This window comes from Ambystoma mexicanum, chromosome 9 (assembly GCF_040938575.1).
Source record: "Ambystoma mexicanum isolate Mex_15411 chromosome 9, UKY_AmexF1_1, whole genome shotgun sequence".
NCBI lineage: Eukaryota > Metazoa > Chordata > Amphibia > Caudata > Ambystomatidae > Ambystoma > Ambystoma mexicanum.
The window spans coordinates 531,795,531-532,948,963 of record NC_090931.1 but is presented as its reverse complement, the minus strand read 5'-3'; the positions used below and the strand labels follow the sequence as shown (position 1 = coordinate 532,948,963).

Here is a 1,153,433-nt window from a genome sequence, read left to right as displayed (position 1 = left end):
CCCATAATTATTGCCGATCTCCCTCATTAACGCGGAAAGCAAGATTTTTGCCAAAGTTCTGGCCAACAGAATTGAATCATCCCTTGGTCAAGTCCGTTCAAGTTGGCTATGTTAAGGGCAGGAACATATTCGCAAATGCTAGGCTTCTGTTGAATGCTTTACACATGGTATCGAAGGATAAAAGAGACACACAGGGCTATGCTGCTATTGCACTCAATGCTGAAAAAGCCTTTGATCGGGTCAACTGGGATTTCATGTTTCAAACTCTTTGTTGGCATGGGTGTGGGGTAAATTTCATTTCCCTTGTTAAACTTCTTTATTCCTGTCCTAAATCTTCAATCTGTATTAATGGCCTATCCTCATCCTTCTTTCCTTTACTAAGATGTACCAGGCAGGGTTGCCCTCTATCTCCCATTCTTTACATTCTATCTCTAAAACCTCTTTTGGAACTTATAAGATCAGATGGGAACATCCCTGAGATTGCATGTGGGACATCCAGTACCAAAATTGCTGTGTATGATGATGACATTTTAATTCTCATAAAAAACAAAAAATTCATCTCCCTTATCTACTGGATAGACTGCGTCAGTTTTCCTTGGTTTCCAGCTACAAGCTTAACAGAGACAAATCTGAGATTCTTCCTCTCAACTCTTTCTGTGTTAAGCATGGCCTAGACGTGTTCAGGTTTTAATGGTGTCAGTATTCAATTAAGTATTTAGGTCTTCATTTTGCTTCTACTGTATTCGATACCATTAAACTCAATATCTAGCTACTAGTTAATAGACTCAAAGAACTCACATTAATGTTGTCCCCCCTTTATTGTGGTGGGGTCGTCTAGATATCATTAAAATGATGCTGTTCCCTATTGTTCTGTATCATCTACAACTACTCCCGGTCCCATTACCTTCCTCATTTTCCAAGTCCATTAATTCAATTATTCTTAATTTTCTTTGGGGTACAGGGAAGTGTAGGAGAATCGCCGTTAGCAAATTAAGAGACTCATATGAAGGTGGGGAGGGGGTCAGATATCCAGATTTTAAACTATATCACTCCGCCTTCCTTCTCAAACAGTCCTGTTGTTGGTTTGCCACTTCTGCTCCTTCTTGGTGTAAATTGGAAAAAACCCTTGTACTCCCTTATGACATTGCTGACCTAATGTATATCTTTAGTCACATCCCGGCAGCATATATATGTTTTATGATTGTCCCTATGTACTCAAGTTTTGGAAAGAGGTGTGGAGATTTCTTCACTTCATTTTTGCTGTCAATATCCCTCTCTCAATTTCTAAATGTTTTCCTAGCTAGGCTTGCTGTTAATAATGTTAATTTACAGGAATCTGCTAAGCTCTACAGTCTCTTTATTGCTCCCGCCCTTAAGCTTGGCACTGCCAACTGGAAAAACCTGCAAAATGACTCCATTAAAGGTTGGTGGGACAACATCTGGCATGTGCAGAGAATGGAACATTGTATGGCTATCAACCTTAATGCTATACCCAAATATAATGCTAAATGGGCTCATTTTATTCGCTATCTGGACCACTTCAGTTTGACTTCTCATGGTTCTTAAGCTGTCCATTATTGCACACTCACTTTTTACTGTATCAATTCTTCTTATGTATCTGAATAGTTTGTTTCTTTATCTTATATCTCAACTCGATTCCAGAATGTATAATGTTATATGCTCCTTCCCTTCCCTCCCCTTCCTTCCCTTTGTTCTCCTGGTCTGTCCCCCTATCTGTCTTCCCTGTTTATCTTTCATTCATGAATGTGTCTGTTTTCCTTATGCAGATTCTGTAGCTTATGGTTGGTGCTTGTCACCTTTACAGCACTACTTACATGTTTTTTTATCATTATATCTGACTGTCTTGCTTAATTGCTTTCATTTATACTCTGAACACTTTGTGTCTATATGGTTATCTGCATTATTACTATCTTGCTGCTCAATACACTTTGTTTTATATAATCCTAATAAAGATGATTAAACTTAAAAGAAATGTAAACTGGGTGATAGCAACAAAAAAAAAAGAAATTGAAAACCAATGAAACTGAGATCTTGATTTTCAGGAACCGTCTCATCTCCCTGGTCTCCATCTCTTGACAATTTACATCACATTCTCTTGTGGTCTGCACAGAGAGGGCACCTTTGTTGCAACCCCATACTTTAAATAATTAAATAACACAGCTCCCTGCTTCTTTCTTTTGGCATCAGTGGCCACTCTCCAATTTTCTCTAGTAGCATCAGTGCTACCTCCTCACGTTTGTCTTCAGATGTCATGTCAGTGTCACAAAAGCAGGGCAGAAGTCTGGTTTCATGCGAGTGGATAGAGCCCCCCAACTATCGTTTTAGAAGGGGTACTATGGCCCCTTTACGTGAGGCAAATGTGGAACGAAAAAGCATTTACTTGTTTTGATTGTTAGCAGGCCTGTTTATCTGCTGATTTTCTATTAATTCTGGTCTGCAGCAGATACAGCCTCAAGTGTAAACTGCATGTACCCCTTCTTCTCAGACATGTCTCAGATCCTGAGCTATAATTGCTGGATCATTAGTGATAGGCATAGCCGCAACCATCAAGAGATTTAAGGGGGAACTGTCTTCAATCTGTGAAAGAAGACCCTTGGCAGCACGATCACACAACAATGACCCTTTTTAAAGTATTTTTCTAGAACACTGCAAAGATAATATAAATGGCCTGTTCCTCTACCTCTGATTACCTTAGTTTCAAGTTACAAAGGTCCTGTCAGAATGTTGGAATGTTTGAGATGGTTCATTGCAGTGATGACTGGGGTTCCTCCTTCATAGTTTACTGTTGTACTCTCAAAGATATTGTCCTTGTTTCATGTTTGCTCCAGATTATCATAATTTACAGCTTGTGTGCCAGAGAAGGGCTATCCAGAATGTAGTAATAGATGAAAAAAAGGCATACGAAGCACGCTCGTCTTCAGTGTGTGACTTAGGATGTTTTCATTGGGTGACAATTAATTCAGTGGAACTTTGCACCCACCCTAAAACAGGCGTGCACAATTTCCGTTTATTTGATACAGTTCTTTTTAAGAATCTGGGACTCCCAATTTCACACCATTGATTCCTTACAGTCTCCCTCCCCCTTTGGGTCAAGAAACACACAGGGCTGCACAGAAGGTCGCTTTTATGAACGAAATAGTAATAATTGAATCCGTTAAAAAAAAAAAAAGTTATGCATCCATGAAATTCCAATGCCAATGATGAAAAATAATCAGCACACTATTCACCTCATTTTTCAATGCTAAAGTTATAGAAACACACAGGGTTGCAGAGAAGATCTATTTATGAACGAAATAGAAATAATTGAATCAGTTTTTAAAAAAAACAAGTTATGCATCCATGAAATTCCAAGCCAATGATGAAAAATGGTCAGCACACTATTTACCTCAGTTTTCAATGCTACGGAGACTTTGGTAAAACACACATCACCATAGGTATCCATACATTTAATGCACCCTGAGTGTGCATGCACCATGGATTGAAAATGCACGTGAGTCCAGTTTGAATCTTTCATTTGTTAAAAAGCAACTCAGTTCAAAGAATCCCAGCCTATACAATTCTCTCTACTTCCCCTTTAGAAATAGATTCCACTTCCTTGCTCAGTAGACCTGACATAATTTCAGCTGCATTCTCGAAAACTCAATTGCAACAAGCTACTGGATCTTCCTGTATGTAAATGGCTTGTAGAAAGGAAAATGCATGTTCAACTTGTATGTAGGCTCGATTCCCTTCAGTGATATTTCTCTTTAATTTCGTGTAAAAGCGCACCTTTTGCACTTTCAAAGGGCAACTTAAAAAGCGGGACAATGGGTCTTGAATGACTTAGCATTAATAACAGGACTCTGCTTGATGCTATACCCAAGAATTACTTCAATTATGTTATTTTTCTAGGTATGAACACAATGAGGTGTCCATTTGATTCCCCAATAATTCTTCTGCGCTGGACATCTTTGTTCAGAGAAGGAGTAAGGGGATCTCGCTGTATACACACCATCGAACCTAGTCTATCAAATACATATTTTTCGGTTCCATGTTTTGTTACCGAAAATGGTAATACAGAAAAAAAATGTTTTTACATCTTTATTTAAGTTCAGCAGTCACAGAATGTAATAATGTACATCAGCATACATATAGTTACACAGTAAGCATGCCAATGTTATTAAATTGTTTCAACAAAGCCCCAGAGGTGTGCAGCATTTAACCTACATCAGGTTGTAATCTTTGGCCAGGTACACTCCAAATTTTTCCAGGCTTCTCTGACCATGTTACCGAGAGCGGCGTGGAGCTCCAGCCCCCGGGGCATGGAAGTTCCCCAAAGTTTCAGAAGGCAAGCTTAACTCTCCCAACATTGGTGGCAGGTATTATATCATCGCTCTGACCCCTCTAAGCGGACTTCACAGCACAGGTCATGGGCAGCCAGTGTTGGAGCTCAGAGAAAGGTAGCCATCTTGCGGCTGCTCAACAGCGACCCCCAATACCGAAAAATCCCCCGCCCAAGCCCCAAGTCCTGCCAAGTTTTGTTCAATATTGCTTTGGAGCCTCTTACAGCTTATAATAGAAAAGAACGGGAGATGCAAGTAATATGCACTGGAGGTAAAGTGTTCAAATCCTTATCTTATGTGGACGATATGATGACAATTCTGTCTAACCCTCTTGAAGGTAATGTGTTGTTGAGGAGAATCTATCAGGTCATAAGTTTACTTGGGATAATACAGAAGTATTCACTCTTTCTGCCTCTTGCTGTAGGAGTAATTTTGATTCGTGGAATGGCAAATGGTCTGAACATCATGTGAAGTATCTAGGGATCTATATTATACGCGACTTGAAAAAGATAGTGGGCCTTATCACAAGTCAGCCGGTCCAGAAACAACAGTGGCAGTAAATCTGTCGCCACTGTTGTTTCCGGACCGGCTGATTCCGAGTCCTGCAGGCCGGAGGTGTCACTCCCATCAGGTCTGACCTGGTCTATCAAGCCGGACATGGAAACAATGGCTCTGTCATAGACGGAACCAGTGTTTCCATGGTCCCCATCCCCATGGAGTCCTAGGATTTACAGAATTCCGCCTCCAGAATTACCGGGTCACTGGGGTTGTACTGTCCCGGTGATTCCGGCAATCACAGAGGCCGAATGGTATTACGGGTCCGGCGGCAGCCTGCTGGTTTTTCTGGCACGGCTACTGCCGGACTCGTAATGAGGCCCAGTGTCTTTAATCTGAACAAACTAGTTGAGATTATTTAGGCCATGTGAGAAAGTGGGAGACATTGCGGTTGAATGCCTGGTCCAAATAAATGCTTCTTCCCAAAGTGTTGCATGTTATCCAATCCCTTCCATTAAAATTTACTAAACAATCTTTCAAGAAGATTGACAGGGTGTTTCAGAACTTTCTGTCGGCCAGTAATAAATTACCGAAAATCCCGCGATTCATGTTGGTACATAGCGCTAGAGAAGGGGGATCAGATACTATGATCTTGGTAACTACCCTAACGGTTTTTTACTTAAAAAGTTGGCGTATTACTTTGCATTAAATGAGCACTCACCTCCAATCTGGATGGATATAAAAAAGGAAATGATGGCCCTCATTCCGAGTATGGTGGTAGCCATGGAGCAATTTGCTCCATGGCTGCCTCCCATACCGGTACCGCCTCCGGTTTTGTACAATGGGGACTTACCGGTCCATTCCGACCCTGGAGGGACCGGTAAATCCCCATTGAACAAACTATTCCCCATTCCCATTTGATCCCACATAGGGCTCAATGGGAATGGGGAGGGCGCAAATAACGGGCCCGCGAATGGCAAGCCCGTTATTTGCGCCCTGGTCCCTTAGCAGGACTTGTAAGGGACGTGTGGTCCAACCACACGTCCCTTACGGTTCCCGCTAAGGGAACTCGGAATTGGGCGGTAGGGGATTACCGACACCGGTCTCCTTACCGGTGCTCGGTATCCCCTACCGCCCAACTCGGAATGACGCCCGATGTCTCCTTATGCACTGAACAATATATACGCTCTGGAGAAATTGCTGAATTTTGGCAGTAGGTTACCTACAGATGAAGCTACCCAGGAAGCTCTTACTTTGTGGTTAATGGATAACAATTAGAATGTATGGTTACTTAATGATGCATCACTGTGGGATAACTCAGTACTTCAGATTGGAGAAAAAAAACATTGTATTGACGGAGCTGGATCACAAAGGGGGTGATGAGGATTGGAGATGTTTTGGTGAATGAACAAATGGTTGGGGTTATTGCATTATGCCATAAATTCCAATTGGGAATTTGTGAACTAGAAAGATATATAGCACTCAAAACATTGTTATCTCACACACTAGGTTTGTTGAATGCCCTCCTGGCTGACAGGCTGGAAATCTGTAAAATATTTGCCTCACCACCCCCAAATGGTTTCGACATTCCTTAACATGATGCCTGTGAAGTCTGAATATGCTGAGTGTTGGGATAAATGAAGACAGATTTGGGCAATTAAGTTGAATTATGATATTTCAATAGAGCATTAGGATAACTTAATGAGGGCAGGATTTGAGGCAAAATTGGATCTGAATCTGCGACTTATTCAACAAAAGGTATTAGGGTCTCTATACTGGACTCCTGTATGGATTAATTAACTTGGTTTGTTAGAAAATAACGTTTGTTGGGACTGTGGTAGCAACATAGGAACATTGCTAAACACATTAAGGAGCTGTTCCAGGGCACACAACTTCTGGTGGGATGTGTTGGATAGTCTGAATATGATATTGAACAAAACTTTTCCTAGGACACCCATTCGGGTTATTCGGTTGTCAAGTATAGATAGATGTGAGATTGCTTATAGTTACAGTTGGTGGATTGGCAGGGCTTTAGTAGTAGCAGGAAAACAAATATTAAAGGTCTGAAAGGCTAGGAAAAAGCCACAGTTGAAGGACTGGCTAGATGAGCTACAAAGTTATGTGTTTGAAACAAGACAGGGAGGATCTATATTTGGAATTGTGGGTGCCTTTTTATGAGTTGTATGTTTAGTATCAAGGTTTTATGCTGTGTTGGCAATGTTTATTGAGATAGGGTTAGAGTATATATAGTTCAGATTCGTGTTTAATTCTGTTCTGTGTTTTGTTCTCATTAGAACAAAACACCTTCCTGGGTCTATTGTACTATTGGAAGATTCTATCTGGGTAAGACCTACACCTTGATCTACACCTACTACGAAACTCATCTCACAATATTGATCGAGACTATTGCCCGTAAGCAACACGTGTAGCAACACCACGGCGGTGCCCGCTGCCCTACGACACCCATTTTGTGCCCGACTCTCCCCTACCTCTGCCGCCTTACTGTTGTTGTCGGAGCACTTCGCAGCAGCCTATGCTGTACGTGATCGCCTGAAGTACTGTTTCCCTGCATATCATCATATAAATAACCATTTAAACTGCACTTCCTTCCACAGCGACTGTTATAGCTTCTGACATGCGGTCAGTCTAACACCGAGCCTAGCCTAGTGTCTATAACTGAGCTACACAAGCCTTTCCCCAGCCTTCCCATACATATTGTGAATTGCGCCCATGTTTGCCCCATATACCAAACCGATTCAAGCCAATGTCCTTGCAGTTCTGATTTTACGTCAGCCCGGCCTGCCTACATCAGGAGTTGAGTTGCAGTCTATGATATAGCGATTGATTATGCATATCTTCCTATATATTCTCTACCCTCGCTAACCTATGATGACATTTAGCCCACTGTGCCTTTACATCCGAACCCTATAGTTACCTCTTTGTGTCTCATCACCAGTGAATTAGGTGTCTAATCCATTGTGCCCTACTATATGAGACTTGAGTCCCACGTTATCTGACAGTGCCCCACTATTGCGACCTGCTTCTAGCCCATTGTGCCCTACATTTGAGTTGCATATCCAGCCCTATGTGCCACACATCTGATTATTGCATTTAGCCTACTTTGCCTTAAATATTTGAGTTGTGTATCCAGCCTGTGTGCCTTAACATTTGAATTGTGCACCCAGCCTAATGTGCCTCTCATTTGAGTTTTGCATTTATCCTGGTGCCTTGACATTTGAGTTGTGTGTCCAGCCTATGTACACTACATTTGAGTTTTGTATGTAGCCCACTGTGTTTTAACACTTTGCATATGCATCCAGCTCCTGCGCCTTACTATTTGTTAGTGCAGTACTTTGCTGTTACTGTGCTGTAAACATTTGAACCTTGCATTTAGCCTACTGTGCCTTAAACATTTGAACCGTGCATCTAGCCTACTGCGCCTTAACATTTCAGTTGTGCACCTAGCCTAATGTGCCCTACATGTGAGTTTTGCATTTAGCCTACTCTGCCGTAAACATTTGAATCCTTCATCTAGCCTACTGTGCCTTAAACATTTGAATCTTGCATCTAGCCTACTGCGTCTTAACATTTAAGGCGTGCCCCTAGCCTACTGTGCCCTTCATGTGAGTTTTGCATTTAGCCTACTGTGCCGTAACATTTGAACCGTGCATCTAGCCTACTGCGCCTTAAGATTTGAGTTGTGCACCTAGACTAATGTGCCCTACATGTGAGTTTTGCATTTAGCCTACTCTGCCATAAACATTTGAATCCTTCATCTAGCCTACTGTGCCTTAAACATTTGAATCTTGTATCTAGCCTACTGCGCCTTAACATTTAAGGTGTGCCCCTAGCCTAATATACCCTACATGTGAGTTTTGCATTTAGCCTACTGTGCCGTAAACATTTGAATCTTCATCTAGCCTACTGTGCCTTAAACATTTGAATCTTGCATCTAGCCTACTGCGCCTTAACATTTAAGGTGTGCCCCTAGCCTAATGTGCCCTTCATGTGAGTTTTGCATTTAGCCTACTGTGCCGTAAACATTTGAACTTTGCAATCAGCCTTTGCGCCTTGACATCTGAGTTGTGTATCCAGCATATTTAACCTACATTTGAGCTTTGTATCTAGCCCACTGTGTTTCTATAGTTTGCATATGTACCCAGCTCCTGCGCCTTACTAATTGTTAGTGCAGTGAGCACTTAGTCTCTCCCCAGTATGTTCACCTTTGTTACCATGGCTGCAACACTACTACTTGCAACCAATACTCCAAACTATCTTAATGAGAGCTTGACAGTCAAACCGGAAATAGCCCCGCATAGTCAACAAAATATGACTTTTAATAACCTTAGCCTTGTCCTTCCCAAATATCGACACGATTTGAGCCTGGGAAACTTTGCTACTATCCCATGTACTACAACTAACAGAAACCGCAAACTTCGTGCTAGACTCTCCAAATTGCATGAAACCACTCACAAGATCCCGACCAAAAAGAGGACAAACTACCACTTTAGTACGCACTCTAATATCACTAACCGATCTAACCTCTGCTCCACTGCGCATCAAACTAGGATAGCTAACCCTAAGAATAGGGTTCCTAAAAGTACTATTCCTACCCAGATCACAACCAAAACAGAGGCTCTACCCCTTAAGGGAGCACTTCTAAACGCAAGATCCCTCCTGGCCCAAGCTATAGACATAGCTGATCGGTGTCCAGTCAAACGATCGAAAAAAAAGGATTGAATGACCTTTTGCTCGAATGCAAAAGGATCGAAAAAAAGGGTTGAATTTTTTTTAAATTTATTTATATATATTTTTTAGTTTGGGTTGGTAAAAAAATGTATTTAATAAAGAAAACAGGGGGATGGGGGGACCCCCCCCCATAAAAAATAAAAAAAAATCGACCCTTTTTTTCGATCCTTTGACTGTCGATCAAAAGGCATTCGATCCTTTTGTTTTTGAACCTATCACTGGCAACCTAGCTGATCTAATCACAGAAGGTAACTTGGACTTCCTTGGTATAACAGAATCCTGGCTACACAATGCTGCAGGACCTGCGCTAATGCTAGCTATACCAGATGGTTATACTATCTCTAGACAAGACAGAGATGGAACCCGAGATGGAGGAATCGCCATCATAGCCAGAGAGAGCCTATCATTGAGACTAGTCCCACAATCAACGGAGCAATCATGTATGTATGACTAATGTATGAATGTATCCTTTACCATGTCTGCTTGTTACAATCCCTGCACTAACTGCTTTCTTGCAACTATACAAATGTACAAATGTTCCTCACCTTTGCCTGTAACTTGATGTTTAAGCACCCATATACCCCTGGGTCAGGAGCGCTATACAAATAAACAAACAAACAAACAAACAAACAAACGAACAATCATGTGAAATTCTCACAGCTAAACACCCACTAAATAACTCCCAAGCATTGACTATGCAACTAATTTAGAGACCTCCAGGGCCCCTCGGGACATTTGAGGAAGATTTGCATAGGATACTTGCCACCAATCTTAAAGCAACTTCCCAACTATTGCTACTAAGAGACTTTAAATTAGGTTTTAATGATCCGGCGGATAAGCATGCCTTAGATATAGCCAATACCCTTAATGCACTTGGCCTGTCGCAAAAAGTCAACAAACCCACTCATATAAAGGGCAGAACTCTAGACTGGATAGCCGATTACAATTGTACAAGCACCATTACCGTTACTACGCCGCAACTGTGGACAGACCACTCGCTGGTGACCTTCATTTTATCAACTTTCAGACCTCAACAGATGACCTTACAAAAGGCTCCACCTTGTCTTACCAGAAACAAAAAAAATATCACTATAGACAAAGTGGTTCCTGCTATCTTCCCTACTCTAAATGCTTTACCCGACAATCTAGACCCAAGCACCCTGATACATGAATACAACAAAATCATGCTTACCACATTAGACAAAATTGCCCCACTAAAATTAAGAGCAAGTAAAGCTAAAGCCCACCTTAACAAGTGGTTTGTTACCCCAGAGTTAAAAGAGCTCCGTCTTCTGAAGAGAAAGTGTGAAACAGCCTGGAGACTATGCACCTCCACTGAGAACAAAAATAAACTAACAACCACTTCTGCGCACTACAAAAATGAATTTTACCAGACAAAACAGAACTCCTATAATGAACGTATCGCTAAATCTAATTCTAGTATGAAGGAACTATTCTCCATACTAAAAGAACTTGATTCCCCGATTTCCACACCCGACATATGCAACAAAAATACATTTTGGTGCTCATAAATTCAAGAGGCACTAGCCAGTAAAATCAATACACTCCAAAATAAAATAAAATTAAAGAAAGATTCTCTGAATCTACCACATTCCGCCACTTCTATCCCACTTAGTGTTACACCAACTGCTCCGACAAATAGATTCCGTTTTACTAAAACATCTGTTCTAGAGGATAATAAAACCATTTTATCCCTTAAACCATCTAATTGTAAAGGCGATATCTTCCCAGCACAGATCATAAAAGATGCCTTAAACCATCTAATTCTAAAGGCGATATCTTCCCAGCACAGATCATAAAAGATGCTGCTAGAGAGCTTTCCCTATTTATCTCTAAACTGGTCAACGCCTCATTCTCCTCTGGCACTATCCCTGCCAACTTAAAACAATCCTGGGTCCTCCCACTCCTAAAGAAGCATACCTTAGATCCACTTATTGTGCTACTAATTACCGCCCCATCACGACGGTACCATTTCTACTGAAAATACTTGACAAAATTGCCTATACACAGATTCAAAAATACCTTGAGCTACATAAACTTTTAGGAGTTAGACAATCTAGCTTTCGCCCCCTACATGGAACAGAAACTGCCCTGATTGATTTGAAAACACAGATCGATGAGCTGAGAGATAAAGGGAAGACAGCACTACTCCTATTACTTGATCTCTCAGCTGCATTTGACTTGGTGGATCACAAGGTCCTTTGCAAGCATCTGGATACAGCAGCCCACTTCTCTACTGAGGCTATCAAATGGATATAATAGTTCCTGAGCGAGCAAACTATGAGGGTGTTCTTCCCCGATCTACCCTTCCACGATCCTTTGTGGTGTCCCTCAGGGATCCTGCGTTTCCCCCACTCTATACAATATATTCACCAAACCCTTGTTTGATGATCTAGACCTTCTGGGTATCACCTACACTAACTATGCGGATGATACACAGATTCTCCTCCCACTTTCTGGAGATCACTGTAAAGGCCTGACGTTGGTGAATAGGGTATACCTCATCATTCAGGCATGGATGGCCACACACGGTCTATGCCTGAATGATGACAAGACTGAGTTGATAATTCTAGGCACTCATGCCAATATCAATAAATTAGGACATAAATATTCCTCATTCACCATTGATGGAAACATCATTAAGGTATCCAAAGAGGTAAACACCCTTGGCTTTTACCTTGACTCTACCATGTCCTTTGATAAACAGGTGAAATCTCTGGCCTCCACTACTGCCTACACATGTAAGTTTATTAGAGCTGGCAAGCCATTTCTATCGAATGAAAGTTGCATTATCCTGACTAGAGCTCTAATCCTCTCTCGGTTGGATTACTGCAATGCTCTCTACAGTGGTGCCAATAAAGCCATCATTCTGAGATTACACATTTTGCAAAATAACGCTCTAACAGCTGCTCTAGGCATAAACAAAAGAGTTTACATTGCCTCAACTAGACATCAACACAAGTGGCTTTCCACCTATAACAAAATACAGTTAAAAACTTGGCCTTTCTGACCCACAAAGCCTTAAATAATGTTGCACCTAGCTACCTAATAGACAAACTGAGAAGAACCTCTAACAGGCCAACTAGAAGTGGTAATGCTAATTGACTTGTGGTTCCAGGATTTAGGCTCACCAAGATTGGTGGCAATAGCTTTCCCGTGAAGGGCGCTAAACTGTGGAATTATCTGCCCCATGACCTGAGAGCAGACCAACCCTACTCTAAATTTAGAAGAAAATATATCACCCTTCTCAACCTGACTGTAAAATAGGCAGTCTTTTCCCTGTTGCATACACAACACTACACTTTACTGACGCTGCCTATCCTTGTAAATAATTAGTGGAACTTTACTGCTAACTCTATAATTTCTGTATATATGAATTTTATATAAGCTGAACTTTCTACCTGGTAGTAACTTTACTTGTACATGTATTTGTCCATATTGTGAATGTACCTGAAACTATGTAAGCCTTGCATTTTCCTACTGTTGCGCCCTGTTACCTCTGGGTTTAGTGCGCATTAGAAATAAATAAAACAAACAAACAAATTTGTTACGGGATTGTATTGTTACGTGCTTGCTGATTGTGTTTGCTACATGTCAGGAAGTATTACTGAAATATTTACTGGCACATCGGTTTTGCTTCCTTTCTAACCTCTGTATTGTTTTTGATCCTATATTATCGAGTTATGTTGTCTTGTTTATTTCGAATGCACACAACAACATTTAAAAAAAGAATGTATAAAAGGTTCAGCATTCCTATGACATAGTCACAAATCAGTCATTATCTTTATTGCTCAGCAGGGGGCTGTGAGTTGAAAGGAATATGATATGGCAGTTTAGACCTGCGGCTGTCGCTTGATTAACAAATGTTGCATTTACAAGTACTTTTATTCGCCATGTGGAAATAGTGATTTTAAAAAAGAACAACACTATAACATTTAATTTGCTAATTAAAACTCTTTCTTGAGACACATCTTTAATGTCTCTGCATGTTTCTTAATACAGCTTGTTGGTCGTGTAAAGGAAAATATATAAATACTAAAAGGCCTACAACGATGGAGCATAAATTCACTTTTGTGTATTCGAAGTGGTGCTTTTCACTTTGGATTTAGCAGTTCTCCATTTTAACAAAAGTTGCAAAAAAAATGTTTGTACTTGGAAATCTTCACCTCAGGTCCTTTCAATTATATTTTGATTTGGGGACTGCACATATTGCACATTTTCTTGCCTGTGTGTTTTTACAAAGGTTATTTGCAGGTCGCATTTCTCATGTTTATTTTTAAACTGACGCTTTTTCCTTTCGTGTATACTTTTCTCCACTCTATGTGAAACATGCTAATATTCGTGTTGTCACGACTGTGATGGGCCATCTGAATTTTAAATATAAATCCCCACCAGAGCTAGAGTGGATTGTTTCATTTGTGGACGAAAAGGCTATCTAATACTTATAGAAATGTGTGATACTGCTTGCTTAATTTACATGGCACTCTACATTTTATTTACCATTTCCATGAGCACAAAGTTGCGCAATTGTTTTAAAGAATGATAAAAGTAGATGACTATTCCTTGACAACAACAACCGCAATTACAGGCAAGTCAGGTGTTCGCCTTTCACTTGTGACTAGCACATCCAGTCCTACCTCCTTCCCGTGCATTCTGCCACTTTTAGCCTCACATGTATAATTGAAAAGCAAAACTAGAAGTACTAGAATGTAAAAACACAAATATTAAAGAATACACCACTTGTCCTTCAAATGGTGCATGGCTAGACTGTGTTAACAAATTGCTACACGCACCGTCATTTTAAGTGTATACTGCACTACAACCTGCACATACTTCACAGAACTAAAGTAGTTCAATGTCATGCATGAACAACCCGCCCAGTGCAGATTATCCCTTTTCTTTGCATTCTGGTACCTATAGTTTTGTATTAATGATGGCATAAGTTTAACATATGGGAATAATCATGAAAAGAACAGGAGTCATCTCCTTAGCCCCTAAGCAGAGAACTGGGCACCACAAATCGGAGAACACTCTGCTGGTCGCTCATTCACTACCCGAACAGACTTGAACCAGCAGATGATAAGACATTCATGGGACTTACCAATCTGAGGTTGAAATATTCTACCTTGACACCATCCAAATGTTCTGTGATACCCTTGGCATCACAGACCTGGTTCTGGGGTGATTGACCTCTTTCCTCTCGGACCGACCTTTCCAGGTTCAACGGGGCCCTTTTCTCTCCTCCATCTCACTCTCCACCTGCAGTGTCCCTCAGGGCTCTATCCTCTCACCTTGGCTTTTCAACATCTACCTGGCCCTCTAGCCCATTGGATCTCCATCTTGTCTCCTAACTTCCAGTGTCATGTGGATGACACACAGCTCTCCTTCAAGCTACCTTCCTCTGTCTCCTCCTCTTCCTCTCTCATTCCTGACTGCCTGGCTGCTATGGGCATGGTGCACTGCTAACAATCTCTGCCTTAATGCCAGTAACACAGAGATCCTTCTCATTGGGACCCCTGCTCCCTCTTTCCCTCCCACACTCTGGCCGCCCTACTTGGGCCCCCTCTCCTCACCCTCCTGTGCGGCAAAAAAATCTGGTGTCATCTTCAACTCCTCTCTCTCCTTCTCTCCTCACATCACAGACCTTGCCAGGAAGGCCCACTATCAACTGCACATCCTCAGAGGCATTCTCCCTTTCCTCACCTTCCCCCCGAAACTCAATGTCTCCAGAGCTCTGGTCCTCTCCAGGCTGGACTACTGCAACAGCTTCTTCCTCAATCTGCCTAACTCTTCCCTTTGCCACTTCAACTAATCCAGAACAGGATTGCAAGACTTATCCTTAGCCTCAGGCCCAGGCACTGCATCTCTCCAGCATTAAAATCTCTCCACTGGCTCCTGGTTGCTGCAAGGATCAAGTTCAAGACCCTCTGCATCATCCACAAGGCTTTCTAGGGCCTGGGATCACGCTACATCCAACTCTCTCTCCCTTGATACCTTCCTGCTAGAACCCTTCCATCTTCTAGCTCCAACTGCATTCTGGTACCTATAGTTTTGTATTAATGATGGCATAAGTTTAACATATGGGAATAATCATGAAAAGAACAGGAGTCATCTCCTTAGCCCCTAAGCAGAGAACTGGGCACCACAAATCGGAGAACACTCTGCTGGTCGCTCATTCACTACCCGAACAGACTTGAACCAGCAGATGATAAGACATTCATGGGACATACCAATCTGAGGTTGAAATATTGTACCTTGACACCATCCAAATGTTCTGCGATACCCTTGGCATCACAGACCTGGTTCTGGGGTGATTGACCTCCTTCCTCTCGGACCGACCTTGCCAGGTTCAACGGGGCCCTTTTCTCTCCTCCATCTCACTCTCCACCTGCAGTGTCCCTCAGGGCTCTATCCTCTCACCTTGGCTTTTCAACATCTACCTGGCCCTCTAGCCCATTGGATCTCCATCTTGTCTCCTAACTTCCAGTGTCATGTGGATGACACACAGCTCTCCTTCAAGCTACCTTCCTCTGTCTCCTCCTCTTCCTCTCTCATTCCTGACTGCCTGGCTGCTATGGGTATGGTGCACTGCTAACAATCTCTGCCTTAATGCCAGTAAGACAGAGATCCTTCTCATTGGGACCCCTGCTCCCTCTTTCCCTCCCACACTCTGGCCGCCCTACTTGGGCCCCCTCTCCTCACCCTCCTGTGCGGCAAAAAAATCTGGTGTCATCTTCAACTCCTCTCTCTCCTTCTCTCCTCACATCACAGACCTTGCCAGGAAGGCCCAATATCAACTGCACCTCCTCAGGGGCATTCCCCCTTTCCTCACCTTCCCCCCCCGAAACTCAATGTCTCCAGAACTCTGTCCTCTCCAGGCTGGACTACTGCAACAGCTTCCTCCTCAATCTGCCTAACATTTCCCTTTGCCACTTCAACTAATCCAGAACAGGATGGCAAGACTTATCCTTAGCTTCAGGGCCAGGCACTGCATCTCTCCAGTACTAAAATCTCTTCACTGGCTCCCGGTTGCTGCAAGGATCAAGTTCAAGACCCTCTGCATCATCCACAAGGCTTTCTGAGGCCTGGGATCACGCTACATCCAACTCTCTCTCCGCGAATACCTTCCTGCTAGAGCACTTCCATCTTCTAGCTCCAACTCTCTGCAGATCAGGCGGTTTCCCAAGTAGAGAGTGGGGGGTAGATCTCTCTCCTCCGCAGGTGCCTCCCTCTGGAATGGCCTCCCAGCCCCTCTCAGATTTGAGCCGGATCTCCTTAAGTTCCGGAAGCTTCTCAAGACCTTCCTTTTCTCTTCCTCCTTTCCTCTCCCTCTCCCCTGCTAATGTCCCCGTCTGTCGCCTCACTGGCTAACTGGTTCCTTCAGATTCTTACAGTGCACCAGGCATCCCCTGGTCCAATCTACCCCTGTACTTGGTCTCCCATGACCCTACCCTCAACCTGTACTTGCCCTTCCGGGCACCCTCCCCCTGCACCAGCCTGGCTGGGTCTACACTCTGGAGTCCTTCCAGCCCCTTACCTTGCACTTGGCTTGAGGACCTTCTGTCCTTTGCACTCTCTGCATTCCCCTGGCTCTGTCCACCTGGCCTCCCCAGGCACTCGCTTTCTCACAGGCCCTTCCACCCTGACTGGCACCCCCCCACACACTCTGCCCGGCCCTTCTTGTTTCTGCACTTGAACAATCTTAATGTCACAAAGGACCTTTAGGACCGTTTTTGTCTTCCCTACCCCCCCTTGTCTTGTCACGCCTCGAAACACATTGTACATAGGTGCATTATAAATACCCAGTAAATCAAATTATTAAATAAAGGCTAACAGGTCTGAAGGCTTCAGAAGGTGACATATAGAACTCTGCAAACTACTAAAATAAATACTTTTTACACAGACTCAGACTGGCCCATATGGCAATAGGCCCATGGTTGAACCAAAAACACAAAATACTGGTGTGGGCCAGTTTTTTGGCTGAAAGCGAGCCACTTTCTTGGCCAATTTGATGAGTTAATTGACTTTATGGCTAGTAGGTTTGACCAGTGTTGCTGAATGAATATTCTTTAAAATGCACAATTTGCATCACACTTTATCAAAAAACTCCCCATTGGTTACTATTCAAACAGTGTCACAAAATTAATGAATATCCATTTGCAAATGTGGGCCACTTTTTCATTGGTGCCCGAGACAATTTTATGGCGCAGCCCGACCCTGGTTTTACACATAAAGCAGCGCACAATCCATCAAAAGGGCCTGGATGCCCAAAGAAGACCTGCACATGCAAGCTGGTAAGCTGATTCTGCACATCTATTGGAACAAAGATCATCATAACCCCCCCACACTCCCCCCTTCACTGGAAAAGGTAAGTGCATCCCATGGAGGAAAGTGTTAAAAATGCTGTGTTATGCAGACAACTCCAAGTGTAGCTCAGCCTCAGGCTAAGAGGAATTAAGTCACCTGCGCCATTATCACAATCCATGTAAAGCTTCTAGAAGACCTCAAGAACTTTTGCTAACCTGGCCTAAGCCATTGCTAACTGACTAGCTATAGTTCACAGCCCCGCCTCTCCCAGCCTTCCTGCCTATACAACTTGTCCATCTATAAGGGACCCCACACTACAAGTAGGTGTAAGCCAAACAACAAAACAGCAATCCTGTTGTGAATCAGTTTACCGAGATCTACTCAAATGTAACCAATTATCAACGCAGAACCGTGCAATAGATGTTGGATGGCTGGTAATTAAGAAAGGTTCATGCAGTACCATATTTAGCAATTATAATAGCAATTTATGTTGGCTCTTAGAAGCCAAAGCATAACCTAAATATATATATTTAAGGTCAGAATTTATAAAGATTCAAAAGAAATGTTAATAGTATAATTTTGTTTATATGGATCGCTTAAAAATAATATATTGATAAACATTAATGACAGAAGAAGAACCCTTTAAACAACAAGCACAAAGTTAACACTACATGGAAGACTCTATTTTCATATAGACGGGCCGTTTTGACAGGCGTCCCGTCTCTGTTTTTGCTACTGTTCCAGCTATACTTAGTATTTTTTGTTTATTTCAAACAAATTCTTTGTGTAACATTACATAATTTTTTATGACTTCTCCAGTGTTGTGCGCTGTGCTTTTTCCGTTTGGAAATTGGGCATTCACTGTTCTATTTTGACTGCGGAGAGTGCGGTTCATTTTCCTCTTCTCTTTCGATATATATATATATATATAAACACTTGTGTATAGGCGCGTTACAAATACCATATCATATCATATCATATATATATATATTCAGTGAAAAAACTTTGTTAAAGGGACGTTATGGTTAAGTTGCACTACTAAAAACCTATGAAATTCAGTGAAACCGAAAAACCCTTGAAATTCGCCAGTTATGGTAAGCTAAGCAACCATAACTCACGCCACCACTGTGCACTGCTAAGCCTAACACTCAGGACATCAAAGATGACATCACAAATGTCATTGATGAGGGGGGAAGGTGAGGAAAGGGAGAATGCCTCTGAGGATGGGCATAGGTTTTTAATAGCGCAACTTAACCATAACGTCCCTTTAACAAAGTTTTTTCACTGAATTTCATTGGTTTCTATTAGTGCAACTTTACCATAACGTCCCTTTAACAAAGTTTTTTCATTGATTTTCATAGGTTTTTATAAGTGCAACTTAACCATAACCTCCCTTTAACAAAGTTTTTTCATTGAATTTCATAGCATTTTATTAGTGCAACTTAACCATAACGTCCCTTTAACACATTTTTTTAATTGAATTTCAGTTTTTTATTAGTGCAACGTAACCATAACGTCCTTTTCAATGGATGAAGACCACTAGCATCCTAGGTTCTCAAAGTGGGAACCTGCGGCGTCCCGGTGAAGGAAGGAAAATCTTTTACCAAGATGGACACCATGGAAAGGGAAAGCGTGGTGTATAAAGAGAACACAACACGGCATGGGTAGGGGGGACCAGGAGGGAGACACGGGGCATGAGAGTGGGGTAGGGGGCAACAGCAGGGAGACACGGGGCATGAGCTGGGGGTGGAGGGAACACGAGGGAGACACAGGGCATGAGAGGGGGGTGGGGGGTAACAGAAGAGAGACACGGGGCATGAGCGGGGGGTGGGGGCAACAGGAGGGACACATGGGGCATGACCGGGGGTGGGGGGAAACAGGAGAGAGACACGGGGCATGACCGGGGGGTGGGGGGCAACAGGAGAGAGACACCGGGCATGAGAGGGGGTGGGAGGTAACAGGAGAGAGACACGGGGCATGAGTGGGGGGTGGTGGGTAACAGGAGAGAGACATGGGGCATGAGCAGGGGGTGGGTGGCAACATGAGCGAGACACGGGGCATGAGTGGGGGGTGGGGGGCAACAGCAGGGAGACACAGCGCATGAGTGGGGGGTGGGGGTAACAGGAGAGAGACACGAGCATAAGCAGGGGGTGGGGGGCAACAGCAGGGAGACACAGCGCATGACCGGGAGTGGGGGGCAACAGGAGAGAGACACGGGGCATGAGAGGGGGTGGGGGTAACAGGAGAGAGACAGGGGCCATGAGCGGGGGTTAACAGGAGAGAGGCACGGGGCATGAGCGGGGGTTGGGGGGCAACAGCAGGGAGACAAGGGGCATGAGCGGGGGGTGGGGGGCAACAGCAGGGAGACACCGGGCATGAGCGGGGGGTAGGGAGACCACGAGGGAGACACGGGGCATGAGAGGGGTGTGGGGGATAACAGAAGAGAGACACGGGGCATGTGTCAACAGGAGGGAGACACAGGGCATGACCGCGGGGTGGGGGCAACAGGAGAGAGACACGGGGCATGAGAGGGGGGTGGGGGGTAACAGGAGAGAGACACAGGGCATGAGCGGGGGGTGGGGGCAACATGAGAGAGACACGGGGCATGAGCAGGGGGTGGGGGCAACAGCAGTGAGACACGGGGCATGAGCGGGGGGTGGGGGGAACACAAGGGAGACACGGGGCGTGAGAGGGGGGTGGGGGTAACATGAGAGAGACACGGGGCATGAGCGGGGGCTGGGGGGCAACATCAGGGAGACAAGGGGCATGACCGGGGGTGGGGGGCAACAGAAGGGAGACACAGGGCATGACCCGGGGGGTGGGGCAACAGGAGAGAGACAAGGGGCATGAGAGGGGGGTGGGGGTAACAGGAGAGAGACACGGGGCATGAGAGGGGGTGGGGGGCAACAGGAGAGAGACACGGGGCATGAGAGGGGGTGGGGGGGTAACAGGAGAGAGACACAGGGCATGAGAGGGGGTTGGGGTGTAACAGGAGAGAGACACGGGGCATGAGTGGGTGGTGGGGGCAACAGCAGGGAGACACAGGGCATTAGCGGGGGTAGGGGGAACAGAAGGGAAACACGGGGCATGAGCGGGGGCAACACGAGGGAGACACGGGGCATGAGAGGGGGGTGGGGGGTAACAGAAGAGAGACACGGGCCATGAGCGGGGTGTGGGGGGCAACAGGAGGGAGACACAGGGCATGACTGGGGGTGGGGGGCAACAGGAGAGAGACACGGGGCATGACCGGGGGGTGGGGGGCAACAGGAGAGAGACATGGGGCATGAGAGGGGGTGGGGGTAACAGGAGAGAGACACGGGGCATGAGTGAGGGGTGGAGGGTAACAGGAGAGAGACACAGGGCATGAGCAGGGGGTGGGGGGCAACATGAGCGAGACACAGGGCATGAGCGGGGGGTGTGGGGCAACAGCAGGGAGACATGGGGCATGAGTGGGGGGTAACAGGAGAGAGACACGGAGCATAAGCAGGGGGTGGGGGGCAACAGCAGGGAGACACGGGGCATGACCGGGGGTGGGGGCAACAGGAGAGAGACACGAGGCTTGAGAGGGGGCTGGGGGGTAACAGGAGAGAGACACGGGCCATGAGCGGGGGCTGGGGGGTAACAGGAGAGAGGCACGGGGCATGAGCGGGGGGTGTGGGGCAACAGCAGGGAGACATGGGGCATGAGTGGGGGGTAACAGGAGAGAGACACGGAGCATAAGCAGGGGGTGGGGGGCAACAGCAGGGAGACACGGGGCATGACCGTGGGGTGGGGGCAACAGGAGAGAGACACGAGGCTTGAGAGGGGGCTGGGGGGTAACAGGAGAGAGACACGGGCCATGAGCGGGGGCTGGGGGGTAACAGGAGAGAGGCACGGGGCATGAGCGGGGGGTGGGGGGTAACAGGAGAGAGGCACGGGGCATGAGCGGGGGGTGAGGGGCAACAGCAGGGAGACATGGGACATGAGCGGGGGGCAACACGAGGGAGACACGGGGCATGAGAGGGGGGTGGGGGGTAACAGAAGAGAGACACGGGGCATGAGAGGGGGTGGGGTAACAGGAGAGAGACACGGGGCATGAGTGGGGGATGGGGGGCAACAGCAGGGAGACACGGGGCATGAGCGGAGGGTGGGGGGCAACAGCAGGGAGGCACTGGGCATGAGAGGGGGGTGCGGGGTAACAGGAGAGAGACACGGGGCATGATCGGTGGGGTGGGGGCAACAGGAGAGAGACACGGGGCATGAGCGGGGGGTGCGGGGTAACAGGAGAGAGACACAGGGCATGAGCGGGGAGTGGGGGGCAACAGGAGAGAGACAGGGGGCATGAGTGGGGGGTGGGGGGTAACAGGAGAGAGACATGGGGCAGGAGCGTGGGGTGGGGGGCAACAGCAGGGAGACACGGGGCATGAGCGGGGGTGGGGGGCAACAGAAGGGAGACACAGGGCATTACCAGGGGTGGGGGCAACAGGAGGGAGACACGGGGCATGAGCGGGGGGTGGGGGGTAACAGGGGAGAGACACGGGGCATGAGCGGGGGTGGGGGGCATCAGCAGGGAGACACGGGGCATGAGAGGGGGTGGGGGGTAACAGCGGAGAGACACGGGCCATGAGAGGGGGTGGGGGGTAACAGGAGAGAGACACGGGGCATGAGCGGGGGATGGGGGCAACATCAGGGAGACACGGGGCATGAGCGGAGGGTGGGGGCAATAGCAGGGAGACACTGGGCATGAGAGGGGGGTGGGGGGTAACAGGAGAGAGACACGGGGCATGAGCGGGGGGTTGGGGGCAACAGGAGAGAGACACGGGGCATTAGCGTGGGGTGGGGGGTAACAGGAGAGAGACACAGGGCATGAGTGGGGAGAAGGGAGCAACAGGAGAGAGACAGGGGGCATGAGCGGGGGGTGGGGGTAACAGGAGAGAGACACGGGGCATGAGCGTGGGGTGAGGGGCAACAGCAGGGAGACACTGGGCATGACCGGGGGAAGGGTGCCAACAGGAGAGAGACACTGGGCATGAGAGGGGGGTGGGGGGTAAACGGAGAGAGACACGGGGCATGAGCGGGGGTTAGGGGGCAACATCAGGGAGACACGGGGCATGACTGGGGGTGGGGGGCAACAAGAGAGAGACACGGGGCATGAGAGGGGGTTGGGGGTAACAGGAGATAGACACGGGGCATGAGAGGGGGGTGGGGGGCAACAGCAGGGAGACATGGGGCATGAGCAGGGGGTGGGGGGAACACGAGGGAGACACGGGGCATGAGAGGGGTGTGGGGGGTAACAGGAGAGAGACACAGAGCATGAGAGGGGGGTGGGGTGGTAACAGGAGAGAGACACAGGGTGTGAGCGGGGGGTGGGGGGCAACAGCAGGGAGACACAGGGCATGAGCGGAGGTTGGGGGGCAACAGCAGGGAGACATGGGGCATGAGAGGGGGTGTGGGGTAACAGGAGAGCGACACGGGGCATGAGCGAGGGGTGGGGGCAACAGGAGAGAGACACAGGGCATGAGTGGGGGTGCGGGTAACAGGAGAAAGACACAGGGCATGAGCGGGGGTGGGTGGCAACAGCAGGGAGACATGAGGCATGACCGGGGAGTGGGGGGCAACAGGAGAGAGACACGGGGCATGAGCGGGGGTGGGGGCAACAGCAGGGAGACACGAGGCATGAGCGGGGGGTGGGGGCAACAGGAGAGAGACACGGGGCATGAGTGAGCGGTGGGAGGCAACAGCAGGGAGACACGGGGCATGAGCGGGGGGTGGGGGCCAACATCAGGGAGACACGGGGCATGACCGGGAGTGGGGGGCAACAGGAGAGAGACACGGGGCATGAGCGGGGGTGGGGGTCAACAGCAGGGAGGCATGGGGCATAAGCAGGGGGTGGGGGGCAACAGCAGGGAGACAAGGGGTATGAGCGGGGGGTGGGGGAACACGAGGGAGACACGGGACATGAGCGGGGGGTGGGGGTAACAGTAACGAGACATGGGGCATGAGCGGGGGTGGGGGCAACAGCAGGAAGACACGGGGCATGAGCGGGGGGTTGGGGGGCAACAGCAGGGAGATATGGAGAATGATCGGGGGGCAACAGGAGGGAGACACAGGGCATGAGTGGGGGGTGGGGGCAACAGCAGGGAGACACGGGGCATGAGCAGGGGGTGGGGGGAACACGAGGGAGACACGGGGCATGAGCAGGGGGTGGGTGGTGACAGGAGAGAGACACGGGGCATGAGCGGGGGTTGGGGTGCAACAGCAGAGAGACACGGAGCATGAGCGGGGGTGGGGGGCAACAGCAGGGAGATACAGGGCATGAGCAGGGGGTTGGGGGGAACACGAGGGAGACACGGGACATGAGCGGGGGGTGGGTGGCAACAGCAGGGAGACACGGGGCATGACCGGGGGGTGGGGGAAACAGCAGAGAGACACAGGGCATGAACGGGGGGTGGGGGGAACACGAGGGAGACACGGGGCATGAGAGGGGGTGGGGGTAACAGGAGAGAGACACGGGGCATGAGCGGGGTGTGGAGGGCAACAGCAGGGAGACACGGGGCATGACCGGGGGTGGGGGGCAACAGAAGGGAGACACGGGGCATGACTGGGGGGTGGGGGGCAACAGGAGAGAGACACGGGGCATGAGAGGGGGTGGGGGGTAACAGGAGAGAGACAAGGGGCATGAGAGGGGGGTGAGGGGTAACAGGAGAGAGATATGGGGCATGAGCGGAGGTGGGGGCAACAGCAGGGAGACACGGGGCATGACCGGGTTGTGGGGGGCAACAGGAGAGAGACACGGGGCATGAGAAGGGGGTGAGGGGTAACAGGAGAGGGACACGGGACATGAGCGGGGGGTCGGGGGTAACAGGAGAGAGACACGGGGCATGAGCGGGGGGTGGGGGGAACAAGATGGAGACACAGGGCATGAGCGGGGGGTGGGGGGAACAAGAGGGAGACACGGGGCATGAGTGGGGGGTGGAGGGCAACAAGAGGGAGACACAGGGCATGAGCGGGGGGGGTGACAGGAGAGAGACACGGGGCATGAGCGGGGGTGGGGGGCAACAGGAGGGAGACACGGGGCATGAGCGGGGGGTGGGGGGAACATGGGGTATGAGCGGGGGTGGGGGAAACATGAGGGAAACACAGGGCATGAGCGGGGGTGGGGGTAACAGGAGAGAGACACGGGGCATGATCGAGGGTTGGGGCAACAGCAGGGAGACACGGGGCATGATCGGGGGGTGGTGGGCAACAGCAGGGAAACACGGGGCATGAGCGGGGGTGGGGGGTAACAGGGGAGAGACACGGGGCATGAGCAGGGGGTGGGGACAACAGCAGGGAGACACGGGGCATGACCAGGGGGGTGGGGTGCAACAGGAGAGAGACACAGGGCATGAGAGGGGGTGGGGGACAACAGCAGGAAGACACGAGGCATGACCGGGGGTGGGGGGCAACAGGAGAGAGACACGGGGCATGAGAGGGGGGTGGGGGTAACAGGAGAGAGACACGGGTCATGAGCAGGGGGTGGGGGGCAACAGCAGGGAGACACGGGCATGACCGGGGGGTGGGGGAGGTAACAGGAGAGAGACATGGGGCATGAGGGGGTGTTGGGGGGCAACAGCAGGGAGACACGGGGCATGACCGGGGCTGTGGGGCAACAGCAGGGAGACACGGGGCATGAGCGGGGGGTGGGGGGCAACAGCAGGGAGACAGGGGGCATGAGTGGGGGGCAACAGCAGGGAGACACAGGGCATGAGCGGGGGTGGGGGGTAACAGGAGTGAGAAACAGGGCATGAGCGGGGGGTGGGGGCCAACATCAGGGAGACACGGGGCATGACCGGGAGTGGGGGGCAACAGGAGAGAGACACGGGGCATGAGCGGGGGTGGGGGTCAACAGCAGGGAGGCATGGGGCATAAGCAGGGGGTGGGGGGCAACAGCAGGGAGACAAGGGGTATGAGCGGGGGGTGGGGGAACACGAGGGAGACACGGGACATGAGCGGGGGTGGGGGTAACAGTAACGAGACATGGGGCATGAGCGGGGGTGGGGGCAACAGCAGGAAGACACGGGGCATGAGCGGGGGGTTGGGGGGCAACAGCAGGGAGATATGGAGAATGATCGGGGGGGCAACAGGAGGGAGACACAGGGCATGAGTGGGGGGTGGGGGCAACAGCAGGGAGACACGGGGCATGAGCAGGGGGTGGGGGGAACACGAGGGAGACACGGGGCATGAGCAGGGGGTGGGTGGTGACAGGAGAGAGACACGGGGCATGAGCGGGGGTTGGGGTGCAACAGCAGAGAGACACGGAGCATGAGCGGGGGTGGGGGGCAACAGCAGGGAGATACAGGGCATGAGCAGGGGGTTGGGGGGAACACGAGGGAGACACGGGACATGAGCGGGGGGTGGGTGGCAACAGCAGGGAGACACAGGGCATGACCGGGGGGTGGGGGAAACAGCAGAGAGACACAGGGCATGAACGGGGGGTGGGGGGAACACGAGGGAGACACGGGGCATGAGAGGGGGTGGGGGTAACAGGAGAGAGACACGGGGCATGAGCGGGGTGTGGAGGGCAACAGCAGGGAGACACGGGGCATGACCGGGGGTGGGGGGCAACAGAAGGGAGACACGGGGCATGACTGGGGGGTGGGGGGCAACAGGAGAGAGACACGGGGCATGAGAGGGGGTGGGGGGTAACAGGAGAGAGACAAGGGGCATGAGAGGGGGGTGAGGGGTAACAGGAGAGAGATATGGGGCATGAGCGGAGGTGGGGGCAACAGCAGGGAGACACGGGGCATGACCGGGTTGTTCGGGGCAACAGGAGAGAGACACGGGGCATGAGAAGGGGGTGAGGGGTAACAGGAGAGGGACACGGGACATGAGCGGGGGGTCGGGGGTAACAGGAGAGAGACACGGGGCATGAGCGGGGGGTGGGGGGAACAAGATGGAGACACAGGGCATGAGCGGGGGGTGGGGGGAACAAGAGGGAGACACGGGGCATGAGTGGGGGGTGGAGGGCAACAAGAGGGAGACACAGGGCATGAGCGGGGGGGGTGACAGGAGAGAGACACGGGGCATGAGCGGGGGTGGGGGGCAACAGGAGGGAGACACGGGGCATGAGCGGGGGGTGGGGGGAACATGGGGTATGAGCGGGGGTGGGGGAAACATGAGGGAAACACAGGGCATGAGCGGGGGTGGGGGTAACAGGAGAGAGACACGGGGCATGATCGAGGGTTGGGGCAACAGCAGGGAGACACGGGGCATGATCGGGGGGTGGTGGGCAACAGCAGGGAAACACGGGGCATGAGCGGGGGTGGGGGGTAACAGGGGAGAGACACGGGGCATGAGCAGGGGGTGGGGACAACAGCAGGGAGACACGGGGCATGACCAGGGGGGTGGGGTGCAACAGGAGAGAGACACAGGGCATGAGAGGGGGTGGGGGACAACAGCAGGAAGACACGAGGCATGACCGGGGGTGGGGGGCAACAGGAGAGAGACACGGGGCATGAGAGGGGGGTGGGGGTAACAGGAGAGAGACACGGGTCATGAGCAGGGGGTGGGGGGCAACAGCAGGGAGACACGGGCATGACCGGGGGGTGGGGGAGGTAACAGGAGAGAGACATGGGGCATGAGGGGGTGTTGGGGGGCAACAGCAGGGAGACACGGGGCATGACCGGGGCTGTGGGGCAACAGCAGGGAGACACGGGGCATGAGCGGGGGGTGGGGGGCAACAGCAGGGAGACAGGGGGCATGAGTGGGGGGCAACAGCAGGGAGACACAGGGCATGAGCGGGGGTGGGGGGTAACAGGAGTGAGAAACAGGGCATGAGCGGGGGGTGGAGGGTAACAGCAGGGAGACAAAGGGCATGACCGGGGGGTGGGGGGCAACAGCAGGGAGACACGGGGCATGAGCGGGGGGTGGGGGGAACATGAAGGAGACATGGGGCATGAGCGGGGGTGGGGGGCAACAGGAGAGAGACACGGGGCATGAGCAGGGGGTGGGGGGCAACAGCAGAGAGACACGGGGCATGAGCGGGGGGTGGTGGGAACTCGAGGGAGACACGGGGCATGAGCGGGGGGTGGGTGGCAACAGCAGGGAGACACAGGGCATGACCGGGGGGTGGGTGGCAACAGCAGGGAGACACGGGGCATGAGCGGGGGGTGGGGGGAACACGAGGGAGACAAGGGGCATGAGCGGGGGTCGGGGGTAACAGGAGAGAGACACGGGGCATGAGCGGGGGGTGGGGGGCAACAGCAGGGAGACACAGGGCATGAGCGGGGGTGGGGGGAACAAGAGGGAGACACGGGGCATGAGCGGGGGTGGGGGGAACACGAGGGAGACACGGGGCATGAGCGGGGGTGGAGGGCAACAAGAGGGAGACACGGGGCATGAGCGGGGTGTGGGGGTAACAGGAGAGAGATACGGGGCATGAGCGGGGGTGGGGGGCAACAGGAGGGAGACACAGGGCATGAGCGGAGGGTGGGGGGAACACAAGGGAGAAACGGGGCATGAGAGGAGGGTGGGGGACAACAGCAGGGAGATACAGGGTATGAGCAGGGGGTGGGGGAACATGAGGGAAACACAGGGCATGAGCGGGGGGTGGGGGTAACAGGAGAGAGACACGGGGCATGATCAGGGGTTGGGGGGTTGGGGGCAACAGCAGGCAGACACGGGGCATGACTGGGGGTTGGGGGCAACAGGAGAGAGACACGGGGCATGAGAGGAAGTGGGGGGCAACAGCAGGGAGACATGGGGCATGACCGGGGGTGGGGGGCAACAGGAGAGAGACACGGGGCATGAGCAGGGGTTGGGGGGCAACAGCAGGGAGACACGGGGCATGACCGGGGGGTGGGGGGGCAACAGGAGAGAGACACGGGCATGAGAGGGGGGAGGGGGTAACAGGAGAGAGACACGGGGCATGAGCGGGGGGTGGGGGGCAACAGCAGGGAGACACGGGGCATGACCGGGGAGTGGGGGGTAACAGGAGAGAGACATGGGGCATGAGCGGGGGTTGGGGGCAACAGCAGGAAGACACCGGGCATGACCGGGGGCTGGGGGGCAACAGGAGAGAGACACAGGGCATGAGAGGGGGTGGGGGTAACAGGAGAGAGACACGGGGCATGAGCAGGGGGTGGGTGGCAACATGACCGAGAAACACGGGGCATGAGCGGGGGGTGCGGGGAACACGAGGGAGACACGGGCATGAGAGGGGGGTGGGTGGTAACAGGAGAGAGATACGGGGCATGAGTGGGGTGGGGGCAACATCAGGGAGATACAGGGTATGAGCAGGGGGTGGGGGAACATGAGGGAAACACAGGGCATGAGCGGGGGGTGGGGGTAACAGGAGAGAGACACGAGGCATGATCAGGGGTTGGGGGGTTGGGGGCAACAGCAGGCAGACACGGGGCATGACTGGGGGTTGGGGGCAACAGGAGAGAGACACGGGGCATGAGAGGAAGTGGGGGCAACAGCAGGGAGACATGGGGCATGACCGGGGGTGGGGGGCAACAGGAGAGAGACACGGGGCATGAGCAGGGGTTGGGGGCCAACAGCAGGGAGACACGGGGCATGACCGGGGGGTGGGGGGCAACAGGAGAGAGACACGGGCATGAGAGGGGGGAGGGGGTAACAGGAGAGAGACACGGGGCATGAGCGGGGGGTGGGGGGCAACAGCAGGGAGACAGGGGGCATGACCGGGGAGTGGGGGGGTAACAGGAGAGAGACATGGGGCATGAGCGGGGGTTGGGGGCAACAGCAGGAAGACACCGGGCATGACCGGGGGCTGGGGGGCAACAGGAGAGAGACACAGGGCATGGAAGGGGGTGGGGGTAACAGGAGAGAGACACGGGGCATGAGCAGGGGGTGGGTGGCAACATGACCGAGAAACACGGGGCATGAGCGGGGGGTGCGGGGAACACGAGGGAGACACGGGCATGAGAGGGGGGTGGGTGGTAACAGGAGAGAGATACGGGGCATGAGCGGGGTGGGGGGCAACATCAGGGAGACACGGGGCATGACCGGGTTGTGGGGGGCAACAGGAGAGAGACACGGGGTATGAGAGGGGGGTGGGGGTAACAGGAGAGAGACACGGGCATGAGCGGGGTGTCGGGGGTAACAGGAGAGAGATACGGGGCTTGAGCAGGGTGGGGGCAACAGCAGGGAGACACGGGGCATGTCCGGGTTGTGGGGGGCAACAGGAGAGAGACACGGGGCATGAGAGGGGGGTGGGGGTAACAGGAGAGAGACACGGGGCATGAGCCGGGGGTCAGGGGGAACAGGAGAGAGACACGGGGCATGAGCGGGGGGTGGGGGGCAACAGCAGGGAGACACAGGGCATGAGCGGGGGCGGGGGGAACAAGAGGGAGACACGGGGCATGAGCGGGGGTGGGGTGAACACGAGGGAGACACGGGGCATGAGCGGGGGTGGAGGGCAACAAGAGGGAGACATGGGGCATGAGCGGGGTGTGGGGTAACAGGAGAGAGATACGGGGCATGAGCAGGGGTGGGGGGCAACAGGAGGGAGACACGGGGCATGAGCGGGGGGTGGGAGGAACACAAGGGAGAAACGGGGCATGAGCGGAGGGTGGGGGCAACAGCAGGGAGACACGTGGTATGAGCAGGGGGTGGGGGGAACATGAGGGAAACACAGGGCATGAGCAGGGGTGGGTGGTAACAGGAGAGAGATACGGGGCATGAGCGGGGTGGGGGGCAACATCAGGGAGACACGGGGCATGACCGGGTTGTGGGGGGCAACAGGAGAGTGACACGGGGTATGAGAGGGGAGTGGGGGTAACAGGAGAGAGACACGGGCATGAGCGGGGTGTCGGGGGTAACAGGAGAGAGATACGGGGCTTGAGCAGGGTGGGGGCAACATTAGGGAGACACGGGGCATGGCCGGGTTGTGGGGAGCAACAGGAGAGAGACACAGGGCATGAGAGGGGGGTGGGGGTAACAGGAGAGAGACAAGGGGCATGAGCCGGGGGTCAGGGGGAACAGGAGAGAGACACGGGGCATGAGCGGGGGGTGGGGGGCAACAGCAGGGAGACACAGGGCATGAGCGGGGGCGGGGGGAACAAGAGGGAGACACGGGGCATGAGCGGGGGTGGGGTGAACACGAGGGAGACACGGGGCATGAGCGGGGGTGGAGGGCAACAAGAGGGAGACATGGGGCATGAGCGGGGTGTGGGGGTAACAGGAGAGAGATACGGGGCATGAGCGGGGGTGGGGGGCAACAAGAGGGAGACACGGGGCATGAGCGGGGGGTGGGAGGAACACAAGGGAGAAACGGGGCATGAGCGAAGGGTGGGGGCAACAGCGGGGAGACACGGGGTATGAGCAGGGGGTGGGGGAACATGAGGGAAACACAGGGCATGAGCGGGGGGTGGGGGGTAATAGGAGAGAGACACGGATCATGATCGGGGATGGGGGGCAACAGCAGGGAGACACGGGGCATGACAGGGGGTTGGGGGCAACAGCAGGGAAACACGTGGCATGAGCGGGGGGTGGGGGTTAACAGGGGAGAGACACAGGACATGAGCAGGGGGTGTGGGCAACAGCAGGGAGACACGGGCATGACCAGGGGGTGGGGGGCAACAGGAGAGAGACACGGGGCATGAGAGGAAGTGGGGGGCAACACCAGGGAGACATGGGGCATGACCGGGGGGTTGGGGGCAACAGGAGAGAGACACGGGGCATGACCGGGGGTTGGGGGGCAACAGTAGGGAGACACGGGGCATGACCGGGGGGTGGGGGGCAACAGGAGAGAGACACGGGGCATGAGAGGGGGGAAGGGGTAACAGGAGAGAGGCACGGGGCATGAGCGGGGGTGGGGGGCAACAGCAGGGAGACACAGGGCATGACCGGGGGTGGGGGGGTAACAGGAGAGAGACATGGGGATTGAGCGTGGGTTGGGGGGCAACAGCAGGGAGACACCGGGCATGACCGGGGGCTGGGGGGCAACGGGAGAGAGACACAGGGCATGAGAGGGGGGTTGGGGTAACAGGAGAGAGACACGGGGCATGAGCAGGGGGTGGGTGGCAACATGAAAGAGACACGGGGCATGAGCGGGGGGTGCGGGGAACACGAGGGAGACACGGGCATGAGAGGGGGTTGGGTGGTAACAGGAGAGAGATACGGGGCATGAGCGGGGTGGGGGGCAACATCAGGGAGACACGGGGCATGACCGGGTTGTGGGGGGCAACAGGAGAGAGACACGGGGTATGAGAGGGGGGTGGGGGTAACAGGATAGAGACACGGGCATGAGCGGGGGGTCGGGGGTTACAGGAGAGAGACACGGGGCATGTACAGGGGGTGGGGGGCAAAAGCAGGGAGACACAGGGCATGAGCGGGGGTGGGGGGAACAAGAGGGAGACACGGGGCATGAGCGGGGGTGGTGGGAACACGAGGGAGACACGGGGCATGAGCAGGGGGTGAAGGGCAACAAGAGGGAGACACGGGGCATGAGCGAGGTGTGGGGGTAACAGGAGAGAGACACGGGGCATGATCGGTGGTGGGGGGCAACAGGAGGGAGACACGGGGCATGAGCGGGGGTTGGGGGAAACACGAGGGAGAAACGAGGCATGAGCGGGGGGTGAGGGGCAACAGCAGGGAGACACGGGGTATGAGCAGGGGGTGGGGGGAACATGAGGGAAACACAGGGCATGAGCGGGGGGTGGGGGGTGACAGGAGAGAGACACGGGGCATGATCCGGGTTGGGGGGCAACAGGAGGGAGACACAGGGCATGACCGGGGGTGGGGGCAACAGCAGCGAAACACGGGGCATGAGCAGTGGGTGGGGGATAACAGGGGAGAGACACGGGGCATGAGCAGGGGGTGGGGGGCAACAGCAGGGAGACACGGGCATGACCAGTGGGGTGGGGGCAATAGGAGAGAGACACGGGGCATGAAAGGGGGTGGGGGGCAACAGCAGGGAGGCATGGGGCATGACCGGGGGTTGGGGGGCAACAGGAGAGAGACACGGGGCATGAGCAGGGGTTGGGGGCAACAGCAGGGAGACACGGGGCATGAGCGGGGGGTGGGGGGCAACAGCAGGGAGACACAGGACATGACCGGGGGTGGGGGGTAACAGGAGAGAAACACAGGGCATGAGCGGGGGGTGGGGGGCAACAGCAGGGAGACACGGGGCATGACCAGGGGGTGGGGGGCAACAGGAGAGAGACACGGGGCATGAGAGGGGGGTGGGGGTAACAGGAGAGAGACATGGGTCATGAGCGGGGGGTGGGGGGCAACAGCAGGGAGACACGGGGCATGACCGGTGGGTGGGGGGGTAACAGGAGAGAGACATGGGGCATGAGCGGGTGTTGGGGGGCAACAGCAGGGAGACACGGGGAATGTCCGGGGGCTGGGTGGCAACATGAGCGAAACACGGGGCATGAGCGGGGGGTGAGGGGTAACAGGAGAGAGACAGGTGGCATGAGAGGGGGGTGGAGGGAAACAGCAGGGAGACACGGAGCATGAGCGGGAGGCAACAGCAGGGAGACACAGGGCATGAGTGGGCGGGGGGTGCAGGGAACACGAGGGAGACACGGGGCATGAGCGGGGGGTGGGTGGCAACAGCAGGGAGACATGGGGCTTGACCGGGGGGGTGGGGGGAAACAGCAGGGAGACACAGGGCATGAGCAGGGGGTGGGGGGAACACAAGGGAGACACGGGGCATGAGAGGGGGTGGGGGTAACAGGAGAGAGACACGGGGCGTGAGCAGGGTGTGGAGGGCAACAGCAGGGAGACACGGGGCATGACCAGGGGGTGGGGGGCAACAGAAGGGAGACACAGGGCATGACTGGGGGGTGGGGGGCAACAGGAGAGAGACACGGGGCATGAGAGGGGGTGGGGGATAACAGGAGAGGGACAAGGGACATGAGAGTGGGGTGGGTGGTAACAGGAGAGAGATACGGGGCATGAGCAGGGTGGGGGGCAACATCAGGGAGACATGGGGCATGACCGGGTTGTGGGGGGCAACAGGAGAGAGACACGGGGCATGAGCGGGGGGGTGGGGGTAACAGGAGAGAGACATGGGGCATGAGCAGGGGGTGGGGGGCAACAGCAGGGAGACACAGGGCATGAGCAGGGGTGGGGGGAACAAGAGGGAGACACAGCGCATGAGCGGGGGTGGGGGGAACACGAGGGAGACACGGGGCATGAGCAGGGGTGAGGGCAACAAGAGGGAGACACGGGGCATGAGCGGGGGTGTGGGGGTAACAGGAGAGAGATACGGGGCATGAGCGGGGGTGGGGGGCAACAGGAGGTGGACACAGGGCATGAGCGGGGGGTGGGGGAACACAAGGGAGAAACAGGGCATGAGAGGAGGGTGGGGGGCAACAGCAGGGAGACTCGGGGTATGAGCAGGGGGTGGGGGGAAATGAGGGAAACACAGGGCATGAGCGGGGGGTGGGGGTAACAGGAGAGAGACACGGGGCATGATCGGGGGTTGGGGGGTTGGGGCAACAGCAGGGAGACACGGGGCATGACCGGGGGTTGGGGGCAACAGAAGGGAAACACGGGGCATGAGCGGGGGGTGGGGGTAACAGGGGAGAGACACAGGACATGAGCAGGGGGTGGGGGCAACAGCAGGGAGACACGGGCATGACCAGGGGGGTGGGGGGCAACAGGAGAGAGACACGGGGCATGAGAGGAAGTGGGGGCAACAGCAGGGAGACATGGGGCATGACCGGGGGGTGGGGTGCAACAGGAGAGAGACACAGGCATGAGAGGGGGGAGGGGGTAACAGGAGAGAGACACGGGGCATGAGCGGGGGATGGGGGACAACAGCAGGGAGACACGGGGCATGACCGGGGGGTGTGGGGGTAACAGGAGAGAGACACGGGGCATGAGAGGAAGTGGGGGCAACAGCAGGGAGACATGGGGCATGACCGGGGGGTGGGGTGCAACAGGAGAGAGACACGGGCATGAGAGGGGGGAGGGGGTAACAGGAGAGAGACACGGGGCATGAGCAGGGGTTGGGGGGCAACAGCAGGGAGACACGGGGCATGACCGGGGGGTGGGGTGCAACAGGAGAGAGACACGGGCATGAGAGGGGGGAGGGGGTAACAGGAGAGAGACACGGGGCATGAGCGGGGGATGGGGGACAACAGCAGGGAGACACGGGGCATGACCGGGGGGTGTGGGGGTAACAGGAGAGAGACATGGGGCATGAGCGGAGGTTGGGGGGCAACAGCAGGGAGACACCGGGCATGACCGGGGGCTGGGGGGCAACAGGAGAGAGACACAGGGCATGAGAGGGGGGTGGGGGTAACAGGAGAGAGACACGGGGCATGAGCAGGGGGTGGGTGGCAACATGACCGAGACACGGGGCATGAGCGGGGGGTGCGCGGAACACGAGGGAGACACGGGCATGAGAGGGGGGTGGGTGGTAACAGGAGAGAGATACGGGGCATGAGCAGGGTGGGGGGCAACATCAGGGAGATACGGGGCATGACTGGGTTGTGGGGGGCAACAGGAGAGAGACACGGGGCATGAGAGGGGGGTGGGGGTAACAGGAGAGAGACACGGGGCATGAGCGGGGGGTCGGCGGTAACAGCAGGGAGACACGGGCATGACCAGGGTGGTGGGGGGCAACAGGAGAGAGAGACGGGGCATGAGAGGAAGTGGGGGCAACAGCACAGAGACATGGGGCATGACCGGGGGTGGGGGGCAACAGGAGAGAGGCACGGGGCATGAGCGGGGGTTGGGGTGCAACAGCAGGGAGACACGGGGCATGACCGGGGGGTGGGGGGCAACAGGAGAGAGACACGGGCATGAGAGGGGAGAGGGGGTAACAGGAGAGAGACACGGGGCATGAGCGGGGGGTGGGGGGCAACAGCAGGGAGACACCGGGCATGACCGGGGGCTGGGGGGCAAGAGGAGAGAGACACAGGGCATGAGAGGGTGGTGGGGGGCAACAGCAGGGAGACACGGGGCATGAGCGGGGGTGGGGGGAACACGAGGGAGACACGGGGCATGAGAGGGGGTGGGGGGTAACAGGAGAGGGCCCTCAGGGAACAGCAGGGAGACACGGGGTATGAGCAGGGGGTGGGGGGACCATGAGGGAAACACAGGGCATGAGCGGGGGATGGGGGTAACAGGAGAGAGACACGGGGCATGATCAGGGGTTGGGGGGTTGTGGGCAACAGCAGGGAGACACGGGGCATGACCGGGGGGTGGGGGGTAACAGGGGAGAGACAGAGGACATGAGCAGTGGGTGGGGGCAACAGCAGGGAGACACGGGCATGACCAGTGGTGTGGGGGGCAACAGGAGAGAGACACGGGGCATGAGAGGAAGTGGGGGCAACAGCAGGGAGACATGGGGCATGACCGGGGGTGGGGGGCAACAGGAGAGAGACACGGGCATGAGCAGGGGTTGGGGGGCAACAGCAGGGCGACACGGGGCATGACCGGGGGGTGGGGGGCAACAGGAGAGAGACACGGGCATGAGAGGGGGGAGGGGCAACAGGAGAGAGACACGGGGCATGAGCAGGGGGTGGGGGGCAACAGCAGGGAGACACCGGGCATGACCGGGGGGTGGGGGGTAACAGGAGAGAGACATGGGGCATGAGCGGGGGTTGGGGGGCAACAGCAGGGAGACACCGGGCATGACCGGGTGCTGGGGGGCAACAGGAGAGAGACACAGGGCATGAGAGGGGGGTGGGGGTAACAGGAGAGAGACACGGGGCATGAGCAGGGGGTGGGTGGCAACATGACCGAGAGACGGGGCATGAGCGGGGGGTGCGCAGAACATGAGGGAGACACGGGCATGAGAGGGGGGTGGGTGGTAACAGGAGAGAGATACGGGGCATGAGCGGGGTGGGGGGCAACATCAGGGAGACACGGGGCATGACCGGGTTGTGGGGGGCAACAGGAGAGAGACACGGGGCATGAGAGGGGGGTGGGGGTAACAGGAGAGAGACACGGGCATGAGAGGGGTGTCGGGAGTAACAGGAGAGAGATATGGGGCATGAGCAGGGTGGGGGCAACAGCAGGGAGACACGGGGCATGACCGGGTTGTGGGGGGCAACAGGAGAGAGACACGGGGCATGAGAGGGGGGTAGGGGTAACAGGAGAGAGACACAGGGCATGAGCGGGGGGGTGGGGGGCAACAGGAGAGAGACACGGGCATGAGAGGGGAGAGGGGGTAACAGGAGAGAGACACGGGGCATGAGCGGGGGGTGGGGGGCAACAGCAGGGAGACACCGGGCATGACCGGGGGCTGGGGGGCAAGAGGAGAGAGACACAGGGCATGAGAGGGGGGTGGGGGGCAACAGCAGGGAGACACGGGGCATGAGCGGGGGTGGGGGGAACACGAGGGAGACACGGGGCATGAGAGGGGGTGGGGGGTAACAGGAGAGGGCCCTCAGGGAACAGCAGGGAGACACGGGGTATGAGCAGGGGGTGGGGGGACCATGAGGGAAACACAGGGCATGAGCGGGGGATGGGGGTAACAGGAGAGAGACACGGGGCATGATCGGGGGTTGGGGGGTTGTGGGCAACAGCAGGGAGACACGGGGCATGACCGGGGGGTGGGGGGTAACAGGGGAGAGACAGAGGACATGAGCAGTGGGTGGGGGCAACAGCAGGGAGACACGGGCATGACCAGGGGTGTGGGGGGCAACAGGAGAGAGACACGGGGCATGAGAGGAAGTGGGGGCAACAGCAGGGAGACATGGGGCATGACCGGGGGTGGGGGGCAACAGGAGAGAGACACGGGCATGAGCAGGGGTTGGGGGGCAACAGCAGGGAGACACGGGGCATGACCGGGGGGTGGGGGGCAACAGGAGAGAGACACGGGCATGAGAGGGGGGAGGGGGCAACAGGAGAGAGACACGGGGCATGAGCGGGGGGTGGGGGGCAACAGCAGGGAGACACCGGGCATGACCGGGGGGTGGGGGGTAACAGGAGAGAGACATGGGGCATGAGCGGGGGTTGGGGGGCAACAGCAGGGAGACACCGGGCATGACCGGGGGCTGGGGGGCAACAGGAGAGAGACATAGGGCATGAGAGGGGGGTGGGGGTAACAGGAGAGAGACACGGGGCATGAGCAGGGGGTGGGTGGCAACATGACCGAGAGACGGGGCATGAGCGGGGGGTGCGCGGAACATGAGGGAGACACGGGCATGAGAGGGGGGTGGGTGGTAACAGGAGAGAGATATGGGGCATGAGCGGGGTGGGGGGCAACATCAGAGAGACACGGGGCATGACCGGGTTGTGGGGGGCAACAGGAGAGAGACACGGGGCATGAGAGGGGGGTGGGGGTAACAGGAGAGAGACACGGGCATGAGCGGGGTGTCGGGGGTAACAGGAGAGAGATACGGGGCATGAGCAGGGTGGGGGCAACATCAGGGAGACACGGGGCATGACCGGGTTGTGGGGGGCAACAGGAGAGAGACACGGGGCATGAGAGGGGGGTGGGGGTAACAGGAGAGAGACACAGGGCATGAGCGGGGGGGTCAGGGGTAACAGGAGAGAGACACGAGGCATGAGCGGGGGGTGGGGGGCAACAGGAGAGAGATATGGGGCATGAGCGGGGTGGGGGGCAACATCAGAGAGACACGGGGCATGACCGGGTTGTGGGGGGCAACAGGAGAGAGACACGGGGCATGAGAGGGGGGTGGGGGTAACAGGAGAGAGACACGGGCATGAGCGGGGTGTCGGGGGTAACAGGAGAGAGATACGGGGCATGAGCAGGGTGGGGGCAACATCAGGGAGACACGGGGCATGACCGGGTTGTGGGGGGCAACAGGAGAGAGACACGGGGCATGAGAGGGGGGTGGGGGTAACAGGAGAGAGACACAGGGCATGAGCGGGGGGGTCAGGGGTAACAGGAGAGAGATACGAGGCATAAGCGGGGGGTGGGGGGCAACAGCAGGGAGACACAGGGCATGAGCGGGGGTGGGGGGAACAAGATGGAGACACGGGGCATGAGCGGGGGCGGGGGAACACGAGGGAGACACGGGGCATGAGCGGGGGTGGAGGGCAACAAGAGGGAGACATGGCGCATGAGCAGGGTGTGGGGGTAACAGGAGAGAGATACGGGGCATGAGCGGGGGTGGGGGGCAACAGGAGGGAGACACGGGGCATGAGCGGGGGGTGGGAGGAACACAAGGGAGAAACGGGGCATGAGCGGAGGGTGGGGGGTCAACAGCAGGGAGACACGGAGTATGAGCAGGGGGTGGGGGGAACATGAGGGAAACACAGGGCATGAGCGGGGAGTGGGGGGTAATAGGAGAGAGACAAGGAGCATGATCGGGGTTGGGGGGCAACAGCAGGGAGACACGGGGCATGACCGGGGGTTGGGGGCAACAGCAGGGAAACACGTGGCATGAGCGGGGGGTGGGGGTTAACAGGGGAGAGACACAGGGCATGAGCAGGGGGTGGGAGCAAAAACAGCAGGGAGACACAGGCATGACCAAGGGGGTGGGGGGCAACAGGGGAGAGACACGGGGCATGAGAGGAAGTGGGGGGCAACAGCAGGGAGACATGGGGCATGACCAGGGAGTGGGGGGCAACAGGAGAGAGACACGGGGCATGAGCGGGGGTTGGGGAGCAACAGGAGAGAGACACGGGGCATGAGAGGGGGGAGGGGGTAACAGGAGAGAGACATGGGGCATGAGCGGGGGTGGGGGGCAACAGCAGGGAGACACGGGCATGACCAGGGGGGTGGGGGGCAACAGGAGAGAGACACGGGGCATGTGAGGAAGTGGGGGCAACAGCAGGGAGACATGGGGCATGACCGGGGGTGGGGGGCAACAGGAGAGAGACACGGGGCATGAGCAGGGGTTGGGGGGCAACAGCAGGGAGACACGGGGCATGACCGGGGGGTGGGGGGCAACAGGATAGAGACACGGGCATGAGAGGGAGAGGGGGCAACAGGAGAGAGACACGGGGCATGAGTGAGCGGTGGGAGGCAACATCAGGGAGACACGGGGCATGACCGGGAGTGGGGGGCAACAGGAGAGAGACACGGGGCATGAGCGGGGGTGGGGGTCAACAGCAGGGAGACATGGGGCATGAGCGGGGGGTGGGGGGCAACAGCAGGGAGACAAGGGGTATGAGCGGGGGGTGGGGGAACACGAGGGAGACACTGGACATGAGCGGGGGGTGGGGGTAACAGTAACGAGACATGGGGCATGAGCGGGGGTGGGGGCAACAGCAGGAAGACACGGGGCATGAGCGGGGGGTGGGGGGCAACAGCAGGGAGATATGGAGAATGATCGGGGGGGCAACAGGAGGGAGACACAGGGCATGAGTGGGGGGTGGGGGCAACAGCAGGGAGACACGGGGCATGAGCAGGGGGTGGGGGGAACACGAGGGAGACACGGGGCATGAGCAGGGGGTGGGTGGTGACAGGAGAGAGACACGGGGCATGAGCGGGGGTTGGGGTGCAACAGCAGAGAGACACGGAGCATGAGCGGGGGTGGGGGGCAACAGCAGGGAGATACAGGGCATGAGCAGGGGGTTGGGGGGAACACGAGGGAGACACGGGACATGAGCGGGGGGTGGGTGGCAACAGCAGGGAGACACGGGGCATGACCGGGGGGTGGGGGAAACAGCAGAGAGACACAGGGCATGAACGGGGGGTGGGGGGAACACGAGGGAGACACGGGGCATGAGAGGGGGTGGGGGTAACAGGAGAGAGACACGGGGCATGAGCGGGGTGTGGAGGGCAACAGCAGGGAGACACGGGGCATGACCGGGGGTGGGGGGCAACAGAAGGGAGACACGGGGCATGACTGGGGGGTGGGGGGCAACAGGAGAGAGACACGGGGCATGAGAGGGGGTGGGGGGTAACAGGAGAGAGACAAGGGGCATGAGAGGGGGGTGAGGGGTAACAGGAGAGAGATATGGGGCATGAGCGGAGGTGGGGGCAACAGCAGGGAGACACGGGGCATGACCGGGTTGTGGGGGGCAACAGGAGAGAGACACGGGGCATGAGAAGGGGGTGGGGGGTAACAGGAGAGGGACACGGGGCATGAGCGGGGGGTCGGGGGTAACAGGAGAGAGACACGGGGCATGAGCGGGGGGTGGGGGGGAACAAGAGGGAGACACAGGGCATGAGCGGGGGGTGGGGGGAACAAGAGGGAGACACGGGGCATGAGCAGGGGTGGGGGGAACACGAGGGAGACACGGGGCATGAGTGGGGGGTGGAGGGCAACAAGAGGGAGACACAGGGCATGAGCAGGGGGTGGGGGTGACAGGAGAGAGACACGGGGCATGAGCGGGGGTGGGGGGCAACAGGAGGGAGACACGGGGCATGAGCGGGGGGTGGGGGGAACATGGGGTATGAGCGGGGGTGGGGGAAACATGAGGGAAACACAGGGCATGAGCGGGGGTGGGGGTAACAGGAGAGAGACACGGGGCATGATCGAGGGTTGGGGGCAACAGCAGGGAGACACGGGGCATGATCGGGGAGTGGTGGGCAACAGCAGGGAAACACGGGGCATGAGCGGGGGGTGGGGGGTAACAGGGGAGAGACACGGGGCATGAGCAGGGGGTGGGGACAACAGCAGGGAGACACGGGGCATGACCAGGGGGGTGGGGTGCAACAGGAGAGAGACACAGGGCATGAGAGGGGGTGGGGGACAACAGCAGGAAGACATGGGGCATGACCAGGGGGTGGGGGGCAACAGGAGAGAGACACGGGGCATGAGAGGGGGGTGGGGGTAACAGGAGAGAGACACGGGTCATGAGCAGGGGGTGGGGGGCAACAGCAGGGAGACACGGGCATGACCGGGGGTGGGGGAGGTAACAGGAGAGAGACATGGGGCATGAGGGGGTGTTGGGGGGCAACAGCAGGGAGACACGGGGCATGACCGGGGCTGGGGGGCAACAGCAGGGAGACACGGGGCATGAGCGGGGGGTGGGGGCAACAGCAGGGAGACAGGGGGCATGAGTGGGGGGCAACAGCAGGGAGACACAGGGCATGAGCGGGGGTGGGGGGTAACAGGAGTGAGACACAGGGCATGAGCGGGGGGTGGAGGGTAACAGCAGGGAGACAAAGGGCATGACCGGGGGGTGGGGGGCAACAGCAGGGAGACACGGGGCATGAGCGGGGGTGGGGGGAACACGAAGGAGACATGGGGCATGAGCGGGGGTGGGGGGCAACAGGAGAGAGACACGGGGCATGAGCGGGGGGTGGTGGGAACTCGAGGGAGACACGGGGCATGAGCGGGGGGTGGGTGGCAACAGCAGGGAGACACAGGGCATGACCGGGGGGTGGGTGGCAACAGCAGGGAGACACGGGGCATGAGCGGGGGGTGGGGGGAACACGAGGGAGACAAGGGGCATGAGCGGGGGGTCGGGGGTAACAGGAGAGAGACACGGGGCATGAGCGGGGGGTGGGGGGCAACAGCAGGGAGACACAGGGCATGAGCGGGGGTGGGGGGAACAAGAGGGAGACACGGGGCATGAGCGGGGGTGGGGGGAACACGAGGGAGACACGGGGCATGAGCGGGGGTGGAGGGCAACAAGAGGGAGACACGGGGCATGAGCGCGGTGTGGGGGTAACAGGAGAGAGATACGGGGCATAAGCGGGGGTGGGGGGCAACAGGAGGGAGACACAGGGCATGAGCGGGGGGTGGGGGGAACACAAGGGAGAAACGGGGCATGAGAGGAGGGTGGGGGACAACAGCAGGGAGACACAGGGTATGAGCAGGGGGTGGGGGAACATGAGGGAAACACAGGGCATGAGCGGGGGGTGGGGGTAACAGGAGAGAGACACGGGGCATGATCAGGGGTTGGGGGGTTGGGGGCAACAGCAGGCAGACACGGGGCATGACTGGGGGTTGGGGGCAACAGGAGAGAGACACGGGGCATGAGAGGAAGTGGGGGCAACAGCAGGGAGACATGGGGCATGACCGGGGGTGGGGGGCAACAGGAGAGAGACACGGGGCATGAGCAGGGGTCTGGGGGCAACAGCAGGGAGACACGGGGCATGACCGGGGGGTGGGGGGCAACAGGAGAGAGACACGGGCATGAGAGGGGGCAGGGGGTAACAGGAGAGAGACACGGGGCATGAGCGGGGGGTGGGGGGCAACAGCAGGGAGACACGGGGCATGACCGGGGAGTGGGGGGGTAACAGGAGAGAGACATGGGGCATGAGCGGGGGTTGGGGGCAACAGCAGGAAGACACCGGGCATGACCGGGGGCTGGGGGGCAACAGGAGAGAGACACAGGGCATGAGAGGGGGTGGGGGTAACAGGAGAGAGACACGGCGCATGAGCAGGGGGTGGGTGGCAACATGACCGAGAAACACGGGGCATGAGCGGGGGGTGCGGGGAACACGAGGGAGACACGGGCATGAGAGGGGGGTGGGTGGTAACAGGAGAGAGATACGGGGCATGAGCGGGGTGGGGGGCAACATCAGGGAGACACAGGGCATGACCGGGTTGTGGGGGGCAACAGGAGAGAGACACGGGGTATGAGAGGGGGGTGGGGGTAACAGGAGATAGACACGGGCATGAGCGGGGTGTCGGGGGTAACAGGAGAGAGATACGGGGCTTGAGCAGGGTGGGGGCAACAGCAGGGAGACACGGGGCATGGCCGGGTTGTGGGGGGCAACAGGAGAAAGACACGGGGCATGAGAGGGGGGTGGGGGGCAACAGCAGGGAGACACGGGCATGACCGGGGGGTGGGGGAGGTAACAGGAGAGAGACATGGGGCATGAGGGGGTGTTGGGGGGCAACAGCAGGGAGACACGGGGCATGACCGGGGCTGGGGGGCAACAGCAGGGAGACACGGGGCATGAGCGGGGGGTGGGGGGCAACAGCAGGGAGACAGGGGGCATGAGTGGGGGGCAACAGCAGGGAGACACAGGGCATGAGCGGGGGTGGGGGGTAACAGGAGTGAGACACAGGGCATGAGCGGGGGGTGGAGGGTAACTGCAGGGAGACAAAGGGCATGACCGGGGGGTGGGGGGCAACAGCAGGGAGACACGGGGCATGAGCGGGGGGTGGGGGGAACACGAAGGAGACATGGGGCATGAGCGGGGGTGGGGGGCAACAGGAGAGAGTCACGGGGCATGAGCAGGGGGTGGGGGGCAACAGCAGAGAGACACGGGGCATGAGCGGGGGGTGGTGGGAACTCGAGGGAGACACGGGGCATGAGCGGGGGGTGGGTGGCAACAGCAGGGAGACACAGGGCATGACTGGGGGGTGGGTGGCAACAACAGGGAGACACGGGGCATGAGCGGGGGTGGGGGGAACACGAGGGAGACAAGGGGCATGAGCGGGGGGTCGGGGGTAACAGGAGAGAGACACGGGGCATGAGCGGGGGGTGGGGGGCAACAGCAGGGAGACACAGGGCATGAGCGGGGTGGGGGGAACAAGAGGGAGACACGGGGCATGAGCGGGGGTGGGAGGAACACGACGGAGACACGGGGCATGAGCGGGGGTGGAGGGCAACAAGAGGGAGACACGGGGCATGAGCGGGGTGTGGGGGTAACAGGAGAGAGATACGGGGCATGAGCGGGGGTGGGGGGCAACAGGAGGGAGACACAGGGCATGAGCGGGGGGTGGGGGGAACACAAGGGAGAAACGGGGCATGAGAGGAGGGTGGGGGACAACAGCAGGGAGACACAGGGTATGAGCAGGGGGTGGGGGAACATGAGGGAAACACAGGGCATGAGCGGGGGGTGGGGGTAACAGGAGAGAGACACGGGGCATGATCAGGGGTTGGGGGGTTGGGGGCAACAGCAGGCAGACACGGGGCATGACTGGGGGTTGGGGGCAACAGGAGAGAGACACGGGGCATGAGAGGAAGTGGGGGCAACAGCAGGGAGACATGGGGCATGACCGGGGGTGGGGGGCAACAGGAGAGAGACACGGGGCATGAGCAGGGGTTGGGGGGCAACAGCAGGGAGACACGGGGCATGAGAGGGGGGAGGGGGTAACAGGAGAGAGACACGGGGCATGAGCGGGGGGTGGGGGGCAACAGCAGGGAGACACGGGGCATGACCGGGGAGTGGGGGGGTAACAGGAGAGAGACATGGGGCATGAGCGGGGGTTGGGGGCAACAGCAGGAAGACACCGGGCATGACCGGGGGCTGGGGGGCAACAGGAGAGAGACACAGGGCATGAGAGGGGGTGGGGGTAACAGGAGAGAGACACGGCGCATGAGCAGGGGGTGGGTGGCAACATGACCGAGAAACACGGGGCATGAGCGGGGGGTGCGGGGAACACGAGGGAGACACGGGCATGAGAGGGGGGTGGGTGGTAACAGGAGAGAGATACGGGGCATGAGCGGGGTGGGGGGCAACATCAGGGAGACACGGGGCATGACCGGGTTGTGGGGGGCAACAGGAGAGAGACACGGGGTATGAGAGGGGGGTGGGGGTAACAGGAGAGAGACACGGGCATGAGCGGGGTGTCGGGGGTAACAGGAGAGAGATACGGGGCTTGAGCAGGGTGGGGGCAACAGCAGGGAGACACAGGGCATGGCCGGGTTGTGGGGGGCAACAGGAGAAAGACACGGGGCATGAGAGGGGGGTGGGGGTAACAGGAGAGAGACACGGGGCATGAGCCGGGGGTCAGGGGGAACAGGAGAGAGACACGGGGCATGAGCGGGGGGTGGGGGGCAACAGCAGGGAGACACAGGGCATGAGCGGGGGCGGGGGGAACAAGAGGGAGACACGGGGCATGAGCGGGGGTGGGGTGAACACGAGGGAGACACGGGGCATGAGCGGGGGTGGAGGGCAACAAGAGGGAGACATGGGGCATGAGCGGGGTGTGGGGGTAACAGGAGAGAGATACGGGGCATGAGCGGGGGTGGGGGGCAACAGGAGGGAGACACGGGGCATGAGCGGGGGGTGGGAGGAACACAAGGGAGAAACGGGGCATGAGCGGAGGGTGGGGGGCAACAGCAGGGAGACACATGGTATGAGCAGGGGGTGGGGGAACATGAGGGAAACACAGGGCATGAGCGGGGGTGGGTGGTAACAGGAGAGAGATACGGGGCATGAGCGGGGTGGGGGGCAACATCAGGGAGACACGGGACATGACCGGGTTGTGGGGGGCAACAGGAGAGTGACACGGGGTATGAGAGGGGAGTGGGGGTAACAGGAGAGAGACACGGGCATGAGCGGGGTGTCGGGGGTAACAGGAGGGAGACACAGGGCATGACCGGGGGTGGGGGCAACAGCAGGGAAACACGGGGCATGAGCAGGGGGTGGGGGATAACAGGGGAGAGACACGGGGCATGAGCAGGGGGTGGGGGGCAACAGCAGGGAGACACGGGCATGACCAGTGGGGTGGGGGCAATAGGAGAGAGACACGGAGCATGAAAGGGGGTGGGGGGCAACAGCAGGGAGGCATGGGGCATGACCGGGGGTTGGGGGTAACAGGAGAGAGACACGGGGCATGAGCCGGGGGTCAGGGGGAACAGGAGAGAGACACGGGGCATGAGCGGGGGGTGGGGGGCAACAGCAGGGAGACACAGGGCATGAGCGGGGGCGTGGGGAATAAGAGGGAGACACGGGGCATGAGCGGGGTGGGGTGAACACGAGGGAGACACGGGGCATGAGCGGGGGTGGAGGGCAACAAGAGGGAGACATGGGGCATGAGCGGGGTGTGGGGGTAACAGGAGAGAGATACGGGGCATGAGCGGAGGTGGGGGGCAACAGGAGGGAGACACGGAGCATGAGCGGGGGGTGGGAGGAACACAAGGGAGAAACGGGGCATGAGCGGAGGGTGGGGGGCAACAGCAGGGAGACACGTGGTATGAGCAGGGGGTGGGGGGAACATGAGGGAAACACAGGGCATGGGCGGGGGTGGGTGGTAACAGGAGAGAGATACGGGGCATGAGCGGGGTGGGGGGCAACATCAGGGAGACACGGGGCATGACCGGGTTGTGGGGGGCAACAGGAGAGTGACACGGGGTATGAGAGGGGGGTGGGGGTAACAGGAGAGAGACACGGGCATGAGCGGGGTGTCGGGGGTAACAGGAGAGAGATACGGCGCTTGAGCAGGGTGGGGGCAACATCAGGGAGACACGGGGCATGGCCGGGTTGTGGGGAGCAACAGGAGAGAGGCACGGGGCATGAGAGGGGGGTGGGGGTAACAGGAGAGAGACAAGGGGCATGAGCCGGGGGTCAGGGGGAACAGGAGAGAGACACGGGGCATGAGCGGGGGTGGGGGGCAACAGCAGGGAGACACAGGGCATGAGCGGGGGCGGGGGGAACAAGAGGGAGACACGGGGCATGAGCGGGGGTGGGGTGAACACGAGGGAGACACGGGGCATGAGCGGGGGTGGAGGGCAACAAGAGGGAGACATGGGGCATGAGCGGGGTGTGGGGGTAACAGGAGAGAGATACGGGGCATGAGCGGGGGTGGGGGGCAACAAGAGGGAGACACGGGGCATAAGCGGGGGGTGGGAGGAACACAAGGGAGAAACGGGGCATGAGCGGAGGGTGGGGGCAACAGCGGGGAGACACGGGGTATGAGCAGGGGGTGGGGGAACATGAGGGAAACACAGGGCATGAGTGGGGGGTGGGGGGTAATAGGAGAGAGACACGGATCATGATCGGGGTTGGGGGGCATCAGCAGGGAGACACGGGGCATGACCGGGGGTTGGGGGCAACAGCAGGGAAACATGTGGCATGAGCGGGGGGTTGGGGTTAACAGGGGAGAGACACAGGGCATGAGCAGGGGTTGTGGGCAACAGCAGGGAGACATGGGCATGACCAGGGGGGTGGGGGGCAACAGGAGAGAGACACGGGGCATGAGAGGAAGTGGGGGGCAACACCAGGGAGACATGGGGCATGACCGGGGGGTTGGGGGCAACAGGAGAGAGACACGGGGCATGAGAGGGGGTTGGGGGGCAACAGCAGGGAGACACAGGGCATGACCGGGGGTGGGGGGGCAACAGGAGAGAGACATGGGGCTTGAGCCTGGGTTGGGGGGCAACAGCAGGGAGACACCGGGCATGACCGGGGGCTAGGGGGCAACGGGAGAGAGGCACGGGGCATGAGCGGGGGTGGGGGGCAACAGCAGGGAGACACAGGGCATGACCGGGGGTGGGGGGGCAACAGGAGAGAGACATGGGGCTTGAGCCTGGGTTGGGGGGCAACAGCAGGGAGACACCGGGCATGACCGGGGGCTAGGGGGCAACGGGAGAGAGACACAGGGCATGAGAGGGGGGTTGGGGGTAACAGGAGAGAGACACGGGGCATGAGCAGGGGGTGGGTGGCAACATGACCGAGACACGGGGCATGAGCGGGGGGTGCGGGGAACACGAGGGAGACACGGGCATGAGAGGAGGTTGGGTGGTAACAGGAGAGAGATACGGGGCATGAGCGGGGTGGGGGGCAACATCAGGGAGACACGGGGCATGACCGGGTTGTGGGGGCAACAGGAGAGTGACACGGGGTATGAGAGGGGGGTGGGGGTAACAGGAGAGAGACACGGGCATGAGCGGGGGGTCGGGGGTAACAGGAGAGAGACATGGGGCATGTACAGGGGGTGGGGGGCAAAAGCAGGGAGACACAGGGCATGAGCGGGGGTGGGGGGAACAAGAGGGAGACACGGGGCATGAGCGGGGGTGGTGGGAACACGAGGGAGACACGGGGCATGAGCGGGGGTGGAGGGCAACAAGAGGGAGACACGGGGCATGAGCGAGGTGTGGGGGTAACAGGAGAGAGACACGGGGCATGAGCGGTGGTGGGGGGCAACAGGAGGGAGACACGGGGCATGAGCGGGGGGTGGGGGAAACACGAGGGAGAAACGAGGCATGAGCGGGGGGTGGGGGGCAACAGCAGGGAGACACGGGGTATGAGCAGGGGGTGGGGGGAACATGAGGGAAACACAGGGCATGAGCGGGGGGTGGGGGGTGACAGGAGAGAGACACGGGGCATGATCAGGGTTGGGGGGCAACAGGAGGGAGACACAGGGCATGACCGGGGGTGGGGGCAACAGCAGGGAAACACGGGGCATGAGCAGGGGGTGGGGGATAACAGGGGAGAGACACGGGGCATGAGCAGGGGGTGGGGGGCAACAGCAGGGAGACACGGGCATGACCAGTGGGGTGGGGGCAATAGGAGAGAGACACGGGGCATGAAAGGGGGTGGGGGGCAACAGCAGGGAGGCATGGGGCATGACCGGGGGTTGGGGGGCAACAGGAGAGAGACACGGGGCATGAGCGGGGGTTGGGGGGCAACAGCAGGGAAACACGGGGCATGAGCGGGGGTGGGGGGCAACAGCAGGGAGACACAGGACATGACCGGGGTTGGGGGGGTAACAGGAGAGAAACACAGGGCATGAGCGGGGGGTGGGGGGCTACAGCAGGGAGACACGGGGCATGACCAGGGGGTGGGGGGCAACAGGAGAGAGACACGGGGCATGAGAGGGGGGTGGGGGTAACAGGAGAGAGACATGGGTCATGAGCGGGGGGTGGGGGGCAACAGCAGGGAGACACGGGGCATGACCGGTGGGTGGGGGGGTAACAGGAGAGAGACATGGGGCATGAGCGGGTGTTGGGGGGCAACAGCAGGGAGACACGGGGCATGACCGGGGGCTGGGTGGCAACATGAGCGAAACACGGGGCATGAGCGGGGGGTGAGGGGTAACAGGAGAGAGAAAGGTGGCATGAGAGGGGGGTGGAGGGAAACAGCAGGGAGACACAGGGCATGAGCGGGCGGGGGGTGCAGGGAACACGAGGGAGACACGGGGCATGAGCGGGGGGTGGGTGGCAACAGCAGGGAGACATGGGGCTTGACCGGGGGGGTGGGGGGAAACAGCTGGGCGACACAGGGCATGAGCAGGCGGTGGGGGGAACACAAGGGAGACACGGGGCATGAGAGGGGGTGGGGGTAACAGGAGAGAGACACGGGGCGTGAGCAGGGTGTGGAGGGCAACAGCAGGGAGACACGGGGCATGACCAGGGGGTGGGGGGCAACAGAAGGGAGACACAGGGCATGACTGGGGGGTGGGGGGCAACAGGAGAGAGACACGGGGCATGAGAGGGGGTGGGGGATAACAGGAGAGGGACAAGGGACATGAGAGTGGGGTGGGTGGTAACAGGAGAGAGATACGGGGCATGAGCAGGGTGGGGGGCAACATCAGGGAGACATGGGGCATGACCGGGTTGTGGGGGGCAACAGGAGAGAGACACGGGGCATGAGCGGGGGGGTGGGGGTAACAGGAGAGAGACATGGTACATGAGCAGGGGGTGGGGGGCAACAGCAGGGAGACACAGGGCATGAGCAGGGGTGGGGGGAACAAGAGGGAGACACAGGGCATGAGCGGGGGTGGGGGGAACACGAGGGAGACACGGGGCATGAGCAGGGGTGAGGGCAACAAGAGGGAGACACGGGGCATGAGCGGGGTGTGGGGGTAACAGGAGAGAGATACGGGCATGAGAGGGGTGTCGGGGGTAACAGGAGAGAGATACGGGGCATGAGCAGGGTGGGGGCAACATCAGGGAGACACGGGGCATGACCGGGTTGTGGGGGGCAACAGGGAGAGAGACACGGGGCATGAGAGGGGGGTGGGGGTAACAGGAGAGAGACACAGGGCATGAGCGGGGGTGTGGGGGGCAACAGGAGAGAGACACGGGCATGAGAGGGGAGAAGGGGTAACAGGAGAGAGACACGGGGCATGAGCGGGGGGTGGGGGGCAACAGCAGGGAGACACCGGGCATGACCGGGGGCTGGGGGGCAAGAGGAGAGAGACACAGGGCATGAGAGGGGGGTGGGGGGCAACAGCAGGGAGACACGGGGCATGAGCGGGGGTGGGGGGAACTCGAGGGAGACACGGGGCATGAGAGGGGGTGGGGGGTAACAGGAGAGGGCCCTCAGGGAACAGCAGTGAGACACGGGGTATGAGCAGGGGGTGGGGGGACCATGAGGGAAACACAGGGCATGAGCGGGGGATGGGGGTAACAGGAGAGAGACACGGGGCATGATCGGGGGTTGGGGGGTTGTGGGCAACAGCAGGGAGACACGGGGCATGACCGGGGGGTGGGGGGTAACAGGGGAGAGACAGAGGACATGAGCAGTGGGTGGGGGCAACAGCAGGGAGACACGGGCATGACCAGGGGTGTGGGGGGCAACAGGAGAGAGACATGGGGCATGAGAGGAAGTGGGGGCAACAGCAGGGAGACACCGGGCATGACCGGGGGCTGGGGGCAACAGGAGAGAGACACAGGGCATGAGAGGGGGGTGGGGGTAACAGGAGAGAGACACGGGGCATGAGCAGGGGGTGGGTGGCAACATGACCGAGAGACGGGGCATGAGCGGGGGGTGCGCGGAACATGAGGGAGACACGGGCATGAGAGGGGGGTGGGTGGTAACAGGAGAGAGATATGGGGCATGAGCGGGGTGGGGGGCAACATCAGGGAGACACGGGGCATGACCGGGTTGTGGGGGGCAACAGGAGAGAGACACGGGGCATGAGAGGGGGGTGGGAGTAACAGGAGAGAGACACGGGCATGAGCGGGGTGTCGGGGGTAACAGGAGAGAGATACGGGGCATGAGCAGGGTGGGGGCAACATCAGGGAGACACGGGGCATGACCGGGTTGTGGGGGGCAACAGGAGAGAGACACGGGGCATGAGAGGGGGGTGGGGGTAACAGGAGAGAGACACAGGGCATGAGCGGGGGGGTCAGGGGTAACAGGAGAGAGACACGGGGCATGAGCGGGGGGTGGGGGGCAACAGCAGGGAGACACAGGGCATGAGCGGGGGTGGGGGGAACAAGATGGAGACACGGGGCATGAGCGGGGGCGGGGGGAACACGAGGGAGACACGGAGCATGAGCGGGGGTGGAGGGCAACAAGAGGGAGACATGGCGCATGAGCAGGGTGTGGGGGTAACAGGAGAGAGATACGGGGCATGAGCGGGGGTGGGGGGCAACAGGAGGGAGACACGGGGCATGAGCAGGGGGTGGGAGGAACACAAGGGAGAAACGGGGCATGAGCGGAGGGTGGGGGGGCAACAGCAGGGAGACACGGAGTATGAGCAGGGGGTGGGGGGAACATGAGGGAAACACAGGGCATGAGCGGGGGGTGGGGGGTAATAGGAGAGAGACAAGGAGCATGATCGGGGTTGGGGGGCAACAGCAGGGAGACACGGGGCATGACCGGGGGTTGGGGGCAACAGCAGGGAAACACGTGGCATGAGCGGGGGGTGGGGGTTAACAGGGGAGAGACACAGGGCATGAGCAGGGGGTGGGGGCAACAGCAGGGAGACACAGGCATGACCAGGGGGGTGGGGGGCAACAGGGGAGAGACACGGGGCATGAGAGGAAGTGGGGGGCAACAGCAGGGAGACATGGGGCATGACCAGGGAGTTGGGGCAACAGGAGAGAGACACGGGGCATGAGCAGGGGTTGGGGGGCAACAGGAGAGAGACACGGGGCATGAGAGGGGGGAGGGGGTAACAGGAGAGAGACATGGGGCATGAGCGGGGGTGGGGGGCAACAGCAGGGAGACACGGGCATGACCAGGGGGGTGGGGGGCAACAGGAGAGAGACACGGGGCATGAGAGGAAGTGGGGGCAACAGCAGGGAGACATGGGGCATGACCGGGGGTGGGGGGCAACAGGAGAGAGACACGGGGCATGAGCAGGGGTTGGGGGTCAACAGCAGGGAGACACGGGGCATGACCGGGGGGTGGGGGGCAACAGGATAGAGACACGGGCATGAGATGGGGGAGGGGGTAACAGGAGAGAGACATGGGGCATGAGCGGGGGTGGGGGGCAACAGCAGGGAGACACGGGCATGACCAGGGGGGTGGGGGGCAACAGGAGAGAGACACGGGGCATGAGAGGAAGTGGGGGCAACAGCAGGGAGACATGGGGCATGACCGGGGGTGGGGGGCAACAGGAGAGAGACACGGGGCATGAGTGAGCGGTGGGAGGCAACAGCAGGGAGACACGGGGCATGAGCGGGGGGTGGGGGCCAACATCAGGGAGACACGGGGCATGACCGGGAGTGGGGGGCAACAGGAGAGAGACACGGGGCATGAGCGGGGGTGGGGGTCAACAGCAGGGAGACATGGGGCATGAGCGGGGGGTGGGAGGCAACAGCAGGGAGACAAGGGGTATGAGCGGGGGGTGGGGGAACACGAGGGAGACACGGGACATGAGCGGGGGGTGGGGGTAACAGTAACGAGACATGGGGCATGAGCGGGGGTGGGGGCAACAGCAGGAAGACACGGGGCATGAGTGGGGGGTGGGGGCAACAGCAGGGAGAAACGGGGCATGAGCAGGCGGTGGGGGGAACACGAGGGAGACACGGGGCATGAGCAGGGGGTGGGTGGTGACAGGAGAGAGACACGGGGCATGAGCGGGGGTTGGGGTGCAACAGCAGAGAGACACGGAGCACGAGCGGGGGTGGGGGGCAACAGCAGGGAGATACAGGGCATGAGCAGGGGGTTGGGGGGAACACGAGGGAGACACGGGACATGAGCGGGGGGTGGGTGGCAACAGCAGGGAGACACGGGGCATGACCGGGGGGTGGGGGAAACAGCAGAGAGACGCAGGGCATGAACGGGGGGTGGGGGGAACACGAGGGAGACACGGGGCATGAGAGGGGGTGGGGGTAACAGTAGAGAGACACGGGGCATGAGCGGGGTGTGGAGGGCAACAGCAGGGAGACACGGGGCATGACCGGGGGTGGGGGGCAACAGAAGGGAGACACGGGGCATGACTGGGGGGTGGGGGGCAACAGGAGAGAGACACGGGGCATGAGAGGGGGTGGGGGGTAACAGGAGAGAGACAAGGGGCATGAGAGGGGGGTGAGGGGTAACAGGAGAGAGATATGGGGCATGAGCAGAGGTGGGGGCAACAGCAGGGAGACACGGGGCATGACCGGGTTGTGGGGGGCAACAGGAGAGAGACACGGGGCATGAGAAGGGGGTGGGGGGTAACAGGAGAGGGACACGGGGCATGAGCGGGGGGTGGGGGTGACAGGAGAGAGACACGGGGCATGAGCGGGGGTGGGGGGCAACAGGAGGGAGACACGGGGCATGAGCGGGGGGTGGGGGGAACATGGGGTATGAGCGGGGGTGGGGGAAACATGAGGGAAACACAGGGCATGAGCCAGGGTGGGGGTAACAGGAGAGAGACACGGGGCATGATCGAGGGTTGGGGGCAACAGCAGGGAGACACGGGGCATGATCGGGGGGTGGTGGGCAACAGCAGGGAAACACGGGGCATGAGGGGGGGGGGTGGGGGGTAACAGGGGAGAGACACGGGGCATGAGCAGGGGGTGGGGACAACAGCAGGGAGACACGGGGCATGACCAGGGGGGTGGGGTGCAACAGGAGAGAGACACAGGGCATGAGAGGGGGTGGGGGACAACAGCAGGAAGACACGGGGCATGACCGGGGAGTGGGGGGCAACAGGAGAGAGACACGGGGCATGAGAAGGGGGTGGGGGTAACAGGAGAGAGACACGGGTCATGAGCAGGAGGTGGGGGGCAACAGCAGGGAGACACGGGCATGACCGGGGGGTGGGGGAGGTAACAGGAGAGAGACATGGGGCATGAGGGGGTGTTGGGGGGCAACAGCAGGGAGACACGGGGCATGACCGGGGCTGGGGGGCAACAGCAGGGAGACACGGGGCATGAGCGGGGGGTGGGGGGCAACAGAAGGGAGACAGGGGGCATGAGTGGGGGGCAACAGCAGGGAGACACAGGGCATGAGCGGGGGTGGGGGGTAATAGGAGTGAGACACAGGGCATGAGCGGGGGGTGGACGGTAACAGCAGGGAGACAAAGGGCATGACCGGGGAGTGGGGGGCAACAGGAGAGAGACACGGGGCATGAGCGGGGGTTGGGGGGCAACAGCAGGGAGACATGGGGCATGACCAGGGAGTGGGGGGCAACAGGAGAGAGACACGGGGCATGAGCGGGGGTTGGGGGGCAACAGGAGAGAGACACGGGGCATGAGAGGGGGGAGGGGGTAACAGGAGAGAGACATGGGGCATGAGCGGGGGTGGGGGGCAACAGCAGGGAGACACGGGCATGACCAGGGGGGTGGGGGGCAACAGGAGAGAGACACGGGGCATGAGCGGGGGTTGGGGGCAACAGGAGAGAGACACGGGGCATGAGAGGGGGGAGGGGGTAACAGGAGAGAGACATGGGGCATGAGCGGGGGTGGGGGGCAACAGCAGGGAGACACGGGCATGACCAGGGGGGTGGGGGGCAACAGTAGAGAGACACGGGGCATGAGAGGAAGTGGGGGCAACAGCAGGGAGACATGGGGCATGACCGGGGGTGGGGGGCAACAGGAGAGAGACACGGGGCATGAGCAGGGGTTGGGGGGCAACAGCAGGGAGACACGGGGCATGACCGGGGGGTGGGGGGCAACAGGATAGAGACACGGGCATGAGAGGGGGGAGGTGGCAACAGGAGAGAGACACGGGGCATGAGAGGGGGGTGGGGGGCAACATCAGGGAGACACGGGGCATGACCGGGTTGTGGGGGGCAACAGGAGAGAGACACGGGGCATGAGAGTGGGGTGGGGGTAACAGGATGGAGGCACGGGCATAAGAGGGGGGTGGGTGATAACAGGAGAGAGATACGGGGCATGAGCGGGTAGGGGGCAACATCAGGGAGACACGGGGCATGACCGGGTTGTGGGGGGCAACAGGAGAGAGACACGGGGCATGAGAGGGGGGTGGGAGTAACAGGAGAGAGACACGGGGCATGAGCGGGGGGTCGGGGGTAACAGGAGAGAGACACGGGGCATGAACAGGGGGTGGGGGGCAACAGCAGGGAGGCACAGGGCATGAGCGGGGGTGGGGGGAACAAGAGGGAGACACGGGGCATGAGCGGGGGTGGTGGGAACACGAGGGAGACACGGGGCATGAGCAGGGGGTGGAGGGCAACAAGAGGGAGACACGGGGCATGAGCGAGGTGTGGGGGTAACAGGAGAGAGATACGGGGCATGAGCGGGGGTGGGGGGCAACAGGAGGGAGACACGGGGCATGAGCGGGGGTGGGGGGAACACGAGGGAGAAACGGGGCATGAGCGGGGGGTGGGGGGCAACAGCAGGGAGACACGGGGTATGAGCAGGGGGTGGGGGAACATGAGGGAAACACAGGGCATGAGCGGGGGGTGGGGGGTGACAGGAGAGAGACACGGGGCATGAGAGGGGGGAGGGGGTAACAGGAGGGAGACATGGGGCATGATCGGGGGGTGGTGGGCAACAGCAGGGAAACACGGGGCATGAGCGGGGGGTGGGGGGTAACAGGGGAGAGACACGGGGCATGAGCAGGGGGTGGGGACAACAGCAGGGAGACACGGGGCATGACCAGGGGGGTGGGGTGCAACAGGAGAGAGACACAGGGCATGAGAGGGGGTGCGGGACAACAGCAGGAAGACACGGGGCATGACCGGGGAGTGGGGGGCAACAGGAGAGAGACACGGGGCATGAGAGGGGGGTGGGGGTAACAGGAGAGAGACACGGGTCATGAGCAGGAGGTGGGGGGCAACAGCAGGGAGACACGGGCATGACCGGGGGGTGGGAGAGGTAACAGGAGAGAGACATGGGGCATGAGGGGGTGTTGGGGGGCAACAGCAGGGAGACACGGGGCATGACCGGGGCTGGGGGCAACAGCAGGGAGACACGGGGCATGAGCGGGGGGTGGGGGGCAACAGAAGGGAGACAGGGGGCATGAGTGGGGGGCAACAGCAGGGAGACACAGGGCATGAGCGGGGGTGGGGGGTAACAGGAGTGAGACACAGGGCATGAGCGGGGGGTGGAGGGTAACAGCAGGGAGACAAAGGGCATGACCGGGGAGTGGGGGGCAACAGGAGAGAGACACGGGGCATGAGCGGGGGTTGGGGGGCAACAGCAGGGAGACATGGGGCATGACCAGGGAGTGGGGGGCAACAGGAGAGAGACACGGGGCATGAGCGGGGGTTGGGGGGCAACAGGAGAGAGACACGGGGCATGAGAGGGGGGAGGGGGTAACAGGAGAGAGACATGGGGCATGAGCGGGGGTGGGGGGCAACAGCAGGGAGACACGGGCATGACCAGGGGGGTGGGGGGCAACAGGAGAGAGAGACACGGGGCATGAGCGGGGGTTGGGGGGCAACAGGAGAGAGACACGGGGCATGAGAGGGGGGAGGGGGTAACAGGAGAGAGACATGGGGCATGAGCGGGGGTGGGGGGCAACAGCAGGGAGACACGGGCATGACCAGGGGGGTGGGGGGCAACAGTAGAGAGACACGGGGCATGAGAGGAAGTGGGGGCAACAGCAGGGAGACATGGGGCATGACCGGGGGTGGGGGGCAACAGGAGAGAGACACGGGGCATGAGCAGGGGTTGGGGGGCAACAGCAGGGAGACACGGGGCATGACCGGGGGGTGGGGGGCAACAGGATAGAGACACGGGCATGAGAGGGGGGAGGTGGCAACAGGAGAGAGACACGGGGCAATAGAGGGGGGTTGGGGGCAACATCAGGGAGACACGGGGCATGACCGGGTTGTGGGGGGCAACAGGAGAGAGACACGGGGCATGAGAGTGGGGTGGGGGTAACAGGATGGAGGCACGGGCATGAGAGGGGGGTGGGTGATAACAGGAGAGAGATACGGGGCATGAGCGGGTGGGGGGCAACATCAGGGAGACACGGGCATGACCGGGTTGTGGGGGGCAACAGGAGAGAGACACGGTCCATGAGAGGGGGGTGGGAGTAACAGGAGAGAGACACGGGGCATGAGCGGGGGGTCGGGGGTAACATGAGAGAGACACGGGGCATGAACAGGGGGTGGGGGGCAACAGCAGGGAGGCACAGGGCATGAGCGGGGGTGGGGGGAACAAGAGGGAGACACGGGGCATGAGCGGGGGTGGTGGGAACACGAGGGAGACACGGGGCATGAGCAGGGGGTGGAGGGCAACAAGAGGGAGACACGGGGCATGAGCGAGGTGTGGGGGTAACAGGAGAGAGATACGGGGCATGAGCGGGGGTGGGGGGCAACAGGAGGGAGACACGGGGCATGAGCGGGGGGTGGGGGGAACACGAGGGAGAAACGGGGCATGAGCGGGGGGTGGGGGGCAACAGCAGGGAGACACGGGGTATGAGCAGGGGGTGGGGGAACATGAGGGAAACACAGGGCATGAGCGGGGGGTGGGGGGTGACAGGAGAGAGACACGGGGCATGAGAGGGGGGAGGGGGTAACAGGAGGGAGACACGGGGCATGAGCGGGGGTGGGGGGCAACAGCAGGGAGACACGGGGCATGACTGGGGGGTGGGGGGTAACAGGAGAGAGACATGGGGCATGAGCGGGGGTTGGGGGGCAACAGCAGGGAGACACCGGGCATGACCGGGGGCTGGGGGGCAACGGGAGAGAGACACAGGGCATGAGAGGGAGGGTGGGGGTAACAGGAGAGAGACACGGGGCATGAGCAGGGGGTGGGTGGCAACATGACCGAGACACGGGGCATGAGCAGGGGGTGCGGGGGCAACAGGAGAGAGACACGGGGCATGAGAGGGGGGTGGGGGGCAACATCAGGGAGACACGGGGCACGACCGGGTTGTGGGGGGCAACAGGAGAGAGACACGGGGCATGAGAGAGGGGTGGGGGTAGCAGGAGGGAGACACGGGCATGAGAGGGGGTTGGGTGGTAACAGGAGAGAGATACGGGGCATGAGCAGGGTGGGGGCAACATCAGGGAGACACGGGGCATGACCAGGTTGCGGGGGGCAACAGGAGAGAGACACGGGGCATGAGAGGGGGGTGGGGGTAACAGGAGAGAGACACGGGGCATGAGCGGGGGGTCGTGGGTAACAGGAGAGAGACACGGGGCATGAACAGGGGGTGGGGGGCAACAGCAGGGAAACACAGGGCATGAGTGGGGGTGGGGGGAACAAGAGGGAGACACGGGGCATGAGCGGGGTGGTGGGAACACGAGGGAGACACGGGGCATGAGCAGGGGGTGGAGGGCAACAAGAGGGAGACACGGGGCATGATCGAGGTGTGGGGGTAACAGGAGAGAGATACGGGGCAGGAGCGGGGGTGGGGGGCAACAGGAGGGAGACACGGGGTATGAGTGGGGGGTGGGGGGAACACGAGGGAGAAACGGGGCATGAGCGGGGGGGTGGGGGGCAACAGCAGGGAGACACGGGGTATGAGCAGGTGGTGGGGGAACATGAGGGAAACAGGGCATGAGCGGGGGGTGGGGGGTGACAGGAGAGAGACACAGGGCATGATCGGGGTTGGGGGGCAACAGGAGGGAGACACAGGGCATGACCGGGGGTGGGGGCAACAGCAGGGAAACACGGGGCATGGGCAGGGGGTGTGGGGTAACAGGGGAGAGACACGGGGCATGAGCAGGGGGTGGGGGGCAACAGCAGGGAGACACGGGCATGACCAGGGGGGTGGGGGGCAACAGGAGAGAGACACAGGGCATGAAAGGGGGTGGGGGCAACAGCAGGGAGACATGGGGCATGACCGGGGGTTGGGGGGCAACAGGAGAGAGACACGGGGCATGAGCGGGGGTTGGGGGGCAACAGCAGGGAGACACGGGGCATGAGCGGGGGGTAGGGGGCAACAGCAGGGAGACACAGGACATGACCGGGGGTGGGGGGGTAACAGGAGAGAAACACAGGCCATGAGCGGGGGTGGGGGGCAACAGCAGGGAGACACGGGGCATGACCGGGGGGTGGGGGGCAACAGGAGAGAGACACGGGGCATGAGAGGGGGTGAGGGTAACAGGAGAGAGACACGGGTCATGAGCGGGGGGTGGGGGGCAACAGCAGGGAGACACGGGGCATGACCGGTGGGTGGGGGGGAACAGGAGAGAGACATGGGGCATGAGCGGGTGTTGGGGGGCAACAGCAGGGATACACGGGGCATGACCGGGGGCTGGGTGGCAACATGAGCGAGACACGGGGCATGAGCGGGGGGTGAGGGGAACACGAGGGAGACACGGGCATGAGAAGGGGGTGGGGGGTAACAGGAGAGAGACACGGTGCATGAGCGGGGGTGGGGAAACAGCAGGGAGACACGGGGCATGAGCGGGGGGTGGGCGGAAACAGCAGGGAGACACGGGGCATGAGCGGGGGGTGGGGGTAACAGGAGAGAGACAAGGGGCATGAGCGGGGGGTGGGGGGCAACAGCAGGGAGACACAGGGCATGAGCGGGGGGCAACAGCAGGGAGACACGGGGCATGAGCGGGGGGTGGAGGTAACAGGAGAGAGACACAGGGCATGAGCGGGGGGTGGAGGGTAACAGCAGGGAGACACAGGGCATGACCAGGGGGTGGGGGGCAACAGCAGGGAGACACGGGGCATGAGCGGGGGGTGGAGGGAACACGAGGGAGACATGGGGCATGAGCGGGGGTGGGGGGCAACAGGAGAGAGACACGGGGCATGAGCAGGGGGTGGGGGCAACAGCAGAGAGACATGGGGCATGAGCGGGGGGTGTGTGGCAACAGCAGGGAGACACGGGGCATGAGCGGGGGTGGGGGCAACACGAGGGAGACAAGGGGCATGAGAGGGGAGTGGGGGGTAACAGGAGAGAGACACGGGGCATGAGCGGGGGTGGGGGGCAACAGGAGGGAGATACAGGGCATGACCGGGGGGTGGGTGGCAACAGCAGGGAGACACGGGGCATGAGCGGGGGGTGGGGGGAACACGAGGGAGACAAGGGGCATGAGAGGGGAGTGGGGGCAACAGCAGAGAGACACGGGGCATGAGCGGGGGGTGGTGCGACTCGAGGGAGACACGGGGAATGAGCGGGGGGTGGGTGGCAACAGCAGGGAGACACGGGGCATGAGCGGGGGATGGGGGAAACACGAGGGAGACAAGTGGCATGAGAGGGGCGTGAGGGGTAACAGAAGAGAGACACGGGGCATGAGCGTGTGTGGGGGGCAACAGCAGGGAGACACGGGGCTTGACCGGGGGTGGGGGGCAACAGCAGGGAGACACGAGGTATGAGCGGGGGGTGGGGGAACACGAGGGAGACACGGGGCATGAGCGGGGGGTGGGGGGTAACAGGAGCGAGACACGGGGCATGAGCGGGGCGTGGGGGCAACAGCAGGGAGATATGGAGAATGAGTGGGGGTGGGGGATAACAGGAGAGAGACAGGGGGCATGCCCGGGCGGTGGAGGGAAACAGCAGGGAGTCACAGAGCATGAGCGGAGGCAACAGCAGGGAGACACAGGGCATGAGTGGGCGGGGGGTGGGGGGAACACGAGGGAGACACAGGGCATGATCGTGGGGTGGTTGGCAACAGCCGGGAGACATGGGGCATGACCGGGGGGTGGGGGGAAACAGCAGGGAGACACAGGGCATGAGCGAGGTGGGGGGAACACGAGGGAGACACGGGGCATGAGAGGGGGTGGGGGGTAACAGGAGAGAGACATGGGGCATGAGCAGGGTGTGGAGGGCAACAGGAGAGAGGCACGGGACAGGAGAGGGGGTGGGGGGTAACAGGAGAGAGACAAGGGACATGAGAGTGGGGTGGGTGGTAACAGGCGAGAGATACGGGGCATGAGCAGGGTGGGGGGCAACATCAGGGAGACACGGGGCATGACCGGGTTGTGGGGGGCAACAGGAGAGAGACACGGGGCATGAGAGGGGGTTGGGAGTAACCGGAGAGAGACACGGGGCATGAGCGGGGGGTCCGGGGTAACAGGAGAGAGACACGGGGCATGAGCGGGGGGTGGGGGGCAACAGCAGGGAGACACAGGGCATGAGCGGGGGTTGGGGGAACTAGAGGGAGACACGGGGCATGAGCGGGGGTGGGGGGAACAGGAGAGAGATACGGGGCATGAGCGGGGTGGGTGGCAACAGAAGGGAGACACGGGGCATGAGCAGGGGGTGGGGGGAACACAAGGGAGAAACGGGGCATGAGCGCAGGGTGGGGGGCAACAGCAGGGAGACACGGAGTATGAGCAGGGGGTGGGGGGAACATGAGGGAAACACAGGGCATGAGCAAGGGGTGGGGGGTAACAGGGGAGAGACACAGGGCATGAGCAGGGGGTGGGGGCAACAGCAGGGAGACACGGGCATGACCACGGGGGTGGGGGGCAACAGGAGAGAGACACGGGGCATGAGAGGAAGTGGGGGGCAACAGCAGGGAGACATGGGACATGACTGGGGTGTGGGTGGCAACAGGAGAGAGACACGGGGCATGAGCGGGGGTTGGGGGGCAACAGCAGGGAGACACGGGACATGACCGGGGTGGGGGGCATCAGGAGAGAGACACGGGGCATGAGAGAGGGGAGGGGGTAACAGGAGAGAGACACGGGGCATGAGCAGGGGGTGGGGGCAACATCAGGGAGACACGGGGAATGACCGGGGGGTGGGGGGCAACAGGAGAGAGACACGGGGCATGAGAGGAAGTGGGGGGCAACAGCAGGGAGACATGGGGCATGACCGGGGGGTGGGGGGCAACAGGAGAGAGACACAGGGCATGAGCGGGGGTTGGGGGGCAACAGCAGGGAGACACGGGGCATGACCGGGGGATGGGGGCAACAGGAGAGAGACACGGGGCATGAAAGGGGGGGTAACAGGAGAGAGACACAGGGCATGAGCGGGGGGTGGGGGGCAACAGCAGGGAGAGACACAGGGCATGACCGGGGGGTGGGGGGGGTAACAGGAGAGAGACATGGGGCATGAGCCGGGGTTGGGGGCAACAGCAGGGAGACACCGGGCATGACCGGGAGCTGGGGGGCAACAGGAGAGAGACACAGGGCATGATAGGGGGGTGGGGGTAACAGGAGAGAGACACGGGGCATGAGCAGGGGGTGGGTGGCAACATGACCGAGACACGGGGCATGAGCGGGGGTGGTGGGAACACGAGGGAGACACGGGGCATGAGCGGGGGGTGGAGGGCAACAAGAGGGAGACACGGAAAATGAGCGGGGTGTGGGGGTAACAGGAGAGAGATACGGGGCATGAGCAGGGGTGGGGGGCAACAGGAGGGAGACACGGGGCATGAGCGGGGGGTGGGGGGAACACGAGGGAGAAACGGGGCATGAGCGGGGGGTGGGGGGCAACAGCAGGGAGACACAGGGTATGAGCAGGGTTTGGGGGGAACATGAGGGAAACACAGGGCATGAGCGGGGGGTGGGGGGTAACAGGAGAGAGACACGGGGCATGATCGGGGGTTGGGGGGCAACAGCAGGGAGACGCAGGGCATGGGCGGGGGGTGGGGATAACAGGAGAGAGACATGAGGCATGAGCGGGGGGTCGGGGGCAACAGGAGGGAGACACAGACCATGAGCGGGGGGTGGGGGGCAAAAGCAGGGACACACGGGGCATGAGCGGGGGTCGGGGGGAACACAAGGGAGACACGGGGCATGAGCGGGGGGTGGGAGGTAATAGGAGAGATACACGGGGCATGAGCGGGGGCAACAGCAGGGAGACACGGGGCATGAGCGGGGGGTGCGGGGCAACAACAGGGAGACACAGGGCATGAGCGGGGTTGGGGGGACACGAGGGAGACATGGGGCATGAGTGGTGAGTGGGGGGCAACAGCAGGAAGACACGGGGCATGAGCGGGGGGTGGGGGGAACACGAGGGAGACACGGGGCATGAGTGGGGGTGGATGGCAACAGGAGAGAGACACGGGGCATGAGAGGGGTGTGGGGGTAACAGGAGAGAGACACGGGGCATGAGAGGGGGGTCGGGGGTAACAGGACAGAGCAGGAGAGAGATACAGGGCATGAGTAGGGGATGGGGGACACAGCATGGAGACATGGGGCATGACCGGGGGTCGGGGGCAACAGGAGAGAGACATGGGGCATGAGAGGGGGTGAGGGGTAACAGGAGGGAGACACAGGGCATGAGCGGAGGGTCAGGGGTAACAGGAGAGAGACACGGGGCATGAGCGGGGGTGAGGGGCAACAACAGGGAGACATGGGGCATGAGCGGGGGGTAGGAGGAACAAGAGAGAGACACGGGCATGAGCGGGGGGTGGGGGGAAACAAGAGAGAGACACAGGCATGAGCGGGAGGTGGGGGGAACGGGATATCCGCTCCTCAGTCCTCCACAGGCCACCGTGTACCGATGGCGTGTCTCCTGCAAGTCTGCAGCAGCCTGGGATGTTCAGGAAGTGTAATCCACATGAACCTCACACAGCCCCATTGGTGGTCCCGCTGTCCTTTTATCTTATGCATCGAATTTTTGCTTGTTACATTGTGATAATCACTTGTGAAGTCTGAAGTCACCACACAGCTTGCCGCAGATGCCAATATACGAACAATAAACTAAGATGGCATCTTTGAAAATAAGGCGCACTGCACGCTTTACTGCGGCCAATGGGAGAGCATGTCAGATGTCTGCGGACATCACGCAAGTCGCTTCCCCAATCCCCGTCCTGTCCGCGGAGCGAACAGGGAAGTGTGTCCGCGAAGCGGACACAGATATCACTAATTTTTTTCACTTACATTTTTGTCTTTCTTTTAAAAACTACTGGACGGATTTACACCAAATAAAAAAAGCACGCTTTTGGGACCAAGCCGCCGCTCCTGCTGCACATTTGGTGTAAATCCGTCCAGCGGTTTGGGCTGTAGGCGTGAGCAAAGTTTTTTCCCATTATGTCTATGGGAAAAAAAAAAGTTTTGGGACCCCCCCTATAACTTTGCCCCCCTGGACCTAACCTCACCAAACTTTGCAAAAAATTCAGAGTGGGCCATGTACTTTTTTTGCAAAGTTTGGTGAGGATTCGTCCAGGGAGCAAAGTTATAAGCCGCCCAAAAAGTGCTCTTCCTTTGGAGACAGCAACTTAACCATAACTACATGGCCACTAACGTGGCCATGTTATATATATATATATATATATATATATATATATATATATATATATATATATATATATATATATATATTGCAGAAAAAGAGTAAAGAGTGAACCGCACTCTCCGCGGCCGATTAAATGGCCATAGTCAATGAAAGACAAAGAGCACAGCTCACAACAAAGTATAGGTCTGAAAAAAGATGTTCTTTAATATTTCATGATAAAAAAAAAAAACACAAGTAAAAAAATACAGCTGGAAGGCAGTAGCAAAAACAGAGGCAGGACGCCCGTGAGCGCGACCCACACACAACGCGTTTCACACTCAACTGAGTGCTTGATCACGTGAAGAGACAGAGGACCGGAGCATATTAGTAGTTTGTCAAGCGTAGTCCTTTTGCTATTTCAATGGAGCTCAATGGGTGCCTGGAAAGATGGAATGTGTGGCGGCCATGATGGAGTAGAAAGGCACGGATGGTAGTATTACCGCCCACAATTAGAAAAGCTGCAAAAAACCCATCTATACAATTGAATAGGAACATAAATACACCATGTCACAACCCCATGTTAAAAGAGAAACATATCACAGAAATGTAGACCATGGCTAAACATAGGTATGGCTTTCTGGTACCAATGAGATAAAAATAAAGTGCAAGTGCAAACAATTGTAGCAACAAAATGATGTGCAAAAATGCAAGGCCATGGTGACAATAATAGCATATATAGAAATGCAGACTGCGACAATCTGACAAATGGAATAAAGTGCAAGTTCAAGCAATTGTAGCAGCATAATAAGGCGCAGATGTACAAGGACAAGGTTGTGATATAAAAATATATAGGCAGTAAATAACATTCTGGCCCAAATAAAAGGTGAAATAAAGTGCAAGTGCATAGCAGCATAATAATGTGCAAATATGCCTGGCCAGAATGACAGAATCTAAAATTGCAAGATTGCAAAGTATCACTGTCATTAAAAAATTATATAGCAACCTCGAAGTGTGCAAACTTGCAAGGCCGAAAATGGCGGCATTGACACATATGAAAACACACAGTCCATGGCTAGCCAAAAAGAATGGGGGATATAAAGAATACCCATGGTCATAATACTAACATGGGCTGGAGAAACAAGGGATAAGAAATGTAGAGGGATGATGGCAGCAGCTATTAGTACAAGTGTACAAATCAAAAAGGGGCAACTGTAGAACAACGTGGAAAGGCAGGCGGAACTGCAAAAAGTAAAAGGGCAGAAGGACTACAAGAAAATATATATATATATTTTTTTGTTTTTTGTTTTATTGGTTAAATCAAATTTCTTTTCAACCTTTAACAGAAGAAAAAAGATCCAAGTCCGTTTCCCAAGCCCCCCCATCGTTATGCTTAATGTTTGTCCATCCTCTCAAGATTCCAAGTTTCCGTCCTTTAATCTCTTTAGGATCGATTCTATGAATCTTTGGGCTTCTAGGGTGGAGCCGATTTTTTGCACCGTCATGATTCGTTCCCAGTATTCCTCAGCCGTTATTTCATTTATGTTAACCACCCATTCACATAGATATAGGCTCCTTTGGGTGCTTAATTCTGGACAGAAAAACAGCCAATGTTCCACTGTTTCCAACATCTCCAGGTCATTACAGAAACGACATCTTGCGTCTTCCACTGGAATTTGTTTCCTTATCCACTGGACCTCTCTTGTTGGCAGGATGTTTAATCTGCATCTCATCAATAGATCCCTATATTTTGAAGAGGGAAATCGTTGCAGGTAAGGGGGAGGTTCATTCAATGCTCTTTGTTCCCACGTAAGGTTAAGGCAATTTGTGTTCTGCATTTTCCGATTATCTATGGAGATCCCGTCTATTTCCCGCATGTTTTTCTTCGCTTTCTCAGGGTTTTCTTTTAGCGTTTCAGTTTTGATGTGATGATATTCCAATATTTTCAGACAGTTCTGTTTCCAAGCCTCAAAATGGGAGTCTTTGTTTCTTACCTCTTTTTTAGCTAGCAATTCAAATGGGATGGACAGCTTATCTAGGATACACTTCCGATATAATGACAGGGTCTTCCACGGGACTGTTGACTCCATCGATTGCAGTCTTAGTTTGTGTCTTATTGTCGAGACAGGGAGGCAATTTGGGAGCCTGAGTACCCTTCTCCAGAAAAAAGACTCTAGCACATCCCATGTTTTCCAATGGAGGTTTAGCAGGGATTCTGCTCCATATGTTAAGCTTGCCACTACCTTTTGTTTGTAAAATGTGATTACTGGCAGCATTGAGAAGGATCCGTAGCTTTGGTGGAGAGCTCGAGCTTGGTTAGTTAGTTTTATCAGCTTTGCTTTGATGTATCTAATTGCCCTTGCTCGTTGATGTTCTTATTGTTTTGTACCCCCAGGTAGACTGTTGAGTCCACTATTTCCAGTGGTTGGTTGTCCAATGACCAGGTGAATCCCTTTTTCTGTTTTCTGGCTCTGGATCCACGCGCCGACTGCAATATTAAGTTCATGGATTTTTTTACGTTGACCTTCAGGTGATTTTGATTTAAGTAGGACTTAAATTCCAGAATTCATCTTTGCAGACCTATGGGGGTTTGATCCACAAATACAACTTCGTCTGCGTACGCCATCCATGAGAGGGCTTCGTCCTGAAATACTGGAGGAAATGCACGGATTTGGTCCTGGGATTCTTTCATATCTGCTAGGTACAGAACGAACAGGAAAGGTGCCAGTGCACACCCTTGCTTTATGCCCTTAGATGTTGGGATTTTCTCTGTCAGGTCTCCTTGTTTTGAGACAACTATCTGGACTGAAGTGTTGGTATATAGTTCCTGAATTGCCTCGAGCAGATCCTGCGGACAGTTCCACTTCCTTACTTTGGCCCATAGGAGTTTTCTGCAGATCCCATCGAAGGCCTGTTCGAGGTCGACGAAACCCAGGTATATGTTCCTCTTTTGTTTTAATGCTCGTAGCTTGAGTATATTCAGGATGAATAGATTCAATGATATTCGCATGCCGCTCATGAATGCTGTTTGTCTCTTATCAAGGATCACTGTCCTTATTGCCCAGTTTTTTAAATCTCTCAGCAAGATGGAACAGAACAGTTTTCCTATGCAGTCGAGTAGGGCGATAGGCCTATAGTTCCTCGGGTGGTTGCGATCTCCTTTCTTATATATAAGTACTATTAGGGCCTCCTTCCTGGATTGGGGTATTGATCTTGTTGTTAAAATCGGCTGGAATAATATTAAGATGAAATCTGCCCACTCTTCCTTGTTTTCCTTGAGCATACAGTTAGAGATGCCGTCCGGGCCAACCGCTCGTGATGAACTCAACTTTTGTATCCTTATTAGGATATCTTCCCTGTTAATATCAATTAACCATTCGTTTCCTGATCTTTGCTCGGTCTTGATAGGGTCTTTCTCCTGAAAGAGATCTATATAGAACTTCACCCAATCCTCCTTTGACACATTACTAGATGTCAGTGCAGTCTGGAGTTCTCCCCCTTTATTGATTATCTCCCATAAGGACCTTGAGTTAGACGTGGTTATTGCTGCCATCATTTTTTCAGCATCTAATTGTGCTCACCACATCCTGGCGGATTTTAGCCAGTTTTATAAGCCTGTTTGCAAAGTCTTATAAGTTCCTCTTTATTAGTGTGGGAGCTTTTCCACAGGCGTCTCAGTTCTGTACGATGTTCCCTTCGTTTCACCACCAAGATTTTGTTGTATGCATGTTTCCTTATCACCTCTTGTTTTTTATTAGGACCAATCTTGATCTCAAACTCCTTCAAAAGACAACCATATTCCACTGTGTCTTGGTTTTCTTCGACTTTATGTTTCAATCGCTCTACTAGTAGGGGATAGAGCTCGCTTTGATTTTTAGCCTTGTGCGTCCGCCCGATAATTCCAATTCGGGAAAGTTTCGGTACTGCGGCTCTTCCGTCTTCCAGAGAAGTTCAATTTCAAGCAGAGCGTGATCGCTAACCATCTGTTGGACTACTTTGAAGGAGTTTATCCAGGGTAAGGTGTTTCTGGCAACGAAACAGTAGTCCAGGCAAGCAGCCCTCGAGTTCGCTGTCCAGGTATTTGATCCTGGAAGGTCCCCTACTGTTTGACCATTCAACATAGACATCTCCCTGGTGTCCATTTCTACGAGCCAGAGTTTTTCATTAGGATGCAGAGTCTGTCTTCTTTTCAGCAGGCCCTTTTTATCCAGCAGTTTAATGTTTAGGTCCCTGCATAAGATGATCAGTTGGCCCTCATCCTCTAACATTGCTGCGTCAATAGCCATCATTATCTCCGCTAGATATTTACTTGTGGCTATTTCTGAGGGGTTCCAATATGTGTTTATTAGAAGGAGTCTCCTTTCATTTCTACCTCTGTTTTTCACCAGTTTGAGTGTCTGTAGAAATGGGTTCAGAGTTTAATGTTCTAGTACTTGCAATTGACAATCCTCCTTCACTAGGGTTACCAGCCCTGCCCGAGGTCTTCCTAAGGGTCCTTTCTGTGCCGGATTTATGTAGACTCGGTAGCTTTCACACACCAGAGTTCTTCTGATCCAGCTCTCTTGTATACAAATTAATTCATATTTCACTAGGAAATTACTCTCTCCCGAGTAGAGATGTCCGAATCCCCGTGTGTTCCATGATGCCAATAAAGGTTTAGTTCCTTTTCCACTGCAATTAATCTATTGTCTCTTTTTTTCTGATATGATGGTGAGGTTACTTCTTCTTGTTTCCACTTCTTTCAGTGTCTGAGTGCTGATTCCTGTCCCTTTTTCCCTTTGATTTGAATTATCAATCGTGAATCTCAGTTTTGTTAATTGATTCTCTGTGGCCTATCGGTAGTTATTTATTTTGCTCGTTGGATCTGAGCAACGATCCCTTGTATCCTCCTGATGATGTCTGGCACTTGACTTTTGTATTGACCCTCCTTCCTGCCTTGTGTTCGCGGCTTTCCTTTCAGAGGGTTTCATTATTTTTTCCACTCTCACTGTAGGAGGTCTGACGGTCTTTACCTCTCGCTGATCACTTTTTTTTCCTGGATCATCGAGTCTATATCCCCAGGACTCAAGGTTATACCTTACCCCCCACAGACTATCGTTCAATTTACTTGTCCTCAGGTGTAGGACCACATCTGGCTTTTTTTCATCAATGAACTCGACTATTGCCACGTCATCACTATGGATTCTCAAGGTTGATGGTAGGTCTTTAAGTAATGCCATCACCCTAGCCCTGTTCAACACAATCCGTTTTCTGTCACTCCACATCGTTCCAATCTCAATGTATGAAATTGACCATATTTACCCACAGTCTCCCGTTCATCTCCTTTCTGGCTTTTTTTTGTTTGCTTTTCTCGATTCCTATATCTCTGAGTTTTTCTCTCTTTCGAATACCGCCGATTGACTGGACTTGTTTGGAGTCTTTCATTTCGCATGACTTCCAGCTGTTTTAATAACTCCAGATTTTTTGTTGCGTTATTAGGGCTCCTTTTCCTGTCCATTATAGTTAATCAAGGATCTTTGGCTATGGTGTCTCTCTTCTTTTCTTTACGATCATTAGATCTTTCCTCACAGAATTTGTGGGGAGATTTCACTCTCCCCTTGGATCTATTTCCTTGGTACCTGTCCTTTGTCTTCCTTTTGACGCTTCCTTCGTCATTTTTTTGGAGACTTTCTCGAGAGTCACACCTCCTGTGGGATCTGTTTTCTTGATACCTGTCCCGTGGGCTTCTTTTCTTATTTTGATGCTCTGCTTTCAAACGGTTGGTACCTTCAGATCTTTGGTTGTCCACTTCATTGTTTGTTATTTTTTCATTATGTTTCTTTTTCCTTTGATCTTCGTGTCTTTTCGATTTCTTTTCCATCGGGGCAGAGTCTAATTGGTTGTCTATTGCTTGCCATTCAGATAAGCTGATGTTATCCCACAGCTCATCCTCTTTGAGTTCTTCAGCCGTTTCTATGAAGTCTTTTTCATTCTGTTTAATAGCGGTTTTCCCCTTTGATGGTCCTGACAGGCTTATTTCTCTCCTCGGCTTCTTAGGTAGGGGTTCATCCATCTCCTCAATAGGCAGTTTCCTTAAGAATGCTCTGGATCCATTTGCTTTACGCTTTTGAGCTTCATTTTTTGCTTTCTTTTGACTTATTCCTTACTTGTCTTGGAAAGGATCTTCTGGGCAAACGCTCCTTTTTTCTGTTTGATGCGTAAGTTCTTTGAAAATCGCATACGTTGATTTCTTTTCCTCGTCATCTATTATCAACAGGCAGTCTGAATTATTGGGTCTAGCTGTCTTTAAGCCCTTCCCTAGTACTAGGGGGCCGCCTGTTTTTTTCTTTACATTGATCACTTCAGGATTTTTCCTCCTCGACGCTTCAAAGTCCTGGTCCCTTTCAGAATTTCGTTTGGGATCTGTTTTCAAGGAGGACTGCTGGTTTTGCTTCCTTATCCACTTATGATCCTCAAGTATGGCTTCCATCAAGAGTTGCTTATCGTTGGATTCCTGGCGCGCCAAGCCGCACAGGCGATTTTGCCACTGGAGTGACAAGTCAGACTCTTTTTGCAATCTCATATCCAGCTGTTTCGTGAAGCTTTCTATTTCGCCCGTTCCTTCCTCAGTTTTTAATGCTAAAGTATGTAGTAGCTGCAAGTTTTCGTTCATGGACTCATGTAGTTTCAGAAAGGGGGCAAGTGTGATATTTAAAGATGCCATCATCACATTCTGAATATGAGCCATGTCGTCCCTTTCTTCCCTTGCAGTATAGATCACTTATTTTTTCCATGGAGATGTCATCAATACTCATAGACTGTGTCATTTTCAACGGCCCCTGTGGAGCTTTGCTTCTGTAATCCGTTTGTCTGGGACCTGGATTTTGCTGTGAATTTCCCCCTCTTTGTGGGGTATTAGAATCCAATTGGTCTGTTCGGTCCACATCATCATCAAGCGCTGCCAGTTTATCCTTAATGAATGATAGACTTCTCCTTTTCTCCCTTACTATTTTACCAGTAAGGTTTGAAATGTCCAGAATTAATTTCTGTTAAGACGGATTTCTGAACTCTGTCCTGGCGGCGCAGAAGTTCAGAAGGCCAACCTAATTACTGAAATCCGCCTTAACAAATTGGTGTACAGCGGTGGGATACGACTGAAGGTATCCAGTGTTGCGCACAAACTAAGGCATTTCAAGTTATTCCTACCAGGACATGTCCGGTTTCGCATGATGCACTTTTAATTATTCTGTGGACAGTATGACTGTTCTGGGGTGTCCGCACTCAAAAGGGAGGTGCGCCTGGGCAGGCCGGATGTCTAGACATGTCCTTTTTTGTGTGAAGCACTTTTAATTAGTCTGCGGACACCGTGCATGTCCTACGGACACCCTGCGCATGTGCCTTTCAATTCCCACTTGGAGCATGTTTGGGTACGCCCGTCGGGGTCACAGACGTCTGTGGACATCATCATGTGACCACACCGTGCAGCGTGAGGCGGTGTCTGCGAACGGTGTCCGTGGCTGTAGACAGTTTAAAAGTGCTTTTCCAGGCAATCTAGGGTGTTTCAAGCAGAAACTTTACCCTTGCACGGCTCTCAGAACCATTCTATGTTGATCTGGCAACTTTTTACAACTTTTCAAGGCCTTTTTGCAACTCAGTAGTTCTCGGCAGTACGCCTGTCCATGGACGGTTCCTCTAAAAGGACCCACCCATTACTTTTCCTCATTCTCAATCTGGCTATCCAGGAGAGAGCACCTGCTTTGCAGATCTGTTTTGCAGAACCTATTGGAGACCATCATGGCATCTTGTATGGCCATCTTTCCTTGCCAGCCACCCCCACCACGACCACCACCTCAACAACCTGTAATGCCTGGACAGGGGAACAGGCACGGTGATGCAGAAGAGGAGGATCAAGAAGAAGAAGAGGATGAAGTGGAGGAAGTCCCTGTCATCAGTACTCAGAGGGAGTCTTGGGTGTCACAATTATTTATGACTGTTAGAAATGTCCCAAAGGCTTGTGCAAGCAAGTGTCGATGAACTGAGTGTACATTTTTACTCAGTCATAGGAAAACTAGCTTGTAGACCTGCAGGACTACTTCAATGAGGCGCCTCACCAAATCAACCCACCAGAGTGCTATGAGAAAGGCGATACCTTTCTCAGGTAAGAGCAGGTTGACTTCCACCACCCCATCATCTTCATCTGCTCCTGTCACCACAAAGGATACCCTTTTGGGGAAGAGGATCCCAGCGGCGGATTCTCAGGCCATACAGAACACAGTTGACCCTTACATTTCGAGGGTCACAGTGCTATGCATGTACTGTGAAGCACTGGTCTGTCGGGGGGAGCATTTTCGGAGTGCTTCCGAGGCTGCGGTCAAGGAGCATGAGAAACACTACCACCTACCTGATTAAGCCCACCCAACATCTTCCTCTCTCCACCTGCCCCTTCGTCCCTGTGGTCGGTGCTCCTTCCATACCTTGCCTCTCCTGAGAAAAAATGCCACAAAATACACAATTGAAAAAATACAAAAAAAGGTTCCTTTTGGAGCCACCTTTCACAGTTTAAAAATATAAGTGCGAAAAAAAAGTCACAGCCCCCTGTGTATCCAGCAAAGTCTGCGGACACTGCAGTAGTACGCGGACATCTAAAAATGTCAGGGCCTGGGACAATTGAAATCATTTTAATTGTTTTGCATTAAAAAAGGGTGGCTTTTAAAGAACCTTTTTTGGCGGGTTTTGGCTTTTATATTTTTTTTATTTTTGCTTTTACAAACCTAAATAAAAAAACATTTCACTGAATTTCATAATTTCTTCTCACTTTCACAAAAACTGCTTCAAAGCATTATGAATGTTTTCCACAAAAATCTGATTACCCACATTAGTTAGATGAACTCCATCTCACCCAAAAATGTTGGCCCTATCAAATGTAATGTTCTCATTAGGAAACAATGTCATGCCAACATGTGAACAAAAGCCCAGACAGATTAATTGGCGTTGCGCCTTGCTTTGTCCATTTACTGACCAAATGAACTAGAACGCAGCCACATCTGTCTCACAATGCGTGAAAACATTATTTTTGATTTGGGGAACCTTCAACTTTCACAATGTGTCCTTCATTTCAAACTGCAATGAAATTCCAGTCACGTTCCCCAAACTGTTCCCACCACAATGAATGATAATAATGTCTGGATGTTTCAAATGAACCATATTTGCACAAAATAGGAGCAAGTCAGCCTACTTCATGCCTCGCACTCCATACAGAACACTTCCAATTCAGGGAATCCAAGATTTTTGGCTATTCCACAATGCTCAGCATACACCTTCACCCAGTGGACCCAAGAATCCCCCAAAATCCAAATACTCTGCCTGCTGAACTACATTGCTATGGCCATTTTCAATCCTCTCACAACTGCTACTAACAAAACTCCTGCTACCCTCTCCTCCTATACACTTGTCATGATGCATGCCCCAGTCTTCAGGTCCAAACCAGCCTTCCCAAGTTGCAGGCTTCTATTGAGGCTTTAAAGGCCCCAAAACATTTTCAGAGGTTTTCCTTTGGCACCAGGCTCATACTATTTGACCACATGGAATGAGGTTCCAGTGAACATGGAGGCACACATATCCCAGGCCTGAAGTACTGAGCTGTGCAGTCTAGCTCCCAGGGAGTGGCTGGGCTTGGAACTACTTTACCTGGGACTACTTTACCTGGGCTATGTAAACCACACCCAAGGAACAGAACATGCACCCCGTTATTCTGCACTCCTGCAGCGTACCGCTCACCGCGCCAGCTCTGCTCCAGTTTACCTGGGCCTCAGCCACACCCTGTTGTCTTCATCGGGAACCACAGATCATCAGCACCTGTCGAAGAAAGGAAAAAGACAAGAAGAAGGACATTAGTAGAGTTCTTACCTGAGAGAAGCAGTCTTCCAATTCCATCCGACCTGCTTCCCATCCCACCGCCCCTGAGAACCACCGCGCCTGCAGAAGGGAGGGAGAACGAAAACGTACCCAGAGGCATCAGCCATCTCGAGATTCCATCGAAGCGGTCCACTCGGCTGCTGCTCCGGAGCATCATCGCATCTGCAGAAAGGAGACAAGAAAGCAGAACGAAAACTTCCCCGGAGGCATCAGTCATCTCAGGACTCCATCGAAGCGGTCCACACGGTCGCTGCTCTGGAACATCACCGCACCTGCAGAGGAAGGGAAAAGAGACACCAGGTTAGCCGCGCAATTGAAAAATACCTTTAAAAATATATTTCAACGCTGCGCTCTCGCGCTAACACCTACCTGCATGAATGTTGCTCAGCGCCACATTTAGGAGTGCTTGACCACGCAGCACCAAGACCGCTCCTGCGAAAATAAGGACAATAGTAAAAACTTTGGCAACAAGAAGAAACACTTTACGCAAAAACAGTTACCAAGAACCAATTGGTACCAAGACTTCCTTACGCAGTCACAGAAGGTCTGGATTCCACTTACAGGCCGTAGGATCAGTGAAGGAACTAGATCCAGTGAAAGTGCCTAAGAACATTAAAGCGCCCCTGCATTCAGACGCAGGATGGAAAGCCCAACGTTAAGATACCTAAGGTGAGACATAAGCACAGAGGGAAGTGGTTGGAGGTTTGAGGGAAGTGGGAGTCTTGTCCATCCTACGCAGCAAGCTAACTTCCCGTTCATCATTTCTAGGATAGCGCCCAAGCGTGAGCAAAGCAGTGGTATAGGAAGAGACACGGGCAGACGTTCGTTGCTCAGCTCCATGCAACGCCCCCGTGGGGACCAGGTGAGCGTAACAACACTACACCCAGGAAACCTGATTGGCTGATCCCCCGATGTCCGCGGACACCATTATGTCCACGGCCTGCACAGTCCCCTTTGCATGTCAGGCAACCTCAAAAGACCAGGATGTGGCACATGCTGTCCACGGAGTACAGAGGGTTCCATGGACAGATCACCCAATTAAAGGGGGTGGCGAGGTTCACACTTAATTTAAACAATTTATTATACACTGGTGGCTCTTAAAAGAGCCTTTTTTGTTTTTTTCAGTTTTGATTTTATTATTTGTTTTTCTGATTTGTATTTCCTAAAACTACTTACAAATGTTTTCATATGCACTGTACATCTTTTTCACATAAATGTTTGCAGTGCATATTGAATATTTACAAGGAACATCTGATTCCCATAATCAGTCAAATTCACTCATCACAGAAATTTGTAGTATCCACTGTGATCTTTTCAAAATATGCCATGCTGACACCATTCAAAAAAGCACACACACCTTTATTTACAAGGTGTCTACCTTGTTCTAGTTGTGCACAAAACACACTTGGGCATTTCCACACTTCCCTTGGATGTATTTCTGAAAAGATTACCTTTGCACATGGAAATGGTTCCATTAGGCCTCAGAACATATATTTTAATGCAACCTGAAAATATAGTGGAGTAACGTACCCCAAACTATTTCCTCCACAATGAAGAACAATAATATGTGGGCATTGAAACTGAGCCATAGTCTTATAAAATGATAGTGGACTCACCTAATTTAGCCCAGACACTGTATACCAGCAAACCTCCACTCCCTCCAAACAAATAGCACCAGAGATTCCACACAACTCAGTGTACCTTTTCAAATGATTCACCCAAGAACATCCCACCATCCACACAGTGAGCTTTTCTTGAGCACTAGCCACATCTATCTTCCTAACACACAACAATCAAAACATCTACTATACCCTCTTCCTGTAAACCACAACTAAAACACCTCATTGGCTAATCCCCACAGTCCCCTTTCCATGCCAGGCAACCTTAAAAGAATCAGATGTGGCACGTGCCGTCCGCGGACTAACGTGGTGTCCAGGGAGATTGCAGCCAGTCAAAGGGGTTTGGGGGAAATTAAACACAATTTAAGTTATATAATCTTTAGTGGTGGCTCTTAAAAGAACCTTTTTTGGGCAGGGGCTTGTAAAAAAACACATTTTTTTTTGCTTTTATGTACCGTAGTACTGTACACTCTACATCTTCCTTTACAATTTCCTTACAGGAACTTCTTCAATGCATTCCTAAGATTGTAAAGGAAAGTTACATTTCCAACATCTGCGAAGTGAACTCCATTGGGACAAAGAAAATTCAAACCATGAGAACTTATACTATCATTTTCAAAAGATGACATTCATGCAGCATATAAAAAAGCAGATACACCTTTATTGACAATCTGCCTTGATTCTTCAATTTGAGGATTGAAAACGTTTGTTGGACATCTCCATGTGCGCCTCCGATTTATTTCCCAAAAAATAATCTGTGTAGTAGGAAACAGTTGCATTGGGGTTTTAAAAAAATCCTTCAGTGCAACTTGCAAAGACACTGGAGTCACAAACCCCAAACTGTCCTCTCCACAATGCACAATCACAATGGTCACTGTGTGGTTCATTCTCAAGTTGCTTACACTAAACAAGGAGGTAGGGGCTTTGGTTCCCCCTAACAAGCACCACACCGACGCAACCTTTTCTCATTTGAGGTTGAGCCTGGTCACAATCAGAAGAAGTTGTACCCTGAACAAACCCCGAATCTAAATTTGAATAGTACAATCACAATGGGCCTCATTATAAGTTTGGTGGTAGCCTTGCCGGTAAAACCGACAGGCTGTGGCCAAACTTATGAAAAATTCTGGTGCCCACGAATGGGCAATTACTGCATCATTACGGCCCTGCCGGACCCGGTAATTGCTCATTCACGGGCACCGTAATGAAATGCTCCCCATTCCCATTTGAGCCCCATAGGGTTCAATGGGAATGGGGAGGTCGGATGCACCGGCACTATTCACAATTGTGCCGGTGCATCCAACATGCTTTGCTTGCGGTTGCCGGTCTGCCTGCCAGGTCCGACTTGGCGGGCGAAAAGGCACCCGCGAGCAGAACTCGTAATTTGCTGGTCCCATACTACTTTCCAGTAAGCTTACCGGTACCAGAGTTACCGGACGGGCAAACTTATAATGAGGCCCAATGTCTGGACATTTAAAGTGAGACATACTCTCACAGAATGAAAGCATGCTTGGCCAGTTTAAGCCACAAACTCTGCCAAACCAATCTACTACCCTGTCTTCTTGTCCACCGCATCCAGCAAACCTGATTGGCTAATCCCCACAGTCCCCTTTCCATGCCAGGCATCGTTAAATGACCTGGATGTGGCACGTGCCGTCCACAGACTACCACAGTGTCCGCAGATACTGTAGCGCAGGGGCAGCCCTTCTACCCTTTCCACTTTCATGTTATCAACAATCTCTCATTGGCTGCTTTCAAAGAGTCACACATTCATCCACCAATCGCATCCAAAACCTCTCCACCTAACCATGTCATCCACTTCAACTCTTCAGATGTACACTTGTACTCTCAGAATACATATCTCCTGTTAATGAAAGACATCTGCATTAAAAAAGTACTCTACAGCTGTCCAAGATTTATATTTCCAGATTCATCAAGATCTGCATCTAACAGAACATAGTACAGGTATGCTTATACTTTTTAAAAAACTGTTTTCTTCAACTCTTTCACAAATATATATATATAGTTTTAATTGACTCTATCCCCTATGGAGAATTTTTGCGAGCCAAAAGAGCCTGTAGCAATAATAACGACTATATGAGTGAAGCTAGAATCATTAATCATAGATTTGTTAGACGTGGCTATGACAAGAATGCCATCTCTAGGAGCTTTACGAAAGCAGCCTCACTCATGAGAGAATCCTTGTTGAATAGAAAAACTAAAGTCAAAGATAGAAAAATCAGGCTTATTACAGGGTTCAACCATCATGCTAAAGAAATCAAATTGATTATGAAAAAACACTGGACGGTGTTGCTCACTGATCCTCATCTTAGGTCAGTGTTGGATGACTTTCAACAGGTTACTTATCGAAAGGCTCCCACTCTCAAAACTATGTTATCTCCGAGTATGGTCAAGACTAGGCCAGCAGCAAATATACGGATGATTCAAAGGAATAGTTTTGTTTTTTTCAAATGTGCCCATTGTAAATTGTGCAAGCATGTATCTATGGTTCCTTTAGGAGTGCAAATGGCCAATGTTGGAAATATAAACATAGAATTTCTTGTATCACCAAATATGTTGTATATGCCATCACCTGTGCCTGTGGTCTCCACTATATAGGCTCGACAATTGGTCCCCTAAAGATGCGAATCCTTCAACATTATAGAGCCATAAAAAATGGTGATCTAACATACCCTCTGACGAGTCATTTTCAGGACAAGCATAATGGTGATGTCCAATTCCTATCTTTCACGGGGTTGGCCCATGTACCACCTAACAAAAGACTGGGTAACCGTGAACTGAAATTGAGACAGTTGGAAGCTACACTCATATGTAAATTTGACACCTTGAAACCTAAAGGCCTGAATATAGACGCTGAATTGTATGTGTTTTTGCAATCGTGAGCCGGCTAGGAATGAGATGATATTTTATACCTTTATACATTCTTATATCTTTGAGTCCTGTTACATTTATTGCGGAAGTATTGTGATATTAACATAGGATTTGCTATCTTCACATTGTGAAGAGTAATGGTTACACATTTTTGCACTGCACTTTATCTAACGGATGTAAAATAATGTAAAATAGAGGAATTGTCATTTACATGTTGGAATGGACAAAAATAGGAACATCTACATTTTGCACTTTATGATAATTTATCTAAATTGAGCTGCTATTGATTTGCACTGCAGTACTAACATAGGAAATGCTATTTGTTATTTGCACATTGTAAGAAGTGATTATATGTTTTATTAACTCGTAGCTGTTCTCCTTTTATACTCTGTTTATGCATTGATTTGAGAAAGGGCACTTGCCTGGAATATTATAATTATTTTCCACATACACATATTAGTGGACATCCACTTCTTTTATGTATTCAAGTTGGAACAAAATAGGGCATTTGCCCTCCTATTATCAGGTTGCTGTTGCTCAGATCGTAGTCTTTTGGCTTAGGAGCACTTACCCAAAATGGGGGGGCGGATGCCTAGTAGTGGCCATTTGAGCCAGTGTTAGTCATTTTGATGATATATGAGCACACTTGTGCGCAGATGTTACACATTAAATAATTATGACATTTTTTAAAAAATAAGCAGTTTCAAGCTTTTCCTCCGTTCAGTTTTCATTGCGGTGGCCTATAAATAGTCCTAGTGTGTCTTGCAAGATATGTTCTTGTGATTATGCTTTCATGTATATCTATTCTATAGACACTTGACCATTCCAATATGGAGGTCATTGTGTTGTAGAGACTTTATCTCTTGCATTAGTAGCAGTCACATGACCGCAACACACACGTGATGTGAAACGCACGGAGGCGCTCTGTAATTGCTTTTTGGTTTTATACTCCATGATGTGTTAGCCGCATTTGGATTTTAGAAGGTCTGAGGAAGCCTGAGCATTCAGGCGGAACGCGTGACTTTTCATCCACCCGTGGGGTGAGTGCTTTGTGATACCCTGCGTCTGTCACAGGGGTGTATTATTTAACCCCTGTTTTTGTAATGAGCTGTATTATGCCTAAATAAAATGACATTTTAGAATAGCTAAAGTCTTGTGTGCTGGAATACTTTTTGCATATACCTGCTGGGCGGTTTTTTGGAGTGTTACAACCGTGCAGGGGCTTGTGCGGTTTCTTTATATATATATATATATATATATATATATATATATATATATATAGTTCCTCCTACTTGCCCTGCAATAAGCTTCTCAATATGCATATTCTCATGCATTCCAGCATTCATCACCTGCTCACATTTAGCAGCAAACAATTGCAATGCTCTGTGCTTCTAACTGTTTCTATTTACAATCCTTGTGATGAAAGTTAGAGAATGGATATGTGCATATATAACAGCAGTGTGTTACTGTTTCATAAAATAAGGGAAAATCACATGAAACAAATCTGTAGTCCATGTTTAAATGGCACTTAATGTCTGCCAGTTTAATATGTTGGCATCACATGCATACATTCCAACACCACCCATTCCAATGTATTGGTGCTTCTTAAGTCTTTCTTTTTTCCTTTGCATTCTATCACTTGCAATTCCACGTCTCCCATAATAAAACACAAACTAATAAAAGTGCCAGAATGTAAAGGAAAAAACACAATTAACTTGAAGATTTGAAACTGTGACATGTACATGAAATACACATATAAAATGCTGTGCTTTTAGAAATATTTTGGAAGCATTTTAAGAAAGTTAAAAAAGCATATCTGCATTTACAGCAACAATGTGTCACTTCTTTCATTAAAGAAAGTAAAATCAGATAAAATAGATGTGTACACCATTTGTAATTGGCACTCAGTGTTTGCTAGGTTAATATATTCACAATACATGTATACTTCCTAATATAACCCATTCCAATTTTCAGCTGCTTATGCAGTCCTGCATATTTCTCTACATTCTGTGACTTGTACTCCAACGTTCACAATGGTAAAAGTGGAACTACAAGTCCCATAATGCAGACAAAAAAAAATCTAGGACTACATAAACACCTACATATTAGAATGCCTCATGTTGGCAAGTATGCATATACTCCTAGCATATTAAACCTCCACACACCAACTGCCATTTAAAAGTGTTCTACAAATCTTTTCCATCAACTTTTCTTCTCTTTTACATTTACAAAATATTACAGAGCTTCTACACATGCACATACACATTTCTTAACTTTAATGAAAATGCTCCTAAAAGCAACGGTTTTTAACTGTCCATCAATTTTATTAACATTTTCCCCACCACTCCTCCTTCCATTCTAAATATGAACCTTGCTTCCAAAAAGTACTTCACCGTTACCACATATCCACACTAATTTTCTTTTACAATTACAGGAAAGAAGCACATCACTGAAATCAACAACCGAAAAACAAATACCCTTTGCATCTGACAAAAAAGTACATTAATGCACCAGGTAGATGCATGTAATTATAGCAGCAGAGTTCTACTATATATATTACCCCAGATTACTCTTTTCAAACCAACATTTCATTCACTCTAGCCCATTTTATTCCACCAGTCACACTCTTACTATTCCCATGTACACACCACCATCGCAACACCCACTATGGTCCTCAAAACAGCACAATGCCCCTACAGATTTCATCACACCATCACTCCATTACTCACTAAACCAACACCATCACACCTCGGCAGACTCCTTCTCTCACAACCTTTCCAACCACACCTAATATGCCACCTCACAATCAAATAGCACTCTATTCATCTCTACAATCACACCGACACGCCCATGCACCATACATGCATATACATTGTACAACTTTGCTACGCAAGCTTTCTCTTTTCCCAGCAGACACAACAAAATGCCTTCTAAACAGCAACTCTGTAGAAAAGAAACAAAAAGGAGAGCAGATAAGACTAAAAGCACTCCATATAATCATCCACCTCTAAAACAATTTATAGAAAACATTAAAACAAAAGAGCTAGTAACCTCACTAAACAAAACTAAACTAGCCACACCTAAAGAAAGTAACGCCCCTCATGCAAAAACAAAAAGAAAAAGATTATGTACAAAGAAAAGCAGCCCTTCTAATGAACCAATCCTCTATCTACCCATGCTAATGTAGTCACAGTAAAGCAATCCAAAAAAATGATGTTAAAAAAAATGTTCCACCATAGTGTTCTTCACAATCTCATAAAAACAGCGGAAAAGTCACAATCTTCCCTTAAAAACTACCGCAGGGGAGTAATCCTGCAAGCTCTAATTGACAGCGATTTTCTACTGAAGAGAAAATTCTTTATATTGATTTTAAACAGAACGAAACGACTAACTAAATTAATCAATACATTACATTAAGTACTTCTAAACATTCACAGTGTCAATATAGAAACTTTTTCAAACTTCTGTGATGGTGAATGGATTCACACAAGCAGCACAGATCCAAAACTTTACAAACCATAGACTACTGTCCAGTGCAAAGCCACACTGGTCTGCGAAGACATTCATTAACATGCATTTTAGGAAGTGCTTGCAAAAGCACTTTTCACCAATCAAAATGTTAGCGACACACCATTCTACTCTACGGAATCTTGTGCATCAACTATACTATGCAAAAATTCCTGCTCTAGAACTGCAAAATTTAAATAACATTCAAGAAATAGAGCACTTCCAACGTAAATACTTTGGAACTGAAGGTGACTTCGAAAATTCTGTACCTTTAGAAAACATTACCAAAAACCTCATGAACACCAATGTCCTAATAAAGACATACACAAATGAAATAGCTAAGTTTCAAAACACATGTGCTCAAATAACAGACCAAATATGTGCAGAACGCTTTATAAAAAGAGCAGGAAAAATAGTAGATCTGGCCTACAAAAGAGAAGACAATGAAGAATCCCAATGGTTCCAATTAGATTTATATCTAACAGCAGCAGTTAAATGCAAAATAACTAAACCCTCAAGAGTGTGCACGTACTGCAACACAAAGCTTGACAATAACCAAATGCCTTCACATGCTAGCACTAATAGCTTCGAAATATTCCCACTTCCAAAAGCTCTCCAACAGCTTAACTTAAACGAGAGCATTATAATACAAACAGCGCACCTATTTCAAGCTATAATACGCCTTGAACCAAAATCAGCCAAATTACCTCCATCCGAGTTACTAAAGGGCATCCGTGGCAAAGTAATATATTTACCATTGGATCTAAAAGAAAATGTACAAACTCTAGGACTACAATGGGCAATAGATCAATCTTTTATTGTACTAGTTAATTATGTGCCAACAAAAGCCCAAACAATTTGGCAACAACTAGTTGACTTAAACAAAGTTAGACAAGCCCTAAAATATCTAAAAGAAAACAATCAATACTACAAAGATATACACATGGAGCAAAACATAAGAGAAACCACCCACGTTATAGAGAGTCACCAGAAACTGGCTAATTTGAACGTGTAGATCCTGTTATAGCAGCCAACATTTTAGACCAGCATGCAATTCACCCACTACACTCCAAAGACACAATTGATGATGCATTAGAAACATATCAAATGCATCAAGCCAAAAGATCCCCAATGAGCATATGGGAAAAAATTGTAGAAGTACGTTCCTTTCCTCTACTCTTTCCTAGAGGAAAAGGACGATGATATGATGAAAGTTCCATGCAAATTAGTGTATCAAAATAGCGCTCTTTACAACTGTATTCTGAAGACCCCAGATTCAGACAAAATGTGAATACATTTTCCACCTCCAAATCGAAAGTGAAATAGCAACTCTATGCTATGGAGTGCATATACATTAAAAACAGGCTCTAACTTTTTTAATATATCTGCTACCCAACTGCTTCAATAAATAAAAGACAAAGATGAAGTTTTGCAGTCAAGTATCACAAATCTCTTGGCAAACATGTGTGGTACAAAACAATACTGGTTCCGATATCACGCTGATGTACGTTGTATGCTAAGGAACCTAGGCCCGCCCACAAGGTTTGTTGCTTTAAGTTGTGCAGAGTAAGCATGGGATGACTTGCACAACTTCTTACGCACTGCAAACCAAAATAAATATGGAATAGACATAGAAACACCAGGAGAACTCTGTTCTCTTGACACTGTAAATGATTCAATGTACTTTCACCATTGCTTCATTGCCATACTGCATTTAAGGTAAGATAGCTCAACGGGTTGAGCACTCGCTGCTGCGATCTAAGCGTGATCGGCAGGTCGCAGGTTCGAATCCCGGCAAGGCCAACTCAGCCTTTCATCCTTCCGAGGTCAGTAAATGAGTACCAATTTTGGTTGGGTGATATTGTATGTAAATATGTGCTCTGTAAAGTGCTTTGGATTAAGGTGATATATAAATAACACATCATTATTTAAGCTGCAATAAAACTACCCCTTCCATTCGGAGAAGTTAACACTTCTTTTGAAGAAAAGAATATCAATCCAGAGGAGCACAACTCATCCACATGCTTTTGTGGATAAAAGATGCTCCACAATTTGGCCATGATAGTGATGCCACTTTTTTATAGTTTACTGAAAAATGCATTACCTGCGACATCCTTTCAGAAACCTCAGATAATGACTTACATGCACAAGTGCTACGCGTCCAAAAACATAAATGTGGCAAAAACTGCCAACGTAGATATAAAAACAAAAGGAAATACTATACCAAATGCCACTTTGGCTTCCCTAGACTAGTTTGCAAAAAAGGAAAACTAAATAGCTTGATGTCTTCTGTGTGACACAGCATAATAGGCAAAATCCCCTAAAAAAAACATACAATCTTAAAAGGGAACGGAGCATCCAAGTACATCAATGATTACAATGCCTATCTCAACAACGCTGAGAAAACAGAGCTAAAGAACCACTGGGAACGCAAATCATCTTAGAATACATTATCAGAGAAATTGCACAACTTTGGTATAAAAATGCTCTCCAATAGAGAATGTGGGTGCTACGAAGTTGCAGACCGTTTAACAGGTACTGCCTTATGTGGCAAATCTGAACACATTGTCTGGCTAAACCTTGGACGAGCTTCATCCTGAAAAAGAGTACTAAAATCAGGGGGGCGCTGTTGAGCAGCCAACGAAATGGCTGCCTAGCTTTCCAGCTCTGTGTGCTGCCGCTCTATATCTGCCTTCATCTGCGGTCTAACATCTTGCCCCATCCTCTAAACCGGCTCCTGCCTTGCAGGCACTTTGCCCCACCTGCCCGTGAAATTCTGGCCCGAATCGGACCTCCTGGGCCTGAGTTCGGCTGGTGACGCGGCCCTGCGTTGGACTGACTGGGCCGCCGCTCGGCCGCTGTGCGGGGGACGAGTTGCGCAGCTGGGGCCCACCACTGCCAGCGGCCCTACTGCTCGCTTATTATCGCCGCCCGCCTCCTTGGCTCGATCGCTGGCCTCCCGGAGCATGGGGGCTGTAGCTGATCGGGAGCGCAGAGGCCGTCATCACGACCTGCGCTGATACGCGTGGGCGAATCCTGCCTCAGACATCACGGCCTTGCCACTGGGATCCTCTGCGGCCGTCCGCTGCTCTGCGCCCGTGCGGCGCCGCTGCCTGACTTCTTCCCGCGGAGACACGGGACCCATCGCGGAGATCGCCCCCGCCGGACCTACGGCCGGGGGGGCCCTCAGCGCGGCGCTGAAACTGTGCCATTGACGGCATGGGATCCCCGGTGGACTTCACGCGGGCTCGCTGGAGACTCTGCCATCCGGATCCTGCACAAGCGTGGGGTGAGGAGCTGGGGGGATACTGGGGGCGGGCGCTCCCGTGACCCCTCCGCTCTGGCTGATACCCCCCGCTCCCTCATCACTTCACTCCACGACATTGGGATCCCGCGGCGATTACCCATTCTGCCTCATATGATCCATTGAGGCGCGCTGCATGGTCGTCTCCCCAGACACTGCCTCCCCTACACCCTGGTTCAGGAGCCTGGATAATACGCTTCTGATAACCCTGTGGGCTACTGCTACATCATCAAAAAAGCCAGATCTCCTTCCTTTGACCTTTTGCTTTGCACAGCCCCAGGTCATATACAGCACCAGTATTCCACTTACTCATATTACACAATGTCTAACAGATCCAGGAATACCAGTAAAACTGGGGCTATGGATAAATTTGCAAAAGCCACCCCGAGATCCGAGTCGGCCCACTCTTCTTGTGAACAGAACGACTCACCACTCCCTGCAGAAGGGCCTCCTGCGGACCTGACGGCCATGATGGAGTCTATGGCTAGAAACTTTGCTGCATTTCACGAAAAGCTAGACGATATAAATGCTAATGTGGCATCTCTTAGGGCCAAACTGGATCAACAGGGGACGCGGATCACTGAGGCTGAAAATAGAATCGGTGCCAGTGAGGACAATATAGTTACACTGCAGAGTACAGTGGCCACCCTTGTCACGGACATGAAATCAGTAAAGGCTAAGTGTGATGACCTCGAATCCAGATCAAGGAGGAATAATATACGCATTATTGGGGTCCCGGAAAATGCGCTGAAGGGCCGACTCGAATTGGCCGTCGAAAACCTCTTGAAAGACCTGCTGGGCAACCCGGATTTGTCCCCCTTCTTTACAATCGAAAGGGCCCACAGGGCACTGGCCCCACGCCCCAAACGTGGTGACTTTCTGAGGACCATTATTGCAAAAATTCTGAGTTTTAGAGATCGTGACCAGATTCTCCACGTCACACGTGAGAAGGGTGAGCTCAGAATGGTCTCGCAGGTGATCCGAATTTTCCCTGACTTCTCGACCGGAGTCCAGCAGGAGCGTCGCAAATTTCTTGGAGTTAAGAAACTGCTCAGGGAGAGAAGCATTCCTTATGCCATCCTATTCCCTGCGCATCTAAAGTTCACATTCAACAACAAACTTTACTTCTTTACGGTGCCCTCGGAAGCGGTGAAATTCATAGAAGCGCATATTCCCCCTCATCCACCCGCTGAGGATATGATGGAGAATGACTGAACTTTGTTCGAAGCTTGCTCCCCTTGATCGTCCTTTGGCCAGCCGGTCTGCTGGCTCCATCGCTCATTAGCCTCCTCCACAACTATCCTGCTGTCACATTCACATGTCCCATGCAATCCGGGCTGTACTCACAGCACCTAATCTCTCAGATATGCAGTGTTAAATTACCATAATGTTGAACTACTCATCGTGACCATGTTGACTTCTTATTGTTGTTGAATGTAATGTTCCTTTGATTCACATTCAGGCCTGGCATGGCCACTGTTAGATGCAGCGACATGCATTACCAAACCTCAAACACTGCTTGTCTTTTCACGGATCCCACTGGATTCCAAGCGTGCTAGCACACGGCAATAGCGCACCCCACTGTGATTGCACTGTTCTTCATATCGTTGTTCTGGGTTAGCCCCTGTTGGGCTCCTGCACAGGCTGGATCATGTTGGGGTCGATCCGACTGTGCGTAGTTAAGGATGGGTGGGGTTCACACTGCTAAACTACGGTTGGTGGTGAGGGTGGGGGGTGGGTACGGGATGTTATCTAAAAAAGGCACACGAGGTTGCATGGTGCGAGCACTGAAGGGACACGATTGCAGGATTGACTCCAAACTTTGGGGCACACACCATTGCTGGATCCGAGATGTCCACTGAGAATATGTGTGGTATAATGGTTTATTTGTCACTGCAATGTCTCCCGTCATAATGTCCTGGAATGTCCGTGGGTTAAGCAATCATACCAAGGCCCACAAAATCATAGCTTATGCCAACTGTAAAATACTGCTCCTACAGGAGACACACTCCAACGGCCACATACCTAGAACTATGGCCCCGTCATGGGGACCTGCGAGATTCTTTACCTCCTATTCCACTCAATCCAGGGGAGTACTAACGATGATTCATAAATCCATTAAGTTCACATTGCACAAAAGTTACACCGACCCCGAGGGACGTTATGTAATACTACATTGTACTTTGGCTAACAAAGAATATCTACTTGTCAACACCTACTGCCCCAATGTGGACTCTCCCAAATTTTTTGATAACATCACTACCATACTGCTGGAGTATGTGGGCATACCGATCTTTTGGGGTGGAGATTTAAATCTTATTCTTGACACGGTCCTAGACAGGACTGGAACTGCTCTCCGCTCTTTGTCCAGTGCTGCACGCAGACTGCACTCCCACATTAAGACCCTTGACATCTGCGACGTTTGGAGAACTTTACACCCCCAACTGAGGGATTACACTTACTATTCATCAGTGCACGATAGCTCTTCTAGGATAGACCTATTTTTTGTGTCAAGGGGAGTCATGGGCGGGGTGGTGGACTCCCAGATCCTACCTCGCACACTGTCTGATCATGCACCGATCACAATCTCGGCGAAGTTGGGGATACTTGTCCTGACATTCAGCACCTGGCGTTTCAAATCCGAGGCCCTTGGGGATGTTGTGTTTAGGGCTGAAATACTTGCTGACATTCTGTCTTTCGTTGAACACAGCACTCTTCGGGACACCTCGGCTGCAGACCAGTGGGACGCCTTTAAAGTGTATATTAGGGGAATGTCCATCTCCCGGGAGGCTGGGGTGCTGAAAACAATCAGAGCCGCATTGGGTCGATCTGAAACCAAACTGAAGCAATTGGAACTGCAATGTGCCGCTTGGGCTGACTCTTCCATACTTGCACAGGTCTCCGATGAACTCCAGGCATTCAACAAACTCGCCGTCAGCGAAATACAATACCTTAGCCACCCACAAGCAGCCAGGAAATATGGGGAGGGGGATAGGCCCGGGAAAACGTTAGCGACACTGATCAAATGGGAATCTGGCCGAACGCAAATCCCCTCTATTAAGGATAAACATGGCAACGCTCAATGGGCTGACCAACAAATCCTAGACACATTCACTGAGTTCTACAGGTCTCTCTACTCTCAACCTGCTGAACACACTGAACAATATATGAGAGAACTCCTCGACCAGATCCCCAACACAGAGATCTCCTCCACTACTCGAGACGAATTGGACTCCCCAATTACACTGGATGAGATAGTAACAGCTATCTCCGACTTGCCCAAAGGTAAAGCCCCGGGATCTGACGGCCTAACTGCTAATTTCTACCAAGAACACATCGCCATAATCGCTCCCAGGCTACTTGAGGTCTGGGATGAATCGCTCCGACTCTCTATCCTCCCCCTTTCCATGCGCGAGGCAGCCATTACAGTGCTGCTCAAGCCTGGTAAACCTGATGATGAATGCGGGTCCTACAGACCCCTTTCCCTTATGAATCTTGACACGAAGATCTTTGCAAAAATTATAGCGAACCGATTTCTGCCCATTATGCCCATTAAGACCAGGCTGGTTGTGTACCTGGAAGGTCTACCACCCACAACATCAGAAGATTGTTCAATGTGATGTCCCACATTGATCAGGATGTGCAAGCGGTGGCGGTCACACTGGATGCCCAGAAGGCCTTTGATATGGTCTCCTGGAAATACACATGGCTGGTACTGGAGACTATGGGCATTGGCCCAAACATGCTTAGGTTCATCAAATTGTTATACACCTCTCCTGTGGCGCGGGATAGAACCAATACATTGACATCTGATCTTTTCACACTCTTCAGGGGTACCCGACAGGGATGCCCCTTTTCTCCGATTCTATTCGCTCTAGCAATAGAGCCGATGGCAGACTAGGTCCGTGCTCATCACGCCCGCAAGGGAATAAGATTGATAGACAGCCCCGAAATTATATCTCTTTATGCGGACGATGTTTTGCTATATATCAGAGACCCCACGACACATCTTGACCCGATATTGAGAGATATCACTCGCATTGGCACTCACTCCGGCTTCACTATTAATTACTCAAAATCAGAGATCTTCCAGCTCACTGAATCCACCCAGCAGCCCACCACCGAATACCCCCTCCGCTGGTCACCGAATGGCGTTAGATATCTGGGTGTGCAAATATCCTCAGCCAAATCCACTCTCCTTGCTGATAATTACTCCGCGGTAGCACGAATAGTTGAGACAAAAATCCTACGGTGGCGTGCCTTCCACTATCCATTGCTGGACGGCTCTCCCTAATCAAAATGATCCTACTCCCCAAACTCCTTTACACGTTTAGTAACGTACCCCAGTGGCTCGGGAGGGAATATTTTACTAGACTACACACACTGTGTGCACAGTTCCTCTGGCACTCTGGCGCAGGACGCAAAAAGTGGACGGACATGACACTCCCATACAGACAAGGGGGACCCACGGCTCCGGATCTGTCACTTTATTGGCACACAGCCCAGGCCCAACATGCCACTCACTGGTACCTTGGTACTCCGGTGTGTCCCCATATCAAACTGGAGCGACTGGCAGCTGCTGGTATCGACCTAATGTCCATCATACTACATCGACAATACACGCCCGACTCTCCCATTGACCCAATCAACACGACCCTTCAAGCCTGGGCTCACCTGTTATCTCAGACACCTGGAGCCTCCCCGTATTACAAATGGCTTTCTGTGTGGGCCTTCCCCGGCCTAGAACCCACTCATGATGCGGCGCTGACCCGACACTGGGGGAAGCTGGGATACCAAGCACTGACGGACTTCTACCCCGATGGCAGGTTCATTGACCCCCAAACCTGGAAACCGGGACACACCGGGACCGCCTTGGAGACCCTTCAATACTATAGATTACGAGCCGCGTTTCGCACCAAATGGCCCACATTCCCTGCTGAGCCCCCAGACAACTTGCCCATTGCATATATTGCCAACTCGGGCGGTGCCCGTGGAATAGTCTCTTCACTTTACAAGATCCTACAGGATGCTACCCCTACTCCCACTCTCAAGGCACGTGTTGAATGGGCTAGCGAACTTGACCTAGAACTATCAGACGGGGCCTGGGGCAATATGTGCCTACACACCCAAAAAGTCTCCCTCAATTTCCGTTTTCGCGCCATGCAGTACAAACTTTTAAATAGACTCTACTATACTCCGCATAGGACCTCGAGGTTCACTCGCACTACGGCGCATCTCTGCCTCCGTTGCAGGGCCACAGAAGCTGACCACTTACACATGTTCTGGTCTTGTGACAAGTTGCTTAGATTTTGGGAAAGTATCCTAGAAACACTCATGGCCATCACTGAAACGGTTATTGACCCTGATCCTTTGGCCGTCCTGTTTGGAGCCTGGAATACTGATGACACCAGACGTTCGGCTAGATTTCTCAATATTGGGTGTATGATAGCCAAAAAATGCATTCTCCAGAGCTGGAAAAGTCCCTTCCCCCCGGTCCACCAGAAATGGCTCCATATGCTTACTTGGTTGCGAAACTGTGAGGAAGAATTTACATCCATGCTCCCCGCCACCTCTCGCCTCAAGAACATCTGGGTGGAATTCAACTCCTACCTTAACAGACAAGGCGAGTTCACTTCCAGCTCTGGCTCGTCCCCCACTCCTTCAATGACCACTCCTACTACAGGATCCCATACTCGTATGAATAGTATGTGAACATTACCTGACAATGCTATTACTAATGTACTATGTTTTATGTATTGCTCCACCTTATGTTGCTTAGTCATGCTTGTTGCCTTGATGTGTGTACCTTGTAAACCTCTGCCGCCAAAAATAAGTTTTAAATAAAATAAAAAGAGTACTAAAATCCTACCAAGAGATAGAAAACATAGCCATGAATGATCCCAACAGATAGGACATTTTAAAAAACAATGTAATTGACACATGCTAACATTTTAAAAAGCATTACAAATGGGCTGCTTACTAAAGATGCATGGACGAAACACATCTGCTCCTAATGTCATGGAACAATCAACTCAAAGAAATATAAAATATATGTCCTTAATGCCAACCCTTGCAAGCTGTAGTCAATTCAATGAGACAATGTTGAATAAATGAAATGCAACCCATACTGCATATCAGCTCCACAGACAAACTAGAAGTGCACTTCTTATGTGTCAACAAGCAACAGCACAACTAAATAGCTTAGAAAAATGTATCTCCAACACAGCCTGATTGGAAAAAATAGTGATTTTGTATCTAAACTGCAGAGCAATTCCAAAACGTAACCTTGATGTAGAACACAGTTTAGTCAATGGAGCAATTGGTACAGTTGCTGGCTTCCAAACATATCCACATGACTACAACATTCAGTTTGTCAACATCCACTTTGACAAACTTGCAGAAGTGAAAATAATTGGCTGGACAATAGGAAATGTCCTTCTTTTCAAAGACATGCATGCACACAGAGAGCAATTTTCTCTATCTCTTGCATATGCTGTCACTATTCACAAATCACAAGGTCTAACCCTAGATCAAGCATTGATTGACATTGGCAGCACAGTCTTTAAAGAAGGTATGCATTACGTAGCACTTTCACGTCTGCGTACACGCTATGGTCTATTCTCTGTTAACTTTGATGCAAACAAAGTCAACACTGACATTCCTTGCATCCTGGAATATAACAGACTATGGGCACTACACAACCCCCCATCTAGATACGTACACTGCACCTAAAAAAAAACCTTCTGAAAGACAAATAATAGAAACAGAAGCTATAGCACATTTCCCAACTATACCACTATAAAAACAACTACCAACTCCTGCATCAAACAATCAGGCTTAAAAAAAAGAATTTAACCTATTAATGGACAGATTTAAAACAAGTGGATACTTAATAAAAAGCATCAATGAAGCACAGAACAAATCAAAAGGAACCCCAACAAGTGAAACTTTAAAGCAAAAATGTCATGCAAAAGATACAGAGATTTTCTAAATCAATTTTGTAATGAAATTCTGTCAGAACCATTTTAGGATCAAGAAGATTTTGAGGAAACATTGGAATCTACTTCTCCTAGATAAAGACCTCAATAAATATTTTGAAGAGAGACCTACAGTTATTAAGAGGGCAAGAACTCTCAAGAACAAATTGAGTCCATCCTATTTACCAAGTATTAATACTAACCCAGCATTGACATTGCTCCAACAAACAAAGAAAGGCTTCTACACATGTGGAACATGCACCATAGTTTGCCCACAAGAACACAAAGATATTCACTGACTCAAGAGGAACTAGTTTGCGGATTCAGGACAATAATAACTGTAAATCTAAATTTTGTATGTATGCTTTGATATGTGTATGTGATAAGATCCATATAGGTAGTACAATCAGAGAACTGAAAACTAGAATTAATGAACACATCTCAACTATTGGTAGTCAATACACTAAACTCCCATTGGCCCAGCACTGGCAATCCACACATCAAACACATAACAAACAAGATTTAAGATTTATTGGCTTAAGAAAAATGTCATTAGGTAAAAGAGGAGGAGAGAAAGAATGTCTCTTGAGGCAAATCAAAGCAAGGATCATATGTAAGATGAGGGCAACAAAGTTTGGCCTCAACACAGACCATGAAATGAGATCATTCTTATGAACTATGACCAATTGTACGTTTAATTGAAGAGGCTAGGATACCGGTAAATGGCCGCTTCATTAGTAAACCATTTAAGGAATTTAAGTTGTTTATTACTTAGTTGAAATGCTGTAAACTGACACATATTGTTAATTAAGTTTTAAATAATTCAAAAATGAACTTACATAAGTAATGGAATTTTGGGCGCTGTCGAGTAATTAACACATAGAATGTGTAATATTCAACTATATAGAGTTCTTTACCTATATCTAATTGTAAGATGGGAAACGTTTGTGTGGTTTGTCCCTCTGGACCAATGAAGAAGCACAAGCACCACGTAGCGCGATTCCGTAGCACGGCCGCACAAATATGATGATGTCACACGTTAAGAAATGTGTGACATAGGTACATGTTCACAAGAATATAAATAATTCAAAATGGCGACTGCAATGTGAGTAGATACATGTGGGACACCAATTCAAGGTTTTCCTTTGCACAGGAAGGTAGAGATTTTTTCATGTCCACTTTAGATATGGATTTTTGACTTGGGGCAATACAACATTAGGATACATTTTCAATCTGATCGGTAATGTTGGAGGACAACAGGCTCAATTTGGCTGATACTTGGAGCACAGAACACATTATGTGTGAATATAGATGACATATATGTCTAATTTCAGAAATTAGTGTAGGATTTGGAAGTGCAATAGGGAGGTTCCGTATAATTGAAATAAATCTTTTTTCAGACCCAAGGGAACTAACCAAAATATTTGGGATCGATACTGAACAATAAATGGACACACATTTTGGAGAAAATATAATGGGTGAGCATTACCCATCTATGATTATCAATGTTAGGTATCTATGGAATTTATGAAGTATAGAAGACATGGGTTATGACACCCACAGATAATAATTTAAACATACATCCCTTGTAAAAACAAAAGGATGTGTTTTGTAAGTTAGTCATCACACCTAATAGATAAGAAAATGAAAGGAACAATATAGCAAATGCTTTTTCTAATTGTTTATAAGCATTACTTAACTAATGATATGTGGGTTTCTTGTCTCTCATTTCCCACTAATTCTACCCATCACCAACCCGATTTCTATGTCAATTTGTCACAATGGTGCATTGTTTATATATATTTGATTTGTTTTGAGGTCTATTTCTGGAAAAATATTTGTTCACGTTTGAAAATATTTAGCCTGGTTTAGAGAAAGGCTTGTTGGCCGAAACACGTGTTAACCAGAGGGGCTTTTGAGTACAATATAAACAGTACCTTGAATATTCATATTAAAGAAATATTAATGTACTCAACTATTTGTGAGTGAAACTCATTGTCTCTTCAGGTGTCTGGCGCACCACATGAATACCAATACTTGTATAAAACAATGCAACCACAAAACTGTCTAGCAGAAAGTCCACTGCACATCCATCACAAAAGATATCTCTTCTCCAGAAACATCTGCAGGCCCATCAAAAGATCCACAAACATAACTATCTAGTCCACTTAAATTCAGAAACACATCTGGAGTAAATTGTTATGCTAATGTGACAATTAATCTTCTCTTTCAATTTCCTCCAATTGTTCACAGCATTTACTTAAATGGCTCGGACCAATTGTGTTTGCAAATGCTCCTCCTTCCCCGAAATGCCACAAATAATCCTGACAACACTTACAGTTTCTCGGGCATGAGGCAAGAATTGGAATACTGTGCAGGAATGGTAGAATTTACCATTAACACACAGGAAGATCCACACGCATTCCTAATGTACTTTCTGCAAGTACTAGAAACCAAAAACATCCCTTTAAATGAAATCTTACATATTTCATACACATGGAAACATACATGCACTCTATGCAACCATGTTTCACAAGACCACATCTCTAATGAACAAACTGTATATTTATCCATACCAAATTCTGAATCTATTCCATTTCACAAGCTTCTGCAGAATGCGAGTCAAGGCATAGTATGTCCTTTTTGCAATTCAGACAATCGTTCCACCATACAAATGAACTCACATAGCCAATATGTCATGCTAATGGTTCTAAGGTACAATGCAGAAGGTACCAAAAATAACTGTAAGCTTACAAGCTTCACACACAGCCAAGTATCTCTTGGAAAGAAAACCTTCACAACAGTAGGTATAGTATACCATGCTGGCGCCAAAACTACTTCAGCGCACTACAATACAGATGTAAAAAAAGAAGTGGTTGGTTTGAATGTAATGATACCTCTGTTACTCCAAAACATAGGTTACCAGCACATTTACAAATGCCTACTTAATATTCTTACAACCCAAATTTAGCCACTAGACTCTAGCACACTTAACAGTTAGAATACACCAGCAGGCATCTAACTACATCCATAATACTACGTTAGCACTTTTGAAAGTTGATCAAGTTAGAATATGCCAACAGGTATCTAACTACTTGAAAAACACCCTTCATTGCAAAGCACATCAAATACGCCATCTCAATTCTTCTACCACAAAACATCTTCTAACCTCTAATATAGTTGGAATACGCCAACAGGTATCTAACTACTTCAAGCATTTCCTTAAGCACAACATACTTCAAACAAACATACTATCAACCTTACACTCACGTAACTGTAATCAGGTTTTTTTAATCCAGTATGGATTGTTTTCCCAATGACCCAATGGTTTTTTAATATCAATACAACAGCAGTGTGTCATACACTAATGTTGTACCAAACATAGTACTTAGAATGTACTGTTTATGAGGGTCTAAAAAAGAAAATGCAAATTTAAATGTGTATACAACTACAGCTTTTGAACTATCCTTCTTAACCAATGGTACTTTTTCTTTTCCACAGAAAATAAAGCAGAGATTGCAGCTTCATAATGCTACAACATTACGTAACCACAGCAATTATCCTCAATTGTACTACAATCATAAGTACCAAATACAATTCAATTACATCATTCCTCCATATTACAAACACTTTGTACTCCCACTGCAGTACCTACAAATACGACACACATATTGCTGCTAATGTAATTCTGGCCATATTCCTACTACATTACCTATAATTACTATACACACATTAGTGCTGTGGTGGTTGTGCCAGTGCACATATTCTTGGGGCCATGGCCTCCGGCCATGCCCCCCATAATCTGGCCACTGGCCTCAACCACCACAATGCAATTAATTATATAAGAAGTATGTACCATACACCATCAAGTAATACAACTCACCCTGACTCCCCTGCAATCGAAATGATGTCTGCGCACACCGGAATTGACCTCAGACTAGGCAGCATTTCCAAACCCCCATTTCACCTACACGACAGCTCCACATTGCCTTCATTCCACTTCACTACCATTTCCATGCTCTCTTCCACCCAGAAAATAACTCCAAATGTCTTTTCTAAGCTGTCCGTTCACAGCCCTGTCCGCAAACTACTGTGGTGTCCGCAGAGAGCTAAGACATCTGCCTGGCCTTTTTCATCCTACAAAAACAGCCCCATATCATATTTTCTCCACTCCTACTCCCTTCCCAGCACCTCTTTCCACCACCAAATGACCCAAAATGTGTTTTCCAGACATTTTCCCCACTGCGCTGTCTGCGGTCAGTTGTGGCCGTCTGCGGATCCAACATGGCGGGCATTTCCAAAATTCGGACACACCACACGCTCATCTCCATACAATCAGTTGGCGCATCCGATGTCTGCGGACCTCACATCAACCCCTGGGCCAATCGGAGGCCTGTCCACAAAAAGCACTCTTTTGGGACCAATGTGCCACTCCTGCCACAAATTTGATCTAATTTCATCCAGCGGTTTGGGCTCTAGGTGTGAGCACTTTGTTTTTTCCATTGCATCTATGGGAAAAATCACACATTTTGGGAACCCCCTATAACTTTTCCTCCCTTGAGGAAACCGCACCAACCTTAACCATAATTACAGGGCCGCTACCAAAGGCCCTGTAATTACACACCCTGTAGTAGAGGGTGTGTAGTTATGGGTAAGTTGCACAACCCATAGGAAGAGCACCTTTTGGGCGACTTACAACTTTGCCCCCCTTGGACGAATCCTCATGAAACTTTGCAAAGAAAGCATATGGTCCCGTCGGATTGATTCTGTGATGTTTGATTAGGTTTCGTCCAGGGGGGAAAAGTTATTGAGGTCCCACAATGTGTGCTTATTCCAATAGACGTAATGGGAAAAAAATTTGCTCACACCTACAGCCCAAACCGCTGGACAGATTTTCACCAAATTTGTGGCAGGAGTGGCAGCTTGGTCCCAAAAGCGTGCTTTTGGAAATTTTGTGTAAATCCATCCAGTAGTTTTTTAATGGCTAAACAGTAGGAAAAAAAAGATGTGTGATATCTAGGTTCGGTGTGCATGTTCACTTCCTTGTTCACTCCGCAGACGGGCCTCGGATTGGCCCAGAGGGCAGCGTGATGCCCGAGGACATTGGACGCGCCTGCTGATTGGATGGTGAAAGGTGTGAGGTACATCATATTTTCTGAAACGCTGGCCTTGTTGTATGTCACAACTGACCGCGCACAACGCGGTGGGGAAAAAGTCTGTAAAACACATTTTGGGTTATTTGGTGGTGGACAGAGGGGCTAGGACGGGTGGAGGAGTGTAAATATTGGGTGCTATTTTTGTAGGTGGAAAAAGGTTGGGCATGTGTTGTAGCAGTCTGCGGACACCGCATTAGTTCACGGACAGCGCAGTGAATGGATGGCTTGGGAAACACATTTAGAGTTATTAGGTGGGTGAAAGAGGGTTTGGAAAGGGTAGGGGAGTGGAATAAAGATGATATGGAGCTGTTTCTATAGGTTGAAAAAAGGATCTGCAGATACCGCGGAGCTCTAGGTCAATTTCGGTGTCTGCAGACATCATTTGGATTGCAGGGGGGTAAGGGTGAGTTTTATTAGTTGACGGTGTATGGTATGTACTTGGTATATAGTTAATTGTATTGTGTATTCAGCCACCACAGTAGTAATCTGTGTATAGGTAATGTAGTAGGAATATGGCCAGAATCACAACAGTAGAAATATGTGTAAAGTAATTATAAGTAATGTAGTGGGAGTATAAATTATTTATAACATGGTGGAATTAGATAATTGAACTGTATATGGTACTTATGATTGTAGTACAATTGAGGATAGTGCTAATAGAATATGTATTTGATCATACTTGGTATGGTTACTTAGTTCCATAGTGTTATGAAGCTGGAATCTCTGGTTTATTTTCTGTGGGAAAAACCCAGAACAATTTGTTAACCAGGATATTTTAGAAGCTTTAATTGTATACAATTTTACATATACATTTACTTTTTTAGACCCTCATAAACAGTACATTCTAAGTACTATGTTTGGTACAATACCAGTGTATGACGCACTACTGTTGTATTAACATTAAATAATCACTGGGTCATTGGTAAAGAAAATCCATATTGGATTTAAAAAAACTGGATTACAATTATGTGAGTGTATTTGTTATAGTATGGTTGTTTGAAGTATGTTGAGATTAAGGGAAGGCTTAGAATAGTTAGATACCTGTTGGCGCATACTGACCTCTTTAGAGTTTAGAAGATGTTTTGTCGTACAAGAATTGTGATGGCGTATTTCAAGTGTTTTTTAATGTAGGGTATTTTTTAAGTAGTTAGATACCTGTTGGCGTATTTTAACTAGATTGACTTTGAAAAGTACTTATGTAGTATTATGGAAGTAGTTAGATGCCTATTAGTGTATTCTAACTGTTAATTGTGCCACAATTTTGTGACTACATTTGGGTTGAAGTAATATTAAGTAGGCATTTATAAAATGTTCTGGTAACCTATGTTTTGGGGTAACAGAGGTATTGTTACATTCAAACCACCACTTCTTTTTTTGACATATGCAGGTAGCGCCCTGAAGTGGTTGGGGCACCAGTGTGGTATATTATACCTACTGTTGGGAAGGTTATCTTTCCAAGACATATTTTGCCATGTGTGAAGCCTGTAAGCTTACAGTTATTATTGATACCATCTGCATTGTACCTTAGAAGCATTAGTATGACATATTGGCTGTGTGAGTTCATTTGTATGTTGGAACGATTATCTGAATATCAAAAAGAGTATAATATGCCATGATATGCATTCTGCAGACGCTAGTGAAATTCAATGGATTCAGAATTTGGTATGGATACATATATAAATCGTTCTTTAGGGATGTGGTCTTGTGAAACATGGTTGCAGAGAGTGCATGTATGTTTCCACGTGTATGAAATTTGGAAGATTTCATTTATAGGGATGTTTTTGGTTTCCAGTACTTTTAGTAAGTACATTTGAAATTATTGTGTATCTTCCTGTGTGTTTATGGTAAATGTTACGATTCCTGCCCAGTAGTCCAATTCATGCCTTATACCCGAGACACTGAAAGTGTTCTCAGGATTATTTGTGGCATTTCTATGAAAGACAAGCATTTGCACAACACAACTGGTCTGAGCCGTTTAAGTAAATGTTGTGAACAATTGGCGGCAATTGAAAGGGAAGATTCATTGTTACATTAGCATAACTATTTACTCCAGTTCTGTTGCTGAATTTAAATGCACCAGAGACTTCTGTTTGTGGATCATTTGATGTGCGTGCAGGTTTTTCCGGAGAAGAGACATTTGTGTCTTTGTTTTCTGATGGACGTGCCATTGAATTTGTACTAGACAGTTTTGTGGTTGTATTTTTTGATGCAGAAGGAGTTGGTCGTTGTTTCTTTAGCGGTATTGTTAGGAAATCTGTCATAGAGTCTGTTTGTATTAGTTGTCTTTTAAAAGGTTTATTTTTTTAGGTACAGGGTACATATCTAGATGGGGGTGTACAGTGCCTGTAGTCTGTTGTTTTCCAGGATGCAAGGAATGTCAGCGTTGACTTTGTTTGCATCAAAGTTCACTAGGAATAGCCCATTGAGTGTACGCAGACGTGAAAGTGCTACTTAGCTCATACCTTCTTTAAAGACTGTGCTGCCAATCTCAATAAATGCTTGATCTAGAGTTGGATATTGTGATTTGTGAAAAGTGACTTCATATGCAAGAGATGGAGAAAATTGCTCTCTGCACACGGACATGTCTTCGAAAAGAAGGAAACATGCTATTGTCTGGCTATTTTTTTTACTTCTGCAAGTTTGTCTAAGTGAATGTTGATGAACTGGATATTGTTGTCATGTGGATATGTTTGGAAGCCAACAACTGTACCAATGGCTCCATTTACTAAACCTTGTTCTATGTCAAGGTTACGTTATAGAATTAATTTTCTCCAATCTAGCTGTGTTGGAGATACATTTTTCGAAGCTATTTAATCGTGCTGTTGCTTTTGGACACATAGGAAGTGTCATGCAATGCGCTTCTACTTTGTCTGTGGAGCTGATATGCACTATGGGTTGCATTTCATTTTTCAACATTGTCTTGTTGAATTGACTACAGCTTGCATGGGTTGGCATAAAGGATATGCATTTTAGATTTTGTTGAGTTAATTGTTCCATGACATCAGGAGCAGATTTGTTTTGTCCATATAGTTCATGGGTTAGTCTACTATTTAAGATTAATTTTGCATCTTTAGTAAGTGTTAGGAAAGATTTCGTAATTGTAGGTAATTTTCCTTCCATGTGGCAACCCCTAAACTTTTTGCTGTTGTTTTTCACCTTGTTCTTGACTTTGCCAGAGAAGTGCAGCCTTCTGCCGCACTCCTCTGGGCTTTCGCTCCTTTTTTACGGGGAAACTGACATGCCCTTAAGACAGTCAGTACCGGGAAACGCTGTTTCCCGTAGTTTCTTTTATCATGTTGCGGCTTTCGTGCAACATGACACAAGAGGGCACTGTAAGCTAAGTTACAGCTCTCTTGGGTCTCTAGCCTTCAACAGGCCCTAGATAATCGTTTAGGATTGTAACTGATTGGTGCAAGCGATTCACGGACGGGAATGGTGGCAGCGATCGTTTCTTGTGTTTTGAGCTCCTTTTGGCGTTCTAAGCGCGTTTCTCGTGCTTAACCCAAAATGGTGGCCTGGCTTCCAAAATGGCCAGACCACGAGGCTCCTTTGTCCTGTCCGCTGACCGTCTTGCTCCCTTCACCTTCCCCAGGTCGAGCCGACCCGGGGCCTTCCTTATTTGGGCATGTACTTTCCCGCGAAACACAGATGCTTTCGCAGGCTTCTACATGCCTGGTGTGTGCCTCCAGGATGTGGGCTGGATGTCTGGTCCCAATACACATCCTGGGTGCCAGAGAGTCTAGGGAGGTGTGAATGCCTGGGACCACCGTGGTCCGTGATTGGTCCACGAATGGTGTGAGTGTTGATGAGCGGATCTCCCATTGGGTCCCCTTCGTTTTGGCGCGAAGGGAACCGTGGATAAGAGGGGGGCTAGAAACACCACTACCATGTCGATCTCCTGAGTTCTCACGAACGAAGGAATACAGGAGCCAAGTATCCTGCAACCAAGAGGCTGAACCGAGGAATCGCTGGTGACCCGCTGAAGGACTTCCCTCTGCACTGCTGTCGCCTTGTGAAACCCTTTTTACCTTTGATCGAACCAGAAGGCCTGAACTGGTACTTCGACCCTTGGAATAGCGGGAACAGCTATTCTCGGCATCTTCACCATCTCCTGCCAGTAAGCCTTCAGAAGCGTCTCTGGGCCATCCAGCTGACTGACCAGCTTACACGGGAGTCTTGCTCTGTAACCGCCGCCATGTTGTGTAGTATTTTGAGTCCTTGTCACTCTCACATGCTTCGTACACTTGGCGTTCCCAGGTCTGAAGTGAGTAGTGTACATTTGGCTCCGATACACACGGCCGCTCCGTTGCCCTGCTGTGGTAACAAACTGTGCGGGTTTCTTCGATTGGGACGTCTTTTTACTCAACACGACGACGAGACGTTCCCTGCTCTTCTGAACCTGCCAGCTACTGAAACTGACGCGGAGAAGCCTGGGTCTGCTTGCATCGGGGACCGGTGAGTAGCATAGCTAGGAGCTGGTCGCCCTCCTGCAGGAGCCCATAGCTTTTCCCCGCTGTGTCAATACAGCACCCTTTTCCGTACTCGCGCTCTGCTTCTGCCCACAGTGGAGGCTGCGCTTGAGTCGCGGAACTTGTTCTTCTTCATTTGTGCACTAAAGTGAACTGCCTGATTTCCTTCGAAGAGGCTCCCCTTTTGCCCGTTGGCACCAGCGCGTGCAGGTACTTTTGAGCACAAGGCTCCACTCTTCGCAGGGCTCGGACTTCCTTTTAGTTAGGTGCCTCTGCAGGCGGACTGGGTCTAAGCATTATCTCGCACTGCCTGTTTTCCTTCCCTTTTAGGTGGACTACACATTTCGTGCATATAAAGCTTGAGACTTGTTGTATTTGTATATATATTGTATTGGTATGGTATGTGTTGGTTTACTATTGTTATATTGTGATTTTCTCGCTACGGTCATTGTTTTAAAGGCCTTGGAATAAATGTGTATATATTTTTAATATAGCACCTGTTTGGAGTAGTTTGTAAGTGTCCTTGCTTTGTGTGCTCATTGCGGGCTTTCAGTCACCCTCACCCCTCTTGAGACGTAGTCTTGACGGCTGCGATCGCTACCTTGATTGGTCTGGCTCGTCCAGAGGTTACCCTGTTCCAAGTAATTAGGTTGGCTTTCTGAACTTCTGCGCCACCAGGACAGAGTTCAGAAATCCGTCTTAACAGTAAGCAGACCAGTGCTAATGTTTTTTTTAAATGTTAGCATAGGTGAGGTCTGCAGACTGACACATGTTTTGAGTTAGTTATCTGTAGTGAAAATGTTGCCAGAGATTTACATGTCCAATGCTGCTGAAGTTATTGCAGCATTGTTTGTGTCCTAATGTTTTGGAAATAGGTTGACATTTCACTGGTGGGAACTGTAGGAGGTCTCCAAAAACAATAAGATGTTTTCCTCCAAACAGTTCTTCGTAGTTGGTTTTTAGGACTTCTTGCATTCTGAGATGAATTAAAGCTAACACGAGGTTGGAAACCATGCTTACTTCATCTATCAGGAGCGCTTTCATTTGTTTCAGAATTCTGCATACTTCAGTAGCAGCTTCTGCTGATAATTTGTAGTATTCTAATTTGCTTCAGTGTTCTACAGCAGTCTTTGCAACATTACACCTCCTATGTTGTAGGCAGCTAAACCAGTGGGGGCTGTTACTACAGCGGAAAGGTTGTTGTTTGTTAAGTTTTGTAGAAATGTGCTGATTATTTTAATTAAGAATGTTTTACCAGAACCAGCTTCACCACTAACATACAGGAGCAGAGTTTCATAATTTTTACAGCTACAGGTTTAATTTCATATTTAAAACCATGTTAAATTACTGAGTGACTTCTCGATAAATGGTGAAGTGTTCATCTTTTAGCTGTGATTCGAGCACTGACAAGTCTTCCTCAGATTGTTTATTTTGATACATGGTATTTTCTTCCTCAGTCATGGCTATTTCTGCTTCATTTAGAAGGAGTGGTTCTCCAAGTGGTTCTTGGTTTCCTGTAAGGGAAGGTTGACGGCCCTCAGGAGTGTCTTTGTCTTGTTGAGCTTCAATTTCTTCCTCTTGTTGGCGCTGATTGTCCGACATTTGTTTGTATTTTTTGAAATTGTCATTTGTTATATTGCTTTCATTTGCTTTGAATGCTGCTTCAAATGAGTCATAGTCACCTAATAATTATTTTTCTTTTCCCCAAGGTTTAAAAAGTTGGAGTAGGGCCATGTAATACAGTTCTCTATGTTCTGGAGATTTAAATGATAAATCTATATGATTAATTAGACTGGGTTTGGTGAGATTCACTAGGCTTCATTCACAAGTTGAGACTGAATATTTGCCAGTTGTCTCATTTGGTGTGACATTGTTTTTGTAGGTGTAGTGTTGGGCAATGTCATACAGACACATGTTTTCCAAAGCAGTGCTTCTGTTTGGGTAGTATGTGTCAATTAAATTGTTCTTTTTAAATGTCCTGTCTGTTGGGATCATTTGTGGCTATGTTTTCAATCTTTAAGTAGGATTTTAGTATTTTTTTACAGAATGAAGCTGATCCAAGGTTCAGCCAGACAATGTGTTCAGATTTGCTGTATAAGGCTGTACCTGTTAAACAGTCTGTGTCTTTGTAGCACCCGCATTCTCTATCAGAGAGTATTTTTATACCAAAGCTGCAACATTTTTGTGATAGTGTTTTGTCAGTTGATAGGTCATCCCAGAGGTATTTTAGCTCTATTTTCTCAGCTTTGGTGAGCTAGGCAGTGAGATATCTTTCAACTGCAGTGGAATTGTCTGCAATGTATTGTATGTGTATTTATTAAGAGGGCAATGATTGCATTGTAATCATTGATGTACTTGGATGCTCCGTCCCTTTAAGGTTGTATGTTTTTTTAGGGGATTTGCCTTTTACGCTGTGTCTAACAGAAGACATCCAGCTATTTATTTGTCCTTTTATGCAAACTGGTCTAGGGAAGCCAAAGCGATATTTGGTATAGTATTTGCCTTTGATTTTATATTTACATCAGCAGTATTTGCCACACTTAGGTTTTTGGAAGCGTAAGATTTGTGTGTGTAGGTTACTATCTGTGGTTTCTGAAGGGATGTCGCAAGGTAATGCATTTTTCAATAAACTGTAACACAATGGCATCACTATCATGGCCAAATTTAGGAGCATCTTTTTTCCACAAAAGTATGTGGATGCGTGGTGCTCCTCTGGATTGATAATCATTTATCCAAAAGAAGTGTTGCACTTCTTCGAGCAGAGGGGTAGTGTTATTGCAGATAATGTGCAGCATGTCAGTGAAGGGATGGTGAAAGTACCTTGATATGTTGATGGGGTCACAATAACAGAGCTCTCCTGGTGTTTTTATATCTATTCCGTCTTTATTTTGGTTTGCAGTATGTAAGAAGTTGTGCAAGTCATCCCATGCATACTCTGCACAACTTAACTTAAAGTAACAAACCATGTGGGTGAACCTAGGTTCCTTAGCATACAACATACATCAGTGTGACATTGCAACCAGTATTCTTTTGTACCATGCATGTTTGCCAAGAAATGTGTGATACTTGACTGCAAAACTTCCTCCTTGTCTTTTATCTTTTGAATCAGTTGGCTAGTGGATATGTTTAAAATGTTAGAGCCTTTTTTTATGTGTGTGCAACTCCATAACATAGAGTTGCTAGTTCACTTTTGAAGAGGAGATGGAAAATGCATTTGACATTTTGTCTGAATCTGGGGTTTACAGAATACATTCTTAAAGAGTGATATTCTAATGCACTAATTTGCGTGGACCTTTCATCATAGCTGCCTCCTGTTCCTGTAGGAAAGAGTGGAGGAAAATAATGTGACTCTAAACTCTTTTCCCATATGCTCATTGGGGATCCCTTGGCTTGATGCATTTGATATGTTTCTAATGCATCAGGAATTGTGTCTTTGGAGTGTAGTAGGTTAATTGTATACTGGGTTAAATGTTGGCTGCAGTAACAGGATCTGCACGTTTAAATTGGCCAGTTGCTGGTGAGTGTTGAATTATTTGGGTGGTTCCTCTTAAGTTGTTCTCTTTGTTTATATCTTTGTAGTAATCATTCTTTTCTTTTAGATATTGTAGAGCTTGTCTAACTTTGTTTAAGTCGACTATTGCTGGCACTTTTTTTGTCTTTTTTGGCACACCATTAACTAGTAATGTAATAATAATATGTAATAATTTGTTTTTGATAACACGCTTTATACCCAGAGATTTCTAAGCACGGACCCTGGAATCAAACCTGTCTTGTCCTGCATCGTCTTGCTTCCAAGGCGAGGGTGTTGCTCCTGAGCTATCTTCCCAAGCAATATATTAATCCAACATTGATCTATTGGTTGTTGTACACCTAGAGTTTGTACATTTTCTTTCAGATCTAATGGCAAATATACTACTTTGGCACGGATGCCCTTTAGTAATTCAGATGGAGGTAATTTGGCTGATTTCGGTTGAAGGCGTATATTATAGCTTGGAATGGGTGCACTGTTTGGATTATAATGCTCTCATACAAGTTAAGTTATTGGAGAGCTTTTGGAATTGGGAATATTTCTAAGTTATCAGTGATAGCATGTGATGGCATTTGGTTATTGCCAAGCTTTGTGTTGCAGTACGTGCAAACCGTTGAGGGGTCAGTTATTTTGTATTTAGTTTCTGCTGTTAGATATAGAGCTAACTGGAACCATTGGATTTCTTCATTGTCTTCTATTTTGCAGGCTATATCTACTATATTTCCTGCTCTTTTTATAAAACGTTCTGCAACAACAGACACATATTTGGTCTGTTATTTGAGCAGATGTGTTTTGAAACTTAGCTATTGCATGTTTTTAAGTCTTCATTAGGATATTGGTGTATATGAGGTTTTTGGTAATGTTTTCTGGAGGTACTGAATTTTCTAAGTCAACTTCAGTTTCAAATTGTTTACGTTGGATGTGCTCTATTTCTCCAAGCAGTTGTTTGGCTGTTCCATGTAGGAGAATGTTATTTACATTTTGCAGTTCTAGAGCAGGACATTTTGCATAGTATAGTCGAGGTACAAGATTCTGTATAGTAGAATGGTGTGTTGCTAACATTTTGATGTGGTGGAAGGTGCTTTTGCAAGCAGTTGCTAAAATTCAGGCCAATGAATGTACTCACAGACCAGTGTGGCTGTGCACTGGACAGTAGTGCATGTTTTATAAAGTTTTCATTCTACTTTTGTCTTTTAGTTTAACATAGTGTTTGAGGAATTGTCGTAAAGATTTAAAGGATTGTTGGTGTACATTACATATTGAGCGGCATGTCCATTTGTACACTGGATGGTTTGTTTGGGTGAAAGGAGAATTTGGTTCAAAGTTTGTTGGGGACTTTTTTTCTATATCGGTTTCTTTTGCCATAATGGTGTCTTCCACCATTTCATACCCTCGACCATTATTGTCTAAAGCAATTGTTTTTTGTTGTTGTTGCTTATAAACTTCTTCCTTGAAATATGGTTCTTTGCTGCTAGGGTGAATCCAGTCACCATCACAGAAGTTTGAAAAGGTCTGTATATAGCCACTTTGCATGTTTAGAAGTACTTTTGTAATGTATTGATTAATTCAGTTAATGGTTTCATTCTGTTTAAATCAATATAAATAATGTTCTCCTTGTTAGAAAAGTGCTGTCAATTAGAGCGTGTAGGATTAGTCTCCTGAATTAGTTTTTAGGGTAGATCGTAACTTTTCAGCGGTTTTTATAAGATTGTGAAGAACTCTACGGTGGAACATTTTCTGTAACATATATCTTTTGCATTGATTTACCGTGACTACGTTAACACTAGTAGATACCGTTTTAGGTTCATTAGTAGTTCTGCTTTTTGTTGTAAATTTTTTTAACTTTTAGTTTTTGCAAGAGAGTCCTTACATTTTTTGTTATGGCTGGTTTAGTTTTGTTGAGTGAGGCTACTAGCTCTTTTGTTTTAATGTTTTCTATAAATTGTTTTAGAGTTGGATGACTATATGGTGTAGTTTTTTTCTTGTCTGCTCTATATTTTCTTTCTTTCTTTTGGAGTTGCTTTTTAGTAGACATTTTGTTGTGTCTGTTGGGAAAAGAGAACGTTTGGGTTGGAAAGTTGTGCAATATATATATGCATGTATGGTGCATGGGTTTGTGGGTGAGATTGTAGAGATGCATATAGTGCTGTTTGATTGTGAGGTGGTATATTAGGTGTGGTTGGAAAAGTTGTGAGAGAAAGAGTCTGCCGAGGTGTTATCGTGTTGGTTTAGTGAGTAAGGGAGTGATGGTGTGATGAAATCTGTGGGGCATTGTGCTGTTTTGAGGAGCAAAGTGGGTGTTGAAATGGTGGTGTTTAGATGGGAATAGGAAGAATATGAATGGTGGAATATAATGGCTTAGAGTGAAAGAAATGTTGTTTTGACGAGTGTAGTCTGGGGTAATATAAAATGGAACTGTGCTACTGTAATTAAATACATATACATGGTACAATAATGCACTTACTTTGTTGAATGTGAAGGGTATTCTTTTTTCGGTTTTTGTCTTCGGTAATGTGCTTCTTTTCTGTAATTGTAAAATAAAGTGTGAAGGGATATGTGGTAATGGTGAAGTACTTTTAGTAAGCAAGGCTGTTATTTATGAAGGAAGGAGGCATGGTGGGGAAACACAGTTAATAAAATTGGTGGATGGTAAAAAATGTTTGCTTTTAGGAGCATTTCTATAACGTTTTGTAAAAGAGAAGAAAAGTTGGTGGAAAAGATTTGTAGTACACCTTTAAATGTCAGTCGGTGTGTGGACGTTTAATATGTTTGGAGTATATGCATTCTTGCCAACATGATGCATTCTAATCTGTAGGTGTTTATGTATTTCTAGATTTTTTGTTTGCATTCTGGGACTTGTAGTCCCACTTTTCCGATTATAAAAGTTGGAGTACAAGTCCCAGATTGTAGAGAAAAAATTAGGACTGCATAAGCAGCTAAATATTGGAATGGGTTATGTTAGGAGCAGTCAATATATTAAACTGGCACACACTGAGGGACGATTAAAAATGGTGTACAAATCTATTTCATCTGCTTTTACTTTCTTTTATGAAAAAGTGACACAGTGCTGTTATAAATACATATATGCATTTTTTTACTTTCTTTCAAAATGCTTCCAAAAAGATATTTCGACAAGCACAGCATTTTATATGTTTATTTGATATACATGTCACAGTTTCGAATCTTGAAGTTCAGTCATGTTTTTTTCTTTGCATTCTGGGACTTGTAGTTTGAGTTTTATAATGCGAGAAATAGAATTGGAAGTGATGATTGGCTAACATGAGGTACAGATTGAAACCCTGATGGATGATGACAGGGCCCACCCTAAATGCGAGCTGGGTATCCGATAGGACGTCATTCTCTTGTACCAAATCCTCCAATCACTTAAACAGAATCCCCAAAGATCGTTTGGAGGTGCCATCCAGTAGGGTCACTGGATGGTACGCTGTAAGATCAAATATGTCCCCCTCTTTTTTTAACTTTAGTTTTTATTGAAGATTTACACAGAAATAAAAACATTCCATACCTTAACAATTGTTTCCCCAAGTTATTTTCTCCCTAAACTACCCGTCCCACCCCATTACCCTCCTACACAACTGGAACAAGTGATTTCAAATGGTTATCATACATGACCTGCTACTTTGAAAATAAGTCCTGAACAACCATATTACCTCCTTACAGCCCTTTAATCTGCTCAGAGTCCCTATGCCTTTACCCCTTCTGTTTTTTCCCCACAATATTAGGTGCCTCCTTCAGTCCCTCCGAGGGGTATCCAGCAAGTCACTCACCCAATCACAAACCTCCCTGCCACGTCTCGCTGTCAAAATCATGTATGTCAAGTGGTGCGCCGGGTAAAATCGCCTCTTGTATTCCCCATTACTTCGCTAAAGAATGTCCCAGACTCATTTCTGTATCGCTGGCGCCCATTCCTCTCTAATGGAGCCCACATAGTCATTGATCATAGCTGTCAATTTGGCCATTGTGAACATTTCTTTAAGTTTCTGCAGCCAGTCTGATTGACCGGGGGTTTCAGTGCTCTTCCACTTTCGGGGCATGGCCGCTCTTCCTGCTCTAAACATGACCTCCCACGTTCTAGGTTATCTACATAGTTGCTTGTCTGCTGGAGGGACAACCAAAAGTACCTGAAGAGGATCCATTTGAAGGTGTTCCCCTATAACTTTGGTCATCCACTTTGAGGAATTCAACCATTCGCAGGGTGGGTGTGCGCTCGCATGTTTTAAAAAAAAATGTATATTAAAGTTAATGATGGTAGCTAAACCTCCGGAAAATGCATGGGGCTGTTCTGCACACATTTTCCTATGCTCACCGCACAACATACACATAGACCTGTGTACTCTGGGTGGACACAGCCTGCAGGCGCCATACCTCCTGTCATATTTAGTTGGGATATGAAAGTCAAGAGTACACCATGTCCTCTCAGAAGGGGAAGGAAAAACCGTCCTCCTGCCATGGCCAGCCTAATTAACTATCAAATGCTCATACATCCGTCCTGTCCGTTTTTGAGCTCTGCAGAGTGGTGGCAGCAATTAACATAATTAGCATGCTAATAGAGTATATTTCAAACAGGCCCACATGGCTGCAGAGGTGAAGAAAGGAGACAGGAAACCCCACAACCTTTAACATGCACTGTGCCAACCTGAAGCCAGCTCCTACCTCTCAGTATCAAGGGCAGTGAACTGTCATGTCTGGGACAGCTGTTTACAGTAGTCATCCCCGTAGGGGGACCAGATTCAGAAGGTATGAGAATGTGGATTGACAGAGACACAAAGTCTGTTCTCGCCGCAGCTTCAAGAGAGCTCAATTAAACAGAGAGACCCTTTGATCCACAACAGACAGGAAGATGGGAGGGACTTAGTATTACATGGTTTCACCCCTTTACCCTTTTCTGTTGCAAAGAACTCTGGTTATGACCCTATGCATACAGGAGATTGTTGATAGGGACCCAGGATTGGTTCATTAAGGTAGGCTTAGCCTACACCAATCACTGTGGCCCATTTGGTTTTAAAAGAGGGCTGAGCCCCTCTTTTGGGCAGATCATCTGAAGACTTTGCAAGGAATAGGAAGAAGAACTCATCATTGGACCGTGGCTGAAGGTACTGTCTGCCTTACATTTTTCTCCAGCGAAGGAATGCCAGAACCTCCAAGAGGGAAGCAAGGCCCCTCCCCTAAAAATCTCACTGGGAACAGAGGGGTATACTGAATCCAGACGACTATCCAGCAGCTCCAGAACCGGTACCCAGCCAGTACACAGCGTGCCCTGCCAGGCTCTGCAGCAAGCTTCCTATGTGGGAAGTTCCAGAGAGTCTCTGACCCAAGCCATGGACAATGAAGCTGCCTGCAAAACTCTCCTCAGCTTTGGGCTGTCCGCCTTAAAGGTCGACATGAGCCCAGAGAAGAAGCAAGGAGGAGTGCATCTGAAAGCATTAACCAGCATCCGCCTGAAAGGACATTTTCCGAGTTAGTCGAACCCTTTGAGTTGAAAACTGACTGCACTGCTGACTGTTTTTATGCCGGAGTCGCTAAAGCCGTCCGAGATGCCTTGACCAGTGCTTCAGAACCACCGACCAGCACTGAGACGATTCCTGACCCTGAGACATCGTGCAGGCCAGCCTGCAGCCATTCGTCCAGCGTCGGTTGCCAAACTGCCTGCCGCCTGATACCCTCATCTGTCTCCCATCTTGAACTCTGTTGCTGAATATGCAAAGCGCTCTGACACTGACTCGACCCTGTAGAGCACCAAGAACTTCTACAAACACAAGGTACATTTTGGTTCTGTCCCCCTGGTCCTTCTCGGAAGGTCCCTAGTGACATTTTATGACATATTGCTCTCTCTGGGTTGAAGCCAAGTATCCTTAAACTATTGCAATTATTTACTATACCGACTACCCTCCTGTCAGTATGCAGAGTGCATCCCTTTTTCTACCTTGACATTGTCTATCCTCTGCATTCCTTTACAGGGTGGGTTGCAGTTTGTAGTGTGCTAGAACTGTTTGTTGTGATAATAATAAAATAGATATTTGTATACAACCTTGACTCTACAGTCTGTTTTATCATTGGGCAATAATTGTATTTTTGCTGTGTTGCAACTAACCCACGATCCACGACCTACCGGAGATAAGCCTGTCATCTGTCCACATTATTGAAATTGGACAAGGAGGTTTATAATTGACTTGTGTTTCCAATCTGTTTGGATCCCTTCTGGTGTACTAGAGGTGTGCGGCTGATTGATGGTTTAGATGCCGATATTCATCCCTGGACCACTAGTACCCTGGAAGTTGATTCATCACATCCAGCCCATTAGGTCCTTCCAGTAACCTTGTACTTTTGGCCAGTGCCATCACATATGAGTGAGAGAACACATGTCCCCACACGCGAGGCACCACAAACATTTTAAACATGTTCATTCGGTCTTGGTGCAAGCAATGCAATATTTTGAAATTGTGTTCCATTGCCACTGTAAACAAGTTCCCGTGAAACACATTCCTAAATATCATGCCCTATTTCTCCTTAGAAATCTCCTCCTCTCCCAGCTCGTTCCAGTATTTCTTAAATTTCCTCTCTATTAGCTATGTCTGTCATTATTAAAGCCCCATATATTCTGGATAGAATTCCTCTCGTAGAGTCCGAGGAGTCTAATACCTTCTAAAAAGGGGTAAACGCACGTCGACGATTGTTTCCCCATTTCTGATCTGTCGGCATCCTTTTGAGGTGGAGATAATCCAAAATCGAGATCTGTTCTCTGTCCGTAAGAGCACATTCATCTTTACCACTTCCATCCGACCAATTACAAGGTTATATCAGTGGGCCCCACCTCTGTAAGTCCTGTTTGATAATCTCTAAGAGAGGGTCAAAGTTATACTCCAAGAGCTTCAATAGATCTCTCTGTAGTAAAATACTGAGGTATCTAATCGCACTCTTCTCCACCCCTATGTTAAGTATCTGTCTCCTGCGATCCAAGCCTGGATCCAGTCTACGTAGCGCCACCTAAAACCATATGGAAGATGTGGATGTATTAATCTTCAACCTCGAAAAATCTCTAAAGTGTTCAATGAGAGATAGCAAGGCGGGGAGAGAGGACTGTATGTCCCCTACATAGCCCAGGATGGTGTCCTGTCAATTGGTCGACTGCAATTTGGTCGACTGCAATTTGGTCGACACCATTTGGTCGAATGCCAAATGGTCGAATTTTTTTTTTTTATTATATATATGTGTTTTGTGGGTTTTCGTGTGGGGAAAAAAAATAAAAAAGAAAAAAAAGGGGGTTGGGTGGGGGACCCCCCCAAAAAAAACCAAAAAATGGGTAAAAAAAAAAAAAAAAAAAATTCGACCATTTGGCATTCGACCAAATGGTGTCGACCAAATTGTCTGTCGACCAAATGTTTTCGACCATTTGACTGGTAACCGCCCAGGATATCATCTGCAAACAGGGAAAGCTTGAATTCCACTTCTCCTCGCTTAATCTCTTTTATCCCTTGATGATCCCGAATCACTTTTGCGATGAGGTGCATTGTTAACGCATAAATCAGCAGAGAAAGTGGGTTCCTTTGCCTCGTGCCTCTGCTTACAGGGAAGGGCTCCGGTAGATTACCATTAATCTGCACTCGCGCAGATGGTGCTATGCTGAAACCCATTTCCGCAAATGTTTCCCTAGCCCCATTTTTCCCAACAGCATAGTCATGTACCTCCATTCCACTCTATGAGATTTTTTCGAATCTAAAGAGGCCAGGCAGGCATCCAGGTCTGATGCTCATGAGTAATGCATTATATTTATTGTTTCCCGGATGATGTCCGAACCCTGTTGCCCTTTGACAAAGCCCACCTGATCACAATATACCAAGATAGGCAATATTCCCTCTAATCTATTCCCCAGCAGTTTCACCAGTATATTGACATCTATGCTAAGTAGGGAGATAGGGTAATACGAAGAGCACTGTGTCAGATCTTTACCCTCTTTGGGAAATACTATTATGATGGTCACCATCATTGTTGCCGGCAGCCACCCTACCTTCCAGCACCATGTTGGAAACCCTAACTAATCATGGAGCCAGAGTAGAATTAAGTTTCTCCACCTTGTCCGAGACCATGACTTGTCCGTCATTCTGGCAATACAGTGTGCCCAGAGTCAAAACATTGCCTCAAATCCTTCCTCTCAGAAATAAATAGAAAACTTCTAGGTCCTTGAGTACTTTCTCCAGACCCAGGTGACTGGACACTATAATTGCCACCCCTTTTTCCTTTGCCATGAACGAGACATGGCAAACTTCCCCAATAAATGTTGATCTTAGTGGGGGCCCTTTCCCTTTAACCAGTGAGCCTCCTGGGGGAACAGCACATCTGCCTTGGAATGTGTACACTCTGTAAACCCCAACAATCTTTTTGTGGGTGAGTTAATGTCCCTAGCATTTGAGGACCAAATTGTCAACACTGTCAGTGTGCTGGCCATTGGAGGTAAAGAACCAGTACTCGAGACGCTACACTATATTGTGCCTCATCAAATCAATATGCGGTCCAGTCTATAGGCCAGTAAGTCCTGGCCATGCCCTGTTTAGTTTGCAAAATCACTTGACAACCCCTGTAACCTTCCCCCAAAACTCACCCACCACCCCTACCCAACCAAAACACCCCCCCCCTCCATCCAGCCTGGACCTACAGCCAAAGTTGACTCCTGACCGAACAACCAAAAACAGCTGGTTCCCTGGGTTATTTGCCCAACTACCCCTTTTCCTGATCCTCCTCCCTTCTGTGGTTCCCGTAGTCAATGAACCCCTGCCCCCAATTACACAGTAATGCCTATAGCCTCCTCTGTGCCCCAAAGATTCCCTTAAGAGTAGCTTGACCTCATAGGCCTCCCCGCCTCTGAATCCCCCAGCATGCAGAGCAGGAGGCTAACAATAAGTGATACTTGTCAAAAGATATTGGGCCTCATCACAATGTTGGCGCTCCGGTAAGAACGGCACCGGTAAGGCAATACCGGCATCCATTACCGGCCGGTGTATCATGACCCTAGATGCCATTGCTACCTGCATCGTCAAGGACCCGCTGTGGCCGTGCACCACCGTACCGGCATGCGAGCACGCGCGCAGATGGGAAGGCCTTACTACCGGCATGCCGCAAAGAAGGGGACACCACGAGTTGCACGTACAAGTCGGCATCGAGATGCCGGTAAGAAGGGCCACCATGATGCCGGCAATACCGGCATCGCAGACCACCCGTAAACAGCAAACTGCTGTGTAACCAAGTGCAACAGGTGCACACAATCAGCACAGGTGGAAGCAATGGAGTCAGGGTCAGCACAAAAGGAGCACACCCACACACCACACCCCCTTCCAAGGCAAAATGGTACCACTTGTACTTGCCATACTGGGCCTGGAGGACATGCCTGCACTGCTACTCCTTGAGCAGGCAGTACAACAGGAAACAAAGAGGAGACGCAGGAGGAGAAGGAGGGTGAGACATGCCCAGCAAATCCCACCAGTGCAGACAGTCGCTCCCAGCAGACAGCCAACAATCCCATGTATAAGGGCCAATCCATTTGACTTAACCCCAGCACAGATCCACACCCTGTACCGCCTGGACAGAGACACCATCACCAACATAGTGGAATTAATACAGGATGACTTGGTCAGCCTGATCAACATCCGCACAGCCATCTCCCCTTTGCTGAAGGTGGCATCTGTGCTCCACTTCCTGGCCACAGGCACTTACCAACACACAGTGGGCCAAATGCATGGCATGTCCCAATCATGCTTCTCTGTTGTGTTAAACCAAGTGCTGGATGCACTACTGAAGCACGCAAGTGCCTACATATCCTTACCAAGGAACCACAGGAGGCAAATGCCACCAAAATAGCATTCCATGCACTGGCAAGCATGCCCAATGTAATTGGTGCCCTAGACTTTACCCATGTAGAGTTGGTAGTCCCACATGCCGTCGAGGCTGTGTACCGCAATCGGAAGCTATACCATTCCATCAATGTGCAGATGGTGTGTGATGCCAGCCAGATAATAACACATTGCTGTGCCAGATACCCAGGATCCACACATGATGCCATGGTGCTGCGTAACTCCTCACTACCCCGCTACATGGAAGGAGACGTTGTACGAAGTGGCTGGCTGTTGGGTGAGTCTGCCCTCTGGGCCATGGGGGCAGATGGATTGGGGGGGAGGTACATGCATATGCAAGGGGAATGCCCTCTGGGCCATGGGGGCAGATGGATTGGGGGGAGGTACATGCATATGCAAGGGGAATGCCCTCTGGGCCATGGGGGCAGATGGATTGGGGGGAATGGAAGTTTCTTAAGTCATCCGCCGACACACAGCCCTCACATTTGCATGAAAAATGCCCCTAGCCAAGACATACATTGGGTGGCCTGGTGGTTTAAAATCCTAGGACCCTAGGTCGTGTATGTCACAAAAGGCTCCCTCTATGGATTGGCATGCACTGTACAGGGCTGACAGTCATGTGGATGTGGCTGCCAATGACGAGATAGTGCATATGAACTTGAATGGTGTACAGGCTGAGCACACCTGTCAACTGAGCCTCATCCTCACACATACCTCCTTCTGCTCCCATGTAGGTGATGCTGGATATCCTCTGAAGCCGTGGCTACTCACCCCTGTCAGGAACCCGCAGAACAGGCACGAGGAGGACTTCAATCGTGCACATACACGTACACGTGTGGTCATTGAGCAGAGATTTGGCCTTTTGAAGGCACGGTTTCGCTGCATCAGCAGGTCGGGAGGGACACTCATATACGGGCCTGAGAAGGTGGGCAAGATCATCACGGCATGTGCAATGCTACATAACATGTGCATACGGCGGAACATACCCCTGCCACCTGACGTGGAGCTGCCACCACCTGGTGAAGTAGAAGGAGAGGAAGGAGTAGAAGTAGGACATAGGCCAGAACACGAAAATCGTGAGGGTCGCGCAGTGCGCAAAATGGTCATAGACCAATCATTCTGATGTACATTGATACAGAGGGTGCCATGTGTTGTGAACTGTGGGCACTGGTTGTGTGGGCACATGTGCACGAATCACCATGAAGCAATAAATTGACGTACAAAAAATCAGCAATGTCCACTCATGTGATGTTTGTTACACAACTGGTGTATTCGTGAGAAATTAAGTACAACATGATTCAACAATCCACGCACCCACCGCCCCTCCACCTCCCCACCCTACTCCCATGCCCCCAAACACCCCAGAACTACACACTACACCCACCACCCCTCCACCTCCCCCACCCTACTCCCCTACTCCCATGCCCCCAAACACCCGAGTACTACACACTACACCCACCACCCCTCCACCTCCCCCACCCTACTCCCATGCCCCCAAACACCCCAGTACTACACACTACACCCACCACCACCCTCTACCCACCCCCTAACACCCAAAGTCAACTATGGCACGACATGTGTCTGGATGTATGCCCAAAGGGACTATGCAGGGTGGCCCTGCTACTGTTGAGCCCCCTTTGGAGGTGGGGGTTGGAGCTCTGAACGGCGCGAACTCAGCAGGGACATGCGCACGGGGCTGGTCTGCCTCAAGCTGGCTGGCGTGGATGATGCGGATGACCCAGATGGTTGTGATCCAAGGGGCAGGGTTTGCCATTGGTCCATGTGGTCAGCAATCCTGGTGAGGATCTGACCCAAGGCATTGAAGCCATCACGCACTTGCTGTGCACTTGAGTTAATGGCCTGGATAATGGCTGCAGTGCTGTCCTGGATAATATGGCGTGTTGTCTCCCCTTCGGCAAGGTACTGCTGCACATAGCCTTGCATCACCTCCTGCCGGGCCTCCATCCTGGAGAGACGTCCCTCAAGGTCCCATATGGCAGTGTGGGTTGTGGTCAGTGGGTGATGTGGTGGCACAGCATGGATCATGGGGCTGTGCATGGCCGGAGACCACTGTCCATGGCTGCCCTGGTCGGATGAGTCCCGCTGAGGTGTGTCCTGTGGGGTGGCCTGCGGGCTTGGTGTGTGCACTACAGGCTCTGAGTGGACAAGTTCTGCATCTCCCTCATTGTCCGGCTCAGCTACCTCATCAACACTATGATCTGCCGATGCAGCCATCTCCCCAATTGTGCTGGCAGCAGCAGAATGTGTGCCATCCTCCATGCCTGCTGTGTCCTCAGCCAGTGTGGATGGTGTGACCACGGATGCAGGTGCAGGTGTCAGCTCGTCCTGTGTGCTTGTCTGTGGTGCTGTTTTTGCACCGGTTCTTGGCCCGCTTCCCGCATGGCTCATCCTTGGTCCACTTGAGATTGATGGACCTGTGCCATCAGATTGCCTCGTAGGCCTTTTGGCTGGTGTTGTGCATTGTGCACTCCCTTGTGCTTCGTCACTGTCAGCATCCGTACCTGTGGGGAACAGAGAGTGGCAGGACATCAGTGATTGTTCCGCTTGCACTGTGCATGCATTAGTCATTGGACATGTGGTGCCATCTGATCAGTTGCATTCGTGGCTTTGTAGGGGACTGTGTACATGCAATGTTGAAGAGTGGATTTTGATAGCGTAGTCGTGTCCACATGTACGCATTGTTGGGTGCAGTTGGACATTGATGTGTTTTGGGAGGGTCGTCCTGGGTGGCACATGCCCATGAAATGTGTCTTGTGGGTGTATTCGTGTATGACCGCAACATGCATTGGGATGGGATGGTGGTAGACCCAGAATGTGTACATGAATATGTGTAGGTGTGCATGATGGCTCATTTGTTGGCTGGTGTAGCAGCCACATTTGGGGGAGGATGGTTATGATTATTTTTACTGTTTCAGTAGGGACACTCACCTTCATCTGCCGATGTTGGCACGCCAAACTCTGCTTCACCGACTCCTTCAATGGACTCCACGTCTATGATGGAGCTGTAGGTCTCCTAGAAAACAACAGGGAAAGCTTATACAGCTAAGGTGCTTGGTGCACCGTGTTCATCCTTTAACCGTTAACAAGGTAACGTCTGGTAACACAACAAAAGCGGTTTTATAGGAAGGTAGGTATTCAAGATGCATCAAAGGATTGCAAAACAAATGAATCAATTAGAGTGCTCACACTCAACACACATGAAAAGGGGGGAGGACCACCCGACTCGGCATACCTGACCCTAAGGAAGAACACCCTGAACCTAGCGGGGGTGCCTGTCCCTGGGTGGCGTGTGGTGTATCGCCTACTAAAAAGATATAGAGGAGAGTACTATCCCCCAGCCTTCTATACTAATGGCAATGTCTGGAAACAGACACGGGTCGTCCAACAAAAGTATTTAAAACAGTGGTAGACTCCAGAGGGTTAAGCAGCGTGCAACAAGGCAATGAATTGGGTCTTGAGGCTGCTTGATCTTGAAAGTGGATCCAACCTGTAAATCAGGTCAACTGCTTAAATTCCATCCAGAGTGTGCAACTTTAATGATACCCGTAGGTCACTGTGGTTGGGGTATGTAAGAGTACAGGTGGAGTGACCACTGGTGGATAAGTAAAATGACCAGCCAGGGGGCTGGGGGGCTAGAAAAGACTCTTATAAAAATGTGTGGCTCACTCAGTGGTAATGAGTGTGCTACAGTAGATGGTTTTTTAGAGGATTGTGTCTCTTTAGTAGGTATATAAGAGATCAAGCGTGGGTCATGAGAGCCCTCATGACCGAAAGGGGTCGACCGGTTTCAATGGCGTAGGAGATTCAGGCCATCTTCTTCAGGACCGTGATTTAGAATGCAAACGAGTTTGCCAAGTGTTCAGTGAGGTGCTGAACAGGAATGAAGATACTGGTGTCTCCTGGAGGGAGACAAAAGAGGGAGCGGGAGAGAAATGGAGAGCAATCAATGAGGGGGGGGAAAGGAAAAGGGACATGGGAAGGGGGGTGTTTGGGGGCACCAGGGAGTTGGTGCAAAGCGCTAAGGGGTGGTGCTTTTAACATGCCTTGAATGGAGCATGTGGGAGCAAGGACATTAATTGGTCAAAAATTACAGGAGTAGTGAGGGTGCCTGTGCACCAGTGGTTGAACACGTTGCCAAAAGGTGGGGGAGAGGAAGGGGGGGTGCCAGACAAAGTCTCTAAAGGTGACTGGTGGGCAGCTGCCAGGGAGTGAGAGGCGCTGGTCTCCTCCCATCTGGCCAATTTCAGTGGGCAGTGTGGTCCTCCTCCTGTTGCCAGCCCCTGGCTCCGATAAGCCGACAATATGTGCCGGACTCTCAGCCTGAGGTCGTCCCAACGTTTTTTGCAATCACGCACTGTGCGTGCGGTGGTGCCGACTGCACTTACTTTCTGGGGTACTTCTTCCCAGATGGCCTTTTTCTTGAGCTGGGCTGGACGACTGAGGTCGTTCCAGAACACCACTTCAGCATTTGCCACAAGGGTGTCGGCCAACATGTTCAGCTCATCATCTGTAAAACGTGGTTTGCTCAGGCGGGCCGTGCCTCTCCGGGTGGTCTTCGACATGTTTTCCGTGGTGGCCTGGGAGTTGGGGTGTAGAGAGTCCTGTAGGTGGAGGATGGCAATGGATTGTGTTTTGAAAGATGGCCGCCATGGCATTTCCCGTTCCGGGTCCGGTATTAACGCACCCATTATTTGCACTATGTTAATAACGGTAACGGTATTTAGGGGTTACCGAGGGCGGAGCTGTTCTGTGCGTATTGGTCAATGCCGCTATCTGGGGATTTGGGGGCCGTTACCGGCATGCAGGGATGCGGGCGCCCGCGCACTCTTGATCGTCCACTATTTGCGGGTTGGTGCCAAGCCGGACATGTTATTACCACCATGCCGGTACAGCCAGATTTTTAGCGCCAACCTTGTGATGAGGGCCATTGTCTTCTGGACCACGGGAGGACTCAGGGTCTACAGGAGGGGGATGTATTGAGCTTCTTAAATTTCCTCAAACTAGGATCTCCTATCTCTCCTCATCCCTCTCCTAGCCTCCTCTGAAGTACATCCTTCAGACTCTTGAGCTTGATCCCTAGGCAAGTTCTACAATTCTGCCATAGTCCCTCTGATATCCTCCTCAGACACCAGTATGTATTTATGTCCTTCACTCTCGAAGTCAATCGATCCCCATAAATACCTTATACCCTTCCCTCTGAGCCTTTGTGTTAGTGGAGAGCACATCTGTCTTCGACCCAAGATGAACGTGTAGAGGTCTGAAAAATCGTGATCGTGGCAATATTCTAGACTATGGAATTTGACTTTCTGGCCTCTTCCAGGATTTTGGCCTTCTCTGGAAATGAACCATTATCGATCGTGGTCCTCAGGCTCTGCCCCCAGCCCTGTGCGCCCTGTCTATGGTAGGTTTGTTAGTCGCATCGTTCCCAAAGAGAAACCTAACCACCATCTTTACGGCCCTAACAATGTCTCTTTCAATTTCACCTACGACTCCGAAATCCCAAAAATCTGAGGTTGTTTCCCCATCTCTCTGTTCGCATAATCATCATATCTTGAGGGCAATGTCCTCCTCTCGTCTTCTGAGTGCAGACAGTCTTGTATCTATTTGCATTTCCAAAATGTCAGCCCAGGACTGGTTAGTGTTACATCCCTGTAGTCTGTCCTCCATTTTGTCCACTCTTCGGTCTCATTTATCCAATCTGTGACCTATATCTGTCCCGATTCCACTGATACCCTCCAATAAACCCGCTATGTCCCTTTTTGTAGATCCCATAATAGAGGAACTCTTTCTGTGTGATACATGGGGTTGCATTTTCGAAAGACAAGAACCTGTCTGTCATTTTCTGACAGTATGTACATTCAGTGTTGTGTCTCTCGTAATACCAACACACGAACTAACAGTACTTTTGTGTAATCTGTTTTAAACATCTGCCAAACAAAGAAGCCAAATAAAAAACATAGATTTTCATTTGCAAGGCAGACGACACATGCCTTGATGGTCATGACATGTGCCTTTTAGAAAAACCTTAACAGCCAATTTATGGTGTGTGCAGAAGGTTAGTGAAAGGACAAGTTTTCTCTTTACTATCTAGTGTGACTCTGATCCAGGTATATCTTGCTAGGGAGTAGGATACTACATTTTGCCGACGAGGTATCCTTGAACCGGAGCAAGGTGGGGGAGCGAAGCGGAAGAGAGGTGAAGGAGATAAAAAGAAAATGGAGCCTGGTGCCATTTACCAGTAGTGAGCAGTGTAGCCATGGTGAGCTGGTGGAGTAAGAGCAAAATTTGTGCTATTTAGAGATGGCTGGTGTGGCATCTGAGGATGGAAGAAGCTGGAAGCCATCCATGTGTCAGGAGGAGTATTTGGCCCTGGTGAAACCTTGGGGGCCGAGTAGCAGAAGGAAGTTGCCATTGGTGAGCAGCTCGGCGTATTACAGATCATACGAGCGCCGTTGCGCTCCTGAAGAGCAATGGTTTGTGGGACCTGAAGTCCGTGGAGGAACTTTCTGCAGTCAAGAGACAAAAAAAAAAGAAAAATTGACGTTTTTTTTTTCTTTCTTGGAGTGTCCCTGGGGGCCATGGGGTGGTGCGCACCCAGGCGAGTCCGCCTGCGTTCCAGACGTTCCAGCCATGCCGTTGGGCTGGAACGCACAAAATGCTGCCCTTTGCCATTATTCAGAACTCCGGAGCTGCGTGTTACAAGAGGAGGCCCGCACCTGAGGAGAGGCCCTAGAGTCATGGGCGAGCGTGATGACGTGCCCGGAAGAAGATGATTTCTTTGAACAGCAGGGCTTGGAGAAATGCCTCTGCATTGTTTGCCGTGAGTGATGTATGTGTGCGCACATGAGGTAGCGCGTGTGTGTGGCCGTTGTGTATGTGTGAGTGGCAGCACGTTGTGGTGGAGTGGTACATGTGTTTTGGGGTTGCATGCATGTTTGGTGGGGTAGCTTCCACACGTCGGCCGGGTGTGTTTGCCTAAGTTTTGGAAAACCTTTGTAGGAACCTCACATTTTGGTAGAAGGTGGACACTTGTAGAAGAAGTGTTCAGTTGAGGTTAACCCTTAGAGAAGGGTAGTTGTGTAGACACCAGGGCAAAGGGGCCCGTTATGTAGTTTGGAGGTCATTTCAATGCAGTTGTGCATGTGGATTTTGGACAAGGAGCCCATATTTTAGGTTGTGCGTTGTGGGTGACTGCACATGATCTCCTGTGATGTAGTTTTGAGTTTGGTGTCTTTTTAGGAGTAAGGTTCAAACTCCTAGTAGTTGTTCTGTGGTGCCAGGCGGTGCATGGTAGGGGGAAGTATAATAGTTGAGCACACCAGTTGATTTTTATTTCATATTGTTTTGCAGTGGCACACAGATAGTAGGCCAGTGTTTTTTTGGTTGTGGTTTTGTGTTGAAGTTGTGGTCATTAGAGGACCAGGTGAACCACACACTGGCAAGTTGTAATATTTGCATTGAGTTTTGGGATTAGCATGACATTTTTCATTCGTTAGTTGTGCTATTAGGAGGAAAAATAATGCATTTTTATATCTATGCATACCGCTTCACCCATCTGTGTGGCGGTCATGGACAGTTTTGTAGCATGGTTGTTACCGTGCATTGATTTACGCACCACATCCTTTCTTTCCATGGTTGCATTTTTGTGATTTGTGTGGTCTTTGTGTAGTGAGTCATTTTCTATATTTGTTCATCCTTTTTCATGTTTTACTTTGGGGAGAAGGGATTTAGGCGATGAGGCATGGTTTGTTTCTGGATACATTGTTTGTGTTTGTTGTTGGCATGCTAGGACATTTGTTTAGGCCATTGCGTATGTTTAAAATATTGGGGCTACGCTATTTTGGAAGGTGTGTTTTGTCTCAGTTGGAGGCAATGGGTAGTGCTCAGGAGTGGCAGGCCTGAGGCCAGGGGTGGCAGTCCTGGCAGAAGGAGGTAGGTTTTAAGAGGGTTTTGATTGTAGTTTAGTTTTTATTGTCCATGTGGCAAGGTATGCGCTTGGTGGTGTCAGCACTGAGACCCCGGTGTGGCAAGCCGGGGTAGAAGGAGTTTTGTTTGTTCTGATTGTTAGTCCTAGCATGATAGTGGGTGTGATCTGTTTCTTGTGGTTGTTTTTAAGGAGGGAGATGTGTTATATCCTTGATGATTAATGTGACTGTCTGAGTGAATGCAGAGCCTCATAGAATGGTGAAGTGGAGCCTCGAATGTTGGGGGCTTGGGGGTTCCAGAGAGAGACGGTTGGGACTTGGAGTATGGCAGGGAACAAGGACAGATGCTTGTGACCTTCTCTCCTGCCTTTTCATCATCTGCATCTATGTAACAAAGAACAATAAAGTATCTTCTGTTTGGTACTTACCTGAGTCAGCCTGGTTCCTGATCCATGTCATCACTGGCTCAGATACAATACTATCCCCTCACCCTAGATAAGTGGAGCAAACCAGCGCTACCTAGGGAGAGAAACACATAAGGGTTTAGTTTAGTGTGGTTGAAGGGCAAGATAGACTCGGCCGACATTTGGTGACAACATAAAATAATGTATAAACTGACCTTGTTCTCTGTAGCTCCTCCAATATACTACTCTCCCACCCTTCTGTATTAGCTGCAGAGTAAAGACCATGCCTGATCCAGGTCTGGTAGTACCCCAGTGCCATCCCACTAGTAGTGGGTTATGGTCACTCTGAAGCCTCCCAAAAACCTAGAAACTGGAAATAGAGCTCCACCGATATATGGGTACTAAAATATAGTCAATAATACCCCATATACCTCCCATTTTCAAAAGTGTTGGATCCTGACTTTGAGAAGTTGGTCCTTCCATTTATAGCCCTGTAGCCTGTTTCTAGCAGAATATCCCACAGAATAAGTGCTTTATCTGAGGAATATGGATTTCCAGATTTGGTCTCAGTAGATATAGGGCATCATCCCCTGTTCCTAATCTTACATTGAAATGACCCCCAATAACGATGAAGCAAGATGAGAGCTTCAGTTCCAGATCATGCGTCATTAGCTCTTTAAGGGAATTCAGTAGATCCAAAGAGGCCTTCCCTCTTTTGTTATTATAAAAGTTTACCAAGCAGAGACATTTCCACTTCTAAATGTTAACTGAAGGAGCAATAGGTTGGAGCTAGATCTACGTACCTATGTTTTTGCCAGGTCTAAACTAACCGATAAGTAAGTGGCTAGACCACCATTTGAATTATACCATATCCCCAGATAGGAATACAGTGTAAAACATTGAATGGGGTTTGGTTCCAGTGACCAAGTTTCCTGGAACATTAATATATCATAGATGTTTATAAAGTACCACCAGTCGGGATTTGAAGGTTTGTCTTTTAGGCCAGCGATGTTCCAGACCATTAATTTAAGGTTGTTGGCAGGGCAGCTTGGCCCCTACATTGGTGCAGCCAGTCTGAAAATGTTTTCTTACTGTGGGTTGGAATTTTTTAATGACAAAGCCAACAGTAGTCTGTTCTTAAGTGGGGTACTGGCATATATACGCAGAGCCAGCATGGACATGTTTCTTATACTATCATCAATGGCATTTTGGGCAAGGCAGACATGAGTATGTTCTTTTATGGGAATGCTGATGTATATTGGTGCAGGAAAAGGTTTTTTTATTCTGGCATATATTGGGGCAAATGCAGAATGAAAATAAATTGGAAAGTGCTCCTGTACACTGTTGGTCGCTTGGTATATATTGGATTTTGTATGGCTTACACTACAAAACCAACTGCATACTGTGTGACATTTTACCCAATTGTTCACACAACGTGCACTGTAAAATGCACCATTTTAACTAATCATTTCAGAAAAATACTGGAAGACGACCGTAACCACCTTTGGCTGGTTTTGGCTCCCTTGCTATGCTCGGTCACATTGCATATTTGTGGTAAACATGTATGCCCCACCAAAATACAAACACTGACCAGCCATCTGTGCCCCACACACCATACTGTTCTATGTTCACTCATGCCAAAGATTTTCTTCAGAAAATAAATACTGTATCAAGAGATCTGCACAATAGCCAATAGAAAAAAATGTTTCAATCTTTTTTCTATAGCACTTGCTTTGTGCATGCACTTCATGTCCCCAACCTCAGTGCAGCACCTGTTTCAATTGGTGAGAACCGCCAGTGGCACCCCTGCTTCTTTCTTTTTTTGGTTTCCTCACCTCACCCTAGACCTTCTCCTAATTTCCTTTTCCCCTCTTTCTTTCCATGACATACTTCAGTTCACATGGTAATCTTGATATTCACCCATGGGAATCCTGTAAGATTCCTGCAGTAAAACAAAAATGATGTGACTGAAAAAAGCCTCTCTAGCCCTGGCCCCCAAAACCATTTTGAGTGCTTCACTTTTCTTCCCTTGCATTCAGCAACAACAAAAAATCTCATGTTTTAATTTCTGAAAAGCCCAATGCTGCAATTCACCATGCAAGATATATAAAGGTTTTATGTTCATATCCAGGTCCTGGTCTGGTTGACCTCCTTTCTCACCGACCGACACCCTCTGGTCCAACTGGGGTCTTTCCTCTCTTCTATCTCTCTCTCTCTACTTGTGGTGTTCCCACGGGGTCTAACCTCTCTCACTGGCTATTCAACCACTACCTGGCACCTCTTGCCCACTGCATCGCTACTTTACTTTCTGCTGCAATTTTCAATGTTATGCGGATGACACTCAGCTCTCGTTCACGCTCCCCTCAGCCACCTCTGCTTCTTTTCTCATACCAGACTGTCTGTCTGCAATTCAGAAATGGTGTGCCACCAATGATCTCCCCCTTAATGCCAGTAAGACTGAGATCCTCCTCATTATGACACCCACTCTCTCCTTTCCTCTCTCTCTCTCTGGCTGCACGCTCTGGGCCATCTTCCTGTTCCTTCCTGTGAGGCTAGGAACCTTGGTGTCATCTTTGACTCCACCATCTCCTTCTCTCCTCACATCTATGATGTCTCTAAGAAGTCAAACTATCAGCTGCACCTCCTCAGAGGTATTCTTCCTTTTCTCACTTTCCCCCAGAAGCTCACTGTCTCCAGAGCTCTGGTTCCCTCTTGGCTGGACTATTGCAACAGCCACTTTCTAAATCTTCCTGCCTCTACTCTTCGACCTTCACAACTTATCCAGAACAGGACTTCAAGACTTGTCCTTGGCTTCAAGCTCAGGGATTGTATCCCTCCAGCTTTGAAATCTCTTCACTGGCTGCCCGTGGCTGCAAGGATCAAGTTCAAGACCCTCTGCATCTTCCACAAGGCTATCTGCGGCCTGGGACCGCTCTACCTCCAACTTTCTCTTCTGAAACATCTTCCTTCTCGAGCTGTCCGCTCATCCACCGCTAACTCTCTGAGGGTCAGATGCTTCTCCAAGCAGAGAGTCGGGGGCAGATCTATCTACTCGGCTGGGGCCTCCCTCTGGAACAGCCTCCCTGCCTCTCTCAAACTTGAGCAAAACCACCTCCAGTTCCAGAAGCAACTCAAGACCTTCCTTTTTGCTTCTGCTTCCTCTCTTCCTCCCCCCCTGCTGATGCACCTGACTGCTCCGCACACTGGCCACCTGGTTACCCTCTAATCCCGGGCCCAGGCTCCTGCATGTCCAGTTGCCCTTGCACTGCCTCCGGGCTCCCCAGCACTTAAGGGTCTGTATCTGCAACCCTACAGTTCCTTCTCTCGCACTTATGAGCCACCCGCTGGCTGCACTTGTAAGTTAACTGCACTTCCCCCTTACCCCTTGGCACTTCTCCCCTTCCCCGTACTTGCACAATCTGAATGACACAAGGCTTAGTAAGATTGTTATTTTGTCCTCCCTTTGTTTCCCCCTCCTTGTCTCGTCATACCTTGTGCACAGGCGCGTTATAAATGCTACATCATATCATTTCATATCATATGTGAGGCTATAGAATTACCCTTTTTTAACAGGAACATTAATTTGCTTGCTCTGAAAACAGCTTCCTTGATATGCCTAATAACTTTGCAACTGTGGAAAGGACTGGCTCCAACTTTTCCATTTTGGGGGTTATGTACTGTGCAATTTATTTTTAACATATCAGCCAGATTCATCGAGCCTGTCAAAATATTTTAGTTTTTATATTTCCATGTGTTTGTATGGCAAGGCCACCTTGATACTCATATGCCTGATCTCGATTTACTTATTTTTGGTCAAGTAAAACAATTCAGAAGCTGAATAAGAATTGTGGGAACACCTTTCAGTAATTCCTCTACAACGTTTGCCTTGTGCAAAATTGTCTTTTATGCGAAATTCTAAATAAATACATTGAAGATTCTATGGGGTATTTTTGTGCCGTGTACTCAGTGTTATTGGAGAGGATGAGTTTATGTATGATGCTTCTGTGTCGGTCGGCTGGATTTGGGAAACGTCAGCATTTGCCTCCATGACGCAAAAGAGAGGTGCGACAACGGAAGGTGGGAGGGGCTATTAGATAAAAAGCCATTTCTTACTGACAATATATTTCATTGAACTATTTTTCATGTGGCACTATTACCAAATAGTGCTATCATTGCATTCGGAAGCCCGCGGGCATAACAACCACACAATTATACTTATACATAACATTCCAGTAACTATCTTTCCATTTTAAGGTGCAGCGAGATAACGCAGAACTTCACGAACATACCGAATGTGGTAGTCTCAGAAAACTGCTCAAGAAAAAAGAGAACTCTGTTTTTTAATTTATAGATAGGGATTTTTGAAGCAACATACGAGCCGGGGAATGTTTTCTCGAACCAACATGAAGGCTGTCAAAGTTATAAAATAAAGTGAATCTGGTTCTTGACTGCGAGGCTTCCCAGAAGTCGCAAGGGAGTGCTCTCCCCGTGCCTGCCTTGTCTGCCTGCTTTAATCATGATAAATGGTGGGACTGGAAAACTGGCGTTCTGAAGGAGGGGAGTTGCAGGTCTGCACCGCTTGATGCTGGTAAATTAACATCATTTCGAGCCCTTCACTGAGAATGCAATGGTGTGATGCAAAGCCTGCCATGAGAAACTCCATTGCATGACGCAGAGCGATAAAACAAACCTGCAAGGCGGGGCTTCTATGCATTGCTCGCCACTGGTGCTCAGCCTGTTTAAACCCTGGCAAGACTGGAGGCACCAAGAGATGATGTGTCGTGCCTAGATTTCCCAAACCAAAGGCCGAGGCAAATTTGCATTATTAAACACAGAAACGGGACATTCAAAGGCTCAGCCCTAAAATATTACCAATCAGAATGTCATTCAGACAGAGGGGGGCAACTAATGCGCCCACTTCCGTACCCTTAGGAGTGGTCTATAGTTTAGAGTGCTCTGCACTTTTAGACCAATTTCGACTCTTTATAGTTATATTTTACCCTTTAGTACAATCAAACACTGTCACTTTTTTGGAGACATCTAATGCTTAAATTGCCATGCAAAACCCTATACCCTCTTGGAATGCAGCAGCATATACTTGCGTTAGAATGTGAAACCCGAGACCATCGACCAATACAGATGCCATATCTGTTATTGATGTTGCATCTGGCATCACTCTTAATTCCTGGCGCTTGCTTAACCTAATGCAAGATCTTCCAGTTATTAATGTACATAATCAATGTAGAATCTGTTTAGATTCGTTTTTTTGTAAACTCTAATAGGCCGCTTGTAACTTGGAAGCAGTTTTATAAAAATGCATCTAAAAAACTGTTCCGTCATTTAAAATAAATGATAACATGGCGATGGAGCCTTGCTCGCTGGGGTTAAGCTCTAGCAGTTCTCAAAATAAATATGCTACCATAAACAGTCTCTTATCAATTAATGGCTGTAAAGTGCCACAACCATACATTTAAAAAGAAAGGAATTCGAACATCGTGCTCCCGCTTTAATTAAGTGCTGAGTGACAGCTGGAATTCGTCACATCTCATCTTTAATAACTGATTAGGGTTACCCCTAGTGGTGTCATTTTCTTATTACAGTTCAATAGTGGTGTCACAACTAGCCTGTCAAAATATTTACAAGCTTTTCTACAGGTATTGCGGGCTGGCACTTATTATGTTATTAACACCTCTCGGAGGTTTATGCTATTAGAATGTTTATGGTATTAGAATGTATGCCACCATATTTAGTGATCTTGATTTCAAAAGTTCATCCAACATCTCTACAACAGCAGGTGGATTTTGCTCCAGGAATACTCCTGTCCACCAGTTACTGGAACATGGTTTCAGTATGTGAAGGCGTGAAAGGGGAGTTTCACACAACCACAGTATAATCTACCTTTACAACCATATAAAACATATATTTTTTATTGTTCAAAGCGCAGACCTAGCTTGAAGGCAGTGGAGTGCCGTCCATGGTGTGGGTACCCAATGTATCGGCTGGCAATAGTGCAGTACTGTGAGTTGCTTTCTGTGTGTTTGTCTGTACATCCATTGATATTAGTCCTTGGCCAGGTATTGCTGAAAAAGCCAGATTCTGAGAGATTTGAGAAATTGGACAATTGTGGGGGCATTCCGAGCTGATACCGGGATCAAGTTCCAAAGGGTTAATGTGTGACAAGAGAAGGATTTTTTGAAGGTCCTCTTTTTATGGTCCAGTTGTGATTTAGGGCTGTTGGTCAGTTTGCGGTGTGAGGAACATGTGCTTCCAGATATGTGGAGCTTAACTTCCAGCTATGCTGGTTTGCAGCCCTTGACTGCTATGTAGAGGATACATGCAGTCTTGAACAGTATCCTGGCCTGGAGAGGAAGCCAATGTAGTTCTCGTAAGATGGATATGATTCGGTCAAATGTCTGCATACCTGTAATAAGATGTGACGCAGCGTGGTGGACTGCTTCTAGCTTCTAGCCAAGGGAGCGTCTGAGCCCCATCAGGAGGGCATGTCCACCATCGATGTGCGAGACCACAGGGGCCATCACTATGGTCCAGGAGTCCTGCAGTGGAATGTAGGGTTTGCATTAGCAGAGGGCCGATATTTAGAGCCAGGCCATTTGGGCCATCTTGGTTGTGTATTTCTTAAAGGACAGGTTGTTGTTAATGGTGAAGCCTAAGGATTTGGCTGAATCTGAGAGTTGTGGATCAAATCCTTCTAGGTGCAGTTCATTGAGCCACTGTTGGACAAATTATTGTCTAGAGGAGGCATCGATGAGGGCACATTTGCTCTTGGATGGGTTAGGTTTGAGCTAGGCAGTCGACATCCAGGACTGGGTGATGGCTAGGTAATTGTGGAGACGACTGATATTCTTAGGACTTTTTACTCTCATGTATAAATTAGTATCATCCATGTATTGCTGGATGGCTATATTGGGATCTTTATGCGTGGGCCCAGAGGATCCATGTAAAGGTTAGAATAAATGGTGAGCAGATAGAACCTTGGGGGACTCTGCTGGAGACAGGGAGTTGGTTACAACACAACATGTTCATCTGGACGGCCTCGTGTCTGCCAGAGAGGTAGGCGGTAAACCAATTCAGGACAGTGCCAGAGAATGCCTTCATGTTGATAAGGAGGGACAGGTGTGGTGGTTGATGTTGTCGAATTCAGCCAAGAAGTCAAGCAGGACGAGGAGGCATGAGTCAGCTTTATCCACAATTTCATGGATTTGAAGGTCATCATCTGCCATCTGGTTGCAGCTGTTTCGATGATACACGTGGGGCTGAATCCTATACTAACAGTCATGTAGGAGATGTAGTGGTTCAATTCTGATGACAACTACTTTTCCCAACATTTTGGCAATAAACAGGAGGTGCATAATGGGCCGGTAGTTGGTCAGGTCCTCTGGGTCAAGGGTGTTTTCTTTTTTTTCAAAAGACACCGTACTAGACCAGCATTGAGGGTGTCAAGGAATGACCCTTCTGTAAGGGAGGCATTAATGATGCTGAGGAGTGTGCTGAGCGCCTGGTACATCGATTGTTTAATGATATAGGCCCTGATGATATCGTCAGAGTATGAGGTAGATTTGAAGGAAGCAATTGTTTTAGGAGGTCTGGGGAAGAGAGGGGGTGAAAGCACTCTAGATGGGTAGTGTGCGTGCTGGAGTGCAGCAGGAGCTAATGCTGTGTGAGGTTGATCCACACACCCACCTTCAAGATCAGAACCTGCTCAGGAGACTACATCACTGACATGCCAGATATCAATTTGCCAGTGCTTAGAGATATAAGTGCTTATTTTCTTTAAATGTTAGGTCCCTCGTATGCAATTTTCTTCTTTTGCAAAACAGAATGCAGAAGTAAAGAGTAAAAACGGGCAAAATCACCTTTAATCTTTTATTCATGGTTTTGTAAAATATGTAAATGTAGGCTGCAAATAATTCTGGTAAATTCTATAGTGCTTAAGGTGGGTCAGCAAATTTGGAAAGAAGCACATTTGCACACTGTCATATTTACAAATTTAGACACAAAGTACAAACTTCTGCAAGGTGAAATGTTCTGCTTGTCCTCACAAAGACCTACTTAGTCACTGGAAATGGCTTTCTGTACAACCTTGCCTTTAGAAGAGGAGGATAAATTGTTACCATTCAGAAAATGTGATGAATGGACGGGTATGAACTAATCTTTACCACTGGCATTGCTTCAGGCAACCTTCTGCATCATCGTTTTTTATTCTGTCTAAAAAGTACGCTTGGATAAATTGTTAGGCAACAGTGGAACAAATGGATATTCCAATAGTACTTTTCACCTAATAGAACTGAATCATAATGTGATATGATATATAATGAATAGTCTGATTTTAGCAGCAGTAAATATAAATCTCTGGGACGAGATAAGGGATTCCAAGAAAGAACTTCTATAGAATAAACTGAATTAATGTAATTTTCGGTTGAATTGTGGAAAGTGCTGATCATGGGATAGAACAACAACAGGCAGTGCTGCCAACAGGTGGTAAGTGCAATAATAAGGTGTAGACAACAGGTGTCTGCTAAGTGCTGGAAGGGGATTGTAGGGATTGCAGATGCAGATCCAAGTGCATGGGTTGCCAGGAGGCAGTGCAGGTGTGTGGCTGGGAGGGCAGTGATCTGGGCTCGAAATCAGAGGGTAATCAGGTGCCTAGTGCGAAAGCAGACAGATTAGCAGGGGAGAGGAAGAGCGAAGGCAGAAGCAAAGAGGAAGCTCTTGAGGTGCTTCTAGATCCAAAGATGGTTCTCCTCAAGTTTCAGAGAGGCAGGGAGGCTGTTCCAGTGGGAGGCCCCAGCAGAGGAAAGGGATCTACCCCCAACTCGTTGCTTGGAGAAGCAACTGACCCTGAGAGAGCTGGATGTGAAGGAGTGAAGAGTTCGAATAGGAATGTATTTACAGAGGGAGAGTTGAAGGTAGTGTGGCTGCATGCCCCAGAAAGCCTTGTGGACAATGCAAAGGGTCTTGAATTTAACCCTTGCAGCCACTGAGAGCCAATGAAGAGATTTCAGGGCTGGAGAGATACGATCCCACGGCTTGAGGCCAAGGACAAGTCTCACAGTCTTGCTCTGGATGAGCTGCAGAGGACGGAGAGTGCTTGCAAACAGATTTAGAAAGAGGCTGTTGGAATAGTACAGCCTAGAGAGAACCAGTGCTCTGGAGACAGTGAGCTTCTCGGGTAAGGGGAGGTAAGGAAGACTACCTCAATACCTTCTTCCTCCACTTGCATGGAATTCTTTTCCCCCGGACATCCGAGAAACAGTCTACAATGACTTGTTCAAAATAAAACTAAATGCCTACCTCCTCACCTCAGAGTAACCCTCTTAATGTACCTCTCATCATCTTTCTAGCTAATATGTTTCCCTCACCTCTACCCTACCCCTTGTTAAGCGGCTTCACTTCAACACTACAGCTAAGTCAATGCCTAGTCTGGGATGCTGAGGAAACCCTTATTGATATATTTTTAGGTCCAGTTCATGTACTCTGGATGACAACCCTTATATAACACCCCTCTCTTAGAATCCCCCTGACGCCACTGAGCCAAGAAGTAGGTCGGTTTTGCAATTTTAAAAGGTTTATTTGAGAAAAGTAACAATATATATCTATCACACTTTTATAATAAATTAATATTGGATATCACACTTAAAATATGACAGTGATCAACAATGGATAATGTTCTACTGGTAAACTGATTTGGTTACTTAGAAGTAGTATAGAGGATGAGGTAGCTGAAATGCTTTATGGTTTCAAGGAAATGCAAGGTGGAATAAATGCAGTACAGAAAATAAACTGATATGGTTTCACAAGAGATAATATGTTCACTTTTCCCCTGGTGGCAATTCACCCCCCCCCCTATATGCAATGCAAGGAGATGGAAGTAACACACACAGTCTTCAGGAATACAATCAAATACAATACGGAATTCAGTCCCCCCCCCCAGCAAGCTTAGACAACAGGTATGCTTTTTAAAACACGGGCAAGAGTGCCTTGTAATCTGGTGGCAAGGAAGTGAAAAATGCTAAAATTGCTTTTAATTCCCTATAGGAGGTTCAGGGTGAGTGGTAGACACTTTATGTCAGTTAAGGTCAGCCCTAACAATTGTTCAGGGATGGTTATTAGGTTGCAAACGAATTTTAGCAGTTCAGGCAAAAGCGGCTATCTTTTTACAGATGACGAAATCAGGCCAAATCGCAAATCGCGGTAAATTTTGCGAGTGCGTAAATCGTGAAGGCACTCCTGGCAACGGTGTGGGCATTGAAGCATTACCGCCCGTTTATCCAGAGGGAACACATCATAGTGGAGACTCCACATCAGCCTCTGCAATATCTCCAGAGTGACAGAATCCGGGCCGGAAATGTGAGTAATACCCGAATTACTTCCTGGATTCTGTCAATGCAAGGCTTTCCTCTGGAGGTCAGATATGGCCAAAACAAGAAGAGTCCCCTCGCGCAAGGTCTGGCTGACTTGCATGATTGTGCCAGAGAAAACTGTCTCGAGGACGAAAGTCTAAAAATAAAGGACAACATGGAGGCATACCTTAATCCCCCCCCCCAAAGTCTTTGAAGAAGACAAGTGTGAGGGAATGCCCACTGTCTATGTGGATGGATGCTCTTACCATGTTGACAACAACGGGGAGAAAGAACTGGTGGCCGGCGTAGGGAATGCATGGGTGAAGGAGTTTCCTGAACCCTCCGCTGGGTACAAAATTGGTCCCCGAAGTAGTCAGGTGGCAGAGTTGATGGCTGTGCATCAGGCCATCCTCACTGCTGTCCAACATCAACTCCACAAACTGGTCATAATCACAGATTCAGATTATGTACGTAACGGGTTCGTGGAGCACCTGGTTAACTGGAAAACCAGAGGCATGTTATGTGCTAATAACAAACCCCTGAAACATGGGAAGCTAATCCAAAATATCGATGATCTGGTCACATCGAATGGGATGACCATCTACTGGAAAAAGATCAAGGGTCATTCCAAAGTGGAGGGACCAGACACAACTGGAAATGACTTAGCTGATCAGCTGGCCAAAACCAGGGCCATCCAAGGGGATCTAATAGAAATAGAGTCCCTGTTGGGGGAAATCCTGGTCACTGCTATCACTAGGTCCCAGACAAATGCTCACAATGATCTTTCAACGCACAATGGAGAAATGAGACCCCTCATGCTGATTTGATTACAGCTCAGAAGGGGGATCCAATAATTGGTAAGTTTTACCAACACATTGAGGACCCTGAGAACTTTCCCCTGACGGATACCGATTACATTGGGAAAGAGGACCTAAGAGTGTTGATGAAATGTCCAAAAATGTTCCGAATCCAAGACGGTTTGTTGGTAAGGAAATCCCAAGCTGGCCATGATCAGTGGGTGGTTCCTACCTCATTCCGAAGCCTGATGTTAAGTCACGCCCATGATGCGGCCACCGCCGGTCATAGGGGGTTTCATACAACACTTGAAATCTTAAGAGAGGTTGCATACTGGCCACACATGGGGCAGGACCTCGACCAATACTTGAAGGGGTGTCTTGTGTGTGCACAATTTCAACCATCATCCCTCACACACCGTGCGCCTCTCCAAAAGAGGGGGATGACACTGCCATGGTCAGATTTGCAAATCGACTTTGTAGGCCCTGTAATTCGCTCGTCTAGAGGAAACAAGTACATGTTGACCGTTACATGCTTGTTTACAAAGTGGGTGGAATGTCTCCCGGCCCCAAACTGCAAGGCAGAAACAGCAGCTGCCCTGATGATTAACCACATCTTTTCCCGTTTTGGTCTACCTCAAAGGATTGAGTCAGACAGAGGTAGCCACTTCACCAGTGAAGTAATGACAAAGATGTGGGAGATACTGAGAGTTAAAAGGAAGCTACACATTGCTTACAGGCCAGCTTCTTCTGGAGCAGTGGAGAGATACAACCGAACCATTGTGAGCATCTTAAAAAAGTTTGTGGCAGATTCTGGGCCAAGTTGGGATATCCGACTACCTCTGGTCCTAATGGCCATCAGATCTACCCCTTCATCTGCAACTAAAATGTCACCATTTGAGTTGATGACCGGACGCAAGATTGTGCTTCCCCAGCATCTGCTCTACAGAACCCAAGAGCAGACACTGATAAATGCCTCCACAACTCATGAGTATGTGGAGAATTTAAGGAAACACCTTCAGCATCCTTTTGCCTATGCTCAGCGGAATCTAGAAAGATCAGCTGATAGCATGAAAACCCACTACGACCTGAAGACCACCAGGAAGGAATATACTGTGGGTGACCGGGTCTATCTATACAATTTCCAAAGGAACCAGGCCAAACAGCGAAAATGTTTTCCTACATGGAAGGGACCGTTTGAAATTATAGACAAGATCTCCCCTGTAGCGTACAAGATCTGCATCCACAAAGGTAGTCTGGCGGAAGGGGAAGACAAGTGGGTACATATAAATCAGCTAAAGTGTTGCCATCCCAGGCACATGCTGCAGCAACTGGAGGAGTCCTCTGCAAACCAGAGGGGACCCCTCCAGATTAATTAAGTTCCAACCCTAAAATATCCCACATATAGTCTCTAAAATATTATGACGCTTGTAAGCCACTGTCTCCGAAGTATATCTTGTTTGTATATGTCGCCCCACTATATCAATAGTGGGGGTGAAATGTCTATGAATAGGTATTGCCGCTTTCCTTTGTCGTCCTAGGAGAAAGAAAACCTGGAGACTGGCCAAGGAGGACGCCCAGGGACCGGGAGCAAAGATCCAAGGGGCCCGGGGTACCACCCAATATTCCCATCAGGACCAGCGAGGAGGACCGATCGATCCAACTGGGTGGAGGAAAAGATGCTGAACTGTGCCATCTACAGAATTGGAAGAAGATAATGCGGACATACCAGCACAGGGCTCAAAACCTCCTTTGCACCCGACTTCCCCTCGACTTGAATCAAAGCATAGTCGGGCGGGGGGGTTTGTGAAGGGTTTTGACCCATGCTGAATCAATAGACTGGGTAGATATGGGGATGAGCTGCCGCCACCCATCATTCCATCCCAGAGTCCAGGAGAACCGCGCAGTTGTGCGCATACCAAAAGCGCCAGGTGTGAAAGGTGGTGCCAAAGGAAAAATAGTAGCACCTGTCAGAGCAAAAGCGCTTTTAAATCACCTCTGTTTCTTTGAGGGCAAGCTCCAAATATCAAGTTCAAACATTGCAAGATAGCTAATACCGGAGACCTTTGTTCAAAAAATCAGTTTTACTGATGTCAAAAATTTGCTGAAATCATGGGCACAAGACCACTCTAAAGATTCAACCTTCTTGTGGGGGGGTTCCACATAACCACTCAAATGTAAGGATGCCCATCAAAACAATAGCAAAAATCTCCTGTCAAATTCAAGACAACTCAAAAATGGATGCAATACCGGTACTCACCACTATCAGAAAGCCGGCGTTTTAAAACCACCAGACTTTTGTGTAAAACTGAACAGATTAACCCAAACCAGGCCAAGGAAAGACTTGCTAAGAGGTGGATACAATGTAAAACTATATTCTGAAATGACTTGAAGGAAGTAATTATTTAATGTATATGTAAAAATTGTAAGTTTGATTTAAACTGGGAACTAAAGTGACATTTAGCTGAATTCTGCCTGACAACTACCCCCGACAGGAGAAACCTGCTTAGCCACTCTTCCCAGGCCTAGCTGCATCCTGCTGCCCCCACCAAAAGGAGATGACACCTCTCTGATTAGATTAGGGGAGGGGCACCTGCAGGAGGTTGAACAAGGCACTGTCCTGGGCTCAGGCAAATGTTATATTGGGGGGTCGTAAAATAGCTTCCTCTTGGGAGAAGTGGGAGGAGAAGTGCCTCTGGGAGCCACCTGAGCTGGAGGCGGGGACAGACAGAAGCTTCCCCCATGTGCTTTGGAACATAAACCACACCCATCTGGGCCGGAGCATAATTTTAAAAAATATGGATAATTCATAGTATTGACTTGTCAGAATTATATAAGTAATATCATTATTGTTGTGATTTTTCTGTGCACGTTTTAAGAGGTGTTAGGACCCTGTGGTTTATTCTGGGGGGTTGCTAGCGGAAAATAGGGTCTTACTCAAAATGTCTCCATGTTAAAAATCGGACACTTCATCAATTAATGTCCATACTCCTTGCGCACATTTGTGTAATTTTTGGTAAATGTCCGATATTGGTAAACCGACCAAAAAGCGCAAAATGTTGTCATTTTTTAATGCAAGCCCCCAGGAAGATCAGAGGCGGACAAGCATGGACCATAAGGAATATATAATGTGTACATGTAATTTCAACAAATTGTGTATCTGGGAAATATGTATTTGAATCAAATATAGATTTGTGGGCAAATTGACCAGGGGAGGATCCTCTGACCCATAAACAGACCTCATCATGATGACAATCCATTTCCTTCCCCCAATCATGGGAGAGGGGTGAATTGGGCCAATGACAAGTAGAGAGGGGCAGGCTTAGTTATGCCACGCACACACCCACTTCCAAAACACATAAAAAGAGACTGCTGGGACAGGTAGAGACATTCATTTTCCATTTCTGCAGAGCATTTTGACGGCCAACATCCCATCCAGACAGAGACCAGAACCAGGGACCCATAGACTACAGAACTTTGAACCTAGAAGGCCCACTGCAAGCAAAAGTATTCTCAGCAGGCCTTCAGAATCCAGCAAACCTAACCAAACTATTCAACAGCCGGGCGAGCTGTTTGAATTCTTTGCCAAGAACTTTTGCCGGAACCGCAGACCAGAACCAGACCGCTGTGAGCAGAACCAGAGATCTGGATCGCTGTGAGCAGAACCGGTGCCTGATTGACCCGCCGAGCAGAGAGAACCGCCGCTGGACGTGTTGACCAGATCCGTGACGAGGCCCATTCATTTCAAAATTAGGAGTGAGTATCCGCCAGAACTGTGCACAACCCAATCTCTTAGTTAAAATAATCTAATCCAAACTATTTTAACCTAATTAGAACAGCCTCCTAGAAATCGTGTCATCTGTCATTTTTAAAGCTGCACAACTGTCACCTGTCAATTCTGCAGCTGCAAGCTGTCACCTGTCATTTTGAGTTTACTTTAAATCCGAAAAACTGCCTTCACAAAATCGCCCGTATCTCTGGAACCGTTTGTTAGAATCTAAGCTTTCCAACAAGCCTAGAACCGACTTCCTACTCCTTATACTTTTACCGCAATCACGATTTACGCACTCGCAAAATGTACCGCGATTTGCGATTTGGCCTGATTTCGTCATCTGTAAAAAGATAGCCGCTTTTGCCTGAACTGCTAAAATTCATTTGCAACCTAATAACCATCACTGAACCATTGTTAGGGCTGACCTGAACTGATTTAAGGTGTCTACCACTCACCCTGAACCTCCTATAGGGAATTAAAAGCAATTTTAGCATTTTTCACTTCCTTGCCACCACATTACAAAGCACTCTTGCCTGTGTTTTAAAAAGCATACCTGTTGTCTAAGCTTGCTGGGGGGGGGGTACTGAATTCCGTATTGTATTTGATTGTATTCCTGAAGACTGTGTGTGTTACTTCCATCTCCTTTCATTACATATAGGGGGGGGTGAATTGCCACCAGGGGAAAAGTGAACATATTATCTCTTGTGAAACCATATCAGTTTATTTTCTGTACTGCATTTATTCCACCTTGCATTTCCTTGAAACCATAAAGCATTTCAGCTACCTCATCCTCCATACTACTTCTAAGTAACCAAATCAGTTTACCAGTAGAACATTATCCATTGTTGATCACTGTCATATTTTAAGTGTGATATCCAATATTAATTTATTATAAAAGTGTGATAGATATATATTGTTATATTTCTCAAATAAACCTTTTAAATTTGCAAAACAGACCTACTTCTTGGCTCAGTGGGGTCAGGGGGATTCTAAGAGAGGGGTGTTATATAAGGGTTGTCATCCAGAGTACATGAACTGGACCTAAAAATATATCAATAAGGGTTTCCCTCAGCATCCCAGACTAGGCATTGACTTAGCTGTAGTGTTGAAGTGAAGCCGCTTAACACCCTGTACTTCACTTTCTACTGCCTCCACTCTAGCACTTCATCCATCACGGTCACGTGTCTAACACAGTTGCTCGTACTGCCTACCTGCACTTAAAAATGTCTAATGTTGGTTGTCCTTAATCTATTTATACCCACCCATGTATTGTCCCTGGTGACTGTTCCATTTACCTGCCTCGCCCCTGACCACCTGGTCAGAATATCACTCAAACTCACCCCATTGTAAGAAGCTCATTGTCAAATCTGATTTCTTATCTATTGTACGTTCTTTTGTGATCAAAAGAGCATTGTTCCTCCATGTATATAAATAAAAAAATAAAAATAGGAGGTGATCTTGCATAGTGCCCTGGTGCCATTGTTGTTGGCAAAGCACTGCAAGAGAAGACCAGGACTAATCAGTGGGATATTGGGAGAGGCAGATGTGCAATCTGTGCTGTTGATGGGTATAGCTCAGGAGTATCCTGTTCCTATGTGTCTGTATGCATCAATGGTAGTGGTGGAATTGTATGGGAGTATTTTATCCAGAGGGGAAGCTCTAAGACTGGAAAGGGTAAGGCATGCCTAGGGGATGTTGCTCGTTAATGTCGGGAAGAGTGGTAGAGCTGCAGAGAGGGGCATTAGTGATAACTCAGTAGTGTTCCAGGCCTGTGATGGTCATTAGTGGGGGGAACTTGAGTGGGGTATAAGGTTCAAGGATGAGGTTCTATAGGTTGGGTGTTGCCAAGATAGTGTGTGCCTGCACTAGAAATAAAAGACAGAGGTCTCTGTACTAGCACTTATCTCAACATGAGTTTCATCATTACCTATTTGCCAGAGTCTTACCTCCACTGGAGAGGCAGTCACAACGTGTGCCTGTGCTCTGGCAGAGAATAGTGCTATACCTGATACAGGGCTTCAGTTGAATCTCACCACTTTTTTGGCAAGTATGCTTTCTGCCCTGGAGCACCTGGTAGGTTTACTATTAGTTAGCAACCGCTTCATTGCTTTAGCAACAGAACTCCCAGGAACCAATTATTGTCGCCTTTGTGTAAATTATCAACATTAAATGTCAACCAATTAGCCTACACGTTTTTATCACTAAAACTACAAACATTTACCCATTCAATTTAGTATCTCATATACTAAAAAAGAGAATCAAATATATACTCCTTTTACACTTATATTTAGCATGTTATGCATGTATCCACTTGTAGGGGTCATATATGGGCATTACAAATAGTATGGTCCAACAACAAGCAATTCCTAACATAAGCAATAGTGTACTTGAATATAATTCTAGCTTCCTACTCTATTCAAATTCCCTGACTGCAGCTAATCATAATTGTGCATAACCATCTAAATATAACTTGGTAAAGCTAAAATTATGAACTTTCTTTATCCCTGTCTATGGAGATGAACCAATAGTCATGTGATGCCCCTCCATCTGCTCCAAACATATTAAAAATGAAAATCTAAAGAACTTTCAAGATCCAATGGCTACTACAAGGCCATATATCTGAATCCATGCATGGTCCACGAATACAGGCAAAAGCGTAGGAATCCACCTGCCGGGCTCCTCTCTTACCATCCTTCAGTGTATGCATGAAACAACGTATCCCAGCTAGGAACAGTACAAGCAGGGGTGCAAGTTTTGAGGTGTGGAAAGCCAACACATGTATCACAACTTGCTAGTGCGCCACATACACCAGTGAGCAGTTATAAAAACAAAATGCCACACTAAAACCAATTCAAGGCCATGCACACAAATTCAAATGTGGTTAAAAAAAGACCAATTCAAGCTTAAACATTTGAGAACCAAAATGGAATGGCGTGCTAGGCATCAACCATCATCTGCTTTCGCCACCCCCTTCACAGTTCTATATAGAGTTGAAATAGGCCCTATCCCATCACATGATGTCTTGAAGCCTATCATAACTTTCACTTTGGCATTCCGAAGGTCCTTATTAAGTTTCAACCTACTAATGGAGCTGAAGCCAAACAGTGGCTCGGCTCTAACTTTCTAATATTGCCACTATTTACGATGAAAACATCTTTGAGTCAATGTTGCTGATCCAATTCATTTATATAACTGACCTTGAAGCAGATAGCTAAACAAATTCGTGTCTGGCCTATTTGTTATGATTGTACAATGTTGAACATACAGTGAATGTGAAATGCTGCTCAGTTAACATGTATGTGGTTATTTTCTTTAAAGTGTTATTTACATGCAGGGGATCACTAACATTAGTACTTCCATGCTATTGGGGGCACCGTGCAAAATTGAAGAGTAAGTTACCTTTGCTCTTTACTTTTATGCTCCATCTTGTAAAAATGTAAATAATGTCTCACGTTACCCTATGCAGTTTGCTTTTACCAATTGACTCGTATGGAATCTGTCTGCTTTAAGCAGGTGCTAAATGGAGGCAGATTTCAAAGCAATCAATACCTTTTATGTCGGCATGAACATTTCTGTTTTTTTACACTTGTCTTCCTCATTGACTATGTTCTTTTCTGATGTTGCTGTTATTTTGCCCTGCTCAGCAGGTATTGAATTAACCTAGGAATGTTTTCTAGATTGTGCCTGTCTGCTCTCTTCAGTGTTGTGATTATTGGGTGTTTTCTTCTCTGTGGGTTGATTTATCAGCCCTTTGTTCCATTCCATCCCCCACTCTGTCTTCTGCCTATGAAAACTCTTGCTCTCAGCCCTTGGGTATGTGGACAATAAAGTCACTTTGTGGATGTTGAAGGGAATTGTGACACACTTTTGTTCTCTCCCATTAGTTGTCTGCCCTTGTGCTGCCCGGGTAGGGCCCACTGCAAACCTTTGGGACTTTTGCATCTGCCGGCAACACCGGTGAGTGGTTTGTTCCAGTCTGTGGATTCTGGCCCATCAAAGGAGACAAAATCGCACTTTCGTATGTTCACAGCCCAATTTGCTCTCTCTATGGTTCAGTAGGTTTTCCTTTGGTAAGGGTACATTTTGACTAAAAGACTTTGAGCCTCATTACGGGTTTGATGGTATCTGGGTGGTAAATCCACCCAGATACCACCAAACTGTATTACCATTACCGCCACTCGGTCCGGCGTTGTCAATCCCCATTTTCTTTTAGTCCATAGGACTCAATGGGGCATTTGCGGCTGTAATTCCGCTGAAGTAATTCTACTGAAACGTGGTGGAAAGCTGGCAGATTTACCTCCAATTCCTGGCTGGAGGTGAATGCTCCAACCTTCCAATAAAGCTACAGTTGTACGGTGCACTAATGAGGTGCTATATGGTAATACCGCCACATTTAACTCGCACCACTCAGCCTGTAATGAGGCCCTATGTATTTAAGAGCCAAGCAGTATTCCTTCTACCTTTTCACTTAACCATGTTACCAAAGTGTGTGTTGAGCCTCTTTGGTGGTTGTGTTGCTAGCAATGTCTTGCTGCCTTCTTGTGGCCTGTCTAGCTGCCCCAGGTCTTGGTGGATCCCGCCAGGTTGAGGAGCCTATACTTACGTTCAATCAGGAAGCAAGATGGATGTAGCAGACGACCCAGCCAACACACAAATGCAGGTACTAGTAGGCTGCCCTTAATCAGAGATTCATTGACATTCCTGAGAACCTCCATCCTCTAACTCCTGAAAATGAGTTCTGTGACATGCCTGCAGATACTATTTTCCTGGGCCTTGGACAAGATCAACCGGCGAGCTTAGGCCAACGCAGAAAGCCTTCCTTTTGGGTTCCTGTTGTCTTGCCTGCTCCATTTCTCCTGTCTGTGCCTCTGCGTTTTCATGGGGAGACCAAGGGTTACAGAATCTTCATTAATCAGTGTAAATTACACTTTCCTTGTTGCCCTACAGCACCTTTCAATCCCACAACCAAAGCAGTGTTTGTCCTCTCACATTTAGGGGGATTTATAGCCACGTGGTCCAGTCCTCTCCTGGAAGCAAGCAATCCCCTCTTTTATGATTTGGAGTCCTTATTGGTGGCAATTAATGTCTGTGGTACATAGAATATGGCCCAGTCCAACAAGCTTGAATTGCTGGACCTGACCCAGGAAAGGAAAGGTTTACTGGCACAAATAGCATGGTTACATCACTTAGCAGCTACAACATCCTGGCCAGAGAATAAGAAGGCATTTAATTTCCAGACAGGGTTGGAAGAAAACATCAAACATGCCCTGTCAGTAGTTAAATTAATAACAAACACAAATATTTTGACCTTGTGTTACATCGCTACACCTGTATGGCTGAAAGAGATGGGGAAAGGCATCACCCAGATCTTTAGCCAACAGAAACTTGTAAAGGTTCTGCTTCCTCCAGTGCTGCAAGGCTCAGACCCTATTCAGATTGGAGGTATACTGGGATCGTTGACCCAAAAAGACAGAGAATGGAGTCAGAATTCAGATGTGTGCCTTTATGGTGAGCAAACTAGGCATTTCATTCTATCTTGCTCTAGGCACCCTTCCAAGAAATTGGAAAACAACAAGACCTATTCTTAGAAGGGACTGCATGCAATCGTCTAGTTAATGAAACAACCCCGTTGACTATTTTCCGTTTTTATACATATGTGTTTTTGAGGTGGTGTTTTTCTTCCTGTGACAGAGACAGATGTCCTGATCCAATTGGCTGTACCCATGAGGTGCTGGTAATTACATGGACATCAACTATTCCCAGAATGTGGGCATTCCAGTCGAACTGAAAATCTCACCAGAGCCAGTGAGGGCAGTAGATAGGACTGTCTTAAAACCAGGCCCAAAAATTGAACAAAACATTGACCTGTTACACCCATGCTGCAAAGACATGAGAGAAAGATCCATTTTGATCTATTTGCTGCTCCTCATTTTGGCATCATTCATGGAGTTCCATGGTTTCACTTGCACAACCCCATTAGGGGCTGGGTGGTGAAGACTGTGTGTTTTTCATCTTCGTATTGTAGTGCACACTGCCTGTCAGGTTCTGCGACACATGGATCAACATGTCAGGCCCTTCTTTCAGGATGATATGTTATAGGGGGATTTTTTTCTTTGCTCCCAAGACAATATCCAGAATTTGCAGATGTTTTTTAAAAGAAGCAGGGATAGCAATCGCCATCTAATGTGCCCTACCATTCCCTCATAGGCCTTGCAGTAGGGCACACATTCCTCATGGATATGTGTGTTCTCTGATACAACAGAAAGAGAAAGCCCAGAAGCAATTCCTGGCCTCATCTAAAAAAAAAAACAGATTTATCCAACACTTATTCTCTGTTTTCTGTCTCCAAAACGCAGGGGATCTCCATCTCTATGTAGAGTATAGAGCATGCAACAGCATCACTATAAAGAATCAATACCTGATACCCCCGATATTCCCCCTGTAGGACCAGTCACAGTCTGCAATTATTACACCAAGTTATATCTCAGGAGAGGAGGAGCACAATTTAGTGCAGATTGAAAATGGCGATGAGTGGAAGAGGGTGTTCCAAACTAGGTGTTGGCTTTATGAAAACTTAGCTTGGCTCTTTGGACTCCGCAACACCCCAGTCGCCTTCCAGCTCTTCATGAAGGATGTCTTCTGGGGCATTCTGGATCAATATGTCATAGTGTATTTAGATAAAATAGTGGTCTTTTCTCCATCATAGGAACCTCATATTTAACATGTAAAGAGTGTTCTTCAGAGGACGAGGGAACATACATTATTTGCAAGGCTAGAGAAGATCATTTTTCATAACACAGAGATGGAATTCTTGGGATCTATTCTAACCCCAAGAGGGCTAAAGATGAGTAGAAGCTAAGGTGAATGCCATGCTGACTTGCACCGCACTACATCACTCAAAGTAGTCCATTCGTTTCTTGGTTTTGCCAACTTCCATTTCATAATTGTTCCTTTATAACTGGCTTAATACCAGAGATTATAATAATTGTTATATTATAACGGCGAGTGGTTTCTAAGTGCATTTCTAAGCGTGGGATCAGTATTCGAACCTGTGTTGGGCGGCATTGTTTTGCTTCCAAGACACGTTGCCCCTGAGCTATCCCCCAATAGGCAATTTACTCATTCATTTACTACTACTACTGTATTTGTTTTCGTGGCCTTTTGAATGGTAAAAGGCAGCTCAGGATGATTTCAACTCAGTTAAACATGCTTTCATGACTGCACCTGCACTTTAACTCCCTAAACCAAAGGAATCATTCATTGTGGAAGCAGAAACCTCTGCCATTACTATACGGGCTATGCAGTCACAGCTTTGTCTTAACGCAAGGCATTTACACCCAGTCTCCTTTTATTCCAGACGGCTGACTGCTGCTGAAAGGAACTAAACCATTGCAAAGTGCCAGTTACAGGTATTAAAAGCTGCCTTTTCTCAGAGGAACTAAACACCAAGTCAGGGTTTATATTGACCATGGAAACATGCAAGCCCTTGTATCAATCAAGTGGGGCAATGCTTGGATTTTGAGGGCACATGCTGCCAGAGGGCAGACATTGAAAATGTGACATGCTTTATTGGTTAACTGGTGGTCATCTGTTACAAAAGGCAGATGAGAACTTCATTACCTCACAATGAGTGATATGTGTTTTCACCCCTACTCTACAAATAATGCATGTGGACTCAAAATCATCAAGAAGATGGTTCTAGAAGATCAATAAAATGAAGGCCTTAAATGCTACATCAGTAGACTGGTTATACATTCCCACTGAGCCACCACAACAGCATGTTCTCTGTTGATGTCATGACTTCAAAATGGCAGGTCACCCACATCAAAAGAGATGCCATTGCATAGATCCTAAGGTGTGCTATCTGTGGTCAATGTTAGAATATGAAGGGAAAGCCTGTTGAACTGTTCTGCTCAATATTAAAGCATATGATATCATTTGAGTAGTCATACACATCTTCGAAGATAGGTAATTGTGTCCAATGATGGTCTTCCCTCAGCAACAGTATTGGTGTATCTTTTCTCCCGGCACATATTCCGATTATTCGGATTACCCTCAGTCCCAATTTCTGATTGAGACCCTGAATTTACATCATGCTTCTGGTGAGATCTGGAGACCCTACTAGGAGTAGACACAGGTACTCTTCTGCTTGCCGTACCTAAACAGGTGGGTAAACTGAAGAGGTTAACTGGACCTTTGAACAATAGCTACAATCTCTCTGCTTAGAATACCACGACACGTAGGTCCCACTCATTAGTTTTGCAGAATTTCTATACCGTAAGCCTTTTGATGATTCAGTCAGGGTCTCCACATGTGTGCTCTTTACGAGCAATACCCAGACTATTGCATATTCTTGTTGCTACTTGCACTCTGGGAGCTACCTTTTCAGATCACCCGTCTTTCCCCTACCCCCGCTTTTGGAAAAATTGTGCTCCCTCGTGCCTTTCTGGGATTGGTTGGGTCCAATATGCTCACCTATGCTAACTGAGGCGTGGGAGGGAGGCCCAGGCGTTCAAAGGTAGTGTCCTTCATTTTGGAATTCACTGGGACCTTTGGTGGAGTGAAAGCATCAGCCTGGGACAGTCTCCAACAATGACCTATTATTATTCCTGATATCAGGGAAGCCATACTAGCTCTCTGCAGGTGTTGAAGTGCTGGTAAGGCAGAGAAGAGCAACTTTGTATCTCCTTAGGTCGGTCTGTTAGTGTAATTCGCAGCACAAGTGTTTGAGAGAACTGCAGGTTTTCTACTGGTTCCAATTTGAGTTTCATTTGTCATTGTGAGGGAATGTATTCCCTCACTGCAATGTTTCCCTTGCGTGCAAATTGGGTGACATACATATCAAAGACTCTTTGTTGTGGTTAATTGGCGTGCCACTGAAATGGGGCTAACATGCACTTTTCAAATTCAAATCCTGGCAGAACAGCCCTCTATCCTTCTGAGCTGTATGCATTGAGTACCATTATTACAGCGCTTGGCAGGTTTGAGTATCCAGCATGAAGCCGTTTTTAAATGTCTGCTATTTTTTTATTATTAGTATATGTGTTGCAACAATAAATCTAAGGGTGCAGCAATTGCAGGCCAGTATGCAGGATGTCACAATCTATAAATGGGAGCCAATGAATGTTAGGCAGTAAAAACAAGCAGTGGTATATTAGATGCAGCCATCTATTGTGCTGGTAAGATAGCTCTGTGGGTTGAGCGGTTGCTGCTGCGATCTGAGTGTGATCTGCAGGTCGCAGGTTCGAATCCTGGCAAGGCCAACTCAGCCTTTCATCCTTCCGAGGTCAGTAAATGAGTGCCTATTTCGATTGGGTGATACTGTATGTAAATATGTGCGCTGTAAAGCGCTTTGGATTACGGCGCTATATAAATAACTTATCATTAACATCATTATCTATGGGTTGCCAAATCAAGGTATGGTGTGAAATCATCATTACATGGAATGTACCAAAACTTTAGACATAATGTAGCTATCAATTTATGGTAAGTGACCGTCAGTGAGCAGAAAATGGGATAAAGCAAGCAACATGGTGCTCATTTCTTAAAATCATAAATTTCCCCAGAGGGGACCACTTACATTTGCACTTATGTGCAAACAGGTCTCCTCTGGGCATTTTTCGTCATTTGCACTCCGTAGTGAAAATGAGAAGAGAAAGAGACACCTAAAGCCTCTTTATACTTATCATTTGCACTTCGAAGTGCAAATAGAGTAATCGCCACCAGTACGCATGGCAGGTGGCATTTCCAATGATTCCCTATGAAATCCGTGTTTCTGTAGGTAATCATTGGTTTTACTCCAGCATGAAAATCTCATGCTGGCATAGAACCAAATTGTTTTTGAAGGTGGATGTCAAACGTAATTTCCGTTCCACCCCCGCCCTTCGCCTTCAAAAACAATGAAAATCCCCCAGACCGTGAATGGAGGAATTAAGACAGGCGCTACAGAGCTGGCAGATGACCTTCATCGAACTGCACTGGCTTCCACTGCAAGCCCGTATCATCTTCAAATCTTGTTGCATCTTCTACAAGGCTGCCATGCTGAAGTCCTCAAGCTACCTCTGTGAGAAACTCAGCATCTCCGGGGGCCTGCATTCCACCCGAAGTAAGGAAATGTGCACATTTGATTTATGACAGTGCAGGAAGGAAGGAACCAGAAGACAGGCTTTCTATGGCTACGCCCCAAGACTCTGGAACTCTGGGAGGAGTCCCCATCAACATCAGACTTGCCCCATCGCATCTACAGTTCAGGATAGAGCTCAAGACCTTGCTCTTCAAGAAATGGCTCCTCCTTAACAGATAGGTACACACACCCTGCACTCCCCACCCTACCTGAGATTATGTGATCTGCTCCCCACTGTCTCCCCCCATCCTGCAATGGCCCACCCTCCCCCGTTAGCTCCCCATTCCCTTTTCTCTGCTTCCCTCGCTGTGTTCTTCCCCCTATAATTGTAAAGTGCTCCGTTACTTCCCGAAGCTAGGTCTGCTGTCAATAAATACCCTAATAGTAATAATAATAATAATAATAGTAATACAGAGGACTACGTAAGGGAACAACAATCCATAGGGTTCAATGAAACAGAAAGCGAGGGGCACCAGTTAAAGAGCAAACTGTGGGATGCAATAATTTGTCTATAGAGTGCAACAATCAGTCGAGAGGTTGCAATAGTTGACCTAAGGGTGCACACATGGGGAGCAGTAAAGAGTAAATGTAATGCAAATGTAAATCAGTGTGACGTGGCAATCAGGGAGATGGTTATGTGGTACAACAGTCTGTCTTTGGCTAAAACAATCATTCCATGGGTTGGAATAGTAATCTTGGGATGCACCAATCAACGAGCTGCATGTGGAAGCAGCAATCTAATTGGGAGCAACAGACATTGGAAGGCACGCAGCAACCAGTCTAAGGATGGCACTGTCAGGCGAAATATGCATAAGTAAGCTATGCCTTTACCTGGACAATATCAGTGTGTTCTGTGGCTAGTAGGGTGACAGTGCAGGGCTCTGGCAAGCCAGCAAATAGAAATCACCCATTCTCTCTGCCCATATCTGTCTTAACATAACAGCAAAGCATAGCATAAACAACAGATCGGATTATGGCATAGTATACCATAACATAGCATTACATCAAATATAACATGCTTACCGTTAGATAGCATAGCAGGACATTGCACAGCACAAAGTAAAGCAACTCTTTCAAGGTGCACATTTTGTCACAAAAGTTGATGGAATGGGGGTATTTTTACAGAGTGCCAAGCCACTTTTGCTTAAAAGAGCGGTTGTGCCAAAAGTCTCTGTGCTACCACACCCCCACCCCTCCTCACTCCTACCTCCACCCTTCAAAGATAGCATCGGATATACACCATCTCCGGGGATGACTATCAGGGTCTTCATTGGGGCCGCGTGCCTGAAAATAGAACAGCAACATTCCACGCTGCTTAGACTGGGACCAACGAGGGCAGAGAGCTTGACACTGCTGTTACTGTACGGGCCCAAGGAGCCGAGCAAGACGGATCACTGGGCCTGCCCAAGTCAAAAAGGAAGATCATCCTGGAATCATTCTGGAGTCATCCGATGACTCCATTCTAGAGTCATCCATGCATAGTTCAGGAAGATCATCCGAAGTATTCCAACAGGCCAAAATATGTAATGAGATGATGACTCTAGAGTTATCACAGAAACTACTACAGGATGAGTTTGGATTACTTCCAGTGATGATCTTGGATTACTCCAGGATGACTCCATGACAACTTCATGATGAGTGGGGATTACTCCTGGATGACTTCGGATGACTCTAGGATGACTCCATGACAACTTCAGGATGAGTTGGGATTACTCCAGGATGACTTCGGATTACTCTAGGATGACCCCATGACAACTTCAGGATTACTCCAGGATGACTTCATGACAACTTCAGGATGGGTGGGGATTACTCCACGATGATTTTGGATTACTCTAGGATGACTCCATGACAACTTCAGGATGGGTGGGGATTACTTCAGGATGGTTGCATGAGAACTTTAGGATGGGTTTTGAATTGTGAATGATTCTTGCAGACCACTCCATGATGAGTTTAAAAGATTTCAAGATGCTTCCAAAACATTTAGGAAAAGGGGTTTGATTACCCAAGGATGTATTCCTTTTGAGTAAGATTGGTGGCATTACTTTAGAATGATTCGTTAGACTTATGGATAGTTTACTGGAAATAAATCTAATGAATTTTGCAGCTGTCACTGTCCATCTTTGCTAGAGCACCCAAATGTTGTTAACCAAGTTCACCGATTTAGTGCACAAAACTACAACCGCCCCCTCCCATGTCACAAACCAACCTGTAAACTCCCTAATTTCAATTCTCACCTCTAGCCAACAGGGCCTCACACCCAAAATTACAAAGCACTGCATTGAAACACACACTTCCAGTGACCTAAACAGAATCTGTTAAAGGTCTACCTGCATGACAGACTGCCGCCAGTCACTTCACCCAATATCACTGAGAGCAGTCAACATTATTATGATAGTAAAATACTGCAGCTATACATTGTTGATATTTTATTATAGTATTGCTGTGGCTATAAGATGTCTTCAATCAAACATAGGCTCAGAAAGTGTTCAAAAAATGTTTTATTTAACAAATGCAGTTTAAAGGCATAGCTGTATTCTATAAGAATAAATCAGTTTGCAAAAACACAAACTAATAATCATCGATCCTGCATTTCGAAAGGCGGTGTCTTCTTTAGGCCTCTTCTGGCATTGCAGATTTTGGTGGCACCTGGCTGTCCATAGTAGGCCAACTGTTAGCCTTGCAGACAGATCTCAGAAATTCTACAAAAAAAAGAAAGGATATATGAATATAAATGGACATCAGAATAGGCATTGTTAAATTACTTATTGTAGAATAAATACAGGATTAACAAATGTTAAAATGTCAACCTACAAATGTGTCACTACATTTAAATGCATTTGTACACAACGGTTGAAACAGGCTTAAAAGATAGATTTGAACTGAAAATGAATCATGGTTTTCTGTGGCTGCATTCAGAAGATTTATGGTCTTTAATGGTCAAAGGGGTTAATATGTCTTTGAGGAGATGTTGAGCCAGGCACTGAGTCGGTGGGGATGGGAGACAGGACAATCATGCAGAAACAAGATTGACAGATTCATTGTGTAGATACAACAGTTTGACTTTTAAATTAGAAACTATCACACAGTTAGAAATAGAAAGCATAAGTGGATGTGGGGAAATAGTCTTTTAAACCCTTTGCTAATTAACATAACCAGAAGGTCCGGAAACACATGACCCCAGATATACCAAAGCACACCTTGCTTACATGGGTGACCCAAGGCCTCCTGTCTGAAAACCATGCATCACTGATTTGTTACATACTCGAATGGACTAACAAATATACAACACCCCAAAGATAATACCCACTCCCTGCCTTTAATTACCCCTATTCTGCTTGGAAACCAGGAATGGCCAATGTGCAATGAATGTGAGGGACAGGTTTTAAAATGTATTAGAAACAAATGATTTATTAGTCTAGAATAGAATTTGTTCATGCAGTAGCGAATTGATACACCAACAGCTCTCGCGTAACGGCCACCATCTATTTATGGTGTCCATTCAATGCGGAAAAGGTACTCTCAAAATTAAGTAAGTTAACTACAGTTTTTAAATTGGGAACGGTTCTGTTATGAGGGGAATATCAGCTTCTGTTGTGTGGATGATCCAGTGTCCATTCCCAACGACTTCTCCACTGATTCTGGTAATGAATTGGTCCTGGTAAGCGCCGCCAGTGATGCCTGCAAATGATGTATTGCCAACTGATTGTGTCTTTGCGTGGCTTGTAACTGTTCTACAATTTAAAAAAAAACAAAAAAAACAAAAAACAAAAGTTAAAGGCACCTACTTTCTGGCCATCAGACTAACAGCGTAGACAAGAACAATAAGGCAAATGGCGCAGGATATCACACTGCGGTAACAGTGGGAGAAGACACAATTACAACTTGGTCCACTACCAGTGAGCAATGGTGTCAGGTGGAGATCCAGCCCAGGGAGTAACAGGGAAGGAGAACCTGAGAACCAGCCAGGAAGTCGGATGGGCGCCCTGACCCTGCCCAGAGAGTCAGTTGAGGGCTATCGGGTGTCACTGAAACTATTGGAATAGAGTACACGTAGGGGGGAATGTCATAAAAGGAGGGACACAAAGCATGCAGATGTTTGGTTATTTGCCCACTTATTGACTGGCCATGGCCATGCTAATCCCCATAGCCATTTACACCCAGATCCTGCGCTTGCCCCAAAATACCTTCTCATGGGAACTCTTTGAGCTCGTATTAATCAAGCCATCCCATCAAACGGTGCACTAAAGTGCCTGCCAGTGTTTTTTTCAAAGCAGTCTTCTGAGCGTTAATAACTTAATTGGAGTAGTAAACCCACTACTGGTGTAATAGAAATGTCTTAACCAGGTCTGCCTTCAGCCACTCGATTTAGAACTGCTGCAGCAAACTTGCTGCTTCAGCTAGTTCACACTGAGACAAGTTGTGAGGTGAATAGCCAGTGCTGTGACCAGTGTAGTGCGGAACAGAGCTCCAACATTGGGCTCTTCGCTTATGTCTTGCTAGTCTCAGTTGGCAAGAGTGAACCCCCATGTGTCAGTGCGCTCTCACCGTTCCTGCCCTTGCCATTACGCTCAATGTACTCCAATCCCAACAGGCCCAACTCACCTTCACAATATATATGAGATGATTGTAGCAGTTTTCCAGGAGGTTGAAGAAAAGTTTCTTGAGAAAGAGCCGGACGTTCAATGCAGAGTGCCTTTCTCTCGGCGTCGCCTTGGCCTCTTGCTTTTTCTTTGGGGCCCTTTGAACCTCCATCTCATGGCTGTAGTTCTTGAACTGAATGACCCAGATTCAGAAAAACAGTAATCTTCAGTTTTGAAAACGGTGATCAGACATTCTAATCCCTCGAGACCAAAGTAAAACTTCCGCTTTTTGGTACCTTCCTGTTAAGGACAGACAGACAGCCCTGAGGAATGAGCAATCCCCCGAAAAAGCCACTAGGACAATCTTCTTTTGCTCGTAACACCATTAAAAGAGATTTCCTTTGCCAAGAAAATGTTTTAAATCAGTGTATATGTGTATTTTAGCACCATGCGGCCCCCCCTTTGTGTGGTGAATGAGTAACTGTATTAAAATATTTAAGTGCTGCACTCATTCCCAGCAACAATAAAAGCATTCAAGCCTGTGTGTGTACTACATATTGGCTTGTTTATTTGAGCGGTTTTACTCCACACTAGTTGACCTAAGATGGAAGTTCAAATTGAAATATAAAGACACTGAAACTGTGCACCATCTCTCCCAACATACTCCCCATCTCCCTTCACCCCCAAATGGCCTCTCCTCCTCGACTGCCCCACCAGCCCCTTCCCCGTCAACTACTCACATCCACTCTTTGCCCCTTAACTGTGAAATGCCCCACCTCATTCATCCCCTACCTGCTCCCTCTCCCTCAACTGCACACCTTCTCTCCCAACAGCCTCTCCAAGTGCATCCTTTTCCATCAACTACCCCACCACCCCCCAACTGCCCCTTTCTCCCTCAACAGCTGCACCACCCCCTTCTCCAACTGCCTCCTTCTCCATCAACTACTCCCAGCCACCATTCACCCCAACTACCCCCTTATCCATCAAATGCTCCACCCTCAACTGCCCACAGGACCCTACTGCCTTTTCCCCCTCTACTGGCCCCACATCTCATTCTCCAACTGATGTTTGGGGAGAAGGGTGGTGGGTGCAGGTAAGGGAGAACCCTTACCTGCTCCCACCACCCTTCTCCCCAAACTGCCCCACACACCTTCTCCCTTCAAATGCCCCACCACTTCTCCAACTGCCACATCCTCTGCTCCCTATCTGGCCCCATCCTGTTCTCCCCATTTTGCACAAATGCCCGAAACCGCCCCCCCCCCTTCAACTGCCCCCAGGCCCTTCGGCCTCAATTGCTCCCCACCACTTCTCCATAAAATTCCCCCTTTTCCTTTAACTGCCCACTTCTCCCATCGGACTCATACACCCTTCTATCACACACCACGTCTCTCCCAACTACCCCCATCCCCCTTCACTGCAGTTACTCCATTAACTGCCCCGCCCCTTCAACTGCTCTATTCCATTCCCCCCAATTGCGCAATATCTCTCCTAACAGCTAAGACGCAGACCCAGTCCCAGTCACAAAGGGGAGGGATACAGGTCAATGGAGCAAGAGAGTCAGAGAGGGGAGAACACAAAGCCATGCGTGGGAGTAAGGGGGAGGAGGGGACCCAACCGGAACGCAGGTAGCAAAATGGCCGGGGAGAGGGGGTTAGAATAAGCCCAGGCAGCAATTCATAATGCAATAACTGAATGTTTTTGAAAAATAAGAAAGATTTTGCAACGAGACGCGCATGAAAAGAGAAGTCGGGTGCCTTCACCTCACACTCAGCCAAAAATGCTCTCCGGCAAGCCAGTGACCCCCCCCGACACTTTGCAAACTGCAACAATACCTCAGAGAAGGCCTGTTCGTTCAGCTTCCAGGCCCCCCCCCCCTGAACAGCACTAAGGAAGGAGGACGGGACGGGACGGACGGACGCACGCACGCACGTGCGCGCGCACACACACACACACACACACACCAATCACCCACACTCTGCATCCACCCTCCACTATTCTTCTCTAACTGTCCCCCTTTTTCCTGAAATTGCCCTCATCCCTCTTGTCCTCCAACTGCACCCCACCCCTAACCGCCAGAACCTCCATTAACCCACTGCCCCCCCATCAAGGACTTCCCCCGCCCTTAGCCCTCCCCCTCAAGGACTCCCCACACTTAGCCCTCCTTGCCCTAAAGCCTCTGCCCAGCCTCTTCTCTCAAAAGACTGACTGCATTATCCCACCTACCCTCAATGACACCCCAAACCTTAACGCCCCCCCATGTCTCTCCTGCCCTTAAAACATCCCCAAACGCACTCCTGCCCCTATCCACACCCAAACTACTCCTGTGCCCTTAACCCCCAAGACTCCCCCCACCACCCACGTTTTGTTATACCCGTTCTACCCGTGAACCCCCTCTTAATCTTGTCACAATACTTCCAAACTCTTAACCCGCAACCCAAAAGACACCCTCCCCATGTTTAACCCTCTCCGCTCCAAAGACTTCCACCCAGCTCTTATGCCTCAGACCCCAAAGATTTCCACTGAACTTAACCCATGTCCCCGCCAAAGACTTACACCAAACTCTTAATCCCCCACACCAAGCACTTCTACCCACTCATAACCATCACCCCAAGGTCTCCCCTCACCCCCTTATCCCTTAGTCAAAGAATTCCCTCCCCTTTAATAGAACCGCCCTTGGACTTACCACCTTAACCCCATACCCAAGGTCTGTTTCCCCACACTCAGGTGCACCCCCAACCACCCCACCCAGCCCAAAGGACGGTTGTCCCCTCGCTACACTTGGCCCCAAGGATGCCCCCATCACTACACTGTACCGTAAGGATGCTTACCATCAATACACTCGGCCCAAGGACACCCCCATCACTACACTCGGCCCCAAGGATGCCCCCTAACAACACTTGGTCCCAAGGACGCACCCTAACAACACTTGGTCCCAAGGACGCGCCCCATCACTACACTTGGCCCCAAGGACGCCCCCATCACTACACTCAGCCCCAAGGATGCCCCCCATCACCACATTCAGCCCCAAGGATGCCCCCTCACAACACTTGGCCGCAAGGACGCCCCCATCACTACACTTGGCCCCAAGGACACCCCTCCATCACTACACTTGGCCCCAAGGACACCCCCCATCACTACACTCTGCCCCAAGGATGCCCCCTATCACAACACTCAGCCCCAAGGACGCCCCCCCCCCATCACTACACTCAGCCCCAAGGATATTTCCCTATCATCTCCACTCAGCCCCCAGGGACACCACTGCCATCGCCACACTTGGCCCCAAGGGACACCACTCCCATCACCACTCTTATGCAGGCACACGCTCCCAGCTTATAAATCGAACGGGAGAAGGCACACTTAGTTAAGGCATTTTTATTACTTTATGAGCTCATTTATAGTGGCAGATCAACCAGTATAAAGAAATAAAAACACCCATATGCTGTGGGTCCCTCCACATGTGTCCTATATGTACTCCACTGCAATAACTTCAGTTTAGCCAAAAATAAAAAAAAGCACTGTGTACACAAAAGTGCTGCACATTGAGAACTGTGAAACCAGCACGAGAAGGGACTGGGATGGAACATTTTGAAATAATATGCGGCCGTTTAAAATGAATATTGTCCAGAAACAATAGTGGAAGCCGAGTGGAAGATATACCATATGCACACAGCAACAGGACTTCAAACACGGCCACACCGTCCTAGCCGCAAAAGTAATTACAGTGGTCATGTAAGTGGCTCGCTGAGGCGATCACAGCCATATACATGGAAACGAGAAATTGACTAGGCAGAAATAATAATTGCTCACTAAACCAGGCACGCTTTCATGTTTCACATACACGCCTGCAGACTGCTGTCTTTGCCGCGTGGACACTTCCAACAACAAAGGCAGCACGACCTGCCTCCTAAATCAACATTCTTGAATGTCCAGGTATTTCAATCCTCCCTCACGCTCCGTTCCTGGGCTATATCAGTTCGCCAGGCCTCGGAACAGGCCCGTGAGAGCCTCCTTCCTTCTCTGCCTGCCTGCCTGAGCTACTCAGCTGGCTCGGATGCCTTTTCCCGCGTCTCCCCTCCATGTTTGTGGCCTGATCCGCCATTGCGTCCCGAGAGAACACGAGATCCGACCCAGTCCCCCTGCAGCGTAGGTTGCAAAACCCTCACGCTGACATAAACAAGGGTGCCCTCAAACGTGTGCACTCCCACCTACCTTTTGTGCTATTTATCCACTTTTATTTTGGTTCCCAGCACGAGCACGACCACCATTCTTCCGCCGCCATTGCCGCTTACAGCAGCTGTGCCCCCAGGTCCGAGAAAATAAAAAAAGCTGCACGCCCCTCCAAGACAAGCCCAAAACAAGCCACTCCCAACAAAATAAGCAGATAGAAAGAGCGCCCGCTTAAAATGCCATGGTTAGGTCTCAAAAGTAACAAATTTAACAGAATAGCATAACTATACATAGAACACAGTGTTTTAAAATAAAAATATTTTACTATAATCTGCTGCTCACCCAGCATATAAAAGCCCACTCTCCAAAGAAACACTTTCTTTAAAAAAAACACCCTTTGTTTTAAGCAGCACAGTTAAATGAAATTCTCTTTATTAACTAGCTGCACACATGGACGTCATTTAGGGGTCGCAACTGCGACCCCTGCGGTCTCTCTTGCTACCCCTGTAGTCTCCCTTGGTACCCCTAAAAAATAAAAATCGCTTTTTTTAAAAAATTTTTAAACAGACTCATGGGCTGTGGCCAGCAGCAGGTGGCTCTGTTTCTGGAGTGGCTGGTTTTCTGATAGCTATAACTGGTAAAATAGCTCTGTGGGTTGAGTGCTGGCTGCTGCAAAGTGTGTGCGATCTGCAGGTTCGACTCCCAGCAAGGTCAACACAGCCTTTCATCCTGCTGAGGTTGATAAATGAGTACCAACACAGGTTGGGTGATATTGTACGTATATTTATTCTATATGAAGCACTTAAACATAAGTGCTATATAATAACACATCATTATCGTTTGGCCTTGGGCATCTCCTTGCAATTACAGTGATTTGTTAATATGTGCCTATATACACTGATATTAACGATACATATGGTGATCCATTCTTGTATGAAATGTATATCACTTTACAGTGATAGCGTAACCCATAATTTTCATAGTGTACTTAGAAACAATGCTATGTGATGCCACTTCCTGTTTTATCGAGTGGTGAAAGGTCATGTTCCATCGCTTCCTGTGAAACCGTAGCCTCCACCCCAACATGCTTGTGAGATCAAAGGAACCACCTTCTAGGCCGAGGTTCATTCGTATTAAGGATTGAAAATGACAATGAATCATAAAAGCAAAAAGAATACGCGTCCGGTGTATGCAGGAAGAAATTGATAGCTGGCCCAGAAGCACATCGTATTCCACAATTGCTTTGTATGCAGCATACAGAAACCGATTACACCCGCAGCCCGCGATGAACAGTTGCATCGCATACACTGAGGAGCACTTAATATTAGTCACACTTGCACACGGGGGCTGCATGGATGATGGCGGCCATCGCTTGAAATGATCAAAAACACTTCTGTTTGTGGGGAGAGGGGGTGTAATGCTTACCAGACAAACAGGAAACGGGCACAACGAGATGTTGCTCTAAAATTCCAAAATAGAAAGAACAAATCAAGCGCACCAGCAGCTAAATATACCTACCGCTGCACGGCATGGAGTCCTTCTTCCTCCATGATTGTCTTCATCAGCTTCGTCATCACGTAGGCATCCTATGTGAAAAATCGCCCCTACGTCATGACGCCTTAAAGGCATTTCAGAAAGTGTTGGCAAACTTTTAAACAAACACACAATGCTCTGGGGTCTCATATGGACTTTATTTATGTGCTATTACCAATGAAAGCAACATAAGGCCTTCTTTTAGCAGAAGCTCAGTTTCAGTGTCCAGGCAGCATATCAGGTGAGTGCATCGATCCAGCTCTGTGAATTCTATATGCATTTTGTGCGCCATTAAAAAACTCTTTATGCATGCAGCAACTTGACCAGCATGGCAGCTCGTTTGATTTCTTTGGGGGGCTTTCATGTGTGTGCAATGTTTTTTTTATGCTGGGTCTCAAGCTTTCCCTTATTGCCACATTGGTCATTTTGAGGGTGCTCGGGCCTGCTTGGATGGCAAAGGTTTCTCTCCCATGGAGTGCATGCTTATGTTTAGGCCTCATGGCTTCCATTTTCACCCAACATAGTCTCAAGCTTTACCCTTGCCACATTGAGGATTTTGAGGGTGCTGGGTGCCTGCTTTTGACTGGATGGCAAAGGATTCTCACCCAGGAGGTGCATGATATGTTTAGGCCTCATGACTTCCATGTGGGATGGGTTCTATAGTTTGTCTGGCCATTCACAACTTGTTTAACCCCTTCTTCCATTAAGTGCTGCTAGTATTTTTACGGTGCGTTTCCCTTACTTGTTCCCTAGGGCCAAATATGTGTTGGGGACATTTGTGACCAGTCACTTTTTACTGCAAGAAAACTATTTCTGTGCCATGTATGCTTTTTAAGTGTGATTCCTGGTCAATGGTTTAGCACTTTTACATTGAGTGTTGCAGTTTAAATGACAATCAGTATTAGTCTGCAAATCATCCAAAAACTCTGTGATGCTCTGAAGTAATCAGTAAGCCATCCCCAAATCATCAAGACATGTTTCATGGCGATGCTCTTCAAGTAATCGGTAGGTCATCCCAGAATCATTCCCAAATCATCAGGGACAAACATGTTTTGGCTCTTCAAGTAATCAGCAGGTCATCCCAGAATCATCTGGGGCAAACCTGTTGATGCTCCTGAAGTAATCGGCAGGTCATCCCAGAATCATCCCAAATCATCATGGTGATGCTCTTGAAGTAATCGGCAAGTCATCCTAAAGTCATCAGGAACAAAGAGTTTTCTAAAATAGGGATGATGCTGGAATCATCCGCAAGTCATCTACGCTCATCCCCAAATCATCACCCACCATTCTGAGACATTTGCTGATGACTTTAACAGCCTGATGACTTCTGATGATGTGGAAATGACTTCTAATGTAGTTCGATGATCATCGGATGACTCCAGGATGGTCTCTTAAGTCATCCTTTTAGACCTGGGTGCAGACACAGTCCCCATAAATTGCTAGCAGGGGGTTGGCAGTGCCTGTCTGCTCTGGTGTTGATATAATGTCACCATGACAAATTAAAATGTACACATTCAGCCTCCGCCATGGAGTGCATCACCCGGCCCTGATAGATCATCATCATCGTGTTGGACCGGGCGCGCTCTGTAAACATGGCGGCTCACCCCTGCGCATGCTCGCGCCCAGATGAAATACAGTATGAACTACCTGTGCGTGTGTGGTACTCGTAGCCGCTGCACCCGGCACTGCTAAGTCCGTCCTGCTGGAAAGCGCTCGGCTCTAAAGCGTCTGAGTGAGCCCTGAAAAATGGCATTTTAAGTAGAATGGCGAAGTCGCTTAAAGCTGGGAAAAGGTCTCGAGTTCAAGTAGGCATCATGGGAAAGTGTAAGATTTATATAGCGAAAGAATTGGGGTGGAGGTCACCTCTCTAGTGACTCTTAACAGGCAACGTTAATAACAGCATTCTAGATCTGGGCGGCTGGGTAAAAGGCAACAAAAAGGGTTTTATATGGCAAAAGGTGAAATTAAGTATTAGGGACACAAGCCGTGGGGACATTTTCTTTGTCATGCCACATCATGAGAGGCAAAAATAAATTCAAAGGAATTTTAGAAGCTCTCGCAAAGCGCCATTTGCAGAATCCCTTCATGCATAGTGAGCTCGGATTCAATGTTTTAGGGCCAAAATAGCATACCCCTCTGTTGGTGATGTGGTGGGCAGCAGCCTGTTCAGTAATTTGTTGTGATGAACCTGATAAAAGACCAAGTTCTCCCTCAGTGGTGAGCTAGAGACCTTGTACAGTCTAGGGGGTGAGTTAGAATCCTGAAACCCACAGGGCAACTGTTAGTCCTTACAAACAGAGACGTTGGGATCCATCAGGCTGACTACCTTAGGCATTGTGGAGGTCTCGTTGTCCACCAACCACTGTGCATTAACTGCGCACCCGGAAGCACAAGAAAGCATGCTGTTTGCTGTTCCAGTCCCTTGTCAATTCATGTGCTGAGATCGACACAGACTTTTCATCTCCCCAGCCTGCACAGACTTCTCTTGCAGTGCGGTGGATCCGCAGTTGAGCGGACGTCCATCACAGGCACACAGGAAGTTGCCTGACCCGAATGGGCTGAAACTGTAATCCTATTGGACTTGCTTTCTAAAGCTCTCCTTTACTCCCGCCCACTCCGATTTCAAAAGCACGGTGTACAGTGCACCTGCGCACACACCCGGTGCACAAGAAAGCATGCTGTTTGCTGTTCCAGTCACTTGTCAATTCATGTGCTGAGATCGACACAGACTTTTCATCTCCCCAGTCTGCACAGACTTCTCTTGCAGCACGGTGGATCCGCAGTTGAGCAGACGTCCATCACAGGCACACAGGAAGTTGCCTGACCCGAATGGGCTGAAAGTAAATACGGAGCTTGACTTTGAATTTGACTTTCTTTGAATACCCCTGGCAGTTAATCTGCCCCTTTTTCTATGATCTAATACTTGTCTTCTCACTTTTTCCTAGCTGTAATCCTATTGGACTTGCTTTCTAAAGCCCTCCTTTACTACGGCCTACTCTGATTTCAAAAGCACGGTGTGCAGCGCATCCACGCGCGCACCCGGAAGCACAAGAAAGCATGCTGTTTGCTGTTCGTGCTTCGTAGTGCGTGTGTTTGGGTGACTAAAACTCGGATTTTAATAATTCGGGTTGCATGGGGCTCTGCTCTGATGTTGATGAAGTCAGTTGGTAGTAAGTCAATTGCAAAAGCTTTTTTTCAAACAGTTATCAAAACTTTTTGATTTGTCTGAAATATTTCTGTAAAATTGGAAAGTAGGTGTTGCTTGTTCTATTATTCTTGCCTTGTCCTGTGGTATAGTGTGATTCAAATAACGGCTATTATGGATAAAACAAAACTAGCAGCTATTCGTAAAGACCACAGGGCGGAATTCTTTGCAGCAGTTAGTACTCGCAGGGCTAGTCTGGCACGAGCGGCGGCGCTCCCTCTGCCAGCCCCCTGTGTAGATGAAGAGGAATTGTTGCAATGTGCACAGGACTGCTCGGTAGAAATCAGGAATTTAGAGGAAAATATTGATCCCTTCCATCCTATGTTTGGAGACTATAAGAAGGAAGTGGGACATTAAGATTTACACCAGGGGGATATGGCTGTGGAGACGGATGTTCTTGATTTAGACACTCCGGCTATCTTTATGCCGGATGACACTCTGTCTGACCCTATATATGACATCCTCACAGGGGGTAGAAATGATTTTCCTCTCGCTGATGATACGATGACGATGCTAGGAATTTTTAACCGAGCAATTCTGGTTGAGCTTAGAAAACATAATGAATTGTTGATGTCATTGGTAACAGCGATCGACAATATTCCAAATGTTCTATCAGCTTCACTCATACCTATTGTAAAAGGTATAGAGGTATTGCCTAACACTATATCTGAAGTACTAGTGCCCTTAGTTAAGAAGCCGATATATATCCGGGGCGCTGAAGTGAAACCTGTATGTAATTTAGAAAGGGATGGATCAGGGATGGGTCACTTTGATTTATCATCGCTGCCAAAAGATGTAATACCCATAAATAATATGGCGATTTCCAAAATTTCGGAAATCGTGGGCAATTCTGCAAAAAAGGATATTGCTATATCGAAAAGCACTCCCAAGGTTATCACTGTAGGTTCCGGGACGGATATCCTGTTTTCTAGAGCAGCAAAAAAACAAGCTAAGAAAACAATAATAAAGCAAAAAAAGCTGACCTAAAAAGCAAATCCTCTAGAAAATTCTTGAGAGATATTGATATGAAACACATGATTGAAGAGGATGCTTCGGATGCAGTTGTTTATGTGGCGACACATACTGGCGCCACACAGACGAAGGCAGTCGAAATCGAGAGAACATCTGCTGATGAGGCAACCCAGAGTGAATATGAAGAAGGATTGGATGGAATGTATGAAGCTATGAAAAAAAAGAGCTTTGTCAGTGGAAAATAACAACATATTGGAAAATGGGTTGAGTGACATTTTTCAAATCTTTAAGGGCTCAACGAGCACCTCGGGTAAGGATGTAGACCCCCGAGCTCCAAAGGAGCCCATTAGACCTGCTAGCAAGAATACTGTTATAGAACAGGTCAAAATTAACCAACCTCTTGACTACCCTGGAGATGTAGTTACGTCTCGAATAAGACCTATTGTACAATCGGTAAATACGGGTTTATACCACAAAGACATTGCTAAAGACAATACACTGCCTTTTACAAATAAAACAGTGGTTAACTCCTACAGAAAAACAGATGAGATGTCAATGCTGCAAGGGGTTAAAGTGGGACTTTATAATTCCCACTTTACCTCACCCGAAAATCAGACAAATGTGGAGGATATTCTGAGAAATGTGCAGGAGTTGATGATTGAAAATAAAAGGCTGAAAGAAAGAGAAAGAGTAATGGACGATACGAATGAGAATGTGTGTACAAATGGTAAGGGACCGGTATTACATACGGAGATGACTAAGGAGGTACAAACGGAGAAACCTACCATACATATTGAATCCAGTGATACAAGTAAAGATCTGAAGTCCAAAGACTTGGAAGAAATTGGGGAACTTTAAAAAAATGTGCATGATATTGTGGAAGAAAATAAGAGGTTGAGAATCAAAGATATTCAGCTGAACTGTCAAAAAAAAGATGAGGGTTTATTGGATGAAGAGAGGAATGAATGTGAATATCGCTCCTATGTAAGGGGGGAAGATAGATGGAATAATGAAAAAATTACCTCAAGAAACCAAATATGTGCAGGAGACCAGACCTTTGGCATTCCCCAATATTCCGGGATTGATCTTATGCTCATTATTTAAAGATGAGTGAAATCAACCGCTAAATAGATCTTATATTCTCTCTTTATTTGTGGGGATATCTGAACTCAAACTCATTACTTCTGCTGATATCCATCTGGTTGATTTAATAGATAATGAAAGATTGGATTTTGTAAGACTGGTTGTTCCATCCCCATTGGTTCGTTCAATAATACTGAAGGAAGCAGAAGCCTTACAACGAATGGGTTTCAATCTCTTCCCATTTAAAGATCAGTCTATTCCAGCACGAGCCCCCGATAGAGGTGGGTCACTGAGCAGGAAAGATTTGATCGGGTGAATTACCACTCCAATCAAGGAACTGATGATGTCCCTGAAAAACAGGATTGGATATGGCTGGCTTTATCTTTGCGTGATGCAATCTCTAATCTAAAAGAATTGGGTAAACCTGCATAGCTAGAAATCATAACCTGAAATTGCTCTGCTGGAACTCTTGCGGCAATTTCAATCTTTTCAACAACGAGTCACTTATGACAGATTTACATGGATTTGATTTAATTGTGCTGCAGGAAACTTGGCTAACTTCGCACGTGGGCTGGGAAGATTTTGTAGTGGAGGACCTATGTGCCGTAAAAGGACCGAGGGGTAGACCCAAGGGTGGCATGCTTACGGCCTCAAAAGTGTCCTCAGGTATACTAATTAAAAACACTTTGAATCAAGGCCATTCTTTTCTCTTAACCGATTATTTGATTGGAGAGGGTGAGAATCTTTTTTTTCTACTGGTTATTAATGTTTATTGGAATGCTAACGAATTATCGGATCAACAGCTTGAAACCAACCTAATTGGCCTAGGTAAACAAATAGACCGGTGGTCTACAGATAATATATATGGTCAAATATTAATAGCGGGCGATTTAAATGCAGGTTGTGGCGTGGATAGGCTGACTGGAGAATTTTTGTATCTCAAGATGGCGACCACTATGACCAGTAGTCAGAAGCTCAGAGGATTTGTATGGCTTAAATACACTGAACTGCGGGGATTAAAGCATATTCCAAATGACCACTATACATGGAATGCAAGGGGCTGTGTGTCCACAATTGATTATATTTTTTTTACTGCTAAACTAAGTTTTTCTGTGGCAAAGTTTGAAGTAAAAACTGTTGAGATGAGTGATCACTGTATGTTGATGATGGAGTTTGAATCTACAATTCTTGTGAAGGAGAAACAGTGTTATAACAAGGTTCTTTTACTTAACTCTGAAAATAATAGGATTAAGTGGTCTTTTAATTCTACAAATAAATTTACCTCTAGCTTGATTGCAGAATACGAAAACACGAAGCTTGAACAACGTTCACAAATGTTTTCTGTAAAAGAATTTGATAGCACTATTAGATCCAAAATTATGAGATTTATTTAACATAGGCCCTGTAGACCAGCACAACTTATACATCATAAACATTCTATGGATATAGAGGTTCACGAAAGAAAAAGGGAACTTAACAGGGAGCTCTGCAGATTACGGAAAATGAGCACAGCTCCCTAGCTGACCCTAGCTCCTGGGTCTCTATCAAATGATTAAAGCAATCTTATGAAAACTGATTGATGAGCCATAGATGTATCATGGCTCAAAGTGATGGGGAACGTATGTTTGGAGCAATGAGAGGGGCGACATCATCTAATTTCTGGCAATTGATGAATAATGTCGATTCGACCCAAGCTCTAACATTGGTAAACCCAATTCCTGAAGCTATCTGGACTGGTCATTTTGCGGAGCTATATAAGACTAATGATCAATGCCACTCACCTCAGGGAATGAGTTCATCCTTATGGATACTGAGATGTGAGGTAGATGTAATTATGAGGCTCATAATAAAATCTAAAAACACGGGGGCTCCCGGTTTAAACAACCTCAGTAACAAGGTCTTAAAATCCAATCCCTTTCCATGGGCAAAAATGTTATGTATTCTTTTCAAATATGTGTGTATTTCTAAATCTATTCCACATTCGTGGAGGGTTTCGGTTGTCATCCCGGTGTTTAAAAAGGCCTCAGGATTGCTACCCTGTAATTACAGACCGATAGCTATTGCGGACTCTGATTCAAAAATATTTTCTTCCTTGGTATTGTTGGATGTTCAGAGTTGGATGGATAACAATCATATCCTCAGCATGAACCAAGTGGGTTTTAGGAAAAACTGTGGTACGGACTGTGGGGGTTTAGTGTTGCGATGCTTGCAAAGCAAAACTTGGGGAAGAGTCAAATTTATGTTGCCTCTATGGACATTAGCAAGGCATTCGACTTAGTTGATAGGCCAATGCTATGGCACAAATTAAGATCTTTAAAAATACCTAATCAACTGCTGAATATTATTATTGAGCTTTATACTGACACAAGGTTAGTTGTACGTATGAACTCTGTAGGAGATCTTTCTTCTGAAATTGTAACAAATAATGGTTTACGACAAGGGTGCATGCTGGCCCCAACAATTTTTAACCTCTATGTCAGTGGAGCCCAATTTGCTTTTGTGAATGGGGGTTTGGTATCTCCGAAACTGAATGGGAAGGGAATTTCGTGGTTGGCTTATGCTGATGATTTTGTCCTTATGGATAATACCAAAGTGGGTTTGCAGCGCTTAATTAAGACCTTTGAACAGTTTATAAGCAACTTATACTTAAAAATGAATCCTTCCAAAACGATCATAATTCGAATGGGTTGTGCCAATAAGAAGCAGGAATCGTTTTCCTGGTTTTGTGAGGGCAAACTTATTAAGCCTCAAAAAGCGTTCAAATATCTTGGATACTGCTTTACTGGTACTGAATCAATCACCCTGTTTAAAAATCAATTTAGGTCTAAAGCAGAAGTGTCTATAAGACAGATGCAAATGCTTGAAAGAATTTGGAGGCTTCACAATGAAACCCATGAGGGATTTTTATTTAAGTAAAGTTGTACCGTGGATTACTTATGGCCTGGAAATTTTCCCAACAGAGATCGTTGATTTTATGAAAATTCTGGAAGGAATTATATGGAGGGGGCTGCTATTCTTTTTGCCAAATTGCATACCTATTGAAGTACTAAGGTACGAATTGGGTTTGCAATCTCTCCATTCGTTGGTTGTAACCAAAAGGCTTATGTTATGGAGAAAATGCAAACTATCTGGGTCTACTAACTTTTATGCAGAGGCGGGTGCTGATTTCTCTTGTCCATTTATGTGTGTTTAAAATAATGATATCAAATCTATGATGGAAGAAATTGGTATTGCTAAATGCACTGTAATGAACAAACCCAACAAATCCAGAAAGATCTTAAGAGGTATGGATTGGTCTCTGACAAAGAGTAAAGTGTTAGCATCTAAATTGTACAATCAGGTACACTCTATTTGGAAAATGTTGCCGGTTATGGAGAATTACTTGATCAAATATCCCTCAAGGAGGCTTAGAAATTCGTATATGAGATTTAGACTCAATATCATGCACACTCACTCTATACTAAACATAAGAAATCCCATGGAGGAAAGGAAATGGTGCAGATTCTGTAATGTGTTTGAAACAGATGAGAATCTTGAACACATTATGTTGAGATGTCCCCACTTGTTAAAACAAAGAACTGAATATTTTGCAGCGTTATTTGATAATGGTGTTTGCAACGATCCTGAATTTATATGGTACAGAATGAGAAACGGATATTCACCGATTTTGATTATTCGAGTAATTTCCTTTTTAAAAATAGTATGTGAATTAAGTTAGAAAAGATTTGACTTCTGATTTTGTGTTTTATTGTTAGTTCTGTGTTCTTATGTATTTTAAATGAAACGTCTATATCTGACTGCGAAACATTTCTCTCTTATTACTCTGTTTTTGCGACAACTTTTGTAAAGGTTTGTGATAAACCAAGAACAAATAAACAAATTAAAAAAAAAATATACAAATTGAAACAGGCATTGTTCAAACTACTACTGTGGCCCGTGAATGTGGTGTTGAGTGTTTAATTGTCAAGTTGTATGAAATTGACCAAACGTTCCAGAAAGTACCGTGAAATGATTGTTGAGTGAATTTGAAGTGAGGCTGTCACATGCAGGACAATATACAGAAGCATCACCAAATGTGCCACCCTTTAATTAGCGTAGCTCTAACAATGAGAATGGTTAGGGTTAGCATCCCCTACAACAGGAGGCCATTTTGTAATTTGGTGAACTTTTGCAATAGGCAGAAACTGGTGAACTGAGGGGGATGAGGGTCAATTTTCTACAATCACTGCCATACAAGTTTTCAAAGAAATGCAATGTATATATAGTGAGCTGTTTTATGAGGATTCTGGAACTCAGAGTATGGTCTACATGGATGTATCCTGTCTCCTAAATCCTCAATGGAAATCAATCGAAAATCTCTCCCATATCCTGGCTGTACTTCAAACGACAATATAAGCTGCCTGTGTCAGCATCCCGCTACACTAATAACAAATAATATAAACTTAAAGAAGCTTGATGCAAGATATTTCCTGATTTGCTATTACCTGCTCTTTGTCTTAAAAGTAGGCAGTGCGACCTCTATGGAAAAATGTATCATGTGACAATGGAAAGAACATACAGAAGTAGGGGCTTCGTAGCAAAATTATTTATTTATTTATTTATTTTTAGGGTGCCGGAAACCCACAGGTATCAGGGTGCCAAAGCTAAACACAAAAGTACAACAACAAAAACAGGACAACAGGACCTGTACATAGTCGTTAGAGGAGCTTCATTGAAAGAATCAGGTTTTTAACTGTCGGCAGAACCTTTTGTGCTCCTTTTGCTGTCTCAGGTCTAAAGGGAGGGAGTTCCATATTTTAGCAGCAAGGACCGGGAACAATCTTCCTAAGCTGTTAACATGCTTGAAACTTGGATTTTTGACCAAGGCTAGCGTTGACGACCGGAGCCTTCTTGAGGGCTTGTAGGTACCACCATGTTTTTAATGTAGACTGGAAGCATTCCATGTAGTCACCTTTGGACAAGTACTGCAGCCTTAAATTGTAGGCACGCAGTGGTGGGAAGCCAATGCAGGTCTTGCTGACTGCAAGTGATATGCTCTCTCATAGTTTTACTTTCAACAATGCCTACAGCATTGTTTCGTATCACCTGTAAATCCTGTATGTTTATTTTACTAGCACCAATCAGTAGAGCATTGCCATAGTCGAGTCTAGATAGTATTATTGCCCGTGCAATGGATGAACAGTTGGACTCAGATAGAAAAGGTCGAAGGTTCCTCAGTAATCGGAGGTACTATGAACAATTTGTTACCGTCTAATGGACATGTGCTTCAGAACTGAGTGAGGAGTCAAGGTGAAAGCCTGGGGTTTTGACCTTCTTAGAAACCGGAATACATCAATCATGAATGGCAAAAGACTGGTATCTGGTATCAAGTTTAGCTCTGTCTCGAGAGGAGCCAAAGGTCAGCAGCTCAGTCTTGTTCCCGTTTAGGTTCATCCAGTTGCAGTTTGTCCAGGCTTCAATCTGGCTGTAGATGTGTTCTAAGTTAGCAGTTTCAAGATCGTAATCCCCTGAAAGTTCAAAGACTAGCTGCGTGTCATTGGCGTAGTTAGTGAAAACAACCTTTAACTCATCTAGGAGGTCACATAGAGGCGTGATCTAAAGGTGACATGCAGGTCCCTTGTGGAACGCCACACACAATGGGTGCTGGTGGCGATCTGGCATCTACCCAGCAAACTCTAGAGGTCTGATGTGATAGAAAGGACCGCACCCAGTTGATGGCATCGGAGCTGCATAGCCCTAGGTCAAAGTAAGGAGAAGGCATTGTAGTCCAAGAGCTCGAAAGCCACAGACAGATCTAATAATACAAGCAACCCTGTATTGCCCTTGTCGGAAGTATTCACCCTATGAGTTTGTAAATCTAAAAGAGCTGTTTCTCTGCTGTAAAGCAGGCAAAAGCCAGATTGTCTAGGGTGCAAGATGTTGGACGCTTCAATGAATGACTGGAGTTGGATGGTGGCATTTTTCTGTCCAGTATTTGTAGCAGAAAATGACAGTTTGTGATGGGTCTTAAGTTATTGGTGTCTTTGGGACCAAAACCTGATTTCTTAGTCAGCAGTGTGACCCTTTTAAGTGACCCCTGAGTCCCTTTGCCCAGTCCTCCTCCGGACAGGGTCCCCCCGACCTCTGGCATGGACTGGGTCTCAAGACTTTCCCAGATGGACTGGGCCCAGTCACTGAAAAAGTTCTGCTACCCCTCAACGGCCACAATGGAAGTAGCCAGTTTTCCTGCCCCAACGCAACCATGTGCATTGGACACTCAGACAGTGAATCAGAGTATGACAGCCCTTCTTGAGGAGATTTGTTGTTTTAGGGCCGATATCGGAAGAAGATTGGACTCCTTGGACAAGAAGGTAGACTCTGTTGAAGACTGCGTCCTGGCCCTGTAGGGGAGCCAATCTTCCATTGACATACTGGAAACCCAAATAGACATGCATCTTGCGGAGCTGGAGAGACGTGAGGAGAAATGCACACTAAAACTTGATAACCTCGAAAACAGGGAACAGCGTATTAACTTGCGATTCCTGGGGATTCCAGAGAGAGACAGTGAAACACAGTCTGACATAGAGTTGTCAACTGTTATTATGCGGAGAAGAGCAAGATCCTGGAGTTTGCTCGGAGGAAGGGCCCGATAGTCTGGAAGGGGCGAAGATCTCTATCTGTCAAGACCTCTCGACTCTCACCCTGGCGAGGAGACACCTTTGTGGCTCTCTTACATGATTGCTCCAGCCCAAGGGTGTCCGCTAGAGTTGGGGACACCCCTTCTCCCTCTCTTTCGAGTATGATGGCTTTAAATATTCCCTAGTCACTGAAGAGGATTTTCAAAGAGTGTCCCGGGAGCTTTTGGGCGAACCCTCCCATGAAAGCAGCCAGGAGAACAACGAAAAGGGAACAGAGAGTTCATGAAAACCCATTGGGAAGGCTGGTGAGCCCTAGGAAAGGCGCTGAGTCTGTGGTCACCGAAAATTCAGAAGGGTGGTCCCGCCCTCCCCTAAACCCTCTATTGATTGAATAAGACTTAGCGGGTAGCTATGACATTGAAGGGGACGGATATTTCACTCAGCAGATACAGTGATTATGCTGAGGTAGACTACGCTCTGGGGTCTTGGGAGATGCCGGTCCTCCTAGGTGAGGAGGTTCCTTGACGTTTATCTAAGAGGGGGAATGAAGCAAGGCGGAAAAGGGGATAGACTTCTCGCCCAGCATCTATGAGATCAACGTTGACGTGATTGTTGTATCGGGGCCTTGCTCCTGTGCAGGAGATGTGCCTCGGTATGTTTTTAAGGGGGGGAGTAATGTTGAGAACTTTTGGCTTGGGTTGGAAATGGGGGGGGCTCGAAATAATTGGGTGTTGATGTTGTTTGCTGCCTTAGTGGAGGCAGACGTTGGTGGCCTGGTTGGATGGCAACCCATATGTCACAGGCAGTCCAGGCTTTCAGGGATGTGGAGGGGGGTAAGTTGGGGAGTTGTTCAGTGCAATGTTGGGGTTATTATTGGTTAAAAAAACCAGAAGGGGACTGAATACATTGAGGACTGATTACTTCAAAAAATACTCAGAACGGCTGACCCGAGGGGAGAAGCTGGGGTATACCTGCACCCGTACAAGCCTTCAGGTAGCTGACTACGTATCCGATGGCTGACACCATTACTTCGCTGACTTTGGGTTTGCTAAATTTTCGGGGTCTTAACTCTCTGAATAAAAGATTGTTTGTGATGAAGGAGTTCAACAGGCTGAAGCTGCATTTTTTGTTTTTGCAGGGAACCCACTGGGCAAGGGGTAGGGAGATGGCACTCAAGTAGCGATTGTAGTGTCTCCTAAGGCTCACTTTACAGCAAAGGTTCATCATGCAGACCCGAATGGTCAGTTTGTAATTGTGAAAGGGGAGATCAGGGGGAGGAAAGTGACGCTGGTGTCTATTTATGCCCCTAACGAGGCCCAAGACCAATTATGGGAGGGGGGAAAACGAAGATCATGGGAGTTTCTCCTGGTGGGGGGTGATTGTAACATGGTTCTCCACCTTGAATGGGACAGAAAGTCTCACCACCCCTGCACGGATATGCAGGCCCAGATGAGAATGGCCTCATCTTTCCATGCCACGAATGAAGCTCTTGGCCTTTTAGACTCCCACTCGACTCGTCAGGGTCGGAATCCTCTCTACACATTTTTTTCTAACCCGCACTCATCATTTTCTAGGATTGACAATGTTTTGCTTGTCACAGCCCTGCGCGAGGAGTCTGGGAAGCCTTTAAGGTTACAATCTGAGGAGTTTTGATTGAATTTGGAGCAACAAGAAAGCGAGCCAGGGAGGAGAAAACTCTCAGAGATAAAATAAACATGATACAGCCAGGGGGTAAACTCCGTACACAAATGTTTCCAGATAAATGGGCTGAATTTCAACAACTCAAGGCGAAACTATCTGCCCTTATGGTCAGGCAAACCGAGAGAAAGCTGTCTTTCCTTAAACAGAGGGATATGGAGAGGGGGGAGAAGGCAGATAAAATCTTGGCCTGGAGGTTACGCGAACTTAGAAGCAGTAGAAGGGTGGATGCGGTGTGCCTCCCGGCGGGCGAGAAGTGTCTTGACGACTCAGGGATAGCAGAGCAGTTACGAATATTTTACGAACACCTCTACACGTCAGAGTGCTCAGGGGAAGGGCTGGAGGCTGACAAGTTTCTTGACTCTCTTCCGATCCCCCACCTTCCTCCTGAGAAGGTGAACCCCCTAGAGAGACCTATCACTCGCCAGGAGGTAGTGGATACTATTGGCTCCATGAAGGGGGGTACCACCCCTGGCAAAGACGGCTTCATAATCTTTTTTTATAGGTCCTTTCGCTCCCTCTGGCCCCTTTCTTGTCCAAATTATTCAATGCGGTCCTGGATTCAGGGACGCTCCCCCAGTCCATGTTATCGGCCCGAATTGTAGTTATTCCAAAAGAGGGGAAAGACCCGACGAATTGCCAATCTTATCGCCCCATTTCTTTCTTGAATACTGATGTGAAGGTCTTAGTGAAACTGCTTGAAAATAAGCTGGCCCAGCATCTTCCCTCGCTAGTCCATGGGGACCAAGTTGGGTTTGTCCCTGGGAGACAGGGGTATGATAATATCAGGAAAACCCTGGACCTGATGCACGAGGTTAGTAGTAATACCATAGAAGCATACCTTTTGTTGTTGTACTCGGAAAAAGAGCCTTTGGCCAGGTGGAGTGGGCCTATTTGGGCAAAGATCTGCAAAGGATGGGGTTTGGTGAAAGATTCCGTGAGTGAATTTCTGCTTTGTGCAATGGTCCATCAGCGAGGGTGTCAGTCAATGAGATGGTCTCTGGCCCCTTTCCCCCTTTCCAGAGGTACCCGACAGGGATACCCTATTTCCCCCTCTTATATGCCCTCGCAATGGAGCCTCTCGCAATAGCTGTAAAACAGCACCAAAGGATCTCTGGGGTCAGGTGTGGGGACCTAGATTTTAGGCTATCCCTATTTGCAGATGACATTCTTGATTATATAACCAACCTGGATCAGTCTCTCCCATTCATTGGGGACCTTCTCCGGCCTGAAAATTAACCCGTTGAAATCATCCCTCATGCCAATGGGGGGAGTAGAGAGGCTCATTGAAGGGAAAGACCTAGTTGGAGGTATTAAGGTTGAGCGCATAGCAACACCCTATCTGGGAGTACTGCATCCGAGGGACTTGGGAAGCCTTTTCGAGCTGAACTTTCCCCCTACTCTTTCCAAGATACGTGTGGCCCTCCAACGGTGGACCACACTGACTCATGGTTCGGGCGCAAGGTATGCATAAAAATGAATGTCCTTCCCGCCTCTTGTACCTTTATTCCACCCTCCCTACTATAGTGCCAGACTCATTTTTTAAATCCTTGCCGTCCATGTCTCTCCGGTTTGTCTGGAATGGAAAAAAGCCAAGGATCAATCTTGACACCCTGACTCTCCTGAAGTCTCAGGTAGGCTTTGGACTCCCAGACCTCCGCCAATACTATAAGGCAGCCCAGGTAAGGGTCATGTTAGAACATATGAAGGATGAAATGCAAACCTATTGGTCATATATAGAGGGTACCCATGCGCACCCCAGGAAAGTCAGAGACTTCTTGTGGGCCCCGATCAAGGCCCTCTGGAAAAGGTCAGAAACCACCCGACGTTGTCAGTCTTGTGAACCCTATGGAAACAAGATAAATCCAATACTCTTCTTTCATCCTGGCCTTCCCCTTTGTCTTCCTTATGGGCCCCCCACCTCCCTTGATTTGGGAAGGAGAGGTTTCAGAGATACCCAAAGGTGGTCGGATATGGGTTTGAAACGAGCTACTCCGTTATACCAGAATGGCTCCTTTATTGAGTACGGCAATTTAGTGGAAAACATGGGGGAGCACCCGATCTCTATCTTTGACTACCTCTGAATTAAGGGGTTCCTGACTAGTCCCAAGTGGGGTGCGAGCCTCTCTCGTCCCCTCAAACCCTTGGAGAGAATGTTAGTTGAAGCTACCTCAAGGAGATGATCCCTCTCCAAGATATACAAAAACTTAATCACAGCTCAGCTCGAAGGTAGGCAGGGGTTTAAACAGTTTTGGGAGGAGGCGTGGAGAGAGACGTTGGAAGAGAAAACCTGGTCTAAACTCTTTGGGGGGCTCTTTTCGGGTTCCCTCTACACAGCGGCCATGGAGCATAATTTTAAAATCCTTCACATGTGGCATCTCCCCCTGAGAGGTTATCTAAAATGTTTCGCAGTACCTCCCCCCTCTTCACGCGTCCTGGTACCAACTGTGGTGGGAATGCCTTTCAATCTAGATCTTCTGGTCGGAGCTCCTGAGCAGGATTAAGGACATAGTGGGTCCCTCGCTTCCCATGCGCGCTATTAACCTTTTGTTCAGCTTCCCCTCCCCTGTCCCGGATTCGGGTGTCTATCCCAGGGTGGTGCAGGCCATGTTGAGAGCGGGGAGGCTAGCCCTTGCTCAGAAGTGGAGAAGCAAATCAGTTCCACCCAGAGCTGAATGGCTGGCAAAACTGTGTGCTATTTTCACTTATGAGAAATGATCAGCTGTAGTACAAGACACAATGAATGCTTTCCTGCTGGATTGGACAGTAGTACTGCTGCATGAGGACTGTGGTACAATGAGACTTTGAGGCTCCTTGCCCAGATCCAGCCCAGTTGATGGTCTCCCTGTGTATTGCCCCGCAGAGGCCGTAGTGCATCAGCACCAACGAACCCAATCTGTCAGCCTACTCATGCTGTAAGGTCCAGTAATAGATCGCTCTGGAGTCCCTAAGGCCCGCTTGGGCACAGTTAATCATGAGCGGGGGAAGGGTTAAAGAGGGAGGGGGGGATTGTTTTACCAGTACTTGCTAAACGTGTTTGTCTTGTTCACGTATAATGTTCAATAAAAACTAAGTAGAAAAAGAATGTCGACATGCTTTCATATAATTGACACTGACTTTATTGAAATTGCGATTTTTAAATATTTTCCGTGTTTTTTTCCCTTTTGTGAGTGGATTTTGAAAATGGATTTGAAAAACAATAGTGTAATGGTCTGACCAAATGCTTGGTGAAGTGTTGTCAACCTGCACGGTTACATTTCTTGCAACTACCCAGTCAAGGGCATTTCCTTTGTCATTGGTTGGCTATGTATACGTTCTTCATTAAAGCTTGGCATGTCGGCCGGAGGGCGATAAACCAGTATGAAATTAACACAGCTGTGAGCAGTAGGGGTTATTTTCAGATGTGGGATTTTGCAATTGTGACATTCACAGGGTGCTTGAAAGAGGTTTAGGCGATGTTTTGCCATGATCGCCACCCCCCAGCCCCTGTGGCCCTTGATCCGATTTCGGCAAGTGATGGAATATCCGTCTGGGTCAGGCAGTCCGGGGAAGGGCGGAGCACTTTCCTCTGTGTGGCGTAACACCGAAGTGGAGCTTATGGGAATCAAATTGGGAGTAAGTCTATCATCTTCCCCAAGATTCTGTGGATCAGGAGTCAGAGGAGGAAAAGTATCTGGACATAGGTGGGCTAAGGGAGGGGTAATGTCGCAGGCCAAAGCGATACAAGGTGGACAGACGACTGTGTCGACTGGAACACCTACAAGTTTCATGTGTAGAACATCGTATGACGTGTTCACTAAAAAGGGCCAGTCAATGTGTGAAGTTTCATACGTAGATATTTATCCACTGTTGCCAGCTGCCTTCTTTTCTGTGAGGCTAATAGGAGATTAAGGGTGTCAAGAAGGCCCATAATGCCAGGGAGAGGTGGCGAGATCGGAGAAAGAGGGGTTTGAAAGCACCCAAGATGGTATACTTAAGTGAAGCTCACAAGGGGTGTATGTAGTTATAATGATGGTGTGTCTTAAAACATTTTGGGGGTTTTGGGTAAGGTCTTAGATATAGACAGGCAGGAGATGAATCTTGCCTAAAGTCACGTCAGCACAGGTAAAACCGGATGTCTAAACGTCACGACCAGACGTGTAATTATGTCTCCTTGTCCTTCTTCCTACAGCCACAACTAACCCACCCTTATACCTCCACACAAACATGCTTTCATGTGGTGCACTTCATTGTTTTCAAATTAGGGAAGGTCAGAAACTGGATGTAAGGGGGCACATGCCAGTCTTTCAGCTGGTGCACTTTTGAGTTCTAATGTGCAAATATGATTGGATAATGGCAATCATATTGCTTTACAAATGTTGCTTACCATAACAAAACATCAAATATAAATTGCAAGAATTATTAGTTGTGATTCTCCTACTATTGATACTGTACTATGTATCCCGGCCACTATTTCGGAATACCAACACTGTTTAAGTGGGTTCTATGATTCTAGATCATTTTTCAAAAGAGAATCCATTAAGGGTGGACCTCTTATAGGTGGACCTTTGATGCTTACAATAGAATCAATGTTTAATTTCCCTAAGGTCATTTTGAGCGAAGGTGACCACTTTAACCACTGCGTTTACAATCCCCTTACATGGGGTGTCATGAGGCGGGAGGAGCAGATGACTTGTACACCAAAGGAAATGTATTCTGAGACCCAAAGAAATGCAGGAAAATGGACATGTGTGATTTAACACAAACAGGATAACCGTATTCAGTACCGTTGTACTAGCAACAAAAGAAATCTCACCTTTCTCCATTAGTTGGTTCATCTGGCCAAACCCAGCGGCAAAGAGTAGACCATCACAAGACCCAGTGGACTATCTATACCCTTCTTCCTTCACCCAGTTTCCACATAGTAAGGGGAATCCCGTGATTGGAGTTCCCTGAGCCAGTTGTTCTTATACATAGTCCTCGGGGTACGTCTCTCGAACCTAGAAGATACATATGAAAATTGAGAGGTTAAAGAAGATAGAAGTATCCCTGTGTTAATTCTCAAACTCCTGGGGTGTCAACTTCCAGGATAGTGTCCTTCAAGTCACTCACAGTCTCTGGGATTACGACTCCCAGTACATATATTGGGCTTTGGCTCTTCCTTGATCTTTTCTGTGCCTTGATCTTTGTCTTTTTCTTTGCCTTTGTTCATCATCTCCTGAAGGGGGGAATGGGGTGGATTTGAATCTTACACCAGAGCAAGCCCTGTATTGTGCCGCCTTGCCATAGGGGCACTCAGCTCTATCACTGTGGTAGTATTTTCTTCTGCTCCCTTCCTGGGTTCTCAAAGTTTGCAACCTTTTTATTCGGGCTAGCGGCCTGGCAGCTACCACCAGGATTAATGCCAGTGCTCCCAGCTGGCTATTCCCGAATTCCTTTTGTTAAGGCCAGGTCCCTACCAGCATCAGGGCACAGACTCCTTTCAGGCGCTCTATCCTAGCCTTTCCTTTTAGCCTGTCATGGTAAAACACAGTGTGGCACATCTAACTAAGCCATTGTCTAGTCTGTGCTTTGTCTAACAACTGGCATTTTTAGCTTGGCCAATGTATGTTTTTCCTTCCCTTGCTATAACACTGTTTACACTATAGAACACCATCCTATCGCCTGCAACGTCAGGATGCTTATTTGTTATAGATGTGCTGAAGGAATAATTGCTGTATTGAGTCCTGTTCTTGGTGTGTCCATTTCCTCATCACCATCTCTGTTCATGATTGGATTTTCCCTAATAGGTCTACCTTCTCCCAATGTGCCTTGTCTTTCATCCCACTTACTTTCATGTGTGGCCCATGTTTTACTAATTGGGATTGGCCCACGCCATGGGGCCTGCCGTCCGATCTTACAAAAGTCCTGTCTGACATGTTGGAATCAGAGAGCACAGTCATGGTGGTCCACTGAACCCTTGCTGAAGCTTGCTTCCCCCCTGTCAGTGCCTTGGTGCTGAGCTTGAATGCTCTTTCAGTGTTTATTCTCTCTGCGCTGGAGGACTCTCTTTTGGTTCTGGTTCTTACTCCATGCCTGGCCTTGGGAACCTGATGTGTGCTGTTCGTCGTGTCATCATCTGAGCACTGAGCCTTGCATGGGGCCTCAACTAAATTTCAAATCACCTGCTTGCCCCTGATAATGTTTGCCTCTTTGTCTGGCACTGATTTCTTCGTTTTTCTTGATGCTAGTGTTATGGATGATTGAAGCAATCCCGACTGAAATCTCATTTCCCTTAATCATGAGACATATTTTCACTGGCTGAGTTTTGTGTCCCTTGGTCATTGCATTTTTAAATCACTTTCAATATACCATCTCCACGGAGCATCATACAAAGTGGGTGGTTTCCAAAGTTCACCAGTCATCCTGAGTGGGCACAAAGCAGGTGACTTCCTTACAGAAGATACACCCGCTATATGCCTCTTTCTGTCCCAACTTCCGATTCCCCCGCCAGATCTCTCTCACCTTAACTGTGTTACCCCTTGGCCCTTTTGCTACACTAATGCCTCTAAAAAAACGAATTGCTGGAGCCGTTACTCCATTGCAAAATAGTGGCGAGGAGTTCCTAAACTTATTTTCTAAAATAAATTCTACTTTCTCTGCTTTCTTATCCCTGTTTTCGACTTCTCATCTTTTTACTTCTTTGCAAGAAACATTTGAATTTATTTTAGGTGCTGTAATTCCTGCGCAAAAGAGTGGACATGTGTTCCTAAAATTAATTCAAAGACTTTCCATTTTAGGTCTAGTTTATAGTGGGCTTTGTACTGTGATGAATCTGAGTGTATTGTCACTGCTTCCAATCACTACCCGGTAGCCTCCCTGGGGTTGGTACTCAGCGAGTGGATCTCGTGGGGAGGGATGTCCTCCATGGGACCAGTGACGATCTCCTTGGGAGAGCACAATAATCCCCACCTTCCTTTCACCCCCTCCTTCCATTCACCCCAATCAGTGCCATGTGATCTCCCACACACCAATCTGTCTATGTAGAGCTGAGGAGTCCAAGTCACCTAAAAATACTGAGACAAAGAAGAGTGACACTGAACTCTATGGTGATCATCAGTCCAGTACTGAGACGAGTAAGAGTGACACAGAATGGTATACACGCATTTCGCCGACCTATTTTTGGTCGTGGGACTTTTAATTGCCGACCCTTTCATCGCCAACATTTTTATTTTAAACATTTTTTTAGAGGGGGGTGTTTGTGCGGGTTGGGGTATGATTATTTAAGTAGGTGGGGTTTGGGGGGGCACAGCCCCCCCATCAATAAAAAAATAAAATAAATAAAAATGTTGGCGATGAAAGGGTCGGCGATGAAAAGTACCATGACCAAAAATAGGTCGGCGAAATCACGTAGAACCAGTTCTGTCTATGGTGAAAATCAGTCCAGTACTGAGACGAGGAGGAAGGATGAAGTAATGAGGAATACTGATAAGAAAAAAACCATGCAGTCTAGTTGTTGGAGACTGCCCATTGGTTGCCCGAAGTATAAGTTAGAGGAAGGACAAGACCATTTGTTAAACCTTCTCCAGAAGAACCAAGAGCAAAGTTTGAATGCTGGAGACCAAGAAACATGGGGAGAAGCTGCAGAACTGCATGACTGTGAAACAGAGGCACTGGGCCTCATTACAAGTATGGAGGTAGCCATGGTGCTATTAGTGCCATGGCTGCCTCCATACCGGGCTCCAATACTGGGGTCTGTGAATGAGGAATTACCGGGTCATTCTGACCTTGGAGGACCCGGTAATTCCTCATGCACAGAACCAGTCCCCATTCCCATTTGAACCCCCATAGGGCTCATGGGAGTGGGGAAGGATCTAATAACAAGCCCGTTAATAACAGGTCCGTTATTAGCTCCTTGGTCCCCTCGCGGGACCCGGAAAGGACGTCTGGTTTTACCAGATGTCTGTTCCGGGTCCCGCAAGGGAACCTTGTAATAGGCGCACCCGTAATGAAGGGTGCCGGTCCTGTACCGGCATCCTTCAATACGGGAGCGCCTATGTTGTAATGAGGCCCACTGTCTTTATAAGTGCTGCCAAGGCTAGGCAGACCAGCAGAAAGCAGAAAACATCAAAGTGCGCAAGACACTTGCGACAACTCACAGAGAGAAGCCGTGCAGCCCAACATGCCGAAACTGAAACAGGAATACGGAGGACAGCGGGAGCTGCAAAAGGGGTCTGGAAAGTTTCCCAGATACTCGGATGAGCCCGAGCAGGATACCACACAGCAAAAACCTGAACGCAAGGTACTGCTGCTGCCTGGGTCCACGAGAGAGGCTCAAAACTGAAAGAGGGCAATCTAAGGAGGATCTGGGACCCAAGTAAAGAGGCTGATGAAATGTCGGTCAAGGACCCGAACAGAAATATAAGGACACAAACATACACTGTATCCGTACTCACTTGGCAGGAGAGTAAGCCAAGTGTCCCGGAACACAAATACAAAGGAGTCTGGGACCAGAGGCAAGTTGAGGCTGATAACATATGGGTTAAGCACCCCAAGAGAAGGATAAGGACACAAATACATTGTGGATCAGTAGACACTTGGCAGGAGAGTAAAGCAAGTGTCCCGCAAGACCAATATAAAGGGGTTTGGAACTCGAGGGGGGCAAAGGATAAAAATACATGGGTCAAGGACCCTAAGAGAATTATAAGGACACAAATACATGACACACCAGTAGACACTTGGCAGGAGAGTAAACCAAGTGTTTCAAAAGACTGAGGGTCTGGAGCCCTGAGAACATCAAACAGTAAGAGAACTCAGGATATACTTGGAATTAACATTACAAGGCATTCTATGTGGAACAGTGCCTGCCAGGAGAGTATACCAAGTCTGTTCAGTTGGATATTGAGTGGAAAGGGGGTGGTAAACCTGCATGAGCAAACCACCTGGGTCTGGGACCCATATGAAGTTGGGGAAGGCCCACAAAAGCAAAGCAAATGGGTCTGGGGCCCATACAAGAAAAAACATACGAGCAGAGAGGCAGAGCAAGTCAAAGATAGCCAAGAGGTATCTGGGATCTATGTGGAGAAGAGAAAAGAACTGTAAAAAGCTTAAACCAATGGTCAAAGACCAATTGCCAAAGGAAGAGACATTTTCAAAGTCTGACAGCCAGGCCTGGAAGGATAGTGCACCAGACCTGATGCTAAATGTTTTGTTGGTGGAAGAAATCAGAGGAAGAGGCTCCTTCTCCCTTTTTGAGACTTGGGAACTGTGTTTACAGAAAAATGAATTGTGTTTTCTCACTACAAACTGAACTTTAAAGGTCCATATCCAGAACTAGAGAAGCCTCCTTCTGGATCAAGAAGACACACAGTTTTTCTTTAGTTAGTTTAGTGTATGGAACGGAAATAGGTTTGGACACAGGACGGTGGACTCACCATTTGCAAGAGAAAATGCTCCATAGACAAAAAACAGGTTGCAAAACTTCCATTATGCCTCTCTCCTTTTCATTAAGTTTTGCATAACAATGCTTAGAAGAAAGAAAACATGTTGAGAAAAACACATTCTTTCCACAATTACAAGACCAGAATACCATAATTGAGGATCCCCACCAAGTAAGCTACACGCTTACTAGAACTTGAGAAGACAAAGAGAACAGAATTTTCTCCAACCCCCCACCTCCTCTCGTTTTACCATGACACAGCGCTCAGCTAAAAACCTTTGACATTTTTCTGAAAAAGTACTGAAATTAAGTTACAATTCAGATGTTTCAATATTTCTTTTAAGAAACAGAAAGTTACAAACATGATCTTATTTGTTTACTTTTGTAGAATTGAGCCCCAATGAAGGTTTAAAGACCGAAATGCATTTGACGAGTTATGACCCATATGTGTCTCTGAAAATAAAGAACATTTTTTGAGTTACAGTACACTCATCAAGAACAATTTATATAAGAAACATTTGATGAACTGAAGTGTATTGTTACAATATAAAAATTGAATTAATAGAAATGTTGTGTGTTGGATTACACCCAGGGTCCTTCCAATCTCCTAGGACATCATACCTAGGATCCATGTGTCCTTTATACGTTACAGGACATCTTGGCAGAGTCCTTAGTGTTTTTGTTGAGGCAGAGTAACCCCTCATAGAAATGGGTCTAGATAAGTTTTTCCTTTCATAATAAAAGGTTTTTGCCAATAAACATGACACCACTGTTTCAGACTCGTATGTCTGCACTCTTACAGTACTTAAAGTATTATGGCATTTTCCCAGATGAAAAATTAGATTTAGTATAGATATTGCTTAACACTTCTTTCAGATCAGTGTAGTACTGCTTATGGCGGTGTTGTCTTGCAACAATCCACTTTGTTACTTTGGAGATGCTGTTTGTCTACTTTTGAGTTGGGGCCTTTTACCTTCTCCTACCCTTAGTAGTCCTCCACACATGGTAGTCTCAGAGACACTAATTCTGAGTCCCTTCTTGTCAAGGTTAGTGACCCAGCATTTGAAGGGCTCTGAATCAGAGATCCCCTGTGTGGGGTCGTGCCATTGAGACCCTCTTAATTTGAAAGCTATGACACTCTACCGGATGGAAAGTCTATGGGCCTCATTACACGGAAGGCGGTAATGGTTAACGGCCACCGTTAATAGTAACGGTGACCGTTAACCATTACCGCCTTACTACGAGGTCCCGTAGCGGGTTGGTGCTTTAACGCCTGCTTTTTGCAGGCGTTAAAAACCAACCCGCTAAGGGACCTTGGTGCTAATTACGGCACCGCAAAATTGCGGTGCCGTAATTAGCTCCTTCCCCATTCCCATTATGCCCTATGGGGCAAAAATGGGAATCGGGAAGGGCAATGGCGGAAGGGGGAATTACCGCCTCGCCAACCTTGGAATAGGGCTGTAATTCCCCTTTCCACCAAGGCGGTGCCGGTAATTTACCGGCATGGTCCAGGGTGCTAATAGCACCCAGGATTACCGCCTTCCGTGTAATGAGGCCCTATGACTCTGGGAATGTCAAAGTCCTACAGGTTTCTCAGGTGGCTTCAATAACTCACAGAGCCTGAAGCATATTTTTTCTTTTTAAAATGATAAAAGATACTGGTTTCATTCTGGTCAGGGTTTGGGCAGGGACTTCTAATGGAGCTTCCCTCTCATAACCTTCAGTGGGCTCCCATTACCCTAGCCTAGGAGTCCCTAAACCCCAACTCTAGCAGCTAGCAATTGGAAATACATACTATCTAAGCCTCGCTTTTGATGATGGCCTAAAGGCAAACAGCCATGCTTATCTGGCTCCCTCCAGAAAAAGAGGGAACCAGAATAAGCTGCTCCATCCTGCCACTCCCCAAGTTTCATAACAGGAAATTATGTTTTAGTGTGCCGGTAACAGATACAGTGTATTGTTCTCTCATGCATGTGCTCCCTCTCTATCCTTTCCCTGCTCTCACTAATCATTCCACATCACTCTCTCATCCTCTCTCACTCATTCCTCTCCCTTCTCCATCTTCTCTCATTGCCTCCAGTCTTACGTCTCTCCTTTCTCTTCCTTTCTGTTGCTCTGATCCCTGCCCTCTCTTTCCTTTTCTCCCCGTCTCCTCAGCTTTCTCCACACCATTGGTTTCACCTCTCTCCTCATCCCTCTCCTCACCTCTCTCTCTACCTCTTTCCTCTCTATTTCTATACCCCTCTCCTAAGAACAATCACAAATCTATGCTTCTGTGCCCTAATCTCTTCCAACTACGTTCCTACTCCACCTGTTCACTCCGCCCTCATAACTACTTCCACTACCGACTTGTACTCTATCCACATCCTTCTGTCTTACACACACACTCTCTCTCTCCCTCTCTCCAATTCCTCTCTTTCTCCTCTCTCTCTTTCTTTCTCTCTTTCTTAGTCACATCTTACACCCCCTCTCACCACACTACCCTTAAATGGTACTACTCTCTCTCACAACCAATACCTCACCTGCACTCTACACCACATCTGCTAGCAACTCTTCAGCAGTCTACTCCACTCTCTGCCACCACAGCTCCTGATATCACACCTATAATCCACTCTCTCATTCACTCCCCTCTTACACTGTTCTCTTCCTGATTCTGTCTCTCTCACCACTTCCATTGGTTACAGCTCTCACCTCACACGCTGGACCAATATGTGGCTATTCTTTTCACAGGGTTTGAGTTACAAAGGTGCAAAACTTTTTTTTTAAACTCTGAGCCCCACCCCTTTTTGATCTAAATTCGAAGGGTAGCACCCAGGTGCTCAGGCTGTTCGTTTTCTTTGTGCATGTGTTGGTGTGGCTTGCTTCCAATTCAGTTTGCGAAGGAGTTCTGTGTTTCCCCTCTCCCATGCACTCTCTTCTTTCTCTTATATCATGTTCTGTTGCCCCACAATTAGCCTGGGATTCCGCTGGTGTTGGTAGGTTGGGTTTTGGGTGTTTCATCTCTGTTTGGCAAGAAAAATCCCTGTCCATTCCATTTATTTTTTGCTGATTCCATTCCCCTGCTTCCAGTCTGTGTTTTCTTGGTTGCACTCAGGTGCATCCTGGGAGTTGCTGTCCTGAAAAAGACAAAAGAGAACTCTGGCCCGAACAAGCACTAGGAGGCATTATACAACAGAAGGTGTTACCCACATTATCATTCAAAGAACATGAGGAGATGTCAGGGACTGAGCTGCCCCCAACTCCCCCTTGCCAACTCCAGGAAAGGGCTTTTTCTGGCTTTCGCCCAGACAGGCCCATGCCCCAGGTATGGAGGGGTCCCTGTTCCCGCTGACTATGTCCAGTACTAGACTGTTACATACCTCTGCCCTTCTCCAAAGCCCCCCATCTCTTTCTGACAGGTATCTAACTTGCCCCAGGTGTTGTTCGGGACTGTCTTTCCAACCAGACTTCTCTACCAAAAATGAGCCATGTAACTTGGCACAGAGGTCTTCTCGGACAATGACAGGAGATATGTCGCCTGGCCTCACAGGCCACAAGTTTTTGAGTTATTCCAACAAGGAGAGACTGAGAGAAAGAAATTCTGAGGGTCAACTCCCTATTTGGATGCCTTGAGAATGCATTTGTGGGCCATTTAGTAACAGGTAATTGGCCACTTCGTGAAGTAGCATTGAGTCACTTGATAGAGACCAGAGTTCATGGGTCCTCAATAAATCCCCACAGCTATATACCCACTTCATGAGAGGCAAAGAATACTCAGAGAGCGATCACATCCATCTCTGAGGTTAGCAAGAGGAAAATAAACTGGTGCATTCAAAGTAAGGAAGCCAGGGATTGCAACACTATTGTGTAGAAGAGGAACCAAAAGCCTCTACCGGAAGTCCCGCCCCTAACCTACCTATATGTTGGGAACTAGAAATAGCGACAAAGGCGACACCTGTAATGATGCCTCTAACACGAGCAGCCTTCGAAGCAAAGTACCCAGTAAGAATGTATGTATGTATTCACGTAAAGAAGGAGGAAAGAAGAGACTGGTGATGTCACCTGAAGCAAAGTTACATGCCTAAAGAGAGATGATAGAAAGAAAGTGAATAAACTATGCAGAATCTGATGACAAAACAAGAAGCAAGTGATCCTTTGCATGCAGAATGAGGATCACACGTGTGAAGAGCACAGAAGAAAATGTAAACCGGTTTATAATTGTACAGATGCAGTAACGCGAGTAGATTAAATATTCGTGAAGGCTGGCTATACGTAGTGAGTAGTGCAGGCGGTGCCGCCAAGGTATATATATGCATAGGAAATTTGGAAGTTCCACATCATATTTTAGCAACCTGAAAAACCTGTGAATGAAAGGACTTTAAGTGTGGCACAGTAAAATAAACCTGGCTATAGATAGAAGAATCATGGAGGTCTGCCTGGCCCAGTGTCAAGGATTGGGGCAGCCTAGAAACTGGTTATCTATCATGGAAAAGTACAGTGAACAAGAAGACGAGAGCCAAGCTCCTGGTAAGGTGCAGCAGAAAGACAATGAGTGCAAAGTTTTATTCGTTTAATACCAATAAGTACAATGAAGAAGCTCAAAGATGGTCTCCAGTCACATGGCCAGATGAAAATTGACTTTGGGCAAGCTACGGCAAGGCCAGAAGATAAAGTCATGCACACACTCCCTTTTATTCTCAGACATAGAGATCCAAAGCAAGGCCCAATTCAAAGGCCTAATTGAATGGCAGACAGTAAGAGTGATGACGGACAGAGGCTAATTGGGTGGGGAGGCATGGTCAGGTCCGACCCAGCAGCACCTGGGGTGCCAGCATACATGCTGCAATCAAGTGGAATATTTCAGAAAGGTACAAGCGTGCCAACCAATTATAGAGGGACACGTACCAAATAGCCCTATAGTTTAGAGATCCAATAAGACATTGTGCATTTGATGGCACTCACAATGACTTGCACTAGAGGTGGGCAAAGTAGTCTACCTGACAGTAGAGATCCAATCACAACCCCTAACCCCAAAGAAAGTATACCTAGATGTTCCCTGTTACCCAATCACAGTTTTACATACATTTCTTAGTTTGCCACGTAGTAAGACATCACTGATGACGATTCTTCACTATATAATCTTGTTTGTTATGAAAATCACTGAGATCTTACTGTCCATTGTACTCCCTGTTTTAGATAATTGTTAATGAAACAGACAGTCTTTTGCCAACTTCCTGAGTCAGTTTTATTATTGTTGCTTGAGTCATTTCTACATCCCCATACACCCTGTAGAGTGTTACCTTGTCTTAAAGGACCTTCGGGTTCACTTGGTAGAGGAAAGGGGATGGTTTAAAAAGGCCCATCGATAAGTAGGTCTTTGGGGTAGTCGGAATATCGGACACCCTCTGCCATCAGCCAGAGGAACGCAAAGTTTCCTGTGGAGAATGGCCGCTATAGAAAAATTTCAAGTAGAGAAGATACAGGTGGGACGGGCCCCTCTTTCACAAAACCCCTCCTGATTTCCAAAGGTGCTAAGCAGACCGAAGGTGACGCTGGCCGATTGGAGTAGGGGGCGATCCCGAGAGTCCAGAGCCGAAAGGCAAATAATGAGTAGATTGAGGGACCTGGCAAAAAACGGTTAAAACGGGATTGTGGTACCACGTAAATACGTAATGGGGGTTGGTTGATATAAGACGAGGAGTGTCTACAAAAGTACTCTGGACGAGGAGCGGTCCATAATAAGCTCAGAGTTCTAAATTTAAGGAATTATGGAAGGAGTCATCACAAAACCCAAGGGGGTAAATTAGGCTGCACATATCCTAGTTAATATTTTTTGTATTTAAAAAGTGTCGAAGAGCGACAAAGATAGGCTATGGCACGTAGAGTAAAAGGTCATTATTTATCCTAGGTTATTGTCAGTACCGACTGTAGGGCAGATCGAGATTATTGAGAAATAGAGGCTTTGAGCAGTGGCTGTTAGTGCGCTCTCATATTTGTTATTTTTCTGAAACGTATTTTTGTGTAAATCACTGGTAAGTATAGACAGTCAATTGAGACTTGTCGACATGGGAACAGTTACATCATTGATGCACATGTGCAAAACCCTATTGAAACATATGCCAAAGCTCAAACATTACAGTGCAGAATGGGTAAAGGGCACAGCAGATAGATGTTCATGCTGTGGCCACAAGGGGGATCCTTGGCAAAAGCCGTTTTACAACACATGTCCACATACTGGCACACAGCGTACACAGAAATAAATTAAAGAAACAATTAGCTATTTTAGAGCTTTGGATAATGTACCAGGAGGAGTGGGAAGATCTGTCCCCTGAGGAATGGATGCTTAACCAGAGCAGGGAGGAAGCTGTTGAGCCTTCTGCTTCCTTTACTCCGATGGAAGTATACAGCGATAATACAGAAGATGCAGGACTGTATCCGTTAAAGGACCTGAAAGCGTTGACAGGGTATAGTAACCCGATATATGAACCGCCTGCTTATTGTAGTGACGGTAGTCAAGAAGAGACTAGAACAAAGGAAGCGATCTTTAAGGTTTTACAGGGCAACGAAGAGTAAAGTGAGCGATGGAATATAACCACATATATAGAACGGGAGATCAAAAGATGGAAAGGAGAAAAGGACAAGGCTGACAGGATTAAGCTTGCTCAGAACAAATTGATGGGTGGACAGATATTACTTAAGCTTGATGGGAAATGCCTTGAGGAGGTTAGGCAAAGAGAAGATGAAGACGAGCAAGATAAGAAGTACAATAATGAGAAAAGAGACTGCAGGAAGATGAAAACAAGAGAAAGAATAGACTAAGACGGGAACAGATGTATCAGGAGGAACAACAGAGAAAGGAAGAAAATGCAGAGGAGCAAAGAAAGTATGATAGCAGGCAAAAGGCAGTTGAAGAACAAGACAGGCTGCAAAGGAAGAAAGAAGCGGAAGAGGCTCAAAGGTTACGGGATAAAAGAATGCAAAGATGAAAAGAAGAAGAAGTGCGTAGGGCAAACGAACAAAGTGAAGTGAAAAGGCAGGATTAGGAAAGGGTTCATTGAGAAATTAAGAAACAAAGGGAAATAGAAGAAGAAATAGATTGAAAAAGGAGACATAGGGCACGCTATATTGATCGCATTGAGAAAGCTGATGGAACCAACCAGCTGATGGAACCAATTCCAGTAATATCATGGGGTAACATTGAGGAGTTTCTCCTGTCACAAGGAATAATGCTAGGACCATCTATGGTAAACCCGACTGATAATTTTGCGATAGGAAGCATCAGAGATAGGATGGATACAGTTTATCAAGAGCTGAGGGCAAAAGGTGAATCAGGAAGCAAGGGAAAAGAAGATCAATCTTTAGTTACCTGGTCACGTGAAAAAGAAGGAAGCCTGTTTAGTCTAGAGCATAGAGCCTTGTCTCAAGACAGGCTGACGTTAAATAAGGATGACAAGGACGATTGCCACATTAGTTGGGGACTAGATTTGTCAGACGAAAGAAAGGGTTCCATTCCGCGGGGAGGAAGGAGAAAGTGCATGTGGTCTTGAAGGGTGCATGCTGCCAGATAAGGAAGTATGATGGTCTGATCTGGAACGACCTAAGGATAGGACGCAAGATCCCATAGAATATCCTGAGCACCCTAAAGGACGATCGCATAGTGAGAAAGAAGAATCGCCACTATATATACGAGTAGGCTAAGGTCATTGCCAGGTAGAAGGTGATGCAGAATCATTGTCCCCACTATGGATAGGCAGACGATGGGAGCCGAGTGCGGAATTGGGTTTATGCAATTCCCCTTGTTGGAGGAAGGAGGGGCCAGACCGCAGTATATCTGTTGGCCCCAGATGGATAAGGATAATTTGAGATGTAAACTCCCTAGTTTAACAGCGGCTGCAAGAAAATTGATTTATTAACTAGAGAAAATGACAGGAGGAAATACTTTAGCCATAGGGGACATTAAAGGTCTCCCAGCAACCATTCTTGGGGAAAGGGCTGGTGACATTTGAACACTAGCAGGCTACTCAAGTGTCACAACACAGAATACAGCTCATGGTGGAGCGCCATTTAATAATTGACATCTGGAGAGCACTTAGGGTACAGTATCCAGACACGTCAGACATGGGTACAATTATGGCATGTAAGATGGAAGAAGGCGAAGATCTGCTTCCTTGCATTCAAAATATTCAGGAACAGTGTACCTATGAAACTCATGAGCCATGGGGAAATCAGTAGTGGTATTTTACCACATTTTATGTCAGGGACTACCAGAGCAAGTACAGAGACAGCTCAAGAAATTAGTGAGAATGGAAGCAAGGCCTTGGATGGAGATACAGTTGAACATAGTGCTTCACTGTTGACTTTTGCAAGAGAAAAATAAGAAGAAGGAAGAAGCTAGGAAGCTTGAGGAAGCCAAGTTGGTTCAGAGCAAAGTGTCAAAATACGACATAGAAGGTGCAGTATTGACAAGCGGAGAAGGGCTGGGAAAGCAGCAACAAATAGCAGGTGCATCAAAGGGAAATAATCAACGTCAGATGGGCCAAGAAGGAAGTCGATTTATGCAGAGAGGCCGAAGAATGGGCCTCAGAGGAAGAGTTGGTTTTTGAATAATCAAAGTGGCTTTCAGAATATGCAGAATGATAATCAGGGTATGCAAGAAGGATTTAATCAAGGAGGGCTACTTAGAAGAGCACCTCCCATATGTTGGACATGTGGCATGGCAGGGCATGTTGTGTGCATGTGTGCAAGCCAAGGATACGTACAGAATGGCCAATTCTCAAGAGGGGGACAGCTTATCCTCCAGCATATAGCCCCCAAGTTAGGAATGGGTTTGCCTAAGATCAGACAGTGTACTAAGCACAAGTGCCGCAAATACAGCAAGCACCACAAATGCAACAGGCACAGCAACCACAACAGGCACCATTCAATCCACCACAAGGACAGTCACAACATGCACCCATGCAAATACAACGAATGGAAACAGGGAGCAGTTAATAACTCCTAGATTATGTGGTGTTTCTTTTGTGGGAGGAAGTCCTTTCATGGGTACAGGGCTGAGTATATATCCACAATAGAACAGCTCACAGGGCGACTTGATGTGTTCAGTTCTATCAGTGACACCAGGCCCCCAAGGGGAACCAAGGGTTGATGTGTTGATAGGAGGCAAATCTTTTTCTTTTTTAGTTGACACAGGTGCAACTCGCTCATGTATATGGGTGGGGAAAATATCCCTTATTGGAAAATGCCATGAATGTGCAAGGTTTCTCTGGAGATACAAGTAGCGTTCCTTTTACCGATGAATTACCATTCTCTATAGGAGAATATGAACTTTCTGTTCCATTATTGTATTCACGGCAGACACCAGTTAATATTCTGGGACAAGATTTAATGTCAAAGCTTAATATGACGATTTATTTCACTGATGATGGCATAGTGTGTTCTTCTCCAGGGATACACTATTTAAACGTGGGCGAATTTATAATGCCATTTACGGGGCACATGGCCGTACGGGGAGTGCATCTAGAACCTGAGTTTTTTTTTTATGGGATACGCATTTTGTTAACCTTGCTACCCGGCTTAGTGAGAAATATTATGAGAATAACTGATGAGTTTTTATTCAGGCCACAGATACCTATAGACAAAGAAGGGGAAAGATTATTCCTCTAGAACTAGTTAGAGCCATAGTACGAGGGGAATTGGCAATGCTTAAAGGATTTGATGAAGGCAAGCCATGGAGGACAGTGATCAACATTGGGGAATGGTATAGATTAACTGCCGTCACAGATGAGGATATGTTTAAAGACGTTCCAGCAGACGATTAAGTCATATTTGAAATGAACATTACCTACTGGATCACAGTAGAGAAAAGAGAGGTCCCACAATGAATGATGATAGTACGGGCGCGCCCAGCATATTTTGACGAGGACTTAGAAAAAGTGTCAGCCTTGTTATGGACTACAGGCCCATGTTATGTAGGCCTATAGGAGGGGGTAGGAGAAGTTAAGATTAAACTGAAGCCAGGAGCAATTTTACCTCGAGCAAGACAGTATCCCATGTCTCGAGAGGCAGATGAGGGTATTTTTTAAAACTATTTCTGCACTAATGGTTCAGGGTATCTTGTTGACATCAGAGTCACTGTGCAATACCACAGTGTACACTGTGAAGAAATCAATGGGAGATGGGTCATGGCATTAATTCAGGACATGAGGCCAATTAAACAGATTGTAGAGGCAGAGTTTCCTCTAGTTCCAAATCCTGAGATGATACTATGTAGTATTTCCATTGAGGCACAATATTTCACGGTGATGGACTTGAAAAATGTGTTTTTCTCAATTCCGTTGCATAAGGACTCTCAAGGTCTGACATCATTTGCGTTCCATCAGATGAAGCAGAAAAGCACACGTTTACCTCAGGGTTACTGTGAATCTCCATTGATCTTTAATAGGGTCCTTCAGATGGACCTAGGCAATATTGATTTTAAAAGTCACGTTATCTTGGTTTGCAGCATGACAGAAGATGAGTGCAGACAAGAGTTAATTCAGTTAATGATTATCCTTGCAGACATGGACAAAGAAAAGCTAGATTATTGTCAAGAAGAGGTGTTGTGTATATGCCAGTTGATCTCACATTAGGGAAAGAAGGTCACACCAGAAAGGGCTGAGGCAATTCTGAAAAAAGCAAAACCACACACGATAAAGCAAATGCAGCAATTCCTGGGACTATGCAATTATGTTAGAGCATGGGTATTTGATTATAGTTCGTACACAAGACCACTGTTGCAGGCTCTATAAAAGGCACAAGTGAACAAGGATACAAGAGAATGGACTGAGGAAATGGAGGCGGGGTTTGATGAATTAAAAAAGGCAATTTGCACAGCTCCAGTTTTAGGAATTCCCAATTATTCTGAGGAATTCTACTTGTTTCGCACACAAATGGGACAGTTATGACAGCAGTGCTTACACATAGGACTACATTAGGGTATAAACCTCTAGCATACTATAGTGGGATTGTAGATCCAGTCATGAGAGGACACTTTCCGTGCGAACAATCGCTGGAAGCAGCCATGTTCGCCATTGAGAAATCTACAAGCATAGTATTGGGGTGTTCTATGACATTATTCGTTGAGCATGCTTTGTTTACCATTTTGGAAAAACCTAAGGGTACGTTGACATCTCGCAGAGCATCTGCATATGAAGTGGTTATATCTGATCCTCCAATTAAGATAGTCAGGGGCAGAATAGTGAACCATGCCACATTTGTAGCTGAACCAGTGGCAGAAGGTGTGCATGTGCATGAGTTGGTCTTTTTATGAAGAGTCATATGATGACTTACTGTGTGTAAAAGAAAACACATTGCCAAGAGGGGAGATTCTCTTTATTGACATGTCATCAAAAATCAATCAAAAAAATGGAGAAAGATTGTCTGGTTGTGCCATAGTGAGGCATAGAGAAAATGGGGAATTTGAAATTGTGGCAAGCATAAGGCTGCCATCTAATTTTTTGGCACAAGCAGCAGAATTGGTGGTGCTTATTATCGCGCTTGAGAAATACAAAGGGGAGGAAGTGATGGTGTACAGTGACTCTGCCTATGTGACGTCAATCGTGTACACAGGGCTAGCACATTGGAAAAGGAGGGGCTACCTCATAGTGGACGTCACTCCAGTGCAACACACAGCATTATTGGTCAGGCTTATTAAAGCAATACAGCTCCCAGAAGCCATTGCAATAGTTAAATGCGCAGCACATACTAAGAGAGCTGATTTTATTTCATGCAGAAATGAAGCCACAGACGAAGAAGCCAAATGAGTTGCAACTTTCTTCAGACATCTTGAGTTTTGATACTCCTTATATAAGGAAGGGGAACATTGTGGCTGTGATAATGCAGGAAGGTTTTATTAATTTGCCGAAGACACAGTTAATGGAAATTCAAGGCAGTGCAGTGCAGGAAGACCAAGAGTTGTGGAAACATAGGGGGTACGCCTTATCACCCTCAGAAGCATTATGGCAGCAGGACAGCACTGGAAAGCCAGTTATTCCAGTAGCATTACTAAGGGTAGTGCTTGAACAGTTGCTCTACCCCACACATGTAACTAGGGAAAGCCACGCAGCAACTATTTTGGAGGACTGGTTCATACCGAACTTGTTAGAACACGTTGCATTTTATGTAGTGAATTGCATTGTATGTCAAAAGGTTACTGCTGGGCACACTTTGTGAACAATCAGAGGAGTAATTCCTCGACCGAATGGTCCTTTTCAGCATTTACATATCGATTATGTTGACATGCTGCAGCTATGTAGTGAATATAGGTATATGATAGTAGTGGTGTATCCCTTTTCAAGATGGATCAAAGCCGGTCCATGCATCATCCTCATGCCACTTACGCAGCAAAGCTTTTAGTACAAGAAGTCTTTCCAAGATGGGGAGTATGTGAGGTGCTGAGATCCGACAATGGCTTACATTTTGTTAATGAATTATTTGAACAGATTAGCTTGCTACTAAACATAAAACATCTGTTTTCTTCTGCTTATCACCCGCAAGTGAACGGGATATGTGAGAGACTCAATAGTATTCTCAAAAAGAGAATTGCTAAATTAAAATTGTCACTGAAGAAGGGATGGCTCTATTGCCTACTCCTAGCATTATATGCATTGAGGAATCAACCGGGGTCGGACCACCACCTCACACCCCATTAATTAGTAACAGGGAGGCAGATGAGAATGCATCTCACTCCTCCATCGAAGATTAGAAGTGATGCCCAGATGCAACAGAAATGTTAGGAAATTAGCGACTTGCATATTTGACATTTATGACCGCTAGTATCTATGTCACTTCAGATCAATTCAAGGACAAGAGGTGTCGGTCTCAGGACACAGATGAAAACCATTCAGCAGCCGAACCTAAAGAACTTTTACCAGTACCCAAACTTTTATAAGGGGACGCTGTGCTAATATGTAACTTCACCAGGAAGTGGCATGAGCCCCATTTCAGTGGACCATATGTTATGGAAAACATCACTCCCTCAGTAGTAAAGGTCCAAGAACACCTGAGTGACGTCAAGCCGTATGCTGGTGAGACCAGAACACCTCCACCCGATTCGGAAGCAAGTCAACAGGAAGTAGTTCAGTACGTGCAGACTCGATCGTTGACAAAGACAAATAGAAGAAGGGCACAGAGATTACTGATTAAATAAATGCAAGTGTGCATTTGGACTGGGGCTTATCATGGACACTCCTTATGGACACTTCTTATAGATATTATAGCAGGAATGCAGACTTGTTACTTGAACCACAGAAATCTCTAAATCTGAACTAAGGAATGTGCTGAAATATTGCAAAGTATGCCAAATCTGGATTTCCTGTTCAGTGACTGGAAGAGGGAGCAGTTCCCCAATCGATTCCTTCCTTACTGAATTTCTCTTTGGACACCCAAATGGTCCTGTCTGATGTCGACATTCAGCTACTCTTGCTTGTTGTCTTTATTTTTATTCTTTGGACATATCCTGCACTTGTGGGGAGAAATACTGACATTAATTTGTTCCTGCAAGATCCTAAAAATGGTCCAACGATAAGGAGATTGCTCTCCACAATTATTGAGCACATTTTACAACTGCCGGAGTACTTAACGAATTTGCCTGATTAAAAAGGTTTTTTCCTTCCTTAAAAAATAGTACACAGGCATATTGTGGAATCATGAAAGTGATACAGTGGTGGGGAACGAGCGAGTTCAGCAACATATGAAGAATCAATGCTGGTGTGGACTAATGTATTGGTGTATAAAATATGCATGCACATCATTCATCATTGTTTTCTTGATTCTTTTGGTACATACTGTATACTTTATTAGTCCAAAGAAAACAGCAGTCCCCTTGATCCTTCCCACACCAGTGACCCTTGCAGACATATCTATTGCACGAAGGCCAAGACCACATGTAATAATCCCTACACCATTGACACATGCAAAGTCACTGAGTTCTATGACCCATCTTCATAAGGCTCCCTCTCTAGGAAGAATGTATACTGATATATATCATGAGTATCTTATAAACAATTAATTCAAGAAAAAGAGATCAAAGAGAGGTGCAAGAGAAGATGATTATGAGTAAAATAATTATCTAGACAGTACAGCACATTTGGGGAACAACATGTGGTATCAGCACATAAAAGAAGTTGGAAAAAGAACCTCTGAGGAACCTTCTTTCCTTCGTTGCTATTTTGTGCTCGCCTAACCTATGCATTGAGGAACTCTAATATATTTATAGCTATAGAAATAGATGTCCAGACATCTCATTGCCTGACGCACCTTGCCATACAAGAGGTCAATTCCAGGGTCAAACAGCATCCTTGGTATGGGTGACAGAAAGGTCCACGCCAGAAGAAGATAATTATATCCAAGATTTAAAAACAAGAGCGAGACCACACACCAGAGATCATGTGATAAGATATAAACGGCCTGGAATGAAGGGAGCAGGAATCAGATGGGAGATAAACAAAAAGCTCAATTGCCAAGGGAAGACTGATGAAGAAATATGACGATACAAGGAAAGAGGTCAGATGCTGATCCTGGGAACAGTACTTTCGCCAGATGGCTGGGAAGAAGGCATAGTCAGATGCAGAGCATTGGCAGTAACAGGACATCACACACCAGTTATAGAACATCTGAAGAAGGGATGCAAACCTCTATGGCCAAAGCTTGCCAAGCTGCTGACATGGGTTGAAGATAGAGGAGGACCAGTGCAGATAGTGCCTTTGGAGAGTGCAGAACTTTGTTTCAGAAACAACAGCACAAGAAAAGTTGGAAAAAAACAGCACTGCCGTCGAATCTGTGATGTACTAGGAATGAACGATGGGACAGTAGTGATAATAGACCCCTACTGGGCTTGTGGATCCAGAGCTTATATGAAGCTGCCCAGAGACTGGGGAGGATTGTGTTCCATAGTGATTATTCATGTTCCAGCATTAGTGATTCCAAAAAGTGACTTAAACATCGCAGAGTTTACAAAGGCTGATGCCCATCTAAGAAAGAAGAGATCACTTGGATTTCTCAATCGAACAAAGGTAGAACTATTTCTCAGCCAAATCAATAGACGCTTTTGAGACTATTTTGTATGAGCACCGATTGTTCAGGCAAACTTCAGCAATATTCATGAAAACCTTCATGCCGAGGATTTAGGTGATGACGAATGCCAAATGGTTACAAATAACCAGATGGGAGCTCCTGCAGACAATCAACACACCCATAAAAGGATTCAATGCTATCAAAGATGAGCGGAGAGCATAAGACTGATGACACTCCAGAATAGATATGTCCTGGACATGATTACTGGGTAACTGGAGTGACAGCTCAAAAAATGTGGGAGGACTTATGAGCTAATAATACTGGAAACGGAAGGGTGTCGTCCTACGACATATATTTAGTTACTTTAGATATACATTTTCTGATTTCTAAACACTAGCCTGCGCCACACCTAGAAAAGACTGTGAATGTAGGCATGCCCATATGTGAAGGCCAACAAGTGCCACACTTAGACAAAACTGTGAATGTTAACATGCTAAAGGTCATGTAACCCACTAACCAATATAAGCTCAAACTCTGCATACTTATCTCACTCAAAAAACTCACACAACCATCTCTCGCACAACAAGCTGCACACACTTCACAACACTGCAACAACACATAAGACGGAGCAACATCACACGCGGACTGACACCAATCCAATACCCGCACCAAAGCTCAGCACCCGGCGTACACCGAGTTGAAGCTGCCAACAGAACACCACTCCTCTCACTATCCTACTCCCTCTTCACCCTACTAACCAATCCCCCCCTTATTATTTACAGATCCGCCAGAGCGCCTGGGGACCAATTCTGTTGGTGACGGTGCACGGTACAAATACCTTTAACATTTAACATTTAACATTTAAAGACTTAACCATTTGGCAACTTAGTATAAAGAGAGCTGTGTTGCTAAGCTAACTCTCATACAGGAAGGGTGAGCAGACAAACTCTTAAAGATACCACTTTAGCATATTTATTTAGCCAGTGTTTAGAGATTCAGATTCAGTTCTGCATTGTGTTCACATTACAATTGCTGTATTTCATTTGTATTCAAAATTGTATAAAACAAGAACATTAACTTAATCAACAAATACATAGGAGAACATTTACAAACAAACGTACAATCACATGCTGAGCAGTTTCAGAGCCGTGTAAACATGTGTGGTTAGCCTCAGTGTATAACATATACAAAAGAATAATCTTGAATTCGTTTACAGGGCAACCAACGGCATAATACAAAGATAGTCTCAAAAAAAAGACCATTCTTTCTGACATTGAATGTTTTGAAGTTGACTGGTGGGAAAAGGACCTAGTCGTTGGTCTACGTCTGGAAGTAGATCAAGTTATGATACGGGATGGGGGTAGTTAGCCCTCAAGATGGAGAGGTTCCGTGACTTTTTGGCAAGGAAGCCTTCTTCAAGGGCCTCGACCAGGTCACCCTGGACAAAAAGTCGAATGTGGCACTCTTTCCAGTGTGGGAGAGGCAGAGGGGTCAGAACCCGTTAGACTGGGGGAGGTGACTCCTTGGGACTAGTAAGGCGACTAGTATTCTGGATGCACTGTGCTACCGGGTGGCGAGCTAATGGAGGTGCTGGTCTGGGCAGAAATAGTTGTTAACCAGAAGCCGGTGCCTGGAAATTCGTGGTAAAATCCAAGTTGTGAATATGAGGACTTTCAGGCCAGTGTGGAAGTTTGCAGTCCATGAAGCTTCATGGCACTCGGGTCCTGTGAGTCTCCTAGACCCTGGAGGAACGAAGCAGGTGTGTATATATCGCACAGGTCGCAGTCTCTGTGGAAGCAGCTGAAGGTGCAGCAGTCCGTCGGATGAGCTGTGCTGCTGTTACGAGCTGCGCATGCGTCGAGAAGCACACTGCCACTGAGGAGTGCCATGAAGCTTCACGGAGTCAACTTCAAAACATTAAATGTCAGAAAGAATGTTTTTGATTTTGACTATCTTTGTATTATGCCGCTGTTTGCCCTGTGAAAGAATTCAAGATTATTCTTTTGTATATGTTATACACTGAAGCTAACCACACATGTTTACACAGCTCTAAAATGCTCAGCACGTGATTGTACATGTTTGTTTGTAAATGTTCTCCTACGTATTTGTTGATTAAGTTAATGTTCTTTTTTATACGATTTTGAATACAAATGAAATACTGAAATTGTAATGTGAACACAATGCAGAACTGAATCTGCATCTCTAAACACTGGCTAAATAAATAAGATAAAGTGGTATCTTTAAGAGTTTGTCTGCTCACCCTTCCTGCATGAGAGTTAGCTTAGCAACACAGCTCTCTTTATACTAAGCATGCCAAATGGTTAAGTCTTTACAGAAAACGTATATGTAAAGTGACTAAATATATGTGGTAGGACGCCACCCTTCCGTTTCCTGGACATGATTACAGCCATGAATGGAGGTGTTTGTGCCAAGGGGAATCATGTTGCACATTCATACCTGCTCACAATGAAGAGAATGGGACCTTGACATAGGCTATAACGTTGTTGACAACTTTGCATACCAAGATGGAAGATGAAGTAGAAGATATTGCCGATGACAGCTGGTTTGCATCAATCTTCTCATGGGTACCACAGTGGATGGCGTATATCTTCAAGTTTCCTGGGGCGTTACTGCTGATGATAATGTTTGGATTCTGTGTGATCAAAATAATAATCACACAGTGCAAGAAGACAGCAAAGAAAGCAGTAGGAATCAAGATCATGATCGATGTCGAATCTGGATTAGAACCCAAAGAGTTAACATATTTAGAAATCAGAGACTACATCAAAGCTAGCATTCATGCACCAGAAGGAACACAGTTCCTGTGTCCAAGAGACCACAAGAAGTATGTGGGAAGGTGGATCTACTGATCTACTGCAGCCCAAGTGGACAATACAGTCACAGGACCTGGAGCATTGTTGACCATGTAAAATCAGCAGGATCTTCGAAAGGTGTGATGAAGTTATGGGCTCCAAAGAAGCACTTCTTCAAGAGAGGATGTTTAGATCTGGAGACTGGTGAGAGAGTGGTCAATAAATCAACCAGAGGGGGTTGTGTAGAGGAGGAACCAAAAGCCTCCAACGGACGTCCTGCCCCTAACCTACCTATATGTTGGGAACCAGAAATAGCAACAAAGAAGACACCTGTAATGAGGCCTATAACATAAGCAGCCTTTGAAGCAAAGTACTCAGTAAGAAGACCATTTTTTAGGTATCCACGGAAAGCTGACAGCCTCTTGGGAAAGATCCATGAAGAGCATGTAAAGACGGATGAAAGAAGAGACTGGTGATGTCACCTGAACCAAAGTGACACGTCTAAAGAGAGATGATAGAAAAAAGTGAATAAACTATGCAGAATCTGATTACAAAACAAGAATTAAGTGACCCTTTGCATGCAGAATGAGGATCACACATGTGAAGAGAACAGAAGAAAATGTAAACCATTTTATCATTGTACAGATGCAGTAATGCAAGTAGATTAAGCATTCGTGAAGGGTGGCTATACGTAGTGAGTAGTGCAGGCGGTGCCACCAAGGTGTATATATGCAGAGGAAATCTGGAAGTTCCACATCATATTTTAGCAACCTGAAAATCCTGTGTATGAAAGGACTTTAAGTGTGGCACAGTAGAATAAACCCGGCTGAAGACAGAAGAAGAATCGTGAAGGTCCACCTGGCTCTGTGTCAACCAAGAAACTTGTTATCTATCATGGAAAAGTACAATGAACAAGAAGACGTGAGCCGAGCTCCTGTTAAGGTGCAGCGGAAAGACAATGGGCCTCATTACGAGGTATGCCGGTAGCCATGTCGCTATTGGCGGCATGGCTGCCGGCAAAACTGCATCCGTGTCCGTGTCCTCGGAATGAGGACTTACCGGACCATTCCAAGTTCGGATCCCGGTAATTCCTCACTCGAGGACACGGACACGGTTCATCCCCATTCCCATTTCAGCCCCCATAGGGCTGAATGGGAATGGGAGAGGGAGTAAACAACGGGCCATTACGAGATGGCCTGTTGTTTGCTCCCTCTTCCCCTCGCGGGACCCGGTATGCACGCCTGGTTTTCCCAGGCATGCTTAACGTGTCCCGGGAGGGGACCTTGTAATGTGGCAGAACGGGTTGTACGGCGTCGCAGCCTTTTACGGCGCCGTTTAACCCGTTCCGCCAGGGTCGTAATGAGGCCCAATGAGTGCCATTTTTATTAGTTTAATACCAATAAGTACAAGGAAGAAGCTCAAAGAGTGGTCTCCCGTCAAATGGCCAGATGACCATAGGCTTTGGGCAAGCTACGCCGAGGCCAGAAGATAAAGTCATGTACACACTCCCTTTTATTCTCAGGTAGAGAGATCCGAAGTAAGGCCAAATTTAAAGGCCTCATTGAATGGCAGACAGTAAGAGTGATGATGGACAGAGGCTAATTGGGTGGGGAGGCATGGTCAAGTCCAATCCACCAGCACCTGGGGTGCCAGCTTGCATGCTGCTAATGAGTGGAATATTCCAGAAAGGTTCATGTGTGCCAAGCAATTATAGAGGGCCATGTACCAAAGAGCGCTATAGTTTAGAGGTCCAATAAAAAGTTGTGTATTTGATGACTGTCACAATGACTTGCACTAGAGGTGGTCAAAGTTGTCCACCTGACAGTAGAGATCCAATCCAACTCCCAACCCCATAGAAAGTATACGTAGAAGTTCCCTGTTACCCAATCACAGTTTCACATATGATGCCTAGTTTGCCACGTAGCATGACATCAATGATGCCAATTTTTCACTGTATAATCTTGTTTGTTATGAAAATCACTGAGATCTTACTGCTAGTCATCGTTGATGTCGATTGTACTCCCTGTTTTAGATAATTGCCAACTTCCTGAGTCAATTTTATTATTGATGCTTGAGTAATTTCTGCATCCCCATCCACCCTGTAGAGTGTTACCTCGTCTTAAAGGACCTTGGGGTTCAATTGGTTGCCTTTGGTCTAGAGCACTCATTTCAGAGAGACCATCCAAGGCTCTTCAGGAAGACTAGGGTGTCAGAAGGTGGAACATGTCACCAGTTAACACACAAACAGAATAATCTTGCCCCTGATGAATGTCTGGTTTTATTTGGCCATAAAGGACAGAAACGTGTACAGATTGGGCTCTTAATATAGCGATAGAGAGTCTGATCAGCTTATCTGCGTTAACAAAATTCAAAATTGGTATCACGGTGGATTTGTATTGTATCGTTTGTGTATACATTCTGTTACTTTAACTATTTTTGTATTAGACTACGGTTTTATCCATTAGTTTTGTAGGGTTTTATTGAAATATTGTATGTAACATTTTGCAATCAAATTGCAAATGTTTTTTATATGTTACAAAATCACATATGTCTGGTTTGAGGTCTAATATATGTTAGGACCCTTGTGTTTCCTGTGAAAGTTAACCTAGGATATTTTCTGTATCATCTTCCTTTTGTTTATCTACTACATACTGCACACAATGTAGGAAGGCTGTGAATCCCCCACCGTCGGGTTAGTCGGTGTGAGATTAGTGTCACAGGCACAGCACCAGGTTGCTTGGTTCACCCAGGGGGTATCGGTTTCTTTCATAAGACTTTGTTCTTCCTGGCACAAGAACTCAACCCATCACCCGAATTTAGGAAATAAAATCCCCAGAACCAGATCCTATGGGAAATTTGTGATCACAATGAATTTTGTTCTCCAGTTTGTCCTCTGACTTGGATTGAGACCCTCACAATGCTGTAAGTCATCCAATCCTTGCTGATGGAGCATGTAACCATGCAGTTCTGTCCAGGAACTTTGCAGGGATAGCCTTTCTGGGTGTGTGGTGTTGCTGGTTTGGCCCGAGTCTAACAAGGCCCAGGCTGTCTCACCCTTCATCTGAATCAGCACCTGGCAGGTTTCCTCTGGCAAGTCACCCCTGGCATACATGTGAAGACGCTATGAGCATCCGTTGGAAGCATCTCTCTTGCTCTTCCTTGTAGGGTTGGTTCCTATAAAGGGTGAAGATCTGACTCCTGGTACCATAGTAGAGGGCATAGATTTTCAAGGGTCTCCCACACCACACAGGCAAGGCACAACATTTCCTCTCTCTTGCCTTAGCTGATATCTTGGAGGCCCAAATATTCACATGTTCCTAAGGCCCTGAGTTGTGCTATTTTCTTCGGAAAGGGCCCTTCCTCCTCCTCATAGAGATCTTCCTGCTGTAGCAAAAAGGCTTCCATCACTTTTTACCCCCTGGAATTGTCTCTTTCCGTAGGTTGTAATAGCTTTAGAGACTCAAATGGATCTTCTGATTGTTGACTTTCAACACCTTGCTGGGTCTTTCTCTCACAGGTTCTCCTTGGAATAGGTATTCCCATCTTTTCTCAGGCCCCATCAGGTTGACCCTAATCCCTTTTCCCCCAGTGTTCAAAGGGTGCAAGTCTGGGTCTCTCCTTTTCAATATCTTTCTGTTGGGTTGCTCGGGCTGATAGTGGTCCTCAGGCTCTTCCGTACCACTGAAGCACCCTGCAGTCCTTGCTACTTCCTCGCCTCCCTCTGGTAGCAGGTACTTCCAAGCCTTCCATGGAGTCTTTTAGGTCCCCTTGAGGGAGATTCTTCTTGCCAAGAAAATATTCAACCCTCAATGAAGGGACTAGTTTCCCAAGGTGGACACAAAACCTATTGTTGAAGATACTTCCATTCTCGGGGGCCTGCTCGGCTGGCCACAGGGTATCCCTCCAAAACCGTCTGATTATCTGTGCTTCTGGAGCTGTGGAAGAGGTCAACCAGCAGGGCCCAGATCTGGTCTAGAGCAATCATTTCAGAGAGACCATCCAAGGTTCTTCAGGAAGACTAGGGTGTCAGAAGGTGGAAAATGTCACCAGTTAACACACAAACAGAATAATCTTTCCCCTGATGAATGTCTGGCAATATTTGGCCATAAATGACAGAAACGTGTACAGATTGGGCTCTTAGTATAGCGAGAGAGAGTCTGATCAGCTTATCTACATTAAAAAAATACAGAATTGGTATCACGGTGGATTTGTATTGTATCGTTTGTGTATACATTCTGCTATCTTTAACTATTTTTGTATTAAACTATGGTTTAATCCATTATTTTTGTAGGGTTTTATGGAAATAGTGTATGTAACATTTTGCAATCAAATTGCAAATGTTTTTTATATGTTAAAAAATCACATATGTCTGGTTTGAAGTCTAATATATGTTAGGACCCTTGTGTTTCCTGTGAAAGTTAACCTAGGATATTTTCTGTATCACCTTCCTTTTGTTTATCTACTACATACTGCACACAATGTAGGAAGGCTGTGAATCCCCCACCGTGGGGTTAGTCGGTGTGAGATTAGTGTCACAGGCACAGCACCAGGTTGCTTGGTTCACCCAGGGGGTATCGGTTTCTTTCATAAGACTTTGTTCTTCCTGGCACAAGAACTCAACCCATCACCCGAATTTAGGAAATAAAATCCCCAGAACCAGATCCTATGGGAAATTTGGGATCACAATGAATTTTGTTCTCCAGTTTGTCCTCTGACTTGGATTGAGACCCTCACAATGCTGTAAGTCATCCAATCCTTGCTGATGGAGCATGTAACCATGCAGTTCTGTCCAGGAACTTTGCAGGGATAGCCTTTCTGGGTGTGTGGTGTTGCTGGTTTGGCCCGAGTCTAACAAGGTCCAGGCTGTCTCACCCTTCATCTGAATCAGCACCGGGCAGGTTGCCTCTGGCAAGTCACCCCTGGCATACATGTGAAGACGCTATGAGCATCCGTTGGAAGCATCTCTCTTGCTCTTCCCTGTAGGGTTGGTTCCTATAAAGGGTGAAGATCTGACTCCTGGTACCATAGTAGAGGGCATAGATTTTCAAGGGTCTCCCACACCACACAGGCAAGGCACAACATTTCCTTGTCTTGCCTTAGCTGATATCTTGGAGACCCAAATATTCACATGTTCCTAAGGCCCGGAGTTGTGCTATTTTCTTCAGAAAGGGCCCTTCCTCCTCCTCATAGAGATCGTCCTGCTGTAGCAAAAAGGCTTCCATCACTTTTTACCCCCTGGAATTGTCTCTTTCCGTAGGTTGTAATAGCTTTATAGTCTCAAATGGATCTTCTGATTGTTGACTTTCAACACCTTGCTGGGTCTTTCTCACAGGTTCTCCTTGGGATGGGTATTCCCATCTTTTCTCAGGGCCCATCAAGTTGACCCTAATCCCTTTTCCCCCAGTGTTCAAAGGGTGCAAATCTGGGTCTCTCCTTTTCAATATCTTTCTGTTGGGTTGCTCGGGCTGATTGTGGTCCTCAGGCTCTTCCGTACCACTGAAGCACCCTGCAGTCCTTGCTACTTCCTCGCCTCCCTCTGGTAGCAGGTACTGCTCCAAGCCTTCCATGGAGTCTTTTAGGTCCTCTTGAGGGAGATTCTTCTTGCCAAGAAAATATTCAACCCTCAATGAAGGGACTAGTTTCCCAAGGTGGACACAAAAACTATTGTTGAAGATACTTCCATTCTCTGGGGCCTGCTCGGCTGGCCACAGGGTATCCCTCCAAAACCGTCTGATTATCTGTGCTTCTGGAGCTGTGGAAGAGGTCGACCAGCAGGGCCCAGATCTGTTCTATGTTGCTTTGCTGAGTTGACCACTGTAATTTGCTGGTATGGTGGTACTTTTGGGTTGCTATGGGTTGGGGTTAAATACCCCAAACTATTCACTGGCAGGCCGACCTTTAGGTCAGTCTCGACCATGATTCTCACATTGGTAGGGTCCCAGTAGTTACAGGTGCTATGGACATCATAGGAGTTTTCCAAAGGGGATATTCGGCTATGTGGATATGCCTGATTGGTCAGTGCCTGGAATATCAGACCCATCACTCTGCTCATCACCAATAGTGTTCTGCTGGAGTTAGCGCCTAGGACTGATTTCTGCTCTTATTTATTTTTTCATTTTGACATTTGTAAAATGCGCCAAACCCAGGGGCACCTGGCCACTGGTTCACATGAAAGACGTGGTTACAAGAAGGTTACAAGCAGAGGCGGTACATACAAGGTGCGTACATCTGAATTTCTGGACTCTTATGTTTCCATTCGCTCTCCTGTGGGCACCCTCTGTGTCAGGGCCTGCACGATCCCATGAGAACTCAACATGTCACGGTTGGCTTCAATAACCCCCAGACCATGAAAGATGCTTCATTTGTTTTTATTTGTCAAAATTATAAAAATCACTCGTTTTTTTCTGGTCGGGGTGGGGGAAGGGTACTCAAATTGACTTCCGTCTCTCACCCTCCACTGGGTTCCCACCACCCTAACCCAGGAGTCTTTAAACCCTGAGGTCTTCCAACTAGCGATCAGTAGCACCTGCTTTCTGAGTCTGGCTTTGGTGGAAGCCCAAAGGCAAAAGAATGATCTATCTGGCTCCCTGTCGGGTTCTTCTAGGAGTTCCCTAGACTTCCAGACCCTAGGTTTCTGAACAAAAAATGATGCGTTCTTGTGCCAGTGACACATACCCTGAAACATTCTCTCACCCATGTGCTTCCACCCTCTCTTTACCTGCACTTACTGTTTTCTCCACCCCACCCTCTTCCCCTCTCTTCCTCGTTTCTCTCCCTTCTCTGTGAACTCTCACACCCTCTGGTCTTCTTCCTCTCCTCTGTCGCCCCTTCTGTTCATCCAATGTCCACATTCCCTCTGCCGTTCTTCTCTCTCCTCTCCTTTCTCCACACCTCTCTTCTGAACTCTCTCCTTACCTTACCCCTCTCCTCTTTACATTCTACACCCTTCTCTTAACCTCTCTCCTACACGCAATCCCTTATCCATGCCTATGTGCCCAAAGCTTACCACACTAACTTTGATCTCACTATTAGTACCCCCAGGACGAAATCGTTCCTGTAAGTCTGAATAAAAACGGTTTGTTTTGACATTGTGATTAAACCACTTTTATATTGGCTTCTGTCGCAAAATGTGGAAAACTTAAATTATATAAAGAAGCATTATGGACAGTATTCGCTCGCCGGGGGTGCATCTTGGAAATGGCATAGGCACATCAAAATGCTACTTAAAATAGGGTTATCACACTTACTCCATGACAATATGTCACAATCTGCATGGTTAGAACTGGAGGTGTTGTCTGTTGAAAACGTACCGCTGAATGCAGAGAACCAGACACGATTGACGGGTTATTTGACTTTTAAAGATTCATTTTCTGCTGATTCCTAGTAAAATGGCATATTTCCTGCAGACAAAATGGCATTATATATGAAGCTTTGTTTTAATGTTTTACATTTTGCCGAATTGACCAGTAGCTGGTTGGCCTCAAACTCCAGATGTTGCCTCTTCTGGACGCAGACGGTAGGATTAGAAAAACATTTTTGGTTATTTTGCCCACGGTGGGCTGACCTTAGGAAAGTCGGCCTCGTCCAACCTTTTACACATTTTTGCTTCGCATAAAGCTCAAGGATTTTGTTTTATGTAAAGGGACCTGGGCCTCAGACGTGATTTTGCTGTCTGTAGTTTTTTAATAATAGCATGCAGAGTGAGATCTAGAGAGATGAATTCATATGTTTTTAGCCTAAGTAGTTAATTTACTTTTTATGGATATGTATATTTAAAAAACTCAATTTATATGGATTCACTCTCTCCGTCTATATCTTCCAGCTACTTCCCCTCCTGCTTCATTACACCCTTATCACTACTTTCACTACTTCATTGTAGTCTCTCCACACCCTCCTACCATTCTCTCTCGCTCTTAAATACACACTCACACCACACTCTCTCTAATTCCCTTTCTTTCTTTCTTTCTTTCTTTCTTTCTTTCTTTCTTTCTTTCTTTCTTTCTTTCTTTCTTTCTTTCTTTCTTTCTTTCTTTCTTTCTTTCTTCTCCCTCTCACCACACTACACTCAACTGGCACCATTCTCTCTCACAACCAATAGCTCATCTGCAGTCTACACCAACATGCCAGCAACTCCTCATCACTCCACTCCACCCTCTGTCCTCCGTCTGGTCTCGTGGTCCGCCTACGCACCTTCTGACCTCACTCCTACAACACCCACTCTGTCTGTCCTTCACACTCCTTTTAAACTATTCTTTTCCTGGTTCTATCTTCCAGTCTCCATTCCATTGGTTCCAGCGCTCACGAGACTCTGTCGGCCAATCTGTGGCTATTATTTTCACAGGGGTTCATTTCCACAGGTGCAAAGTTTGAAAAACTCCTCTTAGCCTTTGCCCGGCTCCCTTTACAATCTCCATTTGCAGAGTAGCAGCCAAATGCTCAGGCCGTTCATTTTCCGTGTGGGTTTCTTCCTTTGCTGGAGAGATTTGCTCCCACTTCCGTGCATGGAGGATTTACGTGTCTCCCCTGCAGGATCTTCACACTTGGTTTCTTGTTGGCCCATCATTTGCCTGCGGTGGGTAGGTTGGGTGTTGGGTGTCTCATCTGTGTTATGCAATAAAAATCCCAGTTCATTCCATTTCTGTTACTGAAACCATTCCCTTAGTTCCTGGTCTGGGTTTTCTTGGTTGCGCCCAGGTGCTTTCTGGCAGTTGTTGTCCCAAAAAAGACTAAAGGGGACACTTGTGGCCACAACAGGTACTGGGAGGCCTCGTGCAATAGAGCATGGTGCACACATTACCCTTAAATGCACGTGACACCCCCCGCCACACCCCCAACTCTCCCCACCTATAGGAGATAGCTGGTTCTGACTTTTGCCGGGATTGGGCCCATGCCCCAGCTCTGAAGGGCTCACTGTTATCACTTGACAAGTTCCAGTCCCAGACCCTAGATTGTGGAGCTCAGACTATGATACCCTCTTTTGGAAAAAGCATTTGTCTTTGGCTCCCTCTTGAATTTTGGCCGATACATTTGTGATTAAAGCCGGACACCTTCCTCGAGCTTGACACTAATGCGAGCTCTTGCGTTTTAAACTCAAAGCTGAAACTGTATGTCTTGCTGAACATACGTGGACTCCCTGCTTCTGCTTGCAGAGATCCAAGGTTACCCATGTCACAGTGTTTTATATAGTTCTGTTTTGTTTCTTTGCATTCATGCACTTATCGGTTTTTGTTTTCATATAATAAAATTCTATACTTAATAAATAGTATGAAAGGCGAAAATGAGCACCCAGCAAGCTGCTTAGAGCAGAACAGACTCCTCTTATGCTCTGTTTGCCTGTTCCTTGAATCTGATTTGAAATCCTCACTAAGAATCCATAGTTGACTGGGTGGCTATTTGGCGTATAGGGTGTCAAGGAGAATGCATGTTTTACCTTATCTAAAACCCAACACATGGGTGTTTACCCTTATTACTCAGAGTATGCTGAGGTTGTTCCTATGACACTGGCAGTGCGGGTAGACCCAACAGGATGATTCTGTGTAAAATGGGGTTAATACCAGGGTCTGGACTGACGCCGCCCTTCATTTTTCTGATGTGGGAAAAAGGAGGACCACAAGCGGATAATAATGGTGATAGCAAAACTCTAAGTACCGCCATCTACCGCCAAATAAGAAATAACAAATGCCGTCCTAGCTTGCGTGCTTTCATACGCTTCCAGTTTGCATAGAAAATGTAACTGGCATTGAGTTAAAAATGTCAGATACTTCTTAGGATCCCCTGCAAATCACTCCAGAATTGCCAAAAGCACATTAAATGGTTGATGAATCACTACTGTAGGTGGCCATCCTGCCGCGACTGGCGGCAGAGCAGCAGAAAGGGGGGGTTCCGGTCGAATGGCACAGCAAGTAGAGCACTCGCTTTGACATCCGTGCAGAGCCTGCTAACGCAGGTTCGAATCCCGGTAGCGCTATATAAATGCCAAATAGGTACCCTGAGCAATCAATCGATAAACTTGAGCCTTTAAAGCGTCTCCTGCCTACTCGAATGTCCTGTAGTGCCTTTAGCGCCTCAGCTAAAGGTGGAGGAGACGCCTCCATTTGGCTTGGGTGGTGTGGAATAACCTGTACTGGGGGCTGGTGATTATGCCATGACCCAAACTGGAATATCGCCACCCACTCCCGAACCACAGAAGCTGAATTGGAACGACCCCTACCACCTTGGTTGGCACAGGTTCCTGATTTTAGACATGCAGGTAATCACGAGGCAGCCAATGGGAGGAAGAGGGATTAGGGAGAGGTTATGCGTAGGTAGGGGGATTTAAGGGACACCGTAAAGAGGTTTAGGGTAACGTAGTTGGACAGGATGGGGGAAAACCCAATAATCAATGCCTTCACTCTTAATTGTGACATACTCAATCTCTCCTGAACACAACATGAACAACTTGACCCTGTATACCACACCCCATACCCCAACCTGCTTTCATATATGCACTCTGGAAATCCCACCTAGCACCTAGAACTACAGCCTGAGCTCATGCAATACATGATGTGCATGGTTAACTCAAAGCAACATCAACATAACTCATGGTAAGCATAATAGAAAGCTGACCCACATAGCATGACTTGATAGAGTAACATCAACATAACTCATGGTAAGCATGGATTGCGTGGATGGCAGCATGAAATCAGCTTCACACAATTAAAACTCTGTTTTTTAGATTGTTCTGCCTCAGAAACCCGTTTGTTAGCATAAATTGTGCCTCCTTATTTCCCACAGCCACGTGTTGTAACTTCACATGTAGTAATCCTGCACACATGTTCATATATGTTTTCGTCAATGTACTTAACTGAATCTTGGGACCCTGTAGGGTGCCCTGGGTGCCTCTAACTCCTCCATGGTCTGAAGCCATAGCAGGCATTCGAACGACTGGTATTCCCTTCAGCGTTCACCGGCGCACCGGGGCTCATGAGCAGCCAGCAACTGCCTCAGCTCACCGGCACGCTCGGGCCTCGGATTGCCTGCCGGCATAAAGGAAACTCAGAGCCCTTGCCTTGTCCGTGCTCGTTGCCATGCTGCGTCGTCTCAGACTGTGCCACCAATCTGCAATCACCAGCAACTGGCACGGGTGGCTGTGGGGCATAAGAGCCCTGGAGTGCACTACGCTGCGCACTGCCTGCTGGCCCTAGTCCCATGGGTAATGTAGTCTGTGGGCCCACCCTGCTGCAGCACCAGGGCTTATTAGGCCTCCACTGATGACTACGGCCACAGTGGACTCCACACGCCCCATCATTCGCACACCAAGAAACTGGTCATGTGAGAGCCGTCTCCCTTATAATCGGAGGAGTACAGTTTTTCATAATAATTTCAAAATTCCACCCCAATATTGCGGTTGTCATACTCTACCCCAGAATATGGTGTGTGCATTGAGGCAACCATCTTTGATTTTCTACCTTCTCTCAGTTTCCAGGGCAAGATTCTCTCTGCCTTTTCCCCTTTTTCAATTACTTTTGTTTAAGATATTGCAGCTTCGTTCCAGTGTCATTTATCACTAACTACTGGGTTAACATAATTATTGCCCAAACTCCCCGGGTTGGAGAGCTGCAATCATACCCCTCCTCCTTTTGCCTCTCCCTTTTTGTAAAAGAGCCTATCCTGATTAAATCTCCCCTGATAGTAGCTTTAAACCCATCCCATAACATGGGGGTATGGGGGTATGGACCGCCCCATTGTCGTTGAACTGGAAATACTCTTTAATGATTGTCAGTGAGAACTTTCCCACCTCTCTATATCTGAGGAGGAAATCATGGCAAATCCAGTGCCCTCTCTTTTCCTGCCCAACCCATTTCCCCATCTTAATGAAGACCAGATCATGGTCCGACCTGGGACCGGTGAGAGGCATACATCTTGCCCTTTCTTTTTTACCCTTGCGTCGAGGAGAATGAGGTCTATCCTAGAATAGGAGTCGTGTTCAGCTGGGTAATGGGTGTATGGTAGGTCTCCCTGCCCCACTAGTATCCAGGCATCTACCACCTCCAACTCCTGATTAATTTCACCAAACCTTCGGGACTCCCCTATCTCATTCAGGTGGGGTCTTTGCGTTCCTCAAACATTTCCTATCCCTCTCTCGATCTAGCACCATATTAAAATAACCTGCTATGAATAAGCTACCTTCCACAAATGATTTGAGTTTTAGGGACAGCCCCTCCCAAAATTGGATCAGAGCTGAGTAGGGGCAATACACTGATCCCATCGTATCTTGGATCCTTGATAATTCCTCAAGATGATGGACCTCACCTCTATGTCTCTAAACACCTTCACAACCGGGAATCTGCCTCTTTCCCCAACCACTGTGGCCACTCCCTTCTTTTTATTTTAACTGAGGCCGAGGCATATTGTACCTTTTCAATACCCTTCACATGAAGTAAAGTTTCTGACCCTGTGAGTTTGCTGGATGCAGAGGAAATCTAAACGCGGTCTTCAGAATTCACGGGATTCCATGGAATGCTTTATCAGGGAGCTCATCCCCCTTACGTGCAAAGTACCCACGGCAAAGGCAGAAGCAGGGTCAGTCATAGGCAACACCGTTTTGGGGCTCACAACATTCTCATTGTGTGCACCTGTTCCTTGCTGCTTCCACCTTCACCTCCCTGCTCCCCTGCATGTCAAACCAAACCCTGCTGTTCTCAACCAAAACACAAACAACCTCCTCGAAACAATACCCTAACAATCCTCCCCCTTCCTGGAGACGTCCAGCTTGGGTAGAGCCACCTTACAATAACTATGCTGGACCATCAGGACCACACCTCCCCCTCCTCATTCCATTCTAAGAAACCCCACCTCCCCTGAGCCCCCAGAACTGTGAAACCATAATTAACTTTTTTGAAATCTCTTCGAATGCTCCTCCCCTCCTTTGTATGGGTCCATAGACCCTTTTTATATCCTGTTCCACTATAAATCTCAATACTCTGACCGCTATCATTAAGAGGCGTATCATTACCCCTTCCTCAGCTCCATACTGCCTCATATATAAGCAGGTACCCCTCCCTCATGCCCTCCAAATGTATATGTCTACGGGAAAGCCATTGGCAGTTCATCTCTTCCTTGGTGAATTCATCCTTTTGAATGTGTGTCTGTCTGGCTGTGTTTTGACACCTGCTTAGAGGGATACTTCACTGTGAGTCCGCTTGCTGGTTCTGTCAGGTCTCTTCACCCAATAGTTCACCCAAAACTCTTTGTATGCCATCCTCCTTGACCAGGTTGTATGGTAACCCCTCATGTTCGAACACGATTGAGAAGGGAAGCCCCCATCTGTATTTCACACCTTTATCTGTTTGCCACTGGGTAAGAGGAAATAGAGGAAAGCACAAACATCTTCTGGTCAGCGTAAAGCCTGGGAGGTCTTGGAAGATGGAAAACTTGGAAGATACATACTCTGTGGGACTCTCTTTCCTCGCCTTGCCCAGCACCCTAGATTGTTCAGTGTAATAGTGGGATCTTGCAAGAACGACTGGGTGCCTTGTCCACTTCCTTCTGTTCGGTGAGCCCTGTCCATTGTAACCTTTCTTGCTGTTTCTTCACAGAATAGTGTGTGTAAAACATCCTGTATCGCTCTTTCTATGTCTTTGTGGTTTCCCCTTCCTTTTCCAGAAACCTAAAGAAACTGAGATTATTGCACCTCTCGCGGTTTTCAGAGTCGTCCATCTTCAGTCTCATGGCTTCCTCTTGCCATTCCAATTCTGAGATCCTCATATCGAGTTGTGTCTCTAGTATATCCACTGACATTTAGTTTGCCTCTAAGCCTTGCAGTCTGTTGACCAGGGATTACCTTTTTTGTCCAAACCATATATCCTCAAACCAATGTCTGTATGTTTCCATCTGATCTCCTCTAGGATGGTGGAAATGCCGCTCTTGGTGGCCCCCTGCTCCCCCATGGCCATCGATGTTGAGACATTCCATGACCCCACTATGGAAGATGAAGAGTTTTAAACTGCTGCAGGGACTATTTCCAACTCATCAGTTTGACTTCTCAGACCAGTGGGGGGGTCCCCCTATGGGATGGGTTTCCTCTGTCCTCGGCACCCGCTCTATGATCCCTGGGGGTCCCAAACAGACACAGATTAGGGTTCCAGTGCTCCCCTGAAAGTACCCTGCACCAGCCAGGGCCTACCCTAAACCCCCTGGTTACCTGGATCCTGGAACATTGTGTCTCTTATTTGAGAAGAAAAACATACAAAACAGGGGGGGTCACCCTTTTACTTGTCTTGTTTCTCCAATGCCAGGCAGTCCTCAATGCTCAACCCTCTGTTCATCCACCAACTTCAGGATACCAGTTCACCCGACTCCTTCTTCGCCCTTCTTATCACCTTCTGCAGGACAAGTAAACCTCGGGCTATCCCGACTCAGGCCTTGTGATCTTGTATCCATGATCGACTTCCTCTTCTCCTCTGCATGGGGCCCTACACAATCTCAGATGGCTTAGAGGTGGACCGCCAGCTGGGCTTCACTTTGGGACATCTCCTTCGGACATATACTGGGATGGGGGCCCCTTCCTTAAAATACACGACTCTGCCGCTGCAGCTGAGGGCTCCACGGGCACTGTGATATCCAGCGGGTTCCCGCTGGGATTGTGTTGGCGGAAATGAGCACCTGACACAGCTCTCCACTCACTGACTGGACCTCCACTTGCTCCGGTGACTTTGGGGTAGTTCAGTGACCTCCTTGAGTGGATGTTGGGATCAGGATGGCCCAGTTTCAAGTTCCTGAGATCCCTGTCCCACGTGGGCGGATGGTGGCTCGACCCCCAGGCTGGAATGAAACTGATTGTGGTGGTGCTGACTGATGGGGGAAGGGGATTGCCACAACATTGTTGTGCAGGGTCCTTGCAGCCTCCAAAGGTCTAGAACAAGATAGCCGCTGTGCACCCCTGGACTGAGCACTGCGCTCGGGCACATTCAGGAAGTTGGGTGGGTCAGCAAGCGAGGGCCGACCAGGCAGTGTTCTGTCCGGAGTTACTAAAGGCGGGTCGCCACCCTCCCATGGGGTGACACTCTTTGCTGGGTCTGAGTGGAAAGGCTCCTGGTCGGGGCTCCATACCTCCCCTCTCGGGACCTCTCAGTACCTCCTCTCCCCAACAGGGATCGTTCTCCCGGGGGAGCTTTGCACAGGAGTCACTGACAGGGAAGTCAGGGGTCGCATTCACTTTCCCGTCTCAGACTTCTGCGGGACACCTTCAGCAGTCGAGGCAGTACTCAAAGGGGGATATAGGGGCCCATGCTCATTTAAACAGCGAGGGGTGAGGAGCTTGTGCATAGCGCGGCCATCTTGTCCACGCCCCCTGGTGGCCTCTTTTAAGCCTTTCTGGATTTGAGTACAGCTTTTGCTCTAGTACCCGGGGCTGAATAATGGGAAGTACTGTTTAATCAGGGAGTTAGGAATGGACTCCTAAATTGCAGTTTAGCACTATATGACAATATTACAGCCCACATAAGGTATGGCGGAGCTGGCAAAAACATTATCCCTTTTCCCGTTTCATGTGTTTACAAGGGTTGTGTTTTGACGGTTCCATGTGTTAAAATCGTGGCAAAAATGGCTGTTTACACAAAAAACTGCTGCAAAAAAGGCTGTGGTTTTGCTGCCGCAATACATGTAAAGGGTGTGGGGGAAACCCCACGCAACCCCCACACCCATTATATCATTTAGGGGGTGCAGGGTTGACCCCCGCTCCCCTTAAATGGTATAATGGGCTAGACCTTTACCCGGGTCAAACCACAGCATTTTTGCTGTGATTTTTTGTAAAGGCTACATTTTTGCCGCAATGTTTTTACTGCGTACCGTATTGACTCTACCGTTGATCATTTTGTATTGAAATGGACTTGATGTTATGTTAATAAACACCAATGATGATGTCTCCAGCATTAAAGGAAGGCGCATTCCTTGATTGTTAAATTCAGACAATGCTGTTTTTCTTCCCAAAACTGAACAAGCCTGTAGAAGGTTATTATGTGACTTTTTCACCTTCTGTAAAAAGTCACAGGCTTGTTGCAAAATCCTGTAAGTCCAAGATCATGCTAGTGATCGTTTTATTTAATTTGAAAGCACTTTTTTAAAGTGTGTGCCCAAGTCCACGGCTATTATCATTGCAGACAACAAGGCACGTTTAGGCTGGATTGGTGATAAAATGCTACATCTTAGGACACAATGCACAGGCAGAGATATTGTGTGCGATGAGCATTCCTTATGTAGGTCTACAGTCAATGAACGGACCCCCTTTCATGATACAAACAAGATCAGACGGTTAGCAGTCTGGGATACTTGCTCTGTGTGGTTCGGGAGGAGCCATGTTTCCTTGGTTCTGTTAATATCCCCCCAAAAGCCAAAGCAGTTTGAAGGTCGGCCCCACAAGAAAGATGAAACTGCACTTTCTGCCAGACTTCTGGTAGTATACATTTGAGCATTATGCAGCTGGGCAGTTATTTTCCTTGCTTGGATCAGGTGACCAGTTTTAGGCACAGAATGCCGCTAACTAGACCGAGGTTAGATCAGCTCCAGTCAAGGGGGAAATGTAGCCATTGGAAGACAACCTCTCAGCGTGCCACCCTTGCCCCAGTGGGATGACACAGAAAGTGGCAAATGTTTTCCTTTGTGGGCGATGTTCTCCTCTTTTGCCCTATGTTCCGAGAATGAGGCAAAGATGTCAGGTCTAAACTTACAAGAGGACAGGGGTTCACATTCTAGGCAGGCCCCTCTCTTTCCTTTGAGTTTAGACAGCCAGCAACATCTGTTCTGTTTAGCTGTGTTTTCTGTCCGGTATTGTTGAGTAGCAGGAATATGGGGAGGATTGAGCGGCTACACTAGGAAACCTGTTTGTTTGGCTGCATTCCGATGGGCCACTTTCCTTTGTATGGAATGTTGTATCTGTATCTGAGTATTTGCGCAACAATGTCGCCGAACGGTTTATGAGGCCTAATGAATTATCTCAAGGTCCCACTTGTTTCCACTGTTGTACTCTATGGAATATGCCACACGAGTGAATGTGTGTGACGTTATTTGAGTTATGTGTGTGACACCAGTCAGGTCAACTGATTCACCTATGGTTGTGAGAGGGGGCTGTATTGCACAAGAGGGGCAGTGACACTTTTTTGTATTTCTCCTTTATATGGTTGATATCTTATTTTAAAAATGAGCATTTTTACATTCTATGCATTGGTGTTGATTTTGCTGATGTGCTTAGTTTTATGGATTGTGCTGCAATCCGAAACAATCTGAAACTGAAGAGCCTATAGACAGGACATACCACTTTGCTGTGCAGAAGGTTACATGTGCAGTCAGAGGAAGAAGTGATAAGGGCTGGATTAAGTCTGGCACAGGGAGGGACACCAGACTTCGCGGGTTGTATTCCTCCCCGGCTGCATTGTGCACTTGGTTGCACAATTTGTGTACCGAATGAGGACGCTGATCAGGCGGCACTGTTTCAGAGTTGGCATCCAGGCTATTTTCAGAGAGATCCATCTCGTGGCCGCCTGGGTAGAAGTTTCCCTGTTGGCAATTGCTGGTTGGTCCAGCGTAGAGACATCTACAGCCCAGTCTCTCTTTGCAGGTGGCGAGTCGCATGCTGAGGAACAGTCGGCATGAGTCAGTCCTCCAGAGAGGAACGGCCCAGGATCGTAACTGTGATCACGGGGATGGTGCCGGATGAGGAGAGGTGATGTCCAGTCATCTGCGGGGAGGAGGATGCTTGCAGGATAGCTGAGGGATAAAAATGATTAGGCTGTGAGGGGCACAGGCGAGGCTAATGACGGAGAATTCTTCGGATTTGTGCATGGGGCCATACAGTAGTGACAAACATATTACCTTATGGTTTGAACCTACTCTGCCCATGGTCACTGACCACCACCCAACCTCCCCTCAATAACAGACGCAGACCAACTTATGAGTAGGGAGAACAAAGGCAGCGGGTGCTTTATTTAGGCAGGGGCTAACTCAACACAGATTCAGGTTTTTGAACTGAGCTGGTGTTCCTGCTATATCTTGAGTCTTTAATAAAATCTTATTCCCCCCGGAGGTCTTCCCAATCTACTTTTCCTTGGGCGTCCTACACTACACTTTTACTTTCCTTTTACCTTTGCATTTCACTTGCTGCTTCCATGCACTTTACGTTACTGTATGCTCCACTTTGCCTTGCACAATATTTGCACTTTTCTGTCCACTTTGTTTTCACTCGACTTCCCCGCCCAACATTTGGGGGATGGAAGGAGTTCCAGCCCCGCCTCTTGCCGCCATACATTGTGCAGCCTCTTCGGGGTCTTGAACCCCTGAGTGCCGTTGTACAAGTTTAGGGCTGTGCGGGACCCTTGCGGTCTGTCTGTCCTTTCTAGTAGATGCATCATGTTCCTCCGCTGTGACAGACCTATAGTAGATAAGACAAAGGAACAACTATTGATACAATATTTCACATTGAGGTAAACACTCGGTTGAATCGTCCCCTCTGCAGTTTACGAACAGGAAGCTGCCTTGTTCATGCTGAATTTGGTGATGCCTGTCCCCTTCAAACTCACACCCCTCCAAGATGCCCCTTCCTGACTATGCGCCACCCCTCTGGATCCTCAGCCACAAAACCTGCTCATGGCATGAGGATAAGAACTAGTCCTAATCTTTGGGCCGATGGTCCCACTGCCATGTGAAGTGGCTAACAAATGACTCCTAGTGGTTGTTGCAGTGGCTGACATATATCATCTGGAGCACACACAACACTTCTGGCAAAAAACCTTAAGAACACGTAACTGTCATGTGTCCTCCTGGTTTGAGATGGTCCTTATGGCGACAGTGGAGAAAACATCCTTTCAGGAGCGTTTGATTCGAGCAGTACACCGCCTCATCCAACATGGAGCGTTTGATTCGAGCAGTACACCGCCTCATCCAACATGGAGGTTATGCTGGATCGTGGCTCTCCAGCTCTCCCGTGCAGTCTAGTTGGCCAGGGATTGTGTCATGGATGGATGCCACACTGCAACAGGAGCCTCTGCAAATGCATTCAGCCGGCCAGGGAAAGCTGATGAACGCATCTCAACTCTAAGTTAATTGGCACCCTTAGCTCAGCCTCCACTCCATTTCCTTCTGTGTTTACCTCTTCGTTTTCCCTGGCTCTCTCACCCCGTTCCCTCCTTGATCACTGTTCCTGTTTTCCTCCAGTGGTTGGTTCCACTGGGTTCTGCCTTTCGTCCCCCCTCCATTGGAACGGCCTCTTTCCTTTTCCTTCCTGAGGCCAACGGACTTGATATTTCATCTTGGATGACCTATTTCCTTTTCCGTGGCATTTGGGAGATTGCTCGAGTCTGGATTTCTTCATCTCTTCGTACCATCAAAGGGTTTTTTCACCCCTTGTGGGTTTTTCCCTTGTACCCTTGGGGTGAACTTCGGGGGTCACGCTGGCTGTAGCAGCTATGGACGGGATTTGTGGCTTCCAGAGAAGATCGCTCATACCTAAGCTGAACAACCCTCTTGTTGCCTTTGGTGCCCTGATACCCTCGGGTCTGGTGCGCATTATAAATAATAAAACAAACAAACAAAACATGTCTGCAGGATTAAAAACAAAGACAAGAAACCCCCCAAGTCTGCTCGTAAAGCTCATTTAATCACTAAACCTGATATTAGTAATGAATCTGAGAGTTTGAGACGCCCTGAGTCACCCGCAGACATGGATTCTATGCAGGAGTTGGTAAGAGCCATCCAAGAATTGTCAGCCGAAGTGCAGGTTCTTAAGGCAGAGAATGCCACGTTAAAACAAATGGTCCTCACTAGAGACACATTGATGCAGGAAAACCCTTCTCTTGGTGAAGTAATGGAAAAATACGATGGGTCCCTGAAGATACAAAAGCAGGTTTTGGACTCATGTATCATACATTTCACCTTTCGACCAATGTCCTTTGTTACAGAAAAAGCTAATTTTGGATTCCTAATCTCGCATTTTAATAGGGAATGCCCTTTCTTGGGCTACGCTTTATGTCACTAGTTCTGATGCTTTGTTGGACAATTACGCCGCCTTCATGGCAGTGTTCAGAAATATGTTTGACCGACCAGACGTTGCTTTTTCTGCACAAGAAGCTCTCCTGGACCTGCAACAGGGTTCAATGAACCTGATGACTTACACTAGTGAGTTTAGACAAGGAAACAGGCTGGCGTGAAGATACCTGTTTCACCCTGTTTCAACGTAGATCAAACAACGAGATCAAAGATGAATTAACTTGCATGGTACATCCAGTAAATGTCAATGCCTTAATGGCATTAGTTCTACAGATTGACTTCTGTTTACAAGAAAGATGCACTGAGAAATGCAAGCCTAGAGGGGTTACTTATAGACCCAACACCTTGCCTGCTGGGTCCTCTCCCGGCAGAACCCATGCAGTTGGGAGCCAAAAGGAGGCTGCTCACGCTGGACGAAAGGAAGCGCAGGACTGTGCAAGGTTTGTGCATGTATTGTGCTTCCCGAAACCATCTACTATGTGAGTGCCCACTGGTACCATCCCAGCGTTTGGGAAATTCCAGCTGCCGATCCTGAACGGAGCTAGGTATTGGGAGAAACTTGAAGGCTCCGTATGTTCTTCAGTCACAAGACCTTCCCTAGTGGTCTTAAATGTTCAGATCCTCATTCATGAACACAAAAAAGGTCAATGCTTTTGGACCTGGTGGACTGTGGGGCTGCAGGTATGTTTATGGACATATCCTGGGCTCAACAGAATAACGTTCCCATGGTGAAGACCATTTCTCAGCCGGGGGAAGGCATTGATGGACTTCCTTCGTCATCTGGATCAATAGTACTACAAACACAGGAGTTAAGGATGGAAGTGGCTCAACACATTGAACTCACATGTTTCGACCTTATCAAGGCTTCTCATTTTCCCCTAGTGCTGGGGATACCCTGGCTCCAGTTACACAACCCCTATACAAACTGGTCAGCAGGGACTTGATTCGTGGGTTTGGAATACTGTACTCAGAACTGTACTGTGGTAAAGGAGGCTTGTACAATTCGCTACACAGAACATCCACCTACTGATCCGCCTTTTATGGTTTCACACCTACAGGTGATACCACCAGAATATCAAGATTTTGTTGATGTCTTTTTAGATGACGATGAAAAGATCTTACCCCCACACAGGCCTGAGAACTGCACTATCGATCTGGTCCCAGACTGCGTAGTTCCTTTTGGTCGAATGCTCATCCTGTCTACACTTGAATAGGCAGGGCTGAAAGAATATTTGGAAAAAAGTCTCCATAACGGACTCATTCGCCATTCCAAATCTCCATATGAAGCTCCACTTTTTTTAGTCCCCAAAAAAGAGACAACTGAGTTGAGACCATACCTCGACAATAGAGGCCTCAATCGAGTTACTATCAATGACAAATACCCTCTGCCTCCGATTATGGATATCCTGGAAGCCCTTTGCAGTGCAGTGGTGTTCACTAAACTAGATTTACGTGGAGCCTATGACTTTAGAAGGATTAAGCAGGGAGACGAGTGGTAAATGGCTTTTTGAACACTCTTTGGGCATTTGAAATACATATATATATATATATACCTGGATGAGATACTGAAGTACTCTGCCAATATTATTGATCACCGACTACATGTATGTCAAGTGCTCTCCAGACTGCACACAACCAACTCTTGGCCAAGCCTTAGAAGTGCCGGTACCATCAGACTACGATTCACTACCTTGGTTATGTGATTTGTCAGGCTGGAATCTTCATGGATATACGTAAAGTCAAGGCAGTTCAAGACTGACTGACTCCGGGCACCATCAAACCGATTCAACAGTTCTTGGGATTAGCAAACCTTTATTGGAAATGTATATCTGACTTCTCTCGCTTAGTCCTGCCCATAACTCATCTCCTGAAGATACACGTGACTTGTGTTTGGTCCGAAGACTGTGAGACTGCTCTCAACACGCTTAAAGAGGCTTTTACTCAACCTCTAGTGCTTTGTTAACCCGACACTAACAAAGGCTTCATTTTTGAAACTGATGCACCAGAATATGCTATCGGAGCCGTTTTAAAACAAATCCAAGCTGACGGGGAAGAACATCTCTTGGCCTTCTTATCCAGGACTTTGGAAATCAGCGAAAGACACTATTCACTTCTGGAAAAGGAATCACTAGCCATGCGACGAGCCTGTCTCGAATGGAGGCATCCACTCCTTGGTGCTACAGAACTGGTACAAATATGCTCTGATCATCGGAACCTACAGGCTCTTCAGAATCTCGAGTGTTGCAACAGTGGAACGGCCTGATGACCTACTTCTTTGCGCAATACAACTTTGCACTAGCGTACATTCCAGGAAGTCAAAAAAAAGTAGCAGATACCCTTTCTCGCTTGTATGGCAAGGTGGATGAGGCACCCGTACCGTATCAGATGGTATTACAAGGGAAGTCTTTCATCTACCATGTGGATATCTATCTGGAGCAAGTACAACAGCACACTCAGACATCTGATGCATAATTAAATCTGTCTAATTAAAATCTGTGGACTCTCCAGAAAAAACTAGATTTCTTGTTTAAAAGCAACCACTTGTATGTGCTTCCCAGGATACATGCTGGCAAGCTGTACATCTCTGTCATGACTTTTTATCGGCTGGTCCTAAGGGGTTTACTGCCACCTTGCATACATTATGCCTACATTTCTGGTGGCATCGTATGTCCACGATGGTACAGGAGTACATCAGGAAATGTGACATTTGCGCTCCATCCAAAACACAAAAAGGCAAACCTACGGGCCTGCTCTGACAGCCTTTTCCACCATCCTGGCTTTCGGAGACTATCGCTATAGATTTCATTGTGGCATGACCACCTTCGAATGGCTTCACCACTGCTATGGTAACTGTTGATCTATTCATGCGCTTGGCTCATTTCTCTCCCTTTCCGAAACTACCAACAGCCGTTGAAATGGCCACTGTTTTATACACAGACATTTTCCGTCTTCACTGTCTTCCAACTACTATCATCTCTGACAGAGGAAGCCAGTATATGTAAAGGTTTTGGTCTGTGTTATGCAAGAACATCAGCATTAAAATAGCATAATCCTCTGGCTATCATCTGCAGTCCAATGGGGCAACCGAACAGCTCAATCAAACTCTTGCACTGTATCTGCGATGCTTCTCTTCCCAAACACAAGATGATTGATCTGTGCTACTTTATGTTGCTGAATTCAGTTATAACAACATGTATCCCACCTCCCTGCGACAGAGCCCGTTTTTCTGTACCTACATATTTAATCCGACTGTCTTTCCAGCCTTGTCGCCAGGTCCCTCTCAAGTACCCACCATCAATGCCTGGATAAAGGACCTCTGGGAAGTTCAGAATCAAACAACAGATATTCTCTCTAAAGCTCAGGAACGAACAAAGAGATATGCAGATATGAAGAGGAGTGAGGAACCCCGTACGTTGTGGGATATAAGGTCTGGTTGTCTGCCAGTACTTACCAAAACATCTCTGTCCCAATAAACTATCACCCAGATTTTCTGGTCCCTTCCTCATCCTAAAGAAAATCAATCCAGTTGCTTTTCGATTGGCTTTGTCACCTTCCTGGAAAAGGATTCATCCGGTATTCCATGTATCACTTCTCAAACCATACAAAGGCACACTCCACAGAAAAAAACACCAAACCCTACTGCGTCAGATGATACCCCTGAATTTGAGGTAGAATGGATATGTGACTCCAGATGTTGCAGAGGACGTCTGCAGTACCTAATACATTGGAAGGGCTATTCGATCTGTGAAAGGACTTAGAAGCCTTTATGCAATATACATGTTCCTGCCTTGATGCCTAATTTCCATCTTCTACACTCTGGCTCGGACGGGAGTGTGGGCACAGGTAGTGGCATACTGTCATGTGCCATCCTGGTTTCGAGATGGTCCTTATGGCGACAGTGGAGAACATGTCCTTTCAAGAGCGTTCGATTCGCGGAGTGCACTGCCTCATCCAACATGGTGGTTACGATGGATCGTGCCTCTCCAGCTCTCCTGTGTGGTCTTGTTGGACGGGGATTGTGTCATTGACGGACGCCAGGGAAAGCTGATTAACACGTCTCAATGCTAAGGTAATTTGCACCCTTATCTCAGCGCTCTGCTCCACTTCCTTCTGTGTGTCCCTCTTTGTTTTTCGTGGCTCTCTCTCCCTCTTCCCTCCTTGATCACTGTTCCTGTTTTCCTCCGGTGGTTGGTTCCACTGGATTTTGCCTCTCAGTCCCCCTTCCATTGGAACAGCCTCTTTCCTTTTCCTTCCGGAGGCCAACCGACTCGATATTTCATCTTGGATAACCTGTTTCCTTCTGCGTGGCATTTGGGAGATTGCTCAAGTCCGGATTTCTTGACATCCTCTCTTCGTACCGTCAGAGGGTTTTTTCCCCCTTGTGGGTTTTTCCATTATACCTTTGGGGTCGACTTTGGGGGTCACGCCAGCTGTAGCAGCCACTGACGGGCGGTGTGACTTCCAGAGAAGACCCCGCATATCTGCGGGATTCACATCTGCGGGATAAATACAAAGACAAGAAACCATCCAAGTCTGTTCATAAAGCTCAGGTAAGCGTTAAACCTGATAGCAGTGCTAAACCTGACAGTAACAACCATATTCCCTTTTTGCCTGAGGACCACCTTGCCTTTTGTCACTGCCTTCCCTCACTTTTCCCCTGATAACAGACTCAGACCAACTTGTGAGCAGGAAGCGGAAAGGCCTCTGGCGTTTTGCTTAGGCAGGAATGATCTTACAAGCGAAACGCAACAAAAGATCCGAGCTTCAGGATTCTGCACTCGGCTTGCATTCTAGCTATACTTCCAGTAGGGAGTTAACCCTTATTCCTCAGGTGAGCCTTCCCAATCCACTTCCCTTAGATGTCCCTCTTTACACTTTTATTTTACTTTTCGTTTTACATTTCACATTTTGCTTCCATGTATTTATGTTGCTGTACGCCCAAGTTTATTTTTCACAATGTTTGTACTTTTATTTTCACTTTAAATGTTCTCTTTAATTATCCACTCAACATTTCGGGCTGGAAGGCATTTTAAGCCCCCGGTCTGCCATTTGTTTTGGGTCCTCTGTAGTGCAAAGTGAGTAAATGTTGTGAGCACTGCTTGCCATGCTCGCTTGTCAAGTGGCACTCACAATTATAATTAAATCCAGTCCGACATACTCTCATGTCGGGGAGGGTTTCATTTCAATTGTGAACACTGCTTACCATGTGTGACTGGTAAGCAGTGTTCTCAAATACAATTAATTAAACCCTGCCCGGCATGCGAGCATGTCGGGGAGGGTTGAATTGCAATTTAACACGCGCGTCATGGAGCGTGTACTATGGATCCCTATGGGGTCCGCCTGCTTTATGCTGATGCATAAAGCAGGCGGACCCCATAGGGATCTCCAGTGTTTTTTAGGCATGAAAATCCATGCAGGTGCCGATGCTGGAGCATGTGTATGATGGAGTGGAAGGGATCAGTGGAAATGCACTTTGCATTCCGCCACTTCTCTCCACCGTACAAATGCTGGAAAATGAGCAGTGACATGAATGAAAGGCATTAAAGCCGTACTCAAGGCTCTCACGCCTTGCACGCACATTACAGCTCTATTGAACACGAGCCCCAATAGTTTGTTTGTATGCTCCTGACAATCCAATATTTATCCATCCCTACCAACAGAAAAGCCTCAGACCAACAACTCAGCCACGGCTTGTCAGGTTCACGTTTCCAGAACTGCCACCTCTGTAAAAATGTATTTACTAAACACAACTCTCGACCCTCTTGCCTTATATCCCAATTCGACTAACCCCTAGTAACAGGGTCCCTTGTTTCCATTTCTCATAAAAGCCACCCTCTGCATTACTCTGCCTCATATCTCCCACCTGCTGTATGCTGTAAGTGGTGTACCTGAAGCTTGCTCAGTGCCTATAGCCCCCAACTGGGTAGTTAAGTGACTAACCTTGCCTCTTGCCCCAGGCCTGTAACCTCGGCAAGCTCCACCATGATCGTGATGTAGTTACTGGACCTCACCCTACTGCCATTCAACCCCAATACAGCTACCTGCTGCACGTGTCATCCCATGAACCCCTTATGTGACTAACTTTACTTCCCACACCCCAGACCAGTTGTACAATGGTCTTCAGTCCCTACCCGAGCCAGCTACAGAAGACTGTGGCATGTGTTTGCCCCAGAGGTCCTATTCTTTCCCCTCGCCATACTTACCACAGTGAGGTATACTGCTAGAGACACCATACTACAGATCTCCCTCCCTTTGCCCACCAAGCTCCCTCGGCATCAACTACCTTCATGTGTGATGGAACCCCACCCCTGTCTTGCTTGCCTTACCTCGTCCTGACCAGAGCACCTACCTGTCTTAGGGGCATACCTCTAAGTACAATTGAGCCAGCGGGGCTATGCTAGTCTACATCCCAGGCCATCAAGCCAAGTGGATTTCATCACAGCACCCTATTAAGTAAGCCCAAAATCCAAAACCATTAAGCACCACAAACTTTCTTTGGCTAGTGAGATACAACCCTATTAAGAAAATGTGGAAATATATAACCTGTGTGTATGATATGATGGGTTATTTATAATGCGCTTAATACCCAGACGTTTCTAAGCGGACCGGGGATACGAACCTGTGTTGCTAGTGTAGTCTTGCTTCCAAGAAAACAAACTCAAAACTCACCTGTTCCCACTCTCACTGCCTCCAGAAAGCAACTCAGGACTCACCGTTTCCTCAACACCCTACTCAATCTGCCTTCAGGAAAAACAAGAGAGTACTCCATATTCTGAAATCTCTTAAATTGCCACAGTGCTGCATAAATACAAATAACACAACATGATTTCATGTGCAGCCAGTACTCCAGGAAACTACAGCCAATGACAGCAAATAGCATTGTTCATGTTATCACTCAATAGAAAACGACTTTCTAAAGGCTGTTAGCATGCCAATTTCAAGAATTCGTTATTTGAACATATTGCCTCATTATATTAAATACTCTTTTCACTATATGCACTCACACAAAACACACACGCACACACATGCTAACACTCAAAAGCGCACTTTGTTTCTCCTAAATATGTTTTACATTTTACGTCAAGAGGTGTACGAAAAACAAATCCTGAATAGAAATATTTGAAAACCCATGTAACATTTATTGCCATTAAGTAATTCAATTTGTAAAAGCAAAGCTGAGTTTGACACGTGGCCTGCGTTTGTGATATAGATATAATATTTATATATATATTTATATATAAATAGCTATTCAGCATGCAAAAACTGTAGTGATTTGCTGTGTTTGGCAAACAAAGACATCCACACCAGGCACACATATGTGGTGCGGATTGTCTGCTTTTGGAACAGCCTCCACTTTAGTGGCCTTGAATGCTTTTGGTAGGGCGGTCCTTCTCGAACGGCTTCGTTCTTTGCTGGAGGGAGGTTTTAGTTTGTTGTTGTTCTTGTTGCAGGACAATTAAGGATGATCAGAACCATTTTACCATCAGTACATCTCTTAGGTATTTCTAGGACATAACACATTTTTAAAACAAAATATCAAAAATGTCACACATTTGAGAGTGTATCACACACCCCACCAGAAGTTTCTATCATTCGTTTCTTTTTTTATGAAATGTTTTCAAAACTCTTGGGTTCTGCACAAAAATGTAGTATCTGTTTGGTCTGTTTGGCACATAGTCCATCATTACGATTGTGAAGTCTTGAGGTCGTCCATATCTAAATATCACACCTCTATCTCTCCAAGAAAGATCTGGGCAGGACCACCTGGAAGGGGTGGGCTTTTGTTTACTTTGTCCTGGATTCTTCCCTGACACAAGCATTTTGTCAGCTAAATCTAAAAAGCTATGGAAATTAGAACATTGTTGTATATACTGAAGACATGACATTTCAAAAACTGGCCTGAAAATAAGTGCAGATCTTTGCATAAATATGATCTGGGAATTTACATTTGGAATGTGGATTGCCGACCTTCCCAAAATATTGTACATCTGTTGGTCGAAGTATGAAGTACTCTGTTTGCAAACAGTATTATCTCAAAGGCACAATGTGTAAGCCTCATTGGCCTGTAGGCTTCCTACAGGTGAAAGCATAGATTAACAGTAGTCCAGGTGTAAGGTGACAAAGGGTTGTGTGTTCTTTGAAAGGACAGTCATCCATCCGTCCAGTTTTCCATGGTCCCCATCCCTGAATGGTACTGTAAGGAGGATTCTCTGGCCAGGGAAAAGCTTTGGGCGTATAGGAACTCATTGGCTGTGTTTAAGTGGGGAGAAGAGGCTTTCCGCTCACACAGGGACGGGTGAACTCTTTCCCTCACGTAGGAAGACGGAGGGACCCTCTCCCGTCCTTGAGAGTGGGAGAGTTGGTTGTAGACGCTGTAGGGGGATTCCCCCGGGGCCTGCGAGCTTTGACCTGTGATGGCCGGGAGGCGTGGCATCATGGTGGCAGCGGTGAAATGAGTCGGGAATGGCTGGTAGGGCACTGCTTCCATTGTCTGAACGCTGTAGCTGGTGTACGGTGCCACAGAGGTCCACATGTTACAGCTCAAAGGAGGTGGTGGGGGAGGAGGAGGCAAGTCTTCCACGGCAGAGACACCGGCAATGTCTGGCCCGGAGCTGGAGAACATGCAGGCTTCCCTCTGAGCCACCTCGCTGCGATAGGATGGACTCAGCATTTGCTGCTCATATGGAGGAGGGGATCGGAAGTAGTGATCATCACCCACTGAGGAGGCGGCCTCTAGGTAGGATCGCTTGCAAGGAAGATCCAGGTGCCGAGCGTTTTCTATAAACAAATAAAACATTTTCAGTAATGATCATCATTATACTTTTCTTCTATAAAAGGTTTACACATTTGCGAGAATAGTGTTCCCATTTGAAGTCTCAATTTCCCAAATATTAACATTTCTTGAGCATAATAATTTCACAATACTAATTCAACACAATTTTTTCCACCCTTAATTAACTCAATAACAAACAGAAACTGTTAGGATTCCTTCACGGATTCCAGAGAAAGCATTTTTTTTTTAAACTCTTTTTTATTAGTGGTCACAGAAAGGCAAAGAGCACCATCGCACATTTGTTCAACTGTTACAACAGAAGTAAATTGTTCAATACATTTTCACAAAACAATATTATGGTGACAAATCATCATCAGTAATCATATTGCACAGGTAGACTCTAAACGGGCCCCAAATATCTTTGGGTCTGCATGCCGAAGGTTGGGTCAAAACAAACTGTTCCTCTGATTCATTGACATGCGTCAGTTCTTGCAGGCATTGGTTCATGGTGGGCGGAAGAGAACTCTTCCATTTCTGTAAAATACATTTTTTGGCAACAGCGCATGAAATGTTAAATAGTCTTTTAATTTTTTTCTGAGTGCTTGCCTATGTCTTCAAACAGGTACTTCTGGGGGGTCAAATCATCGGGGGGTACCTGAGTAAGTTCTTCCAACAGTTCTGCCACCGCCCTCCAGAACCTCCTCACAACCGGACAGTCCCAGTACATATGAAAGGAACCGGCCTGAGAAGCATTACATTTAGGACAGTCATCAGAGGCATTCGGTGCACATTTTGCGATTCTGGCCGGTGTGTAATGCAACCTGTTTAGAATTTTAAATTGGATCAACCTCAGGCCCGAGTTAAGTGAGACCTTCTTAGTTAATGAGCAATATCTGGCCCATTTCTTCTCGTCGATGGGAATTTGTAAGTCTGCCTCCCACCGCTCCCTTATCTGATTCAATGTGGGGTTATGGGCCTGGATTACTGTATATAGCTTAGAAATCCCCAGGCCATTCTTAGCTGTTACTAGCTGTACACATGGATGTGGTGGGGGTTCATTCGGGAAGAGAGGCCACTTTTTCTGAAATGCAGATCTCATACGGTAATATTGCAACGTTTTCAGTGGTCCGTCTCCCAGCGCCCTCAGCAAAAGATCAAGGTCAACGAAAATACCATTAACAAACATATCACCAAGTCTCATCGCCCCATTGGAGTCCCAGGACTCCTGTATGGTCGTGTCATGTGTGGGAGGTATACCCAGAAAGTTCCAAAGCAGTATCTCGGGATTATAGGGGGCCTCTAATCCCAGCCTTTTGAATATAGCTTTCCATGCTCTGACTGTACAGCTAACCGGATTGTATTCACATGTGTCATTGTAGTGTGGATCAAATATTACTGATTGTATGTTCGTGGGATGTGTAGTGTATTCCTCTATCCATGCATGGGGTGTACTGTTCTCATCATTGTACCAATATCTCGCAAATTGAGCCTGGGCCACATAATAGTATAGCTCGAAATCGGGGGCTGCTATACCTCCAGAGGAGTAGGTTTCTGTCATTTTCTCCCACCCAATCCTAGCTGTCTTACCATTCCAAAGAAGCATTACTGCCATGGATCTGAGCTTGGAAAAGAAGGCCCTGCCAGGCCATATGGGAATGTTAACAAACAGATAAAGAAGCTTAGGAAGGACCACCATTTTAAGAATAGCAACTCGGCCGGCTAAGGAAATTGGGAGCCATCCCCAAATCTGAAGCTTGGCGGTTAAGGTTTGCAGGGAACTTTCATGGTTATCTGAGTAGAGTGTGAGCTTGTTCCTTGAGACCAGTATTCCCAAGTATCTTATGTGGTCTGCAGACCATTTGAGTCCATTTGTAACTGTAGGGCACCGGGTGGCAGGTGTAAGAGGAAATATTTCCGACTTGGACTTATTTATGGTGTACCCAGAGTAATTTGCAAACTCTTGTACCTCTGCCATGATGGGCGTTATATTTACTTCAGGTTCCCTGACATATATTAACGTGTCGTCTGCGTAGAGCGAGATTAGTTGGGTGGATCCCTTCATTTTGATCCCCATATTTGAATGTCTAAGACGGAACGCAGCCGCCATTGGTTCAATGGTTAAAGCGAACAGCAAGGGCGAAAAAGGACACCCCTGTCTGGTCCCCCTCACCAGCAGGAACATTTCGGAAATAGCTTTATTGGTCAGGACACAAGCCCCAGGCTCCGTATAGAGCAGTCTTACATATCTTATGAAGTTGGGCCCCACCCCAAATGCCTCGAGCACTGCGAGGAGATAGACCCACGAGACCGAATCAAATGCTTTTTCAGCGTCAAGGGATATGGCCACTGCGCTTCTCGTGGGACCTATTTGTGCCATAATACCAAAGAGTCTCCGGAGGGTTAAGGCTGTAGATCGAGTAGGAACAAACCCATTCTGATCAGGATGAACTAGGGTTGGGACCACCGGCAGAAGGCGATTTGCCAGGACCGTTGGAAATATTTTAGCATCGGTGTTGTTGAGTGACTGGGGCCTGTAGGATGAAACGTCCTGTGGCGGTCGCCTAGGCTTATGGAGTACAGTTATTATGGCCTCTCTCATAGTTGGGGGTAACCTACCGCACTTGAGCGCCTCCTCCCACACCTGTAACAGTATTGGAACAAGCTCCTCATGAAATTCTTTGTAGAATTCAGCACCCAACCCGTCCGACCCCGGCGCCCTGCCTGTAGATAGAGCTTTGACTGCTTCTACAATCTATTCTGCAGTCACCGGTTGATCCATTGCTAGGCGGTCTTCATCGGGGAGCTTAGGGAGGGAGAGAGCTTCAAGATAAATCTTAATGTCTGAGGATGTTTTCTTGTCTTTGTTTGAATATAATTGCTTATAAAATTCCATAAATTCCCCATTAATGTCTTCATCTCTAAGGAGAACCCTCCCCTGTGCTGTGCGTATACTTGTGATCTTTGTAGGTTGTTTATCATGCTTAAGTAAATTGCAAAGCGCTCTGCCAGCCTTATTGCCCTCCCCATATCTGCGCGCCCGAATAGGGGCCGCCACATATCGGACCTCCCTCAGTGCAAGTTTGTCAAACTCTTGAAGATGTGTGTATACATCGGCTAATACTGCCTTGTCTTGCGTGTTTGAGTATGTTTTCTCCAGAGCATCTAATTCGCTTTCAATAGATGACAACTCAGTTCTCACTGCCTTCAGCATACCAGCAGTTTTGGACATCAACAACCCCCTTATTCAGACCTTGAAGGATTCCCACAATGTTAAGTATTTGTCAACCGATCCCATATTATTGGATAGAAACTCTGCAATTTGAACGTGGAGTGACTCTGCTATCCCGGGGTCACCCAACATTCTACCTGGCATTCTCCACCTCCTGAAGGGAGGTGGGGCATTCCGGAAAATTAATTCCAATAACACTGGGGAGTGATCTGAAAGAGTTTCCCATCCATCAACTACAGCTGTCATGGGCATGGAGACAAACCAATAATCAATCCTGGACTTGGAGTCATGCACAGAGGAATAGAATGTGTATCTCCTACTATACGGGTGGGTTTCCCGCCATGCATCAACCAGCAAGAGTTGTGAAAGAACATGCCTTAGATTCAGTACTGCCCTGCTTGAGGGTCTCACCACCTTCGAGGATCTATCAAGAACCGAGTCAGGGCTAAATTGAAGTCCTCCCCCATAAAACATTCGGAACATCAAGTGACATAATTATTTGATATATATCCATGTAAAAAGCAGGGTCATCGATGTTGGGCCCGTATGTGTTGACCAGGAGCAGTTGTTGGGTAGCAACCTCCCCCCCAGACCATGACATATCTCCCCTGGAGATCGACCTTGTGACCTCCCACCCTGAACCCAAGACCTGGGTGAATAAGGGTGAGAACCCCCCTGGATTGGGACGAATAATCTGTATAGAACCTTAAGGGACCCCATCTGGGGAGTATATGAGCATTACCTGTCCCGACTGGATGGGTTTCTTGTAACATCAGGATTTGGGGATTATGCTGAGAAACATAATTCGAAATCTTCCTGACCTTAACTGGATTGTTTAATCCCCGTACATTCCACGTTAGGAGTCTGACCTTAAGCCCATCACATGCGATCTGAGATGGAGAATTAGCCATTGGGCCTCATTACGACTCCGCCGCTGGACCATGGTGCTATTAGCACCATGGTCCATGCCGGAGTCCGGCATGGTGGATGGCGGAATTAACGCCACATTCCAAGGTGTGTGGTGGCGCTAATTCCGCCATCCACCATTGCCCCTTCACCATTGCCATGTTGCCCCATAGGGCTCCATGTTAATGGTGAAGGCGCTAAGTACGGTGCCGCAAATTGCGGCACCGTACTTAGCACCAAGGTCCCTTTGCGGGTTCTGTACTTAACGCCTGGAAAAACCAGGCATTAAGGTCGGGTCCCGCAAAGGGACCTCGTAATTAGGCGCTAAGTGTTTAACGGCGCCGCAGCCTTTTACGGCGCCGTTAAACACTTAGCGCCTGGGTCCTAATGAGGCCCATTGTCAAATCTGACGAATTTACAGTAGTCATGCAATATAATCAATGCCAGCCTAAATGCGACCAAAATGTTACTTTTCAACCAAAACGTTACCTTAACCCATTTTCTACTTGAACATAGGTCCCTTGAGTGGCCACAGTCCCCAACAAAATGCCACCATAAGTCAATACAAGAGCTGAGATAACCAGCACCCTCACCCAGTCCCACCCACCAAAGAAAGCATTTTAGCCTCAATTGAGTGCAGTGGTGTAGGGTTGGCGATGGTGATAACCACTTGCGGATAAACAGGATTCATTGTAAAACCCAGTTTCTCCATTTACTCTGTAAACAAAATACCTTCAGCTATCCCTCCGCAAATACCTCTCCTCTCGAGCTCTTCGCTCCTCTACCTCCAACTCTCTCAGGGTCAGTCGTTTTTCTAAGAAACAAGCTGGGGGTAGATCTCTTTCTTTGGCTGGGGCCTCCCTCTGGAACAGCCTCCCTGCCACTCTAAAACTTGAGGAGAACCATCTCCGGTTCCGGAAGCACCTCAAGACCTTCCTCTTTTCTTCTGCCTTCGCTCCCCCTCTCCCCTGCTGATCTTTTCTCTCTTGGCTCCATGCACCTGGCCACCCTCTGTCCTTCGGGCCCAGGTACCTGCTCATCCTGCCACCCTCCCGCACTGCCTCCGGGCCACCTCTTGCACTGGGGTCTGTATCCATACAGCCCCCCTTTTTCTTCCTGCACTTATCAGACCTACCCTGACTGCTGCCTTAAACCTAGCACTTGCAAATTGCTGGCTGCATTACCACTGTTTGTTGCCTTTATTATTTATTTATTGTTATTTATCTGTTTCTCCTCTGCTTCGCACTTTCCACTTCTCCCCCTTCCATGCACTTTCCCCCACCCCCATGCAGTTGCGTGTTCTCAATGCCACTGGGCCTAGTTAGATTGGTGTTTTGTTCTCCCCTGTTTCCCTCCCTTGCCTTGTCGCGCTCTGAAATACTTGTGTACGAGCGTGATAGAAATAAAATATCAATCAATCAATCAATCAATCAAACTGATTTTTTTTTATCATACTGCATTCGACAAATGGCCATGCACATTTCATGATGGACAACTTCCCACCAATACTTGCTCAATTCAAAAATACAAAGAAAGGGCCTCACACACACAACCCCTACCACATGTGGGAGCCTGCAAACCACAGGCTGAAGGGGTACCAGAAAGAATCTGAGAGGAACTACACGACGCAACACTACCACGTGTGAGTGGATGAAGGAGACAGGGTTGGGCGCATTGTGTCTTGCAATTGCGGGGGGCGGTGTATGGGGCTGCCACCATGGCAAGGTAACCCTGTAGCCCTCACAAATCCATCCTGATATGCGGGAAAGGGAAGCTGACAATGTTACAATGCAAAATGTCACAAATATCCCACTAGGTCCATGCAGCATGTGGCAATATCGCAGTAGTGATTTGCCAATGTTTTGACCAACTTCAAAGCACTCCTGGAGTTTGTAGATCATTCCTAACCTCTGTCAAGTGTGCATTCCTAACCTCTGTCAAGTGTGCTCAACACCCACTAATGATTTCAAACGTTTTGGGTACAAAATGTGTGAGTGTGCGTCTGCTTTACCATGAAATGAGAAGTGGGAGGCAGTGAGAATGTGGGTTACAGTATTTCCTTGGCATGAGTGGGTGCGTAGATCACCTGCTATTCCAATATATTGCAACACATTGCACGTGCGTGCACAGCCATGTGGCACAGCCAGCATTGTCACGCTGTCGATGAACGCAACTACAAAGTACCAAAGGAGCCTTGATCATGTCCCACAAAAGCCATCATGTATTCTAATGCAAGAGGCGGTTCTATGTGTTTTCATCGAATTTATTTAAACAAGGGAGAATTGGTCAGCTCCAAGTCCACTGACACCACCCATGCCTGCTCCATACAGTACCAACAGAATTGGTGTTAAGGCTGCAAATATCACCGATTCATTGAGGGTAACGGATGTCTGGTGTGATTTACAGATACCAAACAACATAAATAAGTATTTACCTGTTTCTTTAAAACACATTAATGTTAATATTTTGCTCTGATCCTATCAGTGGCAAGTAGAACATTTTAACCATCTATCAATAGAAAATAAGAGCCAACATGATTTCCTTCGATGCTAACTTATTCGACGAATGCAGTTTGTAGCTTTCCAATGAAGAGATGGCTTTGATGGCTGGAGAGAGAGCCTTCCAGTGGAATGCGGCAAGTAGGAGAAAGGAGCTAGAGCTGAAGGAGGCACAGGGGTGGGGGACTGATAGGTTGTGAAGAGTTGAAGAGCCGAGAGTTTGAGAGGGAGAGTGCAGTGTGATGAATTCAATGTGGTAGTGAAGGGAAAGACCATGTATAGACTTCAAAATGAGTAGCAGGAATTTAATGAGCGATTTCGCATGAGGAGCCATCCATTGTGGTGACGGTAGCTAGAGGTGGAGATAGATCTGTGTAGGGTTAAGAGGGTGTGTGTTGCTAAATTGAGAAATATTTTGAGGGGAGCAAAAGAGTAGACGGTTAGACCAAGAAGTAGGCTTGCGCAGTAGCCTAGTTTGCTGAGCATAGAGTAGAGATAAAGGGTTTAGGTGAGTGGTTCGTCCGGTCTGGGTGTTTTTTCTTCTAATATTTAGGAGATTGAGTCTGGCTTCTGTAGCAGTGGCCAGCACGTACAGGCAGAGCTCCCAGTCACTGTCAAAGGTTGCGAAGCAGTGGTGAGGGGGTGGGAAAGGCAGGGGTAAAGAGATGGGGGGAGAGTGGATTTGGCTTTGGGAACAAGGGGGAAGATGACTACTATCTTTGCAAAATTCAACATGAGACAACATAGAGCCATTCAGTGACAAATGACAGGTTGGCAACTGGTTTTTCATTCAGAAATCGCAGAGCTGAAGGGGAATACTTTCTGAGTAGTGTCAGCAAAGAGGTGATAGTTAATCCCAAATGGGAAAATTAGTATTCCAAGGGAGAATGTCTATAGGATGAAGAGAAGCGAGCACAGGACTGATCCTTGATGGACACCAACAGGAAAGAGTGATGAGGAGGAGATGTTATAATGCCATGAGATAGAGAACGAGTGGTCAGAGAGACACTAAGACGGGTATAGTGCCATTGAAGCCAAGTTTGAAGGAGGTAAACATGATCTCGACAGGTCTAGAAAAAGGAGATTAGAGGGCAGGCGACAGTGGTGGGCAGTGGGAAGAGAACATGCAATCCGCATGATCATAGTGCCAATGGAGTGTTTGGACTGGAATTCAGGTTGGGGGGTGCAGCAATTTAGTGTACCTTAAGATAGTCGACTATGTGGTTGAAGACAATACTCAAAAATATTAGATGTCTAGGGAAGAAGTTAGACAGGTTTATTATAGAAAGTATGATTGTTGTGGTCAGCAGTTCGTTTCTTTAGCAGCAGTATGATTGTGGTTGTTTGGTAAGAGGCTGGGAATAAGATGGAGAGGTGAGTGGAGTCGACAAGTTTAAGTACTTTGACAATTTGCATCCAAAATTATAACATGGAGTGCAGGATGGGTTGGCATAGTGAAGGGTGGATAGATGGTCAGTGGAGGAGATGAGAGGGAAACAAGATAGGAGTGTGTGGGGAAGAAAATAGAAGGGGGAATGGGAGATGGGTTAGGAGATAGAAGGGTAGACAAGGTGATGGGTTGGGAGCTAGAAGGGTGGAAAAGGTGTCCAGTATTTTGGTGATTTGAATAATAGCGCAGCGTGTAATATGGATATATTGGCTAGATCAGTAGATAATGTTGGACTTGATAGATGCCATTTCAGTTGATCTGGTGTCACATATTGACATTATAATCTGCATCCTACTACCAGAGAAGATGAAAATCATCCTGCATTTCTGGGGTAGTAAATCTTTCCAGACCGAAGTGGGTGTTGCTGCTAGCATCTTCCACCAAGCATTCAGTGTCATTTTCACAGAGATGGTGCATAATCCATCATTTGGGCAGCTACATCCAGTTCTACACTGAGGTCTCCTTTGTGAATAACATCAAGGCAATCATTCATGGTGTGGCTTTCCTGCCTAATGCCGTCAGTTTCATTGAGGGTACACATGTGGGTTCCGTATCATCCCCCAAGTCACCTGAACACATTTTATGGGCTCATGTAGAACATCAGTGCCACACTATTGTTGCAAAACATGGACAACAGGAGGACATAGCTCCTTGATGAGTGTACCTACATCACAATGCATGTAAGAGATGTGATGTTTGCTTAGCTGCACCTCTTTAGCTGACGATGCAGCATATCTTTGCAGGCCATGACTCCTGACATATGTGCACATAAACCAGGCACCAGTGGAGCACAGCTGCAACAGTGCATACGTGCAGACAAACACAGCAATAGAATGTGCCTTTGATAAGTTCAAGCACCATTAATACACCAAACACCAACCTAGAGGAGCACTGTATGGGCAATGCAAGGTATGCAGTTGCATTCTCCTGTGCTGCATCTTAAATAACATTGGCATGTGTAGGGTTGTGCCCGGCATCAGTAAAGGGCGGCTGTTTTGAGCCGCAGGAGCCTCCTGGATCAGAAGCGGAGACTCGCTCCTAAGCCACGCCCCCTTACCAATATATCCTGAAGGAGTACCCTGGAGCAGTGAAGCACGGCATCAGTAAAGGGTGGGTGTTGTGGGCCATGGGAGCTTCCTGGAGCAGAAGATGAGCTGTTGTGACCCACGGGCTGTTAGGAGTGGTGGGCTGGTTGTAACTCCCGTCTTCCACTCGTACATTTCCAGTGCGGCACTCGTGAAAAGAGTCGAAGCTGAAGCGCAAGTAAGTCATGAACTTGGCACAGGAGTATTGTTACCGTCTCCAACCACCCGCTTGGGGTCTGGGCATCTGATGCTTGCCAGTGTTTTCGCCCCCTTGTTGCCGGGCGCTGTTGTATAGGCCTGGGGTGACCGAATGTTGTGGGTTGTACACCCAGCACAGCTTGCATCTTGCTATTGCTGTTTGCATGCTTTCCCGAGGATGGGTATCCATCTGGCCATTTGTGCTCTCCCTGTTAGTCCCACTTGCCCAGATCCACCCATGCATAAATGTGCTTGGTCTTGGGAAGTTCTTTAAGTGAGAGAAAGAGACTGTGGGACTGCCCGCTATGCTATCCCGCTCTATGTGGGTAGTGATCTCAGAGTACGCTACGAGCAGTCCGTGCTAACAATCTGGTCACTTTGGGCTCCCGTAATCTTCTCGTACATATAGTGCGTTCTCTTTCGTGCTCGGCAAGCCACGTGCAAGGACCCACCTCACCCGCAAACAAGGTCAAGACAAAAGGTAACGGGGTGGCCCAGGTTGGGGGGGGGCTCAGACTTTGCGTGCTCCTCGAGCTGTCGGGCCTGCCTCCGATACACATGAATAGAGTGTCCATGCCATATGTACATGACACCTGACCTGGGTTTGGCTAATTCTTAACCACATTTAGTGGCTTTTCATTGGTGATCCTGACCGATCACTTGCTAGCGGGTGGACTTTCGCTAACTTCTGGAACGTGAATATTTTTTAACCTTCTTCTTTTTTGGATTCTCTTTGGGCCTTTCAAATAGCCAAAACCACTGTGCTTTGCTGTGTTTGGGTCCTAATGTGTTTCTTTTTAAGGTTTTAACATTTTCATGTTTTAATATGTGCTTTAATATTGTGTTTTAAAATTGTAATATTTTATCTAAATTTTAGATCACTGATCCGCCCCTTTTTATATTTGCCATCATGACTAAGCGTAAGGCAACCCAACCCATTTCAACGGGCGGGGGGAACAAAAGGGCACATAAATTGTTGGAGCCCATCACAGATGTCAATATTTTAATTAGAGAAATCGAGGGTCCCCTGTATGATATTGAGGGACCCAACACTAGGAAAAAGATAAACCCCCCTCATACTAAAGTTAGGGCTGCCCCTCACTGCATACTTGCAGCAGAGGATGGTGACATTTTACCCGAAAGTATAGCCCCTGTCCTCAAGCCCACACTCTTATCACAGACACACAGCCTTAGGCTGCATGAAAGACAAGAAGATCACGAGTGCTTATGAAATGGCTTTATGTGATGGTCAGGTGGGGAGAAATTATGCTCTCCCAATTATAGCAACAGGAGAGAAAGAAGCACAAGTGATAGAATTGCACAAAAAAATAGAGATCTCCTATCACTATTTGGCCTATCAGGCCCCAATGAATATGGCGGGCGCGACCTACCCCTAAAAGCCTGTTAACACTTATTGAAAAGGGTGGCCAACCACACAACAGAAAGGGGAAGGGAGACACCGCCCCCAGACAACCAACGAGTGAGAAAGAAGAGGAAATAGAAATTATGATCCCCATAAAAAAAACGCCATCTGGCCCTGGGGGAAGATCTTCATGGGAAATGTAGTGTGAACACCACGCAAGTGTTGGGCCGCTTGGTGAGACCCATGAAGGTAGCAAAAACAACACACCAAACAATATTAGGACTTAAGACCTGTAGAGCGGGGATAGATAGTGGGACCCAAACAGAAAGCACCTCTAAGCAAGATATTACAGTGGGGAGGGGTGGGATTTGGCTCAGGACCCTACCCAGGGACCTTTGGGCACCATGACTATAATGTACGAAAAGTTGGAAAAATCATTGAAGGAACAATCGGAATCACCTACTGTGGATTTAGCCTTGAGAAAGGAGAGGTTGTCAGCTACCCTAGTCAGGATGCCTCAGATTCCAGCGATCAACCTGAGTGGTGACATAGCAAATGACCACTCACATAGGCCCGGCCCTACAGTCCCAAGGTCTCTTGGGGCATCACAGAATAAGGGGGGTGGATTAAATAGTAGCAAGGGTGAGGGAGTTGTTGGGGGGTATAGGGGAAGCTCTTTTGGCCCCTGGGGCAGTGCTCCGTCCAGGAATAGTGGTATTCACAGAGACCTTGGGAAAGAGGGAGGGCTTCACAGGGTGCCTTGCTGTCTAGTGCCCAAAGGTATATCCCCACCGGTTTACAATGCCAAACTCCACACCGGTGGGGAGTAGGTGCTGGGACACTGTCAGCTATGAGTATGGCAAGAAAGGGGGACAACACAATTGGCTGTCGGGCACATTGTACAATGTGGGGAAAGCGGTCCCCGGGGCCCATGAATCGCAAGAGTCTCTTAGGAATAAAGTTTCGCACTATTTAAGATCAACCTGGGGCTATAAATCGGTCATTAGAAGTGACATAATGAGCTGTATAAGGCATCCCTCACTCACTAAAGAGGAAGACTTCATTATGGTCTCACTAAAATGTGACTGGTTGATGCATGGGTTGTTAGTCACTAACATACCCCCCATTGGGCTCTAGAATATCCATTAGGCCAACTGTCGTTACTCGACTCAAAGAAAATCGAACCCATGTGGTATCCCCTCCCAACAGAGTCCCCACACAAAGGGTAGAGAGACCATTAGGTAGGTCTGGCGGGGGGAATTGCATGGACCTCGAAGCAGTCAACTGACATAAAGTGACACATGCCCAAGGGACCCAGCCTAGCGAGAGTGCATGGGATATCAGCCTAATCTTGTGGAACATCGTCCACCATCCAACTGGAGGAGCAGGAGCTCCCTCCACACTGCAGGAGCAGTGCCCACCCACGCCAGTGGGTCCGGATCATCCTCTACCTATTGGGGTAAGCCCCCAGGCTCGCTGCACCTTGGCAGCATCGTCCGGCATTTACGCTCATATGAGCATAATTTCTGCAGCATAATTTTGCACTTCTCGCTACATTGCTTTGTGCAGCCCCCACCGGAGCCCAACAGCTGTTTATGCTGTTTACTTTCCACATCGCCATTGCAAACCACGAGGTTTGCACAATCCAACATGGCCGACCGCCGATCTACTGCAGCTCTCCCTGCCCAGCCCCTCACTGCCGCACCACGATTGGCTTGAGCCTCCCTCTTCACACCAATCGGGAGCCGGCAGGCGTTTAGCCGGCCCACAAGCACGAAGGCCCCAAGAACTAAGGCTGATTCCTGTCTTCAGCCTGTGCAGCCGTCCACCATCCAACTGGAGGAGCAGGAGCTCCCTCCACACTGCAGGAGCAGTGCCCACCCACTCCAGTGGGTCCGGATCATCCTCTACCTATTGGGGTAAGCCCCCAGGCTCGCTGCACCTTGGCAGCATCGTCTGGCATTTACGCTCATATGAGCATAATTTCTGCAGCATAATTTTGGACTTCTCGCTACATTGCTTTGTGCAGCCCCCACCGGAGCCCAACAGCTGTTTATGCTGTTTACTTTCCACATCGCCATTGCAAACCACGAGGTTTGCACAATCCAACATGGCCGACCGCCGATCTACTGCAGCTCTCCCTGCCCAGCCCCTCACTGCCGCACCACTATTGGCTTGAGCCTCCCTCTTCACACCAATCGGGAGCCGGCAGGCGTTTAGCCGGCCCACAAGCACGAAGGCCCCAAGAACTAAGGCTGATTCCTGTCTTCAGCCTGTGCGCAGCCTTCCTCGCCGTTCGCCTATAACCTATGCCCATTGCATAGCTACAGCTATCATGGTGGAACTCACTGGATGATCCAGTCTGCACTCGCCGACGCCGATCTACTTCGCAGAGGCGGTGGCAACAGTAAGACTCTTAGCACTACATGCATAGTCCGTTCGTTAGACTCTGACAACAGCAGACAGGATCCATGTACCTCCCGCTATTATGCACATGCCCTGTTTAATGCCTCCCAACATACTGCAATATTGATACACGCACACCGTCTGTCTAGCTTCCATATATGCCTCCAATTGCCGCATACAATATATACAGTGAGTCCGCTGGCTTTCACCGCCTCTTGGCAAACACTCAAATGTATGTATCCCCTAGTGTATGCATTTATGATCTGCTTCTCTCTGCACCTCTGCAATACTCAAATCCAGGTCACCCGAAACCACTATGTAACATGACCCTATGGTCGCCAAAGACCACAGTGCTATTGTGTTGTGCCCTATGGTCGCTAGAGACCACAGTGCTATTGTGTTGTGCCCTATGGTCGCTAGAGACCACAGTGCTATTGTGTTGTGCCCTATGGTCGCTAGAGACCACACTGCTATTGTGTTGTGCCCTATGGTCGCTAGAGACCACAGTGCTATTGTGTTGTGCCCTATGGTCGCTAGAGACCACAGTGCTATTGTGTTGTGCCCTATGGTCGCTAGAGACCACAGTGCTACTGTGTTGTGCCCTATGGTCGCTAGAGACCACAGTGCTATTGTGTTGTGCCCTATGGTCGCTAGAGACCACAGTGCTACTGTGTTGTGCCCTATGGTCGCTAGAGACCACAGTGCTATTGTGTTGTGCACTATGGTCGCTTAGAGACCTCTTTGCTATCAGGTTGTCCAACCCTTATAGCATCCCAGCTCTCACCGCCCTATATCAACATGCACACCGCACACATAATATTCATCCTCCTAGGTTCAATCTACATCGTACTTACTAGTAGTATTGGCTATCTCGTGCCCAAAGGGCAACCCAACAGTCATATCATGGAACTTAGGCACTCCACCACACACACTATTCCCCCTAAAATGCCCGAAACATTACATAGGCAGCGTAGACTCAGAACACGCACACGGCCTTTAGCACTCCCCTCCACACCCATGCAGGTAACTATCAGGAACTCACGCCTAGGCTCACGCACGCACGCAAAAACCTGCCGCCCGCCTTACACCACCACCTACAAGCGCGCTAACAAGCCTCTGACGCCAGCTCCTCCCAGACATCACATGTTCAGCAAGCCTATTCATACTACCAATAAGTCTACTCTAACCACCAACCTCAAGCCACTACAACCTAAAACGCTCCAACACCTTAAATGTGCCCTACTGAATGTTCGCTCACTCAACGCCCACGCTCTAGAAGTCAATGATACTATTACCAACCAAGACCTAGACATGTTAGCCATAACAGAAACTTGGTTGCATTCCGCCTCTGGCCCCACTATCAGCATAGCTGTACCGCCAGGTTACTCTATCTTAAGACAGGACAGAATAGCCAAAACGGGAGGTGGGGTCGCACTCATCTTCAAAGACTCCCTAGCACTAAGACAGACTCCCACTACTGGGGAAGACTCCATGGACATCCTCTCAGCCAAACTCACCCTCACCCCTAAAGATACAGTTAACATACATGTCATATATAGACCCCCAGGCCCTGCCAATAACTTCACAGGCATAGTCAACCATCTCCTGGGTAAAAACATCAAACAAACTTCCAGAACTCTGCTTCTAGGAGACCTAAACCTTGGATACAATGACAAACTTGACAAAGCAGCTACCACTCTCGCTAGAAATCTCACAGATCTAGGATTCACACAGATAGTTACTGCCCCGACCCATAATAAAGGCCGTATTTTAGACTGGGTGGCAGATCACAACTGTGGCTCCACCCTCAACTCCAACACATCCCTCCCATGGTCCGAGCACAACTGCCTTCAATTCTGCATTCCCATATCCGCATACTCCAAACCACTTATACCCGCACCGGCCAAGTTAGCCAGAAGTGCCAAAAAACTTACAGCAGACAATATACGTCCCTTCCTCAACAGCCCATGCCTAGCACCTCCTTTCTCCCCTGACCCCAACATTCTAGCAGATATCTTTAAAGACACTCTCACCCATGCCATCAACTCCGCAGCTCCTCTTGAAAACAAAAAAGAAAAAAAAATCGTTTCACTCCAACTCATGGTTCACGGAGGACCTATTAAATCTACGCCAATGTAAGCGCCAAGCCCTCAAAACATGGCAGGCCAACCCTTGTGATGCCACCAAAGCAGACTTTCTCTGCATTTCTAAAAAATACAAAAGTGCCATATTTAAAGCTAAGTCAGAAACCTACAATAAACGTATCCTGGAAGCTAACTCCCACTCAAAAGAGCTCTTTACCATCTTTAAAGAGCTTACCGTCCCCCCTATCTGTACAGATGAGATTGTTAAGGACGAAGACTGGTGTAACAGCATCCAAACAGCGATGCTAAATAAAATAGACCTTCTTCAAAACAAAATAGCAGAACACTTTAAGGCTCTCCCCCCCCCAACAGACCCACCCCGCCAATACCACTAAAAGCAAGAACACCCCCCAATTCAATTTTTCTCCAATCACCGAAGCAGATGCTCTCCACATCCTCAAGCAGCTTAAACCATCCCAATGCAGTGGCGATATATGCCCCCCCAACATCATTAAAGAGTGTGCGGCACCCCTCACACCGATCATCACAGCATTCATTAACGCCTCATTCAAGACGGGCCTAGTTCCCGACAGCCTTAAAGAGGCATGGGTGCGTCCGCTCTTAAAGAAACCTACCCTTGATCCGACCCAACCGAACAACTACCGGCCCATTACTACGGTCCCATTTCTTTTGAAAATCCTAGATAAGGCAGCCCACGTGCAGATACAGTCCTACCTTGAAAACTATTCTATCCTAGGAAAAAGGCAGTCTGGTTTCCGCAAAGGTCATGGCACTGAAACCGCTCTACTAGATCTGAAGAACCAAATTACGCTAATTCTAGACAAAGGCAAGCCGGCCCTACTGCTCCTTCTAGATCTCTCGGCAGCTTTTGATTTAGTCGATCATGCCATCCTTACCAACCATCTCACACAGGCCGCACATTTCTCCAAACAAGCCACAAAATGGATCACTTCCTTCCTCGAAGGAAGAGTAATGAAAGTATTCTCCAATATAGCTAACGCAGAGCCTACGACCATCAGGCATGGAGTTCCCCAGGGCTAATGCACGGCTCCTACCCTCTATAATCTGTTTACCAAACCACTCTTTGACAAACTAGACGCACTTGGGATCGCATACACCAACTACGCGGACGATACCCAAGTACTCCTCCCGCTCACAGGACTATACCATCAGGACGCAGCCACCCTCCAGAACATATACGCCACCATCCAAGCATGGATGGCCACTAACGGCTTATGCCTCAACGGAGACAAGACTGAAATTCTCATCTTGGGGCAAAAACCCACTCTCTCTAAACTCAACCCACTCTACACCAATTTCTGCATTGACAATTGTGTCATCACAGTTCTACCTTCTGTAAAAACACTAGGAGTCCACATCGACGCCTCTCTTACTATGGACAAACAAGTCAACTCCATTGTCTCAGCCTCCGCCCTGAGCACCAAACTCATCAATGCCATCAAACCTTTCCTAACCAGAGATAATTGCCTCTCTATCGCCAGAGCCACCATCGGAGCCAAACTAGATTATGGTAATGCGCTACTGGCTGGCACCTCTAACTCCAATCTCAATAAACTCCAAACCACACAGAATAATGCTCTAAGAGCAGCCCTCAATATACCTAAAAGGGACCACATCGCGCTAGCCAGAAAGGCAGCACACTGGCTTCCGGTCAAAGAGCGCATTACATTCAAAATACTTACCACCGCACACAAATGTATCAACCTCTCCGCACCATCATACCTGTCTGATACACTAACTAAGTCTCACTCCTCCAGACCAACCAGGCAATGCCACTCCAACCAATTTAAGGTCCCACGCATCAATCGAGCTAGAGCAGGTGGAATTAGTTTTCCCTACATTGCCCCTAAGCTATGGAACTCTCTACCTAGCACACTGAGAGCAAAAACCTCTCTCTCTGCCTTCCGAAAAAAGCTGAAAACCATCTTGTTTAACTAACTCCCTCTCCTCATGTTGTTTACTCTCTCCTCCTCCCCTCCTACCTCCTCTTCCCCCCCTGTAGACATGTCTCTTCTCTTGCAACTAAGAAATTCATTTCAATGTATGTACAACTAGTCATCTGCATATCCTCTGTTTTCTGCTCGTGCAACCAAGTAATGACTGTAATGTATGTAAAATAAGTCATTTTCTTTTCCTGTAACAAGCGCCACGATGCCCACTGGGCTGCCTGTGCGCTAAACAAATGCGAATAAATAAATAACTAAAATAGCAGGATTTAAGAAACACATGGCGATCCAGACTGGTGTGATTGCGTCCGGGGGCATGACTTGATATGTTTCCAGGAAACATGGGACAGGGATTCAACTAATCTTGATGGATATGAGATATATCGGATACCAGCGCAGAAGGGCCCGAAGGGGAGGCCCTATGGGGGGCCGTCCCTTTATCAGCACAGCGCTTGACTTTCCTTCACAGGGTACCAAAGCCATCCCATGTCTGGCGAGAACCAAGGGACGCCTTCACAAATAAATGCCTTCATTGGCTCCACTATCCTGGGAAATGTGCCTCGTGACAAAGGAAGCCATGGTGGGGTGTTATAGAATGCCCAGGGAGGTCAATGACCTTTTTGACTCTATTAAACTGTTTTTTAGGGATGAGCAAATGGCCAAGTATGTCTTGGGCAGATCTGGGTGCCATTGATGGGTACCTAACAGTGGGATTGTACACACCCCTTTCTGTGTCTAATTTGCCCCTTTGGAACTGTCCCAAGTACTAATGTTTTATCTAGTGCAAACCTCACCCCCTTGGGAATGAGGCTACTTGGGAATCAATCTGGCCCTAAGCAAATGTAGATTGGAATGATGGCTGATGTTTTTCTCTTTCCCCAGGTTGAAATGTTTAGAAATGTATTGACAGGATGTGATTTGATGGTCTATGGCTGAATAAAGTTATGTATTTTGATGGCTTCGCCAATGCCGAAGAGAATCCCAGTGATGATGATAATGCTGTAGAGGACACAAAAGATGAGAGGCCCTCCATGCACTCTCAGGACTTGACAACCATGAGATGGACATTGATATACAATTACGTTTTATGGTCAGATGTGTGTATTATTCGCATTTTGTTGCTGATTTGGCCAAGACTGCTGTGTAGTTAACGCGTAACACGATAGAGCCCTCTTACAGCAGTCACCCTCAAACGGAGACAAGGCATGGGCAACGGAATGTTGCACAATATAGGAGCATGTTGAGCAGCCTGCATTCCACTCACATAGATACACTACATACACTGACTGTGATGGACACTTTGAACCATATTCTAATGTTTGGATCTCCCATTAGAGGATGGCGCTTGGGCAACTATCCCCAAAATACATGAAGTGTTCCAGAGAGACCGGACTGAAAGTTTCTTACTACAGAATACTACAAAGTGCCACTGTTCTCCTCAAAATTCATGTAGTGCTGTTTTGCGGTAATATGCAAAGTGATGGAGTTACCCAGTGTGCCTGTGTGTGATGCTTCATATGGTATAGTACTTTAAAGTACTAATATACTATTTGCCAAAGGTTCCTGGAAAGGTTTCACAGGTAGCATCCCACATAATTCCACAGCGCGTGAACTTAATTATAGTACATGGTACTTCGGAAAAATAGTTGGACTGAAGAGATGAGTGGAGAGGTGAGTCATCACAGGACTGATGTTGGCAAAATTGAAGATAATACGATTTTGAGGACCCACTGACACTTGACGGCTGGGAAGATGGAATGGCCAATTGGCAGCCTACAAACATATAATACTCTGGGACCCAGATAGAGAAGAAGAATTTGAATGACTTTTAAACTAGATAAAAGAGAATACTTCATGGACATCAATTGGGGTTGCAGCTGTGTCCCTTGTGGTTGCAGCTACGACCCCTGCTGTCTCCTCTGTCACCCCTGCTTGACCTTGCACTACAACAAACTATTTCTTTTAAAATTGCAAACTCCATTATGCCTGCCTGAGCGCGGGTGCCATTGTGCCTTCAGAAGTATTCTCTCGAGCTTAGCAACCATGAGCTCTCAGCTCATCTGACGTCAGTTCAGGACTTTCACTCGACATGCCTGCTCACAGTCTCTTCGTCTCTCGCCATCTCTGCGGCTTCCCTTCTGCCGAATGGTTCTTTATCCGGGCTCGGGAGGTATGCTGCCAGACACCGAAGACTTGCTTCTCGTTGCTGCTCTACTCTTGGTAAAAAGCACTGGATCGAAACTTTCAATCCTTGACTGAGAGTGAGGAGTCTTCCACAGTGCAGACTCTGCACCGCTCTGTGGAGAGCGCACTCCTCCTGCATCCCGCCTTGTTGCTTCTCTCCTCGCTGGCAGCCATTTTATTTGTTTACTTTTTTCAATGACCGCCATGGAAAGGGAAAACAGATTTAGTTTTCCCTCCCCGCCAGCCAATTTTTTTACATTTCTTTTTTCTGTTACGAAATGCTCTATCTTTCGGAACAGAAACAAAAATGCTTTTAGTACCCTGATCTTAGGGGCGGGGGATTAATAGCAATAAGCCCCTCACAGGGGGGTAATACCACTTCAGGTAATGCCCCAGGCCCTTCGTTAAGGCCCTCGCTTCGGTTGGGCTGGCAACTTTGGACTTTGGGGCATTACCTGAAGTGGTAATGCCCCCTTCCTCAGGGTTTATTGCTTAAGTAGATCCAAGAGTTGTTAATCTGACAGGGCTCATGGCCTATTTTGTTGAGGATTTTAGTGGTGGGTACCAACTTGCTATTGTTGTTTGCGGTGCTTTCCAGTCCTGTTATCTCTTTCCTAATCCGCCTTTTTGCGTATGTGACAATGCAAACCACATTGATGGTCTGTTCCAGTTCTAGTGAACAGGTGATATACAGACACCAGTAGCAGGTCCTCCACTCTAATCATGCCATGCATCAGAATCTCTAGGTCATTGCCTGTGAAACGCGGGACCTACCAGCCAAAGTATTTTTCCTTCTGACAATAAGGTCATGGCTACCTGTTTCTGCCCAGTTGTGGACTGGTGTGTAGCAACAGTTGATGTGGTTACTCTTGCAGGTGGGCAATCCTGATGCTGTGGTTTGTACATTTTATGGTGCCTATGGTTTTCTGTGCCCCTGGTTTTGTGTGTGACTCATATGCAGTTGTTAAGATGCTGCTAACATTGAGCGTGGTACAAAGTGCCATCTCATGCCAATGGTTATTGCTTCGCTGGCATATTATCATCTGCTGGCCTAGCGTATGCCTCCAGGACTATCCTCTTGATATGACATGCAGATGGAAAGCACAGTGGGTGGACAGGTAGCATCTTTGCAGGCATGGTTGGGTATGAATATGCAATCAAACCATTCATCAGATATATTTCCAACCACTTTTTTTACTTGAACGATAGCATGGAGGCATATATCCCTGCTGATGTACACAGGACCTGATACAGTATCTTTGGGATTCTTCAAGCTTACTGGAGAGGACTAGGGCACAACATACCTATTCCTGGTGAATCCAGGAGCCTCACTCAAGGATAACTTGAATGCGATGCGGTCGGAAGAAAGTAGTGAGGTCAATAGTCATAAACGGTGCTTCTGGCACAAGGTGCCTGTGTTTTTGCTTTTTCCTGAATGGTTTACCAACCTATTCCCCTGATGAGGCATCAGCCTTTCCCGGTTTAGCCTGTACAAGTCTACAGGTACCCCTAGGGTAAGAACTGTCAAACCTTATTCCCGAAGGTCCTGGTTGACCTTTGACTTAGTGATTGACCTTATCAAGTAGGGCCAACTCCTACAAAACTTTCTCATTATGTTTTCTCAACTTCAACTTGCTCAGGGGTAACATGCACCAAGTAATGTACTTACCTTTAACGATATATCATGTTTTTTAACATCTATGTTGTGATGCAGAGTGGTATCACTTAAACTCGGGCAAATACAATAAAGTTTAAAGAAACTACATTTATTTTCTTAATATAATTTCAAATATTCCCAAGTTCTGTATTCATATGAGTAACTAGTGTTTTGAAAAATTAATTAAATTAACCTTCCCGTTGATACTTGGCCTCAGAACTCCTCTTTCCTCCATTTTGTTTTTGGGATGTCTGGGTTGCATCGTTGTTAAAAACATCTGATGTATATCCCTCTGATCCCAGGGTTGTCAGTAGAAGAGTACAAGGTTTACCTCTCTCTTCTATCATCGTCTTGAAGCATATTTTCTACTTTGAGACCTTCCTCCTTTGGCTGGGATGGTGATCTGGATTCCTCGTGCCTAGTCAGGTATCGCCGACTTTTATAGGGTCTCATAATTCCCAACAGTCTGATCTTTCTCATCTTACATTTATTACTGTTCCTTTCCACCTTTAAACATTGAAAGACTTACAAGCTCCTCAAAGACCTATCAGGTTTCTTTTCCATGCCCCAAAATATAATGTGTTCTTCTTTAACTATTTACTTATAGGTTTTTCAGAATGCAGGTTGATCTTGTTGTCCTCAACTTCACAGAATGCGTTGAGAATTTCACTCCAATTCCCAAAATGCATCAGTGACTTCCTTTACTTATTTTTCCTTCTCTTATATACAACACTTTGGTGTTTAACTCCAACACCCAGAATGCATTGTTGACTTATTACACCAAGTGACTTTCTTCTTCACAAAACTCTTTAGGGACTTTATTTTAATTCCAAGAATGCAGCATTGATTTACTTTGGTTGGTTTAATTCGCGGCACATTGGATCGTCCACCGGGCCAAACTTTGAACTCTCATGCGTCCCCAGTGTTCTCACCGATTCCCCATCACTGAATCCTGCAAATTGATCCACACTCTCTGTGTCGTGTCTTCTTTACACTGTTTCTCTCTGACTCTCACTGGTGTTTCAGTCCCTTCTTCTTTGCAGCATCTTTCTAGCTCTGTCCGCGGCTTGTGCTTTGCAGTGTCTCCCTTGCCTCCTCGCTGGTGTGTCAGCATCGTGTGCTTTACAGCATCTCCCATGTCTACTCACCAACGTGTTAGCTACAAGTCAGTTGCATAGCACAAAATGTGGTGGTCCCTCTGCGAGCCGTTCTGAGACCCCTTCCTACCAAGTCCCTTAACAAATTACAGGGTGCACCACACTCCGGGCCGGCCTGGACCTCCACGTGTGCACAAAGTCCATGATAGTCATGCTGCTGCAGGCGTACACACTGCTCCAGGTGAAAGATGTAAGGAGTCTTTTTAATCACAGCTTAAATGTTTCACCAAGTCTAGAAAGAAGGCGGCAGTGCATGGACCACAAATATACCAGCCATCAGTGGTGGCTGATGATTTATGTAATTTGGAGGTGTAAATATTTGCCACGAGTACACAAGAGCGACAGAGCGTAGCGAAGGAGTTCAAAATAAAGGTTCAGAGAAAATATTTTGAATAATGGGTTAAAATGATACATTATACAACACACCTTCTGTGAAAAAAATGGTAAAAGGCCAGACAGTTTGCAATCTCTGCTTTGGGATAAAGCACGAAAATATCCAGTAGATGCAAGTCACCAAAAGTGCACAGCAACATTTCCCAATAATAAATAAATAATAATAATTTGGCATTTAAATAACGCTACGAACCCTCAGGTATCTGACCGCTGCTTATTATTACCCACGGTGTGTGGTGCTCATTTATCGACCTCGAAAGGATGAAAGGCTGAGTTTGGCCCCGCTGGGATTCGAACCTGCATTAGCAAGCTCTGCACGGATGTCAAAGTGAGTGCTCTACTCGCAGTGCCAATTGACCGGCCAATGTTTTTTCTTGCCTTTCCCCGCAATATATGCCAGTATAAAAACATTTCCATGCTGGTTCTGCACATATGTTTCCATTCTGGCCCCACTGATATATGGCAGTATTCCCATTTAAAACATACTCGTGTTGGCTTTGTGGATAATGCTAGTAATGAACATGTCAAAGGTGGCTCTGCCAATATATGCCAGTACCCCTATGTAGGATTGACCATTAAAAGTGCCATGCCACAATAAGAAAACATGTCCAAACTGGTTCCAGTGTAGGCCAGTCTAAACACGTAAGAACACTTATTATGCTTGCTTCATCACAGATGCAGAGTAAAAGAAAAGTCATGACACCATAATAAATAGCGAGGTTGGCTACACAATATAGCCAGTCTAGCCATGTAATAACATACATGAAGTTGGCTTTGCCTGCAAATGTTTGTAAAACATGCCATGTCATTTAAGGATGTGTCAAAAGTGCTCCAGTGATCCCCCGTCTCCCAGTGCATGGCACACACACTCAATCACAATCATCTCCTTTCGCCCACCAGTCACTCATACATACATCTTCTCTCACATTCACGCACACTGCATTCTCCACACAGATACCCACCCACCCAGAACATTCAAACACCTACATAATCACATTTGTTCCCCTTCACCCACCAGTCACTCACTCGTACACCTTCTCTCACATCCACTCACACTGTTATTATCATTATTATTGTTATGGTATTTTTTTAGGGCAGACCTAGCTTCGAGAAGCAACAAAGTGCTTTACAGAGGTATACCCCAATAAAGATACATAACAGAGTGTTTTACAGAGGTGTACAACATTACAGATGCATATCAGAATGCTTTTCAGTGGTAACAACAGAACAGATATACAGCAGGGCGTACGATACAGAGGGGGTCCAAGGAGGCATACAGCTGTACCGCGTGGGCTGGCGGAGAGGGGTGGGAGTTGTCTAGCGAGTCAGGTGATGCGAGAGGTGACATGATGGCCTAGACGTGGAGGGGGTATATGCCTTGTAGAGGTGCGTCTTGGTTATTTTTCTGAATTGTAGAGCGTGGGAGCAAGTCTGATGCCAACGGGGAGGAGGGTCCATAGTCTTGGGCAGAGGCAGAGAAGGCTTGTTTTCTGGTCCTTTCCTTTTTGCAGTAGCGGATTTCATGTCTGCACGTGTCCTGGCTTCTGGTGGCCTGAGATGCAGAGTTTCTCAGCTGGGTGACTTGAGGGAGACTGCCTTACAGATGATGCAGCAACATTTGAAGGTGATTTGTGTGTGCAGTGGGAGCCAGTGAAGGTTGATGAGGGCCGGGGTGATGTGGTTGTATCGGCGTAGACCCTTCATGAGGCATGCGGCTGCATGTAGGACACTTCTCTGGGGCACAAGGGAGGATGACAGGAGACCTTCGAGGAGTGCATTTCCCACATCCAGGTGGGATAGGACCAGTGCTTGAACAGTGGATGTAAAGCTGTGCGGAGGGAGGAAGGGCTTGACCTTTCACAGGAGGGAGAGCGGAAACCAAGCTGTCTGAGTTTTCTTAGCTATGTGTATCTTGAAGAAGAGGTGTTTGGCAATGTAGAACCCAAGGGACTTGGCGCAGGAGGTGAGCTCGGTTGTGAAGCCCTCAGAGTTCATGGCTAATAGCCAGGTCTGTATGTCTGGGTGTTCGGTTTTGTCCCTGAGGAGTAGAAATTCAGTCTTGGAGAGGTCGAGCTTCAAGCATGCACTGGACATCAAAGACTGGATCAGCGAGAGGCAGGTACAAGCCTATAGATGTCCTTGATGGAGTTGATCTTGAGGTATAGCTGTGTGTCATCAACATATTGGTGGATGCGGATGGTTTGCGTGGCTAGGAGGGCTCCCAGTGGCTCCATGTATAGCTTGAAGATCTTGGGGAGAGGATGGAACCCTGCGGACCTCCACAGGTAACGGGTAACATTGGCGATCTAGAGAAGTCCATCTGAACAAACCGCTTGTGGTTGGTGAGGTAGGACTTGAACCAGCGTAGGACAAGGTTGCTGATCCCCATACAATGATGTAGGAAGACTGTAAGCACCTTGTGGTCTATTGTGTCAAAAGCAGCTGAGAGGTCGAGAAAAACCAGGAGGCTGGGGTGGTCATTGTCAAGGATGTTGCGGACATCGTCAACCATCTGTATGGTTTCTGTCTCTGTGCTGCATCTGGGTCTGAACCCATATTGGTAGGTTTGGATGAGATTGTTGGTGTCGATGTGTTGCTGCTGTTGTGCAGCTACCGCTTTCTCAATGATCTTACCTATGATGGGAAGATGGGTGATGGGGCGATAGTTGCCTAGGTTGTCGGGATCCAGAGTGGGTTTCTTTAGTAGAAGGAGGAGTTGTCCTGTTTTTATGGTGGATGGGAGAGTGCCTTGAGTTAGGTAGCTGTTGATGATCTCCAGGTGGGGAAGGAGAGCTTCTGCAGGTAGGGTCTTGAGGATGGATGCTGGCAGGATGTCATCTGCATACGATGTGGCTTTGAGGACAGTTAGGGTTTTTACCAGTTTTAGAGTATCTTGAGTGTTGTCCAGGGTGTGGAGATTTCACAAGGAGGGATATGAGGTGGTTCTGTGGATGCAGATCTGGCGTCTATGTGCTGGCGAATCTTGCTGATTTTGTCCATGAAGAAGGTGTTGATGGCAGTGGATTTATCGATAGAGTGTGCTATGGCAGGGTTGGGTAGTGGGTTGACGCACTGCTTGACCACTTTGATGAGGGCTTTGGTTTTGTTGTCAGCTTCTACCACGGTATTCTGATAGTAGGAGGCTTTGGCTGTGTTGATTAGTTGTCCGCAGCTTGATCGAAGTTCCTTGAGGAGTGTCAGGTTAGATGCAGTTCTGGAGCAGCACCAGGTTTTCTCTTGTTCCTTGGTGACTCTTTTGCTGTGGTTGAGTTCTTGCGTGTACCAGGGTGCTGACAGTTTTATTCTGCAGGTGCGTTGTTTCAGAGGCATTGTTGGTCGATGGAGAAAGAGAGGGTAGCATTGAGTGCTTCCAGTAAAGAGTCACAGTTTGGTTGGGGGGGTGTTCAGACTGTGTAAGGTTTAGGTTGGCAAGGTCTTCTGCGAGGGCTTCCACTGGGAAGTTCTTGAAGGAACTGAAGGTTTGTCTGCTGGGTTTCTGCTTGGAGTGCTTGACTGCAGTGGTGTGCAGGATGTTGAAAGGCATGGCTAGGTGGTCAAATCAGTCAAGCAGGAGAGGAGAGCTGTAATGGAGGGAAGATAGTGTGGTGATGATTAGGTCGAGGATGTTACCTTTCTCATAATGGAAGCTTAAGGAACCCATTTGCCTAAGATTAGGAAGCAACCCTCAAACCGTGTACACATGGGTAAGGGACCCCTCCCTAACACTGGTGGAGAAATGTGTACCCACTTATGTTGCTACTTGAAACCAGTGTAGAAAATGTAGCTCCAGATGAATAAATGAATTTACTTTATCGTCCAACGCTTCTGTACACCATGATTTTGTCACTATGGGAGTCATTTTATAAAAAATGCACACCAACGTTAGTACTTAACTTGTTATTAGGTGCTCTGCATGCAATTTTACACTTTTGCAATGTCTGAGAGAAAAAGTAAAGAGTAATTACCAGGTGAAATCACCTTTACTCTTCATTTTTACTCTCTGTCTTATACAAATGCTGCCTGCAAAAAATCTCATGCTGGTGTAAAACTGGGAAGTTTGGCAGGGAAAGTGGGAGGTATGAGACAGGAATATATTTCTCCTCCTGTCTCCCACTATGCCTGCAAAACCTTTGGAAAATCTAATGGAGCAGCTGAGCAAGGCCCAGATGGCTTTATGCCCTGTTCCGATGCGTTGCTATGTCACTTTATCATTCTCTACATTGGCCCCATTACAACTTTGCCGGTATCCTGGCGGTAATTCTACCAGGATACCGACAAATGGTAATACTGTTACCGCCACTCAGACCAGCGGTATTACCGCTGGTGACAGTGGTAAATCCCCATTCCATGGTGTTCTGTTGGACTCCAGAGGGGGATTTACCGGTACTACCGGCTATTTTTTGCCGGTGAGCTGCCTGAATTACCTCTACCTCACTGGCACTGTAGTTTGCTGGAAATATGCAGGTATACGGTAATGCCGTCACGTTAATTCCGCACCGGCCAACTCATAATAAGGTCTCTCGCAGCACCATGTTTGCAATAAACTGTCTGTAATGTAATAACCAAAGATGCATGAGCTGTAATGACTAATCTGTTTGAGCAATCATAATGTGCCAACAACTGCTACCAATCATGTACCCCCTGTAACTAAGTTCCCACAAGTAACAGCACCACAATGCCCCTGGGCTGTCTGCGCGCTATATACATATAAATAAATAAATAATGAGGGCGTTTGACTCAGGTTTTACTTTTACTGACCTTTACTATGACAGAGCTGATTTACTATTCTAAATTCTCACTCAGTAAATTGGGAGAAGAGCCGTGTTGAAGAAAAGACCTGGAGGAGTAAAGGTCAGTCAAGGAAATATGTGACACAATTATAGTAATGGAGTTGTAGGGTGGAGCCGTAAATGGACGGATAACAAACATTTCACAATATCCTCTAAATGTATTTTCTTTTACATTAAGACTCAGGATTGCATACCTCTCCTTTTCAGGCAATGATAAAAGAGGCCCGAGTCTCGCTGGGCGGCAAAGCTGTTTAGTGGCAGGTCCTGGGGATCTGAGGCTGGAAACTGCATGTGTGCTCCGTTCTCATACTGATAATGCTGGAGACCCTGGTGGTTGGCATGCAGCGAGGCCAAGTCACCTTTGCTGGAAAGCTGCCCATGATGGCTGGATACCAGGCGTTGCCTCATGATGCTTTTGGAAATCACCGGGTACTCCTTGCTGCAGGATGGGAAACATGGTCAATACCAGCATCAGGAGACAAGGAATGCGCCATGTTATCGTTGCTGAGTAACTGCATCAAAATGATCAATACATGGATGCAGATCTGGAAACCCCATTTCAACAAAACAGTCACCCAGCTCTGCTCACACCTACCGGTTTCTGTGTTGGCTGAATGCATATGGGGAACTGTATAGTGGTGGGTGTGGTCATGTTCATGGTGTTGTGATAGGTGATGTGAATGGGATACGTAAGGTGACGTCTAGGATTATGTGCAAGGTAATGTGTGAGAGAAGCAGATGTGATGTTACTTCTCTCAGAATTTGCTCACCACAACCTGAATCTTATGTAGGCACTAGTCACGTTCCAGAGCCATAGTAGCTGCAGACTTCAGTCCTAGGGGAAATTGGGCTTCTTTAACACCATACTGACTGAGCGGTTTGAAGGACGTGATCTGATGTCTGAAGGGACATGGCTCTAGAGGGCAATGAACTGCAGAACCATGTTGAATTAAGGATGGAGAACAGGGAGGTTGACATGATATGATATGATATGATATGGCATTTGTAACGCGCCTATACACAAGTGTTTCAAGGCGCGACGAGGCAGGGAGGGGGGAACAAGGGGAAGACAGACAACGATCCTACTAGGCCAGGTGTCATTCAGACCGCGCAAGTGCAGGGGTAGGAGGAAGGGAAAAAGTGCAAGGGGAAGGGGGAGGGGGGAGTGCAGTACAAATAAGTAGAATAGAAATAAAATAATAAATAAATAGGGCCAGCTGGTGGCAAGTGCAAGGTAAGTGCAGACAAGTGCTGGGGGGGGCTGTAGTGATACAGAGACAGTCCCGCAGTGCAGGGGTTGCCAGGGAGGCAGTGCAAGTGAAGAGTGACTGGGCCCAGGACCGAGGTGTGTGAGAGTGGCCCAGTTGCAGAATCAGTGCAGTTTTGGTGAAGAATTTAGCAGGGGAGGGGGAGAGAGAAAGCAGAAGTGAAGAGGAAGGTTTTGAGGTGCTTCCGGAACCGGAGATGGTTCTCCTCAAGTTTCAGAGAGGCAGGAAGGCTGTTCCAGAGGGAGGCCCCTGCCGCGGAGAGAGATCTACCCCCAGCTCGTTGCTTCGAGAAGCGGCTGACCCTGAGGGAGTTGGAGACGGATGAGCGTAGGGCTCGGGAAGGAAGATATTTAGGAAGAGAGAATTGAAGGTATTTAGGCCCCAGGCCCCAGAAGGCCTTGTGGACAATGCAGAGGGTTTTGAACTTAATCCTCGCAGCCACTGGGAGCCAGTGTAGAGATTTCAGTCCTGGAGAGATACGGTCCCTGGGCTTGAGGCCAAGGACAAGTCTCGCAGTTCTGTTCTGGATGAGTTGCAGAGGGCGGAGAGTGGAGGCAGGCAGATTAAGATAGAGGCTGTTACAGTAGTCCAGCTTCGAGAGAACCAGGGCTCGGGAGACAGTGAGCTTCTGGGGGAAGGAGAGGAAGGGAAGAATACCTCTGAGGAGGTGCAGCTGGTAATGTGACTTCTTAGAGACGTCAGATATATGAGGAGAGAAGGAGAGTGTGGAGTCGAAGATGACCCCGAGGTTTTTTGCCTTGCAGGTAGGAGCAGGAAGAGGGCCAAGAGAGGCCGGCCAGAGAGCTGCAGGGAAGGAGGGAGTGGGCGTGCTGATGAGTAGGATCTCAGTCTTACTAGCATTAAGGCAGAGGTCATTGGCAGTACACCATTCCTGGATAGCAGACAGACAGTCAGAGATGAGGGAGGGAGAGGAGGAGGCCGAGGGTAGCCTGAAAATGAGCTGGGTATCGTCCGCATAGCACTGAAAGTTGGGGCAAAGGGCGGCGATGCGGTGGGCAAGGAGTGCCAGATACTGGTTGAACAGCCAGGGAGAGAGATTAGATCCCTGGGGAACGCCACAGGTGGAGAAAAAGATGTCAGAGAGGAAGGACCCAAGTTGGACCTGGGAGGGTCGATTGGAAAGGAAAGAGGTCAGCCACGCCAGAGCCTGACCAGTGATACCCAGGTTATCACGGAGACGGTTTAGCAGGATGGCATGGTTGACAGTGTCAAAGGCAGAAGAGAGATCGAGCAGAATGAGAACACACAGAGTGTTGGAGTCGAGGTTCAAGAGCAGGTCCTCACGGATGTTCAGGAGAGCAGTTTCCGTGCTTCTGGCCGCTCTGAAGCCAGATTGATGGTCATGGAGACTATCAACAGCTTCAGCATGGAGGTTAAGCTGGGAGATGGCCAGTTTCTCCAGGAGCTTGCCCAGGAAGGGAGTGATGGAGATTGGGCGATAGTTAGCCGGACAGGAGGGGTCGGCAGAGGGTTTCTTAAGGAGAGGGTGCACAAGGGAGTGCTTGAGGGGGGATGGGAAGACTCCAGAGGCGAAGGAGTGGTTGCAAAAGTCAGCCAGGGCAGGAGCCAGGGAGTCGATGTGGTCCTTGATAGTTTTGGAGGAACAGGGGTGAATCTGTTTAGACGAGACTTTCATAGATCGGACTTGTCTGGAAACCTCGTCAGCAGAAAAAAGGGGAAAGGCAGAGAAGGAGGGAGGAGGAGTGGCTGCAGAAGGGCCAGAGGAAGAGCAGGGAAGAGAGGGGGGAGGTGATAGGAGGAGAGTGAGGACAAGATGTCCTGAGTTTTAGAGATGAAGTGGGAGGCCAGTGCAGTGCAGAGGGCCTGGGAGGGGACAGGAGAGGTAGAGACTGCAGCAGGGTTGGCAAGCTCCTTGCAGATTTTAAAGAGTTCAGCCGAGTTGTTAGATGCCGCAGAGATGCGGGCTTGGATAAGGGCTCTCTTCTTGGTGAGAACAGAGAGACGGTATTGCCTTAGGAGCAGGCGGCAGGCCAGTTTGTCAGAGGATGAACATGAAGCACGCCATTTCCTCTCTGCCACCCTGCACTTGCGTTTTAGGGTGACGAGATCCAAATCATACCAGGAGTTACATTTGGCTTTAGGCTTCAGGCGGATTTTCATGACAGGGGCAAGGATATCAAGAGTATCAGATATAGCAGAGTGGAGCAAGGAGAGGGCTGTGTCAGGGTGGGAGTCAGCCGAAGGGGGAGGGGGGGGCGAGAAGGTGGCAGCGAAAGCCGCAACTGACACGCGCTTCATGTGTCGGATGACCGAGAAGGTGGGTGGCAATGATGAGGGTGGCTTTGCCTGTGGAGTAGGGAGGGTGAGGTGGGAGGATAGGAGAAAGTGATCACTCCAGGAGAGAGGAGTGGAGAGAGGGACAGAGAGGGGAAGGTTAGAAGAGATCAGAGCATCAAGAGTGTGCCCTGCAGAATGAGTAGGCCCAGACGGGAGAATAGAGAGTGAGAGAGAGTCGCAGAGGTCACGAGAGAGTCCAGTGGGGGGACAGGAGGCATCTAGGTGGATGTTGAAGTCACCAAGAAAGAGGAGTTGAGTGGTAGAGGACAGGAGTGAGGAGGAGAGGTCAGCCCACTCAGAGAGGAAGGAGGAAATTTGACCAGGTGGCCGATAGATAGTAGCCACGGTAAGGGAATGGCTAGGAGAGAGAGAGAGTCGGCAGACAAGACATTCAAAAGAGGAGTAGGTCTGCATAGGAGTGACAGTGGCAGGAATCTACTCAGGGAAGATAAGGGCAACACCCCCCCTGCACGGTTGGGCCTGGGCACAGAGAGGATCTTGTAACCTTCAGGTAGGAGTGTGTCAAAGCTCGTGACAGAGCTGGCTGTGAACCATGTCTCAGTGAGACCGAGGACGTCAAGGTCCAGTTCCTCAAGAAGGCGACAGATATCGGAGGAATGCTTGATGGCAGAGCGAGAGTTAAGAGTGGCAAAGTGGATAAGGTTGCCATCCTTGAAGGACTTCCGGGGAGGGGTACAGATCACAGGTACGCCCTGCGGAGGTGTAGAAGAAGGAGGTGAAGAGGGAGTGCGAGAGGGGGCAGGGAGGGAGGGTAGAGGCAAGGTAGCCGAAGACAGGGGGGGGACAGCAGGGGAGGAAAGGAAGTTGATGAGGCGAGGGAAGCGTCTATCAAAGAGGTGAAGGTTGGCCTGAGGGCCTTGGACCAAGACGGTCCCATTAGCGTAGACATTAATGATGGCCTTAGAGGAGCGGAAGGGGGCCAAGAGGACATCCCAACGGGTGCCACCATTAATGGGAGAAGAGGAAAAAGGAGAGAGCACAGAGACCATATGAAGGGTCCATAGGTCAGGTGAAGGCACGAAAAAGAGGATGTCAGTGAGAGTTTCCTTAGAGCAGGCACTAGTGTAGGTGTCAGCGATAGGGAGGCCTGGGTTGGAGACCAGGATGTCCTTTTTAAACTTTTTCCTACCAGATTTAGTGAGGAGAGCAGGATAGTCAATAGAGAAGCAGTTAGAGAAGATAGGCGAGATAGAGAGCACCATGGAGTAGGAGGGAGTGTGGGGGCGGGAAGACAGACGATACGAGAAGCACGCAGGCAGGACGTCAGCGGCAAGCCCAAGTTTACCACATTTTAGAACAGTGAATGAGTATTAGGTACAGAGGCCACCTAAGTTACAGAATCCTGCGAGGGGAGAAAAAACCCAAGTTTACCACATTTCAGAACAGTAAATGAGTATTAGGTACAGAGGCCACCTAAGTTAGAGAATCCTGCGAGGGGAGAAAAAACCCAAGTTTACCACATTTCAGAACAGTAAATGAGTATTAGGTACAGAGGCCACCTAAGTTAGAGAATCCTGCTGGAGTGTAAAAAAGAGAATGCTAGAAACTGACAGAGGAGTATTATTTTATTATTATTATTATTATTTTTCTAACACGCTTAATACAGAAGAGGTTTCTAAGCGCTGACCTAGGATTCAAACTCATATTGCTCTGCGTCGTCTTGCTTCCAAGACGAGGGCATTGCCACTAAGCTATACTACCCGTGACAAGCAAAGGACAGGTCATGGGGAGCAGACACTGACAGAGAGATGGTATAGCAAAGAACAGGTCAGGGAGAGCAGAAACTGACAGAGAAATGGTAAGTCAAAGGACATGCCAGGGAGAGCAGAAACTGACAGGGAAGTGGTAAGGCAAAGGACAGATCATGGAGAGCAGAAACTGACAGGGAAGTGGTAAAGGAAAAGCACAGGCCACGGAGGGCAGTTTGTATTTTCTTCTTGCCCAGGCAAGGAGACAGTGGTGGCTTTTCAGGATAGGATCTTTTTTAGGTACCATGTGTGGCAGAAACATCCTTCTGTGGGTGATAAATCACATCCTAGATTATTCTGACTTTTAACAGAACCCAAACCCATATCCACCTACAGTGCTCCTATGGGAAGAGGGTAGTTGTCAGTCTATGTTATGTAATACCATATGTGCTGGCAGCCACCGTTTGGATATCAACAAACAGGAGAGGACAGGAACGCACCGGTGTGTACAGATTTCATAACTGAGGCCCAAGTTCATGCATTTGTCCCATTCCACAATGTTGACCTAGATTTGTGTGGTGTTATATTGTTTACCAATTTTATTCGAAAAGAAGAGTAAACAATTATCATTAATGACCCGTATGTGATTTGAATACGGTTGCAAATATTGGCACGTGCATCTGATGGGCATTGTTACAAAGACAGTAGACATAGCAGATTAGTACATAGAAAACAGAGAATTGTTTGCAATGTATCACCTACTACAGGGCTCTATCTGCGACTAGTGTAATGCAGATGAAGAGGAGGGGTAGTTAACATAATATTAAGAATATTAGACCCCATGAAATGCGTGCGAGGCAATCAGATTATTCAGAATGCGGAAAATAACACTGATATTGCCTGACATTCCCATCAATGTTCTAGGCTGCTCTCACCTTCTAATTCCTTATTTGCCATCTTCCCTGCTCTTCACCATCTGAGGTCCCTATAATCCATGTAACTTTCTCCTCTGCCTGCCCTGGCGTCAGAGTGGAAAGGGAAAGGGGCCTCGTGCTCTGGTGAAGGAGGCTCCTTTCTGTTTCCATGCTGACCTGTCAATATGGTTTTTCTGCAATGGTAGGGTGTACTCTAATATTAGAACTTTGATGATGAGGGTACGCCACCGAGCTGCAATGATATTACAACTCGGTGGTGTTCCCTGACAGTGCTGCGTTCTGTGTATAGCCCCCAATTTCCTTTCTGAAAATGTAACACCTGACCGTGAAACTGGGTGCTAATGGCCTTAATGCCCCCCCTTAGGCGAATGTGGCATTCATTAAAAGCATTGGTGACCTCTCCATAAGGGGCAGTATAGTCTCTCACAGCCGACATTAAAGCTATCTTTTTGGCAGGAGAAAGGTTTTGTGGGAACCACAAATACCTAGGATTCCTAGTTAAACCTGGTTGGTTCTTTTATATTAAAATAGAGAAATGATCGATCTTGCTTGAAAAGGGTTTGTATTGTAAGAACACGTTGATCAGCCCAGCACCCCAGTGTTCCTAGTGATCAAATCTCACACCATATACACTATCTTTTTGACAACTGATAAATCAAACACCATAAACGGAACTTCATTTTGGTGATTCCATTATGAAGTTTGATTAGAACCCCACAAAATGGTGCTCAGTTTATAGACCTGTTTGCCAGTAGTTATCAGCAGCAGGTGACTCAGCAAATCTGATGACCACCTGGTGTTTTTTTGTTCTATTCCATGACCCAGTAAAGAGCCTGGGGCTGGTGTTAGAGAAGCATCTCTCCTTAATGAATCTAATTCATCAGGACCAGCCAAGGCACACTGCTGACACAGGCAGCAGCAGGTGATGTAGTCTGTGCTGTGCTCAGAAAACAGTACAATGGACAGGGCGATGTGGATCTTATCAGGCCCCATGTGGATCTTATCAGGCCCTCAAAGCTTAGATCCCTACAAGATCAGGCAAACCTGAAGGTCACACAGAACGCCGTGTGGTTACTCATCACTGCGCCAGTCTTGCCATCAAGTGAAAACTGCAGCGCTTCTAACCGATGCTTACGCTCCAGGGCTCCCTGCTAGTTATCGAGTGTTTAGTGGAGCAAACCCTTTATAGCTTTGCTCTAAATGTACTAGCTATTAAATGGCACAGCGCCTTTGGTTCTGGAAATTCAATCCAGTTCATTGTGCCAGATTAAACACTTGCAGCATTGCGGGCGGTACACTACTATGGGCTACTGACAATCAAAACACTACGTGGCAAGATAAAGGTCTCTTGCAACAGTATTTTCTAATCTATGCTTCACTTCATAGAAATGCAGAGCAGAGGTGCGCAAAATGATGACTCGTTCCCTGCCCCATCTTCCCAAACTGGCAGAGAATCTTACCATACTTAATGCGGGTGGAGAGGTGGAACATGTTTGCTTCCAGGAAAGTGATACCAAATGTTTACTGACTGCTATTATGTATTATCATTAGCTCAGTTATCACTATTATTATTCATTTTTAAAACGATATATCATGTGTGATCAATATTAATATTGCTCGATCAATGAATGTAATCAAAATGTACCAAAGATCTCAATTTCATTAATATACTGAGTTGTCAATTGTGAACAATGTTAATTGTAGAGACGCAATATGTGCACATCTTCAGTGCTTAGAGCTTGACCAGGTTTGACATTAGTCCACAATACTTGACCTTTCAGGTAAAATGACAAAGCACAGGGTTGGGTTCCACTTTCCAAAACATCGAGAGGTGAGATTATTGCCGAAATTGAAATCGTTACACATTGCCAATCAAGTTCCAACTAATCAATGTTCTTTATGTCAATAACTCAGACATGTGTGTGCACATGAAAGCTTGCGGTACATGTCATTTCAGCATCGCACCCACCTTTGTAGACGTGCCACACGCAGGTCGCTGTCATCGCTCCCTCGGAACCCTTTAGCAAATGGGTTGTTTTCAATTTTCAGCTGAGTTATCTACAAAAGAAAACAAAGCCATGTAAGAATGTCACGATTAGAATAAAGTTCACTTGGTAGGATTAAGTTCTCCCTTATGGGAGGTGTAGAAATCCTTGATTCGCTGATGATTGTGTAGAATTGTCTTTTTAAAATGTATTTCTTAGTGTTCTATATGGTACCAAATGCGAGCTCTTCACCTCCTAGAATCTAGAATGACTTGCCTTCTGATTAAGGGGATGCAGAATTTAAATTCAAACACTGGATGTAGGCGAAATGGAGAAAAATATTCGATTTGAGAACTTGCACAAAAAATACCTATTACATTTTTTTCCAGCAACATTTTTTACAACATTTTAAAAAAAACGTTTTTCACTTATTTTCACTGTGAATGACAGTTATAAAAAGGTTGTACTATTGTCATTTTTTAGATTTTTTATTTCAATGAAATGTTTCAGTTTTTAAAATATGTTTAATCTGTCAGTATTTAATCAATTTCATGAAACTGGCAAGAGTTGCGGTCGAATTTTGAAGACTTTTAAGATGAAAAGCCTCTGAATGGGTCTAATTTTAACAAGGCAAGTGTAATGTTTCTGGCTCTCCCATAGTGATTTTATTTTGTGGTTTGTTAAGGAATTATATCCTTATTGGTAAGAACTAAAGTAAGAAGCTGCTTTTAGAAATGATAAGGAATTCCTCATTTATGTTGAATGACTTCCATCTTTGGAAAGGGTCAGAAATATCCCCAACACTGTATTTTCATAAAGGCTGGGCATTTTTCAGACAATACTGGACTACTGAATTTTGCCCAAATTAGATTGAACAAAATCCCGTCTTTGTTCGCAGGCATCGTATTCCACAATTGAATAAACCAAGATGGTGCCATAGAGTAATGGCCCTTCCTCAAGGAATTTGTGTCAGTAACTTTACGATTAGTAAAGGTTGATACATATTTTAATGGCCACCCAACCTTAAGGACAGCGTCCGGAATAAGGAACAAAAAACCTTGCCAAATGAGCAACAGCACCATCAATTTTTCAGTGGCAGAACTCATGTCCCTCACCTATGTGTCTACAGATTACAGTTTTTAACATGAATCATTTTGTTTTGTTTATTCAACAAAGAACATTTTTGCCCAGGACACCAGAGCCTGGAATGGGATATCTGCCCACTCTAGCACGCTTTGCCTGTCCTTGATGTTCACGCCGCCAGTGAACGCATTGGATATTGAGGCCATGCTGTTTTCTTTCCTGATTCGTTTAGTGCTCCTCACCGCCATCATTTGCATGACATCATGTGGAATTCACTTGCCTGCTGCCTTCCCAGGAAGCTCCGAGGATCCTGAGCTTAGCCGCAGTTGAGCAGGAAACCACAACTCTTGCAGACGTCGGCAAGGCTGGAGCACCTCAGGCAATCTTTCCTTGCCTTTCTTTTTTAGTCCACCAAATTCTATTAGTCATTGATGGGATTATATGGACCTGGCATATGTCTTGTGGTGCCTTTATGACTTAGCTTTCAAGTTTGAATCCTTGTTTATTTCATACTGGGGACACCACGCAAGTGAAATAAATGCCCCTGTCTTTCAAGTTGCAACCACAAAGCTAGCTCTCAGCTGCAAGTTTATAGTCCCATTCCTTGTATGTCTAGCTGCACACACATGCTGTAATTACTTTTCACTTCAGATTTACGAGTGAGCTTTGCTCGTCATTACTAGATTTGCTTGCTGCTCTGAATGTCATTTGAGAGTTTACGAGTTCTCTGATTCATTAGTTACTCTACCAGTCAAAGTTGCCAAGATCATTTTTAACCAATGGGCTTTCAAGCTTCCAACCGTGCCCCCACCCTCCTCTTTCATGTTTGATATCAAATAGTTTGTCTGATAGATGTTTCCTGTGTTGGTGGCTTCACAGCCTGTCTGGCAGTCTGGCTTTCAGAGCCAAGCAGAAGGTGTGCCCTGTCGCCCACGCCCTGCCACGTCCGTGCTCCTGTCTGGGCAAGGAATGCCACCATTGGGACTCTGGGCAAGAGTCTTTCAAACTAAAACATTTTGGTTCAAAAAAGGTTTATAGTAGTTGTGGCAGGTTAATCCGAGACAATGTTTTGCCCTGAACGAAACACGGCTGCTCAGCAAAGACCCAATAACATGTCCGCTTTTCATTGTGAGGCCCAGGGGACATTATGCTTCCTCTGAGGGTGGAAACATGACACCCTCCTTGTGCCCCCCTCCCCTTGTCTGGATCTTTTCTCTCCAGCTCCTCCACTCTCTTGACATTCACAGTCCTACCTGAGGTTTAAGGGAAACTGTGAAATGTTTATGGCATCATATCGATGAAAGATTACTGTCATATCTTGGTTAAGTGAACCGCTCAGCTGGATCTCTTGGCCCCTCCCTGTCTCTCTCAGGTAATTGCGTATATTCATTGTGTCCAGAAGGGACCCCTACTCCTGGATAATCGCGCAGCTCCTTCCTATGGGGCCACAAGAGTCTCCCCAGGAGGGTTGCTTTGTGAGTGAGTGCTCTCGGATGTAATCCTGAAACCAGCTGCATAGAGATGAGCACGACGGGCACCCTGACAGGGGTGCAGGATTTCAAACCTGGACTACAATACGATGTTCGTTGCTCTGCCTGTTTTTGTCTGGGTTTTCAGCCACCAAGGGGTGCAGTAATGCATCTTCATCGATGGAAGGCAGACATATATATCTGTTTATGCTCATGCAAGTCATTCTGAGTGGAAAGATCGCTTGACTGCTGCAGTTTTTTTCTATCTCCTACTGATCTTTATGCTTTTTATGGACTTGTCTCCTGAATATTGTGCTATGCCCCCTTCCACTCTTTTAAGCTAGTAAAGAGAATGTAGCTGGAATTGTTAAGGATAGGAGAGGTTTTGTAACTGCCAATCCTAACTGTCATCTTCTTGATGCTACTGTACTTGAGAGTGACATTTGGACATGTCACTCTTTTTTCCTCATTTGAGACAGCTTTTTCATCAACACATACTAGTACATATTGTGGACTTTTCTCACTGGCTGCGCTCAGTGCTGGACATGGAAAACATTTATTGGGGGAACCGTCACTTTTTAGCAGGGGCAGGGATTTGGGAAGGAGGGGGCGGGCCCTCGGCCAACTTGCCAACACAGTGGGGGTCATTACGACCCAGCCGGTCGGGTTACAACTGCATGGATTAGCCACCTCTTATGGTATCCAGTAATATGGACCCCGTAAAATGGCAGTTTTTACCAACAATCGCAGCAAAAAGGCTGTGGTGTGACCCAGTAAAGGTTTTTCCATTATACCACACAATGGAGTGGGGTTGTGGGGGTGTCCCCTGCTCCCCTTATGCAGTATAATGGGTCTGGGGGTCTGGGGGTGTCCCCCGCATCCATTACATGGATTGCGGGGGCCACAATATAGCCTTTTTGCCTCGATTTGCTTTAAAACAGCAATTTTCGCAGCAATTTTGATACATGGAACCCATCTTACTTGGCAAACAAGATCCTCCTCTGTTCGTCTACATGCACAATTCGAGCCACCAACTCTCTCTTGCTTATGATCCCAATAACTACGGTTATCATAAGGGTAGAGAGGCGTTTTACAGTTATGGTCCTCGCCTGTGGAACACCCTCCCTTCTTACATTTGAACTTCACCGAGCCTGTTGACTTTTCACAAAGCATTGACGACTTTCCTCTTCTGCTGCTCTCACCTACTGATGCGATGCACCCAGATGCACCCAGGAGCTTCATGATTTGCGTTGTTATCAATACAATCAATCAATGAATCTAGCAATTAATCAATCACTTAACCAAGGAGTTCAGAACTACATTCCAGGCCCTGGTAATCTCCTACATTAAGGAGGGTAATAACCTCCTCAGAAGTGTTCTTGCGACACAGCTAGCCCCATGACTGCCGCAGAGCAGGCCGTGGCACAACTCATACCGGGAAACAACATTTCTCCCATCCTAAGCAAGCTGCACTGGCTTTGCATCTCAGCCAGAATACTGTTTAAGACTGCCCGCGTTACCTATCAAGCAGCCACTACTCACACACCTGCCTACCTACCTGGAAAGCTCTGTAGCTAGGTGGCTTGTGCTCCTCCAGGAGCCAGGCCCTGGTGAGGTTCGAGACGATGCTGGCATGAGAGGTGAATAACAGGGAAGAGGCCTTCCCGTGCTACTCCATTCCGCCTGCAGCGCCCTACCTGTGGCATCTGGAGCACGCCAAGGTTCCTGCAGTCCAGGATGGAACTGAAGACCTTCATCTTCAGCCAATACCCAGGTGACACCTAGCCTCCTTGCATTCCCGCATCCCATCCCCATGGCTGGAAGATCCAACTTCATACATTGAAACCCCACTTCCTCCCCTAACATGTTACCCTCATCAACAGGAACTTTTCATTCCTTCTTACCTAGCTACATAAAAACCTAAATACAAATAAAGGGGATTGGAGGAAGGAGGACATGCTACCAGAGTCTGTATGTTTGCCGTGAATCTATGTGATCACTGAGAAAATAAAAAAACAACGCCAAAATGTCGAATTCGTTATTTTCTCCTCGTGCAATTATAACCGGGGGGAGACCCTCTGCAGCCCCTCTCATGCTCCCGTTACATAATTAACTACCCTAACCCCCCCCATCCCCCCGCATATAATTGCGGCTAAATGCCAAAAGGAAACAGCAGCGTTTTGGCCTTTGCTATGTTCGTCTGCGCAGTAGTGTGCTGCTGCCGCCGCCTTTGTGGTTTTATACAGCACGAGCAGTGCAGCACTATACAATGATAACAGAAGGGTTTCTAAAGAGTGTGCATCCAAGGTATCACAAGTGTTGTGAATCTCTAAAGTGAAGATTGATTTTTACAACAGTCTGAGCCTGGGAGCCCGGATAGCATTACTGGGCGAGGGGGGTCGGTGCAAGGATGAGGTGATGCCAACCTCGGGAATCGGGTAACGATGCTTCAGAAGCACTTTTAGATCAAGCAATATATGACACCATTGTTCGTCGAACTGTCAGATGCGCCCTGCTGGTGGGGCTGGCGCCATATCCGGGGTACTCAAATCCCACACCCTGAGCGATCATCTACGTTTTAGGGTTATGGCGAAGGGCAGATTGGTGGAAAATACGAAGTTGGTAGATGAGGGGAGGGTGCTGACTGGGGGAGTCACTCATCGCCCTAGGTCGTAACTTAGCCAAACAAAGGTTTTTCCTCAGTTTTCCAAGGCATTCAAGACGAGGATCCGGCAACTCCGGCTGAGTGTTTCCACAAAAAGTGCTTCTTCTCTCCTCTCAGAGGTGTTCATTATTATGCCTCTCCTCCTTCCCTTTACAGCATTCCTGTCCTTTCAAGAAATACTCACAGCTCTACTCAGCTCTTAAGAATGGGAGGATAGCTCAGTGGCAACGTGCTCGCCTTGGAAGCAAGACGACATGCAGTAACACAGGTTTGATCACCGGTCCGCGCTTAGAAACCTCCGGCTGTTTAGCGCATTCTAAATAACCAATCGTATCATATGATGGCTTTAGCCAGGGTCAGACCAGAAGTTAATGATGCGTAACAGTTACACATAAAACTGTTAGCCAGTGTCATTCTGAGACGCAAGACCTTTACTCTGGAGCAAGATCTGACTTCCTTCTGTCTTCCCACACTGACATTTGATCAAACCAGCATCCAACCATTCAAAAAGAACTGTTCACTGACGCACACAATGATCACACCTGGGCATCAGTGAAAAGTCTTGAAAGATGAAGATCACGCATTACACATCAGAAGATGGGCACTTTTCATCTACTTTAATATTTACTGGTTTCAATGAAGCAGGAGACTCACTTCAGGGACCTTTGCTTGCTCTGCTTTGTGGCGGCTAATTTATAATTTGTCCCCTTCCAAATGAAGTATTCGTTCCATCATCATGCACTGGCTGGGGCGGGGAAGATGGTTGCTGCCATGCTGTCAAGCCATCCATGGAGGCTCCCGGTCAGGGCAAGATGGGAGACTATGGGAGCTTGAATAGCTGCGAAGAGCAATCAAGGGGCCTCATGTTACGCTGCAGCATCACCATTGGGGCGATATTTAATTACATTAACTATCTTCATTGGGTGACTTTGACTCCTCTGAACTAATGACTGAGGCCTCTGGCTGGCCACTAGGGCATGCTTTAAGAACTGATTTTGGGATAACATGAACTGATCAGTCACACTGGGGAATCGCTAATCTCCACTGGCACCAATGGGATAAGATAGTGGACTTAGTATGTATGAAAGTGAGGGAAAAGTGCCAGCTGGCATGCTGCGGGCCACCACTTTCCCTCCCGCACCACCATCATGACTAGGGAGGGGCTGGGAGGATAACTCAGGGGCAACGCGCATTCCTTGGAAGCAAGACATTACTGGCCAGCTCGGGTTTGCTACCTAGTCCCACGCTTAGAGGCTAGACGCTGACATGAACTGTGATCTAAAAGCAAATGTCATTATTTTCTTTAGGGATAAGCGTGCTTGGAAAACAAAAATGTGGATTCTTAGATTGCGCCTAATGCCGGATTACGGCCTCTAAGCACGTGGACAGGAATCAAGCCCATACGGCTTGCATAGTCTTGTTTCCAAGAGGAGCACGTTGCCCCTGAGCTATCCTCCCGGCACCCAAATAATTGCGCAGCTGGGCTCGTCCTAATAGAGTTTAAGCACTACTGTACTAGAGGAATGCCTTGTGCTGTAAGGTGGTTCTGCTTCTGCTAAGCACAATCCTATAGTTAAGATAAAACCTCCTTGCATAGACTTTTCCCACTGTTCTATCACTGATGCCTTTTCATTGGCTGGACATATTTGCATGAAACTTTCCAGAATAAATGCTTACCACAGGGCTCTCCAATCTGGGACGAGTGCAGAGCGTTCATTAAATGGTTCCATAGTCATTTAGGGAACAATAAAAAGCTGTTTTCGGCATACTCCGATTCATTTTCGCATTGAAAAAAGATGCTTCCATTGAACATACATAACACGAATTCCGTGGACGAATAGGCTCCAGTCTCAGGAAGATAGCTCATTGGCAACGTGCCTGCCTTGCAAGCAAGAAGACACAGGGCAACGTGCCCGCCTTGGAAGCAAGAAGACACAGGGCAACGTGCCCGCCTTGGAAGCAAGAAGACACAGGGCAACGTGCCCGCCTTGGAAGCAAGAAGACAGGTTCGATCCCCGGTCCGCACCTCTGGCTATTAAGTGTGTTTTAAATAACCAATCATACCTTTTTTTTTAAAACCTTTATTTTTGGTCTTTCAACACACCATACAAATACGCACCCACATTAGGGTGGATTTAACTTTACGCCGTCAACCAGTGCCCCAACCCCCCCACCTCCCTCCGAGCCCCTCCCCCTGCCCCTGCCTCATCTCCGCATCGTCCACATTGTGCATCGTTTCAGCCTCCCAGCTGGTAATTCTTGTCAGTCCGAGTTAAGACTGCATCAGGGTGTGTTCCCAGTGTCTAGTGGTCCCTCTGAGGAGGTGTCGGCCTCCCTTATCAGGAAGGATATCAGCGGCCCCATATGTCGGGCGGGCGCGCGTGAAGCGGGAGGAGTTTTATGAAATCTGCTTCTGTGTCCTGGTAATAGAGTAAGTCTTTCCGCCAAGCGGTGTAGGAAGGCGGGGGGCCGCGGCCCCATGCCATGGCGACTCTCCTGCGGGCTAGTGTCAGTAGGACTCCGGTCAGTTTCCTCGACGGTGCGGATAGCAACCTCGTCATTCCCAACAAAGCTGCCGTGCATCGCTGTTGCACTACTTCACCCACGATTGCGGATGTCGTGTCTAACACTCGGTTCCAGAATGGGGCTACTTCAGGGCATTCCCATGCCAGATGCACGAAGCTCGCTGATAGAATACCGCATCTCCTGCATTCTGCCTGGGTGTCGGGATGGTGTTTATTAGCTTTTTCCGGTGCATAATAGGTTTGGTGGAGGAAATTAAAATGGATAAGTTTGAGCCGGGAGTTAAGTGAAATTTTCTGGGTCTGCTTCAGAATGTAGTCCCAATCAACCTCCGATATACTTGTGTTTAGTGCTCGTTCCCATCTCGTTTTCGCTCTTGTGTTGACGGGGGGCGTTCCGGTGGACAGTGCTTTGTAGATTTGCGACACCAGCCTGCCTTCCCCCTGTGCTTGAATGACATTATGCAGTAGCTGCCAGGTCGGTGGCTGTCTCGGGAAACCAGGCAGGTGGGTCTGCATAGTGTATCGAGTTCGGAAGTAGAGGAACACGTCCAGTGCTGAGTCGCCCCGTTTCTGTTTGGCTTGGCCAGGGGTCAGGAAGCCCTCCTCTGTGAATAGGTCTCCAAGGGATTGTATGTGTAGTTTGTCGACCCACTGGTGAAACACTTTCTCTGATGTTAGGGGGATTCCAGGAATAAACTTAACTGGTAAGAGGGGAGAGTACCTTATCTGCACCCCCAGTTTGTTTGCTAGCGACTTCCAGACCCTGTATGTTGTAAGCATCACGTTCATTGTGCGGTTGGGAAAGGGAAGCTGACTGAAAACCACGGCAGTTAGGAAGTTGGGTGTTGCCAAGGCCCTCTCGACCTGTACATGGGGGCGAATTGTTTGCGTTGCGTACCAATGGCTGAGGTACTGTGCTTGGGCTGACCAGAAGTATTTTTCCATGTCTGGGAGGGCTAGACCACCGCTGGACACGGGAAGCGTCAGTATTGCGTACGCCACTCTGGCTGGTCTGCCAGCCCACAGTAGATCCAGAACCAAGCTTTTCAGCCTTCTCAAGAAGGATTGTGGTAGTAGCAGCGGGATATTGTTGAAGAGATAAAGTAATTTTGGCAGCATTACCATTTTGACTAAGGAGGTTCTGCCCCAGAGTGTCAGTGGGAGCGTCTTCCAGCGCGTGACCTTGTTCTGTAGAGACTTAAACACCTCCTCATAGTTGTCCCGGAATACCTCTCGTGGGTCCAGTGACATTTGGATTCCAAGATAACGGACCCTCGAGGTTCTCCACTCGAGTCCGAAGTCATCGGCGAATTGTTTCGTGTCCCGGGTCAATGGGAAGACGACTGATTTTGAGTGATTGGTTTTCAGTCCGGAGGCTACCCCAAATCTGATGACTTCCCGCATGACCGGGTTCAGGTTGACTTCAGGATCTCTTATAAATAGTGCTACGTCGTCGGCGTATAAGGACACAATTAGTTTGTGTGGGCCGATGGTGAGTTCCATTTGTTGGCGTAGTTCCCGCAGGTTGGAGGCTAGTGGCTCCATTACCAAAGCGAAGATTAGTGCTGACAGGGGGCATCCTTGTCTCGTGCCATGTTGCAGGTTTATTGCTGCTGATTTTGCCTTGCCCACTATGATATTGGCCTGTGGGTTGGTGTACAGGAGAGAGACCAGTTTGATAAAGTGGGCTCCCAGCCCCATTCTGGTGAGAACCATGAACATGAACGGCCACTCCAATGAGTCAAATGCTTTTTCTGCATCAAGCAGGACCGCGATTGCCTGGCCTGCAGGGTCTAAAGCCTCGATGATTCCAAACATTCTCCGGATGCCGAAGGTCGTATTGCGGCCAGGTATGAAACCTGCCTGGTCTGCTAGTACTATGGCAGGCATCAGTGGCATCAATCTATGCGCCAGGATTTTAGCAAGGATTTTATTGTCCAGATTGAGCAGGGAGATCGGGCGATACGTGGCGCATTCGTCTGGTGGTTTTCCTGATTTGTGTAAAAGAATGACATTGGCCTCACGCGAAGATTGAGGAAGGGTTCCAAGCTCTAGCGCTTCCTCGTACACCACTGCCAGCAACGGAGCCAGGGGTTCTGCAAAGCCTTATAAAATTCTCCCGTGAGGCCGTCAGGGCCAGGTGCTTTGGAGGGCGGTAGGGTCTTTATGGCTGCTTTGATCTCTTCTTGTGAGATTAGTTCGTTCAGGGGTTCACGTAGTTGATGTTCGACCCAGTGGAGCTCTGTGTCTTCCAGATATTCCAGGGGGAGGAGCAAATCTTTCGGTAGCTTGGCACTGTAAAGATCTTGGTAGAATAGGCCGAATTCCTCCGCTATCTTTTCGTCAGTGTGGACCACTTCCCCTTGCATAGTTCTGATCCTTTCGATTTGGGACTGTTTATTGTCGGCTTTAATTAGATTTGCCAGTAAAGCAGCACCTGGTTTCTGGCCCTCGCCGTATTGGCGGATTTGGTTGGTGCATTGAAGAAATTTCACCTCACGCTCCGCTGGGTCATTGAATTTATGCAATTCCGTCTTCAATGCCGCTGCAGCTTCCGGGTTGTCATTGTTCGCGTTCTGAGTTTCGAGCTGTTTTAGTTTATTTTCACTGCTTGCAAACTCGCCCCTAATGAGCTTGAGAATGCCGTTTTCTTTGGCGAGGCAGACTCCTCTGATAAAACATTTAAAGGATTCCCAAATTAAGCTTGCCGATGGGACCAAACCCAAGTTGGCTCCTAAGAACACGTCTATCTCCTCTCTTAATTCGGAGGCAAAGACCTCGTCCCGCAGTGATCCCTGTTTGAAGCGCCAGCATTGTAGCGGCGGGGTGGGGCTAGCTGGTGTAAGCTTGAGGAAGATTGGTGAGTGGTCCGAGAGTGTTCTCGGGTGGATGAGGCACCGGCCACACGCTAGGGTGCTGTTGGTTGAGGTAAAAAAGTAGTCAATTCGGGAGCTTGTGTTATGGACTGTAGAATGAAAGGTGTACTTGCGCCTTTCCCCTTTGGAGACTCTCCATGTGTCCTGTAAATCAAATGCTTTGCAGATTTTCTTTATTTGGATAGCAGCTTTTGAGGTTGGTTGATGTGTGGCCGATGATGTATCTCTCGTAGGGTCCATAACCATGTTCATGTCACCGCCCCAAACGACCATGGCTGGGCCGAGCGCGGAGAGCTGTGTCAACACCCAGCCGAAGTTGTTATGGCCATCCACATTTGGAGCATATGAGTTGACAAAGGTCACTTTCTGACCTGCGACGATGCCACTCACCAGCAGTGCTCTGCCTTCCTCGTCTTTTGCCGTGTGCAGTAGCCGGAAACTGAGCCGCCTGTGTATGAGGACCGCAACACCCCTCGAGTATGTGCAGTATGATGAGAAGTATCTGTGGCAGCCCCAGCTTTTGGCCCACTGGCGGTCACTCCCCGGCGTAAAGTGCGTCTCTTGAATCAGGGCCACGTCTACATCATGGCGTCTGAGATAGTGCAGGATTTTCCTAGACTTAGCTGGGATGTTACCCCCTCTTATGTTCCATGTTAAAATGTTGAATGGGGCGACTTTGCTTTTATTTTGGATCTCGTTTCTAAATCAGCGGGCGGCCGTGGTCTGGTTGAGCCAGAGCTGCTGACTGGGTCTGTATGTGAGGCATGGGAGTCACAATGCGATGATGAATATGGCAGCGAGCAGGGAGCAGGCAGCGAGCGGGACAATCGGGAACTGGTGGCGTTGGACTTCTCAATTAACTTTGTAATATTCGAACTTCGGGCAATCCCCAACTGGCCCATAACGTAGCTCTCCCGAGGGTGGGCAACCTTGAACATGCTCACCAGGAGGTTCCAACTTACCCAAACCCAAACCAAAACGGCCCTAGGAGTCGCCATGTCGAGCCGTGCGTTCCACACCTCGCCGGGCAGACACCACTCAGGCTAACAGTAACTTAACGGTAGGTAGCTGAGCTCGGGGTGCCTGGGGTCTCCCAAGTGTCCCAGCTCCGACTTGTGCTGCTGTAATCGGTCTGGCCCACTCGGTGCAGCTGTGTCGGGTCTTGCGTCCTTCTGTGTCCAACCGTTTAAGGAGTGTTCCTGGGGATTCTATCTCTTTGTGGTCTGGGGCGAGCCTGATTCTGATCCAGGAGCCCTAGACGGTCCAGGAACAAATTTGCTTCATCTGGGGTTTGGAAAAATTGGACCTTTCCCTCGTGCTGGACTCTCAAGCGTGCTAGGTAAAGCATGGAATACGGCAGTTGGCTGTTGCGGAGTCTCTGTTTAACGCTTGCAAATGTTTTCCTTTGTGTTTGAACTGCCGGGGAGAAGTCGGGATAAAAGTGGATTTTGTCCCCATCGTGGCTCAGATCGCCTTTCTCTCTGGCGAGGCGGAGCAGGGAGTCGCGATCTCTGTAGTTCAGCTATTATGGGTCTAGGGGGAGCCCCTGGGGCCGGTCTCGTCGCGGGAATCCTGTGGACTCTCTCGATTATGAATAGGCGAGATAGGGCCTCGCGGCCGAATAGAGTGATGCATAAGGCTTCCACGAAGTCTTCCATTTTCTCCTGCGTTTGATGTTCTCTCACCCCGACTATCCGTAGGTTATTCCTCCTCGACCGACCTTCGAGGTCCTTGCACTTGGTGGCGGTTAGTTTAATTTGCGATTCTAGCTGTGAAACTCTGTTTGTGAGGGTTGCCGAACTGTCATCGAGATTTGACACCCTTTGCTCCACCTCGTTTAGGCGTTCGGCCTGGGAGTCCATGCGGTGTTGCATGAGATCGACTTTGGACGCAAGACCGTCCATTTTGTTACTCAGGCTGGCGATGTCTGCTTTTAAGTCAAGGAGGATTTCTTTGATTTCAAAAGGGTTCTCTGCCGTTCCATCCTGGTGGGAACATTCGGACGATGAAGCTTGATCTTCTGGGTGGTGAGGGGCTCTAGGGATCAGGCCACTCTCAAAGTTTAGCTTCCTCTGAGATTTATCGTTTTTCCCCATCTTGGCTGCAGGTGGTCAGGTTGTGCCTCGGATCCCCCTCCGGATCGGACTGGCCGTGGCTGCATGAATGTGGTGCTTGATCAGCAATGCGGGGCGAGGGCTGGACGTCGTCGTGCGCTGTGCTTTTCCACTGATAGCGCAGCCCCCTTGGTGGGATTCAGTGGAAGACTGGCGTAGGATTAGTGTTGCCCGCTATGCGTGCAGGGGTTGACTGTTAAGGCGCTATACTGGCTCGTGTCAAAAGAGGTTTACAGAGGTTTTCTGCCAGCTCTTCTTGGTTCAGGGGGTGAAGCGATGGACAACCCCCTGCGCTCTTGATTCGTAGTACAGGGCCGTGTGCTGGTCTGCGACAGGGACGGTGCTACGCCCCAAGTGGAGGGGTTCAGGTCGTCTGTGTGTGCGGGTGCCGCACCCGTCTGGGCCTAGCGGGTTGCAGGAGTGACTGGCTTGCCGGGGGGCGCTTCGCTGCTTGATTGTCCCTGCCACTGCGGGTACGGCTGCTGCCTAGTACCGAAGGCGGAAGGGGGGGGAACAGCACTGATTCCCCACCACTCCTTACCTCCCGGGGCCCCGGAGACGACCCCTCTGCTCGTCTCCCCGGGTGGGTGTAGGGGTTCTTGCTGGGCGGCTGGCCATCTTCCGGGGTCTGTCGCTCCACGGCCCGCGGCTGGGAAGCCGGATGTCGGAGCCGCAGGTGCCAATTCTGGGCGTGGGGGAGGCCCAGGCGTCTTACGGCTGACTCTTCCGCTCCGGCGATGGTTCCTGGCGGGAGGAGGGGGATGGTCAGGGTCTCCTGCCGGCTCTCTCAGGCCACTGCCGACTCCTTGCCAGGAAACTGGCCCCCCGTCTCGTGGGTTGCCGGGGGGGGTGCGTCGGGCTCTGCAGTGGGGGAGCTCTGCTATTGATGCGTGGGGCCGAGTGGCCGACCCCGCGAGTTACGGCAGCCGGGCCTCTCGGGCCGAGTCTCGGCCTGGGAGCTCCGATTTCACTCGAAACTTCGGGGTGGCACAGCTGGGGACATCAGCAGTTCGTGTACCGGCAGACTGGGGGTCAGTGGCGCCAGGATCCGCAGGATTAACCAGGATTGATGCAGGGCTACGAGGGAGCTCTAACCTAAGCGGCCATCTTGGATGGCCCTCTAGCGCCCTCTCAACCAATCATATCTTAAGTAAGAGACAACTTGGGCACAAATGCATGTGCTGGTACTTTTTTTCATTTGGTGTAAAACTGTGCAGTTGTTTTGAAATAATTTGATGGAGAAGGGGTGCCTATGATTATGTAAAACCTTTATATAGGGAAAAGAGGTGCTTAGTTGGAGAGTTTGGGGTATGCTGGGAGACCATTTGTGGCAGAACGTTTTTGTCTTACAGGGGGATTTCCACACGAATCTGGTAGGATTCTCGCAGTAATGTCGCGAGACGTGCTTGGAAAAAACATTTATGACACAAGCCAGTGAGTAAAAGGGGGTAATAGAAGGGATCCCTGGAGGCTTTATAGAGGGGTATGTAGGAATGAAGAGGGGGCACATGGGGAGCTGGAGTGGGGTTGGGGGAAATCTTTCAAATTGTTGCGCATTTTCCCATTCCACACTAATTTGCCATCTTTTTGTCATTGATGAAAGTTATTTTCCCGGTAATATAAGGTCAATTTTGCAGCAATTTTGCTTTAATTTACCTTTGGAACAAACGGGCGGTCCATAAAAAAATGCAAAACAAATGCAGGAGACCTCCAATATTAGTTCATTACCCATGGCCGGTGGGATCAGCTCATTTAATTGTAAGGGGGATATGGGCTAGCGCTCTAGCCGTGGCCCCATGGCTATGACCATGGTCTTTTAGCTTATTTGCTGCAACCGGGAAAGTGGACATGGCCAAAGGCAATGGCTAATGGCCCACGCCCATTTTGGCTATTCTATGCAATGTGGTGGGATCTAGTAAGCTACTAGGGAGGGAGATATGGGACATGACTGAGTGAGGGGGATATTGGCCTCGGCGGGAGTACTAGCCCACTTGCTACAGGCAGGGGCGTGTGCGTTGTGTCTGTAGGCCATGGCCTGCAGTCTTTTTGCCTTATTGTTGCAACATGGACAATGGACACTGCCTAGAGCATCTGCGTACCTATTATGCATGGAGATGTGGGCCGTGGCCCGTGACCCTCAGTCTTTTATAGTAATTGGTGTTAAAAGAACAGCAGTCCCAGACGAAGGCCATGGCCAGTGGGCCCTGGAGAAGATACATCATAAACAAACCTTGCAATTCAGTAAAAAACCTTTAAGAGAGTTCACTTGATTTTCACGAGCTTTGTTGTGATATATCAGATCATATTAACTTTATCTTAGCTAAAACTTTGTTAAAGGGATGTAATGGTTGCAGGACACCAAAGAAATGTACCAATTATGGACAGATACACACCCGTGGCTCTCGCTCCCCCATGCACTGCCTATACCAATGCACATGACATCACTGATGGCATCACAAATGGCATCTGCAACCAGAGCATCCCTTTAACAAAGTTTGTTCATTGAATTTCAAATGTTTTTATAACTGAAGATGTCTCCTGATTTTCCAGAACTGTATGTAAGTTATTATTAATTCCTCTATTCATATATATGCACGATCTATAATGTTCATTTAAAACATATTTGTTGCAGCACATGTTGGTGTGTGTCACGTTGAGCAGCACATGCTGAGAATGCACATTAAGGCTGACCTGCATGGTCCATGAGGTCTAGCCATGCCCAAAAGCCCTGCCAAGCTGGCCACAGTAGCCAGTGGTCCTGGCTTGCTGCCTGGCCCAGTGTCCACTACACTCCATAATGGGACTTGGGCAGAGTCCATGGATTGCTGCAATCCCCGGGCATTGTATGATATGATATGATATGATATGATAGGGCATTTATAACGCGCCTATATACAAGTGTTACAAGGAGCGACGAGGCAGGGAGGGGGGGACAAAGGGAAGACAGACAACGATCTTACTAGGCCCGGTATCATTCAGATTGCGCAAGTGCATGGGAAGAGGGGAAGGGAAAGTGCTAGGGGCAAGTGCAGTACATGGGATAATGGAATAATAAGATAAATAAATAAGGGGCCAGCTGGTGGCAAGTGCAAGGTAAGTGCAGAACAAAGTACTGGGAGGGGGGCTGTAGGGATACAGAGACAGTCCCGCGGTGCAGGGTTGCCAGGGAGGCAGTGCCGGGGGCAGGTGGCTGGGCCAGGGACCGAGATCAGTGAGAGTGGCCCGGTGCCAATTCGGTGCAGTTTCAATCAGGAATTTAGCAGGGGAGAGGGGGAGAGCAAGCAGAAGCAACGAAGAAGGTTTTGAGGTGCTTCCGTAACCGGAGATGGTTCTCCTCAAGTTTCAGGGAGGCAGGAAGGCTGTTCAAGAGTGAGTCCCTGCTGCGGAGAGAGATCTACTCCCAACTCGTTGCTTGGAGAAGCGGCTGACCCTGAGGGAGTTGGAGGTGGATGAGCGAAGAGCTCGAGAAGGAAGATATTTAGGAAGGGAGAGTTGAAGGTATTTCGGCCCCAGAAGACCTTGTGGACAATGCAGAGGGTTTTGAACGTAATCCTCGCAGCCACTGGGAGCCAGTGAAGAGATTTCAGTCCTTGTGAAATACGGTCCCTGGGCTTGAGGCCAAGAACAAGTCTCACAGTCCTGTTCTGGATGAGTTGCACAGGGCGGAGAGTAGAAGCAGGCAGATTTAGATAGAGGCTGTTACAGTAGTCCAGTTTAGAGAGAACCAGGGCTCTGGAGACAGTGAGCTTCTGGGGGAAGGAGAGGAAAGGAAGAATACCTCTAAGGAGGTGCAGCTGATAGTGTGACTTCTTAGAGACATCAGAAATGTGAGGAGAGAAGAAGAGTGTGGAGTCGAAGATGACACCGAGGTTTTTTGCCTTGCAGGTAGAAGAAGGAAGAGGGCCTAGAGAGGCCGCCCAGAGAGATGCAGGAAAGGAGGGAGTGGGTGTGCCGATGAGTAGAATCTGTGTTACTGGCGTTAAGGCAGAGGTCATTGGTGGCAGCAATGTTGCAAGCCCTGCCAAGCACCCATAGAAGAGATTGGGCAGGGCAACCTAATCATAACGTTTCAGTGAATGTCAAAGGTTTTTTATAAATGAATAGGTTTCATGCTGTTCCTGCACTGTATATATATATATAAGTTAATAAAAAGTCCTCTTTTAACGTATATGAAAGAACTATACATTTTCTTCAACAAACATATTTTTATGAAGCACATGTTGGGGTTCCAATTTATGACTGAATTGTCTGGGCCATGAGGTTCATCCATGCCCCTCGCCCCTCCAATCCACCCACAGTAGCCACCTGACCTGGCTGGAGGCCTGGCTAAATGTCCACTATACCTCCATAATAGGACCGTGGGGCACTGTCCATGGCACAAAGGTATGGCCAGTAGCTGCAATCCCCGGGGCATGGGCGTCGGCCATGTTGTAGCCAAGCAACCCACAGTAGACATTGGACCTGACCTGGAAGCCTGGCTCAATGGTGCCTATACTCCCATAATGAGACTATGGGCCGCTGTTACTGGCTTGAAGCCATGGCCAGTGGCTGCACTGACTGGGGCATGAATTTCTTCCATGCGGTCGGCCGCCTCAAGCAACCTAGAGTAGACACGGGCTGACCCCATAGCCGGTCCCTGGTGGCCATTGAGAAAAAAATGCTGGACGGAGTAACACCAGCTTTGTGAAACAATACTTTGCTGGAAAACATCTTGAAGTAAGGGCACCTCAGGGAAGTATTTCATTAATGGGTGCCTCTCAGTCACCCGATAGACCCAGCATTACCCGGTAGCCCTATGCTAGCAGAATCACAGAAAAACGTTGTATACAAATTCTATTGCACAGCCCCTGATGGCTTACTTGCAATGTGCCATTTTTCACACCTCTGTTAGTCCTTAACTGTCAGTCACACAGTTCCAAAATGGGCTCCCAAATTTTGTTCACATTTCCTTCCTTATCCTACACCCTACAGGCTGATCCCTCCAGACTGGTGAGCGCTGACATTTCCGTCTCAGAAACAGAAGTTATTTTACCAGCAAGTTTCTGTGTGATAATATGGTTGTACACGAATTGTTCGTTTTACAATTGTTCGAATTACAATTGACCTTTTCACAATTGACCGAATTATGAAGGTCAATTGTAACATATATGCGAGGGAAACCCCCCGCAACCCACCACCCAACACAAAACCCCCCAAAAACCCCATATATCCATATATATATATATATATATATATATATATATATAAAACCAAAGCGAGATTATATATATTGAATTGTGAAAAGGTCAATTGTGACCCTTTAAAATCGGTCAATTGTTCATTCGAACAATTGTAAACGAACAATTTGGGTAATACCGATAATATGGCCCTTTTTGATCCACACTGTGACTTTCTTTGCACGTTTTGTGGAAGGAGACAGCATATTCTAATTGACTTAACCCATGATCACTTGAACAATAATCCAGCATTTTAAGGTCAAGAGCAGTAACTGCCCTGCACGATTGATGAAATCCTGTACATTATTCATGGTGTATAAAGAGGACTTGGAATTCCATTTACATTTAAGTGTCTTACACAACTATTTAAGAAGTGCACCACTTGTTGACATTATTTGTATATATCACGATTTACCAAGCATAGATTACCATAAACAGATTCAGAGACTTTTGGGGAAAATAAAATAAAGGTGATAGCAACTGTATAATACAATACCAAAGCGATACAAATATAACATTACAAAAGGCATGCAAACAATCTATATAAAAAAAGCCAAATAGGAAGTGAGAGCATGTTGCAATTACTGACATACATCAAATGAGCGATTCAGTATAAGCTTTAGCCCAAGAATATGCAGGGAAATTACAGTCAAATGTAACCACCAATGAAGCTACCTTGATATGTAAAAACAGAGCAGACTATCCTGAACACATCGAAGCAATTAGTTCACACACATAAAGGGGACAAGTTGACCCTCACAAACACCTTAATATCCTTAATTGATGCAGCATCATAGATCTATGGGAAAATCCTGTTGAAAAGGTTGGAGGTCTGGATGTTGCAAAACAATGTGCACTCAGATATACTGGCAGGTTTTAGACTGGGCATCGGCCCGGTAGAACAAGCATTTAGGCTATCCCTACTTCAAGATAAATATGTGAGACTCAGAATCCAAAAGCTTTTTTTGGTATTTATCGACCTGTGAGCAGCGGTTGATTCAATTCGTAGAACAAGGTTATGGATGTATTTGTTTCAATTGGGGGTGCCAGGTAACCTTTTAGTGGGAAGAAAATCGGAATCCTCCTGTATGCTAATGATACAGTTTTGATCAGTAAAACGAGAGTGGGTTTCCAGAAGGCATCAATCCTGTTTGACTGAATATCAGCAAGGCTCAGCCTTAAAATGAATTTCACCAAAACCAAGGATGTGCTTTGGTCAGAGCAGTGTGGGAAGCCCTTTCCCCCAATTCCCTTAAGTCAGGTGTGCTTGAAAGAGTTACATTTTATCATTATCTGGGGGTTCGTTTTGACGAAAGGGCACTATGGGGGAAGCAGGTTGAAAGGTCTTTACTTAACTATTCAAGGCAAGGGGGGGCAGTGCGAAACTTTATGCACTATTATGGTGGGAATGTAGTAGCTCAAGCATTGGAGGTCCTAAGAGCATGCACAAATTCATCCACTTTGTATGGCACAGAGATTTGTGGTCACTCTGACTTCAGTAGTATGGAGCAGAGGGAAATGGCCATACTGAAGGATCTCTTTTCTCTCCCAAGAAGTACACCATCCCTTCCTCTAAGATCAGAGCTGGGGCTGGATGGCCTCGTCTTTGAAGTTAAGTTAGGCCCCTTACTGTATTGTTTAAAGCTTTGTAAATCACCACTCCTTGGAACTTATAAAAAAAGCTCTCTTTGATGTGCTCACGCAAGAAGGGACTAGAGCTCTCCCTTGGGTTAACTATGTGCACAATTTAAATGGGAAACTTGGTCTTCCTTCTATGTTCACCCCTGAACCCTGAGAATATGTGGTAACGAAAGATTGTATTAAACAGAGTTATAAAGATCAGTATTAGAAGGTTAACATTTTAGAGATTGTCCTAGTAGTTATAAAAGGGAATTGCATCATGCTAAAATAGTCATTCAGTTTAGAAACATATGTATCTTGTATTGGTGATAAGGTAGCTAGAACATTGTTTTCAAAGGGATGTTAGGGATACTTCTGTTGGCCACAGTAGAAAGCTCCTGGGGCAGAGGTGATTGGCCTACATGTAGGATCTGCGGGAAAGGAGCCGAAGATCTTACACACTTCTTGTTTATGTGTCCGCATACAGCAACCTCCGCTGTAAGTGGTTTCTCCCAACCTATAAAAGTATAACCTGAGAAGTACTAAGGAGACTTTGGAATTCTTTTTGTGCACCAAAAATAGTGCCGTGATCCAAACCCAATCGCACTTCAAAAACATGCTTGCCATTTGATAAAGAAACTTACTCTGTAACTGGTTTATGTCTGATCTGCCCTCTTTTAAATATATTGGATTGTTTGTAATTGTATCATGTATTTTAATTGTTACTGTTGTGTTTGTTTTGTGATATTTGTGCTTTTATGGCCTTGGTGCTGAAATAAAGAAAATGACTACAGATATTTTAGGGCCAATCGGAATGAAGGGACAATATGGGACAGGTGATCCCTCACCATTGACTATGCTGGCTAGGGAAGACAGGAGTAGTGGGCCAAAGCATCTGGAGAGCCAAAGGTTGCAGACCCTTAGGGTAGAGAGACAGGAAGAAAGTGTTAGACTTTGGGGAAATAAATGGAAAAAACTAAATGATTCAGGAAAAACGCTTTGAATGGATTATACCTCATGCAGAAAAAGTACCTAGTTAGAAGACTTCAGGTTATCGCTAGAAAAAAACAATACCATCAAATACCAGATTTTCAGAAAAGCAGAAAGCAACACAAATGATATCCAAGAACTCAGTTCTGTTATATCTGTGTTTCTTTTGAATATAATCAAACTACAAGTCAGGTACATGTTTTGTGTGGTTCCTCTCACACATTTCGGTTTCTCATTTTAGGCTCCCTTTCAGATTTCTTCAGAATCTGAAATGATTTCTAGCTCCTCCTAAAACACATCTCAAATTTGAAATTAGGTGAAGCATTCCATCAAGCACGTAGGTAGGGTTAACTCACTCAGTCATCAATTAAAACATTTCCAAAGATGGATACCACATCCCTGCTATTTTCACCATAAATAATTTGAAGAGGTTGCCAATATATACATATTTCAGGTATTGCATTAATGAGCCCGACATTGGGAGCACATTCTTCTAAAATACGAAACCAAGGGTCCAGATCATGAACAAAACATGCAAATCACCATCTTGAGGAGCGCTTCAACTTCAGTCGATTAGCAAATGATTGTTACAATTGCCCATCCTGTCTGTACCTCCTTTGAATGACAGAATATATTCCCATATAGTTTGCAATAAATTGTTTAAAAATACCAATCTTTCATTCATTACAAAATTGTTAATCCTTGATGACTTTTATTGACTGTGTTATTTGTCTAAACACCAACATTCTAGTTCTGCATACATGTGGGTGAACAAGTAGAGAAGCCACGGTCCCTACACGTATCATGGACAAGACTGCATGCCAATACACCTCTTTTCTTTGGTATGAATCGGACACACCCACACTTTATGTACAATTAGCACCTTACATTAATCTTCTCTTGTCTCTTATTGTGGCGCTACAACCACAAACAGCATTCTAGCCTTGACTTTCGACATCTTCCTCCACCCTGATGCATCCCACGTTCTCCCATCAGCCACTCACCCACATAACTCCCTCCTGGTACAGCATCTGTAGAGGAGGACTTAGCCAGGTGTATTATCCTGGATAAGATCATGGCATGTATGTGCAAATGTTGCATGTTGACCTTGAAAATATATTTCAATAAAATAAATAAATAAATAAAAATATATAATCTTGGAGACAAATAAACAAATGGAAATAATTAATTGAACTATTGAATGCCACTAATAGGAGTATCAAAAAAGCAAGCCTTCATAAATAATATGTTATTAGTTAATCCCTTAGTAATACTTCTGGTTTTCCCAGTGACCTCCTCTTTATCTACCGTTTCCGAAATGTATGCATGCTTGCCCATGTATGGCATCAACACAAATATACAATAATCCCTCACAGCAGTATATGATGTATCTGTTTCAAAGTTCACCAGCTGAAGAGGGGAATCTGATTGGGTTGCATGTTTGTATTAAATGAACCATTTGTTTTGAGAAAAGAAAGAGTTCGAAGCGACAGGACTGACCATTTTTAATGAAGGATCTTAACATGTTCAGTAAGGACACTACGGAAGCCACCCATGGGCCCTTGAAAGAAGCATGGAGTAAAACTAATCCGCTCGAGGAACTGGCAATTCCACTAAAGAATTTGGACAGGTTTATTAGAGCTATTGCTACAATCAAATTCTGGACCTTTAAAAATGATACCCATGATTATAAAACTGACCTGCATTGTTTGTATTATGTATGAGTCATGTATTTACCAGAGAGGCTGGTAGCTGGTGAACTGGACACAGACCCCAGCTCTGCTTAATCAACTGCAAGTAATATTGGAGGGAAGACACACGCGTCAATATTATTGCTATTTCCCTTAAATAGAAATGCAGAAAGAAGAAACCAGGGAAGGTTTAGATAAATGCACAGGAAGGCAACACGTTTGGTGTGTGAAGAGGGGCAAGTGGCATATAAAGAATTATATAGAGAGTACTACCCACAACTCATTCAAAGACAAAAGAGGGATTAGTATGTCAAGTCGAGCAAGTATCTATGGGATTTCTACAGTGAATCTAGCTGGCTACGAATAGAGCTCTGCACAATAAGTGGGTAGGTATAGGATTAGGGGAAATCAAATACGAGCTAAACCGGGGTCGGGGTCCCTCAGTGATTCATTGTCTGTGTGTGATGGTGTGTTCTTTCAGGAGTAGAGACTTCAGTTCCCGTCTGAAGTGCGTGATAGAAGGGGTCAGCCTGATCGATGAAGGTTATTTATTCCACAGTCCTGGTTCATAGCAGGAGATGTCCTGCTTTTGCTTTCTTGTGCTTCTTGGCTTCTAGCCCTGAGATATTGTTACTTCTAATGGTGCATTGGCTGCCCATGATGTCGAGTTATATTTAGCCAGGTGTTGGGGTGCAGTGGTCATCATAGCCGTGTAGGTGATACAGGCTGATTTAAAATGATGCGGGCCTGGAAGTGTACCCAGTACAATGCTTGCTGGTGGGGTTAAGGCAGCCAAATCCCTTCTGAGGAGGGTGTACTTTGGCATGTAGACTGCTTTCAGGGCTGCAGAGATGAAGGCTGCAGCCTCTCTGAGGAGGGCTTTACATTTAGGAGAGGCCTAAGTCTTTGGCTACAGCTCTGAAATCAGGAGGTGGGATGAAGCTTTTCTTTCTGTTCTGCATATGAGTGATAGCTGGTTCCAGCTTATCTGCATTTCTTGTGATTGTTAGTCTTGAATGTCTGGTCACAGTCAAGGGTGAATCTCAGTGATGTTGTTTAGGGTATTAGTTGGGGTAAGAAACCTTTTCACCTCATGTATGTCAGACACTTCTGGATAAGAGCTTGTTAAGTGGTATGTCCCAGTGTAATGACTATTTATATTGATTTGTGTGACTTGATAAGCCAAAGATAGTGTCTAAATCAATTGATGCCGTAAAACAGAGTTGTTCTTCAGGTGGAGCTGTCTGCCATCTGTGCATTGGCGCATCTGCAATGATGAGGCCAGAAAGGAGTATTCCCAGTGGCTCCAAATGTAGGTTGAGAGAATGGATATTTGCAGGGCTCCTGGTAGTGCCACCACCACCAGAACCATGCCCACCAACTGAGGCAACCTACAACCATCACCAGAGGCATCATCAGAGCAGCAACCACAGCCACAACCAGGATGAATGCTGTGCCACAGCGAATCTCTGCTAGGCCCCATCACGCCCCCTACTGCCTATCATCTCCACTGTCATCACTACAGGGGAAGGGGCACAGCTTGGTAAAGGGTGTTGGGGGCGTGGAATCTGGTGCCTATCACATTTTCTGGCATAGAGGTGATACCAGTGTGACAAGTCATCTAACAGTGATCACTAAGTGTGCAAATATGCAAACACTGTTTTTCATAAAATATTAGCAGAAGTGAAGATAATATATTACATGTTGTAGTGCAAGAGTTCCGAGCTAACAGGACAAGCAACTCAACCATCAGACGAAAAGTGGATATCTGTCCTTACTGGCTAGAAAGCACTACATTGAAGATAGTACATGTATAATATATGACACGGTTAATGTTAAGCACTTAATGGACTGCTAAACTTAGGCGCGGTTGGGGCAACAAAAGCTTACTCAGAATAAATACAACACTTATTTTCCAAATATAGATTCTGTAAAAATAGATGCAGTAAATATGCACTCCACAAATTACACCATTTTTCATAGACTTTCTGAGTGGCTGCTTACGAAACGAAAACAAGCTCAGGTGGATAGCTCAGGAGTAACGCGAGATGATGCAGAGCAACGCAGGTTCGAATCCTGAGTCTGCGCTTAGAAACCTCTGGGTATTACTCACGTTAAAATTAACTAATTATAAATATATTATTTCTTGTTTCAACCATTAACTATCTTCTACAATCTTTTGAGCACATGAGTATTTCCAAAGTGAAGGATGAAAAGGAGGGGCTGGACAGTACTAGCTATTGGTACCCCTCCTGTGCTTTATCTGTCTGTGAGAAAAACAGTGAGAAATTCGTGTGATGCAAAATGAAGTGGGGAGAGGGATCAATGGAGTCGTGACCTTACTATTAAGGTTTGCACTTCAAAAAAACTCTGTGTACTAGAAACAGTGTTCCAACAGTTAGGTGGCTCCAATATGGACTTAAGTGTGGCCCCTAAATATGCAAATCTGCTTACATTTGATGTTGAGATTATCTGTGTTTTACCAAATGAACAATAAAAATGTCATTTGAAGATATTAAGCAAATATTGTATTAATACTTCATAATTTGTCACAGAAACTTTTTTTTGTGTCAATGTCTTTAGTGAAACTGTTAAATCTAATGTTGAAGTCTTCTGTAAAAGTAAAGGATCAAGAGGTACCTTTTCTAAACATATCAGTATCTATACATTTTAATATTAAGATTTAAATTGCATCAACATATCAAGATAGCACAAACACAGCACACATTGTCTACACTAAAGGCACCCAAAACATTTTACCATAACATCAGTTTATACCACTTAAAAGAGAGTCACCAGGAGAAAGATGAAGAAAGGATATAATGAAAGAGACAATAACAGAGCAACTAAAACCATCGGCATTACTGCTTATGATGAGAGGTGTTGAATTAAGCTCAAGATCAAGTTTAACGAAGTATGCTTGGTAAAGACCAATTTGTTTTTTTTCATAAATACTTTATCACACCAAAGTTGCAATCATAGGAGAATTATTGGGATTTGCTGAGACAAAATCAAGAAATGAAGATTTTTTTTAAAGCCAAATTCCTTGTTTTCATATCGGAGTGGAGTTCATTTGATAGGAATGCTTATCAAACCATGTATTTTCACCAGAACAGATGAACAGAACTTATTACAGATAGAGATACACATCATGGGAAGAGTTCATTGCATTAAAGTAATTGAAGATACGTGCATATATGCTTTAGGATACAACATTTTACTATTCAGGATACAGATTCTAGATAGTCAAATCTACACAGAGTAAGATATATCTATGACAAGCACCAAGAAACACGAATCTATGGCTAGGTAAAGGGATCTACTCGTGCCAAAGACATGAAACCAACAGAAAAGTAAAATCCACAAATGTTGGATGTGCCAAGGTTATAGTTACTGCAAACATTTAGGTAAAAAAAAACTCCAACACACTACAAATTAAACTTTAACTCATACTACTTCACAGAACTCACTTTAACTATACTTAGGTTAGTTTAATAGGAGTTTTTCTTCACCAAATCACCATGCAGCGTGAAAAACCTGAGAGTATTCTCACTCCTCGACCCCTTGGATCCTCTGCACAGGTGGCCAGGGAATCCTGATCCTGGGCGGCGGAGAAGCGAGGGACGATCATCTGGGTGGATGGTCCTTGGCGACTGGCAGTGGGGTGCGTTTGGGCGAGACAAGGTATCCCTCATTCCCTAGCGATGACCAACCAACCCTTTCTGCCCTTCCTCAACTTTTATGTACTGTTGTAAGCCAGCTCCCCTCATGTCTCCACAATTGACACTTGTAAGTAATGGGATGAAGAAGAGGCAACTAAGAGCAATGAAGACTATGCTCTTTTACCACTCTAGTACCAAGAGAAGTAAGATGCCTACTGAGAGCAGTGGAGGTCACGCATGTCCCTTTAATGGGGGTCAGGCAAGGCTGATTGGTCATCCACACCTGCAGCCTGTGAAAGGGCTGCAGGTGTATAAATGGAGCCCAAACCAGTGGCAACGGGAAATGACAGGAGAAGGATCAGGAGGCTGATGTATGCAGCAGAGAACCCTATGGTGTGGCGTGGGAGTTGGTACTCCCTGTAGCAGACTGGGACCAGTGAAGGAGCCATTCTGGAAGGCTGCCCATTTCCTGTATACTGAACATGCTTGTTCCTCTGGGGTGGAGCACCACCCCAGGAGTGTCTGAAGGGCAGGAACTGGAGCCCATACACCAAAGGAAGAAGGCCGTGTACACACGTTTAAAGTGACTGGTGAGTTTTGGGGGATTGAGAAAGCCAGTGCACGTGTGTGTGAACTTGAGCATTTCCTGACCTGAACATTTTGTATTGGAGTGGTCGCGTGCAGTAGGAAATACATTTTTTATGGTCTTCGAACATTGTACTATTCAATTAAAGTGAAACCAATAACTATATTTGTCAATTATTAAAGAAAGAGGAAGACTTTGTATTGGAGTGGTCTCGTGATGGCAAGAAACACGTTATCGAAGTCCTCCGAGCAGTGAACCATTCAACTAAAGTGAAACAAACAACTCTTGAACTATAGATGAAGGGAAAATGAACCCTAAACAAGAGATATCATTGTTGAATGCTGAAGTGAAGTAAAACTTTGCAACCATTACAGAATTAACAACTTGGGAACCCAAAGAGGGGAAAAGACACTTTCATTTCAAGCAAACAATTATATGTTGAACATTTAAATGAATATTCCAAGCTACCCATTATATTGAACAACCCTCACTATGCTGAAATCTAATGTGACTTTACGGATTCCACAAACAAGAGATATTGGAGCCTGATTAGCAGTGGAATTTTCAATTTATATACAAGCTGCAAACTATCTGAACAAATATTCAAATCAATATTAACTGAACTATGGAAACAAAGATATTTTGTATTTTGTTTTGAACTGTGCCACTTGAAATTAGGGAATTAGGGGGGGAACCCTGAGCCCTAAGTAGGAACATTTATTTTCAAGATTGTTTGAACTATGTGACTTGGAACTTGGGAAAGGGCACCCAAGTCCTTATTTGGGGGAAAAGAAACCCAGAGACTTGAATAGGACTATTGCATCCTAACTCTAAGAAAGGGAACTTTGATTTTTGGAACCGTTTTTTACTTGGGGAAGAGAGCTGAAAGGAAGCTGCAAGTTTGGAGAAGCTCAGGACTTTGTGTTAAACTGTTTTCTTTTTAGTTTCTGACATCCCTACACCTTGTAGTTGTGAGGGCAAGTATAGGGTTTGGGCACAGAGAGATTCTTAAGTTGAACTCTTTGACTGAGACTTTCCTTAGTTATGTTTAGGTGGGGAAATTCCACCTTAGCATAGGGCAAGTTAGGCCTTTTTCCATCCTGACATTTAAGTTAATAAAACTGATTGTTTTAAATCTGGAATCCGTTGTCTGTGTCCTTCTTTGTAATGCCTTCACAGCCGTCATTACAGAGGGCACAGGCTTGTCCATGGAGTGGGGTACACTCTGCCCCGGCCACGGGTTATCCAGATCTTAGTCTGGTGGAGAAAAGAAAATGAGCAAGGAGAAAATAACAAGACAGATAATGCATATTAATGTAAGCTACCTAATATTTAAACCAAGTGTTGTGAAGTAGTGGTGTAATGTGAGTTAAGTTTTAAATTGCAATGTGATGGACTTTGTTTAGACTCAGTTTTTGTAGTTTAGTGCTTTGATTCTAGGCAATCCTGTATGTGGCATACATTATATAAATATAATTACACACACACACACACACACACACACACACACACACACAAACACACGTTTATAGATTTTATTTTTGACATTCTGCAGTTGCTCAACACATCTATATGTTTTATTTATATTTTTCTTCATGCGATCATTTTAGTTTTCTTGTTTTTGTTTCTTATGTTCTTTACTATACTAGTGAGAATAGTCTAGTATGTATTGTGGTTATTGTTTATTTGATCTTATTAGTTATATCGGTATGTCTTTTATGAAATGCACTGCCAAAATGCATACACACACACTGGGAACCCATACATGTATGTGTTAAGATAGAAACAAATATATTAGGGAATACATAGCACCCTGATGTGCTCCTCCTTCGGTGCTTTACTGGCTCAGAATCACCAGGAGATTTCCCAGAGTGTGACATGCAGTGGAAGAGGAGTGTGTGGTACAAAGCCGAGAAAGGCTTTGATGGCAGCATTTACGAAGTGTAGCACATACATGTATAATTGACTGGATACATGGGAAGGGGGCCTTTTGTAAACTGATGCAATGAACACAAATAAGTTGTCATTGCTGATTCTGACAAACAGCCTTTGCAATAAAAAGCATAATTGAAAAGATCTATGGTGTGAGAGGTGAATTGAATGTAACCAGCCCTTAACTGAAAAGCTGTGTTGTCCTTATAGTGCATTAAGAGGTGTTGGTCTTCACAATTTTATTTAATGTTTGTGTATGCAGCTATACTATTCTGTGTAGTGGATCACTCAGTTATGCATGAATCATCTACTGTCTCAATGAAGTCCAATATGACAATGTAAAGTGCCCTATGTACACTCAAATACGTTCATTCATTGGACACCAATTCATGTGGGTTTATGTATTTATTAGAAACTTTATTTATTCATAATGTAGAGATTCCATTGGGAAATGATGACAACCACAAACCTCTTCAGACAACTGAGTTTGAAGGTCGTGTAATCGGAAAGAATCTTATTGTTTAAATAGTTATGCTTGCCACAGTTTTAAAGGTTCTTTTCCAGGTTTGAACCAAGAAAAATCTTCCACCTGCTATTAGAACAGCCCTCCTGCCACATGAACTCACATAAGGCATCACCAAGGATCACAAATGAGTATACAGACGGCTGTTTTTTGATAGGTCTCTTACACTGGTAAGTGTCTGTTTTACTGGCGCATCACCCACAACTGCCCATTATAACCTGCAGGATGGAGGTGCAATCTAGTGTTCAGAGTGCACTTGTGCCTTTGGGGCATGTGTGTTTTAATACAGAGCGATCACTTGATCAGCTGTGAATTCCTTGAAAAATCACTAAGACAGCATCCAAATGTTTCACATATAGATCTGGCATGCTTTATATATCCTTTGTCTGGACACTGACAACTTCTCCACATGGAGACCTCCAGATCCAACTCTAAGGTGCCAACGTGCAATCATGATGTCAACAGTAGGTTTGAATCTCAAGCCAACAAAAAAGTAATCAATGTTCATTTGAAAATGTGAGTCAAAATCAGTTGTAGAATCTTGGTTATCATCTCTGGCTTTCAAAGGTTTTTTCTACAATGTTGATCCCACCTGAAAATTGTTAGGTATTAAAATCATAGATTTAAAAGCAATGTATAGAGTTTTTTTTACCTACATTTATTTTATCTAATGTCAATGCACCCTTTTTTATTTTCTTCTTTTCTCCGAAATCATTAGTTCATTATTTCAACAGAAATGTTGATATTTTTACATTTAGTATATCTCATTAGTACAGATAAGTCTATCATTTCTATCTTGATGATATATGTTTCTGTTGTAATTTATGATTTTCTTTTCCTTTTTGAACTGCCTATGGTAAAGGTTACCAAATAATATGCATACAGACATTCCAAACCACAGCAAACTACAGCATGTGGTGGTAAAAAAAAATAGCTTGTTAAGAAAGATTAAAGCATGCATGCCTGGGTCAAAGGTTTAGACTACAGTGCACGCCATCTTTCTTTTCCACTTGGGCTTTCAAAATGGAGTGTTACTCGACAGAATCGAAAATAAAAACATTAAAAAAGCAACCAGTCCTCCTCTTTCTAAGGCCCTAAGGTGCAGAATTGTTTGCATCTTGCTTTACATTTGACTGCCTCATTGTTAGAATTTTGACATAAAATTAAGACCCTTTGGTTAAAACAACGTGCCTAATTTACAAAGTGTTTTTCAATGGGATTGTGCCATTGCAAAAAGCTTTTGTAAATCAGGGCTAATATCTCTATGCTTCATTATTCAATACTCTTACTCTGGTCGCTTGACCCTTCTTTTTGCAGATTTTATATGGATATTTTGCTTGCATTATTTTGAAAATAGGCAAACTTTTGCAGAGCGCTTCCAAGTTTTTTTAAATCTTGATACACATGCTTATTATTTTTTAATGAAAATATATAAATGTTCAATTATCCAGCCAGATGAACATTTTTAAAAAGTGCCTTACTTTGTGATTTTGATAGGACGTCACAGATATGAAAGAAGTCTCTGGAAACACATGTGTGCAGAAGGCCGTATTCTTAGACCCAAATGCGTTGTTTTCATCCGCTTTAACGATGTGCAATCTGGGCTGGTATTTGTGCATCGAATTCAAAATTATCTGTAATAGATAAAACAATACAGCTTTAAACACCTACATAACTTTGTTTTGCAATTTTGTGTACATTTCCTTTTCAGAATAGACTGTTGTTCATTTTATTTCATAGTAAAACTTTCCATTCAGTTACGTTGAGGTTAAACATAAGATCTCAGTGTAGCTGTACTTTGTAAAGGAATGTGGGATGTATTTACCCATGCATCCGAGCCATACCTCAAAACTGTGCAGTACTGACATGGAAAACTCATGATGGCCAGAGCTTCCCAGAAAATGCACAGGGAAATGCATGAAGAATAGGCTGCCACTCATTTTTGCCGATGTTATGGGCACAGAAGGACACTGCCTAAAACCACCATTGGACTACCCACACAGTAGTCTGAAACCATTGGGAATGGCAATGCTGATTGCCAAATGCAACCTAGAATTGTTGGGAATTCATTTTCTTAAATCCCAAAAATGGGTGCAGTACCAGTACTCACCACTATCCAAAAGCCGGCAGTTTAAAACCACCCTGTGTTTCTCTGAAGGCAAGCCAAAGTGCCTATTTCAAACATTGCAATATGTGCAAAATATTCACTGAACACCAGCAGACATTTGGTAGAATGGAGTTTTGTGTGCCTACAAAATCTGGGAAATGAAGAGCCCAGAAAAATGCTTATAACAAGACTGGCTGCGCTGTGGATTTCAGCAGTTTAAGTTGCATTGGACTGAAAGACACTACAAATCTAAATGTTCAAATTGACTGAGTGACCTACTTTTGAGTGTCACATAGGTTGAAATTGTTTAAATGTCATAGTTTTAAACTTAGAATCAGCCTTCTAGCTGCATATGTAAAAAAATGTCTTGACTTAGACTGGGGAACAAAAAGTGACATTTTATCTGAAACCTGGCTTAAGGAACTTGATTTTGCTTGGCAGCTACCCCCACCAGGAGTGAAACTTGAGTCACCACTGTGTTCCCAGGCCAACCTTCCTTTTGCTGCCCACACTAAGGATATGCCATCTATCTGATAATTGAATTACCTGTGCTCTGTAGGAGAGTGAACAAAGCCCTCTTCACTCAGGCAAAGGTTTTTATTACGCAGTCGTAAAATGTAGCTTCCTCTTGGCAGGAGCTGGGAGGGGCACTGCCTGTGAGAGCAAGCTGGCTTGGCAGAACTGGAAAGACCAGTATTTCTACCTTGTGCTGAGAGGAAACCACACCCCTTTGTAGCCAGAATATTGTTTAGAAAAAGATGAATAACTCATAGTACGGACATGTGAAAATTTTATAAATGACACCATAATTCTTGTGATTTTTCTGCCCACATTTTAAGAGGTTTTTCGACCCGGTGGCGTGTTCAGGGGGGTTTTAGCGGAAAAGTGGATATTACTCTAAATGTATGCATGTTAAAAATCTGAAACTTCTTCAGTTAATGTCCATACTCCCTGCACACATATATGTAAAGTTGGGTCAATGTCAGAAATTGAAAAATCAGTTAAAAAGTGAAATATGTGCCATTTCTGAATGCAAGCTCTTAGAAACAGCAGATTTGGACAGAGACATGGCTAAATTCAGCCACACCATGTATATGTAATTTCAAACAACTGTGTAACTCTGAAATATGTCTTTTATTATCAAATATAGAATATGTGCAATCTGACAGAGGAGTGTCCTATCTGCAAGCCATAAAATGACATCCCTCTGACTCACAGTTCATTCCCCAATCAAATGATAAATGGAAGTTTGACCAATTAGAAGCTGAGAGAGAGGTAGGGTCAGTGATGCTAGAACACACCCACATTCTAAACACATAAAAGCAGACAGACAGGACAGATAGAGAACTTCCAAATCCATCTGCAGCGGGACGCTCTGCCGGAAAAATCCATACTTTACCTCCATCAAACCTCCAGAGACCAGACCAGAGAGAAAGCAGTGCTGTACTAAGAGACCAGACCAAATAGAAAGCAGTGCTGTACCCAGAGAGACCCAGACCAGCAGAGAGAGTGACCAGAGCCCAGTCTAAAACCCTGACCAGATCCGTGATGAGGCCCATTTAATTCAAGAATATAGTGTGAGTACCCAGCAGAACTGTGTAGAACCAATCTCTTAGTTTAAATTCATCTAATTCAATCTATTTAACCTAAGTAGAACTGCCTCCTAGCTGTCACCTGTCATTTCTAGTTGCAAGCTGCACTTGTCATTTTGAGCTTTTGAAATTTGCAAACCCAAAAACGACCTTTATTAAATCGCTCATATCTCCGCGACCGTTTGGGCTAGAGACTTGCAGTAACTTTCCTCTGATAGCTTAGAATCGTAGCTTTGAATCGCACCAAGAACCGCATTCCTACCCCTTATAGTTTTACCGCAATCGTGGAACACGCATCCGCGAATTTTACCGCGATTTGCAATTTCTTCACATGTAAAAACTGCTGCTGTTTGCTTTCCATTTGCCAGAAATTCGTTTAACCTGCTAACTATCCCTGCATCATTGCTAGTGTGAGCCTGGACTAATATTAACTAGATACCACTCACCCTGAACCTCTGAAAGGGAATTAAAAGCGTTTCCAGCATATTTCTCATTCATTGCCAGCACATATCAAAGCAATTTGGGCCTGTGATTTCAAAACTCCTATCTGTTTTCGGTTGTCTAAGCTTGCTGGATTGAACTGATTACATTGATTGCATTTCTGAGAACTGTGTGCTTTCCTCCCATTTCCTTGCATTGCATAAAGAGGGGGGGAGTGAATAGCCAGAGAAAAGTGATTACATTGTTTGGGTTGAAATCATATTGAGTATTTTCTGTACTGCATTCATTGAATATTGCATCCACCTGAGCTTACATAAAGCATCCTCTACCACATTATACTTTTGTTCCTATTTACCAGTGTGCTACCTTATCCATTTCTTGTCAACTCCTTATTGATTATAGAGAAGCGTGTTAGTGCCAGATTCTCCGTTATTAATCTTTATCATATCAGATTAAGTGTGCTATTCAATTATTAATTTATTATAAAGTGTGATCTATATATCTCTTGTTTAAATTATCAAATAAACCTTTTAACTTGTAAAACAGAACTACTTCTTGGCTCAGCGGGGTCAGGGGGATTCCAAGAGAGGGGTGTTATATAGGGGTAGTCATCCAGAACGCATGAACTGGACCTAAAGATATATCAATAAGGGTTTTCATTCAGTATTATAGACTAGGCGTTGACTTAGCTGTAGTGTTGAATTGAATCCTCTTACAAAGTGGGGGTGGGCATCCGGGTATGGGCACCCAAGTACAGTACAGTTCAATGGGGAACCCCAGGAGAGTAGGCCCATTAAGGGCATCCTGAAAACCTCTGCCCAGTTAGGTCAGTGGAGGGGGTACCCATCAAATCCTGGCAGCAAGGAGGAATCTGAAGACTCCTCTGAACTGCGCAGGACACAGGAGACCAGGCCCCCACATTCTGCCAGCCATTCCCAGGCTCGCAGAATCCGGGAAAACCTGGAAGAACAGACGGGAACCTCTGGGAGCAGTGCCTCTGAGTCCGAGGAAGAATGGACAAGGGTTACCCGAACCAAAAAGGCCAATAAGGCAAAAAGGGCCTTGCTTAAGGACCCCTTAAAGCAGATTAAGGCGATCAGGAGCGTCATCATGCCTTACCATAAGAACGCTAAGTATTCTGTTTGGGAGCACTTAGAGTTGTTTGAACAAATGATGGAGACTTTCCATTTGAAGGACAGCCAAAGCTGCATTCAATATGTAAAGTGGACCTTCTCCCCGGAATACTCCAGTTTCTTTGCGGGGCTGGAGGACCAAAATCATTTAAGATGGTCCACCTATAAGGCGGCCATCCTGAAACATTTTTCTGTTCACAGAAATCCTCAAGAGGCTCGCAAGGCAGCCTACAATTTGCAATGTGGGGAGGATCAGGCCCCACAAGAATTTGTGCAGGAGTTAAAGCGTGCTTTTGCACAGACCACAAGAAGGGTGCGCACAGATAGTAGAGAGTTTATAAATACGTTTTTCCATGCCTTGCCCAAATATATCATGACCCAGCTCGCGAGGGATTTTCATGAGAAAAGATCTTTAGACTGGGTCATTGAACAGGCTACCCGGATCTATGAGGTGCAGAAGCCCATAGAAAATAAAAGCAATGCCCAGAAAAACCCCAAAGCCAACAGCACCCCTGCTGCTGCCAAGGTGGCAGAGGTAAAGGTCACCCCCGTTTTGGATTTGGAGATGGGGGGGCCTAAAAACCTACCTGCACCTAATAATGCTAGGCCCAGAAGGTCCTCGGGCCAGTCACAGACAGGGAGCCAGGGAGGCAGCCCCACAAATGGGGTCCCTCGCTCTCCTGACTATGTAAGTCCTCGCTACAAAGGTAACAGACCCATCCTGGGTTATGTGTGGACTCCTCCAGCCCAAGGGGGGGGATCCAGACAAGCACCTAACCCAGGGAACTTCCCTCCAAACTTCCCACAGGAGGGCAGAAATTTACCAAACCCTGGGCAGAACTTTTTCCCCAGATATCCACCCGACTTTCAGCCCCAAAACCATCCATCCTTCTTTCCCCAATTCCCTGAGCCCAGACCACTGAATCCGGGAGAGGGGAGGCCAAGGGTGGAGGGGTACCCAAATCTTCCCAACCCGGGGTATTACCAGAGGAGGGACAGCTACCCTTCCCGGGATCAGCCCAGGGGAGAAAACAGGGCCCCGTATCAGCCTGAGCGGGTTTCCCAGTTAGAGCGCCAGGTTCAAAACATGGCGCGGGACCTGGGTCACATACTGAGGGCTCAGCAGAACCCTCAGATGGGCGTGCCGGCGCAGAACGCACCCAACTCTGGACCTGGTGCTCCAGAACAATGACGGGGGCAGCACCCCGATAACTCACCGGTTCCCAGGGAGGAGGCACAAAGGGAAGGGGGGTGTAAAGCCTTGGAGGAAGCTTCCTTCCTCACTTGTAAACAGCCCCTGGAAACCCAGGAACCGGAAACAAAATCTCTTGCCCCTGAAAGTCTGCCTCCTAAGGAGCAGAGGGGGGCAGGAGAAACAAAAGACCCAAACAGACTCAGTTTGAGGAGGAGGTACAGGTCTTCCAATTTGAGGGAGAGGGATCCTCAGAGGATCCTGGGAAAAGGATCTTCTCCTTCAGAGAGGGGGGAACTCCTCCCAAAGAAAAATGGGTCCCTAGGGATGCCAATCCAGACTGGGGAGAGGTGGAGACTGAGCTACCGCCGCCCACCATCTCATCCCAGAACCAACAGCAAGAAAATCCCCTGGTTCAAATTCATCCTGGGGACTGCCTCCAAAAAGGGGGGGGCGGCCCAGAACCGGAGCCAGGGGAACCCACAATGGCTCTGATCTCCAGTTGCCAAATTTTTCTTTCAGATTCCCAAGGCTCTCCCCCGAATTCTGCCCAAATCTCTTCTCTCGCCATGTCCAAGACCAGAAAGTTAGCCCACCAGTTGTCCAAAAATGTGCATTATCTGTGCCCCCTTGAGGAGAAGGAGGGAAGATATTATGCCCCGGTACAAGTACAGGGGCAGGGTACAATCTCGGCACTGGTGGACACTGGATCTCAAGCTACCCTTCTGTCCAGAAGGGCCTTTGATGAACTGAATGCAGGAAGGGGAGAGAATTACCAAATTCCTCTCACCTCTCTTCCGGGACAACTACAGAACTTTGACGGGAAGGAAATTCCCGTTGAGGGGACTGCAGACTTGGACATTAAAATTGGGCGACATAAGTTGAAACACCCGGTCATAGTTGTGACCCCAGAGGGCACCCCTTGTTTACTAGGGAATGACCTCCTGAGAAGGTTGTCACCCCTAATTGATTGCGTAAACAAGGTCCTCTGGACCCAGACTAGCCGACCAATAAAATTAAAACAGAGTGTCAACCATGTTAGTTTAAACGGCACATGCCACATGGTTGAACAAAAATCTGACCAAGTAGAATTTCACTTCCAGAACAACCAGATTCCAGACGTGACAGTAGTAGCAGTAGGACAACAGACTGGTGATGGGGGGGTCCTCTCTATTTCTGAAAATCAACCTTCCTTCCAGTTTAAAGTGGTATTCCACGCTGGAAGGAAACACTCTGAAATTCTATACTAATCCACAATCTGAAACTCCCACTCCTATAGTCCAGAAAGATGTGAAATCAGCTCAAAGCCTGGCTGATATTCAGCAAATTGGAGAGCAGTTGTTCATCCCTGTTCAGTTAAATGATGGGAAGGACTCTGTTCTCGCTCGAGTGTGCGTGAACAATGGTAAGAGCTTCATCAGCGAAGCCATGTTTCGCCAACTCCCAAAAGATCCAGCCATTCCCACCTTCAAACTGATAGACAAATGGGAAATGGACCTGGAAGCACCCAATTCAAAACATCTCCTGCCAAGCAGGTGTATGCTCAAAATCTCCATTGGCAACAAGAGCATAGTCCATAATTGTTGGGTCGTGCGAGACGTCACTGCCGCCTTTTACTTAGGCAGTGACATTCTCAGTCGCTTTGCCATTAGTTTGGACCTAATAAACTTCAAAGCTTGGTCCCGATTAGCGGATAATCCCATGGGCTTTGATGATCCAGAAAAAGCATTTAGGTCAGCTCAATTGCTACCTTATGCAGTTGAAATTCAGGTTAAAGAGGAAGTCACCATCCCAGAAAGGACCAGACAATTCTCCCTGGAAGTGAAAGTTAAAAGGGGACAAGAGTTGAAAAACCCTGATTCTTACATACATCTAAATGCTTCTCTCCAACAGCAAGGGTTGGGGGTAAACCCAACTCCATTAGTCAACATAGAACATGACACCATTCCAATAGAGGTGGATAACAGCGACTTAAAGAGTATTACTCTAGCCGCAGGCACCATTATTGGAATGGCGGTTGATGACCAACATTTCTCCATTGATCTTGTAAATGAACTGTTAGGACCAATCCCCAAGGACTGTTTTGACAGTGACAGTGATGACAATACAACACCAGACAGGATTTCTACCCGGCATGGGGGGAACTTCCTGGTGTACACTTCCTGCCCCTATGGTAAGGAAGATGTGACTTGTGACTTCAGGAGGGATGAGGTGATTTTCCAAGTCCATGAGGGCTGCCTTTCCCACCTGAAGCCTCCGGTCCAAATCAGCACTCTGACCAGGGACTGCTCCACCCAGCTGGAGGAGGCCGCGGAGATAGCCAAACCAGAAGTCTTTCCAGGCTTCAGGCAGATGGTGGAAGAGAGAGTCAACCTAGCTGATGCCTGTGTGACTCTGGAACAGAAGCAAAAGTTGAAACAAGTTTTCTTGGATTTCCAAGATCTCTTTGCGGTAGACTCATATGACTGTGGTCGCACTGACATCCACACAACAACAATCCCCACGGACCCTGGCATGACTCCTGTATTTGTGAAGCAATATCGTTTGCCTCTCGCATCAATGGAGTCCCTTACTGAAATAATTAAGAACCTTGAGTCCCGGGGAATAATCCGTCCAGTCCACAGCACCTTCAATAATCCGGTGCTGGGAATATTGAAGCCAAACGGCCAGTGGAGACTCTGTGCCGACCTCAGGGAGCTCAACAAACGGGTCCATACTTCCCGATGGCCTCTGCCCTACATTGACCAAGGGCTGGCCCAGATCCAGGGGTCACAGGTATTCACTGCAATAGACCTGACCAATGGATACTGGACTGTGCCTGTCAGTAGGGAGGACCAATACAAGCTGGCTTTTACCTTTGGGGGCCAGCAGTACACCTGGACCCGGACTCCCTTCGGATACCTCAACTCCGGCAATGAATTCAACATTTTTCTACACAAGGCCATGCCCGACTTGGGTGCAAGGGGTAACCTGGCTTATGTAGATGATGTCCTCATCAAAAGCTCAACTGTTGAGGAACACATAGCGGAGATCCGTTATGTTCTGACACAGTTGAGGGCCGCCGGAGCAAAACTTTCCTTTCAGAAAGCACAGTGGTGTAGAACCCGTGTTAATTTCTTGGGGCATGAGATTACTCCTCAGGGTCCCTGTCCCCAGGAAAAGAAAGTGGAAGCACTTCAGAAACTGAAAGACCCCACAACTCTGCGGGAACTAAGGAGCCTCCTTGGACTGACTAATTACAGCAGAAAGTTCATTGAGGGCTACGCAGAGATCACCAGACCCCTGATTCATCTCCTGAAGGGGGGGGTCAAGTGGGAATGGGGTCCAGAACAAGCCGAGGCCGTAAAACAACTCAAAAGAAGCCTCTCACAAGCGCCTTGCCTAGCTTACCCGGTCAGAAACAAGGAGTTCTTCCTGGAGACAGGGTTCTCTAATACGTGCTTGACGGCAGTATTATATCAAAAGCATGACAAGGTCAATAAAGTAATCTCCTATGCGAGCAAAACTTTATCCTCTGTGGAGGAAAAATTCAACGATTGTGAGAAGGCACTCCTGGCGACGGTGTGGGCATTGAAGAATTACCGCCCGTTTATCCAGGGGGAGCACATCATAGTGGAGACTCCACACCAGCCTCTGCAATATCTCCAAAGTGACAGAATCCGGGCCGGAAATGTGAGTAATTCCCGAATTACTTCCTGGTTTCTGTCAATGCAAGGCTTTCCTGTGGAGGTCAGATATGGCCAAAACAAGAAGAGTCCCCTCGCGCAAGGTCTGGCTGACTTGCATGATTGTGCCAGAGAAAACTGTCTCGAGGACGAAAGTCTAAAAATAAAGGACAACATGGAGGCATACCTTAATTCCCCCCACAAAGTCTTTGAAGAAGACAAGTGTGAGGGAATGCCCACTGTCTATGTGGATGGATGCTCTTACCATGTTGACAACAACGGGGAGAAAGAATTGGTGGCCGGCGTAGGGAATGCATGGGTGAATGAGTCCCCAGAACCCTCCGCTGGATACAAAATTGGTCCCCGAAGTAGTCAGGTGGCAGAATTGATGGCTGTGCATCAGGCCATCCTCACTGCTGTCCAGCATCAACTCCACGAACTGGTCATAATCACAGATTCGGATTATGTACGGAACGGGTTCGTGGAGCACCTGGTTAATTGGAAAACCAGAGGCATGTTATGTGCTAACAACAAACCCTTGAAACATGGGAAGTTGATCCAAAACATTGATGATCTGGTCACCTCGAATGAGATGACCATCTATTGGAAAAAGATCAAGGGTCATTCCAAAGTAGAGGGACCAGACAAAACTGGAAATGACTTAGCTGATCAGCTGGCCAATTCCGGGGCCATCCAAGGGGATCTAATTGAGATTGAGTCCCTGTTGGGGGAAATCCAGGTCACTGCCATCACTAGGTCCCAGACAAATGCTCACAACGACCTTTCAATTGCACAATGGAGCAAGGAGACCCCTGATGCTGATTTGATTACCGCTCAGAAGGGGGATCCAATAATTGGTAAATTTTACCAGCACCTTGAGGACCCTGAGAACTTTCCCCTGACGGATACCGATTACATTGGGAAAGAGGACCTAAGAGTGTTGATGAAATGTCCAAAAATGTTCCGAATCCAAGACGGTTTGCTGGTAAGGAAATCCAAAGCTGGCCACGATCAGTGGGTGGTTCCTACCTCATTCCGAAGCCTGATGTTAAGTCACGCCCATGATGCGGCCACTGCCGGTCATAGGGGGTTTCATACAACATTGGAAATCTTAAGAGAGGTTGCATACTGGCCACACATGGGGCAGGACCTCGACCAATACTTGAAGGGGTGTCTTGTGTGTGCACAATTTCAGCCATCATCCCTCACGCATCGTGCACCTCTCCAAAAGAGGGGGATGACACTGCCATGGTCAGATTTACAAATCGACTTTGTAGGCCCTGTGATTCGCTCGGCTAGGGGGAATAAGTACATGTTGACTGTGACATGCTTGTTTACCAAGTGGGTGGAATGTCTCCCAGCCCCAAACTGCAAGGCAGAAACGGCAGCTGCCTTGATGATTAACCACATCTTTTCCCATTTTGGTCTACCTCAAAGGATTGAGTCAGACAGAGGTAGCCACTTCACCAGTGAAGTAATGACAAAGATGTGGGAGATACTGGGGGTCAAGAGAAAGCTGCATATTGCTTATAGACCAGCTTCTTCTGGGGCAGTAGAGAGATATAACCGGACAATTGTGAGCATATTAAAGAAGTTTGTGGCAGATTCTGGGCCAAGTTGGGATATCCGATTACCTCTGGTCCTAATGGCCATCAGATCTACCCCTTCATCTGCAACCAAAATGTCACCATTTGAGTTGATGACTGGGCGCAAGATGGTGCTTCCTCAGCATTTGCTCTACAGGACCCAAGAGCAGACACTGATAAATGCCTCCACTACTCATGAGTATGTAGAGAATTTAAGGAAACACCTCCAACATGCTTTTGCTTACGCTCAGCGGAATCTAGAAAGATCAGCTGATAGCATGAAGACCCATTATGACCTGAAAACTTCCAGGAAGGAATATCAGGTGGGAGACCGGGTCTATCTATACAACTTCCAAAGGAACCAGGCCAAGCAGCGCAAATTTTTGCCTACATGGAAGGGACCATTCAAGATCATAGACAAAATCTCCCCTGTGGCCTACAAAATCCACATCCCCAAAGGTCCTTTGGCAGCGGGGGAAGACAAGTGGGTCCACATAAACCAGTTGAAATGTTGCCATCCCAGGCACACTCTGCAACAACTGGAGGAATCCTCTGGAATCCTAGCGGGTACTGTCTCAGACTAATTCAGTTCCAACCATAAAACATACCACATCTAGTCTCTAAAATATTGTGATTTGCATGAAACTGTCTCTTAGTTATACTGTTTTCTTTATCAAAATAAGAATGTAATGTTTCGTCATGATGAAATGCATATGCTGTCCCACCATCTCAACAGTGGTGGAAAAACGTCTATGAGTAGGTATTGCCGCTCTTCCTTTGTCGTCCTAGGAGAAAGAAGACCTTGAGACTGGCCAAGGAGGACGATCCGGAGACCGGGAACGAAGATCCAATGGGCCCAGTGGACCGCCCAATACTCCCATCAGGACTGGCGAGGAGAACCGATCGATCAGTACCGGATGGAGAAGAAGATGATGAACTGTGCCATCTATTGGAAGAAGATGAGGAAACATCCCAGGTCTTGCGAGTCCCATTCGTGAAATAGAATGGCCATCGCAAGAGGGGGGCTTGTGGGATGTATTTACCCATGCATCCGAGCCATACCTCAAAACTGTGCAGTACTGACATGGAAAACTCATGATGGCCAGAGCTTCCCAGAAAATGCACAGGGAAATGCATGAAGAATAGGCTGCCACTCATTTTTGCCGATGTTATGGGCACAGAAGGACACTGCCTAAAACCACCATTGGACTACCCACACAGTAGTCTGAAACCATTGGGAATGGCAATGCTGATTGCCAAATGCAACCTAGAATTGTTGGGAATTCATTTTCTTAAATCCCAAAAATGGGTGCAGTACCAGTACTCACCACTATCCAAAAGCCGGCAGTTTAAAACCACCCTGTGTTTCTCTGAAGGCAAGCCAAAGTGCCTATTTCAAACATTGCAATATGTGCAAAATATTCACTGAACACCAGCAGACATTTGGTAGAATGGAGTTTTGTGTGCCTACAAAATCTGGGAAATGAAGAGCCCAGAAAAATGCTTATAACAAGACTGGCTGCGCTGTGGATTTCAGCAGTTTAAGTTGCATTGGACTGAAAGACACTACAAATCTAAATGTTCAAATTGACTGAGTGACCTACTTTTGAGTGTCACATAGGTTGAAATTGTTTAAATGTCATAGTTTTAAACTTAGAATCAGCCTTCTAGCTGCATATGTAAAAAAATGTCTTGACTTAGACTGGGGAACAAAAAGTGACATTTTATCTGAAACCTGGCTTAAGGAACTTGATTTTGCTTGGCAGCTACCCCCACCAGGAGTGAAACTTGAGTCACCACTGTGTTCCCAGGCCAACCTTCCTTTTGCTGCCCACACTAAGGATATGCCATCTATCTGATAATTGAATTACCTGTGCTCTGTAGGAGAGTGAACAAAGCCCTCTTCACTCAGGCAAAGGTTTTTATTACGCAGTCGTAAAATGTAGCTTCCTCTTGGCAGGAGCTGGGAGGGGCACTGCCTGTGAGAGCAAGCTGGCTTGGCAGAACTGGAAAGACCAGTATTTCTACCTTGTGCTGACAGGAAACCACACCCCTTTGTAGCCAGAATATTGTTTAGAAAAAGATGAATAACTCATAGTACGGACATGTGAAAATTTTATAAATGACACCATAATTCTTGTGATTTTTCTGCCCACATTTTAAGAGGTTTTTCGACCCGGTGGCGTGTTCAGGGGGGTTTTAGCGGAAAAGTGGATATTACTCTAAATGTATGCATGTTAAAAATCTGAAACTTCTTCAGTTAATGTCCATACTCCCTGCACACATATATGTAAAGTTGGGTCAATGTCAGAAATTGAAAAATCAGTTAAAAAGTGAAATATGTGCCATTTCTGAATGCAAGCTCTTAGAAACAGCAGATTTGGACAGAGACATGGCTAAATTCAGCCACACCATGTATATGTAATTTCAAACAACTGTGTAACTCTGAAATATGTCTTTTATTATCAAATATAGAATATGTGCAATCTGACAGAGGAGTGTCCTATCTGCAAGCCATAAAATGACATCCCTCTGACTCACAGTTCATTCCCCAATCAAATGATAAATGGAAGTTTGACCAATTAGAAGCTGAGAGAGAGGTAGGGTCAGTGATGCTAGAACACACCCACATTCTAAACACATAAAAGCAGACAGACAGGACAGATAGAGAACTTCCAAATCCATCTGCAGCGGGACGCTCTGCCGGAAAAATCCATACTTTACCTCCATCAAACCTCCAAAGAGACCAGACCAGAGAGAAAGCAGTGCTGTACTAAGAGACCAGACCAAAGAGAAAGCAGTGCTGTACCCAGAGAGACCCAGACCAGCAGAGAGAGTGACCAGAGCCCAGTCTAAAACCCTGACCAGATCCGTGATGAGGCCCATTTAATTCAAGAATATAGTGTGAGTACCCAGCAGAACTGTGTAGAACCAATCTCTTAGTTTAAATTCATCTAATTCAATCTATTTAACCTAAGTAGAACTGCCTCCTAGCTGTCACCTGTCATTTCTAGTTGCAAGCTGCACTTGTCATTTTGAGCTTTTGAAATTTGCAAACCCAAAAACGACCTTTATTAAATCGCTCATATCTCCGCGACCGTTTGGGCTAGAGACTTGCAGTAACTTTCCTCTGATAGCTTAGAATCGTAGCTTTGGATCGCACCAAGAACCGCATTCCTACCCCTTATAGTTTTACCGCAATCGTGGAACACGCATCCGCGAATTTTACCGCGATTTGCAATTTCTTCACATGTAAAAACTGCTGCTGTTTGCTTTCCATTTGCCAGAAATTCGTTTAACCTGCTAACTATCCCTGCATCATTGCTAGTGTGAGCCTGGACTAATATTAACTAGATACCACTCACCCTGAACCTCTGAAAGGGAATTAAAAGCGTTTCCAGCATATTTCTCATTCATTGCCAGCACATATCAAAGCAATTTGGGCCTGTGATTTCAAAACTCCTATCTGTTTTCGGTTGTCTAAGCTTGCTGGATTGAACTGATTACATTGATTGCATTTCTGAGAACTGTGTGCTTTCCTCCCATTTCCTTGCATTGCATAAAGAGGGGGGGAGTGAATAGCCAGAGAAAAGTGATTACATTGTTTGGGTTGAAATCATATTGAGTATTTTCTGTACTGCATTCATTGAATATTGCATCCACCTGAGCTTACATAAAGCATCCTCTACCACATTATACTTTTGTTCCTATTTACCAGTGTGCTACCTTATCCATTTCTTGTCAACTCCTTATTGATTATAGAGAAGCGTGTTAGTGCCAGATTCTCCGTTATTAATCTTTATCATATCAGATTAAGTGTGCTATTCAATTATTAATTTATTATAAAGTGTGATCTATATATCTCTTGTTTAAATTATCAAATAAACCTTTTAACTTGTAAAACAGAACTACTTCTTGGCTCAGCGAGGTCAGGGGGATTCCAAGAGAGGGGTGTTATATAGGGGTAGTCATCCAGAACGCATGAACTGGACCTAAAGATATATCAATAAGGGTTTTCATTCAGTATTATAGACTAGGCGTTGACTTAGCTGTAGTGTTGAATTGAATCCTCTTACAGGAAACATGTGAAGTCTGAATGATAACCCTGACTTTTGTGTTGTGTTAGTTGCAGAATCAGTATCTGTGTACTTTTTGAGGAAAAATTAAGTTATTGCATTAAACATTGCAAAGGAAAAAAAAACGTATTCCACCTAAATATTTGATAGCTGGGCTTAATGACGCCTGAGTTAATGTCCCTAAAGTACTATGTTTTTAACAATGTAAATACATGCAGAAATTAAGACATCACATACATGGCTAAATCAACCTAAAATGTGCCTTGTGGAAAAAAATTATCTGCTAGAAAACACTGTCCGCACAGATTAAAATTGATCACCACATGGTAACAGTTCAGGGTAGGTATTTTTCAGATAAAGAAAAAGTACTACATAGAGTAGGCAAATCACACCTATGTAGACCTCTGGTTATAGTAATAGAGGCTATTATTAAACCGGCCCCTATTTTTCCTGCTTTGAAAATGGGAAATGGGAACAATATAAGCATGAGGCAACCGTGGCATGTGCTGGCTGTTGACAAGGTTTCTGCTGTATTATCTCACCAAAAGGTCACCTCTGAGCAGGTACACCATTACAATAAACATGTGAGCTGCTTCTGGCTGGTTGATTCTCACCCTTTATAAAGGATAATTAAGATCCCCACATTAGCGTCTAAATCAAGGATCCAACTTTGATTAGGACATCCTCAGTAGACCTATATTCTCTACACTCTGCATACCTTTCAAAGTGGATCTTTTTCTATGACAGATTTGGGAAAAAGGTTTTGCTTCACTATTAGGACAAACATCTGGAAAATATACATTTTTGGTTGAGCGTTCAACAGGATTCAATATATGGACAGGAATATAGGAGGGCTCATCAGATCTTGAAGATCCACTACCGTAGGCAGGCAACAAGCACTACTCAGTACTTATGACAATCCCGCCAGAAGAGTTGCCTCCTTGCCCTCTGGATATGATATGTGCTCAATTCCTAGATCAATGTCTATAAGCATTCCACAATTTAGTCAATCTTCATGCTCATTTAATTAATCCTAAACAGAAAGAGATGGTTTGATCCTTGATATTCCCCAGAATTAAGAGCTCTTAAGAAAGAGGCATGTAAAAAAGAAAGTCAGTGGCGATGTCTGAGGGACACTTGCTCCCAACTGAAGAGACCCTTTAACCTCTTTTTGCCTTGACATTGCCCTGATGAAGGCCCTTTCACAGTCTAAAATGCATTGGCTAATTCTGTCTGCCTGTCAACACCGGTAGAAGATGCTGCTACAATAAAGATATATTTTAATGAGTTAAATATTATCTTTTCCATTATAAAGTTTTGTAGTTTCTACTACTAGGGTTCAGCCAGATCTGCAGTTACATTCTGCAGTCTTCCTAGGATTCGCAGTTAGCCCCATATGATCTCCCAGAGTAGATTTCATTGGCCTCCACTGGCTTTAGTTTTCAAGATGTCTCTGAGGAGTTGATTCAACCTTTAATACAGTATCTTAAGCACATCTAATTTATGCTAGATACTCTTCCTGTTATTGCAACCCGTCAGCTTGCTCCAGCTATTCTTACACACCTGGCCAATCTCTCTTTTCAACATGGTATTTTCCCTTCCCATCATTAAAACAACATTGGTCTCTCCTATTGAAAAAGCCACCTAAAGTCCACTATGTTAAGCAGCTATCGTCCGAATGTTGGCTCAGCATGCATTGCTAAGATAGTAGAAAAGCTAGCAATTGATGAACTGCAAACATTTGTTGAGCAGTATTTTGGGTTCCTGTCAATCTGGTTTTAGACCTTCGCATGGCACAGAATGTGTGCATGTTTGAGAATGGGATCACATGCTGGAAGCCAAGGATGATGGCCATACATGTCTTCCGGTCATTCTTAGCCTTTAGGTGGCTTTTGATAGTGTAGATCATGGCATGCTTTTTCTCTGGCTAGAAACTTTACTCAAGATGTGTGACTCGTCTTTGACCTGGTTTAAGAGTTTTCTCTCATGCAATTGTTTATGAGTTAAGCTTAGCAATTCCTTGTCCTCACCATCCAAGGTGGCTTGTGGAGTGCCTCATGCTAAATCACCTCCCCTCTGTTATTCAATGTATGTGTTCAACCTTTAATGAACATCCTGCAAATTAACATCCTGCACCATTTGGGCTTCAGTTTCACTCCAACGCTAAAGATACGCAACTTTATGTTTAAGCATCTTGTCCTGACAACAACTTCAACTGGCTGGAGGAGTGTTTAACATCCCGTTCAGAACAGGGATATTAACACAAACACTGTCTTTTTTAATCCGGTAAGATCCTTTTCAGGGATTTTGGTCATTCTCTCCATGATCTAATGCCAGGCACAGAAACTGGACATACATAGATTTTCGGGATGAGAAACACAGTATGATACAGTGAATTTGCTGAGAGAACTGCTATGTGTGAATGCACGGCAGAGATCCGTAATGGTGGCCTCCATGTAAAAACTGAGCGACTGCTATTACTGGGGATCCCTACAGATACATAACACGTGCACAAGAGGATGGAATTTCCCAGAGGCATGCCGAAGGTTTTGGGCCATCTTTCTTATATGAGTGCTCCTGGACCATGTCCATCCGCTAAGGGAATGCATAGCTAATTTCATGTCACTGAGTTGAAATGAGGTCTCAGAGGTCTACAGTCTCATCCAATATAGCAGGGTTTTGGCACTGATTCATATTTTAGGCGTCAAAAGGCCTAATTTCATGCCCACAAGAGCTGTTGGTGTGTCTTTGTGGAGAGCCAGGACATTTTTGAAGAGCACATTTTTCTTCACTGCAATGTGATCTGTATCCAAGCAACCTCACTATTCTTCACCATAAAGGATTGGAGATTGAATCAGAGCCTTGTACAGTTCTCATATTGCGGAAATGGCATGTCCTCCATGTTTGGAGAAGTTTAAAGTGACCCTTACACATCTTGATAAAATATGTCCACCTTTGACTATGTGTGGGTTCAATGAACCATTATTGCTGAGGCGCCCATCGGGAAGCTGTTTGAGATTTTAAAGACCATGGCACTGTCCAATTCTCAACCACCTCCTTTCTCACCGTCACCCAAGACTGTACCAATGTACAAACAGCTTTTGCTTCTAAAGTGGCAAAAGCATGCAATAAGATCAAAAGGGACCTAGCCACTGCTCCTGCAAGAACAGATGTGGCTGACACTCCCTCCATAACATCGGATTGGCCAAATTTAGCTTGTCCTCTGTTTCTCTTGCCGACATGGAAATAACTCTTGAGTCTTTGCTCTCAGCTTCCTGCCCCAGAAACATTCTTCCTCCTAAACATATTCTGGAGCATACAAATGTTTTTGCCCCATTCCTCACCTGCCTAGTTAATGCCCCCTTCAAGATAACCATGTACCTGTAGCCATCAAAGCAGTTTCAGTCACCCCTAATTAAAAAACCAGGCCTAGACCCGAAGACAGCCTCTAATCTACAACCTATCACTAACTCCGATATTCTTCTGACGGTTCTAGATAAAGTGGCCACCTCTCAGTTCCAACTCTTCATAGAGTTAAACATGCTTCTTCATAGCCTTCAGTCAGGGTTAAGACCAGTACATAGTACTGAAACTGCTGTTATTGACTTGCAAACTCACATGCTAAGCATCCTCGACAAAGGGAAGACTGGCCTCGTCATTCTGCTCGACCTTTCCGCTGCGTTTGATCTCTTCGATCACAAACGCCTGATTAACACCTTGGGAGGTCTGGGCAACTGCAGTGATGACACAATGCTCTGTATTGTACCCTTTCTCTCCCACTGCCAATCCAGCATTCACTGGAGGGACTCTTTGTCTTTACCAGAAACCATCAGCTGCAGTGTTCCCCAGGGGGATTGCATGTCTCCGACCCTCTTCAATATCTATATCAAACATCTCTGTACACTTCTAGTGAAAAAAGGGATTTTCTTTTCTAACTACGCCGACGACACGCAACTTGTCGTCAAGCTCAGTGGTAACTATAAGTCTGACGGGACCAATGTTGAAGATATGTCACCTGCTCGAATGGTGGATGACAGACAACTCGCTCTGCCTGAACGGTAATAAAATGGAGCTCTTGATTTTCAAATCCAGTCTAGAAAGATCTAAGCTGAATCCAGATGATAAAAGCTTAAAAATTCAGAACAATGAGATCCCTGTCCTTAACAAAGTCAAAACACTTGGGGCCTCATTACGACTTTGGCGGTAGCCATGCCGCTATTGGCGGCATGGCTGCTGCCGAAATCGGATCCGGGTCTGGGTTCCCACAATGGGGAATTACCGGGCCATTCCGAGTTTGGGGGGCCCGGTAATTCCTCCCTCCAGGAACCCGGGCCCTGACCTTCCCCATTCCCATTTGAGCCCCCATATGGCTCAATGGGAATGGGAGAGGGAGCAAACAATGGGCCGATTACGAGCGGCCCGTTGTTTGCTCCCTCTTCCCCTCGCGGGACCCGGTAAGGATGCCTGGTTTGATGGCAAACGACCTTCAGATTTTGTAGATGCATCTGGCACCGTGTTTCCAGCTGCTCTCATTTCAGCCAGATATAAGAACCGAGGCACAGAGGGAGGCATGATTTGTCCATGATTGCAAATTTGGGGAATGACATTTTCCAGATTCAACGTGGGGTCTATATGTAAAACATACATAATGCAGTATTTCTAACAGGGTGACCGAAATCTGTAACACAGGCTACAGCTAAAGTATGAAACATCTATAGACCAATGGACACAGAAGTATCTGTTATCTGTGGCGATGCTTTGTTAAACAAGCCAAAAAAGCACTGACCTGGGGAGGCGTGCGCTGCTGTTTAACCAGGAGAAAAATGCTGCACGAGCAAGGCCTGAAAATTAAATCATCGACCAGGATTTAGTATCAACAAAATTCCCTGGTTATAAATGTATATATGATTCAGCTACCACTATGATAGAAGAAACCTATTAGACTGGTCTGCGTGCACCTGATAATGTTATCTTTGCTGGAATATAATACCTGGGAAAGGTTCTTTCAATATACCCAAGACCCCCCACAGTGTTTATTATCTAAGCATAATACTGGGTGCCAGAGGACTTTAAAAAAACACAATTTAATGTAATATCTTTTCTGCGCATATAAATTCATAGCACCACAGTTATTTAAAATTGAAAACACCCACATGTTGCTTCTCACCTGGGGACTCACTAGCAGACTTCAAGGAGCGCACTGCACACTACCCCTTTGACAGACCGAGTGGTGCCCAATGGCGTAGCATAGAATTTGGCAGCTCCCCTGCGAGCCATGCTGTGGGGGCTCCCCATGCTCCTTAACAAAGCACATGGCTTGCCACACCCCAGGCCGGACCAGGCCACCACGTGTGCGCAATGTCCATGATGATTATGCCGCTGCAGGGGCATGCACTATTGCAAGGGAAAGAAGTCACTATTTTTTCAATCAAAGTTTAAATCTTTAACGTAACATAGAGAGAAGGGGGCGGTGCCTGGCCCACAAATATACCAGCCACCAGTGGTGGCTGGTGAGTTGTTTTTTTGGAGGGTGTAAATATTTGCCACAAGTATGTGATTGCGACTGAACATAGTGAGGGAGGCCAAACTAACGAATTTGGGTTGGGGGGTTCCGGGGGAATTCTTCTCCTTCCCCAGAGTAACTATTTTGAATACTGGGTTAACATTGTGCATTACACAGCACACTTTCTGGGGCAATGTGGGTTAAAAGGCCGACAATATGGGTAAAAGGCCAACAGTCGGTTTTGTAGGGTTTATTGTAGATCATGAAAAAAAGTACAATAGATGCAAGTCACCATAATTGCACAGAGCATTTTCCAGTGCATTATCATGCCGGTCCCTGCAGTATATGCCAGTATAAAAAAACATTGGTATGCTGGCTGTGCCCATACATTTCCATGCTGGCTCCACCAACATATGCTAGTATTCCCATATAAGACCATACTTATGTTCCCTTTAAGACGTTTTTCTATAGTATCATTACTGGCACTGGGCACAAAACTGTCTCTGCCAATATGTCAGTACGCCTGTGTAAGTACATACTCTCTTTGGTTTGGCCATTAAAAGTGGCATGTCACAATAGGAAAACCTGTCCAAACTGGTTCCAATGTAAGCCAGCCTAGACCCATAAGAACACGCATCTTGATTGATTCATCATAGATGCTCAGTTAATAAAAAGTCATGCTACAGTGAAGAATATACAGGCCACTACACCAAAACATCAGTGTAGCGAGGTAGCACTACTTATCATGCTTGCTTTTTTAAAGATGCTGAGTAATAAATGTCATGCCACAGTAAACAATGGCAATGCCTGCAACAAAATGCCAGTCTAGCCAGGGAATGGCACACATGAAGTTGCATTTGCCCAAAAATAGCAGTAAAACATGTAAAGTCAATAAAGGCTGTGGCAAAAATGCTCCAATGATCCCCAGTATCCCAGGGCCTTACACACACATGCATCCCCTTTCACCCACCGGTCATTCACACATACATCTCCCCTCACACTCACTCACACTCGATTCACCACACAGGCACACACCAAACCCCACCCAGAACATTAAAAAACAAACTACCCCATGTATGCTCATTCACCCACTAGTCACTCAACCATACACCCTTTCTTATCTCCACCCATTGCATTTTCTACACAGGCACACACCTAACCCACCCAGAACATTCAAAAACACACATCACATCACTTCTCATTCACCCAACAGTCACTCACGCTTTCTCTTGCATCAACTTATTACATTCTCTACACAGGCACACACACCCCCACCCAGAACATTCAAAACACACATCACATCACATTACTTCTCATTCATCCAACGTCACTCACACCACCTCTTACATCCACTAATTGCATTCTCTTCACAGGCATACACCCACCCACCCAGAACATTCAAAAACCCACATCATATCACTCCTCATTCATCCACCAGTCACTCACACCTTCTCTTACGTTCCCTCATTGCATGATCTACACAGGCACACACCCACCCAGAACATTCAAAAACACACATCGCATCACTTCTCATTCATCCATGATTCACATACATACATCTGACATGCACTTCACACATGCAAAACACACATCATATTACAAATAAAAAGCCTTCTTACCATTTTCTGCAGCTTCGGTCTATCTTTCCAGGCCCCCTTGCTTCCTCCATACTGCTCACAAACAGGAACCAGGAAGCTGTGGAGCTTTCTGGTTCCTGTATGTGAGCTGTAAGGAAGCCGAGGGAGAAAGGATTGGAGCTGAACGTCACATGTGACATGCCACATGACACGGTCAGTTCCAACCCCTACTGAGTGCCTCCCCAGTCCAGCCTTCACCCTGATGGGTGAGGACTGGGCCGGGGACCCACCAGCCCTGGTGTGGCGGAGCCCCCATGCCGTGGGAGGACCTGCTACACCAAGAGCCTCTGTTTTTTTGTGCAAATTATATATATTTATATTTTTTAAGTTGTGGTCGTAAGGGAGTCCCCAGGGATTTCAGCTGTGGCTCCCCGGGGTCTCAGTTGCGATCCCCAAATGACGTCTCAGGTTATATACCCAAGGCTCATTTCATGTTTTGAAATGCACGTCAGACCCTACGCCGATAAATTAAGAGCCTGTCGCTGACAATGTTTGAGGCACTTGCAAGTTTATAACTAAGAAACCTACACAGCGCACAATCAGAGGTGGGAGTGCCATATAAAGCATTGGTACTTGATTAACACTAGTTCATTTGTTTTTTTTTAAAGAATATACTATTAGTACAAAGGATCGCGAAAAGTATCCTGGACGCATTTCCTTCTGTGAGGCACATGTCCAATGAGCTGGGCTTGGAGCAATCACCGTCCATGTCACACTCACATCCCCCTGAGGCACACGAGCAGCGTCCGTGGCTCTGCAGCCAGCACCTTGACCAACTAGCCAACACATGTATGTTGTTCTCAGCACCAGAGCTTTCTTATGCATGATTGGACATTTCCAATGGACAGGACTCGCATAGCGCCTATCGCCTTCCACATCTGTGCATCTTAAGGCGAGCAACAGAATAAAGGACTCTTTGAAAGATGTCTGTATATCCACGATGTCTAGGTGCTTAAAATGCAAAACAATAGTGTGTGCTTTTTATGCCCATAGTCGAATGTTCTTAACATCATGCATAATGCATAACAACGAGCTGCAGGTTTGTGACAACGAATCTTCATATCTAGTTGGGTGTTGTACACAACTTCTTTTATTGTGTGTTTTAAAGCACTGAAAGAACAGTGGGTAAATTGATTTTTCAGGCTTGCAGTGTTTTGAATTCTGCGACTTATAGATTTCCATTCAGGATGTGCAAAATAAAGCTGAAATGATATTATTTTGGGTTAACATGTTGCTATAAAGCTTTATATGTTGTCATGTAGCTTTACTATGCAATATGTGCATTTTTCTAGTAAACTCTATAAGACAGTGTTAGTGGTTAGTGTAGGCTTTGGCATCCAAAACTTAAATATTTGCACTAAGAAAAGCTTGTAAGTATGTGGTTAAGTGCCTAAATTGCAAAGTGGGTTAAAATCCCTGCTTCGCTGTTTAGCAAAAGTGTGCGATCCTGGGCAAATAATGTAATCTCACGCTGCCTTAACTGCAAACATTTGAGTGCTTATAAGTGATTAAATTGCCACTCTTGCATTCGGACAGATGTTATAAATTTAGAGAAAAAATGGTGTACCCTGGTGCTACTCTGTTAGGGCCCTCCTCCCTCAAAGCTGGCACCTAGAATTACATTTTGTTTGCACTAGCCCTCCCTCAGTCCCAAATCACTTGATTTGGCAGGTAGACATATAGGGTCTGATTTACAAAAGTGTTTTACAATGGCGCTTATCCCATTGGAAAACACAATGTAAATCAAGCCCATAATGTCACCAGCCAGTCAGTGCACCAGAGATTATAATAATAATTTGTTTTGTTGTATTAGTTAAGTGTATATGATTGGTTTATACTCAATCTTTCACACTAATAAAACCATAACATTTCTCGCATATATAGAATTGCGATCCAATAACAGTTTCTTACGAAAGCATGTTAAAACATCATAAAACACCTTAATGTATAGTACATTACATAAGAATAATATACAAGTATATTAGTAACATGTGCTTTAAGTTAACGTAGACTTGAGCAGTATTTTGGCCCTCAACCATATGTGATGAGCAGCAGATGTCACCACAAGTGATCCGGCACCAAATATCATGCTCCAAAAACATTGCGTGAGCATGTGACGTGATGTCTCCACATGTGTCTTACATGTGTTCTAGCTTCGCTGTCTCTGCACTCTCCTTAACAACTTGGGTGTACTATTTACTAACTTTGCTGATGACACTCAGTTTATCATACAGCTGAGTGGAAGCTACAGCATAGACAGCACTAAAATAGCCACCATTTACAGTATAATTGAGGCATGGATGAAATCTAACTGGCTCTGCCTAAACAGCAGTAAGACAGAGCTCATGATCTTTGGCTCCACCCAGGCAAGAGCAAAATTCAACTCAGACTATGCCCAATTCAACATAAAGAACTCTACCATCCTGACTTCAAACAAAGTGAAAAGCCTAGGAATTTATTTGGAATCCTCCCTTGGAGCCAACCTTCATGTAGCATACCTAAAAAAGAATTGCACACTACTCAGACACATAAGAGCCCTCTTAAATGAAGAAAATAGCACAACCATCGCTAGAGCCGTCATCCTTTCAACACTCGACTATGGCAACGTCCGTTTATTAGGAACAAGCAAGGGTTGCATCGATCAGTGGCAAGTCATTCAGAATGACGCAGTGAGAGCTACAAAAAGGAAACCTTGACATAATCACATCACAGAAGACCGTAAAGCCTTATACTGGTTGATGGTAGATGACCGCATTATATTCAAGGGGACCTCAATCGTCCACCACTGCCTATACGGATCTGCTACCTAAAGGAACAAATATCCTTGTACGAACCTGGTTGATCATTGAGATCTGAAAACCAAGGTCCAGTTAAGATCATTCAGACAAAGAAAGCGAACGGAATGGGGCGTTGTTTTGCCATTAAAGCATCCCTAAAATGGAATAGCCTGCCAACTGAGCTCAGACTGGAAACCAACTTTCAGATCTTCAAAAAGAAATTGAAAACACTGCTCTTTAAATAGTGCTACTTAATAATTTGACCTAGACTTTATGTTCCTGTCCTGTTTACTCACTGTCCTTGTCTCTATGTCCGCGCTCTGATGCCTGCGGGCTTTCGGCATGTAAATAATATAGATATAAGATAATATATAAAATAAAGCGTATTAATGCCTCTGTATGCAATTTAACTGAGTAGCTTTGGGGGGTATCACTAAACATTCCCTGCTGCGTGTACAAAGTATATTTGCAAAGCGTAGCCAAATGTGCAAGAGACTCAAAACGGTCAAGTACTCCGGTGTTAATGCCTAGTCTGCGTAGAAATAGAGCCAAATCTGATTCACACATACAGGAAAGACCAGTGACCATACAATGGGAATTAACCAAGCTCTCCACGTTATGTTATGTTAAGGTATTTTTGCATTTATATTGCGCCTTATGTACCAATGGTATGATCTGAAGGCACTGGTAGGTTGAACGCCCTCGGGAACCAAAGTTCAAGTCAGTAGAGAGAGAGAGAGAGAGTCATAAGGTGTGTGTGAGCACCAGATATGTGTGCAGCAGGTAAGGCATTTGTGTGATAGCTGCTTCTTAGCGGTAGGTGTGGCGGTTGGAAGGTCAAGAGTATGTGTTTGTTCTGGCAGGTTGTTATCCATACCGATTCTGGCTGCGTTAGGTCTGAGGAGAACACCTAGGCTGGAGGGTGCGTAACCAGCTGTGTTTAGTTAGGATGTTGGGCAGTATGAGGAAAGTGATGGTATGGTATACCGAATGGTGTCATAGTATCGCTGTGTTCTAGTTGAATGGTGGTGTAAAGAACAGAGTAAGCGTGGAGATGAGGTATGGTGGTTTACCTTAGGTGCTTTAGATCGAGCACACTCCATTAGATTCATGCACTCCAACCATTCCATGCACTCCAACCATTCCATGCACACTGACCATTTCATGCACACTGACCGTTTCATGCACACTAACCGTTTCATGCACTTCAGATCGTTTCATGCACTTCAGATCATTTTATGCACTTCAGATCGTTTCATGCACTCAAATCATTTTTTTAAGTATTCATTCCGTGTCCTTTATCAGTTCCGTGCATTCCATCTGTTGCATGTTATGTTATGTTACTTTGCATTTATATAGCACCTTGTGTACCGTGGGTATAATCTCAAGGCGCTGGTAGGTTGAACACCCTCGGGGACCGTAGTTCAACCAACACTTGCATTCCAACCGACCCGTGCACTCCAATATGTTCCTCCGCCCCACGCACTCTTCCTCCACCCTGCGCGCACTCCGTCTGACCCACGCGCACTCCAACCGCCCAGCACGCACTCTGTCCGTCCCATGCACTCCGTCCGTCCCATGCACTCCATCCGTCCTATGCATTTCATCCATCACATGCACTACATCCATCTTGTGCATTCCTTCTGTGTCGTGCACTACATCTATGTCATGCACTTGCTTCATCTATTCCAATCGTTCAGTTCATTCCATGCACTCTGTCATTCAATCTATCCGTTCCCTTCACTCTACCTGTTCCGTGCACTCGGTCGGTATCATGTGCTCAATCCTTTCCATCTTCTCGACCAGCTTATTCCTCTTGTCTACTTCGTTCCTCTTGTCCACTTTATTCCTCTCGTCTACTTCGTTCATCGCGTCCAATTTGTTGCTTTCATCTATTTCATTAATTTCATCCACTTCATTGCTTTCATTCAGTTTATTCCTTTTATCCACTTTCTACTTTCATCATCCAATTGACTCTTTTTATTTAGTTTATCATTTTTAGTTTACATTTAGCGGTTATTGGTTTTAGATTTCTCGCTCGGATCATGATGCTGGATAGACTTTTATGAGAAGGCGGCTTTGGGCTAAGGTCATTGATTGCTGTTATCCAGTATGACTTACGCATCGATTTCAGGGGAAGAGCCATGTTTTCAGTAGTTTGCGGAAAGACATGAGGTCTTCGGTGAGTCGGATGTGGTGTGGAAGTGTGTTCCACAGAGTTAGGGCTAGGGCTCAGAATGATGATCCACCTAACCTGACAGAGTTGGTTTTTATTATGACTAGGAGGCTGGCCGAGCTTGATCTTAGAGTGCGTGGAGGTTGGTAGGGTTTTACCTTGTCTTGGAGATATTGTGGTCCGGTTTTACGCATTGCTCGGTGAGAGATGCATAAGGTTTTGAAGGTCACCCTTCGAGCAATCGGAAGCCAGTGCAGAGTTTTGAGGGCTGGGGAGATGTGATCTCTTGGGCCAAGTGCTAGTAGCAGTTTGGCAGCAGCGTTTTGTGCTCTTTGTAGTTTAGTTAGTTGGTATGCGTGGACTCCGAGGTAGAGGGGATTGGCGTAGTATAGTCTTGACATGACAATAGACTGGACCGCGGAGAGTCTGTTGGGAAAAGAGAGGTATGGCAAAATGCGCCTAAGAGCTTTAAAATGATAGTGGCAGGACTTGGAGACATTATTGACTTGGAGCGAGAGGGTTAGGAATGAGTCTAAGGTGCATCCAAGGTTTTTTTACTGAATTTGAGGGTGTGGGGGAATTGCCCATGGCAGATGGCCAGGGTAGCGGATGCGGAAGATGTTCAGTATTGCCACATACCATGATTTCAGTTTTGGAGGGGTTTAGTAAGAGGTGGTTTTTGGTCAACCAGTGATCTACGTTGAGGAGGCAGGAAGCGAGGTCAGGTTGGCAGTTGGGTTTTGAATTCAGGAGTTTTACGATCAGTTGTGTGTCATTTGCATAGTTGTAGCACAGGATATCATGGGAGCGGATTATTCGTGGGAGGGTGGACATATAGAGGTTAAACAGGAGGGCTGATAGGCATGCTCCTTGTGGGACTCCAGTGTTGACCTGTCAGGCGAGAGAAGCATAGATCGAGAGTAGGGTCATTTGGTTCCTATTGTCGATTAAGGATGCTATCCATTTGAGAGCGTTTCCACGGATTCCTAGGGAATGGAGGCAATCAAGGAGGATTGAGTGGTTGATTGTATCGAAGGCGGCGGATAGGTCAAGAAGGATTAGTGTGGCGCATCCCGAAGAATCAGCTGTGTTTTAAAGGTCATCCCAGATTGAGATTAGGGTGGTTTTGGTTCTGTGTCGGGCTCTGAAACCTGGTTGAGCGGGCTGAAGGAGATTGTTGGCTTCGACAAAGGCATTTAGTTGGGAGTTGGTGGTTCGGTCAATGAGTTTGGCGAGGAACCTGGTGTTTGAGATGGGGCGGTTGTTCTTGGGCTCGAGAGGGTCGAGGGAAGGTTTTTTTAGGAGTGGTTTGACATGCTCTGTTTTGAATGCGTCTGGAAAAATTCCAGAGGAGAGGGAATCGTTTATGATGGTTCTTGCATGTTCTCCTGTGCAGGTAGAAGCAAAGATTTATTTGAGGGTTGTGGCTGGGCATGGGGCGAAACCAAGTGCTACGTGAGTAGCGCTTTACATGTTCTAATGTGCAGATCAGTAATGAATCGCTGGCTGTCTCTCCAAATGTAATCTTAGCCCATAGGTTACACGCAGATACTTTCCATAGTGATATTAATGATTGAAGTCCCAGCTCTAATCTAATGGCCTCCACTGGAACCGATCCAGGGAAGCAGAGTAGTAATCGCAATATTCTTGCCTCCAATCAATGTAGTCACTTGACAGTCTTTTTTAGGAAATGCTTCTAGAGTGTACTTAATCCCGGGAATGATAGACATTTTATAGGCGTTAAGTTTAGCCTCTATAGAGCGACCCCCATATTTTTCAATAACTTTTTTAATTTCAAGCTACTTCTGCCAAGCTTTGGGAGAAATAGTATCAGCAAGATGTGTAAAAGTGGTAGAGGACTTGGCATGGATACCCAAATATTGATATGTGTTAGTTTGTTCCAAACGGTTATCATCCAAGCTCGATGAGAAGGAAGTGCCACCATAAGCCTTTTTCCCTATGTTCATAGTTTTTATTTTCACGGCTTTAATAGATAGGCCATTACTGTCTGCATATTGTGAAAGGACATTAAGAGAATGTTGAAGGCCCAAGGCCGCCCTATCAAATATGACAGTATCATCAGCGTAGGTTAGACAAATAATATCTTCACTATTATAATGTTGTAGATAATTGTGGGCTGACTTCAGCATCGGAACAGAACACGGTCAGCAACATAAAGATTAACAGGCAGGGGCACAAGAACGCAGCCCTGCTTAAGACCTTCATTAGTATCAAACAGTTTTGTTAACATACCCTCGTTTGACATCCTAACCCTAACACTAGTGTCATTATGCAGCAATTTTATGAAGTAAAATAAAGAGGGGTCGATACCCCATAGTTCCAATTTCGCCTACAAGTTGGATTGGATGACTGAGTAAAAGTTGCACTATAATGAATGAAACACAAAAAGAGCGAAGTGTCAGGCGTTAAGATCGGTATCAGAGATTAAAGTAAGGAGGACACAAATAGAGTGAATAGTGCTGAAACCCTTTCTGAAACCAGTTTGATGGACACATAGTAAACAATTAGCCGTAGTCCCAGTTGAAGGCATGGCCAATACTTTTTTTTTAAACAATTCTTATGAATTTTCTTCAAACAAATATAATATCGACTTGCTGTACATGTCACAATACTCCGAGTTTTGCACAGGTCAATCAATATCAATTGCATCCCCAGTCCCTCACCCCTTACGAGCTTACTCTACCTCACGTTCTGCAATCGCTCAATGCAAAGGGGATTCTTTATCTATGTTTTCAACTGAGTCCTGGTCACTTGACCAGTCCTGGGTGGGCCCGTACAGTGTAGCCCCTAACTGTTTCCAGGCCGTCAGGGTTCCCGCTTCCTCCTCCCCTCCAGTATTACCAGCAACTTGCCACACTGCTGTTTCAGCTTCAGTCCATTTCTGGAGGTCTTTCCACCAGACCTCTATCCTTGGTCTGTGGCATGCCTTCCACCCCATGGCAATTCTGTGCTTTGCTAATATATACGCTAAGTCCTTCAATTTGTTTACATTTTTCAGTTTGCACGGTCTGGAGAACCCTCCCATCATGCATGCCCACGCAGTCTCGACATTTATCTTAACCCCTTTTTCGTCTAATCTGTGGGCTACTTCTTCCCAGAATTTGCCAATCTCTGGGCATGCCCAGAACATGTGCGTCATCCCAGCATTTTCTTCGCCACATTTAGGACACGTTTTCCTTTCCACGTTCTTAAATGTAGTTATCCTTTGGGGAGTCATATACGCCCTATGGGTTATGTATAACTGTATTTGCTGTAACCTAGCATTCCTCAACACTTTCTTGTGATATCCTCAGGCCCGTTGCCACATCCCATCACTCATAGGAGCTCCCACGTCTTCTTCCCAGTCCTGTCTTAGTTGTATCACTTCCTTCCCCGCTTTGGACATCAATAGCTCATATATTCTCGATATTTCGTGCCCTCCTTCCACTATGTCATATATTGTTTCCATGGCAGAATCCGGTAGCTCCTCTAGTATTATGTCTGACCATGTCTCTTTGATCCGCTTCCTCATTCTAGTATATGTGATGTATTGCCCGTTATGCAACCCCGTTTCCTCCACCAGCAGCCCAAATTCCTTGATCCTTCCTTCTTGTATTAGATCTCCTACCGTTGCGTCCCCACCGGCTCCCAGTGCTTCCTAACCATCATCATTAACTGGTAATCTTTTCCCGTCAGTGCGACTAGTGGCGCCTGCAGGGAGCACGGGGTTGGGTTTTCCATGACCTGGCAGGCTCTGGGCCACACCTTCCATTCTAATGTCGACATCTCTGGGCGTTCTCTCATTTCCCCTTTGGGCAGCCATATCACCTCTTTCGGGAAGAACGGGGCACATTCCTCTCAGTAATCTGGATTCTGCGGTTGAATCTTGAGATAGCCATTTAGCCACATATTGTAATTGGCTAGCTAGATAGTATATCTCATAGTTTGGCAATTTGATATCCCCTTTTTCATATATGGTTTGTAGCTTCCAGAGGGCTATTGTATTCCTCGTCCCGTGCCAGAGGAAGTCCCTGCAAATGCTATGTAGTTTCACAAAAAATCGCCTTGGTATCAGATATGGTATGTTCCCAAAGTAGTGTAATAATCTCGGCAGGACCACCATTTTCAGCATCACCCCCCTCCCCATCATTGCCAGGGGGAGTTTCTCCCAGAACCTCATGCTATTTTCTATGTTCTTTACCGCCTTCTCAGTATTGTGTTGATATTCTGCCTCCACCGTATGGTAGATGTCTATCCCTAGGTATCTAAACATGTTTGTCTCCCATGGTATTTGTAGGATTGGTAGACTATTTTGTGGGGTCCCCACATACCTGCCCAGTGGAAATATATGTGACTTTTTAGGGTTCACCGCTATACCTGATAGCGACGCAAATCGCTCCATCACCTCCAGGAGATACTGGAGGCTCTCTTCGAGTTATCGTAAATAGAGCAGCATGTCATCTGCATACAATGAGATTAGGTGCGGGTCCCCTTTAATGTTGATCCCTATTATGACGTATTGCTGCCGCAAATATATCGCCTGGGGTTCCAGCGCCAGGATATATAACATAGGAGACCACGGGCATCCCTGTCTAGTGCCCCTGCTGAGTTGCCACCTCTCCGATATTATCGCTCTGTCTTAACTCTGGCCAGTGGTGCACTATATAGTAATTTGACCCACCTAAGGTACCTTGGACCTATCCCGTAGTTGGATAGAGCAGCCATCAGCCAAGGCCATTTAACTGAGTCAAATGCTGTTATTGCATCTAGTGATACTATCGCTATCTCACCCAAATCCCCTTTTGTATGTTCTATGACTCAATGCAGTCGCCTAAGGTTATCAGACATGTTCCTGTGAGGAACATATCCTGTCTGATCTGGGTGTATGAGTTAATTAATGATCCCTTTCACTCTATTTGCCAGTACCGCCGTGAGTATTTTACTATCCTGGTTGAGCATCGATATCGGTCTATACGATCCACAATCTCTGCCCGCCTTGTTGGGTTTGGGGAGAGGAACAATGATCGCCTCTCTTAGGGATTCTGGCAATCGTCCAGTGTCATATGACTCGTTCAACATGGGCATCCAATACATCTTGCTCCTCTCTGCTAATTCTCGGCATGCTTATGTCTTCTAAGACCTCCTGTATTTTCCTGCGGTTGCTTCGCTCTACCTCCCCATATAATTGTTGGTAATATCCCAGGAACTCCCGGTTCATGCTCTCTTGGGTGTCCTCTATTTGCCCATCTTCTCTTGCTATCTCTCGAATTGTGGTTCTGGGGGTGCCGCTTTTATATAACCATGCTAATATCCTCCCCGGTTTATCCCCTCCTGCGTGCTGTCTTTCTATATATTTTTTATAGTTCAGGTTGCATAGTTTCTCCCAATGCCCCATGCATTTCTGTTGCAATTTAAGTATGGTTTCCACATCTTCTTTGGTGCCCCCCTCTCTACGTTGGACCCCTTCTATCTCCACCTCAGTTTCCTGCAGTTCTTTTAAGATCCCTCCTTGTAGTCCGTTGAATTTGGCTATGGCTATCCCTCTTACTACTACTTTAACGGTTTCCCAGAGCGAACCGGCTGACTCAACACTCCCAGTATTAGTATCAAAGTAGTTTGTGATTTCTTCTCTCAGATCCTCCCTAAATATTGTACCTTTCAGTGCTTCGGCTCTGAGTCGCCATGTTCGAATCCTAGCTCTTGGGGGTCGGTATTGCCACCTCAGGATCAATGGCTAGTGGTCTGACAAAACCCTCCCTTTATATTCGGTCTGTGCAATGTCCGCCAATAACTCATGTGTGGCAAACATTTAGTCAAGCCTAGTGTGCAAATTTTGCGGGGTAGAGTAGTGAGAGTACTGTCTATCCTGTGAGTGGTGCACTCTCCATACGTCGGCCAGCCCGAAATCTGTCAATATTGACTGCAGCGCCCTAGCGGCAGGAGTTGGTCTGTCTATTTTTTTGTCTGATCTGTCTATTTTCAGGTTCAACGTACAGTTGAAATCCCCTCCCCAAATCATCGCCCCCCCTAGTTACATGCACATTTTATTGTATAGTGTCTTGAAGTATGCCACTGTGTCCTGGGTCGGGGCATACGTATTTATAATACATATTTCTTTATTTTGCACCAGCCCCTTTATTGCCACCATCCTCCCATCTGCATCGGCTGTGGACTGTAGTACCTGGAACGGTACATGCAGTGCCACCCAGGTGATCACCCCCCTTGCATAGGCAGAGTATGTAGCTCCCACCATGGGCCCCCTCCATTTCTTCCGGACCACCTCTAGTTTTTCTTTCGTGAGATGGGTCTCTTGTATCAAGGCTATATATATCTTCTTTCTGCGCAAGTACATCATAAACTTGTTTCTTTTTAAATAGCTGTTGAGCCCCCTGACATTCCAGGTTACTACTTTAAGGTCCCCATAGCCTCTTTGTGTCCCTTCCCTCCATTTGTCTATCTCCAAGCACTGCTCGGAGGCCATCGCTCGTGTTTGTTAGCTCGCTCCCCAACCTTCCCCAACATATCCCAACGCCCCCTACCCCTACTTCCATCCCTCCCCCCACCCTTCCCATCCCTAACAAAAAACTCAACACCCCACACCCCCATTTTCCTCCCAACTGTTGCCCAGCTCCATCCCTGGATCTCAGGCTCCCCCACATCTAGCCCTTTCTTGGCGCTGCCTGTACTTGGGACTCAGTGGGGAGATGCTGCCCTATCAGCGCACCTACTACTTCTCCTAATGGGGATAGAGCGCATGCGTCCTGTGGCTCTGATATATCTATAAGTCGTTGCGCTGTGCATCACATGTCTAAACTACTTGTCACTATATTCCAGTCCACAATGTTCTCTTGACAAGCGTATATGGCAGGTGTTCTCTACCCTACTACCATCCAACTTTAATAATCACTGCCCCCTTACCCCTATACAATGTCACATCCTCTTCTTTAGCCCAATGTCATCCGATCACTTAGCCTCTCCGTCTCGATCCTGGTCCCCCTCTGACTCTGGGCATCCATGCGTGTCCAGCCAACTTGTTGCTTCCTCCGGGGTCTCAAAAAAGTGGGATTTGCCCTAGTGCAAAACGTTTAGCTTCGCAGGGTATAGGAGCATATATTTCATCCCAGCAGTGCGTAATCTCCTCTTGACTGCCACATAGCTGTATCGTTGCCTCTGCACTAGCATAGTGTAGTCCGGGTAGGCTGTGATCATTGCTGATGCTCGGGTTATTGTTCCGCTTTTCCGGAAGAATTCCAGGATCTTTTCTCGATCTGTATAGTTAAAAATGTTAGCAATAATAGCTTGGGGCGGGGCTCCTGGTTGAGGCCTTCTCGTCTGGGCTCGGTGAGCCCGTTCAACCACAAACCCTTGGGAGAGTTTACCAGCTCCTATTTCCTAGAGTATCATATTCTCAACATAGTCCGTGGGGTCTGTGACTTCTTCCCCTTCTGGTAGGCCCATCACTCGTATGTTGCTGTGTCTCGCACGTCCTTCCGCATCTTCTGCCTGGTTTTCCAGATTGGCCACTTGCTGTTTCAATACATGGACCTCTCTTGCGTTAGTGGCACTTAGTTCCTCATTCGTCTTTACGGCACTCTCCAAGCCACTGGTTCGGTCCGCCAGCATCCTCACATCTTGCCTCAATAAGTTAACATCTATCCCCACAGCGTCTATCTTCTTTTCCAGCGCCTCTTTGAGCTCGGCCATTGTCGTACCCCACGAGGATTTCAGTCCCGTGAAGGCTTCAAGTATTCGTTGGTCATCTCTCTGCATGTTCTCAGTCTCTTGCACCATAGTCCCCGGCTGTGCTGGCGAGGTTGTGGGCTGCTGCGCTTTAGTGAATATATCCATGGTCGTCTGCTTCACTTTTCCTTTGCTTCCCTTTTGGGCCATTCTGGGGGCATCCTCTTGTGCCTTAGCAACTCACTTCTTGTGGTGGTGCGTCGCTTCGCCGCTTTGCTTACCCCTCCGTGAGCTCTCAGTAACGGTGCGCCTCACTTTGCTTTTTGCCTGTGGCGTGGGTCCGTCCCTCCCAGGGAGAAGCACTATGTCTTATGTGCTTGGTGTCTGTTTGCACACACTTCTCTCTTGTGTGCTTGGGCCCTTCCAGCGGCCAGTTCTTAGCTGCAGTTCTTTGCCTTTGCGGGCCCCAGCCTCTGTGGCCTCTGTGCAACCTTGCCGTGGGTCGCCGTGCCTGCCAGTCCTTTGCATGTGGCTCTTCTCTTCCTGCAGCCCTCCCACAGTCCTCCCTATTTGAAGGGCCAGTCTCAGGTCTGGTGTCTCATTGCAGTGCGTGGGGCTGCCTACAGTTCGCTGTTATGCTGCCCACCGCGGACTCCACCATACCTCCTCCGGTCTGTACTCATAGTCACTTGGGGTTTGTCCCACAGGCCCTTTTATTGCAGTCACAGTGTTGCCAGCCTTTTGTCAAGTGCTGTGGTGTGTATTTGTATTGCACGCACGTTTGATCCCACTTGCCATGTGTTGTAAGTGTTTTTTGCTGTCCTTGTAGCCCTCACAGTGCTATCCTTACACTGCACCATGTGGATGCTACTGTCTGGGGCTGCCTTATCTGCCAGGTTTGCTGTGTTGTGGGGGCTGCCGGCCTTAGTTATGTCCCAGTGGCATTGTCCACCCCTCTGCAGCCGTGCGCGCCGGGCTATCCTCTGCCTGCGCTGCATGTCAAGGTTACATTTAGCAGCAGTCTTTTGTTATGTTCCTTGGAGCTCCCAGCCGCCCGTATCACCGGAGCTGCCCGCTCCACGTTATATGTAGATTTGCAGCTACGTGCTGCTCGTGCATTGCGCTTATGGGCTGGCAGCAATACATTATTTGTGCATTGTTTTCACGCCCGGTCCTCTGGGTTTTGGCACGCAGCCCTGCACGCCGGGCTATCTTCTGCCTGCACTGCACAGCAAACTCATATACGACGGCGGTCCTTTGTTGTGCTCTTTTGGGCTCCCCACCGTCCCATGCCACTGGAGCTGCCCGCTCCACGTTATAAATGAATTCGCAACCTGCGCTGCATATAAAAATTACATCCGGCGGTGGTCCTTTGTTGCTCTCCCCGGGGTTCCCAGCCATCCTGTATTATCGGGGCTGCCCGCTCCGCGTTATAAGTAAATTTGCAGCCCGCGCTGCATATAGTAGTTACATCGGTGGCGGTCCGTTGTTGCGCTCCCTGGGGGCTCCCAACCGTCCCGTATCACCGGAGCTGCACGCTCCATGCTATAAGTTGAGTCGCGGGTTCGTGCTGCCTGTGCTGACAGCAGTCCTTTGTTACAGCTGCCTACCACCGACACGCCAGCTGCTTCTTCCCCGGCGGCGCGCCCCTCGCATGTTTTGGAGACCTCCGAGGTTTCCTTTGTGTCAGATCGCCGCCATCTTCATGTCCATTTCGCGGCCCGGTCTGGGATACAAAGTAGCTTAGCTATTGCCACTCTGCCTCGAGCATTCCGCAGGCACACTTATTCTCTTCCCAGCATATTCATACACATTTAGTGCACATTTGGGGCTGAAATCAGCTGTTAAACTGCACGCACTTCCACGGATCAGAGTAGCGGATCACGGAGCTCTCAGGAATTGCAGCCTATTGCATGGCTGCCGAGCCACGCCGCTCAAGCATGGCCAATACTTGAAAAGATTTTGGGACTTTAGTCTAGCATTGCCAGTAATCTATAGCTATCTGGCAGCAGGCGAGAGCTGGGTTTATATACAGGGATCAAGATAGATTTTTGCCATGACTGAGGAATATTACTGATTCCACGTATATGGAGAAACAGCTCTTTCAAAAGCCCTGCCCATAACAGAGGATGTTTTTTAATTACACAGTTACATAGATCATCGGAGGCAACGGTCCCAAAGGTTTTGGACTTAGTGAATAGCAACTATATCCACCTCCCAGAGATAGCGCCACACAGAAGCCTTGGTAGTTGTTTTCATTCATGACACTCAATTCTTTATTATTACAATACCGTTCTACAATGTAGGTTCCCCACTCTGCCTCTGTAATACCACAAACTTCAATAGCGGCAGAACCTGCTCTATAAGTTCGCATAAAGTGCCAAATTTGTTTCGAATCGTGTGTTCTAATCAGGACATTGACAAACTTCCACTTAGAAGAAATGTCATTAAATCAGTAATCGCACAGCCAATGTTTATATTGAGCTCTCTCCCTGGCTGCCCCTTTTCTTTTTTCAACTTCCCGCAGAACACAACTTCTCCTAATTCTGCGGAAGTGGGCATTTAGTTATTTTTTCTTTTTGACAATCCCCAAACGAAAACTGACCCCGGGTTTACCGGTATGCTTGCTACAAACTAAGGGGGTCATTACAAGGTTGGAGGTAGCCATGACGCTATTTGCGGCTTGGCTACCCCCATACCGCATACCGGGTCCGGGTTCCCTGAATGGGGAAATACCGGGCCATTCCAACCTTGGAGCACCCGGTATTTTCCCATTCAGGGAACACATCCCCATTCCCATTCGAGCCCCCATAGGGCTCAATGGAAATGGGGACTATGCTAACAATGGGCCCATTAATAACGGACCCATTGTTAGCATGATGGTCCTTTAGCGGGTCCCGCTAAGGGCCTCGTAATGCGGCGGTAAGAGGTTGACGACTCCGGCACCTTTACCAGCACCGTTAACACCTTACCGCCAACCTTGTAATGACCCCCTAAGTGTCCAACCTCCTAAGCCCAATAAAGGCTCTGCATCCACTGTGGATCCCAATGACTATCCTGTATTATTTCATCATAGGACTTCCCACTGAGTGTTATAGATTCATTTGAAAATATTAATGTTAGTAGAAGACCACAGTAGATGATTTCCCTGGAGATTCACCGTAGGGTTGGTAGATAATATTTCATGGAAGCATTACATTTCATGGTCAGCATAGCGTGATCGCTCATGTCAATCTTACACGGTCGGAGTTCATGTAATATTTTCAATATCATCGGAGTACCCTTGGAGATCGTATTAATGAGGGGTTGTAGATCAAATTGCACCAAGAGCTGAAGCCACTCCTGTCCCTTTTTAGATGCCAGCGATCTTTGCCCCCGCCTAGTGTTCCCCAATATATCCAATGAACAGTCAGCATTAAAATCGCCAGTAAGTATAATTCCTCCTTTGTGCCACAAAGTAGACCACACCCGTAGGTATCTGTTACCACTTCCAGGAGCTCGGCCGTATTGCTATCCCCGGAGGATCATATAGTGTGGCCAGCAATGAACCACTGGTACCGTGAGGGAAGTTATGAAGGTGGGTGGGAAGAAAGTTGATGTGATCTTGCACGCCAAGAAAAGGTGCCAATGAAAATTCACATTTAGCTCCAATACATAAGCCCCCCCCCCCTCCCTTGGGATGACCCGCTGTCGGTATAGGAGAAAGATGAAAAACAAAAGAAACACTTTCCATATTGAAAGGGGATGTAGGCCAGGTCTCCTGTAATAAAAAGAGGCGTGCCTTCATTATCTTATGTCGTCTCCTCATATCAGTAAGAAAAGAGTGATGGCCCCTGGTGTTCCAAGATAGTTCATAAAAAGGTGCATCCTCATCAGAGTTACTATGTCAGTGGGATTGTTTGTACCCATTTGACCAATTACCAAGGAGTCTAGAATGCACAATGCAGAGAGCACGCTTATTTGCCACAGATGTGTGATGAGGGATTGAATGGGAAAGGCTAGAATAATTCTGCAAGTTACCCTCGAGCATATGTTGAGTCCCAATAGGTCTAATTGGCAACGTGGAAAGTGGAAAAACAGATAACTCAAAGCCCATGCCACACAGAGGTTTAGCATATATATATCTTTTTTTAACTTTGTTTTTATTGACATCTTACATATAAGGCGGTGCGCACAAGCAATCCCCGCCAGCAATAGATCAAACAGACATGAATGCCAGTATTTTTACTTTTAACTCCCATCCCGCCTCCCCCCTCCCTCCCCACCCACCCAACTTTTCAACATACCAAGCTTTGAGGTTTTGTGTGTTATAGAAGTTGCGGAAAGAACAAGCGATTACCATTTTGACATTAAACCTAACAATTGACATAGTGGAGTCAAACTGATTTTCAGCAGGCCAGGAACCAAACAAGGTCCCTAGAGATGGCGGAGAGGAGCGTGATATGGAAGCATTGTCGGGTGTGCTTTACAGACGCATAGAGATGCAGTCCTCGCTGAGAAGAACTGCCATCCATTCTTGTACGAAGTCCGACATGGTATCATTGGTTATCGCAGTAAGTTTTTCGTAAGTAAAAATCGACCTAAGTTTTCAGAGCCATTCCTCTTTAGATGGGGCTAGGGCGCTTTTCCACTTTTGGGCAAGCGCCAGTCTCCCCGCTCTTAACATGGCCCCAATGACCCTCGGAAATGCGTTCTGTTCTGTCTCCGGCATAGGAGTACCCAGGAGGATTTCCAGTGGAAGTAGGGACGGGCATTACCCCTCTATATCCTTAACCCAGCTGAGTAATTCCGACCATTAAACCTAAATAACCAGACATCCCCACCACATGTGAAACCAGGTGCCTCGTTGATGACATACCCTAGGGCAAAAAGGGGATACATCTTTAAACGGTGGTCAGTCAAAATCTCGAAAAAATAATCTCGAATAGCAATAAGGTCGGAAGACCGAAAAAAAAAAGTTGATTTTTTTTTTTAAAATTACATATTTATTTTGGGGTCCGGAATAAAAAAAAATGGTTAAAAAAAAAGAAGAAAAAAAGGGGGTGGTTGGGGGGGGCCACCCCCCTATTTCGAATAAAAAACATCATAAAAAAATTCGACCTTTTTTTTTCGGCCTTTTTGTTTCGAGATTTATTTTTTCGAGATTTTAAAATTCGGTATTATGACCATAAACCATCTTTAAACATCTTGGACAGGGTGGCCGGGGGGCGATGCCATGAGTGAAGTATCTTGAAACTGTGTTCCATGGCAGCGGTATACAGTGATCCCGTAAAAATAGATTTGAAAATTGCCCTCCATGTGTGGTCGTCCAGTGTCGTGCCCAGCCTTTCTTCCCATATTCGTTTGAAGGGTTGTCTACCCTCCAGGTTCGCCGTTACCAACGCACAATAAAACTTAGATAAGGAGCCCTTCCGTGATGTGCTTTTGGCCAGAACATTTTCAAAAGGAGTGAGGGGGCATTTAAAGTGTTCGGCCCACCGATGGGTCAGTATTCCCTTTAAGTGTAGATATTCAAAGATTGAGGGGGGGGTTGTCACCCAATGCCTCGATCAATTGGTCATATTCTATGAAGCCCTCCTCGCGAGAGGGTTGAGAAACCCTCTCCAAGCCCATGTCTGACCAAGATTGGGTATCTCGGAAGCCCCTAGCACCCAAGTTGATGGGGGGGCCCCAAAGCGATGCTAGAGGGGATGGCCAGGAGGACAGCTGCTTGTTATCTTTGTTGGGTTTCCAGGCTGCCCAAAGGGCCGCTAAGGTGGGGCATGTTTTGAGGTGTGAAGGGAGGGCTTTAGGGGGGCCCACAATAGGTCTCTGACTTTTTTCGGATGGGTGTGGACATCCTCAATGTAGGCCCAATACGTTCCCAAGTCATCCCTCGTGTGTTCCAACATCACCCGGAGCTGGGCTGCTTTATAATAAAGCCTAAAATCCGGGAAGCCGAATCCCCCATCAGACTTCGGAAGAGTCAGGGTAGAAAATTTGACTTGTGTTCTTTTACCGTTCCAAATGAACTGGAGGACCCGGGATTGCAATACCTCAAAGAAGGCATCAGGGATCACCACGGGGGGGGCTGCAAAGAGCTAAAGAAGGCGGGGCAAGATGTTCATTTTTACCGTAACCATACGCCCGAACCAGGAGAGTCTAAGGGGTGCCCAGCGTTTGAGGTCGCTACTGATCTGAGCCAAGAACCCCGGAAAATTACATTCATAAAGTTGTGACAGATCACTGGGAATGGTGGTGCCCAGATACCTGGTGGATACCCGCTCTATTCTTACACCCAGTATTTTGGAATTACCCCCAATATCCTGGACCCCTGGACCCATGGGCATAATGCTAGACTTGGACATGTTAACCTTGAGCCCCGAAAAGGTGCCAAAATAGCTTATAAGGTCACATAATCAGGGTAAGGAGTCCTGGAGGTTTGTTAGGTACCCAGGATATCATCTGCGAACAGGGAGAGTTTAAAGTCAAAGTCGCCACATCTTATCCCTGTGATTTCCTGGTCAGCTCTATTCGCTATAGCCAGGGGTTCCATAGCCAAAGCATATAGAAGGGTTAACCGGGGACATCCCTGCCGAGTGCCCCTAGAAATGGACAAAGGTTCAGAGGTGCCACCATTGACCAATACTCTCGCCGAGGGTTCCGTTATATAATGCTGCAACCCACCCACAGAAATTATCTCCCAGGCCCATTTTTCGAAGGACTTTGCCCATGTAAGGCAACTCGACCTGGTCGAAGGCCTTTTCTGAGTCCAGCGAGAGAAGGTAACCCTCCACCCCCTGCCTTGATGCCTCATGAATGAGATCCAGGGTCTTTCTTATGTTGTCAGATCCCTGGGGTCCCGGAATAAAGCCCACCTGATCATCATGCACTAAGGAAGGGAGGAGTTTCACCAGTCTATTTGCTAAGAGTTTGGCCAGGATCTTAACGTCAGTGTTGAGGAGGGATATGGGGCGGTATGATTGGCACTGGGAGGGATCCTTCCCTTCTTTAGGGAGTACTACAATCAAAGCAGACATCATCGTGGGTGGGAGGGAGCCCTGATCCAATCTGCGTTAAACATCTTGGCCATGAATGGGGCTAGCGTGGACTGGTAAGTCTTGTAAAACTTAACTGTATACCCATCATCCCCCGGGGCTGTACCGCTCTTTAGAGAGGATATGGTATCTATTATTTCTTGTGGGGATACAGGGAGTTCTAGTGAATCAGCCTTATCGGGTAGAAGGCCCGGGATCGGGAGAGATTCTAGGAAGCTGTCAATCTTGGTTCCGTCCCCTGCGTATTCTGAGCAATAGAGACGTTCATAGTATCGCCTGAACTGTTCAGCTATCTTGCTATCCCTCACGGTCGATTCCCCTTCTGGGGTGCGAATGGAATTCACCCTCCTACTATTTCTGAGCTCGCGAATTCTCCAAGCCAATATCTTATCCACCTTTTCCTCCTTTTCCATATATTTCTGTTTCAGAAAAGATAGTTTACTCTACGTTTGTCGCACCAGGAGGTCTGCCAACTTAGAGCGCAACCTTTGTAGTTCCTCCCATTTCCCGGGAAACATCTGCATTTTCAATTTCCCCCCCGGCTGAATAGCATCTATCTTTTCCCTCTGTAGTTTCTCCTCGCGGCCCCTATCCCTTTTTCTTCTCAAACCTATTCCAATAAGGGTGCCTCTAATGGTCGCCTTGAATGCCTCCCACACTCCCATGACACCAACCTCCCCGTTATCATTGATGGAAAAGTAGTCCTCTACGGCCACTAAAAGGGATTGGCGTACTTCCTTGTCATGTAGGAGGAGGTCATTGCACCTCCACTGGGATCCAGGTGCAGGGGCAGGGGGGATACCCATCCTAATCTTAACCATATCGTGGTCCGTCCAGGGGACGATCTCCACTCCCGAACCCGTGACCTCTCCCTGTAATGAGTAGTCGACCAGAACGTAATCAATACGTGAGAATGCTGCATGTGGCTTTGAATAAAAGGTGAAGGCGGGATCCCGGCCCTGCTCGGGAGCGCATGTGTCACTCAAGCCCAATTCCCCATTAACTTTCTGGAAAGCTTCAGCCAGTTTTTTATGGATTCGCAAGTTAGGGCAGGGATTGGCAGACTTCCTATCCCTCTCGGGGCAGAGAACCATGTTAAAATCCCCACCGACCAGTAGAGTACCCTCGGAAAATGCCATAATTTTCTCTTTCATCCCATCCCAGAAGATATCTTGTGCCTCGTTTGGAGCGTATATGCAAACCAGGGTAAACAACCGGCCCTGCACCTCCCCCTTAACCATTACATATCGTCCATCCGGGTCTAACTTCTGAGCTTTGAACGTGAAATGGGCCCCGGGAGAAACCAATAAAGCTACTCCACGCTTTTTTGCTTGGGAGGACGCTGCAAACACCTGGTCAATGGTTTTGGCCCTGAGCTTTGGTTCTTTACCCCGAACCCAGTGGGTTTCTTGTACAAACAGGAAATGAAGCTGGAGCCTTGTAAATTCTCTCACCACCAATGACCTTTTTGTAGGAGAGTTAAGCCCACGTGCATTTAATGACCCCACTGTCAAAAATTGGAGCGAATCATCCATTAAAGCATTGGTAGAAGCACATGGCTCCCTTGGCGGAGCACCAAATGTCATCACTCCCGCAATGCTTCCGCACCCTACTAACGTCCTGAGACAGCCCTGAGGATGCGAAGTAATCCAGAAAACTTGGCGTGTCACAACTAAAACCCCAATAAACTGACCCCCACACTTCACCCACGCCCCTCCCTCTCCCCCTGATCGGCTGGTTGGTTAACGGCTTCATTTTGTCACCGAGCCAGGCCACCATTGTCTCCCCCCTCCGGGCTCTTTATCTCTTCATAAACAACAACTCGAGCCCCTCCACCCCCATGTCCCACACAGACTATGAACAATGACGTCACTCGCCCACTCACAAAATCAAATACAGGCTTAATCGTCGAGCACCTGGAGCCCATTCAAGTGTTCGGTTGTTCTGGAGATGCTGGTGCCACTCTCCTGAACTTTCTGTGGCCCCGGACCTTACGCCTTTCCTTTGGAGCCTTGGTCCCACTGGGGCCTGTTGGGGCTCGTTCACATTCCTGCTCGCCCAACTCCATATTCGGAGCGTCCAAAGGTCCCCCCGACACCCTGTGGATATCGTCCTCCGTGACCAGGGCATATTTATAGCCCTCAAACTCGAAGGAAAGTGAGAATGGGTACCCCCACCTATACCAGACCCCCTTGGTCCGGAGCATTTTCGTCAACGGGGAGCAGAGTCGACGTCTTGCCAGGGTAAAGGGTGAGAGATCCTGGTACACCGAGATCTGGGCCCCCTCCCAATCTACTGGGCCTTTCTTGCGAGCTAGTTCAAGAATTTTGCTTTTCTCCGCAAAGTAGTGGAAACATACGAGAATGGACCTGGGGCCTCTGTTGGTTGCACCTGCTCTGTGGGCCCTATCGATGGTTGGTTTGTTTGTGTTGGCCCCTTCGAAGAGCGATCTTACCACCGCGTTAACAGCTTTTATAATATCTGCTTGCGTTTCACCATCGCGTTCCGGGAAACCTAGAAAACACAGGTTGCATCGATGTTCCCTGTTCTCCAAATCATCAAGTTTTAGGGAGCATTTCTCCTCCCTTCTCTCGAGCTCCGCCAAGCGCATGTCGAATTGAGTCTCAAAAATGTCGCTCGAGGCCGTGTTGTTTTCCAGCACCTCAACCCTGTCGTCTATGTTGTCAACCTTCTTATCCAGGGTATCCAGTCATAGCGCAATATCCGCTCTGAATCCTCTGATTTCCTCGAGGAGGGCCGCCATGCCTTTGGTGACCGTGCTAGTGTCCGTTAATTCCTGATGCGTTGGGGCCGCCATCTCGGGGAGTGTCGGAGAGCCAGGAAGCGGGCACTGGAATCTCTGCAAGGACTCCTTCCAGGTCATAGGCACCCCCGGATCATCTCTGCTTTGTGAGGCCCACCCCTGAGAACCCAGGGTCGGTGGGCACCACTGCGAGGAGCCTTGTCTGCTCTGAAGGGTATAAGGGCTAGCCCCGTGGGTGGAGCGGGGGCCGAAAGCCCTATGAGGGCGGTCCTGATCTCCAATGTACTCTCCCTCGAAGATGTAAATCAATCTGTTGCGGGGCCTCGCCCATCACCCTCCTTCTACGTGTCTACAGGCTTCCTGTGGCTGTGGATGAGGCCTCTCAGGGCCCTTATGGTGCCCTGTCACACTACTCTTTTTGTGTCTCCCCCACGTTTGTAGGGATCTCAGGTGTGGGCGGTGGGACTGGTTCCCGGCACTTCTCTCTCCTGCCGGGTGCTTTTTGGTATAGAGACAATCCGCGGCAGGGACGGGTTATAGGGCCGAGGGCTGAATGCCTTGTGTTTTTCTCCCCCGGTGCGACCTTTTGATGTGGGTCCCCTCAGGTGAGGCCCCCGTTCCCGTGCCCTGTGGCCGCTTCCTCAGTCCTTAGGGGGTCCAGGGGTTCCTTGTTGCCTTAAGACCCCTCTGGGTCGTCAGCATGTGTTGGGGGCTTCCCCAGCCCAGTGGCCCCTCAATGTGCACACCTTGCCCGACAGGGGCCTCCACTTACTCCCCCGCTTATTCCCCCGTTTCGCGTTGCCCTCCGGGTGGCACCCACTCCGCACCGGTGTCTCCTCACCTTTCTGACTCCGTTTTCCCTCGCCGCCGGGTCCAGTCTCTGTGGTTGGTGTGCAGGCGGGTGAGAGGCCTTCCCCACTATGTGTATGCTCCTGCTTACGGCGCCTGACTTCCTTCACCTCGCCTGGTGTCCACACACAGCGCTTCTCTCCCCGCTCTTCGGACCTCGGAGCCGCCTTCTCCAGATGCCCAGATGACTCTCCTCACTCCGGGTCCCTCCACTCGCTTCTGTGGGATAGCCCCGATAGTTCAATGGTCTCGTGGTTCCGCTTCCGGCATATCCGTCCTTACTACGAGATGCCTCTGCCTATCCTTAGGCTGCTGGAGCTCCAGTTCCGTTGGCTCGATGCGCCTCCCCAAGGGCTGCCGGAAAGTGTTAACTGCTTCCCGGTCCCGCGATGCAGCTGCAGCGGGCTTCGGGGGAGGGAGCCGCTCACCCACGCGGTCCGGTAGGGGTCCAGGCCGCACACGAGCCCCGGCTCCCAGTTGATTCGCATGGAGCTGCGGCACGGGGGAGGAGGGGCCCTCTCTCCCTCTTAACTTCAAAAGTTCAAAAACAACAACGGCTCCACGTCGGAGGACCGGAGATGGGGTGTTCAGGCGCCCCACGCTGTCAGAGAGTTGGGGTGGGGGTCTGCGCCTCACTCCGGGGGTGTCTGGGGGGCTCAGGTCCCATAAACGGCACCCTTTGGAGGAGACGAGTAGAGATGCGTCAGCACATCTCTGCGCCCCCTGGTGGATCCCGCATATTTTTTTTTATTGACATGTTTAGAAAAAACAATCATCTGGCACAGCGTCAACAAACCCCTGTTACCCCTCAGCCACCGGTACACCCCATCATTAAACAAAACGCGTTGTGTTCAATGTGTCATTAGTTGTATATTCATTGCACGTTGTACCAGATGAATTGGCATTCTTAAATGGTAAACATTGACTACATTTTGAGCCCTATCTAATATACACTTTAATCTCATTTCATCCCAATCCTGCATCTCATGGTTCAGTTTCGGGTGTGGGTGGAACCGTTTCCCCGCCTTCAGGTTGTTGAATTAAAAAGTGTGTGTATGCGTCCCACATATCTCCATCATTGCACTGGCCTTGAGTGAGTGACCCCAACCCATTTTTCATATCGATACAGTACAATATATCAGCCCTCCATTGCAAGGTTTTAGGGCTCCATTTTCCCCCTCACCGCCCCATTGCATTGCCACCCGTCTCTTAGCCAGTATGAGGAGTAGTCCAACCAGTTTCCTGGTGCATTTGGGGACCTCTTTAGTGTAGTCTAGCAAGCCCATTAATGGCTCATGATTTATCATTCGGGCCGTTATGCCTCTGATCGTGTCGAACACCTCTTCCCAGTATTGTTGATTGATCAGGCATCTCCAGGCCATATGAAGGAAGTCTGCCTGCTCCGTGAAGGAAGTCAATTACATCTCGCCGGGGCATCCAGAAAGTATTCCTTCAGTTTGACTGGTGTGTAGTAAAACTGATGTATGTATTTAAAATGAATCAGTTTAAATCATGCGTTGATAGCCCCCTTTCTGGTCCCCTCCAACAATATTTCCACACTTTTTCTGGAATTTCCCGCCCTAAAGTTCTTTCTAATTTTCCCCTTGTTGAAGGTCCAGCTACTGCTTTGGATTGTATGCACATGGAGTATAATACTGATGTCACCCTGTGGCCTTTATTGCCCCTGAACAGTCTATCCAGTATGTGGGAGGCATGTGGTTGATCGTGGAACGTGGTGAACGCCTGGCATAAACTCACATTTAGCCTATAATATATAAATATGTCCAGAGCCAACATTGCCCCTCTCTCTCTCAATCCTTCCAGTGTTATAAACCTCCCCAATGGGAAGAGTTCACCAAAGTGTGTCACCCCCAGTCTCTTCACCATGGTCACGAATCTCATCTCCTCCCGTAATGGGGATCCCCGGCATATGCTTTACTGTGAGCGGGGCGAATAAAGGACATCCCCTCTCTGTCTATTCTCTATTCAAGTCCAGGCTTTGCAGGTCACATCTACCAGGTTGTGTAGCTGTTGTGCTCTATCTGGTGCAGTCAGAATGATTGACTGGAGTAAGTTAGGTGCTGCTATCGCCCATTCCACTTCTACGTGCCTTCTATCCCCTTGCAGTTCGTACCAGTACCCAATAAATCCCACCTTTGCTACCTTGTAATAGGTCTCAAATTCGGGTAGTGCTAGACCTCCCTATAGGCGCTGTTAGCTTGTCCCAGGATATTCTGTGGGGCTTGCCCGCCCATAAGAACTGTAAAACTGCTGACTTCAGATCGCGGAAGTATTCCCCTGGAACCACAATCAGGGTATTCAGGAAGACATAAAGGAGCTTGATGAGCAGCGTCATTTTGATAATGGATATCCGGACATACAGATTAAGGGGAAGATTTTTCCATCTTAACATGGCCCCACAAGCTTGATTTAGGACTCGTAAGTAGTTACTATGAGAAACCAAATTTTTGTCTCTGGCTAGGTTGATTCCCAGATAGCGAATTTGAGTCATGTGCCATTGGAAGCCCCACTCATCTTGGTATTGTTCGACTTTCTCTGTCAGTGGGAATTGTATAGATTTAGAGGCATTTACTTTTAATCCTGATATTTCCCCGAAACACTGGACATCCCTCATGATTGGGTCTAGGTTGGTCTTGGGGTCTTTGACAAACAGCACCATATCATCAGCGTATAGTGATATTACTACATTGTGGGTGTGTAAACCAACCCTGTGGTGCATATGGAGGTTTAGCATTTTTACAAATGCTCTCAGCTACAATAGCAGAGACAAGAGAGATCAGTTCCCAGTTAGTAAGGCTAATCACAGTTGGCAATCATAGTCTTTCAATATCCTCAGAAGTAATGATACTCAAATTAAATAAGTCAAGTAGCCATGAACGATTTAAGAATGGCTGGCAGGTGTAGGATTGATCTCAACTCGTTTAATATGTTTTGATCCAGCAAACCAGATAGTGTCTAATGATGGATCCCAGTTACCAGTCAAAGATGATTGCAAGGATGCTGCACGTGAAGGCCACATAGCCCAACTATACCTTGCAGCTTCCTGCATCACAATTGTAGATAAGGGCAAAGTAGCAGATGTACGACTAATAACGTTGGCAGAATCAACAGCCATACATGGTAAGACCGCTGAGTCACTATTATCTACAGTAATTAGGAGAGGCTCAGCAGGGGGCCCCTGCCCGTGAGGTGCTGCGGAAGCCGAATCGGGTTGAGCAGATAAAGCGGTAACTTTAGAAATGGTGCATAAATCACATGGAGACGGGTGAGGGAGTAGCCCGCTGCCAAGTTCTGAAAGTAGAGAGGCAGCCACATGACTAACTTCAGTCTGAGTCGCAATCGAGTCCATTTTTGAAGAAGGTATACCAGTGGGCGCATCCATTTGTCTAAGGGGCCGTGTAATACCTGTCATTAGAAAAAACATAGTATCCGGAAGCAGACAAAGACGCGTTAGAGCCAGAACGTTTCTGTGCAGTTTTAATAGCAGGAGTTTGTACAAATTCGACCCGTTTGTTAAGCCTGTTCAAACTGATAATTGGCTTACGTTTTGTTCTACCTCGCTTTGTGTCCTTTAATAGAACTGTTTGATAAGTACTGCTCGATACCAGAGGCAGGATCTAACGGTCGCCAGCCAGACAAATTGCGAGCGGGGCCCTGTGCTAGGCCCCGCCCCTTCCACACAGCAGAGGGCCCTTTTTGCTGTGGCGGGCCTGCTTTGCAGCGGCAAGTTCTCTGCTCGCTTTCCCCCTGACTGCTGTCAGAGAGCACACGTGCCATCGCTGTGTGGCTCAGTGTGGATCTCAACACTGTCAGCCCTGAGGTAACATGGCAGGCTTCTATGTGACAGCTTTCACAGCATAAACAAAGCCAAACAAGGTTGGTGCGAAATGAAGAGGGGTTTGGTCACTGATGAAAAAAAAAACTCCTGTTCTAATGGCGTGTTTTGCATGTTAGTTGTCACAGGCTTTGTTATATACAAATGTCAGTAAGTATCTCCTTCAAAATACATGCTGCAATGCAAAGGTTTTTAAATATTGCGACAATCCACACCAGCACGTTGTTCTGTGTTGCTTTTTTTAAAAAACTTTTTCTTTATTTACGAAGGTTACGGAGCACAGCCCTACCCTAGAAGGCACCATATGGCCTGATTTGAAAAAGCACTTTTCAATGGAAAAATCCCATTGGAAACGTTTTGTAAATTGGGCTCATATGGGGTGTGTTATGGTTGGGGAGTGTCACAGCATTCTATCATCTTTTGGGAAAAAAATCAAATTAATAAACTAATAGATGCAGTATCTGGTCCTACAGCGATCACAAGCAGCTCATCACACTGTTGTCGCAAACATCAATGATCTTCTTGTTTGTTTTTTAACACCGTCCACATTGATCTGTTTCGCATCTAAAGTACACACAGATACAAAATATTGTAAAGGGCTCTGTAATTCCATACTAGTACACTCTTATACAGGTCCGAGGTTTTCACTCTCCAACCCGTGCAGCAAAAGCTTAACACTATGCAATTCTGCCATTTTGCAATGCATGGCTGCAGCAACGCCCGCACAAACAGAATGACATCACTTTTCTGCTACAAGGACGCGTATGTTCTCTAGGTTTACAATATTTAGCATTAATAGCAAAGCCTGCTGAGGAGGCCCAGCTGTTTCCAGTTAGTCAGACCCCTAGCTAACTGTAATAAAGACAACTTAATAAAAAATTGCCTTTGTCCCAAAAGTTTGCCAATGTGCACTGTGACCAAAATACACTCCACCCATCCAAAGCTCCCCCTCCATGACCCCCCCACCTAGGGTTCTGTGTTAGGTGCTGCCCACAGGGCCCTTTGCCTTACATCTGCCACTGCTCAGTACACAGAGCTTCCAGCGCAGGTGCCTCCAAGCCAGCAATTACTTTGAGCGATTCCTGCTGTGAAATCCGTCAGAGGTCAAAGGTTGAGCAGCTTTTGTAAGAGGTAGTCGTCCAGTCGTTAGTAGAGTGTTAATACTGGCTTGATTTTGAAAAATAACTCAAGTCCAGGCTTGTCGTTGAGGTGCAGGATCGGAAATTATGCCCAAAGTGATGCAAGACTCCACTGGCGTTGTACCTGACGTAGTACTAGAGTCAATAAAATTGTCGACCACGTGTTCTAAATTCTGTTTAAACTCACACTGCTCTTGCGCCAGTTTCGTACACGGAAGTAAAGTTGTAACACAGATGAATCCTTGCTTAGTACAATATCATCCTCTTCACTTCCGCTTTCAAACAAGAAAGCTCAGATGGAGAAACTAACTTCTCCAAATCAGAAAGATTTGACCCAATAATATTATTAAAATGTGTGCTGATGGGCCCTAAAGAGTTATGCTGTTACCTTAGACACAGATTAAGGAGCAAGCCATTATTGTCAATCGTTGTAGAGGAAGGAGTGAGGAGTGCTTTTAGCCAAATGTCTATTTTCGCCGATCTGAAAATCACCTTGGACAGCCACATGTTCCGGGATGTAATTTCACCAAAATGCCAGGGGTTGCGGAAGTGACATCACACAACCCATAATCTCTGATGACATCAAAGAAGTGATGTCATTTGACATCACAGCAAGCAATGAAACACAACCTTTCACTCCTTGACAAAACTGGAAGTGACATCACCTAGCATTGTTCCTAAGTACACTACGAAAAGTATGGTTACAATATCACGAATCTGATATACATTTCATATGTTTGTATTGGACAATATTACCAAATTACTATGAATGCAAGCAGACGTCTAAGGCCAAATGATAATGATGTGTTATTATATGGCACTCACACTTAAGCGCTTTAGTTTATATAGAACAAATATACATACAATATCACCCAACCTGTGTTGGTACTCACTTATCAACCTCAGAAGGAGGAAAGGCTGAGTTGGCCTTGCCAGGATTCGAACCTGCAACCTGTAGATCACAAACACATCGCAGCAGCAAGCACACAACCCACCGAGCTATCTGACCGGCTTTCGCTATCTTACTGGCTATAGTAAAATGAGCAATTACACGTCTGAATGTTCTCAGAGTCAGAAAGAAAATGATATTGTGTAGTGGATACAATTAAACTGGTAACTGAGATTTTAAAGCAGTCCAGTTCATTTGCAGGTCTGGTGCAAAGTTGGCCAGATATCAAGCCTGCGTGCATCTACTTTTCGTTTTTCAGAGATTGGCAAAGTAGGGAAAGTAACGCACTCACACGACATCACGTACTCTGGGCACTCGTTACCTCATACATGCAAAAAAACATCCTGAACAGCATGCCAGGGAGTTGGGAAAGATAGACACATTACAACAAAGCATTAATTGTGGCACAATTAAATCAAGGGCCACTTGATGTGCTATAGTCAAACATTTCTACACTGTACACAAGCTTTTAGGCACAAGGATTTTGTCAAGTGACCGAGGACACTGAGATGGAATGTCATGTTGATCTTAACAGAGACAACGGCAGAAAAAACATGCTATAACTGCAACTTGCGAAAAGCAAAATACATAGTCCGAAAGGGATGCTTATTCTACTCTAAATGCTTTTTGGAAGTTTTTGTCTGCATTGTGAATTTGATGTGTTTAAGAACAGACTAAATCTGGGAACCAAAGACCAAGGGAGGGATGAAACAGAGGAGCAAATAGCAAAGAAGCCAAGAACCAAAGGAGAGTGTCCACCAGTGCAGCAAAGGAGCAGCAGGATAATGGACCAGAGGCACCAAGGACCAGAGGGGCATCTGGACAGAGAGCTTTGCTTTTACCTTAGTTTTACTGCAGTCTATTTTTAGTTTTGGCTATACGCTAAAACTATTGCCCTGCAGTACATTTAGAAGGGTGATTACATGTGAGGAGGGAAACATGACTAGAGGGTGTTGTTTAGTTATTTACCAACCTTTTGACCGCCTGCGGTCATGTTTTACAATCAGGTCATTCCCACCCACTGCCTGCCTAAAACCAACCCTCCTGAGATCTGTCAAGTAATCACGTCGAACTAATTACAGCTGTAAATGCATTAATTTCGACCCCTTCAACCATACCACTCCTTCATTCATTTTGGCTTTTAGTTGGCGCTCAAGCACCACCTATAAGCCAAAACGATTGAATTGTAGCACAGGTAGGGAGAGATGACATGTGAGGAGGGACACACAGGTTGTTGGTGTTTAGTTATTTACCCACACATTGACTGCCCATGGCCATGCTTATCCCTATGGCCAATCCCATCCACTCTTTGGCCCTCTCTGCCCAAAACATATCCTCTTGGGATCTCTTTGAGCTCACTCTATCAAGTAGTAACATCAAGCTGACAGTGTTTTTCTAAGCAGTTTATAGAGAGTCAATTGCTTAATTGCAGCAGTAAATGGTGAATGGTGTAATAAAAACATCTTACGCAAGTGTACATTCAGCCACTTGATGTATATCTGTCCCTTGCACTGATGTTCTGTTTACCTCAATCGAAGAGTTTTGGCTTGAGGTATTAGATAGGCCTTTTGCCGGGCCCTGTAATTATATCCCCAAGTAATCACTCAATTTTCCAGCTGTTGCAATCTTATGGTTTGGTAGTACCTGTATATGCGTGCCTAACAAATGATTATGCAATACCTACACAAAAGCCCAAACTAGTGGTTTATCAAATGCTAGTTTTTGGATGCAGTCAGAGTACCACTAGCTCCTTTTTTCCCTTTTCACCAGTGCACACAACTGAACTTCTTTGAATCTGTATAATATTATACAGCATTTTAAGGGACTGTTTGTACATATTCACTCGGATGATTCCCACTCCAGAGACCTTAAATTAAAAAGGCTGGTTTTGCTTTTGAGCCGAACTGCGTCACTGAGACAGACCTTGCGGTGTCCCGCTCATGTGGCGACGGTTCCATGTAATAATGTCCCCACCAAAATATCGGCATGCAAAAATATTGCTGAAAAATTGCAGTTTTTGTGGGGATATTATTGCATGGAACATGCGGGGGACCCCTCCCCAGCCCCCCCCCCCCGCAGTCCCCAAACCCTTTTTAAAAAAAATATTTTGGCTGCCCCTATCCCCATATATATGGTCACCCATATAATATCGCCACAACCTTTCCCCGGCGATATTATGTACGGCGTATGTATGGGGATAATATTACCTGATACCGTGGCGTCCTTTGCCTGCACGATTATAGGACTGCAAAATCAGAGGCTATTGTATCCTTACTGGTTACTACCTGCCTGTTGCCTCGTAATCGCGAATAAGCGCTAGCGTCACAGGCTAGGGGGCTAAAGCTTTGGAAGCAGGCTGGGGGACGTGGAACTTACAGTGTTGTGGTTCACGTGTTGACTGTGGAATTTGCGGCCTTGACTCCCAATCCTGAAATCTCCGCTTGGCCAAACTGTGTGATCAAGGACACATATCTCAGTCTCCCAGTGCCTAAATTATCTGCCCAAACAATGTGCCGCTTAGAAACAAGCTGTACGATGACATATTACAACATAATAAACAGCTGGACTGGACAAAGCTGGACTGTACCAATCAGTTCACTAGCCAATCCCTTCCTCATGCTAACCAGTTTTGCTATGTCAGTGACGATGCCAAAGCACGCGCTGGAAGAAATCAGGTGTCTGGGCGTTCAGGCTCCAGACAGGGCAGCTCCCATACACTGCTACTGGGACCGCTTCCACTCACGCACAGTATTTTTGGTTTAATGGTTAACATTTTCCAGACACCCCAGGAGGAAGAACCCGGAATGTCCACTATTTTTATGGGCTCTGCATCAGTTGCTGTTAACCATTTCGGTGCTGAGCTTTGTCAGATTATGCATGCAGGACACAGCCCCATCTACTCATTCTACACATTTTCATTAAAAAAAATACATTTTAGCTGATTTCCCTGCGTCTTCTGAGTGTGTGTGAGACCTTTGTGAAATGGTGACACGATAAAGCGTCTTGTGATTAAATACTGGTATCAATGGCAACGATAAGTCATTAGGAAGCGGATATTGGCCCAGTGGACTCTCATGGTGAATAAAAATGAGCCGTTCTAGAAAACGAATTTCGATGTACAATCGGCTCTATAGGGGAGCACATGAAAGACTGCAAGAGATGCCGGGTCGCCAACGCGTAACAAGATCATTTCACAACAGTTAGCTTCTGTCACTGGTCCCATCTTTGCAGTGACGTCATGCAGTGGTGGCTCATCCATAATGGCTGACTGGGTACTGACCTGCTATCCATTATGGAGAGGCCAAGGCCAACACAGTGAACATCTGAGCGCTCCCTCTGTTGCAGAGAGTACTTAAGGGCCCGTTCCTTGACCGGCTGTCTGAGGGGGGGCAAGGTTTTCTCCCCCAGCAGTATATGACTTATCGGCAGTGCTGGCTGAAAAGCTTGATGGAGGGAGCTCTTCCATATCCCACCATTAAGGCTGTCCTGCGGTGGTGAGCTCCTGATGCTCCACGTGTGCCAAAAACCAGGTCTCATGCAGAGGTGTTTAATTGACACCCCGGGTCCTGGCACCTGCCTGTAGAGTGCATGGCATTGGGCACACGGAGCAGCCACAAAGAAAGCAGGGGCGCTGGGAATGAGCAGACAAGCAAAGAAAAAAACACGTGTGTGTGCATGCATGCATGCGTGCATATGAGGGGTTGTGTGTGTGTGTGTGTCTGTGTTTATGTGTATGAGTTAATGTTTGCGTGTGCATATGTTCATGTATAAACAAATGTGTGGGTGCAGTGTATATTTGCATGTGGTTTTGTGTGACTTCAGTGTGTATTGGCACAGTATTTGGACCGTGGGCTAGCGGGCCAGTCAATGCAGCAGGGCCAAGCGGTGGGGAATAGGAAACGGAAAGAGTGCTATCGAATTGCCAGCAGTAAGATGTAATGCTGGAATATATTGGTGCAGCTAAATGTGTACTTCTAGTGGTATTATAATTTAAAATTGTTCAGTTATGACGCGCTTAATACCAACGAGTGGTTTCTAAGTGTGGGATCAGGATTTAAACCTGTGTTGTACTGCGCTGTCTTGATTACAAGAGAAACGTGTGGCCCCCTGAGCTATCCTTCCTCCCCTACTGGCATTATGGACAAAGCAAACATTAGTGTGCAATTTCATGGGAATACATGCCTATATTAGTGCAGCCAGCATGTACATGCATTCAGACCGTGGCAAAACTGCCATTGAGGGGCATAGTCAGCATACAAATATATTCTTACACTGGAAGACTGCTGGCATATATTGTTGTCAAAGGCACTATGAAAACGCATTGTAAAATGCTTCTGTGTACTGTTGGCAACCTGTCAGGCCATAGGTTTGCTGACAAACAGACACAATTGCGGAAATTATTTACAACCCTCAAATGAAATAATTGAACAGCTGCCACTGCCAGCTGGGCTTTGTGCAGCCTCGTTCTACTGTGTGCCCTTGAATGGTCTGCATCCCCAATTTTCCCTCACAGTATACCATACCACCACACCAATATCCCACCTGTTTTTCCTTTTTTTGGTCCACTTTACCTACCCCAGGGGAAGAAATGTCCCTGCATTATGGGGCATACAGTGTGTTTGACTTTCAAACTGTGGTCTGCATTTTCTCTCCTCCCCATACATGTGGGACACGCCTGTAACCCTCTCCCTCGCCCCCATTTATTTCTTAAGGCAGATCTCTTTGAACCCATTTTTAGCTCTTTTTTTAAATTCCCAGATGTGTTCCCCCTCTACTTCTAGCTGCCCATCCAGCTTTCCAATGCAAACAGCATGGTGCGTGGATTGCAGCAGTACCCCAATATTGTCACTCGCTTCCACATTGTTATGTTGCTATCCCTAAAGAAAATCACAGGGCATGTCTGAATAATACATGCCAGCATTGCCACTGCCAAACACATTTTCATGATGCTTGGACCTCAGGCTGGATCAGACAGCTGTCACATTCGCACAAACAGAGAGAAAATGACTATGAGTGAGGGAGGCTGTCTTAGGCCATCTGTCACTCATGGACATGGTCCGTCTGCAGCGGCATTTGGACGGCGGTGGGACACTGCCTCATTTGGCCTAACAGGCTAGCCCCCACTGTATTGCCCTCTTCCTGTCACTATTGTCTCTTTCCACATCCAGTGCAAAGTACCTGTTGCGTCCAAATCTTTCCTGCCCCCACCATCATTCTCTCCCTGAGCCAGGAAACAATAGGTTTGCTTTAAAAGTTAAACACATCATCCTTTTCAGAGCTACTGGTAAATATGGGAAAGTAGCAGCCCCCACTCCTCCAACCTGTGTCTGCTCCTGATTGGGGCTAGGATGCATGTGTCAGTCATGCCCCCCCCCCCACACAACCCTCCCCCCGGCTGCTGAGACTACTTCATGCAGTATACCTTGTTTAATCGTTTGTATAGGTACATTTTTTATTTTTAAATCATTTCGATCACATTATTATTCATTTCTACTCTAAAAGCACAACCTCAACATCAGGCTGTAACTAGAAATAATGGTGACAACTTTGCTTGTGCGCAGCACTTCATGCCATGATGTTGTAGCTTCTTGATAATAGCAGGACTTAAAATAAAATCATGATAACCAGGTGAATACAGGCATTTTCTCTATCATTTTTTTTAAAATCAAAGGTTTTGATCTCCATTTAAACAAGCTTAAATTAAGCAACACCTTTTCGCCAGTTTAACAACAACAGCTTGCGCGTGCGAGGCAATCTAGAATAACCTTTTGATTTATATATATATGTAACAGGCTCCATTATGGTTTAAAGATCTTGTATGTTCCCAGTACTCTCTGAGAGCTCTGAGAGAGAATTGTTTTGCCTTTTCTGAATTGCATTCTGATACTTGTAGTCTCTCAGTCAAGGTGGGGGGAATGATGCCAAAGTTGTAGACTTTTTGCCTAACAGTTCTATAAGGATTTTTATATTTGAATGACGCTATGGTATGTGTACTTTCAAGTATTGCTGAAAGCCAGGCATGGGGCTAAGGAGGGGAAATGGTGAGAGGGCAAGTAAGTCATGAATATTTGCCTAGGATATGGAAAGAGAGGTTGCAATGTAGGTGGACAGTGTAATTATTTTGCCGAGGGTGGATGCAACCCCTTGGATTTTTGGAGGTTGGCAGGTTTTCTCAAGTATTTGGCTACCAGGATTTTGCACAGATTGTCATGTTCCCAGTGGAGACACTTACCTATAAGACCACACACATTTGTCTCATTATGGGATTTTATTTTCCAGGGGATATTTCACTAAAGATTGTTCGGTTTAAAAGATGAGCCAATATATTTATTGGAACATTTCCTCTCTCAAGTTATTTTTCTGGTGTTTTCATTACTTTTTTAAAAAGTCCAATGCTATTTTGTCTTGCGCACTTTGTTCTAAGTGCAAAGTCAATTCAACTGCATGTGTATATTTCACTTTAAGATATATGTTCACATACTGTGTGTATAAATATGGGTGCCAGCTTTTGACTTTCGCTGAGAGGGAAAAATTGCCTGGGCATATGTTAGTGTTATAGCCGGTAAAATTGTTCCTTTTTCTGTGCTGCTTCAATGTGGTTAGTTGGGGTTGTGCGATGTATCACAACAGTCACCAAGAGACCGGCCATAAAACAAGGGGCTTGCAGGACGCAGCTTAACCAAAGTGTGTGATCCTTGGCAAATAATTTAATCTCACTGTGCATTTTCCTAAACAAATTGTAAGTTCTCAAAGCCTGCCAGCTTTTATACATAACAACACCACTGTCAAAACAGGTCAAAAACAGTCTTTGATTGATGAACATCTTTGAGCGATGAGTTGCAAGTGTTTTAAAATATAGAGTAGGCACGGCCAAAGGCGATGACCACTGGTAGTGTTTTTCAATGGACAGTGAGCCAGTGTCACAAAAAGAATGTATGGAATAACAAAACCTTTGAAACTCAATGAAAAAATGTTAGCTAATGATCAGTGAAGCGATACACAATGCCATACAAAATACAATATCTGGTCTGGGAACAAACTCCCAGACCAGATTATATCTATCGAGTCCCATGCCGCCTTCCGCAAGGACCTAAAAACAAGGCTCTTTGTCTAATGTATTATTCCTTGTGTACAATGTCCATACGACTGTTATACCACATACCCTGTATTGTAGAACATTGTACTCAGTAACTCTACTGTATAAACAACTGCATATTGTTAAGCTTCACACATTGGGCCGCTTATTGTAACCCACAAGCAAGCCTCCTTAAGTATACTTATAGCGCCTCGTTGCCTAGAGGGCTGCAGTGCGCTTTACAAATTCAAAATAAATAAATAAATAAATATATTATATATATCGCTTGCAGGCACCCGACCCAGGCTACTCTAGGACTCTCTAGGGTGGAGGTGATGCCTGCCTAATAGCAATAAGACAATAATATAGCACTACAAATCCCAGAGTTCTGTAACTTGGCACGTTTGCTGGGTTAGGCTCAGTGGCGGCACGCACCTGTGCTCAGAAATGATGAGCTTGTCTGAGGGAGGGTGAAGCAGTGCAGCAGTTGTGTATAATACATAATACCATCTGTGCTGGTGATGTCCAGAGAGATGGGCCAGTGAAAGTTTGAGCAAGCAGAACATTGGCACTTCAGTGCGCATGCGCATCTGACCCTCTCTCTGAACTGGACATGCATTTAATTCCCTAAGAAGTGTCGCCCTACACTGGGGCTCTTTTAGGTTTCGGATGAAATCCCACTTCCGCCTGCAAAGTAGTGGAATGGCATGGCCCAGGGACCCATGTGGGACCCTTGCCCCCTCTGGTACCCACACCTCCGCTGCTAATAGGTGCAGCACCCTCTTCATGGCATTAGAATGGCCAGCAAGCACAGAATGTTCTTTTTCTATCTCGGTCATGTGTTGAGGCGTGGGATGTTTTCCCCTAATTTAAGCAACTTTCGATATTTAATTAGAACGAAATGGGCACCGCATCTTTTCAAGTATTAGCATTAAAATGGGGACGACTGCAGAGCTTTTGGAAACCGTTCCAGGCCTCAGAGAGACATTCCTTAGACACCCCGAAGGGGGCCCACGTCACACATACGACCGTTGGCACCGTGTTGGCAAGACCTGCGCTTCCGTTGGGCGGGTAGCACCCCACTTGGCAGTGCATACGTTTCTCAGTCTGCGGGGGTCATGATTACGTCACACGGCCATGGACACTGCTCTGGTGCTTTTTGAACGATTGGTCCCTGCAGTTAGACTGTGCCTGACAAGACTAAAAGCCCCCATGAATATGGGTTTGGACTTGTGCTGAGGGGTTCTTGGTGACACCAGGCGAGGCCCCCGGTGCTCTCGACTCGAGCTGCCTGTTGATATGGAAATAAGGAGAATGAAAGGGTCAATGATTTTTCCTTTCATAGCGTGCATCAAAACGCTACCAAATAGAGCCAGTGGGGTTCAAGAAAGAGGGGCGCACAGATAAAGTGCAAGGCTTCCCAGATGGTTGCAAAGGGGGTTCCCCAAACTGCCACTAGTGCTATGCAGCGACCTGCAGCATATTCTGTCCCTTGGCGCATCATATCGGCAAAATGGTGGCACAGCACACATCTGCCCTGGAGGTTTAATTCCACTTTCCAGGGGGGTACCGAGGTTTGATCCCACTTACCAGGGGGTTACCAATTATTTTTAGGGCACGTGAGCAAGCACCATGTCTCCTAGCAGGCTTTGGGAGCCATTAGGTCATGCCTGGCCTCCTGGTGTGAATTATGGTGAATGCTGACCACCATACCAGGCTGTGCAGCGTTCTGAAAAAAGTCACGCACATCACATTGAAACAAGTATTGGCAATGCCAACAGTTCTGGCTTTTGTGTAGGCATGGGAACGGCATTTGTCAGGCACAGCCTTAGTTTTATTAACTAGCAATCCATGATATCAGCTGCAAAATGGTGTGAGTACCCAGACATATAATAGCAGCCCTTGGCAAATGCCTCATACTTACAGACAATCCCAAACTGCCTTCTTTGCACATGTTTGTTTTTAGCAGGGCTTCAGTGAAGGACACGCACAGCGCTTATATATCGAGTGGTTGAAGGCAGACCTCACGTTTATATGACACCAGTAGCGCCTTTACCACTCTAAGTATCATGAAGACTCAGAAGACTGCTTTGAAAAAACATTGGCAAGCACTTCGAGCACAACAATTGATGATAAGGTTTGGTAAAGCTAGCTCAAACATGCCCCAGGAGGATCTGTTTTGGAGCGGGCAGGGGCAGGAAGTGTGTGGGAATGGCCATATGAATAAGCATTGCCATGGCAGTCAATGGGTGGGCAAATAACCAAACAACACCTACAAGCTTTGTATCCCACCATGCATGTCATTTCTCCCTGGCTGTACTTTAATGCTATCGGTTCTGCTTACACCGCGTAATAGCCAAAACTAAAACTGGCCTGGGTATACCAAGTGTTGAGCAAACTCGCGCACAACTGGGATTTGTCATTTCTGCTAAAATGGCGATTATGATTAGACGTCTTGGGTTTCCACGTCGCTGTGGATGCTTTCATAGCAAAAGGTCCGGTGTCCACATGATTAGTGGCAAGGCTCGTTAGTGCATTTAAACTAGGAACTGCTTTGTAAAATGGAAGTAAGGACGAGTGAGAGAGTGTAGTGGCCATTTCTAGAAGGTTAAAGTGGTACTGCGAGATTATGAACTGGGGTAGACTACTGGGAAGAGCCGCCAAGGCCGGAGTCTCTGAATGCCACAGTGATGGAAAGCAGCTGTGGAGTGGCTTTGTGGAGATCCATAATGTGTATTGACAAGTGGGAGTAGTTTGCAGTGCAGACAATGCTGGACTGGCGTCTTGGTAGCGGGCCATGCATGACACTACATTAGTACTGGAGCCGGCAAGTAAGGTACTTGTTCGTCGCTTTACTTGGGTGTGTCTGCGCACTAACTGCTGTTTGCTCATTGAGTGGAGGCCCATTACTTTTTTTGGGACCCCTGTGTCTTTTTGGGAATGCTCTCCCTGAGCATCAGCTTGCTCCGTATTCCTGGGAAAAGGCTGGTGTCTCATGGGTCATACAACCCTGAGTGCTACAAAACTGGAGAGCAGCAGGATTTCTCTGCTGGGACACTGCAGCCCTCCCCGGACTCAACATACAGCATAGTACATGCAGGGTGTGCCTCGAGATGGAGAATCTGCTGACCAGGCGTGTTTGTGCTATATGTCAAAAAACCTTAATTTCATTTGCTCAATAGCAAAACTAATTTCATTTTGTACAAGACATACACATACATATACATCTTATTATTTTCCTATATGAAATATACTAAACCTTTAAACAGACAAATAGTCATCGGGTCATTAATCACTGTTCTATTTATACTAATTCAAAGCTATGGCACGAATTGTGTGCAACCCTTTAATGTAACAGACAAATCCACCAGGACTGCTGTACACCAGCTTATCTCAGTGTATGGGCATATAACAGATTGCCCTTCACTCTCTCCAGGGGCTTGAGACCATCTTTCCTGGAAGTATTCAACATTGCATTTCTCTATGTAATCTCAAGAAAACGCCACTAGATGACATGTTTCTGTTCTTTCAACTTCAGGGTAGAGCATTCCTCAGGGGCACTCTTTTTTAGACTTCTATTAGTGAAGGGTTAACCCGTCAAATGGCCATTGAGAGGTGTCCTCTCTCGTTCATAATGAACGTGCCTAGTGTGCAAATAACCCACAAATATTTGTTTACTATTTTTATAAGAATTAGGTTACAAAATGTCCCAAATACCATATTACTTCAATATTTTGGATACTGTTGCTAAAATCAAGATGTATTACCTTCTCTTCCCAGGTATTGATCCTTCCCTATTGTTTTGTTAAATGTGCTTACATTTCTATGTGAACAACACATGAAAGTGATGGCTGGCACAGATACTGTTGCATAGAGTACATGAGAGAACTGTGTATGTCTCGGGAGGATAGCTTAGGGTCAACGTGCTCGCCTTGGAAGCAAGACGACACGGAGCACTACAAGTTCGATCCCATGTCTGCACTTAGATACCTCTGGGTATTAAGCACGTTATAAATAACCTATCATATCATGTTGGAACATTCTTATTCTTTAAATGTTGCTGCTTATCAGAAAAGCGATCTGAAAGAGGTGTCCTAGCAACATAGTGTATACTCGGGCTGCATCAGGAACCAGTTATGTGTCCTTATTAATTGGTACGTCTCTGTAAACACCTAATTTTACAAAACTGATTTCATAGTAGGATTTTGTTTTTCCTGTTTGGTGAATGATTCGGATCGTGATTCTATGGCGAGGGAGTTTGAAAACCTTCCCTTTTGGTTTGGTGCTTACCGAGGAGCAAGTCGCATGCGTGCAGTGTACGCCTTGCAGTTGCTCTGTACCATCTTTGTTTATCTGGTTTTTATACCCACCGTGTCTTATGTGGTGTCATGTGATGTGTTATGTAGTATGACACCATCCGCCATGTTGGAATGAGTTTCTATATTTTGTGATGATATTAGGAGACTTACCCAATTGTTTAGTGTTGCATAAGTGTCAAGCCACGTGCATGCAGCATTTGCCTAAAGGCCGCGTGCATGCGTCCTCCTTAATTACCTAGTTTTCACACATGCCGTGTATGACACAGGTTACAAATAATGTCTTGTTTTGTATTATGGGGGTGCTGTGGGCCATGTCAGAATGGGTTTTTTAAAACGAAAATGGTCTGACCCTCATTACAAGTTTGGTGGTATTTTAGTGGTAAATCTGCTGAAATACCACCAAATGGATTTACCATTACCGGCACTTGGTCTGGCCGAATTATGGCCAGATCACAAGTGGTGGTAAGTCTGTTAGTTCCCATTTATTGAAGTTCATAGGACTCAATGGGGATTTTGGCGGAATTACCGCCAGTGATAATTCTGCTGATTTTTCAATTTTTTTGCAGTAATGTGGCAGATTTTCATCAAGATTTTAGCTGGATGAAAATCCTCCACCTCACCGCCAACAGTTGTAGTACTGTGGTGCAGTAATGAAGCAGTAATACAGTGGTACCGGAGTTCCACTGCATTACCACAGCTATTTCCCACACAGCTGTACTTGTAATGAGGCCCAATATCCTTCTAACAGACTGGCATCCAAGATTCAGTCAAAAGATAAACTCTATGCACTTATGACTTTCACTGTGGTTATTAATCATGTAGGGCTCCACGCTTACAACCATGACAGCACTCCCCCTCGAGGCCCCCTTTCAGCATTGATATGGTGAGTCTGATAAGTTCTTGTCTATCACAAAGGGTCCAATAAAGCACAGTCAAAACTTCGGGGTTATACAAGGGAATGTGATATTATTGGTGTCCAGACATACTTTTAGCCCACTTGGTAGGTCGGGGTAGGTTGCCTGTTGTTGTCTGCCTATGTTTTAAAGGTTTGCTGTGCCATCCAAAGATGAACTTGAACCTGTTTCGGACTTGCTGGATACCTTGTACATGTTCTGTGGTGTTTGGTACCTGTGTGGGTGGAGTCCAGGTAGATATGGAGTGGGAATGATATACACAGAAACAAAAAACTGCGACATTCCCAAGGAGGCATGGAGAGTGTTGTTAAACATTCACTGTGCTAAGAGTTCTTTTTTTCATGGTATTGTACCCTCACCATTGTATATTTCAAGTACTACTCCAATCCCTGGTTTACCCATTCCATGCGTCCATCAGTCTGAGGATAGTGACTGGTGGAACAGGCCACTCCTTCCTAAAGCATGGTTCAAAAAGCTTTCAAAACTTAGCTACAGATTGACTTTATGTTTTCCCAGAAGCCATGGTGTTTAAACACTGGATCCATGAATATCTTCACTATATTCTGTGTTCATGGACTAGTGTGGCAATAAAATGAGCGGCCTTTGTATAATAAACCACTGTGGTGCATTGATTACCATGGGATTATGGTAGATCTGTGATGAATACGATGGATATATGAGCCCAGAGGCTGGTGAGTTCTTGCAGTAGTGCCATCAATGCTTGTGGTGCTTTGCTAAAGCCTTTACTACTAGCACATATGTTACACCTCTTGATGTGATGTTTATTGTGCTTCCGGCCTCTGAGACATCAGGAATGCTGCAAGACTAGTTCCTGGGTCTTTCATATGCCACCATGAACGTCTATAGTAAGATCATGGCACAAGGTCAGGCCTCATTCTTGAAAACGGGGGGTTGGTACTAAGGGTTGATTTCCTTGAAAGGGCAAACCCACACATTTCTCTGGTTCTTGCCCTCTTCTGAAAGTTCTGGATCCCTTCTTCTATGTGTAGAAGTATGCTTTACCTTATGTTAATGTTAATGTTAAAGGACATTTGTACCACACACTATCACCACCGGAGTGGTCCCCTGGCGCTCTGGCGGCTCTGAATGAGGAGGGGAGGTTGAGTTAGTGGGAGGAAGCAGGAAACGAGCAGGAGAGCAGTGATGTGCTTTATCCATAAAGCCTTCTGTGTGTATGGTAATAATGATTGGATGCAAAGTGAATATCAAGGGTGCTGGGGTCTTAGCCTGAATACGATTCATGTGGGACAGCACATCGCTATCATATGTTTGTTGCCTGAAGTGTAGATAATCACAAAGCTGAAACAGTAGGGGACAAAAGCCACCTGGGTATTCTTTAGTTTACACACCTGAGGGTCCGCTCATGCAGCAGGTTCTTGTAATCAGTCTTTATTGCCAGGCCTATTGTAGTCCAATACTGATAATGTCTCTACTCCACCAAGGCAGACTTGATGGCCTGCAATTTTTTTTCCAGGATGGAGTAATTGACTTCTGACAGACTGGAAAGCATTTTTCAGGTGTTCCATATTCTTGACATAAGACTGCTCGGATGCCGATGTTGGGGGAATGAGCTGCACCTTAATAACTCTTGATAGGGTCAGGATTGTACAGCTATTATGCATCTTAAAGAGCCCTTTTTAACTGATGAAAAGCTTGTCTTGCTTCTGCTGTCTAAGATAACACTCCTTTGCTACTGGTACAATGAGTGTTAGGGGCCATTACATGTGAAAAGTGAGGTTTGAATATGCTAAGAAAAATTAATTGAGTCCACAAATCGCTGGTTTTCTTTGGCGTTGGTAGTTTGGACCAACTTCTGATGCATTTGGTCTTCTTTGGATCTATGTGGACCGCTTGTGGAGTAATTACATAACCACCGAATCCCACAGAAGTCACATGCAATTTGCATTTCAAGAGCTGTACACACTGACAATGTTCTCAAAATCTATGCAAGACTTTCTTGGTGTGTTGGACGCACACTGCCAGGTCAGGGGAATAAACCAATATGCCATTTCGCTAGATCACCATGAACACATCCTGAAAGGCTTGGGGGGGGTCTGTTGACAAACCTCTGAAATGTGGCGGGGCCTTATAGAGCCCAAATGGCATCACAAGACATTCATTGTGTCCTAGCTGTGTCTTGAATGTGACTTTCCTCTTATCCTCTGTCACCCAGAATCTGCAAGAGTTTATAAGCTGTCCATAAATCTAATTTGCTGTATATATGGGTGTTTCAGACTTGATCCAACAAGGCCAGAATGGTTTTGGTATTTAATTCACTGTAATCCACGCGTGGCCATTGTCCCCACCCTTTTTGTGTATGAAGAAGAGAGGGCCCTCCTATGGCGACATGGAGGGGTAAATATAGCCTTTTCTCAGGTGCTCCCGGATGTATGCCTGTACTGCTTCCTTCACTGGTCCGTAGAGGATTGGTGTTCTGCAAACATGTGTTTAGATTCTTGTTTGAATTGCAGAAGATTCTGAAGCACCTTCCTGTTCTCATAGAGGAATGGAGTAGCCTACAATGCGGTGTCTCCTGTTAATAGACTCAATACAAAAGCCATCTTCGCTTGATCGGAGGCGGACGTGTGAGGTCTGTACAATAACTGAATTTAGCACTAGTTAACAAAGGTATGGTGTTTCTCTGGCAATGCTGTGTATCTTGGGCAATGACAGACGGACTGTTACATCTGATTCTGGAGCCCATCTCACAGCGGAGGATGGCCATGTTGTACTTGAGTCTGGATGGCTGTAACCTGTACTTTGATTTGTTTGTTTTCCAAGAGTAGCATCTCCGACTTCTGATTTATAACATCCCAGGGGATACTGGTCTTTCCTGAAGGTACAGCCACTTGACTGTCTGTTATCAGAGTCATATTCTACACCATTGCTTCCTTGTGGTTTAGGGTGGCTTTGTTATCTGTCATGCCTGGTGTCCCCAGCATAAAAGGGCCCAATTCTGGATGATTTTGTACCAGCTGTTGCTTCAGAAAGCTGGAGTAAGGGGAAGATGCCTCAAACACTTTGCTAAGCAACAGTATTTAACAAATGCCAGGTCTTTCGATCCATACACTGCATTTTGTTTGCAATTTTGTATTTTTCTTCCCGTCCATAGGACGCCTTGCGGTCCAGTTTGGGCTTGTATAATAACAGGCGCGGCGCCCGGATCCTTTGATTAAGATGCCAGTTAAGCACATTGCTAAGCGACCGTTTTTTACACGTTTTCTACATATTAGCATTCTACAAGTACGCTGAATTCCTCAGCATGCGCTCGTAACAGCAATACGCATTATTTTCACTGTGGGCCACAAAAGCCCTTTTCCACCTGAAGTAGTGGCTTATTGGTGCACAACCGATACGTTATGCCTAGCAACATTGTCTTTCTTGCTAGTTTTTTCAACAAAATTGCCTCCAACGTCAGGTCTCCCACGTTTAGAGAATTTGCTGTCTCTTGCAGGATCCGCCGGTTTTGACACTTGACACTCGGGGTCCTATAGCCATTCCTGTCCACCCAGCGGGCATGCACACAACTACCCTGCTGCCATTGGGCACGCGCAGGAGCCGGCTGCTGCTCTACATTTAACTGCAGCCCCACTGGTAAGTGCCTCTTTCAACCCAGGGGCACTGAGATACTTTATCACAAATATATACTGTACTGCATTTCTTTGTATAGCCTATGGGTAAGGTACTGAACAACACTTCTGTTGTTCTTTTTTTCTCAGTACCATCTACAGCACAACTAATGTCACACATTGCTGACACCCCGCTACATCATTACCCCTGCTCAATATCCTACCAATTAACATCGCTAATTAAGCTTTCAATACCTGTTGCACATTAATAACTGTCTATTAACTTCCTGCATAGCTAAGAATAAGCCAAACTAAGTGTCCTCAATTTTTGCTTGCAGTTATCCACAAGCTCCGCCAATCTTACGACTATACGAGTGATAGTCCTTCACACAATTGTTTCCCAGCCCGAAGACGTTTCTAACTACTTGTCTGTATGTTGACACCTACATTTCCCAGTGTTCTTATTTTTTAAGGATCTGCTACGATCACACCCTTGTCTACTCAATACCCATCACTTGTCTTGTCCTTTCATTTTTTAGACATCTAGATCTTTTGCCAACATGTCTTTGCTATACAATATTCCAACGCTCTTCAGCACTTCGAGTCCTGACAAAGGTTTTGAGTTTTCTAGCCAATTGTTAAATTGTGAGAAAAATAATTGTAACATACAGCCTCCGAACCAGAAACACTGAAAACAGTGTTGCCAGTTGAATGTGCCATGAATATGTATTTAGCACATAAACACATTTTCGTAGTAAAATCACCTATCTTGTATTGTCCTAAAATAATAACTGACCATGTCAGTAATATGCAGATGTCTAGTTCTATTTTCATGTTGACATTTTAGAATAAACTTTGTTTTAACTGCTTTTGTGTTATGACAGTGTGATCAAATACAGCTAATGGAAAAATCCCTTAGTTACATGTAGTTCGTTGTCAACATTTACCTAGCGTCAAAAGGGAGAGGTAGCCTTGACTCATTCCTGTTCGTACATATATGAATTGGACCCTCGCGAGTCAGGCCCCCCGTTAACAAAAAAGAGAGTACCTGCCCATCTCTTGATGATTGTTCTTAAGGCTCGACAGCATCAAGACACGCTTCTAGGCACCTTACACTGGGAGACGAGTTGGCATAGAGACAGTTGGGTTTGTTGTTCAGAATGGATCGAGTGCGTTTAGATGGTTCAGTCGCCTTGACACGACCCAGAGATGCTATGCACATTATTTTACCTGCAGGAAGTTGGAAGGGGGCACAGGAAGCGTGTGAGTCCTTGTAAATTACAAGATGGTGTGGTGGGACCCTTCTCTAGAACGCAACTACCTTTGTGGGTAACTCTAACTCTGCCCTCTCCGCTATCTGCCTACTTGAAAGAGTCTCTAGTAATTACCTTCCTGGTGTGACTTTTCTCCTGCTGGCAGAGCCTGCCCTTTGAAGCAGGGGAAGGTGAAAAGGCTTCCCAGAGAGAACAAAAGGCTTGCTAAAGGTGAACGTAAATGGTCTGTTTTGAGTGGAACTAAGTCCCAGCCTGCCGGATACACACATTCTCACAGTGGAATGAGTCACTAGAAACCAAGCTGACCATAAAAAGACACAAAAGGGTTTTTGCCTTTCACATTGCGTATTCCCAGAGATTATCATATAAAACCAGACATGGTTTACATGATTAATTAATCTGCCACCAGACATTGGGTGTTCACAATTATTTATATTATAGATCAGGGTGGCCCACGGGTAAATGCAGTCCTTGGATGTTAGAACTTTGGGTATCATCAGGCTACTTGTAGGAATTCACACGCTACTCTGTAACTGCCATGTTGCCAAACTATAGGCCAGCTGACGTGCGTGTCAGGTGACTGTAGCAGCAGAGTTGCATGTTTACACTATGCTTTTTAACATGGAGCATTATGGAAATGCGGTCTGAATAGTAGAGTTCACTTCCAGGGCCAGAATTAACAGTGCCATTTTGTATTATATTTGATTTCAGCGGCAACGTGCGTGCCTTGGAAGCAAGACGACACGAAGCAACACAAGTTCGATCCCCGGGTCCCGCTTAGAAACCTCTGGGTGTTTAAGCGCGTTATAAATATGCAACTAAGACAAAAAAAAGCAATTACGCAACTAAATAAACAAAAACAATTCCTGTAACAGCGCCTCGATGCCCACGGGCTGTGTGAGCGCTTTAAAAATGTTACATAAATAATTAAAATGTAAAAACGGGTCAGATTAGTCGAACCCTCGCAAATGGCATTCTGTCCTAACTGCTCTGTTTCCATTTGTCCTTACATCACTCCCTGCTTCGTTACTTTCTGAAGGATCTTCCAGGCTTGATCGAGTGCACTCTCAAGCCCCTCATGAATCTAACATTACTTTTGTGTACTAATTTATAATTCTTCAAACTGGCCTTGGAAACAAAACCCAATTATGACCCGTTAGGACCTATCCACGTTCTCCTTTTTGGGAATCATGGTCCACCTAACACGACTGACACACACACACACTAATGTTCTGTTCGTAGATTTTATTTCCCGTTTCCCCTTCCTCATTTTCTTTCTTGTAGCAGACTAAGGCATCGATAAGCATGGTGGGAGCACACCACTCTGCAAACAAGCCTAGGGGTTCGGGTACTGCTACCGCTGCAATTTGATGCAGTATAAAAATATATTAGCATAACCTATATCTTGATGCGGAGTCGTGTACCCTATTGTTCAGTTACTTTTTTGTTTATGTGAACAACTCAACTCCTTTATAAATTAATCTTTAATAATTCACTTAATACCGGAGACCAGTCTCCAAGTACAGGACCGGGTTTCAAACCTGTGTTACCCTGCGTTGTCTTGTTGCAAAGACAGCCACATTGCCCTGAGCTATACTCGAAGCCTTATTTTCTTTGCTATCCATATGCCTGGATCCCTTCTTAATTTAATTCCCAGATATATCACTCATGTTACTTTGATCCCTACATGCATTCCTCCTCGGTCACTTTGTTACCTTGCTGTTCACTTACTTTGTTACCTATGCACACTTCTGCTCGCTTATCAAGTTCCCTACAAAACAAGATGTAGGTACTATGTTGCCTTGGTATCATGTTCCTTGATTACTTTGTTGCTTGTATACATGGTTGCACAGTTACTTTGTTGCCAATTTACCTTTCTCCTTAGTTACTCGTAAAATATATACTCAACTGTGCAGTTACTCTGGTACTCATATTCCAACGGCCTCGTTTCTTGGTTGCCTATTTTCACAATCATGATCAATTACTGTGTCACTAACATACTCTGCTCCTGAATTACTTTGTTACACATATACTCTGCTGCTCAGCTAATATGTTGACCATGTACTCTGCTCCTCAGTTACTGTATTTTCTGTATACCTGACTGCATATTTACTGTGTTTACTATGCACATTGCTGCTGATTACTATGTTGCCTATTTTCACTCTGCTGCTATGTTACCGTTTGCCCATATTCTCTGCTCCTCAATAATCGTATTAACCATGTATCCCACTGCTCAATTACTGTGTTGCTTTATACCCAGATGCTAAATTACTGTGATGCCCATATATCCGGCTACTCGGCTGCTGAGTTGTAAATATACCCTGTCCCGCAGTTGCTGTGTTACTGATATGCTCTGTGTGGCATCCTGCATGTTGTGTGCTGGGTGCTGCCTATGGAATGCCTGATGGATTGTAGTGTGTGTGTGTGTGGGAGTTCTGAGAGTGACTGTTGGAGTGGACTTAGAGATGGGAACCTGACCTGGAAGGATGTCTTACCCAGGTACTCCCATGTAACCTTCTACCTGTGGCCTAAGCATTTAAGTACATTCCTATGTGTACTCACCTGTCTCAGTGTGGTTCCTGCGTGCACGCCGGCTGGGTCTTATTTTTGGAGTGTTTGTTGCCTTGGGAAACAGTTGTGGTGCATGTGGTTTATGGTGCATGTGGATTATGATACCTGAATAAAAGGAGTAAAGTAGTGCCTGAATGTTCGGATGAAGTGCAGGGTGCGCATAGAGGGAATGATTGCTATTAGTGTAATCAGTAGCAGGGAATTAATGTTATTAGTGATAATCAGTAGCAGTGAAGATTGGAGATAAAATGCACCAAGGAGTTTGCTATTTCCTATTATGTTTGGAAATGCATGTTAAGGTATTTAGGAAATGAAATGTTTTACATTTTGATGTTCACTAGAGATGTAGTAAAAATGTTTTCTGTGCCATTGCACGTATAAGATGTTTTTGAGTGTGTATGTGCATGATGATCTTGCTGGGTGGCGTAGGGTATGCAAGTAGTGGGCTGTAGTGCTGGAAGAGTTGCAGTAGGCTGTGCAGGTAGTGCACTGGAGTGCTGGAAGTATTATGGCAGGCAATGTATAGGAGTCGACATTGGTGCTGTTTAGTGATGGTTGGGATTTTACCTGGCTGATGGTCTAGCAAATCACCAGTCATGGTGGAGTAGTTGGTGCCTTGGAGCATTTTGTGCAGGTAATTTTGTAGCTGATGTCAGGGAGAAGGCATCAGCGTATTTAGCACAAGTCGTTCTGTAGCTGGTGTCAGGGAGCAGGCATCAGAGCATTTTGTGCAGGTAGTTCTGTAGCTGGTGTCAGAGAGCAGGCATCAGAGCATTTTGTGCAGGTAGTTTTGTAGCTGGTGTCAGGGAGCAGGCATCAGAGCATTTTGTGCAGGTAGTTCTGTAGCTGGCGTCAGGGAGCAGGCATCAGAGCATTTTGTGCAGGTAGTTTTGTAGCTGATGTCAGGGAGCAGGCATCAGAGCATTTTGTGCGGTGGGCTGGGTAGTTGATGTCAGGGTACTGGCATCAGAACATTTCTGCTACAGGTATAGTTTTATAGCTGCAGTGTGAAGTTGTAGCTTGTGTAAGGGGTGACATTCGTTTTTAATTACCTTTTTGTTGGAGTGTCATCTAGATATAGGAGTTACTCTTCTGTGTCTGGTTGGCATAGTTGGTTACCACGTTACATTGGTTGTAGCCAACCATCTATGTATATCTTGACGGGCTGTGTCTTTGCAGTCATGTCTTGTTTTTATGTGTTCTTTGTTTGGGTAGTGTCTTTTCTTCCGTTTGTTCTTTTGTGTTTTCTTGGGGAGATGTGGGTGTGGATTTGTTGGTTGTTTCAGTTTTGTGGGAGGGTGGTGTGAGTATGAGTTGGTGTAGTTACAATTGGCTGGTTTGGGGTTGGTCCTTAAGATCTGTAGTTGGTTCTGGGTGGTTGGATGTGCTGTGTGTGACGGTTGTTCTTCTGTTTCTTTAGGGAAGGAGGTGGGTGGCATCCTGCATGTTGTGTGCTGGGTGCTGCCTATGGAATGCCTGATGGAATCTAGTGTGTGTGTGTGTGGGAGTTCCGAGAGGGACTGTTGGAGTGGACTTAGAGGTGGGGACCTGACCTGGAGGATGTCTTACCCTGCTACTCCCTTGTAACCGTCTACCTGTGGCCTAAGCATTCAAGCACATTCCTATTTGTACTCATCTGTCCCAGCGTGGTTCCTGCGTGCATGCTGACTAGTTCCAGGGCGTCCCAAATACTTCCATCTGTTACTCAGTTACTCGGTTGAACATATACCTTGATCTCCAGTTACTGTGTTGTGTACATGCCTCAATGGTCTGTTTCTTTGTTGCCAATAACCTGGTGCCTCAATTTCTCTGTTGCCTATAAACACTGCTGCTCAGTTATTGTGTTGCCCATATTCTGTGATCCTCATTAACCTCGTATCCCTTGTACCAGGCTACTCAGTTAACTTGTTACCCAAGTGTCCAGTTGTGCAGTTACTTTGCTTAGCAAATGTGGTACTCCTCAATTGCTTTGTTGCTCATCTATCCCACTGCCCAGTTACTTTGTTGCCCATAAACCCTGTTGCATAGCTTGTACATTTCTGACACAGCCAGTTCCTTAGTTACTTTGTTATTATTATACCCTGCTGCGTAGTTTGTTTTCCATATAGCATGCTGCTTGCTTACTGTACGTCTATATACACTGCTCCTGGATTGCTTTTTCCACTTTAACGTCACTGCTCTGTTGCTTAGTTGCCCATACACTCTATCCTCTGTTACTGTGCTGCCCGTATAGCTTATTTCCAAGTTTTATATTGGCTATATCCGACTGTTCAGTTCTTGTATTGCTGTAACAAAGTGACAACTGCCCTGCAGAAGTATAAGGATGAATAGTGACTAATCTGCCTACTCAGACCTCACACTACTACAAACCAACAGTGAACCCATAATGAAAATGAAACAGGCACAGTCAATAGATATAACCCCTTCACCTTTGTGGTAACATGGGCAGAGGGAAAAGTATAGTAGTAATAATGTGATAACAGTAGCAATCTAAACAGCAATAGTACAATATTACAATATTCCAAAATTAATTAATTAAGTAATTAAAAATTAAATTAAGTAATGTCAAATCAAGGGTCTACACAAATACATATTCTTTATTCAAACACACCAATATCCAATAATAACTGATTATAAAAACGCGAGCAAGAACATGCACAATTGAAGAGGAAAGCACTGTGGGTAATGTAGCAGGGGTGAAGTGCAAGATATTGCAACAATGTCACTTTTTAAAGGATATGGGCCTCATTACGACCCTGGCGGTATGGGGTAAACGGCGCCATAAAAGGTGCCGGTGCCGTTTACCCCGTACTGCCTCATTATGAGGTCCACTCGCGGGACCCAGGAAGCAACTCCTGGTCAAACCAGGCGTGCTCACCGGGTCCCGCGAGGGGAAAGGGGAGCAAACAACGGGCCAACTCGTAATGGCCCGTTGTTTGCTCCCTCTCCCATTCCCATTCAGCCCTATGGGGCTGAAATGCGAATGGGGAAGGACCGAGTCCAGGTCCTTGGAGGGAGGAATTACCGGGCCTTCCGAACTCGAAATGGCCCGGTTATTTCTCATTCTGAGGAGCCCGACCTGGACGCGATTTCGGCGGCAGCCATGCCGCCAATAGCGGCATGGCTACCACCGAGGTCGTAATGGGGCCCTATGTCTTGAAGTAAAATGTGCAAATGTGTGCCTTATCAGTCATTTGGGTTGCAGAATTGGACCATGAGGGCTGGACCTCACAAAGGTAACTTAATCAGTTCTTGCACAGTTCATTGATGTTATACCAGGCTTCCAGATTCTGTCTGCAGTTTGAACTAGGTTTGAAGGTGGTGAGTCATGCTGGTCCAGGCAGTAAGTTGGCAGTGAGTTGGATTTGAAGATGTCCATGCTGTTCAAAGGCAGCATTTGAGCGATACAGTTTGGCGAGACGACAGGGTCGGGTCGAAGATCGAGCCAGTTGGAGATGATGGTTTTTGCTGAGTTGGGTCGACAAGTTACACAATGCTTCCAGCAGTTTGAGTCGAAATCCAGAGAGGTTTTATATAGAGAGCCTGATGTTTTGATGTGATGGTCGAAGTGGCGGCGGTTCGAAGTAATCCACAACGTCGGGCTGGTGTTTGAGCTGAAAACGTGATGTGATCTGCTGGTACGATTCAGCATTGGGCCGGATGAATGCAAAACAGCAGTTTGTAGAGGTTCAAGAAGAGGGCCAAAAGCAGCACCACTGGTCCTGATGGTTTGAAGACACTCAAACGGGTTGACTCAGGTTTAATGACAGTATGAAGTGGTAGAATACAGGAATCCAGCTGCTTTAGCTTCTTTTAGTGCTATGAGTCCCAACGAAGGAGCTCAGGGACAAGATTAGTCCCCTTTCTCTTAACTCCCAGTCTGGGGAGGCTAGCCTGCAAATGCAGGAGTCCTTCACCTCCAGAGAGAAGTCTGGGTACTGATGCAGCTGGCAGAGAGTGCAGTGCAGGTTTTGGTCCAACATAAGTCACGCCCTATGTTCCCTGAGATGGGTAGGGGCGTGCCTCTGCCTTGGATCACATGTCTTCACCTCTGTCAGAGGGCTTTGGATAGGAATGCTCTCCCAACAGGGTCCAATCACATTATTCGGTCCTTAAGAGTCCACTATGAATCAAAGAATGAGTGGGAGGCCCCTTCCTTATAAAGGTCAAAGATCACATGGGATTGGATGAAAGCAAGCCTGTTTTAAGGGGTCCATACCTGGTCAAGGCGACAAATAACATTTGCCTTCTTGCATCATACCCAAGTGCTCTGATTGATAGGAAGTGGAGAAGACCATAAGGAAGGAAGAGCACCACAGAAACCCAAGATGGATGAACCCTTTTTCCAGTCCTTTCTACTCACTCTGACTGCTCTAACCCTGCTCCCTTTCCAAGACTGCAGGTTCAAGGCCCTGTGGTATACAATGCCTTAGTGTGAGGCTGGCCCTTTTGTTTATGTGTGTGCCTCTTTGAAGCATGTTTCCCAGAACTCTCCTGCTGGGAGTTTCCTGGACTGGAGAGAGGTGTTACACAACCTCATAAGAGACATCTTCCCTGCCTATTGTCCTGCTGGCTTCAACAGGGACAGGCAGTCTATCTGTGAGTCCTCACAGACTTTCCATAACTGGCCTGAACTCACAGGGTTGCCATGAGTATGATACAAATCTGATGTGGCTTTATTTAAGTGTGCGAACTATCAGTTGCCATACCAAAACCCAGGTATGGCTTATTATTACCCTGCAATCAAATGGATAGTTCTAGTTGTGGATCAGAAGTGAAGATTTAAATGCACCCTCTGTCTACAGTGACTATGGTGTCATAGCAGCTGTGAAACAGGGCACATGTGACCTTTGCACCAGCTCTGTGCTACTGCAGAGCAGGAGCTGCAGATCAAGAGGCTGATGCAGTAGGTCACATGGATTCCTTATAGTTTTGGCATGCAGCCTTCTGAAAGCGGGTCTATTCAGCAGACCCCTGTTTCTGAGATGGATCACCTGCATCATTTTGTTAATACACATTTTTAAAGCCAGGGCTTTAAACATTTACTAGAAGGAACATCCCTCACAATTACACATAAACGTGACTGTTTGGTTACTCTGTTATCAATACACTCTGCCTCTAAGTTACTTTATTACCCATAGCTGCTTCTCCTTCTTTGCAATGTTGCCTATATACCCTACTGCTTAGTTATTACATTGTCCCTGCTGTTCAACCAACTCGTTGCCCATGTATGATGCGTCTCAGTTATTTTGTTCATCATGTACCCTGCTACTTAGTTATGATATGATATGATATGGCATTTATAACGCTCCTATATACAAGTGTTTCAAGGAGCATGTTAGCAAGTCTTACAATTCTTTGCTGTCAGAATAGGAGTGAGAGAAACTAAAGGAATCTGGCCTGCCTCTCTTACACACTAAAAATTGGTCCTCACATGTGACAGGGTCGTGTTGACCTCCACAGATTTACCAGGATGCCATTAGTGACTGTGCAAGATTGCTAAGTGCTATAGCTGCCAGCCAGACAACTCATCTTGACACCACACACTTAGCGACATGCTCTTGTTGGCGAGGTTTGGTTGCTATATTAAGCAGTAGTCTTTGTTCTCTGAAAAGTCAGCTTTACGATGGGCCTGTTCTGGTTTCTAAGGGGAGGAATATGTTTGCACTTAAACTGGTGTTGAAGTTCCATGACCCCTCACACAAAGTGCCTGGGGCTATTCAAGTTGCTCATCATGAGGAATAACATGCTATTATGATTTGTCCAGGTAACTTAACTTTGATTACAAGTTACAAATAAATATAAGATATGCAGGGAAACATCCACGGGGACACCAACACATCGGCAGCTCAGTTCTAACTGACACACAAAAAACATTCACTCCGAGTATCACGCTCTCAGCATTCCACATTACATCATACTAGAATGTTGTGGCACAACCATAACCCAAACATTCTCAAATACAGCATGAAAGTGAGAATGCATCAATACTACATTACATAGAATAGATATACCTATCCAGGTGCAACCGGATGACAAAAGGCAAGATACCCTTCAGCTATAGTTTTCCATTTATTGGGAAGTGTTGCTGTTTTATGTGGTAAACATGTTTAGATTGGACGGTTTCTACTTTTGCAGGCATAATTCTAAATATAATTGAGGAGCCTCATTCTACATCCTCATAGATCAAGGAGTCTTGCTGTGTATGGGCACTGTATGCTGATAGAAATTGAATGGGTGCCTGACACTAGCACATAATTCAAGTCTACTTATACCAGTGAGGGCTTGCATTTGAAATGGTGAAAACAGTCCAGCTGTAGTTACCCCGGTCGAATTGGATAGTGATATCAGTTTTTGGTCAAGTGCTCAAGTCAATTCATGAGCTTTTTTGCATGTATGCTGTGCAATAGCACCGAGAGCGTTCCAAGTGCCGAATGGGATTACCACAATGAATGATCTCATGCCCAAATAACAGACTCAAAGAATATGGCAAAATACTACTTTATTATCAGTTCAATAAAGTAGGGAAACCTTGTGAGCAAACAGATTGTAGCTCACACACTCTCAGCGCATTTCAGTTACACAAACGGTTTTATGCCTCATTATACGTCAGCTATGACATCATCCTACGTGGCAAACAGTAAAAACCTACCAGGTGGAGGGATTGGTTAAGGGAACATATATACCTATAGTTTATATACGTGTTAGTATCATCATTGCATGCCCCTTATCTGGTAGGCACGCCTTGAACACATCTAGCTATGTAAAATACAGACAATAATGCAATACCAGCAGCGGATAAGCTTCTGCAACAATGTATGGTCCACCATTACTTAGGCCCTCATGATTGGTTGGCACTCTCTCACCAACTTTGGACATTCGGCTTGTTATTAGCACGAAACCCAGGTGCAAGAGAGCAACGTCCAACAACCAGCCTTTCTTATATAATTAGTCTACCATTTATCATCAGTTAGGCCTTAAGCCAAGGCTTCTTCTTTGTAATTGACCTCTCTGCATGTTCTCTTTCTCAGGACTTTAAATAGAGTGAAGGTACATTGCTATCTTTGTCTGCAGCTTTATGAATAGGTCTTGTCTTCTGGTCTTTTGAAGAGACCATGATTGTGTCCCTTCTGTCCTTCTAGTTAATGCTATCTGATTCAATTATATTGGGTGCTATTACTCCTCGTGGCTTCTGGAGACTTGCTTGATCCACCCTGCATGCACTTTCTGCATCTTTGATTGTTCAATACTTGCCACTCATAATTATTCACTCTTTTACTTAATCTGAGAGAAATATGTCTTACGTACATGGCTTATCCGCTTCGATTCCTTTCATTTCTTGCAGTTGCTTCTTGCTGTGGCATCCTTGATCCTGAGCCAGGTAAATACCCTTTGTTCTTGCACGAAACCGTATTCCAGCGCCTGTCAGCTCTGCAGCCTTGGTCTCTCTCCTTGAGATTTCTTGCTTACTATTATACAATACTGACGTCCTTTTTCTCAACATGGCTGCTTTAATCGCGTTACATTTCCTACATTAGCACGCTTCCACATTGTCTTATCCCCCTTGCATTTCTGCGCATATACATCTACTACATTTCTTGTCACTTGTCTTCTAAGTGTATATAGTTTTCTTCATATTTGCATATATTTTTACTTGGTTATTTCAGGTATATCTTCATTCTTTTGGACATCCATGCATCAGGTTTAGTGCGCCCACCTGTCTTCTCTCTTTTGTGGCATCATTTCTCTTCGGTCAGAAATTACTTATAGTTCTTCTATATCCAGTGGTGTCTGCAAGCTCATGTCTACTGCATCAGTTTGAGGGCACATTCAGTATGGTTGTTTAAGTGCATAACGTCTCTCATACCCTCGATGTGATATTGGGATGATACCAGGTGTCATGCACAGTGTAGTATTGCTGCTTTTTAAACTGGTGTGCATGTAATATGTTGTGTTTGGCTATGTTCCTGAGTCTAATACTGCACTCCACTGCCATTTGTGTGGTCTTTATGCTTTCTAGTGGATCTGAAGAGAGAGGGATAGGTTATGTTAGTCGACAGAGCTGTTTTGCTGATGTGTGCAGACCAGAAACCCCCAAAGCTCTTTGTGGGGGTCTGTTTCTAGATGTGCAGTTTATGGCATTTCTAGCCAGGGGGAAGCCGTCTTGTGTTTCCCTGCTGCTAGGGTGCATTGGTCGGGGCTGCAGTATGTAAGATGGTTAAAGGGGTGCAGATATTTGCTGTTTGATCTGTGTTGGGGAGGATATTAAATTTCATTGTGTCTGTGGCTTAGTTGGTGTAAATATATTGTGCTTGAGCCAGTGGAATATCACAATATTTGGAGAGCCTGCTGACGGTGTAGCCTCAAATATCCTGAAAGAGGTACAGACCGCACCAGACTCCCGGGCCAACATGGACCAACAGGCATTGCAATATCATGATGATCATGTTGCCAAAAGGGGCTTTCCGCACTAGGTCCATTCTTTTAATCAAGTCTTACATCTTTCATCTAGCCTAGAAAAATGGGGGCAGCAACTGCCAACAGAAATTAACCACCACTGTGCCCTGCCAGTACAACTACTATTTGCATACCAGTGGCACAGTCACATTTTAGTTCCAGAGGGAGAGGGTGGCTCCTGAGTGTTTATTAGCATTGTGAATGAATACAGCTCAATAGTAGCAGGTGAATATTTTTAGTGGAGGGCCATTAGTATCTCCCACAAATTTGTTTGAGCAACTAAGAGCAGAAAGAGAGTCCTAAGTAACCTCCCCGCTCAAGGCACACCCTCCTGGGATCTCTTTGAACTAGCTCTATCATGCAGTATCACCAAGCAATTTGCTGCATTGGGCCTGTCAGTGTGATTTCCAAGCAGCCTTCAGCCACTTGATTTGTTAGCCATATGTGTGTCCTCACATCGGATCCTTGAACTGCGGTGCCATAAAAATACACATTGGCTAAGCCAAAAGTTTTGGATTGTGTGTTTGTATTAGATATGCATTTTCCAAGCACTGGCATCATATTTCCGGGTAGTCACCTCCCTTTCCATCTGTTGCCATTTTATGGCCAGGAAGTATTGTTGTAGCAGTGCCTGCCAAATGCCCGTCCTATGCCTACAAAAAAAGCCAAAAATGTTAGCTTTGCCATTGCTTGTTTCCTTTGCATTTTGACAGTTCTAGTATACCATTTAAAAAAGTAAAAACATACCTACAAGTCGCAGGATGCAAAGAAAAAAATAAAAGACTGCAAACATATCTCAAATGGAATAGTACATGTTGACATGTATGTGTAATTTAGGAAGGACAGGTGAGTCAAAGGAGAGGAATGCAACATGTTGCCAGTGGGTTTGCTAGTGGAGTAGAGCTCTTAGGTTTCCTGTGGCCATGTTCGAAGGCCACCCAGTCCTGTTTTTTCTTGGAATTATGGTACTTGTAGTTTTCCAAAACGTTCAACCAAAAGCACGTTGGGACCATAATTATGGTGAAAGGCGCTATAATAAATGACAACATGAATGAAATAAAAAAGCTACAAGTCTCAGAATCGAAATGGAAAAAAACCCAGGACTGATGGCCTTCTCATATATGGACGTAGACAAATGGAGAGTTCGTGCAGGGAGGCTGTCCAGTGGGTATGGAGATCAGGGCATGCATGCAGGGCTCGGAGAGTGGTGCTACTAATAACGTTTTATAGAGAGAAAAAAAGACTATAGAGAACACAAATAGCTCTTCCATTTAGGGCCTCTCGTCTACAGATCTAAATTCTGGCGTTGCCGGACATAAATGGATGTGCAGGATGAAAGGTAAACGGCGATTTATGTGAGCTCGGGTGACGTTTTCTCTGGGAATATCGCGCGTTTGTTTATCATTGTGCACAGGACTCCGACGATGGATTGTGATGAAAAAAAAGCAGTCTAAAAAAGTGATCTCATGTCTGGGGGCGCTCACACGAAAGAAGCTGCAGTTGATGCCCTTCCACGAGCAGTCGGCAGCCTATTGGGTTAAGTACATAGGCAGTCATTTCTGAAAGATGGCGTGCCAAGCTTTTACTCGATGCATCACCCAGGCCCTGCTCTCTGGCACGTCTTGCAGTGCCCCTCAGCAGCCAGAGCCAGCACTTGGAACTCATCCACCCTGGAAAGCTGATTTGGATCCTTTTCAAAGCATAATGATAACATTTCAGTGGCAAAGCGTAATATTTTTTCAACAAGCAGTGGCAAAGCCAATAGCTTTGGATGATGGCTTGGCATAGCTACAGGTTTAGCCCACTAGGAATCTTGGTCGGCCAGATTCCATTACGCCCCATTAGGAGTAAAATGAAAGCTTCAATTATGCCCAGTACAGCAGGATACTAGTGCAGGAGGTCACCAAAATGAGTGTGGTTGCGCTATACAAGACCACTTTATACATTTATTTATTTATTTATTTATTTGTGTATTTATTGTTCGCTTGTTAGGCGCTTATAAAGGAAGCAAATACTCTTTCAAAGCACCCACAGGGCAACAAGGGAGGAGACAAGGGATGATAGACAATTACAAAAAAATACAATACATAAAAATTATCAACATAAGAAAACAATGGGGAGGGGAAGACAAACCTACTATGCCTTGTGAGTGTTCAGAACGTGCAAGTGCAGAAGAGAGAGGGAATGGGATAGGTTCTGTGGTGCTCATGGGTGAGCAGCAGGTAAAGTGCCATGAAAGGTAAGTGCAAGCCTCCAAGGTAGGAGGGTGAGCAGGCAAGTGCTGAGGATAGACAGCAGCTGGTATGATGTGATGTGGGAGGTCAGGGCCCTGGGATGTATAAGGGCCCTGCACACCGATCAGGCTACAGTGCAATTAGCATGGGAGAGAGGGAGGGAAGGAAGAGGTACAGAGAAAGGTCTTGAGGCTCTTCCGGTATTTAAGAAGGTTCTACTCAAGATGAAGAAGTAGGGGGAGGCTGTTCCAGAGAAGGGAGCCAGCTGAGGAAAGCAATCGCCCACCTCCCCTAGGTTTAGAGAACCACTTTACACAGAAGGAATTGGTGACAGAGGTGCACAGAGGTCTAGAGGAGGAATATTTAATAAGAAGGAGTTGCAGATAGTGTAGTCCCCAGCCCCAGCCAGTCATGAGGATGATACAGAGGGATTTCAATTTAATCCGTGGAGCAAGCGGGAGCCAGTGAAGACTTTGCAAGGCAGGAAAGAAGCGGTCCCTGGGCTTGAGGCCAAGGATAAGTCTTGTTGCCCTATTCTGGATTAGCTGGAGGGGGTCAAAGAGTAGAAGAAGGTGTATTCATGAGGAGGCTATTGCAATCTAGTCAAGCCTAGAGAGAACCAAGGCCCGGGTAACATTGAGCCTCTGGGGGAAGGTGAGAGAAGGTAGAATTCCTTTGAGAAGGAATTGCTGAAAGTGGGACTTCTTAGCAATGTCCTAAGTGTGAGGGAGGAAGAAGAGAGAGGAGTCAAAGATGGTTCAGAGGTTTCTGGCTTCAGAAGAGGGAGCAGGGGGAGATCCCATGGATGAAGGCCAGAGGGAAGAAGTCAGGGCCAGGGGTCCCAATGGGAAGGATCCCAGTTTTACAGGCGTTGAGGCAGAGATTATTGGAGGAGCACCAGGACTGGATGGCAGATAGGCAGTCAGGGGTGATGGAGGGCGCAAGAGGGTGAATAGGGAGTCTGAAGAAGAGCTGTGTGTCGTCTGTGTAACACTGGAAGTTGGAGATTAGGTGTGCAAGGAGAGAAAGATAGATGTTAAAGAGCCAGGAGGAGAGAACAGAACCCTGGGGGACACCACAGGTGGAGATGGAAGTAGCAGAGGAGAAGTATATGTGTTAAAAGCATTTGCTTCATGTCTATCAGCAATACACTAAAATATCTGCGTAGCACTGGGTCCCGGCTCTGCATGGATTAAATCCAAATCCCTCTGCATCATCCACAAGGCTGTCTGGGCCCGGGGACCACACTATCATCATCTTTATCTCACTAAATACTCTCGCGCTAAACCACTTCACTCCTCAGGGCACCAATCTTTGTGTGTAAGGTGTTTTGCTAAACAGAGGGCAAGGGGTCACTCCCTTTCCTTTGCAGCCTCCCTCCTTTGGAACAGCCTCCCCTGCGCCTCAGCAGGATCTTCTCAAATTCCAGAAGCTCCTTAAGACTTTCCTCTGTTCCTCCTCCTTCCCTCCTTCTCTTCTCTGCTAATCCCACAGTTGCTGAATCGGTGTCCTTGGCCCTTTTGCATCCTCGGGGCCTTGACCTCCCACACCAATTCTTCCCTGCTCCTGTCTATCCACAACACTTGCATCTGCACACCATCCGCCCTGGAGGCTCGCACTTACACCTCCCGCGGCCCAGGCTGTGTAGCACTCTACATTCTTAGCACTTTGTCTATGGCTCATCCACGAGCTCAGACCCCCCCCTGCACTTCCTCTTTCCTCTTCCTTTCCTTTCATGTTCTGAATACTCACAATGCATAGTAGATTTGTCCCTCTCTCTCCCCCCTCTACTTTTAAATATTGTGTTGTAATGTATTTCCACCCTCGCTCCCTCCCTGCCTTGTGGGCGATTTGAAACAGTATTTTATTATTGTATAAGCGCCTAACAAGCAAACAATAAATAAATAAATAATTGAAATAAATAGAGGATTGACTAATAAGTGTACATATGGACAGCTTGCTGAAATTCAATGCAACTAACAGGGACGGCCATGCAAATAAAGATGGACGACATAGGTACATTGTAGTGAATGGGAGAGGCTTCAAGAATTTGAGACACAAAGAAAGCTGATAGACTAATCCAGCTGAAGCTGACAGAGCATGCTTCAGCACAGTTACTGTGCACCAACAGCCAAGTACACAGGGGGAAGGAACATTCCCAGAAAAGCAGAGACAATAGGGCACCTGCAAGAAGCCTAAGCAGAAAATCCTCATAGTTTCAGACAGAAGAGCCATTTCATGGTCCTCACACATGTGACCTGAACATGGTGGACAATGCCTATTCATTCGAGCCAGGTAGAGATTTCTGGCCCCACTGGACTGAATACAGTGAGATACAAATGTAGCGGAAGGTTCAAAGACAAATATTCTGTCTCACAGCGCAAGAGATTGGGGAAGGTAACTTATTGGGAACCCGCAGTATCTTCAGAGTGGTTCCCACCATCTTGAGTGTTGCACTTAGCCTGTCTGTCCAATCCCTATTCACCTATTCTGATGAGGTTACACAACGCTGCATTGGCCAACCACCTTTGAATAACCTGTAACTTTGTATTTGATACTTTTTGGAGGTGGTCTCAAGAGGAGTCACCAGATATGGTTACCCAACGGGTGCACTAACACATATAGAAAAGTTTATATAGTTCACCTTATTAGCCTATTCCGGTCCATGTTAGATTTTTTTTGTATGTAACTGCATTTTGTGATGTCATTAGTGGACAAAACCAGCTGATAATCACTTAGACACTAAGAGAGAGCGCAGAGAATGTTACGTTGTTCATACTTCTATCCCTGTCATTGGAATGCGCAATGAAGACAGTTGAACTTTGCTCTACAGCTGGGTCTTCCATTCTTGGTACAGGGGATTTCCAGGGCCCAGTTCCTCTTGCTTGTACATTGGGAGGCTGTTAATAGTCTCCTGACTGCTTTTACAGGTGGTAGCGAGAGGCTGTTTGCTATGATCCCTCAGCAATAAAACCACCTTATCCCACTGCATGCCCGAAGAGCTGCGCCAAGCCTGCAAGGACTGAACAAAAAAGAGCACGTGTGGATGCTTGAAAGGTCACCAAGAGCTGCTTTGGAGAAATTCCTACCTGCTTCCAATGGGACACCAAGCAGACCGGAACGCCAGAGTGGCAGATTAGAGGGAAGGGCCGTACCCGAGGACTTCAGCAGATCAACAGAGTGTAAGTATAGACTCAGCCATACTGAAAACATTGGGAATGGAAATGTCTTGTTTGTTGATTGTTTTGTGTTATTGTGAAGAAAAGAAACGAAGAAACGAGAAAAAAAAAACCTGTATTCTAGGCACTTAGCTTGGTTTATGGATGAAAAATAAAGAAAAGACAAAAAAGATTACCCATTTTAGGCAGAGATCTTAGTTACAGAAGATTTATATGTGAAAATCCTGCGTCTAGGTGGTAGAGTAGCTCCCTTAGGTCACGAAAGGTGTTTTTATTTAGTTTATCTCACGTAGATGTTATCCTATGCAACAGTATATAAGAAGAACCATGTATTTGTTTGAAAACCCCAGTTGAAGGCAGGAAGATGGCCGAATATATGTTATGTTGTTTGCGTTGTTTTGTTTTGAAGTATTGTGAGGCTTTTGGGGTGTATTTTGAAGTATCACAAACTTTCCCTTAGATTTGTGATGTCACATATGGGGTTCATAAATAGGACCATAGAGTTGTGGTGGAAATAAAGACCTGTAGTGGGGCATAGACCTGGTGACAGCAGAGTTAAAAAGAAAAAAAGTTGATGGTATTTAACATGGTAGATGATAATCAAGTTGTTATATAGGATTGTAACCTTTCGGGCGAGGCTTGATGAGCACATGAAAGAATTGTAGGTTTGCCTTTAAGGGTAGAGAGCAGAGTGTGGGCGGTGTGTGGAGCACGCTCTTGTTGATGGTGGTGAGCCAGAGAGGCTCTTGCAAGTTTTGTGGAGATTTATTGCAGCTTTGAGAGAGCCGATTGAACATTGTTGGAAATTGAGAAATGAAAACTGGTAATGTTTTAAACTTTGTAAATTAAAAAAAAGATTCTGACTTGAGGTCAAGAAAGTATCGGCAGTCAGAAAGTGACATGCCGCCATGGGAGACAAACCTTGTCAACATTTGTGCAAGTCCCTCCCACGGTATCAACACAAAATACGCAAGTATAGCGCTGAATGGACTCGCGATACAGGGGGCAAAATGATGAAGCCATGGCCTCGACATGGCAGTCTTTGCAAATGTGTGCTGCAACATATGACCATGTATTTACATGATGTATATTGTATGATATGTTTTAAGGTTATACCTAGTACCTTGTGGTATTTTATTGTGGTATTTTGCTATGGTGGTATTGTGGTATTTCTATGGTGGTGAGACTAATTTCAGAATACCGCCTAATAATTATTTCACCTGGGTCACTAACAATAAACAAACACTGGACATAATACACTCTGAATAAATGACTCATGCTCTCCTGTGATGTTTTATTTACAACATCATGATGATGCCCTTTTGGCTGTGTTCCAACAAATGTAAAGCATGCAATTGAAATACAACACAGTCAGCCTCTCTGACTAAAACAATTCACTGCAAACACACACACACACACACACACACACACCACCTCTGAAAGGCTCAACTCCCACAAGTAATTTACCTTATGTTTTGCCACATGTGGTGAAATGTGAATTACGGCCTGCAGTAAAATAGGTTTACAACCTGTTGGACCTCAGTCTATGTGTTAACAATAATTCGGACACATAATAAAATGCTAGTCCAATTCGTTTGTCTCTTTTATGGCTTTAGAAAATGTTAAAATTCAGAAAATGACCAAACAGTTGTATTCTGCTGTACTCCTTTACAGAGACTTATATTTAAACATGGATAAAATGCATTTCATTAGTGAGCTCGCACACATTAAATTGCTATTCTAATAATAAGCTTCGGTTACACAGTTGTTTGCTGGCTGGCTAATGCACGGTCTGATGTAACCTTGAATGTTTCTCTCATACAATTCTTGGCAGCTATAGAATGGGAATCCACGCACAATATAGATCGGGAATTACTTTAAGAAAACAAACATATTTCTGTCACACAACATGTAAGCATTTGCCATCTTCACTAAACGCTCCTCAATTACTGTTATATTTACCTAGATATGCTGGTGATATTCCCGACTTAGCTTGGCAGTAACCCAGGGCCATTCACAGCTTAGTTCGCTGGAGACTTCACAGCTCTGCTAAATATTGCCAAACCAGGAGAGAAACAGCTACAGCCTTAGTCAGCTTGCAATCAGTCCAGCAAAAGCTCTCTGCCCCCTTCGTCAGTCAGTGCCAGAAGAGGCATGCCGCTACTCTGCCCCTAATCCCTTTTTATGAAACCCCTTGTCACTCCAGAAAAAAACCTCCCCTTGTCCAGATCCACCCACTAAAACATCACATGATTTCTTCTGTGCCTCTCATTGTGCTAACTGTATTGCTGAAGAGAAAAAACAATACATATCTCTTGCGCTTCCTGCTCCAAGACAAAGCCATGTCTTCAGGAACAGATCTTCACATTTTGCAGCATAACACACAGCGCAGATTCAGCCTGCACATTTAAAGTTCATTTTGCTTCCCATTTTCAGAGCATTATGCATTGGCTCAATCTGCATCCAGTTTATTTCATGGACTAATTTGCACTAAAAGTTATTGTGGGATTCAGTTACATGTTAGATGGGGTTGGGTTAATTAGTATGTTATATGTTATGTTAGTATTACATTCACTGCAGCTCAGTTAATTAAAATAGCATCCTGGAGCAAAGTGATAATTTTCTAGCATGTGCTCTGTGCATTGCCATCTATTTAAATCCAGCTTCAGACTCATACTCTTGACTCATTAATAAGTGTCACACCCTTGGTCCTAGTTAAAGTTCAAACCCTCGCTAAAATGTCAACACTGAAATGCGGAGTCTAGATGTTGAAATGTGGAATCTAGATTCCTACTCCTACAGTACAAGTGGAAAAAACTGAGTAAATGGTTAGCCATATTGGAGCTTTGGAAATGTTTGAGGACAGGGAAGAGGACCCACCCCAGAAAGAGTGGATGCTGAGCCAGGGCGATACAGGGGTCGAAGCACCCACAGCTCCTCCTCCCCCTCAGACCATAGACCCCACAACAGAAAGACAGGGATTTTACCCTTGGAAAGAACGAAAAGCAGCAGCAGGGTATGCCAATCCCATTTATGCACCACCAGCGTACAGCCGTGAGGATGTGCTGAGCACCGCAAAGCAATTGAGCAAGAGAATAGATGCTATACGCAATGAGCGCAGGGAACTGCAAGCAAAATTGACAAAGAAGAATAGAGGGGTATCAGAAAACAGTAGGATAGCAAAGCGATGGTGCCTGCAAAAGAGTGGGTAGGAGGACTGATATTGCTCAAATTAGTCGGAAAACACAATTGAGCATGCAGAGGAATCTCAGAGACGCAGAAGGAAGGAAGAAGAAGATAGAGAATGGGCATAGATAATGGAGGAAGTGGAAAGAAGAGAGAGGGAAGAGAGAGAGGGACAGGAGCGACTGAGAAGGGAAAAGGAGAAATGGAAGAGAAGGAAAGGGAGAACAGAGAAAGAAGGAGGTGGAGGAAGAAGTAAAGAGAAATACAAAAGAGAAAAAAGAAAGACAATTGCATTTGAAGAGAAAGAAAAGAAGGTTAGAAATTGAAAGGCTTGTCAAGGAGCATCGACGTAGAGAAGGAGAAGTAAGGGATAGAAGACATGAACAGGAATGGGAGAGAAGCAAGGAGGTAGCAGATATTATGACAGGACCAACACAGTTAAATGATGACGAAGAAGGGGGAATACAGAGGAGAATAGGGGTACTGTATCGGGGCAGGGGGGATAACACCACTGCCCTAAAATTAAGCTGAAGTAAAGCAGGGTCTCCATTGAGGGGGGAAAACAGCTCAGTAGACAGAATAATTGAGAAACAATGGGAGACACACCTGTTAAGGAGACCTAACTTTGAAGATGAAGGAGAAGAGGATAGCGATGATAGTGGGGGAACCATAGGATCGGATGACGACATAGAAGCAAGTGATGATGACAAAGGGAGAAGGCCATGCTGCCTATACAGGAAGATGAGCCCTGAGTGGGAGACACTGTGGGATGGAGAGGAAAATATCAGTACGAATAAGATAGGACGCGACAGGTGCCTTTAGAGTCCTAAAGGTACATTGCATAGTGTAGATGGGTGTACTCCATATTCACAGAGGCTAAGAGCCTTACCCAGATGAAAAAGAGCAAGTATGATGAGGGCATTCACTGCCACCGAAAACATAGGGAAGCAAGATAGGGAAGTAGAACAGACATAATTTCTGCTGTTAGAGAAGGGTGACCGCAATATATATCTTGGCAACAAATGGACAAGGATATTTTGAGGTGCAACCTGCCCTTGTTCACCACAGGGGTGGGGAAATCGATATACAAGTTAGAAAGGCTGACAGCAGGGACGAAAATAGCAGTGGGTGACATGCAGAGCTTACTCTTGGCCATTTGGGGGGGATATCTGATGATGTGTGGAAATGGGCAGGGTATCCTGGAGTGACAGCACAGAATACGGCGCATGGCAGCGCACCGTTTAACAACTGCAGAGCAGCCTTATGCCAGGCTCTGAGAGTACAGTATCCAGACACATCTGACATAAGCGCAATGATAGCATGCAAAAAAGTGTGAGGACGAAGATCCACTTCAGTATATTAAGGAGATAGAAGAACAATGGAGTCTGGAGACGAGGGAACCGTGGGACAAAACAGTAGGGCTATTTTATCATAAATGGAGCCAAGGACTACCAGAACAAGTACAAAGACAATTAAAGAAGTAAGTGGGAATGGAAGCGAAACCATGGTCAGAAATTAATTTGACTATAGAACATTACTGCTGACTAATACTGCAGGAGAATGCGAGAAAGAAATGCGAGGAAAGGAAGCAAGAAGAGGCAAAATTAGCACAGAAGAAACTATCGAAATACACCATGGAAGGGGATAGGTTGACGAGTGGAGAAGAAGAAGTCCCTCAAAATACACAGAAACGACCACAGATGGCAGGAGGAAATTTTGCAGGAAGGGGAGATATCAGTCAATGGTCACCGGGAAGAGGGAAGCCCCGGGGAAGAGGGTCTGGATATCAAATGCAGCAGGGTTGAGACAGATTCAATCGGGGACAGCCGAGACCTATGGGAGGTCCACCAAATTTCTGGACTTGTGGTAGAGTAGGTCATATAGCAAGGCAGTGCAGGAATAGAGTTGGAATACGACAGAAAGGAGGGGCGGCATATCAATCGACATACCAGACTGAACAGCCTGACTATAATGCCCATGCAGACATACATGCCACAAATGACACCAGTACAGCAACCATCGGGACAGCAACAACAGCACATGGGACACACACCGCAGACACAGGGATACACGCAGCCATTGCAAACAACTCAGCAGCACTGGAGGCACTGGTAAAGCAGAACTCCATAGCCACAAAAACCCAAAAACCCCACACTGCAGACTCCAGTAAGGAAACTGGGGGCGGGGGGCAACTGTGATAGGAGGCAACCCTTTCATAAGAACAGGGATGACCATGTATTCACAATAGGGTAGCCCACAGATGGACTTGATGTGTTCAATCCTATCTGTTACACCTGACCCAAATAAGGAACCACGTGTAGTGGTGTAGTGGTGACAACAGGTGTCAAGACATTTGACTTTCTCCTGGGTACAGGGGCGACTCGATCCTGTATTAGGGAGGGGAACTAACCAATGTCCTGCATTTCCATGAATGCGCAGGGATTCTCTGGGGCTACAGACTTGGTTCCTTTCACCAAAAATCTCCCGATTTCTATAGGAGAACATGACCTTACCATGTCACTGTTATACTCACGACAGTCGCCAGTTAACATAATGGGGAGAGATATGATGGGCCAACTCAACAAGATTATTTCATTTACAGAACAGTGGATAGTGTGATTGACCCCAGGAATTCACTACATGATCGCACAAGAATATATTCATGCGTTTTGCGCGCAGACCATGCAGAGGGGGTTACCAGTGAACCTAAAGTAATTTCAATATGGAGTGGAAGTACTGCTAGCATGGCTTCCATGGATACATGGTAAAATACTCTGCATACCTAACCAGTTTTATTCAGGCCAGAGATCCCCTTAGATGAGAAGGAAGGACAGTTGTTCCCACTGGAACTAGAGGTAGCTATTGTAAGGGACAAAAGGATAGTATTACACAGGACCGATGATTCAGGACGGGCCATGAAGAACATTAATTGTGGTAGGAGAAGGACACAGACTGACTAACCTGACTGACAAAGAGTTATTCCGAGACAACTATTCAGACCTTGAGACAGTGTTCTTAATTACAGGGAAGTGCCACAGAGAATGGCCATGTTTAAGAAAGTGGCAGCACCATTTCTCGAGGAAGATTTAGCACGAGTACCAAGCATACCATGGACCAACAGCCCATGTGATGTGTGCTTGATGAAGGGAGTAGGAGCTGTTAAGATCAAGCTCAAGCCAGGAACAATCTTACTGAGAGCAAAACAATATCCTTCATCCGGGGAGGCAGACAAAGGCATTTTTGAGATGATCTCTGCATTAGTAAACCAAGAAATGTTGGTACCATCAGAATCACAGTTTAAGACAGCAGTGTACCCAGCGAAAAAGGCCACAGGGGGATCATGGCATTTTATTCATGATTTATGTCCTTTGAACAGGATTGTCGAGACAAAATGTGCATTAGTTCCCAACCCAGTGACAATATTATATAGCATTCCTCCAGAAGCTACTCACTTCACGGTGATAGAATTGAAGAATGCTTTCTTTTCTGTTCAACTTCATGAAGAGTCACAAGACTTGACATTGTTTCTATATAGAAACACCAATTGGAAATACAACTTCTTCAAGGTTACTGCAAACCACCCTCCATATTCAATAGGGTGCTTCAGATGTACTTAGGGAACATACGGATGGACAGCACACATATCAAGTATGTAGATGACATCTTAATTTGTAGCAAGTGTGAAGGGCAGTGCAGGGGGGACTCTGTACGATAGTTGACTGTGTTAGCGGAAAAAGGGTTACAAGGTAGACAAGGTAAAACTGCAACATTCTCAGAGCAAAGTCTTGTGTATTGGACAGGTGATATCCCAGGAAGGCAGAAGGGTAACCCTAGAAAGAGCAGAAGCAATCTTCAGAACAAAACTGCTGCAGACTGTAAGAGAGATGCAGTAAATGGTAGGCCTCTGTAATTACTGCAGACCTAGGGTGTTTGACTACAGCACATAACCTTCTAAGTGGGCTCCGGGATGCTCAGAGGAGGGGCAGTAATCTGACATGGACACAAGAGATGACTGAAGCATTTGAGGAATTGAAAGAGGCAATATGTACTGCCCCAGCATTAGAGATTCTCGATTATATCGAGGCGTCTATTTATTTTCACATTCCAATGGAGCGGTAATGACTGCAGTGCTCACAAACAAAACTATCTTCGGCACAAGCCAATAGCTTATTACAGCAGGTCATTAGACCCAGTGATGAGAGGACACTATCCTTGCGAACAGGCACTGGCTGCTGTTGCATATGCAGTAGAGAAGTCAGCAAACGTGACAATTCTTTAGAATGGAAAATGACACATTTTAACCTGACTGTGGAAATAAAAAATGAGACTTGAGAAACATTTTCTGGGTCATTCTTGTATATGGGCTTCAAGCTATTTCAACTGGCCTAAATAGAGATCACGAGATGCAAGTGTTTAGGTGAATTAAACCAGTTTAATGTAATGATATGTACAAATAACAGATCAGAAAGACATTACTGGTTACCATTGAATAAAGAGAGAAATTAAATTTATTGAGTGTTCTATTGCTTACATTAATTATCATATGTTAAAGGGGAATAGACATTTGAAACATAATTTGACAAGAATGCAATATATCTAGTGTAATTATTTGAATTTATTTGACTTATAAAGTGCCTTACACTGAAGCCCTGGACTAAACAATAAGCGGTACAATAATAGAAAATGTACAATTAGGAAGCAAACTTAGATCCGGAAGATAGGAGATAGTCTTTGAGGTGGGATTGGAACAGAGAAAGGAAGAAGATGGAGCAAATTGAGAGTGGCAAAGTATTCCATAACTTTGGAGCAAGCAGATAAAAAGAAAAAAGATTAGAAATGAGAGGGTGCATGGAGGACGGGGACCTGATAGAAGAAACTGAAATAGAGACCGAAGAAAGCGAGAGGGGAATAGAAAGAAAAAAGAAAAGCAATATAAGGAGGGGCAAGGTGGTTCAGACATTTAAAAACTATACAAAGAAAATGAAACAACAAACTGGAATCAAAGGAAAGCCAATTTAGAGAGAGCAGAGCAGGGCAAATAGATGTACGAGGGGATAGCGAAACAATATGACGAATAGAAGAGTTATATTTTGAACGGAGGGAGGCAAGTCTGTAGGCGGGGAGGCCAAAGAGGATAGAAGAGCAATAGAACAAATGGGAAAAGACCAATGAACCGAGAAGTAGTTTAGTAGCATGAGTGGTAAGAAATGGGGGGCGCCTTTCTAATGCTGAAATTAAGTAAAGGAGAGAGAGGAGTCGAAGATAACGCAGAGATTATAAGCCATATGAGAGGTAGTAATAGAAGAAGAGGGCAAAAGATGATAGGAGCAGGAGGAAGGGTGAGAGGAATAGTGTAGGCAGGAAAGAAAATCACTTCAGTTTTTGAGGTATTGAGGTGAAGGAAGTGAGAAGCCATCCAAGACTTGATGGCAAGTAGACAAGTGGAAAGGTTAGAATGGATTTCAGAAGAAAAGGAAGACAAAAAAGAAAATTCTGGGAATCAGCAGCATAAAAGTGACAGGAGACTCCAAAGGAATAGATAATAGCAGCTAGGGGATGGTGTATAAGGAAAACAGAAGAGGACCAAGAACAGTGCCCAGGAAGACATGATACATGAGTGGGTGGGTAGGTGAAGATTGGTTGAGCCAGAAGACAGGGAAAATACGGGATGATAGATAAGTAAAGAACCAGTCCAGAACCATGCCACGACAGCCAAGCTTATAAAGAGAAGAAAGCAGGATAGATTGGTCCACTGTTTCAAACGTTGCAGAGAGACCAAGAAGAGATAGAGGAGTGCTTAGAATATTGGGCGGCAAGAAGGGAATTGGAGATTGAGGAAAGATCAGTTTTGGTCAAGTGTGAAGGTCAAAAGCCAGATTGCTGAGTGGGAAGAAGAGAGTTATACAGGACATGAGAGAAGATCTGTGCATAAACTATGCTTTCAAGAAGTTTACATTGGAATTGTAGAAGATCAATAGGGTGAAAGTTAACAGAAGAGGAGGGGCCCAAGGAAGGTTTTGTTAGAATAGGATTTATTGAGGAGTGTTTAAAGAGGAAGGGAAACACAGTATGAGAAAGAGATGAGTTAAATAAATAAAGTCATGAGCAAGGGGTTAAGAAGGGGTTAGACTGAAGGCACAAGTGATGAAGGTAAAGGGTCAATGGGTTCAAAGGTAGGATTGGTGCTAGAGAGAGAAAACGGTAGAGACATCAGAGTCACAAAGAGTGGGGTTCATACAATGTTGAGGAGGTTTATGGTTAGGGTGCAAGGGGGAGGAAGGGTATAGAGAATCCAGAGAGTCAAGAAGTTCCCAAGATGGGACAGAGGCCACAGAGTCAGGCGAAGGAGGGAAGAATAGAAAGGAGAGCAGCGACAAAAGAAGAAACATCAAAGGACTGAAGGTCCCAATGAAGAAAGATTGATGATAGAAAGGAAGCAGCTAGGGGTGGGGAGATGGACAGGGAGAAGGAAAGAAGAGAATGATGGTAGCATTGGATTGGCAGTGCAGAAACAGAAGAAGAAGGTGGAATAGTAGTGAAACACAAGTCAAGAGAAGAGCCAGAAATATGCGATGGACAGTAGGAATAGAAGAAAGATGATAAGATTCAAGAATAGATAATATAGAAGAGCTGGAGTGCAGGTTGTTCAAATGTACATTAAAGTCACCCTGGATGATCAGGGATGAATCAAGAGAAAGAAGAAAGGATAGCAGAGAGTCAAAATAATCACAAAAGGACGAAAGAGGTCCTGGATGATGGGAAATAGTTAAAAAAGCAAGAGAGGAATGGGAGGAAAAGGAAGCAAAAGGGGGGAAAGAGGGGACATTAAGTAAGACAGAAGAGGGAGTAAGAACAGGAGAAAGGAGTTGACCCATGCCTCCACTGACCCAGAGGAATGAGAGGTGAGAGAGAAAGAAGATGAGGAGGACGGCAGAGCTGCAGGAGTTACATTGTTAAATGGTGTAAGCCATGTGTTGGTTATACAAAGGACATGGAGTTCAAGGTGGAGGAAAGTGACCAATATGGTATGTGCTTTGTTGCACAATTAACACACCTTCCACGGTGCTATGTTTAGAGAGAGAGGGATCTTCCACGTTACGTGATTCAGTGTGGAAAGTATGGGGATGAGTGGCCTAATGGGCAGGTATAGGTTGAACCATGTTAAGCTGTGAGCAGGATAGCAAAAGGTAAGAAGACAAAAACCATGAACAAAGAAATTACACTGCAATGGTTGAAAGACAGCACCATAAGCTTAAGAGAAAGCAAACAAGCTCAAATGATTTTGGGACATGGTGTGAAGGCAAGTGAAAAGGAAGAAAGAGCTTAAATATCAAGCTAGGACAAAAGAAAGTGGAGAACAAAGGAGAAAAGGAATTCAGAGCAGTCATTGCAAGCAAAGTCTGATGGGTGCCAATGAACCGCCGCTGACATCTGCAGACACTGTTGCAGGGACTTTGCCTGATTTTGCCAGGCTTCGCCCAAAACAAGATCTAAACAGTTCTGGGTCCTGTGGCGGGGGAGGGGCAGGCGATGAAGAGGCGGGCCCAGATAGGCTCTCGTGCTGAGCCGAAGTGCAACCGACCAGCGGGAGAGGGAGAGGTCCCTCAGATGACAATCTCAGCAGGAGGGGCAGAGCAGCTTCAGCCAGCATGATAGTGAAGTAAGCTAATTCTTAGACATACATCAGGGTTCTGATTTGTTGGTCCTTTTTGTGTACATTTTTTTAAAATTATTTTTGAATAATGTTTTTGATAAATATGTTTATATTATAGATCTAAGATAGTAACTATATTTTCATACTGATAGCTGAATATAATATACTAAACATCTGTTCACCAGTTGTATTGTTATCTATATTCTTTTTTAGTCTCCATTGTTTGAGATCAGTTTTATGTCTTTATTATTAGTTACATTAAAATGATGATAGTTTATAAAGAATATTTGTGTCATTCAAATTCTACGGTGCTTAAAATGCACATAAGTTAGAACCTTTTTAAATACAAACATGGGAACAAAGGTTTGAGACATGTGCCCATTCAGGTCACTTACACTTCTTTCATAAATTATAATTTTTCAAATGCCCCCTTTTTCCTTCTCTCCCATGCTGGAGATGTTAGTTTACTGTATATTACATTGCACTGCGTCTCTTAATCCAATTCAGAAATACCCTGCTGGCATTAAATAGAAAATTTAGAAAACTCTGTTACTGAACAAACAAAGGTAACAACAAATGTTATGCATATATTCTTAGTTGAGGTCTATTTTAAAATGTCATTTCGTGTAATCAAGGATCCAGCGAAGCCTCTCAATGTGCAAAACGCATTTTGGCATGACTTTGTCATCAGTACATAAAATATCAAACACTGATGAATTATCTAAAAATATTTCCAACAAAAAACCCTTAAGTGCTTCTTACATTTCTGATGCTATTATATAACAATAGACAGCCATTGTATTATTAGCGTTTGGCTTCTTTCATTCAAATGCACTGTATCGTTTTCCCTGCAAGATTTTAACATATAACGTCTCATTCATTGCACTGTGCAAGCATTTCTGAGTCTCAACAACAATTTGGAATGTTTAACTTGGAAGTCAACAATTGGAATACATGCTTATGATGCAAATTACATTACATTTTCTGTTTTTATTATTTAAATGTTTTTATTGACTTTATTACTATTACACATAGGTAGAGGACATCATCTAAATAAATCGTTTTCTTTTAGATGAGATGGTAAGCCATCATCCTGGTTTTATGGTATTGTTTATTTATATATCGCCTATACACAGGCAAAGCGCTCAAGGAGGGTGGGGACATGGGGAAAAAACAAACGGTCGCTCAGAGCCCTTGCATTTCTGAGATGATAATAATCTACAGAGGCAGAGTAAGTGCCTAAAAAGTACATTTAACAGATTGGGGGGCAGCAAATACGCCTGAAAGCGATTCTGCAGTTTTAGACAGTGCAATTAAGGGGTGAAGACAACGGAGAACAGACATACTCTAATCAGTGCAGTGCGTACGGATCAAGCAAGGGCACGGAGGGTCCCAGGGACGGGGAGGGTCAAGTGCACCCAGTCGGTTGAGACTGAGGTAAGTGCAGAGAGAGCCACTCTCTTGGTTTAGTTTCTCAAGTGCATGGAGTGGGGTAGGATGTAGGGCCATGAGGCAAGTGCGAGGGAGGCCTGGCGTGGGTACGGGGACCAATAAGACTCTGAGGTACAGCCGGCGGCCAGTTACCATGCTGTACCGAGGTGGAGGGAGAGAGGGAAAAAGCTGAGAACTAAGTTAGCTGGGTAGAGAGAGAGAGAGAGAGAAGGAAGAGGAGAAGAGGAAAGTGTTGAGGAGTTTCTGGAATTTAAGGAGATCTGGCTCAAGGCTGAGGGTGGCAGGGAGGTTATTCCAGAGGGAGGCACCTGCTGAGGATAAGGATCTCCCTCCAAATCTCTGCATTGTCAGGTTTGGATTATCATTTCTGTTTATGACTTTAATGATGGTTTCCATCAATGCTGTTTCTAATCAAATAAAAGTACTTGCCATTTCATTGTGGGCCAGATTATATATTTGGGTACTGGATAGTTTTGGGCCAGTTCTGGGCAATTTTGCCTCGGTGCTGAAATGTTTTGCACCAAAATGTTTACCTATCGACAAGTCCAAAAATTACATTTGTATTGACTGATAAGTGAAAGAAAGCATTATCCACCAGCCGCTCCACGCAGATATCAGTACCAGATTGCCTGGCACTGGAACAAAATTACCTGGCACTTTAGCAATGTATGTCACATGACCCACAGTGTGAGTGTAGAATAGATCCATGCTAATCTGTAAAAATGTTGCTGTATCCAGGAGTGCAAGAGTGCACAATGGCAGATTGTTTGCATTTCATGCAATAGTTACAACGGTGGTCTTCAAGACCCCCGAGCAGCCACAGAGGCACTTGTTAATCCATGCACTTGATAACAACATGAAGTCATAGAGGCAGCTCACAGCCCAAGCAGATGTTCTTCAGTGCCATAGACCTTCTCGTAGGGATGGCAGTATTTCCCTCAAACATGAAATGAACAAGCCTTGTAAACAATCATTCTCAATGTTTGCATTTTTAAATTAACACCATTGGCTACTGCAAACTATTAGCTCTGACTGATCTTTCTTATCACAGTTCCCAACACACCAATCATCTGCCCAATTAATGCAGGCCTTCTACGAATTGAGTGAAAATTGAAACGCCTCAGTTGATGGGGCACTTTGAGCATACATGTTGTGGGCAGAAGGTCACTGTTCATTGAGGAAGGAAGGAAGGAATTAAGGAAGGCATTTTTTCAGCAGTACGAAATAGTGACAGCAGTGAGCAAGCGCATGTGTCAATGGTGAGGAGCAGTTTGATAGCAGAGACCTCGGAACGACACACGAAAGAGACGATATTATGCCTAGGCATTCGATACTTTTGCCTGCAACTGGATGTTTGCAGTCCTGAACCGGTTCGGCCTCGGGGAAACCACAATGCCTGGATAGAATGACTGTCCCCTTCCCTTTCTGCAAGAGTGAACATGAATGGATCTATCTCAGGAGCGTGGCATGAACCGAGGCACAAGCCAGGGCTGCGCCCTATCACCCATATTTTTCACAGAGACGATAGAACCGCCAGCGTGTTTACTACCCAGACCGTACAGAGACATTGGCATAACGGTGAACGGGGAAGTACATCTGATATTATATGCAGATGACATGCTACTGTATTCCTCCCATGCGTTTTAGAGATATTGCAAAATGTTGCAAAACTGTACGAAATCTGTATTTAGTGGGATAAATCTTGCGCTTTCCCATTAGGTGATGAAGCACGCACCACACCATTGGAGGATCTTGACAGACGAATACCGTGTTGCGTTGATCACTTTAAGTACTTAGACGTAGACCAATACCATGCACCATAAGACACGTATACACATAACATAAAGCTCTACAAACGCTGGACAAATCCATTGCATTTTAGAAGCTGCCCCTTTGAATGATGGGAAAAGTAACCATTATGAAGATGCTGGTTTTACCCCGGTTCTCATTTTATTTCGCCACATCCCATTCCAGATTCCGTGCTGCTTCTTTAAGCAACTTGACACTAAAATAAGAACACTCATAGAGGCTGATGGTAGACGCAAGAAAGCTTTAGGTACAATACTTGCACCAGTGGAAGATGGATGGCTGTGTCTCCTGGATTTTGAAGCCTATTGTGCGGCTCACAACCCGAATATGTAGCATGATGGCTATCAGACAAGGAGACGTCAGAGAACCACTGCTGAGACAGGTAATCACACCCTACGATATGAATGAGGTGCTGCGGGCCCCATTGAACAGAGAGTCTACTCCAATGCTTCTAAAACTGGGAGCCCAGACTTGGACACAGACCTGCAAAAAATCGACCCAGGGAATGACCTATTCCTCGGATCTACCACTAAGTGTTGGTCTCAAACAGTTTGAGACTAAACTACCAACAACGCTAATACGTCAAATATGCCTGATATGGGAGACAATGGGCCTCATTACAACTCAGGCGTTAAGGGTTAACGCCGTCGTTAACCCTTAACGCCTGATTCCGATTTTAACGGCTGCTTCTAGCAGCCGTTAAAATCCATGGCGCTAACCCGCCATGATGCTAATTACGCCACCGTAATTTACGGTGGCGTAATTAGCGCCTTCCCCACTCCCATTATGCCCTATGGGGCAAAAATGGGTATGGGGAAGGGAAAATGGGAAATGGGGATTTACCGCCCCACTCACCTTGGAATGGGGCGGTAAATCCGCCATCCACCATGGTGTAAACATAGTTTACACCATGGTGGTAAAGTTGGCGTAATTACCACCTGGGTCGCAATGACCCCCAATAGGTTTGACTCAGTTGGGAGATTTGTTACTAAACTACGATAGGACAGGACAGCTATGACATCCCATCAGACAAATTCTTGAACTATGAAATGCATTGCTAAGCGTACTTGGAGGGATCTCCCTGAGGAACCTTGGCAAGATCCGATACTGGCGACACTATACGAGAAAGGTGAGAGTCCCGGACGATAACCTGCATATACGATGGCATAATACATAGATGTAAGTGGGAATAACTAAAATTAAACAGGAGTGGGAGAAGACCTAGGCATTGAACTAGATGATATACAATGATATGAGTTGCAAATACACCCCAAAAGGGTGTCTTGCTATCAGAGATTTAGAGCAATCCAATATAGTCTGCTACATAGGACATATCTGACTCTGCATAGGCTATCCCGGATGTACCCTAACTCGTTGCATTTCTGTCCTAGATGTTGTGTGCAAAATGCAGGCTTGCTTCACATCTTCTGGGAATGCTCAAATGTTAGATTCTTCTGGGAGGAAACTCAAACAATAGTAGTGGGGGCGGGAGTGATAGTGACATCTTGGAGTGAGGGCGAGTGCCTAATGGGTCTTTGCTTAGAAACGAAAGGTAAAACAGGCGTAGATACATTTCTAAGCTTAGCCAATTTCCTAGCCGTTATAAAGGTATCCATGGCATGGAAATCTGAGAAACCACCACAGCCTGTGCTAGATTTACAATGATGGGCTAGACCGGAACTGTAGGAACTGATGGAGTACATACTTATACACACATGGGCTAAACAAGACAGGCTACTTCAATGGGAGGAGGTGTTGGTAAAGCTGAGGAGAGCTAATGACGAGAAGCCGCCACGAAGGGTAACCACATTTACAACACTGCATACTGCACACAGCTGAGATATCCGAGGCACACTGAAACATCCTCTGTGTAAACTCATGATGGACCTAATGACTGCCTAACCTCTCGCCCCAATGCACTGTTAATACGGGGAAGTTAGAACATTGACAGGTGTAAACGACGTAGGCTTCTAGTTCTGTTCTATTGTTCAGTTCATGACTTATGGTTAAATGTAACTCTTAGCTGTAGTAATTGAGAGGCACATGGATAAAGCTAAGGATGTAGAAATTCCGCATGATACTTATCTTATAGCTGTAACTAAGAATATGGCTTTGTCGCTAGACAGATACCTGTCGTTATATAGTATGTAAAAATGAAAAGAATAAAGACTTTTTTTTAAGTCAGCATTCCTAACCATCTCATTGGCTGTAGCTTCTCCTGTTGACACTAACGGATAATTTTACTAATTGAGAGCAACATGTTTAAATTGAAACAAGGAGGGTATGATTGGAACACATGCTTAAATTAGCGAAGTTAGATAAAGTGTATTTTATTCTTCAAGATAAGCTTGAACAAATTCAGGGACCTCATTTCACCAAAATGCCAGGGGTAGCGAAAGTGACATCACACGACCCTTGACTTAGGATGACATCACAGGAAGTGATGTCATTTGACCCCACCCGAAGTGACAGCACAGGAAGCAATGGAACACGACCTTTCACCCCTTGACAAAACAGGAAGTGGCATCACATAGCATTGTTTCTAAGTACACTATGAAAAATATGGTTACGATATCACTGTAAAGTGATATACATTTCATACAAGAATGGATCACCATATGTATCATTAATATCAGCGCGTATAGGCCCATTTACCAAATTACTGTGAATGCAAGCCGACGTCCAAGGCCAAACGATAATGATGTGTTATTATATAGCACTTACGCATAAGCGCTTCATATAGAATAAATATGCATATAATATCACCCAAGCTGTGTTGGTACTCATTTATCAACCTCAACAGGATGAAAGACAGAGTTGACCTTGCCGAAAGCCGAACCTGCAACCTGCAGATCACACGCAGATTGCAGCAGCTAGCGCTCAACCGACTTGACTATCTTGACGGCTATTGCTATCAGAAAACCAGCCACTACTGACTGTTAGGGGGTAAAACAATCTGGATTCACTATGATGCATCTCTATGGCACAATTCAGGGCTACAGATTGCAAACAAGACTTTGTGCTAGAAGAGCTGGATAAAAAGAAGGATTCTTAGAGTATGGGATGTATGGGTAGGTGGCAAAATTGTTCCATTTGAACAGCTCAGGGAAACATTTGGGCTAGGGGGCAGAGAGCACAAGCGGTACATCGATCTAAAAGGCCTCCTAACCGAACGACAGGGAATGCTAAGTTACCCCATGCAAGAGAGACCTACAGTTTGTAACATCATTCGTTCCTCTCCATGTGCAGTGTCGACGTATATGAAATTGATGGCGGTAGATAGCTGCAATGCGAAGGGATGGGAGAAACTGCATCAAGCTTGGGTAGAAGAGCTAGGTACAGACATTTCAAAAGAGGAGTGTGACAAACTACTATGCATAGGTACGCAGTCAAGGATGGAACCAGGTCTGTGGTATCTATGGCAAAGAATCATATACCGATTGTACTGGGCCCCTGTGCGGAAGGCCGAGGCGGGACTATCTGACAATGATACATGTTGGGGTTGTGGGCATAGTGGGGGCACCTTGCTACATATGTTATGGGTATGCCCGAGAGTGAATGACTTCTGGGGTGATGTTTTAAGCAGACTAGATCTTGTGCTGGGGATTGCAATTCCGAGAACACCTTACTCAAAAATGTTGTTGTCAAGCAAGGGGAGATGTTGAATGGCCCAAAAGAACAATGAATGGCTGAATAGAGTTCTGGTTGTAGCGGCAAAACAAATATTAAAAGTGTGGAAGTCAAGTAAAAAAACGAATGTTGAGGCCTGGTTACTAGATGTTCACACTTTGTCTGAATATGAAAACATTACTTTTAGGAAGCAGAAACGGGCGGAACATTGCTTTGAAGTCTGAGGATTGTTCAATGAATTGTATAACTAATGTAAACTTACAAAGCATGTGATAGGTGAAACATAATAGAGAAACTTACCAGAATTGTGTTTTATGTTGTGTGTTAATGTTTGTCAGTAATATACTGTTTGATGTTGGTTGGTAGTTGTTTTTTAACCATTACTAAAAATAGAGGCTTGTTATTGTATGATAGGAATTTAATTTTTAAAGCTTACTAGTGCTGTACATAAAGGTTTGGATACTGTTTATATTGTATATATTATATTGCTCAAATATGTGCCTCTAATGTTATGAATATGTTTTGTGTCCCTTTCAAATTACAAATAAAGAGATTTTAAAAAAAAAGAAAACCAGCCGCTCCAGAAACAAAGAACCACATGCTGCTGGCCACAGCCCAGGATCCTCCATTTTTTGTTGTTATGTTTTCTTTTTTAGGGGTGGCAAGGGAGAGCACAGGGGTAGCAAGGGTGACCACGGGGTATGCAGTTGCAACCACTGGTGACCCCAAAATGACAACCCCGGAACAAGTTGGCTTATATGGAAGACTTTCTTACAGATTTGGAGGGAAACAAGATTTTTCTTTCATGATTCCTATGATATTGTCTATACAAGACATTAAAAAATTAAATGTACTATGCAAACAGGCGATCAGGAAATCTATCACACATATAACTCAATATCAGGGAATGGACTACTGAAACAAACATGTACAACAAAACAATAGACCCTGGCAACATGCCTTGAGCTTCCATTCACCAGCACTATTAAACAATGGAGAAACGTTTAGAAATGATTCAGTGAAAAGCCTTCATACCAGTTGTGTGGGGTTCACACACCCCATCAATTTTGGCAAGTGTGGTAACAACTAGGAGCTCATCTTCAATTGAGCCATAACGTGTAATGCACCAGCATAAAGCAGGTGGACCGTACAGGGATCCATTATATGTGCTCCTTGCCATGCTCGCAAGGCAGGGAGTGTGTACAATGAAATTGAGCATATCAGGGAGGGTTTTCTTTAAATTGGGAACACTGCTTACCATTTGTGCATTCTAAGCAGTGTTCCCAGTAGAAATTAAACCATGTCGGGGAGGGTTTCTTTTCGTTTGTGAGTGCTGCATACCATGCAAGCATGGCAAGCAGCGCTCACAAACAAAAGTAAATGCTGCTACGCATGCGAGCATGAAAGGCATCGTTTACTCACTTTGCACTGCTGAGTGCAAATGTGAAGCGCAAAAGGCGACATACACACTTGTATGCTGCCCTTTACCATTTGGTCCCTGCAGTACAACTGATGAAAATTTGGCGGCAGGGAGCTGCTTACATTATGGTATGATATAGTATGATATGATAAGTCATTCATAACGCACCTGGAAACAAGTGTTTCTAGGCGCGACAAGACAAGGTAGGAACGACAGAGGGAGGACAAAGCAAATGATCTTACTAGGCCATGTGTCATTCCTATCGTGCAAGTGCAATACGCAAAGTGCAGGGGGGAAGGGGTGGGGAAGTGCACGGGGAGGGAAGGGGAAGTGCAATCAGTGCAGCATTGCACTGAGTAAAAATAAAATAAAAAACCAAAACCAACATCTTGGTTCGCAATTACATAAATAAACCATTTTTTAAAAAAAAATTTAAAAATATTTTTCTTTGTTATAATAGTCCCTGAAGAAGGTCTTTCAAATACCGAAATGCATTGGATGACATAAATGGTGCTGAAGGCCTCCTATCAAGTGTAATTTAATAAACAATCAAAGTTTTGTTGAATTTACAAAGTTTCGTCAAGGATTTTTTTATGAACCATTATCAACTCTAATTGGTTAATTTCAAGTAATTACTGTGGAAAAGCCCACCTAGGTCCTTCCAGTGTACTGGAAAACTCGATCCAGTCATTTGTGCATCGTCAATACATAACTGGACATACATAGATTAAGGACAACCAACATTGGACAGTGCAGTTATGTGGTAGGGCCAGCTGTGCTCGGGAGGTGAAGTGCTAGAGTGGAGGCAGAGGAAGTGAAGAGGCAAGGGAGAAATGTACACTAACAGCCAGATGAGTAGTAGGTTAAGAGGGTAACTCAGAGGCGAGGAGGTAGGCTTTTAGTTTGGTTTTGAACAAATCTGTGTGGGCTGTTTCTCAGATGTCTAAGGGAAGAGAATTCCATGCAAGTGTAGTAAGAAGAGAGAAAGAGCAGAAGTGAGAGGAAGCACAGGAAGAGCGAGGAGCCACATGGATATTCGCGGAGGCAGAGCAGAGATTATGAGAAGGCTTGTAGAGTTAGATAGAGGAGTATAGATACAGTGATGCCTTACTGTGGATAGATTTGTAAACCAAGAAAATAAATTATTTAAATCTGGCCCTGTTTTGCATCATCAGCCATCGAGCCTGGTGATGGTACAAGGTAGTAGGTATAAAGTGAGGGAGTTGAAAGAGAGGGTTTATAGACATAATTTCGAAATCAAAAATGTCGAAAGTCAAAAAGTCGAAAAAAAAATGTCGAAAAAAATAATGTCGAATTTCTTTTTTATGATGTTTTTTTTCGAAATGGGGGGATTCCCCCAACCCCCCTTTTTCTTTTTTTACCTATTTTTTTTATATAAACTAGAGCCAAAAAAAATATTGAAAAAAATAATAATTCGACATTTTTATTTTCGACATTTTTGATTTGACTTTTTTCACATTCGAAATTTTTTATTCGATATTATGACTGGACACCGAAAGAGAGTCATAGTAGCGAAGTTAATGATCTTGTCGAGAGGACAAAATGCATAGTTGGGAAGACTAAGAGGATGCTGGCACAGTAGTCCAGTGTAGTGAAGACAAGAGTAGTTAAGCGATGCTTTGGAGTTTTGAAAGGAAGGAGGTGCCTCATTTTCATAATATTTAGGAGATTGAGGTGAGATGCTGTTCCAGTTTTGGAGATGAATGTAGAGAAGGTGTGAGAAGGGTCATAGATGAAGTTGAGGTTTCTAGCTGAAGAAGAGCAGGGGAGAGTGTCAGGTGGGAACTGGATAGGCAAAGGAAGAGATGTGAGAGAGCTTTTGGCAGACAAGAAGAGCACCTCTGTTTTGGTAGAGTTCCACATCAGAGTGTGCAAAGCCATCCAATATTAGTGGCAAAGAGACAGTCAGAAATGATGATAGAGAGATCAGAGGAGAGTTCTGGAAAAGAGAATAATATTTGGGTGTTGTCTGCGAAGAGTTGGTATGAGAACCCAAAGGAGAAGATTAGATCCCCAAGAGCAGAGGTGTAGAGGTGTAGAGTGTAGAGAGTAAAGAGTAGCAGAGCCAAGACAGAGCCTTTATGGAATGAGTCTTTTAGGATTGCAGTCTTCAAAATTTTGCTTTGGAAAATATACTATGACAGAGGGATTAGTGGAAGAGAGGGGGGGTCTGTATCTTAGGGGAATGTTGATTTATTTAAATGTGTGTCCTGTATGTGTATTCATTGTATGTGGTTCTATCGTGTGTTTGGTCCAGATTCTCAAAAATGAGCACAAATGAAAAAAGCGCAGAGGATCTGTTTTTTTCATTTGAAGCCATTGCTAAAATGCAGAAGCCACCTTATTCTCAAAGATGACCTGTGCATTTCAGGAGGGTTGGACAGTGGTTCAAAGATGTGCTGCCCAGCCCCTTGCATACATTAGTGTTGACAGTGCACTCCCGACACTATGTCCCATCAGGTGTTTGCTGGGAGTACATATCAGCAAGACGGGCCATTAAATGGCCGGTCTCTGTGAAATGTGCTAGCACATTTCCCCACTTGCGCCCTCACTTGCTCCCAAAATGTTTTGAGACGCTGGCCCTTTATGCTAAACTGATGGTGCGTTGGGTTCCACCACATGCATCGGTGCAGATGCAGCTATGGATGCAGACAACATTTGGATTGCATGCAGTTGCTTTAGAAAGGGATCAAGAGGTAGGCTCATTGGCAAATCAGAAGCTCAACAAGAACTTCAAATATCTTGATTATTTATATTATGTAAAAATGTGCATTGAAACTTGATCTATATGTCTTCCATAGGGAGCCATTAGCAAGTGTTTGCCTTTCAAAATGATACATGTTTTATTTCGGCAGGCTGTTTTTGCTGAAAACCTGTTTCCCAAGTCCAGCATTTGCACAGCGATAAAACACTTTGCTGTGCCTGCTCAGCTGCCTACCAATCTCTGATGCAGGGACAACCCCGCAATCTCCCCTTGGCTCACCGTCTCCCATTCCCCAACCAACTTCCTCTTCTTATGTGGGGGACACCGTGCAAACTCCGTACTCCTGCTGTGAGCCCTCCCTTCCACTGCCTCGCCCCCAACCCTGTCCTCATCCCCAGCCCGCCGCGGCCACTGCTCCCAGGTGTCCGGGAGGCATCTGCAATTTCTTGCATGCACTTATTCCTACACGCCGCTGTTCAGGAAAGGTAACCTGTCGGGAATTAGCATTCTTTGGGCTGAACAAGTATCCTCCTATGCAGGTGTTTGCAACCTGCAGCCGTCCGGTTCTTTGGGGTTATGACTCCCATGATCCCTCAGCATTGACTATACTGGTTATGGCGGATGGGAATTGTAGTCTAAAACATCTGGAAAGCAAATGGTGGCAGAACCCTGTTCTACTATGACGTCATGGCAGAGGATTATGGAATTCATAACCAGCTAGCACAATATCACAGCATGGATATACAGCATCTTCTCTACCTCCCTTTGGTCTTTCGAACACCTGAGGGAAGCAGAGATAATGAGAGCTGCTGAGCATGGCGCTGCTGTGTGAGAAGCTCATAGCAGCAGATCTTAAAGAAACAGTGCCCAGCAATAGCAAAATAATATTTCATTGTGATCAAACATCCACTGCAGAGATCTTTGTGTATAACGGAAGGCCACAATCACAAATCGTGTGGAGGTGATGGTGAGAGATTTAAGGAAAAACGGATCCCTGGGCCAATCTAGTTCCAATATATTGACTCCAAAAGTCCCGTATGGAATCACACATCCCCTGTGAGCTAACTCAGCCTTTCATCTCGCAAAGGTCCACACCATAGCAACAATATTACCTTGTCGCAACACTTAAAGAGAAAAATTAACAAAAATTAAATAAGTAAAAAATAAAAAATAAAAAATTAACAGCATCAAAAAGTACACTTTACATTAGTGAAGTATGTATTATTATTATGTATGTTGCTCCCAGTTTGATACACAGACAAAGGGACACATGTGTTCGGGTTCTAGTACTAAGCAAATGCTGCAAATCATGTATAGGCATTCTTGGCATTGTTGTGATCTTTCTCTGGATGCTTCGTTTCAAGGGCACTGAAGCCCTGCAGTTCAAACAGGAGATGTGTGTGCCTGTTGGTCTAGGGTGCGGTGGGTAAGACTGTGATATGTAAGCTGGTTGCAGAGGTGTAGTATTCTGATATTTGATGTCTCTTGGGAGAATTATTTTATTGCTCTGCGTGATTGGCTTAGTCAATATATGTGTAGTGTGTGAATTAACGTTTTCAGAGATCTGCACAGCATATTATACAATTCTGCATTAGACTGTAAATGCTGCTATGTTTGTTGTAATGCTGCACCTTTCAACACACCCATCAAAGAGTTGTGGATACTGTAGTTTGTCAATTCATTTTTACCTGGATTGTTTTTAGCTGTCATTGCTATTAGTTACAACACTAGTCTCAAGCATTACCAGTAGGTAATGCAACAGGTCCCTCAAGCATCATTAGCAGGCCCAGCAACATTGGTGGCATGCATTATTGGTAGGCTATGCAACAAGGGTCCTGATCATTTTGGGCGTCATGAAACACAGACCTCTAAGAACGTTTGGTAGGTCACGCATCATGGTACCAAATAATGGCTGGTCTGTCCTGCCAAATGGGCGGTATGCATTACTATTGGGTCATACAACAAGGGCCGGAACTATTATTGGTAGGCCATGCAACACTGTCCCATTCATGATTGCCGAGTTCTGCAACATGGGCCACTCACATTACAGGTGGGTCAGGCAACACATGTGCCAAGCATTGTGAGGAGTCCCTTCAACACAGCTTCCAAGAATGATATAAAAGTAATGCAAAATAGATCCTAAGAATGATGTGTAGGTGGTGCCGACTGAGTGGTATGCATGCTGGGTAAGTCATGCGGTGTGGGTACCAAGCATTACAAGTAGGTCATGTGAATGGGCACGATGTCTGCTGCGCACTGCTCAACGTTCTCTCAATTGTCTTACCACAACTACCAAGCACCCATATTACCATTATCACACCAAACAAAACCACACAGGAAAGATGATTTATTAAATTTTTGGATGCATCACCATGTGTTGCTCTTTATTTTGATCTTGCCTTACTCAGCCTGTTCGGTCCTCGTCAAGAGGTGGCGGGACCGCTGGACATGTAGGATGACCCGGGGGGTCAAGGATTCATCTAACAGGATGAGTTGTTGATGGCTAAAAAACACATGCTACACCTAGGTAAAGAATTGTGTCGTCTGCTAATCAAGTGAAAAATTAAGATTTTATTAAGGATTCCATGATTAGCAGAAAAACAGTTTAAGACCAAAGGACTAAACTTAAAAAACAGGATTGTCTTGCAGATGAAGGGGGAGTGGAAATCCTCTCGTATGATGTTGTATGCTACTCGTTAGAGTACCATTAGTGAGGGCACACTGCTGCATATACCCTTTGCAGTGTGTGTGATTCCTTTCAATTGCTAAGGTTTCCCAGTAGAGTTTTTTTTACTGTGTCTCTCTATATCTTCACAGGAGGAGAAAGAAAAAGCAACCCTTTGTTTCATTTCACTCGATAGGGTTGTTATGTTGTAAGCCAACCGGTTTCAGTGGTTTAGTGTTAATGCACCACTTTCTTCAGGGCTATTGTATGTGCCAAAATGCACATATCACATTGTTTGACTGCAGCATTGTCTGCAAAGTATGATTGTCCACCCTTTCCTTGGTTGTTCTGTGTCCTAAGAAGGGTAAGGTCGCAGGATGCCTGGAACCCACTGTGCTCCCGGTTACCTTGAGCGCAGTTGGACAGTGGTTGCAGGGTCCGGAGAGCCGCGCATGTGTTCATATTACCATAACACACCCAATTCGTCTGGCATTTGTAGAAAACGTGCAGATGTGTACTGCATATGAAATGTTCTGGGTGGGGCTGTTGGCTGGGGAATCGATGCCTCACAGAGCATTCCTGGGCTGTGAGAGCCACGGTCGGAAGCAGAGTGGTTCTGGCATCACTAGTGCACAAGTGTTGTGGTGCCTCAAATATGCAGCCATAGGCTTTTCCAAACCAAGTTTAGCGTGTGAACCGCTAAAGAAATGCATGCAATGTCAAACAGAAAACTTCCTATATGTTGTACAGATGTGTGTGGTCTGCGCTCTAGTTTGACAAAAAGGTTCTGAATCCCTTCTGATTGCTGATTGGCCAATGAATCTACAGGGATTTATTAAGAATCAAAAGCATGAAGACAGCTGGCTTCTGGCAGGATCTTTCATGAGTATTGATGGGGCTGGGTATCATTCTGACCAGTTGCACCACCTGGAAAGTCTGCAAAATGCAGTTCTGCTTTTCAGTTTTAAAATAACTTGGAAGGCCACTCTAGAAAGTGGATTTAGGGGACCGCTCCGATGGTGATAGTGCGCGGTACAAATATCCTTTAACATTAACATCTTTGTCTGGCACGTAGGGGTGCTCATCTGTATGAGATACGGGACCACTGTTGCATGACCAATCCAAAAAGCTTGCCACTGCTGCAGGACCTACCCATAATCCTTAGCGCTTGGGTTAGATTACCTACACAACATGCCTGTAGTCAGTGCTGCATGGCCTCCCCATCATGCTTGGGACCTGGGACGCATGACCTATGTGTAATTTGAACAGGGTATAAATAGCTGGTAAGCACCTGTCATGACCACTCAAAGCTCTAGCGGGTAACTTGCATATCCTCTGGTGCCATCTTTATTGAACACCTTCCCTTGTTCGGTGCTGAGAGAACGTTCTACCTGCCAATTTCATGTGCAGCATTTCTATATGAATTGCTAACCAAATACATACACATATATTTCATTCCCGTTTGCAAAACCTGTAAACAACACGAACTAATCATACACAATTGAGCACTCCTTCTTGACAGGGAGCTGCGTTCTCCATGCCCTCAGCTTGCCAGCCTGAGGAGCTGGTGCCTGTAACCAGGAAATTCTTTGAACTGAGAGAGAAGCATATGTTCTTTTTTTAGGCAGCGGGGAAACAAAGACCCCAAAATAAAACATATGTTTCCCTCGATGACCCATATTAAGATGTGTGTGTGCACGTCTGTCTGTCTGTCCCTCTGTCCATTTGCCCGTCTGCCCATCCATTCCTCACCCATCGAATCATGCATCCACCAGCTGAACATTAAGAGCTCTAGATGGATGGGGAGGGGGGCTCCTTGCATCTTTGTGAGAGGGGATGAAACATATGGTTTCAGTAACGTATGCATTGTGCTGACCTTTGTAGTAGATGGGGATATCTGGAGAGCATGGAGAAGATGATGGCAATGAGTAAGAACAGATCTTTTTTTAATGTTTCATGGCTACAACAATAGTATTAAAATAACTTGCTTTATTAATTCTGATACCATTATATATTTTTTTAGATTAAGTGCTGCTCCAGACTAAATTTCCCCTCTGACAAAGGTGTCATGAGACAAGCTTGCTCCTTCCTGCAGAGACCGAGGCAGTCTGGTCTGATAGCATCAGTGAACTATGGAGGAGCGGGACGAGAACATGAGGGACTGGTTTGGAGGAGCGCAATCGCTGGCAATGGACCGGGCAGTCTGTTGAGTAGGAATTTCCAGACTCCCTACACCCATGCAAGCTGTTCAAAAATGTGAGAAAGTCGATCAAGAGAAATATTGTTCTTCTACTGACGGAGTCATATTTTTGAAAGATCACATTTGAACCAGGAAGAAGATGGGGGTGAAAGGATTTGGAGGAAGTGGCTGGGGGGGGGGGTGGGGAGGGTAAATCAGGTTAATTGAATAAGAAAATGATCCGACTAACTAGTTGGGGTGGGAGATTCACGAGTAAGAATGCTTGGAAGGGCATGCAGTGCTGAGGAATTGATGGGTTGAGCCATTGACATCAATAGAGCATGAACGATTAGAGTAGGAAGAGACTACTGGGTGCACCAATTAAAATTCAGATCACTCCGAAGAACAATCATACAATATTGGATTGCAGAAGATTCGGGGGCAAAAATACACTATCGATATATGAGGATTGTAGACAAAGAGGAACGTAAAGGTGGGCGCCACGTTTCTCAGAAATGTCAACAGTTGTGGATGAATGTAATGATAGCACCCCTAAGCATATGTTAATAAATGCAATAAAGCCCCCCTGAATGTTTGCTCTGCTGGTGCTGAGAATGCTGAGCTGCTGGATGCCCGTAAACCTAGATGAGGCATGGAGGTTTATGTGAACACTCAATCAATAAGATATCCCGCATAATGTTAGCCCCAGCTGTGTTGCATGCGGCTTCTATAATTGTTCTGAATGTAAGGTGTGCAGGAGTTTTGCTTTCAATGGCTCCAGTACTCACTCATTGATGTATGTTGTCCGCGCACTGCAATCTCTGTGCTCCCAGATTTACTCTGGGTGCATGATGTAACCTTTGACGACATGCGGCAGAAGATATTGTTGGCAGGTAGAACCTATGGCACTGTCCGCCCACTTCATGATACTGCCTTCAGTCCAGGACCAAAGGCGGTGAAGAGCCGCACTGAATTGGGGCTTGCAGGCGTTCTACACGTAATGAAAGAGCTGAAATGTAGTCATTACTCTGGGCTGGGGCAAGGAAACAAAGAAAAGCCGCACGTCCTTCACGGTGTCCTATACAATACTGTTGATCGGAACCAGGTGGGTGCGCCTGAGCCAATCAGATGGTTAGGAATGCAGGCATTGATCACTGGGTTTGGCTGCCTCCTGGACCATCTCCTTGGCTGGGCGCAGGTGCCATGTTTCTCTGCCGGACTCTACTTGCCTGTTATTTTAATTGCTATTTCTCTTGCCAAGCCCCAATGCACCTGCTGTCCTTTCCACACCCTGACCCTGCTAAGAGGTCGCCCCTTAGGGTCTTTGCTTTTACCTTAGTTTTACTACATGCCATTTTATATTCAATCGAAGTGACCTGAAACTACAACTCCCAGCAGGCAATTGACGGAGAAGTGAACGCTGTGTACTAGGACATGGTTTCTCCCCTGACATAGAGTCATCACTCCACCCGATGTTTTTTCTTCAGTCTTCTCGTTGCACGTGCTGTATTTCTGGTCTTCCCTCCCTGTGCTGCTGCCTCTGCCCACAAACAACCGGCCTTGCCATCTCCTGATCCATCTCCCACATTAAACGTTCCGGGAGCGATTGAGTATGCCCGTTATTACTCCCCTGGGTGCTAATTGCATCATAGCCCGCCCTAGATAACGGTGCCAGTCATTAACAGCTCCAGAGAGTATGTTCAATTGCTTTCCACTTGAGCCCTTAACTTCATCTCTGGTCATTAACGGCTGATATAGCCTGCTCCCACAGACTATGGGCCTAATTCATAGAAGGTTTAGAGCGGTGCAAAGTGACTTTGCACTGCCAACAAACGGTATCAGGTAATAATGACCCTGTATATATATAATGTCGCCCTGCATATAGTCTCCAGGAAACGGCACAGGCGACATTATATATGGGCACAATATATGGGGTAAATGGGAGCAGGGGCTGCGGGAGTGTGCTCGCTCCCTTTGAAAAAAAAAATTCAGGGGTTTGCAGGGGTGTCCCCCGCATGTTCCTAATGATAATTGTCTTTGCAAAAAAACAGCGCCATCCTTGCATGGCGATATATTTGCGGGGACATTATCACATGGAACCCGACAAACACCCTGATTCACATAGTGGTGCAAAGTGACTTTGCACTGGTGCAAAGTCTGCAAAAATACACTTTGCACCGCTCTGTGAACCAAAGCCCTTTTGCACTGTGCTAAACGTTCCATAACATTAGGCCCTTTATGTTTTCAGTTAAACTATATTTTCCGGTTAAGTGGCAGCAACGTCTTTGGGTTCATGTGTTCATCAGTAGAAACGCATTATGGATTTATTAATTTATTTGTTAATGTTTATATTCATGTTTGGTGCCTACAGCACTGCACAGCGCATGGAATTCGCATGGAATTGCTTGAGGTGTCCACATTCAGTTGAACAGGGAAATAGCAGTCGCACCACCTGTTTTACAAGTGACACAACATGCTCATGACATGTCTGTTTAAGAGTGATCAAAAGCAAATATATTTTGGAACAGCAGAAATTATTTGATTACCATAAACAATTTCTCCCAAAAATGTTCCTACCGCAGAGCAAGTAAGTGTGTCTAACTAAACGTTATGCACGGAAGGAGCGAGGATTACAGATGCGACATTGTGTTCACGTTTTCCATCAGCTGTGTGCGGCGATGTATATTTTTTAAACGTGTCTCTGGATGGGCTCCAGGTGCTTCTCTTCACAGACCCACCAGAGGTGGGGGGAGGGGGGCGCCTAGATTGTGGAGGCCCGGAGAGCGATTTGTCACCCTTTCATCAAAGCTTTGCAAAGCAGAGGGAAAATAAACTAAAATACTAACCTATATACATTTCAAGACATCACTTACCGACCAAGACACCCAGGGAGGGCGCACAGTGTTACCTCGCTCCGCGGTCCTGACAACGGGCGGCCATTAGTTTTAAAAACTCTGTGAAGTATTCCCTGTATTTTAACACAGACTGCAATGGAAAGACCTAGAACTGGCGGCATCCATCGAGTTCTGTTTTGTTTCTATATATTTCCCCAGGAAGGTATTTATCTGACAATAGCTTTTCGGAATAACCCGTACACCGCCATTAAAATGTCATTCCTACGAACGGAACCTTGTTTCGCGGAGCACAAAGCGAGTGCGTTTTCTGCACAGCGTGGTCGGGGCTCGGAGCGCCATGGGTGAGCTTAGTGCGCATGAAAGCAAGTTTGAAGATGAAGTAAACTGAACACGAGCTTCAGTGCCCTAGAAATACGACGGGACAGAGTCACGACAAAGCACGCGTTTTTTTACGTGCGCCTCTTTATTTGCATACGTTACTTAAAGCAAGCCCGCCCCGCGCTAATGTATACGAGGCCCGCATCAGGCACGCACACTGGTGCCGGCAGCGCATCCCACAGCATTTCTATCCCTTTTAGGGGGATACAAATTAAGGTGGGACAGCAGCAGTTCCACTTAAAAAAAAGATTACATTACGCGTGCAACAGTTCTCGCCCAAATCACCTTAAAACACATTCTCGTTAGGTTGTTTTGTGGTCTTGTGAGTGTACCTCTACCATTTGTGTGGCCTGGTTGAGTATGACCCTGCAAGGAAGGGGGGGCAGGGGGAGGGGGGGGCTTGACGTGTGAATCCTGCAGTGCTAATGCATACAGGTCACAAGTACCTGAACCCCGAGTGTCGTCATGAAGCTAAGTACATAGTGGCAGGGGCACCTGGGGGTCTTTTTATCCCGAGAGTAGAGTCCAAAATCAACCGATTTTGGCAGAGGAGTAGAATAGCGGCTGGAACCCTGAAAAGTGGAGGAGACGAATAGGCGGCGCTGACCATAGAGCTGAGAGAGAGGTGGGCAGAAGACACGAGGAAAAGAGAGGAGAGGAGCACAGCTTTACGTGTCATTGAGGAGAAAAGAAGCTCCATCCTAAAAAGAGGGAAGAGGAGAGCGCAACACCGGAAAGCAAGAAGGAGGAGGAGGAGGTGGCCAAGTCAAAGGGCTGAGGTCTGTCACAGTGGTTGACACTCAAGTTCTCGGAGTGTGTGTTCTGTTATTTCACTGAAGTGCATTAGCTTCTTGTCGTGTACTTCACTGAAATGTGATTGTGGTGAGGTACAATGTCTATTGGTGTTTAGGGATTCTATTCTATAGAATTTATATTAAGCGCCAACTCGCCCGCAGGCCTCAGAGCGATAAGGCTTGTAGGGGAGGTGGGAATGGCTGAGGGGCCTGTATTAGAGGTATGTGTGGCAGACCTCCCAATATAAAAAAAGGATAAAAAGCCACAGTGAAATTTCAGTGAAGTAAATTACCATAAGGTAACTTACTTTGATGAAATAACATAGAACCCTCTACTAGAAACAGTGGCAGAGCAGGTGTTAACCACCAACCAGGCTAACCTTGCTGATTACTGGGCCATCAAGATCGTGGCAAAGATTCACCAGAGCCGAGCGCTTAGCCGAAGTTCAGATGACTCAGAACAGGAAAGAAAGGTGGTGTCCTAGACGCCACCCCATAAGGAGAAGAACACCCAGAAACATCTTCAATTGTGACGAATGACAAGCGACCTACCACAAGAGCCTTGGAAGGGTGGTCGGATACTTACAAAGCCAAAGGACGGCGAGGGATGAGACCCCGGATTTGAGTTGTCTGTTGGTGCCTGAGTCATGACAGGGTTCATGTACAGAAGTCGGGTTCTTGGGGTACTCCACAGGTGGGGGTGCAGTGGCATGACCTGAAGGGGGCCTTCTGTGTTGTTCTGTCCTGTAGGTGAGGAATTAAGTCCTCCAGAGTAGTGTGGTTCCTTTTAATCAAATCTCCTTCAATTCTTTTAATTGCATTACACGGCTGATACAAGTGAATGCACGGCTGATACAAGTGAATGCACGGCTGATACGATGGAATGCACGGCTGATAGAAGTGAATGCACGGCTGATACAAGTGAATGCACGGCTGATACGATGGAATGCACGACTGATAGAAGTGAATGCACGGCTGATACGATTGAATGCACGGCTGATAGAAGTGAATGCAGAAGAGGTGTCTGCTTGCAGCAGTGCCCTTGGTGAGGAGTGAGTACAGGGAAACGAAAACAAAATTGCTTTTTATATTGTGCTTTATGCTGAAGTGCAGCCTCTAAGCACAGACCAGATATCAAATCGCTGGTGCTCGCATTGTATTGTTTCCAAGACAAGTGCCTTGCCCCAGAGCTGTCCACTATCCTCCTGGCTGGAAAAGAGGAGTTTTGAGCAGTAGGAATAGTTCTTGGGATGTGTTAATAGAAATAGTCTTCCATAGTTGGGGTAATTGAACTGTAAAGCCTTTTCATCCCCTCGAACTGCAGTGAAGCCAGGGTTCCACAGTACTAAATGCCGGAAGCATACAGGGTCCCATGCTGTATTTTGTTGATCAGGTATTTTGGGGCCTTCTCATGGATGCATTTGTTAATGCAGTAGAGGGTCTCAAAGGTAAGTCCAAACCTTATATTTCTGGTTTATACAGTGCACAAATTATTTGGGCACGCTCTTAACATTTTGATTTAATCAAAGATTTTTAATTCGGTCATTTTCTGTATATGGTATTTTATTTAAAAAACACTCACACGCACAGTATCAAACTAAATGTGGTAACCCAAGAAGAGACAAACATATGTGAAGAGACACAAGACAAAAGTGACAAACAAATGAATTCTAATATTAGCAAGAAAACCTAACTACAGTGTTTCTTAAAAGCAACACAACTTAATTGTGAGATAGTCCAAGTGAGGTCCACAACAAGCACACCTTCCAGAATGCAGTCATTTGTGAAATTACGTGACACAACTGAAAACCTGGTGTATCCGCGATGCCTCGAAGTCCTGATACTCTGAGATGGTCATTTGTGGATTGAGAGCGCTGGAAACCTACACCCCCGACACCGCTAGATGCTACGCCACATTCCATACATATGGGCTTAGTACTAGCCAATTCAGGTGGTGAAATAAATGAGAAACTATGCCCAAATAACCATGTCACCTGTACAAACTTGAATGTGGATTTTGTTTAAAGTGCACCCTTTTTCTGGGCTCTGGACAGAGGAAAAAATTCTTCACCAGGATCCAAGGAAGTTTTTCTTTGGTAAGGAGTTATGATCATGTCTGACCTCGGCTATCCTAGGCAGGGACACAGAATTTTTCAACCTATGCTAATCCACTGATTCTCCAAGTTCCTTCCCTGTACTGGAAAGTTCACCTTATCTATTTTACATAGATCTCTTTTGACTATAAGCCAATGTTTGGAATCCGACTCAGGTCATCCTTGACCACCAATCAAGACCCGGATGATGCTCATGCTGAGGAATGGAAAGAGGAAGGGTCTCCTGCTGGTTCCAATGGGCAAGTGCCTACTCACTTGAATTCAGCATGGATCAGCAGTGGCCATTAGTTATTGAAATCGTGAGGTTGCTGATTTACTGCGCCTTGAGTCAGAACTAAAACCTTATGTCAATGAGAAATCGTCCCTGTAGCTGGGCGCTCACCGAAGGATCAAGGCTGAGCATTAAAAGGATGTTGTGATGTTACAACAAGTTACTTTGCAGGTTTCTCTTTTTTTTGTCTCTAATAAATATTACATTCCCACAAGATGTTAGGAGGTTTTCGGGACATAGAAAATATGAAGTCATGTACAATAACCCCTTCACTTACTCAAACAAGGACATTGAAACATTGTAAACATTAAGACAATTAAGGCAACTGAATTGGTTGTGTATTAAACTGCATGGAAGCAAAACACGAAAGCACAAAGCCCCCCACTTCCCAAAAGTTTGTACAAGAGAAAGTTTTGGCTTGAGCAATGAGCGTGAAGCACACATCTTGGCAAATGCCAAGGGTTTTGATTGGCTGACCGGTGAACAGGTAAGAGTTTGGGTGCACTCCCATCTCATGAAAGCTCATTGGTCCACTGCCATGAATATTCATACGCCCACCATCATGCTAAGATGGTGCACCAATGTGGATCAGTGAATATTTAAGATCGGACACACACACGTCTGTCTCTTGCATGCCCAATGCTCTGCAACCTTACACGTTTGACAAAGGATGGACGCCTTATAGAAGCAGACAGCCCACACTCGTCTATGGAGAGGGATTGAAAGTTGTACATTTAATTGCACACCTTTTGAAAGTGTGCATGAGTACCACATCCCATTGGAAGTGAGCAACAAAGGTGAAAACATTGTTACCTGTCTACGTATGTTCCTGTGTATCTGCAGATTCTGTTTAGTGAATTCATTACAATACACAGCTTTGTGAAAATCTGCGCATGTGTAATTGGAATCCAGTGAAGATTCCCAATCAAAAATATTTCATTACATATTAAAAATATCCTACAAAAAAGCTTACTGAATACAGATGTAAACTTTGTAAAGCAGAGAGGGGATAAAGGGAGCTTATTCACAGAGAAGCTATTATGCAATATATATGCAACTTGTTGATCTATTGAATACAGATATCCAGGGCACAGACAAGAGAATTATTGAAGGCCGTTTTGAGTAGAAGTTTTACGTCTTGGACAGGATTCAGAGACTTTCACCCTGAGGAAGACCTCAATAGGTTGAAACATCTGTTGGCTGATGATAGATATTACATCTGTAAGAATTTTGATCTGGAAAAGTGTATTTGTTAATATTACCAGTTGGTGACTTATTTCTTAGAGAGACCCTTTGAGGGAGGTAGGAGCGCAGGCATCTGAGCCACTTAAGGAGTGAATAAGTGGAGTATGCTAGACATTGAGTTATTACTGAGTAGCCAGTGAGGGGCTTGTAGTGAAACTGTACTTTAGGGCTGTTGAAGCTGACAGTATTTTATATTATTTTGTATAGGCCCCTGGAAGTATGTGAGGCACGGGTAAAGCAGAATCACAGTCATATCTAAGGAGGTGATGCAGTAAAATCTCTAAGAGGATATGAGTGATTGGCACAATCACGCGAGCCACTAAGGTATGCCCAGTGACACATGACACATCGGCAATGTAGGCGAGTCTTCGCCTGGGAACTGGAAAAAAGAGTCACTTGGGATCTTGCCCCCAGATCAGGCCCCGTTCTGTCTAATGGAGAGAGCCGCTAACAGGGCTGGGGGGGGCACGAGGGTAGGCCGAGTGGAATTGTACATGTCTCGCAGCGCACTTAAAGCCATGCCCCTCACGGTCAAAGGATCTTCTGCTAGAAAGTTCATTGTTAATGTATATGACTAAATGTATCTTACTGACTTCTCCATTGTGTAAAACCCTATAAAAACCCTGAGGATTGAGCTCGAGGCCACAAGTTGGGGACAGGGATACTCTGCCCCTTTCCCCATCCATTTGTGCACAGGTGTATGGAAATAAACCCTGGCTGGCCCTTGCTGCCTGGGCTGCTTATTGGGTATGCATGCTGCTTTAGACATGGCATACCTGGCTTTTACCCAGTGAAATAGTCGTGACAAAGTGCATGCTACAAGTCTGTAGGGTGTAGGCATACATGGTGGGGACGTGAGTTTCATGACATACAGATGTAACATTCTCCCACTGATTCATTAGGGATTAAAAGGTGTTCAATATGTGGAACGGTTAAAAGCATACAATTGCCAGTAGATATTGTCATAGTCTTTATTTTTGTGTCAATATGTTTGTAGCCCATGTTTGTGTAGTCAACATTTTCACAAAGTACCATGCAATTGTGCTTTATGAAACTGCACAGTTTCCAGCATGTGCGCATGTAACCAATAGTGTGTGTGTGTGAATCTTCTCTGCTCGCAAATATGCAATTGTTTTGTGAATTTGAGTAGAGAGTCAAAATATGAAGCAATATTGTAATGATGTATTTTAGTATTATATTAATTAACTTTATCCTGCAATAACTGCTGACCCAGAACTTAGTGTAGTGCTGAATGGCGGGTTTTTGTGGTGCACTAAACACGTATCGTTTGTTTCAAGCTACATGTTCTCCATTTGCTGCAGTCACAATGGGGTCTAGTCAACGTCTAGTGCACAAAGCCCAGCATTTCCAATAGGCGCAGGCAAACATGTGGTGTAAACTGACAGCCACATATTGGTGTGCGTCCTCTTCCAAACAAGGGGCACCCGCCAATATTTACTGGTTACTGGGGGCTCCCAGATTCCACCATGCGCCTGCAACGGGATGGCAGGGGGTTCAGCAATAGGACAATTCAGAGCTGCCATGGCTGAACTTATACAATATTTGGGGGGTTGGTGAACCTAGAACATTTGGCAGATGCAGGGATTCCCACTGCACCTCACTTTGTCCTACTTCTGAACAAAAACTGTAGCAGCGAGTCACATCACACAAATCGATTCAACCATTGCAGGAGTCTAATCTTGAGCCCTATTTTAACTCTACTGTTCCTTCTTGCCCTCCCCCACACAACTGTCTCTTACATGTCCAAAGGGATCCAGGTGGTTGTTGGTCAGCTTCAGCTTCTGAAAGGAGACGAGCTGGCGCATCCAGTGGGCTCCGGTCGCCGGGGAGTCTGGATGGACATAGAGCCTTCCAGGCATTGCAGGCTCAGCCTTCCCGGCCACCATCCTGTAAGCAAAGCAGTTTTGAATTTTATTATAGAAATAGGGTACTTCCTTAATCAGCCTAGAAAGACTGACTCAGCGATGCCAGGATTTGAACCTGTGACCTTCTGGCATTACACATCTCACCAGCCTTTGCCAAACATGCTTAACTGTTTTACCAATGGATGCCAAACTTGTTTAATTGTTTGACCATTCTGTTTGCAATCTCCAACTAACCTATCACTGGAAGCCAGGCTGCTAGGACACGTGATCATCAATTGAGGCAACTTTACTTTCAAACAATTAATAATATGGTATTTTGCAACATGTTTCAGCAACCTTTACCTACAAACAATTCATCAGGCACTCCCTACTGACTAGAGATAAGGATTCACATGGGACCTTTTTGTACATTGTGCAGATGGTGCCAATGAGTGATAAATCATGGTGTATGGTTAGACCCCTTACATTCACTCCCACCACAAAGCCAACCCTACTAAGCCATGCGTGTAAGAGCAGATTTATCGTTCAGTCTGTAAGCTATTGTGAAGGCTCTGCCTGCTTTTGAGCTGAGCATCATGGGTGGTGCCAACCTCTGGCTCGGGAAGGCTAAAGCCTTCCCACTTTGAGGCAGAAGGCATCTTTCTGATGTGCTGCACAACCCATGGCTTTGATAGCAACAGCCTTTGACAGCATCAAACATGAGGGGGATATCAGATTGCCTATGCAATATCAACAGACCCGTTAACAAAGCAAAAGTCTTAACTGCTGCATTCAGCTTTTCAATGGCACACGACTCCAATGATTAGCATGGCACTGTGAAAGAAAATAGACTCTGAATTGGAGTGAAAGGTGCAACTAATGGGCAAAACGAAGGCAAACGAGCTATGCAGCCTCCTTCTGGCACATGCCTCCAATGAGCTCAGAGAAATTGGGGTATGTGGTGGGGACAGCGCTGGCTGTAGATGTGTCAGGGTTTGTAGGGGCCTATTTCTTGTTGATGTTTGGGGGGCCCTCTTGTCTTACAGTTCTGAAAATTAGGCCAGGGCACGCATGGAGTGCTTACATTAATAACTGTGGTTATTATCGTGGAGAGTCTTTTTCCCATGTTCACACTTGGAGGAGGAGCCTGCTGGAACTGAGCCTGCTTTCTGCCATATAGCTTCCAGTCCGGTGCGGAGCGTGGCATGGACAGAAGTGGGAGAAAGTGGTTACTGTGGAGAGTCCTTTGCCCATGTTCACACTTGGAAGACGAGCCTGCTGGAACTGAGCCTGCTCTCTGTCATATAGCTTTCAGTCCGGCGCAGAACATGGCGCGGACGGAAGTGGGAGAAAATGGTTACTGTGGTCACTGGTGGAATGTTGTGGAATGAGCAGACTAATTACAAACAGGTTGGTTTCAATTCTAAAATTCTGGACTATTGGCAAACAGTGTTAACTTAAACATCCCCTTCGAAGAGTACTGCATCTCTGAGCTTGGAGGTGACTGCAGCTCTATTGAGGCTGAACCCAATAACTTTAACATCAAGAAATTCCTACCCAATCTCTGATTTGAACTGTCCTATAGCTGTTGACTTATCCATCTCTCCCAATGTAACCACAATCGCAATGAATGCATATGCATCCCTGTACCAAAACGATGAAAGCCTTTCCTCCTCTGATTCCTCCTTTATGGGAAATACTAGAACAGAGTGTGAATCCCTAACTATTTTAAATTAGCGATTTGAACTGTGTAAAAACATGTATAATGATCAACAGATTTGATGTTGCCCAGCTAATAACGTTAATACATTTAATCTCTAAACAACAAGGTACCATAACACAAAAATCAGCTGAGGAGAGTGTAGCTTGCCCAACTATAATTATTCAGGACTCGCAAGCATCAACAAGACCCATGACCGACACTATTGATAAAATAAGTCAGCCAATGGTAAACGAAGATGGAGGATTTAACAGAAATGCCTTGGAGGGAAATAAACTGTCAAAGAATGTTGGCAAACCCATCCTTGCACCTACTGGTTGGAAACATATTTGTAAGAACAAACATAGTGCACCCCTCACCACTACCAGTATTAAGGGAAACACAAAAATGATGACTGCAGCTCAGGCCTTGGCCTCAGACTTTCCCAGGGATATAATCTGTCAAGAAACCCCTGAGGGATTTGAAATAGTGGAAAACCCAAAACTAACAAAACAGCAGGGGTATATCCCAGACCTTACAATAATAACCAATAAGCCCTCTAATGTTGAGCCTATGGCTGGGAAGGCACTCATCCAAGAGAAATCTTGAAAATCCCTTCAAAATACTAGAGCCCAAAACGTGAGGACGGTTGCCCTAGTGGAATTGTAAGCAGGGATGAGAGTATTTTTCCATCCAGGCCTTTCCTGAAGCCTTTAGATACAATTGATGAATCTTTGTGGACAGGGGAAGTAAAATAATGGTATATCCCTGACCAACCAGTACAACCAAAAAATACTATGGTTGGCCTTGACACCACCTTGACTAATACAAGCTCTGACAAAATCAAGATTACAGATTTGCATGCTAAATCTGCCAGCCCTTTTTTTAAATCGATCAAATGATTTAGAATTATTGCACCAATTACCAATATTAAGTAAGATTACTACACATGAGGTAAAGAGATTTGAAATCCCTGGAACACAATGAGGTCCCAACTGCGATGTCTTACATTTTGTATCCCCCATGATTGTTGAATTTAGTATGACACAAGCACCTATTTTTCTTGATTTTGGGTATGAACTTCTGATAGCGATGAAACCCAAGGTAGTGACGCAAAAATGTAACTACCACCGGAGCTCATGGGCCACTTATCTAAAAGTGGATAGAATAAGGAGGTGCAGAGAAATACTTCAATGTACTTTTTAAAATCCAAATCAACATTATTTAAACATCAGATGTCTCTTATCTAATCTGTTGATAGTAACTTTGTGACTATACTGGTGTGCAAGACTGTGGCAGGTGTGGCCCCAGGGACGGCTAATGTTAATTATGTAACCAAGAGTTGGAGACATGACAAACTAAAAACAGGGCAGAAACCACCACAGATAGTTTGCCAATGATTGCTTTATTAGCCTATACTGTGGCTGAGTGTGACGTGATAAGAAAGGAGGAAAAAGCCCTCTTAATAGAGCAGTTAAAAAGGACATTTTGTGAGGACTCAGCAAACCAAGGGCAAACCCGTATGTTGGAGGATCTCCCTGATGCTGAAGAACCGGAAATGCAGTGCACATCTGTCCACTGTCTACCCGTGTTTTGCCAATCGGTTTCGGGGTGCTTATTAATTTATGCCACCTTGTTCGTTCAGGACTGTCTTCTATCTAGATTGCGATCGTCATCTGCACATGTACCATGCCCATATTAATTAGGCTTCTATGAAGTTCTTCCAAGAGCATATTACACAGAAGGATCTCTCCTCTGTAGTGCATGGGTGGAGATTTTCAGGCTGACCATTTCAGAACTGCAACTCACATGTGTGTTGTCATGAAGTTGAGGTATGGGAGCTGTAGGTAGCCATATCTTCCATGTATAGCAGATGACATTTCTTGCTTGCAACTCTATGGGGTACTTTGCCAGGTACCAGGATTGTTGGTGTTTTGGAAGTCACTCTAGTATCTTATCATTGCATCAAGTTGAAAAACTGGGGAGTCAGTCCCAAGTACTAAAGCCAAGAGCTGAGAAAGTGTCAGGGAGCAGTAGAAGGTAAGCAAGGAGGGTCATATGCAGGTAGATTAGTAGTTAAACTTATAACTCCATGTGCAATGATTGATTATTTTGTTAGAAAAGCAAAGTGAAAGCATTTATTTGAAGTCCAATTGCATTCAATGAAAATGACAAACTGAAAATCAAATGTTTGCAATTTTCTGTCGTGCCACTTTAAAGTTTACACATATAAGATCAGATCAAACAAATTATGTTAGGTTTTCACTATTAAATACATTATTAAAATTACATTTGAACGGTGATGACATAAACTGATGTCCAATAACAGAAAAAAGAATACCTTGGTCAAGCCCACTAATAAAATATGAATAGAAATCAAGTGATAAACCCAGAGGGCTTTCCCCATAGAGAAGTACTGAAATGTTTAAAATTGCAATAATGTTCTCTTGTACCGTGCCCCACCAATATAGCTGGACACCACATGAGTCATTACAGTGTTGTGGGCAGACAGAACAGGCTTAAAAGCCGCAACCGTCCTTCTAGCCCCATATATACAAAGGGGCAGGATAATATATACGTTTTCCTTATCAGTGAGCTTTTTGCAAGAAACACATACCAGTGATCAATCTTCTCAAATCCGGAGATCGCGTCAGGGGTTCATTTATCGGTGCCCACACTATCCTTATCTGCTACCCATAGACCATTTTTGTCAAGGTTATTCCCAAGTAATTGTAATATACCAAGCAGCAATACTGGCCTCTAACAGCAAGGGTCCAAGCTACCCCTCGTTTTGTATATTCAAACGATAACATCATGATGCAGAAGACATGCAAGGTTGGCACGTGATTGTTTTAATGACAATCCTTGCCGACCAATCCTGATAAAGTGCAATAGTTTTGTATTTTATATTATCCCTTTTTTAGGGTCCTGATCCTATGTAATATTTATGAACATGTCAAAGGGGCCACCACAATAGGCCCATCAAACGGTAGGCAATTTATAGACCCATTCTCATGCAAAAGCCCTGAAATGGTCAATGCCTTTCTCCATAAGAATTGGCATATCGAATCCATGCAAGCCCCCATTAGTGGCCGTAGCTACCAATTTCCAAAATGTCTGTATATATTTCTCTTTAAACACATTAAGGAGTAAGCCCCATTGCTTTAAAAAAGAACATATTTTTGGGTTTTTTATAAGCCTTTTCAAGTTTTCCTTTCAGAGTGGTCGGAAGATTGATATTGCAAAGAGGTCTATGAAACGCATATTTCGCTCTTCTGCAATTCCCATTGTTGCCATATCTTGATTTTAAATGGTGGTCGTGGGTCGAATTCATCACTTTTTAACGACCTCCAATAAACCAAGAACCTAGAGAGTTCCTCAAATTTTCCTGACAAATCCAATGTTCTTTGGCTATGTTGCTTAAAAGTCGAACACAATTTATACACCTCTTTAATCCACTGAGTTGCTGGCAGGTACTTTGGATGGGCAACTGGGCTCATCTGCCCCTGTTTCTTGAATATGTACGGCTGATATTCCCAATGGTGCAATCCACTTTCCTGCTTAAAATACAATGCGTGTGCTCACTTTCCGGATTATATATGATTTCAAAAACAACACATCTGCGTAAATTATTAATATCAACTAAAATGTTTGCAGTTTTTTTAAATGATTTTCCATTTACAGATGTCAGGCAGACTGAAATATCAAGTTTATAACATTGATTTAGATGGTGCAAGGCAAACCTTCCCATGAACATTTCTAATAAATGTACCCTCTTATTTTTATTTTCATTGAGAGGACAAAAAACCTAGCCCCCCCCCACACACCCATCTCATCTGGACATACCTTAGCCCAGCGGTCTGCAACCTGCGGCTCCCCAGATGTGTGTACTACAATTCGCATGATTCCACATCATTGTCTATACTGACTAGGGCTGATGGAAGTTGTAGTCTCAAACAGCTGGAGAGCCAAAGGTGTCCGACCCCTGCCCTAGAGTTTGTGCATTCGGGCATCCTCGCAATATTGGAATCTTATGTTTATGTAAGACTAACAGTATTCTTATGTAGCCATTCTCTCGCAAAGTCGCTTCTACCAGTGTAGACAGAACATCCTATATACATCATTTATTAGAATCCTTGGTGAGAGTTATACAATATGGTTGTGTTAGCATTGCTCTGATTTCTAACTAAAGTTATCAGACCTCCTTCTTCCTACCCTGTGTTCTGTGCACAGCACCTTGATTGAAAGCCTGAAAGCCAGCTGGAGACCAGCATAAATCCACCCAGGATTCATGTAAATACATTATTTCGAATCCCAGGACAAAGGCTGCCCAATCTTGCCATCATTTTTCCCTAGGACCATTTATAGTCCAGGAGATGATGTTAATCCCTTCTGCACCCAACTCCTGTTTTGGCACCTCAGACCCTCGCTGGTTTGACAGGCTGTACACAACTATACATGCTACTTTTTGCTGCTTTGGACCAGGAGCACCTGTGATTGATGTTGCAGAGCATGTTCTAAATCCCTTGTATTGAAGTCCAATAAAAAGGAGCCAAGAGTGCCGGCTGCACTTTGGCTACTTTTCCCCACACAGGGGACTGCTTCTTCCATATTTGAGTTGTTCAAACACTTCTGGAGAATACCATCTATCGTGTAGGTGACAGTGTTTTACTATTTCATCTAGATATACTTTAAAGTATACTTCATCTGCCACTCCATCCCTCCTTCCCCCGAGGCAATCTCTAAAGTTGGGGGTATGTGAAGGAAACCTAAACACTGCACCCACCACAATACATGCAGTGAGACACAAAGTTCCCTGTTGCCAAAGCCTGGAAAGTAACCCCGTGGTGGCCCATGGCTTCGATAACATTCTCACAAGAAGTCTCTAATAAGCATTTTAATTTCTATGGAACAAGCCCTTGAAAGTGCAAATCAGGGTTGCTTCCTCCATGCATCCAGGGGATCCTTAAGGGGCCCCGACTTCATCTGACTTAGTACGAGAGCCGCAACCAGCAACTGCAGTAACTTGCTTTGCACCAGATCCTTCCTTGCCCATAACCCTGAAGTCTTTCGCATCATGGGGTTTATCTAACAAAGCTGAAAGCATGGGGGATTGTTGCAATTACAGCACTGTTTCCCGTTTACTTTTTTCATAGCATAACCTTGGTTCTTGTCCAAGGTGGATTTAGTAGAATTTTTCAAATTATTTCCCATGAGTGTGAATTTCATATCTGGAGCAGACCAAATTCTCTTCACCCCCTTCCACTGTGTGCACATTAGCTCATCATGATTGGCAGTTTGACCCACATTTAAAGTAGGGTTCTCATGTGCACCCTTGTTACATACCTCACACTTACTAGTTCAGTTTAAAGGTCTCAAACGGCAGCACACTGGTGCTTTTAGCTGATTTGACAAGATGTTAATCACATACAGTGTCTTTTGAAGTACAATTTGGTCCTGCAAATGTTCTTCTCTTGAGTATGCCACGATTCTGGTTAGCTCCGTTAAAGTGATCTTGAGTCGGAAGGATTGTAGGTGAAGGGTTTTCCAAGAACTTGGTAGCAAATCCTTAGATCTAAAGGGGAGGTAGATCCCCCACCCTTTTGTTTTGGTGAGGGCTCCTCCAGCTTCTCCCACTTAGGGTCAGCTTCTTGCTCCACCGCAATCTCGCTCCCCGATAGAGCTTCTTCAACGGGTTACACACGTAATGAATTGAGTGAAGTTTACAAAAATGAATACTTCTTTTAACTTTTTAAGAGGTATTGTAAACCAACCCATACTCCAATGTTATCTATCCCTCTGCAACTTCCTGATTTATTTTCTTTTAAGCTTGTGCACAAATACATTTTACATTTATTTTATTTGTTATATTTTTCGTTTCTCTACAGATTATGTTTTATTTACTTGTTTTAATATATATCCAACTAAACTTCATTTTTACTTTTAAAGTACTTGTTTCATTTAATTAAAACAATCTAAAATTATTATAATCTGACCAACTTTAAAACATGTATTATTCAAACAGTATAATCCGATCATGTTATTTCTCACAATGCGCTTTCTTTTGTTTATTTTCATACACATCTCGTCATACCACAACACACATCTCACAAGCGTCTTGGGAGTCATCTTTTCAGTTGGTGGCCTCTCAGAGCTGCTGGTAGCCTGCTGCTAGCTTACCTTCCCGAAGTCCTTTGGGTACACCCTAGCCAATGATTATGAATGATCCAAAATATGTCATGCCTCATTCTTCAGTGTCACTCTGAGGGCGACGGGTATGCCCAGACATGGGTCTCAATTCTACAGCGCCTAGAGACCCAAGCTACCCCTCATCGATTACACCTATTAAGTCTGAAACATCTCTCTGGTTGCTTGTGGTCTTATAAAGGAAAAATGTGATTTTACACCTCCAACTGGTCTCCTCTTTAGGAGGGGAGTGAGGATCAAGTCTTATTTCGTACATTTTTTCACCCCTCTCCAATGGCCGAGAATGCTGAAAAACAATGGTTTGCAGGGTTGCCCAGAACAATGCAAGTGGTTCTGATAGATTCCAAACCTTCCAGCCATCAACCATCAGTGTTCCCTCACGAGAGGTAGGCAAACATTTTTGTGTGTTAAGGAGGTGAAAAGTCAAAAGGGATCAAAAACTGAGGAACAGCTACTTACCATTTGGCTATGCAGAGGTCTGCAAACTGTGGTTCTCCAGATATTTTGGACTATGACTCTCATGACCTCTCACCACTGATTATACTGCCTAGGGCTGATGGGACATGTAGACCAAAACGCTTAAACAATCAAAGGGTGCAGACCAATGTGTTATTGGAATAAAGGGACTTCAATATTTATGGAGGTTGTATGTTCTGGGTCAAGAATGATCTCGATAACATCAACTATGTTCTTTTACTTTCCTTGACCCATCCAGAACTGTTCCAGGTGTCCTGAACCACAAGCATTAGAGATGCTATGTACCTTATTGGATAATGCTTTCAACGGCACGTTCCCGGTAATGCTTGGTACTACATACATCTTTGATCATGAACAAAGCCCAAAGTTCCTCATTTGCAATGTAAAGCATTTGGTGTTTGGTCTTAAAAATCAGCTTTCATGATGAATCTTTATATATATTTATTCAAAGGATCTGGGAGCTCCTCTTCCAAGAACAAACGCAACAAATGGCCTGTTCTATGGATAGGTTCCAAATCAGGAGGGCCTATAACCCTGTTTTAGCTCACTATATATTTCACAAAAGAGGCATAGCCATTTGCATATCAGTATGGTCCCACCCATCTGGGCAGTCCTGCACAGAAATGCTAAGCAAGTCTCCTTGGAACAAGAGTATCAACAGCAACCCCATACACGTGTTTCAGTCTTATCGAGCCTCATCAGTGAGGTGAAGCTGTGCCTCTTTAAGCACAGTGAGTAAGGGGCCCATGTTGTGATTACTGTGGGAAACCTAGGGTGACACCCCACGTCCTTAAACATTTATCCAAAATGTCTGGTAGCCTTTCTTCTGAGAACAAACATGGCCAAATAACCTCTTCTATGGGTAAGTTCCTACAACCATGTTTAAGCTCACTGTATCCTTTGCAGAGGAGATATAGTCATTTGCATATCAGTCTGTTCCTACCCATCTGGGCAGTCCAGCACCGAAATGCTAGGCAAGTCTCCTCTGAACAAGATTCCCAGGAGCCATCCAAGTCACATGTATCGGCCTTGTTGGGCCTCATCAGTGAGGCAAAGCTGTGCCTCTCTAAGCACAGCGAGCAAGGGGTCCACATCTGGTTTGCCATTTGAAACCCCAAGTCCCTAAACATGTATTCAAAAGGTCTGGGAGCCCCTCTTCCGAGAACAAAAATGGAGAAATAATCGGTTCTATGGATAAGTTGGTAGGTTGGGTGGGACCTGCCTGTTTTCTATTTTTTGACATGTATTTATGATGAGCAGGTAAGGATGGTTTGTGTGACTTTGGTCATTCAATTCTGTTTGTCTTGCACAAGCTTTCAGGGAGTGAATGTTCAAATGTGCTTACTCCAAGCTCTCTTATAAGCTTGCAACCTCACAGTCCTGTTGCATTCTGGTAGGATCCCATGGCCGAGCAAGGGGGTGATGTCAGGAAGTGTGGTTCACTAATAAGTCCCACGCCGTCGAAATCCATCACTTTTTCCTCTCACCTCAAATGTGACTTTGGAGAGATTCTGCTTTCTAATATTGACGTGGTACACCTGACCATATCAGCAATCGGGCTTCTGTCAACTCTTTTGTTTCTTCTGCTGGGCTTTCACAAGGGGACCTGTAGCTGTGATGAGCTTGAATGATGAGGGGGAGGGGATACGGCTATAACCTAATCACATATCCAGACACCCACCATTCTGCTGGGTGTCTGGATATGGGTGTGTTGCAACTCTGTTGCCCCCCTGTGTGGCATCAGTTCCTTTCCCATTGAATCCTGTTTTACTCATCTCATCTCAAACTCATCTCAAACTCTTTGTAGACTTCGGTACACACTGCAACATTTATCCCAAATGCAACAATTTCCAGTAGCTAGGTTGGTATGCCTCTGTCTGTCTACTTTGTAGAAGCATATTGCCAGGCAGGAAGTGATAAAACCAGAGCACATACATCATGATGCCAACCACCTCAGTCAAGTGAAGAATATACTGGATATCTATAATGCTATCAGGCTCAACGGGATCTGCATATTTGTGGAAGGACACATTTCCTGAAGCAGTAAACGCGAACTCTGGTGTACACATACAGTAACATTCAATGTGTGTGAAAGTGTGAGCAAGTGCAATCAGACTTGCAGACTGGACATCATGTTTTACTTTGCAGTTCATTGCTTTTCCTGCTCCTCAACTTGGCGATCTATTCTACTGTCCTTAATGGATTTAAAATCACCCACACAGCACTTAGCGCATGCATGTGTAAATGTTTGAGCAAGTACAAGCAGACTTGCAGACGGACATCATGTTTTACTTTGCAGTGGATTGCCTTGCCTGCTCCTGATCTTGGCGTTCTATTCTACTCGCCTAGCTGGATTAAAAATCACCTACAAAGCACGTAGCGCACAAGTGTGAGCAAGTGCATGCAGACTTGCAGACTGGACATTGTGTTTACCTTGCAGTGGATTGATTTTCCTGCTCCTGAACTTGGCGTTCTATTCTACTTGCCTTTCTGGATTTAAAATCACCCACACAGTGCATGGCGTGCACGTGTGTGAAAGTGTGAGCAAGTGCGAGCAGACTGGCAGACTTGAAGGTTGTGCTTGGGCATTTGGAATCTATCCAGTGAGTCAGTGCACACACTATTTGGCTGCTGCAAACATATGTAATTGCTCGCTATGAAAACCTCCAAATCACGCACATATGCGCTGAGAAGTAAAAGTAAATGCATTGGCAAGAGAACACGGAGTGCTCACATGAACGATACTCCGGCTAGCATGACCCCAAACTGTCCACAAAAAGGACAGGCTAGATACAATGGCACCTGAGCAGCCTAAGGTTACTGGTTGCTTTTTCGCGATCCTGCCGATTTTAACGAAGGCTACAGTTAATAACGCAGAGCCAACATGAATCCCAGCCCTCAGCTGTGATGCATCACCAAGCATAGACAATAACAACTGCTCATTAAATGTGTGCCTCAATTTACAACACGAGTCAACGGGGGGCAACTGTTCAATCTGATCTCGCGTCTAATCCAATTGATTATGATAACGTAATTGGCACCAATCGGTCAGCTTCTCCGAATCTACAAAGTCTTGTTAAAGGTTATGAAGATTCCAACTTCAACTCTGATGTTTCCAATAACAAGAGTATCCACTGGATGTAACGAAGGCTATTTGCCTAATTTAAATTCAATTGCAGCTACTCTGGACGCAACTTTTGGCGTTTGCTCTAACTTCGTAAAGGAACAGCGTGAACTTAAACATATATATTTTCCAGGGTGTTTGATATAATTCTACAGATTTCTGGAAACATGTGTATACATAATGTGAGTGCCACTAAAGGGAATAGTTATATCTCACTAGCATTGACCCCTCGACCCTCCTCCATTGATGAATCAGCAATTGCCAAATTAGTGGAAGTTATTGAAGCACAACAATTGGTCCAGGTGCCACCTATAGGATGGTTGTGCATTGAAGTTGCCACAAATACAGAAATGATGAATAGACCCACGGCTATAACATTGTCACTATAACTTCTAATTCTACAACTGGGAAACATGTCAGAATAGACTAAAGACACCCCTTAAACAAAGTAAATGAATTAAGTCTATTGGGACCATGACTGGGAATCTGGAACATTTGTCAGATGACCTAATGACATTGGGCCTCATCATGAGTTTGACCTGAACCCTTAAATGTGGCGGTAATGGTATTAATGCCACATTTAAGGACTGGCCAAATCACACGTTGGGCGGAAAATGACATTTTACCTCCAGCTTTTTGCTGGAGGTAAATATTACCATTTTCGGACCGCTTTCAATGCTATTATCTCCGGCACACTTACCGCTGGTGGTAATAGCCCTCCCCAACCGGGAAATGAGGATTTGCTGCCCCCTGCAACTTGTGATCCAGCGCAAATTGCGCTGGACCGAGTTGTGGTAGCGCTATTACCATTGGGCGGTATCCTGATGGTATCCTGGCGGTATTACTGCTTTGATACATCCCAACTCATGATGAGGCCTATTGTCTAAAAATAAGGTTTCTGTAAGCACTTGCACAACTATTCTGATTGCGAAGATATTGCAGCTATCCCACAACGTCAACTTAGGGGTGACCACTAAACATGTTGTCGAGCCTTGTGGTCCAATTGTCAGATCGTATTGTCACATATTGACAGCCTGTCACATTCGTATAGTTCGGACCCTGGTAACATGCAGCCCAACACCATTCCTAAAAGAGCACTTGTAAAAGATCATTCCTTGGAAACAATTTTTAGCCAACCTGTGACACAATTAGTTCCCTCTTGTACCAACTTGACCACTTTTGATGGCTTGAGCAGACATGACAAAAATGTCACCTTTACTCAGGCAATTGATCATTATCCAAATGTTGGTGCTACTCCCACATCGACAACACCTAGTGCCTCCCCTTTTTTGCTGGGCAGATGGCTGAAAATCAAAGAACAGGCTGCGACGGCAGATTGTCCGTTCATGAATCGAAATTTCATATTGTGTTAATTGCATAAGCTACCTGCCTTAATGTCTATCATAAGCACATACATTGGTCATGTAGAATTACCTGACATTGCCTCTGTGCAAAAGTGGGCACTAATGGAGTTTATTTCCACAATAATTGTTGAGATAATTTGCGGCAATCGTACACCTATAGCAGCATTAGGATATAACTTAGTTGTTTCTCGCAGACAAGTTATTGTGAAACCTCCCACTGAGATAATAGCTCCTAAACATGTTGCCCATGATTCCATTCTGAGTAAAAGTCATTTCATAGAGAGAGATAGTCTGCTTCACTCTAAAACTAAGCAACACGAAGAAAGTTACAGCCTGGTGAGTTTGATTGTAGGGTGTCAGAATTGGTGGGAGCCCCTAGAGCTTGAAATCATACTTTCTTAGAGTCATGTAAATATATTTTGCTCATTTACATCTTCATTGGAAGGCCTTTCATTTATTTGGGGGCAGGATGTCTTTATGCAACAGGAGACTTGGATCCAAAATGACCTTATAATAGATGTTTATGGTATTGTGTGCAGGGCAGCTATTTCTGACATCAGAGGCCGACCGAGAGCTGGCCTTTGTATAGGAGTAAAAACAAAACTTACAATTAAGGAATATAAGGTCGACAGATCTTCAGCTTTTGTTTTGAGAGCTGAAGTTGCAGGTTTGTCACCACCACTGAATCATTGCCTGCTTATTAATTTGTGTGTTCCTTTGGGTGACAATAGAAATTAATTTGTGCAGGCTCATGTGGAGAAAATATTGTTACAATGGACAGCAGACAACCCCAGAGGATCAATAATAGTTGCAGGAGAGTTCAATGCTCACTGTCCTAAAATGAATTATTTTGATTCCTCTTGTGACAATAATGAAGATATGTCTTTAGCTTATTCAAATAGTCTAACACCTTATCAAGGTAAATTACGTGCAAACGGCAATAATTGGGTTTAATTTGTTGCAGATTTTGGATTGAAATGTGTAGAAATGATAGATTGCCATGGAAGTGAGGCCGTCAGGATCGTTTCATCATAGACCCATTCATATCAACCAATTGTCAGGACATTAAAGTGTTGGTTGAGGATGCCAGAGACATACAGTTGTCAAAAGGAAAGCAACGCCTTGTTTTCATATCCGATTGGGTCTATCAGACATTAACATCTCTTACATGAAGAAATTGACGCACAAAGAAATACGACTGATATGAAACTCTAAGGTCATGACTAGCGAGCTACGTGCATGCATTGCTTCATTTCGCAACAAATACAAGAATTGGCTCTGTAATTGCAAGCATTGCCCTAACAAACCAAATTGGAGATTCGTGTTCACTCTTCTTAAAACAAATGATTCAAAAACATTTTGGTATCATTACAGGATGCATTTGGCAGAGGTAGCCCCCATTGAGATTAATCCTATTTATAACGAAAGTTGGACGAGCCTATTGCAAATATATAAAATTTGTGTCATTCTGGGTATTTTATATGGCCTGAAAACGTTGCCAGTCACACTAACAACATGGCTTGACCAATTGGAACGATAGTTGCTGCAGTCTTTGCTAGGCGTTCCTAGAGCCTAGAGATTGTCCCTGTTCAAGCATTACGGTGTGACCTAGGACTTCAGTCTCTGAGGTCTTCATGGATCTTGCAGCAGTGTAAATTCTTTGCAAAACTGATTTTGAGCGTGCTGGAAACCAGAACTGTTGTTAGGTTCTAAAGCCAGCAGTGAGTATTGCAAACGGTCAAATATCGTCTACTGCAATTTACAAGTCTCTGTAGAGACCCATTCACCTGATTTGGATTTAGTGATTCCTCCGATTGAATCTGCCTTTTCTTTTTTGCAAATCTACAAGAAATACAACGTGATATGGGATTTCATACACAATATCGATATACTATCACATCGAAAAGGATATGTAGTGTATTCCCCTCACAGGTTTCAATCTGGTATTCCCTGTTCTTATATGTTGAAACCTTGTACTTTGGAAAATCAAGCGATTCATAACCTATTCACGCTTTAATATACTGCCGACATACAAATACATTGGTGCCTGGAGGTGCATCCAGCAGGAGGATAGAAGGTGACGTCTCTGTGGAGGCTCTGTTGAGAAAGCCAGACACATATTGACAGCCTGCCCAACATTACAGGACAAATATTGCAGGGGCTATATTGATTATGTGGCACAACCTAAAATGATACAATCTGACCAATTTTGGAATACCATCTATGCTGCTGAGTCATTGGTTGTGACTACTGCTGACTATATATGGAGAGAAGTCATAGATTTATTTGAGGCCAATGAATAACAGCTTATTTTTCGGAATTTTTTTTAATTCTTACTAACATGAAATCTCTTGTGAATAATTTGCAATATGTTTTCATTGGATATAATGAGTTTTACATTTGTTGTGATGTATGCTTTGTAAGTTTTATGTAAATCCATGCTAAAGGTTTTAATGTAAAGCCGTATTGCACGTAAATAAACAAACTTAAAAAGTAACATTCAATATGATTCACACCCATCAAGCTTGACTGTGAAAGATCTGCCAAATACAAAACATGAAAACCAGCTTTTGGCAAAGGTATCCAGTCTAACATTGTCACTAGGTTTAGTAAGTTGGATGCCATGATTGACAGTATCAAATATGGCTGACAGATCGAGCAGCATCAAGATACCTGACCCATCAGCTTGAGCATCGCCGAGTAATCCCTCACTCATATATAGAAGAGCAGTCTCGGTTCCGCGATTAAAATCCAACGCAGATTGCTTATCGCCTGGGTGGGGACATTTTCAATGAAATTATGCAGCTGTAAAAAAGCCACTTTATTCAGACCTTTGAGAAGAAAGGCCACATCAGAGATTGGTCTGTAGCTGGAACAGGCAAAATGATCAAGCGATTGTTTCGTTAATAAGAGAGAGGTCCAAGTTTCCTAAGAAGACCCGGTACAAATTCCTCTTCAAAGTTTTGCCTCAATGAGTGGTGCTAAAACAGAATCACAGTCCTTGACAACCTGCCTCCTTGACAGGGTCATAAGTCAGTTTAATGGAGCAAAGAACTTGCATCATCATCAGGGGAAACTTGGTGAAAAGAAAACTCCAGACCTACATAGCAAGAGGGTGACCAGGCAATGGGAGCCAGAGAGGAGCATATTAGAACTTATATTAGATGTGCCAAGAGCCCACAAATGTTGGTAATCTTAACAGAGAGCGCAATCTGGAGTTTGTTGCATCATAAAATGGAGGACTAAGGGCCATGCATTCTCGAAACCAGTTGAGCAAGCCTGAACAAGATTTTAGAGGAGTTTTCATCAGAGGAAATCTTGCAGAAGGGCAGGCTAATCCATTATACAGGCTGACACATTGCCTGGGTTTCCTGCTTTAGGGCAGAGTCTCTGGAGCTTTTGCCAGAGTGTAATTTTGCAAGATAATCCTAGTTATGCCAATTTCAGCCACCCACATTTCCTCCTCATCCCATCTGGGCAACCACAGTCTTCCTTCACACAACTAGCTTAGGTACTGGGTGTCATCAGGAGAGAGGGACCTGAGGTTCTCCTGAGCTCTTATCAATTGCAGTTTGACACTTTTCTTTCGTGAGCACAAGAACACTGCTTCCTGCTGCAGAATACTTGCCTCGCCTTTCTCAATCTCTCTATGCTTAGTCTTCTTGTTCCCAGTGATTAGTACCACAGCTAAACCCCTTCTCTACCAATATTCAATGGTTTATTGTGACATTAGCCCAAATGAACAGCAGGACATGCAGGCCCAATCCATTCAACTCCAACTTCATTTGATTGATTTCATTAAAATATGTTTACACATGAACAGCACTCTGGTGCTTCGCAGCGAGGTTTGCGCTTCATAAATCCCACGCATAGATATGGACCAATACAGACCAGAAATCACCAATAACGGGAAATCGATACTTCAATATACAAATGATGAGTGTTTGAAGAAAAACAATTGCCCTCATTACAACACCAGCGCTAAACCATGGCGCCATTAGCACCATGGTTGGTGCTGGTGTTGTAACGAGTCCGCCATGGTGAAATGGGGAAATACCTCCCCATTCCAAGGTTGGCGGGGCGGTATTTCCCCATTTCACCATGGCCCTTCCCCATTCCCATTTTTGCCCCATAATGCTCAAAGGAATGGGGAAGGCAGCAATTACGGTACCGCAATTGCCTGCGAGGTCCCTTTGCGGGTCCGTTCTTTAACGGCTGGTCCAGACCAGCTGTTCAGGTCGGGTCCCGCAAAGGGACCTCGTAGTAAGGCGCTAAGTGGTTAACGGCGCCGCAGCCTTTTACGGCGCTGTTAACCACTTAGCGCCTGGGTCGTAATGAGGCCCAATGAGTCGATACCTTATACAGCATGGCTATGATAACTGTATTGTCAAGGTTTCGAGAGCTCAGAGTGACTCTTTCTCAGGTTGAGGCAGCCTTCTGAGTTTCAATTATGCATGCATAACAGTATGCAAATCATTTTACAGTATTACACATGTTCACACTGCTACAGACAAAAATTATTGTAAGTGCGCTTATTCGTTGGTGCATGGAAAGTTTCCTACCATTTGTTGTCGCAGAATTTGTAGCGATGGTCGTCCGCGGGAACAATGTCTATCAACAGGATGTACTTGGTCTTCGGGTTCATCCCGGTAACCTTCACCTTATAGCTGGGGAACATCCTCCTTAAAGAAAGAGTAACAGATACATCAGGTACTAGTAGACCAGTGAGCACAACATCTCCTTCAATAGTAAGGCAGTAATGAGGCGATAGGACCCGCTATGGGAGGCCGTCCATGTCCATACCGGCCCGCCTGCCTGACCGCACTGATGACCATTCACAGGGGCCAGACAGCGCTGTATTCAGCAGCAATGGCCCACCCTGGCGGTGGTATTGCCATTAGGTGCTAGAACCTTAGAGCAAAATTGAAGCATCACTTTGGTATCTATGGTGATGCACCCCTCTGCTGAACTTTGCGTTCAGGGTTGATTATGATGATGTAAACAACATGGAAAACAGACTTAAGCCTAGCGAAGCAGCAGAGCAGGTACCAAAGGCAAGTTGTATTTTTCTTCCTTTTACATTAGAAGTATACTGGCGAATACAGCCCACGCTAGGAGCATCCTGACAGGCAGACCTACCCTGCAGAATGCTAGTGGAAACTGCTGCAATGCCTACATCGGTGCAACCACTTCAGATTGGCACTGGTGTGCAGGAAACACATGCAGTGTACATTTGCATTGGTTCATTTTGCTGGCCTGTCTTTACTTTAAACTGTATCACCCATAGAAACCATATGCATTTCACTGACCATTGTATGGCTTTATGTGGCACCTAACACATTCCCCTTACGCACAGTATATGTGACTTTGTTGAAAATGAAGCACTTCAAGTGTATTGATAAGTATAGGTGAGAAGTTGGGGCATGTGGGGAAGTGTACTGCATTCGCCTGAGCCCATTAGGCGGGGAGTTCTGCCCTCTCAGTGCAATCTACTCAGATGGATTCCATGGGTCAGATTCCAATAAAAGAAGCGCAGAGAATGCTCTCGTTTCATTGGCTCTCAATGATGAATTGCTCAGTACACCTTGGTCTGAAAGGTGACCTGAGCATTTCAGGAGGGGCTAGACAGGGACGCAAAGATGCGCTTTTCAGCCCCTTCCATACATTAATGTCCGGAGCACGCACCCAACACTAATGTATGATAGGTTTCCAGCAACTATGTGGCTGCTAGGAGCGAATTTCACCGAGATGGGCCATTAAAGGGCCCATCTTTGTGAAATGACTGAAAAATAAATGTGTTTTCATCCCCGTTTGGAGGATGGAAAGACTAGTGTGACAGCCACAGTTTAAACCATGGCTGTGACACTTCAAAATCAAATGATGACAGGGTTAAACAGGACCCTGCCATGACCCATGGTGGGTTAAGGAGTGGCTTAGTCTGGCGGGAGCCTGGAATATTCCTTAAACATGAGTCTAAATAACACAGGGTTCAGATTGTATTTATTTATTTATTTTTTTGCATTTATAGCAGCGCCCAGACCCTCAGGTATCACGGCGCTAGTTATAGTAAGTGCAGAAGTGACAGGTAGGTAAGAAGCAAATACAGCACAGGGCTGTGCAGTGTCCACCATGTAGTTACAGGCAGGTAAAAAGACGATAAGAGCGCAGGGTTGCACAGTGTCAAGTCAGGTAGTTACAGGCAGGTAAAACGCGATTACAGCACAGGGCTGAGTAGTGTCAAATCAGGTACTTACAGGCAGGTAAAAAGGCTATAACAGCGCAGGGCTGCGCAGTGTGAAGTCAGGTAGTTACAGGCAGGTAAGAAATGATTATAGCGCAGGACCGCGATGTGTCAAATCAGGAGATAAGGTGTGCACATAAGAGTGGCAGTGCAAGCGGACAAAGTAAGCAGGTAGATATTAACATCATAACCGGGACCCGTATTGTCCAGAACAAAGACAGTGCGAGAAGATGGTTTCAGGCCAAAACGGGTTTAGATGATCCCCCAAACGTAGGTGGTTTGGGGTGATCTCCCAGGGATGTGCGAAGGACATTCCAAAGGGAGGGGCCATGTATTCTTGTAGATTTATATCAACCCTTATTCCTTGCCCATTAACATCATCACAGAACAAAGATCCTTTAATCTAAGTGTCATTAAGTTGGTTCCAAGATGGATGTTGCCAATGCATACTAGGCCATGCAAGGAAAACCCTCCTCGAACTTTAAACGTCCACAATTGTGCAGGAAGGCAACAGTGTGACCAAAAAACCCGGCAAACCTTCCAGCAAATCCTGAGACACATTCACATGCTTCCAATGTGGCAGAGAATCGCTGCTGCCAATGGAACAACTAACTTTCCATGCTTGCACGCTGCAACTATATGATATGACCTGCAAACTCCCCTTTATTGAGGATTCCACCAGCCAACTACGCAACGAAAGGCTATATCCATCTCTCTTAACTAGAAACTCAAACCTGAAGCTCTTTCCCATAATCCATTGCTACCATGTGGGGAAGGGTATCAGGTAATAATGTCCCCATACATAATGTCGCCGGGAAAAGCCATTGGCGACATTATATATAGTGACATTATGTATGGACGGGTTGCGGGGATGTCCCCTGCTCCCATTGTTAAAAATAAAATAAAAAAAGAAATCAGTGGTTGCGGGGGCTCCCCTGCATGTTCAATGTAATCATGTCCCTGCAAAAAACAGCAATTCTTTTGGCAAGGGACATTTTTGCAGGGACATTATTACATGGAACCGTGGGGAAGGATGGTGGATATCTGAAGCCGGCAGGCCTCCGTTCTTCATTCTTTGAGCAGAGATTTGAAGTAGGATGGGAATCTAAGCAACGGACAGGATTGACCACTCTGCGCCGAGCGCATCCACTTGCAGGAACCTACTCATATAAATTGAATGCCGGAAAGTTAAATTAGAGCACACCATGCCCACATGCTATCTCCTACACATGTGCGGAATTGCTCTTGCGCATGTTTGTTTTTCATTTATCTATCACCATGCTGACAGGCTGTCATTCCAATTCCCCATTGTCGCCAAACCAACTTACAACACTTCTACCTTTCTCAGGTCCTAGGAGGATGCCCAAGCAATTCTATCTTCGCCCTCGCCCATCCTCCCCCACATTCGCGCCTTGCATACTATTATGGGTGCCCTAGCCGCTTGTAGCCCCACTGACCATTGCGCCCTCACCCCTCTCACTCTTGTCCTCCTCACCTGTTGTTGGCCCCTCTCGTTACCCCCGTCCTGCTGTGCTTCAGTCTTGCTCACCATCAGTCCTCTACCTCATTGTTTTTTCTTTTCCAAGGGATCAGTCTCCTGGGACATCCTTTACTAACCATCACACCACAATGACACTACGCCATCCTCCCCTTCTCTCCACTTACCTCCTTTGTGTTTCGCACCAAGCATTTGCGAAGGATACAACACATCCTCCTCTGCACAAAGGAAGGTTAAGCCAAATGCAGATTGCTAGGCAATTGCATATTTTTATTCGAATTCATGACTTATCATGTGTTTTTACTACTGTTCATAGGCAGTGACACGTTGAAATGTGTTGCACATCACAGACAGAGGTGAATTGATTAGATTTGTGCATCCTCAATTGTTTTGTAAATTGAGTCTTGTATAAGGAATTCCTATTCTGACAACCTCAAATTAAGGGCAATGTCTGTTTTTACAAATTTGTATTTATTTTGTATTTATTTTATTTGTAACGCGCAAACCCACAGGCCCGGAGGCATCAGGGCGCAATTTGTACAGGTTACAGATATACATATGTACAGACATAATATTAAAAAATGTACACAGAGACAGTAGGTGACTAAAGGAATCTATCTGCATATACTACAGTTGCACAAAGACAGTAGGTGACTAAAGGAATCTATCTACGTATACTACAGTGATGACGGTGCTGTTTGGTAATAACAGAGGACAGCAGGTCAGAGTGTGTAAGACAGAGGCGCTGAGCAGGGCTTAAAGCTGGTCAAAAAGCCAAGATCTATTATTAGCTTTGAAAGTGTTAAATGAGTCTTCAGCTCTGATGGTAGCAGGGAGGGAGTTCCATAGCTTGGAGGCTAGGACAGGGAAGCTTGAACCCCCTGCTTTTTGCAGTTTAAATCTAGGGATCGCTAGACAGTGGGACTGGGCAGTTCTTAGTGGTCGGGAGGTCGAGTGGCGTGACAGTCGACTGCCGAGGTAGATAGGGGCCTTGTTAGCCAGGCATTTGTGCGTAAGGGCGAGTGTTTTGAGTGAAATTCTCTGCTTGACAGGTAGCCACTTTAACTTGGTTCTAGTTTCTGTGATATGCTGGTTGCGGGGAATGTTTAGGGCGGCACGAATGGCATTGTTTTGGGTAGTTTGGAGTTTATTCAGGTTCTCTTGGCTGGTGCCTAGGTAAAGAGCACTACAGTAATCGATTTTAGCCATGATGAGGGTTCTCGCTAATGTGACACTGTTGGAGGTAGTAAGGAATGGTCTCCAAGCTGCGATGAGTTTGCATGTGTATGCGGACGCAGATCTGACAGCATTTGTTTGTCGAGTTAATGATAGTGTAGCGTCAAGGTAGAAGCCTAATGTTTTAGTGTTTTTTGAGACTCGAATGTTATTACCGTCTATAGTGAATGACTGATAGGACGGTTCTAGTCTGCTCAGGCGTTGTGCAGTGCCTAAGATCAGAAGCTCCGTCTTGTCATCGTTTAGGCACAACTGGTGTTGGGCCATCCAAGCTTGGATGACCAGGTAGACGTCATTAAGGGACTTGGTGTCAGCTAGATAATCACCAGTGATGGGAATGAGTATCTGGGTGTCGTCCGCGTAGTTAGTATAGGAGACACCCAGATAGTCAAGCACATCAAAGAGTGGTTTAGTGAAGATGTTATAAAGTGTGGGTGACACGCAAGATCCCTGAGGTACGCCACAGTGAATTGGGGAAGGGTCGGCGGCTGCGGATGGGGCAAAGACTCTCATGGATCTATTGCTCAAAAAGGATTTGATCCAGGCTGCAGCAGAGGATGAGAAGTTGGCAGCGGAGTGGAGGTGCTTGCATAGGATCTGGTGGTTGACCAAATCGAAAGCGGCTGAAAGGTCGAGAAGTAATAGCATTGCTAGTTTGCCCTGATCCTTTAAGACCTCGATTTGGGTTTTAAGGTCTATTAAAGCAGTCTCCGTCCCGTGTCTGGGGCGGAATCCGGATTGTCGTAGACCTAGCAAGTTATTAGATTCCAAATAGTTTTGTATCTGGAGGTATGCGGCACGGTCTAAAATCTTAAGCAGAAATGGGACTGTGGTGATAGGTCGGAAGTTAGTAGGAATGCTTGGGTCAAGGGATGGTTTTTTGAGCAGTGGGATCACCCAAGCGTCCTTCAGGTTATCCGGGACAATACCGGATTTGAAGGAAAAGTTAATGAAGGCCGTAATGAATGGGGCCAGCTCATGGGCTGAGTCCTTAATAATAGGAGCAGGGCACGGGTCACCTTGGCAGTTGGATGGTTTAATTCTTAGAATTATGTTTTCTACCTCGGCAACGGTGAGCGGTGAGAATGTAAATGGTGTAGTATTAGCAGTGTCTGGAAGGGGGGCCCTGGGATGGGAGAAAGCGCGGTTGTCTCGCTTCAGACTGTCCTGCTTATCTTTGATTTTCGCTTGTAGTGTGGAGATTTTATTTAGTAAGGCTGCTTGGATGTTGGCACACCATTTACTATCTTTCAAGCAAGTGCCAGGGGGGGCGACTGGAGTTTCAAGCTCTTTTAGGATTTTGAAGAGCTCCTTAGTGTTCGAGTCAGCTTGCATAATGCGGTTGTTAAGAGATTCCTTTTTTGCAGTGATGATAGCATCTTTATAAGAGAGTGAGGCAAGAAGGAAACCATCTTTGTGCTCTTCAGAAGGGTGGCTTTTCCATCGATTTTCAGCACAACGTTTCGCTTTGCGGAGTAATCTTAACTGTGGGGTGAACCATGAGTTAAGATGAGTTTGTAATTTAGCCTTCCTAAGTTTGATAGGAGCCATAGAGACAATGGCCGTTAGCATTGTTTGGTTGTAAGTGTCTGCTAAGGAGGTAGGATCAGAGCAGGTGTTGGTAGCTGCATTAAGGGTCGGGAGTAACAGTGGGAGGAGTTTCTCCTTAGTTATGTCTTTTTTGCTTCTGGTCAGGAGTGCTGGGGCTATTGGAGTCGGGGTACGTGGGGTTGCTTCAATGTTAAAGGTTGTGATGTGGTGGTCAGACCATATACAGGGGGTGATACTGAGAACCTTAATATTGCAGTTGGATCCAGCTAACCAATCAAGTGTTCTACCTTTGATATGGGTAGGTTCTTGAATATACAAGGTGAAGCCGAGGTCAGTTAGTACGTTCTCCAGGTCAGTTGCCACAGGATCCTTTGGGTCACCAAGACCTAAGTTAAAGTCGCCTAAAATGATTGTTTGTGAATTATTTTTTGTATTGTCAAGGAGGATGGTGGAAATTTCACTGGCAAAGGACGGTGCTGGTCCCGGGGGCCTGTAGATAAGGTGCAAGGTGGCCGTTTGGTTGGGTGTGAGTGCTAATTTGACTGACAGCGACTCAGCTGATGCAAGTTTGGCATCAGGTATCACTCTTAGGTCGAGCTCATTTTTATGGATGAAAGCCACACCCTCACCTCTAGAGTGGGCTGTGGGACGGTCACATCGTGTGATGCCGTAGTCAGGTGGTAGGGCCAACGCTAGTAAGGGGCCAGAAGCAGCATGAAGCCATGTTTCGGATATAGCTATGAAGTCAAGGTCAGACGTGGTGATGAGGTCAGCTATGTCTAGTGCATGTGCAGTGAGGGATCTGGCGTTAATAAGGGCACCCTTAAACATGGGTAGTTTAACCCCTGTGGTTGTGGATTTGCATGAGGTAGTGATTGACGGTGATCCAGGTGGAGAGGCGTTGTTATGGGAGTGACAGAGTGACAAAGAAGATGGACCAGAGGCACTCGGATAAGTGACAGATCTGGGCACTATCAAAAGTGGCCCAAATCCATGGATTACAATGAAAGACTTTTCGCAACAGACTAATGGGGTAATTCATAGAATTCAGTGCAGGAGTAGCGCATGCGGCCAGCGCAGAGAGGGAGCGTGTGCCAGCGTGCGCCAGCCATGTGCGCCAAACAGTATTCTGCCGCACCGCGTATTCATGGATAGGTTGCCTGCAGGGCATAGTCAGGGGTTGTACGGGTGTCCCCTGTGGTGTGGGCTGCCTGCGGGGCATGGTCAGGGTGGATGGGCTTGCTGCGGGGCATGGTCAGGGGTGTAGAGTGGTGCCCTGTGGTGTGTGCTGCCTGCAGGGCATGGTCAGGGTGGATGGGCTGTCTGCAGGGCATGGTCAGGGGCATAGGGTTGCCAGCCCCTCTGAGTTGATGGCAACCATGATGTCCAACCAGATCCTCCTCCATCCTTCTTTGTTGGTGCACGGTCATCTGAAGAGTGCATCATAATGCCCCAGGACTTGCTCCACCAGGATGCCAACTTTTCTGGCTGAGAAGCTGACAGCCCTCTGCGTCTCTGGCTGGGGGTTACAAGTGGTCCCAGATGGAGTTTGCCCCGACATGCCAACCCCCGAGGCAGGTGTGGGTGGGCAACTGGGTCCTGGGGCTGGGCTCTGGAGCGATGGAACACCAGTCGGGAGTCTTCTGTTCCAGCAGGGGTTGTCGCAGCAACTGGACCCCTGCAGATGGCTGATGTGCAGGCACCAAATGGTAGGGCACATGGGCAGCAGGCAGGCAGGCAGCAGCAGATGGCTCGTGGGAGGCTGCTCGGTGCTCTGGGGGGCAGGAAAATGGCCTTCTGGGCAGGAGCGTGGTCTTCCAAGTGTTGTCGCATGGCCAGCTTGATGCAGAGTGACTCAGCATGTGAAAAATCGCACGTGTGCATGTAATTTGAGGAAAGGCCCTTAGCGCATAAGCGCGTAAGGGACATGGCACTCGTAGGCATTGCTACGCGCACGGGGTAAAGGTCCGCGTAGGATGCCATTTTCCTGTATGTGCTTTTTGAGGAGAGCGAGCGTGTGATTCTTGTACTTCTTGCAGGTTGACACACGATTACTTCACAACGGTTGCAGTACATACTCCTTGTTTACTGCGGCAGAGCTCACTTCTTCTTTTGGCAGGGGTGTTGCCAACGCGCACATGCACGTGTTTTTTCCATTCATTTTCCATGCAGACGGTGAGTCGCTCACGTATTTTTCCACTGTGGTTGCCCCCGTGTGTCGCATACCCATTCAGAGGTCATTGTAGCCTGCGTGTACCACGCATATGCATTTTATGTGTTTCTGGGTGCCACAGTGTACTGAGAGTCCTTAATTCCACGCACGTGGGCTACCCAGGGGTCGCGTGCACATATGTTTTTGTTTTTGGAGTGCCTGAGCATTGCGTGACCCATCACTTTTACCCAGAGGTCACAGACATCCTTGCAGGAGCACAGGGGTACCTATTCCATCTAGTACCCTTCCCCCTTCACCCCAATTGCCCAGGACAATTGTTTGCTGCACCTTCATGTGCACAAGTACATCAGTGCCATGGTTGGGAGGCGAACAAGTGGTATGGGAGGCAAAGGTGGTTGACCTCCAAGAGCTACTCTGGGTGCACTTGAGATGTCCCAGAGTAGACGGTCAGAACAGCAGCTGAAGCAGCTAACATGCACAATCTCAACTGAGCTCCAGGCAACCCGTGAGGAGATCCGTGCATCATGTGAGGCCTTGCAAGCAAAACTCTGTGCTACCTGCGACGTGCTGCATGGGGACCTCTGGACCATCATCCTGCAGAACCAAACCTTTCAAACCTGCATGCTTGCTGCCATGGAGGAGCATGCCAGGGCTTTGCTTGATCTGCCTCCCATACCATGCACACCTTCTCATGTAGCCTCAGAGGGTGATGACAGCGACGGTGGTTCTCCCACTATCGGGTAGCCGTGCAGGCCATGAGCCCATGGAGGGAATTTTATTTTCTCAACATCCATGCATGTGGGTGTTGGGGTGCACCCTGCACCTCCTCCCTCCTGGGTGCTGCCCCCCTGGTTGCCCATGGCCATTTTTTATTTTTGTTTTTTGTTTTAACATTTTTATTTTTCCTCTTTTTTGTCTATTGTGCATTCATGTTACAGTGCATTGCTCTGTGTGGCACCCGTAGGTATCCACTGTGTGCTCCAGCTGCGCCCATACAGGCTTGTCTTGTGTTTGAGGCTTGGGGTCCAGACACATATGCCACTCCTGCTTCCCCTTTGCATGGGCTCGCAAGGGTGGCACCGTGTGACAGTAACTTACACAGAGGCATTGGGCTTCCATCAGTTGTGTGGCCAGTCTGTAGTCCAAACTGTGTATAAACCCCTAGTGGGGATTAGTGATGGTTTCTCCACTGCATGGTTGATTTGTATATTGTATTCAATATTGCTCATTATGCATATTTACATGTAGCTTCTTCGTGTGTTACCTTGCCTGTCTCCATTGCAAATGCAGTTCATGCTGTATGCAGTACCCTGCCACATTTACCTACCAGTAACACACTGAAGATGGGAGAGGTCAATGTGCTGTCTTTGTCAGATTGTCACACTTGGACTATTGTGATTGGTCACTGTCAGACATTGCCACTGTTGGGTCCTGTATTCATGTTTTGTCATGCTGGTAAGTATATGTTCATGTGTGCAGTTTCTTTTTCATATGTGAGAGGTAATTGTCTGTGGCCTGTTTCCATTTGTGACTTTGCACTTTGTTATAGTTGTGTCATGTGTTGTGCATTTATTTGGTTGCTTTCACATTGCATGCCATGCCATGGTGTCTCAGGCGGGTGACATGGGGTTTGGGAGGGGTTGGGTGACATAGCAGTATTTGGGTGTGCTGTTTTGCAAGGGGGTAGTGCTTTATGCAGCATGAATGTGTGCCTTTTTTCTGACACAGCATTGGCTCTCTTTAAGTAGCTAGGGATGCACACAATGTAGCACTTCCAGGGAAACAATCTCAGGGTGGTAGCGTTGTGACAGTTGACTTGTCCCTTTGTCATCATCGATTGTCATCTGGTATGTGCCAGCCCTGTGTGCACCCTGCCGGCATGGGATTTTAGGTGAAAAATATTGCCACAAGCTGGGTACGGGCTGCCTCACCACGTGCCCTCCCCCCCCCACATGCAGCGCCCGTGCATCTGGTTGGGGATGTGGGGACACCACCATGTCCATCGGCACACCCCGCTGGGTTGCAACGTTGTGCTGGATACATGCTGCCACAATGATCACAATGATCCTGCACACTACTGGGGGCCATATAGCAGCTGGCCACCATAGCGGTCAAGGGAGCGGAAACATGACTTCAGCACTCTGAATATGCGCTCCACTATGACCCGAGTTGCAATATGGGCTGCGTTATATCTTACCTCAGGTGGTGTGGTGGGTTCCGTATTGGCGTCATCATGTAGGTGCTCAGTGGGTAGGCACTGTCTCCTGGGGAGGTGATAATGGTTGTGATTAGTTGGGTTTTGCCATTTCTCTGTGTGTGACATGCATGCATGTGCACAGGCATTTGTACTCACCAATGAGCCATGTGTCGCCATGCATCCCAGCTTCCAGGTCCCGGTTTAGGGGTGACATTCTGAATTTGAAACTATCATGGGTGGTCCCTGGATAGTTTGCATAGACAGAAGTGATTACTCCCTTGGCATTGCATACCACCTGCATGTTGATGGAATGCCAGTGCTTGCGGTTGCGATAGATGTGCTCAGTAGCCCTAGGAGGACGTACAGCCACATGGGTGCAATCAACGACACTGAGCACTTAGGGGAAGTGTGCCACCCCGTAAAGGTCCTGGAACACGGCCTGCATTTCTACGGGTGTTCTGGGCATGTATACGTGTAGGCAGCGTGACTGCGTGGGCTGTGAGACGGCCCCAATTATGGCACTTGTCCGCTGAAATTACCCAGTGGCAAAGAAATGCAGTACATTCAGCACCTTTTCCAAGGGGCTCAGTGCTTGGGAGTACAGGGTGGGTGATCTGAGGTCATTCTCCCACTCAGCGACCAGGTCCAGGATGACATGGGTTGGAAACCTGTACCTGCCATAGACCTGGTCATCAGGCATCCAAAAATGGCTGGTCCTGGGTAAAAAAATGCAGGGCCTGGCTATCCTCCTCCTCCGGTGTCCCACGACCACTGCTGTGAGGAACGGTATATTCATCGTAGTGGTATGAGCTTGTTTGTTGTTTGCGCGCACTTTTATGCTGCACAGGGGCGCTTACGCCAGTTTTCGCCTGGCGTACGTGTTTCCGGCTTAGCACGTCTTTTGTGGCACGCTGGTTTCCCCTGTTCAATTCCATGAATACGTGTTGTTAGCGCGCTTGTCGGCATTGCAAGGATTTGGCAGCGGTACTTCCTCCGTAACGCCCACATTTTGACGTGTTGTTCCCCAATCCGCGTGTTCTGCCCCCTTTTTAGGTGTGTGCGCTGGGCTGTGTGCGCCTTCACTGGCTGTCTCGTGCACAGCCTTTGGGATGTCGCAATGATGTGTGCGCCACACGCGGATTCAGCACTGATCACAGGTAAGCCACGCACAGCGCCTTCCATGAATCGACAAACAGGCGCTTGTGCTGCTTTCGCACGCTTGCGCTGCGATTTTCACACTTGCGCCCCCGATTTCAGCGCACATTAATTTCATGAATTACCCTGTCAATGGTACCGCGGCCATATTTATGGAGGAATATGGAGGAGGGTTCTGGAAAAAATTCCATTCTAAAGTACAGAGGGGCAGTAATAGTGTGTATAACTACCCTGCCTGTGTCCAGCTGACAAGATTGTGAAACTGGCAGGTATTACCCTACATAAAAGCCCAGCAGCAGAATGATGGGACAGCCCATCGATCATTGCTCTATTGCACTTCTGGGCAGCTCGAGCCATGTTTGATTGGAATTACAGCATTTTTTCTTCTCTTTAGACAATCAGAGAGTGCAGAATGCAGGCTCTAACCACAAATCCCACAGAAGCCGGAATTCTGCTAAATGTTTCCCGCTCACTATCCAATAAGCAAGCTTGGAACACCACCTGTAAAGGCTGTTTTCTAAGCTTAGCTTCGCGATGTGTACACACTGTGCAATGGCCAAAGAGAGATGGACAAGCTCAATCAATGGAAGCCCAAGGTAAGTCTTTCCTTTTATCCTCCTGAATATTCTCTAACAGCGCTAGAGGCCTGACCATCAGGCTTTACTGTGTGCATGCCAACATTATCCATTTATAGGGAAGATGCTAGTCTAGTCCTGGTTTTATCTTTGCATTCTGGGACTTGCGGTCCTGGATTTTTCACCATTACAAACCCAGGTCCACAAATAATAGAAGGCAAAGTTAAAAGCAGGACTGGACTAGTGTCTCCCAAATAGAATGGATAATGTTGGCATGTATGCTATTGTGTGCTAGGTCACCTGCGTCCTCTTAGGAGGCCTTGTCTTCAGCTCGGGAAAACTAACGTGGGCGGCAGTCACCTGCCACACAATACATCTCACTGCTGCGGGCTCTAAGGCGTCAATACAGATCCATTTCTCCATAAGTTGATAAACCAAGATGCTCCTGTTTCCACTAACACAGTGTACTACTGTTGCAGAAATTCCTAGAGCATTAAAAGGGCCATTTCTCTTTAGGTCTGTTTAGTGTGTTGGGAAACCAAGGTGAACATCAGGGTGTTTGTAGATTCCTGCATTGTAGCATTTTTTCTTTTTGGTTACTGGCCCATAATTGATTCCCCTCTCCACCGCCCCCCCCCCCCCCCCCCCTCCACCTCCACACACACACGTCTATGTCCTGGAGAACGCTCTACATTGGAACCACCAGTCTATTAAAAAGCATGGATTTATGGTCCATGGATTGCCTTAATTGACAGGCCCCTACATATCAAAACACCTTCAAAGGCGGTCAAGATCTGTGGGGTTTAAGAAGGCTTAGGGATAAAAGCTTGCGGATGCTGGCTTATCCAGTGGAAGGAAGCCAGTCTCCCAGGTCAGCCTACAGACAGACAGACGAGAACCTATTAGGGGCCCAAAGACCGTGTGTGTGCACGTGAACTCTCTCCCTATATGGTACAGATCATTTACTTAGCAGCCACCCCAGGCTTGAGACACGCAGTCTAAGAGTCCAGAGGAGCGAGAGTTGAAGGTTTTACACCGAAAGGTAACGTTGTAACAGCAAAGTCATGAGTCCTAAGCCAGAGACTCATTTAGGGTCATTGAGGCCATATAGACTCGGCCAAGCGTGAGACTCATCATTACTGTGTTAGTGTTGAGGTGCCTGATCACGAGGAAAGAAAAGGAAACGATCCAAGCAAGCTGAACCTGCCTTAGAAATAAATGATGAAACTGTCAAAAGGCAATGCTAGGAGGTGTCGTGTGTGCAGCGTAAAGTTCTTGATCAGTCCTTAGTAAACACAAGAGCTGGTCTAAAGTGTGCAAGTAACAAGTCCGGGACGATTTACAAAAACACTTTTGAAGGGTAAAACCCCATTAAAAAAAAGGCTTTATAAATAAGGCCCGATGTCTTCTGCAAAATCAGGCAGAACCAATCAATCATGCGTAATGGCTTTGAGTTAAAGTGTGGGAAGAAGGCACCGCGTGTCATGATGCTCCTGATTGGGAAGTTGAGTTTCCACCGGCATACCGTCCGCAAGTCTTAACATGCCCCCGTGTAACTCTCACCACTTCTGAACCGAGCAGCGGAAACCGATGATCAATGTAAAGTTCATAAGAGGGAGCTGGTGGGTGGTCGTATGAATGCTACCACAAGCACAGGGGTGGAGGTAGCCCTTATCCCAAGCTGAGTTTCCAGCGGCACACCATGCACAAGTATTAACATGCCTCCATGTCACTCTCACCTCTTCTCACCCGAGCAGCAAAAACCGAAGATCAATGTAGAGTTCGACAGAGGGTGCTGGTGGGTGGTCGTATGAATGCTACCACAAGCACAGGGGTGGAGGTAGCCCTTATCCCAAGCTGAGTTTCCAGCGGCACACCATGCACAAGTCTTAACATGCCTGCATGTCACTCTCACCTCTTCTCACCCGAGCAGCAAAAACCGAAGATCAATGTAGAGTTCGACAGAGGGTGCTGGTGGGTGGTCGTATGAATGCTACCACAAGCACAGGGGTGGAGGTAGCCCTTATCCCAAGCTGAGTTTCCAGCGGCACACCATGCACAAGTCTTAACATGCCTCCATGTCACTCTCACCTCTTCTCACCTGAGCAGCGAAAACCGATGATCAATGTAGAGTTCGACAGAGGGTGCTGGTGGGTGGTCGTATGAATGCTACCACAAGCACAGGGGTGGAGGTAGCCCTTATCCCAAGCTGAGTTTCCAGCGGCACACCATGCACAAGTCTTAACATGCCTCCATGTCACTCTCACCTCTTCTCACCCGAGCAGCAAAAACCGAAGATCAATGTAGAGTTCGACAGAGGGTGCTGATGGGTGGTCATATGAATGCTACCACAAGCACAGGGGTGGTGGTAGCCCTTATCCCAAGCTGAGTTTCCAGCGGCACACCATGCACAAGTCTTAACATGCCTGCATGTCACTCTCACCTCTTCTCACCCGAGCAGCAAAAACCGATGATCAATCTAGAGTTCGACAGAGGGTGCTGGTGGGTGGTCGTATGAATGCTACCACAAGCACAGGGGTGGAGGTAGCCCTTATCCCAAGCTGAGTTTCCAGCGGCACACCATGCACAAGTCTTAACATGCCTGCATGTCACTCTCACCTCTTCTCACCCGAGCAGCAAAAACCGAAGATCAATGTAGAGTTCGACAGAGGGTGCTGGTGGGTGGTCGTATGAGTGCTACCACAAGCACAGGGGTGGAGGTAGCCCTTATCCCAAGCTGAGTTTCCAGCGGCACACCATGCACAAGTCTTAACATGCCTGCATGTCACTCTCACCTCTTCTCACCCGAGCAGCAAACACCGAAGATCAATGTAGAGTTCGACAGAGGGTGCTGGTGGGTGGTCGTATGAATGCTACCACAAGCACAGGGGTGGAGGTAGCCCTTATCCCAAGCTGAGTTTCCAGCGGCACACCATGCACAAGTCTTAACATGCCTCCATGTCACTCTCACCTCTTCTCACCCTAGCAGCGAAAACCGATGATCAATGTAGAGTTCGACAGAGGGTGCTGGTGGGTGGTCGTATGAATGCTACCACAAGCACAGGGGTGGAGGTAGCCCTTATCCCAAGCTGAGTTTCCAGCGGCACACCATGCACAAGTCTTAACATGCCTGCATGTCACTCTCACCTCTTCTCACCCGAGCAGCAAAAACCGAAGATCAATGTAGAGTTCGACAGAGGGTGCTGGTGGGTGGTCGTATGAATGCTACCACAAGCACAGGGGTGGAGGTAGCCCTTATCCCAAGCTGAGTTTCCAGCGGCACACCATGCACAAGTCTTAACATGCCTCCATGTCACTCTCACCTCTTCTCACCCTAGCAGCGAAAACCGATGATCAATGTAGAGTTCGACAGAGGGAGCTGGCGGGTAGACGTATGAAGGCTACCACAAGCACACAGGTGGAAATAGCCTTTATTCCATCTTCCTCGGCACTGTGCGGCAGTGCGCTGAATCCTATGCCACACCACAATGCTCAGTTTCGCCAAGTGATACAGGTAATCTGTCTGTCCTCTGCAACCTGCATTGGCAATGAAAGGGCCTCTCTACCTTTCTTCCTGGGGCAAAAAGGAGTAAAAATGGGTGCCACGCAGTAGCACTGCCATACAGGTGTGTAAGGGAACAGCCGTCCAAAATACAACCCTTGCTCGATGTCTGCCAATAGGTTAATAGCAAAACTCAACTCATGAAGGAACGTGGGAAGCGTTGTTTATTACGCTGCACAGTCGACATCAGCAAAGAAATGACACATACAATGCATATGCAGTCAAATTCAGAAAACATATCCATATATTATTTTTTTTAAAAAAGCTTTTATAGATTTTGGGAGTACTGGTGCAATGTTTCATTGCACTCCAACTGTTCTGCCAGAGCCAAAAGTCTTGCATTCATGGGATGTTTCTTTTCAACATTACTGAACAGTTGTTTGTTAGCATTTACCATTCCAATATTCAATATTATCGTGTGAAACAACCTTCAAATAATATCTTCTTATGACTTTGACTTGACTCACCAGTTCCCCTCTTTCCAGCCTTCATTCCAACTCCTAATTGTTCCCTTGGCAGCATCCAAGCTGGTATTGACACGCAAAGTATCACATTGCTTGATTTTATCATCAGCGGGATTTGCTGGGATGACATGTCTGTCCTCTTCTGTCAACAATCCCAAGATTCACTCCGGAGTGAAGCCTTTCACTACCTCTTAAGGATTTGGCTGCCGGAGTTTATGGTCTTATGGAAATGTCTTAACTTGGGAAATAAACCTTTTTTGGTTTTGACTCTGAGTGCTCCACCGTGCGTTCTCCCATTTGAACCTTCCTGTTTGTCACTGGAAGAATAACCTGGGCGCATTGGTAAATGTGCTGCTGCTTCGCTGCTCATTCAACCCGTGTCCTCCATTTTCCTACTTCCCACAGTTGCATCATCGCAGATGACCTCCATTCACGCATATCTATCTTCCCCTGATTTTCATAATTAAAACAAGGCCAATCTCTCTTGACCTTAAACTGGAGGGTTCTCTGCAATGATATATTGTTTCATCATTTCTTCCAACTATATACATTTTCTTCCATTATTTTCTGCAATCACATTTATTCTTAGAAGTCAAATAGCAAAATCATCCCACAAATAATATAGGGTTTGTTTGCTGTTATGCCTGTCTCTCCAAAGCACTCAGCTAACAAAGCACGAACATGATGGGTATTCACCCAGGATATTGCCTGGGAGTAGAATTCCCCAGAATATTCGACAATGTCCTTGTATCAGAAAAGTGTAATCGAGTGGTGCCCCTTCCTTCCCCGTACAAGTTTCTGGGGCACACTTTTATTGAAAGTTTTTCGAATGAGAATGGTTCACATTTTGTCGACTCTATGGGCCTCATTACGAGGTGGGCGGTAAGGGATTACCGGCACCGGTAAGGGCACCGGTGCCGGTAATCCCTTACAGCCCTACTACGAGTTCCCTTTGCGGGTCCTTCCTTAACGCCTGTTTTTTTCAGGCATTAAGGACGGGACTCGCAAAGGGACTCTAGAGCTAATAACGGTACCGCAATTTGCGGTACCGTTATTAGTGCCTTCCCCATTTCCATTGAGCCCTAATGGGGCTCAAATGGGAATGGGGAATGGCCCTGGTTAATGGGGAATTACTGGCCCGCCAACCTTGGAATGGACTGGTAATTGCTCCATTCACCAGGGCGGAGTCGGAAAGAGTTTGGAGGCAGCCATGGCGCTAATAGTGCCATGGCTACATCCAACCTCATAATGAGGCCCTATGTCTTAATTCACAGATATTTGTTAACATTAATTAAAAGAACAGCATGTGGGATATGCATGAAAAAAATATCTTTTTCACCTCCATCCTCTTTTTTTCTTCACTCCTGACCTAACGGAAAGGGTTACGAATTTTAGCAGCACACACGCCCTAGTCCTGAAGAAGACCAGTGTCAATGGCACATAAAATATATCCGAAACATTATGACCAATGCTCATATTTCTAGGGAGGGGTTATGTACTTAACCCCAGAGAAGAGTTATAGCACTGCTAGACAAATAAATATCACATGTTTTTCGGTACAGAGTGCCCATTATCCTGTTTAAATCGTATAAGTAGATACTATTTAAGCACCGTGCATATTGAAGACTAGCACTCACTGTACTGCAGTTTTTATTCACACATCAAATGAATCTATATATTGTAGAGTTTGGAAGCGTTGCCATACAATACATGTGCATGATTTCAAATGGATACCCTGGTAGCTACCACTGGTAATAGAGAACGACGAGGCTTCTATCGAAGCATATGTGATTGACAATGCCCCTCTATTCCAACACACTTATATACAAATAAAATGTGGCTGAATTAACAGCTGAGCCCAAAATAACGGCGTAAAAACATATCCTCACACCACAGTATACAGTACCTTCTTGGAAAGCCAAGTATAGTTACTGGCAGACTTTCTCAAGAAGATGTGGGGCACCCCAATATGATTTCTGGGGGTTCTCACCTTGGCGGGTTAATCTTGGTTCTACTGAATGCTCTCTTTCTACTCTACAGTGTGGGGTATTGTTAACTCACCTCTCTGTGGGATTTGTTTGCAGAGCCTCCCACGCTCTCTCTTAGTGCTGGTGGTTTGTAAAGTTGATGATTTTAGCTTAACATGATCCACAACCATAGCACACTTTCTAACTGTTTTTATGTCTGGTTCTGTGTTATATGTATGAATTTTCTCCATCATTGATGAGTTGTTGTTGATGGAAACAAGGAGTGATCCAATAAACCTGAGAATAACTGAATCTATTGACTGGTTCTCCGACACTATCCTACAGAAATCTTAACTCACCTTAAAACTATTTCCCATATAAACACGGATACAAGCCCACAAGCACAGAGCCCGTCGTTTGGGGTGTTACACGTTAGAAATGTTGTCTATGTTACCAGGAACAACATCATATGACCATGTACTCACATAATCTTCCCGGTATTGAGCATTATCTTTTGAGGTACTACTATCACTGGTCAGCATTTTCAATGGAATGTAGAAGTACTCACATGATGACAGGCACGGCCAACATTAACTAGGCACTGTCATGATATGACAATGTACTCCAATCGTTGCAGGCTGTTGCCATCTTATTTAGCAAGCTACTTATCCCATATGCTTTAAATGCAGAGCTACTCAAACCATTTGTCATACATTGCAGTCCTTTGTCCAGGTACTTGCACCATATGTCAGACATTGCCACCATTTGGCAGTTGTTGACATTAGATTTTAAAGTATTGCTATCATATTCCAGGTAAACCATTTGCCTGGTATTTGCATCATACACTCAGATATTCATATAATTTGCCTGGATATGGCATCATATGCACAAGTACTCACACCGTTTGCCATGTATTGATATCATCGGTCTAGGTGGGTATAAGGTAATATTATCCCCATAAATAATATCGCCATACATATAGCCGCCAGGAAACAGCATAGGCAACATTATTTAGGGGGATAATATATGGGGTAAATGGGAGCGGGGGCTGCGGGTGTGTCCCCCTGTCCATTTAAAAATAATTGGAGGTTACGTGGGGCGGGGTTCCATGTGGGAATTATATCGCCGCCAAAAAACTGTGCCATTCTTGTATGGCGACATGCTTGCAGGGATATTATCACATAGAACCTCTAGGTGCTCACATCAGTATTCCAAGCATAGCCACAATGCGTCAGAGATTGCCCTTAGATGCCCAAGTACTTGCTCCATTTGTCAGGTATTTCCATCATATGTACAGGTATGCTATTTCCCCATCGTATCAGTCCTAATATCTCTCATAAATAACCATCAGCCCCCGTGCTATAATTCAACATAGTTTGACTTCACTGCCACTTAATTCTTTAATCACAACTTGTATTTTATACACTTTAGGGGTAGTGGTTTTGGTCCTTGGACTGCATTTTTCTGTGATTCCTCTTTTCATTAGGGTTCTCAGGCCTTTGCCACACATTTAGCTGATTCTACACATTTATTGAGCTGTAATACGTTTTGGGGCTACAATTCCTGACTCAGCAGTGGTGCCCACCTTGCGTGTCACTTACAGGTGGTGTTGACGAGAAGTCTGTTTGTGCCTGTTCGGGCTGAGGGCTCAAGTGCATGGGATGCTGTTGGTTCTTCTAGTCTATGCTGTGTGCTTCCGGTCATATGATAGTTGTCAACCAGAGCGGTGTGAAAATAAAAGTGTATGCAAATCATTCTTGTTAAAAGAGCAATTGATTTTTGTTGACACATTCTCTGCCTTGTTCCGGTCAGAATCAATTAACCTACCATGGTTGGATTGTCTTATTCAAAGGCACTTCTAAAAGACTTTGATGTTTATTTATTTACAACATTTTTGTAATGCCCAAAACCAAGGGTATGACTGCCTTTGGTACAATAGCAGAAACATAGAGGAACAATTGAGGCAGACATTAGTCGTGCTACACAATTGATAACAGGTGTTAGTCATACTTATGAAACAGCCAGGTTTTTATGAGTTTTGTTAAAATGATGTATGATTGTTCATTTCCGATAGTCGGTAGAAAGGAGTTCCATAGAGAGTGAGCAGTAACACAAAAGCTGACACCTCCAGATCGTTTGCTCTTGAAGCATGGTGTGATCAGCGAGATGCTAGAGCTGGATCTTAATGAGTGCACTGGGAGATTTTGTACGATCCAGTTGTTTATGCAGAATGGTGCTTCCTTGTAGATACAGTGGTGGGCAATAGACAGAGTTTTAAAGTCAACACAAGCTTTGATAGGTAGCAGTGGGCTTCACGTCTTGTTGCTGAGATGTGGTCGGATCGTTTTAGTCCAAGGGCGGTGTGCAGTGCTTTGTTTTGCCGCAATTGTAGTTTGTTCATGTTGGAAGCAGAAGTGCCCATCAGGAGCATGTTACAATCATGTTTTGTGAGGATAAGTGACCATGCGAGCATGCAGCAGTTGCTTGGACAGAGGAATTGCCTGCTCAGGGAGATGAGTCTAGCTGTGTAGGTGGTGGCAAAGGCTAAGACATTAATGTGCCTCATCCTGTTTAGTTCCACATCCACGTGGACCCCTAATGTTTTGAATTGTTTCAGGACTGGGTTGGATGTGCCATCAATGCAGAAAGTGGCAAAGGCAGAGTGCAAGTTTTTTAGCCAGTAGGGCGAGCCAACAATGAGGAGCTCAGTTTTGTCCTTGTTTAAGAAAAGGTTATGGGTGACCATCCAGTTTTGAATAGCCTGTACACTATATTGATTGTAGCAGTGTCCCATGCATAGTCACCAGAGATGGTGATGAGTATTTGGGTATCATCGGCAAAATTAGAGTTAGTGTAGATGATCCCCAGTAAATCCACAAGGTTGAATAAGGGCTTTGTGTGCTCATGGGTGATAAGCAGGAACCTTGAAGGACACCTAGTAGGGCTGGGTTGGGGTCAGCAGCTGCCTCCCCAATGAATACTCTAGTGGTGCGACCACTGAGGAAACATTTGATCCAGGAGGGTTCTTCAGCTGAGAACTGAAAGTGCTGCTGCGGTGTTGGCAGAGGGTGGCAAGGTCTTCTAAATCATATGCGGCTGAAAGGTCTAGTAGGAGGAGGATGGCTAGGTTGCCTGAGTCGCAGATATTATCCATTTGGATTTTTAAATCCAGCTGAGCTGTTTCGTGCTATGTTAGTAATCTTGGGAACCTCCTAGAACATTTGACAATATTTGACAAAATCACATGTTTAACCCTTGTATTTCCCTGAGTATTATTGACACCCATTTGCCATCCCAAATTGACACATTTGAGTAAATCATCTTGATTACGAGTTCTCTTATTTGGACACTCATACTTGCCCCTTCTTCTAAGCCAAGGGTCTGCAACCTTTGGCTTTGTAGATGTTTTGAACTACAAATACCATCAGCTAAAGCCATTATAGTCACCTGTGAAGGATCATCGCAGACATAATCCAAAACATCTGGAGAGCCACAGGATGCAGGTCCCTACTCTAAGCGTACTCGTTCTTGCTCATTGATTAATATATGCTCAGCTGTTTCTCATACCAAAGCCATACATAATTTTGTAGCCAAATCAAATTGGAAAGCTTGTATCAAACCCTAATTTGGCCAAATGATGTTTCAGGTTGAACTAGCATCAACATCACCCGCTTAGGTTATTAGGTTATCCATCTAGACAGAATTCATTAAAGATGTGGAGTATTAGTGATTGAGAAATGTTTAAGTAATATTTACTAACAATCTAATATTGTGCCTCCATCTTCCTGTGAGATAACTGTCTTCTAAACTTATATTTGTAGAAGGTGAATGTCATCATTTGTCTTTAATTTAACCCCATTGTAATAGAAAGAGAATTATTGTATTGATCAAATGAAGTTGATCTTTTTGACTCTCACTAATTCTGCCAATAAATGGGTTGTCTATGGGGATTTTACTTTGTGGGATAACAACCCAATCGGCCCCTTACCATTGGTCTAAAAATAAAATTGATGTTCCTGGCTTTACTCCCATGAACACTAATCTAACCTGTTCCCGATGCCATGCAGTTGACTGCCTACTTGGCCAAAACCTAACCATTGTAAATGTGCACACGCAGATCCTTGACTGCACTGACTGTATGGCAATACATTTTACCATCTTCTCTTTCCAATCAACAGTCCAGAATACTAAGAATTAAACTTTTAAAAGCATCAGACAAGCCAAATTATTAAAAGTCAATTCCTTTTCCCTTCTAATCAGATCAGCTTCACAAAATGTGTCTATCTATTCTAATCTAACTGAACAAGGTACAATTAATAGTAAACTGCCTACACATATTAACTAATCGCCACAAGTGGCAGATCTTTGCTGCAAAGGTGGTACACCCTGAAATTCTGTTGAATGGTAAAATCCATTAGAAAGGCCCAAATAAAGTAGAACCAGGATAAATCACATGATAATAGGATATTTTTTCATATTTAGGTTTTAGCAATAAAGCCAAGGTAGCAAAACATTCTAATAAAAAGGTTTTTCAGATTATGATGCTACTGGTAAATAAGCCTCAGAATATATGCACTAAACCTGTCCCAAACAAATGGCTCGATGAAACACACTCCACACTATTTTTTAAAGAGAAAATCAAACCAAATTCAAACTAATAGTAGTGTCGATTGAACACAGTCAACGGCCTCAACTAAGCCCGAGCAGACAAAGTCAAAATTTAGTAAGAAAAATGAACCCTACCTCTGATATGTCCCTTGTCGGTTCTTTCCACATGTTAAAGGAATATGTTGATGATCTGTTACCTTTCATTCCACTTTTGTAAACAATTTATTTTCCCTGGGGTTCATCCCGTCCACATGGAAATGAACACACACTTCGCTACTTCGGAAGAAATCCCCTTTGAATCCTGACCAGGTCTTGAATAAGCTGCCACTGTGCAACTTCCCTATTATGTTAAGACTTATTGGATCCTGTGCAATACACAGTCAGGTTTTAGGTGAGTTTGGAACCAAAAGTGCCCTGATTGATATGGACAGCTACTTTGACCCACTTCTCGTTGTGCTGGGTCTTTTCTAGGATTTCTTTGCAGCGTCAATCTTAATATCATACTTTATAGATTGGGATCCATTGCAGGGGTTTCAGATCATGCATAGAAGTGGTGGTTCCAATATTTCTTGCCCAGTTGACTTAGTTGTGTTAATCTAAATGGTTTATTGACAAAACTCACTTCAGTTTTCTGTGGGGTCCTTCCGAGGTCGACTTTATTGTCCTTAGCCTTTAATATTTATGTTAAACCATTTCACCATTGTGTGTTTTCATTGTTACACAAGTGAGTCCCAAACATTTTTTTATTTTACAGGCGTTTCAGTCCAGGGTCAAATATTCCCTGCACCTGCACAATGGCTGAAACCTAACTGGCTTAGTTTAAAAGGCAATACAACTGGGCTGGCCACAAACCAGCCCCATTAGTAACAGTAAAATAGACAAAAAAATCCCACTTCTTTGTCACTTGGTTCTCCGGATCTGACTTTTTACCCACAGGTGAAAGCATTGCCTATTATATTTGACTCCCACCAGGGCTTGATATCACAGGTCCTCTCAGTGGTCAGCTGTGTAAGTTATTATTTACAACTCTTCATGAACATTTACACCAATCTCAATGAGTCCTGTTTGGGATTAATACCGTGGGCTATCGTTGGAGCCACAATCGAGTAGTTCAAAGCCATGAATATGAGTGCTCCAAGACGCGCACTAATCTTTCTAGACATTTCACATCCAACCATCGGAGTCTCCCAACCTCTCCCCCAGATTTAATATGTCAGCTCCTGGAAGTAAAAGCTTTTCAGTGTAATCAAATTCCTGTTTCCCTCAGAGCTGAGGCAGATATTAACCACTTTGCAAAGTATGTCAAAGCTCTATTTTTTGTTCCATATTTACATTTGTAAACGTTTTACTTTTCGTCCAACAATAATTGCTTCAGTTCGAACAGCACTCATACGGACTGATTTACAAAAGTGTTTTCCAATTGCTCAATACCATTGAAAAATGCTTTCTAATTCAGGCCCTTATACTCAGTGGCATAGCACTAAAATTGGGGGCCACCCGCGAGCCATGCTGAGGCCGCGCACCACAGCTCAGCAACAAATCACAGGTCGCACCACACTTTGTGCTGGTCTAGATTACCATGCTTTCACATTACGCACAAGCATGCTGCTGCAGGGGTACGCCGCACACTGCACTAGGAGAAATATATATATGTGTTTGAATGCATTAAACAGGACAATTTATGAGAAAAATTGGCTAAAAAGCCAGAGTGTTTGCAATTGTTTTACACGGTAAAAACAATCCAAAAATCCAATACATTCAAGTCACCAACAATGCACAGAACATTAATGCTTAAATTAATGTAATGCTTTAATTAATGTAATGCTTTACTATGAAAAATGCCATGCCACAGTGAAAACATGTCCAACTGGTTGCACAATGTAGACCAGTGTAGGCATGTAAAAACATATTACAATATGTCATGACAAGCCACATTTAGACATCTCTAGACTGGTTGCACCAAAATGCCAGTCAAAGCAATAACACTTATCATGTTTGTTTTATCACAGATGCCCAGAAAAATAAACAATGCCACTGTAAGAAATGACTAGACTGGCAGCAGCCAAATGCCAGGCTAGCCAAGTAATTACACTTAGCAGGACTGCTTTGTCAGAGATGCTCAGTTAAAAAAAAGTAAAGCCAAACAAAGAAATTACTAGACTGGCTGCACCAAAATGCCTCTCTGGCCACTAATAACACATATCAGGCCAACTTAGCCTGAACATGGATGACCATTATGATTGATCTCACAATCCCTGCCCCACGCCCACACAAGCCCTCTCCCTCCCACACCCTCCCTACCCCCAAAATCAGCACCTCGTCCCAGAATTACCTCCATGTTCCTCTTCCTTGTCCCAGTGCTTGTGTATGAGGCACCTTGCCTCATATGTAAGTACTGGGACGAGGAAGATTGGGTCTATGAGTAAGATTACATGTAAGTAAGTCAGACATTACCTACATGTCCTGCTACCTCACCCCAGTACTTGTGTATGAGGCAAAGTGCCTCATACACAAGTACTGGGACGAGGAAGACTAGAGCTATGAGTAATGAAGATCACCAATAAGCAATCAAGTCATTAAACACAAGCAGTGGTGCAACATCATTGAGCCAACTGGGCTTCAGCCCTCCCCCGACCACGAAATGTTGGGCTATGTTGACTTTGCCTGGCTGACCTCCAGAGCCGTTGCCGGACAGAACAGGACACAGATGTTAAACGGCACCTGGATTTCACTGTTAACAAAGGCCCAGCAATTACAAACGTAAAGCATTCCACTGTTAGTACCTGCATTCAAATGCGTAATTTTTTATCCAATTGAAATCATGATGTGGGTTTAGTACTTGCATTCCAGGGGAGTGATTGGAAGGACAGGAGATCTCTCATTCTCACAGCAGTCCATAAGTGGGTATGTTCAGGCCTAAATGAGAGAGTTAACTGCTTTCAACATTGCATCTGAAGTAGAATAGTCTCATTAGAATGCTTAAAGAAGTTACATGTCCCCACACAAAAAGTTTGCCCCTCCCCCACTGCCTTTGAAGTTAGTGCCTCTCCCAACATTTGAAGGGCTAGCCCCCACCGAAATGTTCTTTTCGTTACTCCCCTGAACACAAGCACACACTTGATTTGCACACCCAGCCACCCATACATTTAAGTGTGCACCCTTTCACCATACAGGCACACCGAGGCAGCAACCCATACATTTAAGTGTGCACCCTTTCACCATACAGGCACACCGAGGCAGCAACCCATACATTTAAGTGTGCACCCTTTCACTCACAAACGCACACCCAGCCACCCATACATTTAAGTGTGAACCCTTTAACTATACACTCACACAAGCACACCCAGGCAGCCACAGATACATAACACACTCACTCATTCATGCGCATTACATTATATACATATACATACACATACGCACAATTTCATGCACGCACACACATTTAAAGAAAATACATTTTCTTACATTTAATCTGTTGGTCCAGGGAACGAGGCCTTCAGCTCCCTGCAGCAGCCAGAACGCTTGTTCCCGTCATCTGTAGAGGATCTGTAGGCCTCTGTGTCATGGAGTGGAGGGGGGCCCTATTACTTCAAAAAGAAATGGTTTCTTTTTGAAGTCACTCTGACTTCATAAAGAAATTATTTCCGTTAAAGTACCGAACCGTAACAGAAATAATTTCTTTATGAAGGCAGAGTGACTTCCAAAAGAAACTATCCCTTTTTGAAGTCCGAGGGCTGCCCCCAGCCCTAAAAAAACAATGTATTTGTTTTGGTTTTGAATTTTTTTTTATTATTCTTTTTTTTATACCAAGTGGGCCCCCTCCCAGGACACGTGATGGAAGGTCCCCGCTACACCAGTGCTTATACTTTCTGTTTTCTAGCGCTATATAAAATATGCAACATAGCATAACATGCGTAGTTGTTCCCATTCTTTGCCAGGTACTGCCATTGTATGTATTGGTACTCAGTAAATTTGCGAGTTATTGCCATTGCTTGCCAGATGCTCACAACATTGGCCAGATTTTGAAATCATTTCCCCTGGTACTTGCATCATTTACCAGGTGTTTCCATCAGATACATAGGTAGTCGTTTGCTTGGCTACGAGCAGGAGCCAGCGGGTGAGAGATGTGTTCCTCTCCTGTTATTATCTGTCGGGGCATCATCCGTGCTCTCTCCTGTCCTGGCTGCGCCACATAGGTGACAGGGCGGGGGACCCATGAGGGGTGACAGAGCAGGGATTCCATGGTCCCCCCTCTGACTGTGCCGTCCTGTCAATGCTTCTAGTGATAGTCCGTCTCGTTTTTCCCTAGTCAGCAAGCCTCTGTAACTAGTCCGGGCCAAGCCGTAACAGGGTTTCCCACCTGCATGTTGGAAAGCCACAACTTGGAAGGAAATATACTACAGCGACTACGTTGCCGACTAGGGTCTTAAGTGAATGTTCTTCTAATTTTAGCTCCTCCCCCGGGCTGTTGTATCGGTGTCGGACAGGGCCTTGCTGGAATAGGCCAGGGGGCGGACACAGGAGTCTTGTCCCATTTGCGTCAGAACCGCTCTGAGGCCAAACGGACTGGCGTCCATGACAATTTCAGACTGCAGGGCCGGGTCGAAAAAGACCATTGTGTCCTCCTCAGTGAGAGCACTTTTAATGTCCTCAAACGCCGGCTGTTACAACGGTCCTCACTGCCACGGCGACTCCTTCTTAGTGAGTCCCCGTAGCGGCTCCGATCTGGATGCAAGGTTTCTGATAAACCGGCAACAGTAGGTGACCATCCCCAGGAAGCTCCTCACTTCAGACACATTTTCAGGTAGTTTCGCGTCCTTGATGTCTTTCACCTTCCTGGGGTCTGGAGACACTCCTCCCCCCTTGAACATGAATCCAAAGAACTCAATGCTCGTCCTCAGGAACTCCCATTTTTCACGGAGGAGTGTTAGGCCAAGTGACTGAAGCCTCTCGAAAGTCTTCGCTAGCCTTTGCAGATGGTCCACTTCTGATTTGGCGGATACCAGAATGTCCTCACTGATGTTGAGAACACCCTCTAGGTCCGCCAGCGCCCCTCTGATAATGTTTTGAAATACCTCAGCCGCGGAGGAGACCCCGAAGCTGAGTCGCTTGTACCGGTATAGACCCCGTGGGTCGTGAAGGTCTGATGTATCTCGACTTTGGATGCAGGAGGACTTGGTGGTAGACTGCCCGTAGGTCAAGCTTAAAAAAGAAGCAAGCTCCCTCCAGTTCCGCGATAATGTCATCAATAGTGGGTGTGAGATGGCGTTCCCTCCTGATGGCCTTATTGGGAAACCTCATATCCATACAGATTCGTACAGAATCAGGTTGCTTAGGTTTTCTTCCCACTACAATTGGAGACACCCAGGGCATCGGACCTTCCACCTCCTCTATGATGTCAAGGTCACCAGGTTGTCTAGTTCTTTGTCCACCAATTCCCTCAGATGGAATGGCACCCTGCGGCACTTGCGGGCAATTGGCTGCACCGACTCATCAATGTGAAGTCGCACTGGATCCCCAAGCATGCAGCCAATCCCTTGGAACAGGCCTGCATACTTTTCCAGCAGCGTTTGGATATCCTCCACATAGACAGAGTATGCAAAGCTCACCACTCAGAGGGCTTTGGCCGCCGCAAAGCTCAGAAGGGTGTTGGTACTGACTGGGGTGACATAAAACCTTGCTTTGATTTTAGAGCTCCCATGCCCTACCCGAGCCACAAATGCACCATCCTGGGGAATAGGATGTGATCCCCCAAATGTGAAAATGCGCGCCTTCGGGGATGACAGTCTGGGGGGGGCAGGGCATGGCATCATAATGCTGACGTGCCATAACATTGACTGAGGCCCCCATGTCCACCAACACCGATACTGGAGAGTCATAACTGATTTCAGGACATGGATCAATAGATTGGACCCATTTTGAAATTTGCCTATGAGGCGAGTAGTACCAAAGCCACGTTCCTTGACCTCACCATCAAAAGAACTGGACATAGCTTCGAAACTACTGTGTTTCGTAAGAATACAGAATAGAACTCCCTTTTAGAGTACACTAGTTTCCATCAAAGGACCCTGAAAGAGAACCTGCCTTTTGGGCAATTTCTCCGCCTTAGGAGAAACTGTAGCACTAAAACAGAATATGACATACAAGCTGAAAAGCTCACGTCTAACTTGAGGGAAAGGAACTATCTGAACAAAATTACAAGACAAGCACGCAAGAGAGCTAGAAATATCTCCAGAGAAGTAACCCTTACACAACAGAGAAAAAAAGAAAGGGGATCAGATATCATCACAGCAGTGTTTAGTCACTCGCCAGTCATCAGCTCTCTCAAAAAAGAAATTCAGAAATCATGGCACCTGCTGAATGTTGATGAGCATAACTTACCTGCACCCCTTTTTGCCATTAAAAGAAGAAAACATTTGAGAGACTGGCTGGTACATACTTACCAAGAAATTAAATCTCCTGAAACTAATACCCTCTGGAGTGCACCAAGACCCCTTGGACATGCTCCCTGTGGCAACTGTGCAGTGTGCCAATTTACTAAAAGAATCACCACAATAGACATTGGCTGGAAATATCCGTGGGAACAGAGGAGGTTCACTAATTGCAACACTACGAATGTAGTATACCTGATGCATTGCCCATGCAACATGAAATACATTGGAATGACAACACGTACAATAAAAACTCGGATCTGTGAACACAGATCCAATATTCGGACTAAACGATGCACTGCTCCTTTAGTAGAACATTATCTGAAGAAAGGGCACACAGAAAACGATCTGACATGGACAATCCTTGAAAAAGTCACGGTACCAAAAAGAGGTGACAATCTAGCTGCACAGGTATTAAGAAGAGAACAACTTTGGATTTTTAGGCTGCAAAGCCATAAAATTGGCCTTAACGAAGAAATGTGTTGGCAAGCATTGGCTGTACAATAATAGACACGCGGTAGTAGCTGAACCATCTAGGGAACCCACCCTTTGATTGATCAAAAATAGGACCTGCGTCATATGTGATACTAGGCAGACTAAGAAATTGAACACATCGAGGACCATACAACAGTTGGCTCTTTCTGTGCACAAGGGTTTTGCCACTCTGGCGCCGGTACAAGTTGTACTATGTCCCCCCTTATTCGCGTACATACTTGCAATGACGGAAATGAGTCCATGGTTGAATGCACCCATGTGGTGATTGTGATCGTCCATACCATGTGTGCACATGTTTCGCCATTATGAGACTTTGCACCACATATTACAGCCACTACATTGTTCAGCGACCCAAGATATTATAATTACCCTTTCGGCACACGTATGCATCCACATATGATGCAAGCAGACTCTCTGTTAGGACACTACCTTCCCCATTACGATTTTTTTTTTCTTGTAGTTCCTTACATAACGAGAGCACGGGCAGTTCCCCGGGCAATAACATTGTCCATGCGGCACACGTGTTTACCCATACGAGATGTGAATGGACCTCCTGTCACTATACTTCCATCCCGAGCATGCCAAGTGGTTTTCTGTAGTTTCACGCATCACGTGACTACAAGTAACTATTCCGAAGTAATATGGGCTGAGCACAACATGGCGGACGTGACCGCCAATTGAATACAGATGGCCCGTGAAGAACCCGGAAAAATTACCGAACACGACTAGAGGTGAGAATACACAGAGACACTACGTTTCTCTAACTATCAGTCAGTTAACTCTGTGCACGTTGTTGAACAACCCGTGCCTATGTGAATACAACACTTGAAAGTTAATAGACGGCACTTCACGTTACCAAATGCGATTTTCGTTTGGTCCGTGATTAGTACAGCAAACTGGATATCTGTAAATACGTAGACGTTGTTAAAAAACCATGTGATCTCCGCACTGCTGTATATGCGAAGTGGAATAGATTATGGGTACTGACACCCATTGGTCTGTTTCTCCCACTTTTTAGATCTACCCACCACCTCAATTGGAAGAGGATTGGAAACTAAAAGACGCCAACACCTGCAGAAAACTCCTCTTAGCCTAACAAGATGATATCTGCATATTGCAGGTACTCACCTTTTTCTAACCCTATATACACATTTATAGTTTTCAAAGCAATATATGACAAGTTAGTATATCTTTTATAGGCTACCTACACAGGAAGTCAACTACCATAGATGACAACCAGCAAGGCAACTGGTTTAAGACAACACAGTGAGACCACACGTAATCGCCATATACCTTTTGCAACCATATAAGCCTTGTATTTCTTGAACATTCCCATAGTGATTACTCTCCCCCCACTCTTTGTCCATTTGTATATCCCTACAGGGATTGGGACTCAAGCCATATTGTCTGTGGAAAACCCTGAAGATATCTCTCCATCCCGTTGAGATGTGGAGACTTTTAAAGCAATCATAATGTTAATGAAAATACACAATTCTCTGTCCTGAAGAAGGCGGCTATTTGACAGCTCCGCTGAAACCGGCTGACAACCCCATGAGTTGAGAGGTTGATGACCTCGACTCCAAGACCCTACACACAATGGAGGATAGGGTTTGAACAAATATACATCATATTTTATTTCATTTTATCTGATTATGTATTCTTTCTATTTAAAAGTATAAGTGAATGTACTAATAGAAACAAATAACATTGTCTGACTTACAATTGGCCATCTGGCCTGAGTTAGTCTTTTAATTTTAACTATAAGACACATAGACTGGAGGTGGCATAAATAAAATAAAAAAGAGTACCAACCTCCAGGAAATGTGCACATGAGTGATTTAGCTTGAGGAAAGTAGTGAGAGAGCTCAGGGCTAGGATCTCTACACCCATTTTGCAGGCAGCCCATCATCGCTACTCTAGGGATGGTGGCACCAGACTATGTGTAGATGAGATAAGAGCACACAGGGCTAGAAAGTTAACAATAGGGACTTAGACCCAGGAATAATTTGTCTAAATATAACAACTATTGTCTGCTTTGTGATATGAATGTTGGGGCATAGACAATTAGTGAAAGCCCACTGACTTTTACTGTTAGTATCCCTTCCACCTTCCACACCAGGATCTCAGGCCTCCAGGCCTTGTGGATCTTCAGAACTCCCCACCATGTCCTTCACCAGTGCATACAGGCACTCACCAGCTTTCAGCCGTAGTACTTGACCAGTGTCCAGTTGGTAGGTTGTCCAGCAAATGAGGAGTGTCCAAAAATTGAGCCAGTGGGGCCTAGGGTAAGAGTTTCAGGATAGCAAGTCTCCCCCCAGGGCCTCCACTTCACTTGGTGAAATACACCCAAAAATTACAAAATTATGTAAAAATCAGGCATGTCCATGTAGGGATAGAAGTCCGCTATCCAAGCGTCCAAAAATTGGGCCTGGATGGCACTCACAGGCCCCACCAGAGCTCTGTGAAGTTTCGATGTTGAGGGGACAATATGGCCCCCGCCCCGTGAGCTGCCCCTCCCCCAAGCGTTGAACGAGAGATCCGTCCCTTGTTCGGTGAAAGAAATTGAATTTAAATATCACCACCGGGTCCGGGCATGTTGCGGCCTTGTTGCCACTGTTGTATGTTGGTGGGGGAATCCCTGGCCCCCACCGTAGTGCTCCGTGAGCCCCGGGCCTCCCTCCATTCCAGGAACTCAATGGAGGCGTAGTGACAATCTCGGGCTCCCCGGTACCGAATACCGCGGCTGGGAAGGCCCCCTTTATTTATAAGGCATGCAGTGGCATGCAACATCACACCGCCGCATGCTATTCCCTCAAAGGGGACAGCACTACACAGGCCATATGTTGCCATACTCGCATCGTTCCATTTACCCCCTATGCCGAAATTGAGAACACTTAGATAGTGGCTAACTGCCAAGATTTCGTTTTCACAAGACATACATAACTAGATATATAAATAAATAGATACATTCAATTTACAGGAACAGTCAGTCGTATGAATAAGGATTTTTTCTGCATGGTGTATTCTTCTCCAAGATACAAATTATGAGAAATGAAACAGCAGCGTTATTTGCACATGGAAATCATTAATTATTGACCTTCTATAAGCCACTTACAATTATCGTTATACAGTCAAAGCTACTGTTATTGTCTACACTCCACTCATTCTTATTTCAGAAGCAGAAGAGGGAAATGGCAGAAAGCATTGTTCTGCATTCAAGAAACCACCATAACATTTTCCAAAAAGGCTTCTTTCAACGAGACACCCCCTCTTTGGGAGCACTTTTTCAGTTTGGGCTAGTAGGTGGCGGTAACATTGCTGGCTATAAGCTCAAGCTATTGTCATGGGAAGTGAAGGTAGGAGAGAGATGATGTTATGATGAAGGACACACAGCCTGTGGATGTTGTTTGGTTATTTACCCACAAATTGACTCCTCCTTGCCATGCTGGTTCCAATGGCCATTTCAACTCACTACTTGCCCCAAACCACATTCCACTGTGATCTCGTTGAGCTAGCTTTATCAAGCAGTAACATCAGACTTTCTTGTGTGAATGGCTTACACGTATTATTTCATAGCAGCATTCCAAGAATGAATGGCTTAATTGCAGCTGATAAAGGTTTCTCGTGTAATAAAAATGTCTTGGCCAAGCGTGCGCTTAGCCACTTGATTTACAAACAGTGTGTATCTTTGCAGTTGAAGGCCTGTTTGGAGCACGCATCTGAAGTCCTGTGTAGGTGTGCCCTATATATATATATACATATATATATATATGAATTGTAAAGACTAATAAACAGAACGGTTTGTTTGCTTACGCCTGGTGGGTGATGATACACCTGCTGAAAGGCCAGGCCAGGCAGCAACGATAGGCTCATTCAAAATGCATTGCACAAAATGACTTATGTAGTGTCAGTATATACCATGGGTGTCTTGAAGCACCTTTTTGAATGGACACAACCATCAAATGCAGAAGAATAATCATAGGCACTGGGGCACGATGCTTAGAAAAAACGAATAAGTACTGCTGAGAAATAGTCCCAACACTATCATGAAAAATGTGCAGAGTGATGACTGCGACTTTCTCAAAGGCCCTAAAACCTACACCCTGAACCCTGAACCCTAGTCAACATAGCCTGACTCTGCTCTTACTGGCTGGCATGTGAACACCTTTTTGATATTATGCCAATGCAGCGGTGCACCTTTTATCTTGACCTTGGAAGCTGGCTCAGCCCGGCTGGGTGTCAGGAAACGCAATCAGCCCTTATCAAAGGGCCATTCTATCATCATCACATTGCTTTCACTAGATGGGACCTTTAACCTACTCAGCTGACTTCTTAACTATTGTGTCCTTTTAGAAGTACAATACTTTATGGCTGAATAGTGGAGCGTGTTTTGATGAAACAAAATAAAATACAGTTCTTTGAGAACTAAATATTCATTTGTATTAGCTTCCCCTTAAGTGGGAATAGTGGATGTGTTTGCAGTGTCGGTGTAAGCAATCCCTGTTTCATTCCCAATCAAGTGATTGATTTGCTGCATGAAAGGGGCCCTTTTGAATTTTACACATTTCAAGTCGCATGCACGCCGAGCAGATCAGCCATTATTTATCGGACATATGCCCCGAGGTATCTTTTAAAACATGGTAATTGTTTTCATATTGCATTTCCTGTGTTTGCATATCATTGTATCAAGGCATATTCATTTGGTTATTCCCATTTAACCAAACACATTTCGACTAGTGTTTCACTTGGAATTTGCAGTGTGCAGCCCCGTAATACAATCCCATGTGTCTGTCTTCCGTTGACATCAGAACTGTCAATTATTTCACGCGTCTGCTGTAGTTTTTCCATTTCACTTTTTCACACCAAAGGATTCTGGGATACTTATTCTCAAGCTGCTCAGTGGTATTGGAAGCTAGTCCACGCATTGTTTATTTTAGTTTTGTCTATTAGGTGGCGCTGAATCTTCTTCCTTGAAGCTAAAACTATTGTTATGGGTAGTGAAAATATGACAGAGACATAATGTTAAGAGGGACTGACAGATTGTGGTTGCCCCTGGTCATGCTAGTCTTCATGGTCATTTGCAACCATTCCCTAACCCTCCCCACCCAAAACACATCCCACTGGGATCTCTTTCAGCTAGCTCTATCAAGCAGTAGTATCAGACATTGGTGAAGTTCCTGTGAGTGTTATGTGATGGTTGTTGTATCCCTGAGGGATGTCCTTCTTGGGTTGGCAAAGCTATGTATAAAATAGCACTGACCTATACTCTAATCACAATTTACTCCTATGATACTAAAAGCAAGCTTTTCAGCTAATTTGCATACCCATAGTGCATTGCTTTGTGGCTCTGATAGGGTGGTGAACTTCCAGTGATGGGCTTTAGGTGGTTCTGTGAATGCGTGTTGTTTTTTTTTAGCTGAAATGGTATACTCTGATGTGGCATTGCTGGTAGAAGAAGTTGTTTATTGCTTTTTTCAAACCCTCCATAATATTGATCGTGAGTGTTCTTTCAAAGCAGTCATCTATTAGATAATGGTTTATTGCAGCTCTAAATGTGCTACTAGTGTATTAAAAATGTCTTAACCAGGTGCCCATTGGGCCACTTGATTTATAAGAAGTATGTGTCCTTGCAGGTCCTAGTAAAACAAGCATCTGAAATCCTGTTAACAAACTTTGACAAAGGCAGATGTTTTGGATTGTTTATAGGCATTAGTCTGGCACTGCTACCATCTACTCGGGCACACACACTGTGAGGAATTCAACCATCCGCATGGTGGGTGTGCACTCAGCTGGGTTTTTGAAATTGGAAAAGAAATTGAATGATGGTAGATGAACCTCTATAAAATGTGTGGGGCTAATCAGCACACATTTTCCTATGCTCACCAGACAACATACACATAGACCCATTTACTCTGGGTGGAAACATCCTACAGGCACCACCCCCCTGTCATATTTGGTTGGGATATGACAGCCAGGATTACACCAGACGAGGGAGGGCAAAACATTCCCCATGCCATGGCCAGCTGAATGAACTAACAAAGGCCCCATGCATTCACCATGTCCTTTTATTAGTTCTGCTGGTGGCAACATAACATACTAATAGAGTATACTTCAAACAGGCCCACCTGGGGCCTGGCTGCAGAGTTTATCAAGAAAGACAGGAAACCCCAACAACCTTTGATATGCGCTGTGTGAACCTGAAGACAAGGTCGGATTGGCACCTTGGCCTTTTGACCTGTGGCCGAGCCGAAATCGTCCTTGCGGAGCAGGGCCAGTTTCTGGCCATGCCTGGGCCGGTTTGGAAGAAAAAAAATTGAAAAAAATATATATTTTCTTTTTTAATAATTTTTTTTCAAACAGCCTTTCATCATTCTTACTTAAATGAGTACCAACAAAGGTTGGGTGATATTATATGCATATTTGTTCTATAAAAAAGAGCTTAAGCGTAAGTGATATACAATAACATATTATCATTTGGCCTTGCCCGTCTGCTTGGATTCACAGTAATTTAGTGTACTTAGGAACAATGCTATTTGATGCCACTACCTGTTTTGTCAAGGGGTGAAAGGTTGTGTTTCATCGCTTCCCGGGATGTCACTTTGGGGTGGGGTGAAATTACATCACTTCCGGTGATGTCATCAGAGGTCAAGGGTCGTGAGGCAAGGGGTGGGCCACTTTTTTTGGGTGACTGGGCCTATTTCTTGTCCCAGTCGGACCCTGCCTGAAGCCAACTCCCTCCCTTAGTATCAATGGACACTGAAATCTCATGTCTGGCAATGCGTGGATTACAGTAGTCCTCCCTGCATGGAGACCTCATTCAGAAGGTAGGAGTATGCAATTTGAAGGAGACAGAAATATTTCTGGTCCTGCTGCAGCTTCAAGGGAGACCTGCTGCTTTAATTAGGAACCATAGAGAGCTCAATTAACTAGAGAAACCTTTTGATCCACAACAGACAGGAAGATTGGTCGGAGAAAGCACTCTGGATATGATCTCATGCATACAGGATATTGTTTGTGGGGCCCAGGATTGGTTCATTAAGGGAGGCTTACCCTACACCAATCACTGAGGCCAATGTGGCTTTAACAGAGGGCTGAACCCCCTCTTTTGGGCAGATCACCTGAAGACTTTACAAGGAGTAGCATGAAGAACTCAGCATTGGACCCTGGCTGAAGGCATGGTCTGCCTGACATCTTCCACCAGTGAAGGAAAGCCAGGACCTCGAAGAGGGAAGCAAAATCCCTCCCCTAAACATATCCCAGGGAGCAGAGGGAGAAATTAAATCCAGAGGGCCCTCCAGCAGCTGTAGTACTGGTACCCAGCCCGCACACAGCATGCCCTGCTAGGCTCTGCAGAACACTTTGTAGGGGAAAATGCCAGAGAGTCTCTAAACCAAACCAAACCAAACCAAGGACAAGGCAGCTCCTTGTAACTCTCTCCTCAGCTTTGGACCATCCACCTTAAAGAACAGCACAAGCCCAGTGAAGAAGCTAGGAGGAGTGTATCGACAAGAATCTACCAACGTCTGCCTTAAAGAACATTTTTGAGCCTGTTGAACCACGCCAGCTGCCACCGACTACACTGCTGACTGTTGTTATGTCGCTGTCGCTAAAGCTGTCTGAGATGCCTCGACCAGTGCTTTAGACCAACACTGAGACAATGATTCCTGACACTGAGCCGGTGTATAAACCAGCCTGGAGCTGTCTGTCCAGCTTTGCTCGATGAACTGCCTACAGCCTGATACCCACAGTCGTCTCCCGTCTTGAGCTCTGTTGCAGAAGCTGAAAAGCACCCTGAAACTTACTCACCCCTGTTGCGCACCAAGAACATCTACAGCAGAAGGCACATAGTGTTTCTGCCCCCCTGGTCCTTCTGCGAAGGCCCTTATTGACATTTTATGACCCCTTGCTCCCTTTGTGTTGAAACCAAGTATCCTTGAACTATTGCGATTAATTACTTTACCGACTGCCCTCCTGTCAGTATCCAGAGTGCATCCCTTTTCTTTCTTTGAAACTGTCTGTCCTCTGCATTCCATTACAGGTTGGGTTGTATTTTGTAGTGTGCTAGAACTCTCTGTTGTGGTAATAATAAAGCAGATATTTTTATAAAACCTTGACTGACAGTCCCTTTTACCATTGGGTAATAATTTTATTTTCACTATGTTGCAACTAACATACGATCCACGACCTTGTGGAGATAAGCCTGCCATTCCGTCCAGGTTACCAAAATTGGACAAAGAGGTTTATTATTTGCTTGTGCTTCCAATCTTTTCGGATCATTTCTGCTGTACTAGAGGTGTCTGGCTGATTGATGGTTTAGAAATCGTGTCTGGGGATGCTGTTGGTACTCTTGTTCAGAGGAGAATTGCCTAGCATTTCGTTGTTGGACTGCCCCAGGGCAGGACAAAGACAGATATGTTTGGGATATTTCTTCTCTGTGAAAGATAGTGAGCTAAAGACTCTGGGTAAGTCTCTCGTAACCAGGACTAATGTCTGGCAGAGAGACTCCCAGGACCCCCCTTGTCAATTTGCATATTCAACTAACTTTGGGTCTCACCCTTTGTTACTAGGGGAATCCAGACGTGGACCCCTTGCTCACTATTCTTACAGAGGCACAGCTCCTCCCTACTGATGAGGTCCAACCAGACCGAAACACGTGTCTGGGGATGCTGTTGGCACTCTTGTTCAGAGGAGAATTGCCTAGCATTTCGGTGCTGGACTGCCCGAGGGCAGGACAAAGACTGATATGTTTGGGACATTTCTTCTCTGTGAAAGATAGTGAGCTAAAGACTCTGGGTAAGTCTCTCGCAACCAGGACTAATGTCTGGCAGAGAGACTCCCAGGACCCCCCTTGTCAATTTAGAAATCGATATTCATCCCTGAACCACTGGTGCCCCGGAAGTTTATTTGTCACACACACCATGTTCCAGCTGTTGCAGCCTTATGGCTAGATAGTACGATTATCTCAATGCCTGACAAATGTCTATCTGATGCCCACACAAAAGCTCAAACTGTTGGTTTTGCCAATGCTTGTTTCAATCTGACAGGCAACCCGGGTGCATCCGATATAATGACAAGGAAAATTGAATTCATATTCATATAGCAAAATCACTTATTGTTTTACTATGGTGTTCCGCCAACGATCTCTGTCTGAATGCCAGCAAGACTGAAATCCTCCTCAACGGGACACATTCTCCATCCTTTCCCCTCACTCTCTGGCCAGCCTCCCTTGGCCCTCCTCCTACCCCCAGGTGCGAGGGTAAGAACCTCAGGGTCATCTTTGATTCTACACTTTCATTCTCTGCCCACATCTCTGAGGTCTCTAAAAAGTCAAACTTCCTACTGCACCTCCTCAGAGGTATGCAACCTTTCCTCTCTTTCCCCCAGAAGCTCACTGTCTCCCAAGCTCTGGTTCTCTCTAGGTTGGATTATTGTAACAGCCTCTTTCTAAATCTACCTGCCTCTTCTCTCCGCCCTCTGCAACAAATCCAGAACAGGACTGCAAGACTTGTCCTTGGCCTCAAGCCCTGGGATCGTATCTCTCCAGCTCTGAAATCTCTCCATTGGCTCCCAGTGGATCCAAGGATTAAATTTTAAACCCTCTGCATTGTCTACAGGACTTTCTGGGGCCTGGTTCCAAAATATCTTCAGCTATCCCTCTGTAAATACCTCCCCTCTCGAGCTCTTCGCTCCTCCTCCTCTAACTCCCTCAGGGTCAGTCGTTTCTCAAAGAAACAAGCTGGGGGCAAATCTCTGTCTTCGGCTGTGTCCTCGCTCTGGAACAGCCTCCCTGCCTCTCTAAAACTTGAGGAAAACCATCTCCGGTTCCGGAAGCACCTCAAGACCTTCCTCTTTGCTTTTGCCTTCACCTCCCCCCTCTCCCCTGCTGATCTGCTCTCTTGGCACCTTGCATTGGGACACCCTCTGTCTTTGGTCCCAGGTTCCTGCTCATCCTGCCACCCTACCTCAATGCCTCCGGGCCACCCCTTGCAGTGGGGTTTGTATTTGCACCCATACAGCCCCCCCTTTTTCCCTCCTGCGCTTATGAGACCCACCTGATCTGCTACCTCAAACATAGCACTTGCCACTTGGCTGCACTACCACTTTGTGCTGATTTTACTATTTATTTATTTATTTTAATTATTATTTATCCTGTTTCTCCTTTGCTCTGCACTTTCCACTTTCTTCCTCCCCTCCATGCACTTTTCTCCTCCCCCTCTCCCATGCACTTGCACGTCCTTAATCTCACTGGGCCTAGTAAGATCGTTGTTTCGTTCTCCCCTGTTCCCCTCTCTTGCCTTGTCGCTCTCTGAAACACGTGTATGAGCGCGATATAAATAAAATATCATATCATATCATACTACAGACAATGCAAGCTCATAGTAAAATGTTCCTGTTTAAACAAGGTTACAATAACAATGTTTACCCTAGACACACAACCTTATTATTTAAATAAGTCAAAATAAAATCACATTCAATTTACTATCACAATTTGTTAGTTTACTCAAAATTAAGCTAGCATTTTTTAATTCGCCACCAAAACTCCGAAACCTGTGTAGCTATTACCACTATTTGCTCATAGCCCTTATAAACATCAGGAAGGGTCACTAACCTATTGGGGCAGGCCATTTTCCCACATTAATGACCCCTCCCTCAGTCAATGAAGCTCTAGAAATATGCTTAAACAGGTCTGGTATGGTGTGAATAAAACTGTTGGCGCCCACATATACATGTAGGAATGCAGATCGGTCCCCAAGTCAATACATTAGTAGTTTGTAAAATGATACTTATACAACAAGGGCCGTACGTAGGACAGTCACTGCCATAGACAATGCCAGGCTATGCTATCGTAACCGGCACAAGGGGGCACAGCTTCAGACTAATTGAACAGTACACAGCAAATGATTGCAATTGGAATGGGAGTTGGGGGACTGGATGCAAGAGATTAATTAGGATGAATACTAGTGGACCAAGGTTTAAGGCGGGTCCTCTATTTGAAGGCAGTGGTCCTCTATGGCATTTCTGAAAGCTGAACATTGCGGTCAAGGCTTCAAGTTAAACTTGCACTCCCACACAGACATGGTTGAACCTTATAGAGGAACAACATACTAGCACACATATTCACCCCAAAAAACACATTCTTCAATTTGCCTCTGCGAGGGCACATTTTACAATGAATCTCTCACAGCCCGTTTCTTATTCTTTTCATATTCCGGATGCGGTGTACCTATGACAATGTGTCAATATAAGCCTTAACTACAGAAAACCTTAACCTAACCCATCCCCCTCTCTTTCAGATCCACCGCAGCGCGTGGGGCCCATGCCAACGGCCGCCGTGCGTTGTATAAATCCCGGCAACAAAACATACCCTCTCCGGAGCGTAGGGCTTCTGCTCACAAGGAAGGTGTTTCCTGTAAGGAAGCCTAATATTGATACATTGTAACAGCATAAGCACAGCCAGAATCTGAAAAGAAGATGGAGCGATTCCTTGCAAAATGTCTCCCTATTCTTTGGGGAAGAGGAGAATTGAGATATCTTTTCAAATAAGTTGCTCTTCTGTAAAGTCCAATTTGTGATAACATCAATGTTTAAAAAATATTTGCATGTGATTATCCCTTCAATTTAAAGCCTTGTGTATTGATTTGGGGTTTTATAACGTGCTTCATGTGTACGGGAATCATTGGAGCACAGAGAGCAAAACAAACCAGGAAGCAGGAAGAACATGGGAGGTGAGCAGGCAGTGTGAGGGGATTTACAAAGGTAAACAATAAAACACTGGACTTTGTTAGAAGCAGCAGAAAGCTGCGACATTTACAAAATCTCGTGGGCTGTGGGCCCTTAATGAACTGAGGGGCGACAATACTCAAGACCTTTGTGGCAGGCACAAAAGCTACCTGCAAAAAATGGACCGGCATTGCGATAGCAGATGAAATACGAGAAGATGTCACACTGCTTAGATGTGCCAGAACGAAGCTCGCAGGCTCGAAGACCTCTGAAATAATTATTTGGGGCGGGGGAGAGAGAGCGACGCTGAACTCAAAACAAAATTTTCATACTTGTTGGTCAGGATGGGTCTGAAAATCACCCAACACTGACACACATCTGATTTCAAATATATTACATCCACCCACTCATTGGTAGGAACAAGTCCCTCCTGACTGCCCAGCCCATTTGGCCACCAAGCGAGACCACACCACGATACAACAAATGACTGTTTTTTAAATGTTACTACTGACCTCAGATGTTTGCAGTTTAATTGCCCTCAAAATAACAATTATTGCTATTACTTACCAGAAAGATAATGTTCAGTTTGTGCTTCTAAGTCAACAAACTTTGGATATGCAACCTGCGGCTCTCCAGAGGTTCTGAACAACAGTTTCCATTATCCTTAACCATTGCCTATGCTAGCTAGAGCCGGTAGGAGTTGCAGTCCCAAACATCTGGAGAGCCAAAGGTTGCATTCCTTTTTGTAACCTGTGGCCTGCAGGTTATATACACTGTTCTAAATTGCTCTGAAGTAGAACCATATCCCAACAAACTATCTTCCGGCTATTCAGAAGGCTTTTTTGATGTCACATGCACTACTAGAAAACTTATTTTCAGTAATCAGAAAACCCATCCTGCACTTTAATTGGTTGATTTAACTTCAGTTTTCAAAAAACACATGCATATGACTGTGGATCAAGCCACATTTGAAATGGCCACCCATTAGCTCAAACACACCTACACACACCTCAGCAGGGAAATAGTTGGCTGAGTTCCTGCCGAGCCAGTAGTAGGATGGCATAGATCCAAGCCCACCCAAACCGTACAGAGCACCAAAGAAACTCCACCACAGACCAGAAATGCCTCACAGACAGCCTGTCATTATGGATATCAAAGACCACCGACAAGACGCCAAGTGGTTTTTTCAAAAGGCTCCAGGTGGAGGCCATTATGAAGTAGCAAGTATCGGAGCCTTCTTGGCATGCTAGCGCTGTAAACGTAGAGCTTCTATTTTCATAGGGAAGAAAAGACAAACGATGGCAGAACATCATGTATGCCTGCTCATATGGCCATGTGCTCATGCTCCCATTGCCCCCTCTTCACGTCTACCTGGAATACAGTAAATGACAAGCTAGTGTCCTTATTATATAGTTGGAAAGGTTTGGTTATGAACCCCTACTTAACATATCATATGTTGGCATCGCCATAATCAAGTGTAACAAAAATAGAATAGACATGTAATCCGTTATCCGATTTGGATAATTAAATAAACCATGATTTGAAGGTATAAAAAGAGGTAAGGCATGACCCTCTCTAAGCCTTCCGCCCTGAATTCATGCACAGGCGCCCTGAGAAATAACGCCTGTTTTAACATTTGCCTAATGGAGGGAAATGCCTCACAATTCTGAGCTGAAAATGCGCATGGGATGTCCATAAATCTTTAACTTTAGCCAGTGTGAGAAAAATGTGTTTTCCCTTATGTGCAGGATCCCACTAGTGCATCCTTTCACCTAAGGCAAAGATGTGCAACCCGCAGATCTCCAGTTGTTTTGGACTACAACTCGCATGACCCTTGGCTTGGCTGACTAAGAATGATGGGAAGTGTAGTCAAAAACATCTGGAGACACAAAGGTTGCAGGCTCCAGACAAAGAGACAAAAGTATGCAGGGAGAAGCCCTTGAGGGACTGCAAATGTGAGCATCTCTGAGGCTGATATTCGGACTCATCCCAGAAACTGAGATGCAAATCCATTTTTTAAATGTTTGAATTGTGAAGTGACCTGCAGATTTTATGAACTATATTGTCTTGAGAGGCCACCCTCAGCACAGGGAGTTCCTTCCCTCCCCAAGCTAAGCGTCACACAATAAATGGAAAATGTTAGTTATTTTATTCAGCCCTCTCTCCAATTCATATAGTACCCCTTGGATCCCTCTCCCTGAGCTACCAATGAGCCAGGAACCAGGCTAGTATACAGTAAATATATTTGACTTTATTTAAATTAGAAGTAATAGAAATCACGATAACCTGCACACACCACCTTCTTTGTGGCACATAATTAACTTCTTGTTACACAAATAAATCACACAAATGAGAATAGTTTTCTTTTTTTTACAGATAACATTTCAAGAAATTATCAAACTGCTCAATGAACAAAAGCCATTTACATGTGTACTGCTGTGCAATTTTTATTTTCCTGCATGCTTAAAAGGTGAGCAGTTGGGTTTATAGATTGGTACAAATGCATATTGCAATTATGATTTCACCCACCCTTTTGGTTTGGAATGATTTTAGAATTTCAGGTTTCAGTACTCCCTCCACTTAAAGGCCTTTGTTGGGGAAGCTGGATGATAAATATTGGGATGATTTGGGAATTTGGGATTTCAGACCCCCCTCCACTTAAAGGTCTTTGTTGGGGAAACTGAACACACAGGATTACCCAGTTAAAGTACAGTCTATAGTTTTCAGTGCACACTGGGAATGGGAATTGTTCATTTCAAATTTTAACACAATTCACCCGTAGTGTACTGCCAAAGGGAATTCATTAAATTACATTTTTTTGTTAAATAGGCTAAGGATCTACAACATGTTGCCCTCCCCCTGCCCACTATAAGGGTAAAGGATTTAAGTCAAGCAGATTCCCCCACCTTTTGGTCTCCCAGGGTTCAATTCTACTTACACCCAAAACCTCTGTTTAATGTCAGGAAAGCCAGCTGCATGTCAGGACCCTCTGGAAGGACAGGACAGGGATCTGGTCACTCCACTCTCAAGGATGGTACACAGCTCTCCACTTTAGGACCCAGTCAGCTTTTAGGCCTTCTCAGAAATAGACAGCTCCACTCAGAGGCTATCTCTGAGAGTCTCCTTTTGATGTTTCCTGGCAGATGGTAATTTTCAGCAGCTCTGTCCCTTCCTCACAGTGCACCCACTTAATATAGCAGCGATGACACCAACAAGTTTACACTTTTGGGGAGTAGCCTGCAAGAGTTCTCGCAAATAGGATTGGACAGTTACCATTCTCTCTCCTCCCAAATCCATCCCCTCTCCAAGGATTGGTTTAGGAGACTGTAACAGACATATAGCAGCTTCCATATGCAATCCCCATTTGATATAATGTCATATTTTGTGAAAAAACTAGTTATGTGGCAAAACTTCATATTTTTACTAGCAACTGCCATAATACATATATTTTTCGGATTCAGCTAATCAGGGGAAATTTAATTAAACAACAGCCGGGTCCACACCAATTTACCAGATGTTAGGCCCGTTATGAGTGGGATTGGTGGGAGCCACAGAAGGCCTCTCCAAAAATATTGATAATGCCATCAGACAACGGTATCTTAGAACTTCAGAAGAGGATACAAAGTCATCATATTAAGTTTCTCAATTAGTGGATAATAGCCTTGAAAAAGACTCAAAGTCGAAACACGTGTTGGCTGTTTCAAGAACTAAAAAACATATCTTGAATGATTAAAAGCATCACTCGAAACTCTCAAGAATCAAGACTACTTCTTTGAAGGACTGTCTTATGAAACTACAGGCAATTGATGGCTTGAAAGCAGAGGCTATGCGCAAAGTGCTAGTGGATACTACATGTATTTCTCGTAACTTTATGATTTAAGAGTTAGCCATAAGCCACGCAGCAGGTCACACCTATAAATCAGAACTGTCTCAGCGTTTGATTAGTCTTTTTGTTGTTTGAGGTTTAGGGTGCAGATCATAAATGGGGGATATATTTGCTACACATAGCTCTCCACTGCAGACATCTTGCATTCTGTCTTTTTATCTGAAAAGCTTCTATTTTCCTATATATCTTTTCTCCAGAGTTCAGCTTTAATTATAGCCCCTGTGTTCACACCTCCCCCCTACTTTGGTCATGTACCGGCCCATGCATTTGACATGCTCAGAACTGCCCTCTGGGACAGTGGGTCTAGGGAAAGTCTGTTTTTAAAACCTCTTATCAGGACACATTTTATTGTAGTTGTAAACAATTGGGATGCCAGCCAGGCTTTCTGTGGGAGAGTTATTTGTGGATTTTGGCCAGAGCCCAACATGTGTCCTTGGCTAAAATGGACTCACATATTGTACTTTCTAACATCAGCCCTGATTCCTTGACATACATTATGTTTTCAGGGTCCACTTTGCGTTTTCGCTGAAAGTACAGGGCTGTTTCTTTCAGTCATTGATAAAATACACTTTTAATTATCTGCTCTTTGTTTTCCTGCTGAAAAGTGAGTCTGAATTGTCACAGTGCAAAACATTTTTATGGGTGGCAGTTTCAGTGAAAATGCTGCATTTTATTTTGCAGCCAGTAATGTGATATGCTTTTCCCATCTGCACTTGGATTACATGTTTGCTTTAGCCTTCTCTGGATTACCCTTGCAGTAAGACACCCACATAGTCTACCTAAAAAGGCATTTAGGAACTTTTCATGGCAACCATGCAGGCTTTTCTTTTCAAATGTTTTGCCAGTATTTCGCATGTGAAGCATAAGCTACCTTATTTTTTGTCAACACACACACCATGTCTTTTCCCTGACATCCTTATGTTGGCAGGGGAACATTTTTCTCATCTCTTGCTTTAACTTGCAAAGACACATGCAAAGTCATTTTTGTGTCAGTGTTTAGAAATCCTGTTTTTCATTTCAAAGGGACCATGTGCATCCAAATGCATGGAAAATAAAGAAAGATGCACAAATGAATGGCAAACAATGCATGCATAAAATCCCCCCAAAACACTTCAGAAGTTACAATTTTGGTACTATGAATTGCTGTACAGTATGGTGGAAGGAAGTAAGATATCTATGTTAATTCCAGAACATGAATTAGGCAAAATCCTTTGCCACTGGATTGCTGGTAATGGTGAACTGATCTTGAATATGTATAAAAAGGCTTGGTCAGTTACATGTTTGACAAAATGTAGCACTGAGGACTCTCTAAAATCTACATGACAAAGACCTACATGCAGGGACAACCGTGTTCCAAAAGGTATAAGAAACTGCATTTGGAAAACATGGTTCTGGGGCAATATGAGACACATTATTGTTGAGGTTTCTCCATGTACAAGACTAATGGACTCGAGAATTGAGCAGGAGCATTTAGTTTGGATTTGGCAAATTAAAGATTACCTTTGGTTGTTATGCTAGACAATTAACAGGCTCTAATTCGGTTGCATGAAGCATACTGATTATGGTTTTGTAGGCAATCAAAGCATGAATTTGGGATCCCAAGAAAATCAGTTCTTGAATTATAAAAGGAAGGTCAATTCAACTACTAATTAAAATCATCAGTGGATAAAATGTGTATCATCACACATTTGTACATAGGTTAACAGATCTCATTTTTTGAATCTGACCATTTACAATGTTTTACTCATATTTCCAGAGCAGCCCTGAAAACTTGATTATTCGATGCATAGATGTTCACCTTAACCAGAGTGTAAATATTCCAAAGCAACGTTAATATGTGTTCTTTCTGAATAACCATCAATGATAAGAGCTACTGATGAAGTCAAATATAAAAATTTTGAATTGAGGAACCTGACTTACTATCACAGATGTTCCGTGTTTTAAGGAGCATACTTTAATGTGCTGATAACAGAATAATAAGGTATTTGATTAAAATACATAATTACAAAATGGTTTTTAATATATTGATTTTATCTAGGCCCATCCTGTTTCTAAATGGAACCATTTTTCCAGATAAAGAACATGAGCCATTGGAAAGTAATGTGGCTCATCAGGAGTGAAATTTGCTGAAGTGCTAATATTGACAACTCGCAATCAGAAACATAAGCATAAGGGCTTTTCCGCCACAAGTAGACCACATTTTGTTGCATACAGAAACTGTTGCCTACAATTGTAGATATATTTGAAACATCATTTACATCTCTGTCTGACTTCATATCTGTGATCACCAGGTCCCACATGCCTTCCACCTTAAAGTGCACCACCCCGTACAGCGCACCACTAGAAGCCAGGACACGTGCAGACTTGAAATCCCCTGCTGCAAAAAGGAAAGGACCAGAAAACAAGCATTCACTGCCTACGCCCCAAGACTATGGAGCCTCCTCCCCATCGGCATCAGACTCATCCCCAGGCTCCTACAATTCTGAAAAGAACTCAAGACTCTCCTCTTCAAAGAATCTCACTCCCTCTACATCTAGGTCATCACATTACCCCTCAGCCAACTGACTTACTAGACTCCGCCCGCCCCTCTCCTCCCTGCCACCTGTTACAGCTGTACCCCTCTTCTGTGCCCCTCTGTATCCCCCTGCTGTATATCTGATCTGTTGTTACCTTTGGAAAGCACTCTGTTATGAATCTGTAATGTTGTATACCTCTGTAAAGCACACCGTTACTTCTGGAAGCCAGGTCCACGCTCAATAATAATAATAATAATAATAATAATAATAATAATAATAATAATAATAATAATAATAATAGTAATTCAGAGACATTGTTGTGATTGGGTTTTCATTATTTTGAGTCATCTTTGCTGCTTTCTTCTTATGTATACATTGAGTGCATGGATCATCAATCCGGAGCACTAGGAAAAATAAGCTAGGTGTTTTTGATATGGTGAGTACATTTTTATTTCACTGGGTGCAAACTAATTTGGTCATGTGTATCACATTAGAAACTCTGGAACCAGAAGATGGGAGATTGAATTACAACTTCCCCACCAGGACTAATGTCTGGCAGAGGGACTCCCAGGACCTCCCTTGTGAATTTGCATATTTAAGTAACTTTGGGTCTCACCCTAAGTTACTAGGTGAATCCAGACGTGGACCCCTTGCTCACTATTCTTAGAGAGGCACAGATCCACCCTACTGATGAGGTCCAACCAGACCGGAACACGTGTCTGGGGTTTCTGTTGGTACTCTTGTTCAGAGGAGAATTGCCTAGCATTTTGGTGCTGGACTGCCCCAGGACAGGACAAAGACTGATATGTTTGGGATATTTCTTCTCTGTGAAAGATAGTGAGCTTAAGACTCTGGGTAAGTCTCTCGTAACCAGGACTAATGTCTGGCAGAGGGACTCCCAGGACCGCCCTTGTGAATTTGCAACTTCCCCACTTGGCCAAATTATGGAGTCTTGAGAAAATCTTTTTCTCCTATTCTGTTTACCTGCTAAAATTGTAGTGTTTCGAAACATTGGGCCTCATTCCGAGTAGGGCGGTAAGGGATAACGAGCACCGGTAAGGAGACCGGTGCCGGTAATCCCTTACCGCCCTACCATGAGTTCCCTTAGCGGGTCCCTCCTTTAATGCCTGGTCTGACCAGGCGTTAAGGATGGGACCCGTTAAGGGACTTCAGAGCTAATAACGGTACCGCAATTTGCGGTACTGTTATTAGCACCCTCCCCATTCCCGTTGAGCCCTATGGGGGCTCAAATGGGAATGGGGAATGGCTTTTTCAATGGGGATTTACCGGTCCCGCAAAGGTCGGACAACACCGGTAACTCCCCATTGAACCATACCGGTGCCGGACCCGTTATTGGAGGCAGTCATGACGCAAATAGCACCATGACTACCTCCAAACTCAGTATAAGGCCCGTTGTGTTGTGTTTACAGCCCCCAACATATCCACAAATGAGGTGCACCTGAGCGTTCTGTGGAGCAAGACTCCCCAACACTTCCCACACCCTGTAGCTGTGAGCTGCTTTGTAGGATGCCCTGCCAATCTTAATAGTGCGGGTGGGCTCAGATAGGGTGTCCGGTCAAAGTTTCGACTCAAAAGGGTCGAATGACAAAAGGGTCGAGTCCATTCGACTGAAAACAAAAGGATCGAATTTTTTTTAAAAAAATATATATCTTTTTTTTGCTTTTGTATAGGTAAAAAAGGTGTTTTTACACCAACAACAGGGGTTTGGGGGGGTGAGGGCCCTCCGACAAAAAAAAGAAGATAAAAAAAAATAAATTGAATCCCTTTTTTTCGGTCGAATTGACTCGACCCTTTTGTCATTCGAACCTTTTGAGTCGAAACTTTGACCTATAACCCTCAGATAGCATGCCTGCCTCTGGTTAGCAGCACTGCACCCACCTTCTCCTTTTCCAATAAGCAATCTGTTGTGTCCTGTGTCACAGTTCTCCTGGCCATGATGAGCGACAGCAGAATGTTGACAATGGTCTGTGCACGTGCAGCTAAGAGAATTTTATTAGAGTGCTATGAATGAGTGTTCTAAATGTTAGTTCAGGGCTGAATGGCTGGTGAGCGACCTCCTGGGGTGAGATTTACCTAGGTAATATTCCTACAAGCCTCTTGCCTCATTCATGTTAAGCCCTCTCTCTCAAGATACAATGCTGGAGACAAGAATGGATCCTGAGGCACGCAGAGCTGGCCTAAACCTAACCACAACTAATGACCTGAAGCAGCAGAGAAACTGGCCACAACTGATGACCTGAAGCAGCAGAGAAACTGGCAACAACTAATGACCTGCAGCAGCAGAGAAATTGGCCACAACTGATGACCTGAAGCAGCAGAGAAACTGGCAACAACTAATGACCTACAGCAGCAGACGAACTAGCAACAACTAATGACCTGCAGCAGCAGAGACAATGGCCACAACTGATGAACTGAAGCAGCAGAGAAGACTCCCACCAGCCTGAAGTTCCTCCAGGTGGGCTGCACTATGTGTGGAATGATCTGCTCAGAGAAGGGGATGCTGCAGCAGATATCTAAGCAGCTTGTGTGTTCTAAATAATAGTTTAGCCCTGTGGGTTGCCTGGGTGAAATATATCTGGAAGCGGATAAAATGTCCCAGGCAACTTGAACAGTGCTCAAAGACGGGAGAGCGAGCACAGCAGTGCTGAGCATTCAGGGCTATTGAAGTAGGAGAAACTGTGTGGACTCACCGGTGGTGCTTTTCTCACAGCCAGATTATCTGCAGCACGGCTGGAGGAGCCTTGGGTGGTTTGGTGTGAGGAAGGTTTGTGGGGAGCCCCACGTTCCATTGTACTGTCAGAGGCTGCAGAGTTGGGAAACGCAGAATTCTACTTTTCAGGAAGTTTCAGTTCTAATGATGACGTGGGTGGAGCTTGAGCGCGGCAAGTGACTGACAATGTTTTTGCCATTAGGCTCCCTGGTGCGTCTTTCAAATGCCCTCCTCGCCCCCACCAGAAAGAAAATGACTATGTGAAACCCTGACAAAGTTGAGCTGCAAACTGTATTTTTGATATATGTGCTATGACTTTATGGGATGATTATTCACAGTGCAAATCTTGTTTGTCGAGCAGTAAAGTGTGGAAGGCATTCCTGTGGGGTTCTTGAGCATATTCATTGGTGAACATTGGAATCACAGCCATTGCTTATCATCAGTGTCTCCGTGCACCAATGTTCAGGATGTGTGTGGTGCCCCATAAGTGTGAGTGGGGGTTGTGTGTGACTTTGTACATGCACACGTGCTTTAGATGTGTTCCTTTGGGGGATTTTATTTGTTTGATTACAAGAGCCTTAACATGATGTGCTAGGTGTTCTCCTTGGTGGGAATTCTGGTATTGCAGGACATCAAGTGTTTCTGGGGGTAGGAGAACTGGTTGATAGGATTGTTCGGTGGCCCACGTGTGGCAGATCAGATCCTTGAGATCTAGAGGATTACTTTGGACAGCCGACCTTTGAATTTGGAAGAATGATGTTTCCTGGCTGTTCCAGTGCTTTGTTACTTGATTTTGTAGTAGTTGTTTTTGCAGATTAGTCCTAAAAGGTTAATTGTTTGGTTCCTGAACAACTTGTCTCCTTCATGTGTTAGGTGTATGGGTCATCCTCAGGACATTTTGCTTGGTCAGTCGAGGTGACTAGATGGTTGCATGTATCGTTTCATTTTACCAATGTTTCACATGGAATGCATGAATATGTCTGGTTCTGTCTATGTATGATGTAGTGCTTGTCTCTGCATTGTGTGATAAGCCCAGTACCATGGCCTTGTCAAGAAGGGCAAGGGGAGGTCAGCCACTATGCCTTGCCGAGTCAGGCCTAGTCATCGGCTTGAACCCAGTAGAGTGGGACTCAAATTCTGCCCCCTTACCTATATATATCTGTGCAGACCATATTCTGACGCTGTATTCTTTGACCTAGATGCTTGCCAGTGTTTTCCTTCTTTTAACAGACGTGAAGAAATGCCAGAAGATCCTTCTGACCAGAGGACAGTATGGAGAAAAGCAAAAATCCTTACTGCAGCAAACTAGCGTTGTACAGCAGACCGCAGTGCCCAGTTCCAGGTAGGTTTTAGACTAATGTAGGGAACAGAATCGGCAGTGCTTCCCATCTGGTATAACCTAAAAATTAACACTGATGACAAGATACCATCAACTCTTATTCTGTTGGACATATTGGCAACTCTCAACACCACCAGCCACAAAACCTTAATGAAGAAACTACAAGAATATGTCACCCAAAACTCTACTCTGCAATGGATAAATGCCTACCTCACAGACAGAACCAAAACAATCTATGCATCTCCTTTCACCTCTAGAATTAAATGCATCAATTACAGAGTCCCACAAGGGTCAAGTCTCTCACCATTGCACTTTAACATATACATGACCCTCTCCAAGAAACGAATGTGAAAACATGGGCTAACATGTTACAAATATGCAGACGATACTCAACTCATTTTAAATATGAACCAAAAAATGGCTCACTAACTGCCACAACAATTTAAACTTCTGGATAATCAACAGCAACCTAAAACTAATCCTAACAAAACAGAAATCATGATCACCCCACACAACAACAATGAACCACAGGCAATAATTGGAAATGGGAATGAGGCCAGAAACATCAACAATGACAATAAAACTGGGAAGACTCAGGGACAGTGGACTCACACTAAATCCACAAGTCAACGCAACAGTAAAAAAAATGCTTCTATCACTTATGCTCAATCAGATGCATCCTTCATATTGTAGCTTCCCACACAGGACCCTCACCACAAAATCACTGATATTTCCAAGCATAGAATATGCAAATAGTCTATACCTAGGAATGCCTGACTACCTCACCAAGAAACTGCAGCTCATCTAAAACACAGAGGCAAGACTTCTACTAAGATGAAACAAAAGGGAACACATCGGCGACGCCTTGAAGAGCCTCCACATATTAACAGTAAAAAAAAAAATGTAAAGCCCTTTCCATTGTCCACGGACTACTGCATGGACAGAGATCAGAATTCCTTCAATCAAATATTCCCCCCCAACAAACTATGAAGGACCCTTAGATCTGGCATCGGCATACTTATCGAATCCTGGCAACATGAGGAAAAGCAAATATAGAGGCACATCTTTCTCCATCCTCTTAGCAAAATTGTGGGACTTCATCCCAAAAGAAATTGATGAGCAAAGCGGCAGAATCGGATTTGCTTTTTACTCGCACAGCAGCTCACAACCGCAGTGCAACAGCTAGAAAGGAAATTCGGGTTGCTACACTGTAGAAGATAAGGATGCCTAAAGACTACTAGCCAGCATTCCAGGGCAACGTGAACACAAGGTAGGAAAATTGATTTTGGGGCAGAAAACAAATGCAAAAGAAAAACACACGCGGCAGAATGGAAATTCGTTTTCACACAGGACTTGTTTGACACGCAGCCACAGAAAGTGCTTCGCTGTCAGAATCGGAAATCGGTTTTAAGGACCAGGAACAGAGGCACATAACACGTAGGATTGTAACAGAAAAGGGTTGCTCTCAATGGGACTATGTTTTTGGTTTTTCAACGGGACAGATGCAAATCGGAATTTGTAGGAAGGCAAACAATACACAGGCAAGTTCGGTTTTTGTTACACCAAGACTAATTCTGTTGAGGCTATACTTTAATGGCTATAGTTTCTAAAGAAAGGCACTTGGCACGAGGTGGTTAATTTCTAATTTCAACCAACTCACACTGTGAATCTCTTTACAGGGGAATTTATTGATTTACTTGAAAATAATGCTAAGGATTTATACAGACTACTGAAAGATTTATCAAAGGAATACGCTAACATACATAGGCTAATACAGATTCGTCTATGGAAAGGTGAATGAATTATACTGGCAATTTGGAACTTTCAATGGAATTTTCAATGGGATACAAGATTCAAAAGAGAGGGGTATGCAATTTGGGACTGGGGATATTTGCTACTTATAATGTAAGCTTGGGTTTAGGATTCTGGAAAGCCAGTGAGGTCTCCGGTCACTCTGGACAGCTCGGGCAATGGATCTGGTCACTGCGCTTTCCTGGATGGGATTCTGGACAGCTAGGCCAGGGTCTGGTCACTGGGCATTCCTGGATGGGATTCTGGAAAGTTAGGTCAGGATCTAGTCACTGTGCGCTCCTGGATGGGATCAGCTAGGCACAGATCTAGTCAATGCACTCTCTTGGATGTGATCAGCTGCCTCCTCTCCTGTATTCCCGGATTCTTGTGCGTCTGGATATGGAATCTGTGTATCTTGCTGTGAATGGATGGACCCCTGGTGTCTCCCTGTGTCCTCCTTATATAGCCTAAATTACATCATTCATTTTACAATCTGGTGGGAAGTACTCTGGAATTACTCCTGTCCTGGGATAGGACAGTCTGTCATTCCTCTCTCCACCCCCCTGGGCCTATTGGTTCAGGGGAGAGAGCATCATTTGTCTATTTGCTTTGATGACACTTCTTTGTTTCTTATGTCCACTTTTCAGCAAAACTGAATTATGGATCATAACTCCAAACTTATAATAGCCACCGCCATAAGAAGTAAAAATGCGGGTTCAGTGTGTCGCAGGGAATTAGACAAGCCGACTACCAACTCCATGTGAGGTAGCATAGCCCTTTGGCAAATTTTTGCTCTTTTCTCGAAATGCATAACAGCTAAAATTCTGCCAATGATTACACACGTTTATAACATCACTTTCCAACTTTCCACCTAGTTTCATATTTGTCTTACTTATAAATCAGCCAGCAACGCGTCTTTCCTGGCCATTTCAGTTCCTAAGGTGCTAGAAACATGCACTTGGTCTCTTTACATCCGCCGAAATATCACATGGAAAACTAGCATAATACAAAATTATTACTAATTCAGGGTGCTGGGAAAAATGTCTGAAAATGAAGAAGTCATTTAATGACAATGTGGAGGATTAGTCACATGTGGGGGCGGTGCTGCAACCCCCACAGCAAACTGTCTCCTCCTGGCTCGGCTTGCAACAAATGACTTTTATGATGCCCTTTGAAGTTTGACAGTTCATCCTTCAGAGTGGGTGCTGGAGGAAATCACACTTCTTGGTCATGCACTAGCCACACTGGCATTCTTTTTTCCCTCTTCCAGTACTGCCTGCTAGTCTGGCAGGGCAGCGAATCCTCACACTCTCAGCCACCTCATATGCCATTTCTAAATAGTTCACTTATAAGTGTGACTTCCAGGGGATGCAGGACTTCCAATAGAGGTTTTTTTCTGCCTGAGCCAAACTGGTTTTACTGGTTCTCAAGGTAGCTGAAGTCCCATGGGGAAGAACATAATATGGATGTGTAGCCAAACCCCCCACCCACACATACTCACTGACATTTCTGGCAAGCAAAATTGTCATTTCATGTTGACTTTCAAACATCATTTTTCTTGATTTCCTTATACACGTGTGCAGGCAATATTTTATTTAAAATTTCAAATGCGGTTCTGTCGTTTTGAGAGGGTTTGCATGTACTGTTGGTTCATGGGCAGAGAGGGGTCCTGCACAGGGTTCTTTAATTGGACACAGCATAAAGAGGGAAAACCATGCCTTCCATTTACAATGTTTTGAGCCCGTTGGTTCACATCAAAGGGAAACAAAAGCCTTGTCGGGTTGAAATGTAGAAATCTTTGCCCCTCATTTGATATATCAGTAAGACAATGCTGTTTTTGGGATGTATTGCCTAACTTTTTGGCATTAAGATGTAATAAAGCATGCAGGGCTGTTTTTCAATGCAGCGCATAACTTTGTGCTATTTCAGATGACAGAAAGAACAAATGCAGGGCAGTTCTTTGGGTGGCAGTGTTCAATGCTTGCCACACATGTGCCAGGAAGACAAAAGCACAGCCGTTTTTGTGTCACTGTTTAAATGCGGTTTTTAAGTGCTGGGGATTTCAGTTTAGGGCCTTACATATACCCCACATATACCCTACACACTGCTGCAAGACCTGACACACTTTCAACAAATGGCACATCACAATGGACACAATGACCAAATAATCAGCAAGTAACAGACAAAATTAATCTGAATCACAGCAACCCTACCGAATAGGTCTACCATGCCAAAAAAGAGAATTGTGTCACCCACCAGAGAATCAGGGAATCAGAAATGAAATGGGAATAAAACAAGTAACACATATTTAAGACAAAGTAAAATATGGCCACCAAAAAACTTTAGTCTAACAGATTTGCGCAAAGAACCTAGCCAAGTAACAACCCCCCTTTTCAACCACCTCACTCGACACGTGCTCAGAAAGTAGCTGACACAGAACACCTAAACACAACCCTCAGCCCATTCCAATATAGTCACAAATCTACACATCTCCAATTAACTGCTAAACCCATCTATCAAACAAAACACCAGATCCCTGCCAGCACACACCTCCCCACGAGTCTCCTATATGAAAGCAAACACCTCGAGGGTGAATATCGCAATTTACCTTGAGTACACACCTACACAGAAACCAGTTTCCCCTGGTTTTATATGCTCCAACAGTTGAGCACAATTTTCCTGCTACCCTCTGACCACCCTGCACCCTTTTTCATTTTCAGATCTACGTGATGGCCAGAAGAACATGAAAATGGCAGCAGTGTGAGGTTCAAATTCCAATAACATAACATAACATGAAACGATATATTTAAGGTTTATGAATCTAACTTGATGTATAGCATGATTAAATAAAGCTTAAGTACCATTACAACAAGCCTCCTGCCTCATTTATGTGAAGCCCTAAATCTCTGGATATAATACAGGCTTTGTATACCAAGTCTTACCAGCAGCCATCTTGAATGAGGCAACTCATTTTTTTGAAACAATGATTCCCGGAAAGATTTCAAATTAAATAACCTAGTTATTGGGTCTCTTTTCTTTCTTTTGATGTTATTGCCATTATACGCATACACGATTTATCTTCTTACATTTAGGCAATGTTTTACTTTGCTATGAAAAACCCTTGTATTGTACCAACAAACAGACAAAGAGTATAAGCTCTCTAAAGTGGCCTCCGTGTCATGCCGGGCTTCATAAAGAACTACACACTCATTTCAAGCAAATAAGAAAAGGTGAATGCCATTAGGGTGCCTTTCCAATCAAGCTACACACGTTTGTAGTTTGAAGCAATCGTGAAAAATAAATGCCTCCGTTATTCGATTAGCCCCCACTGTACTTATTTTTCGTGAACAATGTAAAAGGTTTTTGCTCCCTTAGGGTCTGCTTTTTGCATTTTGTTGTAAGTGAAATCTCTTTTATTCTGTTGATGTGTGCCCGCATTATAAAAGTAAAAAGTTAAATAAACAAATAACTCCCATGAAGCAGAAAAGCACACAGAAAGCAAGACGTTAAGATGTTTATTACTGCACCAGAGTGGGTAACGAACTATACATGTGCGCAAAGCTGACCTGTGTGACTCCTGCTTATGCTCATGTGTGGCACCACGCACTAGGAGGGACTTAATTGTCTCCTTGTGTAATTGTCTCCTTGTGTGCACACGCCATCACATGGAAAGAAAACGCGAACACAGTGGCGTCTGATAGTAAAAACAACTGGGGTTTTACCGACTCACTGAAGGGAAAAGCTGGAGAAATCTAACCATTTTCCACAGTTTAGGGGCATGAACAGAGAATCTACAGTCTTGCACGTGGTTGAATTTGGAGATACTCATCCACAAATACGGTAACAACTCCTAGTTGTCTAGGCCTGTGCTAAGAATTGGGAAAGCAAAACTACACTTCCCACAATCCTAAGCCAGGCATGGCAAAATATGTAATACATTACATGTCACCGCTGAGCAACAGTTTGTTACATCATTTTAAATCTTGTTCATTTCTGACATTCACCCAGCTTCCTTCTGTTTCTTAATATCGTTAAGTGTGTAGGGTGAGGGAAAAGAAGCAGAGTTGATCATATCTATGCTGTATGATTAGAGGTGTGTCAAGTAGGGAACATGCAAAACCCGGACGGGTTTCAAAAATGAAAAAAACTCCCGGGACCCCGGGACGGAGGGTGATTTCCCGGGAAAACCCGGACTTCTGGTCACCCTAGTCTGGTCACCCTACATCATTGCATCATAAACCAAGCTTACAAATGTATATTTGCACGACCAGTTGCCCCTGTGCTGCCTGCGTGCCTCCCGACTACTTAAGGGACTGTATCTGCAACCCTACAGTCCCCTGACTCTCTGCACTTATGAGCCACCTCCCGGCAGCACTTATGAGTTACTTTGCGCTCTCCCCTCACCCCTGGCACTTCTCCCCTCCCTCTCCCCGGACTTGTGCGATCTGAATGACGCAAGGCCTAGTAAGATTGTTGTTTTGTCCTCCTTCTGTCCTCCCTTCCTTGTCTTGTCACACCTAGAAACACTCGTATACAGGGGCGTTATAACTCCCACATCATATCATATTGCTATGCTGAGCAAACTTATGAAAATGTTGAATTTGTTTTCGCAATCATGGATGAAACACTACGAGTACCAGAATGCAACGTTTGTCATCAGAGCAAATCTTCTCTATATTCTATAATTAAGAGGCAGAAACTCGGAGGAGTATGAGTGTGCAACGCAGATAGTGAGGTGGCTAGCCATGCCAATGCCTGCCGCAGGGCGTGGCAGCGCCTAGGTTCTTGGCAGAAGACGTCTGTCTCCCATTCAAGCAGGATGATTCAATGCCTTGATGGGCAAGGACTCGCAGGATGAATAGAAACATCTGATCAGGTCACGAGGGAGACGAGTTGGGGACCTTGATACTCGGCCTGCCATAGCGACTCGCCCCTGTCTCGCCGCCTGCCTCCCCTGCACCCGGAGAGCTAGCTTCCCAATCAGGCGCCACTCCATGCGCTGATGCCCCTCACTGAGGGCTGGGAGGGCTTCGAGTCGCTGTGCGTGGGTGGGATGGCAGGACGTTCAGCATGTGCCGTACACTGCTGGCCAGGATAGTGTCTATTTATCAATGTGTTCTTTTTGTTTCGTGTTGAGCAGACAGGGTCGTGCTTTGGAAAGCAGTGCCTTAAAACTCTAGTTGAGCTTGTGCCAGCTCTTGGCCTGGCCTGAGCAGCCCCGCCTAGGCCACCCACCTCTAGCATATATGCAAGATTCATTATACTTGTGTATGTTTGTACGGTGCCTAGTCAAATGGTTGACAGACAAATGGTCGACACAATTTGGTCGACAGGACAAATGATCACATTTTTTTTTTAGTTATATATATTTTTTTAGGTTTTCGTTTAGGGAAAAAAAGGGGTTTTTAGCAAAAAAAAGAGGGTTTGGGGGATCCCCCCAAAAAAAAAATGTGAAAAAAAAAATCAAAAAAATTCGATCATTTGACCTGTCGACCTTTTGGTGTCCACCATTTGTCCTGTCGACCATTTAGATTCGACCAGTTGACCTACAACCTGTTTGTACACTAGTTTTCAACAACAACCCTCTTTTAACAGGAAATGATTTCACTCCAGGCCCGATCATAGTGCATCGCACTCTGCCCGCATGTTGCTATTCTTTGCCTTTCTTTGTGTGACAATACACGGAGCCCTTTGCTCTATGAGCTCAAGTGCAGGCTTTCCAGAACTGCCTCGTGTGGCCCAGGTTAGTTCATCTCCTTAGTATGGTAGCATTTAAATAAGGACCGTGTGTGCATATCTCAGTAGTACTGGACACATTTTGGGCAGGACTGTGTTAAAAGTGTTACAGCGGTTGCCATGCGACTGGATTGTAGACAAGAGCAGCTCATAGATCTGGAGTTGTGACAGGATTGGGAAGGATTTAGGAAATTGCGCAGCTTTGGTAATAGAGTATTTATTTATTTATTTATTCACATTTGTTGAGCGCGCAACAGCCCAGAGGCATTGTGGCGCTTGTTACAGACAGTTTTCTTAGTTACTAGTAAATTGACAATTGCATTTTTCAGTACAGGCAAAAATGGGTGCAATGCATGCAGTGTGTTAGGTGAAGAGGGAGGTTTCTAGTTTTTTTACGGAAGTCAAGGAGGGAGTTTTCAGCTCTGATGTCCGCAGGTAGACAGTTCCATAACTTGGCGGCTATGTAGGGGAAGCCTAGTCCACCAGCTTTAGCCCTGTTGATCTGTGGGTGTGTAGTTGGTTGGCGTAGCGGGTCCTAATAGGTCGTGTGGAGGGGGATTTTGTTATTGTCTCTGATAGCTATGATGGAGCTGTGAGGGTGAGGCATTTGTGGGTGAGGATTTTGAAAGTGATGCGCTCTTTCACTGGGAGCCAGTGAGCTGCCTGTCTGGCATGGGAAATGTGTTCCCTTTTAGGGATGCTTAATGCTGCTCTTGACGCATTGTTCGGCGTGATTTGGAGTCGGTTTAGATTTTTTGCAGAAGTACCTGCTAGGCGGGCATTGCAATAGTCTATTTTAGCACCAATTGTCTATCTATAGCTCTGACTATAGATAGACAATTAGGTTCAGATAGTTATGGTTTTATTGCGTTTATGAATTTTGTTTTGTGCGCTGAGGCGGAGGTGATAGCGCTGACATGCCTGGTAATGGATAGCATAGAGTCTATGTAGACACCTAGGGTCTTCATGGAGGTGGAGACAGGAATGATAGTTTTATCAATGGTGAAGTTGGAGTACAGTTTGTCGAGTTTGGCTAGGGTCGTTTTTTGACCTAGTATGATGATTTCGGTCTTCTCCCCCATTAAAGCAGAGGCCATTGGCCACCATCCAGGTCTGGATGGTGGTATAGATTGTGTGGAGTGCTTCAGCGTCTTTGTGGTATACGCCGGTGAGTGGTAGGAGTACCTAGATATCATCAGCGTAGTTGGTATATGCGATACCAAGGGCATCAAGCTTGTCGAAGAGGGGCTTCGTGAACAAGTTGTATAGAGTGGGTGCTGTGCAAGAGCCCTGTGGGACTCCACAGAGGATGATGGTAGGGGTTGCTTTGGCTATGTTGGAGAATACCTTCATGACCCAAAGAGCTGCTTCTTTGGAGAAGTTAGCTGAGTGGGTGAGGTGTGAGGTGAGTGTCTTGTGGCTCACCAGGTCGAAAAGCAGCTGAGAGGTCTAGGAGTAACAGAAGAGCTGGCTTTCCTTGGTCCATGGTATGGGTGATCTGGTTTTTTAGGTCCACCAAGGCAGTTTCAATACTGTGTCCTTTGCAGAAACCGGATTGTCTTGTACCGAGAATAGAGTGGGTTTCAAGGAAGTGTTGGATTTGGCAGTGGGCAGCTTTATCCAAGATCTTGAGGAGGAAAGGCACGGTAGTTATCGGTCGATAGTTATTGGGCTGAGTGGGGTCTAGAGTGGGCTTTTTTAAAAGGGGGCGTACCCAAGCTTCTTTGAGGCTAGCAGGCAAAATACCAGTTCTGAAAGAGGCATTAATGAAGACTGTCAGTAGCGGAGCAAGGCTGTCGGCACAGTCCTTAATAAGCTTAGGTGGACAGATGTTCCCTTTGCACATGGAAGATTTTAGATTTTTGAGGATGTTGATGACTTGAGGTTCAGTGATGTCTCTAAGAGAGAAGAGAGGTTTAGTGGAGTTTGTAGGAGAAGGAGTGAAGTCTGATTGATTGGCCCCAAGATGGTGGGTTAGGGCTTCGTGATGGTCCTGAATATTTTTTGCAGGAGATTATTTTTGTTTAGCAAGGCAGATTGAATACTGGCACACCAGGCTTTATCTTTGATGATCTCATCTGGGGTATTGGATGGAGAAGTGAGTTCATTGAAAATGGCAAAGATTTCCTTCGATTGTGAGTTTGCATTTGAGATTTGGACGTTGAAGGCGTTAGCTTTGGTGATGGCATCTTTGTATTGGCGGGAGATCAAATTAAAGCAGTTATTAGTATTGTTGCTAGGGTTAACTTGCCAATTTCTTTAGTGCCCCCCTCTTGCAGGAGTGCAGGGACTGCAGTTCTTCAGTGAAACATGAGTTGGCCTGAGGAGACTTTTTTTCTTTTTTACATTTAAGTGGTGTTATGGAGTTGATGGCTTCAGTGAGTGTATCTTTGTAGATATCTGCTAGGGTGTTGGGGTTGTTGGAGAAGGAGTGGGGGCTAGTGCTGGGATATTCAAGTAAGGGCGTAGGTTGTCCCCGTTGAGTTTTTTGGAGCTTCTCACGTGTGCTGGGTGGGCAGTGAGCTTGAGGTGATAGGTAGAGTGAATTCGATACCACAATCACATCAAACACATCCCTGCCGTGGAATGATCTGAATTGTGAGACAATTATGGTCTGCGACCCAATCAAGGGTGCAACCTTTGGTGTGTGTAGGGTTTGTGACTTTTTGAGTGAATCCTAGATCATTAAGTTCTTTGACAAGGTTAGCGGCAGCTTTGTCTTTGGAGTCGTTGAACCCTAAGTTTAAATCTCCAAGAAGTAGAGTCTTGGTAGAACCTTTGATATTGTTGCTTAGTAGGTGGATGAGGTGTCCCTGGAAGTCTAATGGGAGGCCAGGGTGGCGATATAGTGTGTGTCTGTTGATGGTGCTATTAGGGGAAAGTGGGCCTCATTACGAGCCTGGCAGTAGCCGTGCCTGTATGGCAGGCGCGGCTACCGCCATGCTCGCTACCGGCACCACCTCCCGTGATTGGGCAATAACCGGCCCATTATGAGATGAAGGGGCCAGTAATTGCCCATTCGCGGGAGGCGGTAATGACGGGCTCCCGATCCCCATTGTGCCTGATAGGGCATAATGGGGGTCGGGAGCATGGTTGCACTGGCACCGTTTATAATGGTGCCGGTGCAATCACGAGTTCTGCTCGCGGGTGCCACACATCCCGCCAGGTAAGACCTGGTGGGCTATCAGGAACCCGCAAGGGAAACCCGGAATAAGGCGGTACTGTATGGACGGTGCCGGTGCCATACCGGCACCGTCCATACCGTACTGCCAGGGTCGTAATGACTTGCGGCACTAGTAGATCTGTGCACTCTTTGATAAGGGGCGCTGCACATGGATGGTTTGAGACCCTTAAGGATGTCAATTACCTCGTGCATCGTGACAGGGTGGAAGCTGAAAAGGGGAGGGGACTGGGGGTGTGGGTGAGGCTGATGGTAGTCTCGGAGGTGGTGTTGATGGTTAATTTGAGCTGGATTTTGCTTTGTAAACCAGATTTTTTATCCAGAAGGGCTTTCTGGACAACATTGCATAAGCTATCATTCTTGATGACCATGGAGGGGGTAGGACAGGGGATTCTAGTTCCCAGAGGATGGTGAATAATTTGTGGGAGTTGGACTTGGTGTTGGCGATCCGGGTACTGTAGGAGGATGTTTCAGCCTTTTGGATTGCTTTATGGTAGGTTCTGGAAAGTATGGTGAAGCAAGATGTGTATAATCCATCAGGGATAGGCACCAGGTGCGTTTGCTAGACTGTTTTTCTGCCTGCAGGGCAAGGAGCTCAGGGTTGAACGAGGAGTTGGTTCTTGTGGCGCTTTTAGGGATGCATGTTTTGAGCGGAGCCAGTTTGTCATCGCTGCATTGAGGGTAGAGTTGTAGTGGTTGACTAGTCTGTAAACGATGAGACCATTTGGGGGGAAGCGAGGTTATGGGTGCAGCGAGATGAGACAGGGCGGGAAAATGGGAGGGGGTGGGTCTCGTCCAGTGGTGGAATGGTGAATGTGATGAGAGGGTTGGAGATGATGTTTATGTCAAAGTTGTGATCAAGTGTCCAGTCAAGCGTGCGACCATGAGCGTGCATGGGCTTCATAGTTTTCTGTGCGAAATTAAGGGCGTAGGTGGCGCTGTCCAGGGATGTGGTGTTTTTGTCAAGCGAGGCGGCATAGCCACGGTTAAAATCCCCTAGTGCCATGACTTTGGAGTTGGTTTTTAGGTTGCTCATGAGTAGTTGTGTGAAGTCAACTTCAAAAGTGGTGGGTGGGTTAGGAGGGTGGTAGATGATGTGCATTGTAATCGTGGAGGCTGGCGCTAGGGACAGCTTGACTGAGAGCAGCTGGCTTTTAGGGAGGGGGGCAGAGTCTAGGTCATGGATGGCCAGGGTGTCTTTGTATATAAGAGCAAGGTGTCTTTGTATATTATGATCACTAACATCATAGAGTGTTTTACAGTGATAATAATGACATATACTGTGGGCCCCATCATCATGAAGTGATTTATAGTAGCAATGATGAATATACTGGGATCACCAGTATCATGGAGTGCTTTACAGTGGCAATTCACGGGTGCCATAAAAAATGCAACTCCAGCGGCTTTTTTAATGGCACGGCTACCACCAGAGTTGTAATGAGGGCCATAGAGTGTCATAGAGCCTCATTAGGACCCTGGCAGTCCCGTAATGAACGGTACGGGACTGGCACCATTCATTACGGGCTGCCCTATTACGAGGCCTGCTAGCGGATCCCGCTTATCACGCCTGGTCTGACCAGGCATGAAAAGCGAGACCCGCAAGCAGGCCAGGATGCTAACAACGGGCCTGTCATTAACGGGCCCGTTGTTAGCATCCTCCCCATTCCCATTAAGCCCTATGGGGCTCAAATGGGAATGGGGATTGATTTTTACCGGTCCCAGAAAAGGGCAATTACCGGGTCCGCCAAGGTTGGAATGACCCGGTTATTGCCCTCTTCTGGGTCCCGGCAAAAAAGCATTAGCAGCGGCAGCCGTGCCCTTAATAAGGGCACGGCTATCGCCTGGGTCGTAATGAGGCCATAGTGTTGCAACTTTCAATTGACCACCATTGTCCCAATATTACAAGGCATAAAATGCCCAAAGGACAATTTGTACTAGAAAGTATACAGAATCTACCTACCAGGACGAATCATCAATGACACAGCATTTAAACCCAAACTCTGACATACACCTGTGCACAGAAAACTAACAACCACAAAAAAGACACTGGGCCTCATTATAAGTATGGCGGTAAAGTAACAACGGCGCCAGCAGTGCTACCGGCGCCGTTGCTACCGTACCTCCATACAACGAGTTGTGCTCGCGGGTCTCACTCTGCCCGCCAGGCCGGACCTGGCGGGCAGTGCAACACATGTGAGCACAACTCGTGGATGGTGCATCCGAGCTCCCCATTCACATTCAGCCCTATGGAGTCCCTTATATCCGGCACCCACGAATGGGCAATTACCGGGTCTGCCAAACTCGGCATGACCCGGTAATTGCCCATTCGCGGGTGCTGGATTTTATTGCAAGTTTGGAGGTAGCCTGACTGTATTACAGGCAAGGCTACCTCCAAACTTGTAATGAGGCCCACTGTTTTGGATATAGAAAAGATGCTCTATTTACAACCTATTTACAATAACAACCACATACATAAAGGCTGTTGTGAAGGGTTTCAACCCAGCTGCACGTTTTAAGACTAGAAAAGGCACACTGTTTTAGCACCAAAACCTGAAGCTCAATCGTATGCCTAAATGAGAAGACCAGTAATGCAAAAAAATATTGACAGAAGGTTTGAGACACAAAAGCTGCAAATATTTGGAAGCGGAAACCATTACGATTCTTGACACAAAAAACATCACCATAACTGGTTTCACTTTTTAAAAAACGATTCTAGTGTTCCACCTCTTAAAAACGGTTTATAACTTTTAAATGTTGGTCTTGACTAAATGTTATTATGTTTATTGGGTATTTAACCGTTTAAAGTCTGTGATGTTTACAAACACTTTAAAAACCCATTTGTGTGCCTTTTAAATGAGTTGGAGTTTTTGAAATAGTACTGATGTTATTTTACACCTTTTTGCAATCGATCTGACATGTGTTAAACGGTATTTTTCTATTTCAAAAAGATATATTTGTTTTTGAAAAAGTTAAACAGGTTTTTCAGACCTTACACAAACAATAATTTTTAAATCTCGGCAAGTGATATTTAGGGCCTGATTCACAGAGCTTTTTCCAATGGGACTGTGTCATTATACTGTGGCTTTGATCAATCAGGCCCTTAGACTTTTTTTAAAGGTTGTTCTTACTTCTATAAAACGTTGTACAACTTGTTTGCAAGTTTTATTTTTTTAACCATGTCCATCTTTTTAAAATCATAAAGTTGTTTTGGAATTTTTTAAAGATGTATTTGTTTCAGATTTTATGGGGGACTATGGGTCAGATGGGAATAGAGTATTTCCTCCATGCCTGTCCACAATCCATTCTACCATACCAGGATCGTGTGTAATACTTTACCAAAAGATTGTCTTGCAAACAGATGTTGCTCTTCATGCATGTACCTGTAACTACTCAGTGCTGATTTTCATCACCTCGCCAGAGCGTACCCGGCACCAATATCAAATGCCTAATGTTGTCTTTGCTAATGACGCCAAACTGAACTAGTTTTACCACCAGTGGTAGCGGTAATTCACTGCCTAGTTATGGGTTTCTGTTGCTTACCATTCGTTAGTGTCATAGGGCTGTAGTGGGGTGTGCGGCATCGCTGCACGCAGTAGTACTGCACACACCACCACTGACGCTCTGAGTGTAGTGCATGCATCCACTCACAGGTCACAATGGGTTTGGAAACTCCTAATCAGGCAGAGTGGTGAAACAGCCATTATTCAGAAATACCACCTGTTTTATGGTTACCGCCACCCTTGTAATGAGGCCCCAGATGAAAAGATACACAATTATTTTGTGGCCGATTTCACTGCTTGAGAAAAACAAAGCTAAACATGATGCCATAACACATTAAAAGGTACATGTGAAAGACGTGTCTCCTTCATAAAGTGCCACACGCATCATGTAAACAGGGGGTAGTTTTACCAAACCTCTGGAAATGAGGAGTTTAATGGGCGCAGATCTAATTGTATCAGGCATACATGCACTGTGTGTGCTGCACATTCCTGATTGACAAGGTATGCAATGTAGAGATGTTGTGGCCTCGAAAAATGTTCCCTTTGTTCTCTGCAGCCTTTAATTGGTGTGATGAGAATAAAGTGTCACTCCTTCCCAGTGCTTTAAGTGAGGTAAGCGATGGGGGGGGGGTCTGCAACGAGGGGGTGTGGCCTAAATTATGGGCGTGGCCTGAAGAGTCCCCAGCACGCAACAATAAAAAAGAAAAGTTGTCGGATTACTTTTGTTTGTTGTTGTCCTGCGCTGGGGGTTCACCCAAGCCCTGAGTGTGACAAGCCAGTGCCCAATAGCACTGTGCTGTTTCATTGGTGCTCAATTTATTTAGTTTCATTGATTAGACTGTATAAATCCGTCTATTGAACGAAACCAATGCAATCCACCATCTACGAAATAGCACCGGGTGATGGGACACTGGCTAGCCGTCTACAGGGCTCAGGTTTGAATCCCCAGAACAGGACACTAAAAGATGTTCCTTTTGTATTGTCCCGTGCTAGGGATTCCAACAGGAGCCCTGCTGCTGATAAACCGGTGTTGCAGTATACTGTGCCATATAATAGGCGCCCAATTTCTTTTGGTTTATACAATAGACTGCTTGACACATACAGCCTGTTACAAGCATGCAAGTCTCTGAATGAAACAAGCGGAATCTCTTATCAAGTAATAGCGCAGTGCAACCTGACGCTGGTTTGCTCACTTTGAGTGCATGGGTTCAAATCCTGCTCACACAAAGATAAAACAACGGGTTGTTTGTCTTGTCTGTGGTATTAGGAACCTCTGCTTCGTTGACGTTTTGGGAGACTGCTGAGGCAGCCCTGGATAGCCCTGGCCACTTAAATCTCTGCTTCTTCGCTGCAAGCAGTACTTCACGCATACATGCCAACCCTCCGGATTTAGGCAGGAGACTCCTGATTTTTCTGGGAAAAATGTTGATATTTTTCACGCTCTCCCGCCTAAAATAATTCCAGCCCCAATTCATTCCAATGGGAAGCTTTATGTCTCCAGATTTCGAGGACGAAATCTCCTTCCCAGGTGCCTCGGTTTGTTGACATGCATGTTCACGCTATGTCAGATGTATTCAGAACAAGCAGTGCAACATCTGCCGGTCGCGTGAAAATGCCTCCTGTGCACGCGCATGCAGTAAGATGTTCCTGTCTTGCAGAGATCTATGTGTAATTGGCAGATCACGGTTTCTAATCTGAACCAGCCGAGCGTTCCTTTTCCAAGATCATTATACAGCATGCCATTGAGATGGATGGCCAGAGCACCTTTTAGCATTCGGAATAGAAGGGTGAGCTTTGTGAGCTGATTTGCTCACAGAACCTAGAAGGCTGAGCCACTCGCCATCGTACTTTGGACTGCGCATGTGCAGCAGAAGTAACGCTAGGCACCTGGTTCAAAATGAACTGAGTGAAAGAGCACAACTAGTCGCATTGAGTGGTGTGCAGTGACGTGGCCAGCTTACTTGCAGTCATGCATATCTTACCGGCTGCAGGTGCAGAGAGTTATATGTGAGGGCAGGCCCGGTGGACTGTTTCACGTGTACATATGAGGTTTACAGAACTGTGTTCCCATGCGTATGCAATACGCAGAAAAGGATCCACGCACGCATGCACTGCTCCTGACTTCCACAAGCTAGTGCAGTTACCGGATTCGTGTGGGCAATAATGGCTGTTAACTGACTTTTGCACAAATGAATGGCTCGTGTATTGCTCTGGCCTGGGAACTCGAGTTGTGGTCAGTTAATGGGCGTTAATGCCTGAAAATGTGGTCATTCATCCCAGATATGTATTTATATATCATCGAGTTCCCACTCAATACACTGCAATATAAGATATGTTTGCAGCCAGACAGCTTTTCCAAAAACGTTTTCATTATTATAATTCTATAATTTTCGCATGTGAAGTATTACAAAAATATACAGAACCTAGCCATGAAGTTCTAGGGAAACTACCAAATGATATTTTTTCACCCCAATGATATCGCACAGGGAACATACAAGGATACACTTCCGAATTATCAGGCTGGAGCCACCCTTTGGCCTTTGTATTTTTAAACAACCCTTCATTCATTCGATATAAGCTTACAAAACAGAGACAGGAGAAGGAAAAAAGAGAACAGAAGAAATATAAGCAAGTAGAAAGGGAAAAACACCGTAGGGTGTATGTGTGTTTAAAGAGACGCACTTCAGAATGCTCATCTAAGGGTGGGGGGCTCCAGGGTCGGACTGGGAAAAAAAATAGGCCCGGTCACCCAAAAAAATGTAGCCCACGCCTCGCCTCACGACCCTTGACCTCTGATGACTTCACCGGAAGTGATGTCATTTGACCCCACCCAAAAAGCAACATCTCGGTAAGCGATGTAACGCGACCTTTCACCCCTTGACAAAACAGGAAGTGGCATCAAATGGCATTGTTCCTAAGTACACAATGAAAAATATAGTTATGATTTCACTAATGTGATACACATTTCATACAAGAATGGATCACCAACCATATGTATCATTAACATCTGTGTGTATAGATCCATATTATTAAATGACTGTAAATCCAAACAGACGTCCAAGGCCAAATGATAATATGTTATTGCATAGAACTTACGCTTAAGCTCTTTTTTTATAGAACAAATATGCCTACAATATAACCCGACCTGTTGTGTTGGTACTCATTTATCGACCTAAGAAGGATGAAAAGCTTATTGCAAAAAAAAAAACATTTGGAAAAGAATATATATATTTTTTTCAATTTCTTTTTTCCAAACTGGCCCAGGCATGGCCAGAAACTGGCCCACACTCCCCGGGGACGATTTCGGGCTGGCCACGGGCCTAAAGCCCGAGGGGAAAATACGACCATGGGGGGCTCTATTCATGGGAAAGAGTCGAAGGGGCTGTTTCACAAAGCTTTCTCCAGAAGTAAGCTTGACTTACTCATGGAAATGTAATCACTTCCCCATGACTAAATTACTCTGAATTCACCAAAAGTATTTATGATTTTGGACTTCTCCCTTTACATGCTCCAAAATCAACAAAAGTGGAAAATGCCAGGGGTTTCTTGGGGGAGTGATGGGTTCGTGAAAGGGGGGGTCTGAATAGAGACGGGGTACAGACAGGGCTTCCAGTGGGCCAGGGCAGAACCCCGGCAGTCTTTGAAGATTGTATCTGAGACGGGGCCCTGGATGGGGGCTGCCTAAAGCCCCGTGGTAAACCAAGCCGCCAAGACCGCTAGAACATCCCAAAAAGTGTTGCTTATCACCTGCTCACTAAACTTTAAAGTTGTCTTAGAAACCTTAGTGAACACACAAGGTGGCTGTGAGTGGTACAAAGAAATCAAGCTACATGTAAATGTGTGGGATATGCGGAGTATGAAAAGATATAGGGTGAAAGAGAAAAGGGTTCATAAATGTTTCTGGTAAACTTTCATTCTATTTCCTTTCTACATAGATTCAGTAATTCAATATCAGCACAACAATGTTGGGTGTTTAAGTTGCCCTTTTCCTGCCTAACTGGGTATAACTTACAGAATGTCTGACAGTAGTTTGTTTAACTGTCCCGGGAGGATAGCTGAGCGGCAATGTGCTCGCTTTGGAAACAAGACGACACGAAACAAAACAGCTTCGATCCCCACATCTGCGCTTAGAAACCTCTCGATATTATCCACGTTATAAACAACCTAACATATCATAACTTGATTTCGCTGAAAAAATCACATTCAGGGGTAAGTTATACACACCCTAACATACGCCCAAAAGGGATTCTTAGTGAATGGGCCCCTCCTTCAGTCATCTGCTTTGACTGGTCACGATTTTTGGTGTGTGCTAGATAAAGTCAATGGACCTCATTACGAGTTTGGAAGTATCCGTGCCGATAAAACCGGCATGGCTGCCGCCAAACTCGTGAAATTACCGGCACTCGGCAATGGGGACAACAACGGCACACCCGGTCTGTCCCCATTGCCGGGTGCCGGTATTCATTACTCCCCATTCCCACTTGAGCCCCATAGGGCACAATAGCAACAGGGACTTCGGATGCACCGGCACCATTGATGAATGGTGCCAGTGCATCCGATGAGTTGTGCTTGCGGGTGCACTCTGCCCACCAGGTCAGACCTGGTGGGCAGAAAGGCACTGGCGAGCACAACTTGCTGTTTGCCAGTCCGGTAGTAATGGCGCCGGTAGCTTACCGGCGCCCACCTACCGGACCGGCAAACTTAATATGAGGCCCAATATCATTATTCACATCAAACAGAGGGTGTGAGTGGCTGGTCTGCAACCTGTGTGGTAAGAATGGTGGCTGGATTGGGGGCGGCACGCAGAACAACACAACCGGTCAGCACCACCAGGGTCTGAGTCTGCTTGTTGACCAGCACCCTTCTGTGACGGGCAATTGTTTGACTTTTCAAGGGCTCCAAAGGGGGGAAGTGGCGACTTTTTGGGTTCTAGTTTTTAGGGTGGACCAGTATACTTAGAACATGGAAAAACTCTGGTAGCTGGCACAGTGCACTAAAGGCACATTGTCCATCAACATAACGTATTGTTCAATTGGCAGCAACTGTGCAGTTACCTAGTAAAGTGGAGTCTCTATAAGCCATGTGTCAACTTCCCCCAAAAAGTCCTGCTAAAGGTGGTCTTTGCCCAAATGTTTTGGGAGACACTGCTGGGGTTGCAAACTCGCCCTCTTCCACCTCCTAAAATCATCCGTTTGCTTCCCTGTTCCTCTCACCCCTTCTCCCAAAGGTGTCTCCCCAGAGTACACCAAGAATAATTGCACTGAAAGTTTAAAAAAGAGCTATCACGTCTCCATGCATTCGAACACCATTTGGCACCAATAGGGCAGTGGGGCATGGCATGAGGCCCGGTGGAGGGTAGCAGTAGCAGGGTCCCAGGCTTCGGCCCACCCACACGTAGGGCTGTTTGTGTTTTTCTAGGACTAGGCCATTATCTGCAGGGTGGCAATGATTCTTAATCTTGACATAGAGCGCAGAAGCAAACATTACTTGATGTCCATAACTGTATTTATGAGAGCCCATCGTTCACAAGGGGCTTTCTAGAAGGCGGTAGTCCTTATAATCCAATATTCACACCCAAATTAGGTATTCTGAGGGCCAGCTTTTATAGAGACTTCCAAACCAGGCAGGATTACAGAAACGATGTGAGTTGGCACCTCAGTAACATGTGAAAACAATGTCTGAAAAATGCACTTGCAAATAAAGTTGACCTAAAGAAGAGAAGTGCAAAAGGCATATTGAGTGCATGGGAAAGGGCTCATGGGTTACGAAACAATTATGAGAGCGAAGGCGGTAGGCGGGGCTAGTAGGTCCCATGGTGAGAGTGTTGATCTTTGGGGGGAACATGCTGATATTTTTGATGTTTTATCACAAGACACCCACAACCTTCCTTTGCAGTTCACTTGTAGTAGAGGCCCCGCCCACAACCGAAGCCTTGTCAAAGGGACCAATGAATGAAGAGCCTTCTGTTGAAAGAATCAATCTGAGCCGCCCGTGGATAATAGAGCCTAACTCTCTTTCCCATGCCAGACAAGCTCCAACGGGGAAGACTAATGAAGAGCAAAGAGAGTGGAAGCGGCTGAGCTCACCGACATTGGAAGAGAGGGCGCGCGGCAGTGTGCTGGCGCAGTGCTGCGGCCTGTTGAGTGGCTAAGCGCTGAGCCTCCCTGCAAGATATGAGAACGTTCTTCAAGTTATGCAACACCTCCCCATCAGATGCCTCTTGTCTTTGTTATCATTTCAGAATTTAAACTGTGTATATTATATGGTAGTACTTTGGCTCGCTGTATTTATTTAAGAGGCTGACCCTTCAAACATTATAAAAGCAGCCAGGCCTGCCCTATATGAGCTCCATATGCCGCGGCTTAATGTTAAATGCCATTAAAAAAGCACTTAACAATTATACGAGTCCTGCCACTTTAGCAGCCTAGACTTTTTCTGCATTGCAAGAATAAGCATGCAAAAAAATAGATAGCCCAGGAGCTCAGGACCATAAATACGCTCACAGCGGATCCCTCGCTGATACGTCTTCATAACTGTCAGCACCTCCACTTATCTGATGCCGCTTTCTTTCCAGTACACAGAACTCTGGGGCTGATTCACCAAGGAGCACTCTGGGACTTAGTACAAGACAGCAAGGAGTTGGTCGGAGTCACTGCTGGTGATACTTCTTAGAGAATCGACTAGCCCACTCCAGCAGTTAGTCGCCAGTCATTGATGGTGATAATTCTTAGAGAATCGACTAGCCCTCTACAGGAGTTAGTTGGAGTCACTGCTGGTGATACTTCTTAGAGAACGACTCGCCCACTCCAGGAGTTAGTCGCAAGTCATTGATGGTGATAATTCTTAGAGAATCGACTAGCCCACTCCAGGAGTTAGTCGCAAGTCATTGATGGTGATAATTCTTAGAGAATCGACTAGCCCTCTACAGGAGTTAGTCGGAGTCACTGCTGGTGATACTTCTTAGAGAATCGACTCGCCCACTCCAGGAGTTAGTTGGAGTCACTGCTGGTGATACTTCTTAGAGAATCGACTAGCCCGCTACAGGAGTTAGTCAGAGTCACTGCTGGTGATACTTTTTGAGAATCGACCAGCCCACTGCAGGAGTTAGTCGGAGTCACTGCTGGTGATACTTCTTAGTGAATCGACTCGCCCACTCCAGGAGTTAGTTGCAAGTTACTGCTGGTGATACTTCTTAGAGAATCGGCTAGTCCTCTCCAGGAGTTAGTTGGAGTCACTGCTGGTGATATTTCTTAGAGAATCGACTAGCCCACATGAGGAGTTAGTTGGAGTCACTGCAGGTGATACTTCTTAGAGAATCGAATAGCACTCACCAAGAGTTAGTCGGAGTCACTGCTGGTGATACTTCTTAGAGAATTGACTACCCCTCCCCAGGAGGCAGTCAGAGTCACTGCTGGTGATACTTCTTTGCAAATCGACCAGCCCTCTCCAGGAGTAGGTCGGAGTCACTGCTAGTGATATTTCTTAGAGAATTGACTAGCCCTCTCCAGGAGTTAGTCAGAGTCACTGCTGGTGATAATTCTTAGAGAATCAACTCGCCCACTCCAGGAGTTAGTTGGAGTCACTGCTGGTGATACTTCTTAGATAATCGACTAGCCTACTCCAGGAGTTAGTTGCAAGTTACTGCTGGTGATACTTCTTAGAGAATTGACTAGTCCTCTCCAGGAGTTAATTGGAGTCACTGCTGGTGATATTTCTTAGAGAATCGACTAGCCCACTCCAGGAATTAGTCGGAGTCACTGCTGGTGATACTTCTTAGAGAATCGACTAGCCCACTCCAGGAATTAGTCGGAGTCACTGCTGGTGATATTTCTTAGAGAATCGACTAGCCCACTCCAGGAGTTAGTCGGAGACACTGCTGGTGATACTTTTTAGAGAATTGACTAGCCCACTCCAGGAGTTAGTCAGAGTCACTGCTGGTGATACTTCTGAGAGAATCGACTAGCCCACTCCAGGAGTTAGTCGGAGTCACTGCTGGTGATACTTCTTAGAGAATCGACTAGCCCACTCCAGGACTTAGAGAATCGACTAGCCCTCTCCAGGAGTAAGTAGGAGCCACTGCTGGTGATACTTCTTATAAAATCGACTAGCCTTCTCCAGGGATTAGTCAGAGTCACTGCTGGTGATATTTCTTAGAGAATCGACTAGCCCACTCCAGGAGTTAGAGTCACTGCTGGTGATACTTCTTAGAGAATCGACTAGCCCTCTCCAGGAGTTAGTAGTAGTCACTGCTAGTTATACTTCTAAGAGAATCGACTAGCCCTCCCAGGAGTTAGTAGGAGTCACTGCTGGTGATATTTCTTAGAGAATCGACTAGCCCTCTCCAGGAGTTAGTCAGAGTCAATTGCTGGTAATACTTCTTAGAGAATAGACTAGCCCTCTCCAGGAGTTAGTCAGAGTCACTGATGGTGATACTTCTTAGAGAATCGACTAGCACTCTCCCGGAGTTAGTCGGAGTCACTGCTGGTGTTACTTCTTAGAGAATCGACTCGCCCACTCCAGGAGTAAGTCGGAGTGAAGGCTGGTGATAATTCTTAGGGAATCGACTAGCCCACTCCAGGAGTAAGTCGGAGTCACTGCTGGTGATACTTCTTAGAGAATCGACTAGCCCTCTCCAGGAGTTAGTAGGAGTCACTGCTGGTGATACTTCTTAGAGAATCTACTAGCCCTCTCCAGGAGTTAGTCGGAGTCACTGCTGGTGATACTTCTTAGAGAAGTGACTAGCCCTCTCCAGGAGTTAGTCGGAGTCAATGCTGGTGGTACTTCTTAGAGAAGTGACTAGCACTCTCCAGGAGTTAGTCAGAGTCACTGCTGGTGATACTTCTTAGAGAATTGACTAGCCCTCTCCAGGAGTCAGTCGGAGTCAATGCTGGTGGTACTTCTTAGAGAATTGACTAGCACTCTCCAGGAGTCAGTCGGAGTCACTGCTGGTGATATTTCCTAGGGAATGTGTGGTACACATAACAAACAGTGACCAATCAGGACAAGAAAACATATATGACAAAGAAAAGATAAATAAACAGGTCAAGCCTTGTGGGATCTATATTTGCCACCCCTGGCTTCTTCAAGAAGAAATACATTTTAGTGGGATTGCATGACCATAGTTCCAGCATATTGGGGTCACCATGTATCTTTCCCTGCCTTCTTCTGAACCAAAGCAATCTTAGAGCAGTGCAATCAACCTCAGGTGACAGTGCCATGATCCTTTGGTTAGTAGATCAGAAAAAGCACTCTTGGAACTTTGGATAAATCTAAACGTAACCATCCAAATTTCATACAAATACATATAGGCCTGACTATTCATAATAAATAATACTATTGTAAACAATTATCAGCCAAAAAGGTATGTACATAATATCCAGTTGCACCATATATGTCTAGTCGCAGTGTCATGCAGGATGGAAAAAACGTTCTTAATTTAAATATGGTAATCAGACAATGGGACTCATTATAACCCAGGCGGGACGGGGTTAACGGCGCCGGCAAAGGTGCCAGCGCTGTCAACCCCGTCCCGCCTGATTACGAGGTCTCCTCGCGGGACCCGGTCTGCACGTCTGGTTTTACCAGACGTGCAGAGCGGGTCAGGCGAGGGGAGAAGGGAGCAAACAACGGGCCGATTACGTAATCGGCCCGTTGTTTGCTCCCTCGCCCATTCCTATTCAGCCCTATGGGGGCTGAAATGGGAATGGTGAAGGTCCGGATCCGGGTTCCTAGAAGCAGGAATTACTGGGCCCTCTGAACTTGGAATGGCCCGGTAATTCCTCATTCTGGGAACCCGGACGCGATTTTGGCGACAGCCATGCTGCCAATAGCGGCATGGCTACCGCCGAGGTCGTGATGAGGCCCAATGTGTGAGTTATTACTTAATTGACACTAAAACTAAAAGAGGTCTAGACAATATCAATCTGTGGTAGGCAGCCCCTCCCTCGCCTCCTTCACTGAGACCCCTGCCCCAAAAGTGAAAGTGTACCTGGAATCCTGCCTCTCTTGCCGGCCTCCCCCAGGACTGGCCCAAGGGGTGGACTGGGAACCAAAAGCGGCCCTGGAAATAATGTTCAGAGGGGCGCCATTTTACATATTTTCAGCAAGCCCATCCCCTTCCCTATGGGAACATTTGGAAATACCACATAAAAGAGGCCCAGTGTGCAGAGGCGTACTGGGAAATCTCCAGCAATCTCTATAGGCCAGTCCAGCCCTGACTGGCCTCTCTTTCCCCCAGAGTAAGCAAATGCCTTGTGTCCTGCGAGCCTCCGCCACCATTCTTGTTTTTGACCTACTTCCCATGGACCGAGCAAATACCTTGTATCGCACCATCCCCTCATGCCCCCCACAGCTTTACCACCCCCTTCTCCCTGCTATGAGCCCTGAGAGGAGTTTACTAGCCGAGGGTGCTGGAACCACATACATGTCAGAAGTCTGCTGAGCCAGCACTCCCTGAAAGAACTTCCAGCTGGCAGCAGACAGAGGCCAACCATGGCACACAGTACCCGCAGGCCTGTTTCTTTATTGGGTGCCCTGTTGCAGTGTTTGTCACAGTGCAGCATTCACAACAGCAGGTCTATGCGGGTTGGTGACCAGGGCTGCGCTGAGGATAACATGTATAGGGGAGAGGTGGGGCTGGGGGTAAACCGTCAAATTTTGGGAGAGGCGCTAATTTCAGAGACTTTTGGGGAGGGTCAAACGTACTTGGTGTGGGCATCTAACTTCTTTACGCATTCTAATGAGACTATTCTGGTGAAGCTTCAATGTTACATGCAGTTAACTCTCTCCTTCACGTCTGAAACCACACACTTAAGGACTGCTGTAAGAATGAGCTGTCCCCTGCTCCCCCCGCCCCCCACACCACTCTATCCTTCCAATCACTCCCCTGGCATGCCACTATTAACCCTACATCACGATTTGAATTGCCTACATATGTATGATAACAATGAAATGCTTTATGTTAGTAATTGTAGGGCCGTTGTTAACTGTGAAACCCCGGCACCATTTAATGTCTTTTGTCCTCTTCTGTACGGCCACGGCTCTGTAGGTCAGCAATGTCGAGTCAACATGGCCCAAAACTTCAGGGGGCGGGGGGACTAGAGCCCGATCTGCTCAATGGTGTTGCGCCTCTGTGGGTGACTCCCTATCGGGCGTGACTCTGGCTTCGTCTGCACGCGCAGCCTTCTCTATTTACCTGGTGCCTGGACAGTACTGGTGTGGCCAGGAAATGCCAAATTCCTTTCCTGGCGGGCAACAACAGTAGTTCCACTGCCATGACATCGCTTTACAGGTTAACCATATTTGGAAAAATGAATTATTGGTGATAGTCTCCAGGGGAATACATGCACAACTTGGTTATAGTTGATTGTATCTATCAAATAATGAACCGTTCTGCAGCGTTTAACCACCATCATCTTTTCCCATTAGTACCCGGAGTAGGGTGAACAGCCAATCAGGTTTATCAGAACGTAGGTTGAATCCAATGGTAAAAGCCCCCATTTTGAACAAGCTTTTGGCTGCTCAATCTCACTCCCCCTCTGTTCTCTTTCCCAGGCCTCAACCCTCCCAACTAAAATTAAAACTTGAAATAATGTGCATTTGCTCGTAGTCCCCGCCTCCAGAGCCACTGTGACCAGTTGGCTGATATAGGAAGGGTACAGCATCCAGAGGCGTCGCTAGTGGGGGGCTTAAGGGGCTATTGCCCAGAGTATTTTGGCTGTAGCCCTAGATAGAAGCTTAGGGGCTACAACTAAAAGGCTAGCTAGCCCCGATTCCGGCCAATCCCGACATGAGCATCGCCCAGGACCTCTTCCGGACCTAGCAACACCCCTGATGGCAGTTCTTCTGAGAGCTGCCTTTCCTATTTCCCGCGTGGCCAGCTTAGTTGTACATTTGTTTTATGAAAGAAAGCTTTCTGCTTCATGCACATTTTTCGCACAAAAAAAGTACAAGACATTGACGTCCTGTTGACCACATACCTAACTTGCTTGCAGAAGTTGCTGCAGTAGTTAAACTGGATATTTTATATCTGGAAATTCTGAGGTTTGAGTACCCACATGGTGTTGGCTGACCTAGAATCACTGGTCCATGTTACTGTGCCGACATGTTAGGGCTATGAAAATGCACTTTATGGCTGCAGCAGCTGGTGACTAATTTGACAGTTAGAATGCTGCGATTTGTTTGGCGCTTTGAGCCTATCCCCTTGTTCCACCTGATGTGCAGCAGCTACCAATTGTTTTCAGTATGGAGTAAAAAAGATGGCCAAGATTCCCTTCAAATATTTTCAGGAAGGAGCAGTACTATGTGGGATTGTCGTCTGCAAGGGTGTGAAAGCTGATGAGGGTAATTCTGTTTCTGAAAAGGAGATCTGCTAATCAGGGGAACCTTTGATATATGCGCCTTGCCAGAAGTATATCACACATGTGCCTTTGCTGCAACCAGTCTCCTGACAACTACAGCACAAGCACTGCAGTGGCACGGAGCAGGTTTAAAGGTCACATGTGCATTCCTGACTGCTGCTGGAATACAAAGTTCCTGCAAGCAGAGGTGATTTTTAACCTTCTACACCTCTGATCTAAATTATAGTAATCGTATGCCTCAGTTAGCCGGAATGGCACGTACATCTTTAAATGTAAGCCATACCTGGTCAACAGGCATTGCAATGGGGCAGAATTAGTGTTAGCCAGGTGGGAAATTTAGATTTAAACAGGGTTTGCAGCATCTTCATTTCTGTTAGGGATCTCTTACTTTTCCTGTCCTCTCCATTTCTCGCAGGCAAGGTACATTGGGTGCTAGGTCATGAACCAAAGGGCACTTGTTACAACATCCAGGATTGGACGCCATACAGTAGGTTTGGTTTGGACCAATCACCTGTGACATGTTGCCTTTAAAAGGAGAGGGGCACCCCCTCATTCTTTGATTCATCTTTGGACTGTTGAAGCAAAAATCTATCCAGAGTGCATGTATACAAGAATCTCAATTCTCTGTGTTTCTTTTACAGTGGAGGGTTTTCCTAGGTATTGTTTGATTAAAAGCTTATATTTTTATAGAACGTTGATTGGACATTATTTTATTTTGGAATCATTCTTCTAAAGCTGTTTGGGTTGCTACTGTTTTTAATCTCACACCCCATTTCAAGATATAGACTGCCCTTGGCTTGTGCGACCAAAAGAGGCGAAGGTGGATTACCTGCTGGGCTCTGTCGGTTTCACCATTCTGATTGGGCTCACTGGTTCGCTATTAGCAATAAGCTGAATAGGCGGTTTAGCCACTACTCATCGCTGTCCTCCTGCAGAGCTTTAGTCATTTAATCCCACAAAATATCTACAACTCCATGTGGTAACTACACACAAAAGGTCCTTAAAGGAGCAGCATCTCACAGTGCCAAGTGTGTTTCATCCAACACCTGTGTTAGTGCCTTCTCCAGGGAAGGTCTAAAGGTTTAAAACGCCACGCCCCCACCCCCTAAAATACAGAGCAAAGCCCTCCCTATTCCAGACATGTTGTACAACCGTTGTATTCTGTCTAGCCTTTCCTTTATAATGTTATTTTATAAAACAATAGGTATGTTTTAGCTGAATTTCTTTCATGGAGCGTTTTGCTGCCCCCTTATGTGGGGGCCTTTAGTCTTTATTGATTGATCGGTTGACTGATGGACTGATGGTTGCTCAGTCTGGGTGGAGAAGCCGTAGCAGGAGAGGTGTGTCTGGATGGCATCTGACAGGCTTCCATCTGTGTCAAAGGTAGCATCCATGAATACCACCATACCAGACTAAATGAAGGGTCTTCCTCAGAGAAATGAAGAGAGGTGGTCCATCCCCTCAATCACTGGGAGGACCAGACATGGAGCTCTAGCGCGCTCCCTCCTGCAGGATCAGTCTCCCTTGTGCACCTCAAGAAGTCCAGGGCAGCTTCAGCAGAAGAAGGGCGCCCCCTAGGGCTATGCCTCTCTCCACACTAGGGGAAAGAGTAGAAGATGGAGGAAGAGATCAGACTTAAATATACTTGCCCAGTGCCTCTCAGTACCTCCAGAAGAGTTCCAGTAGCAGCAGAAGTGCCAAATCCTGCCATATTGAATTGTACACCTTACTATAAATTGGCCAAGTGGATTATTTAATAATGCCAACATATCTTGTGTACGGGTGATGGCGAGAATGGGTTGACTTCTTAAAGTACGCGTTTTTCCAGAGGTCACGTTGTGTGTTCTATTCGGGGAATTTTATGGAGTGCTATAAATAGAAGAGCCATGTTTGTGAATAGTTGTTATTCCTAGTCTAGTGCAGTCAGTGCCCGTACCCTAGACTGGCAGGCTGGACAAAGCGAGCTTTTCACATTCTTAGAGATGCCCAGGTATGACTCATGTCTGTTCTGTGAACTGCCATCCTTCCACAGATGCCTTAGGAGAACAGAGCACCCCAACCCAGGGAGGCTTCTTAATTAGGCAGCTGCCAGGTGTGCACATGGAAACGGGTTGGGAGCGAGAGTCAGTGTGAGCTGGGTAAAATTATGCTCTCAGTGCCCTCGATAGGGTTTCGAAATATTTCTCTTTCTTGCATCTGTCTACGAAGAAGTATGCTCCTAGTGCCTCTTATCTGGTTAGGAGTAATTATGCTGCCAGTACCTCCTGTATGGCTAGGAGTATGCATACCCCCAGTGCCTCTCCCTCTTCTCTTACCCGGATAGGAATGATGTTCCTAGTACCTCCGGGTTGGTTGGGAACAATTCCCGTCCTAGTGTCTGTTTTCTAACTGGCAAAAATGAGCGTCTCTTGTCTAACTAGCAAGAATTCTGCTCTCAATGTCTCTCGTCTGATTAGGAATATTTATCTACTTTAATGCATTTTGTCTGGCTAAGAATATTCATGCTTCCAGCACCTCTACTCCGGTAGGGAACAGGTTGGGACTAATTGTGCTCCCGGTGCCTCTTTTCTAGTTGTGACTAATTGTGCTCCCAGTGCCTTTTGTCTGGATCGATTCCTTTCATTTTAACAATTCAAATCACAATCAGTAACTTCCAAAGAAATGACTCTCACATCAGAATACACTCTCGGATTCTCACAAACGATCTCGAATCCTACCCACCTCAAAGGGCGCGCTCTGGATTGGGTTGGCCACCACAACTGCCCAGTGCTAATCACTGGTAACTCTCCTGTCCCGTGGACAGACCACCATCACATCCAATTTGACCTGGACACTTCTAAAGGGCCCCCCAAACCCACCATCCCACTTCCTGCAGCTCTCGCAAGAAGCTCCCGCTTACTAACTGTAGAAAGGATCACGCCCTTCCTTGAGGTACCGGCTCTCCAAGCCCCCTTTTCAACTGACCCTGACACCCTTGCCAACGCCTTCAAACTGATAATCACCAATGCGGTTGACGCCGTCGCCCCTCTCACTCTCAGAAAATCTAAGAAAGCCAAGCATACCAACGCATGGTTCTCCCAAGAGCTTCTTCAGCTTCGCTCCAAGAAACGAGCTGCCCTCTCAGCCTGGAGAAATAAACCAAACGACGCTACCAAATCCTCCTTTAGGACTATCTCTAAGGACTACAAAACAGCTATTATCTTCGCTAAAGCTAACTCCTTCAACAAAAGGATTGCCAACGCCAAATCTACTACCAAAGAAATCTTCACCATCTTCAGGGAACTTGAAACTCCGTCCACCCCACCATCCACCATCCAGAAAGATGAAAAATGGTGTAATGACATCCAAACCGCCATGTTTAATAAACTAAATACCCTGCAAACTAAAATCCAGGCACACCAAAAAGCTATGACCCTCCTAATCGCCAACCAGAATACTAACACCAACAAGGAGACCAAAGCCCACTCCTGCCCGCCTTTCGACTTCAAAGACATCACTGAATCTGAGGTCATCACGCTCTTAAAAACCATCAAACCATCTAACTGTAAAGGCGATGTATGCCCTGCACAGCTAGTCAAAGACTGCGGTCCTACCCTGGCCCCCTTTCTCACAGCCTTCATAAATGCATCCTTTCAGTCTGGCCATGTTCCAACTGACCTTAAGGAAGCCTGGGTCCGTCCGCTCCTCAAAAAGCCCTCACTTGACCCATCAGTACCAGGGAACTACAGACCCATCACTACTGTCCCCTTTCTATTGAAAATTTTGGACAAAGCGGCCTACCATCAAGTCCAAAAATTCCTCGAAGAGCACCGCCTTCTCGGCCTTCGGCAGTCTGGTTTCAGACCTCGTCATGGGACGGAAACAGCCCTACTTGACCTAAAGAATCTAATGGATGACATTCGTGACGCAGGCAAACCAGCGCTCCTGCTCCTCCTCGATCTATCAGCAGCATTCGACCTCATTGATCACAACACACTCTGCCACCATCTCTCTATAGCAGCCAACTTCTCCCCAAAAGCATGCGCATGGATCACCTCATTCCTACAGGAAAGGGCCATGAAAGTCTTCTCAGACTCAGCATGTGCATCTCCTAGTCACATCAAATGTGGGGTGCCCCAGGGTTCCTGCATAGCACCCACCCTCTACAACCTGTTCACACGTCCTCTCTTCAATCTCCTTGATTCTATGGGCATCTCATACACGAATTATGCGGATGACACCCAAGTACTCATCCCGCTTACAGGTGACTATGAGCTGGACAAGAACACCCTCAACTCCATCTACGCCACCATCCAAGCCTGGATGGCTAACAATGGGCTTTGTCTCAATAGCGAGAAGACCGAGCTTTTACTTATTGGGTCACCAACCATTCTAGGCAACCTTGACAAACAATACACCTCTTTTACCATCGACAACATACCGATTGCGGTATCCCAATCAGTCAAGACTCTAGGAGTCTACCTCGACTCTAATCTCACCATGGACAAGCATGTTAATGCCATAGCCTCCTCATCAGCATACTACTCCAAACTCATCTACGCAGCAAGACCCTTCCTATCCTCACAAAATGGCCTCACTATTGCTAGGGCCATCATAGGATCTAGGTTGGACTACTGCAACGCACTCCTTGGTGGGACCTCCGGAAAAAACATCGCTAAACTCCAGCTTGCCCAGAACAACGCCCTCAGGGCCTCTACAGGTTTTTCCAGGAAAGACCACATTTCTGACCTTAGGAGGCAGGTCCACTGGCTGCCCATTAGGCAGAGGATCATCTTTAAAATCCTCTCCCTCACCCATAAATGCCTCCATGACCTTGCTCCCCCCTACCTTGCCCAGAGAATTTCACGACCCACCTCGGCCAGGCCCACCAGATCTGCCTACACCAACCTGATTTCTACTCCCAAGACTTGTAGAGTACGTGCGGGCGGCTCGAGCTTCTCAGCCCTAGCAGCCTCACATTGGAACGCCCTACCTTCGCTCCTCAGGGGGATTGACTCTCACCTAGCCTTCCGCAAAGCCTTAAAAACCAGGCTGTTTGTCTAAACCTTCCTCCCTTTATATTTACAGGCTTACGAACGTCATTTGTAACTATGCTCCGCTCTTCTCTCTGTAACTAAGTACCTTATGTTTCCTATGTTTACACAATCTTGCTGCTTACGCCTTCATGTAATAGCGCCTCGATGTCTATGGGCTGCAGTGCGCTCTATAAATGTAAAATAAATAAAGAAGAAACTGTTGACGGCGACAGCACTACACAATGTATCACTTTCTTTACACTTCACATAAATCCCCAGGCACAACAGTGGCTATTCCTCTGAACTAGGGTGATCGTCATAAAGCTGCAATAAAGCTTTGGTTCCCTACGAATTGATAATGGAACATTTATTCGAGAGTAATTAATCTTAGAAAACACACAGGGAAGGGCAGTATTGGTAGCATCAGTATTCATGTTGGCCATTGAAAACCCTGATAGACTACATGTAAACAATCAAATGCGCTTGTTACTATTATTTTTTTTAAATCACAAACAACAGCAGATCTTGAAAAGTTTATACTTTCATTGGACTAACTCATTTTGTGGATGCTGGCTTCAAACACTACATAGTTCCTTTCCACTGTAAATCGGAGATACACTCTTGAATGCACTAAACACACTCTCAGGCCTGCCCCAAAAATGCTTTGTGTTAGGAACAAAGTGAATGTGCAAAGTGATTTTCTCATCTTGCCTGATCCTTCTTCAGTATTAATCCAAATGCAAAATTAGGTTTTTCTTATTCATGTGAAAGGGGTGTTGTGAATCGTGAGTATTCATCCCCTCGTCCCTAGGGGAAGTCTCCCCCTGTGAGGCTAGAGAGGTGAGCCCACTCTGCAAAACCCTTCCTAGTGCCTGTGTGCCCAATGCCTAGCCGGTCAAGTGTCACAGCGAGCTCGCTTTGACATCCGTGCAGAGCCTGCTAACGCAGTTTCAAATCCTGGGCGGGGCCAAACTCAGCCTTTCATCTTTCCGAGGTCGATAAAGGAGCACCACACACCATGGGTAATAAGCAGCGCTCAGATACCTGAGGGTTCGTAGCGTTATATAAGTGCCAAATTATTATTATTATTATTAGTGGTTGAGGCAAGTGGGACCCCACCAAGTAGAGACTCCCCCTTTGGGGACAAGGACTCCTGCTCCTGTGAGGAACTCCATGAAGGAACTACCATAGCTGAGTGCATGGGACTGTCTTCCATATAGAATACTATGGAGGCTTCATGTTTGGCTGAAGGCAATGCAGAAAGAAATGTATCTGAAGAAAATAAGGAAAACATCCCTTTAACTTGAGATGTGTTTTTACCTCCAACGAGTCAGAGCAGACAAAGGGAAGCCCCTGAACTCATCATGCCTTGTGGAGGCGGAGTCAAGGTAGATCGTGGAGCCTGCACCTTTCGAAGAAGCAGATCAGCTTCAGGAATCCCGGTGTACAGAACCCCAAAGGAAGTGGTACGAACCAGAAGAGAAGGAGGTATTAGGTTGTGGCACGACCACGCATCCAGAGTGTTTGGGCAGAATGACTGAAGAACAGTTCAGAGACTACCGCAACGGATGTTTGAACGCTTTCCGAGCACCAGCGTATTCAGACGGTAGATGTCCGACGCCGAGCCAAGAACGAGAGACTTAGGAAGAAGGAAGAGAACAAGAAGCAGTATCCGAGCAAAATCTGTGCCCTGCAACCATTCCCCACATCACAAGAGGTACCAGGGGAATAGGGAACAGTGGCAGGCTGACAGAGAATCATTATTTACATGAAGCAACTCGTCCCAGTCTTAAAGACAAACCCATAACCAGAAAGCTGAAAGGTTAGAACTGTGAAAATTGAAAGACACACATAATAAGTAAACCGATAGAGAGAGATCGGGAGTATATGAAAAGAGAAGCTTGTTCCAGTACCAAGATCAATACATTGAGGAAGAGCACAGATAAGAAGGGGAGTGAACAGCAAGTGATAAGAGAGACATATAACCAACTCAGGTGGAGAATTAAGACAGCCTGGAAACAGAAACCCAGGGAAGAATGGCAAGAACCCTAGGTGTGTAAAGTTGGAGCATGCGAGAAAAGAGAGACATTTAAACAACCCTGGTGGGGAGCTATGAGAGCCAGGGAAAGGAAGTCCTGGACAGCAGACAAGAACCCTATATGCGAGAAAGAAAAGCCTAAGACATACAGCGAGAAAGGAAACAGAGAGTAGGAGGCCACACGCTTTGCTCAGCTGGATCCCTCCTGTGGAACAGCCTCCCCCTCCCACTCCATCTTGAGCAGGACCTTCTGAAGTTCTGAAAGCATCTCAAGACTCTCCTCTTTTCCTCCTCCTTCCCTTCTTCCTTCCTTTGCTAATCTCACAGTTGGTGTGATTGATGTCTTGGACCCTTATGCATCCTCTGGGCCACTGACCATTCACACCCAATCTCCCCAGCATCTGTCTTCCTTAGCACTTGCCTCGGCACACCCTCCGCCATGGAACCTTGTACTTTCCACCCAACGCGGAAGCTGGCTGCATAGCACTTACCGTACCTTGCACTTCATCTGTGGCTCACCTCAACCACAGACACCACCGTACCTACCCCACTGCTCTCTTCCTTCCTGCACTTGCACATTCCAATAATCACAAGGCATAGTAGGTTTGGCCGTCTCTTCCCCTCTGTATTTCTTGTATTTAATTGTACTACTATCCCATGTTCCCTCCCTGAGGCCCAGTGGGTGCTTTGAAACAGAATGTATTTCCTGTATAAGTGCCTAACAAGCAATAAATAAATACCTACATACATACATACATACATGTTCATAATTAAAGAGGTTAGAATAACCTTAAGTCTGAGAGACAGTACAACTGACAAATAATGCTTTAAAGGAATTAGAAGTTAAGATACTCAGCAAAAGCAGAAACAGAAAGATTGTGAAGAAACTGAATGTGATACCAAGAAGAGGAGAAACAATTGTAGGGAAACCTACTACCAAAAGAAGACCATAGAACTGTCAAAAACCCAAAGCTGTCTTGAAGAACTAAATGCCCTAATAGGAAGACTGTCAGAATGGACTATACTAAGAAATATATAGTATAACAAGAAACCTGGATAAAGAGAAGGCCAATGGAAGTAGAAACATTAGCTGCGCCTATATTTACTTTAGCTATATTTAGTGGTGGGGTCAGAAGGGTTTGCTTGGACGAAGGATTGAGTTACTTTGGACTTCCCTGACATCTGACGAGGACCTTTAGTTTCTTTAGACAGGTAGGATATTCCCTTTAATCATAGGAAGAGATAGGCCTTGTACTTTTAGTTTAATAAAGATAGTACAAAAATGCCCTCAAAGTGTCAGATTCCTTCTTCCGGTCCAGCAAAGGGTTATGTTAAGAAATGGAGCCACACTACTGAGTGTTCTATAATACTCCTCCTTTGCCACTCTTGAGAGGCAAACGCGCTTCAACGCCATGAACTATGGCAGTAGACATCATACAAATGCAGGATAACATAACATATTGTTCGGCGAAAGCTACTCTTTCTTTTATTTTCAGTTCTGGGCAGAGGTAGCTGGAGGCCCTGTCCACTCCCTGTGCCACTTAATCATTCTGTGTAGTTTGCTAGACTCACAAAGACATAAAGTAGAAAGGAACGTAGTTTCTGTTACCGGCCATCAGGGAGGAACGCTGATGTAGACTCCAAGCACTGAATGCAAACACTGGGTAACATTGATATTGATATTGATATTTTATTTCTATCGCGCTCGTATACAAATGTTTCAGAATGCGACAAGGCAAGGGAGGGGAACAAGGGAGAACAAAACAGCGATATAACTAGGCCCAGTGACATTAAGAACGCGCAAGTGCATGGGAGAGGGGGAGGGGAAAAGTGCATGGACAGGGGGAGAAGTGGAAAGTGCGAAGCAGAGGAGAAACAGATAAATAACAATAAATAAATAATAAAGGAAACAAACAGTGGTAGTGCAGCCAGCAATCTGCAAGTGCTAGGTTGATGGCAGCAGACAGGGTAGGTCTGATAAGTGCTGGAAGTAAAAGGGGGGCTGTATGGGTACAGATACAGACCCCAGTGCAAGGGGTGGCCCGGAGGAAGTGCGGGAGGTTGGCAGGGTGAGCAGGTACCTGGGCCCAGAGGACAGAGGGTGCCAAGAGAGAACAGATCAGCAGGGGAGAGGGGGAGCGAAGACAGAAGAAAAGAGGAAGGTCTTGAGGTGCTTCCGGAACCGGAGATGGTTCTCCTCAAGTTTTAGAGTGGCAGGGAGGCTGTTCCAGAGGGAGGCCCCAGCCGAAGACAGAGATCTAACCCCAGCTCGTTTCTTTGAAAAACGACTGACCCTGAGGGAGTTGGAGGTAGAGGAGTGAAGAGTTCGAGAGGGGAGGTATTTGCGGAGGGATAGCTGAAGGAACATGACAGCGACTACCTGATCTCGGGGTATATGTGGTACTGTCAGTGCTGGGGTATTGACTGAATCATGACAGAGCACTGCCAGTGGTATGGATATTACCCAAGCCAGGTATTTATCGCTGCTATCATCATCAGGCAGTAGTTACTAGATGATGACTTCAGGGATGTCATTTGAGGGTTGCAAGGGGTCGCATCCACGAACCCTGTGGTCTCCCTTGCTATCCCTGTATTAAAAAAAGGACTAAATGGAAGCTCCTGGGCACTGGAGTAGCGTGGGCCCCGCCCCAGTCCTCACCCATCAGGGTGAAGCCTGGGCTGGGTCTTGCAGTGAGAGAAGGAAGCGCTCAGTAGGGTAAGCTGACCATGACATATGGCACGTGTCATTAGCCACGTTCCGTTCGAAGCCCTTCTCCTCTGACTTCCTCACAGCTCATATACAGGAACGAGGAAGCTGTCCCAGCTTCCTGGTTCCTGTTTATGAGCAGCACGGAGAAGGCAAGGGTGGCCTGGAGTGACAGACCGAAGCTTGAAAAACAGGTAAGAAGGCTTTTATTGAAAAATGTGATGTGTGTTTTTGCATGTGTGAAGTGCGTGTATGTGCGCTGGGTCAGTGGGTGGTGGGTGAATGAGAAGAAATGTGATAGTGTGTGTGTCTGAATGTTCTGGGTGGGTGTGTGCCTGTGTGGAGAATGAAGTGAGAGTGGATGTAAGAGAAGGTGTATGAGTGAATGATTGATGGGTGAATGAATAGGTATGTGATAGTGTGTATTTGAATGTTCTGGGGGGAAACACAGGTGATAGATGCATCTGAAGGCTGTGTGCCATCACTTACTATGATGCCACTTGGGGTGGGGCAAACGACATCACTTCCTGTGATGTCATCAGAGGTCAAGGGTTGTGTGGTGACACTTCCAATACCCCTGGCATTTTGGTTAAATTACCTCCCTGGATGACTTGCTTGTGCTGACTGGTTGATGCAGAGGCAGCGCTTTAATGGAAGCACCGTCCATTGAAGTGCTGCCCCTTCCTGACAGGTTCGGGTCTATATTCCCAAAATCGCCCACTGCAGTTTCGTTGCCATGTTACAAAGGCATGTGGTAACTGAGTTCTCATGCACAAGAAAATGTAATATTACTAAAAGCACCAGTGTGCCCCACAACTTCTACTAACCAAGCATCCTCTCCCTCGCCATCAGAAACTCTCATCATTACCTACCATGCAGTACACATCTAGTTCTGCCCCTCAGAAACACAGGAACGGTTACTGTGGTAAAAATAAAAGATGTGCTTTTATATAGCGCTGGCCATCGCAGTCAAGTAGTTTCACAGTATTATAAAGGCCTTATTTACAAAAGCGTTTGTGCATCTTCCCATAAACTTGCCCGCTCTGAATGACACCTGGCCTAGTAGGATCGCTGTCTGCCTTCCCTCTGTTCCCCCTCCCTTGCCGCGTCGCGCCTTGAAACACTTGTGTATTGGCACGTTATAAATGCCATATCATATCATACAATGGTGCAATCCCATTGAAAACGCTTTGTAAATCAGGCCCTAAGTATCAACTGTTCCTTTTACCGAATTATAATATTGGTCATGCTATCGATCTCAGAAGGATAAATTGACATCACAGGACCGAAACATTGGGCCTCTGTATGAGCACAGATCACTGCAGCAGACGCATTAGCTCAATGTGCGAAATGCACATGTCTCTTCTTACAATCTATGATTGTTTTCAGTGAAAGCTCTGTTACAGGGTGGACAGACCCGTCTGTCTCTAGCAATGCTTGATGGGCAGCTCCAGCATGCTAGTCTAGGCCAGTATTTTTAGTTAAAGCGGGCCAGGTTTATGGCCGAAGTAGAGCAGTTTGATAAGTTAATTCACTGTGCAGGTAGTAGCTTTGACGAGTCTTACTGAATAAATATACTTTAAAATGCGATATTTGAACACATTTGACCAATAAATTCACCCTTGTGTGCTAAACGAACAGTATATCAAAAAAGGAATGAATTGCCATTTGCAACTGCGGTGCCCAAGCCACTTTTATGCCCCAGTCTGACCCTGCCATGGAGATATATTTTAACAAGTTATTGGGTGCGAAGAAAAAAGGTCAAAGTTCCTTTAGCACAGTTTTAAAATCACACAAGATGCAGCTTTTTCTACCTGTTATTGGACTAACTGAAAATATTATGCAGAGATGGAATAAAGCATTAGCTTTCGAAGTCACAGAAACTTCTTCGTCAGCTGGTGTAGATTGACATGAACAAATAATTCATAATTCTGAGTATCATCTTGTGTTGAAGGGTCTTACGGCAAAGAGGCGGATACTAATACCTTCCAAAATGTTTCTGAAACTGAAAACGGGTGACTCGAAAGATATTTTAAGAACTATCACACAACGACGGAAAAAGCTAACAAATTCTCCTACCAACAAAGTATTACAAACATTCACCGACACAAAAGGAATTTATTTGAACCATGAATGGGCCCTGGAACCTGAATGTTCATCGGGCAAGAGTCATGCCTTCTAAAGCTCTTTGTGATTCTTTGCTTGTCTATTTCGAAACTGAAATATTGCGAATTTACTCAGACCTAAAGTCAAGAAGAAAGACCATTTTCCCCATTTTGGCATCTAATGCTGATTCTGTTCTCAGGATTTTCACAATCCCCAGAACAGAGGATACACCAATGTCCTGAAACGTCTTCCTACTACATGAATAATTGTTTAAACAACCTATAGCCTCACATAAGGATTCAATCCCTATTGATGCATGACTACTAAGACATTGTAAAGCACTACTCAAATAAACAGTATTAGCTCCCCGGTTGGGGAGAGGGAGAGGTGTGAGGGACGGACGTCCACCCAGCCTATCAGAAAGCTCAGAATTGGGTCTTTACTGCATGTTAAAGGTGCTGTTTCGAGCCTACTCACAAGTGGAAGGCTGCCTTCTTCCCTGCATGGACTGCAGGTAAGTGCATCCCGTGCTTCCCCATACTCCCTTCCCTCCACTCCCTTCCCTCCACCCCATTCCCATTTCCAAATCCCTCGTCCACCCCTACCTCCCACCCCACTCACCTGGAGCATCCTTGTCCCTCGCCGGCACCGGGAACACTCAGTGTTCCCAGCTCTTGCCTGTTGCAGTGCTGGCCTCCATGGATGGATAAACATTAAGGCCCTCGTTTTGCTTTGGCCTGTGACTCGGCACATTGGCATTAACCTGGCCCGGTAATTCCCCCGCCTCTCAGGGTTTATTGCTTGAGTAAAGAACATTAAAAAGAATTAATTAATGGTTCCATGTCAAGGGGCTTAGTCCCTAGTAAGCTTAAGAGAGCCTGGTTAACACCCCCTGTCAAAGAAGCTGCAGGCAGACATCAATAAAATATCTGATAGACCTATTTTTCAAACCTATCTCTCTTGCGAAACATATAGAGAAGTTGGCTGTAGTCTATTGGCAGGAGTTTATAGCATGATCCGACATTTTATATTCAGTGCGGGGTGCCTTAAAACACTGAGGGCTACGAATCCGTGACTTCAACTCTGGTTGAGGTGAGGTCAATGGCGATGAGGTCAGGGCCTTGTGTCTGTTAGATCTGTCCAGGCAGGCCATACAAACGGTGGCACTTGAATGACATACATTATGAGAGATCATGAGCACGTAGTTGATTTTCCTCCATCCCGCTACGCTCTTTCTAAGATAAAATGCTGTGTCTTTCTGGATTTGAACTTCTCTCTGCACTATTTTACCTGCTGGTGACATGCAATTGACAAGAGGATGCTGGACAAGAAAAGTACATGTAATATGGGTAAAACAGAAATCATGGTGTTGGGACACTTGTCATCTATGTGGCCCTCTAAATGCGACCCTCGGATTTCGACCCTCCCTCTCCTCCAGTCAGAAAACAGGGGGATCTTATGGAGTCCAATCTTTCTTTAGAACCACAAGTCTCATCAGTGCTTAAGTTGAAAGTTCGGTTCTAGGTTTTTTCATCCAACAAATGCAAATGTTTTTGCTGCTGGTAATATCTGGAATCGATGGCTGAGGCGCTTTCCAGGCACTTACAGTACATCCCAATATATCCCATTCCCTTCCGTTGATGGTTATCCAGTCCTGGTTTATTCTTTGCACTCTGGGACTTACATTCCCAGATTTAAAATCCATAACTATACGCCCCAAAATGCAAAGAAAATATAACGGGGGTCCTGACTAGCATCTGCCGAATCAACGGGGCATGGTGACATGTACAAATGCTGCACCTAGAGTGACCTTGGGATTCGGAATACACAATCATGTCAAGAGTTCTTTATTTTAAGGTTCTGTGCATGGCTCACAGAGGTTACCTTGAGACAGTCGTCCAATGCAAACAAAAAACACATGTCTTCGCAAAGTTGCCTGAAAACTCCCAGATTTAAATTGGAGCCTACCCTGGACCTGTGTTGTGCTTAAGTTTGTGTCCAGCACTATGAGGCAGCGATGGTGCACTTTGCAAATTAACTGTAACATAGAATCGAAGACAAGCCTCAGTTGCCAAAATGGGTCCAAATGTTTCTTCTGCTTCTTCTTCTTCTTCTGGGTGACATTCACAGGCAAGAGTGTTGAGGGGCAAACAGTAATGCAGCAGTACTGTGTAGTAATGCAGGCAGCCAGCCTGTGGCTAGTGTATTTATTTATTTATGTATTGGACATTTGTATGGCGCCTATACACAGGCGCCACAAGACAAGATGGGGGGTGAGGAGGGACATGGGAACCACAAAAGTACAAACAGAAAAGAAACGGTTATATTGGCCTTGTGACAATCCTACCATGCAAGTGCATGACAAGGTGATAAGTGCAAGGGGGATGGGGGGTAGAGGGAGAAGTGCAGGAGTGGGGTTCCCCATGTGTGAAGATGGGTAAGTGCTGGTCGGGCTGAGGCAGCAGTGCCAAGGGAAAGATGGGGGAGGGTAGTAGGGGTAAGTTGGACAGGGAGGACCAGTTGGGATAGTCTGGGAAAGGGCGCTCGAGGGCAAGTGCTGGCAAAGGGTGCTGGGGGGTCTGGTGGGGGTGGTCTGGCCCCAGTATGACTCTGAAGGGACCAGGCCCCAGTCACAACGGCAGATGGAGAGTTTAGGAAGAGGAGAAAAGGAATTCTTGAGAAGTTTCCGGAACTTGAGAAGATCTGACTGAAGTCAGAGGGGGGTGGCTGTTCCAGAGTGAGGCACCAGCCGAAGAAAGGGATCTACCTCCACTCTCTGCTTGGAGAAATGTTTGACCAGCAGAGATTTGGAGACAGAAGACTGAAGGACTCTGGCCGGGACACATTTCGGGAGTGGATGCTGGATGTAGAGAGGTCCCTGGCCCAAAACAGCCTTGTGGATGATGCAAAGGATCTTGCAGTCATTGGGAGACAGTGTACAGATTTGAGGACTGGAGAGATGGGGTCCCTGGGCTTGAGGCCAAGGATAAGTCTCACAGTCCTATTCTGGATTAGTTGAAGGGGGCCAAGGGAGGAAAGAGGCAGGCTGAGGAAGAGGCTATTGCAGTAGTCCAGCCTAGAGAGAACCAGGGCTCTGGAGACATTGAGCTTCTTGGGGAAGATGAGGAAAGGTAGAATGCCCCCAAGGAGATGAAGCTGAAAATTGGACTTCCTGGCAAGGTCTGCGATGTGCGGAGAGAAATAGAGAGAGGAGTCAAAGATGATCCCCAGGTTTTTAGCCTCACAAGTGGTTGAGGGGAGAGTACCCAAGGATTCTGGCCAGACAGTGGGGGGGAAGCGAGGAGCAGGCGTCCCAATGAGAAGGATCTCTGTCTTCCTAGCATTGAGGCGAATCATTGACAGAGCACTATGCCTGAATAGCAGTCAGGTCTGAGGGAGGAAGAGGAGGAGGAGGGGGCAGGGGAAGGCAGCCTGGGAGAGAGGTGTGTGTCATCGGCGTAATACTGATGCAGAGTCTAGCTAAGGTCAAGGTGTGACTTAAATAGTCAGGGTTTCAGCCCTTTCCAGAACAGGAGGAGGGATGGAGCACTCTAGATTGCTACTGCAATGGAATCCCTTAGGACTGAAGTGTAGCATGAGAACGACTGCTTGCTAGTATTCTCCTTGTAGGTCTGCCAAGCCTGGCAAGACTGGCAATAGTCCTATTGTGTGTATGATGCAAATCCACTAAAGACATGTGACATCGTATACTCGTATACCTACATTTCACTGAATACAATTTTACCTAAGGAGATTTCACCACATTTATTTAACCTAAAATGGTAGGTAAAGAGGTATATGAATAATGCATAATAGGTGGGGTGTGGGGTAAGGGTATAAGTTAGGGTAGGGAGGTGTGAGGGAGGGCTGTTGGGGGGTCTTCCCCCACATTATTAAAAAAAACAAAAGTAGAAACGGTAAAAAGTTAATTTCGTTTTTCAGTTCAATAAGTTCAGTCAAATCTCCATTAGGTAAAAGATTTTCGAAGAAATCACATGCGTCCATTTGACTTAACCTACCAGGTAAGTTGGTGTGCTGGTCGAGGTAGCCTACTAGGTGAAACATGCATTGTTTAACAGGATCTTACCTGGTAAGGGTAACCATGCAGGTCGTGTAGGGTGGGGGAGCTGTGGATGAACGTATGTGCCCTGTGATAATGTGTACCGCTGTGTGTTATGTCGCCTCAGTGGGGGCCATCTGTGTGGCTAGGAGTCCTGCTAGTAGGGTATTCCTACCGTGTGTGTGACAGATTACAAGAGCCTGCGCTACCGTTAGGCAGTCCTTCGATGGCAGGAAAGGTTTCATCTTGTGAAGTAGGGTGATTTAATGGCAGGCCGGTTGGCTGTGTTGTTTAAAGAATTGGTTGCTGTCCACAATGAATCCAATATTTAGAGGCATGATGGTTTTTGGGGTAAATCCGCCCCAGTGCATTCCACCCAGCAACCTTTGAATGTGAACTTGCATGGCTGCGGGACTAGGTTAAAACATGTTGTCTTGTTTTGTATTAGGTTTTAAGTAAGCGCTTGACATCCTTGTTTGAATGGCAGCAAGGCCGGTACGGAGGCGGGACATGTCCTGGGCACCACTAACCTTTAGGTACAGCTTAGTGTCATCCGTGTGTTGGTGTGCTGAGATGCCAGAGTCAGTTAGGAGTGTGCAGAGGAGCTCCATGTATAGACTGAACACGCCAGGAAAGAGGATGAAACCTGAGGGGACACCGTAGGTCACACAGAGGTGTGCTGCCCTCAGAGAACTCATCTGGAAGGCCTGCTGTCTCCGGTTCCATGTGATAATTTCGCCGCAAAAATATCGCCATACAAAAATATCGCCATATTTTTGCGGCGAAATTCACAATGGACCCTGCGGGGGACACCCCCGCATCACTTTTTAATGTGCAGGGGACACCCCCGCAACCCCTACTCCCACATAATATCCCCAATAAAAATATCGCCTATGGCGAACCAAACGGCCATATTTACGGCGATATTTTTGTTGGGGATATTATGACCTGATACCCTGTCTCCCAGATAGGTGTGAAGAGAACCATTGTATGGTGGTGCCTCAAAGCCCATTCTGGTGGTACGCCCATCCTATAGTCAGGGGATATCCCCCCTATTGAAAGGGAAGATCGATTTGCCTTATGGTGCAATGAAGGAAGGGTTCCCCTTTAGCCCACCAGAGGAGCGGACCTCAAATCTTTAAGTGGTGGGTCAGAAGCAGAGTGGGGGGCTGTGTGTGAATGTATGTTCTGCATGTGTGTAACCCAGTCTTATTTCTTATTTGGAACATGCTGCCTTTGCAGTGCTTTCCTTCATGCTGGGTTACGTTGTTACTTGTTTGTTAAGCTACACTGTGGCATGTTTTTGCTATGTGGCTATGCTATGCTATTTTATTCTATACTGTCTTGCTGTGCTCCTCCCTGTTTTAAAATGCTATGCTCTATTGTGGTGGGTGTGCTACACTGTGTTATTTTATGCTAGGCCATGTTTAAGCTCAAGTAGTATGTGCAATGTTGGTCTTTTAGGCGCTATGTGTTTTTTTTACCAAATGCATGTTTGCCAGGAAGGTTAACTAGCAATTGTGCTATTGATGCACACCTTCCTTTTGCTTTTAAGTGGGTACCCCCACCCCTTTCTGCACTTCCATCTACCCCCTCACTGTATCTAAACCTAACCTTGCTCCACTCTTTTGTTTTTACTTTTTTTAATTCTCCCTTCCCAAATATAATCATGTAAGAGAGTGTGAACGTAGTGGTCTTTGAGGAAGGTTTGTTTTGTTTTCATGAATTTTTTTGTATTCACCCTTTCATGTTATTTTTTGGGACATGATGCTGGTTTGTTGTACTAGCTGGTTCAGGTTGTGTAATGTCAGGTGATATTATGACAGGTTTCATTATGTTTTTTCACACTCATGTCAGTTATCGAGTGGTTTGAGGCAGGTAGACTTCCACAAAACACCCAAAGAAATAAATAATGCACACGGGTGACACTCAGTTTAGGATGAGGTCCATAATGCCTGAAATAGAACTGCAGATGTAAGCTGGCAATCAGACTTGACACCTGGACCTAAGTGCCCCATGCTTCCCTCTAAATATAGGGTAAGGTAAGTGCAGCCCATGTTGAGAAGGGTAGACAAGCCTGAATTATGCAGATTAACTCCCAGAAGAGCCCAGCCTCAGGCACAGAGGAAATCTGCCTCCCACACCACTATTACCACCCAATGAATTTCCTAGCAGTCCACAAGCACGCCCAGGAAGCCAGAACCAGGACTTTGCTCCCAGAGGAGCAACAGTTCAACCCCCTGCCCCCAGTTAAAAGTGCCCAAAGCCCTTCATGGCTTTCTTATGTATAGATAGTGGCAGTTCTTGACCCTTTGGGGCTTAGGCGGCAAGTAGAAGGGTGTTTGCTCCTCACACCCTTGGGCACTGTGGAAGGAATAAAAGCATGAGTGCCTATGATGCGCACTCACACCATCATTTCACACAAAAAAGTGCAAGACTGACAGTGCATGCAAAAATACACATTTCTGCCCCTTCTCCCCCTATCGATGCAGTTTTTCGTATATCTGCATCGAATGAAGGCAGTGAGCACACAGAGCTCATGATATATGTCCTCGCGATAGCTGGGTACCTATGGGTATACTTTGACAGTCTACTCCCACCACACTGTCTCACTGGCAACTAACATTATGTCTACAAACAAAGGGGGGTCTGGGAATCTCTCTACCAGCACAAACACAGCCCAATGATCTGTTCTTGGGTGAATAACCCCTGGGAGAGACTCTACCAAGTCTTTAGCTCACTGTCCTTTTCACAGCGAAGAAATTTCCCCGCATATCAGCCTTTGTCCTGCCCAGGGGCAGTCCAGCGCCGAAATGCTAGGCAATTCTCCTCTGAACAAGAGTACCATCAGTAACCCCATACACGTGTTTCAGCCTTGTTGGGCATCATCAGTGAGGTGAAACTGTTGCCTCTCTAAGAACAGTGAGCAAGGGGTCCACGTCTGGATTGCCCTGTTAACTTAGGGTGAAACCCAAAGTTAATGTATGCAAACAAAGGGGGGTCTGGGAATCTCTCTACCAGCACGAACACAGCCCAATGACCTGTTCTTGGGTGAATAACCCCTGGGAGAGACTCTACCAAGTCTTTAGCTCACTGTCCTTTTCACAGAGAAGAAATTTCCCCGCATATCAGCCTTTGTCCTGCCCAGGGGCAGTCCAGCGCCGAAATGCTAGGCAATTCTCCTCTGAACAAGAGTACCATCAGTAACCCCATACACGTGTTTCAGCCTTGTTGGGCATCATCAGTGAGGTGAAACTGTTGCCTCTCTAAGAACAGTCAGCAAGGGGTCCACGTCTGGATTGCCCTGTTAACTTAGGGTGAAACCCAAAGTTAATGTATGCAAACAAAGGGGGGTCTGGGAATCTCTCTACCAGCACGAACACAGCCCAATGACCTGTTCTTGGGTGAATAACCCCTGGGAGAGACTCTACCAAGTCTTTAGCTCACTGCCCTTTTCACAGAGAAGAAATTTCCCCGCATATCAGCCTTTGTCCTGCCCAGGGGCAGTCCAGCGCCGAAATGCTAGGCAATTCTCCTCTGAACAAGAGTACCATCAGTAACCCCATATACGTGTTTCAGCCTTGTTGGGCATCATCAGTGAGGTGAAACTGTTGCCTCTCTAAGAACAGTGAGCAAGGGGTCCACGTCTGGATTTCCCTGTTAACTTAGGGTGAAACCCAAAGTTAATGTATACAAACAAAGGGGGGTCTGGGAATCTCTCTACCAGCACGAACACAGCCCAATGACCTGTTCTTGGGTGAATAACCCCTGGGAGAGACTCTACCAAGTCTTTAGCTCACTGTCCTTTTCACAGAGAAGAAATTTCCCCGCATATCAGCCTTTGTCCTGCCCAAGGGCAGTCCAGCGTCGAAATGCTAGGCAATTCTCCTCTGAACAAGAGTACCATCAGTAACCCCATGCACGTGTTTCAGCCTTGTTGGGCATCATCAGTGAGGTGAAACTGTTGCCTCTCTAAGAACAGTGAGCAAGGGTTCCACGTCTGGATTGCCCTGTTAACTTAGGGTGAAACCCAAAGTTAATGTATGCAAACACTAGCACGACATGATAAGAAACAAACTCTTAATGAAGTCCTTTTTGACCTCAAGGTGCCAGGCTTTTTCAATGTTCCTGTATCGGTTTGATAGCATGCACCTTCATACACAGGCCATTCTTGATTGGGAGGCTTGGCAGTCGCAAAATTAACATTCTGAAGTTGGTCTTGATGTCCAACTTGTGCAGATGCCCCAGCACATCAGCCCCTTCCAGAATCACCCAAACACCCTCTTGCTTGTGCCCCTCATGTGTCCAGCATGGCATTGTGCACTAACATACAATTCCTCAAATCTGCCAAGGAAACTCAAGTCAGTCATCACAACACTAAAGATATATCTACGGTCATGGTTCACCTACCAGGTTGGCATGCACCCTTGCCATCACAAAACATTCTTTCCCTGCAGCAACCCTCCCACCTCGTACCATCCATTTCCTGGCATCCCATCCTCCTATTTTCCTCTTGCTCCTTTTATTTCCTTCAGCAGACTAAACTCTGGTTACCAATGGCGCAAGCATACTATGCCATGCCGCAGACAGGCACTCCGATACTACTAAGGTGATGATTTGGCACAGTATAAAAGCCTATTAACATGACATACCATAACAAGACCTCCCTGGCTGCCTTTGCAGGACTGACCAATACATCCTTAGACACACGGTTTGTTTATTTCTCTGGCTGGACTCATTTCACTCACTAATGTTCTTACTGCAATGTAATGAGATGGAGGCACCTAATTACCCCTGCTTAATAGTCCCTTGCCTTGTATCTAGAGATCATCATTCAGTGCACTATGTTTAAATACTTTCAACTTAATTTTAAATAATAAAAAAAACATCTTGGGCCTGATTCACACAAACATTTCAAATGGGAAAGTCCCATTGAAAACGTGTGCAAATCACCCCCTTGTGTTCTAAATCTTGCGCACTTCGCATTCCTGCCCACTCTGTGGTTAGTGATGCTGCGCGACGTAACATTGCACATTTCCCGCCGATTGTCCTACGGTTAAGGGATCTGGCTCCAAAGTTTATCATTTTGTGACGGATTTCACTGTGCCTGAGGTTTCGCATTTCAGAATCATTTTGTTTTGTATTGGTGAACGTTGCCATGGTAATCGTTGGGCCCACTGCAGAGACAACCCTAAAATACCCAAGGCCACCAGATCCTGCAATTCACCCACTTCGACCATCTTTACCAGGGAGCACATTGGATGCAAAGCAGTGACCGTACAAGGTCTATTTAGAATGTTACACTTCTGCATTACATTGCATAATTCATTAAATATTGTATAGATGTGTATCACAGTGCAATTCTAATCAGAATGAAATTTTAAATTTAGGCAGACACAATTATTAGCTTAAGGAATCCCAAGAATAAGGATACAGAATGTGTCTCTTTTATTGTCGCTATGTCAGATTAATAACGGACCTCTCTCAAAGATGTACACCAATAACAGACACAATTTGCCCTATTCTGGGAAGGCCAGTTTGGTAAATTATGATTTTTGGGGTATTTTGTGAAGAGTTTTCCTCAGAAATGCTGTACTTGGTGCCACAGTGCAGTGGGCCAACAATAAGGCAAATAAAGAAATGCAATGGGTGATTACCTCAACCAATGATAAAGCAATGCAACAGGTGATTTCCCCCCCACCAATGATAAAGCAATGCAACAGGTGATTTCCCCCCCACCAATGATAAAGCAATGCAACGGGTGATTACCTCAACCAACTATAAAGCAACAAAATGGTGAGTATCTCAACCAATGATAAAGCAATGCAGCAGGTGATTTCCCCCCGCCAATGATAAAGCAATGCAACGGGTGATTACCTCAACCAACTATAAAGCAACAAAATGGTGATTATCTCAACCAATGATAAAGCAATGCACCAGGTGATTATCTCAACCAATGATAAAGCAATGCAATGGGCGATTACCTCAACCAATGATAAAGCAACGCAATGGTGTTCATCTCAGCCAATGATGAAGCAATACAGAAGGTGATTAACTTAACCAATGATAAAGCAATGCAATGTGCGATTGCCACAACCAATGCAACAGTGACTATCTCAACCAATGATAAAGAAATGATAAAGCAATGCAACAGGTGATTACCTCAACCAACGATAAAGCAACGCATTAGTGATTATCTCAACCAATGATAAAGCAATGCAATGGGTGATTGCCTCAAACAATGATAAAGCAATGCAACGGTGACTACCTCAACCATTGATAAAGCAATGTAACGGGTGATTACCTCAACCAATGATAAAGCAACGCAATGGTGTTCATCTCAGCCAATGATGAAGCAATGCAGAAGGTGATTACCTTAACCAATGATAAAGCAATGCAATGGGTGATTACCTCAACCAATGCAACAATGACTATCTCAGCCAATGATAAATCAATGATAAAGCAATGCAATGGGTGACTACCTCAGCCAACGATAAAGCAACACATCAATGATTATCTCACCCAATGATAAAGCAATGCAATGGGTGATTACCTCAAACAATGATAAAGCAATGCAACGGTGACTACCTCAACCATTGATAAAGCAATGATAGAGCAATGCAACGGGTGACTACCTCAATCAATGATGAAGCAATGATAAAGCAATGCAACGGGTGACAACATCAACCAATGATAAAGCAATGCAAAAGGTGATTACCTCAACCAATGATAAAGCAACGCATTGGTGATTATCTCAACCAATGATAAAGCATTGCAGCCAGTGATTAACTCCACCAATGATAAAGCAATGCATAGTGACTACCTCAACCAATGATAAAGTAATGCAACGGGTGATTACCTCAACCAACGATAAAGCAACACAATGGTGATTATCTCAACCAATGATAAAGCGATGCAGCCAGTGATTAACTCAACCAATGATAAAGCAATGCAACAGTGACTACCTCAACCAATGATAAAGTAATGCAACGGGTGATTACCTCAAACAACGATAAAGCAACACAATGGTGATTATCTCAACCAATGATAAAGCAATGCAGCAGGTAATTAACTCAACCAATGATAGAGCAATACAAGGGGTGACTACCTCAACCAATGATAAAGCAAGACACGGGTCACTACCTCAACCAACGATAAAGCAACACAATCGTGATTATCTCAACCAATGATAAAGTGATGTAGCCAGTGATTAACTCAACCAATGATAAAGCAATGCAACGGTGACTAACTCAACCAATGATAAAGTAATGCAACGGGTGATTACCTCAACCGACGATAAAGCAACACAATGGTGATTATCTCAACCAATGGTAAAGCAATGCAGCAGGTAATTAACTCAACCGATGATAAAGCAATGCAACGGGTGACTACCTCAACCAATGATAGAGCAATGCAACGGGTGACTACCTCAACCAACGATAAAGCAACGCATTGGTGATTATCTCAACCAATGATAAAGCAATACAGAAGGTGATTAACTTAACCAATGATAAAGCAATGCAATTTGTGATTACCACAACCAATGCAACAGTGACTATCTAAACCAATGATAAAGAAATGATAAAGCAATGCAATGGGTGACTTCCTCAGCCAGCGATAAAGCAACGCATCAATGATTATCTCAACCAATGATAAAGCAATGCAATGGGTGATTACCTCAAACAATGATAAAGCAATGCAACGGTGACTACCTCAACCATTGATAAAGCAATGATAGAGCAATGCAACGGGTGACTACCTCAACCAATTATGAAGCAATGATAAAGCAATGCAACGGGTGACAACATCAACCAATGAAAAAGCAATGCAAAAGGTGATTACCTCAACCAATGATAAAGCAACGTATTGGTGATTATCTCAACCAATGATAAAGCATTGCAGCAAGTGATTAACTCAACCAATGATAAAGCAATACAAGGGCTGACTACCTCAACCAATGATAAAGCAATGCAACGGGTGATTACCTCAAACAACGATAAAGCAACACAATGGTGATTATCTCAACCAATGATAAAGCGATGCAGCCAGTGATTAACTCAACCAATGATAAAGCAATGCAACGTTGACTACCTCAACCAATGATAAAGCAATGCAACGGGTGATTACCTCAACCAATGATAAAGCAACACAATGGTGATTATCTCAACCAACGATAAAGAAATGCAGCAGGTGATTAACTTAACCGATGATAAAGCAATGCTACGGGTGACTACCTCAACCAACGATAAAGCAACATAATGATGATTATCTCAACCAATGATTAAGCAATGCAGCCAGAGATTAACTCAACGAATGATAAAGCAATGCAACGGGTGACTACCTCAACCAATGATAGAGCAATGCAATGGTTGACTACCTCAATCAAAGGTAAGCATACAAGAGGGAATTGAGAAATTATAATATGACAACATAGAGTTGAAAAGTCAAAAGTGGTATCACATACAATGCCCCAGTGTTGGGAAATTGTGCCAACCTATCAACAGGTGCAAAATGTGTTTGCATTCGTCAGTCTCTGCAAATGTGATTTTAGCGCTGGTTATTGGGTACACATTTTGTTTTTGTGCTAGATGGTTGGTGAAAACGTCAGTGCAAAGTTGCCATGCACCAGTGTAAAATGGCCCAGCATCAGTGCAAAATGGCTTGGCACCAGTGCATTTTATGTGTGCTGACGATGTTCTGGCGCAAAACCAATAATAATAGATCCATTTGTATTGGCTCATACAAGATGGGGTCTCACTTAGAGTAAAATCCCTCAACACTGATTCGTCCCTTTCGAAATCTTTGTGTCACTCGAATCTGGCCCTTTAATTATGCCCCACATTTGGGAAGTCATTTCATCAGAGGCTTCTGGCCTAGGGTTCAGGCAGAAGCAGAAACATTTGCAGCAGCATTGGCAGATTCTCTACATCAGCATGTAAGAGAAAAGCCCAAAAGAACCTCATTGTCAAAGAGAGTGCCAATTTAAATATATGTTTTATATCCCAACAAATCAGACACCGTTCAAAGATGGTCAACACTTAGAGGTCCATGCTGCGCTGTTCTCCATTCGGTATTGGTGCCTTTGCACGACAACCTTTTTCCTAGAAAATTCATTAACGGATGAAACTGGCTTCAGATGGCCATGTATTTAAGGTTAAGGCATGTTGTTTGTGAGTAGACTCAACATTTTTTTCCCGGCAAAGGGCACAGAATTTGAAATTAAACTAATTGAAAACATTTAAAAAATACTATAAAAAAGTACATATTTAAAAAAAAAACGAAAATGAAAGCCAGATCAGGATTGAAACAGTTGGTCTCATTCTGAGTGTGGCGGTCTGGAAATAAGGGTGCAGGTGGCACCGGATCGGCACCCTTTCCGGACAGTCACACTTCAAATCTGCCGTCCTGGGCCGTTGCGCCCAGCAGGTCTGACTTCCCGGGCGCAACGGCCCCGGTAAACAGAGTTGTCATGGAAGCAGCCGCTGCTTCCGTGTCCCCATTCCCGTATAGTCCTATGCATCTTCATGGGAATGGGGATTTACGCTTTCTGCTGCGTGATATCCTGGGCCGCCAGGACTTGTAATGTCCCGGTGGCACCGGGATACATCAGGTGGCGGAAACAGTGGTACGAGTTTGACCTGATGGTTACCACCAAACTCGTAGTGATGCCCATTTGTCTTTTAAAGTAGATAAATGCATATCATCATCATTTTCACTTATGTAATCCTGATGTGTTACACGCACTCACTTGGGCATTCGTATTGTTTGCTATGCCTCCCGGCCGAAGATCTATTCTTATCATGCAACAGCACCCATCGTCTGCATTGTGAATGAATGGGGCAGAACAAGCTTCATGCTTTCTATTACAATTCTAATTTGCATAGAATAGAAAGGGAAGAGGGGACAATGTGCTTAATTGCATGGTGGTGGCCAGCTCTGTTTGTACCTCCTTGCAAAAGGTCCACTTTATGCACTCTTAATCCGTTCAATCGTGTAGTGGTTAGAAAGAGTGTTGACTACAGACAACAACGTCGCCTTTAGACATTGCTTTTCCACCTCATGATGGAAAAGGTGTAAATGTACCCCGATATTTGAGATTGTGGGCAGCATTTACAATGGATTCCTATGCCTGCTTTTACCAGGTGCAAAGGTCATGAAAATCAAATGCTGGCAGCAACACATGCGGATTTGACAGGTGCACGGGGGAAAAGAGGAGGATGTGTTAAGTCCACTCCACACTGCAACTCTTCCTGACAATTGCAATAAATCTTTTGAGTGGGAAAAGCAGGCAGTTACGGTGTATTGCCGTGTTTACTGCTACTTTACTACATCCACTGAACTTAGAAAATTGCCCCAAGATGTTTAATTATATGTGGATCGCAAAGACTAACCTGGGTCATTCACCAGCTTTTTCATTGATCAGTGCTACTGTACCATCCACTATGTGCGTGCGGATCCCTGTTCAGATATATGGTAATGTAGATCATAGAGAGTGCATGTGGCAGGGTAAGGATAAAATAATAGTTCACATTGAAATATATTGGAACGGGAGAATGTGAATGTCCAGGTCAGAGAAAACGTACTCATAGAGTATGCACTTTATGCATACAAATGAATCATTGATATCGCTATAAGCAACATCATATGTTCTCACCCTTGCAGGATTTTCATTTTAATAATTGCCATTGGTACCTGCTACCAGTTATACCTGCTACCAGTTTTTTTTCTAATTAGCACTAATAGGAATAGTAGTAGTGGGGATCCCTCTAATAGTAGCTCTATTAGTGGTAATAGTAGAACCAGTTGCCACGGTAACATCAGTGAGAAACTGCAGATAACATTTGGGTTGTGCAGAAAAGGAATGATGCAGTTGCGGTGTCCTGCAAAGAACTTACGTTCTTTGGTGACAGTGGGGGTTGTGTATGGTGCTTGCAAAGCATCCATGCAATGTTGCATGCATGGTTATGATGCCACATGTGATTTGGGTGGATTTCTGACAGATAGGAATAAAAAATGCTTCTGCCACCCACAGCAGCTAATAGCATCCCCACCTGTTTCTTATTTTCCTGTGGCTGAAGAAGCTTTGGATTCCTATGGCAGGTGCGTGTTTTTGCAGCTGCTGGAAGCAGGTGGATTACACAGGAATTCCTATCATCCCTGTAGTGGAGGGGTGGGAAAGCCCCCATCATTAAAGCAAGAGGTCTGATTCAGGGGAAATCCCCACACCCAAGAAACGGGAAAGTCCAAAAATGTGAGAAAACCACTGTTTAGTGAGGGATCTCACAAACAGGGCTAGACATAGTCATCACAGGGTTTCCAGTGCTCCCTCGGCTGGTTACAGGCTTGTCAACAAGTTAAAAAGGGTTGTGACATGAGATATGACATATTATTCTACAAAAACCTAAGGCAGGATGGGTTTGGTTAGTGGGGCAAACTACATAAAGCATCTATGTTGGGTTAGTGCTGTATACCTTATCTGGTAGCTCCACCTGCAACCATCTCCTAAATGTTGCAAATTAAATTATGTCATGCTAGAGTGTGGTGAGGGGCCGCCGCAACAAAGTGTGAGCAAACGTTAAAGGTGGGTAGGGATTGGTCAGTGAGGGTCTTCTAAGCCTTGGTACCTTGGACGGTTACCAGCTCATGAGCAGCAATTCAAGGTGACGGAACAGCCTCAAAGGTGCGGTCTGTACCAATAAGGTTACCATCTCCGATCCTTTAGGCCTTGAGCTTAGTACATTTAGCTTTCAACCTGATACTACTTTGAATCATCTGTCCTAAGCTGGATGGGAAAGAAGGTCTCTGTCTGGCTCGAAGGAAGAGGCTTTGTTCTCTAGTCTCAGATCACGTGTGTAGAGACCACTGGCTTGACTTTCCTGCTCCACATTTACGAGGATTTTTTAGCATTTATACATGCAGGTGGCTAACTGTTTCTAATGTCTGCCTTTGTCTGTACCTTCGAGTACTGATGTGAAACGCTCCCTCCCTTGATAGCCTTGGCAAATGTATGTACACTGGCTGCATGAACAGTCTGTCTGTGTTTTCCTGCCAAAACAGAGAGTGAGGCCTCGCCCTGCGTTCTCAAGTCTTCTAAATGCTTTCCATTCACTTCAATGCGGCTGCATCGTCCATTTTGATAAATATGGCCACTCATGTTAGTTACATTCAGCGTCAAGCCAGCTTCATTTCTTATTCTTGTGTGTCTTGCATTTTAGCATAGCAAAATAGTATATATCCTCTAAGTGGGTCAAAAGCATATTCTTCATGTGTCTAAGAGCAGTTTTACCTAGGTGCCTGCATAAATTCATGCAGTGATGCATGCGTACTTCATGCCTAATGCATCTACGTCTCGGTCTTGGTTGTGACGTCATCGGCTCTCTGCACGGTCACAGTCAGTCTATTTGCTCCATCATCTGCAGGTTTATCACCTCTACGACATCATCAGGGTAGGGTTTGGATGGTTGTCTGAGTGAATAGCGTTTTTTGCATCTGCGGTACAGTAGTGATGGGGAGGAGGGGGCCAGGAAGATGTACACTTTTCATTTCTGTAACATTACGATGAGAGAGGGACCAGAACGACAAGGGTCACACTCATCTGTCTCTCTTCATCCCTACAAACAGCTCCATGTGACATGGATATGGCAGGCAGATTTTAAAATGGTGTGCATGTGTAGGTGAAAACATGCATGGAAACACAGCCCCGCCCACATGTTCATGCATATTTACCACTGCAACACGCAATCAAAACTGCATGTAGATGATTGCTTAAATATAAATCTTTGCATAAGCGGCCCAAACCTTGCAATGTACAGAATTTAGTATCCAAGAAAGGAAGCAGTGAGACTTGAAAGGAAGAAGGGCACAGAGATGGTGGAAGGCTTGTCTAGATGGAAATAGGGACAGGCTTAGGTAGCAGAGAGCATCACCAGCTAGTAAGGGTTATTGTAAACATAGCAAACTCTTCCAAGATGACCCCTGGGAATAGCAGGTGGAAATAAGTAGAAGTAAGCCTACTAGCACCTCGGGTTATAATTGCCTTTACTAAGGAACCAAAAACAAGGGGAAATTGCTTGTCAATGTGTTAAGACAGCACTTTTTCATTTTCAGAGATCCAGGCCTGTGGGTTTCATCCCTTCCTTGATTCTGTAGTGTTGCCTTGCCAGAGGACTTTCTGGGTTTTGCTTTTGGCTCTTCTCCCCACCCAAATCCGATTTCCGAGTGCATCCGTCTCTTGCTCTGTTGCCATGCACTCCGCACTGGCTATTTCTCTGCTTCTCCCATCCCAACCTCTTCCGGCCGGCACGTCCACTACGGGCCTTCCTGTTCCCAGCAGCTATTTTGCCTCCATTCTCTGCAGTCCTTGTCCGCCCTAGTAGTCATTGGCCAACATTGCTTCTTTCCCTTTCTAATCCTGCCCTTATCAGTAGAATACCTTTGCTTGAAGGGCACATTTTTCCCTGGGGGTCCTTGGTTTTTTGCTGTGACCTAAAATGCAGACCACTATGAGGGTTTCGGGTGAGCAGGTGGGTGTTTGTCGACCAAAGGGGCCTCAAGCCCTTCCCTGAGTAAGTGAAGCTACTACATGGTAGAAACACATGCGAACAAGGTAGGCGAGACCGCTGATGTTAATCTCTGCTTCCGTCTACTCTTACTATGGAGTCCTGAGAAGTGCCCGTTCCTCACTAACCCTTGATTTGTTTTCCTCTTCCTGTCTGGGCAGTGGCACCACAGGTGTTACATTCCACTCCGAGCAACAGGGGCGAAGGTGAGGGAAGGGGTTGGGATCTGGGGGCTCTATGAATATGGATGTAATACGACAACGGGTGACATCAAAATGGCTCACATAGTGTGTTGAACCTCATGCTGGCACTGGTTCCTTAAGAATCAAGTGTATGAATGACATGACAATTATTAGATCATTTGATTATGTCCTCTATATCTGCATAATCGTGCATCATGACAAAGTCACCCCATGTTTTGCATTATGATGCACTCCATCAGGACTCCGGACCAGATAATACAACTCCACAATACAATCCTCAGTCTATTTCTCTGTGTGAGGCTCCTGTGGCTGGATTCCAAGCATGTAGCTCAATGGCTGCTCTTAAGGACCATGTTGTGGAACAAACTTCCAACCTAATCAGAGCACAATGATTTATTGTGTGTCTCAATTCCTCCTCTATTGTATGCAGGTACCCTGCCTATCTGTTCTTCTAAGCTGCGCTTACTGTGAGCAGTGCTTTGATGCCTACGGGTTTGGCACACTCTACAAATGACAAAATAAAAAAAAGTAAGTATTATTCCTGCAATTGTCTAACACTTTGCAGCAAAGCAATACAATGCATTTAGACAGTATAGAGAAAATGCATTATTTTATCTGGAAAACAGTCCTTGCTACTGCACCTATGATGTCAGGGATAGTCATCTGAGAAAATACCTTTTGTATGTTGGTTTCAAGTGATAAAGGTTGGTTCGGTCGGGCTTCATCAGTCTACGCGATGCCTGTATTTGAGTTAGACCACACTAAACAAAACATTAAAATGTCTAATACATTTTAAAGGTGATGGATTTCTAACCCTGTCCCAAAGTGTTGATACCTTTTATTGGACCAACTAAGAATATTATACTGCGATGGAAAAAGCATTAGCTTTGGGAAGTCTCTAGGACCTTCTTCATCAGATGTTAACCCGCCTTTTAATATCTGTTGAAAAAGGCCTTTGAGACTTTCGACAGATAGAGTGTCTTTGAACGGGGCAAAAGCAGGCGGATATTTTATTTATTTGTATTTCTTTTATAAGGCGCTTAACATCATAACTGAACGCAGTTTCTAAGCGCGGATCTGGGATTCGAACCTTCGCTGCTCTGCGTGGTGTTGCTTCCAAGGCCAGCACGTTGCCCCTGGGCTATCATTACCACTAGACCCCCTTCTTCTGAGGGGTGAGCAGCCTCTGGAGCTGTGAGTTCCATTCTCCCCACAATTGGTCTCCTATTTATAAATAATACTATTTGAATGTTTCCTCTGCCATTAGTAATAATGTGCAATGTAAATAGACCTTCTGAGTACATTGGCAAATGTACAGTATGGTGGACATCAACTGTCCACCAACATGAGACATCCACACTGTAGTCTGCGAAGAATGTCAATATGAAGACCTAACGACAGTCCTTTTCTTTTTCAGAACACCCACATTATTTTTGGGGAGATGCTTGGCCAGGACTTTTCTTTGCATTCTATGATCAGGTGATTTCTCATGCGTTGTAATTTGTAAGGTGATGGGAGCTCATTTCTACTTTCTCTGATGCAGTAAATCCACTGTTCCCTTGAGTGTTTGTCTTTCTTGACCCCATCACTTACTCCTCAGGGCCACGAGCATTGGTTCCAGACGATGCTCTTCTGCCCCATCACCTCCTTCACTGCAGCCACCAAGAATACGCTGCACCGTTCGAATGAAAACATCCTTATCTGGTGCGTGTCCTACCTGTAATGTGCCTAGATGCCCTCGGGCTTTGGCGCTCAATAAATGAAATAACATAACATAACACTGGTATTGCACCTCAAGTAGAAACGGATGTCTTAACTATAATGCCCTGCGAGTTAAGTATTCCCCATTAACCTTTGTGTAAAGGAAGAGGGCGAAGCTGTAAGGGATGGCACCATATCCCGCTCATCACTGCGTCCTGGGATCCACATTATAGCTGAAAAGCTGCTTGCTAAGTATTTGAAATGGTTGTCCCATCTAGAAAAGCCGAGCCCCATGGGGCACATTTCTACTGATGTGTCTCGGTATGCTAAAATGGCCACCAACAGCACCCTACAAAAAGGCAGCAGCAACTCCCTTTATCCCATCCAAATCACAGACAGTCAGAGTGACATGTATGTAGCGTAGCGCCTAGAGCCTGTATTCCCCAGCTTCAGTGCCCTGGACACTTCATGTGTTTCCTCTATGTTTGTGGGCTTGCATGGGGCCTTAGCTGCCTGTGCCTCCATTTCCTACATGTTGTCTTGTACATGTGGATGACATGCTAAACACACATCACTGTGCTTCCATTCTTTGTGGCTCTTAATGAAGTGAGAATTGGCTGCCTTAAGAATTGGTTATCATATGTGTTCATGGGTTTGTGGTGATGACGTCTTAACTAAGTAAATGTAAACATGTTCATTCATTTACTTTACTTTATTCAATTTATAATGCGCAGCCGTGAACCATTAAGCCATGAAGAGAAGGTTGATTTTCATAGGTGCAATGGCCGAAATAACTAAATTCCATGTCAACAAAGCATTGCTATCCATTGTGCCCTGCTTCAAGCAAACAATGCATCTGTGGTTTTGAGGTTAGTGTGATTGTATTAAGGTGGCATTGTTCAGAAGGCCCAGAGAGCCCAGTACCACAAATCCTGGTGATCCAGTCCCTCTTACTGACCAATGTCATCATGCCTGCAAGACGCCTTCTGAATTTGAAGCTTGAAGCTTGCTCTGGATTACCTTGCACAAGAAGTGTCATCTCCTGGCAACCCCTGGAACTCTACAAGACTGGTGAGCTTCACTCCCCGTTCATGTTGTTTCGGCCCGTGATGTCTCTCTGAAGAATATGAGATCTTCTCCCATCCTTGCTGTTACCGAGAGCACGATATGTACATGCTGTGTGCTGTCCTTGTGCTGAAGAAGCCCTGCTCTACCTGTGATCCAGTGGCTGCAGGGTGAGTCGTTTTGATTGAGAAGTGTTGGTGTCCGGTAGAGACCATCATAGCCTTGTCAGGGGTGCTGCTGAAGTAGAGGCCCAGAGAGCTGGTATGTGAATGCTTTGCTAAACCAATGACTCCTGCTGTGAAACGATTAGAATCTAGATAGTAATGCAATGTAAAGTCGAGTTCTCATGTCATTTTGGTGGACACATTGTGTATCACTCCTTCTTGGTACAAGACCAAGCCAACTTACTGCAGAAGAATTAATAACTGAATGTAAACTGATGTAAAGTTACTCGATTGAGAACTTTGCAAGAGACTTACTGGAGAGAGATATCTTCTTATGGGGTGCAGAAGAAGCTGTTCTTAACCACAGTAGTTAGAGTGGATTTCAGTATCGGGGTACTCCTGCAGATCTGATCTTCTTCCAGTTCTTTCTATAATTTCCAAGGCCAGTTACAAGTTTAGCATTTTGATGTCTTTTGCTTACCTATAATTTTGCCAAAATATGTTGTACAGTGTACAATCGCTTTTCAGTGGAGAAGCAGTTTTATACTGTTTTACAACAGACTGCAGCCTTAGCGTTCATCCTTGCAACCAAATGGTGAACCCAATGTTCTTGTAAACTCCCTCTTTGATGTTGGATTACGAATTGCATTTCCTGTGGCTCCAGGCAGCTTAAGGCAGACTGGCTTTGGAACTCCACACATATCCCTGGGCCTTACACACCTCCTGCCACTCTCATAGTGTTCCAAACTATTGTCTGAGTTAATGGGAGCATTTGGAATATTGCCAAGGCATGGGAGCTAGCCAAAGAGAGGGTCTGACTGGGACAGAAAAAGTGGCTTGGGCACCAATGAAAAAGTGTTCCGCAGTCGAAAATGTGAATTCATTCCTTTTTTCCGACAGACTGTTCCAGTAGTACGCACGGGTCGGTTTTGGGTAAAATGTGCTGCAATTCTGAATTTTAAGGAATATGTTGTTTATTAACACTGGTCACAACTACTTGCTGCACAGTGAAGTAACTCATCAACGGGGTCCACTTGGCCGAAAGATATACCCACTTTGCCCAGAAAAACTGGCCACACTTCTGCACTTCGGGCATTGGCGTAATTCCCAATAGGGCAGTCCGACCCTGTGTTACGTAACGGGTTGGGTATAGGGGTAAAAAGTATTGTTCACAAGGCCCAGAGAGCCCAGTACCACAAATCCTGGTGACTCGTCTTAAGGTAAATGAAAGGCTAAGCACATCCCTTTACACTGTATGTAGACCTGGGATCTGATGTCTGTGCTTTGCTTTAATTGTAATCCAGTGGAGTGGGCAATGAGTACACGCGCCAATAGAAGTATCTTTGTTTCGCCTCCCGCTTCTTTCTTGCTCTTCTTTCCATTACTTATTTGAGCATCTCTTTTATTCTCATTTTTCCAGTGCCCTTTTGCAGTGTTTACGTTGTCTTTACTTCTTTCAACATTCTTTTTTAAGGCTTGAAAAATAACACTGGTAAATTGTATGGCCATGAATGTGAGTAACTCTGAAATCACCAAGCCGTCCAGGAACTTTGAAAACATTACAGGTACTAGGTCAAAAGACCTTTTTCTTCTTTCCAAAAGGGAAAAAAAAAACGATTTAGAAAGATTGCGCTGATACCGCCCGGCTTTAAAATGCTGAAATATGACATAGTATCGATTCACAAAGCGTTTTTTGATGGAACTTTGTCATTGAAAATCGCTTTTGTAAATCAGGCCCTGAACCTTCAAATGACCCACTGAAATCTAAGCCCTCGAAGGCTGATGAGTAAACTTAAAAACATCAATGCCTCTCTGTAAAGTGTAAGTCTCTCGAGGCAACTCTTAAACACTATAGGCTCTCTAATGCAGATCTCAAAACTAGCCGTCAAATGCAACTCTCACGGCCCTGAAAATTGCAAGCCCCCAAACCTACTTTTTAAGAACTATATAGGTCCTGGAAGGTAATTCTGACAGCTGGCGTTTCTCGGGCTACACCCCACCCTTCCAATGTCACCCAATTATTCATGGGAACCGAGTTTGCTAGCGTAGTGAACCTATTCCTACTATGCCGCATGAAACTTCTTTGATGTTTAAAGCTGGAAATGCACTGTATAAATATTGGAAATTAAAATATTAAAATATATATCATTTCATTCTTTTTTTCCGCTATTTTCCTTTTTCTTACTGTATTACATAAGCAAAGATGGAGATGGGGTCACTGATTAACTTTAACTTGGGTTGTAGCACTGCCTTGGCCTACAGGCCTAACTATTTCAATATCAAACCTGGAGCGCATAGCTCTACACACAGCGCGCCCGTCTCGGATGAGCGGGATTTGCCATGCGCACAAGTGTTCTGAACCCCCCAAGGCAGATTCACGCCATAATCCTTACAAAAATGCAGATTCAATGGCACAGATGTGGATAATGAGGTTTGTTAGTAGCACCAGTTCCCGGGGCATGAAACTGGAATTGCTGGTGTCAAGTGCTTTATTAGAAACAAGCAAATATCATCGTCGGGAAATGGTGGCAAACATGTGTGTGGACTTGGTCCTTCCAAGCATAGAAGTGGTGAAGTGCTCAGACCTGTGGATCACACACTTTAATTGTCTTGTCCTTTCGTTTTATGAGGTTCTGGATGAAATGGCCTTACTCCCTCGTGCCAGTGGCAGGCCTGCCAATATCCTGAGTATTCTGCGGGCATATCACTGCAATGCAGTCACCATTTACCCAGTTATGCAGGTGATCCTTGTTTCCTACTTTCTAAATCTGAGACATCTCAGCCCTAGCGGCTCTGCACTGGGAAAGCCACCTGCAATCCAGATCCAGCTGGAACAGGTATCCTGGAAACATAGGGACCCCCTCTGATGGGCATTTCCATCATGCCAAGCAACTGACTGTGCCCACTGGCACCGGATCATCCTGAGGTGAAAACCATCGACTCATGAAAATCCCACTCTCTGAACGGAAGCAAACATGACTGCCTTGTGCGCTGGTTGTGCTGTGAATGTGTGTGACTGCTTTACTGTAGTTCTCTTGCTCTTGGCAGACTTTGTGTCCTTTGTTATTGAACGGAAACGCTGCCTTTTCACACTGCCAGTAAGACCAGGGGCATGGCTGGGCATCATGATCCTGCCCACTCTATGAGTCCAGGCTGGACCCTGCCTGCCCAGCAGCTTGAACAGGGATCTTCAGCAAGACTCTGCTGAGAGCCTCAGTCCTACATGGCTTGTCCCGGCAGACTGAGTGCAGCCAGTCAAGAAGAACTTTGCCTGAGTCTGCTCACCATTTCTGCAGCCCCTATACGCTGACCACAGCTAGTCAAGGAGAGCCCTCCTGGGATTGCAGGACTATTCCACGTGCCCCACAAGCTGAGCGCAACCTGCAAACAAGACTGCTCCATGGACAGTGACACCAGTGCGCTGCCAAAAGAACAACCACACCATGCTACTGCCCACCCACGTATGCCTGTAAAGCACGTGGACACCCCTGTTGCCCCCCAGAGATTTTCCATAGGGGTGGCCTGATGAGGTCACTTGGAGTGGCACACGAGGCTGCATTCATAGGAGGCAGGAGGGCCGGTGTGGCGGAGGGCAGCGTTTTTATAAGGGTGGCCGTGGCCCCCATTAGCCACCCTTTGGTGGCACCTCTGTTGGATACTGCAAATGGCCTTGTCAAAGCTAAACAAAAGTGTGCAATATTTTAGTATGATTTGAAAAGAGATTGACATAAAATAAATAATAACTAAGCAAACAGCACTTCTCGAAGCTAAACCTCACTGATAGTCTGCCTGCAGCTGCTCGTGACGCCATGCAGAAGGGATGTGACCTGCCGTGTTGGCTAGCCTGCCCTTTATGGGCTGGTTCTGGCTGGGGTTACGACTGATTGAAAAGGATGAGTAGAATCAATAGAACGCCCAGATGCTGCCCTCGGAACCCTCACTGCTCGCGGAGTACTAGTGGGGATGGTATTACCCAAATTGTTCGAACACAATTATTCGAATTACCGAATTGACCGAAAGTCGAGGGTCCGAATTGACCTTTGCACAAATATATATATATATATTGGTTTGGTAATATATATATATATGTATGTATATATATTTATATATATAATGGAGGGTAGCGGGGGGTTTCCCCCCGCATATATGTAACAATTGACCTTCACAATTCGGTCAATTGTGCAAAGGTCAATTGTAATTCGAGCAATTGTAGTTCGAACAATTCGTATACATCCGTGGGGATCACGCGCATTTCTGGTGTTTAGGGGGCACACACATTTCCGGCCGTCTGATTGTCTGAAACAGCATTCTGTGATTGGGCGGGATTTGCGGCATCTCTGATTCGCCGTCATGACACCAGTTCCTAAAAATCAGGAAAGGTTTGCGCTGGGCTGACTTTACAACTGCAACACAGAGCAGAATTCTGACGGCGGCGATTGCGCCCAAACTCCACCATCAACGGTGCCAACATTTAGATATTAACTATGCCTGGCAGAACTAAACTTAGATGTGTGCCCGCGGAAGCGAGGAAGCAAAACCCACGACCAGGTTGAAACAACTCGGCACATTTCGCAGCAGGAGTTGGGGAAAAGCCATAGGATTTACAAGCAGGTCTAAACTTATCACACCTCAGCAGCAGTCACCTAAACCGCTGAGCTGTCTTTGCAGTATTCTGCTTTAGGACCCGCTACTTCTCCCACTCCCGCAAACAGCTCTCGCCAGTCCTCCCCAGCCCCCCAGTGGAGGCGGAGGTGATAACGCAGTGGCCTCCTACTCTGAAGTGAGCCGGCACTTGCTAATTTGGCAAGGTACATATCCCCCCCACCCCCCGCTTCCTCCCCAAGCCAGAGTCCAGTGGGAGAGCAGCCAGAAGCCTGCCAGGGCGAGCTATTTGGGAGAGCATGGGATCCGATCTGTATTTTTCAGAATCTCCACAGGGGTTAGGGGTGAAACCCTTTCCCCTGTTGTTAAAGAAGAACCGGGGCAACTGCCCCCAATGCCGCCATGTAGCTGGCGCCTATGCCCACCATTCCAAAAGCCCAATATGGTGGCCAGAATGTTCACAGCAGTTTCCATCTAGCACTTTAAAGTTATTTCCGAGTCTAGCCATTGTTGTGCAGCATGACCTCAACCCACTGAGCTATGCCGCAGTCCCTTCTATAGGAACACATGTATGTTCTCGTTTCACAGGTGAGATGCTTGAAGAAACCGTTCCACATGTTGCGAGTGCACGAATCTCATTTTTGAACGCCAGCTGTTTCTCTTCGCCTTTTCTTTCGTTTTTTCTAATGCCCTTCGTTTTTGATCGATTCTCACTTACGGAAAATGCTTTAAAGAGATGAAAGGGGAATTCGCCCCTCCCCCGCGGGATGGTCCCACTCGCCCCCTGTGCTCAGAGCGCAGGGTCCCCTCTCCGCTTATCAGCCTCGCTGCACAGCCGCGAGGCTCTGTGTACAGAGCGAGGGCAGCCCACTTTGAAGTGGGGGCTTAGTCTAGGCCGGAGCCGGGCCTCAGAATAGCAAACAAAGGCGGTTCAACAGGAGTTCTCATCGGTGCTTCATTTTTCAAACTCAATGTCCCTGTCACGAACACAAGCAACATTGAACTCCCAGCCCGGTGGGGAGATAGCGGCGATGGGACTGATGGCAGCGCCAGGGGCGCGTGGCGGAAAGCTCGTAGGGAAAGGCAGTTTGCTTTTTGTGTGGGGTTTTAATTGGATATTTTTGGGAAGCCACGACCGTCTTTCCCCCTTAAACATCGCTTTCCCCAGAGCCACACAATTTGTGATCAATTGAGCGGGGACTTTAACGCAAGCCTACTGGTGCCACGGGGATGATTTAGCCACGGGAGTACATCACCTCCTGAGAGAAAATGTGTGATTTTGAGCCTTGGGCTACAGTGCTAAAAGTCCACCGATTTCCCCACTCACTTTTTCCAACTACCCATCTCTGCGCGTACATTTGCTACACTCTCCTCATTTTCACAAGCCTATTTGCACATGGAACCAGTTATGGAAATGGAAATACATTGCCAGGGCATTCCACAGGGTGGGGAGGGGGGGCGGGGGCTGTCAAAGCGAAGGGGTGGGACTGGGGTGGAGCCATGGGAGGCAAGGGACAGTCATTTAAAAAGTGCAAATTAGACAGAGCTAGAGTAACATTTTGTTTTAAAGAGATTACTTCAAATGTGTTTGAATGACATAATACAACAACCTGACAGTATATAAATAGATATTATAACATTTTGAACTGTAGCTGTATTTCCCCTTTCTGAATGGCAGTCTGCGTTTACCAGGATACGAAATGAAGAGAGCATAAACAAACAGTATTTTATAACACTACTATCAAGACTTAAACGCAGTGAAAGGAAATGCATCCTGCGGTTACCCGCGTATAGTACTTTTTTCCACAGCAAGCACTCCTCCATTTTCTAATCAGGCACCATTTCCACTTTTTAAATAACATGACACAAGCCATGGCCATCCCCGAAACACACACTATGCTATTGCCGACACAAATCTAACACTAATAGTGAATACATGTTTTAAAAAAAGTGGACAAACTAGAACAGAGCACTACTCTGGGCAGGGACTTTTGATTTCAGAGTTTGGGGGGCCCACAGAAACATGTTTTCACAGATTCTGAATCAGAGGAAATCTGGCCAAACTGCAGTACTGCATGGAGCCAATAGTCACACCCGTCAACATGGGAGCCAGCAAGCGAGAGAAGCCATTTTCTAGAGTTAATGTCTGGAATGGAATAGCATACGAGACCAATAGCCAAAATGGAGAACACGTATCTCTGGAAGGCAGTGACTGCTCAGATTGTGGGCGCTGAGCCTAACCTCCTGGCACTGACCTTATTGCTTCTGCAGGAAGAAATCCTTACTGCATTAAACAAAGTATACTTGGGATATGTGTATGTGAAGTATGCACTTACAAAAACACTTTACAGATCCTAAAAACATTTAAAGAGACAAGGAACATTGCAAAATAATAACCCGTGTGTGATGTAGCTGGTGTGTGAGAGCAAGAACGCTGGGCTCTCAGATGACATCATAGCACACGGAGCCCATATCAACAAATAAAGGGTTTTGTGCAAATATGCATAATCATTTACTCACATACACATGTGTCACAATGTACATTACCACATGTATGGATCCTTTCAATGGAAAGGAACTTGTAACGGGTCGTAGAGCAATAAATAGGAAAAGTGACTAGCCTAGAAATACAGCAGTATCCCACCCCTGCGATCGGCTCAAGCAATGGCATTGCTCAACAGTTCTGCTGTAACACCGCAGGCAGCAATGACTCCGGGACAGGTCTCGCGGGATGCTGGAGCCTCGGGGTCATCAAGGCGTCCCGGTTCAGCTGTGAGTTCTTGCTTGGTGACTCGACTTGTTCTCGAGCACTCACTATTCAGAACCGGGTCCCATTTTTAGGGACCTTTTTGGAACTACCACAAGAAGACATTCTTTAAAAAAATGTATTTGCATTGGCTATTGAACACGCCTTTAGCAATGTTAAAATCTTTTAAACAATATACAATGTGCAAGAGAACAAGAGCATACCCAGTCAACAGTGTGACTGCCATAAAATGCATACTATGTATGGAATTATTTCATCCAACCATTGTACAATACAATTTGTTAAAATACATAATGTCAATATTTACATAGAGTCTAAAAGTAGATTGCCAGTTTGCAAGTACATCATTTAGTGGATGGATTCACCCATATTACATTTTGACAGAACCATCTTCCATATTGAGTATGCTGCTGATGATGATCAGTTAGTGGATGGATTCAGCCATATTACATTTTGACAGCACCATCTTCCATATTGAGTATGCTGCTGATGATGATCACTTAGTGGATGGATTCGCCCATATTACATTTTGACAGAACCACCGTCCATATTGAGTATGCTGCTGATGATGATCATTTAGTGGATGGATTCACCCATATTACATTTTGACAGCACCATCTTCCATATTGAGTATGCTGCTGATGATGATCATTTAGTGGATGGATTCACCCATATTACATTTTGACAGCACCATCTTCCATATTGAGTATGCTGCTGATGATGATCATTTAGTGGATGGATTCACCCATATTACATTTTGACAGCACCATCTTCCATATTGAGTATGCTGCTGATGATGATCATTTAGTGGATGGATTCACCCATATTACATTTTGACAGCACCATCTTCCATATTGAGTATGCTGCTGATGATGATCATTTAGTGGATGGATTCACCCATATTACATTTTGACAGCACCATCTTCCATATTGAGTATGCTGCTGATGATGATCATTTAGTGGATGGATTCACCCATATTACATTTTGACAGCACCATCTTCCATATTGAGTATGCTGCTGATGATGATCATTTAGTGGATGGATTCACCCATATTACATTTTGACAGAACCATCTTCCATATTGAGTATGCTGCTGATGATGTTACTACTGATTCCAAAGAGCATAGCGTGCTCCAGAATTGGTCATATCGAATATGGTCTATGTCGTGGACCAACAGACCGTAGCTTTTGATGTAATTTGTCGATAGAATTGAGCAGGGCGTCAAGATATGACGACCGGTAGCGACTTCACACCCACAGAGTCGACAGGTGCCTTCTTCATATAAAGTTCTTGAGCAAACGCCCAGATTCTCCCTTGTAGGAAGGATGTTTAATCTCAGGTATAGTATGAAGCATTTCAGAGCCACGAAGCATAGTTTAGTCAGATAGTTGTGAGATACATTAGGCCTAAATCCTTGAGTCGAGCACTTTATGTATCTTTTTTTCACTGAGAGTTTCTGGATGTTAGACATAATGTCCCATTCCCTGGCTTTCCTTTTTGCAATGATCACAGTGCTGGTCGTGGTGGCCAGCTGATCTTTACAGACATCTATTTCGGCAAGGAAATTCAGGCCCTGCTACTCATATTCACCAGGAATGAATTGTTACTGTCCTTATCACAACCTTTCCCAATCAATCTCGTCAAATCATTATGGAACTCACAATCAGTCTTTAACCTTGAGTAGAGAAGTGTCCTCTGGACTAGCCCTGGTGACTCTAATGACTGTGGGATGTATTTACCCATGCATCCAAGCCCTACCTCAAAACTGTGCAGTATTGACATGGAAAACATCATGATGGCCAGAGCGAAAATGCACAGGGAAATGCATGAAGAATAGGCTGCCACTCATTTTTGCCGATGTTATGGGCACAGAAGGACGCTGCCTAAAACCACCATTGGACTACCCACACAGTAGTCTGAAATCATTGGGAGTGGCAATGCTGATTGCCAAAAGCAAACCCATAACTGTTGGGAATTCATTTTCTTAAATCCCAAAAAGGGGTGCAGTACCAGTACTCACCACTATCCAAAAGCCGGCGTTTTAAAACCACCAGATTTTGTAGAAAACTGAATAAATGAACCCAAAACATGCCAAAGAAAGACATTTTAAGAGGTGGATCCAATGTAAAGTTATATTCTGAAGTGACTTGAAGGTTTATAACAAGACTGGCTGAGCTGTGGATTTCAGCAGTTTAAGTAAATTTGGACTGAAAGACACTAAAAAAATCTAAATGTTTAAAAGAAATGAGTGACCTACTTTGAGTGTCACATAGGTTGCAATTGTTTAAATGTCACAGTTTTAAACTTAGAATCAGCATCCTAGCTGCATATGTAAAAAAATGTATTGACTTAAACTGGGGAACAAAAAGTGACATTTTATCTGAAACCTGGCTTAAGAAACTGAATTCTGCCTGACAACTACCCCCATCAGGAGTGAAACTTGAGTCACAGCTGTGTTCCCAGGCCTATCTGCCTTTTGCTGGCCACACTAAGGATATGCCATCTCTCTGATAATTGAATTAAGGGGAGCCCCCACAGAATACAGGAGCTCTGAACAAAGCCCTGTCCTGACTCAGGCAAATGTTTTATTGGCGGGAGTCGTAAATGGAGCTTCCTCTTGGCAGAAGCTGGGAGGGGCAGGGTCTCTGAGCTTGGCAGAAACTGGAAAGACTGGTTTCTGTACCATGTGACATGAAAAGACACACCTCTATAGCCAGAATATGGTTTTAGAAAAAGATGAATAACTCATAGAGCGGACTTGTGAAAATTATTTAAATGACACCATAATTCTTGTGATTTTTCTGCCCACATTTTAAGAGGTTTTTAGAACCGGTGGTATGTTCAGGGGGGTTTTAGCGGAAAAGAGGATATTACTCAAAATGTGTGCATGTGAAAAATCTGACACTTCATCAACTAATGTCCATACTCCTTGCGCACATGTGTGTAAATTTGGGGTAATGTCCGGGATTGCAAACCAGTTAAAAAGTGCAAAATATCGCTATTTCTGAATGCAAGCCCCCAGGAAGAGCAGAGTTTACCTCCTGTAATGCATGATGGGTGCATATGATTTTAAAACAATATGTACCTCTGCAAATATGTATTTGGTTCAAATCTAGATTTGTGTGCAAGTTGACAGGAGGAGTGGACTTTCTGCAGGCTGTAAAATGACATCACTCTGACACAACTTAGCTCCCCCAATCAGGGGAGAAATGAAAGCTTGGCCAATGATAAGTGGAGAGGGGCTGGCTAGTGATGCTGCTCACGCACACCCATTTTCAAAACACATAAAAGCAGAGAGACAGGACAGATAGGGAGCTTCAAATCCATTTGCAGCTGGAAGCTCTGCCAGGAAAATCCATCCTTTACCTCCATCAACCTTCAGAGACCCAGACCAGACCAGCAGAGTAGAGCTGACCTGTTAGCAGAACCAGAGAGAGCTGACCCAGATCACTGTGAAGTGCAGAGACCGGGGTCCAGTCCAGAACCTGACCAGATCCGTGGCGAGGCATATTTCAAAAATATAGTGTGAGTACCTAGAAAACTGTGCAGAACCAATCTCTTAGTTAAAATAATATAATCCAAGCTATTTTAATCTAAGTAGAACTGCCTCCTAACTGTCACCTGTCATTTGTAAAGCTGTCACCTGTGATTTGCTAGTTGCAAGCTGCACTTGTCTTTGTGAACTTTAAAATTTCAATCTGAAAAACGACCTTTATTTAATCGCTCATATCTCCGCGACCGTTTGTGCTAGAGACTTGCAGTAACTTTCATCTGGAAGCTGAGATCCTAGGCTTTCATATGACCCCAAAACGATATTGATAGCCCTTGTAGTCCTTCTTGAATAGCGCCCGGCGCATTCGCGTATTTTGCCGCGATTTGCAAATTTCTTCACGTGTAAAAATCTGCTGCTGCTTGCCTTCCATTTGCCAGAAATTCGTTTAACCTGCTAGTTACACCCTAGATCCTTGCTAAAGTGATCCTGAACTTATTCAAAGCATATACCACTCACCCTAAACCTCCTAGAGGGAATTAAAAGCATTTTAGTATATTTTTCTACATTGCCAGCACATTTAAAGCATTTGGGCCTGTGTTTCCAACTTCTGTAGTCTAAGCTTGCTGGGGTTAACTGAATCACATGTAATTGCATTTCTGAGAACTGTGTGCCTTCCTTCCATTTCCTTGCATTGCATAAAAGGGGGGGGGTGAATTGTCCAAGAAAGTGATTACATTGTCTTTTGCTGAAATCCTATCAAGTTATTTTCTGTACTGCATTTCATTCCACATTGCATCCATTGGAAACCATAAAAGTATTGTTGCTATCTTATCCATTTCATGTCAACTCCTTAGTGATTATCAAGAAGTGTGCTAGTGCCAGATTCTCCGTTGTTAATCTTTATCATATCAGATTAAGTGTGATATTCAATTATTAATTTATTATAAAGTGTGATATATATATCTATTGTTTAAATTATCAATTAAACCTTTTAACTTGCAAAACAGAACTACTTCTTGGCTCAGTGGGGTCAGGGGGATTCTAAGAGAGGGGTGGTATATAGGGGTAGTCATCCAGAACGCATGAACTGGACATAAAGATATATCAATAAGGGTTTTCATTCAGTATTATAGACTAGGCGTTGACTTAGCTGTAGTGTTGAATTGGATCCTCTTACAAATTGGGGGCTCGTGCCGGACGTTTGGGTTAGATCTACCATTTGTGCAGATTAATACAGCGTGCCAGCTGACCAGATACACATATCCGGTCGGATCACCACGCTGTGTTACGCTGTAAAGCACTCCTCATAGGAACGCTCTTAGGAAAAGGTCTGTTTTGCAAAAATAAAATACAAAACTTCTGTAAGTCAGGACAGAGACCAATCTCTAGAATAACGACCTTAGTAGACATGAAAATAGCCAGAGAGCACCTCTTACATAAACTATTTGTGAGAGGTGAATGGACTGAACAGGGCCAGGATGCCTGGTTGCAGGCCATCACGCGACAGGTCACTGAAACAGGGTCAGACCTATGGAGAGATCAGGGTCCATTACATGTGGCCCTGAGTGAACTATATATGGCTCCTAAAGCCAAAGATGAACACAATAAGATTGCCAGGATAGCAGCATACCTGTACCTATATATGGGAGACATGCAGGATAAATGCACTGAAAGCCAAGATCTGGCAAATAGGCAACAGATGGCATTAGAGAAGGCCCGATCTGATCTGGCCTCTTCTGAGCAGAGGCTGCAGAGGAGCCAGGAGTCAGAAAATGATAGTAGGCAATATATCATTAAAATAAAAGAGGATATGGGCATCCTACAACAGGAAAAGACAGACCAGGATACCAGATTTCTGGCCCTGCAGAAGGAGCACCAAGACAGTTTGGACTCCTTACTGCAGAACCAGAAAAAGTTGGAGCAACAGATCAATTTCAACAGGGCATGCGCGGAGCAGGTAGTCACCCTGCAAAGCCAGCTAGATAGAGAGAAAGAGGAGAGCAATAAACTGATTCTGAAAGACCAGGATACCCAGGCAGAGTTTGATGAGGAGCGCCAAAAAGCTGGTGCCTTTCAACGACAGAGGGATGACCTGGCAGCACAGATGCAGGCTCTCAGTCAGGAAAGAGACACTTTAGGCCAGGAAGTCTGCCACTTAAAAAAGGAAATTGAAGAAAATCACCTGGCCCTCCAGGGGCTGGGTGACCTCCAAAAAGAAAACCGGAACTTGGTAGAGCACACCAGAAGGGTGGAAGATGCTCTGGCAAGAAAGGAGCAGGCCAGTAGGGATGGGACTCAGGAGGTAAACCTCCTGCAGCAAAGACTGGCCCAGTTCTCCAGGACCAACCAGGAAGCACAGAGGGAAAATTAGGCCATTTGTCAACACAATGATAGGTTCCAACAACAGGTAGCGATGCAGGAGAGACTGATAGAGTCTAGTAAGGCCTTGACTGAGGAACTGAAAGCACAAATGCAGGCTCTTGCATTGCAACAGGGAGCAGGGGCGGATAGAGATGAGGTCCGCTGGGAAAGAGAGGCTCCTGACCATAACCTCAGGAGCCCTAACACCAGGGGCCTTCATCTCTCCCAGTCCCTGGACTCTACCACCCCCATGTCCCCTGGCGCACATGAGCACAGGGCCACAGGGATGGCAGATTACTATCCAGCTAAAAGTATGGGGCTCATAGGCCAGTACCACTCAGGAATGGAGGGGTGGGCATCCGAGTATGGGCACCCAAGTACAGTACAGTTCAGTGGGGAACCCCAGGAGAGTAGGCCCCTTAAGGGCATCCTGAAAACCTCTGCCCAGTTAGGTCAGTGGGGGGGGGTACCCAGCAAATCCTGGCAGCAAGGAGGGATCTGAGGACTCCTCTGAGCACCACAGGAAACAGGAGACCAGGTCCCCACATTCTGCCAGCCATTCCCAGGCTCGCAGAATCCGGGAAAACCTGGAAGAACAGACAGGAACCTCTGGGAGCAGTGCCTCTGAGTCAGAGGATGAATGGACAAGGGTTACCCGAACCAAAAAGGCCAATAAGGCAAAAAGGGCCTTGCTTAAGGACCCCTTAAAGCAGATTAAGGCGATCAGGAGCGTCATCACGCCTTACCATAAGAACGCTAAGTATTCTGTTTGGGAGCACTTAGAGTTGTTTGAGCAAATGATGGAGACTTTCCCTTTGAAGGACAGCCAAAGCTGTATTCAATATGTAAAGTGGACCTTCTCCCCGGAATACTCCAGTTTCTTTGCGGGGCTGGAGGACCAAAATCATTTAAGATGGTCCACCTATAAGGCGGCCATCTTGAAACATTTTTCTGTTCACAGAAATCCTCAAGAGGCTCGCAAGGCAGCCTACAATTTGCAATGTGGGGAGGATCAGGCCCCACAAGAATTTGTGCAAGAACTGAAACGTGCTTTTGCGCAGACCACCAGAAGGGTGCGCACAGACAGTAGAGAATTCATTAATACATTTTTTCATGCCTTGCCCAAATACATAATGACCCAGCTCGTGAGGGATTTTCACGAGAAAAGATCTTTAGACTGGGTCATTGAACAGGCTACCCGGATCTATGAGGTGCAGAAACCGGTAGATAGCAAAAGTAATGCGCCCAAAAACCCCAAAGCCAACAACACCCCTGCTGCTGCCAAGGTGGCAGAGGTAAAGGTCACCCCCGTGTTAGAGTTGGAGATGGGGGGGCCTAAAAACCTACCTGCACCTAATAATGCTAGGCCCAGAAGGTCCTCGGGCCAGTCACAGACAGGGAGCCAGGGAGGCAGCCCCACAAATGGTGTCCCTCGCTCTTCTGATTATGAAGGTCCTCGGGCCAGTCACAGACAGGGAGCCAGGGAGGCAGCCCCACAAATGGGGTCCCTCGCTCTCCTGATTATGTAAGTCCCCGTTACAAGGGAAATCGACCCATCCTGGGTTATGTGTGGACTCCTCCAGCCCAAGGGGGGGGATCCAGCCAAGCACCTAACCCAGGGAACTTCCCTCCTAACTTCCCACAGGAGGGCAGAAATTCTCCAAATCCTGGGCAGAACTTTTTCCCCAGGTATCCACCCAATTTCCAGCCCCAAAATCCTCCACCCTTCTTTCCCCAATTCCCTGAGCCCAGACAACCTAATCCGGGAGAGGGGAGGCCAAGGGTGGAGGGGTACCCAAATCTTCCCAACCAGGGGTACTACCAAAGAAGGGATAGCTACCCTTCCCGGGATCAGCCCAGGGGAGAAAACAGGGCCCCGTATCAGCCTGAGCGGGTTTCCCAGTTAGAGCGCCAGGTTCAAAACATGGCGCGGGATCTGGGTCACATACTGAGGGCGCAGCAGAACCCTCAGAACGGCATGCCGGCGCAGAACGCACCCAACTCTGGACCTGGTGCTCCAGAACAATGACGGGGGCAGCACCCCGATAACTCACCGGTTCACAGGGAGGAGGCACAAAGGGAAGGGGGGTGTAAAGCCTTGGAGGAAGCTTCCTTCCTCACTTGTAAACAGCCCCTGGAAACCCAGGAACCGGAAACAAAATCTCTTGCCTCTGAAAGTCTGCCTCCTAAGGAGCAGAGGGGGGGTAGGAGAAACAAAAGACCCAAACAGACCCAGTTTGAGGAGGAGGTACAGATCTTCCAATTTGAGGGAGAGGGATCCTCAGAGGATCCTGAGAAAAGGATCTTCTCCTTCAGAGAGGGGGGAACTCCTCCCAAAGAAAAATGGGTCCCTAGGGATGCAAATCCAGACTGGGGAGATGTGGAGACTGAGCTACCGCCGCCCACCATCTCATCCCAGAACCAACAGCAAGAAAATCCCCTGGTTCAAACCCATCCTGGTGACTGCCTCCAAAAAGGGGGGGGCGGCCCGGAACCGGAGCCAGGGGAACCCACAATGGCTCTGATCTCCAGTTGCCAAATTTTTCTTTCAGATTCCCAAGGCTCTCCACAGAATTCTGCCCAAATCTCTTCGCTAGCGATGTCCAAAAACGAGAAAGTTAGCCCACCAGTTGTCCAAAAATGTGCATTATCGCAGACTTGGACATTAAAATTGGGCGACACAAGTTGAAACACCCGGTCATAGTTGTGACCCCAGAGGGCACCCCTTGTTTACTAGGGAATGACCTCCTGAGAAGGTTGTCACCCCTAATAGATTGCGTAAACAAGGTCCTCTGGACCCAGACTAGCCGACCAATAAAATTAAAACAGAGTGTCAACCATGTTAGTTTAAACGGCACCTGCCACATGGTTGAACAAAAATCTGACCAAGTAGAATTTCACTTCCAGAATAGCCAAATTCCAGACGTGACAGTAATAGCAGTAGGACAACAGACTGGTGATGGGGGGTCGTCTCTATTTCTGAAAATCAACCTTCCTTCCAGTTTAAGGTGGTATTCCACACTGGAAGGAAACACCCTGAAATTCTTTACTAATCCACAATCAGAAACTCCCACTCCTATAGTCCAGAAAGATGTGAAATCAGCTCAGAGCCTGGCTGATATTCAGCAAATTGGAGAGCAGTTGTTCATCCCTGTTCAGTTAAATGATGGGAAGGACTCTGTTCTCGCTCGAGTGTGTGTGAACAACGGTAAGAGCTTCATCAGCAAAGCCATGTTCCGCCAACTTCCAAAAGATCCAGCCATTCCCACATTCAAACTGATAGACAAATGGGAAATGGACCTGGAAGCGCCTAATTCCAAACATCTCCTGCCAAGCAGGTGTATGCTCAAAATCTCCATTGGCAACAAGAGCATAGTCCATAATTGTTGGGTCGTGCGAGACGTCACTGCCGCCTTTTACTTAGGCAGTGACATTCTCAATCGCTTTGCCATTAGTTTGGACCTAATAAACTTCAAAGCTCGGTCCCGATTAGCGGATAATCCCATGGGCTTTGATGATCCAGAAAAAGCATTTAGGTCAGCTCAATTGCTACCTTATGCAGTTGAGATTCAGATCAAAGAGGAAGTCACCATCCCAGAAAGGACCCGACAATTCTCCCTGGAAGTGAAAGTTAAAAGAGGACAACATTTGAAAAACCCTGATGCTTACATACATCTAAACGCTTCTCTCCAACAGCAAGGGTTAGGGGTAAACCCAACTCCATTAGTCAACATAGAACATGACACCATTCCAATAGAGGTGGATAACAGCGACTTAAAGAGTATTACTCTAGCCGCAGGCACCATTATTGGAATGGCGGTTGATGACCGACATTTTTCCATCGACTTAGTAAATGAACTGTTAGGACTAATCCCCAAGGACTGTTTTGACAGTGACAGTGATGACAATACAACACCAGACAGGATTTTTACCCGGCATGGGGGGAACTTCCTGGTGTACACTTCCTGCCCCTATGGTAAGGAAGATGTGACTTGTGACTTCAGGAGGGGTGAGGTGATTTTCCAGGTCCATGAGGGCTGCCTTTCCCACCTGAAGCCTCCGGTCCAAATCAGCACTCTGACCAGGGACTTCTCCGCCCAGCTGGAGGAGGCCGCTGAAATAGCCAAACCAGAAGTCTTTCCAGGCTTCAGGCAGATGGTGGAAGAGAGAGTCAACCTAGCTGATGCTTGTGTGACTCTGGAACAAAAGCAAAAGTTGAAACAAGTTTTCTTGGATTTCCAAGATCTCTTTGCGGTAGACTCATATGACTGTGGTCGCACTGACATCCACACAACAACAATCCCCACGGACCCTTGCATGACTCCAGTGTTTGTGAAGCAATATCGCTTGCCTCTCGCATCAATGGAGTCCCTTACTGAAATAATTAAGAACCTTGAGTACCGGGGAATAATCCGTCCAGTCCACAGCACCTTCAATAATCCGGTGCTGGGAATATTGAAGCCAAACGGCCAGTGGAGACTCTGTGCTGACCTCAGGGAGCTCAACAAACGGGTCCATAGTTCCCGATGGCCTCTGCCCTACATTGACCAAGGGCTGGCCCAGATCCAGGGGTTACAGGTATTCACTGCAATGGATCTGACCAATGGGTACTGGACCGTGCCTGTCAGTAGGGAGGACCAATACAAACTGGCTTTTACCTTTGGGGGCCAGCAGTACACATGGACCCGGACTCCCTTCGGATACCTCAACTCCGGCAATGAATTCAACATTTTCCTACATAAGGCCATGCCCGACCTGGGTGCGAGGGGTAACCTGGCTTATGTAGATGATGTCCTCATCAAAAGCTCAACTGTGGAGGAACACATAGCGGAGATCCGTTATGTTCTGACACAGTTGAGGGCCGCCGGAGCAAAACTTTCCTTTCAGAAAGCACAGTGGTGTAGAACCCGTGTTAATTTCTTGGGGCATGAGATTACTCCTCAGGGTCTCTGTCCCCAGGAAAAGAAAGTGGAAGCACTTCAGAAACTGAAAGACCCCACAACTCTGCGGGAACTAAGGAGCCTCCTTGGACTGACTAATTACAGCAGAAAGTTCATTGAGGGCTACGCAGAGATCACCAGACCCCTGATTCATCTCCTGAAGGGGGGGGTCAATTGGGAATGGGGTCCAGAACAAGCCGAGGCAGTAAGACAACTAAAGAGAAGCCTCTCGCAAGCGCCTTGCCTAGCTTACCCTGTCAGAAACAAGGAGTTCTTCCTGGAGACGGGGTTCTCTAATACGTGCTTGACGGCAGTATTATACCAAAAGCATGACAAGGTCAATAAAGTAATCTCCTATGCGAGCAAAACTTTATCCTCAGTGGAGGAAAAATTCAACGATTGTGAGAAGGCACTCCTGGCAACGGTGTGGGCATTGAAGAATTACCGCCCGTTTATCCAGGGGGAACACATCATAGTGGAGACTCCACACCAGCCTCTGCAATATCTCCAAAGTGACAGAATCCGGGCCGGAAATGTGAGTAATTCCCGAATTACTTCCTGGATTCTGTCAATGCAAGGCTTTCCTGTGGAGGTCAGATATGGCCAAAACAAGAAGAGTCCCCTCGCGCAAGGTCTGGCTGACTTGCATGATTGTGCCAGAGAAAACTGTCTCGAGGACAAAAGTCTAAAAATCAAGGACAACACGGAGGCATACCTTAATTCCCCACACAAAGTCTTTGAAGAGGACAAGTGTGAGGGAATGCCCACTGTCTATGTGGATGGATGCTCTTACCATGTTGACAACGACGGGGAGAAAGAACTGGTGGCCGGTGTAGGGAATGCATGGGTGAATGAGTTCCCAGAACCCTCCGCTGGATACAAAATTGGTCCCCGAAGTAGTCAGGTGGCAGAATTGATGGCTGTGCATCAGGCCATCCTCACTGCTGTCCAGCATCAACTCCACGAACTGGTCATAATCACAGATTCGGATTATGTACGGAACGGGTTCGTGGAGCACCTGGTTAATTGGAAAGCCAGGGGCATGTTATGTGCTAACAACAAACCCTTGAAACATGGGAAGTTGATCCAAAACATCGATGATCTGGTCACCTCGAATGAGATGACCATCTATTGGAAAAAGATCAAGGGTCATTCCAAAGTAGAGGGACCAGACAAAACTGGAAATGACTTAGCTGATCAGCTGGCCAAAACCGGGGCCATCCAAGGGGATCTAATTGAGATTGAGTCCCTGTTGGGGGAAATCCAGGTCACTGCTATCACTAGGTCCCAGACAAATGCTCACAACGACCTTTCAATTGCACAATGGAGTAAGGAGACCCCTGATGCTGATTTGATTACAGCTCAGAAGGGGGATCCAGTAATTGGTAAGTTTTACCAGCACCTTGAGGACCCTGAGAACTTTCCCCTGACGGATACCGATTACACTGGGAAAGAGGACCTAAGAGTGTTGATGAAATGTCCAAAAATGTTCCGAATCCAAGACGGTTTGCTGGTAAGGAAATCCAAAGCTGGCCACGATCAGTGGGTGGTTCCTACCTCATTCCGAAGCCTGATGTTAAGTCACGCCCATGATGCGGCCACCGCCGGTCATAGGGGGTTTCACACACCATTGGAAATCTTAAGAGAGGTTGCATACTGGCCACACATGGGGCAGGACCTCGACCAATACTTGAAGGGGTGTCTTGTGTGTGCACAATTTCAGCCATCATCCCTCACGCACCGTGCACCCCTCCAAAAAAGGGGGATGACACTGCCATGGTCAGATTTACAAATCGACTTTGTAGGCCCCGTGATTCGCTCTGCTAGGGGGAATAAGTACATGTTGACTGTGACATGCTTGTTTACCAAGTGGGTGGACTGTCTCCCAGCCCCAAATTGCAAGGCAGAAACAGCAGCTGCCCTGATGATTAACCACATCTTTTCCCGTTTCGGTCTAACTCAAAGGATTGAGTCAGACAGGGGTAGCCACTTCACCAGTGAAGTAATGACAAAGATGTGGGAGATACTGGGGGTCAAAAGGAAGTTGCATATTGCTTATAGACCAGCTTCTTCTGGGGCAGTAGAGAGATATAACCGGACAATTGTGAGCATATTAAAGAAGTTTGTGGCAGATTCTGGGCCAAGTTGGGACATCCGATTACCTCTGGTCCTAATGGCCATCAGATCTACCCCTTCATCGGCAACCAAAATGTCACCCTTTGAGTTGATGACTGGACGCAAGATGGTGCTTCCCCAGCATTTGCTCTACAGGACCCAAGAGCAGACACTGATAAATGCCTCCACTACTCATGAGTATGTGGAGAATTTAAGGAAACACCTTCAACATGCTTTTGCTTACGCTCAGCGGAATCTAGAAAGATCGGCTGATAGCATGAAGACCCACTATGACCTGAAAACTTCCAGGAAGGAAAACCAGGTGGGGGACCGGGTCTATCTATACAACTTCCAAAGAAACCAGGCAAAACAGCGGAAATTTTTGCCTACATGGAAGGGACCCTTTGAGATCATCGACAAGATCTCCCCTGTGGCCTACAAAATCCACATCCCCAAAGGTCCTTTGGCAGCGGGGGAAGACAAGTGGGTCCACATAAACCAGTTGAAATGTTGCCATCCCAGGCACGCTCTGCAACAACTGGAGGAATCCTCTGGAATCCTAGCGGGTACTGTCTCAGACTAATTCAGTTCCAACCATAAAACATACCACATCTAGTCTCTAAAATATTGTGATTTGCATGAAACTGTCTCTTAGTTATACTGTTTTTTTTTTTTTTTTCAAAATAAGAATGTAATGTTTCGTTATGATGAAATGCATATGCTGCCCTACTATCTCAACAGTGGTGGAAAAATGTCTATGAATAGGTATTGCCGCTCTTCCTTTGTCGTCCTAGGAGAAAGAAAACCTGGAGACGGGACAAGGAGGACGATCCGGAGACCGGGAGCAGAGACGCAACGGGCCCGGTGTACCGCCCAATATTCCCATCAGGACCGGCGAGGAGAACCAATCGATCAGTACCGGATGGAGGAAAAGATGCTGAACTGTGCCATCTATTGGGAAGAAGATGAGGAAACATCCCAGGTCTTGCGAGTCCCATTCGTGAAATAGAATGGCCATCGCAAGAGGGGGGCTTGTGGGATGTATTTACCCATGCATCCGAGCCCTACCTCAAAACTGTGCAGTATTGACATGGAAAACATCATGATGGCCAGAGCGAAAATGCGCAGGGAAATGCATGAAGAATAGGCTGCCACTCATTTTTGCCGATGTTATGGGCACAGAAGGACGCTGCCTAAAACCACCATTGGACTACCCACACAGTAGTCTGAAACCATTGGGAGTGGCAATGCTGATTGCCAAAAGCAAACCCATAACTGTTGGGAATTCATTTTCTTAAATCCCAAAAAGGGGTGCAGTACCAGTACTCACCACTATCCAAAAGCCGGCGTTTTAAAACCACCAGATTTTGTAGAAAACTGAATAAATGAACCCAAAACATGCCAAAGAAAGACATTTTAAGAGGTGGATCCAATGTAAAGTTATATTCTGAAGTGACTTGAAGGTTTATAACAAGACTGGCTGAGCTGTGGATTTCAGCAGTTTAAGTAAATTTGGACTGAAAGACACTAAAAAAATCTAAATGTTTAAAAGAAATGAGTGACCTACTTTGAGTGTCACATAGGTTGCAATTGTTTAAATGTCACAGTTTTAAACTTAGAATCAGCATCCTAGCTGCATATGTAAAAAAATGTATTGACTTAAACTGGGGAACAAAAAGTGACATTTTATCTGAAACCTGGCTTAAGAAACTGAATTCTGCCTGACAACTACCCCCATCAGGAGTGAAACTTGAGTCACAGCTGTGTTCCCAGGCCTATCTGCCTTTTGCTGGCCACACTAAGGATATGCCATCTCTCTGATAATTGAATTAAGGGGAGCCCCCACAGAATACAGGAGCTCTGAACAAAGCCCTGTCCTGACTCAGGCAAATGTTTTATTGGCGGGAGTCGTAAATGGAGCTTCCTCTTGGCAGAAGCTGGGAGGGGCAGGGTCTCTGAGCTTGGCAGAAACTGGAAAGACTGGTTTCTGTACCATGTGACATGAAAAGACACACCTCTATAGCCAGAATATGGTTTTAGAAAAAGATGAATAACTCATAGAGCGGACTTGTGAAAATTATTTAAATGACACCATAATTCTTGTGATTTTTCTGCCCACATTTTAAGAGGTTTTTAGAACCGGTGGTATGTTCAGGGGGGTTTTAGCGGAAAAGAGGATATTACTCAAAATGTGTGCATGTGAAAAATCTGACACTTCATCAACTAATGTCCATACTCCTTGCGCACATGTGTGTAAATTTGGGGTAATGTCCGGGATTGCAAACCAGTTAAAAAGTGCAAAATATCGCTATTTCTGAATGCAAGCCCCCAGGAAGAGCAGAGTTTGAACAGGGTATACCTCCTGTAATGCATGATGGGTGCATATGATTCTAAAACAATAAGTACCTCTGCAAATATGTATTTGGTTCAAATCTAGATTTGTGTGCAAGTTGACAGGCGGAGTGGACTTTCTGCAGGCTGTAAAATGACATCACTCTGACACAACTTAGCTCCCCCAATCAGGGGAGAAATGAAAGCTTGGCCAATGATAAGTGGAGAGGGGCTGGCTAGTGATGCTGCTCACACACACCCATTTTCAAAACACATAAAAGCAGAGAGACAGGACAGATAGGGAGCTTCAAATCCATTTGCAGCTGGAAGCTCTGCCGGGAAAATCCATCCTTTACCTCCATCAACCTTCAGAGACCCAGACCAGACCAGCAGAGTAGAGCTGACCTGTTAGCAGAACCAGAGAGAGCTGACCCAGATCACTGTGAAGTGCAGAGACCGGGGTCCAGTCCAGAACCTGACCAGATCCGTGGCGAGGCATATTTCAAAAATATAGTGTGAGTACCTAGAAAACTGTGCAGAACCAATCTCTTAGTTAAAATAATATAATCCAAGCTATTTTAATCTAAGTAGAACTGCCTCCTAACTGTCACCTGTCATTTGTAAAGCTGTCACCTGTGATTTGCTAGTTGCAAGCTGCACTTGTCTTTGTGAACTTTAAAATTTCAATCTGAAAAACGACCTTTATTTAATCGCTCATATCTCCGCGACCGTTTGTGCTAGAGACTTGCAGTAACTTTCATCTGGAAGCTGAGATCCTAGGCTTTCATAGGACCCCAAAACGATATTGATAGCCCTTGTAGTTCTTCTGTAATAACGCCTGGCGCATTCGCGAATTTTGCCGCGATTTGCAAATTTCTTCACGTGTAAAAATCTGCTGCTGCTTGCCTTCCATTTGCCAGAAATTCGTTTAACCTGCTAGTTACACCCTAGATCCTTGCTAAAGTGATCCTGAACTTATTCAAAGCATATACCACTCACCCTAAACCTCCTAGAGGGAATTAAAAGCATTTTAGTATATTTTTCTACATTGCCAGCACATTTAAAAGCATTTGGGCCTGTGTTTCCAACTTCTGTAGTCTAAGCTTGCTGGGGTTAACTGAATCACATTTAATTGCATTTCTGAGAACTGTGTGCCTTCCTTCCATTTCCTTGCATTGCATAAAAGGGGGGGTGAATTGTCCTAGAAAGTGATTACATTGGGCCTCATTACGACCGTGGCGGTCCGGAAATAACGGTGGCGGTAAACCCGCCGCCACCGTTGTTTCCGGACCGCCTGATCCCGACCCCTGCAGGCGGGAGGTGATGTTCCCGCCAGGTCTGACCTGGCGGGTTTAACACCGCCCGCCTGCAGGCGGACGAGGAAACACCGGCAGCATTACAAGATGCTGCCGGTGTTTCCATGATCCCGATTCCCATTGAGTCCCATAGGACTCAATGGGAATGGGGATTTACACCATTCCGCCTCCGTGATTTCCGGAAAACCGGGGTTGTGATGCCCCGGTAATTCCGGGAATCACGGAGGCGGAATGGTAATACGAGTCCGGCGTTAACCAGGCGGTTTTACCGCCTCGGTTAACGCCGGACTCGTAATGAGGCCCATTGTCTTTTGCTGAAATCCTATCAAGTTATTTTCTGTACTGCATTTCATTCCACATTGCATCCATTGGAAACCATAAAAGTATTGTTGCTATCTTATCCATTTCATGTCAACTCCTTAGTGATTATCAAGAAGTGTGCTAGTGCCAGATTCTCCGTTGTTAATCTTTATCATATCAGATTAAGTGTGATATTCAATTATTAATTTATTATAAAGTGTGATATATATATCTATTGTTTAAATTATCAATTAAACCTTTTAACTTGCAAAACAGAACTACTTCTTGGCTCAGTGGGGTCAGGGGGATTCTAAGAGAGGGGTGTTATATAGGGGTAGTCATCCAGAACGCATGAACTGGACATAAAGATATATCAATAAGGGTTTTCATTCAGTATTATAGACTAGGCGTTGACTTAGCTGTAGGGTTGAATTGAATCCTCTTACATGACGTGAGGCCATATTCCATGTGCGAGGGTTCTATCGGGAGTGATTGGGGCAGACGAATGATTGACCGCAGTATTCTGCCCTCTATTTTCCTTAGCCATTGAATGTGCAGAGGAAGCCAAGGACGATGCTGGTCTTATATATCTCCAGGAATGCAGCCATGTTATAGCCCCCTTTCATAATTCTGTATTGTTTAATTGCACACCATTTTTTCCATATCTTTGGGAGAATAATCTCCCCATCGTAGGTGTTAGAAGGTGCAGCAGCTATGGGGAAACCCAAGTAAAGCTATTCCTTTGTCAGCTGCAATGGAATGGCATCTACGCACCAGACAAAACGTTGGCTCCATTTCCTTTTCTTAACATCTCCAAGGCGCTTCACTTTCGTCTTGGAGATGTTTAGAAGCATGGAGTTAGCCTGGGCGTAGGAAGACAGGGCTGCAATAGATCGTTGGAGACCTTTTTTGGAACTACCACAAGAAGACATTCGCTGGATTAAAGCAAATGAGATCTAAGTGAAACTGAATTCCCTTTAAAAAAGCCATGCATCTCTCTAATAGCTATTTGTGCATCCCAGTGGGGGGCTTCACCATGCGGCACCGGCCCAGGACCCTCTATAAGGCCCTTGCTTTGCTCAAGCACCTAATGTGGGATGAATGGCTTTTACCATCCGGTGAAGCACCCCTGCCCAGCACATATTGCTTAATTAAGATATTAGAAGTAGTATGTTGAATTAAAACCTGAATTAGTAGAGTGCATTCTGGTTTGCATATTGTGGCCCAGAGTATTAATGGTTGCGTGTTTAAAGGTCCGCTCAAACATATCCTAACTGATATTGGCTACTGATCAAAAACCAACCTTAAGGTACACCCAGCCCACTACATACTGTATATATTGTAAATGCTTCACCCTTGCCTGATCTGTAAGTTTTCAACTAAATTTGTCTGTATATGCTGTACTTAACCTTACTAATGTACCACTGCAAACTTTATTCATATATCATGCCTGTAACTTGTCCTAAGCGCCCTTTTACTCCTGGGTCTGGAGCGCTATATAAATAAAATAAACAAACAAACAAACAGTGCAGGATAGTATTGAGTGTCCTCTGCAGACTGGTCATATCAGAGTACCCCCATATATCTATCTGACTGCTAGATTGTTTTTCGCTAGTACACATGCATTACATTTGATTTTTTGGCATTGCTACTTAAGCCCCTGTAGGTCACATAAATAAGCTATTTTTTTTTATTTTTTTATTATTTTTTTCTTTATTACGAGTATATAATCACCGAAGTGGTTTTTACAAGAAGATGATGAAGGTAACGTAAGATTTCAGAAGTAAAAGCGAAGGTTAAAGCAAAAATAATAGTAGAAAAAAGTAAAGGTAGAAGATAAAACTGAAGAACTGGTTAACAATGAAAGCCAGAGTGGAAACACAGATGGTAATAGTGAGGACGAAGGCAAACAGAACCGGATAGAAGAGGTTCACTCCCCACAATCTGTATGTGTTGACCCATTCTGGGTAGGCTGTAGTGGTGCTTGTAGAAAAATCTGGTCCAATATTTTTGTGGCTGCTATGGTCCAGGAAGGTCTCAAGCCTCCTATTAAGCGTTCCCACCAAAGGTCTTCTTCCCTCAGGAAGGCATTCTTTAGATGGTGCAATATATATGGGGATCTAAATTTGTCTGTACCAGGACACAATAGCAAAAGATGACGTAATGTTTCTGGTTGGTCGGGCTCGTTACAAAAGCGGCAGGTGTTAGTTGGTGAAAGACCTCTTGAATGTAAAATTTCGTTTGTAGGTAATAAATTTAACCTTGCACGAAGAAGTGTATTCCGAGTTTTTCTGCTTGGGTGTTTTATCAGAAAAGGTTGGATTACATTCAGTTTTCTACATGTTGGAGGTAAGTGGGTGGCACGTTTGTACTCAGATGCCTTGTCCAATGTATTTATCCAATCCATTTCTTCAATTCGTGCTTTAGTTTTCGTTGGATTACCCATCAGTTCTTCCATCGAGCTGCCGCAATTTTCAAGTTGATGTAGGCACATAAGCTCCCATTTGGAGAGTAGCGTTGAGTTGTGGAGGTTCATCTCAGCCTGAACCATCAAAAAAATTGCCGCGGAAGTAGGATCTTTGATCTTCCTGTACAGCATGACTGACGCCCTTTTGACTATTGAGTCTAGAGAGGAGAGGGAGAGTTCGCGTCTTATCAAGGCGATCAGAGTCGATGATGGTAAGTTCAAGACTGAGCGCCAAAAAAGACTCTCCAATCTAGCCCATAGGATCTGGGGTAAAGATGGCATTGCATCGGCTCCATAAATGATAGCTGGAATAACTTTGCCCCGGTAGAATTTAAGTAGGGCCATCAGTGAGAAGCGACCATATTTTTTGTCGAGTAGTTTCGCTTGAGAAACTAGTGTTTTCATTTTTTCCACAAGCTGGTGTTGCATCGCTGTATCTTTCGCTGTGGAGTCTATGAGGACTCCCAGGTATTTAAATTCTGTCACTTGTTCAATTTTGTTTCCTGTCAGGAACCATGAGTTCTTCTTTTTCCTTTGGAGATTTTTTCCCAATACCATGATCTTTGTTTTCTGTTTGTTTATCTCTAAGTAATTGTTTACTGTGTAAGTGTTCAATGCCACCAGCTGGCGTTGTAAGCCAATTGGGGTCTGATCCAATTGTATAAGATCATCCACGTAGAGAAGTCTTGAGATCTTCTCTTTGCCTAATTCTGGAGGAAATGCTCGTAAACCAATTATGGTTTCTTTATAGTCTCCGAAGTATGAGAGGAAGAGGGCTGGTGCTAAAGGGCAGCCCTGTTTAACTCCTCTGTCAGTAGTTATAGCTGACAAAAGCAGGCCTCTAGTGTTCAATCATACCTGTACCGAAGTGGAAGCATGGAGAGCCTTGATGGGATTTAGAATTTCCTGTGGACAGTTCCATTTGGTAAGTTTCTCCCAGAGTTTCCTGCGATTGACAAGGTCAAAGGCCTGGGAAAGGTCTATAAATGCCAGATAAAGGTTCCTGTTGGATTCACGAGCTTTGGCTTTCAAAAGGCTGAGAATAAAAATGTTTATGCTGGTGCCTACACCCTTTTTAAACCCAGATTGAAAATGATCATTACAGGGTGCACTTTTTGCCCATTGGTTGAAATGATCCAGCAAAAGGGAGCCGTAGATCTTCCCTATAACGTCGAGCAGAGCCACTGGGCGAAAGTTCCTGGGATCATCTTTCCTACCTTTTTTAAATATAGGGATAATAATCGCTGAGGTCCAGGTAGGCGGGATTGTACGAAAGGTTGTACATTTGTAGAATATTAAGTTCAGCAAATGTGACCATTCTTCTGGTGCAGATTTCACGTTCTCATTTGACAGACCATCAGGGCCTGGGGCCCTTGATTTCTTCAGTTTTGATATTTTTTCCAAGATTTCAGTTCTGTCTGAAAGATCAACCCATGGTGCTCTTATCTGGGGTGTCAAAGGGAGCTCGGCCATATCTGGAGAGCAGAAGAGTTTCAAGTAGAACTCAATCCAAGATGCTTCCGAAATGCTGTTCAGCATCATTGAGGCTGTCTCTTTAGCTCGTGGGTTGACCAAACTCCAAAACTCTCTAGAGTTGGATTTTTGGATTTGTTCCAACATGTTTTCGGAGTCTTGTTGATATAATATTAAACGGTGCTTCCGTAGCCAGTTTTTATAGGCTCCCAAAGCCTCTTTTGCATACGCCCTATTAGAGGGCGTGTTGTTTCTCAGGGCCGTCCTTTTTGCTTTACGAAGGAGGTTTCGCTGGACCACCACAAGGGCATCAAAATTGTGAGCGTGGATTTGTTTTGAATTTATCCCCTTCGAGCTCTTTGTCGTGGTTCTATGAGGTTCCAAAAGTGGTCTGTAGTCAACCTTCTCTGCTTCCTGCACACTACCATATGAAGAAGTAAATGCTCGAATGTTTGCCTTTGTAACTCTAACCCGGTTGCCTTTTCCTTCCGGTTCTATTCTACCTGAGTAATGGGCTAATGCTGGTTTTGTAAATGCCCTTTTAACAACCAGAAGATTGTGGTCACTTTGATTAGTCTGGAGGATGCTGAAATCTGTCAGCCTTGCTAGCAAAAATTCAGAGGCGAAGATATAGTCTATTGTTGAATGGGCCATGCCTCGTTTCCATGATGGTAGAGCAGTGGAGTCTGGGAGAGCAAATGCAGTGTTAAACAGTTGCCTGGCCAACATCAACTTGTGCCAAGCTAGACCTTGTCTGCAAGGAATGGTCTGTGCGGGACTTGAGACGATCGAACTGGGGGTTGGACATTTGATATTTAAGTCTTCGCATACTATGACGTCACAAATCCCGAACTCTAGATATACTGAGTCCAGTGTAGAAGTCACTGTGTCGAATAGTGCAGTCTGTTGCATCGTTTTGTGATTCCAATAAATGGACATCACTAGCAAAAAAGTGCGAGTATACTGGTCCTCGGCGGGCTCTCTTCGCAGGCAGGAAATTAGTACCGCGATGACGTAAGGGGACTTCAATATGATTTTTGTTATTTCTAGTCCCACTCCCATCCGGACTGCAACAATTAGGCCTGAGGAAGGCCTTCCTTTGTTTCCTGCTAATGCTTCTACAAAGGCGAGTTCAAAACCATCCAATGAGGGTTTATATTGTAGCCAAACTTCCTGAAGAAAAAGGATGTCATATTCTCCTAGGTTGATGTCACCGGGAGTTGTTAAGTGTAGAAACCCTCTTGTGTTCCAGGTCGCAAGAGAGAGTGAAAGTTGTGCTTGGACAGTTTTTGAAACAACTGGTGGCTATTTGTGAAGACGAGTAGTCAAAGCTTTGGGTAACCATGCCCATGTGGTGGAGTTAAAGTTCGATCTTGCCTGTGTCGCCCTTTGATTTTCCTCTAGTGGAGTAGTCGCCTTTGTCGTTATTAAGTTGCTGGGGTGGATATCTTGCCCGTTAGGTGATGATTTGGCCTGATCCGCCTGGATGGTTGGTCGTAGTTTACTTGACAAATCGACCCTTGAGCTAAGGTGACGACATTCTTCATTTGTTGGTCTGTGATCAGTGACGCGGACTTTTGGGTTCTCATGACCTACTTTAGGAGGTGTGAGTCGAGTTAGCTCAAACCCTTGTTTGTATAATGACTCCGCTGCAGCTGCCAGCAAAGTGGACACATTTTCTGATGATGTGTATAACAAGCAGTAGGCCTCATGTCCCTCGTGGGAAGGTTCCACCATTGTAAGGTCTTCTGATTTTAGATTTCTTAAGGAGGAGATACTATGTAGCAGTCTCAGCACTGTGCGTCTGTTTAACACTGGATATTTTGTGTTACCAGACCGTTGCCGTATTTTGATCGATGGATACGACTTGTGGCTGTTTGCCTCTTGGTACAACTTCATCTTCTGATGGGAACTGTAATCCCCACTCTCCTGATGTTTATGGTCGTGGGGTCCTTTCTTCTGATAAGAATGCTTAGATTCCTTAAATTTGTCTGCTGTGTCATCTTTTGTTTGGATGTGGACTCTCGATCTGTATTCCATATGGGGTCGACGAGAAGGTGTAGCTGAGTCCAGGTTTTGTTCCATTCTCTTTTCAGTGGGGTTACTGGCAGGATCCCCATACTTGGTTCTTAAAGTTTTGAATCGATCATCTAATGAAAGGAAGCCTGAAAGATCCCTAGTTACTGTCTGCTGGCTAGGAGACAGCTTAGGCAGATGGGAAGTCACGTCATTCTGTTGGCTATCAGTGGAATCATCGAGGTATTGACTTAAGTCCATTAATTCCTTATGTAGGGGAGAGGCTACTAATGCATTTACTGGCTGAGGCAACGGTTCGGTGGGATTGCCAGTGTCTAAAATGGTTGCTGATGCTGGTATCGTCGCAGCCTGCAGTTGGATCTTCTTTGGTAGAGGTTCCTTCTGACGAGGGTCAGGTTGCTGAGTCACGTGAGTTGGCTTAAACAGAGGTGCCGTTTTTAGACATGGCTGGGCGGTGAGAGTCTGTTGTTTAGTTCTCAAACCTGAGTTCTCCCCAAAAGACGGGCCTAAGCCCAGTGATTTTTGGCTTAGTCCTTGAGTAGGTTTCAATCTTGACTTGTCTTTAAGTGGGGGAGTATCATCCAGACACATCACTTCATTTTCTCCCGACTTGGTGCAACTCAGATTCGGACCAACTGTTAATAAGCAGTTAAGGCCTTGTGAAGTACTTGCACCCGATTTGGGCCTCGTCCCACAATCCGAATTGGAAGGCTCGCGCCACAAGATGTCACATGACGGAGTTTGAGAACTTGCGTCCTTCCTTGGCCTGTCTTTGTTGTTATTTCTTACAACTAGTAAAGGTTCTGTAGGCTCCGCTTGGTAGAAAGTGCCAGGTAGGTCGTTTTTTCTTCTCTCCAGAGCATTAATGTAGCCCTCTAGGTAGATGAGCTTTGAGTTCATCATCGCAGAAATAGACGTGTGATCTTTCAAGGAATCATTAATTCCCTCATATAGCTTGCAAAATGGGGCTAATGCGATTGTTACTGCCGACATGATGTACATAAAGTCTGCTTTTTTTGCCGGAGTCTCTTTTGGGATAGTATAGGAAGACTCCTTTGGGGTAGTGTAGGAAGACTCACTTGCTCTTCTGTTAAATGAAGAGCTCACCGGAGTAGGAGGAGGCCATAGCCGCGGTACTTCCTTTGCTTTGTGTTGAGGGGTCAATAACCTCGGCATTTGGCCCCCCCGGGGGTCTATCACGATCTCTTTACTTCCATTTCCATCGTATGCTTCAGTATCCAAAGGGACGGTCAGGGAAGAAGGCTTAGACACCAAGTTCCTTCTCTCAAAGATCTCTTCCAATGGCCCTGGAATGGCGGGTTTCTGGGCCATTCGATCTGTCTGGGGAATAGAGTTTATTCTTCCCTGTAAAGGTTGGATTTGCACGTCATGGTCCGTAGACAATAGGGCTTCAGTAAGGGGCTCTGGGATTTCACTGACAAGCACCTGATGAGGTAATGAGGATGGTACTATTGGTGGTTCCTCTGAGCAAAGGTCTTGGGGTTCCGGGATGACTGATTGAACCAGTAGGCCCGGGATGGAAGTGTCTTTTGGTTGCTCTTTTTGATGTGATGGAAATGCAAGGGACCCACTGCTAGGGATGTTCTTCTGTGAGCCGGCTGAGGCTATAAGCAAGGGTTCAAGAAGCGCTTCTAGCAAGTCCGCATCCGAGATTTCCCCAAGCCCTGCGTGGTGCAGTTTCTTTTTAGCTTGTCTTTGGAAAAGCGTTTTCAACGAGTTTTCCAGATGGTGACTCGCTGATGAAGCTGTCGAGTTGATGGATTTCGAAGGCTTTTTTGCTGTTGTTGTCTTAGAAGTCATAGGGAGATCGAACATTTTTTTTGATAACAGCCTCAACGGGATTCCATGTGGTTGTTTAATTGGGACCCCTTGTTTACTGCCTTCTCTCAGATCCCTGGGTTTGGCAGTAACTGGTTCGTTGGTATCAGAATGTAAGGGGGCCGCAGAAAAAGGTGGTAATGAGGGCGAGTTTACAATTGTTTCGACAGGATGGCCCACAGACTTGAGCTTCTCCTCTAGTGACTGTGGGCTGTTTCTTTCATGATGATCTATTTCGTCACAAACAGGACGTGTTAAGGTCGAGCTATTGTGAATTTGAGCCTTTACAGTTTTTACCGAAGGAATCACTGTCACAATGTCTTTGGCCGCTTGGTGGCGCTGTAGCGTCGCTATGCCAAGAGCAGTTGGGGATACAGGCCTCTCTATCCCAGAGACTCTGGTTTCGTCGCCAGGACCCCGAGGTTCCAGGAATGCAGCGGGGCCTGCGCAGCCCGCTCGCGGCTCTCCCTGGCCTTCGACCCGGGTGGTCCCCCCTCCTTCGAGGGACGGCTCCTCCGTGTCGTCAGGCAAACACAGAGGCCGAGCTGCGAGCTGCGCGTCCTCGCTGGGACTTCCTCCGTGGCTGGCCTCAGTCTCCGGATGGCACTGCGGAGAAGCTGCACCGTGGGTCCGCCGTCCCATGGAGCCGCCGCCGGCCCCACTTGCCGCCTCTCCACACATGAGGTCCGGCACCAGCTCCTCCCGGATTCCGTCACGGGAGGCCTCTCTTCCCACGAGGGGGGGTCCTCCCGCGCGGTCCTCCGTCGGAAACTGTGGCCCCAACAACGTGGGCTCTCCGATGCTACGGTCCACCTCCATACCGGAGGCGACTAGTTCCTCCGTGTGCTTCGCCCTGTTGGCAGTGTCCACAGACGAAGAGGATCCGGACGTCTGCTCAAACCATCCTTCTGGTGAAAGATTTTGTTTATGCTTCTGGGGAAGCTGATTTATTTTTGTAGTGTGCTGATGTTGAATCGTTAGTTTAGGCATTTTTCTTGATGAGGTGTTATGTAATTTACCTCCTGGCCGCTTTACAGAGCCTGCACAAGATAAGGTGTTAAAGTGTAAGGATGGAAGCGTTTCGGTGAGTAGGGATGAAGCCAGCAAGAGGGCCGAAGGGCTGTTGGCACTCTGCAACCTTCGTGGTTCGTCTTCACCTCCAGAAATATTATGTCTCAGGTCCAGGGCGTCTCCGTCATCCGCCCTAGCCGCCATTAGACTGCCACAGACTGCCCACTCTCACACCACTCCGCTCCGCTTCGCTGCTGCCTTCTGGTTTTGAAGGAAGTGTGGCCACTGTAGAAAGACTGAAACTGAGAGGGACTGCCACAGACTGCCCACTCTCACACCACTCCGCTCCGCTTCGCTGCTGCCTTCTGGTTTTGAAGGAAGTGTGGCCACTGTAGAAAGACTGAAACTGAGAGGGACTACCACAGACTGCCCACTCTCACACCACTCCGCTCCGCTTCGCTGCTGCCTTCTGGTTTTGAAGGAAGTGTGGCCACTGTAGAAAGACTGAAACTGAGAGGGACTGCCACAGACTGCCCACTCTCACACCACTCCGCTCCGCTTCGCTGCTGCCTTCTGGTTTTGAAGGAAGTGTGGCCACTGTAGAAAGACTGAAACTGAGAGGGACTACCACAGACTGCCCACTCTCACACCACTCCGCTCCGCTTCGCTGCTGCCTTCTGGTTTTGAAGGAAGTGTGGCCACTGTAGAAAGACTGAAACTGAGAGGGACTGCCACAGACTGCCCACTCTCACACCACTCCGCCTAATAAGCTATTAAGACCACAGCATCCGCATAGGTGAGGAGGTGCATTCTTCTAGTACCTATTCTGGGTACACCAAGAATAACATTTTCCAAAACCGAACAAAGTGAACTAATGTAGAAATTGATTATTGGTACTAAGACCCAACTTTTAACACCCCCCCTTCTCCACACAAATCAGCCTTGTCAGTTCCCCAGCAGCCCCATATTGGCATTAGACTGACCAAAACAATGATGGGGTACCCAAACCCAACAAGAGCGACAACGGGGCAGATCTATCCACGTGGTTGAAAGCAACCATTAAGTCCAAAAAGCCAATGTGCATAGATGTTCCTGGACCGTGCGTATATTTACAAAGAATACGATTTCAATTCACACCCCAGTGTATAGTCAGTCTCTAGTGCTTCCCTGAGTCCAAGTTGGGTATCCGTAAAGACAGTGTTGGAATTGGAAACAATTTATTGGGGTAACTGTCACTTCTTTTGAGGGACTAGGCTGTGAGAAGGAGGGGACAGGGCCAAGGGGCGTGGACCCCGGCCAGGTTGCGCAACACAGTATCTCTTCCTCGAACCCAATCCTAGCGATTTGCATATAGTGCCCACAATTCTAAATGTATTGATTGAGTAAGAAGCCCTTATTAAGTGAATAACTGACTCTTCTGTTTTGATTGGTCACAATATTCACCCTAATAAATAGATGTCTGCAAGGTGCAGGACATATATAGTAGTTTGGACAATTTTAACACCGTATGTGAGTCTTTAACAGTTTCTGCCTGTAGTGCCGAGTCTTCTGAAAGCTTGCTGAAAGACGTTAACTTGTGCGTGCAATGTAACAAACAGCCTACTTCCAGAAGACTAGGCAGCGCTCCGTGCCTAGTCTTCTGAAAGGCATCTGCTTGAGTCATGTGCTGCACTGGCTAGCCCCCAGTCCCGACAGTTCCGACATCAGCGTAGCCCCAGGTCTTTTCCAGACCTAGCAACACCCCTGGTGCAATGGCAAGACATTTGATGTCGGAGCACCGCTCCGTCTTGTTCCGGCAGATCCCCTGCGCGTAAAGATGTTGTTCACAATGGGGATGGGTCTATACGTATATAGTGATCTCTTATAAAAGGATAGGATAACTTCAACTCTTCAGGCCCTTGAAATTTGACTGGCTGTCAAAATGGTGTAAAAAAACAGGGCACCTAATGGGGTCCAAAGAACCAATTAAAAAACCCATATATGACTGAACACGCCATGGGCTTGTACAGCGAGCATGTTTAGCCAGAGCAGTGGCAACCTCTTTGCACATTATGGGGAGCATCTTATGGTCCCGCATCGCAGGCTCTAGTCAGACTTTAGCTGAGGATTGTGTAACCACTGGTGCCTTTTTGCATCGAACGTGGGAGAAAAGTCCTCTCAGATCAAAGCAGGCACATGAACGTTTACTTTCTCATCAGAGAACCTTTCACATTTGCTGCCTTGATGAACATTTCCCCGAGGCGCTTTCTGGGATTTCGTATCAATGCCCCTCCCCCTCCCTTATTTGGTCTTGCTCCGGCCAATGCCATAGGGTTGGAAATAGGGGCAGTGGCAGGTGGGGCACAGAGGCTGGGTTGGTGATTCCAGTGGTAGCATGGGTGGGGGAGCACCCTAACAGAGACTGTGGCGTGGTTATGGGCTTCTGGATCTCTGCCTCTGGTCTGGATGGGGAGGGCAATTGATCCCTGGTGGGACAGTGGGCAGAGTCTTGCTTTCTACCATTGGGGCACCTTTGGGTGACTTTGCCTGGCTTGGGGTGGCCTCTTCTAAGTCTTCCACCACCTTCCACAATTCTAACACTTCTTTCCTCTTTCGGAGCTTTTTACCCTTGTATTTAGATGCTAGGAACGTATAAATGTGCCCCAATATTTCTTTGTTATTTGTGCCCTGGTCTGGCCATGATTGAAACAGCCCTTCCCGTGTCTCGCCCACTCACTGCTTATGGTATTTCAATATCTTATCCTTATATAGTGGTGAAGTGGTACACATTTATTCTAATGGAGTGGTCGGCGCCATTTCCGGTACCGCCCTCTCCATCTATTTTAACAATCAAAAATTGCCCGTCTGTCAAAGAGCTACTCCAGCGGCTCCAGTTTACCTTCTGGTCGTCCCCCACCCCGCCAGTCACCTTCAATACAATTCCCCATTCCCCAATGCCCCAACCCTTTTCCTCTCCCCTCTCACTTCTCAACACAATACTTTGCTTGCCATCCACCCCATTCACCACTCACACCTCCATCTCATGCACACTACACATCATCATCATCACCATGGACCCCTCCTCGGTCCCACCTAAGGCAACAACAAACAACAAGAAAAACACAAAAACGACTACTTATCATTCCAACACCCCTTTACATCAGGTGAGGAGATCCCAGGCCCTCTAAATATGAATAGCCTCTGCCCTTCCTCCTTTATTTTATGTCCTTAAAAAACAGCACCGCCTTCTTCCACCAATCAGGAAGGATCCCATAACTCCTTTATCCTCTTATTCCATAATAATAATAATAATGAAAGTAAACCACCACACGGTCTTTCCACAAACCCAAATACACCACTCACCTCACTCTCCAACACTCTTCAAAAACCAGGGCCACACCCATTCCCTGTCCCCTTTTTCTCCCTCCCCACTTTGTTTTCTCCTGCAAAAAGTGAACTTACATCTGATAGCTCTCCCAAGTTCCTCCGTCACGGGCTCCCATCAACGGCCTGCAATATGTGGGAGCTGCGCCCGCTTCAAAGAACAGACAGGAATTCTGGCAACACAGCACCTGTACACCACTCCAGGTTGTGCCCAAGGGACTGGTCGTTGCAGGTGGAAGGATGTGTGGCCAGGAAGCCTACATCTCTGCATAAAATCTGTATGGCAGACCTTTAGAGAACCAGACATCGAATAAATGCAACCCTCCAGGGAAAAAGCTTTGAACACCTTTTTTTGAGGATAACAAAGTTTTACTTCCAAAAAGAAAAATACATGTCAGCAGGGGCTTTCAAACCCTACTGCCATGGAGCACACTGGTTAGTTCAAAGCAGACAGAACATTTTAAACCTCACTCATGATGCAAACAATATACAGTCTCATCATTCTCATTGGTGGGCCCCTATATACATAATGCCGGCCCCCTACCAACCACCAGATGATTGGCTGTGGTTTGTTGTGTCGATCTTCTTCCACATGGTCCTTGGCCTTGTTGATTTTACACCATAGCAACACAATTGGTTCATTAGATGAAAAGACTCCTCTCCTCACATTTCGGCCACGTGATGTGCACCTAGTAATTAGACATGAGCTCAGTGGTACTCTTGAGGTCAATATATCTTGCATATATATTTCCTCACCCTTTTTGTATATTTCACTGTATCCATTGTATTTTTGTATCTACTGTAACTAAGCTGAAAGTATACTTGTAACCTCCTGTGTGAAAGGCGCCCAGATACCTCTGTGGTGGGTGCGCCATACAAATAAATAAACAAACAAATAAACAAGATAGCTTCTCTGAAATCCGAGGAGCTTTGTTCGATCCCAGACACGCTGGCGCCCCCGCCATACCTCCCCACCGTTGGCCTAAAGATATCCGTGCAGGCCAGACAGTGGCTACACAAATCTCTGCCTCCAAGTTTACTGCAGATAAAGGAGGCTAAGATAGCTCAGTAGAGAACAGAAGATAATAATTCCCAAGCGTAAAACACATTTCTCTTAGATTAAGTAAAAGAACAGCCAGCCTTGGAAAGCCACGTGCTCAGTCATTAAATCTTAATATTGCATTAGGAATAGATCGATCAAGTCTCCAGTGCCCAGAGAGGGTAAAGACACCTGCCTTAATATGGGCTAAAAGCTGAATAAACGTTTGGCAGAATAATTCTACACGTGGTCTCCTCACACGTGACTTATAATTGGCGAGCAGTGTCTATTCATCAACCCCAGACACAGACAGGCCCATGCCTTCACTCCCTTCAAGTTCTCAGAACAAAGTTGCCAGACAAGGCTAAGTTCAAAGCTAAACGTCCGGGCTTGTGGCCTAGGAAATCAGGGATGGTGTCTTATTTAATTGAAAGAAGCAGCTCCCTGTTGTCTCCCCCTTACCACTGTTTTGCTCATGTGCTGATGACCTGCCAAACACTCAAGGTTGGTGAGACCAATGCCTGCCAATCACAACTCCCAAAATGATGCCACCTGTAACTGTTGCAGTAGCCAATGACCTGTTTTTATGATGATGTCTTTTTTACCTTTATCATTTATGGGATGTTCGAAGGTGGGGCCATCAGATAGTCGTGACCAACACCCAAGCCCGCATCTTGTGGGCTCTAACAACTCAGACAAACCTTCAAAAATCTTCAAGGTGCTGGGAAATCCTGCTGCAGTCTCTTCCTCTCCTGTTACCTCCCAGGCCCTTTGCACAGCTTTGGCATCTCATTTCACCACTAAAACTCAGGACATACTGTCCACTCTCTCTTCCTCTACCTCCTCTGCCTCTATCATTACAGACCCCTCTTCAACCGTGCCTCCTTTTCCTTTCTCCTCCTTCCCCCTTTTCACTCCCGATGATGTTTCTAGACAAGTCTGATCTATGAAAGTCTTGTCAAAACAGGTGCTCCCCTGCTCCTCCAGAACCATTAAGGACCACATTGACACCCTTGTTCCAGCCTTGGCTGATTTCTGCAATCCCCGATTTCTGCAATCCCTCTATTGCCACTGAAACCTTCCCCTCCCCCTTAAGCACTCCCTTGTTCACCCCCTTCTAAAGAAGCCCTCTGCCGATCCTTCCCCTCTGGCAAACTATCACCCGATCTCCACCACTCCTTTCCTGGGAAAAGTCCTGGAAAAGCTGCCCATCTCCCAGCTTAATCTACATACTAAATTTGTTGGTTGCCTCGATGACCACCAGTTTGGCTTCAGAAAAGCCAGAAGCACAGAAACTGCTCTCCTGAACACCCATGAAGACTTGCTTTCCAATCCTGACTTTAACCTCCCTTCTGTTCTCATTCTCCTTGCTCTATCATCTGGTTTCGACGCGCTCAACCACACCATGCTAATAAATCCTGCCCTTTCCTGGTTGACCTCCTTTCTCACTGATCAACCCTCCCAGGTCCAACTTGGGTCTTTCTCTTCCTTTATCTCTCTCTCTACTTGTGGTGTTCCCCAGCGGTCTAACCTCTCTCCCTGGCTCCTTAACCACTACCTGGCACCTCTGGGCCATCGCATCTCTACCTTCTGCTCTAACTTTCAGTGTTATGCAGATGAAACTTAGCTCTTCTGCTCCTCCTCTCATACCAGACTGCCTGTCTGCAATTCAGGAATGATGTGCCTCCAACAATCTCTGCCTTAATGCCAGTAAGACTGAGATACTCCTCATTGGGACAACTGCTCCCACCTTCTCTCTCTCACTCGGGCCACCCACCCTGGGCCATCTACCTGCTCCTTCCTGTGAGGCAAAGAACCTTGGTGTCATCTTCGACTCCATCCTCTCCTTCTTTCCTCACATCTCTGGCGTCACTAAGAAGTCACACTATCAGCTGCACCTCCTCAGAGGTATTCTTCCTTTTCTCACTTTCTTCCAGAAGATCAATGTCTGCAGAGCCCTGATCCTCTCTAGGATGGACTACTGCAACAGCCTCTTCTAAATCTGACTGCCTCTACTCTTCACCATTTACAACGAATCTAGAACAGGACTGCAAGACTTTTCCTTGGCCTCAAGCCCAGGGATCATATCTCTCCAGCACTGACATCTCTCCACTGGCTCCCCGTGGCTGCGAGGATCAAGTTCAAGACTCTCTGCATCGTCGACAAGGATTTCTGGGGTCAGGGACCACACCACATCCAACATTCTCTTCCGAAGAATCGTCCTTCTCAAGCCCTCTGCTCATCCACCTCCAAACCCATGAGGGTCACACGCTTCTCCAGGCAGAGAGCAGGGGGTTGATCTCTGACCTCGGCTGGGCTTCCCTCTAGAACAGCCTCCCTGTCTCTCTCAAACATGATCAGGGCCATCTAAGATACCGGAAGCAACTCAAGACCTTCCTTTTCGCTTTCCCTTTCTCTATCCCTCTCCCTTGCTGATGTCCATGTCTGCTATGCATATTGGTTACCATGCCACCTACTGAATTTACGGGACCAGGCTCCTGCACGATGAGTTGCCCTTGCACTGCCTCCGGGCCTCCCAACCACTTAAGGGACTATGGGCCTCATTCCGAGTATGGCGGTAGGGGGTTAACGGCACCGGTAAAGATGCCGGTGCAATTAATCCCCTACCACCACATTCCGAGGTCCCTTAGCGGGTCCCACCAGGAATGGCTGGTCTGACCAGCCGTTCTTAGTGGGAGCTGCTAAGGGACCAGGGAGCTAATAACGGGCCCGCTATTTGCGGGCCTATTATTAGCTCCTTCCCCATTCCCATTGAGCCCTCTAGGGGCTCAAATGGGAATGGGCAATGGCTTTCTGAATGGGGACTTACCGGGTCCTCCAAGGTTGGAATGACCCGGTAAGTCCCCATTAAGAGACACCGGACCCGGACCCGGGTTTGGAGGTACCCATGGTGCTAATAGCACCATGGCTACCTCCAAACTCGGAATGACCCCCGATATCTGCAACCCGACAGTCCCCTGCACTTATGAGCCACCTCCCAGCATCACTTACTAGTTACTTTGCACTCTCCCCTCGCTCCGGCATTTCTCCCTCTCCCTTACCCCTGCACTTGCGCAATCTGAATTACACAAGGCCTAGCAAGATCGTTGTTTTGTCCACCTTCTGTCCTTCCTTCCTTGTCTTGTCACGCTTAGAAATACTTGTGTACAGGCACATTATAAAGGACTCATATCATATCATATCATGGCTTTTGACAGGTACCACTGAGATTAGAAGCAGCTCAGTTTGCGTTGTTCTGGGCCCTATAAATGTTAAAATCAATGAAGCTAGCCTATTTTGACATTTTTTTAATTATTAGTTGACATCGTGGGCAGCAAGGAATGGCTTGGCCTGATGGCTGTGGATGCTTGGCTCTGCTCTGGGTGGGCTCTGCTTTCATGCATGACTGGATCCGAGCCATAGTCGGCCTCTTCTCAAGCCTTCATTTCCTTCCCCGCCTCTTGGCCTCTTGGCAGGTGAATACTGGAGTAAGAACGAACAGCTCAGTTGCTTGGAGCATGAGAACAGGGTTACATTTTCCTATAATGTAAAGTTTGTGACAGATAGGCAGAGATATTACAAAAGAAAGCAGGAGTGGTGTTGAAAATAACTCAGACTGCAAACAAAATCCAACAATGTAAAGAGGCAGGGGGAAATAAAATGTTGGCAGTGGTGGAAGGCAGGCGTTGGACTTGAGGATAGAAAAGGTTGCTTCTGCGTTTTCTTGCTGGTATGAAGGAGGCTGGCTGTGTGCTGTCACCCAGGCCTTCCCAGCATCGAGACCGAAAGAGAAGGCCAAAGGCAGCGAGCACTGCAACTAGAGTTGCACAACTATAAACTCACGCATATACACTGACACCCTTTCTTACATGAAGGTATGCTGCTCTGCACACATAGTGGATGTTATTCAACATCATGCACACCCCCAAAACCCACAGAAAAGGGGCATGAATCATGCCACCTCTAAAAAGCAGTGAGATGTTCAAGCTGTGGTGACCATTGCACCCATAACTCGCCATGCCCTGCTCATGGCATTAGCTCTTCTCATGGCATTGCACAGGCCATCACACATGGCGGCGACCTTACATTTGCCATGCCGGAGACACGGCTCACATAACCTCAGTATTGATTTAAGCTGCATGCTGTTTATTAAGGTGGGAGTCCTGAAGGAGTGACGTAGTGGGAGAAAGGTTTGATTTGTAGCCGAATGGACATATCATTAACTCCTTTTCCCATCAATGCCTTCGTCATTTGGTAAGTATGTCGCGCCCGTCGCCGTTTCCAGAGGTAAGTAGTTTCCCGTCTTGTGTTTCTGGATAACCTGCTTTAGTGCGTGCATGCGTTATTTGCAGCCTGTGGGAAATGCCTGTGTATTCGCGCATGCACCATGTCCATGGCAACCCGGTTAGCTATTACAGGCATGGGATGTCCGAGGGGTGGCATGGCCTTTCTGTGTGATGGTTGTGTGGCCGTGTAAGTGTGAAGTAGAGACTGTGGCCCTTATTCACAGAGCGTTTTCCAATGGGGGTTTCCCATTATAAAACGCTTCTGTGAATTAGACCCAGTGTGTGCAGTTGCTGGTCGTGTGTTTATGTGCATGTGTTATCCATAGCTGTAAACAAGTCTGAAGGATACGGATGCTGGTCGTACGTGTGTGCTTGGTATGTGTGTGCATCACGTGTGTGCGCATATTCGCACACGCGCTATTCACGACATTCCACAGATGAATGTGGTATAAAGTTGCAGGGCAGGCATGGCCTGTATGTTTGTGTGTGCCTGTGTGGAAGGCATGCGATGTTAGGTTGGTGGTCATGTGAGCGAGTGTATGTACTTGTATTTGTGCAACAGTTGTCCATATCCAGACATGTTTAAATGAATTCAGATCTAAGTCAGACGCAGGAAATATTGATACATTTCAACAAGTGAATATACTGCATGAGCAGATTTTCGTCATTTTTGTGGCGAGAACCAATTTGACTTAACGGCTCGGTGTATGCCAACAATCTCAAACATTGTGTTGAATAAGTTTGAGTTATTTGTCACGAAAGCAGATTGTTCTGTCTGTGTGGCAATACCTTCTTTTTCAGCATTCGCCAAACGTCACGAGATTTGGCATGTCTGTCTGTGTGCGGTCACAGTGTTTCCTGGACACATTTTGTGAACTTTTATAGACGAGGCAGTTAAAGATGGCAGCATATTTTTCATCTTTTACTATATAAGTTGTCATGTGGAGTAAATCATTCTATTGCTAGAGGGACACCACAATGTGTAGCCTAGCAACTATGTAGAAGAGCTCACGACTTAAGCTACACCCACACGGAGGACCTGTGCACTGTACTTAGAAGGAATACGTATTGCGAAAATGATTTCTACACATTAGTCGGTCAGTTTATGCTTGACAAAAACCTTTAATAAATAAGGAAATAGAAAGAAGGTACCACTAAACAAGTGGCAATCAGAAAATTAACTCCTGAAGTTCAGAAAGTTGCCAAAGACTTTTACTCAGCATGGCTCAGGGGAAACGCTTTTGCCTCTGAAGCCAGACAACACAGAGCAACACAGGTCGAATCCCATTCCCGTGCTTGGAGACTGGTCTCCGGTATTAAGACACAAGATTATATTGATTTTTTAAAAAACATATCTTTATACAATTTTACAACAGTTCAAACAGTTCCACCACTGCGCTCGCCTAACTTCCCTCCCTCCTCCCCCGTCCTACCCACACCAGCACCTAACCTGCACATAACTTTAGGGCCTCATTACAAGTTTGGCGGTAAGGCAAAAACGATGCCGCTATGGTAATACCGGTATCGTTTACCGATCCGGTGTATTCCGACCCGCAAACCCGCTATTAGCGGCACCCTAAATAACGGTGCCGCTAATAGCGGCATAGGCGCGTACATGCGCACCTTCAGGGAGCAAATACCGGCATGCCGGTAATAGGGGGAAATTCCAACCCACGCGGACATGCAAATACCGGCATTGCAAAGCCGGTAATCACGGGCTGCACGATGCCGGCCATACAGGCATCGCGGACCACCCGCAAACAGCAATCAGGATACAAGGCAACTGCCACAGGTGCACACAATCCCCACAGGTGGAGTCAATGGAGGCTGGGCCAGAATAAAATGAGCACACCACACACCACACCCCTTCCAACACCAACATGCTACCACTAGCTGTTGCAATCATGGCACTGGAGGACATGCCCAAACTGCTACAACTACAGCAACAATAGCAACAACAACAACTACAGCAGCAACAGCAACAAATACAGCAGAAACAGCAGGCAGCACAGAGGAGACGCAGGAGGAGAAGGAGGGTGATACAGGCCCAGCAATTACCACCAGCGCAAGCAGCAGAGCCTCGTAGGCAACCACCAATCCCTCGCACCAGACCCAGCCCTTTTAACCTAACCCCTTAGCAGATCCACACCCTGTACCGGTTGGACCGTGACACCATCACCACCATAGTGGACATGATACAAAACGACATTGCCAGCCTCATTGAAATACGCACTGCCATCCCCCCGCTACTAAAGGTGGTGTTTGTGCTACACTTCCTGGCCACAGGCACCTACCAACACACAGTGGGCCAGCTGCATGGCATTTCGCAGCCATTATTTTCATGCATGTTGAACCAAGTGCTGGATGTCCTCCTGAAGCACGCAGGCAGCCACATGTCCCTACCACGGACTGCCCAGGAGATAGCCGACACCAATGTAGGCTTCCATGCACTGGCAGGCATGCCCAATTGTGTCGGTGCACTCGACTGCACCCATGTGGAATTGGTAGTCCCCCATGCCATAGAGGCGGTGTACCGCAATCGCAAGCAATACCACTCCATCAATGTGCAAATGGTATGTGACTCCAGCAAGATCATCACACATTGCTGTGCCCGATTTCCCGGATCACCACATGATGCCATGGTACTGCGAAACTCCACGCTACCCCGTCACATGGAGCGACATGCTGGACCACGTGCCTGGCTGCTTGGTGAGTTGCACAACTGTCCCATGGCAGTGCTTTGGGGTATTGATGTGTGGGGATGCATAAGGGGGGGCATACTGCACCTGAGTGGGAAAGGGGGGGGGAATACTGCACCTGGTTGGGAATAGCCAGTGATTGGAGAATGCATGCATAGCCAAACACTCCTGACCTGAACCAGTCAAACGGTACATGACACATCACTGGGCCACATATCACAAATAATGCATATCGCTGACAAGTAAGAGGCACAACCAGGCCACCATGGTGATGGCAAGCAATGCATGAATGAACAGGATGGCAACTGTGGCAATGTGGTCAGTGTGACCATGCATAGTAAAGAATGAACAGCATGAATTGGAGGCTAAACATTGTTGCACTACCACAGCATATCTGCCTCAGCATGCATGATTACACCCTGCATCATCAATTGAACGCCATCCAGACTACCACACCTCATGACAGTATAGATTGCATCTAGGTAACATTTTTGCATGCGTAGAGGGACATGTGCATGCTTACACCAAATAGCTGCCGCCATGACTGTGCTCCCTGAAGGTGGCAGTTCAGAGTGACACACACCTATTTGTAACTGCTTGCAGGTGATGGAGGATATCCCTTGAGGCCGTGGCTACTCACCCCTGCGGGAAACCGCAGAACAGCCATGAGGAGGAGTACTATCGTGTGCACACCCGTACCCATGTTGTGATTGAGCAGACCTTTGGCCTGTTGAAGGCGCGGTTCTGCTACCTCAGCAGGTCTGGTGGGGCACTCCTATATAGGCCTGAGAAGGTGCCAAAGATCACCATGGCCTGTGTCATGCTGCACAACATGTGCGTCCGGAGAAATGTACCACTGCCACCTGACATTGACATGCATGGCCCGGGTGAGGATGATGAGGATGGAGACGGAGGTGAAGTAGCCCCCCTGCCAGTACGTGATGCACGGGATGGCCATGCTGTACGCCAAGCACTAATTCATGGATACTTTTGAAACATAGGGACTATGAAAGACATGTGTCAGTCAGACACTGGGCCAATGTGGACCACAAGGAATGTTGGGAGTTGGGCACTGAACACCGTAACACATTGAATGGATGCACACGAAAATAACAATGTCCAGCCATGGATTTTTCTAATCACAATGTTATTATAGGACTCCCGATGCTTGAGGCATGAGCAAGAGAATTTTGTAGGTGGGATTTAACCCTGGAACTACCGTGATACACTTCAACTAAAAACTAATTCCCGGAAATAAGGAAAGGGAGATTCGCATTACATTCAATAAGGCCCGGATTTGAAAAAGGCGCCAATGAAACGCCGAAACACGTGTCATCCATATGGGCAGAATATATATCAAATATATCAAATAAATTAAGAAAATATACTTGAAGAAACTTGACTACGTACTTTTATTCATTTACATCAGAAATTTGGCGCAAACAAACTACTGCTTACTTTACAAACGGAGCTGAGGGACTCTATGTCTCCGTGTTGACCTACATCCTTGCGACACAAGAATGAAATAATAAAACAAGAAAACCATTGCCAACTTTAATAGCACTAACATACAGGTCGCGAAAGTACACCTTATGAGATCCCCACTCAAGAAGTTCCTCACTCAGTAGATGAATATTATTTACAACAGCAAAAATGTGCCCACTCCCCCCTCCCAGACCCCCCAACAAACTCCCAGACCCCCCTGAACAAACTCCCAGACCCCCCCAACAAACTCCCACACCCCCAACAAACTCCCAGACCCCCCCCCGCACAAACTCCCAGACCCCCCAACAAATTCCCAGAACCCCCCAACAAACACCAACACCCCCAGTAGACTCCACGAGATGCACCCCTTGACCCCCAACCTTGTGTCCCACTACCATTGTTCCCCCACACTACTTCTGGGACTTCTTCCTGTCCAGAGGTGGCATTTCAGTGTGCCATGCACTCCTACGTGTGTGGCGCACTGGGCTGGTGGGGACAGATGAAGCTGGTGTGGAGGTAGTAGGTGATTCACTTGCAGGTTCCACACCTCCTGCAAGCCGTGGCCGCTGCATATGAAGCAGCATTGAGGTCAGCACCTGTGTCACCACCCCCAGGCAGTCCCTCATTAGCCGAGCCGATGCATTGACAGCGGCTGTGTTGGCTTCGATGGCCGCTGTGGTCCTCGCAATTGCTGTGGCAACACCCCGCCTGGTTTCATCCCCATCCACTATGTACTGGTGGAGTAGGTCTAACATGGCCTCCTGTTGGGCCTCCACCATCGACAATCGTGTCTCCAGGGTTCTGGAGGGGGCTGGAGTGGTGGCTTGTGCAGTCACGTGGATGGAATTTTCGGGACTGTACTCCTCAGAGGTGGGTAGGTCACAGTCACAGAGACAGGGATCAGATTCACTGCAGGTGGGTGACTGCAGGTGTTGGGGCAAGGGGGTGGGCACGGGGCTCGGTGTGGCTGGGCATGTCACCTCGGTGTCTCCCTCAGGCTCCACACTGGCATCAAGTTCTTCCCCAGTGGAGGCGGGTGCTTCCAGGGACTCCCCTTGGACAGGTGTGGCCTGCTTGCCTCCAGCAGAGGTGGTCGTTGCCCTCTTCTTAGGGTGTGAGGTGGATGCCCTCGCAGTTGTCTCCTGGGTTGCTTCTTCCTCATCAGTGCCTGGGGGTAGAAGAGATGATGATGTGACATGGCAGAGGCCTGAGATGGTGCTGTTCATTATTCATTTGATCATGCGTTCATGTCTTACAGGTGTGTCATGCAGGGTATTCAGAGGGGGCATGTTAGCTTTCACTGCATGGCAGGTGGCATGCCATTGATTTTGGGTTTGTGTGATGTATCACACGGGCAAGCTCCAGGTGTGTTGGCTGTGTGTTGGTTATGGGAATTGGCACTCAGCATGCATTTCAGTGTGGCAGCGTTTGGCCCGCCATCTGTATTTGGATATGGTCATGTGGGTGTTGGGACATGCATTGCCTTGCCTAGACTCTCTACCACTTCACTTGCGCTACATCATGGTCTCCCCTACAGGGATCTGCAGGGTCACTCACCTCCTTCCGCGGTTGATGCCGCACCCGTCTCCATCTCGCATAATCCCTCGATGGACTCAGGACTGATGAATATGCTGGCTGTCTCCTCCCAGGGCATCAATTTGGCAGGGGGCTGGGCACCCCCGCCTGTGGCCATGTCCTCCCTCCGACTGCTGGCCATGATATTGCGTACCCTCAACTGGAGGTCATCCCACCGCTTCCTGCAGTCCCTCACACTGCGCGGGGTGGTACCTACGGCTGATACCTTGCGGGCTACCTCCTGCCAGATTTGCCTCTTTTGTTGCTGCACCTCCCTCTTCTTGTCGTGGGATGGTATTGTGTCTGCATTTGCAGCAAGAGTGTCCGCTAACATGGTGAGCTCTGCGTCTGAGTAACGCTGTTTACGCAGCCGGGGGGTGGTCTTCCTGGTAGCCTTTGACATTCTCTATGGATTTCCACTGTGCTCTCTGAGTATCAACTGGTGGTCTGGCAATGGATTGTGTTTTTAAAGATGGCCACCGGCCCATTTCCCGTTCCTGCGCGATGACATAATTTCCGGGTCCGTGTTTTGCAAACACGGTATTACCATGGTGGTATTACCGTGCCGGTATTTAGGGGTTGGTATGAGGCGGTACCGCTATCGGTGGGTCCCGCGATGCCGGTATAGGGGGGTTGGAGGGCCTTTAGCCGCATAGCGGTGTTGCCATTACCGGCATGGGGGAACGCACGTGCACTCGTAATCACCCGCTATTAGTGGGTTCATACGAGCACGGACCCGCTCATCCCGGCATGCCGGTAATGTACCCGCTTTTACCAGGCTACTCGTAATGAGGCCCTTAATCTTTGACTTTGATACCAAGACATTTGCCTCTGCCCTCCTTTATTCTCAGGTCTGGAAGAGGAATCTTAGTGACCTTGGCTTAAAGCACCTCATCCTCATAGAGCTCAAGTGATGTGTCAGGGGGTTCCAACTTGACTCAAAGTTCCCTAGGTTGCCCTTGATCATCGCTGTTAGCTTCTCCATGGTGGCTATATCCCATAACATTTAAATCCATTGTCCCAATGACAGGACCTCTTTCTTACCCCACATTGAGGTGATCACTAGCTTTGTAGACAATATCATACTGTTAACCAGTCGAGATTGGGTTTCCATTACATCCCATTCGTGCCTCTATTGAGAGACCGAGAAGGAGGAATTCTGAACTGAGAGCGCAACTCAGCCCCCCCACCCCCACTTCATAGATCACCTCCTCTATAGCCCTCCACAGTTTGCTCAATTTTGACCAGGTTCCCATGATATATGTTAGCATCCCCTCCTGCCCATACCCCCTCCAGCATGAACCGCTTGCATCTGATTTGAATCTGCACAGCCTGTGTGGGGTGTAATATCATCTGTGTAGTATTTCAATCTGGATTTCTTTGTGTTGTGCGCAGACTGACCCTTCCCATACATTGCGGTAAATAGCGTCCCACTCTTTATTAGAGATATTCCTCCACAGCTCAGTCTCCCATTTTTGTTTTTTCAACTTTTTTCGTTTTCCAAAACTTCAATTTATTTAAAAATGTGTTTATTGGTGAATTGTGCAGTTACAACACAATGTTACTGTACATACGTCCATTATTGCGTAATTCTACCAATTCATTGAAATCATGTAATTGATATTTTTTATTTCTATCGCGCTCATACCCAAGTGTTTCAGATTGAACAAATACAAACAAATACCCAAAGGTAATTCTTCCTCTAATTGTATACAGCAAAAGATATCTGTCTTGTCTCCTGTGCTGCCTGTGGAGATATGACTTTAATCTCTTTGCAGGCCCTGTAGCCATTGCTGGGTCTTTCACACAAGCTGTAAAGACAAGCCGAGTTTCTCTTCTACTGACAGGCGGTGCCAGCTGCAGTGACATTTCCAGTCTCCACAGAAGTGCCTCAAAGGGAATCATCACAACCCTTGACCCGGGCCCTGATTTCTACTCTCTGTCGCGCCACACTACTCTCTTTCTGATCCTGAACCCTCCTTACACCACACCACATTCCTCCTCCCCCCATAGCCTTCACTCCTTCGGATAGGGGTTTCACCCCTACCTCTTGCTTTTACTAGCTACACCCTAATTAATCTTGAGGGTTCTCTCCTGACTCTCAAGCTCCATCTGCGGTCTTGTTTCTATCAACTCCTGGTGTCTCCCTTTTGCCATTGCTGGATATCTTCCACCAGCCATCTCTGTGTGTCCCTCTATAACCACCTCTGGATGGCTCCTTCTAATCCCCTCCATTGCTGTCCTCTGACCACCACCTGATATTTCTCTCCACCCACCACATGATGTTTCCCTCCAACTACCTTCTGCTATCTTTCTCCAGCAACATCGTGATTTCTCTCTCTAACCACCTCTTGACATGCCCCTCCAACCACCTTTTGAAATCTTTGTCCAACTACCTCCTGACGTTCCCTTTTAACCACTTCCTGTTGTCCTCTCTCCCCTCTTATCTGCAGCCACCTCTATCTTTCCTGTCTCGTGTTTTTCTTCTTCACAGCCTCCTTCCAGAATGCCCAACCCACCCCAAAGTCATGCTTCCACTTCTCCTAGGGCCAGTTTAGGTTTAGGGCTTGCATATGTCTATTCTTAGTATTCTGATCGTATGATTGGCAAGACAGTAGTAGTTTTCGGGGCGCACCTGTAGCATGCTTTCAGAATAAGGTCACCATCTTGGACTTTTAATCTGTGCTACTCAGCGCATGTGCATGGGCCTGCACGAGCTGTAGCAGAGCTGTGTCGGTGGTGGGAGCTTAGTTAAGAAATGTAAGTGCTTGATATTTGCAATAATAGTAATAATCTTTTAATTGGTTGGGTGCCTATGTTTTGGAGAATCAGGTTTAGTATGGGTACACAATGGTTTGATGGTGCTGCATTTCTTCTGTGCCAGCCATTAAAGGACCAGTAGAAACTTTATATAGGAGGTACCCTCCCCAGTCGCAGGGGTTAAGTGAGGGTAACATGAGTAACCTCCACATTCCGTCTTTAGGGTCATCGCCCACTAGTGTGTGGAGATGCCAAAATGATTATCACTGAACCCTTACCTACTTACCATCCACTAAAGATTTTGCCTGTCCAGAATTACACCTGACAGGAATCTGAACAATGGACCAGGATAAGGGTGTCCTTTGCAATGTCCCTGTTACCTACTATATGCATTGATCCTATGTCACAAGCAGAGAAAGACAGAGCTCATAATCCCTCATCCAGTGCTTTGGTTCCATGCACATAACTCACCTGCGTCTCGCTTACAGTACAGCGTCCCCTAACTTCTTACTGGCTGACAAATATTTTCACAAAGCCCCAACACAAGCAACGCGTAGCATTCACACAGCTTAACACAACCCTCACATACCATCATCCTATAGTCCTTTGCTTATCTTAATGAACTGTATTTGAATATTCTCAATGTAATTTCATAAAAGTTGTAACATAACTCTGAATATAATTGATAGGTGCAATGAACGATCCGAGTCTTCAAACATAACTAGGGTCAGGTCATAGGCACATTAGCAAAGCAATCATTCCTTGCTCAAAGGAAGGATTAGATACGATGACCCAACCCAATGCAAAACGCGTGGCCATTTCAAATAACCCGTAACGAACACAGAAACTGGATGCGGTCGTGCCTCTGTATACATTTACCCTAGCCCCATTTTCCCTTCTCTTGGTCAAATTTCCCAACCCTAATTCTTCTCAATCCTATGCCAATACCAAGCACATCCTTTGACTTATATTTTGAAAATAGTTGCTCATGTCATTAATATATTTATCACCAACCTACTAAGACCTCCATTCATTATCTTTTCGTAATTGTCATTCTTTTTTTCCTTTTAATGCATGTTCTATCACACTCGTGAAACATGAAGATGTCACACTGTGGTGCCTGGAAAGTTCCAAGAATTTCCCAGGCTTCCAAAATCATCATACCTTTATTAATCGACATCACTGGCGCTCTCCACATCTATGCTACATTCAAACATATCACAGAAACCCCCCACGTACTATTTTCAGCATGTTTTTATAGAACATGCAGATGTTTTCTGTCTCACAACAACAGCAAATATCACCATTTTTAAATGTTGTTTTTTCAAAACTGATAAGCATCTACTCCTGCAATGCGTCATAAGAAATATCTCAATGTTGGAAAACATCTAAATGTTTGCCTGACTAGTCCCAAATTATCTCTGCACTGATATTATCAATATAGACCAAACCTTTCCAATTAAAATCCTTGGTGCCTTATCATTTCTTCCCTTCTGCGCAAATAAGTTTTGTTATGTTATCTTATGCTACTAGCTTCTGCAATTGTATTCGCTCTCCCCTCTTGCTTCTCCACCTTTCACTGCTCACTCTCTGTTCTCTCCTTCTCTCCCTTTCTCCCTTTTCCTATCTCCTCCCCTTACATTCTTCTATGCAGTTACTCTATCAGAATTGTCCTTGACCTAGTATGATAGCATCCTTGTTTGTCTCCTCCCCCTCCCCTACTTGTTTTCTCCCCCCCACATCTCCAGCACTATCTGAAATGTCGTCAGTCCTAGTACGTTAGTCACCTGTCTGTTTCCATTTCCTTCCCATTCTGCCCCTCCCTTCCTTATCTATGTCTTAGCTCTTGCACTATCTGAAATGTCGCCATGCCGAGTACGATAGTAAATTTTACATTCTTATTGTTCATGGCGTGTACGAATGTCATTGTATTTTCCCATGTTCCCTCCCTGGCCTTGAAGTGCTTTGAAACACATTGTGTATGGGCGCTAAATAAATAAAATATCATATCATATCATTGTTATTAATGCAAGGAACTGCTGCCATTTTCATGGTCTCCATGCGTACTGGCAGACCTGAAATGTGAGGAGAGCTGGGAGGGCTTAGTTAGTGGGATAGAGAAGGTGTTTCTCTTATTTTATGTTGGCTGATTCCCTTCAACAGTGTTTTCTGTTTAGTTCAGTGAGTTAAAGAGCCAGTATTTTAGCAATTTTCTGAATTTTAGGTGGTCTCCTGTTGATCGTATTTCCTTAAGGAGTGAGTTCCAAAATGTTGTCAGGATGCAGGAGAATGCTGATCCACTACATTTCTGCTTTGAGGCAAATGTTGTTGCTTGATCTTAGTGTTCGGTTTGGTTTGTAGATGGAAGATATTTCCTTGTATGAAATCGACTCCTTGGCCATTGATTGCTCTGTGAGTTATGCAGAGTGTTTTGAAGAAGATATTTTTTGACTGGTAGCCAAGGTAGGTTTATCACTGCTGGTGTGATGTGTTATCCCTTAGTGAGTCCGAGGAGTAGTCTTGCTGCTGCGGTCTGTATTCGCTGTCGTTTTTTGATAAGGTAGTCCAGCATTCCGATACGAATGCTGTTAGCATAGTTTATTCTTGGTCTGGTGAGGGAGATGATGGTGAGTGTTCTAAGTAGGAAGGTGAAGGAAGGTAGTATCTGTTTGATTGTGTGTATATGGAAGAAGCACTTCTTTACTACTGTATTGACTTTGGTCCGCGTGTACATTCATTGTTCATTAATACTCCCAGGCAGGTTTTTAACCACTTTGGAAGTTTCCGGTCCATTTCCCATTTTTGTAGGTCATGTTATATGGTGTTGGTTCAATGGGTCATTGGGTGTGATCATGATTTCTGTTTGGTGTGGGTTGAGTTTAAGGCTGTTGGTAATCATCCAGTGGTTTATTTCTGTAAGGCAGTTGATAAGGGGTGGGCCTTCTCCATTAGTGTTGATTTTGTAGATAATGTGTGTGTAATCTGCATAGTTGTAGCAAATGTGTCTTTTGATGAGATTGATGAGAGGAATCATGTAGATGTTGAAGAGCCGTGGTGAGAGTGGTGATCCTTGTGGAACTTCGAGATTGTTGTGAGAGGTGCTTTGTAGAAGGGGTTCGATACATTGTTTCTGTTCTTTCTGCTATGAAGGATTTTAACCACAGTAGCGCTGTGTTGCTGATTCCAATTTCTTCAAATCGTTTGATGTGTGTTTCATGTTGGACTATGTTGAAGGCTGCTGATAGACCTGGTAGTATTAGCGCCAATGTGACGTTGGACTCTACATTGGTTTTTATATCATCCCATAATGATAGCAATGCTGTTTCCATTCCTCTCATGGTTCTGAAGATGGCTTCTGCCTGGTCTAGTATCCGATTGTTGTCTACATGTTCCAGGATTTGTTTCATAACCATACTTTTCTAGGAGTTTTTCTAGGTACGCGATGTTTGAAATTGGTCGGTGATGGTTAGGTCTTCCGTGTTTCCCGATGGGTCTTTAAGGACTAGTTTTATGTTTGCCGATTTCAAGACTTGTGGCACATTTCCTGTTGCTAGTGAATGGTTGAAGAGTTTCCGGAAGTATTCCGAAAGTGTTTTCTGGGTCTTGCACATGTCTGGTGGGCCAGGATCTGCTGGCGAGCCAGCTCTGTTGCTTTTCTAGTTGGGGTCGGCATTGGCTGGTTAGGGGAGTTGTTAGTGTTTTGGGCATGCTCTTGATAACTTGCTGGTTGCTTGGGTTTTTGCTTTTGAAGTGGTCTGCAAGGTCATTGCATAGTTTTTGTGAGGGTGTGTTGTTGTAGACTGTTGGATTTCCTAGCTGGTCAATGATTTTGAACATCTCTTTCTGGGTTTTGCTTGCGTTTGTGACACTTTTGCTGTGATATTTTTTTTGCTTTGCGTATTTAGTCTGTGTACAGTCGTATCTGTCTTTAGTATGTGATTATTTTCCTGTTTATCATAGTATTTCCTCCATTTTTGTTCCAGTTTCCCGTTGGCTTGCTTCAGGGCACGCAGGTAAAGTGTGAAACATCTCGCCATTGTTTTCTTTAGTTAGGGGCTGAATGGTTTTTCTGGTGTGATGTCATCTAGTATATGTGTGATCGATTTTTGATTGTCTCAGTACTTTCTTTAATGTTGGATGAGTCCAAGGCGGTCATTAATGGTTTTGTGGATTCAAGGTTGGTGTTTAGTTCAGCAATCTTTATGGATTTCCAGTTTCTGTTCTGAATTGGAGAAGTTTTTGGGAGGTTTGTTAGTATTCGCATTGGCGGATGGATCACAAAGGGTATTATGAGGTGGTCGCTCCAGAGGATCTGCATCAGGGGGTGTTGTTGTGACCAGGTTTCTTTAGCGAAAGGTTTGATCTAGGGTGTGACCGGCTGTGTGTGTGTTGCTACTTTAACCAATTGCTGTAGAAGCATCATTGCTAGTGGATTTGTTAGTGTTTTAGGTGAGTTGGTGTTTTCTTCTTCAGACCAGATATTGAAATTGCCTAGTATGATCAAGTGGTCATATATTATGGTGATATTTGTGATGGTGTCCACAAGTTTGTCCAGGAAAGTAGGGTTGCATGTCGTGGCCTGTAGGGGAATAGGAATGACAGGTTGCTAAGGTGGTCTAAAGCTAAGTGCAGAACGAGTGATTCACAGTTTGGGATTTCTAGTGGTGGTGTTGTTGTCATCTTTAGGTGACCTTTGTATGCAATGGCAAGACCCCCCTCTGTTGGCTTGTTTCAATTTGAAGTTGTTGGGTAAGGATCTTGTGCAACTGCCTTAAAGTTTTGAGTTAGCCAGGTTTCAGTTAGGAATAGGATGTCTGTTCCTCCGTCATTTAGGAGTCTGTATATCTATGTGGTTTGTTTTCACATTGATCTAAAGTTGACTAGGTTGCAGTGTATCTTTTTGTTTTCTGGATTTTGTTTGTCTTTTGAAGGTGAGGTTGGTAATTTGAGTTGGTATAAATTTGTTTTTCATTTAGATTCTGCAATTGGTTTTGTTGCTTCTGTTTCTTCGTTTTGTAGACCTAGAAGGTTGTCTAAGAAAAACGGTTATTTTCATGTGTGGCATATATGTAAAAGTCTCAATGTGACATTGAGAAGTTCACACCGCAGCAGATATTGGGATGTTTCCTCAACCTGATGTGAAGCACTCTGCCATTTCAAATGATGCACAATGAATACACACGCTGGATGCGTTCCTATGTGTCATATGTATACATTTAACCTACTCCCATTTTTCCTTCGCTTGACCACATTTCCCAGCTCCATTTCACCTCAATCCCATGCCCACACCGAACGTGTTTTAAAAAATATATATTTAGAAAGTAATCCACATTTATTTTCAAAATGCAGGAAATCTTCCAAAATAGAATTGATATAATTATCTCTAATTTCAAGCTTTTTCAATCAAGCTCAGAAAATATCAAGATGTCACATTGACATGTTAGGAAACTGCTAAAACAAAATACTTCTCAGGCATCCACAAACTCCACACCATCACAAACCCAGCTCACGAGCAACACCCAGACCCACAGAGCCTCAAAACATACCTCAGGAATCCACTCGGGTACCATTTTAAGCACTCTTTTTAAAAAAATATGGCGATTTTGTTGCATCAAGGAAAAACACCAGCATTTTAAATAGCGTTTTATCAAAACTGAAAAGTCTTCACTCTTGCATGGGAGATATAGGTATTGTTCGGCCCACACTTTATCAAATGTTTTGAAACTACTGGACAGATGTTCACCAAACCAAGAAAGAAATGCACTCTCACTCCTTCTGCCACTTTTAAAACAAACCTGGTGAAAATCCATCCAGTGGTTTAGGCTGTCTAAAAATTGCAAATATTTCTTATGGAAAAACCAAGGCAAAAGGCACACACCAAGGCACACCTTATTTTACACTTTGTAGCTTTTGAACAGTTTGATGGATTTGTATGAAATATTCCAGTTCTGTAGGCTTGCGCTAAACAATGTGTTTGGAATATTTCATGCAGATGCATCCAACGGGTTGAACATTATTAGTCATAGAATTTTAGAAATCCAATGGCTCATAGGTTTAACCTTAACTATAGTGTGACACCTATATCAAGATATTGTTTTTATAGGTAAAGGGAATCAGGGAAGCAAAGGCATCTATATTGGGGATGCAGAAACATGCAAGATTCTGAATCATTACTTTTGCTGTGTGCCCCACCTCTGAAGTTTTCATGGCACTTGCACAAACTGATCAGTGGCAAAGTCATGCATGTTTTCTGTAAGGGCAGATGCAGAAACATCTAGTCATACTTAATCACAAAATCAGAATTTTGGACTGTGTTAATATCACTCAGTGGGTTGCACATTCATTGCAAAGATCTGTGTTCAACAGGTATGATAGTTTCAAATCACAATAGGTTTCACCTGAGCCTGTCCTCATTTCCCTGGTCAATTAAATGAATACTGTTGATCTGGCTTTTAAGAACAAAAAAAGAAAATATTTTTTTATATCATGCCGCATATGGCTTGTAACCACTCCAAAGCACTTGCGCTTTGCGCTGTACATTAATATAGTCATACATCATTGTTTTTATACCTGTGTGTTAAACTCGAGGGACCACTATTGAGCCGTTGTTCCAAATAAATGATGGAAAGGAAGGATTTATGTACGAAGAACATTGCTGTATTTTTCTCTTGCAGGGAAACAATGAGACAGTGGGCCTCATTACGACCCTGGCGGAGTGGGTTTACGCCAGCGTTATTCGCGGCGGACCCGTCCGCCCTACTACGAGTTCCCGTAGCGCCATGGAGCGTTTTCCGCCTGGTTTTTCCGGGCGGAGAAATCCATGGCGCTACGGGACCTTGTTGTTAATTACGCCACCGTATTTTACGGTGGCGTAATTAACGCCTTCCCCACTCCCATTATACCCTATGGGGCAAAAATGGGAATGGGGAAGGGTAAAATGGGGAATGGGGATTTACCGCCCCGCCAAGGTCGGAATGGGGCGGAAAATCCGCCAACCCCCATGGCGCTATCGGCAGCTTTCCGCCGTGCTCCATGGTGCATTTTGCACCGCGATTTCCGCCAGGGTCGTAATGAGGGCCAGTGTGAAGATCATACGCGCTTTTTAAAGATGTTTCCAGGTTATAAATTGCAGCTTCTCTTGACATACTTCTATCTGCTATCTTATGGTTGACTTTGCTGGCTTCCAAATATGTGCCACAGCACTAGGTGGTTGGAAAGGAGAAGTAATCCTACAGTGACTTACATTGTTTATGGGTAACTTATGGTCAACCCTCTGAGAACAGCATACTCATGGTGGCAAATAACCAATATGAAATTACTTTCTCTTTCCAGTGTCCATCTTCAGAAGCATGATCTTCACACCTCAAGCTTGTAGTTGTCACCTCACCACTTGACAGTTATTACACAAAGTACACAGGGCTTACAGCAACATAGATCCACAAACTCCAGAAACCACAGAACCTTGAACGGAACGTTGCTGCTCAGATCATTGCTGATATGCAGAAAACCAATCACATTACCGCAGTTATGAGACCTTGCACAGGCTTCCAAATACTCCCCATTCTAGATCTTTATGCTCCTCCGGCTCCAGGTCTCTGCGTGTCAAGTGCTTCTCTAAGCAGCGAGCTGGTGGCAGAGCTCTCTCCTCACTTGCTCCCCGCTCTGGAACAGCCTCCCCCTTCCTTTCTGTCTTGAGCCGGATCTCCTCAAATTTCAGAAGCTCCTCAAGACTTTCCTCTTCACCTCCTCCTGCCCCCTTGCACTAACGTGCTAATACTCCACACTGGCTGAGATTGGTGGCCAGGGCAATTATGTTTCCTTCTGGGTCCCGGCCTTCCACCCAATCGCCCTTAGCCTTCTGCCCCATCCCAGCACTTGCCTTCCAGCACCCACTGGCTAGTGTTCTCACAGTCCTGCACGCATATTGGTAGGTGATTACTCTGTACCATAGCGACCTCTGACAGGCAATTACGTTTGCACACAACTGACTCCTGGCATGTACCTCTGTGGAACTCCTAGCACTTACCCCCTTTACCTTTCTCCTCTCTATCTCCCTGCACTTGCACGTTCTGAATGCTCACACGGACTAGTAGGACAGCTCCTTTCCTGTTCATCAGTTTACTCTATTTGCCTTTTGGTCCCATGTTCCCTCCCCATTTTCTGCCCTGTGGGCACTTTGAAACACAATTTCTTGATGTATAAGCACATTACAGATGCACAATAAATAAATAAATAAAATCTGCCACTGCCTCACTTCCATACTCATCATTATCATCATCATATTATGTGTATTCAGCGTTTTATTCATAAAACATATAACAAAAATGAGCTACATATATCATACAATCAGATTAAAAATACATCAATTATGTAAAATGTGCAATCCCTTAAAAAAGGAACCATGCTTTATAGGTTAAAAACACACATCCTAAAAACAAATTAAAATCACAATTATGAACTCAATACAGTGATGCTAACAGTGTTCCTTTTTTATCAATACTCTGAACATTGGTCACCTTCACAGATATTGTTATTAAAAATGTTATTCTTATCTTCCAGGTTCTGCTAAAAACAATCATCATACAGAGAGTAACATGTGCAATCGAGCTGATCGTGCAAACCAAATAACTTTTCTAATCGTCCACAACTAGAAGTTTTTCAATAGTGGGAGGAGCCAGTAATTCCTTGCTTTAAAATAGAGAGTGCAAAACAATAAAAAGTAAACCTCCTTTTCTCTAACACCTCCACAGGCTGGACAACAGCCATTCACTGAATCATGTCCATTCCATTGGGTTGGTTAAGAACATATGGGAACAATACGGGATTGGTACTTAATATACAAAGCTCTATCATATGAATGAGTTCTCAGATCCAAATATCTCTCCAATTCATGTACGCCATAAGCCTGGATTGCTTTTAGTTGTCAATGTTCTCAGGCATCAGTAATGATACTCCTGTTGTAGTACTGCTTTGTTCCCCATCTCTATAATAAGAGGAGTGTCCCACATGAAGTGCAAATCCAAAGTATAAAACATTTGTCTCACATTTACAAACCAATGAAAGTAAGCTTCTCAATGCCTCTATGTACTTGTAAGGGCAGATGAACTCCAGATTGTAGCCCAATATAACAAATGCCTAAACCTGGCTAAATGATCAATGCCCTGGTGCTCCTGCTAGGACAATAACGGGATTGAGTGTGTACTTGGGGTGAAGTCACAGTTATATGGGCCTGGGACCACACTACCTCCAACTCTCTCTCGCTAAACATCTCCCTTCTTGAGCTCTCCGCTCATCCACCTTCAACTCTCTGAGGGTCAGTCGCTTTTCCAAGCAGAGAGCTGGGGGCAGAGCTCTCTCTTCGGCTTGGGCCTCCCTCTGGAACAGCCTGCCTGCCACTCTCAGACTTGAGCAGAACCACCTCTGGTTCCGGAAGCAACTCAAGACCTTCCTTTTCGCTTTGGCTTTCTCTTGTCTTCTCCCCTGCTAATGTCCTGACTGCTCTATGCACTGGTCACCTGGCTACCCTCTGAACTTGGGCCCAGGCTCCTGCATGTACAGTTGCCCTTTGCACTGCCACTTGGCTCCCTCAGCACTTGGGGTCTGTATCTGCAACCCTACAGTCCCCTCGCTCTGCACTTTTGAGCCACCCACTGGCTGCACTTATTGAGTTACCTGCACTTAGCCACCCGCTGGCTGCACTTTGAGTTACCTGCACTTCTCTCCCCCTCCTTTAGCACTTCTCACCTTCCTCTTCCCTGCACTTGCATGATCTGAATGACATATGTCCTAGTAAGATCGTTGGTTTATCGCCCCTCTGCCCCCCCCCCGTCCTTGTCTTGTCGTGCCTACAAACACTTGTGTACCGGAGCGTTATAAATGCCATATTATATCATGTCTTCAAAAACACATTTTCAAATCTTTTAAGTGATGGCAGATCACTAGAGGCCCAATGTTTCATGCCATAAAGGCGTGCTGCAATTGCTTGGTGTTTATAGACCCCCTTAGTGGGTCTAATAGCCTTTCCACACTATTGTTTTGAACAATGCTCAACAACTCTATGTTCCCTGGTCAAGACCAAATGGCTTTTAGAAACTTGTGCCTCTCATTTTGCATTCATCTTAATCAAACCCCCAAAGAGTCAAAGTATTCCATTTGTTCAAGAAGGATACAATTCAATGAAATGTGCAACCTGGTCGGTTGTTTTACATTGCATAATCATGATTTAGTTGTGTCAACATAAATTACCAGGCTTCTTTCAACACACATGTTTAAAGACCAGTCTAACTGTTGTCTAGGTTTCCTGTAAATGAAAACAGCATCGTCTTTGAATCAGAGGCTCCCCAAATTCTCCCTACCTATACAAGGAGCATCAGCCTTTAAACATATGATGTTAGTGGCTATGGGCCTCATCACGAGTTGGGCGGTAACGCCGGCGCTATTAGCACCAGCGCTAATAGCCCTACCGCCAAACCCCCCAGCGCTATTAGCGCCGGATCACAGGTTTGGCGGAAGGGTTATTGCCCATTCCCCATTGGGCCCATTCAGGAATTCCTCATTCCCCATTAGGCCCAATGGGCAAAATGTGCGCTATTACCGCCAGCGGATTTCCCGCCGGCGGTAAATGTGCTGAAAATTGGCAATTTTGCCACGGATTTCCCCCCAGCTCAGAGCTGGGGGGAAATCCACCAAATCCATGATCTGGCGGACCCTTAAATGCGGCGCTAATAGCGCTACCACCGCATTTAAGGGTTACCACCAGACTCGTGATGAGGCCATATGTCTTTTATAAACATAGAAAATGCAACAGTTCCAAGACACATGTCTCACACCTGCCACAATTGGAAAGCCATTTGTTCTGTCTCCCAAAGGGTCCCAACGAAACACTGCATAGTTGTTTTCATATAAAGACTCTGGGCCTCATTACGAGTTAGGAGGTAGCCATGCCGTTTTTAGCAGCATGGCTACCTCCTAACTCGGGTCCGGGTCCCGCAAAAGGGGACTTACCGGGCCATTCCGACCTTGAAGGGCCCGGTAATTCTATTTCGTGAGACCCGGACCCGGTACGCCCCCATTCCCATTTGAGCCCCCACAGGACTCAATGGGAATGGGGAGGATGCTAACAAAGGGCCCGTTAATGACGGGCCCGTTGTTAGCATTCTATACTGCTAGTGGGTCCCGCTCTGCACATCTGGTCTGGCCAGGCATCCAGAGCGGTACCCGCTGCAGGACTCGTAATTGGGTGGCCCGGTATGAACGGTGCCGGTCCCGTACCGGCACCGTTCATACAGTGGCTGCCCTCGTTGTAATGAGGCCGCATGTCTTGCCTTAAGTTCCTTCATATGTTTGCATGAGGTATGGAGTCAAAAGCTGTCTTTCACTCATCAAAATCCACATAGAGCAATAGATTGTCCAACCCAAGATGACATGTTTGTGTATGAGCAGGTCAAGTCTAAATATCTGGCCTAGGGTTGATGTCCCCCTCAGTAAGTCTGTGGGCAGGTTTATTATAATGTCTGAATCCTGACAAGATGATTCCCATTGCTATAGTATAACTTTCTGATTATGTTTTAGAAAGGGATTCTTAAAAGGAAATTGGGCGGTAATTCGAAGGATCACCTCTATGTCCCTTCTTGAAGAGTGACTCTATCTCAGCTGATCTCCAACTGCAGGAAAAACTGTAGGAATGATCTATGCAGTTGTACAGTTTTGTTAGAACTGAAGCCCTATGATCAACTTCATTCAGGAAGAGATCCACCAAGTTACAATCCCTTCAGTGTTGCGATCAACGTAGTATTGGTTAGGCAAATAGGTGAAACAGTGGGGTCTTAGTGACAATGGCCCTCATTACGACCCTGGCGGAGGTCCATGGTGCAATTTGCACCATGGACCATGGCGCAGAGCTGCCAACTCCGCCATGGGGGTTGGCGGACTTACCACCCCATTCCGACCTTGGCGGGGCGGTAAGTCCCCAATCCCCATTTACCCTTCCCCATTCCCATTTTTGCCCCATAGGGTATAATGGGAGTGGGGAAGGCGTTAATTACGCCACCGTAGATTACGGTGGCGTAATTAACAAGAGGTCCCGTAGCGCCATGGATTTTTCCGCCCGGAAAATCCGGGCGTAAAAATCACCATGGCGCTACGGAAAGTCGTACTCTGGCGGAGAGGTACGCCATGCATTACGCTGGCGTAAACCCCTCTCCGCCAGGGTCGTAATGAGGGCCAATGTGTAGTTCCCTCTCCATCATCCTCTTTAGCATTCAGATTCTCATTATAAAAGGAATAAAGCTTACTGAAATGTAAGTGCCAATCAATTCCTTTCTTTTTTTTTAAACCTTTAGTACAACAAAGAGTAAATGACATCTCACTGACTGTATACATACATAGTGATTGTAATGACATCTTATATCAATGTATACCAAGTATAGGAGTTAACAAACTTCATTGTTATCGAGTCAGTTATGTGCTACAGCTGTTCTTAACTCAATCGCTAGATATATTACAAGCTAGCTAAGAACAGTGCTCTGCCCAGATGTCACAAGGTCTAGCTGTAAAAGGGGAGGTTGTAGGCATATTGCTCCTCGTTTTCGGGGGCCCAGGTCAGTGCAAGCAGCCATTCTTTCTCCCTAGGGGGATTCCTATTTTTTAAGTTCAGAAGTATAGTTCTTTTGGCTATCATGCAACCCATGTTCACTAATGCTCTGGGACTTTTGCTCTGAATATTAGCCCACAACCCGAGTGGGTTCTTCTCCTCCGGGCCACCCACCACATCTGACCTGATGTCGAGAGTGTTATCCCAGAATTCTTTCAATTGAGGACACTCCCAGAATATGTGTAGGTGCTCTGCTGATGCTGAGTCACATCTGTGGCAATACTGTAGGTGGGGACATTTTGAAAAGCCTAGCGCGGGTATAATATAGCCTGTGTAGAATTTTAAATTGCATGAATTTAAACCTAAAATTAAGAGATACCCTCCTGGTGTGAGTCCACATGTGCGACCATTGGTCGTCCTTGAGATGAATATCCATTTCTTCTGACCAGCAAGCACATGCTCGCGAGGTGGGGGGAGCCATTTATTCCAGTATCATTTTGTATAGAGTAGACACGGTGTGTCTGCAGTCACCCGAGTTTGCTATGTACGCCAGTATAGGTGTCTTGGAGGGTTCACAGGGGTAGTCCGACCACATAGACGACACAGCTGAGCGTATTCTATAGTATTGAAATCTTTCTCCTCCCATTACACTATGTCCGGACCTCCATGTCGGGAATAAGTCTGCCAGTGCACTGTAACCCAGCCCCTCCCATCTTACTTGGATTGCCCTTTCCCACAGTGGTTGTAGCCCGGGGAAGTTCCACAGTGGAAGCCACCGGTAGTATGGTTGGTCGGCACCTATAAGGGTAAAAATTGAGTGTCACGCTTTCAGCGTAGAGGAGACCAGGTCCAGTGGGGAGTCATCTTTATACTGACGGTCAAGCACCAGTGTCTTGAGGTCCGTGCATCCTGCCGCTAGTGATTCTAACTTGACATGTGTAGGAGGTTGCTCCATAATATACCCGAATGAGGTGAAATACCCTTGGGACGCCATCCAGTAGATTTCCAGATGAGGTGCTGAGAACCCTCGCTTCTCATATGGGAATGTTAGCTCCACCCATTTCTTGCGGACCGCACCAGAATGCCACAAGGATTGTGTGAGGAGAGCGTGCATCTTGGCAAATTAGGATTTCCCGGGACATATCGGGACGTTAGTGAAAATGTATGGCAATTTGGGCAATAGCGTCATTTTAATTAGGGAAAGTTTGGCGACAATGGAGAGCGGGAGAGATTGCCACCTCAGTATTTTGTTTTCTGCGGTTGCTGTGGCTGCTTTGTAATTATCTTGCAGTAATGCGCTACGTGGTCTAGATAACATCACTCCCAAATATTTCATGTGGTCAGGAGACCACCGCAATGGGAAAAGCCCACGATAGTCCAAGGTGTTATCCGTAAGTGGAAATATTTCCGATTTGGAGACATTCATTGTAAAACCAGAGTGTTCAACAACTTGGTTAATGTCTTGTAGAATGGGATCAAGATTTATGTGTAGGTCTCTGACGTACAACAACACATCATTGGTGTATAGGGATATTATCTGAAGTGCGCCAATCAGGCAGACTCCATGTTGCCTGTGACGCTCTCTAAAAAAGTCGGCCATTGGCTCGATGGCCAGAGCGAACAGGATGGGGGAGAGGGGGCAGCCCTGATGGGTGCCTCTGCCCAACTGAAATTGCTTGGATATGTAGGAGTTAAGGATTGCTCTAGCTAATGGTTGTGTGTACAATAATTTGAAATATCGTATCATGTTCGGACCTATCCCCATCTTTTCCAGTGCTACCCACAAGAATTCCCACTACACCATATCAAAGGCTTTTTGAGCATCAATAGTTACCGCCACTGCCTGTGACAGGGGCTCCATTCTGGCCATAACATTGAATAGTCGCCTAATGTAAAGCAATGTTGATCTTCCGGGGATGAAGCGGCTTGGTCGGGATGGACCAGGTGCGGCATCAGGGGGAGTAGGTGGTTGTCAAGAACCTTAGCAAAAGTGTTTGTGTCACAATTCATTAGTGATAATGGCCTGTAGGAACCACACTGATTGTTTGTCTTGTTTGAGGAGTACCGTGATCATAGCCTCCCATAGTGACTCTGGGAGCAACAAATCCCTCAGAAATTCATCCCATACATTAAGGAGAATAGGAGTTATTACTGCTGTGTATTCTTGGTAAAACTCTGGAGTGAGGTTATCAGGTCCCGGGTCATTTCCCTTAGGTAAATTGGAAATAAGGGCCATCATTTCTTCAAGTTTGAAGGGGTTGTCGAGTGCTTCTCTGGCCTGGGAGTTAAGGCATGAAAGTGGGATGCCCTCTAATAGTGCATGTATGGCCTGATTACCACGAGGCTGCTCTGCAGTGTACAGGTTGCAGTAGAAGTCACAACAAACTCCCGCCACTTCAGCATCTGTTCACTTATTGTAGCCTTCCTCATCGAGAATGGAGTCTATCTGGGATTGCCTTCTTTCTTTTTGCACCAATCTCGACAGTGTTTTCCCTGATCTATCACCCTCTCCATACTTCCAGGCTGCCTGTGGTCGGGGGAAGTACCGTACTTCCCCTGCCGCGTGTGCCTGAAATGATTTGAGTTCTGTCCATATTTGCAATAGTGTCTGGGGGTCAAGGGATTGGGAGTAATCTGTTTCAAGCCTCTTAATAGTCTTTTCAGACTTCTCGTGATCCCTCTGTATGCTTCTATATACCTCCGCTTCCCTGGATATCACCATCCCTCTAATGTAAACATTGAAGGCTTGCCATCTGACTCCCTGGGAGGTGGATCCCGCCGCATTGAAAGTGAAGAAGGTATCTATATATATTTTTTTTATTTTTTATTTGTATGGCTGAATTTAATCAACCTTTCAAATATAAAACAGTTCATCATAATACAATCATTGAAAAAGCAAAAATTCAACATGCTAACAACAACATAATAACATGAATATTTTTTTTTCCAGGTAACTGAGGAAGAAAAAAAAAAGAAAGGAAATAAATTAAGCTTTTTTTTTAAACAGAAGAAGACAAAAGACAATTACATGTCATACATAAAAGTCAATTTTTAGGCAAATGAGTCTAACAAAGAACAGATTCAAGCATCAAGCAATTCAAGAAATTGACAGTAGCAATTTGTAGTGCTGTACAGGACGAGTTTAGAATAATTGCCCAACAGTCTTGGGGATCCAAGTTACCTAAATATTTGCAATATTTTGAGAAGTGTGTTTCTTGTTGACCACGAAGAGGCACACATTCGGTGACCAAATGGAATATCGTTTTTGATCCCCGCTCGGAACACTAGGTCCTCAAGTGCAGCAGATTTAAAACTCCAGGTGTAGCTGTTATGCCTGACTCCGATCTGTAGCATCATGAACACCGGGAAGTGATGTGACAGTGTATGCAGTCTAATATTGGCATCTGTAACCTTTTCCATCAGTGAGTAAGTGAGTGGTAATCAAGAACATATCTACACAAGATGACATATCATGCACTGAGGAGTAAAATTTGTAGTGCCTCGTCGGGGGTGTGCTATACGCCATGCATCACATAGGTCCAGTGTCTGGATGAGGGAATGCATTCGACGTGCAGGTCTGGGTTGGGGTCTAGGTGTTGTGTTTGTTCTATCAAGCGATCAATCCAGGATTAGGTTCATGTCCCCCCCAAATCAAAGGTATTCCATCGTATACAGACAATAGCCTCTCAAACAGGCCAGAGAACTCTGGGGAGTCAATATTGGGACAATGGGCCTCATTCCGAGTACGGCGCTAACCAATGGCGCTATTAACGCCTTGGTTGACGCCGTACCCGGACCGGCAGCGCCTTGGTGGTTGGCGGAATTACCGCCCCATTCCAAGGTTGGCGGGGCGGTAATTCCCCAATCCCCATTTACCCTTCCCCATTCCCATTCTTGCCCCATAGGGCATAATGGGAGTGGGGAAGGCGTCAATTACGCCACCGTAAATTACGGTGGCGTAATTAACATCAAGGTCCCTTAGCGCCATGGTATTTAACGCCTGCTAAAAGCAGGTGTTAAAAGCACCATGGCGCTAAGGGAACACGGAGTATGGCGGTAAGGGATTACCGCCACCGCTCTCGTTAGCGGTGGCCGCTATCCCTTACCGCCATACTCGGAATGAGGCCCAATATGTGTTAGCAAGGATCAATTCAGTACCTTCTAGTATACAGTGGATCACCACATACCGCCCTTCAGTTTTGATGAGCACCTTTTTTTCTACATATCGTAGGTTCTTATGTATAAGTGTCATGACTCCTCTAGACTGTGAAGAGTAGGAAGTGAAGTATCTGCTCTTAACCCATGTAGGGGCCATTCCCTGGCATGTGTTTCTTGTAAGAACAGGACATTTGCCTTGTGTCGATGTACATAGGACATTATCTTGTGCACTTTAACGAAGTTGCCAAGACCCCGGACATTCAAGCTCTGTATTTTCAGTTGCTATGCCATAATCCATGCATTATCGTCTCGTGTATCCAATGTGGCATCTTAGCCCAGAATGCTATGTAGTGTGAGGTTGACCCCTCCGAGTACTCAATTGCCAATCTTTTTGAAGTTTTCTCCCTCCAGTTTCCTAGAAAAGCGCAACATGCGCTCCATCCTAATAACTGTGCCCTGATCTCCCTCCCCCTCCCCCACTGCCACCACCATCCTAGCAGTGCGTCTCACCCTCCCCCTACCCCCAACTGCTCCCTCGGTCCAACTGGGATCGGGGGCACGTTTAACCCTCAATACACACAGAGCAACTGTAAAGGGGTACGCTGTTGCAGCTTGGCATCAAACATTTATCTTGGGATGTATTCTCCCACATGTATAGCATAAAGAGGCGGCTGTTACATAATAAGCACTACTATCAGCACATGTTAAGTCTGGGATTCTTGATCATGGACAAAGACGTACAAACCATGCGCTATAAGTCAGGTAGGTCCCCCTCAGGGATGGATTATCCAAGGTTATCTGTGCTTCGATAAACTTCACAGCCTCACTCAGGAACGTGAAAAAGTAAAGTTTGCCACGAAACTGGAGCTTCAGACGTGCCAGAAACGGCATAACATATTGGATGTCCTGCTCCCCGAGCATCTTCTTCACTCCTGTAAATTATTGTCGCTCTTGCTGCACTGAGGTATAAAAGTCGGGGAAAATGCGGATGGCTTGGGAGCCCAGCCTCAGTTCTTCCTTTTCCCGGGCTAGCCAAAGCAGGCGATCCATGTTCCAATAGCTCAATATTTTCGCTATTATAGGCCTCGGAAAATCTCCTCGTTTGGGCCGGGAGGCCAGAGCATAATGGGCCGGTTCCATGGTGAAGAAGGGGGAAAGGACTAGCTCCCTGGGAGGTCTTTGAGTAAGTTCTCGATGGCCAGTTCCATTCTTCCAGTAAGTGCGTCCTCAGGGACCCCGACTATACGAATATTGTTCCTTCGGTAGCGGGACTCGAGGTTGTCGCATTTGTTTTTGACATATTTCATGTCTCTTGTAAGGGTAGCAACAATGTCTTGGAGTGCATGCAAGCTGTCTTCGTTGGCCCCAATTCTGGTCTCAGCCTCAGTAATCCGGGCTCCCTCATGGGCCAATTCGGATCTCATGGATGTCACATTTGCGGTAATGTCATCAAGTTTCTCATGCACAGCCGCAAATCCTTTCACCATAGCCTCCATCATACTGGTCAGATCGGGAGTGGATGAAAGGACCAGGTCTTGGTATAGTAGGTTCCAACTGAGCTTGGCTCGAATGCCCCTGTTCGCCCCTGGGTGCCGACCTCATAAATGTATCCACTGATCCAAACTTTTCCCCCCCTGCACCCTTGGTCATGATTAGTGCTCAGGCTCTTTTCCAGGAAATCAGTTAACAGTATGGGAGGGGCCCCTGTCAATGTGTGGGCTGCAGTCCATCAACACCTGGTTCACACAAGCAGATGACAGCCGGTGTCGCAGGGCCACGAGGGGCGTCCCCTGAGACCAGAGGTAAATCTCCATGAGCCATGTTGTGCTCCAAAGATGTGGCTTCTGCATTCCTGTCTTATGGGCCAGGCGTGCTCTTTAGGGGTGTAGTATGTATCCTGGGGGTAGCCCACCTGTATCATCCGCTGGCCACTGGATCTCCGGGGCTTGGTGTGTAGGGATTATGGGCTTTACCCCAGTGAAAAATGTCCGGGGAGGCAATTGCTAATGAACCCCCAGTATGCAGGGGCAGCAATTCTGGGATCAGCTCCCAGGCCGCAAGGCAGTGGGACTTCTATGTCCTTTGGGCCCCCCTCACATGCGTTTGTTACCTTGTGGTAGCCTCTTAAAGTGTTCCCGTGGGGATGGATCGGGTGCGAGATTCCAGGGAGCAGGGGGCCACTGCGCCCTCTGGGTCTTAACAATGTTTGGCCTGAGCCAGTGGGGTTGGGGGGTCTAGCTATGGCATTGCGGTCACATTAAGGGGCCAGTAGTGTGGCGTAGGGTGGAGCACACCGCACCTCCCTTGTAACTGTATGGGGCTCTTCTCTGCACCACTGCCAGCCAGATCACCACCCACTGCCCGGGCAGTCCAAGCAGGTCCGCTATCGCTCAACACTTGAATTTGGTCACTGCCCGGGGCCCGGGTAAACCCAGCAGATCTTGCCTACTTCACCTCTAGGGGATTGCAGCAGCGCATGCACTCGATGCGCTGTTAGTCTCTGTCGTGGTGCGGGAGGAGGGGTCAGCCAGCCCGCAGAGGTCCCACTAGGTGAGCCGGGGAAATTGAAGGTCCAACTGGAAGCAGGAGTCTGGGCATGCTTCTGCAAGTAGCCGGTACGCACTCATTTTTTAATACCTTTTGAGCGGGCCACCACAGCAACGGGGTCGGCTGTTCCAGCAGCACGGGCCTGAGACAGTGCGCAGATCGCCAACGTATTGTCTACGCTTACCACACCTGGCAGTCGCGGCTCATGGTCCACAGATCTCAGCAACCCGGTCCCGTTCAGGGACGTCTCTTGGACCGGACCCACATCAGGTGATTGTGGCTTATATTCTGCAGTCGAGGTGCACTGCAATGCTGGATATCACTGCCTCTGCACCGGATATCTGCGCCATGGTGCAGAGCTCAAGAGCTAGGCAGCCATTACTCTTGGCTGCTCAACAGCACCCCCAATCAATTCCTTTCTTACTCGCACATTTTAATGGAAGGAAGTGGTCTGTTGTGGGCCATCTTGGAATGTAAAATATCAGCTTGTACTGTTCTACATTCTTCATGTAACCATGCAGCCTATTTCAAGGCTGTTTTTCTGTACCCCTTGAAGTTCTTAGCCACAAACGGACTGGCTAGAGTAACATATTTGTCATAAAGTAAAAGATTAGAATATAAATATGGGAGAACCTCTGGTAGGTCCAGAGACTTGATCATTTCAGTCAAGCAATTCTGACGAAAACAAAGCGGAACACTGCCATGTATACTTCCTGGTTTCAGTTTTAGAGCCATCGCCATTGATATTAGAGCTTAAGCTCAATGATTCGTGATCACGTTCTAACCTTAAATGTACCTCTAGATTGAAAGCCGGCTCCAGGAGGCAATATCCTCTAGAATCTTATTCGTAACTCTGAATTTATGGCAAGCCTGGAGGTCACCTTCCAGCTCCCCATCTGTGGACCTTAACCCAGAATTGTAATGAAACAATTCCAACCCTAGAGCTCTCATATACTGTTTTGGGGGTTTCCTGACCTTCATAGGTGCGATACGCCACGCCTCACCTTCTAGTGTAATTCCTGCAAAAGAGTACAGGGGTTGGAAGTGGGTGCGAAGATCTCCCAACACCAATGTATGTCTGTGAATGATACGCTGGTAAGGGCTAACAACCCAGGTCTCAGATGTACAGTGTAACCAAACAATACCCTCCCTTGGGGGTTCTCTGGATTGTTGCTGCAAGGATATCTGATGAAGTATGTACAAGTTGTGATGTCCGTGTGTCTAAGTCTGTTGAAATCCATGTCACATCAAAACTCATTGCCCTGTTCACAAGGCACTACACACAAGGTTGCCAGGAAAGCACTCCAAGCTCTTCTGTCTTTATCAACTGGCCAGATGCCTGAAATTGGTATTACTAGTCATCCAGCCTTCCAAGTATAAAGAGTCTGCGCTGAGTTCGCTCCTCTCTTATGGCTCCACCCTCTGGCATTCCATATGCCCTCCACTTTAGGCTTAAGAGGAGACTTCTGCAGAGGCGTTGACACATGTCCTCTCTGAAGACTGGCCATCTTGATACATGCCCCAATCCGCTCACTGGTGCCTTACATTATTCCACAATGTTCAGTCCACCCCGCCTTGGCTGGGCACGATACCAGAGAAAGAACAAATGGCAGTCAGGCATCTCCAGAACATGCAGCGGAACTGAATTTTCAACCTGCCCCAAATAAGGATATATTTAAAAGTCCAAATGGCAAAAGTAGCACACTTTACCAGTACACATTCAGGCATCCCTTGGTCATTTAAAGGTTATCCATTCAGCACAGAGGACTGCTTCATTCCTGTAAACTACATAAACCCCCTCAATTGAAACACAAGTATATAGTAATATGTGCTGCTTTTAGACCATTAGTGCTGGTCTCAGCCCAAGAGAGCTCATTCCGCTCCTCTACAAATAATCGCCACTAGCTACCCAACAGGTCCCGGATCCAAAACAAATGTTGTTAACAGGAAATAATGAATTTAACTTCCGAGCCCACCGCGCCACCACTTGCCCTTTATTCACCCTCCCATACCTGAACCTATGCAATCTAAGTGTTGGCAATCTCTAAATAGAAACTGGGGGCTGGTCATTTGGTGTGGCCATTTGCTGCCTCCAGCCTGGCCCACATTGCCACTTACATCAGGGTAGCTGACATCCTACTTTAGATCAGGAAGCTCTTCAAACTCAACTTTTCTCCCAGGGCCTCAAGCCATCATATCATAAGGAAGGCGTTCCATTCACAAGGCATGTACCCAGGCTCGGGCCAAAAAATCAAAATGCTGGTTTGGGCCAGTTTTTAGGGGCAAAGTGCCCCACTTTTTTGGCCCATGTGGGCCAGTTAGATGAGTTACTTCACTATGCGGCTAGTAGTTTTGACCAGTGTTGCTGAATAAAAGACCTTTAAAATGCACAATTTGCATCACAGTTTATAAAACAACCCCCCCTTGGGTACTATTCAGTCTGTCACAAAAGGAATGAATTGCCATTTGCAACTGTGGGCCACTTTTTCATTGGTACCCGGGACAATTGTATGCCCCAGTCCGACCCCGCATGTACCTAGCAGGCAAATGATATAGCAGGAAACGCTGCCTGGCAAACTGCTAGACAATAGCTGCCTCTGCCATACACAATCTGGCATGCTCCTGCTAAACATCCCATCCGTTGTGCCACTGTCTCATTAAGTACGAGTGATTCATGTGAGTGCCACTAGCGAAACCAGTGCAAATGACTCATTGCATTCCCCAAGTCTGCATACGTATTTGCAATTGTATTGAACACCAACAATGTAACGATGGGATGAAAAAAGCATGACAAAAACCTTTTACCTGAAAGGGGGAGGGGATTATGTCCAGTAAATGTAAGGCAAATTGACTAGACATTTTTTTACCTGATCAAACACTGCATGCTAGATTAGAAATCAGGCCAATAGAAGGTCCCACAAGTCAGGACAGTGGGTGCACGATCAAGGAATGGCCATATGAAACAACCCAAAGGAAACCAGGAACTGGTGCAACAATGCCCATTTATCCATACAAAGCAAAATGGTTCAATGGATGATGCTCACAAACAGCATTTTGAATGGAACTGTTTTCCTTTTCAAGATGGAGCATTACAAAATACACAGCTGTCTGTCATCGTAAGTATATTTTACTTGTATTAGCATAAATTAAAGAGGCCCTCATTGGGAATTAGCCGGTCCAGAAAATACCTTTTCCAGACTGGCTCACTCCTAGTCTGCTGGTAGGGGATGTGAACTACCGACAGGCCTGGCAATCACTGAAGCATCGGCACCGTTACTGACAAGGCCGGTGCTTCAGTGTTCCCATTCCCGTGGAGTCTTATGGGAACTTACCATTCCACCACCACATATAATATCCTGGTATTACTGGGATGTTGGGCGGCTGCAACGGTAAACTGTGGTTGCCAGTAGGCCGTTGGTACTACCAACAGCCTACGGACAACCTCATAATTAATGAGAGCCAGATGTTGCTTGCCCTGATAAACTCAAGTTTCAACTTGAATAAAATAAACTGTTGCCATGTAAGCAGAGAATCCACTTTACAATTTGATTTTACCCAAATGGCCGCAGCACCAAACCATTAGTGTGGTCTCAGTGATAACAATTCTTGGTTAAAAAATAAATGATTCATACACACACAATTTCATTTCTACACAATCCCAGCGAGGCCAAGTTGTCCAAATATGTGTTTCCTAATTGGTTGGAAATTATAATGCAGTGGAAGTGAAACGTGTAAATATAAGACATGAATTTTCAATTTGAAATTGTGACAGAGTTATTTATTCTACCAATTATGGACACTTACTTCAGGACATTTTTTAAAAGAGAACACAATGCCAAATTATAGACAGCCATCCTTTAAGACCACATGACTTCCCATTGGTCAACAAGAAAACAATCAATTTCTTTGTCCGAGATTAAGCCTTCTGGTGGTTTACATTGTAATCTCAGATTACACTGACATTCCTGCCATTTTAGTCACACTTAGAAATTACCACCTATAGGTAGCAGCTTCATACATCCTATTCCATAGATGTGTAGTCCTACAAGGGATGTACAATGATGTTCCAAAAAATGGGTAGAAAAGTGGTAAGTGTGTTTTTTAAATGTTTGATTGCCTGTATATGTTCCTACATGTATATTTTCAGTGGTCTAATAGTGAAGCCAATATACAAAGAATAAGATATATTACCTAGCTAACTGTATATTGGTCACTGCATAGTTAAGTATTGCTAATAACTTTTGACTGATATTTTGCAAACAAAAAGTTTGTTACATCCCAGCCCCACCCCTGCCCCCAGTCCTCAGACCTGGAGATGTTGCGAAATGTTTGACAAATCTGAAAAAGTTATTAAGAAAGAAAACAAATACTGTTTTTGGCCTACACCCATTCATTTCCCATAGAGAAAAGGTCCACATTTCGGCGCGGTGCACAGCAAAAACCGCCGGATGGAATTAGACCGGGTACAACAAAAAGATGGGCATAAAGTGTTGACTCAATTTCCGGGAGTAGATGAGGATATTCCATTCAGTAGTTGTTAAAATATTTGTCGCAGAAGGGGGTGTTACTTTTCCCAAAATTATATATGTACCTCCCATCTTTCTTTCCAGCAGAGAGGCTTTTTCAGAAATGAAAAGCTGCCGTTTTTTTTGCTTGATGCGAGAGATAACCAGGTTATTTCCACAAATACTGGGGTTAGCCGAAAATGAAAAGTGGAAAAAATGCAAATTTATAGGTGGAAAAAGGATGACATGGCATCATGCTAGAGGTGGTGAGGAGGAACGAGGACACCGTGTGAAATTGGGGAGGGGGCTGCGGATCAAGTTCAGAGATCAAATGTTTTCTCATTACCAGGGTTATTTTCGCATAACGGGGGATATAGTAGAAAATGGGATAGGGAATGAAAGTGCGTCACATTAATAGCTGGGTTTATTGTATGGATAACCAGGGTTAATAGTAGTACATTACTATTATAACCGTGGATTATGGGAAACTTCTTTTTAAAAAGACAGTTTAAAAATGAGATTTATACAAAAAAAATGGAACACAGTTACAGTGAGGTGCGGGGTATGGGTGTTGCCGAAGACTATGGTTACTGGGTTACTTTAATGAACTGAATGGTGCAATATGGAGAGTGGACATGGCCGACGGCCATGGCTACTGGGCCCCAACGAAACCTGTTGGGGCAACATGTCAAGGGACCACCGCGAAAGGCTGTGGCCTCTGGCCATGGCTGAAGGCCATGGCTAGTGCGCCCAACATAAATCTAGTGGTGTGGCCACACCAGTCGGCCAGGGCCACTGGACATGGCCGAAGGCTATGGCTAGTGGGCACGCTTAGGAAACTTATTGGAGCAATAGGTAGAGTGGTAATGGCCAAAGGTTGTGGGCATGGCCCATGGCCAAACACAATGACCAGTAGGACTGGAAGAAAGCTACTGAGGCAACATGTAAAGGGTCCATGGCTGAAGGCCGGGGCCAATGGTGATGGGCTAGGCCCATGACTAGTGAGCTGGAAAGAAAGGTAGTGTTTTAAATGATACAGTGGCCATGGCCAAAGGCTGTGCTCACTGGCCATGGCCGAAGGCCTAGAGGATTCAAAAGAACTAAGGCTGACAGCTATGGCCACTGGCCATGGCTAAAGGCCATGGCTAATGGCCCATAAAGAAACTATGGTCTCATAGCACCCTTGAAATTCACTGCAAAAATCTTAGTTAAGGTGCAGTTAAGTTGTGCAGATTTCACACAACAACACCTTTGAAATTCAGTGGATATGGGAAGTCATGACAGCTTAACTCGGCGTGTTCCTGTTGCAAAGCCCATCAATACATACATATTATAAGAAAAGGGATGCATAATTAAATACAAAATGACATTGTGGGGGACAGAGCTCCTGCTGTATCTGCAAGTACCACTAGGCTCACCTAAATCACCCTTTTGGCACCTATACATTCACTGATAGTAACTGTAGTACCTGCTAGTGCCACCAAATCTCCCTGAATCTCATGAGACACCTGGCAGAGTGAGGCAAGGAAGTGGCAGGGAAATTGCCAAATACCCTCCTTTTTAATTCAAATGATAGATAAGTACATCAAGATAGATAATCATCATGATGAATACAAAAATTCAAAAGAGAAACATGTGTGAAGAATGTATGGAAAGACTAGTTTAGGGCTCTCCAGAGGTTTTGGACTGTGCCTCCCATGATGTCTCACTCTTGACTATGCTGGCTAGGTCCATTGGTAGTTGTAGTCCAAAAACATCTGGAGCGTCAAAGATTGCGGACCTCTGGTCTTGGTTAAGAAAAGACGATCTGGCTAAGAATAAACCTTGCCTTTACTGTGCCAAGGATATTCTTTCTTTGCACAAATAGGAATTCTATAGTTCATATTTCTAGGTCTCTAAGCTCAGTGCCTTGCTGTATTTCCATTGTCAAAATAAATGGAGCTGCTATGACCTTTCACCTTTCTTAGACCTCATTAGTATCACCCAAAAAAAATATCAACTGTGGAATGTTTAGTAACAACGTTTTCCTATCCTGGTCTAATTCACACAAAATGTGCCTACAATTCTTTTCAGTTACTGGTACTGTCCGGAAGCTTTTACGAAATGTCTGCTTCATCAGCCTGCATCGTCTGCCTGTATCTAGGGTTCGTGGTGTGATATTATATAAACTCTTCTAATGCTTGGTTTTATAATTTAGGTGGGATAGCATGTGCGTGTGTGTGTTGATATTGAATGGACGATGGAAGGAATTATAGAGGAAAAAGACAAAGAAAAATACCTGCCTGAGAAAGAACTGGATTCCCCTGCTGTGATGTGACAGCAGTTGATTGTGAATTCCACACTCCTCTGTCATGACATCAGGAGAAGAGGATACAGACTTCAGAGATGAACATAGTTGGTATTGTAACAGGGGAATCTCAACCGCTCCTGGAGAATACTTAGGTTTTGATGAGACAAGTCTTTCACTTAATTATAATGACGGATCCATCAAGTTAAAGCTGTACCTAGACAATTGGAATTTAATTTCATCATCTGTCGAAGAGCTATGAGGTGGGACAGACTGAGATGGAGTGTATCTGGTTATTTCTCCTCTGTAATTGTGAATTGTCGTCTTGTGGTAGATTGGTGATGCGGTTGCTGAGGCTGAGCTTTTCAGCCAGATAGGCCACCTGTGAGCTTGCCGTCATGGCATTACAGCTAATATTGCACATCTGGAAGAGGTCTATTGCGTGCGAGATTGCCTAGCAGGGAGGTAGCAAACACTTGTGTATACCTATGACTAAGACATTCCACCCGACTAGGTGCAACAGAACCAGCGCCTTGTTCATTGCGTCGGAGATCGATTCTGGCAGGGAGAGTTTGATGGAGAGCTGACAACAGGCAGGCTTCATTTTGGTTGTGATGTTCATTTTGATAGAGATGTGTCAGAATATGGGGTTGAATTCTTCGCTGTTCATGGCTGGGAGCCAGTTTTGGATGTGTGGTGATGATCAGGAAGAAGAACAATCCTACTTTCGTGATGTTGTTCTTCTGGTCTCGTGCTTAGCTACCACAAGGAACAGTGCCATTGGTAAGTGAATATTAAGGAGGTATAATCAAATCCATGCATAAATAAAACAAAAAAGTTAATGTGCTGGGTGGTGCATTAATTTCAGGACCAGATATATGCAGCAAATAACATCCCGAGTCACCCAACCACGTATAGTGAAAGAGCCCCATGTCCTGAAATGCTCAGGCCCAAGCTCCCACAATGCTCTTCTCAGACATGTTCACTTTAGTCAAACGGCACACTACATTATAAAATACGGTAATCAACATGTGAGAGAAGTTTCAGAAGTCACAGAATTCCAGTGTTTATAGAACTTAGATCCAGTTGAAACAGAAACAAGGAGAGCAGGAGAGCACACCAAAACAAGAGCCGCAACAAAATATGTCCACCAACCTGCCTGCTTTGGTGATGATCATTTCGGTGCCGGCTTCATGAAATTTCTTCCATAGTTCTTTCTCATGAAGGTACACTTTGATGTTTTCGATTGTCTAAGCACAAAGGAAGAAATCACATAATACATAATGAATCATCTCAAAGGGGTATTTTGATTCAGTAAGCAGAGCAAATTATTTCAGATTAGTTTGCTTTGACTTTCCATGGCAAGTTCCCATCCCTCCACCTGTTTTGTGATCACTTGGGATGCCTACTACAAATCAACTGGCACGTGCAGCAGCTATTTAGAGAGCTGAAAATAAATCAAGACACGCAGCTTTTTGAAACATGTTGATTGTAAATGAGGACCGTCAGGATCGAAGTGAGCAGACTGCACGGCTCCATATAGACCCGATGCACTAAATAGCAAGACGTTTTTTTACAAATTATGCGCACACCGATGACCAGATGGTGCCATCTGGGACTCATCTCACTCGTGTCTTGGCCATCATTACATGATGTGGTTTAACTTATGGAATCACGCCACACGACTTCTCACGCACCCATAGACCTATTTGGATGCATGATTTTTTACTAAGGTTTCACCCGGAAAATTCATAACCTCACCAACCTCGGGTAGGGAGCCAGCGCTGTTTTTTGATGATCGACATCCCTTCTTTTACAGTGTAAGCGGGATCATGCTTGGACAGACTACTTGATCTACCAGCATTTGACAAGACCACATGAATAGAGAACGAATACTATTCGGTAAGATTTCCCGTTTTTCCCTCTATGGTGGTGACGACATACCTAGAATAAGTGACTAAGATTCACACTAATAGTCTTGTCATAGTCATAGTCATCCCATTTTTATTTTTTTCCCAACATTAGGCGGATTTGCCTGCATCCATCAAGTGGTTTGATGGCCCGAATCTTCTACATCCAGAATAGGGGAATAGTTTACGAGCCCTTCACCGTAGAAATTATTTGCACACGGTAAACCCAGTGAAGTGTGGCTTTGACAATACCACTGTTTTTTCAACTACAGCAGTAAAAGCTCTTTCTACTAAGTAATTGTACATCGAGATGACACACCTTCTGAACCACGCACCTCTTGTCCTTTCTCTGACAGAGACCAGCAGGACACTTTTTCCACTACCAGCTCCACCGTCCTGATGAAGGCCAACCACATTCAAGCTTCATTAAACAGCTTCATCAATTTGGCCGAAACACAGTAGTGTTGACGACCCTCCCACCACACCAGTGTTCATCACTAACACTGATATTTGTTCACCAGAATCTTGTATTGTGTTTACATGTTACTTGTTAATTGAGTTCCACAGATTGTAGAAAGGATGAAACATGTTCTATGTTCACTAAATCCAGTCAATCTGGCTGGACTGTACTTTTTATATGTGTATGTACACATTTGTAAATTAACTAGTGTTCCTCGTTGTTTTTCTTTATTATGACAAACAAATGTATATATTAAAAACTTTGGATCCAAATTCTACTGACCCTCACCAATTTGAAATACTGGTTTTCTCTACTCGTAGGGGTATAATCATGAAAGTGTGTGTTTTCTCCCTCACCCTGATTATTGTGTGATTATGTAAGGATATAGCCACCTGGGTAAATCAGGGCCTAGCCAGGAGACCCTTTATTTTTAACCATTTACTCTTCCGACATCTCTGTCTGTTTAACACTGTTGCCTCTACTTAGTCCACAGCAACACCATTGTCCTTCTACCATGATTACTCATGTGTGTCAGTGATAAGCTTTCTTAAATTCTGATAAACCGAGTAATTCTACTTGCAAGTTAAAAACACAGTTGCATGTAGTTACTACATGCAACTGTGTTACTATCACATGAAGATGTCAAAGTGACAGAAGAAGCCTATGCTTCATACCAGATGGTCATTACTTGTTGCTTATCAAATGTAAGGTGTCCAGATCTGCAAACTAGATAGTCTACTGTTTGTCCACTTTTGGAGCCACCAACATTTGTTTGTGTTCTGTGATGCTCTGTCCATTTTCCACTTTGAGTTCTAGTCAGCTCACTCTGAGGATACAACTCATATATGTGTGAGCCTTTGTGAACCCTTCTGTCCCCCAATGCTGGGGGATACCACAAAGGTGCTCAATAGTCTCCTTGGGTCAGAAGCCATTTTAGCTTACAAGAAACCTTTTTCTTCCTGCAGGCTTTCAATGTGGAGTCTCTAACATTGGGTATTCCAGAAGCCATCTGACTGATCTTTTGTGGCCTTCTGTGATTGGGTGGAAACAGGGAACACCTCTGTAGGGTTATTTCCTGACGTGCGCATAGGCCAGACTCTCATAAAAGACTATGTGCGTGTGCCTCTTTTGTGCCTTAGGGGAATGCCTTTCTGGGATTTCTCAGGAATCCACATCCCCTAGGTTTGCCGATGGCAATGCCCATAGAGTTTGGTTTGTGGTGATCAGCACTTATTACTTATTAATTTATTTATAGTTGATTTAAAAAGCACAATCTGTGAATCCTAGTCACTTCATTGTAGCACTGATAAACTGGCCTCTAAATGTGTAACTACTGCATCTGTGATTGTGTGATTTGGGTCCATGCTCACTTTCTAGCCTCCAATATTGGCATAAAAGCTGACGCTCTACACTGCAACTTTAACAATTGCTGGGATCTGATCCTGAAGCACCCAGGGAGTTGGCTAACCCAAGGACAATGGCAGAAGCTCTGCTCCAACATCTTTTGGACCATAAAGAAGCATGTTTGGTGCTCATTTCTATTGAACAATCAGAAACAGTGGGATAAGTTGGCATGATGGTGTTTTCATGCTTCGTCAACATCTAGGGCTCCCCTCTTCTGATCGACCCCTACTACTGAGCACCATGTCTTTCTGGCTGCCCATCGTGGCTGTTGTCTCTCATGGACCTTTTCTTAAATGCTTTGATTATATAGCAAGACCCTGGAAATCTTCTCCTGGTGTCGAGACTGCAAGAGGCATGTTCTTCTGCACTTTAATTAAAAGCTGGCCTGTGACCCCTGGCCAGCACCTCTACTGCTTTATCTTCCATCTCAAGTCACTATCTCCTAGCCTGCAGGTGTATAGGGGGTCCCTCTGATCTGAGCTGAGATCATTGGTACATTCCTCTGGGGTCAGGTTCTTCATTTAATGAATGTGCCCGTCTGTCTAAAGACCACGCACTTAATGCTGCCGCTGCTCTGAGGACTCCATTCCAAAGAGGCCCGAAGTGACTTCCTTACTGAAAAAAAGAGCCCATGTGATCACAGTGTCCCAATTCTTGTCATCTGCTTCTACCAGTTTCTTTAGAATCCTTTTCAGGTTCTGATTGAAGAGTCCATCAGTTTGTGGTGGGTAGATAGACTGGCGTTCTTAGCATCTTGATTTGTTAGATTTCTTTCACCTCAGATAAAATACGTGAAATGGAGGTAGTCCATTGATCTGTTAAGCTCTCTTTAGGGAACCCTACTTGGGACAGGAAGGGAATGAGGTGTTTTAAAATCTGTTGACTCGTACTGTTTCTGAGAGCAATGACCTCTGTTTATATACATATATATGCAGTGAAAACACTTCGTTAAAGGGACGTTATGGTTAAATTGCGCTACTAAAAACCTATGAAATTCAGTAAAAAACGTTGTTAAAAGGACGTTATGGTTACAAGTAAAATCAAAAAACCCCTGAAAATCGTCAGGTATGGTAAGCTAAGCAACCATAACTCACGCCACCACAGTGCACTGCTAAGACTAACACCTAGGACATCAAAGATGACATCACACATGTCATTGATTGTTGTATCATGCAATAAACACACTGAACATGTTCAAAGAGCAGCATATAAATAAATTACATTAAAAAATAAATCAGAAGTGCAACCTGTATATGTAAAACACTAACAGCCCAATTACATAGCATATGAAACATAATGGAACATACCAAAAAAAAAACATATGCCTCCAACAGAATTACCTCACTGATGCTTATACAGAAACTGCACAACAAATATCAACAGCACACCTACATAGCAGTAACAGGAAAACTAAAAAACAAACTGGCAAGTACACTACATTAATTCCTATATTTATAAACTTTCTGTAGTAGGATACACTCAAAAATAATGCATCTTTTTTTTAATAAAGAAATGTCTAGTACTTTGCAGTGGCTTGAAGCACATTTTCCCCACGACAAAATGAGTGAAAACAGTGATACTAATGGTAGACACTGCATTTTTCTAAATAAGCAAATGAATACACATTATTTTGTGTGTACCTAACACATTTCGTTTTCTTTAACAGAAAATACAAAAAATGAGAATAATACTGAAACAATACATCATGTACTAAAGGAAGAACAAACAGACACTGTGGAAAATCATCTACAACGTTTAGAACAAACAATTGATCAATTAATGACCAATTTAATTATTTTAAAGAACTTTGTAGAAAACCATATCACTGAAAAAATAAAATATCACTGTCCCACGTGCACCTGTACCCATTCTCCATGTCCCAGTCAACCATCCCCAAAAAATTGCCATCACCAAAAACATTATGATGAGATCTCAACCACTTCCCTCCCCTACCATCCAACATGTAGAAAACCCTAATTCCCCTGTATATGTTTCAATTTCTGCTTCCCCCTCTCTTGCATCATTTCTATATTTTTGTACAATAATAAAATATTATCTATACTGTTCCTATATTTCTCTGTGTTTTTAAGGCTGTTAGGGTGTCCGCAGATGGCGCAGCTTTCCGGGATGTCCTCAATTAACCAAAATCTAAGGACACTATGCCTGTTCGCACTGTCCGCAATCAAAACAGAGGTGCCCATAGGACACATAATCAGGCTGCATGTCCGCTATTAGTCAAAATAGCGTGTTCTAAGAACATCCCCCCTGTTCGTATTGTCCGTAGAACACATAATCCGTCCACATGTCTGCAAAGTTATGGCACACCTTTAATTAGTTCAGGGACCCAAACACTGTCCAGCGGACACTTGTACGCATGCGCATGCCACCCTCGGGTCCTACGAACACCGCGCCTTTCTGTATCTGTCTGCTGCACGTGTGTCAAACTTTTAATTAGTTCGGGGACCCAAACAATGTCCGTAGAACACCTGTGTGCATGTGAACAACTGACCCTGCGCATTCGGTGTCCTACGAACAGCCGTCCCATTCACGAACGGCCCCCGGACACACAAAGAGTGCTTTTTTGAGCAATCCAAGGTATTTTACTGTGAAACCTCACCCTTGCACATGTCCCAGACCATCTCCCTAGCAATCTGGATACTTTTTTGAACTTTTTGAGCCCTTTTCGGTGTTTGAAGTGTTTGCAGACAGCGCGGCTGTCCTCGAAGTGTGCATCAGCACCCCTATAAAAGGCCAAACCACAGAACTGCTCCTCATTCTGTTTCCAGCTACCAGGGAGAGCATTGCTCAATACTGGTGTGCTGTGCTATCTGCACTGCATTGGCTGCTGATCTCTGCCTGGTGTCCTGTGTCTACTGTGCCATTCCTCTACCTGCTCTGCTGCATTTCAGATAGCAACCATGGCTTCCACCTATGCAGCTGCCTCGATTTCAGCACCAGCCCCACCTCCTCCATCACTACCACCTTCCCAAGGGCCTGGAGAGGGGAACAGACATGAGGATGCAGAGATGGATGAAGAGGCTGATGAGGATGAGGTAGTGGAAGTTCCTAATACTCATAGACCCAGTGAATCTTGGGTGTGGAGGTTGTTTACAACTATTGGAGGGGTACCCAAGGCTCGTGCAAACAAGGCGCGCTGCACTGAGTGTCAGATGTTGCTCAGTCGTGGCAAACCAGGTTTGTACAGTTACGGTACTACCTCCATGAAGCAACACCTAAAGTTATTCCACACTGGGGCAGTTTGGAGGGTTGTCCCCTGCAATAAAAGTAGTAGGTTGAGTTCCTTTACAGGATCCTCCGTTTCTGCTCCTGCCACCACAAGAGACACTCTTGTGGGGCAGCGCATCCCTCAAGCTGCCTCGCAAGCCATACGTGACACAGTAGACCCTTACCTTTCGAGGGTCACAGTATTGTGTATGTACTGCGATGCAGTACTCTACAGGGGGGAGACTCTTCGAAGTGCTTTCGAGGCTTCGGTCTGGGAGCATGAGAAGGGCTGCCCACTACGATTAAGGCCCACTTTACATCTTCCTCTCTCCACCTGCCCTTTCCTATCCCTCTGGTTGGTGCCCCTTCCTTACCCTCCCTTCCCTTCCTTTCCTTGTGTGTCTTGTTAAAAACAACAACAACAAAAAACACCAAACATCAAAAAACAAAAAAAAAGGCTCTTTTCAGAGCCACCTTTCACAGTTTAAAAATAGAAGTGGCAACGAAATGCTGCAGGGCCTTGTGCATTTTTGGATGTCTGCAGACAGTCCGCAAGTATTAACATTTTTGGGGTACTGCACTATCAAAACCATTGGAATTCTCTTCTCTGGGAGTAAGTGGTGGAGTAACTGGTGGCTCTGAAAAGAGCCTTTTTGTGTTTTTATTGTGTTTCAAAAAGTTCAGGTAGTCAACACCTACTGAAAAAAGGATTGCTATACTTCCAAAATGGTTGCAATACATTTTGTATATTTCGCAGAAAAATCTGATTCTCAGCATCACTAAGATGGACTCCATCTCTACGAAAAATGTGTGTGCTAAGAAACATAATATTTTCATTGTGGAATGTTGACATTGCGCCTCACTTTCTCAATTTGTGGACCAAATGAAGAAGAACGCAGCCACATTTGTCCCTGCACAATACAAGAAAAAATTACTTGGGAGTTTGGAAACATGTCCATGACTTTCCCAAGTCCTTCTTACATTGCAAATTAAAGGAGATTCCAGGGACATGTCCTAAACTGTTCCCTCCACAATGAATAATAATTTCTTGATGACGCTTTGTCACCAAAGTAACACAAAGAGGAACCAAATCCAGCCACTTCATTCCGCGCACTCCATGCCAGTGCACATCCACCTGAGGGAATCCAAGATGTTCAGCCATTCCACAGCGATCTGCATGCACCTCCAACTAATTTATCCACAAGTCACCCACAATCCAGACTTCTGAAAGACACAGCCATAACTATCTGCTCTTGTATGAGAAACAGACTTTGTGCCAGATTCTCCCGTTACACACCACACCCAGTAAACCTTATTGACCAATCCCTTGCCCTGCACAGTCTCATTTGCATGCCTCTCAGCCCCAAAATCCCTGTATTTAATATGTGCTGTCCAAGGGCAACCGCAGTGTCCACGGACAAATCGTAAAATCTCTAAAAGGACCCTTTTTTTTGGAAAGTGCTTATAAAGAAAACACTTTTCATTTTGTTAAAAAAAAAAATCACTTATTTTCTTCCTGATGTCTTCGCATTATCCTCTGTAAAGCACTCCTTATATTTTGAAATAACATAGCATTTCGCAATATGGATAAAGAAATGCCATCTGCTTTAAAATAGTCACCATTAACAAAATCAATATTGTCATTATTAGAAGACAACATTCCACTTTTAAACAAGAAAGCAGACATCCCTCTGTTCATCAAACCCCTTGCACCATTTTGCTGGGGACAGTAAACATTAGAATTCTTGCATAGCACTCTAGGCAATATTTCAGAAAAAATCACCTTGCTATTTGGAACAACCTCCATCACTGCCTGAACCAAGTTTTGAAGAGCACTCAACAAACTAGGAGCACTGATGTATCCGGAATGGACACTGCCCCAATGCAGTACCAATACATCTGGACTCTTCCACATGCAGAAAGTCTTACAAGCTCCAACAACTGCCTGCATATTGGAACCAGGCACAGTTGACCAAAAAACCTCCCCTCCTTCAAAACCAAAACTGGCAGCCTTATGTTTAAAGATAGAATACCTCTCCAAACCATTTACAAATAGATCTCCAACAACCAACACACTCACTTTATTTACCTCTGCCATCTTCACTAGACACATACCCTCTTTTCCTGCAAAGAACAACTTCAACACCTGATTGGCTACTCCCTACAGGCCCCAGGTCTGGCACACCCTGTCCACGAACAGCCGCAGTGTCCACGGAGCACGTAACACTGGGGCAGCCCTTTTACCCTTTCCACTTCACTCTCTGCACCATTCCCTCAATGGCTACTGTTAAGCAGTCACACAACCATCCACCAATCACATCCAAATACTCTACATCTAACGCCATCGTCACAGATCAGCACTTTAGATGTACTGTTGATCACTCTGAGTATAATTCTGCTATGATTGCAAAGCACCTACAGCAATAACTATTGTAAAACTCTCCAAGATTTCTGCTTGCAGATTCATGCACATCCACATGCATGAAACACAAACTACAGGTATGAATATTCCGTGCACAGTACATGTACAACTCTTGTATAAATGCATTTGAACAGGGTACCTGCCACTTACCCTGTATAACCTGCAAAAAAACCTTACTGTCATTTCTCCCATCTGCTATGATCAAATGTCACTTGCAAAGCTGTGTGCTTTCCAAATTTTCATTTAACCATATTACTAATTGTAATGTGCAAACTGTTATTCTCTTCATTCATTCTGTCATTTTTGTATCCACTTCCACCTATTTATCCACATTTCAAGCATAATAGCATTTCATGCATTATAGCGCATAGGATGTACATAGAGTTTCATTGGTGTACATTCTAGGCATTTTACATAAAATCTATCATTTCAACTTGCTTTAGAAATGATTACAATAGTAATCAGACACAGCACACACAGCTTTCTAACAAAGTGTCATTTCATGTTAAAAAATGGGAGAAATGACAGTATGATTGTAAATGGCAAGGCCCATATTCAAATGCATGCAATGTATGGTTTCCTGGTCTGTGTTGTGATATGGGTAAATGAAAACTTGTAAAACACACAACACTCAAAGTGACACTTGATCATAGCAGATGAGAGAAATGACAGCATGAAATGTTTACTAATTAGGGTATCAGGTACCCTACATTGTAAATATATGCATTGCATGCTTTTCACCAGAGTTCCTGCCATTTACACTGTATAACTACCAAGAAAAGCATACTGCTAGTTCAACTATCTCCTAACATCAAATAACACTGCCTTAAAAAGCCAAGTGTACTTACTATTGTAATCATTTCTAAGGCAAGTTCAACTGACAGATTCTAAGGAAAATATCCAGAATGCACATAGACAAATGAAACTGCATGCACATGCATAGCACAATTAACAGAAAGCACTATTACTGCAAAAAAACAAATACATGTCTACATTAACAACAGTGCTATGAACAGACATGTAATAACGTCTTTCTTTCACAACTGCACTGTAGACCACTCTCCTGAAAACCAAAAGCGTCTGAAGTACAAAAGAGAACTCAGAAGAAACCTACTCTTTGCATCCAAAAAGTAAGGGCAATACTGCCATAATGTTCTAGCTTCTAACTGTTACTCAAACACTGTGGAATTCTAGTATTGTAAAACAAACAATTGTATTAACGCTGCAGCATTAGATTCCGTATTACTGATTGCACCTCAGCAGGTGCACACTTTATATTGTCATCTCAACACGAGTATAGAAACATACAAATACGAGAATAGCCTTCCCAACCTAAAGTAACAACCCATTCCACAATCACACACCTCTACATACATGCCTACCATCATACTCATAAACTCATCCACAATGCACACATACATTGCACAACGTCCCAACCCATACTTTCTTTTTTCTCCAACAGATCCCAAAGAATGCCTACCAAAAAGCAACTCTGTAGAATGCAACACAGAAGTAGAGCAAATCAAAATAAAAGTGTACAAAATAACCATCCACCTCTAGCAGAATTTATACAAAAAGTTCAAACATAACAGCTAATACAGTCACTAAGCGAAACAAAAGCAGCTTCCAGTAAAAAAACTTGGACTCCTCTTTCAAAATGTAAAACTAAACAGAAAGTTATTAAAAAGACTGCAGCTACCACTATTGCTAACACTGCACCTATAAATCTCAATGTAGCCACAAGAAAGCATACCAAAAAAATTATTTTACAAAAAATGTTCTGCCACAGAGTCCTTCAGAACCTTATAAAAACAGGAGCGAAATCATGCACAACCCTTAAAACCTACCGTAGAAAATTAATCCTGGAAACTCTCATAGACAGTGCAATCCTTGTCAAAAGGAAATTATTTATTTTAGTTTTAAACAGAATGAAACCACTAACAAAACTAACTACTAAACTACAAAAAGACTTCTCAATAAATGGAATATCAACAAAGATAGCTTCGCAAACATCTGTGGAGGTGAATGGAGTCACACCACCAGCACAGAATCATATTGCAATGAAGAAGCACACAAACAAATGAAGAGGGAAAATGGGACAATCCGTGCCCCCAATTCTCGTCCAGGCCATGGCCTATGACGTCATGACCTAAACACCCACCGTGGGATGAGTTTGACCCGCTCACTGCCACCCCGGACGTCAAGATCCACCGTGGCCACACCCCACAAACCCAGGCAAGCTGTGCGTCATCCAAACCACATGCTGTGACCTCGGGTGGAGCTAACACCACCCGTATGGACCAACTCGATTAGGCATCACCCACAAATATCGCCATTGTTAGAGATGACATGACGACATAATCAGCGGACAGGAACACGCGTGTCAACAAGCACCTGGATCAGACACACAGAGGGATCTTGCGCAGGACAGAGTGATGGGAGTGGGAAGGGGCTAAGTAAATTATACATAACACACACGGACTGCGGGTCGTCATGGGAGTGTAAGACACAAGAAGAAGGAAAGACAGGACAGGAGGGCAAAAGACCACAAAGAGAAGAGACACAAGGACCACTGACAGCACAACACACGCCATGTGTTAATAGGCTTAGAGACCTCCCACGATGCAGAATGGAGGGATCATCCACCCCACACAACATGGATGAGATGGGTCAACGGAGAGGCCATAAGGGCATATGGGATACGCGGGTTACACACTGCTTTGCTGACTTTCTCGAAGAATTTCTTGACATGGAAGAGGAGAATGAGCACACATACACATCACCATGCCGACGCACGCCAGTGGAGATAAAAGAATACACACAAATGCCATTATTGGAGAGAGGGGGGCAAGGCCACAATATGTCCAATGGAAGCATGCAGACAAAGAGAATATTAAGTGTAGACTACCATCCTTGAGTGGAGGGGCGGGGAAATGGATATATGAAATGGAAAAGCTAACTACAGGACACAAGCTAGCAGTAGGAGATGTCAAGGGGTTACTAATTTCCATATTGGGTGACACAGCAGATGACATTTGGAAGAGGGCGGGATTCCCAACGGTGACCATCAGTGACACGTCCCATGATGGGGTGCCGTTTGCAAATTGCAGACACGCACTATGGCAAGCGCTAAGGGTACAATATCCAGACACTTCAGACATAGGGGCAATAATATCATGCAAAATGCGTGAGAATGAGGACCCTGTTAATGACATCCAGGAAATTCAGGAGAAGTGGCACCTGGAAACATGGGAACCGTGGGACAAAACACTGGCAATTCTTTACCACATACTGATACAGGGGCTCCATGAACCAGTACAGAGGCAATTAAAAAAAGTGGTATGAATGGAAGAAAAAGCATGGCCAGAAATACAGCTAACAAGCTAACAATAGTACACCATTGTAGGCTATTGCAAGAAAATATGAAACAGAAAGAGGAGGACAGAAAGGCAGATGAGGCAAAACTGGTCCAAAAGAAACGTCAAAATATGCCATGGAAGGTGCGCTAATAACAAGCCCCGCCCAGGTGAAACCAATACCAGCCCCACCAACACCAGCCACTACACAGCAGCCGCAACAACAAGCAGCACCACCACAGCAAGCACATATTATGACACAGCAACTGCCACCACCGCCACCATAGACAGCCCAACACACATACGTTCCTCCGATGGGGGGAGGATACACGCAAGTGGGAAACGGCTACACAAACAACTTCAGGGGGAGGGATGGGTTAGCAAGAGGGATGGGATTTGGACCAGCATCACCCCAGCAAGGGGGAGGGTTCCTAGGGTATAACCAATATGGACAGCAGGGGTACTCAGACAACACTGGAGGATACCCGTGGCAAGCACGACAGCCACCAATGTGCTGGACATGTGGGCTAGTAGGACAGGTATCACGCACATGCAGGGCGAGTACCGGCAAAAATAGGATGGGGAGAGCAAGGGCAACAGGGTTACAATGGGGGACAGCACTACTTTCAACAACCACAGCCACAACAAATAACAGAAACACACGCACAACAACCAGTGCCACAACAATCACAGCAACAATATGTGACGCCCCCTGCACAACAAATACAGTAGCAACCAGCCCACCAACAAGCACAACAGCAAATGACGACGGTACAACAACAACACATCCAGACAGTACAACAGCTCACACATGTAAAGGACAATAAACAACTGCCTACGGACACACCAATACCACAGACACAACTGGGAAAGGTGACGATACTAGGTCACAACCCATAAACAGGGAATGGACAATCACTATACCCACAATAGAACAGCCCACAGACGTTCTTGTTGTGTTCCATCCTGTCGGTAACACCTAACATTGCGGAGGAACCACGTATAGAGGTGGCGATAGGTGACAAAACATTTTCTTTCTTAGTTGATACAAGGGCCATTAGGTCATGTATTAGGAAAGGGAAGTTCAACTTGTCAGGCGATGCCATGCACACTCAAGGATTCTCTGGAGCTCGAGGGCTGGTTCCTTTTACTGATAACATCTCCTTATCTGTCGGAGATCACGACCTACCTCTGCCACTGTCATACTTAAAACAATCACTAGTAAGTATACTTGGGAGAGACATCATGAGCAGATTGAACATGACCATATCCTTCAATGACAGGGAATAGTATGCTCCACGCCAGGCATACACATGCTCATCGCACGACACATACTCCAGGCTTACTGTGGCAAGACAGTGGCAAGGGCAGAACCAGTGGACGGGGACCTCTTCCAATACGGGACAGACATGGCAATAGCATGGCTACCGGTAATTGAGGGCAAGGCGTGGAGGTGGCCAGCAGCATACCTTATCAGACCGGAAATGCCCACTAGTGAGGAGGAAGGGGCAATAATATCAGTGGACATCGAGAGTGTCGTGGTAACAAGAGATTACATTGCAGTTCATGCCCAGGATGGGGAAGGGAAAGCATGGATAGCAGTAATAGCATTAGCTGAAGCATGCAGGCTGGAGCAGGTGTCAGACGAGGAGCTGTTCTCAGACGAAGTAGGAGATGGGGAGATGGTGTTCCAGATGAGCGTCTATGTTTGGTTGAGAATGACCTACAAGGAGGTAGCACAGAAAATGGCGATGCCACTAGAAGCACCCATCCCTACACAAGTACCCTTCTACGGGGAAGATTTAGCAGCTGTGCCCACATCACTATGGACTACTAGTCCCTATGACATGGGTTGCATAAAAAGCATCAGAGGAGTACAGATATAGCTAAAGAAAGGTGCAATGCTGCCCAGGGTGAAGCAGTACCCACTGTCTAAAGAAGCTGATGAAGGGATCTATGAGACAATTTGTGTCCTAGTGGAAAGAGGAATATTGGTACCATCAGAATCCCCGTGCAACACTGCGGTGTATCCTGTGTGCAAGGCAAAGGGAGGGTCTTGGCGTTTCATACAAGATTTGAGAAGGCCTCTTATCCACATTGTGGAGGCAGAGTAGCCGATAGCAGCTAACCCAGCCACAATACTGTGCGGAATACCAGCAGAGGCATCACGATTCACAGTGATCGACCTCAAAAATACATTTTTCTCAATACCTCTGCATCCTGACTCACAAGATTTAACAAGTTTCACATACCGCAACACAAAGTGGAAACGCACTAGACTACCCCAAGGGTACTGTGAGTCACCATTCATCTTTAACAGAGTAATACAGGTGGACCTAGGGAACATCGACATGGAGAGCACGGTGCTGCAGTATGTGGATGATATCATCATCTGAAGCACCACTGAGGAAAAGTGCAGGAGGGACCCTGTAAAAATGCTCACAGTGTTGGCTGAGAAAGGATACAAAGTTGAAAAGGCGAAACAGCAGTACTGTCAGGAGCAAGTACTTTACATCGGACAGATCATTTCACAAAAGGGAAGGAACATTGCACCACAAAGGGCACAAGCAATAAAGAACACACCGCAGACGGTCAGGGAACTGCAGCAATTTCTTGGCCTATGCAACTATTGTAGAGCCTGGGTCTTTGATTACAGCTCATACATAGGACCCCTGTTAGAGGCCCTCAGGGAAGCACAGAGGGGGCAAGGAAGTTGGGGTGGACAAGAGAAATGACAGATGCGTCCAAAGAGCTTAAACATGCCATTTCTACGGCACCAGTACTAGCTACTCCTAATTATGAAGATGAATTCTACATATTCTCACATTGCGATGGTGCAGTAATGAAAGCAGTGCTAACACAAAAGACAAGCATGGGACACAAACCAGTGGAATTTTACAGTGCCCATTTGGACCCTGGAATGACGGGGCACTTCCCATGCGAACAAAGCCTAGCTGCAGCCGTTTTTGCAGTAGAAAAAGCATCATCAATCACCATGAGATGCTCCACCACACTATACGTGGAACACACCCTCTTTGCAATATTAAACAAGCCAAAATCCACACTGACTACCCAAAGAGCAACAGGTTACGAGATTATCTTGTCTGGACCTGAGCTTAAAATAGTAAGGTGCAGTAATGTCAATCCAGCATGGTTTATAGCAGAGGAAGTGGAAAATGGAGAGCATGCACACGACTGTGCACATGCGATTGAATTTTACTCATATACCAGAAAAGTAGAATAGAATGCTCTAGAGGAGGGTGAGACAATGTACATTGATGGGTCATCAACAATTGATCAAAGTGACAGAATAAGAAGGACAGGAGCAGCAGTAGTGCGATTGAGGGAAGACTGGATTTACGTACCAGCAAAATGTGTCAAACTACATCAGCACTATTCAGCTCAAGCAGCAGAACTAGTAGTGCTCATTCTGGCCTTAGAAGAAAGCAATGAGAAATGAGTAACTATATACTCTGACAGTGCATATGTTACCTCAACAGTACATTCAGGATTAATAAAGTGGAAAAGAAGAGGATACAGAAGAGCAGATGGTACTCCAGTACAACATGCTCTCCTACTGGGTGAACTAATAGAAGTAATTGCTTACCCAGCAGACTAAGCGCTGGTGAAGTGTCAGGCACACACTAATGGAGACGATCCAATATCAAGAGGTAATGAAACAGCAGACGCACATGCAAAATATGCTGCGTACTTTGGCGAGACATGGGACCTCCAGAAAAACAAAAAGATAAGGGTTGTCAGACAGATGATAATGAAGGATGGGTACACACACATCCCAGAGACACAGATTATGGAACTGCAGGCAGCAGCACCAATGGCAGAAAAGGAACTGTGGGTTAAAAGAGGATGCACCATGTCCCCCACAGATGCACTAAGGCGACAGAATAATGCAGGGAAAGTTGTGATGCCCCTGGTCCTACTGAAAACAGCTCTGGCCCAACAAAACAACCCAACCATACAGGAAAAAAAAGTAATGGCAGCATGAATAAAAGAATCATGGTTCTGCCCCGAACTAAACTCACACGTTGCAAATTTCATCAGCAACTGCCTCACATGTCAACAATACATGGCCGGTCACACGCTGCAAGTGATCAAAGGTACAATACCCGGCCTGAAGGACCCTTTTTGCACCTACACATTGACTATGTTGACATGATCAACGTATGTCAAGGATACAGATACATGATTGTAGTAGTATGCCCATTTTCAAGGTGGATCGAGGCCGGTCCATGCTCTCATGCAGACGCATTCAGAGCAGCTAAATTCTTGGTAAGGGAGATTTTCCCAAGGTGGGGGGTTTGCAAAGTACTGAGGTCAGACAATGGTCCCCACTTTGCCAATGAATTATTCCAACACGTAACTGCCCTTCTAGGAATCAAGCATATGTTTGCCTGTGCGTATCACCCACAAGCTAATGGCATCTGTGAATGCCTCAATGGTCTCCTAAAAGAAGAAATAGCAAAGATTCAGCAAACAACCAAAAAGCGTTGGCTGTACTGCCTCCCCCTGGCCTTGTTTAAGTTAAGAAATAAACCAGGTTCGGACCACCACCTCACACCCCATGAGGTGGTGACAGAACACCAGATGCACCTCCCCCTCACACCACCGTCAAGGGCAATGAGTGATTGTAATACTGCAAGTACTGTTTTTGGTGAAGAAATGCACAAGTATGTCTCTTCCTTGGTTACTAGTGACGCTTTTATCTCTCAACAGATTCAACGGACACAGGGTGGGTCAAAGACCAACCAACAGGGAAAAGCAACTAACGAGGAACAGGAACTGACTGCCCAGTGGACAGTGAAAGAAGGAGATGAAGTTCTCCTAAAGAACTCCCGGAGGAAGTGGCACGCCGCTAGATTCACAGGGCCCCATACATTGCAGAAAGTGGCCCCTAGAGCAGTAAAACATTCCAACAAGGACGTTTGGACCACATTCATGACATCAAGCCCTACAAAGCACAGTCCTGCCCTCATCTCAGTGACGGGGCCAACGCTTCAGCAACGACAACTGACAACAACGACACAGCACAGGCGCCAGATACACCAAAAGACACAAACAATCAGCCACCCATAGCCCACCCCATGATCACGAGATCCCAGACAAAGTATGCCACCACAAAAGAAAAATACATTTAGAACTTACGATAAAAGAAAGCGAAAAAATAAGTTTGACTAGAATTAACACCCACAAGTCACCAGCTAAAGAAGAATATTGTCAAAGGAATCTACAATGTACACCACACTGTGTAAACATGTGCATGCTCTCTTCTCTTTTTGTCTCGCACATGCAGGTAGTGCGTATTGTTATTGTATATGTAAAACACCTGACACAGGATATACGCTACTGCCCAGGGGCAAATGCTGCCTACAGACAATATCCCAGAAGCTCTGTCACACCAATTTGTATATATTATAAAAAGGCCAAAATACTTAAGACCGCAGAGAATACATGTCTATTATAACGTGTTTCGCATGCTAATAGTGTGCTCATTTACACACCTCCACGCAGCATTACCTGCCTTAAGAGATAGGACGGTAAGGAAAGTGTGGGAAGAGCTTTTCGCCTGGGCATTGAACGATCACTTCATACGCAGGGCTTGATTAACAAGTACTAACAGCAATAACGCACATTTTTAGAGATTTCCAGGCGGGCACCTATATCATCTAAAGTAAAGTAGCTGCAGGACCGCAGCAAAGGTAAGAGGAAAATGCCAGTGGTAATAGCAACTGTAATAAAGATGTTAGGGATATTTTTCACCACTGATCGGATTACTGCCGCTGTCTGGCAGGCCTACTATGCTTTTTATGTGACGGCATCTCCCACTACTAACATTTCCCCTACCATGGCTGCAAGGAGCACGGTGTCAGGTGGTACCAGTAGCATGGGTCCCAACGTAAAGAGGGATAAACGTAGTGTTTCTATTGATATACAAGGTGGGGACACATACCTTACAGAATCCGCACACGTCTCCAACAACATGTGGTACAAACACATGTTCAAAATTGGTAAGGACACGACGAAGGACAACTGCTATGTGTTCTCATTGATCCCATACGCCATGAGTGCCTCCAGAACATTTGTGGCAACTGAAGTATATGCAACAACTGCAGAATGCCTGTTATATTTAGCATTATTTCAAACACGAGGGCGATTTCAAGTTAAACAGACAACACTAAGGTGGAAGTCAAGATCAACATACCCCTACAAAGACAACTTCATGAAGACACTACCGATGTATGACAATTCCTGGCAGCTGACTGACGGACTTCAATACATAACTGATGGACCCGACAAGGGAGAAACAAAAGAAGTGACCTTGAACCACCGTCCATGCATATGGAATGCAAGAGAGGTTGGAGGTGAACCAGGGTGCTGGAGAGACCACTAATACTACTATATGGACAGGTATACACGAAGAACGGATGGGTGGACGGAGTTGTGGGAAGTAAACCTTTGACGTTGGCGAAATCATCAGTGATGACAGTGCAAGAAGAAAACAACAAATGCTACAAGGAGTGGACAAAGGGTGCAGCATTGGCAACATTGTTAGATAAAGAGGAAGAACCCATAACAATAATTCCCCTTACAGTGCCCACACTATGTTACCAGCATGCTGGAGAAATTGATGTTGGAATGAATGAAGGATGAAAAAGAACGATCAAGCTTCCTGAGTGGGGTGCGGGAACAACAGTATTGATGGACCACTATTGGGCTTGCGGAGCAAAAGCATACAACAGCCTGCCACAGTTATTGAATGGAGTGTGCACTATGGTACACATAAACGTACCATCACTAGTAGTACTACAAAAGCACATCAATATGGAAGACTTCCCTAGGATGGACAAAGGGAACAAAAGGAGAAGAAGATCCCTGGGGCAAGTAGAGAGCAAATCAACGAGTGCCACTGCACAAGAGAGCCAACTATCAAGAATAAAAAAGACAAGGGGAACCACTGACAGGAAATTACTTGTGGGGATGGTCAGAAACAGCACTGAGCGATATTCCACCTGCGCACAGACTATTCAGCAGGGCAGAAATGTTCTTTTCATCTGTGATACATCCAGGAGTGCAGGCATATGTGAATGCAAAATTGCTACAAATAACAAGATGGGAACTAATGATTATGATCAACTCCACAGTAAACGGATTCAACGTTATAAAGGATGAATTAAGAGCAATTAGGATGGTGGGCCTATAGAACAGATATGTACTGGACGTTCTGACAGCAATGGAAGGAGGTGTTTGTGCAAAAATTGGAAGTTCATGTTGCAAGTTAATTCCTGCAAATGAAGAGGGCAACTGTACGTTATCTGCAGCGGTATCACAGCTGGCCAATATGCACGCCAAGATGGTAGAGGAAGCTAAGGAGGTGAAGCTGGTGAAGGTGAAGGACGGTAGCTGGTTTTCATTTATCTGGTCTTGGATGTCATCATGGCTCTCAGATGGCCTCAAGGTTTTGGCAGAGTGCATGATCCTGGGAATGGCTTCTCTACTGGGAATAAAATTATGGATGGCTAGGTCGAAGCGTAATGCTGAGGAAATGATCGGCATGCACGTTCTAATGCCAGCTGAAGACGACAAACACACAGACGTCATCATCAAGGAATGTGAACGGCTACGCCAGCAGATAGTATAAGCAGACTTGTACCCACCATCCATAAAAGTTGAGAATCCAAGAAACCTGAAAAGCTACGTTGGAAAATGGGATTATTGCAAGCCCGGTGATGGATGTGTATATATCTACTGGTCATTCGAAGACCACGTGGACCGGTACGGGCACCTGGCAGGAATAACGAAGGTGTGGCGAGTACGAGGAGATAAGGGAGTGGATAATTTTATGGTCGACAAGTCAACCAGAGGGGGGACTGAAGAGGGAAAATGGGACAATCCCGTCCCCTGATTCTCGTCCAGACCATGGCCTATGATGTCATGACCTAAACACCCACCACGGAATGAGTTTGACCCGCTCACTGCTGCACCAGACTTCAAGATCCACTGTGGCCACACCCCGCACACCCAGGCAAGCTGTGCGTCATCCAAACCACATGCTGGGACCTCGGGTGGAGCTGACACCGACCGTATAGACCAACTCGATTAGGCATCACCCACAAATACCGCCATCGTTAGAGATGACATGACGACATAGTCAGCGGACAAAAACACACGTGTCACCAAGCACCTGGATCAGACACACACCAACCCACACGAAGAACATACTCAGTGCTATGACATAGAGGACCACTCACACTCACATATGCATCATTGTTATTTTTCACATAGGCTAACTACAGCACTGCAGAAACGTAAGACACCAGAAGAGCTTGTGTATATGCTTGCAGATGTTTCCTTGCTACTAAAACCATGAAGATGTAGCCCTGTGTACATGGACTAATCTATAAGAACCCATGTCGCCCCTCGCGACCCCTGTACTATGGACTATATGCCGCCACCCATAGACTAGGCCAAGGTAGGCTGCATACCAGAGTCCCCAGCCCGAAGCAGCTCAGGCGGAGCTGCAAGATGCTGATCATGCAGAACAAACCCTGATGAGAGCCACACAGCCAAGGCCACGAAGTTGCAATCTACATGCCGTGCTCCCCGCGCCAAGGTTACACCTTCTACTGCTAAACACTCCTAAGAGCCGAAATACAAATCAAATACCCGTAATTCTACTCCAGCCATGGTCTCCCAACATGTGACCAGGCCGACCTGATACGATGGCAAGTCTCAAGGACCAGAGAAGCTCTGGGGTCTCACGTCTGGGGCTCAGACTGCAACAATGAAGTGACAAGTTGGACAAGGACAGTGATGGGAAAGGGACACCCAACAGCCATTAGTCAGACCTGTTCATTGTCCGCCACTGACACATAGTCATACATTGTTGCCAGCATCAGGTACACCACGAGCTGGGAACAGCGATGGTCCCAGGCTTGGGTGCTCATGGGCGAACCACTCAGAATACGAGGGGCTAACCACTGACGCCACTATAGTTTAGCCCATCACTAACTTTCCCCTTGTATCAATTCTTATGTAGCAAATCTTAGGGATGACCCAAGCGTACCACCTGACCCCTTCTCTACCAATAATCTTTCCTTCTGTATGGGTCTATATTGACCCTACCACTCGGGGAGACAACCCGAGATAGCATTAGGTTTAGGGGCTAGTTTTCCCAGGTGATGCACGTAGTTGCGTCATCCGGCTAGAAAAAGGGCCTGTGACCCCACCACGGATGAGACCTCCCTTGGGTACCTGTGTTCTGAGAACCTGTCCCTGTCTGTTTTGTGCAATAAACAGCAGTAACTCGTTTGCTCTTGTGTGTGTCTCATACTCCTTTGGGATGTAGGAGGAGTTGGGGCTTCCCCAATCCCGGAGGTCCACGAACAGCCCTGCTGACCCCTAGGAAATTACCCCGACACAAAAGCAAAGAAATCCAATTGCCATACATAGCAATGGACGAGGGTATGAAAAACTTAATAATACCATTATGGAACAAGAAACGCTGCTAACAAAAATATCCCCAACAAACTTAGTGTCAACTCTCGATTTCACTGAACCAATACATCCAGTTTACAATTGGCCGTGCACATCAATGTGTAACATAGGCAAAAAATCTTTCACATTTTTACGCCAAATTGAAAATAAAACTATTACGAACTTTGGACTCCTGTCCAGTGCGAAAATACACAGGACTACAAGGACATTTATTAGCCTGCATTTCTGGACCTATTTGCAAAAGCACCTTGCACAAAATCAAAACGATAGGAACACACCATTCAACTGTAAGCAATCTCGTTCATAAACTCTATTCTGCAAAAAGTCCTGCTTTAGCACCGTCCAATTTAAATAACATTCTTCTACATGGTACAGCCAAAGAACTACTCGAAGAAATAGACCACATCCAGAAAAAATATTTTGAAATTGAAAGCTACCTACAAAATTCAATATCTTTAGAACAATCTAGTAACAACTTTTCGGATGACAACCTTCTACTACACACATACAAAAAAGAAATACTAAAGTTTAAAAGCACATTTGCTGAAGTACCAAACCATGTATGTGTGTGTTGCCGCAGGAATTTTTATAAGAAAAGCACAAAAACTGTAGACATAATGTACAAAATAGAAGACAATGAAGATTCCAAGTGGTTCCAATTAGCTCTCTATCTTATAGCAGAAAACAAATATGAAATTACTAACTCTTTAATACTTTGCAGTTACTGCACTGCAAAACTTGACAACAACCAAATACCTTCACGTGCTATCATTAATAACTTGGAATTATTCCCACTACCAAAACCACTGCAACAACTTAACTTGTATGAGAGCATCATAATTCAAACAATGCACCCAGTTCAAGCAATAATACGCTTTGAACCAAAAACAGCAAAACTACCTCCCTCTGAATTACTAAACGGCATTCGTGGCCAAGTATTTTATTTGCCATTAGATCTCAAAGAAAATGTACACACTCTGGGAGTGCTACGTCCAATAGATCAGTCTTTGACTATTCTAGTAAATGGCGTACCTACAAAGGACAAAATAATTGGTAGCAACTAATGGACCTACATAAAGTTAGAGAATCCCTGCAATATCTAAAAGACAACAATGAATACTACAAAGAAATAAACATCGAAGAACACCTGAGGGAAACCACCAAAATAATTCAAGACTCATCAGGAACTGGCCAATTTCTACTTCTAGATCCTACTACAGAATCCAATATTTTAGACCATTATACAATTCACCCATTGCACTCTAAATACACCATAGATGATGCACTGGAAACTTACCAAATGCGACAAGCCAAAGGATCTCCAATCAGCATATGGGAAAAAAGTGTAGAAGCATGAGCCTTTCCTCTACTCTTTCCTACTGGAGGAAGGAGGAAGGTACGATGAAAGACCCACACAAATAACAGCATCAGAATACTGCTCTTTACAAATGTATTCTGAAGACCCCAGATCCAGACAAAATGTGGAATACATATTCCACCTTCTCTTTGAAAGTGAACCAGCTACTCTATGCTACGGAGTTGCACACACATTGAAATCAGGTGCCAATTTTCAAAATATGTCAGCTAAGCCATTAATACAAAAAGTGCATGAAAACGATGAGGTTTTACAATCAAACATTACAGATCTTTTAGCAAACATGCGTGTTACAAAAGAATACTGGTTTCCGACGTCATGCAGATGTACGCTGTATAATAAGAAACCTTGGGCCACCCAATTGGTTTGTGACATTAAGTTGTGCAGAATATGCATGGGAAGATTTGCACATTTTCCTACACACAGCAAACAAAAATAAAACTAATATAGATATGTAAACATCAGGAGAACTCTGTTCTCTAGATCCTGTAAATGTATCAAGATATTTCCATCATTGCTTCATTGCTATGATATGGTATTTGCTACACTTCATTTGTAATAAAACAATGCCTCCCCTCGGAGAAGTGCAAAACTTATTTTAGAGAAAAGAATATAAAGCTAGAGGAGCAGCACACATCCACATGCTTTTGTGGATTAAAGATGCTCCTAAATTTGGTCAGGACAGTGATGCCAATGTTTTACAGTAGTTCATTCAGAAAGCTGTCACATGTTAAATCCCTTCACAAGTTATGCATAGTGACCTACATGCACACATTTTACAATTTCAAAGACACAAGTATGGAAAGTATTGTCATCGCAAATATAAAAACAAAAGAAAATACTACCCCAAGTGCCACTTTGGTTTCCCTAGACCAGTTTCAACAACAAGTCAAGTGAACAACTTCATGTCTTCAGTTAGCCATAGTGTCAAAGGTAAACCACCTAAGAACAAATATTGCATTAAAAGAACAGAAGGATCAAAATACATCAATGATTACAATGCAATAATTGCCCTCCTATGGAATGCAAATAAAGATGTGAAATACATTGCAGACAATTCCACTGCAGTTGCACAATATGTTACAGCCTACTTAAACAAAGCAGAAAAAACAGAGCTCAAAGACCTCTGGGATGATATATCATCTGACAAAACACAGTCACATAAATTGTACAGCTTAGGCATAAAAATGCTCTCCCATAGAGAATGTGGCTGCTATGAAGCCGCAGACCGTTTAACCGGTACTGCCTTGTATGGAAAATCTGAAAACATAGTATGGCTAAACCTTGGTCCAGCTAAATCTAGAAAAAGAGTCCTCAAATCATAGGAAAACATAGAAACAATAGCCACAAATGATCCCAACATCGAAGACATTTTGAAAAACAACTTATTAGATGCATACTACCCAAATAGGAGTACCACTTCAGAAACCATGTGTCTATACCACGTAGCCCCAAACTTCACATACAAAAATAATATTAAACCAGATGAGAAGAAATGTAGATACAGAGTGGAAAATTGTGAAGGCAGCCTAGTGAAACTTACCAAGCAAAGCTTAATTAATTATATGAAATTGTCATTAAAAACTCCTCAACATAAAGAAATACATTACATGTCCCTACTACAACTTTTTAAACCATGTTGAAAAGAAGAAGATTTACTAGATACCCATGACTCCTATGAAGATGCTTTCAAAGCAAATGAAAGCACTATAACAGACATAAACTTCATGCAGTACAAAACAATGTTACACAATGAACAGCAACAAGAAGAGGAACTCCAGGCGCAACTAAATGTAGACACTCCTGACAACAGTCAACCTTCTGTAACAGGAAGCCATGAACCACTTGGACATCCACTCATAGCAAATGAAGCAGAATTAGCCATGACTGAAGTCGAAAACACCATTTGTCAGTATAAGAAATCTACAGAAGACTTTGCTCTACTGAAATCACAACTAAACAATGAGCAGCGTAGCATTTTTCTAGAAATAGCAAAACCAATTGAACGTGGTATGCAGCACGAAACTAAATATTTTACCTGTCAAGACTACAAACCTATACTACTATATGCGAGTGGTCAAGCTTGTTCAGGCAAAACATTCCTAGTAAAAATCATCAGCAAGTTCCTCCAACAATTGACAAACAACAAACTGTCAGCTGTTGTAACTGCCCCCACAGGTTTAACCGCCAACAAAATAGGCGGTGTCACTTTACACCGATTACTACTCTTTCCAGTAGAACACCAAAACAAATTAAGGTACTACAAACTTTCTCCAGAAGCTGCAATGGAACTACGCAGAGTTTTGAAACAAATGAAAGTGCTGCTAATAGATGGGGTGAGCATGGTTTCCAACCTAATGTTAACCTTGATTCATCTCAGATTACAAGAGGTCTTGAACTCTTTGGAGGAGAACACATTATAGTTTTTAGAGATCTTCTTCAATAAACACCAGTTAAAGGTGAACCTATTTTAAAAACTTAGTGCACAAACTATGCCGTAAAACTCTTGCCAGCATAGGAAATGTGAACTTTTGGCAGCATTTCCAGTACAATGAATTAACTGAAAACATGTGTCAGTCTGCAGACCTCACGTACGCCAACATTTTAAAAATTATTAGAGTTGGTGTACTATCTCAAGAAGCACAATCTATATTAAATACCAGGCCCATCCATGCACTCTATGGCCATAACTCATGTGCTGCTGATGTCATGGAACAATTAGCACACAAAAATGTAAACTGCATGTCCTTGATGCCAACTCTTGCAAGCTGTGCACAATTCAATGAAACAATGTTGAAAAAAGAAATGCAACCAATAGATGAAATTTGCTCCAGAGACAAACTGGACGTGCATGGTATGTTACTACCCATGTGTGAACAAGCCACAGCACGACTAAATACCTTAGAAAACTCTATCTCTAACACTGCTTTGGAGAAAATATTGAAATTATCTTTAAACTGTAGAATAATGCTTAAACGTAACCGTGACATGGAGCAACAAGTAGTTAATGGAGCACTTGGTACAGTTGTTGGCTTTCAAACATACCCACGTGACAACAACATTCAGTTTGCCAATATTCACTTTGCAAACTATCAGAAGTTAAAAGGATAGGACGCTCAACAGCACGATTCCTTCTTTTCAAAGACATGTATGTACACAGAGAACAATTTTCTCTATCTCTAGCATACGCAGTCACCATTCATAAATCACAAGGTCTTACCCTAGATAAAGCAATGATAGATATTGGTAGTACCGTGTTTAAAGAAGGCATGGAATATGTAGCACTATCACGCTTATGTGCACTTGATGGACTATTTCTAGTCAACTTTGATGCAAGCAAAGTAAACGCTGACATTCCTTGCATTCTAGAATACAATAGACTGTGTGCATTCTACGCCCGATCTCAAAACCTATCCTGTTCCTCAAAAAGCAAATGTTTGTAGAAATGTGTAAAAGAAAACTACTTCAGACTCAAAAATATGCAGGATCTAACAGCAATATCTACAAAGAAATTAAAAGAAGTTAATACTTCATCAATGACCACAACCAAAGAAGGATCTAGTGCACAAACAATACCAACTACCTCTTCAAAGAAACAACGCACACTCCAAACAAATGGTGTAAATTGCTATGCGAATTTAGCAATCAATAGTCTATTCCAATTGCCACCGATTATTGAAAACATTTACTTAAACGGGACAGATCAATTGTGTTTACCAATGTTAGTCCTTCAAAGAAATGCAACCAACAATCCTGACAACATTTACTGTGTTTCTGGAATAAGGCAGGAATTGGACTACTGTGCTGGAATGGTCAAATTGACTATAAACACACAGGAAGATCCACAAGAATTTCTAATGTACTTACTACAAGTACTGGAAAACAAAAACATAGTTATACATGTGGAAATATACATGCACTATATGCAGCCATTTGACACAGGAACAAGTCCCTAATGAACGCTTTGTGTATGTATCCATACCTAACTGTGAATTCATTCCATTTCAGCAACTTGTACAAAATACAAACCATGGCAGATTATGTACTACCTGCAATTCCGATAATCGTTCCACCTTACAAATACAGTCACATAGTGAATACGTAATAGTAATGCTTTTACGTTACAATGCAGATGGTACCAAAAACAACTGCAAGCTGACTGGCTTCACACAAGGACAAGTATCACTTGATAAGAAAACCTTCACACCTGCGTGCACAGTATGTCAGATGCACCAGCACCGTTATAAATGGTGCTGGTGCATCCGACCTCCCCATTTCCATTGTATATTGAAGTTTTCTGGTTCGAGTTTGATACTAGGCGTATTGTAACTGTTTATAGTTTTTCTCTGTTAGAGACTTGTCTTAGTTTATTAGTTTGTGGATTTAAAGGTTATTGAGGAGATTTTGTTGCTGTTCATACTCAGATTAGTGATTACATTTTGGTTTTAAGAATGTTAAGTAAGCGTTTACAAGATTTGCGGGTAATCTCTACTTCAGGGTAATGATAGTATCATTACATTCGAGCCATCCACAATTCTTTTTTATGTATGCAGTGTAGTGACCTGCATTGGTTGTGGCTCCTGCGTGGTAGATTATACCTATTATTGTGATGCATGGGAGTCCTCCTTAATCTGAAGCAGTCAGTCAAACCAACTTAGAAGGGTTCAAAACTGCCATCATATTGGCCAGAAATATAAACACCCAGCCCTTTTTTACTTTTTTCTTCTTTTATTTTAGATGGGAGGTGCCCACATTTTCACGTGTTCTTAACTGAACATCATCTGTAGAGTCAATACTGTGTGACAGAATCTTTTGCATTTAGCATATTCTTGTTAATCAATTTTTTGGGGAGTTGGGGATGAGGGGTTGCGGGCCTGGTAGGGGGTTGTCCCCATCACAAAATTCCAAAATAATGCAGGGAAGTCACTGCAGCAAGGTGGTCCAGATCCGCCATGCAGCCTCCATCCTAAAGGGCGGGCATAGGAAATCTGGTAAATCCACATTTGCCCACTGCATTGTCTCCAAATTGCGACATTGGGCTTCAGCACACACGAGCCCAATCCGAGGAAGTAGAAAGCCATGGCCACGGGAAACACTGGCCCCAGAGGCGGCCCCTAAAGGCAGCCGCTCATATAGGGCCACGGCGGCACCAGCAGTAGCTTCAGTGTTTGCCAATCCCCTAATGCAGAACTTCCCTCTACACTTGTGTCTAAGCGTTGCCGCTCAAATGCTGAGCACATCACTTGGGCAAGGTGTGCCCTCTACTTGAATCTAGTGAGGATTTGAGTTTATTTAAACTCTCAAAGGATCAGAAGACCTTTCAAAGAATAGCCTACTGCACTGTCAGAACCAGTGACAAGTCTTCCTAGCTAGAGTGCCTGGAAAACTTACTAGTATTATATCTATTGATCATGGCTACTGTAACTAGTACACATGTAATATGATATTTACATATATATATATATATATATATTACATCACATTGTATTGCATTAATATGTATCATCATATATTGTATCATATCATATTTCTATTAATCGATCTGCCCAAGTGCAGTGTCCAGAAAAAATATCTATTATTTAAAGGTGCACCTACAATCAGTTCAGAAAACCACACAACGCTTATTTCTTCAGCCTCGCCTACCATTTTAAGCCGACTGTGGTCACCTAATCAGTTCTTGATTATTTTGTGACCTGAGGATTGCAATGGCGCCATGACGAGTGCTAGGATCCCTCTGACAGGGATCACGTGACGCCTCTTTTATGGGCAGATTGAATGGCGGTTCTTCGGCAGCACCGCTTGTGCATTTGAGCACGAAGGTCCTCGAATTCTGTCCTGAGCGAGCCCACGCATACTCGATTGACCAGCGCAGGACGCAGGTGGGATGAAGGCTGCACCAGGATTAAGATTGCAGGCTGTGATACCAATGTGGCAGATTTATCTGCGGAAACGTCTTTCCCAGAGATAACTCTGGCATCCACCTGACAACAGCCAGCACCGTTCCAGGATTTCCCAGAAGCACCCTGGGCAGCGGATCCATCTTGGCAATGGGAGCCTCTCTGCAGAATAACTTAGGGAAATGTCTCTGAGAGAGGAATTCCAGAATTGCCTTTCGAGGAGTACACAAAGCTATCACGTTTGGGGTAGCATTTTGCGGAAACCCATATGTTCTTCTCATTCGCAAATATCACTGTACACCTTTTCTAGAGAGGTGCGCGTGCTCCAACGAATCTGCAGGCACTACAGCGACAGAGATCATTCCGGTGCGTTTCACATTATGGCAAAACATCAGTTAGGGTGCACAGCAAGACATGACTATGGGGTTCATCGCACACGTGGCGCCGAATGCTCCGGAACGTAACTAGAAGGTGGGGACAGATGCTTTGCCTGTCAAGACCTATCCGAGCCATTTTACTCCTTTTTTCTGCACAGAGCTGGGGTACGGACCATAAAGTCTACGCCGCCTCTTACCGCTGCACCTTATTTGTATTTATTTGATTCATTAGGCTTTTTCGCCAAAGCGCTGTACAAAGAGATTAACAACGGTACAAAAAATGTGTGCAATCACAACTTTACAATCAAAAGCAGAAGAAAAAATGATAGGATATGGTAGAAAGAAGATAGCTTTTGAGAGTGGTATGAAAAAGGGAATACGGGGAAATGGACCAAATATGCAGGGGTAAAGCATTCCAGAAAATATGCACTAAGCAGAAAATATGTCAACATCTCAGTTTGATGTGACTAGAGAGGATTCAATCCCAATAGATTCCATGTGCATTTTACACCTGCAAAAAGCAGGCGGAATCCATAGAGTTTCATTGGGATGCCGGCTAAAAACACACCTGGACACCCAAATATTACCAGCATGGGTCCTTTACATGTCATGTTAACTTAATTTGAAATGTGTTTCCATTTGTTTGGAGTGTTGTATTGCAACCCATTTCACAACTTGGACCAATCTGGTAGTGGAAATATGTACAACAGTAGACATTGTAACATGACAAACAACTCTCCTAACTGTGTTTTTCGTGCGAGAGCATGATAGGTTTCATGTAGTAATTTGCAACAGTGCTATTAACATCTATTAGCACCCAGTGCAGGCGCCGCAGCCAATAAGCTTGCTCGGTTCCTGGGCTAAATCCCATAATCCACGGCCACGTTTCAAGCAAGATTCCAGCTGCGAGCAGCTGCCCCGCCTTCTTGTCCCTTCTCTGTTCCATCCAATGTGCACTCCCTCCTCTGCCGCCTCCCCGTCCCACTTACCTGTTTCCTCGCTGCTACCGCATCCCATATTGAAATGGAAGAGGGGCTCCGCATGGCGCCCCACCTTCCATTTCCATGGTGGCCATGTTTGTTAAGTATTTGTTTGAATGAACTGGACACCTCAAGCGCGCCTTCCATTCATTCAAACAACTTGATTGCTATCAGCACCCTGAATTAAAAAACTGGCGTGCTAACACCAATACCACCTGAGCCGGTGTGCAGGATAGGTGGTAACGGCACGGGGACCCATCATTTAGTCCCTCGCAAACGTGGGCCCCGGCTCGGTTGTTATTGCCATATTTATATTGATATCGTCTTTGTGCAGGTCTGTCAGTTCCACCCTCTATCGCTCAGTAGGGTATCTTTAGCCGCATGCTCCTGACTCTCACAGCTTTCAGAAGAGGCATGTCCCAGGTCTCTAGCACACACCAGAGTAGAATAGGGGCAAATGCTTGCTCCGCTCCCAACCTGCAGCAACCAGCAAGGACATTCAGGTCCCTGGTCATTTCTCACAGAGGCAATATTTAGGTGCTGCTAGTGATTGGGCCTCATTATGAGGTGGGCGGTAAGGGATTACCGGCACCGGTAAGGGCACCGGTGCCGGTAATCCCTTACCGCCCTACTACGAGTTCCCTTTGTGGGTCCTTCCTTAACGCCTGTTTTTTTTAGGAGTTAAGGACGGGACCCGCAAAGGGACTCTAGAGCTAATAACGGTACCGCAATTAGCGGTACCGTTATTTGCGCCTTCCCCATTCCCATTGAGCCCTATAGGGGTTCAAATGGGAATGGGGAATGGCCCTGGTGAATGGGGAATTACCAGTCCGCCAACCTTGGAATTGACCGGTAATTGCTCCATTCACCAGGGCGGAGTCGGAACAAGTTTGGAGGCAGCCATGGCGCCAATAGCGCCATGGCTACCTCCAACCTCGTAATGAGGCACATTGGCCCTCATTACGACCCTTGCGGAAATCAACTGACATGACCGCCATAGCGTAAATAGCGTTTCCGCCACTGCACGATGGAGGAAAGTGCGGCTAATTCTGACCCATCGGGCACGAGCATTACGCCATGGCGGAAGTGCAAAGTCCGCGATGGCGGAAATGACCCCAAAACGCCCCTTACCGCCGTCGTACGTCGCCCTAGGTGCAATTCCGCCACCCATCTTAGCGGTCACCGTAATGAGCGCTCAGCGCTAAATACGGTCACCGTAAATATACGGAAACGGAAGTAAAAACATGGGGCCGGAACGGGAAACAGCACGCCGTACACCTATAAAATCAGAATCCCAACACAACCATTAAAAATCCGACCCTGAGACACATCCCAACCCGTTAGCCACCCCAGTTAAAAAAATAAATATGGGAAAAGTTGCTAAAAAAGCGTGCGACCGCAAGCGGCAGGTCCACTTCTCCCACGAGGAACTCACCGTGCTCACAGAGACCCTCCAGGAGAACGCTGCCGTCGTCTTCTCGACGCAAATGACCAGGACGGCACTTGCGAACAAGAAGGCCATATGGGCCCTGGTGGCACAGCGGGTAAGTGCGGTGGGGACCGCACCCCGCAACCCACAGCAATGCAGAAAGCGATGGGACGACTTGCGGATACGCGTCCGGAGCATACTTTCTGCCAACCGAAACATTGCCACAGCTACCGGGGGAGGATCGGAATCACCCATCAAGTTGACCCCCTGGGAAGAAATCTGTGCCTCCACCATTGGAATGGAGAGCATAGAGGGAGTCGGAGGGATGGAGAAAGGAGTGCCGACATCAGAAGAATCAGGTAGGTGGCCCAAATAAAACCATGCCAAATCCACAATTACCAACCATGTGAAGTACCATGTGTCCCCATAGTGCACTAGAAACACATGTCCAGGAGAACGACCACATACATTGCCATGACAGCGCCCCTTAAAAGTCAGATTAAATAAATAAATATTAAAAAATCCAAAAAACACACTCTACATGTGCAGCATGCACACCCTAACTGCAGACTGCAAAACAACTGCATCCCCAATGCACACAAAAATGAGACAACCCCAAGGCCCTGACCCAAATCACCCCCAGGTACCACCCCAATGCATGTGATACAATTGCCATTACAATTACCACAGACCCATGAATAACGCTCGCCCTCCTTTACTCCACCACAGGGTCAGATTCCAATGACGAGCTTCAGGACACCCCTACCAGCACACCTGCAAAGAGGGCCAAGACCAACGGCCAAAGACCCTCCACCTCAGCTGCACGGATCAAGACACGGCAGCAGCACAAATCGAGTGGCAGCACACTGGAGGGGACATCAACAGGCACCCCAGCAGCCAGCATGTCCACAACAGCAGCACCACAGGTCCCCCCAATGGATGCCACAGAAGGCACTGCTTCTGGTGGCAGCAGCACCATAGGTGACACTGCTTTCATGCCAGCATGCTCCGACACAGAAAACGGTGCTGTAGATGTAGGATCCATCCATGACCTGTCCCAATCCCCCTGTATGTTTCATCCCATACACCATGAGGACACCACGCAGGGGCACCCACAAGACGACGACTGGCCAACCCCCACAAGGCCTGTTGCAAGGCAACATGAGGCGTCCAGCCCCTCTGTGACACCACCGCAAATGGGCATGGCCCAGCAGAGGCAACAGTCCCTCGAGCAGATGATAGTGCAACAGCAGCAAATGGCCACGCTCCTCAAGGAGCATGCTGATGAATGTGGGGGTTCTAAGGCAGCCATTGAAACATCTACTGAGACACTTAGGGCAGAAATGCAGCGTAGTACAGAGACACTAAGGGCACAAATGGAGAGAAGCACCGAGAGCCTGAGGGGACAAATGGAGAGAAGCACCGAGAGCCTGAGGGGACAAATGGAGAGAAGCACCGAGAGCCTGAGGGGGGAACTGCATGCGACGTCCAAAGACGTATGTGGTGAACTTGCCGCTGTGCGCCGTGTGCTCACTGAGCTCTCACAAACCTTTAGGGACATGCATGGACGTGAGCAGGCAGAGACATCATCCGTTGCAAGTTCCGTCCAGGGCAGCCCCCAACGTAGATCTGGGAGGAACCGGCGCTCCACAGGCAGGGGTGCCCCTGATACCCGGAGAGGGGGCTTGCAATAGCGTCTGCCCACTGACGATGAGCGTCTTCGGACACTGGTGTTCGGGGGGAGGTGGGAGGGTGTAGGGGGTGTGTTGGGCTTCATTGGGTGGCGGGTCGATTGGGTGTGTAATGTCATTTCACATATGCAATACAACTCTTCACAATCATCCAATGAGATGTGTGGACATTGATCATTGTGTACGAGGCCTATCTTTGCGTACAGTCCACATTGTGCATGTCCCAGACACACACAGTGCCACAAGTCCCGTGTCCATGTAACAGCCACCAGGCGTGAGTGCTAGAAGCATGCATCTATGAGATTCTGACGTAATTCACGGGCCTCCTGTGCCTCGCGGACCCCTTCAGGTGCTGCCACATCCTCACCCTCATCATGACCATCTTCAGGTGCTAGCAGTTCTGCGTCGGGGGGCATGGCCACATTCCTACGTACGCACATGTTGTGTAGCATGACACATGCCATGACCATCTTTGCCACCTTCTCATGGTGGTACAGGAGTGCCCCGCCAGACCTGCTGAGGCAGCGGAAACGAGCCTTCAGTAGGCCGAATGCCTGTTCTATGACCACACGGGTACATGAGTGGGCATGGTTGTAGTCCTCCTCATGCTGGTCCTGTGGGTTCCGGATTGGTGTGAGGAGCCATCTCTTCAGTGGATACCCGCAATCACCTGTATGTGGACAAGAAAGGATGTTTGTGGAATGTCATTGCTACGTACGCACCCCCCCCCCCTTCCTGCCAGGTCATTCACGCATCACCTACCCCACATACTCATGCATTAAATGAGACTCACCGAGTAGCCAGGATCGGCGCCCTGCGTGTCGCTCCATGTAGCGTGGTATTCTAGAGTTCCGCAAGACCATAGAATCATGTGTTGATCCTGGAAATCGGGCAGAACAATGTGTAAAGATCCTGTTGGAGTCACACACCATTTGTACATTGATAGAATGATATTGTTTCCGGTTGCGGTACTGGGCCTCCATGGCATGTGGGACAACCAATTCCACATGGGTGCAGTCGATGGCACCAATGCAACCCGGTATGCCGGCAAGTGCATGGAATCCCACTTTTGTGTTTGTAAGCTCCTGCTCCGAGCGTGGTAAAGTGATGTAGTCGTCTGAGTGCTTCAGGAGGGCATCAAGCACTTGGAATAGTGTCTGTGAGAATAGGGGCTGTGAAATGCCATGCAACTGTCCGACTGTGTGCTGGTAGGGGCCTGTGGCCAGGAAGTGGAGTACAGACACCACCTTCAGTAGGGGTGGGATGGTGGTTGGGCTATCTATCATGCTTACAAGGTCAGCGTGTGTCATGTCGACAATGGCGGTTATGGTGTCCCGGTCCAAACGGTAGAGGGTGTGGATCTGCTCAGCTGTGAGGTTGAACGGATTAGCTCGGAGGCGTGGGATTGCGGGCTGCCTGCGTGGTGGTAGTGGCTGTGCTGGTGGGGCTTGCTGGCCATGCCTTGCCCTCCTCCTCCTCCTCCTGCGTCTCCTCTGTGCGGCCGGTTGTTGCAGTCGTTGGCGTTCGTCTTCTTCTTGACGTTGGAGTACTTGCAGTGCAATCAGGTCCCCCAGGCCCAACATCGCTAGTCCTGCCGGTAGCATTCTGGAGTGGGTGTGGTTGTGGGAGGGGTTTGGGTATGCAATTTATGTGTTTTCAGGCTGTATAGCCTTCACCTGTGGTGATTCATTCTACCTGTGTCAGCTGCAATGCCTTTCGTGCGAGCACGTCCCGCACACGACGCTGCAAATCGACGCATGGCATCTTGCATTCGCATTCATGTTCTTAATCCCGAAGGCTGTGGAATATTGGTTTATATGTTGATTCTGCTATGGTCCCATTGTTGCACATACGATATTTGCATTCGCGAGCAGACTTGTGAAGGGTCAGCGGAATGTAGTGCTCGATCAACGGTGGACCCTCATGCAGCACTGTACCGAGGTTCACCGACGGCGGGGAGTCCCATCAGTGATTGAGGGCAGTTACCATTTTCACACACAGACGCACTGCATAGATGTATTTGTGAATACTAGCGTTCACAGATGCCTTTTCAACGTGATGTTGCAAATTAGGAATTCGAAGGACAGCGCTTTCGGTTTTCAAGTAGCGGCGTGGAGACGCCCACAGGTCTGACTGGAAATGTAATGTTCTATTGTTGAATGTCCTTGGGACAGGGCCCATGACGGGAATGCAATGTATGATATGATTTGAATGGGATGCGCTATAGCGTAGTGGACGATAAGGCAGGACGTTCCCTAATACATGTGACTTCACTACACAAGGGATCCGGGCAGGAGCACAGTGGATTTTGAAGGCTGCATTACGCACAGACTCAATGGAAATTTCGAATGTGATGTGAGTGAATATTCAGGGGTTTTCATTACGGGATGAGGGAATGATGAATGGATGCATGGGAAGAAGTTTTAATTGGGAGTCGGCCTTTACATGGCTATTTGGAATGTATCCCCTTCCCCTGCGCTATGTGATGCAAGGCTGCCATAGTGGGACCATCGTCTGTCTGCCCTTGTTGAACCCTCCCTGTCTCGGCGCACCTTCAATCACTTGTGTCAATGCACGTTGAAGATCCCATCTGATGGATCCTGTTCTGACAGGCGCATGCACACAGACACTCGTTTGTAATAGTGTATTCACCTCGATTTGTGTCGTAATGATTCGGAAGTGAATTTTGAGTGCAATTGATCCTTATGAGTGGGCTAGCATGCATATGGTTGTAGGTTTGGTGTGTTGGATGTAGTGAGTAATACATATGTAGTTCGGATGCCCATACTATATTTTTTTTCATTTGGGTGACAGGTATCTCCTCCCCTTCTGCCGCTGCCATCTGTACGCCACTCCTGCAGATGGCTTCTACAGTCGACACCTGCAGCTTCGAGTTAATCAGTGGAGCACCATTACGATCTTATGGGACGATCGGCAATGGCCCACATGCCCTTACGCAGTACTAGTGGCTAGGTGCAGCATACCTAGCTTCCAGCTGGACTAGTGCCTACTTCATGGGACGGGCCTGCGGTCCTAGGCGCTTCCATGTTGCCTTTTTGGACGTGGATGTAGCCCCTGTGTGCCATGGAGGTACAGGGCATCACACATGGGGAAGCTGGTCATTTATTGCGGATGCAGCCCACAGTAATGCTGATCATTTGTGAGTTTATGCTCAAATGGCTGTATGGCCTTGGTGATTTTGATGTGCATTAAATTTATATTCAGATATTAACCGTGTAGCGTTATTCTTTGCTAGTAATGTGGCATATTCCGATTTGTGGCGCGATGTATAGTGAGGTGTTCTGCATTGGGTTCCGGCTTCTGGGTACAGTTGTGTGGTACGTGCTTATGCTGATGGTTGGTTTGACTACTGCCATGTGTACAGGGCTGGTGCAGTCTCCCTCAGGTTACTGCTTTGACTGTTGGTTTACACTGGTGGCAAGCGATGGGGGACTGTTGTTGTTTTGTGTCATGGAATTTTCAGTTCATTTTGATGTACTTGCACCTTCAGATGCCTGTGCTGCATCAGTACGGCAATGGTGTGTTGCCAATTGTGGATGGCCACTCACAGGGCACTTGGGGCCCCTGCATGCATTTGTTCGTTGGCATGCATGGGTGACTTGTACATTTCACTGGTTGCATGGTGTGACTGCATTGCGCCTACGAGGAGTTGTGCAATGTGGCCAGGGAGTGGAGTACAGGCACTCAGTAGGGCCATTACGGTTGGTTCGCGATGCCGTAGTTCTCGCCATGGCGGAATGGTACTTTCCGCCATGCTTGATGGCGTTAGGTGAATGTCCGCTGGGGTCAGCATTCGCGTACCGTTGCGCCATGGCGGATATTGCGGTTTTGCAAGGCGCGCGTGCGCGTACTTGGTGCAGTTAGCGTTGGCGTTCATTACGGTGTCGCTAATCGCATCGTACTTTACGGTGACGGGTCATAATCGCAACGGGCGGTATTCGATGGCGGTATTACATTTCCGCCATCGTTTTTCGTATTCCGCCAGGGTCGTAATGAGGGCCATTGACTTTTATTTGTTTCTTTGATAAAAAGTTATTTATTAGCTTTACAATTATCGCATAATATGTGTATCCCGTTCCTGGGATTTCGCCATGGCCAAAGGATCTACATTAACCTTTTTTATAAACTAATCAGGGTGAAAGTTCATGTTATTCACTTCCTGGATTCACTGATTAGTCAAAGGGCCTGTGGTGTCACCTCCACCATACATATGTGTTTTGTGAAAAGAGGTCACTGGACAGCGCCTTTACAAATTAGTTGAACATGTGCAAATTCAATGAACTGGTACACATTTACGGTTTAGGTCTGTTTGACTGAAAAAACGTACCTTTTCCTATTTGACTGAATTTCTTTTCCTCTCTTTTTTCTTCGAAATAGTAGGGGGAGACCCCCGCATCCCTCCACCACTTCCCCCCACATTAACCTATTCCCTTACCCCACCCCACATATACATTTATTTTATTTTGACCGAAAGTCAGCAAAATAACGATAAAAAAAATGTGGTCAAATAGAAAAGGTCAGTTTGACCCACGATCAAGTATGCTAACACCCATATTACACATATAATTAAGGGGGACCACCATAAATAATTTTATTTTAGAAGAACACCGTACATACAGGTGTCACCAGGGAAACAATAAAAGAATTAAAAAGGAGACCTCCAGTGGTTAATTTGGGGCAACCATCTTTCGCCAGTGCATCAGAATGTGTCGTGACAACTATTACAAAGGATGACTGTTCTCTGCAGGACACTTTATACAATATTGCGAGGCAATGGCTTGTGTTACAGAGTAGCGACAAAGGACTTGGCTGCTGGAAACATTTTCGAGCTCTGAAGCGCAGTGATACAATTCTGAAATTGTAATGCATATGTAATGCTATACTGCAAAACATATGTTGCCCTGCTGCTACCTCATTGCCAGTTTCTATCCATCTTCTGTTTTCTTTTTGTTTACTTTTTTCTCTTTCCCTCTTTTGGTTATTTTGTCTTGTTTCACTATTTCTTTTCTAATCTTCTTTTCTCTCCTTTCTTTCCATCCCTCCTTCTCTTTGCTTTGTTGTGCTTTCTTTCTATCTCTTTCCTTCTCACTCCATCTTTTCGTTGTTTTCTCTTTTTTTTTCCGTTTCATTCTACAACATGTTTTCTCCTTTGCAATTCTTTAATTCTTTCTTTCATTCCATATTGTCTTCTTTGCATCTTTTCTTCATTTCCTTCTGTGGTTAATTCGATCTATCCTTTGTTCTTTCTTCCTTTCCATCTATCTTTCTATTGTTGTTCCCTTCATTCGATCTTGCATTTTTTACTCTTATCCTTCATTCCATCTTCATTAATTTCTTTTTTTCCTTGATTCTTTCTTCTTTTCTTTTCTTCTTGCCGTCATTCAATATGTTATTCCTTTCTGCCTTTATTCCTTCCTTCACACTTTCTTCCCTTAGATATTTATTTCGTTAATTCCATCTTTCTTAGTTTCCTTCCTCATTTTCATCGTTCGTTCTTTTCTTTCCTTCCTTTATTCTTTCATTGTTTATCTTTTTGCCTTCCATATTTACATTTTAATGTTCTATTCTTTCTTTCCTTAATTGTTTTTTTGTATTTCCTTCCGTCAAATTCTTATTTTTTTTTTATTTGTATTTGTATAGCGCAACATACAGCCCATGGGCATTGCGGCGCTTGCAAGTTAATGAAAGAAAGCTTAATTGTAAACAGTGATACAGTCTTAGTTACAGGCATGTTAAGTAAGCCAAGATGGGCTAAGGTTTACATTTGACAAATCAAACGAATAGTCTGGTTTTAATGGCTTTACGGAAGGCCAGATGGGAGTCAATCATCCTGAGGTGAGCGGGAAGGGAGTTCCAGAAAGCGGTGGCCATGGACGGGAAGCTAGTGCCACCTGCGCGCACTCTCTTGCTTTTGGGAGTGGAGATCATGTTGGTGTAGGCCATTCTGGTAGGCCTTTGAGAGGAGAGTTTCTGAATTCTAGAGGCCAGGTAGGGAAGAGCTAGGTCATGGAGGCACTTGTGCGCAAGTGAGAGGGTTTTGAAGATTATCCTTTCTTTAACTGGCAGCCAGTGCACCTGCCTTCTTGTGGTGGAGATGTGGTCCCTCCTGGAGATCCCAGTGGCGGCCCTGAGTGCGTTGTTCTGGACCACCTGTAGTTTGGCAATGTTTTTGCTGGAGGTTCCTGCCAGGAGGGCATTACAGTAATCAAGTCGTCAGCCGATGATTGCCCTAGCTATGGTGAGGCAGTTGGGCAGGGAAAGGAAAGGTCTTACTGCATTGAGAAGTTTGGAGAAATAGGCCGATGAGGAGACAATGGCGTTGATTTGTCTATCCATGGTCAGGTTTGAGTCAAGGTAGACGCCAAGTGTTTTGATCGTTTGGGAGACGGCAATGGGAATATTGTCGACAGCGAAGGTGGAGTATCGATTGCCTAGTTTGCTGAGGTTGGAGGGGGATCCAATCAACAGAAGTTCTGTTTTTTCGCTGTTGAGGCATAGCCAGTTCTGGGCCATCCACGATTGGATCTTAGAGTAGATTGAGTTGAGGGTGTTGCTATCGGCCTGGTAATCACCCGAGAGGGGAATGAGTACCTGAGTATCATCTGCATAATTAGCATATGAGATGCCAAGGGCCTCCAACAATTTGAACAGTGGCCTGGTAAACAGGTTGTACAAGGTGGGTGCAATGCAGGACCCTTGTGGAACTCTGCACTTGATAAGGCTCGGTGTGGCACAGGCTGAGTCGGAAAAGACTTTCATAGCCCTATCTTGCAGGAATGAGGTGATCCATTCACACGCTTTGGGGGAGAAGTTGGCAGATTTAGCAAGGTGGTGACAAAGTGTATTAAGGTCCACCAGGTCAAACGCCGCCGATAAATCAAGGAGAAGGAGAAGCGCAGGTTTGCCTGCGTCTCTAAGGTCGTCCATTTGATTCTTAAGGTCAAGGAGAGCCGTTTCAGTGCCGTGGCGGGGACGGAAGCCAGACTGTCGGAGACCTAAAAGACAGTTGTCCTCAAGGTATTTCTGAACTTGCAGGTAGGCTGCTTTGTCCAGACTTTTTATTAGGAGGAACGGGACTGTAGTGATGGGCCTGTAGTTCCCTGGGACCAGTGGATCGAGGGAGGGTTTTTTAAGGAGCGGGCGGACCCAGGCTTCCTGGAGATCAGATGGGACATGACCGAATTGGAAGGAGGCGTTAATGAACGCCGTGATAAAGGGTACTAAGGTGGGGGCACAGTCTTTAATGAGCTGTGCTGGGCACGCATCACCTTTACAATTAGAGGGTTTAATGGTTTTGAGGAGGACAGCGACTTCAGTTTCGCTCATTTCCTTGAATTCGAAAAGAGTTGGTGATTTAGTTTGCGTGGTTTCAGGAGGGTCATTTTGAGGCTCAGTGAGAAGGAGGGAGAGTGATTTTTGATGGGCGAGGATTTTTAGTTGAAGGGTGTTCAATTTGTTGAGCATGGCAGATTGGATGTTGTTGCACCACTTGTCATCTTACAAGAAAGTAGGGGGTGGGCATGACGGTTTTTCCCTCTCCCGAAAGATGCTGAAGATTTCTTGGGTCTCTGATTTAGCGTTGGATATCCTAGTATTTAGGGACGCTGCTTTGGCTTTGATGATGCTAGATTTGTATTCCCTAGATATGGCATCGAAGGCCTTTTTTGATCTTTCATTGGGGTTTGTTTTCCATGCAGAGAGTGCACGTCTCTTCTTAGAGTGAAGTTCCAGCAGCTCTTGAGAGAACCAGGTATTAGAGTGTTTAACTTTCTTAGCTTTCCTCATGGTAAGAGGGGCGATGGTGTCAACGGCCTGGGCAAGTGTGGTTCTGAAGGCCGTGGAGAGGATATCAGAGTCCTTTGAGAAGGGAGGCTGCAATGAGGGCACTTCTAGTTGGGGGACATCTTTTCTGCAGTTAGTTGGCACGGGCTTCTGGTGAGGGCAGCGGGGAGTGGGATCACAGGACCGAGAGACCCTGTAAGGGTATTGAGGTCAAACTGTAAGTAGTGGTGGTCAGACCAAGGGATGGGAGTGTTGCCGGTGAAGTGCAAAGAGCAGTTGTGGTGGCTAGCCCAGTCGAGAGTGCGACCTTTGACATGGGTGGGTCCTGAAATGACATGGGCGAACCCACATGTGGATAGAGCTTTGGCCAGGGCAATGGCCTGGGGGTCGTTGGGGTCGTTGAGTGCGAGGTTCAAATCGCCTAGGAGCAGGACCTTGGAAGATGTTTTCAGGGTATCTGAGAGGGCATGCAGCAGGGCATCATGGAAATCAGTGCTGGGACCTGGGGGTCTGTAGACTAAGTGGATGGTAATGGTGTGATTAGGGGATAGGTTGATTTTGAGTAGAAGGTAGTCACAATTGTTACCAATCTCCCCGTCAATCTTTCTGACATTGAAACAGTCTTTAGTAATTAGGGCAACACCGCCACCTATTACGTGGGGACGGTCTTGTCTGAATATGGTGTATCCTTCTGGGACAGCGAGGGTAAGGGCAGGGCCCTAACCTCGTAAAGCCAGGTTTCAGTGATCATAAGGAGGTCAATGTTGTCTTGTATAATGAGGTCATGGATATCTAGGGCATGTGCCGGTACTGAGCGGGCATTGACAAGGGCACATTTAAGGGTGGCGTTGGGCGTAAGGGTGTGTTTGTCAGATTTGGATGGTGGCAGGGGAAGGGTGGCGGGGGCAGCATTATGAGCAGGTGCAGCAGGAATCGTAGGCGCAATAGAGGTAGCAGGGGCACATAGGCTAACATCATGAACAGCAACAATCATGGGACCAGCAGAGGTAGCAGGGGCACATAGGCTAACACCATGAACAGCAGCAATCGTAGGCGCAGTAGAGGTAGCAGGGGCACATAGGCTAACATCATGAGCAGCAGCAATCGTAGGCGAAGTAGAGGTAGCAGGGGCACATAGGCTAGCATCATGAACAGCAACAATCATGGGCACAATAGAGGTAGCAGGGGCACATAGGCTAACATCATGAACAGCAACAATCATGGGCGCATTAGAGGTAACAGGGGCATATAGGCTGAGATCAGGAGCAGGCAAAGTGTCCAGGAGAGTGTGTGAGGTACAGGCGTTGGCTGCAGGGTGGCGCCTAGCAGGGGGTATCAGTGTTTTGATTTGGAAGTCCTTATGAAGTCTTGCGAGTAAAGGCAGCCCAGACGCATCGAGTGGTGTGTCACAAGAGGAGGAGCAGGTGAGCGTGACGCTACCCTGATGTGAGACGAGGGAGCAAACGAGTCACTGGTGGGCATCATGGTGGATAGATTTAGTATCCGACAGTATGGCCAGGGTGACAACAGCTTATGCAGGCATGATGGGGCAAGGGATACTTGGAGCTGAGCCGCCACAGGGTGGGAGGAGCCGCGACCCTTGTCGGAGCGGCGGCCGTGGGTAAATCTGTCTCGTAGCCTTGCATTACGGCAGTGCAGGGTGGGCGAGTAGTAGTGATGCACGGTGGGCGAGGTGCGCAAGCAGAGGCGTGCATTTCTGGCAGCAACTGGAGGTATGCAGTGGGGAGTTGCATGTAAGGGGCAGTGCTTCTCACCCTTACCTTCTGGGAGCGAGCGCGTCACAACATCACGCGTCATCGAGCAGTGGAGAGCTGCTGAGAGGGAGCCTGGCCTTTTCTGATGGCCTTTTCTGTGCGGTTCCGCCTCGCGGCGCGCCTCCCCTCCATTTAAAGCAGGAGGGGAGGGCCTGCGGAGGTGTGGGGCCGAATCAGGTCACGTGCAGGCGATTTGTTTATCGGTCGCCTTGGCAATGTAGGTGGCAGCCATTTTAGCTTCGGTGGAGCCATCTTGGCTCACGACGGAGGCAGTCTTTGGATGTAAGCACTCCAGTGCTGGACGGGCGTTCAGATCAGCTGATTGTGAAGTCAGCTGTTGGTTCCCTCGCAGCTGAGCTGCTGAGAGGGAGCCTTAGCAATGTAGTTGGTGGCCATTTTAGCTTTGGTGGAGCCCTCGTGGCTCGCGATAGAGGTAGTCTTTGGATGTAAGCACTCCAGTGCTGGACGGGCGTTCAGATCAGCTGATTGTGAAGTCAGCTGTTGGTTCCCTCGCAGTGGAGCTGCTGAGAGGGAGCCTGGCACCTGGCCTTAATATTGCGCTTCATCATTATTTCCTGCATTTGTCGTTGTTTCTTACTCTTTCTAGCATTCTTAATTTTGTTAATTCTTACCTTGATTCCATCTTTATGTTTCCCATTAATTTCTTCTTGACTTCATTCTCTCACCCCATATTAATTTTATGTTTCAACTGAAAAGCAGCACACACTTCACGACGTTTAACTTCCAGTTGTTTTCATCTGTGTTAGTCGATGAGGCATTAAGGTCTGACAACTCGTACTGAAATCTTTTTCATCCTTTTATTTGAATGAAGGCTGGATATCCTTACATCCTGTCTCTACATATGAATATCAAAGTCATAACACATCACTCGTTGACTAACAGCAAAGTCTTTATGCTCCTTCAACCTGGAATCAACCTATAAGGTCTGGAGGTTAAACTCTCCAGGAGGCCTTTTTCCCTAGGGCTACAAGTCAAACTGTAACAGAATCCTTTCCTATTAGTCATTACGCCTCCTCAATGAGTTATTTCTCACTTTATTTCTTTCTCCCAATTAAGCATCAAAGCATATCTTGTCGTGTGTATAATGTAAGTGGTCACATTACATCTCGTATGAGGCTAACAAGCCTTCAATGGAGAATGGGGAGGGATTTTCTATTAAATGTTCTCATATTTAAGCACTATTGGCCATATCTGTGGTCAATACAGGCTCTTATGAGCCCAGAGGCCTGACATATGGGCCTGAGGATAAATAAGAAGGTCTTTCTGACTCATAAGAGCCTGTATTGCCCAGCAGCTGATAGCAATAAAGCTATTAACACCCAGCAGAGGAATGGACAAGTCCTGGTGGAGGGATGCAGTCGTGGTCCTACTAGGTCCTACATGTTTTATGCTTTCTTTGGCATTGTATTAGTGTGGAAAGGACACGATTGGGGGTAGTACCATAGCACAGCCTCTTCCGCCTGTTCCTTGTGCTTATTCCAAATCTGCTTTTCGACTGTGCTAATGGCCTCATTGAGGGGTGGCTAAAAAAGCTATGCAGGGAAAGATATCCCAGGCTCAACCTCCTGTTCCACGCTTAAAAGCCCCAAAGAGTGACTCCCCTCTTGTCTCATTAGATCCTGGTTTGGTGGCAATTTTACATGAACTGATATCTCTTAAGCCATTTATGGAAGTCACTAACCATAAACTACAACAATTAGATGACAGATGGGCCACATTTTATGCAAGAATGGAGGAAATTGAGAACAGGATAAGCACAGTAGAGGATCCCTCATCCAGAATGACACACTTAGAAAGGGCTATGAAGGACTTACAGAAACATAGTGAAGAGCTAGAAAACAGAGGGAGGCGAAACAACCTCTGCATATCTGGGTTACCGGAGGGCTGTGAAGGGAATGATGCTGTACTCTTCCTACAAATATGTTGCCCACTCTCCTTAATTTCCCACCAGCAGTGGTTCTTAACATTCAGAGGGCACATCATATTGGCACTAAGGATGTCTTGCATCTTTCACGTTCCACTCTGCATACTATGATCTTTTTATTCTCAGAATATATGCAATTGCAACTAATTATTAGGAAGGCGAAGAAAATCAACAAACTTACATGGAATGGAAATAGAATCTCAATTTCTCAAGATGTAACAAAGAAAACAGCACAACACAGAAAAGAATCTTTGACCTAACATCCGGTACTAAAACAGCAGAACGTCAGATATGGCATCTATCATCCTTGTTCGTTTAAAGTGACTGCAAATGGGAGAACCTCAGTATTTGATGATCCAACAGACCTCAAATCCTATATCAGGTTGCTTCAAATGGAAAATTTGGCACCTCCATACCATCATCCTCACAACAACTGCTGTCATCTAGTCCCTCCTTAGGGGTTCATGCCTTTCAATGTAACTTTTGAAGGTGTTGCAGATCTCCAATATCACTATTATTTTAAGGTGTGGAGGTGGTGGTCAGCTGCCTGCTCTGTCCGGGGTCATTTGAGGTTTCCTAGGTGCCACTTAGTCCTATAATATCTCTCTTTACTCTCTCTCTGTATACTTGACAACACCTATGGTCTATTGCTTTTATATAGTGTTTATTCTGAATGTACACCTTAATCTTGTTCTACTATTGAGTCTATGTGTATGTCAAGTTTTACAGCATTCCTATCCTTGTGTTTTTCCCTTGCTTGTGTACATGTGCAAAAAAAAATTGCACGCCCGCAAAACATTAGCACACCCTTTTATGCTCATAATCTGATCTGCCACATCTTCCATTATACAGTTCTGTTTAAGTCCATATGATTATGTAGGAACAAGTCTGATCAGCTCTAATGGTGTTTAAATGTATGTCTTGGAATATTAAGGGTATCAAGCCTATGTATAAGTGCTATACTGTATGCTCAAAAACTCGAATTACTTCTTGATAACGGGCATTCACTGAGACTCAAGATCATATGTAAAGTTTTTCTCTGAAATAGCCCACATCTTCCACCTAACCTTAAAAGAATTATCACTAGGCCCCGTACCAATCGAGTTCTGTAACAGCCTACCTGTTAGCCCTCCCTCAATTGTCATTTTTAGTATGTTGATCACACTCCAACACCTAAGAAACATGCTAGGCACAATACTCATTCTTAACATCATACTGCTATATGGTAGGATGCAACCTTACCCCTGCCTAGATTCCTCTAGCCTCACTATTCACACGATGACCAACCTTACCACGCCCGACCTTCACACCACACATGCACTCTCCCATGTATCCAACTGCTATTCTAGACTCATCAGACTTAGAACACGCACTCTACCCATGATCATCACCTCCCACACATGCTACACACAGAAACCTCACACTAGGAACCTGCACATCTGTTAGACCTAACACTCCACACCATGGTCTACACATCCCTAACTGTAGTACCACACTGCCTTCCAAGACAGCGCCCATTCTTAACACTACCAAACCACATAATTCCATGCCTAAAGTAGCTAAACAGCCACATCTAAACAGAAACTACTTGGCACCGAACCTCAAAGGCGCCCTGCTTAATGTCCGCTCTCTCACCGCCCATGCTCTGGAAATGAACAACCTCATCTCTAGCCAGGACCTAGATATATTAGCCATCACTGAAACATGGCTACATGAGGCATCTAGCCCAACCATAACTCTAGCCTTACCCGCAGGTTACTCTATCCTCAGACAGGATAGGCCCTCTAAAATAGGAGGGGTGGTAGCCCTAATCTTCAAAGATGCCTGTCATTTTAGGCCTATACCCCACCCTTGGGAAGGCAATGCAGACATCCCATCAACTAAATTGTCACTCTCCACAAAAGACACTATTAACATTCATGTTATTTACTGGCCACCAGAACTCCCAGCAGACTTCCAAGGTCAAATCACCCATCTACTCAGCGGAAATATTAAAAATACTACAAAAATTATACTCATAGGTGACCTCAATTTAGGATTTAATGATCCCAATGATAAAGCAGCAATCTCATTCCTCAAGGACCTCTCAGACCCGAACTTCTCCCAGAAAATTACGACCCCCACACACTGCAAAGGCAGAATTTTGGACTGGTTGGTCGACTACAATTGTGACTCCACCATCACCTCTAACACTGTCTACCCTTGTACAGACCATAGCTGTATACAATTCACTATCCCCACAGCTCTAAATACTAAAACTATCACACATAAACCTGCCACTCTAGCAAGAAGCTCTAAAAAGTTAACTTTGGGAAACATAGTAACCTATCTTGACATACCGTGCTTAGCACCACCTTTCTCGCAAGACCCAAACATCTAAGTAGATATCTTTAAGGACACCCTTACTCACGCAGTCAACAGCATTGCCCCACTAGAAGAAAAAAAAGAAAAAAATAATTCCACTCAAATTCGTGGTTCACAGAAGACCTCCAAACCCTACACAAGAACAAAGAACAGGCACAAAAAAATGGGCAGGCTAACCCTTGCAACACCACTAAAGAATTGTTCAAAACTACTGCCAAAAAATACAAAGATGCCGTTTTCAATGCCAATCTCAAGCGTGTAATCATCGAATATCCAACGCCAACTCTCAATCCAAAGAATTCTTTACCATCTTTAAGCAACTCACAAATCCTCCTAGCTCCACAGATGAGATTGTTAAAGATGAAGCATGGTGCATTAGCATACAAGCCGCCATGCTAAAAAAATAGACCTTCTACAAAATAAAATTCTTGACCATTACAATGCCTTATTGAAACTAAACCAGCCAGCCCAAACACTACCCATCAGCAATACTATCAACATCCCCAAATTCGCCTTTAATGACATTTCAGAAACAGAAGTCAAAGACATCCTGAAACACTTGAAGCCATCGCAATGCAAAGGGGATGTATGCCACCCTAAGATTATCAAGGAGTGCACCGAGCCACTTGCTCCACTCATTACCGCATTCATTAATGCCTCATTTAAGATGGGCATCATCCCAGACAGCCTTAAAGAGGCATGGGTGCGCCCCCTTTTAAAAAAGCCAACACTAGACCCCGCACAGTCCAACAACTACCGACTGATAACAACCGTCCCATTCCTTCTCAAAATATTATACAAGGCAGCTCACAACTCTACATAGAAGCTAACTCCATCTTAGGATACAGACAGTCGGGATTCTGCAAAGGGCACGGAACCGAAACAGCCCTGCTGGATCTATTAAATCAAATTACTCAAATCCTGCAAAATGGGAAGCCCGCCCTCCTTCTCCTCTTAGACATTTCAGTGGAATTTCGATCTTGACCATAAAACCCTCACCGCACACCTCAGGCACTCAGCACATTTCATCAACCAAGCTACCTCCTGGATCACCTCGTGCTTAGAAGGAAGAGCTATGAAAGTCTTTTCAAACACAGCTTATGCAGCCCCCACCATCATACACTGTGGTGTCCCACAGAGATCCTGTACTGCTCCTATGCTGTACAATCTCTTCAAATAGCCTCTTTTTGATAAACTTGACGCATTGGGGATCGCATATACTAATTATGCTGACGATACCCAGGCGCTCCTTCCCTTAACAGGTTCATATCACCAAGAAGCCTCAGCCCTAAGGCAAATCTACACCACCATCCAAGCTTGGATGGCCACTAATGGCCTATGCCTCAACGGGGACAAGACTGAGATTCTTAATCTTGGCCAAAAGACCACTCTAGCCAAGCTAGACTGTCTTTACTCCAACTTCAACATTGACAACTGCATCATCCCAGTCCTATCACCTGTCAAAACCTTTGGGGTCCCCATTGATGCTACACTATCTATAAACAAGCAAATCAGCGCTATTGTCTCTGCCTTAAGTACTAAATTCATCAACGCTATCAAACCATTCCTAACTAAGGAAAATTGTCTCTCAAGTGCACAACTTGATTACTGTAATGCGCTCTTAGCCGGCATTTCCTTAAAAAACATAAACAGACTTCAAATCACCCAAAATACTGCACTAAGAGCAGCCTTAAGCATTCCAAAAAGAGACTACATCTCACAAGCAAGACAGTCCCTTCACTGGCTCCCAGTCAAAGAACGCATCACATTCAAGATTCTCACTACCACACACAAATGCATCCACCGCACAGCTCCGCCATTTCTTTCAGAGACACTCCGTAGATCCTTCTCTACTAAGCCCACCAGAATATGCTACACCAACCAACTCGCTGTACTGTGAATTAACAAGGCCAAAGCAGGAGGGATAGGCTTCCCATATCTAGCCCCAAAGCTCTGGAATGTGCTCCCCACTGCCCTAAGAGCAGAAACTTCTCTCCCTGCCTTCAGAAAAACCTTAAAACGACTCTCTTTAACTAAAACACTTGCTACTACATGTTTTACAAACTGTCCTTTGCAACTGTACAAAAATCACACCTGTATGTATTTCTCATGTGTAACTAAGGTTTTGATCACTCTTTGTAACAAGAGCCACGATGCCTCCGTGCTGCTGCGCACTTAACAAATATGAATAAATAAATACAAAATAAAAAATCAATAATCCTACTAAAAGATTGAAAATGTTATCCTACCTTAGAAAATGCAACCCATTGGTTCCATGTATCCAAGAGACTCATCTTTTCCTACATGAATCAATGAAACTCACAACTCTTTGGGTTAGTGAGGTTATAGCTAGCCAAGCTGATGACAAAAGAAATGGTGAGGCAATTGTAATTAACAATTAACACAAATTTGCCCCATTTCTGGCACGTTTTATCAATGCCTCTTTTCAGACTCACGTAGTTCCTGTCGGCATCAAAAATGTCAAAGGCCTGGACCCCAATGATGCAGCCAACAACTTACGACCTATTATGAACTGCAACTGTTTCTTGGAAATTCTAGACAAAGTAGCTAGCTGCCAGATCCAGACTCACGTTGAATCCATGAATATTGTACACCCAAGACAGTCTGGTTTTCGCCCTGTAATGCTAGTTAGTTGGGTCTTCCATTTCAGAAATGAGAAACAAGATTGGCAAAGATTTTAGTTCACTTTATCGGATCGTAATCCACCAGATGCATTGATGAAAACTGAAACAAAGTTGAACTTGGTAGAGCTGGTGTTGTTGTTCATCAGTTAAAAACAGAAAAGCAATGAAGAAAGAGAAAAGGAATGAATGAAAGGGAGAAAAAGAACAAAAGTGAAATAAAGAGAACAAGAAATAAGCAAACAAGAAAGTTGAGGGGAAAAAGAAAGTGAAAGAAAAAAGAAAGAAAGAAAGCTATTTTTAAAAAGAAATAAAGTAATTGTAATTGTTTATTCATTTATAGTGCGCACCGGGCCCGGAGGCATCTGGTCACAGAGCATGTCACAGAGTTGCTGTTACAGAGTTGCATATGACAGTACTGCGATATACATATAATACAATACAATACAGAATGCATACAGCGTGCTATATACAGTAGCAGGAATTTACGACAGAGTTTACAGTGTTTAAAGTGAGAGAAACATGAAAGAAACAATACATCTATACATGGGAGGGAGGAAGGAAAGAAGTGCTTCAATAGCATTGATGTATGGTAATGAAACAAAGAAAGATAGAAAGAGAATGGAAGGCCTGAAAGGAAAACAGAAGATAAAGAAGGAAAGAAGGAAAAAAGGCAAGAGGAAAGGTTAAAGGAAGGAAAGAAAGATGTAGAGAAAGATGGAATGAAAGTAAAAATGAAAGCTATAAATGGAAAGAAGGGGAGCGATGGGGAAAATGATTAAGGAATGAAAATAAAACAAAGAAAGATATAAAAGAGAATGGGCAACAAAAGGCGGAGGAAAGAGGATGGGTGGCAAGGACAGAAAGAAGGAAGTTAAAAAGGAAATCAGTAAGGAAAGAAGTAATGAATGAACAGAGGAAAGAAGGAATGATAGAATGAGAGCAATACAGGAAAAGGGGTAAAGAAAGGAATAAGAAGATAAGAAAAAAGCAAAGAAGGAAAGTGGGAAAGAAAGAAGGTAAGAATAAGTGAAAGAAGGAACGATGAAGACCAAGAAGGAAAGATGGAAAGCAGGAGAAAATGAGATAAAGAAGGGATGTAGAGAATAAGCAAAGCAGTAAAGAGTGGATGAAGGGATAAAAGAAGGGACAAAGAAATGAAAGAAATGAAGAAAGAGGAAAAGAATGAATGAAGAAAATAAGGAAAAAAACAAGAAAGGAAAACAGAAGGTAAGAAGGAAAGAATTCAGAAAATAAGCAGGAGAAAGAAGTAAGAGGTAACAAAATAAGAAAATATGACTTAGATTGCAAAGGAAAGAAGAAAACGCAAGAAGGAAAAAAGAGAAAGAGTTAAAGGAGTGGAAGGAAAAGAAGGAAAGAAGGAATGAGGGAAAGAATTATTGAAAGAAAGAAAGAAAGAAAGAAAGAAAGAAAGAAAGAAAGAAAGAAAGAAAGAAAGAAAGAAAGAAAGAAAGAAAGAAAGAAAGAAAGAAAGAAAGAAAGAAAGAAAGAAAGAAAGAAAGAAAGAAATGAAGGAAAAATAAAATAAACAAGAAAGGAGGAAGAAGAAAGTATTAAAGAACATGCTAACATGGAATTAGAAGAAAAGCAATGGAAAATGTTAATGTTAATGTTAAAGGATATTTGTACCGCACACTATCACCACCGGAGTGGTTCCTTGGTGCTCTGGCGGATCTGAAAAGGAAATGGGAGTGGGTGGTGAAGTTAGTGGGAACGAGCGGGATAAGTGCAAGAGAGCAGTGGTGTGCTGTTGGCAGCTTCAGTTTGGTTAACATTGTTTGCTGAGCTTGGGGGTGCTTTTCCAGTCGGTAGCCGTCTTGTGCTGTTGTGCAAAGCTATTTGTGGTTTGTTTTGTTGTTGCGTGCAGTGATGTTTGTGCAGTTTGTTGTGCTTAAGGTTTGTGGTTGTGTTCGGTTAGAGTTTGAGAGGTGTATGTTGCAGGGTGAGATTGTTAGTGGGTTGGTTATTGGTTGGTTATTGGCCTCACTATCTAGAGGTGAGTGCTAAATGTCCACGTTCTTTCCAGGTGTGGCTCGTGAATATCTCTGCATTTCTATCTAGATCCGGCACTGGCTAATATTCACAGTCCTGTCTATATATGACACACGCCAATATTCACTATTATATTCAGATGTGACACTGACCTACCTTCAAAATCTAGATGCGAATCAAACTAGCATTCACAATTCTATCTAAATATAGCATTGCTAATATTCCCAATGCAGTCTAGATGTGGCAATGACTAATATTTGCTGTTCTTTCTAGATGTGGCACTTGCCAACATTCATAATCCTGTCTAGATGTGTCACAGGCTAATGTTCACAATTCTATCTGAGTGTGGCACTTGCTAACATTCATGATTCTATCTAAGTGTGGCACTTGCTAACCTTCACAATCCTATCTAGATGCAACACAGGCTAATGTTCACAATTCTAACTAAATGTGCTACTTGCTATCATTCACAATTCTGTCTGGGTCTGGTGTAGGCTAATGCTCACAATTCTGTCTAAATGTGGTACTTTCTATCATTCACGATTCTGTCTGCGTCCGGCGCAGGCTAACGTTCACAATTTTGTCTAGATGTTGTACTTGCTAACATTCACAATTCTATCTAAGCGTGGCACTTGCTAATGTTCATGGGTGGGTAAGGTTGTAGGATAGTGGTGGGCATGTATGCTAATTTAGGTCCTCATGGGGATGTCACTTGTGTTCTATTCCACCTAGCATCGTCTCTCTGTTGTAGGAGCTTCCCTTAGCCGGTTCTGGGTGTTGTCTGTGCCATCATATATTCTGTCAATCTGTTCTTTGTGTTTCCTGTCTGATTATTTAGTTGTTTCAATTTGGTTTAGGTGTTGAAAAGCCAGGTTTTTAGAAGTTTTCTAAATTTTAGGTGGTCTTTGGTGGTTCTTATTTCTTTCGGGATGTTGTTCCAGGTTTTTGCAGCCAGATGGGAGAAAGAGGAGCCGCCTAGTTTTTTCTTGACGTATGGTTTTAGGTCCAGGCAGATTTCATTGCGGGATCTGAGAAGTCTTGCTGGCTTGTAGATTGTTATTTTCTTTTGTAGGAATTCAGCTCCCTGTCCACTGATTGCCCTGTGTGTTATGCACATTGTTTTGAACATGATGCAATGTTTGATTGGGAGCCAATGTAGTATTTTTAGTGCTGGAGTGATGTTGTCTCTTCTGGATAGTTTGAGGAGGAGTCTGGCTGTTGCATTTTGGATGCATTGTAATTTCTTCCGGAGGTATTCTGGCATCCCGAGGTAGAGGTTGTTTGCATATTTGAGTCTTGACATGATGAGGGCAATGATTGTCAGTGCTTTGTGGGTGAAGGAGAGGAAAGGTAGGATTCTTCTTCTTGTGTGAAGGAGGAAGAAGCATTTCTTGATTATTGCGTTTACTTGTGGTTCTAAGGTTAGGGCGTTGTCCATTAGGACTCCCAGATTTTTTACTACCTTAGATGGTGTGGCCACAGTTCCCATTTCCGGCGACCAGGGAATGTAGGTGTTGTTCTCTTGGTTTTTGGATATAATCATGATTTCTGTCTTTTCTGGGTTGTTTTTCAAATTGTTGGCATTCATCAAGTCAAAGACTTCTTTTAGACATTTTATTAGGGTTGAGTGATCAGCTTCAGTATCTTTGATTTTGAAGATGATATGAGTGTCGTCTGCATAGTGGTAGCATGTAATTTAGTATTTTCTGAAGATCCTGATTACTGGAGTCTGGTAGATGTTGAAGTATAGTGGTGATAGTGATGATCCTTGTGGTACTCCACAGGCATTAGCTTGTGGAGTAGATTTGAAGGGTTTTATCCATACGGTTCTGTTCTGTCTGTTAGGCATGATTCAATCCAGAATAGTGCCATGTACATAATACCTATATCTTCCAATATTTTGGTTAGGGTGTCATGGCTTAGTGTGTTGAAGGCTGCGGAGAGGTCAAGCAGAATCAGAGCTGAGGTTGTGTTGGAGTCTACGTTTGTTTTTAAGTTGTCTCAGATGGATAGTAGTGCCGATTCTGTTCCTCTTGCGGGTCTGAAGCTGACTTGTGCTTGGTCTAGCAAGTTGTGGTTTTCTACATGTTCTTGGGTCAACTAGTGTATGTAATTTTCTAGCAGTTTTGCCGGGGAGGGAATGTTTGAAATCGGTCTGTAGTTTAAGAGGTCTACCACGTCACCACTTGTGTTTTTTTAAAGAGGCTTAATATATGCTGATTTGAAGGATCATGGTACAGTTCCTGTTGTGAGTGACTGATTGAAGAGGTTTCTGTAGTATTCTCATGGGGTTCCTTGTGCAAGGATTGATTTATAGATGTCAGGGGTGCAGGGATCCATGGGTTATCCCGCTTTCTTGCTGTGTTTTACCAGCTTCACAAATGCCTCCGCTGATATTTCAGGGAAGTTTTGGAGTTTGTGCTGTGACTCCTCGTCAAGTCCGGTTAGTTGAGTGCTAGGGTTGGTTGGTCTGTTTTGTATGATTTGTCAGATGTCGTGGATTTTGTTCTTGAAATGGTATGCCAAGTCGTTGCATAGTTTCTCTGGGGGGGGGGGGGTGGAGTGTTGTCACAACCAGGTGGGTTTCTCATTTCTTTTATGATGTTGAACATTTATTTTTATGTGTTGGTGGCATTGGTGATTCTGTCATCATAATGCCTTCTCTTTGCCTTTTGAATTTCCTTCTTGTATGATCTGATTTGTTTCTGGAACAGGGTATTCTTATCTTGGTTGTATTCTTTCCTCCATTCGAATTCCAGCTTCTTGTTTTTCTTTTTCATGGTGCTTAGTAGTGGGGTGAACCATTTTGCCATTGCTCTTTTTTTGAGGGGATAAATTGTTTATCTGGGGTGATGTTTTTGATTGTATCAGCAATCCATTTGTGGAGTATCTCCACTTTCCTGTCTAGGTCTGCCTTGACCAGTTTTGCTTCTAAAGCTTTGGTCATCACCAGTTGTTCCATTAGGTTGCTTGCTTTCACGGTTTTCCAGTGTATTTTTATAGTGGTTGTGAGCTTGAGTGGCTGGATGCGGACTTGAGTTGGTAGTGTGATCATGAATGGAATGATGAGATGATCACTCCAAAGTATTTATAGCGGTGGTGCCGTGGGGATACTTTTTTTTGGTGAAGATTGTGTCATGGGTGTTTCCTGCTGAGTGTGTTGCCCCTTTGACCAATTGTTGTAATTTCATGGTTGTTAGCTGCCCAAATAGTGAGTTTTGGGAGTTGGCGTGACTTTCTTCAAACCAGATGTTGAAGTCCCCCAGGATGATTAGATGTTCATGCTTGATGGCTATCTTGGTGATGGGTTCTATGAAGTTGTCAACAAAGGTTGCATCGTATGTCAGTGGTCTGTAAACCAGTATGAATTTGATGTTTGTTTTTGGATTCGCTGATAGGTGTAAGACCATGGTTTCGCAGTTGATGATGTTGAGCGGTTTGTCTGTTTTTACTTTCAGGTGCTCTTTGAATGCTATTGCGAGGTTTCCTCCTTTTTATTTTTCCTGTTTACCTAAAGGTATTTGAAGTTGGTGGGGAGGCAGCTTTGGAGTGTGATTTTGTAGTTGTCACCCAGTCATGTTTTTGTGATGAATAGGATGTCAATGCCGTTGTCGCAGAGAAGGTCAAAGATCTCTGTTGAGTGTTTTTACATAGACCTTGCGTTTATTAACTTGCAGTGGATTTTAAAGGTGTAGTTTGGTTTGTGCTTTATTGTCAGCTTTGTCTTCTGACTGGTTTTAAGGTTTCCATCCAGGTCGATCTCTAGTTGAAGTGTTGGTACAGTTGTGTCTGTGTCGTCAAAAAGCTCTTCTAGGTCAGTCTTGGGTTTTTGTTTTCATTAGGCTCCTCTTCCAAATTTTGTGGCTGTTGAGCGAAAGGTCCTCTTGTTTTGGTGATGTAAGGGGTTAGGGCGTTGATTATGTTCATGTTATTTCTAGTTTTGTCCGTTCTTCTTCTGCGTGGTTGTGTTTGGTTGTCGGTCGTCCTTGATTTGTATGTAGGGTTGGCTTGTTCTGGTAAGTGGTTGTTTGCGAGGTATGGAGTTAGGTAAAGGGATTTCTGTCTTCTCTCAGTGCTGGCTCTGTTGTTTTTCCTGTCTGTTGGAGTGTGTTCTGGAGTTGTGAGTCTTCTGTGGTGTTCAGTTGGGTTTGTTCTTTCTGCTCTTTGTCTTTCCTTTGGTCCAATTCATTTGCGCAGCATTTTGAGCTTGATCGTTTTTCATTGGTTTATTCTTTGGTTAATTGTTGCATAGTTGGTCTTTGTGCTTTTGGTCCGGCTGTCTTGTGGTGTTGGACTGCGGGTGGAGGATTGTCCGGTACAAGTTTGGGCTCTGTCTGTTGGGGTGGTCTAGTCAGGTTATATTGTTGGGGTAGTTCAGTCACTGTCTAAAGTTAGGGTTGTCAGGTTGGGGGGTCTACTAGGGTTATATCGTTGGGGTAGTCAAGTGGCTGTCCCTAAAGTGGGTCTCCCTGGAAGAGACTTACCGCAGTAAACAAATCTCAGTGGTGTGAAGCAGGGTACAGCTAATTATCACAGTTATTCTAGAAGGAGAAAACTGATAACCACAGTGCCATCCTGGAGGGCACAAGCTAATAATAAATCAAATGAATGACAAGAGTAGGTCGAAATAAAAAAAGGATGGAAAAGCAGACAATGAATTAAGAAGAAAGAAGAAAACATAACAACTTCGTGAAAAAACATATAAGTAAAGCTTTATAAAAAGGTAGAAAAAAGAAAACTAAACACAGAGGATAGTAAGAAGACCAGATGAAAAAGGATCAAAATATCACTGTAAAATAAATTCTTAGTTTTCAGAATTGTATCATTGCACCTTAGAGTTCAATAGTGTTTCCTAAAGTGAAGTACAGCAGACATTTCCTCTCATATGTTTAGAAAGGTTCCATCAGACATCTGTCAAGTCTGGGACCATAGCACAATCTGAAACATTGGGAAAGATGGCTGCCCCCATGAGCCAACCTGAGGGTTCTTTTGTGGGGCTATTTGGCATAGATTTACACGCCTGTTCACGTTCTCCACGATGCCACTGATAATTATTCTAATGTTTTCAAATAAAACGATTAATTATGGTGCCGCTTTTAATTAGATACACATTTTTTCTTTACGTTGCATGCTTTGTGGAGGTTAAAGCCTTCTTTGTGGTTACAGGGAGAATAGACCTCATGCTGTAGCATTTATACCTGCAATACCTTTTAGCAGGGAATAGTTAACATTTGCCGTTAGTGGGAACATTGAACTGTGCCGAAAGGGTGTGTGGGTCGAAGATGGGCTTGTGTTTAAAGGGTGGTCCTTGTGGCAGATTTTGTGATGTGTAGGTCCAGAGGTGTTTATTTTACAGGTTGCCAAGAGGTGCTCTGTGAAGTGGTGTATCTTGATTTCTTTTCAGGAATACATGGGGTGGGGCAAATTTGTATAGTTATGAAGCTTCACAGCCTGCGGTTGGAAACTGAGAATGCTTGTCTCTTGGGTCTTTCTTGTTTGCGTTTCTGCTGCTCTAGGCTGGTCAAGTCCTGATTTCTGTTCATGCGAGGCATTAGGAGGGCGCACAGTGTCCTTTTTGCATGTGATCAAGATGTCTTTTAAGTTGATGCGTGCATGAGCTGTGAATATGAATTAGCGTGGACATTATGTGGTTAGTTTTATTTGCTGGACCTTTGAAGCGATGGCCAGCGATATGGGGGATGCTTCTCATATGTCCCCCAGGTGGTCATGGGTCAATTGGTGAGTGAGGCGCTTCCTCTTCCCAGCTGAGATAGAAGCAAGGTCTCAACAGGGGATCAAAAGCAGGTGTCCGGGAGGAAGGGCTTGATTTTCTACAGAGGGATAATTGTTACCATTCTGTCGAGTTTCTTATGCTATGCGTCTACTTAAAAAGAGGTGGGTGTGCATGTATGATCCCAGAAACCTGGTGCAGGTTGCATTCTTGGTATGAAGCCCTTCGAGGTTTATTGTGGATAGGAAGATCTGTATGTGGGGCTTTTCAGAGTTGCTGCTGCAGACTAGGAATTCTGCCTTGGCTGGGTTCAGTTTGAGGTGAGCAATGGATAGATTTGAGTAGCTGGTTGTCTTCGATGGATGATATTTTCAGACAAATGCGTGTATTGTCTCTATATTGGTGGATGTTGCATTTGTGCCTGGCGTCAAGGGTTCCTAGGCATCCATGTAGATGTTGAATATCATGGGACATAGGATGGATCCCTTTGAACTTCACAGGTGATTGGTATTGGTGTCAATCTGGAGGTATCCATTTTAAAATACTGATAGTTGTTTTCTAAGAAGAAAGTGAACCAACTCAGTATGTTCTTTTCAATGCGTGTGTTTTGTCAAGGGCTTGATGGTCTACTGTGTTGAAAGAGAGAGGTTGTGAAGAAGCAGAAGTGAGCGATGTATGTCATTAAGGATCCAAAGTGCCTTGTCTACCATTTTACTGGTTGCAGCTTCTGTGATGCATCTGGGTCTGATTGGTATGTCTGTAGGATTCCTCTGGCATTGATGTCTACTTTAGGTTGGGTAGAAATGGCCCTTCCAAATGTCTTGCGTAGTATTTCTATGGGAGTTGCTGAGTTCATCTGGCCCTGTGTTGGTTTCTTTATCACTGGGAACATTTGTTTAGTTTGAGGATGGTGCTGACGGTGCCCTGAGTCAGAGATACCTTAAAGATTAAGGGGAGGCTCTGAGGTGTTGAGAGTCTTGAGGATGTAGGAAGTTGTTTTCAGGGCTACTTCCATGGAAAGGGTTTCAAAGGTTGTCATTATTGATTTTCAAGGCAGGAGGAGCAGGATGTCTCTGCATTGGCATAAGTATCAATGTCTTGGTGGGTCTTATCTAGCTGAACTAGTCAAAGAAGTGGTTAACTAAAAATATCAGAAACATATCTGCATAGAAAAGGATTTTCCACATTTGATATTCTTGTGAATAATTATTCTATCATCTTTTCACTTCTTTTTTCCATTCCTTTTCTTTTGTTATTTTAATTTCAATTGTATTTCGGGAGTGTTAGATCAGATGGGGTTTTGGACTGACATCAGGTTTTCTCTAGCCTCCAGAGGACTCTTTTGACAATGTTGCATTTTTGTCTGTACCAGGGAGCAAGGATTTTGGTTCTAACAGTTCATTGTTTTTCAGGGGAAAGTATGTTGATGTTTGACTTCATGGTGTTGTTAAGTGCTTCTATTACAGTGTTGCAGTCCTTGCTGGGGATCCCTGCAGGGTGCTGGAGAGGGAAATCAGGTCTTGCTTGAGCGGTTCTAAAGGAAAATGTAATCAAGGTTTGGGACGTCTGCTTGATAGGCTTTGGTTGGGTGTGGTTTGTCATGATGACGTGGTGTATGGTGAAGGGAACATAATGGTGATATGGCCAGTCAGGAGGTATGGGGTGTGTTGTAATGATAACATCCAGAATGTTATTTTTGTTGTGAATTAGTCCGTTTGTTCTAAGTGATGTAACGTTAATCCAGGACTTTGAGTTGTGCCTTCTGTATGGCTTTGGTAAAGGTTTGCAGGGGGAGTTGAAGTCCCAGAACATTTTTGTTTTGATGTGTTTGAAGTACATGGGTGCAACCAGCACTAAGAAGTCTCCCAAGAAGGACAGAGATGTTATTCTACCAAAGTTCCAGGGGTAGCGGAAGTGGAAACCCACAACCCTTGACCTCTGATGACATCACAGGAAGTGATGTTATTTGACCCCACGCCGACGTGACATCAGGGGATGTGATGGAGCATGACCTTTCACCCCTTGACAAAATAGGAAGTGGCATCACATAGCATTGTTCCTAAGTACACTACAGAAAATGTGGTTAGAGTATCACTATAATGTGATATACATTTCATAAAAGAATGGATCACCATAGGTATCGTTAATATTGGTGTGTAAAGGCCATTATTACCAAATTACTGTGAAAGCAGATGTCCAATGCCAAATGATAATGATGCTTACGCGCTTTCTATAGAATGAATATGCATACAAAATCACCCAACCTGTGCTGGTACTCATTTATCGACCTCAGAAAGATGAAAGGCTAAGTTGAGGTGTTTAAGAACAGATTTAATCAGTGACTCACCCCCTGAAGGGTGCCTGAAATAAACCATTAATGAGTCTAGCAACTATTGTATAGAATTCCAGAAAGATACACTATTTGTTATTCCTATTCTTTGTTATTTAGGGTCACTGCTCAAAGTGTTACACTTGTGGGACCCCTGTTTTTTTAAGACACCCGAACAAGAAAGCCCGTCATTCCAGAAACAAAGAACCACATGGCGCTGGAGATAGCCCAGGCGCTTAACAAAAAAAGTGTTTGTTTTATTTTGTATCTTTTTAGGGGTACCAAGGGAGACCACAGGGGTAGCAATGAGACCTCAGGGGTCGGAACCGCGACTCCTGTAATCCCCCTAATGGCGTCCCTAATGAAGAATGTGTCCGTGGATGTAATCTGCCTTGCAATACAGTTGAAGGTTCTCGGGTTACCTTATTTTCATTATTGTTCCATCTCAGACTTCATCAGTTTATTCGCCCCCCACTCAGAATCTGGGAAATTCTTTGGATGTGATTATTTCATTTTAAATTCTACTTTTAGGTGACCTTCCATTTTTGATAGATTGCACCCACCATTCAGCGATTCCTCTTTCCGTGTAAGGCCTGTACCGGTTTCTTTTTCCAATTTGTCATGGTCTGCTAGATCATTTAAGAATGTTTCTCAAGTCTCTCTGTGTGAGGCTTTATGTTCTTCACTCTCACATGTTCCACCTTCCTCCTTTATTGATGTCAATATGTTATCTTCAGGCCAATGCTCCCTCTAATTATTTTTCTCTATGTGCGGAACCGGTTGGCTGTTGTGGGCACATTATTTTCCATGTGCGCAACTGACTAATGAGGTAAGCCACTTTGTGAGCTACCGTCGCCGAAGAGAGTTTGGAAAGGAATTTTCTCTTCCCAGCCACTGCAATTCTATAAAAATCTTACAACACCTTTTCCAAACACATAGGCTACAATAAAATATGTCATATATGATTATACAGAAAACTCAGCAACCGGTCCAAGACTTTGCTATCTGCCACAGAACCTTGCAAACATACTTCTGCACAGAGAAAAATGTCGGCCTCATTACAAGTAAGTGGTAAAGTTGGTGGTAACCCCACTACCGCCAACATTACCACTATGCCAAATTACGATTTCGGGCCAGGAGTAGAGGATTTGCCTCCAGGAAAATCCTGGAGGTAAATCCTACAACTCAAAGCTGAAATCTTTGGAATTTCTGCGGCAGTGATTTTGCCAAAAAAGCCACATTGAGTCCAAAGGACTCAATATTAATGGGGAATTACACCGCCCCCACCAGTTGCAATCCACCAGAAATTCCTCTGGATGAAGTGGCGGTAATGGTAATTCGTTGGGCCCTATTCTGGCGGATATACGCCAGGATATCACCCCAAGTCGTAATGAGGCCCTGTATGTTTTATGCCACTGGAAAATCACTCATTTGTATTACAAAACACAAATATCTCTTGTCATAACTGATGCGGCTGTCAAGAAACTCAGACAGAATACATTTGCCGATGGATTAACGTCAATTAAAAGCAATGGGCCTCATTAGGAGTTTGGAGGTAGCCATGCCGTTGTTACGGGCATGGCTACCCCCAAACCGGGTACCGGTCCGGATCCCAAAAATAGGGAATTAACGGGCCAAGCCGACTTTAGCGGGCCCGGTAATTCCCTTTCACGGTACCCGGACCCGGTATGTCCCCATTCCCATTTGAGCCCTTATGGGACTCAATGGGAATGAGGAGGATGCTAACAACGGGCCCGTTAATGACGTTAACCGTTCATTCCGTGCCCGCCCCATACAGAATGAGGCCCAATGTGTCAAAAACATGCTGAAAGGAGTTCAAAGGTCTGCTTTAATGAAGTCATCCAAGGGCCAGGAGAACATTCTTCTAATAATTTGTGTAACAATGATAATTGCATCAGAATAACTGCACCTTAGAATATGATGATCCAAAATTCCTGTGCCCCTGCTTACTATTCACATTACGTTCTCCTGTTGGTAGTAATAACACCAGCCCTAGAGTTAAGAGACATATGCACCATGCATTTTGAATCCCTAAAAAAGAAAAATGTGCCTGACGAGAAATAATGAACATATCATTCCTTCAACCCACAAAGCTCCACAGACATTTTATCGAATTAGTGACCAGTAGAGCAGTGGCATAGGAAGGAAGGAAGTCTAATAATAATAATACCTGATCTTAAAAGGAATTGTATAGGGGAAAGAACATCTTTTAATAAACAGCAGAAAGTATCCCTACTGGCTAAGCTAATTACTTTTTTACTACCTGAAAAAACATTTGACTGCAAGTAGGGAGGACAATCTGATTAAAGCCCTGCATGTACCCCTGCTGTAGGAAGTGAAATGACAGGGCACATATTAAAGTGTATAGTTTTGCCCACCCTTCCGCACCTAAGCCTAGATAAAAATAAACAAGAGCCTTACTGAGGTTTATTACGGAGCCCTGTCGAAGAAAATCACACATATATGCCTTTTAAGTTAATTGCATCAATTAATCAGAGATACAAATCTTTGAGTGCCTTCTTCTGTAACTCTGGATCCCTCTTCTGAAATTCTTTGTGATCAGTTAAATCAGATGCAGGGAGATGTTAGAGACTGCACACACAGAACACATGGTTATATTGAAAAGTCCTCAGCAGTTGAGCTTAGAAAGAAAAAGAAGGTGCAGTTGTCTGGATGGGTACTAGAATTTCCTATCCTTTAGCAAACATGCAATACAATTCCTTCAGTGTACTGCCGAAACGTCTGACTTGGGGCCTCATTACGATTCAGGCGGAATGGGTTAACGGGGTCCGCTAATAGATGCAGACCCATTATTCCCATTCCGCCTGATTACGAGGTCCCCTCGCGGGACCCGGTAAGGACGCCTGGTAAAACCAGGCATCGTTACTGGGTCCCGCAAGGGGACCAGGGAGCTAACAACGGGCCAGTCGTAATCGGCCCGTTGTTAGCTCCCTCTCCCATTCCCATTGAGCCCTATAGGGGCTCGAATGGGAATGGGGAAGGTCCGGGCCAGGTTCCCTGAGGGAGGAATTACCGGGCCCTCAAAACTCGGAATGGCCGGGTAATTACCCATTCAGGGAACACTGACCCGGACCCAGTTTTGGAGGCAGCCATGCCGCCAATAGCGCCATGGCTACCACCAAAACCGTAATGAGGCCCTTGGTCTTTGAAATTTGCTGCTTTGTTCAACACCTGCAAGGAGTGCTGCTTCCAACATTACCCTTGCCCGGCCCTTGTGCTTGTCTCCAATACTAGTTGATAGAGCACTTTAAAAAGTGAGGGATTGTAGCAGTAAACACTCACTGGGATATTTGCAGACCCACAATACTTTGCAAGCAAGGCATATTTAAATGCCTCAACATATGAGGTGCATTTTATAATGTTATGACTCTGCATGCACATAATTCTTTTGCAGTGCATACAAGATTGTTTGCAACATACCCCGCCCTAATATCGTTGTGTAGGATTACACAAGTGCTCAGTTAAACTGTTTTTGTACAGAAGCGAGTTACCATATAATGTGTGAAGTAACTCTGAACACTTGGAAACATTGCAGATTGTGTGAAAAACATTCTCGTGTCTGATTATCCAGTGCCATGATACTATGGACGAGTAATCCCAGGCATAGTTCGTACCCATTATCCCTTGTAGGCTAAATCAATGATATTGCAATGTTGCTCTCCACTTATAGGCTAATGTTAGTAATGCTTAAGTAGGAAATGCTGAGCATCACATTTGTCTTTTCAAAATCTTTAGAGGGCAAATTAATATTTGAGTTTCATAATGTGTTAACTTACAAGGGGGCCTCTTCAAAACACTTGTGTGACATATGTACAAAGACGAGGAAGTATGGGATTTGGTTACACATCCAAATATCCTGCTTACTTACAGTCAGTATCCAATATTTTAGCTGGTGGTTCGATTATATTGTGTGGGTGAGGCTTTTGGTAAGGCAGAACGAGTAACAGAAATTCTCGCACGTGAACGTTACTCATGTTACAACAAACATAAAACAAGTGGATGTAGGTACACGCCTGCTAACCTTTCGCAGAGCCAAGAGAGACAGAGTAAAGGTTGTCTGGTACAATCTTAATGTACTCTGGGGCAGAAGTTAGAGTCATAAGGTAAAAGTGTGATAGAGTCAGGTTTAGGAGTCATGGGTGGGGAGGGACCATTTTTGGTTAATGTGTGCAGGCATATCTTGGTTTGATTCTTCTGTTCATGGAGCAAGTTTTTCATATAAGTTTTTAACGTCTTGTGTTGTATTTTGCTGTTAGGGATTTTAGGTGCTGAGTAGTGTAATGCAAATTAGCACAATATGAAGACTGGTTGCTTATTTTAAGAGAAATAAAATTTCAGGTAATTGCTGTGGCTTGTGCCTTATTAAATCTTTTTGAAGGGGGTGAGAATTGTCTGTGTGCGCTGCTAAAAATCTTCTGAGCGGCACCCAGAAGGAAACTGGGCAAACGCACATGCGCACAGTTTAGAGGGAATATTGCTTCCAACTATCCTTAGAAGCAGACCAATTTGCCCATGTTTGCATGTTTCATAGTATAGCCACTCCTTCTACTACTTGCTCCACTCCTTAGTTCAGAGCTGAAAAACAGGTCATGTGAGACTGAAAAAAAGCTGGCATAAACCTCAAGATCTGTCCATTCATGCCCAACGTTCCTCTTTCTCTTGTGCATACAAAGCTAGAATCTGTGCTGCCAAATCTGATTTTTTGATTACCCAAATCTCCTCTGACACCAATCTACCACATAACGTTTTTATTAAACATTAAATCAATCAATTCTTTAATCTAACCATAGCATCGCTCCCCTCAAGATAACTCCTTTAATGTTTATTTTGGAGAAGGAATTAAGAACATTCTATCTGGCATTACTTTTACAATCCCTCCCTTTTTTTCTCCTCTTTCATCTATCTCTCCAGTAGCTGCCCCAGTCTGGGATTCCTTTTGTCCTATTGCACATTCTCAATCTGTCACTTCCTTTTGTCTATGAAACCTACTCGTTCACAGATAACGCTCTTCCCTCATATCTTGTTAAATCGTTCCTGCCATTACTTCCCCAAATATGTTATTCCCTTGATTAATGTCTCTTTCACTCATGCTTCCTTTCTGAAAGCATTAAAACATGGCCCAATGCTCCCTTTACTAAAACAAACCGGAGCCTCTAGACAAAACAAAATACCTTCTAAGATACCCTTACCCCTTTTAGTTTCAGACCTGGACAAGTGTTCAGCAGATACACTTGCCCAACACCTCTCAGTTCATGGTTTGTTGCAGGACTAGCAAAATGGTTTCCGACCGTGGAATATCACCAAGGCTGCTATTCTGTAGGTAGTTGAGGATGCCCTGCATATACTGAGCATTGTTGGAGCCTGCCTACGTGTGCTTCTAGATCGCTCAGAAGGGTTTAACAGAGTTGATAACAAGGTCTTGAGTAACATCTGATCCTACCACACGGGTTTGGCTGTACTGGTGTTGACCTGCTTTGCCTTTTTTATGCATAATTATTTGAAGTTAGTGCAGGTCGGATTGTTGAACAAGTTGGGTTATCTATCTATGGGATGTGTGGTTCCTCAGTGGTCTAGCTTGCCGCCTATGTTGTTCTATATCTGTATTGAACTGATGGAGGGTCTGGTTTGCCAGGCTTGTTTAGAGATGCACCAGTACACTGACAACATTGACATCTATCTTGGGGTGCCCTCTACAGGAGACATCCTTTGTTTGAGGATTTATCTTGGTGCCATCAAAGTCTGGATTTTCCCCTTTCCATTAAAATGTAATTAATTTAAGACTACGTTTCTCTTCGTCTCTTCAGTCAAACACCAAACAAGACATTCTAATATCACTCTTTTCACTCCATACCTTCTGTGAAGTCTCTTTGGGCCTCATCACGAGTTGGGCGGTAACGCCAGCGTTAATAGCGCTGGCGTTAATAGCCCTATCTCCAAACCCTCTGGCGCTATTAGCGCCGGATCATGGGTTTGGTGGAACGGGTATTTCCCATTCCCCATTGAGCCCATTTGGGAATTCCCCATTCTTCATTGGGTTCAATGGGGAATTTTCGCGCTCTTACCGCCGGCGGATTTCCATTTTGTCAGCAAGATATCCTGGATTCATTTGTTAATTCATTCATCTTTTATTATGCGCTTAACACCAGAGATAAGACTCTAAGTGCCGGTCTGGTATTCAAACCAAGACAAACGCTTTGCCCCTGAGCTATCCTCTCTGCCCATATGAAGGGTGCAGGCAAGAGGTCATGTTGTCTGTGATATTTTCTACATTTAACATTGCTGAGTGGGTGCTGATGAGCATCAGCTTCCTGGTTCTTGTAAAGGATGCTGTGTGGTTTAGTTCAAATATGATGTGGATGAGGGTTCTGTGGAGCAGTGTACCTGCTACAGACGGTGGTGTGAAGTGTTCGTGTTTCTGGGGATTGGCTGTGGAGTGAGAGGGGTGCGACACAAGGGTTTACTCAAGATGTGACAATATATTAAAGGGGCATCAGGATTTGCTCTTTTTATATATGCTCTTAACTTGCATGCCTGAGATAATGATCCAAGCAATGCAGGGACAGTAACAAGGGCTGAGTGAGCAGGTATAGCCCTCTGCCATAGGCTAGAAGACTATTGATACCCAGTCCCGTCTGGAAAATAGTGATTGTTTTTTCCTGGGGAAAACATGTCAAAGGTCTTAAGCTTACATAGCTGTAGTGTACACAAGTTGCCTGTAATGAAAATACGGTAACCAGTGATAATATTGCGAGAAAAAATAAAGAAGTATCAATAAGTGGTGAATTTTCACCAAAATACAATAATATCACTAAATAATTACATTGACAATATAATCATATATATATGTATATGTGTATTGGTTAGTTTAAATGTCTGATATTTTTAAGTTCTTATAATTATGGGATTACTATTACTGTAGTTCCCATTTTCAACCACTAGGGGCCATTGCACAAGTTTTAATTAATTTAATTCCCTTTTCCTCCACTGGAGGCTTTCGGGCTTGTTTTCTTTTCTGGTTTACCACACCTGCAATTTTCAGTCTTCGGTGTTTCCAGAGACTGTTCCAGGTGAAGACGTTACCGTTCATCAACGACATGGATTTTTATGTGGAACTTGGCTTTTTGCACTTTTTGGGAGGGCTTTCTTTCCAGGATTCTTTGGTTTTTAACATTATTTTTTAAGGGACACCATGTTTGGATTGCTGGATTTTTTGGGGAATTTCTTTATGGAACTTTGATTTTTTTCTCATTTTTTGATTTTTTTTTCTTAAAGAATTTTGGAATGCGTTTTAGGGACACTGTTTTTGGATCGCTGGGTTATATGTGGGAACTTGATTTTCTTTCCCTTTTTATGTTTTTTTTCATTGGATTCTTTGGATTTTGACATGCTTTCTCTGGATGCTTTGTTTTGATCCCTGAATTACTTTTGGAAACTTGGATTATTTCAAATTATCAGATGTTTTTCCATGGATTATCTGTTTTTGGAAATGTATTTTTTTTTGGCACACTGTATTTGGCTCGTTGGATTACATGTTTGGACTTGGATTTTTTTCACATTTTCAGATTTTTTCATTGGACTCATTGGATTTTGAAATGCTTTCACTCTATACTTTGTTTGGATTGATGGGTCACTTTGGGAACTTGGACAGCCATTTACTCGGGACTTTGGATCGATTTCACAGGACATGGTTCTTGGAATGCAGGATTTCTTTTTAGAACTGATGGCAGCAGTATTTTATATTCTGCAATATCATTTCCTATTCCATTGTATGCATAGGGACGCTCTGAAATTGATACTTTTGTTATTTAACCACTATTTTGTTTTCGATATTTGCAGAACGGTAAAATTACACATAACCGAAAATACTACATCAAGTTAGCCGCCAAGGAAAAAGAACAGGAGCACCGTTGTTTCTATTTCTAATTAAGCAGCTTCCAAAAACAGCAGAGGCCTGTGAGAAAAATATGAGAAATACACCTGTGAGTCAGAATAGGGAGAAAGGCCCGGCAACTGGAAAAAGGCAGCCTAGAATAAGGGGTGTTGGACCGACGGCAGCTCAAGTGCCAATGTGTCATCATCACAAAGCTGTATTTCGACATCAAGTCAAGCAAAGCTTTACACAAAATCAAACATTATCTCAAATTAGATCCCACGCTCATTTACAATCAACTAGTAAAACCGATGATAAAACATACGGATAATATAAACATAGTTATAAAAAGAAGAGGCATTCAGCAACCATAAAATGTGTAGCATAACATATCGCTCCTTAGTAAGACTGAATTAGTCTTGATCATAGTTTCAAAGCTGTATTTAAATAAGCAACACTTTTATGCAATGCTATTGGAGTCGACAAATAAAGCCATTTTCTTTCAGCATTCCTCATGGCACACCGGATTGATAGACCTCAGTAGCGGAATCAACCACTTCTCACGGTACTGTACCATGGGCAAATCAAGGGGCAGACTGTCTAGTCCCTGTCCATCCAGTGATGTTGATGTCCACCTGGCTCTGATGCTGTTTAGTGGCAATTGGTTTAGACGTAGGGCCTCATCACGAGTTGGGTGGTAACCCTTAAATCCAGCGGTAGTGCTATTACCGCTGGATTTAAGGGTCTGCCAAATCAGGGCTTCGGCAGATTTCTCCCCAGCTCTGAGCTGGGGGGAAATCCGCCGAACATTTGTGCTCATACCGCCGGCAGGAAATCCGGCGGCGGTATGAGTGTGAAATTTCCCCATTGAGCCCAATGGTGAATGGGGCATTCCCGAATGGGCTCAATGGGGAATGGGGAATTCCAAATCCGCCAAACCCTTGATCTGGCGCTAACAGCGCCGGTGGGTTTGGCAGTAGGGCATATAGCGCCAGCGCTACTAGCGCCGGCGTTACCGCCCAACTTGTGATGAGGCCCGTAGTCTGGTATAAAATATTCTATCATCAGTGCTTGGTATAGCATCTAGATACATAGAGTTGATGCCATTGCCTGTCATATCCGGGTAAATGATGACTAAGGTTTTAGAAAAGGTTTCCACCCAGCATTGACTTATATTTCACTATTCCTTGGGCCATTGGCTTGTTGAGCTTCAATTTCCATTTGAGCTAAAAAAAAAAAAAAAAAAATCTTTCTCTTCTGATATTGTTTTGGCACGCTTACGCATACTTTAGCTATGTAATGTTATGGGACAGATTGCTCCCCCGGAGCACCCTTACCAGGGTGCTGATAAGAGAGCCTGACTCTGTTGACCATTTCTTTATGCACACATATTGAAATCAATGAATCGATGTGAGGAATATCCAGTTCAGAATGTGCAATTACGCTGTTGGTGGATTTATAGTCGTTTGATGGAGATCAGTTCGACCCAAATGAATTCCACTATTCTGTGTAGACCACACACTTCACACCCACAGGCATCTTGTGACCTTGTTTTTTCATTGTATACTGTCATTGCTGCCCTAGGCGAGGGACAGCATAAGCTGTCACCTATAGTTTGCTGCATTCGTATTCAGACCCTTGTTTGGGATGCGCACCTGTTGTTATCTGAGAATCGGGTTCCAAGGCAATTGTATGTATGCACCCTTTCAAGCCTCTTTCCATTTAGTGAGCATTTCATTTTAGAATGAATCCTACCTCCCACAATCATGACGTTAGATTTTGATGCATTGATCACCAAATCCAGGCCGTCACAAAAATATTCAAAAGCTGGTATTAATCTTGAGAGGGCCTCCCTCATAATGACAACATCAGTGGCAAAAAGTAGTAACGGGGTCGAGTGCGTGCCTACTCTTGGAACGTTCACCTTGAGTGGAGATATGGCCAGAGCATTCATGTATGGTATGAATATCAATGGAACCAGGACGCAGCCCTGCCTCGTTCCCCTGATGTCACATGACATTTAGTCCTTTGTCCACTTCCACCAAACCTAACCCAGGCCTCGCCCAAGGCCTCGCTGTCACTATAAAGTGCCATAATACATTCCAACAAAGCCCGGGGTATCTGCATGTCAGTAACCCTCTTCCATAATTTATTCTGCTTGCCCAGATTTGCTGTGCTGAGATTTAAGAAAGCCACGTAGAATTTCTCCTTCTTAATGTCTTTAGTCGTAGAAATAATTAAGCGAGTTAGCCACTGGTCACCGGTGCTTGGCTTCTCTTGGAACCCGAGCTGGCATGGGCTAATAACCCAGAGTTTTTCCCCCATTCTGTCAATCTGTTGTGGATAACCCTTCCAAACATTTCCACAAGATTATCAACCAGGGATTTGTGGGCGTTGGCAGGATGATTATTAATTAACTGCCAAATCTCGCAGGCAGATTTGTTTATTATAGCAGCTAGCATTTTTCTGCATCTGCTTGTTTTTGGATAGCTATTAATTGTTTGATTTTATTCCTGCATGTGGTCCTCCGTTTACTCCTCTGGGTGGAGTCAGTGAGGGGTGAAAGGGCTCTTAATGCCTTATGAAAACTTTTTTGAGTTCATGTATATTTGTGATAAAAGTGTGTTTGTGTCTAAAATCAGGTCGAAAGGTAGATTGTGATGATTGAGTGATGATTTCTACATAATTAATATGTGGGTTCTGCATGTCAATATCAGTGTGGGGACAAGCTTTGGTCAGATGACGTGTTAGTGAAGATATAAGAGGAGGATTCCAACGTAAACGGTTTCTACTAATATTCAGCTCAAGTTGATGTATGTAGTATTTAGCCTATTGAATCCCATGAGGTATCCTGTGAGTTTCTAACATTGTATGATCATTAGAAGAGGTGTGCGAAATTTTAAAGGAGACAATTTTCTTGTTTGCTTCATTTCAATTGAAGACATACTCTATTGTCTAGGAACACATGCCCCGGGACCATGTGGGGGCAGGTGGCGAGTCTTCAGATGAGGAGCCATTTACCATAGCAAAGTTTCTGATTTTCATAAAAGATATCAAGTCTCCTGCCCGTGATTTGCATTGTTTGTTGCTTATAGGAATGCAATTCATGTTAAAGTCGCCAGCAATAACAGTCGATTGAATGTGTGTATCAAGCACGATTAGATCTAAAAAAAAATCTATTTTGCCAAGAAATAGTGGTTTGTTGGGGGACAACGGATTCCAGTAAATGTTTACAATTGCCATGCTTGGAAAAAATGGGTGACATGGGTTGACAGTGAATAGTTTCACAACTTGAATTCCAGGGTCCAGAGATGGCCAATTTTCGAGATGGAGTTCAGAGACATTTCTGATTGCTATTAAGAGTCCAGATGCAGGCCGAACCTTGGCTGCCTTTGTTGCCGCTATTGAAGCAATCTGATTATTGGCACAGATTGGTTCAAGCGTGAGCCAGGTTTCTTGGAATAGAACAACAACGAATGCGTTCAAGAAATTGCCTTTTTTTGTTAGAAGGTGGAAGAAGCCCCTCGTGTTCCAAGTGGCCATCATGCAGGCATGAGTATGATCTACGGAATCAGGCTAGCAAGCAGCGCAATTGGAAAGACTATCTCTGGCTTTGCAGACCCATGACCATCTGGAGATAGGTTCAGGATTTGACAGCGGTATTTGAGCAGCAAGTTGACTTCCCCTTTTGAAACTGCAACAAGATTGTTCAGGTGGAGGGGCCACTGATTTATTATTCTCATTTGGAGGTATTAAGTGTCCAATTTGCGGAGTGGCATGCTCTACTTGAGGAGCGTGTGGTTGCAGAGCTTCAACGTGAGTCCCTTCGACTGTAATGAATAACACTCTTGCCATACAATGTTTTTAATGATCTTTGAGAATATAATAACTTCAACAGTGTCCTGATTAGAGGGAATAGGGTATCTTATAGCTTCAATACCGGCCGAAACCTAAATGCTGAAGTGCAGGTATGGAGTTAAACACTGTTAAAGGTATAGCCCTGTTGGCGTATGGATCAGATCGTATTCTATGAAGCATCGTTACTATTAGCATTTCACTGTCAAGTGTTAAGGGATCTGAAGGATGGAGCTCATGGGGGTTTGAGTTTGACTCAGTCTGGATGGACGGGACTTGGGTCAAAGGTAGTAGAGGGCGCAGTTGATCATGAGGAACTGGTTGTGCTACATGCAATAGATGTTCATTCAAAGCTAAAGAAGCCCCTAGGGAGTCATTGTGTTTCTGGTCAAGAGTTTTAAATGAAGAAGCATCAACATTCAAATTAACACAACAAGTCTGCTTAGGTTTGTCGAGTATAGGATGAGAACCATGTAGGCTTTGGTGTACAATCTCTGTTATAGGAATAGAATGCGTGGAGTAAACAGACAAGTTAATGAGTTCAGCATTTAGATTTCCTGGATCAGAATGATCATATACAATAGGTGGTATGCCATCAAGTACATCAATAGAGTTCAGAGGGTGGTTGGGAGTCTTACTTTGAGATGATGCCAGAGTCAACACAGGAGGGAGCGCAGCAGATGGCAGGGATTTTGCTAAATCACTAACTTGATCATTGTCCTCAGTGAAAGATAGACCCGGAGCAATTGTGATGATGACTGGTTTGGAAAGGTTAGAAATGAAAGATCGAGTTTTGTGATTATGGCTCGATTTGATTGGTTGTGGCATATTTTTGTTTTTTGTTTTGGGTCAGCACATCTCAACGAGGTGCATTTCCTATTTCTCTTTCTTTTTGTTCTTATCTATTGAACATCCGGGCAGAATACATTGTGTAAAGGTGTCTCAGAATCAGGCAACTCTGTTGGATTAGGAACGATTGGATCAGAAATGCAAATTTCAGGCAAAGCCTGAGAGGAGGCATTTAACATAATGACTGAACCTGGTGAGGATGTCCCAACAATCGAGGGGCTCTCCCTCCCGGTTTCTGGCATCACCAAGGGGATTTGACTGGCTTGACATGTAATAGGTATGTTAGCTGAATCAGACAGAACGACAGGATATACCAAGGAAGGGAGCTTCCAGGCTACCCAGTCAATGTTATTGGAGAGAGATTGTAGAAGGGTGGAATGAGAAGACACTTTTTGATCAAGGACTTCATACAATTTGGTTAGGGTGTATATGCTCGCGTTCACCGCCGAAAAGGCAGCATCAAGGCCAAAGGTGGAAGTAGACGGAAATCCAAAGGAAGGTTGAGGTGTAGGTTTGGTGAAAGACGCAACCATGGATGATTCCAAGTCAGAGGCAGAGTTATTGTGCGTTGGACCTTCGTGCTAAAAAGAGCTGGGGAGTTGGAGAGCCCTGTCGTTGCATTACCTGAATAGGTTTGCATAGACAATTCTAATTGGACTGGCTGTGGGATAACAGAGACTTGAGTGGAGTGAGAGGGGACAGCTGGGGGGATTGAGTCACTTGCTGCGGGCAGGGTGACTGAGAGCGTGAAGGATTGGGAGCTCCATGGTGTTGAACCACTTGAGAGTACAGCCGAGGTATTGAGGAGGAGTCCATTGTGTGGACAGTTGCAGGGAGTTGATAGCCGAGGGCAGCTTCCATCATGGAGTTGGGGGTATGAAAAGATTCATATGCATGCCCCACACTGGAGAGGCATACGACTGCATTGTCATGTCCGATAAGATCGGATGGGGGTTGCGGTCAGGCTTAAAACAGGTATTTAAGGAAAAAGTGACTGCAGATGAGTCGCGGCTTGAAGGCTCGGTGTGATTTGATGTGTCCCTGGCAGCCGCGTTGTCATGAGAAGTTAGAAAAGTCCTAATATCAGTTTTGATATTACAATTAGGGGCAGGAGGAGGTGCGCAAGAAGATGCAGGCTGCACAGGGGCTTGTGGGGCGAGGCTGCGATGGTTGGTAGCGTTTGCTGGAGATTGTTGTGGCATGCCTTTTGTGGGGCGGTATGTTGTCATTATGAAAGGACAACAAAGAAAAAAAAGAGAAAGAAAACCGCAGGTGAAGTGAACAGCCAGAATTAAGTTAAAGGATGTAGAGCACAGCAGTCAGCAGTCAGTACTCTGTGGTACGCTTGGCTGATGCAAGTGGCAGCTGTTTTTATAGGAACCACGTGGAAGGGTGTGTGGCTATAGAGTGTTAGCATGATTTGCTAACAAGAAAAGTTCAAAATCACTTCAGGTCTTTAAAGTATGTTTGGTGTACCCAGGAGTGTACACGTGTTGATCCGTGGTTCGGTATAATTCCAAGAGGCTTGGTGCAGTGATCAGTAGCGCGGGAGACAGAGTCTTCAGCCGTACAGCAGTCAGTACTCTGTGGTACTCTTGGCTGGTGCGTGTCCAATATTATTTCATGATAATGAAATAATGTCACGATTGTGCCACTCAAACAGTAGCAGGTACCCATTCTGGACCAGCTGGGGCTTACAATTCATTGTCACAGTTCATCCAGGACTATGTTCATTCACATTCCTGTTGTTACATTTCCTTTCAAAGGTATTGAACTTCCCCTATAATACACAAACTACATACCCAATAATGCTCCATTTGGTAGTTTGGAAAACGTGGCTACTTGTATATAAGAGTTTGAGAACTACAATCCCCAGATGTCTTAACGGACTGCTGTGCTTTCTCTTTCCCAAGTGCAGACAGGGTGGAAGCCGATTACTTTCAGATGTGGTGCTCCAGGTGCAGCAGGAGAGCCTGCTACAGCCGATGTTGTTTGAATTCGTAAGCAGCTGCATGCAGGAGCACTTTGATCTAGCACTGAGTTTGTGTCTAGACCCTATCGCTTTGAACCATGGTTATCTGTTGTATCCTATTGCTGCTGATTCCAGGATCTGTTCCAGTTGCAGTGCCTGTGTGCTTTGTCCTGCTGCCTTATGCTCTCTCCAATGCAGTCTTATGATCTCTGGCTTCACATGTGGCCCTGTGATCTCTCTTTCTGCAGTCCTTTGCTCTCGACCTGCACCTGCTCCTCAGTCTGTAATATTTTGATCTATACGTGGAGATCCCCTGCTTTTTTGTCTACATTCCTTTTCTCTTTGTCTGCAGTACTCCTGCTCCCTTTTCGTGAAATCTATATGTTCTCTGCTTGCATCTCCTTGCTCTCTGTCACAAGGTGATAAGGTCTCTTGTTTCCTGTCTGCAGTGTCTTGCTCTGTGCCTGTATGCCTTGATATTTGCACACAGTTTCCTAGATTCCAGTGCGGTTTCCTTGTTAACAGCCTGTAGTTCATTCCTTGCTATCCTAGTTGAGAGTTTCCATCTGTCGTGTATCTGTAGTTTCCTTGATCCTAGCCTGTAGTTCAGCCCTAGGCTCCTTGATTCCAGTCTATAGTTTCCAGTTCCTATTTCAGGTGCACTGTACCCTTATGATTACTCTGCAGTCCTCTTGCATATCCATGTTCTCTGTCATGTACATTTGTGTAATTTTGTTTCCTGTTCCTTCCCTGGATATTTCTGTTCCTTTCCTCATGTGTGCTTGTGTAATTCCTTTGTCCAGAATTTAGCTGCTAGGTTTTCTAGCAGATACATTCTGCCCCTTTCCTTTGTCAAGGCTCATTATGGCCCCTTGTGCCATATTTCTTACCACTGGACTAGTTCCTGTTCCAGGAGACAGTCACTGTTCCTTTCCTGCTGCACCAGTACATGCTTTGGTGGTCTTGAGAGTATTCTTTCTTGTTTGTGCCTTAGGACCCAGATACAGAAGTCCACCTGTGGCTCCATTCCATGAGCATTCAGAGTGGGGTCCTGTCGTTAGTATCATGCTTAGAAGTCTAACGTTTCCCATGACATGGTGGGAAACCCTGCAAACATTCTGTGTACACAGCAAGTGGGAACCAAACATGTTTCAGTTCACTGCATTTATTGCTAGTTTATATGTTTAGCCTACCCTTTCATGTCTGCAGAACACGTTTTACTCATATCTCTTGTATACCAATATTCACGCTATGTCCTTCAAAATATCCTTCTGGCGAATCAACTTCCGAGGCACCAGTGTTCCAGGGATGAATATTAGTTTCTAAACCATCAATCTGCCCCATACCTCTAATGCACCAGAAGGGATCTGAACTGATTGGAAACACAATCAAATTATAAACCTCCTTGTCCAATTTTGGTAACGTAGATGGAACGGCAGGCTTATTTCCGCAAGGTTGTGGATCGTTGGTCAGTTGCAACACAGCAAAAATACAATTATTACCCAATGATAAAAGGGACTGTCCAGTCAAGGTTGTATACAAATATCTACTTTATTATTATTCAACAGACAATTCTAGCACACGACAAAATACAACCCACCCTGTAAAGGAATGCAGAGGACAGACAGTTTCAAGCATGAAAAGGGATGCACTCTCGGTACTGACAGGAGGGTAGTCAGTAAAGTAATTAATCATAAGGATACTTGGTTTCAGCACAAAGGAAGCAATGGGTCATAAAATGTTACTAGGAGCCTTCAGAGAAGGGCCAGGGAGACAGAACCACAATGTACCTTGTGATTTTAGAGGTTCATAGTGCTCGACAGTGTAGAGTTGGTTTAAGGACACTTTACAGGTTCTGCGACAGAGTTCAAGATGGGAGACAGCTGCAGGTATCCGGAGGCAGGCAGTTCAGCAAGCAAGGCTGGACGGACGGCTGCAGCTGGGCTACATGGCAGCTTGGGGTCAGGAACCGTTGTCTGACTGCTGGTTGCTGGGTATGAAGCACTGGTCGAGGCGTCTCGGACGGCGAAGTGACTGCAGCTTGAAAACAGTCCGCAGTGCAGTCGGTTGCAGCTCGAAAGGCTCAACTGGCTCAAAATATCTTTTAACGCGGATGCTGGTTGATGCTCGTCGATGCACTCCTAGCTTCTTCACTGGGCTTGTGTCGTCCTTTAAGGCAGGCTACCCAAAGCTGAGTTGAGTGGGGCAGGCAACTGCCTTGTCTTTGGTTTGGTTCAGAGACTCTCTGGCACTGCCCACCTAGAAACTTGCTGAAGGGCATAGCAGGGCATGCTGTGGGCTGGCTGGGTACTGGTTTTTTTTGGAGCTGCTTGGAGGGTCCTCTGGATTTAATATCTCCCTCTGTTCCCTCAGAGAGTTTTTGCAGAGGGATCTTGCTTCCCTCTTGGAAATCCTAGCCTTCCTTCACAGGCGGAAGCCGTAAGGCAGACTTTACCTTCAGCAAGGGTCCAAATGAGTTCTTCTTGTTACTCCTTGAAATGCCTTCAGATGATCTGCCAAAAGAGGTGCTTTACCCTCATTTAAAGCCACATGGGCCCCAGTGATTGGTGTAGGCTAAGGATACCTCAACAAACCCATCCTGGATCCCCACCAACAATCAGCCGTATGTGTGAGGTCATAACCAGAGTGCTTTGCAACAGGAAATGTAAAGGGGTGAAAACATGTACTACTACGTCCTACCCATCTTCCTGTCTGTTGTGCATCAAAGGGTCTCTCTGGTTAATTGAGCTCTCTGTGGTTCCTGATTAAAGCAGCAGGTCTCCCTTGAATCTGTGGTGAGAACAGACTTTCTATCTCCATCAAATCACATACTCCTACCCTCTGAATGGGGTGGCCTACTGTAAACACATGTAGCAGACATGACAGGTCACTGCCCTTGATACTGAGAGGCAGGTTCTGGCTTCAGGTTGACGCAGATGCATATCAAAGGTGTTGGGGTTTCTTTTCTTTTGTTAGCCCTGCGACCAGGCCTCTCATGGGCCTGCTTAAATTAACTCTCATCAGTATGCTTAGCTGCCACCAGCAGGGCCTACAATGGATAGGGTGGATCCATGGAGCCTTTGCTATTTAATTAGGCTGGCCTTGGCAGGAGGAAGTTTTGCCCTCCCCATTTTGAGATACCTTGATGTGCTCCTGGGTGTCACATTCCAACTAAATGTGACAGGGAGGACTGCGCCTCCACCAAGAGTGCACAGGTCTATGTGTTTGTCATGCGGTTAACATAGGACAATGTGTGTGGATTAGCCCCACACATTTTCCAGAGGTTGATCTACCATCATTCAATTTCATATGAAATTTCAAAAAAGCCCAGGCAAGTGCCCACACACTTTGTGGATGGTCGAATTCCTCACAATTGTCCCCTTTGGTTGAGGGGTCATTAACAGCTGTGGCTGGGTACGACCAAGAAAAATGGTAAGTCGTTCAATTAGTCCATACGTCTGGCCTTGGTCAAGAAGATGGATTCAATCCATAAGCTATTTTACATGTGTCCAGTAGCATTGAGACAGACATTTTTCACAACATTTTTTTATTCAAAGGCGGGTCAGCCGCGTGGCTAGTGGTCTGTGGCAAACCCTGGAGCCATAGAAAATATATAGAGCATGAAGGTACCACTGGCACTTCGTGCTAGGCCTCTCTGGAAAAATTAAACTTGTATGTAAGTTGAATACACGTTATATACCAAAGTACAAATTCAAAATAAGTCTTCACAGGAGTTTTCCAGATGTCCTCAAATTGTGAGTTTATTCACTCATGGTATTGAAACAGGCAACACGTGTTTCAACTATCTATCTTTTTCAAAGCTAATATCTATATAGATATACAGAACCTGATGATCAATATCAATCCTACCTATTAAGGTAGATCAATCGAGAATCTATTAGCTTTGAAAAAGACAGCTAGTCGAAACACGTGTTGGCTAAATTCACTTTGGGACATGTGCAAATGTGTTCCTTATTTGAGAGGAAGTCGAAGGTGTTTTTTTTTTATAATCGTGCTGCTGGTCTGAGTTCAGATATGCAAACTATGCAGTAATAATACCACTCAGTCTGGGGTGAAATGACAGGCCTGTGGTGCCTCGGACATTGGTCCATTAGCTATTGGCTTGTAGGCAGAGGCCATCCACGTTTCAGAGAACCTAAAGGATTGGCACCACTCAGCATGTGTGTGGTCTGGTGGGGGAAACCCGTTGGTTTCTCCCAGGCCAGGTATGCAAGTGAGGGGAGAGAGTGGCACCAGCCTGAGGTGTCATGGGCTGAAGCTTTTCTATTACCACCACCTGACAGACTCTGTGAAACCCATAATTTAGAGAGGTGGTTTTGAATGTGAGTTTGGGGCAGAGGGGAGCAGAGCTGGGGCTGCCACCATCAAAGCTCAATGTGGCACCACCCCTGAATTGGACATGGCCAGCAGGATTGGCAGAAGGCGGCGGTAGCCATTGTTCTATGATTTTCTAAATCGCGATCAATCTGCAAAGATATGGCACGATTTGCTTTCGGGTGGGCAGCGCTTGGCAGGCTGAGAAACAATGGTCTGGAGGGTTGCCCAGAGCTGTGCCCGTGGTTGTGATTTATTCAAACCTTCCAGCCATCAATTGTTGGTTCTGCTTTGGGTAGCCAGCGCTTGCCATCGCCCATCATTCAAAGGTATGATAATCACCAGGCAGTTTCCACAAATGGCTATTTAGTTTTAACAACGTATCTTTTCAAAATGCTTTTGCACATGTCTATATTTGGGCTTAGACCAGGCTTTCAATTAACATTTGGACATGCTAACTACACTTAGCTTTTTTGTTGTTCACTATTACAGAAACATCTTTCCCTAGTTTGGGTCTGTGTCTAAAGAGTTCATGTTGCCTTTAATTTTAATAAAGATTTGAAATTTGCCAACCTGGGATAAATTGTACGTCTCTGAACAGAAATGGCACAGCCATTGTTTTTTACCACTAGCATTTAAATACCCGCATAAAATATTCTAATATAGTGAGGCTTCTGCTGTTTTGGTAACTGTTGGTGCTTCAAGGAAATGTGGTCTAATAATTAAACTGTCAACTGTGCATATAGGGAGCCTGAGTATTAATGGTACCTTACAAACTAAGCAAACGTCCTTGTCCTGGGGAAATCCCTTTGGACACTCCTTCCCACCCACTCCTGGGCTCGATATGGGTACCCCACTACTCCTCATACACTACTTGACAGACTCTGGGAGTCTCCCTTATATATTCTCTGCCCCTCTGCTCAATTTCTGGACTCCTTTCATTTTAAAATTCAACTCCCAACTCACTCCACAGGCGTCTTCTGCCTCCAAAATGTCTTCTGTGTGTAAAGGTTCCATGTAACAATGTCCCCACAAAAATATCGCCATGCAAAAATATCGCCGAAAAGTTGCCGTTTTTTGTGGGGACATTAATATATGGTCACCCATATAATATCGCCACGACCTTTTCCCGGCGATATTATGTACGCCGACCATATATATGGGGATAATATTACCTGATACCTTTGTAAAGTGCCCAGCAAGGGGGTTGCTTCCATACGCCTTCTTCTATCACCAATAAAATACAAATGCAAAATCTCTACACGCTTTCATTCTCTTACATATACAGTTAAAAGCAATAAGAAACAGACTACATGTCAGTATTTAGCGCTACACAAACAATTTGACATTTTCCAGGGCAGTTCAAACCCAAACATGATGTTAAAGGCACAGTTTGCTGTCATGATCATGTCCCATGCCGAGTGCAGGGTTATGCAAACTTTGGCTCAGCAGAAGGTTTGGACTACCACTCCCACCATCCTTAGCCAGCAGAGTCAACAGTGGGAGCTCATGGGGGTCAGAGTCTGAAGCGTCTGCGGAGCTGCGGGGTACAGGCGGCAGAGCCAGAGCAGGGTGGTTTTAACCACTCAGTCAGTTCCTGTGCTAGGCCACAGTGACAATATTATTAGTGTGTGGTGGGAGGGGAAGCTGACCCGAGGCTCTATTGTATACGGGGAGAAGGACCCAAAGATGTCCTACCCTACAGCGGTAACAGCCTGGGAAAGCACCCTACAACAGCGCAATATGAACACGTATGCACTAAATGACAGTGTCCACATAATACGAGTATGCGGGGACCTTGGCATCTGCCCTAGCTCCAGGGCATTGAAATAAGATGAAGCAGTGCCAGGGGCCAGCAAAGCATCATTGTGTGTCACTGGGTGGCATTAACGATATGTGCACAATAAAAACACACCCACACAAATATCTCATACACAAATCTAGACCTCTGAAATGCCAACCTAAATGTCATGGGTGCATACATATGGCCCACCTAATAAAAACGTTACACAGAAATGTAAAACTATGGACCTCATTGGTATTATCGTGGTTGATACCTTAGACAACTGACCAAAATGTGTTCAATATACAGGAAATGAAACGATCACGGGGTGGGGGCGCACCCCTGTTCACATGCAGCAAACACGCCCACTCCCTCTGCCACAGCTGCCAGGCTGAACCAGCCTAGTTTAAGCATTCAGGGGAGTCGACATTGTGAACTTATAGCCTCTACGCTCTTTATTATGAGCTCGATGTTTTGATAGGCAATCGTGTAGGCCATAATGCTACTTATAGAAAAGTAGTTTGAATTTGTGAACCCACCGAAAATAGTTTTAACTTGTTCAGCCACAGAATAATGCATTTAGTCAAGGGGCCAGCAGACCCAGAGAGAATATTGATAATTTGCACATAATGAGGCTCAATGCAGATTGTCACCCATCTATAGTACGGGAGCCAATCAGAGTGCAGACCGCAGTGGGGACAAGCATGTGTTCTGTGCTTCGCGACTGATGCTGTGGAAACTCCCCTGAGCTGTGCCGCGATGTCCCAGCTACTACCTTCCACCACCTGCCCATCCTCTCTGCCTTTCCTCCGCTCCACTCTGCCCCAACATGTTTCGGTCCCCTTCTCTCCTTCGAAGGCATAGGCTCTTCTCCACTTCAGCTGAAATGGAGATGGAAAACAAGCTATCATTTGAACCACTTTTCCAAATGACCTGGTGGACATATTGGAGGCAGGATTATTTTCTAGTCAGCATGTCTCTAGTGCTGCCAGTAACACCCATCCGCTTGCTGCGGGTGTTAATGGCAATTATAACTCAACTGACAAGTTGTTCCAGGAGGTATCAAATGATCCTATCTCTTGCTAGATTCTCAATCTCCCAGGGTGAACGAGTGATTGTGGGCTTGCTTTGCCGCTTCCTGATGACGTGCTCTGCTTTCTTGTTAAATGATGCTTGCTTGCAGGCTCATCATTTGATTTAGTTGTGAAATGGGCGTGGGCAGCACCGACATGGCTGTCAGTGTGTGCGTTGTGCTATATACAGATATTTCAACATAAGAAAGTCAAACATTGGCACAGTGCTTGTCAAGCGATGTTAGTGTGCAAGCAGTTAGCGCTGATCTACAATGAGAGACTGCGGTGGGTACGCCGCCTCATGATGTCATTAAGTCATTCATTCATGAACAGAGAAGGAGAACATGGAAAGAGGTGAAGTACACAGGATTTAATCAAAATAAAATCTGCCTAAAGTGAGATCTTGAAAGGATCTCTGAAGATACAGCTATAGATTGACAGTAAATGTGAGCTAAATTAAGTTTAATGATGCATGCACCAGTGGTCGGGAAGTGATTCTGTTTTCCCATGCCCAGGAGCTGAGACACACACGAATGAGCTCCTTGCCTTATGAAAAGCACGTGATCTGGCCCTTTTCCATTCACATATGTAATCCTTGACTTTCTTCTGGTATGTTCCCTAAGGGCCCGATTCATGGAATTTTTTGCACGGTTCATAGGGTCTTTGCACTGCAAAAATACACTTTGCACCGCTCTGTGAATCTGGTGTTTGTTGGCAGTGCAAAGTCAATTTGCACCACGCTAGATGTTCCATGAATTGGGCTCTTAGGCCCTTATTAGGAGTATTGTGGTAACTGTTCAAACAAGCGGTGTTTAGAACTGGGATGAAATAAACATATTTACTCAACTCAGTATTTTCCAATAGAGAAAAGTTCCCTGAAAAATCTCTTAGAATTATTTTTTGGAAAGAAACATGTTAGAAAGGACAACATACAAGTGCATGCTATGGCAGTAGTTAAAAACAGTATAGAAACATTTTTTCTCTGATTGCTGTCTGAAGAATACGAGCACCCTAAAGGTTGACATTTGACAATGTATTTTTTTATTGTAGGGGTGAGAAAATGTATTGAATGTTGCTACAGTGTTTACACATTGGTCTAGTAAAATAATATTTTACAAGCCAAAAAATCATGTGAATAAATCCAAGATAATGCAGAAAAGAAATACAAAGTCATGTAGTGACAGTGCCATATTGTGTGGCTCACCTTATGATAATAGGAATACTTTTTTCTATTGAGAGTTACTACAAATAAGTTATTTGTGAAGCATCCCCTTACACACTCTTCAGAAAACGCTCTCCTGTAAATATTCATAGCTATTCCATGCGGTCCTACAATATCAACGCGCTATAGATGACAGGTGTTACACTTGTATTAACTCTGACAAGCTAAAACATTACAGTTGCCAAATCGGAAGGAAGGCGGTGAGAGGTGAGGAACTGCAGTGCACGCCACAACCGTTTGTGTTGAGAAATGTCTTGAAGGAGGCCTGGTTTTACCTGCTCGGGGTCCGGGCCCTGGGGGCTGCTCAGCGAGGTGTTCAATCCCGGGACTGCCAGGGCTGGGGAGCCCCCTGTCGCCTCCGCATGTCTGGTTGCCTGGGCTGCTGGGAACCCTTCCTCGCTCTCAGACAGGCCTTTGTCCTGGAGCATTTCCTGAAAGAAAGACACACAGCTTTTGATATATACAGCGTCCATCCACACAGATGATTCCAGTGTTTTCTATAGCATCAACATGCCATCTTTGGATCTAAACTCGGAGTGCTTTGGGTCCCAGTGGCAAGGGAGGAATCATGGAGATGGAAATGGGGCACTTGGTGTGGGGTGAGTGGAAATCTAGATATGCAGAGCAAGAAGAGAGGTGGAGGGGACAAGTGAAAATGGGAATACCACGAGAAGGGGCATAGTGTGGGGGTGGGAGTAAAGGCAGAGATAACAGGATAGCGGTCACGTGGTGGGAAAGGGGTTTGAAGTTAAGCTAGGGTCTGCAAGAGGAAATGGTACAGTTTAGGAGGCCGATTGGGTAGAAATAAAAAGTGGGTTGGTGGAGAGTGTGCCTGGTGAGAAGGAAGGAAGGTTTCTAAACAGGGTGGGAGGGGGCTGACGGTGAGGAAATGGAAGGGAAGCTCGAGATAGCAAGAGGAGGTGGGCCGCGAGACACAGGGCAGGGAGAGGAAAGATTGGGGCAGGGAGAGGCCACAGGGAACGGAAGACGGAAATGTTTGGAGGGTGAACGTGGGGGGAGCAAATTGAGGCACCAAGTGGGAATGGGAAATACATACTTGGAGATAAGATGGAGGGGCATGAGGTGGAGTCTAATTAAAGATTGGTTGATCAGCAATAGTGGGACAGGTGATGGTGGATAAGAGTAAAGGCTGGCTGAGCAGGAGGAAGGGCACAGATGGTGCAAGTAGAGATGGGAAAGCAGGAGGACACAGCAAAGGGTGGAGAGTGAAAAACAGATGTGGAAAGCACATTGCTTTAAGTGGGCCAGGGCCAGCAGGGGCTGAGTGGGGCTGGGCAAGGGCTACAGCGGGGCATTATCCCACCACGGCCGCAGCCGCGATGGGACATTTGCCCATCGTCATGATGAAGACAGGCAGCTGTGACTGCCACACAGCATCCCCAAGCAAACTGAAACTTCCAAACTGTGTGCCTGTTGAAGCGATTTTCTTAGAGTTGGGCAAACATCTCTACAGATGCGAAAAATGATAACTAACTGCTTACTGTATTTAATAATTCTTAATGAACGTGATAATGGTGACGCCATCTATTCCTATTTTTCAACTCAAATAGAAGCTACAAGTCCTCACCATACGTTGAAACCTTGGATTGAGGACATTTTTGATTTCTTGAATGAGATTGGCAGTGTAATTTCAAATTCTGATAATATCTCATTGAAGGAAAGGGAGATCAATAAAAATGCAGCAGAATTGATTTGTAAGCCTACACATAAGGGCTTTTAATCACAATCTTTTTTAATAGGGTCGCCTTGCTGCTATATCACTAATGTCCAGGACCCAAGAGTAAGGATGTGTATTATTCGTCTTAGACTGAAAAACGTGTTACTATGTCCAATCAGGTCTCCTAGCATAGTATCCCAATGGAGGACCGTCTATGTGGATTGTGTGGCTTATTGGTGGAGATGCCGGGGCACTTGCTTACGAGTTGTGAAACATTCTTTGAGATACATGCAAGGGGATTTGATGAATTGACTTATGATTTAAGCTTTATACAAAGTGATCAGTTTTGGAGCAGAATATTTGAAGGGAATAATACAATATATTACATGTCGAATGAAATTTCGAAGACATTTTAGGTTCTCTTTATTGATTGATTTGGAGCACTTGATTGGATTTTAATCATATGTGATGTGATATTATGATGAAATAATCTTTTATAAGAATTCTTTTGTATGGATTTTTATTGAATGTATTGTGTTGTTTTTATCATGTTGTTTTTACTGTATTGTTTTTACTTTATTTTTTTTACTTTGCCGAAGTGGTAAAGTTTTAATTAACCAAAATAACACTATAATTAAAGCAAAGAAAGTAACTTCCTCTCGTGACCCCTCACAGGAGGGGTACCTAGAGTAAGTTACAGTCCCAGGCAGCCAGGCCTGTCCTGATAAAAGGGTGGCCCTTTTGGTCTGCCATCCACCATAGACGGAGTGAGCATTATGCACCTGCAGAAAGTATGTGGGTCAAGTGAATGATACAATCTTGGGTTACAATGATGGCTACAAAGTGGTCGCAGGGGAAGAAAAGTGCCCTTTAGACTTAGACTTGGCCATTTGCCTGCACATTAAAGCTCCAACAGCACCTAGCCTTAACCTGATTTGACCCAGATCTACGTTCTATGGGTGTGCATGTTCGTCCTCAATTCCCCTACGCAATCATTGTAGGCGCCAGCCCACTCCTGCATTTAAGTGGAGCCCGGTGTTGTTTTCGCCACCCACTTTCTTTGTTGCCAGCCACTTTCACACGTTCTGTGGATGGGCTATATCAAAACATACCACTACTAATAGCATGTACATTTCTTGCGTTGGGCTTATCGCTGCCTTCCGGCCATTTTAATGAGCTGTAGGGAACGGCATAAAGAGATGGGGAGAATGGCAAAGGGAATGGGTTGACAGGGAAATGCAACAGCTTCCCCCAGTGAGTTAGAGATGATCCAGGAGCACTGCCATAAACGGACTAGGGCAGGGGTCCGGGAATGCACTCTTCTTCTCCATAGAGTCTGCAGACACGCCTCCTGTGGCCTGGCTCTCCATCTGATGGGCACATTCAACCACAAGGCTGCAGAGGGAGCAATAATGAGAGGGGGCGGGAGCTGAAGGCACTTCCAGCTGCACACCTCTTCAAGGCACCTACAGAGACAGAGCTTCTGCTGTCACGATTCACACCCTCAGTGCTAATGCATAGGGTGTGACTCTATGCACGATCAGCCAATGCTCCCGATCCAGAGGCTGCTGGGCGGCTGCCCTGCAGAGGCACCTTTAAAGAAGGGGCTGTGCCCAAGAGGGCTGTTCTCACGCTTGGAAGAGTGAGGGGTGCATGGAGACTGCAGGCGCAGATCTGTGCCCTGGCTACTTGAGAGCAACCAGTGCGAGTTGCTGATCACGGCAATGGTAGAATTGTACCAAAAGAGTAGTGGAACTGTCACTCCGGGGGCGGACAGAGTCGGAAGGAAGAGAGCAATGTGCAACACATTTTCCAAGGGGTGCAGTAGTGACGGTTGACAGCCAATTGAGTTGAAACAGATTTCACTTCAGCTGTAACAGATATCCGGTGATAAAGTGGAGAAGTGTGCTTTAACTTCACAAAGAACACTTCCGGAATGGGGAAAATGGTTGCAAAAAGTAATGGAGCTGTTAACAGTAAGAAATAAAAGTAGTGGAACACCGCTCCTGACTGTTCCCTCTCACTTCGACCACTGGATTCTGGTACTTGTCTCTGAAGGGAACTGTGGAACAGTATGTACTGGGCAATAAAGTGGGGTGATTAGCATTAACTGGCATAGACGAACCCCAAACAGATAGAATAGTTCCCTAGTTACACTCATTTGGAGGGTCTATATCACATTTATTCGATCTTTCCTTACTAAGATAACAGTTTCCCTGACGTGGTCCTGCAGGAAAGCCCTACAACCCAATGTCTTTCTTTTAAAAGTTAAGTTTGCACTTTAAATCAGCTGTCCTTTAAAAGGGGCCACATTTGATAATATTAGTGCATGTTATGTCATATTACAAATAGAGAGAATGTTAGTGCATGTCACACAAGTGACCTCAACGCCCAAATACAGAGAGTATTGGTGCATGTGATCTCATTGGCACCTTTGCAGAGACTTGCATTGCAGTTTGGTTTATAGTGATTTTTTTCGAATAGCATTTTTTCGAATATCATTATGTCGAAAACATTTTGGCGAAAAAAAAATATTTTGAATGTCTTTTTATTTTTTTAAATGGAGGTTACCCCAACCCCCTGTTTTTTTAGCCCTTTTTTTACTTACGAAACAACAAAAAAACCTATGAACTCAAAAATAATACATTCGAAAAAGAAAACAAAATTGGCAAAATGTTTTTGAAATAATTGTATTTCGAAAAAATGTTTTCGATAAAATAACTGGATACCTTGCAGTTTATCGCATGCTGCGAATACAGAGAATATTGGTGCATATGATCCCAGTGGTCCACGGGTATCATTGGATTTCATTAATGCACATAGTGAAAATATTACTGCATGTGATCTCATTGGCACACTTGCAGAGACTTTCAGTGCATGTTATCTCATGCTGCAAATACAGAACATATTAGTGCACTTGATCTCACTGGCACACTTGCAGAGACTTTCAGTGCATGCTATCTCATGCTGCAAATACAGAACATATTAGTGCACTTGATCTCACTGGCACACTTGCAGAGACTTTCAGTGCATGCTATCTCATGCTGCAAATACAGAACATATTAGTGCACTTGATCTCACTGGCACACTTGCAGAGACTTTCAGTGCATGCTATCTCATGCTGCAAATACAGAACATATTAGTGCACTTGATCTCACTGGCACACTTGCAGAGACTTTCAGTGCATGCTATCTCATGCTGCAAATACAGAACATAGTGCACTTGATCTCACTGGCACACTTGCAGAGACGTTCAGTGCATGTTATCTCATGCTGCAAATAGAGAACATATTAGTGCACTTGATCTCACTGGCACACTTGCAGAGACTTTCAGTGCATGTTATCTCATGCTGCAAATACAGAACATATTAGTGCACTTGATCTCACTGGCACACTTGCAGAGACTTTCAGTGCATGTTATCTCATGCTGCAAATACAGAACATATTAGTGCACTTGATCTCACTGGCACACTTGCAGAGACTTTCAGTGCATGCTATCTCATGCTGCAAATACAGACAATGTTGGTGAATGTGATTTTATTGGTCCAACTAGATTGGCAGAAAAGCTCAATGCTTCTGGTTGCATTGGTCCCTATAAAGAGAATATTGGTGCATATGATTTCAGTGGTACGTGCACCGATAATATGAAGGTTTGTGAAGTCATTGGTCCACATACAGAACAAATTAATGGATGGGATTTCATTGGTCCACATACAGAGCATATGCTGGCATATGAATACAGTGATCTCCATTCACAGGGTATTGGTGTAGGAAATCACAGCACTCGACATCCAGAAATATTGGTGTGACATCAGTTGGTCCAGATGCATAGAATATTAGTTCATGTGATTGTATTGTTCCACATCTGGAGATTTGCACATCTGATCCCATCGGGACATATAGCACAAATATTAGCGTGTGTGATTGCATGCTGCCCTTACAGTGAATATCGGTGCATGGGGTTGGGTGGTTATAACGAGCTCCAGTGACCATGTTTCCTATAGCAACAATGGTAGAGGTGTAATTCAAAAAACAAAGGTGGTATTGATGTCTTAATGTTGAAAGGTGTTGCTCTTTCTTCCATCTGATCATGGATGCATTGCTCATTAAGGCTGCACCTCCCCTTTGCCCCACCCCCACACACAGTTTCTTTATCTTCCTTCCTTTTCGTTTTTTCCACTTTCAAAGCTTAGCTTAGTCTACCTTGTCTGTTGAGGTCTTTACTCCTAAACACAGTTTGTCTCCATATCCTTTGTATTATCTATTATTTCTCTCATGAGGATGTATTCAGTAACAATAATCAGAGCGCTTTGACAGAAAAAGAGGGTATTTATTTTATTTTATTGAGCATTTGTAAGGCGCTTTATACAACAGAATTGTGTTTCAAAGCGCCACAATGTGAAATGGGAAATGAACAGGGGAAATAAAAACAATGGCAAAACATTAATATACAGTTGTGGCCCTACTAGGCCTTGTGGCATTCGGCCGTGCAAGTGCATTGGGAGAAGTGCTGGGGAAGGGGATGGGAGGGGAAGCAGAGGGGTGGACAAGTGCTGGAGGAGGGCCCGGGATGGAAGTGCTAAGGGGAGACAGAAGGAGAACCTCAGGCTAAGTGCTGGTACAGGCGACTCTCAAAGGTGGGGTGTGGCACCACCAAGCAGTGTCCACAGGGCAGTGCAGTTGGGGGAGGGGTGCTGGTATTGACTAGGAGGAAGGGCCTGGGATCCTGTGAGATTCATGAGGATCTGGTCAGAGTCACAGGGGGCATATTAGTAGGGAAGGGAAAGAGGTAGAGAAGAACAGAGCTTTGAGCAGTTTCCGGAACTTAAGTAGGGTAATTATTGTATAAGAGCAAAGTCAAAGTTGGAGACTTAAAAGTGCCTCATTGTAAGTATGGCGGTAATGGTAAACATATTTTGGTATTTTACGTACCCCCTGTTTTAAAATATTGCCTGGTTATGAGTTGGGATTGCATGGAATATGTACCAGATGGCAACATACAAAGTTCTACTTGAGGTAAGTAGGGGTTATTTACCCAATGCTGTACTTACTTTGTACCACATGCCAAAAATATCCTGTTTCTTCCCCATTCATAAATTCGTAATTAAGTGATATTTTAAGAAATAAGAGGTATTTAAAGTACCACAAGACTTACCATTATCACTATACTCATAACAAAGCCTAAAGTCTTACCGGAGAATAGGCACATCTTTGCGTGAGATTTGGCCTCCCGTTCCCAAGCCAATGTTTCCCGAATTCAGTCTACCATTATTTGGCCGGTTTTATCTATGCCTATTGTGGGCTCTCCCCATACCAATGCCCCCGCCAACCCCTTATACCTTGCCCTGGCACCCACAATTTCATATTTTTAAATGTGTTAATGGTAACAAACTGCATTTGTCGGGAGCATATTAACGTACCATTGGGATATCGACAACATCCCGAATTGACAGAATGTGTTGCTCTAAATTTTCCTATTAGGGAAGGGTGAGCCTCAAAGTGTTTCACTCACATACATGTTCAAACCTATGGAAATAAAACACGTTTGAATCAGCTTTAGCTGCTTAATCCTTCACAGAGTGAGCTTGCGAGCCGAATCAAGCCGAGTTGGTGAATGTGCAATTTAGCTCGAATCCGTTCGAGTCAATTCGAGCCATAGGTCACTATGGCTCGAATTGTGTTCAAAATTTACCAAATTCATGTGGATTTGAAGAAAGGATGGGTCAAACTCTCAAACCTTTCTCTGGTGAAAGTGATGAAATGCGTTTACCCATCTCATCACTGCTCCCAAAAAACGTGTGTCCTATTCTCAAATGGCATCAGAATGTGCAATGAGAGGCCCTTTTCACCCTTTTCGCATTGGCGCTTATAAGAGGATGTTTATATTTCAAAGCTGATTCCAAAACAAAAAACATAATTTTTTTTTAATGCATAGAACTTCGTCACCTCCACCAGCTCCTAGTTGGAATAGGGTCACATTAATGAATGCATAAACGGGTCATTGAGCTACTGCTGTCCCACTTGCATTTCTACTCCTCAAACAGAGGTAGACATTTTTTTTCTTCTTAACACTTCACGTTAAGGGCCTGTAACCTGGAAATACACTCCCAGCACCCATGTGGGTACATTAGGGATGGCAACTCGTTGCTGACACTAATGTCTGCATGGGTCGTGGCCAGCACATAATTAGTGCTACCGCACAGCCCCGTGAAATGCTGAGGTTACCTTTGTGGATATGGAGATCTGTGCATTTTTTAAATTAACAAAAATGGAAAAAAGTGCATTCTTTTTTATTTGCATTAATTTTTATATCCCTGTTGTATGATTTTTTTGTTAGCCACCAGTAACACCGAATTCTAGGATACTGGTCCAACATCCTAGAATTCAGTATTACAAAAGAGCTGTATTCGAGCAAATCGAAACCAACAAATACTCGCAACTACACAAGCAACTCGATTTCCAGCTGAAAATCTTCAAGCCTCAGCTCCAAATGGCTTGAATCTTTCAAGTCGAGTCGACCTCAATTGTTTAGATAGGTTTCTCAATCTGGGTCGCCCATTCCCAGTTCCTATCTTCCATCAGTGTGCATGCATCTTGCCACCTTATGGTCCTCATTACAGGCTTGGTGATATCACTACGGTAAATCCGGCGGGATGCAACCAAACGGACCTAACGTTACCAGCACCTGATATCCCAGAATTTCTGGGATATTACAGGTGACGGCAACAGTATTTAAATTCCCACCCGTAGGACTCCATGGGAGGATGCCCAGTATTACCAGCACTGGTAATACCGGTGCTGGTAATACCTGTGGTTTTTGCCGGTGGGGGCCTCATTAACCTCCAGCTCTTGTCTGGAGGTAAAACAGTCCACCCCCACGGCAAACTTTTAGTTTGGCGGTGCGGGAAAAGTGGCGGTTACTGAATTACTGTCACTTTTTTCCAACAATGCCAAATTTGTAATGAGGGTCTGTATCTCAAATAAAACATATAACTGATTGTCAACAATCCATGGCTTTGTGATCAGTTCCTGGCCAAAAGGAACTGTATTTGGCTGCTCGCCCTTCTCCACCCACTTTTTAAACAAGCTTAGCCAATGCACGTTAGGCAGGTTTAAGGAGATGTTGGAGTTATTAGGGTTCTGATTAATGAAGTGCAAGTGCAAGGATGCCCCAGCGCAAGTATTTCCATGCAGGGTCTTCAAGAGCCAAAGCCACTCCGTGGTTCTGATTCAATAAGTGCAAGTGCAAGGATGCCCCAGCGCAAGTATCTCCATGCAGGGTCTTCAAGAGCCAAATCCACTCCAGGGTTCTGATTCATGAAATGCAAGTGCAAGGATGCCCCAGCGCATGTATCTCCATGCAGGGTCTTCAAGAGCCAAAGCCACTCCTTGGTTCTGATTCATGAAGTGCCAGTGCAAGGATGCCCCAGCGCAAGCATCTCCATGCAGGGTCTTCAAGAGCCAAATCCACTCCATGATTCTGATTCATGAAATGCAAGTGCAAGGATGCCCCAGCGCAAGCATGTCCATGCAGGGTCTTCAAGAGCCAAATCAACTCCATGGGCCTGATTCATGAGGTGCAAGGGCAAGGATGCCCTAGCGCAAGTATCTCCATGCAGGGTCTTCAAGAGCCAAATCCACTCCGTGGTTCTGATTCATGAAGTGCAAGTGCAAGGATGTCCCATCGCAAGTATCTCCATGCAGGGTTTTCAAGAGCCAAATTAACTCTGTGGTTCTGATTCATGAAGTGCAAGTGCAAGGATGCCCCACCGCAAGTATCTCCATGCAGGGTCTTCAAGAGCCAAATCCACTCCATGGACCTGATTCATGAAGTGCAAGTGCAAGGATGCCCCAGCGCAAGTATCTCAATGCAGGGTCTTCAACAGCCAAACCCACTCCGTGGTTCTGATCCATGAAGTGCAAGTGCAAGAATGCCCCAGCGCAAGTATCTCCATGCAGGGTCTTCAAGAGACAAAGCCACTCCATGGTTTTGATTCATGAAGTGCAAGTGCAAGGATGCCCCAGGGCAAGAATCTCCATGCAGGGTCTACAAGAGCCAAATTAACTCCATGGTTCTTATTCATGAAGTGCAAGTGCAAGGATGCCCCAGCGCAAGTATCTCCGTGCAGGGTCTACAAGAGCCAAATTAACTTTATGGCTCTGATTCATGAAGTGCTAGTGCGAGGATGCCCCAGCGCAAGTATCTCCATGCAGGGTCTTCAAGAGCCAATGCCACTCTGTGGTTCTGATTCATGAAGTGCAAGTGCAAGGATGCCCCAGTGCAAGTATCTCCATGCTGGGTCTTCAAGAGCCAAAGCCACTCTGTGGTTCTGATTCATGAAGTGCAAGTGCAAGGATGCCCCAGCGCAAGCATCTCCATGCAGGGTCTTCAAGAGCCAAATCCACTCCATGGTTCTGATTCATGAAATGCAAGTGCAAGGATGCCCCAGTGCAAGTATCTCCATGCAGGGTCTTCAAGAGCTTAATCCACTCCATGGGCCCTTATTCATGAAGTGCAAGTGCAAGAATGCCCCAGTGCATGTATCTCCATGCAGGGTCTTCAAGAGCCAAATCCACTCCATGGTTCTGATTCATGAAATGTAAGTGCAAGGATGCCCCAGCGCAAGCGTCCATGCAGGGTCTTCAAGAGCCAAATCAACTCCATGGGCCTGATTCATGAAGTGCAAGGGCAAGGATGCCCTAGCGCAAGTATCTCCATGCAGGGTCTTCAAGAGCCAAATCCACTCCGTGGTTCTGATTCATGAAGTGCAAGTGCAAGTGGAAGGATGTCCCATCGCAAGTATCTCCATGCAGGGTTTTCAAGAGCCAAATTAACTCTGTGGTTCTGATTCATGCAGTGCAAGTGCAAGGATGCCCCAGCGCAAGTATCTCCATGCAGGGTCTTCAAGAGCCAAATCCACTCCATGGGCCTGATTCATGAAGTGCAAGTGCAAGGATGCCCCAGCACAAGTATCTCAATGCAGGGTCTTCAACAGCCAAAGCCACTCCGTTGTTCTGATCCATGAAGTGCAAGTGCAAGAATGCCCCAGCGCAAGTATCTCGATGCAGGGTCTTCAAGAGCCAAAGCCACTCCATGGTTTTGATTCATGAAGTGCAAGTGCAAGGATGCCCCAGCGCAAGTATCTCCATGCAGGGTCTTCAAGAGCCAAATCCACTCCATGGGCCTGATTCATGAAGTGCAAGTGCAAGGGTGCCCCAGCACAAGTATCTCAATGCAGGGTCTTCAACAGCCAAAGCCACTCTGTGGTTCTGATCCATGAAGTGCAAGTGCAAGAATGCCCCAGCGCAAGTATCTCCATGCAGGGTCTTCAAGAGCCAAAGCCACTCCATGGTTCTTATTCATGAAGTGCAAGTGCAAGGATGCCCCAGCGCAAGTATCTCCGTGCAGGGTCTACAAGAGCCAAATTAACTCCATGGCTCTGATTCATGAAGTGCAAGTGCAAGGATGCCCCAGCACAAGTATCTCCATGCAGGGTCTTCAAGAGCCAAAGCCACTCTGTGGTTCTGATTCATGAAGTGCAAGTGCAAGGATGCCCCAGCGCAAGTATCTCCATGCAGGGTCTTCAAGAGCCAAATTAACTCCATGGTTCTTGATTCATGAAGTGCAAGTGCAAGGATGCCCCAGTGCAAGCATGTCCATGCAGGGTCTTCAAGAGCCAAATCAACTCCATGGGCCTGATTCATGAAGTGCAAGGGCAAGGATGCCCTAGCGCAAGTATCTCCATGCAGGGTCTTCAAGAGCCAAATCCACTCCGTGGTTCTGATTCATGAAGTGCAAGTGCAAGTGGAAGGATGTCCCATCGCAAGTATCTCCATGCAGGGTTTTCAAGAGCCAAATTAACTCTGTGGTTCTGATTCATGAAGTGCAAGTGCAAGGATGCCCCAGCGCAAGTATCTCCATGCAGGGTCTTCAAGAGCCAAATCCACTCCATGGGCCTGATTCATGAAGTGCAAGTGCAAGGATGCCCCAGCACAAGTATCTCAATGCAGGGTCTTCAACAGCCAAAGCCACTCCGTTGTTCTGATCCATGAAGTGCAAGTGCAAGAATGCCCCAGCGCAAGTATCTCCATGCAGGGTCTTCAAGAGCCAAAGCCACTCCATGGTTTTGATTCATGAAGTGCAAGTGCAAGGATGCCCCAGCGCAAGTATCTCCATGCAGGGTCTACAAGAGCCAAATTAACTCCATGGTTCTTATTCATGAAGTGCAAGTGCAAGGATTCCCCAGCGCAAGTATCTCCATGCAGGGTCTTCAAGAGCCAAAGCCACTCCATGGTTCTTATTCATGAAGTGCAAGTGCAAGGATGCCCCAGCGCAAGTATCTCCGTGCAGGGTCTACAAGAGCCAAATTAACTCCATGGCTCTGATTCATGAAGTACAAGTGCAAGGATGCCCCAGCACAAGTATCTCCATGCAGGGTCTTCAAGAGCCAAAGCCACTCTGTGGTTCTGATTCATGAAGTGCAAGTGCAAGGATGCCCCAGCGCAAGTATCTCCATGCAGGGTCTTCAAGAGCCAAATTAACTCCATGGTTCTTGATTCATGAAGTGCAAGTGCAAGGATGCCCCAGCGCAAGTATCTCCACGCAGGGTCTTCAAGAGCCAAATCCACTCTATGGGCCTGATCTATGGAATTTTTTGCATGGTGCAAAGTGACTTTTCACTGGTGCAAAGTGACTTTGCACTGCAAACAAACACCCTGATTCATGGAACAGTGCAAAGTGTCTTTGACACAGTTCCATGAATCAGGGTTTGTGTCGGCAGTGCAAAGTCACTTTTCAGCAGTGCAAAGTCAGTTTGCATGGTGCAAATAAATTCCATGAATCGGGCCTTATGTTTTTAGGGTAGTCCCACAAAATACATTTTAATAAACTGAATTTAAATGGGAGTTATTTACAGGGCCAGTGTTTATCCCGAAAACCAGGTGTGGATGGGGATCCCGAGGACTAGGCATGCAGACCTCAGTGTGAAACCGTCTTCACTTGCATGAAAAAAGATTCAAATCATTCCCAAAGGCGGTGTGAATGTTCGCATCTCTGGTGTAAACATGAACTTAACTTTGGTGAATACTTTCGTAAAAGTTCACAAATCTATGGGTGGGAGTGGTCAGTTTTGTGCATTTAAGTGTGCATCCAGAATGCACAAATGGGATGCCCTTTGACGTGTGTGTAAAGTCCACGTACCCGATCTGCCTGTCTGGAAGATGTGTAAGTGGGTGCGCAATGCACACATGGATGCTTCCAGAACCTTCTATGTACTGTTGTCAAACTAGGACAGCAGCAATATGAGCCATGGTTGAGAAGGGATACCCCATTTCACATTTAAATGCAACTCTGCCCCTAAACACCAACAGCCATCTATTTCTACAGTGCTCACATCCCAGTGACAATGAGCTCTTAGCCCTTTGCGTCGTACAAGATCTTACTGCAGGCCCAATCATTTAATTAAGTGCTGAAGACAGGCTGATGCGCCTTCGCCAAGACCAGCAAAGTCTCCCACCAGGAAATTATTTATTTACAGAAATAAGTTCTCAATGAATCATTGGTGATTGCAGAGTGCTTGGTAAATATGCTCATTCCTGGCAGTCTGGATCAAGGACAGGATAAATGGCAACCTCGCAGAATTTGAGAAGGCCACTGATTGTTTTATACCTTGCATATTGCAAGTTATTTATTTAACAAATTATTCAATTAATATATTTTATCTTCAAACAGACAAAGAAAATGTAAACACCAAAGTGGCAAGTGCTAAGTGCGATAAAATGAACATGCTGAACATAAAATGAACATACATACAAACAAGTAACTTGTTCACAAAATAAATATGTGTCAGTCAGGCGGCAGAAAAAGGAACAAAACATGTGTCCAAAGAATACAGTCTGTGTTGTTTCAGCGGAAGCCTTTCTGACTAAACACATGACTTACTAACCGAGAGAAGCCACGCCACACCGACCTAATCATGGGCTCAGGGGTCTACATAAGGCACAGTTCCAATCATGATGACTGTGCAGCCTCGCAGCTACTTCCATGGCTGCTTTACAAGGCGCAATACATTTCGGCAGAAAATGTAATAGGGCTCTGCCTTCATCAGGAGCAGAAAGGACCCCCCTGATGCGTCACGGTGCTCTGTAGTTTGGGTAATTGTTAGGCTGTTGGTGACATCCCTGTGCCTTGCCCCCGTTCACACCTTCAACGGGATGGGCTCCTCCAGTGTCCCTGCTTGCTACTCTCCCGAACCGTCTTACCCTTTTCCCTCAAGCCAGGTGTCCTTTTCCCTGTGAAATAAGGGGGTGCTTCAATATTAACATGGTGGATACCTCCCGCGCTTCCATTCACCCACCTCACCCATTCCTCCTGTTTCAACCTTCGTATAACTTGAAAACTTTGCATAACTTTTTAAAGATTTAATTTTGCAAAGGTTTGTGTTGTCCAACTTTTATTTTCCAATTCAGTAGAAGTAACCAGCAGTTCGAGTAGGTCTATGATCCTTGTCTCTACACAAAAGAAGCGCAGGTGTGGCAATTCTGCCTTTCCAAACGCCAGCCATAGACAAGTTTTGTGAACGTTCTAAATCCCTAATCCACTTTTTTTCAAAAAAATATTTTGATGTAGTATTATGAGGATTTATCTGCGATTTGATCAACTTGTTGTGCAAATTATAATTTGTGCGTGCAAACGATGTCTTTCCATGGGCCCTCTTGCAGAACACAGAGATCAGTGTAAGGCTTGCTCAGGCTGATGAGTGGGGGCACCCTGCAGTCACAGACATGCCACTGCCCATGTCTATATAACACATGTTTTCAGTTAAATTGAATTCTACATCAAAGCAATGATTGACATAAAAAAGTCACAACGTCATTATTACAAAGTTGATTACAATTATAAATCAGACTACATTTTAGCTAAAGAGCACATCTAACATCCATCCACATATTGTGTATATGTAATATATTGTATTATTGGGTAAAAGTTTCTAATAATAAATATTGCTGTTGTTTTCATAAAGTGACATATGGTTAAGGGGGGAAACAATATACCGATTGAGGAACAAAGTGAATAGGGGAGCCCAGATTTCATTCAATGTACTTTCTGTCCATTACATATATTCACTAGGTGTTTACTCAATGAAATCATTTTCTAGCAGGTCTGCTTCCAGTATTTTGAGATTTGCTTTTTAGCTAATAAAGTAGCTTTTACTTCAAAAGCATTCATACTCCCTTCAATTCACATTGTCGGTATGCATGTAGTGTATGTGTGTGTGTATACGTACGTATTGGTATTTGTAGCGCATAAGCCCAGCTGATAAGCATCAAAGTTCTGTACAATGAGATACCATAATATGATATCATTACATGGATGCCATTAGGAGTATGGAATATTAAGGGTTAAAATAAAATGATGTAGAGAGAGGGAAACAGAAGGTTTGGTGCATGTGATATCATTTAGAGGAAAAGGCAAAGTCCTTATGGAATATACCAAATGGAGTCTCGGGAGACGCGAAGTCTACCGTCTGAACCAGTATCTCTAACAACTTGTGGGTCATCTGACTCCAAAAATGTGGATTTCTTCAACATGCCAAAAAGTCATGACCCAATCCCACAGCTGGCACAAAGGATCTGTGACAAGCGCGGCATTTCCAGATACTGCTCTATTCTTCAAGGCGCTCTAGGGTGCTGCTTGGTAAAGTAATGGCTCAATCGCTTGAGTAGCTGATGCAACGGGGCAGCGTCGCTGTGTAAAAGTTCTGCATTTTCCAGTTCCGTAAATTAAGTCAACTAGTGATGGAAGAGCCGGGCTTTTCTCACTACTCATTGATTTCCAGAAAATAATGGCATGTTTTTCTCTTCCTAGTACCACTCGCATAGCTTTCTTTAATAAAGAATAATACAAATTATTAGTGCGTGAAAGACTTTGCAAATCATTTATAAAATAATGATAATGTTTTCCCTAAATGCGTAACTACATCTGTGTTGGAAGCACTGCATGACTGCATGATTTGAGTTTTTGGTGTGTGTAACATGCACCTTAGCAAGCTTTTGCAATCCTTGTAATATCCAATGCTCCAGGTGCCACTCACGTGGACCCTACTCTTTCCAAAACTCAATGCTTCCTCATGGCTCTAAGCCCACCTGCTTGGTCTAAGATGTTTGACCTCTATATCCAAGATGCTGAACTTGCACTAGTGTCTCAAAAATGCACACGTTCGCTCTTTCCCCTATGGTCACAATGCGTGTGAAACCTTTCATTCACTAACACAGTTCTGACAAAGCAATAAAGGAAGCTGCACTGCCCCCTCCACTGCTACACACCTGAGTATGGCCCTGGTGCTTCTAAACAATGATCAGCCTATTGCTGGTCTTCAAAGTGCTGTAGGAAGTGGTGGTCAGTCAAGGTCAACATTTTGTTGAGGAAGACGTGTTGCTACACAACTACTAATCAGGTCTATGTCACACGCGTGGTGTAGAAAGAGTGTTGGTGGTGCTCTGCGGTGACATCTCTGCTCATGCTGAAGTGGGACATTACCCTGTCCCTGTAAGTCCCAGACCTCTCTGTGGCTTTTTAGGCTGCGGATCAGTTCCCAAGCCCCAGACCAGACCCGAAAGTGGTTGTGGTGCTATATTACATAGTACGAGCAGCAGGTGAGGGTGTGAGCCCTGGTGTTTCCACCTTCATGGTTGGAGAGTGGTCGCACCCGGTTGCTCTTCACTCTCCTCTCTGCTCTAATATCTATCTCAAAACTCTGATGGGCCTTCTAAGGATCAAGGTTTTTGCTGTTGTTCTTACAAAATGTTAAACGGAACGAATTGCACATTGAAAGTCCTATTGTGCGCTTTTCCACTGTTTCAGAAGAACCCAACGCAATGTCCTATCTACAACCAGTGCAGGAAATGGGCTGGAACAAGACAGAGCTGCACTCTGGCAAAAAATGTCTTGCCGGAGCCCCGCTCTATCCTCCAGACTCAGGGGGTCCCAGACACGCCTCTCGCAGATTCTCTGCCTCATAGAGCAAACCGCTTTCAGAAGACTCAGCGGTCTTGCCGATATGGTAGGACTGAGCCATAATATTGTCTCGGGCACCAATGAAAAAGTGCCCACAGTTGCAAATGGTGAATCATTCCTTTTGTGACACTGTTTGAATAGTACCCAAGGGGGAGATGTTTGATAACATGTGATTCAAATTGTGCATTTTTAAGAATATGTATTCAGCAACACTAGTCAAAACTATTAGCCACATTGTGAAGTAACATCAAACTGGCCACATTGGCCAACTTTGACCCAAAAAGCTAGCCCACAGCAGCATTTTTGCATTTGGCCATGGGCCTTGTAGCTCAGGGTGCCACCCATCGTTCAACTAGCATTCAAGACACTAGGAGTCTACATACAGAAACTGCCAAAGCCTCACATACAGTTAAGCAGCTGTTCAAACTTATTCTTATTCTCCTTATTAGGGTGAATATTGTGACCAATCACAACAGAAAAGTCCATTATTCATTTAAGTGGTCTTCTTAATGAATCACCATAAGACATATTTAACATTTAAAATTGTGGCCATTATGTTGTTCCCATAATGCTCTTTACTTATATGCAAATCGCCAGGATTGGGTTCTATATAGAAATACTGTTTTGCGCAAACTGGTTGCCCCTTGGCCCAGCCCCCTCCTTCCCAAAGGCCCGCCCCTCCTAAGGAGTGACGTTCCCATGCCCAGCACTGGCTACGGCCCAGCGGCTTGAGGCTTACTGGTGTAAACACAGTGGTCACATGGCGAGGCCCTAGTCATCTGCTGAAGGATTCTGCCTCTGGGCCCATAGCTTCTCTGATATTTGGGCAAATACAGGGTCAAGCAAGAAGTGTAAACCATTACGTGATTTTCCGGAGGCTGAACTAAGTCTACACTCCCTTGCTTTCATGGCATCTAGTTTACAGAAAAGCTTCTTAAAATAAACACAACAATCTTTTTAAAGGATTGAACACCTATAAACGTATAACAATATACAACTTAAAACTGTCATCATGATTTCTCATTCATCGTTACAAAATGTAGCATTTTGCATAGAATTGTAGTCAATGCCATCAGCAACGCTACTTGCCTGCCGTGGAGAATTCACAGACATTGTCCGAGTGCAAGAAATGTTTCTTATATACACATCTTTTAAAATAACGACTCCTTTTCCGAGTCAGGGCCATGCATTCAACAGTCCGATGTCTGGTATTCTCAAGCGTCGCATATTCTGCGAGTCCTTCTTGAAATATCACCATTTTCACGAGGGCCCCCAAGTTGCCCAGTCTGCAGGAAATGACACCGAGGGCACAGGAATGCCCTTCTCTGGAGAGTGTGCGGCACGGGAAACAGCTTCCTTTAGGACAGGCTCTCCCAGTTAGGGTTGCAGTACACCTGAGGCTCTGTCTGATATAGAAAGACCATTCCTTCACTTCAGGTTAACACCCCGAAAAGATAGTGGGCGCACGATGTGCCTTCAGACTTCAGCAGGGTGCTGGGGTTTGCCTGCCTAGCAACTCAAGCGGCTGTAATTGATCTGAAAGACTGAGGCTCTGATAACTTTTGGTCTCTGAAGGCATGATCCAGTCTCACCCCAGGGGAGAGCCACTGATAGGATCCAGTCTCACCCCAGGGGAGAGCCACTGGTGGGATCCACTCTCACGCTTGCTGAGAGCCTCTGGATCCAGTCTCACCCATGGGGACAGCCACTGGTGGGATACAGTTTCACCCCTGCGGAGAGCCACTGATGGGATCCAATCTCACCCCAGGGCTGAGCCACTGGTGGGATCCAGTGTCTCCCCTGCTGAGAGCCACTGATGGGATCCAGTCTCACCCCTGCTGGGAGCCACTGATGGGATCCAGTCTCACCCCAGGGGGGAGCCACTGGTGGGATACAGTCTTACCCCTACTGAGACCCACTGATGGGATCCAGTCTCACCCCTGCTGAGAGACACTGATCGGGTCCAGTCTCACTCCAGAGGGGAGCCACTGGTGGGATCCAGTCTCACCCCTGCTGAGAGCCTCTGATTGGATCCAGTCTCACCCCAGTAGAGAGCCACTGGTGGGATCCAGTCTCACCCCCGCTGAGGGCCTCTGATTGGATCCAGTCACACCCCTGCTGAGAGCCGTTGATGGGTCCAGTCTCATCCCAGGGGAGAGCCACTGAAGCGATCCAGTCTCACCCCTGCTGAGAGCCACTGATGGGATCCCGTTTCACCCCCGGGGAGAGCACTGCATTGACTGCCAGTGTCAGGAAAAGCACATTTGAAAATACTGTGCCTGACATATGAGGAGGTGCATGGCCTTGCTCTGCCTACCTGCAGAATACACTGGAATCGTATATTGCATATGCATTCGCCTCGTCAGATCCCCGTCTGAGCAGGGAATGTCAGAACTCAACACCTCTGCCCTTGCAGCATGCTCCACCACTCCCTGTTCATACCCGGATCACTGTACTGCCCATCAAGAAGGCCTTAAGGATCCAGCCATTTGGGTAAGTCCACTTTCGGATCACGCCAAATCGCATAGCCTAGAGATGATTGTGCCAACAGAACGTATGATCAACTCTGGAGGTACTTTATTCTTTCTGATTTTTCCCCAAAATGTACCCTCAACTTACCTTAGGCTCCCCCGGCCCTCTCCGCCATCATCCCTACTTGGCGTCACCACTGTCTCCAGTGACGGGTGATAATGAAATTGTGTATATTTAAATAGTGCTCCTCTTTAGTTTGCAGTTCTTGTACCCTTAGGTTACTGTTTCCTTTGTTAGTCACCCAATTACTTATATACATTTTGCTTCTGTTTGTTTTGTTATGCCCCTGGTATATGTCCTAAAATGTGTACACCATCACAAACGTACTCACTACTTGTTATCATCGTTGTGCTATTGTACAGGCACCCTTTGTGGGAATGCTTCCTCCATCTGTAAATATGTAATTGTAAGTCATTTCTGTTCGAAATTGGCATCCCTGTTCTTCAAACAAATACAAATAAAAAATAGAAATAAAAACAAAACTTTTTTTTCATCATTATTGGATGTATATTATTCCTAATTTACCATTACCTCTGTGTGATTGCTTTTTAGGGCTCTGTGCATTAAAAGGGAGGTGAAAAGAACTGTATGAATCCACAGACTAGGGACCACAGATGGGTTCTAACAAATCGGTTATCAGAGCTTCTCTGAAATTCTATGGGTCTGATTCCACGCAAAGATAGAGCTTAAGAGAGTCCCAGGGTTACGAGCCTCGGAAATGCAGTGACTTCCCATGAATTTAGGGTGCTGGATAGCCAGCATGTTTTTGGGAGACCAACCATTGGTCTCTTGTTGAGCTTCTGATTGGGAGAGCACTTTTGCATTTCTTCTTGGATAGCGAACGCAAGGAATGGATAGCACGCATAAGTGTGCAAATTTAGGCGTACAGACTTGCAAGAGGACCTGCAACTCTACCTTGAAATCTCTCAAGTCCACTCTTGATTGAGTAAAAAGGTTATTCTTCCCTACCCTCTTTAGCTCTCACGCCATCCATCCTTGCCAGCTACAGGGCACCCTAAACTCACTCCTCCTAAGTCTATGACTATCAACTCCACTCTCACAGCTAATGGCCTAGCTGAATATTTCACTGCAAACATGAGCAAAATGAGAGACTCTCTCCTGATCTTCCTCACACTCCCTCCTTCTACATTCTACACTCGACCTACTCTACCATCATCCTCTGCCTCTATCTCCCACTTTGGTCACACTAATACTGATGAAGTGCTATCTCTGCTGAGGAAGGCTAACCCCTATTGTGCTCCATCAGACCCTCTTGCTCCGCAGCTAGTCAAGTCTATTGCCCCTTTAGTGGCCTCTCACCTCGCTGAACTCTTCAACCTGTCCGACTCTGCTTACTTTCCCTCTTCTTTCAAAACAGCCACGGTCATCCTTCTCCTAAAAAAGGAAAGGCTGACCCAAACCTCCTGGCTAACTTTTGCCCTGTGTCTCTCCTTCTGCTCTACTCTAAAGTGCTCAAAAGGGTTGTGTTCAATCGTCTTACAAACTTCTTAGATATCCATAACCTTCAAGACCCCCTACAGGCAGGTTTCCACTCCTGTCACTCCACAGACACTGCTTTCATGAATGTGCCCAACTTCATTGCCTCTGCTAAGAACTCCAACCTATCCTCTATCTATATTCTCCTTGACCTGTATGCTGCTTTTGACACTGTTGATCACGCTGATCTCCTTAATACTCTCTTTCTTCTTGGAATTTGCAATCAAGCCCTTGCCTGGATTCAATCCTACATTGCACCAAGCGAATGTTCTACCCACCTCTCAACTCACTGCTCTAGCTCTTGGTGTTCCACAAGGCCCTGTCTTCGGTGTGCTCCCCTTTGCACTCTACACCTCTGCTCTTGGGGCAATAATCTCCTCCTTTGGGCTCATGTACCAATTTTGTATGGACGACACCCAAATCTTCTTCTCTTTTCCTGAACTCTCCTCTAATCTCTCTATCAAAATTTCCATCTGTCTCTCTTCCATTAAATAGTGGATGGCTTTTCACTCTCTGATGTTAAATGCTACCAAAACAAAGGTGCTCTTCTTCCCTGACAAATGCACTCTCTCATCTCTTCCTCTGCCTATCCATCTGACACTCTCCCCTACTCTTCTTCAGCTAGAAACCTCTGCATCATCGATGACCCTTCTCGAATCTTCTCTACTTTCATCTCCAATTCTTCAACAGCAGCTCACCTCAAACGGCTAAATATTAGGACAACTATGCACCTCCTTCCTTTCAACACTGCCAAGCATCTTGTAACAACTCTTCTCTAAACTGGACCACTGTGCCAGAATCCTCTTTGGTCGCCCCAACTATGCTTTCTCTCCTCTTGACAAGATATTTAACTTTGCTGCTAAGCCTCTCTTTGAACTTTCTCACTTCCCACCTACTTGCTTGTGCCATCACCAGGCTGGATGGCTGACGATGCAAAACAGGGCCAAATAGATTTAAATGTCTTCTCCTGGTTCACAAATCTATCCACAGAAAGGCACCATTGTATCTATTCTCTCTAACTCTACAAGCTTCTCGTAATATCTGCTCTGCCTCCTCGACTACCCTTTTAGTGCATCACCCTTCCTGTGCTACCTCTCACTTCTGTTCTCTCTATCACATTGCTCCACTTGCATGGAATTCTTTTACTACGGACATCCGAGAAACAGTCCATTTGGATTTTTTCAAAGCCAAACTAAAAACCTACCTCCTCGCCTCTGAATAACCCTCTTAACCTACCTCTGATCTGCCTGCTAACTTATGTTTTTTGTCACCTCTTACCTGCCTCTGTCCCTCACTTCCTGTGCCTCTACTGTAGCTCTTCACCCATCATGGTGACATCCCAAGCACCGCTGGCCGTACCACCTACCTGCACTTAAAATTGTTCAAATTGCTTGTCGTTAATCTATGTATGTCCACTTATGTATTGTCCCTGGTGACTGTTCCATTTACTCCCCTCCACAACTGGTCAGAATGTCCCTCAAACTCACCCCATTGTAAGAAGCTCACTGCTTTCGGTCCAATCTGATTTAGTATCTATTGTACGTTCTTTTGTGGTCAAAAGAGCATTGTTACTCCTGTATGCAAATAAATACATATATAAATAAATATATAAATAGTGGGGAGATGGTGCCTTAGCACTTTAGGGTGCATTCTATTGTTATTGGGGTATTATTGGGAAACCTGGTGAAAATTATATTAAAACCGCCAAGGTAGAAGCACCTTTAGCACCAATGAAATCCAATAAAGCAGTTGTCGAAGGGTTGAGATGCCCCTCAGCTGCCTTGTTGGTAGGAATTAGAATTTGTGGCAGAATTGACACATGACGCAAATGTCCAATAAGCATCAAAGGTGACTCCCCAGGCAGCCTGTTTTGTCTTTGGGGTTTGGGGAGAGCCCCTAGCCCCAAGGGTATCTGCACTTCTTTCTGCTAAGAGGACATGCATGCAGCCCTCAATGCAGATTTGAGGATGTTTCATCTGAAGGCTGATCCTGCAACTATTGATCACAGCATGAAATCTGAAAGCCCAACACCCAGAGGCTTCACAGAAAATGGAAACAATGCATGGACAAGCAATCAAGCAGAGTTACTGGACAGGGAATATAGATTACTTGTAAAGGATGTGAGGTAAAACATGGCTAACAACAGTTCTAAGAAGGCAAATTAAATATTGAGGACTGCATCGTAATATCTTCGGGCGACGGGCAACGAGCGATGTCCGATTAAACGGGCCTGTCGTCATGTTCTGTCATAATGCTCCATGCATCAATATTCCAACTCAGAGAGAATCATTAAAATGGGGTGATAAGTGGCTCCTCTACTCTCCACTCTGCAATACGTCCATTCACAAGATGGGGCTTGTGGGAAATAGTACTCTCCATATGTGTGCAGTGGAAAGACGACAGGGCACCACATCAGTGTTTATGACAAGTCTGGCACTGTGGTTAGTAACAGAGAGTTGTAATATGACATAAAACAACAACATTTCACAAAGCCTTCTTAGTTTACTCCAAACTATGTTGTTGGTCCTGTCAAAGCCAAAGGAGCCAAAAAGGGAAACTTATAATACAGATGAAGTCAACAAGGAATGAAGCCCAAATTGGGCAATGGAAGTGTAACAGGCACTATCCGAAGCTTAAAGTAGCCACTCTACTAAATGCAAAGTAGACTTTATGCTAAGTAGATTGTAGACCAGGGGTCTGCAACCTGTGTCTCTACAGAAGCCATGGACTACAACTCCCATGATCACTCACTATTGACTGTACCAGCGGGGGCTGCTGGGAGCTGTAGTCCAAAACATCTGGCGAGCGAAAGATTGCAGACTTCTGATGTACAACTTTTCCTAAGTACTATGTAGAATGCAGACCCTTTAGTAGACCATGTACTAATTACCAGCTACTAAGCACAACATAGACCTTGTAGTAAGTATAATCTAGACCTTGCCCTGAGCTCAACGCAAAGGGTATCCAGTGATATAATCGCTCGAAATAGCATCGAGGGTGGCTCAATCCAACACTTCTCCCAAATATTCTAGGACTGGAGTTTGTTTATATAATTGCACCAATCCTCAAATATGTTGGGGAGGGTGTTAAGTGCCTTTAAAAAATGATCGAGTGACCCATGATGTTAATTCCAGCGAATATATCACACATAACCAATGCGAAGTAGACCATGCTCAAACCAAAAAATAGACCTTGCTCTAAGCACAAAGTAGGCTTTTTTTGTTTCCCAGGCACAAAGTCTTTGCTCTCAGCACAACATAGATGGCATACATTGCTTTTAGTAAAATGTCGACCCAATGTAAGCATTGGTGCTATCCAGCCAAGTCTACGCCAACGCACCCACATGGGGTTTGCAAGAAAATACTAAAACAACTTCAAAGAATTGGGGCTGGGCTGAGGGCGGAAATGCAGTGACCGTATGACAGCATTTCCTCCGCCATTACAGCAGTGCCCCTGGGAAGAGGGGAGCCTTAGGGTATCGTACCTCTCTCACACAGCCTCAAGCACATCGCCAAAATATGAGCAAAATAACTTGAATGAAATTCAAGTTCAAATGATGTTACTGCATACGTCTAGCAGCGCAAGGCTTGTCGGCACAGAGCAATGTTGACCCTGTGCTTCAGGCCACCCAACATTCCTAAAGGAGCTGAAAAATAAAGTGTGCGTCCCTGATGCCCTCATGATCAAGGACTGGGTGAAAGAAGAATGTGGGTTGAGTGCTGAATGCTCAGCCTGTACCGTTGACTTGTAATGGTGGAACTCCCCCTTCGTCTCTATCTACCTTTCTGTCGTTGGAATGATGGACACAGGATAAATCGCCAACAAATTCTGCAGAATTGATCAATGCACGTTCTGTTATGCACGCTGCCCACACTGGGACGTTGATCTTCGTAGATTCCACACTGCACTGGGGTTCTGGGGCAAATCCAACTGTTTCCATCCAACACTTGTACTTGGGCCTCATCACCCATCGATAGAACGTGTACAAACCCACTCACTGGAAACTGGGCAAAAGAAGCCAGAACTCGGCTCGCGGGGGAGGGGCCTCGCGATACGGAGCCAGATTCATATTTGGCGATTTCCAGAAGTTATACAAACCTTGATTCACTTTTGAGCCCACACTATTAAAAATGAGTTGGCTCCCAGTTAAGCTTTGTATTGCTATCTTTCTTGGTTTTATGTGTTTAGATCGTGTTAGAAGTCGCAAAGTGTCACAGATGGAAACACACTTTTCCTGTGTGCTGAGAATTACATGTAACTGCCTTAAGAAGTCAGCCAACATATGGTTCCACCCACCACCCCCTCATTTTATTGGGCTCCTGCTGCAGCCTTTTTCCATTCCAGTCTTTTGCATTGCTCAGAGGGACCTGTTTTGATCTCATTAATATTAAACTCAATCCACGGATATTTGTCCTCACGCAGCAAAGCTTTCGAGCCTCAAATCCTACCACGTCAATAATAGGCTTTTCTTTTTTATTTTTTTATTTTTGTATCAGTTATACGGCTGACATGCACCTTTACCAGTACAAATCATCCATCAATCTCAAATAACTTAAAATACAAAGCCTGCATACAATTTGTTAAACATTTTAAAATCAGACACATAAATGAATCAAGCGTTTAACTCAACCCTCTCGACCTTAGGAAACCTGCTACAGCTATCAGGTTAGAAGTTTCTAAAACACATGAACGTCTCTTCCAAAGGGCGTCCCCATTGATTATGTCCCCTGAACCCAAATACTTGCTAAAGTATCTTTCACGCAAGGATTGCAGGAAGGACCACTCCATAACGACGTGCCTAATTGTTTCAGTCTTTTCAGCCCCACAAAATCTACATTTCAAGTCTGTTTGATCAATCATTTTTAACTAAAAAGGATCTCCTTGGTCTCAAGCAAGTTCTGAAGAAACCTAAGGCATCATTTCTGGCTGATATGCTGCGATATATGGTCAAAAAAGGTGCTACCAACGCTTGTTTCTTGTGCTTGAGACTTGGATATAGCACGGATGGATATTGATGTAATAATTCAGTTGCTTCAATCCAATCCAATCCCTTAGTCTCAGGCCATTTCTGGTGTACTGGGGTCTAAGTTTGAACTCTTCCTGGCTTGAGCCTATTTCTAATAAGTGTTCCTCGCATTCTTTCACATATAGAAACAGGCATTTCAAGTGCTCACTATTTGACATAATAACCAGGGACATCCTTACATCATCAGAGAGTGTTGCCGTTTCTGCTATCAAGATGTTTCGATATATAGCTTCAAAAAGTTACACATTCCCCTTGATCAGAGTGATTGGATACCTAGTTCATACCCGAGCATTACCCCAGGAAGAGAGTCAGATACCCTGAACAACTTCCTCCACAGTAATGCTTCTATTTTGGGGAGAAAATTCAAGATGGAGAAATCCTGGATTTGAATGGTACTCTTGTTCAGAGAAGAATTGCCTAGCATTTCGGTGCAGAACTGCCCGTGGGCAGTGCACAGACTGATATGCAGGGATATTTCTCCTCTGTGAAAGGGACAATGAGCCAAAGACTTGGTTGAGACTCTCCCAGGGGCCATCTACTCAAGAACAAGTCAATGGGCCATGTTTGTGCTGGTAGAGAGACTCCCAGACCCCCCTTTGTTTTCCTACTTTGAGAGTCACAGTATTCAATGGCTCTATGCATAGTGTCATAAACCCTCTGAGGTACCACTTGGGAGAAGGCAAAACCAAATTAAACAGGGAGACGATTTTTCTGGTTATGAGGTTGAAAACGACCTTTGATGCAATTGTGATCCTTACTACATCGGTTCTCCCTCTTGAAACAATATCTTTTGAAACTATGGCCCGAAGACTAGGCACCTGCGAGTACAACCTCAAAATGCCTGTGCGGTTCAGCACATTCCATCTTTTATCATGCGATGTGCAGGCCACTTTAAACTTTTTGTTCATGTAATTTGAATGCTCTTCAACATTCAGACTTCAATTTTCCTCCAGCTGCTGGTTGTAACTATAGCCAAAATCAGCCCCCTTCTCTCTGTTTCTCATTTCTGACTCCTTCCCCGACCACCCCAAACAGGGTTGATGGAGGATAGTTGATTGCACCCCACTTCCCCCATTGTTATTCACAGAGGCCAGTGGAGAATACACGAATGGTCCCAATTGACTGTCTCTTGGGGCAGCAGAGGCAGATGGATGATATCTGCCAGCCCCCAGACCTCTCCTAGAGTGTATTGCCTTATTTTACTACACCCCACATCCTGCAAACCTTTGTGTAGGAAGATGTTATTTGAATGTTGAGTACAGGAGACAGCTCCAACAGAGCCCCCAGCAACTTTGTCAGTTGGTCTCATGTGGTCTCCCTCATTGTCCATACCTGTCGGGAAAACTGAGGATAGGTCACACTGTATTTGCTTTTCAACAGGAAAGGGTGTTTGAACTGCAAGTCAAGGCATCTTCCTTTGTTCACTGCACCAAAATCAGTCTGTATTGTTTTCTGTGGTATTTTATTAAGATCTTTAATCAGAAAACCCCCAACCCCCCCCACCCTTCAGTTAAGGCAATTGCTTGCATTTCCACTAACATGTTTCTTTGTGATTTTCCTATTAGAATTGTCACAGATTAAAAGAAAGACATTGCAGTTGAGTTAGTGATTTTTGGAAGATCAAGGTTTTTTGATTTCTACTGATGATAGATGTTTGATTCCCTTTAGTTTTGGCCCAACTTTTGGAGGGGGGCTTTCTTCTGCGGAGCGACTGCCAGATCGCCCATCCCTGGTTCCATGATATATACATCCTGGGGAGTTGTAGATTGGCGATCAACCCCAGCAGTTCTATCATCAAGAACCATGTGTGATTTATAAGTTACTGATTTGGGATCTTCTCTGGAAGCCTTTTCAGCCACATTTGTCATTGACATAAGTTGCCCCAAATTTGGTCCAGGGAGTCTGAGTGTGAATGAGAGTCCCGCTGCATGTTCTCAAATAATGTCAGCAATGACCTCAGCACCTGATTTAATTCTAGTAAGATAGAAACTGAGGTCCTGATTAATGGATGATCTATGGTGTTGATCGCCGTCTTTGTTGTGCTGGCGCAGGGGGTAGACTCATAAGAGAATAGGGATGAATCAAAATCAGTCTCCGTCTCTGGCGCTTCCGAAAAGATGGGAGGGGTGTTTAGAAAAAAATCTTCATCCATGCTCGAACGCTTCCATCAACCTTGATCTCGGGGAGTTCTTTGTGTTGACCTAAAACTGGTAGCATTCAAATATTCCCTCGTCACCCCTGATGTCGATGGATATTCGGGATCAGTTATATTATTTTTTTCCAATGCTGTGTGCGCTTTGGCAAAAATTGACCTTCTTCGATGGGTAAATGAATGGGAAGAAGGCAGCAACTATGCAGGAAAAAAAAACTTCTTAAAAACCTTATTTTTTTAATGTGTATTAACCAAACTTTGCAGTTTGTGGGGTGCCCACAAGTTCCTAATCACTTTCGAAATTTCTGTCAAATCTGTTACTCGAAAAACAAAAGTTAACAATAGAATTTTAAGGGGTTCCTATGGGAGTCGACTCACCTGAACTACAGGGCGGCTTTTATATATATATAGAGAGAGAGAGAGAGAGAGAGGTGGGGCAGCGGATGAAAAGTGTATGTTTGGAGAGTCAACATGAGAACATATGTAGAAGTGTATTCTATATTTTGACATAAAGAAGCCTGCGTGTGCGGTGCCGCGCCCACCTCCTGCCACACGCCCCTGTGGCAGATCTGCAGCATGGGGCCTTTAATTTGTTTTGCCAGAGTGCTGTGGTGAGAAAGTCTCCAGTATCTGGAAATTCCCATTTAATGTGTCTTTTAAACACTCCATTGGTGTGCGCCCCGCCTCCTAATTCCTGAGCACACACAGTGCCCTGACTGGGCTGAAACAGGGCTCTGTTCGGTGCTCGGGGGAGCGGGGGTCTGTGAGTTAGGGGACTGTTTTCAGCATGGGAGGGCGGGATTGAGTATCTCTGCATGCAATCGCAGGTAACGGTGCTATAAGGTGGCCCGTGTGCGCGCGGCGCCTGTCCGGTGCATAGAAGACCTCCTACAGCATTGTTTGGAAAGCTCCATTTTGCGTAGCACTGCACGTGCACCCGGTGCACGTTTACATGGGAATAACGTTCTTCTTATTCCCACGAATACGATTTTTTTTTATTTGTAATTGTAATGGGTTATTTAGAATACCCTTAATACCCAGAGGTTTCTAAGCACGACCCGGGGATCGAACCTGTGAATGTAACATGTTTAACTGCCTGTGGGTGTTTTGAAAATGTATGTGTGTGCCAGTCCAGCGTGTTCATGAATGTTACATCGAAAATGAGTATTTCGAAACCATAGGCGCTGCTTAACCGTCGCATGGACTGCATTACACACCAAAACCAATGCGTGACTCTGGCACACGGCCGATAATAAAACATGAAAGAGCAACGCTGCCGTACACACCTGTAGTGTGTGTGTGTGTGTGGGGGGGAGGGGGGGTATCCGTTACAGATGTAAACACGCAAGACCTATGTTCAGTTACTGCCAGCCGTGTGACGCCAGGTGTATCCTGAATTAGTGTGTAGGGCGAGCTTCCGTTTATAACGCGTGCACGAGGAGTGTAGGCTCTTGCCTTTTCTTCTCTCTGGGCACAGCCTGCACCATACGCATTTTTGCAATCCCGTGCCACGTCTTAGAAATTGCTGAAAGCCGCCCAGACACCCCCACGCCCTATTCCAGGCTGCAGCTCAGGCACCCGGCCCTGTGCAGGAAGAATGCCGGGCACGGGATGGACAGCTCCCGGGGACACCAGCCTTATTCTTTAAATGCTAGGGTCCCCTAAAGCACAAACTGGCCTCGCGCCGTCCTGGGAAGGGGAATGGGCACACGCAGCGCGCGCCGAGGGAAATGCTTTCATCTCGGGGTGCAGGGGGAGGTGGGCGGACTGCTTTCATTCTCCAGACTTCAGAAGAATGTTATTCCCTGAGCCACAGAGACTGACTCCTTGATGGCAACACGCGGCACTCGAACAGACCGCCTGCTACGGCAGGGCGAGCCTCCAGGTAAAGCACGTTCTCGCGCTCCGCGGCCTGCAGGGCCAGGGCAAAAGCAACGGCGGCGGTGCGCCGGCTGCACCCCTTACGCATGCACCCCCTGCTCCCAGGCGGTCATTTATCGGCCATTTAGCGACGCGTTTGTCACACCCCCATCGGCCCTGGTTTCTCATTGTAGTATTATTTGAATGTGCAATGTCTGCTCGGACTGGGCGCTGACACCGGCAGGTGTTGCTGGCGGAAGCCATGGCGTGACTCCTGAACTGACCCCCGGACAGCGGGACCTGCCGGCATTCAAACCCGTGACCAGCCGATGACGCGCACACCTCGAAGGGGGCGCTTCGCCCACAGACTCCCTCTGCGGACAGCTTGACCCTACTAGCGCTTCCCCCACAGAATCTCTCCGCTGACAACTTCACCCTGCTAGCGGTTCGCCCATGCACTCCTTCTGCGGACAGCTTGGCCCACAGAATCCCTCGGCGGACAGTTTGACCCTACTAGCGCTTCACCCACAGACTCCCTCTGCGGACTGCTTGACGCTACTAGCACTGCTCACTCTGGGCAATTTGTTTGTTTTGGTGCAAAGAACAAGGGTCCGATTCATGGAATGTTTGCCTGGCTAAAAGGGTATTTGCACTGCTGAAAAGTGACTTTCAACTGCCGGCACAAACCCAGATTCATGGAAGCCTGCAACTGTATTTTTGCAGTGCAAAGTCCAGGCAAAGTCAGCACATAGTCATTTTTGCAGTACAAAATGACTTTGCCCAGCTTTGCACACACTTTGCACGTTTCCGTGAATCAGGGTTTGTGTCCGCAGTACAAACTCACTTTTCAGAAGTGCAAATTCACTTTGAAACGGACAAATATTCCATGACTCCGGCCCATAGTCTATTTCAGAGCTCCTAATACGTCCACCTTAGCACGTGTGTAACGCAGGCCATCCGCCCAAAATCTTCACGCTCAAGTCATCAGTACTCCATTCACTAGCATTACAGGTTAGGCAAGGTCCGTGCAAATGCGTGCGCCTAGTTGTAATTGCAGGTGCGCTCCTTTTATTCCGCGAGTGCTTCCCATGCGCAGATCACGGATTTTTTTGTATGCTTTTGATCTATGCTTTATGGGCTGGCCCCGGGAAATGTCAGCCACGTGTGCACGTAAGGGTCCTATAGGGCAGACGGCCGGATTCGGGTAGGTAGGCGGAACATCAGGGTATTCGGCATACGATGTGCTCTGGTGTTCTACGCATCGGCCGCGTTTGCAGAGCTGCTCGCAAAAGACTACGCCGTTCTCAGTGGCAAAGGCGTTGGGCGCCTGGCCCTATGGATTCGCTGTCGGACACCTTAGAGCGCCCCACTCTGGAGCGAGAGGCGCATTACACGCAGAGGACTGCGCAATGATGAATACGGATCCCATTATGGCGGTGCACAATTGGGGGAGCTTGTTCTGGCATTGTTTTTTTGTTGTTGTTGTTTGTGTTTACACTTGGGGCATTATGGGACTATTCCTCCAATGCAGGCTCTTTAATCATGAGTCCAGATATTTCATTACGGTAGCTATTACCATTTTGAAAAGGCGTGTCCAGCACGTAGAATATTACCGTAATATACATTGGAGGTGAGTGTGCTTTACATCCGTTCTCCCGCCACGCCGATGTCAATAAACATGATAACATAACACGTGTGTTTAGAGCGCGCCCATTCGCCCCCAGTGGGGCCTCTTGGCGCGGATCATGTATTGATCCGCGGGGACCTACCCGTGACCCCGAGCTCACACATAGACCAGGTGATGCGTTAGTCCTTTACTGCGCCACAAGCGCAGCTGTTGAATGTCCTCTTGTGCCTCGTGTGATATTCGCTTTCCTTTTTTGTAAGCACAGCCCATCTTAGCCGTTAAGATATCATTTAAACATAAGTCGCGTGCAATATGTTTTCATGAGTATATTCGTTTTGTGATAAGACGCGTTGCAATTCAATTCTCACCCCTTCCTTGAATGCGCGATGGCACGGCCGGCGCCTGCGCAATGCCCCGTTGCTATTAGCATCGGCCGCTTCGGCGGAGGCCTTTGGACACCTTCCGTGAGCACACACCACCCACGCCTGTGATCAGTGATAGCACACACACTTCCAGGACGTCTTTCCCAGTCGGCCCCTCCCACCCGGCTAATAATGCGCGCCCCGGGAAAGGCTCCCTGCGTAAACAGGCCGAGTGCAAGCTCGCGCAGATAAAAGCGGCCCCCTCTTAAACTTGGCCAGAGACAGAGAAGCGCCAATAAAGATAAGGGCTGTCAGCTCGGCGGGGCTGCCGCCCATCAGCCCGCATTTTACAGCGGGAGAGCCGAGGCTGTGCACGGGATCGCACGGGGCCCAGGCGCGGGGGCTCGCGAAGCAGCCGCCTTCATCGGCAGGGTCGAAGTTTAGACCTCGCAGTGTAGGAGGGACGGGGGGAGGGGCGGAGGTGCAGGACACACTGGGCAGCATAGCTTACACCTCACAGTGTAGGAGGGACCGATGTGCAGGCCACAGGGCGAAGCTTACACCTCACAGTGTAGGAGAGACCGATGTGCAGGCCACAGGGTGATGCTTACACCTCACAGTGTATGAGAGACCGATGTGCAGGACACAGGTCGAATCTTAGACCTCGCAGTGTAGGAGGGACGGGGGGAGGGGCGGAGGTGAAGGACACACGGAGCAGCATAGCTTACACCTCAAGGTGTAGGAGGTACCGAGGTGCAGGCCAGGGTGATGCTTAGACCTCACAGTGTAGGAGAGAGGGTGATGCTTAGACCTCACAGTGTAGGAGACACCGATGTGCAGGCCACAGGGCGATGCTTACACCTAACAGTGTAGGAGAAACCGATGTGCAGGCCACAGGGTGATGCTTAGACCTCACAGTGTAGGAGGGACCGATGTGCAGGACACAGGTCGAAGCTTAGACCTCGCAGTGTAGGAGGGACGGAGGCGCAGGACACCTGGGGCAGCTTAGCTTACACCTCAAGTTGTAAGAAGGACCGAGGTGCAGGCCACAGGGTGATGCTTAGACCTCACAGTGTAGGAGAAACCGATGTGCAGGCCACAGGGCGATGCTTACACCTCACAGTGTAGGAGAAACCGATGTGCAGGCCACAGGTTGATGCTTACACCTCACAGTGTAGGAAGGACCGATGTGCAGCACACAGGTCGAAGGTTAGACCTTGCTGTGTAGGAGGGACGGGGGGGGCGGAGGTGCAGGACACACGTTGATGCTTAGACCTCCCAGCGTAGGAGGGGCTGAGGCTCAGGTCACTGGTTAAGTGTTAGGCCTCATATTGTAGGGGGTACATGGTGCAGGGCGATGCTTAGACCTCACAGTGTAGGAGGGACGGGGGAGGGGCGGAGGTGCAGGACACAAGGGGCAGCATAGCTTACACCTCACAGTGTAGGAGGGACCGATGTGCAGGCCACAGGGCGAAGCTTACACCTCACAGTGTAGGAGAGACCGATGTGCAGGCCACAGGGTGATGCTTACACCTCACAGTGTATGAGAGACCGATGTGCAGGACACAGGTCGAAGCTTAGACCTCGCTGTGTAGGAGGGACGGGGTAGGAGCGGAGGTGCAGGACACACGGGGCAGCTTAGCTTAGACCTCACAGTGTAGGAGGGACTGATGTGCAGACCACAGGGTGATGCTTAGAACTCACAGTGTAAGAGGGACCGAGGTGCAGGCTACAGGGTGATGCTTAGACCTCACAGTGTAGGAGAGACTGATGTGCAGGCCACAGGGTGATGCTTAGACCTCACAGTGTAGGAGAGACCCATGTGCAGGCCACAGGGCGATGCTTACACCTCACAGTGTAGGAGAGACTGACGTGCAGGCCACAGGGCGATGCTTAGACCTCACAGTGTAGGAGAGACCGATGTGCAGGCCACAGGGCGATGCTTAGACCTCACAGTGTAGGAGGGACCGATGTGCAGGCCACAGGGCGAAGCTTACACCTCACAGTGTAGGAGAGACCGATGTGCAGGCCACAGGGTGATGCTTACACCTCACAGTGTAGGAGAGACTGATGTGCAGGACACAGGTCGAAGCTTAGACTTCGCTGTGTAGGAGGGACAGGGGAGGGGCGGAGGTGCAGGACACACAGGGCAGCTTAGCTTACACCTCACAGTGTAGGAGGGACCGAGGTGCAGGCCACAGGGCGAAGCTTACACCTCACAGTGTAAGAGGGACCGAGGTGCAGGCTACAGGGTGATGCTTAGACCTCACAGTGTAGGAGAGACTGATGTGCTGGCCACAGGGTGATGCTTAGACCTCACAATGTAGGAGAGACCGATGTGCAGGCCACAGGGCGATGCTTACACATCACAGTGTAGGAGAGACCGATGTGCAGGCCACAGGGCGATGCTTAGACCTCACAGTGTAGGAGAGACCGATGTGCAGGCCACAGGACGATGCTTAGACCTCTCAGTGTAGGAGAGACCGATGTGCAGGCCACAGGGCGAAGCTTACACCTCACAGTGTAGGAGAGACCGATGTGCAGGCCACAGGGTGATGCTTAGACCTCACAGTGTAGGAGAGACCGATGGGCAGGACACAGGTTGAAGCTTAGACCTCGCTGTGTAGAAGGGAGGGGGGCGGAGGTGCAGGACACAGGTCAATGCTTAGACCTCCCAGCGTAGTAGGGACCGAGGCTCAGGGCACAGGTCGAGTGTTAGGCCTCATATTGTAGGAGGTGCATGGTGCAGGTGATGCTTAGACCTCACAGTTAGGAGGGACTGCGGTGCAGGGCACAGGTGGAAGCTTAGACCTCACAGTGTAGGAGGGACCGAGGTGCAGGACACAGGGTGATGCTTAGGCCTCACAGTGTAGGAGGGACTGAGGTCCAGGACACAGGTGGAAGCTTAGACCTCACAGTGTAGGAGGGACTGAGGTGCAGGGCAGAGGTCGAAGCTTAGGCCTCACAGTGTAGGAGGGACTGATGTGCAGGGCAGAGGTCGAAGCTTAGGCCTCACAGTGTAGGAGGGACTGATGTGCAGGGCAGAGGTCGAAGCTTAGGCCTCACAGTGTAGGAGGGACTGAGGTCCAGGACACAGGTGGAAGCTTAGGCCTCACAGTGTAGGAGGGACTGAGGTGCAGGGCAGAGGTCGAAGCTTAGGCCTCACAGTGTAGGAGGGACTGATGTGCAGGGCAGAGGTCGAAGCTTAGGCCTCACAGTGTAGGAGGGACTGAGGTCCAGGACACAGGTGGAAGCTTAGGCCTCACAGTGTAGGAGGGACTGAGGTGCAGGGCAGAGGTCGAAGCTTAGACCTCACAGTGTAGGAGGGACTGAGGTCTAGGACACAGGTGGAAGCTTAGACCTCACAGTGTAGGAGGGACTGAGGTCTAGGACACAGGTGGAAGCTTAGGCCTCATAGTGTAGGAGGGACTGAGGTGCAGGGCAGAGGTGGAAGCTTAGACCTCACAGTGTAGGAGGGACTGAGGTCTAGGACACAGGTGGAAGCTTAGGCCTCATAGTGTAGGAGGGACTGAGGTGCAGGGCAGAGGTGGAAGCTTAGGCCTCATAGTGTAGGAGGGACTGAGGTGCAGGGCAGAGGTGGAAGCTTAGGCCTCACAGTGTAGGAGGTGCTGAGGTTCAGGGCACAGGTTGAGGGTTAGGCCTCAAGGGCCTGGTGCGATGGGCCAACACAGGCAAGTTTTCATTAGTTGGTGCACTCTGCAACTGATAGTTTTGGGACTCAAATAGGTGGCTTTGCATTTTTCAAAAATATTTGCCCTCGGGTTCTCTGCTAGTCATGTTGTAGTAGTGAAAAGTCACAAAGATTGGATGATGTGGGACGCGCGTTTCGGGGGTCCCTGTGTTCAGCCTCGGAATGGCCTAGAGGGCAATGCCAGAACCAAAAACGTGAAATGGCAAAGTGGGCCACTTTATTGGCCCATGTGGACAAGCTTGATAAGTTACTTCACTAGAAGCTAGTAGTTTTGACCAGTGTTACTCAATACATTTTCTTTCAAATGCCCAACTTGCATCACATTTCATCAAAAACCTCCCCCTTGGCTACTACTCGAAGAGTCTGTCACAAAAGGAAGGAAGTGCCATTTGCAAGCGTGGGACACTTTTTCATTGGTGCCCAAGACAATGTTATGCCCCAGTCCGACCCTGCCTGTGCTTGTGTTGTCCTTTCTCCCGTTAGTCCTCTTTCTAGCTCTCATCAACGTTCCACATGACAGCTTTGCAGCTTTGATCTGGGGTGTGCGTTCCATTCGCACATAACAATCACGTGCTTTGTACACAATCAGAATGCTATATTTTCTGTGTTTGTCGCATTAAAATTAAGTGAAATTGTAAAAGAATATTTGATTTTTTTCCCCCGGTAGTACGGGTTGTGAACAGAACGCACATAATCCTGTCAGTTTCTATCTGATAAATTGTGTTATTTTGCCACACATTCAATGTTAGTTTCAAATATGTCATTCCTCAATATAACATGCCATTTCTAGGGTGATGGTTTGTACATTAGTATACAATAAAACAAATGAAGGTCTCAAAACGCAATTAAAATATCTACCCCATCTAGTCCTCATGACGCTCTGAAACACAACCTTGAAACTAATATAGCAAAGAAAAGGAAAAAGGCCTCCTTCTTTACTTTTTTTGTAGCGCCACAATAATTCATTCACACACTGATTGATTATAGTTTTGCTCTGTGCATCCTAATATTAATTAGGTAAATTGTCACATTCCTTAGTAATGTGTTCTAATTGCCCCAAGTGAGGCACGTGTTTCGGCAAATTCTATGCCTTTTTCAATCAGGGCCAGTCATGCTTTCAATGTGAGTGGCTCGAGTGATGCTATTCGGCGGACGTGAGGAGTCTGTCAGATGAACCCACAGGTGGGATGTAACCGGCAAACTATATGCGAATAGCATCACTCCAGCCACTCACATTGAAAGCATGACTGGCCCTGATTGGAAAAGGCATAGAATTTGCCGAAACACGTGCCTCACTTGGGACAATTAGAACACATTACTAAGGAAAGTGACAACTTACCTAATTAATATTAGGATGCACAGAGCAAAACTATAATCAATCAGTGTGTGAATGAATTATTGTGGCGCTACAAAAAAAGTGAAGAAGGAGGCCTTTTCCCTTTTCTTTGGTAGAATTATCAGGGAGCAAGGGGTTTTCTCCGTAACTTCACCAGCACGCCACACTCTCATAAGCGCCGGGCACCCTAAGTTGATTTCTCAAGACCCCAATACTCATTGAAACTAATATAGGTCGATATCAAAGGATCAAACTGATGTTACATACAAAAATATTTGTCAATTTTATTTAATAATACATCAAATCACGGGCGTAGCCACCTGTTATTTCACATAGAAATATATTTTTTAAAACATATGCATTCATCTGTACACACAACATATTTTGGGCAAAGACAATCATAGTCTGAGAACTGGGCGCATTAAACCAACACTATGAATATTCAGTTCATAGGGACTTGCTTTTCCATGCGCCAATCGCGGACACAGTGTATTATCACGTTTGTACTAACTGGAGCATTCATTATCACACAATCAGAAGTTGTACACTGTTAAATGTAGACGTTTTTAACAAATGATTTCTATGTGAAATAACAGGTGGCTACACCCGTAATTTGATTTATTAGTAAATAAAATGGACAAATGTCTTTGTGTGTGACATCAGTTTGATCCTTTGCTATCGACCTATATTAGTTTCAGGGTTGTGTTTCAGAGCGTCACGTGGACTAGAGAGGGTACATAATTGAATTGTGCTGTGAGACCTTCATTTGGTTTATTGGATATATTCACTCCCACTAAGTAGGAATGCCTCACCCCTTATAGCGGGGCCTGCCTGGGTGAGAATAGTGACTCGTTCAGTAGTATCCCAGGGCCTGGCATTTGCAGCCATTCCTGCAAGTCACACATTGTAATCCTGTTTGGAGCAACGCACGGAATAGCAGCCCAGTGAGGTCGGAATGGCAGGCGTGAGCTGAACACTTTAGGTTTGGAGACGTGCCAGAGCCAAGCCGGCCGTCTCTCTTGGCTTCACTGCCCTTAAGAGGCTCGTGCCAGCCTCGCCGGATACATAGGCGCGTGCAGAGCTGCAGACCACATACTGGCATCATCTGGGCACGGCGCAGTTGCATCACAAAGCCACTTGATTTGGGGCTCTTTACTGACCAGTGATCAGCTGGTTCTGAGCCCTGCACGGTGGTGGGCCTGATGCCGTATTTGCACTTGTATTTGTTAAGCCGCAACTATACGGAAAGTCACGATTCCAGCTCCTGCTGCAGGCCACGCCCAGTCGCTGCACGTGCATGCACGCTCCCTGCAGGAGCCGCACTGTTTCTCTTTTGCTCTCCACGGGTTCCCGCCTCAAAGTGGCCCTGGCAGCCCCACTGGGTTTGAACACGTTGCATTGGCGATTTTGGAATAGTACTGATTAGAAGACTTGTGGGTGCACTGTGTTCGCTGTCTCGGAATCTTTCAACAAGGAAGATGTTCCCACTATTATATGAGGAGCCCGGAAGCCTCAGCAAGAGGAATGTGCACTTCCGGGTGCACATGGCTGGGCACGAGTTGCTGACGAACACCATCTCATTATGGGAGTCTTTGAAATCGAAATGGGTATGGTAACTTCTAAGCGTTTACTACAAATAAACTATTCACAGCACTGCCCGTTCTTATCTCACTCTGAGTGGATCACGCACATCCACACACGCGCTTCTGTTATTAAGATTTCGAAGCAGGGAACACTCATGCCATTTGATTTGCACCATTGCAAAGGTCATTTATACTTCCCGAATATTGCATGCGCCATTCACTAGTGCCGGGCTGTACGCGCATATCTGCCTGTCTGGCTACTTATCTGTCTAGCCATCAATACAGCCAGCTATGTATTAATATATCTATCTATAATTCTTTTAAGAGGTGTATACACCATACACACACACCGCACTCACACTCTAGAGCTCAATCGGACGTGTATACATCACACACACACATTCACCATGAAGTTGTCCGTCAATCTGTCTGACTGACAGTCTATATTCATCTATACATCTTTCAAAGTATATATCTGCTTTTCTATACGCCCCTCTGTGCGCCTATCGATCCATCCATGCATCGATCTATCTGCCTTGCTTGCTACACGTCAATCTTCTACGAGGTGCATACATCACGCACGCAGGCACACGCACGCCCACACGCTCTCGCTGTGTATCTGTCAACCTAACAGTCTATTCATGTTTTATGAGTTATGGGGACATATTTTCATTTGTGTTTGTATAATTTAATTGTATTGGCGTTTTCTTGTTTTGATATTTGTGAATGGTTCCGTGGAACCGAAACACAAAGAAAACCGTCTATAGTCATCTATATATCTTCCAACGCCTACGTCTGCTTTCTATACGTCTTTCTATCTGCCTGGCTGCCCACCCACCTCTCGATCCATCTACACGCGCGTGGGTGCATCGTACCCGCGCGCGCAATACGTGCGCGTGTGCGTGATTCGCCAGCGAGACTTTTCCAGTAATGCGCGCGTGAAAGACGGCAGTCTCCTTTGCATATGTACCTGTCCTTTATCGGACCAGGAGCTTGTTTGTATACAGACCGGACCCGGTGAGCATCGGGGCAATTGGAGGAAGGGACAATGCACATTTTAGAGCACGAGCACGACCAAAGAACGTGAAAGTGCATTGAGCTCATTGGCGCACACATAAATCCAGTTTCCAGGCCTATGTTCTGTATCGAAAACACCTAGAGCACTGATTGTGTTTAAAGACAACCACGTGGCCCCTCTCATCAGACACATGCTGTGGAATCAGAGGGCCTGATTCACAACCCACTGGCAACACTGTGTGAATCAGGCCCCGCGAGATCCATGGGGAAATAAACTCGCGACTTTGGGAAATACGGGGGCGCTGATTACACTGGGCCTGCCCGATCCCGAGCCCCGTTCCACACTGCACCCAAGGACGGCATTGGAAAGACCCCCCCGAGACGCCAGCTCGGTGCAAAACCCCCCAGAATCATTGGCCGTGGCCGCGACGGGCCTCATGCGCTCCGAAGCAGGAGCCGGCAGCACCAGGCGCTGTGCATTGCTGGCAATGCTGGAGAGACTGGCATCCTTGCTAATGTTGCTGAAGGCACCTTAATAGTGATATTGTTTGCATCCCTTCTGCGGCCTTTATTGTATTACTTTCATTCATGATTTTATTGACATGTGTCTTTGTGCTTTCCTCCTAATTATTTTATTATTACACCTTACCACGTCTTGCTTTTGGCTTTTAGCGCCCAAAGGTCCCCATTCTATCTCATTGGGAGCGAAAGGCTGCAAGCAGTCGACGAGGGGGATTTGCAGGGAGAAAGTGAAAACACCGAGCGCCGCTTCGCCGACAGCACCCGGGCGCTGCTGCAAACCACGCCGCCACGGAACCTGGCCAGAGATCTGGCAGGCGCTCCTCAAGCGGAAAAAACCACGAGAAATCGCCCCGTGCAAGTCACCTGGGAAAGGCGACATGCAAGGAACAGGAACCGGCAAACTGCGCCGAGGAGCGCCTCATGCGCTAGAAACGGGCGGGTCCAGAAAGGGCGCCCTTTCCATCTCTTTTGAAAACAACGCGACAAAAATCACACGAGGACTGCTTTCTGCAATAAGTCAACAATCATTCTACTTCCAGTACAAGCGCTACTCAAAAATAACAATTGTATTTGTATGATGATTATTTGTTATTATTCTCAAAGGAAACCGTCGCAGCGTTTGGGCTTTTGCAAGCGTCACGTGATTGCGGCGGCCCTGCGTTAGTTTAGATATTGTTTCCCGGAATACGCGTCTAAAACGGAAGTTATGGCCTCGTGTGCTTGTCAACAATAAAGTGGAGGTCCAGGCGGGCCACTAACTGGCCAATCTCCTGGGAGAAAGCCAGAGAAAAAGAAGGGGACAGAATGAAAGAGAGAGAAGGAGAAGTGAGAAGCAGGCGGAGGGAGTGAGAGGGGAGAGATAAAAAAGGAGAGAGTTGGAGAATGGGCGACAGAGACAAGGGAGAAAAAGTGACAAATAGACATGGGAGATAGTGAGAAAGAAAAAGAAAGAGGGGGAGAAAACTTAGAGGGAGAGCGAGAGAAATAAAGAGAGGGAGAGAGAATGACAAAGAAAGAAGAGAGAGTTCGAAATAGAGTAAGAAGGGGAGGGCGAGTGAGAAGCACAGAGAGGGAAAGAGATAAAGTGAGAAATAGAGAGGAGAAAACATGAGAGAGATAGGGGGGCCTGGGGGGCTGGGGGTATACGAATTCTGGAAACGAATCTATGAAGCGCAGAGAGCAATCTCGATCGTCATCTAGATTTTACTCAGCGATTATTGCAAGGCTTTGAAATAGCTTCAACCAATTCAGTTTCCTCCAAGTGCAGGCGTGAGAATCTCAAACATGAAATAAAGTCCCGGTGCAGACACACAACGCCCAAAACGCCAACTTAAACCGTGGTACTGTAAATGTAGTCGTGTGAGGTGATGGGTGCCTGGCTGTGGAGATCAGTGGGTTGTGGCCGCGCTCCTCCCTGTGGGTCGGTGGTGTGGACACATGGGCAGAGAGCAGTGCCTTCCTTGCTCCGGAAGTGATTCGGTCCGTGTCCGGAATGCGTGCGCCACCATTGCTTCCGCATCTGGTCCCCTCCTGGATTTTGCTTAATTTTAAATGATTAATTCGGGGGCTGCGGCAGGTCGAGGGAGGGTTCAGTGACGTTGACCTACAAGCAATGGCCAGAGCCCAAGCAGTGGAAGGATGCGGGGGCGGCCTGGCAGCAAGGCCGGCAATGGTTGGACCTCCCATTCTCATTATTGTTCACTTTCTTTTTTCTGCTTCTGGTCAGGCTGCAGTTGAAGGTTCTATGTTATTTCCTCGAGATTTTTTCACCGAGGGAGAATTCATCGAATGTTTATTTTTGTAGAACATTTTACCACAAATGTAGGTGGGGGAGACCCCTGGAGCCCCTCCCCTCCTCCTCTACCTTTTTTATTATCCGCCCCCCAAAGTGCATTTTCAGTAAAAATTCCTTGAAAAAAATATGATATCTCCCTTAATGGAAAAACCTGCGATGGAATCTGCCAATCCCACAATAGAATCAGGGTTTATATTAGTAGGTCTCGCTGCCCTCCCCCGTACCCTTAAACAGGCAAACGGCCATGAATGCCAGGTCACAGGGGCAAAGTTGCCACTCGTCCAATAGTCCAGCTTTGCTGATCTGAAATGCGGGCCTGTCTCAAGGATAACTCGAGGCGCGCCCCTAGACCCGCGTTGGACCCCACGACCTTGAGGTCTGGACCACTGTTATGTGGGGGTGCCTGCCCGCGCCCTAAGCACTTTACGCATTGCTGCTACGGATGGGGGCGGGGGGGGGAGCCCTAGAACTTCAAGGCTTTGAGAATAACTAAAGCCACTTACGCCAGGGCCCAGATGAAAGAAGGCGGTGAGCTGGGGAGGCGTGGCACACAGCACTGCGCTTTAAGCGCTGGGCTGGGGCTGCGTGCCAGATGTGCTGTGCAGGGCACCCCCGCTCACAGGCAACACCCAACCCTAGTCCAAGATACTGGCAGTAGGATTACTGCTCGCCCCAGTCTGCATTGTCGTTTGGTACTTCGACTTATTTAAGAAGCCTGTGCCACTTCAATCAGAAATGACTTACAAAATAGTCAATTACAAAGCAGAGGGTTCGGCCCTAGGGTTAGGTACCTTTCCATCAAAGCATTGCTGAGTCCAGTGATGGGAAACCGCAGAAAAATAAGAGTTTTTTATTTTAATCATCTCTGTGAGGCTTATAGACTACCCGATTCATGGAATTTTTGGCACGGTTCAAAGTGACTTTGCACTACCGACACAAACCCTGATTCATGCAACTGTGCAAAGTGTATTTTTGCCGTGCAAAGTCAGTACTAAGTTCATTTTGTACTGCAAAAATGAAGTTGCACTGACTTTGCATGGCAGAAACCAGTTCCATGAATAAGGGTTTGTGTCGGTAGTGCAAAGTCACTTTGAACCGTGCAAAAAATTCCATGAATCGGGCCCTTAATATGGAAGTGCGTCTGCTGTGCGCACGTGCATACGCTGACTGCACTTTTATCACCCTGCAGTCAGAGAAGGGGGATATGTTAATCCTGTGCCCAGGCTTCGTTTCCATCCATGGAAGGAGCCAACAGAGGTCAGATTATTATACTATACCCAATGGAGGAAACCAAGCCGCAGACAGAGCAATGGGTCTGATGCGACTCTCTGGGCCCGATTCATGGAATACTTGCCCGGTGCAAAGTGACTTTGCACTACCGACACAAACCCTGATTCATGCAACTGTGCAAAGTGCATTTTTGCCGTGCAACGTCTGGGCAAAGTCAGCGCATAGTCATTTTTGCAGTTAAAAATGACTTTGCCCAGCAAAACTATACTTTGCACAGTTCCACGAATCAGGGTTTCTGTCGGCAGTGCAAAGTCACTTTTCAGCAGTGCAAAGTCACGTTGAACCGGGCAAATATTCCATGACTCGTGCCCTAAGGACATGTTGACTCGGACGAGGTTCGCGCACTTTGTGACTACTAAGGTGGTTAGCTGGCGCAGTACTAAAAAAAACAAATAATAATAATAGAAAGAATAATATTAATATTAATATTGTAGCCAGGGAAGGAAGGGTGAAAGTCTGCAACCGCCATAAGACCCGATTCATGGAAGCGTTTCATGATGGTCCGATCCCATTGAAAAAGGCTTTGTAAAGCCCGCCCATAGTCTCATATCCCAGTCTATAGAGGGGGGCTGGCTGCCGAACCGCCTATAACGCAGGACTGCTGTACGTCCATTTGCCAAAGCGAAAAATCCCTCTGAAGTCCCGCTAACCAGACCATCTCCACTCATATGTAGGAAACCCTGGGGGTTTATACCCGGCCTTAAATATGAAATGACCTTTATAATAGAGGTCAGAGTGTCAGATTAATGCAAAGGACACAATAACATTATTGCATATAACGGAACGCCATTCCGATGTCTTCTTTTGCTATTGCTGGTGGCCAGCACTGGGGATGCGACGGTTACTGGTAGCAGTAGCGGCCTGGGGCCTGATTCAACAGCCTTCCCCAATGGGGGCTTGCCATTATACAACGCTTCCGTGAACTGGGCCCTATTAAGCCGTCACTTGAGCGCAGGAAGCTCCCTCTTGTAGCATAAAGTGGGAGGCTGCCCCCCCACCGTGTGTGTGGTGACCTCGGGATTCCCTGCACGCCTGTCTGAGGGAGAGCCCTGTCTGCAGAGAGCTGACGTGCGCCTGAAGGGATGCACCCGGAAGAGGGGCCGGGGCAGGAGGACGTGCCCACATAACGGTTCCTCTGGCGGTGAGCAGGGAAGGGAGCACACCCCCGCCCCCCATCCGCCCCCGCCTGGTTCCTATGCAGCGAGGCCGCGGGTCACGGCCCCTATCCACGCCGCCCCACTGCTCGCAATGCCGGGGAGGGAACTTACAGTGTCCGCAGCGGCTCTTCAGGGCTCTGCTGGTGGCCGAGGCGCCCGATGCAGCATCTCCCAGGCCTGCGGGGGTCCCTCTGGGGTGGGGGTCTGGCTCCCGACCGGCTGGGGGCCAACCCCTCCGTGATGTGTTCCTGTGGAAGGCTCTGGGATCTCTCGCCGGGCGAGATCCCGTGTGCGTTGCGTGTCTCCCCCAGGTGCAGGGCCTCACTTCTGGAGGGCTTGGGGTGTCATTCCTCCGGTGTGAGGCCCCCCCCCTTCAGTGCTTCTCCGTCCGGCCTCGGTGTCGCTGTTTGAGGGACACTCTGCCCCCAGTACCCGCGTCTCTCCTGCTACAGATGTCTGTCTCTTGCTGAGGGCTCCTTGGGCTCAGGGTGCTTCTCGGGGTGTCTCTTCTTGGGTTTGGGTGTAGATGTCATTGGTTGATTTCTGGGTGCCGCTCCTTGAGTCAGGATAGTCTTTCCCTGAGTTGTGGGTGTCCCTCATGGAGTTCGGGGCGTCCCCCCCTGAGGCCTGCTTGCCACAGACGCACAATTCTGGCTTGAGGGGTGTCTCGCGAGGGCCTAGTGGCTTATCACGGAGTTCCAGGCGCCTCGCGCGGTTCTCTCATTTTTCAAGGATCTCCGTGTATCTCGCAAGAGTCCAAGAGATCTCACACGGTCCGGGGGGTCTCGCGGGTGACCTGGGGGCGTCTAGCGCCCAGACGCGGGCTATCCAGGTTTCCAAGGAATCTCCCTACTTTCCAGGGGATGTCTCGAGGACCCGTGGTCCAGCGGAGCCAGCGACCAGAGTCTCTCGGGGTCCCGGGGAGTCTCGCGGGGCTCCCACGATGCTCCAGGCGGCTTTCCTCGGGGCTTCCGCTCGGTCCCGGGGGCTCACTGGCAGCTCCCGCCCGAAGCTCCGCGCGCACCGTCTGGGGGCTGCAACGCGGGGCGCAGAGTCAGAGCGAGGGGAGATCCGCCAGTTCGACCGAAACTTTTCCTTGATCTTTGAGAAAAAAATGTTGCATCCAGATAGAGTTTTTGGCCTTTCCCCGCCATCCTCCGCCCCTCGCCCCCCTTTGCTGGTGACGTTGCCGCTGTCAATCACCCCCAGAAATGCAGCGCTCCAGCCAGAGCCTGTCTAAGGAGCCCCGGGACAGACGGACAGGCACACTGTAAGGACCGGCGCAGGCAGCCTGCCCCCGCTGTCAGAGACACTGCCCCCCCCGTCCCCCACCATCCTCCGTGCAGATGCCAGAGAGGGAGGGGCCGGGTGCCACCACCCCATGCTGGCCAGTGCAGCTGTGTGCATAGCAAGACAGACCCCCTCACAGACACTGTGCGTACCCACACACACATCCCTGTATGTGTGGGGGGTTGGGGGGGGGCGTGAGAGAGCCTGGGAGAGCGAGTTATCGATGAATTGGGACCAAACCTTTGAGAATCCGCTCCGCCACCCCCCCCCACACACACACATATAGATATGTGTAGATATGTGTGTGTGTGTGTGTTCGTGTTCATCAAACCGCACCACAGTTAATATGGTGGTGGCCGCAGTGGGTGCTTTTATTTGTAATAGGAGTGTCACTATAACTTCACAGGTGCTGCCACTGACTCTGTAATATATACATGCATATCGGTGGGTGTGTGTATGCACAAAAAACGTTTAAAACATGTCTGATGGGCATACTAAAGGACGCTTCGCATGTACGATTCTACTCAGCTCCAGTCTATGCTGGGGGAATTTCATCCTACGACTCACATTTTATCATTTTGCTTGGCTAATATGCTAGACATCTTTCTTTATACGCACGCATGGGTGTTTTATTTATTGTTTTGTATAGGCGCTCGCACCGCTGGTAGGCCGCTTCTAGGCGCTGAATATGCTGGGGGGGCGGGAGCTAATGGGAAGATGGAGACAGGCCTACACGTGCCGAGGAAGAGGTGAGCCTTCCAGTCCTCTGGAGAGTTTCCTCGACTCACTCAGAAGACGGAGAGCCCCCCTCACACCCTCAAACCCGTTGGTATCTTGGAGGACCAGACCCAAGTCTTTTGTGGGAGGACGGCCCTTGGCCAGCGTCATACATCATACAATCATAGATTTCAGCCCATAACATCACGTGTGAGCTGGCGGTCAGACGTGCCTGGCTGGCCTAGCTGGGGCTGCTTGACTGGTCGTCGGCCGCTCAGGTGTGGCACTGCACGCACACGCGCCACGTGGCGGCGGTGCTCCTGTGACCTGAGGCCTGCACTTGGCCCTCACCCGCGGCCCAGAGGCCAGTGGTCGCCCTCCCAGGCGTGGCAAGTAATGGCTCTATGACGTCCCGTCCCAGGAAGGTCGTCGGCCTGATTTATCTTCCACAGTTCACTGCATGACGTCTTTCCAGGGGGCCGAGGATTTCAGCGTAGGGGGAGAGCCCCTTTTGTAACGCATACATTCGAACACGCCTATGTATTGCATGCACATTATACAACGAAGGGGTTTTGAGTAGGTTCACACAGCAGGGACCCTCCTGAGTTATGGGCATGTCCCAGAAGCCCTCACGGCATTCTATGCATAACTGCACGCGGACACCGCTACCGGCTCTATTAATGCGGGCGGGCGGTATTAGTTTACTTCGGGTCCACAACATCCTCTTTGTGCTACACTCTACATTTGCGAAACTTTTTTTTACTGTCCTTAAAGCACGAACAGCGGTCTTTTCAGACCCTATAATTTACAGGAGTGACGTCATATCCGTGAATTACAGAAATAAATCCAGCGTCAATGTCTCTAGAGAAGGATGTTTTTCCCCCAACAGGGATCTGGAAGCGTTTGTTTCTTTCCTGCAGAATAGGTGTGAGTAAGCACGTGACCCTCTTGCTGCTGTCTCACTGGGATGTTCCTGGACATGCACTTTGACCCCCGCGCATGTCCTCGGCCGAGGGCGAAGTGAGAGTTCTTAAGACTCGTACATTTTAAGTATGGCGAGGAAAGCGGGGTCTGCGCTGCAGCAGCCGGCCAGGTGGCTCTCCTCGGGGTAGGGGGCAAGGGAATGGCAGCACAGCGCGACAGGCACATTTATTATATATATATATATATACTTGGGCAGGACACACTCCTGGGATAGACTGGCTGAATCCGTCCCCGTTTGCAGATTCCAAATCACGTATCAACCTTGCAATGCCCACTGCTATCCATGCCTCCATCTACATGGGCCACACAGCCGAGAATACATGTACCCCAATATAACCGGTAAGATAGCTCAGCGGGTTGAGCGCTCGCTGCTGCGGTCAGGGCATGATCTGCAGGTCGCAAGTTTTGATCCCGCAAGGCCAACTCAGCCTTTCGTCCTTCTGAGGTCGATCAATGAGTACCAATTCCGGTTGGGTGATATTGTATAAGTATCTGATCTGTAAAGCGCTTTGGATTAAGGTGTTATATAAATAAACACGTCATTATCATAGCGTTATTATTTATTTGCATTTATTTCAGCGCACAAACCACTCAGGTATCCAGGCGCTACTTGTGTAGTCATTCCAATAACGCTTATTTTTACTATCTCGGCGCATGCGCCAGGTGAGGGGATAACATTACACCATTTCACTGTTGAATGCAAAACGAGAGGGGCTGCAAGACTAGGGTTTCTCCGTGAAACATGTTAACTGCCCCGTTCTAGAGGCACACGCGTGCATTCCCTCTCAATGTGTATTTATAATGTGCTCTGCCTACACGCACGCACCCACACGCACGCACGCACGCACGCACGATGACACCGTAGGCTGTTGAAGTCGTTTCTTTGCACGCTTTGGTCGGGCCACCTAATCCAGGAACGGGCATCTTGATGTCTCTATAGGAGCAACACTACTTATATGCCCCTTGGCTGACAAGGTCCGAGAAAGCAGCTGTGCGAACGGAGCACCTGCCTTCACGGATTACGGATTTTGGAGTGATTCATTTTGGGTTTTGCTGGGTGCCGGAGTAACATGCGTGTACACACCTATTAACACCCACATGTAATACATGCAATACTATAGAGATTTGCGAAAAGGTATGCATGTTATATGTTTCCGAGGAGAATGCGCGCACTCCCTTTACACAGAGACGCGTGTGAATAATATCCCCCTGCCCCCCCACTCCCCCCCAATTCACCGGCATGGCGAGCTCCCCCTCCTCCCGCAACCCCCCTTTCACACACTACTTGTTTTTATTTCCTGCTGCAAATCCCAACGGTTACGTCGAGAAACGTGCACTGGCATCTCGAACATACAATATGATTGTGATTCGTCACGTGTTTGCACGTGTGTGTGTGGGAGAGACGCTGGGCCTGATTCCCAAAGCGCTTTTCAATAGGATTCCCCCATTGAAAAGCGTTTTGTGCATCAGGCCAATTGTGTGTGGTATGATTTAGTGTGTGTGCCTATGCGTTTGCATGTGTGTTTGTGTGGGCACACGTGTGCATGGCATGCGCGTATCTGTCCGTGTGTGGTGGCATACCTGTTTTTCTGTGTGTACGCACGTGTGCTCGTGTGTCTGCCTGCGTGTGCCCATGTGTGCATGCCAGCTTGAGTACTTGTGGTGTGCTTGAAGGGTTGCACCCGGAACATGCGTGTGCACGGGCCACAGGTTAGCGAGATCCCGAGCTGCACGCGGCGGCACCCGGAGAGCAATGCAGCCTCCACACTCGCGGCGAACTCGGCAAATAACGCGCTTTGTTAATAATGAAGAAAAAAAAAAAACACTGCAGCCCAAAGACCCAGGCCCCTCCCAGCCCAAACCATTTCAGCAATGAGGGAGCAGGGATTTACAGGGCCAGGCCAGGCCAATGGGCTTTGACAATTTTATATTGAATACAAGTAATCTGGGTTATTTAATTTTAAGGCCAAAGTTATTACATTAAACTGCGTTTTCCACAAACCCGACAACGGTTGCCAGCAGCGAGCAGTTGTCTGGAGGCATGAAGGGGTGCCGTATACAAAGGGGGAGTCCGCGGCGACCACCGCGGCACGTCAGGAAGGAGCAGCTGGGCCCGCGGGCGTCGGATATGGCCTGTCGCAGTGTAATATACACACACGGTGCACGATGCACACACTCTCACAGAAACTGCGTGTGTATAAACACAGCTACTAGAGTCTATCGGAAACCCAGTCAGAGGCAGTAGTCCAGTACATAGCAATGCACGGCGCTATGGCGGGTCGGCGCTTCACAAATGCTCCAGGGACCACAGAGAAAATATTGCAATGATTGCAGTTCAGGCGTAGGACAAAAATATATTGCAAATGTCCCTCTCTACACCCCCCCCCCATACCACCTCCACGCCCTTCTCTCTCTTTCCAGGTTTCCTTGTGGCATTTTAAACGGTGTTCATTTTTGATTTCACGGGTTGGGGTGGGAGTTGGGGGTCAGCGTTCGTGCCACCACCCTTCTCAGTAAATCTTAAAGGAAAATGTAATTAATTCTCTGAAAAGGGAACCGACTGGGATAACCTTCCCAGATGCCAAACACAACTCCGTACTGCGGTTTACATGCGATTTCCCGGTACATTGATACGTGTAGTGTATGCCCTTTCTAAAATACGTTCTCGTGAGTATGTCCCTCTTTAAAATACATTCTTTGTTCGCTGATTTTGCTGACCGTTCCCATTCTCAGGTGCTGTTCTGCAGGTTTTACCCTGCAGGTCCCATCTCCAGCGATTCTGAGCATTGTGGCGCCTGACTTATAGAGCGAGACTGCTTGCGTGTTCAGATGGCGGGCGCCATGTCTTATCTGTATTAGGCGTGCAGGCGGACGCCCGAACTTCGGTGGGATGTCCGCGGATCCCAGTCCGGGTTGGAGGGGCCTCAGGAAGTTTAGTTTGGCGTCTCCCTGCAGCGGGTCTCCATTCTGCTTTTTTTGGGGTGATTTTCTTTCATGCTTGCGGAGGTTTGCTTTGCAGCCGAAAGATTTCCTGAGTTCCAGCCATATCCCCACATAGCGGGTTGATGCTGTAGGTTCAGCCATTTTGCTGTATCACTCATCTTTACATATGCCTTCCGATATAAGCTTATCACATCATTTCTGGGACAATGTAAACAATGTTCCGGACAAAGAAAACTGCCTGAAAATTCAGAAATAGCAACAAACCCTCCAAAATATGTAGCATGCATTTATCAAGCGCCAACACGATCCCTCTGCACCCGGATACCTCGGGAGAGCACTCCAATGAAAGCGAGGCAACAGGCAGCACGGGTAAATTACCGAGGATGAATTCTCAACTTCGGAAGAGAGTGTGGTTTAAAACATGCAATGGGGGAAAACAAAGAGGGGTCTGTAAATGTCCCCCAACATCGACCACAGAGACTACTAACCCACTCCCTCGTTGAAAGGCCGAGGCGTGTGTTCGGGGCTCGCGTGCGCGTGTGGCTCCTGTACAGGGAATGGCTGGTCGGAGGCGCCGGGGTCGCTGCTGGGGTTCGGGGTGCTTGAATAGCGAATGTGTGTTGGCTGGCGGGAGGAGGCCGGGGGGACTACGGATACACCATGCGGATATCGTTCCCGAGTACAGGGGAGGTGGGCGGGAGGGCGTACATGCACCACCTATAGCAACGAACATAACGAATCGGGGGTCTGCCACTGTTAGTAATCTCCCACATTCTTGCTATCAGTGTTTAAACATCTGCCTGTCTATATCGATCTACCTGTCTATATCCATCTGCCTATCTATATCCATCTGCCTGTCTATATCCATCTCCCTATCTATATCCATCCGCCTGTCTATATCCATCGGCCTATCTATATCCATCTCCCTATCTATGCCCATCAGCCTGTCTATATCCACCCGCCTATCTATATCCAGGTATGTCCATCGTTCTGTCTATATCATCTGCCTGTCTATATCCACCCGCCTGTCTACATCCATCTCACTATCTATATCCATATGCTGGTATATATCTATCTCCCTATCTATATCCATATGCTAGTCTGTATCCATCTCCCTATCTATATCTATCTGCCTGTCCATATCTATCTCCCTATCTCTATCCATCTGCCTATCTATATCCATCCGCCTATCTATATTCATCTGCCTGTCTATATTCCTCTGCCTATCTATATCCATCTTCCTGTCTATATCCATCTGCCTGTCTATATCTATCTCCCTATCTATATCCATATGCTGGAATATATCCATCTGCCTATCTATATCCATCTACCCGTCTATATCCATCTTCCTATCTATATCAATCTGCCTTTCTATATCCATCTGCCTGTCTATATCCATCTGCCTGTCTCTATCCATCTCCCTATCTATATCCATATGCTGGTTTATATCCATCTCGCTATCTCTATCCATCCGCCTAACTATATCCATCTGCCTGTCTATATCTATCCATCTATGTATCTATATATGTATCTGCCTCTGTCGTTATATATCATCTATCTGTCTAGCTGCCTATCTATTTATCATCTATCTGTTTTGTTATTTATCAATTATCTATCCACCTGTCAACCATGTATCTTACTGTCTATCTTTCTATCTATCTGCCTATCTATCCATCTATCGATTTGTCACCCATCTGCCTATCATCTACCCATCTATCTATCAATCATCGATGAGCGTATCAATCTAGCTATCTGCCTATCTATTTATCAATCATCTATCCACCTATGTAACAATTATCTAGCTGCCTACCTATATCTTTCTATTCATCTATGTATTTAGCAGTCTATCAACCATTGCTCTGCCTATCCATCCATCAATCAATCAATCATCCACCCACCTATCCACCTGACATCTAGCCTCATACCTACATGACTATCTATTATCTAAATATTTAGATATCTGTCAATCATCCATCTGCCTATCTACCTGTCCTCTAGCCACCTATCAATCATCTATCAGTCTATCTATCAATCTACAGTTTGCCTTTCTATTTATCTGTCTATATATTTAGTTATCATTCACCTATCTAGTTATTAATAAATCATCTATCTGCCTATCTATCCACCTAGCAATCACTCATCTATCTGCTTATATATGTATCTACCAATCTAGCAATCATTTGCCCACTTAGCAATCATCTATCCGCCCATCTATCATCTATCCGCCTATCATGTATCATCTATCATGTATCTGCCTATCTATCATGTATCCGCCTATCATGTATCCGTCTATCTTTCATGTATGCGCCTATCAATCATCTATCTGCCTATCTATCCACCTAGCAATCAATCATCTATCTGCTTATATATGTAGCTACCAATCTAGCAATCATTTGCCCACTTAGCAATCATCTATCCTCCCATCTATCATCTATCCGCCTATCATGTATCTGCCTATCTATCATGTATCTGCCTATCATGTATCTGCCTATGTATCATGTATCTGCCTATCTATCATGTATGCGCCTATCAATCATGTATCTGCCTATCTATCATGTATCCGCCTATCGTATATCTGCCTATCTATCATGTATCCATCTATCATGTATCTGCCTATCTATCATGTATCCGCCTATCCTATATCTGCCTATCTATCATGTATCCGCCTATATGTCATGTATCAGCCTATCTTTCACCTATCTCTGTCCACCTACGAATCTGTCCATCAGCATATCTGTATCTAAGTGTGTCTGTGTCTATTCATCCGTGCACACATCTGCATATTACCTTTTCCTTGCTAGTCCAGACAGCTGGAGAGCAGGGCAGAAAGGGGAGGGGTGGGCACGTAGCGTTTAGTCTTTGATGTGGTGTTGTTTGACGTTAGTGTTTTTTTAGACATGTCTGCACGTATAGGTGTGCATATAAAGGACCTAATTCACCGAGCAATTTCCAATGGAATTGCGCCATTATAAAACACTTCTGTGAATTAGGCCCGAGGTCTTTGTTAGAAGAAAAATACCCAAGCATTACTTTAGGAGGTCAAGTCATCATTCGCAATTGCGTGAGCACAAGTTCCCTTTCAAAGGGAGACGGGAAGAACAAAACAGAGCGAGAAATATGTATAGGCATACCTCTGCGCGGTGCCACAGAGATCCACATGTGTATGCTGTTCCAAGCTGCCTATTGTATTCCAATGGGAAAAGTTTGGTATTGCACGTCTTTTGTATATATATATATATATATATATATATATATATATATATATATATATATATTTCAAAAGAGTTTAGGTTAGTACCTATACATATGTGAGAATGCCAGCGATTTGAGTGCCAATTTTGAGATTACTACCACCGCTCAATATAAACAGTCAGTCACACTACAAATGAAATCTCACTAGAGCAGTACTTCAGAACACTGGCTGCAACTAGAGTATTGGTGTCAGCTGGCTAATATTCACAGCCAGCCTTGCGAAGAAGTGGCGCAGTGTCAATGATGCTTTGCATTGTAGTAGGATGAGCTTTCTTTCACTGTTATTAGTAGCATTAACATTTCTAGAGGTTGTACATTTTACTTGTCTGTTGTTTTGGAGTGTTGATACGAACCTTAGCTTGACCTTCACAATATTTGTAGCTGTTACATTTTTATACCTATTTATGTTATTTCTTTTTCACATTTTCTTTTCAAGTAATAGCACCTGACTGTGCTGAACTGTGTGAGAGAGTGTGTGTGTGTGGGGGGGGGGGGATTATGTGCACGTGTTGCCACTTGTTTTCCTGTGTGTGTTTGTGAGAGCATACAGTGGGGAAACTAAATTCGTGGAGGGGCCGTAGAGGGGCCACCGTTTATATATGCAGATGTCAGTAGAAGGGACAAGGTCTGTGAACCCCTGCGTGCCTGCATATGTGCATGAGACCGTCACCAATGGGATAGTGTGCACAAGAGTGTGTATGTCTTTGTGCTTCCCAGTGTTGTTGCTGCGGATATATGCCGTTGCTTGTGCGTTTGTTTCTTAGTAATACAGGCATTTGTGAGTATGGTTGTGTGTGCGCTTGCTTGCGAGTGCTGTGCATGTGTGTGTTTATACGTTATACATATGTCAGGAGCTATGCAGTTGCCTCGTGTGTGTATGTGTGATTCTATCTGCAGAGGCATTCCGTTGGTTGTTGTCTGAGTGTATTAGCGCATACATTTTCCATATCCACGGGCGTATCCAGAACTATGCGGTGGGGTGATTGATAACCCTGGGCATATTCGGTGCATGGTTGTGTATCTGGGTAGGCACTATCCATATTGGCGGCCATGTCCCGACCCGCAATGCTCAAAGAGAACCATGGACTGGTGATCAGTTGTGGATTTCAACATTTCAAGTTTGGATGATTTGATATTTGAAATTATTTCTGCAGCAACATTCAAGCTATGCTCGGTTAATGCCAACAATCTCATAGAACTAAGTGGAAAGTTTTGGCACATACGCCCCAAAAGTTTTTATTTTGGGGGGGAGGGGGACTTCGGAAAACCAAATGCAAAAAAAGAGATTGTACATTGCAACGCCTTTGAAAGGTCATCACATTTGCAAAGTGTGTTAGAATGCATCCAGACAGGGTTTTTGTAGAACGTTGTGAAGGCGGTGTACAGTTACAGAGGAACATATTTTCTCAGTTCCCTATAAAAATGGCAGGTCCCCTCATCTGTGGTGTTGCTATACATCAGGGATATGTATGTCGAGAGAGAGAGAGAGAGAGAGAGAGAGAGAGAGAGTGAGAGGGTGTGTTTGTGTGTACGTGTATCCGCCTGCATTAAGTGGCATGATCACCACATCTGATCTGTTCTCCTGGTGCTGGGCGTGTGCTTGCTGTGCAACACAGAAACATACCGTTTGAGTCCAACACAATCATCTTTCTCTGTGGCCTTCAGGAAAATGTCCCCACGGGGACACTACCCCACTTCACAAATTCGCTCAACTTTTTAACTCCACGAGAATGAACCCCTTGGCCGATCAGACATTCAGGGCGGCCCCTCAAAATAATGCCAGATTTCCACTTTGACACTGTCCACAAGTGCTTTTAAGTTGTAGGTGAAATGCTGTGCCCGACAAAACACCTAAATAAGCTAGAAAAAAAAGGCGAACGTCTTTTTTCAGAGGAGCTACCACTGACTCTGTACTTTAAGTAAACATATAGGGCCCGAAGCATGGAATATTTTGCACGGTGCAAAGTCACCTTTCACTGCCAAAACCCACCCTGATTCATGCAACTGTGCAAAGTGTATTTTTGCAGTGCAATATAGTAATAATATCTAGTTTTATACAGTGCTACAAGCATCTGAGCGCTCAGATAACAGTTGATATTACTATCCCACAGTGTGGTATTGCATGTTACTCAATTTATCGACCTCTGAGTTAGCACGGCCGGGATTAGAACCTGTATCGGCAGGCTGCACACAGATATCAGACATGAGCGCTCAGTTCGCTGTGCTATCTGACCGCCTACTTTATACTGGAAAAATCACTTTGCACTTACTTTGCACTGGGTCAGTCACCCTGATTCGTGGAACAGTGCAAAGTGTATTTTTGCAGTGCAAAGTGAGTTTGCACTGACTTTGCACTGCAAAAATACACTTTCCACAGTGCCACGATCCAGGGTGGGTGTTGGCAGTGCAAAGTGACTTTGCACCGTGCAAAAAATTCCATGAATCGGGTCCATGACATATAAGTGCAGTATTGGCCAGAGATTCTCACAGTTGTGTGCAGCTGTACTACACCGTACTGCTCGTGTGCCAAGAGAACCGTATTTAAGACAACGCATGTCTGAATGCAAGTCTGCTAATACATTTTGACTAACTGCATGCGGCGTGTGCAGAGAGCTAGGGCGCTTCAACTATTAGGCTCTATTCGGTTGGCCAACTGCGAAGGCATCGGCCATGTTTCGGCTTCATGTGGGAGGCTCCCCAATCCAAAGGCTAGATTTCTCAGTACTATGATTGATGGAACTCACGCGTACTGTCGTCAGACATATATGGACATGTATTGCTTTAATCGTTCACATCATTCCCTGCTGCCATGTCATCACTCCCGCATTAAGCCACGAGGAAGCTCTGAAGAGTGACACGCGCCGGCATGCATGAGAAACATGGGCAATGGAACGTATGACATCTGTGGGGAATGACACCCGTTGGCCTCAACTCATTTAGAATTCAATTCTTTGCTCTCATCCGAGCACTCCTGCATTTCTTCCCCACAATGATCATTGGTGAAAATGGAAAAAATGTGGAGCGGGATCGCACAAGGGCCGGTGTGGGGCGGAGTTTGGAGGAGGAGGCGGAATTCTGAGAAGGCAGAGTTCAGAAGGGGCAGAGCTGCCAGTTGAACCCAGATCAAAGGAAATGTTAAAAAGAATAGTTTAAAAATGGTGCAATTTCTTTCATTGCGTGAAAAGTATATAAACCAGAGTGAGCTTACCTTGTTATGGTTTGTGTACTTTTCAAGCCATCACAGCATGCACCGTCCGTGTCAAATTGTATTTTGACATCCCAAACTACAAATACCAGAATTCATTTGGGAACGGCAGCAATCACCAAGCTCGCTAAGCTGGGGTCTCGGTGATCATTACGTTTTCCAAATGGATTCTGCTTTGTGCGCACAGTGCGCTTCCTAAGGGCTCGCCACTGTGACCTAATCTGCTCTGTGCGAGCGCACTGTGCGCACATGGTCGCCGAGAGTCTGCCTTGGCTCCTGCTGCCTGTGATGTAGGTAGGGGGCGGAGCCAGAAGACCACTTTTGGCGTCAATGTGCTCTGCCCCCCACTCCCTACTCTATCGCGCAAAGCGCTTTGCTTTTTTCTTTCCTTTTCTTTCAAAATCCCTTTAGTTCGTGATGTACTATTTGGCAGGCAGGCTGGTTGGATCCTGAGATCTAGCTACACATCTGATGCCGGATCTCAGATCCGACAAGAGCAGAGGCGTAGACAGGGTAGGGCCTGAGCGGGCAAGGCCCAACCTAAATCTGTGAATGCCCACTCAATAGCACAGTGTGGGCATTTACAGATGTTACTGTCACTGCGGTGGGCCGAACTACATTTGCTTAAGCCCCCACTTGTTAGACAATCCTGGATATGCCTCTGGGCAAGAGCCAGCCCATTGGCCAGCGCTGACAATGATGAAGCGCTGAGCACAAAGTTAAGGAACTCATGCATGCTGTCTTTAACTTATGTTATCTCGGGAAAAAGGTGGCATACTCCATGCCCAATCCCAACACGCACCATTACCACACACACCAACACCAATCACAGAGCCAGAATCATCACCACCCACTTTCAACACAAATAACAACAGCAGTTCTCTGCACCCCTCCCTGCACCCCACTCCCCTCTTACTCTACATACACTTCGTTCAGTCCAGTGTTCAGCACTTTTTAGTGGTATTTTATGCTCGTTTTGTTCCTAAAGACCTCCATTTACTCTATATCTACTTTTAATTTTTCAATACTGAAATGTCTTTACCCTCGTTCCCAAACACCCACTCACCGATTGGCAGGTGTTAAAATCGTGTTGTGGTTAAGCCGGGCTACTTGACAGGGAAGTCCTTCCATAGCTTTCATGCCAGAAATGAGGGCCAATTGATGGGAATTGAATGCAACTTCCATCACTCCAGCCATGGCAGGGAAGCTGGTGGATGAAGGCTGACAAGGTGAGGAGAGGAGGGCGGGGTGGTGGTCAAGGGGAGAGACGGCTAGATGGGCAGTGCATTGTAGCAGCAGGGTGGCATTGCATCGAACTCTCTCTTAAAGAGGAGCAAGGAGAATGAGAGGGCGTATGGGAAGGGGTCACGTGCGGCTGGAGATGGGGGCCCTCCCATGAACAATAGAAGGAGAGAAAGGAGGTGACAGCCAGCTCACAGAAAAGTACTTGCAGGAATGGAGCTATGAAAGGAGCAAAGGGAAGTCAGAACCATGAACTGGAATCTGTGAGTGGCATTTGGCGAGGGGTCACTATTGAGAATGAGGTTCGACAAAGGCACATTGATCCATTCAAAGATCCTGTGGCATAACCTGCAAATGTCTTATTCTCTCTGCTGCCCAGCATATATATCTTTCTCCAAAATGATCCTGGGGTGAATCAAACTGTTTCCGATAGCTCACAACTGTCAGTAATGTATACATTATAGAAATGTAGTCAAAAAGCACCTCTTCCTTCCTGTTTTCCATTTCAATCCGTTACACATGGTGTACGTTTGATTTCCGCCCTTGAAATGTTAGACACTCTCCAAAACACTTCTTCCTCATAATTCCGAATCTTACTGCTTGTAATCAAGATACATATCACTGTTCCTTCTTACATCGGACATATTTATTCATAATGAACCCCCACAATAAACCTGATACTCTTGTGGGTGTATAATACAATTGGTGTAATAAGCAAAATGTACCTTCTTTACATTTGCTGACTATAGGCCTTTGTGCAGTTTTGTAAAGGTATTTTCCCTTAGTGCTTCTTCCCCTATTATGTAGCCATCTTTGACATCCATTTTTCATCTAATATTGTACTTAGTGCTTCTTTAATTCCTAATAAAACATACAAATAATCTAATATGCCCTATTTATTCTTGGAAATCTGCCAAGTTTTCTCCAGGAGAAATCACTTCTGTCTTTTGTATTTCACTGGCTACACTACTCATTGGCCTTATTCCTTGGACTGCTCATGGACTATGATGGCATGGCTGTCATCTGGGTTCCATGGAAACAGACAATACTACAACTAATGCTAATGCTGCTGGGAATGCTACTAGAACTAGCTGGAATGGGAGGATGGCTCAGGGGCATGCCCTCAACGTGGCAACAGCATGACGGTGTGCCACATGGGACTGGTCCCCTTTCTGGCACCTAGAAGCTGGAAAAGTCCAGCATTAAGTGACATGTAATCAACCAGAAAAATATACAATACTACTATTTCTTTAAATACCACTCCTAGAGTACATGGGGTGATGCTACACACCCTGCTAGTCCTACATGTACTGCTACCACTTCTATTAGAACTACCACTGTTCATACTATTAATACTGTCATCACCATTAATAATAATATCACTACTAGCGCCACTCTAATTAATGATTAGACAATAACCCTTGCATTGAAAGGCTGAACTGTAAAAACTATTTGAATGCATGTAACACTTTTCGTTCAACAACATGCATCTAAATTGACTTTACATGTAAGAATCAGTAAGTATCAATAATGTTAAACAAAAGAATACATGTTGCCTTTCAAAAACTAAATTAGCCAAGGAAAATAGTTCATGTATTTATGCAGCCATGTTGCATGAAGAACTTGGGAGATTTATAGAAATTATATTTTAGCATTCTGCAAGAAGATGGTAGAATGTGTTTTTGCTAAGTTATCTGATAGTCTAAGTTACATTTGTTGATAGGCCTAGACTATATTAAATTGTTATCAACAGTACAAATTACACACAGAGCGTTCTTTTTACAAGTAACCTTGAAATGGGAAACTTAGTTTGAACTCTGGTTAAACCTAAAATGTGTGTTTATTAAGGGCTCAGCACTCTTGAGACAAGGAATACAAATGTCATCTTTCTGTAAAACAGACCTCATTATGAATGAGTGAATAAGTAATTAAAAGAGATGAGCACAGCTATCTGTACCCAGGACAAAGGCCTTGTTTTAAAATATCACACAAAATAAGTGTGACGTACATATTAGATTCAGTTCAATTTGGTGGACTTGTAATTTTAAGGAGAGCGCAAGGTCAAAATGTTCTGATGTCTGTTAAGACAGTAATGGCAGTAATGGGAACTTCAAATGACAGATGCCTCTAATAGCTTCTGAACCTGGGCCTGGCAGATCAGTAAGGGTACTTGTAACATGAGTATCTTTTCATTAAGGCACTTATTGAAAAGATCCTTTTGTATTTAAGAAAGCAGATATATTAGTTGGTAACAGTAAACTATAGAACATGAGTTTGGATACTGAGTTACTGTGTGCTATTCTCCATTATACAAGATTCTAGAGACTGGCAGCGAAAAATCTCTGAACAATGAACCTGCCCAAAGGGTTCATATACCATGAATCATACAATACACCCGTTGAGAGATAATATTCGCGCTCAGAATTCTGCTGTCCAATGTATGTATTCTTTTAAATCCAAATTCCTATTGCTTATGACACAGGTATTTGAGATCTTCATAAAAAAGTCCTGTTATATTCTATGTTATTTCATAAAACGAAAAAACAGCCGACATATGTTTCGACCCCTTGGGTCGTTCTCAAGGCTGATACATTAGTTACAAGCATGCAGTATATAGAAAATGAATACAGTTGTCAATAACAGAAAAAAATACAGAAATTTCAAAATGTGACACACAGTCAGAACAAGAATACATCTGAAAATGGAAATGAAAAAAAGGAAAAAAGAGAAGTGAACATTTTATCACATACCATATAAGGTGCTACATACGGAGGAAAACCACATCATGGAACAAACAGTGTTCAATCAGTGAAAGAGAATTGTATGAATTTAGAATATTGTGCTGGCATTTTGTCATATATCACAGTTGGCAAAAAGACGTTTTTTTCCATAAAGGTTTTAATATAGAAATATTAGATTTTGATGTTAAAGTGCATTATATTCACCAGTTTATGGTTGTTAAATTTTACACACCAGCGTGTCAACAAATACCAATCCAACCCTGTGTTTATAGAAGTGCCCCCAAAGTCGGCATGCAGATATAATCTGTGCTCACAAATATATGTGATGTGAATTGGCCGTGCGGTGTCAAAACACTTATAATATCGTGTTAGGTTTCTGTCCTTGCTAAATTCACCCTGTTGCGGTTAGCTGCGGGGGTGAAACAGAGCCATTTATTTGCCCGTAAGGCTTACCCCGAAAACGTGAGAGGACTTGATTAAATGTCTGTAATTCAGAGAGAGAATAGTATGTAATTTTGTCTGTTAATAGTGAAAAATGTCATACACTCGTGGTATAAGCATGCCCTTTAGAAAAATATTTGGATACCTGGATGTGTTATTCCATTAATTATGGCTTCATTGGAATCACTTCCCTCGAAATTACTAGAGATAATTCCACGAAAATAGTCTGCCGTCCTGTGAAAATATTTTGAATAACGTGCTGAGTATCTGTGCAGCTTTTTGCCATAGGGAAAGAATGTCCAAAATTTTAAAGACTGCCATCATGTCTACTTACACTGTTTGAATACCTCTCAAAAAATCTCTGCCTCCGATGGCGCTCTGAATTGAAATGGCGGTCCTGGTGACTCTACAAGGTCCTGTTAATATACCTTGAACACCTTGAATGTCATTACGCAATGACATCACGCGTATGAATGCGCATGACGTCATGGTCTAAGCAATAGCACAAAAACGTCATCGCATCGTGCCGAGGTGTCGGAAAGCAAATACAACTAGTGTGTTTATTATGAACATAATGAGCATTCTATCAATTGCGCATTGGCATTAACAAAGTATGTTTTAGGATCGGTTGATCTCAATGTATTATCTTGGCCTACTGAAGTCTTGTGGAGTTCTGTAATGATGCTAAATATGTCTGTATGAGCACAAGATTAAATTGAGTTCTGTGTGGTATTACAGTTCATGTGTTTTAAACATGTGTTGTTGTGAAATAAATAAATGGGTGCAATTGGCTTTTGTAGCTTGACATTTTTAAATTTTGCACATCAACTAGATTGAGTGATTTAAAAGAGGTATTAGACTAATTCTTTGTGAGCATGGTTGGATCAATAGTGTGTTTCCACTGGAGGTAAAATTCACACTTGCTGTTGCTTGAGCCATTATACACGTATTGTTGAAACATAAAGAGGTAAAATCCACACTTGCATTTGCTTGAACCATTATTCACGTGTTGTTGGCAAATTAGGACAACATATCTTTGTATTTACAGAAAAACATACATTTCATGATCCGTGTTAAAGCCAAATGCTGTGGCCTGTTCATGTCCCAATATGAAGACAAACATATTTACCTACAAGTACGCTTTCAGGACAACTTAATACAATGGAAAATATTTATCAATGACATCATAATCATATGGAAAGGCACACTTGAATCATTTGACATTTTCTTACAATATGTCAATGCCAACACATTTGGCATTACATTAACAGGTCATGCGAGTCCTCTGGAGATTGATTTCTTAGATCTCCGCATTTTCATTGAAGGAGGCTTAATACATACTAGAACCTTCCGTAAACCTACGGAGGTGAATTCAGTGTTACATGCCACCAGCAGCCACCAACGGAGCACCATCAATAATATTCCAGGGGGAGAATATTATCGGGCTAGAAGGAATTGCAGTAGGGATTCAGATTTTGTTAAAGAATGTAAACTATTGACCCAGCACTTTTTAGATAGGGGTTACCACATGAACGCAATTAAGAATGCATTGGACACATTTTTGCATGTCAAACAATCGGAGCTAATACTGGACAAACAGAATGCCACAACTCAACCACAACCATTATCCATCATCACTCAATACTCTTCTGATTCAAGTTTACTTTACAAATTGGCAGCCAGACACTGGCACATTCTTAAATTAGACTAAGATCTGGCGCCCTTTTTGACTGATCATCCGAAATTCAATTTTACTAGAGCTCTAGGGTTTAAGCAGAAATTATGGCCTTCCTTTTTAAATTTATCAGTCAAGAACCAGAACACTAATTGGCTACAGACAAGTAGTGGTTTCCACAAATGTGGCAACTCCAACCAATGCAGATATGTGTTAGACAATTGTCGGATATTTAAAGATCACACAGGAAAACAAATTAAAATCACTGAATTCATCAATTGTAAATCAAGTTTTTTGGTATATGCTATCATATGTGTATGTGGGAAAACCTATATTGGAAGGACCATCAGCCAATTGAGGGTTACCATTCGTGAACACATAGCCAGTCTAAAAAAACAAACCCTGATCCTAAATTACCTTTAGCCATACATTGGCAACGAGTACATCAGATGAACAACTGTGAAGACCTGCGCTTTGTGGGTCTGATGAAAGTGAAGAAGAGTAAAAGGGGAGGCAATACACAGTTGAAATTACGCCAAATGGAATCCAAACTCATTTGTTACTTACGGGGCACAGAATTTGGTGTAAATTTGGCTTTAACACGGATCATGAAATGTATTGTTTTTCTGTAAATACAAAGATATGTTGTCCTAATTTGCCAACAACACATGTATAATGGCTCAAGCAAACGCAAGTGTGGATTTTACCTCTTTATGTTTCAACAATACGTGTATATTGGCTCAAGCAACAGTAAGTGTGAATTTTACCTCCAGTGGAAACACACTATTGATCCAACCATGCTCACAAAGAATTAGTCTAATACCTCTTTTAAATCACTCAATCTAGTTGATGTGCAAAATTTCAAAATTTCAAGCTACAAATTCCAATTGCACCCATTTATTTATTTCACAAGAACACACATTTAAAACACATAATAACTGTAATACCACACGGAACTCAATTTAATCTCGTGCTCATACAGACATATTTAGCATCATTACGGAACTCCACAGGACTTCAGTAGGCCAAGATAATACATAGAGATCGACCGATCCTAAAACATACTGTGTTAATGCCAATACGCAATTGATATAATGCTCATTATATTCATAATAAACACACTAGTTGTATTTGCTTTCCGACGCCCCGGCACGATGCGATGACGTTTTCTTGTTATTTTTTACACCATGACGTCACGCGCATTCATATGCGTGACGTCATCACGTAATGACGTTCAAGGTATACTAACAGGACCTTGTAGAGTCACCAGGACCGCCATTTGAATTCAGAGTGCCATCGGAGGCAAGGATTTTTGAGAGGTATTCAACTCAGTGTAAGTAGACATGACGGCAGTCTTTAAAATTTTGGGACAGTCTTCTTTAATGCAAAAAGCTGCACAGAAACTCAGCATTACTTAGCACGTTATTCGAAATATTTTCACAGGACGGCAGACTATTTTCGAGGAATCATCTCTAGTAATTTCAAGGGAAGTGATTCCAAGGAAGCCATAATTAAGGGAATAACACTTCCAGGTTCAAAAATATTTTTCTAAAGGACATGCTTATACCACGAGTGTATGACATTTTTTCACTATTAACAGACGAAATTACATAATATTCTCTCTCTTAATTACAGACATTTAATCAAGTCATCTCAAGTTTCCGGAGTAAGCCTTACGGGCAAATAAATGGCTCTGTTTTCACCCCCGCAGCTAACCGCAACAGGGTGAATTTAGCAAGGACAGAAACCTAACACGATATTATAAGTGTTTTGACACCGCACGGCCAATTCACATCACATACATTTGTGAGCACAAATTATATCTGCATGCCGACTTTGGGGGCACTTCTATAAACACAGGGTTGGATTGGTATTTGTTGACACGCTGGTGTGTAAAATTTAACAACCATAAACTGGTGAATATGATGCACATTAACATCAAAATCTAATATTTCTATATTAAAACCTTTATGGAAAAAAATTTCTTTTTGCCAACTGTGATATATGACAAAATGCCAGCACAATATTCTAAATACATACAATTCTCTTTCACTTATTGAACACTGTTTGTTCCATGATGTGGTTTTCCTCCGTATGTAGCACCTTATATGGTATGTGAACATTTTTTCTCTTCTCTTTTTTGCTTTTTTAAATTTCTGTTTTGATATGTATTGTTGTTCTGTGTGTCACATTTTGAAATTTCTGTGTTTCTTTCTGTTATTTACAACTGTATTCATTTTCTATATACTGCATGGCTGTAACTAATGTATCAGCCTTGAGAACGACCCAAGGGGTCGAAACACGCATCGGCTGTTTTTTTGTTTTATGAAATAACATAGAATAAACAGGACTTTTTTAATGAAGATCTCAAATACCTGTGTCATAAGCAATAGGAATTTGGATTTTAAAGAATACGTACATTGGACAGCAGAATTCTGAGCGTGAATATTATCTCTCAACGGGTGTATTGTATGATTCATGGTAATAGTATGGTAATAGGACCCTCACAATACACCTTATTTAATCTGAATTATCAAGTAAAATGTGATTTAAAGAAATGCATTTAAGGTGACAAATTATGAAATCAATTATTGGCTCTTAGTTTTTAACCATTCGTTCATTTTGAAAACCAAAAATATATTTGAATTCATAGGAGCAGCCCTAAGCACATCCATATACAAAGAATGTATTAAAATATATGAATCTTTAATGAATTAACGCATTTTAATAACTCTGTTATGCCTGTAGCTATAGAAGAGTGAAGGGTGTTTCTAAAGTGAGAATTTTCCTGTGATTCTGAATATAAAGTCCTAATTGATGGCACAGGTACTGAGCCTGTAACAGAAAATGTGTGAAAGTACGTTTAACATAGATTGGAAAATTTGCTCTGACAACCAATTGTTTAATTAATTGCGCACGTTTTCAAAGGTGCAAATTATATCTGGGTTTGTGAGCATGAGTTACACAAGACTCACATATTTTAAGGGATTGTTGAACCTCTTGGCCAGTGAGAAGCATAGAAAATATAAACGAAACATTCTAATGAGAGTTTTCGATTCCTCAAAATGGAATAGAAAGGGGGCTAGTTTCTTCCCTTCATTCCTATGAACATAATGTCAATTTAAATAATCAACATATTGTGTCCAAATAATATTGCAAACACATTGAAGGATTCTGTCTTCAGTAGACTTCTAATGCCAATTAAAATGAAGGTATTGATTCCTCTTAAATTTCAGTTTTATTTCAGTTTTCTAATCTCATGCTTGGGTGACACTTTAATGCATCAATATATTTTCTCTCCAAAATAAAAGCTTTGACCCTGAACTCAAGGCTTTACAATAAGTGTAAAAAAGTTAATCCTACCAACCATTCTTATATATGTGTCCAAGCTAGAAACCAATAATGTCTAACCTGTTAAGGTTGAATCACCCTAGATGAGTTACGTCAATATTTGTTCTGATGCCAACACGTCAATGGTTTCAGAGAAAAGGTATTGTGTTGTAAAGTTTCTTTAAATAATGGTTTTGTCTTTGTGAATCTGACAACCGATGACAATGTGTATGTTTATATAGAATATGATTTTACTCTTTTGTCTGGAAATGTTATTCATATTTGATTTTGTTTGCATGGATGTGTGTGTGTCTTGAGAATGTAAACATTAAAGAAACAGGAAGATTGTTTTGTTTAGGTTGACAAGCTGCCTGTATTTATGTGGAATATTGTGGGTAGTTTCCACAGCATTGAAAGTTAGGCGACCACCTTTGATTTCTTGATTCATCATTTTAAATTAAACAGAATTTCCAGTTTAAAAACAGTTTCTTTCTTTCTGTAGATTTTGGAGTGGACTTGCCATGGGGGAGGTATTCGAACCTCTGTTGCTCTGAGTGGTTTTGCTTACAAGACCAGCGCGTTGCACCTGTCCTATCCACCGTTCACAGACCAGTCCCCCGACATACATTAGTGTTGGGATAGTGCTACATACACTAATGTATAACAGAATCCCCCATTTCCAATGACATAGTGAAATGTTGAAAAGAACCATTTCTCTCCATGGTTTAGGGATGGAAATGTAAGTGGGACCGCAACGCGTCACACTTCTGCTTTTCCATTTAAAAGAAAATGCATGACAGGATAGGCAGTTACCATGTCATGCATTGCAGCTATCATTGAACATATGCCAAATAGTAGCATGGAAATATACTATGTCCTGCTAATTTCAAAGATAATTCTATTTGCGGATTCAGGATGCGCTTTGAAATGCACAGAAACGCCCCCTCATCGGCGCAAATGTGCAAATGGGGTGAAAAAGGGCATGTGAATTTGGCATCTGTGAAGAGCAAAACAAGATCACCTTATCCGCAGAGGTGATCTGACCATTACCTGTAAAGCTGCACACATACCAAGTACATTTCCCAGCCAAACCTATTGGCTTTATTCCCATAACTGCGCCAACCCTGTCACTGGAAAGCCAGAATGGTCCTGCATCGAGGAGGAACACACATCCTTTCATTCTCTTGGCTACCTGCTTGCCAGGAGCCAGAAACGCAGGCTCAGATGACATTTTGCAATTGCAAAAGTAATATCTTTGTAGTGCGGCATTAAATATGCCACTTGTGTATCAAGATTTTAATATATCCCAAATTATGTTGCAGGCTAATAATATGTCTTGTTAACTTTGACCGACATCAACTTTTGAAAAAACAATTAGAACTTGCTCGTCCCTGCCCACTGGGGAAATCGGTGATGCTATGTTGTTGACTTGGCCTACTTCTGTGCTCACACCTGTGGTACAGGTCGTTAAGTCAGGTGGGGGCCAATAACTAGCTGTTGGACTGCCTCTCTTGTCAATAATGATACATTATCAGCAGCAGTCACAACAGACCACGGTTGAGCAAATCAGAATGCTTGGAATGCAGGCTTCAAGTCCTCATATGGACTGCATGGTAAGCATTCTGAATCCGCCGGCCGTGCGACCCTGCATCGTTTTCCTGTGCTCCATTCCTCGTCCCTGCACTTACTACTCCTCTCATGCTGACATCCTTCTTGGCTCCTCCTCTTTACCCGTGTCTCGGACTCTCCTTTTTCAACTTCAAGCGCAATAGATATACAAAAGATGGCCAAAGCTAGGCTGGCAGGCACTAACAGGATTATACAGCTTGGGAGGGGTCGTTATCACGTGGAATAATGCCCTTAGCCAACTTATTGCTCCAGGCAAAGCTTGTGGGCGACTATTATACTTATAATGACCCACTCCCTCGGTGTATAATAATTACATGATACAAGAATGCATGCTCTCTATGCACAATGTTAGTGTGACATGCGGAGATCTTTGCAGACATGATGCGTTTGACACTCATAACAGTGAATGTACCGACACAAACAAAACCAACATGTGACACATATACAAAACAAAAAGTACAGCTATGGACTTACCCATTCAGGGTGATCAGCTTTCCAAGTAAAGCACACGAGTCACACCAGCCAGGCAACAGTGTTTGCATTGCGGCAAAGACTGTAAGTATTGGATCCGTGCCCAGCCAGACACCACCACAAACGTTCACCATTCAGGAAACCGACAGCAGGGTTTGGATTCCAGAAGTGCCATCCGTGCCCACTTAGGATACAATAAAATCAGCCTGTGGCACTTGTACAGCTGGTGGGTATATAATTGCAACTCCATTAGGACCCTAGTGGTCTTAGACATTTGCCAACCAATAAGCCTTGCAATATACTACCCGATATTGTTGCTTTCCATGATATTATATGATTGGTTATTTATCGCGGACCCGGGGATCGAACCTATGTTGCTGCGTGTCGTTTTCTTTCCAAGGTGATCACGTTGCAGCTGAGCTATCCTCAATAGGCGTCCCTGCATAGAACGAGGAATGCACAGGGTGGCATAGAGCAATCAGCTAAACACGCTCTGAGGAATGTAACTATATCCGCTGAAATCGAAATTCAATGTGCATTATATTTATTTCAGGTAAGTGTTAGGGTTATTATATCCTCAGTATTATCAGAGCTCTGAGGGGGTTGAATGCTATTGTGAGTTTGTGAGTAGCCCCAGATATTTGTGTTCTTTTATTTGCATTCTGGGGCTTGTAGTTTTGCTTTCCAAATGATAAATGCAAGACAAGTCACAAAATGCAAAGCAAAAACCAGTACTGAAGAGCTACTCCTGGCTTAAATGAGACAACTTGAGAGCGCTCTCGGTAAGCCTTATACAGCGGAAGTGCTAACATCTGTCTGACTCTGCACCCCAGAAATACAAGACTTCCTTCAGCAAAAGGGCAGCCAGTGACCAGGCTCCAAGAGCAACCGCTGCTTTTCTTTGTGCATTTGTCCAGACTGTGAATGCATCCCTTTGGTAGGACGTGAGGAACAAACAGCTGGCAACTCGAGCACCGGTTTTACCTCTAGCAGTTCATCCGCCCCCTTTGTGCTAAACCTTTCCTCTGTGATCTGGGGCATGCTATGGCAGCAAAGGTCTTTTGCTTCTTTGCCCTATCAGGCGTGTTACGTAGAGATCCACTCCCCCAAAACAGGCCATCAACATCCCTGCTCACAATGACCACCTGGAGCTTATCTGCCAGTCTACACAGCTCCGCTCACCTTCACTCAAAGCCCAAGCCTTGACTCCATGCCTTCCCGTCCCCCACACCTAACCACCAGCGGCAAGCCCAAACTAACAGTGCATCACGAACACCAAATTCAGTGTTTCCTGTAAGATACTAAGGGCCCAATTCAAAGAAGCCTGTTAGAATGGTACAATCCCATTGAAAAACGCGCGGTCAATCTGGCCCTTTCTGAATCGACGGCTCCTAGGTAAGTAGCCCAAATGATCGCAAGAACCGATCTAGCCAAGCCAAGGCATGTCTCCCCACAAAAAAGGAAAATTGCGAAGTCCAATTGTGCAGGAATGCCCCAGCAGGAAAGCCAGTCGCAGTAAAACGCCACACATTTAGAATTTTAGAGTGATGGATACCTTATACAAAACAAAAAGTGGATCTGTGGCTATGTTTCTATAGACGTGGCGCCCATTCCCAGTGAAATGCTTCGAACATAGCAGCAACGCTTCATTTTGTCTGCCCCCATATCTGTACACCAGAAAAATCCTCATGGGTGACGCGTCAGTAACTTAGACTGTGCCAGAATCCAGAATGTGCAAAACAGAATGTTGTGCGCAGGCGCGCACGCTTGCTTCAGTCAGTCGGACCAGGTGCAGCAACCCTGGAGCCCAGGAGCAAAGTGGGAGCTTCAGTAGCGTGCACTGTTCTGTTCATTTTTTCACAACAAAAAAGCAAAATGTTTAATTTATACAGACATTTTTCGGCCTGAGGTCTATTTGATGCGAGCCAAGATTGGCGAATGAGTGTCGGATTTATATTCATGGGCGTTTAGTGAAGTGCTGCAAATCACTTTGGGCGTCCGGCACCCCCCAACCACCCCACCCTCTCTCTCTCCATCCCTTTCGCTCCCAGACCGCGGCGCTTGCCCACTGCCAGGCGTTGCCAAGGGAAGTCTGATCTGATCAGCTGTCGTTATGGTCTGATCGGTCAGTAAATATATCTTACAATCACATCGATCATAAGGTGTACTGATTGAAAAACGTGTGTTTAAATGAGGTTGACTGAAATACACATTGAGACAAAGGGAAAGCAGTAACGGGTTAAACAAATAGGGACGGCCAATGGGTTAAGGGGTAAAAAAAAAGGGTGGTGTGGGGGCACCTCCCCAAAAAGATCAAAATGTAAAAATATATTTGGTAAAAAGCAACCATGTTTGAAGATGTTATTCAGAAAGAGGGTGTTCATAAAATCCCTGCTCAAGCGAAATTCTTCATTATTTGCAGACAAAATCTCAGAAATTAGGGAACACATCGTCTAAAGTCTCCACTCGAGCCAGTCCCGCATCCGCCCCATTCACGCGACTCGGGTCCTCCTAGCCCCTTGCCCAAGAAGTGGCTGTCTTCTCTCCGAAGAAATCAAGAGAGGGTCACACCTGGAACCCAGGCAAACATGAACAAAAAGTATTCCTCTGCTTTTTCCTTCTGAAACTATGAACACGCTCCTTTTGTAGGGTAAGGTGCCAGCTGCATTCGAGCATAGCAGAGTAGGGGTGTCACTTACGGGATCCTGTCCCCCCGCCAACTTTCAAAATATTTCACTGCTCCCCTTTCTGGCTAATGGGGGGTAACGAGCAGCCGCACTCCAATGTAGGGACGTGCATGAGGCTGAACTCCACCCCCTAGGAGGCCTGAGTCTGTGCTCCTCACAGCCTTGCATGGCCTGATCCAGCTGGAGCGCTCAATATCGACCACCCCCTTCTGCCGGCAAGACCCGGGCGGCTGTCAATGTTGGCATAGTTTCAGTCCTCCCTGTCGGAGTACTCCGAGCCTGTCCTTTTGGTTTGCTCCCTATACATTTCTTGAAGTGTTGTCCAGGGTTCATCCCTGTCCCCAATTCTCTCCAACCTTGTATCCTGTTTCCAACCACATCTTCTTGTTTGACCCACTATTCTACTCCCATGACACCCATCTCTCCACCTGATGGATGGGAACACAGTGTCATCGGCAGAGCACTTGTGGAGGTGCAGTGTTGGAGTGGGTGAGTGTATTGGCCGGACCTCCCTTGGATGAACTCGAATAAAACATCAGTGGTTTTTCCTGAGTGGGCCATGATATTGGAGCCCCAGTGTTAAGCTTTCTCCCTATCTTCCCACCTGATGGATGGGAATGCGGTGTCATTGGCAGAGCACTTGTGGAGGTGCAGTGTTGGAGTGGGTGAGTGAATTGGCCTGACCTCCCTTTGATGAACTCGAATAAAACATGGGTGGTTTTTCCTGAGTGGGCCATGATACCAGAGCCCCAGAGTGAAGCTTTCTCCCTATCTTCCCACCTGATGGATGGGAATGCGGTGCCATTGGCAGAGCACTTGTGGAGGTGCAGTGTTGGAGTGGGTGAGTGAATTGGCCTGACCTCCCTTGGATGAACTCGGATAAAACATGGGTGATTTTTGCCTGAGTGGGACATGATATGTGAGGCCCAGTGTCAAGCTTTCTCCCATGGGCTCCCGCTCTTCCAGCATCTCTATGATAAAAAGCTTTGGAATTAAAACTGGCAAGTACCTGCTTTTAAAAATGAAAATTATGAAAAACATGTTCCTGTTCCACTCTCCTTCAGAACAAATAACAGTGCGGCCTGTAACCATTTCTTCTAACCAAAAGGATGGCAACTCTCTCATCCCGGCTCTTCTGCTTGTCTTGTTAAGCAGCTTTAGGTATCAAGGATGCGGCCCCAGAGTTTCTTGCTGGTGCTTGCAAGTTCCATCACCGCTCCCCCATTTCGTATTGCCTTTTCTGACTTTTTATTGGTAGCACTTTCAGTTCAAGTTCATCTATATGGTTCGTAAGGCATATCACAGCATGACTCCCCAAACCCAATGTTATACCCACCCATCACTCTCCATGCTCCCTTACTCAAAGACTCACAAAGAGCTCTCTACAAGCACAACCTCCTGGGAGGGTCTCCTTTCCCAATGTTCACTCCTCAGCTATGGAATGCTATCCCGCTTGGGCTTTGCCTGACCTCCAATTATCTCATTTCAAGAAAAAATCCCAACCTATGGACCTGTCCTCACTGATGTTTCCTTTCCTGTCTAACCTTTGCTTAACCCCGGCTCTGCCAGGAGCAGAGCTAAGAAACATTTGGATGTAGGAACGTTTCACAATCCCGAGACCTGAACATAGACATTCTGAGAAGCACGAAGGTGAGCGACCAATGGATGAACATCTAATGAGGAGAGCGACCGTCTTTCTCTATACGGTTCGCTGGTGGGCAAAGAATGAGAGTCAGTTCCCAATTTAAAAACGTGGGAGTGCGTCCTGCAAATATTAAGCATTCCACACATTTCTGGCAAGCATTGTCAAAACAACAGTTTTGCCTTCTGTATAAACCATCTGTAGCTATTTTCTGGGAAGACACCATTTGCCAAATGTTAACATCATTCTCATGTCATTGGCCAAGTGCCATGAAACTCGGAATGGGAAGTGAACAAGTCTACGCTGTAAGGGCACACGCTGAACTCCCCCTTCTTTGGGGCGCATGCGCGTCGCAGGATTTGGGGTGTGGGAGTCCTTTCTCTAGGCACTGCCCTGCATGTAGATGGAATCACATGCCATGACTGGTTGAAATGCAGTGTTCCCTCCAGTTGATCTCCTCTACCATGTACATGACAACATTTGGCAGTGAGCAGCTGCACCACCAATCCGCTAAAACTGAAAATAGGCAAGTTCATGTTTTCAACGGATGCAAGGTGTACTGCAAGATCAATCCTACCCGTGTGTCCTGAACCATTACTTCTCCGTACATTTGTGGCTGGGAATCGTAGCCGACCACTTTAGAGCTGGTATAGATATCGTTTCTCTGCCAAACCCATAGAAAGCAGATTCACACAAAGGAACTGGATACTTCTGACTTGAACCCTTCAGCACCACAGGCTTGGCATATGCCTCTGTCACTGCCCCACTAAATACCTCCCTGCTTCCTTTTTTTCCCACAGAGCCACCTTCAGCCAAGTCACAAGTGGTGGAAACAAGGTGCTATGCAAGATGACTTACATAACGTTACATATTTCCTGCCTCCTCTTTACACAGCCACGCAACGTGGTCTCCAGCTTTACCCCCACCTCTTCTGCCTTCTCATGACATGCAGGCCCTGCATAGGCTGCAGCCTGCCCTTGCCCGACTTTTGAGGACCCATCCCAGCTGAATATTTCCTGACTTTTCTTGACACGGCAGCCTGAACGTGGTCTAAGCTTTACCCTTCTAGGTCTGCCTGCTTGTGAAATGAAAGCCCTGCATGAGTGACCTTGGCTGACTATTGCCGGCCCATTCTGTCTGCATGATAAACATGCTTACACATTAGCCCAGGCATTTAGAAAATGGCCGATCGTAGCCACACAGATGTCGCTTTACTCAATTCTCAGGGTGCCACAAGTTTCTTCTCTGTATTGCAATTCCGCTATTTAACTTTATCAGTTGGTTTAGCATGAGACAGGAGAGGGAAATGTTGCGTTGCTTTTGTGGTCACAGAGGATACACAAAGCATCTGAACAGTTTAGGGGCAAGCATGAGTTACCTGTGCTGCCTCCCCTGACATTTCCCTCAGACATTTTACGAACCAATAGTTGTATTTGTGAATGAAGGAGCACAATTCAGTCAAAGCCCACTTACTTCAGTTAGGTAGCCTCTCACCCCTTCCTCTCTTCAGTAGTGTCTATAGCTGTTAATGGATGAGGCGGTACCTTCCTTGGCTCCAAGAGACCCTCTGTAGGAAAAAACTCACACCATGTACATATGCTAACCCCTGACAGCCCCCTACCCTTGGAAAGACAACCAATTAAAATCTGGATAAAGAACATGGCTGTTTGGGCCTGGTTCCATCATTTGGAAGTAGCACACAGCTTTTTTAAGGAAACCCCCCGAGACCCTTACCTAGCTGGTAGCCAGAAAGACTGCAAATTCAAGATTACATTGTTATTAGTTAATGTATCCTATCCCCCAACCAACACCCCTTTCTGTCACTGCCAACATGCTGCTCGTCACCACCCAGATTTCACTGACCTCCCTTGTTTAGGACAACGTGCCACACATTTTAAGGAATTCACATCCCAACTTCTGTTTATTTTTTTATTTTAATTTTATTGTGCATTTGTAAGATGCTTATACATGAAGAAATTGGGTTTCAAAGTGCCCACAGGGCAAAAGGAAAGGGAGGGAACAGGGGAACAAATAGGCAAATGAAACAACACTGATGAACAAGACAGAGTCGGTCCTAATAGGTCTTGTGAGCTTTCGGAACGTACAAGTGCAGAAAGAGAGAAGGGACAAGGGAAGGGGGTAAGTGCTAGAGGTTACCAGAGCGGGAAGCACCAGGGAGTCAGTTGCAGGTATCAAGTAAGTGCCTGGCAGAGATATCTTGGTAAAGAGTGATAATCTGCCATTAAAATAAGTCCGGGCCTGTGGGACAACACAGGCCAGTGGGCGCCCAAAGGCAAGTGCTGGGAGAGGGCAAAGGCTGAAGTTGATTGGAAGGAAGGCCAGGACCCAGAAGGACAAATAAGGGCCTAGGCCACCAATCTCAGCGACTGTGGGGTTTAGCACGGGCGAGAGAGGGGGAAGTAGGAGGTCAAGAGGAAAGTCTTGAGGAGCTTCCTATCTTGTCTGTGCCTCATTTTATCTTGAATAATGCCCTCCATTGTTGCAGTATCAGTCTGACACAGAAGTCCTGGTGCCGCATCAAAACCTGGTGAGTTGTGTCTGTTGAGAGCTGTGGGAATTTCATGTTTGACTGTTTGGGAAGAGTTTAAGGCTTGTGGTAGACAGCAAGCTAGACCTGTGGGAGAACCAAGCAGGCATTCTGGCCCCTCCCTGACCAATACCTGACGAATGCCCTGCCCTTCCTCAACAGGCCCTGTCCTCGTTGAAGAGAAGTCCCAGCCAGCCACTCAGCGCAACACCTGAGCATGTTATATTGAGTTTTGAGGCATTTCTCAGCCTGTCAAGAAACACTAAGGATGGTGAATTTGGTAACTGTGCCTCTCAAACTTCAAACAGCCCTTCTTCTGAACAAAAGTTCTTGCCACCCATAACCCTTAGCAGGCAGTTCATTGCCATATTGAGAATACTCAACAGAAGTTAACAGGAAAGATGGCAGCGCTGCACTCTCTCCTGAAGACCAAGTCCATCTCCCTCTGGAGAAATATCAATGTCTACAAGGCGATCATCAGACCTACCCTGATGCATGCCTTTCCAGCATGGATGAACTGCCATGAGCAACACCGAAAGAGTCTTCAGATAATCCAGAACAAGGCCCTGCACATATCGTCAGGAGCTCCACATTTCACAAGGATAGCTGACCTTCACAGAGAACTGGATATCGAGATGTTGGACGAAACTCTAGCAAAGCTGAGTAAGAACCTCTGCCAAGTACTGGATCAGAAGTTTCACTGCCACTACTGCAAACCCTTTCGACCACTTCCCGCGTCCCATCACAGCGAATACCCTGTGAAACCAGCCCTACTGTGACAAGTCCACACAGACCATGAAGAATCCTTACCCACGACTGCATACTCAACCTGAGAAGATGGAGTAATGAGGCCCCGTTATCCAATAATCACAGCTGATGAATAAAATCGATCAGCTAGAAGAAGACAGGCAGAGGAGAGGTAGCGCATGGTAATGTCTGGAATTTTCCAGACTTCCCCTTTCCCCATCTGACAACTTGCAGATGCTTGTCTTTGTTCCTCAAGGGATACAATGTATCTATTTGAGACAGAGAGTGAGAGTAAGAGAGGGGGTTTACAAGTGGCATTGTGAGTTAGCGAAACGGGACCTGTCTGGAAATGGCCAAGGGCAGGTGTTCTTGGTTTTGGCCTGTAAGTCTTTCTCCCACCTTCCCCTAATTGACCCACTGCTAAGATCTCTTATCACCTTACACTCCACAACCCCCCCCCCGCAGACGGTTGCCACTGTCTTAGCCATTAGCACATCAACATTTACCAAAATGCAACTAAACTCTCGTCTTTGGCCTTATCACACTCTTCCCACTTCAGTCCTAATCAGATCTCAACCACTGTTGTCCAACAGATCTTGGGTTCTTCCCTTTTGATAACATTCTCCCAGTTCTCTCCACCTAACCCATAGAAAGCAGATCGCCACATAGGAACCAGGTACTTCCAACCTGCACCCATTAACACCACAGGCTTGATATCTGCCTCTCCCACTGTCTCACTAGTTACCAAACCCTGTTTTCCTTCAGAGCCCCATAGAGCAAGGCCTCCAATATTGGCTGAAGGGTGCTTTACAGAGCTATGAAGAAACTGTTCTTTGGCTTTACCTTAGGAACAACGCATTTTCATGCAGGCTTCCGGTTTGCTGCAGTACAACAGCTGTTGTTGAAGGTTCTTGGCGCCTGCCTGCAATTGGCTGTTCTTCAGTTGTGGTCCTGCAAAGCTCAGGATTGAGGTGAAATGCTGGGGCAATGGTACCCTACTGTGCAGTCTGAAGTGGTGCCTAATTTCTTCCAACTCTGATACCCAGCCCAGCAATGACATTACTCCTCTTTTCCTGCCAGCAGCCACTTTTGCAAGGTGTATCATTTCAGGGATTGTATTCTGGCAATTAGCATTTTTGTTTTGCGAGAGGTAAAAGTCACCATTCGTGCTTTCAATCTTCCGTTGCTACCATTTAGTACTCCTAGTTCCAAGAAAAATGATTCTTTATTCTCGTTGACCTCTTTGCCTTTCATTGTCCCCAGAGTAAGGAATGGGGTTCCAATAATGGGGTCAGTGCCCTTTCTGGATCGATCCGGCCGCAATGTTTATGTCCAGCGATATGGGTGTAGAGGGCTTGAGGGTTGGAGTCACTTGCCCATCACCCATCAGATGACAATGTTTGTATCCAGCGATATGGCTATGTAGGGCTTCAAGGTTGGAGTCACTTGCCCATCAGATGACAATGTTTGTGTCCAGCGATATGGGTGTGGAGGGCTTCAGGGTTGGAGTCGCTTAACCATTAGATGACAATATTTGTGTCCAGGGATATGGCTATGGAGCGCTTCAGGGTTGGAGTCACTTGCCCATCAGATGACAATTTTTGTGTCCAGCGATATGGCTATGGAGGGCTTCAAGGCTGGTGTTGTTTGCCCATCAGATGACAATGTTTGTGTCCAGCGATATGGGTGTGGAGGGCTTCAGGGTTGGGGTCGCTTGACCATTAGATGACAATGTTTGTGTCCAGCGATATGGCTCCGGAGGGCTTCAAGGTTGGAGTCGCTTGCCCATCAGATGGCAATGTTTCTGTCCAGCGATATGGCTGTGGAGGGCTTCAGGGTTGGAGTCGCTTGCCCATCAGATGACAATTTTTTGTCCAGCGATATGGGTGTGAAGGGCTTCAGGGCCGGAGTCACTTGCCCATCAGATGACAATGTTTGTGTCCAGCGATATGGCTGCGGAGGGCTTCAAAGGTTGGAGTCACTTGCCCATCAGATGACAATGTTTGTGTCCAGCGATATGGGTGCGGAGGGCTTCAGGGTTGGAGTGACTTGCCAATCAGATGACAATGATTGTGTCCAACCATACGGCTGTTGAGGGCTTCCGCGTTGGAGTCACTTGCCGATCAGATGGCAATGTTTGTATCCAGCGATATGACTGAGGAGGGCTTCAAGGCTGGAGTCAGTCGCTTGCCCATCAGATGACAATGTTTGTGTCCAGCGATATGGCAGCAGAGGGCTTCAAGGTTAGAGTCACTTGCCCATCAGATGACAATGTTTGTGTCCAGCGATATGGGTGTAGAGGGCATCAGAGTTGGAGTCACTTGCCAATCAGATGACAATGATTGTGTCCAGCCATATGGCTGTGGAGGGCTTAAGGGTTGGAGTTACTTGCCCATCAGATGACAATGTTTGTATCCAGCAATATGGCTGTGGAGGGCTTCAGGGTTGCAGTCACTTGCCCATCAGATGACAATGTTTGCATCCAGCGATATGGGTGCGGAGGGCTTCAGGGTTGGAGTCACTTGCCCATCACCCATCAGATGACAATGTTTGTATCCAGCGATATGGCTATGTAGGGCTTCAAGGTTGGAGTCACTTGCCCATCAGAAGACAATGTTTGTGTCCAGCGATATGGGTGTGGAGGGCTTCAGGGTTGGAGTCGCTTAACCATTAGATGACAATATTTGTGTCCAGCGATATGGCTATGGAGCACTTCAAGGTTGGAGTCACTTGCCCATCAGATGACAATTTTTGTGTCCAGCGATATGGCTATGGAGGGCTTCAAGGTTGGTGTCACTTTCCCATCAGATGACAATGTTTGTGTCCAGCGATATGGGTGTGGAGGGCTTCAGGGTTGGGGTCGCTTGACCATTAGATGACAATGTTTGTGTCCAGCGATATGGCTCCGGAGGGCTTCAAGGTTGGAGTCGCTTGCCCATCAGATGGCAATGTTTCTGTCCAGCGATATGTCTGTGGAGGGCTTCAGGGTTGGAGTCGCTTGCCCATCAGATGACAATGTTTCTGTCCAGCGATATGGCTGTGGAGGGCTTCAGGGTTGGAGTCGCTTGCCCATCAGATGACAATGTTTTTGTCCAGCGATATGGGTGTGGAGGGCTTCAGGGCCGGAGTCGCTTGCCCATCAGATGACAATGTTTGTGTCCAGCGATATGGCTGCGGAGGGCTTCAAAGGTTGGGGTCACTTGCCCATCAGATGACAATGTTTGCGTCCAGCGATATGGGTGCGGAGGGCTTCAGGGTTGGAGTCACTTGCCAATCAGATGACAATGATTGTGTCCAACTATATGGCTGTTGAGCACTTCCGCGTTGGAGTCACTTGCCCATCAGATGACAATGTTTGTATCCAGCGATATGACTGTGGAGGGCTTCAAGGCTGGAGTCAGTCGCTTGCCCATCAGATGACAATGTTTGTGTGCAGCGATATGGCAGCAGAGGGCTTCAAGGTTAGAGTCACTTGCCCATCAGATGACAATGTTTGTGTCCAGCGATATGGGTGTAGAGGGCATCAGGGTTGGAGTCACTTGCCAATCAGATGATAATGATTGTGTCCAGCCAGATGGCTGTGGAGGGCTTAAGGGTTGGAGTTACTTGCCCATCAGATGACAATGTTTGTATCCAGCAATATGGCTGTGGAGGGCTTCAGGGTTGCAGTCACTTTCCCATCAGATGACATTGTTTGCATCCAGCGATATGGGTGCGGAGGGCTTCAGGGTTGGAGTCACTTGCCTATCAGATGACAATGTTTGTGTCCAGCAATATGGCCGTGGAGGTCTTCAGGGTTGGAGTCGCTTGCCCATCAGATGACAATGTTTGTGTGCAGCGATATGGCTGTGCAGGGCTTCAGGGTTGGAGTCACTTACCCATCAGATGGCAATGGGCCTCATTCCGAGTACGGCGCTAACCAATGGCGCTATTAACGCCTTGGTTGACGCCGTACCCGGACCGGCAGCGCCTTGGTGGTTGGCGGAATTACCGCCCCATTCCAAGGTTGGCGGGGCGGTAATTCCCCAATCCCCATTTACCCTTCCCCATTCCCATTCTTGCCCCATAGGGCATAATGGGAGTGGGGAAGGCGTCAATTACGCCACCGTAAATTACGGTGGCGTAATTAACATCAAGGTCCCTTAGCGCCATGGTATTTAACGCCTGCTAAAAGCAGGTGTTAAAAGCACCATGGCGCTAAGGGAACTCGGAGTATGGCGGTAAGGGATTACCGCCACCGCTCTCGTTAGCGGTGGCCGCTATCCCTTACCGCCATACTCGGAATGAGGCCCAATGTTTGTGTCCAGCGATAGGGGTGGGGAGGGCTTCAGGGTTGGAGGCACTTGCCAATCAGATGACAATGATTGTGTCCAGCCATATGGCTGTGGAGGCCTTCAGGGTTGGAGTCACCTGCCCATCAGATGACAATGTTTGTGTCCAGCGATATGGGTGTGGGGGGCTTCAGGGTTGTAGTCACTTGCCTATCAGATGACAATGTTTGTGTCTAGCGATATGGCTGTGGAGGGCTTAAGGGTTGGAGTTACCTGCCCATCAGATGACAATGTTAGTATCCAGCAATATGGCTGTGGAGGGCTTCAGGGTTGCAGTCACTTGCCCATCAGATGACAATGTTTGTGTCCAGTGATATGGCTGAAGGGGTCTTTGGGGTTAGGGGCACTTGCCCATCAGGTCACAATATTTGTGCCCAGTGATGTGACTGTGGGTCTTGTCGGGTATGGGGTCACTTGATTATCAAGTGACAATGTTTGTGTCCAAAGATCTGAGCGAGGAAGGATTCTAGTTTGGGGTCACTTGATTGTTTTGGCCAAGACACGTCCACTTTTACCCAGGGTGTGAGCTTAACTCCTGGTAAAGAAAGATACCACGCCAAACTTGGTTCTAGGAAAAAGGGAGGTATTAACAGCCTGTAACGACTGTCTCTGATTTTTTTTCAATTTAGTTTGTTTTTTCATATTGCATTCAGTAGCCAAAAACGAAATCCAGCATAATCTTACCAACATATCTGTCCATTTAACTTAAATATTTGGTGATCAGGAAGTCCCAAGCACAGCCTGTTGCAATAATGTTGCCTTGACCAGGACACAAGCTCTAGTTACGTTTGCGTCTGCTGCTTACATTCAGCAGGAGGAATAGTAGGGCAGCCCATTGTGGTCAGCCAGTTTAAGGGGAAAGTTGGGGGTCACATACAGATGACTTCCATTTTCAACGCGCTCATACAAAGGTTTTTGTCAATCATCCAGTCTTATAAAATCTCCAGACAGGACGACATTTTATGAGCATTTTCCGCCAGGTCGGCTATTTTAAAGGAATTTGATTTTCGTCGCTGTATATATGAAAGAGAGTGGAGAAAGAATCCAGTATCCCTGCCAGGGATTTCACGAAAGAGTTACACAGACACGGGGATATTACTGAGCCTTGGGGGACACCACACCTGAAATTGAAAGGTTGACAGCTGAAAGGGACAGATCTGACAGTGTTGATGTTGTCTTGAAGAAAGGAAGTGATGCATTCTAAGGCAGTGCAGTGTATGCTCAATGAGCACTGAAGTCTCTGCGACTGGATCTGGCGATGATCGGCGTCAAATGCTGCCGGGCGATGAAAAAGAAACAGAACTGGAGGGGGCAGGGGAGTTTTCAGCCCAGATTGGCAGAAAGCCTTCCTTCATATACATTATAGGGTGGTGTTTGTTCCGTGGGAAGGGCAGAAACCAGATTGGTTGCAATGTAGAAGGTTTCTGGATGTCAGGGATTGTTTTGCTCCTACTGCCTCTAACCGTTTGCACATGAAGGGGTTGTTCATTGTGAGGCAGTCATTTCCCAGCACATTCCGGTCTGTAGTGGTTTGTTTTTTTAGTAGCGGGAGATAGTTGAAGTGTTGAAAGCTGTAGAGGTACTAGTAGGTGAGCTTGGTGACTCTTGATCAGAGATTTGGGAGTGGTGTGGCTAATTTAGTGGTGGTGATGCTGACATGAGCATAGTGCTAGATCTGTTCTGATTAGGTCTTGATTTTCAGATGAGATTGGTCTAAAAGTGATGGAGGCATTGTTGAACGCCTTGATGGTGTCCACCAGTTAGCCAGATTTACGCGGTGTGGCTGTGTGATTGGCTTTGTCTATGACCTTATCCTGGAAGGCGGCTTTAAGATCTTCTGTGGGATTTTGGGTGGTCGGTGTAATTGAGCAGCATTTTGTTGGTGTTTGCATTTTTTTCGTGATCTCAAGATTTCAGAAGATTTGTTGCTGGACTACGCAATGAAATTCTGAAAGAAGACTTTGTCCACCGAGTGATGGCGTAGAGATATCCGCTTTGGTGTTGCAGGCATGCAATTTTTTCTTTTCCGTCTTTGGATATTTGCCATTTCTATTCCAGTTTCCTCTTGGTATTTGTGAGGATGGCCAGCTCACCACCATACCATTTGTTTTTAGCAGTGATCAAAGTGTACAAAAACAAGTAGCAAAACCAAACTATTTTCCTATTTGCCCACCAATTTTCACAATAGCGGGTTTTCCCAAAATGTAGGGGAACATCATATCATTTCGTTTCTGCTCACTTCGACCTTTGGTTATGAGGTTTGATCGACTATTTCAATGGTTTGAGGATAATGGGTACCAGGGTCTCCAGAACTTTGGTGATATACTTTTCAAGCTTTTTCAGAATATTGCAAGGAAGATGTTCAATGCCCAGCAATGATGAAATTAGGCGGTGCGACCCGTTTCATAGGATGAGCCGGACGTTCTTAAAAAAACCACACATGGCTCATAACGATCAGTGTGTAAGGATGTATTTTTGTCAGCAGACCTCTACACTTGGACCTGAAAGACGAAAATACCAGGCACCGATATCGCAGCATCTATTATCACTAGATTTATGTCTAAAATCACTCCTTCTTTAGATTCTGTAGAATGGCGGCCGGGGGCAGAGTGTGCAGGAGGATATTAGAAGTGCTATACAGAAGGGGCTTTGGCTTGTTTGCACAAACTCATCTGGGGACTCATTATAGAGGTTTTGCACCACTGCATGTGCAACATTGTATTTTAACCACTAGAGGAAACATTGCAGGTTGCAAAAGTGCTTTAAAGAAAATATTTCTGAACACTTGGGGTGATTTTTGCCTTAGTGCTAACACTATGCAAAACTGCAACTGAACCAGTGCAAAGCTCCATTAAGGTTGGGAGCATAGCTCCTGGACAACACAATTGTCTTGGAAGCAAGACAGCACAGAGGGTCACATGTTTGAATACTGGTCCTGGGTTTAGAGGCTGGTCTCCAGCATTGTGATCTAAAAACTCAATTTTTGGGAGGTTTTTAAGGAGGTCCCAGGTGTTAGAAGACCAGGGACTTTCCTGGCATTTGCCGTAGTGTTTATTTTCTGGTAATGTTTTGATGTCAGACTTGAGTAGCAGAGGTCTCATCCCCTAAGACCATTTCTTAGCCTTTCACCGAATAGCCATGTGCTCTTGAAAGTAGAATCACGTGATGCTTGTGAATAAAGGCAAGGTCATACTGGCATTTAAAATGGTAGTATCTTCACAGAACCGTGCTGCTTGTGTTTTCTCCTTTGCACGTGAATTCAGCATTGTCAATTTCAGGTTGCCTCGTGTGAGCTTAGTGAACACAGACAGCCAGTCCTTTTTGATGCAGGCAGAGCATACGTACGGTGCATTAAAAGCATGTGTTTACTTAAAAGGAACTTTATGAGTTTGAATGACTGATTCCGCCATTCACATTTTTGTGCACTTGCAAACGTCAAGTGGATTCCATAGGAATCCATGTAAATTCCCCCAATCTTGCTCGGACATGGTGGTCAGCTTTTACAATTGTTTGCATGTTTAGCAGTAATCATGCACACAAATCTGACACTGCCCAGACTGCAAAGCATTTTTAACACCTGAACATGCAAGTAATTCATCTTTAAGCAATATAACCCGAGCAGAGGGGCAATACTGGTCTAGTTTCAACCCAGGGTATTAGTTACAATCCTGAGCGAAGAAAGGGCTTTAACGTAAGGACTGGGGGCATTACCAGAACGGTCATGCCCCCTGCAAGGGTTGTAATGCCATTAGTACTCTGGCACGTCTTACCGGGGTAGTAATAGTGTTTTAATCACAAGTTGAGAAACTATGTGTTTGCCGTTTCTCAGCTTGCGATAAAACTACAAAAAAAGATGGCCGCAATGGATTGGGGAGAAGGGAACTACATGCGGTCACTTCTTCCTTTCCATGGCGGCCATTCAAGAGTCAGAGATGAACCAGCAAGAAACAAGGAATCACAAGGTAAGTGGGGAAGGGGCGGGGGAGCTAAATATGGGAAAAAGAAGTGTGGAGGGATGGAGACAATGGGGAGCGCACTTACCTGATTCCCGGAGAGGGAAGATGGCGGCCTCCAGCTCTGAGGATACTTGGAATAGGGTCTTTACTGTGTGGTAAAGACCCAGTTCTGAACTTCCTCATTAGCTGGGAACCAACCCCCCCACTCCCCTGCCGGGTACTAATACACACAAATAACTGCTTAAACATGTCTGCATAGAACCTTTGCATGCAATATCTGGGTTGAACCAAAAAGAAAGACATCGTATAATGCAAGGACCAGAATAGCGGACACAGGACCTGATTTAAAAAGTGTTCTTCTGTGGGATTTTCCCAATGACAGGTTTACATTGCGGCACAGGCACAGTTTATGGACTGTATCATGTTGTTGCTGAAATGCAACACTGCTCATTATTGTCACAAGAAATACAAGGAGAGAACCCCTGTTCAGATATTGGAGACGCAAACTTCCCTAGGCAGAAGAACACCACGCCCTTCTTGGTGGTACATCACCATATGACAATTTATGCGATATACAGTACCCCACACACACACATGGTTTCTCTTTACCTGAAACTATCAACAGGTTTTTAGTTTGCACCAAAATGTGTTCTGCACAACCTAGGATGTCTAGTGCAGTGTATTGTCTTTTGTGTTGAACCTTCATTTACCATCAGGTCCACACCTCGTGCACACACCCCGGGCGGTGGTGAATACAGATTAAGAAATAACCCTCCAGGGAATGTACATGGAGGCATAGTGGAATGGGTTCAATGTATTTACTCACTCACGGCTGTATCAAAACGGATAACATTGTAGAAACAGGGGTAGCACTCCTTTCTGTCCTTTTAGATAGGCGGTGCACCACCTCCCACCTAGGGACAGCAACACCATATAGGGATAGGGTGTTCTTCTGCCTAGGGAAGTTTGAAGCTAACCCATTCAATGAGAATATCTAAACCAGTTTCTTTTTAAATGCATTTCGAGTATGCTCCTAGAAGGTGTTCATATGTGTTACAACTATTACGGTACCTAACACTTTAGGATACTATATTACCCACAACCAGATTCCCTGATAGTTGTTACAGATATTGGAGACAGCACACGAAAGTCTCAGATACTGGAGACCGCACTTGGAAATCAAAGAACTCCTGATTTACCGAGCGTTCTTCAATGGGATTGCGCCATTCTAAAACCCTTTCTGTAAATCGGGCCCAGAAGAATGTATACCGTGGTGTAGGTTGCACAGTTGTGCTTGCAGGACCAGGTAAGGACACTAAAGGAGATGTGAAGCCCTGTCGGACAGGGTTATCCTGCTGCGCGGGCGCGTCACGTTGTCGTACTATGGAGAGCCTCTGTTATACAGCAGGAATGCATAAGTGCAGCCAGTGGCAGATGCAGTGGGAAAAGGAACCAGAGGATGTCCACATCGATGGTCATGTGTGACAATGCGCCTCCTAGCCCAGCTGAAAGCTCCGGGTTTCTATTTCCTCGTTTTGATGTTGCAGTTATTAAACGTTACAGCCGAACGCTGTTGTTTGGTCTGATTTGTAAGTACCAGCCATGTGTACAACTAGAAAAACAGGGATACAGGAGGTCCAAGTACACACATTAGCGATGGAAGCCGGGTTTGACCCCATGTCTAAGGCTCCAAGATCAGCAAGCTCGCCCTGAGGAGCACCTCCATCGGGCAGTAAAGGAGGCTTCTTTTATTCTGGATCCTGAGGCGCTAGTGTTATTGGGTGAATCAAAAACTACTCAATAAGTGCATATCAGTACATTCAAAATGGTGGATGTGTTTGTGATCGGTTGGACTTCTTAATTATTAGTAAAAAGAAAGTGCACATTTATCACACGTGTACTTAAAATTAAAAACATAATTGTTGACCTGTGTCCATGTCTTAGAGGGGGGAGGGAAGAATCTTGCCCTCGAGTGGGTTCATCTCATTCAATTCTACTGGCGGGCAGCTGATGTTCTTGGAACTCTTGATTTTGCACTTGACTTGATCATCGGTTTTGCAAAAAGTGTGTGACACCATTGTTTGGCACTGAACAAGCGGTATGTCTCGGAATTGTGAAACGTGTCGGGCCAATTTGGTGGCCGTAGATTTACACAGCCAAAAAACAATGGCTCGACTTGTAATACAATCCCTAAAAATAACACCTGAGCACGGGTAACTACTTATTGTTAGTCGAAAAAAAGCATAACACATTTTTTGCAGCTTGTATCTTTTTCTTAAGTCGATGTTGCAAACACAAATGACACAAACAACCTTGCTGAATACTTCCATTATTTATATATTATTTTGTGCAAAATAATGATCTGTCACGGGCTCTCTGTATTTTTAGGCGCTGTCATCGATGATTCTGAGCAGTTTTGTTGACCAAAGATGGAATTGACTAAAAAATCTTACTTTGCAAAAATCTTAATACTTACATCTGAAACTGTAGAAATACTTTTTGGAGACAAAAAAGTTGCATTTTCTTTTGCATTTAGTACAGGGACTATGGGGGGTGTCAGAACGCACACCAGGGTGTTACAAGCGGAGGAGGGGTCACCTTTTTGTATGAAGTACTTTTCTCAGTCACGATCATTAGGCTGGAGATCTGGGTCACCCATCAGAATATGCAGAGGCAATGAAAAGCTAGGGAAGGGCGAGTGGAGACATGATGCATTGGACCAATCAGAAGCCCTTTCTAAACCAGGAAACAGTTCATGAGCACCATGGCTCATTTACAATAGTGATGAGCAACCTGTGGATTACTTGATGGATTGGCCTCCACCACCCATGAGTCCTCGCTATTGATCTATGCTGACTATGAATGACGGGAGTGGCAGGAAAATACATCTTGTGGGCCGCAGGCTGCTTGCCACTGCTCCGCACTCTCGCCCAAGACCTCTGGCAGACAGCTAAAGCTCTCTTATTATTATTTATTATTGTTACGCTACTTATTGAGCCACATACCTAGCTTTGAGTAGCACCAGAGCGCTTTACAGAGGTATACAACAGTACAGATGCATAATAGAGCACTTTTCAGAGGTAACAACAGAACAGATATACTGTGGGGGGCATGGTACAGAGGGGCACAAAGGATAGGTACATCTGTACAGGGTGGCTGGGCCGGAGAGGGGTGGACGGCGTCTAGAAAATCATTTGACATGGGGGTCAGTGTGATGGCCTACGTGTTGAGGAGAAGAGACTCATTAAATGGGTGGGTCTTGAGTTCTTTCGTGAATTTTAGGAGCGTGGGTACGAGTCTGATGCTGATGGGGAGGAGGTTACAAAGTCTTGGGGTGTAGGTAGAGAAGGCTTGTTTTCTGTTTTTTCCTTTTTGCAGTGGTGAATTTCAAGCCTGCACATTTCCTGTCTTGTGGTGGTGCGCTATCCGCCGGAGATGCTGAGTTTGTGAATGCAGTGGGAGCCAGTGAAGGTCGATAAGGGCTCGGGCCGGGGATGTATTTGTATCTGGGTAGACCCTTGATGAGGCATGCAGCCGAGTATATGACACTTCTCTGGGGCAAAAGAGAGGACGATGGGAGGCCTTCAATGAGGCCATTGCACCTATCCAGGTCGGATAGGACCAGTGCTTGAACGTGGATCTAAAGCTGTCCGGAGGGAGTAAGAGCGTGACTTTCCACAGGAGGGAGAGCTGATACCAAGCTGTCTGAATTGTCTTAGCCATCATCATCATATCCAGTTCCATCATATCTAGTTCCAGAAGTCCTCAGCCCAGGAAGGCTGCCCGGAGAGGACCACTGCAGGAGCAGCTCCTCACCCCTTCTGGGACCCATTACCTCCTAGGTAAGCCCAGGGGTAATTGCAAGCCCCCTGCCTTTCCGACGACACTGCCCATCAGACCGTCTTTGCCGACTTCTACTATTTTGCAATTTCGCATTTGCACTTACTACATGGGCTCATCTGGCCTGGTGTTCCCTGCGGAACCTCAGCCCTGCATCTAGCAGCCACTGCTATTGCTGTACATGTGGCAATACACCCGCAAAAATGGCGGCCTGATTCTCCTCATCTCCTACCAGCCCCCACATTGACTCATTGCAGCCCGTGGGATCAACCTGATTGGCTTGCAGGCCACATATAGCACCAATCAGGCACCTCCGACCAAGGTACCTCAACAAAGGTGCCTGTCTGCGCCTGTCTAGGTCTGACGTAGCCGAGGGGCGAGCCACGCTGCCCGCCCCACTACTGATCGCTAATCACAGGGTAAGACACACCAAAGCACATTTGATCGAGCCATGAACTTCTAGGACTAATGTCTCTAACTTGTACCACTGTACTGTGCGCTCCCTAGTTTCAACGCTGTTTGCATTACATGTATCTCCCTGCCGTATGAGGCCAAGACAACGTAGCTAATTGGATGTTGTGCGTTGAGCAGTTTACTCCCGATTGTGCTCTTTCTCCTTGCCTTCCGAGGCCTTGATCCCCATCGTTAAACACGACATCGCGTGCAGGGTGCTCCTCATCACCATCCTCCTCGAGTAGGCCAGGCCGACTCTACTAACATTAAATGCTTGATTGTACGCATTGCTGCAAGTGGCAACCAGTACTGCTATTTACATGCCCCGAGGCCCTGTCTCATATGTATATGCCCAACACCATCTAGTCTGCCTATGTTATGACTTATGTTTATATATCAAGTATTAGCCTTTTTCTCCCTCTCAGAGATGTTTCCATCACGGTAACAGCCTTGCTGATTACCATCAGATATTTTTAGCGTACCGCCCTTTACATACTACTGAGTGACACTCATAAAGCGTCTTCCCCGACGGTTATGTGATTTTGCTGCCTCATTCATGATTCTTAAATCAGTACTGCAATCTGCCGTCACATGTGATTTTGCGGCCTCATACGTGATTTAAAACTACATTGCAATTTGCCTTCATATGTGTTATTGTAACCTCATACGTGATTTTTAAAACTGTACTGCAATTTGCATAATACGTGATCCCAAAATAATACAGCAACGTGTTCTGCCGCACTGTGCAACCACCACTGTACTGTCATGCGTCTATGGTCAAGTGTATAACTCTCCCCGGGCCACCCTTTTTATCCCATCACCCTCGCTATTAACCTCCCCTATTGGGCGCTCTGCGACCCACTCTTAAGTAGCCTACTTATTAACAGAGTCCGCACTGTGCGCTGCAACTCTCAACAATACTTTTGTCCTCACTCCAAAGCAGCCAACGTTACATGCGCACCAGACCTTATCTGTTAAGATAAATATGCTCACCACCTACCCTATGGTCCTATACATCATGAAGCAGAAAGTTCTTCTTCCTTAGCTCGCTACTCACTTCACCATCCTCTCCCTGCTTCTCGCCCTCCACCTGGTCATTGACATGACCCACCAACTCACCATTCCTTCCAACACCAGCCACACTTGTTCACTTCCGTCCCGCACCACTGCAGAGCTCGCTGCTGCCCACACTGTCAACACTATAACTGGGGGGTAGTCCTACCCTCTGAAATTTAAATCTTTGCAATAATTGAGTGCAAGATTATTTAAACCCTTGTGAAGGCACTTCTAAATGGGGCGTTAGTCATTGGTCCCTTTGCAAAGCTACTTGTGGAAACTCATGCACATTCAAGTGTATTGACAGAGCTTTTTATTATTATCTGATTGTTAAACTTGTTTGAGAACAGTTAGACATATAAACAGTTGTATCCAAAATAAGGTACCCAAACATGAAAATTACAAAGCATTGTGACTAAGCATATACTTGAAAAACACAACTCATCAGTGGGTATACATAAGTTGCCTGACAAGTGGTGTGATAGAACCATGAAAGCAAATTCATTAAACAGTAAACACAGAGTCTAAAAAAAGAGTTTTTTAGAATGGGAGCCCTTGGTTAAGGGTCTCCTATGCCTGGCTGGAATATGACCTCGTGGTAGTTCTACGTCTAAATATGATGTTAGAATTGTAGGTGCAGACATTAATCAATGCCCAGGGAGGTGGGCATAGGTGCTGCAGACGTTTCGGCTGAGATGGTGGGAGCCTTCTTCTGGGGCCATGAAAGTCAGATCACTCTGTGTAAGGGACAAGTAAAAGAATGAACAGTGTGTTAAAAAAGCAGCTGGGTGCTTGAAGAGTTAAGTCGTAAATATATACACAGGGTAACAGAGCCTGTGCCTCCAGAACCCAAGGAGACTCACCTAATACGGGAAGCACCACTTGTTGTTAGCTTTGACAGGGTAGCGGGTGGTGCAGTGGAAGTCCAGGGGCAGACTATAGGCTGAGGTATGAGCAAGGCCTGATGTGGGAGGGGTGCCCTGGGAAAGTCAGGGGTCTTCCGGAACGTCTCAAAAAGAGTGAGATGTTGCTGGGGGCTGGATCCCCGAAAAGATGAAACAATCACAATCAATGCTGTACCCAGAGTGGTGGGGGCAAATTGAGTATATTACTCCGGAAAGTAGGCCAAAATAATTACCTCAGTGCCATACATAGATTAGGCAAGGTGCAGAAGTCTGGAGCATCGGTAGGCAGGACAGGAGAAGTTAGTCTGGGTGGTTTGAGGAAGAGAGTGGAGCGGGCACACCCTGCAAGTCAAAAGAAAGGGCAGGTAAGTGATTTGGGAGTATATCACCAAGGGTGTGGAAACCAACTCTGCCCCGTGTGGAAAGGGGCAGGTGGAAAGGGCAGCAGTTAGATTACCTGCTAAATTCGGGTGCTCAGTGTGGAGGCCGGCATCCTCCGCGGGAGCCTGTGCTGGCTCTGTCAAAGAGCTGCGACTGTGCAGGCTTTGTGAAGCATGAACACGCGCGCATGCGCCTGGGAGAAGTGTCCCAACATCAGGCATATGCCCGCGTGTATAGAGTTCGTGCAGCTAGTATGCATTGACTGGTGGAGCCACGAGGAGCCGTGTATGGAGGCGGCTAACCAGGGAAGACTCATGCGCAATTGTGTAATTGGCTGGTACTTAGATAGTTTCAAGTGCATCATCATTGATGGGCCAAAAATAAAACCTTGCAGCACTCGGATCGCATGGTGGTATGGAGACATGGGAATGGCTCAAGTACTTAAATGTGACTGTATGTGACACTATTATTTACAACAATTGTGGCATCCTTGATATAAGCGTGTGATGAAGTGATACCTGTCAGGTAAATACACCATAGTTATTAACAGGAATGGAATTCACATGCAGTACAGTCGTAACTTATAGGCAAATCGACGTTAGCATATGAAGAGTAGTTAACAGACACTGAGAGTGAATTACACATGGCTGCAGGTAAACTTAATGAAGGAATTTCGTGTAGCAATTGGTATCACTGAAGAGCATCTGAAGGAGCCCTCAAGATCCGGCGGGTGCAAATACGTAGGTGTCCCTGATGATCCCCGTAGGGTTGATGGCAACCAAGCCAGCTAAGGGAAAGTTGTAATTGGAACGGGGCCACTTATGTGCAGGAGACAGGGAGCTGTGATGGGGCCTATGTGGTACATGGTAAGGAGGGGTACTGAATGGGGTTGGAACCCCTGTGGGTAAACCTTGGAGGATGGCCGGGGAGGGTGAAGCAACTGCAGCACCCGGAGGCTGGTGGCATGCAGTCAGAGAAAGCCGGGGTTGCGTGGTGCCCATAGGTGCAGCCCTCCGGGTCTAGGTGGGCCTGGAGCCTCAAGGGAAAATGGTAGAATAAGTGGAGCCCTAAGGGGCATATTGAGTGCTAAATTGTCATGGTTGTGCCTCATTCAGACCTTTTATGGTGGATTTAAGTTTGAACATCCACCATGCCTCTTTGAAGTTCAGTGTATTAGCAGTGTTGACCTTGTCTTGAACTTTGTCAACAACCCACTAGGAGAAAGAGTCAGGACCATGCTGGAATTCTTTGAAATGGTTAACCAGGGGGGCGGTCAAATTTTTACATCGTATCCTGGATCTGTGTTCTCCTATATGTTTCTGAATAGGTCTGGAGGTTTGCCCTACATATCGTAGCCACAGGGGCATTGGATCACATAAATCACATTTGCTGGTTTGCAGTTTGAGAAATTATTCAGTTGCCATTCTTTGCCGTAAATGTGGAAGGAGTTTATTTTGCATGTCTGCCTGCATGAGCCGCAGGGGTGATGACCGCAAATCTCCCTCATATTCCATAAGGTGGAGCGTGCAGTCTTTTTGCTGGTTCTGGCACTGGTCAATAGATCCTTAACATTTTTGGCCCTCTTGAGTGCCATCCTGGGTCTTGGTTCAGCGGGCATGCTCAATTGGACTAATGGCCAAAACTTCCTAATGAGTGCTTTAAGTTATAGGTGGTTGTATCAAATGTGGACACACAGGCCATGATGTTGTCCGCTGTGTTGTCATGTTGCTTGGGTATCAGGAGGGTTTCTCTAGGTGTGAAACAAGCTCTTCATTGTGTGTTTTTAATTCGTTTTTTGAGGTACCCACTGGATGCCAGTTTGAGCTGCAGAGCGCTGGAGTGTTTCTGGAATTCTTGCAGTTGTGAACAGTTGTGACGTATTCTAAGGAACTGCCCGTAGGGGAGATTATCCCGTAGATTTTTCGGATGGTGGCTGTTGTAATGAAGCACGGTGTTCCTGTCTGTAGGCTTTTTGTAAATGAAGCATTCCAGTTTACTGTCCTTTGGTGAAATAGTCAGATCCAGAAAATTGATTTTCAAATTGCTTTTGCTGTTAGTGAATTGAATTTCCTGGGTGCGTGTGTTGAGCCATTCAAAGAGCCTGTCGAGGGTGTTCCTGTCTCCTTTCCAGATTAACCTAATGTCATCAATGTATCTGAACCATAAAGTGACTAAGTCAGAGAACGGATTGGAGGTGTTCATTACATGTGCCAGTTCATATTCAGCCATAAAAATATTTGCCATGCTGGGCACGAAAACCGCCACCATGGCTGTGCCACATGTTTGTAGATAAAATATGTCATTAAATACAAAAAAGTTATTGGTGAGTGTTATTTCAAGCAACTTAACTATGAAGTTGATGGGCACCCTTCTTTTGTCATGTGTAAGGTGAGGTGGCTTCTTATACATTCCACTGCCATTTCTTGATGGATACTGGTGTATAAGCTTTTGATATCAAGTGTGACTAGAACATCTTCCAATGGATCAAATGGCTGGTTTTCAAATTTGGAAATCGTGTCCATGGTATCTCTAAGCTAAGTAGGTGTGCGTTGGCTCAATGGTTTCAGGAAGTGATCTATACATTTCCTGATGGGTTCCAGAATTGAGCCACATCCTGAGACTATGGGTCCCCCCGGGGGTAGGGTACTGTTCTTATGTATTTTGGGGAGAACACACAATGCCGGAGTCCTACCTTCTGAAGCATTCAGAAAGGCCTCCTCTTTGTCAGTGATCCAATCCTGTTCCAGCGCATATCTGGTGGCTTCTTGAATCCCAGTTTTAATCTCTAATGTGGGGTCTTTTTAAAGTATTTTATAGTTCACCATTTTGTGGTATTGTGTGGCGTTTTGTACCACAATGCCTCCGCCTTTATCGGCTGGTTTAATCACCAAAGATTTGTTTTCGCCAAGGGATTTGAGAGCTTTCCTTTCCCCTGACGTTAAGTTCTGTCTGTGCTGTTCCGGTGTCGACTGGAGTTTCAAGATCTCTTGCCGAATGCATTTTTCAAAAGATAAAATGGAGGCCGGTGTTTCAGTGTCCCTTGGGTTAAAGTCACATTTGGGCCTAAGGCCTGTGTCTTCTGGTGGTGGTGGGAGATCCTTGTCGAGAAAGAAGACCTTCCTTCTGATTGTTCTGAAGAAGTCGGACAATTCTAGGTCCAGTTGGAACCAATCAGTATGATTGGTTGGAACAAATGAAAGTCCCTTGGCCAGTAATGATGTCTCATCTTTTGTCAATGGAGTCCCAGATAGGTTGAAGATGAGGTTGAAGAGGTTGAAGATGGGGGTTATTTCTAACGCCTCTGATTGTTTCTGTGCTGTCTGTTCGGCTGGCCCCATTGGGGGTAGTTGTAGAAAGGGAATTGGGGCTGTTCGGAGGGCCCCAGTACCCTCCTCTGGGACCCCCTTGGCCTAAAAAAGGTAACATAGGTGGTTGCTGGAACGGTTGGAATTGCCCAAAGTTGGTTTGTCTGCCTCTGGGTTGGGATTGGTCATTCGTAGATGAATCTGAACTGGTAGTGTCTGAAAATGAGACACCTCTACGCCTATTTCTAGAAGTGCCCCCTTGCCTCGCCAACCTTTCTTTGTCTTTGGTTTCCTTGTAATTGGCGACAAGGTAGGGGTAGACATGTTCTATTTTAAAGTTTTTGATATCTTTGGCAAGCTTTTTGTGCTTTTTTTCAAGAGCGCAGGCCATAAATGTGTCCATCGTTTTATCAATCTCTTTGAGTTTTTCATGTGCGTTGGTTAAAGTGTCATTGTTTAGAAATTTAGTTTCCTCTGTTTTCAGATCTTTAAGTATCTGTGAATGAATCCTCTGTGCAGTGGTAATGGTCAGAGCCATTAGGTCGCGGCTGCATTTGGTAGCTATTTTACTGAATCCTTGCAGATATTCTTGGTCATCCAAGAAGAGTGCCGTTCATTTCGTGCTGTGAGTCCAACATACTCAGGTCCTCGCATGCTACATGGAACACAATGCCAGCACCTCCTCACTCTCCCAACTGTGCTACCATACTCTCTAGACTCAAAATACGCACCATACCAATGCACACTATCACGCTACCCACACCTACCATGCTCAGGAACCGCAGACTAGGAACATGCACCGCGGTGAGACACCCCATTCATATCACCTGCCTACATACACCCAAAGCCAGACAAACCCAAACACACGTCACCATGCCTTCTCTCAATCTTACCAAGCCTTCCAACTCTCCACCTAAAGCATGCTTACCTAATCTTCATTTGGACAGAAACTCACAATCCTTGTATTACAAATGCGCACTGCTCAACGTTGGCTCTCTCCCCGCTCACGCTCTTGAAATAAATGACCCCATACTTAGTCAAGACTTAGACATACTAGGCATCACTGAAACTTGGCTGCACGAGGCATCTGGCCCTGCCATCTCGCTAGCTTTGCCTGCAGGGTACACGATCCTCAGAAAGGACAGGCCATCCAAAATAGGAGGGGAGGTTGCACTAATCTACAAAGATACCCTATCCATCAGGCCCATACCTCACTCTTGGGAGGGTAATGCAAACATCCTATTTGCCAAACTGTCACTGTCACCAAAAATCACAAAGCTGCTACCATACTCACCAAAGATTTTGCAGACCTAGGATTTACCCAAAGAATTCTAAGCCCCACCCTCTCCAAAGGCAGCACCCTTGATTGGATTGTTGATCACAATTGTGCCTCTTCCATCACTTCCAATATGGCCTATCCACTGCTACACTAGCAAGAAGTACAAAAAGCTTACCGCGTAAAACCCCAACATCTTGGCGGATATATTTAAGGATACCCTCACCAATGCAGTTAACTCTATAGCCCCATTAGAATGTAAGAAAGAGAAAAAGTCTTTTCACTCAAACTCTTGGTTCACAGAAGAGCTCCAAACCCTGCAAGCTAACAAACGACAAGCTCTCAAAAGTTGTCAGACTAACCCCAGTGACGCTTCGAAAGAAAATTTCAAATCAGCTGCTTTGCAGTACAAAGAGGCCATCTTCACTGGTAAATCCAATTCTTTCAATCTCTGAATATCTAATGCCAACTCCCAATCCAAGGAACTATTCACCATCTTCAATGAACTCACTACACCCCCTACCAACACTGACGAGATCACTAAAGATGACGCTTGGTGCTCAAGCATACAAGCTGCAATGCTCAATAAAATAGACCTCCTTCAAAACAAAATCCAAGATCACTATAAAGCCTTAATTGACCAAATCTGATCCTCACAGATCCGGCCTAACCACAAAGTACCCAATCTCCCCAAATTTGCCTTTAATGACATCTCAGAATCTGAAGTTAAAGACCTTCTCAAACACCTTATATCATTGTTATGCAAGGGCGATATATGCCCCCCTAAGATCATTAAGGATTGTGCAGAGGCCCTTGCCCCGCTCCTGGCGGCTTTTATCAACTCCTCATTTAAATCAGGCATCAAAGAGGCATGGGTGCGCCCCCTCCTGAAAAAAACTATGCTAGATCCTGCCCAGCCTAACAACTACCGGCTTATAACCACCATCCCGTTTCTTCTCAAAATTCTGGACGAAGCGGCTCATAGCCAGATCCAACTATACCTGGAAACAATTTCCATATTAGGAAATAGACAGTCGGGGTTCCGCAAAGGGCACGGCACCGAAACCGCCCTACTAGACCTAAATAACCAAATCACTAAAATCTTGGACAAAGGCAAGCCTGCCCTCCTCGTCTTACACCTCTCGGCGGCCTTTGATCTTGTAGATCATAAAACCCTGACCGCCCACCTTACGCAAGCAGCACATTTCGCCAATGAAGCATCTTCTTGGATCACTTCCTTCTTAGAAGGTAGAGCAATGAAAGTTTTCTCAAACATAGCAACTGCAGCGCCCACTATCATTCACTGTGGAGTCCCTCAAGGATCATGCACTCTACCAACTTTATACAATATCTTTACCAAGCCTCTTTTTGACAAGCTTGATTCACTTGGGATTGCATATACAAACTATGCTGATGATACTCAAGTACTTCTACCGCTAACAGGCTCATGCGACCAAGACGCAATAGTACTATGCCAGATTTATGTCACCATCCAAGCCTGGGTGGCCGAAAATGGCTTATGCCTCAATGGGGATAAGGCAGAGATTCTTATTCTCGAACATAAGACTACACTGGCCAAGCTAGACCGCCTCTACTCCAATTTCAGCATAGATAACTGCATCATTCCTATCTTATCTTCTGTAAAGACTTTAGGGGTTCACATTGATGTCACACTATTTATGAACAAGCAAGCTATAGCCATTGTCTCGGCCTCCGCCTTAAGCACCAAACTCATCAATGCAATTAAACCTTTTCTAACCAAGTCTAACTGCCTCTCAATAGCCAGAGCCACCATAGGTGCTAAATTAGACTATTGCAAAGCTCTCCTAGCAGGTACCTCCATGAAAAACATAAACCGGCTCCAAATCACCCAAAATAATTCACTAAGAGCAGTTTTAAGCATCCTGAGAAGAGACCACATCTCCCAAGCTAGACAGGCAGTCACTGGCTCCTGGTCAATGAATGCATCACCTTTAAAATCCTCATTCCCACACACAAGTGTCTCAACCTTACTGCACCCTCCCACCTATCAGAAACATTAACCAGAACGATCTCAGTCCGGCCCACCAGAACACAATACACTAATCAGCTCACCATCCCGCACATCAATAGGGCCAAAGCAGGAGGGATAGGCTCCCCGTTTTTAACCCCCAACCTTTGGAATGCGCTCCCTACTACCCTCAGAGCTGAAACCTTGCTCCTTGCCTTTCGGAAAAATCTGAAAACCTCCCTCTTCAACTAACATTACCCCTTCATAGTTCCCAACTAACACTATGCCCCTCTTTCCCTCTCTCCTCTGTGCACCTTCATGTACTATGTAATTTGTTTTGTAATTTTTAAAAAAAATTGTATATCTGCTAACACTGTAACTAAGTATGTTCACTTTCTGTAACAAGCGCCACGATGCTCACGGGCTGTTGTGCGCTCTACAAATATGAATAAATAAATAAATAAATGTCTCTATATTAGGCTGAAAGCCATACAAGTTTTACAAATACAACATTCAGCAATGTACACATACAAAACATCACACACAGGTGTTCCCATGAGTATACAGAGAGGATAAAGGCAGCATTGAGTTAAAAAATAAACTGAATGTTGCTTGGTAATAACATAAATAGCCAAGCTCGTGCCAACGGCCTATGTTAGGGCGGAAAAGTAACTGAATATTATCAATGGGCCATGAACCTTGATGGTTTGAATAAAGGGTCCTTGCTTGGGGGCCTATTCCCCAACGAAGCAGGGTTTGCTACTGTGAGCACAGACCCGTAAGGAATATTATCACAGGACAAATGGCTGAGTACTATTAGGGAATTTGACAGCGGTCCACATGACTTGTTAAGAGTTAACACACCCTCAACTAAGTAATAGTCTCTAAGGTCAATGCTACTAGAGTCATATGCATTGGCTCCCTGTCGATGAATCCTGGTACAGCGTGTGATTTGCTCCTGATTGACAAATGAACAGCCCCTCACCACCCGGATCCAGTAAAGACATTTATTTAAAAGGACATCTCTGGGCTCATGGTGGTTTGGGGCAAGCTTGGTGACCTTGTGGAGATAGAGTGACACCCCTACCCATGGTGACATCCGCCTACTCTAATTATCAGTTAATCTGTCTAAAGCATGACCCAGCCGAGCTGTTGCCCTTCCTGGTAGATTATTTACCCTGTGTGCCCTAACTGCATGTGGGCCAGTAGGGGTGCAACAATGAGGGCTGGAAGGAACAATGGCCAGTCCCGCTATGGACAAAGTTATTTAGATCTACCTTAGGCAATACATCCGCTCCTGCCGGACCTGTTGAGGAATGGATATTTATTTTGGGCCTATTGGTGAGCCCTCTTTGGTCTGATTAGTGTCAGTGACGTCAGGTCTAATTTCAGACACAGTCACAGGTGCACCATCATCCGCTTGATTCACTCGGTCCCCTCCTTTGGCCCCTGCCTGGTCGAGAACCCCTCCTTACTCATACCACTGCCCACCAATTCAATCAAATGGAGAACTAGTTACTTAAGTTGGGAGGTTTCAGCCAAGACAGTGTTACACTGGAAAAAACACTAGGCGCTGGTCTCCTCCCATCTGACTGAGCTGATATATCGTTGACCACTCTCTCACAGGAAAAAGGGAAAACCACATTGTATTTTGTCTGACGGCAAGACACAGGTGGCCCCCGCTATTGCCGCCTGTGTCCCCATTCCTACAGTCCCTCTGCTCGCAGACCCAGATGCTTCTTTGCCCACCAGTGGCCCTTTAGGGGACCCCTGCAACCATGTAATTACATTGGAGAGTTTTGCAGGGAGGGCGAGGGAATTCATCAGATTCGGGTATCTTGGGCGTTATGTTTCCTCCTATCGCAGTTGTTGAAATACAGGGACCAGGGGAAGTCGAGGATCCGGTGCGTCTGGAGCTGCAAGCATTGCAATCATTATGCAGCTGGTAGAGGTGGACTTCCCAGGATTAAGAAAAAGATCAAAGGCAATGACTCCCCCTGCGGCCGTCCTGAGGGGAACATCCATAGGTGTTGTCAATAACACAGAGCCCATGCCTTTATTTGCGGGGTGCGAGCGCGGGCATCCAGCATTTTCAGGTTCGCCAAGGTCTGCAGAATCAACAATGTTTTGGACAACAGTTCTCCCTCCCTGCAAATCCAGACTAGTTGGGAGGCTGGTTGCGGGGACATACGAGCCCAGACAATTATTAATTTCAGTAATTAGGGAATGGGCTTCACCAAAAGGGCTTTTGACATTTGCTATTGCTATCCTTGGCTCTTTGGTGCATGCTGTTATCAGTTCATCTGGCACTGGGAGTTTCCTATTAACGAATAAGATTATCTGTTTTAATATGGATGCAGACTCAAGTGCAGGGTTTGCTTGCACATCAGGGATGTTGAGGATTGGCCTATCCATGTTGAGTTCACTAGGCCTTCTATTTAGAATGGACAAAAAGATGTGCGAAGCGCAGGGCCGCTCTCCTCAGTTCTCACTTGGTTTCCTGCATAAATCGGTTGACCCAGAGTCCGCTGGCCCAATATCAAAAGGAATGGCAAGATAGGTGTGGTGACTCTCACCTGTTTTCCATGCAGCCCTGCAGATCCTCACTCCGGCTCTCCCTCCCAATAAACGTCTGCACAAGTAGCCTGTGTAGGAGTCAGTTGCTCCAAGAACCTTCCAGGGAACAGACAGCAACCTTCAAGGTAGCCCCAGGTGTGAACACCCTTGGGTGCAAACACCCGCACACTTTATCCCCTGTGGGCTTCGCCAACGTGGTGGGATTCTGCAGTTTTTGGTTCACGGGCCTAAGCAAACTTGTGGCAGCAAGGAAAGACTCACCCTCGGGTGCAAACACTTGCACCCTTTTCCCCCTGCAGGTTTTCTTACCTATGTGTGTCTTGAAGGAGAGGTGAGGTGTCTCTCACTCTAACCAGCCTTCAAGAGGGGTACACGTGGATATTGGTATAGCTACTTGTATTGTTTATACCAACCAATCCTGAGAAGAACCAATTACTTAATGCTAAATAACAAAATCCAATCAACAATTAGCTAACGGAGCCACATGTCCATGGGTTCTTCCAGGTCACATGGGTAAAATTGTTCTTTTTTTATTACCCAACGAAAACGCCACATTCAATAGTCACGTTACATATACGTGTCCATAATATTCTTCGGAACTGAATTTATTCACATATAAAATGGTCCCTAATGATACTTGAAGACAACCCTTGTTTCACACTATAGTGGATCCAATGTGGTACACAAAGTGTGCTTCTTTAGGGCCTTCATTCAATTACGAGCGTGAGGATCCTTGACTTTGCCTGTCCTTAAAGAACATGATGTGTCTTTCAACATTTTGAGACCACTATCAACTGATGCAGACAGTTCAAATGCTGTGGTAACTATGCCAGTACCATGTGGCAATTACACCTCTCACTTCTAAAAGAAATGTGTTGGCTAAATGCCCATACATACAATATTTAAGTGCAACAATCAATAAAAAGGTATCATTTTTTACATTGAGAGAGGGTAATCAACCGAATTACAATGGTGAACCTAATCCCTTACTTAACAAAGAATTTGAACTGTTAATATTGGTTTGTGATGGTCTAAAAATTAGCTGGTGAAGGTTAGGCAATCTTCTGCTTAATCCTCCCATTTCATGCACTCCTTGGCTGCCAGGAGTGGAAGGCTATGACCAAATCTCTGATGATCTCACAAGACTGCGCACATGGCCACCACTGGGACACAGCCGTCACTGATTTGGATCAGGTTTTGAAGTCTACTGGTTTTCCCACTCGAGATTTTTTTGATGCAATACCGGGCAGCTCATGATCCTCCCGAAAAAAATCTATTAAGTTGGTAGTGGTGGCAGTTACAGTAGTCAAGTCATATCCATAAAGATTAGGCTCGATTAGGCTTGGGCATGAGTTTGGCGGTGAAGCATATTTTTTGTGGTAATTGCATAACTGCCACTTTTTTGGCAGTAAGGGAATTACCATCAATTTTACTGCACAACCGAATTTCGAGATTGGAGGTGAAGTTGAGAATCCTCGACTTCGCTGAATGTATTGCATCTGAATAACTGCTCATTATCAATCCAACAAAATACTCATGGAGTCCTACTGACTGCAAGAATGGGGGTTAACACCACCATGCTGCTACTCGTAATCATGCAGTAAATCCGTGGGATTGAATTTTGGTAATGGTAGACGGGTGTGGCAGTAATTCCAATAAAATTACTGCCAAATTCATTATGAGCCCAATGTGCAATTGTGATACTGCTCTCTGGAAAGAAATGTATATGGTTAGTTTTCTTCCTCCAATGGTGAGGAGACACTTTCAGGAAAGGGTTGTATCAAGACATTTTGCAACATCACCTAGGACCTTTCCTGCGGTCTTGTCCTCTATGACGTCACATAACTTGTTGGTACCTTAAAACAACAAAATATTGTACTATTATTGGGACTGTACAGTATCGCATTTGGTTTATTTGTACAGAGCATAAACCCGTTGCTATCCAAGTATTTTTGTTGATTAGTTCCAAATGCGATCTCTTGATGGTGCTGGTGTGCGGAAAAAGTTACCTGCCGAAAGGTGAGTTTTAAGAAGTTTCTGCGACTAATATATTAGTTCCTCCCATGGTAGTTTTAATAATTTGCCCACCTGAAGGGAATGCAAGTGACATTGATGAGTATTTTTAAAAGGGGTCGACTTTATGTTTCAAGAGATGGTTATGCCAGGGGACACATTTGCTCATTGTTATGGTTGTTCTTTTTTTTCAGGATTGCATCTTTTGAGAAGTGTGTGTGTTTGTGTGTGTGTGAGAGAGAGAGAGAACGTGTCTGTGCGAGCCTGGCAGACAGCGTGTACAATGGATTCCTATGGGTTCCGCCTGAAGCTGGCCGACTCCATATCTCCAACATTTGCGCCAGCAGGAAAATCCATGCCGGGCGCAAATGCTGGGGCATTTGTATGGCGGAGAGGAAGGCAGGTGGTGGAAATGCAAGTTGTGTTCTACCCCTCCTCTCTGCCATAAAAATGACTGAAAATGAGCCGTAGCATGAATGGAAGGTGTTAAAGTCTTACTCAAGTCTTTTACGCCCTCCATTTGTGTTATGATTCAGTGCAACAATAGCTCCTGGCGCTTTTTGAGTTTACGTATTCGTTTTTGTAATAGACCCTATTGCGATGTAATTGAGCCCAATTATGTCATCATTTAGCTTTAATGTGATAACATCAACTCTGCATGTGATAACAGTGAACACTATTGTGGCATTATTGAGCTTTGTAGTTAAGTCCACATATAATGTTTTGAGGCCCAGTGTAGTGCAATGGGGTGCTGTAGTGAAGATAGCATGACCTAGTGAAGTATGGCTGTGTCTGTTTACCAAACTGAATATCGGCCTTCAGTACCATAGAATAAAACAGACCTGCAAGAACATTAACTGATCTCATGCTGAAGTTTTAAGTCCCAGCACTAAGGTTTAAGTGTCACGACAATAGTGGCCGCCGGTGAATTCTTTTTATTGGAGGGGTGTAAATATTTGCCTCAAATATGCGATAGCAACCAAACATAGCGGAAGAGCCCAAACCAACCAAGGAGAGTTTGGTAACAGGCACAATTGTACTCCTGACAACATTTTGTGTATAATGAGTTAAAATGGTCCATTTCACGTAGACGTTTATTCAAAATCAGGGACAAAGCCATACAGTATGCTCTGGGTTTTGTAGGGTAATTCATGAAAAAATCCAATAGATGTAAGTCAGCAACAGAGCAGCCCAAAGCTTTCCCCACAATATTTGCCAGTATCAAAAACATTTTCACGCTGGCTGTGCCCATACATTTCCATGCTGGCTGCACCTATATATGCCAGTATTCCCATATAAGAACATATTCTTGTTTACTTTTCATATAGTGCCAGTAATGACTAAGGCTCCCTGTTTTCTGTTTTTACTGTTTTTTTACACATAAATACAGACGGAAATCAATCTGCTTCTGTCTCTTTTTATTTATAAAATTGAAAAAAACTGAAAAACAGGCATTTCTGCTTGATTCCCTGTGCTGTCAGTCATCTATCGCAGGCCAATCGTATTGCCGACTGGTGTAAGGGGGTATGTAATCATTGTATAAAAGATAGTATTAAAGTTCTTCAAATTGATGACACCATGTAACTTAGGTAAGCAACAATAACAGGAGCAACCATGTGTTATTATGAAACCAATGAGGCCCACATTGTTGTGGAATAACTGGGTTCCATTTGTGTTCGGTATGGCTGAGTATGTATTTTAGTAAATGCATTTTTTACTCAAGAATAAATACAGAAAATATGTGTTGCCAGTTACCCTTTTACATGACAAACAATAAATGTGAATAAATACAAAACAATTGGCAAAAAATCAATACATACAGACGAAATTATGGAAAAATAAGTACCATAAAACCAGGAACCTTAGTAATGATACTATAAGAAACCATGTTCAAAATGGCTCTGCCAATATATACCGGCACCCGCACCTAAGAGCATACTCCTGTTGGCTTTGCCATTAAAAATGCCATGCCCAAAAAGAAAACATGTTTAAATTAACGGCTCCAATGTAGGCCAGTCTAGATGCATAATAGCACTTAACATGTTTGCTTCATCATAGATGTCCAGAAAATATGCCATACCACAGTAAGATATTATAGCTACTCTATCGTAAAAGTCCAGTAAAAATGTTTATGCTACAGTGAGAAATGGCTAGACTGGCCGCACCAAAATGCCAGTCTAGCCAGATTATAAAACTTATCATGCTTGCTTTATCAAAGATGCCCAGTAAAACATTCTCCCCCAGCCCAACTCAGCCTCCCAGTCTGGCACAAACCCAATACAAGCACATGCATATTCACTTGCTCATTTATTAGCTCATTCAAACACACATTCACACAGCATTCACTTGCTCGTTCACACGTCATTAATTTCAAACAACATTCACTCAGCATTCACTCACTCATTCAAAAACACATTCATGCAGCTTTCACAGAGCATTAATTTCAAACAGCATTAACTCGCTCATTCAATCACGCATTAACTCAGCATTCAGTCGCTCATTCACATTTCAAACAGCATTTACTTGCTAATTCACTCGCTCCTTCAAACACACATTCACGCCATAGCATTCACTTGACCATTCACACAACATTCAAACAGCATTCACACAGCATTCACACAGCATTCACACACACATCCAACCACCTGTACATCATATACTCGCTCATTCACACATGCACACACACATAGACATTACAACATACACATCATACATACAAAATTAAATCCTACACCTACCTTAGCTACAGTCCTGACTCTGCTTCTCTCAGCGACACCCCTCCCATTACAAGACCCTCTGGCTCCCGTGCACAAGAGGAGGAAACACAGAACGCTTCCTGGTTCCTGCACATACGCACAGGAGCTGGAGCGCCACATTCTCAGCCCCCCATTTAGTCTCAATTTGCAGGGAGGCACAGGAGTGCCCTGTTGCACATTCAGATGTGCAGTTCCCCAGACTTCATCCCAATGGGCAATGCATGGCTGAGGAAGTAACCCCCCATGCACCACAGGCGTGTATGGGCCATTGCACATGTGCACTGGGGAACACAAACCTTTCAAAGTGAAGAATCGTTTGCATTTGACAATTTAAGCTGTGATTCCTCCATAATGGACAATGGTACGAGTGGGTCGGCGCACCCTCTTCCATTATGGATGAGCTGCCCCTTCACGACAGCATACCATCTAGGATGTCTTTGGGACATGGGATGTTTGAAGGGGGGTATTTAGATGGAGCATGAGTGTGAGGTTGATTTCCCAGGTGCACCAAAGGTCACAAGTAAGCCTTGCTGCAAATATTTCCATTAACTTCAACTTGTGAATCTATTTATTTTATTGTGGCGCGGGCAGTGGGTATCTACAATTCTTTGTAAATGACAGATAAAAGAGACGGAGGGCCTGATCCTAAAATCTGATTGAAAAACCTATTGTGAATCAGGTTCTGAGTGTCTGGCTCACATAAACTGACTGGGAAATGGTACAGAAAGGGGTGACCATTGAGTGGACCTTTGGGCTCTTGAAGGCATGTTTCAGATGCCTACACTGATCTGGTGGTGCGCTGATGTACAGGCCAGAAAAGGTGGGGCAGATATTCCTTTCCAGTGCAATGATGCATAATATCTGTGTCAGACGTAACATACCCCACCCCCAGATCTGGACATTCCTCTGCCAGAGGATGATGATGATGCAGTGTCAGCCAGGCCCATGCATGTGCGCATGGAGGCCCAGAACGGGTGCATGGCCCATAAAGAACTCATGGATAACTTATTCTGAGTACCCCTTACACTCCGACTTCCCTTGCACCTTACTGCACATGATGCACACACAAAATCAATAGATGTACCAAAATAAGGAATGTCCACTCATTGCTTCTAGTGAAAACTATATGTATTAAAGAATACATTCAAAATCCACCACCCTGTTCCCCCCTGCACGCACACACCCCTTTCCCACACACACACCCTTCCCCCACAATCTCCCTTCCCCACACATCACCCTGCCCGCACACAACCCTCCCCACACACCCCACTCTCCACACACACCCCTTCCCACACACACCTCCCCACACTCCTCCACCCCAGCTTCCCATGCACCCCCCTTCCCACACACACCCTCCACCAGCAGCTCAAACTCCCCCTCCCCAAACATGCAAAGAACCCATAGTCACAACGTGTATCAAAGTGTTACACCAAGTGTCATTTGTATTACCATTTCATAACAGGGCTCTTGGCTGGCAAATGCTCAAGAGTGGCTTGCAGGGTGAGCAAGAGGGACTCAGATATGCCTGAGATCCCCTCAATCCCCTCACTGACCCTTTGGGCCAGGATGAGTAGTGCAGCAGTAATACGGCTTTGTGCCCATGCACTCCTGCGGCTGCTGGCCTGGATGCACTCACGCAGCAGTCTCAATTCATTGAGCTGCTGCTCCACAAGTATCGTCATTGCCCCATGCCTGTCCTCCATGGCACATAGTCAAGCATCCATGTCCTGGATGAAGGGCATGGGTGGAGGAGGGGGGCTGTTTTGCTGGGCAGAAAGACGGGGTCGGATAGGTGGTGGGGCCATCTTCCTCCTCCTCCTCTGTCCTGTACTTGCCACAATAGGCCAGTGGCTGGTGTGCCCATGGTTTTGTGGAGGGCACGGGAGGGACGGTGGGGCCACTGACCACAGGTGTGGTGCTGGCAGCAGCTGGCTGGGGGGTGGCACAGCTGGCACAGCAGGAGGTGGAATTGATGGTGGTGGTGGTAGCACAGTTGGCACAGGCGGTGGTAGTGTTGGTTGCGCAGCTGGTGGTGGCAGATCAGAAGGTGGTGGTGCTGGTTGTGCAGCAGGAGGTGGTGCAGCCTTCCCAGGTCTGCCAGCATGTGCTAGGCCTGACCCGCGTCCAGGCACATCGCTGTCAGAGGATGTTTCTGCTGGTGTGAGATGAGCATGGTGTTAGTTTTCTGGGAGTCGCATCTGCAGGCTTGCATTACTCTCATGCTACCTTGTGTGTGTCCTGCTCTTGTCATGCTGTTTCTTTTGCTGTTTGCTCCGATGTGTGCTTCTACATGTGGGTAGTGGGAGTGCATATTGACTGTTGGTCTGCCATCGTGGCATGTTGTTGTGTGTGGGGTGGACCTATGATTCAGTCCTGCTCTCCCATGGCACATCTGAGCACTCATCGTGTCTCCATGTGTGGCCTGAGCATTTTGGCTATGGTGCTTGTGCATGGCTACATCTGCCTGCATCTCCTAGCATGTGTGTGTGATTGGGCCATTTGCTTTGACTGACACGTATTACAACGGTTTCCTTGCGAATTTGGTGTTTATCTTCCTGGGGATGTATGTGTTTGACTCAACATTTGCTTTTACATGGGGTTTGTTGTACTTATCACCATCGCCTTGGGTCCCAGCTCTCACCTCTGCTGACCCGACTCCCTCGATGCCCTCCATGTGCAAGATGGATCTGCACATTTTCTCCCAGGGCATGAGAGTAAGGGGTGCCACCATACCTCCTTCTGTGGCAGCAGATTCCCTCCTATAGGGGGCCAGGTTGTTTCGGACCCTCAGCCGTAAGTCGTCCCACCGCTTGTGGCAGTCCCATGGTGCGCGATGGACAGTCCCCATGGCTGTGACCTTGTCGTCCACCTCCCGTCAGATAGCCGTCTTCTTTCTCTGGCTTGTCCAGAAGAGGGCCTCTGCATTCATGACCACAGTGTCCACCAGTGCAGCCAGCTTCGCCTCTGCAAACTTTGGCTTGTGAAGCCACACCTCTGTGACTCTCGATATGCCATTCCCAGGATGGCAGCAGGAAGCAGGCGATTTTAAGTGTATTGATTTTTTTAATGAATGGCTGTTGTCGTGCTTCTTGTTCCTGCGATGATGCAATATCCGGCGCCGGTGATTCCGGCAGTTTGGGTGCTGTTATCGCTATTTCTGGAACATGTATGTCAGAAACACCAGCACTTTTCTGTCGGCGCCAGTAATTCTGTGGCGCCTGTGGACATGTAATGTGCTGGTAATTCTGGCGGTTTGTCTGCGTAAATGGTAATTCCTGCACCACACAATTACTGGAGTTTTTACAGCTAAGTTGTAATGACCCCATATCTTTTTAGTAATGAAAATGTAGGGCTGCACCAGTTTACAAACCAAATAAAATAATCCTGTTAATCCTGCATTTACAATGACCCATATGCAAATAACTGCCCTTGAAATCAATGTAATAATATTTTTGTTACACATTTTCATGTGGATGTCATTAATACTTTACAGGAATTTACTCCAGTTGAAATGATGCCTACATTTTAAACTCTTTGGCGTAAAGTTGGACGACATAGTAGGTCAGTAAGAACATTATTGTTATAATCCAGAACATAAAAAACTAAATTTATAAATATCTTAATTATGAAAATATCTCAGTGCTTGTAGGTTCAATTTATGGCCTTTTCTATTTTTGCCCAATAAATTCTGCTAGGTGCCTGTGCAGTGTTTGCAACTGAGCAGTGAATTGGCATCTGGCAAGGGTGAAGAAGCCCTGGCTTTTTTTTTGACTTTTTATTAGTGAATAAAATGATGTTAGTAAATCCATTTCAGAACGGGAAATCTGCTGACCAGCTCCTCCTCTTATAAGCTCCATGTAGCCTAATTTACAACACCTGCACTTCAGTGGTACAGAGCAGGTTCAGGTCACAAATACCCTCTTGACATCCGCGGTGACAGCCAAGCCACTGCACTGCAAGGGGGCTGCATTTACAATATGCACATCTGTTCCGAAAAATGACATACCTATGAGAGTTGCTATCCTGGCAGTTTGTTAAACTGTAAATATTAGCCATGCCTGAGTCTAAGGTATGCTGGCTAGTACCTCTCATAAATATTCAAGCCACAACAAATTGCTATCGCACATGTTTCATCCCTGTGAGCCCATCTCAGCTGTGGAGGGGTTATGTGCATCCCCCAACCAGGCTGTCTCTGCTGCTCCCAGCAAGACTTTAGGTCTGCAGGTTGCCTCTCTTTGATCCTTTGTGAGGGAAGGCAACACCTTCTCCAGTGAGACAGCCACTACACAGGAATCTGTCATGGGAACAGGAATAATAGAGCACCCCCTTCACAAAAGGACTAACCTCACACCAGGGTGGTGCATTCTAAAAAGGCATTTGATTCTTTTGGCAAAGGAAGGGGACGTGGTTAGTGTAGACAAAGGGAACTAAGACCATCTGAAGGAAGGTTCCACCATCTTGTTTTCTATCTTTATCTATCTTCCTTCATTTCCCCTCCACTTCCTTTAACACAAAGCACATTGGGTGTGCATGAAGGTGGGCACCCAACACGCTTCCTCTCAGTATGCAAAAGTAAGGATAACACACCCCGTTAGGGATTGAGACCAGGAAACAAGTTGCAAGGATAACAAACTTTATATAAAATAAAGTATGAAAGCATAGAAATCTGCTGCCCGACAGCGCTCTGCTAAAAAGTACATGGGAAGCACATTAAAAAGGCACCAAGCGTCATGTGTGGCATCATGTATAGGTAACATTTCAGCATCTTTGGTTGGTTGGAGACATATACTAAACCCAGCTCCATATAGGATGCCTGGGCTCCATTGGCTGTTGCTTCTCAGTCAATCATGATGCACGTGGGTCAGCTGGGCTCATCTCTGCAGTGAAGGTCGGGACAAATATGAAACATCCCTAACTGTCTACACTAAACAACAGGAACTGATAATAAGAGAATAATGGCAACCATAAATGACTTGCAAGAATGGGGTTACTTAGAGAAAATGGGTTCATATATTGGCCTTCCGACCTCTGTATTCGTGACACTAACAGACATGTTTTAATTTGGAGAGAATATACTACTACGTAGGATTAAGTATATGGTGGGTTTTCTGGAATGGTCAGAATTAGGATGTCAGATGGGTATCAACATGAAAGTGAATGGAGGGTCGGGGACTGGTGGGCCCTGGCCTGGCAGGGTGGGGGTTGAGGTGGCATGGGCAGTTTTGTGGATATGTATTGGGCACTTGTGCTAGGGCTTGCTTCGATCAAACGCTCTGTGGAGAGCACATTCTGGGGAAGTGATGCTAAGCAATTGCAACAATAAATGAGTGGACTTCCATGAGAACAAGGCTCGTGCGGAGCTGGCAAACGGGAGGTGCAGTGTCTTGGACTCTCTGTGGCAGGGGCTGGGGATGGGAGAGTTGAATTTGCAGAGGGATAGTTTTAGGGCCTAGTAAAAAGATGGTGTCTACGCTAATGCAAAATGGCGTCTATTTTTGGAATGTTGTCTATTTTCGGGCCTGTGAGCAGCGTTATCTATATAAATCTCTATGTTGTATTTTAAGGGGATGTGCCATGGGGGTGGGGGTGTCTCCCCCCTGGTTTACACGCCATCTTTTTACCACAGGAAGGGCATGAGGGTGGGATTGTACTATTTGCTTCTCAACATTCCCCCCTTTTGTTACTCCTAAAGTAAATAATACCCTCCCTCAGTATTTCTACGTTCCTCAGCCCGTTTTACTGCTTCATCCCATGCGGGCATACCTTTAATGGTCATCCATGCTCTACACACACTTCTCAAACTCTCCCCATGCTGTGCATATTCTTCAGGAGTGCATGTCATGTAAATACATCCCCCATCCAGGTCAACCTACACCTCCTTATAATTCTCAAGATCTTGGGCTGTTTGATAGTAGTGTGATAATAGTTGTCTACCTCATCCTCTGTATGGTATATCACCACCATGCAGTATTTGGGCTCATCATTTTCGACAGTTTGCACTAGGGCTTCCCTAGTATCATGAGGCACCTTATTATTTACATTTCTATTGCTGATTGTCACCATCATCATCACACTATTTGGCACTGCTTTTCTGCAGCACCTGAGTCCTAACTGGCACACGCAGAAGATCAGCAGGAAGAACACAATGATGGGCCCCAACATCTTCATGATAGTTCCAAGCCAGGAAGGTACCTAGCTGAATGCCATACTGAACCAGTCATTGTTTTGTATTCCTTCCTCTTTTCTCATTTTCACGCCCAGTTCATCTACTGCTGTAATCACATGTGAAAATGTCACATTTTTAGCATCTGAAGAAGGTGTGAATGTGCAAACCGATTTTCTTGCAAACACTGCCTCCCATAGCTGTGAGAAGGTCCAGCACATAACGATTATGCATCCTCATGAGTCGGAGCGCTTGTAGTTCCACCTTGATGACATTAAACCCCTCTTCAGTGTCATTCAACAGCTGGATGAGCCCCCACCGAACTATCGGGAGCCATTCTGCATTTGCTCTTGTCTGGACACTGGACACAAGTGATGCAAAGAATGTCTCAGCTGAGCTAAAGTGTTTGTTTTCATCTGGGATTTGAGCAAGGAGGTGAGAGGATTCTTGAGACAGGTAGTTAGATGCATGCTTCTTGCGGGACAGGTGATCATGCTGCTCTTCCTCAGGAAATATTCGAAAGATGAGTGTTGCAATTCAGTCGGTCAAGGTGCCCTTGGTTGCTCTTGAGGCACCGCTCCCCCCTTTACATGCTCTTCTGGTATCACGAGCAGTGCCGAGTGCAGTGTTGCAAGCGTACAATAACCCCTCCATGATAGTGGGAGGTGCAAGTATGCCTGTTTGCTGCACACCCAATAGTAGTCCATTAAGGCAGCAGTGCCTTTTCAAAGATCAGGAATGGTGAGGGTTCTGTTACAGTGTGTGTTGGAACCCATGGACACCTTGCCTTCTCCATAGAATCAAAGTTTGTAATTTTCTTCCTGTTGGGCCTTGATTGATTTTTTCGAGGGCTGTGAACCATGTCAGTTTTGTGATGTGCTCTGTCCATATTTGTGCACATGTTTGGTTCATCCATTCCAGCCTTTGATCTGACAAGCCAGTCCTTCAGCCTTGCACATGTAGGTTGACTCTAGCCGTTTGTTTTCCGCTAAGCTTGTGCCCTCGATTGCCAGGATTGGTTTTTTAAAACATTTCAGACCTTGTGATCCTTCCTTGCAGAGCTTTTTGTCTGGCGGGAGGGGTTTCAATTTTACTGTGTGTACCTGGAAGGATCTTTGTATTCTGCGTAGTGCGAGGTGGATGAGACATTGGGCTTCTACTAAGGAAGCTTCTTGGGCCACTAAAACCTTAGGTGTACCCAAGGCATGGGGTACCAAGGAACACATGTAGCAACTGCCATTGGTCGCTCTTTTTCCGGTTGCACTCATAGCGGAGTACCACTGTTAGATTGCCCAGGGTGGCGAAGATCCTCAACAGTGTCTAATCCCAACCCATTGTAGACATCGTATCTATGTTGACGGGCCTGTCTTTTACTCCTTCTATTATGTACGGGAGATTGTTGTTGCCATGTAAATATTTTACATATTCTACCATTAGTACATAGTGCCCCTTGGATGTTTGCGGGTTGCTGACTTTACATTGGGAAGATACCAACATTTACATTTGTATTAGTACCTGCTGTGTCTTGTTTGTACACCACAGGGGCAGAAGAGGAAACAGATTTTGTATTAAAGACTTCAGTGTGGAACACATTATAGATTTCACTAAGCAATGAGGTAGATACTATGGCAGGTTGTGAGTTACCTTGTCAAACTGTAAACATGGTGGGAGGTGGCAGCATAAGATTTAAGACCTTCAACATGCTTTCAGTTTCATTGTCCAAAAACCATTCCATTTGCGAGATTAGTTTGGTGAAATTCTTATATACAGTGGTTAAACTGGGATATATTGCTGCCACATTTCCATATCGCCCCCTCCCACCACCCCTTCTTTTATATGGGGTCCCAGATAAAAGATGCCGCCCAGTACGTTCCCAAAACCAATATAATTATTGTGAAAACAATTGCAACAAAATTAATGCCACATTCATAGTTATATGCATGTGTAGCGCTTATCCTATTCCTACTGCTATCTGGCTGTGCATTAGTGGTTGGCGTTGACTCCATCATCATGGCACCTAAAGAGATAATTAAAACACGGTGGGTATTAATAGAGTTTTAGACAGGACGAGATATAGTGGTTAGTGAGAGAAAGATATATATATATATATATATGCTGCTTTTCTGTACTCTGTATCACTTTTAATTTGTACGTGTTTGTTCTGTATTTTCCATTTCCAACACCCTTTTAAGGTACTGCAGCGTTCATTTGATTGTTATCCAATGTGTCAGGTTCTATGCTGTGGTCTGCTTTCCTGACGTCTGCGAGGTGTATCCAGTACCGTAGCCCTTTCACTTTTACAGCCAGGGGGGGTAGAGTAAATCATCTCTTAAGGTCCATGGATTCTCAGGGAGTTCCATTTTCTCACAAGGTTCCGCACATAAACCAATTCACCAGGCATTAAGGGTTGTGCAGGGCTGTCTGCCAATGTGGTTGTTGTGTCAGTTTTGCTTTCTCTTATAAATGGTGGTGCAATTTGTTTGGCAATACATCTTACTGCCGTGTGATCTGGGTGAGATATTCTTTAAATTCTTCCCCTAAAACAGTTGCTGTCCTATGTGCATCAGGCATTTTCCTCACTAGTGACAGAGGCGTTTGCACGAGTCGACCAGTCACTATTTCATGGGCAGGCAGGTGGTGGCCCTTGATGGATTGTGTGCGCAGCTGGAAAAGGACCAAGGGTGGCAGTATAACCAGTTCTTTTTTAGGCAGTGGCACAGTTTGTATGACCTACTTTTAAGGAGGCCATTGATTTTCTCAACCACTCCGTTTGCTTTCTGGTTGTAAGTCAAGCACATTTTGTGTTTTATTCCCAATAATGAGGTCACTTCTTTGAACAAATCATTTACAAAATGTGTTCCATCGTCGGGACAAATAACATTGCATATCTCCCACCGGGGGAAAACCTCTCTAATGAGGAATTTAGCAGCACACTTCGCGTCCGGGTGGGCACAGGGCCCTGCTTCCACCCATCGCAAAAAGGGACACACCACCACAATTAAATATCTGGCTCCTTTGCATCTTTCTCCCATGTCTGCATAGTCAATATGCAGCTCACGGTAGGATCCTACAGGGTGGGGTAATGTCCCTGTGAGTGTTCTAAGAGTCATCCCTGAATGGAATACCTGGCAAGTTGTACATTCTATTACCATTTTGTTAAGGTATTCCTGGAGGTTTGGGATAAACCAATCTTCCTGGAGATCAGCAGCAATCTGCTGTTTGGAAGTGTGTCCTGGAAAGTACAATTGTTTGTATGCCACACCCAATAATTCTACAGGCATAACCACTTTCGCTGTTGTCTCCTGTCACCACAGTAAATCATTTGGTGACTGTGTGTACCTTTGTTTGGTCCATAACTCTTGCTCTGTGGGTGGGGCTCTCTTCTGTAACTCTATGATTCGAGCAATGGGTAATGAGTTGTATCCTTCTGCCTTGTATTCTCCTTGTCTGTTTATAAATATGCACTCTGTGGCCATAGGTATGGGCAGATATGCTGCTTCTTTGGCAACTGCGTCCGTGGCTGAATTTCCCAAAGAGATTTCGTCATCATTGTGTGGATGTGCTTGGAATTTCACAAGGGACACTACAGAGGGTTCTGCAAGTGCCTCAATTTATGTATTCAATAATTCTACATGTTGCACTGGGGACCCATCTGCTCTCCTGAACCCAATCCTTTTCCATCTGGATAGTTTAGCATGTACCGTAGGGGTTACGTATGCCAAATGCAAATATATGGTTACTGCACACCCCTTTGCTGCATGGAGTGCTTCAATCAATGCCACTAACTAGGTGGCTTGAGTGGAATAATGCATGGGCAAATGTTTCTTAACCAGCAACTCATATTCCTCATCTTCCAATCTCACTACTGTGGCTCTGACATATTTTGCACCTATTTCCTGGCAAATGGATGCTGATCCATCTCCGAAGACCACTTCTCCTTTCTGCAATGCATTTTCCCTAGCTTTAGGAATGTCATCTCCTTCTCCCTCATACATGGTGCAATCATGCGCTTGCATATCTTTCACGATGCATGGCTCTGTAAGGAAAGTGGCTGGGTTCACTGTTTTGCAGCGCACCACATGAATATTAGGGCTTGACAGAATTATTTCATAGGCTGATGCCATTTGTGTGGTGAGGGTGGATTTTGACATTTCGAGTATGGCAAATAGGGAGTGTTCAAAATACAAGGGGACGGAGCACCCCATGACAATTGTTGAGCTCTTTTCGAAAGCAAAGGCGGCAGCTGCAAGAGCCTGTTCGCACGCAAAGTGACCTTGCATTAGTGAGTCGAGTGTGCCACTGTAATATTTCAGTGGTTTGTGGCCCATGGAAGTTTTTTGTGTTAACACAGCGGTCATTAGGGTCTCATTGGAGTGCAAGAACAGGTCAAATTCCCGCTCGTAATCAGGTGTGGCTAAGACTGAGGCCGCGCTGATCAATTATTTTAGGCTCTCAATTGCTGTCTGCATTTCTGCTGTCCACTTTATGTGTGTCTTGTATTTCTGTGTTTCTTTTAGACCTTGCAAAAGAGGCATTGTGTACGCTGCATAGTCTAGTTTCTAGGCACTTCAGTAATTGCAGATCCCGAGGAACTTCTGCATATCCTTAACTGTGTGGGGTCTTGCTGAGGCTCGCACTGTTGCCGCCCGATCAGTTATTATTCTCTAAACATTTTTTAGATCAGTTGGCCCAAGTACAGGACCTCAGACAGACAGTACTGCAGTTTTTTCTTGTCTACCTTACAACCTTTTTGACAGGTAACTGGAGGAGAACAATAGAGTCTCTTCGACAACTTTCTCCACTTTCACTGCAGACTAGGAGGTCGTCTACGTACTGAATAATGGTACTCGGTACTTGAATATTTCCGAGATCTTCGTGCAATATCCTGTTGAATATACTGGGGCTCTCGCAGTACCCTTGGGGCAGTCGACGGTGTTCATACATTCTCCCACCCAGCGTAAATGCTGTGAGGTATTGGGAGTCTGGATCAAGGGATACTGAAAAGAACACATTTTTCAAATTAATTACAGTAAAGTGAGTGACCTGTTTTGGAATGCTACACGAAATGGAAGCGGGGTTCGGGACAAGAGGGAACTCCTTTTGGACTATATTATTAAGTGGGTGAAGGTCTTGGATCAGGACCCCCCTGTCACTTTCTTAATGGAATACACAGCCATGTTGCATGGTGAATTTGAGGGGACAATTATCCCTTGCTGAAGTGGTGCACTCAGTGTTTCTTGAATCCTTCCTCTGCTTCCCTGGACAGCCGGCACTGCTTGATCCTGGGCAATATTTCTCCTGGCTTTAGGATAATCTTTACAGGGCTCGCTTCCATCAATAGCCTTACATCATGGGGGTTACTAAACTGTGCAGCATCTTCCTCATCCCCCATGGTGCACTGCATTATGGAATGTACATCAGGGGTGTCAGGGAAGATTCTCCGCAGGGCATCCCATACCTGTGCTCGAACATTATTGAATGATGCCCCATTGTGAGTGTTGTTACTTATTGTCACCCTGGGAATCCCGCTTTCACCCACACAGTGTCAGCTTGATCTCCTATTGCTAATACCAGGAGGCTCTTAATATCTTCTATAGCCAGTGGGACGCCTACTGTCTTTTTCTAAAAGGCATAGATCCATTTCCCCGCACCTACTGTGAGTGGTGGGGGGACTTGAGCAGATTATTTTTGTCCATCTGTGCCGAAGGTACATAATGGGGCCGCCCTGATCCCTTATGGATAAGAGGCATTTGTAGTTTTGACTTTACCTTCCCGTTGCTCACCTTGGTTCCTTTCTTCTTTGCTAAAGCCATCCTTCCCATTCTATTTCGGAGCCTTCCCTCCCATGCCTCGCTCACTCTAAGATAGGATCATTGCACCTGATGTATCCCTCCCACGGCACCTTCTTCTGACTCATCAAAATTGCTCAGATACTCTTTGTCCCTCACCGAGACCCCTGTGTCATACCCCAAACTATCAGTCTCCCCTTCTCATTCTATTCGTACAGCCCGTATGGTCGCACTGTCTACTATGAAGAGGAAGTCTCCCGATTTCCATTTAACTTCAGGGATGGGAGGGGTGCCTCGCGGGTGTTGGGGTCCTCCCTCAGAACCTTGCGCTGCTTCACATACACCTCATAATCGAGCCAATTTCATTCGGGTAGTGGTTAATGCCATTTCGAGGTCTTGAGTACTTACTCCAGGGTGAGTGGGGGTGATGGAAGATGGGTCATATGGAGGGGGTGGGGCTGTACATGAGGTACCAAGCGTAGCACATGCCCGTGTTCTTCCAAGAGCCTCCGTTCGCAGTCTATCCACAATGTCAGGGCCTCTCCATGGGGCCGCACCCGGCTCAGGCGAGCATCAGGGTTTTCCCAAAGCCAGAACCCACAAGAAACTTTTTCTTCTGTGTGCTCATTTTTGGGAGCTGGTCAGCCGTATGTGGGGGAAGCCTTGCCGGAGAAGCCCTGGATCCCGCCGCAGGTATGGGGGTCTCGAGGAAATCGTGCTAAGGGGTTACCAAATGAAGGTGGCCACCCAACACGCTTCCTCTCAGTATGCAAAAATACTGATAACAACCGTCATTAGGGAATGAGACCAGGAAATAAGTTGCAAGGATAACAAACTTGATATAAAATAAAGTATGCAAGCAAAGAACTCTGCGTCCCGAGAGCGCTCTGTTAAAAAGTACATGGGCAGCACATTAAAAAGGCACAAAGCGTCATGTGTGACATCATGTATAGGTAACATTTCAGCATCTTTGGTTGGTTGGAGACATATACTAATCCCAGTTCCATATAGGATGCCTCGGCACCATTGGCTGTTGCTTCTTCGATTATGATGCACGTGGGTCAGCTGGGCTCATCTCTGCGGTGAAGGTCGGGACAAATATGAAACATCCCTAACTGTCTATGCTACACAACAGGAACTGATAATAAGAGAATAATGGCAACCCTAAAATCCTTGCATGAATGGGGGTACTTAGAGAAAATGGGTTCATATATCAGCATTCCGACCTCTGCATTCAGACCTTCATTGATACCGGGGCCCTGCTCCCAAGTGTCTCCACCTGGGGGTTTGATCTACTATTTATGTTCCCTGATGCCTCATGATACTAACAGACAAGTTTCGATTTGGAGAGAATATACTACAACGCAGGATAAAGTCTATGGTGGGTGTTCTAGAATGGTCAGTATGAGGAGGTCAGATTGGTATCAACATAAAAGAGAATGGAGGGTCGGGGACTGGTGGGCCCTGGCTTGGCGTGGTGGGGGTTGAGAGGGCATGGGCGGTTTTGTGGAGATGGATTGGGGACTTGTGCTAGGGCTTGCTTCGATCTCACGTACTGCGGATCACACATTCTGGGGAAGTGATGCTAAGCAATTGCAACAATAAATCATTTGACTTCTGTGAAAACAAGGCTCGCGCGGAGCTGGCAAAGGGGGGTGGCCGTGTCTTGGGCTCTCTGTGCGAGGTGCTGGGGATGGGAGAGTTGAGTCTGCAAAATGGCGTCTATTTGCGGGCCTACGAGCAGCGTTAGCTACATAAATCTCTATGTTGTATTATAAGGGGATGTGCCATGGGGTTGGGGGTGTCTCCCACCCTTGGCTTACACGTCATCTCTTTACCGCTGGAAGGGTTAGGGGGTAGGATTGCACCATTTCCTTCTCAACATGATATCAGACTGCAAAGTCCACTTGTTCCAAGAACAGGGATTGGCTCTTAATATGGGCTTGCTTTTGTCCGATCACCTGTAGACTTTTGCCTTTGAATCATTTCTGGTCTTCAGCCCTTGAAGAAGATTATGTTTGGACCCTGCTTGGAGAGCAGCCCTTACAAAGCCCTCCAGCTGTGAGGTGAATAAAGGCAGTCCATGGCAGAGGCACTCTTTGTTCCCTAACCATCCCCAGGGCACCCCGCCAGCAACACTGGTACCCAGGACCTCACCAGGCTGAAGGACCCCTGCCAGCCTCCCCCATTTTGGGAGCTCAGGAAAAGGACTACTCTTGCCCTTGAGACTTTAGAGTGGGACTCACATCATCTGAGACCCAAGACAGTCAGGATTTGTGAAATTTTGTTGTGGAACCAATGTGTTACCTTTATGATTTGAGCTAGTTTAGCCCAGTTCAAACCAATAGGACCCTCCAGTAGCTGCCTTAGCAATCACTAATCTTCAAAACCACTACCCGGGAAATTTGAACATGTTAGCCGACACACTCTGTCATCTGAAGACGTCATTGCCTTGCCTCAAACAAAGAAGAACCACTGCAGCTGAAATGCTCGAACCGCCATTCAAACCACCCGCCTCTTCTTCATCAATCCAGTTAACGGTAGAATTTATCCTGTTGTACGCCCCTTAAGTGCCAAGGACGAGTATGCTTGTCCTTTTTGCATAGACTTGCATAATAGCCGGGATTAAACCACATCCTTCAGTCACAGCATCAAACCAACTTGACTGTGCATCCCATCGTTCGTCATCATACCACGACCGTCGAACCAAACATGGCGTGCTCCATGATTTGCATCGCTCGAGTAACACTTTGAACTACAGCACCCTTCCTCTTGACCCCGACTCAACATCTGCTTACCCTAGACTACCACGGCTGCTGCTTTTCAAACCAAATTGAACAGCACATAGAAGCCTGGTTCGCCATTGTTGACCTGCCAAGGCACTGCAAAGGCATTATTGCCTCATAACTGCCCCCAATGTCCATTTTAGGCACTAGAAACTGACTATGTCACTTTAATCCCTATTGCTCTTCAAGAACATATCAATTACAAGAACATTGGACCTCATTACAAGTGTGGCGGGCCGGAAACAAGGGTGTTGGTAAGCTTACCAGATCCTTTGTTTCCGGACCGCCACACTACAAGTCTGTCTGTGGTGCTGCTTCGCCCGGTGCGTCTGACCCTGCCAGACGCAGCAGCCGCGGCATGCAGCGTTGCCATGGAGGCACCGTCAGTGAATGTGCTGGTGCTTCTGAGTCCCCATTCTCATGGAGTCCTGTGACTCCATGGGAATGGGACTTAAAAGATCTGCCGCCTGACTTCCCACGCCGCCGGGACTTGTCATGTCCCGGTGGCACAGGGAAGCCAGGTGGAAGATCCGCTTTTACATGGTCGGCGGCAACCCACTGGTCGTACCACCGGGTTAAAATCGACCTCGTAATGAGGCCCTCTATGTTTTATATCTGCTTTTTCCCCATGTCTCATTACCCACAGTGTTGTATCTTGCTATCTTGCATATTCTGTTTTCTTCATACACGGGTGGGTTTTTGTAGTGTATGCTATTTGATTAATTAAAGTATATATATTTTTATAGAACCTTCATTGGACATTCTTTTATTTTGGACTGTTATTCTTTGCTGTTTGGATTGCTACTCTTTCACATTCACACCCCTCTTGAGAGTATAGCCTTCGTCGACCCGTACCATCGACCAGTGCTAACACAAAAGGCAAAGGAGGTATATCTCTTAACTGTGCCTGTTTTAACTTTATGATTGGATCAACTCCTGTTTGGTAGAAGTGTGGGGGTTGAGTAGGCACTTTAGCCTCTACTCATCCTTGTACTTCTGCAGGACAAGAGTCAATAAGACACAAGTAGACAAGCTGCAGGGGGATGAGCACAGGGACTGGCATAGTTGCAAGAGTAGCAAACCCATCCCACTGTAAATCAGGGTTGCCAGTCCCTCCCTAAGCACGACTATACCCACATTCTATGGGCATTCTGTATTGAAGCAGTGAACATGCATGCGCACAGCCACATGGAAGCGCATATTCACTTTTTCTTAATCAGCACACCTGTAAAATGCAAGCCTCTTCTTGACTTCTATTTACCGTGCATGCACGAAGCAAAGGAATCATTTTGGGGAATGGGCCACAGTATATTCTGCCCAGGAGCACACAGTTTGCTCAAGTCATTAAGTTGGCATTGGAACTCGAGTCTACAGCTTTTGCAGCAATAAACCTCTTAATTGTGCTCTATCTCCAAAACACTGACTTTTTAAACCACTGAGGCCATGTATTATTGTAATGACCTGGTAACAACCTCGGAAGCATGAAGGCATGAGTTGGGAGGAATATGAAACCCATGTCCCAGTGGCAGCTCATTGCTATCAGACACATACACGCTGTGTGTAGCGCTACCCGCTACGAAGTTTATTTAACTTTTCTCAGGAATATCTGCATTCTGTATCTCGAAGGAATGGCAAAGCTGTGAAGCAGCCATGGAAAAAATCACTTTGCCTTCTAGCCAAAAACTCAGAAAAGAAAATGACAGGATGCCTAGCATGTGGACTTCAGAGAAAAGGCCTGGAAAATGTTTCTAATGCACTTGTGCAAACCCTACAACAAAAGAAAACTCGGAGGATCTTCGTTCTCTCACCAAGCGCCAAAAACCTGGAACGGCCTTCCAAAGCACATATGTAACACAAGAAACCACCTACTATTCAGGAAATTACTCAAAACTTGGCTCTTCACGTCATAACTAGATAGAGTGGCCTCAGGGGCACACTCACAACTAAAACAACGATGAACAAAGAGACAGACCCGGATCCACACCAAGCAATCTACAGAAAAACCCTAAGAAAGAATCCCAAGACATACCAAACGACTAACCGAGAGACAGCCGTAATAGGACCAGAGACGGAATACACAGCAAGATGAAGACAGAAACATCAGCACAACTCGTCAATAGGACCCTTACCCTAAACTATAGCCATTCCCACTAGACTTAACCACAGCAGACATTTAGAGAATAGGAAACCCTGGACCATTAGCCCAATCCAGAGGGTGAGAAACAGAATAAGCACCAACTTGACACAGTGCTCACCCAGATATAGCAGGAAGCACAATGCGCCATCACACACAAAATACAACTTGACTATACCCCTAAGGAAGTCACCCTACGAAAACCAAAGAACTAACGGAAAGATGTCATGATAGGAGGACACAAACGATGGAATACACAGGATGACCAAGACGGAAGCACTAGGATGCCTCATCAACAGCATTCTGACCCTGAACCATTCATAGCTTCCACCGACCAATGTCACACTAGATAATAAGAGAATAGATAGCACCTACCCGGTTCCACACCCGAAGAAACGGTTCAGACACACCTACCACCCCATACAAGACTCACCTTGACACAGCTGGATACGCACAGCACCACCACAGCGAGTTCCCATAAGGAACCAGCAACAGCCCCACCCACAGGGATACAGCTCAAACAGAACCAGAAGTACCCGAACCAGGATACAGACCCCACTAACCCAACCCTCAATTTTCTGCATACTCAAGCCACACAAAACTCACACAACCACTTCTCTCCCAGAAATCCGCATGCAATTTACCACACCGCATCAACATATAGACAGCACCTACAGCACAAAAGGCCGATCCGATACTTGCACCAAAGCCCAGCATTCGGTGTACACCGAGCCGAAGCTGCCAACCGCACACCACCTCTCCCACTCTCCTACTCCTGTCCTCCCAACTAACTCTACCCGCCCTCCTCCTGTTTACAGATCCGTCAGAGCGCCTGGGAACCAATTCCGTTGGTGACGGTGCGCTATATAAGTACCTTTAACATAACATAACTTGTCAATAATATGAACGCGCTTCTGGTGACGGGCATGTGGCATGTAGCTCTCTCCCGGCATGCCACGGGATATGCTGATTACTAGTGACCACGTGAACCACACTGAGTTTTACATTTTCTTGCAAAATGGCACTAAGAAAAAGGTAAACATTAATATTAACGATTTATCCTAGAAGAGAGGGGGAAGGGGAAGAATTGCTGGCAGGTCAAAGCCTCTGACATAAATGCCATTACCATGTGGATGGTTGCGCCGAGGGGGTGTATACATGGAGCTGGTGCCAGGGTTTAAGTGTATTAGTGATTCACAAATAACCCACAATGCCAGAGGCACGATACGCTTTCTGCTTCTGTTGTCCTATAGAGGTTGGCGTGTGCTTGTGTTGCTGGGGCAGCCATCATGCAAGCTCCTGGTGACATCCTGCCCATGCCGGAGTGACACCCCCCACCCCAATCTGGGGGTGCTGCAGGACCTTTTGGCTGCCTTCCGTACTATTGATCCCAGTGCTCCTCTAGATAGTCTAGAACGTTGCATGGAGTGCAGGGCTGTGGTTCTCAGCCGATTCTTTTCTTTTCTTTTCACGGTAGTCGTTCACCGCTGATGGAGATGGATGGTCCTTGCTCTTCATCAGCCCTTGGCCTATTCGGTGTTACCTCAGCGATCACATTTGTTTCCGGCCTGAACAATTTACATGTGGGGCCAATGTGTGTACTTCTCAGCTCCATAGAGGTTGGGGCACAGGGTAAGCAGGTAACACCCAATTGCATCCACAGGTTTTGTCTCCAAAGACGACAGTCACTCGGGTGGCTTTTTCCGAGCAACAAAAGACTGGATGTCTACCAACAGGTGAAGGTTTTGTCCACAGAAGACGGCGTCCCTCTCTTTACTCCACAGCAATGGTTGGCAGAATTTGCCACTAAAGACATTGGGCCTCAACTCAAAGATCACACGAGGTTCCTTCATTCTATTAGATTCTACTGTGAGTATTCAGGTCCACCTTCGAAATCTATGCATCGTGTGGAAGTTTCTACAATTGTGATTGAAGCCCCAAGCGTTACAGTTCGGTGGATACCTCAAGCACAACACAGTTGCCTTGGGAACAGGAACATGCCATGAGACATTTGTACAACACCCCATTCAGGCGAACTCAGCCCTTCATCATTAGCACCCTGGAAGGGGGTGCTGACCAATCAGGATGCTCAGAACATGGGCTGTGTTCTAAGGCACAAGCCCATGTTCTGAGCACCATGGATTGCCTGCGACCCCCCCCTTTCCCTTCCCCTCTCCCACTTCCCCTTCACCATAGCACCCGTGCAGGTCCCTACACGGGTGCTAATGGAGTCTTTTTTTACTTTCATTATTTGAAAAAAAAGAAAGGTACCTTTACAGTGCAGCCCGGCGCCGTGCAGTGCTGGTGTCCTCGAAGTCCTTTTTCAATGTTGGTAACGTCACTGTCATCAACACTTGTCATCAACGACCTTCCAGCAACCTCGGCTTACTGTATTATGTGCGGCAGAGTAACGGTAAGTTTCCATTTCCGTGGATTCTCGTTGGACTCCACGGGAATGGGAACACTGAAGCACCGGCACTGTTGGTAACGGTGCCGGTGCTTCAGTGTAAAATCTGCTGGGGCAGACTTGTAGTTTGCCGGTCCAGAAAAGGTGCCGGTAATGTTGTTATCAGTACCTTAATTCCAGACCAGCAAACTTATAAGGGCCTCAGTCTTAAAAACCTTCTCGGTACTACCTCCAGGGGAGTGCAAGTCTGGTGCCCCCACACATCACCTCGCTAGAGCATTAATGATGATACTTTCAGCATGTACACATCCATGCACGTGTCCAACCTCCTCGCCCCATATGGATGGTAGCATCTCATAAGCCCCTTTAATTTAAGGGCCGATCTTTTATCCTGATATTTTATATGTGTGGCCCATCGGCCATTCCCAGAAACCATTAGGCCTAGATACAAGTAGTATTCTACTACCTCTATTGCTACTCCTTTTATATTCCAGCTGCGGGGTTTACATTGCTTGCCAAAAATCATGAGTTTGGTTTTGGTTTTAAAATCAGCTGCTTGGCCAGCAGATCCACTGATTTGTATCACTGCAAAAAAAAACGGTCTAATATCTATTCCTGAGTGCCCTCGCTTGTCTCATTCCCTTTCCTACTCACAGACGAAATGGATTTCTGGGAACAATTGAAAGCTCATTTATTTAGTGTTTATTTTTGGTAATGCTCTTTTCCCCTACAAGTCCTGGTGATGAGTTGCTCGCAAGTGTAGCTATGTTTTGTGCTGTCCTTACCGAGCTAATATACAAACCATGTATGCATCTTTGTGCAGTGCTTAGATAACCCCAGCATGTGCTACACACATTTCTTTATAAACATTGAAGCAATGTCTGACACCCGTATATTTATGTTGCCAGGAGACATGCTTGGACTCCTACCCTAGCTCACCATCCAACCGATAAACCCATTGCAGGAGCAGGCATATTGGTGAACAGAGTTGGGAAATGTGTTTCACCCACCAAGCACAATTTCACCTGTTCCTCCTACCCAATCAGGCCGTTAATGAGCATTCTAGTCTACGTGATTGCAGTGGTTTACCATGAAATAATCGAATTAAAAAAATCGAAAGGAGAAACTACCGAATTCCCCCCAGTAGTCCCCCTCCACCCCGACTAATACCCTTGCCCCATCCCACGCCTATATTTTTATAAAAACAACCCAATATTTTTTTTTAAATAGGTTATTAATTGCAGTCATTTTGTCCTCGACTTTTTTGTATTCGATCATGTATACGCATACCATTGCAACCACCTCCAGGCAGCTCCATTTGCTGAGTGTGGATCTAGAAATGATTGCACATGCTCCTGGGGTGGCTGCCATTGCCAAGAGGTCATACTCATCTCAGCGCCATAAGAGTACACCGGGATACGCTGCTTAAACTACCCCTGGCAATACAGGAGCACAAATGAATAGGGAAGACAAATGGATATTCCAGTCGCAGGTGAGAGCCAGGGGCCCTCATGCATAGAACTCTGTAAAATAACAGGTCACAGCATCGGGAAGACAACACTTGTGCTCCACAACCCAGATAAAAGGGGTCCCACTTCCAATGATGGCCCTGGGATTTCTATGAGGTGGTTGCACCACTCCCGAAACGATGACAGCAGCCCAGAGGTGGACTGGTCTCCAGGGAACTCTGGAGGTATCCCAGTGGGCCCTTATCCCATGGGCCTCTTTTGTGTGGGTACCCTAGTTTTCTACTCCTGTTACCCTTTCTCCCAGTCACCAAACCCCTTTACTTCCATCTCTTCTCATCCCACCCATCCCTTTGAAGCAAAGAATGTGTTATAAATCTTCTAGTATGTTATTCCTAAATCTTAACATATTTTTTATATAGTTTGTTATGTATGTTTAACTATTTTCTAATGCCTGTATGGGGACAAATGTGCTTCGAAATTCAATTTTTGGGACCCATTTGTTCAGAACTTTCTTGAGCAGAGAATCCCTAAACTCGTCTTCGAAGCCACAGTAAAAAAATCCAAAGTCCCACGGATGGAAACTGACTGAAGAGGAGCAGATATTCTACAAACCACAGCATGGGCTCAGGCACAATGTTATTTCCAGGATTGCCTCATGCAACTCACAACCAGGACTACAGGGCAAGCTCAAATGCTGGAACCCATGCAGAAGTATGAAATATTACAAAGTACAGACATTCTAAAACTATTTTTCATAAAAACAAGAAATCCCTCCCAGAAATTGAAAGCTATCTACACCTACATCTAAAAACAGGCAATTAAGTAAAAGTCTATACAAAATAAATATCTTTTTAGTTATATGTATATACTCCTTGATGACCCCCAAACAAGAGGTGGATGAAGCCACTCAACACATTTTCTTAGCATGTCGTTTTCACTGGTACTATAAAAATACCAAGCACCTTCAGATTATAGGTTCATTTAATACCGTCAAAGCTCTAAAATTCCTACAATACGAAACCAGTAGAAGAAATGTAACTAAGTGGGAGAGAAATTTTTTAAGCAAGCACAGTGGCTAAATGATGAAGCACCAGAGCAATATACAAAGATTGTATTCCACCGGCACCAGATCCACAAATACAATTGACATAAAAGATGTGAATTTGAGTATTCACAATGCCGAGATTGTGAATCAAAGATAGACAATACACCACATTTTGTTTAATGGACTTGCTCATGTCAACACTGGTTCTGGGGAGAATGTGTTAGACCTTCTTTTCAATGTTGCTACTCCAGTGTGTCATGCCCCAAATGCATAGTCTCCCAAGTGTTACATTTAAGACAATTCTACAAATCTCAGAAAAGACTCACAATGGTTTCCAGTACTTTTATTGTCAAAGCTGATGTTCCTCTGAGGATCCAGGGTGTTTTGGCTATCTCACACTCTGCGCATCTATCTCTCTCATTCTAAGCCGCTATCTTTCCATATATGCTCACAATGATCTCTCGAAGGCCCGCCAGTGCTCTGACTTGTATAGCTATGTATCCAGCCGTTTCACTAGCCATCATTCCCTCCAACACCTCCACTATAGACAAGCCATTCATGTTCTAATCCATCCAGCCACTCATAGGCCCACAAGTCACCAACCCATATACTAACCCATCTAGTCGGCTATGCAATGGGATGCATCTAGTAAACTATCTCATAATCCCATTTTATTGTACACTCTGTTGTTCTATGTAGTGTTAATCTATGAGGTTATTTTGTGCTCATTGGGATTTGTAAAGTGCACCTTTGCCAATTACACAGCCTTCTGGTGTCTTGGTATTGTTCTATTCAAGCTAAGATTGTTCTATTTTATGATCGTCTGTGTTATACTAGAAGTATCAACAATAAAAATGCTCCAACTGCAATATATGTGCACAATAAAAATTGAATATAAACTATTTCAATACTCTCTTCATGTCATCATTTAAATCAAGAAACATTGTTTACTGTGTTATGAAAAACATAAATTACCAGGGGGTGACATATACACATATTAATACAAAACTACAAAATGTTTGTAATAATCAAGTGACAATAATATATGGACTAAATAAGGAAAAATAGGTAAATCAATCACACATTCAAGAAACAAAAATAGAAAACATGTTAACCATTCACAGTTCTTAATAAACATAAAATAAAAATACATTAACCACAGAATAAATTAAGAAGAATCACACCATCATATTGCTGGTGAGGTCGACGTGCGACGTACCAACGTTCAACATGCAATGTTTCTACATTTCTTAATTTAAACACCTTCATCAGGGAAAAATATCCATGCAATATGAACTTCTGGTGGACCAATAGCAACCTTTCTGAATGTGTATATAAAAACAAAAAATATGCAAGCATAAATTAATTACATGAAAAATAATAAATCATTTAGCGTTGCTGTCCCCTAATTCACTAAATGATAAGAGTTAACTTACTGATATTTCGGGTGTACGTCATATTAGCCCCAAAAAATGAAAAGCCCAAGAGCAAATAGTAGATCTGTGGAGAATAGGTAAGGTACAGTTATTTTAATAATCTTTCTGTAAAAATGAAATCGAAAGTGGCCTTTGTATAAATCATATGAAACTCACTGCAAGACCACTAATGAGATTTTGTGAAAAGGTAGAGGACATTTCCTCATTTTGCATCTGTTAAGATCCAAAGTGGTGTTCTGCCAAAGGATATTCTGCAATAGAACTAAACAAATCAAAACTATAACAGCAAGATCCAGGTAATGTTATTTATCCAATTATTGCAAAAAGGAATGAAATTATCCTTGATCATAAAGCTCACCTATTTACTAAACATGGTTCCTCAAATAGGATCCAAAGTTAAGAGAGGAATCAAATCCTTTGGAGAATGTAGCTTGGCTCGAAGAGAGTTAATATATAAAATAAGGCAAGACAAAAGAGGATAACAATTGGCCATGACACTCACACATACTGCAATATCCACTCTAGGTTTACATGTATAGTGGTTTCCCTTACAAAATAAAAAACGAAACACTGTCACGAATATTCCATACAGACCAACAATTAAGGGAGCAGCAGCCCATGCGTATGAAGTCATTCCACGCTGTACACATCCGCTATCTTAATTGTTTCTTAATTGTTTGTAATCACCATTTAATTACGTGCAATATAAAAACGGCATCTTAGTCTCGAATGTTCAGCATTACATTGCTTGCAACGTCAAAACACGTGTTAGCCAGAAAAGGCCCACACGCAACATTGCTTCGTAGGACGGGATCTTCTATATCAGCCATTGCAGATTATGACTGATGAGGAATCAATAGGAACAGATGTCATTTTAAAATGAGCCCCTTATACAAATAAAAAAATCTTTACATTTCAATATTTATGTTGCTTAAAACAATATCTAATTAAAGGTATTTAAAAACACAAGGGGCAAATGTTCACGGCACAGCCAAGTTGACAACCAATTGGAAATGAATGCAGTCATGGCGCCAATTCGTCTGTTGGGCTTGCAAGTAATTGGGCTAAACTGTAAGGCAAGAAGATAACACCTATGTCACGTATAATCAGGCTTCATAGTATTGTTTCAGAAGGTTGTTGGAGTACCGATTAGCCAAAGAAATAGTACATACTTTTTTTTTATCGATCTGTCTGAGTTGATCCATTTAATGTTTATCATTATTTTTGACATAAGTATCCATAAAATACATTAAAAAGACATACATAAAATACATATAAATAAAGATTATTTGCACCCGGGGAAGGGTGCCCAGCTAATCAGGTGGCTGGAACTCCGTCTGAGAATGCACTGTACACCACCCGCTGTTTCCAGCCACCCGAGACCCTTCCATGGTGGCACCATCTTCATTGTGGAGAGGCAACAAGGAGCGTCTCCCTGTTGCTTCCCCAGCCCGCACCCACAGAAACAAATCTTACCCATTCCCCACCTTCTCCCTACCTCCCTACTTACCTTGCGGACCATAGCTTTGGGCTCTGGTCCAGGCTCTCCTCCCACCGGCGGTCGCCACCATAGAAATGGAAAAAGGACTAAGTCCCTTTGGCTATGGCTCTGTCCATGTTTTTTTCTTCTTTTTTTTCCGGGAAAATGTGCATGCGCAATATGAACGGTGCCCACCTCCGAAAAAAAAAATCAACCATTCGCACTCTGGATGAACTGCGGGGTGTGAATGGCTATCGCCCCCTTGTTGGGGGTGCTGGACATGGGCAGTAACGGCCTATAATGCTCACTGAGGCCTGAGCGCTGGGGGCCGTTCCCAGCCATGCCCACCCTGCGTCGCTGGGGTGATTGTCATATTATAACTATATGCTGAATCTCATCACTTTCCTCAGTCCCAGTCACATATGATTCTCTGTGTTGTTCTGTTGCATTCGGTTTGATGAACATACTTCGTGGCTGCACATTGCACATTGCACGGGTGACATTCAAGTGGAAATACGCTCTCGTGCTTCAGAGACAGTTCTTACGTTGTTATTCTTGAAGACCAACTGTTTCATAGATTATAATGGAAAGGACAGGAAAATAGGAAATGATAGCTAGGACCTATCTTACAGAGGCAGGTTACCAGAGGGAGTGGCTTCTATGGTCTTGAAAACTAGCAGACAAAAATACAGGTTAGCCTATGACATCACCACGTTTTTCTTTGTTGTGTTATATCATTTTACGGTCACTTGTAGGTTGCTGCTATTCCGTAGACTGGAAAGTGCTCTTCTGTACAGTATTGCAACCAGCCATGAAGCACCCTGGTCCAGATTTTTAGGGATCAATGGAATGTGCATATTTTGTCCTTCGCATGCATCCGTTTGCGGATTTCGGTTGATTTACCGAAGTCAAAAGAATCACGGCGGAATTGACCATAGTCGATTTCGGCGCAATTCTGTTTGTACTTCAGCAAAATAACCCACATTTTATACCCTAAATAAAACCTCAACCCCCCCCTACTTAACTTTTCACTGGGCGCCACAGCCGCTTCTCCTATACCCCTGCGACGTCAGTTCCATCCCTGTAACGTGGGTCGGATCTGACGCCATAGGGTCCCCTTTTAATTTTTTTTGTTGCTGTTTTTTTTGGGGGGGAAACCCCGCTTCCATTGTCAAAAAAGCAGCGGTCACCCCTCCAGCCCCCTAAACCCATAATACCAAACATGGGGAGCGGGGGGTCGCCCCCACAACTCCTGCTCGTCATATTCAGTATTTTGGGTTTCCGTTAAATCGAATTAACCAAATTGGGTCCAACTTTTTATACAACAATTTTTATCTGACCAATTTGGGTAATAACTCTGTTTTCAACATCCAAGTTTGTGTATTTCTTGACAACCATGGGCATATCCATTTGTTATACTTCCCTGCTATTGCTTGGTTTCTTACTACAGTTCGCACAGTCCACAACCGGAGCCAAAGCACAGACATCAAATGGCATGAACCAGATGTTGGGGTCTGACATATAAACTATATTACGTCATGTCACCAGTACTAGTACAGCACTCTTGTTCCATTGGTGTGGCACTGTAGTGCATTAGCTGTCTAGCATGTGTGTTCCCACATAGCTCTGAGGTTTTGTGATGACCATACCATGCTCTGGGATAGCCGTCGGTTAGGTATTGCAAGTAGTAGTATCTTTTCCTGTAATGCTCAGGAGTGGTTGGTGGCTTAAAGTTTTGTCAGGCAGAGATGTGCTAGGGGGTGCTGGTAGTTAGCTGTGTAAACTGTGTTGTACCTACTTGTATGCCTGCCTGAGTGTGTTTCTTGCTGGCCTTGAATACGTGTCTGGGTTAAGTATGTGTCCGATTGAACGAATATTAAACCAGAGGATGTGTCGAATGCTTTCATGCCCATGCCAGGAGTTTCCCAGAGTCAGGTGTATGCAATCATGTGTAGAGGTGTTGCTTGGAGGGCGGGGGGGGCTGAGAGGGCTATAGCCCCCCGTCTTTTGGTTGTTGCCCCGGATAGACACTCAGGGGCTACAAACAAAAGCTTAGCGAGCCCAGAGTAACCACAGTCCCGGCATTAGCGTAGCCCCAGGTTTTTTCCAGACCTAGCAACACCCCTGATCATGTGTATGTAGTGTCGGTGAAGGGACTGCTATTTTGTATTGCAGCCGGCAGTGGGCAAATATGGCGTGGTGTCAAGTGTGATCCAAAGAGTTTGACACGGCGTGCATGGGGCAATGCAGTGTGGTCATATGCAAAGGCAATTACATTGAAAGGGTAAAGGTGGGTGATGACAGTCATAGTCAATAACTAGGGTCTACCCAGAATGAATCTTAGAAGATTGTTCACGTGCCTGGCAATCAGACAACACCAGCGTGTGATGCCTGCCCTTCTGGAGTTGCCATTAATGGATTTATGATTGCAGGTGCCTCAACTCCTAAAACAATGTAGCGTTGTTTCTTGATGTAACAGCATTTCTGCCCTTCTTTTGGTAAATTGAGAGTAAAATGATTTTTAGGGAGTAAAACTGTAGTTCTCTTTCCTGACTGGCATATTTTTGGGCCAATGAAAACATATTGTAGTTTTGAAGATTGTAAGCCAAACTTTCTCTGTGGCCAGCAATTCCCAAATGAAAAGGTGCATGTTTAACCTTGAGGCCGTCTTCACACCAGGCAACGCTATATCAAAGATCCGCTTTGTGGAAGGCACTGGTCATACCAGTTGCCTGACCATATCACCTAAGCCGTGCCAGTCGTATAACGGCTCAGACACATGCACGTCCATGCAGGGAGTTTTAGCCGTGTGTAAGGGAGTAAAATAGGAAGGCGTGCCACGCATGAGGCCCTGCATTTTCACAAATTAATGGTGATGAGGTAGACCACATCAACAGTACATTTCCCTTTAGTGGCCCCAGCTACGTCAATGCTATATGTGCCCATAGTAGCCCTGATTTACAAAGCATTTTCCAATGGGATTTTCCCAGTGTTCACAAAGTCCAAGGACCTATGACTTGTCGGTGACCCTCTCCGTTGATTGATTGGACCATGGTCTGAGATTAGTAGTTCAAGACTGCGTATACGCTTTTTTACTAAAAGTCACAAAATGAGATGTCTCAAGCCTGGGTATTTGGTGGCAAGACTAAAGCGTGTGGGCCTAATTTACACTGCATTTTTCAATGGTGTTTTCCCATTGAAAACTCGTTTGAAAATCAGGGCCACTGAGTCTGCGGCTGGAAATGGGGAGAGCAGTTTCACACATCCCCAAAGTTTTAATTAGCCTCAGTTGTGAAAGCCTGAACTCCAAATGTAAGAATAGTCAGGTGGGTATTTTTCAATAAAAATGAACTAAAACCCAACTCTTTATTTTTAGTTTGAGGGCAGAAAGGTTAATGCCTCAAATTGAAAATATGGCTTTGTATTCTTGTCTGAACAATGAGGGAACCTTTTATGTGCCAGTGGCTCATATATTATCAGACAAAGGCAGTTATTCAGCCCGGGCCAAGCGCGCCGAGGCATGTAGACAGCAATAAATACGTATTTTGGAAAATCTGTGAAATGTCACACAAGTGGATATTGCTATATTCGTACTTTAAAAACTTTTGACTATGATTCATACAAAACTAAGCCTCAAATAGGACAGGATAAGCATTATAATAACTGCGCGGAATATGAATGTGACGGGTATTGTTACGGAAATATATGACTTTGCGCGGGGCGCCGAGCGGCGCAACTTTTCCAATTGAAACGTATCTCTGAGCCTCCCAGGGCCAGCCCAAGCTCCATTCAGTAATGGCTCCCTTACAGAAGACGTTAGTTGGCTTGTGGCGGATTTTCTCAATTAAACAGCGGTTTCCTAAATCCTGGGGTAGTTGAGTCAAATGTGTAAGTGCTTTTTCAATTAGTTTAAAAATATGTAATTTGCTTGCAAGAAGCCTGTAACAGATTAGCTACAAGAAATTAAATAGCTTTTAAAAAATCAGTAGACATGCCGCGGAACAAAAAGCACACGTTTTTTGTTCATCCGCAGTTGTTTTTTCTATTATGGTTTTTTTTGCCCCTTTTTGCAAAGATTGTTTGCAAAATGTCAGTACAAGCTGTCAGGATGTTCCAGCAGGTAAACAACGATACAATAATCCAATACACAATGGCCCTGATTTCCTAATAGTTTTTCAATGGGATTGTGCCATTGTAAACCGCTTGTGTAAAGCAGGCCCAATATGTGCACAGAGCATGGTCATGTTAAATGAAAGGACCAATGAGCATCAGTTCGCCTCCACATTTTGGAACAGTGTTTTCATATAAATTTCGATTTTGAAAAAAAGGTACCGATTCCGATTACTTGAAAACTGCCAGAGACTTCTGCACTAGTGCCTTCATTAAATCAGTCTGGCCACAGAGGTCAGCCAGTGTCTGCCTCCCTTCAAATCCTTCCTGCTGTTTAAGCCTCCATCCCTGGCTTTATTGCCTCTGCCTCTGATTTACATGTCTCATCGCAGGGGGAAAACATAGCTAATGGGCTGCCAAGGTTCTACGTGGACTTAGTGTATGGCATATCAGGCACGGCTCCTCCGACCGTGAGTGCTACCACCAACGTGTGCATTTGTACACGAGGTGCTTATTTACAGAACATAAATCAGAAATAACCGAATACCAAGCGCCTAATTCACAGACTGTTTAGCGTGGAGCAAAGGGACTTTGCACTGCAAAAATACACTTTGCACTGGGCCTAATTCGCGGAGCAAAGGGACTTTGCACTGTAAAAATGCACTTTGCACCGGGCCTAATTCACAGAGTGGAGCAAAGTGACTTTGCACTGCAAAAAAACACTTTGCACCAGGCCTAATTCACAGAGCGGAGCAAAGAGACTTTGCACTGCAAAAATGCACTTTGCACCGGGCTTAATTCACAGAGCGGAGCAAAGGGACATTGCACTGCAAAAATGCACTTTGCACCGGGCCTAATTCACAGAGCGGAGCAAAGGGACATTGCACTGCAAAAATACACTTTGCATCAGACCTAATTCACAGAGCGAAGCAAAGTTACTTTGCACTGCAAAAATGCACTTTGCACCAGGCCTATTTCACAGAGCGGAGGAAAGGGACTTTGCACTGCAAAAAAACACTTTGCACCGGGTCTAATTCACAGAGCGGAGCAAAGTCACTTTGTACTGCAAAAGTACTTGTTGCACCAAGCTAAAAGGACCTAATTCACAAAAAAAAACACTAAGTGTGCACCAGACTTAGTGCTTGTTTTGTGTATTAGGCCCATTTAGTGCGTGCAAGATGTCTGACGTTTTACTTGACTGCCCTACCAGTCTGCACTCCAAAAATAAAAAATAAATGCTCCGGACAAAGTTTTCACCCCCCTTATTTTCAAAAATATTTTGCCACGGCCACCATGCCTATTTGACATGTTTCCCCTTCTTCATAGTGATATATATATTAGCATATTAAAAAAGTGTTCTTCCTACGGGGTCCAACTTAACCATAACTAGAGCGTTGCTACCGCTGATTATATTATTAAAGAGGGAAACACACATACACACACACACACTGTGCACACTTTGCAGATGAACAAAATCAATGCCATTGTAGACTCTATTCTAGTGTGTGTGTGTTTGTGCACTTTGCAGATGAACAAAATCGATGCCATGGTAGACTATAATAGTGTGTGTTGTGGGGGGAGGAGGTGTGTGTGCGTTTGCGTGCGTGCGGGCGTGCGCGCTCAGTAAAGACATAATTTCTACAGATCACGGAAATCCGAATGAAGTATTAAAACCCACGTGGATGTTATACACCCGCCCCACGCACACATACATGCAGGCATCAAATACGCACCAGGCCAGCCACACACGCCTGCAAAACAGCTGCTGGCAAAGCCTCAGGGATTTGTATTTCTCAGCTGCTTCTGCCCACTGGTGCCCACCCTAGTTGGACTCCTCCGCTGTGCGCCACCCCTGGGTGAGCAGACACCCTTTGGTGCATGTATTTAGCGGACTCATCCTTGCTGGTCTGTACAGTAAACCACTTCCAAAACTTGGACCTGGCACATAGCACTGCTCCTAGGGACAGGAGCGCGTGCTGTGCAGCCGGGTGGCATCGTATGTACTAGCAATATTCATCATCACGTGCAACCGGCCCGCAGCACGCACACGTAACTGGAAAAAGACGTGCTGGCCCCCCAAGTGTATGAGCAGATTAATGATGACCTCGTGCGCCCCTTTCTCAGCACGGTGAATCCTAACAGTTACCCTATCCGAAACAAAAACAGTCTCTGTAATGCCCACTGACGGCAAAATGGCACTGCGGGCCACTGTCGCCCTGTGTGCGGTGCTTCCGGCTAGCCCAGAACCGGGGGCGGCGGGCGGGTCCCACCGCCGCGGTGCCCCTGCGGATCCCTGCTCGGCTTCAGCCGCCCTCAGTGAAGCACCCCCGGCAGCCACGGGACACCTGTGCGCCGACGCGCGCACCCAGGCCTCCCCGGAACGCATGGCTGTGCGTGAATGCGTGCACGCATCTGCGTGTCGCCCCATCTGCCGAATCAAAACAAGCGGGCAGATTGGCGCCATCATTCGACCAACAGCCAGCAGCTTCCGTCGCGCGCCTTCGTCCATATCCCGAAATATCCGGGCAAAAGTCGCTCACTCCACGCATATAATGATGACAAGAGAGTTCTAGAAAGAAATGCAATGATTGCGCGTGTGTGCGCGCGCGAACGAGAACGAGGGTTTGAATATATATATATATATATATATATATATATATATATATATATATATATATATATATATATATATATATATATATATATATATATATATATATATATATATATATATATATATATATATATATATATATATATATATATATATATATATATATATATATATATATATATATGAACATGCGCCTGGTGACCATGAAAATGGCCGAGGTGCGCGCTATAAATCAGCTTCAAGTAACATAAACACATATAATGAAATATATCATGTGCACAATGTTGCCTGGCATAAACGTATATGCCGATAATTGGGGAATAGGTGTCACTATAACATGCAGAGAGGGTGTATGTACATCCTTAATTACTCTCACTGTGTTGTGGCGGCTGCTCAGGTAAAGTCACTTGTAAGGGACATCGTTTGACATTGTAGGGGCTTCTTGACACGCTACCCATTGCCTAGAAAAACATATAGCACAAGTATACACACACAAATACACACACACGTTGGTCTAGAAATACATCCCTGTCATAACTTTGGAAAACAAGTTCAGAAATCTCATTTAAAGTCGTCCTTCATAAAGTAGGCGACAGTGAACGGAAGGCGTTAGCTGTGACGGCTCCATCTTACCGGTTGGGGCGGGGGGTGCTCTCCTTCGGTGCTCCCCAAACTTCAGACTGTTGCCCCTGGCATGCCTCGGGCAGGGAGAGACAGGGCTATAAAACCCCTGTCCCTGACGCGGGCCTAGGACTTTTATCAGCTTGAATGTGAAAATACCCTTTAATCCCAGCCTGGCTCCCCCGGTCACGTGGTGCAGAACCTGGGCGCAGGAGCCGCTTGGAGCGCGCTGGGGTCAGCCTCGTAATGAAGCAATTTTCCTTCAGCAAAAAAAAAGAAAAAAAAAAAAGAATATTATAATATATGTGAAGAGGCAGAAATGGGGAGAAAGCGGGAGCGCCACGCAGCAGAAGCCTGCCCCGGCTCTGGTAAGGACCTGCCCGAGACTACACGACATGTATCTGTAGGACTCTGGTAATGACATTTATTAATGGAGGGTGGGGGTGAAGAGGGGGGGGTGGGTGTCCACATAAAAGGCAGAAACTGCCAGCGATGGGAGGCCTGATAGGCGAAGGGCCTCCTTGCAAAGCAAAGCGCGCTGTTTAGCGCGGCATTAGAAACGAGCCTTCGCGTTTAAGGGCTGGTGTAGTTTCACTTTTTGGCGGGAAAGGGTTACTCTGCGTTGCTGCGCTGCTTTGTAAACGCGTTGGGATGAGCAGCTGCAGTCGGGCTGCGTTGGCATCCATTTAGCACCTGATTCGTGGAATTATTTGTGCGTAAAACCCCGAAAGTCCCCATACCTCAAACAGGGATTTTCAGTCAGAATGGCGCGTTTACGCGCAGATAATTCCATGAATCAGGCTATTGGAGTCTATTCTGCTTTGCTTTCTCGTTTTTCCGTGGGACAGGATTCCAGGAATGATGCGGAATGCACGAGGAAGCGTGTGTCCGTTTGGCGCAGGTGGCGATCCCAGGCCCCCTCTTGGTCTGAGTGGCTCTGCGGTAGCACTGTTTCCTGTGTGGGTACATGGTCCTGATCCCCCACACACTTCCTATTAAGCGTGAAATGGCCAGGTTGCCCTCTCAGGAGAAGCCACGGTCCTCAGGACAGGGGCCTCCAGCGAACTACCAGCCCCCCCGCCCCCTCCAAGCTCTGCACAAGCGCGTGATAGCAAATGCATTAACAGAGCACTCTCCTACGAAAGTCGACAAGTTGGGGCGCCTGGGAACGCTGTTCTGTGCGTGTGCGTGCGTGGCATATATATATATTTATATATATGTACACCGTAAACATATCGGTCCTTCTGTATATAGGCACGCGGACGCGCGGACGCGCACACAAGTATTTCAGATTTGGGCCGCTGAAAACCTGTCAGTTGCTGAGTATTTCTTGGGGGGCGAGAAAGGTGCAGTGCTCTTCCCGCAGGAAGTAGGTCTCAACCATAACGACAGGAGCACTGATGCCCACTCTGGAATGTATTGATGCGTTGTAATACTTCAGAGCACCCACCCCTCCTCTCTCTCTCTCACGGTAACATGGGGTGTGTGTGTGCGTGTGTGTGTGTGCGTGTGTTCGCGTGCGGGCGTGCGTGTGTAACGTGTCTATACATATTATGCACGGTAACATACAAGTATATACAGTGGTGTGCGTGTGTGCGCGCGTGTGTGTGTGTGTGCGTGTTCGCGTGCGTGCGTGTGTAACGTGTCTATACATAGTATGCACGGTAAAATACAAGTATATACAGTGGTGTGCGCGCGCGCGCGCGCGTGTGTGTGTGTGTGTGTGTGTGACGTGTCTATACATAGTATGCACGGTAACATACAAGTATATACAGTGGTGTACGTGTGTGCGCGCGCGTGTGTGTGTGTGTGTTGTGTATGTGTAACGTGTCTATACATATTATGCACGGTAACATACAAGTATATACAGTGGGGGGGTGGTGGGTGTGTGTGTGTGTGTGTGCGTGCGTGCGTGTGTAACGTGTCTATACATATTATGCACGGTAACATACAAGTATATACAGTGGTGTGCGTGTGTGCGCGCGCGCGTGTGTGTGTGTATGTGTAACGTGTCTATACATATTATGCAAGGTAACATACAAGTATATACAGTGGGGGGGGTGGGGGTGTGTGAGTGTGCGTGCGTGCGTGCGTGCGTAACGTGTCTATACATAGTATGCACGGTAACATGCACGTATATACAGTGGTGTGCGTGTGTGTGTGCACCTGCATGTGTGAAAATGTGTACATGTATACAACTGTCTGTATGATTAGATTGAGTGGGATAAATGAAATGGAGAGCATGTGTAGACTACTTTTGTATGTATTTGTGGGAGCGAGAGAGTGAATGTCTCGTATGCCCCCACACCCCCCAACCCCCCTTCAGCCACTCAGAATATCTCACAGGCTAAGAGTTAATTTTTCACGCGCAAGTTGAGGCGAGGGTGAACTGGGGCAAGGAGCGGAAGCGGCCCAGTGTGTTCACTGCGCAATAACGACCGCATCAAACACGTACAACACAAAATATGTTTTGGGCACACACCCCGTCTAAAAAAATGTCATTTAAAAAACACTAGAACAGTTGAATGGTGGGGGTGTGGTGAGACCCGCTTTGTGGGTAGGGTGTAGCAGTGAGGGTGCCGGGGAGTGTGGGGTGTTTGGGGCACGGGGAAAGCAGAGGCAGAGAGAGATTTGGGGAAGAACTCGAGTTTGTGTAACTGATCTAAATCGCAGCCTGTCGGCAATATTTACATGTGCGATGGAGGCAGTGCCGCGCGAGAACAGACCGAGCAGTGTTGCTTTAAATGAAACAGTGGACAGTATGCATGACCTCGAGGCTGCGATATGGATCAAAACTCCCGAAGAGTAAATACGCCGTCGCGGCGGCAGTGGTAGGAGACGTGGCCATGATAACATTGTGAGCACTCTCTCCACTGCCACAAGAAAGAGGGAGTGGATCCTTCCAGCACTCGGGATAATGGCAATGCAGTGCCCCTCGAAGCACGCGTATCTCTGCGGATAGACACAGGGCCGTGCCTTTAACGCGAATTCAATAGTAATAATGCAGATTTGGCTTCCGAAATGATCACAGGTGTGATCCGGGCTTTGCGCTAACGATTGCGCGAATGGCGGATCCCCTCCTCAGACAGTTGCCTAACACAGAACCGCCCATTGATAGGACGTACCTCGGAAAGATCAAGGGCCCGAACCATGGCATATTTGCCCAGTCCAAAGGGACCTGGCCCTGCGACACAAACCCTGATTCATGGAACCGTGCGAAGTGTATTTTGGCAGTGAAAAGTCAGCGCATAGTCATTTTTGCAGTACAGAATGACTTCGCCTGGCCTTTGCACGGTTCCATGAATCAGGGTTTGTGTCAGTAGTGCAAAGTCACTTTTCAGCAGCAACAAAGTCACTTTGCACCGGACAAATATTCCATGAATCGGGCCTCAAAGTATTTTTTTTTTAAACTATTTTTTTAAACCAAGTTGCGCTTTTTATCTGCCTGGCACAGTATTCCAAACAGTATGTTACTGTCTCTTTGGAATGGGCACAGGCTGGAATTAGCCTGCCACTGAGTGCCCTGCAGCTGCATCGCGTGCTAAGCCCCTGCTTGGGTACTGTGGAGGGGCTGAGGGCCATGGGGAGGGGAAACCTGTCATTGGCAAGGAAGTCGGTGCCTGGGTACCTCACCTCCGTCCCGGATCAAGGCCCCGGGCCTGGTCAGGTCCCAAGCCATGGAGAGCCCTAAGAATTGGGCCCCTATGCTTCGAACATCAGGGAAGGTGGCTGCCCAAGTGTCGCCCACCAGGGCCTGGGCAGACTACCCTACTGTCATGATTATTCATATTCGCCGTTGCCAGTCACGCGCCAGCGCGGGACTTGCTAGGAAAGCAGTGTCCCCAGTCAGACGGCTCAGGGTGCAGGGGGCGCCTCTAAAGAATTAGGGCTTCTGCGGAGTGGGCCACCGTGGAACTCGGCTTCCTTTTCCTGGCCTTCCTTCTTACTAAACGGTGCTGGCTGCTTTTCCAGCAGGGGATTCTAGTCTCAATGTGGGTAGACGGTTTAAAGGTTGGACTCGGGGCAAAGACTGGGAAGAGGCGATGCCCCAGCGGCCGAGCAATGCCTGGGGAGGACACCGATGGGCTGCCGCTCGGTGTGGAGCTCTGACCCCGAGTGTCTAGGTAACTGCGTCCTCTGCTGTCCCTCCTTCTGCAGGGCCTACTCCGGGCCTTCAGCCGATCAAGGTTTCGCCGCCTGTATCGTGCCAATTGCCATGTGTGTACCTCGCTGCTGACATGCAGTATCATTGTGCACTGCTGGCTCTGCTTAGTGTGTACTATCGGTCAGGGTGGTTTAATACAAAAAGATTTTGGAAAAATGGAAGCCCACCCTAACCCCCCACTCCCGAGCAAGTTACATACAGGGCTCGTGCTACCACAGGCCAGTGTAACGCCCAACTCTGGGCCTGCGCAGGTGGTACCAAAACATAGAGGGCAGAGGGGAGCTAGAAATTCAGGCAAATGCAAACCCTTTTAACACAGCAAACTAATTCTTTAGTTGGTGGGGAACACACATATAACCCGCCGAACACTCTCTGTAAATGAAAGGCTGGCAGATAGAACATTTATTTATTTATGAATGTGTAAAGCGTAGCTATGATCCATGGGTTTCATGGCGCTTATCTTACAATTTTTTTCTTAATGGTAATTTTTCAAACCAAAAGGCAAACAATTAACATATGTCGATTTTTGTTTTATACAGAAGGGAAAACAGAAGTTACTAATTGAGCATCCGACTCTAGATGCGCTCTTTGCATTAATGCCTATTGTTTATGTGGGAAGACACCTGGAATGGTCCTATTCTGATGGAAATGCAACAATCCGTTGTTTCACTGTGTCTGCCTGTCTGCGCGTGTGCGCTTCTGCGCCCCAGAGGTTTAGTTACAGATCCCTTCACTAGGCCGCAGGCCCAGATGTTGGTAAATGTCCCCAGAACTCCGAGCTGGACGCGTTGGGCTACAGAGCCCCCGATACCCCTTGCGTCAATGTATCAAAATGAATGGATGGCCAGTCTGCTCCGCTGGCCTCCAGCTCATATTCTGATATGTGATGATACGCTGCAGGTTCATATTTCAGCACATGTTGCATGTTTCTTAGAGCTATGTGTTGACAAGGGGCAGTGGGGAGTGGGCTGGGCCTGCATGTACTGAGGAGTTAGTGGTGAACGCATAACAGAGTTAGTGATGGGCCTCCCGAAGGCATACTTTTGTATTGTTGGTTTTTTAGCTTGCATGCCTGGTGACACATGCAGATTGTCTCATGGGATTCTGTGAATTCATCCTATGGTGCCTTATGAATTGTATTGCACTACTTTTAATTTAAAACAAAATCATTTAACAAAAACAAACAAATAATACATCTAGGCTTCTCATTGGTTTGCAATCACAATTCAAGGAAGTGATGGCATTGCTTTGATTCGTAGAAAGTAGTTCACTGGCATGGCAGCGGCCTTTGGATTTGCTGAGCTCTACCCACGAACACTCTGCATGTGTTTTGTACATGTAGTGTTAGAGGTAATTTGTGAATATAATGAGGTGGAGGGAGTGATGGAGAGACAGACAGGGAAGAAGTGGGAGGAGTGTGTGTGAGAGAGAGGACTTAATACACATATTGGGCCCGATTCATGCAATATTTGCACCGTTCAAAGTGAATTTTCACTGTTGAAAAGTGACTTTGCACTACCGACACAAACCCAGGTTCATGGAACTGTGCAAAATGTACTTTTTCAGTGCAAAGTCAGTGCAACGTCATTTTGCAGCACACAATGAACTTTAAAAAAATTATTATCGTTTTAATCAAAAGAAAATATGATTTTTAACAACAGAAAAGTCGCAGTCTGGTCTAGTTAAGGCATAACTCTATGTTGCCTAGTCTTTCCATGTTGACCTTGGGTATGCCCCCGACTTCTAGTGGGTAGACGTAGGCAGATTACTCATGGTTGTCATAACTTGTTGCAGGATTTTGGGCGTAGCAGTGAGCCAAGTGCACTTTTCACCGCCGATCATCCTGAGCCATCATGTCTCTTCGTCCCTTAATAGAGGGTCTATGGAAAAGGGTTTCATATGAGGAGATCTCATCGAAACAGTACCAGGACATGACAGAAGCAAATGGTGAATTGTCTCTTTTTCGTGTTCGATGTTGCATAGTCGGCAGTCACTTGTTGGAGATAGCCTCTTATGTCTAGGATTTCATGGGTTTGCAAGAGGTTTAGCCAGGCTCTTAGGAGAATGTTTCGCGCTGATCTGTTTGGGAATTTCCTGATGAATCCCTGTAGTTCATTTAACTTTTTTGTGTTGTATGGCAGGTGGGTCGTGCACTTTGCACTGTCTTTGCCCTGAACAAATATACTTTGCACAGTTCCATGAATCAGGCTGTGTGTTGGCACTGCAAAGTCACTTTGCACCGGGCAAAAAATTCCATGAATCAGGCCCATAGTTTGTTCAGCGCACCAACCTCACAGCACAGCAACCTAACCTGCTAGCATCTCTAGGCAATATGCGTGTTCTTAGTCAAAATCCATACCTGATATAATGATCATAAATGCTATGAACCCCGAGGAAGAGCCATGAAAGCGAAACACGTGTCAGCTGATAACACTGATACCAAAAGGCACTCTGTAAATACAAATCACTTTGGGTAAGTGGCACTCTGTCATGTATTCATTGCACGGACAAACGTACGCGCGCACCTGAATCAAAAAAGCTGGACTCGTCGTGTTATATAAGAATACATATCTGTACAAAGACACATCAATATTTGAAATGCAAATTAAATAGTCTTACTTGTTAAAATGTTCTTTCGTAATGTCCTACCCCTGTGAATAAAATATTTACACTAACTGGCATCTTTTTGATGGCATGTCACACTGTAGGGCCGGGGTGATATCCCACAGTCAATTGTGTAATGAAATACGATAAGACTGACAGGCTAAGGACCGGGGAAACCCGCACACACACACTGGCCAAACCACTATTACGTGCTACGTGCAATGAGGCTGGAATGATGGACCGGTCGGTGCCTCTAACTGATACTGCGAGGTCACGCCGCTTACCACAAAACATGATGTTACAAATATGCTGTTCCTCCTCTTTCCGCATAAAAACATGACTTCAACCAAACGTAAGACAACCTTATTTTGGCAGCCTACACCAGGATGTATGCGAATGAAATTAGCAATACCCCGTGATATTGAAAGTTGTGTGCGATTTTTAAATCACCAATTTTTCAAAGGCTCCTTAAACAAACAAAGAGAAGCTATTCATCATTTTAGGAGTTCGGGTTTACCTTGAATGGGTCTTGCTTCACCGAACCAAGGGAGGCGGGCATTAAGCTACGAGCTTGGACGTGACTTTGGTTTCGCAGACCCTTCTGCGCTCGTGCCTGCGCGTCGGGTGCGATTCTCCTGTGTCCTGCATTGGAGACACGCGTGGCTCTCCCTCCCTCCACAGAAGAGCGGCACTGCGCACGCCACGCAGCCCTGTCCAGCCCCCCCCCCCCATCCCCCTCCCCAGAGCCCCGCACTGCACGGGGAGATGGGCCGAGATGCGGCGATTAGCAGAGTTCAGCACCGGGGGGCCCCAGGCTCTGTGAACTTGCATGTACCGCATTGACTTCATGCGGCATAAATCTCCGCGGCTACCTGCGCGCATGGCGGATGCGCACGTGCAAATCCGCATCTATGATTTCAGTCAGTTGCTTCAAAAACCATTCACTCCTAGGATTTCCAATGCATATCTTCGTCTTATACATGAAATCACAGGTACTTAGTAAAAACGGAGTGCAAAAACAGCCATAAAACACGCGCACATACACATGAAAATCGAATAGGTCTGATTTACTTGTCGGCTTTCAATGGGTTTGCGCCACGGCAACATTGAAAACCCCTTTGCAAATCAGACCAACTGATGCAAACACAGGCGCGAACACCAACGCGGATACACACAAATAAAAAGGACAGTTGCATAACAAACAAACATAAAGTTACAACGGCTAAACCAGGGAAGCATTTTAGCCCAAATATGTACGAACATATAAAAATAGTGTAGAATCCATCACAAAGACGAACACCTAAAGAACCAGACACAAACGCAGAGGTAAACACAGTGAAAGTCAAAGGAAGCACACGATTAAAAAACAGACACGTAAAAACACACAAAAATCACGAAACCACAACAAAAACAGGCACAAGTATGGACGACACTGCAACACACATGCCAACACAGGTACTCAGATTCAAGGTGAGATAGACGTGCAAACACCGAAGACGAAAAGTACTCAAACCACATGTTATAAACACATTCAGAATCAAACATGAAAGAACTCCCATATCCATGTCGAAACCTACATATGTAAATTCAAAGGCAGACACATGCAGACACTAGCACGTATGAAATCGCACAGGAACACACATGCGCAATTATAATCAAATGGGAAGAAAGAAACACTCATTCGTAAAGCGTTTTTAATGTGATTTTCTCAACGAAAAGCGCTCCGTGAATCAGACCCAAAGGCTCGTAGATAAGACCGCCCCCCCCCCCCCCTAAACACGTAGACACGGATATAAACATATGCAGCCACACAAATAGCAACGCAGACCCAGAAACACATGTTGCAGAAAGATGGACAAAATACGCAAAAGAACAAATATAATGTTTTCAAGTACTCAAATGCAAACAAAGGAGTAAACAAAAAAGGCAACCCACGGGCATACACAGATATATATATATAATTTTTTAAAATATATTTATACAAATATGCAGTCCCAGACAAATTCAAATGCAAAAGAATCCAGAAACTACAAGTGTGTATACATTCAGGCAAGAATAAATGTATAGATACAAAAAGAGAACATATCAGATAAGGTAAGAAAACACACGCACGGGTAGAAAAACATTGGCCGGGAAACACAAAACTACACACAGTCAAGAGAAGAGCATTCAAACGCTGCAGAAGACGCAGTCTAAGGCAGACGCAGATACACGGACACCCAATCCAACGGTCACATTCGCCAAGACGCACGCGGGCCCCAGGCTACGCACGCGCTAAATGCACGTCACGCTCCTTTACACGACGTGGCCGTGTTTACCTGGCTTTTTCATGCAGCGAGCGCGTGCCGATACAGTCTTGCGGCTTTGAAGTCAAAACTCCTGAGCATATATGCTGGTTCTGATGTCTCAGGGGAAAGGGGCAGTCTTGCGGCACAAAGCTGTATAATTGTTGCTGCATTTATGCAACATTGACACAGGGGCAGCTAGAGTTCCTTTGCTCGTGTGCGTTGTGTGCGCCCCTGACTGAAAAAAGGCTCTCCCTGAAGAAGTCGTCTTTCTCAAATAATGCCGCGGCCCTTCGATATCGGCGGATGGCATTGGCTTGCCCATCAGACTAGTTCAAATGAGTGTTTCAAAGGAAACATGGCGACGTGTACTGACTTACTGGGATTTTAGAAATGTTGCGGCACATTCGACACATTCAAATGTTATTCTTGTTTCAGCACGCACAGAAACTGGAGGGTGTGCAGAATGCATTACGAGCAGGGGTTACCTTTATTTGCCCCCCCAGCCCCAGGGTACCTATTTCGTCAAAATTAGAAAGATGAGCCTGTCATCCAATGGCTCATATGTGCACTGTGCTGGCTACTCACACCTCAGACGCAGAAGCATTAACCCCAGTGGAGTACCTAGTACGCGGGGGGCGGGGGTGAAGGGGGCATGCTGCCCCCCCCCTCCGAGGCTCTTTGGGGAGCCAGACAAGGACAAAGAGGCTGCCCAATGGGAAAGATGTCCTGCTGGCAGTAAAAAATGTGGCAAACAATTCGTTTATAGGAAAGGGTACTTTATTGGGTAATGTGGTTTGCTTCCAAAGCATTGCTATAAATTAATTATTGTTTAAGCACATGAAATACAAAGCAAAACCTTAATATATATATCAACTGACCCTGGGAACATGTGCTCAGTTGCTTAAATTGTCCACATCCCGGTTTCACAATTTAACGAAACTGTGTGATCCTGGGCAGATCATTTAATCACACTGTGTCTTATCTGCAGCTCTGTAAGTGATTCTGATTCACTTCATAGCTTATGTTAATGTATCATGCTGTTATTTAAAAAAAAAGCCTAATGGCTATAGAGTTGTTCCATATATAATAGTGCAATTTAGGTATTTTGCAGCACAAAGTTATTTGCCACTTGGTTTATTATGGCAACTTATTCTAAGGCACTGCCAAGTATCAAAGACTGATGATGCTCCGTGAGATGTCTTTTCTGTGAAGTCCTTTCTGTTGGTGCAATCCATATGCAAATGGGGAGGTTTGCGTGTATTTTGCCCCAAAACGCCTTGCCAGAGCTCTAATACACGAATTTCCTGCATCTGCAATGATTCTGCAGTTTTATTTTGTTATGTGTTAAAATGCCATCTGCCACTAATGTTACCAAAAAAGTAGAATGGGGCAGAGGCAGGCAGCTTGGGGGCGCGAATGAGTCCGTATGGAATTGCGCGCACTACGTTGGGGGGGGGGTAACAGGAATGTTTTCGTGGCTCACCCCCACTCATGCAATGCTGGATACTCCCCTGATTAACCCATTGAACTAGCATCCCAGCTCCAAAAGAGAAGGGTGCATCAAGCGTCATCACAACCCAGTCATCCCAACCACCCACAACCTCTGTGGAAAAACTTGATTTCACAACGCTCCATTTTTTTTTGCTTCTGAAAAAAGCCGCCTTTTCAGCGGACACTTTTGGCGCGGGGAAGGCGCTGTCTGAGCGAGCCGCAGCTCGGTGACTTTCCCAGGGATATTGGCAGCCTGGCTTCATTAGAACATTCTGGCCTCTTCCGGCAGTTAAAGGCTGACTGGCCCGAAGATCTAATAGGGGTTTGAACCGAGCCCGAGATGTAAACACCGAGGAGAGTGCCTGCAACAACTGTCAGATGCCCGCCTTTGAACTCCCGCCTTCGAATTCCTGCGCGAGGATTTCTCAGGGAAATATGAAAATGCGCACTTCTTTTTTCCACACACGTCGACGACACTGCGTTCTCCCGACGCCGCCGGGCTCCATTTCAACGTTCGTATGAGGGGGCCGGGGGCACAACGAGGAACCATACGCAGTACTCTCAGCACACCTTCAAAATAAAAATAAGCGTATGTTGGAAGTGGTGTCATTGGTTTGGCGGACACAGCAGAGTGCTTAGCTTTCAAACCCACGCAGGTACCTTTGGGTGGAGTAGCCCGGGCTTTTGTGAACGCCAACGAGTGACCTTTTGAGACGGGCGTTTGGAACATTTAATTAGCTCTTTGTCTTATGTACGATTTTGTGTTATATGGCAGACCGAATTAAAAAATATATTTGTTATCTTAATGTGCAAGGAGTTATACTGCTCACCGCGGCAATGTGCATGGTCTGCAACGCTGCCACCTGCATGGACTCCACGCGCGTGGGTCTGTAAGAGAGGGTGTGGGTGGAGTTTCGTGTGGCGAGAGGGAAACTGCAGCAAGGCTGGTTGACGGCCGCACACCGGAAGTACCCTGAGCTCTGCTGGCTGTTCTGTGTGGAGGGTGTTTTCTCCTCAGAGGGGGAGCTTCCTGTGCCCTTGGTGCTAGGATGCCTGGGCTTGCACTATGATATGTAAGTTGGTTGCAGAGATAACGCGTCATTGTTTGTTAAGTCTGGTGGGAGGGATATTAAATTGCCCTGTGTGTGAATTCCTTAGTCGGGCCGCGTATTGTGCATTTGAGAGTAGACGTTCAGAGTGTCAGCGGGTACTGTTAGTCCATATTACATAAGTCAACAATCGCACTGCACACAATTGCCTGAAAATACGCATCTTCCTCCTAACTAGGGAGAGTTGGAATTCAGGAAGGGGTTGCCATAAATTGGATTAATGGACGCGATTTTTCGGGTAGATCTCCTGCCCCCAAGAGATTTAAATGGATCTCGACATCATTGTGGCGCGTTTGGCTGGTAAGCAGTATTTTTAGAGCGCCCTGTTCCACAGAGAAGGAGCTTCCAGTGGCTTTGGACGGAATGTTACGAGTACATGGTGAGCCAAGCAGAGCCCGGGAGCATTAGAGGTGTCTGCGATATCACAAAACACGCACCGAAGAAAAGGCTGTCTGCCCAGAGAGAGCGAGAGAGGGGGCCCGAGGTTTAATTTGTTTCACACTACGGGCCGGATGTACACACATGGTTGAATATGGGAAAGTCCCACTGACAACATGTTTGTAAATCAGGCCCTTAATCGCACTTTATAAATTAGCCACTGAATTGGAGTTAGATCCAGAAATATTAATTATGAATGTGTTTTGTTTGCATGCAATTGTGTTTTTATTTATGCAAATTAATGGGGCCACTTCACTTAAAAAAAGCAGGCTAGCAGGCTCTCATACTGTGTTCCTTGGTGAAGGGGCGCGGCTGGGGGGTGGGGGGCGAATCGAACTTGATACCTGCGCCTAAAACAGTTGAATCACCAAGAAATTGCCAGGAATTACTCCTGCTTAATCCTGACATACCCTCCTCTTGCCAGGAGAAAGTTAGGGTTACTGCTGGTAATCTCTTTGGAAATCGAATAGTCACTCCCCAGGAGTAGGTCACGAGTAAGTCAGGGTTACTATGAGTAACAACATATTTTCCGACACACTTTCCATTTAAGATTCCGACTTCCACACACCTTTCTTATTTTTTCCTTTTGCTGTTTTTTTCCAATTACAGTTGCCCACCATGTCTCAAGCAGCTGTGTACCCTGAACAGGAAGACCCTATATGGCAGCCAATGGGGCTAGCCAAAAAAGTAATAATAAAATAATAATGTTACGACTAATACAAATAATATAATTACAATAAAAATGTCAATTCAGGTAACAAAAAACACAATAGGACTGGCTTTTTGATGATTAAATAATATTAGCATATGGAAATCGTTACTGACCTGCTCTCAGCCAATCAGAATGTTTATAGTGCAGTCAATAACTACTGGCCTTGACTGAATTATGAGCAGTGTAGGCCTGAGTTACAAAAGCGTTTTCGAATGGAAATCCTGATTGGAAAATGCTTTGTAAATCAGGCCCCTGTCTAGGCAGGGAAACAACAATACCATTTCCAGGCAAGGTTTTGTTTCGAGAAATTTCCTCGCTAGGAGGACAATTTTTTGCTGCAATATGCTATTTAACACGTGAAAGAGAAAGAGAAAACATTGGGTCCAGTTCAACCAAGTTGCAATTAAAAGGCTTAACATATGAAGACAACCAAGTTATTAAAGTACTACAAAATAAAAAAAATATTTAATTTACAAAGTTTATCTATTTACTTCACTCGCTTTTAAAGCACAATTTTTTCCTTCACCACTAAAACTCCAAAACATGTATTGCTGCTACCATCAGGTGCTAATAGCCGTTTAGACTGAGAGAGGAATCCTTAACGCCTGGGATAATGACTCTTCCCTAACCTATGGCTTCCCCTCAGGCCATAACTTGGTGGCAGGTCATTATGCCACGATAATGACCCCTCCCTCAATCTATAAGTCTATAATAAATGATGAAATGCTGAGTCTTCAAAAATGTGGCTAGACGCCACGCCAATGGCAAAAGTTACTACATAACAATACCCAGTAATATAACATGACATAACACAAAATAACATACCATAAAATAACTGCAGGTTACAAAAAGATATTTACAGCAGTCGACAAATGTTGTTAATTAATAGCATCACAAGATTGCACTCCAAATGGTGCGCTAATTTTCACAGCTGGGACTGGAGCATAGCTCTGTGGCAATGTGCGGGTGTTGGAAGCAATACCACACTGAACAAAACAAAGGTTTGAATCCCGGACCCGCGCTTGAAAAAAAATGGAAAAAAAAACAAAAAAACAAGCACGTTATAAATAACCTGCTCTTCCACAATGTAACTATCGCCTGGATACCTCCGGGTTATGTGCGCTGCAAATAAGTGCAAACATAAATAAAATACATCATTCTGCAGCTGAGCAGCCTGGGATACAAGCACGAGGCACGTGCATCAGGCCCAGGATTTCTTCATGGCGTGGTGCCATCCATCCCTGCGGGTACCAGCCAGCACAGGGGGTTTTCCGGATGGCCATACTGTCAGGACGCAAAGATTTTGCACTGAAAAAAATGTGAGTGCTTTAGTTCTATACTCGTAAGGAGACTTGGACAAATCTGTGAACGGCACTGATAGAAACCATAATAATATGCTGTTTACATAGATTTTTACTATGTGAGAAATCATTTTTCTTAGCCAGTAAAAATCAGTACTCGTTTTATTAACCTCAGAAGAAAGAAAGGCTGATTGAGCCCACTGGGGTACAAAACCTGCAGCAGCAGCAAGCGCTGAACCCACTGAGGTAATGTCCTGGCTTAATCGCGAATCTGGGCGTTGCCCCTTACCTAACCAAGTTCCTTCAAACCCGGTTTCTACATGCAAAGCTCTGCACATGTCATTTTGGACACAGATGTGAACGAGGTTAGCTACGAAACGCGTAAACAGAGTTCTGTCTTCTGCATTTCATATCAACTCTGGGGGCGGGGGTGTTGGTGGTGGGGGTTTCAACCCTTTGAATGGGCTAAAGCACCATGGCTGACAAAATGTAACACTCGAAATATCACCCTGACACGTCAGTATTGATCTGGAACACAATCAATGTGTGCTGAGGCCTAGCGAGACTGTTTGCCAAGCTGGTGACGTGTATGCTGCTGTGTTTAGTATCGAGGAGGGGAAGTGCTGGGAGCTATGTTGATAGACAGTCACTCCCAGGCAGGAGATTCAGACTGAACAGGTAACATATGATGACAAGAGAACACTGGGCACCTGGCTCTATAGCGCTGTATGTTGTGCACCTGACTCAGAGATCTATCGGGGTGGCAGAATTCAATTAAATTGGTGCCTGTACTGCAAAGTCACAACACCTAAAATGCAGGCCTCCAGGGAAAATTCTGTTTGTGCAGTACACTCTAGACTTGGTCAGCATTATTGTAAATTTCACTTCATTTATAATGTGTGTTGATGATCTAATACTTTCAAGAAAAAAGGGCCTTCTTCATGCACATTTCGGAGATTCATAGGCATATTTTCGAGGAGCGGCTGGGGAGTTTTTTGGAATTGGTGGTGTGTAAATATTTGCCGCAAATATGCAAGAACGACCAAGCATTCCAAGACTGCTGCAACTGTCCAAGGAGGGTTTTGGGGTGCTTCTCCCCCAGACAAAATGTTCTGAGTAATGGGTCAAAATGATGCATTAAAAAGCACACTTTCTATGAAAAGCTGGGTGTAAATTCACAATTTGCAATCAGTTTCTTAGGGTAACTCATGAAAAAATCCAATAGATGCAAGTCTCCAACAATGCACAAGAACATTTCCCAACTTATTTGAGCATAAATGCCGAGTAGAAAATCCCAAGCTACAATAACAAATGGCTAGACTGGCCGCAATAAACTGCCAGTCTATCCACGTAATAACACTCATCATGCTTGCTTTATCATAGACGTTCCAAAAGAAATGGCATGCCAGAGTTGAAATGGCTAGACTGGCCATGTAACATCACTTCTCATGCTTGCTTCATCATAGATGCCTAGTGAAAAAAACGCTGCCCACCATTTACTCCCCTCCCACCTCACCTCATCAAAATCGGTGCCCCCAGGTAAGCAACCACAAGCCCACACACACACACTCACACACACACACACACACACACACACACACACACACACACACACACACACACACACACACACACACACACACACACACACACACACACACACACACACTCTTCATACATTCACACTCACACCTATTCATGCCCATTCATCACACAAGCAACCATGCACCTATACATCCTTTGCATGCACATATTCAAATATTAATTCTGATTTAAAAAAAGAAAATTCACTCACATACACTCCATTTATACCCTCACGCAATCGGCAGTATTAATTCACTCTCCTGTTCACCATTGACTTCCATTGTGCATTCCCCATTCATACACTCACACTCTCATATTTACCAGAATTCATTACCTCTATGCTCCTCTTCCTCTTCCCAGTACGTACTTGTGAGGTAGGTGACCTCAAATAAGTACTGTGATAAGGAAGAGTAAGACTAGGAGTAATGAAGATTACTGGTAAGTAACCCATGCGTTCACTCCCACATTCTCCATCCACACATTCAAACAATCAACAGCATTCATTTATTTATTCATTTGCAAATTCAGCAACAATCTGAATTCATTCATGCACATAGTCAAAATCATTACACCCTTATTCACACATATAGACACTGTATTCAGAGTGCAGTATGTATATGTGTGAGTAATGGTGTATTCATCACATAAGCAGCTAAGCACCCATACAGTCCCTCACTTGCACACATTCAAACATGCACTCTGATTGAAAAAATGAAAATTCACTCCATACTCACACAGTCAGCAGCATTCATTCACTCACATACATTCTCCATTTATACAATCACACAACATATTTATTTATTACATTTATAAAGTGCGCAAAACAGGCAGGCATCAAGGCGCTGTTCCAATACATGTTTCATCTCAGTTGTTCTTGTCACCTTGTTTTCAGGTGGGTAGAAGGTTTTAGCAGCAGCATTCATTCACCCGCACAGTCAACAATCACCTGCAGCCATTCACACTCACATTCAAGCACTATGCCCTCTGCCACACATTCACAAAATCACTCACATACATGCACACACGCATAAGTAAACACTTATAAAAAAATCCTTACCTGGTCCTCAGCTCGGCTCCAGGCTCCAGCTCAGCTGCTCTGGAAGCTCCCCCCCCCCCCCCACTACAAACGCTCCCGACAGGAAGCAGGGAGAGCTGTCAATCAAACACCACTCCTTGCTTTCTGGTGCTGGAGAGGAAGGGTGAGCGAAAGGGACTGGCTGCCCCACGCTCTCCTAATGCAATGGGAGGTGCAACCACCCCCCCTGCCCCTAGTCATTTTGAGGGTGCAGTAGCCCAGCCAGCATGGTCAGTGGGACAGTCAAGGCTGGGGAAGGAAAATGCCCCTGCCTTACATGGCTAATTGCCCATGCATAGCTTTGTTACTGCACTCAAGGAGAAACCTTGGTTCCGCACCACACTAGCCAACCCAGGAGCGGTCCCTCAGCTGCACCCATTTTTATTAAACTAAACCCATTCAATGCTTTTTTTTCGATGCATTTTTTTCAATGGTATGGCATTCAACGGTTTCGCTGTCGATGCAATGACCAGATACCTTTTAGTTGTATCTAAATCTACTGTTTCTTACAGATAGAAAAAAAATGCCCTCCACGTTTTTTAGTACAGATATTTGTACGGCACTTTGGCTATAGCTCTTTCACAAACAGCCTTAACCTGAATCCTGTAGAGGCAATAACGTGCTAGTAAGTGAGTCCAAGTGTTGTCCCTTCTCTGGATCCCAATCCGCGAGTTATCGATCAGACTGATGCATTGCGGATCATTTGCATCTGCCAAGCAAGGTCATTTGGCACTCCAGAATAAATGGTTGGCATCACATGCATGATAGGCCATCATTTAGAGCTATGAGGTAATTCATGTGAACAAAGCATCTCCATCCAAAGGAAGCCTATAGTATATTTCATGCATATTATAAGATAAAACACATAATGGATTCTGTGTCAGTGATTCTGGCAAACTCAAACACTCAGCCTTGGGTTTCATGGTTTACCTTCATATATGTATGTTTCCTTAAAAATTGCCATTGAGTCTGTTCGTGCTGTGAGGGGAGCGGGAGTTGTGAAGGTTCCATGTATTTTTACCGTACATTTTTCCACGTGTTCTTTTTACGGCATATTTTTTACTGATTGGTCTGCTTTTTACGTCATATATTTTACTGATTGGTTTGCTTCAAAATATGGGGGGATATCACCGCCCCACTGCCCACTCACTCCATTCACACCTCATCACATTTTGGCTCACCCACCCACGCCCTCCACATTTGGCAGAAAAAAATAGGTTAAAAAAGAAGTCTGGTAAAAAAATCTGCAGTGACATTTCAGTGGTAAAAAGGCTGAATTGCCCTGTAAACTGTCTTACATCCTCTTGAGCATTCAAAGAGAAAAGCCACTGTTTAGCTCTTATGAGGGTCAAAAGATCTACAGTAGGTTGAGGGGAAGGAGACACTGAGTTCCGCAAAGTTGGTGCCAGCACTGCAGAAGAATGGCCTCCTGACTACCACTGAACCACAAGAGTATGAACAATGGCTGACCGCAAATCACAGTCTGGATGGCAAGACACACTTTTGTTTATTGTGAAATACGGGTGTAAAGCGGTGTTGTGCCCGATGGGCCAGGCAGAGAGCCTTAACCTGAATCCTGTAGAGGCAATAACGTGCTAGTAAGTGAGTCCAAGTGTTGTCCCTTCTCTGGATCCCAATCCGCGAGTTATCGATCAGACTGATGCATTGCGGATCATTTGCATCTGCCAAGCAAGGTCATTTGGCACTCCAGAATAAATGGTTGGATGAAGTAATTGCTCTATCATATGAATTTAGAGAACAAGGTGTAAGTAGTGGTAAGATTATTGACCACACTGAGATGTCGAATATAGGGTGAGGGAGCCACGTTGCTCTGGAATGTGCAAGGTGAGCTCAGAGTGTGGAATAAATGCAAAACAATGTACCTTGATCCCTGAAGACAGGCACACAATCAAGGAGACCATAGCTCAGGTCAACTTCCCAACATCAGGTATTCTGGAATCCAAATTCAGACACCTTTGTCATGAGCCATGCATCACTATAGCCGCTTGTTCCTGTGCAAAATCTGTGGGCCCGATTCATGGAATCATTTGCGTAGGAAATAGGGAACCTGCGCGCCAAACTGCGCACAAAATCCAGTTTGTCGATTCATGGAATCGAAGGCACAGGATTTTCCTGGGACTTGCGTGAATTTCACGGCATCCCGGCATGCACCTGTGAGCAGCCGAGTGCCTTGGGCAAGACACCACGTAGAGTGTGGACTTTGCTTGTGCAGAGGACTGGGAAAGGAGCGGAACACAGAAAATGGGGAAGATCAAGGGAACATTTGGGTGTTACGAGCGACGGGTCACAGTCAGTCCATAACACGCCCACCTTTGCACAGAACGATATGGATTCCTGGATACGACCGTGCAACCTCTCGGCAGGGAAATGGCCACGTGAAGCTCTCATACTATCTGCCACCTGAAGGCAGGCGAACAGACACTTGTGCATAGGATTTACTGCGCAGAGGTAAGATCAGGTGTCGGATTTAGGGGTGCATGTATGCAGTCAGGGTTCCGATCTAACGTAGGGGTGCGCGTATGCAGTATAGCAGGGTGAAGGAATGGTTTACTGGAGTTCGCATGCAGATTTTCTGAGTTTTACCTGAGTAATGATAAATCGCACTCATGTTGTCGGGGTGCTGGTAACAGTTGTCTGCACAGGCTCCACAAGGCGCAGGCCTGCTTCGAGGGACCCCATGCACTGTTTTGAGGGTGCATGTATTTGTGCCCGGGAAGCACACAAGGTGGCTGTTTCTGGCTGTTTTTGGTTTGCATGGGGCCTTGTCGGGGGCATTCCGGCCGTGACTTACATATACGGTTACTTTGCATGAACAAATACATGAATACGCAGAGCGCACAGAAAAACGTCTGCATTCAAGCTTGCACAGTGACATTCTCGACGCATGGCCATTGCAGGTATTCTGCGCACTTTTCCATGAATCAGGCCCTGTGTTTTTATGTCTCCCAGATTACCTGACATCCTGAGGAGGCTCTGTGTGTTATTGGTGGAGGTGTAAATGTTAAGTTCATAGACGTTGATGAGTGTGATCAAAGGCTGAACATTAATATTAAAAAAAACAGTGTGCAAAGAAGGAGCCAAGTACCCTCACTCCAACTGTCCTACCTACATTACCTGGAAACAATTTACCAAAGTGTGTGACGTATGCAGAACAGTTAAAGCAGCAAAGAGAAGAGCGTGGACTCTCTGCAGTACCCATAAGAATACCTATACCTATGAGAATATGAGAGATAAAGAACCCATTGAGGAAACCATACCTACATACAAGGCAATATGATGGCCATTTGAACAAGATTCCTGAAGAAGCAGAGAAACTGAATGGCAAAGATGAATGGTGACGTCACACAAAATCGAATTGACACCCATAGAAGAGATGAACAGACCAAAGGATGCAGACAATTTATAAACCATCAATAAAGTACCAAGGATAAGTGATTTCTTGGGATCAAGGTGAAGAAACTTAAGCCACCAACCTGATGAAGATGCTTAGGTAGTTTCAACGTGTACAGATGCAATGAAACGCAAGCAACAAAGCAATCATGAGGCTAGCCACATGCTTTTGAATAGTTAGACCGCGGCAAGCACCAACATATACATATATAGATACATATGGACAAGTAAAGGATGGATGTTCCACTACGCATATAATCAGTACTGAACAAAGCAAGAAGGCCTCCATTTTCAGTGTGTCACAGTTAATAAAGCAATTGAATGCACAACATGAATCTCAGTTAAAGGAGTTTACAGAGCCAAGAGAGTCAAGGTCTTATCAAACTGGAATTGGCTGACGTTGGATACAATTAATGTGAAGGAACAGAAACTCTGGTTCAGAAAAGTCAAGCAGAACAAAAGATGTCAGAGGACTATTGGAGAACAAAATCAAATACACTAAAAGGCTCGATTTCATGGTATCCAGTCACGTGATAGAGGGAAGTTGGATGAGCAAGATGGTCACACCTACGCACGAAGGCTGGTTGTGCCCATACTCCTTAAAAATTCTCAGAGCATAGTACAAACTCAAGACCAACTTCAGAGCACTAATTGACACTGGACCATTGAGGTGATGATAGATGATATGCTAATTGGTGGGAAGCTGGTGCTAAGACAAGCTCACCCACACCTGGTCGTTCAGTCTGCATGCTGCTAAGTGTAGGTGGAAAAGTACTGACGGGGGTTAGAAGCTAACCAATTGTAGGGGACTGAGTAATTAAGGGTCCTATAGCTTGTTTGGCCAATGGGACATCGTACATTTAGTGACATTCATAGTGGCCATTTTGAGGGGAGGGCTTAGTTGCCCACCTGATGTTAAGTATCTGATCACCTGCCTCCACTGCTCTATACAGATATAGAGCCCCTACTTAGAAATACACTTAGACCCACTCACACCCTCCGTTAGGTTTTTGTAGTTTGCCACGTAGGATGACGTTGGTAATGACGCAGGTCAAAATGTCCATGATGACCAATTTTAGGTATAAGAGCCCAGTATTTTTATGAAGTAAGTAGAGTCAGAGGATCGAGCGATTGCTGATGTTCGTTGTACTCCCTGTTTTAGATATTTGACATTAAAACAGACGAACTTTGCCAAACTATTTGAGTCATCTTGATTATTGATGTATGAAAAAAATCTAGATCCACATCCATCTCCAGGGTATTGCTACTCATCTTAAAGGGCTGTCTGAGATAACACCCAGCTCACTTGGTAGCAGAGATAGGATGGTTAGATAAGATCACCATCGGCCGTCGACATAAGTAACTTTAGAGTCTTGGCAATATCGCATGACCTTTGCCATTCGGCTGACAGGACGTGAAGCTCCCCGTAGGTAGTGGATAGTATACATTCCAAAGCCTTGCAAGGATGGTTGACGGGACCCTTAGTTTGAATAGGAACCCTTCCCACATCTACGAGAAGCAGATCGAAAAGCAGCTCGAAGAGGCGGTAACAAAGGCAGTGATCCCGAGGGTCCGAAGAAGAAAAACATGCAAACGGTGAGTAAATAGACCAAAGAGTGTGGCAAAGGAATACATGTATAGTAAATAATAGAGAGTAACGGAGGGCGGTGGAATAAAATATAACGTAAGAGTAAGAATGTAATATATATGTATACGGGAAACAAGATATTGACTTGAGTGTGGCCGAGCAATATATAAAGAAGAATAGTCGTGAGTGAGGCCACGATAAGAGGATACGCCTTGTCCCTAAGCTTTAAAGAGTGTTAGCAGAAACCTTAATTCAGAGCCCCTCAGTGGGACATGTAGGAGACGGGAACTGTTAAAGACGGTCCTAAAGGAATAGGTTTTAGTTCCAATCGGAGCAACATTTAGAGGGCAAGACGAGTCTTAAGGAAAATATCGTAAATAGTACATGTAGCCGGTTAAGTCTGTCCATTTGTTTTATGTGAGTGAGAGGTGAGATGACGTCATAACTGAAAGAACATTTTTGTAATAAAGAAGCGTGAAGTTGAGAACACGGAAATTGATTGTTTTAAAACTTTATTTTGATGGTTGTTTTTTAGCAAGATTAAAGAAAAGAAAAAAATGTGTGACGGGATTGGAGCTTGCGACGATTGGTGCTCACTCATATTATATTTTGATTGAGCCATATTTAAAAAACCTTTGATTGAAAATTAAGCGGGTGTTAGCAAAAAGAAAAGTGAAAGGTTAAGAATGCAAGAGGTTACTCCATTAGTGCATCTTTGCAAACAGCTGCCGAAACATGTGCTTAATCTTAAACAATACAGTGCAGAATGGGTTAAAGGAACCACAGATAAAATGTGAATGCCACGGCCACAAGGCGGATTATTATCAAAGGTAGTCCTGCAGCACATGATGACATATTTACGTGCAACGTACACAGGTAAAACGCTAGAAAAGCAGCTAGTGAGTATAGAGCTTTGGAAAATGTATCAATAAGAAAAGGTGGAGGAGCCTCCTTTAGATTGGATACTCAATGTATGCAAAGAGGGGGATGAAAAGACTTCTGCTCCACCTGCACCGTCTGAAGCAAAAGACGAAACTAAGAAATACAATGGTTTATACACATTAAGGGAACTAAAAGCAGCAACGGGATATAGCAATCCATCATATGAGTCACCTACGCAAAGTAGTGACGAGGGCCCAGAGAAAGATACCGAGAAAGATATAACCTCCAAAGTCCCAAGGGTCAAGGAGAGATGCAATATGGAGAGAAGTGATTGAGCAAGCACATCTCTAGATATAAGGAGAGAAACAAGAGATGGAAGGGAGACAAGGATAAAACTGATGAGATAGCGCTCTTACAGAACAAATGGATGGGAGGTCAGATTTGACTTAAACTCGATGGTAAAGGCATCAAGGATGTAAGACAAAGGGGAGAGCAAGATGAACAAGACAGAAAAGACAAAGAAAGTGAGGAATAATTGAAAGATGAAGGAGCGAAAAGAAAAGAAAGACAAAGACGAGAACAGTTATATAAAGATGCGCAAGCTAAAGAACAGGAGAGGGCAGAAGAGCCACGAAAACGTGACAATGGACAAAGAACAGCTGATGAACAGGAAAGGCAAGAAAGGAAAAGTATAGAAGTAGAAGAACAAAGGATGAGATAGAAAAGAATACAGAGACGAAGGGATGAGGAGATACGAAGGGCATATGAACGAAGGGATATGAAAAAGAAAGAGGAAGACAGAGTGAGAGAGGAAGCGAGAAAATGTAGATAATTTTATGAGGATATGGAACGTAAAAGAAGACAGAGAGCACGCGATCTCGATTATTTGAAAAGGGAAGTAAGAAATCCCAATCCACGGGTAGCATGGGAAGACATAGAGGAATTTGTTCCAGAATCCGAGTCATTACCTGGTACATCTAGAGCAAATCTAGAAGACGAGTTTGACTCAAGGAGTATTGGGGAAGCGATCGATAAAGTATATCATGAAATGCAAGCCCAGAAAGAATCACAATGGAAGGGAAAAATTATCGTCTTGAGAGCACTCAGTTGTATGACACAGAGGAAGCCTCATGTAGTACGAGACAAGAGGAGCTGTATTTAAACAGACTGACTCTGAATAGAAATGAAGAAGAGAGAAGTTGCACGAGTTGGGCACAGGAAATGTCAGCTGAAGAAAGGGAAACCTTCCAGGGGGAAGAGAAAAATAATGTATGTGGTCCAGAGGGGTGTTCGCCCATGGATAAGGGAGTAAGATAGTCAGATTTAAAAATACGTGTGTCTAAGGTACCAGAGCCACTAACACAGTCAGACCGACATAAGGGGCAACCCCATGGTCAGAGGGGGGAGTCTCCGCCTTATGTAAGCAGGTTGAGAGTATTGCCAGGTAGACGATGATGTGGGAATATTACCCCGGCAATAGATAGACAACTGATGAGAGACGATAATGAATTTGGGGCGTCAAAATTTCCTTTGTTAGAAAAAGGAGGGGCCAGGCCGCATTATATACCGTGGCGTCAAATGGATTGAGATAATTTAAGGTGCAAACTCCTGAGTTTAACTTCCAGGGCTGGAAAATGGAAACATGAATTAGAAAAAATGAAAGGAGGGAATATGGTGGCTATAGGGGATATTAAAGTTCTTCTAATCGCCATACTTGGTGAGAGAGCTGATGACGTATGGACACGGGCAGGCTACCCTGGTGTGACTACAGTCAACACTGTGCATGATGGAGCACCATTCAATAACTGCAGAACAGCAGTTTGGAAAATGCTACGAGTACTATATCTGGACACATCTGATATGGGAGCTATAATGACAAAAAAGATAAAGGAAGGAGATGATCTGTTAGTTTACATTCAAAATTTCCAAGATGCCTGGACGCTCGAGACTCGTGAGGTTTGGGGTAAATCTATACCTGTAGTCTATCATACATCGTGCCCAGGGTTGCCAGAGCAAGTACGGAAGCAGCTCAAGAAATAAGTGGGTATAGAAGCCAAACCGTGGTCAGAAATCCAGTTAACCTTTGCACATTACTGCAGACTCCTGCAGGAAAATAATCAAAAAAAGACGATCCGCGAAAAGGCAAGGAAGCAAAATTGGTACATAAAAAACGGTCCAAGTACGCCATTGAAAGGGCAATTCTAACTAGCGTAGGCGGATCAAATTCACAACAACAGTGAAAATGCCACAGGTGAATAACCAAAGACAGTTTGATCAGACAAATAGTGGATATGCTCCACGAGGAAGGGGATATCGAGGAAGAGGTTGGCAAGGTAATCAAGGGAATTGGCAGAATAATCAGGGAGGTTTTCAGAATATGCAAAATGGTAATCAGAATAGGCAATATGGGCAGATGTGGAGACCACCATCTATATGTTGGACATGTGAAATGACAGGGCACTTGGCTCATATGTGTACAAGCCAAGGGATGGTGCATAATGACCAGTTTTTAAGAGGGGATGACAAATCCACCTGTATACTCGCAGCAGGGTGGGGATGGAGTTGCGCAAAATCAAACAGTGCAGCAGCAAGCGCCGAGAGTTCAGCAAAGCTTGCAACCACAGCAAATGATAGGTAATCAACCGCAAGGACAATCGCAGCAATCCCCTATGCAACTTCAGCAGAACACAAACACAGAACCGCCAATGACTCATAGAATAGGAGGTGTCACTGTTGATGGAGGGAATCCATTCACAAGTGACACAGTGAGAAAGTACCCACAATAGGACAGCTCACTGGGAGACCTGATGTGCTCAGTCCTATCTATAATGCTGAATCCTCATGAGGAACCTCGGATAGGTGTAAATATAGGTGGCAAAGCTTTTTCATTCTTACTGGACACTGGTGGAACATGCTTATGTATACGAGAGGGCACATTTTTAATGTCTGGCAATGCAATGAATACTCATGGTTTTACAGGAGCAACAAATTGAGTTCCTTTCACCGAAGAATTACCAGTCTCTATGGGAGAATGCGACATGAAGGTGCCATTGCTATATTCAAGGTGTATATATATGTTGATATACTGGGATAAGATTTAATGACGAAATTGAATATGACCATTTCATTTACTGACGAAGGCATAGTGTGCTCAACACCGGGAAAGCATTATTTAAATGTGTGCGAAATGATCATGGCATTCACAGGGCAGATAGCTCCAAGAGCGATACCGATTGAAGCCAAGGTTTTCTACTATGGGATACGCATTCTGCTAACCTGGCTACCAGGTTTAGTGGGTAGAACCATGAGGATACCAGGTGAGTTTCTATTTAGGCCTCACATACCCAAGGATGAAGAGGAAGGGCGAATATTTCCTTTAGACATAGGAGCAGCCATAGTCTAGGAAATATGGCTTTACTTGATGGAAATGATGATAAGGTGGACGATGGAGCACAATAATTGCCATCGAGGAGGGCTGCAGAGTGACTGATGTCACTGATGAGGTATTGTTTGGAGATTATTTATCTGATGATTTTGTGGTATTTGAGATGAGCATTACCTATTGGGTAAAGGCATTTAAGAGAGAAGTTACGCAGAAAATGATGTTAGCACAGAATCGTCCTGAATATTTTGATGAAGATATGGCGAAAGTACCAGTTTCATTATGGACCACTGGCCCCTATGAGGTAGGCTTACTAAAGGGGGTTGCGGAAGTGAAGATTAAAGTAAAACCAGGAGCAATTTTATCCCGAGCATGACAATATCCCATGTCTCGAGAGGCAGATGAAGGCATTTTCAAGACGATTTCCACCATGATGAACCAAGGTATCTTAGTGACGTCACCATGTAATACGTCAGTGTATCCTATCAAAAAATCTAAGGGTGGGGTCATGGCATTTAATCCAAGACCTTCGCCCAATAAAGCAAATTGTGGAGGTTGAGTTCCCTTTAGTCCCGAACCCGTCTACAATTCTATGTAATATACCTGTTGTTGCACGATATTTCACGGCGATTGACTTGAAAAATGCGTTTTTCTCAATCCCATTGCACAAAGGCTGACAAGATTTGACATTGTTTACTTTCAGACAAGTGCGCTTGAAAAGCACTCGGTTTCCCCAGGGGTACTGTGAGTCTCCATCAGTTTGCAACAGAGTCCTCCAGATGTACTTGAGCAATATTGTCTTAGAAAGTGTTGTGCTGCAATACGTAGATGACATTTTAGTCTGCAGCACCACAGAGGAAGAGTGCAGACGCGATTCTGTTCAGCTGATGATTATACTTGCTGACAAAGGATATAAGGGTGACAAGGAAAAATTACAATATTGTCCACAAGAAGTATTGTCATAGGCCAATTGATTTCACATGAGGGAAAAAAGGTCACCCCTGAAAGAGATGAGGCCATTTTAAAAACAGCTAAGTCACACACAATAAAACAGATGCAAAGTTTTTTGGGACTATGTAATTATGTCAGAGCATGGGTATTTGACTACAGCTCATATACACGGCCTCTCTTACAGGCCTTGAAGAAAGCACAGGCAACGCAAGAAAAAATTGTGTGGACTGAGGCAATGGAAGAAGGGTTTGATGAATTGAAAAAAGCAGTATGCACAGCCCCAGTTTTAGGGATCCCCAATTATCCAGAGGAATTATTTTTATTCTTGCATACAGATGGCACTTTTATGACAGCAGTACTCACACAGAGAACAACGTTGGGGTACAAGCCCCTTGCATATTACAGTGGAATCTTAGACCCCATAATGAGAGGTCATTTCCCATGCGAACAAAGTTTGGCAGCCACCGTGTTCGCCATAGAAAAGGCTACAAGGATAGTGATGGGATGCTCTATGACGTTATTTGTTGTGCACGCATTATGCGCCATTTTAGAAAAACCAAAAGGTACGTTAACCTCTCACAGGGCTTCTGCCTATGAGGTAGTTATATCAAATCCAGCAATCAAAATAGTTTGATGTAAAAAAGTGAATCCAGCTATGTTTATAGCTGAGCCAATCAGAGAAGGAGAGCCCATACATGATTGCGCAAACTATGAAGAGTTCTTTGATGAAATCCCTAGAGTAAAGGAGAATGCACTAGTTGGGGGAGAGATTGTGTTTATTGACGGGTCTTCAAGGATCGATCAAAATGATAGACAATGATATACAGGTGCCGCTGTATTAAAGCACACGGCTAATGGAGAATTTCGGGTGCTCGTTAGTACTCGATTGCCATCCCATTATTCAGCACAGGCTGCAGAATTATTGGTGTTGATATTCGCAATCGAGAACCACGCAGACCAGGAAATAACAGTGCACAGCGACTCTGCCTATGTGACGTCGACGGTGCACGCAGGATTAGCACGTTGGGAAAGCAGGGGCTACCTCCAAGCAGATGGCATGCCAGTGCAGCATGCAGCCTTATTGGACAGGCTTATAAAGGCACTACAATACTACAATTCCCAGTGGGCATAGCAGTCGTTAAATGCGCAGCTCACACCAAAGGGACAGATTTTATCTCGCACGGAAATCAAGCAGCAGACGCTGAGGCCAAACGCATAGCAAATACAGAGATAGGAATGATGAATGTTGAGACCCTTGATGTGAATGAAAGGATGAATGTAATGATGACTATAATTGAAGGATATAATCATATGTCCAAAACACAGATAATGGAGCTCCAAGGGGAGGAACCTCAAGAGGAAAATAATTTATGGACACAAAGAGGGTGTTCTTTAAACCCCTCTGAAGCATTGTGGCGAGAAGACAGCGCTGGTAAACAGCTACACTACCCTGCACATACAACTAGGGAAAATCTTGCTGTAACTATTGCTGAGGAATGGTTTTTACCAAACCTAATGGAACATGTTGCATTTTTTGTGGTAAACTGTATTGTGTGCCAACAATTCACAGCTGGGCATACACTGCACACAGTTGGGGTAGTCATTCTGATACTCAATGTCCCTTTCCAGCACTTACATATCGACAATATCGACAATATCGACATGATACAAGTATGCAATGGATATAGATATTTGCTTGTTGTGGTGTGTCCTTTCTCAAGATGGATAGAGGCAGGTTCATGCACATACCCACACTCTACCTGTGCAGCCAAATTTTTAGTGTGAGAAGTATTTCCTAGATGGGGAGTATGTGAGGTGATGAGGTCGGATAATGGTCCTCATTTTGTCAATATAGTTTTCGAACAGATCAGCTTTTTGCTTGGTATAAAGCACAAGTTTTCTTTGGCTTATCATCCGCAAGGAAATGGGCTCTGTTAGAGGCTCAACCGCCTGTTAAAGGAAAGGATAGCCAAGTTGAAGCTTACTCTGAAGAAAGGGTGGTTGCATTGCCTACCACTGGCATTATATGCTTTGAGGAACCAACCAGGTTCTGACCACCATTTTACACTTCACGGAATCATGACAGGAAGGCGAATTAGAACACCCCTAATGCCTCCATCCAGAGTTAGGAGTGATGCACAGCCGACATCAGAAGTACTCGGATTGGAATTGCATGAATATTTGAACTGTATGACTTCCAGCTTTTCTGTCATTTGGGGACAGTTGTAGAGACGAGGGTGTAGGGCAGTACAGAACATAGAAGGAGATGCTTCAACAATCCAACCTCAGGAATTTTGTCTTCCCCAACAATACCCTGGAGATGCGTTAATAGTACTTAACCACACAAGGGAAAAGTAGGACGACCCTCGTTTCAACGGTCCTATTGTCGTTGAGAACGTAACGCAATCTGCTCTCAAATTGCAGGGTAGGCGCGCTTGGATATTCCTGGGGTACATAAAGATCTACTCTGGAGAAACTCCTCTGCCTACACACCTCCATGAAGAAGCCACAATCATCGGGGAAGAACCACAGCACGTGCAGACGAGATCTATGACGAGGAAGATGGACGCATAAACTGAAAAGTGGAACGATTAAAGAGCTTTTTAGTTGGACTGTGGCTTGGCTTTGGCCACTCCCTTTTGAGCTATTCATAAAAGGGTCAAAGAAAACATCCTAGTTGCAGAGTAAAGGAAAGATCTGCATTCTTAAAGCCACAGTAGCTTATTTCTTTTTTTTAATAACATATTTTATTGGTTTTACAACACAAAAAATGCTGGTCCTAGTCAGGCCAGCACATAACATTATAACAACATTACCATTCAATGGTATATGTGCTCATATAGATTGCATACATTGCATATTATTTCACATGCTGAGATCTCCACTACATGTCTTCGTAGCTCCTGTTAACAGGTTGTATGGTTCAAGAGTTCATACATTGTCCTCCCAGCGTTGCCAGATCTTTTCTGCCTTTTCGGGACATCCCCTGGCTCTATATACTTTTTTCAATGGCTATGCAGATTTGTACGTCTGTGATCCACTGGTTCACCTGTGGTGTTTGTGCTGCACCCCAGAGCTGGGCTACATTTCTTTTGATTATTGCAGTTGTGGTCATAAAACATAGTTTCTCATATCTGGGCAGATCTATTTCGCTGTCTGCTCCTAGTAGCATCAGTTTAGGATCTCTGGGGATTGTTTGTCGCAGTACCTTTGTGAGGATATCGCAGCACTGTTGCCAGTAGTGACTAATATGCAGGCATTCCCACAGTATGTGAAAGAAAGTTCCTACTTCTTCACGACAGCGCAGGCAATTAGGTTCCGTTATTTTGCCCTAACTGTACAGGGCTACTCTCGGGTAATAGACTCTGTGGAGTATTTTAAGCTGTACCAATCTTAGCCTAGTTGAGATGGCGGTTTCACGGGGGTGCATGAGAATTTGGACCCAGTCTTCTGGCATGATTACTGTCACTGTTGTGACCTTTGCTTGGATTCGATCTTCAATTATGTTGCGTTCTAGTGGGGTACTATCCGGCATGTTGGAAAGAGTAGGGAGATGTTGTTGTAGTGCATGTCGCAGCTGTGTATAGTGATATCGTTCTGACTCTGGGAGGCTGAAGGACAAAGCCAGATCTTCATAAGGTCTAATGTTGTTGTTTTCTACGATGTCTCCCACTTTTCCTATATCACACCGCATCCATGTGGGCCATTCTGGCAGTTTGGTTATCTCGGGGAGGTTCCTATTGTGCCATAGGGGCTGTAACGGTGTGACCTTGTTGTCCCATCCTATAAAAGCGTGTGACTCCCTCCAGATGCGAGGTGCCTGCGTAGCCATGTCTCCGGGATCTACTCTGGGTGTTGCAGCATATAACCTCAGGGGGGGTGATGCCCTCACGTGTGGTAGCGTGGGTTCTGCATGCAGTGCGTCGTTAATCACCAACATTTGGCCGGCCCAGTAGTAGGATTGCAGCCTTGGTAGGCCAATGCCACCCTCCCATATCGATCTTTGCAGTGTCTGGAGAGCTATTCTTGGTCGTCCACTTCCCCATAGAAGTGTTCTGAGTATACAATCTATTTTCTGGAACGTTTTCCCTGGTATGTAGAGAGGGGCGTTTTGGAGGATGTATAGGTATCGAGGGAGTGTTAGCTTTTTAAATAGTGCTGCGCGACCTAACAGGGTCAATGGCAGAGACTTCCAATGTTGCACATCCCCCTCAAACCGGACTGTAATGGGTTGTAAATTATTGGACGCGTATTCCTTAAGGGTCCTTGTGATCTTGATACCCAGGTACTGAAAGTGATCCGGGGGCATTCTATATGGGCAGGGCTCTAGGGGTTCCATGCCTAGCTGGTTTAATGCAAATATTGTAGATTTGGACCAGTTCACCCTCAGGCCACTGAAGGCCCCATATTTCTGGAGTAGTTGCATCACCACTGAGCATGATGACCTGGGATCACGCATATATGTCAACAGGTCGTCTGCGTATAATGACACCCTATCTTCCCAGTCTAGTCCGCCCGGGATCCCTCTCCATGTGGGTGCATCCCTCAGGAGTTGGGCAAGTGGTTCCATGGCCAGTGCAAAGAGGAGGGCTGATAGAGGACAGCCTTGTCGCGTCCTTGTTCCTAAGGGGAAGGAGCGAGATGTCCAACCATTCACTCGGACCTCCGCCATCAGTGCGTTGTATAGTAGTTGGACTCAGGATAAGAATTTTTCCCCGAACACCATTTTGCGCATGATCTCCTAGAGTGACTCCCAGTGGACAGAGTCGAATGCTTTTTCAAAGTCAATTGCAAGAACTCCTAGGGGGATGTTTAGGGTCTGGGCGTGTTCAATGGCTAAGTGTAATCTTCGGATATTCATTCTCGTAGACCTGCCAGGCATAAAGCCACACTGGTCTGGGTGAATCAGAGATGTTATGACCCGTTGCAGGCGTGTAGCTAACAGTTTGGCCAGTATCTTCGCCTCAGTGTTTATAAGGGAGATTGGTCTGTATGAACTGCACTTATTTGGCGGCTTATTTGCTTTGGCTATTACAATTATGGTGGCCTTTCTGAGGTCTGCCGGTAGGCTGCCTGTGGTTCGGGCCTGCTGGTACATTTTGAGTAGATGAGGAGCCAGTTCATCACCTACTATCTTCTTCCATGTTTCAATGGGAAAGCCATTCGGCCCGGGTGTTTTCCCGGGTTGGAGTTACATCATGGCAGTTATGATTTCATCTTCGGTAATTTCTGTTTCTAAGTAGTTTGTTCAGCATTTAAGGAGGTGAGAGAGATCTGTTCCAACATGGAGGTCTCAGGGGCAGGCGCTGGTGCTTTATATAGGTCCTCGTAGTACCTTGCAAACTTTTCAGCTATCTCCGCATCTGTTAGGCATGGTTCCGCTTGTTGGGATGTGATCATTCTCACTTGGCTGTGTCCCTCATCTCTCCGTTCGAGCCAGGCAAGCATCTTCCCTGCTTTGTCACCCGTTTCGTAGATTCTGGCTTTCATTGCATTGTGTGCTTGTTTTGCATTGTCCAGTGCAATGTTTTGAAGTTTTTTCTGTGCCAGGGTTAGTGCCCTGTTCGTGTCAGCACAGTCTTGGCGTAGATGCTCTGCCTCTGCTTGCTCTACATTTGCGTCCGCCTTCTTTATTGATTCTAGATGTTGTTTCTTTTGTGCTGTAGTCCAGGAGATAATTTCTCCTCGTATCACTAGTTTATAGGCCTCCCATAGTGTGATAGGACAGTCTACCGATCCTTTGTTTAGCTCAAAGTATGTCATGCTAGCTTCTTGCAGGCGTTCTACCAATTCAGGAGAGCCTAGGTGATAATTGTTCAGTCTCCACACAGGCGGGGGTTTTGGTTTGCATGTTGTTATTGATATGAGTAGAGGGGAGTGGTCCGAAATCCCTGTTGGGAGGTATTCAGCTTGTGTTGCTGTGTGTATTATAGCTGCGGGTACAAAGAAGTAGTCTAGGCGCGATAACGATGCATGTACCCCGGAATGATAGGAGTACTGTCTCTCCCCAGGATGCAGGTCGCGCCACACATCCCTGACGCCAAGTGCCTCCGCAAATGAAGCCAGGTTGGTTCGCCGGGTGGGGTCTCTGCTGCAAAGATGTGTGCGATCCTCTGTGTTACTTATGACATCGTTAAAGTCCCCTCCAAGGATCAGGACATCGGAGGCATCGTCGGACATCAGAGGTGTTATGTCCTCAAGCAGGATTGCCTGCAGTGCGGGCGGAGCATAGATCGCCAGTAGGGATAGCGATTTATTCCATAATGTGCCTGTGACGTGTGCAAATCTGCCCCCGGTATCCTGCGTTATTTTTGTAAGGGTGAGTGGCAATCTTTTATGTACAAGTATCAGTACTCCTCGGGCCCCCATCGTGAAGCCTGCCTGTGCTGCTGTACGGTAGTTTGAGCGATCAAACAGTGCGTTGGAAGTGCCTGCTAAGTGAGTTTCTGTTAGGAAGACTATGTCTGGGCCATGCCTGTTCAACAGCTGTCGCACCAGTCGCCTTTTTAGGCTGTTACCTAGCCCGTTCACATTCCAGGTAAGAAGTTTTAGAGTACGAATTTTGTCAACCTGCAGCGGTATTTCAGTGCTCACAATCCTGGGTGCCATCACGTCTTCCTGGCATAATGGTGTTACCTATATCCATCTTGTGGCGGAGAATCATCAGCCGATATTTGATTATTTTCTAATGTCTGTATGCTTTGGTATTCTTTTGAGCTTTCCCATTTTCTAAGTTTGCATCCAACGCCCCCCTCCCCACACTTCGTCCCCAACTGAAGTATCTGTCGCCCTTTCATAACTTAGTAACTTAGTCCAAACTGAACTGATTGAGTATTCTGTGGTTTCTTCTTTATTAGGGGGGTGGCTCTCGTGTGGCCGCCAGCCGTTGTGTGTTCATGGCTACTTATTTACCGTTTGTGGTAAGAGCTTCTTTTCATCTCATTGTGCGGTGATAGGGCCAGCTCTGGTTGACAACAGATTATTGCGTGTTGCATTATGGCGGTATTTCTTCCTGCTGTTGCTGGGGTCTGTCCTCTGGTCATCTCTCAGGATGCAGCCCATTCCTTTCGCCTCCTGTTTTCTTTTTAACAGACCAGTCGCCTGCTATGTGTCTCTCGGCCCAGTTCCACGCTTCTTTTGGATCTGTGAAATGGACCGTGGTTCCATTGTGGAATATCTTAAATTGGGCGGGAAAGATTAGACCATACTTTGTTCCCAATGCCTGCAGCCGTTTTTTGAGTGGCTCAAATGATTGGCGCGCATTTTGCACTTCCCTGGTGAAGTCTGGGAAGAAAGCGATTTTCGATCCATTGTAGGTGATGGCCCCTTTCGACCTCGCCATCTGAAGCACAGCATCCCTGTCCCTATAGTTTAGGAATCTTGCGATGATCGCTCGTGGGAGTGGCCCCGGTGTTATCCTGCCAGTTGGGATACGGTGTGCACGTTCTATGGAGAAGAACTTGGAAAAGGATTTTGCATCGTATATATCTGTGAGCCATTCCTCGAGGAACAGCTCCATGCTTTCCCCTTCGGCCTTTTCGGGGAGGCCGATTATGCGAACATTGTTGCGCCTGGATCTCCCTTCATTGTCGTCGATTCTCGCCTCCAGGGTTTTTATTCGGTCCAACATTCCAGACATGCATCTATTAACCCCTCGAAGGCTGTCTTCTGTTTCCGAGATGCGGGCCTCGGCCTCTCCAGTGCGAGAGGTCAGTTTCTGCAAGTCGTGTCTCAGCAGGGACACATCAGCCCCAATAATGTCCATCTTCTTCTCCATCGATGTTCTGGAGGTGGAGATAGCACTCTTCACATCTCTATGGGAAATGTCATTCTCCATGTTGTCAGGATCCATTGATGCCGGACGTTCCGGTGAGCGGGGCATGGGTGTTGTTGCGTATTGCTCCATCCTGCTCTGTGTGGATGTCTTTCTTGGTCTATCCTTTCCCATGCTGGATCAGTATCGTGACAGACCCGGGATGTCTTGCGCTCCAAGGGGGTTTTTAGCGAGGGGCCACGTAGATGCGATGCGAGGATCTGTAAATTTGGGGATTGCAAATGTGACATGTTTCCAAGTCGTGGCGTTTAGGGTGGGATGGGGCCGTTTTCCCCCTTTCCCTTCTGTTCGTGTTGCGTGCACCCAGTTCCTCCCCCTCCTTACCGGCCTTTTCCTCCGCCGCGTCGGATGGAAATCCGCACCGTCACAGCCCACGGGTCTTCGGCAGGTGCTCTACGTTAAACGAAGCCCCCGCGGTGGCTCGCTCCCGACCGAGCAGGGGACCAGCAGTCTGGGTTCTCCCGCGCCCTCAGCAACAATCCCGCTTCTCCAGAGTCGCTCCGCCTTTCGTTCTTCTCCTACGGGTGTGAGCTGGAACACACCCCTGTCTTGGGTCTCAGGGTCCTCGGGTCCACGGTCGGAGACCAACGCCTGTTTCCCGTGCTGCTCGTCTCCGCAACGCCAGGTCGCTAGGCGGGGGTCCCCGCTCCAGCTTCGTGGCGGTCTCTCTCACAGGGGCAGAGTGGAGCGACGCAGGGAAGCCACGCCACACCCTCTCCACTCGGCCCTTCACCACAGGCTCCGTTTCAGTGCCGTCTGCCCACAGAGTCACTGGTGTGCGCGGCAATCCCTCCGTTTCAGTGCCCGCCGGCCATCTTGGATCTGCTCCGGCGCCGGTCTCCTTACTTTCTCGCAGCAGATTTCTTGGTATTCCGGGCGCGGCTACATCCCGAAAACACGTCTGGTTTTCGGCTGGGGTCATACACTTCGATTTAAGGCAGGTGTATGCTCATTTCATCGTGTTTCTCATCAGGATAATGTAGGATTTTGCTGGCGGCCCGGGAGCTTGCAGAGATCACGTCTGCATGCCGAGCCCGCTGGCCACGCCCCCACAGTAGCTTATTGACTTTGGACTGAGGCATATTTAAAAGCCTTGATAAGAAGAGAAGTATGCCAGACTCGGATCGTGGACACAGCAATTGGAAGAGGGTACAATACCCCGATTCTTTCCACACTGAGTTCTTGTTTGGATCTACTTATGTGTTACCCAGTGATGACCTTTCTAGGAACATACTTACATATTTTGAGTTGGTGTTGCATTCTTATTCTTCACTGGTGGGGAGAACTTGCCGCATTCCAGCTTTCATTCGAGATCCTGACAATGAGAACATTCTAAGAAGATTGCTTATAATCATTAGTGAACAATTCTTGAAGTTACCTGAGTACAGTGAGGAGAATACAAATGCCCTTATCAGCCAACGCAGCACAAAGATAAGTCAGTGTGGTGTTCTTTCGTCTAGTTGAGGACTACCCGCATCTTGTTGGAAGACACACTGATGTGGTAACCTTTCTGAGAGATCCAAGAAACACTACAGATTTGAATGTAATCTTGGAGGGAATCATCATTCAAGTGAGCATATATTCTGAGCGATGTAGAAACTTTCCTCCGAGGGACAGATCGAGAAAGTGTATAAAAGACAAACTTTGTTCATGTTAACAGGGAAGCAACATGTCGTCTGGACTGAAGCAGATTCGAGGCATCGATTGGGAGCTGATCTATGTAGTAGAGCTCGTATAGACTTGCAGAGGTCATTTTTCTCCACGATAAAGGAACATTTACATCTCTATTGGTGAAAAAAACTGGTTCCATACATACAGATAAAGTCATTCTTAGCATCCAGTAAGCAGACAGTTGATCAAGGAGGAGTTACTGGATCAAGACAGCAGCTTCCAGAAGCAATCTACAATGCAGAACCATTAAAATATGTTTTTTCTTCCTTAGAATCAAATTATCAAGATGGGGAATTTTAATAGCAACGTTGTGTTGCCCCACGAGGACAGACACAAATGTTGTCTAAGAAGTAAACGTTGTAAGGCAACATACCTTTGTGTCATCTACACCTGCATTGTGTTTATACTTGCATTCACTGACCGTGAGAACTGAATTTTACATAGGTGCAAATGGAGCTAAGACTCCTGTGTATCTTCCTGAGAATGAGGAATATGTGTGTGTGGTAACTACAAGGCAGCCTAGACCCTACATAGTTATTTCTGTCCCAAGAAAAGATGGAAGGATACCTGAGCTTGAAATGGATGTTGTTAGTAATCAGTGACACACAACACTTGTTTCAGAGAATACTTTTAAACACCGGAGACAGGGTCGGCAGATCAGGCAAAGTAAGGGGTTAATAGAGGTTGGGCCTACCCAATTAATACATGCCAACACACCTGGTCCAGTGACAAGTGACCCAAGAACAAGTCCCAAAGGAAAATCCCAGATGGAGATTATGAGAGACATTTTTATACCTAAAGGACTCGCTTAGAGAATAATACTTGCAGCGAGGAAAAGACTTGCTGAACTTTCTTCTACACAGGGAACCCGGACGGATGTTCCTATAATTATGCCAACCAGAAGGAGCTATGTTGATGCATTTAGAGACATAGGGCCTCATTACACGGTAGGCGGTAGGGGTTTACCGGTACCGGTAAGGGCACCGGTACCGGTAAACCCCTACCGCCTTACTGCGAGTTCCCTTTGTGGGACCCGACTTTAACGGCTGGTTTTACCAGCTGTTAAAGTAGGGTGCTGCAAAGGGAACTCGGAGCTAATTACGGTACCGCAATTTGCGGTACCGTAATTAGCACCTTCCCCATTCCCATTATGCCCTATGGGGGCAAAAATGGGAATGGGGAAGAGCCTTGGTGAATGGGGAAATACCACCCCCGCTCACCTTGGAGTAGGGCGGTAATTCTGCCATCTACCAAGGCGGACACGGTAAAATACCGGCGGCAACCATGGCGCTAATAGCGCCATGGTTACCGCCTACCGTGTAATGAGGCCCATAGTCATAGAAAAATACATGAAGAGTTTGAGAACCAAAAGAAGCACCCAAGAAGATAATTATGAACTGAATGATTATCTGGACAGCACAGCACATTTGGGAAACAACATATGGTACCAACATATGCAAGAAGTTGGAAGAAGGAGGTTAAAGGAAGAATGCTTCGTATGTGCACTCCTGCCATACAGTACGGGAAAATCACAATTTTTTATAGCTATTGAAATAGACGTCCAGACAGCACATTGTCTTTCACACATAGCACTTTGCAAAACAAGAGGCCAGTTCATGGGAAGCGGTGCTTCTCTCACATGGGCAACTGAAAAGACAGATCCAGATGAAGATGACTATATCCATGATATAAAGACAAGAAACAATGCAAAACAAGGACTATCGTGTTCAGATACGAGAAACCAGGAGTTAAAGGAGCAGAAATCAGAAGAGAAGTGAATAAAAAACTGGAGACTGCAGGAATATCTGCAGATGATATTCAAATATGGAAGAACAGAGGTCAGATGCAGATCTGGAGATCAGTATTATCACCAGATGGATCGGAAAAAGGAGTGGTGGTCTGCAGAGCATGGATGGTCACTAATCATCTTGAATCCACTATTTTGAATGTACAGGAGATATGCAAACCCTTGTGGCCAAGACTTTCTAAACTATTGACATGGGTCGAAGACAGAGGAGGACCCCTGCAAATAGTGCCTTTGGAAAGCTCAAAGTTGTGTTTCAGAGGGGATGGTACAAGAAAAGTTGGAGAAAATCAGAAGTGCGATCGTGTCTTTGATACATCAGGAATGGTGCATGGAACAGCAGTAATCATGGATCTTTATTGGGCTTGTGGATCCAAGGCCTACATCAGACTGACTAAAGATTGGGGAGGAATCTGCACATTAGTAAATGTCCATGTTACTGCGTTGGTGATTCCTAAAAGTGATTTGAACCTTGACAGTTTCCCAAAAGCAGATGCTCACCTGGGGAAGAAGAAATCTGTGGAGCTGATAAAGAGGATGAAGAGAGAGAACTACTTTTCAGCCAAATCAATAGAAGCTTTTGACTCTATCCCATATGAACACAGACTGTTCAGCCACACCTCTTCAGTGTTCACGTTGATCTTCATGTCAAGGATCCAGGTTGGAGCAAATACCAAGTGGCTTCAGATCACCAGATGGGAATTACTGCAGACAATTAATACTACCATAAAGGGATTCAAAGCAATCAGAGAAGAACTGAGAGCCATAAAACTGATGACTCTCCAGAACGGATATGTCCTGGATATGATCACAGCTATGGACGGAGGTGTTTATGCAAAAATTGGAGAATCATGTTGCACCTTCATACCTTCTGATGAGGACGAGAATGGAACCTTGACAGAGGCCATAGACTAGCTGATGAAACTCCATGGCCAGATGATAGACGAAGTAGAAGACATTGCTGATGACAGCTGGTTTGGATCACTCTTCTCTTGGGTTCCACAATGGATAGCAGACATGTTCAAATTCCATGGAGCCCTGTTATTGTTAGTGATGCTTGGATTCTGTGTGATCAAGATAATAACCTCATAGTGCAAGAAAACAGCAAAGAAAGCCATAGGGATGAAAATGATGATTGATGTTGAACCAGGATGGTGGAAGTCTAAAGATCTGACTGATAAAGAAAACAGAGACTTTGTGAAGGCCAGTATCCATGCACCTGAGGGAACTAAGTTCCGGTATCCAAAGGACCATAAGAAGTATGTGGGAAGATGGATCTATTGCAGTCCAAGTGGACAGTGCATGCTCATGACATGGAACAAGGATGAGCATGAGAAATCAGCTGGATGTCTGAAGGGAGTCATAAAAATAGGGATCCCTAAGAAGCATTTCTTTAGACCAGGATGTCTAGATGTAAAGGATGATGTGAGAGTGGTCGATGAATCACCCAGAGGGGGGAGTGTAAAGGAGGAGCCAAGTACCCCCACTCCAACTGCCCCACCTATATTACCTGGAAAAAATGAGCCAAAGTATGTGACATATACAAAACAGTTAAAGCAGCAAAGAGAAGAGCGTGGACTCTGTGCATTACCCATAAGAATACCTATACCTATGAGAATATGGGAGGTAAAGAAACCATTGAGGAAACCATACCTACATACAAGGCAATATGATGGCCATTTGAACGAGATTCCTGAAGAAGCAGAGAAACTAAATGGCAAATATGAATGGCGACGTCACACAAAATCGAATTGACACCCATAGAAGATATAAATAGACCAAAGGATGCAGACGATTTATAAACCATCAAGAAAATACCAAGGATAAATGATATCTTGGGATTAAGGTGAATAAACATATGCCACATACCTGATGAAGATACGTAGGAAGTTTAAACGTGTACAGATCCAATGAAACGCAAGCAGCAAAGCAATCATGAATCTAGCTACATGCCTTTGAATAGTTAGACCACGGCAAGCACCAACATATACATATATAGATACATATGGACAAGTAAAGGGTGAATGTTTCCACTACGCAGATAAGCAGTACTGAACAAAGCAAGAAGGCCTCCATTTTCAGTGTGTCACAGTTAATAAAGCAATTGAATGCACAACATGAATATCAGTTAAAGGAGTTTACAGAGCCAAGAGAGCCAAGGTCTTATCAAACTGGAATTGGCTGACATTGCATACAATTAACGTGAAGGAACAGAAACTCATGTTCAGAAAGGTCAAGCAGAACAAAAGCCGTCAGAGGACTATTGGAGAATAAAATCAAATACACTAAAAGGCTCGATTTCATGGTATCCAGTCACATGATAGAGGGAAGTTGGACGAGCAAAATGGTCACACCTACGCACGAAGGCTGGCTGTGCCCATACTCCTTAAAAATTCTCAGAACACAGTACAAACTCAAGGTCAACATCATAGCATTAATTGACACTGGATCATTGAGGTGATGATAGATGATATGCTAATTGGTGGGAAGCCTGTGCTACGACAAGCTCACCACACCTGGTTGTTCAGTCTGCATGCTGCTAGATGTAGGTGGAAAAGTACTGACAGGGGTTAGAGGCTATTCAATTATAGGGGACCACATAATTAAGGGTCCTATAGCTTGTGTGGCCAATGGGACTTTGTACTTGTACATTTAGTGACGTTCATAGTGGCCATTTTGAGGGGAGGGCTTATTTGCCCCACCTGAGGTTAAGTTTCATATCACCTTCCTCCACAGGTCTATACAGATATAGAGCCTATACTTAGAAATACACTAAGACCCAATCACACCCTCCGTTAGGTTTTTGTAGTTTGCCACGTAGGATGATGTTGGCAATGACGCAGGTCAAAATGTCAATGATGACCAATTTTGGGTATAAGATCCCAGTTTTTTGATGAAGTAAGTAGAGTAAGAGGATCGAGCGATTGCTGATATTCATTGTACTCCCTGTTTTAGATACTTGACATTAAAACAGACTAACTTTGCCAAACTATTTGTGTCATCTTGATTATTGATGTATGAATACAATCTGCATCCCCATCCATCTCCAGGGTATTGCTACTCATTTTAAAGGGCTGTCTGAGAGAACACCCAGCTCAAGTGGCTTGTTGGGTAAATAACCCATATTGACCTCATGCAGCACTTTTTATGTATCCCATGAGGTAAATGTCCCATGCAATCCCAACTCATAACTAGGAGATATTTTATAAACAAGTGGTATTTTCATGTCATACTCATAATGCATTTATAAATTCGGGCTCCTTTAGGAGCCAGGTACTCTTACGGGGCCGCGATTTTGTCCTCCTAGATAATGGTTCTTGTATTTACAACATGGTACTGACTTAGTGACCTCTTGCAGGACTGTGCATCCTCGCGGATCCCAGTCCTGCACGTGAGGTAAGATTTTATTTCACTAATGCAACATGCTGCACAACCACCCAGTGCTGCACGTGTTGACTTTTCACGCATGATCATGTCTGAGGAGACTAATACCTCTGTTTTCTTGCTCTAGGAGCCCTGACTGGCTTTTTCCAGCGACAGCCCCACACACGAATGTCTTCCACTCAGGTAAGCTGTCTTCCCTCCATGATATTATATACATGGTACAGCCAACCCTTAAGTTGACTTTTAAATCATTTCACTTGAACTCTCTCCTAAACAATATTCCCTTTCCTTGTCTACAGCACCCCCACACAGACCACGTCCTGATGAATGCCGTAGTAGACACCAGGCCCATCTAGCCTCCTGAGACTAGCAGAAACACCTTGGTGTAGACGCACCTCTTACCTACAGTGTAACATCACTGTTTGTATCAAGAACACTATGTTTTTCCGTTTTGTACTTGTTAATATGCTGTTCACTATGTTGTGACGATTACTGAATTGTCCTCGGTTCTGTTACACAAGCATTCAGCGGCATCACTGGTGTCTGCTTCCATGGTCTATATGTGTGTTATAAAAAGCAATGTTTGGTGAAAAGATTTGTTGACGCATCAATCAATCCCATTCACGATGTGTGATATAATACAGTCCAAACAATCTTTTGAGTAACATACCATTACTTGAGTGTCTGTGTTTATTTATTTTAGATCGCAGGGTACACAGGAGAGTGTGAAGGTGTTCCTTCTTTTGACCTGTTCAATTGAATCTGTGTTTAGAAGTATACTCATAATGCAGCCCTAAGTCTCTTTTTAGTTTTGGCTATTAGGTAGTGCTGAAAGCGTTACAGATCAAGCTGAAACTATTGTCATTAAAATAGGAGCTTTAACATGAGAGCTTGACATAGGGGCTTTGAATACAGGTTTGTTGTAATGCTTTTCAATGCAGGTTGACAAAGGAGGATGGATATTATGTAGTTTGTCTATGTGTCCCACCCATTTAACGCCCATTGCTGAGTGAAATCTATATGGATTCCCTCCCATTCCCACCCATTCCTTCCCACAACACACCTCTTTTTACACTCTTTGGCTGATTTTGTACTGTGTGGTGAATTTGTCAGCCGTCTTTATTTCCAAAATGGTGGCCGCCATCTGTTAATTATACTTTAAAGTTACGTGACTTGATTGATGCTTTAAAATATATCTACTTCAGCTTTCAAGTTATGCCACACATTTTACAGTATTGTTTATTAAAAATAAAAAAAAGGTACTGTAATAGCTTTCTTTGTGTTTAAAAGGGCTGTGAAAATGTACATCTAGTGACTTGTGGGCGATTGGTTAACTGTTTTTGATGTAAGGAGCACCTGTTTGGCTGTGCAGTTAGTGCTGTGATTGGATGTGCAGTGAAAGTCACCAGCGGCTTATGGGTAGGTGAAACATTGTTGGGGGGGAAATACTCAGCATTTATTTGCCAAAGGCTCTGATTTTCACCTACATTTTGAATTCCACAATCTGATTTCAATTCTCCCATCTATTGCAGCCAGTCACTTTTCCAGGGCCTTTCGACATTTTCAACTGAAATGCATCGTGGGAGCTGGTGCAATGGCAGAGAAAGCTTAATACCATTATGTTGATCTCAGACCGTGTAATATGATATGTTGATAAGTGCATTGGAGTTACAAAATTGTCACCAATTGAAGCTGCATGTGCACCCAAATCATATATGCCATTTTCCATGTGTCTTTTTTTCATTTAAAAAACATAAACCACCCCTGCATGAATGCACTTTCGCAAGTAACATATGTAGATCTGTTTTCCGAGCTGAAAGGCAAGGTGGCCCCCAGACATTATTCTGAAATGTATCCCCATTGTGTCTTCTGACAGCCCTGTCAGCTGTTCGATTTCTAAGCACTATGTGCAGCATTCACTGAAGTCCTATTAAAAACAGGCAGTGGCAAAACCAGCAGTTTTGGCTTGTCTATAAGTATTAGGCATTTGCCAGGCACTGATATTATATGCCCAGGTACTTGCACCATTTTGTAGCTGCTACCATTGATGGCAAGTTAATAACACTAAGATAGTGTCTGGCAAATGCCTTCCTCATACCTACACAAAAGCCAAAACTGTTGGCATTGCCAATGCTTGTTTTGTCGAGGAACATCCCCTTGCCCCAAGAGATGTAACACCTTCTCCATTAACGTTTCCCCACTTCCCACAGGAAGATCGCCGTCTGGCACAAAAATATTTTGCACACTTGAGAATGGCCCAGAGGCCCTGGCTAGCATGCGAAACTGCAATGCTTGCAGACGGCTATGCTGCACAGGCTCAGGGACGCAAAGGATCAACCACTGTTGGCAAACCAAAGCATTACTTTGTAAAGCAAGGTAGTGCCAAAGGTGCTTCTTTTCACAACTCACCTTGTGGATTATGCCATCTTTCTGCGGATGTCTTCAGTGAGAGGTTGGGCAGAGCTTCAAATGGTTTTCTCTGAATTTCACGGTGAACAAATACTCTATCAGAATTTAAGTGCTTAACTAGGTTACATGGTAGCGCAATTCATCATGTTCTGACAAAAATTGGAAATTAATGCAATTATGCGTCATTTGTGGATGAGTCGCCTGATTCATGGATTATTTGCGCCGAAAAAAACGTGACTTGTGCGCCATTCTGCACGCAAATCCCTGTTTAACAAATGGGGATTTGCGGGCAGAATGGCACACAAATACCGTTTTTTTCGGCGCAAATAATCCATGAATCAGGTCTCTCGGGAAGCCAATTTAACAAACTGCGAAAGTGCAGGTCTTCAAGTAGTGCTTGATGCTGGCGTTTAGCCTGTTCTAGGCGCTCGCGGTATTGGTACTGGGAGGTAAAGTGCCCGATTTACACACGTTTTCAATGGGACTTTCCCATGTTACATTTTCTTTTATAAATCAGGCCCACGTAATTTTCACAAGATTATACAATTACTTTACGGTGGACCATATTCTTATCATAGAGTTCCACATCAATATTTTAACTGATCCCCATCTCATTGAGTTGAGAGCCTCATCAAGAATCTGCCACAAACTGTCCGAATCTCACAGTGAAACCCGCTTCAAACCTTGTCATACGTCTATTTTACCTACAACTACTTTGGTGTGTTACTTAGAGCCTGAAACACTAGTCTGCTTAAAAGTGAAACACACTTTTGTCAAAACTTTTGCTAATTTCTGCTGCATAAGGAGGCCTAGTTTGCAAAGAATTTTCAGCCAGGACATAAAAACAGATTTAAACAAAAAAAGAAAAGGCCCATGATTGTTCGCCCCGCTGTAGAGTACAGTCTAACTGGGCTTTCAAAATGAATGCACAGTTTATCGAGTGAGATCAACTTAAGAGACGCCAGAGTCTCTGACTGGGTTTTACAACCTCGTCTGGTATGCACTGTGACGTGCTAAAAGGCACATGTTGGACCACCTTGGTCACAAAATGTGTCTGCTGCCTTGCAGATGAATGACAAAGTAATTTTTATTAGGTTTTCTCTGTGTTGGCAGGTGCAGGTTTTTCTAAAAACAGGGAAGAAAACGTTCTTCTATAGGTTCCTCTCATGAGGTTTTCCTTATGATGGGATCCCTGGTGTGTACGTGTAGGGATCCTCTCCAGGAACAAGCTGAAACTGTGCAGGTAGTATTTGGCACTAGATCAGTTTGTTCTACAGCCGACCGGTTTCTGTGGTACTAGGTTGGTAGGCCACATTCCTCAGGGCTAAAATAAGGGCACCGCCGTGTGCGCCTTCTTAGTTTGATGGGCAGAGTAGTCTGAGATGGTTTTTCTCCTCTACCTGGAAGGAAGACAGGAGGGAGGGGGAGAGAGAGATGGGACACTGGATCATTTTCCAAATTTCAACCTCTATGGTAGGCATATTACTAAAAACACTGAAAACACTGCAATGTCAAATCACAATTTCAGGGGGGAAGGAATAGCTTACCCTCTCCAAGTGGTGTGGTAGCTTTTAGCACGGGGGTATGGCGGCCTGCAACCTAGGAGCCAAAAAAGGTTTTTACTTTACTGTGTGTTATGTGCACACATACAAAGGGTCAGGTAAAACAAATCATTTCGTGTGAATTAAATAACTTGTAACCAAATTGTGCCATATATGCTGTTAGCTGAGCGCGCCTAGCGCGTCAGCTCAGAACACAAGTATACTTAAATGCGGGTTCGGGACGGTCCTGTCCCTGCAATCGCTCTCAGTGCTACGCCCGAGTGCGCGTCTCTCAACCCCGCTTTCGGGGGAGTCACTGTGCGTGAGCCGGGTACATTTTGTGCGCTTACCTCCTGCAGAAGTCAGTGTGGTCTGGCGGTCCACGCTTGAGGGTTCTCTATGCTGCGGCTCGCCAGACCACGCTGTGTATTGTAGTTGCCATGGTGTCACACATCACGTGGCAAGGTCTCCAAGATGGCGGTCCTGTGTGGGGATGCAGCGGCCATCTTGGAGTCAGGCCCAACTCTATAGGATTGTGCAGGGATGGGTCTGCACTAGCAAGATGTGGATTACTGCATGATTTAGGGTCCGTGAAAATAATTATTAACATACTCCTCGAAGTCATGAGGACACGGGGTGGGTGCCCCTAGGGGCCGCCATCCTCCATGATGATGTCAAGTGCTGGTTGCAAGGTGGCCGGCACTGTGGTGCAGGGGTACAGGGGTACAAGGGTGCTGAAACACACCACCTGCAGTAAACTGGAGATTTATTTTCATAGATCCAGGGTCCCCCCACCACACATAACAATGAAAAGGTGGGTTCAAGCATGTCTGGTATATGACATGCGGGTGGGCACAGTTTGATTGGGCTGATCTCCAAGTGCCTAGTCCTGGTGTATTCACAGGGTGGCAAGGGTTTGCCAGCCAGTCGGTTCATTGAGCCCCGTCTTGTCTATCTTGAGACGGAAGATCCAAAGCTGTTCTCGTCTGTACAGCAGGTCGTGGATGTTTCCTCCCCTTTTGGATATTGTCATTCTTTCGATAATTGTCCAAGTAAAGTCAGATGGGGTATGCTTCAGTGATACAAAATGTTCCACCATAGGTGCTGCGATTTTCTTTGTGCGTATGCATGATCTATGTTCTGCAAGTCGTGTTTTGATTGGGCGTGTTGTCATTCCCACGTAGCGTTTGTTGCATGGACATGTGATGATGTAGATCACATTGCAGCTGTTGCAGTTGGTGAGGTTTTAGCCCTGAGGAATGTGGCCTACCAACTTAGTACCACAGAAACCGGTTTCAACTTGTTCCTGGAGAGGATCCCTACACTTACACACCAGGGATCCCATCATAAGGAAAACCTCATGAGAGGAACCTATAGAAGAACGTTTTCTTCCCTGTTTTTAGAAAAACCTGCACCTGCCAACACAGAAAAAACCTATTAAAAATTACTTTGTCATTCATCTGCAAGGCAGCAGACACATGTTGTGACCAAGGTGGAACATGTGCCTTTTAGCACGTCACAGTGCATACCAGACGAGGTTGTAATACCCAGTCAGAGACTCTGGCATCTCTTAAGTTGATCTCTCTCGATAAGATGTGTGTTTTTTGTGTGACCACGACATTGGGCAACTCACAGTTGGCAACCCCAAAACAGTCCCTTGTGTTTTGTTTTAGTCTTTCAAAATGAATAACATCAGCAAAATGTCATCCAATTAAATGCATATCATTGTTTCTATACTGAAAACCTAATTGGATTTCACGATGCAGCGTGTCGACACAAACACCCCTATAAAAAAACAAATCAATTTCTGTTAAAATCGCATCTTTTCCCAAAACGTGACTGGAAATGCAGCACAATCATTCCTCCTGACTGACCTGCACCGCTTGGTGGCTTCGCAGGGGCTTGCCTGCATTTTGTTCACCGTTTCTGGACATGTAAAGAAGCAGAGGCAGCTTCAGCAACAATTTCATGAGTTATCGGCTTCTCAGCCCCACACCACTAAGTACTCCACTTCCTCTCATTTTGAATGAGTGAAGTCTCTCACTCAGCATTAAACAAATACATCCCCACTCCACCTCGTCACTGCCTTTTCTCACCTACCTCCTACTGTGTACTTCCTGCTCCCACTTTCTCCAACTCCCTTTCAACCCACCCTCTCATCTTCCCACCACACACTTAGGCCTGCAAACCCAGGCGTTGGCACACTATGCAATATCCCCTCTGCAAGCCTCATCTCCAGGAGACCACCGATGTGGGGTACACTTTACATGCCTAGTGCATTGCATTACTTTACTACACTGATGGACTTCTATGAGGTGTGGCTAGCAGAAGGAGCCTCTACTCAAATGTATGAGAGTGCCTGGACGAGCCTTGGACACAGCTCTGATCAAGAGGAAGACTGACATAGCCGTGGCAAGGTTTTATGACGTCTCAGGTCAGGGGCCATTTGGATTATGCCTCCCTTGCAGTGGGGCCACATTTGATGCTTATAGGGGCAATGTGCAAGCCCCTGGTGATCACTCTCTGCGGGGGCCTAAAATTGTCTCATTGCAACACAGGCTCTGGATGCATTGTGCATATAGAACCAGGGAGGGAACATGGGAATGAGTGGCAAATATAAGAATGAAAGAGAGAGGCGATCCTACGAGGCCTTGTGAGCATTCAGAGCGTGCAAGTGCAGAGAGAGAGAGAGAGAGGAGAGATGGAGGCAGGGGTTGAGGGGTTAAGTGCTAACAATAACAAGAAGGGAAGTGCTGAGAAGTAAGTTGCAAACTGTTAAGTGACTGCCAGAGATCACTTGGTGGGAGTGCTCAACTTTCAGTAAATAAGTGCAGGCCTGTGATGGCACAGGTCAGTGGGCACCTAAGGCAAGGGCTGACAGTGGATAGAGGCTGAAGGTGATTGGGAGTGCGAGGCCAGGACCGAGATGGATACATAAGGGACTTGCTCACAAATCTCAGCGACTGTGGGGTTTAGCAAAGGAGGGAGGGGGGAAGGAGGAGGTGAAAAGGAAAGTCTTGAGGAGCTTCCAGAATTTTAGGGGATCCGGCTCAAGACGAAGAGGCAGGGAGAGGCTGGTCTATAAGAGGGAGCCAGCCAAGGAAAAACAACAGCTCGCTGTTTAGCAAATCACTTGACACGCAGAGAGTTGGTGCCAGAGGAACGTAAAGATCTGGAGGGAGTGTATTTAAAGTTGTAGATAGCGTGATCCCAGGCCCCAGACAGTCTTATGGATGATGCAGAGGGATTTGAATTTAATTCTTGCAGCAACCGGGAGCAAGTGGAGAGTTTTTAGGGCTGGAGAGATGTGGTCCCTGGCTTGCAGCCCTATCCGGATTAGCTGGAGGGGGCGTAGAAAGGAAGAGGGTAGATTAAGGAAGAGGTTATTGCAGTAGTCAAGCCTAGAGAGAACCAGAGCTGTGGGGAAAAGTGAGAAAAGGAAGGATTCTTTGAGGAGGTAGAGTTGAAAGTGGTCTTCTTGGCAAGCTCTTGAATGGGAGGGAGAAAGGAAAGAGAGGAGTCGAAGATGACTCCAAGGTTTTTGGATTCAGATGGAGGTGAAGGGGAGAACCCAAAGAGGGTGGCCAGAGTAAGGGGAAGAAAGAGGGAGCAGAAGTTCCAATGGGAAGGATCTCAGTCTTGTTGACATTGAGACAGAGATCATTTGAGGCACACCAGGACAGGATGGAAGATAGGCAGTCAGGAATGATGGAGGCGGTAATGAGAGAATCGGAGGCAAGTTTGAAGAAGAGTTGTCTGTCATCTGCATAACACTGGAAGTGAGGGGAGTAGGTGGATATTAGGTATGCAAGTAGGGCAAGGTAGATGTTAAAGAGCCAGGGAGAAAGGTTGGAGCCCTGGGGGATGCCGCAGGTGGATATAGAGGTGGGAGCCCAGGATACCCTGGGAGGGATGGTCTTTGAGGAAGGAGGTCAGACTGTCCAGTGTCTGCTCTGAGATACTAAGGGTATTGTGGAGCCCTTTCATGAGGATGGAGTGGTCGAGAATCCAGATTGAAGGTCGTGTAGGCAACCAACAAGCTCAGTATGCTGGGCCAGTTGGAGAAGACCAGCTTTTCCAAGAGTTTCCTAAAGGTGATAGAGATGGGGCAGTAGTTAGTCAGACAGGACGGGTCTGCAGAAGATTTTGGCAGGAGGGGGCACACAAGAGAGGGCTTGAGGGGAGAGGGGAAAGACCCTGTAGCAAAGAAGTGATTGCAGAAATCAACACGTGCAGGGGCAAGAGAACCAATATTGTCCTTAATAGTTCTGGAAGAACAGGGGGAGACCTGTTTGGAGGAGACCTTCATAGAGTGGACCACTCTATTGACCTTGTCAGATGTGATAGGACAGAAGGAGGAGAGAAAAGCAGAAGGGGACAGGACATCGTAGGTGGCAGGAGAGCACGGTAATGGAAGGGGGCAAGAAAAGCAAGGGGGCTCAGGATGTCCTGAGATTTTGCATTGGAGTGTGTGGCCAGTGCATTGCAGAGGGCCTGGGAGGGATGAGGTAAGGTGGACACTGCAGAAGGGTTGGATAGTTTCTTGCAGATTTTGAAGAGTTCAGCCATGTTGTTGCATGCACCAGAGACACAAGCCTGGATGTGGGCCCTTTTCTTGGAGCGAAAGTAGGGTCAGTATTGCCTTTGGAGCAGGCGACAGGCGAGTTTGTCAGAGGGTGAGCCTGATGTCTGCCAATTCTGTTCTGCAGCTCTACACTTGCGTTTTAGGCTGCAAGTTCAGAGTCGTACCAGGTGTCACACTTGGGGGCATGTTTCAGGCTGATCCTCAAGACAGGGGCAGGAATGTCAAGAGTGTTAGCGACGGCAAGATGGAGGTTAGCTGAGAGCGGAGTCAGAGGTAGAGTCTGCAGTGGAAGAAGAGGGAGGGTGAAGGCGGATGCGAAGGCAGCAGCTGACACTCGTTTCATGGGACAGATGTTAATGAATGAGGTTGACAGGGCTGGGGGAGGTGCAGTTCAGACAGCAGAGAGGGCCCAGGTGAGAGAAGAGAATGGTCTGACCGGGAGAGTGGGTGCTGATTCGGGAGGAGAGCAAGAGATCAGTGTGAATGATGGCATTGAGAGTGTCCCCAGCCGAGTGGGTAGGGCCAGAGGGGAGAATGGAGAGGGAGAGCGAGGTGCAGAGGTCACAGAACAGAGTAGTTGCCATGATTGAGGAGTGAAGGTGGATGTTGAAGTCACCCAGGAGAAGTAGTTTAGAGGTAGATGAGAGGAGAGAGGAGGAGAAATCAGCCCATTCAGAGAGAAACCGGGTAGTAGCGCCAGGTAGCCAGTAGATAGTGGCAATGATCAGGAGGAAGTGGGAGAGATGACCAGTTGTCCAGAGGCTACTGAGAATTGGCCTATTCAAACGGGTTTATAGGTGCCAGTGAAGGATTTAGTCCAAGGATTTAGTCCAATACATCTGTCTTCATCTCCAGATTGGTGATATGGGGATTTGAAAATGGCTTATTCCAATCCATGAAGGGTAGGATATCTTTATTTTGCCTTACGTCCTGAAGAAGGTCTTAAGAAAATTAGACCGAAACACATGTCGATGACCACATGAACAGTCTGGGAATCATAACCAGATTATATATAACACCCTAAACTAAGGACTGGGTCATAAATAGATGCTAGAAATGTCTGTAAATATTGGTGTACTATTGCAGTATGACTACACATGGTATAGTAGGCCGTAATGGTTTTATGTATGTATGTAAAAATGAGAGAATGAGGGATTGAGAGTATTGATGCCTGAGATGTGAAAGAATTGTGATTTTGTCTGTATACATGGAAGTATTGTTTTAGTTGGGACATATAGTTATATGTTTATGTAATGAAGTATTTAATAAAATGTGTATTAATTGAAATAACTATTGGTGTCATCCTGATCCACTGGTCCACCCTTTGCTCTGTACCTTGTATCTTACCCGAAGGACCAGGGATCTTGTTGCAGGTAAACCCCTTTATATATATTTTTTTGGGGGGGTTTTGGAAAGGCCTACTTGGAGAATTGGGATACCCATATTATTTCAACTGTTATATTAAAGAAAGACATTACACATGGACAAATTAACAAACTGCAGTTGGGATGAAAAGAAAGAGTTGGACATTTGGAAGCTAAAAAGAAGGAAACATGCATTTTCAATTCATAAATAAAAGTGAATGGTGGACTGCTTTTATCCAGTAATAAGAGACTTTATTTCAGCCTATTAAAATGACATTTGCAAGAGAAAGGCCTATTTCACTTTCATAAAGCATCCCTGATTCCCTGTGCTAACCATGTCCTATTTTGTGTGCAGGAGATTGCTTCATTGACCTCTGTTCTAATATTTTATAAAGAAATATTGTATTTATGGACAACAGGTGCTGGTGCAGTATTGCAAGTTAAAGATATATGGTGGGCAAATGTAATATGCTAGCCTTCCAGAATGGTAAAATGCAACTCATTCTCTTTGAGGTGAAACCCCCCACGGAACTGTGAACTGAATATCGTATCTGGATCCTGACCTCGCAGCCCTTTGGTTTGATGAATACCAGGGACAGAGGGCTGCTTTCACGTAAATGCTTAAATATACAGAGAAAGAGATCAAAATTGTGGTGAATTTTCTTGTAACATGACCAACAGAAATGACACTTAAGGTCAGCTTTCACATAAAAAGTGCATTCGCTCTGAACAAAGACCCTTTGAAAATCTGAACTCAAGACCTTTGACTGGGCCCACCAAGGAAACAGGTCTGGCTGCCAGATGCTAAGATACATGAAGTAGTACATTGAAATTATGGGAGTTGCTGATAACATGTCCTGAGAAGTGACCTTGGGGTCAGACCTTCCCATAAACAGTGCTTTGAAGCCAAGGAGGGAAAAGGTTAAGATAAACATGGATACATCAGATGACTGGTCACATGTTTTAAGGGGAATGGAAACTGCTTGTGGCTGATCTAAATGTGAAACTAGGGGCCATGTCATGCCCTGCCATTGATTGAACATTGAATACTGTTTTTCCTAAATAAAAGGAACATTGTGTGTCCTACGGAGCCCACCCCTTGTTCAAATCAAAGGGGTTGAAAATCCAGCCAGGACCCTGTAAAAACAAAATGTGTGTGATGTACACATACTCAGATATGGGAAAAATTATGATTCTGCCATTTTTATACACCTGCTAAATGAAAAAGTTGGCACAGGGATAAATCATGAAATTAAGGTATAAATTGGAAATGGTCTCATTTTTAGCAATTTCGGCACAGCAGCAAACTGCAAAAAATTGTACCTCCTCCCAGGAAGGGCGTGCCGAAATAAGTTAGTATGGTCCGGCTCACCATAAAAAATAGAATTTAAAAATACCTATATTCAGGTGATTATCTGAAAGACCAAGGAAGTTGTCACCTTATGAGATTTTTCTGAACACAAAATGTGAAAATCCCTGTTCAAATCAAAGTGAAGTATCTTTCTTCCTCCCTCAGCCTACATCCTTCCTGGTCCTATCAGCAGGCAACGGGTGTGGTGGGGAGGAGGTGAAAGGAGCGAGCTAGCTAATCGTGACCGTGAGAATTAAGACAAGGTTGGACTGTCATCTGTGCTATCAGAGGGTATGTTTGCATCAGAACAGGGCTTTTTGACTAACTTTATTCCGGGAGATAGCCTGCTGCTGGACTATTGTGTGGAACAACTAGCAGAGAGTCAAGGAGAACTACCAAGTCCATCATGGTGAACCTTGCCTGGAGACCTGGGAGCCCTATCTGAGAGAGGCCTTTCTGGAGGGACCTTGCTGTGGGAGAGGCCTGGTGTGAGCTGCCTACCAAAAGAGGGTCCTAAAAATCGGCCTGGCTTCGTGAGCAAAGAGCAGAGATCCCCATGCAAGTAGACCTATCCCTAAAAGCATCCATTGTGTGGGAGCAACCTGCCTTTATCCCTCTCCATAAGTGGGTAAAGAGGGGGGCGAAACTGGTTAGCCCCTTTGCATAATTTATTAAATCTAATTCAAATTGTTTCCCCATAGAAAACCACTATCTCTGTTGAAATTGAATTGGGTTGGGAACTCCCTCCCTTGATCCTTTTTATTAAATTGTGGAATGGGGAGACACTGTGTAGACCCTTAGCCTTAGTACATTTGGCTAAAGCTAATCAATTCATTCCCATATAGAAAATCACGGGAAGAGTTTTGTTAGAGTTCGAAATCAGCAAAGTTCATTCCTAGTGTGTTAGAGCCAGTATAGCCCATAAAGACTTGGTTGTCTGTTGTCTGAACACATGACTCCTGTACAGAAGAGGGTGGGTGGGGGGTCCTGAATCCCAAAATAAGTAATCCATAAAACACTACCTTTCAAGTCAGTGTGGAGAATGCAAAATGAAATTTCCCATTCATCCCCATTCATTTTAAATCAGAATTACAAAGCATTGCATCTCATCTGTATATGTTTTGCAAAATGAAATCTCCCATTCATCCCCATTCATTTTAAATCAGAATTACAAAGCAAAGCATTGCATCTCAACTGTATGTGTGTTGCCAAAATGAAATGTCCCCTTTGTTCTAATTTTCTCTGACCAGAATTGTCAGGCATTGCTTGTCATTTCCACGTGTGTTGAAAAACGATTTCCCTTTGAATACCTTTTGCCAATTGTGCCTTTCAAATGAAAGCCTAAAAACAAATGTTCCCATTGATGCCCTTGCCTCCCAAAACCAGAATCCTAAAGCATTGCCTGTCCTTTGAATGTGTGTTGCAAAGCTATTTTTCCATTGTATGGTGAATGTTTTCTATTGGTTAAATTGAAATTAAATTTGTCGTAATTTGTAAGTGCATGTTTCAAAATTGTACCTGTGTTGTTTTAATAACCGAGGTACTGTTGTAAAATTGGGTGTTGCCACAGAATTGGTGGCTGATATTGACTAATAGTCTTTGTTGTCAAAACTTAAATACATATCTTTACTATTCACCAGCCTGGTTCCTAGTCCATTGGATAGACAGGGTATTTGTTGGGGTGTGTGCGAGACAGGTTGGAGGCCTCACCAAAGTGAATCCGAAAGAAATTGCTCTTTGCTGTGCGCCACCTTGCTTGGGGAGGGGCAAGGAACTCCCTAAGTTGAGTGTGATCGCCCAATACACAGCAACAAAGCTGGGGGCTCATCCGGGATAGGTCCAGAGTCTTTGCTTGTGTCAGTGCAGTAGCAGCAGACTATTCATCTGGGTGTAATTGCATTGCAGTGGATAGAAAGTGGTATTGCATTGTTTAGGTGCCATTCAGATCTATACCCTGAGTTCCACGGTGGTGTATAGATAAAACAGTGTTGATTTTGAGTTGTCATTGTAAGTGGATTAAGCAGGACCAGGGTTGAGATTTTTTGCCCTTGTATAGAGAGTATATTAGGTGCAGAACACATTTCAGAATGAGCACCGTAGTAATCAATATGGCCAGGAAGCAAATCCTATTCAAATTCTTTATTAAAGGGGAATGGGTAGAACAAGAACATGAAATTTGGCAAGCTAGAATGACACAGGAGGTTACCTCTGCAAATATTGATATGTGGCAAGATAATGAGCTGTTACATCAGGCCCTGACAAACCTTTACATGACACAGACCAGCAAAAATGAGCAAATTAAAATGGCTCAGCTCACAGCATATAAGTACTTCCATATGATGATCATGGAAGAAAGATACAGGAGAGTGTGGCCTCTGTGCAAACCAGTCTGAGTTTTTGAATCAAGCCCAGAGAGAGTCAGAACAATTAGAAGAAAAAGCACAACAAAGCCACAATTCAGAGTCCAAATTAGAAAATATGATTCAGCACCTAAAAGATCAGTTAGCGACACAACAGCAAGTGAATGCAGAGCGAGAGGCTACAGTTTTGGCACTGCAAGGGGAGTATCAAGACTGTGCTGAAAACCTGAGCGCAAGTCAACACAAAGTAAATGAACAGGTTGTTCACAATAGACCCTACTTAGAGGACATTTTCACATTTCAAGCACAGATTAAACAACCAAAAGCTGAAAACGGCCAGTTAGTTATTAGGGATGTTTATTCTCAGGGTGAATTTGATCAGATGCTCCAAGATCTGAACACTTTGACACAGCAGAGAGAGCAGTTAAGGGAAGAAAATAACAAATTCTGTCAAGAAAATAGTGCCCTGTTTCAGGAAGTGCATCAGTTAAGGACGGATGTGGAGAAAAGTGAGTTATGTTCTCAGGAACTGACTGGCATGAGACTAGAAAATAAAAAATGAATGGAACATGTGAGGCAAGCAGAGGTTGACACAGTGGAGGCAACACAGGCCAAAATTGCACAGGGGGAGGAGATTACTGTCCTGAAAAAGAATCAGTCTGAATATGCCCAGACAATACAAGCCTTAGAGAAGGATAATGAATCCCATTGTGAAGAGATCAAAGAACTCAAAGACTGCATAATGCCAAAAAGAAAAGTGTTAGTAGCTACACAAGCACTATTGTCAGAAATGAAGACTCATGCCTCTGTATATCACCAACGGATATGGGCTGAGAAAAACAAAGGTGAGAGGTTGGAAAACAAAATAGCCAAATATAAACAGGCTTTGAGGTACCCCGACCAGTCAGAGTATGGAAAAGCACCCTCCGATCACGGAGTGATGACCTCTCTACCAGGGACCTCAAGCCAACTCGCCACCTCCTCATATGTACATGGTGAAGCTAACTTCATACCTGCCAGTTTTCAGGAACAGGGAAACATGAGGCAGCTGGACTCAACCAGGCATAGTCCAACTAAGCCAGAAGGCCAGTCGTTATCAGATATTGATGAATATTCAACCCTACCCAGTATAAGGGAAGGTGGCTAGACCAGAGGGCTCTGGGAATTTAGAAAATACCCTAGCATATACTTCTGACCAGGAGGGCTCCTATGATGAAAAGATCAGGGAGCTGGACTGGCAGAAAATGAAGTTACAAATTGACCACCTGCTCCATTTTGCAGACAGAGAAGAACCAGAGTTTAGGCCTTAAAAGAGTATTTTCAAAACCTCAACAGATTCAGGGAGGTGGGGGGAATTCCCCACTATACCCAGAAGGGGGGATGAGGAGGATGACTACTCCCTCATGTAAAAAGAGGAGTACAAGGGAAATGACCCCGAGAGCCCACAGCACCAGAGGGGAGAAGAAGCCAGGCCTGTCATTCTGGGCCAGATTCCCAATTTTATAGAGGTAGGAAGTGCCGAGAGCACAGTGAATGGACCACCAATAGCAGCAGCTCTGAGTCAGAGGGTGTGTGGACTCAGGTGCAGCGGAAAAGAAAGTCTGCCAAACAGAAGAGAGCTCTTGTAAAAGACCCAATTCAGCAGATAAAGGCCATAAAGAGCTTGATGACTCTCTACCATGAACGCCAAATATTCAGTATGGGAGCATTTAGAGCTTTATGACCAAATGATGACTTCCTTTGGTATCAAGGATGATAGAAACTCCATGGAGTTTGTCAAATGGACATTTTCCCCTGAATACTCCAGCTTCTTTGCCGGGCTGGAGGACTAAGATCGCCAAAAATGGTCCACCTACAAGGCGGCTATCTTAAAACATTTCTCCATTTACAGGAACTCGCAGGAGGCCTGGAAGGTGACCTACAATGTGCCGTGTGGGGAAGACCAAGAGCCTAGAGAGTTTGTGCAAGAGCTGAAGCAAGCATTTGCACAGACCTCTAGGCGGGTGAACATCATTAGCCGGGAGTTCATCAACACATACTTCCATCCGCTTCCGAAATACATTATGACCCAACTAGTATGGGATTTGCATGTGCGTAGGACCCTGGATTGGGTGATAGAACAGGCCACCCAGATTTATGAGGTCCAAAAGCCCTCTGAAAACAAAAACAACCCTAAAACCCCAAACCATCAAACACACCCACCGCTGTAAAGGTAGCAGAGGTGAAAAGTACTCCCATATTGGACTTGCAAATGGAGGGGCCTAAGAATACACCTCCCACTAACCCAATCAGGTGATAGTCAGTCAGGGTATCAGACCAACCCTACATCTGAAACTGCCACCTATATCATTCCAAGATACAAGGGCAACAGACCCATCCTGGGGTATGTATGGTCTCCCCCAGCACAAGGGGGGCCCCAATCAGGTAAGTACTGCCCCAGGAAACTCCCCTCAAAACCTCCCTCAGAACTTCCCTCAGGAGGGAAGAAATACTCCACCGCCAATCTATGTTTTTTTCCCAGACACCCTTCAAACCCCAATTTCCAGAACAATCCTCCTCTCTCTCCCTGCTTTTAGGACAATAGATTCCCAAATAAGCGACAAGAGAGACCAAGAATGGAAGGTTATCAGGGAAACTCATAATACCCGAGCTACTCTGGGAGTAGGACAGCTACCCTTTCCAGGAGCAGTAAAGGTATGAATCCAGACCTCCCTACCAACCAGAGAATATGTCACAACTGGAGCGACAGGCCTAACAGGAAACTCTCAACTGGAAACTGCTGGCCAGAATAATTCAACATCCGGGTCTGGCACCCCAGAGCAATGATGGGAAGAAACCTCTGACAACCCACAGGTTCCAGAGGAGGAGGCCTGGGTGGAAGGGAGATGCAAAGACCTAGAGTAAGCTTCCTTTCCCACCAGAACAAAACCCCTGGAAACCTCTGAACCTGAACATAAATCTTCTATCCCTGAAAAGCTGCAACCTAGGGAACAGAGGGTAAGTAGAAGAAATCGAAAGAAACAGGTAACCAACTTTGTGGAGGAAGTCTGCATCATACCTTTCGAAGGAAAAGAATCCCTGGAGGATTCAGGGAAGAAAACCTTATCTTTCAGGGATGGTGGGAGCCATTTAGACTGGGTAAGTATGGAGACTGACCCAAAGCAACAAATATGTAAATCCCAAACATGTCACCCAGATGACCCTGAAAGCAGTGAGGTGTCCTCCCCCCAAACAGGTTCGGGTAACTGTCTCCAGGAAAAGGGGGACAGCAAAGAATCAGGGGAAAAAGGGGACTTCCCAATCCCACTTGTTAATGTGTGCAAAATAATTTTTACACATTCCCGGAATCTGACACAGAAAACTGTCCAAGATCACACAGTGTCCAAGCTCAAAATAAAATAATTAACTGCCAAGCTGGCACAGAATGTACACTTTCTTTGTCCCCTTGAAGAGAGAGAAGGAAGATTGTATCCCTCCTCCAAGGAACAGGGTCAGTGTGCATTATCAGCGCTGGTGGATACTGGAGCCCAAGCCACTCTCCTGTCCAAAAGACCTTTGATCAACTAAATTCAGGAAGGTGGAGAGTCACCAAATTCTCTCCACACCTCTTCCTGGACAGCTCCAAAACTTCGATGGGAATGATATTTCTGTCCACGGGACTGAGGATCTACAGATCAAAATTGGGCGACATAGGGTGAAACATCCGGTGATAGTTGTCACTCCAGAGGGCACAACTTGTCTACTGGGGAATGACCTCCTTCAGTGATTATCATCCCTGATTGGCTCCGTGAACAAGGTCCTCTGGTCTCAGACTAACCGGCCAATCAAATTAAAACAAAGTACAAATTATGTGAGTTTGAATGGCACATGCCACATGATTGAACAACAGTCCGACAAAATAGAATTCCATTTTAGGAACAATCAAGTCCCAGGCATCACTGTTATATCTGTAGGAGAACAAACTGGTGATGGGAACCTTTCTCCGTTTTTGAAAATTAACCTCTCTCCCTGTTTTAAATGGCATTCCACACTGGAAGGAAACACTCTGAAATGTTACCAATCCACAATCAGAAGAAAACCCAAATCCCAAGACAAAAGATGATGAACAAACAGCTCAAAGTTCGATCGACATCCAGATAAAGAGTAAACAGCTGTTTTTCCCCATTAAAGGTAAATTAGGGGGAGGGGCATGTTCTCCCCAGAGCATGCCTGAATAACGGAAGAAGCTTCATCAGCTAAGCATTATTTCAGGAAACTCCCAAAAGATCAGACCATTCCCACGTTTAAATTGATTGATAAGTTGGAAATGGGCCTGGAAACTCCAAATTCCAAACAACACCTGCCTAGACGGTGCATGCTAAAAATTTCCATTGGTGACAAAAGTATAGGACATCATTGTTGGGTTGTGAGAGATGTCCTCTCTGCCTATTAGTTACATTCTCAATTTGGACTCAATTAATCAGAAGGCCTGGTCCCAACTGGGAGGTAACCCCAAGGACTTTGACAACACAGAGAAAGCATTTTGGTCAGCTCAATTGCGGCTGTATGTGGTTCAAGTTCAAGTGAAAGAAGAGGCTACCATTCCAGGACAGGTGCGACAATTTACAATTCCCTAAAAATTACGCGAGGACAGAACCTCAAAAACAAGGGCGCCTATATATATCTGAATTATCTTCTCCAACAGCAAGGTTTGTATTTACATCGGACACCCCTAGTTGACCTAGAACATGACGCCATTTGAATATTGGTGGATAACAGCGACCCTCGAAGTATCACTTTGAGCGCATACCCTTTTATTGGAATGGCGGTTAATGTCCAACATTATTCTATTGATTTAGGTAACAAGATCATCGGTCCAATTCCAAATGACTGCTACAATTTTAACGACGATATCCCTCCGGAAAACATTTTCACCAGGCAAGGGGGGAATTTCCTGGTGTACTCTTCCTGCCTTTATGGTGGGGAAGAGGTTACCTGTGACATCAGGCAGGATGAGGTTGAATTCTGAGTCAAAAGTGACTACCTCCCATCCTTGAAACCTCACGTCGAGGCCAACACCATAACACTTGATCTCTCTACCCAACTGGAGGATACTGCCGAAATTGCCAAGCCCAAGGTCTTTCCAGGCTTTAAGCTGATGGTCAAAGAACAAATCAATCTCGCTGATGCCTGTGAGACCGAGGAGCAAAAGCAGAAGCTGAAACAGGTGTTTTGGGATTTTCAGGATATCTTTGCCGGGGATTCTTATGATTGTGGATGCACAGAGATACATTCAACCACCATACCTTTGGACCCGAGATGGCTCCAGTATTTTTGAAGCAATTCCGGTTGCCTCTCGTGTCTATGGAGTAACTCACAGAGATGATTTAAACTGTAGAATCACGTGGGATCATTTGTCCAATCCACAGTACCTTTAACAACCCGGAACTGGAGCTACTCAAATCTAATGGCCAATGGAGACTATGCAAGGACCTTAAGGAGTTAAATAAATGAGTCCACATGTCAAGATGGCCCCTTCCCTACATTGATCAGGGACTTGCCCAGATCCAGGGGCCAAACTGTATACCACAATTGGCCTGACCAATGGTTACTGGACATTATCCGTGACTAGGGAAAAAAAGTACAAGCTTGCCTTTACCTTCGGGGGGAAACTATACACATGGACCCGAAACCCTTTGGGATACATAAACTCTGGCAATGAATTTAATATCTTCCTACATAAGGCCATGCCCGACTTGGGCGAAAGGGGAAACCTGGCCTATGTAGATGATGTCATAATCAAGAGCTCAACTGTGGAGGAACACATGGCTGAAATACGCTATGTTCTAACCTAGTTGCAGAAAGCAAGAGCAAAACTGTCCTTCCAGAAAGCACAGTGGTGTAAGACCCCTGTGAACTTCTTAGGGCATGAAATCACCCCTGAGGGTCTCAGGCCCCAGGCAAAAAAGGTGGAAGTGTTATTGAAACTGAAAGACCCTACTACTCTGCGAGAACTAAGAAGCCTTCTTGGACTCACTAATTACAGTCAAAAGTTTTTTGAAGACTATGCAGAGGTCACACAGCCCTTGGTTCATTTATTAAAGGCTGGGGTCAAGTGGGAGTGGGGTCCAGAACAATCCGAGGCAGTAAAACAACTAAAGAGAAGCCTCTCCCTAACCCCTTGGTTGGCTTATCCCATAAAGAACTAGCAGTTCTTCTTGTAGACAGGGTTCTCAGATATTGCTTAATGGCAGTATTATACAAAAAGCATGACAAGGTCAACAAAATAATCTCGTACGCGAGCAAGGCTTTTTCCTCTGTGGAGGAAAAATTCAATGATTGCGAAAAAGGCACTCCTGGCAATGGTATGGGCATTGAAAAATGACTGCCCATTCATCCAGTGGGAGCACATCATCGTGGAGACAATCCACCAAACTTAACTATCTCCAGAGTGACAAAATCCAAACAAGGAACTTGGACATTTCCAGAATTACCTCCTGGATTCTGTCCTTGCAAGGCTTTCCTGTGGAGGTCAGATATGGACAAAACAAGAAGAGTCCTCTAGCGAAAGGATTGGCTGACTTGCATGACTGTGCTCAAGAAAACTGTCTCGAGGATGAACATCTAAGGACCAATGACAATCTGTAGGTGTACCTTACATCCCCGCACAAAGTGTATGAGGAAAACAGGTGTCAGGGGATACCCACAGTTTATATGGATGGGTGCTAGCACCATGTTGACAATCAAGCGAAAAGGAACTAGTGGCTGGCATTGGGAATGCCTGGTTGAATGATGCCCCAGAACACTCTGCTGGGTACAAAAATAGGTCCCCGAAGTAGTCAGGTGGCAGAGTTGATGGTGGAACATCAAGTCATCCTCACTGCCGTGCAACACCAACTAAAAAAACTGGTCTAATCACAGATTCAGATTATGTCAGGAATTGGTTTGTGGAACACCTGATTAGTTGGAAAAATCGAGGCAGCTCTGTGCAAATAACAAACCGCTCAAGCACATGAAATGAATCCAACCAATTGATGATCTGGTAATCTCTAATGAGATGACCATCTATTGGAAAAAGATTAGAGGTCACTCCAAAATAGAGGGACCAGACAAAACTGGAAATGACCTGGCTGACCATTTGGCCAAAACTGGAGTCATTCACAGGGATCTCCTAGAAACCGAATCCCTGTTGGCGGAAATCCAGATTGCTGCTGTCACCATGTCCCAAACCAATGCCAAAAATGAGCTCTCATCTGCCCAGTGGAGTAAAGAAACCCCAGATGCAGATTTGATTACTGCACAAAAAGTGGACCTGATTATTGGGAAACGTTATCAACATATTGAAAACCCAGTGAATTTTCCTTTGACACAATCTGATTATATCAGGATGGAGTATCTCTGGGTGTTGATGATGTTTTCCAAAATTTTCCAAATCCAAGACTGTTTGTTGGTACCGAGATCCATATCTGGACGTGACCTGTGGGTGGTACGGGTGGTACCTACCTCATTCCAAATCCTGATATTAAGTCACACCCATGATGCAGCCACTGCCGGTCATAGGGGGTTTAATTCTACATTAGACATCTTGCATGAGGTCTTGCACGAGGTCATATACAAGGTCACATATTGGCCACATATGGGCCAGGACCTCAACATCTATCAAAAAGGGTGTGTTGTGTGTGCTCATTTTCAGCCGAGTTATCTCACACACAGAGCTCCCCTACAGAAAAGGGGAATGATACTGCCTTGGTCAGAGTTGCAAGTCAATTTCATCGTGCCAGTGATTCGCTCCTCTCGAAATTGTAAGGCGGAGACAGCTGCCGTACTAATGATAAATCACATCTTGTCTCATTTCGGCCTTCCCCAAAGGATTTTACCAGCAAGGTGATGACCAAGATGTGAGAGATACTAGGGGTAAAGAGAAAACTCCACATTGTCTACCATCTAGCCTCGAGCGGGGGAGTTGAGAGGCACAATAAAACAATTGTGGGAATCTTGAAGAAGTTTGTGGCAGACCCTGGACCTAGTTGGGACAACCGATTACTGCTTGACCTGATGGCCATTAGGCCTACAACATCTTCTACAACAAACATGTCTCCATTTGATGACTGGATGAAAAATGGTGCTGCCTAAGCATTTGCTCTACAGACCTCAAGCGCAGACCCTGATCAACGTGTCCACAACCCATGAGTACATTGAAAATTTACGAAAAAACCTTCAGAGTGCTTTTGCTTATGAACAGCGCAATTTAGAAAGGTCAACCGAGGGGATGAAAAGCCACTACGACCTAAAGACTACCAAGAAGGAGCACAAAGTAGGAGACAGAGTCTACCTGTACAACTTCCCAAGGAAACAGAGCAAAAAGCAGAAGCTCCTCCCCTTTTGGCACAGCGCTTTGAAATTGTTGATAAAATCTCACCTGTCGCCTATAAAATATGCATCCCTAAAGGAGAACAGATGGAAGCAAAATGGTCCTTATCATTCAGTTGAAGAGCTGACAGACCAGCCAAGCAGTACGACTGATTGAAGAGCCCAGTCATGGTAGAACACAGGAACTATAAAAAGAAGGAATGGAAAGAATGGAAACCGGGTTGGCGAATATCACGCATTTACAGGGAGTAACACAATTCATACTTGGAACGTATCAAAATTAGTGAGGGTTGTGAATTGTATATGTCAAGTGAAAAGCAGTGTATAACTGGTTGTTTTGTAGTCAATTTGTATGTTTATAATACCAGGGAAATTCATACTGTTAAAATACTTAACCTCTCTTTTACTCTCGGCAGATTAAATAACTCCTTGCCTCTACAGCCCGGAGGTGGAGCTACCGGAAAGGGAGGGGTCCAGGACCAAAACCCCAAAATCTGAAAAGAGTTGTGTTCAGACCAGAGTACCACTCCCTTAGGACAGGGAAAAGAGTGGACGTGCTCCGACGAGTAAATTCATGGACTGAACCAAAGCCAAAAGGAATCAAAAACACCACTCACTCCTTGCTCTTTTCTCTGAGTCACCTGAATCTAACAGCAAAGTGGAGGATTTGTGGGGTAAAATATAGCCCCTGAATGTCAGGAATAAAGAGGCCATGCCAGGCCAGGATTTAAGAGTTAAGCTGGCTTGTGCTATCCATTGGAAAATGCAGGCCAGTCCAAAACACTTCTTTTTCTGACGGAGAGCCAAGTTACATGGAAAGAAATGGGCATAGTTAAACTCTCCTAAAATGGACAAGGGCGCAAGGGGAGAAAGACACTTACTTTTCACAAATGAACTGACATTTTGGAAAGGCCTACTTGGAGCATTGGGACACTCATGTTATTTCAAAGACATTACACATGGGCAGATTCAAAAACTGCAGTGGTGCACATGGGATGAAAGGAAATAGTTGTGCATTTGGAAGCTAAAAAGGAGGAATAATGCATTTTCAATTCAGAAATAAAGTCAAATGGCGGACTGCTTTTTCCAGTAAGAAGAGACTTGATTTAAGCCTATTAAAATGACATTTGCAAGAGAAAGGCCTATTTCTCTTCTCTCAGGAACCCTGATTCCCTGTGCTAACTATGGCCTATTCTGTATGCAGGAGATTGTTTCATTGACCTCTGTTCTAATATTGTATAAAGGAAGTTTGTATTTATGGACAACAGCCCCCGGTGCAGCATTGAAAGTTACAGATACACGGTGGGCAAATGTAATATGCTAGCCTTCCAGAATGGTAAACTGCAACTTGTTATTCTCTTTGAGCTGAAACCTCCACTGAACTACTGTGAACTGAATAGTGTATCTGGTTCCTGACCTCACAGCCATTTGGTTTGATGAATACCAGGGATACAGGACTGATTTCAAGTAAATGTTTAAATATACAGAGAAAGAGATCTAAATTGTGGTGAATTGCTGGTAATATGACCAACAGAAATGACTTTTAAGGTAAGGTTTCACATAAAAAGTGCTTTAGCTCTGAACAAAGACCCTTTGAAAATCTGAACTCAAGACCATTTGCTGGGCCCACCAAGGAAACAGATCTGGCTGTCAAACTAGATGCTAAGATATGCAAAGAAGTACATTGAAATTACAGTTGCTGATAAAATGTCCTGCAAAAGTGACCTTAGGGTCAGGCCTTCCCATAACAGTGCTTTGAAGTCAAGGAGGGAAAAGGTTAAGATAAACATGGATAAACCAGATGGCTGGTCACATGTTTTAAGTGGAATGGAAACTGCTTGTGGCTGATCTGAATTTGAAACTAGGGGTCATGTAATGCCCTGTCATCGATTAAACATTGAATATAGTTTTTCCTAAATGAAAGAGCATTGTGGTTCTTATCGAGCCCACCCCAAATTTACATTAAAGGGGATAAAAAGCCAGGCAGGACCCTGTAAAAACCAAACGTGTGTGATTTACACAAACCCAGTTATGGGAAAAATTATGATTTTGCCATTTACATACACCTGAGAAATGGAAAAGTTGGCAAAGGAATAGATCATGAAATTTAGGTTTAAATTGGACATGGTGCCATTTTTAGCTATTCGGCGCAGCAGCAAACCACAAAAAACAGCTACTCCGACCCAGGAAGGGTGTGCCAAAATAAAATTACTATGGTCCGGCTTGCCATAAAATATAACATTCTAAAATAACTATATTCATGTGATTATCTGAAAGAGCGAGTCAGTTGTCACCTTATGAGATTTTTCAGAACACAAAATGTGAAAATTCCTGTCAATTTGAAATGATGTACCTTTTCTCCTCCCTCAGCCTACATCATACACTCCTCTCAATTCCTGGTCCTATCAGCAGGCAGGACGTGCAGTGGGGGGAGGTGATGGGAGGAGCTAGCCAATCCTGAATGTCAGAATTATGACAAGGTTGGAGTGTCATCTGTGCTATAACAGGGTATGTTTGCATCAGAACAGGGCTTTTGGCTGACTTTACTGAGGGAGATAGCCTGCTGCTGGGCTCTGGAGTTCCAGGCAGAGTAAACCTTGCCTGGAAACCTGGGAGCCCTATCTGAGAGAGGCCTGTCTGAAGGGACCTTGTGGTTGAGTGGCCTGGTGTGAGCTGCCTACTAAAAGAGGGTCCTAAAAATCAGGCTGGCTTCCTGAGCAAAGAGCAGAGATCCACAAAGTGCCAAGATCCCAATGTAAGTAGAACCATCCCAAAAGCCATCCATTGTGTTGGAGCTACCTGCCTTTATCCCGCTCCATTAGTGGGTAAGGGGGGGAGTGAAACTGGGAAGGCCCTTCGCACAATTTATTAAATCTCATTCAAATTATTTCCCCATAGAAAACCAACATCTCTGTTGATATTGATTTGGGTTGGGAACTCCCTGCCTTAATCCTTTTCATTAAATTGTGGGAAGGGGTAGACACTGTGTAGACCCTTAGCACATTTGACTAAAGTAAATCAATGAATTCCCATATAGAAAATCACTGGATGAGTTTTGTTAAGAGTTTGAAAGTAAAAAATGTCATGCCTAGTGTGTTAGAGCCGGTATAGGCTGTAGAGACGTGGTTGACTGTTGTCTGAACCCCTGACTCCTGTACAGAAGGGAAGGGGGTGTCCTGAATCAGAAAAGAAGCAATCCATAAAACACTGCCTTTTAAGCCAGTGTGGAGGGTGCAAAACGACATTTCTCATTCAACCCCATTCATTTTAAATCAGAATTACAAAGCATTGCATCTTATCTGTATATGGGTTGCAAAAGTAAATCTCCCATTCATCCCCATTCATTTTAATTCAGAATTACAAAGCATTGCATCTCATCTGTATGTGTGCTGCCAAAACAAAATGTCCCCTTTGTTCTCATTTTCTCTGACCAGAATTGTCAGGCATTGCTTCTCATTTTCATGTGTGTTGAAATATGATTTCCCTCGAGTTCCTTTTCCCAACTGTGCCTTTCAAATGAAAGCCTATAAATGCATTTTTCATTGATGCCCTTGCCTCCCAAAATCAGAATCCCCAAGCATTGCCTGTCCTTTGAATGTGTGCTGCAAAGCTATTTTCCATTGTATTGTGAATGTTTTCTATTGGTTAAATTGAAATAAAATGTGTCGTAAGTTGTGAGTACATGTTTCAAAATTGTACCTCTGTTGTTTTAATAACCGAGTTATTGTTGTGATATTGGGTGTTGCCACAATATTGGTGGCTGATGTTGACTGATAGTCTTTGATGTCAAACTTTAAATAAATAAATAAATATTCTTACTATACACCAGCCTGGTTCCTAGTCCATTGGATACACAGGGTATTTGTTGGGTGGGCCCGAGACGGGTTGGAGGCCTCACCAAAGAGAATTTGAAAGAAATAGTCCTTTGTTGTGCGCCACCTTGCTTGAGGGGGACTCCCTGAGCTGAGTGTGACCACCCAATAAACTGTGACAGGCATCCAGACACTAGTTACAGGATTGGGGGGCATCAGGAAGCAGGGGGAGTACCAAATCAGTTGAATAGTCCGGTTTTATGTTGTTTTCTGAATGACCAGTAAGCAGTTTCAGCCCTTAGTTGGGGTGGTAGGGCATTCCAAAGTCATGCAGCAGTGGTTGGGAAGCTCATTCCTCCAGCCTTCATGTGCATGAAGGGAGGGATGATCAGATGGGTGCTGTTGTCTGTTCTTGTTGGTCTTGAGGAGTGTCTGGTGATTCTAGATGAAAGGTAAGGAAGTGCAGTGTTCGGTGCTACTGGCGGCTTGCTGACGAACCCATAATAATTTACCGGCCCCTGACTTTCCCAGTGCCACCGGCTCATTATGAGTCTGATGGCCTGGCAAGTCAGGCGCCTGTAAATTGTAAGTCCCCATTCCCATAGAGTCCTATGGGAATCTGTGGGAGTGGGGACATGGGAGCACGGGCACCGTTGCTCACAATGCCGGTGCTTCCGTGACTGCTCTGCCTACCATGGCCTCTGCGCCCAGCAGGGTCAGATCTGCCAGGCAGAGTAGCCACGGCACGCAGACTCAGAGTTTGCCGATCCGGAAACAAGGGTGCTGGTGTGCTTACTGGCACCCTTGTTTCCGGACCAGCAAACTCCTAATGAGGCCAAGTGACTTGTATGTGGTCGTCTGAGATTGGGAGGAGCATTTTGAGTGTGGTCGCCATAGTTGGTGTAGGCTATCCCAAGGGCATCCATGTGGTCAAAGAGGGGCTTCGTGTATATATTGTAAAGGGTGGTGGAGACACATGAGCCTTTTGGGACCACACACGGTATGGGTGTGGGGGTGGCTGGTGCTGTTCTTGCATAGACACTCGCTGTTCTGTCTGCTAGGAATGACTCTACCCATTTGGTTGCTTCAGGGGAGAAGTGGGTGACAGTGTTGAGGTGATGGCTGAGGGTATTGTGGTTGACTAAGTCAAAAGCTCTGTTATGTGGTATGTGGTATGATCATGGGCTTAAACAATTGAATACTCTATAACATTTAGTTCTATTTCCCATTTGTTTGAATCAGCTTTCATTGCAGACATCAATGTTTCACACATTGTGAGAAAATGAGTGCACACTTCCTATTAATTGAATTGTGTAGTAGTACTTCAGAGGCAGTTCACAATGCCAAGAAATACAAACATTTCTCTCTCAGTGTTGATTTGAAAACCACAACTTATATTCTATTCCAGAGGTCTGAAACCTGCAGCTCTCCAGATGTTTTGGACGGCAACTCCCATGATCCCTCACCATTGATTATGCAGGCTGCGATGGATATGTGGATTGCAATCCAAAACATCTGGAGAACCTTACCATCTTCATCTGGCCAGCCCTCATACAGTGCTCTATTGCTTGCCTGCTAGGCTTCTGCTATCTAAATCCATATTCATACCAACATACAAAGAACTGCCATCTGTAAAGAGGAGGAGTAATCATCTGCCAAGCAGAGACATCTGTATTGCTGGGAGGCATTTTGTGAATCCATGTATGGTGCTATCTGATCTTTTTAATTGTGATAAAGATGCCCTCAATATACTTAGCATAGCTAAACCACATCGAGAGCCCCTCACGCACTCAGGCTTTACATAGATATTTACAATATAGCATCCTCCACCTGTTTATCACCAGGTTACACACCTTCTCATGCTCTGCAACAGATGTTACTTCATCACATCGTTCTTCTTATACCACACAATTTTCCGGTCATTGTGCCTCATTATAAGTTTGCCGGTCAAGTAACAGCGGTACCAGTAAGCTTGCCGGTACTGTTGTTACCAGATGGGCAAACTCGAGTTCTGCTCGCGGGTGCCTTCCTGCCCACCAGGTCTGACCTGGCGGGCATACAGGCACCTGTGAGAAGAGCATGTTAAATACACCGGTACCTTTCACGAATGGTGCCGGTGCATCTGACCTCCTCATTTCCATTGAGCCCTATAGGGCTCAATTGGGAATGGGGAGCATTTTATTCTGGTGCTCGTGAATAGGCAATTATCGTTTCCAGCGGGGCCGTAATGACCCGGTAATTGCCCATTCATGGGCATGGGAAAAAAAATGATACCGGCGGCAGCCGTGCCGGTTTTACCAGCACGGCTACTGCCGGTCTCATAATGAGGCCCATTGTATCCTAAGAAGGCTAAGGTCCTGCTGTCCCTGGGCGGGACTTAGTGACCTTAATTCAGCAAGGCTTAACATGCTTTGAAACTGATACAGTGGTGAGCTGGCTCATTAATAATAAAAAAACCTAATAATAATAATAGCTCCACAGAGGTTACCTTTTGGCTCCCCACTACCCATCTGGCTGCCCTCTGCATTGTTTTCACTCAGTCATCGTTGCTGAGCATTGTAATCGATTATTGTCAACATAACTTTATTCGGCCTTTGGGCCATCAAAGCAAGTCCAAACACAGTTAATACAAAAGAAAATAAACGCATTTTAAATGCCACATTCCTTTTTTCAGGCTACCGTAAACTCTATGCGTCGCGTGGCTTTTGCCCCAATTGACATTGACCCTGGGTCGTAAGGTCTGCACCAGTTAGGAGAGGGATGATAGTGGCATTTCCACAAGCGTCATCTGATACAGGCAGGGGGTATGAACTGATTGTAATCCCAGTCATGGCAGCCCGGCCCTCCCACACACTACTCCTTAGGACCCCATTAGCCACCCTTCGGTCCTAAAAGTCCAGCTTTACAGAGTCATAATGGGTTTTGTCCACGCTTAGCATTCTGCGACAATCCGCTGTGGTTTTCCTAGAGACAAACGCGCAAACACTGGTGGGCCACAGCCAATGTAGACAGCATCCCGTGGCTCTCGCTTATTAGCTGTCAACTTGGGGACTCCATGAAGATACACTGAGGCTCGTAGGTGCCTTCCCTGGATATGGTACTTAGCCAAGCTCCCTCTTTCGCAGGTGCTATATGCCCCAGACTCTTCCCCTTCTGGGCCATGCATGACCGTAGGAGTGGAGCCCTGCTCTGCCAGTAGAGAAATAGATGGCCTAGAGTTTACAACCTGGCGGTTCTCGCATGTCTTGACTTTTGTATCCCAGGTAGGATTGGTGGTACTTGGTCTTCCCGGCACCAGATTGTGATGAACAACATTCTCTTCTCTGGTAGCTATGGACAGGATGCCCTGGGCTGGGGGGGGGCATTCCAGAGGCTGGGTTTTATGCCCCTTATCAACAGGTCTAGTGACTGGGGCATTTTCATGTTGTCTCCCCACTACCCTCCAGCGGGCTTGAAGCAATTGTTGGAGCAATTTCCTAATGTCTGCCAGCTCGACAAGGACTTGGTTACATCTGCACCCCCCCCCCAAGTGGATGTATGACCTCACTTGGTGGATCTATGGTCATGTGGATAGGTGGCAAGGTCAAAGGGCTTTGGAGGCTTTGTTGTCCAAAGTGACATCAGGTGGAGAAAGGAGCTAGCTCCCAAGCTCATAGACGACGGATTGTCACTCCAGGCGCTACTTGGGGACCTGAAGGGAGGTTTTTCATCTGGGGTGTTGTGGGATTCTGCGTCCCCTATGACCAAACAAGATGGGGCAGGTGAAAACTGGGAAGGGTTAATACGAGAGGCCACCGTAGGAATAGTGGAATAAAAACACAACTGTAGGTCATGGGGAGAGTTTATGGCAAATGTTGAACACCGCCAAGGGTAGCCGTCCCACTGACACCTCAGTTTGCCACTAAGGGCATAGTGACAGGTTGCAAAGGGCTAATAGACACAAGAGGGGCACAAGTCAGGGTGGGCTTGTGATGCAGAAGGACATCAACAGGAAGATGGGGATCAAGATCAGTCTTTCCACTCTGATCTTTTGCATTATTAATGGTGAAATCACAACACGGGGCGTTCCCTCCATTGGTCAACACACTCCAATTTGTGGCCAAAGTTTCTTGGGTGATTACATTGCTTCCTACTCCCTGAAGCGCATCAAACAGGCCAACCAGATTATAATACATCCAAGGCTGGATGCAAACAGTTGAGGCGCCCATGGCATCTTTATACTGCCCCAGGACTAGATGAACCTCTAGCAAAGGGCCCACAGAATCAGTAGCAAGTACCCTGGTGGCCTCAAAAACAGAGTCAGAGATCTTGGCTGCCACTGTCTTCTCACAGTCAGAGTCTTGTGCTGGGATATAGATATCGGAGGGTCTTGGGCCACCAATTGAGTACAAAAGAGAAGTGCTGGAAAGGAGAGGTTGGACAGTGCTCTGTGGCCACTCCAGCATGGGTGCTGCGCTCTCCTGCACCCAACTTCATTGCAGACAAATTAGGCTCACCTCAGGTCTTCTGGCTGTCCAAGCTATCCCAAGTTTTAGCTTTAAACCCCAAAGTGCTGGACACCACGTAGCGCCAAACATGTGCTCTTACCCCGCTGCGGGCTTCACTGCTGCGGGGTGAAGGCTGGGCTGAAATGCACAGAGGGCGTGGCCAGCAGGATCCAGGAACCAGTAAGTGCGGAGGCGAGCACAGCGCCAAACACCACACCCTTGCCCTGCTACAGGCTTCACTGCTGCTGGATGAACGTTGGGCTGAAATGCACAGGGGGTGTGGCTAGCCGATCGGTTTTGGCCAAAAAGATTGAGTTGAAAAGACCTACCCAACCAAAAGTCCTAACGAAGGTACTACCACATTTTCTACTTTCTAAAAGGTCGACTTTTGGTTGGGTAGGTTTTTTTAATTTGGTCTAGGGCTGTGGGGTCTGTGTGGGTGTCTCCCGTGACCCCTGCTCACTATACTGTGAGTGGGGAGTGCACGGATGTCACCCGCAGCTGTCCTGCAGTCCCCCAAACATTTTTTTTTAAAGGCTGCAGGGGCTGTCCCCCGCAACCCCTGCTCACTATACTATAAAGTATACACTATACAGCATAGTGAGTGGGTGTTACGGGAGACACCACCGCAGCAGACCTGACAAAAACAAAAAAGGAAAGGACCCTGCTGCGCCGGTTCCTGATCACAGAAGTGAAGTGAAGTGAAAGAGCACAGGCGTTGCAGGGACAGAGCGAGATGGAATGCAAGGTAAGTAAGGGGGTGGGGGAGTGGGTAGGGGTGTGTTGGGGGGTGCGTTGGGGTGTGGGTGAGGGTGGGAGTAGGGGTTTGTGTAACTCGGTAATGTTCAGGGGAGAAAAGACCAAAGATTATTTCAAAAAAATTATCTTCAGTCTTTCTCCCTCGAACATTTCCACTTCGGTATATCAACCCCAAATCTAGCCGATCATCTGGGGCTGCACCTCGGTCCTCTTGCATTAAAGGAATAGTGCGCTTAAAAATATTATAGTCTTAACAAAGGCATTTTTTGCTGCTTCCGGGTCAAAGAAAAGGAGAGTAGCTATCCTATTGAGTGAAAGGGTACCCCTATCTAGAATCACAGTCAGAAGAGACCCCAATGGGAGATACCTTTTAGTGAAGGGACTGTTGGTGGAACGCCCTTTTACTATAGCTACAATCTACTGTCCTAACTCTGCCCAGGACAAGTTCATATCCGACCTGATTCCGACCATCCTTGCTTTCGCCAAGGGGGTTCTCATTTTAGGTGGCAATTTTAACCTGGTCCCGGATCCTCTACTGGATAAAATTTTCCCCCATTGACTAAATCAGACTAGACCCTAGCTCTGTCTTTCGCTACGCTCCTTAGAGAAACGAAAACAGTAGATGCATGGAGATTGTTCAACGCTGGGGCGAGGGGCTACACTCACTACTCATACGCACATAGGGGATTTTCGCATATAGACCTGCTACTCATCTCAAGTGACATTTACCCGTGCATGGACAGTGTAGAGATTCACACTCGAACAATCTCGGACCATGCCCCAGTATCTGGAACCCTTAGCATATTGGGCTCAACTCAATCCCCCCAACGGTTTTGGAAACAATATGAACCCATCCTTTTGGACGACTGTGTCAGGAGAAAAATCGGGGAATCGCTCACTAACTATTTCACTGAAAACACCACACCCAACATAGCAGTAGCCACTATCTGGGACGCAATGAAGGCAGTAATGAAAGGCAGATTTATCAGTGCAGGAACAGAGTGGAGCCGGCTTTCGAGAATGGAGGCAGCGAAATTAGAGGCAGAAGTGACAGCTTTGGAAAAAGAGTTACAATCCTGTATGACACGGAAAATAGAGGAGGCCTTAAAGAAAGCCAAGACGGGGGCGCTGTTGCTCACAGAGCAAGATTGGCTGCTCCTGTGTGAGCTCCTGTGACATTCCAGGCTGAATTGCCCAAAAATCTGCTAAAACATGTTGGTTCTGCCCCGAAACTGGTGGAGGCACTCATCAAGAATCCGAGAATAGACCATGCAAGTTTGGAGTGTGTTCACGCCTTGTTTTGGAAGTTACACCGTCTCAAACATTTGTCTAAGACCAGCGAGGCCAACCCGCCCTTTCTTGCCCCTGTACAGGATGAGGATCCCATCTACAGGCGAGCCGTAAATGAGGCGTACTGAACTCTGAGGCCAGGGCCACAACATACGGGAGGGTCGCGGGCACCCTGTCCTACGTAGAGCGCCTGCTGACCCATCGTGCTCACCCATCACACGGAGACGAGGATCGCAGCTCTCCGGTGCTTTGAGCGATCCGGACAACAGTAAGGAGAGAGGGCGGCGGTGGCGAAAGGCATCGGCCCGGCCCTGAATCATCCCGTGCTATGCGAAGGACTGCTGTCCGCCCCCCTCGGCCCATCAATCGTGAACACTGGCCCAGGCACACTGACGAGTGTCACGGATGGTGCAACACACGTGGCATTGGAGGGGTGCCACTACAATAATAACCAAGGGCCCTGGCAAACAAAATACGCCCAACACGAGAACTTTTGAAAGCATAGTCCGACAACCCGAATGCTCTGCAACCACGTGTGGTGAACACTGCAGCAGCCCAGGTTCCACAGAATAAGAGTGTGCCGGGCACCACACACCTACACTACACTCCAACACAACATCTACAGCGTTGCTGCCAACTACGCAACTCAGCGGCAGCTGATCCGTACCATTGACAATATGGCAGCCTAAAGCACCACAGTAATGGCCCTCACCTGGTGCTCCATGGGGCCCCACGAGGATGCTTAGGGCCATAACGAAGAGGTGTTCTAAATATAAATCCACGACTCTCTACCAGATCACACCATAAAGATAATCCTGCACAACAAAGCGCGCCGGACGGCCCCTCCAGACTTGACACAACATCGCCAAGAGCTAATCAACCAAATCCACATCAGTGGAGCAGGGAAGCCTGAAGCCACCCCCCCCCCGATATCTTTTAGTTACATCTTCAGGATAGATCACAGAGAAGGGGGAACCGGAGATCAACAGGGCGTAATTAATCATAACCTAGACCATTTGAGCCCAGACACACTTACACTACAACCAAGATTGAATAGTGGACAGCTTGCATAGTCTTTTGTGGGAATTCTGCACGTTACAACCATAACCTTCACGACGGTGGTCATAACACGTACTATATCACACTAGACTACAGCACAACGGAGGGTGAACGCGGCTGGCAAGAAGGAGAATACAACCTTTATGCAGCTTGGACAATGTTAGCGACAGAACCATCCCACGAGGAATGGGCAAGGATGACTCCTTGACACCAACACCCCATCTCATCTAATGAGTGAATAGTCGCAAGATAGCCAACATGACCCCGGCATTGCACAACTGACCACTACGAAGAGGGACAGGCACAATACCAAACCCAGAGCTATTACAGGATGATGCCCAAGGGCCCAGGTCCAAAAAAGGGGAAAGGCGCTATGGAAAGGTTCACCACGGCGACAAAGAAAGTGACTGAGACCACTATGTCAACAGAACCAACACCACAAACATTCCCAGCCGCAAGAACTAGCGAAATGGACCCGCAGGCAGTCTTTGCGGCTATGGAGCAGGGGTTCTCCTCTCTTAACGAGAAATTGGATGGGATAACAGCCAACGTATACTCCATCAAGACACAACTAGACAAGACTACAAGCTGTATCATGGAAGCCGTGACCCAAATCATGAATCAGCAACACAGAGGACACACTGGAAGCACTAAAAAAGACAGTGACAACGATTGCAAAAGAATTGGGAACGGTCAAAATAAAGTGTGAGGATTTGGAAGCCAGATCCCGACGCAATAACATACGCATAATTGGTATGCCAGAGGAAGCCTCGAAGGGACCCACGGAGCTCGCTGTAGAGAAACTACAACAAGACCTTCTGTGTGACCCTGGTTGGTCACCCATTTGCATAGTGGAACGAGCAAACAGATCACTGGCACCTAGACTCAAGCCAGGAGCCTTCCCGAGGCCCATCATAGCACGTATGATGAACTATAGAGACAGAGACTTGGTACTGAAAACAACCAGAGAAAAACAAGAATTTAGATGGGAGGCCAACACTGTCTGCATATTCCCTGATTACACGCTGGCAGTACAGCAAGAACGACGCTCATTCACTGGGGTCAAGAAAATACTGAGTGAGAGTAACATTCCCTTTGCAATGCTGTACCCAGCGAGGTTGAGGCTGCAATACCAAAATAAGACCTACTTCTTTACATTCCCTGAAGAGGCGGCAAGCTTCGTTGAAGCCAATATCTCACTGCCAACACGCCAGCCAATGAATTTAGAGAAGCAGCTGAGTGCGAAATCCGCTACTTTGATCGGCCTGCAGCAGCACGGCGATATGGAGAGCGAGAATGCCCGGGTAGGCTTCTGGCCAGGATGGTACGAGGGAAACGCGGGCCAATGAGTATTCCATGTATAACACAGAGTGATGGAACCGTGACCACGGACCGATTAGAGATTGAGGGGGCATTCGATGACTTTTATTAACACCTACACTTACCACAGGGCATCGCCACGGATCAAGAGATAGATCAATACTTAACCCAGATACCAATGACACTTCTATCAGATGCCACATGGGAGGCCTTAGAAACCCTGATTACTGAAGCAGAGATATCTGAAGCCATTAAGGCACTACCCAATGGGAAAGCGCCAGGCACCGATGGCCTTGGTGCAGAATTCTACAAAGAGTTCTCCCAACTCCTCATTTCCAAACTACTCGCCGTCTGGACAGAAGCCCTAGAAAAAGGGGAGCTACCTGAAACCACCAGAGAAGCGGTCATCACTCTGATGCTCAAGCCAGGGAAAACCCCCGAAAACTGTGGCTCCCACAGGCCCCTATCATTAATAAACACTGATGCTAAGATTTTTGGAATTCATAACGGGCAGATCCTCGGCAACAAATATTAGACGCTGTCACAAGATACTAACAGCAATACCCGAAGAACTACAAGCAGTGGCAGATTCATTAAATATGCAAAAGGCCTTCGACACGGTATACTGACCTTTTTTATTCAGGGTCCTACAGAATTATGGGTTCGGCCCTAACTTTATTAAATGGGTCAAGGTTCTTTACACACACCCCTATGCTAGGATAACTATAAACGGCACACTATCGGAGCTACTGGAACTACTAGGGGGCACCCGTCAAGGCTGTCCACTGTCCCCCCTTTTATTCGCTCTAGTGATAGAACCCCTGGCAGATACTCAGGGCTCGATATGGCAAATACAGAGTGCTGCGGGAGGGTAAGCTTGAGATTATTACGCTGTACGCCAACGATATCTTGCTGTACTTAAAGAATCCTGGGCAGACCCCCCGTAGGGTCCTATCAGTGGTCAAAACATTTGGCGAGTACTCAGGCCTAAAACTGAACCCGGCCAAATCAGAAATGTTCCAACTCACTGAGGCAACTGTCAAACCACCTGACCTTCATAGCCTTCTTTGGAGCCCGGTACACATTAAATGAACATGGCCACATTAAATGACAGCACAGCTCTCCCGCGCACTGAATTACAACGCCCTCACTGATGCCTTATGTGTCAAGATGACACGTTGGAGCACCCTACCAATATCAATGCTAGGGAGAATCGCCCTTGTAAAAATGATAATTCTTCCTAAACTCTTCTATTTATTTAGCACCTTGCCAGTATGGCCAGGAAGGGCATTATTCGCAAAAATAGGGAGCGCATGCACCACGTTGGTATGGGGCGGGCACTCTAGATTGAGATGGAGGTTCCTCACTGACCAATACCTACAGGGAGGCTTAACGGCACAAGATTTTGAAATCTGCTACTTGGCAGCTCAGGCATACTATGCAGCACAATGGGCGACAGATTTTCTCGACCCTAAGGAAACACTGAATGAAGCCCCAAAACCGAAATCGGCCATACTACTCCACGGCCTGACAACGGCACGTCCTAAACACTACAATACTATTAATCCCACACAGGTCACACCCACAGCCTAGGCAAAAATAGTTGACAAACATGGCACAGGCACACTGTATCATCCAAGCATGCCAATCTGGGGCGCTCATTATATACCACCCACTCTGGACAAAGAAGTAGCGACACAATGGGACACTAGAGGAATTATGCAATGGGGCCAATTGTTCCAAGATAAACGCTTTGTGACATGGGAAATCCTCAAAGACACAGTATGAGACACACTGAAACATAAGTTGCACTACATGCGGATGAAGTCTGCCATTGCAAAGATATGGACCGAATTTCCATCAGAGACAACGATAAACCTGGGTTTGGGATATATGTTCACAGCCGGGAAGGGGAAGATATCAGCATCTACATTATACAAGACCATCATTCAAACCGGCCCACATGCGACACGTAGCGCCAAAGAAAAGTGGGAGCAAGACCTGGGACACTTGATTAGTGACAACCAATGGACACAAATATGCGCCTTAACAAAATACATGTCCTGGAATGCTAGCTATAAACTGATTCATATAAGGTTGTACATAGGCTACACTATACTCCAGCCAAACTGAAACGAATATATCCCACAACTGAAGGTCTGTGTCCTAGATGTAGTTGTGAAGAGGCTGACCCTTTCCACATGTTCTGGTCATGCACACAATTGAGGGACTATTGGGCGGAGGTTTGCAATGCACTGGATGACATGGCAGAAAAACGTATTGAATGGTCACCGTCAATATGTTTATTGGGGGCCACAGGGAAGATGAACCCAACATGGCGGAAATTATTGAACGTAAGTCTACTACTTGCCAAAAGAGCGATATTACTGAAATGGAAAAGCAAATGTCCCCCACTAAGAGTGACTGGGACAGAGACATGATCTGGACAAACGACAATGAAGAAATATATATTGATTCATTGCAAATAGACACGAGACCAAAGAACATATGGACCAGATATAAACAGCACCTTGCTGATAAAGCCAAAAGAGAAGATATGTTGTGATGTGTTATGGTTTCTTTTTTTTGTTGTTGAAAACAATGTATAGGTTGTGTAATTGACATATTCATGAAGCCCGATGTACCTGAGTGAAATAATAAATAAAGTAAAAAAAAAAAGAAAGCCAAGACTGCACTTGAAATGCACTGGGCCGATCATTCCGCCAAACCACTAGCTTTCACAAAACAATTTTACTATAGTAAAGGCAACAAAGCAAACCGAATACTTATATATAAGCTTAAAGAGATACATAGCCGGAATAACTTTGCGCCTTATAGGTGCTGATGGTAGAGCCCAATATATGGAGATCGATAAACTGGCAGAGCTGGTGGCTCACCACAAAGCTGTAATGGCCGGGTCGCCCACAGTCCCAGAGAAACGGCCCTCATACCTACTCTCCAGTGGCCCCCGAACTAGATCCTATCTGTCAGCCCTTGAAAACCCAATCACAGCAGAGGAAATAGTTGAGGCCATTAAGTCCCTAAAGAGTACTGCACCGGGACCTGACGGGCTCACTGCAAAATTCGATAAAACCTTTGAGCAAATCTTGGCCCCACAACTTACTATCCTGTTTAATTCTTTCTTATTGACAGGCTCATTCACCAAGTCAATGGCGGAATCGTTAACGATTCTAGTCCACAAACCGGGGAAAGGTCCTGAGCAGGCCTCCTCCTAAAGACCAATTACCCTTATGAACAATGATGGGAAAACATGTTCAAAAGTCTTAGCGACCAGGCTAAAAGTGATTCTCCTGCACATCATAGCCCGCGATCAGACAGGGTTCATCCCAGGGAGGGGGACACAAGATAATATCAGACGGACCATAGATATTATAGAGATTGCCCATAGGTTGAGGGAGAGCATGCTGGTTCTGTCTTTGGATGCGCACAAAGCTTTTGACCTGGTGGACTGGGGTTATATCGATGCAGTGCTTTCACATTTTGGGTTCGGGACAATTTTATTAAGTGGACATTGGCAAACTACCAGTACCCCACTACGCAATTAAAGGGTTAATGGCGTCGGATATGAGGCAATCAGAATAACCAGGGGTACAAGGCAGGGCTGCCCCCTATCAGCATTGGTTTTCGCCTTGTCAATGGAGCCCTTTGCGAATAGGATCTGGCACAACCCAAAGATAATGGGGCTCACAGTGAGGAAGCACGAATACAAGATCCCATTATATGCTGACAACGTATTTATAAACTTGACTCCACCAAACACATTGCTGGGTCCCCTATGGGAGGAGATTGAGGAATTCAGGTGGGTCTCCGGGTTCAAGATCAATCTGGGCAAATCCTTGGCGCTGGCAATTAATCTTACTAAAACGCAAAAGTCAGAGCTTAGCCCAGGTTTACCAGTCCCTTGGGCAGAGTCTGAGATCGACTACCTTGGGGTGAAGATCCCCAATGACATCTCCCGTTTGTACCGATGCAACTTCCCTCAGCTATGGGATGAATTCCGGAGAGACCTAAAGCATTGGCAGAACCAAGGGATCTCTTGGTTAGGACAAATTGCTGCTGTAAAGAAGAATCTGCTCCCTAGATTGCTATACCAATGCATGGCACTCCCGGTATACATTCCAGCGAAAGAATTGTGTATTCTACAGAGAAATGTACTGAAATTCGTTTGGGGAGGGAAGAAACCTAGAATTGCAAAGCAGATTAAGCTTCGAGGGAGGGTGACGGGAGGGCTGTGGGTCCCAGATGTGACTCGATATGCGCTCACAGCACAATTATCCCATGCATACACTTGGACCCAATCCACCAACCAGCCATTATGGAAGCAGCTGGAAGAAGCCTGATGTCCAGCCCCGTCCATCGGGGCTGCCTCACCTGCCCTCTATCAGAGCCCAGACAAACTCTGTCTCCCACCAAGGGGCTAGAAGTGACATCTGATAGACAACTATCGTGCAGCTCGAAGGGCATATGGTGTCATTTGCAACTCCCAGCTGGAATGCATCCTGAGGTGAACGCTACTCGTCTATAAATGTATGTTGTATATGGACACCCTTGCTTCCCTTTTCAATGCCCTGAACTGTCCCTCATGGAATATCATTTTGGGGGTGTTGATAGGAAGTATGAGGTCATCAGGCACAACGTAAACAATATCATGTTGCCCCTCCGCTCACCCCACAGCAACCTGAAGTGGGAAAATGGGAAAGCATCTTCCCCCCATTCTCATCCAGACCCTGGCCTAGAGGATCGCGGCCCAAGCACCCCACGCGAGAGGAGTTTGACCCATTCACTTCTTTACCTGACGACAAGGTACCATGTGTACACGGCCCACACGCACGAGGAGCATGCCCAATAGCCCGCCCTGGTCAAGCCGATGCCTGCGGCATGGACCAGCTCGACTAAAGTAACAACCACAAAACATCAACATTGTTAGAGATGCCATGACGACATAGCCAACTGACAAGAACACACGTGCCACCATACACACTGGTTACTCACGCACCAACCTACACGAAGAACATACTCAGTGCTATGACGTAGCGGACTGACATACCCACAGACATGCATCATTGTTATTTTTTACATAGGCCTTCAACAGCACCGCAGAAATGCAAGATGCCTGAAGAGCTTGTGTATACATGCTTGCAGATGCTTTTTTGCTACCTATCCCCATAGAGATGCCATCTTATATATCTACTACTGCTTGTGACACTCTGTCGCCTCGTGACTTCATATTATGGGTTACACATAACTACCCAGAACTAGGCCCGAGTAGGCCGCAAGCAAGAGTCTCCAGGCAGGAGCCTCTCAGACAGAAAATCATCCCAAGACGAAAAGGCAAAGCGCTGACTACGCAGAACGAGCCCCAGCGAGAGCCCACAGCCAAGGCCGCAATGTTGCACCCCACATGCCGCGCTCTCAGAGCCAAGGTTACACCTGCCTCCGCCAAGTGCCCCTCACAGCCGAAATACAAATGCTCATAATTCTGTTCCAGCTACAGTCTCTCCACACGTGACCACGCTGAACTGACAAAGTGCCAAGTTCACGAGACAGAAAGCCGCCAGGGTCCCACATCTGAAACACAGATTGCAACAACGAAGCGACAAGTTGGACACCTACACCGATGGGAAAGGCGTGGTCATCAGCCACTAGCAAGACCTGTCCATTGTCCACCAGTAACACATAGTTACACATTGTTGCAAGCACCAGGTACATCGCGAGCTGGGAACGGCGATGGTCCCAGGCTTGGGGGCTCGCGAGGGAACCAATCAGAATACGAGGGGCACCTCATTGATGCCATTTTAGTTAGCCAATCACCAAGTGTCCCCTTGTAACCAATTTGTTGTAGCAAATGTTAGGGTCAACCCAAGTGTACCACTTGACCCGTCCTTATCCACTAATATTCCTTCGTATAGGTAGCTATACTAACCCTACCACTCAGGGAACCAACCCGAAGCGGCGTTAGGTTTTGTGACGATTTTTCCCAGGTGACGCGAGTAGCGTGTCATACTACGGTAAAAAGGTCCTGCGAGCCCACTAACAGTGAGAGCGTCTCCCCGGATGCATACGGGCTGAGAACAATCCCTGCCGTTACTACACTAAACAGCAGTAATTACGTTGCTCTTGTGTGTGCCTCATACTCCTTTGGGTACGCAGGAGGAGTTGTGGCCTCCCCAGCCCCAGAGGTCCGTGGACGGCTCTGCCGGCCCCCGGGAAATCACCCCAACAAGTTGGAGGCACTGCTGAGATCTGTTTGAGGTGTCCCTAACCTAAGGGCACCACTACCAGGCCTCTTGCAACGAGGCAACCTGGCAGCGTGGCCCCCTCTGCCGTTGCCCCCTTTTGAGGACTACAGGACCATTGCGGAACTGCGAGAAGACCGGACAGCGCAATCCGGACATTGGCCATCGGAAGCCGGCTTTAGAAGTATCCCGACCACGGTTAGCGAGTGTCCAGACGTGATCCAGACGAGGGGAGGTGGTGAGCCGCTTTGGAGGGGTGCCCGCAGTCGAGCGGCCGCGACTCATGAGGACTTGGTGAGTATGGCACACCCAATTAGCAACGTAATGTTGTGTGGGAGGAGGGAGGAATTGTAAAGAGGGAGGCGGGCAGTTGTAGCAGTGTGTGGAAATTGATTTTGACTGATCAGCGGCGACAGAGGGGTGAGGTGTAGTGGGACAGGCACGAGGCCCGGCCCCTACAGCGTCACAAAGCGAATTGGGTGGGACCCTGGGAACCCACGTACGACTGTTAGAAGGAACTGATTGGTTTAAGATCGTGGACACCTGTGTAAGAGGGGGGTTTGGTTTCCTATGAGTTGACATTGTAGATCAATGAGTAGATGAGGATCCCTACTAACTAAGTGTTGAAGATTGTTAAGTAGATGAAGTTTTCCCGCAGGAGGTAGCTAGATTGTTTCCTGAGTGCGGAAGATAATTGGCTGGTTAAGCTCCTCTGGAGAGGGGGCGTGTCACACGCGAGGCGACGCAGTGTGCGCAGTCCGATTATATTAAGCAGATTGTTGTTGATTTTTCTGCTCCAGATGAAGTGGGAAGACAGCTGTGGGGTTAACGGAGGGTACAAATGTAAAAGATAGCGCACGTTCATAAGGTTCTAACGTTGTAGCTACTTACAGTGTCTTGTAGAGGTTGGTGACGTCACCCATAGGGCTTGTATAGGACACCACCCACGACCATCTCGCATTTTTCAGGGGGGTGTCCGAGAACCGGGGGCACAAAGGGGGAGGAGCCCAGGGGAGAGAGGTGGCCGTGCATGGAGAACGCGGGCCATGCTCGGACAGGGAAGAGCAAAAGGGGGAGAGGCGGCTGCGCACGGAGAACGCCGGCAGCACTCGACAAGGGGGTTGCACCAGAAGAGGGAGCGGCCTGAGCGGACAGCAGGGACAGGGGAAAGGAGGAGCAAAGTTGAAGGTGTGCCAAGTACAGGAGGCACAGGAAGGTGGGGCAGCCCAAAGGCACGCCGCACAGGACACATAGCCGCAGGGGGCTTTGTGCACCACGGCCAAAGGGGGCCATATTTGTAACATCGGAAAGAAAGAAACCAAACCATCTTAGTTAACATTGGAAATTGCTTTCCATTTCAGCGGACAGTCGAAAGTCCCCAGTTTTCGGGGCCAGGTAAAAGGTTGACGTTGAGAAAAGTAAAAGTGTAACATGGCAATGTATTATGGGTCAGATGCAGGAGCAGGATTGGGGCTCAGAGCAAGCGCTTTAACTACACCACTCCAACACATTTGTGCAACATTGTCACCACATAGAGAAAAGATCATAAAGTATATTATCGAATGGACACAAGGAACTGATAACAAAATAGGGGTCCCATGGCCGCCCAACGGTAGCTTTATCACATACGCCCAACATCACCTACTGACGTACTTGCATAACACTTATAAAGGAAAAAAATTAGCAAACCACTTAGCAGTTTTCGATATGTGGAAGATGTTTCAGGGATGCACACTGGGGGCCCCAGGAGTGTACGCAGTACAGGAGATAAAAGAAGAGAAGGTGACAGGAGGGGGTATGGGTAAGAAAACCCAGAACCCGCCCAGCACTGAAGAAAGCGAGGAGGAGGCAGAAGGATCATTTGCGGTAGCAGAGACAAAGGTAAAAAAGGAAGGGGCAGAGGAAATGCTGATGGCTAAGGTAGTGAAGAAGGAGGAAGGGGGGTTGTACCGAATCACAGAACTTTGAGAAGTGGCAAGACAGCAACTAACGGCTGCTGATGGATACTCCAACCCTGCATACAGCCCCCCACCATACGCACCCCCAGACGATTGCCAAAAAAGGTTGGGGGCGGCAGGTACGGTAGATTCCACCACAACACATGTAGGAACGGGGGGCGACAGGAGCGCCCTGTGGAATCTTGTAAACGTGGGGCCAGATGAGTGGGTAGCAGTACAGGTGATTCTGAAGCTCCCGGGAACACTAACAAAGGAAGAGGAAGATGCAGTGAGAAAGGTAAATAAGGGAGAGGAGGATGACACACAAACAGAGCACGAGGTAAGTAAAGGTGGAGAAGGGCGACTATCACAAGTGGAGGAAGAGATACTGGAGGAAAGGTTGGCGGAATTGAGGAACATACGAAGGGCGCTAATTAGGCAGTTCGAGAAGGAAACACGGACGAGACAAGAGGACACAAAGGTAAATAAGGCAGAGATGGCGAGAATGGAGGCATAAGCGGAAGAAAGGAAAAAGGAAGAAGAGCGCATAAGGGCAATAGCAGAAAGAATGACACATGCAGAAAACAGGGAGATGAGAAGGAAGGAGGAGGAGAGGGAAGAGAATGATAGGGAAATGGGACTGTGGAAAAAGAAGATTATATCTGAAAGCGCACGGAAGTATGAAGAAGGGACGGTAATAGAAGGCATACCAAAAAGGGAAGGAGGAAATATGGGGGAGAAAGGAAGAGGAGGAAAGGATATTAGCAAAGGTAAGTGCAGAGGTTGTCGGTCTAGGAAAAATGGACACCTCTCACGATGGACGGCAAACGCATTTTGGTGACTGAAGGCCAACCGTCTCATGTACGAAACAATAGAAATACAGGTTTCCGAGTTTGACCAATGAACGGCCATTTTGATGTAACAAGGATCACCATTTTGTTTTCTAACGATTGCTCATTGCTTTCTGTTCAAATTGCTTCGCAGCAGATTTCTCCTTACCCTGCTCGACTGTTAACATTGTTGTCTGAACGTGAAAGGATAAGGCCGCAAGGCCGCGAGGCTAATAAGAGTTCGTTGAAACACAACGTAGGCAGCTCCGGAGAGGAATGCCCGGCTCCCTCCCGAATGTAGCCTTGAAGCAGAGCCGCAGGGCATTTAATTATTTCACAGCTGCCAGCCAGTCTCGTTATATGGTAGAATATGTTAGAATAAAGCAGCTAAAGGCTTGAATTATGCTCTTCTTACGGCCCCCCTTTTCCGAGCCCTGTAGAGCATGTCGGCTCCCAGGACATGAATAGCACCTCATAGATAGCAAGGTCTGGAATGTGACTCTTCCCCCGTATGTAGCTCACTTACAAGAACAGAAACACTGCGTTCTGTTCAACAAAGAAAAGATGTATCTGCATTTGCAAGGTTGCATATTGTTACTAGAATAGATATTTGAAGGTGTCATATTCGTCGGAAGTGCCCATCATCAAACCGAGTTCAAAGAAACCCAATAAAGGGGGATGTTAAACATGTCACAGCTGATTGTATGATATGCATTTTGTATATATGTAACTGATGTACGTAATTCGCTCTCTTGCGTCCCTCGAGGTCTAGAGATGCACGTCGCGTGGCGTGAGACTGAGTTGGCCAACTGGGACTATTTGCTTTGCAATAAACCCTAGCTTTGGGAATACAACCTCGTGTCTGGCGTATCTATCGTGTGTGGTGACTCACCTTGTTTCCATAACGCGAGGGACTCCTAGGGGCCCCTTTCAAGAAGGAAAAAGAAGATTATATCTGAAAGCGCATGGAAGTATGAAGAAGGGAAGGTAATAGAAGGCATACTAAAAAGGGAAGGAGGAAATATGGGGGAGAAAGGATGAAAGGATATTAGCAAAGGTAAGTGCAGAGGTAAGATGGCGCCCAAATAGGGACCCTCCCCCACTTGTTCCATCGTGTACATTGTAATTGAGTAAAGGCGGAGAACGGCAAGGATGGGACGATCGAGCCGGGATCAAGAGGTATTCGGGGCGCCCTGTAGAAGTGATGAGACAGAGATTCCTTTGCAGATCTGCACACATCTGATCCCTGATCGACGTATCTGGCCAGAGAACAAGGAGGCGAGGGTCCCGAAATGAGGCAGAAGCCAAGAAATGCAGAGACGACGTCATTGGTTCCGTCAGTATATAGACGAATTGTATCCTGGAGGACAAATTGATTTATCAGGTGAGTCATACCCCGATTCAAAATAATCCTGATATTGGTTGAGAGTTGACTTTGCAAAATCAAATGCCCTAGGTAAGGTTGATTAACCAGGAGGAAGGTTGAAACATGCCTGGGGTATTGTCCACCCTAGCGGGGGTTTTCCGCTGTGGTAGACAATCTTTGGAAGATGGCCAAATTGCACCACCTGGGGGAACGCCGGCGTATGAGATGTATGTGAAGTATGGTGTGGGACCGATAATATTCTGTGAGACTTGGCATAGGCAAACCAGAAAGCAACAAGACCATCAGTGGCCGATAAATGGTAGTTTTGAGATAGTGAGAATAGATCATTTGGAAAGGGTGTTGATAAGAAAGAAAGCGCGTCCCGCAGCATTTGATATCGTTAAGGACTGGAGAAGGGAAGCAATGCTCCGATTTAGAAGTAGAGTGAAGCATGTGCGCAGGCATAAATCGAAAGGTGAAGTAGCGGAAGAAAAGGAGGAGGAGGAGTGGACTGAGAGTCTAAGGAGGTCAGGTAGACATGACCAGTTGAATATAGAAAAAATATACCCACAACGAGAATTGAACATAGCAGTTGAAGTGATGGAAAACATATTGATCCATACAAAACAAGGCCAAGATCAGAAGCGAGGCCAAACACGTCAGTAACTATTGCTCAAGCCCCTCCCGTAGCTCAAACTCTCCCTCCGTAGCTCAAGCCCTCCCACAGACACAGACCGCGCACGTAACACTTCCTATTAGCCAACCAGGCCCACAGCAGACACTCCCCGTTCCTATTGTCCCATCCGCACCTCCCGCCTCAGATACAGACTCGGTACCGTCCTTCCCTCCAAGGGTTGAAGTTGAAACCACGGGGGCAAGAGGCGGGACTGAACAAAGTGGATGCACGAGGGTAACTCGCAGTGCGATCAGCAAAGAAAGGAAAGTGGAATTGCAGCAACAGGCAGAAATGTATATAGACGGGAATGATGGGACGGCAGCATTGGCTTCGATGTATGACTTCCAAAGAAGCAACGAAAGACAGGTAGTGTTGGAATGCATGAGTGAATATTTGGTGGAGAGATGGAAACAGTTAATTGGGAAATAACCACCACAGCGATTGTTAGACTTAAATGCATTAGGACGCTGTAGACAAAGAGATGAAGAAGTGAGGGAACATGTGTATGGACTTTTTGAGCTTAAAAATTAATTGGATAATGATTATGCTGAAATGTTTACTGCACCTGGGTACTGGGGTAAGGATATCGGGAGAGATAGGAAGGAAGCGGTAGAGCCATATATACAGCGACGACATTCAATGTCGTCAGTACAGAGGGGCGACAAATTGAAAGTATGTATACGAGAGGCGTTCAGATGGATGTCGGATCCCAGTATCCCCACAATGGAGATACATGAGATATTTGATGAATATTCCATGCCCATGAAAAGAAAAGCACTGCAGTCGATGGCTGAACATTTAATAGACAAAGATATAAAAAAACGACAAGGACAGCCCACCCGAAATAATGGCAGTATAAAAGAGAGCACTAGAGCGAGGGACAGGAGAAACAGCCCTATCGCTTGATCTGGGAATATTATTACACATGATATAAGGGGGAGGGACAGTAAGTGGGGCATTCCCTATGAGGGAGGTCCCACCTACCTTTGTGCCAAAAACAGAGGTTCCCGCATTGGGCACCGTAGCGGTGCAGGTAATGCCAGCCCATTATACCGTCCAGTACGTACATGTCCCCTTTTCCAGATAGGAGGTGAACAACATAAAGCAGACGATTCCCGATCTAAGAAAGAATCCTGCAGGATTTTACAAGGAAGTAGAGTCCTGCCTGCAATCATCCGTGCTTACCATGGGTGACATAGACCTAATATTCCCAGTGATCCTGCCAACAGACATATGGAAGCAAATAAGAAAGGTGGATGACGTAACGGCCTATGGCGCCACATGGGTGGACTTGATAATAGAAGACAGGAATAAAGCGGTTGGAGGGACACCAGGAGCGAACATGGTAGTATTACCAGCACGCATAATACAGAAATCAAAAGAAATTGTCCCAGAGAAAAGAATTCAATGGGACAAGTTGACTGCATGTGTGCAAGGCAAGGATGAGTTAGCAACAGATTATTTCAATAAATTCGAAGTATTCGCAGACTTCAGTGGGCAGGATGTGAGCTCGGAAGCGGGGAAGAGGCTATTTGTTGATAAATATGTGAGGGGGTTGAGACTTCCAATTCAGAACCTAATAATGACATCAGAAAGTGCATGGCAAGCAAAAACGCTGGGTGAAGTATTGCACATGGGCCAATATTATGAGACGAGAGTGAATGCGGGAAAGGACCAGGAGGAGAAAGATAGAGTGAATCTGAAAACAATGGTGTTACTGCAACAAGTAGCAGGAGATAATAGAGGAAGAGGAGTAATTTAAATATGCATGGGGGGCCATTGGGACCAAATCAGTGTGCATACTGTAAGGAGGAAGGACACTGGCGAGCGCAATGTCCACATTTACAGAATAGAAATGGACCTGGTCAGAGAAGACAGCACAGAGGGCACCAAGGAGCGAATGGACCAAATAGGAGTAGTATGCAGCAGCACCACAATAATGAAGGTAATTAAAACAAAGCCCAAAACCAAAGTGCTCCTAACCTAAGTCAGGGTCAGCAAAACCAACAGTATGGGAATCAGAGTGGGGGAAATAGAGGAAAGAATGGGAACATTTTCAATACGGAGCCAAATACATATTACAGTAATAGTAGTGACTACACATCGGATGATGTGCCCAGGGCAAGGGTCGGAACCAGTGTCTATTCCCGTGAATCAGTGAGGACCCTACGTAGAAATGGGAGTCGGGAATAAGGAGCACCGCTTCCTTGTAGATACAGGAGCGCAAAAGTGTTCAATAGACCATCACTTGGTTCCGGATATACCACTGTCAAGGCAAAAGAATGTTTCTGTAGGGTTCGCAGGTACACCATTCATAAACCCAGTGTCCCAACCAGTCACAGTTACTATAGGACCGTTCACTGAACATTGTCCCTTTCTCCTAAAAGAAAATTGTGGGGAGAACTTGTTGGGATTGAACTTGTTGAAAAAGATAGGTGCGATTATACATTGTACGTCAAACGGGGTGTTTCTGACGATTTGGCCACAAGATGCCCCTGTGTCAGAATTCATGTCTGAAACCTTGCCAGGAGAGTTAAGAAAAGTGCCAACCTGTATATGGGCGATGCATGACAACGATGTAGGATGCTTGAAGATAGAGCCAGTGAGGATCATTTTGAAAGAAGGAGTTACACTGCCAAGAATTCCCCAGTATAGAATTTCGGCAAACGGAGAGAAAGGATTGAAAAGTATTGTTTCAGATTTGGTGAAATTAGGGATAATTGAAGAAATTAAAGGCAGTACATGTAACAGCCCGATTCTTCCAGTGTTTAAGAAAGGAGGCAATGAAGTACCATATCGTTTTATAATTGATTTGCGCGCTCTAAACAAAGTAGTAGATCCACAATTTCCTTTGGTCCCAGACGTCACTACAATATTGACAATGATACCTGCCTCAGCAGAATACTTTAGCGTAATTGATCTAAGAAACACTTTCTTTAGCATTCCAGTGGATAAGGACAGCAGATATTTGTTCGCGTTCACATTAAGGACGATCATTTACATTCGCGTGCATTCCACAAGGATATACGGAAAGTCTGAGTATTTACAGTAGTGCGTTAAAAGAGCAGCTAGACATGCTAGAATTACCAGTGGGGTGTGTACTATTGCAATACATAGATGATCTGTTGATCGCTGCTGATACAGAAGAGATTTGTAAAAAGAGCACCGTATTACTACTGTCACACCTAGCGGCACATGGCCATGAAGCTAGTTTGAAGAAGTTTCAATATAATCGAAAGGAGGTAGCTTATTTGGGCCACCTACTTTCGAAAGAAGGGAGAAGGCTAATGCAAGAACGCATAGAAAGTATTTCTTGTATGCCTATTCCAAAGACACAGAAAGGAGTCCGAGCCATAATAGGCATGGGCCCTCATTACGACCCTGGCGGAATCCGAAAAACGATGGCGGAAATGCAATACCGCCATCGAATAGCGCTCGGTGCGACTATGACCCGTCACCGCAAAGTACGAAGCCATTAGCGACACCGTAGTGAACGCCAACGCTAACTGCACCAAGTACGCGCGCGCGCGCCATGCCAAACCGTAAATACCACCATGGCGCAAGGGTACGCGAATTCCGACCCTAGCGGACATGTACCTAACGCCATCAAGCATGGCGGAAAGCACCATTCCGCCATGGTGAGAAGTACGGCATCGCGAATCAACCGTAAACGGCCCCACTGAGTGCCTGTACACCGCTCCCTGCCCACAAAGCACAACTCCCCGTAGGTGCAATGAAGTCACAATGCAACCAGTGAAATGTACAAGTCACCCATGCATGCCAACGAACAAAAGAATCACAAGAGGGGCCAATGGGAGCTGCAGGGCACAGATGGCACGAATACAGAAGCCATTCCAATGGACATGACCACAGTCCCCCCCCAGAAACGCACGCAAACACAGGCACCTGTGACCAGCAATATTCCGAAAATCACAACATTCCACCAGTCCACCTGGCTGACCGGCATCTGTTACACAAGACCCAATCCCCCGCCCCTGAGCATGACAACATTCAAACAGTCATATTGGCAGCCCCCATCCCTGACCTCACTGGGCTCCGTAGGCAAACGCGCCCAGCACAGTACCACGCGACTAAACTCCGAAGCTGGAACCCAATGCAGATCTCCTCACAATACATCGCTCCCCAAATAGGAATATGCCACATCACTCGCAAAGAAGAACGCTACACGGCCCATATCAGAATAGAAATTTAATGCACAACTAAATCACCAAGCCCATACAGCCATTAGTCCATGAACTCCAAAACACATATCACCATTGTGGGCTGCATCCGCAAGGAATGACCAGCTACTACTTGTGTGACGCCCTGTTCCATCATGGTACACAGAGCCACATTCACGTACGAAAAGGCAACATGGAAGCGCACAGAACCGCAGGCCCGTCCCAATGGGGAGGCACTAGTCCAGCTGAAAGGCCGAAATGTTGCTCCGAGCCACTAGTACTGCGTAAGGGCATGTGGCCCATTGGCGATCGTCCCATAAGATCGTAATGCTGCTCCACTGATTAACACGAAGCAGCAGGTGTCGGGAGTAAACGCCATCTGCAGGAGTGGCATACAGATGGCAGTGGCAAAAGGGGAGGAGATACCTGTCAACCAAAAGAAAAGAAAAAGAACAGAATGGCCATCAGAACTACATTCGAACAACTCACTTCAATGATCACACTAAATCCACAGTCATATGCATGCTAGCCCACTCGAAAGGATCATCACCACCCCAAAACCACTTGCGACTCATAACGATCTATATCGAGGTGTAAACACAATCACAAACGAGTGTACCTGTGCATGCGTCTGTCAAAACAGATTCCATCAGATGGGAATGTTAACGTGCATGGACACAAGTGTCTGAAGGCGCGTCGAGACAGGGAGGGCTCAACAAGGCCAGATAGACGATGGTCCCACTATGGCAGCCCTGCATCACATAGCGCAGGGGAGTCGGATAGATTCCAAGAAGCCCTGTACATGGCAAACCCTGTATCAAATCACCTGCCCATGCATCCATTCATCATTCCCTCATCCTGTTATAAAAACGCCTGAATATTTACTCACAAAACATTCGAAATTTCCATTGAGTCTGTGCGTTATGCAGCCTGCAAAATCCACAGTGCCCCAGCCCGTAATTCCAGTGTTGTGAAGTTACATGTATTTGGGAACGTCCGGCCTCATCGCCCACGTCACTATTGCGCATCCAAAACTATTCATATCAATCATTGCTTCCTCGCCATGGCCCCTGTCTCAAGGACATCGAACAAAAGAACGTTATATTTGCAGTCAGACCTGTGGGCATCTCCCCGGCGCTAGCTGAAAACCGAAAGCGCCGCCCTTCGAATTCCTCATTTGCAACATCACGTCGAAAAGGCATCTGTGGCCGTTTGAAATCACAAATTAATCCATCTAGTGCGGCTGTGTGTGAAAATGGCAACTGCCATCGCCCACTAATGGGACGCCCCGCCCGTCGGTACAACTCGGTACAGTGATGCATGAGGGCCCACCGTTACTCGAGTACTACGTTCCACTGACCCATCACAAGTCTGTTCGCGACTGCAAAGATTGTATGTGAAACAATGGGACCATAGCCGAATGTACATATCAACAAATGTTACACGGCCATCGGGTACAAATACATGATTGCAATAGCAAGATGCCATTCCTCGAATTGCAGCGTTGTGTGCGGGACGTGCTCGGCCAAAGGGGAGAGCAGCTTGCACAGGTGGAATGAATCACCACAGGTGGAGGCCATACAGCCTGAAAACACATAAATTGCACACCCAGTCTCCTCCCACAACCACACCCACTCCGAAATGCTACCGGCAGGACTCGCGATGTTGGCCCTGGGGGACCTGATAGCACTGCAAGTACTCCAACTCCAAGAAGAAGACGAACACCAACTACAACCGGCCGCACGGAGGAGACGCAGGAGGAGGAGGAGGGCAAGGCAGGGCCAGCAAGGGCCGCCAGCACAGCCACTACCACCACGCAGGCAGCCCGCAATCCCACGCCTCCGAGCACATCCGTTCAACCTCACTGATGAGCAGATCCACACCCTCTACCGTTTGGACCGGGACACCATAGCCGCAATAGTGGACATGACACACGTTGACCTTGTCAGCATGATAGATAGCCCAACCGCCATCCCACCCCTACTGAAGGTGGTGTCTGTACTCCACTTCCTGGCCACAGGCACCTACCAGCACACAGTCGGACAGTTGCATGGCATTTCTCAGCCACTGTTCTCACGGACACTATTGCAAGTGCTCGATGCCCTCCTGCAGCACGCAGACGACTACATCTCTCTACCACGCTCGGAGCAGGAAATTACCAACACAAAAGTGGGATTCCATGCACTTGCCGGCATACCGGGTTGCATTCGTGCCATCGACTGCACCCATGTGGAATTGGTCGTCCCACATGCCATGGAGGCCCAGTACCGCAACCGAAAACAATTTCATTCCCTGAATGTACAAATGGTGTGTGACTCCAACAGGATCATTACACATTGTTGTGCCAGATTCCCTGGATCAACCCATGATTCTATGGTCTTGAGGAACTCTACTATACCACGCTACATGGAGCGACACGCAGGGAACAGATCCTGGCTACTCGGTGAGTCTCATTTCATGCATGATGATGTGGGGTATGTGATGCGGCAATGAACTGGCAGGAAGGGGGGGGGTGTGCGTACGTAGCAATGGCATTCCACATCATACGTTTATCGTCCACATACAGGTGATGCTGGGTATCCACTGAAGAGATGGCTCCTCACACCAGTCCGGAACCCACGGGACCAGCATGAGGAGGACTACAACCATGCCCACTCACGTACCCGTGTAGTCATTGAACAGGCATTCGGCCTACTGAAGACTCGTTTCCGCTGCCTCAGCAGGTCTGGCGGGGCACTCCTGTACCGCCATGAGAAGGTTGCAAAGATGGTCATGGCATGTGTCATGCTCCACAACATGTGCGTACGTAGAAATGTGCCCATGCCCCCTGACGCAGAACTGCAAGCACCTGATGATGGTCATGATGAGGGTGGGGATGTGGCAGCACCTCAAGGAGTCTGCGAGGCACCGGAGGGCCGTGACATTCGTCAGCATCTCATTGATGCATGCTTCTAGCACTCACGCCTGGTGGCTGATACATGGACACGGGACTCGTGGCACTGTGTGTGTCTGGTACATGCACAATATGGACTGTACGCCTATGATGGCCTAGTACACAAAGATCATTGTCCACACATCTCATTGGTTGATCGTGCACTGTTTATGGCATATGTGATATCATGTTGAACACCCTATCGACCCGCCACCCAAGTGAGCCCAACACACCCCCTCCACCCTCCTACCTCCCCCCCGAACACCAGTGTCCAAAGATGCTCATTGTCAGTGGGCTGTCGCTATTGCAAGCCCCCTCTGCGGGTGTCAGGGGCACCCCTGCCTGTGGAGCGCAGGTTCCTCCCAGATCTACGTTGGGGGCTGCCCTGGACGGAACTTGCTACGGATGATGTGTCTGCCTGCTCACGTCCATGCATGTCCCTAAGGGTTTGTGAGAGCTCAGTGAGCACACGGCGCACTGCGGCAAGTTCGGCACATACGTCTTTGGACGTCGCATGCAGTTCCCCCCTCAGGCTCTCGGTGCTTCTCTCCATCTGGACTCTCAGGCTCTCGGTGCTACTCTCCATTTGGACTCTCAGGCTCTCGGTGCTACTCTCCATTTGTGCCCTTAGTGTCTCTGTACTTCTCTCCATTTCTGCCCTGAGTGTCTCAGTTGATGTTTCTATGTCTGCCTTAGTGCGCCCACATTCATCGGCATGGTCCTTGAGGAGCGTGGCCAGTTGCTGCTGTTGCACGATTAACTGGTCGAGGGACTGTTGCCTCTGCTGGGCCATGGCCATTTGCGGGGGTGTCACAGAGGGGCTGTTGACCTCATGTTGCCTTGCCACAGGGCTTGGGGGGGATGGCCAGTCGTCGTCTTGTGGGTGCCCCTGCGTGGTATCCTCATGTTGTACGGGATGGGACAGACAGGGGGAATGGGACAGGTCATGGATGGATCTGACTTCGACATCCCCGTCTTCTGTGTCGGAGCATGCTGCCATCAATGGGGTGTCACCTATGGTGCTGCTGCCACCAGAGGCAGTGCCTTCTGTGGCATCCGTTGGGGGGACCTGTGGTGGTGGTGTTGTGGGCATGCTGGCTGCTGGGGTGCCTGTTGATGTTCCCTCCTCTGTGCTGCCACCTGATTTGTGCTGCTGCCGTGTCTTGATGCGTGCAGCTGAGGTGGAGGGTCTTTGGCCGTTGGTCTTGGCCCTCTTTGCAGGTGTGCTGGTAGGGGTGTCCTGATGCTCGTCGTTTGGATCGGACCCTGTGGTGGAGTAAAGGAGGGCGAGGGTTATTAATGGGTCTGTGGGTATTGGAATGGCATTGTATCACATGCATTGGGGTGGTACATGAGGGTGATTTGGGTCGGTGCCTTGGAGGTGCTTTCATTTGTGTGTGGGGTGAGGGTGCAGTTGTTTGGCAGCCTGCAGTTAGGGTGTGCCTGCTGGACGTGTGGTGGGTGTTTTAGGGGTTTTTAATTATTTATGTATTTATTGTGGTTTTAAAGTGCGCTATCAGGGCGATGTGTGTGGACGTTCTCCTGGACATGTGTTTCTGTTGCACTATGTGGACACATGGTACTTCACATGATTGGACATTGTGGATTTAGCATTGTTTTATCTGGCCCACCTACCTGATTCTTCTGATGTCTGCACTCCTTTCTCCATCCCTCCGACTCCCTCTATGCTCTCCATTCCGATGGTGGAGGCACAGATTTCTTCCCAGGGGGTCAACTTGATGGGTGATTCAGGACCTCCCCCGGTGGCTGTGGCAATGTTGCGGTTGGCAGAGAGTATGCTGCGGACGCGTATCCGCAGGTCGTCCCACCGCTTTCTGCATTGCTGTGGGTTGCGGGGTGCGGTCCCCACCGCGCTTACCCGCTGTGCCACCAGAGCCCATATGGCCTTCTTGTTCGCAAGTGCCGTCCTGGTCATTTGCGTGGAGAAGACGACGGCAGCATTCTCCTGGAGGGTCTCTGTTAGCACGGTGAGTTCCTAACGGGAGAAGTGGACCTGCCGCTTGCGGTCGCACGCTTTCTTCGCTACTTTTCCCATTTTTCTTGGTTTCGCTAGGGTGGATGACGGGTTGGGGTGTGTCTCGGGGTAGTGTTTTTAGTGGTTGTGTGGTTTTTGTGGTTTTATAGGTGTACGGCGGGATGTTTCCCGTTCCGGGACCATGTTTTAACTTCCGTTTCCGTATATTTCCGGTCACCGTACTTTCCGGTAGGCGCACTCTGCGGTGTCCGCTGTGATGGGTGGCGGTATTGCACCTAGGGCGCCGTACGGCGGCGGTGTGGGCCGTTTTGGGGTCATTTCCGCCATCGCGGACTTTGCACTTCCGCCATGCCGTGGTGCTCGTGCCCGATGGGTCGGAATGGGCCGCACTTTGCTCCTTCGTGCAATGGCGGAAACGCTATTTACGCTGTTGCGGTCCGGTCAGTCACTTTCCGCCAGGGTCGTAATGAGGGCCCATGGCTTCTTATTGCCGGCAGTGGATCGGTAATTTTGCGTTAATTGTGAAGCCAATGGTGCTATTAACTAAGAAGGATGCGTGATGCCTTTGCAGTGGAATGAAGAATGTCAGAGAGCGTTTGATCAATTGAAAACTGCATTATGTTCTGCTCCAGTTCTGGGCACGCCGAATTATGAAAAAGTTTTTAGATTATTTGTATGCGAGAATGAAGGATGTGCATTAGCTGTTTTGACACAGGAACAAGGTGGAAGAAATAGGCTGTGCGGCTATTTTTCTTCTGCGCTGGACCATGTAGCGTGCACACTACCATGATGTTTGCGATCCGTCGCGGCGGCTGCTGCATCAGTGAAACAAACGGAAGGGATGGTATTGGGACATACTTTAATTTTGATGGTGCCACATGCCATAGATGTCCTATTAAATAAGACACAGACGCAACACCTCACCTCTGCTAGACTGACAAGATATGAGATTATCTTGTTCACGCCCCATATCCAAATTATGAGGTGTAGCGCTTTGAATCCTGCAGAATTAATGCCACTGCCCATAGAATAAATTGGTGACAACGAATCACCACCCCATGATTGCTTAATGGTCACTGAGGAAGAAACGAAGGGGAGAGTTGATTTAAGTGACATCCCACAAAAGGAGCCAAATGGAGAGTTATTTTGTGACGGCTCTTGTTTTAAACTACCTGATGGCACGTTAACTGCCGCTTACGCTATCACTACCCTAGAGAGCGTTGTAGAAAGCAAAAGAAATCCCAACAACTCGGCACAAGCTGCAGAAATAATAGCATTGACCAGAGCCTGTGAGATTTCTGAAAATGTGAACGTGAATATCTATACTGATAGTAAGTATGCTTTTGGGGTGGTTCATAACTTTGGTCGACTGTGGGCTGAGAGGGGTTTCTTGACATCGCATGGGGCCAGAATTCAACATGGCTCTTTGATTGTACGATTGCTGTCTGCACTCATGTTTCCAAAGCATCTAGCAATAGTGAAATGCGAGGCACATAGGCACATAAAAAGATAACATGCAAAGTGGGAGAGGGAAACGCATTTGCAGACAGAATTGCGAAACAAACTGCCACTGATTTGAATAATAAAATGATGACAGTCCAGACTGAGGAAGTACCCTGTATGATAGAAGATGGAATTGCCACTGTCAAAGAGATGCAGGCCGGAGCCACGGCCGATGAGATCAAGGGTGGGCAGAGGGCTCTGCTGAGTTAGATTTAGAGGGTTGTTGGGTGGACAAGGGAACTAAAAACTGGATGTTGCCAAATTCTTATGTGACTGCAATGGTCACAATGGCTCACAGCCCTACCCACATCTGTGCAAAAAAAAATAATACAGCACCTATCTACGGTATGGCAGAATGTAAACATAAAGAAGAATGCAGAGAGTTTGGTGCAGAACTGCATTACGTGTTTACAACACAATGTAGGAAAGGGAACAGTGACTCCAATAGGCAGTTTTGGCCCACCCTCTATGCCTTTTGAGGTAATCCATTTTGATTTCATAGAGATGGAGAGGTGCCAAAACTTGAAATATGTCTTAGTGGTGATCTGTGCATTCAGCAAGTGGGTGGAGGCATATCCCTTAAAAGATTGCACAGCAATGAGTACGGCAAAAGTAATTCTTAAAGAATACTTTTCCCGTTTTGGCTTGCCCCGTGTTATATGGTCAGATAACGGTCCACATTTTGTGGGTGCAGTGGGATTACAGATATGTGCAGGGCTTCAGATTGATAAGAGATTTCATAGTTCGAGGCATCCGAGTTCGGCCGGTCTTGTTGAGAGGCACAACGTAATGCTCAAGTCAAAATTAGCAAGATATATGCAGGGAGCAAGTTGAGTTGGGTGGATGCATTACCGATAGCGCTATTGTGCATGCCTACGTCTGTACAGGCTAGAACTGGGCTCTCCCCGTATGAGATTGTGATGGGGAGGCCGGCAAATGTTTGGTGCGCACCTCAACCAAAGCGACTGAGTGAAGTGGAACATCCTGTACTTAGCACTTATTGTGGCCTTTTAATGCAGAAATTGTGGTTGATTCATCAGCAGGTGCAGGAGGCTCTACCCGTAAGATATACTGGTCCGGGGCACGCGCTGGAGCCAGGCGACTGGGTGCTGCTTAAATCGTTGTTAGCACCCAGGTGGCGCTGCCCCTATCAAGTGCTTCTGGCAACGCAGACGGCAATACGGGTGGATGGGAGGAAGTCGTGGATCCATGCCACCCATGCCAAAAAGATCCCATCTTCACTGAAAGACTTGTCCAATCCGGACGACCGGAAAGAGACAGCGGTCCCAGAAACGAAAGAAACTGCTGCCAGTGCACCGCCGCTAAATCTGTCAGAGCGGGAAGTGAAACTCGAAACAAAGCCTGAAAAGATTGCCAAAAAGGGGGAAGGGCAAAGAGTGCCCCAACGTTGCCCAGCAGAACCTACATCACTGTTGGCCGACACGAAATATGCATTGCAAATAACGACAGATACTAAACGTGTACCCCTTTGGCGCCCACCAGCACTTGCCATTGCTCCAGAGCCAAAGACTGAATCCGCATCACTGTCGCGGTGCACACCAGCATGTGCCATTGCGCCGCAGGCTGACTCCGAGCCTGGATCTGGAAGTGTACCAGCACTGTTCACGGATCACACAATACCAGGAGTGAAGCGATATGATTTGCGGCCTCGAAAGACAGAGTGATCCACAGTTCTTTGGTGTTTATGCTAACCTCTGGTTCCGCTCATGGACGGAGAAGGAACTAGAGGTGTAGAGGAGAGAAGAGTGAGAATTGTGCAAGACGGACAATTCAAGACTCGCGGCTCCTCGGTGCGATCATAAAAAGTACATGTGTCCTGAACCGGAGCGGACAAGCTGGGCGCATATGGTACAAAGGCAATAGAGAACTGTTCAGAAGTCCTCTGAGCAGTATGAGAGAGGATAAGGGATCTTGCCTAGAATGAATAAGGAAACCAGGCTGCAAAGGGCTGGCAGACTAAACTGTTGACAATTCCTTTGAACTTATTGACATCTGGACAAGTGCGACGAAGAGAGACATCCACAACAAACTTTGTCAGGAAGAAAAAGGACGGTGAGAAAAATGTCGGGACCGGTTTCAGCCTCCTCCTGCACCACTGCTGAGAATTAGTTAGTTATAAAGACTGTAACCTTAGGGAAAATGCATGGTAAAAAAATTGTATGCTGGCTTTGACAATAATCATGTGCTTCATGAGTGTGGTAGCACCAATAACGACAGCCTTTGTGTTATGGTATGTGGAGTATATACACCCATTGGGAATGTTTTTACCAATAGTTAATATATCCACTACCGAAAGCCCGGTTCAGGTGATTACTTATACCTTGTCCCCAATGGAAGAGAGACACAGAGAAGGGTATGGGAACAATACGCTGTTACTCATCATGAACATGACGCATGCAATTCAAAAGAAAAATAATTGTTGGGTATGCGCCCATTTACCGCAGCATGCCGGGGAAAGGAATAGGCTGGTATGTACAACCATTACCATTAAGTTCTGCATGCAGTATATCTTTAAGTGCAATGTTTTATGGGAAGTGGAATAAGAGTAGTACAGGTCAATTAGATAGAACAAACATGAATGAGTTTGAGGAAATAATTATAAGGCCTGTGGGTTGTTCCATATTCCATAAAGCACAAGTGATGATCCCAGAACCTACGCCAAAAAGTACGCGAAAAATAACACGACAAAATAGACAACATAGATTGTCCCCACCAGTTAAAACATCTGTGATGACGTTTCGTGTAAGAACAGACGGGAACAAAGATGCAATTCCACCTTCTTACACAGTGAATTACAACCCGAGAACTGTCCCTTTTTGTCTAAAAAAGAAAGGCTCCTATTCAGTAGGAACATTTACTGGATGCATGAATACAGCGGTACTAAAATGGGAAATAGAACCAGTATATGTGGGAGATCCAGTCTATTTTATATGTGGAGAAAAAGCATATCCTTGGTTGCCCAGAAGCTGGGGAGGTACATGTTACCTAGGTCTACTGTTCCCATGAGTATTCCTCTTAGAAACAGCAGACATGGCCAGGCTATCCAGATCTAGAATCCGAAGGAGTAGCAAAGGTGTTTTGATTGCGAAGGACGTAGCAAAATCATTCATGCCATTCTTGTCCCAGATAGTGAACTCCTATAACATGAGGCAACTGTCAGGAACACTAAAAGATACGATAAACACAACGACAGATATACTATTTAACATGACGTTGGAAGAAAAGGGAATTAGGTTAATGACGCTGCAAAATAGAATGGCTCTCTATGTAATCCTGGTTGATCATGGGGGAATTTGCAAGATTGTGGGATCAGCGTGCTGCGTATTCGTAGATGACTACTCCCCTACGATTTTTGAAGCAATAAAGAAAATGCATGTCCTAAGCTCCGAACTGCCTACTGAAGAAGGGGGCTGGGGAATAGAGTCCTGGTTTTGGGGAATACTGCGTTCTTGGGGATGGAAGTTGATTGCGATATTAGTAGTAATGTTTGGAATATTCATAACGTGCTGTTGTTGCATACACTGCCTACCGATAGTTTGCACTGAGATAACTGAGGGATGTACTAAGGGATGTATGCATATGATAACAAAAAGAAAACAAACTTATGGCCGGGATGACAGAGACACAAATGAAATGAAAACAGTGAAAAAATTAATGGCTGTAGATATTAATGACGATGATGATGCTTATAATAGCATGCAAAATTCAGACATGAGTATTTCAGACTTATCGTCATCAGAGGAGGATACCATGAATGAATGAGACGTTTGGCATACAGCCAAAAGGAGGGTTTGTCGGTCTAGGAAAAATGGACACCTCTCACGATGGACGGCAAACGCATTTTGGTGGCTGAAGGCCAACCGTCTCATGTACGAAACGATAGAAATACAGGTTTCCGAGTTTGACCAATGAACGGCCATTTTGATGTAACAAGGATCGGCATTTTGTTTTCTAACGATTGCTCATTGCTTTCTGTTCAAATTGCTTCGCAGCACATTTCTGCTTACACTGCTCGACAGTTAACATTGTTATCTGAACGTGAAAGGACAAGGCCGCAAGGCCGCGAGGCTAATAAGAGTTTGTTGAAACACAACGTAGGAAGCTCCGGAGAGGAATGCCCGGCTCCCTCCCGAATGTAGTATTGAAGCAGAGCCGCAGGGCATTTAATAATTTCACAGCTGCCAGCCAGTGGCGTTAGATGGTAGAATATGTAAGAATAAAGCCGCTATAGGCTTGAATTATGATCTTCGTACGGCCCCCTTTTTCCGAGCACTGTAGAGCGTGTCGGCTCCCAGGACACGAATAGCACCTCATAGATAGCAAGGTCTGGAATGTGACTCCTCCCCCGTATGTAGCTCGCTTCCAAGAACAGAAGCACTGTGTTCTGTTCAACAAAGAAAAGATGACTCTGCACTTGCAAGGTTGCATATTGTTACTAGAATAGATATTTGAAGGTGTCATATTCGTCGGAAGTGTCCATCATCAAACCGAGTTCAAAGAAACCCAATAAAGGGCGGTGTTAAACATGTCACAGCTGATTGTATGATATGCATTTTGTATATATTTAACTAATGTATGTAATTCACTCTCTTGCGTCCCTCAAGGTCTAGAGATACAAGTCGCGGGGCATGAGACCGAGTTGGCCAACTGAGACTATTTGCTTTGCAATAAACCCTAGGTTTGGGAATACAACCATACGCACCCCCAGACGATTGCCAAAAAAGGTTGGGGGCGGCAGGTACAGTAGATTCCACCACAACACAGGTAGGAACGGGGGCGATAGGAGCGCCCTGGGGAATCTTGTAAACATTGGGCCAGATGAGTGGGTAGCAGCACAGGTGATTCTGGAGCTCCGGGGAACACTAACAAAGGAAGAGGAGGACGCAGTGAGAAAGGTAAATAAGGGAGGGGAGGAGGACACACAAACAGAGCACGAGGTAAGTAAAGGGGAGAAGGGCGACTATCACAAGTGGAGGAAGAGATACTGGAGGAAAGGTTGGTGGAATTGAGGAACATACGAAGCGCGCTAATTAGGCAGTTCGAGAAGGAAACACGGACGAGACAAGAGGACACAAAGGTAAATAAGGCAGAGATGGCGAGAATGAAGGCATAAGCGGGAGAAAGGAAAAAGGAAGAAGAGCGCATAAGGGCAATAGCAGAAAGAATGGCACATGCAGAAAACAGGGAGATGAGAAGGAAGGAGGCGGAGCGGGAAGAGAATGATAGGGAAATGGGACTATGGAAAAAGAAGATTATATCTGAAAGCAAACAGAAGTATGAAGAAGGGAAGGTAATAGAAGGCATACTAAAAAGGGAAGGAGGAAATATGGGGGAGAAAGGAAGAGGAGGAAAGGATATTAGCAAAGGTAAGTGCAGAGGTATTGGAAGAACTACACAGGAAACGAACGGAAATAGGTGGCGAAGTAGTGGAAAAGAGGAAAGAGGAGAGAGGAGATAGAAGGGTAGAACATGGAGCAAGGAAGTACACACACCAGGACAAGGAGGTGGCATCAACATCAACACAGGGGGCTGAGATTGAAGAAGGTGAGTGCGCAGATGAGGATTTAATAGATTTAAGGACAGTGACCATGGGAGGGAAACGCACAGAGTGAGGGTTGATGTTTCCAGATGGATTTTGCAGCGTAGAAGAGGACGGTTCGAGCACAAGAGAAAGAGATGGCAATAGGGAGAGTTTAGACAAACTATACATAACGCGCACTAACTGCGAGTCACCATGGGCATGCGAGAGGCGGGGACAACAAAGCGCAGGAGAAACAAGGGTAAGGGAAGCAACTAGGAAAACGCCATGCCCACTAACACCCACACCTGCACCAACACCACACCCGCTGACACCAAACCCCATGCACACCCCATATGTTGGCAGATTTAGGGACCTTCCAGGATGCAGGCAGGAAGAACGAGCAAGCACATCAATGATAGGACACAAGGGTAACAAAAGGGGGAGGTGGGATGCAGGAGGTGAGAGGGTAAACTCATGTAACATTGACAGCATTGAAGAGTTACCAGATATGGAGGAAGATGAACAATATACTAACATAACCACACACAGGAGGATAAGAGGGGAGGAGAGGGAGTACAATTTGATGCCACTACTAGAGAGGGGAGGAGCCAGACCACAATATATCCCCTGCAAACATGCCGATAAGGAAAATATAAAATGCAGGCTTCCGTCACTGAGTGCTGGAGCTGGGAAGTGGATATATGAAATGTAAAAACAAACTGCGGGGCTAACATTAGTGGTGGGAGACATGAAGGGCCTCCTGATTTCAATAATGGGCGATGCTGCTGACTCCATATGGAAAAAGGCGGGGTTCCCGGGGGTAACAATAAACAATACGGCACATGATGGGGCTCCATTTGCCAACTGCAGGCATGCACTCTGGCAGGCATTGAGGGTCCGATATCCAGACACATCAGACATAGGAGCAATTCCCTCACGCAAGATGCGTGATAATGAAGATCCTGTTGATTACATCCAGGAGATTCAGGAGAAGTGGCGCTTGGAAACGTGGGAATCGTGGGACAAAACATTAGCAATTTTCTATCACATATTAGTACAAGGGCTCCCGGAGCGAGTACAAAGACATCTAAAGAAGTTAGTGTGGATGGAAGCTAAAGCATGGCCAGAAATACAACTGACAATAGTACACTATTGCAGGATGTGGCAGGAAAAGATGAAAAGAAAGGAGGAAGAAAATGAAAGGCGGAGGAAGCGAAATTGGTTCAAAGGAAGTTATAAAAATATGCCATAGAGGGAGCACTGATAACAGCACCCGCCCCCACACAGACCACAGTGACGCAAAGCCCAACACAACAACAAGTATTACCAATGCAGCAAGCACAGGTAATGACACAACAACTACCTCCACCAGCGTACGCGAGAGGGGGCTACATGCAAATGGGAAATGGGTACTCGAATAACTACAGAGGGAGGAGCGGACAAATGAGGGGGAGAGGATATGGCCCACCCTTCCAACAACAGTTGGGAGGGTTCCGGGTTTACAGCTAACCAGGACAACAGGGATCCCAGGACAACATGGGGGGACTTCAATGGCAAGCACGGGAACCACCGACATGCTGGATTTGTGGGATGGTGGGACACATGTCACGCACATGCAGAATGAGACCAGCACAGGCAGCGTGGGGGGAGCAGGGACAGCACGGACATATGGGGGAACAACAAGTTTAGCAACAGCAGGGGACACCGCAGCAGCCACAACAACAACAAAAGGAACTGCAAACACAACCACACATACAAACATACACGCAAACGCAGCTGCAGACAATTGCAAAACAACAACAGCAGGTCCAAACGGTGCAGCAGCTCACGCAAGTACAGGACAATGCAATAATATCCACTGACACACCTGTAGCACAGACAAGGCTAGGGAAGGTGACAATACGGGGCCACAACCCATACACGGGAAATGGGCAGTCGCTGTACCCACAATAGGACAGCCCACATACGTCCTTGATGTGTCCCATCCTATCAGTAACACCTAACCCTGCAGAGGAACCATGCATACAGGTGACGATAGGTGACAAAAATGTTTCCTTCTTAGTTGATACAGGGGCCACTAGGTCATGCATAAGGGAGGGGAAGTTTCAACTGTCAGGTGAAGCTATGAACACTCAAGGAATCTCTGGGGCTCGAGGGTTGATTCCCTTCACTGATAACATCTCCTTATCTGTAAGTGATCACGATATGTCCCTCCCACTGCTATACTCAAAACAGTCACCAGTAAACATACTAGGTAGGGACATCATGAGCAGATTGAATATGACTATCTCCTTTACTGACAAAGGAATAATATGCTCCACACCAGGCATAAACATGCTCACAGCATGACAAATACTACAGGCTTATTGCGGCAAAACAGTAGCCAGAGCTGAACCAGTAGATGGAGACCTCTTCCAATATGGGACAGACATGGCAATAACGTGGCTACCAGGAATTGGAGGGAACATTTGGAGGAGGCCAGCAGCTTACCTTTGTAGACCAGAAACACCAGCCAATGAGAAGGAAGGGGCAAGGATATCACTGGGCATTGAGAGCATTGTGGCAACACAAGACTACATTGCAGTACATGCCCAAGACAGGGAAAGGAGAGCCTGGAGAGCAGTAATAGCACTAGCAGAGGGGTGCCGACTAACCCAGGTATCTGATGAGGAGCTCTTCTCGGACGATAATGATGAGGGGATGATGGTATTTGAAATGAGCGTCGACATCTGGGTGACAGTGACATACAGAGACGTAGCACAGAGGATAGCACTGGCACTAGAGGCACCAGCCATTACTGCTGTACCATTTTACGAGGAAGATTTGGAAGCAGTACCCTCATCTCTATGGACCACCAGTCCATATGGCGTGGGCTGCATCAAAAGCATTGGAGGGGTAAAAATAAAGTTGAAAAAAGGGGCAATACTGCCAAGAGTGAAGCAATACCCACTATCAAAAGAGGCAGATGAGGGTATATATGAAACGATAACAGCACTAATAGACAGAGGAATACTAGTGCCATCAGAATCTCCCTGCAACACTGCTGTGTACCCTGTGCGCAAAGCTAAAGGAGGGTCTAGGCGTTTCATCCAGGATTTAAGACCCCTCAACCACATTGTAGAAGCAGAATACCCTATAGTGGCTAATCCAGCCACTATACTATGTGGGATACCAGCAGAGGCGTCACGATTTACCGTGATTGACCTCAAAAACGCATTTTTCTCAGTACCTCTACACCCAGACTCCCAGGACTTGACAAATTTCACATACCGCAACACAAAATGGAAACACACCAGGCTGCCCCAAGGGTACTGCGAGTCACCGTCCATCTTTAACAGGGTGATACAAATGGATTTGGGTAACATTGAGATGGAAAGCACAGTGCTGCAATATGTAGACAACATCATCATTTGCAGCACTACAGAAGAAAAGTGCAGGAGGGACTCCGTAAAAATGCTAACAGTATTAGCAGAAAAAGGGTACAAAGTAGACAAGGAAATGCTGCAGTACTGTCAAGAACAAGTGCTCTACATAGGCCAGTTCATTTCGCAAAATGGAAGGCACATTGCACCACAAAGGGCACAGGCCATAACCAACACACCACAGCCACAGACAATGAGAGAGCTACAGCAGTTCTTGGGCCTATGCAACTACTGCAGGGCCTGGGTTTTTGATTACAGCTAATACATAGGGCCACTGCTTGAAGCCCTCAAAGAAGCACAGAGGGGGGAGAAGAAGTTGAGGTGGACAACAGAAATGACAGAGGCATTTCAGGAGCTAAAACATCCACAGCACCAGTACTAGCCACCCCAAATTACGAAGCACAATTTTTCATATTTTCACATTGTAGCTCAGCAGTAATGAGGGCAGTGCTCACACAGAAAACTAGCATGGGACACAAACCAGTGGCATTCTACAGTGGGCACCTGGATCCTGTAATGCTAGGCCACTTCCCATGCGAACAGAAGAAAAATCATCCTCCATAACAATGGGCTGTCCAACCACACTGCACGTGGAGCATGCCCTTTTTGCAATACTGAACAAACCAAAATCAACTTTGACCACTCAGAGGGCATCAGGGTACGAAGTAATTCTGTCTAGGCCAGAATTAACAACTGTAAGAGGCAACAACGTAAACCCACTGAGGTTCATAGCAGAGATAGTGGAAGATGGCAGCTACTCTCATGATTGCACACAAGTCATTGACATGTACTCCAGCACAAGGAAGGTTGAGGAAAACGCCCTAGAGGGGGGAGAGATAATGTACATGGATGGGTCATCAACAATTGATCAGAGTGATGGGGTGCGCAGAACAGGAGCAGCAGTGGTAAGAATGACAGAGGATTTGACATATGTCCCAGTGAAATACGTCCAGTTACCGCAACACTACTCTGCCCAAGCAGCAAAATTAGCGGTCCTAATTTTAGCATTGAAAGAAAGCATTGAAAAAAGAGTAACTATATATTCCGACAGTGCGTACGTCACGTCAACAGTACATTCAGGATTAATTAAGTGGCAGCGAAGAGGGTTTAGAAGAGATGATGGTACCCCAGTGCAACATGCCCTACTACTTGCTGAATTAATAGAAGTAATTGAAGGTCCCCAAGAAATAGTCTTGGTGAAGTTTGAGGCCCATACAAATGGGGACGATCCCATTTCCAAAGGTAACGAAAGTGCAGACGCACATGCCAAACATGCTGCGTATTTTGGTGAGACATGGACCCCCCCAGAAAAAGGAAAAGATAAGGGGAGGGGTGGGGCAAGACAGATGTTGTTGAAGGATGGGTACACCCACATCCCTGAAAATCAAATAATGGAATTACAAGCAGCAGCACCCATGGCAGAGAAGGAGCTATCGGTAAAAAGAGGATGCACAATGTCCCCCACAGATGCATTATGCCGACAGAATAACACAGGCAAAATAGTGATGCCACTGGCCCTGTTGAAAACAGCCCTGGCCCAACTACATCTTCCCACACACACAGGAAAAGAGGTGTTTGCAGCAAGAATAAAAGAGGGATGGTTCTGCCCCGAACTAAATTCACATGTTACAAACTTCATTAGCAATTGTCTTACTTGTCAACAATTTGCGGCCGGTCACACACTGCAAGTGATCAAAGGTGTTATACCCCGGCCGGAAGGACCTTTCCTGCACCTCCATATTCACTACGTTGACATGATCAATGTATGTCAAGGATATAGATACATGATTGTGGTAGTATGTCCATTTTCAAGGTGGATCGAGGCCGGTCCATGCTCCAATGCTGACGCCTTCAGGGCAGCAAAGTTCCTGGTGAGGGAGGTTTTCTCATGGTGGGGGGTGTGTGAAGTGTTGCAGTCTGACAATGGCCCGCACTTTGCCAATGAGATGTTCCAACACATAGTTGCACTCCTTGGTATCAACCACAAGTTTGCATGCGCGTACCACCCACAGGCGAATGGCGTTTGTGAACGCCTTAACGGCCTCCTAAAAGAAGAGATAGAAAAGATACAGCAATCAACCAAGAAAAGCTGGCTCTACTGCCTTCCTTTAGCCCTATTTGAGTTAAGAATCAGGCCAGGGTCGGATCACCACCTCACGTCCCATGAGGTGGTGACAGGACGCCAAATGCATCTCCCACTGACACCTCCATCAAGGGCTACAACAGACGGCCATGCATCTCAGACTATTTTTGGTGAAGAAATGTACAAATATGTGTCTTCCTTAGTTACTAGTATTGCTTTTATCTCTCAACAGCTTGAGCGGACACGGGGCGGGTCGAAGAACACCCAACAAGAAGAGAGAGCAGAAGAAGAGCAGGGACAAGCAACACAGTGGACTGTAAAGGAGGGGGGCAGTGTCCTTCTGCGAAATTTCAATCGCCGGTAGAATAGCCCCCGTTTTACAGGGGCGCACCTGGTGGAAAGAACGGTTCCAAGAGCCGTAAAACTACAAGATAAGAACGTGTGGACACATTTGGACGACATCAAGCCCTACAAAGATAAGACCTGCCCTTGCATAGACGACAGGGCCAACGCAGCAGCAACAGCAACAAACGACAACAACAGGTCAGCTCTTGACCCCTCCCAAACCCCATACACCCCCAAGGACTCAAGTGAACAATCCCCCATAGCTCACCCCATTGTCACGAGATACCAGAGTAAGAAAAACACTGCTCCAACAAGTCCCGACCAGACAAGCCCCGCCCCTGCCACTACCCAAATAAAGGACATTGCCTAACAAACTGCCAAGTTGCACCACACTATGTAGACACGTGCATGTTCGCTTTCTTTTTGTCTCGCACATGCAGTTACCGCACTGTACTGTTTTATGTTGAAGAATTGAATAGAGGTACTAATGCATACATTTTGCCCAGAGATAAATGCTGCCCACAAATGACAATACACCTGAAGCACTGTCACACCAATTTGTATACGCTATAAAAAGACCAAAATATCTAAAGAAAGGAAAATACGTGTGTATTACAAGGCGTTCATTTTGGCCATAGAGCAATCGTTCCCACATCTCCACAAGCATTTACCAACCAGAGAGATAGGACGCTTAGGTACGCATGGGAACAGCTTTTCACCTGGGCATTAAAGGATTACATGATAGGGGTAGCTTGAATAAACAAAACTAACTAAATTAACACTTATTTTTAGACATTTTCAGGCGGGCATCTGTATCACCAAAAGTAATAAGCTTCAGGACTGCAGCATAGGTAAGAGGAGAATGCCGGTGATATTAGCTATTGTATTAAAAATTATAGGCTTGTTGTTTATCACTGGTCTACTTGCTGCCACTGTCTGGCAGGCACACTATGCTTCTGATGTCTTGGCTGCACCTCCCACTAACAAACCCCCCACCACGGCTGCAACAGGCACGGTATCAGGTGGTACAAGTAACACAAGAGTAAACCTGAAAAGGATTAAACGTAGCACAACTATCAGCACATGTCAAAAATTGGTAAGGGGACAACCAAGGACAACTGCTATGTGTGCTCATTGATCCCATACGCCATGAGTGCATCCAGAACATTTGTGGCTACTGAAGTACCTGCAACATCAGTGGAGTGCCTGATATACCTGGCCCTGTTCCAAACGAAAGGACGTTTTCAAGGGAGAATGGCAATAATGCAGTGGAAGACGAGGGACACATACCCGTATGAAAATAACTTCATCAAGACACTTCCCATGTACAATCACTACTGCCAACTAACACAAGGGCTCCAATATATGACGGATGGACCAGACAAAGGGGAAACAAAGGAAATAACATTGAATTATCTACCATGTGAATGGCGTGCAAGAGAAGTTCATGGAATACTAGGGTGCTGGGAAAGACCACTGTTAGTAATATATAGGAAGGTGTACACGAAAGAAGGATGGACAGATGGGGTTGTGGGGACCAATATGGTAACATTGACAAAAGCAATGGTGGCGAAACTGGATGAAGAAAACAACAAGTGTTGCAACGAATGGATAAAGAGTGCAGGACTGGTAACATGGCTAGAGAAGGATGAGGATTCAGTAACAATACTCCCACTAACTGCAGCTACACTTTGTTACCAACACAACAGAGAAGTTAATGTTGGAAGGAACAGTAACTGCAAAAGAACAGTTATGATACCTGAGGAGGGCGCCGGTACAGAGGGTTTTAATGGACCACTATTGGGCCTGTGGAGAAAAAGCATACTACAGTTTGCCGCCATCTTGGAATGGAATATGCACTATGGTACACATAAACGTACCATCCCTAGTAGTACCACAGAAACATGTCAACTTGGGAAACTTCCCTAAGATGGACGAAGGGAATAAAAGGAATTAAAGATCAGTGACGCTCGGAGGAGGACGGGAAAAGAACGGCACAACAATATTGTGAAGGGTAAAAAGACAAGGAGAACCACTGACGGGGAACTACCTGTGGGGAAGATCGGAAACAGCTCTCAGTGACATTCCACTGGGACACAGACTATTCAGAAGAGCGCCAATGTTCTTTTCCTCTATAATACATCCAGGATTGCAGGCATATGCAAATACGAAGTGGCTACAGATAACCAGATGGGAACTAATGATGACAATAAACTCCACCGTCAATGGATTCAACGCGATAAAAGAAGAATTGAGGGCAGTGCAGATGGTAGCACTCCAGAATAGATATGGCTGGATCTCCTTACCGCAATGGAAGGGGGAGTTTGTGCAAAAATTGGAAGATCACGTTGCACATTTAGCCCTGCCAACGACGCAGACAATGGTACACTTTCTGAGGCAGTATCGCAACTCACCAAGATGCACGCCAAGATGGAAGAAGAAGCGAAGGGAGTGAAGAAAGATGGTAGCTGCTTTTCAGACCTATGGTCTTGGATGCCACCATTGCTATCAGATGGTCTTAAGATAATAGCTGTATGCATAATATTGGGTATGGCCGCCCTGTTAGGACTGAGATTGTGGAAAGCAAGGACAGCACGCATAACTGATGAAATGATGGAAATGATCGACATGCACGCCCTGATGCCAGCAGAAGACGACAAAAACGCAGATATAACAATTAAGGAAAGAGAGAGATTGTGCAAGCAAATATTAGGAGCAGATTTGCACACGCCATCAGTGAAGGTAGAGAATCCAAGGAACCCGAAGAATTATGTTGGAAAGTGGGTATACTGAAAACCCGGTGGTGGATGCGTGTATATGTACTGGTCGTTTGAAGACCATGTGAACCAGTATGGACACCTAGCTGGAATAACAAAGGTATGGAGAGTATGCAGAGATAAGAGAGCAGATAATTTTGTGGTCGACAAGTCGACCAGAGGGGGGACTGAAGTGGGAAAATGGGAAAGCACCTTCCCCCCATTCTCATCCAGACCCTGGCACCCCCCGCAAGAGGAGTTTGACCCATTCACTTCTTTACCTGACAACAAGGTACCATGTGTACACGGCCCACATGCACGAGGAGCATGCCCAATAGCCCGCCCTGGTCAAGCCGATGCCTGCATGGGCCAGCTCGACTAAAGTAACAACCACAAAACATCAACATTGTTAGAGATGCCATGACGACATAGCCAGCTGACAAGAACACACGTGCCACCATGCACACTGGTTACTCATGCACCAACCTACACGAAGAACATACTCAGTGCTATGACGTAGCGGACTGACACACCCACGGACATGCATCGTTGTTATTTTTCACATAGGCCTCCTACAGCACCACAGAAACGCAAGATGCCTGAAGAGCTCGTGTAAACATGCTTGCATATGCTTTTTTGCTACCTATCCCCATAGAAACGCCATCTTATATCTACTACTGCTTGTGACGCTCTGTCGCCTCGTGACTTCATATTATGGGTTACACATCACTACCCAGAACTAGGCCCGAGTAGGCCGCAAGCAAGAGTCCCCAGGCAGGTGCCTCTCAGACAAAAAATCATCCCAAGACGAAAAGGCAAAGTGCTGACTACGCAGAACGAGCCCCAGCGAGAGCCCACAGCCAAGGCCGCAATGTTGCACCCCACATCCGCGCTCTCGGAGCCAAGGTTACACCTGCCGCCGCCAAACGCCCCTCAGAGCCAGAATACAAATCAAATGCTCATAATTCTGTTCCAGCTACGGTCTCTCCACATGTGACCATGGCGAACTGACAAAGTGCCAAGTTCACGAGACAGAAAGCCGCCAGGGTCCCACGTCTGAGATTCAGGTTGCAACGACGAAGTGACAAGTTGGACACCTACACCGATGGGAAAGGCGTGACCATCAGCCACTAGCAAGACCTGTCCATTGTCCACCAGTAACACATAGTTACACATTGTTGCAAGCACCAGGTACATCGCGAGCTGGGAACGGCGATGGTCTCAGGCTTGGGGGCTCGCGAGGGAACCAATCAGAATACGAGGGGCACCTCATTGATGCCATTTTAGTTAGCCAATCACCAAGTGTCCCCTTGTAACCAATTTGTTGTAGCAAATGTTAGGGACAACCCAAGTGTACCACCTGACCCGTCCTTATCAACTAATATTCCTTTGTATAGGTAGCTATACTAACCCTACCACTCGGGGCACCAACCTGAAGTGGTGTTAGGTTTTGTGCCGATTTTTCCCAGGTGACGCGAGTAGCGCATCATACTACGGTAAAAAGAGCCTGCGAGCCCACTAACAGTGAGAGCGACTCCCCGGATACATACGGGCTGAGAACAATCCCTGCCGTTACTGCAATAAACAGCAGTAATTACTTTGCTCTTGTGTGTGCCTCATACTCCTTTGGGTACGTGGGAGGAGTTGGGGCCTCCCCAGCCCCGGAGGTCCGCGGATGGCTCTGCCGGCCCCCGGGAAATCGCCCCAACAAACCTAAAAGGGAAAATATACTGACGATACTGTATAACGTTACTGTGGCGTCATAGCAATAGATTATGAATCCCATAACCCTCTGCCATGACTTAACAGTAGAAGAATACAGCGTTCAGAAAGGGAAATAGCTGCTACGCCACACACAACAAAGTCATTTCAACATTAGGATGAAACAATAAAAGCCTAGGACACATTGAAGCATGCATGTCCAAGGCCAGAAAGGGAGAATAGCAAAGCTGTCTGCCGTAGTATGGATGCCAACGGCAGCGAGGCGCTCCCATTTCACAAGCATTGACCCCCCCCCCGCACACCCTATCATCCCCAGGTGCCGAGAGATCACCTGTCTCATGAAAAGCACATGCTGTTATTTGTCACATTTGGAACCTTTTATGTGAGTGCACTCCTTATTAAAGCATACATCTGTGGACTGTGTGTCTGAACCAACTGCAAGTATGAAATAGATTATTGAATGAACTGTCTCTTTGTGTTTTTGTAAGAACAGTGAATGTGGATAAGACCTCTGTGTTTGTACATATGAACTATGAACATAGACATTACTTTTATTACCACTGTGTAGATCCATTCAGGTGTTGGAGCACTGTAATAAACAGGCACAAATTACCATCAAGCCAAAGGTATCTCACATTAAGCCTTAAACAAGAACACACATTATTGGATGGTCTTGCTTGAATCTAATCCTTTTGGGAATGATTCATTCCCTACCCCAAGAATGGGATGTGTGTTTGGGTGCTGGAGAATCCCCAATAATCCTGCACCTGGATTCTGGGACCAGCTTGATGATTCATTGTCCAATCCGAAGCAATGTTTTAAATAATGGGTTGATTCTTTGGGTTTGTATACTTAATAAGAGCACACTCGGGTGATTTCATCTGGTTTGTTCAGCCAATCAGAGCCCACAAATCACACAACGGGAGGCTGTTCCCATATATAAGGCCCTATCCACTTCCTGCTGATCACTTTATGTTCATTCATTGCTTGTGTGAGGCTGCAAGAGAAGGAATAACACAGGACACACTCACACCTGCAGGGTTTTGGGGGGTTCAAATGGTCCAGGAGAGTTGAAAGTTGTCGAGTCGTGTCTGTGTTTCTTGTTATTCCTTTTTGTAGTGTGTTGTAGTCTGTTTTGAGTCAAGGTTTCTGTTTACCTTTATGTAAATATTTGTTCAGTGTGTGTTATTATCTTGTCTTTGTTTTACTTTTTTTAAAAAAGATAAATATTTGCATTTTCTTCTTGTGCCTTTTTCTTTTTGTGTCCCCTTATAAAACATAAAAACACCAAAAAAGTTTCCCACATCTATTTCTAAAACACAAAACATACGTAGTTGGTCTCGCATAGAGTACACCGGAGCCTCAAATAAGTCTTCAGGTGAGTCCATTATTTAAGTTAATAGTTAAGAAAGAGTTCATTTATGTGAAATTTTCCCTCCATTTGTGACAACCCCTATCCCATCCTGAACTTTTACCAGTGGAGCCCAGCCTTCAGCTGTGCTTCCCTGGGCTTTTGCTGCTCTCTTGTTATGTCAGTCAGTACTGGAAAACTATGTTTCCCTTAGTCTTTGACTATGTTGCCATTTTTTGGTAACTTTTTAACAGTGCACAATGTATCTTCCATTACAGTGCACTGGGTTCCTTTTTGTTTTATGGCCCTAGACACCCTCAACGGATTTTTGGTGATTGTACAAGTGTGTCTAGGATGAACTGGTGGCAGCAGTTACTTTAAATAATGTTTTACTTCTTTTTACTGAATCATACTGCGTTTTCTGCACTTGGTTCAAGACTGTGGCCAGGTATGAAAATGGCAGAGCCACAAAGTCTTTTTTTCTGTCCCATGGCCATTTTGTCCCTTGCCTTCACCAAGGTTGAGCAACCCGGTCTTCCTTGTTTGGGCATTCAGCCTCCAGCTAAAACCAATCTCTCTGTCAGGCTTTTGTCAGTCATGTGTGTGTGCCTAGGAAGTGGGTTGGGGCTGTCTGGTCCCAATCCACAGTACTGATGCCAGGATGTCTAGAGTGCCTGAATGACTGAGACCACCGTGGAGCGTGATTAGACCACGACTGGGATGTCTGCATGAGAGCAAATCTTGGATTGAACATCCAATTTTGTCCCAAAGCTAATCTTGGATAAGAGAAGGTGTTCTGCATCCATTCCAGGTCGATAATCCTGAGTTCTCACTGAACTACAGGAGCCAAGCCTCATGCATGAAGAAACAGACTTGTGAAACAGCCGAAGATGCTTCGGAAGGTTTTGGCACCCTTCATCCTCTGCTGTCCCTTCGGACCCCTGCTTTCTTCTTTGATCAAGAAGGCCTGCAAAGGTGCTTCTCCCCTTTGGAGTAGTGGGAACAACTAGTCTTGGCGCCCCTTTGCTACCCACCAAACGAGCCCCTTCGGAAGTGTTCCAGGGTCATCCAGTGAACTGTCAGGTTCTACCTCAGGGTATTATGTAGAACCACTGCTGTCTCGAGTTGCAACCCTGGGACATTGCTTGCTTGTAGTCCCATGCATTCTGCCACATATTTTTGCAGTCTTAGCTCCTCTAGATCCTGAATAAGGAGAGAGTGTATCTCTGCCTGCATCTGTGATTCCTGTTTCACTACCTGTTGGTGACAGCTGCTGTAGGTGCCTTACAGCTTTGCTCTCCAGTTTTCTGAAGCCTGCTGCACTGGAATTTTCTTCATACCTCTTTCAGAAGCTGAGAAAAAGCAACTGTCCTGTCACGGATTATCATCTCCCCCACAGCAGCTGAGAGCCGGAGTGCTGCGAAACTACAGGACTCAAACCTACTAGCACCCTCGACTAAACGGGCAAAGTTTGGTAGGAACTGTGCCGAGGGTCGATGAGTACTTGAATCAATTACCGGTGGCCCCCTGGCACAACTGATCCCTTTTACGCACGAATATCCCTAAAGGTATTCGTTCTTGACTGGGTTAGCCTGTGCTCCCTAGCTATTCTCAGCTTTTGAAAACTGCTCTGCCACCAAGGGCAGATCCTACATTGCCACAAGGCCCTTCCTGACTTGCTACATCTCTCCCAAGAAGACACGCTTTTTGCTTCACCTGCGCACTGTTGCGCACAAGACTTCCCACTACTTAGGGCTCAACTCGAAAGATAGAATTGTCTAATGTTCCTAGTGTTATAACCCAGCCTTCTTTTTACAGGTTGTGGCTGTGTTTTCCTCATTTGTCACATTAGGAAATGTATTGTATATATATGCTGTGTGTTAATTGTTTTTGCATAACTAAAGTTTCCTTGTGTCTATTGGTCTGGCCGACAATAGATGTATAAATATTTTTCATATACACTTGTCTAAGAGTAATGTGTGGTTTGTTGCTGTGTGTGCTCATTGTGGGATTCCGATCACTCTCACCTCTCCTGAGACTTAGGCTTGATCGCCTGTCAAGCTACCTAGATTGGTCTGTCTTTTCCAGAAGGTTCTCCTGTTTCACTAAACCGAGGGTGGCCTCCTAAACTTCTGCCCACCAGGTCAGAGTTTAGAAATCCTTCTTAAAATTAATTTAGAAAGTAAGTACAATATACAAGTAGGATCCATCCAGTACCCATTACACAGGTAACGGGTACCGACGGACCTGCGTGGAACACTGGGAGGTACATATTTCATCAATGACATTAGATACACTCTGACATCACATTCACTCAGGGGCACATGCACCAACACATGGGACAGGAGCTAGGGAAGAACAATATACTACAATACACTTTCCCTTTTGTTTTTTTGCTGTGTATTGTTTGTTTTATTGTATTGCATTGTATTCTATTGTAGTACATGTAGGTTGTATTTGTAGGTTGTAGTTATATATTGTAGGTTGTAGTTTCAGGTTTTACTTGTAAGTTATAGCTGTATCATTATTTGGTTTGCTCCTTGTTTGTCCATTTGTTTGTCTGCTTGGTGTTCTGCTGGTGGTTCTAAGCATTGCCAGGGTTCTCAGGTTTACTTGGGTCATACGGTTGTGACCCTTTGTGGCTATTTCAATGGTGCAACAGAAGCCATTTGGGGAGGAGAAAATTAAGAAAGCTAGAGGAGCGAGGAGGTGTGGAACTGCATTTCTGTTCATGGGAGGAAGATGACTCCCCCATGATTAATGAAGAGGGGGAACCTTGTGAATTTACATTGGATCTTTATGGTCGTCTGCTCCTCCAAGGTTCAACCCCTCTCTCACAATAGGCTCTCGGAGTTCTGCAGTTAAATTGATGGGAAAGAGGTACACACCGACTAGCATTTACCATTTACACTTTTCCGATTTTTCACCTAGCAGGTCACTGTATGACAAAACTTTGCAATTTACAAATTCACATTACAACCTATATATACATATTACACGGCCACGTTGGTGGCCGTGTAGTTATGGTTAAGTTGCTGTTTCCATAGGAAGAGCACTTTTTGGGCGGCTTATAACTCTGCTCCTTCTGGACGAATCCACACCAAACTTAGGATAAAAAGTGTATGGGCCACTGTGAAATGTTTTGCAAATTTTGGTGGTGATGTTTGGTCCAGGGGGGGAAAAGTTATAGGGGGGTCCCAAAAATGTCTTTTTTCCCATAGACTGAATGGGGGAAAAACTTTGCGCATGTCTACAGCCCAAACGGCTGGACGGATTTTCACCAAATTTGCGGCAGGAGCTTGGTCCTGAAAGCGTGCTTTTGTAAATTTGGTGCCAATCCGTCCAGTAGTTTTCTTTAAAACGACCAAAAAGTATGTCTGAAAAAATTAGTGATATCTATGTCTGCTCCGCGGACACACTTCCCTGTTCGCTCTGTGGACAAGACACCGATTGGCTAATCCATAGCATCATGTTCGCGGACATGTGGCGCCTTCACTGATTGGATGTTGAACGGCGTGAAGTGCGTCAGATTCTGTCGCTGCGCCCGCCATCTTTCATTCGTGTTTCGGTGTACGCGGACATCACCGCTAACATATTTAAAACAACACACCATTGCACTTGTTAACTGAGGCAGGCACCTGCACTGTTTGATGGAAACAACGGTTCTGCAAGTTTATGGGAGTAGCAGTTCTCATGCATGCATTCAGATATGTTGTTGCAAAGTCAGAATGTATTTTCATTCTGAGTGAAGGTCACTTGGTTTGCTTTTTTGGTTGCGAGCTCAGTAGGCCCACGCATCCGACTGAACCCATAAGGGTGAATTGTTTTTTTACCTTGAGCGAAAGTTAAAATTCAGTAAGAATGCAGGGAGAGCAAGTTTGGAAAAAATACCATTTGATAAGGTTACATATTCAAAACGTTTGTAAAGCACATGTAATATCAGTTGAAGAAGATTCTTTGCTGCAAGTACATCGCTGTCTGGGTTTAACGAAGACAATGGAGATGGTAAATATCGTGTAAGTTTACTTTTGACGACTCTACACTTTTTATTACCAGAACAATAATTTTGGCATTGTAACTGAGGTACTATCTTTCTATGTAGTTGTCATTTTTTTTAAACTTACGGAGAGTGCAGATTCTCACCGTTTGTAGGCTATCATTAGGTTCACCCATGTTCAACGCTATTATTTCTTTAAAATGTCATGTATGACCACATCGATTTGTGTATCAGTTTACACGTTCTTTTTGTCTTTTTTGAAATTGTTTGGTAAAGGTTGGGTATTGATACGTATTTTCTGTTACGTTTTCCGAACAGCTACATTCTGCCGTACTGTGGTTGCCATGGATTCCAGATGCCAAGTGATGGATTCTTTGAATGCCAGATGCACATACTCGTGACTGGCTGCCTAACCGTCACTGTATTGTGGGACGACCGACCCAGCCCCATTTGTCCATAAGCTGGAGTGGCCATTAGGAGTAACATAACATCTTTTATGGTGGTGTAGGCCAAAGTTCATGCCAACGTCTTGGAAATCACTGTGCGACCGAAGCGGTTGCTTTATCGAAAGCGAATACTTTGTGTATGCAAAAAGATCAACGTGTGCCACATGGTTAACATTTTCGATGACGACTGAACAAACAAAGTTACTATTTGATTGAAAATGGGAATAGTCCGATGGTGATATTGTGAAATTAATGTACTTTACAAATTCTAAAATTGTTAATGTTTTCCTTTAAAAAACAGTTTATTATTTAAAAATGTAACGTGCTACGTTGTACGTCGCTGTGTGTTCATTTGCAGGTTCTGCGTCACGGCACGTAGGTGCTTATGGGCGCATTTGGCTACGCTGGAGAGGAATGTCATCCAAAAAATTGTACAATATCATTAGGGTTGGTTATGTGACAAGATGTGGGAGTGTTTTCCTATTACGCAAGTGTCGTAATGTAGTTAAAAAATGTGGCGGTATACGTTTATTGACTGAGAGGTAGGCTGCAGCCATGGGGAGTGAGCAGAATGTCGGGGTCATGATATAAGATCATTATCTTCACAATGTGGCTACTGGCCATGACCAGAAGGGAGAAAAGATAGGATTACAGTGGCCATGTCCACCTGGGACTGGCTTTGTGGTAAAGTTGTTCGACATTACGATACCTTTGAAAGGGAGGAAAAAAGTGCTGGTGGTAATATGTTATCAGCGTTTCCTTTTTGCTTTTTGCAGGCTGCCATGGAAAGCGAAGAAGGGCCATGTATGTAACAACCGCCTTCCCTTTCTATGGTGGCCATCTTGGAAAAGGATTTTGCTTACTACTTTGGGACGCCACGGACAGATCCTCTTTTTCAGTAGCACACGTTACTGCTTTGCAAATCTAGATTGTTAATGGCAAATGTCATTGCATCTAAAGTCCTTTACTGAGAAACATAAAGTAGATGAAGTGTATGCAATTTTTTTTAATATATATTTTTAAGCTGTGAAAGGTGGTTCTTAAAGGAACATTTACTTTGTTTATGGATGGCTTTTTTTTTGGGAAGGACAGCTAAGAAGGAAAGTTGCGGACGGAAATTAGCAAAGAGGCACCAAACAGTAATATGGGGGGGTAGGTGGATGGGGGAAAATGTTGTGCGTGTGTTATTTGTAAGGTGGGGGCAGTGTTTCTCATGCTCCTTCATTACAGCAGTGGTGCTGTTTCTTGGGTAGGAGGGATGGCCTTAGCTCATGTTGTTTTCAGATAACTAGTACTTTTGCTAAAAGTATGTACTGTGTACTACATTGTTAATGGCTGACTATGAATAAGTGTTTGAACTGTGCAAGGGAAATGTTGAAGGTGGAAGTTCCTGCATCAGAAAAAAATGTATTTCCACACTGTCCACAAGGCATACATCTTATTGTTAAGTGTGTACGGATTCTCGGACATGTCATGTTCTGTGCGCCAGCATATGGTCATGTGTCATTCTCCGCAAGGTGTGCAATGAAGTCAGATGTTACTTTACATTATGGTTACGTGCTACTACTACAAACCGATCAACTTTAGCAAAAAAACTTTGTTAAAGGGATGTTATGATTACGTTGCGCTACTAAAAAACTATGAAATTCAGTAAAAAAACTTTGTTAAAGGGACGTTATGGTTAAGTTGCCCTACTAAAAACCTGTGAAATTCAGTAAAAAAAACTTTGTTAAAGGGACGTTATGGTTAAGTTGTGCTACTTAAAACCTATGAAATTCACTAACAAAAACTTTGTTAACGGGACGTTATCGTTCGAAGTAAAACCGAAATACCCTTGATATTCGCCAGTTATGGTAAGCTAAGCAACCATAACTCGCGCCACCACTGTGCACTGTTAACACTAACACCCAGGATATCAAAGATGACATCAGAAATGTCATTGATGACATCACTGATGACATCACATGTCTGGCTCCCCCCTTTTTTCCTTTACTGACATATCTAGGCCACATGGTTTTCTTCAGTAACAGTCAGGAATTAAAAATATAAAAGGTACTATATTTGTAGACTTATCCTTCAAGTGTGTTCTTACAGTAATTCCCTTAGGGTCCAGTCAAATCATGTGATACATATGCTATAGTGGGTGTAGGGTAGACCTCCAACAACCAGACCAAGAAAAGACAACTGTCTAGGAGACAAAGGCAAAGTGCCCCCTTTTGTGAGAAGAACAAGAGCTTTTTTTGTATAGAACAAAGGAAATGGCGACAGGGTATCATAAGTCCACTGCGGCAGATCTCTCTATCTTCTTCATAGCAAACAGCACATTATAACTGCGGAAATCGTCATCTGTGATGTACACAATAAACAGTGTTCATCCCCCACTCTCATTGGCTGCTGTCTATTTACATACTATTGATCACATATACACCCCCAAATCATTGGCCATGTTTTCTCTGACACCAACATCTTCACACATGAGTGACTATCTCTTCAACTTGGGTTACTGTAAAATAATTGGTGAAGTTTCTGAATGCACTGCGCTGCCCCAAGGCCTAATCATGTGATGTGCACCAGGCTGTCAACATGAGCTCAGTCGATAACTTCAAGGTCAGTCTGGTCCTCGCAAATAAAGCAACTCTTTTCTCATCCCAGACACACCGGCACCCCCATCATGCCTCCCATCTGCAATCCTATAGGAGTTGGCATCACACTTTGCTATCGCTGGTACAAATGACAGGCCTCCTTGTCCTCTGTTCCCCCCTTATCAGCTACTACTCCTGTGCGGCAGGTGTGAGTTTCCTGCTGGTCCCACTAATCAGTCTAAATTGTGAAGGATTTAGGAGTTGTACTCATGGGCATCTGGTAGTTCAAATGGGATGGCCATTATCCTGGGGGGGTGCTGGTGTCCTAAATCTCCACTTTGTTTTGTCAGCTCAAGACCTCTGTCCTGGCTCCCATGGATGTGTCCTTCACAACCGACCACAACCCTACTCACATTTGTCTGTTCACATTCCAAACTAATTTCACAATGTTCTAGCAGGATACATTTGTGTGTATGTGTGTGTACATTTTCTCTGCTTTGCCTGGGGGTGGGGATGAAATGTTCGAGCACAAGGCCTCATTGTTTTGTGTTTCCAACACGGCCTGTGAGGATTCAGGCCTTTCCTTGAGTACTGTGTCGATTCATACTATGTATGTTATGTGCATGGAGTGTATTCTACCTAGCACTCTATAAAGCTTGTTAACAATTTTCTTTAGATCTATATAAGCCTCTACAATAAACGTGCCCCTCGTCATTCACCTCTACCCATAGGGTTCCTCTCTGTCTCCACTCTGCCTACCTGTGTGGATTTCCCACATATTAGTATACTTTCCACAATCTAAATTGTTTGGGAGGGGTGGGATCTGAACATGGTTCCCAACACGGGGCTCAGCCTCATAAGGGTTTTCCCCACCCACAAGAGTGGTAAAAGTCTGAGGGAGAACTGAAGCACTTTATGAAACACTCTGTGGGAGAGCTTAAGAACCTTACTGGGCTCTGCACCATGTGAAACAGTTTTAGAACCTTAAAGGTGGCTGTGCTCCGAGAGAAACACCTGGGAAAACTGGTGTGCGGCTTCACCCTTTGAAAATACACTAGGACCTTAAGGGGTGTCTTGCACTGTAGAACATGAAAATGTCTGTCAAGTGTGTGATCAGGATTCAGATGCATTCCTTGCAGCATAGTCAATGCAATGGAATGTGTAAGGTAGCAACTGATAATTCAAGGCTACTCACTGCCATCATCTTCCGAGCTGATGTGTTTGTTATGAGAAGATGGCTGATAGTCCTCCACAATGACAACTTCATTTATTGTCAACATGCGGCTCAGTAAGAGCTTTCCTGCAGTTGGCGACAATAGCTCCAACCACACTAAAAACTCTCTTGGATGGAACACTTACGAGGGGCCAGGTAAGTGATTCCACAGCAACTCGCACAAGTGCTGCTTGCCAGATGGATGGCTGGCTGTATTAATACTGTAATGGGTCATCATCCCTTCTCACAGGTGTAGTGTCCAGTAGAGAGCCATTAAGGATCTAAGTAGCTGATAGTCTGCTGTCTGTTCCTAATGATGCTTTCGTATTCAATATGTCTGAGGAGGGGGTTCCACAGATTCTCACCCTTATATTAGGCTTCTCAACACTGCTCTCATCTTTCAACAGATGTTGATGTACTGTCTATTGATGTTGAAATCATTCATGAGCTTGACATGCTAATTTTACTTGGCAAAATATGGGCTGGTTGGTTCAGAGGTCAAGTCCTAAAAATAAAAGTAGGGGGACTCATCAACAAATGCAAGGAGATGTGACGTCCCCAGAAATTACCATATCAAGGTGAAATATGCACATTTCATTAAATTGGCTTTGCGTAACCACCCAAATTGCACAGGATGAATGTCTTTTGCCTTTCATGAAATCAACACACACAAACATAATCAAGAGAGGATATTTTCTTCTAATAGTGTTTTTGAAAACTTCAAAAGGTTTGCATGTTTTAAATTCCAAGAACCAATACAAATGTTTTCCCTGGAACATGCAGTGCTGAAATGAGACATTTCATCTCTAGTTGTTTGTTATTTTCCATCGGTTATATAGTGCAGTGGTGAAGTGTCCAGCCGACAAACCTGATGACTGCAGTTCGATCCCCAAAGTTGACTTTAATTCATAAATTCATTGAAGAGTTCAATGTTTCACATTTTAGCTGGGGGGACTTTAGACCTGGTGTTCCTCCTACTGTCTGCATTACTTTGACAATTGATGTTGCAAGCACTGCAGAAAAGCAACCTTGCCTATATGAGCAGTTGCTATTCCATGTGATGCATGCTGCGGGATCACATCCCTGAGAGATGTGGTCGAAAAGTGGTCACTTTTACTTTAAAATGTGGTTCCACAAAGGAAGTCAGCAAGTACTCAATGTTAACTTGAAATCCAACCCATGGATCACCACTCAAAATCCATCAGTAGCTAAGTCATGCCATTATCTAGCAGGAAGAGTGACACCTCCCGCCTACCCCCAGGACATAGAGCTTCAGAGCCAGTAATTACATAACAAGGTCAGCCTCATACCAGGGTGCTCATCACTTGAGTTCCTTTGAAGGCAGCATGAATGGGAAAGGGTCAGGGTTAGAATAGCAAGAGAGTGAAGGTAGGCTAAACAAAAAAGGTCCCACCATCTTGCTTTCTGTGAGTTTTCTATTCCTTTTCCTCTCTATTACCCGCAAGAAGGTACTCTGGGTCTGATGTTAACGGGCAAAGGGCACGTGCTACAACAATAGGGATTTGCTCACTTGCAGCAGGCTTACTTTGGATCAATGCCCTATGTCAATTTGCCTTTAAAAGGAGAAGGGTACCCTTCATTTTATAATTCATCTCTGACTATGAAGAGGGGACGGATACACATTTGAACCTCTGTGGGTACTGAAGTCCATTGCAAAGTCCTCTGCCATAGAGCTGGAGACAGAAGTCATCCAAGGCAGTGGAAAGCTCTCTTGCCTAACCATCTCCAGGGAATAGTGGGGGGGGCTGTTGCCAGACCAAGGCCCCTCTACTGGCTGCACTGCAACCAAGCCTCTGTTTACTGGAGGTGAAGGATCCATTGTAGGTCCCAGCCAAGCTCCCTGGCTTGCGAGTACTGAACAACAGGACTTACCTTGCCCCTGTAGATCCTGGATTAGGCCTCTCAGCAACCCGAAAGTTAAAGAACAGTTCTAGATCCTGATTCCCACACTGAACCGCTTGTGAGTTACACAAACCTGTATATTGGCTGCCTGTCCCAGGCGACTTTGTGCTGTGTTCCATTGCTGCTTAGATTGCACTGTGTGTTGGTCCCAGTCAACCAACTCACCAAACCAATGCTGAATCACTGCCTCAGGAAGCTCCTTGAAGCCTGCTTTGAAGCTGCCGAGCCCTCAATGACAAGAATATGGTACAGTGAAGAGGCCCTGTCCCCATACCACTTTTAGGACCGTAGTGACTTTTAAGATCCCCTTCTCTGCCTTTTTTCTTTTAAAGCCTTCTTGAACATTGATGCTAGGTTTGTAGTGAGTTGATTGCATTAAATTGTTTGAATTAAAGTCTATATTCATATAAAAGCTTGATTGGAAATGGTTTTATTTTTAGAGACAATGTACTTAAGTTATTTAGGTTGTTACTGTCATCAGCTCAAATCCCTGCTGAAGATATAGCCTATGCTACCATATAAGGTGAAGAAGGTAAACTTTTCAGGCTGTGGAGATGTATTTTTGCTTTTTCTTTCCAGACTTAGTTACAGAGGGGGGATATGTGATAGCATAGCAGTTAGTGTAGATGGGAGAGATAGAGAGACCCATAGTGGGAGGAAGTGAGGGGGTGGGACAGGAGAAAATACTGTGCAGACAGTTCACCGGGCAGTCTAGCAGCCGGAGGTAGATGGTATTTAAAAAAGCACACCTAGATTTGATTTTGCACAAAAGCACTAAAATAGCACAAGAGTGGAGTTAGCGACAATTTAAAAAGCACCCGTCGATTTGATTTTGCACAAAAGCAGTACAATAGCACAAGAGTGGAGCTAGTGACAATTTAAAAAGCACACATAGATTTCATTTAGGAGAAGAGAGCTAGTGCAGCATTGAAAGGGTTGGGCACAGTTTATAGCAGAAGCAGGTGAAAGAGAGATGTACAGTAAGTGGCAATTGCAATTTGGAGGATGACACTGATAGTAGTGTGGCTGAGAAGCCAAGGGAGGGCGGAGGCAATAAGCAGGCATGTGGAGGGCTGATTCCTAATGCAGGTGAACCGGTGTGCTTACCGGGGCATGAGGTTATACAATGTCAAATGCCCTGGGTGTACGATGCAATTACATCTGCCTATGATGGGTGGTTTTGAGGTGTGCCTCTGGGGGGTGCCTTCCCGCTCCGGACAGGGCCCGACAGAGGCCATAGTGGTGGGCCTTGACATGATCACCAATCTGGATTCCAAACATCCTGAGGTACGGAAACTGATCTCCTGTACATATGTGATGAATTGCCCGCATCTATTGATTCCAACTCACCAGATGTTTTCATTCTACTTGATTTCTCCACAGCTTTTGACACAGTGAACCACTCCATCCTCATAAAACGGCTACACGACTGTGAAGAATTTGACCATCTGCACGGGGAGTGTGCACTCAGCTGGGCTTTTTTGAAATTTTGTAAGAAATAGAATGATGGGAGATCAACCTCAGAAAATGTGTGGGGCTAATCTGCACACATTTTCCTGCTCGCCGCACAACATACACATAATCAAGTGTTCTCCCGGGGAACACCACCTACAGGCACAGCCCTCCCTGTCACATTTAGCTGGAATGTGACAGCCATGGGTACATCAAAGTATCCCAGGAAGGAAAAGGACACATCTTCCTACTGCCATGAACAGCCTAATTAAATCTCAAAGGCTCCTTGGATCCGCCCTGTTCTATTGTCAAAGTTCTGTGTGGTGGCAGTGCATACTGATGAGAGTTAAACGAAAGCAGGCCTGCGAAGAGGCCTGGTCTCAGGACTAAAACAAGGGACAGGAAACTAACACTGCTTTGATTTGCAATGTGTGAACTTGAAGCTAGCTCCCAGCTCTCTGTATGAAGGGCAGTGGATGTCATGTCTGGGACAACTGTTTACAGTAGGCATCCCCTGCAGGGAACTCCTTTTCAGAGGGAAGAAGTATGTGATTTGATGGAGACAGAAAGTCTGTTCTCACCACAAACTTCAAGGTAAACCTGCACTTTGATCAGGGGTCACAGAGAGCACAATTAACCAGAGGGACACTTTGATCCACAACACACAGGAAGATGGGTAGGACTTAGTAGTACATGTTGTTACCCCTTAACTTTCCTGTTGCAAGGCACTCTGGTTATGACCGCACGCATAACAGAAGATTGTTGATGGGGAACCAGGATTGGTTCATTAAGGTAGGCTTAGCCTGCACCAAACACTGGGGCCCATTTGGCTTTATAAGAGGGCTGAGCCGCTCTTTTGGCAGATCACCTGACGACTTTGAAAGGAGTAAGAAGAAGGACTCATTTGGACCCTGGCTGATGGCACAGTCTGCCTTACAGGTTCTGCCAGTGAACAAAGGCAAGGATTTCCAAGAGGGAAGCAAGATCCCTCCCCTCAAACATCTCCCAGGGAACAGAGGGAGATACCAACCTCAGAGGACCCGTCCAGCTGCTCCAGAACTGGTACCCAGACAGCATACAGCGTGCCCTGCTAGGTTCTGCCAGGTGGAAGGAGCCAGAGAGTCTCTGAACAAAGGACAAGGCCTTTGTCTGCAAACACTCTCCTCAGCTTTGGGCCGTCCACCTTAAAGGACACTTCACTTGTGTATAAGCGCTTTACAAATAAACAATTATAACATGAGCCCTGCGAAGAAGCTCGGATGAGTGCCACAACCAGCGTCATCCAGCGTCCATCTTTTAAAGACATTTTCAAGGCAGTCGAGCCCTGAACCGCGACCGGCTGCACCACGGACTGTTGTTACGCTGCAGTCACTAAAGCCATCCGAGACGCCTCGACCAGCGTTCCAGATCCGCAAACCAGCACAGAGACAATGATTCTTGACCCCGACCCGCTGTGTAGGCCAACGGGAAGCCGTACGTCCAGCCTCGATTGCCGAACTGCCTACCGCCTGATACCCTCAACTGTCACCCATCTTGAACTCTGTCGCAGTAGCTGCAATGCGCCCTGGAACTGACTCAACACTGTCGAGCATCAAGATCATCTCAAGCACCAGGTAAATTGTGGTTCTGTCCCCCTGGTCCTTTTCCGAAGGCACTTAGTGACATTTACGACCCTTGCTCCCTTGGTGCAGAAACCAAATAACGTTGAACAGTTAAGACTAATTGCTTCACTGATTACCCTCCTCTCAGAACCCAAAGTGCATCCCTTTCCTTTGTGAAACTTTCTGTCCTCTGTGTTCCTTTACAGGGTGGGTTTTATTTTGTAGTGTGCTAGAACTGTCTGTTGTAATAATGATAACGTAGATATTTGTATACAACCTTGACTAGACCTCCCTTTTATCTTTGGTTAATAATGTATTGTTGCTGTGTTACAACTAACCAATGATCCACAAACTTGCAGAGATAAGCCTTCCGTTCCGTCCACGTTACCAAAATTGACAAGGAGGTTTATCATTTAATTGTGTTCCCGATCTGTTCGGATACCTTCTGGTGTACTAGAGGTGCAGAGCTGATTGATGGTTTATATACCGATATTCATCCCTGGACTACTAGTGCCCCAGAAACTGATTTGTCACAACAACTCCCTTGGTATCTCAGAGCGCGCACTGGACTGGCTGACCCCCTTCTTCACTGACTGTCCTTCCCAGGTTACCCAGGGTTCTTTCTCCTCACCCACCTCTATCTCGACTTGTGGCTTTCCCCAGGGCTCTGTCCTATCGCCCTGGCTCTTTTACATCTATCTTGTTCCTTTTGCTCACCTTATCTCCACTGTTTCTCCACACTTCCAGTGTTATGCAGATGACATCAAACTCTTCTTCAGACTACCCTCTGCATATCTTCTAACCTCCTCTGTCATCCCTGACTGCCTGTCCGCTATCCAGTCTTGGTGTACCTCCAATGACCTCTCTCTCAATGCCAGCAAGACCGAGATTCTTCCTATCAGGACCCCTGTTCCCTCTTTTCTTCCTTCACTCTGGCCACCCTCAATGGGCTCTCCCCCTCTCCTTCCTCTGAGGCCAGAAACTTGGGAGTTATCTTCAACTCTCTCTCTTTCATTCCTCACATCTTGGACCTTGCCAAGAAGACCTATTTCCAACTCCACCTACTCAGGGGCATCTTCTCCTTCCTCACCTTCCCCCAGAAGAAGCTCAATGTCACCAGAGCTCAGGTTGTCTCAAGGCTGGACTACTGCAACAGCCTCTTCCTCAATCTACCTTCTTCTATCTGTCCCCTCCAGCTAATCCAGAATAGGGCTGCAAGACTTATCCTTGGCCTTAAGCCCAGGGATCGTATATCTCCAGTCACAAAGTCTCTCCACATGCTCCCAGTTGCTGCAAGGATCAAACCCCTCTGCATCATCCATAAGGCTGTCTGGAGCAAGCGACCGATCGCCTGCACTTGCCACCTTCCCCCATGCACTTGCCTTTGTGCACCACTTGGCCTGTTGCCTCATGGGCCTGCACTTACTGTTGGGCTGGTGATCCCTCCTACCTCTTGTGGTCACTATTTGGCACTTACTTGTTGCCTTTCCAACCAACTATTTCACTTACCTGTAGCACTTAACCCCTTCCTGTGTCCCTTCTCTATCCCTGCACTTGCACGATCCAAATGTTCACAAGGCCTAGTAGGACCGCTTTCCGTATTTAGCATTTTTCATTGACTTGTTGTTTCCCTTGTTCCCTTCCCTTGCCTTGTCCGCGCTTTGAAACACAATTTCCTTGATATATAAGCGCCTTACAAATGCCCAGTAGATAAATAAATAAATACATGTTTGCATTATGGTGGTGTCATCAGTTGAGATGTTTTCTGATGCAGCTGGGGTATCGGTCTGGAATGGATGATGGTGTGCAGAGTAGTGGAGTGATGCTTAGACGATGGTCAGATATGTCACAGCTTTATTTCATTTGTTTCCTGCACTAGTGACACTGCATCTGTGGGGTTAGCTGTGCAGCAACAGTAGTCTGAACGTTGTGTTGGACAATGAGGCAGTGATGTGAGTGATTAAAAAGCAAGATACTCGGGGTACACTACGTTCATTGAGGAGATTGGACCCGGAGTTCTTAAAACTCAGCATTGTGTTTAGGTCCAGACACATACCTGGGAAAGTGGTGACAGTCATGTCTCTAGAAGGATTCTTGGTGATGTCAACAAGGGTACCAGCTGACATGGAAAGAATTTCAAGGAAATGGGCAGCCTGTAGAAGCTGTGGATGTCAGTTCATACATGACAGAAGGAACCACATGGAACACGTTGTGTTGACCTTGGTTGAGAAAGGAGTGTCCCTAATGGCATTAGCGACCACACTGGCTCGAGTGGCTTTACTGAAAATGTTTGTGGGGTAAAAATGGTTAAGAGAATGGGGGAAGTTGGGTATGGATGTGAGGTAAGCTGAAAATAGGTTTCGGAAGGTGTTGATGGTAGTGCTGCAGAACGTTTTGGTAGAGCTGGTGGGGGTGGTGTTAGGAGAATGGGAAAGGGTCTTGTTCAAACCGATATTTGTATGTTCTTTGGAGATTTTGTGTGCATACATGCCAACCCTCCGAATTAGGCGGGAGACTCCCGATTTTTCAGTGAAAAATAATGCTATTTTTCACGTTCTCCAGCCAAAAAGAATTTGTGCTCCAATGCATTCCTATGGGACAATTTACATATCTCTGACAAAATCTCTCTCCAAGGTGCATTGGAATGTAGACATGTATGTGTGTGTTGGAGATGGTGGTTTGAATGGAGTTGCCAGCATTGGGGGTGGGGAGTGACCACATTGACTTTTCTGATGTACCTTTACATGTGCATAGGTTCAAGACGGATCATAGATGGTAGGGGGGTGCAGTTGGGAGTGTCGGGTGATATAGAAATGTGCTCAGTTGTGGCTCTCTAAGATTATGGTGGCATTGATACAAGCCATGGTTGGGGTGAACTGATATTTTTGTAACAAGAATGGGGAGAAGGTGGTGTAACGTCGCACATGGATCACCTTGTCAGGTGACGCGAGCACAGGTAACCAAAGGTCAGGTGACCAATGTTAATGAGGGCGCGCAAGAGGCGCAAATAATGTTAGTTACTGTCCAACCTATATCCGGCCTTTGCTGCATTCCACTGTTCCGACAATCATCGGAGGAGACCTCAACGTCAAACATCGATGCTTGAACTCCAGGACTGCCAACCAGATGGGACGGACACTTCTGGCGTATTCCAGGAAGAACGACTGTGTAGTAGCAGGCCCGACTGAGCCCACGCGCTAACCAGGTGTAGCAACTCACAACCCAGGTGTGATGGACATCGTGCTACTGAAGAACCATCACAACTCTGTTGAGCTGGAAACACTGGCGGAGCTGACCTCGGACCAGAATCCAGTACCAATCACTGTGGGAGATGAGATGGAACCTACCAGCAGGCCGAGAAGTACAACTTCAGAAGAGGTAACTGGAGCTGATACAAGGAAGGGCCGAACTGCAAGGTCACACCAAACCCGCTGAGCACCAAGGAAGACATTGACAAGGCAATGGAAGACTTCACAATAGCAGTCCAGCAGGCAATCAAGAGCAGTGTTCCTTAGCAGAAAACAAACCGATGTTCCACCTACGACCTACCGAGAGCCATCCAGCAGTCAATCTCTGACAAGAACTGGGGCCGATTCCATTGGCAGAAGTTTTGCATGCCTGATCTCCTGCAGAAGTACAACATGCTCACAAGGCTCCTGCGGGAGCAAATCAGACAGCACTGTGGAGAGAAGTGGGAGGCTCAAACAGTGACATTTACGGTGTGTCACTCTTTCTCAATTCTCATGCTGGACTTCCTTTGCATCTTGTACTCATGGTGGCCCTGAAACATGATGTTCCCATCTTCATCTTGTATCCTGGCTTGCAACATTATGTGTTACTACTGACTTCTGCAATTGTATTCGCTCTCCACTCTTGCTTCTCCACTCTTTTTGACTGCTTACTCTCTTTTCTCTCCTCCTTTCCCTTCTCCCTTTTCATATCTCCTCCCCTTACTTTCTTCTATGCACTTACTCTATCAGAATTGTCCCTGGACCTAATATGATGGCAACCTTGTCTGTTTCCTCCACCCTCCCATTACTGTTTTTTTCCTCCCCACCAATCCTCCAGCACTATCTGAAATGTCGTCAGGCCTAGTCTGATAGTCGCTTGTTTTGTTTCTCCCCTCCCTTTCTGCACCCCTCTCCCTCACCTTTTCTTTTTCTCCGGCTCTACCAGAAATGTCGTCAGGCCTAGTACGGTAGTCGCCTGTCTGTTTCCATTTCCTTCCCACTCTCCCCCTCCCTTCCTTATCTATGTCTTAGCTCTTGCACTATCTGAAATGTCGTCAGGCCGAGTACGATAGTTAATTTCACATCCTTACTGTTCATGGCCTGTAAGAATGTGGTTGTTTTTTCCCTTGTTCCTTCCCTTGCCTTGAAGCGCTTTGAAACACATTGTGTATAGGCGCTATATAAATAAATGATCATATCATATCATAGCCAAGCTGAAGGAGGCGGACAATTCAATATGGAGAATGACTTGTCGCCTGATTGGGAAGAAGGAGCCAAGTCCACCAATCCAGGGACAAACTCACCTTTCATGCAGCAACAAGGACAAGGCATAGGTCCTCACCGAGGCACGGGAGACTTTTTTCACCCCGAACAATGCAAACAGGCTCTCAGGTGGAGAGGAGGAAGAAGTTGAGAAGCATCTTGCAAAAGACTGAAACGGGATGAGAGCAGAAGAGATCAAGGAATGCACATGCTCTGAGCTAGCAGGTCTTGCAGAGAAGCCCATGAACAGCAAGGCACCAGGGAGTGTTGGAATAACCAACCTGGCAATTAAGAACCTCCCGCCGGCATCAATGGAACACCTCACAGAGTTCTTCAATGCATGCATGAGGCTTCAGCACTTCCAGAGATCCTGGAAGGAAGCAAGGGTCATCATAGTCTCAAAGACGGCAAACTACTGAGGGATCCTGTGAACTATTGTCCCATCAGCCTGCTCTCTGGATTATCCAACTCAGCGACTTCGACTCTGAAAGAAATCTACTAGCAAAGGAACAGTTTGTATTTCAAAAGGAGCATTCAACGGCCCATCAGCTGCTGAGAGTGGTGGACACCATAAGCCATGGATTCAACATCAAGAAGTCCACGGGAATCGTCTTCTTGGATGTCTCGAAAGCATTTGACCGAGTCTGGCACAAGGGACTGCTGCCCAAGATGATCGTCCTGGGATTTCTGAACTACCTGGTGAAGACGATTGCAAGCTACCTGGGAGACTGCACCTTCCATGTCGCCATGCGGTCTGAGATGTCCTCATCACATCCCATCCGAGCAGGCGTGCCACATGGATTGAAACTCAGATACTTCTTGTTCAACATCTTCACCAACGACATCCCGACAGATCTCCACAAGACCGACTTGGAACTGTATGCGACGATGTTGCAGTCATCTCCCAGTCATTAAGTGAAAAGGAACTGGCGAAGAACCTGCAAACTTCATTGGATACCATTGTGACATGGTGCAGTGAATGGAGGATAGAACTTAACACCAGGAAGACAACTGCCACGCTGTTCACCAGCAAGAAGATCAAGGAGCACGCACACATTAGCCTCAATGGGGAGATCATCAAGTGGGAGAGCAGCAGCCGCTACCTCTGTGTGACCCTGGACAGCAAACTCAACTGGGGAAGCCAATCAAGAATACTCAACAGAAGGCAACAGGAAAGATGGCAGTGCTGTACCCACTCCTGAAGAGCAAGTCCATGCCCCTCCGGACAAAGATCAACATCTACAAGGCGATCATCAGGCTTACCCTGACCTATGCCTCCCCAGCATGGATGACCTGCCGTGAGTGACACCGGAAGAGTCTTCAGATAGTCCAGAACAACGCCCTGCGGATATCGTCTGGAGTTCCAATCTTCACAAGGATAGCTGACCTTCACAGAGAACTGGACATCAAGATGTTGGACGAACATCTAGCGAAGCTGAGTAAGAACTCCTGCCAAGGACTGGATCAGAACCCGAACCCTCTGAACAGAAGACTCACTGTCACCACTGCAAACAATTTCAACCGCTACCCGCAGCCCATCACGGCGAAGACCCTGTGAAACCAGCCCTACTGTGACAAGTCCACACAGACCAAGAAGAATCCTAACCCACGACTACATACTCGACCCGGGAAGAGGCAGCAATGAGGCTCAATCTCGGTATCCAAAAATCACTGCTGATGGATAAAATCTATCAGCAAAAAGAAGACAGACAGGTCAGGGCCTGTATCCGGTGTGGTTGTGCCTTATTGTGCTGCGTGTAGAGACCTGCGCACACCAATGACCTGAGAGCAAACAATGGTGACGAGGCAGTACTCGCACTGATATGGCCGCCTGCACCCAGATGCGCGCATCCATCTCCGGCCCTTTCTTCCTTCACCCCAGCCCCTTCCACCACACTGGACTTCCATTCTGATGTGCGCACTGTTGGGGTTAAGGTTTTGATGTTATGTGCTAACATTTTCTGCCCATGTGCGTGCAGTGCTGTTTTTGGACCTAAATTAATGCAATTTGTTCATTTGGCCTGTACTTGGAGGCTGAGGCGAGCATGTTGCGCTTTGCGCACGATTCCACCTGGATTTAATGTTTATTTCTGTAATGTGCTGTGATGCCTCCCTGCTCACAGGCCCTCCAAGATGGCTGTTTCATTGTTCTGCTTCTGAAATTTGTCACCCAAACCTGGGCCAGCTCCTGCCTCCCACTCCCATTGGTTGCCTTGACTCCTTAAGCCAATAGCTGCAACCAGGAGGCGGGAGCCGGCCTCTAACATCTAAGGCCCACAACAAAGGCCCTGTCTACCCCTATCCACCATGGTACGCCTCTAGCCACCCCTTTCTCGGTCCTGTGAGTGTTGCCTCTCACCCACCCTCCCCCCTGCCAGTGTCGCCATGTCTCCCCTGCCCCCCACCAGTGTTGCCATGTCTCCCCTGCCCCTGCCAGTCTCACCATGTCTCCCCTGTCCCCCCGCCAGTGTCGCCATGTCTCCCCTGCCCCCTGCCAGTGTCCCATGTCTCCCCTGCCCCCTCCAGTTTCCTCTTTTCTCCCTTGCCCCCTTCCAGTGTCTTCATGTTTCCCCTGCCCCCTTACCAGTCCCACCTCCCCTCTTCTGCCCCCTCTTATTTTCCCTTTGCCCCCTGTGAGTGTTCTCTTCTCCCCCTCTCCCCTTCCTGCCTCTGCACCCTATGCACCCCTTCCTTCTCTCCACCACCCTTTCCTCCCCTCCTCCCCTCCCATCCTTTTCCCTCATCTGTCATTTTCCGGCACTACCCCAATTGCCGTCAGGCATAGTAATTCGGAGCTGCTTGTCTTTGCAGCCATTCCCCCCCCCACACACCTCTAAACTTTTCTTAGCACTTACTTTTATCATCGGTCCCTTGACCACTGATAACAGCTTGTCTGTCCCCCTTGTCCCTTCTATTTTCTCCTCCCCCTCCCGCCCCAGCATTATCTTGACTAGTCGTCGACCTTGAATTGATAGTCACTTATTTTGTTCCTCTCCCCACCCCTTCTCTCCTATCCCCTCACCCCCCTCCTTCCCCCTCCTCTTGTCACTCTAGTACTGCAACAATTGTCACCAGGCATGGTAATGTTACTGCTAGTGTCAAATGAGAAAGTATATCGTACCTCCTATTACAATGAATATATGTATATTGGCCTACGCCAAGCTGCTAACAAGTCGCTTGCGAAGAAATCCGTGTTGCAAGGTCCTGACCTTAAAATCAACATATGATAAGATATTGTCGGAATTGAAACAATATTATGCCTCCTATCGTAACAATTGTATGTGTATTGGCCTACGCCAAATTGTCTAAACATCATATGCGAACAAACTCCACGGCAAGGTCTTGACCTTAGAGAAAGCAATGTAAGTCGCCATCTTGGATTAAGCCGCCATTTTAGGTTCTCTTGTTATATGGAAGTCACCCTGAATATCAAAATGGAGGCCGAAAGACATTCTGGGTAAGATTCTGGCCGTTGTGACCTCCGTACACATGAATAATTAATATGCCTGCAGGCCACTTGTCGAGTCGCAAACTGAGACCTTGTCCTACCGTTGACCTATATGTAAATGTACAACTATATCAGTGAAATCAATCGAAATGCATATATTACAGGATTGACCTGGCAAGGAACCCATAGGCCCGGCTCATAGAATGGTTAACCCGCGAGAGGGTTGGCCAAGGGCTGGACAAACTGTATAAAAGGCCCAGGTATTCCAATGTACGGTCTCTCACTAACACATCGAACCCTCGTTGAAGTTCTTTATGTTACTCTGAGAGCCGAATAGCTATCCGTTTGTCAATTGACTTGGTAACTGTTGTAGCTTTTAAATAAAGCACTTGTATGTTCTTTGTAACCTGTGTTGGTGTGTTTCTTTCTGGGCTTCCCGTCCTCATATTATTTTTCTGTTTCCACAATATGATATGATAAGGCATTTGTAACGCGCCTATACACAAGTGTTTCAAGCTGCCATTTTAGGATCATCCGCCATTTTAGGTTCGCTTTGTAAAGTCACACTGTGAGTTAAAATGGTGGGCGATGTCATTCCGAAATACAACATGGCCGTCTTGACCTCTGCATGTAGCTAATATGTAACTTGCCGGCAGGCCACTTCTTGAGGTCGTGAACTGCGACCTTGTCCTTCGTTGACCTGGGGGTAAAGGATTACTCGTGCAATGAAACTAATCTGCGAGCAGATGTTAAGAACAATGTATTCAAATACTGAACGTAGAACACTTGTTTAACTACATTGTATTAATGTTTGAGAAGTTCTACATGGGAAATCCCAGGACACACAGTTGCCATGTAGGCTTGTTGATATATGTATTAAAAGCAAACCAGTTACATGTGGATATGCGAACTAGGCATGAACCCTAGATCAGTAATGTATTAGAGGAATATTACCCCGAAGGAGGGTTGGACATCATGTTCGCAAATGGTATAAAAGAGCCATGAATTCTAATGTACAGCGTCTCTCACTGAACACACTGAACCACGCTGGAGTTCGCTGTGTTGCACTGAGGGCCGATAGCTATCTGATTTTGCTCTGTTCTTCGTAACTGAATTCAGTATAAAATAAAGTACTTTGTATGTTCCTTTGTAACCTGTGTTCGGTGTATTTCCTTTAGGGGTACTCAGCCTCAATATTTTGATTTTGTTTTCACACTAATATTGTCTCTCTCCTTCCTCCCTCACCCCTCCCTTATTGTTACATGCACTTGTACTATCTGTTATGATTTGATAGTTATTGTTCACATTCTGTACTGTTTCAAGGACTTGTAAGAATGTACTTGTATTCTCCCATGTTCCCTCCCTCATTGAAGCGCTTTGAAACACTTTGTGTATAGGCGCTGTCCGAATAAACAATCAATTCAATTCAATCCATCGATTTCACAGAACAACCCTAGCAGACTAACAGAGCTAGCAGAAGGGCGCAGCCTCGCCCGTGGAGCCGACAGGTGCTGGGGTGGCGAGTGTGGGTGGCAATGCAATGAGTAAGTGCTTGACAAGCATGGGGGTTGGACGTTTGGTCATTTGGAAAACATTCCTTCCACATTGGAGTGATTTCAAAGTGGCAGGGCTGGTCTTCCATTGTGGGGCAGTATAGAGTGTGGGCATGATGAATCGCAGCTGTAGGAATTACATCATGCCCATAGACGTCATGTTTAATATGTTGTATTTCTTGGGTTTGACAATTCTTCCTTTATTTTAGACACTGTGCCCGATGTGTTGGCAGGGAGGAAGGGGGTATGGATATGTGCCCAGTCAAGTGTCAGATGTTCAGGGCATCAAGCAGCAGATCGGATTTACAGGCGACGATTCGGGTGCTCGGATGCAGACGCTGATGTGCTGCTATGATCGAGGTTGAGGGGTGGGGGGTGCCCTGAAACCCTCCACCTTATCCCCATGTTGTTTGAATTGGGTAGGAGTAGAACGACAGTGGATTTGCTTTTAATGCACCTTGGTGGGGTGATTTTCTGTAAATGATGGGGTTGGCGGTGATTCGATTAGTTAAGAATGATCGTGAGGCTGTTTGTACGATGTGGATGGCAGTGGGAGGCCTTCTGGACTCGGGTGTTGACCAGGCCCGTCCGCGGGCGAGTGAAAAGACCAGCAGCAGTTAACGGGGCATGTAAGAAATCAACCAGGAGGCTCCTGGTGTCTGTAGTGTTGTGGGTCTGGGCAAACAGGAGCGTGATGTGATCCGAGCGGCCCTCCTATTACACCCGTTATTCCTCAATACAGAAACGTATCTTATGACAGCGAAGCTGGCGGTGGAAATACCACTCGTGGAAGCTACTGTTACAATATATGGCTCTCCTGAAAATCCACCATGTTCGAGCCCATGATCACGCAGGAGGTAAAAATGGGCGGATTTTCTAAGTTCAGTCCATTTTTAACAGTTTTTGCCATACCACTAATGAGGGCCTGTGTGGCTAAAAGGTGGGACGGGTCCCTGCGATAGAGGACATCAGCTCTCAGTACATCTGTATAACACAGTCGAACTCATTAAGAGCTCAGTGGCGAGGTGCATTTCTGACAGTAAGTAGTACCTGCCTGATTATTGGCGTGGAGGAATTACTCCATACTGCATTCATGGGGATATTACATGACGCAATTACACTGTTTTATGACTTCCAATACCCCGCGATGTAACCCCAATGTTTACCTACACCCAAGAGGTGGAGCTAAAGATTTGAAAAACTGGACGGATTTGCTGTTTTGAACGGGGCCGCTAACATTGTTCGCCCGTGCGCTCAGACCAGTGGGAGAAGTATACCGAAAAAAGTAAGGTGTTCCAGCAGGCATTGCAATAGTCTAAGTGACTGGTAACTAAGGCTCCAATTACAACTGTACACTTGCACAGGGACATGAACGGACAAATCCTCTGTAAAGAATGGTGAACATGGCCGTAAAAAGCAGAGGAATGGTAAACAGGAAAAAATAAAAGTAGTGGAACGCTGCGCCCGACCGTTCCCGCTCACTTCGATCACTTGCTCAGACCGTCAACACACACAGACACATATATATTCTCTACACACAGGTCAAGCCAAAAGGTTTGGTGGGGGAGGGGTCAGCAGAAAAGTGGATATCTTAGCTCGGACCCTTTTCTGCATTTACATTTTTGTGTAGGAGCAATATGAACCCTTGCTGTACATATTCCATTCAAATCCTCAAAATAGGGGGTGCAAACGGAAGGGGAAAAATAAAAATACAAATCATGCAACCATAGCACGGTGGTTTTTAAGAAATTCCACACATGGTAATAGTAGTTACATATGTGTCTCAGGCGGATAGCTCAGCGGCAGCGTGCTCGACTTGGAAACAAAATGACACGGAGCAACACAGGTTCGATCCCTGGGTCCGCGCTTAGAAACTTCTGAGTGTTAAGCAGCATTATAAATAACCTATCATATGTGGTATTTCCTTTTATAACTCTGCAGAATGAATTCTGATGGCCACCGTGTTACACACACACAAACACACACACACACCACCAACGTCAGGTTTTGGAGGTGAAGGGAAAGAGGTACTTTAAGACTATCGATAATGCCCATTGTTTCTATGGCAATCAGACAAAGAGCAGTACATAGGTTCCACTTACGTTAGTCATGAATTGGATCGGAATTGGTTGGGATGGTGAGAAAGAGTGATGTAGGGGGGATGCAAGCAAACACGTGGGGGAGAAAGTGGACGGGTAGAGCAGGAGGAAGGCAGGACACACTCTGCACCTCCGGAACACTCACCTTTCGAGGCAATGTGTGAGAAGGCCACCCAGTCCTGTTGTGTTAAGAATTCTGGGAATTGTGGTTTTCCTAGATTTGGAATGCATAAGACAAAACTACAAGTCTCAGAATCCAAAGGGCACAAAACAGCACTATACTGCCATCTCACGCATGACTACATAAGTTTGAAAGCACTGCCAATCTGGGTGTCGATAAATCTTAAATGGAGGCTTGCCGAAACATAGCGGGTGAACACGTGAGACTGAACCATCTAGAGACAGGTAGCAAAGATGGAAATATCGCTGCAGCTACTAAAAGTGTCTCGCCCAGGCTCTGTCTCGCTCAAGCCGCCATTACGTCCTGCGCCTCCTTCCACTGTCACAGGCTATGACCCGGACCGTCTCGTTTGTGTTGCATGCGGGATCCGTGCTGCTTCCTCGCAAGCTTAAAGGGGTCAGGAGGTCAGCTGTTAAAAACGCAGGGCAGGAGAAGGGCAGATCTGGCAGGTTTATTACATGCGTGTTATTGAACTACTGTGTCCAGCCCTAAAGTGCACTGAGCCTTTTTGTGGGAGAGGGAGATCCAATGGCAGATAAGGGTCAAGGAGAGGCTATAAAACGGAAACAGGCAACCCCTAGAGGAGGAAGGGGACGCGCCCCCCCCATTCTCGCCCCACCCCCCAAGCCAGCTTGGCAGGCATCTTAGTGGGCTGAGTACCTGCTGCAGAGATCGTCATTTCAGGGTTTACATTTTGTGTTGCTTTCCAATGTATGCTCATTGTGTGTTTGATCTGAAGGTCACAGGTTCAAATCCCTGCCAACTCGGTTTCATCCTTCGATAAATGAGTACCAATTTCGATTGGGTAATAACAGCAATGTATGTAAATATCTCCTATGTAAAGCGCTTTAGGTTAAATCGCTATATAAAAAACAAATTATTATTCTGCCTCTTCCCGAGAAAGGACGGGCATTGGGGAATTGCTAGGTAGAGATTGTAGATTTCTCGTGGGAATCTGTCTACCCTCCATGCTTCTTCTCTACCATTAGCTGTGCAACCATTCTATATGGCTGCCTCACACCCCAGTTTCAAGGAAGTAGCAGTGGTTATGCACCTCTACAATATGGATGTCATTTTTTTCAAACTAAGAACAGGGATATCACAAAATATGCTTATTTGCAGCTTGTTCCGCCAGAAACTTAGTGGAAAGACTTCAGAAGAGCAAGATGTGACACCGCATTTAGCAGGCAAGGGAAAACTCACGCGGCCACCCAAGAGCCTGCGGATGTCCGGCAGAAGATCAGAGTCGGACACAACACCGGCAGATGTGATGTAAGTTGGGGAAACAGAGACATCTGTTCTGTTGTGAACTTGTGACAAAATGATTGCTCTGCCACTTACTCAACCCCACCCTACTGTTAATCAGCAGTGATTCCAATCATAAGAGTAAAAGACTCAATCCGATGGTGTAATTTCTTCAACTTTTGTGGTAACGCGGGCCAAGGGCAGGCTGTGCTCTCAGGAGGAGTGTGAAGTGATAACAGTAGCAAGCCAAATAGCAATCGGGCAAATAGCCCGCCCCCAAAAAGAAATCCAATCAAGATTCTAGAAAAATATACATATACTTTAATTAAACATTGAAAAATGTAATCAACTAACCAAAACACTAACAAAAACCCATCTTGTGGAGAGAACCCAGAAAATGCAGAACTGGTATAGAATTGCACTCTAGGGAGGCAAACCATGTTCAGGGCGTTTAGCTGTTTCAGCCAAGATATGGTCAGTTTCCCCCACATTTCGAGGTCAGCCCTCAAACCAGTCACAAAAGGAGGGAAATTAGCTGCAAACAGGTCCCTCAATTCCCCGGTGAGGTTAATCCCCAGATATCGCAAGGTGTCCCCTCTAACTGTTACTCCCAATGGGGCGAATCTGATGTCATCTCCCTCCCCAAGTATCTTCAATGGCAATAGGACCGATTTGGCCCTGTTGATCTTAAAGCCGAATAGCTCACCATACTGTTCGATCAGCTGGATTGCCCTGGGTATGGTGGTGCGGGAGGCCTTTGTGTGCAGCAGTAAGTCATTCGTGTAAAGGGCCACATTATACTCTACTCCACCAACCACAAGACCTTCCACTTGGGGGTCCCCCCTGAGCCTCTGTGCCAGCGGCTCCAAGGAGAGAGCAAATAGAATCAGCGAAAGGGGACAACCTTGCCTCGTCCAGCTGCTTAAATTGAATCACCGTGAGTAGACTCCATTGATGGCCACTGATGCCCTGGGTGAGGTGTACGCTGCCACTACCCCCTTCCTGAGTTTAGACCCCAGTCCTATCTTGTCCAGAACCTCTCCCAGGAAGTCCCATTCCACCCGATCAAACACCTTCTCGGCATCCACTGAAGGAAGGGCCGGGTCTCCCCCCATTTTCTGAGATTCAGAGATTAAGTGCAGAGTTTTCCACATGGTATTGGCTCCCTGTTGCCCCATTATAAAGTCGACCTGGTCTGGGTGTATCAGACAGGGCATATACGTTTCCAGTCTTGCTGCCAGTACCCTCGTATAAATCTTGGCATCAGTGTTCAGAAGCGATATTGGACGGTAGGATCCATACCTTTTGGGATCCCTCCCGTCTGTGGAAATCGCTGTGAATAATGCCAGCGAGAATGACTCAGGGGATTCCCCCGTCTGCAGGACATCATTAAAGAGTTTGATCATGAATGGGAAAAAAGGGGGCAAAGAAACAATCTTCCCCCGGAGCCTTCCACCCTCTTGATTTCCTCTGCAGTGATTTGGGCATCTAGTGCATCAGCCTCTTCTTGAGTGAGTCTCGGCATATGAGCGTCGGCTAGGTACGAGCCTCTGTCTGAGCTCCCGCTTGGACCTCTGACTTGTATAGGGTCTAATAGAAGGTTGCAAATGCCTCTGGTATTCCCTCTGTCCCCGGGTCTGGGGCCTCCCCCCCTCTTCTATAGCCGCCACCCACCTATCTGAATGATGTCCACGGAATCTAGCGGCCAGCAGTGCATCCGCCTTGTCTACCTTCTCATAAAAGTTCTGCTTTAGGAACTGTAACTTCCTAACTATTGACCTTCTTCGAGTAGTCTGAGCTCTTCCCTTTTCTGCCTGGCCTCCTGGACTCTGCTCTCCCTCCCCACCATGGCGTCCCTCGCTGCCCGATCAAGGTGGTCAATCCCTCCCCTCAATTTATTCTCTATTAAGGCCTGCACCCTCTTCTTTCTAGTGCCCTTTCAGATCAGGATCCCTCTCCATGTCACTTTCCCTGCATCCCACACCATCTTCCTTGCGACCTCTCCCGTGTTATTAATTCTAAAGTATTCACCAATTTCCTTGGCCATCTCCTCTCGAAACACGGGATTCTTCCACAGTGTCTCATTACATCTCCACTTTGACCCTTTCCGGCAGACCTGACCAGTCTAAGTCCACTTTCACCATATCATGGTCGGACCATGAAACTGGTGAAATCTCTGAGCCCAGTGCCACATCCAATACCACACCGAGACATACAAGTAATCAATTCTTGTGAAAGTACCATAGGGGGGGGGGAATAAAAGGTGTACCCCTTCGTATTCGGGTGGTGATTCCTCCAGGCATCCCTGAGCCCGTAAACCTCCAACATCTCCATGTACCCTGCAGTCCCTTTTCCCTGGGGTTCCTGTGTTCCGAACCCTCCTCCCTGCCTGTCCAGCTTAATATCCACCCACATGTTAAAGTCACCTCCCAAGATAACGTGTCCAGAGGCCTCCAGCATTATTTTTGGGATTGTCTTTTGGAGGAACCACTGCTGGCCCGTGTTAGGGCAGTACACCATGGCCAGCGTAAAAATCACATTCTATACCGAACCAACAACCATCAAGGTCCTGGCTTCATCATCTGCCCATACTTTAGACACCTCCATTTTCAGCCCTTTCCCAATGAGAATACCAACCCCTGCCTTTCTCAGGGGACCAGAGCCCCAATATTCCTGTCCCTGTCCTCCCAAGGAACCCTTCTTTACTCCCCCTGGCATATTGAGTCTCCTGAAGGAACATCACATCCAGTCCAGATCTACGAAATTCTCTTGCCACTAAATATCTCTTCGTGGGGGAATTCATTCCCTTAACATTTAGCCTACCCACCCATAGAAGGCCCCTGCTCTCAGTACTTGTAACTGCCGCCATTCTGGTTCGCTTGCACCCCTCACCTCTCCTCCCAGCCCGGGTGGCCCTGTCCCATCCTCCAACCCTCCACTGCCACTTGCGTCCCATTTAAAGAAGACCCTGTTCCTGCCCCCTAGCCCCCAATTCGCCCCCCCCCCTTGACGGTGTCCAACCCCAACCGGTTAGCATCACCAGGTCGAATCCAGACCACCAGCTGGGACTGTTGACCACACGGTCCCTCAACTGCGCAATCTCCTAACCACTGAGCTCCCTTCCCCTCCTCCGAACAGGCAGAGCCACCGCAAGACCCCAACAGGTTCCACCGGCCCCATAATCCCTTCCATGAGGCACTGTCAATTTAGGTCCTGCCCAAAACCCCTGAAAGAAAAACGAATGCCACATTTAATTGTAAACCCCTTAAGAACCATTGCATTCAACTTGAAAACTTTACATTGTACCCGGTGCCTTTCAAGAGTCCACCACGGGCGAAGTGTTCATTCTCCTGTACTTTCTGCCGCCCGGAATACGCCTCAGATTCGGGCCCTGGATGTGCCACTCCCTGTCGTCGTCCGCCCTTTCGTCGTGGGTCTGTCTGCTTTCGAGGTCCCCCAACAGCTCGGACATACACGTGCAGATGTCCCTCTCCGTCCTCAACCTCTGTTTGTGACCATCCAGTTCAAATGACAGGGAGAACGGGAAACCCCATCTGTAGCACACTCCTTTTTCCTGCAACCACTTTGTCAAGGGCATGCACATCCTTCTCCTGGCCAGGGTTAATGCGGATAAAACTTGGGAGATTGTCACCCTCGCCGCGCTGTAGGTGATTGGGCCCTTCTGCTTCGCCTTCTCCAAGATCTTGGTTTTATCACTATAGTTATGAAACCGGGGTAAGACAGTCCAGGGACAACTGGCTGACCCACCCTGCTCTGTATATTCTTTCAACCTTTGCCTCGTTAATGGAGTTGTCATCAAAGACCAATTTTGTTACTTCATGAAGCGTTCTTTTCAGGTCCTGCTCCGTCTCTCCTTCCTTGTCTGGGATGCCAAAAAACCTTAAATTATTCCTTCTTTCATGGTTTTTCAAATCATCCATCTTTAGATGCAATTCTTCTTCCCCACTTTCTATTTCCGTCAGCCTTAGGTCCATTTGTGTTTACCAGGGTATTCAAGGAGGTCTGATTTCCTTCCACTTCTTCCAACCGCTCCTCCATCTTGTCTATTCTCTTCATGATCTTATTGACCATGCCTTTGATGTCCGCCCTCATGCTCCTTATCTCCTCCATTAGGGCCGCCACAACCCCTTTGTTTGTGGCAGATTCCTCCACAGACGCCACCATTTTGTTCTGAAATGGGGTCTCGGGCCTGTGGCTTTGTGGCATGTATTTGTAGGTAGCCAACCTCTGCTTGGCTTCCATCCACAACATGCCGTTGACCTCTGCGTGGCCACCAATTTGTCTTGTTGGCGTCAAATTCCCTCAATGAGGGAATTGGGACTGCTAGATCAGTGCGTCCTCTCGTAGTCTGTTGTTCTCCCAGGTCTCATGTCTTGCGCCTCTGCCCCAGTGTCAGGCACATGCCCCTATGTAGGGGGCCTGCACCCCTCAGGAGCGGATTAGGGCAGGAGGGCAGCCGGGATACTCTTCAGCACAGCAGTGTATATCTCCATGGTAGCCAGTTGGTGTTGTAAGCTACCTCTATGGGGGACCTTTCTCAGTACAAAAGGTCTGTCCTGGTCCTTGTGCTTCCCAGGCTGTCTCCGGGCAGCAGGTCTGGTAAAATTGATGCACCTTTGTCCAGTGCCCTGGAGGAGGGCACATGCCCCAGGATTGGGGGCCCACCCCTCCTAGGGCATACAGGTCTTCTCCGGGCTGTTAGTTTCAGGTCTGTGACTGGGCCTACCACCTGCTCTGGTCCACCGGGATGCGGGTTTCTCTCTCCCAAGTGTGATCAGTCCTCAGGAAGTAAGAGATTTGAGATAACCGGTGGGTAACTTGGTCCGGCCCACCGAGCTATGGGCCTCCGGGACGTCCCGTAAGTGACGCTGTTCACATCAGGTGCCCCCCAGCTGGTAAGTCTGGTGGGGCCACTGTGCAGTTTTAAAACCTTTCAGGGGCTCCCTTCAAAGGGTGGCAGGTGCGTGCTCCTTTACAAACCGTACTCCAGCTTTGCGCTATGGGCCCCTATGTCACCGGTCCAAATACGTGGTGTTTACTGTTCACCCCCCGCGTATGGGCATGCCTCCCTCCAGTCGCTCCTTCCACTATTGACCTGAAGAGTGCCGACAGGGGTCGGCTCCACAGAGGAACCTCAGTGCCTCCATAGTCCAAGTAGTCGCTCCACAGAGCCAGAGAATGGGTCTCCCCCACAGCACCCCCCTTCAGCACAATGCGATCAGAGCCACTGCCTCCCGGGTTATGGCGTAGCTTGCAGCTGATCTGTAGGTATTGCATCCACTCTGCTCCCCCTAGCACGGTCCACCACCTCTGGAGCCCAGTCCCTCTGAGCAGTTGTGTCCACTGCCGTGGTCAGAATGGTGAGTCTTACCTGGGCCTCCAGCCCGGGTGCCGGTGCCACTGTATCCGCAACACCACCACCTCCTGGTATCTCTATGGATACGTATATGAAACTTCTCTGGTGCCCTCTGCGCTACGCACCTCTGGTCAGCTCCACATGTGCGTCTGGGTTCCTTAATTCAAATTGTGCGTGGTGGCAAGCGGAAGCGTGGATGAGTTAGCACCCATGCTCACATTCGTGTTCCTCATGCGTGCTAGCCTTCATAGTGATCCTTCCCGAGGGCTTCCCTCTATGGGCTGCGGGTCCACAATGCTCCCAGTATTGTTATTGTTCTCCGGGGCAGGTTAAGGGGTCTTCTGCCGCCAACCTTGGTTTCCAGTCCCCCAGTACGCCTTACCTCAGGTGGCACGGGGGTCGGGGAGGTTGGAGTCCGCGTAACCTTTCAGTGTCAACGTCTCCGGCTGGGTGAGTCTTCCCCTGGTCTATGCCGTTTCGGGCTCGTCTGCTTCCGTGGGTGTGGTTTTTGGGCGCGGTGCAACATTTTGTAGCAGAAAGCAGGAGCTCTTTAATTCATTGCACGTTGCTCCCTGAGGGCATGCCCCTTGCCTTTAGTTCACCTGAGCGGGAGAGGCAAAGCCTGTGTGGAGCCAAAGGCGCAGTAGTGGGTGTTGCAAAGTGTTAGGCGCCCAAGTGGCAGGCAAGCAAGATTGGCACTGTTATCTGGATTTTAGACTGGGAGTTATTTTTGGACCAAAGGCACAAGGCCCTGAACAGTACCAAGTGATTGATACAAGCAGAAGCGGGTGAGTGTTGCCAAGAGACGCTGGGCATGAGTTTATTGGGTATTGTTTGAGACAAAGCAAGGGGGAGACGGATTACAGCGGCCCCACAATCGGTCGAGCGTGCCACTCCTGTACTCTTCAACCCAAGTCGAACTTGCATCTTGCTGGTGAGTGCTGTATGAACCTGCCTCTTACTGCTGCAGTTGAGCAACTTGCTTTGGCTCCTCGTTGAACGCTTGCTTACAGTTAATGATCCTGTTCTTTATTGCGATCACAAGCTAATAGAGGGCCCTTTATTATTAATATTATGGTATATATTGCGCGTGGACCTAGCTTTGAGAAGCAACCGATTGCTTTACAGAGGCATATAACCATACAGATACGCAGCAGAGCACTTTACAGAGGTATACAACAGTACAGATGCATACCAGAGCGCCTTGAGGATATTGCCTGGTGAAGGAACCTGCCAAAGCTTATTGGGGTCTCCGGTCCCGTGAGCTCAATACTGCTGCAAGCCCTTCAACTGACGGAACCATAACCAGCTGCCAGTTTTATAGCGTCCATATTACTCAGCGAGGCCTCGTTCAGGATCTTGCGTGATTTGCTGGCTATCGTTTAACTGTGTTGAAATTTTGGGCTTGAAGTTAAATGAGTTTTGTTTTTATCATTTTATTGCCAAAGTGCTAATCGTTCTGAGCTTGTTTTACGTTCATGGTGTTCAAATGCCAGCAACTGAGTCTTTCAAGACAGTTTATGATTTTATGACATTGTGTGTTTTGTATTGGTGGTGGTTATTTTTACTTGCATGTGTACTTTTGACCATCTGGGTTATAGTATTCTGCACCTCCACACTTATATTACGAGGAGTACCGGAGCACGGGGAAGCCCAGTTTATAATATTACTTGAACTTAGCAATCCACCTTTTCCATCAGCTAAATATTAATCAGTCTAGCGAGGGAAAGGTCCCTAAACAGTATGACTAAGTGGACGGCCACGCAATGTCCATCTAATGGCAAGGCCACCAACAGGTCCACCAACTTTATCAAACAAATAGATGAGGCAAATATTATGATTAGTGAAATTGCTAATATGTTACATGATCTGGAAACTCCCGGTATTGTGCACAAGCATACACAGTCAGCGGGAGTAAAAGGGGAAGCCTCAGGTCTCAAATTGGGCAATTTCATTGAATAAGGAGCACTTGTCAATTGGCCTGGCGGATTCACAGGACATTCCTCCTAATCAAGTGAGGAGTGCAGGCAGGTGTGCCGCAACCCAGGGGCTAACAGAAAAAGACATGCAGAAACTGGCGAGGCACAGCCTAGCTATGAGGTACCAAACCTCCCAACTCATGGCAGAGGGAAAAGTAACAATATACCTGTAGAAGTAATGGGTGCCTTGCCTCTTGATGGGAGCTGGAGTGAAACAGGCTTGGGGGAGGGGGTGGAGCAAGAAGGCCAAGAGGGAACCCTTCCTACATACCCCCTGAAATCGTCATATAAAATAGGGATAACGCATTGGCGGTGGAGGTAGGGATGGAGAGTTCTAGTGATGTGGGAAATTGGGAATTTGGCACGGAAGGGGCACCTTTCCATGAGGCCTGGCTTGGCATGAAGGGAGCGAGTCTACATTCAGGCTGCACTAAGCGTTATTGCGAGGGTTGTAGAGAGCTTTATCCCATTATAATAATAATATTTATTAATGTGATATAGTTTAGTACATACGTACAAACTTTACACATATTCCAACATAAAAGAAAATACAAATAAATGAATAGATATTCATCATCATAAAATCCTATAATCATATAATATTTCAAAATGTACAAGATTTGCAGCTATACAGCCTCCTATAAATACATAAATGAAATACATGAACATCTTTGTTCAACTCTGCTCCTTAAACAAGTATAAATAAGAAGAGGAACAGACAAGCATGCATGCATATTTCCTACTACATTATTATTATTCCAAGGTTCCCTCTACGATTTAATTGTGCACAAGCAAAAGCATCCCGCCACACCTGAAATAGTGCTATATGTAGTTTAGGGTTAAGGGTATTGACACACTGTATCCAGAATTCTGCTTGCTCTATAAATTCAGAATTATGCACAAATCTACCTAGATGTTTAATATAACTAGCTCTCATCCCATTGCACGATGTTAGAACATGTCGAGCAGTTTCAAGTTCATTGGGCAATTCACATATTCTACAATACCTCTCCGTTTTGTCTAGGCCCATCTCCTGACCCCTGGCCGCCAATATTGGGAGGTGGTTAATGCGAAGGAGTAGGAGGAAGCGCCTCAATTGATCCGACGGGCAGAGGTTTAAATAAGGCTGCGCCTTCATAAAAGTGTAGAGAACATGTGAGACAAAACTGTAACTTTTCAGCCCTTCAAGATGAATATAATTACATTGCCAGTCCCATAACTTGAGACGGTACTCAAAATTGTTGAACAGGCACTTGTTTTCTCGACCCCACTCCGGCAGCCAACAGGTTTCCTCACATAATTTTTTCAGCTGAGTTTCAAAATTTTTCAGCCTGCCTGCCTCCATATCCCTGCTAATACAAATAAGAAGGCCGTTCACAGGGTCGTTCTTAAGACGGATGTATAATTCCATCCGTATTTTCAAAACCATGGCCCTGAGAGAACTATCCCATTATTGATCGACTTGAGGCTGACAATATTGCACTACGCAAGGAGTTAGGAGACATTTAAAAACGTATAGGAAAGCTGATCTAAGGATATTGTCCAGGACAAAAGTCCTTTTTTACCTGCACCCAATTACCCACAAACCAATAGCGCCACCCCTCCAACAATCAGCCTTGTGGTTAAGGTAACAGCGGCAATCAATGTGTTTACGGCAAAGAATCACCCCGCAACATAGCCCAGGTTCAAGAATGTAACTAGGCACAGGGTTTTAGGAGGGGACAGGGCAGTGGGCCGGCCCCAAAAAGCTTTTTTTATTTAGAAAATGTACCAAGGCTCTGCAGTAACATTAAGGAACCAGGGCACTATTTTATCTACAAGGCGATCCACTGGCTGCGGGCAACAAGAGGGTGCTATAGTACTATTAGAAGTGATATACTGCAGTGCGAGCATTTGCTAAGTCCATGCTCCAGGTTTAAGGATTACATTAGAGTGCAGCTAAATGGGTTTCTAGCTATGGAGCAGAGATCACTGCCACCGTGTGGATTGGAGATCACAATAAAAAGGAGTCCTCTGGAGCTGGAGGCCCCGCTGCTAGCGGCACACCAGCTCGGAGTGCACATAGCATCGGCAAACTGACATCAATCACCAAAACTACTTCAAATGGGGCATTAAGAACAAGCACTCACAGCACGCACATAGACCCCTTACACAGATGCTGGGATTAGCTGTCCCAACACGGAGTGCACATCAGGTCCCCTCGGCCCAGGTTGCTGAGAGTGGCGAAGTTATTCTGGGGACATCACTTCTATGGAAGATCTTGAATGACATGGACAGCACCATGATTGTGTCATTCTGGCCCAGGCTTTGACATCAGTGCCCACTCGAGAGTCAGTGGTGCATGCCATGTCTTGGAATATTGCAGGGCTTATTAAATACCTTGTAGACGAGGACTGACTTGGCTTTGTACGTGGCCACAAAGTCATATGTCTGCAGGAAACCTGGGTAGTAGAGACAGCCCATTTGCAGGGGTATGTGACCTTTTCCATTCCAGCAAGAGCGGCGGGCGCAGTGGTGGAGTATTGATCTCGGGGGATGCCATGCTGATAACATCCTTGTTAGTGATTGACAACAAATGCATTGATTTGCTGGAAGTACACCTGAAGTCCACAAATGGCACTGATGTCCTTCTAGTTAATGTGTATAATCGACCAAGCCTAGAAGGAGGGACTACAATGTTTTCTCTGCTGGAAGAGAAAGTAGATTCCTGAAGGGTGAGATACCCATGTACATCAGGGATTATTTTAGCTAGGGATTTCAATATGCAATTTGAGCATTATGGAATGTGTACTTGAAGAAGAAGATAGGGGTTGGGGAGTAGAGGATTTGAATGCTCCAAAACCCAAAAGGAAGTACGGACAGGCTGAAGAAGTAGCTAGTTTACTGATGACTTCTAATCTGAGAACCTGCAATAGTGATTCCCCGGACAGGATGACCTTTGTTAATGGAACCCAAACTAGTCTGATCGATTACATGCTGGTCAATGTAGAATTTTGGAAGTTTGTAAAGGACTTTGTCATAGTATCTCGAATAGAAAGTGATCACCCATTTATATTAAGTGCAAGTCAGGCCCTTTAGGGGTCAAGCAGGAGACTCTGAGCCGCCAAACCTTATACTCACTGTCGAAGGACCCGCCAGGCACACTGTAAAAGGGGCAAAGCTTGATGTTGACACCTTGCTTCCCAGGATTTAGGAAAACATTCTACCAGCTCTTGAAGCCTTCTCTGTGATTGAGGCAGATCATAGTATAGATATAATAGGAGCCTATAAGAGTCTGGTGAGAGATTAAGGAGGGTATTTCACATCCCCTAGCTCGATGGTAGAAGGTGTCCTATAGAAAATCTAACTGATATGATGGGGAATGCCGTAGGCCCCAGAAGAACGCAGTGGATAGCGCAAAGAAGGTCGCAATTGAGGGCTTTGCCACCCTGAGGGAGGCCAGGAGGGAATATAAAAACATGGTTAAGAGCAAGAAAGAGGCCTTTGAGAAGGGACCTGGGAATCATTAATGGAGGCCGTCAAAGTATATGTAAGAATGTGTTTTACTTTTGTGTTCTTTGATTATGGAGTTTTAAACAACTCCAGTGGCATCATCTTTTTCTGTGTGTCACACAGCACCTTCAGTGCAGTGACACAGGGGTGTCTTTTCAGACTCCCCAAAGGTTTAAATACTTTCACTGAGAATGGCTACTGTCTCTCAGGATATACAAAGTTAAATTGACTTTACTAGTCTCTTTAAATGTACTGACCCAGCACACCCTATCTTACTATAGAGTGCTGGAGGGGTTGCTTAGCTTCCCGAGTCAAAACACTCACGTAACAGTAAAATGTTACCTTTTCCTATTTTAAATGGCTGGTGGCAGTGGTTTAGATCAACTACTGTGATTTTTCGTGACCGCTAACAACGGTAGCTCAAAATCAGGGGTAGCCATGTTTTTCAATATGGCGCCCCAGACCTATCTGTAAAAACAGACTCCGGTCATCTTTTTTCACCATTTCTTTTAGGAAAAGTCCTTCTTGTGTGTAACTCTGCACGCCAAACCAGGTTTGGTCCTTTTGTTCGTGCCCTTTGGTGGGCTTTTGTGCTGAAGCCCTCCTCTGGTACCAGAGTGTCTGGGGTGGACAGGATGTTAGGGAGGTGCCCGAAACTCCCTGTGCTTAGTCTCCTAGGAGACCTGAATGCACTCTGGTATGATTGGCTGGCTGACTGTCCGGCAAGGACAGCCATCCTGCTGGGGGAGTGACAGCCAGGCTGAATGAATGGGGGGAAAACTGTTTAAAAGCAGGTCTCTGGGATTTGGAAAGCAAAGTCGACCACTGGAACGAAAGAACCAAAGAGGAGAGGAAGGAAGAGGACTGCTGCAACTCCTGGACAACCTTTGAAGCCCTGCTGCTGGTCCAAATTGCCTGAAACTCCGATGACAGAGAAGCCTTTCAAGGTTAACTTCTTCCCTTGAGTTTGGTGGGAACAATCAACTCGCAAGCCACCTGGACACCGTCCTATTCTGGTCGAATTTTCATCAGAGTGCTAGCCAGAGGGACGGAAACCAGCTTATGGACTTTAAGGCAATTACACCTTAAACCGACCTCGTGCCACAGCTTTTGGCCTCTTCCCTGGGCAGTGTAGGAACCTCCCGATGTCCTCCTTCTTGTCCCCATGACTGAAGCACAGGAACAGCGAGATCTGCGCAAACTGCCAAGAACAACTATCTCAGCTACAGCTTTCTTCATTTAAAAAGGTACTTTGCAAACGCGGTCCGGAAATCTTTTCGGCCATCGAGAAAGTTTGTGAAACTTTCCTCAACTACAAAGGCTTGTCCTTCCCTAACCATTTGTCAAACTTTTCACCTAGCCAAATTCTTTAAAAGTCTGTGGCAAAGACTTAACCGTTATATACCAGAACTGTGCTATCCTATACAAAAGACTCTGAACCATTGACTTTGGCCGAGGCCTGTTGAGAAGAATTGCTGGTTGTATTTAACTGAAACCCTTTGCCCTACCTAAGAATGTATTTGGGCTGTCCATTTTTATAACCCTGTCTTTTCCCTCCTTTATTAAGTATCTAAAGTGCCATTTTGCTCCTACTTCATTTTTGAGCTAAACTTGTTCAGTTACTTACCAGTTGGATTTTTGTGGTGTATTCGTGTGTGATATTGAGCTGCTTATGCTAGTGTAATGATTTATAAATGACTGAGTGAATAAATGTATATTCTTAAAGTGTTTACTTGAATCATTGTATTGGTTGGTCCTTTGTGTAACTTGTTCTACTGCTCACTTGAACTCTTGAGATACGTCTGGCTGCTCAGCCATCGCTACCACTTTACTGTGTAGTACAGGCTTGTACCAAAGGTGAAATTGTGCTTACACTTGTAGTCCTAATTACCTGTAGTGTTCCCAAATGGTACTGCAGGTGATTCTGACTAGCACTAATGTACAGCAGTGAGGATAAAGTATACTTGTTACATTTAGAGTGCTACTTTTACTTTTGTTCAAATAATACTCCCAAGGAAAAGCAACACTAGTAAAGCAATTGTTTTGTCATGACTGATACGGAAAGCTACAGACAGGAGACCCTGGTGACTTTAACTGTTGATCAATTGAGAGATATTTGTAAAGCTAGGAATCTCACTGTAAAAGGCAAAAAGGTTGAATTGATAGAAAAGTTGTTAGAATACCAAAGTCTGAGGAGTGGGTCTGAAACCCCCACCCCTGCAGCAAATGTGGAAAATGTTGATGAGGATGATAATATGTCAGAGCCCAGCTCTAATGTTATGGATGAGTTAGATGAGGAAGAAGAGTCTTCAAATGTAGGCCCTGTTTTACCTCTACCTGCTCATAGGCCTCAACCTCTGACCACCGGGGCCCCACCAGAACCAACATTAAGTCCTGAATTTGTCTCTTTAGAAATAATGAGACTTGAGTTAGAGTTTAAAAGAATTCAAACTCAAACCCTTTGCAAAAATCAAGAATTTAAACTCAGAGAGATGGAATTGAACCATGCACTAGAGATTAAAACGTTGTCTGTTGAAACTGGTTCTCTCCCAGAGTCTTCTAGGTCTTCCAGTCCTAAGAGGCCTCACATGCCCAAAGATGCAGTAAGTATATATGAGGTTAAGCTTGATATTTTGGATTGTTTGGTTGCTTTTGAATATAACCATGGGATTCAAGACATTACAGGGAATCAGTTGATTCCTTGGCTTTTTTCTAGGCTACCCCCTGTTGCAACTGATGTGGTAATGGAGATGGAGGATATAGACAGAAAGGAGTATGCAACTGTGAAGCTAGCTTTGGTAGCTATGTCTGGGAACACCCCGTCTCAGTATCTTAAGAGGTTTAGGAGCCTCAAAAAGCATGATGGTACCCCTTGGGCTACCTGGGTGACTGAATGTTTGAAAAACTTAGATGGTTGGGTTAAGGGTTACAGAGTGAACACTTATGAAGGTATGAGAAATCTGTTCATGTTGGAGTCTATTTATGATGCCTGCTCTCCTGAGCTGAGAGAGCACTTGGCTGACTCTGAGGAAATTGATCCCACGAAGTTAGCAAGGGCTGCTGACTTGTGGGTTGCCAACAGGGCTACCCACAAGGATTCTGGGGTACCTCAGAAAAAGGAGGAGGGAAAGCAGCACAAGAAAGACAACAAGGAGAATTCTAATACCGCCAATCCAAAAGAGGCCCACAAACATAACAAGGGTAAGCCACAGGGAAAACCGAATCAGGCTAGTGTACCTTCTGGGGATAAACCAGAAGGAGGTCAGAACAAACCCCCATTCATCAAAACATTTGGTAAATGTTATGCTTGTGGGTCAACTGACCACGCGAAAGGGGATCCCAGATGTAAGGGTAAACCTTCAGGGGTCCACACTGTCTCCTTAGGCTTCTCCCCAGTGGATGAAGTACCAATGGCAAGTGGAAACGTTCACCTACTGGCTGAGGAACCCATGAAAATCTCAGCCAGTGTCTCTTTAGTTTCCCTGGGTCTGTGGGAACAAAAGAATTTAGATGTGTACAACTCTATTCCAGACAATATTAAAGAGTATTACAAAGACAGTGTTCTTGTCAATGGTCAGGAGACACTTGCCATTCGAGACACTGGGGCCAGCATAACTGTAGTTGATGAATCATTTTTCAAGGTTGAGGATGTTGCTGAGGCACCCAAAATCTTAACTGAGCTTGCTGGAGGCCCTGTCCAAATGCTTCGACAGTTACCAGCTCTCATCCAGTGTAATGATATGACTGTCAAAATACCTGTAAGTGTGCAGAGTGAAGTACCTGGGAGAGTCATGTTGGGGAATGACTTAAAAACTCTTGGAGTTGTATCAAGCACCCCCAGGCCTCCCAGCAAAAGGAAACAGGAGCCGACTAGGAAGGCCAGAGAGAGTACCGTAAGTGGCTTTCCAGAGGAGATTATAGAGAAAACTATGACCTGCAGTCCACAGGATTTACTGACTGCATTTTCTTTGAAAAGGGAGGAAAAGGGGCAACCTAAAACTTCCAGGAAGAAACCAGCCAGAACTCCTGTGCTACCAACAAGGACATCCCGAGAGGACTGTCCCAAGTCACACCTGTGACTCTTACACCCGCTGAGGCTGAGTGTGTGGAACAACCTTGTGTGGTTGATTCAGCTGCTGAGGAATCAGAGCTGGAAGAGGACCTTGCTCCTGTTGGAGATCTGGATCCTGCAGACCATCATGAGCTGCAGTCTTTACTGGCAGAAGGTGGACCCTGTAGGGCAGACTTCAGCAGAGGTCAGAAAGAGTCTCCTACTCTGGAAGGTCTTCGCCAACAGGCAGCTTCCCAGCTGGCGGGCAAGAGCCAGGGAAGCATAGGTTATACTGGGAAGATGGCCTCCTCTACAGTTAACCGACTGAGTCTATCCCAGGGGACTACAGAAGATTTGTAGTGCCTCTTGAAAGCAGACTCCAGTTCCTACAGTTAGCCCATGAGATTCCTTTGGCTGGTCACTTAAGTTTAAGAAGACCAAGGAAAGGTTCTCTTTATATTTCTACTGGCCTAAGTTGGGGTCTGATGTAGATAAATGCTGTAAGAGCTGTCACACTTGCCAAACCTCTGGCAAGAGTGGAGCCAAGAATGTGGCACCCTTGGTACCTCTCCCGTGGTGGGAATTCCTTTTGAGAGGGTAGGAATCGACATTGTTGGTCCCTTAGACCCCCCACATCTTCAGGAAACAGGTTTATCCTGGTTGTAGTAGACCATGCTACTAGGTATCCTGAAGCTATACCTATGAGGACTGTTACAGCTCAGGCTGTTGCTAAGGCCCTACTTGGTATTTTGTTACCAGAGTAGGTTTTCCTCAGGAAGTTATCTCTGACAGGGGATCCAATTTCATGTCCCACTACATGCAGGCCATGTGGAAAAACTGTGGAGTAACTTACAAGTTCTCAACTGCCTACCATCCTCAGACAAATGGATTGGTAGAGAGGTGCAACCGTACAATGAAGAGCATGATAGGTGCTTTAGAGGAACTCCTTAGAAGAAAGTGGGATCTTCTACTGCCATGCCTTCTATTTGCATATAGAGAAGTCCCTCAGGAGGGAGTTGGATTTAGTCCCTTTGAACTTCTTTATGGCCATCCAGTTAGAGGCCCCTTGGCCCTAATTAAGGAAGGGTTGGAGAGTGCTCTTCCCCCAAGCCAGTGAGAGTCACTGACTATGTGATAGGTCTCCGGAGGAGAATGTCACACATGATGGCAGAAGCATCTGATAACTTAAAAGCGGGTCAGGCTCTGGTCAAATATTGGCATGACCAGAAGGCCAACATGGTTCAGTTTACTCAAGACCAGCAAGTTTTAGTTATGGTACCTACAAGGCAGAGGGCCTTACAGGACAAGTGGATAGGACCCTTCAATGTTGTGGGTAAACTTGGAGAGGAACTATCTGGTGGACTTAGGCAAACCTAAGGAGGCTCCCAGAGTCTTTCACACCAACCGTTTAAAGGCTTATGTCTCAAGACCAGAAGTGTGAGCTTTGCTTCTAGCTTCAGCCCAAGAGGAGGATGAGAAAGTAGAAGGAGTTAATCTCTCTTCTAACTTGACACCTGAACAGCAGGAGGAGGGCATGTTTCTGTTAAATCAGTTTGCCTCCCTGTTTTCACTATCGCCAGGCTTGACCCCTTGGGGCCAGCATGATATTCAAACTGGTGACTGTTTACTTGTCAAAAACAGAGGTTACAGGATGTCAGATCATGTAAGATCCCACATAAAGGAGGAGGTCAACAAGATGCTTGATCTCAGGGTAATAAAGCCCTCTACCAGTCCATGGTCTAGTCCAGTTGTTCTAGTACCAAAGGTAAGATCCAAGGAGTTGAGATTCTGTGTGGACTATAGAGTTCTTAATACAGTCACCAAGACTGATGTCCACCCTTTACCAAGGACAGACTTGGTTCAGCCAAGTACCTCAGTACATTTTATCTCACTTCAGACTATTGGCAAATAGCACTGGCGGACCATGCCAAGGAGAAAACTGCATTCTCCACCCCAGCAGCCTCTACCAGTTTAAGGTAATGCCTTTTGGACTAAAGAATGCACCTGCTACACTCCAAAGGATGGTTAATGAAGTTCTGAATGGGATGGAGGACTTCTGCATGGCGTACTTGGATGACATTGCAGTGTTCAGCCATACTTGGAAAGAACATGTTGGCCACTTAGGATATATTCTGCAGACTCTTGAGCAGGCCCATCTGACCATAAAGGCTAGTAAATGTCAAATTGGTCAGAGTAAAGTGGTCTACTTTGGACATGAGGTAGGAGGAGGTGAAATCAGGCCAATGCCTAGCAAAGTACAAGCTGTACAAAACTGGGCCACCCCTACTACTCAAACCCAAGTGAGAGCCTTCCTAGGCCCCACTGGTTACTATAGGAACTTCATTGAGAACTATGGGACCATATCATCTCCCTTGAATGTGGTCTCCTCTCCCAAATTCCCTAAAAAGGACAGGTGGAATTAGGAGTGCACTCAAGCATTTGAAGGCCTAAAGAAAGCCCTTTGTCAAGCTCCAGTCCTAAGATCTCCTGACTATAACCAAACCTTCATTGTGCAGACAGATGCTTCAAATACAGGTATAGGTGCACTCCTTAGTCAACTGGATGAGAAAGGTAGGGAGCACCCCATTTGTTTCATCAGCAGGAAGCTGAAGGAACCAGAAACAAGGTGGGCAACCATTGAGCGTGAATGCTTTGCTATTGTTTGGTCATTGAAGAAGTTTAGACCATACTTGTATGGATCTACTTTTGTGATTCAAACTGACAATCAACCCTTGAGATGGTTGATGCAAATGAAAGGGGAAAACCCAAAACTACTGAGATGGTCAATCAGCCTGCAAGGGTTTGATTTTACCATTGAACACAGGTCAGTGTGTCACCACCAAAATGCTGATGGTCTCTCCAGGATGTTTGACCGACTGGAGTAAGGAGATTAATCTAGGAGTGGACTAAATCCTCCTGTCCCTTAGTCTGGGGGGGATGAGTGTTAGGGAGAATTCTCCAAATGTGCTAATTTCCCTTACCTTTTGAGACCCCAGCAACGTTGCTGGATTCCTGGGATTTGATTTATTACCTGGAAAGAGTGTGAGCCTTTTTTCCCACTCTTTCATGTATTTTGGATGTGTTTTACTTTTGTGTTCTTCGGTTATGGAGTTTTAAACAACTCCAGTGGCATTATCTTTTCCTGTGTGTCACACAGCACCTTCAGTGCACTGGCACAGGGGTGTCTTTTCAGACTCGCCAAAGGTTTAAATACATTCCCTGAGAATGACTACTGTCTCATTGACTTTACTAGTCTCTTTAAATGTACTGACCCAGCACACCCTATCTTACTATTGAGTGCTGGAGGGGTCGCTTAGCTTCCCCTGAGTCAAAACACTCATGTAAGAGTAAAATGTTACCTTTTCCTATTTTAAATGGCTGGTGGCAGTGATTTAGATCAACTACTGTGATTTTTTGAGACCGCTAACAACGGTAGGTCAAAATCAGGAGTAGCCATGTTTTTCAATATGGCGCCCCAGACCTTTCTGTAAAAACAGACTCCGGTCATCTTTTTTTGCCATATCTTTTAGGAAAAGTCCTTTTTGTGTGTAACTCTGCACGCCAAACCAGGTTTGGTCCATTTGTTCGTGCACGTTGGCGGGCTTCTGTGCTGAAGCCCTCCTCTGGTGCCAGAGTGTCTGGGGTGGATAGGATGTGAGGGAGGAGCCCAAAATTCCCTGTGCTTAGTCTCCTAGGAGACCTGAATGCACTCTGGTGTGATTGGCTGGCTGACTGTCCGGCAATGACAGCCACCCTGCTGGGTGAGTGACAGCCAGGCTGAATGAATGAGGGAAAACTATTTAAAAGCAGGTCTCTGGGACTTGGAAAGCAGAGTCGACCACTGGAACAAAAGAACTGAAGAGGAGAGGAAGGAAGAGACTGCTACAGCTCCTGATCAACCGGTGAAGCCCTGCTGCAGGTCCGAATTGCCTGAAACTCCGACAACAGAGAAGCCCTTCAAGGTTAACTTCTTCCCTTTGGTGAGAACAACCAACTCGCAAGCCACCTGGACACCGTCCTATTCTGGTCGAATTTTCATCAGAGTGCTGTTGAAAACCTGATAGCCAGATGGAAAGAAACCAGCTTGTGGACTTAAAGGCACTTGTACCTTAAACCGATGTCTTGCTACAGATTTTGCCTCTTCCCTGGGCAGTGCAGGAACCTCCCGAAGTCCTCCTTCTTGTCCCCATGACTGAAGCACAGGAACACCGAAATCTGCTCGAAATGACAGTAACAACTGCCTCAGCTACAGCTTTCTTCATTTAAAAAGGTACTGTGCAAACACAGCCCGGAAATCTTTTCGGCCATGAGAAAGTGCATGAAACTTTCCTCAACTACGAACGCTTGTCCTTCCCTAAACATTTGTCAAACTTTTCGCCTAGCCAAATTCTTTAAAAATCTGTGGCAAAGACTTAACCGTTATACACCAGAACTGTGCTATCCTATACAAACAAGCTGAGAAGGTGGTACTACGAGGATATAAGGAAAACATCATTAGTGGCTCAGTATAAGGCATGGGCCTGGATTTTAGTCAATTATTTTTGTATATTTTGTATCTTGCTGTCTTTTGTGGTAAAAAAGAAGGAAGGTGGATGTGTCGCGGTGTGTGTGTGTGAAAAAGTGGGAAAAATGGGGTGTGGTAAAAAGTGGGTTGATCTGCATTTCTGTGTAACAAGCAGCATAGCAGTAAGGTCTAAGTAAAGCATAAGGGAGGCACGCAATATTAGTATGGGAGAAGAAACACCAATAAGACACATGCACAGGACCCTGCCACTGTACTGTGACAGGATAGAAGAATATCATATACAATGGGTGTTGGAAACAAAGGAAGGGGGATGTCCTGCTTCTGGCTAGAGCAGGGCTCCCATAACAGAAACACACTAGAAAACAGTTCCATCTTTTTAGCAGAAAAATATAAGGGAAATAAGTTACAAAAAAGAAAAGAGATTTTAATTCTCTGGCGGTTATTCAAGGATATGGAAGATCAGGAAGATAAAAAAGAGATCCATTGCAAGTAATGCCTAAACCTGCAATAGGGTATACAAATCCAGTCTGTAAACCTCCAGTGGTAGAGAAATTGTCGACAACCATATCATCAGGATCAGCAACTAGGGGGTGGGGACTCAAGAGCTTCTGCACCTCCACCTCCATATAAACCTTCCACAAGTTCTGACATGCCCGTTGCATCAGTGTACCCTGGGGGTTCACAAGCAGATATGAACAATGAGTTAAGAGCGTTGCGTGAAAGGTTGGTCAGGCTAAAAGAACCTGGAGAAGTACCACCAGAAATAAGGGTACTGGTGCAGAATATAAGGGATTGGAAGTAAGGAGATTTTTTGGTTAGATTCAACCCTGGGGCAATAAGAAATGTTTGTGTCGCAAAAGATAATGGGTAGAGGGTATAGACAGTTCTGGGACAAGAAGTCGAACCAGTGAGGGAAAATGAATGGGAAGATCAAGGTGGCAGCAATAATGAAGAGGCAAGGGAAGAAAGAGATTAAGAAGAGGAGGCGGCGAGAAACCCATCCCTGCCACAGAGGCAGGTGGAAGGGATAGACAGAGAAATCAATCAGATTTTATGGTGGTAGTAAAAGATCAGTAAAATACTAAAAAAGGGGTTAAAAACAAAATAGACATGCAGATGTCTCTTATACATAAAGAAGTAGGGATAACACAGTATGTGCCATGGCCTCAAATGGACACAAATAATTGGATTAAAGCTTTCCCCCAGTTTACAGCTGGAGCCAGTAAATGGATCTATGAATTTGAGAAACAAACAGCAGGGGTAACCAGAGCACTAGGAGATCTTAAGAGTTTGCTGGTCGCCAAGGTTGGAGACCAGGCTGGGGACATATGGATAAAGGCTGGTTACCCTGGGATAATTCTTGCAAATAACAAACATGATAGAGCAGCCTTTAATGAAGTAAGGGCAAGGGTATGGGATGCCCTACGAAAGATGTACCCAGATACCCCTGATTTATATTCTTTAAGGCAGTGCACAATGGGTGATGATGAGGATCCAGATCGGTTTAAAGCAATAAAGGAGAAGGCCATAGGCAGGAGCTCCTTGATTGTGGGGCAGGCTTGGAGGGCGATGAGGAATCCATGGGAGGAACATCCATCAGAAAGAACATTACCAGAGGTAAATCATTTGTTCTTCGAATGGATTGTGTCCTCCCACAGATTCCTCATCTTAGATAGACTCCCATAGCCATAAGATATTTAAGGGGGTGGGAGGCGTGGACTCTGCCACAGTTATGTAAAGACATGCTGAAGGACCGCTCTGCCAAAGCGGGATTCATGAGCTGACAGCGTATCCAAGCAATAATGTTTTGGCCAAACTGTAATTTAGCAACAGTGGGTAATACCCTACTCCTTATCCTAGTCCCTTTTCTTAGCTCCTCTTCTTCATCCTAGTCCCCCACCCAATCTGTCTTCCTCATCATTGACCCTCATACAAGTCCCTATATATCACCATAGGACATCATCCTCAACCCTCTTCTTTATCTTTGCTTCCCATCCTTATCTTAATTATTCTTCCTCATCCTAGTCCCTTTTCATTTTTCCCACCCTATTCCCTCTTCCTCACCTTAGTATCTCTTCTTCATTTGTCTTTCTCAATGTAGTCCCACTTCCTCTTCCTGGTTCCTTATCTTAGTCTCTCATTCTAACTCTCTTCTTCATCACCCTTCCACATCCTAGTCCCTCTTCACAATTTTAATCTTTGTTAATCTTTCTCCTCCTCGTCGCTCATCCTAATCAATCTTCCTTGTCCTAGTCCGTCTTCCTCGAACTTGCCCTAGTCCATCTTCATCATTTTAGCCCACATTTCTACTCCAGCCTCCATATACTACTCTCTCATCCTTGTACCTTTTTACTCATTCTATCCCCTGGCCCTCCTATCTCTTCCTTTATCTCATGATATTCTCTCGTCCTAGCCCTAATTCTTCATCCCTTTGTATTTTTCTCATTGTAGTCACTCTTCCTCAACTTAGTCTATCTTTTTCACCTTACTCCATTTTAGTAGTCGCTGTCCCTCTTCCTATTTTCTGTCCTTCATCCTGTCCCTTGTCCTTTTGCATCATTCAAGTTGGTTTTCCTCAACCTAATCCTTCTTCATCTATCTTCATCATCCCTGTTCTTCCCACTTCCTTGTCTAGACCTGATTTCACTTCCATTGTCCTTGTAGCCCCTTTTCCTTTTCTCATCATAGTTCCACATACTCTTCTTTATTCTCATAGTCCCTCGTCCCAGGCAGTCTTCCCCATCATAGTACCTATTTATCTTCTTAGTCCTGGTCCCTCAAGATTCTCTTTCTTCCTCATCCCATTCACATTTCTTTTTCCTCATCCTAGTCCCACTTCCTCTTCCCCATTTGAGTACATCTTCCTCATACCTCTTCCTAGTCCCTCTTCGTCATTCTAGTATCTTTTACTTATCCTAGTTCATCTTGCCCATCTTTATAGTGCCTGTCCCTCTACCTAGTCCTCCTCTCTCTTCCTAATTCCTGGTTTGTCTCTCATCCCTTTTCCCTCATCCTCGTCCTAAACCATGGCCCCTCAAAGGTATCTTAGTCCTTCCTCCTTATACTAGTCTCTTTTCCTCTTTGCTGTTCCTTGTTAGTCTATGGACATAATCCATTTTCTTCATTCTAGTTTCTTACTGAGTCTCTCTCCTTTATCCTAGTGGGTCCCACTTTCCCCTACCTCTTCATCATCAAACTAGCGTTTTCCAAGCCCCTTTCCTAAACCCTCTTGATCCAATGCCATGACAGAGTTGCTCCTACTCTTCCCCATCTTAGGTCCTCTTCTTCATCCTAGTCCCTCTTCCTCACTCAAGTCCCTCTTTCTCCCTTGTCCTATTACCTCTTACTTGTCCTCATTCTACATTCCTTGTCTTAGTCCTTCTTTTTAGTCCATCTCCCTCTTCCTAGTCCCTGGCCCCTTTTCCCTAATCTCTTACCCATGTCCTTTTCCCTGGAGACTTGTCTAGATTTAGTTCAACTTCCTCACCGCAGTCCTTCTTCCTCTTCCCTCTTCCTTGTCTCATTACGAGTCTGGCAGTTAACCTGACGGTGATTCCGGCATATTGCCGCCGGACTTGAACACTTTTCCGGCACCTGACTTCTGTGTGCTACAGGGACAAGTCCCAGTGGATCGGGAAGTTAGGTCTGGAAAATGTTTGTCCCCATTCCCATGGAGCCCCATAGGACTCCATGGGAATAATGACACAGAAGCACTGGGACCCTTGCTAATGGAGCCAGTGCTTCTGTGAAAACTCAGCGGGCGTGGGCTGTTATGCTTGGCGGGTCAGACCTGCTGGGCGCAACGGCCCCCACACGCAGACTTGTAGTGTGGCGGTTTGGAAATGGGTGCGGGTACAGTGTGACTGGCACCCATAATTCTAGATCACCACACTTGTAATGAGGCCCAATTCTCTCTAGTCCTTGTCTTCGTTCCTTATCTTAGTCCCTCCTTTACATCCTATTTCCTCATCAGAATCCCCATTACCTTGAAACACTTGTGTATAGGCGCGTTATAAATGCCATATCATATCATTTCATACCTATCTTAGTCCCTCGTCCTAGATCCTATTCCTGATGCAAGGACCTCTACTTCTTCCATCTTCTAATTCTAGTACCACATCCTTGACCTCAATCATCTTCCTCAACAGGTGATACTTTCCGAAAAGCTGCAATTCATTGGAGTGGTTCTGGACTCTTCACCTCCCCTACTTGCAAACTCGGAGTGTGCTAGTCCGGTAAAAATGCTGGATCTGGTATTACCAGCATTTCTGTCTGCATTTTTACCAGACCAGCACACTCGTAATGAGGCCCAGGATGTCTCTGCCGGCTGTTCACCTAGAAGACAACATGATGACGGACACTCTAAGAAGGAAAATCACAGTCTCCCACAAGTGGGAGCTAGCTCAGGAAGTCCTTCTAGAGTTCTTCGCCCTATGAGGAACCCCTCAAGTAGATATGATATGATATGATATGGCATTTATAATGCGCTTATACACAAGTGTTTCAAGGCGCGATGCGGCAAAAGAGGGTGGAACAGAGGGAAAACAGAGACAGTAATCCTACTAGGCCGAGTGCCATCCAGATAGCACAAGTGCAGGGGAAGGGGAAAAGTTCAGAGTGTGGGGGAGGGGACAGTGCAGTACATGGGCTAATAGAATAAATAAAACAATAAGAGAAGTAGGGCCAGCTGGTGGCAAGTGCAAGGGTAAGTGCAGACATCAGGTGCCAAGTGCTAGTGGGGGACTGAAGGGATACAGAAAAACAGTCCCCAAGTGCAGGAGGCAGTGCAGGTGTGTAACTGGTGGGGGAGGGGACCTGGGCCCAAGATCAGAGGGTGGCCAGGTAACCAGTACAGTTTCAGCCAGGAATTCAGCAGGGGAGAGGAGGAGAGAAAGCAGAAGCAAAGAGGAAGCTTTTCAGGTGCTTCCGGAACCGGAGATGGTTCTCCTCAAGTTTCAGGGAGTCTGGGAGGCTGTTCCAGAGGGAGGCCCCAGCTGAGGAAAGAGATCTACCACCAACTCGTTGCTTGGAGAAGCGACTGGCCCTAAGGGAGTTGGAGGCGGATGAGCGAAGAGCTTGAGAAGGAAGATATTTAGGAAGAGAAAGTTGAAGATATTGAGGCCCCAGACCCCAGAAGGCCTTGTGGACAATGTAGAGGGTTTTGAACTTAATCCTCGAAGCCACTGGGAGCCAGTGCAAAGATTTCAGTCCTGGAGAGATACGATCCCTGGGCTTGAGGCCAAGGACAAGTCTCGAAGTCCTGTTCTGGATGAGTTGCAGATGGTGGAGAGTAGAAGCAGGCAGATTTAGAAAGAGGCTGTTGCAATAGTCCAGCCTAGAGAGAACCAGAGCTCTGGAGACAGTGAGCTTCTGGGGGAAGGAGAGAAAAGGAAGAATACCTCTGAGGAGGTGCAGCTCGTAGTGTGACTTTCATCGAGACATCAGAGATGTGAGGCGAGAAGGAGAGTGTGGAGTCGAATATGACCCTGAGGTTTTTAGCCTTGCAGGTGGGAGCAGGAAGAGGGCCAAGAGAGGCCGGCCAGAGAGTGACAGGAAAGGAGGGAGTGGGTGTGCCGATGAGGAGAATCTGAGTCTTACTGGCATTAAGGCAGAGATCATTGGTGGCACACCACTCCTGGATAGCAGACAGACAGTCAGAGAAGAGAGACGGAGAAGAGGTGGCCGAAGGTAGCCTGAAAATGAGCTGGGTGTCATCCGCATAGCACTGAAAGTTGGGGCAGAGAGCGGCAATGCAGTGGGAAAGACGTGCCAGGTATTGGTTGAACAGCCATGGAGAGAGGTTAGACCCCTGGGGTACACCACAGGAAGAGATAGAGATAGAGGAGAGGAAGGACCCAAGTTGGACCTGAGAGGGTCGATCAGAAAGGACAGAAGTCAGCCACGCCAGGGCCTGACCAGTGATACCCAGGTTATCACGGAGACGGTTGAGCAGGATGGAATGGTTGACAGTGTCAAAGGCAGAAGACAGATCAAGCAAGATGAGGACACTGTTTGCGTCCAGTATTAACAGTAAATGCAACCTGTTCTGCTCCAGGGAATCCCTCAGAGAGGAGCTCTGGAGGACACGTTCATAGTGGACTGGGAAATTCCACTTCTGTACTAATTCCCAGCAGTCCCTGTCATTCCTCATGTGATCAGGAGGTTGAGGAAGTTCAAGAAGTCCATGATCATAATTGCCCCGGATTGGACCAGGAGGCTGTGGTACCTGGACCTTCTAGACATGTCCATCTGCCTTCCATTCCATCTTCCCCACAGAGTGGACCTACTTGTGAGGGAGGCCGTCTTCTTCAGTCGGAAATCAGAACTTGTAACCTTCACACCTGGTTTCTGGGAGGTTAAGATACAAAGGGGGTCATTACTAGGTTGGAGGTAGCCATGGTGCTATTGGCGCCATGGCTACCCCCTTACCGCATTCCGGGTCCGGGTTCCCGGAATAGGGACTTACAGGGTCATTCCGACCTTGGAGGACCCGGTAAATCCCCATTCCGGGAACCATTCCCCATTCTCATTTGAGCCCCCATAGGGCTCAGAGGGAATGGGGATGGAGCTAGCGGGCCTGTTATTAGCTCTGAAGTCCCTTAACGGGTCCCTTCCATAACGCCTGGTAAAACCAGGCGTTAAGGAAGGGACCCGCTAAGGGACCTCGCAGTAGGACGGTAAGGGATTACCGACGCTGGTGCCCTTACCGGTGCCGGTAATCCCTTACCGCCCACCTTGTAATGACCCCCAAAGACTGGGACCTCCCGGAAGACGTGATGGAGGTGTTGCTTTTGGAAAAAAGACCAGCAATCGCTGCTGTTGGAACAGGTTTTGCAGCTGGTGTAGAGCTAAAGATAATGATTCTTTTACTTGTGATACACCTGCAGTGCTTTGCTTTTTGCTACACCTAGCCCATCAGGGACTGCAGGTGACGAGCATCAAGGGTTACCTAGAAGCGTTATCCATTTTTAAGCACATGCAGAGCAAGGCTCTTACTTTAAAATGCCAATTTTAATTCATTTCCTCAAGGGATTGACAAATACTTTCCCACTGGTTCCCTTTCTGGTCCCTTCTTAATCCGAGCACCATTTGAACATCGCCATTCTTACCCACTCAGGTTGTTAACCGTGAAAAACATCTTTTTGGTAGCCATCACGTCTGCTTACAAAGTGAGTGAGTTACAAGCTGTGAAAGAAGAAAGACCTAGGCAAACTTGCCTGCGGTGTGGGCCGCACACCGTTAAGTCCCAATTGGGTTTCAAAGAAAGTATGATGTTTTGTGGATTCACATCAACAAATCGTTAGTTATTTGAGCTTGGTGATTTATTTAAAGTAACTGTGAACAATAGCTTTTCTGATGGGCAACACAGCCCTAAATGGCCAATGCATTTCAGACTCAACAGTCCTTCATCGGGGCCTATCTAATCAAACAAATTAAAGCCAAACATTTAATATCAGTAACAATTAGACCAATCAAGTAAGAGAAATAATAATTCAAAACCAATATCAAGAGAAAATCAAGAAAAAATCAAAAACAAGAAACATCACATGTTATAGCGCATAGAAAATCGACAGGGTCCCACATACACAGAGACGTAAACATAACAAAAAAGGGGGGGAGGAGAGGAAAAAGAGAGTCAACACTCTGATATTTACCATTAAGCATTACATTATTAAGCTTCTTGTTATTAGGCTATGTCTGAGCACTGTCCAACTCTGAGAACTACATATACTGCATACGTTGTCCATGTGGTTTATGTTACGTGGGAGAAACAGGAAGGAGGCTTAAAACTAGGATGAGCGAACACAAGTCATGCATACGTAACAAAAATCCAAACTCAGCCGTGGCAAGACACTTCCATCAAAAACAGCATACAGCGGCTCAGTTAAGGTTCCAAGTTTTGGAAGTACTGAGTAACCAACTACCAGGCATAGACCCACGAAAGAGACACCAACAAAGAGAGGCGTACTGGATAGATCGACTGGATAGTTTATCACCCAGGGGAATGAACGAAGAGTTCGATTTGAATTGCTTTCTATGAACTGTTCCCTATGAGTTGATCGAAGTAACTAACGGTTCTCTATGTACTGTTTTTTATGAGTTTACTGGTTCAATACACAATTTAAAAAAAAGGGGTTTGTTTGACCTCCCCAGCGCATGTTGCGCATTATGACTGTGCTGAAATATATCCTGCGGTTGTTATTCCAGTTTTTGATCACTATTACTATCTTTATTCTTATTCAAACAGTGCATTGTCTATGCAGGTTTTGCCACATTGCATAGCATTGCTCAAATGACCAAGTCCAAGTAGTGTATTATTATTGTTTTATTATTTATTTTTTATTTTTTATTTGAGATTTATTGTTTACGATTGTCATGATTTTGCATTTAGTTATGTAATGCATTTTGTATTGTCCTTGTTTTAATTGTCACAGTGAACTCTTTGTTTTCACTTGAAATATATTTTTAGGGAAGACCGTTTCTAGAATCATACACGGTCAAATAAGTGAACGACTGAAGAATGCATAATACACAATCATTCTGTACCAAGCACAGTCATACTACACATAGCTGCATTAGCTAGTGGACAAGTAACATCGATATCCATGCTTTCACTTTACATTCGCCCCAACCAAGATGGTGGAAAACACACGGACAGGCCACCATCTTGCAGGAGGCATTACCGTGGTAACCGCAGCCTCACTTTGAGCATGACTGCACGTCTACTTAGCAAAGTTGTTTGACACAGAATCGTGACTCAGCGAGACACGTATCCTGTGCTGAAGCATTCCACACAAGGTAGGAGTCTCATGATAGATCATCACTCAGACTCTTTTCATAGATGTAATGATTACGGTGGCAAATGCAAGCGGGCTGACAACACGCTTTAATTAATTTCATTTTTCGCAATAGGTTAACTTGTGTATTCACGCATAGCGGTTGAGCCGCTTGTGGAAAGGCAAACTTTTTAAGTTTGAATACGACATTTATCTACTGGCTAAGGTCAGCCACTTTTCTGAATGTTGACACAACAGCATTTTGCACGTAGTATTCACGGGTTCACCATGGTATTAAATGCGGGGTTTTGAACCTGTTTTAAGTAATTTAAGTAAAAACCCACATGGCATCTGTCCAGCTGAAGCACTATTAATATCAGACATTACAGCAATGACTGGCTAACATCACAGTTGACATTTATTATGGAAGAACACAGGGAAAGTTGGACAGTGCTCAGACATAGCCTAATAACAAGAAGCTTAATAATGTAATGCTTAATGGTAAATATCAGAGTGTTGACTCTCTTTTCCCTCTCCTCCCCCCCTTTTTTGTTATGTTTATGTCTCTGTGAATGTGGGACCCTGTTGATTTTCTATGCGCTATAACATGTGATGTTTCTTGTTTTTGATTTTGTCTTGATTTTCTCTTGATATTGGTTTTGAATTATCATTTCTCTTACTTGATTGGTCTAATTGTTACTGATATTAAATGTTTGGCTTTAATTTGTTTGATTAGATAGGCCCCGATGAAGGATTGTTGAGTCTGAAATGCATTGGCCATTTAGGGCTGTGTTGCCCATCAGAAAAGCTATTGTTCACAGTTACTTTAAATAAATCACCAAGCTCAAATAACTAATGATTCGTTGATGTGAATCCACAAAACATCATACTTTCTTTGAAACCCAATTGGGACTTAAAGGTGTGCGGCCCACACCGCAGGCAAGTTTGCCTAGGTCTATCTTCTTTCAGTTCACTCAAAACGTGCTGATGCATGGTAGCATGATTTAGTGGGCTGCACCCCAAAACACAGTAGTATATTTATATACCTGAATTTGAAATAAGCAGCAACAAAGCGGTGCCCGCCCCAGTTTCTTGTGTCTCTCTCCTTGAGTTACGAGCTCTGTCATGTAGACCTCCTTTTACAATATTTTCCGAGGAGAAGGTGTCTTTAAGGGTTCGTCCCTCCTTCCTTCCCATGGTGTTGTCTGAATTCCATCTGACACAGCTTTCTATCCACCTCCTCACCCTTCACTTCTAACGTTAAAGAGAGGCTACATAGGCCAGATCAAAAAAGGGCTCTTAGCTTCTACATTTCTAGGATGGAAAATGTCAGGCAACTATTTATTGGTTGTACAGGGCATAGGCTAGGCCAAGCCGTGATTAAACAAACATTATCCTGTTGGATCATCTCATACATTTTGGAGTGCTACTCCATTCCAGGAAAGGATGCTCCTGAAACCTTAGGAGTGCATTCCACCAGAGGAGTGTGGCTACCACTTTGGTGCTCCAAAGTGGTGTACCAGTGCAGGACATGTGTAATGCTGCAACTCGGTCCTCACTGCATACTTTCTCTAAACATTAATTTTTAGACACTTTGTTGGGTCAGGACACCTGATTTGGAAGAGCGGATCTGCACAAAAGAAATCAACAATGAGAATACTGGACAAATAATTCACTTGTCCCACCACCTTATACAAAACTGCTATGGGAGCCTATCAAGGATGAAGAATCTGTAGGTGGGCACACTCCATTAGAATAACAAATTACTTACCCCTGGTAATGTTCTTTCTACAAAGATGTTCCTCCCATGGATTCCTCATCGCCTATCCCCTGAGGGTGAATTTTTAAAAATACATCTTTCCTTCAACACGCACATGGGTTATATAATCCTTAAATTGTCTTTTCCAAGCAGAGAGTGAGGGGTAGATCTCTCTCTTCAGCAGGAGCCTCCCTCTGGAATGGTCTCTGGAATGAACTTCCTGTCCCACTCAGGCTTGAGACAGATCTCCTTAAGTTCCAAAAGCTTCTCAAGACCCATCTTTTCTCTTCTTCTTTCCCTCTCCCACTCCCTTGCAAATGCCCCCTTCCTCGCTTCGACAGGCTATCCGGTCGATTCTGATTCTTACAGGGCACCAGGCCCTCTTCGTCCATTCTACCCCAGTACCCACCCTAATAGCCATTTGCCTTGCTTGGCCCCCTTCCCTGACTAGGCTGTTGGGGTCTGCCCCCTTACTGAGTCTGGTCCATCCACATCCTCACACTTACCATGTGGCCCCCACCCCCAGCATCCCCTGGCACTTGCCCTCCTGGCCTCCCTTAGCACTTGCCCAGCCCACTTGGGCCCTCTTCTTCACCTCCTCGTCCCCCCTTCACTTGTTTGCCTCCCTCTCCCACAGTCCTCCCTTGCCCCCTAGCACTATCCCTTCCACTCTGACCTTCACTCCCTCTCCCCCACACCTCCTCCACTCACTCTTGCACTTCTTGTTTCTGCACTTGCACAATCTGAATGACACAAGGCCTAGTATGACTGTTATTCCGTTATTGTTGTTTTTTCCCTTGCCCCCCCATCCTCACTTTTTTGTCTTGTGCTGTCTTGAAGCACCATTTGTTGTATAGGTGCCTTAGAAATACTCAATAAATAAATAAAACCAGGCGCAGTGCATGCCATTAATACTGCCTTCAATGTCGCATCCGGACCTGAGAATGGTAACCATCAACAGAAATCAACTCGATGCCGCACAGTGTGCTCTGCTGTCGATTTTTTTTTCCGAGACTGCAAAGCAGGACCTGGGTATATAAAAGATGAGGAATCTGTGGGAGAAATATCCAATAGAAAGAACATTAGCAGCGGTACGTAATTTGATATTCTCTCCCTCATCGCTCTTCCTTGTCTCTGTTCCTAGTTGATATCTGTGACGGATCAATTTACGGGGCACCAGCGGCTCAAGGGTGGTAAATAATCGCAACAATTCAAGGTTTTTTGGCTTCAGCACAAAGGGAGTAATGGTCTTACAATGTCTTTAGGGGCCTTGCAGGAAGGACCGTGCAGGAAGGACCGTGGGGACAGAGCTGCAATGTACTTTGTGCTGTAGGTGTTCTTGGTACTCGTCAGGGTCTCGTCAGCTGCAGGGCGCTTTGCAGGTTTCTGTGACAGAGTTCAAGATGGGAGTCAGCTGTGGGTATCAGGTGGCAAGACAGTTCAGTGAGCGAAGCTGGATGAATGGCTGCAGGCTGGCCTAAACGGCGGCTCAGGGTCAAGAATTGTTCTCTCAGTGCTTGTCGGCAGTTCTGAAGCACTGGTCGAGACGTCTCAGATGTCTTTAAGCGACTGCAGTGTAACAACGGTCAACATTGCAGCCGGTTGCAGCTCGAGGAACTCAACTGGCTTGAAAATGTCCTTTAAGGCAGATGTCATTAGATGTTTGTCGAGGGCCTTCTGCCAGCTACTTCAATGGACTTGTGCAGTTCTTTAAGGTGGATGGCCAAAAGATGAAGAGTGTTTTGCTGACAGCTGCCTTGTCCTTGGTTTTGGATTCAGAGACCTTCTGGCACTTCCCACGTAGGAAGCTTGCTTCAGAGCAGAGCAGAGCATGCCATGTGGAGCGGCTGAAGGGTCCTCTGGATTCGGTATTTCCTTCTGTTCCATGGGAGCTGTTTAGGGGAGGAATATTGCTTCCCTCTTTGCAGGTCCTGGCCTTCCTTCACTGGCGGAAGATATAAGGCAGACTGTACCTTCAGCCAGGGTCCAATGATGAGTTCTTCTTGCTACTCCTTGCAAAGTCTTCAGATGATCTGACAAAAGAGAGGCACAGTGATTGGTGTAGGCTAAGCCTGCTTTAATGAACCAATCCCGGGGTCGCTACCAACATTCTCCTGTTTGCATGAGGTCATAACCAGAGTGCTTTGTAACAGGAAAGGTAAAGGGGTGAAAACATGTGACACTAAGTCCCAACTATCTTTTTATCTGTTGTGGATCAAAGAATCTCTCTGGTTACTGGATCTCTCTGTGGTTCCTGATTAAAGTGTCAGGTCCCCCGTGAAGCTGCAGCGAGACCAAACTCTCTGGCTCCTGCAAACCACATTCTTGTACCTTATGAATGGGGTCCCCCTGTGGGGTGAACTACTGTAAACACACAGTCTCAGACATGACAGTTCACTTTCATCGATATTGAGGGTGGGAGCTGGCTTCAGGTTGACACAGTTGCATATGAAAGGGTGTTGGGGTTTCTTTTCTCCTTTGTTAACCTCTGCAGCAAGACCCCGTGCGGGCCTGTTTGAATTACCCTCTAATTGGTATTCAAATTGCTGCCACCAGCTACAGGTCCCAACAAAAGTGCAGATCCATGGCGCCTTTGTCAGTTAATCAGAGTGGCCATGGTAGGGGAAGATTTTGGTCCTTAACCTTCTGGAGATGCATCGTGTACCCCTGGCTGCCATATCCCAACTGGATATGATGGGGGGAATGTGCCTGCTGGCTGTGTCCACCCAGAGTACACAGGTCTATGTGGTTGTCGTGCTATGAGCATAGGAAATGTGTGTGGGTTATCCCCACACATTTTATTGAGGTTGGTCTACCATCATTCTATTTAAACATTTAAAAAAAGCCAAGGCAAGCGCAAACCAACCATGTGGATGGGCGAATCCCTCACAAAATCCATCTTCTTACTGCCTGTCCATCAGGTCCCTCCTTCTTATCTTAGTCCCTTTTTATATTCCACGTCTTAGTTCTTCTTCCCTTTGCCTTGTCCCAGATACTTTTCAACACCCTTGTCCTCTTACTCATTCTATTCCTCATCCTCTTCATAGTCTCTCTTCATAGTCCCTGCACCATGTCCTCATCACTCATCCATGCCTCTTATTCAAGTCTCTCCTCCTAGTCCTGCTTCCTTGTCTTACTCTCTTTTGATCTGCCTTGTCCAAGTACTTTTTCATTTTCCCTCTTCCTTATCCTAGTCCTGGGGTGCACAACATACGGCCCGCGGGCCATATGCGGCCAGCGGTATTGTGCTTTGCAGCCCCCTAAGAACAAGATTTTCATAATGAAGTGCGGCCCACTTCCAGCAACAGAAAACAAAGCGGGCCACACTTAATTATGAAAGTATTTGATGTCTGAGTCATTGCTGACACAGGGGTCACTAGAAGGGGGTAATTGCCCACCTAATTGATGCCCCCCCTCCGGCAAATAACTATTTGCAGGGGCCTCAAAGATGCTCCTTCGCCCAGCCATCATTTGCGCATTAGCAGGCTCTATTTGAAAAGCCTATGTTCTTTCATCTGGCTTGAAAGGGACACCACTGGAAGCAATGGGCCATGAATATCACTGGGGGCATCACTGATAATAGCAGGCTACCTACAGGGTGAGCACACTTTTGTTTTCCACATGTGCAGCTTACACTGGTCGAGAAAAAAAACAAAAGACATTTCCAAACTGAAACATGCTTCTTGAACGTACATTCATTAGTTTTCTTTGATATGTGTTTATTTTCTTGTCAAACTGCCACACAAATACCCTGTGATTTTTGTGTCCCTTCCTTTGTGTTTTTTCAAAGAATATTTTTCAAAGGAGTAATAAAGATACGGAACCCAAGGAAGCATCTCTTCAGACCAAAATGTCGGGATCCAGAGGACGAAATAAAAGTGAAGGATGAAGTAAAAGTGGATGCAAAGAAAGAAGTGAGAGTGGTCGATGAATTGCCCAGAGTGGGGAGGGAAGAGGAAGTGTCGAGTATCGTCCCCGATCCACTTTCCCCCCTCCCAATACCTATTGAGTTCACACCAAAGTATGTGACGTATGACAAACAGTTAAATCAGCAGTGAGCAGCACATGGGCTCTGCCCAGTACCTATCAGGATAACAGCACCTATTAATATACCAAGACCCAAGAAAACCTGGACAGTAAGGTATCCTTTGAAAAAGCCATACCTACATTCTAAACAATATGACGGTTGTTTGAATAAAATACGCTAAGAAGCAAAGAAGATAATGAAGGAAGATGAATGGTGATGTCATAATAAATCAGACTGACACACTTATAGAAGATATAATTACCTGAGAACACTGACAAGAGACAAAATATAGAGAAGATACCATGGATAAGTGACATCTTGAGCCCAGGGTGAAGAAGTTGATGTCAAGGTGAAGAAACGTATGCCATATACATGATGAAGATATTTAGTTCGTTTAAACGTATACAGATGCAAGTAACTGCAAGAGGAAAAGAAATTGTGAAGCTTGCTTATGCTAAATAGTCGATAGATTGCGGCAAGTGCCAACGTTTACAAGTATATACCTCAAGAAGCACTTTATGTATGGATGCAAGTCCACTGTGCATGTGAGCAGAATTGAACAAAGGTTACAAAAGGCCTCAGATGGAGTGTGTTGTAGCAAGAAAATCGAGAATCAAGACAGAGCAAAACTCAGCTAAGGATGATCATGCCAAGAAGCTGAGGTCTTATCTGGCTGGAATAAACCAACGTTGGATACAATTAAGGAGAGAAGAGAACAGAGGATCCTGTTCAGAAAAGTCAAGATAAGCCACCGACATCAGAGAACTGGTAGAAATAAATCAAATATATGAAATAGACGGAGAAAAGCCGATTTCACGGTGTCCAGTCACGTGACAAAGGGAGGCTGGAAGGGTGAAACTTTCACACATACGCATGGATCCCCACCATGCCCATACTCCTTGAAAGTTCTCAGAGCACAGAGCAGACTCAATGCCAAACTACAAAGATGTCATTGACGCATGACTGCACTGCTGAGGTGAATATTGATTGTAGCATAATTGGTGGGAAGCTGGGGTGCAGACGAGCTTCTCTGCACCTAGATGTTCTTTCTGCGTGCTGCTAGACATAGGACGAAAAGTAAGAGTGGTGCTGATGCCAACCCAATCATAGTGGACCATGTAATCTAGGGTCCTATAGTGAGTAGAGCCAATGGGACGTCATACTTTTAGTGATGTTCATAGTGGCCATTTTGAAGGGAGGGCTTAGTTGTCCCACCTGGCATTGATTAACCAATCCCCTCTCCCCGTTACCATATACAGATACAGTACCTATGTTAAGTTACCTTCCTATAACCCTATAACCAATCACATTGAATGTTAGGTTTTTAAGATTGCCACGTAGAGTGACGTTAGTACGTGCACAGGTTATATGTCAGCAATGATGGGTTTTTGCTATAAATACTGAGTTTTTTCAGTAAAGAGAGCTAGAAGATCTCATTAAACGAGCTAGAACTTGTCATTAAACAAACTTTGCCAAACTATTGAGTTGTCCTTATTATTTGATGCATGAATATGAATATGTATCCCCATCTATCTCGAGGGTACTGCTACTCATCTTAATGGGCTGTTTGGAGATCATCAGTTCAGAGTGACAGTAAGTTCCCATCCATGGAGTCCTATAGGACTCCATTGGATGGGATTGCCAGAATCACTGGCACCTTTAGTACCAGTGATTCCGTCATTTTCTTTATTTGCTAGTCGGGGCCTGAACTACCGACAGGTCAGAACTGCTGGTAGATCAGTGCTCCTACTGGCAGTCTTGTGTTTTGCTGGTCTGGAAAAAAGGCTAGTGCCGGATGTACCGGGAATTTTTTCAGCATTTTGTCTGGACCGGCAAAGTTGTAATGAGCCCATGTCTCAATCAGGAAAATGATAATGATGTTGTCAAAAAAGTCAGGTCCAGTATATCACACATTCAAGATCTTCTGCTGGATTTCATTGTGAAGTTCAAACACTCTTGATATGGGCAGTATCCTATCAATGACACCATTGTCATTGGTGTATTCTCAGTGGCTGGAGAGTCAAGACATTATCAGCAACTACTTTCCTCTTGATCTTTGTGTACCTTAAACACCTTACTCAGGGGCCTGATGGGAATGATGGAAAGGGATGGTTGTTATTTTCCATCCTGCACAGAATGATCTCAGATGGGAGGAGTGAGAATCCTTGGAGCCTAAGTATAGATAGAAAGCTGGTGTTTGCTCCCAATCAGGAACGGGGCTACATCAGGACAGTTCTAAATGGCAGTCTAGGGTGGGGGGGATTAGGTTAACGGTGGTGGCAAAACAGCTCTGAAAATGTGCAGTAATAATAGATGTCTTCCTTGTATCCTTATCACTTTTATTAGACCTTGCTCTGTCTCTTATTCCCACAAGATCTATCTATATTTGTACTTTGAGCACTTTTCTACTCAGTGCCCCCTTAAAGACATGGGGCCTGATTACCACCCTGGTGGTAGCTGTGCCCTTATTAAGGGCACGGCTGCCGCCGGTAATGATTTTTTACCGGAGCCCAGAAAAGGGCAATAACCGGGCCATGCCGACCTTGGCGGACCCGGTAATTGCCCTTTCCTGAGCTCCAGTAAAAATGTATCCCGATTCCATTTGAGCCCCATAGGGCTCAATGGGAAATGGGAGAATGTTAACAACAGGCCCGTTAATGACGGGCCCGTTGTTAGCATCCTGGTCTGCTAGCGGCCTGCTAAAGATACCTGGTCTGAACAGGCGTTCCTTACCGGGTCCCGCTGCAGACCTCGTAATAGGGTGGCCTGGAATGAACGGGCCCAGTCCCTTACCGGCCCCGTTCATTCCGTGGCCACCTGGGTCGTAATGAGGCCCATGGTCTGCATTTTAAAAACTCATCCTATTACTTGTGATGTTGAGTATGAATTGGATAGCCTGGGAAAAGGATCAACGATTTTAGATGTATTGATCCAAATTCTAATCACTCAAAGAAAGAACTCTAGTGAAGACAATGTGGAACCCAACCTTTGACACCAAAGAGGGTAAATTGACAGGTATGTACCCCAAGTTTAAAAGTAGCTGTTCCTCAATGAGATTATGTACCCATACTTTCTGCTTGACCTTTAATTTTGGGGTGAAAACCTTTGTTGAAAGCCTACCAAAAAAGTGCAGCGTGCAGATATTCTTACTGTACTGAAGGTTTCTCTTTTATGTCCGATTATAGTGGATGGTTTTCTTGGCGGGTGTTTCGGAGGCAGCCTCTGTTTGATTGCGAGGATGTACGGCTTCACACACCTGTTTGTGACTGTGACGGTGACAGCGCTCCTGTTCCTGCTGATTGCAGAGTTGCTGGGTCCCTTACTCCAACCACCGGCGAGACCGAGAGCGAGAGAGAGACCTCTGTTTGTTGCTTCCTTGCTTCCTGCTTCCTCCAGTGGTTCGCGGATCTGTAGTTCCGTTGTTCACGAGGAGAGGAATTCGCTGACGGGCCCATTGGTCAGCGCTCACCCTCTAGAACTTGTAAGACAAGATAGCTGCACTATGTGAGGACAGGGGGTGCAGGATTCACTTACTCTGACACGACTCAATAACGAGGACTCATTAGTTTGGCAAAGGGAAGTCCGTTTAATGATACATACATCAAACAGGGAAACAAATGGGAATCAGCTGTAGTGCGATCACCGGTCTCGCTCCGACTTCCTCGAACTTCAGTTGAACAACAATTGTTATAGGCACAAATCGTCATCACTGATGTCTAATTTCTATAAAAAATCATCATGCAATATAATTGGTTAGGAAAGATAACTTAAATATTGGTGTTAGATCTGTATATGATAATGGAACATGTGGATTGGATAACTCTTATCGGATGGGCGTCCCATCCCTCTATATCACACATTATTGACGTCACTACAAGTACGACGTCTCATTGGCTACAGTGTCTATAGGACCCTAGATTACATGGTCCATTGTGATTGGGCAAGTAACACCCCTAAACATAAATCTCCACTTTAATTATCAGCATACAGAATAGACACCCCTGTGCCTGGTGTTCCACGTCTCACCCTGCCTCCCTTCCATCAATCAGTGTTTTAGGGCGACGTGTCAATAAGATGGCTAAGGATGGCCTCGAAACTGTAGTCTCTTATCGGGAAAAGTTATGGCATCCTCGGGTCCTGGATGACATCAGGCGATGGTACTTCTTCGCGCCTGGCTGGTCATGTGTTAGTTCACCACGAATCTGCTTCAGTTTCCAGCTTTTAGTGCATTTAATTCTGTGTCGGCCTAGCCACCTGCATGGGCCCCCCTATCTTGACCTTCATGAGGCAGGCTGGTATGCTCTGAAGTTGGAGTCTTGTGAGCTGGCGCTCTCCTCCCCTTCTCCGGTTGACCTTGATTTCCTAGGCATGAGCCGCTCTTTGTTGAGTTTCGATTCCGCTCCTTCTCTTGCCTTAGGCTGGGTTTCAAAGCTTTGCCTGGCAGGCCTCTGGCTGCCTGGGTACCTTTTCTGCTGTTACAAAATGGAGTCGCACTTGTATAATGTGCCTTATTGAGGTAGATATATGGTTGGCGCTTGCCGCTCTACCTTCCACTAAGCATTGCAGCAATATCTATATCTTAGCATCTTGCTTTTCAAGCCTATTTACACACGTTTAACAGGACGGTTGCTTCCATCTTGTCTCGTAACACTGTTTCCTGGCGTTGTAACATTGTCTCCTCTCTGTGCCTATTCCATTCAATTTCGTAGTTACTCGCACTGGCATGTTATCCTCGATAGCTGCTCTTGTTCATTCTCGAATCTGTTCAGGTCCTTGTCTCATTTCCACTGGCCTTCCGTTAAGGCTTTTGGGGTCTCTTCGGGGACCGTGTGTAGGTACTCCTCATTTCGTATCAGCAGCTGTTATGGCGGTCTGATAGGGTACCGTGCTGCCCAGGGTTGTCTGGTTATGGGTGCTTCAACCGGTATGGATCTTCTGATGTATACTGGGCAGAGTCCCACTGCAGCTCTTTGTAGGTTCATTTGGTCTTCATACGTCACATACCTTGGCGAGTGTGTTCCTGGTGCCTCGAAATGAGGGGGAGGGGTGCAGCCCATGTCTGGGACCTCCTCTACACTCCCCCCTCTGGTCCGTTCATCGACCACTTCTGCAATCTCCTTTGCATTCATTTCTTTTGTTTCTTCAGTGTCATGCTCATCGTCCTCTGCGTTGGTACATGATGGTGTGAATGGGTGAGCCTTTGGAGTCCATATTTTTATCACTCCCTTCAAACTCTCAGCTGTCTTCACATGTTCATCTTTGTTCCACGTCATTAGCTGAAATTGTCCATTTGGGCTGCAGTAGATCCATTTTCCATCATACCTTCTTCGTTTCTTATGGTATGTGAACTTTGTTCCTTCTGGCGCAAATTTGCTGGCTTTCACAAAGTCTCTTATTTCTTCATCAGTCAGATCTCTGGGCTTCCATCCTGGTTCGACATCAATCATTATTTTCATCCCTATGGCCTTCTTCGCAGTTTTCTGGCACTGTGTAATGATTATCTTGATTACACAGAAACCTAGCAACACCGTTGCTAGTAGAGCTCCCAGAAACTTGAATATATCTGCCATCCATTGTGAGACCCACGAGAATAGGTCTCCAAACCAGCTGTCATCGTCTACTTCGTCACTTTCATCGATCATCTGGTTTTTTAGGCTTTTCAGCATGCTTATAGCCTCTGTTAGGGTTCCGCTTTCTTCATCGTGTGATGGTACGAATGTGCAACATGATTCTCCGATTTTTGCACAAACACCTCCATCTATTGCTGTGATCATGTCAAGCACATATCTGTTCTGGAGGGTCATCAGTCTGATTGCTCTCAGATCTTCTTTGATTGCGTTGAATCCTTTTATAGTGCTATTGATGGGCTGCAATAACTCCCATCTGGTTATCTGCAACCATTTAGCATTCACTCCAACTTGGATATGGGGCAGGAGCAATGTTGTGAATACTGTTGAGGTGAGGCTGAACAGCCTGTGTTCGTACGGGATTGCATGGAATGCCTCTTCTGATTTGGGAGAAAAGTAATTTCCCTCTTCACCTGGATATCAGTTCCACGGATCTTCTTCTTCTTAGAAGAGCATCTGCTTGCGGGAAACTGTCTAATTTCAGGTCATTTTTAGGGATCACTAGTGCGGGAATGTGGACGTTCACTAGAGTGCATATGCCTCCCCAGTTTTTCGGCAGTCTTATGTATGCCTTGGAGCCACACGCCCAGTAATGGTCCATAATAACTGCGGTTCCTTGTGTCATTCCTGGAGATTCAAAGATTCGTCCGCAGTGTTGATTCTCTCCCATCTTCCTGGTGCCATTATTTCTGAAGCATAGTTTCTGGCTCTCCAGTGGCACTATCTGCATGGGTCCCCCTCTATGTTCGACCCATGTTAGTAACTTTACTAGCTTTGGCCACAGAGGTTTGCATAACTTCTGTGAATTCTCTATTGCTTCCTTGCAGGCTCCAAGGACCATCCATGCTCGGCAGATTACTACTCCGTCTTCCCATCCATTTGGGGAGACCACTGACCCCCAGATCTGCATTTGGCCTCTATTCTTCCAGATTTGGGCCTCTTTTGTAGTCTTCCCTCGGACGTTCAGTCTCGGGTTAACTTCCCATCTTATCCCTGATCCTTTGACGCCAGGGTTCTTGTACCTGATCACATGATTTCTGGTGTGCGCTCGGTTTCTTGTTTTAATGTCCTGGGCGTAGCCATCTTCATCCAGGTAATCCTTTTCGTTGGCCCATATCAATGAGGCGTCTCTTCCCATAAATTGTCCTCTGGTGTTACACATTGCTACGTGTGACATACAGTGTGCTGTAGAAACATCAACTTCTACAGCCACAAAGATCTTAGACATTCCCATACTGTATGGCAGGAGTTCACAGACAAAGCATTCTCCTTCCGACTGCCTTCGTCCTACTTCTTTCATGTGCTGGTACCATATGTTGTTTCCAAGATGGGCTGTGCTGTCCAGGTAGTCATTAAGTTCATTGTTATCTTCATGAGGGCTTCTCTTGATTCTCAGCGTTCTTCTGTAGTTTGCTATGACTACGTCTCTGAATGCATCTGTGCTGCTTTTCCACTTCGGGTATCTCGATGGACCAGGCTGCCTTGACTGCATCGCTGTGGTAGGAGGAGGATTTGTGCTTCCTTTCCTTCCCTTTTGCAGTCTGCCATAAACTTCCCGTAAACACCATTGGTTCATCAACCTTCCAACTTGTGACTGTGTTGTAGGCCTACGGCTTATTCCTTGCGTTGGGGCAGGTGTGCTTGCAGTTACAGTTTCTATAGTTCTGTTTTTCATCTCCTCGTGTAGTTTCTTTGCGTGGACTATGAATGGGAACAAATACTCTATTAGCATGCGGGTCTTCTCTGTGAGTTCTTTTGTGGCCACTTCTGTTCTTTCGAGGGATCTTGCTATTCCCTCCTTCTTTGGCATTTCACTTGGCTTTTCTTGGTTATCTCCACTATTCTCTGGAATTGAAAGTTCGGCAGGCAGTCTCTCCTTCTCTGCTGCCTTCGTTGGAGGCCTTGTAGCCATTGACACTTGCCCTTGTTTGTGTGCATTCTGAGTGTGGGTGCGTGCCTTGGCCAGTGCTACATTATCATTCATACCGTGCTGACCCTGTCTCCAGCCTTTTCTCTCATTCATCACCTCGTGTGTATATGTATCACTGCTAATTATATTCAAGTTTAAATCATTTGCTTCATCATTAGCTTTTCTTGGAATTGGAATCACTATGTAGGGTCTGGGTGCTTTTGTAGGCCCCAGATGTTCATTATCTGGTGGGTGCACTGATAGGGGGACACTTTGTGCACCAATAAAGAAAGCAGTTCTGATTGTTAATAATAGAAAAACAATTATGATCACTGTACATATGCACATAATCGTTCTGAGTGAAAGTTTGCAGCATTTTCTTCCAGGAAAGCGGGGGCGCCCTTCTGTTGGGGGTAAAACCAAGTTACTGTTCTTGGCCCTCATTTCGAATGAGTTCATAGTCAGTTAATTATTCCTTCTTTTGCTCTGGTTTCACAGTTCGAAAGTTTATTACTACTAAAGTGTCGAGTGCTTTCAGTGTCCCCCCTCTTGTGGGTGATGATGGCAGTCTCTGGGTATGCAGCACGGTTCTGTTCGCTAGACTATGGGAAAAAGGTTAGGCTATCAACTCTGGTACATCACGTTCATCTAAACATAGTGATACTAGATGAGGTCCCAGTACACGCCTCAAATTTAATTTGGTCCTGAGGACGTGCTGGAAACTGTTCAAATGTGAAAAATAAAACGATGGAACTGCTACAAAATCACACAACATGAAATGTTGCAAAAAATAAAGGTAAAAAATAAAAACAAAAGCGAACATGAAAAATAAAAATAAAAATAAAGTAAAAATAAAAATAAAAACTGAAAAATAGGAACACAAATAAAAATAAAAATATGGAAAAAATTAGAAGGATGCAGAGTAGGAAAACGAGTCAAAATCGCAAAAAATAAGATGTTGTACCAACAGGAACAAAATAAAAGCAGAAGTCAATAAAAATACGATGGCGAAGTTCTTGTGTCTGCTCCTTTCGTTCGGTCTCTCGGCGACAAGTTGAGGAACAGTGTATCTCTTCTTTATCTGCTCCACAGTGAAATGATGATGACAAAGTTCTATTTTGGATTTCCTTCTTCTAAGGCTCTCCTCAGGAGTGGATGTCCATAATTGCTTCTTGGTTGCGCTGCTACAGCCCTCAGGAGCCGGTTCAGTTGCGCATTTATTGCTGGATTACTGAGGAATGCGGGTATGTCAACATTGCTGGGTCTACCCACTAGTTCTGGAAAGTTTTCAATGAGATGGAAGAAGACCCGGAATACGTATCTGCTGTCTTCTGGTGTCAACAACATTTGCTCTTGTTTTCTAGTCTCTAGATCACAGGACTTTTGCTGTGTTAACAGTTTTTGTCTCCTCGATCTGTCCCTTGGGGAAAGGTCTCACTGGAATCTCCTTAGGAATTCTCGCTGGAAGTTGGAAAGCTCCACCTGGAGCATTATGCCTTGGAGGAGTGTGCCCATGTGTGGGGCGTTGCCGGATCTCTAAGAAAGGTGATGACATCAACATCTGCAGGCCTCCCCACCATTTCCGGATAATCTGTGACTAATCTAAACAGGACATTGTGCGCCAGCGGGGTGTCCTCGGGTGATAGGGACATTTGCCCTGTTTGGTTGTGTCCTGATCACAAGCTTTTCTTTTGATTCGCACAGTTTTTACACTTTCCTGCTGTGTGTATTGCAACCATGTAATTCAATTTGAACCATACTTGGTTGAGAAAGTCATTGTTTCTTGGGTCTCTGATAAAGGTTAGGGTATCTGTGGTTCTTCCAACGAGTCCTGGGCATTCCTCTATGATGCAGAAAAATAGGATATATGTAAGTTCATCAATGATCACTTGAGGTGGGAGCATTAGTGTCCTCTTCGCTGTGCTCGGTCAGTTTGATGAAGGCTTCCATTATGACAGTCAGCAGTTGCCGGATTACCTTCTTGTTTGCAGGATCTTGAATAAAGTCTGTGACACTGGCTCCTCACCCTATGAGTGAGGGGTACTATAACACCACGAGTTGAAAGTAGGTTAGCACATCCCACTTGAGATTTCTGCTGGAATGTACCATGAATTCTGTGATTAAAGTCTCAATACTGGTTGCTTCAGGATACTGCCTTGCACTCTTAGGCAAGGTTTTGGTTACAGTCTATCAGGGTCTTGATTCTTGTATCACTTTGGGCATTTCGTGCTTTCAACAGTTCATTTTATTAATGTTGTTGTGGCTTAGATTGTGCTTCCTCTTATCCTGCAACTGGGATGTACAGAGTGTTCATTATGTCCTTATCCCCCTTCGCTTGGGGAACCTGTCCAGTTTTATGCCACACTTGCATTTAGGTTCTTTGTCTTGGTTTTCTGCTCATGCGTCCTTCTTCCTCGCCATGGATATTGTCTGCACGTGCTGAGGTTCTTCCCTGTTGTCAGTTGCTTCTTTGCAGTTGGATGTAGCAGGAGGGCTCTCTCCTATGTAGGGTTTGATGTCATTTAGGAAGATCCAGGCCCTTCTGCCCAGGAGCTTGACGGCAGAGGGGGTGCAGTCCTCTACGATGAACGGGCCATTAAACCGTGGTTCGTCCCACCTTGTTCTGGTGAAGTTCTTCACCAAAACGCTGTCACCAGGGAAGACGAAGGGCGCATATACCACCTTGTTCGGTGTCTGCTTCTGCACTTCCTGCTGCGTTTTGTGCTGCGTCAGCCCCTTTTCGCCGTCGCTGCAGTTGGCCTGAAATGACAGAGGTACTGGATGTTAAACAGTCCAGATAGTCTTTCATCTCTTCTCCTAGTACCTCTGTAGTTGGCTGGGCATCACAACTAGCTCTATCTCTGGGGTAAGAGGGGACCTCATCCTTCTGCCTGTAACTATCTTGTGCGGCGTGAGGTGATGGTCAGAGCCTGGTTGGTTCCGAAGTGCATACAATGCCTGTGGTAGGCAGTGCAGCCATCCCTTTTTTAATGTGAGCTTCAATTTGGCTATCCTCTCTTTAAGCAAGCCATTGATCCGTTCACATATCCCATTCCCCTCTGGATGATACGCCGACGAGAACTTGTGCTTTATACCAAGCAATTAATTAATCTGTTCGAACACTGAATTTACAAAGTGGGCCCCATTATCTGATCTCATTACTTTGCACACCCCCCATCTAGGGAACACTTCCCTCACCAGGAACTTAGCAGCACAGGCAGCGTTGGGGTGTGTACAGGGGCCTGCTTCTATCCATCTAGAGAAGGGACACACCACCACAATTAAATACCTGTACCCGTTGCACACTTGAATCATGTCGATGTAGTCGATATGTAAGTGCTGGAATGGTCCATTTGGTCTGGGAATGATTCCTCTCACTACTTTTAATGTGTGCCCAGCGGTGATTTGCTGGCAGATATTGCAGTTCACCATAAAAAATGCAACATGCTCCGCTAAATTCGGCGTGAACCAGTCTACTGCGAGCGTTGCGGCAAGATTTTCTTTTGTCATGTGGATGGGGTAATGCAGTTGTTCTAGTGCTACCTTTAGGAGGGCGACAGGCATTACTGGTTTACCAGTGCTGTCTTGCCTTCACAGCCTGTCAGAGGGGTTTAAAGAACACCCTTCACGCTTCCATAAATTCTTCTCCTCTTGTGGTGCCTCCCCTTGGAGCTCCATTAGCTGGGTCTGCCCCATATTGCTATAAGCCTCTGGTGTGGCTCGTGCTATCATCATTCTTTCATGGGTACGTGCCACCTCTATGTCGATGATTGTTTCATTCTTGGATGATTTCCCTGAGACACGAAATCTGTCCCCCTGGTATGAGCGGCACATTTCACGACCGCTAGGCCCACTGGGAGCTATAGTGCTTTTATCAGCCTGTCCAACAAGGCTGCATGCTGCACTGGCTTGCCGTCTGCTCGGAGGTAGCCCCTCCATTTCCATGGCGCTAGTCCTGCGTGAACTGTGGACGTCACATAGGCGGAGTCACTATACACCGACTTCCTGGTCTGCATGGTTCTCAATGGCGAGTATCAATGCCAATAGCTCTGCAGTGTGTGCCGAATAGTGAGATGGTATTCGTGCACTAACGAGTACTTGAAACTCTCTGTTCGCTATGTGTTTTACCACAGCCACGCCTGTATACCTTTGTCCATCTTCTTGGTCAATACTTGAAGACCCGTCTTTATTGACGGTGCAGCAGCAGGCGGCAGGCTTGCAGCAAGGTGCACAGCAAGTAGATAACCACCGAACATGGTGAGTATGCCACAAGTACGACCCCAGCAGGCACCGCCGCAGATGGCTCAGGGCAATAATCCCAGAGGGGGAATTAACCCTGGAAATGGGGGAAACCCACAAGTGTACAGTGGACTGAACCTATATATAATATAGGACAGCTCATGGGAGACCCTGATATGTTCTATCCTATCAGTGACACCAGACCATAATAGGGAACCTAGGGTGAATGTCACCATAGGGGGCAAAGAATATTCCTAATACTCCCAGAGTACTTTGATAACGACATGGCCCAAGTGTCTGCCGCAGGTTGGACTACAGGGCCCGATGATGTAGATCCCCAGGGTAAAAGAAAATGCCCTGGCAGGTGATCTCTCCACCTGCCAGGGCATTTTCTTTTACCCTGGGGATCTCATCATAGAATTCCTCATAGTTCACACAGTCGTGTATGGGTTCTCCCTCTGTGACTGTCTCAGCTATGAATGTAGCAGGGTTCACAGTTTTACATTGCACCATTTTTATGGATGGGTTGGAGGTAATCACCTCATAGGCGGATGCTCTTTGAGATGTCAGTGTGCCCTTTGGCTTTTCTAGTATGGCAAGCAGTGAGTGCTCAACATACAATGTCACGGAGCATCCCATCACAATGGACGATGCCTTTTCGATAGTGAAAGAGGAAGCAGCTAGGTTTTGTTCGCATGGGAAGTGGCCCTTCATGACTGGGTCCAGATTCCCGCTGTAATATGCTGGGGGCTTGTACCCCAGCGAGGTTCGCTGTGCGAGCACTGCCGTCATAAAACTGCCATCGGTATGTGAGAACAAGTAGAATTCCTCCTCATAATTAGGAATCCCGATCACTGGGGCCTTACAAATTGCCTCCTTGAGCTCTGTAAACCCTTTTTCCATTGCTTCATTCCATTCAATTTCTCCTCTTGTTGCCTGGGCCTTTTGAAGGGCCTTTAGCAAGTGCTTGGTATACGATCTGTAGTCAAAGACCCATGCTCGGACATAATTGCACAGTCCTAAGAAGCTTTGCATTTGTTTTATCGTGCGCGGCTTGGCCGTGTTCATGATAGCTTCAGCCCTTTCTGGGGTTACCTTCTTCCCTTCATGTGAGATCAGTTGCCCTATGTACAACACCTCCTGTTGGCAGTACTGCTACTTTTCCTTGTCAACTTTGTGTCCCTTCTCAGCCAGTATAGTCAATAGCTGGACAGAATTGCACCTGCATTTGTCTTCAGTGGTGCTGCAGATCAGAATGTCATCTACATACCGCAAAACAACACTGTCCTCCGCGATATTGCTTAGGTCCATTTGCAGGACCCTGTTGAAGATTGACGGGGACTCACAGTACACCTGTGGCAACCTCGTACTTTTCAGGCGCATTTGTCTGAAAGTAAATGACGTCAGGTCTTGTGAGTCGCGGTGCAATGGAATCGAGAAAAACGAATTTTTCAAATCGATCACCGTGAAATATTTTGCTTCAGTTGGTATATTGCATAGTATTGTGGATGGATTAGGGACTAGAGGGAACTCGGCTTCGACTATATCGTTTAATGCTCATAAATCCTGGTTTAAACGCCAGGACCCTCCCTTTGATTTCTTGTCAGGATAAATCACCATGTTGCAAGGTGATTCTGACGTCACTAAGATGCCCTGTTCCAGCATGGCGGAAATTGTCTTTGTGATCCCTTTATCCGCTTCTCTGGACATGGGGTTATTGTCGCGCTCGCGGCAAAATAGCTCCTGGCTTCAGCTTAATCTTCACTTCACCTGCCCCTTTCAGGAGACCTATATCATAGGGCCCTGTAGTCCAACCTGCGGCAGACACTTGGGCCATGTCGTTATCAAAGTACTCTGGGAGTATTAGTACCAACATCATTTTCTGTGGCACCTCCCGTTTGATCATTTTGACCCAAAATATGAGACTCACTTCCACCCTTGTCTCTTCTAGGTCGGGGTGTTTTTCAAACAGATCGTCATCGTAGACATCAGTCACTCGATACCCTTCTTCAATGGCAATGATTGCACACCATTGCCTGCCTTCATCGTCATATCCTTCAACCAATACCACTCTCCCTCGCACTGCGGCAGATTGTATCATTAGGGGGAATACTTGTCCCTCCTCTTCGTGCATGGGTATTTTTGGTCTGACTAGAAATTCATCAGGGGTTCTCATAGTTCTGTCTGTGAGGTCTAGCAATCCCGCCATAAGCACTCGCACGCCATATGCGAAGACCTCTGGGTCCAGCGGTATAGCCCTCATGACTGCACGTCCAGAATATGCTCTGATAATTTCGCACACGTTTGAGTAGTGCATTCCTGGGGTTGAGCACACTATACCATTCTCGGTAAACGAGATGGTCATGTTTAGTTTAGTCATCAGGTCCCGACCCAGAATATTTACTGGGGTCTGACGCGAATACAATAGAGGTACATTCATTTCGCGCTCTCCCACTGAGACTGGAAGTGCATCTTTAAAGGGAACTCTACTATGAGCTCCAGTGAAACTCTGGGTATCTATGGCCTCGCCGGACAAGGAAAATGTGCCTTCTCGTATGCACGAAAGTGTTGCACCCGTGTCAACTAGGAAGGAATATTCTTTGCCCCCTATGGTGACATTCACCCTAGGTTCCCTATTATGGTCTGGTGTCACCGATAGGATAGAACATATCAGGGTCTCCCATGAGCTGTCCTATTTTATATATAGGTTCGGTCCACTGTACACTTGTGGGTTTCCCCCATTTCCAGGGTTAATTCCCCCTCTGGGATGATTGCCCTGAGCCATCTGCGGCGGTGCCTGCTGGGGTCGTACTTGTGGCATACTCACCATGTTCGGTGGTTAACTACTTGCTGTGCACCTTGCTGCAAGCCTGCCACCTGCTGCTGCACCGTGTAATTTTGGGTACCGCCCTGTTGCGGGATGGCAGGTTGATTCGCAATGCCTGCCCCCATCCCTTGGTTATTTTGCCACATGCCATAGCTTCTGCACATGCGTGCCACGTGTCCAGTCATTCCACACAGCCAACATATTGACAGTGGTCGGGCCATCTGTCCATCTGGCATAGTTGGATTGCCCATCTGTGTGTTCTGGAAGCCACCTTGAACATTCTGAAACCCTCCTTGGTTACCTCGAAACACTCCCTGATTACTCTGCCATCCTCTATTTCCAAACCCTCTTCCCCTCGGGTAAAATCCTGTGCTACCTTGATTACTTTGTGAAGGGTTAGTCGCTTGCTGTATGCTTGGTTCGGCTGGACTGGTGAGCATTGCTCCCTCGAGAGCATACTTCGAGAGCTTCCTTTGCACCAGCTTTGCCTCCTCCCCCTTGCGCGTTGCCTCCTTTTTCCGATTCTTTTCCTGTAACAATCTACAATAATGTGCAATTGTCAACTGGATTTCGGCCATGGTCTAGCTTCTGTTCATACCAATTTCTTGAGCTGTTTTTGCACCGGTTCTGGTAACCCTTGGCACAACATATGATAGAATACAGGCATGGATTTCGTCCAAGATTCGTGCGTTTCGGGCACCCACGCGTCTTGAAAATTCTGGATATAAATCAATGGATCCTCTGACTCTTTTTTCATTTTTCAAGTCATTATCGCTCCCATATCAGACATGTCTGGATATAGCGTATGCAGTGCTTTCCACACTGCTGCTCTACAGTTATTAAATGGCGCTCCATCATGGGAGGTGTCAGTTAGGGTCACCCTAGGGTAGCCTGACCGTTTCCATACATCATCGGCTCTTTCACTCAGTATGGCAATTAGGAGGCCCTAGAGCTAAGGTGACACCCCCCATCATTTTCTCTAACTCATGTATCCACTTTCCGGCTCCGGATGTCAGCATTGGAAGCTTATTTTTTAGGTTATTCTTTAGGTTTTTCTCAGTCCATGTGTGGAATATATTGTGGTCTTGCTCCCCCCTTTTCTAGCAACGGGAATTGGAAAGCACAGTTTTCCTTCTCTTTCCCCATAGTTCTCCGGTCTACCGCCAGGGTTACGTTCCCACTTTGCCGTCTGCCTGGCAATGTCCTTAACCTGTCTGCATAAGCAGGTGCCGACGCCCCCCTCTGAACGCAGGGTGTTTCTTCATGTCGGCTGGATTGTCCAGCGGACTTTGGTTTCCTACTTGCGGACCCGCTAGCATCTGATCATCGTACCTCTCGGTCCCTTGGGAGCCGTTTTTCGCACCGTCTCTCTTCGTCATATGCCACTTCCTCCGTTTCCCCACCGGAGTCAGACCCTGAATACTCCCAGTTTACGCAACTTCTTGCATCTTCTTCGTTCTGCCCAATCTCTAGCCTGTCTAGGGACTGTCCCCTGCTCCCACTACTTTGGGTGACTTCCTCAGTGTCATATAGCTGAGTGCTCTCTAAGTGCTCATCCTCCCTTCCCCCTTGGGAAATTAGTTCCAGCCCCATCTCATCATAAATGTTATCAATCATTTCCCTGATGCTTCTGGTGTCGAAGTCATTGTCAATATTTGTCCCGCTTGTACCTGGTACCGCATCGCTTGCAGGAAAGAATTCTTCTATGTCTTCCCATTGTACACCAGGATTGGGTTTTTTAACTTCCCGTTGTAAATATTCTAAATCTCGTGCCCTCTGTCTGTACTTACGTTTCGCTTCCTCATCTATTTCCTTTCGCTTCTTTGCTTCTTCTCTAGCCTTATCTGCATCCGTTCATTTCTACGTTCCTTTGCCTTTCTACTTTCCTTGTCTTCCCACTTCTTTACTTTCCTTTCTTGCACTCTCCTTTCTTCCTCTAACTTTAGCATATTCTGCCTGTACTTCTCATAGGCTGCGCATTGTGTGCGAATGGGCGGTATTCCTTGCTCGTCGCAATATAGTTGTTCTCGCCTCAACCTATTCTTCTTTCTTATCCTCTCGTCCCTCATAACCTTTTCCTTCTCCTTTTCCTTTCTCAGCACCTCATCAGACCATTCCCTCGGTCTTATGTCATCACTCCCTTTACCATCAAGTTTTAGCAACATCTGACCTCCCATCCACTCGTCCTTTGCGAATGCTAACTCGCTACTACCTTTCTGCTTCTTTCCCTCTCTCTCTCTCTCTCTCTCTCTCTCTCTCTCTCTCTCCAGAGAAGTACTACTCTGTGCCTGATCCTTTCCTTCATCACCGTGTCTCTCCTTGTCCCTCGGGACTACAAAGGCAAGATTACTTTCCTGCTCTTTTTCTTTGATGTCGTCACCACTGCATGCAGGCGACTCATCTGCCAGGTTGTTGTACCCCGTAGCTGCCTTAAGTACTCTTAGCGGGTAAAGACCCTCTGACTTACTCCCTTCGATTACTGGTTCAGGTGGGGCAGGTGGCGTGGTAGGCGTCTCACCCCTCTCTGTAATACATTTAATATCCAATCTGCGGGTGGTTCTTCCACCTTCGTTTCTTCAAACATTTTCCACAGTTCCAGCACAGCAAGACGTTTCTCTAGCTTTTTGCCGGTATATGTGGCATGTAGGAAGGTGGTCATGTGCTGTAAAACAGGCTTAGATAGTGACCCGTTCTGGGGCCACGGCATAAACATCTTATTTGCAGTGCCCTTAACCCACTCCTGGCTACATTTCTTCAGCATTGTTGCATGCTTGGGCAGTTGCTTGAATAAATGCGCAAGTGGGGTAACTTCCACCATTCTTAATTCCCTCACCAATCAATAACTATACAGTTCTTTTACTCTTTTAATAGTATGAGCGAGCACCAAATACGCAAGCTCCAATCCAATTTTTTTCCTGCCAAATTTTATACCTACAATTTATTCAACACTCATCAATTCAGTGGCGATTCCCTCTCAGATACAGAATCGCGTAAATCCAAAATGCATTTTAAACAATCACCAATACAATTATTTTACATTCGACATACAACTGAACATATATGACAGACGTTTGACAGACTAGACAGACACAAGCTGGTCATTCGTATACCTGCCTTCTAATTAATACCCCGTCATGGGATTTGAACGAACCCCCTTATGACGTCTTTAAACGTCATCGTAGCCTAAATTGTCCCCCCACTGTGGGCTCTGGGTTCACGTTCCTTCTGACCACTCTTTAAAGTGCAGGAACAAGGCAAATCTTTACGTTTTTACTTCAGGTGCCCCCCTGATTTACGTTTTTACTTCAGGTGCCCCCCTGAGTTATGTTTTTTCTTCAGGTGCCCTGATATTCCTTACGTTTTATTTCTTATGCTCGAGTCATTAACCCCTATATATATACAGTCTTCTCTACTTCTAACTATTTTATTGTTTCTCCACCACCCTCCGTTACCTTTCCCTTGCTTGCTTAAATGCCTACACAATATTTGCCAAAGTAACAAGTTTACTGTTTCACTCACCAATCGCATCGTTTTCTCTCTGGAACTTCGGGATCACCGCCCCTTCCTCTTCCTGCTTTTAAGGTTTTCGTCCGATCCACTGCCAGTGGGAATGAGAAGGGTTATGCTTGGAAAGGCGGGTTCCTTCAGACCCACTGCAGATTTTTGGAAATTTTTGCTCCATCATTGTCCACGGGAAGCTTCTCAGTCTACTCAGCCGGAATGGCGAAAGGACTCGTGATCTTACCGAAGGCTAAGAGTTACTTCGTGCCTTGGGTCTAAGGATGTCTTATGACTATATCAATCGATAATCTATAATCGATGGCCGTAACCATCTTCTGCTACCAAGTGTTCACGAAGAAAGAGGAATTCGCTGACGGGCCCATTGGTCAGCACTCACCCTCTAGAAAGTTAGCTGCACCATGTGAGGACAGGGGGTGCAGGATTCACTTACTCCGACATGACTCAATAACGAGGAATCGTAGTTTGGCAAAGGGAAGTCTGTTTAATGATACATACATCAAACAGGGAAACAAATGGGAATCAGCTGTAGTGCGATCACCGGTGTCGCTCCGACTTCCTCGAACTTCAGTTGAACAACAATTTTTATAGGCACAAATCATCATCACTGACGTCTAATTTCTATAAAAAATCATCATGCAATATAATTGGTTAGGAAAGGTAACTTAAATATATGTGTTATATCTGTATATGATAATGGAGGATGTGGATAGGATAACTCTTATCGGGTGGGCGTCTACGCCCATCCCTCTATATCACACGTGATTGACGTCACTACAAGTATGACGTCTGATTGGCTACAGTGTCTCTAGGACCCTAGATTACATGGTCCATTGTGATTGGGCAAGTTACACCCCTAAACATAAATCTCCACTTTAATTAGCAGCATGCAGAATAGACACCCCTGTGCCTGGTGTCCCAAGTTTCACCCTGCCTCCCTTCCATCAATCAGTGTTTTAGGGCGACGTGTCAATTAGTTGGCTAAGGATGGCCTCGAAACTGTAGTCTCTTATCGGGAAAAGTTATGGCATCTTCGGGTCCTGGATGACATCAGGCGATGGTACTTCTTCGCGCCTGGCTGGTCACGTGTTAGTTCACCGTGAATCTGCTTCAGTTTCCAGCTTCTAGTGCATTTAATTCTGTGTTGGCCTAGCCACATGCATGTGCCCCCCCTTATCTTGACCTTCATGAGGCAGGCTGGTATGCTCTGAAGTTGGAGTCTTGTGAGCTGACGCTCTCCTCCGCTTCTCCGGTTGACCTCGATTTCCTAGGCATGAGCCGCTCTTTGTTGGGTTTCGGTTCCGCTCCTTCTCTTGCCTTAGGCTGGGTTTCGAAGCTTGGCCTGGCAGGCCTCTGGCTGCCTGGGTACCTTTTCTGCTTTTACAAAATGGAGTCGCACTTGTATAATGTGCCTTATTGAGATAGATATATACGGTTGGCGCTTGCCACTCTATCTTCTACTAAGCATTGCAGCAATATCTATTTCTTAGCATCTTGCGTTTCAAGCCTATTTACACACGTTTAACAGGACGGTTGCTTCCATCTTGTCTCGTAAATCACCGTTTCCTGGTGTTGTAACATTGTCTCCTCTCTGTGCCTATTCCATTCCATTTCGTAGTTACTCGCACTGGCGTGTTATCTTCGATAGCTGCTCTTGTTCATTCTCGAATCTGTTCAGGCCCTTGTCTCATTTCCACTGGCCTTCCGTTAAGGCTTGTGGGGTCTCTTCATGGACCGTGTGTAGGTACCCTTCATTTCGTATCAGTGGCTGGTATGGCTGTCTAATAGGGTACCGTGCTGCCCAGGGTTGTCTGTTTATGGGTGCTTCATCCGGTATGGATCTTCTGATGTATACTGGGCAGAGTCCCACTGCAGCTCTTTGTAGGTTCATTTGCTCTTCATAAGTCACATACCTTGGCGAGCGCGTTCCTGGTGCCTCGAAATGAGGGGGAGGGGTGCAGGCCATGTCTGGGACCTCCTCTACACCGTGGCTCACAGTGGCCGGCAGCGGGTGTTATTGGCTGCATTGAATGATGCTGTCTTCAAGAAGTAGAAGACGCTGGTAATTGGCTACAAGGTAGCATAGTGAGTATAGTGAATTATCTTGGTGCTCCGGTGCTGCAGTCGCTGTCTTGCCCACTTGTGAAAATAGTGGGCCAAAACCGCGCTTTTCTTTTGGCGCCGGAACTTCAGTTAGTTTAAGGGCGAAGCAGGTCCCTGCTTTAAACGGCTGGGGGGAGCCCTGTGTGCCCATAGCTCACACACTGCTCATTTGCTCATTTACTGTTTATTTACTGCTCCTGTTCCTGCTTTACATTTGGAAACAAGGAACAGCACTGCTATTGGATAAGCTTGTGTAGTAGGCGGGGAAACTGCGGGACATAGTCCTCTAATCCCTCTGACCTTCTATTATTTTTGTGCATTCTCATCTAAGTGAGCTGCTTAGTTTGGTGCTGGACTCTGCTGGACTTGTGGGGTTCCTGGTCCCTCTTGCTGCTTGTGCTTGCTGTTGTTTGCAGGCGGAAGGGAGAAGAGGGAACACGACGCCTTGTGGCAAAGCAAAATGTCACGCATGGACGTCTGCACATATCAAGGACTCTAAAGCCCAAAATCATGTGCACTTCTTACCCACGCCCCTCTCACAAGGTTACCCTATATAACATAAGGTACGCGGACATCCAGTGCGCGCTTTCAAGTGTTAGCTAGTGTATTTTCTGGCTGACCTTACCTGGATCAGAACTTTGGAAATGTTAACAACAAGACATTTGTGCATGCATCACTTATTTTACACGCTGCAATCAGCTATGCCTTGCCATATGGTGATTTCCCAAGCATCTGTGAAGCTCAAGTCCACCCTGGTGAAACCATCACCTGTAATTGTTACCAGGAAAAAGTTAACTGGTATAGAACCTTTTGTCCTGGATAATAATCGCATGCTTGATGAGATCAGAGACATCCGCAACTTTTTCTCAGCCCCGCTTCTTGAGCCCTGATGTTTTCACAGAAGATTTTATTGCAAAGACCGGTGGGTTGCTAGGTAGTCGAGCTGGCGTAGTGGGATACACCAACATCTCACTAACTGATACCCAATTAATTACAGGAGTGGTAGAACTTGATGGAGAGGAAGGCGGAAAGGCCACTGCCATTGATCTCACAAGTCAGCCTCCCAAACACCATATCCCCGGAACTTCTGCCTCAGCTTTAAAAGTCAAGGATATTAATCCTGCAGAAGCAGATCAACAGCTGGTTGGGCCGGTTCTAATTGATACTAAGGCTGGCAGCAAATTCTCACCGAGTGGAGTCCCAGACTGTTTTCCCCCTATGAATGCTGACCCCAACCGTGAGAAGAATGCTGAGTCGCAGAGCCTTTTCGGAAATTCCTATCAAACGGCTGCAAATCTGTCTTTATCTTTTTCCATTCCTACTCCCAGCTGTCCCCCCCGCTTTTCCTACATCCCCCATAAGATGCAAGGCTGGAGTCTTTGCGCCTCTCGATACAACACCTTTGTTACAGATCATCTTGAATGCCATGAACACTTCTATAGCCTCCTTATTTAAATTATTTGAAAACTTGGAATACAAGATAGCGTTTCAATCTAAACAGATTGATAGCACGATGTTAGACATGAAAACCACTGATGAAAAATTTAAATTGCGAATGGAACACAATGTCACAGCTATCAAACCTGATTTGTGCAAAATATCAGAGTTGCAATTCTCTGACCATTCCCAACACAAATGGAAGGCGATACCAAGCTTCTTTGCCATAATCAGGGCAGATTATTCATTGGTAGATACCGAGGATGATGAGCAAATTTTTCCCTTGTCTCCCCATACAGCAAATTCGACAGTAGGCGAAAGCTGTGTGGAGGCAGCTAGTAGCCAACCTCTACTTAAGGCCAAGACGGTTGCAGCTCGATGTGTTAATTTGGAGGAGTCTGCTTCTAATATTTTATTAAGTACTAAGGCGGCCCTTAAGGCAGTTAACTCTACCTCGACCTATAACCTGTTCTAAAATGCTGTTCGTAAAAAAACCTCAAGCACTGGCAAATAAAGTTAAAAAAAACTAAAAATCAAAAGAACAAAAGCGGCTACTCAAACATTTTGTAAAACGTGTGTCGAGTTTAACTTCACCTATTGCCACTCAACCAGCTAACAAAAAATCCTGTAAACTGCCTAAAAGAAAGCATTCAGAAGCTATAGAATCCGTAAATCAATCATCAGATTATGCTCCTCTAAATGCCTTAATTGCGGCCTTAACTAGTGAGAATGTCCAAAAAATTCCTATACAAAATGACCTAAAGCCAATTGAGATACAAAAGCCAAAAACTAATTTTATTGTTAAAGAAGTAGATTTTGCTCCCCTGCCACAAGTAGTTAAAGATCTATCTGGCGAGGAGACTAGCAAATTAGTCAGTCTGCCAACTCTGGAGCCAGCCGCAAAGAAATTGCCTGTTAACTCCAGTCCTGCGTCTGATATGCTACCTCAGATTAAAGATTTAATTAAGACAACTCTTAGAGACCTTATAACATTGCAAAATCAGGCCAGCCTTAGAGAGGAAGAGTCTCATAATATGAGGCTGTTTATTAGACAGGACCAATGTTCAGACAATACAATTAATGACCTTCCCAGCAAATCTTTTGCCAAGACATCACATGATATAACTAAAAGAGATGTACCACCATCAAAACCTGAGTGTAAAGATCATTGTTTCATTTTAAAATGTCGACCTGCTCCTTTTCCGATATTTGATCTGAACAGAGCTTCTGTGCTGGTGATATTTGAAGACATTCCATCCTTGCAAGAAATTAACTCGACAGACATCTCTCAGGTGGAGTTTTTAAGTGAATTGGACCTGTCATAGTACAAATCTGGCTCCCATCTAATGTGGTTAGGAATGTGGTGTGGAAGGCAAAATTAGAACTTTTCACTTTGGGTTTTGTATGGGCTTTGGATCCCTAAGTAGCAAAAAGAACAACCGTGGGTGATGCTTTAATAAAGCAAGACATTGAGTCTAGCAAGAAGGCCTTACTACATGGTGAACTTCCGCCTTATAGAGATGTTCGGGGACCGATGTCACATCAAACAAAATCAACTATGTAAGTAAGGAACCCAAAATCATCATAAGCATTTTGTATTGGCCAGCTGGAATAGCGGCGGTTCATCCCATCTGACTGAGGCCAGTGCCAACATGCTATCTTCTATTCAAATCCTGGCCTTAGAAGATACTTGGCTATGTACTTCTCCTGTGTGGAATGGTTATGATATTGCATTGCATGCAGCCAAACCCAATAGTAAAGGTTGTGCTTCCTCTGGCCTTTTAGTTGCAGTGGCAAATCATGAGGGCCTGGAACTGTTTTCTTGTTTTCTTGGGCGGCCCCCAACTACTATATCCAACTTGTTAGAATAAAGATTTTCCATAATAACTTACTAGAAAGTCTTAATTCTATTAAAGACATAGAGGCAAGCATTATGCTTCTCTTTCTTTATTAACACAGTAAAGAAAGGGTCAGCAGCAAGGTATTTTTGTGCACCAGGCATCACATGAGTAAAACATAAGGAAGAGGTGCAGTAAGCATGCAACATAACAAGTATAACATAACACAATAATATGTCCATGGGTTTCTGAAAGAAGATAGACTCCATTTCCCAGAGTTCCCCAGAGTTCATGAATGAGTCACTAACATGTGACCCAGTCCTCCAATAGGTATCCAGGTCCCTTCATAAACAGTCCTGAACATGATGTAACTTCCTCTTTCGAGGCTGCGAACTTGGCTGTCCATGGTAAGGTAGTAACTTGTAGTTGGTAGAAATTGTTAAACTGATAATCAGGCGGACTTGCTTAGCGGTCGCTGTCGAAATAGGATAGAGAGTAAAAATTACTTCATGCATATTACAACCCTAATTGCCTTATCGGGGTGGGAGAAAATGTTATTGAGTTATTAAGTTTTCAATAATTTATGTTAATACATTTAGTCACAATTCAATGTGCTACACATAATTATTTTCTCTTTGGGTGGGATAATGCTAGCCTCTGTGTCTTTAATAGAATTAAGACTTTCTAGTAAATTATTATGGAAAATCTTTATTCTATGTCAACACCGGAAGCTCACATTATATGCTTGTTTAAAGCTTACTCACCACAATAGATGCCGGCTGATCTACCGGTTTCAAGTAGAATTGTTTAAATACTGATTTGCTTGCCCAGTCTGCCATCCTCATGATGTCGTCTAGTCGAACTGTGGCCTGAAAGGCTTTGAAGGCCATGGCTCCTCTCACAGAGTGAGCTCCGAAGTGCTGGGTATCTATCCTAGCTTGAGATAGAGTCCAACGTACCCAGTGTGCTAATGTTGGTGCGGAAACCGGTTTGTGTAGTTTACGCAGAGCTATCAGTAGTTGCCCGTTGGGGGAGGCCCTAAGAGGGGCCGTCTTTTCTTCGTAAACCTTCAGGCATTTAACCAGGCAAAGTTTGGGTTGGTCCTTGAAGGCAGGGTAAGAGATCACCCTAGAGTTACATTTCGTCCTTCTACATATGTGGAATACGATGCCGTCAGGAGAAAAAATTCTACCCGCTAGGTCAAGGGCTCTGACGTCGGAGACTCTCCTGCAGGAGACCAAGCAGAGTAGGCTAGTAAGTTTGCCAGCTAGGGCTGTACGTGATAGCTCCTCATTATGTGGCCATGACAGGAAAAGATGCAATACTTTGTTAACGTCCCAAAGTTTGTCATAGCGGGATGGGGGCGGGACTGTAAGTCTGACGCCCTTTAGTAATCTGCAGACGAGGTGGTGTTCTCTTGCCGGTACTCCTTCAACAAGGTCGTGGCCAGCAGAGATCGCTGAACGATATGCATTCACTGTCCTGTAGGCAAGCCCTCTTTCTACTAGAGACGCTAAGAAATTCAAGATCTCTTCTAGGTGCTGAAACTGGATGTAATCCTTTTCTTCGGCACCAGGTGCTCCCGGTGCCCCAAGAGTTGGTACACCCCTTAAGGGTGGTAGGATCCCAGCTTTCCTCGATGAGACTGCTCGCCCTGCGAGACATGCCTGGAGTTCTCCATCGTGACCTGAAATCCTCCATGCTGCTAGGGTCAGAGAACCACTGAGAAGAAGGGGATGCCTCTGCCCAAAGGGATCTAGTAGGAGATCCAGAAATCGGGGTAGTAGGATTGGAGAATCTGAGGAAAGTTCCAGAAAAACTGGATGCGAGATCTGAGAGGTCCAGACTATTATGAGGACTAAATCCGAATGTTCCTTCGCCAGGGTCCTCGCTATCATGGTGAATGGGAGAAAGGCATAGAGTATCCCCTGGGACCATTGTTGCAGAAAAGCATCTGTTGCCGCTGCTGCTGGATCCGGTCTCCAGTTGTAAAACATTGGTAGCTGGTTGTTGAGTCTGGAGGCAAAGAGATCTATAGACATCGGACCCCAAGTCTCCTGGAGGCAGAGGAAAACTCCTCTGTCGAGCCTCCAGTCGCTCTAATCTGTGGAGAGACGGGAGTACCAGTCCGCTACCACGTTTCTGAGGCGGGAAGATATTCCACTGTAACTGAGATCCGATGTTCTTGACAGAAGTGCCAGAAAACCTTGGATAATTCTGCTAGAGGCCTCGATTGGTGCCAACCAGATGGTTGATGTACCTTACTGCTGAAATGTTGTCCATTTTTAGTAAGATACAGCAACTCGCTCTGTCTCTAGCAAAAGAGCGTACTGCAAATGAGCCTGCCAGAAGTTCTAGGCAGTTGACATGTAGGTCCAGCTCTTGATGAGACCAAGTTCCTCCTGTGGATATGGAGCTGCATCTCGCTCCCCATCCGGAGCGACTGGAATCTGACTCGATGATATCTGGAGCAGATCTCGAAAATGGCTCTGCCGTTCCAGGCCTCCATCTGAGTGAGCCACCAGTTGAGTTCTGTCCTCACTTGAGGAGATAATGTCAGGAGTTGAGAGTAAGAAAAACTGTGTCTTAAGTGCTGGCCCTTCAATCTTTGTAATTCTCGAAAGTGTAGGGGGCTGGGAAATATTGCCTGAATGGAGGAGGATAGTAACCCTATCACTCTTGCTAGTTCTCGAAGAGAGAACAGGTCCTTCTGCAAGATCCTGCGTATCCTTTTGGTAGAATGGATCTTGGCTGATGGGAGTCGAAGTTGAGAATTCGGAGTGTCCACTACAAACCCCAGGAATTCCATTTTTCTTGGATGGAAGAGAACTGACTTTTCCCAGTTTATAAGAAAACCAAGGCTGTGTAGCAAGTTTATGGCTAGTTTGGTCTGTTTCTGAACTAGTTCTTGCGACTAGGCCATGAAGATGATGTTGTCTAGGTAAATTCTAAGACGGACACCTTGTTCTCTTAGATGAGCTACTACAGGCCTTAGAAGCTTGGTGAAAATCCAAGGTGCTGAAGAGAGCCCGAAAGGTAGGCTTGTGAACTCCCAATCTCGTTTTTTCCAAGAAAATCTCAGGTAATTTATGTGTGCCTGATGAATCGGCACTGCGAGGTAGGCGTCTTTTAAGTCTAGATGCATGAGCCAATCATTCGGTCTCAGGAGGTCTCTGAGCATGTGTATACCTTCCATTTTGAAATGACGGTAAATGATGAATTTGTTGAGAGCTCTGATGTTTATGACTGGGCGTACCTTTTGTTTCCTGCGTACCAGGAATATGGGACTGAAGAAACCTCCCTGACTTAAGCAGGGGCGAATTGAAGACTGTGTATTTCGCTGTCAAAGGCGATTTGATCTGTCTGAGACATTACTATAGGAGTAGGTCGACATGTCTGGATGGGTTGCTCAAAAAACTCTAGGCGCAGACCCTGAGCTGTGTCCCTGACCTAGGCGTCTCCCGATAAGGTATCCCAAGCATTTGCAAACATCATTAACCTCCCTCATATAGGTGTTAGTGGCGCTGGCACTGGTATAAGTGCACTGACCTGTAGATTGTTGTTGGGCTGGGCATCTAGCCGCTCTTCTCCAGGGACGCCCTCTTCCACGACCTCTTGAGGGGAAGAATGCGCCAGAGCGTTCTTGCCAGGTGTTATGCTGGCCTCTGGAGTGTTGAGGTCTCTTGTCGAAGCGGCCCTGGAGAAAACCTTGGATGCGAAGAATCTTTTGATGGAGGCCTGCGCTTTGTCCAATGCTGTAAATGTCCTGACAAATTTAGGATCACTGGGTCAATGAGGTCAGATGAGCTGATTGCTGTTTCTGCTAGGTCTGAAATCTTGGCTAGTGGACCCGCCACGTCCAGTACTTTGTCCTGACAGGACTTCCAGGAACGGTCTATGCCTTTCCTCGGGTCTTTCACATTTTTACCTAAGAAGGTGATCATCTTCGAATCTAGCTCCAGTTTTAGAGCTACCTTCTCCGCAATATCTGGACGTGGACATTTGGCTCGAAGTCTGGCCCTGATCTCCTTATCGAGTGGCTTGCGCAGTCTGAAGTGAATATATTTGGCTGTCTTTGAAGACGGTTCCCAGTCGGTGGATCTGGGGTGCATAAGGTCTTCTGGAGTGAACATGCCCTCTGCAGGAGACTTGTTCCCAGTTGTGTTCTTGGGGATGGGATCTGCCACAATCCCTGAACTTGAGGGTTTTGAACCCTCTAGTTGAAATTCCTCTTCAGATGAAGAGTGGGAATGATTGGCGTCGTAGACGCCCCTGTTCTGATCATCTTCTGTGCCCTGTCCATATCCCTCAGGGCTTGTGGGTCCATCTCCCTTGATTTCTTCCTCGGGGTAAGAGGGTTCATGGGAAGGGGTTACCTTCCTGTTCATAAAGGCTTGCTTCAGCCTGGAGTTGGCATCCGATACGGCAGCTGTGGAGTTATTTGGCTCGCTCGGGGGGGTCGGAGAGCTCTTGCTCTTGCGAGCCGGTATACATCCCCCTTCGGTAAGGTGCTTTCTTTTTTGTGTTCTCTTCCTCTCAAGAGGGGAGCTCCCTCTTAAATGCTCTTCCATAGTGTCTAGGCGATGTTGAATGGGAATGAGCATATCTGTTACTGCTTTTTTAATACTGGTCTCCCCGGAAGATCCCAGTACGTTTTGTAAGCTGTTAGCCATTGCCACCTCATCTATGTAGCAGTGATCTCCCTCATTCTCAGACCAAGCCTGATCTGATTGAGGTGAGTACTGTGCTGCCATGATAGAATTAAAGAGCACCTTACTCACTTTTATTTTCTTCTGGGCTCTTGGACACCTTCTCTCTAGCACAGTAGTAGTGGTTCAGCTGCCAATGTGTATCCTAGAAGTCAGCTCAAGCTGGAGGATTTCTTCCTCCTCTTTTTCCCCTCTTTTTCTTTTTTTTTAATGCAAATTTGGTATAAATATTAATGAGGGGTCCCTTCCGTAAGTGTTTCAGTCTTTACGAGTGTATTCTTGAAAAGAAATAATCCGCTTTGCGGCCTGAGGAGTTCCCGGCGCTCGAGTTCGCATAAACCGTTATAATACTAACGGTAATGTGCACTAGAGCGCCGGAATTCTGAGAAAAGGACCGCGGGAGGCAGGAGCTCCCCTGGCGGTGAGCGGCGGCCCGGTAAGGCCTCCACAAGGCCGCGCTGGCCTCACACGGCTTACCAAGATAAAATCTGAAACCAGGTAAGCGTGTGAGAGCCACGGAGGGGCCCGCTACTGCAAGCTTCAAATCAGCTGTTATGAGGCTGATCACTCGCATATGCGAACGAACGCGTGCCATGCCTCCAGTATTATATCCGACACCAGCAAAAAGCAGGTGGCGTCCGAAGCAACATGGAGCAAGGCGCGTACTATGGAACAACAACAAAACACAATAAATATAGTCACGAAAGCATGTGGTCAAGGAAAATGATATTCCAATCCCGTAAAAGCAATTAAGTAATATGATCACACGTTATGGTAATTAGAGGAAACACTTCATAAACAGTTCTAAACATGAATGTACTTATCTCTTGCTGTGAGCAGCAAAGAAAGAGGAAGTTACATCATGTTCAGGACTGTTTAGGAAGGGATCTGGATACCTATTGGAGGACTGGGTCACATGTTAGTGACTCATTAATGAACTCTGGGGAACTCTGGTAAATGGAGTCTATCTTCTTTCAGAAACCCATGGACATATTATCGTGTTATTTTATACTTGTTATGTTGTATGTTTAGTGCACCTCTTCTTTATGCTTTACTCATATGATGCCTGGTGCACAAAAATACCTTGCTGCTGAGCCTTTCTTTACTGTGTTAATAAACAAATAGTCTGCCGGGCCCAGAGACCCAAGCTACTCCTCACTGATGATGCCCAACAAGGCTGAAACATGTCTGGGGATGCTTGTGGTCTCGTGCAGAAGGGATGGACTGCCCCTTTTGGGGTAGGACCAAGCCTGATTTGCATATGGTTTTCCCCTTCTGTAATGGCTTGGCAGGCTGAAAAACGTTGGTCTGAAGGGTTGCCCAGAGCTTTGCCCGTGGTTATGATTTATTCAAAACCTTCCAGCCATCACCTTTTCTGTTTTGCTAAAGTCACCCCGAGTGGGACGGGTATGCCCAGACGTGGGTCCTGAGTCTGCCGGGCCTAGAGACCCAAGCTACTCCACACTGATGACGCCCAACAAGGCTCAAACATGTCTGGGGATGCTTGTGGTCTCGTGCAGAAGGGATGTGACCTAGCAGTTCAGGCTGGACTGCCCCTTTTGGGGTAGGACCAAGCCTGATTTGCATATGGTTTTTCCCCTTCTGTAATGGTTTGGCAGGCTGAAAAACGTTGGTCTGAAGGGTTGTCCAGAGCTTTGCCCGTGGTTATGATTAATTCAAAACCTTCCAGCCATCACCTTTTCTGTTTTGCTAAAGTCACCCCGAGTGGGACGGGTACGCCCAGACGTGGGTCCCAAGTCTGCCGGGCCTAGAGACCCAAGCTACTCCTCACTGATGACGCCCAAAAGGCTGAAACATGTCTGGGGATGGTTGTGGTCTCGTGCAGAAGGGATGTGACCTAGCAGTTCAGGCTGCACTGCCCCTTTTGGGGTAGGACCAAGCCTGATTTGCATATGGTTTTTCCCCTTCTGTAATGGCTTGACAGGCTGAAAAACATTGGTCTGAAGGGTTGCCAGAGCTTTGCCCGTGGTTATGATTAATTCAAAACCTTCCAGCCATCACCTTTTCTGTTTTGCAATAAACAAAGAGAAGCATAATGTGAGCCTCCGGTCTTGACATACAATTACATATTGCAAATGTAATATTGCACTAGTCAATCTTTATCGCAATCCTATAGCAATTTCAGACAAAGTATTTTTTGGAGAGCTAGAATCTCTGCTAGACTTGGTAGCACTGACGCCTTATATCTCTAATGTGATTATTGTTGGTGATTTGAACCTCCAATGTGTTGCCCAAAAGTCTATGAAAAAAAACCTACTGTTGCAAGATGGAATTCCCTAATGAATGATCGTAACTTTGTAATGCTGAATGGAGCCTTTCCAAAAGATATACCACCTAAGAGCACCTGACGGCGTAACCAAAGTGAATCGATTATTGATTATATTTATATGGACAAGGGTACTTTTAATCAGACACATCATTTTGAAATTTTTACACAAGTTGCTAGCGATCATGAAATGCTGGTAGCCAAATGGTGTCTGGACACTTCTGTATGCTTTAGCTCTCCAGACCAATACAGATATACATTAAATATTAACAATTCTGGTAATCATCTTCGATGGAATGAGTCTTTGCTATTACTCTTCCTCCAGAATGGTTGGAGAACCAAATTATACACGGATACTCTACAAATGTTCCAAAATCAAAAAAGCAGAAGCTCTCACCATTTACCTAGTTCAAGCTCGAAAAATGCAGTTACACAAAGATCAAAAGGCAGCTGCTTCTCTTCCAATGTCTGAGTGCCAGCAAGAACTGCGAGTAGTAAAATGTAAATATAGGAATTGGATGCGAATGCATAGAACCATCCTATATCAGAGGGACGGAGAGAACATGTTGAGAACTATCCAATCCAATAATGCCTCTGACACCTGGGCATTGATTAATGCCATTAAACAACCTGGACAATTGGCAGCCCAGATCAATGGCGTAAAGCAACATCAATGGATAGCACACCTCTCAAAGATGTACGAGCCTCCTGATGGATGTACTCAGAATGAGGAGAATCCCAATGATAGTTCTGCAAATTTCAGAAGAAAACATCTTAATGTATATTAATCGGTCTAGCAATTAGAGAGCCCCTGACGGGCTAAGTAACTGGACCTTTAAACAACATCCACAAATATGGGCTAAAATTCTCTATAATCTGTATAACCAGATTGTACAAACTAACAGTGTTCCTGAATCCTGGAAAAGCTCATAGGTGGTGCCTATTTTCAAGAGGGGCGATTGGTCCTGTCCAACTAATTATAGACCGATCGCCCTTCTTGATGCACCAGGAAAGCTCTTCTCGAGATTTATCTTGGATGAGTTTACCAAATGGACTGAGGTATGTGCCAAACGTGATTTGTTCGAAACTGGATTTATACCTGGAACGGGGACGGCAATCAATCTCTTAACCATCAAAGCAATTATCTCTCACTGTACTCCACTGAACCAATCCTTGTATTTTACTTTTGTAGATCTAAGAGCCATGTCTGACTCGGTTTCTGGAGAACTTCTAATTGAGAAGTTAATGCAAGCTGATCGAGACTTGGGAGGGGGCTGAGGCAAGGAAGTATCCTTGCCTCGGCCCTCTTTAATTTCTTTGTATCAGACATCCAGGATTCTTTTTGGGATATTCTTGTGGACCTGCCTAAATTAGCCTTTAGCTCCATCTCAGCAATCTTGTATGCCGATGATCTTGCGCTGATTTAGAAAAACTCCCCAGGGCTTGCAGAGATTGTTGGATGCTGTCTCCACCTACGTACAAACACATCTTCTATCAATCAATCTAAAGAAAACAAACATTTTGGTGTGCCATCAAAAAAAGCGTAAAACTAAACGACAATTTAAATGGACACTACAAAATCAAGTGTTAGAATGTGTACACCAGTATACGTATATAGATATGATATGATATATGATATGATAGTTTATTTATATAGCGCCTATACACAATGTGTTTCAAAGCGCTTCAAGGCAAGGGAGGGAACAAGGGAAAATACAATGACATTCTTCCAGGCATTGAACAGTAAGGATGTGAAATTAACTATGGTACTCGGCCTGACGACATTTCAGATAGTGCAAGAGCTAAGACATAGATAAGGAAGGGAAGGGAGGGGGAGAGTGGGAAGGAAATGGAAACAGGCAGGCGACTACCGTACTAGGCCTGACGACATTTCTGGTAGAGCCGGAGAAAAACAAAAGGTGAGGGAGAGGGGTGCAGAAAGGGAGGGGAGGAATAAAACAAGCGACTATCATACAAGGCCTGAATACATTTCAGATAGTGCTGGAGGGGGTTGGGGAGGAAAAAACAGTAATGGGAGGGTGGAGGAAACAGACGAGGTTGCTATCATATTAGGTCCAGGGACAATTCTGATAGAGTAAGTGCATAGAAGAAAGTAAGGGGAGGCGATAGGAAAAGGGAGAAGGGAAAGGAGGAGAGAACAGAGAGTAAGCAGTCAAAAAGAGTGGAGAAGCAAGAGTGGAGAGTGAATACAATTGCCGATGTTAGTAGTAAAACATAATGTTGCAAGCCAGGATACAAGATGAAGATGGGAACAGCATGATTCAGGGCCACCATGAGTACAAGATGTATAGGTGTGACTTTGTCAGATCAGGCTGATGACAAGGCCCATTATTCATGTTTGGAGCAAAACATGCTAAGGTCCATGACACAAGCAATTATTATGGAGGGTATATATGGAAAATGTTCACTCCTACCTGTCCTAAACTTTTTTTTAACAGAAGAAAGCTCCCATTGTTCTATATGGCATGGAATCCAGAAATTCTATAAGTGAAACTTTGTGGTACAAGCTTGAATTCAGATTCTGGAAACGCATGCTTAAATTGCCAGGATGTGTCCTTGAAGTCATGATTAGGTACGAATTGGGGATAATTTCCCTACATGCTCGCAATCTCTGGCAAATAATTGCACTCTTTAGAAAACGCCTGCTATCTATTAAGTCAACCTTGCTTATAGGGATCCTTTCAAGGCACATGTTTCAGTCCCAGGATCTGTTTGTCAAGAGATGGAGACTGACTGTAATTCGAGCTTTGACAGATGCGAATATATCTTTAGATACACTATTATCTAACCCGACTAAGGCAAAAACATTATTATTCCAACTAGATTGGATAAAAACTTGTGAGAGTGTATGGGAGGAAAGGTCTCTAGGATCGCCCTCCCCTTACATTTCCCACCTATGTGAGGCCTATGACTCGTTGGCATCCATCTATGCACCTGGGCCCGGGATGCGAGATGGCTGCGGGTCGGCGCATGGGGGCTGCACGACTTCTCCCGCAGCATAGTATACACTCCATTTTGTGATACGCCCAAACTCCATTTTGAACATAATAATTTAGGCCTCAGTGGCACAAGCGGCCTGCAGGGCCGCAGCTCTCTCCAACCGACCACGCACAGTGAGCCAGCACTTCCCTCACCCTCCTCCCCTTTGCAGCTCAGGTGAAGGCCTGTTCTCACACGAGATTAGGCGCGAACAAGCTACATTACAAAAACTGTATCTTTCACCTTCCGCAGTACATCATTGACCTGACGATGACTGGGCCAAAGCGGGGGTCTGAGAAAAGCAAAGCTGCCTCTATAAAACTTGTCCTGCCCTCTCGCATACCCCTGCAACTATAATATATGTTGTGAATAACCCCCAATCTTGTTCTCCGCGTGAAGTACCAGACATGTTTGCTAAGCCTGTGTGCCACCCAGTTTCACCCATGCTGCTAATCCATCTGTAAGGACGATAAATTAGCCTCAGCTCCATGAGATTGATTGTTCATATTGAAATAAGACGGCCCTCTCCCATCTCAGATCACCCACACGTGGAGTTATAAAATATATATATATATATGTATTCGAACCTTCCATTACTCATTAAGGATTATTGGTGCTGCACAATATTTTAAAGTAATGTGTGATATCTATATGACCTCTATGATTTCTTAAACATATACAAGTTTATAAGTAGACCAGTAAGTGTTGAAATATATGGGTTTCGAGGGTAATGAATGCCGACCATATTAATAGAGTGTCTTTTGAACTATTTGTTTATACTTTGAGCATTATGTTACACAAATCCGATTATAAGCAGAATGTTGCAGACTCTGTCCTATTCTAATACACACGCCAACCTGTTCCTACCTCATCTTTTAATGTCAGCTTTTCTTGTGTGACCCGCACCCTTAGCCCTGTGAATGATGTGAAGCTAACAAGACCTCTGTCGATAGAAATTATTTTGCAAACATGGTACTCATGAAATACGAAAATGTGTAATGCATATATATAATGTTCATAAACTCGCATGGTCTTCGATATATATATATCTATATATATCTATATGTAATTAAACTGGCATAATCCCGTCTCTTATTTTTAATGATGTGCATGAAACCCTATAACGTAGACACGCGAGAAACAACAGGGCCATCTCTCCCTTCCCATGCAGAGCCGCGCACTCAGTCCCCGCCCTCCTCCCTCCCCAGGCTGGGCTAGCAATTGAAGGCCTCTTGTTTTACTGATGTAGAGTAATACAGATATACCTCCTCGCCTTCCTGCTGAACCCGCACAAGGTATTTGCCTTCCCCCATGCCCCCCTGACACACGATGCCACCATAAACCCACTTTGTACCTCCATGCTCTGGTTGAAAGAATTATGGGCAGCAAGCCCCCACATTCCACCTCCTTTTTGATGTACCAACTATGTGCTCCCTGACCCGATAGTATTCTAGCTCACCCCATCCTCGAGTGATCATGGTGGCGGTTTATTCCCTCTTGTACTAACATACTGTAAAGTTGTCTCCCACTAGATCTAACACAGCAGAATGATAAAGGTATCCTGACACATGCCCCCTGATAAGACACCTGGACTCCTGAAGCTGCCCCTTTTTCGAATAATGTTTTTATGATGATGTATTGAGAGCATCTAGAGTTATGTTCTATTTCTCTTGTGAGGTTAGATTAACTTGTAGGATTTATAAGACAACTTGAAGCAGGAGTTAACAATGAATGTGTATGTTTGGCCACAAGGACAAAATGTTAGTGCAGCCAAGATGTATCAACTCGAACAGCTCCTGACCTGGTACTCCACCCTGATGAGCCCAGCTGACCCACAAGCATCATCACGACACCATGCGAAGTCTCACCAATCGGGAGCGCCGACCTACAGAATCTATAATGGTTATTCTCCTTTGCCCAATCCCATCGATTCATGTAATCCCTAGTTCCCACGTCATAGATGACATGGATTTATAACAAAATGTAGATGTTTTCTGATGTTTGGCAGAGCGCTCTCAGAGTTTGCAGAGTTCTCTGCTTGCCCTACATTGGTTTGGATAAAACTTTTTAACTTTACCCGCACTTGGTCTTGGTCTCATTCCCATCTGTGGTGTGTCCATTATTGACTCTCATTGTGGAGTTTTTAATGCCTTTTTGGGGGATGCTCACTTTCAAGTGGTGACCCCGATGCGATTGCGTTCTTTTTTCTTTTTGTTCCTTTTGGCACGAGACGTCCCCGGCAACAGTGGAGATGCACAGCGTGCCCCCTCAAGAGAGCTGCCCACCTATGGCAACCGGTACGCTTAGAGGTGCAACCGCAGTATGGCGAGAGGGTACGGGTCCCACTTCACAAAACCCATAGTACTGCTCGCTGGAGCCAGGGGCGGCCATTGAGAGTGGGGCAGCGCCGCCTGGACGGAACGGGTCCAGAGGGTCTCGAATCAATACGGACACCTGAGTATCAAGTGTGAGCAACATTAAAAGGAGTTGGATATAGACAATAGTATATGAGGTTGATTTAAGTTAAAGGGGTTCTTGAGGGTAAAATAGGTATTATTCTTATTCGTTGTTTTCTTTTTTCTTTTGCATATGGCCATTAGGATGAGTTAAGGGGATTACAAGGTGAAAAGAGAAGATGGGAACCTAGCTCCAAAAGGGGGTGGAAGGCAGCGCCACATAGTGCTATCTTGACTAGTACTGGGAATAAGTGGAAAACAGAAGACATTAGTAGGAGTCTCATATAAGGAGAAGACTCGGAGTAGAATTTAGAAACGCTTCTTTCTTTTCCCTCATTTTAAAAAATCTATGGGAAGACATTCAGACAATCTAAGGGTTAAGGGGTGCAATGGGTCAAAGTAAAAGAGATCTTTTTTGGATAAAGAGTAGTGAAGAGAAGAAAGGGAGGGATATGTTACATGTTGTATGTAAAGTGTTCCGTCAGTCAATGTATGTATTGAACCGTTTATGTTTCTTTTCTTTGATCACAATGTTTTGGTAAAGTTGTTGAAATGATTGTGTAATGGTTTATGAAAAGTGCTCATTGTAAGTGTGACCTTTCAAAGATTAGGTACATGTGGTATACAAAATCGGTATATTAGCGGTAGAATATTGCCATCATCAGCATTGTAAGTACATAACACCCACCCACTAAAACAGGGTATCAGAAGGGGTGGACGGGAGAGTAACATGGGGGCGGAAACACCACTGGCCCATATTTGCCAGAACTTTCCAGGTTATGCAGAGCGTATCACGAAATACCATGACCAATGGGTCACGGAATTAAAAGGGGTATGGCCCCAGGGAGGATCATTTGACAAAAGCGTGTTGGACATGGTGTCCATATGCTTATTTATGAAATACAAAGGAAAACAATTGCAAAATAGAAGAGAGATACTAGACCTATGGAGGTTGTTTGAAGAGGTGCCTCCAATAAAAAGAAAGGAGCAAATAAAAGAACAGATTGCATCTCCCCTGGCAACCGAGTGTAGCAAAAAAGAGAGCGAGGGAAAGGAAAGGCCAGTATAAATTGCACGGATATACCCTCTATTAAATAAACCAGTGCCTGCCGAAGGATATAGATACCCGGTGTATGTTTCAAAACCCAATCCCCCAACCACACCACAGCCCACAGCACCCCCGCCATATGAATGCCCAAGAATGAGTGGACAGGGTAGTAACCCGGCAATAGATATTGAAAAATTCACAGAAGCGTTAGACTCCAGGTTATCAATGGCCCGAAACAAACTGTCCAGATTAAGAGATATGTGTGAACAAAGTGGATCAAGTACTTCTAGGATTGATCAGACACAGAGGGCACAGACACCCGACAGGTACATAGAAGAAGGATGGAAAAAGGGGGAGATACTATTCCGCATACAGGATGAGCCAACAAGAATAATCGAGCTAGAGCAACACACGCTGGAGGGAGACACAGGGGAAGAAGGAATGACCTCAGGAGGGGTGGAAGAGTTATGGTGTGACATAGAGGAAGATGAGCTGGAAGGAAGAAGAATAGGGTTCGCCGGTGGGGTTAGATGAAACACCTCTGGGGAGGGCAATGGAAGAGGAATGGAATGGAAGGCTAAGAAGCAGAGTGGGGAGAATGGCTGTATTGGGAAAACAAGGAACAAAAGTGAGTACGAGGAAAGGAACAAAAGGAAGGTCACAGGGGAGGAGGGAGGCCAAATTATATACCTTGGGCACAGATGGATAAGGCCAATTTGTTGAAATTACTGCCCCCACTGTCAGGGGGTGCAAGTAAATGGATATATGCCTTTGAGAAACACACTGCAGGGGTTCCCTTGGCAGTAGGTGACGTTAAAAGCTTGCTGGTGTCCGCCGTGGGTGATCAAGCTGACCGAGTTTGGGCGAAAGCAGGTTTCCCAGGAATTACGTTAGATTATGACCGACATGATGGTTCTTCTTTTAACACAGTAAGACCAAGAATTTGGGACACATTGAGTTACACCTTTCCAGACAAACCAGATTTACAGTCAGTAATGCAGTGCACAATGAATGATGAGGAAGATGCAATGGCTTTCATTTTGCGGGTGCAGGAGATGTGAAGAGCGGAGACAGGCACGGCCTGGATCAGTCAACCTCCCTGTTCTACTTTATGATAAAGAGAGGGCTCCTGAAGGAAGTTCAGAAAGCGCTCGATAAAATAGCTGGGCTTGAAGCCTAAGGCTGGCCCGAGATACAAAGCATTATAGTACTCCACTGCAAAAGGATCAAAGAAAGGGAGAAGGAGATAGCAGAGAGAAGGTTGGCAGATGAGGCAAAATGAATGCAGACAAAACTGGTGGAGGTCACAGCAGCTGTACCTGCACTCTCCACAGACAGAAACGAGAGGAGGAGGAGGGGGTCAGCAGCAATACAAGCTAGAATGCCAGCCAATTGGACAGGAAACTGACAAGAGCAGTGGAGTGGTGAGGAGCAGTACGGAGGGCCACAGTTTCAAGGGTGGAGTGCCCGTGGAGGAAGAGGTTGGTACAGAGGGCAAAGAGATGGCGGTCCAGGGTACGGAAGTTTTGGCGGGTATGGAGGTCCGGGTCCATGGGGAGATCAAAGGAATTGCTGGAATTGTGGAAGGTGGGGACATTTTTCAAGAGAGTGTAGAAGCAGACCCATGAATACCTATTCAAATGGACAGCTGTATGGTCACCCTCACCCAGGAAGCCTGCATTGGCTGCCAATGGGTGGTGGAGGGAGAGGAGAACAACAGGATCAGAGGTGCGCAGATGAACGCAGGGCACAGCTGCGTAATGCTCAGCAACACCCACAATGCCATGAGCACATGGCACATGTACAGGGCAACCCTTTCGTCACGACGGCAAATGGTGCACCTGCACCATTTGGTGGAGTGGCAGTGGTATCAGGAAATGTTTTTGATAATGGGGGAACAACAAGGCATCCAGCATAGGACAGCCCACAGAAAGCGCTTGCATGTCCAGTGCTATCAACGACCCTCGATGCAGCAGAGAAACCATTGGTGGGGGTGGAGATAGGGAACAAACAATTTATTTTTATGGTGGATTCGGGAGCTGAAAAATCATGCCTTCGAAAAGGCAGGTTTCCACTATCTAATCGTAAATTGGAAACGCAGGGGTTCTCTGGGGCGGTGTTCGAAGTTCCTTACACAGAAGATTAGGATGTAACAGTAGGGGGGAAGACAATACGAGCACCCTTATTGTACTATGAAGAATCACTGATTAACTTGCTGGGGAGGGAACTCCTCAGCAAGCTTGATATGACCATCTCATTCACTGAAAGAGGGATAGTGTGCTCGACCCCGGTGATCTGTCCATTGAGAGTGATGTTGGTAGTACACACATGAGCCACAGCACTGGAGGTACGGGGCATACCAGTTGACCCAGACATGTTCATTCAGGGGTTGAAAACACTAGTGCAAGTGGTCCCAGAGTTAAAACGCCAAGAGTGGAGGGTACCTGCAGAATTTGTTTTTTGCCCTATAGCATGCCCAGAAATAATGCCAGGAACCATAATGTCCTTAGACTTGCAAGCAGTGCAGGTGTCACCGCAAAGAATAGCAGTTATCGGAATGGACATACATGGGTGTCAGTGGCGAACAGTGTTATGCATTAATGCTAACATTGCACTGCAAGATTTGTCAGATGAGGACCTTTTCACAGATACAGACAGTGATGGGGAAATAATAATGGAGATAGCGATTCCCTGCAATATGATACAAACAAGACAGGTGTCAGTACAGCTCATGGCAGTGGAAGGAGCACCCCCTTCCTTCTTCAACGATGACATGCAGCTGGTACCACACAAACTCTGGACCACCGGCACACACGATGTAGGGCTACTGCATGAGGTGACACCAGTAAAAATAAAACTCAAACCAGGAGCACTGCTGCCCCAAGTAAAATAGTACCCCCTGTCCCAAGAAGCAGAATAAGGGATAAAGGAGACAATCTACGCACTGATAGTGAAGGGAATACTAGTGCCCTCAAACTCACCATGTAATACTGGTATCTACCCCATCAAGAAAGCAAAGGGCGGGGTGTGGAGGATGATCCAGGACCTACGCCCCCTCAATTACATCATACAGAAGGAATTTCTATTAGTTCCCAATCCTGCATCAATTCTGTGTAGTATACCAAAAGATGCATCATGTTTCACAATAGTGGACTTGAGGAACGCATTCTTCTCAGTGCCACTAAATCCAGAATCTCGATACTTGACAGCATTCACATTGGGAGGAAAGAGATATGAACATGGTAGCTTCCCCCAGGGATACTGTGAGAGCCCAAGCATATTCACCAGCATTTTACATGAAGATTTAGGCAATGTTGTCACAGAGAGCATGATCTTTCAATCAATATGTGGATGATCTCCTGATCTGTGGAAAAAATGAAGATGAGTGCACGAAGGATTCTAATACACTTTTGACATTGTTGGCCCACAAAGGTTACAAAGTGGACAAAGAGAAGTTACAATATTGTCAGAAAGAAGTATTGTATTTGGGTCAACTGATATCAAAAGATGGCAAAAGAATCATACCAGACAGGACAGCTGCAATTAAGGCAGTAAGTGAGCCAAAAACAGTGAAGGAAATGCAGAAATTCCTCGGCATGTGCAACTACTGCAGCGCCTGGATATCATAATATGCAGGGTACACAAGGCAATTACTGCAGGGACTCAAAGAAGCACAAAGCGAGAGCATAGAAATACAATGGACAGCAGAAATGCATGAGGCATTTAGCACACTTAAAGGACTGATCTCAACGGCACCAGTACTCACGAACCCAGATTACGAACGCAAGTTCCATTTATTTTCACATTGCAATGGGATACTCATGACGGCAGTATTAACACAAAAAACATCTTTGGGACACAAGCCCCTGGCTTACTATAGTGGCACACTAGATGCAGTGATGCAAGGACACTTCGCTTGCGAACAGTCTCTTGCAGGTGCAGTGTTCGCCATAGAGAAGAGTGCAACAATTGTGATGGGGTGTTCTGTGACACTGCTTGTGGAACATTCACTATTCGCAATATTAGAAAGATCAAAAAGCAAATTGAAAACATAAAGAGCCACAGCCTATGAAATTATTCTATCCAGCGCTAACATACACATAGTGAGGTGTAAAACAGTCAACCCTGCAGCATTCATCACAGAAGCATGCACAGTTGAAGATATGCAAACACATGACTGTGCTACATATAGAGGGGAAGATGGAGACACACCCACAGTGAGTGAAAATACCTTATCTGAAGGAGAAGTATATTTTATAGATGGGTCAGCATCAATAAATTCAGAAACAGGAGAAAAACATGTGGGGGTGGCTGTTGTGAGACTGGTGGCAGGCGAATATGAAGTACTCATCCAACAGAGGCTACCAGCCTATTACTCAGCACAAGCAGCAGAGTTAGTAGCACTCATTGAAGCATTACATGCAGCTAAAGGATGCGCAGTAACAATCTATACAGACTCTGAATACATGACCACAACAGTACATGGGGGATTGGCTAGGTGGGCAAGGAGAGGATTCCATGGAGCAGACGGATACCCGGTGCAGCACGCTGAGCTACTAAAAGAATTGATAGAGGCACTAAAAGAACCTACAGTTTTGGCCATAGTGAAATGCCAGACCCATACAAACAACAATGACGTCATCTCATTAGGAAACGTGGCAGCGGAGGCTGCCATGAAAGAAGCATCATATTTAACGAAAGGAAAAACAGGTGAGTACCTAGTGCAGAAACATTTGGAAGAGGATCCCCCGGATGGGTATAATTCAATGGCCATTTCCCAAATATTAGAGGTACAAGAAGGGGTGTCAGGTGAGGAAAAGGAGGTATGGGAAAAAAGAGGGTACAGCCAGTCGTCTACTGACCTCCTTTGGCGCCAAAACAATACAGGTAAAGTAGTAATGCCCCACACATTACTAGAAATAGCGTTCCAACAGCTTCATTTTCCAGATCACAATGCCAAACAACACATTGCCACAGAAATACAAGGAAATTGGTTTGCGCCGGGGCTACAGGAGCAAATATCAAAAATGGCCATGGAATGTACAACATGTCTGATATATAATTCAGGAATGACACTAAGAACATTGCGAGAAATTTGTCCAAACCAACAGGCCCCTTCAGAGAGCTGCATATTGATTATGCCGACATGGGAGAAAGATGCAATGGGTCAAGCTATATGATAGTGGTGGTTTGCCCCTTTTCTATTTGGGTGGAGGCAGGGCTGTGCGCCCACCCGGATGCGAAGTGCGCCGCAAAGTTCTTAGTGCGGGAAGTGCTTCCACGCTGGGGGATTTGCGATGTAATTCGCTCGGACAACAGCACATATTTTGTTAACGATCTGTTTAAAGAAGTAACAGCAATGTTGGGGATAACACATAAACTATGCACGATTTATCACCCGCAATCGAATGGCGTAGTTGAGAAAATAAATGGCCTTCTGAAGGGGAGATTGTTGAAATTGTGTTTCACATTAAGGAAGAACTGGGTGTACTGTTTACCCCTGGCCTTGTTTGAACTGAGAAATCAACCCAGCAAGGACCACCATTTATCCCTGCATGAAATAGTGACAGGAAGACGCATGCATACTGCTCACTCCCCACTCTGCAGACATTGAGATGCGCACAGATGTGCTACTGTATTAGGGGAAGAATTCAATGAATATCTGACTAAACTCACAAAAGCAGCACACATGATTGCCATGCAGTTAGCACCCCCCTTCACACAAGAAGCAACAAGTGACACAATAACACCAGTCATAAACAGCCCAACAGGCCAGCTAATGCCAGGGGAGATGGTGTATGTGAGGAGTTTCGCTCGTCGGTGGAACTCTCCAAGATTTCATGGCCCATATGAAGTGGTGTACTGCACAACTACTGCCGTAAAGGTGAAAGGCCTGAGATATTGGATACATCTGACAGACATACAAAAAGCATACAAAAGTGTAACACAGGAAACAGAAATGGGAATGAATGAAGGAGAAACACAAACTTGATAGGGGAAAGGTGTAGATTGAATGGTACACATGTGACAATTAGAGGGAAAGTTAAAAGAATAAATATCCTGATGTACATAATAATGGTAATGAAATGAAGAGATGTTATTGCTTCTCTCCCTCTCTCTCTCTCCTTCTCTCCTTCTCCTTCCTTCATTTGATTTAAAGGATACACATGCTAATAATAGAATAATCATGAATAATGTTAAAGAAGAAAAAGAAACGTATAAAAATGAATGTTATGAGTTGCTTAATGCACTTTTATATCTCATTATGTAGGAGAAAATATGGCAACGGAGGGGGCCCCCGCTGAGAACAACGTTAGAATAGATAGAAATCGAAATACTAATTTTGACTTGCGTAGATACCCTTATGAGTGTGGTTTATTTGTATGTGCTGTGATATTTTTCTCAATGGTGTTTGGACTAGTGCTATATTGGGTGATATTTATATCTATTGATATAAATGAGGGGGGAGGGAATGGGACGAGCATGATAAAACAAGAGACCCACCTCATATGGGACGGCTTTAAACTTATATGGGAACATGGCACCCACCATGATGGCACACAACACCCAAATGGTACAAGCAATGAACAGGTAGCTCCACGTCCTATTTCCCCGTACAATGCCTTATGAACTGAACAATCCAAATCCCTCTGAGTTACCTTGGTTATATGATGACACCACCACTATAACACCAACATTTGAAACTTCTAGAGGTTATGAATCCCCCACAAGTGTACAGGAAGAAAATGCGGAGACAGCCTAGAGGTTTATTGCCTTGTATAATGAATGGGAAAAAGGGAGTGCGGGGGAACGCCTTTAATGCAGCATGATGTAGAAAAAGGGAAAGTGAACCCCAGGAGCAATAGGAGAAGAAGGAGACGGGAGGTTGGGAGGAAGAAGTATGATGAATACTCCAGACTACAGTTAGACACAATAGAAGATCCCAGACACCCGCACCAGTCCAATAAGTGGTATGCAAACATGAGTTCTACAGCCAAACAAACCACTAACGAGAGCTGTTATGTGTGCTCTCTAATACCCCACGCCTCAGGTACTCCCAATGTGCTCCTGCCACAAGAATAACCTATTGCAGATGCCCAGTGTCTCCTTCATCTCACCTTATGCAGAATAAACAACACCTTCCAGGCACAACAATTTCTTTTGAAATGCTGCAGAATGAAAAAAACGTGCTACTCCAGAACTAAAGGAGCGGTGTGCTTGAAGGAACCATTCCTAGTGATTAAAGGGACATTGTATTCGGACAACAAATGGCAAGAGGAACAAGTTACATGCAAAGCAGAAGCGCTACGAGGGTTGGCCGCGGAAAAATTGCAATGGGTTGAGAAAACGTGTGCTCCGGTATGGGTCCAACACATCACAAAGCTCACAGCCCTGGAAAAGCCCTTCAAACTGCAAAAAGAAATTACTTACAAACTGTGCTTCCTCGGCCCAAGGGAAAACTAACATGGGCATAAATAAGGACTGTAACAAAACGCTCATCATCCCAGATATGAAGAAAGGGACAGCTGCATTGCTGGACACTTACTGGGTTTGCGGTAAACAGGCATACTTGCACCTCACACGGTCATGGAGGTGCATGTGTTCTCTGGCAACACTACACTCTGCCCTGATGGTGGTTCCGGAGAGTCATATCCAAGGGGGGAAGGGGCTGCAAGCCGTCAGGGAACCAGAGGACACAGAACCAACGGAGGAGACGCCAGTGTATGCCCTATCCGCGGACAACATGCAAAGCCCAGTATCCAGAAAACAAAGGTCGTCCAATTACATATCCAAGGAATCCACAGAACTTTTGGCACAAATTCAAGTATTCAAGCGCGAACCAATGCAAAATGGCTGCAAATTACGCGCTGGGAGCTTATCCAATTGGCCAATGACACAGAAGAAGGATTCAGCATGATCAAGGTGGAGCTAAGGGCCCTGTGGCTAATGACAATGCAGAACAGGTACGTCCTAGACCTGTTGACGGCCATGGATGGAGGTGTTTGCTGAAAAATCGGGAGCGCATGCTGCACTTTCATACCTTCTGCAGACGCGGCAATGGAACACTGTCCACATTATCACAGCCGTGCACAACTTGGGCAAGCGGATGAAGAAAGAAGGAGGAGTGGAGCCGAGCTCATGGTTCCACAAAATTTGATCATGGGTACCGTCCTGGCTTGGAATGACTGTTAAACTATTGGTACCCATCATCGTCTTTTTGCTCCTGATTTTAGTGTGTGCCATTTGGGTCTTCAGTGCTGCGCGAATGCAGTCCCTAATGGTGCAATGATGATAGTGACAATGGGCAACGCTAGAAGAGTGGCACAGATGACACAAGAAGCACAAATATAGAATGGTAGCATTATACTATGATGGGGACATAGTGGACAGATTAAACCACACTACGATAAAGGAGCCCCGTACACTGGAATGGTGTAAGGAGGTATGGGTGGACTTGGAGGGAGAAGGGGGGGAACATATATATGACCTGAACCCCTTATGAATATGCTAGAGCAGGACAGAGCCTCAAGGGGGTATGTAGGCCATGGATGCCAATAAAGGGAACACCAGCCTGGGATGAAGCGGTGGCTGATGAGAAGGAACAAACGAGGTTGGGTGAGCTGCAATATTCATTACTTAAGTAACAAAAGGGGGGGAATGTATGGGAGGAAAGGTCTCTAGCAGCCCCCTCCCTCTACATTTCCCACCTACGTGAGGCCTATGACTCACCGGCAGCCATCTATGCACCTGGGCCCAGGGTGCGAGATGGCTGCGGGTCGACACATGGGGGCTGCACGATTCATCCCGCAGCATGGTATAGACTCCATTTTGTGATATGCCCAGACTCCATTTTGAACATAATAATCTAGGCCTCAGTGGCACAAGCGGCCTGCAGGGCCGCAGCTCTCCCCAGCCGACCGCGCACAGTGAGCCAGCACTTCCCTCAGCCTCCTCCCGTGGTGGCTCAGCTGAAGGCCTGTTCTCACGGGAGACTAGGCGTGAACAAACTACATTATAAACACTGTATCTTTCACCTTCCGCAGTACATCATTGACCTGACAATGACCGGGCCAAAGCTGGGGTCTGAGAAAAGCAAAGCTGCCTCTATAAAACTTGTCCTGTCCTCTTGCAGACCCCTGCATCTATAATATATCTTGTGAATAACCCCCAATCTTGTTCTCCGTTTGAAGTGCCAGACATGTATGCTAAGCCCGTTTGCCACCCAGTTTCACCCATGCTGCTATGCCATCTATAAGGATGATAACCCCCAATCTTGTTCTCCGTTTGAAGTGCCAGACATGTATGCTAAGCCCGTTTGCCACCCAGTTTCACCCATACTGCTATGCCATCTATAAGGATGATAAATTAGCCTCAAGTCCATGAGATTGAGTGTTCATTTTGAAATAAAATGGCCCTCTCCCATCCCAGATCACCCACATGTGAAGTTATAAAATATATACGTATTCGAACCTGCCATTACTAATTAAGGATTATTGGTGCTGCACAATATTTTAAAGCAATGTGTGATATCTATATGACCTCTATGATTTCTTAAACATATACAAGTTTATAGGTAGACCAGTAAGTGTTGCAATATGTATGGGTTTCGAGGGTAATGAGTGCCGACCATATTAATAGAGTGTCTTTTGAAGCATTTGTTTATTCTTTGAGCATTATGTTACACAAATCAGATTGAAAGCAGAATGTTACAGACTCTTTCCTATGCGAATACACACGCCACCCTGTTCCTACCTCATCTTTCAATGTCAGCTTTTCTTGTGTGACCCACGCCCAAGTGTAAAACCTTAGCCCTGTGAAAGATGTGAAGCTAACAAGACTTCTGTCGATAGAAACTATTTTGCAAACATGGTACTCATGATATCCGAAAATGTGTAATATATATATATATATGTATATAAATATATTGCATGGCCACGGTAGTGGCCAGGTAGTTATGGTTAAGTTGCTGTTTCCATAGGAAGAGCACTTTTTGGGTGGCTTATAACTTCGCTCTCCCTGGACGGATCCTCACCAAACTTTGCAAAAAAAAGTATTTGGGTCACTCTGAATTTTTCTGCAAAGTTTGGTGAGGATTCGTCCAGGGGGGGCAAAGTTATAGGGGGGGTCCCAAAACTTTTTTTTTTCCCATAGACTGAATGGGAAAAATTTTTTTGTTGCGCCTACAGCCCAAACCGCTGGACGGATTTCCACCAAATTTGGACCAGGAGCAGCGGCTTGGTCCTGAAAGCGTGCTTTTGCAAATTTGGGGAAAATCCGTCCAGTAGTTTTTTTTTAAAATGACCAAAAAGTAGGTCAAAAACAATGTGTGTTTAGTAAAGTGTGTTGGTGTGTAGGAGTGTTTGGGGAGGGTGGGAGTGTATGAGATAGGATGAAAGTTGTGTTTTTTATGTGTTAGAGGTTCTTTTTGTGTTCGATTTGTTTGCGGACATCACGGGTGTTCTGAAATGTTCTAAATAAACTGACTGGGGGGTGTTCTAAGGACTCAATATGTGTCAGTTTTGTTCGCAAGCAAAGTGAAACTGTTCTAAGAACACTCGCGGTGTCCGGGGAGTGTTCGTAGGGGGTGTCCTGAGGATGCTGTCCGTATTGTTCTCTGTCAAGTTGAATGTGTTCTAAGAACACCCGCAGTGTCCTGAAATGTTCGCAAATAAACAAAATGGGGGTGTTCTGAAGACGTTTTTGAGAACACTCCCGGTGTCCTGAAATGTTCGTAGGGGGTGTCCTGAGGACGCTGTCCGTATTGTTCTCTGTCAAGTTGAATGTGTTTTAAGAACACCCACGGTGTCCTGAAATGTTCGCAAATAAACAAAATGGGGGTGTTCTGAAGACGCTTCTAAGAACACTCGCGGTGTCAGGGGAGTGTTCGTAGGGGGTGTCCTGAGGACGCTGTCCGTATTGTTCTCTGTCAAGTTGAATGTGTCCTAAGAACACTCGCGGTGTCCTGAAATGTTCGCAAATAAACAAAATGGGGGTGTTCTGAAGACGCGAACACTCGCGGTGTCCGGGGAGTGTTCGTAGGGGGTGTCCTGAGGACGCTGTCCGTATTGTTCTCTGTCAAGTTGAATGTGCCCTAAGAACACTCGCGGTGTCCTGAAATGTTCGCAAATAAACAAGATGGTGGTGTTCTGAAGACGCTTCTAAGAACACTCCTGGTGTCCTGGAATGTTTGTAGGGGGTGTCCTGAGGACGCTGTCCGTATTGTTCTCTGTTAAGTTGAATGTGTTCTAAGAACACCCGCGGTGTCCTGAAATGTTCGCAAATAAACAAAATGGGGGTGTTCTGAAGACGCTTCTAAGAACACTCGTGGTGTCCGGGGAGTGTTCGTAGGGGGTGTCCTGAGGACGCTGTCCGTATTGTTCTCTGTCAAGTTGAATGTGTCCTAAGAACACTCGCGGTGTCCTGAAATGTTCGCAAATAAACAAGATGGTGGTGTTCTGAAGACGCTTCTAAGAACACTCGTGGTGTCCGGGGAGTTTTCGTAGGGGGTGTCCTGAGGACGCTGTCCGTATTGTTCTCTGTCAAGTTGAATGTGTCTTAAGAACACTCGCGGTGTCCTGAAATGTTCGCAAATAAACAAGATGGTGGTGTTCTGAAGAAGCTTCTAAGAACACTCCTGGTGTCCTGGAATGTTCGTAGGGGGTGTCCTGAGGACGCTGTCCGTATTGTTCTCTGTCAAGTTGCATGTGTCCTAAGAACACTCGCGGTGTCCTGAAATGTTCGCAAATAAACAAGATGGTGGTGTTCTGAAGACGCTTCTAAGAACACTTGCGGTGTCCGGGAAGTGTTCGTAGGGGGTGTCCTGAGGACGCTGTCCGTATTGTTCTCTGTCAAGTTGAATGTGTCCTAAGAACACTCACGGTGTCCTGAAATGTTCGCAAATAAACAAGATGGTGGTGTTCTGAAGAAGCTTCTAAGAACACTCCCGGTGTCCTGGAATGTTCGTAGGGGGTGTCCTGAGGACGCTGTCCGTATTGTTCTCTGTCAAGTTGAATGTGTCCTAAGAACACTCGCGGTGTCCTGAAATGTTCGCAAATAAACAAGACAGTGGTGTTCTGAAGACGCTTCTAAGAACACTTGCGGTGTCCGGGGATTGTTCGTAGGGGGTGTCCTGAGGACGCTGTCCGTATTGTTCTCTGTCAAGTTGAATGTGTTCTAAGAACACCCGCGGTGTCCTGAAATGTTCGCAAATAAACAAAATGGGGGTGTTCTGAAGACGTTTTTGAGAACACTCCTGGTGCCCTGGAATGTTCGTAGGGGGTGTCCTTAGGACGCTGTCCGTATTGTTCGTTGTTAAGTTGAAAGTGCTCTAAGAACTATCGCGTTGTTCTGGAATGTTCGTAGGGGGTGTCCTGAGGACGCTGTCCGTATTGTTCTCTGTCAAGTTGAATGTGTCCTAAGAACACTCGCGGTGTCCTGAAATGTTCGCAAATAAACAAGATGGTGGTGTTCTGAAGACGCTTCTAAGAACACTTGCGGTGTCCGTGGAGTGTTCGTAGGGGGTGTCCTGAGGACGCTGTCCGTATTGTTCTCTGTCAAGTTGAATGTGTTCTAAGGACACCCGCGGTGTCCTGAAATGTTCGCAAATAAACAAAATGGGGGTGTTCTGAAGACGTTTTTGAGAACACTCCTGGTGTCCTGGAATGTTCGTAGGGGGTGTCCTTAGGACACTGTCCGTATTGTTCGTTGTTAAGTTTAAAGTGCTCTAAGAACTATCGCGTTGTTCTGAAATGTTCGTAGGGGGTGTCCTGAAAACGGTGTCCGTATTGTTCGCTGGCAAGTTCAAAGTGTTCTAAGAACACTCACATTGTTCGCGGACATTAAAAGTTTCCCATAGTTCATAGTTGAAATGTTTGACTCTATGGATGTGATATGCTGCGGTGGTTGTTTCCAGGACATACAGTCTTGGGTGCATGGCCATTTGGCCATGCACCCAAGATTCTATGCCCTGGCAACAACCACCGCAGCATATCACATTCATATTTGCTTATAACTTTGGGTGAAAAACAAATGTATGGTTCTCTGTCAAGTTGAATGTGTCCTAAGAACACTCGCGGTGTCCTGAAATGTTCGCAAATAAACAAGATGGTGGTGTTCTGAAGACGTTTTTGAGAACACTCGCGGTGTCCTGGAATGTTCGTAGGGGGGTGTCCTTAGGACACTGCCCGTATTGTTCGTTGTTAAGTTGAAAGTGTTCTAAGAACTATCGCGTTGTTCTGAAATGTTCGTAGGGGGTGTCCTGAAAACAGTGTCTGTATTGTTCGCTGGCAAGTTCAAAGTGTTCTAAGAACACTCACATTGTTCGCGGACATTAAAAGTTTCCCATAGATCATAGTTGAAATGTTTGACTCTATGGATGTGATATGCTGCGGTGGTTGTTGCCAGGGCGTAGAGTCTTGGGTGCATTTGGCCATGCACCCAAGATTCTATGCCCTGGCAACAACCACCGCAGCATATCACATTCATATTTGCTTATAACTTTGGGTGAAAAACAAATGTATGGTTCTCTGTCAAGTTGAATGTGTCCTAAGAACACTCGCGGTGTCCTGAAATGTTCGCAAATAAACAAGATGGTGGTGTTCTGAAGACGCTTCTAAGAACACTTGCGGTGTCCGGGAAGTGTTCGTAGGGGGTGTCCTGAGGACGCTGTCCGTATTGTTCTCTGTCAAGTTGAATGTGTCCTAAGAACACTCACGGTGTCCTGAAATGTTCGCAAATAAACAAGATGGTGGTGTTCTGAAGAAGCTTCTAAGAACACTCCCGGTGTCCTGGAATGTTCGTAGGGGGTGTCCTGAGGACGCTGTCCGTATTGTTCTCTGTCAAGTTGAATGTGTCCTAAGAACACTCGCGGTGTCCTGAAATGTTCGCAAATAAACAAGACAGTGGTGTTCTGAAGACGCTTCTAAGAACACTTGCGGTGTCCGGGGATTGTTCGTAGGGGGTGTCCTGAGGACGCTGTCCGTATTGTTCTCTGTCAAGTTGAATGTGTTCTAAGAACACCCGCGGTGTCCTGAAATGTTCGCAAATAAACAAAATGGGGGTGTTCTGAAGACGTTTTTGAGAACACTCCTGGTGTCCTGGAATGTTCGTAGGGGGTGTCCTTAGGACGCTGTCCGTATTGTTCGTTGTTAAGTTGAAAGTGCTCTAAGAACTATCGCGTTGTTCTGAAATGTTCGTAGGGGGTGTCCTGAAAACGGTGTCCGTATTGTTCGCTGGCAAGTTCAAAGTGTTCTAAGAACACTCACATTGTTCGCGGACATTAAAAGTTTCCCATAGTTCTTAGTTGAAATGTTTGACTCTATGGATGTGATATGCTGCGGTGGTTGTTGCCAGGACATACAGTCTTGGGTGCATGGCCATTTGGCCATGCACCCAAGACAGTATGCCCTGGCAACAACCACCGCAGCATATCACATTCATATTTGCTTATAACTTTGGGTGAAAAACAAATGTATAAGGAACAAAGGTATTAGATACTATGGATGTGATATGCTGCTATGGTTGTCCTTATTATTGTATACTTGCTGTTTGGTCTAGTAATGGGAGTCCATGTTTTTCTTCTTAATTTCTGTGATAAAAGAAAATAGCATGTTAGTATTAGTATTTTGTAATGACTTATTACATTGTATAAGCAATATACTTTTATTTTTTTTCGACCCTCATATTTAGTAGAGTACAAATCAGAGTACTGGGCAATTGGCTCAGTTTCTGTATTTGTTGCTAAAATCATTGGGTCTGTGGGAGAAAAAAAAATCCATGTTGGATTAAAAAAAAAAACATTTGCATACACAATGGGTCTCTAAAGTGTAAGTATATGTTGTCATCAATTGGTGGTAATTGAAATAGAATATTCATTGCTACATTTGCATAGCAACTTACACCAACTATATTTGAGAATTTAAATGGTCCAGGTAGATCTGTATCTAACTGCTTTTTTGGAGTTTGTCTTCCTTCTTTAAAGAAGTACCTGGTTTACTTTCTCTAATTGATTCTTTTTTGTTTGTGGTACTTGATGAAGTATTAGTTTCTTTTACTCTCTTTGGAGGATTTGCAGTGACGTCCTGTTGCATTTCTGTTTGATTTAGTTTTCTTTTACAACGTTTTAGTTTTTGTGGAACAGAATATGTGTTTAGATGGGGAGTGTATAGTGAGCGAAGTCTATTATATTCTAAAATGCAAGGAATATCAGCGTTTACTTTACTTGCATCAAAGTTGATTAGAAATAGACCGTCAAGTGTACGTAAGCGTGATAGTGCTACGTAGCTCATGCCTTCTTTAAAGACTGTGTTACCAATATCTATCATTGCTTTGTCTAGGGTAAGACCTTGTGATTTATGAATCGTGACTGCGTATGCAAGAGTTAGAGAAAATTGTTCTCTGCGTACATACATATCTTTGAAGAGAAGGAATCTAGCTGTTGAGCGTCCTATCCGTTTTACTTCTGAAAGTTTGTCAAAGAGTATATTGACAAACTGAATTTTGTTGTCACGTGGGTATGTTTGAAAGCCAACAACTGTACCCAGTGCTCCATTAACTAGTCCTTCGTCCACGTCAAGGTTACGTTTGAGCATTACTCTGCAATTTAAGGATAATTTTAACATCTTTTCTAAGCCTGCTGTGTTTGAGATTGATTTTTCTAAATTATTTAGTCTTGTTGTGGCTTGGTCACACATGGGTAGTGTCATACCATGTACATCTAGTTTGTCTGTGGCGCTAATTTCCATTATTGGTTGCATTTCTTTACTTAACATTATTTCATTGAATTTGATACAGCTTGCAAGAGTTGGCATTAAGGCCATACAATTGACATTTTTGTGGGCTAATTTTTCCATAACATCTGTAGCACATGCATTATCACCATAAAGTGCATGAATGTGCCGGGTTTTCAATATTGCTTCTGCTTCTCTGGAAAGTATACCAACTCTGATACTTTTTAAGATGTTGGCATAAGTGAGATCTGCAGATTGGCGCATGTTTTCTGTTAATTCTCCTTATTGGAAATGTTGCCAAAGGTTGACATTTCCAATGCTGCCAACAGTTTTACGGCAGAGTACATCCAATGAGGGAATGGCAGAGAGAGTGTAGTGGAAATGGTAGAAGGGCTGTTCATGTTACGATATGTCCGCGGACATGGCGGTAGTTCGCGGACATCGGGAGTTACATCCGGGGATTTTTGGGTTCAGAAGTCATGCAAATGAGAATAAGCACTGAAAGGGATTGGTCAGGAAAGTTTGGTGGGTGTGTTGTGCCAGGAGAGATTTTCTCAGATACTCTTTTTGCTGAGAGAACAAAAGATAGCTATGGCTGTGTGTTTCAGAAAACAGATTGTTTGGATTTTAGGAGATTCGTGGATACATTGGTTGAAGGTGCATGCAGAAAGCTGTGGAGTAGCTGTAGATCTTGGATTAACACATGTGGAAGTACACTGGCATGGAGTACGTGGAATGAAGTGGTTGGACTTGCTACCTCTCTGTGCTACTTTGGAGACAGAGCAACATCCAGACATAATTGTAATTCATTGTGGAGGGAACAGTTTAGGACATGTGACTGGAATTGTTTTGCAATTTGCTATGAAAGAAGGACTTAGGAAGGTTATGGACATGTTTCCTAATTCTCAAGTGATATTTTCACGGATTGCGCAGAGACAAATGTGGCTTCGTTCTTCTTCATTTGGTCCACAAATGGAAAAAGCAAGGCGCAATGTTAATAAGGCTGTTTGTGCCTTTCTAAGAGATTTTGGCATGTCTTCTTTTCACAATGAAAATATTATGTTTTGTAGTACATACATTTTTCGCAGAGATGGAGTCCATCTTACTTATGCTGGCAATCAGATTTTTCTGAGAAATGTACAAAATGCATTGCGACCTTTTTTGGAATTACAACAACGATTTTGAAGTAGATGTTAAGCATTTACAATTTTTGACTTACAAACACCACCCAAAGGCTCTTTTCAGAGCCACCACTTCTTTCCAGAGAAAATTACAATGTTTGTGATGGAGCAGCAACCCAATTTTTTTAATGTTCGCGAACTGTCTGCGGACTTCTAAAAAATACAAAGAGCCCTGCTTCATTTATTTTCACTTCTATTTTTTAACTGGGAAAGGCGGCTCTGAAAAGAGCCTTATTTTTTTTTGATTTTTGTAATTTTGTATTTTTTTTGGTTTTTCAGACACGACACACTAGGAGAGGAGGGTAAAGGAGGGTAAAGGGGGGGACACCAACCACAGGGATAAGAAAGGGCGAGCTGAGAGAGGAAGATGTAGAGTGGGTTTTATTTGGGTAGTGAGCAGGTCTTCTCGTGCTCTGAGACGATAGTCTCAAAAGCACTCCAAAGTCGCTCCCCCCTGCACAGTACTGTGTCACAGTACATACATACAACTGTGACCCTCGAAAGGTAAGGGTCATCAGCATTCTGTATGGCCTGTGAGGCAGCTTGAGGAAGACGCTGTCCCACAGAGGTGGTCCTTGTAGTGACAGGATCAGAAACAGAGGATGAAGTAGAGGAAATTAAACCTGCTACGTTCTTCGCAAGGTACAACCCTGCGAATAGCCCCAGAGTGAAATGACCTCAGGTGTCGCTTCATAGTAGTGGTCCCAAAGCTGTACTTACCGTGCTTCCCGCGACTGAGTATCATTGCACTCATTGCAGGTAACACGGTTCGCACGAGCCTTAGGAACATTACCATGAATGGTAAATAACCACCACACCCAAGACTCACGTCTAGTGCGGGTAGTAGGGTTTTCCTCTACCTCATTCTCATCATCCTCTTCTTCCTCCTCTGCATCCTCACTCCTGTTCCCCTCTTCAGGCCCTTGGGGAGGTGGTGGTGGTGGAGGGGGTGGGGGTGGTGCTGAAGCAGGTGCAGCACCAAGTGGCAGTTCAGCAGCCAAGGATGCCATCTCGATGATGGTGTAGTCTGCAGGTGGCAGCAAAAATCACTGTATTCTGAAGAATAGCCAGAAACACAATGGGAATAAGCGCTTGGGCGTGGTCTTTTATAGGGGTACTTGTGCGCTTTTCGCGGACATGCACACTGTCCGCGGACAGATCGAACACAAAAAAAGGATCGGAATGTTTAAAAGGTATATAGAAACTCAAGATTGCTATGTGGGACTTGTGCCATGGTGAGATTTTATTGAAAAATATTATGGATTAACTGAAAATGTACTTTTAAATTGTTCGGAGACACGAACAGTGTCCGCATTTCAGGACACACGATGAGCGTGGGCGCGGTCATATGATCCGTTCGCGAACTAGTCCGCGAAGGAAGCGCCTGTCCGCAGGACACCAAGTGCACGGAGATTGGTTAGCGCATGCGCATTGATGTCCTGCGGACACTGTTCGGGTTCTGAAGTAAATAAAAGTGCGTCACACGTGAAACGAACATTTCAGGACACTGCGTGTGTTCTTAGAACAGTTTAAACTTGGTAGCAAACAGTAAGGACAAATATAGTGTTCTTCAGGACACGTGTAATTTCATTTATGTACGAACATTTCAGGACACCAATTGTGTTCTTAGAACAGTTTCAATTGGGTAGCGAACACTACGAACAGGTATAGTGTTCTTCAGGACACCTCCATTTTCGTTTACGTACGAACATTTCAGGACACCAATAGCGTTCTTAGAACAGAACTTGCTAGCGAACAGTACCGGACAGGTATAGTGTTCTTTAGGACACTTTAATTTTTGTTTGTTTACGAACAATTCAGGGCACCGCGTGTGTTTTTAGTACAGTTTCATGTTGCTAGCGAACACTACGAACAGTTGTACTGTTGTTCAGGACACATCATTTTCGTTTATTTACGAACATTTCAGGACACCAATTGTTTTCTTTGGACAGTTTTAAGTTGATAGCGAACATTACGGACAGATATAGTGTTCTTTAGAACACTTTAATTTTTGTTTCTTTACGAACATTTCAGGACACCACATGTGTTCTTAGAACAGTTTCAACTTGCTAGCGAACAGTACGAACAGGTGTGGTGTTCTTCAGGACACCTCCATTTTCGTTTATGTACGAACATTTCAGAACACTCGCACTGGTCGCAGACACTTTTATTGTTTTTTTAAAAAAAACGGAAACTATTCACAATACAATATAAACATTAAACTTTATTTAACATATATTAATAATTTATGACAGAGCAGGTGAGGCAGAAACAGAAACAAAAACAGGAGAATTTGGGGTTTCAACATGATTGGTATTAGGTGAAGAAGGGATGGACGTCTCATCAAAACGTTTTGGATTATGGAGAGGGTTTGGGGATAATTGACTGGGATATGGTGAGGAGGGACAAGTACATGTGGGGCAATGGTACGAGGTTTTTGTTTTGAAATGATTTTCTACAAATTTTTTAAATTATTAAAATTAGCCAACAATACATCCATTTTTTCTTCTATATTGTGAAGACTGTTATCCATAACAGGGTTTTCTGAAGTTTTTTCTATTTTGGTATGCTCTGTACAAAAAATAATATATATGTTAAATGTATATACAAAAAAATAATAAATAAATTGTTTATATTATAAAGTGTTTACCATTAGTTTCACTATCTTCTGACATTTCTTCATGTGGGAAATTGTCCTCTAGCCATTCCAGAGTACTAGACATTTCTGTGAGAAAAAAAAAAGATAATATATTTTTTAATCTAATACAGAAAGTTTATAAATATATGAGTAAAATGAAGTACACTTACTATTTCTGGTAAGATAAGTCCTATGTATTCAGTGGGTCTGGTCTTGTTCTCAGTTCTGTTGTGTCTGTGAGGTAATTATGTTGGAAGCCAATTTATCTTCTTGTGGTATATTCCATTTCAGAACATATTGTATTTAAATGAATGGTTAGTGTGTTACATATATGGGTTACATTTCTTATGTATTACTATATATAATGTGTTTGTGTGCTGCTTTTTGAATTTGTTAAATGTTCCTATATTATGATATAACATTCAAACATACCCCACCACCCCCCCCCCACAGTTTTTAGGTAATGGTACTGTTCTCCGAACATGTCCGTGAACATTAAATAAGTTCGCGGACATCAAGTTCATAAGAAGAGATCTAGTCAGTTCCATATGACATGTATATAAAGTCAAAGTCATTATTGTTAAGTTGTGCTACTAAAAAACTATGAAATTCAGTGAAAAAACGTTGTTAAAGGGACGTTATGGTTAAGTTGCCCTACTAAAAACCTATGAAATTCAGTGAAAAAAACTTTGTTAAAGGGACGTTATGGTTAAGTTGCGCTACTAAGAACCTATGAAATTCAGTGAAAAAACTTTGTTAAAGGGACGTTATGGTTCCAAGTAAAACCGAAAAACCGTTGAAATTCGCCAGTTATGGTAAGCTAAGCAACCATAACTCGCGCCACCACCGTGCACTGCTAAAACTAACACCCAGGACATCAAAGATGACATCACAAATGTCATTGATGACATCACTGATGACATCACATGTGTATGTACTTCTCATGAACTATGTGTAGAAGGGATTCTTATTATGTTGCGAAAAAAGTGTCAAGAATCATTGCAAGAAATATACCCTAATAAGTGCATTGAACGATGCATTGATATAAATAGCATCCTATTATGGGGTTCTATCTAGTATACTAAGCTACTCATACAGAAACATAACATTGTGTGCAGCGTACAAGATGAAGGTATGATATTCGTAATGTTAATATGTTGAATAATGAAATGATAATTGTTTTCTTAACAGATTTGTGTGTACTGTGAAATATGTGATAAGTAGCTAATAAAACCCATGTATTACATAATTGCATTACTATAGACAAAACACAAAGACACAAGAACACATACCAATATGGGTATATACAGGAAAAGTGAAGTTAGCAAAAAAGCACAAGTAGTAGCAGAAACAATTCATAATTTAACTGTTTAGTTTCATGCAAATAAATGATTGCTCTGTTCCAAAGCTGCTATTTACCCTATGTATATGTATCACTTGATGTGATTGGACCCTAAGGAAAGTAGTGTGAGTACAATGTATACAAATATGACCATATACAGGGAAAGTACAGCCATAAAAAAAACAGAACTATCAGAAAGTGCTCATAAGTCTAGTGATTATGTCAGCACCTGCTTCTAATACAGTTGTAGTTCCCTTTTTTATCTCTTCAACCTCCTCACCTGTGGAGTCGAAATCCTCCTCAACTGGGCTGAGCGCTCGATGTGCCGTGTAGTCCTTTTCCTTTTTTCGAGGCTGAGCGTGTCTCCCACAAGAGGAAGCCACAGTGAGAGCGTGTAAATATGCCCTGACCGTGTCCCCCTCCCGGGTGGGACAAAAAGGGGGAAAAAAGCCAGAATAGGCAAAAAACCCCTTGAACTGGCAGGTATCCTGATGGCAGCTGGGCTCGTGGAGTGAAAGGAGGGAGGAGGGAGAGAACTGAAGGCGGGGACCGGAGAAGGACCGGAAAGAGAAAGGAAAGTGAAAGAGGTAAGGCTCGAGGAGCAAGAGGTAAACAGCGTGTAGCAAGACCGCGGCAGCAAGGAAAAGCAGCTGACCGTGGAAGGTTGCAACGCGCTGGACCAAGGGAGAGGAGTGGTTAAATAATGCTACGGTCAACCAAGCGGAAAAAGACTAGACCGCTTAGTGAACGCAGCGTCAAGCGTGACGGAAATCAGGAAGTCCGTAAGCGGCAGCGGGGCCAAAGACGCCAGCTGAGAAAGCGGCGCATGACAGATTATCTTTATGCACAAAAAGGATTTCTGTCTTTCAAGCTTGTGTTTTCCCATATGTATATGTTTCATATGATGTGACTGTACTCTAAGGGAATTACTGTAAGAACCTACTAGAAGGATATGTCTACAAATAAAATAAAATTCTTAGTTTCTGACTGTTACTGAAGAAAACCATGTGGCCTAGATATGTCAGCAAAAGAAAAAATAGTGAGCCAGACATGTGATGTCATCAGTGATGTCATCAATGACATTTGTGATGTCATCTTTGATGTCCTGGGTGTTAGTTTTAGCAGTGCACGGTGGTGGCGCGATTTGTGGTTGCTTAGCTTACCATAACTGGCGAATTTCAAGGATTTTTCGGTTTTACTTGGAACCATAACTTCCCTTTAACAAAGTTTTTTCACTGAATTTCATAGGTTTTTAGTAGCGCAACTCAACCATAACATCCCTATAACAAAGTTTTTTTCACTGAATATATATATATATATATATGTATATATATATATATATATATATATAATGTTCATAAGCTCGCATGGTCTTCGATATATATATATATATATATGTCGTTATACTGGCATAATCCCGTCTCTTATTTTTAATGATGTGCATGAAACCCTATAACGTAGACACGTGAGAAACCACAGGGCCATCTCTCCCTTCCCCTGCAAAGCCTCGCACTCAGTCTCCGCCCTCCTCCCTTCCCAGGCTGGGCTAGCAATTGAAGGCCCCTTTTTTTACTGATGTGGAGTAATATAGATATACCTCCTCGCCTTCCTGCTGATCCCGCACAAGGTATTTGCCTCCCCCCATTACCCCCTGACACACAATGCCACCATAAACCCGCTTTGTACCGCCATGCTCTGGTTGAAAGAATTATGGGCAGCAAGCCCCCACGTCCCACCTCCTTTTTCATGTACCAGCTATGTGCCCCCTGAACCAATAGTATTCTAGTTCTCACCAACCTCGACTGACCATGGTTGCGGTTTATTCCCTCTTGTACTAACATACTATAAAGATGTCTCCCACTAGATCTAACACAGCAGAATGATCAAGGTATCCTGACACATGCCCCCTGATAAGACACCAGGACTCATGAAGCATCCCCTTTTTCGAATAATGTTTTTATGATGATGTATTGAGAGCACCTAGAGTTATGTGCTATTTCTCTTGTGATGTTAGATTAACAACTTGTAGGATTTATAAGACAACTTGAAGCAGGAGTTGACAATTAATGTGTATGTGTGGCCACAAGGGCAAAATGTTAGTGCAGCCAAGATGTATGAACTCGAACAGCTCCTAACCTGGTACTCCACCCCGATGAGCCCAGCTGACACACAAGCATCATCACAACACCATGCGGAGTCTCACCAATCGGGAGAGCCGACCCTACAGAATCTATAATGGTTATTCTCCTTTGCCCAATCTCATCGATTCATGTAATCCCTAGTTCCCACGTCATAGATGACGTGGATTTGTAACAAAATGTAGATGTTTTGTGATGTTTGGCAGAGCGCTCTTGGAGTTTGCAGCGTTCTCTACTTGCCCTATATTGGTTTGGATAAAACTTTTTTAATTCACCCACACTTGGTCTTCGTCTCATTCCCATCTTGGGTGTGCCCATTATTGACTCTCATTGTGGAGTTTTTAATGCCTTTTTAGGGGACGCTCACTTTCAAGAGTTGTATGAAGTATCAAGATTTTCGGAATCAGCCGTTTGGCTTCAAGAAATTTAGCCAACTCGTATCGTATCTGAAACAGTCTCCCTCTCCAGCTCACAGATCGGACTTTATGAGGCTCAGATTCAATCTCTGGCCAACATTGGAAATTCAGTTCAGGCACAAACCAACCACTCTCATTAGTTCTGTTTTCCGATTTTGTCAGAATAATGCATATAAAGAGACCTTATAACATTTATTGACAGTGTGTCCGAATTTAGCAAACTTACTTGCTCAATCATTTAAAAAAATCTTTGATATGTACAGAGACATGTCTCAAATGATTTTCTCAGGATTTTTGGTAACTAAGAGGATTGCTACAATCAATGTTTTAAAAATGTTAAAATTGGAAGAAACATTATACATAGATGTAACAAAATGGGACTAACTGTATGGAAGTATTTTTGGTTTGCCTCTTATAGTAAATTTAATGTCTATATGCTGCTTTTAGTCATGAGTTAATGTGTAACTGAATGAAAATACTTCTCTTTTAACGTGCAATTGAAATGGATATCTTTTATTAATGGTTTAAATTTGTATAAGCTTGAACTTAAATGAAATTGTGAAAGTTGATGAATTCAGCAATAAACAATAAAAAAATGATTAAAAAAATAGTGGATGGTTTTTAATATTTGTTTTACCAACTAAAATGGAAATGTTTTGCAAACACAGGTAGATCTTAATTGGTCCTTATTTGGAGGTGCAGCTTTCTGATTTGGTGACAAGTTTGAATTGGTTCCACGCTTGACTAAATGGGGCACCCTTTGATCCTGCAGGGAAAGCCTCTGCAGGTGGCAAGATATAGATGTGGATCTATTTTTAAAAGTGGAGGAGATGTCCATTTCCATCATATTCCAAACTCAGTATCCATGTTTACACCAGAACACAGATAGTTATGTCAATTACTTATCTAACCTAAAAGGTTCTATAAATATTCCAATGCTCTGAATGCATACATTTAAAATGAAACCCTTTTTAGGAGACAAATTACTGTTTACCTATGTACACTCTTCAGTGAAGCAATGGCAAAACCCTGTCTCGTTATCACTTTACTGGCTCACAATGTCATCCTCCTCCTCACTATACTCAGAGCCCTCTCCCTTCTCTTCCTCCTCACCCCACTGGCTAGCCAACCCCTCTTCCTTTCTAAACTGCCCCTCTACTGCCCCCTCCTGCCCTATACCCTGGCTGCACCCTCCAGACTCTACTGACTACCTACTCCCTCCTGGCTACTCACTTCCTCCCCACACGCTATACTACCCTCTCGCTCCTCCTCTAACCTACTCTGAAACCCAACCTTCTCCTGGCTATCCACTTCCTCCTCACACTCTATACTATCCTCGCCCTCCTCTGACCTACTCTGATGCCCACCCCCCACCTGGCTACCCACTTCCTCTCCACATTCTATACTACCCTCTCCATCCTCCTCTGGCCTACTGTGAAACCCTACCCCTTCTGGTAACATATGCCCTCCTGCTGCTCCCTAAACCCCTCACCTCCTGTACACAACCCGCTGAACTGTCCCTCCCACCCCACTCCTGTTCTCTTCCCAGCCTTTTCTGGTGCCCTATATCCTGCCTGCCCCACTGCTGTCCAATGTCATTACTATCCCATCCCCAGCGCTTCACCACATACTCAATCTCCCAACCCGGCTGCACCACAGTACTCCATGTCCTGGCCAGAAAATGTACCAGCCTGAGTTGACCATGTTCAAGCCATCCCTTCCTCTGTCAGCACTGCTGCAATGTAGACAGACAAGGTGTGACATGTCAGGGACACTCCTCCGGGGGCAAATAATCCTGCTGTGTAGATGTCCCTGGTATAGTGGCCCACACACAGCCCTGACTCAGTCCACTCAATTTCGGTGGCTGATTGGACAGCAGCCTGCCCTAAACTCTCTCTGTGCCCCTCTTCCTCATCTGAAAACCAAACACTCCTCCTATAAGGCACCACCTGTCTGTCAGTGCTCTCCTTCGGACAGGCTTCTTCCTGATCTGGATACCTGTGGATGGTCCTTATTTTCTGAAAAAAAAAGTTAAGTAAATGTTATTTAACTTTCCATGATTTTGTTGACCCATCTCAATATCTACAGGTGTTTCAGTGCAACTTCTCACACCAGGTGGCTGGACATAATGTGAACAAAAAAGGTTTGTTGAACATAATTTAGCAGAACCTCTTTTGTTTTGATTTCTAAATCAGTCTGAGGTGGAAGTAATAGGGTTTTTCACAAAACGTCATTTTAGTCATTAATGTGCATTCTGTTCATAGAAATATATTCATATTTTATTTATTTTAATGTACTCATGGCCAAACTGGCTTTGTATATATAAACACTTCTTACACATCACATCAATTAAACATTTTCCACAATCAAACTTATTACATGACAAGCATCATCAAGTGCATAGTTCTGAAGAGTGTATCAAGTATAGAAATGATATACAAAATTGACATTTTAAAATCATTTACTTAATACTCCCTCAGATAATTCGTCTAAAATGTCTATACATTTTAAAGAAAATGTCACCATAAAATGCAAAAAATGTACGTCGTTGCCTTCCATCCACATTTTCCACATGAAGGATTTATCAGCACCATCAATTGTACTATTATATGATTTGATATAATTATATCTGATCACATTTAAACTCTCGGAATATGAAATGCATTTCATTAGGCTTTTTTTAGCATCGTCCTGGCACTTTTGAACATCCGCTCTGCACTCTGCATAGTGTTTCTCCAGTATCACACTTGTTTTCGTATGAGGTTGCTGACCCACTGAACCTTAAGCAAAAGAAAAACACAGCTAGGAATGCTTGCCAGCGATTTTTGAACCAAGCAGTCTTTCTGATGATGCACAGAATGTGTATCATCTTTATAGGATTCTTCTGAGGAAGTGCGACTCAATTGCAGACACATCAGTTCTTAAGAGAAGAGGTCACAAACTCAGCTCACTTGTCCACACTCCACATTCTTGAGACAACTGACCTTGAACCGGGTTAGAAGTATTCAACATTCAATCAAGTTATCTACTGATCAACCCTAAACACCTAGTTCTGAATTATGTGGTCAGTGAACCCATCCACAGGGTCATTCAGATGACCCTGTCTTCACATCCAACTACCTAATTGTTGCTGAACAACCCCTCAACCAATTGCATAGACCAACAATTCCCAGATCCTAATTCACTCTTAACTTCCACATTTACTGCAACCATCAAGTTCCTTTGTCCAACTCTCGGCAAGTAAAGGAACAGGTCAGGCCTCACAGAATTCATAGCAGCTCTATGGCACTCCTTCCCGATCATTCTCCCCTGCAGCTCTGACAGAGCCCTAACTCTCATCTATGGCTTTTAAATACAGCCCTTGGGAGCACAACTACGTGGAATTCTGCTTAATCTCATCCAAAGTCAGGTTTCACCAAATATTTTACTGCAAAAGTACCTTCAATCCCAATCAGTACAAATCTATGGCTCAAGCTGACAAATCCTGCTCCCTAACCCACACTAACAGTCACCGTTCTAGAGCCAGGAATGCCAGAAAAATACTGTGAGAATCAACAACTTGTACAAAACTTAATAGGAGATTGTCTTTCCCTTAGAAAAACTGTCCAAACATTTCTCCACCTTTTCCCTTGTTCTACCCTCTTAACTCTTAGGGTTGCAAAGTATGGTATTCCATTGACCTCTCCCTATTGAACCGGTCAGCTAACCACTGTCGGCGCCACAAGATTCTCAAGTTCATTCTCCTCAGCAGAGTAAAGCATCTCTTCCAAAGCAAATTCACTAACCTTTGGTCAAGAGTCCAGTAACATTTTACATGCTATATGTTAGCTAGAAAGAGAAAACGTACATACCGCTGGAAAAGTGCCTATTGTGCCAACACGTGTTTCGTGCTCTTGGTGCTGCTTTCTCAAGGCTCAGAAAACGTATGGTACAGAAATGTGTATGCAATAAGTAAACTCAAGAGCATAATGAGGGAACTGCTTTTGTCCAGCGGATCATCATAATGGAGAAAGCTGACTTGCTGCCACTTCACCACCAGTACCTTATGCCATGGGCTTAACATATTGTCACACACATTTTTGTGCAATTCATCAGTGTATAACTGATCTAAAACTAGACCATTTGCGTCCCATAAAAAAGTGTACCATTAAAACCATGATTTTCGATATTACCTTTGAACCCTTTGTTGGATCTCTGCCAATGTGACAGGCAACTGATCCTCAACAATGTGATCACACATGCTAAATTTGGTAGGCATCATTGTAGTGTTTCAAAAGTATAAGAAGTTGAACAAAACAGATGTTCTACTTTCTTACAATGGAGAGATAGATAAAAAGATAAGTGGATAATTAGATGAAATACAAACATATGTAATAAGACAACATTTTGCAAACCTGAGATTTTCATGAAGTAGTAAAGCAGTCAAAATATAGAGATTCTTAGGCTTTAAACATCACTTATATAAGCACAGTAAGCACATTGTGCATGAATTTTAAAAAAGAGTGGATTTTTAATGCAAGCAGACAACTAAGACATTCCACTAAGCCTTGTCACCTAATGAGTCGCATAGATTTGTTAGCCGCACTATGTGTTTGTATTTGTAAAGTGTAAAGTTATATACAAACATACAAAGCATAAACACATAGTCGTAGGTTTGTTTCCTTGCACTGTGTGTTTATATTTGTAATTCTTTCCATGGAACAATAAAATACAAAATAATATCAGAGAGATAATTTGAGACCCCATATCAAACAGATAGATAGGTAGAACCAAAGACGGACAGACAGGACGATACATACAGAGGACCAAACATAGATAGATCAATGGATGGATAGATACAAAGTACAACTCTCGAAGTTTCTGTGTATTCCTAAAGAGTAATCTGATATGCACAAAAGCGAGCCATGACCTGCAGGGGGCAATTGCTTGTGCCAAGCGAAAGAGGAGGAAAGACATATCCACTGAGACTCCATTGCTAAATATTCATTCACAGCAAGTGGGCACAAGTGAGGTTGTGGTTTGCGGACAACACTGGTGAATTTAAACTGTGCCTTGGACTGTTGCTGAAGGACTGTTACACCCTTTTCTTGCCTGCTGCTATAAATCTGCTCCCTGTGCGCTCATGCGCGCTCTCACATCAAGTGAGCACAAGTGAGGTTGCAGTCTGCAGAGAACGCTGATGAATTTAAACTGCGCCTTGTACTGTTGCTCGAGGACTGTTATGTGCCTTTTCTTGCCTCGTGCAATAAATTTGCTCCGGGCGTGTTCATATGTGTGCACTCACACTAAGTGAGTACAAGTGAGGTTGTGGTTTGCGGAGAACACTTGTGAATTTAAACTGTGCGTTAGACTGTCGCCGAACGACTGTTATCCCCTTTTCTTGTCTACGCTATGAATCTGCTTCTGCGCACTCATGCGCGTGAGCTGACAGCAAGTGAGCACAAGTGAGGTTGAGGATTTGCTGACAGCGAGTGAGCACAAGTGAGGTTGAGGATTTGCTGACAGCAAGTGAGCACAAGTGAGGTTGAGGATTTGCTGACAGCGAGTGAGCACAAGTGAGGTTGAGGATTTGCTGACAGCGAGTGAGCACAAGTGAGGTTGAGGATTTGCTGACAGCGAGTGAGCACAAGTGAGGTTGAGGATTTGCTGACAGCAAGTGAGCACAAGTGAGGTTGAGGATTTGCTGACAGCGAGTGAGCACAAGTGAGATTGAGGATTTGCTGACAGCGAGTGAGCACAAGTGAGGTTGAGGATTTGCTGACAGCGAGTGAGCACAAGTGAGGTTGAGGATTTGCTGACAGCAAGTGAGCGCACAAGTGAGGTTGAGGATTTGCAGTTCAGCGTTTGGACGACAGGTTGCAGGTAAGGGATTTCCGTTCAGTGAACGGCAAAATGACTGTGTTATATTGTTTGTATCTGTTATTGAAATAGACTGCCACGTGGTGCCCCTCTACTTTGTGGGCGCTGACTAATAGTATTATTCTGCTGAGGCAGTGGAGACATGTGGAAGCATATTATCGTGTTACACTATTCTATGCACGTGAGGCTGATCATGTGATAAGCACGTGGGGACATAAGTGAAAGCAAAGTGGCACATTGAACAGGCGCGATTAAACTTTTTTCCTGCTTTGTAACACGGCAGTACAAAATATTGAATAAACAGAAGGCCCCACAGATCTACAACTTGCGTAATCAGAAGAAAGGCCCAAAAGACGTGCATACAGTAGAGAATGGGGCTACGCTGGAGAATCAGAGTTATGGAAGGATGGAAGTAAATTGGCAAACGTGGCGCCTGATACCACAAGGACATTTACGAATTACTTTCATGCGAGAACGAAAAATAATAAAACACGGGAGGTGGAGGATAATTCTGTTGACACAAACGGCCTGGACACCTCAAAGTACACTGGAATTGATAACAATTCGTTGTTAAACTTCTGTTATTCACTACAATCCAGCACATCAGCACATGCAATGCCACCACCACATAATGACCTGGTTACTCCACACACTCAAGCAGAGCCGACAGGTGAACACCATTCATGGGGAGTGGCTAATGAGCCCAACATGAGACTGAGTTCGAAAATACAGTTGTGGTTGAAGAGATCAGTCAAAGTGGGTATGCATCTATTGAGTTATTGTCCATGATCTCCACTATGCCATTTGCCCTCAAAATATTGCTTAAATTGGGAGCCAGGCCCAATGATGAAATGAACCTGTAAGGAGGGACATTAAAGAAAATAGAATCCATCTTGGTGGAGATAAAGGGAAATGAGGTGCAAACAAGACAGAGTGGATAGGTTTGAAATGCGACCTGGAATTGAAGTAATGGAGTCAAACATAGTACCTTAGAATATTGCTTGAAAATGACACTGAACAATCTATTATATATTTGAGTCATAAACCATGCAGCCAATTAAAGGCACAGCAAAAACAGGTGGTAAATGAGCACATGGAGGTAAAAGCGGCACTGGACGAATAAAGTGCACCATCCCTCGTGTTGAGCAAAAGAAAAAAATCAACAGGAGGAAGAAGAGGAAAGTTGCAAAGGTTGGAGCTTTAACCAGTAGGCTTTTAAAAGATCAACAGGAAAACAGAACGGAATGGTTGTTGGCCAGTGGAGAGCAAGAGGAAACTGTACCCGACTCGGAAATGAGTTCCGATACAGTACTTGAAAAATGTTCTACCCCGGAGCCGAAGCAAAACTTAAATGTGGTGAGAGGGAGCTCACATGAAATTATTAAGCCTGTAAGTGACTTGAACATTAATGGTGGATCTGATGATTTAAATGTGTTGGTAATAACCAGCTTGTACTCTAACAGAAAAGACCAGTTAATAAATAGATCAGTGGTCCTCCTGGCCCAGATACCGCAATTGAGGGTCCTGAGTATGAATGGCCAGGATTTTATCGAAATCATTGACAAAGCCAGAAAGAATGCGACTCGCTTGCACTGTTGTCTTGAGAGTAATTGCTGAACTTATCAGACCAGGTGATTTTCTTAAATTGGGCTTCACGATAAATCGTAACCTTCCAGAAGCAGTTCAAGTGAAAAAAATATTTATGAAGAGCCCAATCAGGCACAAAACACTGAGGTGAAGGGGAAGAAACCAATTGATGATCAACAGGGTTGGCATTGGCTGGTGAAATGTATCCCACAGATGTTGCAGAAACAAGACTGAATAACATTTATGCCATGGAATACTCGCGACTTCCAACATTTATTAGATCAAAGTATCTGTTGAAGGCCAATGACGTATATATGCTACAGGAGAGTTGGACAACTGATGATCTCATTATGGAGGGATATGTGTTATATCAGAATAAGGCCGTTCTGGGACTAAGGGGTAGACCATGTGGAGGGTTGGTTACAGGAATGAAGCAGGGTTTAAGAAGTAACACAATTAAACTACCCCCTACTTAGAAGAATTTCCTTGCCATTGAACTAGCTTTACAACTAGGTGCAGGACATAAAATGCTACTCCCGATTAACATATATGACCCTCCTGAGGGAAGCAATACCAGTGATATTCAAATGTGCGTTCTGAGATTGATCATGGCGTGGTGTGACACTAAAAGAGACTACATAATCTTGCCCGGAGATCTAAACGCTTACTGCCAAGGAACTGGAGAGAGTGAGGCCCAAAAATGTCTTCAAGCTTCCACACTTCTAGGATGGAAAATGTCAGGTAAGATGACCAACTATTTATTGGTTATACCAGCCACAGTCTAAGCCAAGCCACGACCAAACAAACTTTATCCCTTTGGCTCATCCTATACATTTCTGAGTGCTACTCCATTGCGGTAACGGATGTCCCTGAAAACGTGGGGCCCATTCCATCAGAGAATTGTTTACGACTTGGACTCTTGGAAGAGGTTTTCCAGTGGAGGGTATTTGTAATGCTGCTACATAGTCCTCACTACACACTTTTTTGAAGAATTAGTGCTCACATACTTTCTCGGGTCAGGACACTCGGTTTGGAGAGCGGTTCTGCACAACATCAATCAATAGTGACAAAAATCCTCTGTTCCCACCTCCATTTCCACAACTACTATGGGAGTCTATCAAAGATGAGGAATCTATGCGAGGACACAATCCATTAGAAAAATGTGTTTTCTACTGGATGTTCCTCCAATGGATTTCTCATCGCCCTTCCAGCATACCCCTCTGACTGTGGGTAAACTTTTTAATATACGTCCCCCTTTCAACGACCAACGTGGGTTAAATAGTCCTCAATTCAGCTGTGCAAAAACAGGGAAAAACTAAGAACTGAGGCAACAGGTGCAGTGCATGCTATTTATACTCTCGTCGGATATTGGAAGGGTAACCCTCGAGGGGCATCTACTTGACGCCACACAGTGCCCTCTGCTGTCACTTTTTTTCTGAGACTGTAAAGCAAGATATGGATATATTAATAATGAGGAATCCGTGGAAGGAACATCCAGTAGAACAAACATTACCAGTGGTAAGTAAATTGTTTCTTTTCCAAACTCACATTTCTATGTTTTAACTGAGAGTTGATATGCCCATCATCTCTCCAATACTTATCAAATATTATGTATGTGCTGCTGCAAAGTTGTAGAACAACTATACAACATCATCTTTATCAATACTTTATTTTTGCATCTTGTACCTTAAAAGTTTACATAGAATTAAAACACAATAATACAGTTTGCAATCTCCAAGAAGAACATAAAAACATATACAATGTACACATCCATGGTTAATAAAGTGCAATAATGCAATGATATAGCAGCAAGAAGATTCAACATGCTTCTTTTTTTTTAAAACAATTTTTCTTTATTTTCATTTAACAACAAACACAAAACAAATAAACAACAACTCACAATATTTGCTCTGGCACTTTCGGGTTTGAGTTCATATTGTGCATTATCCGTTCTCGTCACGGCTAGGCTTTCTCCTCCTCCATCATGGTGTCCTCGTTCTGGTCTGTGTGCTGCACACAGGTGCGGATGGGACACTTCTTCTCTCCTCCCGGCTCGCTCGAATCAGTTGTGCTGTTTCCATCGTTGTTTCCAAATAGATCCTGTACCCGAGTGTTCCACGCTAGTATTCTGGCCCCACTGTTATTTTCTCCCTTTTGCGATGCCCTGGTCCAGACCGTTGTTTCTGCTACTGCCCATTTTTGTAGGTCCGCCCACCAGCCTTCTATCGAGGGTCCTGCGCTTGCTTTCCATGCCATTGCGATGCAGCGTTTCGCCAGTATTGTCATCAAGTCTTTCATCTTTGCCACGTGGACCCTCTGCTTATCGCCCCTCGGGAACAGGCCCAGTATGTAGGACACCGGCGACCAGGCTCGCATATGTATTCCTGCCTTCGATGCTCTTTCCTGTATCGTATTCCAGAAGGCTGTCACTCCCGGGCATGTCCAAAACATGTGCACCATATCTGCCTGTTCCTCCTGGCAGCGTGGGCAGCTCCGTATTTGTCTGTACCCCATGTTCAACAATCTTTTAGGCATTAAGTATTCCCTGTGCACTATGTAGAGCTGCAGCTGCCTGAACCTTGCGTTTCTGGAGACTTTCTTCGCGTATTGGAGGGCTCTGTTCCATTCTTCGTCCTTGAGGGGTCGCTGGAGTTCCTCCTCCCATTGTGTTCGACTGTTCAGTGTCCCAGAGTTGATGGTGCCCAACAGTTGTTCGTAGAGTCTGGACACAGTGTGCCCCCCCTCGGATGCATCGTACCAGGCGTCCAGCGACCCTCCCATATCTTCCTCTTCCGGCAGGGTCTCCCACCTCTTCCTTTTTCCATGGATCATGCTATTATACAGTATAAACTGTCCACTGTGTATGTCTTGCTCCTCCGCCAGAGTCTGAAAGTCTACCCAATGTCCTTCTTGCCAAAGGTCACCGATTTGGGCCACTGCTTTGTCTTCCCACTGTGTTCTGAACGTTGCCAGGCTTGCTGTACGGGTGTCTACCAGTCCCGCCAGGGGGATCTGCCTTGAACAGGGATCTCTCATGTCCTGCGCTTTCCAAGCTCTTTTCCACAGTGCTCGGACTAGTTGGGCTATTCTGGGAAGGGTTTTTGCCTGGGTCTCGTTTATCCACAAGAGTTCTTTTAGATACTATCGCTGGAGCGATGGTCGAAACAGTATTGCGTCTATGGAGGTGCCCTCCCACAGCCACCGGACCACGAATTGAAGTTGTGCAGCCAGATAGTATCGCTCATAGTCCGGGAGCTTAATCCCTCCCCATTCGTAGCCTCTTTGTAATGTGCTTAATGCTACCCTGTTCCTCCCTCCTCCCCACAGGAAGACCCTTGTCATGGAGTGCAGTCGTCTGAAAAAGGACCCGGGGATGTTGTAGGGGATGTTGGTAAAATAATATAGGAGTTGGGGTAAAATTATCATCTTCATTAGTGCCGTCCGACATATCATCCCCAGCGGTAGTGTTTTCCAGAACTTCATGGCGTTCTCTATTTTGTCCAAGGCTGCGTGTGTGTTGGCCATATGTGTTTCTGTAGTGTCGTGGTATATGTCCACCTCCAGGTATCTGAAGGTGATTGGGGTCCATGTCAGGCCCAGGTGTGGCAGCTGGTCTGATGTCGTTGCCCTCAGGCGCGCCAGGGGGAACAGTGAGGATTTTCCCTTGTTGATGGTGATTCCCGATAACCTGCCAAACGCTCTCACTGCCTCTAGTAGGTCCGGCAGGTGAGTACGTGGGTCTTAGACGTAGAGCAGTATGTCGTCTGCGTATATCGAAATCTGGTGCGTTTCCCCGTCTATCACTATGTCGGTGTCCCCGTACTCCGCCCTTAGGAAGGTTGCGAACAGTTCCAAAGCCAATATATATATAGCATTGGGGACAGCAGGCACCCCTGCTTCGTACCCCGCCCTATGCTCCACTCCCCTGAGACATGCCTGCCCGTCTTAACTCTGGCCCTCAGGTCCTTGAACAGCAGTTTTATCCAACATAGGAACCCCCTGCCTATCCCAAAGTGGGCAAGCGCCCCCAGAAGCCAGTCCCAGTTCACCGAATCGAATGCTTTAATTGCATCTAATGACGCCACTGCGTATTCCCCCTCTTCTTGGTTCGTCTTGTCAATGACGTGATGGAGTCTCTGGAGATTCCATGCTGTGTTTCGTTCCGGTACATACCCCATCTGGTCTGGGTGTACCAGTGTGGGTATCACCCTTTTTAGCCGGTTGGCCAATGCCGCTGTCAGTATCTTGGAATCTTGATTTATCAGAGAGATTGGTCTGTAAGACCCACACTCGAGGGGCGGTTTCCCTGCTTTAAGTATCGGGACTATTACAGATACTGACATACTGCTCGGGAGTCGTCCGCTCCCGTATGCCCCCTCTAGCGTCTCTAGTAGTCTCGGGGCCAAGATATCTTTGTATCTTTTGTAGAATTCCCCTGGTAACCCGTCAGGCCCCGGGGACTTTCCTGTTGGTAACTGGGTGATGACCTCCGTCAGTTCCTCCACACTAAGGGGAGCATCCAACATTTGGGCCTGCTCCTCTGACAGTCGTGGGAGTTTGATTTCCACAAATGCGTCATCAAGGTCTCACTCTTCTGCTTCCTGTACTTTGGTGTACAGTTTCTCATAGAATTGCGAGAACACCGTATTTATACCCTCCTGGGACCTTTCAACTTCCCCCTGACTGTTTCGAATTGTGTTTATCGGTTCTTGCTTGGTCTCCTGTTTGGTCAGCCAGGCGAGAAGTCTACTAGGCTTATCCCCTTCTGCATGCAACCTCTGTATGTACTTGCCATAATCTAACCACCCTATTCTCTCCCAGGCCGCCACTGCTTGTCTCAGAGTGATGAGGTCGCCCGTTTCTCCCCCCTCCTGCCCCGTCTGTGCTTCCACCCTCTCTATCTTCTTTCTATCTCATCCAATTCAGCCAGGGTTTCTCTTCTAAGGCCTCCCATTTTCCCAATCGCCGCCCAGCTCTGATCTCCACCTTAAAGGCCTCCCAAGTCGTTCCTGTGCTGTCCACACTACCTATTTTGTGCTCGAAATAGTCGTCTATTGTAGTTTGGATATGATCTTGGAAATCCCCTTCTAGGAGTGCTTCCGCCTTAAGTCTCCACGTGAGTATGGGGGCTTTGCTGTATGTATGTGCCCATGTTGCCCCCAGTGGGGCATGGTCAGACAGGGTTCGTGCGTGAATGTGTGCCCTAGTGAATTCACCTAGTGTCTCTTTGCCCATAAATAAATAGTCAATTTGGGTGAATGTCCAGTGTGGGGCGCTATAGTGCGTGTATCCCCTTTCGCCCCCATGTACCTTTCTCCAGATGTCTTCTACCTCGAGCTTGTCCAGTGTCTTCTGCAGCACCCGCACTGGTGGTGCGGCTCTTTTGTGTTTGTCATCCTACCGGTCCAGCCTGGGATCCAATGAACAATTAAGATCTCCGGCCCAGATGGTCGTGGCGTTCCTGAACGGGGCCAGCCGGGGTCTGAGTGATTTAAAGAAATCTGTTGCATCGTGGTTTGGGGCGTAGGTATTCACCAGGCACACTTCCCGGTTCTCCAGCATTCCGTGAACGATCAGGACCCTGCCTTCGGCATCTCTCTCCTGTTTAATGAGTTCGAATGGGATGCCCGGGGCAATCCAGGTCGCTACCCCTCTCGCATAGTTAGAGTATGTAGAGCTGTATATCTGGCCGCCCCATTTCTTGGCCACTTTGGCTTGTTTTTCAGCCGTCAGGTGGGTCTCCTGCAGCATTGTGAAGTGGACTTTCGCTTTGTTTAGCCAAACGTAGACCCTCAGTCTCGTAACGTAGGTGTTTAGTCCTCTGACATTCCATGTCACCACGTTTAGTTCATCTCGGTTCCTGTGTCTTGCAGATTCCAGCGGCCCACTCGTTCCTATCGGCCTGTTTGGTTTTTCCCTCCCTGGTATGCTGGCTTGGGAGGTCCGTCCATCGTCTTTCCCTTGTTATTCTCCTGGTAGCTTGCAGGTCCTCTTTCTCTCTTGTCTCCCCTTGGCCTGGCGGACCGCCCTGCTGCCAGTGTCCATTTCTCACTATTTCTTCTCTTTGGTGACCTGGCGGACCGCCCTGCTGCCAGTGTCCATTTCTCACTATTTCTTCTCTTTGGTGTTCCTCACCGGGTTCCCGCGTTTGAGAGCAGCCTCACTTTCGGTTCTCATTCTGCTGATTGTCCTGCTGCATCTCGATTCGGCAGGGTGTCCTTAGTGTCTTGGTCTAGCGAGGTATTATGGTGTCCGGTGGCCCACTGGGGTGTCTTTTGGGCCCCTCTTCGCCCAACCATTAATTTGTGTCATTGGGGTGTGTGTTTTGTCCTCACCCTCATTCCCTGCCTTGCCGGGGTGCCTGTCGGTTCCTCTCGACCCCCTCTCTTAGTTGTGGGATCCCCTGCTGGTCTATCCACTCCTGGGCATCTGCCGTGGTCTCAAAGATCTGTGTCCTCCCGCTGTGCAGGATTTTGAGCTTGGACGCGTAGAGTAACATGAATTTCACCCCCGCTGCCCGAAAGCACTCTTTGGCCGGCCAGAACTGGGCTCGCTGTCTTTGCACAAGAGCTGTATAGTCAGGGTAGATGGTTATCCTGACTCCGTTGCGTGTTATCTCCCCGCCTTCTCTTGAGAATGTCAGGATTTTATCCCTGTCTTTAAAGTTCAAGATCTTCACGATCATGTGTCTCGGTGGCGCGCCCGGGCGGGGTTTCTTGATTAGTGCTCTGTGTGCCCTTTCCACCACAAAGCCCTGGGACAGGGTGCCTGCACCTACTTCCTGGAGCAATAAGTTATCTATGTATTCTGTGGGGTCTCTGCCTTCCTCCCTCTCTGGCAGCCCTACGATGCGCACATTGTTGCATTTGGCCCGGCCTTCCGCATCTTCGGCCCTGCGTTCTAGTGTTCTGATCCGTTCCAGCGCTTCTGACATTTGTGACTGAGAGGTGGTCACGTTTGCTGTGTTGCTCTGCACTTGCTGCTCCACCGTTGTCACTCTCTCTGCCAGGTTCCCTGTGTCCTGCCTGAGGAGCCCCACATCTACAATCACTGTGTCCAGCTTGCCCTCTATTGAGGACTTTAGTGCCTCTATGGCCACTAGGATGCTGCCTTCCACTTGTTTGAGCTCCCCCTGCGTGGTGTATGATGTAGCTTTGTCTGCCGCCGTCGTCCCAGGTTGTGGGTCCTCACTCTTGTGGGCGAATGTCTCCATGCTTGTTTGCCTCCCCCTGCTACCTTTCTGTTTGTCGGGCATGCTGATGTTTGTGGCCTTGTGACTCTGTGCTTGGGTAGAGGTGGTGTGCCCGTGGGCGGCCTCCACTCCGTGGTCGGTGCTCTCCCTTCCTTGCTGGTTATCTCAGACTTGGCCCTGTCTCTCTCAGGCCCTCATCGGCTCTGCTGCTCCCCAGCACCTCCTTGGGCCCTGTCCTACGGGGTCTATACCGTCTTAGAAGGTGCGGTCTTACCGGCACACATCGGCTGAAGTCTCTTTGTGGTCACTCTGTTCAGCTGCCGCTATTTGATCTGCCCCGGCATATTGGGGGGGGGTCTGCCGCCTCGTGTGATGGCCGTATCGTGTGGATTGGGGTCTCTGTGCACCTCCCTAGTGCTGTTTCAGATGGGCCGTGTCCTCCCACGTACGTCTTGTGAGTCGTGGGCTAATCACCGGTCCAGGGGCCTGGCTTTCCTGCTGTTTCACCCCAGCCTCGCGGGGTGCCTTACAGATGCTCCAGTTGCGTCTCTGCCAGTTGCTGCTGCTTGCTGCGAGAGGTCCCGGGCCGGTGGCCACCCGCTTGCCTCTCGCTGTTGGGGGCCGGGGCAGAGTCTCCCCCACCGGGCTCCGCAGGGCTCTCCTGCCGCTGTGTGGGCATGCTCCGGCAAAACTTCTGTGTGCTGGGGAGCACCCTGTCGGTGCCTCGGGCTGCAGGCGCCGTTGCCTTCCTGTGTCTCGGCCACTATCCTCGATTGCCTGCTCCTCCTCCACCCGTCTTCACGTGGCGCGGCGGTGCACGCCTCGTTCCTCGCCCTTGTTGGGGTGGGCGGTCGGGTTTGGCACCCCTCTCGGTCCTCTGCCGGGTGATGTGTCAGTGTCTGCTGGGCAGCGGCCTGCGCCCCTGCGCCTAGCTGTCTCACATGCTCAGCTTCCACTGCCCCTCAGAGCGCGGGCAGATCCTTAGTGGGCCGCGGCCACCATTTTGCGTGTGGCGGTTCCGCGCCTCTTCCTTGCCTCGTTTCAGGTCTTCCCGACCTCCGATTTTGTTCGGGCTTTTGCCCGTGCATGCCCTGGATCCTCCGGGTGCTGTCCCTTTGATTTGTTCAGGTTCTCCTGCTGTTTTTCAGCTGTTTGTAAGGATCATGTAGCGGATCACCCGGGAGCTCTCGGCGACTTGCTCACTCTCGCATGGCCGCCAGGCCACGCCCCGATTCACCATGCTTCTTAGGTTGATAAACTTTTCACATTTACAGATTTAGAAACACTGCAATGAAACTTGCGAACAGAAGAGAAATTGCGTTTAATTGTGCAGGTCAAACATTAATAACGTGCATGTAAAATATATGTATAACATCAAGTCTTACATAAGATACCTTCTAATGAGTTCAGACAGTATCGAAAATCCAGGCAATAAGTATCAAACAGATTCTGCAGAGCAAATGTAAATAAAATCTGAACAGTGCAAATATATAAAATGTAAAAAGAAAAGTAGATAATCAAAATTCATGAGCAGACTAAACAGGCCATTCTTCTCTTAACTTCACGTTTCAGGAATTTTAACATCATCCATCCAACCATTGGGGGTCCACCATCAATAAGTAACAGAGAGAGACACAGCATTGTATGAAGCCTTGTTTTTCAGAAGGATAAGTGTGGTAGCTCATATGTGAGCACATGCCGGACAGAAGAACATGAAGCAAATCTTAGTATCACCACATAAAGGGCTACTCTGCATCCAGGTTCGCCATTGTAAGGAAGGAATAGTAACAACAGTAGACACAGACACAATAGATACAAGTTTCAAAACCCTTTATTTTGTCGTTTACTGAGGTTGGTGAAATTCCAACCTGGGCCTAACTCTAAAATGGGAGTAGTCTCGACCATAAAATAAACAATAAACAAGTCCTAGCCGGTCTAGTCAAAATGAGGGCCTATACTAATAAAACCTAACCTTGCCCTCCTACATAAATGACAAATGTGGTAAGAGAATACAAAAAGGAAAGTTCTGTTCTTGGCTTTCACTTTGCCACTGTGTAAGGCAGATTTCCATCCACCGGGTTCGAACCTGCCTCTCTTTTCCCATTCAACTCATCACTTCATCACAGTTCAACTCAGGGTTCCCTCTGCCGGGCTCAAGCCTGTCTTTCTCTTTGCGGGGTTCCCTTCCCCATGTTTTGTCCTTCACACTTAACTTTCACTTGACCAATGTTCAGCACAAGCTTCCCTCTGCCGGGTTTGAGCCTGTCTTTCACTTTCTGGGGGTCTTCCCTTCTCCCTTTCCATGGCGGCCTGAAGAAACACAGAAGAAAGGCGAGGACCAGAGTGAGGGATGTGGTGCGACGCAAGTGGGATTACCAGCAGGTTAGGCTCGGAAAAGGACCAATAGGTAAGTGGCTTCTTTATTTTTCACGCCACACCGTGTACTAATGTTATCTCTTCCACCTCTGAATGATACAAAGTTCTGAATCAGTGCCACAGGTTATCTACACTTTATGTTCTGAATTAGAAATAATAAAATATACCACCAATTTCAAATTGGATTCCCCCTGATGAAAATCCTCCGCACAGATAAGGGATTGAAACATGTGGGCTATTTGTGTTTTTCAGTGTTTTATAATTAATTCATGATCAGTAGATGTCAAATTTATCACTGACCGAAAAAAATACTTTTACTTGTACTAGATTTTTCACACATTGGAGGCTTTTGGGGTGATGTAACAAAAAATGGGTTTCTTTGTTATTTGTATATACACAATCATACAATTGTTGTATTGTACAAGTGGCTATTCATTTCGTTTTCATTTTATTAACTGCATAGAGCGCTTTTCGCCAAAAGCGCTGAACAAGTGTTTTAAAAGAAAGCGGTACAATCACATGATAATGTAAAAATGAATAGGAGCAGAAAAGGGAAAAGGCAGCAGAATTAGGAGAGAATGGAAGATAAACTATGAGCTTTCTGATTCGATTGAAAGACCTGAAGAGATGTAGTAGCGCAAAAAGAAAGAGGTAGAGAGTTCCATTGCTTAGGAGCTAGCAGAACAAAGGAACTGAAACAAGAAGAGGCACAAAGGGGTTTAGGGACAGTAAGAAGAAATAGATTCTGTGATCTAAGAGAGCAAGATGGATCATAGAATGAGACTAGTGAAGAAAGATACGCGGGAGCTTAAGCATGGGTACATTTGATATGATATGTTATGGCATTTATACCGTGCCTGTACACAAGTGTTTCAAGGCTCGACATGGCAAGGGAGGGGGACACTGGGAGGACAGAGACAACGATCTTACTAGGCCAGGTGACATAGAGATCGTGCAAGTGCAGGGGAGTGGGAGGGGCAAAGTGCCAGGGGAAACGGGAGGGGGCAGTGCTGTACATGGGATAAAAACAATAACAAGAAGTGCAGCCAGCAAGTGGCAGGTGCAAGGGTAAGTGCAGACGGCAGGTGTCCAAAAGTGCAGGAAGAGGGACTGTGGGGTTACAGATACAGACCCAAATTGCAAGGGTTTCCGGGAGGCATTGCAGGTGTGCAACTGGGCGGGCAAGGACCTGGGCCTGAAATCAGAGGGTAGCCAGGTGACCAGTGCAGTATCAGACAAGAAATCAGCAAGGGAGAGGAAGAGAGAAGGCAGAAGCAAAGAGGAAGTTCTTGAGGTGCCTCCCAAACCGGAGATGGTTCTCCTGAGGTTTCAGAGAGGAAGGGAGGCTGTTCCAGAGGAAAGCCCCAGCCGAAGAAAGAGATCTACCACCAACTTGTTGCTTGGAGAAGCGACTGACCCTGAGGGAGGCAGAGGTGGAGGAGCGAAGGGCTCGGGTAGGAAGGTATTTACGAAGAGAACGTTGGAGTTATTGAGGCCCCAGCCTCCCAGAAGGTCTTGTGGACAATGCAGAGGGTCTTGAGCTTAATCCTCGCAGCCACTGGAAGCCAAAGCAGAGATTTCAGTGCTGGAGAGATACGATCCCTAGGCTCAAGCCAAGGACAAGTCTTGCAGTCCTGTTTTGGATGAGTTGCAGAGGGCGGAGAGTAGAAGCAGGCAGATTTAGAAAGAGGCTGTTGCAGTAGTCCAGCCTAGAGAGAACCAGAGATCTATAGACAGTGAGCTTCTGGGGGAAGGAGAGGAAAGGAAGAATACCTCTGAGGAGGTGCAGTTGGCAGTTTGACTTCTTAGAGACGTCAGTGATGTGAGGAGCAAAGAAGAGTGTGGAGTTGAAGATGACCCCAAGGTTCTTAGCCTCATAGGTGGGAGCAGGAAGAGGGCCAAGGGAGGCTAGCCAGAGAGTGACAGGAAAGGAGGGTGCAGGTGTGCCGATGAGGAGAATCTCTGTTTTACTGGCATTAAGGCAGAGATCGTTGGCAGCAGACCACTCCTGGATAGCAGACAGTCAGAGATGAGAGAAGGAGAAGAGGTGGCAGAAGGCAGCCTGAAAATGAGCTGAGTGACATCTGCATAGCACTGAAAGTTGGAGCAGGGAGCAGTAATGCGGTGAGCGAGAGGTGCCAGGTATTGGTAGAACAGCCAGGGAGAGAGGTTAGACCCCCGGGAAACACGACAGGTAGAGAGTGAGATAGAGGAAAGGGAGGACCCAAGTTGGACCGGGGAGAGGAAAGAGGTGTGCCACGCCAGGGCCTGATCAGTGATACTTTCATGACCACTGTGAGGGGGCACAAGTTGTGCCACAAGCGGGCTCCCACCAGAACCCTGAGGGCCTTAAAACCACTGCAAAAGGGCTCCTGAAGCCAGTCCTGGCACATTTGGCATCAGGCTCATATGTAGGAAGGAAGGGCTGTTCAAACTAGGTCCCATTTATGTACATGGGCCTTTAAATCCAACATGGAAGTACCCACACAGTCTAGTTCTAAGAACCAAGCCATGCGGTCTAGTGTTTTGGGTGTGGCATGCCAGGAACTACTTTCCCTGGTACTACTTTACCTGGGCTATATAAACCACACCCTGACTGCAGAACACACTTCAAGTTTTCCTGCAACCCGCAGCGTGACACTCACCTTGTCCAGCTCCTGGTCTTCAGCATCTTCCTGTAATCCTGGAAGAACAAGTACAAGATTATTCTGCCTTACCTGAGAAAACACCATCCAGCACTCAGCATCTCAACAATATTAGAACGCGCACTTCCAAAACATGGAATTCCATTAGTCTTTCCTGAATTCCATCGCTCTACACCACGCTTCCAACCGGAGCACCACAGCAACATCTGCAAAGAAAAAGAGACATATTCAGGTTCGCTTTCAATTTTAAACAACCGCACAACGCTGTTCTTACCTAAACTGATTCAGGGGGCCTGTTTTTCATTGCGGCACCAGAGCGGCCTTTGAGGAGAAGAAGAAGAAAACACATGTTAGCTTTAAAAGACAATAAAGGCGTTGCGCTTCGCGCTTTCTCTTACCTAAAAAACGTGCCTCTGCATCCGGCACGCCAGCATCAAGGCCTTCACACCTGAAAAGAAGAAGATAAAGACATTAACAAATTCCCACAATAAACAGAACAAAGACTTACAATTAACAAACCTACCTGCCTACCAGCAGATTCGGGGTCACAGCAGGCCTGGGCCCAAGGAAGGGGTACTGCACCAGTGAAGCAACTCGGGCAGCTCGCCAACAAACGTCAAGCGCCCCGCACAAGAAACACAGGACGGATAGCTCACCCTACAAATAACTACTCATTATTCAGCACTAGGCAACTACCCATCAAGGGTTCCAGACCTCAGAGCCTTCCAGAGGCCCCAGGGATTATCAGGTGAGCGTAACAGAACTCGAAGCTTTTAAACCTTATCCACCTGGGCGTCATGGAGACATCTGAAACTGATCAGTTAGCCCAGCTTTTGGGACAATTACGCGCCAAGGCACATATAGCCCGGCAGGAAACCAATGCCTTAAGACGAGAGTTAATAGTCACAAAAGACCGTACTGATGAACTAAGCATACAGCTACTACAAACACAGGCGAGGCAGGCTGCATTGCCCGGATTCTCTTCATCTGTCGCTACACCATCAGTCAATCCAGTACAGATAACGTTGCCGGGAGCAGTACCCATGGCACCACCAGAATGGTATAATGGAGACCCCAGAAGGTACGCAACATTCATGAACCATTGCTGCCTCCATTTTCTTTGTAGGCCTGGGGCTTTCCCAAACAACCAGGTGAGGGTGGCCTTCATGTTATCATATTTGAGTGGAAGTGCTACAGACTGGTCGGTACCTTTAGTGAGCCGGGATGACCCATTACTGCAGAACTTCAGGGGTTTTCAACAGGAGATAGAAAAGTTATTTGCTCAACACTTGCACAAACAAGCTCTTGATAACAAACTCCTGTCCCTCCACCAAGGGAATCAAGATTTGCTGACTTATATTGCCACCTTTAATAGACTGGTTGTAGAAGCGGGGTGGCAAGAAGATAAAAGAACCACGTTGTTTCATCGGGGCCTAGTAGGAGACCTGAAGGATATCCTTGCTCAAGTGGTAGACCCACCTAAAGACTGTGCAGAGTTTATCAACCTGGTAGTTCAGTTGGACCACAGATTACAGGATCAAAGAACAGACTGAAGTAGACTCGAAAATCATACCATGTACGTACGTTCAAAAGATAATGTTCAACGTCCATCAGAAAATACCACAGAACCCATGCAGATTCGAGGAGTAAGACCCCCTTTAACCAAGGGTGAAAGAGACAAGAGGAGACAGCTACAGTTATGCCTATACTGCGGTAAATCGGGTCACTACCTCAAAGAATGTCCAGTGAATCCTCCAAGGAAGGTGGTAGGTGCTACAGAGAAAGAAGATGATGGAAAGGAATCGGAAAACTACCAGGCCGAGGAAGCGTAGAGGTCTGCTTGTCGAGCAGAAAGGATGAGTCACAGACCTCACATTTCCCCATATCAGTAACCTTAATCAATCACCAACGACCATCACGGATGCATGCCGTAGAGGTATATATAGACAGCGGAGCAGTTGGTAATTACATAGATCGAGATCTCGCAACAGAAATGGGATTTCCCTTATGCACAAAACCAACAACTGAAAAGGTAACTACTGTTGATGGCACAGAAATTGCTTCGGGACCAGTAACCCAATGCACAACAGAATTAACCCTTCTGTGTCAGGATGGACATCAAGAAGCAATCACGTTTGACCTCATCAAAACTCCTCAGTTCCGGTTGATCTTAGGGATGCCATGGTTAGTAACTCACAATCCCCACATAGACTGGCGTGCAAAGAGACTGACCTTTTCCAACAAATGCGCCCATGCTTGCTACCTGAAATCTATACCACAGCCAAACCTGAAATCTGTTCAAGGAATAGCATCGGGGGTCACGGAACCAATGGACACCTTACCAAAAGAATATCAGGATTATTACAATGTTTTTCAGAACTAACAGGCTAACACATTACCACCACATAGGGCCTGTGACTGTCAGATCGACCTGATATCTGGTGCACAGGTTCCTTGTGGTCGAATTTATGCACTTACGGAAACCAAAAATCTACACTTGAAATCCTATTTGGATCAATACCTGGCTAATGAGTTTATCCGCCCGTCAAAGTCACCGGCAGCCTCTCCCTTATTCTTCGTACCCAAGAAGGAAGGAGATTTGAGGACTTGCATCAATTACCGCACACTTAATCAAATCACAGTGAAAAACTGCTACCCTTTGCCCCTTATCCCGGAACTGTTGGACCAAGTCAAGGATGCCCGAATCTACACCATACTAGACCTCAGGGGAGCATACCACCTTGTACATGTTAAGAAAGGGGATGAATGGAGAACCGCGTTTCGCACCAAGTATGGACTGCACGAATATCAGGTAATGCCTTTCGGGCTGTGCAACGCTCCCGCAGCGTTCCAATACTTCATGAATAATGTATTACGGGAATTAATCGATGTCTGTGCCCTGGTCTATATTGATGACATCCTGGTGTATTCCCCCTCAGAAATAGATCATGTAAAACATGTTCACTCAGTCCTTTCAAAACTTCACCAGCACAAACTGTACGCTAAACTCGAGAAATGCTCCTTCCATGTCACTGAAGTTGAGTTCCTCAGTTTTTTTCTCTCGCCAAAGGGAGTCAAGATGGATTTACACAAAGTAGATGCCATCCTTAATTGGCCGTCACCTTCTTCACTTAAAGGAACCCAAAGCATGCTCAGCTTTGCAAATTTTTATCGCCGATTTATTCCAGATTTCTCACGGATAGTCCACCCAATCATATCGTTGGTGAGAAAAAACAACAAACAATTCCAATAGACTGAAGAGGCGGAACAGGCCTTTCAAGAACTCAAGAAAAGATTCACCTCTGTGCCAATTTTACGACATCCTCGCCCTGATCTCCCCTATGTAGTGGAAACTGATGCTTCCAGCGTAACTATGGGAGCAGTTCTCTCTCAAAGAGATCCAGAGACAGGCCAATTACACCCCGTGGCATTTTGGTCACGTAAATTCTCACCACCAGAACTTAACAATGCAATTACAGACAAAAATTGTTTGCAATAAAATCAGCCTTCAAAGCCTGGCGGTAGTATATACTATGTGCCGGACATACCATCACAGTAATCACAGATCACCGAAACCTTCAATACCTAAAGTCAGCAAAAGCCCAATCGTCACAACAGTTGCGGTGGGCTCTATTCTTCGCAGAATACGATTACGTAACAACATACCGGCCGGGAGTTTGGAATGGGAAGGCTGATGCCTTGTCTCGTATGGGTGTTGAAGAGAAAAAACAGTACCCTAGACCTTGTTGCCATCATCCCAAGTGATAAATTACTGTGACTCACCACCACATTGACTCTGAGTGAACTTCAAAATAAGATTCGAACTTTAATGAACCCCGAGATCTTGCAGAAATGGAAATCCCAAAATGAACATCACATGGTTCTGGATGGATTATCCTACTTCAGGGAATGACTATATCTACCAAGTAAAGATCTGCAAGAATTGGTCATGTCTGGTTATCATGATTTCATGATCGAAGGCCATCCTGGAATTGCTAAGACTCTAGCCAAGGTTAAACAGAATTATTGGTGGCCAACCAGGCGTAAGGACATTGCTCGATTTGTTCTATCCTGTGGGATATGTGCACGGAATAAATCACAAAAACAGAACCCACCTGGCCTCCTACAACCACTGGATATTCCACCGGCTCCATGGCATACTCTTTCTCTTGATTTTATTACGGACTTACATCCCTGTCAAAGTTTTAAAACCATTCTGGTGGTTGTAGACCTGTTCTCTAAAATGGCACATTTCATTCCATTCAAAGGACTTCCTAACGCTACTGGTCTGGCAAAAGCATTTCTTCAACAGATTATAAAACTGCATGGTTCCCCCTCAGGCCTAATCTCATATAGTGGAAGCCAATTTGAATCGAACTTTTGGAGGAAATGTTGGATCATGGCACAAATTGATGTTCGATTATCCACTAGCCATCACCCCTAAACGGATGGACAAACAGAAAGAACAAACCAGACATTAGAACAGTATCTAAGTTGCATGCTGCATCAAGTGGAAGAGAATTGGAAAGACTTGTTATGGATAGCGGAATACGCATACAATGACTCCATACACATCAGCACGGGACAAAGCCTGTTCTACACAATATACGGATGACATCCACATACCTCTGAACTAGACTCCCCACAACCTTGGAAATGCCAGCGGGAAAGACTCTACACACAAGCATAACCCAAGCCTTCAAAAGGGCAAATGAACATTTACTGCAAGCCAAAGACAGACAAAAAGAATTCTCGGACCGGCATCGAAAGAAAGCTCCTGATTACCAAGTTGGAGACGAAGTCTAGTTGGCATCAAAACATGTGCCCATAAAAGGTATCTAGGACCCTATACCATCGAATCGGGGATAAATCTGGTGGCCGTCAAGTTAGCCTTACCACCAAGCATGCAAATTCATCCATGTGTTACTTGTAAAACCTGTACAACCAGGAACCCGAGTCCTAACACCACCAAAACCTGTGCTAGTTGATGGAGAGCCTGAATTTGAAGTTAAAAACATCCTGGATTCAAAACGTACCAGATCTAAGCTATACTATTTAGTGGACTGGAAAGGGTACATGCCTCAAGACAGAACTTGGGAACCAAGTGAACATATTCACGCACCACGTCTGATTAAGAGGTTTCACCTGGATAACTCCACCAAACCCGGACCGGACAGGAAGGATACCATGAGAGGGCCATTGGGGGGGAATGCTGTCATGACCACTGTGAGGGGGCACAAGTTGTGTCACAAGCAGGCTCTCACCAGAACCCTGAGGGCCTTAAAACTACTGCAAAAGGGCTTATATGTAGGAAGGAAGGGCTGTTCAAACTAGGTCCCATTTATGTACATGGGCCTTTAAATCCAACATGGAAGCACCCACACAGTCTAGTTCTAAGAACCAAGCCATGCTGTCTAGTGTTTTTGGTGTGGCAGGCCTGGAACTACTTTCCCTGGTAATACTTTATGTGGGCTATATAAACCACACCCTGACTGCAGAACACGCTCCGAGTTATTCTGCAACCCGCAGCGTGACGCTCATCGTGTCCAGCTCCTGGTCTTCAACATCTTCCTGTAACCTGCAAGAACAGGTACAAGATTATTCTACCTTACCTGAGAAAACACCATCCAGAACTCAGAATCTCAACTGGGCTGCAATCTGTGGAAACCGAGGGAAGAAGAAACATCACTCACCTGTGAGTACTGGCTTATGGACTTCTGGCAAACCGCTACCACAGCTGCTGTTCGAACATTGCGACCTGCAATAGCGAGAAAGGGAAAACAATATTAGAACGCGTGCTTCCAAAACATTGAATTACATCAGTCTTACCTGAATTCCATCGCGCTACGCCACGCTTCCATCCGGAGCACCACAGCAACATCTGCAAAGGAAAAGAGACATATTCAGGTTTGCTTTCAATATTAAACAACCGCACAGCGCTGTACTTACCTTAACAGATTCTGGGGGCCTGTTTTTCATCGCGCTCTCATCCACTCGCAGCACCACAGCGGTCTGTGAGGAGAAGAAGAAGAAAACACAGGTTAGCTTTAAAAGACAATAAACGCGCTGCGCTTCGCGCTTTCTCTTACCTAGAAAACGTGCCTCTCCATCCGGCACGCCAGCATCAAGACCTTCGCACCTGAAAAGAAGGAGATAAAGACATTAACAAATTTCCACCATAAACAGAACAAAGACTTACAATTAACAAACCTACCTGCCTACCAGCAGATTCGGGGTCACAGCAGGCCTGTCACTGCACCAGTGAAGCAACTCGGGCAGCTCGCCAACAAACGTCAAGCGCCCCTGCACACGAAACACAGGACGGTTAGCTCACCCTACAAATAACTAAGATTCATTATTCAGCACTGGGCAACTACGCATCCAGGGTTCCAGATCCCAGAGCCTTCCAGACGCCCTCTGGGATATCAGGTGAACATAACAGATACCGAGGTTATCACAAAGATGATTGAGCAGGATGGCATAGTTGACCGTGTCAAAGGCAGAAGAGAGAAAGACGAGTGAAAGAAAATGATAGAGAAGACGTGATTCAAAGGGAAGCAAGGAAATGGAGGGTAGAGAAGATGTAACAGAGGAACAAGAAGATGGAGGAAAAAGACAAATCAAGGAGTTATAGAGGGAATGAATAGGGAGAAGATGGGAGGCAGGAAGACCAAGCAGAAGATCAATGCAGGAAAAGGCAAGAGAGCAGAGAAGATGTTTCATAGCATGAAAAGAGAGATAGAGGCGAGCACAGCGGATGTTGAAAACTGCATAGCAGCAAGAACGAGCAATGGAGGAGATGTGATGTGAGAATAAAAGAGAAGGGTCAAAAATGATGCCCCATTGTGCACAGATGAAGAAAGGGGTAGAGAAGATGGAGGAAAAGAGAGAGATGGAGGAGAAAAAAAAGGAGGAATAGTTGAAGCAGGAAAGAACAGAACCTCGGTTGTAGAAAGGTTGAGGTGAAGAAAGTGGATATTATCCAGTTTTGAACAGGTGAAAGACAGTTTGATAAAGTGGAGTTTAGAACAGAATTAAAAGAAGAGAAGGAGAAAAAGATCTGGGTATCATCTGCACATAGATGAAAGGAAAGATTAAATGAAGAAATAAGGGCAAAAAGGGGGCAGTATAAAGAGAAAAAAGAAGTGGACCAAGTATAGACCCTTGAGGAACACCATATGGAAGAGGAAATGAAGAAGAGTGTCCGGCACAGGTTACGGAGTAGGACCATTAGGAAAGATAGGAGAACCAGTCAAGAACAGACCCAGAAATGCCCAAAGGGAAGATATAGGAAGAGAGGGATCAACAGTATCGAATCCCACAGACAAGTCAGGAAGAATTGAGAATAGAAGAAAGCTTAGAGTGATGAGCAGATAGAAGAGAGTTAGAGACATGTAAAAGAACAGTTTCTGTAGAGATGGATGAAAGCCAGATTGAATAGGCAGAAGAACAGAGGGAAGATTTAAGTAGCGAGTTACCTAAGCGTAAGCAGTCCGCTCAAGAATTTTAGAGAGGAATGGCAGAAGTGAGATAGGCCGGAAATTGGCAGGAATAGATGGGTCAAGGGAGGTTTTTTCAGAATAGGAAGAAAATGTGCACGCTTAAAGGTAGCCGGGAAACAAGAATTTGCAAATGAGGAATTAATAAGAGAAGTAAGATAAGAGAGAAGATGAAGATATACCTGAGGAATAAGAAAGGAGGGAAGAAGATCGGAGGGAAAAGCACTAGAATTACCACATGCAAGAAGAGCAGAAGTATCAGAGTCAACAAGAAAGGAGAATGAAGAAAAGAGTGTGATGGTGGGCTAGAAGAAGAGGAGGAGGAAGCAGTACCAGAAGAAGTAAAAGCTGAACAGAGATTGGACACTTAGATGTAAAATAGTTTAGAAAGTCAGCGGAAGAAAGAGAGGAAAAAACAGAAGGATCAGGAGATTTAGGAGACAAGATGTTGTGGAGAATTTGATAAAGACAGTGAGGGTGATGGGAAAGAGAAAGTGTGCACTCAGAGAAATATAATTTTTTTTAACGAGTAAGGCAGAATCAAAGGAGGAATGAAGAGATGAAAGTGCAGCAAGGTCAGAAATCGGTAGACTTTTCCCACCGCCGTTTAACTGTACGCAGGCGGCAGCAGAGATAAATGAGGTCCGGAGACAGCCATGGCTGATGACTTTTTACGAGTGGGAGAAAAAGGGGTAGGGAAACTGAATCAAGTACAGGGAGCACAGAGGAGTACAGAATGTTAGCAGCTGTATCAGGAGAAAGAGATGAGAAAGTGGAAATGGATGGGAGAGTGGAATGCAAAGAACACAGATATGATACCGAGTCAAAGGAAGAAAGGTTAAGCAGAGTAACAATAGTAGAAGAGGAGGAAGAAATAGGTGGAACAGGGTGGGAGAGAGAAAAGAAAAGTGGTAAGTAATCAGAAGCATAATAGGGACTAGAAGACACGGAAAAGAATAGGGTGAAGGAAAGATTAGATCAAGAACCAGATTGATGAGAAGGTGGAGAAGAAAGGAAATGTAGATGATAAGAATTGGCGAGTGAAAGCAGCAAGGGGAAAGATGAATTAGAGGAAAGGTGAGGAAGAAGGAAGGAGGACAGACAAGAGGAGATCAAGATTTTCAAGAAAATCATTAGCTAGACCAGGATACGATAGAAAACAAGAAGTGAAAGAGGAAAGGGGTTGGAAAAGGAAGAACAATTATATTCAAAGGGGGGAAAGACGGGGAATAAGGGAGACTGGAAGGGGAGGTAAAAGGGTCCAGGGAGAGTTATAGAGAACCCCTGGACTGGCGAGGGCTGTGGGAGAACTAGTTGGAGGCAGTATGAAAGGAAGCAGGAGTAACATAATTATCATGTGTAATCCACGTTTCAGTTAGACAGAGAAAAGGAAAATTACAGCAAAAAAATGTATCCAGAATTGAATGAGATTTGTTGCAGACTGAGCGAGCATTGCGAAGAGTGCTATTATATGTTGGAGGGGGCAGGGTGAGGGGTAAATCAATAGAGGAAAGGGGTGAGAGGTAAGAATAGGAAAGAGGAAAGGTGAATGGGAAGTGGGTGGAAAGGGGGATGGGTTGAAGAGGAGAGAAGAAGAGGGGCGAGAGGCACAGGAGACAGTGGGGTTGAGGGTTAGGGGACAGGACATGGGGTTAGAGGGGGAAACCAGAAGAGGAAAGTAGGGAGGTATAGGGGAACCAGAATGTGGAGAGAGATTGCGAGATGGGGAATGGGGATAGAGATAGGGAAAAGAGAGTGAGAGAATAAAGGAGAGGCAGTAGGGAGCAGTTGTGTGAGCGGAAGGGGAATGGGGAGAAGAGAGAACACGTTATTGAAATGGGGAGGGAGTTGATGGGGAGAGGGGAGCTGATGGCTGACAGAGTATGGAGAGTAGGGGGAGGTTGTAGAAGTGGTGATAGGGCGATCAGGGAAGTGGGTAGGTGAAAGTCGGGTAAGGAAATGAAAGGTACTGCGGTGGTGGAAATTGGATGAGAAAGTGAATTGTTGAGGAAAGGTATGGGGAGGTCAGGCGAGAAGGGAGAAGGAGGCAGTGGGAGAGAGGGAAGTAGGAGGGAGAGGGTGATGGGTGTGATGGGGCCTAGGAATATGTGCAAAAGTGGAAACAGGCAGAGGGGAGTAAGAGGGATAGGTGATGGGAAAGATAGAGGGTAGGGTTGGAGATGGCGAAGGTGAGATGGGAAATAGGGAGGAGAGAGGCAAAGGGAGGCATGGGGAGTGGGTGAAGGAGGGAAACAGGGCATGAGGATAACGTGCGGGAATCCTGAAGGTGTCTCCTACTTAATCACTGGGAATCTGTCATCCAGGTGGCCAGGACACTGCCATCCTATTGGATCCAGTTCCTGGGGGTGGACCAGAGAGGGAGGATCACCCAGATGGGGTGTCCTTGGGGAGTGGCAGTGGGACACTGATGGGTGAGATGCGATATCCTCCTTCTTTCAACACCTTTTCCTGTCCTACCACATAGGATATTCCAAAACAATGCCCCCCATTTTCCCATATGAACACTTTTGTACAACATGAAAGACAACAGACTAACACCAGAGCCATTTACCTGAAATGTCCCAATACAAGGACAGGCATAGTCAGGCAATGGACCAGAATCACCCACACCTGACTGCCCTTTCCTTTCCCCAGAGGGATAAAAGGTGGAGCACAAGAGCACAGGACGGGCAAGGCAGATCGCACGATGTGAGAGCTAACTCAGCACGACAGTTCAAGTGGAGGAGAAAGATGGTGCCGACTGAGAGGGTGACAAGGAGAGAAGCGGCTTTGCCCTTCCCGACTAAGGCCTGTGAAACCTCTGTAGAGAGAATTGTAAGCCCACGAACAATAGCTCTCGTGTTTTGCAGCAGAGGTCTATGGTACACGAGACCCTCGTCCGCTGATAACCAAACCCGGGGAGAGGGATGCAGGTCTCTATGGTAACAACCTTGATTCAAAGGAGAAGAAAGCCAAGCAGTTCATCAGAGCCAGTGAGTCGAGGGAAGAGCCGATAAGAAACTGAACTGTGTTGAACAATGAATAGCCAATCGCTAATTTGAACTTTTGAGAAGCTTTAAAGATACATCGATGAAAGTGTGGGGAACCAGCAACAGAAGAGTCTGGCACCACGTGGGTGCTCAGGCAGGAAACTCTGGGCAATTATCTTAATTTTGTTAGATTTGACCATTGGATAGCCAATCATGTCCTTTGTATCCAACATTTTAGAGGACATTTTGTGTGTTTCCATTGCCAATGAACCCTCACAATCCCCTCATAATCCCTGGCTAAGGGCGTCATAATATCTTCAAAATAAATATTATCAATATCGAAGATCTCATTACCTCTATCTAGGGATCTGGCCTTCGCAGAACAAAGCTTATCAGCAGACATCTCAACCAACCATTTTTTATAGTTCCATGATCATTATTTCTTTTATTCTTGGTGTTCTTTTTTTATCACTCTTCTTTAATATTTTTGGTTCCACAGAAATAGAATAATGGTCATCTTCAATACAACCAATTTTATCTGCTGATGTTTCTGCAAGAGCCAGTGTTCTTGTCTTGCACTTGTCTTGCTTAGCCTTCCCCAAAACTATGTCATTATTCCTATTAGGGGGAAGAGATTCTTGTTCGTCATCCACATTATTACACGGCATTGGATTGGTATTTGCAGACAACTCGTCCAAACAAATCATAATCAGTGCTACATTCTGTGGTGAGAGGTTTTCATGAGGATCTTCGACAGATTTCCTGCAGTCAATCCATCTTCCCCAGTATTATCACCATTAAGTGTAAGAGCATATCAGTTATTTTCCCCACACCTCCGTTAATTAATAACTGATCCCTATGCAAGGAAGTACAGAGAGTGAATAGGTCTTTTAAAATTCTTACATACTCTGGTTCAAGGAAGTCATCCTCTTCAGATAAGTCAGAGGAGGTCAATGAATCATCATATATCGGAGAAGAGACATGCACATTAGCCGCTATTTTCACTAAATCAGGCGATTTTTCTAAGTTAATAGATGGGGGATGTGGCTCCATATTGCTCTCTGTCATAAAGTTGGGTAGATTTTCATTACCACCAAGTGATGCCCTTTTTTAAATTAAGAACTAAATTCAATAATGAGTTGTTATCAATTGGTTCCGACTCCGATGCTACAGTCGTTTCTCCATTTCCATTATTATGAATGCAATCATTAGATAGAGCTTGACTGGATGTTGCGGGGACAGCATTAATAGGTTTAGGACAAGTATTAATCTTATCCCGAGTTAAATGCGGCTCACCCCATTGTTCCAATGCAGCCTCTATCACTCCTGCCGCCGCACCAACTATCTGTAGGTTGGAGCCAGGCTTTTTTTAGATGTTTTTGTTTGGAGATAGCCTTCTTTCCCTCAATACTTATCTTAGTTCACCCACAAGCCTTTTTCATGGAGCTACATAATCTACATTTTTTATCTAACCACAGGCATTATAAACCGTAAGCAACATCAACATCCATTCATTCAAGGTAATCGACCATAAGATGTCAACCACAAAAGGAAGTATGCAATAATTAGAATAAAAATATTGTTTACAACCACAGCCTACAACCCACCCAACAGCACTCTCCATGGCACTCCACAGGTGCGCACATGTGCAGATGCGCACAGGATGGTGTTTAAGTAGAGTTTCGGCAAAAAAGGGTGCAAGGCCAAATTCAAATTTCAAAACTTTAAATAATCTAGCTGATAATTTCCAATGGTGTCCAGTGAGTATCCGTAATTCTATAAGAGTAAAATCACCCTAACTGGCGACTATGAAGCTGACAGCAAAACTCTTAACTCCATCTACTCCGAGATTCAAACATGGATGGCTGAAAACTGGTTGTGCCTTAACGGTGAAAAAAACGAACTTCTTATTGATTCTCCAGAAACACTTAAGAAACTCAATGTAAAGTACAGATTGTTCTCAATCAATAACACCTCCATCCCAGTCTCACAAGTGATGAAAACCTTGGGGGTCTACCTAGACTCGAACCTTTTAAACGGCAGACAGGTCAACGCCATAGCATCTGCTATGCCTACCATTCTAAATTGATCACAGCAGCTAGACCGTTCCTGACAAAACAGAACTGCATCACCATAGTCAGAGCTATAATCGGGTCTCGGCTTGATTACTGCAACAGCACTTCTGCAAAAAACAGGAAACTACAGATGGTCCAAAACAATGCAATCAGGGCGGCCACTGGTATATCCATAAGGGACCACATCTCAGCAACCAGGAAACTTGTCCACTGGCTCCCCATCAAGAAAAGTATCATGTTCAAAGCCCTCGCCTTCACCCACAACCACAACACTGCTCCCCTTTACCTTTCACAACGTATTACCAAACCCTCATCTGACAGACCCACAAGAACCGCCTACATAAATCGTATCAGCATCCCTAGGACCCTCAGGGCTCACGCAGGAGGAGCTAGTTTTCCAGTCATTGCTGCAACCAACTGGAACTCCCTCCCCCGCAGGTGAGAAACATTGACTCACACACAGCATTTAGGAAAGCTGTCAAAACACTATTGTTTGTATAACTGTACCACACCAGCTTTATTGCCACAAACATTGTAAGTAAGCTTTCCAATGCTCTTTAACCCGCTACTTATGAAACACAATCCCCTATGTATGTGCGTTACTGCACCTTGCTAGGCCTTCGCTCCCTATAACCATGAGCAAAGCCTATTGCCTGTAACTAAGACATCTTCTTGCAACAGCACCTCGATGCCCAGGGCTGTAGTGCACTTTACAAATTCAAATAAATAAAAATAAAAATAAAGCAGATGCGATTAGTCAGGATCAATAACAAGGTCTCCATCGTATGGTATACACAGGGCTTCAGCATACCTTGTAGCTAGTGTAGGGGAGGGGTGGTCCAAGGGACCCCCCTGGCCTGCATCTCCACCCCAGGTGAGGGCCATGGCTCATCAGGCGTCCCCTCCTTACCACCAGGGCCCAGGTGGTGGATGGCTCACCTGCTGAAGACATTGCCCGCACGTATTAAATTTAGCTAGGCCTCAGAAACCATTTTTTGTCTGCTAGAGATGGTGTGAGCTCAGCGCGCTGTAGCGCGGCCCCCACCTTCAGAAAGTTTCAGTCCTCCTTGTCTCCGCAGCACCATGGCAGATCCGCTGCAAGCCCGTTCCCACGAACAAGACGGGCATGATCTAGCGTAATACATTAACATTGTAACAGTTCACCTTCTGCAGTGTATCGCTGCTCCCATAATGACCCGGTCAGCAAGGCCTGGGCGATGGGAAGATCTGTAGAATGGGCATCTGCTGAAAGCAGACAGGTACCCGAACATGAATGTAAGAAACCACTTTTACCACATGCATCCTCTCCATACAACCACTCTTACTAAAAGAAACCTGTGAAATTGTGTAATTATCGTACATGATACCAGCCGTGAAGGACCCACACCCCTGCAGTGGTGTGCAAATGACAAAAGCATTTCCGGGGGATTATTCTTCATAAGTATCATCGAAAGCCCCACACCTCGCGGTCCCGCGCCACAACTGAACTGATGCTGCTAGGGTACACAAGAAAACGAATGTAACTATACCACGGGCACATGTGAAGAGTGTGCGAGAATGCACTGGTCACACGTGTATGTCTAAGCCCCTCACGTGCCACCTCCGCCACGTACAGTGGCGAGTTACTTTCTATGCACCCCACCAACCCCGATACTACCTCACTCACTGCAAATGTATATGCAAATAACTAAATACTGTAGTTGTTAAAACATAGTGTACGAATAAGGTGCTCAGACTGGGTATAATCGAAACACATCCAGCAAAGTTTAAATGCATGTTTTAAAATGATTTGAATAAGTATTATAGAGTGTTCAAATGTTTGTGATGTTTTTACCTAAAATCGGCAACACACGAGGGAGATACCTTTGTGAAATGCATGCAAGGCCATTCCCCCTCCCACCCTGCAAAGGCTGCCAAAGACATGAGAGCAGAGGCCCGCACTGCGCTACTCCGCCTCCCCCAACCAGACTGGAGCCGCTTCAAAGATTTGTAGCCCCCTCTGCAGCACCCAAGGCAACGGCCCGCCACCTGCATTATTTACAGCACAGCAGTAAACCTCTGCCTGAACACCCACTTCCAAAGGCGCCCCCTCGTAAACCCCATAACCCACCGGATCATCTTAGACCTATCGCCCTGTGCAATCAGGACACCCAACACTTTGACAACACACAGCGGCACATCCATAACAACTTCTAACAAGACAGAAAGACCTGTACCGCCGTCCCAAGCCCTGAAGCTTAGCACCTCGACCTATGGCCCCGGTCAACAGGACTCTGGTAACCATGTCCTGACGTATTACCGCCAGACCCCTCACAAGGTACATTCCTCCTGTGTTGCGTTAACCTGTAGAATAACCTATTGGAAGATTTACTAAAGAAGATAATATTGAAATGACTGAATGACTGCGGTGTGCATGGCCTAGGGCAAATAAGTCAGGAAAAGACATTCATCTCTGACACTGGCCGCGATGGCACAACAACACCGCCCGGATGAACTCTGCCAACCTGCCAGGCCCTGCCCAACCCACGAGGCTGCCCAGTGACGTTCTCCAGCCACGGCCAACCACATCGCAGCAGCACCTATAGTTAGTCGTCGCCACCCAATCCCATTGAACTTGTGCCCCCTATAGTGTGTAGGTTTTTATGACGTTTTTTGTAAATATATACGCCTGTTCTATTGTCAGACAGAGCGCTCTCGGAGTTTGCAGAGTTCTTTGCATGCTATATTCTCATTGATAAACTCCCATTTAAGCTCACCCACACTCTATCTTGGCCTTATTCCCGATTTGGGAGAGTCCTTCATTGTCTCTCATTGTGGGGAGGATCGTGCTGGCTGGGGACGCATGCCTTCAGTGGTGACCCCGAAAGTGTGATTATCATTATTATTATTATTTCCGGACCTAACATTACCGTCCCCTTTTGGCACGAGAATCTCCGGTCGAAAAGGGATACGCACGGTGAGCCGGCTCCGGGAGGCTGCCCGCCAACGGCGACCGGTACACTAAGAAGTGCGCACTCAAACGAGAGAGGGTACGGGATCCCGGTTGAAAAATCCCCTTTGAGTACCGCTCGCCGGAGCCGGGGCTGACTGTTCAGCTGACGGCGACACTGCCTGGACGGACCCAGTTTCGGAGACTATCGGTTCAAGACGGGCACGTGAGTACTGAGTGCGAGCGATTGTAAAGGGAGTGGGGGAAGAAGTGTAGGACAGGGAACGAAGAGGGGGGTACGCAGATCTACTAAGGATCATCCTAAAATTTTCCTTGCTTTTTCTTTGCATATGGCCATTAGGATTAAGAGATGAATAAGAGATAAAGGTGACGGGAACCTAGCTCCGAAAGGGGGTGGAAGGCGGCGCCGCATAGTGCTATCTTGACTAGTACTGGGAACATATGAAGAAGTGGAATATAAGATAAAAGTGCTCAGCAAAAGGGGGCACTGAGAATATATTAGTGACTATTACTTCTTTCTTTTCTTTTTCTTTAGGGTTAGGGGGAAAATAAAAAGTGAGATTAACGCAAACTTAAGGAGAAAGTAAGAGTCCTACTAGAAAAGGGAAGAGTAGACCTATATATATATATATATGCGCATCCATAGATCCAAGTAAGACGGACAGGGACAGCCGGCTAGGGAGGAAAGGGAGGACGGCGTGAATTGTGAATAGAGTGTTACCAAGAGGGGTGTGCACCTCGCATGTGTCAGACGACAAGTTGATGTTGTGAATGTGTAAAACAGCTGTGAATGTATAGTAGTTAAATGGTCATGGTAAGTGTGACCGGATAAAACTTTTTGAAGACAAAAATGACACGGTGAAGTGAGTGGGTACCTTTTTGATTTCCGGATTGATATTGTCAAAATAAATGATGGTTTGCTCTTGTATGTGCCCCCCAAAGAGAATAGAATAGAACCTGTGTACAGCCAGTTTCGTATTGCGCAGACAAGGGGGAGAGCACAAAGGAGCCCGTTATTGATTGTGAAGCAAAAACCAAAAATAATATTGATAACACACCTACATTGTAGTTGCAGACACACAGGCACACACAAGTACTAGGAGGGCACAGGGATGGGGGCCGAAACACCCTTATCACATATTTGTAAGAATCTACCAGGGTACGCGGAGCGGATTAAGAAATATCACGACCAATGGATAACCGAATTGAAGGGAGAGGGGTTACCCCAGATATGGCCCGAGGGAGGGTCCTTTGATAAAAGTGTTCTGGATATGGTGGCCACATGTATTTGTTTGAAGTACAAGGGGAAGCAGTTGCAAAATAGGAGAGAAGTATTAGATCTCTGGAGGTTATTTGAAGTGATACCACCGCCTAAAACACCAGCATTAAATCCTGATCTCCCGTCCACCACAGACAACCCACTAATGATACAGAAAGATGTTAAGGAATTGTCAAGTGTAGCGCCACCAGTAGAGGTAATAGGTTTGTACCCGATATTAAACAAGCCTGTGCCCGCAGAAGGATACAGTGACCCCACATATGTGCCTCCCCCGACAGCTACTACACCCCGCCGGCCCACGGCACCCCCGCCATATGAAAGTACACGGGAGCGAGCCTAGGTAAGTACGCAGAGAGTGGACATAGAGAAACTCACAGATGATTTACAATCAAGGCTCTCAATAGCGAAAGATGAGCTCTCGAGGATAAAAGACATCTGCGAGCAAACAGCACTCAATGCGGTTCGATCAGGGCGCACGTCTAGAGCGCCAGGTGAGAATAGAAAACCTGAAGAGGGGTGGAAAAAAGGTGAGATACTGTTCAGAATTGAAGAAGAACCGACACAAATAATTGAAATTGCGACACGAGAGGGAGATATCGACAATGAAGAAAGGCCACTGGGGGATAGAGAGGAATTAATATGTGATATAAGGGACGAGCTAGAAGAAAGCGACAGGTTGAGCGTGGCAATGGGAGGAGGAAGCGAAGGGGGGGATGGTGCATGTTCGATGAGAACCCTGGATGATGAGTGGACGGGGCGATTGAGGAACAGAGTGGGGAAAATGGCATCACTGGGGACCTCAGCAGCCAAAACGGGTCCGGATGCAACGGTAAAAGGAAGACTACAGCTCCCGTTGATACACAGGGGAGGAGGGAGGCCTAACTACATCCCATGGGCACAGATGGATAAGGCCAATTTATTAAAGCTATTGCCCCCGTTATCAGGAGGGGCAAGTAAGTGGATATATGCCTTTGAGAAACACACTGCTGGGGTACCCCTAGCAATAGGAGATGTGAAGAGCTTGCTTGTATCAGCAGTGGGGGATCAGGCTGAGAGAGTATGGGTTAAGGCCGGTTTCCCGGGAGTAACATTAGACTGCGACCGCCATGATGGGGCCTCCTTTAACACAGTGCGTGCAAGGGTGTGGGATGCCTTGCGAGAAACGTTTCCAGATACGCCAGACTTACAGTCAGTAATGCAGTGTACAATGAATGATGGGGAGGAGGCTATGGATTACATTTTCCGGGTCCAAGAGATGTGGAGAGCAGAAACGGGCACGCCCTGGTATCAATCGACATCTCTATTTTACTTCATTATAAAAAGAGGGCTCCCCAAAGAAGTGCAAAAGGCGCTCGACAAAATAGCAGGTATTGAAGCAAAGGGATGGCCTGAGATTCAGAGCATAATAGTACACCATTGTAAGCGAATAAAAGAGAGGAAGAAGGAGGTGGCGCAGAAAAGATTGGCAGACGAGGCAAAGTTAGTACAGACAAAGTTGGTGAAGGTTGCAGCAGCAGTAGCCGCGCTCCCACACAGCAGGGAGGGAGATGACGAGGAGGAGGGGCTGATAGCAATACAAGGAAGGGTGGCAACTAATTGGGTTGGAGCAGGACAGCGGCAGTGGAGTGAACAGGAGCAAGGCGGAGGTCCGCAGTGGCAAGAGTGGACCCCTCGAGGGGGACGAGGTGGGTACAGGGGCCGGAGAGGAGGTGGACAAGGGTATGGGGGGATGGGAGGAAATGGTTGGCAGGGCCCTAGAGGCGCACAAGGGAGTTGCTGGAACTGCGGACGGTGGGGGCATTACTCTAGAGAGTGCAGAGCTAGACCCAACAGTGGGTTCCAAGAGGTAGAACAGTATGGCCACCTTCACCCGGGGAGCCCATATGGTCTTCCAATGGGACAACAACAGCTGAGAAACCCAGGCCAAGGTGATGCTGAGCAGCAACAGGGGCACCAGTATAGAACACAGAACCACCCCCAAAACAACGACAATATGCAGTATGCGCCAGGCAACCCCTTCGCGACAACAGCAAATGGGGCCCACGTACCAGCACCTTACAACGGCATGTCAGTGGTTTCATGAAGTGTCTTTACCAAGGGGGGAGCAATGAGACACCCCGCATAGGACAGCCCACAGAGAACACTTGCGTGTCCAGTTCTGTCTACAACCTACAATGCAGCAGAGGAACCATTGGTAGGGGCGCAGATAGGAGACAAGCAGTTCATATTCATGGTTGATTCGGGAGCGGAAAAATCATGTATCAGAGAGGGCCGGTTCCCGTTATCTAACCGGAAGTTAGAGACGCAGGGGTTCTCTGGGGCTGTAATTGAAGTTCCTTACACAGAAGCATTGGATGCAACAGTGGGGGGTAAAACTGTAAAGGCACCCTTACTGTATTATGAACACTCACCAATAAATTTATTAGGGAGGGATCTCCTGAGTAAACTTAACATGACCATATCATTTACCGAGAGAGGAATAGTGTGTTCTACACCCGGGATATGCCCCTAGCGTGCGATGTTGGTAGTGCAAGCTTACACAACCACACAGGAGATACGAGGGCTGCCGGAAAACGAGGAAATGTTTATTGAAGGGCTAGAAACTTTGGCCCACATACTTCCAGAACTAAGAAGAATGGACTGGAGAATCCCAGGGGAGTTCCTCTTCCGCCCCATAGTGTGTCCCGACACAGCACCAGGATCAGTGGTATCATTAGACTTGCATGCTGTACAGGTGTCAGCGAAAAGGATCGCTGCAATTGGAGTGGATAGGGAGGGATGCGAGTGGCGTGCAGTGCTGTGTACGAATGCCAACATCGCCCTACGAGAGATAACAGATGAGGATCTCTTTTCAGACACAGAAGGGGATGGTGAGATAGTAATGGAAATAGCGATGCCCTGTGACATTTTGATTCAAGCCAGGGAAACACCCGTCCGATTGATGGCAGTGGTGGGAGCACCACTGTCGTTTTTTGACGACGACATGAGGCTCGTATCAAATAATTTGTGGACAGCAGGCCCCCATGATGTCGGGCTGTTGCACGGAGTACAACCTGTGGTAATAAAACTAAAGCAAGGTGCAATTTTACCCCGAGTTAAACAGTATCCACTGTCCCGCGAAGCTGAAGAAGGGATAAAAGAGACAATAAATGCATTACTAGCAAAAGGGATAATAGTGCCTTCAAACTCCCCATGTAACACATGTATCTACCCAATCAAAAAGGCAAAAGGAGGGTCTTGGAGGATGATACAGGATTTACGCCCCCTAAATGACGTAATTCAGAAGGAGTTCCCTCTTGTCCCGAACCCTGCATCAATACTATGCAGCATCCCGAAAGTGGCATCACATTTCACAGTAGTAGACTTGAAAAATGCGTTTTTCTCAATACCCCTGGCTGAAGAGAGTAGATACCTTACAGCATTCACACTGGGGGGTAAGAGATATGAACACTGCAGACTACCACAGGGATACTGTGAGAGCCCGAACATATTCAACCGCATATTGCATGAAGACTTGGGAAACCTATCAGCTGAGAGTACGATTATTCAGTATGTAGACGATTTATTAGTATGTGCACCAGACGAGGCAACATGTAGAAAAGATTCAACAACGCTCCTGACTTTACTGGCCAACAAGGGGTACAAGGTAGACAGGGAGAAGCTACAGTACTGCCTGACTGAGGTCTTATACCTGGGACAGCTCATATCAAAAGATGGAAAAAGAATAATTCCCGACAGGGTAGAAGCAATAAGATCAGTAGGAGAACCCGCAACAGTGAAAGACATGCAGAAATTCTTGGGGATGTGCAATTATTGCCGCGCATGGATATTAGACTATGCAGCATACACGAGACCCCTCCTACAAGCACTCAAGGAAGCACAACAGGAGAACAAAAAAATAGAATGGTCAGAAGAAATGAGTACATCATTTCAATCATTGAACGAACTAATTTCAAGCGCTCCAGTGCTAGCAAACCCTGATTATGGACGCGAATTTTACCTATTCTCACACTGCAAGGGAACACTCATGACAGCTGTACTGACACAAAAGACATCCCTAGGACACAAGCCATTGGCTTACTATAGTGGTACTTTGGATGCCGTGATGCAAGGTCATTTCGCGTGCGAGCAATCACTCGCTGCAGCCGCGTTCGCGATTGAAAAAAGTGCCACAATAGTAATGGGTTGCCCTGTGACATTGTTTGTGGAACATTCATTATTTGCAATACTCGAGAGGTCAAAAAGCACACTGACAACACAGCGGGCGACAGCCTACGAGATTATATTGTCTTGCGCCAACATTCATGTGGTAAGATGTAAGACAGTGAACCCCGCCACATTCATTACAGAAGCATGCACACTAGAGGACATGCAGGACCACGATTGCGCGACCTACGCAGGAGAAAGAGGGGAGGACACAGTGGTGTGTGAGAATGCTCTGAGCGAGGGGGAAGTGTACTTTGTGGATGGGTCTGCATCTGTTGACGTGGACACAGGAGAAAACATGTCGGCATGGCAGTAGTGAGGCTAGAAGACGGTGAGTATGAAACACTAGTGCAGTACCGCCTCCCATCACACTACTCCGCACAAGCAGCAGAATTAATTGCGCTCATAGAAGCACTACATGCAGCAAAGGTTGCGCAGTGACAATATATACAGACTCAGCTTACATGACAACGACAGTACATGGAGGACTAGCAAGATGGGGGCGTAGGGGGTTTCGACGGGCAGACGGAACACCAGTACAGCAAGCAGAGTTGTTGAAAGAGTTAATTGAGGCCCTGCAAAACCCTACTGCAGTAGCAATAGTAAAGTGCCAAGCACATACATCCAACACAGACGTTGTGTCTTTGGGGAACGCGGCAGCGGACACCGCCGCCAAGGAGGCTTCCTATTTTCAGAAATATGACGCAGGTGAGTACATGCTGTGGCACAAGACAACCGAAGAGCCCCCAGAAGGGTACAACATGATGCCCATATCACAAATACTCGAATTGCAGGAAGGAGCTAGCGCAGACGAAAAATTGATGTGGACTAAACGAGGGTGCAGCAGGTCGGAACAGACTTGCTATGGCGGCAAAATAGCTCAGGGAAAGTGGTGATGCCCATCCAGTTACTAGAAATTGCGTTTCAACAACTACACTTCCCCGCACATAATACCAAACAGCACATTGCAGCAGAAATACAGGAAGAATGGTTCGTGCCCTGTCTCCAGGAGCACGTATCTCGATTAGCAATGGAATGCACAACATGTCAGATCTACAATTCAGGGATGACACTACGCACACTCCGGGGAACAATTCCTAAACCCACTGGCCCATTCAGAGAACTACACATCGACTATGCAGATATGGGGGAAAGGTGTAACGGCGCACGGTACATGATCGTGGTTGTGTGCCCTTTTTCAAGGTGGGTGGAAGCTGGACCGTGTGCACGGCCTGATGCTAAAAGCGCCGCCAAGTTCCTAGTAAGGGAAGTGTTCCCGCGCTGGGGAATTTGTGACGTGATTCGCTCAGACAACGGCACTCATTTTGTGAATGAACTTTTCAAGGAAGTCACTACATTATTGGGAATAAAACATAAATTGTGTTCGATTTATCACCCTCAAAGCAATGGCGTAGTGGAAAAGATGAACAGACTGTTAAAAGGCAGGTTATCAAAACTATGCTTTTCATTGAAGAAAAATTGGATATACTGTCTGCCCCTCGCGCTATTTGAGCTGAGAAATCAGCCAAGCAAAGATCACCATTTGTCCCTGCACGAAATCGTGACTGGGAGACGAATGCACACAGCACACTCCCCACTACGCGAACACTCAGATGCACACAGGAGCGCCGCGATATTGGGAGAAGAGTTCACGGACTATCTGAAAAAATTAACAAGGGCAGCGCGCGTATTATCAAAACAGCTCTCCCCACCCGTCACTAGAGAGGAGGGAAACATAACGGGGTCTGTCACAGAGCCTGAGCAGCAGCTACAGCTAATGCCGGGCGAACTAATTTACGTCAGGAGTTTTGTGCGTCGATAGAATGCACCACGGTTCCACGGCCCATACGAGGTAGTATTCTGCACGCCCACAGCTGTAAAAGTGAAGGGTTTGAGGTATTGGATACACTTGACAGATGTGCGAAGAGCTTATAATAATGTGCAAGAGGAGGCAGATGAGGAGGCACAGACAACAGCAACCGATTGAGCTGAACAGAATGTCTGAATGGTAGCTTGAGTTTGTGCGTCAGCTGTGCACGTGAATGGGAAAGTGACTGATGAAGTATTGCCGCATTCTCTTCTTATACACCACTGGAAAAGAGAAAAGAAAAAAAAAGGGCTTTTTTTATTTATATGTAGTTAATGAAGTGATCGAATTATGACATGTTTACACCCTTGTCTGTGAATACCCCTCCCCGCAACCCTACCCGCTCCCATTCCCGTCAATATATATATTGGGACTCATGGTGCCAACAGAACGTTTACATGCATGCACTTAATGCACTTTTATATCTCAAACAGGAACTACCATGGCATCTAACAGGCAGCCTGCAACGGATAGAATTAGTAGAATGAGAGAATTATTAAATGAGAGATGTAGCTATTCGTATGAGTGCGGATTATCTGTATGCATTACAATGTTTTTTATGCTAATGTTTGGTCTGATTACATATTGGTTTATAGCGTTCATCTCTATCGAGATGAACGAGGGGGGAGGGATTAACAGCACTGGGATTAACAGCACCACTAGGACTAATGTAACTGCAAGTGTCACTGTAAAGGAAGGTGATTTTCTGGTATGGGACGGAGATAAACTTGTATGGGGATATCGTACCACACCATCCAATGTTGTCATATCAGAAAAGAAAGAGCCACAGGGTGGAACGCAAAACAACACAGCATCTCCACCAGTGATGTATAGGTATAATGCTCGCAGTTTAAATGACCGAAGCCCGTCTGCCATATCATGGTTGTATAACAGCCCCACAAGCCAATCTGCCCCTACCCAAAAAAATGAACTGCAAGATAACGTCAGGGACGAAAAAGAAAAGCTGCTAGCAATACACGAAATATTATATGATGCATGGGCCACAGGGGGCGGGAATGGGAAAGGGGGGTCTATTCTATCCCTCGCCCAGGGAGTTGGAAAGTACATGAGGAACAAGAACAACAGACGGAGGAGGGAAGCAGGGAGGAGAAAGTATGATGAGTACTATGGGCTAGGTTTAGATAAGATGGAAGACCCACGACACCCCCACCAAACAAATAAATGGTATGCGGATATGAGCGCTACAGCTAAACAAACAACAAATGAGAGCTGCTATGTCTGCTCCCTCATTCCTCACGCTTCAGGTACACCAAAAGTATTGCTACCCAAAGAGTTGCCAATTATAGATGCCCAATGTCTCCTTCATCTCACGTTATGCAGGATTAAGAACACCTTCCAGGCACACGAAGTTACTTCTCAAATGCTGCAGATCGAGAAGACGTGCTATCCAAAGACGGCAGGGGTGATATGTTTGAAAGAACCGTTTTTTGTAATACAAGGGACACTTTTTTCTGATAACAAGTGGAAGGATGAAAAAATAATGTGCAAGGCGGAAGCACTGAGAGGTGTGGCACCAGAGAAATTGCAGTGGATAGAAGAAACATGCACACCAGTGTGGAGAGAACACATTTCGAAACTAACTTGGGTAACCGCCATTGAAAAACCCTTCAAACTACAGAGCGAAATAGACTATGAACTATGTTTTAAAGGAGAGGGGAAGACCTCCATGGGAACAAACAAGAGCTGTAACAAGACCCTCACCATCCCAGATCTGAGAAAAGGGACAGCGGCCCTTATGGACACGTACTGGGTATGCGGCAACCAGGGATACCTATACCTCCCCCCGTCATGGAGTGGCAGCTGCTCAATGGCCACTCTACACTCAGCCCTAATGGTAATACCAGAGAGCCACATCGACGGGAGCAAAAAGACACAGGAACGCCTGCAACAGAGTGCAGCCCAGCCAACTGCGGAGTCGCAAATGTATGTCCTATCCTCCGGAAGCAAGGGAGAAGAGCTTACCCGCAACAGACGTGCATCAAACTACATATCAAAGGAATCATCAGAACTATTGGCCCAGATCCCAGATAAATATCGATTATTCAGCTCAGCAGAAACATTCTTTGCCTCACTGGTCTCAAGTGTTCAAGCAAGAGCAAATGCAAAATGGCTCCAGATAACACGCTGGGAACTGATTCGGCTGGCGAACGACACTGAAGAAGGGTTCAATTTAATCAAAGTGGAACTGAGGGCTTTACGATTGATGACTATGCAAAACAGGTATGTCCTGGACCTGTTGACGGCAATGGATGGAGGTGTTTGCCGAAAAATAGGAAGTGCCTGCTGCACTTTCGTACCTTCTGAAGATGCAGAAAATGGCTCCCTGTCCCATGTGATCGAGGCAGTCCACAACCTGGGAGAAAAAATGAAAATGGAAGGTGGCGCAGAAGACAGTACATGGTTCGATAAGTTCTTCTCCTGGGTCCCCTCATGGCTTGGAACAACTGTGAAATTTTTGATGCCAGCTGTGGTGTTCCTCCTTTTAATTTTTTGCCTGTGCCAGGTGGGCCTTCGATGTTGTGCTAACGCAGTACCTAATGGTGCAATGATGATGGTGACAATGGGTAACACTCGTGGGACACTACAAAACATGCAGGAAGTGCAGGTGCAAACAGGAGCAGATGACACACCAAGATATCAGCTAGTGCCTATCTATCACGACAAAGATATCATAGATAAAGCATGGCACACCACCATTAGAGAGCCCCGTGTATTAGAATGGTACCAGGAGGTGTGGGTGGATTTGGCGGGAGATGGCGGATGTATCTACCTGACTTGCACCCCAGATGAGTATGCCAGAAGAGGGGAAAGCCTACGAGGGGTGTGCAGAGCATGGATGCCCATAAAAGGCACACCTGCATGGGATGAGGCAGTGATGGAGGAAGAAGAATGTAGGAGGTTGGAGGAGTTAAAGTATTCGTTACTTAAGTAACGAAAGGGGGGAAATGTAGGGGGGGGTGGTCCAAGGGACCCCCCCTGGCCTGCATCTCCACCCCAGGTGAGGGCCATGGCTCATCGGGCGTCCCCTCCTTACCACCAGGGCCCAGGTGGTGGATGGCTCACCTGCTGAAGACATTGCCCGCACGTATTAAATTTAGCTAGGCCTCAGAAACCATTTTTTGTCTGCTAGAGATGGTGTGAGCTCAGCGCGCTGTAGCGCGCCCCCCACCTTCAGAAAGTTTCAGTCCTCCTTGTCTCCGCAGCACCATGGCAGATCCGCTGCAAGCCCGTTCCCACGAACAAGATGGGCATGATCTAGCGTAATACATTAACATTGTAACAGTTCACCTTCCGCAGTGTATCGCTGCTCCCATAATGACCCGGTCAGCAAGGCCTGGGCGATGGGAAGATCTGTAGAATGGGCATCTGCTGAAAGCAGACAGGTACCCGAACATGAATGTAAGAAACCACTTTTACCACATGCATCCTCTCCATACAACCACTCTTACTAAAATAAACCTGTGAAATTGTGTAATTATCGTACATGACAACAGCCGTGAAGGACCCACACCCCTGCAGTGGTGTGCAAATGACAAAAGCATTTCCGGGGGATTATTCTTCATAAGTATCATCGAAAGCCCCACGCCCCGCGGTCCCGCGCCACAACTGAACTGATGCTGCTAGGGTACACAAGAAAACAAATGGAACTATACCACGGGCGCATGTGAAGAGTGTGCGAGAATGCACTCGTCACACGTGTATGTCTAAGCCCCTCACGTGCCACCTCCGCCACGTACAGTGGCGAGTTACTTTCTATGCACCCCACCAACCCCGATACTACCTCACTCACTGCAAATGTATATGCAAATAACTAAATACTGTAGTTGTTAAAACATAGTGTACGAATAAGGTGCTCAGACTGGGAATAATCGAGACACATCCAGCAAAGTTTAAATGCATGTTTTAAAATGATTTGAATAAGTATTATAGAGTGTTCAAATGTTTGTGATGTTTTTACCTAAAATCGGCAACACACGAGGGAGATACCTTTGTGAAATGCATGCAAGGCCATTCCCCCTCCCACCCTGCAAAGGCTGCCAAAGACATGAGAGCAGAGGCCCGCGCTGCGCTACTCCGCCTCCCCCAACCAGACTGGAGCCGCTTCAAAGATTTGTAGCCCCCTCTGCAGCACCCAAGGCCACGGCCCGCCACCTGCATTATTTACAGCACAGCAGTAAACCTCTGCCTGAACACCCACTTTCAAAGGCGCCCCCTCGTAAACCCCATAACCCACCGGATCATCTTAGACCTATGGCCCTGTGCAATCAGGACACCCAACACTTTGACAACACACAGCGGCACATCCATAACAACTTCTAACAAGACAGAAAGACCTGTACCGCCGTCCCAAGCCCTGAAGCTTAGCACCTCGACCTATGGCCCCGGTCAACAGGACTCTGGTAACCATGTCCTGACGTATTACCGCCAGACCCCTCACAACGTACATTCCTCCTGTTTTGCGTTAACCTGTAGAATAACCTATTGGAAGATTTACTAAAGAAGATAATATTGAAATGACTGAATGACTGCGGTGTGCATGGCCTAGGGCAAATAAGTCAGGAAAAGACATTCATCTCTGACACTGGCCGCGATGGCACAACAACACCGCCCGGATGAACTCTGCCAACCTGCCAGGCCCTGCCCAACCCACGAGGCTGCCCAGTGACGTTCTCCAGCCACGGCCAACCACATCGCAGCAGCACCTATAGTTAGTCGTCGCCACCCAATCCCATTGAACTTGTGCCCCCTATAGTGTGTAGGTTTTTATGACGTTTTTTGTAAATATATACGCCTGTCTTTGCTATTGTCAGACAGAGCGCTCTCGGAGTTTGCAGAGTTCTTTGCATGCCGTATTCTCATTGATAAACTCCCATTTAAGCTCACCCGCACTCTGTCTTGGCCTTATTCCCGATTTGGGAGAGTCCTTCATTGTCTCTCATTGTGGGGAGGATCGTGCTGGCTGGGGACGCATGCCTTCACTAGTCCAGGATCACCAGCAGCTCACGCAGCCCAACAGTACTCCCCATGGCACTCCACCGGTACGCACGTGCAGGTGCACGCACAATGGTGTTTAAGTAGCATTTTGGCCAAAGGGGGCGTGGCCAAATTAAAATTTAACAACATTTGAAATAAAATTGCTTATCATTTCCACTAGTGTCCAGTGAGTATCCCTAATTCTATAAGAGTAAAATAATTGAACAATGACAATGCTTCCCTCGTATGTTATACACAGGGCTTGAGCAGTACCTTGTAGCTAATCCAGGGTATCTAGCAGCTCACGCAGCCCAACGGCGCTTGCCAGGGCACTCCACAGGATGGTGTTTAAGTAGCCAGATTCAAATTTGAAATAATATAGCTGATACTTTCCACTAGTGTCCATGAGTATCTGTACTTCTTGTAGCTAGTCCGGTGTCATCCAGCAGCTCACGCAGCCCAACAGCACTCTCCAGGGGACTCCACAGAAGAGAGAAGTGGGTGGGAAGGAAACCTGAGATGGGGAGGAGAGAGGGAATTGGAAAGGGAAACTAGTGAAGAGATTGAAGCAGGATCGAGTAGGAAAAGACAGTGAGGGGGCATGGGGTAGCGATAAAGAGAAAATGAGAAGCGCGGAGTGGGGAGGTGTAAATGGGATGGGGAAGTTGAAGTGGGATGGGGCGGGGAAGGAGGAGAGAGAGAAAGAAGCAGAGAAAGGATTCAAGGAGGAAGGGGAAATTGGGTAGAGGGAAAGTAAACATTAAAGAGGGGAGGGATTAAATTAGATGACGGTGAGTGGCTAGGGATTGGACTGAAGAGGACGGAAAAGGGAAGAGAAAAGGCAGAGAGGACAAGAGGAGCAGAGGAATGAACATGAGAGGGGATGTGTTAAAGGGTGGTGGGGAAGAATAGGGGAGAGCTGAGGAGGTGAGGTGCCCCCGGGTGAGGCGGCATGTGTAAACAGGATATGAGTCAGAGGGAAGAGAGGTCAAAAAGGGTAATGGATGGGGAAGATGGGGTTGGGGGAGCTGGAGAGAGGGAGGAGAGCCTAGAAAATGAGACGGTAGAGCAGAGGCACGGCACAGAGAGGTGGATGAAGAGGGTGACTACACAGGGAAAGAGGAGGCAGAGAGGGCAGGGGAGGGGCACGATGGAACATGTGTGTTACGAGATGGGGTGAGGAGACGGATGGGATGAAGAGAAGAGGTATTGAAGTGGGACAGAGTAAGGTTCTGGGAGGGATGGACTGGGGATGGAGGCAGAGCAAGGGAGCAGGGAAGCAGGTGAGTGGCTTGGATAGGAAGATCGTTGGGAGAGGGGAGAAAGGGAGAGGAGTAATGGGTGAGGGACGAAATGGAGAGATGCAGGTGCATGAGTGGTGGGCATGGAGATAGGGCATGAGGTGAGAAGGAAGACAAAGAAAGGCTGTGGAGATAAAAATGAGGGCGAATTGAAGGAGAAAGGTCAGGGAGGGGAAAGGATGGGGAAGGCAGACGTGGGAGGAAGAGAGGTGGATGAGAAAGCAAAGGGGAGATGAGAGGGCGAAAAGGGGAATGGGATAAGAGGGAGAAAGAGAGGCGGAGGGAGTTGAGGGGTGTGTGGGGCAAGATGATGGGGAAGGGATGTAGGATGGGGACTAGGGGAGAGGGAGGTGAGATTGAAGGCATGTGGGCTACATGTGGGCTAGAGGAAGAGGGAGTAGGTGTAAGGGGTGAGGTGAAAAGCAGAAGAGAATATGAAGATTTGAGTTTGGAGGGGTTGGGGTCAATGAGTGAGGGTAGGAAGAGAGGATAGGGGAAACTGGAGAGGAATGAAAAGTGGATGGGATGGAGATGGGAGGAGAAGGCCTGGGTGGAATGGCAGGGCTAATAGGAAGGGCTTAAATTGTGGATACCAAACCAGAAGTGGGGGTTGTGAAGGATTTAGGAGGCAAGGGCAAAAAGGAAATGGGAAGGGAAGTTGGGAGAGGGGAGAACGGTCTTCAGATAGAGGGGGCACAGGCGGGAGGGTGAGGAGGGAGCTGTATGTGTGAAAGGGACGATGGGACGGGAAATGGATGCTGGTGTAAGGAGGAGCAGGAGGGGTGAGTAGGAGAGAGGGGAAGAGAAAAGAAAAGGGAGGCTAAGGTAGAGGGAGGGGGCAGAAGGTGAAAGGGAAATGGGGAGATGTAGGGAGGTGAGGGGAGGGTAAAAAGAGGGAAAATACAAAGGCTATACCGAAGTCGGAATAGGGGAAGTAAAGGGGGTCGGGGAGAGAAGAGTCAGAGGGGAGGAAGGAGAGATGGGGTCATGGGGAAAGGGGACGTGGAAAGGTGAAAGTGGAGAGGTGTCAAGGCAATCAGGGTGGGGGTGGGGAAGGGGGGTGAATGTGTGGAGCATGTGTCGGGGTAAAAAGGGGAATGGAGAGAAGGGAGGAGGGCAGGGATAACGGGAACAGACCAAGCGGACATAGGGAGGGGTAAGAGGAAAATGTGGGGAGAGACGGTAAGCGGTAAAATAGAGGGTATGTGACTAGGAAATGCGAGGTGCAATAGAGAAATGGGTATGGCTGAGAGGGTAGCAAGAAGGACAGGAACGTGGGAAAGTGATGGGGAACAGGATTTAGGAGAGTGGGGGAGTGAGTATTGGCTAAAAGGGGCAAGGTGGTTATGAAAGGATTGGCAAGGATGAGACATTGGATTGAGGGGAAGGTGGCTGGGGAGAATGAGTGTTGAGTGAGGAGTTAGGTGTGATGGGAAGATGGGGAAGGCAGGAGAGGGTCTTGCAGAGAGGGGTTGAAAGGCGGTAGGAGAGAGGGAGGGGAGGAGAATGCAGGCAAAGACAAAAGCAGTCCAGAGGGTGATGGGAGGGGGGAAGCAGAAGAAGGAAAGGGATAAGGGGGAAAGAGATGAGGAGGATAGAAGAGTGCGGTGAGAGAATACCAGGGAAAGTGGGATGGGGATGAGGTAAACGGTGGGAGGGGAGCAGGAGGTCTTGTGTAGAGGATGTGGCTAAGGGATAGGTAAGAGAGGTAAGAGATCGGGGAACAGGGATGGGAGATTAGAAAGGGTGAAGGGGATGGGTAATGCTGTATGGGGTTGTTAAGGGAATGGGAAATAGAACAGGAACATGAAGTTGGGAAGAGGAGGTCTGCGCGAAGAGGAGCCGAGGGGGGATTGGAGATGGAAATAGGCATGAGGTAAGTGGGATGAGGGGAGCTAGGAGGTTAAAAAGTATCAGAGGACTGTGTGCAGGGGCAGTGGAAGGACCGTGGGGGAAGGGATGGGAGGAAGAGGTAGGGGTCAAGATGAAAGAGGGAGATAGAAAAGGACACAGGGAAGAGAGGATCTGGAATGGGTTGAGGGGGAGCAAGATGGGGTGGGGAGAGTGGGAAAGGGGATGAAGGCATGGGTATGGTTGGAGAGAGTTCAGGGGAGAACAGGGAGACTAAGGGGGTATAAGGGTTGGGGGGTAGGGGAGCGAATGGATGAGCGTGAGGCGATGAGAATAGCAAGGGTGGAGGGTAGAGTGTGGAGAGGACAGTGAGAGAGATTTGGGAAAGTAGGGAGGGGGAAGTGAGAGAGGAAAGTGTAGAGAGGTAAGTGGGATATGGGTATGTGAAGAGGAGGGGATCTGTTTGGGGGCCAGGGGAAGAGGTAAGGGGGATGAGCGGTGGGCAAGCAGGGTAGATGCGGATAGTGTGCGGGGAGAAGGAGATGCACATGGCAAGGCTGAGAGGGAAGCAGAAATGGGAGGGGTATAGAAGGGGGATTGAGAAAAGAGCCAACACAGGGAGAGGGGGAAAGGGGAAGAAGGAATTGAGTAGATAGGAGGTAGGAACGAGGGAGAAGAGGGTGCAGAGGTAAGAGGGGCATAGGGAGGAGAGGAGGAAGAGAAAAGGGTGATGGAGGCTGTGGGAGATAGGAAGTGAATGGTATGTTAGGGATTGGGAAGAGCAATAAGAGGGATGAGGGAAAGTGGTAAAGGTGAGGATGGGGGCAGGGAGTGGCATAGAAAAGAATCAGGAGGATGCATAGGATCAGGGTAATGGGCGAGATCGGGTGGCCAGAGAGAGGGCGGAGGGGAGGAAAACTTGGTGTGGGTAAGGGGGCTAGTGGGTAAGAGGGTGAGGGAGTTACAAAGAGAGAGGTGTCTAGATCAGAAAGCATGATAGGGAAAGGGAGAAGGTGGAGTAGAAGGCGGGGGCTGGATGGGCAGAAAGGGGTGGGTATAGGTGAGAGGGTAGGGTTAAGGTGGTTGAGGGGAGCAAGGATAGTTCAAATGGGGGACAGAAGGAGTGCATGGCAAGGTTGAAGGAGAGAGGGAAAATGTTAAAAGCAAACTAGAATTAGGGGATCATGAGGGGAAGACTGGCAGAGGAAGGGGAGACAAGGGCATGGGGGAGAACAATGGGAGAGATGGGTGTTGGAAAGGGCAAGAGTGGGAGTAGGGAGGAGGGTAAAGGGAGAGGGGTAGACTGGGGAGTGTGGGAGAGGGAAGGGGAGGGTGAATGTGATGAGGGGCTAGAGGACATGGGATGGTAGAGGAGTGGGAGGAGTGGAAGCAGGAGAGAAAAGGGAGGGCAGGGAAATGAGTCACTGGGTGTGGATGGGGTTGTGGGGGAAATTAGCAGGGATTAAAGGAGCAGGAAAGGATTGGGGGTAGTGCTGGGATAGGATTGGAGCAATGGGGTGGGAAGGAATGTCAACATTGAGAATGGGAGTTTAAAAACGGTTGACATGTGAGAATTGAAGATTGAACATTGGATTAGAAAGAATATTTTCAAATAAATGATGGGATTGAGAGGTTGCAGGTGGGGAGCAGGATTTTAGGGTAAGGGTTACAGAGGATTTCAGGTTGCTATTCACTTTGGTATTCAGTTAATTTCAGTTCCCTTTCTTTCATTTGGTTTTGATACGTACCTTCTTCTCCTGCCCCCCCTGACCTGTTGCCCTCTTCAGTTCATTGGTCCTGGTCACCTCTATACACCGTTATCCAGGAGTGATCCTGCCTGCCCAAGGTCCTGGTCTCCAATGCTGCAACTAACTCCCTGGTGACCAGACTTTTATATCAGGTTCTTGTCACAATAGGGAATGTATCACATGTCATCATGACACTGCAGCAGTGGGGTGATACCATGTGCCCCCTGACTGGAGGGGGAAAAAGAGTAAAACGGCAAATCTACTGAACACAATAAGACCAAGTGTGAACCTGAATAGAAGGCTGGCTGCTTAAAGTTTACTGTTGCAATGGTGCTAATTTCCCCTCTCCTTGTACTGCAGTTGAGCTCACTTTTGTGCAGACTCCAATGTGTACACATCCTTTACACATTGTGACATCACAGAACTGTTACCGTGACATCATCAGTGTTCTACACTCAGAGTTCCAGCCAGACTGATGCTGCTGAAAAGAAATGGAGCAATTTAAATATTTGTTAATTAATGTGCACTATTCTGTACCTGAATCTGCTGAAGCTGCAGCAAAGCTTTAGAGAACGTATTTTATGAATAGGTCATCCGCCTACATATACATTGGTAAGTCCATTCAAATATAAAAATAAATAAAATAAATGTGTATCTTTTATCGACAGTTTGCTTGGTAAACAGCTTTTAATTCCACAAACAGTGCAAATCTAAATAGCAAATGTGTAATACATGGAAGTGCAACTACCAACACTGAATTTGGCAGGAGTGTTCAGATGTGGCCAGATCACATGCATCCCTGATTTGGTGAACTCTCATGGACAAGATAAAAGGTTACAGAGAAAACCATTTGATCTTGTCCTATGTACAATTCGATACAGTATGCAATCTGTAAACACATCACTACTGGATGAAAATGTATTCTTGCAAATGATGGTGGGACAGGTGACCTAATACTCCTCAGCCTGTCAGTGGCTTTGAAAATGGTCTACTGAACACAATAAGACCAAGTGTGAACCTGAATAGAAGGCTGGCTGCTTAAAGTTTCCTGTTGCAATGGTGCTAATTTCCCCTCTACTTGTAATGCAGTTGAGCTCACTTTTGTGCAGACTCCAATGTGTACATATCCTTTACACATTGTGACATCACAGAATTGGTGAACTCTCATGGACAGGCTTTGAAAATGGTCAACCATCAAACCCTTTTTTCCTGCCTCCAATAGAACATATTTTAAGCATCAACCCTACTTTCTCGTAATTATATGAAAATGTTCTCCCATCCACCCTATCAATCCAGCCCTGAACCCCTCAATTGTAGGGTGCCTTGGGTGTCCTCCTTTTCCCCTTCCTGTCCAATGTGTATCTATTAACCCTTGCTCAACTTCCACACCTTCAGCCTCAACTTCTGTTCTGGAGCTTATGGCACCTAAATCCTTGAGAGACTGGAGAACTCTCTTCTGCTATGGCTGTTAATCACCAATTATGCTTCACTCAATACACTGCTGTATGCATAAAAAATGGCGGAAACTGATTGAAGAAAAAATTAGGTTATCATCACAAACTTATACTCAAATCTCTGACCTCTTTCCATCTGGCTTTCATCCCTCGGATTTTGCCTCCAACCCTCTTACACAGTGTAAAACATGTGATCTTTATATCAATGCATACCTCCTCCTACCTCTCTAGCTAATGTTATTCTCAGATTCTGCTTCTTTCACCTCTGGTCCCTAAAATAAGTCCTCTCATTCTGGATGTTTCCCAACAGAGTCATAGTGATGAATGCCTTTATTGCCACCAGATTGAGATACGGAAACATCAGATACTTTAGCCTTCCGGGTGCGTTAATTCTCAGCTTCCAAAGGGCGCAGAATGTGGCCACTCCTGCTCCATTTCAAGAGATATGATATGATGTGATGAGTCATTTATAACGCGCCTGTACACAAGTGTTCCTAGGCGCAACAAGGCAATGGAGGGAAGAGAGGGAGGACAAAACAAATGATCTTACTAGGCCTTGTGTCATTAATGTCATGCAAGTGTGGTAACAAAGTGCTGGGGGGGAGGGCGAATGGGGAGAGCCAGGGAGAGGGAAGGGGGAAGTGCAACCAGGGCAGCACTGCTCTGAGTATGTGCAGCCAGGGCACCGCAGCTCTGGGCAAGTGCAAGGAGGATCGGGACTGTAAGGGTACTGCCCCTAAGTGCGCAGTAGGCCCGAAGGCAATGCATGGACGACTGGTCATAAAGTAGCCTGGTACCCAGTGAGACTCTGAGGGTAGCCAGGCAGCCGGGCAGCCAGTCAGCATAGCAGACAGGTTGGTCAGCAGGGGAGAGAGAGAGAGAGAAAGCAGAGGCGAAAAGGAAGGGCGTGAGCTGCTTGCGGAACTTCAGGTGGGTCGGCTCAAGTTTGAGAGGACCTAGGAGGCCATTCCAGAGGGTGCCACCTGAAGAGGAGAGTGATCTACCCCCCCACTCTCTGTGTGGAGAAGCGCATGACCCTCAAACAGATTGAGGTGGCTGAGCAAAGGGCTGGAGAAGGAAGGTGTTTTGGAAGAGAGAGTTGGATGTAGTGCAGGCCCCAGCCCCAGAAAGCCTTGTGGATGGTGCATAGGGTATTGAACTTGATCCTTGCAGCCACCGGGAGCCAGTGGAGAGATTTCAGGACTGGAGAGATACAGCCTCTGGGCTTGAGGCCACGGACAAGTCTTGCAGTCGTGTTCTGGATTAGTTGCAGAGGGCGCAGAGTAGAGGAAAGCAGATTGAGAAAGAGGCTGTTGCAGTAGTCCAGCCGGAAACATCCAAAAAGCCTATAAATAAAAGCCAGAATGGGAGATTTGGCCGAATTTCGGCTGTTTGAAAATTCCAAAAGGCCGAAAAGTTCAACCAAATCCCCCATTCGGTGCTAAGGGCCGCAGAGACTGCGTGGGTGTCCCCTGCACCTTTGTTCACTATATTGTGAGCTGGGGTTGCAGGGGTGTCCCCCACAGCCGATCCCAAAAAAGTAAAAAAAAAATAGAAAATGAAAGGATCCCTGCGGTGCCGTTTCCCAAACACAGAAGTGAAAGGGAACAGGTGTCGCAGGGACACAGTGATTCGGCAGCACACAGCGAAATGTGCCGCCACAAGGTAAGTAGGGGGGTGTGGGTGGGGCGGGGGCCAAGTCGGATTTGTTCAGGGGAGAAAACAATGAAGGTTATTTTCAGAAAAATGATCTCTGGACTTTTCTCCCTCGAACATTTACATCACAGGATTCCAACCCCGATCCGTCCAGCCTAGAGAGAACCAGGGCTCTGGAGACAGTGAGCTTCTGGGGAAAAGTGAGAAAGGGAAGAATACCTCTGAGGAGGTGCAGCCGGTAGTGGGCTTTCTTGAACAGGTCTGTGATGTGAAGAGAGAAGGAGAGAGTGGAGTCGACAGTGACACCAAGGTTTTTAATCTCACAGTAAGGCAAAGGAAGAGGGCTCAAGGAGGGCGACCATAGTGAGAGAGGGAAAGCAGGAGCAGGGGTCCCAATGAGAAGGATCTCCGTCTTAGTTCCATTAAGGCAGAGATTGTTGGAGGTGCACCAATCTTGAATCTCTGATAGACAGTCAGGAATGAGCAAGAGAGGAGAGGGGATTGAGGGGAGCCTGAAAGAGAGCTGAGTGTCATCTGCATAACACTGAAAGTAAGAGGAGAAGGTAGAGATCAGATGGGCCAAAGGGGCTAAGTAGACATTGAAGAGCCAGGGTGAACGGTTAGAGCCCTGGGGAACACCACATGTGGACAGAGAGGTGGTGGAGAGAAAGGACCCTAGTTGGACCTGGGAGGGTTGGTCCAGGAGGAACGAGGTCAACCACTCCAGGGCCTGATCCATGATGCCCAGGTTCTCCCTGAGTCGATTGATCAGGATGGCGTGATTGAACATTTCAAAAGCAGAGGAAAGATCACAGAGGATGAGGAAAGAAGAAAGGCTAGAATCAAGATTAGTGAGCAGATCTTCCTGAATGTTCAGGAGAGCAGTTTCCATTCCTGGGTCTGCTGTGAAGCCAAACTGATGGTCATGGAGACATCCAACAGATTCCGTGTGGAGAGTTAGCCGGAAGATGGCCATCTTTTTCAAGAGTTTGCCCAGTAAGGTAATGATAATGATGTGTTATTTATGTAGCGCCTTTATCCAAATAGTGATAGAGATAGGATGATAATTTGCCCGACAAGTAGAATCTGCAGTAGGCTTTTTAAGGAGGTGGTGCACAAGGGAGTGCTTGAGAAGAGAGGGGGAAGTTCCAGTGACAAAAGAGTGATTGCAGAAATCAGTCAAGGCAGGAGCGAGAGTGTCAATGTGGTCCTTGATGGTTCTGGAGGAGAAGGGGAGCACCTGTTTGGAACACACTTCTATAGATCGGACTTGTCTAGAACATCATTAGGTGTAATGAGAGAGCAAGAGGAGAAATGAGGTGGAGAGGGAGAGGTGGCGAGATGGGGACTGAGAGAGGTAGAGGGGGAGGAAGAGGAGAGAGAGGATAGGATGCCCAGAGTTTTAGTGGTGAAGTGAGAAGCCAAAGCCCTACAGAGTTCCTAGGAGGGAACTGGAGAGGTGGAGACTGCAGACGGATTGGCCAGCTCTTTGCAGGTTTTGAGGAAGTTGGCTGTGCTGTTAGAGGCCACAGAGACGCAAACTTGAATGTGGGCTCTCTTCTTTAACAGAACAGAGAGTCTGTATTGCCTTTGGAGCAGGTGACAGGCACGTTCGTCAGAGGATGAGCCCAATGCCCTCCACTTCCTCTCAGACACCCTACACCTGCATTTTAGTGACCACTTCACCCCTGCTTTATCATCACTCTCCTGGCTTGTTCACTAATGCATCCCTGTTTAATCCCTCCCACATCATCTTGATATATTATTGTTATATGTCTCCCACAAATCTCATTTAGGTCATTTAATAGAGAGGTTATTTTAACATTTACGCAAAAGTAATGTCACCTTATATATTCATTAGTATCTGTTAGGTAAACTGTAAGAAGTTTGATATCTGTTTTCAATAAACTTGTTATGATGCCTTTTCCATATATGGCATAAACATTGTAGCAACCCTGATAAATAAACATTTATTGGTTTTAGTACAAATTATATACATGTTGTATCATGCCCTATTTGAATGTGCATTTTTCTATTGTTGCGATACTTGTAGTAACTCACAGCAAACATGTTTTGTAGTCTCCCGGGAGGCATGGAACCTTCATGAGGTTCCACAGCAATGTATTTATGTGTGAACAACTCCCCTGGTGCCAGATACTCATCTGCAGTCTCTATCTTCTATGGAAATAAACGCTTTTTGAGAAAACTTACTTTGACTCCTGAAAGTCCCTCACTTCAGAATGGCGACGAGCTAAAGGAAAGACTTTTGGAGGCCCTATTGCTCTCATTTTGCAGTTTCTGTTTTTCAGTGCTAGCCCATGACCTGATCTCACCTGATTTCTGTGTCCGGTGTCCTACTGTCACAACGCTTTGCTCCTGCCACTGATACTGCACCTCATTGTCACTTGCCGCTTGCTTCAGTGCCACCACAATATTATCTCCACTAGGGTCCACTTACTGCATTACATTGGGGGGAGGTCCGGGAACCGTGTCACTGTTTCATTGTACTCCAGGGTGACTGAGCAGGCCGCCGACTCCCGCTCATCTCTGCGGGTACGGCTCTCCACCTGCACACGCTCTACGCATTGCAGTCACTCTTCAAGCCACCGTTAATGCTCTCAAAAGTAAAGAAAAAAGGACCTTCCTCATTCTCGATCACCTGACCTACGAAGCACCTTCATGCGTCTATGCAGCCAACCACTCTAAGCCTCTGTCAACCACTACGGTGCTCCTGCTTCCTTCCCAACTCTACGCCTCACAGGGATTATGGCACAACAAGTCTTCCATATTTCGGAACTCCCTCCCTGCCTGCGCTACTATCCGCCTCTGGTGTGCCAAACTCTCCGGACTCCAGTTTCTACATTATTTGCCGGAAAGCGCACACGGACAGGGAAGCTCTGCTGCCATACAAAGGATCAGTTGAAACTGTCATCCGCCAGACTCTTTACAGTTATTTCTTTGGTTTCTTCACTCCTATGTCATGCCTGTTTATATATTAATGCTGAAATAACCCCTCCAATATTTAGCCCTTGAGCTTTTAACAAGGCTTTGCACATTCTAATATCATTGCTTATGTTGCTAACATTTCTGCACATGCTGCTTCTAATGAGCTGCTAAATTTTGTCTTACCATTATTGTGTTGATGCCCAGTTGGCTCATGAGTTCTACATGTGCTACATTTACTCTATTGTTCAAGGTTTGATCTCTTCAACAAAGCGCTCGTGGACTTGTCATAGGTCTTCACTGCACACTTCAGCGGCATTACCATTCTCACTATTGCCTTATTTCCACTGTGAGGCCCTACAAATCATTATCATTCTCCTTTGCCAAACAGTGCCTTCCACCTCCACCATGACACTTCTACCTCCAGACTTCCTTCAAACACAGGTGAGCCCATAATCCCTTGGAGACATGGAGGGATGGTTTCTTAGATGGCATTACTGCCATACACGGCCCAAACTTTAACATGGAAAGGCGCAGAGCCCTCCTCATGCATTCTTTGGGATTTGTGGGCAGAAGAATGTTGAAAAGTCTCCCTGACTTACCTTATTTTACATAAGCTGCTGGAGAAGGGTCAGGTGTACCCACTCCATATGAAATTATACTCAAGAAACGTAATAAACATTATGAGAAACGGATGAGCATCGTTTTGCAACGCTATCACTACAGGACTAGAAAACATGAAAACGATGAGTCCATTGAATACTTTATTACGACACTTAGAGAATTAGCTAATACTTGCAACTTTGGCTTGTCCTGCGATGAACGATTTTGTGACCAATGAATGCTCAAGGTTAAAGAGCTAAAAATAAGGGAAGAAATATGGGCAAAGGGTGATCCCTCTTTAGAAGACGCTTCAGACATTGCCAAGACAATTGAACGTATGTTGGCATGTGTCAAACAGCTGGAAACTAAAGAGGTTAAATAGTCTTTTTGCGCCATCTTTCCTCCTGAGCACAAAAGGCATGTACAAAAAAAGAAAGCCACCAATTTAGACTGATGAAAAAAAAACGTCTGGTGCCAAAACCTCTTGGTCCATCAGATGTTTCAGGTTTGGCAGCTCCTCAAACCTAGCTAATAATACAGCTTGCCCGCAATTGATACCTAGTGCAGAAATGTGTAAGAAAGGCCAGATATTGCCACATCCCAAATAAAAAGGTGGTCAAAGGAATTAATGGTTACACTGAAAACACAGCTTCGGAAGGTCAATCCTCCGTAAACTGAGTTTGCAGGTGTCACATGGTCAGTATGTAATCTTGGTTGCAGCACTGATGAAAAACCACACTCTACAGTAATAATTAGTGAAACTCCTGTCTAAATGCTTATTGACTCTGGATCTGACTATACAATCATCAACAGAGAGACATGGCAATCTAAATTTGTCAATTTCAGTTTAAGGCCATCACATGTTAGAATCAGTGCCTATGGTGGATCGGAAATTACAATGTCAGGATCGTTTCATGCTACTTTAATATGCAAAGATAAAATGACAAGAAATAAAGAGTATGGGCCTCATTGCAAATATGCCGGTCTGGAAATATCAGTGCCGGTCGCACCGTACAGGCCCCTTTTTCCGGTCTGGCATACTCTGAGTCGTGATGCTGTAAACACTGTCACTGCAAGTGACCTACCGTATCCAGCAACACTGTGCCCGTAATCTGCGGCAAGACGCGTCTGCCGTTCCTGAGACACCAGCATGGAGTTAGTAAGTGCACATTCCGAGCTCCACGCACACGGAAACACCGGCATGGACATGCCAGTAGCACCGTGAACACTGTGCTGGAAACACCAGCATCACAGTACAGGTGTTAAGCAGAGTCAGGTGTGTAGAAACATGCCGCAGGTGGCCAACATCAGCCCCGGTGGCCCCAATGAGCACTGCAAAAGCACAAAAGGACCACTCCCACACCCTACTCCCCTCCCAACACTGCTATACTAGCAGTAGCAGTACTGGAGCTGGTGGCCCTGCATGCAAGCCTACTACTTGAAGAGGCAGGGAGGTAGAGGATGCGGCGGAGCCGCTTGAGAAGAAGGATGGCCATCATGGCACTGCAAAACAACAATGGCCAGCAGATTGCAGCACTCAGGCAGCCACCAATGCCATGCATAAGGGCCATACCCTTCAACCTGAGCCAAAGCCAGATCCACACTTTGTACCGGCTAGACAGGGAGACTGTCACTTTCAAAGTGGACCTAATCCATGACAACCTGTTCAGCTTGATACAGATCCATGCTGCCATCCCCCCTCTGCTCAAGGTAGTGTATGTGCTACACTCCCTAGCCATGGGCACCTACCAAATCACTGTGGGTGAACTGCATGAGCAATTGCAACCCTGTTTTTCACGTGTTCTATTTCAGGTCATTGATACACTCCTGCATCATGCTGGAGATCACATCAGCCTACCCAGGACAGCTGACCAGGTCGACACCACTAAAATCCCCTTTTATGCCATTGCAGGTATACCCAAAGTGATAGGTGCATTGGACTGCACACATGTGGAGCTGGTGGCCAGGCATGCCATTGAGGCAGTGCACCGGAACAGATAACTCTACCACTCACTCAATGTTCAGATGTTGTGTGATGCCCGCCACCTCATAACTCACTGATATTATTATTTCCTGGTTCAACCCACAACTCCATGGTGCTGTGCAACTCTATGGTGCCAGGGTACATGGCATCTCACAGTGGAGAACGTATCTGGCTGTTGAGTGAGTGTAACTGCCCGGGCAGGTGCACTGTTGAATTGAGGGGGTCGGGCAGAAAACACCATAGCATACCTTGCTGTTGGGTGAGTGTAACTACCAGTACATGTGCACTGTTCAATGGGTGTATGTACAAATCCTATCAGCATTAGATGTGTGCAATGCGATGTACAACACAGTAATAGCATGCCTGAATGGAAGGCCTTGAACTGGGGTATCCAACCCAGCGCTTTAAGACGAGATAGTAATACTTAGAGACGGATGGAGAAGCAGAACATACTCAAACATCAATCTGACTCAGGAAGTTGGCAAAGTGCGACTGTTTTAATGTCAATTATCTAAAACGGGGAGTTACAACGAACATCAGCACATTCGCTCGATCTTCACACTCAATGCAACACATTAAAAGATACACTTTTATAATGAAAACTTGTCATTATTGACATATACCTATGTTGCAAACTACAAAGACCTACTTGGAATGGTAATAGGCTTATAGGGAACATCTAGATATATGTTCCATTCTTGTCAGGAAGGTGATTGGTTCTCTAACATCAGGTGGGGCAACTAAGCCCTCCCTTAGTGTAGGTTTCTATGAACGTCATCAAATACATGACATCCCATCAGTTATACAAACTATAGGGATCTCTATTACGTGGCCCTCTACAATTGGTTGGCACCCTTGTGCACCTCTGTAATATTCCACCTGCGCAAGAAGCACACAGGCTGTCATCCATGTGGTAGTTGGATGGTCATAACCATATCTTCCCACCAATTAGCCCTGTCATCTATCATCACCCTTACAGTCTGCCAGTCAATTCAGGCTTTGAACTCAGCCTTGAAAATGTTCTCTGTGCTGAAGAATATGAGGGAGTATAGCATACTCTGTCTTCTCGGGTTTGATACACCTTGTCTTTGTATCTATTCTCATCCAACCGCATGACTGCATACCATGTTTTTGAGCCTTTCTGTATTTAAAATACTATTAAATGATGAACCTCTGACGTCTTTAATGTTCACACTTCTCACTTAAGACAGGAGTTCTGTTCTTTCACATGTTCTGTAACCATTATACGCACATTCAGGCCCGAGGTGGCCTTGACTTCTTGGTGTTGAGCCAGCCAGACCCTTCTTTGATTCACTTCCATGGTCCAGCTTCCAATTTCAAACTGCGACACACTGAAAACCTTTCCTTTCACTGGATCTAGCTCTGCTAAAGTGCGTTGTGGAATCATCATAGTACATAAGTTTTCCTATGCATATATGTTGGCGCATCGCCGCAATCTAATCACTACATAGCTAGCCTTTACAAATACTTTGTCTACTTGCATTGATGCAACTGCACACTTGTAAAACGACTTGATCATTTCTTCATTATTTCTGTAGCATGAGCATCTTCGTCTTGAGCACAAAATGTTGCTCATGCTTAACATCTTCTCCTTTATTTCTATAGAATGCTTATACTCTTTAATCTCTTATCATGTGTGTCATCTCTGGTCTGTATGACATCACCAGTCTTCTCTCTCGCTTGCTTTTCCCACTTCCTCCGGGATTTCATTCAAACGACCATCATATTGTCATGTTTGCACGCATGGCTTTCTCACAGGAAATCTTACTTTCGGGATTCTCTTTGGTATAGGTATTTCTACTGGCAATGCGCGTGTTTCACACTCTGGCTCCCAACATATAGGCAGCAGGGGGGAGGAGCTTTGAATGGGGGCACTCAACTCCACCTCTACAGCCTTGACAGGTGTGTCTCAATTGACCAAACTGATCATGTGCATGCAGAACAACATCAAATCCGTACAGCAATATTAAAAGCACTGCATGTACCAGAATGCATCACACCAATGTCACAAAATCCAGCACAAACACAATCACCAAAACCCACACCACCTGATGCACAGACTGATAATACTTATGGATCAGAACACCCCACCTACATACCACTAGTGTCCCGCACACCAAGTAGCCAGGTCCCCTGCCTTGTTTGAAGTGCACATGCACATATACATGTGAGCTGAAGTTGAAATGATTAGCCACACATATGTATGATTGAGACACATGCCCATCATAGGAACATTGCATTTGAACACAATAATAACACACATCAGTATAATTTGTGTGTATTGTAGTGAAAGAGTCAGACGTCATGGTGGCTGTGAATGTCAAAGCGTCTGCACATCACACACCCAACACGCATATTGAAAAGGCGTATTTGCTTCATGTCAGTCATTAGTCTGTCATTGCCTTCTCCATCCATCAATTTCCTCGTATGGTATCTCTCAGTGAATATGTTAACATCCATCATTTTGCAATAATCAGTGAAGCTGTTAAACCACTGCCGTGCAGCACGTCATTTACCTCAGAATGCAAGTAGGCCTTCAGGCATGTACAGATTTCACATAAAATTAGAAGCACATATCAACGCAGATTAACATCCTTACCCGTGTCAGCCATGCCTACTAGGTTTGCGGCACCCAGCAGGTTCTGCCATGTCGGGCACACTGGCTGTGTCAGGCCGAAGACTAGTTTCCTGGTCTTTAAACAATGCCACCTGGTGGTGGCACCTGCACACTTACACCTACACTTACACCTGGACAAGCCCCAATTGCATTTCGACATATAGCCCCGACATCACCCAGATCCTACTCGAAATGGCCCATACAATGCATGGACATCCCCATCACACTGACAATGCGCATTTCTACTACCCAAAATAGGACATATGCTACGTAACCAGCAATTAGCATGTGCACATTGGCATTGTTTAGTGAACACTATACAGACTGCACCAACATGATAGGGGCACAAGTATACCATTCTACACTTTCTGTTGCTCCTGTGTAGGTGATGCTGGTTATTTCCTGATGCCATGGCTGATGACCCCCGTGAGGCAACCACACAACCATCACGAACAGGGATACAACCATGCCCATATGTGTACTCGTTGTACAATTGAACAGACATTTGGCCTGTTAAAGGCAAGGTTCTGCTGCCTGAGCAGATCGGGGGCGCACTTATGTATAGCCCTGTGAAGGTGGGAAAGATAGTCCTTGCCTGTGCCATGTTGCACAACATGTGTATCAGGCGCAACGTCCCACTGCCCCCGACATGGACATGCACCCACCAGAGGCAGAGGAGGATGTCAGTGATGATGAACTGCCAATTGCACATTGCCGTGGTGGCATGGATGGTAATGTTGCACGAGAAGAATTTATTCACCACTAATTCTGATCACTTGGCACACACACGTGGCACAGGCCAGCTAGTGCACTGGGTACTGCACAGTAAATAAACCACTCACTTACACTGAAAAAGCAATGTCCAGTCATGATTTCTATGCAACACCAACTGTAATTTGTGCAATTAAAATATTTCCAAATGTGGAACAAAATAACTAGCAATACTATCCCTCCCCACACCCCCTCCCCAACTATCCCTCCCCACTCCTCCTCCCCAACTATCACTCCCCATCCCTAACTGTCTCTACGCAACTCCTGTCATGTTCTGCAAGGATGACTTGCACAAGTCACAGACAGGGCACATGTGTGTCCATGGCCTATTTTCGTCCGCTTTTTGGGTCAGGCGTGCAGCTGTGTGCCGAGCGGGCCAGCCCCATTGAACGCCGCCTTGGGCTGCTCTGCACCGAACTAGCAGGCGTTGTACTTGTGGATGATGAGTTAGGGAGTGCCGTGGGCCGTCAGTTCAGGAAGGCCTGGAGGAACATGGCCATTGTCTCAGGTATAAATAACATTGCACTGTTCCCCTCCCTTACCCTCCTGGACATCTGTACTATAGCACGTGTACAGCAGCCGAGTGCACGGGCATTACAGTGTCCACGAGCCTGGATGCTCTCACGCATCAGCTGTGCCTCCTGGAGGTGCTGGTGCACCAGGGTTGTCAAGGCATCCAAGTGTTGTTCCATGCAGCTGAGTCTGACATCGATTTCCCTCACACTCGGGAAGGGTGGGCGTTGTGGGCTAATTTGGCCCATGGGGCTGAATAGCAAGGGTTTATCAGTGCTTTGGTTGGTGGTATCCCTCGTGTCCACTTCACCGTCACCAGCTATGTCATCTACAATGCATGCATGCACACGTGCTTGTGGCTGAGGTGGTGGGGGTGGTACTTCTGCTGCTGTGGCTGACGGCTTGGGTGCAGCGGTTCCATGTGTTAAAATAGCGGCAAAAATGGCCTTGGACAAAAAATATTGCGTCAAAAAGGTTGTGGTTTTGCTGCTGCAATCCATGTAAAAGATGCAGGGGATACCCCTGCAACCCCTGGATCCATTATACCATTTAAGGGGAGCAGGGGACACCCCTGCAACCCCCGCTCCCCTTAAATGGTGTAATGGGGTACACCTTTAACGCGGCAAACCACAGCATTTTTGCAGCGATTTTTTGTAAAGGTGACATTTTTGCCGTGATTGTATCACTGCATACCGGTGCAGCTTGTGGGAAAGGAGGTGGCTGGATGAGTTGAGCCAGTGGGACCGGAGGTGGCTGGATGGGTTGAGCCAGTGGGACCGGAAGTGGCTGAATTGGTTGAGCCAGTGAGACCAGAGGTGGCTGGATGGGTTGATCCGGTGGGACCGGAGGTGGCTGGATGGGTTGAACTGATGCGACCAGAGGTGACTTGACAGGTGCAGCTGAGGTCGCAGTGGCAGTTGTGCCTGTTGAGGCTGTGGACTCCTGGATGGAGGTGGTGGTGGTGGTCCATTGTGTTCGGTGGTATTGACGACTTATGCCCCTTGAGGTGCTTGGATGGGCCTCTTCATTGTCAGATGATGTGCCTGAGGGAGTTAGAAAGGCAGGTTGCCAGTGAAGAGTGTGGATTCATGAGGAAGAGATTCATGCTTTATCGTGTTTGCGACGGTGCTGTCAGGGACATGGCGGGGGACATGACATGATGCACACATGCTTGTGCCATGCATACTGTGCGGGTGGATGTGTGATGTCCATACATGGTACGGTGGTGTGCCGGAGATACTGTTGTGGTGTACTGACAATTGCTGGGTATGGTTTTAGGGGTGTGCCCTACACGCTGTTTGATGTTGGGTTGTGGAGGGGTATGCCATGGATGGGTCGCCATGTGCCTTCTGCGTGTAGCACTTACAGGGATAGGTGAAAATGTATGCTCATGTGTCGGGCTGGCTGGGACGAGAGGTGACATGTTTCATTTGTGTGTGACGCTGGTCATTTGTGGGTGGTGAAGGGGCTTAACACTGATGTGACTTAGTGCCAGGGGAAGCACGGCACGCACACGCAAATTTTGCAGTGGCAGGCGGATATGTGTCTGAGTGGCAGCAGAAGCATGTTCTGTTGGCAGTACAGGGTGCCTGTGCTGTGTTCTAGGTTTATTAGTGGTATGATTGAGGTTTTGGGGGAGGATGTATGTCAGTAAATGTGTGCACCTAGGTTGCAGGTCTCGGGAGTAGGGGGTGGAGAGGCAGGCAGGGCTTTACTGGTGTTGTGCACGATGCACTTGCCATTCTTGTCATATGGTGCTGCAGTAGTCGGTGCAGGGTGGACAGGAAGGGTGATTTAACATTAGGGTTATGTGTACTCACCAGCCTCCTCAGGTGTCCTGGCTCAGGCCTCCGCAACACCGACCCCTTCTATCATCTCATGGTGCAGCCCACTGCTGCACGTCTCCTCCCAGGGCAGCAGGTAGATTGGGGATGTTCTCCCGCCGCATGTGGCCATTCCTTGTCTGTGCTGGGCCGAGAGGAGGTTGCGAACCCTCAAGCACAGGTTATCCCACCTATTCTGGCAGTCTCGCACAGTGTGGGGGGTTGTGCCGACTGCTGAGATTTTCTGGGCAACCTCCTCCCAGATGGTCTTCTTCTGCAGCTGGGCCTGCCTGTGCTGGTCATTTGCAAAAAGCTCATCAGCATGCTGGACTATGGTGTCCGACAACATGTTCAGCTCTGCCTCGCTGAAGTGCAGCTTGCGCCTCCGGGTCTCACAGACTCTTGATGCCATATTAAGTGTGGCGTTTCTGTGGTCAGGATTGTGTTATCTCGCCTGTGCTGTCAGGATTGCAATGGATTGTGTTTTAGTAATGGCCGTCAGACGATTTCCTGTTCCGGCAAAAACACTGTATTTCTGGTAACGGTATTTGCGGCACTGAGGTTACCGGTGCCGCTGGCTCTGGCACCGTGCTGCCAGATTCGGAGTCACCGGAACCAAGGACGATGGTATTGTCATTTTGGGAGGGGTGTTGGTATTTCTGGCATGCCGGTACCACCGTTTCGGGCATGCCGGATTGTGCGTACACGCCAAACATGAAATCAGCCAGGGTTTCCGTCATCATGGGTTGCCAGACACGGTGGCACCGGCATGCCGGAAAATCTAATTTCTTGCCAGCAACCTTGTAATGATGCCCTATGTCTCTGAGAAAGGTGGGTTGGCACCAGCAACGTGGCATGGGATTGACAATCAACCCAAACGTTCTGGGTTGTGTTGCTACCATTTCCACCACTCCAGAAGAGACCACAGAGAATGTATTCAGAGAAGAACTCGGTAGTCTTAAAGGCAATTGTAACATGATTAAACTAAAGAAAGGGTCTGTACCTGTTATTGCAAATGCAAGATGTGTTCCCATTCCATTAAGGGATGAAGTTACTAAAGAAATCAATACATTAATTGTGAATGACATAAATGAACCCATAGAAGCATCAGAATGGTGCTCCCCATTGTAGTGGTGAGAAAACCCAATGGATGTGCCCACTTATGTATAGATCTCAGGGCACTCAATTCATGTGTAGTAGTTGATTGCGTTCCCATGCTAAACATTGGGGAAATGATCACCCTCACAGAAGGAGCTAAAGTATTCTCCACCCTCGATCTGGCGTCAGCTTATCACCAGATTTTGCTACACCCCAAATGCAGAAGTATCATTTCATTCATTAAACAAGATGGTACAGTTCAGTTCAAAAGAATGCCATTTGGGTTAATATCAGCTGCTGCATTTTTTCAAAGAATGATGAAAGAGATATTGGGTGATATCCTGGGGGTGTTCATTTACCAAGATAACATCTTGGTAATGGGTTCATCTATCATAGATGATGATGTCAAGCTCAGGATGCTGTTACGCAAATTAAGTAATTCTGGCGTCACCCTGTAAAAATCCAAATGTTGTTTCAGAGTATCACAAACTGTCTATCTTGGTCACCAGTCATCACAAAAAGTCCCCCAGAGAGGGTCTCGTTTCATCAATTTGAAAAGCAGACGCTCCCAAAATTAGACAAGAGGTCATGTCTTTTTTAGGTCTAGTAGAGGACTACTCAAAGTTTATAAGACATTTTTCAGACAAAGGTTTTAATATTAGGAATTTATGTAAGAAGGGCTAAGGTTTTGAGTGGACCACAGAGTGTGAAAATAAATTCTCTGAGATAAGAAGTTAATTTTTAATGTCCCCATTCTTTCATATTTTGACCCCAGCAAAAACACCTACATTATGACAGATGCCAGCAGTATGGGGTTAGGAGCAGTACTCATACAGGTTTCCAGACATTGGGCCTCATTCCGAGATTGGTGGTAGTCATGGCGCTATTTGCGCCATGACTGCCTCCAATAACGGGTCCGGTACTGGTGTAGTTCAATGGGAATTTACCAGTGCAGTCTGACCCTGGCGGGACCAGTAAGTCCCCATTGAACTAACCATTCCCCATTCCCATTTGAGCCCCCATAGGGCTCAATGGGAATGGGGAGGGCGTTAGTAACGAGCTCACGAATTGCAAGCTCGTTATTAGCGCCCTGGTCCCTTAGCAGGACCCGTAAGGGACGTGTGGTCAGACCACACGTTCCTTACGGTCCCCGCCAAGGGACCTTGGAATAGGGCTGTATGGGATTATAGCATTTGCCTCTAAGGCCTTCAAAGAGGTTGAAGAGAGGTATGCTGTTATAGAAAAAGGGGCACTGTCAGTGTCATGGGCTGTTAACAAACTCAGAACATTTATATGGGGTAGAAAATGTTCCATCATCACTGACCATAACCCATTGGCCCTCATTACAACTCAGGCGGTAAGGGGTTTACGGCGCTGTAAACAGCGCCGACCCTTACCGCCTGAATACGAGGTCCCTTAGCGCCATGGCGGATTTAACACTTGCTTTTAGCAGGTGTTAAAATCCATGGCGCTAAGGGACCATGTTGTTAATTACGCCACCGTAATTTACGGTGGCGTAATGAACGCCTTCCCCACTCCCATTATGCCCTATGGGGCAAAAATGGGAATGGGGAATGGTAAATGGGGATTGGGGACTTACCGCCCCGCCGACCTCGGAATGGGGCGGTAAGTCTGCCTACCACCATGGCGTAAACGTAGTTTACGCCATGGTGGTAAAGTCACGGCCCAGGCGGTAACTTACCACCTGGGTCGTAATGAGGCCCATTGTCTCCGTTTTTATATCAAAAGCGTTGGATGGTGTCTCAAGAAGAATAATGAAGAAGAAGAATGCATTGGGTAGCATCCATACATGGACATGATTTCACTATTACTCATGTTCCGGGTAAAGAAAATGTTATCGCAGATTATATGTCGAGATGTGCTGTCAATACATGTGATGAATACTCAGAGGGACCAGTAAAGGAAGTATTTTGGGTATGTGGAGGTGAGTGCTGTTGGATGTGAAGGGACTTGCTTTTACTTTCGCGAACGTTCTGCCTTTGTGAAAAACGGCATTGCGAGCCGCCTAGGGGCTCTTGCCTGCACCTGCTCGCTTCCTGGAGGAGGCGGAGCTGCCACTGGACACGTGATCTATCACGTGACTCACCACGACCTTAAAGCACTGAGGCTTCCGCCCGAGTGGCGAGTGCTGTTGGATGTGAAGGGACTTGCTTTTACTTTCGCGAACGTTCTGCCTTTGTGAAAAACGGCATTGCGAGCCGCCTAGGGGCTCTTGCCTGCACCTGCTCGCTTCCTGGAGGAGGCGGAGCTGCCACTGGACACGTGATCTATCACGTGACTCACCACGACCTTAAAGCACTGAGGCTTCCGCCCGAGTGGCGAGTGCTGTTGGATGTGAAGGGACTTGCTTTTACTTTCGCGGACGTTCTGCCTTTGTGAAAAACGGCATTGCGAGCCGCCTAGGGGCTCTTGCCTGCACCTGCTCGCTTCCTGGAGGAGGCGGAGCTGCCACTGGACACGTGATCTATCACATGACTCACCACGACCTTAAAGCACTGAGGCTTCCGCCCGAGTGGCGAGTGCTGTTGGATGTGAAGGGACTTGCTTTTACTTTCGCGAACGTTCTGCCTTTGTGAAAAACGGCATTGCGAGCCGCCTAGGGGCTCTTGCCTGCACCTGCTCGCTTCCTGGAGGAGGCGGAGCTGCCACTGGACACGTGATCTATCACGTGACTCACCACGACCTTAAAGCACTGAGGCTTCCGCCCGAGTGGCGAGTGCTGTTGGATGTGAAGGGACTTGCTTTTACTTTCGCGGACGTTCTGCCTTTGTGAAAAACGGCATTGCGAGCCGCCTAGGGGCTCTTGCCTGCACCTGCTCGCTTCCTGGAGGAGGCGGAGCTGCCACTGGACACTTGATCTATCACGTGACTCACCACGACCTTAAAGCACTGAGGCTTCCACCCTCGCGGCGTTAAGCCCGACAGGGGTAAAGGGCGCCGGCTGTTGTGCGGCTGTTAGGCGGTCTGAGGCGTACCAAGTAGGTAAATAACTATTGGGTCTTGCGCGCACTAAACATCACTAAACAATACTTGTTACTCCCGTAATGAGACTGCGCAGCTCCCCCCTCGAGGAAGACATGGATGCACAAGACGGGTCTTACATAGAGGCAGGGCATGAGCCAGGGAGAGGGGCATCTATTGTCTTAGACGCAGACCCAGCAACCTCACAGGAGACTCTAACCCACACAGACGCACAACAAACTCCAGCGGGAAGATTCCCCAATCTTAACATCCAAAAAATATGGAAAAGAGGGCTAGAGTACACACTGACAACTGAAAAAATTCAGACAAGAATTAATGACCACTTTCCTAGAAAAAGGAATAAGAGTACCAACGACCTAGTGGACACTATTGATACTACTTGGCAATTACCAACACACAAACACAATACCCCGGCCACAAATACACCTACAGAGGGGTCAGAAGTAAACGCTACTTCGACAAACAAAACTCAAGGAACCAGGGCAATCTCACCGAGAAATCGTAGCCAACAAGAAGAGCCATCGGCCATCCCACCAGAAGGGCCCTCAATGGCATCGGAAAACACTCTGGCAGCCCTGAGCTATGTTTTAAATTCTCTGGTCTCAGTGTTTGAACTTCTAAGAATAGAGGTGCAAACACAAGCAGGCCATCTACTGGAAATGTCGCAGGAAATTGCTAAAAACGAATCAGCTATGGTCGCTGTAAATAATATCATGAATAGCATTCTGATTCCATATCTAAAAGAAACACAAACAGAGGGCATTAAACAGGGGCTAGACATCGCCCAAATTCAAAGCCTACTGAAGGAGGGGGTAAAAAGCAATTCTACTACTCAAGAACTTTTAAAGCTAATACCCGCGGAAATTCAAAAACTGCAAAACCAGAATAAGACTTCAAATGAAGAAGGGCCAACAGACCTTTTCGACGACACACCACTCTCAGACTCAATCTTCGAAGAATTTCGAAGGCTGGCAAATGTTGATGTCGTCTATATAGAAGATACCAACAATAGCCCTCAAAAATCCCAAGAGGAGGAAGAAAAAGAAAATTCGACCGATAGTTTAAATCAGAATTTCGAGGTACCACAGAGATTGAGAAGGAAGAAGTGTCAAAAAAGGAACAAAAGGGGCAATCAAATAGAGGCTACCTTCTCTCAACCGTCAGGTGGAACGATGAAGAAATCCAAAAACCAGAAAAATAAGACAAAAAAGAAAACAGGGACAAACACATTCCTAAAAAATCTAACTACCCCCACAGCGGAAAAGGCAGCTGACTCCATCGTTATGGCATCCCCAGAAACTAATTCTTCACAAACTTTAAAGTTTTATGATGCCCCTGTAAGCAAGCGTGCCTTTGGGAGAATCCAGGGAAAAAATACGTGCTCAACGGGCAGGGAGAGTCCTAGTAAAATCAAGGTCCAAACATCAAATTTCGGCATGCAAACGGACCTTATATTTTCATTACCTGCAGCTTCTTACAATCAAAAAAGTGTATTGGCCCCTACAAATATTAAGATTGCCCCAATATTCCTAAAACAAAATATACACAAAGAACCAAGAAAGGGACTTAGCGAGGAGCCCAAGCAAGTATCTATAAAAATGGCCCCCATCTTCCTAAAACCGTCAGGTATAAACGCCCCTGCATTACAAGAAAAAAATACATTTCCCGTGTTAGCCACTAACGATGCGTTATCACCAAGCCTCTTATTTAGTGAAGTAGACTGCAGGAATGGGACCGGGAAATTTAAAAACCTGGAAATGTGTCCTCAATATGGAGGGAGAGAGAAAAGTGAACAAAAACAACAAACCCCCACTGCAAGAAAAGAGGAGGGAGCGGTATCAAACTTTTCAATCCCAAGATTGTGGCTTAGACTAGAGAATCAGAGCAAAGAGACATCACTCTGTAGATCCGTCCTATTGTCAGAAATCCAAAAGAACTACAATCTTTTTCTTTTCGCTTCAGAGGACATTGAATACCTAGCCTTCCCATTCAGGGAGGATACATTCTTTGTGGAGATAGCTCTCACCTCAAGAAAGGCACAACAGGCACTTATTAACAATAAAGATGATCTGGCTAAAGAAGGACTCTGGGTTTATGAATCAGAGGAAGAAGGCAAATTTGGAAATCGTTTGTGGCATAATCAGACAGGAGAAGAATCCGCACCCACCGCGGTGGGCACTGCCGGAATTGCCAGAGGGCACCAAAACAACGTAACAAGTGGTCTCAGACTGAAAGATGATTTGATATTTAAACTCCCAGAAATCATCTCGCAAGTCCTCCAGAAATTGGGTGAGGAGCAGAACAGTCTTTAGTCGGAGGGGCCTTAGACTAGTCTCCTGGAACACCAGAGGCCCAAACCTTTTGAAGAAAAAGCAACTTAAAAATGACCTCTTAGAGCGCAATGATATTCTATTACTCCAGGAGACATGGTTAGCCAATCCCATCGAGATAGAGGGCTTTACAGTGCAAAACCTCAAGGCCTCTCAAAAAGCCAAAGGAAGACCAGCAGGAGGAATGTTAATAGCAACCAAAAATTCCGCCATTAAAAATGTAGTAACGCTCTGCAATAATCCAGTGGGTATCCAGGCCTGTAAAGCAGAGACAGGACAGATCGACTGCCGGGCCACCCTCATTCTGGTAAATATCTATTGGAACCCAGTCAGTTCCAAACTCCGAGATTACATAGAAATTCTAAATGAACTATTCTCCATGGTTAAGATTAATCACATAGGAGCACAGATTGTCGTAGCAGGGGACCTGAACACAGATCTCATTAGTGTAGGAAATAGGAGAAACAGCTTACCTAAACACAGCACCACACAGAAAGGTAAACAATGGTGGGACTTCTTTCAATCATGGGATCTTGACATGATATCTGAAAACAATAGCAGTACGGACAACCCCGGACCAACATGGCGTCAGGGAAGGTTGCAATCAATAATAGACTACATCTTCGCTTCACCATCACTTACCCTGCTCCCACATCATTTCACCTTAGACTGGGAAGGGGGAAGTGATCATGCGAGGTTGGAACTCTACTTTCCTGAAACTCAGTGTTCTACAAATCCACGCATTAGACAGGACTTGGAGGGATCAAAGGGGAAACTGAAAGTAGTCAAGTACAAACAGGGGGGGGGGGAATTTGAATGATCGTTTAGCAGTAGTTCAACCCTCAATACTGGCCGAAGAGTGCCATCCAGAAAGATTCGGAAAGTTTATATGGTCCATCTGTCGACCAAGCGAAATACAAATGGTGGGGAAACAGACACATCTTCATCACTTTGACGAGGAAACTTTCAAAAGGAAAAGAATCCTGCGACAAACATTGCGAAGAATAAAACAGACCAGAGCAGAAGACACTCTAGGCTGCATTCAAAAACTTAAAAAGACCAAACAAATTTATCGCAATTGGTCCAAGAATCATAAACATCTAAAAATACAAGAGGATGGGGAGGGAATGCTTCTGCTTCTTAGTGCAAATAACTGCAGGAACTTTTGGGCAGTCCTAAATCAACTCGAAACAGGCCAAAATAGTTCTCTTTGTAACTTAGTGCCGGAACACAAGTGGGTAGACTATCTGGCCAAGAACTTCGAAACAACAGGCTCAAGAGACACTAGCTTTTGTAACATCACTTGGTCCCTGGAATTTACTGAAGAGGATATTGAAGAACTCATAACGTCATCCTCTACCTCAAAAGCAGCAGGTCCGAATGGCCTCACATATCAGGTGCTAAAAAATCAGCCAAAACTATGGTCAAAACTGCTATTTCATCTCTTTCAAGGAATCCTGAGGGAAAAAACTTTCCCACCGTCGAGGAAGAACGCAGTGATTATTCCATTCTTCAAAGGGGGTGACAGGCTAAATCCAACATGCTATCGACCCATAGCCCTCTTGGACATAGACAGTAAAATATTCATAAGAATATTATTGAGGGAACTTTCTCTATGGGTGGACTCAAATGAGATTCTCCCCCCGCAACAAACAGGTTTCAGGAAGGGGCTCTCTACCAGCCTTAATGGCCTCATACTGAACCTGTTGAGCGAAAACTCAAATAAGAAAGAAGGCTCTCCCCTGTATGGGGCATGGGTAGATCTGTCCAAGGCATTTGACCTTGTGGACAGATCACTCCTCTGGCAGAAACTACACAACTGGGGAATTCCGGCCCCCCTGCTGGCTATGCTCATCGAACTACACAAAAATACCACGGTCAGAGTGAGGCTAGATGACGTCGGCAACCTATCAGAAGCAATCCAGGTTTTTAAAGGGGTACGACAAGGATGTTTGGGTGCACCATTGCTTTTCAACTTATTTCTATCAGACATTGGAGACTTTCTGGCATCGGCGTCGCTTATCTGTCCCTGGATCAACAACAGAAGACTTCACTGGCTGGCCTACGCGGACGATCTAGTTCTTTTGGACAGATCAGCATTAGGACTGCAACATCTTTTGTCCAAACTCAATGAATATGCCAAGTTAAACGGTCTAATAATCAACCCACTAAAATCCAAGGTCCTGATCTTCAAACATCCAAGAAAAAAGGCAACATCAAGGATCTGGGTGTTGGACAACAAGGCAATTCCCCGAGTAGATGAGCTCACATACCTGGGTTATGAAGTCTTAGCCCATCCAACTATGAACAAGGTGAACTCATCAATTCTCAGCAAGACCTCGAAAATCATTGCACAAATGAAAAACCTAAACGGAAAATTCTGTAAATTTTCATTTTCTCCACTCATAAAATTCTACGTAAGCAAAGCAGTTCCTGTCCTCCTCTATGGACTGGAGGCAAAACCTCTGCTGTGGAACTACGATTGGAACAAAATTGAGGGACTCATTTGGAAATCATCCATTTTCCTACCATTGTGCACTTCGTCAGTCAGTCTGAGGTTCGAATTAGGCCTAACCTCCTGGAGCTGCCGTGCAGAGTGGAAACTTCTCTCGCTCTATCGCAATATAATCATAGCCAGCAGGGCCACTCTTTTTTTCGATATAAATCAACATTTAAAGAAAGCAAAATCAAACCAATTATCGAGCTTAGAAGAAAAGATTGGACAGATTCTACATAAGCTTGACTTACCAACAGAAACCCTTCTACAAAACCCCTTGGAAGTAAAAAAAAACTAAAAACGGCTGACTGGATCGAAACAATCACAGGAGTCTGAAACCTAAAAACATTAAACTCCTTCCTGATAGTAGATAGGAAACTTGGCACCATGCCACGTTACCTGGAAAAATTCCCAGATCGAGAGATAAGAAACAACTTTCTCAGATTGAGACTGAACCTAGCCTATACAGGAGAAATATTGGCTCAAAGAAACCAGGGAGAGAAGGTAACAAAATTCTGCGAAATTTGTAAAACTTCGAACCTCCAAACATTGAAACATCTACTGCTGGAGTGCGAAGGCACACGGCCCATAAGAGTGTCTTTACTGAGGAGATTTGTAAGCAGAGAAGTGAGTCTAAACCAAGAAGCATTCTGGAACAGACTGATCTCCGGCCAGGAAATCATGCTCACTGCAGCTATAGTAAAAGTCTCAGAGAAACTTACTATACTAACAAAGTATCAAAAGACGACACGGCCTTTTGAGCTTCCTGGTTGACACTTTTTGGCCCCTCCAGTTATTTCAGTGATTCCCTGGTTTCCGTGATCCTATTGCAATTTTATCTTTGGAAAGGCACTATTCGTTTGTAAAGGTTTTTCTTTTTAAAACCAAAAACAAATAAATAAATAAAAAATAGGTATGTGGAGGGTCAGTAATGCAAGAGGAATGGGAAAACAGCTGTAATAATGATCTTGAACTTCAAAAAGTAAAAGAGTTTGTACTTAATGAATGGGCTGGCTGGACACCTGATAAAGGTCTAGGACCATTTCATAAAATAAAAGATGAACTAAGCATTGAAGACATACATGTGGTAAGAGCAGAGAGGATTGTTCCCCCTAGTGGTGTAAGAAAAAAACTAATTGAGCTGGCTCATGAAAGCCACATGGGGATGT

At 46.0% G+C, this 1,153,433-nt stretch overlaps 1 protein-coding gene and 1 long non-coding RNA gene across 5 annotated transcripts; both read right to left on the bottom strand.

The window, feature by feature from the left end:
- Positions 1-151,644: 151,644 nt before the first annotated feature.
- Positions 151,645-158,086, bottom strand: LOC138488246 (uncharacterized). 3 transcript variants are annotated; one of them, XR_011274622.1, is made up of 4 exons: positions 157,954-158,086; positions 153,767-153,937; positions 152,707-152,895; positions 151,645-151,863 (listed from the first exon to the last, which is right to left on the bottom strand). It is a non-coding gene; the product is annotated as an uncharacterized lncRNA (long non-coding RNA). The 3 variants fall into 3 exon arrangements; XR_011274621.1 differs by lacking the exon at positions 151,645-151,863 and having other exon boundaries at positions 152,072-152,895; XR_011274623.1 differs by lacking the exon at positions 151,645-151,863 and having other exon boundaries at positions 152,072-152,895; positions 153,767-154,044; positions 157,954-158,065.
- A 69,339-nt stretch (positions 158,087-227,425) lies between these two features.
- Positions 227,426-840,958, bottom strand: TBX4 (T-box transcription factor 4). Of its 2 annotated transcripts, none has more exons than XM_069615083.1 (9): positions 840,623-840,958; positions 704,288-704,443; positions 621,526-621,620; positions 433,052-433,171; positions 415,514-415,661; positions 295,086-295,238; positions 264,637-264,725; positions 256,631-256,875; positions 227,426-229,053 (listed from the first exon to the last, which is right to left on the bottom strand). In XM_069615083.1, exons 2-9 carry the CDS (start codon positions 704,438-704,440, stop codon positions 228,425-228,427), a joined length of 1,632 nt encoding a protein of 543 aa, XP_069471184.1. In that variant the 5' UTR covers positions 704,441-704,443; positions 840,623-840,958; the 3' UTR covers positions 227,426-228,424. The 2 variants fall into 2 exon arrangements, with proteins under 2 accessions (XP_069471184.1, XP_069471183.1); XM_069615082.1 differs by lacking the exon at positions 840,623-840,958 and adding an exon at positions 748,285-749,306.
- Positions 840,959-1,153,433: the final 312,475 nt, after the last annotated feature.

What these genes read in the sequence shown, in the direction of transcription:
- TBX4 (XM_069615083.1), bottom strand. Translation starts at nt 704,440, where the DNA reads ATGCTCCAGGACAAAGGCCTGTCTGAGAGCGAGGAAGGGTTCCCAGCA. An exon ending in ACCTGGATCCCTTTGGACAT is followed by an intron (nt 295,239 to 415,513) that starts GTAAGAGACAGT and finishes TATCTATTACAG; the next exon opens with ATAATTTTGAATTCGATGCA. An exon ending in TCATTGCCTGAAAAGGAGAG is followed by an intron (nt 229,054 to 256,630) that starts GTATGCAATCCT and finishes ATTTGTTTATAG; the next exon opens with AAAACGCTCGGCACCTGGAT.